The 1,153,433-nt window shown below is 41.3% G+C and overlaps 9 protein-coding genes across 21 annotated transcripts; 3 read left to right on the top strand and 6 right to left on the bottom strand.

Annotated features, from left to right (window-relative positions):
- Positions 1-15,653: 15,653 nt before the first annotated feature.
- On the bottom strand, positions 15,654-61,971 carry LOC138787096 (cryptic protein-like). Of its 2 annotated transcripts, none has more exons than XM_069964235.1 (6): positions 61,941-61,971; positions 20,410-20,462; positions 19,511-19,657; positions 19,042-19,156; positions 18,141-18,247; positions 15,654-17,150 (listed from the first exon to the last, which is right to left on the bottom strand). In XM_069964235.1, exons 2-6 carry the CDS (start codon positions 20,420-20,422, stop codon positions 17,044-17,046), a joined length of 489 nt encoding a protein of 162 aa, XP_069820336.1. In that variant the 5' UTR covers positions 20,423-20,462; positions 61,941-61,971; the 3' UTR covers positions 15,654-17,043. The 2 variants fall into 2 exon arrangements, with proteins under 2 accessions (XP_069820336.1, XP_069820335.1); XM_069964234.1 differs by lacking the exon at positions 61,941-61,971 and adding an exon at positions 55,000-55,243.
- Positions 61,972-79,057: 17,086 nt separating this feature from the next.
- LOC138787095 (uncharacterized) lies at positions 79,058-81,380 on the top strand. The gene is made up of 4 exons (XM_069964233.1): positions 79,058-79,457; positions 79,700-79,821; positions 80,052-80,198; positions 80,340-81,380. Exons 1-4 carry the CDS (start codon positions 79,311-79,313, stop codon positions 81,226-81,228), a joined length of 1,305 nt encoding a protein of 434 aa, XP_069820334.1. The 5' UTR covers positions 79,058-79,310; the 3' UTR covers positions 81,229-81,380.
- Positions 81,381-119,703: 38,323 nt separating this feature from the next.
- LOC138787094 (protein FAM240B-like) lies at positions 119,704-164,252 on the bottom strand. Of its 3 annotated transcripts, none has more exons than XM_069964229.1 (3): positions 164,183-164,252; positions 135,554-135,696; positions 119,704-121,532 (listed from the first exon to the last, which is right to left on the bottom strand). In XM_069964229.1, the coding sequence occupies exons 2-3, from the start codon at positions 135,691-135,693 to the stop codon at positions 121,448-121,450; spliced, it is 225 nt and encodes a 74-aa protein (XP_069820330.1). In that variant the 5' UTR covers positions 135,694-135,696; positions 164,183-164,252; the 3' UTR covers positions 119,704-121,447. The 3 variants fall into 3 exon arrangements, with proteins under 3 accessions (XP_069820330.1, XP_069820331.1, XP_069820332.1); XM_069964230.1 differs by lacking the exon at positions 164,183-164,252 and adding an exon at positions 158,568-158,636; XM_069964231.1 differs by lacking the exon at positions 164,183-164,252 and adding an exon at positions 142,446-142,480.
- A 30,433-nt stretch (positions 164,253-194,685) lies between these two features.
- On the bottom strand, positions 194,686-646,708 carry LOC138785607 (myosin-6-like). Of its 7 annotated transcripts, none has more exons than XM_069961719.1 (12): positions 646,699-646,708; positions 211,278-211,337; positions 207,410-207,562; positions 205,732-205,849; positions 205,131-205,181; positions 202,543-202,620; positions 200,405-200,461; positions 199,495-199,554; positions 199,335-199,399; positions 198,555-198,639; positions 195,047-195,105; positions 194,686-194,971 (listed from the first exon to the last, which is right to left on the bottom strand). In XM_069961719.1, exons 2-12 carry the CDS (start codon positions 211,325-211,327, stop codon positions 194,755-194,757), a joined length of 993 nt encoding a protein of 330 aa, XP_069817820.1. In that variant the 5' UTR covers positions 211,328-211,337; positions 646,699-646,708; the 3' UTR covers positions 194,686-194,754. The 7 variants fall into 7 exon arrangements, with proteins under 7 accessions (XP_069817820.1, XP_069817817.1, XP_069817818.1 ...); XM_069961716.1 differs by lacking the exon at positions 646,699-646,708 and adding an exon at positions 211,998-212,074; XM_069961717.1 differs by lacking the exon at positions 646,699-646,708 and adding an exon at positions 211,970-212,032.
- LOC138787093 (cryptic protein-like) lies at positions 249,719-271,907 on the bottom strand. Its single transcript, XM_069964228.1, has 7 exons — positions 271,703-271,907; positions 263,534-263,837; positions 260,242-260,288; positions 257,363-257,530; positions 255,378-255,492; positions 252,518-252,630; positions 249,719-250,385 (listed from the first exon to the last, which is right to left on the bottom strand). Exons 2-7 carry the CDS (start codon positions 263,554-263,556, stop codon positions 250,282-250,284), a joined length of 570 nt encoding a protein of 189 aa, XP_069820329.1. The 5' UTR covers positions 263,557-263,837; positions 271,703-271,907; the 3' UTR covers positions 249,719-250,281.
- Positions 319,411-332,506, bottom strand: CRIPTO (cripto, EGF-CFC family member; the record flags this gene model as incomplete). The annotated part of the gene is made up of 6 exons (XM_069963477.1): positions 319,411-319,526; positions 324,637-324,737; positions 324,837-324,951; positions 326,906-327,052; positions 330,149-330,201; positions 332,439-332,506. Coding segments are annotated over 6 exons (600 nt in total), but the record flags the coding sequence as incomplete, so codon positions are not given.
- Positions 423,598-606,698, top strand: LRRC2 (leucine rich repeat containing 2). 2 transcript variants are annotated; one of them, XM_069961713.1, is made up of 9 exons: positions 423,598-423,718; positions 468,825-468,979; positions 484,427-484,631; positions 517,806-517,962; positions 538,147-538,283; positions 595,298-595,443; positions 601,912-602,064; positions 603,621-603,757; positions 605,890-606,698. In XM_069961713.1, exons 2-9 carry the CDS (start codon positions 468,855-468,857, stop codon positions 605,937-605,939), a joined length of 1,110 nt encoding a protein of 369 aa, XP_069817814.1. In that variant the 5' UTR covers positions 423,598-423,718; positions 468,825-468,854; the 3' UTR covers positions 605,940-606,698. The 2 variants fall into 2 exon arrangements, with proteins under 2 accessions (XP_069817814.1, XP_069817815.1); XM_069961714.1 differs by lacking the exon at positions 423,598-423,718 and adding an exon at positions 426,212-426,247.
- Positions 625,152-690,550, top strand: LOC138785605 (spindle assembly abnormal protein 6 homolog). 3 transcript variants are annotated; one of them, XM_069961710.1, is made up of 16 exons: positions 625,158-625,380; positions 652,465-652,525; positions 656,696-656,775; positions 657,794-657,898; positions 661,350-661,521; positions 663,997-664,074; positions 666,383-666,502; positions 666,818-667,009; positions 668,354-668,548; positions 668,769-668,858; positions 668,939-669,118; positions 670,800-670,881; positions 674,262-674,398; positions 680,536-680,633; positions 689,129-689,217; positions 689,527-690,550. In XM_069961710.1, exons 1-16 carry the CDS (start codon positions 625,316-625,318, stop codon positions 689,616-689,618), a joined length of 1,836 nt encoding a protein of 611 aa, XP_069817811.1. In that variant the 5' UTR covers positions 625,158-625,315; the 3' UTR covers positions 689,619-690,550. The 3 variants fall into 3 exon arrangements, with proteins under 3 accessions (XP_069817813.1, XP_069817811.1, XP_069817812.1); XM_069961711.1 differs by lacking the exon at positions 625,158-625,380 and adding an exon at positions 629,262-629,306; XM_069961712.1 differs by lacking the exons at positions 680,536-680,633; positions 689,129-689,217; positions 689,527-690,550 and adding an exon at positions 677,979-678,695 and having other exon boundaries at positions 625,152-625,380.
- Positions 690,551-948,424: 257,874 nt separating this feature from the next.
- Positions 948,425-1,148,121, bottom strand: CNTNAP4 (contactin associated protein family member 4). The gene is made up of 24 exons (XM_069963476.1): positions 1,148,052-1,148,121; positions 1,141,962-1,142,072; positions 1,098,673-1,098,866; positions 1,078,536-1,078,683; positions 1,064,722-1,064,925; positions 1,062,675-1,062,859; positions 1,053,736-1,053,879; positions 1,050,693-1,050,954; positions 1,049,860-1,050,009; positions 1,047,938-1,048,109; positions 1,035,473-1,035,579; positions 1,032,160-1,032,279; positions 1,020,206-1,020,403; positions 1,011,188-1,011,344; positions 1,003,792-1,003,919; positions 993,382-993,552; positions 991,072-991,290; positions 978,681-978,920; positions 978,307-978,528; positions 975,204-975,337; positions 968,347-968,434; positions 962,915-963,136; positions 952,729-952,800; positions 948,425-948,624 (listed from the first exon to the last, which is right to left on the bottom strand). Exons 1-24 carry the CDS (start codon positions 1,148,119-1,148,121, stop codon positions 948,425-948,427), a joined length of 3,918 nt encoding a protein of 1,305 aa, XP_069819577.1.
- Between the last annotated feature and the right edge of the window lie 5,312 nt (positions 1,148,122-1,153,433).

Raw genomic sequence — 1,153,433 nt, 5'->3', positions numbered from 1 at the left:
AATCTGAAGAGGTTTTTTGCACAGGGGATAGAGAACCCAACTCCTGACTTAGAGGGAGAAATCCCTATAATGTCAGAAAAATTGGGCTTTATTCTGGCGGAAGCAAACATTAAAGAAGAGGCAGAGTGTTTAAAAGATCTCTTAGCTTTAGCAGGTCAAGATGTGGAAAATATTAATACTGATTGTTCTTCACCATTTTTTTCAGGTGGTGTAAAATCCAGCTTCACCCCCCCGGTCCAAGCAGGGAGTAATTTAGATCTGTTTCGCTTCAAGGTCCTAGAGGACATGAAGGCTTTAATATACCCTAACCCTCCAAAAAATCTTACCGCAAAAGATATGGCAGCCTTGAAATGGTTGAAAAATAATAATGAAATAATTATAAAAAAAGCGGACAAGGGGGGTAACGCTGTAATCATGAGTAAACATTATTACTTACAGGAAGCCACACGACAGCTAAACGACCGGAAAAACTACGAAATATTAAAAGAAAACCCGACACAAAAAGTAAAAAATAAACTCCAAACCTTCCTACGCACACATGTAGAAAAGGGTATCCTGTCCCGAAAAAAAGCAGAAAAACTTCTTCCTAACACGCCAAAAGATCCATGCTGGTATTTCGTTCCTAAAATCCATAAAACACTTATAGCCCCCCCCGGAAGACCCATAGTCTCCGGGATAGGATCAGTCACGGAACCCCTCTCTCAATATTTAGACTGGCTGTTACGCCCGCTATTGAACGAAATACCAGCATTAATCAAAGATACAAATGACTTCCTAATAGCAATAAAAGACATCGGATGGCGGGAAGGAGCGTACCTAGCCACCATCGATGTCGAAAGCTTGTATACAAAAATCCCCCAGAAATTAGGGGTAGATACTATCCGTAAGCTCCTCGAAGAAACTGAAGCAAGTACAGATTTGTGTGATTTTGTTTGCGACGGCTTACTATTTGTCCTGGAGAACAACAATTTTGTTTTCAATGATAAATGGTATAGGCAACGCAGCGGTACAGCGATGGGGACGCCGGTCGCATGTACCTTGGCGAACCTATTCCTGGCCGGTTTTGAGCGTGAAAACATCTTTAGTATAAAAAATCCTTACTCCAGATTTATGAAATGTTATCTGCGTTTTGTAGACGACATTTTCATAATCTGGATAGGTACTAAAGAACAGTTCACTGAATTTGTATGCTACCTCAACAGCAATGAGTATAACATGTCGTTTACCAGCAAACTAGACAATAAAGAAACTGAATTTCTAGACGTCCTGGTCCAAATAAAAGATGACACCCTAACAACAGTAAGCTATCGAAAGCCTACGGCCTCAAATACCCTGCTCCATTATGGAAGCTACCACCCTACACACGTGAAATCGGCCGTTCCTTACGGCCAATATCTACGGCTAAGACGTATAAATGGAACGGATGAGTCATATCAGGAAAAAGCGAATGAACTCACATCTCGCTTAGTTCAGAGAGGGTATTCAAGGGCGGTCTTGGAGATAGCAAAAAACAGAGCTTTTAAAAAACAAAGAAATTAACTACTAAAAAACAATAAAAAATATAAAAAAATATCTAAGGTACATTCGAGGTTTGCTTTTGCCTTCAAATTCTGCCCCCTAGCGGATAGAATACGTGAAACTATCCAAAAAAACTGGTATCTCATAGAAAAGGACGAGGTCCTTTCACAAATGTATTCAGAAAAACCCATAGTAACCTTTAAAAGATGCAAAAATTTAAAAGATATATTAGTGCACAGCAGGTTCAAGGAGGAAAAAAAGAACCAGTTATGGATAAAAAACATTGCCCCCAAAGGTATGCACAAATGCGGAAATTGTAAGTGGTGTGAATACTGCCTAACTACAAAAACTGTAACACTAGGAGGGTACACTTGCGATATCACGGATTTCATTTGTTGCAAGACCAAGGGAGTAGTTTACGCTATAATATGCGAATGCGGTGTCCACTATATAGGTAAAACCATAAGAAACCTAAATAGAAGATTCTATGAACACATATATTCCTGCAGGACAGAAAAAGGAGCCACAAAACTGATCAAACACGTAAATGAAATTCACGGAGGGAACACAAAATGTCTGAAGTTCGTTGGGCTAGAGCGTGTGTTCAATAAAGCCGGGCAGGATACAAATAAAATATTATTGCAAAAAGAAGCCCGACTTATACTTAGAACAAAAGCGCAAGCCGATATAGGCTTAAACGATAAGATTGAACTGAATATGTTCATTTAATCACTGGCTTGTATGAGATTTACATTTGTTTTTATCCAGAATGTAACGCCTACTGCTGTACGTCATCGGGGGCATGTTTTTAAACCCAGTACGGACAGAAGAGGCGAGGTCTGACGAAGCGCGCAAGCGCGAACCAGCTGTTACCCATTTACTAGGTGCTTGGCGTCCTGCAAGAAGCCCGCATGTGTCCTGTAAGTTCTTAACTACAACTTTACAATAAAGAAGATCACACAAAAGGGTGAGTGCCCTCTCTATTCTCTTTTTACGTGGATATATATTTATTTATTTATTTATTTTAAAAAGCTGACCTCTGATTGGTTGCTGCCATTTTTTGAAGTGAATGAGGCGTTTTGCACCCATCAGTATTTTTTTGTCTGCAAAAACACACTTTCCTTGTCTGCAATGCATTCATATTGTATTCAGTTTTTAAGATCTGCAGATAAAGATGGAATTTGCTTAAAAAAGGCTGAAAATTATGTTACTTATTCCAATTACTAGAAAGGTTCACATGGGCGCTCTGCTGTGAGAGTAGTGCTGAATTCCTTTTTTCCCATTTTCCCCTGCTAAAGCTAACCGATGAACCGTAACACTGAACCATACCTGTCTCTTTTTCTGCCATTTTATTGTAACCACAATTGTCCCATTTGCCACCATTTTCCATTTAGGGTGCGTTCACACCTACAGGATCCGCAGCAGATCTGCAGCAGATCCGCAGCAGATTTGATGGTGCAGATTTAATGCTGTGTTCAGTTATCTAAATGAAATCTGCTGCGGATCCGCAGCAGAAAATATGCTGCGGATTCGGTAAGCGTGAACGTACCCTTACAGTAGTTGTCCCCTTTACCAACATTTCTCCAATGCTTTTTTATTGCTTTTTATGGCCCAGGATGGCCACCAGAAGGAGCTCACCCTGGAAATGTCAAGCATACAGATGTGTGCACAGGGCCATACAAAACAATGGGTGCCAAACAGATTATATACTCAAAAGACAGTGAGTGGTCTTCAAATGGGTTATCCAGCATTAGAAAACCATGGCCACTTTCTTACAGAGACAGCACGGTCCATTTCTCCAGTTTGGGTGTAGGTTTTGTAACTCGGTTTCATTGAAGTGAATGGAGCTTAATTGCAAACCACGCCTGAACTGGAGACAAGAGTCGTGCTGTCTTTGGAAGAAAGTGGCCACACTGGATAACCCTTTTAAGGGGTTAAATGTGCAAATAAATATGAAGTTTCCCAAAAGTAGTATCATTTTTTAAAATTGTTTATGCTGATTGAAATGTATTAAATCATTTGATTAGCGGTGGCTGCTGAACTTGGATAAAGCCCTAAGGCTATCTGGAAAACATGGATATAGTCATTGGCTGTATCCATGTTTTCCAGGCAACCTTAGAGCTTTATCCAAGTTCAGCAGCCCCAGCTAATCAAATACCGAACATTCGGGTTCGGATCAACTTGAACCCGAACCCGGTTCGCTCATCTTTAATCATTAACTGTTCTACTAAGAAACATAAATATTAATGATCTATGATGTAAGGGGGTACAAAGTGGACTGGGGACTCATTCCTCGTCCATACTTGGTGACTCATGGCTGCTATTAGCAGCTGGGGACCACCACTAATATCAGGCACCAAGCTTGCCTGTGACAGCAATTTAACCATTTAGATTCAGCTGTTAAAACTGACAGCTGCACTTAAATGGCCTTACAGTGAATCATTAGTGGTAAAGTGTAACAGAACGGACAGCCGATCCATTGTTAGCGAAGCCCAAGGCGTCTGTGAGCAGGCTAAAGCAATCAAGACATAATGGATCAATACAGTATATAGGTACCGCATAGGTCTCTATGAGCAATCAATTTATTTCTCATAGAAGTCATCTGGGAAGGGATTACAAAGGTGTATTAAAAAAAATTAAGTTTTTTTTTTTTATTTTTTTTAGATAACAATAAATTTATCCCATGTTAAAAAAAAACCTTGAAAATCACCCCTGTCCTATTTTTTAAATAAAGAGTAACACTGTGTCGTGGATCCACGTACTAGTAGCAGTGGTGCTGGAAAAGGGTCAAACCCAGACAAGCATGGAAATAGCTACTCCGCACTAAGTTGTAATTAAAGTAATTTTTATTTGCATAAGGGGTAAAGCAGATATAAAATAATGTTTCGGTTTATAAGACCTTCATCAGACTCATCATGAATAGTATATAAATGGTGAGGAGTCCTGGTAGAACATCTTGTGGAACAGCTTTAGTGCTGGGAGTGGAAGTCTTGGTATAGGTACAGACTCATAGATCCTGGTATCAGTAGGAGAGCTCTGCTGGCTGTCAGCCTGATGGCGGCAGGAGCCTTGCCTGAACTGGGAGATGCTGTTCCATTAAATAAAGAGTAAAATAAATAAACATGTTTGGTATTTTTGCATGTGGAAATTTCTTATCTGTTAAAATGTAAATGTAACGGTGAACGGTGTAAAAGAAAAAAAATACTTAATGCCAGAAGTGCAGTTTTTTGGTCCCCTCATATCCCACAAAAACCCATGAGGGTCGTGTGCATTACCATCTCTTTGTGTCTTCATATTCATGGAGACCCGAACTTTGGGATGAACAGTGGATCTTATCGCTGATCCAGTCCAGAAGCGGCCAATAGTGACAGGTACACTTTAAGGGGTTAAGTGCAATTTAATAAATAGATATTTCTCTATATACTGACTATAGAGCTTTATCATTAGGACTCTTTGACATATAATTTTCAAAAAGTACTGCAGCATTAGTACTCCCCCCTTCCTCAATTTTCTTCAGCATATAGCCCCATGCATAATACCTAACTTTTACTGGCATCAGACAGCTCAGTAACGAGGGAACAAAGAAAACATTGCCAGTTTAAAGGTTTGACCTCCTTCTGTCTTCAACAATTGTACTCTGTAAAAGTAAAAAAAAATAATAATAATTGAAGGAAGGAGTGTGTTTGCTATCTGAAAACACTTGTTCTGTTCAAGTAGTCCTTCCTTCATTACAGGTAGAAGTTATCTTTTCCTTGGCCTAACTTTCAGCTGGTAATGTAGCTTGTATTACACGCATTTAAGCACAATTGTACAGCTTCATTAAGTGATTTGTGTCAAGTGTCAACTCTGCAAAGAGAAACTTTTTTTTTTCTTAAAAAAAGTAATCCGGAAAAAAAAAAATTCCCAAGAAGCTGTTATTTTATCATGGAACTTTGAGTTAATACAAAATCACTCGTAAAATTTGTGTAGGAGTAAAACAGAAAAGATGTAGGGGAAAAAGTGTCTACGGGAGAACATCTGATTGTTTCTCTTCTGGAATGTTCATGTACGAATAGGAATGAAATAGCAAAAAAAGCAGATCAAAGCTCTTTAGTAAATAGGACATATTAAACATCCCTTTCACTAGCTCTTCAGCTGCAGTTCCTTTCTTTTGCTTTTGTCTTCTAGACTCATTATTCGTCCCTCTCCACACTCCTGGCACATTGTCACCATTTAATGAGCACGCTTTATAAGCTTTATGCAAACCCATCTCGATCTGCTTTCTGCTCTTAAACATTCTACATTTCCCTCTTGATTCACCAAGACCAATAACCAGTATTCTTCTAGTTTTTTTGGAATCCATAAATTCTTTTGTAATAGCACTAGGGATGGTCCGAACCTGCCGAGGTTCCGGTTTGGACGAACCCGGACTCTCGCCAATGATTCCCGCTGTATTAAACCTCCGTGCAGAGGGTGGATACAGCGGGAAGACCGCCTGGAAAACTGGGATACAGCCTATGGATTTGGCTGTATCCCGGTTTTCCAGGCGGTCCTCCCGCTGTATCCACCCTCTGCACGGAGGTTTAAGAAAGCGGGAATCATTGCCGAGGGTCCGAGTTCATACGAACCCGAACCTCGGCAGGTTCGGACCATCCCTAAATAGCACTAAAAAACATGAGTTACACATTTTTACAAAGTGGATATATAGTCCTGCAAGAGAAATACCACAATACCCACCATCTCCTCTTGGGTGGGGAAGTGGTGCACCAGAGAGTACAGATGGCAAGATTCTCTAAAAGTTTCTGTAGTATAGGAGTAAGACAACACAAGTATTTTTAATTATACCTATTAGCTGCCTGTAATTCACACAATAGTGTGTAAGAAAAGGGATTAGATGAAACTCATAATTTTAAGTTGTTTTCTATCCTCGGCTGGTCTCTGATACATCAGCCTTTTTGGACTCTCTATCCATAATCCATCTCACATAGTCCCTATGTCTTAGTCTATCCTATTTTTCTCACACATATATAAGTCATTATCTGTACATGTTCTTTTTGCTCTAATAAATTCCCCACAGGGTACATTATTTATGATGTGTTTAGGATGGCAGCTGAGAGTGTGTAAAATAGAGTTTCATGTAATAGGTTTTCTTTATATGTCACAATCAGCTGTCACTAATATCGCATCTGTTAGCAGTCGAGGAAGCGACACATGACCAATATAATGGGTAAACTTTAAATTGTCATTATTGGAGTTGACATGATACATAAAATCATGCCAACCCTTCCCCGTAGAATGTCATCTATATATACCAGCCCATAGAATCAATCAATAAATTATAGTTGGAGAAAATTCCCCTCCTCCCACCCCACAACACATACAGTATGTTAGTCATTACGGGGGAAGCAGGCAGCCATCTGACAGCCATCTCTAAGATGAACTTATTCATGTAGTATGATGGTGTGCAGGGCCGTATTTACCACTAGGCAGGGCCGGCTCCAGCTTTTTGTGGGCCCTTGGGCGACAGAGCCTCGGCGGTCCCCTTTGAGGAGCAAATCATGGACATACAGGCGAGGAAAGATTTGCAGCAGAAGAAACATGCAGCTGCTGCATATCTTTCTCCTCCGGTATCTCCTGATCTCTGTGGGTGTCACATTGCAAAAGCTATATACAGGAGAGAACTAGAAGCACCAGCATGTCCATGTTGTATATATCACAGACAGGAGCGGTATACAGGAGAACTAGAGGTCTCAGCATGTCCATGTTGTGTGTGTGTGTGTGTATATATATATATATATATATATATATATATCACTACAGGAGCTGTATACAGGAGAACTAGAGCCTCTAGTTCTCCTGTACACAGCCCCTGCTATGTGTATTTAACATGGACATGCTGGGGCTTTTAGTTCTCTTGTATACATCTCCTGCAGTGATATACAGTTTATATACACAACATGGACATGCTGGGGCTTTTAGTTCTCTTGTATACAGCTCCTGCAGTGATATACAGTATATATACACAACATGGACATGCTGGGGCTTTTAGTTCTCTTGTATACAGCTCCTGGAGTGATATATATCACTGAAAGGTCCTTCATCCCCCATAGTTGCAGCAGCCACTCGGAAGTTTTGTGCAAAGAGACAAGTGCCTGGGACTCCAGTATGTACGGATGCCCCCCTTACTGTCCCATGCGACCTCTAGGGGCCCAGTCCCTTCTGTTACTACACTTTTTTTTTCCCTGACAGAGAAAAAAAAAGTAGCAACAGACGGGACTGGGCCCCTAGAGGCGCTGTGAGCCCCGGCACTTGCCCTAGTTGGCCGGGTGCTGACGCCGGCCCTGCCACTAGGCACCCGTGGAAGCATGAAAAAACTGATTCAAACAATGTTTCTACATGAAGAGAAAGGCATGTGGCTGAAACAACAGTAATGTGCTGTTACCAGGATTATTGGCCATATGCCTATTGGTTACGGCTTGAGGGCCTGGTTTCGGCTGCATGTGTGGGACAGCTCAGCGACTTGTCACCTGTTAAGTTGTTCCGGGTGACACCACTTCTGTGGTGGTTGGCCGGTGAAATATAGCTGCCAGGTTCTGATGGGTCCCTTGGGCGCTTATCACGGTGGTCCGGAGTGGAGATATGACCCATGCAGACTGTCGGTACTGCCACCCACAGAAAGGGGAAATGATCCAAGGATGGTGAAGCTTGTGTGTAGGTGCTGGTGCAATGATCACTGAGTGCCAGTAGAATAAATAAAACTTTCTTTACTAGCAAGCCTTCTGTGATACAGGTGAAGAATATAATACGTGACTGATACAGACTTGTGTTTACCAGATCTGTACTGAGAGATACTGAGGTAGAGAGTGAAATAGCAGTGCTGACTTGGTTGCGTGCTGAGGAGAGTAGAGAGTTCAGAATAGTGGAGAGGAGTTTGCCTTGAGAGTCCCAACCCAATGTGGTACTGTGCTCTGCCGGAACTTTAGTAGAAGAAGAATACTTGGAAGAAGAAGAATACTTGTGCCTATGTTTCAACCTTTGTTGCTATACCACCTTTTGCCCTGCAGTGTTGAGCTAAGTGTCCGAAATTTTCCCGTGTCACCTGCACTGCTAGATAGAGTACGTAGGCTCTTGGATGCTTTGCTCTATCCGGATCAGTTCCTCTGCTTTAGGATACTGTCTTACACTTTTAGAGATGTTCATGGCGTAGGTTGGGGTGTTCTCTGACTTGTCCTCTCTGTAGGTGTTTAGCACTGCATCGTGAGGATAAGTGTTGCTTTACAAAGAAGAAGAAAATGCAAAATCCAATATAGGTATCCCTGTGGTTTGACAAAGGGAGCCCAGTGCTCCAGAAATGCGTTACCATTGGATTGATAAATGCTGAATAGCCTATAGACATTTGGTCTGCGCAGAGTATTCGTATTCTTGTTTTTGTCCTATATTAGATTTTGCATTTGCCTGTCCGTACCCATAGTGGATCACGGTGGATCTCCTCCGGCAATGGCCAAGATATATATATATATATATATATATATATAACATCTATCAGACGCTTTTAAGTGGTTGTGACTGCTCACAACCCGATCAGGTGAGCCTAACCTGTATCTGTGGTATTTTCAGCTATTGCCCTTTCTTTTTCTCTTTTCTCCTCTTATTGCTTTAAGAAGAAGAGTCTCAGTGTTCTCCATACGGGTGTAAACTACAGCTGGTCTGTCCTGGACAGGGAACCTGGTAGAGCCAGGCTCCTGGGTAAGCTCAGCAGGGATGTCTGATCAGTGTGTCCTACTCCTCAGAGAAACAAAGAAGAACTGACTAGTGTGGACCTACACTTCCTCTCCCTATGTGACAACTTCCTACAGGGTGTATGTAACAGCTCTTGTGAGTTCTGTAGAAGAGAGTGCGAGAAGAAAGGAAGATTGAGATAGGTAGAAGGAAAAAGTCTCTCTCAGAATCACAAGATACTATACAGTAACCCTTACATGACTACAGCTGTGCAACATATATGCATAATATACATAGCGATATCTAGTGGCAAAACTTATACATGACTTAATTAACACTTCACTTTTGAAGTACCAGGCTTTTGCAAGGGGTATTCAATGTAGAAACACCCATGGTGGGACACCACACATGTGGTGATAAATGTGGCAACACGTCCTAAGATCAGATATCAATATGATTTTCAGAACTAGATAATCATTATGCTAATTGGTGAATGAAGATGGGGCGTCTTCAGGTTTAGTGTCTAGGGCAGCAGCAGTTGGTAAGACGGCCTTGATGGTGGTCAATGCTGTAATATCACACTTGGGTATATGTAGTGAACCTTGTACTCAGCTAAGTGTTCTGAGTGTCTTCATTACTGCTACAAACTAATGGCTGTATAGATAACTATGAAGCCAAAGGCAGAGTTGTTCTATTAGCAATCAAATTCTTGAAATAATAGGTCGGGAGGGGCTTCAATTTATGCATTTTCAGCACGTCATGGAAAACTGGACATTATGGAACGTTTACATTAATTTGTTTATTGGTCAGGATGCTCAGAGTAAATCCCGTAAGGCATCTGTTAAATTGCAGCTTAATTATCGTAAACCGGAATCAGAAAGTATTATATGAACCATTCAACTCTGCATCCAATATTACTATTGAGATGCCCTACTAAGAGGCTCTAATGCTCAGATAGAGATTATCCTGCCATTCTGACTAGGTATGTGCAGGAGCTAGCGGTGTTGTGGTTCCGCTGTGGTACCTGTCACAGGGCCTGAGTGGTAGCTAGCTCTGTCTAGCTACTGATACACACTACAAGAAGTGTCCCTGTTACTCCCTCCTACAGTGTGTTGGTGCAGGACACAATCACAGAAAGGTCAGGAGGAACTGCAGAACAATAAACTTTTGTAGCAGTACTTGGCAGTGGCCTTTACCCCCTACCTGCATGGTGATCATCTCCCTTTTCTCCCAGTATGCTTCTCCTGCGGCAGCCTTTTTTGCTTTGAGCAGATCTCCTGCTGGTTTGTGCTCCCTCTAGTGGCAGGCATTCACCTGTCCTCCTATATATAGCCCAGCCCACACGCTTTGGAGAATTTTGGCAAGTTCTCATGAGGGTATATAGTATCCACTTCCATCCTTTTTAGCTCAGAAGTTGATGTTGATTCTCAGCAACATTATTTGTGCTCCTTGGCTTCCAGCCACTTCCAAGGGATCTTCAGTTTTTTGGATCTCCATTCCTTTTCAGCTCCAACTCACTTCTGTCTGTCACTTCTCAGTCATATGGGGGATTCACTGCTTCGTGCTTGTCCCCTCATTACAACCTTACTTGAAAAGTTCTTGGAAGATGCAGTGCAGAATACATGCATAGTTTTAGAGTACAAATCCTTGCTCTCAAGGTGGGTTAGCTTGGGAGTAGGTCTGTCAATAGTTCGCATTTAAAGTGACTGTACCATCAGGCCTGGGCTGAAGCACTGGAGGCAGGCCGAACCACCCCCAGTGGTTCCATTAACGTCAATGGAGCCGCATCATAGAAGGGCGGGGGGTTCCTCCCACTAAGGGTGGGTCGTCCTGCCTCCAGTGCTTCAGCCTGATGATACAGTCACTTTAAGGGTGCGTTTACACAGAGAGAATTATCTGGCAGATTTTTGAAGCCAAAGCCAGGAACAGACTATAAACAGAGAACAGATCATAAAGGAGATTGAGAATTCTCCTTTTTTCAAATCCATTCCTGGCTTTGGCTTCCAAAATCCGTCAGATAAGTCTGTGTAAACACACTATAAGACATGAGCTTTGACTTTGATCACTTAGGGTACAAACCCACTTGACGTATTTGCTGCGTGAATCAGTCTTAAAAATAAGCAGGCAAAACACAGGTTGGCTTTATACAATTGTTCTGCGTTAAAATACGCAATTGCGTATTTTTGAAGCGTGAAGCTACATGCGTTTTTCGCACAGGTTGTTAACAACTGATGCTTTGCTAACAACAAGCTTCACGCTTCAAAAATACGCAATTGCGTATTTTAATGCAGAACAATTGTATAAAGCCAACCTGCGTTTTGCCTGCTTATTTTTAAGACTGATTCACGCAGCAAATACGTCAAGTGGGTTTGTACCCTTAGAGGAATCTTTAGGGAGTGGTGACAGGGCGGACTATCTAGAGGGGCACTGTCCATAATGTACACTACTTTACAACTTTGAGTTTTAAGACAACTTTAAGACTGAGAGGACAACCAGTCTATGCTGTAATGAATATCTGAAGTGGCGAATTCAGGAGAACTTGGCACCAGGAGGATCAATGGTAGGAGCTGAGCAGAGGGGCACTTTGGCGAGATGCAACTTCTCCAACCTCTGACTTTACTAGGAACACTGTGGGGCAGAGAATAGTCAGTGACTGCTCTCTGCTTGTGATCGCACTCTGGGGGGTGGCAGCAGACATACAATGAGAGACATACTGTATGGCCTAGGAACCCATTTACAGATTTTTAGACATGTACCTGTTGTCTACCTACTGTAACTTGTGCATCTTGTGTACAAGACTAGACACCAGCTGCAACTAGATTGAAATGTGTTTTGCAACTAGGCTGTATTCTTCATTTTGAGGTGTAACCAATATTCTTGTGAACCTTTTGAAGCCAGCTGCCTGAATAAATTTGAGTTCAGTTTGGAATCAAACGTATGTCTACTGTTTACTGACACCTGTGGGTGCCCCCCACTAGTCCGGCTCAGTTACCTTGCACACATACCTTAGAGGATAAGGAACATTAAAATCAACCTTTCATCTTATCCCTATTTTTTTAAATGAGGGGAATAATAGTTTATGTAATAGTGTATAAAACTTCTATTAAATAAAAATGCCAAAGTGCTTAAAATTCTAAAAAACTGCTTGTTCAGCTTTTATCAGTGATCACCAATCATGTTATCCACTGCAAGAATAGATTAATTTTTAATATTATTTTCAATACCAGAATGGCTGCCAAATAGTTCAGCTTCATTTCCAAATAGTTCAGCTTCATTAATATTAATTTTAATACCAGAATGGCGGTTAAATAGTTCAGTTTCATTGCTTTGCTGGTGGAGTTGACTACTTTACTCAAAAGCAAAAGAATATAAAGCATATATTTTAACTGTGTTGATGTTCACTTGGCCTAGTCTTAAAGGGGTACTCCAACATCAGGTAAAAAAAATGCTCTAGCTACATTTACCATTGCTTACGTGGCTGCTTAAGCTCTCTCTATATATAGTATAACTGTCCCTTTTCTGTTTTGCAACAGATCTGCAGTAAGTTCATACTTACTGTATACACTGAAAATTACAGTATATGCTATGTAAATCAACATAAACAAACAGCATTCAATTCTCAGCATAAAATCTGCAGCATATACAGTATGTATGAACATATGTGTGAGAAATACAAAAAAAAACCTCAAAAACAGTCTGTAAATCAACATGGTTTTTCCTGGTGTTTTTAAAGTAGAGGTTTTTTCCCCATTTTTTATTTTTCAGGCTTTTGATAAATTTCCACTCTCAGGGTCACTTTCCAAAACGTATAACATTTTTTATTGTGGTGTCAAAAATTTTGATCATTGGAGTAAGCATTGTGACCAATTTGTTTCTTCTCTGCACTACTTAGTAGCAGTGTGGTAATGTAGTGATTTGTATGGAGTCTATAAGAAATCCGTATAGCACCTGTGCTACTTAGCTAACAGTACCAAATGGAGACAAACTGGCACAGCGGAACTTCCACCTATTCATTTTAGTGACTGACAGGCTCTACCCAAACCCAACAGATCAAAGCCTCTCCTAGGACATTTATTTATTAAATGTTTGTGTCGCCATATTTCACAGACCGTAACGTTTTTATTCTATCATTGTTGTGGCTATCTTATGGCTTAAAGGGAACCTGTCACCCCCCGTGCCGGGGTAAAGGCCGCCCGACCCCCCCTCTAAAGACCCGGATACTTACCCCTTCTCGCCAAGTCCCACTCCTGGGACAGAGATATCGTTGTCGGAAGCCCGGCGCATGCTGCATAGGTGAGTCTGATGCACATGGAGAATTAATCGAGCTGTCATTCTCTATGGGCGTTGGACTCATCTCTGCAGAGCATGTGCCGGCTTCCGACAAGGATATCTCCGTCGCGGGATGGGGTTAGGGGTAAGTATCCAGGGCTCTAACGGCGGGGGTTAGGCTCATTCTTTGCAGGAGGGGATGAAGTTTTTAGTGGTACCATATTGGGTTACATGCAACATATTGATCACCCTCTGTGTCATTTTAGGGAAGGGAAAATATTTTTTATTTTATTTTAGAGCATTCGCCATGTAGGTTAAAGGATGTGATCCTGTTTTTGCTTGTATTCTTATGCATGTGGCATTACCAAATATGTACCTTTTTTATGACTAGATCTTGGCTATGTGATCTTCTGATCACAGGTATAATACACTGTCGTACTGATCTGTACTTAAGTGTATTATGCCTGTCAGTGTTACAGTTCAGGGAAGAGTTGGATCAGCCTCCGTAGACAGGACAGTGGAGGTCTCACAGAGGCCATCGCTTGCCCTGGATACCATTGGGACCCTGCAATAACCTTGCAGAGCTCTGATGGGGAACGGAGGGAGATTTCCCTTTGTAATCCTGCTAGATACAGAGACCCCACTGTCTACGGCATTTATACAATTAACTGTCAGGATAGGAGCATGGCTCTGGTCCTGACAGCTGGGCGCTGCCCTAGATAACATGGGCACTGCTTATGTGCTGTGTCAAACGCTCTGCATTTGGCTCCCAGTTACCGGAGAGGTTGGATGCAGCAAAAAGCAGTCCGGAAAAACATGGATACAGCCATATGTTGTATCCATGTTTTTTCTGGGAGCCCTAAGGCTGCATCTAACTTCTCCAGCCACCGGGAGTGAAATGCAAATTATTTGGGTAAACCTGAACGTTTGTAGTTTATGAAAACTTGTGCAATGGTAAAAAGGGAAATATGCTTGCAGAGGAAAGGTACTTCCCCAGATTGTCCCCAGTGGTACCTGACCAATAGTTGTGTAATTTCTGACATTGTAACACTTTTTTTTCCAGATTTTTGGACCAAAAATCTGAAAAGCAGTTGTTTTACCGTACCATCATTTTTATGGCCGAATAACTTTTTTATAGTTAGTATTTCCAGCGATTATAAGTTCATTTTTTATGCAGAAATCCTTAAAGAGAACTTAAAACCCAAAAGACAAACACTCTTAGCACACATCCTCTTTTATTGCATGCATTTTATGCTCGCAATGTTAACAATATGAACTATAAAACAGAAGATTAAAATAAGGTAAAAAGGAGCTTAAAAATGGTGTAAAACAAAAGTGAAGTTTTGCTCATATATTAAAATGGGTCTGAAGGAAATCTGAATGGTTAAACAAAAAGCAAAACAACTGGCTTCACCTGACATTGGCTTTTGCAGCTTTGTCCATTTAGACCCAGTATTCTGCAGAGGCCATTCAGGTAGATTCTGCTCCCGCTACACATCCTTCCATGGGAATTGCCCAGTTCAGCCAATTAGTGGTCACAGTTGTTTCCAACCTCGACCAGTGAATAGTTAAAAGGGGTAATCCGCTTGAAAAACTACATATAATTTTCATATCAACTGGGGCCAGAAAGTTGTACAGATTTGTAAATTACTTCTATTTAAAAATCTCAATTTTTCCAGTACTTATCAGCTGCTGTATGTCCTAACACCGGGATGTCAAACTCAGGCCCTCCAGTTGTTGCAAACTGTTTTAGCTGTCCAGGCATGATGGGAATTGTAGTTTTAAAATAGCTGGAGGGCCTGAGTTTGACATGTCTGTCCTACAGGAAGTGAAGTTTTCTTTTCTATCTGACAGTGTTCTCTGCTGCCACTTCTGTCCATGTCAAGAACTGTCTAGAGCAGAACCAAATCCTCACAGAAAAACTTTCCTGCTTTGGACAGTTCCAGACATGGACGGAATTGGCAGCAGAGAGCACTGTTTAAATTAGAAAGAAAACCCACCTCCTGCAGGACATTCAGCAGCTGATAGGTACTGGAACAATTATCAGCTGCTGAATGTCCTGCAGGAGGTGGGTTTTCTTTCTAATTTAAACAGTGCTCTCTGCTGCCAATTCCGTCCATGTCTGGAACTGTCCAAAGCAGGAAAGTTTTTCTGTGAGGATTTGGTTCTGCTCTAGACAGTTCTTGACATGGACAGAAGTGGCAGCAGAGAACACTGTTTAAATTAGAAAGAAAACCCACCTCCTGCAGGACATTCAGCAGCTGATAGGTACTGGAACAATTAAGTTTTTTTTTTTTTTTTTTTTTTTTAAGAGTGCTCCTTTAAATTGGGCAGTATATGTGGGATGGTATGTCAAAGAAACAAGGAAGAAGCAGTAGCAGGGATCCACCTAAACAGCAGCAATGTGTATGCGGTGGTGAATAGTAAAGAGTATAGCGTATATGAATATATCCCCCAGCCACACACACATATACATATATATTTTTTTCTGCATAAGTGGAAGTTACACATTCCAAATTCTAATAAGTGCTTATTTGTCTCGTCATGATGGTGGTTGTCAGACAAGTAAAATAAATTGTTACTACAAATCTACACTATTTAGAAGTATGCATGGTACAATATCATAAAAAAGGAAAATAAACAGTAAAATATCAAATCATTCATGTTTTCAACATGTTTACAATCTATCCATATGGAAGAATGTCCGTTTTCTATGACAGACAAAATACATGTACAATTTGGGGACATTTTAAAAGTGTTATCCAGAATTAGAAAAAGCACAAATATTTTCTTCCAAAACAGCACCACCCCTAACCTCAGGTTGTTTGTGGTATTGCAGTTCAGCTCTAATGGACTAAACTGCAAAACTTCACCCAAACTGGCGACACGAATGGTGCCGGTTCTGGAAGGAAGCGGACATGCTTTTCTAAGCCTGGATAACCCCTTATAAATATAGAGAACATTTACAAACATTTGCAAATGAAGGATGGTGCTATGCTTAAGTGGTACATTGTCAGAGCTATATATACGGTTCAGATGTAGCAGAGCTAAATTTGGCATTTGGCAAGTTCTGTCATGTGTCAAGGTGTGTTATTTTTGGCTTTCAATAGCCCTATATGTAAAAGAAAGCCATTATCACTATGTCAAAGTGATACAACCCCAAGAGTTATGACTCACTTAGCTCTGCTATTTCTCTACATGAGCCGAACATCACCGGCTGCGCTCAAAAGCAGGTTACAGCCTTGTATTACATTTAGAAATATTCACCTTGACACTTTGGGAATGTAATAGATCAACAAATTACTCATCCCTATTGATCTGGAGCCAGTTTACAGGTACCAAAAGAGCAGGCCTAGGCTAGTTATTTGTCGAGTTCTCCGGTACACATAGAAAAATTGATTAGTTTGCCGGCTGTCGAGGGAACTAATTATATTTCCATTGCCATTTTCAAAAATGTTCATTACAGTTTTATGTAAAGTCTATGCAACCAAATCTCATTTGCAAATAGGAAAATCTTTTAAAGTGCAGAATACAGAAAATGTATTTAACAGGCAGATTTTACAATACTGCCCACAGCAGGAGGATCAATAGCGCCAGTCCAAACACGGTTAAGGAGCAATGATGTAATTTTGATCCCAGAGATCTCAAGGCAAATTTTTCTTGTTCTAAGAGAAAAAAAAAAAAAAAAAAAAAAAAAAAAAAAAAAAAAAAAAGTTAAATAAAATTGCAAATCCTCTATATGCATACAAGTGGCACATGTTTTGTCTTGGTTTACATTATATAAGAGGTTCAGAAGATGAAAGAATGCAGCTTCCCATAACACTGTCACACCCGTGCATGCGTCTGCCTGTTTGAATAGTCATTTGTGTCTTTTTGTTATGATAACCGATTCTTTTGTATTATTGCAGGACTTCATTTAAACAAATGCAAATACACAGGAAACCTTCTAGAGGACAGACAAATACTTCTGTTTACTAAAACACTGTAGTCGCAAGATTGAATACAGCCTTAAAGGGGTTGTAGGGGGGCTGAAGGTATGACATGTTTTCTAATATCCAAAATGCCTAATATCCTAACAATAAAATATTACTTTATAATCAGTGGGTTCTGGCCATACTGTATCCGTAGAATGATAAATTGTATGAATGGTTGCTACACTGGGAGACTTAGGAGACAAAGCTAAATCAGTACTGCAGAATCTTTGCCATTTCGTTTTTCAGGCCACATTTGTCAATGTGTTTGCAGATTTTTTAAGCAGGGCCTGCTGACCCCCCTCATAGACTTCTGTATGGGGGGGGGGGATTTATTAAACATGGTGTAAAGTGAAACTGGCTCAGTTGCCCCCAGCAACCAATCAGATTCCACTTTTCATTCCTCACAAACTCTTTGGAAAATAAAAGGTGGAATCTGATTGGTTGCTAGGGGTAACTGAGCCAGTTTCACTTTGCACCATGTTTGATAAATCTCCCCTATTATGTCTATATACATTGGCCTTTTTATCCTGTTTGAAGAATCACACATACAAAAAAAAAAAAAAAAAAAAAAGTGTGAATATAGCGCTAAAAGAAAAAATGCTTTACAACAAAATGAGAAAATACACACAAATCATACAAAGAACTTGTATGTATTCTTACTAAAAAGACTTTTTAACTTACCACACTCTGCTACAGGTAGTAAACAGTGAAGTTCTCCGGAGAAACACCTACATAAAGAACAGCCTTGGACCACCCACTCTCCATTGAAGATGCCACCAGGGCAATGTCTAAAAATAAAAAAAGGTTTTTGATTTTAGCTTTTTTGGGTATTATTATTATTATTATTATTAGTCCAAGCGTGCGACATTTAACGGCTGCTGACGTTGGATACAGCATTTTCCAGGACTCCTCAGGGCTGCATCCGACTTCAGCAGCCACTAGTAATCTAATGCCGCACGCTCGGGTTCACTCAACTCTAATGCTTCTATTAGATGCACATTATACACTGCCATGCTGAAGACAAAAGCAAGGTAAACAGCATGGCAGTAGTTTAGTATTGGATTACCCCTATTAATTACGTACATAAACATTTGCTGATGAGGTCTTTAGTCATTTGGAGGTGATAAAAGGCTATTCCTTTAAAGTCTTTTACATTGTGGGTCACAGTTGTCATTGCAGGTAGAATTGTTCAGAAATACAGCAGTATATACTACAATGTTCTGTATTATCAAGTTTCTAATTTTTTTTAATGAACTACAACCTGCGATGGAGACTTGCAATCTGGAAATGGGTGAAGGTCTCACACCTATATATTATATCCTGAGGATACTGTCCTCAGGATATATTATATAGGTGTGAGACCTTCACCCATTTCCAGATTACAAGTCTCCATCGCAGGTTGTAGTTTTTTTTTTGGGGGGGGGGGGGGGAAGTTCATTAAAAAAAAATTAGAAACTTGATAATACAGTACACTGTAGTATATACTGCTGTATTTCTGAACAATTCTACCTGCAATGATAGCTGTGACTCCCAATTACACCCGACTTGCATTTTTTTTGTAATATGCAAATTTTAAACTTACAGAGGCCACTTTTCGTATTCACAGTGACGTCCGGTGTATTGCTTTGGACAGATGCAAAAAGTGCCCAGAAAACAAGTTCCTCCATTATAACAGCATTTCTTGTTTAGTTTGCGACCTATTGGAAAGAAAGGGAAAAGAATAAATTAGAAATCAAGTGAATACTCTTCAAAGCTCAGTTTCTGGTCTTCTGACGGTCACTTCAGATTTACAATATGGCTTGAATTGTTCTTTACATTAACAACACTTTTTCCCATCAATTTTGTAACTGCAGTAAATACCATAAGTCAAACATTCAACTGCCTAAATATCGACACTCTTACTCCTCCCACATATGTTGTATCAGAACTATTAAATTCATGGCAGTTTACAAATTCCTCATATTTTCAATTTTTTTTTGTTCCCTCACATGTAATCCCAAGCTACAAGGCACACTGTCTACCCCTAAACATCAATAGGCAGAAGCACTTACTTTCAATGATGCCTTGGAAGGGTACTTTGTTGGCAGGCTTGCCTGGACTCTCAGAGGTTGAGCTGCTCATAAGCTGGTTGATATAAGAGCTAAGGTTGGTCTGTGATACATTTTCTTGATGGCAAAATAAGCCTTCACATGATTTACCTATTAAAAAAAAAAAAAAGTGTGACTTATTCAAATATTGACTTTACATTTACATAGAATTAGGCTGTATTCACATTTGCCCTTTTTTGTGTGATTTATTTTGTGAATAAAGATTTAGGGCACAACCACACAACATCTTTTTTGGCTATTTGATGGACGTCTTTTTGGATTGCCGACACTTTGAGCTTAAATAATGGATGTTATTTTGAAATAATATCCATTATTTGAGCTCTAAATGAGGGCTGCCCAAAAAGACGGCCGTCAAATGGCCAAAAATAAATGCATGGTCACGGATTTAGGTGTATGTGTCAAGACGGTCCACTGCCGGATCAGTGGCGAGTTACTCTCTTCATTCATTAGTTCAGGTCTCCATGGATACGGACAAGCAATGAGACCATAATGTCCATGGCCCCTATTGGATCAGAATGCAGTTGTGCTCAATGTGTAACCGCTATGCTTCTGCAAATGTGGATAATCTGTTTATGTGACACCCAATACAGCATATGTGTACTTTGAATATTGTTCAGGTAAAAGGGCTAATGCACATGGAAGATTTTTATATGGCTATAATATTATATCACTGCTTGGTGGCAGGGCATCACTTCTCACATCACGCAAGCATAATCTCAGAAACAATGCAACTTTGTAATAGAACTTTATACAAAAGTAAAATTTTTGTGTCATTTACTTTTACACATTAGTTGGCAGTATTGCGAGCAAGAAATGCAATGTATGATAAATGCTTTACTTACCATAGCTAAACATGATAAAATACTCTGTAGATACAATGATACTGAAGAGAAACCTGCAATAATAAACACCTATAAGTATTGTGCAGTAAAAACAAATATATAGATTTAAGTAGTTAGTAAGTGTCTAAATACTAGGATCACCATAATAATGAGAACAGGGCTCTCACTGCAGCTTCATTCATGTCTATGGGGCTGACAAAGATAGCCATTTCCATTAGTTGTATAGAGGTGAATGAAACAGAACCCCTCTAATCAGATGGTTATTACATTTACTATTAGGTGTAAGTCACTGTTCACACTTGACATTTAGTCATTTTTATATATATTAGAATATAAAAAAAATTAATATATAGAAAATGTTGCCAAACATCAACGTTCAGCATTCAACTCCCGGCATCTGGTGAAATTGGATGCCGCCCTAGGGCTGTCAGATATGTTCCTGAAGTGTGAACACAGCTTATGGCGCTATCCATGTGTGTTAGCACTCCCTAGTGCTGCATTAAACTTCTCCAGATGCCAGGAGTTAAATGCCGAGTGTTCGCATTTGGCCACATGGCCGAACCCGGCTTCTTTTCTGAAGTTTGCTCAATATTACTAACTAGTCAAATAGCTGTTTGTTCACAAAGTCACACATTATTTTTATGGCTGCAGTTCTTATTTGGACTGGTTATGGCCTAAAATACATCCCAAGGCTATGTTCCCACACAGTATTTTTGCAACCAAAACCAGGAGTGGATTAAAAACACAGAAAGGCTATGTTCACACACTGTTGAAATTAAGTGGCAAATAACTGCTGTTATTTTCTTGGTCAATGTTTTTTATTAAGATTTTTTCAAATATAAAAATATATCAATACAATTCCAGTCAGCATCAAACTCTCCTGCACAAATCTTTAACAATTAGAGGTGGGTAACAGCTAAATTGCCATTATTTTAAAACCGTTTTTTTTTTTTATAATAACAGGCATTATTTGCCATAAAATGGCAGCCATCCACTCAATTTCAGTGCAAAATAATTCCAAAACAGGGCAAAGCTAAGTAGTCTACAAATATATATATATATATATATATATATATATATATATATATATATATATTTTTTTTTTTTTTTTTTACCATAAGTCGGGTTCAAAAAACAGTGTGTAAACATAGCTTTGTAGAAAAAAAAAAAAAAAATAAAAAAAAAAAAAAAAAAGGGGTTTCCCGCTTATTGTCCGAATAGCCTTTCTTTAACGTAAGCTACAAATCTGATCATAAAATATAAACGAGAATTACACATTCACTAATTACTGAATCCTAAAACAAGAAGGGAGCGGCCACCATTTCCTTCTGCTGATATCTTATTAGATAAAAGTGTAGACAAGATCCACCAGAGCTAAAACATTAAAGTAAAATATTCCTGACATCTTGCTTACAGATCCTGCCAGGTAGAAATGACTAAAAGCCTCAAAATACTAATCCTGATATAAAATCTTCCCATCTACAAATTACTTACGTTAGATATTGCATTTCTTCCAAACTTGGTTACTCAATATACAATCAACTTGGCAAATGGAGGAAGGAACCAGGAACTTGACCAAGACTGACATAGACTAAACTTCACCTTTGCTGAGTAGTTTAGTACTTGAGATGCAATCTGAAGCCACACCCCAAAGTAAATCTCTTTCAGGGGCATTAGCATGTCTTTACTACTTGCTTTCCTGGCTCCCCACCCCTCCCTGTCTTTTGTGCACAATGAAACTTTACTATCATGTATAAGGCCTCCTTTACACAATTTTTTGCTTGTTCAAACACCATGAATTTCTAGGATTTTATATTGCATTGTGTTGTGCCTGTTGTTTTATTATCTTTTTCTTAGATATATTTAAAAAGCTACACTTAAACCATGCTGTTTTTGAAAAAAAATAAATAAAATAAAATAAAATCCCAACAAAAAAATCCCCCAAAAATCCCTCCCCCCTTTTTTTTCTGTACGTCTCTGCAGACTTTATTAAAAATATCTGGCAGCACAAACAAGCGAATAAAATTCTCATACATAACTCAGTGTAAAAGTTTGAAAACAGCATCAGCTTTATTGTCTGCATTATGCAAGGATCAAGAAATCAATGTTCTACTCTGGATTAACAGTAAATCAACCAAAAATAGTCTGAGCCGCTTGTTTCCAGGATATCAACTAACTTTATTCATTTTATCTAATACCAGGTTCCCATGTAGAAGGTATTTTTCCATTACAGATTGTTTAGAGTCTGCTGCAAGATCATATGCAAATTTTGGCCATGGCCTCTTTGGGCTAAGTTCACATGATGGCTATGTAAAACTGACTTTCATAACAATGGGCGTAACGCATGTTATTTGGGCAATGATGGACGTTAAGAAAGACGCTCATTGTTTTTACAGATTGCCTTGCAAAGTAATGGGAGAAATTTCAAGGGAAATGTTAAAATGTAACATGCTGTGGACTCTTAAAACCACACAGAGTTTTTTGTGAATAGTATTTCTGTCTTTTTTCAACCAACACCAGGAATGGCACTAACAAGGCAAAATTATCATGGAAAGATTTGCAGTTTCTGTGTTTGCAACCCACTCCTGGTTTTGGTTAAAAAAAAAAAAGATTAACCAAAAGACTGATGGAAATAATATGTGTGAACATTTTTGCTAATTTTTCAATTAAAATCAGTTTCAGGCTGTGTTCACACAATGCTTTTTAAGGCGAAAATACAACCGTATTTTGATCATTCTGGCCGTGATCATGCTCTTTATGATAATGATTAAAATACAGCTGTGTTTTCAGCCTAAAAAACGTTATTTGAACACAGCCTAAGGTTATATTCCCATGCAGTATTTTGCTCAGTATTTTGGTAAGTTTTTTTTACAGCCAAAACCAGGAGTGGATTAAAAACACAGAAAGGCTATCTTTACACATTGCTGAAATTTAGTGGATGGTCGCCATTTAAGGGCAAATAATTGCCATTATTTTTAAAATATAGCCGATGTTTTGAACTAAGGGACGTTATTTGCCTTTAAATGGCGGCCATCCACTTAATTTCAACAGTGTGTGAGCATAGCTTTCCTGTGTTTTTAATGCACTCCTGGTTTTAATTGAAAAATACTGACCAAAATACTGAGCAAAAATACTGTGTGGGAACATAGCACTGTAATGTATCTTTATTTCTGTACTGCAAATACTGGCTGTTTTCTCAACCTCTGTCTTAAAGGGGTTATCCAGTGCTACAAAAACATTGCCACTTTCTTTCAGAGACAGCACGACTCCTTTCCCTTCAATGGAAGTGAGCAGCAAAACCCCGCCCAAGCTGGAGACAAGAGTGGGGCTGTCTCTGGAAGAAAGTTGCCATGTTTTTGTAGCACTGGATAATCCCTTTAAGGAGGTGGTGCAGCCTCCGAAACATGTTATTGCTTTTATTATATAAACCTACTGCAGGAAATGTATCTATACTAGATAAACAGATGCCAAACAGAAAAAATATGATGAAATACGAGAGCAATTTAAATTAAATATCTGTATTTCAATCTGTACTTTAATAGCACATGCTGCGCTTTAGAAATATGTGCAGACTTCTACACCAATGTGAATAGCCGCTTAGATTAACATGATGGCTTGCAAGAAACTAGGTTCCACTTGCAGTTTTTTGAGGCAGTCTTTTTGTTCTCCAACTTATCTAAAAGCTGAAGATCAATGGATAAGTTGTCTTTCACCACTTAACCTTTATAAAAAATAAATTGGATCATGACAGAAAAATGATCATGCAAGAACTGATGAAGACCAATGCAAACAAATGAACTTTGACATTAGTTTGAGTGACATAAAAATAATTGGATCTGTCAGTGGATCTGTCATGATAAAACACCCTGCAGAAAAGTATGAATGCTCACTGAGTTAACCCATCTGATCTTTTCTCTTACCCTATGAAGACCTATGCAGAACTCAGTCCCTTTGATGTTACTGTTGTTGTTAAGCTGATAACTGGTGTAAGTAGAATTCTTTTCATTTTTTAGGTTTTGAGGACATACAATGCCAGGTCACTTAAATGCTTACCACATATAGATGTACAGGACATATATATCCAATTATAGATGACTTACTGCATTTTGACAAACCTCCCCCTACTTCTGTAGGCACAACCCTTGTAAGGCTAGGTTCACACACCGTCTTGTTTTGGTCATTTTGAGGCCAAATAACATATTTTTGTTCACCAACAAGAAGTTCTGTGTCATTCAAGGGAAACCCCATTTAGATATTACTTAGAAATTATTACAGTACATGCCCCATTAGAGGGACTCTCTTTGCTACTTCGGCAAATCTTATTTAAAGGTCCTGCTAGTGTAAAATAGGGGGTTGAATGTAAAAGAAGCTAACACCATGAGAAAAAATATTTAAATGGGTTATCCAGCATTAGAAAGACATGGCAACGTTCTTTTACTGGTACTGAGTTGCAAAACCGCACCCAAACTAGAGACAAGGGTGGTGCTGTCTCTGGAAGAAAGTGACCATGCTTTTCTAATGCTAAATAACCCCTTTAACCCCTTAGCGACCCATGACGTACCTGGTACGTCATGGTGCCGCGGGGGATGTTCAGAGCGGGGTCCCACCGGGACCCCTCTCTGAATGGCACCGATCCCGGCTGCAATCTACAGCCGTGCAGTGCCTCTATTAGCCAGCGTGGGTCCTGTTGCCGCGCTGGCTAATTAAGCATTTCAATGCAGCTGTCAAACCTGACAGCTGCATTGAAGTGCTTTACACTTCACGTCCCTGGTGTCTAGTGGGTTGGAGATCCGTTCTTCTGGCCGGCCTGGGCCTCAGCGTCGCAATGACGCTGATCCCGGCTCGGCAATAGATTGCTGTGGCCTGCAGCAGGCCAAAGCAATCTATGACCGATGTAATCGATCTTTGCTGTGTATATACACAGCATTGATCTCTATGAGAGATCAGTGCTGTGTATATACAAGTCCCCCCCAAGGAGACATTATAGTCTTCAAGGGTCCTAAGAAAGCCTCTTTGACACTTAGAATAAAAGCAGTTTTTCTACATTTTGAACTGTCAGTGTCAGCAGTTTGGAATGTGAATTGAGCCACAAAGTCGTTAAAATTGCGTGTCAGCAGTATCTAGTAACCAAATGATATGGGCCCAGTCTATGCTTTATATATTTAGGCCATGTTCCCACATCGTAAGACACCGGCCATTCTGTGACCCGGCCGGGTCACAGAATTCCCATCGTCAGAGAAGATCATACCGGTCGGTACTGCAATACCGGCCGGATGATCTTCACTTCTGATGAATTGGCATTCGGTCGCATCTGTGCGTGCTCGCATCCCAATTCACCGCTGCACACAATGGAGCGTGCGGCTGGAGTTTTTTGTGTTGCCGCTAGAGATCCCGGCCGGAGTGTATACTACGTGTGATTCCATAGATGGCAGCACTATGTAAATTTCGTATTAATCAGGGCCATTGTCGCAAACAACAGCCGTGATTAATACGAAACTTACGTAGTGTGAACATAGGCTCATATTGTATATTTTCTAGCTCTGTTGATTAGGGGTGAGCGAATCGAACCATAACGAACCAGATTCGTTACGAACTTTGCAAAAAGTTTTGTTCGTCACCAAACCGAACTTTGAGAAAGTTCGTAAAGAATCTATTTAAAATAACAATAACAAATAAAATCACAGCATAGACCAGGATACAAGGAATTATTACTCCTATAATCCCTTGTATCCTGGTTTTCTGTGAATATCAAGATGTGTGACATCACCCCTGTTAGGGTGAGACCTTAGGTTAGTCTCCTCAGATATACCTGGGTGCTGCCTAATCAAAAATGTAATGTGACAGCTGTCTGTGAGTATCAACCAAGACACATGGACGCAACTTCAGTGTTCAAGCTGATCTACTTTATTAAGTCAAAATCTCAGTTTATATCTTTACAATAAAGCTCCAAAAAATAATAGGAGAACCCCGTTTAGCCGCAACAAAAAAAGTAAAAAAAAAAAAAGTCAATTATGGGCATGGGCAGTACATGTCTGTTACTGCCCATTGGGTCAACATCCTCTTGCCACTGTCACCTCCCCGGTGCTTTAGGGGGCCAGTTCTGCACAAGTTCTGCCTCCACCACCTTGCAACCATCCGCCGCTTTGACTGCAGTCCAATCTGCCCCGATGTCTTACCAACGATGTCAGGACCGGCGCTTTTAGGCTGTCCTCCATTTTGTGAGCCTGGGTGAACGGAGCCACAGTGGGCAGGAGCTCCTCCGAACCATCAGGGAGTAGATATATGAATGGCTGACCCCACGTCGACTAACAGTGGGAAGTGTTGTAGCCGACAATGGGAGGAACATTGTCTCTGCAGTGCAGCGGGGAGGGCTGAGTCATACACCTTGTATGGCACGTGATAAACCTCATAGTGCACAGGTTTCTTCGAACATTTCCTGCCAATTGTTGATCCCTTTTGAGGACGCGACTTTGTTTGCGAGCAGGCATGACATCATCCCACTCATCCATGTTCTGGAAAGTGCGCTGAACAACATCATCAGCAAGGATTCCCAGGCCACCACTCCAAGGCTGAACATCCTCCTCCTCCGTCAATTGTCTGTTCTCAACCATACTGGCCTGGGTACAATCAGGTACTGCCTCCTCCACCTCCACCTCAAATAGTCTGTTCTCAACCATACTGGCCTGGTCGCAATCAAGTGGTGCTGCCTCCTCCAATAGTCTCTTCTCAACCATACTGGCCTGGGTGCAATCAAGTGCTACTGCCTCCTCCTCCTCTGTGAATTGTCTGTTCTCAACCATACTGAGTCCAACACAGTACTATTACTGCTGCTGGTTCCACTGTCAAATGTCTGTTTTCCAGCCTACTGGGTCCAAAGAAGTTTGTGTCTTCTGTCCCGTGTAATCACTTACACCTGGCTAATTTTTTTTCACTATTTATGCACTTTTATTTTTTCCACTTTTTTCATTGTAATAGCAACTGCAAGTAAACGAAACAATACCCTATCAGACTCCCACTACTGTAGCTGCAATTATTCAGCCGTTATAGCATGGTTGGTTTTAGGTTTGATCGCCGGATCGAACTTTTCAAAAGTTCGCTCATCCCTACTATTAATATTTAAACTTTGTTGTGAAATATTGCAATGCCTCCTCTCTTGTGCAACAATCTCTGCAGAAACATTTGTAGAAAAGTGCAGTAAAGCAGGAAGCATTTGGCTGTGGTGTGGTAATGGACACATAATACCTTTTACCTGCTCACTTTCTCTGAAAAGACAGAAGTACCCATTAAAGCTGCCTATCCCTTGTATAAGACTTTTTGTCTAAGGGGGCTAAGCTAAAGCTTTGGCTGCCCAGGCATTATGGGAATTGTAGTTTTGCAACAGCTGGAGGGCCTGAGTTTGACACCCCTGTTATGCTATCTTATTGCCAATTTGGCTGATCATAATTTTACTATGATTAGACCTTCAAAAAAAATAATGATCCTCTTCAAATGGCTATAATTTATTATCTCAATGCATAAAAGTGAAAAAAAAAGAAAAAGAAATACCCATTAATACGAAACAACTTTTTTTTTGCTTTTTCAGAAAAATGACATTCAACAATGGGGTTTAGTCATTGAAAGTTAAACATATATGGTTAAAATGCTGGAGTCTAGAAGAAAGGGATTTAACAGCTCGTAAAAAGGACAATCAGATTAAGAAAATTGAAAATGGAAAAAAAATAACACATTGTAAAAGAAAACAAGATAAATCCTAAAATAATTTCCAGGTACAATGGCAAAATGATTGCAAAGTAGGATATGTTGTTCTTTCAGTATGAAATAGACAACTAAATTATTCATGATAAGAGGGCTGCAGGCATATTAGATAAATTATTGTTCATTTTTTACATTGGTACAAGTAAAAAAAGTGACACTTTCAACAACATTCTGACATGATAGTTGTCAAATAAGAACATGAGCTAATAGCTGTCTTATAAGAAAAAATATATGTGTGTAATCATCATGGTGTATATCTGTATCTACATTATCTGCTACCAGCCATCGATATCATCTAGGAGACTTTGCCAAAGTTTGCCGGTTAGTTACACAATGTAATGTGTATGCCTGATCATTTATTCATAAAACATGTTCTGCTCTAGACTTTGGACTCTAGAGACTTTGGGGGGCAATTAGCGTTTCTGAAATTTGTGTCTTCTAGATGATGGTTGCGCCTCTGGGATATCGGGAGGGGAGTGGAACTACCTAAAGTAATTTAAAATAATGTCAGGGCTGTGGAGTCAGTAAGCCGCATCTTCAACTCCAACGCCAACTCCTGAATTTGTCAGGCACCAATTCTGACTCCTGACTCCGCTTCCTTCATAAATGGCCAGTCATGGCCAGTATTATTCAAACTAGTGTGAAGTAGAACTGGCTCAACAACTTCTTTGTGATGTCCTACATGATCCTGGGGCAACTTGAATAAGGCAAAGATATAAAGCAAATTCTCCTCTGTGCGTGCAGTGGATGCAGCCAGTCTCCAGCCACCATGTCCTGAAGAACTTAAAAAAAGACTAGATGGAGCAGGTGGTCTTTTCCTGCTGACAATCTTCTATGTTTGTAAGTAAATATTCACCATACACAAAGAAAAACTGCTAACAATGCCAGATACCTGTGAAATACAGTTCAGCCATAGGCCAAGATTTATCGGGGCATCTGTCATCGTCTGTGCTCCTTAATCATTGCAGCTCAGCCAGTCAGCGACTGCAGCTGTGTCCTGAACTCGGTCACTGATTGGCTAAACGTGCATTTCTGAGTTGAGCCGTGACATCACAGGATCAGGAGCCTTTGTGTGTGTGTGTATGTGTGTGTGTGTGTGTGTGTGTGGAAATAGGATAAATAGGACTTTTTCAAAGTTGCCCAGAATACCCCTATAATTTCTACACCTATCTCTCTCACACACACACACACAGCCTTCTGCAGCCATAGCAAAACAAGGGGAGATTAAGGGGCCTATTACATGACATGCAGCGATTATCTGCCAAATCAGGCCAGTATCTCCCCATGTAATAGAAACAGTGATCAACTCACTTGATAGCTGATCATGGTCTTTCAACATGTCAGCTACTGAGCGCACATCTCAGCTAATTATTACGCTGTCCCACCGCAGCTAATGATTGGCTGAGCGGGCTGTCACTGAGCGAGGGACCCAAAGACACATCAGGGGGCACCGGGGAAGGAAAATCCACTGCAAGAATGAAGTGCCATACATTTTAAAGCTAGTCAGAATCACAGCGGATTTCGCTGCAAAACGGGCAGTGTTGTAATGAGAAAGAAAGCTGTAAGATTTCAGGATTATTAAAGGTTAGCTATCACTATGTGCTGTCATGTTCTCTAGACAGTTCAGATTGGAGAGATGCAGCTCATGCAGGGGGATTAGGTCATGTAGACAACACTCCCCACACTCCCCACGCCCTTTTAGAATAGAGCTCATGCACAGAACTCACTGAGCATAGGACATTACCTTGACAATTCAACCCCCTGGCATGATCTGTGTCTTTACACACCAAACTGAAGAGAGCTTTCAGGAGTGTTCAGGATATGGTCTTTTCTTGTTTGATGTATGGAGGTCTCTGTTTTGAGTGCTCCCCAGGCCCTACCGAGACTAATGCATGTTGTCCCATGGAAATGATTTGGAACTAGGGATGGTCCGAACCGAGTTCCCCGAACCCTCGGTAATGATTCCCGCTGTCTGCCCGCTCTGTGGAGCGGGCGGATCCAGCGGGAGGACCGCCTGGAAAACTGGGATACAGCCATAGCCATAGGCTGTATCCCAGTTTTCCAGGCGTTCCACCCGCTGTATCCACCCGCTGTATCCGCCCGCTCCACGGAGCGGGCAGACAGCGGGGATCTGCTGCCGAGCGTTCGGGTTCATACGAACCCGAACCTCAGCAGGTTCGGAACATCCCTATTTGGAACCATGGACTGAAATATCATTATTAGAGTGTTCTTGTCATTTGAAAAAAAAAAAATAATAATTTTGACATGTCATAGAGAGCCAAGAGTGGAGCATTGGGTGTTTCTCTTCTGCTGCCATCTCTTTCTTTAGAATATCTGTAAAGCTCATCTTCAGCACAGTGAGCTGGAGAAAAAAAACGCTAAGCCACGCATTTTATTGCAAGAGACAGACTTCACAGAAAGTCTATGGAATCTGTCTCCTGCAGCAGAATAGAGATCACAGTGATCCAGGGAGAGCAGCACTCAGCTGTTTTCATCATCATCATCATCATCAGTGGGAGTCTGAACACCCAAATCTTTTTGTGAAATGTTTTGACAGGTTTCTTTTTAACAAACAAAACTTCTAAAAATAAAGTGTGAAATTTCCCTAATATTACCACATACTTTTCTGAAAATTATATGACCTTAGAGGACTGATTTCATAGTTCAACGGCAATGGCTATATTACTTCTGGGTTCTCTTTCAAAGGAAATGTATTGCCTGTTTATTAATCGCTAAAAACAGATATTAAGAGCATATCTATGAGGCTTTTGTTACAGCTGTGGTGGGCCACCACCGCAATCACTTAATTGCACAGTATTCTCCCCTATAAATAGTTACATAGTTACATAGTTACATAGTTAATACGGTTGAAAAAAGACACATGTCCATCAAGTTCAACCAAGGAGGGGATGGATACAGGGAAGGGGGAGGGGTGATAGGTTCTATACATATGCATTTATATTACTTTGGTCTAAGAACTTGTCTAGCCCTGTTTTGAAGCCCTCTACTGTTTTTGCTGTGACCAGATCCTGTGGTAGACTGTTCCACAGATTCACAGTTCTCATGGTAAAGAAGGCTTGTCGCCTCCGGAGGTTGAACCTTTTTTTCTCCAGGCGGAGGCAATGCCCCCTTGTCCTTTGAGGGGGTTTTACCTGGAACATCTTTTCCCCATATCTCTTGTAGGGGCCATTTATATATTTAAATAAGTTAATCATATCTCCCCTTAAACGTCTCTTCTCCAGACTAAACAAATGTAATTCTTTTAATCTCTCCTCATAACTAAGATGCTCCATTCCCCTTATTAGTTTAGTTGCCCGTCTTTGTACCCTCTCCAGCTCTAGAACATCCTTTTTATGAATCGGGTTCCAAAACTGGACGGCGTACTCCAGATGAGGCCGCACCAAAGCTTTATAAATGCCTGTCCCTGCCCTGACCCTCATGTTTGAACCTCTGCATTGCAACCCTAAGCATTGAAGTCCCAGCTCTCCTACACAAGATTCCTGCCTGTGACTCTTGCCCGTGGTTCCTAGCCGTAAGTCCTGCTCATACTTCTTGTGTTCCTGTCTGCTGACCAGGCTATGTTGTCTCCACCTGCACCTCGCTCACCACAGCTAGCAAGCCAAACCAGGGATAACAACCTATGGGTCACCTGCCGCAGCAAATCCATTCCGCCTTGTGGTGGGCACTGGTGAGGACCAGCGGCCCCTTACACTTTGCTCCCTGGTGCATGCAAAAGGACGCTGGTTGACCTCAGGGAGATCAACCAAAACACCGCAGAAACACCATCACATGTATCAACGTCAGTGTATTCTAGAACATTGCCCCCTGGGAAATCAAATATGCAAAAGAACACTGCAGAGACATCGTCACGTGTCTCGACGTCAGTGAACTAGCCAGACCTTCCTCCGGGAAGGAACAACCAAGCCAAGGAATGTCTCCAATCAAGGAAACCACCTAAGCAAGGTATCCATCCACAGACAATTTTTTCGGGGTTTTTGCCCCTCATCAGTGTGGAGTAGGTTTCTGGCTAGTGGGAGCAATGACTAGTAAGTGCATGCAAAAGGACGCTGGTTGACCTCAGGGAGATCAACCAAAGCAACGCAGAGACACCATCACATGTCTTAACGTCAGTGCATTCTAGAACAGTGGTTTCCTTGATTGGAGACATTCCTTGGCTTAGTTGTTTCTTCCCGGAGGAAGGTCTGGCTAGTTCACTGACGTCGAGACACGTGATGGTGTCTCTGCAGTGTTCTTTTGCATATTTGATTTCCCAGGGGGGAATGTTCTAGAATACACTGACGTTGAGACCTTGTGATGGTGTCTCTGCAGTGTTTTGGTTGATCTCCCTGAGGTCAACCAGCATCCTTTTGCATGCACTTACTAGTCATACCTCCCATTATCCAGAAAGCTACTCCACACTGATGAGAGGCAAAACCCCCGAAACAGCTGTCTGTGGATGTATACCTTGCTTAGGTGGTTTCCTTGATTGGAGACATTCCTTGGCTTGGTTGTTCCTTCCCGGAGGAAGGTCTGGCTAGTTCACTGACGTCGAGACACGTGATGGTGTCTCTGCAGTGTTCTTTTGCATATTTGCTCCCTGGTGCGGCTTACATCATCGCTAGTGGTGGTACAGCGGATCCACAGCTCCAGTCGTTACAACTATATATGGGGGATTAGGAGTCAGACCAAAGCCAAGCATTTGCATCAGGCCTTGAACATTCAGCTAAGGATCTAAGGATGGGCTACAAAACCCTGGAATACAACCCAATGGGGCACTAGAATGGTTGGCCTAGGATTCTGGTTTACTGCCGGGTCAGCCGGTACGATGGTGTGGTAGGTGATTGGGTCTAGGGTCACTTGGGCACTTGTCACAATAGCCTGGAGTGGCATAGGACCCACCCAGACAGTTTGGATCACCGCTCGCAGAGAAAGGTTTAAACCAAGTGTCTATACAGGTAGGTGCGGGTGCACAACAGTAGGCCAGAGTCCGATACTTGAAAAATAGAACAGTTTATTTGGAGAAACTTAGTGCAATACTTAAAGCTTACTCAAGTGCTTGTGGTTGAGGTAGAGATAAGGTGCTTATAAGAAAAAGGTTTTGCAGAGAAGAGAGTAGAGGAGAGAGGGTGCCTGAAGGGTCTTGTCCAATTTACTACTGTACTCTGCCTCGAACAGTTTGAACTGAAGAGAATATAGAGACTGACTGAAAGAACAGGGGCCTTGTCTATACTCCATCAGCTGGGGATTTCTATAGACTTACGTCATGCTTCTTGCAGTGTTTCCTTTGAGACGTACCTCCTGCTTCTTGTTGTGTTTAAGAAGAAAAGACTAATCCCTCAACAAAGGCTCTGGTGTTCCTGGCGTGAACAACGTGATCCTTGTGTGGCAGCTCTCCCCCTTGGTACTTCCTAGCACGGCATAGTTGTTGTGGCTTGCATAACAAAAATCTGTAGCTTGCTTGCTTGTGTCCCTGACATAAGACCTGGCCTAAGCCAGTCCCCAGCTTAACTTCAGCAGAGACTTAGTTCTTGTTGCTTCCTCACACACTGATACTAGAGAAACTAACTCCTCCCACCAGGAACCAACTTCTTCCTACAGGGGTCTAACTAAACCTTCCTGTGATTGGTGGGTGCTGTGTGTGTAAAAAGAGAAGAGATAGTGGATAGGATAAAGACTTGAGGGAAAGCAGCTGCACCTGTGAGTGGACAACACATGTGACATAAAATTGTTAACCCATAAGTCTGCTTTAGCCATGCTTAGGAAAAAACAAGGGCTTTAGTGACACCTAGTGTTGAAAACACTAACAACAGTGGACACTTCATCCCCAACTGTGTGAACCCAAGGGAGTTACTTTACTCAGGTGCAATAGGACTTAGGAGTCCGTACCAGGTCACTACAAATCTATATAGTCTGGAGGAAAGAAGAAAGGGGAGGGGCAGTTAAGGTTCAGAAGCAAAGCGTTTTAAAAAAGAAATTGAACACAGGAACAAGGGGCCACAATCAGAAGCAACATGAGAAAATATTTCTTTACTAAGAGTAGTAGATGGTTGGAACAAAGATGCCTGAGATAAATATATCTATCTGAAGATGATAATACTAAACAACATAATATAAGGGAAGATTAGATATACCAGTCTTCTAAAACAATGTTGGATATAGGGCACCAGATGCTACAAAATATATATTTTTTTTTAGCTGACCACAGGTCCTCTTAGTATTGGCACCTTTCTCTTGCGTCATATTGCACTTATACCCCAACAAGTAATGGGTGAGGGGCCCTATTAATTAGACTGTCTGACACACGGGTGTCCTCTTGCACTTATGCACTTTATGGTAGGTATGCCACAGCGCACTCTGATCTATACATAAAAGTCTAACAATGAAGTAGCAAGTAGAAAGTTGTGAATGCTTTAATGGGGTAATGAAACAATATCATGTCCATATTAACGTTAATTGAAAGTATTATTTCATAATATGTCTCAGTTCTCGTCTGGACGGATAACTGTGAATTTCTACACTAGTGCTTGTTGTAGACTTGGTGACAGTAATTGATGTCTCTGTTAACACTATGTTACTATTTCCTAAACATTTCATGTTGTTATTCATTACTGTCATATGCCAGCGATATCCAGAAAATGATTAAATTAAGTTGTCCATTTTCATTTTTTTTTACAAAATGCTTGCAGCAAAACATTTTTTTAATCATTAGTGCTAATATTCATACAGGTTTAGTAATTTAATTTGACATCAACTAAAAATGTTAAAACATGTGCCGTTGTATTTTTCTGTCACAGCCTCTTATTGCTTGTCTACAGATGCCTTATTTCGGTTTTCTACATAGTTATAATGAAAGACCAGAAATTAACTTAAAGGGCTAAGATAGCAGGTCTCCATTAGAGATGAGAAAACCTAGAGGATGCTCGAGTCCATCCGAACCCCATCGTTTGGCATTTGATTAGCGGGGGCTGCTGAAGTTGGATAAAGCCCTTAGGCTATGTGGAAAACATGGATAGAGTCATTGGCTGTATCCATATTTCCAGACAACCTTAGAGCTTTATCCAACTTCAGCAGCCACTGCTAATCAAATGCCAATCGATCGGGTTCGGATGGACTCGAGCATGCTCGAGGTTCGCTCATCTCTAGTCTCCATTTATGTCACTCCGGAGGGAGCACGGAAGGAACAACTGAGGACACTCATTACTTGTCCCAATGGCAGAATGCAGGTCTCTAGAGTTTTTGTAGTTGTTTATTGTAGTTGGAGTTGTTTTTAAGGAGAAGCAAAGATCCATCCAATATCCAAGAGTCAAGTGGTTTTCCAATGAATGAAATGAAACCTTTTTTTAACTGTCTTATAAGTTTTATTGGTAAGGTTCTTTTACTTTCTTTCTGTGGTCTCTCATGTGTTCCTTTTGCTTTTGATGCTAATAGTCTGCTCTTTTGTCTTCGCTGCCACATTTCCCGTCTAGAGTACATCCTGTAACACTCTAGGTCAGAATTCAGCTCTATCTTCCTCCCACTACACCATTTTGATTTTAACTAGAGATGAGCGGATCGTCGGACTTTTGGTCCCACAGCATCGGCGCTCTCTTGTCATGCCTGTGATCCCGGCCGCATAGTTGCGATCCCGCGAATATGCGGTCAGGATATTCCAGGGATTTCAACCTCGATTCCCTGGAATATCCTGGCCGCATATTCCTGGGAGCGCAACTATGCGGCCGGGATCACAGGCGTGGCAAGAGAGCGAACTGCTTTCGGACCAAAATCCCGAACAGTTCGCTCATCTCTAATTATAACCTGGCCACTTCAGCCACACAAGCCTAGTGGGAGGGAGATAGACTTGGCTGAGTTCCAACCTAGAGTCTACAGCAGAAATAGTAAGTACATTACAGGATGTACACTAGTAGGTGGCAATGGAGAAAATACAGCAAAATGCATCAGAAGCAGGAGACAATCATGAGAGGCCACAAGAAGGGAGTAAAATAACTGTATTTACCAATATATAATAATTTATCAAACAGTAGAATCATTTATTAAAAAATTTATAAAAAAAATGGTGTAAAGTGAAACTGGCTCAGTTGCCCCTAGCAACCAATCAGATTCCACTTTTAATTCCTTACAGACTCTTTGGAAAATGAAAGGTGGAATCTGATTGGTTGCTAGGGGCAACTGAGCCAGTTCCACTTTGATCTAAGTTTGATAAATCTCCCCCACAGACTGTATTTTTTTATTTTTTTTTATTTTACTTTTTGTACATTGTTGTACATTTAGTGACATACTTTACAGCAAGCCTTAGGGCCCGTTCACACTACGTAATCGGCGCAGAAATTCAGTGCGAAACTTCCCTGTGCAGACTCGGTGTCGAATCCTGCCTGCTATTTGAATGGGAGGACTCTTGTGCCTCCATTCTCCACTCAAAGGATTGACAAGCCAATTCTTTGAGAAGAGGCGCGCAAATCCTCCCATTCAAACAGATAGCAGACAGGAATCGGCATCGAGTCCACGCGGGGGAGCATAATAATAAATGATAAATACTCATCCTGGTGCCCCACAGCCACTGTGCCACCAGCTCACTGTTACCCTTTGGTCTGCTAATTCTTCTGGACTACCCGCCCAGCCAGTCAGTGACGCAAGAGATAACCTACCTTAGTCACTAATTGGCTGAGCTGGTATTTCTGGGTGGAGCCATGATGTCACAGAATCTGGAGCTTCAGGAGACCAGTAAATGACTATGAGGCTCCCTGCCACTTTCTGGCCTCTCTGTTTTTTTTTTTTTTTTTTTTAACTTTGTCTGAAGCTCCTCTTTAAATAAACTGGAACTTCAGGGATTCTATATGAAGTTTTTGCTGGACAGGTCTAATATAAGTTTTTATTGAAAACATTAGCATGTCACTGCTGGGGTATGTAGCCCATAGTAAGGTCACAGGCTGCCACAGTCATGTGATATGACACCCAACAGCCCACCATGGCAAGATGTTTATCTGCAACAGAATACTTACAGCTTCCTAGACTAACGCTAACCATCTGTGCATATCATTAAGAAAATGTATTTATAATGTGGCAGAAAACTATTATGATGCTACATAAAAACTGTTATGGCCCATGATAAGTGTCTTTAATACCAAACACTTCTATAAAACAAGCTGTGTGCTAGTTCTGATGTGGTGTGCATGCCTACCAGTTATAGCACATTTGTAAAACACAGTCTTGTCTTTAGATCTTCATTAGTCAGTTATTCGGTTTAGACTGGAAATCAAAAGCAAAGACAAAGCCTTTAGTGAGAGCCAGACAAATCAAAGCTTTTCACATGTCAAAAGTTTTTTCTTTTTAACCCCTTCCCGCATCAGGACATAACTGTATGTTCTGATGCAGAAGGGGGCATTTAGGGGGGGGGGGGTCACCGCACGGCCCATCTCTGAACCGCTGCGATTCCGGATGCTATGTAAAGCCCTGGACCGCGGCTGGGCCGCGCCCGCTGATTATACTTTTAAATGCAGCTGTCAAAACTGACTGCTGCATTTAAAACTATTACTGGCCGCCTTTCCCTGGTGTCTAGTGGGGGATCTCGCCCCCCTGCAATGCAATTGCGGAGGGGGGGATCCCTTCTGCTTATCGAGCCAGGGCTCAGCTTCGCTCTGGCGCTGATCCCGACTCAGCATTCAATTCCTCTAGTCTGCTGCAGACCAGAGTAAGGCTATGTTCACACTGCGTACGAAATCGTACGCAGGTCTTACGCTGCCGTACATGTGTGGCTGAAACTATGGGCGTGCGAAAAATCGACCGGATTTGTACGCACCGGATGCGTACGCACCGCGAACATACGCAGTACAGTTATGCTTCCCTAGCTTGTTTCGAAGCGATCTGAGGCAGGTCATTTACTTGGAAATTTTCGCCCAGCCCCGTAAACCACACAGAACCTTTTGGATCGAAAAATCAAGTTCAATTTGGCTGAAATAAGTACTTTGTACGGGACCGCATGGAAATCCACGGCCGTGAGTTTCAACATTTCCGTCCTCAAACAATGGTCTTGTTTATTTTTCACGGCGCCGTATACAATCCGGCCGTAAGCTCATACGTAGTGTGCACTGTGCGGGCGTATATCGTATACTTTCAAGCGAACGCATCAACCTCAAAACTACGTGCATATATTCGCGGTTCACACTACGGACGGATTCATACGCAGTGTGAACATAGCCTAATACAGCAATGATCTGCTCGATTGTTGCTGTATAAAGTATACTGCAATGATCTCTATGGGAGATCACTGAAGTCATACTGAAAGTCCCCCAGGGGGACTAAAAGTTAAAATGTACAGTAAAAAAAAAGTATTTTTATTAATAAAAAATCCCCTCCCCTAATAAAAGTCTGAATCACCCCCCTTTTCCCATTTTATAAATCAAAATAAATAAATAAATAAACAAACATGTTTGGTATTGCATTTTTTGACACATCAAAAAATTGTAATAATAAGTGATCAAAAAGTCGCATATATGCAAGTAAGGTACTGATAGAAAGAACAGATTATGGTGCAAAAAATTAAATCTCACACAGCCCCATAGACCAAAGGATAAAAGCGTTATAAGGCTGGGAATAGAGCAATTTTAAACACATTTACTTTTTTTTTTTTTTTTTAAAGGTTTTAATTTTTTAAAAGCTGTTAGTTAAAATAAAAGTTATACAAGTTACATATCATAGTAATTGTACTGACTTGGGGAACATGCATTACATGTCAGTTTTACCATAGGACAAATGGCGTAAACAAAAAAAAAAAAAAATTCTTTTTTGTTTTTCAATTTCACTGCATGAATAATTTTTTTCTGTTTTCACAGAATATTGTATGGAAAAATTAAGTCTGCTATTGCAAAGTACAATTAGTGGTACAAAAAATAAGGGCTTATGTGGGTCTGTAGGTGGAAAAAAATGCACGCGCTATGGCTTTTTGAGGAAAAAACAAAAACGCTAAAACGAAAATTTGTCCGGTCCTGAAAGGGTTAAGGCTATGTTGACATGTTGTAAAAACAACGTCCGGGAATTGCCATTGTTTAACATGATCTATGGCTGTAATTGATGAACATGCTCATTATTTGCGGCTAATAGTAGCGTTAAACAGGAAGGTCGTTGTTTTTACAACCTGTGAACATATAGCCTGAAGGTACACACAGCATATGACCACAATAAAAAAAAACAGAATCCCCATTCCCCCCTTCCACACACCCAATGTACACATGTATAACATACAATGCACGCAATATACAGGAAGTAGGTCTATAGGTGATATAATGGGTAGGCAGGGGACAGGGAGCTGCTGTGTCTGCAGACATCCCCTGCCCTCCCTTACCGTCTGACATGCTGCAAGCTGAAGTCTCATCAAAGCAGAGGTGAAGGAGGGAATGGGGGATTTCTTAAAGGGTTTGTCCGGTGAAAAATCTCAAGTCTTTCCATACTTATTAGCTATTATATGTCATTCAGGAAATATTGTTTTATTGTCAGTCTGACATAGTGCTTTCTGTTGACATTTCTGGACAAGACAGAAAACCTCTCCTACTCTGGACAGTTCCTGTCTCGGCCAGAGGTGGCAGCAGAAAGCACTGTGTCAGAAAGTAAAACAAAATAAAACAACATTTCCTGCAGGACATATAGCAGCTGATAAGTACTAGAAGAGTTGAGATTTTTAAATAGAAGTGAATTACAAATATCTATATAACTTTCTGACACCAGTTGATTTGAAAGGAAAATATTTTATCTGGATAATGCCTTTAAGGAAGTTCATTTAAGGCGGAACATGCACAGTAAACCTCAGCCAGGACTTCAAACTACAGCATTTGTCACTGCCACTGGCATCATAGCAGCTGCCGGGGGTCCCCTTGGGAATGGGCAATTGCCCTGCACCCCCTCCCCCCATAGCATAGATCAGTGTTATCGGCGAGCAGACTGGTAGCAGACTCTATGCATGGATGGCCGATCCAACAGGACTGAGGTAAGTGGATTACCCACGCTGGTCGGTACAAGCTATCGGGACCCCTGCAGCATGGCTGCGGGGGTCCCGATCACTCAGTGACAGGAGCTTGTCCTGTCACTGAGTACCTTAACCCTTTAAGGACAGAGCCAGTTTCCATTTTTGTGCTTTAGTTTTTTCCTCCTCGTTTAAAAGGCCACTGTGCTTGCATATTTTCCCGTAAGGGGTTAAATGGCGCGAACGCTATAGATCATGGCGTTAAAGGGGTTAATGAGAGGCAGCTGCGGGGTCACAGCTCCCTCTCATTGTCCTAAGCCCCGGAAACACTGATGTGTGCGGGATCGCTCTCACTGCAGCGGTCCTGCACACATGAAACCGGGTATGTGCAGTAGGAACTATATATATACGGATTGCTGAAGTTAAGGGATTAAAAGGAAAGTCAACTCTGCCTTTTACTAGACCAGCAGAAGTAATTTACATCCAGCGCTTTGGCTAGTGATGTCATTATTAGTTACCTTTTGCCATTGCAGCCCAGCACTCTCGTTGTTGGTGCACAGAAGCATGGTGCTACCTGATACCCACTTATTTGCTTATTTGCCTACCACTTCATCACTTTTACACCTGCTATTTTATATTCATAGATGGAGTTTTAACCTATGCACTATATATCCTTGAGAAACTTCTACCTGCTGAGTAAAACATTAAATATACATGGACATCAATATTTCATGCCGTTTTACATGTAAAATGTCAGGACATTTGCTTTGTTTTGATCTTTCTATCCACCTAACATTATAGGGTAAATTTCACGTCTATTTTTCGATTAATAAGTGACCCAGGATTGTTTGGACATTTGATGTGAATGATCCTTGTTTCATAATACAGATTTCACAATTATTCACAGGACCAGAATCGAGAGTCGGTTTCGTAATTTAATGATTACACAGTTCACAGCATTCGTTTCCTTTGTGGTCATCTGTAGGCTTATTGTATACTTTTACTTTATTATTATTATTTGACTTATTTAATATCCTCTAAATGAAAGTAAATGCAAAACTAATCAGAATTAAAGGGGTGCTCCAATATTTATCAGCGGATATATGCCATGCAGGAAGTGGTGTATTTTTTCCAGTCTGATATGGTACTCTCCTCTTGACAGGAACTTTACAAAGCAGAACAGGTTTTCATTGGGGATTTATCTACTGCTCTGGACAGTTCCCTGTAACAGAAGAGGGTTATTTGTATGGAATGAACTACGGGACGCATGAACATATCCTTAGCCACGGAATGTGGTATTTTGTCCTAATTATTTTTGAATATAGGTCTATTTACTGTCTAAGTTCATGCATTATCATTATAAATGTATATAGTGTGAGATATGTAGATAATTGTAGAGGTAGAACTTGTTACCCTAAATTACATGATTGGAACGCACTATGGAACGCACCGTGTAGGTTCATTTCCATAATATGGAACGCAAGTGGAACGCACCATGTGACGTAGTATTGTCATTACTGGGTGAGATTCTGGGTTTCCGCATGCGCATGTGCCGACGGCGCCATATTTGATGGGACTCTTTGATTATAGCTGAAAAGCATGGTGGAACGCATAGATGCGGGATCAGGTGATTTACTAAGTTCCGCACATGCGCAGCTCAGCAGAGGGACGCCATTTTGCTCTGCTGATTCTCGGTACATGCTCCTGACGACTTGGCCACACAGGTATCTATAATTTGAAAGATTGTATTATTGATTTAATGTATTGTGATAAGTATAAAAGGGGCACCTTAGCATATCAAACTCCACCCCTGATGAAGTCACTGCGGTGACGACACGCGTTGGGTCTCAGTCAGGACACCGGATCTCATAGTCATAGGGTGATCAGACGTACTTTCTTGATACTTGTGCTTACCTTTCTGGCGTTTTATTACATTTGCATATTTATACCATGTCCCAGTTTATAGCACTTGAGCACTTTATAGTTTAGCACTTTGTTACACCAAGTCGTTCTGAGGTTTTTGTGATAATCACTGACACATTAGTAGAAGATTTTTGGATAATTAGTTGTGACGTTTGGGTTTCATTATATTTTTGTTATTAACATTTCCACGCCAGTCTGTGTATTTTATTATACTGCACAATAAGATAGAGTCCTTGCATATTATCATATATATTGTTTTGACCATGAGGAAGGACTTGTTTTTTTCTGGTGATGTCCTGATGTAGTGAGAGGGCTATCATATCCTCTCACTCTTTGTATTGCTTATATACCTATATAGTTTTTAATTGTTTTTAATCATGTTTGTTATGGTGCTTCTTTCTGTTTTGTTTTTTAAGGAATCATGTATAAATAAAATTTGATTATATCCCCTTAGTGACCGCCGATACGGTTTTCTACGGCGGTCACTAATGGTCCTTATTCTGCTGCCATCAGCTTTTTACGGCGATGGCAGAGAATAAGGCTGCGGGGCCGGGACGGCCCCCACCCCATCCCCCCGGCTACCGGAGGTAGCTGAGGGGTTGGGGCAGTGTGTGGGGTCCGTCCCGGCCCCCCCCCCCTTACCGACGATCGCCGCTATTAACGTTATAGCGGCGACCGTCGGTAAAGGAGATTACCGGTGCCGCCGCCGCCTTTCATCTCCCCCCGCCGTGAATCTACGGCGGGGGGAGATGAAATAAGTGTCCCCCAGACCTCAGATCAGCCCCCCCTAGTGCCCCAATAACTAACCCCCCTCCCCCGGCGGCCATCATTTCCAAGATGGCCGCCGCCATCGCTGTGAACCGACTAATGTCGGTTCACAGCGATGTAAAAGTTAAAATGAATGAAAGCCCCATGCTCTCCGCCACCGGAGGTAGCGGAGAGCATGGGGCAGTCATCGGGGACCCCCCTGTTTGGTCCCGGTACAAGCGATCAGCGGTATATACTATATACCGCTGATCGCTTGTGCCATGTGCATCCAGGCACTTATTATCCCCTGTCACCATGAATGATTGGTGACAGGGGATAAAAAGTGATGTCCCCCCACCCTCCTGTCACCCCCGTCCCCCAGTCACCCCCCCTTCCCCATATACTCACCGGATCCACGGAGCTCCTTCCTCCTCGACGTCCTGGCTGGTTATGAAGTGCGCATGCGCTTCACAACCAGCCAACTCTGAAAATTTAAAGTGACAGAGACCAATTTGGTCTCTGTCACTGAACTATGATTACTGAGATAGAAAATATCACAGTAATCATAGTAATACAGTGAAAATGAATATGTAAAGTACAAAAAGTGACAAACATACAAAAAAATAAAACACACACTTTTTATTATAGTAATAATTGCAGTTTACTCCCAAATTACCCCTAACCCCTCCCCAGATTACCCGTAACCACCGCACGTTGCCCGTAACCACCGCACGTTGCCCGTAACCACCGCACGTTGCCCGTAACCACCGCACGTTGCCCGTAACCACCGCAAATTGCCAGTGACCCCCTCCCGATTGCCCGTAACCACCCCAAATTACATGTACCCACCCCAGATTACCTATAAGCACTTCAGTTTATCAGTAACAATCCCAGATTGTCTGTAACCCTTCCAGGTTGCACATAACCCCCCAGGTTCCCCGTAATCATGCCAGATTACATGTAACCCCCCCCCAGATTGCACGTAACCACCGCGTGTTGCCTCTGACCACGCCACGATGCCTCTGACCACGCCACGATGCCTCTGACCACCGCACGTCGCCTCTGACCACCGCACGTCGCCTCTGACCACCGCACGTCGCCTCTGACCACCGCACGTCGCCTCTGACCACCACACGTCGCCTCTGACCACGCCACAGCGCCTCTGACCACCCCAAATTGCCAATGACCCCCTCCAGATTGCGGTGCCCATGCCAGATAACAGGTATCCACCCCAGATTGCCTATAAGAACTTCAGTTTATCCGTAACCACCCCACATTGCCCGTAACCACCCCACGTTGCCCGTAACCACCCCAGATTGTCAGTAAGCACTGCAGGTTGCCCGTAACCACCCCACGTTGCCCGAAACCACCCCAGATTGTCTGTAAGCACTGCAGGTTGCCCGTAACCACCCCACGTTGCCCGTAACCACCCCAGATTGTCTGTAAGCACTGCAGGTTGCCCGTAACCACCCCACGTTTCCTGTAACCATCCCAGATTGTCTGTAAGCACAGCAGATTGCCCGTAACCAGCCCACGTTGCCTGTAACCAGCCCACGTTGCCTGTAACCAGCCCACGTTGCCTGTAACCACCCCACGTTGCCGTAACCACAGCAGGTTGCCCGTGACCACCACACGTTGCCCATAACCACCCCTCATTGCCCGTAACCACCCCACGTTGCCTGTAACCACCCCAGGTTGCCGTAACCACAGCAGGTTGCCCGTGACCACCCCATGTTGTCCGTAACCACCCCAGATCACCTGTAACCACCTCAGGTTGCCCATAACCACCCCTGGTTGCCCGTAACCACCCCACATTACCTGTAATCTCATTTTTTTTATTCTATTTTAGTAACTGCGCTATTCTAATAACCATTACTAGCTGCAATTTTGCTCCTGTAAATTGGCGCTCCTTCCCTTCTGAGCCCTGCTGTGTGCCCATACAGTGGTTTATGCCCACATATGGGGTACCGTTGTACTCAGGAGAACCTGCGTTACAGATTTTGGGGTACGTTTTCTCTCCTGTTCCTCGTCAAATTGAGAAATTTCAAACTAAACCAACATATTATTGGAAAAATTAGAGTTTTTCATTTTTACTGGCCAATTTTGAATACTTTCCTCTAATACCTGTGGGGTAAAAATGGTCACCACACCCCAAGATGAATTCTTTGAGGGGTGCACTTTCCAAAATGGGGTGACTTTTGGGGGGAATCTATTCTGCTGACACTACAGGGGCTCTGCAAACGCACCTGGCGCTCAGAAACTTCTTCAGAAAAATCTGCACTGAAAATGCTAATTGGCGCTCCTTCCCTTCTGAGCCCGGCTGTGTGCCCATGCAGTGGTTTATGCCCACATATGGGGTACCGTTCTACTCAGGAGAACCTGCTTTACATATATTGGGGTGACATTTCTCTCCTGTTCCTCGAGAAATTGAGAAATTTCAAACTAAAGGAACATATTATTGGAAAAAATCGAGTTTTTCATTTTTACTGTCTACTTTTGAATACTTTCCTCTAATACCTGTGGGGTCAAAATGGTCACCACACACCAAGATGAATACTTTGAGGGGTGTACTTTCCAAAATGGGGTGACTTATGGGGGGTTTTTTCTCTGCTGACACTACAGGGGCACTGCAAACGCACCTGGCGCTCAGAAACTTCTTCAGCAAAATTTGCATTGGAAAAGCTAATTGGCGCTCCCTTCCTTCTGAGCCCTGCTGTGTGCCCATACAGTGGTTTACGCCCACATATGGGGTACCGTTGTACTCAAGAGAAACTGCATTACAAATTTTGGGGTGCTTTTTGTCTCATGTTCCTTTTGAAAATGAGAAACTTTAATCTAAACGTATATATTATTGGAAAATTAAAATTTTCAATTTTTTTACTGCCTAATTGTGAATACTTTCCTCCAGCCCCTGTAGGGTTAAAATGCTCATTATACCCCTAGATTAATTCTTTAAGGTGTGTAGTTTCCAAAATGGGGTCACTTATGGGGGTTTTCAGGATACCAGACTTTTAAATCCATTTAAAAAAAGAACTGGTCCCTAAAAAAATCAGTTTCACGAAAATGTGATAATTTGCTGATACATTTCTAAGCCCCATAACACCCTAAAAAAGTAAAATATGTTTACCAAATTATGCCAGAATAAAGAAGACATATTGGTAATGTGACTTAGTAACTAATTTATGTGCTACGACTTTCTTTTTTTAGAAGCAGAGAATTTCAAAGTTCATAAAATGCAAATTTTTTCAATTTTTCATGATATTTTGATGTTTTTCACAAAAAACACACAAAATAGTGACCAAATTTTGTCACTAACATAAAGTGCCATATGTCACGAAAAAACAATCTCAGAATCGCTAGCATACGTTAAAGCATCACTGAGCTATAAGAGCATAAAGTGAGACAGGTCAGATTTTGAAAAATTAGCCTGGTCATTAAGGCCCAAACTAGCTGCAGCACGAAGGGGATATACTTTATTTTGGAGGTGTGCGCTATTATGGTGTTTAGCTTGTTTCTGTTTTTTGGTTTGACTTATTTGAACACCAAGCTGCACCCCCATTGATATCAAATCAAGGTGAGCTCCCTTTTCTTTGTTGTATTTCACCCTGTAGCAGAAGAGAGCACTATTTCAAACTTTAAAGAAAACTCTACTTCCTGCATGACACAGCACAGACCAGACCTTTACAGGTGGCAGATCCACCAGGCAGAAATAAATTACAACATGTACAGCAGGTGCATTTTGCTTTAGAAAAAAATCTGTAGCAAATAAAAAAAACCCTGCAGCTTGCTCATATTCCTGCAGGGAAAAAGTCCATTACATAGGGATTAGGTTTGCTGCCTTGAATATCCTTTATGATCCACAAAAAATAGAAACAACACATTTCCAAAATTATTTTCACTATGTCAGTTTCTTGAAGGCAGAAGAAGAGGTTCTACATTATCTCCATGATATTTTGGTATGGATACAAGACTTTTATAAAAGAGTTCAGATTTATCCACACAAGATTTTTTTTTTTTTTTTTTTAAATGAGGTTTATGGAAGCGTTAAAGGGAATCTTTTTGGCAATTCACATTCCAAATTGCTGACACTGCTAGGGCGGGTTTACATATATTCAGTGATCCTTTGGTGTTTCCCACCAGCACAGCAGCAAATCACCGGAGGGAAACAGATTTTCTAAATGATCCTAGTTTATTTAACCCCTTCAGGACCAGGCTAATTTTCGTTTTTGCATTTTCATTTTTTCCTCCTTGTGCTTAAAAGGCCATGGCACTTGCATTTTTACACCTACAGACCCGCATGAGCCCTTATTTTTTGCATCACTAATTGTACTTTGCAATGACAGGCTGAACTTTTGCATAAAATGGGGCGGTGTCATTTTCTGAGCCATGATGTGTTCTTTCTATCGGTACCTTGATTGCGCATATGCGACTTTTTGATCGCTTTTTATTACAATTTTTCTGGATTTGATGCGACCAAAAATGCGCAATTTTGCACTTTGGGATTTTTTTGCGCTTACGCCGTTTACCGTGTGAGATCAGGAATGTGATTAATTAATAGTTTGGGCGATTACGTACACGCCAATACCAAACATGTTTGTTTATTTATTTATTTATTTTTATTTATAACATGGGAAAAGGGGGGTGATTCAAACTTTTATTAGGGGAGGGGGCTTTTTATTAATAACATCACTTTTTTTTTAACTTTTCCACTTATACTAGAAGCCCCCCTGGGGGCCTTCTAGTATAAGTGCACTGATCACTCATTGATCCATGCTGTATATAGTTATACAGCATAGATCGATGAGATAGGCACTCGTTTGCTTTCGGCTGCTGCAGCCGAAAACAAACGAGTGCCGTGTCGGGGACGGCGCCATCTTGGAGTGGTCCCCGGCCGGCAGCAGTAACAGAGATCGCTCCTCCGGGACAACGTCCCGGAGGAGCGATCTCCGCCACTAGACACCAGGGAAGTGCTGCATCCGGTAATCGGATGCAGCTGTCAGCTTTGACAGCTGCATCTGATTACCTTATTAGTGGGTACAGCGATCGGACCGTGCCCACTAATAGCCCCGCTCTGAACGCCCGCACCCTCGCAAGGACGTACAGTTACGTCCTTGTGCGGGAAAGGGTTAAATGGGACCGTTCAAAGCATGCAGTACTTTATTTAAGACCCCGGATCGCTGGCCAGGCCAGCTTAATGGTTAGTGGGTTATAGGATGCCTGATGACTAGTGATGAGCAAGTACTAAAATGCTCTGGTGCTCGTTACTTGAGACGAATATCTCCCGATACTCGAGTGCTTGTTTCAAGTAACCAACCCTATTGAAGTCAATAGGAAACTTGAGCATTTTTTCAGGGGACCCAAGTTTGGTAGAGGGAAGGTCGTCTGAAAACCTGTCAACCTCAGAAAATGATGGAAACACAAGGGAAATGCACAGGAAACAGTAGGGGCAGCATGTATGTATGCCTTTGAGGCTGCCTAATCGCACCATTATGCCAAATTCTGGGCAACAGCCTGGTTAAAACAGAGGTAGGCATATGAACCAGCCAAAAACTCAGCCTGACACAGCATGGCAATGAGAACACAGGGAACCATTAAAACAGAGGTATCATATAATGAACCACGCAAAAACTTTGCCTGACACAGCATGGCGGTGAGGACACAGAGAACCATTAAAAACAGAGGTAGCATATGACCCCCCCCCCCCCCCAAATTTAGCCTGACACAGCATGGGGGTGAGGACAGAGTGACAAAGGTAGAAGCGGAAGCCAGTGAGCCTCCAAAAAAATTAGGCCAGACACAGCATGGCAGTGAGCACACAGAAAACCATTAAAAGTGAGTGAGAAAGCAAGTGAGCCTCCCAAAAAATTGAGGCCAGGGGCTGGGATTTATAGTGGACACGAACCTAGGTGCTGACAGCTAACTGGCTAGGCCAGCTGTCAGTCACCATCAAGGGTACACCTGATGCCGATCAACCGGGGGTGGTGAGGCCCTGGCTGCGGCTACACAAAAAAAAGATAACACAGCTGGCTGGTTGCTGGGGACGCGATTGGCGAGCCCCCAGCAACCAGCAGACGTAGTGATGTCAGAGCATGGCAGTCAGGACACAGAGAACCATCAAAAGTGAGTGAGGTAGCAAGTGAACCTCCCAAAAATTAGGTCAGACACAGCATGGCAGTGAGGACACAGAGAACTATTAAAAACAGAGGTAGCATATGAACCACCCCAAAATTTTGCCTGACACAGCATGGGTGTGAGGACACAGAGAACCATTAAAAACAGAGGTAGCATATGAACCACCCAAAAACTTAGCCTGACACCACAGACCCAGACCAAGATGGATAATACAATCATCCAATAAAAATAGCCGGATTATGGTTAGGTTTAGCCTCACCCCCTCATGCAGTTGTGCGTGAGAGGCATATTTTTGGAGGTAGGGATGAAGAATAACAATACAGTCTTCTTAGGAGGCCCTGGAATTTGATTTGATCAAATGAATACACTTTTAATCCTTTAAAGAGTCTCTAAGAGAGGGCAAGTGCGGTAGCCTGTCTATTAAAAAGACCTACTACAGGCTACTACAACATCCAAGGAAGGATAGAAGCTACTAGTAAAAGACCTGGTCAATCCTGCCTTCAAAACGGCTAATACAACATCCAAGGAAGGATAGAAGCTACTGGTGAAAGGTCAGGTTAATCCTGCCTTCAAAAAGGCTACTACAACATCCAAGGAAGGATAGAAGCTACTGGTGAAAGGCCTGGTCAATCCTGCCTTCAAAACAGCTAAAACATCCAAGGAAGGATAGAAGTGACTGGTGAAAGGCCTGATCAATCCTGCCTTCAAAAAGGCTACAACAACATCCAAGGAAGGATAGAAACTACTGGTGAAAGGCTTGGTCAATCCTGCCTTCAAAAAGGCTAATACAACATCAAAGGAAGGATAGAAGCTACTGGTGAAAGGCCTTGGCAATCCTGCCTTTAAAATGGCTAAAACATCCAATAAAGGTCGAAGGTGCTGTTCAGCAGTTTGAGCACTGCCTGTTGGTGCTTACCACTGGCACTGCTGCTGCGCCTGGAGGGAGGGAGGAGGAGGAGGACGAGGAGAAGGAGGAGAGGAGATACCAAGAATCTTCATGTTGAGCTGCTTCCCCCAGGTGGACAGTTGAATTTAGGTGAAATCCAGGCTTTGTTAATTTTTATAAACGTCAGCCTGTCAGCGCTGTCAGTTGACAGCTGGGTGCACTTATCAGTGATGATGGCATCAGCTGCACTGAAGACCCGCTCTGACAACACGCTAGCGGCAGGGCAGCCCAGCACCTCCAAGGCGTAAAGCGCTAGTTCGGGCCACGTATCCAGTTTTGCAACCCAGTAGTTGTATGTAGCAGAGTGATCGGGAAGGACATTGGTATGGTCAGCAAGGTGCTCCCTCACCAAGGCCTCCCCCTTACTCTAGACTGGGGACGGTTGACATAGTCTTGCTGGGGTGCCATGAAACTGTCAAATGCCTTGGAGAGTGTTCCTCTGCCCCTTGACAAGCTACCTGCTCCACCGCTCCTCTCCCCCGCTTTTTGGACCGCAGAACTACATCCTCTGGCGCTAGTGGTGTCAGATGGGAAGTACATTTTCAGCTTCTGCACCAGGGCCTGTTGATATTGATTCACTCTCATACTGCTTTCCTCGGCAGGAATAAGGGTGGCAAAGTTCTGTTTGTACCGAGGGTCCAGGAGGGTGAACACCCAGTAATCGGTTTTGTAAAAAAAAATAATTTTACCCGAGGGTCACGGGAAAGACAGCCTAACATAAAATCAGCCATGTGCGCCAGGGTACCAACACGCAAGAACTCCCACTCCTCAATAGGCTCAATTTCCTCTTCCTCCTCCACCAATTTCCCCTCTTCAGGCCATACACGCTCAACAACTAAGGATTGAGCATGGGTACCCTCTTCAGTCGTGGCAGCAGTCTACTCCTCTTCCTCCTCTTCTTCCTCCTCCTCATCCTCTACTCTGCGGGGAGAAACTGACGTCAGGGTGGTCTGGCAATCTAGTGGCGGATGTTCTTCACCCGTCTCCTGAGACAAAGGCAAAGTGACAGACTTCAGGATGAGCAGGGAGGTTTGAAGCAGACACAGCAGCGGGATGGTGAGGCTGATGATGGTGGCATCGCTGCTGACCATCTGTGTTGACTCCTTAAAGGGGCCCAGTACCTGACAGATAGCAGAAATCCACGTCCACTCCTCATTGTAGATTTGAGGTAGCTGACTGACCTGACTACTGCTTCTTACCAAGGTTGACATCTGGCATTCCACAATGGCTCTGCGTTGCTGGTAAACCCTGGCTACCATCTGGAAGGTGGAATTCCACCGTCGCACAGCAGTCTGTGAGCCGGCAGTTGCAAGCGCCTTTGCACTGCCCTAAGGGAGGCAGCATCCGTGGTTGACTTGTGGAAATGCGCACAGATGAGCCTCACCTTGGTGAGCAAGTCAGCCAAATTGGGGTAGGTCTTAATGAACCACTGCACCACTATGTTGAACATGTGGGCCAGGCATGGTACATGTGTGAGGTTGCCGAGTTGCAGAGCCGCCACCAGGTTCCGCCCGTTGTCACACACAACCATTCCTGTCTGCGCCGTGATGCCCTGAAACAGCTCCTGGCCCGCGTGCCTCTTGTCGCCTAAACTCAGCAGTTTCAACACCGCCTATTGGCGCTTACCCACCACACTACTGATACAGCTAGCGATACAAAATGGAGGCGACGTGCTCGTGGAGGGTAATAGAGAGGAGGAGGAAGAAGAAGAGGAGAAAGAGGTATACAAATCATGAGAGACCGCGACCGAAGTAGGCCCCGCAATCCCCCCGCAGCACATGAGCGGAACCAGGGTCAGACTTTGTCCCAGCCTCCACCAATTTGCTCCATTGTGCCTTCAGGGAAATATAGTGTCCCTTCCCGCCAGCACTTGTCCACGTGTCCGTGGTTAGGTGAACCTTGTCACTGATTGCGTTGGTCAGCGCACGGATCATGTTATCCGACACGTGCTGGTGTAGGGCTGGCACGGCACACTGTGGCGGCTGGGGACAGAGTAGCGAGGGACAGCCACCGCCATTAGGTTCCTAAAAGCCTCTGTCTCTACTAGCTGATAGGGCAGCATCTCCAAGCTCAGCAGTTTACCTATGTGCACATTTAGGGCTTGTGAATGCGGGTCAGTGGCAGTGTATTTGCGCTTCCGTTCAAAGGTCTGCTGCAGGGACAGTTGAATGCTGCGCTTGGACACCTTGCTGGATGGTGTGAAGCATAGTGGAGGTGAAGGGGTGCATGTAGGGCAGAAGGCACTTGTGCCTAGGGCCTGGGAAGGGGGACTGACAGAGCCAGCACGTGACACAGGGGAAGGAGCAGGGGTGAGACTTGCACTCACTGAACGGCCTTGGTTCCACTGAGTGGGGTGTTTATCACTCATATGCCTGTGCATGCTGGTAGTGGTTAGGCTGGCAGTGGTGGCTCCCCTGCTGATTTGGGATTTGATTTGAATTGGGAACATCTAGGCCTGGCCACGAGAGTTTGACTCCTAGAACAGTTGCTGATCTACTTGCTCTGCCCTTGCTTCTCCCTCTGCTCACCCCTCTTCCTCTTCCAACCGGTCCTGCGGGTGAACTTGCCTCTCCCTCAGAAGCACTGTCTTCACTAGGCTTATCCACCCAGCTCGGGTTAGTAACCTCGTGCACATCCACCAGCTCTTCCTCCAATTCCTCACTCTGCTCCCCACTTTGAGTTACATTCATGACAACAACCTCACTGTCTGACAACCGGGTCTCATCATCATCATCAGACATCTCTTCCAACCCCGCTTGCAAGTCCCTACTCTCATCACCCACTGACTGCGTGAGCTGTATAGTTTGGGCATCGGGACAGATAGACTGCTCCGTTTGCTCAGACTCAGAGAAGGGTCCAGAAAAGAGTTCATGGGAGCATGATGGTGGTGGTGGATCTGAATCCCTTCTTTCCCTAGAGGGGCCAGGCTGTGGGGAAGGAGGCTGAGCTGCTGGAGCAAGGGTTCCACTCCCTTGGGTAGCGTGGGTGGACTGCGTGAAAGACTGGGTGGTGGATAAGTTACTGGACACATTATCCGCTATCCACGTCATCACCTGTTCACACTGCAGCGGTTTCAATATCGGTCTACCACGAGACCCCGAAAGTTGCGCGAAGAAGCTAAGGAGTGAATGTCTTCCGTGTGCCACTGCTCCCTCCTCAATGGGTGCTGCTGTGTCACCGTGCCCTGAACCACGGCTTCTGCCAACTGCATCGCTTGGAACCCTACGTCCTCATCCTCGACCCTTACCCCTGGGGTTCACCATTTTATGGACCCTGCACAGTATGGAGCTTAGATATGCCTTGAGTCAGAAATACAGAAATAAATAAATATACTAGTGGTCCCACTAGTTTTTAGGGGGCTGTGGGATACAATCTGTTGGTGGCTGCACCTACAGTATACTCACTCTGTGACACTCTCTTTACACTCTGCAAGCAGTAGTGAACTTAAATATGGCTTGAGTAAGAAATACAGAAATCTGGAAATATACTAGTAGTCCCAATAGTTTTGGGGGGCCTGTGAGATACAGTTTAGTGGTGGCTGCACCAATACACTCTGTGACACCCCCTTTACATTCTGTAAGCAGTAGTAAACTTAAATATGGCTTGAGTAAGAAATACAGAAATCTGGAAATACACTAGTGGTCCCAATAGTTTTTGGGGGGCTGGGAGATACAATCTGTTGGTGGCTGCACCTATATACACTCTGTGACACCCCCTTTACACTCTGCGAGCAGTAGTGAACTTAGATATGCCTTGTGTAAGAAATACAGAAATCAGAAAATATAGTAGAGGGCCCAATAAAATAGTACTGAGCACTTCTTAGGGGTCTGTATGCAACACCTAATGTCCCCTTCCTGCCAGCAGCCGATCACCACAGTGTGCTGCTAAAATCGTAGTAGCTGCACTGCAAGTCCCAGCCAGCAGTCTGTAGTAATACAATTAAAAAACGATTTGAAGCCCTTACAAGGGCTGTTTGGTTGTTTCGCTAGTATTCCCTGCCTACTGGAACGCTAATTCCCTCCCTAAAGCTCTCCCTGAACAGCGGCAGCTCTGTCCCTAATCTCTTCCAGCATACGTCTGAAGCGAGCACTACCGGCCGAGATTTTTATATGACAGGGTCATCTGATCTGGCCAACCAATTGCTGCTATCGACATGTATGGGTCCTACGTGATCGCAGGATGTACCAAAGAGTCTCCTGCATGTTTATTGGCTGAGAAATAGCGCCCAAACTTACAAGAAACGGATGATGAGATTTTCTTGAGTATCGCGAGATGCTCGTCCGAGTAACGAGTACCATGGAGTACCATAATACTCGAACGAGTACCAAGCTCGGACGAGCATGTTCGCTTATCACTACTGATGGAATTTTGTCATCAGTTGTGGCCTCGGTTACCATCAAAAGTAGGATGCCAGACCTCCAAATATATGTAATGCCACCATTAAATAGCTGTTTGGGCCAGGAGACATATGGTATCTTTTATAGATCAGTCTGGGCTTCAAAGAGTCTGAAGGTCAAAGAGGCTTTCCCAAGCTCCTGAAGTGCTGCAAGCTGTAACACCTTCTTACTATCCCCTCCCATACCTGAAACTGCCTGGGACTCAGCTTCCAGATGTCAATCAAGCAGCGAAGGAGTAGAGAGGAGGTATTCAGGCTTGCAGCTATTCAGGGGCTTGGAAAAGCCTCTTTGACTCCTTGTACCAGAGAGTAATATAATTTTTCTACATCTGAAAGCACAGCTGGATATATGAAAGGTAACATGTGTCTTCTTGTCCTAACAGCTATCTATAGTGTCAGCAGCCTGGAATGTGAATTACAGCTGACAGGTTCCCTTTAAGATTTCCTACATAAATATTGATCATAACAACAACAGCGCTGGCAGCCAGGATCATAGGCACACGAGGGGTTAACACTCTCTGGCATCAGAAATTACAACTCCTAGGAGGCGTCCAACTTTTGTCTGTACACATTCTGCAAGCGCAGCACATCTCTGGCCTTGCAACAGACACGCTTTGTTTCTGTGCTGATGAAATCCATTTGAAGGGAGGCATACATAATAGGTATTTCATGTGTAAAATATGCACATACATATGCAGTTCCCAAATAAAACTACAGAAACAGGGACGAATGCCGACTTACTTGAAAGAGACAGTTTGAGAGAAAATAGCCCTGCTTAGCATTGTAGATTACTGAAACATTCATGAGCCGTCTATTTAGTCATTCTTCAAGAGTATTTCAAACATCTCTCCATTGCGCTCTGGTTTTATGTGGATTTGGTATTTTAATTCCCCAGCTTCCAGTGGCACATACTTCATAAATAGCATCCTGTTAGTATGACCATAGGGATCAAATTCTATCCAGGGACAGGATCATCAGAGTATCAGATAGCCGACTACTTCTAATCAGCTAGAGATTGCTGGGAAGAGATAAATGGAACAGTAGCATTACACAACCAATCTCTAGCTTGCCAACATTAGGCAAATGCTTCTATTAGCAAATATTAGAAAATGTTTTTACCATGGCAACAGCTTGATAACTTTCATCCCAGTTTGAAGATTTTGGTCTCTCCTTGCCTTATCCATTCCCAAAAAGATGCAACAGGAGTTAAAGGGGTAGTTATTAAACAATGTTTTTCTTTCAAATCACCCAGTCCCAGCAAGTGCCAGAGATTTGTAATTTACTTCTACTAAAAAATCTCAAGTCTTTCAGTACTTATCAGCTACTGTATATCCTGCAGGAAGTGGTGTATTCTTTCCAGTCTGACTCAGTGCTTGCTGCTGCCACCTCTGTCCATGTCAGGAACTGTCCAGAGCAGTAGGAAATCCCTATGGAAAACCTCTCTGCTCTACAGAGTGGAAGGAATTATTTGAGGCACAGAAGGGGGCTGTATAACTACTTGGGGCCACAAAAGTGGGCATTATACTAATTGGGGGATCAGAAGGGATCTTATTGAAGTATAGGCAAAGGCAAAAGGGGAGATATTTGCAACTTGGAGGCACATAAGGGGCCAATTACTGTGTTGGGCTTAAGGCCGTTGTTGCAGATTGCAAAAACGAAAGCTGTTTATTGACAGTGTGGAATCGCAATAGTGTGCTTGGAACAATGGCCGTAGTGTATACACTACGGCCAGTGTTCTCTGCAGCCGCACAAAATAATTGATGGGTCTATTTTGGGCAGCCGCTGTACAAAATATCCTGTGCTCACAGTGTAAAGTACGGCTCCCGGCCATACTTTACATTGTGGTCTATAGCTAATTGGAGTGCTGGCACACTCAAATGTGCATCCACATTCCAAGTGAACTAAAATGATGTTCATCTGGTCGATAATGCAGTATTGGTCGGGTGAACATGTGAGACAGCAATCGTTGTTTGACGTGTCACAAAACGGACGCTGTTCTTGCCATGTGTGAACATGACCCTAAACTATTTTTATTAAATAATTCTTTAGCAGTATCTTTACATGTAAAACAAATCACACTTGGTTAGATAAATAGATACCGGCACTGCTTTTATATGGCTTGCTCGTGTGGGTAACACTAATGAGTATAGACTAATAATTTTAAATAGATCACTGGTTTGTTTTCACTACGATTTAAGTGCTGTGCAGAATCCACCATGTAGAAAATAGATCAGGGCTAGTGATGAGCGAGCGTACTCGTCCGAGCTTGGTACTTGATCGAGTATTAGGGTACTCGATGGTACTCGTTACTCGGACGAGCATCTCGCGATACTAGAGAAAATCTCATCATCCATTTCCTGTAAGTTTGGGCGCTATTTCTCAGCCAATAAACATGCAGGAGACTCTTTGGTACATCCTGCAATCACATGGGACCCATACATGTCGATAGCAGCGATTGGTTGGCCAGATCAGATGACCCTGCCATATAAAAATCGCAGCCGGCAGTGCTTGCTTCAGACGTATACTGGAAGAGATTAGGGACAGAGCTGCTGATCAGGGAGAGCGTTAGGGAGGGAAATAGCGTTCCTGTAGGCAGGGATACTAGCAAAACAACCAAACAGCCATTGTAAGGGCTTCAAATCGTTTTTAGGCTATGTTCACACTACGTATATGTCCGTGAAAAAAGAACAAGACCATTGTTTGAGGACGGAAATGTTCCAACTCACGGCTGTGGATTTCCATGCGGTCCTGTACAAAGTACTTTTTTCAGCCAAATTGAACTTGATTTTGGCTCACACGGCCGTAGTTTCAGCCGCACATGTCTGGCCACATACGAACTACGGCCGGACATATACGTAGTGTGAACATAGCCTCAAATTGTATTACTACAGACTGCTGGCTGGGACTTGCAGTGCAGCTACTACGATTTTAGCAGCACACTGTGGTGACCAGCTGCTGGCAGAAAGGGGACATTAGTTGTTGCATACAGACCCTAAGAAGTGCTCAGTGTACTGCTTTTTTATTTTGGGGCTGGTGGTCCAGCTCAGCCTCCTTCCCCACAGCCTGGCCCCTCCAGGGAAAGAAGGGATTCAGATCCACCACCATGCTCCCAGGAACTCTTTTCTGGACCCTTCCCTAAGTCACAGCAACCGGAGCAGTCGATCTGTCCTGATGTCCAAACTATGCAGCTCACGCAGTCAGTGGGTGATGAGAGTGGGGACTTGCAAGCGGGGTTGGAAGAGGTGTCTGATGATGATGATGAGACCCGGTTGTCAGACAGTGAGGTTGTTGTCATGGATGTAACTCAAAGTGAGGAGAGTGAGGAAATGCAGTTGACAAAAATGACGTTTAGGATACACACCACCACAGTTAATAGTTTGTTAACGCTGTTTGTTCCTTAAAGGGAAGGGTAACTATCACTTCATAGAACGATTGACGTGACTATAACTTTCATATTGACATGTCAGCTTCCTTACCCCCAACAGTTGCCAAAATAGGGCAGAGGTGGTCAGGTCGTCACCTTTTTGTTTCTGTTTGTCTATCTGGGAAGTGATGATCAGGAAGGAACAGATGTCACACTCTGCTGAGGGCCCTCTGCCCCTTCCTTTAAGCAAGTAGGGTTAGGGTCAGCACTTGGACCCTAACAAGTTTGGTGACATGTCAGAAATTTGGAAATGATGGTTACCCTTCAGTTTAAATTGTTGGGATATATACATATTGTAAGTTTGCACAGTATGAGAGAGAAATCTATCTAGCTGTGCTCATGCTGTTGTTAGCACTTAAACCAGTTTGCACTTAGAATTGTCACATTAGTCAACTAGGGAATGGGATGTCACTATTGTTGGGTGACTGTTTTCAGTTCATAGTTCACATTGTAAAAGTTTAAAGTTCTGCACTTATCTCACTTTTCATTGGTTGTTGTTGTTTGATTGCACAGTTTGAGTTCACTTTTACCACTTTGATAGTTTAGAAGGATGTGTGCTTTCCCCCCCAAACATTTGCACTATGATGTACCACACCACTCCTTACTAAGACACCATGTATAGATATATTGTACTTTTTTCTTAACTTAATATTTTCTTTTTTTTTTCTTAAAGGGGAACTCCGAATTGGGGCAAGAAAAAATAAAACTTCTGCAGAAGCATATAGCATTATTTATTACCAATCTATCCTAGTTTTGAAACTACCAAAAATCCATTTGTTTTGTGGTTTTTTGTTCTGTTTCTGTATTTCCTGGTTGAGCAGATATACTCAGTACTACAGGTTCCAGAATGCATTGCTGTCCCTCTGTTTTAACCAGGCTGTTGCACAGAATTAGGCATAATGTTGCCATTAGGCAGCCTCAGAGGCATGCATACATGCTGCCCCTGCTGTTTCCTGTGCATTTCCGTTGTGTTTCCATCAATTTCTTAGGTTGACAGGTTTTCACATGACCTTCCCTCTACCGAACTTGAGTCTCCTGCAAAAATACTCGAGTCTACCATTGACTTCAATGGGGTTTGTTACTCAAAACGAGCACTCGAGTATCGGGAAATACTCGTCTCTAATAACAAGCACCCAAGCATTTTAGTACTCGCTCATCACTAATCAGGGCACTCACCATTCAACGTGATCTTCTTTATTTCTTTATGTGCAGGCGTCCTCAAGTGCTTGGCATCTATATTGTTGCCCAGTGTGTCCGAAAGTTTTGAATATGCATGTCAGTAACTTACCTGACCGCACTCCAGCGTCGTCTGGCCCGGCTGGAGCGCAGCGCCGTCCTCCTCGGCAGGGCCGGGTGACGTCATGGAGACCAAACGGCGTCCCTAGTAACCAGGGGAGCCGCGGGTCTCGCGTCAGTGAGCGTCGCCCGGCCGAGCAGCTGAGTGCTGTTGTACTCAGGCTGAGTGACGGATCTCTCTGCCACTCAGCCTGCAGTGCACCAGCTGCTGTGTGTCTGGATTCAGGAGGCCGGACCAATCAGCCTTTGGTCCGGGCTCCTGATCCAGTATAAAGTGTTGTCAGTGCCAGCTTCAAGTCGCTGGCTATTAGTTTATCTGATCCCAGCTCCCCCTTGTCCTTTTCCTGCATTTCCCGTCCTAACTCCTTCCACCTGACTTATCGTGTTCTGACCTTCGCCTGACCTCCGACTTTCCCTTGTGTTGCCCGACTTTGTACTGCGTTGCCTGTTTGGTTTGACCCGGCTTGTTTCGCTATTCTTTATTGTGTTTTGTATGTCCGTACTGTTCTGTGTCCCACTTACGTAGCGTAGGGAACGCCTTCGTGGTTGTCCGCGACCGTTTAGGGTCGACCGAGGCAATTAGGCAGGGTCAGTGGGGGGTTCAGATTCAGGGCCCACTGTCTCTGTCCTGTCTGTTCTTGCCGCTCCCTAACAATGCACATAAAGAAATAAAGAAGATAACGTTGAATGGTGAGTGCCCTCATCTATTTTCTACATGTTGGATTTTCCATGTAAAACAAGTTTTAGAAATCCCTGATATTGAAAAAGTGAAAACATAAAGACTTAAGTAAATCTTTAAAAGAGAAGTCCAGTGAAAATTTTTATTAAAGTATTGTATTGCCCCCTTAAAGTTATACAGATCACCAATATACACTTATTACAGAAAATGCTTATACAGTGCTTTTTCCCTGCAATTACTACTGGATCAAGGCTTCACTTCCTGGATAAAATGGTGATGTCACCTCCTGGATAAAATGGTGATGTCACGACCCGACTCCCAGAGCTGTGCGGGCTGTGGCTGCTGGAGAGGATAATGGCAGGGGGACACTGAGGGACACAGGGCACTGGAGGGACACTGAGCATCCCCGTACCATCATCCTCTCCAGCAGCCACAGCCCGCACAACTCTGGGAGTCGGGTTGTGACATCACCATTTTATCCAGGAAGTGAAGCCTTGATGCAGTAGTAAGTCCAGGGAAAAAAGCACTTTATAAGCATTTCCCATAATAAGTGTATATTGGTGATTTGTATAACTTTTGGGGGGCAGTACAATACTTTAATAAAAATTTTTGCCAGACTTCTCCTTTAAGAAACAATTTTAACTATCAGTTTTAAACAGTTAATAAGTTAACAGATACTGATCAACAGAAACCTGTCTGAGTGCCATGATACAGACGTTTATCCTTCCTGTGTTTTAATGTGGAGTCAGTTGCAGGGCAGCCGTCTCTGTTGATGCCAGAGTGGTGGATCTATGCCTTGTATTCTTTGATTTTGGGTGGAGTTTCCTTTTTCTTCTGTCTATTTATCTTCCTTTCTGATTGACATTCAGTGTGGATTACTGTATAATGCTTTCTAGTCATGCTCTTTCTAATGGTTTTGATTGTCTGTCTGTTTCATGTTCCATGTGTATGTAATCTTGACTTGGTATTCGGGAATGATTTGCCTTTGCTTGGTGAATTTCAGAATTTTTGTTGTGGTTGAATTTCTCTGGGTCTTAGTGCCCTATTTTCCCCCTTGACATAGTTTGGGTTTCCTTTTATTGTCTTACTGCTCTCTTATGTTACATCCCTGTATGTTGTTGTTTAAAGGGGTTGGCCACTTTATAGTAAAATAGGTCAGTGTACAGTATTGGTAACTGTACTCACTGTATGTACTAACAGCAGCTCCCTGTGTACCCCATAGAGCTAATATCAGACTCCCCTCCTCTAGGCTGTGCTGCCCTGCTCTGTGGTGTTTTGATCCATAAGATGGCTGACATTAGAAGCATGTGACCATGCCCCGTCCCCCAGTGTCCACCACTGAGCCTGTATATGTCTATGGAGGACACTTGGGGGGGGGGGCATGGTCACATGCTCCTCCATTTCAGCCATTTTATGGACAAAAACAAAACAGAGCAGGGCAGCCCAGCCTGGTGAAGGGGAGTCTGATTTTAGCTCTATGAGGTACACAGGGAGCTGCTGTCAGCATATACATTGAGCACACTTACTAATATTTTGTACTGACCTATTTTAGTATAAAGTGACCAACCCCTTTAATTTCTATTTGAACTATCCTGCAAACACAACCATTGGTTCCTGTCATCTGATGGTGGAAGAAGTACTATCTTTTATTGAAAAGACTGTAAGGAATGCTTGAATCAATACTTTTCTCAGTTACTGTGCATTTGCATACATTCTAGTTTTAAAACAAATAAATAATTATATATATATATATATATATATATATATATATATGATTTTTTTTTTTATAAAGGTATTAAACTAATTAGTCTGAATAATAAATTATGTATACATACTGCATTGTCCATATGTAAGGCACATGATAACATTTATGATGCAAGTTGAGCAGTCAATTTCTTTTGAGGCTGTCAGCTGTCTTTATTGTTTTATTCACTGGTTGTATAATTTTTCCTATCTTGGTAATGCAGACGTGGTCATGTTTTAGGCTTATACTAGAGAGAACAATTTAAATGTTTGGCTTATGATATTTCAAATGAATCTGCTATAGCGGAATGCACTAAGTGAATGGCATTGGATGTCAGGTGTATAGAGAGCTAAGTACCATGTCTGCATTCTTAGGATTCTATATTTGCATATCATTCTTGACATATATGGCCTCCGCTCCGCAATTTATGAAAAGCTTATTATATTTTCTTACGTGTAGCGGGTTTCTTGCCCTAAATTATAACCCTGTGTTAAAGAAACATTGCATTATTTCCACTTTAATCCATTTTGACGACTAACCTTTTATTCAATTAGTGTTCTGCTTCATTGGCTTACGTTGAAAAAGATTTTGCTGAATGCCGAGGATCTATTCTGTTTCATGTCTCACTTTGTCTCCCATTCTCATCAATTATTAATCTCATACAACCCAAAAGGCCGAATTCGGAAACCTTGTGCCGTTTCGTCTCCTATTGAAATGTTTACATTTGTCTTATCGATACAAAACGTTAAAAATCCCCCCCCCCTTCTAATTTGTTTCATGAAATAGAACAGCATCCCTAGTAAAGCAAAGTTAATGGATGTGATCCCTGTTAGAAAATCAATGCGTCTTTTTTTTGGAATTGCTTCTAAATTGTATTTTGGAGATCAGCTGTAGAGATTACTGCGTGCAGCAGTGTAAGAGAACATTTGATGGCTAAATGTTGCTGGCTGAAGGTATTAATACAAGTTGCCAAGGGGCATGCAGGATGATATTTCTAACCTCATGTTCCACATTAAGCTTAATGGCATAGTACAGAAAATGAAATGGAGTTTAAATGGAGCAAGAAAAAAAGGGTTTAGTTGTACACATGGTCGTGTATTTGAATTAAAGTTCAGTAGTAATAACAGATGTAACAGGACAAACATATGGCCTGACAATTAACTAGATGGTGACTTGAAATTTAGTTGTTACATAGGAGCTTGTGGCTATTCATCGGTGCATGAAAAGTGCTGTAGCTTTCCATTCACAGGTCTTTAACAACTCCAAAGGTTAATTTTTAGATTTAACCCTGATGGGAAATACAATTCAGCATTCTACTAAAATAATCACAGTTCTACAGAATGAATACACATAACAGAGTAGTACCAAGAAACATAAAATACTCTATGACTACGTGAGTAAATTGCTTAAAAAAACCAATAAGAGGGCCCATCTGTAGATAGTTGTTTTAGAATTGTCCCTTTTTAGTACAAAGCGGGGCAAGTTTGGCTTGTTGAGTTATCCTACCATTTGTCAGAGATTAGAGATGAGCGAGCTCCAAATTACTTAAGTGCTCATCACGCGAGTTGAGTATATTTTAATGATGAGCCACATTGAAAAAAATTAGAGACTTGAGTATTTAACCAGGTGACCCTCACTCAGCTGAAAGTGGCAGTCTGATATACCTGGTGTACACAGGTAGTGCTGTATTCTTGTGTCACTAACAATCTCCATGTAGACCAGGCCTCCTGTCTTACATTACCTGGAGGAATAACAGAGCACAACACAAAGTTCCAACTAAAGATGTTTCAGAACTGTTCTGTCATGGACAACACAGATATTTACCATAATAGACATAGCAAAAGAGCGGACAGTGTCTCCATTATCTCAGTAAAATTCATATCCTAGACCCCAGAATAAATACAGACCCCAGACCCCTGAATAAATTCACACTGCAGATCCCTAAATAAATTCATATCCCTGATCCCTTATTTAATCTGCAGACCCCAAATAAATTTATTCCAAAGACCCCTGAATACATTCATTTCACAGACCCCTGATTAAATTAATCTGCAGAGCCCTAAATAAATTCATATTCCAGACCCCCTAATAAATTCATACCGCAGACCCCAAAATTTTTATATTAGACCCCAGACAACTAGGTTAACCCTTAGAGGACCCGGCCAATTTAAATTTTTGCATTTTTGTTTTTTCCTCCTTGTGTTTAAAAGGCCATAGCACTTGCATTTTTTCACCTAGAAACCCACATGAACCCTTATTTTTTGCGCCACTAATTGTTCTTTGCAATGACATGCAGAATTTTTGCATAAAGAACACTGTGAAACCAGAAAAAAATTCAAAGTGTGGTGAAATTGAAAAAAACAAAACGCATTTCTTTTATTTGGGGGGTTTGTGTTTTTACGCCATTCGCCCTGGGGTAAAACTGACTTGTTATTCATATTCCTCAAGTCGTTACAATTAAAATGATATATAACATGTATAACTTTTATTGTATCTGATGGCCTGTAAAAAATTCAAACCATTGTTAACAAATATATGTCACATAAAATCGCTCTATTCCCAGGCTTATAGCGCTTTTATCCTTTGGTCTATGGGGCTGTGTGAGGTGTCATTTTTTGCGCCATGATTTGTTCTTTCTATCAGTACCTTGATTGCGCATATAAGACTTTTTGATCGCTTTTTATTACAATTTTTCTGGATTTGATGCGACCACAAATGCGCAATTTTGCACTTTGGGATTTTTTTGTGCTTACGCCATTTACTGTGCGAGATCAGGAATGTGATTAATTAATAGTTCGGGCGATTACGGACGCAGCGATAGCAAACATGTTTATTTATTTATTTGTTTATTTTCATTTATAACATGGGAAAAGGGGGGTGATTATGACTTTTATTAGGGGAGGGGGCTTTTTACTTATAACATCACTTTTATTTTTACTTTTACACATATACTAGAAGCCCCCCTGGGGGACTTCTAGTATATGCACTCAGATCTCTCATTGAGATCTTTGCTGTATAGATATACAGCAAAGATCAATGAGATCGGCACTCGTTTGCTTTCGGCTGCTGCAGCCGAACAACAAACGAGTGCCGAGCCAGGGACGGCGCCATCTTGCAGCAGGTACAGAGATTGCTCCTCCGGGACAACGTCCCGGAGGAGCGATCTCCCCACTATACCACCACCGATCATCTGCAGCCGGTAATCGTCTGCAGCCAATCATCTTTGACAGCTGCCTCCGATTACTTGATCAGCGGGCACAGCGATCACACCGTGCCCGCTAATAGCCGCGATCCCGGGCTACATGCGCTCTGAACGTGGGGAGGCGGCCCTGGACGTACGGGTACGTCCAGGGTCGCCTAAGGGTTAAAGTGCAACTTCAGCAGAAAAAAAAAATCTTTTAAATCAACTGGTGCCAAAAAGTGCCAGAGATTTATTATTTACTTCTATTAAAAATCTCAAGTCTTCCAGTACTTATCAGCTGCTGCATGTCATAGACATAGATATGCAGGACACACACAGCAGCTAAAAATACAGAAAGACTTAAAATTCTTTCATAGAACTAAATTACAAATGTCTGGAGTTGGCCTTTAACTCATACCCCAAACTTTGAAAGTAATCCCTGACTGCCACTCCCCACACAATAACCACAAAACCTTCAACCCCATTGTTTATAGTACAAAAACTTCCTACTCCCTCATCCTTTATAGTCTACACCTCCTCACCATCCTTTATAGTGTACCATAGGGTGTGGTGAAGGTGCGAGTCAGTACCACACAGACAGAGGTCAGAGAGAGTACTGCAGTCAGACAAGTGGCACCTTGTGTAAAGAATGTGCCTGGTGCCTCATAACATAAAGGCCCTATTTCACTGAACCATTATCGGCCATATTCGGCCGTTATGGACGATAATCGTCCCGTGGAGTAGAAGGTAACGATCAGCCGACATTGTTCATGTTGGCTGATCGTTGCAGTCATTTGTCTTTCAACCATGTTGAAAAAAAAATGACTGTGATAGCAGCGATCTGCTGCCGTCGCTCTGTCGAATAGGAATGGCGGCAGCAGACTGCCACTATGGTCTATGGGCTGCCCGGAGGACCAGGCGGCCCCCCCCTTGCAGCTCCCTGCGGCCCCTCCCGCACTCATCCGCTTTCTGCCGCCACGTGTAATAGCGGTGGCAGCAAGCAGCGAAGGAGTCACAGTCGGCCCGTGGAATAGGGCCTTAACTATACCCCAGTCTCCTCCTCTACATAACTGATTACACTGCAGTTACATTCAGAGGGGTCTCTGAGTCTGTCCCAGGTGACGATGGAGTTGTTCACTTTCCTTTTTCTTCTTCATCTGACCAAGGCCATCATGAAGACTTCTTCCAGCCTTAACTTGGCAGAAAATAAAAAAAATATATAATTTGGCTATATGTTCTACGTTCTGGAAGCACAGATGGTTATGTCAACGGTATTATGTGTCTCCTTGATCTAACATCGATGTCACAGTGTCAAAAGTTTGGAACCTGAATTGCAGCTGGCAGATTTACTTTAACCTCTTAAGGACCCATGACGTACCGGCACGTCATGGATCACTGTCACTTAAGGACCCATGACGTACCGGTACGCCGGCCCTTTAAACGGGCGCCGCGCGAAATCGCGCGGCGCTCCGGTAAAGATGGCTGCTGATTCTATCAGCAGCCATCTTCATGTGTCACGTAGGGGTCAGTTTCCCTGCCCCCCGTGACGAAGATTGCTGTGATTGGCAGATGACTTGTCATCTGCCAATCACAGCGATTTGCTGCATTTCCGGGACCGGACCCCGGCACAGAGCTGTGATTGGTGCTGTACGAGACAGCACCAATCACAGCTGTCCCTGGGCATCATCTGCCCGTGGGTGCCGGCCCCCGATCGCCCGTGATTGGCCGGCTGCCGCCAGCCGGCCAATCACGTGCGATCCACGCTACTACCCCCATCATCACCTTCTCTGCTTGCCGAGAATCTGCAGCAGAGAAGGTGATGATGGGGGTGCTGAGTCCCGGCGCTCGGTGCGGTCCTGCAGTGTGCCGGGCGCCGGGTGCCTCCTCCCTCCGTGCTGCCTCCTCCTCCGGTAACAGGGAGATAGATGATCATCTCCCTGTTACCGGAGGAGGAGGCAGCACGGGGGGAGGAGGCACCCGACACACTGCAGGACCGCACCTTCCTCCTCCTTCCCCCGTCCTTCCTGCTCCCTCCTCCGGTGGCGATCTCCGGCATCCTCCTCCTGCCAGCCCCCTCCGCCCCCTCCGTCCCGGCAGCCCCCCTCCCCTCTGTCCTGGCTGCCCTAACCCTAACACCCCCCCCCCCGTCCTGGCAGCAACCCCCTGTCCTGGCAGCACCCCCCCCCTGTCCTGGCAGCACCCCCCCCTGTCCTGGCAGCACCCCCCCCCCTGTCCTGGCACCCCCCCTGTCCTGGCAGCACCCCCCCCCTGTCCTGGCAGCACCCCTCCTGTCCTGGCACCCCCCTGTCCTGGCAGCACCCCCCCCTGTCCTGGCAGCACCCCCCCTGTCCTGGAAGCACCCCCCCTGTCCTGGCAGCAACCCCCCTCTGTCCTGGCAGCACCCCCCCTGTCCTGGCAGCAACCCCCCTCTGTCCTGGCAGCCCCCCCCCCTCTGTCCTGGCAGCCCCCCCCCCTTCTGTCCTGGCAGCACCCCCCCCCCCCGTCCTGGCAGAAACCCCCCCTGTCCTGGCAGCAACCCCCCCCCCCCTGTCCTGGCAGCACCCCCCCCCTGTCCTGGCAGCAACCCCCTGTCCTGGCAGCAACCCCCCTGTCTTGGCAGGCCCCCCCCTGTCCTGCCAGTGCCCCCCCTCCGTCCTGCCACCCGCTCTCTCCTCCCACCCTCTCCCCTCCGACCTGCCACCCTCCCCTCTTGCCCTCTCTCCCCTGCCACGCTCTCTCCTCTCCCCTCCATCCTGCCGCCCCTCTCCCCTCCCCTGCCACCCTCTCCGCTGCCACCCTCCCCTCTTACCCTCTCCTCTTACCCTCTCTCCTCTCCGTCCTGCCTCTCCGCTGCCACCCTTCCCTCTTACCCTCTCTCCCCTGCTACCCTCTCCTCTTACCCTCTCTCCTCTTCGACCTGCCGCCCCTCCCCTCTTACCCTCTCCGCTGCCTCCCTCCCCTCTTACCCTCTCTTCTCTGCCACCCTCTCCTCTTACCCTCTCTCCTCTGTCCTGCCGCCCCTCTCCCCTCCCCTGCCACCCTCTCCGCTGCCACCCCCCCTCTTACCCTCTCCTCTTACCCTCTCTCCTCTCCGCTGCCACCCTCCCCTCTTACCCTCTCCTCTTACCCTCTCTCCTCTCCTCTCCGCTGCCACCCTCTCCTTCTAAAATACACACACGAATAAAATGTAAAAACAGTACATAAAACACTAACACTTACACGTGTAAAAGCATAACACTTACACACCCCTCTAAGGTTGCCTTCCCACACACAGGATCCGCAGGGGATTTCACGCTGCAGATTTGCAGCGAAATCCGCTGCGGATCCAGCGTCAGTGCATCCCTATGAGAATACATACACGCAGCAGGAATGACATCCCGCTGCGTGTATGTAAGTTAACCCCCTGCCGGCTGGAGCATACATCACCTCCTCCCCGCTCTCGTTTGCTTCGGGGGTTCTCAGCTGGACATCGCACTCAGCCAATCAGTAGCTGGGGCGGGGCAGCTCACTGGCTGCATGGGATGCGCCGGGAGCTCCAAAGCAAGCCGGAGCAGGGAGGAGGTAGTATGCTCCGGCTAGCGGGCTTTAACTTACATATATGCAGCGGGATGTCAATCATGGGGATGCACTGACGCTGAATCCACAGTGTGCCAGCTTTGCACTCTGTGTCCACATGTGGGGTACTCCTGTAATCGGGGGAAATTGCGCTACTTGATTAGGGGTTCATTTTTTCTTTTAACCCCTTGTGAATATGAAAAACTCAAAGTTACACCAACATTTTAGTGTAAAAAAAATTAAATTTTTCATTTTCACAGCACATTGTTCACATTTGTGCCTGTTACCACTGGGGTCCATATGCTCACTGCACCCCTTGTTAGATTCTGTGAGGGGTGTAGTTTCCATAATGGGGTCACTTGTGGGGGGTTTCCAATGTTTTGGCAGCACGGGCACTCTGCGAACCCGACATGGCCTTCGTCCTCCATTACAGCCTCTAAATGGCGCTCTGTCCCTTTGGTGGCTTGCCCTGTGCCCATGTGGCACATAATGCCCACATGTGGGGTATTTTCATACTCAGGGGAAACTACCCTACACGTTTTGTGTTTATTTTCTCTTTTAACCCCTTGTGGAAATGAAAAAATCAACATTTAGTGTAAAAAAAAATTAAATTTTTACACTAAATCATTGATCTAGTCTTTATTTTTTCATTTTCACAAGGGGTTAAAAGATTAAAAAAAAACACAAAATGTCTAGAACAATTTCCCCTGAGTCCGTAAATACCCCACATGTGGACATAAAGCGTCATGTGGGTGCAGGGTAAGCCTCAGAAGGGAAGGAGCCATTTGGCTCGAATGGATGGTGAATGCCATGTCACATTTACAAAGGCCCTGTGTTGCCAAGACATTGAAAACCCCCCAGAAGTGACCCCATTCTGGAAACTACACCCCTCAAGGGATCTAACAAGGGGTGCAGTGAGGATATGGACCCCTCAATGACGGGCACATTTGTGCTGTGAAAATGAAAAAATGAAATTTTTCACTTTCACGTCACATTGTTCCACATTTGTGCCCGTCACCAGTGGGGTCCATATGCTCACTGCCCCCCTTGTTAGATTCCTTGAGGGGTGTAGTTTCCAGAATGGGGTCACTTGTGGGGGGTTTCCAGTGTTTTGGCAGCACGAGGGCTCTGTAAATGCGACGTTGCCCTTGAAATCTATTCCAGCCAAATCCAGCCTCCAAAAGCCAAATGGCGCTCCTTCCCTTCGGAGGCCGTTTTGCGGCCGCATGGCGCCTTATGTGCACAGGTGGGGTGTTTCCGTACTCGGAACAAACTGCTCTACACGTTTTGTGTTTTTTTCTCTCTTTTAAACCCTTGTGAAAATGAAAAATTCACGGCTAGGCCAATGATTAAGTGTAAAAATTTTAATTTTTACACAACATCATTGATCTAGTTTTGATATTTCTCATTTGCACAAGGGGTTAAAAGAGAAGAAACAAAACAAAACATGTAGAGCAATTTCCCCCGAATACGGAAATACCCCACATGTGGACTTAAGGCGCTAAGCAGCCGCAAGACAAGCCTCCAATGGGAAGGAGCGCCATTTAGCTTTTTGGGGCTGTATTTGGATGGAATGGATTTCGAGGGGCCATGTTGCATTTAAAAACTCCCTGTGCTACCAAGGCAGTAAAACCCCCCACAAGTGGCCCCATTATGCAAACTACACCCCTCAGGGAATGTAACAAGGGGTGTAGTGAGCATATGGACCCCACTGGTGACGGGCACAAATGTGGAACAATGTGGTGTGAAAATGAAATTTGGCTGGATTTGGCCAGAATGGATGATGAACGCCATGTTGCATTTACAGAGCCCTCGTGCTGCCAAAACACTAGAAACCCCCCACAAGTGACCCCATTCTGGAAACTACACCCCTCAAGGAATCTAACAAGGGGTGCAGTGAGGATATGGACCCCTTAATGATGGGCACATTTGTGCCGAGAAAGTGAAAAAATGAAATTTTTCACTTTCACGTCACATTGTTCCACATTTGTGCCCGTCACCAGTGGGGTCCATATGCTCGCTGCACCCCTTGTTAGATTCCTTGAGGGGTGTAGTTTCCAGAATGGGGTCACTTGTGGGGGGTTTCCAGTGTTTTGGCAGCATGAGGGCTCTGTAAATGCGACATGGTCCTTGAAAACCATTCCAGTAAAATCCAGCTTGCAAAGGCCAATTGGCGCTCCTTCCCTTTGGAGGCTCGTCCTGCACCCCCTTGGCAATTTATGTCCACTTGTGGGGTATTTCCGTACTCGGGAGAAACTGCGCTACATGTTTTGTGCGTTTTTTTTCCTTGTATCCCTTTGTGGAAATGAAAAATTGAAGTCTAGAACAACATTTCAGTATAAAGAAATAATTTTTATTTTTTCACGCCATATTGTTCTGAAAATCTGTGAAGCACCTGTGGGGTCCAAATGCTCACCGTACCCCTTGTTACATTCCTTGAGGGGTGTAGTTTTCTAAATGGTGTCCCTTCAGGGGTGTTTTTTAGGTTTTGGCACCCCAGAGCCTCTGCCAACCTGAAGTGGTACAGTCAAAAATGACCAAATATAACGGAGGCGTTGAAATTCACTAGGCGCTCCCTTATATCTGAGGCTTGTGGTTGCGTCAAATAGCGCAATAGGGCCACAAATGGGGTATTTCTATAAACTGCAGAAACAATAATAAAATAATAAAAGAGGACAATAATTATTGGGGTGCATTTCTCTGGTAATAGGTTTATAATTATGAAAAATATTGTATTACAAGAAAATCTCTGCACAGAAAATTAAAATTTTCAAATTTCTTACACACTTAGCTTTTATTTCTGTGACTCCCCTAAAGGGTTAAAAAACTTTCTGGATATGCTTTTGCAGAATTTTGGGGGTGCAGTTTCTGAAATGGGGTGCTTTGTGGGGCTTTCTAACATACAGTCCCCATAAATACACTTTAAACCTGAATAGGTCCCTAAAAATATCTGATTTTGAAATTTTACTGAAAATTTGGAAATTTGCTGCTTATGTTTTAAGCTTCCTATTGTCTAAAAAAAATGAAATATAGTTTAATAAATGTCGCCAGCATAAAGTAGACATGTTGCTAATGCTATTTAATATATAATTTATGTGGCATAACCATTTTCTGTATAAGCAGAAAAGTTTTAAAGTTGGAAAAATGCATTTTTTCACGATTTTTCACGTTATTTGGGGTTTTTTCATAAAGATTTGTTTTAAGTATCGACTCCAATTTACAAGAAATGTGAAGTACAATATGTTACGAGAAAACAATCTCAGAATCAGCCGGATAGGTAAAAGCATCCCGAAGTTATTAATGAATAAAGTGACACAGGTCATATTCATAAAATTTGCTCCGGTCCTTAAGGCCATTTCAGGCCCGGTCCTTACGGGGTTACAGTGTCACTGTCGTGAAATTTTATTTTGCAGAAATCAATAGTCCAGGCGATTTTAAGAAACTTTGTAATTGGGTTTATAATCCGAAAAATGCATTTTTATCATGAAAAAGCAGTTTGAAGCTCTCCCCCCTGTCTTCATTGTTCTCCTAAGGAGAGAGCTAAAGAAAAGACCAAAACAGGACAACAAAGAGTTAATCTACAAATACCTCACCCGTTATCACTTCTGACCATCACCAGTGACCGGTCTGAGCTCAGATTACAGCTGTCACCCAGCTCCGTGCCTGTAATCCTCTGTTATCTGCTTTCTGCTGCCGGCTAACTCCCTCCTTCCTCCTCCCCCCTCCCCTCTCCCTAGAGCAGACAGGGGACGACTCATGCAACAAGTCACAATTTTCAGATTTTTTGGAGTGGATGAAAAAGAGGAAGGAGGGGGGGACCTGGGGAAAGGCTTTTTACATGCAGATAATGGCAGATTTGGCTAATAAACCCAATTACAAAGTTTCTTAAAATCGCCTGGACTATTGATTTCTGAAAAAAAAAAAAAAAAAAATACGACAGTGACTCTTTAAGCAATACCATTGAAGGTATGTACTTGATTGGCAACAATATTTAGGTAGGTGAAAAATGTCAAGGTACTATCAACATGGATATCAGGTCCCAATGTTTCCCAGTAGAACATTGCTTATAGCACTATACTGTGTCTGTAAGTTTTAGTGCATCCTTGCACCGCCTTGTCTAAAGGCACATGATGTAAAAGAAAATGTATATCATTTAACCAGGTTATCTTCTCCTATTGCTCCTTGGTCCAATTCTAATGCTCACATGCTTATTGTAGGTTTTCTTTTCCAGTGGACAGGAGTAAGCATGTCCTCTTTGCCGAGTCTGCATCTACATAGCCAAATACTCAGCAAGCATCAATATAAAGTGTATTCTGACACCTTGTTATCATAGCCAGCATAAATATAATGTTTTCATCATCTTGTGCTATAGAACCTTTGATGCGAGCTAGGACCTGAGAAAATAACAACTGCTCACACATGTGTCAGAGATCCTTGGGTGCACATAACCCTCTTACTGGTCACAAGGTGCCCTTTCTTGTGTCACTTTCCACAGGTATTTGTCGCTGTATATTGGCAACATCCCGCAGATCTAGATCAGTGTTCCCCAACTCTAGTCCTCAAGTTAACCAAAAAGTCATTGTTTTGAGAATTTCACAGGTGATATAATTATAGTCAATGCCTCTGGTTTTACTATAGGCATTCTTTGTATGGAATATCATGAAATCATGACCTGTTGGGGGCATTTGAGTGCTGAAATTAGGGAACACTGAATTTCAAAATTGTAACTTGGTTTAAGAGCATTGCTTTGGTTTAAGAGCTCCCTGTACTGGGTAGGAGGGGGAGTGGTGGAGGGACATGGTCTGCATAGCGGAGCACAGCACTGTACTCTGACTGTACTCTGCACTCACACTTAGCTATATACACACTGCTGCTATAATGTGCCTGCACTCACACTCAGTTATACACACTGCTGCTATACTGTGCCTGCACTAACACTCCATAACAGCCATTCACACCGCTGTATTGGAAAGTTTCTGTCACTTTCCTCCTGCACAGCTCTGTGATTCTCAATTCCTGATTGGTCTATGCTGAACACACACCCCTTCCCCATTGCTGTCATGTGACCACACAGACCTCTGACAGCAGCCCTGCTTTTCTATTTTAGCCTGTTGTACTACTTTACTGCATTATGGGGATCTGCAGTTCCATTCTGTATCTACAAACTGCTGCTGTATTATCAGGTTTATGCCCTTACTATACATTATACTCCACATGCTGATTGCTATCCTGTACAGTAACTTATAATATCACATATTCAGCTGTTTCTAAATGTTTGTTTCATTTGTTTTACATGTTATTTAGAAAGAAAAAAAAAATCATTATTTTTGGGGTGTGGAACCAATTGTCTGCATTTCACTGATTTCTTGTGGGAAAATTTGCTTTGGTTTAAGAGTGATTTGGATTACAAGCACGGTCCCGGAATGAATTATGCTCGTAATCCAAGGCACCATTGTAATAAAAAGAAAAAAAATGGCTGATAAAAAGTAAACTCTAAACAGTATCTATCTATCTACCTTTCTGTCTGTCTGTCTATCTACACACATTTATTGTACTTAATGTTTAAAGTGTCACTGTCAATTGTGAGAGTTCAGACCCGTACTGATTGGGATGGCGATCGGGAGAAGACGAGCTGCAGTGCATCCTCTCCCTGCTCTGTGTTAAAAAAAGAGAGTCAGGCTCATAATGTAAATCTGTGGAACATGACTCCTTTTTTCATACACAGAGCAGAGAGAGGATGTGCTCTGAGGGCACCATGGTGTGGTGAGATGGTACATTCTGTTTAATCAAATAGTTTGCTAAGAACCAAATTTTTCAAAATCTTTAAAACAAGTTTTTATCATGTGTACACTGCAGGGGGTATATGCGGTAAGTCCTGACACTTGCAGGTTGTTATGGTGCTTTCCTGTTTTTGTATGTCTCTAAGACATGTCAAAAGCTTTTACAAATGACAGGAACACTTTAATTTTAAGGACTTATGTAAAGTGAAGGGACCTGTCATCCTGTATTTTCCAGTGTAATGTTATATTACATCTACCATTTCGATTTTGTTTCTTATAAAATGCATAATGGCTTTGACAGGAATAGCTGTTAGACATTATATTTCATACCAGAAGAAGTGCGGCTGGGAAGAGATCTGTCAATGGAAGCGTTTGTCTAGGGACCCATCTTACTATCTAATTTTTTCTAAAACTAAAGGTAAACTATCATAGTGCAAATCTCATCTTCACGTGTAGTATCACACATTACAGAGAAACTAACAGCAGAATATGTTTATATCTTTAGATATTATTATTAGAGATGAGCGAATTTGCCGAAATTCGGGTTCGTATGAACTTGAACTATCGGCTTCTGATTCCCGCTGTCTGCAGCCTCCGTGAACAGGGTGGATACAGCCGGAGGACCGCCTGGAAAACTGGGAATCAGCCTCTGCCAATGTCTGTATCCCAGTTTTCCAGGCGGTCCGTAAGGCTGTATCCACCCTGTTCATGGAGGCTGCAGACAGCGGGAATCAGAAGCCGATAGTTCAGGTTCATACGAATCCGAACTTCAGCAAATTCGCTCATCTCTAATTATTATACACTTGCACTTTGATTTGTGGGTGAATGTCTATATTTTGTGAGGCTTGTTGTTTAATTCATCTACTGTACATTACATTTGTGGAGCATTTGACCCTGTATGCATTTGGCTGTATGGACCTCATATATTGCATTGGTCCCTCCTTAATGTATTCTTTTTATGTGTTTTAACTGGATTTGGGGTTTTCCTTCTTTTGGTAATTTTTTATTAAAGACTTTCTATACTTTTCTACTTATGGTTGTGTGCATAGTTATATATGACATACACTGTTTCTTTTCTTTGGAAATAGTTATTATGTATGACATTAAAAAATCTTGATTTTCTTAAAGGGGAACTTAAGGCAGAGGGGGGGGGGGTGTTCTGTATTGTTTTTTTGTGTTTCCTGGTTGAGCAGTTCCCAGAATGCAGTACTGGTTCCAAAATGCAATGCTTTCCCTCAGCTGTTCATCACAGTCCCCCACCCTGCCTATTCCCCACCCAAATATGTTGCAGAACATCTAGGCTGTGTTCAAACATTGCAGTTTCATTGTGTTACTGAATTATTTGCAGTACTTTATCATTTCATTGTGGTCCCACCCACACAGCTCACTGTGTTCTCTACCTGTAACACCACACAGCACGCTGTATTCTCTACCTGTAACCCCACACAGCACACAGTTACTACCTGTAACACCACACAGCACGCTGTATTCTCTACCTGTAAAACCACACAGCACGCTGTATTCTCTACCTGTAACACCACAAAGCACACTGTATTCTCAACCTGTAACACCACACAGCACGCTGTATTCTCTACCTGTAACACGACACAGCTACTATGTGTAACACCACACAGCACGCTGTATTCTCTACCTGTAACACCACACAGCACACTGTATTCTCTACCTGTAACACCACACAGCACGCTGTATTCTCTAGCTGTAACACCACACAGCACTGTATTCTCTACCTGTAACACCACACAGCACGCTGTATTCTCTACCTGTAACACCACACAGCATGCTGTATTCTCTACCTGTAACACCACACAGCTACTATGTGTAACAACACACAGCACGCTGTATTCTCTACCTGTAACACTACACAGCACACTGTATTCTCTACCTGTAACACCACACAGCATGCTGTATTCTCTACCTGTAACACCACACAGCAAGCTGTATTCTCTACCTGTAACACCACACAGCATGCTGTATTCTCTACCTGTAACACCACACAGCTACTATGTGTAACAATACACAGCACGCTGTATTCTCTACCTGTAACACCACACAGCACGCTGTATTCTCTACCTGTAACACCACACAGCACACAGTTACTACCTGTAACACCACACAGCACACTGTATTCTCTACCTGTAACACCACACAGCAAACTGTATTCTCTACCTGTAACACCACACAGCACACTGTATTCTCTACCTGTAACACCACACAGCGCGCTGTATTCTCTACCTATAACACAGGTAGAGAATACAGTGTGCTGTGTGGTGTTACAGGTAGAGAATACAGTGTGTTGTGTGGTAACACCACACAGCACTCTGTATTCTCTACCTGTAACACCACACAGCACTCTGTATTCTCTACCTGTAACACCACACAGCACACTGTATTCTCTACCTGTAACACCACACAGCACGCTGTATTCTCTACGTGTGACACCACACAGCACTCTGTATTCTCTACCTGTAACACCACACAGCACTCTGTATTCTCTACCTGTAACACCACACAGCACACTGTATTCTCTACCTGTAACACCACACAGCACGCTGTATTCTCTACCTGTAACGCTGATATTGGAATAAAGTAAAGAACTTTTTGAATTAAATTTTTTTTCTTTTCATTTCCACGCACATATTATGATCAAGCATCTTTTATCTTTGAGATTGAGCCCACAATACTATCTTACATGGGATATACTGTTTATGCCTCATTTTTTCTCCAGGTGGGATTGGCCCTGCTGGCTTTGATCCTCTGTGCTATTTAGCATAATTTACTTGTGTTACTGCATCATTTTTGTGAATATGCTGCAGTACTGCAATGACACTCCAACATGTGTGAACATAGCCCTGATTTCACTGCAGAGTTTTGCACAGTGAAATCAGTGCAACAGCTGATTCTGGTCGGTCAGAGATGGTGGATCACTCAAGGGATTGGGGGATCCAGCCAAGCCTCCTTGGACATCACACTCTGCCCCCTGTCTGCATCATCAGCCTGATCTCAGCAAACACACACAATGTGAGACAGAGGCATGGAAGATTTGTCTCCTAAGGTGGGAGAGCAGAAAGAGCAGGAGACAATGTGAATTCTTCACTTTCGGGATTTCAAATAGCTACCAGTGTGACAGAACCGTACAGATATGGTAATACATTATATAGATATAGACACATATATGAAACTTTTAATGTTCTTTTAATAGAAAACAAGTTTTCCTTATGTGGAGTTCCTCTTTAAGACTCTTCTCATCTACACTCCTAGAGACTTCAAAACTATCTACTGAACCGCAATAAGTTACAGAAAACTTGCACAAGGAACTCTGGCATATTTTCTTAGTAAATCTTCCCCAGTCTTTTCTCCTCTAAACCAACTTCCTTTCCTGCAGCCTGATAAGTAAGGATTTGTTTGACTGTACGATAGAAAGAATTTTTGCAGCCGTCTGCTATATTCTTAAGTAACTGTTATTGGGCACTATCTCTCAATACAAGATTAAAGTGAGTAAAAATAGACTACGAATTTAATCAGTGTCTGTCCCAGTACGGGGTGCCAGACTCAAACGGAGTTTGTCCTAGATTTACCAAAACTTTGCTGAAAATAAAAGCTTTATAAGTTTATATTTTTTTTTATTTATTTATTTTTCCTTTTCAATTAAGAGATGCCTTAGAAATCCATACATTCAGTCTGCACATTTCTACAACGCTAAACCTTAAAATTTTACCTACAAGGAATTTGATAATTTTTCGAATATTTCTGAAAAAGAGACAGCTAAGTCAGACTATACCAACAAAACTTTGTTTCATAGTAAACTTGAAACAGATGGCCCCTCCGTTACATAAGGAAAACTTCAAGAGATTGCTTGAACAAGGTTTGTGCAGGTTTGCTGAAACTGTTCCAAAATTAGCTTTTAAGCAACCAAGAAAAAAAATATCCCCTTGGGGAAAAACACAATTTACAGCACATATGTTAGGCAGTGGTCAGTGTTATTAGGACAGACGGTAAATGTGTTCAATAATGTATCAAACAGCCACATTAGGGAGTAAAACAAGTGCATTTTAACAATCTAAATGCTTACATCTTGTTTAGATGTTTAATTTCCTCCTGGGATCACTATGAGAAGCTTGGGATAGCTAAAGCTTGTAGATAGATATTAGCATTAGATAGATAGATAGATAGATAGATAGATAGATAGATAGATAGGAGATAGATAGATAGATAGAACAATATGATAGATAGAACAATATGATAAATATCATACAGTAGCGTGTACATAGAGTTGGACCTTAAAGGGGTTTTCCAACTTTAAACAAACTTGTGTGATGTACTGTAATATGCTGAGGGTGTGTTGCGGTGGGGTCCGAGGGTGCCGGGGCCCTTCTCCACTCAGCATATACAAAGGGGAAACATTTTTAATAAAAGTTTTCACAAGCGATAAAAGTAAATGGAAACTTTATTTGAAGAACAGCTTAGTACACTCCAATATAAGAGGCATCTCACAGTAAACATATGTTGGCCTGATCAGCATACTTGGTAAGGAGGATTTCAAGTAGACAACGTGGATAGACCTGTTCCAGGGACTTTGTAGCTTTCAGCCTCTATAAGGGTACATGTGAATAGATACTTGAGTTACTGAGAGAAAATGAAGCTGCCAACACTCACTGACTTGCAGGAGGAAGACGCACAAACATAGTGATTTGAGAGAAATTGACGCTGTCGACGCTCACTAGCATGTAAGAGGAAGACGCATGAACACACTGAGTTGGAAGCCAGGAAGATGTGGACGGTGAGCGGGAGACCCTCAAACATCTCACCAATCCGACAACAGGCACTAATAAATACAGAGTATATCCTGCTGAGACTTAGAAGACACATATTAGTCCTTATGGCTGACTGGAAACAGGTTAGGAGGCTGAAAATGAAGTCTGACAGGATTACTGAGGTGACGCATGGGAGCCAGATGCGGCTCTGGCAGAGCCAGACCCCAACTGCCAACTGACAAGACCCGCACAGCCCTCTGGGTAGAAGGTGGGCGGAGCTATCTTCCCCTGGCCAATCACTAGAGTGTGATAGGTCACACTTGTCTCATTAGAGATTTATACATAACATATTAAGGCCGGTTTCACACGTAGTAACAGTGCGGGCGTTAAAATTTCTGTCCCGTACATCTCCGGGTGGTCTGGCGGCTGTATTTGAAAAGCACTTACGGTCTTATCGTAAGAGTCCGGCCGTAGTGTCATGATGTGTCTTGGCTTGTTTGGCCCCGCTCAAAAGCATGTATTTGATTCATGAATCTGCCCCCGGGCCAAATAAGCACACCCACATCCCTATAAAATCTCCGCCCACTCGCGAAGTACGCCCATATGCTTGTAGTGTTTTGAATGCCAAAAAAAAAAAAACCAAAGATGTCTGATGGCGCTAATAATGCGCCCTATGGGCCAGCCCGGCGTATGAGGCTGCGCCGCAAGCACCAGCTCGTGGTGCTTTCGATCCTGTGGAAGATGCGTAATTATTACCTGCGTTTGTGTGTAAGTCTATATATTTTTTTTTTTTTTTTTTTTTTTTTCAAGCTTTATGTAACTTATTTAAAACTAGCCTTACAAACTGTTTAGGCTTATAATCCGTAAAACATTGATTTAAATGTATTGTTTATGCAAGCTCCCTTAAGTACTGTTGACCAAAGGTCCTTAAATGCAACTGTGTAATAATTTTGTGACTAATTGAGATGTCTTAAAAATAATAAATGTCATTTTTTAAAAATTCTTCTCAGAGGCAAAAAGACGCAGAGCAGCGCCGTCTGCAGGAGGTGGGACGGCGATATTGGGTCCACCCCATCAATGTGCGGAGGGAGACCCGGGGCCACATTGGTTGCCTGTATGATGATTTGCGACGGTATGTCGATTTGAATACATCAAAGTCGGCAAATCTTTTAATGTAATATTGCAAATGTAAAGGTTACTGTCCCCAAATGTTTACCCCAAAGTCCATAATTTTATTATGTTTTTTGTTTATCCTTACAACGTTTGATGTTAATTTCAACATTTGTAAACCGTATGACATCTTCCTATGATGTGTGTTTGTGTGTAATATTAGTGATCAATATTTTTCTTAATTTGTTGCAGACATCCTGACAAGTTCCAGGACTTCGTGCGCCTGCCTATGGAGGCCTTTGATAATTTACTTTCCATTTTGACCACACATCTCCAGAGACAGGACACCTACATGCGGAAATCCATCCCTCCTGTGGGACGTCTGCTCATAACGTTAAGGTGAAGATGCTTTATTTTAATGCGAACTATTTGTTCATGTAATTGTAGTTAAATCTAATATAGTGTTAAAATACGTAATAATTTAATATGTAGCTGAATGTGAAATAGAATCATAAAATACTATTTTTCTTTTTTTCACAGATTCTTGGCGACAGGGGAGAGTTATGTATCGTTGCACCTCCAATTCAGGGTTGGTACGTCCACCATCTCTGGAATTGTGAGGTGCACGTGCGCCGTGATCTGGGAGCATTTGCAGCCCATCGTGATGCCCAGTCCGACCAGGGAGATTTGGTTGCAGTCAGCAGCAGGCTTTCAGTCTGTGGCCAATTTCCCCAACTGTATAGGGGCGGTTGATGGTAAGCACATACGTGTGAAGCAACCACCGCGATCAGGATCACAGTATTTCAATTATAAGAAATTTTTTTCTGTGGTCCTGATCGCGGTTGTTGATTCCACGTATCGTTTCCTTGCCATCGACGTCGGCTCCTATGGCAGTACTGGGGACTCCCGGGCGCTACTGAGATCAGAGTTTGGGCGGCGCATACTCTTAGATCACGTGACTCTACCTCCTCCCACTCCTCTTCCGGGTACCACGCATCCCGCTCCATTCGTCATGGTAGGGGATCAAGCCTTCCCTTTACTGAACAACCTGCTGCGCCCTTACCCACGGAGAGGGCTGGATGAACGGGGGAGAGTATTTAACCGGAGGCTGAGCCGGGCACGTAACTTCGTGGAGTGCGCCTTCGGGATCATGACTAGTCAGTGGAGAGTGTTTACCACTGCCCTGCAGTTGAAATTGGCCACAGTTGACATGGTCATTAAAGCTGCCTGTGTTCTCCACAACTACCTTCGGGACTATGCTCCCACCCCGGAGGTGAACGTGGAGACACTGCCAGCTTTTAGTGCCCCTATCAACTATGGCCAAGGGAGACAACTCAACCGCGGGATAGTGGTCAGGAACCTCTTTGCTGACTACTTCATGACTCCTGAAGGCGCCGTGCCCGTGCCCCTTTCACAGCCTCCCTTATGAGCCACGGCCACAGGACTGATGTTTTCCCGCATGTATGTCACCTGTCTCTGGGATGTGTGTTTTTTTATTTTCTTTTGTTGTTTGAACCCCATGTATTGGTTGATATTTAATTTTCCTTCTCTTTTTACTAAAACAAAAAATATATTTTCTTATTCGACTAAACAATGTGTCTGCCTTTTCAATGTATGTAAAACATGTTGTGTGTTCCCACATAGTAGTGTTCGAAAATACACATAACCTCACTCGATATACTACTGGCCAGTAATTATCGAGCATGGTCACATCCTGCTAATGTTAATTGTATAGTCCTTTGAACCTAGTGTGCTGAAAGATTGATGTGATCAAAACATGTGCATTTCCTATGGAGTGACCAGCAGGGTGCGCACTATATGTCTAACTTTCTAGTGTGGGATATGTAACAGGATCTGATATCTTCTAGTGCCACAGTCCATCTCACTTCTTAACAATCACTATTAACACACCACATATATCCCTCCACACATCACCCAGGTGCGCCAGCTGGATGTGGTCTACTTAGGTTGCGGTTCAAAAATAATCTTTTATCATCCATTTTTTTTCAGTAAAACACAGAAGAGTGTATTAAAAGATGAGAAATCTCGCTCTTTACTTGATCACCTGTTCCTTGTCTACAGTCATCTCCTGGATTTCTTATCCAAAATCCATCACATCAATCTGCCTGTGTAAACGCTACATTATGTAGTTTATTGTGTGTACGTTTATATATCCTCCACTTTGTACATAATGACCACATGCTGGATGTCCTGCAGGAGGCGATTTCTACTACCATCGGACATAGAGCTCTATGTGGAAATGATAGTGTCATGATAAGAACATTAATGTCCCAAAATATGTTAGTGCTCATCACAAGCCTCTCCTGCTCTGCCCACTTCCTGCCTTGCCCACAGATGTCAGCATAGAGCAGGCTCAGACCTGAAAAAGAAGGAATCGCAGCATTCACTACATCTTCGCTAGTGGCTTCACAATACGTGTATTTCACTCAGTATAGCTAACAAAAACAGCAGTGGATTCTAAACACCCAAAGGATCTCGACACAATGTTGTAATGTTGTGGATGTGCGCCATTAAAACACTAAATAAGGACATTTCCAAATAACATCCATTCTTGGAAAAAAACTTAGCAATATTTCACTTTAAATGGCGCACAGCCACTCTATTTCTACATTGTGTGAACACAGCCTTTGTGTTTTTAAGCCACTACTGGTTTTGTTAACAATACTGACCAAAATATACTGACTCAAATACACGTATTGTGAACCTACTACGAACATGTAGTGAATGTTGCGATTCCTTGTTTGTCATGTATGACAGTGCTCTCTGCTGCCATCTGTGGCCAAGGCAGGAAGTGGCCACAGCAGGAGAGTGTTGGCCTGATAAATGAAATACTTAACTACATTATAATATTTCCTATCATGACACATTCATTTTAACACATACAGCAATGTCTCACATATGATTAGAAATATCCTCCTGAAGGACATCCAGCATGTGTTAATTTTCTACTAACGTAAAGCATACAACAAAATTTAATAAGACACAATAGCAACATTCAATACAGCTTTCTATGCAAACAAAGTCCACTAAGTATTTTTAAGCGTATTTCGTAGTTCCTTAGTGGCAGTCAATAATCATTTGTTTTTTTAACCCTTAAACACTAAAACATAAACAAGTAAAAAATAAGAATTCGGGAAACAACAAGATATGTCGCAATGGATTTATTACATGTCAAAAAATAAAACATTCACATGATAGTGTGTGTGGGTGGATGTGGCCGAGGGTGTGTGGAGACTACTTTGGACCATGTTGACAGAAGTTAGAATAGTGTGCAGAGGCAATAGTGTGGGCAATATGTGAAGGACACAGCCAGCCTGACTGTATTCTGGCACCACAAAACTAAAAGGGACATCCCAATCCCCCCAAGCTGTTATTGTCATCCCTAGCTAATGTGATGCCAGACCTTCTAAACAGTGTGTTATTGATGTGGTCCTGGTGCACACAAATGTTAGGAAATTATTAATGCTAGTAAGGCGCGGTTGGCACTAAGGCCCTACAGTGTAGCAGACAAGGGGTGGTGTTGGTGTAGCTGAGGAGAGGGAGTGCGGAACAAACACAAATGTTGTTGGACGGTCAAGGCACATGTCACTCTCTCTCGCCAGGCTCCACAGGACCCCCTTGACATCTTGGTGGTGGAGTCCTGGCCAACCCCTCTGCCAGATTAGGTTCTTCATTCTCTTCATCCGATGAGGCCTCTGCTGGTTGCTGAACTACTTGTGGTCTGAGGAGAAAACAACACTGGTCACTATCTAAGATGGCACTTTTGTTTAAGGACATATTTAGCCAGATAACTAAAATGGAGGCATCCAATGCAGGATTACACTCTGCCTGCTTTCACACTATTTTCTATGTACGAGGTGCCACACTAGAACTTTTTACAATATATTCACACACTGTTGACCCAAAATGTGGGTCTTCACAAGGCCACCCGAGTGGAACATTAGTTTACTCTATGGACACATTGCGTACATTGTTTAAACATTATGAAGACAGTCCACGCTATTGGCATAAATGGCATTTCATGTTCTGGATTAGATCCTGGAGGTAGCAAAAGCTGTTCGAAAAGCGGTTAGGCCAGGCTGCATTTGTTAGTTATCTTGTGTCCAGCAGGGGGCGGCTCATCTTACCGAAATCGAGATTACTCTAAAGTGTTCACTAAATATACTGCTCCCCCTGCTGGAGCCTCGATGTATACAATCTATATAAATCTAACACATGTCTATGTCTGCACACATAAGACACTGAGCTACTTCCGTCATCATCTGCTCCTACCATGGACACATGCAATTAACACACACACTTACCTGCGGCGTCTGGGGGAATTCAAAATGAAACGCAGCATTGGGGCAAAACGCAAAGCGCCCAGTTCTTCTTGGGAGGCCCCACGCCTCATCAGCTGCCGTCGCTGCCTGATGAATCGGTCCCTCACACTGGACCACCTGGTCTCCACATAGTTAGCTTAAAACAAAAGCATCCACACATTAGGAATATATCAGCGTCAGGTGACCATAACACTCGAGTTAATGGTTTGCCACAGTGGCTAAACAACTTACCAATTATCCATTGCTGTAATCTAGTATGCTGGTCCCAATCTGGGTATACAATCCGGGCAACCTCCCTCCATGCGGCACTCCGTGTTAGCCGGCTTCTGTACCCAGGCGCAGGGCCGTCCCATAGCACTGGCCGAGCATGGACCTGAAAATCCAAAATAATTACAGTAACGTCTTAGAAATTATTAGTCAATAAGGTCATAGCTACTACACCCATTTCACATGCTACACGCCATGTTTGATTGTAAATAGTACGTCACTTATGTGGGTGGGGTCTCCAGCTTCACCTGCAGCCAACTCCCTCCCTCCATGATGTTTGCTGGCGCCACATATCATATACACAGTACACTACTACTCACATCATGTCCTCATAGTATTTGCCCAAAATATATGTGCTTACTACTAGGGAATGGAAGGCCACAATCCGGCGCGGGGGTCTGGGATCGGATAGCGACACGGGGGGACACGCCTCCTCTCTGTAGTCTCGCCACCTCAGCACTGGGCGTAGCGGGGGTGGGGGGGGTTAACTATTGCGTGTCGTGTGCTCGGCGAATTGCTATGTGACACCATGTAACGATGCTCAGCTTACCCATTTCTGTCCGGCATTGTCACGTCGTAAGCCGCTGCACTACAAGTGCCATAATGGTCGGCCACGCCTCTTTGAACGTGGCTGCTGCGGATTGTGTGTGCTTCCGACGTTACAACGCCTGACAAAGTACAAAGCAGAGCAGCGCTAAAAGCCAAAATACTCATTAGCCGAGCAGTGAACATAATTAGCACAGCACACCAAACACTCCGGCTAAACAACAACCCCGCTACGCACACTGATGACGTGCATGTACTACAGAGAGGGGGCGTGTCCACGCTGTGTCGCTAGCCTATAGCATCATCAGCCTGCGCCGGATCTTGTGCGTGATTTGCGTACTATTTAAGCGACCTCCTTATGATGACACTATCAGCACATTATATGGGAGGATTTCTACTATGTATGTGCCGCCAACAACCATCATGGAGGGAGGAGGGAGGAGGGAGGAGGGAGGAGGGAGGAGGGAGGAGGGAGGAGGGAGGAGGGAGGAGGGAGGAGGGAGGACGGAGGAGGGAGGAGGGAGAAGGGAGAGAGTTCGCTGCACGGCCATCTCGCTAAGAGCAATCCTAAGTCACGCCCTGTTTGCCCAACAACATGTGCTATTACAAGGACAATTCCTCGACCAGCCATTACTTACAAATCTCGCCTAAAATACGATGTGCGTTACATGGTCCGAAAGAGCTAACACATTCACAGATTTGGAGGAGACACACACATCTGAAAAGACTCATGCAGTCATTGCTCGATTTCAAGCGCCCCCTGATGGCAAACACATAGGAATTACACACAATCGTACTTACATAAACTACTCGGAGCGATGTATCGTGCCACTAAATGACTATAGACAATCGTACACATAAAATAAATATTATCTAGCATCTATTGATCATTACATAATCGATTTGTTTTCACAAAATTATTTACCACTTAAACAGGATGCAATAACAGATGTGACTTTTGGACATCACAAAAACCGATATAAAAGACAAGACTTGTAAATTACATGTATGTAAATGTGACTCACACAACAAATGACAGTCATACATTAAGTCACGGCCACACAACTATCTTCTCCGAGTCCAAAGGACGATCGAAATCTTTCTATCGATGATCTTATCTATGTATAAAGCACTCCCAACAGCTCCAGAAAATACTTACTTCACTGATCAGCTGGCCGACGGCTATAACAGACCGATCAGGATACATCTCGGGCTCCATGAATCACTCCGGCTTTGTTGTCCAAATCACTTCTTCTTCCAGCGACGGTTTTCAAAGTGCCGATTCTTACAATGCAGACACATCCTAAATAACCTTGGCTTCTACCCATAGGAACTCAAAATGATACATTTGTTATCTCCATCCAGTCACGGACACGGCCTAGGTGAAGCCTGGGCACAAGCAGTTGTTACATTCATCCCTGTATTTTGAGTTATATTTAAAAATATACAAGGACAATTACAAAATAAGACCGTGAGAAATGTGTGGCAAACAATATTTCTCTCATGGCTAAGCTTCAAATAAATAATTCCTTTCTTCTATCATCCTATGTCAAGGCCAAATGGCAATCCTGCTCTCATCACACAGGTGCAACTAGCCACATTGCAGGGTGGCACTCAGATACATGCACTAACAATGCTATATAACATTTGGCCACTTCTCAAAGAAATGGACCACAAACACAGCATTCCTTTCCCTTCCGGGCCAAAAGGCACCTGCAAAGGTCCAGGACACATGTCCACTCTCTGACAAGGCCGAGAGCACACCTGTACCAACGATACCTCATACCCAGCCCTCAGGCCAGGCACTCACTGGTCGTCAGTTAACTGCAAACTAAGGTGTAATCTCCAGAAGGAGAAAACTGTTGCGCATCCATGAAATGACCACAGAACAACACGTTTGTTATTCCTAGATTCATTCCTTACACCCCTTTGTTTGCACCATGTCGTACCTGCTTGCCGCTTGTGCCCCACTATTTCTGTGATCCATTCTATATTGGAGCTACCGAACCGGTGGATCAGCCCAGCCACTATGTCCATATGTGAGCGAACACACTCATTTACATATGCAAATAACCAGCCCTTGGCGGCAAAGCCCACTGTTGACTAGAAATCAACGTTAGTTTTCACTTTGGTTACTGACAGGGTTAAGAAATTGTGAATTACCATATGAAATAGAGGCTTTGTATTCAGACTGATAAAGTGTTGCCATCTGTATACATGGCTAAAATAGGCATGTCGCATTAATGCAAATCATTACGCGAAACAAAGTGCACAACCAGCTAAGCTTTTTCAGGGAGAGGTGAAAAAATGAGAGATTATATAAATACACAAGGAATTGTATTCCAAAACATTGTCAGACTTGCCAAGCAATATGATGTCACAATAGTAAAGTCAAAGTTAGATTAGGACAGAGGGGGAAGGGCGCATGAAGCTGCAGCTTACTGCAGACAGATCATTGCATTCTGCTGCAGGCTCCCAAAGGCCGATCTCGTGGGCCAGTCTAGGAGCAGACTATCAGATATTCATCCAGCACACACTGAGTCAATGATTAGCGTAGTGACACAACATGTTAATAAAAGCCTGAGACTTGGGGGAAATGTTACATATATATCGTGAACACATCCATTAACTGCACTATGCGCAAAGGCCAAACCAATACAAACATAATAATCGTAAATTTTTTGCTTTTTAAAGTGAAAACATGTGAATAGATCCTTGATGTATCCTTGGCAAGGCTTTAGGCCTCTCCATGTGTGAAAATGGGGAGTTTATTATAGGATACAGTACATTGTGTAAGCGCGCGGTACTTTAGTAACCTTGAGCCAAATCACTACATTACACCTCCCAATCGAGAGAGAACAACGCAGATGTGTGTGGAAGAATGTCAACTATTCGACTTACACACACACACAATGTAGCATTGTTTTCTCCAGTCCAAATCTAGTTTGGATTTTATTGTTGATCATTAAAATACTTATAATGTTGAATTAAATATTATATCTAAAAGAATTTTACACCAAACTCAGCATGTTCTGTATGAAATATCACATTAAACACATTATTGTGTATAAAGGTTAACAAAAAGGATACATTTCACAAATCAACCTTCTGTGCAAGATGCTGAGTCAAACATAGGCAACAAAAGTCAGTAATGGATGTAAAAACCGGACACATCAGACACTTGCATTTAGGAACTCATCTATTTGTATGACAGTCCTTTTTTTGCCTTATTGACGTTTAAATGTAGTGACATATTGGTTCTGCTAACAAGGGCCCCTACACACAAGAACCATTCGCCCTGGAGATAGCTCAAGGAAAGACATTATGATTTTACTTTTTTTCTATAGATTCTTTTAAATGAGGATCTTAGCAAACTGTTTTTTCAAACAGAGTGTACCATGTCACCCCGGTAAGGTGTCCTCAGGGACATGGACCCTACTCTACCCTAACACAAAATGACCTCTCTGGGCCTGAAAAAGGAGACCACTTGCCATAAACCAAAGAAAAAAAAAAAAAAAAAAAAATAATAGAAAAATTAAAACAAAAAAAAAAAAATAATATTATGATGTATTGCCTCATACATCACATAGTATAAATCATAAACGTCGTGAGGAACGAGATGGCCGAGAGCGCCGTCCACGCCGTGGCTGGCGCCTAGGAACGGCCCTAGTACCCTCAGATGGAGGGGGCATGGCACCAGGTGGCTCTCGGGACAATGCTGGGGGGACAAGGGGGGAGAGAGGTGGGGGCACAGGTGGGGGCGCAGTGGTCTCGGGGAAAAGAAAGCCCTCCGGCGGGATATGTGGCCTCCGTGAGTGTAACCCATACACAGATTGTAGGAGGACGCCCACATAGCAAGGGTCGGGGAAAGTATCGGGGTCAATCTGCTCGTGACACGACAGCAGCACTTCTGTAACCATCCGCGCACTACGTGCCAGATTAGTAGGGAGATTCCGTAAACGGACTCCCAGATAGTAGCAGAAGAAATCATTCTGATCATCTCCTCCATCAAACCGCCTGACAAAGTTGACGACAGATTGATCCAACTCACTCAGTGCTGAATGAGGTTCTTCTTGCTCCCGACGCCTCCTGGTGGTGGTAGTAGTGGGCCTCGTGAGTGGCTGACGTGGCCGAGCTGCCAGGGGCACACCACTAGGACCTGCACCAGATGTTGATGGTGCTGCAGCCTCCTCCTCTTCGTGCATGGAAGTCGAGCCAGAAGGTCCTGGCATCGGCTCCGTGCCCTCAGAAAGAGTAGGACTGCCAGGCTCCTGTGATGGCGGTGGCGTGGCACTATCCCCCTCCTGCTGTGATGCTGCAACATCAGAACCAGCAGCATCCTGTCCTCCCGGTGGGTCTGAGAAATTGCCACTGGTTCTGTGGAGAGACAGAAAGGTTAGCTAATATGGACACATTCATAAAGGTACTTCATATATCGAATGTTTAAGTTTTGATAACATACAGTATGTCGAAATGTGTGTTTTGGTAACACGAAGACATTATGTAGTACTATGAGCATCCTATGTTAGGACATACAACTATATTAACTCATTCACATTAGTGTTTTCTAATAAACTTAAACCAAAAAACATTTGCCCAAAATGTTCCCCTTTCTGAGTGTGTAAACAATGCTCTCATCTTCAGGGCATGTTGTGGGCATGGAACCATTCTGGTGACAACACAACAACAAGTGTTTTTTAATGTGGCCCAGCAAGGAGAGGGGCCTGAGTTAGTCATGTGACCAGATACACAAGCGGCCAGTAAGAGGCCTGTGTACCTGTCATAGATCCCCGCAGGCCACACTGAGACAGTGACAGAGCAGCAGGCCGCCCAGCATTGAGTATAAAGGAAGTGAATAGTGTGGGCCGGAGAACAGCTCTCGGACTGCTTAGTACTGTAGGACACAAAAAACATTATCCGCTGCATAGAAACAGGCATTTCATTCACCATGCTTACTGGCTCTGCCACCTACAGCACACGCTAAACAACTGAGGGAGTGACCGTGATCTGCAAAAATCACGAGATGTTGTTCTAGCGCCATGACAGAAACTAACATATTTTAGAGAAATGACAGGATGTTGAAGCACGAGTCAGAGTGGTGTGTAAGCATTTGTTTGAGTGTGAGCAAAGGGGACTATTGTGATTGGTCAGGATACATTAACCCTCTCTGGACAGTCACATACACCAGCATGAAGGCTAACAAACATGACACAACTAGGGCCTTATAAAGAATGGCAATAGTGTATGTTGTCAAATTATCGGGATACATTAAAGATAATTGTCTGCACATTCCTATAAAACATATACATAAAGAGGAAGATTGGTGAAATCGGATGAGATTATCTGCTAGTGAGTATGGACCAGGTTCTGCTGAACAACCAAAGGCAGAATTAAAATTCATTACTCCCATATAACATTTTATGTATGTATTCATGTATTACATATTGTACACTATATGATACTATATACATTATGGAATAAGAAAAAGATACTTACTGCCGTTGACTGCGGCTCGGGATAAAATCCAACAAAGGCGCATAGCGCATGGAGATCGGCTCCCCACCCCTCTCCTCCGTGCGTATCGCCCGTTGGTACTGGTCCCTGACACTAGACCAGCGTGTCTCCACTGCTCGGACTGACAAAAGCAAAGATTTATTAGAAATAGATAGATTTTAATAATTGATATATATTTCGAGGTCTTGGTAGAAATATCGGACATTGTTCTCACAATTTTATGTCATACATTATTTGACAACACGACATACCCATCCGCAGCTGCTCGCTGTCCGTCACATCGCCCCACTGTGGGACTACCACAGCCGCTATCGTCTCCCACGTCTCGCGACGCAGGACGCGGTCGTGGTAGCCACGCACAGTCAAGTCCCACAAATGGGGACGGGACCGCACCTGAAAAATTATATAGAAAGACAGAAATCACTAGACATCTCCATCTGACTTCACCTCTCTGTGTGTCTACATCGATTAGAATAAGAACATGTTTTCCATTATGACATTACATAGAGTGGTGTTGGGATTCCAACAGACCACCTGTGTAATCTAAGGAACACAACCTAATAACCACTGAGCCAAGACTCACTAAACCAAGGAATGCCAGAACTCTTTGAACACACTTCTGAAAACATAACAAGATTGGTGTCTAATGATTGAATTTAGGAAAGGCTTTGTATCTTAACTAGCACTAATTAGTAGGCCACAAGACCAGATCAATGCCAGCTTTGCATTCACACCTGATGAAAGAGAAAATCCACATTGTTTAGAAAATACATGAACACATGTGCAAACGAGTGAAGCTAACTATTTCACTGCTGCGGTGTTTGTTCTGGTGTGTGTGTGGTGTTTTGTTATCTTAGTGTGTGGATAAAACATGTCACAACGACTATGGTTAGAGATCTCGACATTTTGTAATAACTATGGTCAACATTTATGTATTAAACAGTCGCTGATATAGAGTGAAAAATATATTTTAATAATTAAATACATGTAAGGTTAGGTATAGCATTAGGTCGAACATTCTAGGAGGAGCACACAATAACATGAAACTACGTGCAAAAACGAGCTACATGAAAAACGCATCAAAAACGCAACCTTGCTCGACTCGATTTGCAAAATATTCCACAAACATTACTTGACTATACTGTGTACTGTGTAGTGCGCACGCTTACTCAGATTCACATGCACTATATCACACAAAAAACGCATCAAAAACGCAACCTTGCTCGACTCGATTTGCAAAATATTCCACAAACATTACTTGACTATACTGTGTACTGTGTAGTGCGCACGCTTACTCAGATTCACATGCACTATATCACACAAAAAACGCATCAAAAACGCACTATACTGATTTGTGCAGAAAAATTGTCTACATTTGTACACATGTCACTGTTATTAAATACAATTGATACATGTAAGAAATACAACAACCCTACACTCAATAGGGATACTAAATTCGACATATGTAAGTAGTGGTTTTATATGGGAACTGCACTAGAAATTAATACTATAGCAGATAAGGAAACACATGACGATACTTTGTGGTTTTTTTCAGGCCACATTCCCACGCCCGTGTCGCATGACTAAAACGATTATATTTAAGACCACTAACAGTGTTGACATTCATATGTGTGTTACATGTGGCTTAGGTGCGTTTTGGTTGGCCGAGACGACCATGTGCATTTCTAAGTCCAAGTAAAACATTTTAACACATCACATAAATATATAAACAGAGATATGTATTTGGGTTCGCATACATTACATATTATTAGACATATATTTACATAGATATATAGATAGAGAGAGAGGGATAAATAGATACACAGAAAGAGACTACACATCCTATTTTCGAAGTAAAACCATTCTAGAAAGATGAGTGTAATTCTTCGATCAAACTTACCTCTGCGATCAGGCGTGGAACATCAATGTCCCGCTGCCAGGAACCACGTCGCCCACGACCAGCACCACCATGCTCCGCTCGCCGTGCCATCGCTCCAGATCGGGACACCTAAAAGGATGGTCACCTATTGAAGCCCATTCACTTGGGCCTTTTAAACTGAAGGGGCGTTACGCATTGATGAATTATTCTAATGAGAATCCAGATTGATCCGGCAGTAATCAGAGGTTCCGGCAGGCCCGAATGTTACTTCCTACGGTCGACTTGGACCATTTCGGCCCGGAAATAATGGTCTTGCTCATTTTTTACGGACCCGGATACAATCAGGCCAGAAACTCATACGGAGTGTGCACTGTGCAGCCGCATATCCTATACTTCCCAGCATACACACGAAACATCAAATATACGGCCGCACTATTACATCCGTACATACGGACGCACTATTACTACGTGTGAATCGAGCCCCAGGGTATAAACACACACGCCGTATACTCAGCGTATTTACTGCTGCGATACGCAGCAAATACGCAACAAATACGCAGCAGATTAGATCTAAATAACTGAACACAGCCTCAAATCTGCACCATCAAATCTGCTGCAGATCTGCTGCGTATACGGTGTGTGTGTTTGTACCCTAAATAAATATATGACAGAAAACAATATCACTACAAGAAAGCTAGGAAAAAGAAGCAAATACATAGGCCCCAATACAGACAGTCTAGGGTTGCTAATGGCAACAACACACCTCCAGACGCCTGACAATAAATACCATTCTGGGCCATTACACTTGTTCTCTATGCACAGGATAGGTGAAAAGTAAGGGATTGTGGGGGGTCTGACCTCCACACCCCTCAACAATCTCCATATTGGCCCCTGGCTTCTTTGTTTTGAATAGAGCCACATGTACAACTTGTGACCCGCGGCTCTATTCATTCTCTATAGAGTTGCTGGAAAGAGCCCAGTGCTGTACTCCGCTCTCTGTGGCGGTTCCTTTCATTCTTTATAGAGCCGCCGGAGAGAGTCAAGAACTGCACTCAACTCTTTCCAGCGGCTACATAGAGAGCTGTATTTAAAAAAAATTAGCTGGGGCCCGATATGGTGATCACCAGGGAATGGAGGTAAGACCCTTTAATGATACATTCACCTCCCCATGAATACCTAATATAGAACATTACATATGTTAGCTATAACAGACAGTGAGTGTGTACCCGCTGTGCTACTTCAACGCTTTGGCTTTGGGCCACACCAAGAAGCATAGTCTAAGTGTCCACCCTCTATCCCCCTCTAGGATGCGGAATCTGGACTTTTGCGGCTAATCCCCTAATAAGAATATTTTATACTCCACATAGTAATAATTCTGTAATAACATTCTGTTATACTCCACACAGTACTAAGACAGTAATAGTGTCAGTAACAGTGATCTTCTCAGTGCCCACAACCGGTACCATTGCCCCTTATATCTCGACTTAATGGTGCTCCGCTTTATGCCCCAAAAATAAATTCTAGACAGCCCAGCAAAGTTACAAAGCCTCTCCTAAGTCTGACCAAATGGGACTGTTTGGAATGGACTTTTAAATGTTCTAAGCTTAACCTCCTCTACCCTCTTGACCAGAAGATGGCTTATTACATGTATAGAGGGACTGCTCCGTGGCCTGATTCATATTTCTGCCATAGCTCCCCCTTAATCTCTCCTAAAAGGACAATTTGCTCTTTCAGTTTTTTTTCCTTTGAGCGAAAAACTTGGCCCCCGAGGCCAGAAAAGCATCTGCTTTTATTAAGTAAAGTTATGGGGGGAGATTTATCAAACGTGGTGTAAAGTGAAACTGGTTCAGTTGCCCCTATCAACCAATCAGATTCCACCTTTCATTTTCCAAAGAGTCTGTGAGGAATGAAAGGTAGAATCTGATTGGTTGCTAGGGGCAACTGAGCCAGTTTCACTTTACATCATGTTTGATAAATCTCCCCCATAGAGTAAGACTGACACTGGTAATGACCATGGCTTTGAGGTATATATTTTTTTTACCAGGGTGGAGACCATAGGAGCAGAGACCCAGCTCTTACTAGTCATGACTCTCTGCCTGTGACCATGTTGTTTGAGCGTGATTGACAGGGAGTCAAAACTAGCCGTAACTCTGCCCCAATGTCTACATAGGGCTCTATGGATTAACCCCTTAAGGACAGAGCCTGAAATGGCCTTAATGACAGAGACAAATTTTATGAATATGACCAGTGTCACTTTATTCATTAATAACTTCGGGATGCTTTTACCTATCCGGCTGATTCTGAGATTGTTTTCTCGTGACATATTGTACTTTACATTTCTGGTAAATTGGAGTCGATACTCATAACGAATCTTTATGATAAAAACCCAAATAATGTGAAAAAATTTGAAAAACTGCATTTTTTCAACTTTGAAACTTTTTTGCGTATACAGAAAGTGGTTATACCACATAAATTATATATTAAATAGCATTAGCAACATGTCTACTTTATGTTGGCGGCATTTATTAAACGATCTTTAATTTTTTTTAGACAATAGGAAGCTTAAAACATTAGCAGCACATTTCCAAATTTTCAGTAAAATTTCAAAATCAGATATTTTTAGGGACCTGTTCAGGTTTGAAGTGTATTTGAGGGGCCTGTATGTTAGAAAGCCCCACAAAGCACCCCATTTCAGAAACTTCACCCCCCCACACTCTGCAAAAGCATATCCAGAAAGTGTTTTAACCCTTTAGGGGAGTCACAGAAATAAAAGCTAAGTGTGTAAGAAATTTGAAAATTTTAATTTTCTGTGCAGAGATTTTATTGTAATCCAATATTTTTCATAATTATAAACCTATTACCAGAGAAACGCACCCCAATAATTATTGCCCCGTTTCTGCAGTTTCTAGAAATACCCCATATGTGGCCCTATTGCGCTATTTGACGCAACCACAAGCCTCAGATACAAAGGAGCGCCTAGTGAATTTCAACGCCTCCGTTATATTTGGTCATTTCTGACTGTACCACTTCAGGTTGGCAGAGGCTCTGGGGTGCCAAAACCTAAAAAACACCCCTAAAGGGACACCATTTAGAAAACTACACCCCTCAAGGAATGTAACAAGGGGTGCGGTGAGCATCTGGACCCCACAGGTGCTTCACAGATTTTCCGAACAATATGGCGTGAAAAAAGAAAAATTTATTTTTTACACTAAAACGTTGTTCTAGCCTTCAATTTTTCATTTTCTTAAAGGGATAAGAGGAAAAAAAAGACACAAAATGTGTAGCTAAGTTTCTCCCGAGTACGGAAATACCCCACATGTGGCGATAAAGTGCCAAGGGGGCGCAGGACGAGTCTCCAAAGGGAAGGAGCGCCAATTGGCTTTTGGAAGATGAATTTCACTGGAAAGGATTTCAAGGGCCATGTCGCATTTACAGAGCCCTCGTGCTGCCAAGACACTGGAAACCCCCCACAAGTGACCCCATTCTGGAAACTACACCCCTCAAGGAATCTAACAAGGGGCACAGTGAGCATATGGACCCCACTGGTGACGGGCACAAATGTGGAACAATGTGACGTAAAAGTAAAAAATTTCATTTTTTCACTTTCATGGCACAAATGTGCCCGTCAACAAGGGGTCCATATCCTCAATGCACCCCTTGTTAGATTCCTTGAGGGGTGAAGTTTCCAGAATGGGGTCACTTGTGGGGGGTTTTCAGTGTTTTGGCAGCACGAGGGCTCTGTAAATGCGACATGGCGTTCATCATCCATTCTAGCCAAATCCAACCTCCAAAATCCAAATGGCGCTCCTTCCCTTCGGAGGCTTGCCCTGCGCCCACATGGCGCTTTATGTCCACATGTGGGGTATTTACGGACTCGGGGGAAATTTCTCTACACATATTGTGTGTTTTTTTCTCTTTTAACCCCTTGTGAAAATGATAAATTCAAGGCTAAACCAACATTATAGTGTAAAAAATGTAATATTTCATTTTCACGCCACATTGTTCCACATTTGTGCAAGTCACCAGTGGAGTCCATATGCTCACTACACCCCGTTTTACATTCCTTGAGGGGTGTAGTTTCCATAATGGGGTCACTTGTGGGGGGTTTCAACTGTCTTGGCAACACAGAGGCCTTTTGAATGCAACATGGCCCCTCGAAATCCATTCCATCCAAATCCAGCCTTCAAAAACGAAATGGCGCTCCTTCCCTTCGGAGGCTTACCCTGCACCCGCATGGCGCTTTAAGTCCACATGTGGGGTATTTCCGTACTCAGGGGAAATTGCTCTACACATTTATTGTTTTTTTTTTATCTTTTAGCCCCTTGTGAAAATGAAAAAATCATGACAAGATTAATGATTTAGAGTAAAAATTTTTACAAAAATTACACTAAATGTTGGTCTAGCCTTGATTTTTTCCATTTCCACAAGGGGTTAAAAAAGAAAATGAACACAAAACGTGTAGGGTAGTTTCCACTGAGTACGAAAATACCCCACATGTGGGCATAATGTGCCATATGGGCACAGGGCAAGCCACCAAAGGGACAGAGCGCCATTTAGAGGCTGGAATGGAGGATGGAGGCCATGTCGCAATTACAAAGCTTCTGTGCTGCCAGTTCAGTAGAAACCCCCGACAATTGACCCCATTCTGGAAACTACACCCCATAAGGAATCTAACAAGGGGTCAGTGAGGATATGGACCCCACTGGTGACAGTCACTTACGTAGAACATGTGCCGAGAAAATAAAAAATACCATTTTTTTCATTTTCACGTCCCAAATGTGGCCGTCACCAGGGGGCCATATCCCCGCTGCCCCCCTTGTTAGATTCCTTATCGGGTGTAGTTTCCAGAATGGGGTCACTTGTGGGGGGTTTCTACTGTCCTGGCCGCACAGAGGCTTTGTAATTGCATCATGGCATCCTCTAATGGGAATAGCGGCCATACCTACTTAGCTGGGAAAAAGGGACAATTCTAATTTATTTTGGGGGTATTAGGGCAATTATTAGTTTATAAGGTTGGAAATGACAGGTGTCCATTAAATTCAATATGTGTTGATCCAGAGGAAGGCAAAAAACCCTCGTGAGGCAGACGACAGTAGCCTCATCACAGGGAAAAAATTCCTTCCCGACTCCATAATGGCGATCAGAATAATCCCCGGATCAACGTGACCCCTGAAATAGGAATAAGGGACAGAATTTAGATAATGTAGAACCCCAATGACGTGTGGTACGCCTTGGAGCGATCCAGTATGCAGAGGCCGGGGTGATCAGGACAGGTGTCACACTGGAAAATGGTGTCCTTCCTGATCCCCCTGTTATGCCACACTCTGCACTTCTTCTGGGGTCTCCCTTTCTCCAGTGTGGGGGACGTCACCTGGAAAATGTTGTCCTGGTGCGATACGGGGTCCTTCATATCCAGAAGCGCTAGGTCCACTCCATGGCTGCTAAATATTAGGGCTCTATTACTGCTTTTGATATTTACGGATCGTGCCGCAAGGTACAGTAGCTCGGGCAGCGAGGGACCGGAAGAGGGGGTGCTGGTATAAAAGTTATCCCCGTACAGGTGGTGGTGACCTTTATCCAGCAGTGGGAAGATCAGTTCCCGGACGATCTTTCCACTTGTTCCGAGGATGGGGGGGGGAGGGGGCACCTGGGGGCTGGATTCGGGTGTCCCTTCCTACATACACTCTAAGGGTACGTGCACACTGCGGAATCGCGACAGATAACCCTTTGTGCATTCCACAGTTGGCACCCGCCGGCGGAGTGATGCAGGCACACTTCTCCACACGTGTCATAGACTCCATTCTATGCATGGGCGGATTTCGCTCTCCGTCCAACGAATTCATTCTTTGGATGGACGACGGAATCCGCCCGTGCATAGAATGGAGTCTATGACACGGGTAGAGACATGCGCCCACATCAGTCCACCGGCGGGTGCCAGCTGCGGAATGCACGAAGGGTTATCCTTCGCCATTCCGCAGTGTGCACGTACCCAGAGGTACGCTCACAGAGTTTGGAGAATTTCACACCATACCGTGATCTCTTATTGGGACGGTACTGGCGGAAAAGACGTGTCTGGGGGGCAGCGTACGCTACGCTACCCCCAGACACGTCACTGGATGATGAGGATGATGAGGATGAATAGAGGAAAGAAGGATCCCCCCCATTCATCCTCACAGGCTGTTTCGGTGTCGGAGGCAATAATAACGTATCCCTCTGACGCCGAAAACACCCTGGGGGCCATCTTTATACGGGGACTAGTATATGGGGTATGTAGTGGTGTAGTGTCAAACTTTATTCAATGTAGTGTGGTGTAATGTAGTGTTTTTTACGTGTTTTTTTTACAGTAAGTATAAAAAAAAAACCTACGCCAACAAAGGAGTTGCTGATAAATGCCGCACTTATGTGCGGCACTTATCAGCAGACCGTGGCAGTAGAATATAGAAAAAAAACACCCTACGCCAAAAAGGAGGAGTTGCTGATTAGCAGCGCACTTTCGTGCGATGCTGATCAACACTCAGCGGCGATAGGGTGCGAAAAATAGAAAGAAAAAAAATTTGGAAAAAAAAAAAAACTTTTTCTACATTCTGAACATCCCTGTAGCTGCTGATAAGTGTATTACACATATCAGCCGCTAGAGGGTAGCAGAGCGCAAAATCCGGAAAATGACGAGGCTGGAGCCGAAAATAGCCGAAAGAAGACGACGGGGACCGCCGGAAAGATCCCAAGACGCGCCGGAAAGACGGAGGACGCCGCGAACCCGGAAGACTCCGATCAGGACCCCGGGACAGGTGAGTAATGTACAAATACCTGCTCTGGACCTTTCAGCTACCTAGCTGAGGGGTCCAGGGCAGGTATTTTTTATTTTGTGGGACTCTGATCGCCGTGCCACCGGCCCGATCGCCGTGAACGGCCAGCCGGCCGTTCACGGCGATCGGGCCGGTGGCACGGTGACCACCATTACTTTTTACAGTAATGGCGGTCGGTGCCGTCCTCAGACAGCACCGACCGCCATTTTTTGCCGGGTCATCGGGTCACCGATTACCCGGAAAGGTTCCGATCGCCGCTATTGGCTGATCTGAATTGATCAGCCTATAGCGGCGATCGTAAGCACGGGACGTGTTAACCACCCCTCGTGCCGAGAAGCTAAGATGGCCTGCTATGATTTATAGCAGGCCATCTTCCCCGATCGCTGTGTGCGAACACGCAGCGATCGGGGAAACATCGGGCGTAAATTTACGCCCTGATGCGCCAAGTACCAGGGCGCGAGGGCGTAAGTTTACGCCCGATGTCGTTAAGGGGTTAAATCAGTTTGCATGTACTCTTCTCATTACATAAGGTAAGAAACCTTGTTAAGAAATCCATATCACACTGACCTTGGTTTTATAATGTCGATCAAGTTGACTGGTTCCCTTTAAGCAATAGGTCATTCATTGACGACACATTCCCTATAACTAATATAGTAGCTTGCAGACTGAATTACATACAATGTTGTATTACACTCACAGCACAATTAAGGGTTAAAGCAAGATTGAATGTAGAAGCGTGTAGGTAGCACAGCAGTATGTTTTACTTATACACGTTTAAACCTACGTGCAAAGTAGCTTTACAATTACTTAGTACTCAAAAGGAAAGTTTTTACAGCAGTAATGACAAATAATGTGCTCAGTAAAATGTTACATATTGTTAGTGTATTGCAAATGTATATTATGTACTCCGGAGGGGAAAACATGTTTTTAAAACAACTGGTGCCAGAAATTTATACAGGTTTGTGAATTACTTTTATTTAAAAAAAACCTCAAGTCTTCCAGTACTTATCAGCTGCTGTATGTACTACAAGAAGTGATGTTTTCTTTCCAGTCTGACACAGTGGTCTCTGCTGCCAGATCTTCAAAACTATTTTACTTCGGAGCACCTCTTTAAGTGTCATGGGTTTATTAAACAAATTATTATTTGTTGCTATTTTATTTTACACAATATCACACCAGTCAATAGAAAATTTAGAGATTTGTAATTTCAAATATCTACTTAAAAATCTTAAGTCTTGATAAGTACTAGAAGATTGGAGATTTTTTTTTTTAACCCCTAGGCGACCCTGGACATACCTGTACGTCCAGGGCAGCCTACGGGTGTTCAAAGCGGGGCCGCGCGGCGGTCCCAGGTGCCACATGTAGCCCGGGACCGTGGCTATTAGCGGGCATGGTCCGATCGCCATGCCCGCTAATAAGGTAACCTGATGCAGCTGTCAAAAATGACAGCTGCATCCAATTACCTGATGCAGCCGTTCCCTGGTGTCTAGTGGGGTGGATCGCTCCTTCGGGACGTTGTCCCACAGGAGCTATCCACACATCCGACTCAGGCCGGGGTCTGCACCGTAATGGTGCTGATCCCGGCTCGGCACTCGATTGCTTCCGGCTGCAGCAGCCAGAAGCAATCGAGTGCCTATCTCATTGATTTAGGCAGTATATCTATACAGCATAGATCTCAACGAGAGATCAGTGTACTTATACTAGAAGTCCCCCAGGGGGGCTTCTAGTATAAGTGTAAAAGTAAAAAAGAAAAGTGTAATTATTAATAAAAAAAATCCCCTCCCCTAATAAAAGTGTGAATCACCCCCCTTTTCCCATGTTATGAATAAAAATAAATAAATAAACAAACAAACATGTTTGGTATCGCCGCGTGCGTAATCGCCCGAATTATTAATTAATCACATTCCTGATCTCGTACGGTAAATCCCAGAGTGCAAAATTGTGCCTTTTTGGTAGCATCATATCCAGAAAAATTGTAATAAAAAGAGATCAAAAAGTTGCATATGCGCAATCAAGGTACCGATAGAAAGAACACATCATGGCGCAATAAATGACACCTCACACAGCCCCATAGACCAAAGGATAAAAGCGCTATAAGCCTGGGAATAGAGCAATTTTAAGGAACATATATTTGTTAACAATGGTTTACATTTTTTACAAGCCATCAGATAATATAAAAGTTATACATGTTGCATATCGTTGTAATCATAACGACTTGAAGAACATATATAGCAAGTCAGTTTACCCCAGGGTGAACGGCGTAAAAAAAAAAAAAAACAACCCTCCAAATAAAAGATTTTTTTTTTTTTTATAATTTCACCACACATTGAATTTTTTCCTGCTTTTTCAGTGTACTTTATGAAAAATTTCAGCCTGTCATTGCGAAGTACAATCAGTGACGCAAAAAATAAGGGCTCATGTGGGTTTCTAGGTGACAAAATGCAAGTGCTATGGAAAGAGGAAAAAACGAAAACGCAAAAACTTAAATTGGCCCGGTCCTCAAAGGGTTAAAGTAATTTATAAATCTATATAACTTTCTGGAACCAGTTGATTTAAAAGAAAAACAAAACAAGAAAAAGATTGAGTGCCCTTTTAAGCAAAATTCTGTATAGATTGCCAATTTTATACATTTTGCACATTCAATATGAGCTAAAGTGCAATGTGCAAGTTGGAGAAGTGGTGCGCAAAAAGGTGCAATTGATAATTTTTCTCTACAATGTTTTAAAGCTAAAATATCATGTTTTTAATGTTTTTTCCCAATTACATTTTATTAGGCACTTATTTTTCTGTCATCAATTCTTTGCACCATGTTTTTTTTTTGCTTTTTAGAAACCTCTTTGCCTTTTTTCTATGTCCCGCCCCCAGTGTTCTTTATTGGCATATACAGGCTCCGTGGTGGACACCGGAGGCGGGGTATGGTCACTTGCGTCTCCATCTTATGAACAGACTCACCCCAGAGCAGGGAAGCACAACCTGGAGGAGGGGAGTGTGATATTAGCTCTATGAGGTACACTGGAACCTGCTGTCAGTATATACAGTGTGTACACTTACTAATACTGTACTCTAAACTATTTTACTATAAAGTGGCCAACCTCTTAAATTATTTTCTTTTCTTTCCACCTGTCTTTTCCCTGCTGGGTTCTTTCTGGCATTTTCACAGTTAACTTTGTTTTGCTTTAGTGATTGATAGCTGGTTTCTCCACCCTTTCTTCACCCTTGCTGCTTCTGTTCTGTGTGTGGTCCAATCGCCTTCTGGACCAGGAAGGTCTCAGTGTCTACCTATACCTTGTTGGCTATGAAGCCTAGGTTCCCTAGGAAGCTAAGTGTTCCCTGTTATTTCCCTGTGTCCATTCTCTGGCTTATCTGACCTCTGCTCCATTACTCTTACTATCCTGGTTTTCCGCTTGCCCTGACCATTTGGCTTGTGACTTTACTTTACGTTTTTGTACCTCTGTTGCCCACTCGTTGTGACCTCTGCCTGTTTGACCATCCCTACTGGTTTGTCTGTTCTTTCTGCATTCTGTGTTGGCACATAACTTAAGTCAGGGACTGTCGCCTAGTTGTCCGCTGCCACCTAGGGCTGATTGGGGCATGTAGGCAGGGACAGTGGGTGTCTTGGGTGTCGGTGTCTTTCCCATCCAGGATACCACTATTCATAACATTTTGTTATAGCATGTTTTCTTTAGCAAAATATGAAGTTTGTTGCCTTAAATATTTTGTTATAGTAACTAACAGTAGTTCTACAAAAGAAATTCCCTCTTGGAAAACAAATTAAACGATGCCGACAAATGTCCCTATTCCCCTTGATGTACAGTGATGTCATGCTGAATGCCTACTGAATAATGTTACAGTGAATGGTGTGGTTTCTTTCCACTTGTTACCACTGCAGTCATCCACGTCTAGATTAACTATCATCAATTCCTGACAGGTACATTTTTTCTAACATATTACCCAAGTGTGTTAGCTTAAATCTTTAGGAGTTAAGGAACAGAAAGTAGCAGATAATCTTTAAAATTTATGGGCAGGATGTGAAAAGGTCAAAAAGGTTGGCTCATAAATTAGTTTAACTGCAGGAAAAATAGTAATAGGGCATTTAGTCAATAAAATCATGGATATGTGCTAAACCTGTTCAAGACATTGTATTACAGTCTGATCTCCAGAGTTTTATCCATATAAATAATCGTAAATAAGGGGCACACGGTAACATACAGTATACTCCATCATTTGCCAGTACTTTCTTTACTGTATTGCATCAGAGCTCTTGCTAAAATAAGAGAGTAGTTGATATATTTTTCCTCCATGTGGTTATTAGAATTATAATTTTAAATTGTAGTCATCAAAGCAAACAATAGTATACAACATCAAGTGAAAAGGCCTGTCCATATATATTAATACGCTGGTCATACGAAACTCATATTTTGGTTCAAAGAAACTGACAATTGAGGTAGAAGACTGCAGAGAGAAAAACTGGTGGAAAATTAAATATACATGTTTTTTATAAGGCAGAAATATTATTCTTTATGTACACATAACATGAAAATTTACTTTAACCCTTTGAGGACCAGGCCCAAAATGACCCAGTGGACCGCGCAAATTTTGATCTTAGTGTTTTCGTTTTTCCCTCCTCCCCTTCTAAGAGCTCTAGCACTCTCAGTTTTCTATCTACAGGGCCATGTAAGTGCTTGTTTTTTACAGGAATAGTTGTACTGTGTAATGGCGTCTTTCATTTTACCATAACATGTATGATGGAATTCCAAATATATTATTTATGAAGATATAAATAGGTGAAATCGTAAAAAAGAATGCAATATGGTAACGTTTGGGGAGTTCCTGTGTCTACGTAATGCACTATATGGTAACAGCGACATGATACAATTATTCTATAGGTCAGTCCGAACACAACCATATGCAGGTTACACAGATTTTCTAATGTTATATATATATATTTTTTTATGAAATCCTTTTTTTTGCCAATTAAATATTAATAAAATGGGCCTATTGTGACGCTTATAACGGTTTTATTTTTTCACCTACGGGGCTGTATGGGGTGTCATTTTTTCCGCCATGATCTCTAGTTTTTATTAATACCATATTTGTGAAGATCGGACGTTTTGATCACTTTTTATTGATTTTTTTAAATATATAATGTAACATAAAATCGGTAATCTGCGCACTTTTTCCCCTCTTTTCGTGTACGCCGTTTACCGGTCACAATGACGCTTGTTATATTTTAATAGATCGGACAATTCCGCACGCTACGGTATATTATATGTTTATCTATTTATTCATTTTTATATGTTTTATTTATATAATGGGAAAGGGGGGTGATTTAGACTTTGATTGGGGGAGGGGCTTTGGGGTTGTGTGTTAGTGTTTTGAACTTTTTTTTTTTTTACACTTTTGAAGTCCCTTTGGGAGACTTGTACATACAATACTTAGATTTCTACACTGATGAATGCTATGCCACAGGCATAGCATTGATCAGTGTTATCGGCGATCTGCTCATTGAGCCTGCCTGTGCAGGCTCAGTGTAGCAGATCGCCGATCGGACCGCACGGAGGCAGGTGAGAGACCTCCGGCAGTCCGTTTCAACGATCGGGACCCCCGCAGTCACACTGCGGGGGTCCCGATCGGTAAGTGACAGGGGACTCCCCCCGTCACTTACACTTAAACGCCACGGTCGCGCCGTGATCGCGGCGTTTAAGGGGTTAATGACACGCGGCAGCGCGATCGCTGCAGCGTGTCATTACCGGTGAGGTCCCGGCTGCTGATTGCAGCCGGCCCCCACCTGCTATGAAGCGTGCTCCGCTCCGGAGCGCGCTTCATAGCGGGAAAAACACCCAGGACGTAAGGTTACGTCATGGGTCGTCTGGGGACAGACTTCCATGACGTAACCCTACGTCCAGGGTCGTCTAAGGGTTAAATGATAGTGGCGCTTTAACGTGTGTTCAGACCCTGACCGTTGAGGAGAATGAGTCGGGAGAAGAGTGCATGTAGGGCGATCACTCCCAGCTCTGTGGATACTGAGGGGTCTGATATGCATGGCTAGCAGATAGGGTGGTACGGCTTCAGCACTTCTCAAGGACCTGAGTAGTATGCTAGCTCTCTCACAGTCCCAACAAACACTTTGATGAACCCAAGGGGGGGGACATTTATAAATGTTCTGCCAAAGGCATATGCCCTGGCGTATGCCTGCTATATCCCTCACTCTGTGATTGGCGTGCAGGGGGGACTCGGGGGAGGGGGGGCAGCAAGGTGGGGAGGAAGCCAAGCCACATGGGCTCTTCTTTTGCATATTCATGTTTTCCAGGGGGCAATGCACCTAGGACTTCACTGCATTGAGCGCTTTCACTAGCAGCCGGCAGTGTTGTCGTTTGGCTGGTCTCCCTGAGTTCAGCAATTTGTTTCTCCTATGGCTCTACTAGGCATTGCTCCAACCTAGCCACAATCCTGCTCCACACTGATGAGGGGCAACACCCCGAAACCGCTGTATGTGGATGGTTACCTAGCCTTGGTTTATCCCTTGTCATTACATTGACTTATAGGGCCACTCAATATGGTGGTTTTGGTGGTTTCCTAACAGGAGATACCCCTTGGCTGGGTCCTTCCCGCAGGGATATCTGGCTAGTCCTGTGTTTTGAGACTCTGCAATGAGGCTCCATGGGCTCTTCTTTTGCATATTCATGTTTCCCAGGGGGCAATGCACCTAGGACTTCACTGCATTGAGTGCTTTCACTAGCAGCCGGCAGTGTTGTCGTTTGGCTGGTTTCCCTGAGTTCAGCGATCTGTTTCTCTTACAGGTCATTTTAGGACATCAGCTTATAGGATCACAATGATCCCATAAGCTGATGTCCCTATGTCTGCCCCCTGCCACTGTTACAATCTTGTGACAGCGGCAGGGGAGAGGGGGGAGGGGGCAGATAGCCGGGACCCGCCACAGATGACACAGGCGCAACTCCTGCGCCTGGACACAGGCGCAGCTCCTGCGGCGTAAATTAACGTTGCTGCAGCATCCGGCATAGGCTGCAGCGACATTAATTTACAGTGCAGCGGCTGGAGGGGCTTAATGTAGGTCCTCAATATTACCATTTTACCCAGCAGCCACCAACGATCTAGCCCTGCATACTATTTAATACCTGTGATATCTATTAAATTAAATATTCATATAAGTCAATTACATTTCTTTTATTTGATTGCTAATTAACGTTACCTTTTCCTTAACAATAACGGAAACTAAAGCACAAGGACAAGAGAAAGAACATAGGTTTTTATTAGGTTTTGGTAAGCTTCTAGATTTATAGATTACTATTACATAAAATCTATTTCTCAGAGCTCGTCTTGCCCAATCTGTCATTTCTTCCATAAATGTGCATTTTTCTGATGATATGGACAGCTAAAATGAGGGCACTTTGCTTTTATTGCTAAATAACTGTTTGGAGAGAGCAAACTGTAAGACAAAGAAATATAGCTAGCCGTCATAAGGCCACGAGTCTGTAAAATTTTTCTTTTTGGTTTAATAATGTCAGAATGGTCTTTTCTTTCAATAGTTCATTTACCACCTAATGATGCCAATTCATCCTTTGTCAGAAAAAAATGATCTATCATTGCAATTTTCCTTTCATACGCTCTAACAGTTCCCTGACAAAAGTTTTACTCAGGCTGAATGTACGGATGGCACTTCTTTTCTTCAGGGAAGCACCCAGACCAAATGTCTTAGACAGCTGGACAAAATCTCAGTGGCTTTTAACTGCTATTCTGTGACATTAAGAACTCCAAAACAGGATTATCATGAGGTGTAGATGCAGCTAGGTATTAAGAATATGAGAAATGTCAGTGGTGTAGCAAACCTGGAAAACCCCATGAGGCTCTGCTTGTTTTATACTTTCTTAAAGCACATTGATAAGTATCACATTGAGGGTATTCGTTTCTTCAGGCTAAAAGTCAAATATATATATATATATATATATACACATACATACAGTGTATATGCCTCCCTTGAGGCTAGAGGTTGTAACAATTACTTATATAGCATAGGAGTCTATGTACAAGTGTAACATATACAAGTAATATCCACATGTATGTTTTCCCTGTGTTTCAGTAACACTCTATGAGAATACACTGATGGGTTAATTGCAATGAGATGTAATTTAGATAGTGAAACACCTTGGTTGCAGGGACTAATGTGGGCGATGACAGCATTATAGAATATTTTAGCACTCTATAGGCAATATGAAATAAATGTAACTAGAATAACGATGTCTGTATACAATAAACCCACTTTCAGTGCATAGAAGTTATGTAATTTATGTGTATGCGCACCGAACAGGATAGTAGACTATAAGAACAAAGAGTTCCTGTACACTTAGAGGCACGTTTCTCCATGTGCCCTTTTTTTTAAGCACTGCTAATTTAAAAATGTGCCCGTTTCCTGCCACGGGATTAATAGGGTTTAAAGGGGTGCTTCGGAAAAAAAATATTATTATATATATATTTTTAATCAACTGGTTTCAGAAAGTTTTATATAGATTTCTTATTTACTTCTATTTAAAAAAAGTCTCCCAGAATTTATCAGCTGCTGTATGCCCTGCAGGAAGTGATGTATTCTTTCCAGTCTGACACAGTGCTCTCTGCTGCAACCTCTGTCCAAGACAGGAACTGCCCAGAGTAGTAGCAAATCTCCATAGAAAATGTATCCTGCTCTTAACAGTTCTGGTCATGGACAGAGGTGGCAGCAGAGACTGGAAAGGTGACTGAAAAGAGTACACCACTTCCTGCAGGACACACAGCAGCTGATAAATACTGGAAGATTAGAGATTTTACAAATCTGTATACATTCCTTGCTCTAGTTAATTTGGAAAAAAAGAATAATAAAAATAAATAATAATAATAATAATAATAATAATAATGTTTTACCCCTTTAAGCTCTTGCTTCCCATCTTGGGAATAAAATAAACTGTAAAGTACAAAAGCACACATCCCATTCTGAACAGTGTCCTCTAAGCTAGAATTGTTGTCTGTTTATGCAGAATAAGGGCACCATAGCTCTGTCTCCCACCTGTGTCCTGTGGTCATTATAGACCATTATAATAGGTCTGTGAGGTTTCTGATTTTAACAGAGAAAACAATCCTGGACCTGTTGTCATGTTATTATAATACCATTTCCTCCGAGTGATATTAGTGCTTATCTCTTGTAACCTTTCTGTTAGGGTAATTGCCACCTCTAGAAACTTCCCTCAAGCATATGTAGATTGCATTTGTCTGAGAGCAAGCTGTTCTTCTTGACAAGTACAAATCTAAGCAGGATTTATCTGGCCAGAGTGAAATGACAGGTGTTCTGTTTTCTTTAACAAGCTTAATGCTCATTGAGAGAGCGACATTCACAGACAGTTCACAGCATCAGTCAATATTTAAGAAATTCCATTGTATTGTGGGATTTTTAGCTTTGCCCTACATAAGTATTTATTGGGCGATACCAAACAGAACAATCCATAGAAATATAAGAGCTGGAGTGATTTTTTATTGGTTGAAGCCAGTGGTATTTAGTGCTATAAAATTATTATCATTAAAGGGAAACTAACGGCAGGTGATAGACTACCAGTCTATTATTATTATTATTATTATTATTATTATTATTATTATTATTGCATTGTTTTGGGGAAATCATACTTTTCATTGATATGCTAATTAGGATATTCAGAGCACTGAGTAGTAGCAGAGCCCTTCACTCTCAGGGGCCCATGTCTCCTTATTACAGTTCTGCCATGATTTGCAAAAAAATACAGTTTTATTTACAGCAATTTTGCACAAATCATGAAAAACTGCAGCCAGGAGACAATTAAGTAACATTAGAGAACATGCTGAAGGACCTTAACATGATGTCATCGCAGGTCCTGTAGAGTCTGCCCTATAGTGGAGGAAGACTAAAGCTACAGGGATGTGGAAAAGGGACAGGGAGGACAATCAGCGAAGAGAGGGATACAGGGTGCCCAGTCTGGGTGATAGTAGGGATACAGGGTGCCCAGTCTGGGTGATAGTAGGGATACAGGGTGACCAGTCTTGGGTAGGGTCAGGGGGATAAAGGGGGACCAGTCTGGGCTGGGGGATAAAGGGTGACCAGTTTGGGGTGAGGGCAGGGGGATACAGGGTGACCAGACTGGGATTGGGGTAAGGACACAAGTGAGAAGGGTTGTGGGAGGTGTGTGTGTGTGTGTGTGTGTGTGAGGAAAGAGGTATTTTGGTGTAATTTGATCTACAATTCATTTTTAGGTCCAATGACTGTATTTAGGGGTCTGGTTGAGGTCTGGAATAATGTTGGGAATTGAATTGGGGGGGGGGGGGGGGGGGTTAGTACATTATTTTATACTTGATCCCCTTGATGACACCCGTCTCCAGCCTTACACTACAGAATAACATTGCACTGGGACTGAAGCTGGAGATGGATCAGGAAGCTTCGCCTCCTAATTCACAGGTACAAACAGCAAGGAGCGGAGACATTGGCGCCTCTTTTAAGGTATTAGGGCACCAAATTAAAAATGGAAGTTATTTAGAAAATGAAAAGTGAGCACAGCGCTGCCCGATAATTATTTTTCATAATACTTTACAGGTTCAATGTTTATAGTAATTGTTTCTTCTTTGGTGAGCTGTACTCTTACTATGGCTTCCGTCCTTTACATGCCAAGTAATCTGACTTTGCAGTGTTACATCCCTACAGAGACAGGTGTAAAAAGGTACCACTGCCTATTGGCTCAGGGTCATTCGTTATTATCTTGAAGGTGTTGTCCATTTTAGAAAACCCATTTATATATACTCTAATAGAGAATTGAATATACTGTAAGGTGGTCTCCCATGGTTCTCATTTCTTAGCCAGAGTGTAAATTTGTTACAAAGAGCAATTTAGTGTAATACGGACTAAATTGAATGCACTGTGTAATGTCTCATTTCTTATGTGGCGGTGCTGCAGGCAACACTTGCTGATAACCTATTTTTGAAGGTGCTGGCAGGGAGACAGTCTGTGATCAGCTTGTTGTCAAATGATTTTTTTTAAAGTATGAAATGTCCAAAGCAGCGAACCCATTTACTTTAAAAGTATTGTCGGAGCAGACAGCCATCCATTTTAACCCTCTAGGCTGTCTAATTTTTTTTTGAATCAATTGATTTCAGAAAGTTATATAGATTTGTAATTTATTTCTATTTAAAAATCTCAAGTCTTCTTATACTTATCAGCTGCTGTATGCCCTGCATGAAATGTTATTTTCTTTTCAGTCTGGCATCTCTGGCGGGGACAGAAACTGCCCAGAGCAGGAGAGGTTTTCTATGGGAATTGGCTGCTGCTCTGGACAGTTCCTGTCTCGGACAGAGGTGGCAGCAGAGAGCACTGTGTCAGACTGAAAAGAATCCACCACTTCCTGCATGACACACAGCAGCTGATAAGTATGGAAAGACTTGAGATTTTTAAATAGAAGTAAATTACAAATCTATATAACTTTCTGAAACCTGTTGATTTGAAAGAAAAAGATTTTTCACTGGAGTACCCCTTTAACCCCTAGACGACCCTGGACGTAGGGTTACGTCATGGAAGTCTGTCCCCAGACGACCCATGACGTAACCTTACGTCATGGGTGTTATTCCCGCTATGAAGCGCGCTCCGGAGCGGAGCGCGCTTCATAGGAGGTGGGGGCCGGCTGCAGTGAGCAGCCGGGACCTCACCGGTAATGACACGCTGCAGCGATCGCGCTGCCGCGTGTCATTAACCCCTGCGCGACCGCAGCGTTTAAGTGTAAGTGACAGGGGGAGTCCCCTGTCACTTACCGATCGGGACCCCCGCAGTGTGACTGCGGGGGTCCCGATCGTTGAAACGGACTGCTGGAGGTCTCTTACCTGCCTCCATGCGGTCCGATCGGCGATCTGCTACACTAAGCCTGATCAGGCAGGCTCAATGTGCAGATCGCCGATAACACTGATGAATGCTATGTCTATGGCACTATAAAGGGACTTCAAAAGTGTAAAAAAAAAAAAGTTCAAAACACTAATACACTACCCCAAAACCCCTCCCCCAATAAAAGTTGAAATCACCCCCCCTTTCCCATTATATAAATAAAACATACCCACAAAAGAGAACAAATGCTGATTTTTCGTAGCAAACACCTTATATATCTTTATTGAATATACATTAAAACCATTAACATAAAAAAAAAGAGAGACAGACCGAACATTAAAAAGAACAGTGACTATCCTGGAGGTGTTTATAAAGTAACCAGATCACATATGCTGGGATCTCTGACCGACAACAAATGTCACATAACAGGGGGATGTATTCTCAAGAATCACATGATAGGACACTATAGTAAATATAATAAATAATAAAGTGCAAGTGCATTCAATTCATAGACTCAGCCCACAGATAATTCATAAATCTCTGATCCACCCTTCATTTAGTATTATTTCCCCATCAAATCAGGAGATCCAGACAGTTAGATACCTTTTGTGATAATATACAATGTGTATCCTCCAGGACGCCACCACCCCGACGCGCGTTTCGTTGCCTTCGTCCGGGGGTAATGACGTCCCATCCGATAAGGGTATAAATAGTATCATCCCACCAATCACTCTCCGTTGTTACTTACTCAACACCTGTGGCTAATTCGGCGCATGTTCCGTCCTCCATCCCATCACTGCGAGTGCGCCGCGGCCCAACCGGAAGCAGCGTCACGGCCCCGATCACGTGAGCCGGCATTGCCGGCATTACGTAATACACAGTTTATATATTTACACATATATTTAATGAAAATGCACTTCAGCACTTTTTGTCAAAGAGACACATTGACATATTGATCTGTATTTACACATTATATACACTTATATTCATTTTTCACACATGATTACATAATTCAGATTTAGGTCTAGACGTTTTGTTTACACAGCACACATTGCACTTTATGGGTTATCTTCTTATCTGTTTTTATAATTGTATTACAACAATATTGTTTGTATGTCTAATGAGGGGTATACAACATCCTGCTTGCACATTTACTCCACTAGATTATCCGTGGTAGTGCGCATGCCCGAATGACTTCTCTGTCTGTGGTGCGCGGCGGCCCAGGTGACCGGCGGCAGTGTCATGTTACCCAATGATCATGTGATCGGCAATGCCGGCTCACGTGATCGGGGCCGTGACGCTGCTTCCGGTTGGGCCGCGGCGCACTCGCAGTGATGGGATGGAGGACGGAACATGCGCCGAATTAGCCACAGGTGTTGAGTAAGTAACAACGGAGAGTGATTGGTGGGATGATACTATTTATACCCTTATCGGATGGGACGTCATTACCCCCGGACGAAGGCAACGAAACGCGCGTCGGGGTGGTGGCGTCCTGGAGGATACACATTGTATATTATCACAAAAGGTATCTAACTGTCTGGATCTCCTGATTTGATGGGGAAATAATACTAAATGAAGGGTGGATCAGAGATTTATGAATTATCTGTGGGCTGAGTCTATGAATTGAATGCACTTGCACTTTATTATTTATTATATTTACTATAGTGTCCTATCATGTGATTTTTGAGAATACATCCCCCTGTTATGTGACATTTGTTGTCGGTCAGAGATCCCAGCATATGTGATCTGGTTACTTTATAAACACCTCCAGGATAGTCACTGTTCTTTTTAATGTTCGGTCTGTCTCTCTTTTTTTTTTTGTTAATGGTTTTAATGTATATTCAATAAAGATATATAAGGTGTTTGCTACGAAAAATCAGCATTTGTTCTCTTTTTTGGGTATGATCAGTGTTAGCTGTAGTGGCAGTGTAACGGCCGTTTGTAATGGACCTAGAATGACTAGCATGAGCACCTTACAGGAATACAGCCATTGCATGTAGACGAAACCGTGAATTTATAAATAAAACATATAAAAATGAATAAATAGATAAACATATAATATACCGTAGCGTGCGTAATTGTCCGATCTATTAAAATATAACAAGCGTCATTGCGACCGGTAAACGGCGTACACGAAAAGAGGGGAAAAAGTGCACAGATTACCGATTTTATGTTACATTATATATTAAAAAAAATCAATAAAAAGTGATCAAAACGTCCGATCTTCACAAATATGGTATTAATAAAAACTAGAGATCATGGCGGAAAAAATGACACCCCATACAGCCCCATAGGTGAAAAAATAAAACCGTTATAAGCGTCACAATAGGCCCATTTTATTAATATTTAATTGCCAAAAAAAAGGATTTCATAAAAAAAAATATATATAACATTAGAGAATCTGTGTAACCTGCATGTGGTTGTGTTCGGACTGACCTACAGAATAATAGTATCATGTCGCTGTTACCATATAGTGCATTACGTAGACACAGGAACCCCCCAAACGTTACCATATTGCATTCTTTCTTACGATTTCACCTATTTATATCTTCATAAATAATATATTTGGGATTCCATCATACATGTTATGGTAAAATGAATGACGCCATTACAAAGTACAACTATTCCTGTAAAAAACAAGCACTTACATGGCTTGTAGATAGAAAACAGAGAGCGCTAGAGCTCTTAGAAGGGGAGGAGGGAAAAACGAAAGCGCAAAGATCAAAATTTGCGCGGTCCACTGGGTCATTTTGGGCCTGGTCCTCAAAGGGTTAAGGAGGTTGTAGCATTGTTTTATGTATTCGATGAGATTCTAATGTTGTGGAAATAAAGATAATTAATATAGTCTATGGATATAGTTCTTTTATTTCAAATTGGCAGAATTTGAAACTACTACTCTCTGAAGCACCTTTTTCTTCTCTAGACAGTCCATTTTGTAAATCATTCCTGTGATATAAGCAAAATTGCCTAACTGTTGCTGTCAGTTCTCTGGTATATCCAGAATGGGAACCTATTAATCTATTCCGAGTACTTTGCCAGCAACTGTAACAAAACAGTATTAATATATTCCATATACAGAGAGAGTGGGTTGCAGTGTGTTTGCTTTGTGACAGATTCATTTCTCAGATTTGACAGCTGCTTCTCATGAAATAGAAGGGTCATTAGTCCAAGTAAAATATTACTTTGGTTTGTTTGTAGCAAATAACTGCTACCACAAAGCGAGACTGAAGTTTATAAATGTCACCTTGTATAAGTTACACTGAAAAGATACAGCTTTACTATTAGCGCTCAGTGTATTATATGTATAACATAGGGCTGGATCAGAGAAATTTATACATAACAATTGTGCTATTCAGGAAATGTGAAGCATGTTGTTCTATACTAAAGTGGTACATGATATCAGGATTGGACTGGGATTTAAAAGTAAGCCTGTCACAGAACCCCTCCAGCCCACATAGGCTATTTACCTACCAACCCTGTTTGCTCTAATGCCATACCTCCACCCCCTCCTCCTGGCGCGGCTACCGCTGTCCACCTCCCCACATTTTATCGGACTGCGGTTCTGAGCACTGGAGCATGCAGGAGCCAGGATGGGGAACATAACCTGCAAGTGGGGTATGGCAGATTAACATGGGTTGTGTTCCCCAACCTACTGTATGCCTTTCCTGGTTGGAGAGCTAAAATCCCCCCCAAAGTCCTACTTGCAATTCATGATGGGAGTTGTAGTTTTGCATCAGCTGGAGATGCAAAGATTGGAAATAATAGAGGACATTGACACAGTACATTAAAAGACACAGTGGTAGAGTACATCAGAGGGGACAGAGGGAAACTACATGAGTGGAAACAGTCACACAGTACATTACAGGTAATATTGGCACATTACATTAGAGGGCACAGTAGGACAATTCATTACAGGGGGGCAGTTTCACAGTACATTAGAGGAGGCAGTGGTAAATTACATTAGAGGGAACAATGGAACAGTACATTAGAGGGGAGAGAAGCACTGTACATTAGAGGGGAGATAAACCCATAACATTAGAGGGGAGAGAAGCCCAGTACATTAAAGGGAAGAGAAGCACTGTAGATTAGAGGGGAGAGAAGCCCAGTACATTAGAGGGGATAGACGCACTGTAGATTAGAGGGGAGAAAAGCCCAGTACATTAGAGGGGATAGACGCACAGTGCATTAAAGAGGGTAGGGGTAGTGGCACAGTAAATTAGAGGGGGCAGGGGCCCAGTACATTAGAAGGGACAATGGCACAGCCTTTCTACATGACCCTAGAGTGATTAGAAGAAGGCCCCATGTTTACTTTCTTATAAACCTGTGCAGCCACCTATACAAGATGGTTCCCTATCTGGTCCCATATAAACTTGTTCAGCCCCCCCCCTATAGAGGATGCCCTCTGTGCTGCTGCCCCTTTAGTAGATGTTCCCTGTGCTGCTGCTCTCTTTAACAATTGGCCCACTGTACTGCCACCTCGTTTGGTAAATGGCCCCCGGTGCTACTCCCCCTTTAGTAGATGACCCCCTGTGCTTTTGCCCTTTATAATAGATGCCCCCTATGCTGCTGCCTCCTGTAAATAGCTGCTCTATAGTAAATGGCCCCCCATGATGACTAGATGAAAATAAAATAGTAACTCACCTCCGACACGCTCCCTTGTTGCTGCTCCTCCATGCTCTTCTGCACGCTCTCCTCTTCTGTGTTCCGGCACAGGCAGCGTGCATTACAGACACTGCCTGCACCCGAAGCCATGGCCGCATGCCAGCACTCCTTAAAGGGGCAGACGAGTTTCCCAGGACAGTGCTGCAGTGCAGCGCATCACCCAGGGGCCCGCTGTAAATAAGCTGAAATAAGCTATATGCAATTAAAGTGTAACATAAAGGGACCATATATATGGTTCCTTCAATGTGTGATGGCAATTCTTGTAATTAAAAATTAATCCAGTATTGATGCCAGCTGCTGCAGAACATATTTGGAGATGACCATTATGTGGAATTATAAACTTCAGTCTCGCTTTGTGGTAGCAGTTATTTGCTACAAACAAATCAAAGTAATATTTTACTTGGACTAATGACCCTTCTATTTCATGAGAAGCAGCTGTCAAATCTGAGAAATGAATCTGTCACAAAGCAAACACACTGCAACCCACTATCTCTGTATATGGAATATATTAATACTGTTTTGTTACAGTTGCTGGCAAAGTACTCGGAATAGATTAATAGGTTCCCATTCTGGATATACCAGAGAACTGACAGCAACAGTTAGGCAATTTTGCTTATATCACAGGAATGATTTACAAAATGGCTGGACTGTCTACAGAAGAAAAAGGTGCTTCAGAGAGTAGTAGTTTCAAATTCTGCCAATTTGAAATAAAAGAACTATATCCATAGACTATATTAATTATTTTAATTTCCACATCATCAGAATCTCATCCAATACATAAAACAATGCTACAACCTCCTTAAAGGGGTACTCCAGCGAAAAATGTTTTTCTTTCAAATCAACAGGTTTCAGAAAGTTATATAGATTTGTAATTTACTTCTATTTAAAAATCTCAAGTCTTTCCATACTTAAATATAACGTAGTAAAGGCAAATGCAAGCAGCGGCAACTTACCAAACAAGTGCGGTTTATTCAAACCAGACACCGGTCATCGGTACACAGGCATGGCAATCGCTTAGTGTGTCCCACTGAGGCTACGGCTGTTTCACGCTTCCATGCTTCAACTGGCCTCGTAATACCAATTACTTACTTTCCATACTTATCAGCTGCTGTGTGTCATGCAGGAAGTGGTGGATTATTTTCAGACTGACACAGTGCTCTCTGCTGCCACCTCTGTCCGAGACAGGAACTGTCCAGAGCAGCAGCCTATTCCCAAAAAAAAAACTTTTCCTGCTCTGGGCAGTTTCTGTCCTGGCCAGAGATGTCAGCAGAGAGCACTGTGTCAGACTGAAAAGAAAACATTTCCTGCAGGGCATACAGCAGCTGATAAGTATGGGAAGACTTGAGATTTTTAAATAGAAATAAATTACAAATCTATATAATTTTCTGAAACCAATTGATTCAGAAAAAAATCAGGCAGCTTAGAGGGTTGGAATGGATGACTTGTGTATACAGCAAAAGTACTGCAAGAGGGGGCAGGATAGAGGGAAGAAACTTCTATGGCACAAAGATCATGTGCTGGATGATCATAGCATTACAAATAAGATCTCAGCATGAATAGCAGCTACTGCAGAATATCTTCGAAAACAAACCTTTCAATGACTTGAGACACTGAGATACACACACACACACACACACACACACACTCACTCTGGCTGTCAAACACAGATACAGTAAATACATACATTCACTGACACATACACACAGCACTTACCACTTTCAGTCTCCCCCTTCTTCCTCTCTGCAGCCAGGCTGATGTTGCACCACACTGTAACTTTGAGGACCTGCAGGTCATGTGCTTTAGGTTCTTCATCACTCTTCCTCTCTGTGTGCAGGAGTATAGGCTGGAGGCTGAATTCCCACCTTTCTTCAGTTTCAGCAGAACCCCATCTGAGGCAGCAAACTCACTCTGCATCATGGATAGAAAGGCCCTGACAACGATGGTGTGGGCAGTTTGGACGTTATAGGCCCACCAAGATCCTTGGGCCCAAACGGCTGCCCAAACCGTCCCCATCATAATCTACCCTAGAACATCTCAAAGGAACAATGTGGGAAGAGAGGATTTGTTATGCCTACGGCATTGCCTAAGTGTAGTATAGTACATGAATAAGCTTTTTTTAATAGAGTTGCCAATAAATATTATGTTTTCCACATAATCCTAAGGCTTAAAGTGACTCTGTACCCACAATCTGACCCCAAAAACACTTGTACTTTCAGACAGCTCCTTTTAGTCCAAGATCTGTCCTTGGGTCAGTTCGGCAGGTGATGCAGTTATTGTCCAAAAAAACAACTTTTAAACTTGCAGCCCTGTGTCAAGTTGGCGTGGCCTAAAGTGTCTGTGCCCTAGGATTGTGACACCCCTCCGTCTCCCTCCCCACCCTCTTCATCATTAGGAATGCCCCTAGAACAATTTCTACTATTCATCACCTGTATGAACACTGCACATGTGGTGGATCGTTTAAGCACCTGTGCAGTATTCAGACAGGTGAAGAATAGGAAAAATTCTGCCCGGGGGCATTCCTAATGATGAAGAGGGCGGGGAGGAGGGACGGAGAGGCGGTGCAGCCTAGGTCACAGACACTCTAGGCCACATCAATTTGACACAGGGCTGCAAGCTTAAAAGTTGTGTTTTAGGACAATAACTGCATCATCTGCTGAACGGAGCCCAGGACAGATCTTGGATTAAAAGCAGCTATCTGATGGAACAAGCGGTTTGGGGTGGGCAGATTGTGGATACAAAGTCGCTTTAATCCTGCCAGCCTTATTGATTGGTTATTTCCATACGTTTATGTAGGCCTAGTGGCATGACATACATACAATATGATTGGTAAACAGGTATAAGACTATGGAGGACAACAGCTTTGTTTTGTCAGTTATAAGTAGGGGGTGATTGAACATAGGAAAATCTTAGGTTTTATAGAACTCGAACCTTGTCGAACCTTCCGCATTTGATTCCTGATGCCTTCCTGGTCCGTGGGGAAGGAGGAGACAGCCTGGGTACCGCCTGGAATTCCGGGATTTAGCCTAGGTAATAGGCTGAATCCCGGAATTCCAGGCGGTACCCGGACTGTCTTCTCCTTCCCCACGGACCAAGAAGGCATCGGGAATTGAATGCGGAACTTTTGAGGTCTATAGAACCCAAGATTTTCCGATGTTCAAACATCCCTAGTTATAAGATAGGACTGCAGTCTGAAAAAGAGAACTGGAATACAACTGAACATTAAATGAAATCTCTGGAATCATTTTACTTTATTACACAGAATTTAATAAGTTCATTGTTCTATAGAACAAACCAAAGGATCTATCACCTGCTTAACAACATGTTTTTCTCTTTTCATTAGGTGACAGTATTTATGTACCATTATTTTCTGCCCATTAAGCTCATTAAATTGTGTGCAATAAATATATTGCTTGCGCTATGTTTTATGTGTTATGGGGGCTGTTGGGTGACCTCGTTGCATGCAAGGCATGCCCTGACTCAGTCGACCTGCAAAATTCCCATTGCTATTCTAGCAGCAAATAATATTCTGTCCCGAGCCTTATTATACATGATTTATGAAGGCAAAAATCAAGGGGGAGATGTAAAAAGCAAAATGCCATGTTTTTTTTTCTGAAACATAACACAGCAACTGTGAGAACTTTGTGTACATGAGCTGAGAATTAAAGCTTTCCATCCGCTACATGGTGCAATAGTAATAAAAGGAGCAGGCTTTTAGGCATATAAATGTGTTATTATCTTCTAACTGCATAAGAGCTTCTTAATAGAACCCCACTTTGGACTCCCACTTCTTAATATTATCAGCTAGATATAGAAGTAACAATTCCTTTGGTAAATGCTTAGGTAAATTTCATTTCATTTTACCTTCTGCCCTTAAATGTATCAAATCTTATATAATAAATCATTTCTTAACCCATCTCCTGAAGTGAAATGAACTTACAAAACAAATAATATACATAAAAATATATAATTCTTACATTTGTTTTATTTAACATACAGAATATTAGTACAACCTTTTTATTTTACCATGGCTGGCATCAGCACCAGAACAATTTGTGCAAGTATCAGGGCCTAGTGGGTATGCGGGTCCTCTGTGGGGATCAGGGTCAATGCTGGCATATATAGGGAAGGATTCTGTCACCCAAGGGTACCAGCAGTCACCCTATTAGATTACATTAGACAGAAGTTGGTTATCAAATGCACAGAGATTTTTTTGTGAACCTAAAGTTTACTTTTTTTTGTTTTTATGGGTGACCACTGCTGTCCTATATTAGACAGAGGTAGCAATGGCAGATTTTTTTTTATACCTTTAAGTCACTGAACTGTACAAAGTTTTTCCTTTAAAAAGATAGACAATATAGAGAACTTAGAGAACATCAAGGTACTGTAACTGATGAAGGTATTCTGTATTAAAGGAATTGTCCAGGATAAATGTCTAATAAGCCATGTTTCTGAGGCTGTGGGGGCCATTACAGAAATGTATACTTACCTGTCCTGCTTCACCACAGCTGCAGATTCCCAGGCTGCCTGCTCTGGGCCGCTGTCAGAGATTCCACATGCACTGACGTGCCATTGAGCATAGCTGAAAGGCCATTTCTTATGGAAATGGGATGGATATTGTCACAAAGCTGACAGCAATGCAGAGCTGAAGTCCAAGGAACCAACAGCTGTGGAGGAAGGGGACAGGTAAGTATACATTACTGTTATGTCCCCCGCAGCCTCGGCAACATGGCTAATTAAGCCATCAAAGTCATAGTATGTGCATTCTAAAAATACATTCACAATAGTGCCCCCATTTCTTGACTGTACCCGGAGGCTTTATTATCACCTTTCACAGGATTTCAACGTTTCTATGTTATTGTGCCAACCCCTAGGTGCCATGGCGTTTTTTTTTTTCTTTTTGCAAAAATGCCAGCGGACAGATGTTAGCCTGAAGTCAATGGAAGTTTATAATATGCCTTACATTTTTTGGAGTAATGTTTTTCTTTCCTTTCTGGCATTTTTAAGGCTCTTTAACAGTTTTTTCCTACACGCAGCATGCTGACGTTTTTTCAGTTGGGTTGTTCTGGTTGTCTCAAAAACGCCATCACTGTGTGTATTATTTTTTTTTTTCTGGCGTCTTTGTCACCTTTTGTGGTCCTGCAGCTAGGTCATGTGATGGCAGAGGAAAAAAAGATCACATAAATATTGCACATAAAGTCAAAAATGCCAGAAAAAAATGGCAGGTTTTTTTTTTTTGGAGGCCTGAAAAATACCACGCAAAAAGGATGAGTGAGGGAACCTTTATGAGTCTTACTTATACGGACGTTCCCAGTCCTTGTTCTCACTCTGTATTTGGGTGAAGACAATCATGAAAGCCTGGCAAATGACGGCTGATGGAATGGATGTACATGTCAGCTGTAATGTTCTTATTGCATGTTTCAAAGTCCTATTTTTTAACATTGACTCTTTTGATACATAAACATGAATAAAAAGTAACATAAAGTACTTAAGTAAAGCATTCTTTCTTTTGAAGCATCTATTTCTAAAATATTTGAGATGTCAAAATCCAGACAATCCATTTAGACTATGATGTTAGAGTGCAAGCAATACATATAGTACATGGTAAATGCATATACAGAATAGTATACTGGCCATTAACTAATCATCCCATGTAATAAGCTACTAAACTGACAGAGTTATAAGGAATATATGATGCACAAACTATTCTGATTTCCACAGTATTTTGAAGAGAATGGAGAATGGGAAGGGTGGAGGTGTCACACATTTGCCCTCCTATTTTGATTCTGGCTTCTTATCATTTCAATCTTTTTCTCCAGTCTTTCAGCCCATTCATTTCGAAGCCTAGAAACAGGAAATAAGAATATATTAGTTTATTGGTAGAGGAACAATAGGTAAAGTTTACCCATTAACCTTTGAATATTATATGATCATGTTTTCCTAACTTGTCCCACCAACAATATTTATCTCCTGTCCATCAGATAGGGCAAAATGTATTATTGCTGTGGTCAGATTACTTGGACCCCTGGTTATCTCTAGAATTAGGGTCCTGAGTTTACCATTTCAATACAGCAGCATGGTAATGGAGCTACCACTGTATTGACTGTCCAATGGACTGCATTGTATTTGGCTACCTCCATCGGTCCCACAGATGGTGCTCCATTTAGACTTACTGTTTTTTGACATCCTGGAAGCACAGACAGTTATATGAAAAGTAACATGTGTCTCCTGACCTAACAGCTATCCAACAGTGTCAACAGTTTGGAAGGGGAATTGTGGTCTAAAGGCCCAATTAAACTAAACAATTATTGGCCTTAGGCTGGGTTCACACTGTGTTTTTACAATCCATTTTTTTCATCCATTCTTTTAAAAAAAATGGATAAAAAAAAAAACTCATTTGTGCATTTGTGTGCATCTGTTTTAATCCGTTTTTCCATTGATTTCCATTATAAAAATAAACGGATCAGAACAGATCTGTTTTTTGTTTTTTTAATGGACTCAAAAATTAGATCGACTACATTTTTGTGTACGTTAAAAAAAAACACAGATCCGTCTTGATATTCTTTTTATAATGGAAGTCAATGGAAAAACAGATCAAAACAGATACACACAAATGCATCAGGTTTTTATATCAATTTTTTGAAAAAAACGGATAAAAACAAAAAATGGATTGCAAAAATGCAGTGTGAACCCAGCCTAACTTGGCCGATTACCGCACGTCCAGGCCAACAATCGTTTCATGTATTAGAACATGTTAAGGCTATGTTCACACTACATAAAAGTATGGATGTTGTTGCCGATGCCGTACTTTGTATGCCTGTGAACATTGCCTACATTTCTATGGGATCCCGTCCGGAGCATATAGTATATACATATAGTATACGCTCCGGCCGGGATCCCATGCGGACCCGCAAATAACTGACATGTCAGTTTTCTGTGGCCGCAATTCAGTGAATAGAGGCCGCAGAAACCCATGTCAGTTCTCACAATGAAGCGAGCGGCTCCGTCTGCTTGCTTTATTGAGTGCTGTGGAAGGTTCTGATGCGGGCGCGCGCTGATGCCCCCGCATCAGAACACTGCAGCCGGAAAGATCATCGAGCCAGTACTGCAGTACCGGCCGGGATGATCTTGGCAGAGACCGGCCGTTCCGTGACACGGCCGTGTCACAGAGCGGCCGGTCTCTTCCGCCGTGTGAACATAGCCTAAAAGGCCACTATCAGCCGACATGCACGTTGAAAGATCCCGATCATGTTTGCCACGGTCTGCTGCTTGTCGTTTTGTGAAATAGCAGCAGACCGCCACTGACTTCAATGGGCAGCCTGAATGATCTAAGGATCACTATCTGTGCATGTAATAGCACAAGCAGCGAGCAGGAAACGAGGTGGAAGTGAGTGCTAAATTGACAGGTCGTGCTTGTTTCCTCCGCTTGTAATATGGCCTTAACCCTGTTCTGGCTGTGATGTAAACATTACTGGACTCCTCCATTCACAGACAGTCTCTGAGCCTTAATCCTAGGTATTAAAAAGAGATGTATAGTATATCTGGTTAATGGTTAAATGAAGCTACTGTATGCCTAAGGAAAGCAAAATACAGAACCTGCAGATCCTTTGACTTCATAGAGTGACTTAGATCCCAATTCTGACAGTGTGCAGGAGCCCTTAGTGCAAGCTGCATAAAGTTTAAGAACACAATACATCCAATATCTGCATAGATGTGTATTAGCATAAACAACAGAATAGGTACTGTACCAGGAATTGCATTAAGGGAACTTGTCAGCAACGTTTTCAAAGTAAAGCTGCTGGAGATGTCATGTAGGCATTTTAATAGCCATTCTATACATGTACATAATATGGTAGTTTGTTTTCATATAATACCCCCAAGATTTTTAGCAGTAAATGTAAATTCTCACATTGAAAGTCATCCCTTACATTTTTTTCATATATGCAAAACAGAAAAATATATGAATATTTCTTGGCTGAAATTGTGAAAAAAAAAAAAACACTGCACATATTAAGCGCTTTTACTTAAACATTGTTCACTATGCCAAAAAATTGATATGCTCTTTTTTTTCTGTAGGTTAATACGATTACGGCGATAGGCAGTTTATATACTTTTTGCGCTGTTTTACTAACGTTAAAAAACATGGTTTGCCATATTCTGATTTCTACAACCTTGAAATTTTTCAGTCTACGGAGATGTATGAAGGCTTTTTTTTTGTGATTTTTTTTTTTCATCTGTAGTTTCTATCAGTATCATACTTTGCTGGATACGACATTTAATTTGCTTTTAATACAATTTTATGTAACAGATGATATCACAAAAAATAAGCAATTTTGTCGTTTGTTATGTATTAGACCGGCCGCTACCAAGTCTCTCTGCCTGGCAAACATCCTCACAGAAAGCTGTGACTAGTCATAGCCCGGCACCTCCCAGAGGACTAGTTCCTGGCTTTCCACGTCCCTTGCATGCCGGAAAAAAAGATGTTTTTCCACCAAGAAAAAAAAAACAACTTTTTTGTTTGCACATTGGTGTTTTTTTCTGGCAGTCACCCCCTCCCACCTACAACAACACCCCCAAATTTTTAACAGAACATGATAAAAGAATCACATGACACGTAATGAATACTAGCTGTTATTTGGTCTCAAAATGATGGTCTTCCTAAAAGACTGCCGTCAAAAATCCACAAAAAAAGACAGTGTGGGAACGTAGCCTGTGTATGCATATGCAGTAGGATTTCACAAGACAAATGTCATTGTCAGGAATTATATTATTCTATTGTCTCGCCTTCCAATTTTTTAAAAAGCCTGTCATAAGAAATCTCCCAATTAGATCTAGGTAGCGCACACTTGAGAATGTGGTCAGGATGCAGTCTTAATTTTGACACTTTTTGCAGTCCGTGGTTAGGAATATTCCTGGATCCTGACACTAATTATACATAAAGCAATAGTTGGGGCATTTTTATTCTTTTTTATTTTATTTTAATGAAAAGTAGATATAACAAGTTTTATAGTAGTGCAAAGGACTTGGTATAGATATGATAGATATAGGTACAATAGCTCATTTGTGTTGTTTTCTTTTTCTACTAACTTTTCTAAAGTTTACGAAGTTGGAAAAGCCATACTGATTTTCCCCATTTAATCTGTTGTCTCAAGCACATTTAATATTAGTGAGGATTTAGATCAGAAAAACAAGGCCTGCTGTGTCTGACATCTACCCAGACAACTTCAAACAAGCTAGTTTGTCTGTCGGTAATTATTTCTGTTTGTTCTATCCTGGCCATAGCAACAACTGGGAATCTATATTTAGCAGAAACCTTTCCATTTGACCAGAATGAAAGAAGACACCTTTTATCTAGTCCTTAATGCGTTGACTAATCATGTAGTTAATTAGGATTATTGCATAGCACATTTGGAGAATGCTAACCCAAAAAATATATTTTCCTTTCAGCTATCACACATCCTTGTTCTATAGCCCTGCATCCCATACATTAACTTTAACAATTTGAGTAGTGTCACTGTTCAGACCTGAATATGAAAAAAAAGAGAGCCTCTGGAGCCTCATTTAAGAGTCTTGAAACACAGGACTAGCCAGATATCCATCCGGGAAGGGCCCAGCCATGGGGTGGCTACTGTAGAGAAACCACAGGGAGCAATGCACCTTGGATTTCACTGCAATGAGCGACTTAACCAGCAGCGTTATCTTTGGCCGGTCTCCTTGAGATCAGTGATCTGTTTCTCTTATGGCTTTACTAGGCATTGCTCCCACCTAGCCAGAATCCTGCTCCACACTGATGAGGGGCAACACCCCGAAACCGCTGTCTGTAGATTGATACCTGGCCTTGGTTTTTCCCTTGTCATTACATTGACTTATAGGGCCACTTAATATGGTGGTTTCCCTACAGGAGCCACCCCTTGGCTGGGTCTTTCCCGGAGGGATATCTGGCTAGTGCTGTGTTTCGACTCTTAAATGAGGCTCCACGGGCTCTCTTTTTTTGCATATTCATGTCTCCCAGTCAGGGGCGGTCTTGGCATTTCTGGGGCCCCAAGCAAAGTTATGTCTGGGCCCCCCCCCCCTCGACACGCATTCCAAAACAATAGACCGCTGTGTGTTGCCCCGAGTAGTATATACCCCTTGTGCGCTACCACCAGTAATATTTACTCCTTGTGTGCTGCCCCCAATAGTATATACCCCTTGTGTCCTGTCCCCAGTAGTATATACTCCTTGTTTGCTTCCCCCAGTAGTATATAGACCCCTGTGTGTTCCCCCAGTTATATATAGCCTCCCCGTGTGCTCCCCCAGAAGTATATAGACCTCCTGTGTGCTGCCCCCAGTTGTATATACCCCCTGTGTGCTCCCCCACTAGTATATAGGCCCCCTGTGTGCTCCCTCAGGGGTATTTAGCCCCCCTGTGTGCTCCCCCACTTGGATATAGACCTCCTGTGTGCTCCCCTACTTGGATATAGACCCCTGTGTGCTCCTCCAGTAGTATATAAACCCCCTGTGTGGTTTCACCAGTAGTATATAGACCCCCTGTGTGCCCCACCAGTACTATATAGACCCTTGTGTGCTGCTACAGTAGTATACAGACCCCTGTGTGCTCCCCCAATTATATATAGACCACCTGTGTGCCTTACAAGTAGTATATAGACCCCCTGTATGTTCCCCCAGTAGTATATAGACCCCCTCTGTGCCCCACCAGTAGTATATAGACCCCTGTGTGCTCCCCCAGTAGTATATAGCCCTCCTGTGTGCTCCCCCACTTGGATATAGACCTCCTGTGTGTTCTCCAAGTTGTATATAGACCCCATTCTGCTGCCCCATGTAGTATATAGACACCCTGTGTGCTGCCCCATGTAGTATATAGACCCCCTGTGTGCTGCCCCCAGTAGTATATAGACCCCTCTGTGAAGCCCCAGTAGTCTATAGCCCCCTGTGTGCTCCCCCTGTTATATAGCCCCCCTGTGTGCTCCCCCCATTTATATAGACCCTCGATGTGCGCTCCCCCAGTTAAACAGACTACTGTGTGCTCCCCCTCCCATATAGTATATAACACAATAAAACAAACACTTATACTCACCTGGGTCCGGGCGTCTCCTCTTCTCTTCACTCTTGTTGCCGCAGGAAGGGTTTTCCCTGCGATCACAAGAGGCCGCACTCCCCTTGTCCTGGCGCCGATGCTCCAGTGATGTCACTGGAGCGCCGGCACCACAAGGACAAAGCTGCCACTTGTGACTGCAGGGAAAACCCTTCCTGCGGCCACAAGAGTGACTGACAGGAAGGGAGCCAATGTCTTCCGCCCTGTCAGTGCTGCTGCATGTAACTATGAGCGCTCATTACAAGTGCTCATAGTTACAGTTCAGATGGCAGCAGCGAGCGGGGAAGCGGCCCTGTCCAGCGGTCTTGAGCACAAGAGCAGGGCGTGGGGGCCCCCCGGATGTTGGGGGCCCCAAGCGATCGCTTGGGGTGCTTGGTGCCAAAGACCGCCACTGCTCCCAGTTAGCAATGCACCTAGGAGTTTACTGCATTGAGCGCTTTAACCAACAGCCTGAAGTGTTATCTTTGGCTGGTCTCCCTGAGGTCAGCGATCTGTTTCTCTTACTGTTCAGACCTGACAGATCAGTATAACAAGCGATAAGATGACTGTGCTGCTGCATGATAGTGTCTGTGTCTGAGATTCAGACGGCCCTATAGGCTTACATTGGAAGGCTGTCTAGGTCACATGACAGAGCTGGGAGTAAATACGCTCGTTCTTCTGATCAGTCATGGTCTGAAAACTCACTCACACACCTCGACATATCAAAAGTTTTTTTTTTTAATGTAAGTGCCTATTTAAAGGGGCATTTCAGACAATTTAGATTGATGGTCTATCCTCAGGATACACAATGAATGCCTGATTGAAGGATTGCTGCCTGGAATCTGGTCTATCTTAGGAAAAGGCAATCAATGTGTAAAACACAGAAAACTCCGGTAAAATCTTAAACTTTGCATATTGCCTCCCCACGGCATAAACAAACAAACAAGACATACTTACCTGTTGCACCTGCTGTACAATCTTCTGCTGATGTCCCACGCTCTACTCAGCTCAGTGATTGGCTGAATGGGAAGTGTGATGCCAGCGGTATCCAGCTGAACAGGAAAACACCCGTGCTGATTGGTTTCCTTTAAGTATGGCTTGTTTTATGCCTGGGGAGGCAGTATGCAGAGTATGTTTGCCACAGCCTTATTCTGGCGGTGTCCTAATTTGGGTATTAACAATGTAGCAATTTTGGTGTTCTGCTCACTGCATTCTGAAAGCCATAGTATTTCTATTTTTCTGTCAACATAGTCATATATTGGCTTGATGGAAGGGAAATGTGTAGATTTTTATTGCACAATTTTTGGAGACATATGATGTTTAGCAACACATTAGATATATAGTACCAAAAGATATGTATGTTGCTATACAAATTGAAGGAGTTATGCAAGTTTACAAAAGCATGGCTGCTTTCTTCCAGAAACAGCACCACTCCTATCCTTTTTTGGTGGGGTGTGGTTCTGCAACTTAGTTCTATTGAAGTGAATGGAGCCTAATTGTAAAACCACACCCAAACTGGATACAAGAGTCATGTGTTTCTGGAAGAAATTGACCTTTTTTCTAAGCCAGGAGTTTTTTTTTTTTACTTAGGATTTTTTTTGTATGTTACTTAAAATTTTTAGATTTTTGTTTTTAATTGCCACTTGATGTGTCCAGCCTTAATTTTTCATTGGGTAATAAATTTTAATTTTTTTTATAAAACCAGTTTGACACAATAGCAAAATATGCTTTTAGCACATTAAAAATGCACATTTACATAACAATCGCTAAGTGAATTTAATGTATTCTAGAGATGAGCAAATCAAATTTCCCAAACCAAGATACGTTCTGAACTTTGTAAAAAAATAGATTTGGAAACTAAACAAATTTTCTTAAGCTTGTTCAAAAGTTCGTACAAATGCAGATTGTACATTACATTATAGCAAAAGGCTGGTTGCAAGGGGCCAACCATAATTCCTTGCAGTCGGGCATATACATTTACACTAGCTAACTAGTGTTTGGGCCAGTTCAGCGCTGATTCCTCACTGAAAATTCAGTGCAGAATCCAAGCAGAATTGGAAAAAATTAATAAATTTGATCAAATGAAAAATAAATTTGCGCGGAATTCCACCAGAGGTAATTCTGGGCGGAACACTTTCCTTGCAGATTCTGCGAGAACACTTTCCATCCAGACCACTTCCCTCGCTGATCCAGCGCTGATTCCTCAGTGTGAACTGGCCCTTAGGGTAATAGTGTAAGGTAGAGGTTAATTGGGGGCTGCATATAGGTGTTGGTGATGTTGATGGATCTTGTTGCTTTCCCCCAGGGACATCTCCCTAATACTGGTGATCACAGGGGCGCTCTTGGTGTTGGTGCAGTAGAAATCAGCCAGCCCGGGTGACCAGGTATTATGGTTATGGTTATTATGGTGACTTTACTTGAACATCAGCTATAATGGGTAAAAGTGTTTTATCTGTGTAGTACCTTCAAACTGGTTACTGGCCAGAGATGGGTAACAGAAATGTCAAGTGCAAATTACTCTATTAAATACAACACATATACCTCATATGCAATATAACCGCAGCATAGGTTAATATTCCCAAATATAGTGCAATAGACAAAAATATCAAAATAAACAAACATAACTTATAAAGTAGGATGGTTTTCTGCCCAATGGGAAACACTCTTAATGTCATTCATAAGGCACTTGTAATTAGTAGAGATGAGAGAATGCGATTCGATTGAGTAGGTATTCGATCGAATATTGCGTTATTCGAAAGTTTTAAATACAATCGAGTAGTGTGTCGAATACGCGGCAAACATTCGAAAGCCCTCCCCTCGCACTTGGCGCTTTTTTAATCCGATCACCATGCAGGGAGGCCGTGGGGGACCCTGGGAGTACACATGCAGCGAGAAAACGGCGTCTACCCTCATTGGATGGCTGAACCACATGACCTCGAATATTTAAGACTTGACTTCCGCCTCTCGACCGCAGATGTGCTTTCAACCTAGTCAGGGAGAGATCTTCGAGCAGGGAGAGATAGGTTTTAATAGAGTTTTGGTTAGGCAGGCTTACTACAGAAAAGTCTTTTTCAGGGCTAATATCCAGCAAAAAAGTAATCTCTGGAGTCTGCATCCAAAGCCCTTCTCAGTGCTAAGAAATAGATGGTATAACAGAAGCAACATCAGCTGTATTCAGTCCAGTACCCTGTGTGTACAAGTGACTTATAGTGTCCCTGGTTTAGCCCACTAAGGGCACATTAACCTTATACCTATTGTGCCAGTTGCCCAGTAAAAGGCAAGTGATACTTATTGTGCCAGTAGCCCAGTAAAAGGCAAGTGATACATATTGTTCCAGTAGCCCACAAAAAGGCACGTCATACATACTGTTCCAGTAAGGTTCGTACAGCATGATGCACGAATAACATGACGCTCAACAGACGCACATTGGAATCATGTATGTATGCTGCACAAGAAATACGAATAAAATGTGTGAACATTGCCGTAAAGCGTTCGCAAATATTTTTCCTTCGCAACTGAGGAGAGTGGCATTAAACTGCGATTTTGGGGTGTTGGGTGCACCTAGGCATGCTCCCCCTAATGTCCCAGTGTCATTCCGGAGGTGTTCGCATCATTTATGGAGGTTTCATGGGGGACTTGGTGACCTCCAAGTGGTCGAATTTTGATTTCCAAGTGCAGAGAATTTTTTTCCCTTAGACTATAATGGGATCGAATATTTGTTGGAATAGTCGACTCTCAGTGCCTCTCGAAAGTCGAACATTTCTCCACTCTCTGATCTTTAGTAGTTAGCGTCCATTAGAGTACCGGATACACCTTTAACTTTTAAGAGTCATTTGACATAGCGTCCATATTAAAGTTTTCCAATAAAAATCTGTAAACAAAAGAGTCTGATTACTGCCATAATGATGATAAAATAACATTAAGGTTCTGGCACTGTAAATCGGTATAAAGTCTTTTGAATTAGAAGGGACTCCATGGCTTGATGAGCTGTTGAGGTGGAACCAGCTGTTGCAGGCATGTTTTATGCTCTATGTCCTGGTGTCAGGCTCAGGCCCTCAGGTGTGTCAACCAGGGCATGACATTGGTGCAGGGGATATTTCTCATATAGATGTTTCACACTACTCTTACTTTGCCAGTGGGCAATGCACCTAGGACTTCACTGCATTGAGCGCTTTCACTAGCAGCCGGCAGTGTTGTCGTTTGGCTGGTCTCCCTGAGATCAGCGATCTGTTTCTCTTATGGCTCTACTAGGCATTGCTCCCCGAAACAGCTGTATGTGGATGGTTACCTGGCCTTGGTATTTACTTGTCATTACATTGACTTATAGGGCCACTTAATATGGTGGTTTTGGTGCTTTCCTTACAGAAGCCACCCCTTTGCTGGGTCGTACCCGGAGGGATATCTGGCTAGTCCTGTGTTTTGAGACTCTTTGATGAGGCTCCACGGGCTCTTCTTTTGCATATTTATTTTTCCCAGGGGGCAGTGCACCTAGGACATCACTTTATTAAGCGCTTTCACTAGCAGCCAGCAGTGTTGTCGTTTGACTGGTCTCCCTGAGTTCAGCAATCTGTTTCTCTTACTTTGTAGGCAAAGATGACTGCCACAGCCCACTATCCACATGGCCCCTGCATATGGATGTACTCCACCTCATCACTGTGTTCCAGGTTATGCAGATACTCCAATAGTCCCTTTTTACTGAGCTCCCGTTTACAACCATGTAGGATGTCCCTCAGAAAGCCATAACCTTTTACCTAGTCATACTCCTGTAAAGTTGCCTTCCTTTTCATAGGACATGTGACAACCAGGTGCAGATGTTCAACACGTCCCCTGAAGAATAACTTCTGTTGTTTCCTGTTCTGGAACCATCCCCCATGAGACAGAGGTGGACTGGGGGGAAATGATTCTGGAGCAGTTGCGGGTCGGCCTCTTAGAATTCTTTCAGGGGGCTCAAGACACCATATGGCCTCAGTGTGACTGCTGCACACCCTGGATAAGATAAATGGCTATAATGGGACTGCTGCATGCTGAGAAAAGCTGGACAGCCCTTAGTGGGACTGCTGCATGCTCAGGAAAACTGGGCCAGCCTCAGTGGGACTGCTGCATGCTCAGGAAAGCTGTAAGGCTTAGTGGGACCACTGCATGCTCAGGAAAGCTGTAAGGCCTTAGTGGGACCACTGCATGCTCAGGAATGCTGTAAGGCCTCAATGGGATGGCTGCACCCTGGTTCCATGGTGCATCACTTACATTAGTGTGTGTGCTCCATGTCAACTCCCATTATCATGATGGTGGGTTGTGTGGAACTGCCTCCACATCCCATATGGACTTAATAGCCTTCCACTAGCTAGTTGGTGGTAGAAAAGGCCATGGTGGGTTATCCTCCTCCTCCTCAGTAGAGATGATCGAACCTCGGGATTTTGCGAGTTTGATCGAACTCGAACATTCTCGAACATGCAGCATTTGATCCCCGGCGCCTTCCCGGTCCGTGTGGAAGGAGGAGACAGCCCGAGTACCACCTGGAATTCTGGGCGGAAACAAATGCTGCAGGTTCGGGAACGTTTGGATTTTGCAGGTTCGATTGAACTCAGAGTTTCAATGATCTCTACTCTACAGACCACCCCATAAGGATCACCTCTCTTACGAGCACCAGTACCACGCTGCCAACATGCTACCATTCTTTCCTCTACTCATCTCTAGTGTATATATTTAGTGACTCAGTAAAACAAAATCATGTTGTTGAGAAAAAAATGGTAACCTCACACCATACATCTCAGAATGAGTTTAGCAATGGGTCTTCCCCCCTCTGATTAGCTGACTAGCGACAGTCAAAACAGATAGAAGACTGGAGCAGTAAGTATACTTTGCCCACTTCTCCACCCCATTGCTGTTTAAAGTGTACCTGTGACAATTGGCCATTCCAGATTAGCGGCAAGATCCTCTACTAATCCAGAAGGTCATGTCTCCATGGATACGGAGATGCAGTCAAACGACAATTGTTTCATTTCGTTTCCATAACTATGGAGACCCGACCTTCCAGATTAGTAGAGGACCTCACCTCTGATCCAGAAACGCTGCTTATTCTTTTAACAGTAGTGCTAGGCACTCTTGAGTAGCCCTATACTCGAGTGAATACTATACTCGATAGAGTCTCATCTCTAGTCTACACCTCAGTTACATACTGTATTGATGGCTTTGTGTCATATCCATTGCATTGGTATACAGGGTATAAACTATGGAAATTGTGTCACTGTTCAAATATTTCTGGACCCACTGTAGAATATAAAAGTTACTGTAGCTTGAGAGGTTTCTTTTTCCTCTAGGGGAAGTACTGATCTCACTTCAGCTTAAGTGTCTTTGATCATTTGTTCTCAGAGTTCCATGGTTAGGATGATACACAAGGGTATAATAACTATCCAGTGATCTCACTGGGTCTTTTGTCTCATTAATGTTATCTGTGGAATATCATATCCCACTTCAAAATAAGGCTTAGCGGGATGAGATTCAATTTGCATCCTGATATTCATAGAATGTGTTAAGCAGGGTCTGTGGTTTATCCTAATTACCATGACTGTAATGTTTATTTTAAGCATCCAGTCCTCTCTTAAATATTTCACACATTACACTACACCAGTAGCTACTACTGCGAAAAGAGAGAGATGGGTTTACATTAATGGAACCTGCCCGCAGAATAGTAAAGGGGTATTCTTATCTTAGCTTTTTATCTTTTATGCATTGGGACCCCCCAAACAATCCCAAGAACAGGGACACAATCGCCCTTCAATAAAAGGAACAATCAGCGTGCCTTTGCGGCCATTGCAGCTTGTGCGCTATTCAATCCATTCTCTATGGGACTGCCGGACCCAACTGAAAAATTACAAATAATTTCACTCGCTAAGTTCCCCAATGGTGAGGCAAATCAATATAAGTATTTACAGGAAAATCAGCTTTGAGTCTATAAGATATAAAATCAACCCTTTTTACACTGATTGTGTACTTCTTAGGGCAAATCCACAAATTTCACCTCATCTCATCATAGCACTGGAGAATATATAGTACTATGAAACAGTTTGAGGCCTGTTGTTTGACTTTGGCAGGGAGGTTGTGCCAAACATCTTGAAGAACTAACCACACATCTTCTGTAGTAGTAGGCTGCTCGGGTCCATTATTCTCTTCGGGTAATCCCGGATAGACTCAATACTGTTGAGATCTGGGCTCTGGGTGGCCATATCATCACTTCTCTGACTCTTTGTTTGTCTTTACTCTGCAGATAATTCTTAATGGCATTGACTGTACATTTCGGGTCATTGTGCTGTAAATTTCCGGTCATTGTGCTGTATATTGTGGGGTGTTGTGCTGCTGCCGAATAAGCATTTAGAACCAATCAGACGCCTCCCTGATGAGAGGCATCTTACTTTGCAGCATTTTTCCACACCTGACTAAAACTTTTTCCTTAGTACTGTATATTTTTTAAAAGGTTAGATATCAGGTATTCTTGCAATTGAATGTATGTGCTACATCCTGTAGACATTTTACGGTTTTATGGTAATGTTAATAACATTATCATTTTACATCGGATCACCTAAATTGCATTTTAAGGCTTTGTTCCCACAACTGGATTATAATGGGAAAGAAGGTTGATAAGGCCACAAATAATATACATGATCACTATTTGCGGTTGTCATTATCAATAGACGGATGCCTTTCCCAACTTAATGATGGCGCATTGCTGCAATAGGAGCATTGCCTGAACGGGATTCAGAGAATATGGCTGTTTAAGATTTTGATAGCTTAAGGCTGCATTCACACGTCAATAGATTTTGTGGACCTACGGACGGTTAATACCTGTCATGGATTGTTTCCCCGATAGAGCTGCATGGCTCTTGGCAAATCAAAGAGTTTCCCCGCTGCCGGCATGATGTTGATTCATCATGTCAGATGGAGAAACAATCTATGACAGGTATTCACCATCTAAGAATTAGAAGATATTAGTAAACTCCCCATTCTGGGCTTCATCTTCTAACAACGCATCAATTTTAAGCCGTTATGCTGTCAGTTGTGTCTGTTCTTTTCCGTCAAATTTATTAATGTGGTTCATGCCCTTGGTAAATATGGAAGGTTTTTCACAGGACAAAACTAAGGTCCCTATTGGACAGCACGATTATTGTGCTAAAAAAATCGTTAAATCATTCAAATTTAAATGATAATCGTTCTGTGTAATTGCAGGCAACGATTGAAAAATCGTTCGTATGTCGTTGATCGTTGATTTAGATCTGAACCTAAAATTATCATTAATCGTTCACTAAACATGCGCTGTAATTCCACATTCGTTCACTCAAGTTCCGCATTTTTTCACTAATCGTTCAGTGTAATTGTACATTGTTCATAGTTTTTCTGGGATCAGATAGAATAAGCTACCATAGTAACAATTGCAATAACGATCGTAGTAACGTAATCTCATTTGAGATCGTTTTTCATTAGTTGTAAATGGTTAAAAATTGCTCCGTGTAATAGGACCCTAAAATCTGACCATCCCGCTACACAAAAAGTGGCTGGTTTTTTGAATAGAAAATGATGGTTTACTTCATAAATTTGTTGGTTGTTTCAGGTTTAATGGACACAACCATGACACACCCACTTGAAAGTTTTTTTGAAAAAAAAAATGACGTTTTTAGAAAAATTGTGTTGCACACTTTAAGTAAATACTGTATGTCGGAACACTAGATCAACAGGGAAAAACTCGACAATTTGCTGCCGGGAACACGTCAGTATGCAAGTCCCATTATGTCCAATTTACCTTTTTAGCGCACTCCTTTGTTGTCTAGCTGCTTCCATTTGTCGCTCTTCATTTTGTTTCTGAATTCGCTGTTCCCAAGCATTTTTAAGTTCACAAGTTTCCAAAGCAAAAATTTCTACACGTATATACTGGTTGTTCATATTCTGTGAAGACATAAGTGTACAACATTCTTGTTATGTTTTTTAATATATATATATATATATATATATATATATATATATATATATATCCACAATATCTATCTATATCTATGTACAGTCATATATTTTAAAGTCTTTGCCCTTCAGCTGTGAATAACAAGTTACATAATCTAGCCAAAAAACAAGAAATGTTTTATTTTTCTGGTTCCTCTGAGCAACCTGGAATTATTTTATCTCACGCAACAGAAGGCAGAAGACTGGCATTATCTCCGTACAATTTCAGCTTAGTTTGTTTGAGAAGTCTTGCATCATTACTTGCACAGGTGGTTTCTTACAAACTCCACCTGCTTTCTGAATTATACACTGAATTATACACTCTTAAGAAAATCTACTGTTTTGCATATAAATGTGTTTGCTCTCAGTACAGAAAGAGAAGATGGGTAAAAAGAAATTAACATGCTTTTTGTTTGCATTTTGTCTTTTTATATAGTGTTGTCCGAAAAAAGTCATAGGATTCTCAATGTCATAATTTTCTGTTAGGTTTCTTGCATCGATGATATAACTTATATTAGATAAGTATAGTATACAATATATAGGTATACATATTAAAGGACAACTCCCACAAAAAATTTTTTTGGCTTATTTAACAAACATTACAAAGTTATATAACTTTGTAATGTGGTTAAATACCCGGTCTGGCCCCCTTCCCCCACTTTCCGACCCCCGACCCCCCCCCCCCCCCCCGGAAGTTAAAGAATGTATACATTACCTATTACGGTCGTCACGGTCCTCTTCTCCCGGGCAGGATCTGGTGACGACGATGTCAGAGCCAGGGGGCGGTCCGGGTCTTCTTCCTCCTCGGCGTCTTCATTGAAAGTGAATGGGAGAGAAAAGGCTGCTGGTGCACATGCGCATCACATGGCTTCCAGCTTGCTCAGCCCTGATTGGCACTGGCAGCCTTTTCTCTCCCATGGACCTGGAAGTAAGAAACATCGCTGGACGGCGGACGCAGGTGACGGTGAGGCGGACGGCGGGCGAATGGAGTGGCGATCGTCACAGTGGGATGGTGAGTATAGTGTCTGTGTGTTTGTGTTTTTTTTTGGGGGGGGGGGTCCCGCCGGAGTTGTCCTTTAACTATTAAGCATCATAGAGCATACCTGGTAAAATTTTAAGTTAAAGAGAATCTGTCAGGTCATTTATGCTAACCCAGCTAAAGTGTCAAAATTCAAAAACCAGGGGATGGTGCCCCTACAGTGCAGTGCCAATCCTTACAATCTCCTATATATCAATCCTGTAATGACGCAGAAATTGATAGGTACAGGAAAGTGGCTGATCATGAGTGGCACTGCTGCAGGGACAGTGGGACAAGTAAGTATTACTTGATTTATATGTTCTCAACACCCCTCGCCCTTCCTGGTTTTTAAAGGTCTCCCTGAGATCAGTGATACGTATTAGTTGCTCCCACCTAGTCAAAAGCCTACTCCACACTGATGAGGGGCAACATCCAGAAACAGCTGTCTAAGGATGGATATATGGTTTTGGTATTTCCCTGGTCATATCATCAGACTCGTATTTGAATTGGATAGTGACTGAAGGAGCCACTTAATATGATTATTTTGGTGGTGTCTTTACAGGAGCCATCCCTTTGCTAGGTCCTTCCCTGGAGGGATGTCTGGCTAGTCCCATGTTTTGAGACTCATTACTGAGGCTTTGTGAACTTTTTGCATATTCATATTTTCCTGGGGGCAATGTTGAGCACTTTAATCAGCAGTCGACAGTGTCTTCTTTGGCTGCTCTCCCTGAGATCAGTGATCTGCTTACCATATTGGCTGTTCATTAAAGAGACGATCAGTGAGACAAAAAAGGTGGCGATGATGTGCAATACCAAACAGGAACAGTGGCATTTCTGTTAGAAAAGTGACCCTTATCTTCTGTATTGGCCATGTAGGTGGCAATACAGGTGGTTACGGAGCCAATGAGCAGGAGAAGTCATTGAAGGGGATGCAGTGCTACATCTGTGCTGTGGCTCCTCCATTCACATAAGTAATGGGGGTTTCATAGGTTGGACCCCTGTAATCATAATATGATGGAATAGCCTAGCAATATGTCACCAGTTTATGAGATCAGAATAACACTTTGCAGCAGAAAGCTAAGGCTTTTGTTAATGATGGAGATACCCCTTTAATACTATCTAATAGGGTTTAAAGAATAGTAAATAATACAACCTTTTAACATGTTTTCCAGACATAAAAAGCTCACACCAGGTTTTGGTCTACAGATTGTGAGTTAGTACTGGGTAAAGTTGGAGGGTGGCGGAGAATTTCAATGTCCAGCTGGCCACCTGATCACCTGTGCCCCATAGACTGTAATAGATTGCTTAAGTCAGATCAGGTGGCCTGCCGGGATGTGACACATACTTTACCAGCTATAATTCACATTTGCAGTGGGGAATAAGACGGAGACCAGATGTGATCTAGACGGAGACCAGATGAAAGCTTTTGACATAAATACATACTAAGGTTGAAAAAAAAAAGACTCATTTCCACCAAGTTCAACAAAGTAGGGAATGGATGAAGGGAAGGAGGTGGATGGGTAAATTCTACATACTATACATACACATTTATTTTATTTTGGTCCAAGAACTTTTCTAAGCCTGTTGTGAAGCCCTACACTGTGACCAGCTCCTAGGATAGACTGTTCCACAGATTGACCCGACTGGGTCACGGAACGGGTGGTCTCTGAGAAGATCATCCCGGCCAGTACTGCAGTACCGGCTGGATGATCTTTGCAGCCGCAGAGTTGAGAGTTGAGCTCATCCGTGCCCCCGCATCAGAACTCCCCACAGCACACTATGGAGTTAGCGGCCGGAGCCGCTCGCTCCATAGTGTGCACTGACAGCGTTTACATTGAATAGCGGCCGCAGAAAACTGACATGTCAGTTTCTTGTGGCACCGCAAGGGATCCCCACTGGAGTGAATACTATGGGCGACATGTATCACGAGGCGGTTTGTGTATTTTCGGCGGAAAGTGACGATTTGCGTATTATTTTATTCGCAAATGGGCGTTTTGTGAATAAAATATTCGCAAATCGCCACTTTCCGCTGCGTACGCAGGGGGGGGGGGACAGGGAGGAGGAGGAACGAGGTGCGCGGACTCATAGTCCGCGCGATTCATCATTTTTTAAACTGAAAGATACGCCAAAAACCTACTCCACCTTTCAGGTGGCGTAGGTTTCCGGCTGTGCGCACTGACGCGCACAGGATTTATGTAGAGGCAGTCCGCCTCTACATACTGTAAATCTCCGTAGCGCCAGAGATGCGGGGACATTTATAAGTCCGGCGTAAAAAACGTCGGACTTAATAAATGTCCCCCTATGTGTATACACTCCGGCTGGGATCCCATAGACGGCAATGTAAAGTATATAGCCTTAGGGGGATTTTACCTGGAACATCTTTTTACCATATTTTTTATACAGCCATTATTCATATTTCCCCTTAAACGTCTCAAGACTAAACAAATTTTATTCTTTTAATCCTTCCTCATAACTAAGATGCACCTTATTAGTTTAGTTGCCTGTCTTTGCCCTATTTCCAGTTTCAAGATATCCCTTCTATGAGCCACTGCCTAGAACTGAACAGCGTACTTCAGATGAGGCCGCACAAGTCTTTATAAAGCGATATCATGTCCTTGTCCTGAGAGTCCATGTCTGTTTTAATGCATAACAATATCCTGCTGGCCTTAGAAGCAGCTGATTGACATTGCGTGCCGTTCTGTTGTCTATTGTCTATGAGTACACCCAAGTCCTTCTCTTACAGTGTAACTCCCCCTAGGACGTATGTTGCATGTGGGTATACATTACTTTTCATTAATCCACACTGAGCTTCATTGCCAAGTGGATGCCAAAAACACTCAGTGTGACCAAATCTGCCACATATGCACATCTTTCATAGACTGTACTGTACTACAAAGTTTGGTGTAATCTAAAAAGATAAATAGATTGCTGTTATTTCAATTCTCTATATCATTAATAAAAAAAATTAAACAGAAGGGGGGCCCGGTCCTGAACCTTAGGGCACACTATTTTTGACCAGGGACCATTTAAAGTAGGAATAAGTACCCCTCTCTAAACAATATTTCTGAAATGCTGAAAATATTGATGCATTACTTACATCATTCTATTCAGCCATTTTTCTAATATGCAGGAGAATGGGATTCCTGTCAAACCACTCCCCCGCCCTCCAGCTACTGATTAACAGTTGACGGCCTATACACAGCATGGGTATATAACTGCCAATCAGAAGCTGGTGGGTGGAATTTGCTGGAGCTCATGAATGCCCAGGACCACTGAGCAAATTATGGAGAGGACTAGTTATTGTTCATGCTATTTAGGAGTATATCTCTGAATCAGTTGCACAGACAATGTACTGTAAGTGATACATCCTTCTGTTCAGCCTCTCTGTCACTAGTTTATGTTACATAAACCTTCTGACAGTCTCTTTAAGCCAGTTTTCAATCCATTTACAAACTACAAACTGGCAGCACGGTGGCTCAGTGGTTTGCACTGTAGCCTTGCAGCGCTTGAGTCCTGGTATCAAATTCCACCAAGGGCAACATCTGCAAAGAGTTTGTATGTTCTCTCCGTGATTGTGTGGGTTTCCTCTAGGTACACTGGTTTCTTCCCTTACCCCCCCCCCCAAAAAAAAACAAACAAACAAAAAAAACCAACAACATACAGAGGTGAAGTGCTGCGGAATCTGTGTCCGCTATACCAAAAAAAAAAAAAAAAAAAAGATTTCTAAACTTATAGGGGGAGATTTATCAAAGGGTGTAAAATTTAGACTGGTGCAAACTGCCCACAGCAACCAATCACAGCTCAGCTCTCAGCTCTGTTTAGGGTAAAGAGGAGCTGTGATTGGTTGCTGTGGGCAGTTTGCACCAGTCTAAATTTTACACCCTTTAATAAATCTCCCCCCTAGACCCTAATGTACCCATCAGATGTCTATGAGAGACTTGTCTGGAAAACATGTCAAAAGTCGATAAGACTGCCTCATGTATAAACAGTATGTATAAACAGTATTGCAGTTGTATTGCATTTCCACAATGATCCTACAACACAAGAAAAAAACGAAATGTGAATTACATCCGTGAAGCATAGAAATTCTTGCTCTGTCATTGTAGTTTATCAAAATGCGACACATTCTAACGCACTTCAAAACAGCGCTCGATTTGGCAGCATATCTTATTGATCAAAGTGCAGGAATATAAGAAGGCTTTTTAGCATGAACATATTTAGAAGAATAATTTTCCAAATTAAGCATTTTACATGTTGTTTAAACATATGTAGAATATGGAAATTTCAAAGTGAAGCTCTACTGTTTGCTTAAGCAAGATACCTTTCTAGTTGAGCTTTATACTTGATGGGAATATGTTTATCGCTGTCATTAGCTGTTCTAAGCATAGAAAAAGTTTCATTTTGAGAAAGTGGGACAACAAAGAGAAAAAAAGTTACAAAATGCAGATCACACCTTGGTAACACTTTACATTACTGTAACAGTACTCCGCAGGTGTATATGGACATTGCCATTGATTACTGTAACAGTACTCCGCAGGTGTATATAGACATCACTCTTCATTTAAATCAACACTGCACAGTATTTTAGATTATTTCTTTTAATTCTTAAACGACCATTATTAGACATGAGCAAGTAGTGAAATATTCAAATTTTCGAATATCGAGTTGAGTAGACACCAATACTCCACTACTCGATCGAATATCAAAACCCAATAAAGTCTATGGGAGAAAAATGCTTGACACTTGGAAATCAAAATTCAACCACTTGAATGGTCCCCAAGTCCACAATGACACCTCAAGAAATGATGCCAACACCTCTGGAGTGCAACTGGGACAGCAGGGGAAGCATGTCTGGGTGCATCTAACATGCCAAAGTCGCAGTATTACGCCACTATCACAGCCTCTCAACAATAAACTCTAAACCCAATATAACCTCTTTGTAAAGTGGAGAAAATACATGAAAACCTTCTGTCCTTCACAGTAGTATGGACAGAAAGTCTTATTTTAAGTCAAAGAAATATTTTCATGCACCCTTTTAAATCACGTTGCCTATGACAACCACAGATGGCATAAGCAAGGGGGAAATCAAACAGCACCCACCGCTAACTGTCATTGTGTGTGTGTGATGCGGTCAGACACGTCCTCTTTAAATTTTCAAAGTCATTGGCCACTGTGGATGTGGATCTCATGGCACACAGGAGTATACAGCCATATACCCTCTCTATGACATATTAGAATGCCCTACAGCACACAACAGGCGATCAACTTTATTATGTAGTACACAGCACGCAGAACAGTAGTACTACGCTCATATTTTTTGCCTTGGCACACAAGGAGTATACAGCCGTATACCCTCTCTAAGACATATTAGAATGCCCTACAGCAGGCAACAGGCATTAAACGTTATGTGGTGCACAACACACAGAACAGTAGTGCCACGCTTAGATTTTTTGCCTTGGCACACAAACAGTATACAGCTGTATACCCTATACAGACAGATACACTGCAGCCTCTTCCTCACAGTGAATACACTCCAGCTGCCTGTCTGAAGACACCTATGTGACCTATGTGCTGCTAGCCGGTATAATAGCTGTATATCTTTAGATAAATGTGTTCCTTCTATAGCTTTAGCCCTAACAAGGGCTTTTAGGGTTCTCTCCTGCCTAAAATCAACTAATACCTGACTGTGCCTGCTACACACTGTCTCCCTGTCTAGCTCCAAGTCCCATCTGAAAATGAATCTCAAATTCACTTTTCGATTACAGTGAAGGTCACATGGTTTAGCCAGCCAATGAATTTACATGCTTTTTTCACTTCCTGTGTGCTCCTAATGCTCCTAGTCCTGTCCCAACCCCTCCTGCATAGTTATTAATAAAAAAATAAAAAAAAACGCCAGGGAAGGTGGGAGGAGAATCACATTTTTAGTTGGGTTTTGATCGAATACTCGATCGAAATCAAGTATTTCGAATAGTTTACTATACCTACTTGATCGAGTAGTACTCGCTCATCTCTAGTCATTATGATTAAAAACATACATATGACAATTCATATAGATCCTAATCATGTGGTGACAAACCTATGGCATGCCATCAATTGCTCGCTAATGAGAATCTAGGACAGCTGTCCCTCATCCCCGGGTGAGAGAGTTCTTCTTTCAGATGTATGTGCATTAGTACATACACCAGAAACCAGAAAGCCGTCAGTGTAGGCCGCAGGTCCACTGGATTGCAGCTTACACTGACAGAAGGTTTAAGGGGTTATCCACCATAGAGCTAAACAATGAAATAATCCCAAACCTAGCTGGTCTTACTCCTCCTGAGTATTTTGACAGAAGCCAGCACCATCGGGGAAGGGGGTTGGTGTGGGCAGTGGTGGCAGCTCCTGACACAGAGATAACACGCTCTGGAGCCATGTCATCTCTGAATACCAGTGAGTGGGAGAGAGCCGTCTACTTTGTTGGTCCCAGGAGGGGGTTGGCAGTGTTTGGTGAGCAGGAGGGAGCTTCAGCGGGCATCTCCTCTCAGAGGGGGGGCAGGGGCGACCAGGGGAGAAGCTGGAGTGGGTATCTGCCCACAGAATGGGGGGAAGGGGGAGCATTGAGGTGAGCAGGGTATCTGCCCATGGAGGGAGGGGCTGGGGTAAGTGGGAGCCTGAGCGGGCGCTGTTTAGGGGGGGGGGGGGTGCACAGTGGTGCAGACCTGACAGGTGGTGCCAGCTCCTGACACAGAGATGAGGGGAAGGATGAATGGTGGGCGTGTAGCTGGAGCACAGAGATGATGCAGATGAGGTCTCCTGGGGGCTAATTTACCAAGTCAATAGGCAGCTAACTCAGCCCCTAGAGAGAAGATCATATGTTTAGCAACTACGAAGGGAGGGGGGTAAGAGGGAGCAGCATTGTCGGAGTGGACCCAGGGTAGAAGGTTTTAGACGCCCAGAGCTAGTAAGTATGAGATTAAAACAGGGAAAGGAAGCAAGATAGGTTATACATGTATATTAGTCATAGGGTGGTATTGGGAAAGGGGATTGTTTAGAATATTATTTTTGCTAGCTGGACAACCCCTTTAAGACCTCTGCCCCAACGCAGATGGGATGAAATCATTCATTAGCTCCTGAACTGCAGGGGAAGAAGGAGTTCCTTCGGCTGTTCTTTGTGGAGTGTAGCTATGTATGTTTTCCACCACGTACCTAAATGGTCATACTTTGCCGTGCCTGGAGCCATGTAGTACACAGCATGCACTATGCAGTACAAGCTTACTCCTCGTGATAAGTCCAGGTACTAGTTAGAAATCGCATACTCTAAAAACATTAGCCAGTGACTTATATTACTGAAAAATGTTAAAGGGGTGTTGCGGTGCTCAGCAATGAATCAGCATTTCAAAGCTATTCCGAAGTTATATAACTTTGAAGTTGCTTTGTTTCACTCATGTTGCCTCTAACACCTGCTCTATGCCTGTTTTAGTTGCCGCCGTTGCCATATATCTACCTTTGTATTGACAGTCGACCCCTCTGATCTCCGTCCCACCGCCATTTTGTTTCAAGGCATCATCTAATTTATGCAGGCTGGGTAGGCGTACTTTCCTCATTACCACCTACATCTTCTGGCCGCCTATCATTTGCTGATGTCGCTCACACCCTCAGAGAGGCTGGCTGCAACTTGGAGCACGCACTGATCTACACTGGTGCAAAAGCAAGAAGTGTAGATAAACCTGATATTGGTAATGGAGGTCTCGGGGGTACAGGAATGGTGGTATTCTGGGCTGACGGTTACATATATAGAATGCTGAGAACATGCAGTCATTTTTTTTTATTTTTTTATTTTTTCTTCTAGCACTGGAGTACTCCTTTAATAGCAAATTTTGTCTCTCCTCTCCTGCAAAATTTTCTTATTACACCAGGCATATATAACAACAAATGGACCTAAGACAAATGTGTATACCTTGCCCACCTAAACAAAACTCCAAGTCTGATGCTTATGCGGCATTGACAAACTTGGCTTTTTATCTCATGCATAACTTACATGAGTGCTGTGAATCCATTATAATACTCTCTCTCTCTCTCTCTCTCTCTCTCTCTCTCTCTCTCTCTCTCTCTCTCTACAGATATGTACAAATTATTGATAGGTTTCAGTATTGAGTACAATTCCAGAAATGTGGTACAGTTCATGCTAATAATAATAAAAATAATAATAATATGAAAAACAATAGTGGGCATAAGTAGTTAGAATGATTTTTTTATACCCTTGCTTCCCGAGCGCCCTACGTAGCGATCTGACAGCGGTCTTTTACTTGGAAATCTTCGCCTAGCCCCGGACACCCCACAGAACCTTTTGGATTGGCACAAAGATAGGAAAATGAAGAAATCACCACTATGCACGGGACCGCATGTAATACTACGGGCGTAAGTTACAGCATTTTCGTCCTCATACAATGGTCTGGTTCATTTTTTTTACGGCGCTGCGTACGATCCTCGTGTAAGTTCTTACATAGTGTGAACTGTGCCGCCATTGTAAGCAAACTACGTAAGTCTCCGGCCGCTTATTCACGGAACGCGCTACGTTGGAGACTTACGTAGTGTGAACATAGCCATTATTGCAGTATCCATGTTTTCCAGGCAGACTTCAGGCTGCATCCAACTTTTTCAGCCACTGGTATTAAAATACCAAAAGATAGGACTTGAGCATGCTCCAGTTGCGCTCATCTCTACTTTTATCCAGTGTGTAAGGACTGTTTAGCAGATAAGGTTGATTCTCTTTCCAGATGTTAAGAAAGATACTGCGACAGGCATTAGACCTCACAAAATAACAGGATCTTACCAACTCATGTCAAGTCATTTAAGTAGATCACTTTACACTTTTACATCTGGCTATTGAACCTTGGGGTGGTTATCATTTTTTGTTTCATAATGCTATTACTACTGACTAATAATATTACTAAAAGTGGGTATGTTCAATATAGCTGAGCATCAGCTCCTCAGATGGGCCCAAATGTCACTGCTGCCTTTAGCAATCACCGAGCCATGGCGCACTGACATAGCAGAAGGCCTGGTCTGCCTCCACAATGGATCGGCTTACTCATTGGTCGATTTTCCCATCAAACCACCAATGACAGGTATTTATACTGTTTAACTTCTGCTGTGAGAATCAACAGTGGCATTTAAACTGTTAAAATAACTGGCAATGACGATTACTCTGTGACGACTATTAGCCGTGGTCCCTGGCTGCTGATAGCAGTTGGGAGCTGCCCAGTATAGTGGGCGCTCGAGCCGTGAGTCCTCTCTATACCTCCTTATCAATGACATGACGGGTATACCATTATTATTAAGAGGTTAAAGGGAATCTGTCAGCTGCAATTAATTTTTCAAACTGCTAACACTATTAGATAGCTGTTAGGTCAAGGAGACACATGGTACCTTTCATATATCTGTCTGTGCTTCCAGAACATAGAAAAAATATATAGTATATAGTAGTACAAAAAGACAATGAGGCTTTCCTGAGCCCCTGAAGTGCAGCAAGCTGCAACACATCCCCCCCTCCCCATACCTGATTCTACTGGACTCAGCTTCCAGGTATCAATCAAATAGGAAGGGAGGAGAGAGGAGACATTCCAGCTTGTAGGTGTTCATGTACATGGAAATGTCTCTTTGGGCCCTGTTACACTAACAGATATCTAACAATGAACGGACTATAAACAGGGAACAGGTCATAAAGGAAAGACAGAGATTTCTCCACTTTTCAAATACATTCCTGGCTTTGGCTTAAAAAATCTGTCAGATAAATTATTTGTACTATAAAATAAAAACATTTTTCTTTATTTCGGAAGCAAAGCTGGGTATATGAAAGGTAATGTGTCTCCTTGACCTAACAGGTATCTAACAGCGTCAGTAGTTTGAGACATGAATTAGAGCCGACAGCTTGCCTTTAGATTGTATCTATAACTCTTCCATCATGCATTTTAGTCTTGTATTTGTGGGCAGTTTCCTATTGAATTTTAGAGCTATTTCCCTAAAAGATAAATGTAATAATATCATAGCTGTGGTAATGTTTTCACTTTAATTAATACAAAACTACAAAGTAATTGTATTTTTAAAGGGCAGGTTCATGTTTGGTAAAACCATGAGGAAATAGGGAATAGCCAATTAATATACTGTGGTTGGCTATGTTCATCTGTGTAAAAAAAATAAAAATAATGTCTGTTATTACTGAATTATAATTGAAGTCAATGGAATGAGGCTATCCAATACACAGTGTATTAAAGGAGAAGTCTGGCGATTTCTTAAAGCCAGCAGCCTGCAGGGGGAGGGGGGGAAATTTAGTACAAGTGACAACTTAGGCCTGTATTACACGTATTGGTTATCGTTTAAGATTCACTATGACGATCGATCGCAGTGAAAACTAATGATTTTGTAGTTAAGGATTACTAATTATAGTACACAAATCGCACACATAGTATACACTCCGACCGGGATCTCTCGCGGCGCCGCAATGAACTGACATGTCAGTTTTTGCACCTGCTATTCAGTGAATAGCGGCCGCAGAAAGCTCTGTCAGTTCACACAATGAAGTGAGCAGCTCTGGTCTCTTGCTCCATTGTGTGCAGTGGGGAATTCGGATGCGCCCACATCAGAACTCTGCGGGCCGAAAGATCATCCGGCCGGGATGATCTTTTCAGAGACCGGCTGCTCCGTGACCCGGCCGGGTCACGGGACGGCCGGTCCAATACGCCATGTGAACATGGCCTCACAGAATGAGGCTATTACATTTACAGATTACTGTTATGAATGATTGTTTTTATGTCGTTTAATGGTTGCTAATTAAGGACAACCCACACAACATGTTTTATGGAGGAACAACTTGTTATACAAACAGAGAAGCAAACAATCGGCGAACTACCAAATATATTTTTTCAACATGTTGCAAAAATAAAAATGAACAATTTTTCATTTGTCATTTGATCATTGGCGGTTATTACACGAACAGATAATCGCTCATTTTTGGTTGTTGTATCGAATTTTTAAACGATAATCGCTCAGTGTAATAGGGTCTTTACCTCTTCCCGTGCCTGCGATGAGCAGCGGGGCGGCCGCAGAACCCCCATCGGGCTCTGGGATCTTTGGGGTGTCCATGTGACAATCTTATGACCTCACGACATGTGACACCATCACAACTCGGGGGAGAATTACTTACTGCAAGCACTGAGAGAGGTAAGTGCACCCTTGTTATCAATTTCCCCCCTGTAGAGTGAACGTGAAATGTTCTCGAGTCTCTAATCATAAGTTGCAATATATGGGCATCATATAGAATTTCTATTAGTAAATAATAGAAATTGATTTGTTTGGGATCATACAAAGATATTGTGATATATTTCCACTATATTGATATTTCAATGCTTTCTATTGGGGCCGTTCAAGTCACACCAAAAATACTGCAGAGTAAGAGCTTTCCGCATTTAAATAATCAATGCTATATTCACAGAAAGGATGCGCTAATAAGTTTTGACAGTTAAGTTTTAGACACTTTCTCTGGGCTTGAAGGATGATTTCCATAGGCACATCAGCGTGAATAAAACTTAACATGATTATGTTGGTAGGTCATCAAGCATGATTACTGTGCAATGTGACATCTCTCTGTTCCACTGTATGTGACAGCAATCACACTCCTGCTGAGTAATGCTAAAAGAATCAGCAATGAAGAGCCATTATCACGCTTTAATTTCTTCTCAGGCAGTTTTTGCTCATTTCGTGAACCCGTTTTCTTTATTTCCTTATTGATTGGATTTTTAAAGGCAGATACACGGATGTGTTTTTTATGCCCAGGAATCTGTCACAGATATTTCTCTGTAAAGTAGAATTTGTTATAGATAACAATAGCTTGGGGAGCTATTGATTCCCTCCGAGGAATCCCACTGGTATTTGGAAGAAGAAAACCAATTACCTCTTTTCCACAAAATAATCTCGTACTAGCCCAACCATAGTCTCCTCCAAAAGAAAGACTCATAATCTGTAGACAGCTATTTAGGGGTGCTTGGTTTGACTAGTATGACATAACTATCTATAACATAAGTTAGATAGTAATGAAGAACTTGCTGAATGTTTGGGTTCATACGAACCCGAACGCTCCATATTTGACATTGGACCAGTGGCTGAAGAAGTTGGATGCAGGAAAACATGGATACAGCCTCAGGCTATGTTCCCACTTCAGGAGAATAGTGGGGAAAGGCAGCCATCTTGAAATTTAGATGGTCACTAATAATGGCTTATATAAAATACTGAAGTGGGAGCATAGCCATAGACTGTAATTGTGTTTTCCTACATGTTGTAATCGTGTTTTCCTTGCAGCCCTAGGGGCTGCATCCAACTTCTCTGGCTCCAGGGAGTCAAATGCCAAGTGTTTAGGTTCAGATGAACCCAAATGTTTGACAAGTTTGCTCATCGCTAGTTATAGATATTATATAATTGTGTTGCTATTTTGTTTAGTCTGATACTTTTTGGTTGCAATAACATTACAAATAGAATGCTTTTACTTTTTACCTCAATCAAAAAGTGCATAGAAAGCACATCATAAAGGCTTAATGCTGACTGCTGGTTTAATGCTGACTGCTGCGGTATGGTTTCTACATTGTAGCAACTTCTGTCCGAAATTTACACTTAACATTAATTGTTCTAATTTTATCCCAGCCATTGGATAACAGATTCACTGGATCCCTGTGATACTATAAAGAAAATGTGCTTTACTGAATACAAGAAGGCAAGTACAACTAAGAAAACATTTACAGAAATGACAGTATTATATTAAAAATACTGTAATATGGCAGATTTGGCAAAGATACACTAGAGTAGGGAAATCCTGAATAGATGACCTTCTTCAGAAAAGGATACAGAGCAGCATCAAGCATGTCGGTCCAATATTGTTTATCAATAGACAGTGGTTTGTTCAAAATTCACCCACCACTGCAAATGAGATAGATGAACTGCTCAGTAGTAGAGATAAGCGAACCATTGAGCATGCTTGAGTCCATCCGAGCCCGAACGTTCGGCATTTGATTAGCGGTGGCTGCTGAAGTTGGATAAAGCCCTAAGGCTATGTGGAAATCATGGATATAGTCATTGGCTGTATCCATGTTTTCCAGACAACGTTAGAGCTTTATCCAAGTTCAGCAGCCCCAGCTAATTAAATGCAGATCATTTGGGTTTGGATCGACTCAAACCCGAACCCGGTTCGCTCATCTCTACTCAGTAGCTTAAAAAACAACTCGGTCACCATAAAAAAAAAAAAAAAAAAAAACAGTTTCTATACTCGCCCTCACTCCTGGGTCCATCTTTGTTTGAATTTCCCGCCGTTCGCAGGTCCCCTCAGCTCCGGTCGCCCTAATCTATTTTTATTTTCTTTGGCTGGGAGCGTCAGATGATTGACAGCTTTCTCAGCCAATTGGAGCCAGGCAAGCTGTGTCATCTACTGACACTGCAGAGGGGCTGAAGAGTGTCAGATGACTGACAGCTTGCTCAGCCAATAGAAGCAGAGACGGCTAAGAGTATTCTGACAAAGTAGCAGAGAAGACTGGTCTAATTAGTTAGCCTCCCTCTGTAAGACTTCATCGACATGAGACAATAGGTAAGAAGGACAGAAGGCTTATTAAAACACATCACAAACTTATCTAACCTTGTAATGTGTTTTAATCGCCAAAAAAAAAAACAACAACACCGGAGTTGAACTATTCAGGCAAGGCAGGCAACAACACCAAATAAATTATACCTTGCATGATCACTTTCACCAAGAAAAGCAGTCTAGACCATGCCTGGACCCTGCGTTAGGTCATTGTAAGTAGAGGTCATTTATAATAGTCTAGACCAGTTAAGTAATTGCAGTGGTCACCCTTAAGGCTGGTTTCACACTGGCTAAATTTTTTGGCAATTCACACCTTAAGTCAAAACTGCTAGAAAAAAATTCCTAGATAATCTTCGGCAGTTTTTCTGGCTTTTTTTGGAAGTCGGAAAAACATCATAAAATGCTGTGTCTGGGGGCACTCTAAAGGTTCAGATGTATAGGGAGAGATTGGTTAAGTTGCAGTGTGTGTCCAACTCTAACCTGGATGGGTGGCTCACTTACAATACAATTAAAGAAAATTTAACCCCTTAATATCTAGTTTGCCTTGTGGATGCAGACAAATTAATCCTTGTTCCCCGCTCGCTGACGCCGCTATTACACATGACGGCAGCGAGCGGGTGAGCCCGGGGGGGGGGGGGGCCCGGGGAGCTGCGGGTGGGCTACCCAGGTGATCGTTAGATCCTTCGGGCAGCCTATAGCATATAGCAACGGTCTGCTGCCACGGCTCCTATTCCACAGAGCGATGGCAGCAGATCATTGCTATATGAGTTGTTTGTCTTTCAACATGTTGAAAGACAAACGACTGCAACACTCAGCCGACAACGTTCATGTCGGCTGATCGTTGCCTTCTATTACACGAGACGATTATCGGCCGAATACGGCCGATGATCGTTGTGTAATAGGGCCTTAAGAGCCATAAGTCTTTTAATTTTCTATAAGATAAGATAATCCTTTTATAGTCCCACCATGGGGAAATTCAGTGTGTTATAGCAGAATAGATATTACACACTAAACGCTCCAAGGTAAAGTAAAAGCATTCCAGTTACAGTAGACACAGAGGGGGAAAAAGATACAAGGTAGGAAGTATATCACAAGCTTAAAATATTTCATCTGTCTGTATGGAATGATCTCTGCTTAGGTCGGTGTTGCTTGTACAGCCTAACTGCAGGAGGGAGGAAAGACTTCTGATAGCGCTCCTTCTTGTACTTAGAGTGAAGCAGTCAGTCACTGACAGTATTGCCCAGTGCTATCATGGTCTTCTGCATGGGATGGGAGTCATTGTCCAACATGGAGCTGACCACTAACAAAATCACCCACCACCTGCACTAGGTCTAGGGGGCTTCCAAGGACAGAGCTGGCCCTTCTAATTAGTAAGGGAAAAGAAAAAAAAGGACTCAATTGTCTTATTCAGACCCCTATAACTTTTTGATTTTTCTATCATTTTTATTTTTTTACATATATATGATCTGGCCAAAAAAAATTCAGGCGTTTGTTCGTTCTTGATATTCGGCTTACACTGTTCACCGTGCAGGATATGTAACATTAAAATAGACCTGACTATTATGCATGCAGCGATACGTAATTACCTAATATGCTTCATTTTTTTATGCGAGCTGTGGAAAGGACAGAACAATAACCAAGGCCAGATTATTAAAGGCATACCTATTCAATAAAGCTTTGGGGAAAATCCAGAGATTTCAAGGACAGCCTAATTATACTACATTGAGCTGATTCAGAGGCTTTGGCTACATCTAGTGAGAACAAAGATTTTAGAGCTTACATTTTCATACATAAAGCATAAGGCATAAAGCAAGTCAATGGCATGGATTTACTAATACTGTCTAGTTTTAAGAAAGTTTTCATAGTAGCAATACAGGGAAGAAGTTGGTAGAATTTGTTTGGCGCAAACACCCCTCCTGGAATACCGTCCACGTTCCCCTGTGCTTTATCTGAATGGAAAGAACTCCTGGCACTGGTGTAGAATCAAGTTTACACTTTTATTCAATGTAACGCGTTTCAAGGGTGCAATCCCCTCTTCATCAGGCATGGTAACAAACAATAATCTTTAATATTAAAACAGTAATGGATGATATAAAAAATATAAAAGATTGTTGTTTGTTACCTATACCATGCCTGATGAAGAGGAGATTGCACCCTTGAAACGTGACCCATTAAATAAAAGCCTAAACTGGACTCTACACCAGTGCCAGGAGTTCTTTCCATTCAGATAAAGCACAGGGGAACATGGCCTGTGTTCCAGAAACAAATTGCAACAACTTCTTCCCTGCACTGCTACTGTGATTGACACTGAGGACACCGACATTTTCCCATAAGAAATCACTGAAATGCAGCCTATTGATTCCACACCCCAATAATAATATTTTTTTTAAATTCTGAATAACATGTAGAACATATGAAACAAACAATGAGAAACAGCTGAATACATTATATTATTTACTGTACAGTTTAGCAATCATCATGTAGAGTATAATGTACAGTAAGTGCATAAGAATGAAAAAACAGCCGCAGTTTGTAGATACAGGAGGGAACTGCAGATTCCCATAATGCAGTAGTTTAGTACAACAGAATAGAGAAGCAGGGCTGCTGTGAGAGGTCTTTGTGGTCACATGACAGCAATGGGGAAGGAGGGCGTGTTCAGCATGGACCAATCAGGAAGTGAGAATTACAGGGCTGTGCAGGAGGACAGTGGCAGAAACTTTTCTATATATCAGTGTGAATGGCTGAGTGTAAGTGCAGGCACATTATAGCAGCAGTGTGTATAGCTGAATGTAAGTGCAGGTACATTATAGCAGCAGTGTGTATAGTTGAATGTAAATGCAGGCACATTATAGCAGGAAGAGGAGAGGATGGGAAACACAAGGAGCATGAAATGGGAAGGAAGTGAATTATCCATGATTTGGAAGGTGAGGGAGACTTCCTGGGTCAGGGTATAGAGTGTAGACTATCTATGCAGACCATGCCCCTCCCCTGCTTCCCCTCCCTCCCAGTACAGGGGGCTCTTAAACCAAAGCAATGCTCTTAAACCAAGTTACAATTTTTAAAAACGGTGAGCTCTTCTTGCAAAATGCTCTTAATCCAAGTTACTCTTAAACCAAGTTACCACTGTACAAGAAAGTATTTATGTAAGATGTAGGATAACACTCTTCCAATATGTAGCATTGTCTCTGGTGCAGGACTCTTGTGATACACAACCAAAGGATAAGTGATATTGAGGAAAGTCAGCACTTTGTAGTCAGTTTTTTATGCTTGTACATTGCAAAATGTATTAATATCCAGACAAATAACTCCTGTGCATATAATCCAGTGTAAGGCAACATTAAATGTTTAGTGAGTGGAGCTCTTCATTGGGCTAGTAGAAGAGCTGCATGTTTGTCAATCTGCCTATGTCAACTTTGATACTCTCATATTTGAGTCACTTTGATAAGAACCAAATTGTAATAACTAAACTAGATCACAGCATCTCCACAACAGCCGGACTTATGGGGTGTTCCTGGAATGCCTCCACAAGGATGTCCAAGAAAAACAAATGGTGCCGAAGGCTCAGTAACGCACATGAGAAATATTACCGAGTCTACACTACAGTTGAGCTACTGTAGCCCAAACTACTGAAAAAGTTATTGCAAGACACCTTGATGGGTAAAAGCTGTCTTGGTTGCATGATGGGGAGCTAGACAATATTAGTCAGGTTGGTCTAATGTTATGGCTGATGGGTGTATATGTCTATGATAGGCAATTACATGTTCACCTACAGTGTCCTCGATATATATAAGATTTGTTTGCCTTGTCTAGACCAGCCAATGATTTCTTCCCACAATAGCAATAAAGGTTAACCCAGATAATCTATTTGTGCTTTAACTGCTCTCCCCTTGAAGGAACATGACAAGGTTGTCACTCACTTGCTGCCGAAAGTATATGAAAAACTTAGTAAACTTATCACAAGCTTCTTGCACAAGTTCTCCAATGCTTTTTCTCCATTAATCTTTGGAAATTGTTCCTGAAAGTTATACGTTTTTGCTCTGGTTATGACATTGTGATTTCTCACAGGAACAAGCGCGAGGCTGTGTACAGTCCATCATTAGTCATACTGATGTTATCCTTGGTGCATTCACTGGTAAAAATACATCACTGTACACGCAGGGACTGGATCATATGCTCCGATCAGCCAATAAATACTGCAACAGCAGGAGGGCCTTCCACTCATTACAGGAAACCTTGACATGATTAAAGTAAATTGACTGTAAAATTTTATACTGGAAAACATTGATGTACTGTAAATCGAAAGGTGTACTGTGAAAGTGGTCATGAATTCATTAGCAGCCACCTCATTACCTGCCATATGTTACACTAGAACCTATTGAAAAGCTTTGTCCTATACGTCCATGGACAGATTTTTGGGTTTATTACATCTCTATCTAAACAAGTAAATTCCTTTTAATGCAATTTATAGCAACTACCGTAATAGAAATTGAAAACTGCAGAAGCATAAAAGATTACGGCAGCCATAGCACTGCCTTGTTTCATATTTCCAAAAGTTGTGACCTTGCGGGATGGAGATCGACATTACTGTATCTTTCCATAGACAATTAAGTAATGAGTTAATGGGACGTCGCTGAAATAAGGGAATGTTTTCCCTCGATGAAAATACCAAAGCATTGGACTGTAAAGCACCATACCGAGATTCTCTGCAGTATATTAGCTCCAGTACCTGACCTCTGTTGTTTTATTATTTTTATTTTTTTATTTTTTTGCTAATGTATAGCATTGCTGGAGGCGAGTTAGGCAAGAGCTGCTACAGAGTGCTGAGTCATAAAGATATAGGTTATACATAGGGAAAAAAAAATGCAAAGCAATACACTAAATCACGTTTCTGGAACAAACATGAAGAACAAAATGTCTATTTCTTAAGTCATACACAAAATAAAAAAAATAAAAAAGAATATTTTTCTATTCACATCTGCATATTTCTTCTCCACATAAACTGGTCAGACATAACATTAAAATGACTGACAAGTGAATAGAATAACAGAGAATCTCAGAAGCAGGAAAAAATGAAGGATCTGAGTGATTTTAACAAATTTTAATGTTTGGAACCCTGGGTGAAAACATGTCCAAAAGGGCAGATTTTGTGAGTTGTTCCCATTATACAGGTGTTAGTGCTTACTAAAAGGAGCCCAAGGAAGAACAGCTTGTAAACCAATGACAGGATCATGGGCAACATTGATGGGGAGAAAAGGCTAGCCCATATGGTCTGATCCCATAGAATACCAGTGCTAGCACATATTGCTGCTGACTATGACAGATAGCTGTAAGAACACACATACTGCATTATAGCTTGCTGCATATCGGTCTACCATCGAAAACATCAGAAATAAAGAAAGTTTTTTGAATCATGGTTTCTTTTATATCATGACAGCTAAGTAAGTGTTAGTGTGTGCAGGGCCGGGACAAAGGGTAGGCCAGGGTAGGCGATGGCCTAGGGCGCCATCTAGTGGTAAATTACAGGGGCGCAATTGCAGTCTCTGAAAAAAATTTTTTTTTTTACTACAGGCTCCTGTATTCTGCCTCCTGGTGGCTGCCGAGCGCTGCCCCTGCGCGCTCACATACCATCAGCGCCCTCATATCCCCCTCACCTGCAGCAGCAGCAGCCCTGAAGCTGCTGCAGGCTCCAGCCCCGCGCTTCCGACAGTAACCCCCGTGGATCTAATATGCCGACGGGCGGGACGGGCTCCGGTCGCTAGCAACGCCCTCTGCAGCCACAACATCCAAGCCAGCCCCCTCCCCTCGGACCTCACATGTCGCTGGGCGGACCAGGCTCTAGTCCCGCGGTGGCAGTCATTTCCGCTCCTCCTCCTGACTCCTACTCCGGATCAATGAGCTTCTTATTACTGTCACATGATGTCTCCAGAGTCAAGCAGGTGAGGAGTGCAGCTGAGTAGTGAGGTAAGCTGCCTCATGATCAGGATGTGGGGGCTACTATGATAGGGGGGGTATGGCTGCCCCCACCCAGGGCCGGTGTTGGGGGGGGGGCAGTATGTGTCACAGGCAGGAGCACACAGACAGCGTCCTGCAGCGTCTGGGAGTGATCCCTGGCTGCTGCTATTAGGGGTCACACAGAGGCTGCAGGACGTGGGCTCCGGTGTGTGCTGGACCCCCTCCCCCCTGCACCATGTGATTTCCCTGCCTCTTCCTGGTGAGACTAGTGTGGCAGTCGGGACGATGGAGGAGACGGCTGCTGTGAGAGGACCAGAGCCTGCTGCTTCTGCTGCCATGGACCAGGACTACTACCCCCAGCATGCTGCTAGATGGAGTAAGTATACTGTACATGTAGTGTGTAATGTGTATGAATGTAGGTATATGATGCATGAATGTAGTGTGTGTTACATGTCCTGTGTATAGTGTATGGACTACTAGATGGTTTGGATTTGTATGTGTTTTCATGGATGTGTATATATATATATATATATATTAGTGTATGTGTGTATGTGTATATGTGTGTGTGTGTATATAGTGTATGTGTGTGTGTGTATATGTGTGTGTGTATATATAGTGTATGTGTTTTCATGGATGTGTGTATATATATATATATATATATATATATATATATATATTAGTGTATGTGTATATGTGTGTGTGTATATATAGTGTATGTGTGTGTGTGTATCAGCACTGCTGACTCCACTGTCCAGCAGAAGTGTAGCAGTGAATGTACTGTACATAGGAGCTGCAGCCACTCTCTGGCCTCATCAGTCCTATGTAATTGCTGCAGTTGATCAGTGATTGGCTGCAGCTCCTATGTCTAGTGTATGATGATGTCACTATTTATTGAGAAAAAAATAAGGTAGTATTGAGTTGGTCACTGTATAGCGGTAATATTGTTCTGTATATGGTATATATAGAGTCATTATGTTGCGGTTACTGTATGGCGGTAATATTGGTCTGTATATAGCGTGTATATAAAGTCATTATGCGGCAGTCACTGTATGGCGGTAATATTGGTCTGTATACAGTGTATACAGTCATTATGTGGCTGTCACTGTATGTCGGTAATATTGGTCTGTATATAGTGTATATAGGGTCATTATGTGGCTGTCACTGTATGGCAGTAATATTGGTCTGTATATAGTGTATATATACAGTAGAGTCATTATGTGGCGGTCACTGTATGGCGGTAATATTGGTCTGTATATAGTGTGTATATACAGTAGAGTCATTATCTGGTGGTCAGTCTATGGCAGTAATATTGGTCTGTATATAGTGTGTATAGTGTCCTTATGCAGTGGTCAGTCTATGGCAGTAATATTGGTCAGTATATAGTGTATAGAGTCATTACCACTATAGAGTGACGCCACATAATGACTCTCTATATACACTATATACAGACCAATATTACTGCCATACACTGACGACCACATAATGGCTCTATATATACACTATATACAGACTAATATTACCGCATAGAGTGACCACTGTATAATGACTCTATATATTCACTATATACAGACCAATATTACCGCCATAGACTGACCGCTGCATAATGACTCTATATACACTATATACAGACTAATATTACCGCATAGAGTGGCTGCCACATAATATATGTCTGTATAAAGTGTATATAAAGTCATTATGTGGCGGTCACTCTATGGCGGTAATATTAGTCTGTGTATAATATATATAGAGTCATTATGCAGTGGTCAGTCTATGGTGGTAATATTGGTCTGTATATGGTGTATATATAGAGTCATTATGTGGTGGTTACTCTATGGGGGTAATATTGTTCTGTATATGGTGTATAAATAGTCATTATGTGGCGGTCATGGTGTGATGCTAATATTGGCGTGTATAAAGTGTATATGGTGTCATTATGTGGTGGTCATGGTGTGGTGCTAATATTGGTGTGTATATAGTGTCATTATGCGGTGGTCTCTATGTGGTGGTAATATTGGCCTATATATAGTTTGTTTTCTTAACGGTATGGAGGTAATATTTGGTCCTGATATAGCGATTTTTTTTTTTCCCCTTAAACAATGCAATGATCCTTTTATATTAAATGTGTTTAAAAGTGTGTATACATGCAGATATATGTGTTTTTTTTCCTGGGGGGGGGGCGCCATTTGCCTTCTCTGCCTAGGGCACCAAAACTCCTTGTCCCGGCCCTGAGTGTGTGTGTATGTAACTTACCTAAGAAAGAGATGGCACCTGGATGCTCTGTGGGAAGAAGGGAAGCTTGCAGAGACAGTAGGATGCCTTGGCCAATTTACTGCTGGGAAACCTTTGATATATTCATGTCAGTGTCACTTGGTCACGTCCCACCTACCTAAACTTTGTTGCAGACCAAGTACACTGCCTCATGGCAACAATAGTCTCTAATGGCTGGGGACTTTTTTCTTTTTTAAATAAGATAATGTTACTTGTTACCCTGCAAAAATGGAGAAAACTTTTAGGTTAAAGGGTTTAAATTGTGGACCTTGTCTCCAAATACTCCAGATCTCAATCCTATTGGATGATTTGGGGAAACAAGTCTAAGTACTGTCGAGTATATAATTCATCAAGGTTGTTACATATTAGAATTAAAGGGGTGCTAAGGTGAAAAATAAATATAAATAAATCAATAAATCAAATCAACTGGTTTCAGAAAGTTATATAGATTTATAATTTACTTCTATTTAAAAAGAAAAAGAACTCAAGTTTTCCCACACTTATCAGCTGCTGCATGTCCTGGGCAGTTCCTGTCACTGTGTCGGACTAAAAAGAAAACAACATTTCAGGACATACAGCAGCTGATAAGCATGGAAAGACTTGAGATTTTTAAATAGAAGTAAATTACAAATCTATATAACTTTCTGAAACCAGTTGATTTGAAAGAAAAAGATTTTCGCCAAAGTACCCCTTTAACTTTATTGGAGCTTTCTGATAAAGGAAACCAGAATAAAACTTATGAGGCCTTAGATGCCATGTCTAGGTGTATACACACTGAATATATATTCTAAACAAGCAAATAGGATGATGCACTCATGATTTGTTTCAGTGACAAGGAGACAGATGCTCATTACAGGTAAATGAAGTAGTAGCTCTGCTGTGTTTAGCCATGCTTTACAGAATGCCTTCTTACAGCACTGATGAACACAAAGAAATATATATATATATATATATATATATATATATATATATATATATATATATATATATACAAAGTTATTACCAAACATGCCTAAATAATACAGCCACATCGTCACCATTATCATTACTACCACAGACCATATAGACACTATAAAGGATTATACTGCAGTCCATGTTCCCTATTCTTATCCATCCGGTCCAGCAGATTTCTTCCAGCCATAATTCATCTTTGCAGAACTTACTAGACATTTTAGGTATTAGAGTCTTCCACCTCCCTCCTCACAGTTCCCCACATGTAGCACCATAAATGGTAATAATACCCACTTTGATGTCTGGAGCACTAGTGGATAAGTGGGTTTGGGGGAGGGGTAGCCCCCAACTACCACTAAAAGGTTGCAAGGTAGGTTGCACCTGTAAACAGACAGGTGTCCCCAGTGGGTAATTACTCCAATTAGGTAAGTCCCCCAATAGCAATTCTGCCGCTTTAGGTAGGTGCTCCCTGTAGGTAATTTTCCCAATTAAGTGGGTTCCCTGTAGGTAATTTTCCCCATTAGTCAGCTTTCCCCATATGTAATTTCCACCCATAAAAAGGTCCCTTCTATAGGATATTTCTTACATTAGCCAGGTCCACACTGTAGGTAGTGTCCCCAGTAGCCCTGTAGGTAGTGTCCCTCCCACTATAAGTAAAATTCCCAGTAGATAGGATCCCCCTGTAAGTAGCTCTCTTGGTAATTACCCCCCCTGTAGTTGGCATCAGCAGTGGCTATGTCCACCCTGTGTAGCTAATCTCCTCAGTAGCCAAGTTCCCCTTGTGGGTAGTATTCCCAGTTACTATTTCCCTCCTTAAGGTAGTCACCCTAGTAGCCAGGTCCACCCTGTATGTATTCTGCTCATTAACCAGGCCCATCCTGTAAGTAGTACCCCCAATAGCCAGGCCCCCTAGTAGTCAGGTCTCCCACAATACTCTGGCAGATGGCTGAAAATGCCATATGCTCCTCTGCCAGAGTGGGAAAGGATTACAGAGATGCTACAAAGATGGTCTCCTTGCCCTCTCCAGTTTGATGTGGCCACCAGAGAGGGTAAGGAAGCCAAAAACAACAGAAGCCTGTGAGTTATGCAATTTGTATAACTCCCATCAACTGTAGAAGTTATGTCACTTACGTTTGCGCACCTCCCATTAAATACTATTGGAATTACGCAAATTGTGTAAGCTTCTGCTGGTTTAAGCTTCCTGATCCCCTCTGGTGGCCACAGATAGACCAGAGTGGGCAAGGAGGCCATCTTTAACTGCAAAGGTGACCTATGGACACTCTTACATTTCAATAAAGTCCTTCTAGCAGGGGCTAATAGTACTGGTAGTACTAACAAATTGTATAAGGGTTGTCACCAGCTTTTATTAAATTATGAAATTTGGGAAAATATACTGATTATTGTACTGATTTCTAAATTTCGACTTGTATACAACTTCCATTAGCTAAAGCTCTGTTACAGAGCTCTTGGAGTTGAGAGAGCATGTGAATTTTTCAATGCTTGACTTGAGTAAAGAGCCCCATTAAAATCAATGGGAGACTTGAGCATTTAACCAGGTGCCCCCTGTTCCCTTCATCCCTTGAAGGGATATTTAAACTAAATATACAAAAACTAGAATAAAAAAAAAAAAAGTAATGGTTTTCTGCAAGACACATTAGAACTTCCTTGGGATGTTCATGTAGTCTGAGACTTGAAAATTATTTTGTAAGTAAACAGAGCAACTCTCACATTCAAGGATACGTAGGACAGTCTTTTTTATCCTCTTCTACAACATGTCAGGAGATTCAGTCTTTCATACCTCCAGACAATCTATTTTTTTGATCCAAATCCTCTTTTCCATCTTTCTTGCAAAACTGACCTTCGTTTTGATCTTATGTTTTCTTCTTTACGGATAAACTGTTCAGCAGCTACAAAAAGTCTCTGCCTACTAAAGTCAATAAAATAGCATCTGGACAGAGGATTTGGTGAACTGAAGTGATAAAGCATATTGTACCTGGTGACAGTAAGGGAGATACTGCTACGGTGTGTTTGGAAAACTTCAAGAGTCACTGTCGTATTTTTTTTTTTTGCAGAAATCAATAGTCCAGGCGATTTTAAGAAACTTTGTAATTGGGTTTATTAGCCAAATCTGCCATTATCTGCATGTAAAAAGCCTTTTCCCAGGTCCCCCCCTCCTTCCTCTTTTTCATCCACTCTGAAAAATCTGAAAATTGTGACTTGTTGCAGGAGACGTACCCTGTCTGTTCTAGGGAGAGGGGAGGGGGGAGGAGGAAGGAGGGAGTTAGCCGGCAGCAGAAAGCAGATAACAGAGGATTACAGGCACGGAGCTGGGTGACAGCTGTAATCTGAGCTCAGACAGGTCACTGGTGATGATCAGTAGAGATATCCCCTGAGGGATTTGTAGATTAACTCTTTGTTGTCCTGTTTTGGTCTTTTCTTTAGCTCTCTCCATAGGAGAACAATGAAGACAGGGGGGAGAGCTTCAAACTGCTTTTTCATGATAAAAATGCATTTTTCGGATAATAAACCCAATTACAAAGTTTCTTAAAATCGCCTGGACTATTGATTTCTGCAAAAAAAAATTTCACGACAGTGACACTTTCAGTTTCTAAAACATTTATGACTCTTTTAGATTTCAGAATTGTGAGACCAAAAGGGAAAAAAGTCTGTCTGTCTATCTATCTATGGAAATAATTGTCAGTAAAATCAGGTGGCTACATTCTTAGATTTCTCCAGTAACATACTTAAAGGAGAAGTCCAGCCAAAAATCCAGGGGCAGGGGGGAATTTGATAACAAGTACGAACTTACCTCTCCTCATGCCCGCGGTGAGCGACGGGACCAGCCTCAGGACCCCTATCGGGCTTTGGAATCTCCAGTGCTGACACGTCATGACCCAGCTGATGGACTGGCCGCTCAGCTAGTCAGTGACTGGGGCAGGACGCCGCTCCAGTCACTGATTGGCTGAGCAGCCAGTCGATCAGCCACGATAGGCCTTTCCCCCCCCCCGAGTAATAAAGTCATCACAACTCGAAGTATCGGCAAAACAAGTAGCTTGTGGTGAGCATACACAGAATTTTCGGGTTCACCTGAACCTGAATGATCGACATTTGACTCCCGGTGGCTGGATAAGTTGGATGCAATCCTAGGGCTGCCAGGAAAACATGAATACAGCCTCTGAAAAATTCATGAAACAACGGCCATAGTTGCATGTTTGCAACCATGGACGTTATTTAATGAATTTACCTATCACATTCATTACTATGGATTCCCAGCTGGAATGTATACACTCTGTATATACTCCGGCCGGGATTTTTTGCGGCCGCACCAAAAACTGATATGTCGGTTTTGTGCGACCGCACAAGACTGACAGAGAAGACAATGTAAAGTGCGCCTCAAGACGCACTTTACATTGTCGGCTATGGTTAATTGGAGTGCGCGCACACCGGAATGTGCCCAGATCCCAATTAAAAAGAAACAAAGTTCATCTGGCTGGTACTGCAGTAACGGCTGGGAAGAACTTAACTGACAGAACGGCCGGTGTCATATACAGTGTTAACCTGGCCATAGGTTGCATTCATATTTTTCTGGCAGCCCTATAGTGGAATCCAACTTCTCCAGATTCAGGGAGTCAGATGTCAAGCATTCAGGTTCAAACGAATGTTGCAGAACCCAAACTTTTGGCAAGTTTTCTCAACACTACTCCCTAGGGCTGCATCCAACTTCTCCATCTGCCATAAGTTAAATGCTTAGTCTTTGGCAAGTTCACTCATCCCTACACGTACGTACATAGTTATATGGAGTAAAATTTACAGACATTTTACGAGATTAGCTGACCTAGTTTATGAAGTTCATTGATTTTGTTCATTGGTGTCTAGAACTCATTTCATGCATTTCCTGTAACTGCAAAATGATAGGATGCAGGTAAACAGTGAGAAACAAAAAGTGATATAACAATGCAGCCATTCTCAAGATGTATGGTGAAGTGGGAGAATTTAAAAAAAAAAAAAAGGAAAATCCACATTCAATATGTCGGTCACCCAAAGGAAAAATCTTTATATACAAGACATCAGCTTTGAGAATCTGTCAAATAATTAGCATGTCACCATGTCCTGTCCTGCAGAAAGTTTCCTTATCACTCAAAGTCGCAAAAGAGCAGAGTCACTAATCCAATAGTCTCTGCTCAATATTTTCTTGATGAATTCTCACTTTCCATATGCGTAAAATCAAAACCGAGCTCTCTCGCAATCGATTGCGTCCAAAGAAATATGCTGTAAGCCGCGAAGCTAATTACAATTTTTGATTAAAACATAAACACAACAGAGCGATCTTGGAAGTAAAGTCAGACGCACAAATTCTCAAGTTATTTACATCTACTAATGCAAGACTATGAAAGCGCCAGTTTAGGGAATTTAGTCTGCGACGTTATCAATAAAATTCTGACTACATAGTCTAACAAATACTAACTGCATATACACATACTTCTTGATTTGTACTATATTCCAAGCTCTATTCATCTTATACTAAATAAAAGTTTTTAAAAAAAAGTTAAAAAGTATAAAGTAAGATTAGTCTAGATATTACTTTCTGGATTTTTAAATAGCGCAAATAAGAATGGAACAATAAATAGAACAAGGGTGTTTCTTACCTTTAAAATAAAGGTTCACTTGAAAGTCACCTGAGCAACTGCAAAGTGTTACCTTTAGTTTCCTCTTCTGCCTTTGGAATAGGCTTAGTATGTTAGACCTATTGGAAGTTATATACGGAGATATCAATGGCAGCACTTGGAATCACATAGCAAATACCTGCATGATCTCTTTATTCCATGTCTGTTAGGGTTACTTGCCTCTCCTATTGCAAACACTTTTGTGTTTTCCATAAAGCATGCGCTGGGTAAACATAGATCTAGTATGCTTTAATGAGATAAATTTAACAGCGCTTAGGATTAAGTCCTCTTAAAAACACAGCAACTTTTTTTTTTTTTAAATTTTGTATAGGGCATGAAATCTTTTGCAATGTGATCCGGCAATCAGAAGAAAGCCGGGAGTGTTGTCCCGTCACAGTTGCCTATTGTATTACACGTGACATCAGGAAATATGTTGTTCTTTAGAACTGCTAATCTAGAGATGCATTCTTCATTATCACACAACAAACCATCTTGTCCACAGGAAACAGTAACGTTAATGACCTGTGTCAAAATATATTTGCTTGAATGAGATTGACAATGACTAAATTAACAGAAGTGGCGTAGTGCGGAATGCTTAATAAGCTTAAGAGGTTAGATGGCCGATGGTAGCGAGAACAAGAAAGCGAGTGGCAGGATTTTGTCTCTTAGTTTTCATCAATTACGTAGCATACAGAGTCTTTGGAGAGGGTCATTAGTTTTCTTCTTCCCATAGCAGGCTATTTTCAAGTCATCAAAAGAACATTGTTTTGTTGTTTTGATTGCAAATAATTATAAGTCTCCAATTAATCAGACAGATAAACATTGGAGTCTTCTGAATAGGATGAAATTTTCCCTGACAATAGATGATAAATATTAATTTTGCACAGGCTCTAGATAATTAAGACAATGCTGTTCATTCAGGTGTTATTTTCACCTGACTAGTTTAAACCTATTTCTAATTGTAACAGCTTTAGGGTATGTTCGCACAGTCAGGTTCTTAATTGCAATTATTGAAGCCAAAGTCGGTTTATAAATGTAGGACAGGTCAGAAAAGGAGCACTGAGATTTCTCAGATTTTCGAAACATTCCTGGTTTTGTTTTTATTAAAGGAGAAGTCCAGCAAAAATCAAAATTACAGTGTTTTCAGGGGGTCGTGGAAACATAATAAAGAAAGTGTGCCTACCGGACCTCGTGCCCGGGCTCTACCACATCACCGGGCTCCCATACCCTGCCTGATGTCATTTTCTCCTGGCTTCAGGTTACATCACAACTGAATGTCACAAAAGGGTGGGATTTAGCCTACTTAGCCAATCAGTGACTTCAGCGGTGTTCTGCCCCAGTCATTGACTGGCTGAGCAGGGCATCTGTCAGCCGGGTCGTGATGCAGCAGAAGGGGAGAATATGAAGAATCCAGGAGTGAGGTGCGGTGATGTGTGGGCACTGGGGCAGGTAAATATACATTCTTTATGAGGTCCCCCCCACCACCACCTGCCCAAAATGATGCCCCCCTACTTTAATTGCCCTGAATGTGAACATACTATTACACAAAACATTGTAATCTGTTTAAGGGCATTCATGGCACACAACATGCAAGAAAATCCCACCTACTTCACTGGTACCCCAATATCAGCATTCTTAGGTAGGGAGAAGCATAAGCCCCAATTATTTTCAAAAGGAGAAGGACTTTTAACTCCTGAAAATCCCATGACATTGCTATTTTGAGCATCAGCACCCTGTGTACTAGGGCAAATGTCGAGGCCCAACAGGGGCATAACTCGTCTGCTGGGTAATATACAGAATGACTGGAGGGAGGAAGGGACATTTTACAGGCCTGCAGGGAATAAAGGGGAGCCCTGTAGTTAGCTACACTTTCCTGTAATGTTAATACACCCTTTTCCCTGCATGGCCTGCCATAAAGCAAAAGCCGCAGCCTGTATGTGATCCTCCTTACCATCTGGAGACTCACACAGAAGCCAGCACAGGACCACTGCATCACAAGACTTGGGAGGGAAAGAGCAGAGGAGCTGGCATCCTTCCTGTTCACCAGCTGCTACAGGTCAGTATGTCCATGACACCCAGGCCTCCACCCCACAGGGGTACCCAGGACACCTCAACTAGGAAAAAAGCACTAGCAATATTTTTATACACTGAATTTTTACTGCAATTTTATATAAATTGCCCCAAAATGTGTTGTACGCTGTATGTAGTGTATATAGTATGTGCTGTACTGTGTGCTGTATGTAGTGTATACAGTATGTGCTGTACTGTATGCTGTAAGTAGTGTATACAGTATATGGTGTACTGTATGTGCTTATGTATGCAATATATACTGTATGTATAGTGTCTGTATATGTATTGTGAAGTGTATAGAGTATGTATTGTGGGATGTATACTATTTTTATAGTTGTGAATTGTAAGTTATATGAATAGTACATGTAGTGTGTGCTGTATGTATCGGCTGCACCGGGAGAGAGAGCTGATGATGGATGATTTCAGTACTTTCACCACATAATTTGCTCCACAAAGGGCCCACCGGGGCTCTGTCGCCCAAGGGCCAACAAACACCTGGAGTTGGCCTTGTCAGTAATGCATGTGTTCAGAATAGGAATGACGCTTGCAGGTTACCTACCTTTACAGCAAAAAGATTGAGCATATGAAAATCCAACTGCCAGATCCTTCAGTCTCTCTAAATCTGGCTTCAAGGTAGCGTCAAGAAGTCCCCATTAGATATTTAGCCTATCCCACTGAAATCTAATGGTTCAGATGTTGATTTATAGGGTCTTTATGCCCACAGCACAGCTGAAAATCCTTAATAAATTATACCCTTATATTTTCAAAGAATGTACCATTTTTATATGTTGTAGTGCATTTCTAACATAGTTGCCAACAGTCTCGGTTTTGCTGGGACTGTCCCGATTCTGAGGAGACAGCCCGACAAAACCATGTCCCGGGAAGCTCCGCCACTGCCGAGGTAAGCCCCGCCCCATTCCACCGCGAGTGATGTCACTCATGCAGAGAAGGGAGAGGAGTCCCTGAGGGACTAGAGGGACCATATTGGTGAGGTAAGGATAGCTTTTTTTTGTTTTAAATACAGGTGAAGGGACAAGAGGATGCTGAAGGGGGTACTGGTATGATGATGAAGGGACAGGAGGAGGATGAAAGGGGAAGTAGTATGACGATGGAGGGGCAGGAGGGTGAGAGGGGTAGTACTATGATGATGGAAGGGCAGGAGGATTAAGGGGGTAGTAGTATGATGATGAAGGGGCAGGAGGATTATGAAAGGGTAGTAATAAGTAATAAGGTGATGGAGGGACAAGTGGATGAAGGGGGTAGTAGTATGATTATATGGGGTGCAGCTGTATTATATGGGTACAAAATACCATTATATACAGTCAGTCAGTAGAATGCTATCTCTAAGTCTCAGCCTGCTCTGAGTGGGGTGTGTAATATGCCGGGGACCTGTAACTGGGGTGTGTAATATGCTGGGGACCTGAAACTGGGGTTTGTATTATACTGAGGACCTAATACTGGGGTGTATAATATACTGGGGACCTAATACTGGGGTGTGTAATACACTGGGGACCTGATACTGGGGTGTGTAATGCTCCTTTTGTGTTGTTCTGACTGTAAATTTTTACTGGAAAATTTTGAACCCACACCCATGATAGGCCACACCCCACCGGGACCACACCCACAACAAGCCACCCCCCCTTTTAAAGCTAAAGTGTCCCTGGAAAAAATTTTCACATTGCCAACTATGTCCTAGGTGAACTGTTAGGCTGGGTTCACACTGAGGAATTCTTGAGGAATTGTAGAGGAAAGTTTTCTGCTTGAAAATCCTTGCCTAGGGTGGGTTCATACTATGGAATTCTGGGAATTCTTTCGGCGGAATGCGGAATCAGCCTGCCCATAAAATGATGTCTATGGAGCCGGCAGAAAGGCGTGCGGCCGTGCGTGCAAACAGGCTACGGAATTCCACGGAATTTATTCGCGAGAATTCCGTAGTCTGAACCCACCCCTATTCAGCTCTGGCAGAATAGGAGCTGAATTTGAGCAGAATTCAAGCAGAATTTGAGCAGAATGCAAGACTCCTCTAGCAGAATTTGCCCAAAGAATTGACATGTCAATTCTTTGGCCCCGTTCACACTGAGCAAGAACGGTGGGATTCTGCGATGGAGAGCTCCGCTGCGGAATCCCGTCGTGCTCAGTGTCCTGCTGTCTTTGAATGAGAGGGCGCGCTTCTCCACTGTCGCCGCTCTCCGCTCAAAGAAGTGACATGTCACTTCTTTGAGCGAAGAGCGGCAACAGCGGAGGAGCACGTGCCCTCTCATTCACTCAAAGCAGGACGCTGAGCACGGCGGGATTCCGCAGCGCAATTCCGCCGTTCTTGCCCAGTGTGAACCGAGCTATAGGGCAGAAAATTCGAAAATTCTGCAGTGTGAACAACAGAGCAGAAATCCTATTGAACACAATGGGACATTGCTCTGTACATATTTTACGGGAGGAATTTCAAGCTGAAATAAGAGCTGATTCCTCTTCATTTCCTTGCCTAATTCCTCACCTATTCCTCAGAGTGAACCCAGCCTTTAGCAGCAGTAGCTAAATAGGAAATCTGCAGTTTTCTTTTCTCAGCAGTGTAGTACATGCTGTAGCCAAGCATTTATTTTAGTCATTTAATAACATTTATAACACCATATAGAAGTCCACCTAACAGTGATTTGGAATGCATGGGGAGCGCTGAGAATAAAATAGAATGCAACATTCATAAGCCACAAAAGAGTTATTTAGAGTAATTAGATCTTAGGACAGCTAAATCTCTTATGATATTTACTTTGATACACAGGCACAGAACTCATAGGACATTTGCAATCAATACAGGGGCTTAATGTGCACACATAAACCTATGTATTGATTTCAAAACCCTTCTGTGTGTTGTGACTACATGAAAATGTGTCTACTCATTTCTTTTTATAACAACCTCGCTCGCTCTGGTTAGTATATGGCGTTTTTTGCTTTTTACTGTATAGTCTTTTCACGACAGACCACATTTCAAGCACACTAATGCATATTCATAAAACTGCATTGTATTATGTGTTGGCTATGTGTATGTTTAAGGCCCCCATTTTAATCCTGTCTGTGATGATAAGGAGGAAACTGCTAAAAGGATTGTAGGAACTTGTAGCTGACATTTGTGGGAGAGTGTTGCGGTCATGCTCTGCGACCTGTGCAGAGGTCATTGTGCAGCAAGGGGGAGGAGGGGAGCTTTGAACAGCTCCTAATGTGAATGATCTTGTCGTATCTTCATACTGTCATTGTAATTCTGTCTGTCATGATAAGGAGGAGACTGCTGAAAAGCTTTCTCTAGAAAACAGTAAGTGTCAGCTCATTGGCCAGATGGATAACTTTAAAGGGAAGCAATCAGCACGGTCAGACCACTAGTCTCTTTGCCTGTCAATCATCCCTGCGCTGACAGGCAGAGAGCTTTGAATAATCACCTGCAGCACCTGCTGTGAGTGAGGGTCCAGATGATCAGATCGCTGATGGTGCAGATCCTGGACATTATATCATTGGTGGTGGTGATCCAACTCAGCTGCTAAACAATGCCAGTGATCAAGGTGAGCAGGTTGTTGTAAGCGAAAATGCAGCTGAGCAGACAGCTGGTGGAGGATACCCAGCTGAGCATATCACTAATAGAGCTGATCCAGCTGAGCAGGGCAAAGAAGGCAGTTGCCACGCTGTACAGATGGTGATGGAGATCAGGCTGGTGTTTGGACCTGGTAGGTTGCTGGTGCTGGAGTGGGGCCTCTGCAAATTGCTGGTGGTAGAGTTGGGACCCTTGGGCAGATCCCTGATAGTAGCATTTGGCCTCTGCAGGTCCCTGGTGATATTCCAGCTAAGCATGTCGCTGATGGAGTTGCCCCAGCTCAGTGGGTTACTGAAAGTTTCAATCAAAGTTAGCGGGAGTTTGGTGGAAAGACAGTCCACCACGATTGCAACTGCATAGGATAGAGTGTCTGGAGCTCTGCACCTTCTTTTCTAGGGCCCTGGGATGACGTCACCAATTTTGTCACTTACTTTATGTCACAGCTTCTTGTATTCTGATGTTATGGGCATGCCCTGACAGGAAATTGTTATTTCAGGTTGGGGGACATTGCACTGCAGCCATGTCACCCAATATACAATAATAAGATGTGAATTGGTGTATAGGGTAAGCTGTAGAACTACATCTCACAGCATGGTGTGTGGTAATATACAAGACTACATCAAATAATAGGAGCTGTAGTTCTGCAACAGATTAGAGGATAGCCCAATACAAAAGGGGGAGATGGTGGCACGGTACACAATGGGGAGACGGTGGCAACGTACACTAGGGGCCATGTGGGTATATGTAGGGTACATCTGATGTATATGGAATGTATGTTGGCATCCCAGACTATACTTAAAACATAAGTTTTTTTTTCCTGATCAGGCAATCCTGAAGGCATGTCTTGGTTTCCTGAAGGTAAGGGCCTGTTCCCACTGAGCAAAAGAGGCGCACGAGAAATCCCATTGAAGCAATAGGACAGGCAGAATGTCAAACAGAATTCGCAACGCAGACTCCGGTCGTAAATTCAGCTGCTTTTGCTCAGTGGGAACGGGCCCTAAAATTAATTACTGTCAGGAAATCCTGATGCTTTCCTGAAGACTATTGAGGCCTCCTGATTTGGATTTTCTGACAGTAATGGTTTGTTTACACAGAGAGATTTATCTGACAGATGTTTTAAGCCAATACCAGGAATGGACTTGAGAAGAGGAGAAACCTCAGTCTTTCCTTTATGACCCATTCTCTGTGCATATTCTGTTCCTGGCTTTAGCCCCTATTACACGTGGGCGACTAGAGAAGCAAACAAGCGCTGTCAGCGCTCTTTGCTCCTCGTTCCCTGCTCACTGCTGCCGCTATTTCACGCGGCGGCAGCTGGTGGGTAAGTGCAGGGGGGGGCAGCAGGGAGGTGCGGAGGGGCTGCTCAGGTGATCATAGAGGATCACCCCGTCAATCACAAGAGGGCGCAGCACCAGGTGAACCCGGACAAGAGCTGGGGCCACCGTCGGGTGCCGCGCCACCCCCTTTAGCTATAAGCATGCCTAATAGCAAGCTTATAGTGAGACAGGGCGCCCTGATTGACACCGCGAAGTGCCACTGGCTCCTCGCGCTCTCAATAACTATTGTAACCACAGGCAGCATGCGGTCACAAGAGGCCACTCTGTACCCCTGCTCCAGCGCTCTGATGTCACTGTGCGACGGAGCAGAGAGGTACAGAGCGGATAAGAGAAGAAGAGGGGATGCCAGAGGAGTCTGCGGAGACTAGGTGAGTAAAGTGTTTATTATTTTTGTACAGGGGGCACTGGAGACTATTAGGGCTGATGGGGACGGGACATACACCTGATGCTATAAGGTGACTGCAGGAGGAGGGGGCTGATGTTACAGCAAGGGGATTAATAGTAAAAAGGGGGGCTGATAACTGATACTATATGGTAACTGCAGGGGGAGGGAGGCTGATATTACTATATGGGGGGGGGGGGCTGATAACTGATACTATATGATACTATATGGTAACCGCAGGGGAGGGGGGCTGATATTACTGTATGGGGGGCTGATAACTGATACTATATGGTAACTGCAGGGGGAGGGGGCTGATATTACTATATGGGGGGCTGATAACTGATACTATATGGCAACTGCAGGGGTAGGGGGGGCTAATACTACTATGGGGGGTGGGGCTCATACCTGATACTATATGGTGATGGGGATTGATATTAAAAAGGGGGGCTGATACTACTATAATGGGGGGGGGGGGAATGATGCCTTGGGGCTTGGGTAGTAATACTATATGAAGCCTGCAAGAAGGGGGAATTAAGAGTTGATATCATATGTGCAGGCTGCACAGGGTAGTAGGGCAGATACCATGTGGAGGATGCACAGGAAGGAGTATGATACTATATGAGGGCTGCAGAGGTGGGAGTCTGATACTATATAGGGGCTGCACAGGGGGTCTATACTATTTGGGGGTTGCACAGTGGGCGTCTCATATTATGTTGGGGTGTACAGAGATGCCTGATGCCTGCTATATGGGGACTACACAGAAGGGCCTATACTGTAAAAAGAACTTACTACTATTATGTGGGGGGACACGGGGGTCCTTAAAATCTCATGGGGCACAGCGGACCTAACTACTACATGTGCTGGTTCAAGGAGCCTAAAATGTTTCTCTGGCAGATTCTGGTAAGAAGATTTATGGCCAGGAGAAGACTTTAAGATGGCCCGTGCTGGATGGAGAGAAAAAGGAAAAGTAGGGCTTGTAGTGATAGTGGTCATGGTGTGGCGGTATTATATAGACAGGCAGTGGTATTATTGGTAAGGTATTTCTTACTTTCAGGACATTATATTGTGTGCAGAGGAGACTTAGAGTATGTCCTTCAAGGGTTTCTGTGGACGATAGAAATGATTAACGGTGCGCTCCCTGTAGTATATATTTTGGTCCCATGTCCTGCTGTTTCTGAGGGGGGCGCCAAAAGCAAATTCTGCACGGGGCGCCATCTACCCTAAGGCCGGCCCTGACTGCTTCATGTTTGGCTTTTTTTGAAAAGATAGTATTGCCAGAGGGACAAATGTTTTCCTGAATAATTTGCCAGTAACAAGGCCTAATTTCTTTTACTATTCTTTGTGCAAAGTACACCAAAAATGTATTCAAATAAATAAAAATTCACCTTGCACAATGCAGCCGGCATGTCGGACAATTGGCCAACAATAGTAAATTTGGGCCACTGTGTTTGTGCATGGCCAGCTTAATGGAGTATTCCCATCAGGGACATTTATGACATTCAAAGAAGACTATGCCATAAGTGTACAATACATGTGGGTGATACTCCTGGGACCTGCACCCTGCTTGCCGCTGTCGGGCATGGTTGGAAAGTTGAAAACAGCTGAGTCTGATGTATTATCAGTTTGTGTAGTTATAAAAACAATATACCTATTACAGGTATGCTATTTTCCTCCTGTTTAAAAGGCCATAGCACTTACATTTTTTCCCCTAGAAACCCACATGAGCCCTTATTTTTTGCATTACTAATGGTACTTTGCAATGGCAGGCTTAATTTTTGCATAAAATATACTGCAAAACCAGAAAAAAATTATATGCGTAGTGAAATAAAAAAAAAAAAGAAATTCTGTTTCTTTGGGGGTCCTTCGTTTTTACACTGTTTCTCCTATAGAAAAACTGACATGTTATCCATGTTCCTCAAGTTGGTACGATTAAAATAACATGCAACTTGCATAACTTTTAAAGTATTTGATAGTTTAAAAAAAAAATTAAATCTTTTACAGAAAAAAAAAACGTTCCTTAAAATTGCTCTATGACCATGCGTTATGACCCTTTTATCCTTTGGTCTATGGGGCTGTGTGTAAACTCATTTTTCACGCCATGATTTGTTCTTTCTATTGGTACCTTGATTGCATATATGTGACTTTTTAATCGCTTTTTATTACAATTTTTCTAGATTTGATGCGACCAAAATGCGCAAGTTTTGCACATTGGCGGGTCTTTGCGCTTACGCTGTTTACCGTGCGAGATCAGGAATGTGATAAGTTAATAGTTTGCGCGATTACACACGCGGCTATACCAAACATGTTTGGTTATTTATTTATTTATTTATTTTATTTATAAAATGGGAAGGGGGGGGATTCAGACTTTTATTAGGGGAGGGGTTTTGTATTAACGTAAACACTTTTTTTTTAAACTTATACAGTAATTAGAAGGCCCACTGGGGAATTTGTAATACAACTGCACTGATCTACCATAGAGATCAGTGTAGCTGTATTACACAGCACTGATCCATGAGATCGATGCTCTATTGCTTTGGCCTGCTTCAGAATGAATGCAATAGAATACCGAGCCGGGCCTGGCCCGGTAAGATGAAGGGATCCCCCCCTCCGTGATCGCATCGCGCGGGGGGGATCCTGCTTTTAGACACCAGGGAATGCTGCATAGAAGATAGTTATGTTTGACAGCTGCATCTAACGGTCTTAATTAGCGGGAGCGGCTGTTGCCCGCTCCCGCTAATAGCTGGGGTCCCCCGCGCTGCAGATAGCAGTCAGGATTGCGGCAGTTCAGTGCGGGGTCACGGCGCGGCCCCCCTCTGAACTCCTTTTGCGGACGTATGACGTATTCTTACAGCATACATCCTCAGGCTATGTTCACACTACGTATATGTCCGGCCGCATATTTTTCGCAGCTGGACATATACGTGTAAAACTCCAGCCGGAATTTACGCCAGCAGGATTTATGGTGACATTTTAAGTGTTTTTAATGTTGAGCAGTATTTAGGGTTTTGTCTCCCTCATTGTACTACTCCTGTACATTTATATTTATATATTATCTTTTGTATCTATGTTAGTGTCATAATAAAGATTTTTGTGATGTGCTACCATTCTTTGTGCATATGCTTTGTTTCTTTGAGAGGATAAAGGAGAAGTCAGGCAAAATTTTTTATTAAAGTATTGTATTGCCCCCCAAAAGGTATACAAATCACCAATATACACTTATTACGGGAAATGCTTATAAAGTGTTTTTTTCCCTGCACTTACTACTGCATCAAGGCTTTACTTCCTGGATCACATGGTGATGTCACGACCCGCTGGAACACCCAGAGCTGGCTGTGTGGTGGCTGCTGGTGAGGGGTGCTGGTACACTGAGGGACACAGGACTCTGGAGGGACACTGAGCATCTGTGGTGGATCAGTCAGTTGTGAACTTAACCAGTAATTGTGTTTGTTGAGACCAGGGGCGTAGCTAGAGGTTCAGCCTAGGAGGGGCGATGGAGTCTTAGTGGGCGCACAACTGATTATGTTACCCATAGGGAACCTCAGTAGATGACAATGCTTTCTGAATAGTAAAGGGTATTTTCTACCACATTATTCATAGTGAACATAGACTGAAAACAGTGGAAAAGACTTTTTACATTTCATCTATATAACCATGTAAAAATTAAAGGGGTTATCCAGCTTTGCAAAAACATAGCTGCCTTTTTCTATAAACAGCACCACTCTCCCCCAAAGCTTGGATGTGGTACTGCAGCTCAGTTCCACTAAAAGAGAATGGAACCAAGTTGTAATACCACAAACAACATAGAGGAAGCTATGGCACTGTTTCTGTTTCCTAGTTAGCCATCCATCCATTCTTCTATCCCTTTATCTCATATATATCTGTCTAATATCTATTGGGCAGCATAAGGACTACATGACCAAATTAGCAACATCCGAAGGGTTTTCCCGCAGTACCAATAGAGTAAATGTATGGTACAAATGCTGGGTAATAACAATAAATAGTCCCATGGAAATCAAGGCAACTATTCTAAATAAACTATATACAAAAAAGCCAGACTGCTGCAACATAACTAAATGGAATAATTACTTTATTAATTCATAGAAACTACACATCCAAAATGTAGGAGAAATCAGCTCTGATAGTCATGGTGTACAGGGTATATAAGAGCAGCGAAATTATGCCTCCATGTAGTATTTAGGCCCAATTTTAGCCCTCATATAGTTTGCAGGGTCCCTCTATGCTCTCATATAGTAAAAAGGCCACCATCTATACCCTAAGATAGTAGATTATCCCCCCTTGTTCCTCCATATAGAAGATAGACCCTCCCTGTGCACCCCCATATAATAGTCAGGCCTCTCTGTATCTTTATATTGAAATTAATCTTCTGTGTGCATCCCTAGAGTAGTTAAGCCTTCTGTGCCCCAATATAGTTATCATTTCCCTCTCCTTCCATGTAGTAGTAGTAAGGGCCCTTTGTGCCCTCATATAGAAGTTAGACTGCCCTCTTTGCATCTATAAAGTATTTAGACCCCCCTGTACAGGCAACCCCCCCCCCCCCCCCCCAAAAAAAAAAAAAAAAAAAAAAAGAGGTAGTATCCCACATGTAGGCATCCCCTCCAGCACCATATCGTGTAGGAAATCCCCCTGGTATGTATTCCCCATGCAGCCACCCTCTTTCCCAGCAGTAATTTCCCTGGTAATCCTCCTGGTGGGCACCCCCACCACCACTATGATTAGACTGTACCTCCAAATTAGGTACCCCCTTTTCAGTTTACCAGTACATCCCATACACCAACCCCCATAGATAACATCCTTCCCAGGAGTTAGCGCCACCCACTCACATAAGTCTCCTCCACTATAACTAAGGGAAAAAAGCTATACTTACCTGCTGTGCGGTTGCAGTACTGTAGTCGTCTGATGTCAACTCTCTCCCTGCTCTGTGAGCGCACGAGTGACGCTCTAAGGGAGGGAACGGCCTTTTGTGGCCACAACAGTGATTGGCAGGGTGGAGAGCAAATGCTTTCCTCGCCTTATCAATCACCCTGCTGCATTCAACTGTATGTTCTTCTGGCATACAACAGCATACTGCTAAATGGTCAGACACAACATTCGGTAGCCACGTGGGCCCCCCAGGAGCACAGGTTACTGACCAGGGGTCATCTACAGCCAATTTGTTAAGTCTGTCTGCAAAAGCAATAGCTTTTGCAGACAACATTAACTGGCAAAATCTTCAGTGTGCCCCCTGCCTGTGTGGGCCCAGGAGCGGCCGCCCCCTCTGCCCCCACCAAATTACGCTACTGGTTGTGACGCCAGTGCTAGTCCAGCACACAGGTGTGATGTTGATACCTGCTTTGTTGTGTATGGCTGGCTGTATTACCCAAATGGTCAGTAACCTTCTGCGTTGTCATGAGTCCCTTGGGTTCTTGTCACGGCAACCTGGAGTGGCAGCTGACCCACCTGGATAGTCGGTACCGCCACCCACAGAAAGGGGGAAAATAACCCAAGGTGTGTGGTGGTGTGTGTATAGGTGCAGGTGCGAGTAGAGATAGACAGAATCCCGTGCGTTACTATAAAAATAGAACAGCTTTACTATGCAGGTTATAGTACATGTTTTACAGATGATAATCTTGATACAGACATAAGTGCCAAACTTGGTGCTTGTGGTAGGTGCTTGAGAGAAGTTGAAGAAGTAGTTGTAGTAGTGCTTGTAGACAGTAGAGAGTAGAGGAAAGGAACCTGGGTAGATGTCTTTAGTAGTAAAGTGATACTTGTACTCACGTTTAGACTGTGTCTGACCGCCTTCTGCCCTCTGGTATTATAGAATCTGTCCCAGTAGGGTAGTACGAGCCCCAGCCCTGGTTATCTGGGTGTAGCTAGGTGTCCGAGGTGTACCATTTACCTGCACTGCACAGTAGGATACGTAGACCTTCACTTAACGGTTGCTTTTCTACTGAGATCAGCTACTATCTCTTCAAGAGTCTGTTCTGCACTTTTTAAACGTGTTACTGGCGTGGGCTAGGGTGCTCCTTGGTGGCTACTCTCCCTTATTGGTGCTTAGCACTGCATAGTGTGCTTGGTAGCTGCTTTAGAAGAAGTTTTGATCTCTAGCTGCATCTGTTCACTCTGGTAGCTAGACTCAACTGACTGAACTTACATCCTCCCACACGGAGGCAACTCTTCCTACAGGGGGTGAGTGTGTAGCGTAAGGAAAGAGAAGATAGACAGAGAAAGAGAGAGCACCTTCTAGAGGTCAGCACATAACACATGCAATATAAAAATGAACAGCGCTCCATGAACAGCGCGTGTAGAAATCAGGAATCAGGAAAAGGAGAACATGGAGATGCTGAAACGCATTGTGTCATTTTTTAATACATTTTTAGTACTTTATTTTGCCTTGGACCTGGACCTGCACCAGTTGGACCCAGTTGTGGAGTGGAGGATTTTGTTTCTAGCACATAACACATGGTACAATTAACATTAACCCCTTTGCTTCCTTCAGCTGTGCAATACTAACAATAAAGAAATACTGACATGTAGTGGGGAAACTGTATACTTCATCCATCACTTTGTTTAACCTGAGAGAAAAAGCTTTACGACAGGTGCACAAGATACCACAAATCCCTCTGCTATCATCCTCTCCAGCAACCACAGCCCGCACAGCTCTGGGAGTCGGGTCGTGACATCACTATTTTATCCAAAAAGTGAAGCCTTGATGCAGTAGTAAGTTCAGGGAAAAAAGCACTTTATAAGCATTTCCCATAATAAATGTATTGGTATATGTTGGTAATTTGTATAACTTTGGGGGGGGGGGGGGGGGCAGTACAATCTTTTTTGCCGGACTTCTCCTTTAAGCAACTGGGAACCTAAAGTGTTGAAAATAAACATTATAAACTGTGCAAAAAGTATTGTTGTGGATTTTATTAATCTTCCAGTTATTGTAAGAAAATGAAATTAGTCAGACCAAGCTAATTACCTATCCACCTCTTAGAGACACTGGCCCTTATATTCATGAGCTAAAATTTCTACTTTTGCATGACTTTGGTACTGACAGCAATTACACAGTTCACGCATTGTTTCATTTTGTTTATCTTTCAATGCGGAGTGCACTCATTAGAACATAATTTCTTGACCTTAACGCTCACTTGAACAAATACATAAGATTACATTAACATAGCTACAGTAAAATATGCTGTGCAGCATAAAAAAGAAAATCTTTTGTTTAAAGGACCAGCACAGTAGGGCAAACCTCTATAGGCCTGTTGCATCCAAAGAAATAGACCCTCCCAAATTAACAAAACTCAATAAAGCAAATATTATTATTATAATAGCTATCATTTAGTTAAAACAAGAAAGGCAGACCCATATGGACATTTTATAAGATTACAGAGAATAAACACTGAGAGTGAAAGTTCTTTCAGACAGGGGAAAGATATAGAAAAACCAGTTTTTACTAAAGGGATAGCCTGATTCCATTTTAGATAAAGTATTAAAAAAGAAAAGCCTCTAGTAAGAATAAAACCAAACTTATATGAGCTAATAAAAATAAAGGAAAAAGAGTTAAAGGTGTATTTCCCTCTGGTATAATACATGTTAAATCAACCCCACCCCCCACCCCCGGAGACTAAAAATTTGTTCTATATTTGCTATAACCTTTTCATTCTCCTTCCCCCAGTCCTGAGCCTGTTGCTTACTGCTAAAGACACAAAAAACTGTGTTTGAGCTCTCCATCACCCCCCCCCCCCCCCTTCCTTTCAAGACAGCTCATGTTAACAAATGTAAACAGCTCCCTGGCTGGCTCTTTCTTCACCCTGTAATGCAAGGAGGATTACTCGCAGTAAGGTCATCAGTAAGTTCAAGTCAGAATAACCCTCCCAGCATTATATAGTGCAAAAACAGCAGGCCAAGGACACTGTTTGTGAGAGCCCTCTCAAAAGGGAGACGATGGAGAGAGCAGCTCACACACAGTTTTCTTTCTCTTTGACACAAAGCAGGAGACTGAAAAAGTGATAAAAAGTATAGAATAAATTTTTAGTCTCTATGGGGGTGATGTTTCAGCATAAATAAAGAGGCATACCCCTTGCAGATACTATTAGGTCTACAATATACAAGTATTGGTATTTAATTGAGCGAGAGCCTTTGCTGTCAGAATCAGCTAGTGTACAGCCTCTTATTATGTTTCAACAAAGTAAAAATGTAGAAGATGTCTTAGTATCAACTAGATACAAAGGAAAAGATAGTGAGACATGGTTGTCAAGAGGTGCACTGGTTGGCAACTTTAGATGTGGCATCAGCAGTGCTGATGCCAGCGCTAGTGCTGCTGGTGAAAAGGACCAATCACAGTGAAGAAATCCCCCCCCCCTCCACCAAGGAAACCAGTAAGTGGAACAATCTTCAAGTAAGGTGCATGGTAAAAAGGGGAGGTGGGAAAAACCCTTTAATACTTGGTACAGAAACCTTTGTCTGCAATTATAGAGGTCAGACATTTCCTGTAGACATCTCCAAGTTTGCACACACTGCAGCAGGGAGTTTTCTCCAGATATTTTAGGTTTTAGGGCTGTCCCTGGGCAACATTGAGTTTGAGCTCCCTCCAATGATTTTCTATTGGGTTTAGGTCTTGATAATTGGCCACTCCAGAACCTTGAAATGCTTCTTATGAAGCAACTCTTTAGTTGCTCTGGGTGTGTGTTTCAGGTCATTGTCATGCTGGAAGACCCAGCCACAATCCATCTTCAATGATTATACTGAGGGAATGAGGTTATTGGCCACAATCCTGCAATACATGGCCTCCATTCAATCCAGTTCAGTCATCCTGTTCCCTTTGCAGAAAAGCACTCCCAAAGTTTGATGTTTTCATCCCCATGCTTCATGATTGGGACTGTGTTTTTGGTATTGTACTCATCTTTGTTCTTCCTCCATACCCAGCAAGTGAAGTTAATGCCAAAAGGTTTTATTTTGGTCTTATCTGACCTTCTCCCATGACTCTTCTGGATCATCCAGAAGGTCATTGGCCATCTTCAAATGGGCCTGGACATGTGCTAGTGGAGCAGGGGGATCTTGTGTGCCTTTCAGAATTTTAATACATGATTGCATAGTATGTTACTAATAGTAATCTTTGAGACTGTGGTCCCAGCTGTCTTCTGGTCATTTACCAGGTCCTCTTATGTAGTTATGGGCTGATTTATGACCTTTTCCAGAATCATTTTTACCCCATGATAGGAGATCTGGCATGAGATCTTGCCCAGGCCAAGGAAGATTGACAGTCATCTTGGGTTATTTCCATGTTTCTAATAATTGCACTAACAGTTATTGCCCTCTCACCAAGCTGCTTGCCTATCGTCCTGTAGCCTATCCCAGCTATGTGCGGGTCTTCAATTTTGTCCCTGGTGTCTTTAGATGGCTTGCTGGTCTCGGCCATTATGGAGAAAAACCATATATGACCCTCTATCCCACATCCCTGTTCATTCTACAGGAGATTTTTCCTTTAAGGACTTATCCACTCATGTACTCTTCTCTCAATTGTCTTAGCACAATAGCACCATACAGATAATTCTCCCACAACATTGGAATGCTGATACTTCTACTGCAAACGGACACTCCTGCAACACATAACACACCCTCCTTACAGACAAGCTTGTTAGGCCTGCACTATACCTTTTATCAAGTCCCACAGAACAGCTTTATATTACAACCTTGACCTAGCCCCAGCTATAGACACTCTAGGTTAGAGCCTAGTACTGTGCAATTACACCTCTATGGCTCCCTCCTGGCTAACCCTTTCTCCACAGTGATAGTGGACTGGACTCCATCAGATCTATCTCTACTGGGCTGACAATACATTTGGCCTACACAATTTCAAGCCATTCTCCCTAGCCCTGTCTCATAGATAGCTCACCATCTGCTCCTGTAACAACTAGGTCCTGCACAATAAAGTAGTTAAACCTCTTTTTTCCAGAAACTAACCCCACACAAGTCAATTCAATGTGTTGGCCTCCAGCCCATAATTTCAATTGGTAAAAGTCTGCTAGCCTTATGTTTCCAATGTTTCTGATGTCCAAGCCTGCACTGGTTCCTAACACATAACTATCTTTCCTGGTGGAGGAGACCCCAGTCCTCACTTCTTCAAAGGGTACTCCGACACTTAAAAACTTATATAGTGCTGCCCCTTTATAAAATACCACGTTCCCCCAATGTCCTTTTGTGGTGTCTTCAGGTCCCCTGCTGACTGCTTCTGCTTCTACTTTCAAGACTAACTTGTCTTAGTAGTGACAGCCCGCACAACAATGACTGGGTGTACCCATTTCATTTGTTTGTCTCGGAAATAGTAGTGGCAGTGGTCAGCAGGTTATCCAGAGAAACTCCAGAATGACACCGGCATGGTAAGTAAAGCATAAGGGGGGACATTTATGAATGGTCTTAAATTGGTGAGGTTAGCATAAGGGGGACATAGGGAGGAGGGGGCAGTAGGGAAGGGGGACGGTGAGGTAAGCATAAGGGGGGGGACATTTATGAATAGTCTTTAATTAGGTCCTGTCCCAAATTCCCCTGTCTGCGTGCAGGTGTAAATCATGGTAAATATGGCCCGTGAGAAGGCTACGCTTCCTCCCCACCTTGTCACGTGACGTCCCCTCTGCCTGCTCATAAGGTGAGCGGGGATACGGCAGGCATACGCCAGGAAAAAGGGGTGAAGCTGGGTGAAGGTGTGCTGTGAATGTGAAAGGTGCACCTTGTACACTTGCAGCCGTGGATAGCCAGGTTTATCCAAAAGGTAGTAGAGTAGTGGCCAAAAGGCCCAATGATCGCAAAGGGTAACAATTATTGAGAGTGGCGGGTGAATTGGAGCCTCTAGGAAACCCACAACAACACAACATGACTAGGATTAAGTGTAGAACCTGTTTTTATCGGTTTGGTATCTGGTGCATCCTCTATCTGGGGACCATATATTGAGTTTAATACTGGCATTATTTATTAGCATTTTTAGTTTCTGATTATTATATAATATCACCTGAATGTATTTATAAAAACCTGTACTTCATACCTCAGCCTGAGATAAGTAATTGTGTTGTGTAAAGTGTTTTTTCCCTCTTGGCTCTTACATAATGTCAATGATTTGTAGCTTTGTTTGACTATCTGGTTGCTACGATACAATGATAAGGAAACACTGCTGATCAACCAATGTTCATTGAGGTTGTCAAGCTGCATTTACTACAATACTGTAAAGAAAAAATTAGGCGGTAAGCCATTTTTGTTTGTTTGTCATTGTTTTTTTTTTTCGTTTTTTTTTTTCGGTTTACACATATTGTTTATTTTGCTCATTACTCTTTTTGCAGCTGTCTTCATGTGACATTTAGTTGGTATTTTTCATGATTTAGTTTTATATGAGTTGAATTTGAAAACTAAAGATTACATTGAATAAGTTTATTTAAAATTGGGCCTTTTATCAAATCATTTGGGAGTACCACAATCTTAAAGAGTCAATACAGTCTGGCTCCCAAAAACCCTCCTTGGCTTGATTGATGTTCCACAGGTTTTAAAACATCATTAAAACTGAATAACTCTTCGGCATCTTGGCACTACTAACTCTTTACTGGTACTTTAACCATTCAGGATCAAAAATGGGCCGACTTGGTATCTGGACCGCGCAGGTACAATTGCATGGAATCATTCTTTAGGTTGCACTATTTCTGTAGTGCAATCTATAGTGACTACCAATTTACTCAATGTCTAAATCATCCATGTTTGTAACGTCCACCAAATACCAGCTGACTGCAAATGATTTACATTAAAAACAACTTTGCATACTCTTTGCAACAACTTTGCAACTTTGCTTTATGATTAACGCTGGTCGATTATTTCCAAATCATGGGACGTACTATGCATAGATGCACTGTTTGCTACTACAGACATTGATGTTTTTTATGCAGTGACCATGTGGGCCTTCCACATTTTTGATTTCTAAATGCAATTTGATTATTTATTAATAAAGTTACATTATTAAGGGAATGACTCTTTGCTCTGGTATAAAGGGCACTGGCAGGACCAAAATGGTAATTTGTTTAATCAGCAGTCACACGTTAGATACAGTATACCTAGCAAGTCCAAGTCATGCCTAAATGGGGATTTTCAGTATGATCATGCTGAAACTCTAGATAGTGGATAATGTTTTCAGAGAAGTGATCTTCTTTTATGACATTTACTACATTAAATTACAGAAGTTATTTAAAAGCTTGCTAAAAACTTTACCTTGTTATACTAACAAGGTAAAAACAAGTAGTGAGAAGGTAATGAAACCCTTTGTGATCTGTTTAAAATATATTTTAGTTCCTTATTATGCAGTTTCCATTATGTGTAATAGATGAATAACATATACATGCAACCTTTAAAGGTGAAAATGTTGGTCGAGATTTATCATACGGTGTAAATTAAAAACTGGTGTAAACCGCCCAAAGCAGCCAATCACAGCCCGGCTGTCAGATCTGGTGTCATAAAGGCTGAGCTGTGATTGGTTGCTGTTGGCAGTTTACACCAGTTTTTATTTCACACATTTTGACAAATCTGGACAGATAATGTTTTGTAATGTACATTGCATATTACAAATACCTGCCTTGTATGTATAGGTCTCCCTCATACTTTCAAAACTGCTCTAACATATCATGCATGGGCTCTATGAGAACTGTAAGGGCCAGTTCACACAGAGTAAAATCAGCGGAATTCCGCAGCGCAGCTCTCGGCGGCAGAATCCTGCCTGCCATCTGTTTCAATAGGACAGCTCGTGCACTTCCACTTCCGTGGCTCTCCACTCAAAGAATTGACATGGCAGAAGCAGAGGCGCACCAGCCGTCCCCTTGAAACAGATGGCAAGCCGGGTTCGGCCGCCTAGAGCTCTGCCACTGAATTCCGCCGATTTTTCTGTGTGAACTGACCCTGATGGTGTCTTGTGGTATCTGGCAATCTGGCATATAGACATTAGCAGTGGATCCTATAAATCATGTCAGTTGCAAAGATTTTAATTCCTGTAAAATTTGCAATATGTGTTAGGGATGAGCAAATTTACAGTAATAATGAAGCAAAAAGCTCCTCCCTGGGAAACTGGGAGAAGTTTTTCAGGAGACACATGGTACCTTTCATATATCCGTCTGTGCTTCCAGAACATAGAAAAATGCTTTTATTCTATTGTACAAAAAAAAGTTTAAAAGAGTTTCCTGAGCTCCTGAAGTGCAGCAATCTGTAACATCGCTCCCCCTCCCATATCTGATCATGCTCGGTACTCACTCTCCAGGTGTCAATCAAGTGGGGGGGGGGGGAGGAGGCATTACAGCTTGCCGCTATTCAGGTCCTTGGAAAAGCTTCTTTGACTTTGTTCCAGAGAAACTCTTCTACATAAAACACAAATATTAAAACTAGACAGCGCTGACATTTTCAAAATGATGCACAGCCAACTTCACTTGACTGCGCTCAATAGTCAGAAACTATATCTTTTCTGCACAATGTTTTCTTCTCACTCTTTCTGTATTAGCTCCTGTGGTGGTAAATCTATTGATTACCTCGTACTCACATCTGTTACATAACCACCAACTTATCCATCAGAATATCTGTTTTTTTTTTTTTTTGCATTTCTTTGTTATTAGGTTCAGTATCTTTATTTGAAAGTTTCCGTATCATTGTGCAGTAATAGCAATGTGTTTACATGCTTCCCTGCAAAAAATCCATTCTAGGTGTCAATAAATAGCATAGAGCGCAGTACAATACTGACAAAGATTTGTCAAGCTGCTAGCAATGTAATGTAATATAAAGTAATCTGTCAGTAATTTAACAGATAGCCAGCTGCTGACTGTAATTCACTTAGCTATGGGCAGTGGATTTATTATCAGTTTACAGGAGGTCCTCCAAGAGCAAAGTTAGATGAGGCCAAACAAGGTGAGATATTTTCTTTATTTCTTAAAGGAGAACTAAAGCTAAACTCTGCTAAACTCTTCTAGCTGTAAAGCATACTGAACAGCAGAAATATGAGATAATGTTACGATTATGGGGCAAATATTCATCTGGACATCTTGTCTGCAATCCCTTTAATCAAACTGGTGTAAAGTAGAATTGTCTTAGTTGCCCCTCGTAACCAATCAGATTCCACTTTTCATTCTTCAAAGAATCTGTGAGGAATGAAAAGTGGAATCTGATTGGTTGCTAGGGGCAACTAAGACAATTCTACTTTACACCAGTTTGATAAATCTCCCCCCCTTGTCTTTTGGGGACAACTATAGTCCCACTCCAGCATAAAACAGCAACTTACTACATATAGTACTTGCCTACTCTTCCATTTATTTCTTCATAATATTTGAAAAACTTTAACTGCTGTATCTGTAAAGGCCCTTTTACATGATTAAATTTTCGGAAAGGAGTGTTGCTAGAAATGCTCCATCGGCCAATAATCGGCCTGTGTAAAAGTACCAGTGATCAGCAGAGGGTCGGGAAAATGCCTGCTCAATGGTTGATCACAACTAGAGATGAGCGAACCTCGAGCATGTTTGAGTCAATTCAAACCCGAGCGTTCGGCATTTGATTAGCGGTGGCTGCTGAACTTGGATAAAGCCCTAAGGCTATGTGGAAATCATGGATATAGTAATTGGCTATATCCATGTTTTCCAGACAACCTTAGAGCTTTATCCAAGTTCAGCAGCCCCAGCTAATCAAATACCGAACGTTCGGGTTCGGATGGACTCGAAACCGAACCCGGTTCGCTCATCTCTAATCGCAACTTTTGTGCGGGTAGTAAAATATATGTTTATTGGACTGCACAGCTCCTTATTGTTTAGGCCTGACCATCCACCAGTTACTGGCAGTGTTTTGTCAATACTGTGTGTGGATAGAAGGCTGTCAATCACTGGCAGGTGGGTGCTTGGAGTGGCAGTAAATAAACTTTGCAGACTACAGTGTGCTCATTTAGTAGTCTGTGGTGATTAAAGATTTTATTTTAGTTATTATGTTTAGTCACCTATGCAACATTTCGGCTATACAGCCTTTGTCAAACATACCAACACATGTGCAAGTCCATAAATAAAAACAATCCCCATTGTACAGCCTCAGTGTAAACACAATCACACAATGACTGGATCAATGCCCCCCGTTTTCCGTGCACAGTGCTATCCTATTCCTGAGCACTGGCCCATCGTGAGGTATTGGGGGTGGGTCCACCGGCCCCCAGTGTGACGAAACCTCCTCTTTTCTGTGACCCGGCTCCATTGATTCTGATGGAGCCGCATCACAAAGGGGAGGGGAGATCGTCACACTGGGGGCTGGCGGGCAATAGGCTGGCACCATTTGCAGGAACCGGACGGCAGTTAAATAAAAAATGACTGCGCCACTAGCATCCCCGCTTCGGTGCTGATTTATTCATGTAAAAAAAAACAAAGGTGTTATTCACCTTTAAAAAACGAACAAATAAAAAAAGCAAACCATTAGTTACTCAACTCTGTCATCCTGTTTCAAGGGCTGTACTCCTGGCATCACTGCTTAATGATGGGAGCAATGATGCCAGGCGTAAGGCATTTGACCTCTGATGCTGCTAATTGGCTGCAGCAATCAGGTGACATCCACTCCAGAAAGAAGACGAGTCGACGGAGAATCAACTTGGGATGGGATAGGTGAGTTACTGAAGGTTTTTTTTACTTGTTTGGGACCCTTTAAAAATTTTTTCAAAGATAATCTCTTTAAAATATGTGGGCACCAACCAAGGCAAATTACATAATTGTACTATAATGGGTAATGATACCCTCACATTAACACATTTACTTATATTTAGCTCCTAGTTATTGTGATGTGTATATGTTGCACATTTATTGGAAAATGTTTTATCAAATATCATCCAGTCCTTAAGATGATTAAATAAGTAAGGTCTTTTCTAATCATGGTAGGCTGACCTCTGTGGAAGACAGGCTTCTAGTCTCCAATAGAGAGCGAACATTTGGAAGAATTAATTTACACATATAATGAGGAATGCTAAAGGTCATGCCTTCTGCTTATGGATATGTTCGTTTATAGCCCTGAAAAATAATGGAAAGGAGTCAAGGAGCAAATGTAAATTAGGTTAGCCTGTGAAAGGTCAACTCAATATATCAATGATATCATTTCCAGTTACAGAAAAAAAATCCATTATGACAACAACAAAAAAGGAGAAAAATGAAAAGGCAGCTTAAAGGGGAGAATTAAAGAGGTAGTCCGGTGATCAACTAGTGTCAGAGAGTTATACAGATTTGTAAATTACTTCTATTAAAAAATCTCAAGCCTTCAAGTACTTATTAACTGGTGTATGCCCTGCAGGAAGTGGTGTATTCTTTCTAGTCTGATAATGTGCTCTCTGCTGCCACCTCTGTCCAGAACTGTCCAAAGCAGTAGCAAATTCCTACAGGAAACCTCTCCTGCTCTGGACAGTTCTTGTCATGGACAGAAGTGGCAGTGGAGGTCACCTTATCAGACTGGAAAGAATACATCACTTCCTGCAGGACATACAGCAGCTGATAAGTACTAGAAAACGTGAGATTTTGTAATAGAAGTAATTTACAAATCTGTATAACTTTGTGGGACTAGTTAATTTGAAAATATTTTTTTTCACCGGAGTGCCTCTTTATTACTACTCCTTGTCTTACATGCAATGTCTATTGGTAATATAATAATATCATTTTAAAAGTTGGATCGAATTCTACGAATCTGCTTTTCAGTGGGCGGCCACCAGTGTTTTCATATGACCAGTAAGCGACTGTACTTCCCAGGAGTGCATTACAGTCAGAACATTAGTACATAACATAGCTTTGTCTCTCTGACTCCCTCCACTGACCAGTGCAGAAAGTCATCCCTGAGGCTGGAAACACACACAGCAGGAAAGTTGACATTGCCGTTTTTGTACCAATACCAGAAGTGGATTCAAATTGGATAGAAAATATAAAGGGAGGACTTCTCTTTTCTGTTGGATCCACTTCTGGTATTGGCACAAAAACTGCAAAGGCAATTTTCAAAAAAAAAAAACTGTTGTGTGTGTTCCCAGCCTATTTTCTATATTTTCTTTACATACAGGCCTATGCAAGTGCATAAAAGACATTTATGACACACACATGTACAAAGGTGCCTGGTGAGATGGCCAGCAACAGAACATGTAGGTCCACTAGAAGGAGAACTCAGTGTGGGGATCAGACCTCAATACCAACCACAGCATTTAAAAGGCCAAAAGACAGGTTCCGCACTGTCAGGGTCCCCAGTAACAGCTCCCACAACACGATCATGGGGTATTTCTTTTTGTTATGTAAAAAGCAAACAAAAAAAAACTAATTTACTAAGGGCAATCAGACACTTTAACCCCTTGATGTCACATGGCTATGTACGTTCCTACTGCCGATGCCCCTAACAGTAGGAATGGATATACACGGTCCTGACATGAAGGGGTTTTAATGTGTGGGGTTGCTTCAGTGTGAGTAGTTCTGCACACATTAGTGTCCCAGTAGCTGGGGATAACGACAGGCAGCCGCGATCATGCAGATGCTTGTCATTAACCCTTTAAATACTCCAAATGTTACAATTAAGGAATCAGTGACAGGAAAAGTAGCTGTCATTGACTAATTGGGACCCCAGCAGCATGACTGAAGGGGTCCTAATCACTTTCCCTGACAGATGGAGGAAGAATACTTACCCCCTTTCTGTCAGATCAGCGACTGCCGATAATACTGATCAACGTTAAGCAAACTTTATGATTGCATATGTAAGTCCCCTAGAGGAACTTCTAAAGTGTGAAAAGAAACAAACAAAACAAGTTAAAAATCCTCCCCAAATAAAAGTTGAAATCTCCCCTCCCTTTCCATTACAGAAATAAAAATATGTAAGAAAAAAATCTGACAATCTCTGCAGTCAAAAAGGCCTCACTGTATGTTATACGGATGAACTAGACAAATAATGTACACAATGTAATACAGCATATTTCATGGGCTTCCTAATTTAGCATTGCTTACTGAACTTGTGTTGAACTGTCAACTGCTACTTAGTGTTATAACGTTTCCTTTCAAGCCCTCCTGACAACAACTGTAGAATCTAATTGCTCTTTAATTTAATTATACATGCAATTCTATGACAAGGTTTTGCTTTGTTACCTTAAAAGTCAACTTGACTGGTGTTTTAATAAGCGGCATTTGGTGATGATAAACTTAAATTAACAAATTTGTAACTTCAATAGATGGCAGACACCAGAATGTTATATGGCTGCCTTTGAAAGGAATAAAATGTTCCTGATTTATCCGCGTCTCTAAGCAACGGAGATACACAGAATGCATTGGGCGCGCATTTGTTTACTCACTTGTTAGTAATGAAATCCCAAATGATCGTTGTATTTTTCTACATAAATATGTGGTGGGAGAAAGAAAAGAACATTAATATTGTGTTCTTTTGTAGCCTGCACAAAGTGGAAACTACTGCATAGGTGTTAGACGGGGCCAGCTACCGGATAAGCTCTTCATCAAGCACCTGAATGTCAAGAGTTATCACAAGAATTTTATTACAGACACATGGGATATTCTGACAATTGGGTTTGATATTTGTGGTCTGAGCTCATAGAGCTTCATTAGGATTTTAATCCACATTCAGATCTAATCCTTTATTATGAATGCTCGACAAAGACCTAATGGAAAAGAATAAACAATATACAACTGTCAGTGCCGGAAGCCAAGAACTTGTATCATTGTTTAAAAACTGGGCAGCAGCTGAGTTAGGTAGATGGGATTAAACAATTAGGAGCTTTCTGCAATACTTACTATAAAGGAATAATAGATGAGCAGTGACTGGGCTTCAGATAAATCACCATTAATTATCACTGAGTAGAAAATAATACAGTATAAATGCATTTGTATTATCTGTGATATGTCAACTTTTTATTTTTATATATATATATATATATATATATATATATATACATATATATATATATATATATATATATATATATATATATATGATGACAGGGTCACTTTACGGCACTAGGGCCTGAATGTGATTACTACCCCTTCAACTTTTGTAGCTATGTTCGGGTTTGGCAATGTTATCTGAAACCCAACGCTTCTGCAGCTGCACAAGTTGGATGCTGCCCATGGGAGTCCTGGAAAACATGGATACAGCCATAGGTTGAACCCAAACATTTTGACAGATCCACTAAACACTAGCTATGCCCCTTATATGACTGCTGTAATGAGCATACAGTATGGTGTACAGACTTCACCATGTGTTTAATAATCAGAGGCCACAATACTTACTTTAGACTGCAGGCAGGAAGGATGAGAGAAGGCAAGGCTGTATAACTATACACTATAGTATAACTATAAACCTGTTATACTTACCTGTCTATGCTATCTCAGTGTCCTGTTGTGGTGTCGCTGGTGTCCTTCACTGACTGCAGAGCCTTCACTTTAAAGACAAACTCATCTTGGAAGTGACAGCCTGTTCAGCCAATCAATGGCCACAGGGCTGTCCCATCTCAGTCAGTGATTGGCCGAGCAGGCTGCCACTCCTGAGATGAGGCTCTGCAGTCAACGGTGGACACTATAGATACCGGAACAGGACACCGGGGAACATGGACAGATAAGCATAATGGGTGAGATTTATCAAACATGGTGTACAGTGAAACTGGCTCAGTTGCCCCTAGCAACCAATCAGATTCCACCTTTCATTCCTCACAGACTCTTTGAAAAATCAAAGGTGGAATCTGATTGGTTGCTAGGGGCACCTGAGCCAGTTTCACGTTACACCATGTTTGATAAATCTCCCCCAACATGTTTATTGGTTTTAATGCACCAGCAGCAATATGTTAAAAAATGATTAATGCCAGACAACTCCTTTAGGTTATAGAGGACAATCTCATGGCTGTACACCTCCAACACCTTGCACAGAACAAAAAAAAAACAATCCTGACCAAGAAAAAGACCCTAATAAGGGCCCTATTACATGGGACGATTATCATGTGAAAAATCGTTATATCGTTAGAATTTAAACGATAATCGTTCTGTGTAATTGCAGCAACAATCAAAAAATCGTTCATATGTCGTTGATCGTTGATTTAGATCTGAACCTAAAATTATCGTTAATCGTTCGCTAATCATTTGCTAATCGTTTGCTGTAATTCCGCATTTCTTCGCCCAAGTTCCGTATTTTTTCACTAATCGTTCAGTGTAATTGCACATTGTTCATTGTTTTGCTGGGATCAGAAAGAATAAACGATCATAGTAACGATAGCAATAACGATCGTATCTAACGACCATCGTTCTGTGTAATATGGTGAATGATTTTAGTTTAATGTTAAACAATCTCGTTTGTGATCATTTATCGTTACTCGTTAATCGCAAACAATCGCTCCGTGTAATAGGACCCTAAGGCCAATGCCTGCCACCACAGCTAAAACAGGGAAACAAGACTTAGGCTGCATTCACATGTTCCGTGTTTCCCACAGAACAGGGACGTGGAAGGCCTGTAACGGAGTACCTCCTGCCTCCCCCGCACTGGCAGCATCTCTAATATGATGATGGGAGCGGGGGAACGCTGTAATGAAGCAGACACACGGCTCTGTCATTACTGTGCAGCGCATATTCATACAGTTCCCCTGCTCCCTTCATCATATGAGAGATGCTGCCCGTGTGTGTGTGTGGGGGGACTTTCACATCTGTGTTCCGTGTGAAACACAGAACATGTGAATGCAGCCGTGGGCTATGTTCACACTACGTATATTTCAGTCAGTATATGTATATTTCAGTCAGTATATTTCAGCCAGTATTGCAACCAAAACCAGGAGTGGATTAAAAACACAGAAAGGATCTGTTCACACAATGTTGAAATTGAGTGGATGGCCGCCATATAATGGCAAATATTTGCTGTTATTTTAGAACAACGGCTGTTATATTGAAATAATGGCAGTTATTTACTGTTAAATGGCGGCCATCCACTCAATTTCACCATTGTGTGAACAGATCCTTTCTGTGTTTTTAATCCACTCCTGGTTTTGGTTGCAATACTGACTGAAATATACGTAGTGTGAACATAGCCTTAGGCTGGGTTGACACACAACATCTGGATGAACATCTGGATTATTCTGTTACAATAGCCTATGTTGCACTATATACAGTACATATACACACACACATGGCTCTGCTAAATACATACACATAAATACACACATAGCTTTGCTACATATCCACATTTATACAGCTGTACTACACACACACACACACACAGTTCTGGTCTGACTGTGTCCTTATATAGAATGTGACACAGTATGTATTGTATGACTAAAATCCTGTCTGACACGCCTTGTGAGTCTGATCCATTGGAGTATACACTCTGTGAGTGTTGGTAATGTTATTTGTAATTTACACTTCCATGGAATAAATAATCTGAGCTTGAGTAAAGTCAAGAAAAATGTATGAGAATGAATGTTGTTATCCTAACAGAGGGAAAAAGAATTATGAAAAATAAATAAGATTTGACATGCTACTGGTGGAGAAATTCCAGTAAGGTGAAGTTAAAGGAAGATTGTCACTGTTGCATTATTATATATAGATTGCAAGGGAAATATGTCAAGCAGTGAAGCAATGCAGCATAAGGCTAAAGCAATCAAGAGAGCATGAGATGAGTGCACTTATGAGAAAGACCGAGTATCTTATCTTATAATATGGACAATCATGTGGCGCACAAAAGTATGATAAAATGTAATGGAAGAACGAGATGTGTCCAGCTTAGTTCTGCTCTGAACACAGACATTTTCAGAAGGTATATTCCAGTTTTATTATCATATTGATACATTTCAAATTACAAACCAGTAGTGAGCCTCTTACTTTATCTTTACATTAAGTTTACCCCATGCTTGTATTTTCTAATTTTATATAAAATGAATTTACATTGTATTACAGTGGTGCCAAAAGTTACTTTAAGGGTGCCTTCACACCTACCGACTCGCAGCGTTAATAACGCTGCAAGTCGGCTAGGTCCTGGCAAATCACTGTCAGTACATACACGCAGCGGTCTGAACGACCGCTGCGTGTATGTAAATCTGCCGGCCGCATAACCCCTTCTGATGCCGCCCGCCTCCCGCTCCGCTCTGTATACATTACCTCCTCGCTCCACGGGGTCACGGCGTCCTGCTCTCGTGCCCGGCCAATCAGTGTGTTGCCCTGCCGCAGCCACTGATTGGCCGGGCGGGAGAGCAGGACGCTGGGACCCCGTGGAGCAAGGAGGTAATGTATACAGAGCGGAGCGGGAGGCGGCCGGCATCAGAAGGGGTTAAGCGGCCGGCAGATTTACATACGCGCAGCGGTTGTTCAGACCGCTGCTTGTATGTAATGACAGTGATCTGCCAGGACCTAGCCGACTCACAGCGTTATTAACGCTGCAAGTCAGTAGGTGTGAAGGCATCCTAAAGGGATATTTTCAACATCAAAGGTTATCCCCCTATCCACATAGAGATTACTATCTGATCGTGGGTCCAACCACTGGGACCCCCATCAATCCAGAGAACAAAGGTCTGATGGCCCTCAAATTAGTGACAGCACGCATGTGCAGCCAACGCTTGGGTGAGTCGATTTTCAAAGATTTCTGTGGTGCACCAAATGTAAGTAAATGTAGGGAAATGAAACTGACAGCGTAAAACTAGTAAAAACCAGCAACTTAAAGCGACTTTTTAAACTAAGATCTGTCCTGAGGTCCATTTGGCAGGTGACGCAGTTATTGTCCTAAAAAATTGGCGTGGCCTAGAGTACTTGTGCCCTAGGCCTTCACCGCCTCTCCGTCCCTCCTTCCTGCCCTCTTCATCATTAGGAACTCCCCATGGCAGGATTTCTCCTAATCATCACCTGTCTGAACACTGCACATGTGGTGGATTGTTTAGACCCATGTGTAGTGTTCAGGCAAGGGATGAATAGGAAAAATCCTACCCAGGATCATTCCAAATGATGAAGAGGGTGGGAGGAGGGACAGAGGGGCTTGGCACAGACACTCTAGGGCTGAGGGCTACAGATTTAAAAGTTGTTTTTTAGGTCAATAACTGCATCACCTGCGGAACGGACCCTAGGACAGATTTGGTCAATAAGGGTATATTCACTCAGAACCAACAGCAAAATAAGTTTTGTTGGAATTATTTATTTAACACAAAGGCAAGGCTTTAAAGGTAATGGCTTCAAAAGAAGGATTATGTAGGCACCAACCCTAAACTTATCGGCTGGAGAAATAACTGCAAAACATGCTCCATCAATTCAATTGTTCCTGAAGAAAAGACACTCTGTGTAACCAATCCCTTGTCCTGAAAAAGCTGTAGCAGGTAGTGTAAGAAAAGTATGAAGAAGCCAGAGAAGAAAGCAACTTTGATGTTACACCATAGAATCTTCAACATCAGGGTATACAGCAACCTGCAACAAAATGCTGTTATAGAGCTATATTAAATTGTTAGAATAGGTGAATGACGTTAAGGCAGCAGAAATCACCTCAGTCCTAAAAAGCCCCACTTTTTCTCTTGTTCTGTCTGTTCCAATCGCTCCTCATCCTAAAAGGAAAGCACAAAATATACAGGTTGTTAGAAGTTGGAAACTGAATCAAAGCATTCATTCTCAGCTACAGTACTTTATGGTGATGGATAGACAAAATCCTGCCTAGGAGTGTTCCTAATGACAAGGATGTCAAGGAGGCATAAAGGAAAGGTGTCACAGGTCTAGGGCACATACACTCTAGGCCATTGTAACGCCTGGAGTAGTGGATCCACTGGACCGTCACTAGCGATAGCACTAACCTCACCAGGGAGCGGAGTCTAAGGGGCCGCTGGTTTTCACCAGAGCCCGCCGCAAGGCGGGATGGACTTGCTGCGGCAGGCGACCCCCAGGTCGCTACCCCTGGCTTGGTTGCTAGTGACGGCAGGCGAGGCGTGGCAGGAGCAGTAGGCAGGAGATGATACTGGCAATGGTCTGTAGGTGAGACCGCACGTGACAGGCTGAACACAGGAACCAAAGTGTAACGGGGAAGCAGGAACCAGGAACAAGGAGTGGGGACCAGGTAGCGGACAGGAATCAGGAACAAGATGTAGGGACCAGGTAGCGGACAGGAATCAGGAACAACAGGGAGCTGGGCCAAACGCTATGGGAAGCATGTAGAGGCTCCAACACAAGGGACAGGGCATGCTGGGATTTATAGGGGAGTGATTGGTGCAACTAACCAATTAAGGGCGGACTGGCCCTTTAAATCTGAGACAGCCGGCGCGCGCGCGCCCTAGGAGGCGGGGACGCGCGCGCACAGACCGAGACAGGAACGGAGGAGAGGTGAGGCGCCCCAGGGGCCGAACTAGCAGCAGCGCCGGGTCCCTACACAAGGACCCCGGCGGCTGCATGGGACAGGAGGCGGTCGCGGCGGCGACCCGGAACGCGGGAAGCCGCCGCGGCCGTGACAGCCATGCCACATTGACTCGACTGCTGCAGACTAATCTGTTTAATCCATTTTTTTTTTATAATGGAAGTCAATGGAAAAAACGGATGCACAAAGGTGCATTCATTTTTCCATCCGTTTTTTGAAAAAAGAAAAAGAAAAAGAAGAACGGATTGCAAAAACGAAGTGTGAACCCAGCCTTACACTGCAAAATATTAGAAGCAAGCGAGAGCCAACCTGTCAGGTCAGCACTTGCCAGCTCCTTGTCCCTGCTCAATGTCTGTGCCATTACATGCATAGACATTGAGCAAGGAGGAGCTGACCGAACGATCCGCATAGCCCATAGCCCATAGTCTACTGCCACCACTCCTCTTGCACAGGACAACGGCCAGCATACTGTTGCTATTGTTATTGTGGTTCATGTTGTAAAACAATGATCAGTTGACACAAAATGATTATCAGCTCAGTACGGCCGATAATCGCTACATGTAATAACACCCTTACTCTCATCAAACGGTTGGTAAATGTGGTTTGAGTGGGTGGGTTGATACAGTATCGCTTTAAGTTAGTACGTATAACAGGTCCAGCACAGCACTGAGCAAACTTGGGAAGATATTAGTACCTATTGAATTTAATTGCCAATTGGCACTTCGGGCCAACTTGCTTAACACTTGTCAAGCCAGGAGTGGAGGAGAAAAACTCAATGACCAAACTAGGATGCTGCTCCCAAGGTCAAATACATGTAGATTTAAGATCCATTGGAGTACGGTTAATTATGTAATAATGGAAAGTTAAAAGAAAATCTTCGCCAAAAAAAAAAAGTTCAGATAAAACCAAGACTCATCTTTTTTTTAAAAAAAGAAATGCTCTATTAATTTCACCAAGCCATCCTGATAGTAAATCACGATGGAGGCTGCTGAAATTGCAACTATAAAAAATGTGAAGTGAAAGAAATAAAATGACCTAAAAGTGTAAAACTGGCTCAAACTGCCTCTTTAATGACATGGTACCCCTATTGTCTGTGTGGCCGTTCCCAATGTGTAGGTTTATATCATATCAGTATGGTAGAAGCTTGTGAATATACAAGATGCAGAAGGAATTTCAGTTGTCTCCATGACTGTTTGCAGAGTACAAAGCAGTGGTCATTTGGAGAAAGAGGTGGTTGACTAAAGGCCCTATTACACCAAGTGATTATCGTCCGTATTCTGCTGAGTATCGGCCATTACAGCCGATAATCGCTTGGTGTAATAACTTAAAAGGCAACATGCACAATGTCTGCTGCTCCTTGTCTTTCAGCATGTTGAAAGATTTGTGAACGATAACAAAAGTCTGCAAACCGTTACTCTGTGTAATAGGAGCAGTGGTAGCAGGCCGCCACTATCTCCTATAGGCATCCGGGCAGCACCGCCCGGGGTATAAAAAGATGTGCAGAGGGGAGATAGATAAGCCAAAAAGGAAAAGAACAAAATGAAAAGATTGGTGCTGAGCAGGGGACATGGCAGACCCCAAATGGCTAGAGGAGACATGGGAAATGTAGTATGCCGCAGCCAACCCCTACCCGTTCCAGCCCTGGAGGTCACAAGACTTAGTGGGTATCCAATGCCAAGTCACAATTAGCTCTTTTTTCATGTGACTACCCATAGAGAACTTGCTGATTACGATGAATAAATGATCATGTTCCGTGAAGAATATAAAAACAGTTATTGACCTTGTGGATTATGAAAACTTGAATGTTTAGTTACCCCGTGGATTACAGACTTCTGAACATGTAATTGTTTTGTGCGTTACAACTGTTAACATTTTTTGCTTCAAGGATGATGAAGTGCTGAGCAGTTTTAACTGGATTTATAGAATTCCCAGAGAGTTTCTTGTAAGGACATTTCTCCTGTTGCTAAAAAGTCAATTCAATTCCCTCCAGTGTGCCCATTACAGTGCCTGCCATAGCTATAGGAAGAGTAGGCCTGGTACTTATGGGCAGATCCTGGGAATGTGGATCACTGTACTGAACAGTGTGTATTCATATGTGAGGTGTATATGTACAAGCTGGACACTCTCTCTGCTGTGTGATTGAGACACCTAGACAATGGATGGACAGTGTCTCCCTACTTGCTCATATCAATGTGATAACTGTTGGAAATGTCTTGAGGTAGCCAAGCTGATTCATTTCTTAAAGGGGTTTTCCAGTGCTACAAAAACATGGCCACTTTCTTTAAGAGACAACACGACTCTTGTCTCCAGTTCAGGTGTGGTTTGCAATTAAGCTCCATTCACTTCAATGGAACTGAGCAGCAAAACCCGCCCAAGCTGGAGACAAGAGTGGGGCTGTCTCTGAAAGAAAGTTGCCATGTTTTTGTAGCGCTGGATAACCCCTTTAAGCTCCATTCACTTTAATGGAACTGAGCAGCAAAACCCCACCCAAGCTGGAGACAAGAGTGGTGCTGTCTCTGGAAGAAAGTGGTCATGGTTTTGTAGCACTGGATAACCCCTTTAATATGTTGTATTAGAGTAAAATATCTGTAGTGTTAGGGTAATGTACTAGGACAAAACTTTTATGATCCTTAATATTTAAATTACTCTCACCAATCTGGCCCGGAGTATCTCATGCATGAGAGTACCATCATCTGGGGGGTGTACTGTCAACTTAGATGACTCTTCCATTGTCCTCCTAGAGAAAGTTATTCATCATTCAGAGTTCAAGATGTCTTTATAACCCTTACTTTCCCATAATGCATTATGCTGGCATTCCTTATCATGTGAAATCGTTGTATTACCTACTAAATAAACATATAGTTGTGCAACTTCTGATTTCAGGGATTTGGTCAAATCCCTGACTTTCTTCAGGGAAAAGACCCAACAGAGTGGTCATTTTATCACTTCCCGGGATTTGATCATTTCCCTGCAACATATATACTGACAGCAGCTCCCTGTGTACCTCATAGAGCTAAAATCACACTCCCCTCCTCCAGGCTGTACTGCTCTGCTCTGTGGTGAGTCTGTCTATAAGATGGCTGATATGCAGGAGCATGTGACCATACCCCGCCCCATTGTCCACCACTGTATAGGTCTATGGAGGACACTGGGGCAGGGGCATGGTCACATGCTCCTCCATGTCAGCCATCTTATGGACAGACTTAGTATATACAGAGAGTACACTTACTAATACTGTACATTGAACTATTTTACTGTAAAGTGTCCAACCCCTTTAAGTACTCTGTAAAAAAAAGCTATATTTTAAATAGGTTTTCACTTATCCACCAGTCATCCCTTAGTGGATTTACAAGATTTTTAAGTAATTTTAAAGTAATTGATCACATGTAACAATAATTACTCTTACTTTAAGAGTTAGCTATATATACTAACATAAAAAAATCCTGGGAAGATTTTGTCACTTTGGACTGTAGTGCGTTGATCTTATTAGTCAGAACCTGGATAAGGAAAAAAAAAATAGAATTGTTTTATCTAACAGTTGACACCAAAGTTTTGTCACATTCACTTCCAGCAGTCTAGCGCTAATACTTACCTCTATAGTTGATGCATATTCATTCAGTGTGAGAGTCATACATATCGTTATGGATTCCTTCTATAATAGAGCAATAGCAAAGTGAAAAAATAAAAAAAACTTTTGATATGTCGTAGAGACAAATCAAAAATTGGAAACGGTTTATTAGTAGAATGTTCAGGGTGATGAACATGCTGCCATGCACACCTCTCTCTGCTCTGTGTCTGAGACCTAAATGGCCCATTAGACTTGCACTGGAAGTCTGTCTAGGTCTCATGACGCAGAGCCAATAGTAAATATGCTGCACTTTTACTGGCTTATTCTCCTGATGGGTCGCAATCCAAGCTAGTCTGAGTTATTTTTCCACTGGCTCTGATTTTCTCTGTACTGGATCCTGATTAGTTGGAAGCTGTTTGAAGGAGATGATTGACTTTTCTGATGGTGCATTTACACAGGCAGATTTATCTGAAAGATTTTGCAAGCCAAAGCCAGGAAAGGATTTGAAAAGAGGAGAAATCTCAGTTATTCCTTTATAACCTGTTCCCTATTTATAGTCTGTTCCTGGCTTTGGCTTAAAAAATCTGTCAGATAAATGTGCCTGTGTAAACGCACCATGAGGTAAGCTGATCCTTCCCTTCTCTTGCAAGGCAATTCATTAGCTAAACTTCTTTCAAGGTATTCTAGACTCTCATAGTGTCGTGTCATCTTATGTGCCATGCAACAAATATGCTATAGTAGTTATTTATTACATGACGCCAACAACATTTTACCAGGTTAGGCCAAAACAAACTGGCTAAAGTTTGCATTCATGCTAAACTACACTTTTCCTAAAGTCTACACTGAAACTGGGTTTGTTAGGTTCAGTTCACTCATCTCTACCTAGTGGTGAGACCATCTAATGACAATTGTTTGGTCCTTTCCGTTCACTTACCTCCTCAGCAAGCTCTTGCTTTTGCTGTAGCTCCAGTCTCTTCTTCTGTAGATCTTCCTATTGCAAAAATAAAATCTATTAAGAACATATTCGGAATTCAAATAGTTTTCTTAAATGTTCTTACTCGTGAAGTTTTATGTATGAGTGAAGCACACAAGCACCTTTGTTATAATAAACAGTCTGCGCGGGCACCAGGACAGGTGACTATAAGCTGTTCCCCCCGCCCATAAAGATATTATACTTCCCCCACTGTTTTTTCCTTTAAGATCACTTTTATTGCAAATAACATTTAAAGCAGCAATAAAGGTGAGACAACTGAATTTTTGTCAAACAGAAAACATGGCAACACAACACACAAGCTATTTAAGATTCAAGGTGTGGATCTCTCTTCCTCTCACCCTTCTTCAAACATACTCTCATCACCTTGGGTACTGCAGCTAACAACAAAATATGTGTGTCTTATTATGTGTTTTTTTTTTGGGCTTGATAAAGTCCAATTGTGGATGAAACACTGCTGTTTAAAATGTAATTTCTGATGCCTTAGCCTTTGCTTTTATTCATAAATGTTAATGTCATGCTTGAAACAGAACTCGTTTCTTGTAGTCAAATTCAGATGTTGTATACAATGACTAATCGTCACCGTAGTTCATATAAGCAGCAGTGCATACTTTATATGAGTTACTGATATTGTGTAAAAGTCTGGGAAACTAAAAACTGTAATTGGCAATTTGTCAAAGCTACATTTTTTTCTATAGAACACTTGTTTTTGGATGAGAAGATTCAGCCTTTTTCATATACAGTTTAGGGAATTTAGAAGAGTACATATGAAAGTCCATGTAAAGGAAACTAACAGCAGTTTCTTATGCACAAATATGTACCTGTAATCCAGCCTCTCCCACACTACCTAACACATATTTGCTGAAGATTCCACTGTTCTGCAGTAACAGTGCATATGATCTCAAGAAGACTCAGTAGGTTTATGCTGCCCTAGGGCTAGCATTAACTAGTGGCAGAGAAGCTGAACAGAATGATGCATCACTTACATTGTTCTTTGCAACTGATTCAGAGATATCCTCCTGAATAACATGGAAAATAAGCAGTCCTCCCTATTATGTGCATTAGCCCCATAGTCCTAGATATTCATGAGCAGCAGAAAACCCTGCCCAGCAGCCACAGATTGGGAGTTATCTGTCCATGCTGTGTATAGGCAATCAACTGTCAATCAGCAGCTGAAGGGCAAGGGAAGTGGTAAGCCAAGACTCCTATTATCCTGCATATTATGAGAACAGCTTACCAAAATGATGCAAGTAATACACTGTTCTGTTCACCATTTCTGTCACTAGTATATGCTGTCCTCATTTAAGGCAGGTAAACCTAGTGACAGATTCAGTGGGAAAAGGAGACATCACTACTTTATGCATATAATTATAAGTAGACGATGTGAAAGAGGCTGACAGGCAGCCGGATGGACTGCTGCACTAAGGGGCTTAGGTACGTTTCCAGTGCACCAAACTACCTAAATTACATATTGGGACTTAAAGGAGACCTGTCACCCCCCCGTGCCGGGGTGACAGGCTCCCGACCCCCCGTTACAGCCCCCTATACTCACGTGATCCCGCCGGGTCCCGCTTCCTGAGCCTGTCGGGTCACGGAGATATCAGCGCCCGAAGCCCGGCGCGCGCGCTGACAGCAGAGTCAGACGCCCATAGAGAATGAATGGGGAGTCCGATGCTCCGTCATTCTATATGGGCATCAGACTCTCCTGTCAGAGTGCGCGCCGGGCTTCGAGCGTTGATATCTCCGTGACCTGACCGGCTCAGGGAGTGGGACCCGGCGGGACCACGTGAGTATAGGGGGCTCTAACGGGGGGTCGGGAGCCTGTCCTCTTTAACTAAATAGTCCTCTTTAACTAAACAGGTCCTCTTTAACTAAATAATAGAAAAATGGCAGAATGCTTTGGGCAGCAAAAATAATTGTTTGAATCAGAGTATTAAGAATAACAGGTATATATCAACATGTTTGTATGCATGAACCTGCTGTTAGTTTCCCTTTGAGATAACAAAATCCACTTTGTCACCACACAATGACTAGATAACAATTGTGGGGTCTCTCCATGTATTCTTCCTTTTATCACTCACCTCTAAGCTTGTGCCCTGATTTCTTAACCTATTTACTTCCTTTTTCAGAACCACAGTTTCACCTTGGGAGTGGTCAAACTATGACAAGGAAAATGACAAAGAGGTAGAAGCATGATCATACTAATACAGTACATTGTAGGTAGAACAATAGTCTCATACTGTCCGATAAATGTTCCCACCACTGCTGCTCTGAATGTTCCAAAATGTTTGAACTATTACACCTGTCTGACGCCAATAATAGTGGTCTCTTCCTTCTGTCTATGGTGCGTTTACACAGGCAGATTTATCTGACCAATTTTGGAAGCCAAAGTCAGGAATGGACTTGAAAAGACAGGGAATCTCAGTCTTTCCCTGTATGACCTGCACCCTGTTTATAGTCTGTTCCTGGCTTTGGCTTCAAAAATCTGTCAGATAAATCTTTTTGTGTAAATGCACCATAAGGCTTTAAATTTTACATCAAATAAATAAAGCGTGGGGAAACATCAACATACACACAAATTAAGCAACAATCAATGTGGTGGTGTGTATTGTTTATTGGATTATGTTGTGGGATAGCAAGCTCCCTTTCACACACACCTATGAGGACAGAATGCAATGTGGCTAATTAGCCTTTTGTCGTACATGTTACAGCAACTCTGTACCAACAATGTGACCCCCCCCCCCCCCCCCCCCCCCAACTGCTCGTACCGTCTGATAGATCTGTCCTGGAGTCTGTTCGGTTAGTGATGCAAATATTGTCCTGAAAAACAACTTTTAAACTTGCAGCCCTGTGTCAAACTAGCATGGCCTAGAGTGTCTGTGCCCCAGGCTTGCACTGCCTCTCCATCCATCCTCCCCGCCCTCTTCATCATTAGGAATGCCCCAGGCAGGATTTCTCCAATGTATCACTTGTCTGAACACTACACATGTGCTGGATAGTTAAGGCACCTGTGCAGTGTTCAGACAAGTGATGCATAGGAGAAAGCCTGCCCAGAGGCATTCCTAATGATGAAGAGGGCGGCGAGGAGGGACGGAATAGTGTTGCAGGCACAGACACTCTAGGCCACGTTAATTTGACACAGGGCTGCAAGTTTAAAAGTTGTTTTTAGGACAATAACTGCATCACCTGCCGAACGGACCCCGGATAGATCTTGTATTACAAGCATCTGATGGTACAAGTGGTTTGGGGGGGGGGCAGATTGTGGGTACAGAGTCCCTTTAAGGTTGTTTTTAAAAAGTGTGACCAAAGTAACAAACAAACAAAAAAATCTGTAAAATGTGAACAAGTTGTCAGGATTTATTTATAGTGTTACTACAGGGGCTATAGCATTCCTGTTATAGCATCAAAGTACAATGGTGCCTTGGGTTACGATCATAATTTGTTCCGAGTCCGTGCTTGTAATCCAAATCCACTTTTAAACCAAAGCAAATTCTCCCATAAGAAATCACTGAAATGCAGACAATTGGTTCCACACCCCAAAAATAATGATTTATTATTCTGAATAACATGTAAAACAAACATCTGAACAGCTGAATATGTCATATTATAAGTTACTATACAGTATAGCAATCAGCATGTGGAGTATAATGTACAGTAAGTGCGTAAACATTAAAAACAGCCGCAGTTTTTAGATACAGAATGGAGATGCAGATTCCCATAATGCAGTAGGGTAGTACAATAGGCTAGAATAGAGAAGCACGGCTGCTGCCAGAAGTCTGTATGGTCACATGACAGCAATGGGGAAGAGGCGTGTGTTCAGCATGGACCAATCAGGAAGTGAGAATCACAGAGCTGTGAAGGAGGGCAGGGGCGTAACTAGAAATGGCTGGGCCCCATAGCAAATTTTTGATATCCCCTTCCCAACTGATCATTAAGCCATCAAGTGTAGTCATAACTGCAAGCCCTCGTCAGGAGTGCCTATAGTTAAAGCGACATCTACAGATCCTGAATGGCCTGCTTGGCCACCTGGTGCTGCAAATGATGACAGCTCAGGGAGCCCAGTGTATTGCAGGAGCAGGTCACAGGGCCCCCTGATACGGCGGGCCCCATAGCAGCCACTATGGCTGCTACAGTGGTAATTACGCCCTTGGCAGGAGGACAGTGACAAAAACTTTTCTAAACAGCAGTGTGAATGGCTGAGTGTAAGTGCAGGTACATTATAGCAGCAGTGCGTATTGCTGAGTGTGAGTGCAGGCAGATTATAGCTAGAATGGAGAGGATGGGAAACACAAGGGCTGACAGAGACTACAGGGCCCATGAAGGAATGGGTAGGGCAGATGTGTGCACATACATGCAGCAGTCACAGTCTGGGGAGAGAGGGGTTACAGCTATAAAGAGATTACCTCCACAGTGCTGTCCCCTGATGCAAGCCCCAGCCTAAAGTGGATCTGTGATGATTTGAGGGAGACTTCCTGAGTCAGAATACAGTGCTGTAGACCACTCTGTGCAGGCCATGCCCCTCCCCCTCCCCCCTCCCACCCAGTACGGGATGCTCTTAAACCAAGTTACAGTTTTGAAATACTGTGAGCTTTTCTTGCAAAAAGCTCTTAATCCAAGTTACTCTTAAACCAAGGTACCAGTGTATCTAGATTTATTAATAAATATTCACCTTGGTTAATAGCTGGTCTACTCTTTCTATCATTTGTTGGCATCTTCTTTCCTGCAAACAAACAAATATATTTCATCTATCTGTTTGTCTTTTTTGGGGTTAAGGTGGCACCTACAGTATATGTGTCTCTAAAGAAATAATATTAAAGCCACTACTTGGATAACCATCCAAATACCAAAAGAAGAAGATCAAAATGTACATTCAAGGCTAAAAAAATGACTTCTGTAGTCACCCCTTTGATAGTGTTTATAGTTTGTGTATATTGTATGGGTTCTTGGTGAGGACTGTGGCTTCCTAACATGGGTGGTTCATTTATTTATCTGTCCAACAAATGATGCTTCATCCATACTAGCATTTATATGTGTGGCATACATTCCCTGCTGTAATTCACTGGACAAGTCATAACCACGTGTTATATGCAGAATACTATCGTATATCTGCATGTGGTAGGTAAAAATATCAAACACACCTGACTTCTTACAATCTATCATTGGTTGCTTGAACCATTAGTTCAATGTTATATTTTGCCCATTTACAATTATGATTAGAGCAGGGTGCCATTATAGATTTTGCGTTGGGGCTTAGGAGTTACTTGTTATACCTTATCCTTCTTTAGTTGATTCTCAATATCTGCTGCTTCCTCATTTTGGTTCACTTTAAACTTCAGGGTTTCTACCTGTTTTTTTAGATCCATAAACTGACCCATTTCCTTCTGTAAGCTAAAGAGAAAAGAGATAAAGAAGGTAATTTATTTCTACTTCCCTCGCCAGGAGAGTTTGATCAGGATTCCAAAGTGTGATTTCTACGGTACTTACATAGTGCTGCAGGCTGAGAGAATCCCGGCCGGAGTGTATACACATAGGGGGACATTTATTAAGTCCGACGTTTTTTACGCCGGACTTAAAAATGTCCCTGCATATCTGGCGCTACGGAGATTTATGTAGAGGCGTACTGCCTCTACATAAATCCCGTGCGCGTCTGTGCGCACGGCAGAAAACCTACGCCACCTAAAAGGTGGAGTAGGTTTTCGGCGTATCTTTTGCCGGAGCCCCCCGTCCCGCCCCCTCCACACCCCCACCCCGCCCCCTTGGCGTTCCCGGCGGAAAGTGCCGATATGCAAATATTTTATTCGCAAATTGGCCGTTTGCGAATAAAATAATACACAAATCGGCACTTTCCGTCGATACGCACCTTAAAGGGGTTATCCAACGCTACAAAAACATGGCCACTTTCCCCTTCTCTTCTCTCCAGTTTGGGTGGGGTTTTGAAACTCAGTTCCATTGAAGTAAATGGAGCTTAATTTTAATTGTAAACCGCACCTGAACTGGAGACAACAGTAGGGGGGAAAAGTGGCCATGTTTTTGTAGCGCTGGATAACCCCTTTAATACATGTCTCCCATAGTATACAGTCTGGCTGGGATCTAGCGGTGACACAAGAAACTGACATGTCAGTTTTCTGCGGCCGCTATTCACTGAATGTTGTCATGTGTGGCATGATCAACTCATTACTTTATTTCACACTATAATAAGTAAGCCACCGTACTAAGGTTAGGTTCACATTTGTGTCAGAGGTCAGGACCTCCATTGTAAATTCTGTTCAGTAGCAAAAAAACAAAAAACGGGCAGGACAGTCTGCTGCATGAGGGGCACCAACAACCAACGGAGCCTATTGATTTTAATTAATCATTTTACTGCATTATAACAGAACAAAATATACTGTGTGTGGGCTGTGGCTTATTTATTGGCCAGAAACTGTGTACTACTGTGTACCTATATCTGTGTATCTCAGGTCTGTTCTATCTGTTTATCTTATAACCGCCTAGTCATATCATAAATAAATGAATAGATTGTTACGGTATATACAAAATGTTGCCTGGAGCCGTTATATGGAGCTGTATGGTTTAGGTTCGGATCAGAGACTCTGTTCAGGGACCCTGTTCTAGGAGAGAATCCATTTACAGTATACCTATCACTTTGCAGACGCGGCAGGATATGCTGTGAAAATGCGACAGGCATGCTGACTCTTCTGCCACGAGCAGTCAACTCAATTCCTGAAAGCGCCATTGACTGCACTGTGTATTAAGTGTATTACAATGCAGGAGTTCAGTTCACTGCTTGTATCAGCATGCCTATGACAGGGGTGATGTGTGTTGGGGGGGATAGTGCTTCTCCTTGTGCCCAGGGCAGCTGTACCACCCCCATGCCCCTGACATAAGAACTGTAAGAATAGGTAGAGGAGATGTAAGTGATAGAATGTAACAAGTCTTATGTTACCTCACCTTTTGTTCATTTCCCGTAGGGATGCAATTTCGTGAGACAATTCGCGGACTTCTGTATCAGCTTTCCCCAAGGCATCTTGTAGATCAGCGTTTTGCTGCCTAAGCCTGCAGCACCTTCCTTCAATTTCCAGCAGATCGCTGTCTCCTGCTTCCCTTATGTGGAACAATAAACATATAGGGGGACATGTATTACATAGCGTGGCTGCCATATTGTGCCATAAAAGGGCCTGATACGCATATATTTTTCCCCAAAGGCCTGTTTCTCTTCTTTTGCATCGGGCCACTTTGCGCTACTTGCACTAGAGGGTCAGGGAAGGAGCAGAACGCAGGCAGAGGAGGTGCGTCGGTTTCAGTGCGTGTGAACGGACAGGCTGAGATACACACAGGATTTATGTAGAGGCATTGCACCTGTACATATATCCCCAGAACCTCTACACCTTTAAGCCTGGTGCCAAAAAAGCCAGACTTAATAATTGCAACAGAAGTGTACAAGTCATTTACTGAGGGACATCCTGGTAAAGACAAATAATGATGTTCATCTTAGAAGAGGGGAGGTCCAGTGATATACCAGAAAATATAGAGGGAGATTTATCAAACATGATGTAAAGTGAAACTGGCTCAGTTGCCCCTAGCAACCAATCAGATACCACCTTTCATTCCTCACAGGCTCTTTGGAAAATGAAAGGTGGAATCTGATTGGTTGCTAGGGGCAACTGAGCCGGTTTCACTTTACTCCATGTTTGAAGGTCTGTAAGGGGGATACAGAAGGTGTACTCCAGACAAGGAATTTTTTTTCTTTTTAGATATACCCAGGGTTGTGTGAAAAAAATAAAGCATACTTACCTCCTTGGCTCCAGGGCCATTGCTGCTATCTTACCGCTCTGTCCCGCTGTTGGGCCTCTTCCAGGCCCTGGTGTGGCGAGCTTCTGGGATCGGTGCTACCGGTTACACACAAAGGTGGTAGCGGTGACGCCACTTCTTTGGTGGTTGGTTGTGTGGTATAGCCTAGCCGGTGATGGTACCGTTGTGACACCAGTGCTGATTCAGCACACAGGTGTGATGGTATACCTGCTTTTAGTTGTGGCTGGCTATACTGTTCCCCAATGGTCTGTGACCTGCCGGGCTGTGATGAATACTTTGGGCTCTTGTCACAGTGGTCCAGAGTGGGGAGATGATCCACCCGCACTGTCGATACCACCACCCACAGAAAGGGGACATTTACCTCAAGGAATATGTAGCTGAAATGTGTAGGTGCTGGGGCAATGATCACTGAATCCCAGTAGAATAAATAGAATGATTTTACTGATATTCTCTTGCAATACAGAATACTCTGGTATGAGAACTTCTTAGATACAGACTTGTGTTCACTGAATCTGTGCTGGGAGATACTTTAAGTGCTGAGGTAGAGTAGCAGAGCTTGTGGAGCTAAGTGTTGAGCATCACTGCTCAACACTAAGAGAAGAGGAGAGGAGTTTTTCCTGAGAGCCCCAACCCAGGGTACTACTGTGCTCTGCCGGAACTTGAGAGAAGAATACTTGAGAGAAGAGGAGAATACTTGAGGGAAGAATACTTGTGCCCGTGTTTCACTAACCACCTTCTGCCCTGAATTGTCGTGAGACCCGTCCTATCAGGGTGACACAAGCCCCAGACTAGGTTACCTGGGCGAAGCTAAGTGTCCGAGGGTGTCCCGGTTTCACCTGTGCTGCGAGATAGAGTATGTAGACATTCCTACGGTATCTTTGCTCTTTCCGGGTCAGTTCCTCTATTCTAGTAAGCTGCCTTGTACTTTTCAGAGAGGTAACGGCATGGGCTGGGGTGATCTCTGACCTCCAGTAGGGGTCTAGCACTGCATAGTGTCTGTAGTTATAGCTTTAGAAAGGAAAGTCTCTGGGTTGTCTATACACGTGTGCCTCTAACTACTTCACAGCTGGGCTGTCCCGGACAGGGGAACCTGGCAGAGCCAGGCCCTGGCTAAGTTCAGCAGGGATGTCTGTTCTGTGTGTGCCCTACTCCTCAGAGAGTTAGAGGGAAACTGACACTACACTTCCTCTCCCCAAGTGACTACTTCCTACAGGGTATGTAAGAGTCCTTGTGAGTGGTGGAGAAGAGAGTGAGAAAGGAGCTTAGAGATAGGTAGAAAAGAAAGAAGTATCTCCACTGGTCCACAGAATCATACAATACAAAAGAAAGGTTAACCCTAAAGTGACTACAGCTGTGCAATACATATATACAAGGCTATACATAGAAAACTGACATCTGGTGGCAAAACTTATAAACATCTTCATCACCACCTTACTTTAGAGTATAGGGATTTTGCGACAGGTGTCAGACAAGGAACACCTGTGGTGGGACACCACACTGGGGCCATGAAAAAGAGCAGAATAGAGCCGTGGTGCGGGGGCCAGGGAGGTAAGTGTGCTTTATTATTTTCACAAAACCCATCACCAGGTATATCTTTAAAGGTCCCTTGACAAGAGTATCCCTTTAAAGCAATGCTGTAATTTTTTACAAACCTTTGTGGTTTGCCATCCTGCCATGTCAAAAACTTGTATCACCCCAGGTCCCAGTCCTATCACCTGCTGCGATCTTGAGTTATAGCCCGCAAAAGCCTGATCCAACTGATAGCAGGAGATTTGCTCCATAGTCTATAATGGAGCCCGACTCCTGTAATTAGTCAGATCGGGCAGCATGCCAGGGAGTGGAGTGTGCTGCCACTTCCACAGTTTGCACATGTTTTTATGCATTTTGGTGCATTATTTGCATGTGAAAATAGTTGACAATTGCAAAGATCTATTTTGCATAAAACACACAAGAAAAAAAACTTCCCTAAAACAAAAACATGAATAAAAATTCTCAAAAAATTCTCAAAAAAGTAATACAAAAACTTGGAAATGTGTGGCTCATTTGGTTTGGAAAGGGTTTTTTGAGAATTAAAATACACCTATGGCCACTTTCACATAACTGTCAGTTCTGGTCATCAGACACATGGCTAGGACGGGATTTGTGGACATGACATGGACACAAAAAAAGCATTGGTATTATTCTAGTGTGAAAACGGCTTTGGGCCAGAGTTAGGCCATGTTCACATGGCGTAGGACTCCGGCCGTTCTGTGAACCGGCTGGGTCACAGAACGGCCGGTGTCATAGAAGATAGTCCCGGCCGATACTGCAATACATCCCAATCATTTCTGATGAATTGGGATGCGGGCGCATCCCAATTCACCGCTGCCACATGCTCCATTGTGTGGACCGACAGGCGGCCACAGAAAACTAACATGTCAGATTTTCGTGCGGTCAGATGGGATACTATGTGTATACGCTCCGGCCGGGATTCCATTCATTTAAATGCATCATATGTTTTGCATAAATCACGGCCATTGTTGCAAATTGCAACAACAGCCTTGATTTATGTAAAACATACATTGTGTGAACATGGCCTTACATTGTGATTTTTTTTGTAGTGCTATAAGATTAATTTTACCTATAAAACTTCAGCTGCTGTCTTAAGCGATATGTTGAGTTGTATGCAATCAAGAGGACTACATCAATCTTGTAACATTGCAAAAGGTTGCAGTGTAGCTTTGGCCTAAGGCTGTGTTCACACATCGAGTTTTCGTTTTTTGCTATAGTGCACTGATTTGCGCAATTGCAGTAATATAGCAATGTTTGGCCTCAATTGCACAATTCGTGACAAAATATGAACATTGCAATAAAAATGCATAAAAATGCAATGTGTGAAGGAATGGAATTTAAAAATAAAGTCTATAAATGGAGAAAATAGGTTACTGGGTGTGGGTGCTGGACCGCTAAAGACAATCATGATGGAGAACAGATCCTACATAATGTATATGAAGTATAACTGACTTACATAGCACCATGGTATGGATTAACACGCAGCTCGGGAAAATCTGTTGTCATGTTGTTCTATCTAAGATGATATAATACTCAGTTATTAGTCATTAAATATTATTAATATCAGAAAAGTTTCCAGGTTCCAGGGTATTCCCCCCCGACCTTACAGCCCCTACACTCTCTGTGCACTATACAGAATGGCAGAGCTGTCATATAGGGACGGCTGGGAGAGTTGCTCCACTGCAGCTGGGCCCATAATGGGATTATAATACGCATGAAGGAGATTTAGAGTAAGACCCTATTTGTTGCCCATAGCAACCAATAACAGCTTTTACCAGAGCAATATGAGGAATGAAGCTGAACTGTGATTGGTTTCTATGAGCAACAATTTTACCATAAGAGCTTTATAAATCTTAGTGCCCTGTGTTACTTATCTCTACCACACCGCCCATTGTGACAGACCCAGGCCAGACAGGCCCAATGCCTGCCACTAACCCTGACACCAGTGGGAATGAAGCTGAGCCATGTTTGGTTTCTATGGGCAACAATCTTACTATAAGAACTTGATACATCTTCCCAATAGTATCCTGTGCTTCTTATCCCTACCACACAGCCCATTCTGACAGTGACACTGTGCCCAATGCCTGCCACTAACCCTGACACCGGTGCCCAACCCACACTCCTTTACTGGCAGCCAGCTCTACTCACTGACAGCACAGGACAGGCAGTTAGTTACCATAGCAGACTCTGCCTGCCCGTGTGACAGACTCTGCCTGCCGTGTGACAGACTCTGCCTGCCGTGTGACAGACTCTGCCTGCCGTGTGACTCAGTGTAACTGTCTGACAGCAGGGAATGAGTGTGGTGGGGTCTGACAGCAGGGAGTAAGCACAATATTATACGAGAGACCTGACTGAGCTGCAGCAATTTGTGATGGGGATTTGTGAGCCAGGCAGTAAGCAATCTACAATCTTTGCCTGTCACGAAAAATGGTCGCACAAAATGTACAAATTTTTACCACTCTGTACCAGGTGCATTTTTTCACAAATTCCCCTCCTATTTATTGTTGTATTGTTAATGGCACCGACATTATTGTCCATGCAAAGAGAATGAAGCCGCGCTTACTATATTGGTGTCTTTTCTGATGTGTTTTGGGGCAAAAAGCCTTTCTGAAGCTAAAAGGATGTACATTTTCAGTCTCAAATATAAATTTCCCTATAATAAATAAATAAAAAAAAACAGCCTCCAGCTGTTGCAAAACTACAATTCCCTTCATGCCTGGACAGCCAAAGTTTTCACCTGTGCCTATGCTTTCTATAAGGTCCCCAGGACTGTCCATCTCGGATGTCACTAAGAAATAGACCACACAATAAGCAATGAGGACCTGAAGAGAGATGCAGATATATAATACATACAGGGACATCTAAGGTCAATAAGATGTAGGGTCAAGGTAAGAAAGGCCTGGTTAAAGGAATGAGGATATCTCCAGTATGTGTGTGACATTTATGGCTGCCAGGTGTGGTCTATTATATCAGGAAGCCCTTTGGCATTTGGATTGCACTGAAAAATATCTCTGCAGTTGCAGAATACAAAGTGGATCACACAATGATTAGCTAGGATGAAACCCTTTAAATGTATTTTCAGTATGTGGAAATATTTGGGCCTCATTCATGTGCGATGAGTTAGCATTTCTCCTTCAGACATATGGTAAATTACAGGCGTAGATGTGCCGGATTACCACTAGATGTCAGTGTCATAGCTTCTATTATCTGGTGAAAACTGACCTTGAATGAGATTGAAGATTTTCAAGTAAATAGATCCAATTAGCCAGTGATAACTTTAGAGATGTTTCAGGCAACTCCATTTATTCTCAGAATTGCACATTTTTAATCTACTATCCCCAAGTAATTTTGCATGACCTTGTCCACCATTCTAAAAAAAAGGATAAAAGGGACCATTGTAGATAAAAAGTGAACCTTGGGATAAAAAAAATAAATAAATAAATATCTATTGTTAAATCCTTCTTCATCATTTGCACTTTCACAATATAACCTTTCTATTCATATAGATGCCCAATCATCATTCTTTAAAGTACCAGGAAATGACAAATTGCAACAGAAAATGCAAAAGATGAAATCTGCTAGAATATAACTAACGTTCAGGAAAGGTAATTTATTTGCAAGCGTCTTTTCCTGCTGAAGGATTTCTTACGTGCCCAACAAATTTTTCAGTATAATAACCCCATTCATAGCTGGCTGATGCCACTGTTTGTCTTTATAGCTGTAATTAGTTTAGGATATAGAAACCATTCACCACCTGTTAGGAGAACAGAGCAGTACAGGACAAAGGAGGAGATACTGTAAGGGTACTCGGCTGGCATTGCTGTATGCACACTTTTTCCTGCCACATTTGTAATGAAATTCCTTTCATACACATTTGTGCTTATTGTTGTAGCAATTCCTATTGTTCTAACTCTTCTTTGGCTACTTTTGTGATAGGCATCATGCTGTATGGTTGGCACAACATTCTGACCGACAATAGTATGTACAGTTCTGTATCAATGATATTACCTTGTTGTCACTACCATATGGCCTGGAAATTTTACTGGGCACACAATATAGAATATCTGCGTATAGTGACACCACTATGAGAGTACTATGTAGCCCTACAGGCCTTAAACTATACAGAGAATACCTCCCAAGTGTCCCTCTTTTGAAGGGACAGTCCTTACTTTTGACCCAAGTCCCCTCTGTCCCTTTTTGCCCCTTACATGTCCCTCTTTTCGACCTCAGAATCAGATCCGTGTACCCAGAACCCGTGTACATCCTAATCTACGGTTATGGTATATGGTCAATGGCGAGGGAGAATATTATTCTTTGTATAGTAGATGTTATGTAGTAATGGTAAGTGGTAAAGATGTGGTGATAATAATTGTTTCTTATATTATGGTAATAGGTGATGTGACTATGTCTGTCTGTAGGGGCGTAGCAAATGTCCCTCTTTCCTTCCATCAAAAGTTGGGAGGTATGACAGAGTATTTCAGGGACATCATTTGCTAGCTCTGGAACCTGAAGCTGAGGATATCTTAAGGTGTTAAGGGCAATTTGTCATAGTGATATTAGTGTAGTGTCCCAACATAGGTGTGCCACTAAGTTTCTATTCCACCTGTCAAGAGGTATCTATATCAGGTATTTCTATATATAGTTATATAGTCGTACCTCTGTTCTCAAACTTAATTGGTTCCGGAAGACAGTTTGAGAACCGAGCAGTTTGGGAACCGAGCAGTGTCTTCCCATAGGAAATAATGAAAAAGTGTTTAATTGGTTCCAGCACTCACCAATAATTACCTACAGTACCCATATATTACATTCAAAAGTGCCCAGTGTAATCTCTACAGTATATTACAGAACAGCACTATACTGTACAGTACATTATACACAAGAAACATTCACTCTACCCAGCAATTATAGTACAGTAGTCACCACTCATCCTTTAGTGTATAGTGTGCTCCCCACCCTGGCACTGTAATGGATAGGAGATAATGGTGCACTAACTGTACTACTAGCGTACTTTATAGGCTCTCCAGCAGTCTTATACAGTGCTGTACTGTATGTGAAGCCTTACCAGTGCTAAACACACCAGGTACAACCCACGACCCACGTTTGCAAAATGTTCAGATATCGATGACGTCAAGACTGGGTGCCTGAAAAGTGTTTGAGAACTGAGCAAGAATTTGGGAACCAAAGCAAACTTTCCTTGAAAATAAAGTTTGTGTTCCGAGCAGTTTGAGAACGGAGGTACCACTGTATTTCTAAGCTGGAGACTGAAAGCTGCACCACCCACTTTCCTACCATTAGGTGTCACTAGAGCCTATGTTATGTCTTGTATTCTCTATGTACAGTTTAAGGAAAAGGGTTAACCTTTGTGCTTTCTGTGTTATTGTCTGACCAATCACATATGCAGGTACCACACACATTAAACAGCCAACCACACTCTAGTACTTTCTCCACCAATAGGTGTTAGGCCCAGTCACCCCTATTTAGGCCTTTTTTAGTTCCTGTAGGCCTTGTAGTCAGTCTGCAGTGAGAACAACAAGGGAGAGAAAGTTTTGCTGCAGCAGTTTCAAGTGAGGCCTGGCTTAGGCCAGGGCCCTGGAGCCCCTTTGCTATATAGTCTGTAAAGGAGTTGGAGTGAGACTGGGACTATATCAACAGAGTTCTTTATGAGAGACTAAGACTACAGTATGCAGCGCTAAACCCACAGGAAGGGTTACTGTCCTCTAGGGTAGATGACTTCAGCCCTGTCTCTAGAAGTCTCTTTTGACCTGTCCTAACCATGCATTTTAACCTAGCTTGCTAAACTTTTTGTAGGTCACTTTATCCTCCCATGGTTGTTTAGTAAGATACAAATGAGAAGGTGGTCATTACGGTCAGAAGAGAATCATTTCTGCCCTCTGCCAGTCTAGCCTTGTTGTCCACAATGTTTACTGCTTGACTTTGTTCTTATGAATTGCCAACTTCAAACATTTAAGGATGAAAGCTACCTGATGCTCACTGTTTCCTATGCTAGCAAAGCTAGGTTTCAGCTCAGAACTTTTTTTCAACGATGTTGGCATGGGCTGTAGTTATTTTTTATTACACTTTCTTTTCCAAAATTTCTAGCACTGCTTTTGCCAATCTTCTATAAGAATAGTGACAATAGTGGTGACCACAGTAATGTTTGTATACTATTGCACATAAAATAATATTTGGTCTATGTGCACCAGTTTATTGTACATTCTAAGAATACATTACATTGGGGGTAAGGGGGCTGATCTTTATCAATAGTGCTTTGCAGAACTGCTGGATCAGAACAGGGGACTGGGAACTGCAGGGCTTAAGGGGGTATTCCGCTCAATTTAAACTTTTACTATGTTGCTGCCTTGGCTGAGAACCTAACAAACAAGCTATTGTTACCTTTCCACAGTCCCCAGGTGTCCTCCTACATCATCAATCCTGCCTCCAGTTCCGAGGCAGACCCGTCTCAGCAGTGACAGCCTGCTTAGCCAATCACTGGTTGGGGAGGCAATCAATGATTGGCTGAGCAGGCTGTCACTGCCAGACAAGTCTGTCTCAGAAGTGGAGCTGTGACCGTGCTCCGGGGGACCCGAAAATTATGTAGCAGGATGCCAGGGGAGAGTGGAAACTCAAGAGTAGTTTGTTTGTTAAGTTCTCAGCCAGGGCAGCAACATATTAAAAGTTTAAATTGAGTGGAATGCTCCTTTAGGTCCCTATACCCTTTCAGTGATTGATGGACAAACGATCGTCCAGCTGTCAGTTATCTTTCCCACCTGTTTTCCCTATGCATAGGAACATTTAGCACGCCAAGAGATCCTGTGTTCTTTATGGGAAGGGTAAGGCCACAGGGAGAGAGCTTTCACTGTGGCTTATCTCTCCCAAAATAAGGGGGGAAATCACTGCCTGACCCCTATTTCCACAGACAACATTTGTTGGTGGACGGTCAAGAGAGCCCCATACATCTTAGAATGACTGCCTACTCCACCGAGAGTGGAGGGTTCAGCTGACTAATGTCTAAGGTGCATGGGGACCTTTAGATAGCCCTGCAGATCCCCACACAATTGTTGGTGACAGCAGAGGGGCCCATGTCGTCCAGTCCTGCTGCCATCGAACATAAAATCATGTATACATAAAAATATACAGTTATTTTAATTAAGTTATACTACAAAGTAATATAAATTTATTAAAGCAATGTATAAGAAACATTGTCACTCTCTGGAGTACCCCTTTAAGCAGGATCAGATATACATCTTCCTAAGAAAACCATTATATATGTATTTACAGATATGAAAGTTTCTGAGTTGTCGTCTTATGTGAGTTGTAAACTTCTAGGAAGGAATACTGGACAAGAGGATCAAATGGAATCTACTTAAAGAGCTGCTAAATGCTGCTGTAATTTTCACAACCTAATAATACTAAAGAAGAGATAGCTAAACTACTGTAATTTCATGAAATGTTGTCATAGTAGAGACAAAATCATAACAAAAAATCAGTAGCCACAGCCAGGAGGTAACCTCAGGGACAAAGTCATAGCTGTACCGGTGTCAGAACCTGGAAAGCAACCCGAAAAGAAGAAGGAAAACCTGTGACCAGTGAGACAAGCCAGGGGTCAGAACACAGAAGATCCAAATCTTGCAGTCCAAAAATAGCTGTCTTGTTATAACCAATAACACATGCAACTGTGTCAATAGTTTATAGCTGGAAATAGGAAACCTAGGTCATGTGCTAAGTCTAATTATCCTGGTGTCCTGTTTCCGCTGTAAGCAGGACCGCCAGTCCAACAAAGTGACTCCATCAGCACTGAAAGGAGGAGACAGGGGCCGCTGTTGGACTGCGGTGAGTTAAGTACCTTACAAATATTTTTTCTCAAAAAGAGCTTTGTATACCATCGGTAAAGTAAAGAGGTTGGTAAGTGACATATTTTAACTTTTAAAGTGACCAGACCTGGTTAAATCCTTTGGGAAAAAAATCCCCAAAAAACTGTACTCCCCTGCTGTGATCCACCGCCATTGCGTTCCAGCATTGTCTGGTCACTTCTCACCAGTTCCTGAGGATTACTCAACACAAGAAAGTGACCTGTTGATTTCTGTCTGCGGAGGTAACCCATCTCAGCCAAAGATTAGACCCGCTTCTGTGAACAATTGTAGCAGGTGAGAACAGTTTTTTTTTTTTTAATGGAGCCTCACCTGGCCATTGTAAGAAGTAAAAATATAAGTATAAGGGCCGTGGAGAGCCGAGGCGTGCGAGGCATCTTATTGAAACAGATATCAAACGGGATTCTGAGCAGATTCCGCTGGCGGGAGTTCCGCTCGGAATTTCACCTGATTTCCGTAGTGTGAATGGGCCCTAACTGGGCAACCTCTTTAATACATAACAATGGTAATGGTTACCAATAACCATACTATTGGTTCACTGATTATCCTTTCTTGGACCATATTGGTAGGTACTAAGCACTGCATACTGGGAACATTTTAGCAATACTGTAATCCAATAAACTAGCAAACTGGCCCCTGTCAGAATAGCTTAGACATTTACATTTGTTAGTTTTTTTTCTGCTTCCAACACATCAACTTCAATTGGCTGCTCACTTGCTGATTAATATATCTCATGCCATGACAGGTGCCTTTGTCACCAGATAACCAATGTTATTCGCTTCATCTGTCAGTGGTTTAATGCTATAGCTGATTGATGGACATAATAATGTCATACATGTCATACAAAGAGAGAGCACTGAGAAAGAAAATCAAAATGATAATGAGAAAAATAAATGAGTATATGGTATATACAGTGTATGAGCGGAGAAAGGCTTCAATACACTGCAGCATAGTGGTTCAGCTTCAATGCGGAGGCTCCTTTCGAATGGAGTTTGTATGTTCCCCTCGAATTTGCATTGGTATCTTCCCATACTCCACAACCTACTGATAGATCATCTGTGAAATTGACAGTAATATAAGTCTGTGAAGTATTGCATTGTGAGCTCTTTGAAGACAATGACTAGTATGGGCAAATTTCTTTTCATTAAGTTTTTAGGAAAATTCTCACATAAATCAAAGCTACGATAGTTGAATAGAAAAGAAAGATTCATTTATACAAGATTAACATATGAAACATCCAAAGGATCACTTTAAATTTCCTTAGGAAAAAAAAAAAAGGGCACAAATGTAAAGGCATACTTAGAGGGAAGCAAGACAAGAAGCTAAAAGGAAAAATAGGTTTAAAAGAAGGATGATGTAAGAGATCTTTCTCTCTGTTCTTAGTGTTCTTAACCACAATTATGTGTTTCAATTACAGGTTAATCGCATACACAGGAGGGGAAAAATGCTTCTTAAATAAAGTGGTGTCAGAAAGTTATACTGATTTGTAAATTACTTTTATTCAGTAATCTCAATCCTTCCAGTACTTATCAGTTTTTAGGGGTCTCAGCAAGTGTCAGAGATTTGTAATTTACTTCTATTAAAAAATGTCAAGTTTTCCAGTACTTATCAGTTGCTGTATACCATACAGGAAGTAGATTTTTCTTTCCAGTCTGACACAGTGCTCTCTGCTGCCACCTCTGTTCATGTCAGGAACTGTCCAAAGCAGTAGCAAATCCCCATAGAAGACCTCTCCTGCATTGGACAGTTTCTGTCTCAGATAGAGGTGGCAGTAGAGAGCACTGGGTCAGACTGGAAAGAATACTTCACTTCCTGCAGGACATACAGCAGCTCATAAGTACTTGGAGGCTTGAGATTTTTGAATAGAAGTCATTTACAAATCTGTATAACTTTCTGACACCAGTTAATTTTAAAACATTATATTTTCTCTGGAGTACCCCTTTAAGGATTTATCCAATCCATAATATTAGGTCCGGGGTATCACAATAAATGTCCAATGGATACTAGTCCTTATTAAATGATCACAATTTTCTGTATCCAGTGGGGTTAGCCCTTCCATTCTGAAAACTGTATCCAAAACCTCTATAAAGTAAGACTTGGGAGAGTTATGACTTCCAACATGTAGGAAACAGTACCCTATCTACCCCCAGGATGTGGCATAGTAAACCCTTTGTGGATTTAGAAATGGACAAAAGTGCCTCTTCAGGAGAAATCAGAATATTGCTGAATTCTAGATTTGAATAACAGATGTCAAAAACAAAGTGAGAATTGGGCAATGCCCCCAGATTTGTAAGTATCTCAATGCCAGCAAACTGAGGAAATAGATGGAAGCATTGTGAGGAGATATTACAGACACCTGTTTGAACGCAATAACATTTTGAAGTATAGTTCTTGTATATGACTAAAAATTCAAGTTTTATGGGTAAGCTGATGTATTTTATGAAGGTCCTCAGAAGAAAAGGATAGATAATCCAAACCTGTGAACAGCGCTGTGAAATATGTTAGTGCTGTGGCCTGGGGTGCTGGATATTAGTGTTGAACCAGCTAGTGGGCTCTGGTGTTTTGGCGGCAATTTGTCAAGGTGGCCAAGAGTGGTAATACCCACTGGTGTGAGGTGCAGGTGTAGGTGCAAGGTGCGGCAACAGAGATGACAGAATCCCTCTTAGGTTAGCTTTACACGTACCGGATCCGCTGCGGATCCTGTAGTGTAAAGCTGAATGGGATCCGCTGCCTGTATGAGACCCGGCCCCCGCCGCCAGACGCCCGCAGCCCCGACCCCAAGCATGCCATGCACTGATTGGCTGATGAGGAGCGAGGGGAGCCGGGAGCTTCACACAGTCGCAGCGCCGAGCAGGTAATGTATGCTCAGGGCTGCGGCCGGCCGGCAGCGGGGGGTTAAAGGGGCCGGGTCCTATACTTAAAGGCTTCAGTGCGATACAAAAATATAACAGTGCTTTAGGTACTCAGTGCAACAATACAATTAGCATCTCAAAAAGCAACTTGAGGTAGAGAAGAGTAGGAGTTGAGTAAAGAAGAAGAAGCAGGTTGGGACCAGATAGAAGCCCTTGCCTATTTGGTGCAGTACTCTGCCCGGGATGTGTGTGAAGTGTATCTTGAAGAAATCCTTGTTCTAACGTTTAGATAAATCTGTGTTATCTGACTCCTTTCTGCCTACACAGTCTCGGAGACCGCTCTGTGAGTTAATACAAGTCTCAGGCCTCTGTCTCTGAATTGAGCTAACTAGTGACAGCTTTCCCACATAGTCGAGCATTCTCAGTAGAGAGCGGCTAACTTGCAATCTGTGCTCTACTGCAGATCAGTCCCTCTTCCTCTTTTCTTAAGGGGTGATTGTCCTGGAGTTAAGATCCTCGGCATAGGCAAGGGATTTTCCTATGAATCCAGTTATCTAGGTCTAGCAGCACATAGTTTTTGGTGTGAGTCCCTGAATAAAACAGGTGTTGTTCTCTAGCCAAACTACAACTGAACTACTTAACTACCCAGGATGTGTGTGGAAGAGACAGTGTGGTGTACAGAGTGTAAACACAGGCTAAACCTTTCCACATATACTGCAGCTGTGCACAGGGGGAATGAGACACCTAGTGGCTGGAGTAGGGCACAGCAACTAGATGCACTAGCTGTGGCATCTGAAAGAACTAGTTTTACCTGGGTGTATAAACACAAGTAGAACCACCTGTAGTGGGATACTACATTAGTGCTATATAAGCAACAGGAAATAAATAGTAAGTTTAAGTTTCAAGTCTTGTATCCACCTTGTGTTTATTTCTTCTTTCTCTAAGTTCAGGGGCTGATTTAACTACATTGGTTTAGCCCTCTGATGTATATGGCATATGTCTACAAGAAATAAATATGTGTTACACTAGCTCTTCATTACGCATGAGCCTTGGGCACCCGTTATGACCCTGTCAGCAGTTCACCAGTTGTCCTTCCTTCAACCATTTTGATGAGGACTAATCACTCCCTACCAGGAAGACCCAACAAGACCTGCTATTTACGAGATGATCTTACACAGTTGTCTAGTATCACAATTTGTCCCTTGTCAAAGCAGCTCAGATTTTTTCCCCGTTTTTTCCGCTTCCAACAATTCAAGAACTGCCTGCTCACTTGCTGTCTAATATATCCCTCTACTTGACAGGTGTCATTGTTATAAAACAATCCATGTCATTAACTTCACTTGTCAGTGGTTTTAATGTTATGGCTGATCGGTGTTAGCATTGCAGAATGTGATTAATATGGTAAATGCATAAAGATAGCTTTTGTTATATCGAGTCAATGCTTTTAAAACACACTGTTGTCTTTATGGAAAAAAATGATTTATTTTTTTGTTCCTAAATCCTCCACCATGCCTAGGCCTTGAAGGCAAACAAGTGTCAAATTGAAACTATTATCATCCGCGGTTACAGCAGTTATTCATGCGGATATACTGTGCTTTGTTGCTGAAAAGCATCGCTTTGGTTCACGGGAGTGTCACACTATAATAATACTTATGAATTTGAACACGTTCCCTTGGCACCTGCATCAACTTTAGAGCTGAGATGGATTTGTTGACCGGGGCTGTCATTTATAAAACATATGGTAATAACAGACAGACAGACAGTCATCTATAGGGCTTATAAAGGTGCACCAGCCTCATAGGCATCTAATCTACACTCCCATCTCCCAAATTTAGCTTTCATTCATTTATACCACACTATGGCATTGTTTATGTTAAATTAGATAGGATAAGAATTACATTACATGAACCTGATCATAATTATCTCTGTCCATCTGTAAAATTCAGCTGGTTTTCAGTCTCCCTCCCACACATATCACTAAAAGAAAGGGGTAGTTCACCATTTTTGGGGGTCTCAGCAAGTGCCAGAGATTTGTAATTTACTTCTTTTTAAAAAATCTGAAGTTTTCCAATACTTATCAGCTGCTATATGTCCTGCAGGAAGTGGTGTATTATTTCCAGTCTGCCACAGTGCTCTCTGCTGACACCTCTGTCCATGTCAGGAACTGTCCAGAGCAATAGTAAATCCCCATAGAAAACCTCTCCTGCTCTTCTGACAGGAAATAATACACCACTTCCTGCAGGACATACAGAAGCTGATATGTCCTGGAAGATTTGGGAATTTGTAATAGAAGTAAATTAAAAATCCCTGGCACTTTGGGGCACCAGTTGATTTAAAAGATTTTTTTTCCCATGAACTACCCCTTTAACCAATTTTTTTAAGGGATATAAATTGGGTTTCCTCTCTTCTTGTCTGGGAAACGCCCAGAAAGGGAAAAACCTACCAGTTACGCAGAAGAGTAGAGAAGTAGAGATGAGTGAACCTGCTGAAAGTCAGGTTTTTTACAAACTCGAATGATCAGCATTTGAATCCCCCTACCTGGAGAAGGTGGATGCAGCCTGAGGACTGCCTCAAAAACATGGATACATCTTTGGCTGTATCCATGTTTTTCAGGTAGCGGGGGTCACATACTGATCCTTCGGGTTCGCGCGAGTTTCGGCAAATTCTCCCATCTCTAGCAGGCACTACTCTACCACACTGCAGAGTGTCTGAATGACTGATCAGCAGCACTGCCGGGCTTCTCCATCAGGTGCAGGGCCGCTTTAACCAGAGGGCACATGGTGCACGTGCACCGGGCCCACTGGTTAAAGGGGCCCCCCCGAGCAGGCCGGCCGTTGCTATGTGCGACCAGTGCGGTCGCACAGGGCTCCGGCCACCAGCCTGTCAGGGGGGAGCGCCATGGATGGGTAATCTACTTACCCCTCCATGGCGCCCCCTGCAGGGCCCCCCCGTCCGCCGCTGCCCCCGTCCGCTGCTGCTGCGGCGCTTCAGCGCTGCAGCAGCAGCAGCGGCACTGACAGAGAGAGAGCCATTGGCTCCCTCCCTGTCAGTCCCTCTTGTGGCTGCACTTCCTGCGGTCACAAGAGGCCGCACTCTCCCTCTAGCGCCCGACGTCACTGGAGCGTCGGCGCGAGGGTGAGGGGAGTGCAGCCTCTTGTGACCGCAGGAAGTGCGGCCACAGGAGGGAAGAGAAGAGGAACGCATGGACCTAGGTGAGTAACAGTGTTTGTTTTTTTCAATGTTATATGGGAGGGGGAGCTATATACTATTGGGGAGCACAGGGGGCTATATACTATGGGGGAGAACCGGGGGCTATATACTATGGGGGAGCACAGGGGGGCTATATACTATGGGGGAGAACGGGGGCTATATACTATTGGGGAGCACAGGGGGGCTATATACTATGGGGGAGAACGGGGGCTATATACTATTGGGGAGCACAGGGGGCTATATACTATGGGGGAGAACGGGGGCTATATACTATTGGGGAGCACAGGGGGCTATATACTATGGGGGAGCACAGGGGGCTATATACTATGGGGGAGCACAGGGGGCTATATACTATGGGGGAGCACAGGGGAGCTATATACTATGGGGGAGCACAGGGGGCTATACACTATGGGGGAGCACAGGGGAGCTATATACTATTGGGGAGCACAGGGGAGCTATATACTATTGAGAAGGACAGGGGGCTATATACTATTGGGGAGCACAGGGGAGCTATATACTTTGGGGGAGCACAGGGGGCTATATACTATGGGGGAGCACAGGGGGCTATATACTATGGGGGAGCACAGGGGGCTATATACTATGGGGGAGCACAGGGGGCTATATACTATGGGGGAGCACAGGGGGCTATATACTATGGGGGAGCACAGGGGAGCTATATACTATGGGGGAGCACAGGGGGCTATACACTATGGGGGAGAACGGGGGCTATATACTATTGGGGAGCACAGGGGGCTATATACTATGGGGGAGCACAGGGGAGCTATATACTATGGGGGAGCACAGGGGGCTATACACTATGGGGGAGCACAGGGGAGCTATATACTATTGGGGAGCACAGGGGAGCTATATACTATTGGGAAGCACAGGGGGCTATATACTATTGGGGAGCACAGGGGAGCTATATACTATGGGGGAGCACAGGGGAGCTATATACTTTGGGGGAGCACAGGGGGCTATATACTATGGGGGAGCACAGGGGAGCTATATACTATGGGGGAGCACAGGGGAGCTATATACTATGGGGAGCACAGGGGGCTATATACTATGGGGAGCACAGGGGGCTATATACTACTGGGGAGCACAGGGGGCTATATACTATGGGGGAGCACAGGGGGCTATATACTATGGGGGAGCACAGGGGGTTATATACTATTGGGGAGCACAGGTTAGCTATATACTATTGGGGAGCACAGGGGAGCTATATACTATTGGGGAGCACAGGGGAGCTATATACTATTGGGGGAGAGCACAGGGGGCTATATACTATTGGGGGAGAGCACAGGGGGCTATATACTATTGTGGGAGAGCACAGGGGGGCTATATACTATTGTGGGAGAGCACAGGGGGGCTATATACTATTGTGGGAGAGCATAGGGGGGCTATATACTATTGGGGGAGAGCACAGGGGGGCTATATACTATTGTGGGTGAGCACAGGGGGCTATATACTACTGGGGAGAGTGCACAGGGGGGCTATATACTAATGGGGGAGCGCACAGGAGGGCTGTATATAACTGGAGGAACACATGAGGGTCTATATACTACAGGGACACCTTAAAACTATGGAGGCACAGAGGGGTGTAACTATGTAGGAGTACAGAGGGGTGTAACTACTGTATAGGGGTACAAGGGACCTAACTACTGTATGTGTTGGAGCCTAAAATATTTGTCTGGCAGATTCTGGAGAGAAGATTCACAGCCAGGAGAAGACTTCAAGGTGGCCCAGGCTGGATGGAGAGAAAAAGAAAAGGTGACAGACTCTGATCGGAGAAGACGCCTCCGGTGAGTCACTGGATGTAACTTCACTCTGTTATAGGCTTGTACTGATAGGGGTCATGGTGTGGCGGTATTATGTAATGGTATCAATGGTGATATCTTTCTGTTTTGTTTAGTGCAGTTTTTATGTAATATGTAATCACTGAATGGTGGAAATAGTGTTATAAGGTAACTACTGTATGTATTGGGGCTCTTGATACAGTGTGGGGGCAAATTCAGTACATTATACAATGTGCAGAAAGGGAAGGGGGGGCCCACTCTTGAGGGCTGTGCACTGGGCCCACCAATGTATTAAAACGGCCCTGATCAGGTGGAAAGGCAGGGTGTAATGTACAATATAAGCAGGGTATTGGGAAAATGTGGATGTATCTCCTACATTAGAGAGTAGCAACATCCATCACTCGCTAGTAAGTTGATTATCCTTATCCATCTGATATAGCAATACTTAGCTCATTGTGTGAGACAGAGAAATAGATCTGCATAAAATCGCTAGAGAAATAGATCTGCATAAAATAGCTGAGTATTGTTGCTTCAGATGAATGAATACAATAAACTTTCCAGTAAAGAAGAGCTTGATCCACAGCTTGTCCCAAACCGGTAACTATGTTTTACACTCCAAAATACTTTTGTTTGTTTCCTCTTCCTTTCTTTTTCCCTTTTCTTTATATTTTATAGATTTCACCCGATGTGGGGCACCAATTTTATGCTAATTGTCTTGGTTGCTTAAATGTTGCGGTTCATACACTCTGAGGCTATGTTCACACTGCGTATGAATCCGTCCGTAATGCGAACCGCGAAAATACGCACGTAGTTCTGAGGTTGATGCGTTCGCTTGAAAGTATACGATATACGCCCGCAGAGTGCACACTATGTATGAGCTTACGGCCGGATCGTATACTGCGCTGTTAAAAATGAACAAGACCATTGTTTGAGGACGGAAATGTTGAAACTCACGGCCGTGGATTTCCATGCGGTCCCGTACGGAGTACTTATTTCAGCCAAATTGAACGTAATTTTTTGATCCAAAAGGTTCTGTGTGGTTTATGGGGCTGGGCAAAGATTTCCAAGTAAATGACCTGTTTCAGATCGCTTTGAATCAAGCTAGGGAAGCATAGCTATACTAAGGGTGTATGTTCGCGGTGCGTACGCATCCGGCCACATGTCGATTTTTTTGCATGCCCGTAGTTTCAGCCGCACATGTACGGCAGCGTAACACCTGCGTACGGATTCGTACGCAGTGTGAACATAGCCTGAAGGTTGAGAACCCTATGTATGCTATGTGGTTCCTATAGGCGATTTCCAGTCTAATGTACTGCAGTCCCAGTAGACTCATTGTCCCACATTATAGTTACTGTTGTTTATTGCATTTTGTACTGTAACCAGACCTACTTGTACCCCTACACATGCACTGTTAAAATCTTTGAACAATAATAAAACAGAATTGTTAAAAAAATAAAATAAAATTATATATATATGTATAAAACGACAAAATAGGATAGGACATATGTGTGTGTATGTGTGTGTGTATGTGTGTGTGTAAAAAAAATAAATACTTTTGTTTGTCCAGTTTTTACTGGTTTGCTGTATCTATATCTTTACAGTAAAACTGAGCATATTAAAGTGAATGTACCATTGGTACATTTTGTTTTTTACAGGAATAGACCGGGGAGGATATACTGCTGCCGCAGTCCTTTTTTTGAACTACCATGGACCCCTCCCTTCTGTTATTAGTTTTATTGGAGCCGCGTCACAGAGGGAAGGAGAGATCGTCATACTGAGTGCCAGTCGGCTCCCACCTCCAGTGCTTCATGCTTGTGCTCTATAATAGACTAGCGTCGAGTGTTGGAACTGGATAGTAGTTAAGAAAAAGGACCACAGCACTGGTATCCCCTTAAAAAAACAAACAGTGGTACATTCACTTTAAGATAATTTATTATTGTTATGTGCCTCTCTTCCTCTTCTGCCTCTCCTCACCCAATTTTGTCTTCATCTTCCCTCTCCTAATATCTGCAACTCAGTGCTCAGTCCCCTACCTCTAACCCAAATCTATTTGTCTTTTTATGTCTGATATACAAATAGTCACATGGTGAACACCCCCACTAAGAGGTTTAGAACTTTCTAGCTCCTCAAGAGACACCATATAGAAATTATTATACTTTAGGAAACCCACAAAATACCTGTTCTACCAATCGATTATATTTCACAGGGGTGCCACTTTAGTCATCTTAACAAAAAATGAAGGGGAGTCCCAATAACTTTTAGAAAATCTTTTAGTGATCCGTTTCTCTTATGGCTTTACTAGGCATTGCTCCCACCTAGCCAGAATCCTGCTCCACAATGTCGAGGGGCAACACCCCGAAACAGCTGTCTGTGGATGGATACCTGGCCTTGGTTTTTCCCTTGTCATTATATTGACTTATAGGGCCACTTAATATGGTGGTTTTGGTGGTTTCCCTACAGGAGCCACCCCTTGACTATGTCCTACCCAGAGGAAAATATGGCTAGTCCTGTGTTTCAAGACTGGCCCTTTCTGTGCATATTCATGTTTCCCAGGGAGCAATGCACTTAGGATTTCACTGTATTGAGCACTTTAACCGGCAGCCAGCAGTGTTATCTTTGGCTGGTCTCAGTGAGATTAGTGATCTGTTTTCCTCAAAGCAGACATTGGCACTGCCCAAGAGGCTTGTCAAAAGTTGAATCAATTGTGGTCTGGATGTTTGGAACCCCACTGTTATTTAGATGCTGCGTGAAGTGCTCAGCTAAGCACCTCACTCTTTGTCTTGCTTCCTCTCCATTTCACTGTAGGAGATGTTCTGTAAATATATGAAAGCCATCTCCTACAGCAAAACATAGATGGCAGGCAGCCGAAGAGTGAAATGTTCATCCAAGAACATCTCCCGACTCTAAAGATCAATTAGGATCTGTTGGGTGTTCAGTGACAGCGACACTATAAACCCCTAATATACAAAAGTGATACCAGTTCATCCTTTCACAATATTAATATTTTTCCTGTTACATAAATTATGACTGTAAGTGATGAACATAATGAAATACTCTGCCTCTTCTTGGCTGATCACAACCCATATAAATGCTTTCCGTAGTTGAGTCCCATTCGATGAAGTCTTCTATCTCCAGCAGCAAGAAGCAAATAAACCATGACTCCTTCTGAACTCAGTTGGCTGCTGTTATACAACGCATCTGAGAGCAAGTTTATTGCATTTTATGTAGTTGCAAAATAAGTTAGACATTTTATTCCAAACTTTTTTATTGATGATGTTGGAAAGTGAGAACTTGTAAAGAGCTTTCTTTACCGTAATCTACGAGTGGGTAAGAGTTTTACTTTTAGGATGTTACAAAGTTACAAGAAACTAACACGATGAGCACTTTCGAGAAGTTGGCTATTTTTTCTCATCATTGGACTAAGAAATTTTCATTTTTTTCTGTGTCTCTGGTGTCAGATGATTTTGTAGTCTTGGGTTGTATGATTCATTGCATTCACTTCCATTCTTATTTGTGGGAAAGTACTGCAAACACTAAATCAAAGCAATAAGCCTTCTAGAAATACAATTTAGGTGAAAAATCTAACTCGTGGACAGCTACTGGCAGTTACTTATTCATAATCAAGATGCGTGCCAAAATTGGCAATTAATTTTATTATTATTTTCATCTTATAGTATTTCCTAGCAATATCCAGGAAACTATATGAATCATAATAACCAATGATGAGTAATGTTATTTCTTTCCACCTCGCTTTAAAGGGTCACCTAACTTAGGGTCTACGTTTTCTTAATTCCATATAATTTAATTTTCACCATTATCGGCCATTTAGGCTTGAGTTAGGTTATCTTATCTTAATCTTAATCTTAACTCCAGATAGGGATTTAATTTTTTTTTTTTTTTTAAAGTACATTAACCCCTTGCCTCTTCACTGAGGCTGGGTTCACACTACGTATATTTCAGTCAGTATTGTGGTCCTCATATTGCAACCAAAACCAGGAGTGGATTGAAAACACAGAAAGGATCTGTTCACACAATGTTGAAATTGAGTGGATGGCCGCTATTTAATGGCAAATATTTGCTGTTATTTTAAAACAACGGCTGTTGTTTTTAAATAATGGCAGTTATTTACCTTTATATGGCGGTCATTTACTCAATTTCAACATTGTGTGAACAGATCCTTTCTGTGTTTTTAATCCACTCCTGGTTTTGGTTGCAATATGATCTTATGATCAGGTCCCTGCCTCAGTGCAGGGGCCTGATCGCATTAATACATAGCAGCCCAGACGCAGTAAGCAGCTTCTCTGTTGCTATGGTAACCCCCTAGAGGGGGCTCCGGGGGGTTGAAGGGAGGGTCGGAGGGAGTGGATCTCCCTCCAGCTGCTCAATAGACACTGCGGTCGGCTGGACCGCGGTGTCTATGGGGTTAACTGCCCGGAGGGGCAGCAGGAGGAGGCTGTGTGACACAGCCTCCTCCCGCTGCCCGATCGTTGTTAGGTACAACAGGGGGAGGCAGGGGGAGAATGACGTTCCGGGAACGTCATTTTGCAGAAACTACCTGCATCACATGACATTCCCGGAACGTCATTTTGCAGCAAGGGGTTAAAAGTTATATAGATGTGTCTATATAATGTATTACCATATCTGTACACTTCTGCCACACTAGTAGCTGATTGACATCCAGGAAGTGAAGAAAAATGGCCTCTGTGCCAACCTGCATTGTCTCCTGCTCCCACTGCTCTCCCACCTTAGGAGACATAGTCCATGCCTCTGTCTCACATTGTGTGTGTTTGCTGAGCACAGGCTGATGATGTAGACAGGAGGCAGGGCGTGATGACACAGGAGGCTTGTCTGGATCTTATCTCCCAACCCCTAAGTGATTCCCAATCTCTGACCAGCCCTCCAGCCTACACCTGAGCAGATGTTGCAGCTTTATTGCAGTACTGCAACGTCTTCACAAAAATAATGAAGCAACACAATTAAATTATGCTTAACAGCACAGAGGATCAGAGCCTGCACTGCCAATCCCACCTGGACAAAAAACAAGGAATAAACAATATATTCCATATAAGATAATATTGAATAAAGTCCTTATTGTGGGGTTTAACTTTAAAGATAAAAGAATGTGCGTGGAGATGAGGAGAAAGTTTATAAATGAAATTCAAAAAGTTCTTTACTTTATTCCGATCGGCATTACAGGAAGTAGCAGTGTGCTGTGTGGTGTTATAGGTAGAGAATACAGCGTGCTGTGTGGTGTTACAGGTAGAGAATACAGTGCTGTGTGGTGTTACAGGTAGAGAATACAGCGTGCTGTGTGGTGTTACAGGTAGAGAATACAGTGCTGTGTGGTGTTACAGGTAGAGAATACAGCATGCTGTGTGGTGTTACAGGTAGAGAATACAGTGTGCTATGTGGTGTTACAGGTAGAGAATACAGCATGCTGTGTGGTGTTACAGGTAGAGAATACAGTGTGCTGTGTGGTGTTACAGGTAGAGAATACAGTGTGCTGTGTGGTGTTACAGGTAGAGAATACAGTGCGCTGTGTGGTGTTACAGGTAGAGAATATAGCGTGCTGTGTGGTGTTACAGGTAAAGAATACAGTTTGCTGTGTGGTGTTAAAGGTAGAAAATACAGCGTGCTGTGTGGTGTTACAGGTAGAGAATACAGTGTGCTGTGTGGTGTTACAGGTAGAGAATACAGCGTGCTGTGTGGTGTTACAGGTAGAGAATATAGCGTGCTGTGTGGTGTTACAGGTAAAGAATACAGTTTGCTGTGTGGTGTTAAAGGTAGAAAATACAGCGTGCTGTGTGGTGTTACAGGTAGAGAATTCAGCGTGCTGTGTGGTGTTACAGGTAGAGAATACAGCATGCTGTGTGGTGTTACTGGTAGAGAATACAGCATGCTGTGTGGTGTTACAGGTAGACAATACAGTGTGCTGTGCGGTGTTACAGGTAGAGAATACAGCGTGCTGTGTGGTGTTACAGGTAGAGAATACAGCGTGCTGTGTGGTGTTACAGGTAGAGAATACAGTGTGCTGTGTGGTGTTACAGGTAGAGAATACAGCGTGCTGTGTGGTGTAACAGGTGGAGAATACAGTGTGCTGTGTGGTGTTACAGGTAGAGAATACAGTGTGCTGTGTGGTGTTACAGGTAGAGAATACAGTGTACTATGTGGTGTTACAGGTAGAGAATACAGCATGCTGTGTGGTATTACAGCTAGAGAATACAGTGTACTGTGTGGTTTTACAGGTAGTAACAGCATGCTGTGTGGGTGGGACCACAATAAAATGATAAAGTACTGCAATTAAATAATTCAGTAACACAATGAAACTGCAATGTGTGAACACAGCCTACATGTTCTGCAACAGCTCTGGGCGGGGAATGGGCAGGGTGGAGGACTGTGATGAAAAGCTAAGGGAAAGCATTGCACTCTGGAACCTGTAGTGCTGAGTACAACTGCTTAACCAGGAAGTACAACCACATAATACAGAATGAAAACACCCCCAAAACAAATGGATTTTTGGTAGTTTCAAAACTGTGTTAGGGTATGTGCACACTGAGCAATTCTCGAGGAATTGAAGAGGAGAGTTTTCTGCTTGAAATTCCTCGTCTATTCAGTTCAGGCGGAATAGGAGCAGAATTAGAGCAGAATTCAAGCAGAGTTTGAGCCCCATTGACTTCTATAGGATTCCTCTAGCAGAATCCACCCAAAGAATGAACCCTTTCATTCTTCGGGCGGAACGTGGATTCCGCGGAATATGTGCGGAATTCTGGATGGAAATTTCCGCTGTGTGCACAGACAGAATTCCCATCTATAGAAAGGAGCAATGTTGCATTTAAATGGGCGGAATTCCACACGTATTTTGCGGCGGAATCCGCACAGAATTCCGGAAGAATTGCTCGGTGTGCACATACCCTTAGACAGGTAAGCAAAGCTATTTTCTTCTGCAGAAGGTTTTTTTTTTTTTTTTTTTACCTCTACCTGGAGATCGTTTCAATAAGATGAAGTCCAATAAAATGTCTGCTCCTATGATTTATCTTTATCTCTCATACATTCAGCTCTGAGAACACCTAGAAACATCCACACATATATCCGTGAATAATATTAGCAGCTATTTTCATTGGTTGTTCTTTTCTAAACTGCTGATCTTAGGTTTACCGGCCCCTTTACAAAACAGCAATCTCCACAATACACTGAAAGTAGATTGTATTCTCAATAATTAGAATGCAGCCTAGGAATTTACTACAAGCCAAGGACATTACTGATGCTCATCATAGCCCGGTTTTCATGAGGCATGACCAATATCCAAAGCAATCCACGTAGAGATGGACTTAGCTGTCTCATTAGTTGAATTGTGTCCAAATGACTTATTCTTTGTGTGTAATTAGTAGCATAACCAATACTTATGCATGACCAAGAGGGAAAATATTCTATTTACAGAAATTACCAATAGATTATTTACATCCTTATATCCTATGCTCTTAGTTATGTCCTTATATCCTTTGCTGTTATTCATGTCCTTATATCTTATGCTAAACTGTTTCAATAAAAATGTGTAGCTTAAGTAGACTTAGCTTTTTTCTTTTATGGCATGGGTACAGGATTCACTGGAGCTTTCTGAACCCTAGTTGACAAAACAAATAAGGGGGTCCTATAAGGTCCTCTGACATGGTAAATCTTACTTAAAGGGCTGGTGTCACAAAACAAAAAGGTATAATCAGATGTGTACTACATACATACTGTATATATAAAGTAGTACAAATGCGTTGTTTTTAGTAAAGAAGCTTACATCGCTGTACCATTTTTCTCCCCTATGCATCTCATCACTTCCTGGTTTCCTCTCTGAACTCTGAACTCTGAACTCTGAACCTACTGTTGCCATGCAACAGTGCAGACACTTTGCCACAATCCCCCCTGCTGCACGTGAAGTGAAAACCAACTGCCAGTACTAATCAGACAGATCATGTGACTGTGATTGAACTGAGCATGAGTGTCCCAAACTAGCAGATGCCTAGTGGGCCATTACGAAGGGCAACAGGTTATAAAACTTAGCAGCACATAGGAGGATTAGTAAGTCTATGGGGGAGATTTATCAAACATGGTGTAGAATGAAACTGGCTCAGTTGTCCCTAGCAACCAGTGGCATAGCGACCGTGGTCCCAGCGGTCACGGCTGCGACCCGGTCCGCCACGCAGGGAGGCCCGCGGCCCCCCTCCTTGCCTCAGCACTCGCCTCTCCTGCGCCCGCCCACCGCTGCATTGATCGATCACTCTTGTGACCGCAAGCAGTGTTTCGCTTGCGGTCACAATAGTCAGTGTTGGACCGGCCCCCAGGTGATGCCCGGGCAGCACAAGCATCAGGGAGCTGTGTGCGCTAGGGCTGTTACTTCCGCGTCAGGGAGCGCGGCGCTCCTCGTGTCGGAAGTACCAGCCCCAGCGCTCACTGGGAAGCAGGGGCTACAGGCAGCACACATGGAGGCGTCGGCCCTTCTGTCACCTGGTGCCCTCTCCTCTCATCCTTTCCTCACGATCCTGCGCTTCGGGCCAGTATGCAGCCTGCTTCTCGCCCGCTGCCATGATCCCCTGCCCGTAAATGCTATGTCTTCCCATACGAAAGGACCTCTGATGATGTCATGACCACGTGACCGGCATGTGTGGGAGGAGCTAGCCTGAAGTTTACATGGAGTGGGGTAGTTTTACAGAAGAGACAGAATGCAGGTGGGAGCAGTGGGGGCAACCTGAGGAAGAGGGTATGGGGAGCATAGGGGCAGTGTGGTGAAAGGTATGTGAGGAGGCACATAGGGACAGTGTGTGTGGTGAAGGGTATGTGAGGAGGCACATAGGGGCAGTGTGTGTGTGTGATGGGTAAGTGACGAGGCAGATAGGGGCAATGGTGGTGGGTATGTGAGGAGGCACATAGGGGGCAGTATGTGGTGCAGGGTACACATGGGGGTAGGATGTGTTCTTGTGAGAAAGTGGGGGCAGTATGTGAAAAAGGAAGCTTGGAATGGGAGGGGGGGGGTAACCGTTGCATAATAGATTCTCCAATGATTTAACTTTTTTATGTAGACTCATGTGGACAAAAAAAGTGGGACTCCATGATGAGAAGACCCTACTGTACCACTATACTGCAGCTACATGCTATGATGAGAAGACCCCGCTATACTGCAGCTACAAGGGGACAACAAGGGGGGACAACATAAGGGGGCATCTATATGGGGGACAACATAAGGGGGGTATCTATATGGGGGACAACATAAGGGGGAATCTAAAAGAGGGGGAGAGAGGGACAACACAGGGGGCGTCTGTAAGGGGGACTACACGGAGGGGGCCATCTATAAAGGGGTAATACACATAGGGGGACATGTATCATCCGGTGTACTGTTTAATTTCGGCGTAAAGTGCCGATATGCGAATTATTTTATGCGCAAATGGCCGATTTGAGAATATAATATTCGCATATTGGCACTTTATGCCGAGGGGGGAGGGGAGGGGGTGTGAAGGGGGTGGAACGGGCGGCAGGGACTTATCATTTTTTCAACTAAAAGATACGCCGAAAACCTACTCCACCTTTCAGGTGGCGTAGGTTTTCGGCTGTGCGCACCGACGCGCATGGGATTTATGTAGAGGCAGTCCGCCTCTACATAGATCTCCGTAGCGCCGGACATGCGGGGACATTTATAAGTCTGGCGTAAAAAAAACGCCGGACTTAATAAATGTCCCCCATAGTGTCAGGGCTACCCACTAACTGAGGGCGTAAAGGGGCCAATACAGATGTGCAGTTTGTAGAGAGATGAGGATGGTGCCAGAATGAGGAGTCTAATATGTCTGTCTGGCAGATTCTGTGGATTTGTGGCTCGGAGAAGTTCTCATAATGGCCCAGGACGGATGGAGAAGAAGATGAAAAGGGAAGAACTCTGATCAGAGAAGACGTCCCCTGTGAGTCACTGGATATAACTGCACTGTAATTTATATGGTGTACAGAACCTGTGTGGAGCTGCGTCTGCTTCTGTATGACTGGATGAGGTGATAGTGATCTGTGTACAGTGGATTTTGTTCAGTAGCAGTGGTGGTGTTTGTCAGTATGTAGTGTAATATTTGCTACTTGTAATCTGGTACTGTGTCTTATTGGCTTTAGCATACAGGATTTGGTCAGTAACAATATGGTGGTGATGGTAGTGGTTGTGGTGGTAATATTTGCCCCTTGTATACTGGTATTATTGTTAATATTGGTCAGTATACAGAATTTGGTCTGTAACAGTATGGTGGTAATAAGTATGGTGATAATATTTCCTTCCTATATACTGGTATTGTTGGTAATATCGGTCTTAATATCTATCTATCTATCTATCTATCTATCTATCTATCTATCTATCTATCTATCTTTCTATCGCATCGCTTGGTCGAGGAAGGGGGGCCCAAGCTAAACTCTTGCACCAGGGCATTAGTGCATTAGTAAAGACCTAGTTTTAAAGTCATGAATTGCAGTTTAGACAGACAATTTAGGTTTGGATAATGTAAACAAAGAAACGCAATAAAATTGCAAAAGACTTAACAAAAAAATACAAATTTGGAAACACAGCCTATGGCTGGGTTCACACTACGTATATTTCAGTCAGTATTGTGGTCCTCATATTGCAACCAAAACCAGGAGTGGATTAAAAACACAGAAAGGATCTGTTCACACAATGTTGAAATTGAGTGGATGGCCGCCATTTAATGGCAAATATTTGCTGCTATTTTAGAACAACGGTTGTTATATTGAAATAATGGCAGTTATTTACTGTTATATGGCGGCCATCCACTCAGTTTCACCATTGTGTGAACAGAGCCTTTCTGTGTTTTAATCCACTCCTGGTTTTGGTTGCAATATGAGGACTACAATACTGACTGAAATATACGTAGTATGAACCCAGCCTAACAGTGCGGATAGAGGTCCAAATTTATGGACATGTAATACACTCATACACAGTAGTTTTTGTAATAATGCCACTGCAGTTTTTGAGCAAAAACTAAAGGCTTATTACATGGCACAATATAAAGGGGAAGTGAACGCCGACCTGTCAGGTCAGCACTTGTTTGCTTCTTGTTTCCCACTCACTACCTGTGCTAATATACGCACAGACAGCGAGCAGAAAACAGCAGGAGGGGCCACAGGGAGAAGCGAGAAGGGATGGCTGGATGATTCTTATATCATCCGGGCTGCCCATTGAAGTCAATAGTAGTCTAATGCCGGCTCTCCTATTGCATAAAGTAATGTGCAGCAGACCATCGCTGACGTGATCATAATTTTTCAAAATGTTGAAAGAACATGATCAGCCAACATTGTGCATGTTGGCTGATCGCAGTCTTTTAATATGCTCTATTACACCAAATGATTATCAAGTACGGCCGATAATCGTTTGTTGTAACAGGGCCTTAAAGTGTCACTGTCGTTATAATTTTCAAAATCTAAATCAACAGTAGATGTAATATAAAGCAAGTTTGCAATTACATTCATTTTTGGTTTTTTTAGTTATCATTGAAAACACGGCACTTTCTGAAACAGGAAACAATCCGAAAACAGAAAGTCCTGTGTTTCCCAGGTCACCTGAGCGCTCACAGAGACAAGGCAGTCATGTGATACACGGACAGATTGAGCCGTGACTCTCTGTACTGGCTGGACCAGCACAATTCTAAAAATCTCCCTTTAGGAGCCTTGACCTGGATTTCTGGTAAGTTCAGCTTTGTTTTACAGCATGATAACAACAACAACAACAACAAAATAAAGAATGTATATTGCAAACTTGTTTTATATCACATCCACTGTTGACTTAGATTCTGAAAGTTGACTGTGACACTTTAAGAGTGGGAACTATAAAGGAATGACTTATTCTTCTTCTCGCTGGATCCACTTCTAGCTCTGCAGTGGCAGTTTTCCATAAAAATTGCCATGTGTGACAGCAGCCCTAACTCACAGTCATCACTGTAATGCGAACCCAAGTTGAATTACTTTAAAGTAAAAATGACATAATAATCATATTGATAATGCATCAGTTATAAAAGCTATCCTCAAACAGTTTGGTTGTTTGGCTGTCTTATTCTGTACAACCAGCAGTGAGCACTCTTTACACATACAACCAAGTATTTTCTCCATTTCTCTGCCCTTCATCTGCAGGTTTTGATTGAGTTTCTAGAGAACTCAACCATAATCTTTCTACAAATGAAAATTGTAATGTGCTTCCTCTGCGTTCCTTCCAGTAACAGACGGTAATTATAACAATTGCACATTACTGGTGGTGAATGTCTGCATAATTATGGCCTGTGTACTGGCCTGCACTGTAGGAGGATACATGGGGCCGTCCTATATAAAAAGCAACAGACTTGCAATACAGATGTAGTTTTACTTCATTACTACTATGTTACATTATTTTTCTTTAGACAAAGTCATTCAAAAATGTTGAAATCTTCACATCAAACATACTTGCATGTATATATATATGTATATATATATATATATAAATATATATATATATACACACACTAATTACTAGGCTTGATCGAACAGCGGAAAAAGCTAGGTTCGATCAAACTCGAACCTAGCCAGACCTTCCGCATTTGATTCCTGATGCCTTCCCGGTCCGTGGGGGAGAAGGAGACATCCCCAGGAATTCAGGGATTCAGCCTAGCTAATAGGCTGTATCCTGGAATTCCAGGCGGTCCCCGGGATATCTCCTTCTTCCACACGGACCGGGAAGGCATGAGTAATTAAATGCGGAAGGTCCGGCTAGGTTAGAGTTCGATCGAACCTAGCTTTTTCCGCTGTTCGATCAAGCCTACATATTACTTACATATGTAATATATATATATATATATATATATATATATATATATATATATATATATATATTGTGGCATAGTGGGGCTGTAAGAGGCAGTTCTATGCCTCTGGAGTGGGAATTGGAGTTCAGGTGAAGCTCCTGGTCCAGATACTCCACTCCAGCCTTAGAGCTAATGAGGCTCTGAAACCACCTGGGGGGGGCGTGCGATCGGTGCTGCGGGGGCGATCGGGCGGCCGGGGCTGCGGGGGGGCGATCGGGTGGCCGGGGCTGCGGGCGGCTGGCTGAAGCATATACTTCACCTGGTCCCCGCTCCGGCTTGCTGAAGACATCGGGAACCACCGGAGCCGGGATCAGGTGAAGTATCGGCGGCCGGGGGGTTAATGGGGTGGGCTGCAGACAAACTCGCAGCAGGGATGTACATCCCTGCTGCGTGTTTGTCTGCCATTAAAAGCATAGGGCCGGGATCTGCAGCGAGTCTCGCTGCAAAAACGCAGCATGGAGACTCGCTGCAGACCCGCCAAGTGGGTTTGTAACCTAAAGAATATAGTTGCCATGGGTCTAGCAGAGGACTATGTCAGACGTATATGGGACATACAGCGCCGTGAGGACATGGCCAAACAGATGGGTGATAACTCTGCGCAGTTTGAAGCAGAGCGGGAGGCTGTTGAGGCCCAACTGCAAAGGACATTGGATAAGCAAGCTTCTGTACAAAGTGCATGTACTGCTACACCCCGCACTGCACTGCAGGGGGCTGCTAACCAGAAAGCACAGGGGTCCAAGCCAAGTGGTTGCTATACCAAGGTCCCAGATGCATCCTTGTCTGATTCCCCAGATAAAAAGCATGAGGGTGCCGTCCCTAAAGCCAACCAGCCAGAGCCAGGCTTGAGATGTATGAGAATGGACTGTTGTGTAATTGGATGTGCTTTTGCCCAGTGCCCAAGTGTTAAAAAGTCACTTCTGCAGAGGAGCCATGATGATGTTGCTAGGAGCAACCAACCATAACAGCAAGCGGCAGTCACTGAGCAGAGAGCGCCATGTTGGAGGTGCATGGGAGCGGGTGTCTGTGCATCTTATTGTCCTCTGGTCAGGAGATCAGAGAAATTTAAACCAAAAACCTGTGAATTGCTGGTGGGTGGAATCCCACTGCTGGTTGACCTGGATTGTCGCCAGGAGGTGTCCAGGGTCCACCCGGATATTATACTGTTCGTTAAGAGTCGACCAGAGCCGTATGGTAAGACTATTCTAATTGACTTTTAGGCTGGGTTCACACTACGTATATTTCAGTCAGTATTGCAACCAAGACCAGGAGTGGATTAAAAACACAGAAAGGATCTGTTCACACAATGGTGAAATTGAGTGGATGGCCGCCATATAACAGTAAATAACTGCCATTATTTCAATATAACAGCCGTTGTTCTAAAATAACAGCAAATATTTGCCATTAAATGGCAGCTATTCACTCAATTTCAACAATGTGTGAGATGCGGAAACATAGTGAAAATGTGTTGTGTATTCTCACACCTAAACTATGTTCCTACAACAGCTGTGCTGTGCCCAAAAGATATCTCCGAAATAAAAGAAGGGGAAAAAGTGACCAGTGTGAATATAGTTGTAGACTGAAATGTTGCATGGAGATAGCCAGATGTGCTTGGCCTGGTAGGAAACCATATGCACGTGGCTTGTCTGAGAGCGCCCCCTGTGTCTATGACAGTAAGCCTGGTGTGGGTGACTGTGTTACAATGCAGAGCAAGATAGACCTGAGTGGTGCATCCAGTTGGGTTAGCGAGGGTCACACAGTAGTAGCATTCAGTAGGGTTAGCGAAGGTCACACAGTAGCAGCATCCAGTGATGTTAGTGGTGGTCACACGTTAGTAGCATCCAGTGAGGTTAGTGGTGGTCACACAGTAGTAGAACAGCCACCGCTTATTGTTATAGAATCTTTGTCAGGTCCCAGAAGCTGTTCCTGTGGCAAATGTGAACACGCCTCAAGTAGCAGATGATGAGATGGTGGCCAGAGAAGGTCCGGCTGAAGAGCTAGTGCCTCTTATAGGAAGTCTTGAAGCTGCTGAGGTTCATATAAATGGTGAAAAGGTAACTTTGGAGGAACTGAGTCTTCAGTACACAGATGTGCATGAAGGAGCTGAATTGAAGACTTTTCCTTTGGACACTGAAAGTGTCTGCAGTCTGTATGTTGCCCTGTCTGGAGTAAGAGGTAGTGAGGCCTATCAATCAATGTCTGAGCCGAGTGTCACTCATACAGTCCCATCCAATGTAGCTGGAAGTGAGAGGTTGCATGTTGCCAAGGGTAACAACCTGGATGTTACCAATAAGGGAACCCAAAATGCATGTCAGAGTAAAGACTGTGTGCATGCGGAGACTGGTTCTCAGTACAGCCGTCCTATGTATGTCTCCACTTATGGACGTGGTCATAAAAGAAATGAACGGCAAAGTGAGAAAGTGGGGTACGGTGTTCCTGTATTATGGAGAATGTGGGGAAAACAAAAATCTCATGAAAAGTGTGATGTGTGTCCCCAGAAAAAGAAAATAAGTCATGAATGGTGTCACATCTTACCCCAATGTAGGACCTTTGACCCAGGAGGGGGTGTTAATAAAGTGACAAGTCCTATGGCCTTTGTCAGGGGGGGAGGATATGTGGCATGGTGGGGCTGTAAGAGGCAGTTCTATGCCTCTGGAGTGGGAATTGGAGTTCAGGTGGAGCTCCTGGTCCAGATACTCCACTCCAGCCTAGAGCTAATGAGGCTCTGAAACCACCTGGTGGCGCTCCAGAGACTAGAGACTCCAGAGCTTTCCAGGTGATGGCTCCCAGGTGAAGACTCCCAGGGTGGGAGAACAGGCAGCATTAGGCCTGTGGGAGCTGCAGACAAGAAGTCTGGGTGAGACCAGTGTACCTGGTCAAGAGGAGCAGTAGGCTCAGAAGTGCAGCTAGGGAAGCTGTAATGTGTTAGTCAGTGGCTAGACAGCCCAGGTTTTATTTTATTGGCAGTGTTGCCTATGTCTTGTGTTTTTTTTTGAACGGATAAATAAAGCTGACTGTGGTCAGTATAAAGCATACAGCCCTGACTGGACTGCAATTTGTGATGTGCCAACCGTCTCAGGCCCAGGAGATGGTGATCCCAGCGGGTGAGTAACCCCCAGATTGTCACTATATATATATATATATATATATATATATATATATATATAGCTAAAGGCCCTATTACACGGAGTGATGATCTGGCTATTGCTCTGTGTAATAAAGACAATGATTGTTGTCTTTTAACATGTTGAAAAATCATTGGCCGCCGACCATGCATTAGTACGTGTAATAGCAATGAGCAGCTATTACGACTGATGATTGTGTAAAAAAATAATAAACTTTATACATACCTGTCCGCACACCCCATTGTTCTTCTAGCTTCTGCCTGCTCCACACAGCTGCCGCTGGAACTCCAGAGCCAGTCTCTGAAGTGACAGGCCGCTCAGCCAATCACTGCTGAAGTGATGTAGTGCATTCTTGCCACTCAGTTATTTCTCTCAGTCCCATCGACTTTGAATGAAGTGGTAACACGCATGCTAAACCTTTCCTCTATTCTGGACCCCCATGCACATCCCAGAGGTTGAACCCTGGCAAACAGACACTTATTACCTACACAGGAGAGGCGATTGATGTTTCTTGAAAAAACCTCTAACAAATATAATAGGATTGGTCCTGGCTTTTTAACAGTTGGTCCATCTGTGACCTAATACTCCGTAGATAATGACAGAGCATAAAAAATATTGGTGCGTCCTTTGTGTACTAACGTATGTACTTTACTGCAAACACTTAGCCGACTGCGCACTGTGTACCAGGCGCAGGAGCGGCCAGATTTAGTAAAAGGTGTGCAGCTCTAGAAAATTCGGGGGAAATTTGTGTCTGAAACATGTCTCTAAAGGGGCTTTCTTGGAACTTAAACACTAATGACCTTTTTTCGATATGCTATCACAGTTCGATCAGTAGTGGTCTGACCTGACCTGACCCCCTACAGATTGGAACATTAAAAGGCCGGTGATGCTTCTGCAAAACTGGATCTATTCTTTATTAATTTAAATGTGATTACAAATTACATGTTCACTTTTTTATGTTTGATAACTTGATGTTGATCACTTTAAGGGGTTGGCCACTTTATAGTAAAATTTTTCAATTGTACACTGAACAATTATACTATAAAGTGTCCAGCTGCTTAAAGTGACACTGTCCCCCCTTTGTGCATTCTGACATCTCTACACAGGTGTAAAGGGTAAATTTAGCATTTTCCATACCTTATTCCATATCATACGTCATGGTGTTTGTTCAAGTAAAAAGTGACCTTTTATCAACTGCAGATTGTATTAAGTGGGCGTGGACTCGCGGCATTGGCGCCACTTAGCACTGTTGACCCCGCCCCCTTGATGCCCATTGGTTGGCCGACGTAAAGGGGGTGGCGTCTAGACCTTTCGGTCTGCCTGTTTCAATGGCTGACGAGGGGGCGGGGCCAACTGTGCCGTTATGGGCGAGGCTAAGTGGCACTAATACCACGAGGCCCACTTAACCCAATCTGCAGTTGATAAAAGATGACTTTTTACTTGAACAAGCACCATGACGTATGATATAAAATAAGGTATGAAAACCGCCAAATTTACCCTTTACACCTGTGTAGAGATGTCAGAATGCAAAAAGGAGGTGACAGTGTCACTTTAAAGTGATCAACATCAACACTGTTATCAAATATAAAAATAGTTAACATGTAATTTTTAACCACATTTAAATTATCGGGTAGATCCAGTTTTGAAGAAGCAATACTGACAGCAGCTACCTGTGTGCCTCATAGAGCTAAAATTATACACCCCTTATCCAGGCTGTGCTGCCCTGCTCTTTGGTGATTCTGTCCATAAGATGGACGAGTATGGAGCAGCATGTGACCATGCCCCGCCTCCAGTGTCCAACACTGAGCCTGTATATGCCTATGGAAGACAGAGGGAGGGGCATGGTCACATGCTCCTCTATGGTTGGCCATCTTATAGACAGAATCACCACACAGCAGGACAGCTCAGCCTGGAGGAGGGGAGTCTGATTTTAGCTCTATGAGGTACACAGGGAGCTGCTGTCAGTATATAGAGTGAATACACTTACTAATACTGTACACTGAGCAATTTTGTTATAAAGTGGCCAACCCCTTTAATAAAGAATTGTTCTTATTTTGATACAGCGGCATAACTACAGAGGTTGCAACTAGTCCCCTAAGCCAGGCCGCCCTTTAGTGTTAAGGCCACCATTAGTTTTATATTGTAGTTGTATCAATGGATCACAGAGACCAATCACTAAGGGGAGGCCATGCCTTACTAACAAAGGAGAAAAGAGAACTGCAGAAGGGGAAAGCTGAAATTTCAGAGCAACACGTCTGACATGTCAAAAGTTTTTTGGTGACAGGTACACTTTAAGTGGGACAGTGGCATATTTACTTACTCCATGGGGCATAGTGGCAATATTAGAATGATGGGATACAGCATAAAGTAGTATTATATTCAAAGCGCATAGCATGTGGCAGTATTATATGTCGGAGGCACAGCATGTGGTAGTATCTAGAGCTAGTATAAAGGCTGAGAATTCAAAGACATCTAAGACATTCTGCTTAGTTGAAAAGTAGAAGTAAAGGCCCAATTACGGGAAGCAATTATCGGACGCATTTTTCCCATTATCAGCCACTACGGCCGATAATCGCTTTGTGTACTAAAAGGCAATGATCAGCCAACATGAACGATGATGTCAGCACTCGCCTGCTCGCTACTGGAGATCGCCCTGTGTAATAGAAGCTTAATACTGGAAATCCTAATGGAGGTCTGGACCATGTAGAGAAGAAAAGGAAAGTGAACGGCACTGATCAGAGAAGAGCTATGAGTTCTTAATGGAAATTCTTATTAAGCCTGCGATAATACTGCAGTGACGGATACTTCACACTTCAGTCGCAGATTTCAACCTGAATTGGCAGTTGGTTTCTTTGATTATAAGAATAATAATAATTTCCCTACAACATTAGAGATCAACAAACCTTGAGCGCTCTCGGGTTCGTCCAAACACAAATGCACTGCATTTTATTACCGGGGCTGAAAAAGTTGGATGCAGCCCTAAGGCTGCCTGGAAAATCTGGATCCAGCCATAGGTTTTTGTCCATGTTGCCCCTAGGGCTGCATCCAACTTCTTCAGCCATCAGAGTCAAATTCAGAGCCTTCAGGCTTGGACAAACCCAAGTATGCTCAAGGTTCGCTAATCTCTACGCAACATACTATACTGCAGACATCCAGAACTCTAGGTAGTAAACCTGGTCACTATTCCCCTTAATGATCAGGCAGGGCACTCCTAAATAACTCTGCTTGATCATAAAGAGAACACAGTCTTCCCTATCTCATCCCTACACACCATCTCTATGATTAGTGCACAGAACAGACAGGAAAAGCTGAGGCCTAACCACTGGACCCTAAGGGCCGTATTCTATGGGCCGCGCAGGGCCCGATCAACGATGAAAACGAGCGCCGATCTCCTATTCTATGACCTGACAATCGTTAGCGAGGGCTGCAGGGACATCGTTACCGATGTCCTTGCAGCCCTTGCAGCCCTTGCAGCATACATTACCTAGCAGGGCTTCTCCTTCGTTCCGTCTTCCTCCCCGGGTCCTGCGGCGCAGCATCAACTCCGGAGCGGCCTGACTGAGCTGTCAGACTGCTCAGCCAATCACTGGCCGCGGAGGTCCCGGCCTGTGATTGGCTGAGCGATCTGACAGCTCAGTTGGGCGGCACCGAAGCTGATGCTGCACCACGGGACCCAGGGAGGAAGACGGAGCGCAGGAGAAGCCCTGCTAGGTGATGTATGCTGCTTCTCAAAGCGTCGGTTGCCCGCCGCGCACCGCTTTTCCACGCATCGATGCGTGGTGGGTGACCGATGATTTTAGGTTTGGGCCTAAATAAACAATCAGCCGATGACATGATCATTGGCTGATCGTTTTCTCTACTCCACCGAGCGATAATCGGCCGAATCGGGCCGATTCGGCTCCTTATTGGTCCGTGGAATAGGCCCCTAAATATTCAGCATTCAGGTGAAGTCTAGAATAAAGTGGAGTTGAAGAGGGGGTCAATGAGGTTTCAAGATGAGTTTGCGCAGCTACGTTTTGATAGCAGCCTTTTTCCATAAATATGAATAAAATGCAGTAGTCGTTATATACATCTTCTTAAATGTCACTATGTCGGAAGATTTTCCCAGTCCCTTTGACAAAGGGTCTAAAACACGCCAGCAAGTGCTGTGCCCCTTTACTTTCAATTTGCTTCACTCAAAGATTTCCATTAGGGACGCTGATGAGGCATTACAGTCGCATTGATTTTAAGTGAACCCTCCAAAGGCAGAAGGGGCATCAGCCATAGTCTCAGCTCACAGATCCCCACTGATAATGTTTTCTGACATCTTTCAGTGATGTGCTTGGTGATATTTAAAGGTCTATACACTTTTTTTTTTTAACATACTGTACGCACTTTAAATGTACTGTATATTTGTTTCTGGGAAATTCAGACACTAATATGGTCACATTACAAGCTTGGAAATGGATTGTGACTCAGCTTTCCCAGTCCTCTGCTTAATGGAAAAGCTTTCTATTATTCAGTAATATAAGTAATACAATCAGTACAGAACTAGGCTAATATTTGCGAACCTGTGAGAACCCCCCTTTGGAGCTGTAATGACAGCCAAACGTGTTGTAATCTTTTCCTAATTTAAAGCAGACCATGTGTTTAAAAGGCTAAGTTCACACTGTGTAAAAAGGACAGATGTCTTTCACAATAAGGGCCATCATTGTGCAAATAATGTCCGTTAATTAACAAATAGTGGACGTTATTTGCACAATAAGGACTGTTATTAAGAAAGATGTCATTTTTACATAGTGGGAACTTAGCCTATGTATATAAATGTGACAAACATAGTCACTTTTAGATTATTCTTCACACGTAGAAAACAGAGCACTCATCTATTTGCTGTAAAGAGCCTTTATTTGTCACAGTGTATCAGTATAGGGAGGGGATGCATGGCAGGAATGCTCCTGGCAACAGCCATTTTATGCTAATCAGCACTTCATCCGGGCAGGAATTCCACCCATGGGCCCATTTGTCTACCTTGGGATAAAAGGCAGGTGTGGTGTCAGTTCCCTATAGACCGCATAGTCTATGGGGTTAACTGGGGGGGGGGGGGTGCGGCTCCCCTCTGGGCAGCGGCATATGTGGCCTCAGTGCATCACCTGACTCAGCCACAGGCTGCAGACATGACAGAGAACTGGTTAATTTTGGGGCCTTTTCAGGTTTTTTTTAGCCATTATACCATGTCACAGAGGCCTTGCGGTGCCAAAATATTTGTGTAAGACAAGTTGACGTTTCCATCGGTACCATTCTGGGGGACATATGGCACCCTGATCTTTTTTCATTAAATTTTTTATGAGGTGCTACGGAAAAAAACAACAACACAATTTAGCAGCTGTTTTTCACAATTTTTTTGTACACTGTTTACTAAACATTACATATGACGTGTTATCATTATTTGTCAGGTCAGTACAATTACAGTGATATCCATTTTATATAGCTTCAGTTTGTGTATCGCATATTGTAAGAGCAGTAATATTTTTATTTTTCCGCCAATGGAGTTATGTGAGGGATTTTTTTTTTTTTGCGGCATAAGCTGACGTTTTTAGTAGAACACCTTTTGGTTACATATGATGTTTTGATAGCTTTTTTCTATATTTTTTAGGAGGCGGGATTAACAAAAAATATGTCATTTTGGTTAGTTTTTCTTTTTTTTACGGCGTTACTTGGGTGGAATATTTAATGTAACAGGTGATTAGATGGGGTCATTATGGATGCGGCGATATCAAATGTATGTATCTTATTTATAGGGGATCATTTATAAAGGGGGGATGGGAAATGTGTGTATTTATTTATATTTATTTATTTAACTTATTTATTTATTGATGTATGTATTTGTGTGTTTTTTATCTTTAACTTTTTCAGGTATATATATAATACATTACAGCACATGATCTGTGCTGTTATGGATTATACAGTGTATGAGCTGTCAGTATTACACTGACAGCTTATACAACGATCAGTGTGAAACAGCCTCCTCCTGCTGCCCGACTGCCGCTAGTGACAGCAGGGGGAAGGAAGGAAAGCATGATATTCCAGGAACGTCATGTTGCAGGAACTACCTGCCTTACATGACTTTGTTGGAACATCACATTGTGGCAAGAGGATAAAAAAATATATAGATCATCTTGTAATGACACATTGAGGGGGATTTATCAAAATTGTCTAAATGTAATGTGATCTGTATTACATCTTTTGCCCTTAGAGTGCTTTTTCCCCCATGCCAAATTTATCCCAATGGCGCATGCTACAGTATAAATTTGGAGACCAAGCCACTTATAATGCCGCATCATTGCTATTTCGCCACTTTGACTCACATCTTCATTTTCACATCCCCATGAATTTTAAGTGAGTTGAATGGCTTTTTGTGTTTTTTTTTTTTTTTTTTTTTGCGCCATTGGAAAAAAAATCGTATTTGTTAGATTAGATGGGTACTGAAAATATATGTACAACCAGAACTATTCTGAGAACATATGTGAGTAATGTTAACCTTTAAAAAGTCACAAATTTTGCACAAAGATGCAATTGCGTAAAATTTTTTAATTTTTATACATCAAAAGACATGTTAATTGATGATAAATTCCCCCATTGCCTTTAACTATGATGTATTCCCATTATCTGAATTATGAGCTAATAGATTGGCTTTAAATAGAAACGTACTATGTTCAGCTGTGGATAATATTTGGATAACTAATAGTTAATGAAAAATTTGCCTAATAAAAAAAAATGCCTGTTTTGAGCCCTCGTGTTTCCTGTTCTTGTGCAGCTTATTTTTCATACAGTACCATGGCTTGTCATATCGCTACTGATACATTACAAGTAACAGTGTAACGTTTGCCTACAAAGTCTTGTAAAATGTAAACTTCTTTTGTCACTTTGGCCGCACACAGTAAAGGTTAAAAATCTCACACAAGTGACAAAGCAACTTGAAGACTTGGAGCTGAAACCATTCAGGTCACACAAAGGTCAGGGAACCTTGTTGTCTGTTTTTCCTCAGCTAACTTGTTTGGTTCAGTTGTGAAAAATACAGTTGTTTTCGGAGGAATAACATCACACCCCCTCATTCTGTCAAAGATAACAACCTAATTGAAAGCACAAAGCCCTGGTTTGTATAAAGAACAACCATGACGTATATAAAAAGGAAAAGCAATGAACACTTTAGGGGAGAGCAGATGTTCTATTTAGTATTAGGGTATATTCACACGGGCGTCTCGCATAAGAAATCCGCAGCTAAACCGCAGCTAATCCGCAACTAATCCGCAATACACATATTAATAATAATAAGAATAATATGTGTATTGCGGATTAGCTGCGGTTTAGCTGCGGTTTAGCTGCGGATTTCTTGTGCGAGACGCCCGTGTGAATTTACCCTTACAGAGAACACACAAAACATAAATACAGGTAATAGAATATAAATATGTATTAGTGCAATACACATTGTGCAGAAGTGTACGCATTATGTATCATTAATAAATAAATATTCAGTTAAAACATGGCTCTTCCATAGGAAGAATAAATAATATATTTCTGGGTATAAAAGCTACAATATAAAATTTGGATAACATGGTCTAAGCTACATATAAATAGATCCATTGTCCTCTTCCATTTACCTTTAGGCTATGTTCACACTACGTAAAAGTACGGCCGTTGTTGCCGATGGCAACAACGGACGTACTTTTGGCGCGGTGGAACAATGCCTGTTTCTTTATGGGATCCCGGCCGGAGCGTATACACATCGTACACGCTCTGTCCAGGATCCCATACGGGGACGCAAATAACTGACATGTCAGTTTTCTGCGGCCGGAATTCAGTGAATTCCGGCAGCAGAAAGACCTGTCAGTTCACACAGTGAAGCGAGCGGCTCTGCGGCCGGAAAGATCATCCGGCTGGTACTTAAGTACTGGCCGACATGATCCGTCCAGAGACTGGCCATTCCGTGACCCGGCCGGGGTCACGGAACGTCCGGTCTCTTACGTAGTGTGAACATAGCCTTAAAGGGGTTATCCAGCGCTACAAAAACATGGCCACTTTCCCCCTACTGTTGTCTCCAGTTTGGGTGGGGTTTTGAAACTCAGTTCCATTGAATTCAATGGAGCTTAATTGCAAACTGCACTTGAACTGGAGACAACAGTAGGGGGAAAAGTGGCCATGTTTTTGTAGCGCTGAATAACCCCTTTAACTTCTCATGTTTTATCCTCTATCTTATTCACTGTACCCTTCCTTTTTATTTGCTGAGGAATTGTATCATATCACAGTGCAGCAATACAGCCATATGATAGCTTTAGGCCAACTGCTCTATTATCTTCTCCATATACACAAATCAGCTAAGTGTTAATGTTTGGAGAAATGGGGATAAGCCGCTGCCAGACACTTCTGCTGGTGGCTTGTCTCCCAGAGAATAAAAGGATCAGGCACTTGATGCCTGACATTTCTTATCCTTCGACTGACATCATGAATATTGGAAGACCAATATATAAAAAAGATGGTCAGCCATCCTACTTAATGGCATATTTGGCTGAGTGTATGGGGGTCTTCAGACAAGAAGACCATTATATCAGAATTCTTATGCGTTGGATAGATCATTTACTAGAATAATGAACGTATTTGCATTTGTTCAGTTATCTGGGAAAAACCTAATGAAAACGGTGGAATGTCTTCAAAGCTCAATATGATGTATATACAACTATGTATATGTGTTCCTATGAGTCACATGGCTTTCATATCACTATCAAAGTCCAAAGTAACTTCTAATTAATATAAGGAACATAATGAACGTGAATGAATGTAACATTGTTCCACATGATTCTAGCCTGGCATCATCATTCGTAGGGTCTGTAAAGAGATAAAGAGAGATGAAGAATTAGGACTTATTAATTGGTCACTACCCCCATAACAATAAAAACTAAAAAAACACTGAAAAATATCTAGGGCTCTGTCGCAATGACATCTGTATTGACTAAAGTCATGTTGGTCAGTGTTTTTTAGCCAAAGCAAACTTTAGGAAAGTAGTACTAGAGTTATCTGGCTACCACTGCCCCCTAACCGGCAAGTTGGCCAAATGCTAATTTTAAATAGCAGGATCCAGGGTGAAGACTGGGCAATAATGTTAATAGCTTTAGTGACTGACACAGATGCCTAGCAAATCTCTTCTTTTGACACTAGGATAAGATAAAACAGAGATTAGTAACTAATAATGGAGATTACACTCACAATGGGTGTTTGCTTTCTTCCGGAGAAAACAGTTAACCTTCTTTTGCTTAAACATATATATAGTAATAGGTAAGGTAGTTGCACTGCTAGTCCGGGGGGAAAAAAAACGTGTTTTTGTGTTTTGCTCAGAATCTTTCTTCATCTCTTGATACATTTTTTCCCCCCAAAACCAGGAGTGAGTCCTAAAGGTAGGATATCAAAAACAGTGTAAAGTCTGCCTTGTTTTTAAACTGGGCCCAGATTCATCAAAGGGTATAAAATATAGACTGATTTAAACTGCCTACAGCAACCAATCACAGCTCCTCTTTTATTTTACCAGAGCTGAAAGCTGAGCTGTGATTGGCTGCTATGGGCAGTTTACACCAGTCTATATTTTACACACTTTGATAAATCTCCCCCCTGGTCTTTGCTTCTTGTGCTTTTGAATCTAATCTGCAATAGGTTGGTGCTATGGGGAAAAACACAGATTTATCTACATTCCTAACTCCATTCAGGAGTCCAGGACCTTAAAAGATGATGGGACTTAAATATACCGTCCCGTCTTCTCAGTGGTTCAGGACGATGTTTGTAGCACTGAGCAAGAAAATGGCAAGAAAACTATGATCACCAGTAATCCTCTTTCAGCAAAGCCAGACAGAACTGGTGCTGACTTATCTCTCTTCGGGTGGGTTCACACTTAGGAATCCACGCAAAGAAGTTCCTATGGACTCAGTCACTCGCTCCCACACACATTTCGGCCGTCCCACAGACTCCATCCTATGATCTGGCGGATTCTGCCGTCCACAAAAGAATTGACTGATGAAGGCGGAATTCGCAGCGACAGAAGCGACAGAATCCCCAGGAACTTCTTTCAGTGTGAACCCACCTTCAAAGAGCAAAGAGTTTGAACAATGGAAAACTTTACACCCAACCTCTATGTCCAATAACTACATTGATTGATTATCCTCTTTGGGTATTCTGTCTCGACCTTGTATGAGCTCCATCTTGAGCCTTATGTTTTATTATATTATTACATATTGTAATAGATGTATATGCATGTATCTGTTTATGTATACCCAGCACTATCCTTAACCTCTTGCTTTCTGTATGGGTTCTGTATGGGTAAATTATCCTTCTAATGTAGCTTTCTTGAAACTGAAATACAATTTGATATCATTACCAGTCTATATTGGCCTGACTGTGTAGTTCTCTCTTCCACCTTTTTTTGGTTGTAACATTTTACCTCCAGGAGACATACAAATAAATTGACAAATGGGTGTTACCATTTCCCCCTGTCAATGGAGCATGTCCCATTACAGTCTAACATTGTCAGCACTGATTTGTCACACTGTGTAAGGGGCAAATAATAATGCCCAGTTGTCAACTTATTTATACATATCCATGAAGACTAAGAAGCAAATGACACAATAAAGATTTTTTAGGAAAATATTTTCCAGATTTGCTATTTCATGTCAGGTGACAGGTTGTAATTGATTTTTTGTTAGTCAAAGTATGCAAAAAAATAGAATAAATAGAAAAAAAAAAATCCATTGGAGACCAAAGTACTCTCTTCAAGTGATAGACGGGCACTCATGTGAGCAGTTTGACCTATATTTCCAATTTCTCATTACTCGGTACCCTTGAGATATCAAGGTTAACTGCAGTCACACTAAAATTTCAGATTCAGGATATCCAGTATTGATCAAAAATACATGTACACTGCCATAACTATGTTGTTGTTTTTTTTTTTTTCTAATAAAGGAACATTAGCTCACCACAATTCTCTTGCAATGCTTCTCTTAAGCAGTTCAGTACGCCATACGTGCATCGGCACAGCCTGCAGCCGCGCAGCACCCAGTCTCCATGTTTGATTTGGTTGGCACAATTCCTAAAATAAAAAAAAATAAAAAAAAATCTTGTGACAATGATGTTAAAGCCTTTTTTAGACTTTTGTCTTCAGATTTAGGAAGTGTTTTCATCCTGCTGAGGAATATCACATCCTTGGAAGTAACTCACTATAGAGAGCTGGAAGTACCGATCTGTTACAGCGAGGTTGTGCAGAGTGAGCAGTGTCTCTGAGGAGTCTTAGTACTAATTTGCTATGTTTCAGAAAGGTGGTGCCATAGATCATGAGTGGATGATGTGGGAGATAAATCAACTATCATGCTTGTCAACGCTTTACTGCTATTACTATTCACACTGCGTTTGGAGTGTATGTGCTGGAAAAGCTCCTGGCACATACAGTACATCAAACATATCCATAGGCCCCTATTCACAGGCCACACAAGTTTCGTTCTTCCACTTTTTCCTTTGTATAGATTAGTGCTAGGCTTTTCTTTTATCCACGGCAAATATTCAGTTCACTGCCCTGCCTGATAATATAAATCATTGGGCAAAACCATACTCAAGGTAAAATCTAATCACTTTGATAACTGTCACATTTGACCATAAAAAATAACTATTCTGTTATATATATTGATTTTAATGGACACATATAGATAAAATGCACCCCCCTCCCACACCTTTTCCCCTCAGGCTCGAGCTGGCATACATTTTAGCTATGATTTTTGTCTGGGTACAGGTATAAATTCTAATAAATCTTGAGAATGGGGAGGACAGGTTACCCCTAACTCAGTGCTATGTAACCTTCCTATCCAATAGTGAGCGGGGTGTAGATCGGTGAAAAGTCACACAAGTCACAAATATTCCTGTTATCCTCCCCCCCCCCCCCCTGTTATTAGTGCAGAGCATGTATGGCATTCCTAGAATCCACAGCGATTGAAAACTTGTGTGTGGCAAAGGAAAACGGGCCACAGAACGTAAAATCCCAAACCTTTCTGATGTTTCGATTAAAAACAATCTTCCACATCACTGATGCATTTCAGACATCTAATCCTTAATAGACAAAATATGTATAAACTGCACTTATAAAGATAACAGTGCAACGTTTGGGGACATGAATAAATGAATTGGTGATTCCTGTGGATCATATAGAAACATGTGTTCTCTGATGCCAGCAAGGGGCAGCCGTACCTACAGGGGGGCAACTAAACCTATTGGGGGTAAACATATATCTGCTAGGGGCAGCTTTTTCTTCTGGGAAGTAACTATATTTACTGGGCACAAATCAATTTCCACTGGAGGCAACAATTTATATTGGGGGGGGGGGGGGGGCAAATCTATATGCACTAGGGGCAACTACATCTAAGTGGGGGTGTCAAATCTATACTTACTAGGGGCATCTCTGCCTACTGGGGACAACTATACCTACCGGCATTAAATCAATACCTACTAGAGACAACTGTACCCACTGGGGGAAATCTATACTTACTAGGGCATGCGCTCTACTTAACATAGGCTGCTCTACTTACATTGGGGGCAACTCTACCTACTGGAGGGACAATTCTTCACCTAGTAAGGCAAACATGTTAGGAACAACTCTCTACTTACTGAGGGACACCTGTTAGCAGCAACTACTGGAGGCATTGCCTACTATGGGACATTACTACCACTTAGGATGCTATGGATGGGGCAAATGTGAGGATGGTGTCAGAAAAGTGTGGAGCCTAACATGTTGGTCTGACAGATTCTGCACATACTGATGGCTAAAAGAAATCTTTATGACAGAGAAAAAACTGAAAAGATAATGACCAGGACCAGAGAAGACATCACATGTGAGTCACTGGATGTAACTGCACCACAACTACCTCCATAATGTGGTTAGAGTATGGGGATAATGTTTGTCTGGGTATAGTAGTTTTTATTCATTAGTAGTACTGGTGGTAATTTTTAGTCATTGGGCAGTGGTAAGATGTGGTCAGTATGCAGCAGTATTATTTTCCTTTGTACAGTGTTATAATTGTATATTTTTATCCTTGTATAGTGGTAAACCTGGCCTTGGTATACTGGGTTTTGTTCAGTAACAGTATGCTCTTTAGTAACTCTGGGGGAGATTTATCGAGCAGTCTTACAATGACAAAGCCCATAGCAACCTATCAAAGCTCAGCTTTCATTTTACCAGAGCTCATCACTGAGCTCTAATTGGTTGCTATGGGAAACAAAATATATTCTCATTGTTACAATGATAAATTACCTCCTATGTGGTGTTTGTGTGCTCATGGTTAGGCAGTACAATGGTAATATGTATGGTGATATTTGTTCAATGTATTGCCTTATGATACTGGGGTACAGGGTTTCAGTCTGATCAAGGGCAACATCTGCATTGAGTTTTGATGGGTTTCTTTTGTGGTTTCCTCCCACATTCCAAAAAACAAAACATACTGATATGTTAATTTGTTAATTGGAGTCCCAGTTGAGTAGTCTAAGAAAGTTGAGTTGAAACGCTAATGGCGGCCTATGTAGTTGCCACCCATTTTTTCCAGAGGTAGATATGATTGAAGATCACAATTCCGAACAACAGAGGTCAACTGAAGAACTGATTTTTATTGGTAACACAGTTACATAGTTAATGAGGTTGAAAGAAGACAAGAATATATCAAGTTCAATCTACAGAAACCCTACTGTGTTGATCCAGAGGAAGGCAAACCCCCTATGAGGCAGATGCCAATTGCCCCATCACTGCCAATTTGGTTATTTATGGCAGTTATGTCAAACCTCAAAATCCCGGAGACTTACTTTTTCCTTTCATCATATTCACAGTATCTTCCAGTGAAAGGCTTTTGACAGGCACAGAAAGTTCCTAGGACGCACGTCCCTCCATTCATGCAGCAGTTTTTGCTAAGTTTACGGTCTAAAAAAAAAGGAAAGTTGACAGACACACTTAGCATCTCTGCCCATAGATAAATCTTATGCTGTCTCTTGCCAACAAAGAATCCTTAAAGGGTTTACTTTTATTGTCTTGTAAAGCTATAAAATTAGCTGCCTGTTAGAAGTGTTTGTTCAGCTAAGACCGTTTTGTTTATCCAAGGATTAAAGGACAACTACTAGAGATTAGTACTTCTCCTGTGGACACTCAAGGATTCCAGCCTAGAGGTATTACATGGTCTTGTCTACTTATTTATGACACCGCTTTGTGAGTGGACATGTGGAGCTATACAAGCTATAAAGAGAAGACGATTTCATCGAGAACTGAATCACAGACAGATCAATGTGCCTCCTATCAGTGATTAGGATACTGAGTGACTTGCCATATCGTACTTGTTTTTAACTGGAACCCATTAAAGACTACAATATCTTATTTTCTCAAAGACTATATTGTATATTTATTTTATTGCGATAAAACGACTACTGAAATCTACAAAGAGTCTATGACTCAAAAAAGGAAACCATGTAAAACAAACCAGAGATATTAGATTTCTATAATGGGGACTGGCCAACCCTGCTGGTCATCAATTCTCAGATGAAAAAAACAACAACTTATCCCTCTATCAGTTCGTCCTCTTTTCTTCTTCATACAAAAGCTTAAAGCGAATGTACCATCAGGCACATTGCTCTAAGATTTATACATGAATAGATTGGCATCAGCGTGGAAAACATAGTTTAGCTTACAGGTTTGTCTATGAATAACTTTACAGGGTTATTCTGAGATATGAATGATGTCCCCCATGGTTAGAGGATCACTAGCTTATCTGAGGGGGATCTGTGACATGGAGAGCTGCAGTTCAGCTTGTGCCCTACTGCTCCATTTACTTCTTGTGATTACTGGGTCCTCCAGCATCCGGACCCCACCAATCTGCTACTTATCCACTATATTGTTGCTTTTTAATTTTGGAGTAAACTTTTTGAAACTGTCACAATAACATGCATATTTACATTTCAAAGAGTAAAATCTGATAATAATTCTGCAACAGAACAGACTTGGTCTGGAAGCAGGATTATTCAGCAATATCTCAATAGGGTTTAAAGGGTACTTGTCTTTATAACAAAACAAATTAACATGTTGCATAGACATCTTTAAAGCTTTGATCAGTCTGGGTCTGAGTAATCAGACCCCCCCCCCCCCACCCCAATGATTTTTAGATATAGTGGGGAGAAGTGCCCGGCTGTGCTCATCACTCACCGTCTCCTATGATCCCCATCTAGCTGGATGAGACAACTCTATTATAAGTACGGGGCTGTCGGGTAAAGTGAACAGTTCCATACTTCTTCTATATCTAGCTCTATATGCAGATATCCAGGGCGGCTGAACACTCAGACCACAAATTGTCAAAACTTTTGACATGTTTTATTTTTTATATAATGACAGGGGAATATTACATTAGCATTTTCTCCCCATATTTACCTAGGCCTGTTCTGAAACCATGCTAAGATCAATTGGCTTCCTACTATATGTTGCTTAAGTGATTTTTGCCTGGAGATTGTAAGCAGCCCATTATTAGTACAAAGCTGCAGACTATGTTAGTGCTGCTTAAATGATAAGCAATATGTATAAAATAAAACATAATCACCAAAATTACAACTATCAACAGATAAAAAGAAGAATATTACCTGTCTGTAATATTACTATTACATTAAATTACCGAGAAGAAATCACATCATTTTCTGGAAGGATTATAATTGTAATTGTGGGCACCTAAACTGTTAGAATGAAACCACAATCCCAATATTTGTTTGGGATCAATGAGACTTATTGAACAGGACGATATTAATGGGATACTCACTGTCGGTAAGGCCAGTGAACGGTAGAAGTGCTGCATTATTTTGTGGCTTTCTGACTCCAGTGCTCTCATTGATTTTTATTAATGTATCCATAGCAATGCTATCATTTATACGGTAAGGCTTTGATGTTGTATGTAAGCTGATTCTGTTAAGGATTCCACTTGTGCTTGCTAAAAAAAAAAAAAAAGCCATTATTTTTTTGTTGTCCAAAATTAAAAATCCAAGGAGAATAATATTGGTGGTGTATGCTTCTGATGGACTTGGCTTGACTTACCCAAGAATACTTTCAGTAATATTGTAGTAACAGAAGCAGCACTCACATAGACTTCACATAGATTAAACATAACTCATGGAGACAGATACAGGAGTAATGCACATGTTTAACTACCCAGCTATGATCAGTGAGAAAAGCAACCGGCACATTCTGTTGGATGTCATATCACATAGGTCTTACGTCTAGGAGAGAATTTCTAAGTAATACGATGCAGTACAGAAGAATCATGGGGTGGCATGTGGAGATGCGTAATACTATAAAGATTGTCTATGCCGCTTTGTAAGGGTATGTGCACACTGAGGAATAGGCGTGGAATTGAAGCAGAAAGTTTTCTGCTTGAAATTCCTCGCCTATTCTAATCTGGTAGAATATGAGCAGAATTGGCAGAATTTAAGGGGAATGCAAGCGGAATTTAAGCAGAATTTAAGCCCCATTGACTTTTATAGGATTCCTCTAGCGCCCACTAATGCCCAAACAATGGGAGCCTAGACTAGTCATTTTTAATGGGCTGAATTTCAAACACATTCCGTGTCAAAATGCATGCAGATTCCGCTTAAAATTCTGCAATAATTGCTAAGTGTGCACATACCCTTAAGCAGTTTTAAAGGTCCAACTCCAGACATTCCAACCAATTAGAAATGGAATGGGCTGCAACATTCAGGAGAGTGTTGCGTCCTCTTCACTGCATACTAGGCATGGTACTGAAGATTTAGCAGTTTACCCACAGTTCTGCCACATTCAAGTAAATACATTAAGTCTGCCTGTTACACTGTTAGATGTCAACCATGGAATATTATGGAGCGATCCTTAAAGTGATGTTATGCACTTTAAGTCAGAGACTGCAGCCATTCCTCATTGTATACTGTAAAGAGCAGGGACGGGAACCTGTGGTTTTCCAGCTGTTACAGAACTACAATTCTTTAGCTTTGGCTGTCCAGGCATGATGGAAATTGTCATTTTGCAACAGCTGGAGGGCTGAAGGTCCCATTCCTGGTTTATAGACTGTCAAAGACTAGATAGGATGATTCATCCTGATCTTTACTACTATCTCTATGGGTACTTTTAGATGAACAGAAAATTGACCAATATGAACAATGATCGACTATTCACAACTTGATCAGCACTCATTGAAAGGACTGTTACCAGGGACAATTGTAGAATTAAACAGCTGCACTAATTATTCAATTTTCACTATTATCAACAACACATCACCTGTACACATGGGTAAATGAGCTTCCATCGAGAGATATTTATGCGGCATAAAATATGACATCAACTGACGAACTAAGGTTTGCTCAGTTGTAGGACGATTGCTGGGCGTTTTATAATGGGCAGTCGTTAGTCGTCCAAAAAACACAAGTTTGGCTGATGATTACCTTGTGTAAAAGGTACATAAGGTACATTTAAATGGCGGTATACTACCAGGACAACTACTTATGAGGGACCCACCATGTGTGCATATGGAAAACCTATAAATTCTGGATTCTTATGATAAACGTCCTATACCCCAAAAGACAACAGGGATAAGGGGGGGAAAAAAGATAACCGAATGGCAATAGAAACAGAACTAAACACCTATAAGACCCATCCGATATACAAATGATAAAAAATATCAAATGAATTGGTACAAAAGAACTTTATTGAGAAATATCGCAACAACAAATAAGGACAAGAAAGAAAAATTAAATATAAAAACAAACAAAGACCTGGGAGGTGGGAGACCAAGCATGAGGGGAGGTATATGTTTACAAAATAAAGTGCAAGTGCATATATGCAGTACTCATAAGTTTTCAGTATGCAGCCTGGTTATAAGCATATTATAAAGTGCAAGTGCTCAAACATGACCAAAACCACAAGCTGCATAGCTAAATCTAGCAAGGTATAGGCAGGTGCACATAAACAACATTACCCAGGGATATGATTCCCAGCCCCTCAGGACTCCCACCTCACACTCCTCCAAGGGGCTGGGAATCATATCCCTGGGTAATGTTGTTTATGTGCACCTGCCTATACCTTGCTAGATTTAGCTATGCAGCTTGTGTTTTTGGGTCATGTTTGAGCACTTGCACTTTATAATATGCTTATAACCAGGCTGCATACTGAAAACTTATGAGTACTGCATATATGCACTTGCACTTTATTTTGTAAACATATACCTCCCCTCATGCTTGGTCTCCCACCTCCCAGGTCTTTGTTTGTTTTTATATTTAATTTTTCTTTCTTGTCCTTATTTGTTGTTGCGATATTTCTCAATAAAGTTCTTTTGTACCAATTCATTTGATATTTTTTATCATTTGTATATCGGATGGGTCTTATAGGTGTTTATTACATGTGTGCATATGGTTTAGTTAGGAAAGCTGGGCCCTGCTGCTGTATTCTGATTGACCCATACACATGCATTGGATAGACATTTGCTTAGGCACAGTTGGACCTGAAAAAACTCTGATTACAGCTAGGCCAGGCCTAGACGGGCCATGCAGCATATTCCCAATAAGAATACAACTTATTATTGCAAAATCATGTTGAAAAAGTTATATCTAATCTATGCTCATTGCCACCACAACCAATGAAAAGATTATAACAAAAAGAAGAAAGAATGAGTCTTACCTTTTTTTAAATGGAAAGCCAAGAGTGTAAATGTTATTACAATGAGCCTAAGAAGAAAGAGAAAACAGGATGTGTCAGTGAAGGTGCTTTAGCTTCGGCTCCCCAGGCATGATGGGAATTATAGTTTTGCAACAGCTGGAGGGCCGATGGTTCCCTACCCCTGCTCTATATTAACAAAGTTGAAGACCTTGCTGATCGGCACTTGCTTGCGTTCTTAGGCCCAGTTCACACTGAGCAAAAACGGTGGAATTCCCAAACAGGAAGCGATCTATTAATCCAGGCTGGTTAGAGTCGGGAGAAACCACCAGGGACCACCAGGATTACCTGGACTGCGCAACAATTATGAGGAACATATTTAGCACATTATTGTTGCAATCCATGCTATAGTTTGAAGTGAGCAATGTATAGTAGTGTAGTAAAAGTTACCATACAGTATATCTTTCTTTAACATGGGAGCCTATGGATAGCATATGTTACAGTATGCTTATACAGTAGCATACATTGAAGCCTTCTGTTAGATGGATGTATACTTGAAGCGTAAGGCTCAAACATGATGTGAACAGTAGTGATGAGCGAACATCCCGATGTTCGGTTCCGACCACGAGCACAAACATAAAAAAATGATCGTGCTTGGTTCGTGTTCACCGAACATATAACGAACATACAGTAGAAGCGTACGTTTTGGTCTAGGCACATGCGTATAGTAGAAGTGTACGTTTCGGTCTACGCACATGTGTAAGCATTTCATTTGCATTCATTTGCCTACACAGTTGCATACAGATTGAGTGCGTTTTGGTCTACAGCGTACAGATTATCAGGCGCTAAGTGTAAATTACAGAGTTGCGTACGTTCGCAAGTTCGAATATGCTAGAAAATTATCGTTACAACCATTCCGATCATCGAACAAATTTTTTATACGAACATTTACAAACATGTTCACTCATCACTAGTGAACAGATCCTAAATAGAGATGAGCGAACCTCGAACATGCTCGATTCGATCCGAACCCGAACGTTCGGCATTTGATTAGCGGTGGCTGCTGAACTTGGATAAAGCCCTAAGGCTAGGTGGAAACATGGATATAGTCATTGGCTGTATCCATGTTTTCCAGACAACCTTACAGCTTTATCCAAGTTCAGTAGCCCCAGCTAATCAAATGACGATCGTTCGGGTTCGGATGGACTCGAACCCGAACCGGTTCGCTCATCTCTAATCCTAAACCATGAAGCAATATGTAGTTTATTTGACTGCATGCTTTTCTTTTTCTATAAATCTAATGGTCCTCCAAATGAAGAGCTAAAATAACCCAGAATCATTTATGCAACTGAACTGACTGTAAGCTAAGATTCATTATATAAGATGTATGGAACCTGAACCTTAGTTCCATCCCCTTCTCCCTAAGGCAAATGCCTTAGTTATAAAATACAGTAGCCGCTCTGGGACTATGGTAATCATTGATAAGTAGATAGCCCAAATATCAGTCCCTATAATGCCAACCTGTTGGAGTACTGGCAGCCAAACATTTCATCAGATTGACAAAGGAATCTGAAATAGGAAATCTGCAAAAAGCAAGTCAGACACCTGAAGAGGAGAGGTATATAATGAAAAGGAAGGAAAGTGGCGCTGCAGCTTCTTGCTAGCGCAGTCATGTGTGAAAATGAAAATCTTAAAAGCCCTGGGCTATATTTACAGGTCATTGCAAAACTCCATCAGAAAGCGTGGCTCTTAACACAGTGTTCTCGGAAAACTCTGAAACAATTAGTATTAGCATGAGAGCACACCACAGTTGATTTGGCAGAAAAGTTAATTGTTTTTATCCACCCGCTTAACAGAGTAATTTTGTCTCAGCAAACATCAATACCAAATCATTCCCTGCTTCTTCCTGGCTGCTTTCTAGGCTCGGCTCCGGCCTCTATCTGTGTGCCGCACTGAGAGCTCTCCTAATTGGAAATTGACATTTTCAATGTAGCAATTGACATCCAAATCTGTAGATTCCCACAGTGTTTAAAAAAACATTTCGGAGCCGCTCAAAATGTTACATCGCCTCACAGTGTTCTAATAGATAAAATATACTTCACGAAATTAAGATAGTGCCCAGAGAGGCTGTGTCATCTGCTATGCAGGAATTATACGTGGAAGCGGCAAAGTAGACGGTGGAGACTTTTTATGTACTTAACAGCTACAATGCTGAGAACGAGCAGGGATCTGGGTCTGAGGCAACATCGGCATGGACTGTGTATGCTCTTCATGTGCTTGTGTGAGTATATTCTGGTTACTTCAAAATCCTACTGATAAATTAGATTAGATTGTGAGCCCCAGAGAGGACAGGGTGAAGATGACAAGCCCTGTATTGACACTGTATGCATGAACACAATAAAAATATAATTTCCATGTACAGTTAGATAATAATATTATTATTATTATTATTATTATTATTATTATTAATAATAATAATAATGTCATTTCACAATATAATACACAGATTACACAAATCCACGTCCGAAAGGGTTTACAAACTGTTCTTGCACACACATGAAGCAATTTCAAAGGAAGAAAATTAGCTTACGGCTATGTTCCCACGTCAGGAAAATATTGGTGAGGGTGTCCATCTTGTAACATATCATGGAAAAAACGGATGAAAAAACAGATGCATCTTTCCATTGACTTACATTATTTAAAAAAAAAATGATCAAAATGGATTCTTTTTTAATGTACACAAAAGTAAAGTCAGCTACGTTTTTGTGTATGTTAAAAAAAACCGATGCGCTTTGATCCCTTTTTTTTTATAATAGAAGTCAATGGAAAAACGGATCAAAACAGAAGCACACAAATGTATTTGTTTTTCTGCAAAAACGGATAAAAAAAAAACAACGGATTGCAAAAATGTAGTGTGAACCCAGCCTAATCTGTTTAGTTATATGGATGGATCAGTTCACGACCAGATCCAGATGCAAATGTGAATCCATCCTAAGACTATGTTCACACACAGTACAGGATTCACCTTGGGGATTATTGTTTAAAAATACACCTCTTTTTGAGACTAAGGCTATGTTCATACAGAGAAAAATAAAAGCAAAATAGGTATAAAATGCGGCTGTATTTTGAGTCTAATAATGCACTGTATTTTTACAATGAGTGCACAGGCGGGATTGATCTCCAAGGTGAAGCGTACCTTAAAAAACCTTTATATATCCTTTCAATGTTGTCAATGTATTTATTTACTAGTGTCATAAGGCTAACATAGACTGTAGACATTACCTTTACCTACCCAAAGTTCACAATAAATTCTTACCTCACATGGTCTCTCCAGAACATTTTTCCAGGACAGCAAATCTTGGTGTGAAATTCCTCCTGTCTCTCACAGTGCTGATCCCCAGTGACTACAGATAGCCAGAAATAAAAGTTTTTCTGTAATTTGTCTCCGCGTCCAGTATGTACAACAAGAGATCTAATCCATGTTCATATTAGGCCTTGAAATAAAGAAATCTTGAATCCGGATTAATAATAAGAGTAAGAAGAAGAATAAGAATGTGACTTTCTCCATAGCAAAGAGGCACCAGCACTGCAGAAGATCTTTCCATAAATCTCTCTGGTCCCTGGTCAAGATAAAGAAAACCAGCATGTAGTCTCCATTGAATGCTCCTCCCTACATATCATTAGCAAAAGGTGGAGCAGGCCACACAGGGGTTGACTTGTGTAAACTGTGTACATAGATTACCCCTGTCCTCACTGAAAAGTCTGTACTATAAGAGAATATTTAGTTTCATTTTCTCATTTTCTGTTACTTATATAATGCTGACTAGTGATGAACAAATCTTGAGTGCGTTTGGGTTCGCCCTAACCCGACCATACGGCAATTGATTATGAGTGGCTGCAGAAGTTGGATGCAGCCCTAAGCCTCCCTGGAAACATGGACATGGCCTATGGCTATGTTCACACTTCGTAATAATATTGGCATAAGGCAACCGTTTTGTTGAATAGACAGTCACTAATAATGATCATGACCTTTTTCAAGACAGCAGCCCTCCCTGATATTTTCCTGAAGTGGGCACATAGCCATAGGGCGTATCTATGTTTTTAAAAACTCCCTAGAGCTACATCCAACCATTCAACCAGTCAACCATTATCAAATGCCGCGCATTTTTTTTTTTGGGGGGGGGGGGCAGAGAGGAAGTTTTCCAGCTTGCAGTATTTTATGTGCTTGGGGAAACCTATTTGACATGTTATACTAGAGAATAAAATTATTTTATTATTTTATTTATTTTATTCTTATTATATTTTTTACTCCTTGACTTAACAGTGACAGGATTGCAGCTAAAAGATAAAGGGGTTTTGCCCCCATAGACTCCTATGTTTGAATATGCAAACTGCAAATTACCAAACTAATTTGGAGTCCCATTTTGGAATCCTTTTCTCAAGATTGCACATCAGCTCAAACAAGCCGCCTGGTATGTTCCATATAAGTTATAGAAGTCAATCTTTGGCACATTGTGACTTTATTGGGGAAGACCACACCATGGAAGCACTCTTGATGTATACCCCCAACTAGAAGTTTACAACAAATGCCACAGTGGTATACAGTACATTGCCTGCTCCAAGATGGGAAGATGCTTCAAAGATCTAACCGCCAATATATGCTGTAATGCTGTATACGGATTGTCCATGTATGAACCGCTACATCATCAGAGATGCCCTGGGGAGGCTACGTAGTTTGACTATTTAGTGAGCCTCCCCCTCTTCCTCCTGAACTCCCTTGGTCTCTTAAGGCCAGGGCCGTATTTACCACTAGGCACCCAAGGTCCAGTGCCTAGGGCCGCACCTTGCAGGGGGGCAGCACCAGGGAGAAGGGGGAAGGAAACAACCTTTTTTTTTATTTTTTATTTTATTTTCTTTAGTCTCCCCCAGTCAATCTGGTGTCTTTTTGAGGGGGTAGGGGGGGAGGTATGGTCAGGTCTGGTATGGCGGTATTGTTCAGGTCTGATATGGCTGTGATGCCTGGAGCTATTACCTACCAATCTACCAATGCTGTGGTGAGAATTCCTTCATTGATTCAATGTGGAAAATAATGTTTTGAGCAGTTAAAAACCATGAAAAATTTGATTCAGACAATGTTTCTACATGTGAAAAAAAGCATGTGGCCGAAACCCGGCTCCCCCTTGCTCCTCAAGATGGGGTGTTTTCAGGTTTAGTGCCTAGGGCAACAGCAGCTGTTAATACGGCCCTGCTTAAGGCCCTATTACATGGCACGATTATCGGCCGATATTAGCCGTTACGGCCCAAAATCGTCCAGTGTAATAGAAGGCAACGATCAGCCGTCATGAACGATGTTGGCTGATCGTTGCAGTCGCATATAGCAATGATCTGCTATGGAATATGAGCGGCAGCAGCAGACCGCTGTCATATGCTATGGGCAGCCCCCCCTCAGCTAACCCTGCCCCCCCCCCCCCGGGACTCACCCACGTGTAATAGAGGCAGCAGCAAGCGGGGTCCGAGGAGCATACAAATGCTGACAGCGCTCGTTTGCTCCTCCAGTTGCCCTGTGGAATACAGCCTTTAGTTGTGCCCTGTCCTGAGCATCCTGTACTCTTGATAGGACATGATTACCCCAGATGGGCATACCTCTGTAAGGAGGGCGTGTAGATACAGTGACATGAAAGGGCTCCCTTGTCACTTAAAGGGGTAGGTCAGCATTTTTTTTTCTTTCAAATCAACTGTTGCCAGAGATTTTCTATTTACTTTTATTAAAAAATCTTAAGTCTTCCAATACTTATTAGCTGCTGGATGTCCTGCAGGAAGTGGTGTATTCTTTCCATTCTGACACAATGCTCTCTGATGACACCTCTGTTTGTGACAGGAACTGTAGAGAGAAGTAGCAAATCCTCATAGAAAACATCTCCTGCTCTCCAGACTGGAAAGAATACACCACTTCAAGCAGGACATACAGCAGCTGATTAATACTGGAAGACAAGATTTTTTAATAAAGTATAATGAAGTAAATTACAAATCTCTAGCACTTTCTGACACCAGTTATATTTGAAAGAAAAGTATTTTTTTTTGCTGAACTACCACTTGAAGTAAGCATTTGTGGTATAAAGGAAGTAAGGTGCAGTAGGAAGAGGGGCCCAGAAGCCTCAATTTAAAGGAGAAGTCCAGCCATTTCTAGGGGGAATTGGGGAAAGTGATTACAAGTAACAACTTATCTCTCCCTGTCCCCATGGAGAGCGACCCCGTGCCAGGCTCTAGGATCTCCGGGGTGTCCACATCACGATCCTGCTGATGAACTGGCTGCATATCCAGTCAGGGAGGGGGACGGGACGCCGCTCCAGTTACTGGTTGGCTGAGCGGCATTTCACCCTGAGTCGTGACAGCATCACAATTTGGGGAAGAATTACTTCTGGTGGGGGTCCTGGGTAGAGATGATCGAACCTCGGGATTTTGCAGGGGAAGGAGGAGACTGCCTGAGTACTGACTGGAATTCCAGGGATACAGGCTATTACCTAGGCTCTATCCCGGAATTCCAAGCAGTACTCGGGCCGTCTCCTCCTTCCCCACAGAGCCGTAAGCCATCGGGAATCAAATGCTGCAGGTTCGAGAATGTTCGAGTTCGATCGAACCTGCAAAATCTCAAGGTTCGATCATCTCTACTCCCGGGCCTGCTCCCACAGCTCATCGCAAGCACGGGGAGAGGAAAGTTCCTTCTTATAATCAATTTCCCCCCTCCTCCTGCAGGCTGCCGGCTTTTAGAAATCGCCGGACTTCTCCTTTAAGTCTAAAAGACACCACACCTAGTGCATGTGGGGTATCAGGTTTTCTTGTGCTGCTCGGATATTTTATCTAAGGTAAAGAAAAAGTTATTAAACCCTCTTCAAGATATTTTTCCTTTCAAGATTATTTTGAACAACATTTTTCAGCCGTATTGAAGACAAAATATACTTATTTTTTTTTATTCATTCCCTTTAGAATACAAAAAGGGAATATTGAGAGCAGCCATTAGCTAGTACATTATATGGCGCAGTATTGATATTTCATTTTCAAGTGTTCATCTAAAATCCATAGCAGAATGGATTCCGACATGCAGACTTTATATCAATGGGTAATGCTTTCCGAAAAATCTAAACTACCATCTTTTACTTAAAGGTAGCAAGATCTGAGTGATAGCGTTTAGATGCCTTGTAAACAGGTATAAAGTGTGGTTTTTTGCAATTCAGATTTATCGCATGCTTTCAAAACGTGGCAGAGAACGGACGTGTACGGTGCATTTCACAATGCTGACAGAGTTTTCATTGTTTAGGAGCAAGTCAAAGATTTTTACATGGCCTGTGAAGGAGTCCTATAGAGCTGTGTATAAATAACATAGACAGCCAAGAGTAACCGACATAATTTCTGCTACCCACAATAATTGAAACTAGAAGGTTCCTAGTGGGGAACACAAGTGATTATTGTTATCAGAAGTCAGGTAACCGCCAGACCAAAAATCCTCCTTATCAAAATCAAAGCTGCCGGACCTTGTGACAGCCAGGCCGTATTCATACACCTTAAAGCAATTGTATAATGATGACAGCTAATCTTACATCCACTTTAAGTTACCCAAGCATTATATAATACAACTAGTAATGGGCCTTAGGGTACTATCAGACCAAATAATTTTTAACAATTAGCGATTAACAATAAAGATTGCAATGGTATCAGGCCGTAACGCCAAACAGTCATCAGCACAAACTATTGTATTATATAGCTTGTGCTGATGAGTGTTTGGCGTCCCGGCCCCAAAACTTTGTGCCTGCTGGAATTTTAAAGTTTTCTACATGAAATAAAGATTGCAAGAAAATATGGTGAGTGCCCTCAAGCTTTTATCTTTGTTTCCGATGTTTGTTACTATAACTGCATTTGATCCCAGCAAAAGAAGGAAGGATTTGGAATTACAGTGAATGATTAGTGAATGAATGCAGAATTACAGGAAACGAATGTGGAATTACAGCGAACGATTAGCGAAAGATTAACGGTGATTTTAGGGTCAGATCTAAATAAAGGATCAACGACACATAAACGATTTTTCAATCTTTGCCTGCAATTATATGGAACAATTATCGTTTAAATTCGAACATCCCATGTAATAGGACCCTTAGACACCAAAAAATGGATGGTAGGCCCTATTAAGTATAAACCTTTATAAATTCCATTTTAAGGCTATGTTCACACTACGTATATTTCAGTCAGTATTGTGGTCCTTATATTGCAACCAAAACCAGGAGTGGATTGAAAACACAGAAAGGCTCTGTTCACACAATGTTGAAATTGAGTGGATGGCCGCCATATAACAGTAAATAATGGCCGTTATTTCAATACAACAGCCGTTGTTTTAAGATAACAGCAAATATTTGCCATTAAATGGCGGCCATCCACTCAATTTCAACATTGTGTGAACAGATCCTTTCTGTGTTTTTAATCGACTCCTGGTTTTGGTTGCAATATGAGGACCACAATACTGATTTAAATGCAACTGCATCAACAACTGCTATAGCATTATTAGAACCTACTATTTGTGACACTACGCTAACAATCCTCTTATTATAATGTCAGGACGGTGAGAAGGGAATAATGATTGATGTTACTGTACATTACCTCTTTAGAATGGGCTGATTTACACACACACACACACACACACACACACACTTTGATTTTTGCTATATGTCTAAATAAATCAATGATGACATTTTTCTGATTTGTACATATACAAATAAAAATTTGTTGCTGGGATTAATCTCTATATATACAAAATGAGATCTATTGCTCCCACATTGATAAAAGTTATAGATTGTGTTTTAGAATTGGCTGTTAGCATATCATAACTATTGGCTGAACGCTCAAACAGTGGGCAGCTATCTCTCCCAATTCCCCCATACACTGGCATGCTCAGCTTGGCCCAGCATTCATGGGTTTCTAATAGGGGGGGAGACACTAAGGGTACTATTAGATGGGATGATGACGGCCCAATCAATAATGTAAACAAGGCTTTTTTTTACTGAGCCTATGACATGGCTTGATTGTGATTTAGCAAGCACTGCAGCAGCTCTTGCCCCAAACTGTTCATACATTACCTCTCCATGCTCCCAGTGATTGGCTGAGCGGCCTGTCAATTCAGAGAAGCTGCAACGTGCGGAGTGCAGGAGAAAACCAAGAGCGTGGACAAGTAATATATGAACAGTTTAGTCAATCATTAGCCATTGGGCGCGCATCGCTACATGTTATAGGCTCAATGATTTTAGGTCTAGGCCTAAAAAAAACGATCAGCCGATGATCATTGTCATGGAGCGATAATTGGCCTGATTTGGCTGATTATCGATCCATGTAACGGGGTCCTAACAAGCACCTCTGATGGCACCGTATCATCCCAAGATCAAGGTGAACTTAAAGGGGTTATCCCTATCCAGGGATTTTTTTGTGGCCGTAACAGCACAATCATCTAGATGTGTAAAAGGCTCCAAAAATGAGCCCCAATCTACACGGGTCTGTCCTTCCAGCAGGGCCATATTTAGAGCTCCTGTTGTACATATTGCCGTGCCTTCCAGAAGGATCTATTGTATTTTTTAATGGGTGTGGCCAAGAATTATGAAGACATGGTCAGAGTATTTAAAGTCACAGCTTTGCACAGAATTTATTACGTCCCTCAAAAGTCCTAAAAAAAATAGCATTTTAGCCTCAGGAGGCACATTTACAGACTAAAAAGGACGGAGCAGCTATTATTGAGTCACAGGTGGCAGCCAGTAAAGTAAAGCAGATCATTGTCAATAAAGGGACCAACATTCTTGTTCCATAGATCTTTCTGTCATTTTAAACACATTCCTATTTCACTCAATAATAATAATAAAAAAAAGCTTTTCATCTCCTGCTCTTTGTGCCAAAGGTGATTCAGTACATAGATACAAGCAAGTCAAAATAGGTGTCGTGAGCTACATGTGAGATCATTTGTTAGCATAGAAGACAGCCTTAAGGAGTCAAAGAACTGGGAAGTCGTAAAGCGTTTGATGGATGTTATTTACCAGGGGATTTCTGTCTGCTCACTTTGCCTTGTGTTTATATAAGTAAATACACTGGTATGAAGAAGATGGTACAGATGTGCTGTTGCTAGGAGGCCATGTTTAGTCAGTGGAAATCTTAAAGTCAAAGAGATGTAATAAATAAATGTCCCATCATTACCCCGCAAGGCAAATAAAGAGATAGTCTGGAATCTCATCTCCCATGGGAATTGCATTTGAAATACTTCAGGCTCTTGGTGGGAAATAAATAAATAAGGGAAAACTCGAAATTCAGTATTCAGTATTTGCCCATATCATGAACCGACTTGAAGCTGTGGACAATATAGGCCTGGAAGGCTTTGCTGGATGCAAGGAAACAATTAAAAGCATTAAACAAAATCCTGTGCCTGCACCCTCGAGAGGCTGACTGTTTTCAGTGACGACAAAAAAAAGGGTCCAACATGTCTGTGAATTACACACCCAACCCTAATGATTGTAATGTTGTGATGACACTATCAGATCTAGGGTACTCCCACAAATTACAGCTGATTTCTGGGGGTCCTAGCACGCTCCTGTGTCATCCTTCCTCTTTGTCCTCACGTCATCCCTTTGTCATGTAATGTATACACATTTATCAAATTACAGACATTCATGAATCTTAAAACATCTCATAGTACAGAACAAACTACACGATATCTTTGCGATATTATTATATTGTTATTGAAGTGAAATTACATTACTTATAACTACTTAAATCTGAATGTTCATTCTGGCCTACTGGTTTGAGCGTCTTTTTTTTGGGCAGTACATTGATGATGTGGTAATCATTTGGTCTAGGTCACAGGAAGAGTTTGGTAGGTTCATGACATATATATTAATAATAACTCCTTGAATATGTCTTTTACTGCTACTTTTAGAGGTGACAGTGTAAGCCGTGTACCAGGGTGGGCTCCCCAGGATACAGCGAACTTACGAATGAGGAAATCGACTCCAACACCAGGTTAAATAAAACCGTTCTTTACTGAAACATGCAAAGATACTAAAGGTAATATCTCAAATATCCCAAAATTATATACAACAAGCCTAAGCCGAGACCCCTGTGGTACACAGCATGCCCCCGGAAATATGCTGTATAAATACAAACATGCTAAATTTACCTACTAGTGGTTCGGATAGGCCGCCCGCCATATACCTATTAATCCCCTAAATAATCACAAACAACTATGTGGGGGTGCGTATAATGGGCATTTGCGGTGTAGCACAGCAACTTACAATCTTATAAACTATTTACACTGTTTGTAAGCCACAAATAAGAATATAAAAATACAAATGGCCGAGTATGCCGGGATGTCTCTTATACACAATATAATGAGGCCTGTCACAGACAATATCCCTGACTAAACTATCTACAGGCCCCTGGAAAGTTTGGCGTGCACGCTACTGACCCGGGTCTCTTTTAGATAGATGGCCAACCGCAGTTACTGAACGAGAGGGTCCCTCTTGCCAAAGTCCTGCAACAAAGATGGCGGTCATCTCTCTCCACAACTGGATGTTACAAAGCTCCTATGCTGTCTCAGCAAATCTCTCGACGGGTCCCAGTCACAGACCAGTATAGCTACTTTCCACAGCAGTTATGGGGTCCTGGAAGAAGGATACTTCATGTGTACGGCATCAGGTTTCTCAGTCTGCTATAGCCAGCTGTCTCATCAAAATGGCTGCTCAGACTTCCCTCATCTGCTGCTACTTCTTCCCTCAGGTCACATCTTCCAACTGCCAGGTGTGTCTCCCTTAGCAACAGCACAGCCTTAACAACACAGGCTGTGTGCTGCAAAACAGCGACATCATGTGGCCAAATACATAATGTCAGATAAACCATATGTCATACATATTATTATATACAGTTACATCTCTGGTTGTTTCACCATCTCACAACAGATTGGACTTTTTAGAGGTCCAGCTACTGGTTAGTAGCTATCGTAAGGTTACAGCTTCAAAAATGTTTCTGAATTATAGAAGTTGTCATCGCCAGCATATGGATACTTTGTATGGCGACGGCGCAGTAACAATTTTAATAGTGTTTTTTCTTTTTGAACGACAGGCAGATGCATTGAGTAAAAGATTACTTAATGGTGGCTACCCGAAAAAAGTGGTAGCTAAATCCAGGATTAGAGCTAGTCAACTAGATGGCACTTCACTGATATATAAGAGTAAAGCCCCTATTACACGGGGCAATCTTTAGGAGCAAGCGAGCAACTACCTGTCAGGTGAAGGCTCACTTGCTCCTCGTTCTCCGCTCGCTGCCAGAGCTATTACACAGCTAGCAGGTTAAGTGCGGGGGGGGGGAGGGAGCTGTGGGGGGTCTCTCCGCACGATCTTTAGATTCTGTTGCACAGAGCGTTTGCAGCAGATCGTTACTATACTCCTTGTTTGTCTTAAAACATGTTGAACAACATTAAAAGACCGTTATCCATCGCCATCGTGCATGTCGGCTCATCATTGCGTTCTATTACACAAAAAACGATTATCGGCCGTAATGTCCTATAATCAGCTAAATACAGCCGATAATCACTTTGTGTAATAGACCCTTTAAGACAAGTTGGTTTGGAAAGACCCCTCATTTCTTTTAGGAGATGTAAATTACTGTATAAGAGATGAAGCTTTAAGCTCTAGTCAGAGCAAAGTGTCATGGCTACCTAATAGAGAATTGCAAGGGAAGTATAACTGTGGCCATTGCTATGACTATTTATATGACGTGAGAACAGTACGGTCCAGTGGGGCACTAATTGGATAGTGAAAGATTTTATAATTTGTCATAACCTTTATGTCGTGTATGCTGTGATATGTAGTTGTGGGTATGTCTACATTGGGAGGACCATACGTCCGATGTTTATGTGCTTTGCAAAACACATGCCTTCTATATACACAGAAAAAGGATGCCTGATAGCACTCAAATGTTCTGAACATTGGGACGAACTGTCCAGTTTATGCTTCATGTTACTGTACATGCCAAACATCTACCTGTAGAAGGTGATAGACATAGTAGGTTACTAAAAAAGCAAACAGATTTGATTACAATTACAAAGGAACTCGGACCAGTGGGCCTGAATGAACATTCAGATTTACAAAGTTATAGGTAATGTACTTTCACCTTAATAACAACATAATAATACAAAAAATATATTGTAGTGTTTGTTCTGTACTTGTTGTACTTGATGTTTTTGAGCTTCATTAATGTCTGTAATTTGATACAGGTGTATAAGTTTTTAAAAGGACAGGACAACTGGGTGAGATCAGGAACAAGAGGAAGCACGCAATGAGGTTGTGCGAAACTGCTGTCTCCCATTTATCTGTGTATTTTGAATAAACGGTCTGCCAACTGAAGATCATAAGTGGTGAGTGCGTCATTTTTTAACTTTCTTTGTGCCTATCATTGGCATTATCAGTGGGACTGTTCATGATGGTTGTACTGAGGCATTCTTTGATTATGGATTTTTAATTGCAGTAATTAATCATTTAATTGTCCATCAAGCCATCCTCAGTTTGCATTACTGCAATGAAACACCAATGTGTGTAAACATACCCTTAGTGCCCTTTTTGCACACTTGCATATTCTGTCCGTGATTGCTGACTTCTTGTCCACGTCCTTGGATACTATTCACGACTTACCTCTATATTCTCCACCACTTCAGCAGGTAAACATATGTATAAGATAGCTGTAGGACGAATGTTCATATGTTCAAAATTGAGAGGGGGAAAGCCGCTGCCAGACAGCTGTTGAAGGAAAGTCTAGTGGAAACAATATATGCTAGATGGCTAGGCCATCAAATATATATCAAGTGCAGATATGTAATCTGCAATACTGTATGTACAGTAAGGTTTCCCTCCAGAACTGTCTCTCTACTGAAAACCATAGTCTATGGTGAACAACAAGTCCATATTTGCCACTGGAACAGTTCAGCATGTGACTATGCAGATAGCACATAGCAGAAGAAACACACACAGCTGAGATTCATACACACATAACAGCTGTCATTTGGCGGTAACATAATAGACAAATAATAGTGTACAGCAGAAGGATTGCTTTATTTAAGTGTGCAGAATTTCACACTGCACTTGTAATCCATCTCTTTGTAACGACCACAGTGCAGACATAATGCTGAATATGTTATGCTCTGTTAGAGAAGCTTGAAACAGAACCGATATTTCTCAGCCCGGAAATTTTCCCTAAAGCAGCAATTTCCTGGTAATTAATATCCTCGGATTTGAGCTTTTTTGACAATGTGTTGCCCCACTGAGAATCGACGCTTTGGTTGACAAAATCCCTATATTTACTTGTTTACTCTTTTATTGTATTATGTTTCCCCACATCCAACTGTGAAAGTTGTCATTTGTTTTCCACATTATCTCCGCACAAAGACGTTTTGCAGTTTAGAAGGGTTTGGAGTTAATCGTTTATGCTGATGCTAGTTGTCAGAGACAGAGAAGCAAGTTTTTTGCTGTAACAGGCTGCAAGCTTAAGGGTATGTTCACACACACAAACTCATTATTTACAGCAGTCCTTATCAAATAACGGACGATATTATTAAAAAAATGACAATTCTCCCCCCCCCCCCTTTAAATAGGGTGTGTAAACTTTGCAAGAGGCTAGGGGGAGGTTTATCAAACTGGTGTAAAGTAGAACTGGCTGAGTTGCCCCTAGCAACCAATCGGATTCCATTTTTTATTCCTCATAGATCCTTTGGAAAATGAAGGGTGGAATCTGATTGGTTGGTAGGGGCATCTAGGCCAATTTGAATGTACAGCATGTTTGATATATCTCCCCCTATGTTTCCACACCATCTATTTTAGGTCCTTTAACTGTGTTCATTTTAGACAGCAGTAATTTTGATCAAATGGCCAAAAATACAGGTGTCATTACCGGCCGGATGAACTTCATATCTTAAAAATTGGGATGCAGGTGCATTCATGTGTCCCCACATCCCAATTACCCATAGCACACAATGTAAAGTGTGGCCGGAGCCACACTCGACATTGTGTAAACTGTCAGTGTTGTGCAGCCATTATTCAATGAATAGCGGCCGCACAAAACTAACATGTCAGTTTTCGCTGCAGCCACTTGAAATATAAATTTTCAATTAATCACGTCAGGTGTTGCAATTTGCAACATTGGGCGTAATTAATTAAAAATTTACGTAGCCTAAGGCTATGTTCACACTATGTATGTGTGCGGCTGTATTTTTTATGCAGCTGGAAATGTGCGGCTGAAACTACGGCCGTGGGAAAAAATAGACATGCGGCTGAAAACATACGGTCATTTACTTGGAAATCTGGTTCAACTAAAAATAACAAATAAAATCTTTAGAAAGTGATGCAAACACCTCTGGATGCATCTGGGAAAGCAGGGAAACAGTTTACAGGAATCGCTATTACCGGGGTTTGCGATCCTCTGCAGTAATGCCGATGCCTCTCATGGTTAATATATTTAATTAATAAAACACATTTTCTTTGTAATAAAGTCCCTTTCGTTGTTCAATAATTAAATTTACGAAACCATCATTTGGCTAGCCAAACAGACTTAGACTTTCAGTGGTGTATTGTCCCTGGCTACAGTGCTGCCATGATTTTTTATAACCCGGCTGGTTATAAAAATAGGGGGGACCCTATGCGTTTTTTTTTTAAATAAATAATTTAAAAAAACGCATAGGTCCTCCCTATTTTTATAACCAGCAGGGTTAAAAACCAAGCGACAGCAGCCTGGTAACACCAGGGTGGGAAGAGCCATTGGTTTAGGCCCTCCCCAGCCTAAATCTTACCAGCCTGCTGCCGCCCGGTCCAGGAGCGCCAATTTTGACGCTCCGGGACCACTGGCACCCAGCTCTTCCCAGTACCCCTGGTGGCATTGGGTACTGGGGTAATAATGGGGGGTTAGTGTTAGCCATTTTACACCGGCTAACACTAGGCCCCGACTTAGTGATGGATTCCGTCTATTAGATGGCTTCCACTACTAAGTCTATAAAGTAAAGAAATAAAGACAACACACAAGTGAAAATATTTTTTTATTCAAATAAAAACACCCCCACACCCCTTATTGACCATTTTATTAAAAAAAACACCAAACAACCGCTGGTCATCGACGTAGTCCACCGAATCCGACGTAATCCACAGGATACCGATATCTGAAAAACAAAAAGGGAGAAACACACAAAAAACACACAAACAGGAGCACAACACCCATCACTGTGAGCGGTGTTGTGCTCCTTACAGTATGCAGCATCTTTACAGATCGTTGCTTAAAGTCTGGCCCCCAAGGGGTTAAGGGAGGATGTATTGCATCTTCCTTAACCCCTTGGGGGCCAGACTGATGTCAGACTGCACCCATACCAGCAAGGAAGGGGTTAAGTGACCCCCCTTCCTTACTGGGAGGGGTGCAGTGCTGGGGAGGGGGTGGGGAGAGCTCTATACTCACCCCGATGTTGCCTCTTCGCTGGTCCGCAGCACAATGAAGTCACTGTGCTGCGGACCCGCTAATTATATGTGCGCTCAGCCGATAAGCCAATCAGCTGAGCGCACATATAATTCTAAATGTTTCTTCTAATAATGCTATTGTGATAACATAATTAGAAGAAACATTTGATGTTTTCATTAAAGTAAAGTGATGATTAGTACAGAATGCTCTATTACCGGGTATATTAATTAACGGCTTAATGGAGCTTCCTGTACTAATTAATATTTCATTAATAAAACACATTTTTGTTGTAATAAAATCAGTTTCGTTGTTCAATAATTTAATTCTAACGAATCCATCATTGTGCAATTAAATATACTGTCAAAAAAAAAAAATATATATATATATACATTTATTTATATATATATATATATATATATATATATTTATTTTAACAGTATATTTAATTGCACAATGATGGATTTGTTAGAATTAAATTATTGAACAACGAAAGGGACTTTATTACAAAGAAAATGTGTTTTATTAATTTAATAAATTAACTATTAGAGACATCGGCATTCGGCAATATTGCCGGCTATTTTTGAAGTGCCTGTCAATCCATGGCCGTGAATTTGCACAGTTCCAGCCGCAAACAATCGTCTTGTTCATTTTTTACGGGTCCGTTTACGATCGGGCCGTAGGCTCATACATAGTGTGCACTGTGCAGCCGTATATCGTATACTTTCCAGCGTACGCATGAACCGGAAAAATCCGGCCGATGATTTACCGCCCGCAATACAGCTGCACAGATACATAGTGTGAACCTAGCCTTAAGGTGTTTTTAGCTATACACATTGATAGCCTATACTTATGATATGGTATCCTGACTACTGGGACACCAGTATTCTGCAAAAACACTGTGTTATTTGCTGGAACACCATCTATTTATGTGTGCCTATCTGGTCTTGTACTGTAACTTAAAGGGAATGTATTGCCTGGATTTTTCTTACTGATTAGATCCAGATACTGAAATATGTTTTTTTCTTATCTATTTTTTTCTCTGATTGTCTGATGCATTTTTAGCATCATTGCCTTGTTGCCTGAGCTGTTCAAAGTGTTTATGGATATGCCTTACAGCAAGCCCGATGGATATAGACAGAATAGATTGGCCCAGATTATATTCACTTGAATGGGAACATATTCTGAGCAAGCTTTTCAACATGTGAAGAGGTAATTTTTCAGGGAATGGGAGACTGAGCTGTGAGCTTCAGCTGTTGTGTGCACCTCTGTTGTCTATACACTGGTCATCTTTTATTGTATTGCTGCATGTGATGATAAAGAGGACAGTGTTTGACAGTGTGTGAACATATCTTAGGAGCGTACACCCGGATTTTAATATTGGCTATAATGATGCGTTGACTTTAAGTTGCAGCCAGGATTATAACACAACTGCATCTGAACAGCCTTAGCCCTATTGATAAATAAATACCTTTCATAACATCAGTAGTGAGAAGACAGATATAAACAGGCAGAGCGTCTAATCGAGTAGTACATCAGGATAACAACTGTATATGAATATCAGCTGTACAATTCAAGACTCACCTTGCTAGGTTGTGCTGAGCCACAACCACTATATAGCATATGGATATACTCAACAGGAGCGGCTCTACAGTGCTCAGTAGCGGATTATAATAGGTCCGTTTCGGGTGGTAGCCCAGGGCCATGAGTTCCTGGGGGGCCCATGGATAGCCAAACAGACTTAGACTTTCAGTGGTGTATTGTCCCTGGCTACAGTGCTGCCATGATTTGCAAACAATTGCTGCTTCTTTACTATGATTTTGCACAAATCAGGGCATCTTGACAGTATTTATCATGTGCTATGATCACCACGCTAGTGCTGCTATAGTAACAGTGGGGTGGGGAGGGGGGCCAGGCTTGATGAACAGCCCAGGGACTATAATAAAGTTGATCTGCCCCTGACAGTGCTATACCCACCAGCCGGGGGTATGTAGTCAAAATCTAAATCACCAAAAAGAATGCTAGCTGTCAGCACAGCCTCTATAATCCAAGGAGTTTATTACAAAGTCCAAGTATATTACGCGTTTCAAGGCCCTTGCCTCTTCGTCAGATAAAATGGACAGAGGATGAATAGAAATCTTCAGAAATAGTATATAAAAAATTGCAAATCCGTACTACTTGTACTTTCTAGACTTGCCATTTTTTATATACTATCTCTTAAGATATCTATTCATTCTCTGTCTATATTATTTGACGAAGAGGCAAGGGCCTTGAAACGCGTTATATGCTTGGACTTTTTAATAAACTCCTTGGATTATAGAGGCTGTGCTGACAGCTAGCATTCTTTTTGGTAAATTGGATTTCATTAATATCGAATCCATATGGCTACATTCAGTAGGCACCTATTCCTCAAAAAGAACTGGGGTTGTTGCTTTTAGTTGTCGTTACATTGCAACATTGAAGGGTTATGTTTCCACCTCGGGAACATATCGGGGGGGGGGGGGGGGGGGGTAATATGATCATTGTTAGTGATAAGCGAACATGTTCATACATGTTCGTATATTTGCACGAGCATGACGCTAATTGTTCGTGTTCGCCGATCACAAACAATTTATTTGATGATTGAAATGTTTATAACGATTATTTTTGAACATATTTAAACATGTAAATGTTAATCTGGCAAAATACGTAATTGCGCAATTTACTCTTTGCACCTAATAATCTGTACGCATGTGTGTAACTCTAGACCAGAACGTATGCAACTGCGTAATTTACGCTTTGCACTTGATAATCTGTCCGCATGTGCTTAGACAGAAATGTACGCTTCTACTGTATGTTTGTTATTTGTTCGTGAATGTCTGGCAGACATAAACACAAACTCATGATCTTTTTTTTTGTTTAGTTTTTTTATGTTCGGGTTCGGGATCCGAGCCGAACATTGGGATGTTCGATCATTACTAATAATCTGTTGTCTATTTAACAAGACGGCCATGTTTGCCCGTCATGTCGCCGAAGTGAGAACATAACCTTGCAGTGGCTTCTGTGCAGTAACACTATGGGGATATGCTTCCTACACTGTGCTGATAACTGTAATTAGACATCAGCAAAAAGTAATGTAATGGAGAGAACTGGCAGAACTGGTGACCCCAATTCACTGCATTATGAGGCTATGTTCACATGTTGTAAGAGACCGGCCGTTCCGTGACTCAGCCAGGTCACAGAATGGCCGGTCTAATTAAAGATCATCCCAGCCGCTACTGCAGTACTGGCCGGATGATCTTTAGCACCATAGAGTTCTGATGCGGGTGCATCCGTGCGTGGCCGCCTGCATCAGAACTCCTCACTGCACACTATGGAGTGTGCGGCCGAAGCCGCTCGCTCCACAGTGTGCACTGACAGGATTTTCTGCCATTCAATGAACTGACATGTCAGTTGTTTGCAGCGCCGCTAGAGTGTATATGCTCCGGCCGGGATTGTGTATACTATGGGGGACATTTATTAAGTCCGGCGTTTTCTTTAAGCCGGGCTTAAAAATGTCCCCCCAGCTCCGACAGTACAGAGATTTATGTAGAGGCGTACTGCCTCTACATAAACCCCATGCACACCAGTGGGTGCGCCAGGAAACCTACGCCAGCTCAGAGCTGGAGTAGGTTTCCTGACTATTTTTTAGCGAAAAAAAAAATGATGAATTGAGCGGACCCTGAGTCCATGCCTCTCGTTCCGCCCCCCTCCACACCCCCTCCAACGGCCATTTGTGAATAAACTTATACTGTGGGAACGGAAAAATGAATATGATTCCAGTATATAAATTCATATACAGTATACGGATGTAGCCAACTGTAAGTTAATGTGTTGCATACCATGATGCAGCAATCTTGACATTTTCAATGACATGTGTGATATGTGAAATGTCAATTTAAACCATATATTTATTAAGATTTCTTTTACGGTTAGTATTTTACCCATAGTTACAGGCAAATGACTTGGAGAGAAACCCTAATGAAAAAAAAAAGGCAAATGAAGGCTTAAACATAGGTTTTAGAGCCGGCTGTCAAAGGAGGTTGGTAAAGTGATTCAATTCTGTTATCAAATGTTAGGATTCTTCCACTCCCATGAAAGGCAGCATTGTGTTATTGTTAGCTGCAGATAAGATGGTGAGTCAGCTTCTAATATAGGCAGCGGCTCTCGGAGAAGCGTCTCCTGCTGTGCATGAGCAAGCATATACTAGATACCGCCATCATTCAGAAATAATGATAGCAATAGTACTTAGAATCAATGCTTTTACTGTTTAGAACTAATTACCACTTGAGAAATACTATTACAAGATTTCCTTTTTTTTTTTTTTTTGCTACCGCAACATATTATGTTGATATATTCATCTATCACAAAACCTTAATTATTTCGCTTTAACAGTCTCGTAAATGAGAACAGTAATAAAACTAATAAGAATGAATAGCAAGTGTATAGTTGGCAGTATATAGTGCATATTCCAAATCTGTAGAACAGAAATAACTACTTCTAGCAGGCAGCTTGATAACGTTAATAAGCGGATTTTATGTCAGATCCATGCCTGCACTTACCATGGATCAATTAGCCTCATTTTGAGTTGAAGGTTTTAATTATTAGACCAATGTTCGTAGTAGCTGCTTCACAGTCGGGTATATCAGAATGTGTTTTGTAGAGATACTAAAGCTGTGCAGGTGATACACTTCATTTCAATGGTAACTGTTATACTGACTGTACGGTAACAAGCAATACAATGAAATAATACAGACATTCATAGACACTACTCTTAAACTAATCAGAACAGTTGGGGTATGTTCACACACATTGGAGTTTCATTGACTAATGCAATGAATGATGGCTGGGTGACAATGAAATGGTTAATTGCTTCAATGAAAGGATCAATTACTGAAATTACATTTTTGGAGACCTCACCTAAAAAAGAATATTGGTAAAATAGAACGGAGCCAAAGACGGGCTACAAAAATGGTAGCAGGTGTGAGGTACAAAACTTATTGGGAACAACTTAAGTACAGTGGTACCTCGGTTTAAAAGTAACTTGGATTGAGAGCGTGTTGCAAGAAGAGCTCAAAGTTTTTCAAAATTGTGACTTGGATTAAGAGCATTGCTTTGGTTTAAGAGCTCCCTGTACTGTCTGGAAGGGGGAGTGGGGGAGGGGGATGGTCCACATAGCGGCGTCTACAGCAGTGATTTTCAACTAGTGTGCCGCGACACATGGTCGGGTGTGCCGCGGGGAAAGTTCCCCAAACTATGGAGCCCCTGTGTTTTGTTCCCCGGCAATGTGCAGCGATCAGTGGCAGATTATAATGTGGGCGGTTGCGTGGTGCGCTGCGGCGGGCCGTGATGCACGCATCCAATCAACGTGTGCGCTACGGCCCGCCGCAGCGCCGCCACACTCTCGGTCCCAGTTGATTGGAGGAGCACGTCCGGGCCCTACGGGCGGCCAGTAAGTGAGGCAGACAGCAGCGGCGATCATCTTGGAGGAGGTGAGGAGGGAGGCGGGGAGAGAAACCTGAGGATGGGGGAGAGAAACAGCGGAGTGAAGCAGGGGGGAGAGAAGTTTTGTGGAGAGAAGTATGGTGGAGAGAAGCACAGGAGAGAAGCATGGGGGAGAGAAGCACAGGAGAGAAGCATGGGGGAGAGAAGCACAGGAGAGAAGCAGGGGGGAGAAGTATGGTGGAGAGAAGCACAGGAGAGAAGCATGGGGGAGAGAAGCACAAGAGAGAAGCATGGGGGAGAGAAGCACAGGAGAGAAGCAGGGGGAGAAGTATGGTGGAGAGAAGCATGGGGGAGAGAAGCACAGGAGAGAAGCAGGGGGGAGAAGTATGGTGGAGGGAAGCACAGGAGAGAAGCATGGGGAGAGAAGCACAGGAGAGAAGCAGGGGGGAGAAGTATGGTGGAGAGAAGCACAGGAGAGAAGCATGGGGTAGAAAAGCAAAGGAGAGAAGCAGGGGGGAGAAGTATGGTGGAGAGAAGCACAAAAGATAAGCAAGGGGGAGAAATATGGTGAAGAGAAGCACAGGAGAGAAGTAGGGGGGAGAAGTATGGTGGAGAGAAGCACAGGAGAGAAGCACAGGGGGGAGAAGAAAACAGGCCCAGGTTTCACACTGAGTGAGTATAAATACATTTAGAATCTATATTATTAACTATATGTATAATATGTACTGTTTTCGTGTCATTTTGTGCCATTTTGGTTGGTGGTGTGCCCCGGGATTTTTTTAAGTATAAAAAGTGTGCTGCGGCTCAAAAAAGGTTGAAAATCACTGGTCTACAGCACTGTACTCTGACCCAGGAAGTCTCCCTCACCTTCCAAATCATAGCAGATCCACTTCAGGCTGGGGCTTGCATCAGGGGACAGGACTGTGGAGGTAATCTCTGCATAGCTGTAACCCCTCTCTCCCAAGACAGAGAGTCCTGCATGTATGTGCCAACATCAGCCCTGCTCATTCCTCCATCCTCTCTGCAGTCTCTTATCAGTCCTTGCATTTCCCATCCTTTCCATTACTGTACAGTAACTTATAATATAACTTATTCAGCTGATTCTAAATGTTTGTTTCATCTGTTTTACCTGTTATTCAGAATAAAAAAATCAGTATTTTTGGGATGTGGATAATGATAATGATAATTTCATGAAAACACCTATCAAACTAGGGTCAAAAATCCATATAAAGGACTATATGAAATGTCCCCACATGTCAACCTGAACCAAACTATACTGGAAACTCATATGGGGAACCCCAATTAATCAAAAATGAAATCAAACATATGTTAACAAAATAAATGTTTATTTAATAAATCACAGAAAAAACAACACATAAAAACAAGACCTGGGGAGGTGGGAGACCAAGTTGCTGGGACAAGTTGTTTAGAGTGCCAGTGCATCCATATACATAATATTGTAAAATATATATTATAATTCATCCAGCATAATGTGCATGATAGGAATCACATATAGATAGACAAGTGCATATGGATGACAGAGTAGTTACCAGTATGTAACACAGGTCCCAGTCCACTAGTCCAACACCTCACACTCCAACGCTGTTTCACTCTCCTAGCTTCGTCAGGGAGTCATCTTAATTTATTGAAGAAATGATGGCTGAAATATTGTTTCTATGAAATAACGACCATTATTTGTCCTCAAATAGACAAATAAGACATTGTGGGAAAATAACCTAAATTTACATTGCACACTAAACTGATACAGGTCACCAGAATTACATTAACATCACCTGACTCAGTTTAGTGTCAATCACTGAGCTGCATCCCTGCCTGTAGAACTGGCACATTGTATAATAAATTTGTGGTAAGGCTAGTTATAAACCTGATAAGAGGGTCAGAATCCTAGCACTGGAAGTTGATTCAGTGCACCACTTTGCATTTTTCGTTTTGCATTGGAATTTGAATATTTTAGCTCCATAATTAAAGCCTACCTGTCATGTGGGCTTATACACTTCCACTCGCTGATGCAGTCGCTAAATGTAAAATATTTCTAACAAGGGCCGTCATTGCAATGATGGCCACCAAAGTATGTTAAACGGACGTTATTTGGTACTCAACATAATGGCCGTTATTTTGAGTAGCAAATAACGGCCATTGAAAATCGTTGTGTGAACGGAATTCGCCAACGCATTTAGCAGTCCGTAATCCAGCAGCAATGCGTCTGGAGAAGTGTAAAAGCCCTCAGTTTGAAAGGTACACTTTAAAGCGAATGTACCAGCATCGATTTAAGATTTTTACACCTATAGACCGACGTTGGTGTGGGGATGCTGGTGCCAAGGTCCTGTTTTAAACTGCGGCCTTCTTCCCACCCATGGGGCCGGTCTATTCCCAGTTACCAGCCCGGCCTGAAGCACTGGAGGCGGGCCCACCCGCCCCCAGCGTGACGTTCTGCCCTCCCCTCTGTGACGCGGCTCCGTTAAAATCAAGGGGGAGGGTTTTGTCACACTGAAGACGGGCAGGCAGGCTGGTGAACAGGAATAGACCGGCGCCATGTGCGAGAATTGGGTCGCTGTTAAAAAAAAAAGACAGCGGTACTGACATCCCAGCACCAGCACCAGTCTATTGATCATACTGTACATACACTGCTGGTACATTTGTTTTAACTATATCTCCTTTTTTTTTTTTTTTTTTTGGTTCAACATTCAAAGACAAACCAAAGGAAAATTGCCACCATCATTACTGGGTCAAAACTTTGAAGAATTTTTATGGGATAAAAATCACAAGTGACCTTTCGTATATGGTCACTTCAACCATTCAACCATATGAACATGTAGGTTAACAATACTGCCTGCTATATTTGAAAGTGGTTTGCACTAGCAATATCGCAAGCTTTTAGCTAAACCAGTGCTTCTCAAACTGTGAGGCGCCCCCTAGTTGTTGGTGAGGCCCAGCTGGGGAGGCAGTTTGCACAACAGTTACTAGGATCTGTCGTTTTGCTGTTTGCAAAAATCTCCATTTTAGCAACATTATTACTTGCTTTATTAGTATATAGAGCTTGAGAGATAGGTGAAAAGTAGCCCTAGCATTATTTTCAGCTTTTAAATGGACTTTCACCACAGATAATGAGGCCCAGGTGCCCTCTGGGTCAGTCTGGTGAGGCCCAGGCATTGCCTTAGTCTGTTGGGTGAGGCTCCAGTAGAAAAAGTTTGAGAAGCACTGAGCTAAACAATAAGTGGCTGATAATAGTTAAGCCCGTATTACATGTAGTGATTATCATTCAAAGATTCGCTATAATGATCGTTCGCTAGCGATAACTAACGATTTTGTAGCGAACGATTCTGAGGTTATTACATTCACTGATTACTGTTATGAATGATCGTTTTCATGTCGTTATATGGTCGTTAATCGTTCCTAAGGACAGCCCACACAACATGTTTTATTGACGAACTACTTATTACACGAACAAATGTGTGAACGATCAGCGAACTACCAACTACAATTTTTCAACATGTTGGAAGACAAAAATAAAAGATTTTTCGTTTGTCGTTGGGACAGATAATCGCTCATTTTCGATCGTATCTGGTCTGTTCATTTTCTTCGTAGCCCGGACAATCACTTGGATTTCCAGCTGCTTACACAGCCCTGTTTATTTTACACGTAGTGTTAGGCTGATTAGCACTGCACATGAAAGCGTGAAAACAGATGAGAAACCACATTCATCCTGGATTTGTCCTGTTCTTCCTATAAAGAGAACAAAATGTGTACCGAGTGTAAAGTGATCGATGTGATCTCTGCCAGCGGTCAGTGAGAGGAAGCAGGACATCAGTAAGACAGGCACATCCTTACAAGTTAAGATGTCCCGTAATGCTCAAACCTTTGTGAGGAATGATCCTTTTTTTCTCTCTTTATTTACAGGAGTATCACATAAAGAGGCTTATAGGATGATACCAGCCTTGTTTTAATTATTTGCTTGTATGGATTAGTCAAACCCTGCTAGCTTCAAATTACATAGAGCTCAGATGGCTACAAGGAATGCATCTTATGGAAAAGCTTGTATAAAAGATGCTTTAAATCCCTCTTAGACGGCTCTCTGTACTCATTGATAGCGGGGCCTTCATTTGCATCCGGCACATGTTAATCTACGATATGCATGTTTGAACCACAACAACTAGGGCATCAAAGTCATTATTATGTGTGTGAATTTATTATCGAAATACGCTGAACAGCCAAGATTACAGAAAAAAGCACAAAGCACTCTGGGAACAGACCTTTTTACTTCTCCGAGCTAACCAATACGCTGCCAAAATGTATCACTGCTCGGCAAGTATCTCATAAATGGAAATTTATGAAAAGTGCCTGGTAATATTTTGAAGGCAGAAGACTGTCTAATAAAATTGAATAAAGAAATAATTTATTAGTATAATATTCAGTCCTTCTGTAAAATGGAGACATTAATGATATATTTCTTGTCATTGGGTTTATGTTATTGCAGTCCCCGTTATTACCGCTCTACAGTGCAGCGCAGACTGTTATTACACTTCACAGTAGTAAACGGGTGAAGGCATTCCTATATTGCCTGTAATAATCGGAACATTTGGGCTGTGTAAACTAAGACACGTAATTTGTATAATTATAGAATGAGTATACGAGAAGTAGATTACCATCAATAATCACATTTGTAGGATTTGGTAAAAGAGCAGTCCACTCTATATGTCCCCCAAGTGCAGCCAAAGAGGCCAGCAGAAGGAGAGATCGCAGGTCTTATGATTAAAAGAGATGTCCTCAGGGAGGAGGCTAAACCTAAATACATGCACTTACCTTCCTGGCTCAAACACAGGGGTCCGCTGTTGGCTACTCCGGTTCCTGGTCCCCCCTGCCACTACCTGGTCTAAGCAGAGACCCGGATTGTGATGTTTTAGCCTCTCTCAGTCAGTCAGAGGCCGTAGCAAGGCCCCGGCTCGGCCGCTGACTGGTTGAATAGGGCTTACAGTAGGGGCTGGCAGTGGACCCTAGTGCTGGACCTGGGGAGGTAGGTGTATGTAGTTAGGTTCAACCACCTCCTCCCTGGCTCTTTTCAAAAACATTTCTGGTGCCGGACATCTTCTTTAGGATTTTTTTCCCAGTACATACTAACAACGGCCATTCCTTAGTGAACGGCCGTTGTTTAACGCTAAACCACAGCTGTTGTTGTAAAACTACAGCCGGAATTAATGATCATGAACATTAAAGGAGAAGTCCGGCAAAGATTTTTATTAAAGTATTTTATTGCCCCCCAAAAGTTATACAAATCACCAATATACACTTATTAAGGGAAATGCTTACAAAGTGCTTTTTTCCCTGCACTTACTACTGCATCAAGGCTTCACTTCCTGGACAAAATGGTGATGTCACGACCCGACTCCCAGAGCTGTGCCGGCTGTGGCTGCTGGAGACGATGATGGCAGAGGGACACTGAGGGACACAGGGCACTTGAGGGACACTGAGCATCCCTCTGCCATCATCCTCTCCAGTAGCCACAGCCCGCACAGCTCTGGAAGTCGGGTCGTGACATCACCATTTTATCCAGGAAGTGAAGCCTTGATGCAGTAGTAAGTGCAGGGAAAAAAGCTCTTTATAAGCATTTCCCGTAATAAGTGTATATTGGTGATTTGTATAACTTCTGTGGGCAATACAATACTTTAATAAAAATTTTCGCTAGACTTCTCCTTTAATGACAGCCGTGGTTATACAACAACGTCCATTGTTTGCTCTCATCTGTATGTAGTAAGAACATAGGCTAAAACTAGAATGCAAGCCATAGACAAGGTTGATCAATACGCCATATAAATTATCCCTATATCGTCTTCAGCAAGTCCACTTTATGTGCTCAGAGATGGATACAGCTCTAATTAGATTATATTGCTTTTACAGAGGAGATAGTTGTTGTCTTTTCCAAGTTCTATTTTTCATTTGTCTTACAGATAGGATGTTATTGCCCAACATTTTGCTGAATTAAATTCTTTTAATAGGCAAGCGGTTAACATTAGACATAAGTGTTTGTATTCATTTTTAGGTAGGTCATCAGGGTCATAGACTTTGGTGTTAGTGATGTTGTGGTTTAATTAGTTTTTTCATTGTAGTGATGTCTATAGAAAGCATTGACTTCTAAAAATGATCTGTGTCTCCTTATTTCTAACAACTGTACAATGAGGGTAATTCTGCCCCAGTGTACTGGAAGGTCTAATGGAATCTTAGATAAAATTACTAAATAATTGATTAATGGCTATTGCTGAGAGGGTGGTACCTCTGAGGATCAGCAGAACACCCGTACCGGCATACCCATGGTGCCCGGAGCCTGGTGGGACTGATTCCATTCACGGTGTAGTGGCTATGGTGAGTTACTGCAGCTAAGCACATATTAAAGAGAATTTGAGCTGAGCTGGACTAACTTGGTAAGTCACTGCACAATGTACAGAACTGAGGCCTCCTGTCCAAACAACTGATTGGCATGGATACCAGGTGACAACACCCTGGTAATCAACTACTGATGCCCTATCCTGAGGATGACTAACAATTTCCCCTGAAAATCTCCTTTAATTAATAAATTGCCTACCTAATATCCCCTATATAATGCTATTCTACCCACCTATGCTGTTATTAGGACTAATGGTAGCTAAAACACAACATATAGCATATCTTATAAGAAAATCCCAATAAGGGATAGGTCTGGGGATATCCTTCTAGAAATCTTTTGGTCAGAAGGCCCTGAGATAATAGTTTACCTAACAAGGCAGACAGAGTCACAGTCTGGACTCTCAAGGTAGATATAATTAAACATTTTGTTATTAGACCACCTTGCAGCAATTAAAGTATAGAACGGAGAGGTGGATCTGAAGGCTTTATGTTCTTCTTGCTGCAACAGGGCATAAAGGTGAGCTTAACTTTGGCATTGGACTTACGTGGATTCTGGTGTAAGATAAAGTCCTCAAGATTGCCCTTGATAACTCTCTAGACTGGGCCAGACAGGCTCAGGCTGTCAGGTTGAATCTCTTCAGATCTGAGCAGAACTTAGTTACCTGAAAACCAAGTTCAGTGGAAGGGGAAGCTACCAATATTGCCCTTGCTTCATCCACACAAGTCAGGTAAAAAAAAAAGACCTCTTAGATCAGATTGGTATCATGGCAATCACCATGACCTGGCTTTGTCTTACTTTTATCAATACCCTGGGTATCATGGAAACAGAATGGGAATACATAGGCCAGCCTTAATCTCCATGGTATGAGCAAAGTGTCTAGTGCCAAGGGATTGTTCTTTTGATACAGGGAACAGATTCTCTTCACCTTGGCCTAGAACCTGGTTGTCTATCTATGGTATGGTATGATATTTGATAAAATATCGCAGAACTCTCAGTGTTGTCTGTGATCTTCTCATATTAGAAGATCACCGAGCTGACTGCATGGAGGTAAGTACTAGACCTTCGACAGACTGAGGAAACAATCGGTAACCCTCCAGTCACACGATTGTGGTGTTAAAGGGGTTAATAGCGGACAACAACTCAATCGCTGATGCCCATCATTAATGGAGAGGTACTCACTGATTTTTCTGTCATTTTGCATCCAGGGGTTAAGGGTCCTCTTACAAGGTGCGACAGGGGGCTGTGCCAGACTGCACAAACAATCTGTAAGGAACTTACCTTGTCCGGCTCCAGCGGCGTCTCCTTCCAGCTCGGCTCCGGCTGTCGGCTCGGGAGCGCGCCGCTGCTCCGCCCGCCGGAGCCGAGTGACGTCACGGAGACCCGGCGGCGTCCCTAGCAACCGGGGACGCCGTGGGGTCACGTGACCGTCAGCTGGCCGGCCGGCACGCAGCTGATGTGTTTTGCACTCAGGCTGAGTGACAGGTCGCCCGGCCGCTCAGCCTGCAGTGCAACAGCTGCAGTGAGGCTGGACTCAGGAGGCCGGACCAATTAGCCTTTGGTCCGGGCTCCTGGTCCAGTATAAAGTTTCAGTGTAGCCAGCAGGGTATCGCTGGCTATTAGTTGTCCTGATCCCAGCTCCCCAGTCCCTTGTATTCTGTCCTATCCTTCTCCATTTTGTCTTGCCTGGATTCTGACCTTTTGCCTGTCCGCTGACTCTCCGCTCGGTTCTGATTTTGTACTGCGTTGCTCGTTTGGTTCCTGACTCGGCTAGTTGACTCTCCGCATTTTGTTTGTCTGTCTGTCTGCGTTTTATGTTCTGCACGTATCCAGTATAGGGATTGTCTTCGTGGTTGTCCGCGACCGCCTAGGGTCGACTGAGGCAAGTAGGCAGGTGACAGTGGGTGGGGTCAGATTTAGGGCCCACTGTCTTGTGTCTTATCTTCCCCCAGCCACTCGTGACAGAATAGCCAGCCCTAAAATTTTGTGTGACGTGTGCCAACGATTTGTTATCATGGATCCTATGAAGGCACTAGTGGAACAGATGCAGAATCTGAACACATTGGTTCAGAATCTCGCTGAACGGGTTCAGGAGCAGGAGGCTGCTCCTCGACAGGTTACGATGACCACGCCCTCTCCCCCTGAACCGCCTGTACAACTCCCGGAAAAATTTAAGGGGGATAGAAAGAGTTTTCGAACCTTCAGAGAAGGGTGTCGGTTGTTTTTTCGACTGCGTCCCCGTTCGTCAGGAGATGAGGCCCAAAGAGTGGGAATAATCATGTCCCTCCTGCAGGGTCCCCCACAAGAGTGGGCATTCTCTCTCCCTCCTAACGCCATAGAACTAACTTCTGTGGACTTTTTCTTTTCGGCATTGGGACTATTGTACGATGACCCTGACAGGACTGCAGTGGCCGAGCGACAATTGACGTCCCTAAAACAGGGGAAAAGACCAGTGGAAGATTATTGCGCAGAGTTCCGCCAGTGGTGTATCCCATCTGGTTGGAACGACTCCGCTCTGCGCTACCAGTTCCGGGTGGGTCTCTCTGACCAGTTGAAGGACCTGTTAATAGCTTATCCTCCCCCTGGAACGTTAGAAGAGACAATGACGTTAGCCATTAGGGTAGACCGCCGGATGCGTGACAGACGAAGGGAGAAGTGCACCTCTGAACCCTGTAGTACCTCTTTCTCTCCTGTGTCTTTTCCTAAAAACCCCTCCTCCCTGCTGCCACCACCGGAGGAACCTATGCAAATTGGCGCCACCGATGCAAGAACTAGACGAGCCCATCGGATGCAGCATAATCTTTGCTTATACTGCGGCAAAGCTGGACACCGGGTTCGGGAATGTACCTCCAGGCCTGGAACATCGTCGGAAAACTCCAGCGCCTGAGTGACTATCGAGGGGGTCACTCAGGCGCACAGGTACCACTCGATAAGAATAAATTGATGGTTCCCATCTCGCTATGCTTGGGCGAGAGATGTATCTCGGGGTTTGCCCATGTTGACTCAGGGGCATCCGCTAATTTTGTTAATTCCGGGTTTTGGTCCGGTCTGGGGGTATGCCCGCTTCAGCTTAAATGCCCGCTGAGTATCACGGGGGCGGATTTTACCCCATTGGCCCAAGGAAGGGTAAAATATATTACTCCTCCTCTCGAAGTAAAAGTGGGGTCGATCCATTCTGAGTGTCTAGATTTTTTGGTTATGGACAATTTGTCCTCTGATGTTATTTTAGGTTTACCGTGGTTGACCCAGCATAACCCTGTGTTTGATTGGGTAAACAGAGAACTTGTCCAATGGGGACCAGGTTGTGCCGCCCATTGTATTTCTTTGAATTTAACCGAATGTTCTTCGTTAGAAGGAGAGCTCCCTGAATTTCTATCTGATTTTTTTGATGTCTTTGATGAAAAATCGGTGGACGAGCTACCTCCTCATCGTCCATACGATTGTGCGATTGATCTAGTTCCTGAATCCAAGTACCCGAAAGGACGCATTTTTAACTTGTCTAAACCAGAGAGAGAGGCTATGCGTGATTATGTTAAAGAGAGTCTACATAAGGGTCACATCCGTCCTTCCTGTTCTCCCCTTGGTGCTGGGTTTTTCTTTGTGGGCAAAAAGGATGGTGGCTTACGCCCTTGCATTGACTATCGGGAATTAAATAAAATCACGATTAAAAATCAACATCCTCTCCCTCTGATTCCTAATTTGTTTGATCAGATTGTAGGGGCCCGGTGGTTCTCCAAAATTGACCTCCGGGGGGCCTATAATTTGATTCGTATAAAGGAGGGCGATGAATGGAAAACTGCCTTCAATACCCCCGAAGGACACTTCGAATACCTTGTCATGCCCTTCGGGTTGTGTAATGCACCTGCAGTTTTTCAACGTTTTGTTAACGATGTGTTTCGCGACTACCTGGGACGTTTTTTAGTGGTATACCTGGATGATATCCTGATTTTCTCTCCAGATTGGTCTTCGCATGTTGGTCATGTTCGTAAGGTTATGGAACTCCTAAGACTTAACCATTTGTTTGCTAAATTGTCAAAGTGCCAGTTTGGTGTTCAGGAGGTCTCTTTTTTGGGATATAAAATCACCCCTAGTTCTTTTGGGATGGATCCCCTTAAGGTGACGGCCATTACCAAGTGGGAGCGCCCAAGGAATCTTAAAGCTTTACAGAGATTTTTGGGATTTGCTAACTATTACAGAAAATTTATTAAGGGGTTTTCAGTGATTGCTAAGCCCTTAACAGATCTTACCAGAAAGGGAGCTGATGTGGATAACTGGACTCCTGAAGCCATTCTGGCATTTGACAAACTTAAAAGATGTTTTTCTGTAGCTCCGGTGTTGATTCAACCTGACTTTGAGCAACCTTTTATTGTCGAGGTGGATGCCTCAGAGGTAGGGGTGGGGGCTGTTCTTTCACAGGGTCCTGAAACTCTCACCAATCTCCGACCCATTGCCTATTTCTCTAGAAAGTTCTCCAAAGCAGAATGCAACTATGATATAGGCAATAGGGAACTCCTTGCCATTAAGTGGGCGTTCGATGAATGGAGGCACTTTCTAGAGGGGGCTAAACACAAAGTTAAGGTTTTAACCGACCACAAAAACCTTGTTTATTTAGATAAAGCTAAGCGTCTTACTCCACGACAGGCCAGATGGGCACTCTTTTTCACACGGTTTAACTTTGAAATCACCTTCAGACCGGGTTCCAAAAATGTAAGGGCAGATGCTTTATCTCGTAGTTTCGACGTCAATGAAGTCCCCATAAAGGAGTCTGAAACCATCTTATCTCCGGGGGTGGTGGTGGCTATACTGCAGCCCGATCTGGCTGCCCAAGTCGTCCAGTCTCAATCTATGGCGCCTAGAAATACCCCGGAGAACAAACTGTTTGTTCCCCCAAATCTTCGTTTGAGAGTCCTGGAAGAAACACATTGTTCAGTTTTGGCAGGTCATCCAGGTATTGCTGGTACTAAGTATTTATTATCTCGTCATTATTGGTGGCCATCTTGGGTCAGAGATACTAAGCTGTTTGTGGAGGCTTGTGAGATTTGCGCCAGGTCCAAGGTTCCTCGCAGATTACCCGAGGGACTTCTCCAACCCCTACCGGTACCTGCTAGACCGTGGACCCACATCTCAATGGACTTCATAACTGATTTACCACCCTCTAAGGGTAAAACTGTGATTTGGGTGGTGGTTGATAGGTTCTCTAAGATGTGCCATTTAATTCCTCTCAGCAAGCTTCCTAATGCTCGTACCTTGGCTTCTCTTTTTATTAATCATATCTTACGTTTACATGGTGTACCAGAGAATATTGTTTCTGACAGGGGAGTACAATTTGTGTCTAAATTCTGGAGGGAGTTTTGTGGTCGCCTGGGCATATCCTTGTCCTTTTCTTCAGCTTTCCATCCGCAGTCCAATGGTCAGACGGAAAGGGTTAACCAGTCACTGGAACAGTTCTTGAGATGTTTTGTTGCAGGGTCACAGGAGAAATGGAGAGAATACCTGTCTTTGGCAGAGTTTGCCCTGAATAATCGTGAAAGTCAGTCTCTCAAAATGTCACCATTTTTTTGTAATTTTGGGTTTAATCCTCGTTGTTCTTCTGTACATGCGGCCGAGTCCATTAATCCATCCGCCGAAAAAATCTACAGAAAACTGTGCACAGTTTGGGCCCAGGCTCTTCAGAACCTGGTTAAAGCCCAAGAAAATTGTAAAAAACAATCAGACAAAAGACGTATATCTGGCCCTGAGTACAGGGTAGGTGACAAGGTATGGCTCTCTACTAAAAACTTGAGATTGAAAACACCATCTGGTAAACTGTCTCCTAAATATATTGGTCCTTATGCCATAGTAAAAGTTGTCAACTCAGTTTCGTTTAAGTTACTGTTGCCTAAGAGTCTAAAAATTCACGATGTCTTCCATAAGTCTCTGTTAAAAAAATATATTAATCCCGTGTTACCGTCTGCTCCTCCTGCTCCTTTGATTATTCAGGGTGAACTTGAATATGAGGTAGAGAGGATTCTGGATTCTCGCCGAGTTCAGAGTTCTTTACAGTATCTGGTTCATTGGAGAGGATTTGGCCCAGAGGAGCGCACTTGGGTAGCAAGTAGGGATATGCATGCACCTCGCCTCATTCGGCAATATCATTTGCACAACCCGTCTAAACCAGGTCCTGTTACTAAGGGTCCTGAGGCCCCTCATAGGGGAGGGGGTAATGTAAGGAACTTACCTTGTCCGGCTCCAGCGGCGTCTCCTTCCAGCTCGGCTCCGGCTGTCGGCTCGGGAGCGCGCCGCTGCTCCGCCCGCCGGAGCCGAGTGACGTCACGGAGACCCGGCGGCGTCCCTAGCAACCGGGGACGCCGTGGGGTCACGTGACCGTCAGCTGGCCGGCCGGCACGCAGCTGATGTGTTTTGCACTCAGGCTGAGTGACAGGTCGCCCGGCCGCTCAGCCTGCAGTGCAACAGCTGCAGTGAGGCTGGACTCAGGAGGCCGGACCAATTAGCCTTTGGTCCGGGCTCCTGGTCCAGTATAAAGTTTCAGTGTAGCCAGCAGGGTATCGCTGGCTATTAGTTGTCCTGATCCCAGCTCCCCAGTCCCTTGTATACTGTCCTATCCTTCTCCATTTTGTCTTGCCTGGATTCTGACCTTTTGCCTGTCCGCTGACTCTCCGCTCGGTTCTGATTTTGTACTGCGTTGCTCGTTTGGTTCCTGACTCGGCTAGTTGACTCTCCGCATTTTGTTTGTCTGTCTGTCTGCGTTTTATGTTCTGCACGTATCCAGTATAGGGATTGTCTTCGTGGTTGTCCGCGACCGCCTAGGGTCGACTGAGGCAAGTAGGCAGGTGACAGTGGGTGGGGTCAGATTTAGGGCCCACTGTCTTGTGTCTTATCTTCCCCCAGCCACTCGTGACACAATCATTAACAAAGCTGTACTTACCTGAGATCCATGTCAGGTCTCCCAAAGGCAGCATTTTGGTCTTGAGCTGGTTTAAAAGAAGAGACCAAACGCAGGAAGCCCTGGCCAGCACAGGGTGCTAAAGCTCAATCATCAGTCAGATGACTGCCTTCTCTGTGAGCGTGCAGATGATCATGGACTTCCAACATTTGGTCTCTTTTATTCAACCAGCACAAGGCCAAAAAGCTGTCTTCAGGGTACTTGAATTGAAAACAAGTAAGTATATCTTTATTTTAAAGCATGATACTTAAAATATATATGGGGGCTGCGTTCACACTACGTATATTTCAGTCAGTATATTTCAGTCAGTATTGCAACCAAAACCAGGAGTGGATTAAAAACACAGAAAGGCTCTGTCCACACAATGGTGTAATTGAGTGGATGGCCGCCATATAACAGTAAATAACTGCCATTATTTCAATATAACAGCCGTTGTTCTAAAATAACAGCAAATATTTGCCATTAAATGGCGGCCATCCACTCAATTTCAACATTGTGTGAACAGATCCTTTGTGTGTTTTTAATCCACTCCTGGTTTTGGTTGCAATACTGACTGAAATATACGTAGTGTGAACATAGCCTTAAATTGTAAACATGCTTTACATCACATCTGCTGATTTAGATTTTGAAAGTTATAATGACAGTGACTATTCAATGGTCATATTATTGGCATCATGGCTGCCATTGCTGAGTGGCGATGCCAGTAGACTGCATGTGACTGCTGAGTTTCTGAATTCTTGGGTTTCGGTATATAAGCCCTCTCTTTCTTGAGCTCATGTTAAGGAGTCTGGTAATAGTAAAGAAACCATTGAGACACTCATGGTGTTGGCTAAGGGCCCTATTCCACCGGACAATTATCGTTTGCATAATCGTTAACGATTAACGATCTGAAACGACCGCTATTGCGAAATACCTGAAAATGTTCACTCATTTCCATGGAACAATAATCGTTACTTATGATCGTAATTGCGATAGTTTTTTCTTTGCTATTTCTTCGCTATTGCGTTCGTATCTATTGCGGATGACTGAACAATGTCTTATTCAATGCGAACGATTTGCGAACGTTTTGTGAATGAGCAACGATAAAAATAGGTCCAGGTCTTATAAAGCGATCAACGATTTCTCATTCGGTTGTTAATCGTTAACTGCATTTCAACCGAACGATTATCGTTTAGATTCGAACAATTTAACGATAATGTGAACGATAATCGCCTGGTGGAATAGTGGAATAGGGCCCTAAGACTAACTAATTCATGGATGTCAGATATTGTTGTTGCGGTGTGAACAGTCCTCCAGATCTGGGGGGGGGGGGAATAGACAGCACAAGTTTCAAAATGTTCCAATAGAAAAAGCCATGTTCTGACATCCTAACTACAAATCTATTCATACAATTTCTCCTTTACTATGGATTTTATTATAGCAAAGTGACAGAGGGAAGCTGATTTTCGAACTGATCTCATCCATTTGAATGGCACAGTTCATAATAGGCGATGCTTCAACTGGGATGTCTGAGATACTGGACTCATGGCTACTGTTATTTTGCCTGGAGCAAAGGGATAGAAAGCCTGATGACAACTACAGCATTTCTGCTATCACTTGTGGCCAGGTAAAACAACTGAGATAGATGCAACTAATATATATGCACCCAGCCTTACAAATTAAGCCTGTTAATAAGCATTAGGTCCCATTTACCACTTCTAAACCACTATACACAACATGGAGATTTCTCAAACATGGTGTAAAGTCAAACTGGCTCAGTTGCCCCTACCAACCAATCAGATTCCACCTTTCATTTTCCAAAGAGTCTATGTGGAATAAAAATGGAATCTGATTGGTTGCTAGGGGCAACTGAGCCAGTTTGACTTTACACCATGGGTCTCAAACTCGCGGCCCGCGGGCCAACTGCGGCCCGCGGGACACAAGTTTGCGGCCCCCACCACTTTACTGCCCGGCGGCCCCCCTCCGCCGCCCGGCCCATTGATCGATCACTCTTGTGACCGCAAGCAGTGTTTTGCTTGCGGTCACAAGAGTCTGTGTTGGACGGCCCCCGGCTGATGCTGCCTCCCTGCGGGTGTCCCCGGGATTCCCGGGCAGCACGCGCACCAGGGAGCTGTGTGCGCAGCGGCTGTTGCTTCCGAGTCAGGGAGCGCTGACCCGGAAGTAACAGCCTGGCGCACACATCTCCATGGTGCGCGTGCTGCCCGGGAATCCCGGGGACACCCGCAGGGAGGCAGCATCAGCCGGGGGCCGTCCGTAAGAAGTGAGCTGCGACGTGGGATCGATGTGTTAGGTGAGTTGTTTTTTTGTTTTGCTCTTTATCTACTTTGCGGGGTACAAGATATGGGGACAACATCTACAAAGAGGGGGGGCATCTATTTGAGGGGAAAGATAAGGGAGGCATCTATATGGGGGAAAAGTTAAGAAGGGGGCAACATAAAAGAGGCATCTATCTGGGGGAGAGATAAGGGAGGCAACATAAAGGAGGCATCTATATGGGGGGGAGATAAGGGGGGCAACATAAAGGAGGCATCTATATGGGGGGGGAGATAAGGGGGGCAACATAAAGGAGGCATCTATATAGGGGGGAGATAAGGGAGGCAACATAAAGGAGGCATCTATATGGGGGGAAATATAAGGAGGGGACTACATGGGGGCATCTACTATAGGGGGACTACACAGAGAGGGGCTCCCAAGGAGATGCACATGGGGCCATCTATATGGAAGACTGAGCAAGGGGCCATCTGTACACAGAGGGGGGCATATGCTATAAGGTGGATCAGATAGAGTCAGCCTACCTACTAAATGAGGCTGTAAAGGGGCCAATACAGATGTGCAGTTAGTAGAGAGATGAGGATGGTGCCAGTGTGAGGAGCCTAATATGTTTCTCTGGTAGATTCTGTGGATTCGTGGCTCGAAGAAGTTCTCACAATGGCCCAGGAGAGAAGGAGAAGATGATGAAAAGGGAAGAACTCCGATCAATGAAGACGTCCCCTGTGAGTCACCTGATGTAACTTTCATGTTCAGAAAGTTAAATGTTAAGGAACTGTCAATACAGACATTTGAATCTGAATAATAATAATTACATTTGATGACATTGGAATGTTTTTGTAAGAACTTTTCTTGTGGAAACCCTGATGCGGCCCAGCCTCACCCAGACTCTACCTCCAGCGGCCCCCAGGTAAATTGAGTTTGAGACCCCTGCTTTACACCATGTTTGATAAATCTTCCCCCATCATGATTTTAATGACCTGCTTCTCTAAATCTAGAAATTCAGAGACTTCAGAAATTACTCTGTTTATTGGCTCTGACTTATTTATTACAGCAATATCCTATGTGTACCGTTGTGAACCATTCTTTTACTTCAACATGTCTCTTTGTTGGATTAGGTTTACCCTAAGCATCAAAGGCAGTTTACATTAGTTTATTAAACAGAAGTATATCAGTAAAGGCAAAAACAAGCTTTTCAAGGTGTGATTTCCGTTAATAGTTTTCATGTCGTCTTGGGGAGTTTATTAACTTGTATCTTTTGTTTTAGTTGCATTATTGATGTTTGTACTTACCTACTGTTGTTTTATTGAATGTCTAATTTGTTTTGGCCCTAGTATTCCCCTGTATTGAACTTTGTGCTAATATACTGTTTGCTTTTGAATATTTAATCTATTTGTCTTCATGTCTTGAAGTATGTGCCTGTTTGCTGCTGTTTTATATAACGTTGAATTCATTTGAGTCGAATTATTTACTAAGCCTTTTATTTGATATTGCTTTTTATTTGAGCAGCTCTCTGGTGTAAACAGAATTGGTGTTAGCTTGGGAAAGCCATGTTTTTCTGGGTATATGAAAGAGATAAGGAGCTTTACTTTGGACAAAGCATATAATTGAGCAAGTTAAAGTATATAACAAAGGTAAACTAAAAATATTGAGCATATACATTGTAACTGTATATAAAATATCTCCTGTATTATTCCGATAATTAGATCTACAACTTTTCATAAATGTAATTTCGAACAGACGCAAATTCTTATTGTTTCCTAGTTATCCAAAATCATTGCTCAGCCCAGGTGCACATTTTGCTCCTTTTCAAGGGAATAGTGAGAGTATAAACTATTTAGCTACAAAAAAACATCCAAATTGTGATTAGTAGTTCTTTGATCTGTACTGTAGTTACATAAAAATTGATTGCTTTTTCTATAAGGCTGGGTTCACACTGCGTTTTTCCTATCCATTCAATGTATCTGTTTTTCATTAGGCTGGGTTTACACTACTTTTTTGCCAACCGTTTTTTCCATCAGTTATTTGCAAAAAATGTGTGTGCATCCATTTTGATCCGTTTTTTCATTGAATTCCATTATTTAAAAAAAAAGGATCAGAACGGACACAAAAATCAGGTCGACTACGTTTTTATGTACGTAAAAAAAGAACGGATCCGTTTTGATTAGTTTTTTTTTATTTTATAATGAAATTCAATAATAGAAATTTTTATAATGGAATTCCGTTCAAAAAACGAATTGCAAAAATGTAGTGTGAACCTAGCCTTATTAGTTATTTTTAATGGACAGAAAAATGTAGTCAACACTACTTTTTTGTCGTTAACCCTTAGGGGACACAGCCAGTTTTCATTTTTGCGCTTTCGTTTTTTTCTTCTTGTGTATATAAGGCCATAGCGCCTGCATTTTTCCACCTAGTGACCCAAATGAGCCCTTATTTTTTGCGCAACTAATTGTACTTTGCTATGGCAGATGTAATTTTTGCCTAAAACCAGAAAAAAACTATATGTGTGGTGAAATTTAAAAAAAAAAAAAATTTTTTTTTATTTGGGGGGGTTGTTTTTACTCCGTTTGCCCTAGGGTAAAACTGACTTGTTATATATGTTCCTTAAGTTGTTACGATTACAACGATATGTAACATGTATAACTTTTATTTGATTGATGGCTTGTAAAAATTTAAAACCTTTTAAAGAAAATATATGTTTCTTAAAATCGCTCTATTCCCAGGCTTATAGCGCTTTTATCCTTTGGTCTATGGGTCTGTGTCAAGTGTCATTTTTTGCGCCATGATGTGATCTTTCTATCGGTACCTTGATTGCGCATATACAACTTTTTGATCGCTTTTTATTACAATTATTCTGGATTTGATGCGACCAAAAATGCGCAATTTTGCACGTTGGAATTTTTTTACGCTTATGACGTTTACCGTGTGAGATCAGTAATGTGATAAATTAATAGTTCGGGTGATTACGCACGGGCGATAGCAAACATGTTTTTTTATTTATTTATTTATTTTTATTTATAAAATGGGGAAAGGGGGGTGATTCACACTTTTATTAGGGGAGGGGATTTTGTGTTCTTAAAAATACATTTTTCTTTTACTTTACGCATATACTAGAAGCCCCCCTGGGGGACTACTAGTATATGCACTCTGATCTCTCATAGAGATCCATGCAGTATAGTTATACTGCATGAATCCATGAGATCAGTGTTCTATTGCTTTCGGCTGCTGCAGCCGAAAGCAATAGAATGCCGAGTCGGGATCAGCGCCATCACGACGCAGACCCCGGCCCGGAATGGATGCGGGGATCGCCCCCCCGCAATTGCGCCGCGGGGGGGCCATCCCCCCACTAGACCACCAGGGATGGAGATGAGCAAGTATTTAGAAGCAGCTGTCCACTTTGACAGCTGCTTCTAAGTACTTATTTAGCGGGCACGGCGATCGGACCATGCCTGCTAATAGCCGCCATCCCAGGCTACATGCGGCACCCGGGATCGCGGCAGTTCAGAGAGGGGTCGCCGTGCGACCCCCCTCTGAACTCCCATAGCGGCACCAGGACGTTCAGTAACGTCCTGGTGCAGCAATGGGTTAAAAAAACTGCATTCGTTTAAAACCATTTTATTTTTGTAATAGAAGTTAATGGAAAAACGGATCCAAATGGATGACACACAATTGCATCTGTTTTTTTCATAAAACGTTTACGTTAAACGGATTGCAAAAACCCAGTGTGAACCCAGCCTATCCCTAATTTATAACCCTTTCATTTATAGTGTGGAATGGTGTCAAAAATTCAGTTTTTTTTGTGTGTAAATAGGGAGCAGGTATTTTTTTTTAACAATGTTTTACCTCTTAAGACAGCACAGGCATAACCCATAGTTAAAACAGTACAGTTTGCTGTAATCCTGGGTTTGATAACATGGCACAGTACCAACACATGAGAGTGAGGCCTAACTAAAGCGAATAATGACATGCTCTCCCCTAGAATCTATGAAACCTGTGAGATTTAATATAAAATCAATGGGGAGAGTTATCAAACTGGTGTTATGTAGAATGGTCTTAGTTGCCTCTAGCAACCAATCAGATTCCACCTTTTTATTTTTCAAAGAATCTGTGAGGAATGAAAGGCGGAATCTAATTGGTTGCCAGGGGCAACTAAGACAATTTTACTTTACACCAGTTTGATGAATCTCCCACCAATGTGTTTCATGTTTCAATTCATCCAAAAGCTCAACAGGTGTTTTCAGCCTAAGGTAAGTGCACACTACGGATTCTCCACAGAGACTTCAAGTGGATTCCACTGGGTTACCTCCGCTTGAAGTTCTGCCTCTTCCATAGACTGAATGATATTTGCCAGCGAATTCCGCTGTCCGCCCAAAGAATTGACATGTCAATGTCTCTGCAGAAATTCCATAGTGTGCACATACCATCTGGTAGGAAAGAAGCCTAAAAATTTGACTCATTCTACTCAAAACCAAAATTAGCCCTAATGCTGGAATCATATCCAGCAGTTTTCTGGAAAACGTTTTTGTGCCAAAACCCGAAGTGGATCCAAAAGGAAAGAAAAATGCAAGTCCTCCCTTTATATCTTCCATGCCTTTTTAATCCACTTCTGGCTTTGGCACAAAAACTGCAGTGGCATTAAAAAAAAAAAAAAAAAAAACCTGCCATGTGTGAAACCAGCCTTGAAGAGTTACACATAAAACCAAAATAGCTTCTCAAATTCTAGGTATTTTGGTATTTTTCTGATGCACTGCATACTCTAGTGTACATACAGCTCCAGGAAGATTGCCAGGATGGCTGGTGCTCTGGAGAGATTTGGAGGTCTCTATATTTTTGCGTATTACATTGTGGAAAATAAGACCAAAACCAGGCTCCATGTGCATGTAGACAGAGACTAATGAGTCTTTCACAGCACACTGTATTTGAACCACAAACACTTCATCCCAACTTGGGGCGACAAGAATTTTTGTAATTTCTCTATGCATGTCCTAACTCTGTTTTTTCGCAGCCTAGTATGCCATATGGATTACCTGCACCTGTACAACCAACCTGCTAAACCTACATGCCTACATGGCCTTCTAGGGGATTACCCTCTATGGCACAGGATACAGCTTGAGTAGCTGCGGTTGCACCAGTTTTCCAGAGCTTGATCCTGGGTAAGCATTTAGTGATGTCGCTGTGGTAAGTAGCCACTACTTCACACTCCGATGACCAGTCCAGCCCAGTTTTACATGCACGCAGACCACCTACAGGTAAGTGGACCACAATGATGAGCAAAATACTTCTCGTATATTGTCCCTTACTTCAGGACACAAGTCCTAAACCACCCCCTACATGCAGATGTTGGATAAGTTATGATCACTCTTGGGCTATGTTCACACGTTGTATAAACAATGGCCGTTCTGCATGAACAATAATGATCAATAATGATCATGATCAATAATTATAGGCGTAGGTAGCAATAAACAACATTGTTTATACAGAGTGTGTAAAAAGTAGTTTAAGTATTCCTTTATCTTCTCTTCAGGCACACTATATGATGACTGTACAGTGTCTAGCAATTGTTGGGTGTCTATAGCACGTTCAGTGCCATTTATCCTAACGTTGACCCTACTTTCTGTATACAACTGTAGAGGAGCTATTATTTCGAGTATATACAAGTGGTTGAAATTTTTCTTAACCTAAAAAAGGTTTAAAGCATAAAATCTAAAGCTGCCTAACTGTTATTCATCTTAACATTTTCTTGTCAGAAGAATCTACTTCCTTTAGGTTATTTGTATGGAAATGCTGTAGAATACACCTGTTTCCAGTACATTTGCAAATTAACATCTTGCACCTTTGCAAATAGTACTAATGGTTTGCTAAGAACCTATAGAAGGTACATTTACATCTGAATATGGCAGTGAGTGTTGCTCTTGTTTTTAAATTAAAACCTTAGGAGAAGAAACTAAAATGATCAGCGTGATGACAATAGTGAGTAAATGGTAATCACATCTTGTATTATAATTTACCTGTACGCATCCTTCTAATTGTAGTGTCCTGGACTATACACAATGCTTTATTCTTTTCAGAACAGGTATCCACTATAGGCTTTCATTCAATGGAATTGAGCTGCAAAATCTCATCCAAACTTAGGACAGGAGAGGTGCTGTTTATGGAAGAAATCAGCCTTGTCTTTTATTTAAAGGGGTTATCCAGCGCTACAAAAACATGGCCACTTTCCCCCTATTGTTGTCTCCAGTTTGGGTGGGGTTTTCAAACTCAGTTCCATTGAAGTAAATGGAGCTTAATTGCAAACCGCACCTGAACAGGAGACAACAGTAGGGGGAAAAGTGGCCATGTTTTTGTAGTGCTGGATAACCCCTTTAAGCCTGGACAACCCCTTTAAGGCTGGCCAATTATCACTCAGTGTAATAGAGACAACCATGAGCCAATGAAACAATCATCGGCTGATTGTTTCTTTAGGCCCAGACCTAAAACCATCATCTGTCAACCGCACATCGCTACAAGTAATAGCTGATGATTACCCAAAAAGTTAATATTTTACCTGTTCACGCTCCCGTTCTTCTCCTGAGCAGTCAGCCAATCACTTACCAGGACCGCCTCAGATGGATACAGAGCGCAGGAGGAGATCGGGAACGTGGACAGGTAAAGTATTTACTGTTTGGGCAAGGGCTTCACAGACATTGCTAACGATGTCCGTGCAGTGCTTGACAGGCCATGGTATAGGTCCAGTAAACAAGTGCCGATGTGGCAGATCACCCCTCTCGTTTACAGTGTTGATCAGGCCTTCATCAGCCCATACTGTAGATTTTTTTGGATGATTAATATTAATTGTTAAAGTTTTATGCCAAGTTTTTTTTTATTATATACTAGTTACAGGTATCAAAAGGATGCAAATGTTTGGGCAAACCTCAGTCTGCAAACGTTTGCAACTTTCTTCAATCATATGGGTGGGGCTTACAGTAAAGTGGCTGAAAAAGAGGTGTGGCCTCCAGTAATGCCAAATTCACATTAGTGAGCTAGCATACATTGTGACTGCAATGTACATAGCTCAGAGCTGCACAGGCAGTGTAATAGCAAAATCATGCAGATTGTAACTCAGTAAAAAAAACAAACTAAAATTTATATAATCATAAACTTCACAAAAAACTCCAAACAGACACAACGACTAAAGGCAGTGAGTAGGGATAAAGAACTCAATTCAGATTGGCTTGCCATTTAAATTCTAAGAGAAATTAGATGTCAAAGCATATGGGTAAAATAATGGCTGCCATTAGTAGCTGTCATTTAGCATCTGTTACCAGCTAAGGAAAAGATGATAACTCATACATGGCTGTATAGAATATTAATGGAGTTTTCTGCTTTTGTGTAAATAAAGTTTTGCCATCGCAAAATGAAAACTTATAAAACTTTCTTATAGTGTATATTTTAATTAACCTCTATCTTTAAAAGCTCTGCTTTCAGGTAATGAAAATATTCTTGTTAAGAAGCTAAAAAAAAAATCTATCCTGATAATTTATTAATCACCCAAGTTAACAGATTGTATATTCACACATAGCAAATATTCCTAAAAGAGTTTGCGGAAATCCCTACACATGCTACAGAAGTCCCCATATTCTTATGTATAGATGTAGCGAGCACCAACATGTGTGCGGTGGCACTATATTATGTTGTTCAAATGTAATAATCTACCCGGCATATCTTCATGTGTGATGCAGACCCCGGTATCATACCTTTGACCCTTCCAAACAGTATCTTTGCTGAGACCAGAGGTTATTGACTTGTGTATGGGGATAGAGCACCCCATGCGATCCACAGAGGAAGCCGGGCGACCGGCAGAACTCAGGGGGTGGTCTATCCCCATACGTCCTATATTTCTGTGCTACATGTGGGAGGATCTGGTTATTTTGTGTGTTTGACTACATGTCTCATAGATAGCATCCTTAGTAGATTTTTTTTATTGTAGGCATGTATATTTTCAACTTGTTTGTATCGTTTGTTACAAGGATTGTTGAAATAAAGATACCTTTTTGATGTGCAACCTGCTTATAAGCATGATTCTTTCTTCTGGTCTGGTCTGGTGGACTCCTGACTTTGCCCCAACTAGTGATGCATGGAAGGGAAGAATCAACTGGCCGATCCTTTCGTTTTTTGGGGGTAAAAGTCTGGTCTTGACTTACAACCCCTCCAACCTTATGAAGGCTTGGCTAAACCTTCATGTGTATAGAAGTTTCAGGTAAGATAGCTGTTGACTAAATGAGGGAACTGTATAGAGTATTTGAGGAGGCACACAACCATGTACCATACAGTATATTGTTATTGCATGTTGGGGAACTCCCCACTACAGTGAATTCAGAGTGTTGTGTATTACAGGGGTTTTCCCATGAACTTAAATTTAAGTGGTCAGGGTAGTTAAAAGAAAAAAAAAATTGAGTACAGCTGTTTTAATGGTGCCCAGATCCTGCTGTCCACCTCTTTCCTGACACAGATACTGTTGGACCATCAGTGGTGTTTTTGCACTCTGACCCTTTGAAAAAAACATTATCTGGGGCAATTTTTAAGTACCAATATAAAGAAATAAAAAGTCTGTTGCAAAATGGCTGTAAACATGTAAAACTCATTATTGATCCCTAACAAGCCAGTCTGATCATATGTCAATAAATCAGGTCATCTTAAAGGAAACCTAGGACCTAGATTGGAAGACAGGGACAGACAGACAGTTTAAGCCCTAGCACTAGGTCAGCCAAGACTGTTCCTGCCAACTTGCCAGCCCAACCCTAAACAGTTAATGACAACTGGGCGACTTTCCCTTCACTAGGTAAGTTAAACAGAGAACGAGACAAGGCAGACAAATACAACAGGCAAACCGGAGATAGCAGAATGGTAAAAGAAGGTGGTAAAAGAAGGAGGTAAGAAGGTTAATAAAGAGGTCAGATATCCATATTCAAGCTACAAGAGACTATAACTAGTGCACAAGTGGACTTCTTAAGAGATGCTAGAGTTCTGATCCAGGGCGTGATTGGACTGGCCCTCTGACTTTCATACCACACAGAACACAGACTGGCAGGGTAGAGAGATGAGTGGTGAAGATGGCTGTGCATCACCACTCAGTCTAAACCATGTACAGCCCAGAACTAGGACTAGCAGAAGAACCAAGATGGGTGTGGTGGAGTACCTGTAAATCACAACACAGCAACTACTAGCATAAGACACAATTCAGGCTGGTGGAAAGGAAACATACAATTCACACCCTGAATCATGTCCAAAAGCCCAGTCTTGGCCATAATTTATGGACAGAGAACTGTGGTGAGGTCTGAACAGGCACTGACATAACATCATGTACTTGTGTTGCAAAGGGATTTAGTTATGTCTGTCACGGACATGTTTTATCCAATCCTATATTGTTATGAACACATAAGCACAGTTTAATAGTTAAAATTTTACCTTTTTAACTCCGGAGAAAACAATGAATCTACCTCAAGTTGTTCTCTCCCAACCTAAATAGACACCTAAGCCTTCCTTGTACACACAAATGTATTATTTTCTACCTATACCACAGGATTCTAAAGAAATCCCTATTTACAGAGCAAAGTATACTGTGTAGATGTCTCCTTTAAATGCATGCAGTTTAACAAATCCATCCTGTTATATTTCATTGCCGTGTTTGAAATACAACCAAATCCCAAGTGAATTCTGGTCTTCCCTCCAAAGCAGAGACTTATCCTGTTAATAAGTTCAGGAGAACAGATCAGGATTATGAGTCATCTTGAACAGTGAAGCTTCTCCTGAGTAACTTCTTGGCTTCACTGGTCCATGGACTTTCCTGCTGTGCACAGCAGGAGCTGGAGCCAATACTTAGACTTCTGTGGATGGGATACCAGAAGCCGGGCGCTAATTCCGAAGCATCACACTTATTTAAGCATTTGTCTTTGAAAATCAAATCCATAAACTGCATGTAAGCAGATTTATCATCATAGCAGATTCGCTAGCTCATCCTAAATGTAAAGCTGCTATTGTGTTTCTTCTGAATGGTTTTAGCAGAGGAACAAAATGTGCTGTTATACCAGATGTACTGTATGCGTATGTATAGTGCTGTGCAGAAAATTATGCCACTCGTCCAGATAATGACAATAAGGATCTAGGTTCCCTCATTACTATGACCTTCATCAGATGTTTGCTACTGTATAGTGCTGTTCCAGCTTCTTGTCTCCACTTTATAGATCCCCCCCTCCTCCCACCCCACTGACGTACTGTATAGCTGAGCCTAGCAGTTTCTGTCAGAAGTTATATTGAAATGTCACTCTGGCTGTATCTCTGTAGTACTGCTGCAAAAAATGGATTTACGAGTATAGTAGAAATATCCAGTGGTAGCAGATGATGCCCAGTCACATCAATAGTATGGACCACTTTTGATGAATAATGTAGAATGTATCCCCTATTTAAAATGTATCATGTCTTTAGATGTATTGTAAAAAGTAGGATTTAGTTGTGAGTCAGTCCCTGTACTGAATGCTGACAATGCAAGAAGTGCACATATGTATTTGATATGTGCAAGATCTATTAAATATTACTGTCAATGTATTAATATTTGACAAAATAAAAACGGATTTTATTCTATCGTATTAGCACATTCTATAACCCCTTTCCTTCTCTCACCTTCTAGAAGACATGTGGAGGTAGTTTGTTGCCTTTTTATCCCTTTGAGGTCCAAATCAGATTTAGCCATAAAGGGGTTATCCAGAAATAGAAAACATAGTTGCTTTCCTGCAAAAAAAAAAAACAAAAAAACAGCACCACGCCTGTCCTAAGGATAAAGGCTGTATTCTCTATTGTATGGGCCGATAATCCCCAATCAGGCATTGATGTGTAGTGACCCGGTAAGGAAAGTGATCACCTTGTACCCGTGAGGAACCTTTCTGCAAAGTGCAGGGCAGTTACCTTTGGAGTCATGGGAACTGACCCCAGAGGAACAAAGGTACGGAAAGTCTACGTATTCCACTGCGAGGTGCAGGACAACTGGGAAGTCTCAGGAGTCTGCTTAGCCCAGATAACAAGTCCTGGGGCTTGTATTACCCACCTTGGACGGGTTGCCCACAACTAGGGGGCAAAAGTCTGTCAGACTGTAGGTCATCCGTGAGTAGAAGTATTCTCTATTTTTCTTCTACACACCTCTACTGTTCCGGCAGAGTACACTTCTACATTGGACAATGCCCCTCTGGCAACCCCTCTCCTCTCATCTCTACTGCAAAGCACCCTATTCTCCAAAGCACCTTGCCTCTACCTCTACCAACTTACAAGATTGTACGTTTCTGTATTGCACTGGACTGTATTACTATCCCAGAATGGCCAGTATCCCAGTATGCTCTATTTTGTTGACAGCATTAGATTCTGGCCTATTCCTTGTCCACTCACACCTACACTCACCTATACACTTGGGTTAATCTTTTGTGTTGTGCTGGTGAGGCGCCAAAACTGTCCGGGGTTGGTAATACACAACTTTAAGCTACCGTGCCAAGTGCCCAAGTGACCCTAGACCCACTCAGCTACCACATCACCGTAACAGTTGACTCAGTTGGGAGACCACCACTAGTACTCGCCTCACAGCACACTGCACATGGGTGAATACATTTATCACTTTATTCCCATTTCCTGGAGTGCCACCTCTTTTCTTGCTGCCCAATGAGGCGGATATGGCCCTATGTCACTTTTAACACATCTAAAAGTAATCGCCCATGTAAGAGAAGACATGACGCCAATGGATGATTAACACTAGGGCTGCATGGACAATCTAGCAATTGTTATTGAGCTTTATAATAGGCTTTTTTTAATCGACAATTTAGGAGATAGGGGATGCAATCTTAATAGAGATGAGCGAACCTCGAGCATGCTCGAGTCCATCTGAACCTTAACTTTCGGCATTTGATTAGCGGTGGCTGCTGAAGTTGGATAAAGCCCTAAGGCTATGTGAAAAACATGGATATAGTCATTGGCTGTATCCATGTTTTCCAGACAACCTTAGAGCTTTATCCAAGTTCAGCAGCCACCACTAATCAAATGCCGATCATTCGGGTTCGGATGGACTCGAACCCGTTTGCTCATCTCTAAATCTTAAGCAATTCCTGCGTCTGTGTGTGTCAGTGACAGGAATGGCTCCTGTCACTGACTGGTCAAAGCCCCTGTTGTGTGACTGTGGGGGCTCTGATCATTTTTCCTGACAGCCAGAGGGCTCATACTTTCCTCTGTGCAGTTGGATCAGTGATTTACAGAGTTTGCCCAGAAGGCACTGCACAAGGGTGGGACGCCGCCTAAATTTCCGGAGGGGATGCACCCTGTTGAACTGCACAGGTCGCACACCCCAAAAGCTGTTCTAGACACTCTAGGCCATGCCAATGTGACACAGGGCTGCAAGTTTAAAAGTAATATTATAGGAAAATAACTGCATCACCGAGGACCCCTCGACAGATCTTGGATTAAAAGCAGTTTGGGTGGCAAATTGTGGGTACTTTAAATGAAAGAAATCAGTTTTGCATACCATTAACGATACCAACTGTATTATGTAGAAATACTCTTTCTTATAAATTACTACCAAATCAGGCATCATATTTTTCCCTTGAAAAGGTTTTTTTTTAATTACCGCACTATTGATAAAAGTACCCCATTATGGCACGTACATAAAGCAGCAATGGACTGTCAGACAGCCTATACCTGATCAGACTTTCTACAAGAAAAAATTATTTGTATTAAATTTCAGTCTTCATTGATCTGCCATGAAAAGTAGCACAAAGACTTCCTTTCTATTCTTGCACCCCTCTTGTCTCACTCCATAGATACACATTCAGCAATTACCACGACTGCTACATTCATGAGAACTAAAACAATATATCCATATTGGTGTAATTTCATTCCCAAAGCAAGCAGGTATATGTTAATCCTTTAATCTGACTGCTGAACAATATGTACCCTACTGAATACAGCAGCAGGTATTACGGCTCCTGCTGCTACTTAAAGTTCTGTCTGCAGCCTTCCATTTCCAGTTGCCGCTCTGTCTTTATTAGAGAGCCAATAAAGATAAGGGAGTAAGGAAATAACCGTCATTTAGCATTCAGTTATATCAGGCAAAACAAATACTTAAAACAGTATGCCTCTGAAATATTCCAAGACTGACTCACTACTGTCAAAGCACTAATCCGAGAAAATACAATATTATTAGCATTGCTCATTTTCTGCACTGCGTGTTCTCATTCAAGTCCTCAAATACAAAAGGAAGTATTGTACCTACCATGCACAGCTACTTGTTATTAACTGTTCCTGCCAACGCACCCATGACGCTCATCCTTTAGATTTTCAGTATCTTATTATGTTTTTACAAACAACTTCAATATGTCTTACTTGTTACCCTTAGCTAGAGGTAATGTATTCCATCCTACTATATACTGTGTTTCCCCGAAAATAAGACGGTGCCTTATATTTTTTTTTCTCCCCAATACAGGCACTTTGGGGGAGATTTATCAAACATGGTGTAAGGTAGAACTGGCTCAGTTGCCCCTAGCAACCAATCAGATTCCATCTTTCATTTTCCAAAAATCTGTGAGGAATGAAAAGTGGAATCTGATTGGTTGGTAGGGGCAACTGAGCCAGTTCTTCTTTACACCAGTTTGATTAATCTCCCCCTATGTCTCATTTTCGGGGGGGGGGGGGGGGGGGGGGAAATAAGACCTTCTGTCCGGACCTCCCCAGAATACTCACCGTCAGCATGGGGTCAGGCGGTCAGCGGCGGCGGGTCAAGCGTGTGGTGATGGTGTGGCGTTCAGCGCCGTTCATCGGGACGTTCGGCATCGGGAACTGCGGAAGACTTGGGGGCCATGGACCAGGCTGCCTGCGGTGCTGGTTTTGGAGGTCCACGAGGGGATTAGCTAAGTCCTGGTTGGCGGGGTGGGGGAATGGGGGGTGTCTTACTCTCGGAGGGTGCCCTAGTGTACAGTAGGGGGTTCCTTACTTTCGGGGGATATCTTACTTTAGGTTAGAGGGTATAATAGATGGGGTGTCTTATTTTTAAAGGGTGTCTTATTTTCAGGAAAACATAGTGTATATTTATTAATCAAGGTGACCACAACCACAAGGGGAAAGCTGTCCTGCCTAGGCCTCAAAATGGCATTTCCCTCTTTTGGGCAGGTAGGAATAGGCTCTGCCTCTGAGCTCTCACTAGTCATGTCTTAAGAGTTATACAAACAAGAATGCTTGATTTGTATTGGGGGTGGAGGGGGCACATTCTATTTTTATCTTTCATGTTCTATATGTGCGTTTCCTAACTTCTTCACCTATTGTGAGTAGAAACAAACAAGATTGTCAGCAGAAAAAGACCACCTGGCCCATCTAATTTGCCCTTTTAGTATTTTCTTTCTTATTATCTTAGGATTGCTATATTTTAGGCATGAACATATATCTATCCTAAGATAATAAGAAAAAAAATACTAAAAGGGCAAACTAGATCGACCAGGTGGTCTTTTTCTGCCGACAATCTTCAATGTTTCTACTCACAATAGGTGAAGAAGTAAGGAAATGCACAAATAGAACATGAAAGATGAAAATAGAATGACCCCCTTAATACCAAGCAAGCATTATTGTTTCCATAACTCTTAGAACATGAAAAGGTCCTTCAACCTTTGTCTACCAGCTGCTGCATCCAGACTGAGATTAAATGGAAATGTGGGACCCGCTACTAACAGACATATGTGACATATGCTGTGGATCCAATGGTAATGTCATAAATGTTTACATTAAAATACCCCTTTTATTTCATTTTTTGCATTAGGACACGTTATTACTCATATATATATTTTACATATAAGATCTTGCATTTGAGTAGAGTGGGTATAAGTGGTTGGCATAATAGTCCTGCCCCATTGAATCAAGGCAACATGCTGCAGATGTATATATACTGTATTTGCATTGGTCTCCTCTGCATTATGAGAAATTAGCACTTGCATTTTTGATAGGGTGAGTGAGCCCACTGTAAGAAAGGTACAATGTGAGTAATGTGTTGCAGTTATCGTTATATAAGTAATAGCCAACAATTTATAATTTGCTCTTAAGATCTGTTTCATGTAAATGCTATGAAAATACATCCATGTTCCCCCCCCCCCCCCCTTAAGCTACTCTAATAGAAACATCTAGTAATAAAAAAAGAAATAATGCAGCAATTCACAGACGAGTCCGGCAGAGACACCTATAAAGACCTCAAGGAACACTTGATTGAACATCACTGCAATACTATTAAATAGAATTCCCAATTAATCAATACCCAGTATAACAGGTCAAACGCACTATATTGCTTCTAGTCTTATGTTCTTCCTATGAGTAAATCACGCCGCTAAAGTATCTCAGAAAATCTGAAATCCATTTCAATTAACAAAACAATTTGGAGAAATATGGATTTTGGTCCCCCTTGCAAGGATTCAATGGATTGGTCTGGGATGGATTAACTTGTCGCGTCATACATCAACATTTATTGTCTTATTCCAAATGTATTTACAATGGAGTTTCAATTACTTTTCCTTGTGTGTCATTGTACATTTTTTCGTCTTTATACTTATACTGTTGTAAAGTTAGTCAAATGCAAAGTTATATAGACAAATAATATATTTATGCACAATAACAATGGAAACTATTGTAATAAGTATAAGTTAAAGGGGATGTCTGAACTTAAAAGAAATCAGTATATTGGGACAGCTGCCTTTAGCAATCTGTCCCTAACACTACAGGCAGTGTGGGCAGTGAAGAGTCACCAATACTGCTGCCCACCCACTGGTGACTGACAACAAAAAAATGCCTGCTTTCAAGTGTAAGTTCTCCTTACCAGCAGTGCTTCAAAGTGTAAAGCCCCTATTACACGGGGCGACTGAAGAATATATTTGAACAGCTTCTATGTTTTCAACCCACTCCCGGTTTTGGTTGAAAAAAGACTAACAGAAATACTGTGTGTGAACATAGCCTAAGGGGAAAGACCATAGAGAAAAGTCTGCTTGTCCTTATGTTATGATGGCATCGGCAGGGGCAGAATAATGTTTTTGACAGCTTTGCTTAAAAAAAAAAAAAAAAAAGAATGGGCCCCAGAACTTGTGGTCATCGTTTCTTCATTTGGACCATTATTTAGTTTTTACTGTAAATTAAAGGAAAAGTCCGGACACTGACTGTTAAAAAAAAGCTCCGGTTCCCAGTTCCTGGACGCTTCTAGGTCTTAGTGGGATCTGGGACGTGATGTCCCAAACCTGCTTCTAACTGGCTGAGCAGGCTTGACACGTCACAGATCCCACTCAGACGTAGAAGTGGCCGAGGACTGGAGACCGGAGCCTGCCGCAGAGTCTGCTCTCAGGCAGGCTCTATGCATAGATCGCCGATAACACTGATCTATGCATTGCTATGGTATAGCATAGATCAGTCCATGCAATCAAATGATTGCATGTTGTACGGGGCAAAAAAAGTGTTAAAACAAAAGTGTATTAAAAAAAAGTTTTTAAAAGTATTAAAAACCCCTTATAAATAACCCTCTCATAAAAGTTTAAAATACCCCCTTGCCCAATATAAAAATATAAAATAAATAAATAAAATAAACATTTTACATATCGTAGCGTGTGGAATTGTCCGATCTATTAAAATATAACATTATTGTTCCCGCACGGTAAACGGCATAAACGGAAAAAAAACACACCAGGATTTCTGATTTTATTAAATTATATACCAGAAAAAAAAAATTATAAAAAGCGATCAAAATTTTTCTGCTACATCAATATGATATAATTAAAAACTAGAGATCATAGCACAAAAAATGACACCCAAACCAGCCCTGTAGGTGGAAAAATAAAGGCGCTATGGCTCTTAGAAGGTGGGGAGAAACATTGTATTAATTTGGCCCGGGCATCAAAGGGCTGTGTCTTGAAGGGGTTAATATCACAATATGATACAGCTGAAGGAGACACAATATTGTATCATACACAGTAGTTACTAAATAATAATTTGTATTTGATGTTTATATAAATATTATGTCATTGCCATCTGTTGGTTATTTTCTTCAGCAGCCTTTCCAGGACCCCCATGCTGATTTTCCAGTTCTGCTGTTCTATTCCTGCATTATTCCTCAAAAACAATATGTAATAAATAGAGATGAGCGAACCTGGAGCATGCTCGAGTCAATCTGAACCCAAACTTTCGGCATTTGATTAGCGGTGGCTGCTGAAGTTGGATAAAGCCCTAAGGCTATGTGGAAAACATGGATATAGTCATTGGCTGTATCCATGTTTTCCAGACAACCTTAGAGATTTATCCAAGTTCAGCAGCCACCACTAATCAAATGCTGATCGTTCAGGTTCGGATAAACTTGAACACGAACCCGGTTCGCTCATCTTTATACATGATCCATAGTGTGATGTGGCTGTGTGATGTATGTAGCTATATACCTAAGCCTGCATTCACACGTTCCATGTTCGACGTGGAAAGTCTGTGATGGAACCACACTGTAATAAAGCAGCCACTGTGGCTCTGTCATTACAGCGCGGCACATATCCATAGTTCCCCCACTCACAGTATATCAGAGATGCTGTGTGTGTGTGTGTGGGGGGGGGGGGGGGGGGGGGTCACTTTCTTTCAGAGACAGCACCACTCGTCTCCAGTTCAGGTGTGGTTAGCAATTAAGCTCTATTCACTTTAAAAGAACTGAGTACAAAACCTAAACCCGAACTGGAAACAAGAGTGGTGCTGTCTCTGGAAGAAAGTGGCCATGTTTTTGTAGCGCTAACTCCTTTAACTTAAAGGGGTTATCCAGCACTAAAAAACAACCACACTTTGCCCCACTCTTGTCTCCAGGTCAGGTGCGGTTTGCAATTAACCTCCACTTACTTCAATGGCACTGAGTTTCAAAGCCCACCCAATCTGGAGACAAGAGTGGTGCAAAAGTGGCCATGTTTTTGTAGCACTTGATAACCCCTTTAAAATCATCCATACACATAGATATGGTGATTTTCACTAGACTGGCTATCTAATATGTATGAAGTTGTTACTTCTCGCTCAATGCTAGATGTCAGGGGAAAGAAACAATGGACATGTTAATGTGTTTGACCAACAGCCATGATACATGAAATTCTGCTAAAAAAAAAACAAATAACACACAACTATTTTCACTTTTTCCAATACCCCACAACTAATGAAGCCAATTGCGTTTGTTTTTTTTTTTTAATGCTTTCTGATTTTGGTATAAGAAGATAAGTACTCCCAGCCTGAGTAGAGGTACATATAACAATAGTGCACAAAATACCCCTTTAGGCTGGGTTCACACTACGTATATTTCAGTCAGTATTGTGGTCCTCATATTGCAACCAAAACCCGGAGTGGATTAAAAACACAGAAAGGATCTGTCCACACAATGGTGAAATTGAGTGGATGGCCGCCATATAACAGTAAATAACGGCCATTATTTCAATATAACAGCCGTTGTTTTAAAATAACAGCAAATATTTGCCATTAAATGGCGGCCATCCATTCAATTTCAACATTGTGTGAACAGAGCCTTTCTGTTTTTTTTAATAAACTCCTGGTTTTGGTTGCAATATGAGGACCACAATACTGACTGAAATATACGTAGTGTGAACCCAGCCTTAAAGTGATACTTTAAAGTCACCCCCCTTTACACTCATTTTATTTCATCGATGGACAGTGTCAACTTTCGGCTTTACCGAAAAAAATGAAGCGATTTTAGAACAGAGAGAATATACAGACAAGTTGTATTCAGGTATATATCAAACATGCCGCATCTAAGCTTGTGGATGGTGCTTAGAACTGCACATAGAGTAAGGGGAGGTGTGACAATATCACTTTAAGGACATCTCTGGTATCTTGAATCATTTAATAAAATCATGTAATAATCTATGGGTTGCAGGACTCATAATCACATTCAAAGTGTATAAGATAATTAAAAATTTGAAATACAAAGAACCCAGTTGGTAATTGTAATTGCAGCGTGAGGCGGCGGTGTGAGCGCCCACACAGAGGCAGAGATCTATTAGAATATTTTATTAGCCACTAATTGCACCCAGACTTTGATAAACAGGCTGGGAGAAGTGTACTTGTGTCATGTCACCGAAGGCTCCAGGCTTTTCCAAAGCAATTTGCACTGAATCTGAGTGACTGATCAATAAATGTCAAGATAAGAAAAGCAATGCAATTGGATCAGCCACGTTGATGATATAAGAAAGACAAGACAGAGCTGACCTCAGAGTAAGACACTCAATTGTTATCTTTGGTCTTGTGATAAATAAAACCCTGTAAGTGACAGAAAAGCCAAGCATGTCAGCATCCAGCCTATTCAGTAGATTTTCTCTTCGCTCCATTTTAATTTGATTATTTTCAAGATCAGTTTTCTCGTTCTGACAATTATTTCTTTAAAGGTAACGTAATGTATTTCCAATAGCCGAAGATAAATAGTAGACATACGTAGCATGGCTAATCTTTTTAATGTGGGGACAAGTTAAAAAGAATAATCTTTCTGTGTGATTAATCCTGCCTTCCAAAGGCGCTGCAAATAAGGGCTGATCCTGCTGATCGCCGCTCACTTGCGTCCTTGCACGGCTGCATAGTAGCCATGTAAAAGGACTCTTAAGCCCCTATTACACGGGGCGATCTCCAGGAGCAAGCCAGCGCCAACTTGGCAGGTCAGCACTTGCTTGCTCCTGGTTCCCCGCACTATTACGCACGTCGAACAGGTAAGAGATGGGGAGCCGTGGGGGAGATCGCTAGATTGCATGGGCAGCCCATAGAAGATAGCAGCTGTCTGCTGCCAGCGCTCCTATTACACAGAGCGACGGCAGCAGATTTCTGCTATCGTTATCATTGCTCTTACAACATGTGCCTGTTGGTTGATCATTGTCTTCTGTTACACTAAGTGATTATTGGCCGTAACAGCCGATATCAGACGAATAATCGCTTTGTGTTATAGGGTTTAAAGGCTACATTGTCAGTATTTTTCATCCGTTTTCACTGACCAGGAAACACAAAATACATTACAACTAGAGATGAGCAAACCGGGTTCGGGTTCGAGTCCATCCGAACCTGAACGTTCGGTATTTGATTAGCTGGGGCTGCTGAACTTGGATAAAGCTCTAAGGTTGTCTGTAAAACATGGATACAGCCAATGACTATATCCATGTTTTCCACATAGCCTTAGGGCTTTATCCAACTTCAGCAGCCACCGCTAATCAAATGCTGAAAGTTCAGGTTTGGATGGACTCAAGCATGCTCGAGGTTTGCTCATCTCTAATTACAACCCATTAATTTCAATGGTTCTATTCATACATCCAGGAAATTTGCGGATCAGCTTTTAATACGGTCCGTAATTGCAGAACAGACACCCCAATAGAAGTTTATGTAGAGTACATTACAATCCACAAAACCATCCGCATCACGGATTCGTTTTTTTATTATATCACCACGCTTCTCCTGGCAGCCATTTTATGAAAGAAGTAGCTGCACATGTGATGCACCATGGATGACGAGAAGCCGATACTGCTCATCCCGGAGCACAGATGTCTGTGGCACTTGATAGGAATGACTGTAAAATGCCCCCCGACAACCATGTGACCTTTTTTGCGGGGTTTGGGACAGCTAATGCTATTATTTTTACCATCCCCTATTTTTCCCCTTTACTACAGTTTTATTTGCAGATCCGCAAAAAACGGATTACAATACAGAACACACTAAGGAAGCAAACGCACTACAGATGATTTTTTGTGGATTGCGGATAAAAAAAAATTAAAAAAGACGATCCAGATTTTCCTCTTTGGAAATAAATGAACATGTGAATGTAGCCTTAGCCTTTTCATGTTTCACCACCCATAACGTTCTGGGAAGCTATGCCCTTTGTGTGAATGGCAGTGTATCTACTGCTTTATGTCCAATCCTGTAACCCAATGGAGGTTGCATGCATGGCAGTCTTTGTATACATTAATACATTAATTTCCGGCTGCAGAGAGGAGTTCATTGCCAATTTGGTCAGCGGACTTTGTGACAGGTACCATTTGAGGCTATGTTCCTACGACATACTAAAGATTGCAAAGAATGGTCGTTGTTAAACAATGGTTGGAAATATTGTTCATGAAAATTATGTCCGCCCGTTAATCTTTGCGGTCTTTATCGTCATGGTAACATAGCCTAAAGATTTGATAGTGACTGATCTGTGTGTGTGAAAATCACAGTGACACCTGATTGACAAGAGCGCTCAAACTTTCTTGGAAGAAAATGGGAATAATATATAGTATATGGTGGGCTGAAAATTTATCCCATGAAATCTGAGCTTGATAAGGGGTGGTCTTATGGAGACGATCTCCCCCCCCCCCCCCCCCCCCCCTAAAAAAAAAAAAAAAAAAAAATCTTGCAGACAGGGAAAATAAAAAGAACTGCTTTATTCTGAACATGTAAAGCATATCACATTACAAAAATACAGTAGTAACCAATAGAAACTCTCAGCTAAATTTTTTTTTTAGAAATCCATGAAAAATAAAACACAGTTTTATAGTAAAAGTGCTGCATTTGTGCCAATAACTTAATAAAGTGACTTCCATAGACACAATGTAATCTGTTACAGCGCCATCAGCATGCCAATGGTAGAAAGTATCAGCATCACAATAGGACAGGAAGCCATTGTCCTTCCTGTGGACTGCACCATTCGGATGTCTTCTTTATATTCATTTGCATCTGTGGAAAGGAAAAAAATAATGTTTATTCTCGGTCCAGTCTCAAACGATTCAATTACATGGAAATCTCTAGGGAAAGTCGGAATGGCAGAAATAAAGCAGTCATAAGGAGAATTTGCTGGGGCTATTTACACAGGATACAAATCCTAGTTTCAGAATAATGAGATGTGCGTCCTCATAGTACAACAATATAGGTAACATTGGGCAATGGTAAATTAAAGACAAAATTCTCCCTGTGATGAAAACAAAGAGGATGAACTGTAGTTCCAATTTTTCCCCCCTAAACATTTGCAGGAGACTCGGGCCCTTTATGGGAGGTAAAAGGTGTTAAATGTCTGCCGGTGATTTTTCCAGCTCCCTTTGTAGTCATAAAGGACTTTTGATAAGACAACAAGTACCTTGTCATTTTCCTGCTATGAAAAGGGCATAAAATGCATGACAGCCGTGATTGCCTCCATATGCTCCTATTTTCTCACATAATCTAGTTTATCTGTCCATCTTAACCTGATCTGCTAGGTGACAAATGGAATTCCGGACAACTCATTGCTGTCTGACATTTTATTGCTTGCAAAATTCAGCAGTAGGATGAGCCTGTCAGAGGTAGTCCAGGCTCGCTGTGTTATCACAGTATATTTAGCGTTCTCTCTCTGCCATCCTTATATACAGGTAAGGATAATTGTAATCCAGTTAAAGAATATTTCCACTAAGATAGTATATGGAAGTATAGAACTATTAAAAGCCCTTGACATGTCCTCTTCTGTCAATTCCATTTACTTTTTTTTTGTTATTCACAATATTCCACACTCACTACTATGCACAAATAGCAATCACTACGATTACAGCGATTACAGGTAAGTGAGAATATATAACTGTACAACATGGCCGAACCATCGCAGCTGTGCTAGTAACCATTCAGGTTCCATTCCACATACATCATTTCTTATGATACACACAGTAATAAAAACTCTGAACTGTAATTCTTACAAGCAAAAAACGAATAGTATATGGACCTTTTATGAATATAAAGGTGCATATATGTGTCTGAAAAGCGTATATCACAGATCCCATCACATTTAATGGAAACAATAATGAGACTTGTGTTTAGTTCAGTTACAGTATATGCCATCGATGTACATGGTGTGATACTGTAGACCTGGCACAAATAGAAACTGACATAAGAATAATAACATAAAATACAAGTATAATGCATACAAGGGTGTAGCTAAAAGGGGTTTATTAGCAGCAATCATAGAGGTTATAGTACAGGGCAGCATACAATTTAAGGCTGGGTTCACACTACGTATATTTCAGTCAGTATTGTGGTCCTCATATTGCAACCAAAACCAGGAGTGGATTAAAAACACAGAAAGGATCTGTCCACACAATGTTGAAATTGAGTGGATGGCCGCCATATAACAGTAAATAATGGCCATTATTTCAATATAACAGCCGTTGTTCTAAAATAACAGCAAATATTTGCCATTAAATGGCGGCCATCCACTCAATTTCAACATTGTGTGGACAGAGCCTTTCTGTGTTTTTAATCCACTCCTGGTTTTGGTTGCAATATGAGGACCACAATACTGACTGAAATATACGTAGTGTGAACCCAGCCTAAAGGGGTATTCTGTCACTTTTAAAAAATTCACTAGTGTAGGAAAAGAAAAACCCTATTTGGTTTTGGTCCCATGCAGCTTATGTTTAACAGTTTCCCATCCCCTGAACTGCTGTCTCCTAGCTGTTTCCAAGATGGGTACTCATGGCAGAACCCACTCACTTAGCCAACCACTAGTCGAGATGGGACATCACCGAGAGCCATAATTAGAGGAGTGGGCAAGTCCTGCTCCGAGTGCCCGTCTTGGAAGCAGGAAGTAGACAGAAGTTCTGTGGACTGAATGGAGCTGCAGGGGATCGGGGTTAGGTAAGAATATGTATATATAGATATATTTTTTTTGTATGGCCCTAGCAAATAAATTTACTAGCAGAATACCCCTTTAAGGCTGTCAGAGGATCCATTTTGAGCAAATCAGTTGCTACTAGGGTCCACATCTTTTAGTTGATAGCACAAATCTGCTATTTTTGATGATATCCTTTGTATGCAATGAAAACAACAAAAGTCATGATAAAATGAAAAGCAGACAGAAGCTTTTTTTGTATGGAAACAATGCTTTATGCTCAAGGTCGTCAGACATGTTAGATAGAAGAAGAAGTGGATGAAGAACCATTGAACAAACGAACCTCTAGTGAACAATTGTTTAGCAGATGCATATTTCTGCTCATATTGGCTTTTCCAGTTGTTCAAACTGGTCCTGGTCAATATCGATGTAGCATCTCAGCAGAATTGTGAATGCAGCTCTAGACTACAGATAACCAGTATAAGGGTACTATTACACGGAACGATTATCGCTCCATGTAATAAATACAACGATCAGCCGATGACAACGATCATCGGCTGATTGATGATATATGTTCTGACCTATTTTCGTTTGGCGCCGACCGCGCACTGCTATGTTTAATAGCGGTGCGCGGCCGGCGACTGACGATATACATTACCTATCTACGTTCCAAGGCTGCTCCTGCGGTCTTCTGCCCAGGTCCCGCTCGCTCTAGCTTCAGAGCCGCCTGTCAGCTGACAGGCCACTCTGAAGCTAGAGCGCATGGGACCTCTGGAGTAGCGGAACGCAGGAGCAGCCCTGGAGCATGGATAGGTAATGTATGTAGTTTAAACAAGGGCTGCAAGGACATCGGTAACGATGTCCTTGCAGCCCTTGTTAAACGATTATCCGGCCGTGTAATAGGCCAAGTAAACGAGCGACAATCTAGCAGATCGCTGCTCGTTTACAGGTATTATCGGGCCCCTATCGGCCCGTGTACTACCACCCTAAGGATACATGCACACTCAGGAAATCACATGGAGGACTTGCGGTGGATTCCGCCGCACGTCCCCCTTAGCTCCCATTTCACTTTTCGCCTGTGCCAGTGCATTCTTTGGGTTGACGGCAAAATCTGCCTGACCATAGAATGGAGTCTATGGCACAGGCGGAGAGTGAAGCAGGAGCGTGCGGTGATAATCGGCAGAACTACAAGTATATTAGGGTATAACTGCTCCTACAAAGTCCACCTGAGCATGCAGCATTTGCTTAGCGGTGGCTGCAAAAATTGGATAAAGCACTAAGGTTGGCTAGGAATCAATGATACAGCCAAGGGCCATGTTCACATGGCGTATAACACCGGCAGTTCTGTGAACCAGCAGGGTCACAGAACGGCCAGTGTTACCGAAGATCATCCCGGCCGGTACTGTAGTACCTGATTATCTTCATTTCTGGTGAATTCGAATGCGGGCGCATCCATGTGCACCGCATCCAAATTCACTGCTGCAAACATTGTGTGAACTGACATGTTGTGTGGCTGCTATTCAATGAATAGTGGCCACAGAAAATTGTGACAGAAAAACATGACAGTTTTTTTTTTCTGTGCAGCCGGGTGGAATCCTGGCCGGAGCGTATACTATGTGTACACGCTACGGACGAGATTCCATTCATTCACATGCAACTGTTTTGTATCAATCACGTCCGTTGTTGCAAATTGCAACAACGGACGGGATTTATACAAAACATACATTGTGTGATCATAGCCATAGGCTGTATCCATGTTTTCCAGGACTTCCTAGGGCTGCATACAACTTCTTCAGCCACGGCTAATCAAATGTTGCACAATCAGGTTTGGATGAGCCCGAGCATGCTAGTTATGCTCATCTCTAATCCCTATGAACTTCAGTTAAGAGTGTATAGAGGAGTTCCAACTCTCCCCTGACAAATGGGGTTGGAAAAGAGTGGAATTTAAAGGCGAATCTGTACCAGCCAGTACCCACCCCCAAACCACCAGTACCGTTTTGTACACTTCATTAAGCCATGTCTGGTTCCAGGGGTCAGTCTTTCTCCTGGGACTGGTATTTTGGCAAACAAGTTTTATTCCGGAATACAACTTGTTTTTTTGCCAAAATACCAGCTTCAGAAAAGTCCAACCCCTAGACTGGACATGGCATAACGAAGTATACAAAACTGTGCTGGTTTGGAGGTTTGTAGTGGGTACCAGCTGGTACAGATTCACTTTAAGGGCTCATTTCTTTTGTTCTTGAAGATATAGGCCACAGCTAGAGATATCTTCTCTCAATTAAGGGCCCTATTACACCAACAAATTATCTGACAGATTTTTGTAAGCCAAAGCCAGGAATGAATTTGAAAAGAGGAGAAATCTCAGTCTTTCCTTCGTTACCTGTTCTCTGCCTATAGTCTGTTCCTGGCTTTGGCTCAAAAAAAAAAAATCTCTTAGATAGTCTTTTGGTGTAATAGGGTCCTTAGAATACAAAACATCAGGAGGATAAGCTGTGGGATGAACAAACCCTTGCCCGCCAGCTATTGAAGGTGTATGACCATGTTAACTCAGTACCAGATAAGTATTGTAATATATAACAGTTTATGTAAATTGATTCTAAAATGTAAAACCACTGATTAATAGGTGAACATACACAGGAATAAAAGGATGATTAGCATTTAAAAGGACGTGTCAAGGGCATAATTGCTGCCATTTCTTCCTAGTGTTTTTTCATTAATGGGAAGACAGGTTACAAGTTAATCTCCCTATCTGGGCCCATCTGTGTATATAGGGTAATTAGGTAATTCACAGATTAATTGCGTTAATACTGAGCGATTTCCTAGAAACCCTGCAGCCGTGATATGAGATCCATTTACTTTTTGTTCCCCCGCTCTTGTAAACCATGCATGTATGTTACACGCGTTTGTGTTGCTTATCAAAGGCCGACATGCTCCCTCTGAACACACTTTGGATTGCTTGGATTTTCTGAAATGGCAAAACAGAAGGCAATCATTTTCTGTTAAGCAGAGGAGATTGCCGGAGGCACAATTTAATTCCAGCAGCTTATTGCTACAGCTTCCCAAGAAACGTGTACTGATTTGTACACTTTGTTATTTTTATGTGTATATAAATGGCCGCACTGTAAACTAGGCTTTTGTTACACAGAATCTATTGCAACCTGGAGAGCCAATCATTTTCCATTGATTAGAACAGTAAGCTTCTATATTTAGACTTACCACAGTCCCCTGACGGAAAGCAGTACATAACTCCATAAACACATCTGCATAAAGCGCACTTTCTGGGCAACCAGTGACCGTGAGCTACAGAACCACAATGCCTTCATGTGAGAAATAGAGCAGACAAAGATCAATTCAGTCTTCAGAAGATAAAAAAAAATAACAATGCATTGGATTTGCTCGGCTTGCATAACACGTACCTGTTTCGCGAATCAAACTCACAATGTCTTCCAGTGAAATGCTTAGGGCAGGCACAGAAGCTGCCTAGCATGCAGGTCCCGCCATTCTTACAGCAGTGCTTGTCCAGTGTGCTGGCTGGATAGAAATTATACATATATTACATGTATATAACAATCGGAAAACATTACAGTTCATCCTCTGGTACCCAAAGAGGTTATTTATATATGAATTCTATTCAATTCCTCTTGTCACTAATACATTTCTTAATTTATTTCAAAAAATTTTCTACCAGACAAGTTAAAGGGGTTGTCCGGTGAAAATCTTTTTCTTTCAAATCAACTGGTTTCAGAAAGTTCTATAGATTTGTAATTTACTTATATTTATAAATTGCAAGTCTTTCCATACTTATCATCTGCTTTATGTCCTGCAGAAAGTGGTGTATTAATTCCATTCTGACACAGAGCTGAAAAGTATAGGAAGACTTAAGATTTTTAAATAGAAGTAAATTTATATTATAGATTACAACGCTATATAATTTTCTGAAACCAGTTGATTTATACAAAAAAATAAAAAAAAAAATCACCAGAGTGCCCCTTTAAATGGACTATCCAAGATTAGAGAAACATAGCTTATATATCTTATATCTGACACAGTGGAGCAGCCTGTGGATTAGCTGCTCTTTTCCAGCACCCCTCTTGTCCTTTTGTGTGTGCCATTGCAGGCGTAGCCCTGTAATCCTGCATAACCCTGTTAAATGTGAACATCTATTACACTTCCTTATTATTAAACTAAAAGTGCATCTTCTGTACAATCCCCCCTTTAGGGGATATTGTTGTATAGAAAGTATTGTATGTATTCTGCTTGTAATTGTACACAGTTATCACATGTTTATACAGCAGAATCCATAAAGATCAATTTCCCCATGAATTCTTTACTGGAACCTCTGGTCTGTATTCTGCTTATGAAGTTGTAGTGGGATTTTGATTTCTTTGCTTTCTTTAGGGAATGGTCCAGATTATAAAGGGAAACCTACTATTACTAACTATATTTAGTATGGCTTTGTTAACGTTAGAAATGAAAAATATCTGACATAATAGGAACCCCATGGCTTATATGGTACATTATTAATATTTCATCAGTATTAAAGAGTTTATCCAGGCTTTAAAAATGCATGGTCCATCCTCAGGTCCTGCTCTGTGGCGAGTCTGTCCATAAGATGGCCGACATGGAGGAGCATGTGACCATGCCCACCCCCAGTGTCCACCACTGTGCCTGCATATGCCTATGGAGGACACTTGAGGAAGGGCATGGTCACATGCTCCTCCATATCAGCCATCCTATGGACAGACCCACTACAGGGCAGCCCAGCCAGGAGGAGGGAGCCTGATTTTAGCTCTACAAGACACACAGAGATCTGCTTTTAGTGTATACAGTGAGTACACTTACTAATAATGTACACTGCACAATTTTACTATGAAGGGGCCAACCCTTTTAACAAATTGCAATTCTAAATAATATGGTTTCATGGATAGTACAGACAAGCTGAAGATAAACTACCAGTAAACCTTCTTGACCTATTATTGTTTTAGGACTATGTTCCCACACAGTATTTTTCAACCAAAACCAGTAGTGGATTAAAAACACAGAAAGGATCTGTACACACAATGTTGAAACTGAGTGGATAGCCGCCATTTAATGGCAAATAATTGCTGTTATTTTAAAGCAATGGTCGTTGTTTCAAAATAATGGACGTTATTTGCCATTAAATGACGGCTATCCACTCTATTTCAACAGTTTGTGAACATAGCCTTTCTGTGTTTTTAATTCCTTCTCACTTTGGTTGAAAAAATACTGAACAAAATACTATGTGGGAGCATAGCCTTAGAATAGTTTTAATGGGTGAGATCTGATTTTGGAGAGCATCTAAGGTAAGAGGCTTGGCACAGCATGTAATGATAGAGTGCCCTCACCTGGAAGATGTCACCTGTGGGGTCTGTGCTATCTCAGTGTGGACACACATTTTACACAATTGCTTTTAGAAGAATGACAATAAAATATAAACGGCATACAGCGAGACAACGTGACTTACTTTTTGTAAGCCCAATAAAAGGAATCTTTTCTCCGATGCTTTTGTGCTTTCGAATCCCAGTGTGGTTAATGTTCCTCACAGGCTTTTCTAAATTGGTTTCTAATGATAATGCAGACCTAGCCGTTTCCATTGTTCCATTCTGAAGTGCTGGAATCAGGTGAGGAAAAAAATATATATTAAACACTATTTTTTTTTTTAAGGCTGTAAATAATATAAAAAGCGCTGGAATAAAACGCTTATGTCAGAGAGGTAACGACATGATTGATACAGATGCTTCTAAGCAATGAGTCAGATCAGATCTAGAAGACAATACATTATACAGAGCAGTGATATTTCCATCTTTTTGCTTATCATTTTGTATGTTTAAAGAAAAAAAACTGCAAAGGCAGATACCTATGATAGAGGTAGAGCATGAAATTGCTGTGTTACTGGTGGACCAAACACAGTGTGCAGTCATCTAATAGTGGTAGAAAACAAACATCCTATCCTAGCCTCCTGCCCATGGTGATAAAGGTCCTGTATCACAATGGGGGAATCCAGCTTTATTTTTATCAAACAGTTCCCTTTCTTTTGTGTGCACAACAAAGGGACAGGCAAATGAATACATGTATGAGAAGTATGCCTGCTGCCAATTTTATAAATTATTTCTAGAATTGCTGTAAAGCTATGAAAGTAGTACCATCAGAGAATAATACCCTAGAGCATGGGTCTCAAACTCGCGGCCCTCCAGCTGTTGCAAAACTACCATTCCCATCATGCCTGGGACAGCCAAAGCTTTAGCTCTTACACTCCAGGCATGATGGGAATTGTAGTTTTGCAACAGCTGGAGGGCCGCGAGTTTGAGACCCCTGCCCTAGAGAGCAGAATACCGGAGTGCCGTCATAAGGCTATGTTCACACACAGTATTTTTGGTCAGTATTTTGCAACCAAAACCTGGAGTGGATTGAAAACACAGAAAGGCTGTTGAAATTGAGTGGAATGGTCGTGATTTATCAGCACATAAAGTCGGTAATTTCCAAACAATGGCCTTTGTTTAAGGGTACCTTTACACGTACCGGATCTGCAGTGGATTTCATACTGTGATTTGCAGCAAAATCCGCTGCGGATTCTGGTAAAGTTAAGTTCTATGGCGTCCCATAGCCGCAGGGGAATTTTCATTGTTGGGGGGCATCCCCGGAGCAAACATCACCTGCTCCAGGCTCCTGCGCCTCCCGGAATTTCTTGGTGGTCAGCCAATCAGGGTACAGCGGCGAGGCAGCGCACTGATTGGCTGACCACCGGGAGATGCTGGGAGCCCCCAAAGCAAGCAGGATACTGGAGCAGGTGATGTGAGGTCCAGGCCGTAGTCTGCAGGCTGTGGGGGTTAAAGGGGCCGGCTATGTAACCCCATAGACCGTCACACTACCAGGATCCGCAGCAGATTTCGCTGCAAACTCGCATAGGGAAATCTGCTGCGGATCCGGTACGTGTGAAGCTACCCTTAAAATAATTTGCCAATAATTGACGGCCATCCACCCAATTTCAACAGTGTGTGGACACAGCCTTTCTGAATCTTCAATCCCCTCCTGGTTTTGGTTGAAAAATACTGACCAACATACTAAGCAAAAATGCTGAGTGTGAACATAGCCTTAAAGTGATGTTACAATGTATATAACATTCACAATTTATTAATTTTTTTTATTACTGCCACTGCAGTTTTTGTGCCAAAACCAGAAGTGGGTCAAATAGAAAAGAGAAATAGAAGTTCTCCCTTTGTATTTCCTATCCCATCTGAATCCATTTCTGCCCTTGGCATGAAAACTGCAGAGGAGGTTAAAAAAAAAAAACAACCAGTTCAGCTTTATTACTTGTGCTGTTCTATAAATATGTTTATTTGTTATAAGGGCATGAAATGTCAGACCTGACAGAGCTTCAAAGGAGTACGACTGTTGGTTCGTGTCTGGTAGGGGCGTCTGTGACCCAAGGTACTAAATTGCTGGGTGTGTCAAGGTCTACTGTTTCCTTAATCACATCTTCATATGCAAAGACATTTGTTGTATCCGAATCCACATAGACAAGTTTCTGTTCACCGTTTTCCTTTGGTATTGTTTCATTTAATTAAATTATGTCTTTTATTTCTCATGGGAATTAAGTAATATCTTACATCTCCTAGACATCCTCATTCTCCCATCCTGACCCTACTTGCTGCTCCTTTTTTAAGGGGGCCCTCATATACACACACACACACACACTTTTTGTGTGGTATTTTTCAGGCTTCCAATGCATTGGCATTTCTACAGAAATTTTTTCTAGTGTTTTTTAATTTATGTGTGAGTTTTTTGTGGTTTAGGCTTTTTTTTGTACTGAACTTTATTTTCCCTCTGCCATTACATGACCTAGTTGCTGGACCACAAAAGGTGACAAAAATGACAGGGAACAAAAAAAAAAAAAATCATACACAGAGCACGCCATGCGCTATGTTCACTCACAGTATTCTTGCTCAGTATTTTTCAACTTAAATCAGGAACAGATTAAAAACACAAAGGCTATGTTCACTCACAATTTAGTGGATGGTCGTCATTTACCGGTAAATAATGGCATTAAATGACAACCATTCACTAAATTTTAACAGTGTGTGCACATAGCCTTTCTGTGTTTTCAATGCAGTCCTGGGCTTGGTTGCAAACTACTGACCAAAATACTGATCAAAAATACTGTATGGGAACATAGCCTTAGGCTGGGTTCACATTGCGTTTTTGCAATCCATTTTTTTCATCCTTTTTTGCAAAAAAAAAAGAAAAGATGGATGGATGGATGGAAAAAGATATATTTTTTGTGCATCCATTGACTTCCATTATAAAAATAAAAATGGGTCAAAATGGATGCACAAAAAATACATCTGTTTTTCCATCCATCAAATGCATTCTTTTTTCCATCCGTTTTTTGCTAAAATGGATGAAAAAAAAAGAATTGCAAAAACGCAGTGTGAACCCAGCTCTACACTGAATCCTAACATTTACTTTTTTTTTTTATCAATGAATGATCAGTATAATTGAATAAAGGTCATATAAAAATAATGATAAAGCTCATTTGTATTGTAAACAAATGTAGACAGAATAAAAAAAGTTTCCTTTTGATTTATAATGCGAAATCTGTATTAGCTTCTATCAAGCATCATAATAGTATTCCTCATAGTGTGCAGTATTCATCAATGAGATTTCAAGTCAAATCACAAATTTAGTCTGGTACACAGTAGACACTCACCAATTCCCAAGTGAACGGTAATAAGGAGCTGAAAAGTCAGGTAATAAAAAAGTCTGGAGAATACAAAAAGAACATATTTAATTAACTCTCACGTTGAAGTGTTAAAGGTAAGCATTAGAATACATTAATTTGGCATTTCGAGTCCCAGAGGCCGTACTACTAAGTGGCCTGGCGGCAATGTAATTAATGTTACCTACTAAGTAAACCAACTCTCCTGAAGTGACCTGTTTAGGCCTCCTAATGAAGCCTTTTACTGCCAGCTATTCAGTTCACTGGACCGGGTCACTTTATTACAGTTACAACTGGCTGCTGATCAGTTTTCCTGGATAAGATTAATAAGCTTAGTCTATCATCTCATCTTTAAAATAACATTCGACATTGGTATAGCTTGGCCTTTGGGGATAAACAAATAAGTGAAAATGTTATATCCTCATTCATATGCATAATATGTTATCATCCAAGGTGAGGATAAAGAAAATTGACAACTAAAGTGCCTTATCACTTATGTAGTTGTGAAATTAAAATCTAGGAAAACATGATAGCTTTCTTCCAGGAACAGCGCCCTGGGTGTGGTTTTGCAGATAAGTTCCATTAAAGTGAATGGAGCTCAATAACATAAGGACAGATTCTGCTTTAGCAAGAAAGTAACTGTGTTGGTGGAGAAATAAATATGTTATGTGCCCTAGAAGGTGAGAAGGAAAAAAATCTAATTTTGGGGAGTTGGGAGGACACACAGTAAAAAAAAAAATCAAATCAAAATGCTGTCAAAATATGGAGTGAATATAATACGACAGGTGAAAAAAAGGCCATATTTCAAGGCAAGTTCATTATTTGGACGGATGCAATTAATTATGGCCGTTAGGCTGTGTTCACACATGCGTTTTCATTGTGTTACTGCATCACTTAATTGCAGTAGTTAATCATTTCATTGTCGCCCAGCAGCCGGTCTTCATTGCAAAAATACCCTAAGTACATTATAATTTTATCTTTGTTTTAGTGCCCGTAAACATGGCCTTAGGCTATGTTCACACACATAGCCTTTTTAATCCATTCCTGGTTTACTGAGCAAAAAAATACTTTGTTGGAACATAGTCTTAGGGTATGTTCACATGTACTGGATCCGCAGCGGATTTCATCTAAATAACTGCATAACACAGCAATCAAATCTGCTGCAGATCCTGTATGTGTGAACGCACCCTTAGGCTGGGTTCACACTACGTATATTTCAGTCAGTATTGTGGTCCTCATATTGCAACCAAAACCAGGAGTGGATTAAAAACACAGAAAGGATCTGTTCACACAATGGTGAAATTGAGTGGATGGCCGCCATTTAATGGCAAATATTTGCTGTTATTTTAGAACAACGGCTGTTATATTGAAATAATGGCCGTTATTTACTGTTATATGGCGGCCATCCACTCAATTTCACCATTGTGTAAACAGATCCTTTCTGTGTTTTTAATCCACTCCTGGTTTTGGTTGCAATATGAGGACCACAATACTGACTGAAATATACGTAGTATGAACCCAACCTTAAATTAAAAAAATCTGCCTTTTGTTAGACCTGTCCCAAACTGGCTTTGAAGGGTTAACTAGAAATGCCCCTCTTCTTCACCCCTGTCTTAGGTATGTTCAATATACTACAGAGTGAAACTCTCAGTTGCCCCTAGCAACCAATCAGATTCCACTTTACATTCCTCACAGACTCTTTGGAAAATGAAAGGTGGAATCTGATTGGTTGCTAGGGGCAACTGAGAGTTTCACTTTAAACTATAGAATGTATAAAGTATCTGATAAGGGTTTATAAAATGTCATCAGTGACTCATACTGGAGAAAAAAAAACCCAATCATTCAGTTACAGAAACTGCTACAGTATATAAACATACCCTTAAAATATTAAAAGGGTTTTATGTATCTAGATCAATAACAGAAGGTAAACAACTTGCAATAAGAAGTAGAATGAGTGAAATGGAATCTTACCTGTTAGAGCACATCCTTTCCATCAGTCCCCAAGTCCACTACTAATCTGAAGCTCAGCAGCACAAGTAGCTGAGAAATAAAGGGGTCTTTTGGCCTAAAGCTGCATATCAATTAATGAGACATTCAAATTCATTCCCACTGTGGTTGACTCCAGGTCACACCCAGGAAATAGACGCAATGTGCACATGAATGGATTTTAGTCACAGAAAACCTGGGTGTTTACTAAACAGACAGAGGCAAGTACCTGGAGCGGCTCATAAGCATAGCGAGATCTCTTAATATTTTTACTAAGATTCTTGAGAATAAGCACCTGAGATTGATTTCAGGACAAGGGTTCAGTGACCTTGAGACCTTGTTCACATGGTACCATTGTTTCCCCCCGTGAAGTCACGTACTGCATAAAAACAAAAGGAAAGGTTAGAATCGTTCTTTTACATTTTGTTCTGTTTTGAGTATGATTCACACATGTATTGATTTAAAATGGGAAAAAAATTTGAAATAAAAACAATGACAATACAATACAATATGTTGGAGAAAAACTATACTAACTGGCTTAAATATTTTAAAATTCCTAAAAGGGGTACTTCAGCAAAAAAAAAAAAAAAAAAAATGTCTTTTAAATCAACTGGTGTCCATTTAAACATCTCAAGCCTTCCAGTACTTATCAGCTGTTGTATGTCCTGCAGGAAGTTGTGCATTCTTTCCAGTCTGATGCAGTGCTCTTTGCTGCCACCTCTTTCCATGTAAGTAAATGTCCCAAGTAGTGGAGGTTTTCTTTGCTACAGTTCCTGTTTCGGACAGAGGTAGCAACAGTGAGCACACTGTCAGACTGGAACAAATACACCACTCCCTGCAGAGTATACAGCAGCTAATAAGTACTGGAAGATTGGAGACATTTAAATAGAAATAAATTAAAAATCTATATAACTTTCTGACAGCAGTTAATTTAAAAGAAATAAAATCACTGAAGTACCCCTTTAAGGTTCTTCCTGTGTACCCCCTTGCAGCACATCTTGCCCTTTACCTGGACAGACGATCTCAGGTGGAGAACGAGGCCCTTGTCCAGGTTGTAATGGCAGTGGCAAGTTTAACTATTTCATATATACAGGACTGTATCTCTGTGACACCATTTGGTTCCAGAATAATGCTTTAGTTTGTATAGCGCCAACTGATTCCGCAGCGCTTTACATAGTTTGTCGATTTTGATCCCTGTCCACTTTAGGGCTCACAATCTAAATTGACCTGTCTGTCAACCCAGGACCCCAGCGATACAAGGCTACAGTGCTGCCCCAAAAGTCTAGGATCAATATTTCAGATTTGGTCATGCCGTGCTGACAGTCTTCCGCTCCACTGGACTGTAAAATGCCCCCCCTCTTCTTTTCTCAGGATCAGGGTCATGTTAACCTCCTCTCAAACAGACGCTAGTATCTTTTCTGCCCTTCCTTTCTGCTCCTCATTTATTGTTGCCATCCAATTTTATTATCACCAATTTACAGGATAAGTGTGAAAAACTATTTTTTTTAAAAAAATGGGGGGGGGGGGATGAGTGGGGTGGAAGCTAGAAGGACACCGGCATGCGTGGAGAGGTAAGTATAAAGTTTATTATTTTATTTTACAGATTCCTCAACTGTCAGCCACACATCGCTTTTAGTCTAAGTGTTAGCAGACGCCGTGCTGCTCACCTCCGTCATCTCTAGTGTGAACATGGGTAGATTCTGTCCTGGCCCAATTGATACATTCTGGTTAACGCCTGTGCATTTTCTGGAGTGATTTCTACCAACACTTTAACAGTTAACTCCTTGCCTTACCAGTGATTGACAGCCTTGTCCTCTTGTCTGTCTGACCCAATCACCTCTGAGACCGGGACCTGGCCTTTTTTTAAAGGGGAACTCCCGCTAAATTCTTTTATTTTTTTCCCCCCTTTCTTTATACTAAGTGTTAAAAATAGGACATAAAAGGCGAGGGGCTTTATGGCAGATTTTGCATTTGAAGAGCTTTCTCCTCAGGGTAAGCCACTTCATAATAGCAAAAAAACAATAGAATATAATACAGTACCTTACACAGCAAATGGCATCAGCTGAACATTTAGAAAAAGACAGTTTAAGAGTGAAACATAGTCCCCATAAACACTAAGCTAGTGGGATTAATACGACAATATATTATTTTAATCCAGCAAATAATTGTCCCAATATTTCTCCTCTTAGTTATAATAATAATGTCTCTGGGATGAGTTTAGACACTTAAAAACCATCATTAATTTGAGAAATATCGCTCATATATTTTTGCTCTCAATTGACTTTTCATAAATATGAATATTAAAAAGTCAAGTGTGTGACTATCAGGCTGCATTCATTTCATAGCACTTTTCAAAGGCAACATTGAAGTGTTTTAGGTCTTGTTAGGATTCTCCAAAATAGCTGTGCTGCTAAAGAAATATTAAGCAAGTCACCAGTTTTCGGGATTAATAACAAAGATTTATATTTTTATGTATTCTGAAGTTTTTATCAAAGGAGCACTGGGTGCTGAGAATGAAGGAATAGAATTACCCAGTTCACCTCTTTGTGTCTATCATCTAAAGCAGGGATGGGGAACCTTTGGTATCAAATCAATTGGTGCCATAAAGTTATACAGATTTCTAAAGGACTTCAATTTAAAGTGTAACTGTCATTTAAATGTAATTTTTCAGAAATAAATAAATAGCAATAGTACAAGAGATTTTAAGGAACTCTGTAATGCATTTTATTAAGCTAAAGAGTTTCCTTCTGTACTCAAAAATTTCCTTCTCTCCCTCACTTCATAAGGATTCTTTTTCCATTATTCTCTATGGAGGGGGAGGAGTTGAGGGGGTGAGTGAGCACGGAGAAGAGAAAAGACCACCATGCACAACATTGCATCCTGCAATCTTCTCTCATCAAGCTCCCAGATAAGCACTGACCTTTCTGACCTCTGAATCCAGTGTTTTATGTGCCCAGACAGTCTCAAAACTGCTGGGATGCTTCTCTGCTCATCCTGCTCACTCATCCCCCTCGACCCCTCCAGAGGTTATAATGGACTCAGCAGACCCGTCTTCACTCCTCTGTAATTAAGATGGCTTTGCCTGATAATGCACACATAAGAAGTGAGGGGGAGGTGATAAAACAGCTTTTTTGAGTACAGGAAGAAGCTTTTTTGCCTAATAACACCTATTAGAGAGTTTCTTAAAATCACTTGTACTATTTCTGCAACAACAGCAAAAAAAATGTAAATGACAGTTATAGTTTAAGGCCCACGCAATATTTCTGCTTGATAACACAGGCTCTGTTCACACACTGTTAAAATTGAAAGGATCACAGCCATTGAATGACAAATATTTGCCATTCAATGGCTGTGATCTTTTCAATTTTAACATGGTGGCCACCCACTAAATTTCAACAGTGTGTGAATAGAGCCTTTCTGTGGTTTCAATCCACACCTGCTTTTGGTTGAAAAATATTGACCAAAATACTGAGAAACATTTTGTTATTTCACTTTATGTACATTGTTATATGGGGTGCAATCTTGCCTGAGCTGTTATTAACAGCATTTAGTGACATGCTTTACAGCAAGCCTCATGGACATAGACAACAATAGACCAACTCTTCCCCCTTAAGAAAAATGTAAAACAATACCGAGTGTGCTTAGTGACCTTTGACGGGGTCATTCCACAGGGAGCCTATATTGTCTTGTATTCATCCTGGTGTCGACTGGTGTTACTGTACATGTTTGCTGCAATGCTGTACAGATCACTTTACAGCTACAGAAAGAACAGGAAGTCTCAGCTTAGTTTAAGCCCTAGTGGGGAAAATGAAAACTGCAAGATTTTAGGACTGTTATATTGTAGATAATATGGAAATTTTTACCAAAAATTCTTTAAAAATATCTATATCTATAACATGAAAACATTATTTAAACAGTAGGTCATTTTCTAATGACAAATTCCCTTAAAGCCTCTCTTGGTGTGAATGGATATACAAACCCATTGTTCACTGAGTCAAACAGAATCTATAATTTATTCCTAATAATTCATTAAGGGTAGATTCACACATACAGAATCTGTAGGAGATTTGATGCTGCAGATATCAATGCAACTATACGATCAAACACAGCATTAAAGCAGCACTATCAGCATGTTCTGCCCAATGAACTTGCTAGTATGCCCCACAAAGCTCATTACCTTCTAACTTTATCGCTGGTAATAATTCTTTTCTTCTCCTCTACATTGTTTCTATATTGCCTAATTGCCTCTATGCTAATCAGGGGCTTAGGAGCATTTGGGGCATTGCCCATCAGCCCAGTCCGTCCCCTCCCGTCCTGACCACTATGCATATCCATATATGTATAGTGACCTTTCTTTACTGCGCCTGTGCAGGGAAAATGTCCCAATGGAGACAGGCCGCTTCCCCCGCATGCGCAATTTTGCCTGGAGCAAAGTTCTATGAGGTCATCCCTGAGGTCACTGAAAACGTAAGTATAAGTGTATGTTCATCTGTTCATGTGTGTGACTTGCAGTGATTATTCTATTGCAAATTGTATGAACTAGCATGAGTTGAATAGTGTATGCCTGTTGAGAGATTGTGCATGGTGTGGATGATGGGAGTGGGGAATAAAGACATCAATCCAGTTCAGCCTATTACCCTGTAGTATTGATCTAGAGGGGGGCGGGGGAAACCCTGTTAGCTAGAATCCTATTTTCCTAATTTTAGGTAGAAAAATTCTGGCAATCAGATTAAATCCTACTGTAACAATAACCTACAATGTTTTACACTCCATGGCTATGTTCACACTACGTAAGTTTCATATTAATCACGGCCGTTGTTGCTGAATTGCAACAACGGACGTGATTAATACAAAAACGGTCTGGCCGGGATCGCCAGAGGCCACGCAAAAAACTGACATGTCAGTTCACACAATGGCTCCATTGTGTGCAGCAGGGAATTTGGATGCAGGCGCACATGGGTGTGCCTGCCTGTAAATTCCGCAGAAGCGAAGATCATCTGGGCCGGTACTGCAGTACTGGCTGGGAAGATCTTCAGTAACACTGGCCGTTCTGTGATCTGGCCGGGTCACAGAACGGGCGGTGTTATACTTAGTGTGAACATGGCCTATCACTGTAAAAGTAGTCATCCAAATGACAGTACACAGTGACACAAAAAGTTACTATGTATATATATATAAAAAAACTTCAAGTATATTTAGGCCTCAGACAAAATGGAAGTACAGACAGTGAGCAAAATAAGAGAGCATAGAGACGAGGGACACCCTAAGCCACATTTCATTGGTTGTTTCTGCAACACTTGAAGAAACAACCAGAGGAATGTACATTGGGGTGTGGCATCTGTGGTCTGTATGCTCTGCTTCTACCTTGCCTTTTAATATGTTTAATACTTCAATATAGCCTGTGTTAGTGAGATCATTGTCCAAAAAAGTGCTGCGTAAAGGGCCATTTTCACAGAGTGATTATGTGCCAAATCAGGCTGATTTGGGCAGATATCGCGCTGTGTAATAAAGAGAACAATCAGTCAAGAAACTAATCATTGTATAATCATTGTCTATCATCAGGTTCAAAATCATCAGGCGTACATTGCTCAGTGTAATAGGTGATGGACCAACAGCTGATAAAAAGTATATAGAAAATACTAAAGATGATGCTTACCTCTCTGCACTTTCCCCTCTATTCCCTGCTGATCACAACCACTGCTGATGCCTGTGAAGCTGCAGTGACAGGCAGCTTAGCCAAGCACTGGCCGCAGTGCTGTCCTGTCTCACTCAGTGACTGGTTGAGCGGCCTCTCACTGCAGAGATGGGTTCAGAAGTAACTGTGGTCAGGAGCGAATACAGAGACATGTCAGGGGGAGCGTGGAGAAGTAAGTATAATCTTTATTATTTTCTATATATATTTTCTATATATATACACCATTGAGTACACCTAAAAGAAAGGGCTGCACAGACTTCACTAACGATGCCCATGCAGCCCTTGCAGCAAGATCATTGAGCAGATAGGTGCTCACTAGTACAGCCCTAAGACTCCCTTCACATGAACTTGTTGTTTTTTCTTAGCTTGTAGTAAATGTGATGAATACCCCAAAGCTTACCAAAAGTGAAGAACAATGGTACAAACCAAAAACATTGTTGATATTTTTATAGCATAAAAAAAAAGCATCAAACACAAAGAAAACAAGCAGATTTTTCTTAAAACACTGTGTATGAAACCACCCTATAATAGCTTGTACAAAGTAACAATAATGTCCTTGTATTGTTAGACCAAAAGGTCAATCAACCTCCCCAAAAATGGTGTTGTTTTATCTGGTATCTCGCATAGCCATTTAATCTGAGGGTAAAAAAATAAATCACAGTCCTTTTCTCAGAACTAAACATTAATTTCTATTCAGTTTCCATTTTCCGTGCTAATAATAACATGACCTCTAGCGCTTCGCTTGGCTCCCGTCATGACCCAACATTTCTCTTTCTGGTGCATCAGAATTCCTCTCCTATCTTAGCCAGAAACGGCAATTGCTGCACTATTTGCTACATCCTATCGTTCAGAGCTTTACATCAAAAGCTACAGATCCCAAACCTTCAAATACCATTCTGTTCTTTGAAAAAGCGTATGAACGGGTAAGCAACTAGAAAATATTTCCCTGGCTCAGTGTTTTGCCTTGGTTGAAATTTTAATTAAAACATTTTAATTACATTTAGTAAAAAGCAAAGTGTTTATATCTGCTAAGAAAATGTTCCTGCTTTGATGTAGAAAAAATGTAAAACAATAGATCCTCAGTCTGAAATAATATTAAAAGACTAAATATATGCAAACTTGCTTATAATGCACCCATACATTTATTGTATGCAGAGGCCTCGGTACCTCATTATAGCAACAACATTAGGGTTTTGTTAGCAATTGTTGTATGTTACTTATATACTGTTGTATACTTACAATTTGTGCTTTAGAGATCCACAACTCAAATCTCCAAACCATTATGTACATTAACAACTTTTATGTGCAATAATCTTATTCTGAAATTACATGGCATTAGATTAAATTAGTTTAACATTTGTTTTTATAATTTTGTAAATTACAAAAAGTATTATTAGTACATCCTACATCCCAAAATGCTATAATGTATGGTCCGCATAACAAGTTTTTATGCATAAGGGTATGTTCACATAAGGCAAAAGCGTTGAAATTCCGCAGCAGATCTCTCTGTCGCAGAATCCCGTCTAGTTCAGTGTCACACAATGTCTCCATGGGATGGCTCGTGTGCCTCCGCTTCCGCCGCTCTCCGCTCAAAGAATTGACATGTCAATTCTTTGAGCGGAGAGCGGCGGAAGTGGAGGCACGTGAGCCCTCCCATAGAGACACAGAGGCAGGCAGGATTCTTTGGCAGAGAGATTCGACACAGAATTACGACGCTTTTACTCCATGTGAACATACCCTAACAAGTGCTTATGCATATGGCGTAACTTTGTGCATAGTGTTTGCATCATGACACACAGTATAACCCTACATAAAAAAAATTATCTTTATTTATATAACACCAATATATTCAGTAACCCTTTACAAAAAAGAGAGGAAGTGTACAGATAAAATCTGACATTACATAGCAACAAATTAATTATAGGTTCTAAAATAATAATAATTTAAAGAGATATTTCAGGCTTACAAAATGTTTCATAAAAGAGGGGAGGGTGTTTGGGGGAAGAAAAAAAAAAAGCATACTCACCTGCCTCAATGCTCTGCAGTTACACTTTCAAAGGCTTTTGATCCCCACTGCTCACCGCTGTTCCCTAATTTCTCTGATGTTTTGTTCCTCCAAGTAATGCCTGTTCATCCAATCACTAACCAGTGATGACAAACCTCAGTTAGTGATTGGCTGGGAAGACATTTTCTTCATGAATGAAATGACAGTGGAAGCAGGGAGCAGCATGAATTGGAAGCCATCAGAGAGGCAGCTGTGGTGGATCAATTCAGGTGAGCGTGCCTTAGTTTTTTTTTATTTGAAAGCAACAAAGTCTAAAATAAAAATAATTTGACTAGAAGTAATCCCCTTTAGCTGAACAGAATGATGTATGACTTACATTGTTCTGTGCAGCTAATGTGAAGATATCCTCCGGAATAACATGGACAATATGTAGTCTTCTCCGTTATGTGCATGAGCCCAGTAGTCCTCATTATTCATGAGAAGCAGAAAACTTCCCCCACCCGCTGCTGATTAGCAGTTATCTAGCCAGGCTGTGTATAGGCAGTCAACTGTCAATCAGCATCTGGAGGGCGGAGGAAGGGGTGTGGCAAGAATCCTATTCTCCTGCATATTAGGAGAACGGCTAAACAAAATTATGTAAGTAATACACTGATCTGTTCAGCATTTCTGTCACTAGTTTATGCTGCCCTTTTTAAGGCAACATAAGCCTAGTGACAGATTTCCTTTAAATTGATGGGTCCACCATACCTGGTCATAGTAGCTGTCAGTAAGGATTATTATGTCAGCTGTCCATTAACAAAAGTTTCTGTCAATGTCAGCATAAATCTTGAAAGAAACTAAAGGAACTGAGACTGACATAAGAAAGCATTGTGATGCTGGAACACATACATCACAACACTAATTGTCGGGAAGGAATGCTAATAAAAAGGATGGGTTTAGCACAAGTGTAGCTGGTCAGTGAGTTGTGCCTCAGGCTGAAGGCCAGATTACCTTGTCCATCATGAGAGATAGTAAGCAGATTTGAAGCCAAAGCAAGTGACAAGGTGATATTTTTGTTAAATCACAGGTGAATGGTGCTATTGTGGTATGGTATTAGTATTATAAAATGTGATAGACATGACTAAAAGAATGTATTTATAGGGATGACTAGATATGTGTGCAAGAGGAGACAGGTCTGCTGGGTACTTTGAAGAAAGCCTGTCACGAGGGAAGCCAAAGAAACCTGAGATGTAAGAGGCTTTCCCCTTTGAGAAAAGCTGCATTAGATACCTTAGCCTGGTAAGGTGCATTGGTACATCATATACCGTGTTTCCCCAAATATAAGACGCCCTCCGAAAATAAGACACCCCCGAAAGTAAGGCAGCCCCGGCACCCACGACTCACCCAATCCCCTCCTGGAGCTTCACAGCCGGCACCACAGACAGCTTGGTCCATGGCCCCCAACGTCAGCCACACGTCCCAACGCACAATGCTGCACACACATGCCGATGCTCAACACTACCACCACCAGGACCCGTCACCGCATGGATGCGCCTCTGCACCCATCCAGCAATGATGTGAGTAGTATAAGGCACTGTATATTTTCGGGGAAACACAGTAGTAGAAGAATCATGTGGCCTGTAACCTTCCATGAATAGTTCACTCATATAGCAAAGTAGGTTACATGATAGTGTAGGAGGGATTGATTTAAGGAATAAGGCTGGGAAAGAGAGAAATATTTTTACTGTTAAATGAACATCAGTAGCTGTGCTGTGCAAGTTATTGTAATGCTGCCAGATGGGACTCACCAGTAGCAGCGCCATCCTATCAGCTCCTCTGCTGTACTCCATGTACGTTCTCTTTTGGTGTTTTCTTCCTAGTTTTACTGCAGTGACACCCCTGGCCACTAGAGTTGCAGTATTCAAGAAGAATTAGAGCAAGGAAAAGAGAGAGAGGGTATGATGTTATAGAAAGCTTATAGTTGGTGATGTACAATCACTAATGTTTAATAGTGTTGCTGCAGTGAAGTCATGGGTACTGCTGTGTATATAGCATATAGATCACAGTAAAAGTCAAATCTGCTGATAGTATGTCAATTGGATCTTTGTAAAGAGAAACGGGTAGACAACCTAGGACTGATCCCTATGGAACACGAACAGCAAGAGGAAGAGAATAAGTAGGGCAAATGATACACTAATAACAAAACACACACAGTAACCCACAATCCTTAGCTTAATCCCTAATACTTAGCAACTCAACAACACATCGTGCATAATTTGTTTGATGCTTTTATCTCTAGCTTTACGCTAATCCTTATATTAATCATTCGGAGTTTCAGTTCCACTTTATCTATGAGTTACATACTCTGTTTACATATTGTTCAAAAGTTTCTGAAATTATAACTATGAATTTTATGCTTTCAAAACACAAATATGTTAAATGAGTTGTCTCATCACATCAACCCTGAAGCATCTCCTTGTTCCTTGCTCTCTGCCTTTGCTATTACATGCACGGACAGTGATTGGGTGGAGCAGGGGGGCGCACCACGAGGAGCTGCGGGATGGGCTGCCAGGACGATCCGTACATCATGGAGGGTCATGCAGCAGCCTTTCTCTGTCATTATTGTGCTTTTTCAATCTTTTTCAAGACCACGCCCACTGTAAAAAAAAAAAAAAAAAGTTAACTCACATAGGACCCGTTCCCGGCATCAGCGCGTCTCTTATCTTGTTCCCAGCACAGGCAGTGTGACATACACTGCCTGCGCTGGAGATCCCCAAAGCTCTTCCGGGCAGCCAAGCCTCTCATCGGAGAAGCTCGAGATGCTTGGCTGCTGAGAGAGCTTTTGGAGAATGACAGAGGCACCAGAAGTTTCCGCAGCCTCTGTCATTCTCCCGAAACTCTACCAGCAGCCAAGCATCTCTGAGTTTCTCCAATGAGATATAGAGGATATACCTGTGCTCACATGTCAGTGCCTTATGTCTTTCCCATTCTGCAACAGCAGTGATGAGTGCAATACCATATTCATACTTGTGTTGTTTGGGGGCAGCCTTCCCCTCAGGTGATGCCGACTGGGTTTTGGTGGGGCATTTTGGGTTTGGTCCTGTGACATTGGGGTTGCAGGGCCATTCCATTGCCTCCCTTCCCTGCATGTGCACGCTTTGCGGGGTTGGCGGTCGCTGACCGACACAGTGTGTAGTTAATGTAGGGACCTGTGTGAACCAGGAGACCTGCACGTGGTACACGGGGCAGTATGGTTTGATCAAATTATATACCGACATCCTGGCATTGGTTCTTAAATAAAATAGGCCTGGCGGCATTAGTATTAGCCATAGGTGGGATGTGCAGCCGCTGCTTTCTCTCCATGTCGTATCTTTAATGAGACGCTCGGCTGCGCGGAAGAGCTTTGGGGATCTACAGTGCAGGCAGTGTATGTCACACTGCCTGCGCTGGGAACAGGACAGGAGACGCGCTGATGCCGGGAACGGGCCCAAGTGAGTTAACTGTTTTTTTTTTTTTTGTTTTTTTTTTATTTAGCTGCAGTTAACCCCTGACTGACCGCAGCAAGGCAGGGATTATCATTTTCCAGCGTATAAGGCAAACCCCTGGCAATCTTCTTAGAAATCAGGGGTCGTCTTATACGCCCAGTCACCTTATACGCAGGAAAATACGGTATATGAAGAAGAATTAAAGTAGAACTAGATGTGCTGTATAGGAGAACATTTTTCTTTGTTTTAGATCTGTGTGTTTTGTAATTATAGTGCTTGAAAAGCACTATATTGTAATCCGTATTCTTCTTCTTCTTCTTCCAGCTATTTTCTGCGCGTAATACAGCCCGAACCGCTTTGCGCACAGACTCCGTTCAAACTGCGTTTTGAAGCCCTCGGCGGTGTGTGGTGTGCTATCTATTTTTCGTTTCGAATGGATTTGTAGTTTTTAAGGAATTTACGTTTAAAGACCCGTAATTTCCCATAGAAAATAATGGCCCATTGGAAATAATGGCCACACTCTAACCGCTAACAGCCAATCACAGCACATATGCAAATAGCTGAAATATAGCAGCCAATAGGAACTCTAAGGTCTCGTCAGGCAATGTATTACACCATCCACAGTCACATGTCCACTATTGGCCAATAGAAGATGTAATATATGGAAGGTCCTTAACGATTTTGTCTCACTGACATGAGTAAGATTGTCATGGTAACCAAGCAATGATCTTTACCATTATAAGTAGCAGAGTGCAGTCAGTAAAATAGCAGAGCTGAAGCAGCCATGCAGCAGGGATGGTACACAAGCAGCTCTTAAAGGGACGGTACCCAAGCCGCTCTTAAAGGGACGGAAGCCAAGCCGCTCTTAAAGGGACGGTACCCAAGCCGCTCTTAAAGGGACTGTACCCAAGCAGCTCTTAAAGGGACGGTACCCAAGCCGCTCTTAAAGGGACGGTACCCAAGCAGCTCTTAAAGGAACGGTACCCAAGCAGCTCTTAAAGGAACGGTACCCAAGCAGCTCTTAAAGGGACAGTACCCAAGCGGCTCTTAATGGGACGGTACCCAAGCCGCTCTTAAAGTGGCAGTACCCTAACAGCTCTTAAAGGGACGGTACCCAAGCGACTCTTAAAGGGACGGTATCCAAGTCGCTATGTAAGGGGAATTACATAAGTCGCTCTTAAAGGGACCCAAGTCGCTCTAAATGGGTCCCTTTAAGAGCGACCTGGGTCCCTTTAAGAGCAAAATGGGTCCTTTTAAGAGCGAAATGGGTCCCTTTAAAAGCGAAATGGGTCCCTTTAAGAGCCACCTGGGTCCCTTTAAGAGCGACCTGGGTCACTTTAAGAGCAAAATGGGTCCCTTTAAGAGCGAAAAATGTCCCTTTAAGAGCAAAATTGGTCCCTTTAAGAGAGACCTGGGTGCCTTTAAGATCAAAATGGGTCCCTTTAAGAGCGAAATATGTCCCTTTAAGAGCGACCTGGGTTCCTTTAAGAGCGACCTGGGTCCATTTAAGAGCGACCTGGGTCTATTTAAGAGCGACCTGGGTCCCTTTAAGAGCGAAATGGGTCCCTTTAAGAGCGACCTGGGTCCTTTTAAAAGCGAATTGGGTTCCTTTAAGAGCGATCTGGGTCCCGTTAAGAGCAAAATGAGTCCTTTAAAGAGTGAAATTGGTCCCTTTAAGAGCAACCTGGGTCCCTTTAAGAGCGACCTGGGTCCCTTTTAGGAGCGAGATTGGGTCCCTTTAAGAGCAACCAGGGTCCCTTTAAGAGCTACCTGGGTCCCTTTTAAGAGCGACCAGGGTCCCTTTAAGAGTGATCTGGGTCCTTTAAGATGACCTGGGTTCCTTTAAGAGTGATCTGGGTCCCTTTAAACGCGAAATGGGTCCCTTTAAGAGTGACCTGGATCCCTTTAAGAGCGAAATATGTACCTTTAAGAGCGACCTGGGTCCCTTTATGAGCGAATTGGGACCCATTAAGAGCGACCTGGGACCCTTTAAGAGCGACCTGGGTCACTTTAAGAGCGATCTGAGTCCCTTTAAAAGCAAAATATGTCCCTTTCAGAGCAAACTGGGTCCCTTTAAGAGCGAAATGGGTCCCTTTAAGAGTGACCTGGGTCATTTTAGAGCAAAATGGGTCCCTTCAAGAGCGACCTGGGTCCCTTTAAGAGCGACCATGGGTCCCATTAAGAGCGAAGGGACCCATTTCGCTCTTAAAGGGACGGAAGCCAAGCTGCTCTTAAAGGGATGTGACCCAAGTCGCTCTTAAAAGGGACGGCACCCAGGATTAACATTTCTCTTAAAAGGAAGTCACTGGTAAAGGGGCGCTCTGGAAGTCACTGGTAAAGGGGCGCTCTGGAAGTCACTGGTAAAGGGGCGCTCTGGAAGTCACTGGTAAAGGGGCGCTCTGGAAGTCACTGGTAAAGGGGCACTCTGGAAGTCACTGGTAAAGGGGCGCTCTGGAAGTCACTGGTAAAGGGGCGCTCTGGAAGTCACTTGTAAAGGGGCACTCTTTTCAAGCACTATGTATTTTCCTGGAAATGAAAATCTAGTTTGGGTTTTGATTTATAGGGGGATGTAGTTTTTTTTCAGTAATCTATACATTGTACTTTGCTTTTAGGACTTTTAGGACTTTGGTTGTTCTTTATTTACCAATTTATTCACAACCTTAATACTAAGAACTTATCACTACTAGAGATTATTGAAGCAGTCACAAGGGTCACAAAAAAAAATTGTGAATATTGATGAATACTAAGAACTTATCACTACTAGAGATTATTGAAGCAGTCACAAGGGTCACAAAAAAAATTTGTGAATATTGATGAATATTCGTGAATATTCACGAATCACATGCAAACAAATCTTATTAAAACAGTCAAACTATAGTAGCTACAACAGCAGGACTATTACAGAGAAGCGATTTTTGCAACAGATGTTGTTCTTCCACTGTCAAAAATTGAAAAATTACAAATTAAAAAAGGTTTCTATCAAACTGTCAATCATTCAATTTCCACCATGGACCACAGTGGACTTTGGTGGATCAATTTTCTCCCAGGACAGTAGTGGACATATCAATTCTCTCCCAGCACCCAGTGACTTGGTATAATATCACACCAGCACCCAGTGGCTTGGTATAATGCACACACAGTGACTTGGTATAATGCCCACTCATAGAATTGGTATAATACCACGTCAGCACCCAGTGACTTGATATAATGGCCAGCCAGCACCCAGTGACTTGGTATAATACCACACCAGCACCCTGTGGCTTGGTATAATGCCCACTTATAGAATTGGTATAATACCACGTCAGCACCCAGTGACTTGATATAATGACCAGCCAGCACCCAGTGACTTGGTATAATGCCACGCCAGCACACAGTGAGTAGGTATAATGCCAGCACTTAGTGACTTGCTATAATGTACAGAACCAGCACCCAGTGACTTGGTATAATGCCCAGCACATAGTGACTTGTTATATACACCCAGCGACTTGGTATAATGCCCAGCCAGCACCCAATGATTTGGTATAATGCTCAGCCAGCACCCAGTGACTTGTTATACACACCCAGCGACTTGATATAATGCCCAGTCAGCACCCAGTGACTTGATATAATGAACAAAACCAGCATCCAGTGACTTGTTATACACACCCAGTACCCAGTGACTTGATATAATGCCACGCCAGCACACAGTGAGTAGGTATAATGCCAGCACTTAGTGACTTGCTATAATGTACAGAACCAGCACCCAGTGACTTGGTATAATGCCCAGCACATAGTGACTTGTTATATGCACCCAGCGACTTGGTATAATGCCCAGCCAGCACCCAATGATTTGGTATAATGCTCAGCCAGCACCCAGTGACTTGTTATACACACCCAGCGACTTGATATAATGCCCAGTCAGCACCCAGTGACTTGATATAAAGCACAAAACCAGCATCCAGTGACTTGTTATACACACCCAGTACCCAGTGACTTGATATAATGCCACGCCAGCACACAGTGAGTAGGTATAATGCCAGCACTTAGTGACTTGCTATAATGTACAGAACCAGCACCCAGTGACTTGGTATAATGCCCAGCACATAGTGACTTGTTATATGCACCCAGCGACTTGGTATAATGCCCAGCCAGCACCCAATGATTTGATATAATGCACAAACCAGCATCCAGTGACTTGTTATACATACCCAGCACCCAGTGACTTGGTATAATGCTCAGCCAGCACCCAGTGACTTGTTATACACACCCAGCGACTTGATATAATGCCCAGTCAGCACCCAGTGACTTGATATAATGCACAAAACCAGCGCCCAGTGACTTGTTATACACACCCAGTACCCAGTGACTTGATATAATGCCCAGCCAGCACCCAGTGACTTATTATGCACACCCACCACCCAGTGACTTGGTATAATGCACAAAACCAGCGCCCAATGACTTTTCATACTGGACTCTGGCTTCCCAGCTGCCACAGAAAACCACCAACAATCTACCCAGAATCTACTCAGTATCCACCCTCCTATCCTCTTCTCTTTGTCCCTATCTCTCTGTATTTTTCTCCCTGCTCTAACTGCCTACTGTGATCCTGCTTTCCACTACACATACAGCTGACTGGCCGCCTCCAGGAAGCCAATCACCTTATATAGAGGGGGAGGTGCTGACATCACAGTGGGGCTTTCAGGTAATTGGACAGGTTGCAAGGGATTATGGATAATCCCTTGCTCCCAACAAAAGACAGTACTGTAAGCTAACATGTGGCCGCTATCTTGGCCGCCATGTTTACCAAATTTTGTAACAAATCTCTGTTAAGACACTTTGCAAAACAAGTTGACATTGGGAATTGACAGCTCGATCTACAGCAAATCTGGCTCCTCAGGATTCACTTCACTCATCTCTAAACACCACCATTAAACATGTCCTTCAGCCATAGATAAACTATGTGCTCTCAGCAGTTCAAGGTGTGTATGCTTGTGTTTGCAGGAAACTGATTATTTCAGTTTCCATTATGATATACATACTTTTGTTGTGGGGTGAAAGCAGAAATCCGGAGGGAACCATATTTGATGAAAAGATGACAATAGAAGATGCTAAATATTAACAGTGCAAACATGATCGAGAAGATCAAGAATAAGACACAGAATATATAACAGCTTGGGAATTCAGTGTGGTAAAACATCATTGAAATCTATTAGTTTATATTCTGAATGAATATGTGAAAGAATATGAGTAGAATTTTGAAAAGTAAATTAATATGCGCAAACCACATAAAAAAAACTCCCAATCAGCACTCAAATTAACTAAATTACTAATATTAATTAATTAAAGGGGAATTCCAATTTCTAAAAGATATCCCCCACAGGGGAGGGAAAACAAGCGGATCGGTAGAGATAAAAATAACTGAGATAAATGCACCCCCATTTTTCCCAAATGGATAAATGGGGGGCATTGCACATGCATGACCAATTCTCTACTTATTCTCAGTAGGGTTTCCCATAATTCCCCTATCCTATAAAAAGGTTATATACATTAAGGAAAAAACCTTTATTAGGAAAAAAACACCAGTTTTATTACACGTACACAGAACACTATGCTGATTTAATGTGTAACTAATAGGATGCCTGTAACGTGGATAGTGTTTTTATTACCATTACTTATACATCTATTGGAGGCGAAAACTTGAAACATTTAAATGGAATTGGATTAGAAATCTAAATTCATCATCATAATGCTAGAGGCACTATTTCTGAAATTTAAGCAGGAAACCCCATAGGATACATTTTATATCAAAATAAGACAACAACTGGACCTTAGAAACAAAATTGAAAATGAAAACACATGCAATTGAATCACTTCATGTATTTCATAACCCCTCATCCCTTTTGACTGCAAGTTCACTTGAACAGAACACGGATATTTAAGCTTTGAAAACTGGAAAAGACATCTAACACAATATAAAAGCTCAGGTTCTCTGCCCTTTACGAGCTCAACGTGATTAGATGTGACCTTTTTATCTGGCCTTAAGGCCCTTTCACACGGGCTGATAATTATTAAGAAGTATTCCTAGGAATGCTCATTCACCCGATAACCGTCCCGTTTAGAAGGGCCAATGAGCGAGGATTTGCATCGCATCTTTTGTGCAATAGGTAAAATCAATGTTATTGATGGCACAGTTCTCTGCTTAAATGCTGCATGAACTATACGATGTTCATCTAACCATGTATGGCTACTCTTTGGGAGGATGCACACATGAGATAGAAAGAACAATAGACAATGTCACTGAAGATGTTCACAATAAGGTGTAAGTTCAGTTTTTGTAATGTGCAGTTCTATAGAGGTATTGTCATGTCCATGTCTGTTTGGACCTTGTGCGGTCCTCAGCTTGTGGTATACGGCTGAGACTGCGCTCTTAGGGTGAGATTCATCCAACTGTTGTAAAGAAAAATTGTCTTAGTTGCCTCTAGCAACCAATCAGATTTCACCTTTCATTTTTAAAAGAATCTGTGAGGAATGAAAGGTGGAATCTGATTGGTTGCTAGGGGCAACTAAGACAATTCTACTTTACACCAGTTTGATAAATCTCCCCCTTAGTCATGATTTTGTATTTGTATTTTATGTTTTATTTGCACTTTTCTGAACACTGTCTGAACACAGCTCTACTCCTTCTGCTCTGCTGATTGAATTCTTACCACACACATCTCTTCCCTGCTAGTTCCCTCTTAACCACTTCCCTCTTGGCCACCTAACAGTTAACTTTTCTTTTGCTTTGATGATTGGCACCTGGCCTTTCTACTCACCCTGTGTTGTGTCTGTTTCTGTGTGTGTGTGTGTGTGTGTGTGTGTGTGTGTGTGTGTGTGTGTGTGTGTGTGTGTGTGTGGTCCATTCACGTTATGGACTGGGTCCATGAACTTCTATAACGTCTCTCACAGCCCTGTAGTCCAGGCTATTAGACTTGGTAAGCATCTTCATATGTCTTCCTTGTATTGTTACCTGGATTATCCTGATCTCAGCTCTGTTACCTGACTATTCCTTTTTTCTGTTTTTGTACTCAGCTACACGTTTGGTTCTGACCTCAGCCTGTTGACTACACTTTGTATGTAACTTTGACTTGTCTAGTCTTGTTCAGTGTCAGTAGGTATAAACTTTATCGGAAGAAGGGACCTTCTTCGTGTTTGTCTGCAGTTGACTAGGACTATTGAGGCAAGTAGGCAGGGTAAGGCTAAGTTCACACTGCGTTTTTGCAATCCGTTTTGATCCGTTTTTCCATTGACTTCCATTGTAAAAAAAAAAAAAACAGATCAAAACGGATCCGTTTTTTTTTTTACAGACAAAAAAACGTAGCTGACACTACTTTTGTGTCTGTTAAAAAACAGACACGTTTTTTTTACAATGGAAGTCAATGGAAAAACTGATCAAAACGGATGCACACAAATGCATCCGTTTTTTTCATCTGTTTTTTTATCCGTTTTTTGCAAAAAACGGATGAAAAAAACGGATTGCAAAAAGCAGTATGAACCCAGCCTAAGCTAGTGGGAGCAGATTAGAGCTCACTGTCTGTGTTCTTCACAGCCTCCAGGTGACCATGGATGGATTATCTTATGAGATGAAAGAAAATTGAGATGTCTGCACAGGCACATCAACGGTTTTCTGCAATTGCCACAACAGCTTTTGGTTCTACTGCCCTTTTTAGTGAGTATCGTCATTGTCACTTTCTCACCAACACATCTGTTCACATTTGAGGCTGCTTCTTCCACAGAAGGTTCCTCTTTATTATCCTTGACCTGCAGTTCACAACACACATCGAACTGTAAAATAATTTATATGCAACCACATATAGTTCACCTCAGGTTGACATGTAACACCACAACAGTTAACAGCCTTAAGTATATCATTTGCACTTGTTCTGTAGCAACACTTGTCCCCTCTATTCTTCCAAGTATTTGTCACTAGTATAATTTATCATTATCATGGTTTCCATCTGCTATATAAGACTCTACAGTACTCATGAATACAACCCCATCTCATGAATACAAACAAAAGTATACCTGATGGTCAGCTGATCATGATAGGATCAGCTTTGTAAAGGATGTTGCCAAATGTAAATTTCATGTAAAATATTATGTTATAAACATAAATATTCATTCTGTTGAAAATCTTTTTGGCCACCATCTTATATCTATAGTAAGCTGTACAACCACTTCAAGATAAGCCATTTCTGCAGGACCTGCCGATTTAGCCAATCACTACAGTGAGTGATTAACTGAGCAGTAATCAGTATAGGATCAGATGTAGCTAGGGACTTGGTTAGGTGAGTATAAGGTTTTTTTTTTGTACTGCACCCGCACCATAATATAGATAGATTGGATACTGAAATCATCCAATTTTGTAAGAGTTTTAAATGTTTGGTAGTTTTGCATCTCTATTCTGTATTCCTATAATACATTACATTTAAATCTCAATATGCTTTGCACAAGGTGAACATTACATTTCGACATACAAAATCATCCTCTGTGACATGTATTAGAAAGCATAATTTATTGGGATTGCAATGATATCTATTTAAATTCCTCTTGGGGGACACTGACTGCCATTTTTAAAAAAATGATTCCGACTGACCAATGCTGGCCTCACTCTTGGAGAAGTTGTACTATGATAAATGATTTCCGATATAAGATAACTTTCTTTACTGTTTAGGAAACTATGGTCTTGAAAAGCTTTAAATGAAATGACTATGTATCATGCCTTTCTCTTTCAGCTGCCTACATTTTACTTACAGTACTTGCAGCATTTAAAGGACAAAGCTGGAAGGATTTTTCTTCTTAGAAATTAGAATAATGAGTTTCTTGACAGTGTTCAACTCATTCGCTTTGTCTGCAAGGTAATATCTATGCTAAGTTCCAAGTAGAAAATATAGACAGCTCAATCATTTTACTTGACATATATAGATACTACAGGTGTCGGCCAAGCCATCTTAACACCTCTGACTCGGAACTCATCTGCCAATAACCTCCCTGCTTCTTCTCTTTATTGCTGACATTTCATCTCCTCCAGCTCAGAGCAATTTTCTCATTCTTTAATTCCTGACTTGCTTGTTCATATTTTCCCTTATCATTTTCTAACTGCCTTGTTCCTGGTTGCAATTATGTTTTCACCACCTGTACTTTTTTGCTATTCATCTGCAATTTTTTTTCCCATTTCAAAATCCCTACCATTATGCTTCTAGCAGCTGATTTTCATTTTCTTGACCATTCCATTCTACTTATTATTTTAAAGAGCTGATAGCTCTTCAATTGTCTTTCTGTCAATCACAACATATTACTGGAGCCATTCGGCTCGATACTTGACAAAATGTGAAAATAATCAGCATTTGTCATCTATGTTATTTTCTATATTAACTGTTCTGCCGTAATGTATAAAGCTATTTAACATCATGGGATGAATTCAGTGCCCTTCTAGAGACTGTGATTCTTAGAAAGCCAGGAACAGAGATTGAGAAGTTGTGGCTAATCTAATATTTTTCATATATTTTACAAATGTTAAATATTATTATTTAAAAAGTAGTGATTTTGTGTTGTTGTTTTGAATGTCCTTGTTTTATGTTTGAACTTGGGTAAAAATAAATATTGTGAAAAAAACAACCACTTATTAGTTAAATTGCTATATCTCTCCTGTACATTCCAAACCCATTTTTTATTTTATTTGTTGGATGAATATAACTGACTATGTACTTAATGCTGTACATTATTTAAAAACAAAGCTTTATACCAAGTAAAGAAAAATTACCACAGACATGTTTAATAAGACACATGCATCAACAGCTTAAGAATTGTTCTTAACCCCTAGGCGACCTAGGACGTACCGGTACGTCCTGGAAGTCTGTCCCCAGACGACCCTGGACGTACTGGTACGTCCTGAGCTATGAAGCTTCATAGCAGGTGGGGGCCGGCTGCAATCAGCAGCCGGCACCTCACCGCTAATGACATGCTGCAGCGTGACATTAACTCCTTAAACGCCGCAGCGTTTAAGTGTAAGTGACAGGGGGAGTCCCCTGTAACTTACCGATCGGGACCCCCGCAGTGTGATTGTGGGGGTCCAGATCGGTAAAACGGCCTATGGCATAGCAATGATCAGTGTGTGTAATCACACAAGTGGATGGAAAAGTCCTCCAAAGGGACTTCAAATGTGTAAAAAAAAAAGTTAAAAATCACTAACACACTACCCCAAAGCCCCTCCCCCAATAAGTTTAAATCACCCCCATTTCCCATTATATAAATAAAACATATAAAAATAAATAAACATATAATATACAGTAGCGTGCGTAATTGTCCGATCTATTGAAATATAACAAGCGTCATTGCGAACGGTGAATGGCGTAGACGAAAAGAGGGAAAAAGTGCGCAGATTACCGTTTTTATGTTACATTATATATAAAAAAAAAATTATAAAAAGTGATCAAAACGTCCGATCTTCACAAATATGGTTTTAATAAAAACTAGAGATCATGGCGGAAAAAATGACACCCCATACAGCCCCGTAGGTGAAAAAATAAAACTGTTATAAGCGTCACAATAGGCCCATTTTATTAATATTTATTTGCCAAAAAAAAAGGATTTCATTAAAAAAAAATATAACATTAGAGAATCTGTGTAAACCTGCATATGGTTGTGTTCGAACTGACCTATAGAATAATTGTATCATGTCGCTTTTACTATATAGTGCATTACGTAGACACAGGAACCCCCCAAACGTTACCATATTGCATTCTTTTTTACAATTTCACCTATTTATATGTTCATAAATAATATATTTGGGATTCCATCATACATCTTATGGTAAAATGAAAGACGCCATTACAAAGTACAACTATTCCTGTAACAAATAAGCCATTACAAGGGGAGGAGGGAAAAACGAAAGCGCAAAGACACTGGGTCATTTTGGGCCTGGTCCTCAAAGGGTTAAAGGACAACTCCATTGATTTGTGTTTTTAGCTTATATAACACACATTACAAAGTTATATAACTTTGTGATGTGTGTTAATAAGCTATTTGGGCCCTGATTGGCTGACCAATCTAAAGGCCATGTGATGCGCTCCAGCTAATGAAAAGGCTGCCTATGCACATGCGCGCCAGCAGTCTTTTCTCTCCCATTCACTTAACTGAAACCCAGAAGTGAGGGAGAAGATGCTGTCCGGAGCTAACGGGGATGTGGCTGGCAGAGATTAAAGCAGCGATCATAATTGGAGGGATAGTGGGTATAAAGTGTGTACAACCCCTGGTAAAAAGTATGGAATCAATAGTCTTGGATGAGCACTCATTCAGACATTTCATGCTGTAAAACAAACTCAGATCAAAAACATGATACAATATTAAGGTCATTCCAAAGTGCAACTTGTTGGCTTTCAGGAACACTCAAAGAAATGAAGAGAAAACATTGTGGAAGTTAGTGAATGACACTTTTATTGACCAAGCACAGGGAAATAAATATGGAATCACTCAATTCTGATGCAAAAAAGTGTGGAATCATGAAAAAAACATAAACAAAAGACCATTCAACATACATCATTAGTATTTAGTTGCACCACCTTTGGCTTTTATAACAGCTTTCAGTCTTTGAGGCATGGACTTGATGAGTGACAAACAGTATTCTGCATCAATTTGGTGCCAACTCTCTTTGATAGCAGTTGCCAGATCAGCTTTGCAGGTTGGAGCCTTCTTGTGGACCATTTTTTTCAATCTCCACCACAGGTTTTCAATTGGGTTGAGATCTGGACTATTTGCAGGCCATGACATCGACTGAATGTGTCTTTCTTCAAGGAATGCCTTCACTGTTTTTGCCCTATGGCACGATGCATTGTCATCTTGGAAAATTATTTCATCATCTCCAAACATCTGTTCAATTGAAGGGATGAGAAAACTGTCCAAAATGTCAATGTAAACTTGTGCATTGATGGAAGAATTAACCACAGTCCTCTCCCCAGTGCCTTTGCCTGACATGCAGCCCCATATCATCAAGGACTGTGGAAATTTGGTTGTTTTCTTCAGGCAGGCCTCTTCATAAATCTCACTGGAACGGCACCAAACAAAAGTTCCAGCATCATCACCTTGTCCAATGCAGATTCTTGACTCATCACTGAAGACAACTTTCATCCAGTCATCCACAGTCCATGATTGCCTCTCCTTAGCCCATTGGAGTCTTGTTTTTTTATGTCTAGGTGTCAATGCTGGTTTTCGTTTAGCTTTCCTGTATAGAAATCCCATCTCCTTTAGGCGATTTCTTACGGTTCGGTCACATACATTGACTCCAGCTTCCTCCCATTTGTGCTTCATCTGTTTAGTTGTACTTTTTCGGTTTTCAAGACAAAGGGCCTTAAGTTGTTTGTCTTGACGCTTTGATGTCTTTCTTGGTCTACCAGTACGCTTGGATTTAACAACCATTGCATGCTGTTTGTATTTGGTCCATATCTTGGATACAGCTGACTGTGAACAGCCCACATCTTTAGCAACCATGCGTGAAGGGTTACCTTCTTCAAGAAGTTTCACAATCCTCTCTTTTGTTTCAAGGGACATTTCTTTTGTTGGAGCCATGGTTCTCGCCACTCCACTTCGTCCAGCAGCCCTCCAAGGTGTCATGACTGCAGGTGTTTTTAACTGCAGACTAACTGGCACATCTAATCTGGGGCAGGTGTCCATTTAGGGAAAGGAAATAGACTGGGTGTGTCCTTTTTTTCTACCTCCAATTTGACTGATTCCACACTTTTTTCCTCAGAATTGAGTGATTCCATATTTTTTTCCCTGTGCTTGGTCAATAAAAGTATCATTCACTAACTTCCACAATGTTTTCTCTTCATTTCTTTGAGTGTTTCTGAAAGCCAACAAGTTGCATTTTGGAATGACCTTAATATTGTATCATGTTTTTGATCTGAGTTTGTTTTACAGCATGAAATGTCTGAATGAGTGCTCATCCAAGACTGGTGATTCCATACTTTTTACCAGGGGTTGTATGTCTGTGCTTTTTTTTTACCGCCGGAGTTGTCCTTTAACTTTTTTTTTTGCTCATTTGTCAGTTATTGCAATAACACCCTGATTTAAAGTATATATATATATACATAGTGTACAAATAAAACACCCTGCTATGACCTCTATGGAAATAAATCTTTCATCTTCTATTTTTCTTCCACTCTCAGCTCTTTTTAGAAGAACTTTCTGTTGTACTTTTCAATGTTCATTTCTTTGTTCCATCTCCAAGCAAGAAACTTGGCTCATTATCAGAACCAATTCTCTTCCCTTCTGTAATTTTTCATTACGAGAACTTTAGAGTTCAGTAGTTGGCAGGTTGACCACCCAATCGTCTTTTATAAGATACTAATTGAAAAATGTCTAAGCAAGGTGGAGAACAACATATGGGGAAGTTGAGTATTTGACAATACCAAATTAAGGGAACTTTATTAATATTTTTGCATCTAGAACGTGTCATAAAATTTCTCAACATTTGCTGCATTAAATGACTCAAAATCATGTCTTGTATTTTATGTACATTAAGGCCACGTTCACACAATGTATTTTTTCACTAACTACCGGCCATTGTTGCGGGACTGCAAAAACGGTCGCTATTTAGTGAAAAAACAAATAACATCATTTTCTATGGAATCCCGACCGGAGTGTACACACACAGTATACATTCTGGCCGCGATTCCATGCGGCCACATTTAAAACTGACACGTCCATTTTCTGCGGATGCTATTCATTGAATAGCAGCTGCATGAAATAGACAGTGCAGGCAATGTAAAGTGCGGCTCCGATATATATGCACTGGCAAATAAAAGATACGCTAATGCTACCCACCTCATAATTGCTCCGCTATTACGTATTTCATGCTTTGTACAATAATCTGTACACACCACAACGTATGCTTCTATTCAACGTTCGTTATTCGTTACATGAATGCTTGGCGAACACGAACCGAACCGATCACAATAGTTTTTTTAATGTTTGTGTTCAGGATCCGAACAGAACATTGGTATGTTTTCTCATCACTAGTGGCCAATGTCTCCCTGATATTCTGCAAGCAGGAAGCAACAAGTACTTCTACCTTTGTTGTCTGTGGCAAATGGCCATCTTGAGAAAGACAATGCGATCTGGCTGCAATGTATTGCTGGCGAGTGCCACCTGCCGTCATCCTGTGACTATCTGTTCCTGGCCCCCGTCTTCTTTCTGTTACTGAAATTGCCAGGTCGGCCCTTAGAAGCACTTCAAGCACTTATTGCTCTGAAATCCTGGTATGCTACCTATCCAGAACTACATAATGTTCTATACCGTTTGGCATGGATATGCAACTGATTTCAAGGGATGAAGTTGCCAAGGTGGCGTCTCAAATGTGACAAATTAAGTGCGCGAGCCCTATTTTAATGAATAGTGCATGTGCACAGAGTTTGCCCAGCATGGACAGCTGCCTCAGCATCCCAATCTTCTGGCATTAGCTGTATTTCTACACCAAACTGTGGAGAGGTACATAATGATATGTACTCTTTAAAGGGAATCTTTCAGCTGTAATTCATGTTCCAAACTGCTGACACTTTTAGATAGTTGTTAGGTCAGAGAGAAACATGGTACTTTTGATATATACTGTAGGTCTATGCTTCGAGAACATAGAAAACAACTTTTATTCTCCAGTGCTAAATGTCAAAGAGGCTTTCTCAAGCTCTTGCAGGGGTGAGGGCTGTAATGCCTCCTCACTAGCCACCCGATTCGTATTTGTGCTTGATTGACAATAAAAGGTAAAGTTAGGGTCATTTATTCAGAATGAAGTACTTCGTGCAAACTTCTCACCTTGCGACGTTCCCCATCCAACCCCCTGCCCACCCATCAGGTAATCCAAGTTACACGGCAGAGAAGATAGGTATTTGTAGGTGGTGTACGCCAGGGACACAAGTGCGCTGGGGCTAACCCGCTGAAGGTAGTAGTAGGTGGTAGTACTGGGTAGGGCCCGGGCAGCCAGTTGCCAGATGTTATGTCACGGTATAGGCACGAGGGGGGCTGAATGACCCACGGGAACCTGACCATGCGGGGCCTGGGCAATTCTTCATTGTCCCTAGTCAAGGCACCAATAACTAGACCAATGCCAGGGTTCAGAAACAACAGTAGTTGTGCGTTTATTGCAATGGTGGTAACCAATAGCAACAGTCTCTCTGGATGCAACCAGGAATAAGGCAGACTTGGATATAACTGCACAAGCTTCATACAGTAAATGTCCTCGCATGTATCTCCTTGATCTAGCCGGTATCCTAAAGTGTCAGCAGTTTGTAATGGGAATTGCAGCTGATAGATTCTCTTTAAGTCCAGAGTGCAATTCATTTATACTGGTCCCACTCTCCAGATTTGAAACTAGATTAAAAATTAATTTGAAATTCACAGTAAATTGTCATTTATATCATGCAGCAAGTAGAAAAACAGCAGCACTCACCCGTGTATGCTTTTCATGCACTTATTTTCATGAAACTTTTTCACATAAAAAGTAATACAGACAGACGCCAGCTGGATTCACTATGACAGTGATTTCACACTGAAACAAAATGTCACCATCCACCCAGCTGGCATCTTTCTGTTGATGTCTGGACATTTTATGTAATACAGTTTTATGAAAATAAAGAAGTTCATGAAAAGCATATGTAAGTGAGTGCTGATTTTTTTTTTCTACTTGCTATATGATTGACTGTTCTAATGTGGCTTGGGCATCACCCGGCTTTCCTGCTGGGATCCAATTGATTGTAGCCATCATACACTGGGGTAGTGTTGGCATGCTACTTACATTGAAAGTGTCATTTATAGACTAATCACATTCTCTAATTACATGACATTTTATATGATAATTACCAATGATCAAGAGAATTTTCAGGCATGTCTGAAATAAATTTCCTTGAAAAGTTTAATAAATTTCTTCAGTCAAAAATACCAATTATGAGCATGATCACACATTATCAGCCCTATTACTTAAAGGAGTTGTCTCATAATTAACAATGACATCTCTCTGATAGATCATGGCAAAATAGTCAAATGGAATAACTTAAAAAAAAATAAAAAATCTGAAACATACATTTAATACTTGCTCCGTCCACCTAATATACGGTAGCAGAATTTATACTAACCCAGGAGAATAAAAGAACAACAGGGGCTTGATAACAGGTATGTAAAATTTGTATAATTTTATATGATCTAATAACGAAATGGAACTCCTGTTAAGCAGCAAGATCTATACGGAATATAGAGAGTAACTAAAAAAAAATGAAGCTTTTCTCTAGTTTTGAGTGGCAGCCAAGTAAAAACCATCTCTGTGAACTACATTTGCATCTTTAAAGGGATTATCATGAAGTATTATCTATTCTACACCTCCCATATTATGTTTGCATACAAATTACAGTATATTACATTGTGGGTAAAACGTTGTATACTGTATAAAATCATTGCCGTGGCTGCTGGTTGAAGAGCCAACAATGAAGAACATTAATAAAGCAAAATCTGTCAAAAGTCTCTGGGAAAAAAAAAATAGTAATTTCTGTTGAGCTATAGCATTCCAAAGATAAAACTGGTTAAAATACATCTATTTTTCCCTTAAAATATTCATGATAGCTGACTTGGTAGAAAATGCTGAAGGATTTGGTATTCATTTCTCAGTTCTCACTACTGCTATGTATTTTTGTATAACATCTGTTACCATTGTGTAAATCATCAGTGAAACCAGTGCACATTAGTGGATGATACCATTAATGCAAATGTATTTTGTCACCAATCTGCGGAATTTCCAGATTTACAAATGTACACACATCTTATGCAGAAGTCCAATAAAATTAAAGAATACGCAAGTATAGCAAATAAATAAATAAATAAATACAGCTCCGAACAGTAAGGGTAGCTTGACACGTAACGGATTTCACACTTTGAGTTTGCAGCGAAATTTTCATTCCACTGCAGATATGTAAGTCGGCCCCTTTAACCCCCGTAGCCCGCAGCCCCCAGCCCGGAGCATACATTACCTGCTTGGTGCCGCGGCTGTGTGTGAGGCTCCCGGCTCCTGTTGGTCCCCATCAGACAATAAGTGCTGCCGTGCACTGATTGGCTGATGGGGAGCGAGGGGAGCCTGGAGCTTCACACACAGCCGCGGCGCCGAGCAGGTAATGTATGCTCCGGGCTGGGGGCTGCGGGCTGCAGACAGCGGGGGGTTAAAGGGGTCGGGTCACATACTGGCAGCGTAATGAAAATTCCGCTGCGAGTATGTGACCCATTCAACTTCACACTTCCATTATCCACAGCGGATTTCGCTGCAAACTCTCAGCGTGAAATCTTCTGCGGATTCGGTACGTGTGAGTGCTCTCCTACACTCATCTCCGCAAACACATTATTGGATACAATTGATAGTGTATACTACCCAATATATACACTGTGACCATTCAAAAAGCAAACGGGTTTATACACTCAGGGAAAACCGCAACGTTTCAATCTTGTTGGGGTCTTTCTCAAGCAGTACAAAACGTGGTAACAAACGCGCTTTATATCTCGTGTGTACAGGTTCAGAAATATGTATAGCTATATGCAGGGACTCTGAATGTGTGTAAATAATCTGCAGATCTACATAAGTAAGCTTAAAGGGGTACTCCAGCGAAAAGCTTTTTCACAGTAATTAAAACACATTACAAAGTTTTATAACTTTGTAATATGATTGAATTACCTTTCTTCCCCCCTTCTTTATTCCCCCCCCCCCAACCCCCCACAAGGAAGTGAAGTAACCTCATTCTTACCGAATAACTGTTGACCCCAGGCTGTGCTGTGGAAGCCATTTTGTGACAATGACATTATCAAGAGGGAGGCGGGTCTAAGCCCTGTTAAGCCAACCTCCCTTTGTCAGATGACTCAGGTTGCTCAGCTCTGATTGGCTGAGCAAGATGTAAGCTGTCTAACAGTTCAGTTACAGAGTCAGGTAGACATCACAGGAGACAAAGTGCGTCATGGGAAAACCCACACCAGAAAGTGAAGAAAAAATGAAGACACCAACTGGAGGTATGTTTATGATTGATATTTTAAGCAGCGCTTTAATGTGAGCTGGCAGTATTTAGACTGTTTTTGCTCTGAGTGGTTGCACAGGCCACACATTCCTTATACCCTGCCTGGTTTTGGTTTATCTTTGCTCCCTTGGTTGGTTGTAGCAGATTCACTGTATAAGTACACTACATTCAGAAAGTCTTTGGACCTTTTCAATTTTTTCATATTTTATGTTCAAATAAGAAAAAATACATTTAAACCCCATCATTATGCATTCAATACCCCATAATGACATAGTGATAACAGTATGCTATAAATTATTGCTGATTTATTGGAAAGGAAAAGCTAATTTAATATTGCATTGACATAAGTATTCAGACCCTTTATAAGGCACTACTTTGTGGTCTTTACTATGTGCGTACAGGCTTTGTTATTTCGGAAAGTGAGCCCTTGGCCCAGTTAAGGTCCCCAGGTCCAGAGCACCCTGGATCAGGTTTTCATTACTTTCTTGAATGTGCTGTGTGAGTTTCAGTGTAGTATAAGCCTGGTAAATATGGTATTGTTTCCAGCCTTGATGTGATGTTGCTTTGGTCCCGTTATTTAGTTTTAACTCATTTTAACCTTGCCAACCCAGTAGATGTGTTATTGTTCCGTGGTGATAAATATGGCTTTAACCTCTTAATGACCGCCAATACACCTTTTTACGGTGGTCACTAAGGCTCCTTATTGTAGAATAATGTGGTGCGGGTACCTCTGACAGTCAAGCCCCCGCTTTATCTACAAGGAATGGAGAAACTGTAGTTCCTGGTAGATTAACACGATGTGGTCAGATCAGTTCTCTTTAAGAAATATGGTTATCCAACACTCATATCACTCATGTAAAAAGTAAGTGAAACTCCCCAAAATAAGCAATTTGCATGTGAAACTAACATTGTGTATGACTGGGGTTTCTCCGTATTATCTTCATTCTCAAGGTTTCTCTATCAATGTTGGCAATTACTTCTATGTTGTTACTTTGCTCTGGATATTAACCCCTTTCAGGTGCTTTTCCTATAGTAGTAGCAGTGGTATAGGGGCTATATTTTTATTCTTTTTAACCTCTGCTACTTTTGTAGAATTAGTCTCTGTATGTCCTTGCGCTGGCCTTTCTCCTTATGAAGGAGTTTTGATACACACTTCTGGCCACAGTAAGGCTGGGTTCAGACTATGTTTTTGCAATCCTTTTTTTTCATCCATTTTTGCAAAATGGAAAAAAATTGAAAAAATGGATTGCAAAAATGAAATGTGAACCCAGCCAAAGGCTCATATTTGTGCAATTGCATTATTCTTTTTCACATATGTGATATCAAGGCAGAGGGACTTCATCCTTTCTCGCAGTGATCAGACTCTAACCATACATTTTTTTTGTGATTGTCTTGTGTTTTATGGAATTTATTGCACATAATAAAAATAATATTTTATTACTATTTTCCTATACATCTTCATTCTTTTTGCTTGTATGGGAAGATTTGTAATTAAAGAGGACGTGTGACCTTTCCTGTCACACCTGTTTAAATAAAGAATTCTAGGACATCTTTTCTTGCAGCTGTGCTGTTAAATGTATTATTTTAACCAAAAGTGTATATATATATATATATATATATATATATATATATATATATATATATATATAAAATTAGGGATGAGCGAACCGAACCATAACAAAAAAGATTCGTTACGAACTTTGGAAATAGTTCGGTTCGTCACCGAACCGAACTTTGAGAAAGTTCGTAACGAATCTGGTTAAAATAACAATAATAAATAGAATCAAAGACATCTTTAAAAAGTGATGCAAACACCTCTGGAATGCATCTGGGAAAGCAGGGAAACAGTATTAGAGGAATCGGCATTACGGGTTTAGTGATCCTCTGCAGTAATGCCGATGCCGCTAATGGTTAATATATTTAATTAATAGAACATATTTTCGTTGTAATAAAGTCCCTTTCGTTGTTCAATAATTTAATTAAAACGATTCCATCATTGTGCAATTAAATATACTGTTAAAATAAATATATATATAAATAAAAGTATATTTATATATATATATATATATATATATATATATATATATTTATTTTTTAAAGTACATTTAATTGCACAAGTATGGATTCGTTTAAATTAAATTATTGAACAACGAAATTAATTTTTTTACAACGAAAATGTGTTTTATTAATTAAATATTAATTATTACAAGTAGCTCTTTTAAAGCCATTAATTCATATACCCGGTAAAAAGAGCAAAGTGTAATAATCAATACTTTACTTTAATTAAAACATCAAATGTTTCTTCTAATTATGCTATCACAATTGCATTATTAGAAGAAACATTTTGAATCATATGTGCGCTGAGCTGATCAGCTGATCGGCTCAGCGCACATATAATTAGCGGGTCCGCAGCACAGTGACTTCATTGTGCTGCGGACCAGCGAAGAGGACACATGGGGTGAGTACACAGCTCTCCCAACCCCCTCCCCTGCACTGCATCCCTCCCAGCAAGGAAGGGGGGTCACTTAACCCCTTCCTTGCTAGGATAAGTGCAGTCTGACATCAGTCTGGCCCCCAAGGGGTTAAGGGGGATGCAATGCATCCTCCCTTAACCCCTTGGGGGCCAGACTGTAAGCAGCGATCTGTAAAGATGCTGCATACTGTAAGGAGCACAACACCGCTCACAATGATGGGTGTTGTGCTCCTGTTTGTGTGTTTTTTGTGTGTTTCTCCCTTTTTGTTTTTCAAATATCGGTATCCTGTGGATTACGTCAGATTCGGTAGACTACGTCGATGACCAGCGGTTGTTTGGATTTTTTTTTAAAAATAAAATGGTCAATGAGGGGTGTTGGGGTGTTTTTACTTGTGTTCACTTGTGTGTTGTATAGACTTAGAAGTGGAAGCCGTCTAATAGACAGAATCCATTACTAAGTCGGGGCCTAGTGTTAGCCGGTATAAAATGGCTAACACTAACCCCCCCATTATTACCCCAGTACCCAATGCCACCAGGGGTACTGGGAAGAGCCGGGTGCCAGTGGTCCCGGAGCGTCAAAATTGGCGCTCCTGGACTGGGGCGGCAGCAGGTTGGTAAGATTTAGGCTGGGGAGGGCCTAAACCAATGGCTCTTCCCATCCTGGTGTTACGAGGCTGCTGTTGCTTGGTTTTTAACCCGGATGGTTATGAAAATTTAAAAAAAATTTATTCTAAAAAGAAAACGAGTAGGGTTCCCCCTATTTTCATAACCAGCCGGGTTAAAAACCAAGCGACAGCAGCCTGGTAACACCAGGGTGGGAAGAGCCATTGGTTTAGGCCCTCCCCAGCCTAAATCTTACCAGCCTGCTGCCGCCCTAGTCCAGGAGCGCCAATTTTGACGCTCCAAGACCACTGGCACCCGGCTCTTCCCAGTACCCCTGATGGCATTGGGTACTGGGGTAATAATGGGGGGTTAGTGTTAGCCATTTTATACCGGCTAACACTAGGCCCCGACTTAGTAATGGATTCCGTCTATTAGACGGCTTCCACTACTAAGTCTATAAAGTAAAGAAATAAAGACAATACACAAGTGAAATTTTTTAAATTAAAATAAAAACACCCCCACACCCCTCATTGACCATTTTATTAAAAAAAAAACACCAAACAACCGCTGGTCATCGATGTAGTCCACCGAATCCGACGACGTAATCCACAGGATACCGATATCTGAAAAACAAAAAGGGAGAAACACACAAAAAACACACAAACAGGAGCACAACACCCATCATTGTGAGCGGTGTTGTGCTTCTTACAGTATGCAGCATCTTTACAGATCGCTGCTTACAGTCTAGCCCCCAAGGGGTTAAGGGAGGATGCATTGCATCCCCTTTAACCCCTTGGGGGCCAGACTGATGTCAGACTGCACCCATCCCAGCAAGGAAGGGGTTAAGTGACCCCCCTTCCTTGCTGGGAGGGATGCAGTGCTGGGGAGGGGGTGGGGAGAGCTGTATACTCACCCCATGTGTCCTCTTCGCTGGTCCGCAGCACAATGAAGTCACTGTGCTGCGGACCCGCTAATTATATGTGCGTTGAGCCGATCAGCTGATCAGCTCAGCGCACATATGATTCAAAATGTTTCTTCTAATAATGCAATTGTGATAGCATAATTAGAAGAAACATTTGATGTTTTAATTAAAGTAAAGTATTAATTATTACAGTGAGCTCTTTTTACCGGGTATATGAATTAACGGCTTAATAGAGCTTCCTGTAATAATTAATATTTAATTGATAAAACACATTTTCGTTGTAATAAAATAAATTTCGTTGTTCAATAATTAAATTTAAACGAATCCATACTTGTGCAATTAAATATACTGTAAAAAAATTAATATATATATAAAATATACATTTATTTATATATATATATATATATATATATATATATATATATTTTAACAGTATATTTAATTGCACAATGATGGAATCGTTTAAATTAAATTATTGAACAACGAAAGTGACTTTATTACAACGAAAATATGTTCTATTAATTAAATATATTAACCATTAGGGGAGTCGGCTCGGCATTATTCCGATTTGCCGGCTATTTTCTTTTCACTATTTTTGCACTTAGATTTTTTCACTTTTTTCATTGTAATAGCAACTGCAACTACACGAAACTATGCCCTATCACACTCCCACTATTGTAGCTGCAATTATTCAGGCGTTATTGCAAGGTTCGTTTTCGGTTCGGTTCGTCAGAACCCGAACCTCAGGAAAGTCTGGGGGATCGAACCGAACCGAACTTTTCAAAAGTTCGCTCATCCTTATATATAATAGCCAGGTTGGTGTTACCAGTTGGAAGTGTGTTCCTGCCAAATCTAGCACTGCCAACTTTGATTAGATCTTAGTCTAAGAATGTGTAGTGATACGCCCGGATCAGTAACACCTAATTGCCTATTAATTGTACATTTGTAGGCTTAGTTCACAACATATAAATTCATTAAAAAACTGCCGTTATTAAATGATTAAATGAAGTGGGCAATCGCATTGAAGTCTACTGATTCCATGCGGCTGCCCAGAAAATTGACATGTCACTTTTGTGTGGCCACTAGTCATTGAATAGCAGCCGCACAAAACTAACAATGCAGACAATGTAAAGTCCAGCTCTATCGGTACTTTACATTGTCTGCTATGTTTAATTGGAACACGAGCACACCCGAATGCGCCTGCATTCCAATACAAAAGAAATTAAGCTCATCCAGCCGGTACTGCAGTACCGGCCTGGATGAACTTCACAGACTGCGGCCGTTGTGAAATATTCGAATCCAGTTATCAGTAAGCAAATCCCTTTAAGGTGGCTGCCTAAAAAGTTGTGTTATTTAAAGGAAAACTCCGACGGGACCCCAAAAAAAATAAAAACAAAGACACCATACTCACCATCCCCCTGGTGACGATCGCCACTCGATTTGCCCGCCATCTGCCTCACCGTCACCTGCATCCGCCATCCAGCGATGTCTCTCACTTCCGGGTCCATGGGAGAGAAAAGGCTGCCAGTGCGCTTGCGCACCGGCAGCCTTTTCATTGGCTGGAGCGCATCACATGGCTTCCAGCAAGCCCAGCCAATCAGGGCTAAGCAAGCTGGATGCAATGTGTAATGCGCTCCAGCCAATGAAAAGGCTGCTGGTGCGCATATGCACCAGCAGCCTTTTCTCTCCCATTCACTTTGCATGAAGACGCCGAGGAGGAAGAAGACCCGGACCGCTCCCCGGCTCTGACGTTGTCGTCACCAGATGGCGCCCGGGAGAAGAGGACCGTGACGACCGTAATCGGTAATGTATACATTCTTTAACTTCCGGGGGGGGAGGGGGGGTCGGGGGTCGGAAAGTGGGGAAAGGGGGCCAGACCGGGTATTTAACCACATTACAAACTTATGTAACTTTGTAATGTGTGTTAAATAAGCCCAAAAATTTTTTCGTGGGAGTTGTTCTTTAACTTTTTAGCTGTAAGAACTAGAAGGAAAACATACATTTGGAGCTGGGTGTCAAAATATGGGTGTCCTGGCATCATAAAGAGGCATTATGGAAATGGAAATGACAGCTATACTTTATACATTAGGTGCACCCTTCTACTAGCAACTATTGTAACACATTTCCATACTCTAACCTCAGTCTTTGATATCAAACTCTCTCTGTCAAAACTAGACTGAAGAGTAGTCAACACACAGTTTCACCAAGAATACATGCCACCAAAGGAGTAAAATAGTTGTTTTTTCTTATGTATTGAATTTGTTCAGCTCGGAACATATTAGAATATCATGATAGTGTTTTACAACCAGGTAAAAACCAGGTCATGGCTACAAGCTGTGTCAGCCTGAAATACATAGGCATCTTTCTTCCTTTTGTACTTATGTCAGTTAATAGAAACATGTATTAATAATTGCAATTCTGTCATGTTCAACATAGCTGAATTGTGCTCATGGCTTTTATTATATACTCCTGGTGACATTTCCATTTTCATAATATCAAAAAGATATTGATATGTTATCCATATTTTCAGTTCATGTGCCAATATGGTGTGGACCAACATATAAAAAATGCTGCACATTAGGAAATGGTATAAATAATTTATATCTTATATCTATGAGAATTTCCTAACAGTTTCTTGCTGACTTGATAAAGGCATAAAAGTATGCAAAACAGCTGGGTAAAGAAAACTGCCTAGTCCAACTATAGGTAGCAATAGATGAGCAAGAGACGAGCAAACCCAAGCGTGCGGCATTTGATTACCGGTATCTGAAGAAGTTGGATGCAGTCTTAAAGCTGCCTGGAAAACATGAATACAGCCATAGGCCTATGACTGTATCCATGTTTTCCAGGACTCGCTAGGGCTGCATCTGACTTCTTCAGCCACTGGTATTCCTTCAGTTAGAAAGCTACTTTGCTGCATAAACTGGAAACAAGATATAGCCGATCAGCGCACTCCAGACCAGACACCAAAAGCCACAGAGCAAGCCGGAGCGTGGATGAAGCAATGTGTACAACGGACCACGGGGGATTAAGGGGGCTGCCGCTTACATACTCACAGCGAGATAACAATTCACTGTGAGTAAGTAATCCTATTGAAACTGACAGGAGGGGAATCACAGTAGATTTTGCTGCAAACTCGCAGCGTGAAATCCAATGCGATTCCGTTACGTTTGAACCCACCCTAACGGTGGGCTCTCTCATAAGAGTCCAGCATTAATAGAAGGAGCTACAGAACAACTTTGGGAGCAAACCTGTCATTGCCTTGAGACATCAATGGCAAACACACTCAAATACACCACTGTCACAGACACAACTGACACACAGAGACACATATATACATACAAACATACACAGACACACTGGCAGACAAAGATACAGTAGATATACACACTGACATACGTATATATACAAACAGATACAGTCCTTCTCTCTGTAGTCAGGCTGATCGCTCCACACTGTAACCTTGAGGACCCGCGGGTCATGTGATTCAGGTCCTCTCTCCCCCATTGTGTGCAGGATGCTGGAGGTTGGTTTTCTTTTCTTTTTGATTTTCAGCCCATTCACCCTGCACTACAGTGAGAGGGCTGAAAATAACATTATTGATCACTCCAGATGGTAACCTTGAGGACCTGCGGGTCATGTGATTCAGGTCCTTCAGCCTCTTCCTCTCTGTGTGCAGGAAGCTAGAGGCTGATGCAAAGACTTTACTTTGCCTCATGGATGGAGCGGCCATGAAGAGGAGCAGGAGGCTGACAGGTTCTCCTACTTTATTTTGTTCTTTTTGATGTCCAACCCACTCACCCTGCACTACAGTTAGAGGGCTGAACCAGCTGCACACGCGGTATGTCTGCCACTGAATCCAGCTCCATTCACTTCAATGGAACTGAGCTGTAAAACCACACCCAAGCCTAGGACAAGAGTGTTACTGTTTCTGGAAAAAGCAGTCATGTTTTTATAAGCCTGGATAACCCCTTTAAGCTGCACCCTTCACTCTGCCAACAGATATGCAAAGCAATGACAAGAATTGAATTAATTATATATGTGGTAATGTTCTGGATGGAAGGCTTGAACACGCATTGCAGATTTCAGTCATTTGCATTATATTGAAATGAGTCTAAGTAAAATTTGATGAGTAAGCAGTTTTTCCTGAGTAAGTGTGTTACATATTAAACTTTTAATTAACTGAGCATTGAAAAATACATTTGTATCTATTAGATGATAATTATGTGTATAAATTGTAGGATTAGCTAATTAAACTGGTCTTACAATTATTAAGATAATAGCAGAAAAGACGGCCAGCTTTGTAATCTAGTTTCAGGAACTGTCTCTGTTATGATGTATATGCTGTTGCCACTTTAATACGTATTTGCAGTAATAATCAGGTATAATGATTTATCTAAACACTAAACATTCAGGTTGCTATGTTAACACACTGTAGCTCCAGGGGATTTGGGGTGGGAAGTGGTTCCATATTTTTGGGTTTGGTTAAAGGAAAATTATCAAGGAATTAGATACTGTAAGTAGTTAATAAATAAATACAAACAGGATTGGTAGAGAATTACAGAGTAGGAACCAGACTCTCAGTGTTTGTAGTTAAACGAAGTCAAGTGCTTGTTTGATCGACACACTGGTCATCAAGCCATCTGCCTTTCATCCCTTCTCCGATCCCTGCCGCTCCACCTCAGGTGCCAGTGAAAAGCTGGATCCAATCCTGGGAAACTGGGAGACGTTTCCCTGGATTGGATCCAGCTTTTCCCGGCATTCTGAGAGGAGTGATAGGAAAGGTAGACGGCTTGATAAGCAGAGCGCATATTGTCACCCCCCTTACTCAATGAGCAGTTCTCCGTATTATCCACAAGCTTAGATGCTGCACATTCAATATATACCTGTGTCTTATTTCTGTCCTAAAATGGCTTCATTTAATTGGTTGACAGTGTCTCCTAGGCAGACTTTGCAGCAGTTGGGCTCCCTCTCCCAAGAAAGAGAAGACCAAGCTGCCATGAAGCACCAACTAGGAGACAATGTTCACCAATGAAATGGCACTGTGTACCAATGAACTGGGTGACAACTCCCCACAATTCCATAAAGAGTGGTCTTCTAAAGTGATTATTTTCTAAAAGAAATTAGCCACTATGCATAATATGTTACCTGAAAATCTGACACATAAAATCTGGTCAAGATTGGGAGTAGTCTCCTCAAAGAGGTGGTCTTTTAGAGAGGTTTGACTTTATATATTGATTTATACATGTATATACAGATTTACTTAATACTACTGCAAACTAATAATATTAATTATTCTATTATAATGGAATTAATAGACACAATCACTTGTAAAGACATACTGTATATGGTGTATGAATAAAAAAAAATAAGATTTATTTTTTCTGAAACATAATAGTAATGTTCTGTTTTGGAATCAGTTTCAGAAATGGCAATGTCTTTGCATGTTAAACCCATAGAGAAAAAATTGGCTAAAACACTCTATGATTTCAAAACAAGAAACTCCTTGTGTTTGATTTAATTAAATCTTATCTGTTGGCTCACCAACTTCCAAGTCCAATTCCATGATCAAATGAGAATAGGATAAGTTAAAAAGAAAAAAAAAGGATATTCAAGGCACAGGGCCATGTCCATGGGTGGTTAATCTGCCTTTTTTTGCTATGGCTAGTTTATAACTCTTGATGGAAAAGAAAAAAGCTGTTAGACTATCAATCAATCAAAAGGTCTACAACCAATTAGATGCCAACAATACATGAATCCATTGTTTTTTTCCCCCTCCAAAAAACACTCTTGACTATGGAGTACATTTAGTGTTATCAACAAATAACTTTGAAGGGGAACCTCTCCAGTATTTCTCAGCTTGGTGAACAGACCTGGTGATGAGTTTCCTGTTGATTTGGCATTTTTAAAAATAAATGTTCTGTGTTTGACCATGCTTTGGTATGAAATAATGGCCTGACCTCCTGATCCTGTAATCTGCAATCGATGCTTTCTGTCTGTTAGTGGCCTGGAAATGTTTGACCATGTCTCTGACCCAGACTACTATTACATGCCTAGCTGTCTATTGGACATTATACTAAGGGAAGTGAACAGGATATTCAGCTGGTAAAGTCCACCAACTTGGTGAAGATTCGCGTGTAGAACAGAATGAAACCTTAGAGTTACACCGCAGGTTAGCTAGTGTCAATATCAGTTTTTGGGTAGTTTGGACTTGTTGTCAAGCTTTTTCTGTATATAGTGATGTTTCTTCGCTATGCAATTTTAGGCCCCTGTACCTCTCACTTGAATATTGACTGTTATCTAGCCAGGGACCAGCCATCCAGGTATGTCCACAGACAAGAGTATAATGTAAGATGCTACTAAAGATTTAGCTGGGGAAAAGGTTACATAAATGCTTATTTATACAAGGTAGAATTTATCCATCCCCCTTCCTTTCATCAATCCCCAACTTGGTTGAACTTGATGGACATATGTCTTTTTTTCAACTGTGCTATGTATTAGGGCTGGGCGATATGAACGATATGCAAAAATATCATCATCAATTCGGATGAAGATATACTGTAGATTTTTGGCATATCGTCATATCGCTATACATGCCCACGGAGCGGTAGTGAATAAGCTTCTCACTTACCGCTCCGTGGTACCGCACTACAGGGCCTTCCGTTCACCATCGTCAGTGCGCTAGCTGACGATGCGTGTGACGTCAGGTCTCTCCCAGTGCATGCTGGGAAGAAGATGCGGCCCGTCTCGCCTCGCGGACTCCATCAGCAAGCCCTGCAGGAAAGGTAAGTAGCAGAGGGGTCGGGGGGTGCAGATGGCTATGGCATGGGGCTGATGATGGCCCTGGCTGGGGGGACATGATGAGGCAATGGCATGTGGCTTGGCTGGCACATAGGGAAAGCTGATGATGGCATAGGGGAGGGGGAGATGACTGGCACCGGGGGGGGGGCTGATGACTGGCAACGGGGGGATGATAACTGGCAAGGGGGGGCTGATAACTGGCACAGGGGAGGACTGATAACTGGCACAGGGGAAGGCTGATGACTGGCAAGGGGGGCTGATGACTGGCAAGGGGGGGGTGATAACTGGCACAAGGGGGGGCTGATGGCACAGGGGAGGGCTGATGACTGGCACAGGGTGGGCTGATGGCACAGGGGAAGGATGATGACTGGCAAGGGGGGGTGATAACTGGCACAAGGGGGGCTGAAGGCATAGGGGAGGGCTGATGACTGGCAAGGGGGGGGGGTGATAACTGGCACAAGGGGGGGCTGATGACTGGCACCAGGGGGGGGATGATTGCACAGGGGGGGCTGATGGCACAGAGATGGCACAAAGGGGGCTGATTGCACAGGGCTGAGCAGCTGATGGCACGTGGGTGTGCTGTGGTGTGTGTCACATTATCTTGTTAATGCCCATGCTGTTTGGTTCTAGTCTTCTTTATTGTTAATTTAAGATGTGTTATTTTCGTCGTTGAAAATAACGCTTTATAAGTATAAAAAATAACTAGATTCTGATTGGCTCCTAGATTCTGATGAAATTTGTCAAGCCCTGACATAAGGGATGATGGTGCTGGCTGGGAGACAGGATGATGGCAAAAAATGGCATGGGGCTGATGGCACTGGCTGGGGGACATGATGATGGTCGCCTCATGGGGCTGATAAATAAAGCAATTTTAGCAATATGTTACTAAGTCTTAAGGTTTTTCTTATAAGAGTAGGTGCTTATAAGAGGAGGAGGAGGTGCTCATAAGGAAGACCGGTGCGACGTCGGTCATATGGACCTGGTTTGGGTTTAAGGAGTCAGATGTTGAGCAGAAAAATATAATCTGCAAACTATGCCGGGCAAGAATAATAGCGGAAATGGGTAATTTGTTTTATCACCTCAAAACGCAGCACGTTTTGGAATATGAAGATAGCCAAAAACTGCGCCCTCCACAAACGCCCAGTCAGTCAAGTGGAAACCAAAAAGGTGGCCCTGCGCCTACACAGCAGATTAATATTTTAAAAGCATTTTCTAAAGGCATTCCATATGACAAAAGAAATCGGCGGTGGATTGATATTACAAATGCCATTACCCTGTTCCTGTGTAAGGACATGGTGCCGTTTCTTACAGTGGAGAAAAGCGGCTTTCAGAACATGATTAAGACACTCGATCCCCGTTATGAGGTACCTGGCCGCAAACACTTTACCCAAACTGAAATGCCCAAACTGTATGACAAAGTCCGTGAGCAAGTAAAGAAAGAACTTCAGAGTATAAAACACTATGCAACCACTACGGACTTGTGGTCCAGTCGCACAATGGAGCCTTACATTAGTCTTACAGTCCACTTCATCAATAACTAGTGGAAGTTGTGCAGCAGATGCCTACAGACAGCTTATTTCCCCGAGGATCATACTGGTGAACTCATATCTCAAGGATTAAAGGAAGCACTCGAGTCATGGGGACTTAAAGAAGAGTTACAAGTCTGCATAACCACCGACAATGGCGCAAATATCGTGAAAGCTGTGGAAATGAATGGCTGGACAAGACTGCAATGCTTCGGCCACAGGCTCCACCTCGCCATCGGTAGGTAAACGTTTCTTTTAGTCCGAGTCGAGACTAGTTCAACATTATGCGGGGGTATTGTGCTAATAATATTTTCTAATTTTGTCCTTAGAGAGAAGTGTGAAAGATGCCCGTGTTGAACATGCAATTGGTAAATGCAAGAAAATAGTGAGTGCCTTTTCTTACACTTGGAAAAGGAAGAGAGAAATGGCTAATGCCCAGGCTGAGCTAAACCTGCCTCCTCACCGCGTCATCACTGAAACACCAACAAGATGGGGGTCTCGACAACAGATGATTCAGAGGCTGCTTGAACAAGAGAAGGCCATATTACAGGTCCTGAAAGCAGACAGGAAAACCAGGCACCAGGTACCAAATTGGCAGGACATTGATGTGTTGGAATCTATAAACAAGACCCTCAATCCCCTGTTGGAGTTCACAGATGCTCTGTCTGGAGAAGAGTATGTGAGTGTGTCTTATGTCTCTAGCTGATGATGACATTGACAGTGACACAGACCTGACGAAGGACATGAAGAGAGTCATCCTCAAGTATTTAAATGAGAAGTACTCAGACCCTGCAACTAATGACCTCCTGGATATGGCCTCCTTTGTCGACCCACGCTTCAGATCATCATATATAGCAGATGACCGAAGAGAGTTCATCTTCACAAAAGCAGCAGCAGAAATTCAGGCACTACAAGAGACGCAAGCTGTGTCTGCCACAGAGTCACCACCATCACAGGAGCTGATGGAGAAGCCCAGAGAGAACCCAAGAGGAGTAAACGAAGTCTGGGCAGCTTTTTTTAAAAATGCTTCTGCTTAGCCTGGCCCAGCTGCCTTTACTGACAGAGAAGCAATTGAAATTGAGCTTCAGAGTTACCTGCAGGCACTGGATGTAGAAGGCGAAGCTGACCCACTGATGTGGTGGAGGCTGCACCAGGCTAATTTTTCCAGGGTGGCAAACCTAGCCAAGAAATACTTTTGCATACCTGCCATGAGTGCCCCCTCAGAAAGGGCATTCAGCACCAGTGGCAACATAGTAACATGCCACCGATCTGCACTGAAGCCCGAGACTGTGGACAAACTTGTGTTCCTGGCGAAAAACCTTGTCTGATGTGCCAGAAGTTTAATCACGGCACACAACATTAATGTTGTTCTTGTTCAGTCATGTTAGTTTGCATTACATATTGCAAATTTGTTGTATATTTACAGGGAACCTGTCATCAGCTTTAGGCTGACATAGAGGGCACTGGGCAGCATAAAGTAGTGACAGAAATTGTGATTTCTGCGGTGTGTCAATGATGAGCTAAAAGTAAGTGGTTGCTGAGAACCAGCCTCTTAATCATTGCAGCTCAGGCCTAGAGTCAGATCTCCCTGAGAAGAGTCATGGTTATTCCTAATCTCCTGCTCTCCCTGCCCATCTGCTGATGATTGGCAGTTCTCTCCTAGAGAAAAAGGGAACTAGGCAAAAGATGGTCAATCAACAGCAGGTGGGCGGGGAGAGCAGGAATTTATTAATACCCATGGGCCATGACTCTTCTCAGGTGGTCCTGACTTTTCCAGGCGCAGGCTGCAATGATTGTGATATCGGTTCATCTTGGCAACCACTTACTTTTAACTTTTAAATGACAGACCTCTGAAATGAACTCACCTGTCTCTACTTTATGCTGCCATTAGTAGGGGCAGCACAACACAAAATTGATGACAGGTTCCATTTAATGGCAAAGAAACCTGTTGAACTTGAAGGGTTTTTAGTTCAAATATGTGCATACTTTGCAAGTGTGAAATTTGTTCTATATTTAAAGGGAAACTTTTACCAACTTTATGCTGACTAGTTCACTGAGGGCACCAGCATAAAGTAGTGACAGAAATTGTGATTTCTGCGGTGTGTCAATGATGAGCTAAAAGTAAGTGGTTGCTGAGAACCAGCCTCTTAATCATTGCAGCTCAAGCCTAGAAAGAGTCAAATCTCCCTGAGAAGAGTCATGGTTATTCCTAATCTCCTGCTCTCCCTGCCCATCTGCTGATGATTGGCAGTTCTCTCCTAGAGAAAAAGGGAACTAGGCAGAAGATGGTCAATCAACAGCAGGAGGGCAGGGAGAGCAGGAATTTATAAATACCCTTGACTCTTCTCAGGTGGTCATGACTCTTTTTCAGGCCTAGTCTGCAATGATTGTGATGTTGGTTCTTGGCAACCACTTACTTTTAACTTTTAAACGACAGACCTCTGAAAACAACTCACCTGTCTCTACTTTATTCTGCCGTTAGTAGGGGCAGCACAAAGTTGATGACAGGTTCCCTTCCCTATTATGGAAAAGAAACCTGTTGAACTTGAAGGGTTTTATGTTTAAATATATTGCACAACAATAAAGTTGCACATAATTATGTTATCAGGACAACAGGACGAAATTTTATGTTTATTTTTTACATTTAATTTGCACTTTATTTTAAACAATTTTGTGTTTTACTAACACTTAATCTTTACATTGTTTGGAAAAAGATCTGTTATACAATACACATCTTAAAAAAATTCTTAGTGTTGTAATTTGTATACACACACAAAAAAAGTGATGTATCGTGATATATCGTTATATCGTGCATGAATCAAATTATATCGTGATATAAATTTTAGGCCATATCGCCCAGCCCTACTATGTATATATGAAAATGGATAATACAGAATCCAGCGCTTAATAGCCATATATAACCCTAATTTCATATGGCCCCAGTGGAGTGGAGAGATGTCACCCATTATGCTTTACTACACAGCTTCTTGGATGTCAGAAGCATTATTTATTCTTAATGACCCCTGAGTAGTAGACACTATATAAGTGGCAATGATATTTTATATCCCTAGTTTAGAGGTAATGCAACCAATCTCTCCATATGCTACACACATTTATAAGGATTTTTTTTTTATTATTCTAGCACAACCCCAACTGGTGACTTTAACAACAAGTTGTGTATCTTTTTTCTCTTTCACCTATATCATCTCTAGAGATGAGCAAGTTCCAAAATACTCGAATGCTACATTACTCGATAATCACCTGAATGCATCTCTGTATCTATGGAGACCCAACCTTTGAGAATCTCTCTGCTGATCCAGAAGGTCTGATCATGACAGGTACATGTTATCAAGGTTGTTGAAATGCATGATGCATTTCCACAGCCTTAAAGGAGAACTCCGGGCTGGGGTGATTTTTGGCAGAGTGGGGGAGGGAGAGGATGAAAGAAGTAACATGCTCTCACCTCCCCTGCTCCAGCGCTGATCCCGGTATCGTGCAGCTGTAGTCCCTGTAGCAGGGTCCCACCATGGACATTGACTAGCTTAGCATGCCTGACATGTTACATCCCAGGTCCCCACTCAGAGCCAGAAGTGGCCAGGACTGGGGGACCGGAGGCGTGGGATACCGGCATCAGCACTGGAGCGTCTTCAGTTCACGAATTTATATTTAGTATGTGGCCAGTTCACAAATTTATATTTAGCTGCTTTGATTCCAACAGTCTTGCTCATGCCCCTTTCCATTTATTTTTTATGACCCATTCTGAAGAAAAAGTTAAAAAAAATTAACCTGTATGTTAACTGGTAAGTCATAGCTATTTTCTAGGTAGAGTTCTGTTTTTCCCACTTTGTCATATTTAGCTTGTACAGTATTAATTCCAATTTGTAATATGCTTATACTATACATTATATAGAAAACATGCAAGGATTAAACACCAGGGCCCTTTAGGCCATGTTCAGACCTTGTAAGAGACCGGCCGTTCCATGACCTGGTCTGGTCACAGAACGGCCGGTCTCGCAAAAGATCATCCCGGACGGTACTGCAGTATTGGCCGGATGATCTTTAGCGCCGCTTAGTTCTGATGCGGGCAGATCCGTGTGCGCCCACATCAGAACTCTCTACTTCAAACTATGGAGCGTCCGGCCAGAGCCACTCTCGGGCGGAATGTATACTATGGGCGACATGTATCATCCGGCGTACGGATGATTTTCGGCGGAAAGTGCCGATTTGCGTATTTTTTTATTCGCAAATGGCCGATTTGCGAATAAAATATTCGCATATCGGCACTTCATGCTGAGTATGCCGGGGGGGGGCGGGGAGGGGGTGTGGAGGGGGCGTTACGGGGGGGCGCGGACTTAGAGTCCGCACAATTTATCATTTTTTCAGCACAAAGATACGCCGAAAACCTACTCCACCTTTCAGGTGGCTTAGGTTCTCGGCTGTGCGCACCGACGCGCATGGGATTTATGTAGAGGCAGTCCGCCTCTACATAAATCGCCGTAGCGCCGGAGATGCGGGGACATTTATAAGTCCGGCGTAAAAAACGCCGGACTTCATAAATGTCCCCGTAAGTGTATAAACTCCGGCTTGGATTTCATAGGAGTCAACGTCACGTATATTTTCATATTAATCACTATGTATTTACGAAAAGTGTGAACATAGCCCTAATGTGTATTTATAGAAGAATATTGTCTTGAATCTTCTAAAAACATTTAGTGTGGTAAAGCTCTTAATGCATCATCACATTATATTCATCCAATGTCTAAGTCGTGATACACTGTGATTCATTTACTGTATGCTTCTGCCACATGACTCTCTCTCAATTGTTCTACTATTTATAAAGAAACTTGCTGTGCCATGTTGTTAGATTGATAAATTCAAAGTGAACACTAGATGACAGTGCAATGCTTTATTTTAGATGAATGACAATGGAAGTAAATTGAGCAGCGAGAGGGTGTGACAGCACTGAAAGCCTTGGTGCAGCTGTGCAGACCGAAATAAAGGTTTGTTGTTCGTAAAAAGATGAAAATAATTTTCTCTTTTGTTAAGAAAAAAAAAGACCCGTTTTCTTCGGAAAGTGCATGGGTTGTCCTGGAATGCCGAGGAATATTCATGGTATGCTAATTTCTTTTCATATCAAATATCTGACGGCTGGTGCAAGAATGATGGGAAAATGCTATAATTTAACTCCAGTTACTATTGCTGTATCACCAATGTCTGTTTAGTTTCTGTACTATTTTAAACTTCAGGGGAAATAGTGAAGGGTTCTCTTTTCCAATGAAAAAAAGACACCAACTTACAAAGATAATAAGATTAGATCAGGCACATGCGGTAATCCAGTATACCATCTGTATGCTTGCTAAAGTATACTATTACCTCTTTTGTTTTCAATATGTCAACTAACCATATGCTCAACCTGTTGTAAGATGCCAGACCAATAGAATACAGTATTTAGTCTATCAATTATTACCATGATCGGATATCACGTTATTATCTTTGGTTCCTGTCAGGACATATCACTTATCTTTGTCTGGCCTATTACACATGAGAGTTTCTTTTCCGCAGATTATATTCTCGGGTTGGCATTTCTGCAATGCATTTCCAAATGATCAGAACATTAAGGTACTGTTTTAATGTAGAGGATATAAAAAAATATGGAAGAACACGTAAAACACCTAAAGTGACAGGCTATCACATTTGAGGGTAAAAGAAGTAATGGGAATGATTTTTCTGTTAAGGGTAGAGATGAGCGAACAATGAGCATGCGCGAGTCCATCCGAACCCGAACGTTCGGCATTTGATTAGCTGGGGCTGCTGAAGTTGGATAAAGCTCTAAGGTTGTCTGGAAAACATGGATACAGCCAATTACTATATCCATGTTTTCCACATAGCCTTAGGGTTTTATCCAACTTCAGAAGCCACCGCTAATCAAATGACGAACGCTCGGGTTCAGATGAACTCGAACATGCTTGAGGTTCGCTCATCTCTACTTATGGCCAAAGATAAAACTCATAATAAAGGTTACTGGCTTGGATAGAAAGGTGTCAGAACACATAGGGGGAGATTTATCAAACAGGTGTAAAGTAGAATTGTCTTAGTTGTCCCTAGCAACCAATCAGATTCCAACTTTCATTTTTCTAAGAATCTGTGAGAAATGAAAGGTGGAATCTGATTGGTTGCTAGGGGCAACTGAGCCAGTTCTACTTTACACCAGTTTGATAAATCGCCCCCATAGTGCATTTTTCTACATATGGGTCTATATAATCGCAGGCTGACCAGAATGCCCATGCTGACTACTGTCCACTGTTGCATCAGTGAGCAATTAAAGAGCATAGGCTGGTGTAATAAATTACAATTTGTTTTATCTAATGTGGAAAACTGGGTGCTCATGCATCACCTTTAAAAAAAAAAAAGATTAAAAGTTCTTTAAATTGCTCTATTTTGATCCTTATTTTTTGTCTATAAGACTGTGTGACTTGTCATTTTTTGCGCCGTGACCTGTGCTTTCTATCGGTACCTTGTTTGTATATATGCAACTTTTTGATCACTTATTACAATGGATTCTGGATTTGATGTGACAAAAAATCAGCAATTTTGTACTTTAGTGGGTTTTTGCGCTTACACCGTTTACCCTGCGAGATCAGAAATGTGGTATTTTAATAGTTCGGGCGATTACGCACGCAGTGATATCAAATTTATTTATTTTTATAAAATTGGAAAAGGGGATTGATTTAACCTTTTATTAGGGGAGGGGATTTTTTTTATTAATGGAAAAAAAAAATGTTTACACCACACTTTAGCTTTTAGACCCCCTGTGGGACTTATATTATTACTGCAGTTATCTCTTATAGAAATATAAGTGCATAAATTATTTCAGGATTACAATGGGCTGCTGGAGCCCAGAGCAATCCATTACCGAGCCAGAAATAGGAATTATTGTGACACTGAGGCCCAGCCAGGTAAAATGAAGGGATCACCCCTCCATGATCGCATCGGGCAGAGGGGGGCTATCCACTAGAAACCAGGGATGGCTATTTATAGCCATTTTAATGCAGCTGTCAGCTTTGACAGCTGCATATAAATGGGTGATTAGCTGCACCAGCTATGAGCAGCTGGGAGCCATCTGCTGCAGAGAGGGCCCACGCAGTGAGCCCTCTCTGCTTCCCCTTAACGGCGGCAGGACGAGCATACTCGTCCTGCGTCATTAAGGGGTTAAAAGTAGGTTGGTTTTCAGGGCAAAAACAGCCAACTGCCTAGACAAATCTCCTAATGCACCTTTTTTTTAGATTTTTCTCTTCCCCAGGATGGGTGTGGAAATACAATTTAGCTCCATTCACTTTAATGCAAAACCATACCCAACCTGAGGACAAAAATGGCGCAGTTTCTGGAATAAAGTGGCCACGTTATTCTTAGTCTTAATAACCCTTTATATCTTTAAAAACATCCTTCTTCACTTTAAGTGGAAAAATAAAAAGATAAATGTTACAAAGTAATACAGAGGCCTCAACAACTCAAGCCTGTTTAGCACGGCTATCTTTTCTCAGTTCCCTACAGTATTCTATGGTGATGTGATGTGTAATATGTATGCAACAAAGACGGTTTTTCTTTTCGACAGTTTCATAAATCTCCTTTGTCCTTATTACAGCTTCTAGACTTGAGCTTGTGTTGTTGTTTTTCAGTGCAATGATTTTCTTTCCATTTAAGTGTTTTCCAGATAGTACTGCACAATGTATTAAAAATTAATTGTACTTACCAGCACTCACAATGCCTTCAGCCAAAAACAAGATATTGTTATACATCCCACACTTGCTCTGATTGTCCACCATGACTGATTGCTTTAAAGTACTGATCTTGGAGAGAAAGAAATTAAAGTACACTTTATAGTGGTCATTAGGGGTCATATTACACAGTCCAATGCACTTTGCAAGCAAGCACTGATTTACTAGATCAGTGCTCCCTTACCAAGCCTATTACACAGGCCACTCAGCCGATAACTGGCCAAGATGGATAAGCCCCATGGCCAGTGATTGCCTTTACAGACAGCTTTACAGACAACTTCAGAAGCTTCATCAGCGGCTGCAGTCGAGGAAAAAGCCAGGAGGAGTGTGGACAGGTATATTCTTTATTATTTTATTTACCCTGTCATCTGCCATTGGCCACTCATAGATATTACACGTAGAGATGTACGGCCAGCAGACAATGATTTTTAAACATGTTGAAAGACAATGATCAACTGATGATCGTCTCTTTTACTGATTGTTGTCTTTACAGCAATAGCGATAACTGCCCGAATCGGCCTTATTTGGCAGATAATTGCTCCCTGTAACAGGGTATCAAGGGTTTCTTTACCACTATGTAAATATGTAGTTTAAATTTCTGTATAATACTTAAAGGGGTTGTCCGGGACTTCACAATAAACTAGCAATTCATTGACTTCTGTGGGTGTTGTATGTCCTATATATACTTTCATTATTTATTTCTAACTCTTCTTGTGTTCTCAGGCTCAGTCACCTGACAACTCTGCTAGGGATTTATTTTGTCTTGTGATGTCACGTCTAAAATCTGTTCCCTGTTCCTTCCACTGAACATGATCACTGGTGGAGTCATCAGGTGGGTTGGCCTAGGTGTCCCTCCTATGGGCTGGCATGAATTCCACACTGATTTTAGCCCTGCCCCTGTCGGTGGAACTAATATTGGAGCTCAGCAGAAGCTGTAGCAGAAAAGGCAGCATGAAATGGAGGAGAGCAGGAGCTGATAGCTGCCTTGTTGGAGTCCAACACTACAAGACAACAAGGCTAACCACTGTACCGCCCACAAGGTAGCTATCAGTCCTGCTCTCCTCCATTTCATACTGCCCTTCTGTTTCTACAGTTTCTACTGAGCTCCAATATTAGCTCCGCTAACAGGGGCAGAGCTAAAATCAATGTGGAATTTTAGCCTGCTCATAGGAGGAATACCTGCCCATCCCACTTAACCCCCCAGTGACCATGTTAAGTGGAAGGAACAGGAAACAGATATTGAAATTGACATCCCATGAAGTAAAGAAATTACAAGCAGATTGGTTATGTGACAGAGTCTGAGAACTTAAGAGGAGCTAGAAATAAATAATGGAAGTGTATATACACAAGTCAATGCAATGCTAGTTTATTAAAAAGTCCAGGACAACCCCTTTACATTTTGGTTAAATTCTGACTTTTGCACAAAACTGTATATTAAAAAACTTATATTGTGAGAAACTCGGCTAACAACATGCACCATGCACTTTTGGCTCATCCAAGGCCTCTTCTTAGACTCTTGTTTTAGAGGCTAAATTCCCTAATACCCCCCATTTATTACACACTATCCTATCCTGTTGGAGACATTGTCGCTTTACACAAAACACATGGGAGTCAGGTTAGGCTGGTCCAATATCCTTAAGCAACTTGTCTTTTGTCTTTATCAGACTTGCTTATGTTAAACATTATTGAAACATCTACTCCTTGAGCTTTTCCTATTTAAGATTTATACCCTTTTGTTAGGAGGTTTGTTATTCTAGATGGTTGGAGAATATTCCCTGATCTTGGCTGTTCTCATGTTGATTTGTAATCTTACTCTGATGTAGTTTCATTTTGATACGCCGCTCAGCATTCTTTGCTACTTTGTCCCGTTTCCTTATGATATTTGTGCTCTGCTCTTTTCCTTTTGATTTTTTTGTAAAGTCTTACAAAGCGAATAAAAATACAGTTTAAAAAGAAACATATTGAAATGTTAGCTATGTATTAGCTCAGGTTTCCACAAGTGTCTCACAAGTTTTTAAACAGGTGGAACATGGGCATTCCAGTTCCACCAAATAAATCTTATTTTCTTGCGTAATGAAAGGTTATCATGATCTTTGCTTGAAATGTTTCATAGTAACCTCAATTGTTTAGTCAGAGGTATAGAATTTATTTTGGTAAAGGTTTTGGAAATCTTCTGGCACATGTGTCATCTGTAGGGGGCACAAACTAAAGAATGCTCTATTGCCTGTTTTGCCTGGTCCATTGCAGTACTCTGTGTATACCACAAATAATGGATACCATGTGATATTCTTTTATTCTAATTCAGTCATGTCAAACTCCGGCCTGCGGGCCAAATCTGGCCCGTGGTGCCATTATTTTTGGCCCGCCAGGCAATTCAGAGTTTGAATTACATCTGGCCCACCATGGCTACTATATAAGAGACTATGGGGGAGGGCTGGCTACTATATAAGAGACTATGGGGAGGGCTGGCTACTATATGAGATTGTTGGGGAGGGCTGGCTACTATATGAGACTACTGGGGAGGGCTGGCTACTATATAAGAGACTATGGGAGAGGGCTAAGGGAGGGCTGGCTACTATATGAGACTATGGGGGAGGGCTGGCTGCTATATAAGAGACTATGGGGAAGGACTGGCTATTATAAAAGAGACTTAAAGAGGGCTGGCTACTATATGAGACTATTGGGGAGGGCAAGCTACTATATGAGACTATGGGGAAGGACTGGTTACTATATGAGACTATTGGGGAGGGCTGGCTACTATTTGGGCACTATTGGAAGGGCTGGCTAATATGTGGGGCAATTTTTGGGGGATTGGCTATTATATGGGTTGGGGTTTAATAATGTTAATTTATCATGTCATGTCATTTATCATAGCAAACGGGGCTGGAAGACGCACACACACCAGTGCCAGGAACAATGCACGCTGCTTCAATAATTGGCCTACGACTTTGTCCAACTTTTTAATTTTGGCCCACTGTGAATTTAAGTTTGACACCCCTGTTCTAATCTATGGGTAGTTCTATGTCTACACAGTGGCACATGTCAGTATATTTTGATACAGTTAGCAGTCATGTTATTTCTGTATGATCAGTGCAGGAAAAGGCTACATTTTTCCCCTTTATAAAATATATATATATATATTTAGATATGGAAGTGTAACTACTAGAGCGCCAGGCACCAGGTAAAAGCTGGATAAAGAGTTTGTGGGTTGAGATGCAGATATTCATTGCTGCTCACTACTGTACATTCACTGGGCTGAGCTCTTAGATTACAGATCAACAAATATCTATTGTGGCTCTATAGAGCAATTCTCTAACAAGGTAGAACAGGTTAATGGCTATACATATATCTAATGTGTGGCTGCTGGTACCTTTTTGTCTTGTGGTGCTGCATTGGAATAGGTTGTGTAGATTAGTGTTTCTCAACCTGCAGTATGCATACCACATGGGGTGTGCAGTGCAGGTTAAGGGGGTACATAATAAATCTTGCCTTTAGTGCCGGAAAAATGCTTTGCATTGAGCAATGTCCCAGAGCATCAACCAATTGGTCCTCCGGTCAATGCTTTGAGACCACCCACCCTCCTCCTGCTGCTACACATGCCTGCTATCATATGTGGGGAGACGGGCAGTGTACTCCTGCCCTGTGCTGCAGGGGGCATAACTTACTGTATGAGGAATACCAGACTATAGAGGGAATATCCATCTGCCATGGGCATACCTGGCTGAACTGTGCATACAGTATCTGACTACAGGGGGAATTTCTGCCTACTTGGGTAATACCTGACTACAGGGGGCATACCTGGAAGCATGGGGTAAATCTAGCTACAAGGGGCACACTTGGGCATACCTGGTTGTATGGCTTATACCTTGCTATAGGGGGCACACCTAGCTACAAGGGACACATCTTACTGCAAGAGGGCATATCTGGCTGGCGGGAACATACCTGGCTTCAGGGGGCATATCTGCATACAATGGGCATATCAGGTTGCAAGGGGCATACACGGCTGCGGGGGACATCTCTGGCTACAAGGGGGATTTCTAGTTACAACTAGATTTGCATTTCCAGGAAAATACATAGTGCTTGAAAAGAGCACCCCTTTAACAGTGACTTCCCTTTAAGAGAAACTTGGATCCCATTCCTTTAAGAGCAACATGGGTCCATTTAAGAGTGACTTAGGTCCCGTCCCTTTAAGAGCTACATGGATCCCTTTAAGAGCTACATGGATCCCTTTAAGAGCGACTTGGATCCCTTTAAGAGCGACCTGGGTCCCTTAAAGGGACCCAGGTCGCTCTTAAAGGGACCCAGGTCACTCTTTAAAGGGAATCATTTTGCTCATAAAGGGACCCAAGTCGCTCTTAAAGGGACCCAAGTCGCTCTTAAAGGGACCCAGGTCGCTCTTAAAGGGACCCAGGTCGCTCTTAAAGGGACCCATTTAGCTCTTAAAGGGACCTATTTCGCTCTTAAAGGGACCCAGGTCGCTCTTAAAGGGACCCAGGTCGCTCTTAAAGGGACCCATTTCGCTCTTAAAGGGGCCCAGGTCGCTCTGAAAGGCACCCATTTTGCTCTTAAAGGGACATATTTCGCTCTTAAAGGGACCAAGGTCGCTCTTAAAGGGACCGATTTATCTCTCAAAGGGACATATTTCGCTCTTAAAGGGACCAAGGTCGCTCTTAAAGGGACCGATTTTGCACTTAAAGGGACATATTTCACTCTTAAAGGGACCCATTTAGCTCTTAAAGGGACCTATTTCGCTCTTAAAGGGACCCAGGTCGCTCTTAAAGGGACCCAGGTCGCTCTTAAAGGGACCCAGGTCGCTCTTAAAGGGACCCATTTCGCTCTTAAAGGCACCCATTTTGCTCTTAAAGGGACATATTTCGCTCTTAAAGGGACCAAGGTTGCTCTTAAAGGGACCGATTTATCTCTTAAAGGGACATATTTCGCTCTTAAAGGGACCCATTTTGCTCTTAAAGGGACACATTTCGCTCTTGAAGGGACATATTTCGCTCTTAAAGGGACCAAGGTCGCTCTTAAAGGGACCGATTTTGCTCTTAAAGGGACATATTTCGCTCTTAAAGGGACCCAGGTCGCTCTTAAAGGGACCCATTTTGCTCTTAAAGGGACCCAGGTTGCTCTTAAAGGGACATATTTCGCTCTTAAAGGGACCCAGGTTGCTCGTAAAGGGACCCATTTTGCCCTTAAAGGGACATATTTTGCTCTTAAAGGGACCAAGGTCGCTCTTAAAGGGACCGATTTTGCTCTTATAGGGACATATTTCGCTCTTAAAGGGACCCATTTTGCCCTTAAAGGGACATATTTGGCTTTTAAAGGGACCAAGATTGCTCTTAAAGGGACAGATTTTGCTCTTAAAGGGACATATTTCGCTCTTAAAGGGACCCATTTTGCTCTTAAAGGGACCCAGGTTGCTCTTAAAGGGACCCATTTTGCCCTTAAAGGGACATATTTCGCTTTTAAAAGGACCAAGGTCGCTCTTAAAGGGACCCATTTTGCTCTTAAAGGGACCAAGGTTGCTGTTAAAGGGACCCATTTTGCCCTTAAAGGGACATATTTCGCTCTTAAAGGGACCCATTTTGCTCTTAAAGGGACCCAGGTTGCTCTTAAAGGGACCCATTTTGCCCTTAAAGGGACATATTTTGCTTTTAAAGGGACCCAGGTTGCTCTTAAAGGGACCGATTTTGCTCCTAAAGGGACCGCTTTTGCTCTTAAAGGGACATATTTCGCTCTTAAAGGGACCCATTTTGCTCTTAAAGGGACCCAGGTTGCTCTTAAAGGGACCCATTTTGCCCTTAAAGGGACATATTTTGCTCTTAAAGGGACCAAGGTCGCTCTTAAAGGGACCGATTTTGCTCTTAAAGGGACATATTTCGCTCTTAAAGAGAGCCATTTTGCTCTTAAAGGGACCAAGGTCGCTCTTAAAGGGACCGATTTTGCTCTTAAAGGCACATATTTCGCTCTTAAAGGGACCCATTTTGCTCTTAAAGGGACCCAGGTTGCTCTTAAAGGGACCCATTTTGCCCTTAAAGGGACATATTTCGCTTTTAAAGGGACCAAGGTCGTTTTTAAAGGGACCCATTTTGTTCTTAAAGGGACCTAGTTTGCTCTTAAAGGGACCCATTTTGCCCTTAAAGGGACATATTTCGCTCTTAAAGGGACCCATTTTGCTCTTAAAGAGACCCAGGTTGCTCTTAAAGGGTCCCATTTTGCCCTTAAAGTGACATATTTCGCTTTTAAAGGGACCAAGGTCGTTTTTAAAGGGACCCATTTTGCTCTTAAAGGGACCTAGGTTGCTCTTAAAGGGACCGATTTAGCTCTTAAAGGGACATATTTTGTTTTTAAAGGGACCCATTTTGCTCTTAAAGGGACACATTTAGCTCTTAAAGGGACCAAGGTTGCTCTTAAAGGGACCGATTTTGCTCTTAAAGGGACATATTTCGCTCTTAAAGGGACCCAGGTCGCTCTTAAATGGACATTTTTTGCTCTTAAAGGGACCAAGGTCGCTCTTAAAGGGACCGATTTTGCTCTTAAAGGGACATATTTCGCTCTTAAAGGGACCCAGGTCGCTCTTAAAGGGACCCATTTTGCTCTTAAAGGGACATATTTCGCTCTTAAAGGGACCCATTTTGCTCTGAAAGGGACATATTTCGCTCTTAAAGGGACCCAGGTTGCTCTTAAAGGGACCAAGTTCACTCTTAAAGGGACCAATTTATCTCTTAAAGGGACATATTTTGCTCTTAAAGGGACATATTTCGCTCTTAATTGGACCCAGGTCGGTCTTAAAGGGACCCATTTTGCTCTTAAAGGGACATATTTCGCTCTTAAAGGGACCAAGGTCGCTCCTAAAGGGACATATTTCGCTTTTATAGGGACCCAGGTCGCTCTTAAAGGGACATATTTCACTCTTAAAGGGACCCAGTTCGAGCGAAACGGGTCTCTTTAAGAGCAAAATATTTCCTTTAAAGGGACCCAGATCACTCTTAAAGGGACCCATTTCGCTCTTAAAGGGACATATTTAGCTCTTAAAGGGACCCATTTACCCCCTCAAGGGACCCAGGTCGCTCTTAAAGGGACCTGGGTCGCTCTTACAGGTACTTAGTTCGCTCTTAAAGGGACCCATTTAGAGCGGCTTGGGTCCCTTTAAGAGCGACTTGGGTACCGTTCCTTTAAGAGCGGCTTGGGTACCGTCCCTTTAAGAGCAGCTTGGATCCTGTACCTGCTACATGGCTGCCTCAGCTCTGCTATTTTACTGACTGACCTCTGCTACTTATAATGGTAAAGATCATTGCTCGGTTACCATGACAATCTTACTCATGTCAGGGAGACAAAATCGTTTAGGACCTTCCATATATTATATCTTCTATTGGCCAATAGTGGACATGTGACTGTGGATGGTGTGATACAATGCATGACGAGACCTTAGAGTTCCTATTGGCTGCTATATTTCCGCTATTTGCATATGTGCTGTGATTGGCTGTCAGCGGTTAGAGTGTGGCCATTATTTGCAATGGGCCATTATTTTCTATGGGAAATTTGGGGTCTTTAAACGTAAATTTCTTAAAAACGACAAATCCGATCAAAACGAAAAATAGATAGCACACCACACACCGCCAAGGGCTTCGAAACGCAGTTTGAACGGAGTCTGTGCGCAAAGCGGTTCGGGCTGTATTACGCGCAGAAAAATGGCTGGAAGAAGAAACGGAAGAAGAAGAAGAAGAATACGGATTACAATATAGTGCTTTTCAAGCACTATAATTAGCATGCCTGACCACAGGGGGGCATATTTGACTGCAGGGGGCATACCTGCTTGTGTGGATCATACCTGACTAGAAGGGGCATATTTGGCCGCAATAGCCTGATACAAGGGTCACATTCATCTGCATGCGCAAACTCTGGGTGCAAGGTTCATACCTGACTACAACAAGCCTATCTGACTGCAATGAGCATGCCTGGCTACCGGTGACATACCTGGCTACAAGGGGCATATCTGGTTACAGCAAACATCATTGATGACTACAGGGAGCATTGTTAGTGGGGAACAGAGGAAGTATAATTGGATACAGGAAGCTTTATTAATTGCTACAGGGGGCATTTTTATTGAGGAAGGGGGCATTTTTAATGGCTATAGGGGGCTTTGTTTTTAGACAACAGGTAGTATTATCCCCTTAACTACACAGGGCGTATATTTACACCCTGTGGCCGCTTCGGGGTGTTTAGAGCAGTGTTTCTCAACTTGCGGTACGCGTACTCCAGGGGGTACGCACCGCAGGCTGAGGGGGTACGCCGGGAGGTGGGGGGAAAAAATATTTTGGGTGACGGGACACTGCTATCACCCAGCAGTGTCCCGGCACCTATCCCCGCCGCTTGTCTCACATCCTTCCCCCAGCAGCAACCTTACCAGCTTTCTGTGGGGTACAGGACATGGTGAGGCTGCTGGGGGAAGGATGAAGTCCGAGGTCACAAACCAGCAGCCTCTCAACTCACTGTCTCCAGGGCCGTCTTAACAGCATTATGGGCCCCTGGGCAGAGGTGCGAATTAACCCCCCCCCCCCCCCTAGCGGCCGCCGCCCCTCTTATCTGGTAAGGTACAGTGGTACCTTGGTTTAAGAGTAACTTGGTTTAAGAGCTCACAGTTTTTCAAAACTGTGACTTGGTTTAAGAGCATTGTTTTGGTTTAAGAGCTCCCTGTATTGGGTGGGAGGGCGGGTGGAGGAGGGACATGGTCTGAATAGCGGGGTCTACAGCTCTGTACTCTGACCCAGGAAGTCTCCCTCACCTGCCAAATCATAGCAGATCCACTTCAGGCTGGGGCTTACATCAGGGGACAGGACTGTGGGGGGTAATCTCTCCATAGCTGTAACCCCTCTCTCCCCGGACAGAGAGTGCTGCATGTATGTGCCCACATCTGCCCTGCTCATTCCTTCCTGCTCCCTGCAGTCTCTATCAGCCCTTGTGTTTCCCATCCGCTCCATTACTGTACAGTAACTTATAATATCACAATATGTTTGTTTCATCTGTTTTACATGTTATTCAGAATAATAAATCATTATTTTTTGGGTGTGGAACCAATTGTCTGCATTTCTATAATTTCTTATGGGAAAATTTGCTTTGGTTTAAGAGTGATTTGGATTACAAGCACGGTCCTGGAACGAATTATGCTCGTAATCCAAGGCACCACTGTAAATTGCCTATAATAGTGATTGTCATATATGTTGCACACATACAGTATATCACTATTACAGGCAATATACCTTACCACCTATTTATCTACCATATAGATACAGGTATAAGGGTGGAGCAGTAGGTAGGTGGTTATATAGCCTATAATAGTGATATATGTGTACAAATATATATATGGGGGGTACAGGTATATGTGGGGTATACAGGTGGTGGGTAAAAGCCTAATTAATATATATTGGTGCCCCTCTCTATATATGAGACATGTTGCTGTCCCTCTGCATATAGGCCATGTTGTCTCCCTGTATACTGTATAATACAGGGAGTCTGTGTATACTGTATTATACAGTATACAGGGAAACAACACGGCTTATATATAGAGAAGGGCAAAAAAAAAAGTCTTATATATACAGAGGGGCAACAACATGACTATTATATATGAGAACCATGTTGTTTCCCTGTATGTATACTGTATAATACAATATACAGGGAAACAACATGGCTTATACATAGAGAAGGGCAAAACAACATGTCTCATATATACAGAGGGGCAACAACATGACTATTATATATGAACCATGTTGTTTTGCCCTTCTCTATATATGAACCATGTTGTTTCCCTGTATATTGTATTATACAGTATACATACAGGGAGACAACAATGGAGTGATAGGTGAAGGATAAGTATATAATACATTGCTGTATACACTGAATGGAGATATATACACACTCAGGAGGAGGATAAGTATATAATACACTGCTGTATACACTGAATGGAGATATATATACACACTCAGGAGGAGGATAAGTATATAATACACTGCTGTATACACTGAATGGAGATATATATACACACTCAGGAGGAGGATAAGTATATAATACATTGCTGTATACACTGAATGGAGATATATATACACACTCAGGAGGAGAAGTATATAATACACTGCTGTATACACTGAATTGAGATATATATACACACTCAGGAGGAGGATAAGTATATAATACACTGCTGTATACACTGAATGGAGATATATATACACACTCAGGAGGAGGATAAGTATATAATACATTGCTGTATACACTGAATGGAGATATATACACACTCAGAGGAGTTACACCCCCGATCCCTCCCCCTCCCTGTTTACCAGTTCACCCAGGGCCCTGTCTGCATCCCTGCAGAGAGCACTCCCATGATTAACACCTTCCCTGCCAGCTAGCCTCCCCCCTCTGGTATCAGCACATACTCACTCAGGCTTTGTGCTTCAGGCCTCCAGCTTCTCCTTCCTCTCAGGGCTCTGCTGGTGACGTCACTCTCCTGCTCCGCACGGGAATGTAGGGGGTGAGAGAGACCTCTAGTGACCGGAAGCAGAATGCAGCTTCCGGCCACAAGAGCGAGCTGTGCACAGCCCCTATGTACCAGCGCTGATCAGGAGCACTCCCAGTTAAAGGGCCAGGGAATATGACACAGGGCAGGGGCCCCCTAGGACGCATGGGCCCCCGGGCAGCCGCCTACCATGCCCAATGGGTAAGACGGCCCTGACTGTCTCTGAGGCCCTGCTGGTCCGGCCGCCTGCGTGGACAACAGCCTGCCGCCGCATCTCCTCTCCGCCGGGTCACCTCAGGCAGCCTGTTCGGGATTCGTCCCCAGGCAGCCTGACGCTCTTCCCCCGCGGCTCCCGGATCGGGTTGCAGCGTCCAGCCGGGGGCTCCAGGAGGATATGCTGCAGCCTGGGGACGAATCCCGAACAGGCTGCCTGAGGTGACCCCATCATCATCCCCATCATCACCTCTCTCCCCCCTCCACCTCCTCTCTACCCCCATTATCACCTCTCTCCCCCCTCCACCTCCTCTTTACCCCCATCATCACCTCTCTCCCCCCTCCACCTCCTCTCTACCCCCATCATCACCTCTCTCCCCCCTCCACCTCCTCTCTACCCCCATCATCACCTCTCTACGCCCGTCATCACCTCTGTACCCCCATCATCAGCTCTCTCCCCCCTCCAACTCCTCTCTACCCCCATCATCACCTCTGTACCCCCATCATTAGCTCTCTCCCCCCTCCACCTCCTCTCTACCCCCATCATCACCTCTCTACGCCCATCATCACCTCTGTACCCCCATCATCAGCTCCCTCCCCCCTCCACCTCCTCTCTACCCCCATCATCACCTCTCTACGCCCATCATCACCTCTGTACCACCATCACCTCTCTCCCCCCTCCTCTGTACCCCCATCATCACCTCTCTCCCCCCTCCACCTCCTCTCTACCCCCATCATCACCTCTCTACGCCCATCATCACCTCTCTCCCCCCTCCACCTCCTCTCTCTCCCCCTCCACCTCCTCTCTACCCCCATCATCACCTCTGTACCCCCATCATCACCTCTCTCCCCCCTCCACCTCCTCTCTACCCCCATCATCACCTCTCCACGCCCATCATCACCTCTCTCCCCCCTCCACCTCCTCTCTACCCCCATCATCACCTCTCTACGCCCATCATCACCTCTCTCCCCCCTCCAAATCCTCTCTCTCCCCCTCCACCTCCTCTCTACCCCCATCATCACCTCTGTACCACCATCATCACCTCTCTCCCCCCTCCACCTCCTCTCTACCCCCATCATCACCTCTCTACGCCCATCATCACCTCTCTCTCCCCTCCACCTCCTCTCTCCCCCTCCACCTCCTCTCTCCCCCCTCCACCTCCTCTCTACCCCCATCATCACCTCTCTACCCCCATCATCACCTCTCTACGTAAAAAGTGGAAGTCCACAGCTCCAAGTAAAATGTAAAGTCTTTATTAGAAATCCTCTTAAAATCCAAACATAACAATAGAAAACACTCCGACGCGTTTCAGGACACTGGTCCCTTCATCATGGCAAATTTATACTGAATATTACAAGCTTTTTTAAGAGGATATGACCAGTATGTTACAAGGGATACGCCCCCCAAAAGGGAGGAGAAAAACATCACATGATGCTAACAGGTGTGTGCTAATAGTTGACTCCTCCTCTCTACCACCATCATCTCCTCCCGACTCCTCCTCTCTACCACCATCATCTCCTCCCTACCCCCATCATCTCCTCTGTACCCCCTCCACATCCTCCCTACCCCCACCACCTCCTCTCACCCCTCATCACTCATCACCTTCTCTCACCCCCATCACCACTCTCCTCCTCTGTCCTCCTCTCTCCCCTGTCTTCCTCTCCCCCCTTCACCTCCTCTCTCTTCCTCTCCCTTCTTCACCTACTCTCTTCCCTGTCTTCCTCTCCCCCATCACCTCCTCTCTCCCCTGTCTTCCTCTCCCCCCTTCACCTCCTCTCTCTTCCTCTCCCTTCTTCACCTCCTCTCTCTTCCTCTCCCCCTTCACCTTCTCTCTCTTCCTCTCCCTCTTCACCTCCTCTATCCTCCTCTTTCCTTCTTTTCCCCCTCAGACCTTACTCTCCCCTTAATCTCCTTGTGGCTCAGAGGCTGGAGAATAGAGGAAGATCCCCTCCATGGGCGCATAACGTGAGTATGAATTTTTTTTTTTTTTTGTTTGTTGGGGCAGGAGGGGGAGGGAGTAGAATGGTGGGCATTACTATGGGGACAGGGCAGGAGGCATTATTACTATATGGGGGGGTCATAGAAGGAAATATTATTTTTAAATTAGGGATCCTAAATACGGGGACAACCCACACACCTACTCACTTTACAGCGCATTACACCAAACAGCGAAATTATTACTGTATGGGAGCCTATAGGTAGGAAAAAGGGAGGGAAGTTAAAGGAAAACTGTGACGCCTAAGATGTTTGGCAGGTTCTCTGGCAAGAGGTAAATTGTAGCTGCAAGAAATCATCATGGTGGTCTGGGCCAGATGGAGAGGAAAATGAAAAGTGATATATGGCTACATGGGGAGGTATCTGGCTATAGAAGGAGGTATCTTAACTACATGGGGAGATGTCTGGCTGCAAGGGGGTAGGTATCTGGCTAGATGGGGGAGGTATCTGACTACATAGGGGGAGGTATCTGACTACATGGGGAGATATCTGACTACATGGGGGAGGTATCTGGCTACATGGGGGAGGTGTCTGACTACATGGGGAGATATCTGACTACATGGGGGAGATATCTGACTACATGGGGGAGGTGTCTGACTACATGGGGAGATATCTGACTACATGGGGGAGATATCTGACTACATGGGGGAGATATCTGGCTACATGGGGGAGAGGTATCTGGCTACATGGGGGAGAGGTATCTGGCTACATGGGGGAGAGGTATCTGGCTACATGGGAGAGAGGTATCTGACTACATGGGGGAGGTATCTGACTACATGGGGGAGGTATGTGACTACATGGGGAGAGGTATGTGACTACATGGGGGAGGTATCTGGCTACATGGGGAGGTATCTGACTACATGGGAGGAAGTATTTGGCTACATGGGGGAGGTATCTGACTACATGGTGGGAGGTATCTGGCTACGTATAAGGGGTATCTGGCTACATAGGGGAGATATCTGGCTACATGGGGAGGAGGTATCTGGCTACATGGGGAGATATCTTGCTGCATATAAGCAGGCCCGCTCCTGCCATGAGGCAGACTGAGGCTTCAGCCTCAGGCGGCAGCTCCTGTCATCCTGCAGGGGGCGGCACAATCTTCTCTGCCACTGTCATTTTAGTGAAGTTTAACTTCACTAAAATGACAGGAGCCCCGGCCCCCTGCTCGTGAGATTAACACAGCGGCACATGCAGTTTATGCCCACTCATACAAGACCCGACGCTTCAGTTCACTGCTCTCTTGCCCTGTACTGTAAGCCGCCACTCACAGGATTGAGACCCCTCCCCCAGCCAGGACCCCCCCCCCCCCCGGTCTGATCTTTACCTGTCTGCTGTATGGCGCTGTTGTCACTTGGCCTGGGAGAGGGGTCTTAACCCTGCGAGTGCCGGCTTACAGTTCAGGGGAAGAGAGCAGTGGACAGAGGAGTCGCGTTGTGTGAGTAGGGGGAGGGGGGGTGCTTTCTCCTCCTGTCACTGTCAGGCCCGTGTCCCAGTGTAGGTGAAGGAGAAGGAGATGAGGTTACCCTGCTGCTGCCACACGGCCTGATAAACTGTGCTGGGAAGTCTGTATGTGTGAGGCAGCTGTAGGGTTAATCTTCACAGGCCGTGCGTCCCTGTGGTGGAGGACCTGTGACCTCTGCATGGCCTGTGTGCCTCCTCCTCTTCACCCTCCCTGGGCAGCAGGATCCTCTGTCTCCCTCCATGTCTACCCCTGGCTTTTGAGTAAGAAAACTTGTGCTCACTGTCTGTCTGTATTAATATCTCTATCACCTCTTTTGTTCTCTCTATCTCATCTATCTATCTATCTATCTATCTATCTATCTATCTATCTATCTATCTATCTCCTATCTATCTCCTATCTATCTATCTATCTATCTATCTATCTATCTCCTATCTATCTATCTATCTATCTATCTCCTATCTATCTATCTATCTATCTATTATCTATTATCTATCTCCTATCTATCTATCTATAATCTATCTATCTATCATCTATCTATCTATCATCTATCTATCTATCTATCTATCTATCTATCTATCTCCTATCTATCTCCTATCTATCTATCTATCTATCTATCTATCTATCTATCTCCTATCTATCTATCTATCTATCTATCTATCTATCTATCTATCTCCTATCTATCTATCTATCTATCTATCTATCTATCTATCTATCTATCTCCCATCTATCTTCTATCTATCTATCTATCTATCTATCTCCTATCTATCTATCTATCTATCTATCTATCTATCTATCTATCTATCTCCTATCTATCTATATATCTATCTATCTATCTATCTCCTATCTATCTTCTATCTATCTATCTATCTATCTATCTATCTATCTATCTATCTATCTATCTATCTCCTATCTATCTCTCTCCTATCTATCTATCTATCTATCTCATATATATATATCTATCTATCTGTCTATCATCGCCCCCAGTGTACATATATATCCACATGTGCTACTATTTACCACCCCCTCCATTAATATACTACAGTGTACATATACATCTACATGTGCTGCGATATATACCCTATACAACACTATACTGCCATATATTACACTACACTGTTAAATAGTGTGGAGCTGCCATGCTGTGCAGACTAGTTAGTAGTGAAGCGCACAGCTTGTCTGGATCCAGCCCTCAGCCTCTCTGTGCTGGAACTTGTAGTACAACAATTTCAGCTTAAAAATTATGCCTGGTTCTTTTTTTTTTTTTTTATTTAAATTTTATTTTGCCAACTCTTACTTTACAGCAATGTTATTATAAATAAAAATATACATTCTGATCCCTCTAATCTCCCTCCCCCCCCCTCTTCCAGGCAAGGGTATCTCAATATTTGTAATAATATTCTTCATACTTATTGTATACTTTAACCATTTCCTCCCATGCCTTTACCTCGGGGGCTTCTACTGCCAACCAGTTTTTAACTATAAGCAATCTAGCTACAAATAATCTTTTATGTAGACATGTTTTTTCCCTTCTGCCTGTACCCTCCAGTTCCAACTCTGCTCCCAAAATAGTCACCCATGGTTTCCAGGGAGTCTCAATCTTTAATTCTGTGTTAACTTTTACCATTATCCCTTGTAATACAACAATTTCAGCTTAAAAATTATGCCTGCTTCTTTATAAAGTAAGAGTCTTATGAGGTTCTGCAGCAGCTGAGGTGTGTTTACTGATAGCTGCGGTATTCATATGGGAATAGTTGACAAACAATTGATTCTAGGATTTTTTTTGGGGGGGCGCCATTTTGATTTTCGCCTCAGGCAGCACAAAAGCTAGAAACGGCCCTGCATATAAGGGGTATCTGGCCACATGTAAGGGGTATCTGGCTACATAGGGGAGATATCTGGCTACATGGGGGGAGGTATCTGACTACATGAGGAGGTATCCGGCTACATGGGGAGATATCTTGCTACATATAAGGGGTATCTGGCTACATAGGGGAGATATCTGGCTACATAGAAGAAGGCCTCTTGACCACATGGCGGAGGTATCTGACTACATGGGGGAGATATCTGGCTACATAGAAGAAGGCCTCTTGACTACATGGGGGGAGGTATCTGGCTCCAGGGGGACATATCCATCTCTGTGGGATATATCCCACCTGCTTCTCTGGCACCCGGTTTACTGACAGCCTGCTCAGCCAATCAGTGCACAGTCCCACCGTAGCCACTGATTGGATGAGCGGGCTGTCAGTGAGCTGGGAGTCAGAGAAGCAGGTGGGAGTACAGGGAGGTAAGTATGATCTGTTAAGGGCCGGCAGCTAATTAGGTAAATAGGCAGCGGCTACATTCTCACAGCAGATAGAAAATCCTCTGTGAGAATGCAGAGCCATAGGCCATAACAGTACAGAGTATCGCAGTGGATTTTGCTGTGAAACATACATGTAAATCTACCCTGGGCAATGTTATTAATGGATGGCATCGTTGGGGGTACTCGGCTGGAGCATCTCGTCGCATGGGGGTACTTGGCCTGAAAAGGTTGAGAAACACTGGTTTAGAGGGCTATTAGCGGTCCCGGTCCGATCGCTGTGCCCTCTAATAAAGTAATCAGATGCAGCTGTCAAAGTTGACAGCTGCATCTGATTACTTATGCAGCCCGATTGGTGGTGGTATAGTGGCGGAGATCGCCCCCCCCAGGACATTGTTCCGAAGGAGCGATCTCCGTGTCTGCTGCCGGCTGGGGTCTGGCCGTAATGGCACTGATCTCGACTCGGCACTCAAATGCTTTTGGCTGCAGCAGCCGAAAGCAATCGAGTGCCTATCTCATTGATCTATGCTGTATTACTATATAAATAAACAAACATCGTTGGTATCGCCGTGTGCGTATTTGCCCAAATCATTAATTTATCACATTCCTGATCTCGCACGGTAAACAGAGTAAGCGCAAAGAAATCCCAAAGTGCAAATTTGCACATTTTTTTGGTTGCATCAAATCCAGAAAAATTGTAATAAAAAGTGATCAAAAAGCCGCATATGCGCAGTCAAGTTACCGATAGAAAGAACACATCATGGCACAAAAAATGACACCTCACTCAGCCCCATAAACCAAAGGATAAAAGCGTTATAAGCCTGGGAATGGAGCGATTTTAAGGAACGTATATTTGTTTTTGGTTTTTTTTTAACAATATTTTATTAGTGGCTTATGTAATATTTGAACATACATATTGAAAATTCATTACATATTCAAAAAGAAAGTCGCTCACAGGCAACAAAGGATTGTATGTTTACAATATCATACAGATACAATGAGCCTTTGTAATAACCTTAAAAGATATATTATCATATACAATATAATGTAGTCTTACCAAAAACATAAGTAGAAAAACAGTAATTTATAATATCACCTTAAAACATGGTATAGATGTCAGATATTCAAATATGCTACCAATAGAATGGAGAGAATTGTCTTTAACAGAGAAAGGGAAAAGCTTAAGATATTTGGAGTGCTCCCAGAGTTCCCTTTGGGCGGCCATGCAATACCAATCAGTGTCCTTAAATTGATTAATGACAGAGTCTCTCTCTTCTATAGTAAAATCATGAATTAGAAATTGTGTCCATTTGGACATAAATGTTTTTGTTGATTTTTCTTTGGTGCGCAATACATCCAAAAGTTCCCAATGACAGATCTCCTTCAGAGCGGAGATTACCTCAGAAATGTCTAGTAGAGTATCCAGTATCCAGTGTCTTAATAAACATTTCAGGGAAACTAATAGAGTTAAATGAATTCCTTTAGAAGTAAGTAATTTAGAAGAGCGAGTAGTAGAGTCTATATCAATAAAATGAAAAAGATAACTAATAGGGAGAAGTGGTATGGCATGGCCCCAAGTGGACAAAAGATAGAGCCGCACAGAGTCCCAAAATTCCTGCACTCGCGTGCAGGCCCAGGCACAATGAAACAAGTCTGCTTTAGGGAGTGAACATTTCAGGCAACTGTTTATGTGAAAAGTGTGGGAGTTGGAAAAAGGAATATTAAAGACATATATAGCCTTGTGTATAAAGCGGAAATGTATTTCACGTAGAACCACATTGGGAGTGGCAGAATGCACTAGTTGAGATCCTCTCAATATTTGTTGGGTCAGATCCTCTTAAAAAATTACGGAGGACCATTTTTTGAAAAAAATTTGTCTAGATAAATTCTTTTGAGAGCGTGATCTAAGTTCTCCATATGTATGTGATAAAGAAGTATGAACCGGTGGTGTTGGGAATAGATTATCAAATTCTATATCACTTTCTGCTTCTGCTATGTCCCGTACTCTGGAAGGAACGTATATCTGTTAACAACGGTTTGATTTTTTTTATAAGCCATCAGATACAATAAAAGTTATACATGTTACATATCGTTTTAATCGTAACAACTTGAGGAATATATATAACAAGTCAGGGTTTTTTTTTTGTTTTGCAGTGTACTTTATAAAAAAATTCAGTCTGTCATTGCAAAGTACAATTAGTGGCGCAAAAAATAAGAGCTCATGTGGGTTTCTAGGTGACAAAATGCAAGTGGCCTTTTAAACACAAGGAGGAAAAAACCAAAGTGCAAAAATGCAAGTTGGCTCTGTCCTTAAAGCGTAACTGTCACATTTTTTTTTATTGCAGAAATCAGTAGTATAAGCGATTTTAAGAAACTCTGTAATAGGTTTCATCCGCCAAAAAAGCCTCCTTCTGTACTCAAGAAGCAATCTCCCAGCCTCCCTCCCTGACTTCTTATCTCTGCATTATCAGGCAAACACGTCTTCATTACAGAGAAGCCAGTGAAGACGGGCTCTGCTCTCTTCATTGTAAGGGGGGAGGGGCTGAGGGAGAGGAGGGGGCAGGAAGAGGTGACATGAAGGTCAGCTAAAACGCTAAATTCCGGTGTCAGAAAGGTCAGTGCTTATCTATGAACTTACTGAGAGAAGATTGCAGGGTGTTGTGCTTTGCAGAAATCCTCCGTGCTCAGTCACTCCTAACAGCCCCTCCCCTCTCCATAGCCACATAATGGAGACAGAAATCCTGCTTCCCTTACGTCCCATTGGCATCACAACATAGGGGGGTAAATTCGCCCCTGCGGGCCCCTGGGACGAAGGAATATTTAATGAAAAAATAACAATTAAATGTTAATCCCCTCCTCCATGAGGTATAAATAGGCTCCACCTCCCCCTAGACCTCAGTCTTTTTTTACTTCGTTGCTGTTAGCCCTAGGGGACTTTGTCCCTCCTCCGTTTTTATGCTTTGTTAACCTGTTGCATTCAGGTAATGATTGCTGGGATGCCGCTGGAGCCGGTGTCCAGGTAGTATCCTGATATTTGCTTCTGCAGGTCTTAGCTTTTAAGTTTTTCTTACCTAGTGCATCTTGGAACGCACTCTGCGTGTCACCCGAGCCGCTGGCTTTTCTTCCAGTCGCGTTCGACTGTGGAACGCATCGGCGCTGCGTGCGTCTCAGCACTGCGGCGTCGGCGTCATGTCACTTCCGGGGGCCGGCAGCGGCGCGCGCTCTCTGCATGCCGGATTAGCTGTGTGTTCAAGGCAGAAGGTAAGCTGTTGCTACCTCTAGGTCTGGCTGTCTTCCTCTGGAAGGATTTTCTGTGGCTCATTTGGATCTAATAGAAAACATCTGAGTGCAAAGTGCTGTGATCTCTCTTTTATATACTTAAAAGTAAGTGTTGCTGCCACCTAGTGTCTCTTTCCGATATCACTCTAGCCAGGCTAGTGGTTTATATGTATTGTAATACATTGATTATTTGCAGATGTCTGAAATGGAGACCAGTCCTGCTGCTGGCAAAAGACCTTCTAAGGAAGCACTTCATGTGCCGAGTGTGAGACTCCACTACCTGACGGCTATGGATACCGTAGGAGGATAATTTTTTCCAGATAAGATTCATCCTTTCTTTCATAAAAATATTTATGAAAGCCTAAAAATATTTATAATGCCTAAGTACGCTGTCCTTCATGCGGACCTAAACATATGAGGAGCCTGATGTTCAGGATGTAGTTGTATGGGTCAAGGATTATGTGCAAAGACTTTAGCGGCTAATGAGAATCGCCGCCCGTGTCCTAAGTTAAAGACCAAATGGAGTATTTCTCTCTCTACTCCCAGCCTTTGAGTATATTACTTTATGGCTGTAGGATTATGGTCATTTTCAGTTTTACTGTGATTGATGAAGTTAAGTCATCATCTTCTTCTGAAACCTCTTCTACTTCTGAAGATGAGAAAGAATTATTCAGGGGGTATTTCACAGCTGATAGAACTCACAAGCTCTGCTAAGCTGTGCAAGCTGAAATACACCCTGAGGAAATAGAAAAGGATAGGATTGGTCCTCCTCAAAAAAAGCCTAGGGCTTTTTCTGTGGGTAAGACTTCATTGTCTATGTTACAGGCGGAATGGAAGGAACCGGAAAAGGCTCCGGGTTTGAGCAAGAGGTTTAAGACCTTATATGTTCTCAAGGAAGAACAATGTAAGGACTGGATTGAGCCTCCAAAGGTGGACCCGGCTATAGCCAAACTGTCGAAATGTACTGTGCTGCCTGCGGAGGACGGATCCAATCTTAAGGATCCGATGGATAGAAGGGTGGAGGTAGCCCTCAAGAGATCATATACGGCAGCGGCAGCCCAAGGGGCAGTCTCCATTTCTTCTTTGAGGTTTCTAGAAGCCTAAGAAGATGGCTGGCCAAGGTCCAGGAAAATTTGGAAGGTAGAGCTAGCAGGGACAAGGTCCTTCACTCCTTAAAAAAGGTCATTATGGCCATTGACTTCCTCTGCGATGATGCATCTCAGGGAACCAGGTTAGCGTAAAAAAAACTAGTACGCTCTCAACCGCTGCCGAAGGGCGCTATGGTTAAAACCCTGGGTTGGAGATGCTAACTCCAAAATTCAGCTCTGTAATATGGAGTTCCAGCCAGGTAGGCTGTTTGGCTCTGAGCTGGATAAATTAATGGAGGAATTGTCTGACAAGGAGGGGAAGTCCCTACCATTGTCCTATAAGAGCGGTGATTCCTTTCGCAGAGCAAAATCTCCTCAGCGAGGCAAAGGGAGATACCAGTACAGAGGTTGAGGAAGAAACTATTCCAGAAGAGGTTCCGGGAAGCAGCAGAATAAGGACACCAACAAGAAACCAGACTTCTGACGCAGAAGCTGTCCAGTGGGAACACGTCTGAGTTTGTTTCTCCCTGCCTGGGAAGAATTAAGAAAAGATCACTGGGTGTTAAATATTATTCAAAATGGTTATGTCCTTCATTTATCATCTCTTCCTCCTCCAAGATTTCTTCTGTCAAGAAATCTTAAGCCAGAAAGACACTTAGTCCTAGAGACAGAAATTCTTTACCTCCTTTCCATTGAGGCTCTAGAGGATGTTTCTCTATCTGAGATCGGTCAGGGAGTTTACTCCCCAGTGTTACTAGTGCTGAAGCCATCCGGAAATTGGAGGCTTATTATAGATTTGCGATATCTCAACAGGTGCATCAGAAAGAAGACGTTCCACAAGGAGAACATAAGATCGGTAAAATCTATCCTCCAGGAGGGAGATTTTATGGTCACCATAGATCTACCGGATGCATATCTTCATGTACCGATTCTGAAGGCTCACAAGAGAGCCTTCGCCATCCAAATCCAGGGGAAGGTAAGACACTTACAATTCAAAGTCCTTCCATACGGAATACCTCCGCACCCTTTGTTTTCACAAAGGTAGTGTCACCATGATGGTTCGCTTCCGTTTACAGGGGATAAAGTTATCCCTTACCTGGACGATTGGTTGATTATGACTCAGACTCAGGATCTTCTGAGAGTTCAGTTGATCTATGTCCAGGACATACTTCAACAATTAGGTTGGCTTATCAACATAGAGAAATCAGGCTTAATTCCTAATTCCTCCTCGTCAGGTATCCATAAGAACATAAACGCGCTTTCTAGGGCTCCTTGCCTCAGCTGCGGACGCGGTGCCATGGGCGTTATGGCACATGAGATTTCTTCAGAGAGAAGCACTAACAGTATGGAACCGAGGACTGAAGGACTTGGATGCGATGCATGTTCTATCGACTCAAACAAGACATTCTCTAATGTGGTGGAGACAAGTCAAACATGGAGTTTTATTTTCAGAACCACACTGGATAACCATCACAACAGATGCTTCAGGAACAGGTTGGGGAGCTCATCTGACAGTCATCACGACTGCAGGATCTTGGAGTCAACAGGAATCTGCTCTGCCCTCCAACGTGAGGGAGCTCAGAGCGATTTACCTAGCTCTTCTTTATTTTTCTCCTCCAATTTTACAGAGAGCAGTCAGAATCCGGATGAACGACATGACCTGTGTGGCGTACCTTATCAGGGAGGTACCAGATCCCCTTCTCTCCTCAGGGAAGTAGAGAAGATTTTTCTGTTGGGCAGAAACCAGAATAACCAGACTCTCTGCGATTGATATCAGGGGTGTCGACAATATATTGGCGGATTGACTGAGTCGAGGCCTGACATTACCGGGGGAATGGTCTCTCTCAAGGAGAGTGTTCATTCAGTTAACCCAGAGGTGGGGGCTTCCTCAGAGAGACCTCATGGCATCAGCAAGCAATGCCAAACTGAGGAATTTCTGTTCCCTTTACAGGGCAGACAATCCCACGGTAGTGGACTCAATGACAATACCATGGACATACCAGCTGGCGTTTATCTTTCCTCCCATAGCCATGATTCCCAGAGTTTGACGAAGATCAGTCTAGATCAGTCGTCAGTAATAATAATAACTCCCTTCTGGCCGAAGGGGTCATGGTTCACCCTGCCCATGAATATGAGCAGAGGGGAATTTTGGAGATTACCTCTGCATCCGGATCTAATATTCCAGGGTCAACATCTGTGCAGGAATCTTTCCAGCCTCAGCTTGACAGCTTGGAGACTGAGAGGACTGTATTAGGCTCTAGTTTTTCTCAGAAGGTATAGTATACCCTTTCTCACGCTCGTATTAGCACTACAAATAAATCTTATGCACGTATTTGGAAGATTTTCAAGATTGGTGTGCAAGCAGGATTATTGATGGACTTAAACCTTCTACTCCACAGTCATTGGAGTTTTTACAGGAAGGCTTCTATAAAGGATTAAAACCTAGTTCCATCAAGGTGCAGATAGCAGCCCTCTCTGCACACCTAAACTCACGTTTCTTCCAGATCTTGGAGGTAAAGAATTTTGTTAAGGCTAGACTAGGCCTAACCTGGTAAAGCAGGTAGACCCATGGGACTTATCCTTTGTGTTGAGACGCCTGTGTCTTCCTCCCTTTAAGCCTTGGGAGGAAGTAGACTTCAAGTTAACATTGAAAGTTTCTCTTTTACTAGCCATTACCTCTGCTAAGAGAGTTGGAGAACTTCAAGCCCTTGACTCCGCACCTCCATACGTGATTTTTTTCCCAAGACAAGGTCATCCTTGGGTTCCTTCCAGGATTCCTGCCTATGGTGGCTTCATTTGCCAACATCAACCAGCCAATAGTATTGCCTGTATTTTCTCCTACTGGATCATCTAAAGAAGACTTGGATCTTTCTTTATTGGACGTATCCAGAGCTATCAAGATCTATCTACATAGAGTAGGTGATTTTCGTAAAGACGAGAATTTCTTTATCCCTTTCGCAGGAAAGAACAAGGGGAGAAAGGCTTCAAAACCTTCAATATTCAGATGGATCTGTCACTCCATTGCCTTATGTTACTCCTCTGCTGATCTGGATCCAACAGAATTTACAAGGGCTCACTCTACTAGAGCTGTGGCCTCCACTTGGGCAGAGCGTGCCGCTGTGCCACTTGAGGACATATGCCAGGCAGCTACCTGGTCGTCTTTGACTACCTTTGTGAGATATTTCAGGCTGGATACTTCTTTCTTATCAAGAACAACCTTTGCAAGATCTGTTCTTAATGCGGACGTAATAAATAACCCGCCCATTGGGGATAATGCTTGCTAATTCCCCATATGTTGTGATGCCAATGGGACGTAAGGGAAGCTAAAATTATTATGTTAATTTGTTTTCCCTGAGACCCATTGGCATCACAAGACTCCCTCCCTGTGTTTTATGTTTCTTTATAATTAGACTGAGGTCTAGGGGGAGGTGGAGCCTATTTATACCTCATGGAGGAGGGGATTAAAATTTAATTGTTATTTTTTCATTAAATATTCCTTCGTCCCAGGGGCTCGCAGGGGCGAATTTACCCCCATATGTTGTGATGCCAATGGGTCTCAGGGAAAACAAATTAACATAATAATTTTAGCTTCATTTGATGTGAGGGAGGAGGCTGGGAGATTGCTTTTTCACTACAGAAGGAAATTCTTTTAGTACATAAAACCTATTACAGAGTTTCTTAAAATCGCTTGTACTGTTGATATTTAATGTTTTTTTTTAGAAAAATGACCCTGAAATGAGAGTTACGCTTTAAGGGGTTATTACGAAATACAAGTTGACATTATTATTGACTATGGTGGACATAATCATTTGACATTACCTGAGCATTATTACTTGGACCTACAAGTTTTGTCATAAGACCCACATGACCCAAATTGGCAGGATATACCTGTGCTCACATGTCAGTACCTTATGTCTTTCCCATTCTGTCAGCAGCAGCAATGGTGAGTGCAATACCATATTCATACTTGTGTTGTTTGGGGGCAGCCTTCCCCGCCGGTGGTGCCGGCTGGGTTTTGGTGGGGCATTTTGGGTTTGGTCCTATGACATTAGGGTTATAGGTCCATTCCATGGCCTTCCTTTCCTGCATGTGCACGCCTTGCAGGGTTGACGGTCGCTGACCGACAGTGTGGAGTTAGCGTAGGGACCCGTGTGAACCAGGGGACCTGCACATGGTACACGGGGCAATATGGTTTGATCAAATTATATACCAACATCCTGGCGTTGGTTTTTAAAATAGGTCTAGCGGCATTAGTATCAGCCATAGGTGTGATGTGCAGCCGCTCCTTTCTCTCCATGTCGTAACCTACAGGTTTTGTACTCACATTGTTATGGGGGAATTCGATCTGGGAATCAACTGCTGGGAGAGCCTTTATACAGAACAGTAGTAGTATAGTAGTAGTATGACCTCAGCCTTATTTATTCAATGTTTATAACTGATTGTATTTTTGGGGATACTTGGTTGGAGCATCTGATCACATGGGGGTACTTCTCTTGAAATGATTAAAACATGCCTGTATAGATAGTAAAATACAGGTATAATATTTCATACCTTAGCGCTGCTAAGAAAGTATAGAAAGGGCTGAAAACTCTTAACAGTGGGTCACTTCCCACTGCTAACTCTTTTCCTGCTATTATCGGTGCCGCTAATAGCTGGCACGTAGATATCTCAATTCTGACTGCCCCATTCAAATAGTATAAAAATTTGTCATTGTGGTCTGGTGGTTGGACTGCGAGAAAGAGGGAGCAGATCTGTTGTAGACGCAGCTCGGGCTCTCTGCTAGGCCATGGAAGCTGCCGTGGCTCATCAATTGCTAAAGGTAGCCTTAAGCGGAAAGGTAGCCTTCAGCGGAGGTCATCGATCAATAAAGTACATAGATTAGTCATATAAAGGTCAGAATAGACCGATTTTGAGCACATTTTTAAAAGTAGTAAGATAAAATAAAAGTTCTTGTAACTGTACCAACCTGTACTGAGGAATATAGATAACATGTCAGCTTTACCACACAGTGAACGCCATAAACACTAAACCCACCCGAAATTTGAAAAATTGCTTTTTTTTTTTCAGTTTCGCCTCATAAATTATTTGTTCCCAGTTTCGCAGCATGTTTTATTGAGAAATGAAGAATTTCATTACAACATATAATTGGTGTCACAAAAAAATGGGTCTGTAGGGGAAAAAAATGAAGCTGCTATTGTTTTTTAAACATGAAGAAGAAAAACCAAAGTGCAAAAATAAAAATTGGCTCAGTCATTAAAGGGTTAAGGAATTCAAGTGTGTATATTTTTTGCATGTTAGTTTTACTTTGTGCTATAATCACAATTTGTTTGCAAGAGCAAATGATTGTCTAAACTACAGATGGCAAAGCTCTGCCATTCTGTGCTCCACTGACTCATTTACAGTAGATGAATGACTGATATTAGTGAGTAAATGACTTCTTAACACTGTACATTATACATAAATGTATATTTATGTGAAGAACAAAATGGAAATTGTTAAATAATATAGGATAGTTTAGAGCAGAGTGAGCTGTCCGGGAATTGGTATGCACCGATGAATTGGGAGAGGGACCATATCAGTCTTCATCCCTGAGATAAACACAAGAAGGAAGATATCCTATTACTAATAGTGTAATGGAGCAAAATGCAGAACAAATAGTTTATATTTATGGAATTGTGTTAAAAGCAAAAAACTAATATATTATTCATATATTGCTTCATGCATCTTATATAGCAATAAATAAAATATGATATGTAGGATGTCTTTTATTTAAGATGTTCTGCAATAAATATATTTGTTTTTGCATTTTTTTTTTTACTTTACAGAGTACATTCTTTCATATATGTATATATATATATATATTTGCAGTGGTCAATGCTTTTTTCTTTCTGTGATTTCAATCACCTGCGTAAACATATAGTTAAATGGCCATGGATGTTTCAATAAATATTGCATAAATCAATAGTTTAAGCAACTATAGGGAACTTTGTAATATATCTTCTATGTAGACATACAGTTAAATGGTCACTGTTGTTTCAGTAAACATCACTTAAATCAATAGCATAAGCAACTACAATGAAGTTTGCAATATATCTTAAGACAAATGCTATAATGCATCCTAATATTTACTGCCAGCGCCGTCCTGGTCCCAGTCCTGCTTGCAATAATCTCTGCATCTGGCTCGGCCCTGCCCACTCTTTTGCCACAGTCCTTGCTGGTCTGGTGTCCCTAGTGTTCACTGACATCCTCATTCTTCTGAGTCTCTGCTGCTAGCTTCCAGCCACCACTGCAGATCTACCTCTGAGATTTAAAAGGTCACTGTGCCTCCACCTAGTTTTTTTCTGCTTTCATCAATCCTGCTCTGTATGTTCCTCCTTGCCTAAGTGTGATTGGGTCCTCGTATTCCTTAGCAAAGGTGTTCCTGTTTTTGTTATTGCACAGCTATCCCATGTGTCCTAACTGCTGCCTGTTTCCTGGATTACCCACCTAAGCCTTTCTGTACAGTTTGCCTCTCCTATCGCCAACTACCCTGAATCTTAAGCCACCTGCCCCAATCCTGTGCCTAATTAACCACACTGCTGCCTCATCCTTGGTTCCATACCATGCTGATTCTTCCATTAACGAGCTTACTTGCTGACTATGCTTATTTGGCCTGTTCTATGGTGCCTATAACCGTCACTGTCTGGTTCTTGGTACAACTCTCTATCCACATTGGAACCATACTTGTGGAATAACCTAGTGTCCTCTAGCTGCAGAAGCCCAGCTTCCACATCCTGGAGCTGGACAAATGGTGAAGACATAGAGGGCACCTGGACATTGCCTTTTACGAATGCCTATTTTTCTACTTATCAAGCTCCCCTTAACCCCCACTGGCTACACATAGTTAACACTAGAGATGAGCGAATACGATTCGATCAAGTAGGTATTCGAGTAGTGTCGAATATTGCGGTATTTGAAAGATTCGCATACAATCGAGTAGTGTGTCGAATATGCGGCTAACATTCGAAAGCCCCCACATCGCACTTGGCGCTTTTTTAATCCAATCACCATGCAGGGAGGCCGTGAGGGACCCTGGGAGTATGCACGCAGCGCCTACCCTCATTGGATGGCTGAACCACATGACCTCAAACATTTAAGACTTGACTTCCACCTCTCAACCGCAGATGCGCTTTCAACCTAGTCAGGGAGAGTTTTTCGAGCAGGGAGAGATAGGTTTTAATAGCGTTTTGGTTAGGCAGGATTACTACTGAACCCAAAAGTCCTTTTCAGGGCTAATATCCAGTAAAAAAGTCATCTCTGGAGTCTGTATCCAAAGCACTTCTCAGTGCTAACAAATAGATGATATAACAGCAGCATCAGCTGTATACATTCCAGCACTCTGTGTGTACAAGTGACTTATAGTGTCCCTGGTTTAGCCCACTAAGGGCACGTTAACTTTAAACCTATTGTGCCAGTATCCCAGTAAAAGGCATGTGATACCTATTGTGCCAGTTGCCCAGTAAAAGGCAAGTGATACCTATTGTGCCAGTTGCCCAGTAAAAGGCACATGATACATATTGTTCCAGTAGCCCACAAAAAGGCACGTCATACACACTGTTCCAGGAACGTTCGTACAGGATGATGCGTGCTTTGCGTGAATAACATGACGCTCTACAGACGCACATTGGAATCATGTATGTAACGCTGCGCAAGAAATACGAATGAAATGTGTGAACATTGGCGTAAAGCGTTCGCAAATGTTTTTCCTTCGCAACTGCGGAGAGTGGCATTATATCGCGATTTTGTCCCAGTGTCATACCAGAGGTGTTCGCATTGTTTAGGGAGGTTTGATGGGGGACTTGGTGACCTCCAAGTGGTCAAATTTTGATTTCCAAGTGCCGAAATTTTTTTCCCCATAGACTATAATGGGATCGAATATTCGTTCGAATAGTCGAATATTGGTGCCTATTCGATTCAAATTCTCGAAAGTCGAATATTTCACTACTCGCTCATCTCTAGTTAACACTAAAAAAATAATGCTGAAATCTTTGGATGGATCAGATCACTGAGGGATTATGTTACATGCTGCCTATAGAAGTCTATAAATAAAGTGCCTTGTTTTTAGCTTGTACTGCTCAGTACTGCTCCCCTATTTCTAATCAGGTTTTGTTTTTGTTTGATAATTATTGCTGAAAATGCAGTGACAATTTAAATAGATAGAATTCAGACAGCAGCTGCCACTAGTTGGTGCTTAGAAGCTTATTAGAGATGAGCAAATTTACCCTACAAATGAAGCAAATCACTGCTCAACAGCTGGCTTGTACGCCGACTGACTTTGATCTCTGTGCTGCTCCCTACTGCTCCACCCCGGGTGTCTGGAAGGGCTGGATCCAGTCCTGGGAAATTTCTTTTAGTTTTCCAGGACTGGATCCAGCTTTTCCAGGCACCCAGGGTGGAGCGTCAGGGAGTGAAACGGAGATCAAAGGCAGCCGGCGTATAAGCTGACTGCAGAGCAAACAAAGCAGTTCTAAATTCTCTAATCTCTAAAGCTTACAGCATAATATTTATACTTTGAATTTAAAGAGATTACTCAGAGAGCAGCAAAGGTACTATTTTGTCTGCTCTCAAGCCATCCACTTCCTCCCTCTGACAATCTCTGGTAATAACTTTCAAGACAAGAGGGGGCAGAAGTATGTTACGGGCATTACATGTGGGCGAAACCATGCCTACACGCAATGTCCAATAGCTGTCTGATTCTGCCTGATATTGGTAACATTAGGTAGCTATTGATCATTGCCTGCAACATGCTCCTGCCCCCCTCTCGTCTCAGAGGTGTTCAGAGGAAAACACTCCACCAGACTCCTGTTAGACTGACGATTGTGAGATCCATTAGCCTGAGGAAGGTCCGGGAAGGGCCGAAAGCTTGCTTTATATTTATGGTCTCCACTGCATAGTATTTCATAATGGTCGGAGTATACACCATATGTCTATCACTGTAAAATAAACTATCACTTCTGCATAATATCGAGTGCCGTGGATTTCTCTACGCTTTAGTATGCATGGTTGAAGAACCACAACCCACTGAGCACCAACCAGCGAGAGGTGTGCAGCACTGATCTAAACCTACAGAGGAAAAAAGTGGCATGCCGGGAATCAGAACAGGTGGGAACCTTTCTGCTCTCCATTTAATCCCTTTAACAATAATAATAATATGCAGTATTTAAGCTGCCATAGTCAGTGGTTAGCAAATTTATCAGCAACCTTTGCAGCTCTGTCTGAGGAAATAAAGAATTGTGGACACAGCTCTGAATCGAGAGATCCCCTCTTTGATATATTATCGTGTGTAATGGGGATTTGTCTATTTATCTGAATAATTGTGCACTAAAAATACCAAAATCTCACAAAGCAGTTCTACTAGTTTATGGTATTTATATGGATGCAGAAGTGAATGGATCCAAAGACAAACCGTTGGGTGCATTAAGTTTCCATGCTTAACACATATTCCTGACAGAATAGCCATTCTGTGGATGTATACATGATGTTGTCAAGAAGACAGAGCAGCAGCAAAGAATTAATAAAATTTATAATATGTTTACAGAAGTAATATTATCTAAAATGGGAAATATCCCTTAGGTAACAAGAAACACTTTGATCATTGTCATTTTGATTCCATACATGTTGCTGTATTATATTACGATTAACACAGAGATTTTATATCATTATAATAAACAAGATGTTATTCAATTATCACCGTTCTGTTTCAATTCACAACTTTCTCTTGTAATAACTGCAGTATTTACTTATCACTTCTCACCATAGAATCAGGGTGCACATTGTTTACATACACCATTTCTAAGCAGTTTTTGTTTTAGATGATTAGTTTTTCACTCCAGTGATATATTTTCACTATATTATGACATGATGTATTAACACCAGAGAGGGAATCTTAAATATTCATAATAAACAGTCGGAAGCCTCTCACTTTTTTTTTTTAATTTGACACCGTCCCATTATTCAGCTTTTTTAAGCAAGATATAACTTAAAGTAGAAAACATTTTTATAGCCTTTTTTTTACATATTTTCAGAGATGATTTTTATTTGGCCTTATAAATTGACTCATTATATGTTCGTACTATTGTAAGAGATGTCATTGTAACTGTACCTACAATTCTTTATTTTGGCCACAAGATGCCACTGTTGAGCATTAACATTAAGTATAAGTAACTGGTCACATGTCTGTGACATCACTAACGGTCTTTTGGTTGTCAAGGAGAGAGCGGCCATTTTTTCCCTGAGAGCTGTTGGTGAAAATCCTGATCCATCCAAGCTGGGAATCGGTTTGCTGGGACTTCTAGTTGCGGTGGAGATCAGCTGTTGTTGCTGGTGATTGGATCCTCTGTGAGTTGGATCGTGCTGCTCTGAACAGTGCTCGCCATCGTGGGACTGGATGTTGGCAGAGGAGCTTTTCATCTGGACACAGTGAGACAGTAGCGTGCACGCCAACGTATGAGAGACTGAGTCACTGCCTACAAGTAGTTAGTTAGTTAGTTAGGTTTCTTGTTCGTATTAGGCCACAAGCCACACAGAACACACGTGTGGGACTCATATACCACAGCATTGCCTGTCTGACAATATTTTCGGCCGATTGTTGTCTTATTGTCAAATTGTGGTTTTAGATTTATTGTTAAGATTGTAAACCGCTGTGCTACACCGCGAGTGCGCCTGAGTAACGCATCCATACACAATTGTTCCTGTCTTGTGAGGGTATTAAGAGGTAAATAGCGTCCAGTCTATCTGAGACTGCTAATAGGTAAAAGCTGTTGTGAACATCTGGATTAGATAAAGTGTGGCGACAAGCTATGTAGCACAGGGGTCTCCACTAGTTGTTGTATTATTGTTATTATTGTATTATTGTGATGGTTTGGGGGTTATTGGTACCTGTAGTACTAGTATTGGTGCATTTCAGTAAAATTACAATTTGGGTTAACTTGGTGTTGGAGTCGTCTCTCTCGCTCTTGACTTCGCTGTATTCTGGGGAGCCCACCTCGGTACACGGCTTACACTATAGGCAAACCATTTAATAAGGATTGTGTATCATTCGAAATTCATTCAACAGGGCTGCGAGATAAACTAGGTCATGTACTTAGCTGCTTGCAATACAAACTCTTACTTGTCTGCTGCAATTTGTTATAGAAGTGAAGTAGATTTATTACATTACTCTAATGTGTTGGTTAGATTTGTATCTCATTCTATAAAGGAGTAAGCGCTTTTATTAGAAAAACCACTAGCTATTTAGTACAATGCATAGAAATAGCTCCAAAATAGAACACTTAAGAGACACAATCACAAAAAATCTCTGCTTTGACAGGCTGGTAGTTACCCAGTATTTGCTGGGTGACCTTTATTCAGAAGGGTTGTACAAGACTAGAGGCCATGATCTGCTTCTTTCTAGAATCTTCACCGTTCTTGTTCATGTATTGTCTTGTATTTCTCACCTGTCTGCTATTGTCTATGGATAAGAATAGCACTTTAATGCTCATCTTTTTTTTTAAATCTTGGAAGAGTTAACGTCTCCCCTTTTACAAAGTTTGTATATGTGTGCAAATTTACCCAGTATGCATTTGTGGGGAGTCATTCATTTCATGCTGCTTGAATCACACTTCACCATGACTGATATCTTTCCTCAATAAGGTCTCTTTATCAATCAGGGTAGGCAGAAGGCAGCTGACTAAAGCCCCTATTACACTGGGCAATCTGGGCAATCTCCGGAAGCGAGCGCTTACCTGTCATATCATGTCCTCGTTTCCCGCTTGCTACCAGTGCTAGTACTTGCGCCAACAAGTGTGTGTGAGTGGGGGGAGTGTCTCTTTAGATGTTCCAGGGAGTCCATAGGAGATAGCATCGGTCTGCTGCCGCTGCTCCTGTTGCATGGAGCGATGGCAGCAGATTGTTCCTCTCCACATCATTTGTCTTTCAACATGTTAAAAGACAATGAAAGGCAATGATCAGCCGACATTGTTCATGACAGATGACCGTTGCCTTTTACTACACAAAGCAATTATCGGCTGTAATGGCCGATAATCAGCCAAATACGGTCGATAATTGCTTTGTGTAATAGGGCCTTTACAGTTCAGGCACTATTACAGTAGTAACAGGTCCCCTTTAATGTTTGCTTAGCATCTGAAGAAGATCTTGACATGTGTTTGCCTCATTACAAAAGCTGTACCTTTGCCAACTACCAAACACCTATTAAGCAGTGAAATTAAAGGGTTGTATGGAAAGAGAACCATAAGAACAGTACAGTTTGGTATGGTTCCCTCATTGCTGCATCATTTTGCATCTTAATAGCAAAGGATCACGTTTTCACAACACTGAAAAAAATAGGAGTAGCACATATTTCTGGGAAAACAATAGGTAAAGTAGGGAGAGGGGGCGATTTGGATTAATATAATGTGTTGTGGATTAAACCATGTTCAATATAGGTTAAATCAATATTTAGTGAAGCATGTAGCAGCATCAAACCAAGGAATACATAGCCATAGCATATTGACTGACACAGTATTATGCGTTCAACATTTGTATTTGATGTGCTGTGAAATTAAATGCAAGGTCCTATTACCAACCATTTAAAGCTGGCGAAAAAAATTATTATTATTTTTTTTTTAAACAATGGTTTCCCCATGTTTTTAAAGTGTTTTCATCTCCCTAAAATGGCTTGCAAATTGTGTACCATTTGCTTAAGAAAAATAAATAATCAGAAAAAAGTTGACAAAAAAATCTAAAAAAATACTAAATATTTCTCAAAAACAGACCAAATGGCATTAAAAAAACAGCCATTCTTTCAGGTTGAGAACATTTGGCCTTAAAGAGATTTTTAATATTTATTTTTCATTTTCCATTTTACTGTTAAAAAATAACCATAAAATCTTGACATTTTCAGTCTGGTCACTAGGACTAATGTTAAGTTGACACATCCTGTTCTGTACTTTCCAGCAGTGACCTCTTTATCATTGGGTCACTAGTAGATAAATAAGACAGGAGATCTATAGCTCAGAACTCAGCCTTACCCTTCCTGCTCAGGGAACAGAGCATGTCTCTAAACCTTTCCCACACTAGTGAATGGGGTCAACTTCAGAATGTGTCCATGGGGCTTGCTGTAAAAAACGTATCTTTAAATGCTGTTAAAAACAGCTCTGGCGAGATGGCTGCTCCAATAATAATCTACTGAAAATATATTTTAAAAAATTACAGTTAAAAAAAAATAAATTCTAAGTGGTCTACTCATAAGTAAAATTTGTAGGCTATTGGAGAAGAGAAGTTGCATGCAACTGTGTTCCCCTCAATAGTAGCTGTAACTTTAATTTAGAAAATCTAACTAACTATAAAAGGTCTCTCTGTAACCTTATGCTTGACAGGGAATGGCCCTTCACGTTATATTTTGTGAACTTGGATCATATTTGTGAAGCACTTGTGATTGCTGGATTTGACCTTCAGCTCTTGTAATTGAGCCTGAAAAGTCCACTCTATTCGAGACTCTTAGCATTTTTTTTATTTAATCAAGGCCCTAATTATTTTGCCTACAGCTCTGTCTGAGAAGCACCACAAGATGAGTCAGCTGTAATTACGGGATGTAATTACATCCCGAGACTGTGTCATTCATCACACCTCCTGATGAATTACATGTAGTAATGCTAGAAAACCATGCACAGAAGTAATGACTTGTGTCACAGCAACAAATGCATGAATTCCATTAGTATTTGTACCAATTAAATTACTAGGATACCATACCCATACATGCTATTCATGTCTTAATAATGAAACTGTGCTGACATTGGAGCTCCACAGTTATCTATTGTTCATACATTTTCCTCTGTGATTATTTATATTCTGTAAATCGCATTTCTACATATTGCGTTTCTCGTAGGTCTAATCAAATAAGTTAAAAAAATAAAAATAAATTAATTTTATATTAGGCATGATACAAAATGTGACAGAAAGACCAAAAATAAGATATTTACACTGAATTGTGGTCTTTGATAGGTGTAGTAGTCCAATGGCTCCTTGGATTCCACAAGTGAACACTGTAACAAAATACATGAGCCGTAAGCCTGAGAACGACTCGGAGCCATTAAAGGCACTGAGACACTTGAACATTTAACTTCACTTCCGTGGGTGAACATGATTTAATCGTGAAATGCTTCATTTACCTTAATTCTCAGGATCGGTGGGACGCCAAAGGTCGACCATGAATGGATCTTAAAGTGATGGCATAGCCTAGTAAAATGCCATCATTTTATTAGATGGGAATATCCTTTGAAAGAAAAATGTTTGCACTAATATCTTCCTGCAGGGATATCAGCAACTATATGCTTTACAACTATTACATTTGTGCCTCTTCTAGTAATGTCTTATTTAATTTATGTTTTTACTTAAATAAAAAAATACTTTTAGCAATGGTTAAAGGAAATCTGTCAGCACCCCAACCCACCCAGTGCTGACAGCTCACTAGTTAGCAAGTTACCTTTGCCTTAGGTGTCAGTGGAAAGAATGCAGAAGTGGTGAAGCCCACACGTTGCCACACAAAGATAGGTAAACATGATTCAACAAGAAAGCTAAATGTGATGTGAATGGGCCCTTAAAAAAATAAATACTTTCAAGTGCCATTTTCAAAATGTCCTTGCCCTCAGAGTTGTTACATGACTATAAAAACTAACACTATTGTGGGGATGAACCTGAAAACTTGTAGCATTATATACTATTTCTATGAAAAAAAATAATAAATGAATACCCTACAGCTTGTACTCTGAGGACCTGACAGATGTTCTTGAAGAGACTCTGTCAGCAGGTTTATGTTGCCCTATTTAAAGGGGTTGGCCACTTTATAGTAAAATAGGTCAGTACAAAGTATTAGTAAGTCTACTCACTTTATATACTGACAGCAGCTCTCTGTTTAGTTTCAGTCCATAAAATGGCCGACATGGAGGAGCATGTGACCATGCCCCGCCCCCCAGTGTCCTCCATAGATATATACAGGCTCAGTGGTGGACACTAGGGGGTGGGGCCTGGTCACATGCTCCTCCATGTAAGCAATCTTATGGACCAAAACACTACAGAGCAGGACAGCACAGCCTGGAGGAGGGGAGTCGGATATTAGCTCTATGAGGTACACAGGGAGCTGCTGTCAGTATATACAGTGAGTACACTTACTAATAATGTACACTGAGCAATTTTACTATAAAGTGGCTAACCCCTTTAAGGACAATATAAAACTAGTGACAGAGAAGCTGATGTATCACCTACATTGTTCTGTGCAGCTGATTCTGAGATATCCTCCTGAATAACATGGACAATAAGCAGTCCTCTCGATTATGTGCATGTGCTAGGTGGTCCTGGATTTTCATGAGCACCAGCTGCTGATTGGCAGTAATCTATCAATGATGTGTATAGGCAGTCAACTGTTAATCAAAAGCTGGAGGGAGGGGTGCAGCAAGAATCCTATTCTCCTGTATATTAGGAGAACGGCTGAACAGAATGATGATTTGTTCAGCATTTCTGTCACTAGTTTATGCTGCCTTCATATAAGGAAGCACAAACCCAGTGACAAATTCCCTTTAATGACAAGCCACTGGTGTGGCTTTTAATACATGGCAAGATTCCACAAGATGACTAAAATTCAAAAATAGATTGTAATTACCCACATTTCATTTACACAGTACTGAGGAAAATAGGAACTCTGTATCTATCTAATCCTGAAATGGACAGAGAACTAAGCTATCTAGCAGGGTGACTGCCTCGCCTCTTAACCAAGGAACCCTAGCAAGGCATAGTAGGAATCCATCAGAGAATTAAACTAGTATATATTTCAAGAGGCAAAAAAGAGTCACAACTTATATATTATTATTGGTAATATCCAAATGACCTTGCAACAATGGTGGATTCCTTGGCCCTCAAACCTCCAGGCACAGTCACTGTATTAATCATTATTCAATAAGGAGGCATAAATGGTTATTCATAAAACATAAGGAAAAAAAAAAACATATGACTTTGATCCAGGGTGGGAGTTAATAGTCAACAACAAGTAAAATGACTGTATACTTCAATTATATGTTAATAATTTAAAATAAAATCTCTATACTGCAGTGCTGACATATAAAGAAAATCCATAGAAATGACACAATATAATCTGCTAAATACAAATATTTAAAAACCTGTAAAAATAGGTACAGAAATGTTCTAGAGGTTTATACAGAATCATTTTATAATTATCTCGGTCTCTGTAGAAACAAGCAATTCAACTTCAGAAGATACTTCTAATCCTGCTCTGACTTCATTTTGTGGTAATATGAATTACTGGAAACCTAACATTTGCTACTATGGATACTGCTAATATAACTTTTATATTTACAGATTAGTCCAAAGCCTCTATTATCTCCGACAAACATTGGAAGGAAAAGAAATCAGTACAACGGAGGACTCGAAACATAAAGAATTGCTCTCACCTGTTTACCATTTTACTATGATTGCATTATAAGACGACAAGATGACTTTTGCTAGCTAATGGTTGTGGAAAGAACACAACTCTATATACAGTATATATATATATATATATATATATATATATATATATATATATATGTTCTTTAAATATTAAAATATCTTTTGAGCAGTCAAAACAATGCTTGTTCCTCAACAGCGTTCTATAAACATGAAGTCATCAGTCTGAATTTATACTGAGGGACCTATAAATAGAGCTGGTAGGTTTTAACTGTGAAGTTCATGAACTATCCTGTGATACTCCTTCTGTTATGTATACTGAAGGAAAACTATTGCAGCAGACTATAAAGTATAGATAAGAAATGCAAATAAAGTAAGTAATAATATTAATAATAATAATCATTGCCATAGTTATTGTTGGTATCATCATCATCATCATCATCTTCATCACTTTGTTACCAAATAAACTAGAAACTAATTCGATTTCATTTGTGGGTTTACAAAAAATGACAGAATCGCAATAAAATAACAATGACTCCATATATTGCTAAGACCAATGTAATCTATATTCCCCCATAGAGTAGCCTAAAATAATATGATATATGCTCAGCAGCAGAATATGGCGCTTCTATGCCATACAGTAAAATGTTCTCACCAATAGGGCATAATGCCCCAACTGTGTCCTCCCACTCATTAGTAATGCCCCTGTGCCCTCATGTAAGGCTGCCACTGTATCACATACAATAATAATACCCCATGTGCTCTCAGACAGTAAGAGTGCACTTTACATAAATAATGCTCTTGTGCATACAGTAATAATATCCCTCTGTGCCTCCATATAATAATAATGCCCCCCGTGCCCCCATTCAGCAGTAATAATGTCCCCTTTGCCTCCATACAGTAATAGATCCTCATGTATTCCAATATAGTAATTGCTGCCTCTGTGCTCCATATAGTGTTATAATACAGTAATAATGCACCTGTTCTCCCATATAGTAATAATGCCCCTTGTGTTCCCATATAGTAAAATTGCCACAGTAGCCTTTGTAAAGTAATAATGCCCCCATACTAATAATGCCCATCATAAAGTAAAAAAAATAAAAAAAATACTTACCTAGTTCAGGCTCCCGTGATGCTAGAGTGCTTGTTTTTTTTTAAGCCTCAAGAACCTGTTTTTACTAATTTTTGCATCCATTTCTGTGTTAAATCGACAGCAAAAATGCAGTGTAAACCTAGCTTAAAGCGGAAGTCCAGGCAAAATATTTTTAAGATATGTTATTGCCCAACAAAAGTTATGAAAATGACTAATAGACACTTACTATGAGAAACGCACCTATAGTGCATTTTCCCTGCACTTACTACAGCATGGCGTGTTCAGGTCTCTGTAAAGTTGGTGATGTCACGTCACATAAACTGCCGACTCCTGCTGCAGTGGTGGGATAGACTGGAGCAGCAGGAGTTGGCAGTTTATGTCACGTGACATCACCAACTTTACAGACAGCTGAACACATTGTGCTCTATAGATGCGTTTCCCATAACCGATTTTTCACAATCGCCAGGAAGAAGGTGCAGGGGCATAGCGAGGGGGGGCATAGCGAGGGGGGGCACAGGGTGCGAGTGCAGGGAGCCTCCAGAGGTGGCAGAGGAAGACAGTGAGCATTCATACATATATTATATGCATGACCGCTCACTGCAGTACAGGAGCAGAGAAATCAGCAGTAGACTGATGTATCTGCTTCTGTACGCATATTCTGTTGCGCACTATGCTAATAGCGTACCGCCCAACAGAATACGCTTAAAGAAGCAAAGACTGCTTCTGTACGGGTCGCTGCTGCTGTCATCTGTGTCTGTGTCCTGTAAGGGCAGATACAGCTGACAGGAGGCTCTGAGCAAGGAGCCATCAACTCTCTGCTTTCTGTCTCACTTTTAGATCGCAGGCTGTGTTAGGCCTGCAATCTTGAAGTGATCTGGAGCAGCTAGGTTTGTCTGCTCCATCAGATCGGCCAGCAGCCTGTACCAGGAGGCATCCGAGGGACACAGTAGTGTGGGAGCTACATGAGAAGTGAGTAGTGGGTTTGGTTTTTTTTATTTCATTATGTTAGAAGATTGGGGGAGACTTATCATTACTAGAGAGTACAGGAGGGGATGGGGGATCATCATTATTGGGGATCACAGGCTAATGGGGATCATCACTACTGGGGGAGGACAGGGGGAGGGGGATCATCATTACTGGGAGCACAGGAGAGGGGGCTTATCACTACTTGTAGAGCACAGGGGAAGGGGGTTCATCACCACTGGGGAGCACAGGGGAAGGGGGACAATCACTTCTGGGGGAGCACAGGGGAAGGGAGATCATCCCTCCTGGGTTCACAGGGGAAGAAGGGTCATCACTACTGGTATTACAGGAGAAGGGGGATCATCCCTACTGGGATCACAGAGGAAGGGGACTCATCATAACTGGGGAGCTAAGGGGAAGGGGGATAATCACTACTGGGGAGCTAAGGGGAAGGGGGGATCGTCACTACTGGGGAGCTAAGGGGAAGGGAGATCATCACTACTGGGATCAGAGGGGAAGGGGAATCATCACTACTGGTAGAGCACAGGGGAAGGGGGATCATCACTACTGGTAGAGCACAGGGGAAGGGGGATCATCAATACTGGGTGAGCACAGGGGAAGGGGGATCATCATAACGGGGAGCACAGGGGAAAGGGGATCATCACTGCTGAGTGAGCACAGAGGAAGGGGATCATCACTGCTGGGGGAGCACAGGTGAAGGGGGATCATCACTACAGGGATTTCAGGGGAAGGGGGTCATCACTACTGGGGGCACAGGGAAAGAGGGATTATCACTACTGGGGAGCACAGGAAGAGGGATCATCACTACTGGGGAGCACAGGAAGATGAATTATCACTATCACTGGGGAGTACAACAGAAGGGGGATCATCCCTACTGGGATCACAGGGGAAGGGGAATCATCATTACTGAGGAGCACAAGGAAAGGGGGATCAAAACTACTGGGGAGAACAGGGGAAGGGGGATCACCACTACTGGGATCAGAGGGGAAGGGGGATCATTACTACTGGTAGAGCACAGGGGAAGGATGATCATCACTATTGGGTGAGCAAAGGGAAGGGGGATCATCATAACTGGGGAGCATAGAGGAAGGGGGGTCATCACTGCTGGGATCCCAGAGGAAGGGGGTTATCATTACCAGGGAGCACAGGGGAGAAAATCACTACTGGGGAGCACAGGGGAAGGAGGATAATCACTACTGGGGAGCAAAGGGGAAGGAGAATAATCAGTACTGGGGAACAAAAAAAGAGGGATTATCACTACTGGGGAGCACAGGAAGAGGGATTATTACTACTGGGGAGCACAGGAAGAGGAATTATTACTACTAGGACCACGGGTAGGGGTGATTATCACATGGGGAGCATACTGGGGATTGAGGTTTATTGCTATTTCTGGGCACTAAAGGGGGGGTTATCACTACTTGAGGGCACAGGAGAGGGGATTATCACAAGTTGGGGGAGGGTGCTGGAAACATGTGGAGCCTAAAATGTTTGTCTGATAGATGCTTTGGGGACAAATAATTGCTAAAAGAAGTCTTCAAGCTGGCTTGGAGTTAATGAAGAAGAAAAGAGAAAGTGAACAACTCTGATGAGAGAAAATGTCTTTTGTGAGTAACTGGAGTTAACTGTACTGTAATTAATATGTTTTTCATTCCTTGTTGCTGTATACATTGGATGCCACCCTAGCGTGTCCTCGAGAACATGGATACAGACTGTATCCATGTTTTCCTGGTAGCCCTAGGGCAGCATAACGCAAAGAGTTAAGCATTTTTGGCACTCCCAGCATCATTATGATACATGATGCTGGGAAGTCTGTTATTCCACAGGGCAGCTTCACGCTCCGTAGCTTGTGGGGGGACGCCAAACTAAATCTTTGCTGTGTGCACAAAAGACTAGCTACGCCTCTGTGGAGGTGGGTGAAAAGAATTATACCTACTTATCTCTCCGACTCCAGCGCTGCCACCTGCATTCCACTGCTCTGGTCCCAGGTCTCTGGCCGCTTCCTGGTCTGAGGTAGGACTTGAGACATAGTGTGGACAGGCCTGCTCAGCCATTCAGTGTGAGTAGTGGTGTCCCGCATCTGCTGCTGAATGGCTGAGCAGGCCTGAGATGTCACGTCTCAAGCTTTGTCTCAGACCAGGAAGGGAGGTTTTCACCCTCCCCGACGATTGTGAAACAAGGAAGCCCGGATGGAATACCCCTTTAAGAGTTATCAACTCTGTGATTGTCTATGGTTGTGTAACTGTGCAGTTTATTTTACAGAAGATTAGAATATTATATTAATATATAATATAATAATATAATATATTATTATACAATATTACTAATATTATTTAATACTATATACAAGTATCACAGGCTGCATTATATATATATATATATATATATATATATATATATATATATTATACAAATTATATATATATATATATATATTATACAAATAAATATATACATATATATATATATATATATATATATATATATATATATAGATTATACAAATACAGTATATATTATTTTTTTTATTTTATTTACTTATTAACATTTGCAGCATCTCTCCATTAAGAGATGGATGCTTCTGTAGTAGTGCTGCATAAAATCATGGTGATTTATAAGCTCCAGATATTTTATCATACACAAGGCCCTGGCACTTAGACTTCCAGAGATCATGTTATCAGCTTACAAATATAGAATATTAGTCCATCTAAAAGGCTAGTCACGCTGTGAGGTTTGACCTGGCTGCCTGTGAGTTATGCTTCAGCTATTGCATCTGCTGCTGTAAACAAGAGAGTCGGCTATCTGCAGTGTGCAGTGTATGGAGACGGACCCATCCTCTCAGCTTGTGGCCTTTATTGTGTATTGTAAGTGTGCAGTGTGTGTGCAGGATGTTATTAAAAGCCACTTGTTTGGAAAGGTTAAATTAACTTTAAATGGAATGTTCATGCGTTGTGTAAAGCAAATGTGCCTGTCAGATGAGAGATTATACTGTACTGTTCTGGCATTTAGTCATCTGATATTGTTAGTGCATAGTGCATTTTTACATTGTAGTTTTGTTATTTAACTATTTGTCACTCATGCATCATGTTCTATCAGTCCATGTAGCTGTAAAATCACCGCTGTCTCAATGATTTGTGCTGTTGTGTTAACAAACTCGTCTCTGCTAAAGCTGCATTTTTTGAGTGTTTCCGAAAAAAAAAAAAAAAGGCTTTAAGTAGGCAAGTTCCTGTTCCAGCTCTCAAAACATCTCCTGGTTTACAAAAAGTAAAATGTTACGCTAATACTATTGCAGAACTGTATCCAAATAACAATCCCCTTTGTACAACAACTCCGTATAGCAGGTTTAGTCATGGCTAGAAAGACAGCTGTGTAGTCAGACACGCATGTTGGAACAAGGCAGACTTACGAAGCATGAGAAAAAATTCGGTTTCATTCTGTGATATAGTAAAGTGTCTAATCCATACCAATCATTGATGTCAGTATTACAAGTATGAACTAATACAGTGTTTCTCTAGATGTGGTTAGTGCGAACCCAGCAGGCACCTAGACTGTTTTCACCAATCCCACTATATATTTTTTTATTATTATTTTGTGAAAATTTTTGAAAACTTTCCTTTTTTGGAAATTATAGAAAAAACTGCAATTCTTTTCTGTTTTTTCTTAAAAATATAGATGTGAGTTTATGGAGACCGATATCTCCTACACTCTTAAATACCCCCCACCCTTCCCTCCCTGGTTGCAGTCAGTGAAATCTATGGCAGTTGTGCATAGGACCACAGTTTTTGTGCAGTAAGTTATACAAATATTTGCCATCCATGATGCCTATGCTCCATGATAAATAGTATTCTAAAAGTCTGAGTTACTATTCATTCACATATTTCTATTTCTTTGCCTTTTTTTCTGGCACATTTTTTAAACCCCGTACAAAACATAAAAAAGCAGTGTGCAAATAACCCCCAAATAAGGTGTTTTACTGCTACAATTATATAAATCTCTGATGGGGGGGGGGGTGTCTGCTTAAATTCACTAACCCCATTAACCCTTTCATGACCAAGCCCATTGATGCACGAATGTCCTCCCCGCCTTCCAAGAGCCATAAAGCTTTTATTTTTCCTTCTATAGGGCTGTTTGGGGTGTCATTTTTTTTTGCGCCACGACCTCTAGTTTTTATTACTATCATATTGGTGTAAAAGAAAAATTTTGATCACTTTTTATATTTTTTTTTCTGATATATAATTTTTTCTGATATATAATTTTAAAAAATCAACAATCCTGGACCAGGATTGTTGATTTTTTAAAATTATATATCAGAAAAAAAAATATAAAAAGTGATATATGCCGTTCAATGTGCGGGAACAATAATGTTATATTTTAATAGATCTAAAAATTCTGCACGCCACGATATATAATGAATAATGTTTATTTATTTTATATTTTATTTTTTATAATGGGCAAGGAGGTGTATTAAACTTTAAAACATGCAATAAATAGATTGCATGTACTGATCTATGCTGTGCCTTAGCATAGCATAGATCAGTGTTATTAGCGATCTATGCATAGAGCCTGCCTGAGAGCAGACTCTATGCATAGATGGCCGATCCGACAGGACGGAGGTAAGTGGCTTACCCCCGTCTGTCAGTACAAGCCATCGGGATCCCCACAGCATGGCTACGGAGCTCCTGATCAGTCAGTGACAGGACCTTGTCCTGTCACTGACTACCTTAAATGCCGCCATCGCTATAGAGCTCTGTGTTTAAGGGGTTAATGACGGACAGCTGCCTATCATTATCCTCAGCTCCCCGGACACTGATGTGTGTGGGGCCACTCTCGCTGCAGCGATCCCGTACACATCAACCCTCTTTGACAGTCAGGAACGTACATATGCGTTCCTGCTGGACAGGGTATGTGCAGCAGGAACGTATATGCATGTATTGCTGACATGAAGAGGTTAAGGGTGCCCTCACACACACTTTTTGTATGCAATTGTTGTGCTTTTTTATCCATGCATTTGCATTTTTTTTAGCCATCTTTTCTTGCATTTTTGACTTTTTGTGTGAATGATCTTTTTTTTTTTGTTTAGGCATTTCTGTATGCTGAACTGCACAGCAATGCCTTTCTTTGAGACAACCAGGACAATCCCATTGAAGTCTATGGTAGAAAAAAGCACCAATTTAAAAAGAAAGCCAAACCCTTAGCATGCTGCATTTTGGAAAAACAGCCACAGAGCCTCAAAAACGCCAGAAAGGGATATCATAAACTTCCATTGACCTCCAGCTAACATCTGAAACAAAAAGCACTATGGCATTTTTATTGGTGTTTTTTCAAGATTTTAAGGCAATGTGAAGCCAGTCTAAAGGAGGTGATAGATACAGCTGAATGGGCCTTCTTTGGAGGTATTTGGTTGAAATGTCTTTGACTAGGTGGCATTAAGCTCAGAAAGGTTGAGAAACATTGATCTAGTATACTTATGTTAGCTATTTAGTATTCTATATATGAAGGGACCACAGGCATTCTGGGAGTTTGCAATGCAATGCAATACTATGCTCAATGCAAAAAAAAAAAAAAATTGAGAACAGCTATAAACATAAAAACATCTGATTTGATAATTAAATATATTTTAAAGTAACTGTAGATTAACTTCTTATGTAGTTATACACTACTAGTGAATGGAAAGTCTAGTGTCAGAGCTTAACCACCTGACTGTTATACATTGATGCAGGGTGTTACATATGCATTGCTTATCTTAGAATGACATAGATTGCAGTTTTCGGATGTTCTTCTGTGCCCATCACTGATGGACTGTCACATTTCTTAAAGTTCTATTGATATATTTGGAGAGAAAAAAAAAAAAAAACTAATCAGCAGTCACACGGTGTAGTATACTTTGACCTAAATTGTGCAGTACCCCATTTAAAAAGAGGTGCTGCATCAAGATTAATATACCTCCTACACCCTGTTTTATAAATACCCCTAAGATACAGTCCATGCCCATACCATTGTGTTTTTGTATTTCATATGGTCACAGTATTTTTTGTGACTGTGAATATTTTTACATTATTTCAGGACATTATTTCACTTCTACAATATATTTTGCATCATGCATGTAAGCTATGCGGTACTTTTTGGTAAATGAGAGCATTGTAACATTATCCCCCTTACATATAAAAATAATGTAACAACTGATCACAGTAATTGAAATTCACTACAACGGTGCTGTTTGTCTATAAAGTTTACTTAGCTCCGTTCCCACAGGGTGTTATGTTCTGGCACTCAGGATGTCTGTCTGGCCCCTTGACATTTCCCATGAGCTTATGTAAAGTCAGAATCATTACACACTGGCACAATACTTTCCACTACCTAATGTATTTAAAAATGGACCAGAGATGAAGACGTCTTTGATTGTCAAGAACATTCAATAGTTCAGGGCAGTCTGACTGACACATATGCTTATTTACCGTAAAGGTTGTTATCATTATAATAAAACTGTTCTTTATTACTTTGCCCAATTTGCTGGGGATAGAACTGAGGACTGATACATTTACATGACTTAATTTTCTTTCATTTCTTTTAGTAACACTGTTAGCTGTAATGTATGTTTCAAACTGCTCACACATTGTACCTTTCATACATCTGTCTGCGCTTCCATAACATAGAAAAATGCTATTGTTCTCTGGTGCAAAGCGTCAAAGAGGCTTTGCAAAGCTCCTGTAAGTGCTAAGGACTGTAACACCTGCTTTTTTGATTCTTGTGTTGTGCATACAAATTCTTTGCAGGTGTGAGATTTGCAAGCAGGCCAGGAATAAGAGGAGAAGAGAGGAGGCATTACAGTCTACAGCACTTCAGGAGCTTAGGAACTCCTCTATGCCACTTAGAATAAAAACATGTTTTACATTCTAGAAGCACAGACAGATATATAAAAGGTACCATGTGTTTACTTGCCCTAGCAGCTAAATAAGAGTGTACACAATTTGCAGGGCTAATTCTAGTTTTTATGCTACCAAAGGAAAAAATTTAAATATTGAAAATTGCATAAAACTTTTTGTGCAGAAAATCTGTATCATATAGCAGTATGTGCAAAGTAGACTTTATGCCTCTCTGTTACAGCCACAGTTAACAAAAATGTCCCTATACAAGGAGGAATATTATTACCATATATTTTACCATAACAGTGTTACTGAACAAAGCCCATTAGCCCACATTATAAAAAGACCAAATATTACTGCCACACGATTACCACTGCTACATATTACCACCATGCTGTTATTGAATAAACCCAGCATCAAATATTGATCCAAATCAATATTATCAATTATATAACTATGCAAGGAACAAATAAAACTGCCACACCAGGACCCCATCTTACCACCACATAATAATAATAATAATAATAATAATAATAATAATAATAATAATAATAATAATCATCATCATCACTATACTGTTACTGAATACACCAAGTATACAAGTATATAAACCCATGACCTCATCTAACTGATGAATAACATCACCATTTGGTTACAAAAAAAAAGAAATGAATACACAGACCAAGATTACCCGCGTGTACTGACAATATAGTGATAACAGTGCAGTTACTGTTAGTTATTATTTCTTTGTTATTTGGAACAGAGTCTGTAAATTCCAAATGACAAAGAAATATTAACCCCTCTACCATAATACTAATATGTACAAATGCCTAAATATTTATTTCTTACATAAACTCAAGTCTAATTAGTCGTCTTTGGGGGCTAAAATGACATCTGTCATGTTCCTGTAGTGGGAACATGGCCTATATGTGACTTTTTGATCACTTTTTATTCAATTTCTTACTAGAATGTGATGTGACCAAATATCAGCCCTGGGGTGGTCTTTCACACTTTCGCACCGTTTACCTTGCGAGATCAATTATTTATTTTTTTATTATTTAAAAAATAGGAAAAGGGAGGTGATATAAACTTTTATTATGAGATGAATTTATTTATATAAAAAAACAACATTCTATTTTTATTTTTTTTGTACACATTTTTGTAGCGTCCCCGGATTTCTATGAGCAGTACATTGATTGCTCATAGAGATCAATGCTGTTAATATGTACTGTGTTGATTACATAGTAACATAGTAAATAAGGTTGAAAGAAGACAAGAGTCCATCAGGTTCAACCTAGGGAAACCCTACTGTGTTGATCCAGGGAAGGCAAAAACCCCCACGAGGCAGACAACAACCACCCTACCACAGGGAGAAAACTCGCTCCCAACTCCAATGGCAACCAGAACAATCCCCGGATCAACGTATCACCGGAAATCTAATGCCCATAACTTGTAATATTATATTGTTCAAGAAAAGCATCCAGGCCTCACTTGAACTTATTTACTGAATCGGCCATGACAACATTATGTGGCAGAGAGTTCCACAGTCTTACCGCTCGTACAGTAAAGAACCCGCGTCGATGCTGATGATGAAATCTTCTTTCCTCTAGACGTAGAGGATGCCCCCTCGTCATGGTTACAGACCTAGGAGTAAAAAGATCACTACAAAGACCTCTGTACTGTCCATTCATATATTTGTACATTGTGATCAGATCGCCCCTAAGGCGTCTTTTTTCTAGCGTAAATAACCCCAAGCTTGATAACCTATCCTGGTACTGTAACCCACCCATTCCCTTAATGACCTTTGTTGCCCTCCTCTGCACCCGCTCCAGTTCAGCTGTGTCCTTCTTATATACCGGTGCCCAAAACTGTACACAGTATTCCATGTGTGGTCTGACCAGTGATTTATAAAGAGGCAAAACTATGTTCTCATCTTTAGCATCTATACCTCTTTTGATGCATCCCATTATTTTATTAGCCTTGGCAGCTGCTGCCTGGCACTGATCAATAAAGTTGAGTTTACTGTCCACCAATACCCCCAGGTCCTTTTCGGAAGTAGTTTTACCAGTGTTTTATTATTTAGCACATAACTGTATTTATTATTTCTATGGCCCAAGTGCATAACCTTACATTTATCCACATTAAACTTCATTTGCCATTTCACCGCCCAAGCCTCTAGCTTCTCCAAATCCCTCTGTAATATGATATTATCCTCCTCTATACTGATTACTTTACCCAGTTTAGTATCATCTGCAAAAATGGAGATTCTGTTCTGTAGCCCCTCAACAAGATCATTAATAAAAATATTAAAAAGAAGTGTACCCAATACTGACCCCTGTGGTACCCCACTAGTAACTAAAACCCAATCTGAATATGTTCCATCAATGACCACCCTCTGTTTTCTTACCACACAACCAGTTACTTACCCATTTGCATACGTTTTCCCCGAGTCCCAGCCTCCTCATTTTGTAGACCAACCTTCCATGCGGCACAGTATCAAATGCCTTTGAAAAGTCCAGATACACAACATCCACAGTCTCCCCCCGGTCCAGTCTATAACTTACCTCTTCATAGAAGCCGATCAGATTAGTCTGACAGGACCGATCCCTCATAAATCCATGCTGGTGCTGCGTCATAAGATTATTTTCATTAAGATACTCCAGTATAGTATCTCTTACAAACCCCTCAAATACTTTCCCTCCTATAGATGTTAGACTTACGGGCCTGTAGTTTCCAGGATCACTCTTTGACCCCTTCTTGAATATTGGTACCACATTAGCTATGCGCCAGTCCTGTGGAACAATCCCTGTCGTAATAGAATCTTTAAATATTAGGAATAACAGTCTGTCTAACACAGTATTTAATTCTTGCAAAACTCTAGGATGGATACCTTCTGGATTTTAATGTTTTTAAGGCGTCTCCCCACTTCTTGTTGTGTTACGCATGTGAGATTTATGGGAGGATTTATATTATCCCTAGTCATGTCGTCTGTTATGGGATTCTCCTCTGTGAATACAGTAGAGAAGAATGTATTTAGTAGATTGGCCTTTTCCTCTTCCCCCTCCACCATTACACCCAGATTATTTTTGAGGGGACCAACATTTTCAGTTTTAAGTCTTTTGTTGTTTATATAAGTGAAGAACATTTTGGGATTTGTTTTACTTTCTGTGGCTATCCTTCTTTCTGTTGCTATTTTTTGCTTCTTTTATTTGCTTTTTACACATTCTATTCTTCTGTCTATAGTTGCTCAATGCTTCCCCACTACCTTCTTGTTTTAGTAGTCTGAATGCTTGTTTCTTATCATTTATTGCACCCCTTAAAGCTGAAGTTAACCACATTGGATTTCTCTTATTTCTACTACTTTTATTCCCATATGGTATGTGTCGTTCACATGATTTACCCAGGATGCTCTTAAATACGTCCCATTTCTCTTGTGTACTTTTATTTCTGAAGGCATTGTCCCAGTCTATGTTCCCAAGGTCCTCTCTTAGTTTTTGGAAATTAGCCTTCCTGAAATTTAATGTTTTTGTAGCCCCTCTGCTAATTATTTTATTGAAGGATAATTGAAAACTTACTATATTATGGTCACTATTACCTAGGTGACCCCCCACCTCTATTTTTGATATTCTGTCTGGCCTATTGGTTAAGATTAGGTCCAGGAGTGCCCCCCCCCCTCTTGTTGGTTCCTGTACTAGTTGGGAAAGGTAATTATCTTTTACTATTTCCAAAAACACGCTTCCCTTCCTGGAGCTGCAGGTTTCTGCTTTCCCGTTTATATTTGGGTAGTTAAAGTCCCCCATAATAATGACTTCCCCCTGCTTCGCTGCCGCATCTATTTGTCTTATGAGAAGATTTTCTGACTCTTCCACTATATTTGGAGGTTTATAACTCACTCCTATAAGAATTTTATTATTCTTCGTCCCTCCCCTTATTTCTACCCAAAGAGATTCCACATTATCATCACTTATTTCCCTTCGCAGAATGGGCTTAAGGCATGATTTAACATATAGACAGACCCCTCCCCCTTTCTTATTTTTACGGTCATTTCTGAATAGACTATAACCCTGGATATTAACAGCCCAGTCATAACTCTCATCCAGCCATGTCTCGCTTATCCCTACTATATCATATTTCTCTTCAACCATTATGAGTTCTAATTCCTCAGCTTTATTAGTGAGGCTTCGAGCATTAGTATACATACATTTAATATGTTTTTCCATATTCCCTTTCCTCTTGTCACTAGTGACTGTTCTAACCCCTCCCGCCGCTCCACCCCCAGTTCCATAATCTAGGCCCAGCTCTCCATCTACTCTGTCTTCACTTACTATATTGTAGTTGCCCTCCCCCCCGGTCCCTAGTTTAAACACTCCTCCAACCTCTTAGCCATCTTCTCCCCCAGCACGGCTGCACCCTCCCCATTGAGATGCAGCCTGCCCCTACCGTACAGCCTGTAACCGACCGAGAAGTCGGCCCAGTTCTCCATGAACCCAAACCCCTCTATCCTACACCAGCTCTTGAGCCACTTATTTACCTCCCTAATCTCCCGCTGTCTCTCAGGTGTGGCTCTGCACTGCTAAAGGCAGCTTGTAGAAATCAATGATTATGGTAACCCAGAGGGTGCCAGTTGTTTTTCGCACAGGCCAGTCCTAGGTACCAGTCAAGTCACATGTTAAACGGTTGTAGGTAGTCCTTGGTGTTCCTGTAGTGTGGAGGAACCGCAGAGTCCAGGATAAACCTAAACAGCATAAGAGTTTACTGAAGTTTCCTAAAGGTGCAGTACACAGTAATAACATTTCCTTCTTTAGCAAAGTATAAATGATCCCTTTTTATAATACTTGGGAATCACTTCAGTACCAACAGTAGATAATCAGAATTCTTCTTAGATCTTAGTAAAATGCAGCAGAGTATTTCGACTTTAGTTGCTTTAAGCTCCTGGTAGAAGAAGGATCTTTGTAAAGAGATCAGGATAGCTTCTCAGTCTTACTCCATGTCAAAAGTAGCCACACTACAGTTTATCTAGCCCGAAATGGCTAGGGGGTAGGAGTGCTTGGAACTAAACATAACATTAGGATTTGCCTGCACCTTTTGACTCATTGGCTGGTCCTGAATAGTCTCTAAGCAGGACACAATCTATCTGGTGTTGACTTTGACTCAAGACAATCAGAACTGGTCTGAAACTTCCTAGAATAATCTGCTTCACCACAATGTCTACTGCAGGGAGCTTTCCTATAGGTGGAGGAGACATGAGGAGACAAGGAGATTGACCTCTCATAGGGCAAGACCAAAGGTTAAGATCGAGCATGTCTTTAGATCTACATTGTCTTCAGCAGAGGTCTGAGCACATAGGATGTATTTTGTGTAAAATGCCTGGGATGTAATACCATATATTAGTCTAGTTTTTACTGCTGCATCTAAATGTTGAATGTAAAAGAGATAGTTATTAATCCATTTAAATAAGGTCCTCCATTCTGTCTCCGAAAACTGAAGATTGTGTTCTGTAGACCAGGCTTATAATGGATAGACAGTAGGGTCTTCTATTAAGATTATAAATTGGTCAGATGCCTTTAGTTAAGCATGGAAAAATACCAATTATATCACTTTTGCAAATGCATGAAAGATTTTTACAGGAATGTAAAAAAGTGTCTTATTTGCAAGTATTTGTAGAAATCCTGCTTAGGTATAGAGAAAAAGGTTTGAATATCTAGCAAAAATTGGAGCTATGTATCAGAAAATAGTTGGGACACCAGTTTGATTCAAAAAGTGGGAAGAAAAATGGTTAAAGATATGGCACTCACCCCGTACTGGTATCTTTTTTAATGCTTTATTTCCAAAGTGTTTAATTCACATAAAACAGGTTGTGGAGAGGACACTACTAGTGTTTTAGGGCTAGTAGCATCCTCTCCACAATCTGTTTTATGTATGGTGAATACATTGGAAAAAAAGCATTAAAAAAGATACCAGTATGGGGTGAGTGCCATATCTTTAACCATTTTTCCATTTTTGCACTTTATTTCTATCTACTATTTATTGAGCACCACCTGAGCATCAGATCTTTAAAGTGTCTAAAGAGTTCGCTGACCCACGACTAAGTCTGAAAGTGGTGCCGGGTTTATTTTTATCACATGTTGGTGACACAAGTTTGATTCCTCTTGTGACTCATGTATTGTACCCTGGAATATAAATGTTAAATATTGTAAGAAGAGCTTGCAAAATCAATAGGTGATGGGAGGTGTAATTTCTGGAGTGGGGATAGATATTCTGCATGATTGGGGACAAGTGCTTAGAGGGAACATTAAGCAAAGTGACAGATTAGTGATCATAACTCTAGGGTTTAATTTTGTATTTGAACTCATTGTTTGTGTCAACCAGCATCGATATCAAATATATATGTGAAAGTTCTGATGTGTTTCTACCGTTCCTATGTGATGGATTCATCAGGGAACCATATTGGCATTTTAGCACCCAGATGTGCCTAAAAACCATTAACTGCTGATACTTGTTTAAATCTCCTCTTAAATGTGGACCAATGATGATTGAAACCAATATTCATAAATAATGACAGTACCTCATGATGGCTAGGTTAGTGGTGGAGATAAACAATAGGGGAATGCAATATGCACAACATGACCCCCAGATGAAACAGATGGGACTTGTATTAGCCAAAGATATGGCTCAAATATCCAGCAACTACTGTAGCTATAATACCCTGGTGGTAGCAAGATACATACTGGGCTCACCCACTAGGGCTTAATAGCCCCTAGTAGGCAAACATATACTAGAGATTCCAAGCCCAGCCCCCCCCCCCCCCCCCCCTTGAGCCACAGATATAGAAAGCAATAGTGGGTCACTTAGCTCAAAAAGTCTCCTGGGGTCACCGTTTCCTGTAGCTTTTCCACGTGGTCCCCTTAATGATGTGAGAGGGATAGCGGGTACTAAGTGAGTGGGCTCTTTATATGCCCGATGTGAGTGGAGCAAAGACATAAACCTCTTGAGGATATAGGAGGGTTCGTCCACCCCATAGCTTAAAGAACTCCCATTATTTGTGATGCCTGGGGTATAATGTCAATGTATATCCATGGATCACACTGCAGATCTGGCAATGAGCGTTCCACTTCTCGGAAGTATACCTGTTGGACCGCAGTATGGCACACTGTATGTTCTGCATACCCGAAAATGAATCCAAATGTATAGTAATGAAGCTCATATAAGATAAAAAGATAACTGGATTGGTAGAGAATATTTCACCAGTTCACTAATGAGCATCCCATTCGGACTCAATGCAGTTCATGTATTGCTTATTTTTTGTTTTGTTAGTGATTAGATCCACATACTGGAACATGTTGCATTTTCTAGTTTGTTTCTATTTTCTGATTGTATTTTTTAAAATTTAATATTTAATCTAACCTGGGCTGTTTTTAACAGCATTTAGAAAGATGCTTTACAGCAAGCCCTATGGACATAGATAACAATGGACAGAACCTGGCCCATTGACATGCATAGTCAGTGACCTTTAAAGAGATCATTCCACAGGGATAAGGGGGGCTAAGCTGTGAGTTTCAGCTATTGTTCTCTTTATCAGCATGTGTCACCTTTCACTGTATAAATCATTTTCCAGCAGCCAACTCCTGCCAGAACAGGAAGGGTCAGATTAGGTTTAGGGCTAGTGATGAGAATAGAATCTGCAAGATTTCTGAATTATTATACGTGATGTCACAGATCTGCTCTCACAATGCTTTGGTGTAAATAAGACTAGTGTGTTTGTTCTCAATCACACTGGCAATGACAGGCAATAAGCTTAATAAGGCTCAGTAGACAGGGCTAGATGAGGCTCAGTAGCGGTGTATACAGACTACTTATACACAGCCTTGATAGAGAGTATCACTGCAGCAATAGGAGGGAAATAGAGACGGCTAGGGAGGGTGTAGAAGTGTTGCATTTCACTGAGCTATAGCAAAAGGAATACTGGGAATAGGAATAGAGCAAAAGAAATACTGGGACTTGAAGTTTTTGGGCAATACAGTGAGATGTCTAATGCAGGAAGTTTTAGGAAAATGAAAGGAGACTTAGTAAAAAGAAAATGGGCTAAAAAAGTGTTGTTTTTTTGTCCCATAACATGCGCAGCCAAGTGAGCCCTAACTACATCTGCCAGGATAATTTCATTTTATTTTTGTCTTGCACATGATAAACCCTTTAATAGGTGGCACCAGAGAATAAGCTGTGTTCCCTCTGGGATGCACATGTCCTCTGTCTGACAATGTCCTCTGTTTGACAAGTATGTCAGCTAAACAGCTATCTGTTTTATACACATCGGCCAAGATTAACCATGAATCCACTTCCAGATATTTTTGGCAGCAACTTACTTTCCCAAGAACAAAAGAATTAGGCAGCTGAAATCTAATATGCCTAATTCTTCTCTTTTCTATTATATTAATAATATAATCATACTGGTATGAGAGAATTTTTTTGATTTTTTTTTATTAATTTTTTTCTAAATAGAATTAGAAAAATAATCTGCAATTTTTATTTATATTTTACATAGGTTTTAAACTTCTTTTTTTTTTTTACACACATTGTGAATTGCAGATATAAATCCCTTAGGGGACTTATATATGCAATGCTCTGATTGCATATACTGATGAATGCTATGCCATATAGCATAGCATTCATCAGTATTATCTGTGATCTGTACATAGAGACTGCTTGAGAGAGGACTCTATCTACAGATCGCCTATCCAACAGGACAGAGGTAAGTGGCTTACCCCCGCCTGTCGGAACATGCGATCAGGACCCCCCAGCCATGGGGTGGGGGGTCCTGATCAGTCAATGACAGGTCTTTAAGGACAACCTTAAACGCTGCAATTGCTGTGCACTGTGACGATTGAGGGGGGTTAATGACAGGCAGCTGCAAGACCCTGGCTGCCTGTCATTCTGGAGTCTGAGGGCTGTAATGTGTGAAGGGCCGATCGCATTAAAACCTCTTCAAAGCCAGGAACATCTATATACGTTCCTGCTGCACAGGTATGTGCAACTGGAACGTATATGGCCGTATAGCTGACATGAAGGGGTTAGGTAAAGCTTCTTATAACTTTATTTTACATGTTTTTACATATTTCAGACCTGATAACAAGAGTAGAGCTAGACATGAGCAATAACAACATTAATTACCTTCTCTGGCATTATGCTGAAGTACCAGGGACGCTACTTATATTAGCATTGTCATGCTTTCCTTTCAAGATTGCTAATAGAAAGTCAATTAAAGTAAATTCATTTATTTGCACTTCATGGAGGCCTCATTAATAGCGATCATCATTATAATAATGAACTAAAAATTCATTGTTGTCACGGATCTTCAGTCATAACTGGGGAAGACGTAACCAAAGATCTACAGAATAAAAGAAGAATGTTTATGTTAAAAATATACATTCTGAAAAGGGCCTTGGCTAATAGAAGCATTTAGAATAATTTGAATGCGTTTAAACAATAGCGTAATACAACAGAAATGCCGCAAGATGCTCTCTCTGAAGAAAAAAAAAAAAAAAAGCATTCATCCTTATTTATGCAAGGCGCATTATATTCAAGAACAGCCCTGAGATTAGTTGTTTCAGAGCATATCTTGTTAATATACGATTCCTTGGTTAATTGCAAAAGTGAATTGAATGATAATAAAATGCCTAGATTAAAGGTCATTGATGTCAGAATGTCCAATGGGTGTTTGTATTTATTGGCACAGTGGTAGTCCATGATTTGTTTTCAAGAAGTATAATCCATATTAATGTTTAAAGAGATAGTCTATTAGCTATAAATTAGAATCCTTGGAGGTTGGATTTGATGCTGCGAGTTTACTGTATAAAAAGCAAAAAGAACTAATTTTCTACACACTTAATTTTTTATGGTGATTAAAAATATGAAAGTGCACAACAATTAACAATTAACGTTACTTCTGTAAAATACTATATAATATTAATTCTTCGGATATCAGCTGAGCTCTTTCTATAAATGGCTGATATTTCAGTGATTGGCCCCCAAAGTGCCATGGTTAGTAGCAACTGCAGCAATTAGGAGGTTGTCGGAAAGTTGCCCACACTTTCAGGGATCCAATTGATACTCCTGCAATGCAATCACAGGGTGCCAGGGTGCTGATCATTTACTAGTGCAGCCAGAGGCTTTCTGAAGACTTCTGTGTCTGCCATATAAACTTTACTAGTACAGCCTGACTCAGACATGCTGTACTAATAGCTAATGTAAACTTTTAAAACAATACAGTAGTATTGCATTGACCTGTATAACCAGTTTTAAGATATAAGATAAAAGATGGCTTATAAAAGTCCCCTAGGAAGACTAAAATAAGGAAAAAAGGCTATATATATATATATATATATATATATATATATATATATTATTTTTTTTAAATATATCCCCAATAAAATTTTAACCATGCCCTCTTTAAAAAAAAATAAAAGCTTTGACAAGGGTAGGAGGAAAAAGAAAAACATAGCAACAAATGGGGGACAGTTATTCATGCATTTACTCCTTTTTTTCACACACAAGTTGGAGATTCAAAGCAAATCAAATCTGCTGCGGATCTTTTGTGGATCTGCTGCAGATTCAAATCTGCACCATCAGTCTGTTGCAGATCTGCTGCAGATCCTGTACGTGTGAATGCACCCTTAGGCTATGTTCACACAACGTATATTTTCGTAAAATCACGGCCGTTGTTCAGTGAATAACGTCCATAGAAAACCATGTCAGTGCACACTGTGGAGGGAGGGTCTCCGGCCGCTCGCACCATAGCGTGCAGTGCAGAGCTCTGATGCGGGCGCGCACGGAGGCGCCCGCATTAGAACTCTGCGGGGCTAAAGATCATCTGTCCGGTACTGCAGTACCGGCGGGGATGATCTTTTCAGAGACCAGCCACTCCGTGGACCGGACGGGTCATGGAACGGCCAGTCTCTTACATAGTCTGCACTTAGTCTAAGTCTACATTTGTATCAAATGTTTGCATTAATCCCTACCCTTAAAGAGGTTATCCAGGATTAGAATAAAAACACACAAAAAAAACACTACTTTCAGCACAACCCCTCGTGTGGTAATACAATGCAGAGGAGAGGTGTTGTGCGGCTTCTGTAAGAAAGCAGCCATGTCTATGTAACGCTGGATAACTCCTTTAAGTTTTTTCCCAAATTCATAGAATGAAGTCAAATTTGCTTTGACTTTTTCAGTGGTACCTGCATGAATGCTCTCTTTAGCTTACATCGTAAGGATATGTTCACACAACGTAAGTAAATTATTTCTCACGGCCGTGATTAATCCTTTACCTACATTGTGCTGCAGGCTACGGGAATCCCGGCTGGAGTGTATACACATACAGTAGTATTCACTGCGGCTGGGATCCCTAGCGGCACAGCAGAAAACTGACATGTTTTCAGGGCTGTATCTTTGCGGAGCTCTATGCACCCCTCGGCTCGTGATGTGCAGCTAAAAAGGTGCTGATTTTCTTGAATTTGTTCTGTTTCTGTGTTTTGTTTTGCATTAGTCTGAACACTGGTTTATTTTTGTCTGTTCACTTGGTTTCATGGACACACTGGACTTCACCTGCTGAGTTCTGTGTGGCCACTTCATGGTTATTACTGTTTGGGTTCTTTCTGTGACTAGCAGGTCTTCCTGCTAGTGGATGTGTTTTGTGGTCAGGTGCCTGTGGTTGGAGATCAGGGGGATGGTCCAATTGTATTCTGGACGAGAACCCTGGCCTCCTATATAACAACCCCAGTCTGTATACTCCTTGCTGGTTATTGTGCTTGTCTCTGCCTGCTTATGACTCTGCCATTCTGTGTTTATTCTGACCCTTCTGCTTTGTATTTCTGACCACCTCTGCTTGCTGCCTGCCCTTGACCTTATTGCCTGTTTTTTGACAATGTCTATTGGATCCTGACTTTGTACTTTTGCTGCCCGACCGTTGTGACCTGGATTGCTGACTATTCTTATTGTGTTTGTTTGTCTTTGTTTTTGTCTTTTTGTTTCACGTATCCAGGCCAGGGACTGCCACCCAGTTGCCCGCTGCCATTTTAGGGCAGATAGTGGCAAGTAGGCAGGGACAGTGGGCGGGGCTGAGCTTAGGTTTTACTGTCTGTTTCTCTCCTGCATCTCTCTGTTATCACACGTCAGTTTTCTACTGCCACTATTCAATGAACACAATGGAGCATGTGGCACCGGCTGCATGCTCCATTGTGTGCAGCGGCGAATTAAACATCAGTGAAGATAATCCGGCTGGCAGTACTGGCTGGGATGATCTTCTCTGACACTGGCCGTTCAGTGACCCGGCTGGGTCACGGAACGACTAGTGTCTTACGCCATGTAAACATGGCCTAAATTCTAATTTTGAACATAAAGAAAATCCCCTTCTTCTTTCATTCTGTAGATCTCTTGTTATGTCTGCCCCAGTTATCACTGAAGATCCGTGACAACAATGAATTTTTAGTTCATTATTATAATGATGATCGTTATTAATGAGGCCTCCATCAAGTGCAAACACATGAATTTACTTTAATTGACTTTCTATTAGCAATCTTGAAAGGAAAGCATGCCGATGCTCATATAAGTAGCGTCCCTGGTACTTCAGCATAATGCCAGAGAAGGTAATTAATGTTGGTATTGCTCATGTCTAGCTCTATTCTTGTTACCAGATCTATTAGTAGAATATGTTACAGGGAGTTTTACTTAAAGAACAAGAAATGTGATCCCACATGTTAAATGTGTACAAACCCCAAAATTTTATCAAGAACTGGTCAGTCATCTAATCTATATGGTAGCCTCCCAACAATCCTTTAATGGCAGATGTCAGAAAAGTGGAGAATTGGGCATGTTGGATTTCAGCTGCCCAATCTTTTTGTTTTTGGGGAGATAAGCTGCTACCAGTAAAGCTTGGCTGATATGTATAAACAAATGAATCCTTCTATTGCCATAGGGAAAACAGGATGGACTAAAGAGTGGAGAGTCTGTGACAAGGCAGCATTTACCTCATGTAACAAATACAACATGCTGCGTACCGTGATTTCCGTCACTTAGTTAATCTCCTCTTTTGGTCTGAATAATATGTGCACCTGTTAGAGTTATACGCCACCTCCAGCCTGCACCACATAGTGTAGGCTGCCTGTCACAGACAATTCTAATGGGGATGTGGAAACACTTACAAAAAAAGGTGTAAGCAGTTATAGAAGGTGTCCAGAGATAAAGTCAAAGGACATGTTTTACCCAGGAGATGGAATAGAGGTAAGTAAAAAAAAGTTGCTACACATTGATTTGGGTGTTTTGTAAGCTTCTTAACCCCTTCGGGACCAGGCTAATTTTCATTTTTGCGTTTTCGTTTTGTCCTTCTTGTGCTTAAAAGGCCATAGCACTTGCATTTTTACACCTACAGACCCACATGAGCCATTATTTTTTGCATCGGTAATTGTACTTTGCAATGACAGGCTGAATTTTTGCATAAAGTACACTGCGAAACCAGAAAAAAATTCAAAGTGTGGTGAAATTGAAAAAAAAAACAAACGCATTTCTTTTATTTGGGGGGAATGTGTTTTTACGCCATTCGCCCTGGGGTAAAACTGACTTGTTATGCATGTTCCTCAAGTTGTTATGATTAAAACGATATGTAACATATATAACTTTTCTTTTATCTGATGGCCTGTAAAAAATTCAAACCATTGTTAACAAATATACGTTCCTTAAAATCGCTCTATTCCCAGGCTTATAGCGCTTTTATCCTTTGGTCTGAGGTCCTTTGATTGAGGTGTCATTTTTTGCGCCATGATGTTTACTTTCTATCGGTACCTTGATTTTGCATATACGTCTTTTTAATCGCTTTTTTTACATTTTTTCTGGATTTGATGCGACCAAAAATGCGCAATTTTGCACTTTGGGATTTTTTTGCGCTGACGCCGTTTACCGTGCGAGATCAGGAATGTGATTAATTAATAGTTCGGGCGATTACGCACGCGACGATAGCAAACATGTTTATTTATTTACTTTTATTTAAAACCTGGGAAAAGGGGCCTTTTATTAGGGGAGGGAACTTTTTACTTATAACAATACTTTTTTTTTTTTAATTACACATATACTAGAAGCCCCCCTGGGGCACTTCTAGTATATACACTTTGATCTCTCATTGAGATCTTTGCTGTATAGCTATACAGCAAAGATCAATGAGATCTGCTGCAGCCGAAAACAAACGAGTGTCGAGGCGGGGACGGCGCCATCTTGGAGCGGTCTCCGGCCGGCTTCAGTAACGGAGATCGCTCCTCTAGGACAACGTCCTGGAGGAGCGATCTCTTCCACTAGACACCAGGGAAATGCTGCGTCCGGTAATCGGATGCAGCTGTCATGTTTGACAGCTGCTTCTGATTACTGTATTAGTGGGCACGGCGATCGGACCGTGCCCGCTAATACCCGCGGTCCCGGGCTACAAGAGGCACCCGGGACCGCGGCGGTTCAGAGCGGGGTCGCCGCGCGGCCCCGCCTCTGAACGCCTGCACCCGCGCGGGTCCTCGTGCGGGAAAGGGTTAAAGGAATTACCCCCCCCACACACACACACACACACACACACAAAAAACAGTCATACACAGAAAATTTACTTACCATCCCACCAGTGACTCTTGCCGTTCAAATTTCCCGCCGGCCACTTCCGGGCCATCTTTGGCCGCCATCCTCACTTCCAGGTCCGGGTGCGGTAAAAGGGAGAGAAAAATCTGCTGGTGCGCATGGGCACCGGCAGCCTTTTCATTGGCTGGAGCACATTACATGGCTTCCAGCAAGCTCAGCCAATCAGGGCTGAGCAGGCTGGAAGCCATGCGATGCGCTCAGCCAATGAAAAGGCTGCTGGTGCGCTTGTGCACCAGCAGCCTTTTCCTCTCGGATTCACTGCTGTGGAAGACAGTGAAGAGGAAGAAGACCAGGGCCGCCCCCTCCTCTAATGGCATCGATGGTGCCTGGGAGAAGAGGACGGGGTCGACGGTGATTTGGTATGTATACCTTATTTAACTTCCGGGGGGAGGGGGAGGGGGGGGACAGCTTATTAACACACATTACAAAGTTATATAACTTTGAGATGAGAGGCAGAGCAGGAGGTAAAGTAATACCAGTAGGATAAAAGGGCGAGCCAGACGGGTGAAAGGGGCGTGTTTTTCTGGGCACAACGCCACTCTAACATATCTTTTTTTTTCTTAACCTGGACACCTGCACCTTGCTCTGCCCTTCATATGGTTGTCATATGCTGCAACCACAGATTCTCCAGCCTGGTTCAGAAGTTTTTTAGCACCCGCCCTATTAGACAACACCTGGCATATAGGATAACCCTTATTTTTTAGAACATTTTCCTGGGTTTAAAAGTAGTCTTGTACGCAGAAAAATACAGTACATATTTTGTAAAAAAATGAATATAGATAACACATGTCACATATTACGCTTGAACATGATAATGGTAAGAAATGTTTCCCACTAGCTTTTTCTATCATTGTACAGGCAAAGTGTCCCTACCATGATAGATCTCGACATTGGAAAAGCACAATTATCCGATACCATGATCGATCTCAAGACAGGAACCCTTTTATACTGCTTGCAGTTACAAGGAGAGAACAAATATTATTTTATGATTTCTTAATTTATGAGTACCTTTTAACCACAAGATACAATAAGAATGCTGTAAGTCACTGCTGATATGTGAGCGAAAACAGGAAACATATGGATAAGAACATTTTCAAACTCTGTTTCATTTAACCTTAAATAAAAACATGTTAAAGTTATAATACGCCTACTGAAAGTATAACCTTGCTTGCTGAGATGTAATTAGGGGGTCATTTTACAAGTGGTTTGCATTTCTAAAGATAACATAGTAGTGTTCCACCGGTTTTGCTTATGATTAGTTAAAGAAATACAAAAGTCTACATATTTTTATGTTTTAAGTTTCTGTATCAAAGCAATGTTTCATTACAAAGTACTAAAAGAATATAGAGTACATTAAAGGGGCTAGTTAAGTTTTCAAAAAATGATGGTCAATCCCTAGCACTGGTCATCAGTAGTTAATCAGTGCAGGTCTGACTCTCTATATAAAAACCCGTTTGCTCTACCCCCTTTTCCCCATGATCAACTGTTTAAAGGGGCTGATCACTGCTACAACATAGAGCAAGCTCAGGACAAAAGCCTGTCCTATACATGGCCCCTCCTGTCTGATATCAGCATCAGGAAACTCAGTTCTAAATCGGCAGAATCGGCCATGCCGGCTAATAGAAGCCACTGTCGAAATTTCACTGCGCAATTCTTCTTTTTTTTTACCCTAAAGGCCCTGTCAAATCGTAACAGTAAGCTAAACGACTATTTTGCTTATGAATTGATTCAATAGGGAGAAAAAAATCTGACATGGCCGCACATCTATAAACTTATCACTAATAAATTTCTCAGCACAGTACACAGTACAATTCACGGCTCCTAATTCCTGTGGGTCCCTAACTAAAAATGCTGCAGCGCCACGCAGTGACCACCACCACAGTTGCCTAGCAATCCCAATGCTGCCAGACAGAGCCCCCCAAGTTCTGGGTCCTACCACCCTACAGACACTGCGCTGGTGCAATTATGGCCACCGACATATGAATTGAAGACTGAATGTGGCAAGTGCCACTACAATGTACTTACTGCTTTCAGGCCTAGTGTGTGTCTTTTTTTGTTTTTGTGCCAGTATTATTATTATAGTAGTATTATTGTCCCTTGTATAGTATTCTTAGTAATATTGGTCTGTATGCTGTGATTTTTATTTAGCAACAGTATGGTGATGTGGAGGAAATACTGTGCTTCTCCGAAAATAAGACAGGGTCCTATAATATTTTTCTCTTTGAAAAATGGGCTTAGGCTTGTTTTCAAGGTAGGTCTTACTTTAAAAAAAAACACAGTATGCCCCTACACTGTAGCCCCACTCTATGTGCTAGTTATCTGCCATACTGTACGTCCCAATGTTGTTAGGCTCCTATACTGTAAGTTCCCCTGTTGTTAGGCCTCCATGCTGTATACCTTCCTCTCTAGTTGTTTCCCCACAGTGTATACAATCCCCTCTGCAGTTGTTCCATACACACATGTACCTTAGGGCCCTATTCCACGGACCGATCAATAATGTAAACGAGCGCCGATCTTCTAGATCGGCACTCGTTTACTAGGCCTATTCCACGACCCAATAATCGTTTAGCGAGGGCTGCAGAGACACCGTTACCAATGTCCTTGCAGCCCTTGCAGCATACATTACCCAGCAGGGCTTCTCCTACGCTCTGTCTTCATCCCGGTCCCGCTCGCAGCATCAACAACTCTGGAGCGGCCTGACTGAGCTGTCAGACCGCTCAGCCAATCACTGGCCGCGGCGGTCCTGGCCTGTGATTGGCTGAGCGGTCTGACAGCTCAGTCAGGCAGCACCGAAGCTGCTGCTGCGTGTGGGACCAGGATGAAGACTGTGCGGAGGAGAAGCCCTGCTAGGTGATGTATGCTGCTTGAATCGTCGGTCGCCCGCCCGCTATTCCATGCAGCGATGCGCAGTGGGTGACCAATGATTTTAAGTTTGGGCCTAAATAAACGATCAGCCGATGACATGATCATCGGCTGATCGTTTTCTCTATTCCACTGAGCGATAATAGGCCGAATTGGGACGATTCGGCCGATTATCGCTCCGTGGAATAGGCCCCTTACTGTGCATCTTCTAATCACTCCTGCCTCTCCTGCGGCTTGTGTTAAGCAGGTAGGGGCGGAGCAAGACAAGTCTGGCACTGATTGGCTGATCCTCTGCCACCCAAGTCAGGAATCTGGTCAGATGACTGTAACTAGGGCTTATATTTGAAGTAGGGCTTATATTTAAAGCCTTCTCCAGAAAGCCTGCAAAATAAAGCTAGGTCTTATTTTGGGGGTAGGTCTTATTGTCGGAGAAAATGTGGTACAGTATGTAGTTATGGTGTGGCTGCATTATTCTCCAGTGTAGTGGTAATATCTGTATTGTTTTACTGGTTAGTCAGTAACCGTATTATGCTAATATGAATGGTAATATATTCTCGTTGTATACTGGTGTTACTTGGTAGATATATTACTCACTATTATTTACATGTATATGGTATTACCATATGTAGAAAATGTTCTTAAAGCTATGTTGTCTAGGAGATATAATATATTTATGTATAGTTTTTTGTTTTATTTTTGATAAATTAATCTTAACCTGAGGCCCTCACCCCTATAAATATAGCATAGTATTTTTCAGTATAATTTATTTTTACATAAGACTGGTCTATAAATCATGAACCATGATTATGCAGCCAACACCAGTACCAATGAGATTTTTTTGTAAATTGAGTCATACTGTCCACACATTTCGTTCACAAAATAGTGCTTACATTCTAAAAGCAGGTTAAGACTTATACCCTAGTTATGTCTATACAGTAAGGAATTGGATGGAAGGTGGGAGGGAGGAGAAGAAGGAAAATTTGTAGAGAATCCAAGTTGAAAGTAAGAATAGCCAGCAGGAGGTGTCTAGATCCAAGGCCATGCAAGTGTATTAAAGACAGCTAAAGCCAAATTCTTTTAGGGTATATTCACATGGACGGGCTCGCAGCGAGATTCTCGCTGCGAGCCCGGCAGGTCCTGGCAGCTCCCATACACTACATACTTGCTGCGGTCTAAACGACCGCAGCGAGTATGTAATTCTGCCGCCCTTAACCCCTTCTGCTCCCGGCCGGCTCCCCCGCTGTAAGCATACATTACCTGTCCTTGCTGCACGGGTCCGGCGTCCTGCTCTCCCGCCCGGCCAATCAGTGGCTGCGGTTGGGCAACACACTAATTGGCCCGACAGGAGAGCAGGACGCCGGACCCGTGCAGCAAGGACAGGTAATGTATGCTTACAGCGGGGGAGCCGGCTGGGAGCAGAAGGAGTTAAGGGCGGTATAATTACATACTCGCTGCGGTCGTTTAGACCGCAGCAAGTATGTAGTGTATGGGAACTGCCAGGACCTGCCGGGCTCACAGCGAGAATCTCGCTGCGAGCCCGTTCGTGTGAATATACCCTTAAACTAGTGGATGATAACCACCTCAATAGAGATACCGGGAAACACTTTACATTACAAATCACTAAAATAATTATATTATGTATCCTAGAGTATATTTTATGTTTTTTGTATATTCTAGAACACACTGATAACTAAACAGTAAAAGTGATATAACCTAAAAATCGATAGAACCTCTTAGAGGGTTTTCTTAACAACTTTAATATGAAAATAAAAAATCTGCAAAGCTTTGCACAGAAAATCCACAAACAAGCCCAATACAGTGCATGTGGATGAGCTATATGGCATCGATTTGAATCAGACATTTTGTTATAAAAGTCTGACGTAAAATCTGTTTGTAATGTATTCAGATTTTGCCATGAATTTGCCATGGTTTTCGGGCCATTTTCATGGTGGAAGATTTGAGAACATACCCTAAGAATTTAAAATGAATCTGCTACCTGGATATTTAGTAACAAAAGGCTGTCCGGGTTACATAGGTCTTGGAGAATGGATGCAGGTATTACCTTTTATAACGCTTTACGTGGTTGCAATCTGCTAAACAAATTCACTTCAATGCAACATAGAACATCTTTTAGCAGTTTGCATCCACAGACAGCTGAATAAAAAGTATTATGTGTATATTAGTAACACTATCGGCACCATGGTACTGACTTTCCAGGTGAGTGTCACTTTAGGTTCATTGAGTTATAGTAGTGAGAAAGGAAACTAAGGTTGGGCAACAAGCCTTGGCTCAAGCTGACGTCCTAACAAATCCTAAAGATGGTTATGCCCGGTCTTTTGTCCAGAACAAATTTTATGCATGGGAGAATTATCATGCTAAAATAGATAAATGTCTGACTGAAACCTCTGCCAAAAAAAAAAAAAAAAAGAAGCATTATAGCAGGCAAACACATACTCTCCTGAGTAAATGAGGTAGAAAAACCCGTAACAAAGTCTCATTTTAGCAAGACATTGAATATGGCAGTATCCAGCTTGTATATGGTTATATGGGCATTTTATTCAAGAATTCAGCACTAATTAGCTAGGTTACTATAATTCTAATTGCAACTTGTCCTTTACTTCACCAAATTTCATGTATGGTATTGATATGACTTCTAGAAGAAATTGATTTTCTTCTACTATAAAGTAGATGGATTGCAATATGAATAATATAGATATCTGTTTGTATTTTAAATGAATGTATTATGGTGTTAGAGGTACATTGGGCAAAAATCTAAAAATTTGATTAGGATATTGTTTAATCCATAGCTGCACCAGGACGTTACTGAACGTCCTGGTGCTGCTAGGGAAGTTTAGAGGGGGGTCAACTGCTGAGATCCCGGGTGCTATATGCAGCCCGGGACAGCGGCTATTAGCGGGCACAGTCGACACTGTCAAAGTTGACAGTGCATCTAAATACATAATGTCCCCCTTCCCTGGTAGTCTAGTGGGGGGACTTTTAGTATGTGTGTAAAAAAGTAAATAAATGTTTTTTTATTAATAATTAAAAGTTTGAATCACCCCCTTTCCCCCATTTTATAAAATAAATAAATAAACATATTTATTATCGCTGCATGTGTAATCGCTTAAAATATTAAATTATCACATTCCCGATCTCGCACGGTAAACGATGTAAGCGCAAATAAATTCCAAAGTACAAATTTGCACATTTTTGGTCGCATCAAATCTAGAAAAATTAAGGTACCGATAGAAACTACAGATCATGGCGCAAAAAGTAACACCTCACACAGCCCCATAGACCAAAGGATAAAAGCGTTAGGGGGCTATGTTCACACTACGTATATTTCAGTCAGTATTGTGGTCCTCATATTGCAACCAAAACCAGGAGTGGATTAAAAACACAGAAAGGATCTGTTCACACAATGTTGAAATTGAGTGGATGGCCGCCATATAACAGCAAATATTTGCCATTAAATGGCGGCCATCCACTCAATTACAACATTGTGTGAACAGATCCTTTCTGTGTTTTTAATCCACTCCTGGTTTTGGTTGCAATATGAGGACTACAATACTGACTGAAATATACGTAGTGTGAACCCAGCCTAAGCCTGGTTGATTTTAAGAAACTTTTTTTTAAAAGGTTTTATTTTTTTAAAAGCCATCAAATAAAATAAAAGTTATACAAGTTACATATCATTGTAATTGTACTAACATGTATAACAAGTCAGTTTTACCCAACGGCAAACGGCATAAAAATAAAATCCCCCCCAAATAAAAATATTTGCTTTTTTTTTTTCAGTTTCACCACACGTATAATTTTTTTCTGGTTTCACTGCATATTTTAGGCATGCCGTTGCAAAGTTCAATTAGTGGTGCAAAAAATAAGGGCTCATCTAAGTCTCTAGGTAGAAAAATGCAACTGCTATGGCCTAGTATACACACAGAAGAAAAAACAAAAGCACAGAAATTAAAATGGGCTGTGTCCCCTAATGGTTAACCTCTAGACGACCCATGACATACAGTTACGTCATGGATGTCTGTTACCAGATGACCCCTGACGAAACTGTATGTCATGGGTCACTAAGGTGCTATAAGGTGCGTGCTTCATAGCAGGTGGGGGGCGGCTGCAGTGAGCAGCCGGGCCCTCACCATTAATGACATGCTGCAGTAATCGCACTGCAGCCTGTCATTAACTCCTTAAACACAGCAGCGTTTAAGTGTAAGTGACAGAAGCAGCTCCTGTCACTTACCGATCGGGAGCCCTGCAGTGAGACTGCGGGGGTCCCGATAACTTTCATGGACTGCTGGAGGTCTCTTACCTTCCTCCGTGTGGTCCAATCGGCGCTCTGCTTATTGAGTCTGCCACAGGCCCCTTTTCCCATTATATAAATAAAACATATAAAAGTAATTAAATAAATAAACCTAATATATATGTATGTGCGTAATTGTCCAATCTATTAAAATATAACAATCATCATCCTGTACGGCGAATGGCGTGAACGAAAAGAGGGGAAAACTTGCCAGGATTACCGATTTTTTTTGTTACTTTATATTTTTTTTAAAAAGTGATCAAAACTAGAGATCATGGTGCAAAAAATGATGCCCTATACAGCCCCATTGGTAAAAAACTAAAACCGTTATAAGTGTCACAATAGGGCCATTCTATTAATATTTAATTTTTAATAAAAAGGATTTAATAAAAAAAAAAATATATATATATAACATTAGAGAATCTGTGCAAACCTGCATATGGTTGTGTTCGGACTGACCTATAGAATAATGGTATCATGTTGCTTTTTTCGTATAGTGCATTACCTAGACACAGGAACTCCCCAAAAGTTACCATATTGCAATCTTTTTTACAATTACACCAATTTATGATAATATTTTGGGGGTTCCATCATACATGTTATGGTAGAATGAAAGACGCCATTACAAAGTACTCCTACTCCTGTAAAAAAACAAGCCCTTACATGGCTTATAGATAGAAAAATGAAAGTGCTAGAGCTCTTAGAAGAGGAGGAGGAAAAAACGAAAGTGCAAAAATAAAAATTGGCCCGGTCCTCTGGGTCATTTTGGGCTTGGTCCTTAAAGGGTTGTACTTATTCTGCAATGTTGTATAATCTATCCCAAATTAAAATACCTTATTGCCTACCATTAGGGTAGGGGAGGTGTCAGATCATGGGCGAGTCCACCTGCTAAGAGCCTCACAATCTCCATGGGGCCCTGATTTATCATTATGAACAGAGTGGCCACTGGTGCATGTGCTACACCGCTCCAATTATTGCCTATGGAGCTGCTGAAAGTAGCTGAACACATTACTCTGCTATCTACAGCAGCTTCATATTGATAACAAACATGTGTTCAGTAGTTTTTATCAGTATTACATTTTTGAAGGTATGACAATTGTTCAATGTTTTTTTGATGTGATCAAGAATTATCTATTTTGGGCTGTGCTAGTTTTTTTTTTTGCATTTACGATTTTGATTATTTAGGATTAGGAATGTGATATTTTAGTACCTCAAACTATTATGCATATCACAATTCAGAATTATAGAAAATGGAAAAACGTTTTACTTTTTTGTTTTATACTTTTTAAGTCTCCCAAGGGGGCAATAATTTGATTACTTATACAGATTAGTGTAACACATACTGTATGCATTACACTGATCTCTTAGATCTGTTGCCATGGTCTGCCAGCAGATTATACCAGCAGATCAGTGACAGCGGACACTGAGGCCTATCAGAGGACTAGGGCTGCCATGACAACCAGTTGGGCTGCTGGACCACCAATGATGCATGTAATGTAAAAATAATGTTCACCTACACTGATCCCCCGCATTAGCTGCTATTCCCAACTAATACTGGTCACCACTTCTTCCTGGTTCCACTAGCTGGGGCAGTGGTCTGCTTGTCAGTGGACAATGTCTATAACTTAAGAAAAACAAATAAGCAATTTCATGTAACACAAGAAAGGGCTTTATATATATTTTTTATTTAAAATAATTTTTTTTATTGAATATATACAGTATACAGTACAATACATAATTTATTTCCCCAGCTAAACAAAAGAAACATAAAATTAAATAGCGTAATGCCTACATTACATCACATATATACTGCACATGCTCCAGCCTATACAGGCCCAGCATCTACCTATTCTATACATCAGTCAACTGTACTAATTCCCCATCCAGGTAAGGACATAAATTCCACCAATTCTCGGGAAATTCTATCCAAAAACAAAGCACGGAGCAGCATATATCAATTGACAAATGTTCATGTTCATGCAAATGAGGCATTCTAAAAAAAACACACTAGAGAACATCTCTAGCTCCACCCCCCACCCCCCCCCACCCCCAACTTGACACCAACCCTCAACCCTCCTCGAGAGTAGCAGGGAAAAAAAGAAAAAAAAGAAGAACTGGGTAGTATGCTATTCTTTTATAACCCTCTAATCGAGCCATGGTCCCCAAATCGCCTGGAATTTCTCTTCACCTTTCTTCTTCCGAGCAAACCATATCCGTTCATATTGACAAATTTTTCCAACTCTATTACGCCATTCTATCTAGTGATGGAGCTCCCGATGCAAACCAATGAGATGCGTACAATAGGCATCTGCTTAGCATTTTAACACTGCTCTGTAATCCTGTAGTGTCTCCCAGAATTGCCACTACTGGCAAATATGGAATATCACTTTTCGTTTTCACTTCAAGATCCCTCCATGCATCTCTCCAAAACGACTGAATGACACTACAGCACCAAAACATAGACATAGATCATGTCTGATCCGGACTGAGTACAACTAGGACAATAAGATGATTTCCACCTCCCCATCTTCTGAAGGATATAAGAGGAAGAGTAGGTCATCCGAATAATCCTATACTGGATTAACCTGTGGGCTTCACACAAAGAGGCCAGCACAACATTACCAACTATAGATTCCCAACTGTCCTCTGATAGGGGGCCAATCTTACTAACCCATCTCCCATATATTTTACCAGGTCCTTTACCAAGAACATTGCTAGCAGTAATAATTCTATACTTCAAAGAAAGACCCTTTTTTGCTCTCCCCATTCTAAAAACTACCTGAAAAACCCTATGATTTCTTTTAGTGAACAAATCTTTACTTAGCGTGTGCTCATATGAGTGTTTTACCTGTAAATAATAATAGACGTGTTTACTATCAAACCTGAATTTCACACAGAGATCTTAAAAATTAATAATAACCCCTGATTCAAAGATCTGACGTATCCCTTGTAATCCCTTTTTTTTATCCAAATTTGCTTATTGCTAATTTTTTGAAACTCCTCTAATTCAATGTTTTCCCACAAGGGTGTGCATTCAAAATGACCCTTTATTTCAAATAGTGAGTTAGTGAACCGTCACACCTGATAATCTGTCTAAGCTCCTGGAGTTTATTAGGCACAAAGCATACAAACATGTGTACCTTTTTGGTGATTTTAAGTGTGTCATGGACTCAGTGTTGAATAGGAGGAAAGATGGCAGTTGTGGGGTTGGGCGGTCACCCCTTTGTGAGTTCTGCAGGAAGGTGGGATGGCTTGATGCCTTGCGGTTGCTCCATCCCGACAGGGAAGAATTTTCATGTTTCAGTATGTCTTATGACGCTGCGTCTGGGATTGACCTGTTGCTATGCAATGAGTCTGCCGTGCATACAATTTAAAAAAAGGGAAATACGAGCCTAAGACTGTGTCCGACCATGCCCCCCTTCTGGTAGAGCTTTTTTGGGGGTGTCCTCCCAATCCCCCCCTGAGTATGAGAATTAACCCCTACTGGTTGGCTTTAATTAAGAATAAAGAAGTAATCAAGCAAGAAATAGTAGTAGTTTTTGGCAGATTAATAGAGCAACTGCTTGTCCGTTAATAGTCTGGGATGCCTTCAAGGCTTTCTTCAGATGGGTTATTCTAACACAAATTAAGATCTGTAGAAGGGCATTTAGAGAGGAGGAAGAGAGTATAAGAGGGGATGTTGCTAGGACCACCCAGGAGTATAGTAATTTAGGGACGGCAACGGCTTGGGAGAATCTGAAAGTAGCGCAAGTGCGTTGTGAAAACTTTATGAACACAAAATCTCAACACCGTGCATTCTTCCAGGAATATAACAGATTCCTTGCAGGGGGTAAACCAAATAAGTTTTTGAGTAAAATCTTGAAAAATTAACAGGACAGCCAGGAGATTTGTGGCATTAAAGATCAGGGTGGACGGGTAGTTAGAAGTGGAGAAGGGATGGAGCAATTGATTGTAGATTTTTTTTCTGATTTGTACTTTTCAGAGAGGAGAGTGGGAGGAAAGAAGTTAGAGGAATCTGTTGGTAGAAATCCTTTCCCGTTGTTATCCGAATCTGAGAAGATGGACTTGAATCGAGACATTACCCTAAACGAGTTACAGGAAGCGTTAGATTCCTTCTTTGGAAACACATCTCCGGGGGCAGACAAACTGTCATTCAAAATTTACATGGATTATAATGGATGGATGTTACTGGCATCTATGGGGCTGGCCCATATCGTACTAAAAAGAAGGGCAAAGACCCTGCGGAGGTCGGGTCGTACAGACCCATATCGCTGTTGAAAACCGATGTAAAACTGTATGCGAAAGTACTGGCTCGTAGATTGAAAAAGGTGATCTCTTTGGTAGGGGAGGAACAAGGGGGGGGTTCATGCCCGGGCGAACCGTGTTTGATAATATTCTTAAAGTTTTTGCAAATATCCAGACAAGTGAGGGGTGGTCCCGCTCTATCCTGTCCTTAGACGCCAATAAGGCATTCAACAGGGTGGAGTGGGACTACCTTTGGGTGGTTCTCACCCGAATGGGTTTGGGGACTAATTTTTTCATAATGTTAAGCCTCTTTATATGGGCCCGGAAGCAAGAGTAATTGTAAATGGAGTACCTTCCAAAGCATTTGTTCTTTTTAGGGGTACTCGCCAGGGGTGCCCTTTATCGCCTTTGCTATATGCCTTATATGTTGAACCTCTTGTAGTGTGGGTGAGGCAGTGTTTGGAATTTGAGGGCTTTGGAGTTCGGGGAGGTCTGGACAGGAATCTCCTCTATGCAGATGACATCCTAATTTTTTTGAAAGAAGTAGGGAAAGGTTTACCAATAGTTATGAGAGCACTGGATGAATTTGGAATGGTGTCTGGTCTGGAGATTAATTGGGGTAAATCCTGCTTGCTACCTGTAGGAGAGGAGGAGGTGGAAGGACAAGTAGGGGACCTGAAGGTGTTAAGCCGGTATGATGCACTTGATTATCTGGGGGTGAGAGTAATCTAATCCTGTATCTGAAAGCATTGGAGAAAAGGGTGGAGGTGTGGAAAAAACTGCCGATCAGTATTGCCGACAGGCTAGCAATTATAAAATTAGTGGTCCTGCCTCAGTTATTGTTCTATTTTAACGCCTCTCCGATCTGGATAAGTAACGTGTGGATAAGAAAGGTAGAGAATATGTTGGGGAGCCTGATTTGGGGCAGAAAGAGAATAAGGCTGAAATATAATGTATTAGCTTCACGTAAAGAGGATGGGGGACATAATATGCCTAACCTAAAATTGTATTTTATAGCAAGTAAACTTAATTTCATAGCTGGTTGGCGCAGTTGTAATTATTGTAACTACACTAGCACTTGTCACAAAACTGGCGATTTCTTTGAATTACTAGAGTCTGGATGGTTAGCCTCAACAAAGCCGAACACTATTTTATATATGCTGAATAAGAAAGGGCTTTCTATTAATATTACTGATTAATAGAAAAAAAAATTATGAAAGGTTTGCGTATACAATTAACTCTAGAATGGCTTGTGAACAGGCATAACTATTTCTAACTATGACTTTCATAGTGTAGTTAGTTGTCATTTTATTTCTGGGTTCCGACAGAGAGCCAAAATGGAGCTAATGTTAGACAATAAATATTTTTTTCCAGTATTCACAGATTTCTATTGAATCCCCACCAGCTGTTGTGACTCCCTGATGCTATACCTGCCTGTGCCCTGTTGCACCTTAGAAATGTTCCACAATATATTTCAATAAAGAAAAAAATCTAAAGAAAGGAAATCAGAAAAGAAAATTATATGTTCCATAGAAGTATCTATTTTAACTCAAAATATAATTTATATTGTGTAGTACTTCATACAAGTGTGACTGTTTTCTATAAAAATAGAACTTGTGAGAAATTATGAACATGTAAATGGAGATTATGTATTTTTCTCTTGATGCAATATTGTTAGACTATTTCACAGTGTAATGCTATTTTTTTTTTCCAGTAGCCCATGATTGTGGGTAATAAATCAGAATCATTTTACATATTTAGTGTTGTGACATTGAAGGTACAAATTATCCCTACTCTGTGCTGATTGCAGGTTTGAAAAGTCTCCTATGTATAGAAACCATCCACAATAGTGCACTTATGAATCAAGTAATAGCACTAATAAAATATGCTCCTCATATAATATAGGAAGATTAGCTGCAGCTTTCTCATTTTAACATCTAATTAAGATACTAAGAGGTAAAATGTTTCATTTTGCTAAGAAATTAGCTGGTTCCCACAAGAACTAGATGATGTATAATTCAGTCGGTTGCACAATAATTATGATACCAATAATTATGATACCAGCACTTTCTATCAGCTGGTAAATAATCATATTGGGGGCAAATTTGACAATATTTTATAGAAACTATTTTCCATATTTATTCATCCACTGTATCTATTTACAAGAATATTAAATGGTTTAAGCTTTCAAGGACAAAATGTGTCTGTAAAGACTTAATTTGTATTACATGGCAGGAAAGGGTGAAGGGGATGGGCATTATCAAAATCTATAAATACATTTAATGATCTCTGATAATTATGTTAAACATATTTTAATTGTTCATTTTACTATATTAAAACAATTGTGAAATCTAACAGTTTTCATTCTCACCATGGAGAGTTCATGTCCTGGGCAAATGTAGGGAAAATGTCCGCTCACCAAACTGCTGTAGTGGTTAACTCAGTTGGCAGTGGTATCCCGAAGCACGTGGAAAAACAATATTGCGGGCCACATCCCGTAAGATATCCGAAAAAGGTAAATATCCACAGCTTCTTAAAATGTAAGATTCTTTATTCCAGCATCAAAACATAAAAAACAAAACAAAAAATGTGAACAGTGAGCTAAAAAAACGCTGACGCGTTGCTAGGCTCTACCTCTTAATCATGGCAATGTGGAAGCATAAATGACAAGTTTTTATGTTGCCGTATGTGATGCAAATGGACAAGGGAACTCCCCTCACAGGGAGGGGAAAACTCTCGTCAGATAGATCACATGATCAGCTTACAAAATATACAAAGTACCTGAACGAGAAATAAATAACAAAATTATTTTACATAAATACATAAATGACGCTGATTATTATCAGGCCAAAAAGTTAGTAAATATATAGCAAATCTGATTTATAGTTCAAACCTTTCGGGAATCTTGTATCTAGCAAGAGAATCCACAGGGCTTCTCGTTTGCGCAATAGTGAGGTCCAATTACCACCTCTCCTGGGTTGTTTAACCCTTTCAATTGCGCTTATGCGGAGACTATTAGTGTTACCAGCATGGCAGTCTACAAAGTGTTTAGATAAACCTGATAGCGGTCTGCTCGATCTGCCGAGAAACGTGACCTTATATCTGTTAGGTGTTCCCCCACTCGGATCTTGAGTTTTCGTGTGCTAGAGCCCACATATTGGACATTACAAATGTTACAATGTGCTACATATATAACATGGGTAGTATTGCAATTAATAAAAGACTTTATTGTGTAATTACGGCCTGTGCTACATGATTTAATGGCATAGCTTTTTTCAGTGAACTGACAAAGGCCGCACCGCGGTACCGCACATCTAAAAAATCCCTGTACTGAAAGCCAGTTACGTGCTCCTTTGTCAGATTCACCGGATGATATATCACTGGGTGCTAGCAAGTTACCCAACATTAATCCACGTTGTGCTACACACCTAATGCCAGCCTTAAGGACTAATTCACATCTTTTGTCATGATAGATTAGAGGAAGATATCTATTCACAATTTTACATATGTCCTGAAATTGGGGACTGTATCTGGTGGAAAAAACTATTGGATTTTGTGGAGACTGATTGGTTTGGATTGGTTCACATTCCAGTTTAGTGTTTCATATCTGTCTTGTAAATGAAAAGAATGGTCCTTTCTTTCCGCTATACCCCTCGCTCTATTGATTACATGGTGTCTATACCTGCTGAGTAAGAGGCGATGGGTAAGTTGTTCTGCCTGATGTGAATAGACCTCTTTATCTGAACAGTTACGTGTAAGGCGAATAAACTCTCCTATGGGCAAGTTTCTTGTAACGTGTGGTGGGTGGCTACTTGTGGCATGGAGCACCCCGTTCCCTACACTTGGTTTTCTGTAAATTTCAGAGTGAATTCTCCCTTCCACAAACTTCAGGGTAACATCCAAAAAAGAAATAGACACAGGTTCAAACTGAAAAGTAAAACTAAGGTTAAGTGTGTTGTTGTTGATAAAACACACAAACTCGACAGCCTCCTCATGTGAACCACGCCATATCAGGAGGAGGTCATCTATGTAGCGTCCATACCAGGCCACCAGGCCAACAAAAGGGTTATGGACACTACATAGATAGACCTCCTCCCAATAGGCCATAAACAAATTAGCCAAAGAAGGGGAAAAAGACGCGCCCATAGGGCAACCAAGTATTTGTAGAAAAAAATCCTCTCCAAACTGAAAAAAATTATTAGTCAGCAAGAAATCAGTAACTTTAAGTATAAATTCACACAGAACATTGCTGTAGTTACTATATTTTCTGAGGTGATGTGCCAAAGCAGTAATAGCGGCATCATGGGGTATGTCCGAATAAAGAGGGACTACGTCACAAGACAGCCTGGATACATTGTCAAGCACTTGAAGATTTTCTATATTGGCTAGAAAACTTTTGCTGTCTCGAACATACCCCATGGTCCGAACTGCCAACGGTTGCAATAAATTGTCCAACCATACGCAAAGTCTTTGCAACAAAGAATTAATACCAGAAACAATAGGGCGTAACGGTGGGGTAAAAACATTTTTGTGGGTTTTAGGTAACGCATGAAAAATAGGAATAACAGGGAAGGGGGGGGGGGGGGGGGGGGGGAGATAAACACGCTGTTTGTCATTCAGAATATTGAGCTCCACTCCTGTGTCCAACAAATCTTGCAATTTATTGCTGATAATCCCAGTTGGATCACACGGTAACTTTTTATAAGTTGCCGTCAGGGGCGTAGCTAATGTCTCCTGGGCCCTGGTGCGAGAGGCCAACTTGCCCCCCCCCCTCCTTTCACGACCAAGTGATGCTATTGGTGTGTATATGTATATATATGTATATATATATATATATATATATATATATATATATATACATACACACACACACACACACACCAAGTCAGATATTACCAATAACACCAGCATATAGGAAGAGAAAGTATTATCACCGTACATATTACCGCCATACTGTTACCGACCAAATCCTGTATACTGAGACCAATATTACCAGGAATACCAGTATATAGGAAGGAAACATTACTGCCACACCACAACCACTACCATCACCACCATATTGTTACTGACCAAGTCCAGTATACTAAATCACCTCATCCAGTCATATAGAGGTGGCCCCAGCTCTATACAGGTTCTATACACCATATACATTACAGTGCAGTTATATCAGGTGACTCACAGGAGACGTCTTCTCTGATCGGAGATCTTTCCTTTCCATCTTCTCCATCTGTCCTGGGCCGTTATGAGAACTTCTCTGAGCCACGAATCCACAGAATCTGCCAGACAGACATATTAGGCTTCTCACTCTGGTACCATCCTCATCTCTATACACACTGCACATCTGTACTGTCCCCTTTACACCCTCATTTAGTGGGTAGCCCTGACTCTATGTGACCCCCTAATAATATATGCCCCCTCTGTGTATTCCCTCTCCCCATGTTGCCCCCCCAAATAGATGGCCCCTCTCCCCCCATAATGCCCTCATTATAGATGGCCCCCTCTCCCCCCACCCTCCCTTATAGGTGGCCTCCTCTCCCCCCACCCTCCCTTATAGATGGCCTCCTCTCCCCCCTCCATATAGATGGCCCCCTCTACCCCCTCCCTAATAGATGCCCCCCTCTCTCCTCACCCTCCCTTATGGATGGCCCCCTCTCCCCCCACCCTCATAGATGCCCCCTCTTTCCCCCCACCCTCATAGATGCCCCCTATTTCCCCCCACCCTCATAGATGCCCCCCTCTTTCCCCCCACCCTCATAGATGCCCCCCCTCTTTCCCCCCACCCTCATAGATGGCTCCTCTTTCCCCCACCCTCATAGATGCCCCCTCTTTCCCCCACCCTCATAGATGCCCCCTCTTTCCCCCCACCCTCATAGATGCCCCCCTCTTTCCCCCCACCCTCCTAGATGCCCCCCGTCTTTTCCCCCACCCTCCTAGATGCCCCCCTCTTTCCCCCCACCCTCATAGATGCCCCCCGTCTTTCCCCCCACCCTCATAGATGCCCCCCGTCTTTCCCCCCACCCTCATAGATGCCCCCCGTCTTTCCCCCCACCCTCATAGATGCCCCCCTCTTTCCCCCCACGCAGCAGGCTGATAAAAAAACAAAAAACAAAATTAACTCACCTGACAACGCGCTCCCATGTTGATCCTCACTCCTCCTGGTCTGTCCGCTGCTGCCGGGGGTGTCGCGTCTTATCCCCGGCAGCGTGCGCATCCCAGAGCTCCCTGCGTGACGGAACCGGAAGTCAGGGCCCAAGGCGCGCAGGGAGCTCTGAGATGCGCGTGCTGCCGGGGGTAAGACGCGACACCCCCGGCAGCCGCGCAGCAGCCGGGGGAAGACGGAGCCGGACTCTTTTGACCGCAAGCAAAACAATGCTTGCGGTCACAAGAGTGATTGATCGGGGGGGCCCCCGCGGGCCCCACTTCGTGGTGGACCCGGTCGCGGCGGCGACCGCCGCGACCGCGGTAGCTACGACACTGGTTGTATCCAGGATGCTACGGACCTCTCGTACATATAAGTCCTTATCAAGGATGACTACGGAACCCCCTTTATCTGATTTTCTAAATACTAGATAGGGATTATTCCTAAGCTCTGTCAATGCCAAACGTTTTTTTCTAGTTAAGTTATCTCTGTGAATATTATCCCCAGAGTGAGTATATAAATCAGTAAGGGCTTCTTCGATCCTGTGTTGGAATAAATCCATCCCAGAAGTTCTGGATTGCACAGGGTGGAAGATAGGATTAGGTATAGTCAAGCGATCACTAGTGTTGGTGATGTCATGTTCATTGTTAAAACCTGATGCCTGCAAATCAGAAAGCCCTTGAATACATAGCTGTTCAGAAAATTACAGATTAATAGGAATGGTACCCCTACCCACTGCATTTAAATCTGGCCCGTCAGCATTAATTGTTTGCAACGCATTGTTGATAGGTAAATCAAAATCACATTCCTCTGGCACATTAGACTTAAAATGTCTTTTAACAGTTATTTGACGTACAAACTTATTCACATCCTGAATGGTATCATATAGGCAGAATTTTTTGGAAGGGACAAAAGTCAGGCCAAGAGACAGTACCTTCAATTGATCACATGTGAACGTACAGGCCGACAGATTATAGATGTCTAAGGCAGGAGGGGTTACCATCTCCTGCGAGCTCCCCCGTAACCTCCGTGATCGGTGCTTCCACCCGGCCCGGCGGGTTGATGGACTTTTTTGTCTGTGTGCTCTCAGTTGTTTCTCTAGAGCGCGTAACAGGGGGGTCACGATAAAAGTTTCTTTTCTTGTTTCTGTGGCGAGCCCCACCAGTTGGATTACGGTTTCTGTAAGTAGAAGGCTTAACTGCCTCATCCTGTTCAGAATAGTCCGTTCTGACACAGATTTTTGGCCAGTAGATGCTTGGTTAGAATTCTTTAAGATTGGTGGTAGAGATCGCTGGATACGTCGTTGTTCCCACCAAGTGGTGTAAACTGTGTCAGTGGAATAATCCTTTAAAACCCGATTAAATTTGATCTTCTTGCTTTCAATTATATCATTTTCCACCTCTACTAGTGATTTGTTTGTCTGTTCCAACATTGCGGAAAAACCAGGGATGTGATTAAATTGCTGATAATAATCAGCGTCATTTATGTATTTATGTAAAATAATTTTTTTATTTATTTCTCATTCAGGTACAGTACTTTGTATATTTTGTAAGCTGATCATGTGATCTATCTGACGAGAGTTTTCCCCTCCCTGTGAGGGGTGTTCCCTTGTCCATTTGCATCACATACGGCAACATAAAAACTTGTCATTTATGCTTCCACATTGCCATGATTAAGAGGTAGAGCCTCGCAACGAGTCGGCGTTTTTTAGCTCACTGTTCACACTTTTTGTTTTGTTTTTTATGTTTTGATGCTGGAATAAAGAATCTTACATTTTAAGAAGCTGTGGATATTTACCTTTTTCAGAGTTCATGTCCTGTCTGTGATAAGGAGGAGAATGTAAAAGTCCTTCCTCTAGGACCCACACTTATGTTTAGATAGCAAAGGTGGTCAGGAAGCAACAAACAACCGAAATGGGCAATTTGCATAACTTCCATTGACTTAAATAAGAGTTGCGCGAATGGTGTAGCGTGTGGACTATGCAATTTCTGCAAATTCCATTAGCAATAGCAAGTCAACCAGAGTTAAACACATTGGGGGACATTTATCATTTGCACCTTTTTTTGCGAATATTTTTATCACTGTGCACTGGCTTATATGTTTGCAGCCTAGTCAAGTATTTATTAACATATGAATGTTGGTTCATAAATCACCTATCATAGCTTCCCTGGCACTGTGCATTTTACTGCAGATATTCATAAATTGACCTTAGTTTGGAAAATTCCGCTACCCTGGGACTGGAGTACAGATGCGAATAAATATGCAACATTTCCAAAATTCACACATGATAAATCACAGCTAAGAGAATTCTTAAAGGGAACCTGTCACCCCCCGTACCGGGGTGACAGGCTCCCGACCCCCCGTTAGAGACCCCTATACTTACCTCATCCCGCAGGGTCCCGCTTCTGGATTCGGTCGGGTGATGAAGATCTCAGCCGCTGCAGCCCGACGCGCGCGCTGAGAGATGAGTCCAACACCCATAGAGAATGACAGGAGAGTCCAGCGCTCCGTCATTCTCTATGAGCGTTGGACTCATCTGTCAGCGCGCGCGCCGATTTGATTTGTCATGTGTGCCCACATAAATCAAGAAGAAAAAAAAACAGGCGTTAGCTGTCATATTCACACATACACCGGGCTATACTGTTTAGTAAACCTGACGAAGGTCTGTGCACATCACACAAAAGCCAAAAATTGCTAAGGAGCACCTGAAAAGATTAAGAGTTTAAACATTTTAATTTATGTTTAAAATATGTTTATTTTTTTTAATTTATTTTTTTATAAAATGGAAAAGGGGGGTTATTCAAACTTTTATTAGGGGAGGGGGTTATATTTTAATAAAAAAACTTTATTTTATTTTCACATACAGTAATTAGAAGGCCCCCCGGGGGACTTCTATATACACAGCACTGATCTCTCATTGCTGTGTATTTAATAGAGCACTGATCCATCAGATCTGTGCTCTATTACAATGGGCTGCTGCAGACCATCTACATGGACTGCCGAGCTGGGATCAGCGTCATTCTAATGCTAAGCCCCGGCCAGCTCATTACAACGGATACCCCACTAGACACCAGGGACAGGGGACACATACACTATTCTAATGCAGCTGTCAGCTTTGACAACTGCATTTGAATAGTTAATTAGCCAGCCGCGGCAGAATCTTAAGGGAGTTCTCAGTGAGAATTCCGTAGAGTGGACATAACCTAATTCACTGTCTAGTAAAGATTTTACCTCAGTCTCTGGCTAGTTAGGTGCATGTTACCATGCAGGGCACCTTAACCTCCATCAGCCAGGAGACGTATACACTCAGGGAGTGCCCCAGGGACTATTACCGCCATGAACCTAAATGTAATCCCCCTCTTTATTACACCAGTCCAAGGAGAATGGGAGGTATGGGGGAAAATATCCCAGTGAACCAGACCATGACAACTGAGAACTACAACCCACTCTAAGATTTATCCATGCACCTACATTACAACCGCCCCTTATGTTACTTGAGAGGGTGACTTGAAGGGAGAAATAAACCGGACCCACCTATTTACAGTATGTGTACTACGTCTATGAGGGTGTAATATTATTTCTATTTTCAGCACATGTATACAAATGAGGGATGTACACTTGAGGAGCTATTGCATTGTACATACATCTACCGGCAGGGAATATTGCCATGAATTGCTCTCCTTACATGAAGCAGCACTGCTGTTTATGCTAGGGTGGGCAAAGCCAAGGCCATATTTGGAAAGCCTGAAATCCCTGTGTATAAAGTACCCAGGCTCCCATACACTGCTTGATACTTGTCCCCCATTTACACAGAAAGATTATGTGACAGATTATCTGCCAAAGATTTGAAGCCAAAGCCAGAAACAGACTATAAACAGAGATCAGGTCATAAAGGAAAGCCTGAGATTTCTCCTCTTTTCAAATCCATTCCTGGCCTTGGCTTCAAATCTTTGACAAATGATCTGTCTGATAATCTTTCTGTGTAAATGGACCATAATGCTACGTTTACACGAAACGATAATTGGCCTGATCGTACGATTAAGGATGTCGGAGTAACAATTTATTTTTTTTCATAACGATCAGCATTTAGACGGTACAATATATCTTACGGAAAAATCGTTTTGCGATCGCGTGCCCGCAGCCCTGCCCCCCGCTCATCCACAGCCCGGCCCCACAGTAAACCGCAGCCCCCTGCGCCGCCCCCGCCGCTCCGATCGCCCCCACCACCGCTGCCGCCGCTCCGACCCGTTTGTAATTCCCGCCTCATGGGCATGGCAGCACTGATTGGCTGAAGAGGGGAGCCGGGAATTTCAAACGGCTATAAATACAGGTGAACAGGGCCTGCCACTAGAGAGAGCAGAGAAGCCACTAGACAGGAGAAGATGCTGTAAGACCAGCATACTAAGAAAAAGCAGATGACCACAGGACAGAGAGATCTGGCAGGTAGGGGATAATAGACATGACCGCATGCCATTACTGTGTAGGTCCCAGAGGTGGGACCTGCATCTAAGGGACATTTATGACATATCCTGTGGTTATGACATAAGTGTCCCAGTTGGGTATACTCCTTTAAGGAGCTTGCAGATTCTGCTGGCCATTTCTGGATCCAGGCAATAAAGAATGGTGTTGTAACACTGCTGGACAAAACCCAGTGGCAGAGCTGTCCTGACCGCTCCTCTGCTGTGCTCCATGCTCATCTTGGGGCTGCTTATGTCTTCCAGTGTCTTCTTCCTCTTTCTGCTGCACTGACACCTGTGGCCACTAGGGTGAGCGGGCAGCCATATGCTCTGGCTTTATAGAGGCAGCTTGCTTCCACCTGGTACTGCCATCTGCAAATACAGAGCCATCTGCACCTATTTAAACTAGCTCCACCTGCCTCCACCTTCCTGAACTTGAAGCCTTGAAGCCGCCTGCCTTAACATTTTGCATGCCTGACTACAATTTATGTCTTATCCCAAGTACTGCACCGACTTTCACACTGACAATTCGGACTGCTGACCACATAAACTCTACCAGTTCCCTGGTGCCTTATGCCAGAACCAAGTTTGTGGAACAACCTGGTGTCCTCTAGTTGCAGAAGTCCAGCTTCCACATCCTAGAGCAGAATAAAGAGTGAAGACATAGAGGGAACTTGGACTCTTCTCCCTGGTGTGTACCAAAGCCAAACCGATTGAGCAGTACAGTGGGTCCACACTCGCTGTCTGTTGGGAATTGGGAATACCCTTCTCACCCTTCTAGAAACTAGTGAAGTTAAACATACTCAAGTAAACATGCACAGTATGGCAATACACCGACTTTGTGCCCTATTTATGCTTCATTGCATAAATATCAGAGTATATTTATAATAGTCACTCTGTAACACTTAGGCTATGTTCACACTAAGCAAAAAAAGAGAAAAGCCATATGCTTTATCTTTTTAAAAAGACAGCCATTATTACCACATTTAAATTGACCGTTATGCAATGCATTGAAGTCAATGGAATGATGGCTACCCAATGCACACAGTATATTAACCCCTAGATGACCCTAGACATACAGTTACGCCATGGAAGTCTGTCACCAGACGACCCAGGGCGTAACTGTACGTCCTGGGTGTTCCTCCTGCTATGACGCGCGCTCCGGAGCGGAGCGTGCATCATAGGAGGTGGCGGCCGGCTGCAGTGAGCAGCCACCACCTCACCGTTAATGACAGGCTGCAGTGATTGCGCTGCAGTGTGTCATTAACTCCTTAAATGCCGCGGCCGCAGCGTTTAAGTGTAAGTGACAGGGGGAGTCCCCTGTCACTTACCAATCGGGACTTCCGCAGTGTGTCCCGATCGTTAAAGCGGACTGCCGGAGGTCTCTCATCTGCCTCCGTACGGTCCGATCGGCGATCTGTTCACTGAGCCTGCACAGCCAGGCTCAATAAGCAGATCACCTATCACACAGATCAATGCTATGCCTATGGGTCCGTTTACACACACAGATTATCTGACAGATATCTGACAGATTTTTGCAGCCAAAGCCAGGAATGGACTATAAACAGGGAACACGTTATAAAGGAAAGACTGAGATTTCTCTTTTTTTTTTCAAATCCATTTCTGGTTTTGGCTGCAAAAAACTGGCAGATATCTGTCAGATAATCTGTGTGTGTAAATGGACCCTATGGCATAGCAATGATCAGTGTGTGTAATCAAACTAATGAATGTAAAAGTCCCTCAAAGGGACTTCAAATGTGTAAAAATCACTATTACACTACCCCAAAGCCCCTCCCCCAATAAAAGTTTAAATCACCCCCCTTTCCCATTATATAAATAAAACATATAAAAATGAATAAATAAACATATGATATACCGTAGCGTGCGTAATTGTCCGATCTATTAAAATATAGCAAGCGTCATTGCAAACGGCGAACACGAAAAGAGGGAAAAAAGTGTGCGGATTATCGATTTCATGTTACATTATATATTTTAAAAAATGTATAAAAAATGATCAAAACGTCCAATCTTTACAAATATGGTATTAATAATGGCTAAAAAAAAAAAGACGCCCCATACAGCCCCGTGGGTGAAAAAATAAAACTGTTATAAGCGTCACAATAGGCCCATTTTATTAATAATTAATTGGCAAAAAAAGGATTTCATTAAAAAATATATATATACTATTAGAGAATCTGTGTAAAACTACATATGGTTGTGTTTGGACTGACCTATCGAATAATGGTATCATGTCGCTTTAACCATATAAAGCATTACTTAGACACAGGAACCCCCCAAAAGTTACCATATTGCATTCTTTTTTTACGATTTAACCAATTTATATCTTCATAAATAATAATTTTAGAATCCCGTCATACATGTTATGGTAAAATGAAAGACGCCATTACACAGTACACCTATTCCTGTAAAAAACAAATCCTTACATGGCCCTGTAGATAGAAAACTGAAAGTGCTAGAGCTCTTAGAAGAGGAGGAGGGAAAAGAGAAAATAAGATCCTGGTCCTCAAAGGGTTAAATAACGATAATCAAATTAATGATCATGACAATTATTTCCGGACATCGTTTCAAACAACTGACATTTTTTTTAGTTGTTCACACACAGTTTTCTCTTTTTACCGTCCTTTCACCATCTTTACTATTAAACCCAATGGACTTTTCAATTAAAGACTCACCCAAAGGGCAATCAGTCCAACACAAGTAGAATAATGTACCAACAGCCATCATGGCACTGACCGTTGGCCAAACCACAAAATGCCTGACGTAATTTTGAACTCAATATGACGGAAATCATTGTAAATAATAACTGGAAAAAAACGTCATGTGGACATAGCTATACAACATGAAAATTATGCTCTTACCCCACTTGTATAGCAATGATATACATCCAAGTTCAAAATTAAAACAAAGGTATATGAAATCCTTCTAAAGAATGAAAATATGAGCGATATACTGAGGATTAGGTTATATACAGTATTTTTCTACTTCTCAACTACTTACAATTACTTTACATTTGCTAAGAGTATGCCAAAAGTTATAAAGAGAATTAACAGATGGATTGCAAAGTGTTATGTAATATTTATTAGATATATTAGAAGAAATATGTTACAGTGATAAAAACCCCTTCAACTTAGGACATATGTTATATAAACTAATTAAAAGAAGGAAATTTTTCTCACAATGGAACCAGCAAGAAAATATAAGACACAATATTTGTGCATACAATATCACTTGTTTTTGTACATAAATATACTTTATATATCCTCAGACACACTAGAAATGTTAGTGTATAGTAAAATGCGATGGTTCTGCGATTGTGCCCACTGTTTTGAAGAGAATTGAGGGTGTAGGGACATGGACGAGTGTGAACAAAGCCTAAAGGACGCAGGCCATGCTATTTCTAGCAAGGGATCCAACTTACCAATCGGTGAGCTGGGCTGATACAGATTACTACTGACTAGGGATGGTCCGAACCTGCCGAGGTTCGGGTTCGTATGAACCCAAACGCTCGGCAGCAGATTCCTGCTGTCTGCCTGCTCCATGGAGCGGGCGGATCCGGCGGGAGTAACGCCTGGAAAACTGGGATACAGCCTATGGCTATGGCTGTATCCCAGTTTTCCAGGCAGTCCTCCCGCTGGACCCGCCCGCTCCACGGAGCGGGCAGACAGCGGGAATCATTGCCGAGGGTTCGGGTTTGTACGAACCCGAACAAAACTTGGTTCGGACCATCCCTACTACTGACAGGCTCCCGAACAGGAAGAGTTTCTGCACAATGAGCAGGAATAATATAGAGATGAAAAAGAGGTAAAACTAAAATTGTTGAAGTGTCTCCATTTATGCATGTATCCACATTTTGTCGCACTTTGTATAGCTTCATATGTCCTGGATAACCTCTATAAGCTCAAAAAATTATACACATATACAGTACTAATGCACCATTCCACAGATTGCTGTAGTACGGTGATGTAAAAAAGTATTGGCTGCCTTCCCAATCTCTTTTTTTTATGTTTTTCACCATTGAAACAGTTGTTTCAGATCAACAAATTAAGAAAAACACAAAATGCTGATTTAATTTAAGTTATTCTAACTAAAATAGTTTTCAAGCCTAGCGGGTCTTACACAGTAAAGTAGTTGTCCTTTTAACTACAAAATCAACCACCTAATTAAATTTGTTTTCTATAAATGCATTTCCAATACGTTTCCCATAAACTTCACCGACAAGCCAAATATCCCTATCTTTTTGTGAGTAGAGGGGTGGTGATTGAAGGAAATTCCAACTTTGACAGTTGTTCTCTAAATATTATTGATGTAGCTTTAAATAAAGGATAGTTCTAGTGGTACAAAATACAAGAATGCTGTTTCAATGTAAAAGAACAAAAAATTTTGTTGTAACAATTATGTTATTTATTTTACCTGTCCCCATAGCTCATATTCAACCAAATTGGATGTAAGGCCATGACGTTTGAAGTTATTGTTGTTGACTTTTCCAAAATAAGAGGACTTTGGGAAAGACGTGTTAAGAAGTATAAAGAGAGATGCAAAAAGGAGAAGGAAAGGCTAGAAACGAGTGCCTTGCAAAAGTAAGTATAGTCATATAGTTCACACATAACATCAAAATTAGAGATGAGTGAATTTACAGTAAATTCGGGTTTGTGAAACCCGGAATGCTTGGCATTTGACTCCTGGTTGCTGGAAAAGATGGTTTCAAGAATCTAAACTCACTGTAAATTCACTCATCTCTAATCACTATGATCACTGTTTCAAAAAGTAGAAACTCGAGAGAAACTTTGTTAGTTAATTAGTGAAAACAGAACTGGTGTTTAATTGCATCAGGTGTCAAAAAAAGTACAATGTTTCAACTGCCTCTTGCAGTCTTTTTTGAATTGACACTTTTGACACTAGCAAACTCCCACTAGATCCAACTCTTATCTTGTTATGGATCCCCTCTCCATCGTTTACTCAAACCAAAAATAATTTACCTACTATCCTGTTGTCGGCGGCAAAACTGCTCATCCCAATTCATTGGAGGGATGAATCTCCACCCACATTGTGTGAATGGGTTGAAAAAGTCCAGCAAATTGCTCGCTTTGAGGAGTTGTGCAGCTGGGAAACAGGAACTTATGACAAGTACCTAAATTTGTGGGAGCCATGGCATAAATTTTACAGAAATTACTTATCTGACTCACCAACTCCTTGAGACGTTGTATTTGTATTTGTTCATTGTGGATTTGACATTCTTCTATTGAGGCTTTCCAAACTCTAAGGTTTCTGGCACTCACTTATATTCCCTTATTCTCTATCTAATTCATTAATGCTCCACTTGCTGATCAACTCTGACAACACAAGGTTCCTCAGTTCTTATTCTATTCTAGTTTTTGATTAAGTTTTTGACTGCCAATCATCTGTTGCCTACTACAAAATGTATGTCCCCCCTTTGTTTGTTTGTTTTTTTTGTTTGTAGGAGAATGTGATATTTACGATCTCTGTTATTTTTTTTTTGTTTTTGTTTTTGATGTTTGCCCTATTCTATTTGCTGAGCTTACATCGGCACAAAACTGTATAAAACAAGTGATCTTGATCAATGCAAGGGACATCGTATCAACTATGTACTTGGTGCTAGGACCTGCGCGTCCTAATTGTAATTATTATTTTTCTGGAAGATGTTCCTTATTTTTTCCTGATCACAATAAAAAATTTGTTTGGAAAAAAAAAAAAAATTGACACTTGAGAAAGACTGCAAGAGGCAGTAGTAACACTGCCATTTTTTTGGCACTCAATGCAATAAAACACCAGTTCTGTTTTCACTAATTAACAGAGTGCTGCAGTTTCTTTGGATTTTATACACTGTGACCTTTGGATCCTGGCCTGTACTGTGTGCACCCTATCAAGTCGCTGAAAGTTGTAATGTTGTCTCTGCATACTGTTTCAAAAAGTAGATTTGCAGCTAAGTTTATCTGTCCAAACCATGCAGGATATTCTCATGCTTCATATTCACAAGGTTCTTACCTATTAAGGCTATGTTCACACAACGTGAGAGACCGGGAGGATCTTTCTGGCTGCAGGGTTCTGATGCGGGCACATCAACGTGCGCCCGCATCGGAACTCCCCACAGCACATAATGAAGCAAGCAGACGGATCTGCTAGCTTCATTGTGTGAACTGACAGGGTTTTCTACGGCCACAATGCACTGAATTGTGGCCGCAGACAACTGACATGTCAGTTATTTGCGGGTCCGCATGGGATCCCGGCTGGAGTGTATATGATGTGTATATGCTCCAGCCGGAATCCCATAGCAGATAAAGCTATGTTCACAGGCGCATAAAGTACAGCCGTTATGAACATAGACTAAATCTAACAACATACAGGTATTGTGGTATGGGTAGCAAAATGTTTATAGGTTTAAATCTAGCCACGGTCAACATTTGTGTGTTGTTCATCTCATGTTTGTATGGGGTTTTTTTGGGTTCTCCAGTTTTCTCCTGCACTTCAAAAACATATCCTTAACAAAAATCCAGATGAGTCAAAACATTGCACTCACAGCGGGCATCTACCATCTGACTCCTGAAGGACTTATTGGGACCAGGTGCTACTGGACCCCTATTGTATGACATGTCGTAGAGACATGTCCAAAGATGTTTACACTCAGACCCCCTAAGTTGCAGTGACAGAACTGGGAAAAAACAAGATAAGCTAGCAATGTCTAGTGATTGGTAAGGGCTCTGAGACTCCAACTGTTTAAAACTTTTGACATGTCCTTACATGACAAATGTTTTTGAAATGACACAGCCCATTTAAATAAACACTGGATTTTGACTTCTTGATTCTCTCAGTTCAGGTTACATCTTGCATTGACAATCCAGGTCTTTTCTTTGAAATTCCCTTCTAGAGTATACAAGATGAAGATGATTTTCTCATCCACTACTCAGTATATAAAGGATACCTTAGAATTAGTGGTCTTTTTAAATGGAAACTATCAGCAGGTTAGACAAATCTAACCTGCTGTTAGCTCCCTATTGTGCACGGGGCACTGAGGACGAAGGATGTCCTTTACCGTCATCCTTGGCACCGTTAATGTGCAGTTTTTATGTAGTGTTCTGTCCGGTAGGGCCGTTGGGAGCACTTCCCTGCCCCCAGAGCACCGATCCAGCCCTACCTTACCGGACAGAGCACTACATTAAAACTGCACAGGAACGGAGCAGAGGATGAAGGTAACACACATACCTTCATCCTCGGTACCCCGTACACAACAGGGAGCTATCAGCAGGTTATATTTGTCTAAGCTGCTTATAGTTACCCTTTAAATGTATCCTTTAAACTGTAACCATTTCTTAATTTTTGTGCTGCTTCAGAGCTTTTAGAAGAAAAAAGGCCAGATCGATGCATTTTATCATGTTACACACAGACTTGCAGATAAGGAACAATATGGAACATCAGCAAAGATTTATGAGAATAACCTTATTTTTACATATTATGATACATACTGTATAAGACATTAAAGGAACTGGAAAGATCAATGATTTGCCAGCAGCAAACAACTGGTTGGATTTCAATTGAAAGTTTCTTTTTTGGGCAGCACATCAGAGAACTTGTGCTCAGGGGAGGGATTTGGCTTCAGGCAATAAATGTTTTTAAGGAAAGCTAAAATTAAAATAAAATTATCCTCACTTCTAAATAGTTGAGGTGCCCTAGTTGTCAGCCTATTGTGTTACTTTTAACTTTTTCTTATTCATTAAATCTTTATGCAACTTCTGCCGTGACACTAAAAATTGCATTAAAGCTATATAAATTATACACACTTGCCACTGTATTTGCCATGCAATATTTCTCAGACAGATTAATATCTGCTCTCGAGAATGACAAGTCCCTCAGGGTCAACATGAAAGATTGCCCTAAAATACCATAAAATATTCGATCTAGAAGTTTTCTCACTGACATATTGGTTAAAGAAGATTAGATGTAAAAATCAAATATTTTGTAAGCATATTCGTTTTTTTTTTAATAGGAGCTTTCCTGTTCCCCTACCGCACATGAGGACAATATACATAGAAATAAATAATATTCGGAATGATAAATGGAATTTCTATATATATAAAACAACATTGATCTGAAGTGTAATCTTAATTTTCCTTCTTGCATACAGGAATGACAGCTAAATGCACGGCCAGGATTTAGGTGCCTCTTCTAATACACTGACCAAAATGATTGCAGCAATTTATTTTCTAAGACAGAAATAGTCAGTTAGAAAATGATGCTTGTACAATCCACTGCATTACCTAACAAATTCCCATCGTGACAGCTACACCAAGCTAAAGCACCCAAACTGCAGAAAAAGCAAGACGGATAGAAATCAGCATTCAGAATGTATAGCCAAAGATGAAAGCTCCATCTCTCACATTAAAGGGAATTTATTATGAAAAGCCGGATTCTACTATTTAAGGAGTCGAAGTAGAAATCCACCTAGTTTCTACAATTAAACACAATTCAGTGAATCACAAGGCAAAAATAATCTGGCTGTGTCTACATGAGAATATCCACAGTTGTGATCTGCAAGCTATAGAGCTGTCTTAAAATGACAAATCCAAGCACCCTTTACAGCTGCAGGCTGCAGTTTTGCCCCAGTGAACAGCTGAAGGTTACCACAGGCCATGATGCTATCGACCAGAGGTTTCTAAGGTTTTGTAGGTCACAATTCAATTTCCTATAAGCCAGGTGGCATTGAACCAAAGAGAACATTAAGGCTATGTTGCCACACAGTATTTTTGCAACCAAAACCAGGAGTGGACTGAAAACACAGAATGGCTATGTTCACACACTGTTGAAATTGAGTGGATGGCCGTCATTTATCAGCAAATAACAGCTGTTATTTTAAAACAGCGGATGTAGTTTTAAAATAAAGGCAATTATTTGCCAATAAATGACGGCCATCCACTCAATGTCAACAGTGTGTGAACATAGCCATTCTGTGTTTTCAGTCCACTCCTGGTTTTGTTTGCAAAAAACTGACCAAAATACTGAGGAAAAATACTGTGTGTGAACATAGCCTAAAATGGAAAAAACATATTAAAGCATTACTATCACAAAAAAAAAAAAAAAATATTAGAGTCTTAGGGGGAGATTTATCAAACATGGTGTAAAGTGAAACTGGCTCAGTTGCCCCTAGCAACCAATCAGATTCCACCTTTCATTTTCAAAATAGCCTGTGAGGAATGAAAGGTGGAATCTGATTGGTTGCTAGGGGCAACTGAGCCAGTTTCACTTTACACCATGTTTGATAAATCTTCCCCTTAGTGTTCAAACTCCACTCATCATTACTTACTCCCCGGCTTGCTGCGTTATCTAACACATTGCAGAAGGCAGACTCCATCGCATCAGACAGAGCAGTGAGACGCTCAACGGATAGAGTTAGTAAAGTGCTCAACTGCATGCTTCTCACAGCACTTTCTAACAGTTGGTAGAGGTCCTCATGTATTGCCATATGTGGCTTCAAAATAACCAGATGGGAAACCATGACATGCACAATAAGAATTTATGATATCCTAAGGTCTGAACAGACCCTGACCAATAAAAACTTTTGACATGTATGTGTGATCTGTTAAAGGGCAACTATAATTTAAACAAACTTCTGACATGTCATAGTAACATGTCAGGGGCTTGTATCGGTGGGGTTCTTGGTGCTGAATGCCTCGCCAATTAGTAGAACAAAGGGGAAGAGTTCTGACCCATTATTTCTGATAAAGTAGTGGTGGATGGAATAATAATGGAGCCTATGGAACATTTGGAAATTGTGCCTACCGGAAGTTCCATAAGCTCCATTATATTTCCAGATAAAGGGGCGAGTGCTGCTGAGTGTGTCCGCCCCTTCATTTTATTAATCGTGGGGGTCTCAGTGCCTTACCCCCACTGATACAAACTTATGACATACCACTGACATGTCAGAAGTTTGTTAAAATGATAGGTATCATTTAGAGATGAGCGAACCTCGAGCATGCTCGAGTCCATCCGAACCCGAACTTTAGGCATTTGATTAGCGGTGGCTGCTGAAGTTGTATAAAGCCCTAAGGCTATGTGGCAAACATGGATATAGTCATTGGCTGTATCCATGTTTTCCAGACAACCTTAGAGCTTTATCCAATTTCAGCAGCAAACACTAATCAAATGCCGACCGTTCGGGTTCGGATGGATTTGAACCCGAACCCGGTTCGCTCATCTCTAGTACCCTTTAAAAAGTATTTAACCCCTTAACGATGCATGATGGGTATGCCCGTCATGCGGCCTTTAAGGGGGATCAGAGAGGGCTTCCGGCATGAGCCGTCTCTGCAGCCCGCGGTCCCCGGTTGCAATGTGCAGCCAGGGACCGCAGGTATTAGCCGCCGCGGCCGGCTAATTAACTATTCAAGGGGGCGTGGCTAGCAGCCAAGGAGTTCGGACGCACAAGACTTAAGCTCCTGCTACAGTGTCTAGATAAGCGACCTAAAGACTCAAGCTTTTTCACCCATCTGCCTTCCACTGCTTCCTGAACCCTTTCGGCAAAATATGAAGCCTGCAAAACCCCTAAAGATTGCTTCTTTGGAGATTAAATCAGTCTCCTCTTCAGCAACTGCCGGGCAAGATGGCCGCCACCACAGGGCAGTGAATAGAGCAGCCTCTGCACACAGCATAGTTCCGCACAGGACGGGACGGGCTCCCTTCCTGCCTAAAGCAGCTATGAGGATCCCACATGTGAGTTTCTCTCCCCTACGGATCACAAAACACACTGTTTCGTCTTCCTCTCTCCCTGCAAAGACTGAAGTGAAGGAAGGGTTGAACAGCATGCCGCGGCACCAGCCGATCCTGGACACTGAAAACGCATCTCCTGCACAGCATGGTATGTCTCCCTCCCCGGTTAGCACCTCACATCACACCCGGTGAGGATGTTGAGTACTCAGCTCTCTAGCTCATTTAACACATCGGGGCACCCTTCCCCTGACAGCAGCCCATCTCCCCTACAAGAGCACAACTGCCTCTTGCCCTGCAGATTCCTTATTATCCCCCTCCAACCACAGCTATGAAGACATTGGCACGTCTCAACACCTCTATGGCTGACGATGCACCGCTTACCAATGCCTCCCTTAAGGCGATCATTATGACCTATCAAGAAGCTATCCAAGCAGATTTTCACCACACCATCTCTAATGTTAGATCTTCTATAAAAGCAGTGGACTTGAGACTCCAAGAGTCAGAAACTAAAATCACTGGGCTTGCTGCAGCATACTCCTCTCTATATGATTCTCATCCTGCCCTGACTGAAGAAACAAAGCAACTCCAAAGCACACTGACAGCGATGGAAGACAAAATAATCTCAAGCTGAGGGGTGTTTCAGAGAATATTGAATCAACAAATTTACTTGGTTATGCTTATCGTTTCTTAGGAGACATGTTACATGGTTATTTTTATATATTTTGACGTCCAGGAAGGCTAATGCGTCCTCGCTGATTTCGTAAGTGAACCGTAATCCTAGATCATTGACGTTTAACCATGCCACGAAGGAAACAAACTCCTCCCTTGTCGCCCCGCCCACAGAACAAAAACGTCGTCAATGTAACGATTCAACATGATAATTTTAGAAGTCTATTCAGTATCGGATAAACATCTAGGGATCTATTACCCTGTGGTTGTCCCACGTAGTGTCTACAACAGTATTACATTTATCAGCTTGTGTTTTTTTTTTTTCTTTTTACTTTTGTTTTCTGTCCTGTTATACCCTACTTGGTCCTCTCCCCTGTTAAGTGTTTGCTCAACTCACTAGTACATATCAGCCTAGACAGCTAATACTTAGTGAGACAGCATAGCTCATGGTGCTATCACAGGGTGGTGTAGGAGCTAGGGTTAGGTTCCAGAGCGGATCCGCCCTTTTTAGGGCCTTAACTCTGCCTAGGGCAGGGTAGACAGGGAGAAGGGAGTACAGGGTGCAACAGGTCCTGCCCCCTAATATTCACCTGAGGCCCTCCCTGTTACCCGGACCAACATACTATCGGGGTAAACACATCAGGGCCCTACGTTCGTATTCTATTTTTGTGGCATAACCTATTTTTGCAACCATTCTGATCACAGTCTGGTTGAATGATATTATGAATGAAATTGAAAATCTAATCAAACTTTAACATAAAAATATTTCTAAAAAAATTATTTGTAAAATTTAATTGTGATTTTGCAAAATACAAAAAAAAATCACTCTCTCCCACTGAATCAATAAAGACTGTGGGGGAGATTTATCAAACATGGTGTAAACTAAAACTGGCTCAGTTGCCCCTAGCAACCAGATTCCACTTTTCATTTTCCAAAAAGTCTGTGAGGAATGAACAGGCGAATCTGATTGGTTGCTAGGGGCAACTGAGCCAGTTTTACTATACACCATGTTTGATAAATCTCCCCTGTGTTCTTAAATGGTTAATTGTTAGTGGTAAAAAAAAATGTCCCTCAAGTTCTAATACTAATTGGTTACAGGACGACCATTGTATGTTGAAAATATTGTACAATGAGACCATAACTCTATGGAAAATTAGTAATTGGTACTGGTATTAATACTAGAAAAATAAGCAGTTAACTAAGATGGGTAAAGCAAGTCCTTATACACAAAAAGAGCTACTGGAAGCTGTAAATCACTTTCATTTTCAGAGTCCCATACAGTTTACTGTTTGGGTCCAAGAAACCTAGTGCCCAAAGCAGCAGCTTGTCCTGTCATAGGTAAAGAGCAGTACAGGACATGTAGTATCACACTGTACTGTAGAGAGGAGATACTAGACACACACAGCAGCACAGGATATGTAGTATTAGGCTATGTTCAAACTACGTAAAAGTACAGCCGTTGTTGCCATTGGCAACAACGGCCGTACTTTGTGCAGAGGGGAACATAGCCTATTGTTCTATGGGATCCTGGCCGAAGCGTATACACATTGTATACGCTCCAGCTGGGATCTCGTGCGGCGCCGCAAAGAACTGACATGTTAGTTTTCTGCGGCCGCAATTCAGTAAATAGCAGCCGTAGGAAACCCTGTCAGTTCATGCAATGAAGCGAGCGGCTCCGGCCAATTGCTTTATTGTGTCCTATGGGGTGTTCTGATGTGGGCGTGTGCTGATGTGACCGCATCAGAACACTACGACCATGAAGATCATCCGGCTGGTACTGCAGTACCGGCCAGGATGATCTGTGCAGAGACCAGCCGTCCGAGGCCACTGTAAGCTGAGGGATTACTCTATAGAGTAAACTAAGCTTTGTGGTATATATTTTTTACTTCTACAAATATATATATATATATATATATATATATATATATATATATATATATATATTTGTAGAAGTAAAAAATGTGGGTTAACAAGCTCTTAAGGTTTAACAGTCTAAATCCTTTAAAGTATAGAGTATAATTCATGAATAGAAATTATTCTGATAAGCATACCACACTGTCAACCATTTCAAGCAAAAAAGTAAAAATCACTATTTTATTTTACTAGCTACTATTTTCATTACATTTCAACTTATAATTTTCTCTGACAAGTGAGACAGCTCTGCAAACGTATCTTTATAGTGATGTGTCATAACGTTTTCCTGGGAAATGAATAAGAAACACAAACAAATAATAAATGTAACAGTAATATATGTGTGTGAGAGCATGCCAAGGGATAGCATGCCGATATATTTTATGGTCTCCTTTTAATTGTGTTTAATACTCAGAGCAGTAATACAGTCACTGGGCTCCTGGGTCTGACTCTGATTCTTGGCTACTTAGTGCCACCCAGAAGCTCATCTGCCATCTATGCCGGTAACATGTGCCCAGATGTGATGTTCAAGCCATAACCCAGGGATTCTCTCTCTGCTGGAAAATACTCTGGATATGACCTAAAACACTCTTTAGGAGGTAGGGTTTTGGGTGCAAAGGTCCCATTCTCTTTCTAGCAATTTAAAAACGAAGATTGGCACAAAACCACTGTAGCTATTACAAACTGAAGAAATGAATACTGTATTGTTATTGTATAACATATTTATGTGTTTTTTTTATATATAAGTATTCAACAACTGCTTTAAACAGGGAGGGTAAATAGGTATATTTAGGCTCCATAAATACAGTGGTACCTCGGTTCCCAAACTGCTCGCCTCTCAAACTACTCGGAACTCAAACAGTATTTTCAAGGAAAGTTTGCTTTGGTTCTCAAACTCTTGCTCGGTTCTCAAACACTTTTCGGGCACCCAGTCTCGAAGTACAGTAATACCGCAGTATTCAAACAAAAATTTACCGGAAGTAACGTTTAGAAATCAAACTTTGCTCGGTATCTGATTGTTTTTGAGAGCGTGGATGGTGGGTTGTCCCTGGTGAGTTTAGCACTGGTGAGGCTTCACGTACAGTGCAGTGCTGTATACGACTGCTGGAGTGCATATACAGTGCAGTAGTAGTACAGTCAGTGCATCACCATTTCCCATCTGTTACAGTGCTGGGATTCTATACAGTAAAGGATGGAGGAGTTAGTGACTACTGTACTATAATTGCTGGTTTTGTTGAATGTTTCTTGTTTACAATGTCCTGTACAGTATAGTGCTGCTCTGTAATGTACTGTACAGTATAGTGCTGTTCTGTAATGTCCTGTATAGTATAGTGCTGTTCTGTAATGTACTGTACAGTATATAGTGCTGTTCTGGAATGTCTTGTACAGTATATAGTGCTGCTCTGTAATGTAGTATACAGTATATAGTGCTATTATGTAATGTACTATACAGTATACAGTGCTGTTCTGGAATGTCCTGTACAGTATAGTGCTGTTCTGTAATGTCCTGGACAGTATATAGTGCTGTTCTGTAATGTCCTGTACAGTATATAGTGCTGCTCTGTAATGTAGTGTACAGTATATAGTGCTGTTATGTAATGTACTGTACAGTATACTGCTGCTCTGTAATATAGTTTACATTATAGTACTGTTCTGGAATGTCCTGTACAGTATATAGTGCTGTTCTGTAATGTCCTGTACAGTATATAGTGCTGCTCTGTAATGTAGTGTACAATATAGTGCTGTTCTGTAATGTCCTGTACAGTATAGTGCTGTTCTGTAATGTCCTGTACAGTATATAGTGCTGTGCTGTAATGTACTGTACAGTATATAGTGCTGCGCTGTAATGTACTGTACAGTATATAGTGCTGCTCTGTAATGTCCTGTACAGTATAGTGCTGTTCTGTAATGTCCTGTACAGTATAGTGCTGTTCTGTAATGTAGTGTACAGTATATAGTGCTGTCCTGTAATGTCCTGTACAGTATAGTGCTGTTCTGTAATGTCCTGTACAGTATAGTGCTGTTCTGTAATGTCCTGTACAGTATATAGTGCTGCTCTGTAATGTAGTGTACAGTATATAGTGCTGTTATGTAATGTACTGTACAGTATACTGCTGCTCTGTAATATAGTTTACATTATAGTACTGTTCTGGAATGTCCTGTACAGTATATAGTGCTGTTCTGTAATGTCCTGTACAGTATATAGTGCTGCTCTGTAATGTAGTGTACAATATAGTGCTGTTCTGTAATGTCCTGTACAGTATAGTGCTGCTCTGTAATGTCCTGTACAGTATATAGTGCTGTGCTGTAATGTACTGTACAGTATATAGTGCTGCTCTGTAATGTCCTGTACAGTATAGTGCTGTTCTGTAATGTCCTGTACAGTATAGTGTTGTTCTGTAACGTCCTATACAGTAGATAGTGCTGTTCTGTAATGTCCTGTACAGTATATAGTGCTGCTCTGTAATGTCCTGTGCAGTATAGTGCTGCTCTGTAATGTACTGTACAGTATAGTGCTGCCAGTAGCGGATTATAATATGGGCGGTTTGGGCGGGCGCCTGGGGCCCGAGACTCCGGGGGGGCCCAGGCCACGCCGCCCACATTATAATCCGCCACGGCTGATGCGCGGCTGCCGGGGGTGTCCCGTCCTATCCTGAGCAGCGCGCGCATCAGAGAGCTCCCCATGCGCCTGTGGCTGTGACTTCCGGTGCACGGAGAGCTCTCTGATGCGCGCGTTGCCGGGGATAGGACAGGATAGGATACGACAGCCGGAGGCTGCAGAAGGAGAGAGTCACGACGGGGGAACGGACGGCAGGTGAGTTGTGTTGTTTTTTTTGTTTTTTTTGTGTTATCTGCTGGGGGGGACCATCTATAAGGGGGGGAGGGGGACCATCTATAAGGGGGGAAGAGGGGAGACCAGCTATAAGGGGGGGGGGGCGACCATCTATAAGGGGGGGGAGGGGGACCAGCTATAAGGGGGGGGGGAAAGGGGGACCAGCTATAAGGGGGGGACAGGGGGACCATCTATAAGGGGGGGAAGAGGGGGACCAGCTATAAGGGGAGGGGAAGAGGGGGACCAGCTATAAGGGGGGGGGGGAGGGGAACCAGCTATAAGGGGGGAAGAGGGGGGACCAGCTATAAGGTGGGGAAAGGGGGACCATTTATAAGGGGGGGGAGAGGGACCATCTATAGGGGGCGGAAAGGGGGACCAGCTATAAGGGGGGGAATAGGGGGGACCAGCTATAAGGGGGGAAGGGGGATCATCTATAAGGGGGGGAAGGGGGACCATCTATATGGCAGAAAGAGGGGGGACCAGCTATAAGGGGGGAGAGGGGGGACCATCTATAAGGGGGGAAAGGGGGACCAGCTATAAGGGGGGAAAGGGGGACCAGCTATAAGGGGGGAAGAGGGGGGACCAGCTATAGGGGGGGTAGGGGGGGACCAGCTATAGGGGGGAGGGGGACCAGCTATAAGGGGGGGAAGGGGACAAGCTATAAGGGGGGGAAAGAGGGACCAGCTATAGGGGGGAAAGGGGGACCAGCTATAAGGGGGTGAAAGGGGACCAGCTATAAGGGGGGAGGAAGGGGGACCAGTTTTAAGGGGGCAAAGGGGGACCAGCTATAAGGGGGGGAAGGGGGACAAGCTATAAGGGGGGGGAGAGGGGGACCATCTATAAGGGGGGGAAGGGGGACCATCTATAAGGGGGGGAGAAGGGGACCAGCTATAAGGGGGGGCCATCTATAAGGGGGGAGAAGGGGACCAGCTATAGGGGGGAAGAGGGGGGACCAGCTATAAGGGGGGAGAGGGGGACCAGCTATAAGGGGGGGAAAGGGGGACCATCTATAAGGGGGGGAGGGGGACCAGCTATAAGGGGGGGGAAAGGGGGACCAGCTATAAGGGGGGGAAGAGGGGGACCAGCTATAAGGGGGGGGAAGAGGAGGACCATCTATAAGGGAGGGGGACCATCTATAAGGGGGGAAGAGGGGGACCATCTCCTATAGGATTAGCACCCTCCTCTCCTGACATCCTCTGTGCTGCTGTGATCTCCCCTATAAGATCAGACCCCTCCTCTCCTGACATCCTCTGTGCTGCTGGGATGCTGTGACCTCCCCTATAAGATCAGCACCCTCCTTTCCTGACATCCTCTGTGCTGCTGGGACCCTGCGACCTCTCCTATAATCCTATAAGATCATCACTCTCCTCTCCTGACATCCTCTGTGCTGCTGTGACCTCCCCTATAGATCAGCCCCCTCCTCTCCTGACATCCTGTGCTGCTGTGACCTCCCCTATAAGATCAGCACCCTCCTCTCCTGACATCCTCTGTGCTGCTGTGACCTCCCCTATAAGATCAGCACCCTCCTCTCCTGACATCCTCTGTGCTGCTGTGACCTTTCCTATAAGATCAGCCCCCTCCTCTCCTCACATCCTCTGTGCAGCAAGGGACCAAACATTATGTTTATTGGGGCCAGCAGGGAGGGGAGGCAGGCAGTGTTTATTGGGGACAGCATTGGGGGGGGGGGGCAGTAGTGGATTATAATGTGGGCGGATTGACCGGCGGGGGGGGGCTGGTTTGGTGGACAGCCCGGGGCCCAGGGTACGTTTAATCCGCCACTGAGTGCTGCTCTGTAATGTGCTGTACAGTGCTGCTCTGTAATGTACTGTTGTGATTTAATTGGGCACTTTCTAATGTAATAAATGGGTATAATAGGTAATTATTGGTTGGGGCTTAAACACATTTACATTATTTCCTATGGGAAAACACTGCTCGGTTCTCAAACTGCTTTCCTGAACCAATTAAGTTTAAGAACCGAGGTACCACTGTAACTGGATAGCAATCCTTCTGGGCACAAGTAGTGGTTGTCTACAAACTGTTTAGAAAGGTCTAAGAAGAATATTATATTCACACAAGAGGACAACTCATGGACTAACATTTCCAGGTTGCTTTTTAAAGTATTTTTTTTTTCATAGAGAAATGGTCTTTAAAATTGCTAATAATTCTTTTATATTCTTTTAGATTACAATCAAATTTTACGAGCCCTTCCCGGTGTTGTAGTTAATGTTTACTTTATTAGAAAATGACAACATTTTGAAAGGTTTAATGATTCCTAAAATAAATTTAACCAAGTTAATGTCTTTACCTCTATGCATTTAACTGCGCGACACATAATTAATCATTACTACAGGTCCTTACTTTGCATCGAACAAATCAAGCAAACATATTAAGAAGTCATTTGCTAAACAGAAATGTTGATGTCAATCATTTTGATGGTAGCACATGCCAAAGCAAATGGTTCTAATGAAAAATGGGATGGTAAGTACTGTATATGACAAACTCTTAAAAACTCAAGCAGAAGAAAAGGGTGGTCATAATCATTTCATTAACTCATTGGAAACATCTACTTTACATGTATGGTGTACTGGGGAAACATGGCAATGGCTCAAATGCTGACCCAGATCCATATGTTGCGGGCTCCAGCTGTGTTAAACAGCTGATATTTGAACGCAAAAGTTGGAATCAAAGAGAACTTTGATTCTAACTGCTTAGTTCTCTAGATGCCTGTTTAGGTGCTAAACAGAGAAAGGAGGCTTCTTCCATAACCCTGCTTTTATTGCATAGAGAAATATAAGCATTACAAAAATATAAATGTGGCCAGCCTCATCACAGCAGCATTCCACCAATTCCAACTTTATGGCAGAGTGGCCACATGAAAGCCCACCTTGGGTTAGCAAAACTCTCCTCAAACTGGGCTCTCAAACTGTGTGGAACAAAATTCTCTGGTCTAGTGATCTGGACCTCAGACTAGGCAAAAGGTTCACTTTCTAACAAGACAATGATTCTGAGCACTCAGACAGGAAAACACAGGATGGGCTTATGGCCCTATTAAACTGAGTGATTATCTGCCAAATCAGGCCAATTCAGATGGATATCATTATGTCTAATAAAGACAACAATCACCCGAGGAGCGATCATCTTTCAACATTTTGAAAAATCACTGTCCGCTGACTTCGCATTGCTACGTGTAATAGTGTAATGTAGTCTAATGATGGCTGATGACAGTATAAAGAAAATAATAAAGATTATGCTTCCCTGTCCATGCTTCCCAGTGTCCTTCTGTGTTTTTCCCGCCTTCCTCGCTCACCACAGCCACCACTGAAGTTAGCAAATCACTAAGCAAATCACTGGCAGCGGAACTGTCCTGCTTTGGCCAGCGATTGGCTGAGTGGCCGGCCATAATAGAGACGGCATCAGAAGCTTTAGTGGCAGCGGTGGTTAGCCAGGAAAAGGCAGAAGGACACTGGGGGAGCCTAGACAGGTAAGTATAACCTTATTATTTTCTATATATATAGCAAGGGCTGCAAAAACATCACTAATGATGCCCTTGCACTTTTCTTGAACAGTTTAATAAGCTGTGTAAGCATGCATCAATCTACCAGATCAGAGCTCGCTTGCTACAATCATTGGGTCATGTAATACTACCCTTAGGGACAACTCTCTGAATGTCATTGGGTGATCCAAATTAAGATAACTTATGGACAAATCACAATAACATTCTGTAATAAGTAAATGAGTTATTGACAAACCTTTTGATTTATTAAACAATTCACATATGTATCATGTGATAAGATTTCACCTAGGGCATAAACGGCACCATCATAACATATTATAATGGACACCTAGGGCATAAACGGCACCATCATAACATATTATAATGGACCTTCTGTCTTTGCAGAATTAGACAAGAATGGAGTTTCATGTTGGAATGCAGAAACAAAGGAATACCCCAGTCTGAATATTTAAAGAATGGTTTTGCAGACACTACGCTTAAGATACTGAATACACATCAAAAGAATTTAATTTCCAAACGTGGTCCTTACACAGATGGAGAACCGGAGACAAACAAATTTGTTTTTAGCCTTTATGGTTCAGAGTGGCAGGTAGGTCCCATTAGAATTTATATTACTGTCATATGGTTAAGAAAATCACAGTGACCTTTTGTGTCGTTATCAGAACCTGTTAAACAATTTCCGAATTGTACAATTTGGACTTTGCAAATAGAATATAAAATAAATAAAATCTGTTATTTATACTTTATTAAAATATACAATTATATTACCTCTAGTGGAATACAAGTAGACATCAAATATACAAAATAGTGAGAGAATGTATAGTATAATTTATAAATAAGATGCCAAATGGTAAATAAAGAAGTCACCAACCTGATAAATCCTCCGTTGGCCAACATAAATGGTGAGGAAAATTTATATAAAGTGATGCGTGTAAAAAAAAATATATAGATTCATTTAGGCATCCCAAACGGATAGGGAAACAGTAATTGCTGTAGCATTGATACAATATGCCATACAAAAAATGTGATATATGATGCAGTAAGTAATGTAGTGTATGCCCCAGCTAATAGGTAAAATATACTTGGGGATTGGAAGGGCTAATGAACCTGGTGTAGGCAAAAGATATGTTAGCATGACAAAAATTGATGAAATTGCTGAATAAAACAGAAAGGTGCAGTACTGTAACACCGCTATTAAGAAAGCTCCTGTCACTCTCATGGACTCGTGTCCTCAGACTCGTGAATGAGGATTCTTCTTTTTTTTTTTTTTTGCATATTCTAATTTTCTGCCTGGGCTGGCAAAAAAAAAGGCTGTATATAAAAAAAAAATTGTCCTCATCAATTAGATAGCAGCCATTGCGCATATGAGGGTAAGGACCATATATTATAGGCTCATACCTAGTCATAAATATATGCTGTAAAGATTGGAGAAATTAGAAGCACCGTCCAAAAAAAGATGTTACATACAGGATAACTGCAACTACTTCTTACAGCTGATATACATGTGGATTACATGTAGCTAGCATAATTGAATTGTTCATTTAGGCCAGATGGATACAGAGGGAGATTTATCAAAGGGTGTAAAGTTTAGACTGGTGCAAACTGCCACAGCAACCAATCACAGCTCCTCTTTCCTTTTACCAGAGCTGAGAGCTAAGCTGTGATTGGTTGCTGTGGGCAGTTTGCACCAGTCTAAATTTTACACCCTTTGATAAATCTCCCCCATAATGTACTAAGCTGAAAAATTCATTTGATGTCCTTCCTTAACATGACCAGATCTAAATAAACCTTTTCTATGAAGGGGTGTACAACTTTTAGAGCTAGCAATTTGATAATCAGTGGGTCCCCACCTTGGTAAAATGAGGGACCACAGGTTTATCTCATGTTCCATAATCTCTACTTGTGACCTACTGTTTTTTAAGCAACAGTTTGTTTAAGACAGGGCATAATTTTGATCTGTATTTGTAAGACAAAACTAGGAAAGATGCAAATGCTGAGATCAATAATAATAATAATAATAATAAAAAATAATATTTATTTATATTTCACAGTGCTTTTTTAAAATTTATATGTACAATACAGTTAATATTTATATTACATTATACAATAAATAAATTAAAATAAAAATAATACAGAGTTAGAGACCTGCTAGTGAGAGCTTACAGACTAGGATGACTGGGGGGCGAAACGAGAGGTGCTTTATTTGCCGATGTTTCGGTCATTGTACATAGTCGCAAAGTGCCTATAGGTGACTGGGGGAGCCATTCAAATGCCACTACAAACGCCACTACAATGAATGATTTGCACTAATGCTGCATTTTGGACCTTCTAATTTTGGCTTTAAAAAAAAAAAAAAAAAAACTGATGAAAAATAATGACTAACATATTGCCATGTGGAATTGGAATTGGTATGGACATAAGACCCTTTGCTATGACACTTATAATTTAGTCCATAAAGTGCAAAAATGCCAAAAGGAAGGCCGTGCAGACCGTATAGCTAATAAAATTTATTTATAAATTCTTAGGTAACGCGTTTCAGGACATAAAAATACACGTGTCCCTTCCTCAGACCTCAATAATAGTATCCATAAACCTCATTGCAATACCGTCATATATATACGTACAAATACTGGAAGTTAAACATAAACAATCGTGCATAATTTCATAACAGTTACACATGTCGTGTGTGCATTATCATCGTATTCTAACTCCTTATACTTTGATAGATCAAAGGAATACTGTAAGAGAGCATAAAGTACTTACAGCATGATGATCTGATAGCGGCTTATCCCGGCATCCGGAAGTTCACCTAACCGGCAAGGACCTTCGGCGCATGCGCAATATGCCTGTTGTTACTGCAACCAAAGACGCCAAAAGGTCCTGTAAGTGTAAGGTACACGATCTCAACAGGATCATTAACCCATTGTACAAGTACTCCAAATGAGCATACGGATAGGTTTACTTCAATAGCAACCTATTGATCTGTGTAGCCTCTAATAGGCAAATATATTTATGGCTATAGAACGTAAAGTACACATAATTAGTTATCAGCCTGCGGTAGCGCACTTAGTATGAATACCATTTACAGGCGTCATATTTAGAATGGCATGTACAATTAAAAACCATGTTGCCCCAAGTAAGTTAAGAAGAATTGCGCCTAAAAATACCATTATTGGGCCAAAATTACAAGGGAGTTTTAGATGTAATAATGGGAGATGTAAGTGTTGTAACAACATAGGGCACAATATTAAAACTTTTAGTTAAGTAACAGGTGAGACATTTGAGATCTCTTCTTTTTTAAATTGTTCGAGCGACTTTGTGATTTATTTATTGGAGTGCCCATGTGGCCTCCAATATATTAGCTGCACACGTGTGCCTACGAATAAGAATGAACAAAGGTCTAATGTGGTCAATAGATATGTGAAGCATAGCGTATCTCGACATGCCATTGACTGTCAAAACAGCTCTTTTAATGATTTTCGTATTATTCCTATTGAACGCATCTCTCATGATCACACCAATCGGTTTGCTACCTTAAGGAGAAGAAAGATGTTCTGGATATTCAAAATGAGCACCTTATCCCCCTGGGGTCTCAATGAGGCCATTGAAAGCACCTTATAAATCTATAAATTATGGAGTAGGTTTCTATAGATATGCACTTTATATATACATTGGGTCCTATACTGTGGGTCAGTCCACTTTGGGCGTAGTTATGTGTTTTATGTGTACAGGATCAGCTTTGATCTGATGAATTCAGTGTTCTATGTTTATAGAAAATTGTTTTATATTTGTAAATGGTATTCACACTACGTGCGCTACCGCAGGCTGATGACATAAATATATTTTCCTATTAGAGGCTACACAGATCAATATGTCACTATTGAAGTAAAACTATCCGTATGCTCATTTGGAGTACTTGTACAATGGGTTAATGATCCTGTTGAGATCGTGTACCTTAAACTTACAGGACCTTTTGGCGTCATTGGTTGCTGTAACAACCGTTGCCGGTTAGGTGAATTTCCGGACGCCGGCATAAGTCGCTATCAGATCATCATGCTGTAAGTACTTTATGCTCTCTTACAGTATTCCTTTGAGTTAGAATATGATGATAATGCACACACGACATGTATAACTGTTATGAAATCATGCACGATTGTTTGTTTAACTTCCGGTATTTGTATGTATATATATGACGATATTGCAATGAGGTTTATGGATACTATTCTTGAGGTCTGAGGAAGGGACACGTGTATTTTTATATCCTGAAAGACGTTACCTTTGAATTTAATCTTTGAAATAAATTTTATTAGCTATACGGTCTGCGCAGATGCACTTTTTTGCTTTTGGCATTTTTTGCACTTTATGGACTATTGGAACCGTATCTATTGGGGACAACGGTGAAGGATTCCTGCAGCGACCAATAGCCCTGTTGTACATGTCTACTAAGTTGGTGGTGATTATACACAACCAAAATAGGTGAGCAGCTACAGTATCCGAGTGTGAACATTGTCACCCTATGAGGCGCTCAGCCTGTCTTTTTGTGTTTTCTGTTTCTTACTTATAATTTAGGTCTCCCATTTACCTCCCATAATTGAGATTGTTCTACACCTTGACTCACCTGTGGTAAATTCAGTTGATTGAACATGATAAACCCTCCTGTGCATATAACATCTTACAGCAGTAAAATGTATATCAGTGCACAATGCAAGCCATGAGATAAAAAGAACTGCCATTAGAGCTCAGAGACAATGGGGGCACAAAAATCTAGAGAATGGTAGCTGAGCAAGAACCCAATAGTTACTCTGGATGAGAGCCAAACCTCCTGGGGGAGATTTATAAAAGAGTGTAAAATATACACCCTTTGATAAATCTGCCCCCCTGCGTGCACATGGGAAAAACTTTCAGAACGCCAGCTAAGACTACAGAGTGGCCATGTCTGGAGAAAACCAGGCACTGTTCATCACTTGCTCAATACAATCTCTAGAGTTTTTTTTCAGCAGCTAGCACAGGGAGGCAGGTCAGGGTTGAGGGTAAGGTAAATTAAAGCGAATGTACCATTTTCAAGTGGATTTTTTTTCACTACCTTGTCAGCAACGGCACAGAGATTTCAGTGGCATGGTTCATTTTATTAAACACCACCACTGTTTTATTTTCATGTGCATCGGCCCGCTCTAAATGCCGTAAGTGGGCCTGGTGCCCCGAATGTAATGATATCCTCTCCCCTGAGTGACACACCTCCATTAGAGTTAAGCCTTGTTGCATCACTGAGGGGAGGGGATATCATTACCCTGGGAGCGCTGGGCCCACTTCCAGTGCATAGAGCGGACCAGTGCACATGAAGAAACCAATGCCAAGGGCAGTAGCCAGGTGGCATTTTGAAAAATGGACTGCACCACTGAGATAAGGCAGGGATAAGGTAGTGGGGAAAAAATTACTTATTAAATAGTACAATTTTCTTTAAAGGAAAGTTTAACCATTAGGGGACACAGCCAGTTTTCATTTTTGCGCTTTCGTTCTTTCCTCCTTATGTATATAAGGCCATAGCGTGTGCATTTTTCCACCTAGAGACCCACATGTGTCCTTATTTTTTGTGCCACTAATTGTATTTTGCAATGACAGACGTAATTTTTGCCTAACATATGCTGTGAAACAAAAAAGAATTATATGTGTTGTGGAATTGAAAAGAAAATGCTATATATATATATTTTTTTTTTTTTGGGGGGGGGGGGGATTGTTTTTATGCTGTTCGCCCTAGGGTAAAACTGACTTGTTATACATGTTTCTCAAGTTGTTAAGATTACAACGATATGTAACTTGTATAACTTTTATTTTATTTGATGGCTTTTAAAAAATTAAAACCTTTTAAAAAATATATGTTCCTTAAAATCGCTTTATTACCATGTTTATAACGCTTTTATCCTTTGGTCTATGGGGCTTTGTGAGGTGTCATTTTTTGCGCCATGATGTGTTCTTTCTATTGTTACCTTGATTGCGCATATGTGACTTTTTGATCACTTTTTATTGCAGATTTTCGAGATTTGATGCGACCAAAAATGTGCAATTTTGCACTTTGGCATTTTTTTACGCTTACGCCATTTAGTGTGCGAGATTGGGAATGTGATAATTTATTAGTTCAGGCGATTACGCACGCCATTATAAAATGGAGAAAGGGGGGTGATTCTGACTTTTATTAGGGGAGGGGATTTTGTATTAATAAAAAGACATTTTTTTATTTTTACACACATACTAAAAGTCCCCCTGGTGGACTTCTAGTATTACTAGACTGATTTCTCATAGAGATTTATGCAGTATAGATATACTGCATAGATCCATGAGATCTGTGCTCTATTGCTTTTGGCAGCCGAAAGCAATAGAGTGCCGAGCCGGAATAAGCGCCATTACGGCACAGACCCTGTCCTGAAGCTGATGTGGGGATCACCCACCCCACGATCGCATCCCCCCCACTAGACCACCAGGGTAAGGGGACAGCAAGTATTTAGATGCAGCTGTCAACTTTGACAGCTGCATCTGAATACTTAATTAGCAGGCACTGCAATCGGACCATGCCCGCTAATGGCCGCGGTCCCGGGCTGTATGTAGCACCCAGGATCGCAGCATTTCAGAGTGGGGTCGCCAAGCAACCCGCCTCTGAACTCCCCTAGTAGCACCAGGACGTTCAGTAACATCCTGGTGCAGCTATTGGTTAAAAGGAACCAATCAGCCCAATCGGATTATCATGGACTTAAGGGAACCAATCAGCCTGATATGGTTCCCTGAACCACTGCATACTGCTTCTTAGCAGCCTGCGGCATGTACTGGCTGCCGCTGCAGCAGGAGCTTTATACCCCCCCAAAAAAGCAGTTTAATCACCTGGGCGCGTGACAGGCAGAGGAGGCTTAGGTAGTCATCTGGGTGGCTCCCCGCCCGTCACTATTTACCGCTCTGTGCCTGTCATCACGCTCAGAGGGATAATTGACAGGCAGAGGGGCCAGTAACAGACCTCTCTGCCTTTCAATAATCCCCTCCAAGCGTGCTGACAGGCAGAGATTCAGTATGCTCTGAACCCCAGATTGGGCCAAAGGTTCACCTTTCAAAAAGACAATGTGGGACATTTACTAAGGAGTCTAATAAGTCCAACTATTGTAATGGGAATTGGTGTGTATTTTGTTCTAATATCTTGTGACTGATTCATTAACATGTAGCACTGCCATAGTAAATGCATCTTTTAAAAAAAGGCGCAAAAAAAGGCGCAACTGTGAAAAAATTGTGCAGTTTTAGTCTTGCGCCTGTTTATGCAACTTTTTACAAAGTTGTAAATTATAAATTGGGCGCTAATCCTGGATTATGCAAACTTTTGGGGGAATACTTAAAACAGGCAGATTAAAAAAAAGTTGCATCTAAAAATATTCACTTGTCGAATACTGGTTCATAAAAAGAACACCAAAAATTAGGAACAAAACCCCTTGAGAAATGTCCCCCAATGGTCTTAAGCACACAGCCATGACAACACAGGTGTGGATTAGAGACAACTTTGTGATCGTCCTTGAGTGCCCCAGCCCAATCAAACCTTTTTAGAGAGAACTTCAAAGGTCCCCAACCAAACTGATAGAGCTTGAAAGTGTCTGCATAAAAGAATGGAAGAACCTTGTGGCATCATAGCCAGGAAGACTAGAGGCTGTAATCACTGCCAAAAGTGCTTTGAGTACCCAGTTTATGCAATATTTTAATTTTACTTTTCAATAAATTAGCAAAGATTTGTAACATTTGCTTTTTACATTCTCATTATGGGGTATTAAATGCAGAATGAGGGGGGGGGGGACAACATAACAGAATGTTTAAAAGTAAACGGATCAAAATTCTTTCCAAATGCATTGTATCATTTTTCACATATATTTTCAGCATGGAAAACCAATCATGTTATAGTGCTGCACAGAAGCAGGGCAAACATATCTTTTGCAGTAAACTTCAGGATGTGTAAGGCAAATTTCACATAATCTATTTGGAAAAATATGCCTTACTAGATCCATGTAAAACTGGCATGAGGATAAGTCACATGCATTACAAATTATTTTCCCATAGAATCCACAGGGAAATCTGGAAGACAAATCCGCTCAGAGTCAAGCTGATTTTCATATATGCGTCATCAGATCTTTCTGCAGAAGTTGAAAAAAGTCACATCCTGGATTCTGCAGCAGATCTGGAAATTTCATTGAGGATTCTTTGGTTTCCTGTTTAAATATATTTCCTTGAAATATCTATAACTAAATTGGATTTTATAATGCAGCATAATGTAGGTTGTGTGTGGACAATTTCTGCAGGAGGTAGGAGGAGAAGATATAGTAATGGATTTGACCTATGTTAATCCACAGGTAAGAAAGGATATGAAAGTCAAGAGGTCTATCAACATGGGTCAAAGGGCTTAAGGAGAGTCACTAACCCTTTGACCCACGTCGATAGACCTCTCCCTAGTCAGCCAACACCCTGCTCTGCACTGATGAGGGGCAAAACCCCTAAAACAGCTGTATGCAGATGGGAAATCTTTCCTTTTGGAGAGATTGTTTGGCTTGGCATAAAATCCCCAGTCAATGTTCTAAGGCTCCTTGACTGAGCGAAAGTTGATTTGAAGGGAAATCTCTTTGCTCAAGAGGTGTGAGACCTATTTTGCATATCCTTCCTTCCCAGAATTCTCAGTGGAGCAGCAATGGTCTGTAAGTTTCCACACGTCTTTTCGACGGGCTCTCCTTAAGGAGAGTCACTACACCTTTGACTTAAGTCCACAGGTAAAATTCTCAGCAATTCTATCAACAAATTTCTGCAACAAAATCTGTGATGCTGCATGTGAATGTGCTATATTAATAGAAGGAGCATCTTCTCATGGTTTTCATTCTAAGGACAGAAACATGTTTTAATTGACTGACAATAAGGGATGGATGTGGAAAATGCTACATATATATATATATATATATATATATATATATATATATACACACACACACATACACACGCACACACATTGGTACCTCCATTCTCTAACACCTCAATTCAAATCTCGAACCACAATTTCCCCCGAAGTTTTATTTGGTACTCAAAATTTTCTTTTTGTCTAAGCAAAACTGGGAGAGATAACTGTTGGCTGAACTATTGTTCAGTCAGCAGTTATCAGAGCTGTTTGGTTACCACTGTTTAGAGCAGTGAATCCATTCATTATGAAGAGATTACCATCTCCTCTAAATGGGGGTTTCTAGCCAGAAGCAGAAAACTTCTGCTTCGGAAGGAGGCCTGTCTGTACAGCTGGTACTGAGCAGGCTCAGTTTGCCAGCCAGGAAGAGGTTAAGTTATGATGCTGTGCACATATACACCTCTTAACTAGAGATGAGCGAACTGGTCGAGGTTCAGGTTCGTATGAACCTGAACTCTCGGCTTCTGATTTCCACTGTCTGCCAGCTCCATGGAGAGGGTGGATACAGCCTGAGGACCGCCTGGAAAACTGGGATACAGCCATAGCCATAGTATCTAGGAGGACCAGAACACAAACATGATGGGTGTTGTGCTCCTCTTTGGAAAGGATTCACTTACTTTTTCTTGGTCCTGTCTGTATATTCATGTGCTCAGCAGCTTGTAGTGACAGTCACATGTTTATATATATATATATATATATATATATATATATATATATATATATATATATATAAAATCAGATAACTACCTAACTTTTCTGTACAGTGATTACATTGCATTCACATATCATCAGAGATACTTGCACTGTTAAAAGTATGTGCATCAGTAAGTTCTACATTTAATCTCTTTTCTTACAGTTTTTAGAGTCCTTTAACAAGTGCACTATTCTTTTTATCATACTGCATAGTTAAAAGGCATCTCTACCTAATACTAAGATCTATATGACTATAGGGTCCAAGTGAATAGACACATTAGTAAAAATGTGCAGTTTTGTCTTTTTAAACTTTCTATAATATTTTCACTTAATGACCGCATATAAAGCAGAGACTTCAAAGCTTACATCTGTTGGATACTTTGATTTATGTTTTTCAGTAGAGTCCGTCATTGCTGGCACACACAATGGGTTGTTACTCTGAGGCCTGGGTTTACTGAGGTTCTAAGGGAAACTCTAATTAAGAAGGCAGAGAAACATTCTGGTTCAGGTTGTTTTCATTCCACTATGACACTGTAAGAATGTGCATATCACTTCAAAGTCTGCTACGAGGGTTTAAAGGAAGGTTTGGGCTGCACTGGGATTCATTTTAAACAACATATTTTCAGACACATGGCTGAAAGCTCAGGGAATTTGAAAGTACAAAAGCCATTTCTACCAGCTAACTCCAGGTCAAGAGTGTCATAGTGATCAAGGAGAGTTTCCTTCAGATCTGACTTCATTACGTACTAACCGAAGAGCAGCAGAGAATGGAGACCGGACTGCATCATTATTGCTCCATTCAGAATGTTAGGAGTTATGCAGTGCAGTAAGTTTTATGATACAGAGAAATATAAAAGATTATTGTACATGAAAATAGGGTATTGAAGTGTGTCAAAAAGATAAAGGAGCACTCTACTGCTGAGAGTCCAGTGCTCTGATGAAGCCTCAGGTGGTAGTGAAATGAAAGGCTAGGCAAAGTAGTTAGGGTAAATTCAGATGTGGCAGATTTTATCATCAGACTTGTACAGGTATAGGCTCGGTTCACACGTTGTAAGAGTGCGGCTGTATTTGCGGCTGTAATTGTGCGGCGGTATTTTTGGTGGTTCGTGTGTATGCTTGGAAGTATAGGATATGCGGCTGCACAGTGCACACTATGTATGAATCTACGGCCCTATCGTAAACGGACCCGTAAAAAATGAACAAGACCATTGTTTGCGGCTGAATATGCGGCCGTGGATTGACAGGCGGTCCGTACGGAGTACTTCAAAAATAGCCGGCAATGATGCCGAATGCCGATGCCTCTAATAGTTAATATATTAAATTAATCAAACACATTTTCTTTGTAATCAAGACACTTTCGTTGATCAATAATTTATTTCTAACGAATCCATCATTTTGCAATTAAATATACTGTTAAAAAAAATAGATATATAAATAAATGTATATTTATCTATATATTTATTTTTTGACAGTATATTGAATTGCACAATGATGGATTCGTTAGAAATAAATTATTGACCAACGAAACTGAATTTATTTCAACGAAAATGTGTTTTTTTAATTAAATATTAATTAGTACAGGAAGCTCTATAAGCCGTTAATTCATATGCCGGCAATAGAGCATTCTGTACTAATCATCACTTTACTTTAATGAAAACATCAAATGTTTCTTCTAATTATGTTATCACAATAGCATTATTAGAAGAAACATTTAGAATTATATGTGCGCTCAGCTGATTGGCTGTTCGGCTGAGCGCACATATAATGAGCCGGTCCGCAGCACAGTGACTTCATTGTGCTGCGGACCAGCGAAGAGGACACATCGGGGTGAGTATAGAGCTCTCCCCACCCCCTCCCCGGCACTGCACCCCTCCCAGCAAGGAAGGGGGGTCACTTAACCCCTTCCTTGCTGGGATGGGTGCAGTCTGACATCAGTCTGGCCCCCAGGGGGTTAAGGGGGATGCAATACATCCTCCCTTAACCCCTTGGGGGCCAGACTGTAAGCAGCGATCTGTAAAGATGCTGCATACTGTAAGGAGCACAACACCGCTCACAATGATGGGTGTTGTGCTCCTGTTTGTGTGTTTTTGTGTGTTTCTCCCTTTTTGTTTTTCAGATATCGGTATCCTGGGGATTACGTTGGATTCCATGGACTACATTGATGACCAGCGTTTTTTTAATGTTTTTTTTAATAAAATGGTCAATGAGGGGTGTGGGGGTGTTTTTATTTGAATAAAAAAATTTGTAAACTTGTGTCTTGTCTTTATTTCTTTACTTTATAGACTTAGTAGTGGAAGCCTTCTAATAGACGGAATCCATTACTAAGTTGGGGCCTAGTGTTAGCCGGTATAAAATGGCTAACACTAACCCCCTATTATTACCCCAGTACCCAATGCCACCAGGGGTACTGGGAAGAGCCGGGTGCCAGTGGTCCCGGAGCGTCAAAATTGGCGCTCCTGGACCGGGCGGCAGCAGGCTGGTAAGATTTAGGCTGGGGAGGGCCTAAACCAATGGCTCTTCCCACCCTGGTGTTACCAGGCTGCTGTCGCTTGGTTTTTAACCCGGCTGGTTATAAAAATAGGGGGGACCCTATGCGTTTGTTTTTTTTAAATAAATAAATAATTAAAAAAAAATGCATAGGGTCCCCCCTATTTTTATAACCAGCCGGGTTAAAAACCAAACGACAGCAGCCTGGTAACACCAGGGTGGGAAGAGCCATTGGTTTAGGCCCTCCCCAGCCTAAATCTTACCAGCCTGCTGCCGCCCGGTCCAGGAGCGCCAATTTTGACGCTCCGGGACCACTGGCACCCGGCTCTTCCCAGTACCCCTGGTGGCATTGGGTACTGGGGTAATAATGGGGGGTTAGTGTTAGCCATTTTATACCGGCTAACACTAGGCCCCAACTTAGTAATGGATTCCGTCTATTAGACGGCTTCCACTACTAAGTCTATAAAGTAAAGAAATAAAGACAAGACACAAGTTTACAAATTTTTTTATTCAAATAAAAACACCCCCACACCCCTCATTGACCATTTTATTAAAAAAAACATTAAAAAAACGCTGGTCATCGACGTAGTCCATGGAATCCGACGTAATCCCCAGGATACCGACATCTGAAAAACAAAAAGGGAGAAACACACAAAAAACACACAAACAGGAGCACAACACCCATCATTGTGAGCGGTGTTGTGCACCTTACAGTATGCAGCATCTTTACAGATCGCTGCTTACAGTCTGACCCCCAAGGGGTTAAGGGAGGATGTATTGCATCCCCCTTAACCCCCTGGGGGCCAGACTGATGTCAGACTGCACCCATCCCATCAAGGAAGGGGTTAAGTGACCCCCCTTCCTTGCTGGGAGGGGTGCAGTGCCGGGGAGGGGGTGGGGAGAGCTCTATACTCACCCCGATGTGTCCTCTTCGCTGGTCCGCAGCACAATGAAGTCACTGTACTGCGGACCGGCTCATTATATGTGCGCTCAGCCGATCAGCCAATCAGCTGAGCGCACATATAATTCTAAATGTTTCTTCTAATAATGCTATTGTCATAACATAATTAGAAGAAACATTTGATGTTTTCATTAAAGTTAAGTGATGATTAGTACAGAATGCTCTATTGCCGGCATATGAATTACCGGCTTATGGAGTTTCCTGTACTAATTAATATTTAATTAAGAAAACACATTTTCGATTAAATAAATTCAGTTTCGTTGGTCAATAATTTAATTCTAACGAATCCATCATTGTGCAATTAAATATACTGTCAAAAAATAAATATATATATAAATATACATTTATTTATATATATATTTATTTTAACAGTATATTTAATGGCAAAATGATGGAATCGTTTACATTTAATTATTGAACAATAAAAGGGACTTTATTAGACAGAAAATGTGTTTTATTAATTCAATATATTAACCATGAGACACATCGGCTATAGTGCAGAGGATCGCAAACCCCGGTAATAGCGATTCATGTAAACTGTGTTCCCTGCTTTCCCAGATGCATCCAGAGGTGTTTGCATCACTTTCTTAACATTTTATTTGTTATTTTTAGTTGAACCAGATTTCCAAGTAAATGACCGTATGTTTTGAGCCGCATGTCTATTTTTTCCCACGGCCGGAGTTTCACCCGCACATTTACAGCCGCATAAAAAATACAGCCGCACAGTTACAGCGTGTGAACCCAGCCATAATCTGTAGTGTATTATAGTTCCTGGTAAAGGCATGAGATTTTTGAAAACCTAATCCACATGTTCACCATAGATATTACCACTTTCAATTGCACATTTAACTTTAAGATTTTGGTGCAAATTTGCGGTGGAAATGCAGTAAAATACACAGCGGATTCTTTTTTGGAGCACATAACTTTATTTGGGACTCCATTTTATGGATCAAAACAAATGCTTTTTGAACCATAAAATACAAATACTTTTTTGGGAATATTTTAAGACCTTTTGTGCCCTAGCAAATACTAGAGACCAAAAAAAAAAAAAGATTTTCTTTTTTTATTTTACAGTCCAAAATACATATCAAATGATATCCTAGAATACGACCATGTTTAGTCTGGACACAGTTTTACAGGCTTAACAATTAAAGGTTTACAAATTAATATGTGCGGGTACAAATAACTGTTTTGTCATGTCATGTCAATTCTTTGAGCGGAGGCGAGCGAGTCCGTCCATACAGATGCCCTATGACTCTGAGACAGGTGGAATTCCGCCACATTTGCTCAGTGTGAACATACCCTTAACAATTAAAGTCATTAAAAATAATATGTGTGAGAACAAACAGCTGTTTTACAAATATCTGTTTTTAATAGAACTCAACATTAAGAAAAAAAAACTGCTGTTAACTTTAGATATAAAACATGTTTTCCCCCTCAAAAATGGCTCAAAAAACTTATTGTGGACATAGCCCAGCTGAACTACTAATCGAGTTTTTACACTTGACTGTTAATGTATGATATATATATGATATTTTTATGTTGGTACTCCTATTGTGTAATCTGGAATACAGGTACCATCAGGTTAGGATCATGTCACTATCAAGGACTCTCTCAATCAGTGGCTGAGGCAGAACACCGCTATCGCTCTACAGGAAATCAGGAAGTTTCTAGTGCAACACAGACACAAGGAAGTGCAACAATGCATGGGTACTGACACAAACATGGTGGTGAGGGAGTAAGGGGGGGGGGGTGTAATTTTTTTTTTTAACTGCTCTCTAAACCCTTATGTTGCTGGAATACCCCATTAGGCAGTCTCTGATGAAAGATGCATTGTATTCTATTACATTTAAAATATGCTTTTATCAAATTATCTGGACCTGTCATGTAAAATGGTTCTCTCCCTGTTTAGTTCAGGCCTGACATGATAACAGCCATAAATACATGTAAGAAGGAATTATCTGACTTCTTGGCTTTACACAGCAGCCAAGTCAATAAATGCTACTCTAAATGCACACGAGGTCAGTGACATGCATAAGTAGGTGCAATGATATCAAGTATGAGTAATGCCAGCACATACGTACTGCAAATAGGCATACAAGTTTTTCTGCTTGACAAGTGACCCTCAGATTTGTCTGCCAAGATTTGGAACTTGATCTGCTCAACCACATAAGCGAAGATCAAGAAGAGCACTTTAGAAAGCAGATGCAATAACTTGTCAATGAGAGGATAAACAAAACAAGACTTGGAAATCAGTTCTGTATCTTTGAGTATATGATGAATGTTTCAATGTCTGGCTTATTCATATTCATGCACAGCAATAATAAGGACTTCTATATTCTTCAAACATCCACTGGGTTCTTGATTGACACCTATGTCTGTATTTGTCTCCCTTCAATTCTATCGCTTTCTCCCTGTTCCAGATTTTACAGAAACACTGTGGATAAAATCAGGCTGGTGACAGGGCTGACATCCTTCAAAGTATTTCTACATATCACTCCAGTTAAACATAATACATTTTAATAAGTATTTTTTGTGATGTCTTGGGAGCCAGCTAAAGGCTGTATTATTAGTCTGTTCACAAAAGGTTGTCTTCCCAGGATTCTCGAGGAATAGGAGTTATATGGATAAGTCTTGATAAATTAATATACTCCAGAGCAGTGCTATTTACAGGAGACTGACATTTACACAATCCAATTTAAAGGGGTAATACTAACTCAGGCATATATGGTATACCCACGGGACATGCCATTAATTTTCAAGAGATGTTGGTTTAACCTCTGGGACCTGCACCTTCAGTAGATCTAGCTTGGGGACTGCCCCAGGCATATCTTGCTTGGATGCAGTAGGCAGAGGTGGCCTGGAGTACAGAAACTGCCATGTGGGCCTTTCTACACTATTTCAGGTTTCAGGAACTGAATAGGAGTTAAATAAATACTGCAGCAAAGACTTATGTAACATTCTAATGCTAAATTAAAGGGGCATTGATCAGGACAACTAATTTTTTTAATATAGAATTCTCAACTTATAGTGTTTTCACTGCCGGAGCATGCAGCTAGCCTCCTCTTGACTCTGATGATGTACCGGGTCCGGGAAGCATGCCAACGGTGTCTCTGACATGGCCTGTTTGGTTGCTAGGAGAGCATTCAGTCTTCTCTGATGTTGCCGTGGCTGTGGCTTCCCAGCCCCCGGCCGATCAGCTCAGGTGTTTGCCAAATGTTTGAACTGACTGGTGGCTGCACCGCCAGTCAGCTGAGTAATGTTGCTTGGAGCTGGAGTCTTGGCTCCAATCACAGCCTGGGGCTGGGACTCCGCTCTCCATAAATAAACTCCCTTGTCTGTCCTTCCTTGCCTGCGATAGAGCCTCAGTACCTGAGTGTAACTAGCTAGTGTTTTGATATCCTGATAGTATTGCCTGGTTTTTCCTGATCTCTGTCTCGGCTTCTGACTATTCTCCTGACTTCTGATTTTGTACCGCACCAACTGTTTGATACACCGTGACAGGCTTGTGCAGCAGTGCTATATGTCATCCTGGAGCTGCTAAACAGAAAGGCCTACCTCCTGCTCATTGCCCCACCAAGTGGTAGGGCCCACCAGGAGATTCCCCTGCTGCCCTGTGGGCCGTGCCTGGTTTTAACCCTTACATTCTCCATACACTTCTCCAGTGTTTGACTGTGTTACAAGCAAAATGGCAGGGCATACAAGAAACACCACACCAAGTCAAAGATTAAAAAACTAAGCAAGTTGAAGTTGGATCTCCTTGTGTGTGTGTGTGTATGTGTGTGTGTGTGTGTGTGTGTGTGTGTGACATTACAGAGGCTAGGCTAAAGCCACTAGCTCAGGGACAACTAAAAATAGAGAAGGAAAACAGTTAAAAATGATTTACATGTAATAAATAAATATAATGGTATTCCTCACACCACAGCTTATCTTTAAAAAAGATTGTTGAAAGGCTAGTGAGCATTAAAGTCACCTTTCATTGAGCAGGGATATATCACTCATTTTTCTGCACCATATTATCTATGGAAACTCTAAAGGATATGCATGTACATCCTGAGAAGATGAAATGAAAAATGATGGCTTATTTCTTAGTGCTGGCTTTCATTCTCTAAGGAATGTAAAACTGCATTGGTTCTCTATATAGTGTTTAACCAACATTGACATTGTCAGTTATCTAAAATACATGCGTCAATAGTGACAGCGTGTAAGCCCAGCATACTATATGTGCACTCAGGGGATCCATGTATGCCAATGGCTTTAAATACAAACAAATACTTTACCTTGCAGTAGCATTAAAACATAGACAATTGTAAGCCAACATAACAAAGGCAAAACCTTACCTGGCACATTGTTCTGATCCTCCCATTGCTTCTGATAAAGTCGCAAATGCATATGCCTAATATAGAAATAAAAAACGGGGAAAAAAAATATTAAGAAAAATTTAAAACAGGGAGGCATTGGGTACATTTTATTTGCTTCAGAATAATATGTAGGAAATAAAAAAGAAAGTTAGGCGAGATTCTCATTAAAACCAGCCCTCGGGCACTTCATACTTTTATATTTTTTAAGCTGCCATCAACTGCCAAATATAGAAGATGGATTGTAACATAGCATGCACCGTGTGGGAAATGAAGCAAACATGAAATGATCCATATCAGAGTGGTGGGGAGAAAAATGTAGCAAAATGTCTACAGATTTAAAGATACAAAGTATATGGATTTATTCATAAATTGCTTCCTATCAAATTGGACTGCCTGGTCACTGAAAGAAAAATATTTATTCCCGTAGACAGCATAGAGGACAAAAATGATCATTTAAGCTATAATGATGAGCATCAGTTGGGTGTGTGTCCTGTCTAGAAGATTCCGAAAACTAAGGAGCAAGTTATTTGAAGGTGAACAGAGTGATAATCAAATCCACCTTGGAGATGAAAGGAATGTAAATCAGACTTCAAAGGAAATCTTTAGGAGGAAAGCTTGCAATGTGGAGCCCTACTAGCAGCATTACTAGCTGACACACAGAGAGTGTGTTTAGTTTTAAAAGGCTAGGATTTTCTATTGAACAACATTAGGCTATTCATAGATTCTGAGCGGGAGTCCTCAACACCAGGCAGATCAATATAAAGGCATGAAACAAACTCATGCATTAATACATTTCAGGTAGGTCAAGGCAAGTTTGCCACACAAATAATACTCTGATCCCTAAACTATGATGTGAATAAAATGAATTAAATAGCATGCGCTACACTGGGCAAATGGACTGGAATTTTAGATATTACTACTGGTCAACACTCTCTACAGAATACAGAAGTAAATTTTATGTGATGACAGGCACCTGCTAGATTATTTCTCTATTGAAAATAGTTTTCATTCCTCAGAGGGTAACCTATTTATTTTATTTTAATATTGCTTTCTTGTTAAAACCGTTACCTTCCATCAACTTATTGCAAGGAAAACAACAGTTATCATAAAGTGAAGTTGTGGGTGATCATGTGCTTGTCTATTCAATGACATGGGGAAGGTAGTTCCAAGAAGGGGTACATAGAGAGGTGTTGTCTTTTAATTTGTCTTTTAATTATGGTGTTTTTCTTTTAATTATGACATAAATGCTGATGTTATTTATATATATATATATATATATATATATATATATATATATATATATTTATATATATATAAAAAAAATGCCCACGAGTAAAGAAAGTTTTAGGTTGGCTGATTCTTTACAACATTTGGTGTCAATGAAACATCTTTAGAGTCCCCAAAAATCTAATGAAATTATCCCAAGGTGGCCAGCCATTTTGATTTATAAAACTGAAGTATCATATTAGGCTATGTTCACACTGCGTATGAATCCGTCCGTAGTGCGAACTATACGCACTTAGTTTTGAGGTTGATGCGTTGCTTGAAAGTATACGATATACGCCCTCACAGTGCACACTGCGTATGAGCTTACGGCTGGATCGTATACAGCGCCGTGAAAAATGAACAAGACCATTGTTTGAGGACGGAAATGTTGAAACTCACGGCCGTGGATTTCCATGCGGTCCTGTACGAAGTACTTATTTCAGCCAAATTGAACTTGATTTTTCGATCCAAAAGGTTCTGTGTGGTTTACGGGGCTGGGCGAAGATTTCCAAGTAAATGACCTGACACAGATCGCTTCGAAACAAGCTAGGGAAGCATAACTGTACTACGGGCGTATGTTCGCGGTTCGTACGCATCTGGCTGCATGTCTATTTTTCCCACGCCCGTAGTTTCAGCCGCACATGTACGGCGGCGTACGATCTACGGACGGATTCATACGCAGTGTGAACATAGCCTTAAGGTGTTTTCTGAGCAAAACATTATTAATTGGCCTATCTTCAGGATAGAAAAAGAAATGTTTCTGTTGTACCCCAGGGGTTGCTAGGTGGATCTTGCAAGAGCAGGTGTTGGTGTACCGCAGCAGCACTTGTCACAGGGCCTGAGTGGTATATGCCATGCCTGGGTCCCAGAAACACTCGTCAAAAGGTTGTTCGTGTAGTAGTGCAGATGAACCACAGGGTCCAGGATGATTTAACCACTTGAATGCTTTACCAAACACTTCTTTAAGTTCACGATAACTTTTGCACAGGTTTAGACACAGCAGTTTGTGCTGGAGTATGATTGCCAAATGTCTTGAAGTACTTGAGAATAGTTTTAGATAGGTGACACTTGGGTTGCAAAGTCTCTTAAGAAGGTTTAGGTAGAAGACTTGTAGAGCAGATAGGGAGGCTACCAAGGGGACCTGTCTAGGCAGTTCCGACCTCTGTCAGGGTGACCTTAATATTTGAATCTTGACAGAAGAATACTCATACTCATATGGTTTGAAGAATACTAACTAATGCAGAGAAGAAGTTCCAGAGTGCCAGATGCAGGAACATGGAGGGAGCTAATCCCTTCAGGTTACCAAAGGTGATTGAGCAGTATTCACTGGGGTACTTTTGCATTAGTTGCAACTAGAGATGAGCGAAAATGCTCGTCCGAGCTTGGTACTCGTTCGAGTATTAGGGTAATCGATGGTACTCGTTACACAGACAAGCATCTTATAAAAATCAAGACAATGGCATCTTCCTCTTCCTGCATGTTTGGCGGCTTTTTTCAGCCAATCATCATGCAGGAGAGGCTTTGGGAGCACGTAGTATCAAGGGGGAACCCTACATGTCGATAGCAGTGATTGGCTGGCCAGATCAGATGACCTGGATATATAAGAATCAGATCCTGCGATGCTCGCTTCAGACGCAGGCTGGATGAGTATAGGGAGAGAGCTGCTGTCTGTCAGGGAGAGTGTTAGGCAGGGAATTAGTGTGCGGTTAGGCAGGAATCCGAAATAAAGAACCAAACAGTCCTTCTAAGAGCTTAAAATTCCCTGTCCTGTTGCTGACATTACCTTTGCTTGCTGGGATCTGTAGTTCAGCTATACCTATCCTCACTGTGCAGTGTCCTGTGCAACGAGTGCCTTAAAAAAAGAACCAGAACCAGTTACGCATATACTCTATACGTCTATCCCCAAAACTACTCTTGGCTGGCTGGGATCTGTAGTTCAGCTATACCTTTCCTCACTGTGCTGTGTCCTGTGCACATAGTGAGAGAGACATGGATCAGCAAAGTACAGCTACTGTATCAGTGTGTCCAAGGCTGTACTTTGACCCCTGATAGACATCAATCAACTCAGGAGATTTATGTCCCGACAGTGAACAGAAGTTGCAGCGATGGAGGAGGTACAGGATCGTAAAGGAGAGATGGGAGCTCATAATTTGGAGTAATGTTGCGATTAGCCAGCCCCAGAGGCATTCATGCATGCTGCCCCTGCTGTTTCCTGTCCATTTACATGTTGTTTCCAAGTTTTCACGCAACCTTCCTTGTGCAGAGCTTTAGTCCCCTGCAAAAATGCTCAAGTTTTCCGTTGACTTCAATGGGGTTTGTTACTCAAAATGAGCACCCGAGCATCTGGAAATATTCATCTCGAGTATCAAGCACCCAAGCATTTTAGTACTCGCTTATCTCTAGCTGCAACTTAACCAACACGTTGGGGACAGTTCTGCTCAGCTGAAGAACCTCCTGAGAAAACACTTGTAGAAACTGGTCACCTGAGATGTAGACAGACGGTGGAAATCCCTTATGGATATAGTTGTCCCTTTTTAGGGTTTTATGAGGGCATAATCTTGTGAAGATACTAAAGAAGAAAATATTCTTTGCAGGAGCAGGCACTTGGCCACAGGGACCAGACCCTGAGATAAACTCTCTCTTGTGCAGCAGACTTGTCAGGAAAACTATCATTAAAAAATCTCCCTAGAAATAATCACTACCCTCTATATAAGGGCCACAGCTGAACTAATCCACCATTGGTGGGGGAATTCTTGAGGTAGCTCTACATTGGTGGTAACTTTCTAGAATAAATGATACATAGGTTCCTTAATATGGTACCACTGAAAATCTCATTTCATGTCGAAGAAAAAAAATCCTTTAAATGGTTCTGTTAAAGAAGAAAGGCAAAAGTTATACTGTAGCTCTTAGAATAGGGTGAAACAAAAACATGATTTTGTCATGTTAGTAGGTGAACAGTGAGCCCTGCACTGAACTCTGCCCACTGTCCCTGCCTACTTAGACGATCCTTCCTAAACAGTAGCTCCCAAGTTGGTGACAATCCCTACAATAATTAAGTATAGTCAAAAGGCCAGGTGAGAAACAAATAGATTTGTCAAAGTCCAAATCACAATCCAAATACATAAACCAGAGTTTGGCTTGTTGTCAGAATCAGAGTACTGTAAGCTCATCTCAGACGTAGCGGAAAATTTTCTTTTTACATATAAGCAAAAATAAATAAATATTTCTCAAAACCAAGAGCTTTCAGCAAGATGAAAATCAACACGACCAAATATAACAAAGAGCAATCACTTGTTCTGATACAGTATACAAAATTCAATTATTCTCTAGAAGTCAATGTAAAAAAATACTTGTATTAAGAATAAAAGGTAACAGCCATTAAAGGACAACTCCCGCGGACAACCCCCCCCCCCCCCCAAAAAAAAAAAAAAAAAAAACAACACAGACACACACAGACACCATACTCACCATCCCTCCGGTGACGATCGCCACTCCATTTGCCCGCCGTCCGCCTCACCGTCACCTGCGTTCGCCGTCCTGCGATGTCTCTGACTTCCGGGTCCTGGGGATGGAAAAGGCTGCCAGTGCTCTTGCACCAGCAGCCTTTTCCGTCCCATTCACTCTCTATGAAGACGCAGAGGAGGAAGAAGACCCAGACCGCCCCCCGGCTCTGACGTCGTCGTCACCAGATGCCGCCCGGGAGAAGAGGACAGTGACGACCGTAATAGGTAATGTATACATTCTTTAACTTCCGGGGGGGGGGGGTCGGGGGTCCAAAAGTGGGGGAAGGGGCCCAGACCGGGTATTTAACCACATTACAAAGTTATATAACTTTGTAATGTGTGTTAAATAAGCTAAAAAAAAATTTGTGGGAGTTGTCCTTTAATGTAGCATAGGTAAGGGGAGGGTGAGGTTTGCGGCATGTGAGTAGATATTATATGCAATGGGAAATGTATATGCAGAGTGGCAGCCCTGTATAGTACAGCAATTCGGTGTCTATCAACCCCCCCTTTCCACATATTAACACCTGATCTTTCTAAAAACTGCTGGTCAACTATAGGGCTACCAGAACAAGCCCCTTTTTATCTGTGTAACAAGAGGAGATGTAATTCTCTGTTGCCGTTTTGTGTCAGGGCAACAAACTACCACCTTACAGTGAATAGGGTAATACATTACATGTAGTAACACTCTGGAGAAAATAACTTAAAGGCACTGATAAGACAGTAACAATATGTGATGGCCACAATTTTAAACATGGTGTCCAATTTTCCTGAAAAGATGCATCCATTTACAAATATATTATCTCCATGGCATTACTTTGCTTTATTACTATAGTATCTGCCAACAAAGGCTATGTTCACACTACGTTTATAGGCGCCCGTTGCATAGCAATGGACACTGTGAAAATGCCGGCCGCCGAGCTGCATTCAGGACGTTCCTACAACCGATACCTCTGTATCACCTGTAGCTACTTTTACTATTGATTTGAGGGCACTGTCGGGTGTGCCTGCAAATCAATTAGCCGTTTACTTCAATGTAATGTTCAGCCACTGCCGCACATTACATTGTGTGAGCAGCTATTATTCTGAACACCGTTCATTGAACAGCGTCCGGAAATAATAAGCAGGTACATTATTTTAACTGTTTGAGGACCAGGCCCAAAATGACCCAGTGGACCGCGCAAATTTTGATTTCTCGTTTTTCCTCCTCCCCTTATAAGAGCTCTAGCACTTTCAGGTGTCTATCTACAGGGCCATGTAAGGGCTTGTGTTTTACAGGAGTAGTTGTACTTTGTAATGGCGTCTTTCATTCTACCATAACATGTATGCGGGAACCCCAAAAATATTATTTATAAAGATATAAATTGGTGAAATCATAAAAAAGAATGCAATATGGTAAGGTTTGGGGGGTTCCTGTGTCTACGTAATGCACTATATGGTAAAAGCGACATGATACCATTATTCTATAGGTCAGTCTGAACACAACCATATGTAGGTTTACACAGATTCTCTAATGTTATATTATATATATATATATATATATATATATATATATATTTTTTTTTATATGAAATCCTTTTTTTTGGGGGGGGCAATTAATTATTAATAAAATGGGCCTATTGTGACGCTTATAACGGTTTTATTTTTTCAACTACAGGGCTGTATTGGGTGGCATAAAATCGGTAATCCTGGCACTTTTTTCCCTCTTTTTTCATGTACGCCGTTCGCCAAGATGCTTGTTATATTTTAATAGATGAGACAATTACGCACGCTACAGTATATTATATGTTTATTTATTTATTTTTTATGTTTTATTTATAAAATGGGAAAGGGGGGTGATTTAAACTTTTATTGGGGGAGGGGCTTTGGGGTAGTGTAAGAATGATTTTAATTTTTTTTTTTAACACATTTTAAGTTCCTCTGGGGGACTTTTAAATACAGTACTTTGATTTCATTCACTGTTCATTGCTATGCCATAGGCATAGCATTGATCAGTGTGATAGACGATCTGCTCATTGAGCCTGCCTGTGCAGGCTCAGTGAGCAGAGCACCGATTGGACCGCACAGAGGAACTGTCATTAACAGTAAGCGCCCGGCTGCTCACTGCAGCCGCCCCCCACCCCCTATGAAGCACACTCTGCTCCAGAGCACGCTTCATCGGTAAGGACATACCGGTACGCCCAGGGTCGCCTGGGCACAGACTTTCAGGGCATACCGGTACATCCTTGGTCATCTAAGGATTAAAAAAAAGTTTTTTATTGTATGTATTGTATGTATTGTGTGTATGTGTACGGTAGGAAATCTAGATTTTAAGGCTGAGTTCACACCGCGATTTTGCAATCCGTTTTTTTCATCCGCTTTTGAAAAAAAACTGATGCATTTGTGTGCATCCGTTTTGATCCGTTTTTCCATTGACTTCCATTGTAAAAAAAAACAAACGATCATAACGGATCCGTTTTTTTTGACGGATGCAAAAACATAGCTGACACTACTTTTCTGTCCGTTAAAAAAAAACGGATCCGTTTTGATCAGTTTTTTTACAATGGAAGTCAATAGAAAAACGGATCAAAATGGATGCACTCAAATGAATCCGTTTATTTTCATCCGTTTTTCACAAAAAACGGATTAAAAAAACGGAATGCAAAAACGCAGTGTGAACCCAGCCTAAGCTTTTAGCACCATATAAGAAACAAGAATGACTAAAAGTAGTTAACATATATACTAAATTACAGTAATTTGTTTTTTTTGTGTACTTGCACTTTGTGCACGGTAAGTTTCATTCAATTACTAAAACTGCTGGATACCAATATAAAACAAGTATAAATACAAAAGCAAAGATAATCTTACCCATGTCTAATTTCTGTGGCGGATCTTAACGCGCTTCAGCTTTATATCATTCCAAAACCATTTTTTCCCAATAAAAACAACATTGCACAAAATAGGATTTTAGGTACTCATAAAAATAAAACCTTGACTCATATTCACAAACCTGTGGTGATTTAAGAAAGTAAGTGAATTTGATACTTATAACACATAAAAATATCATAAAATGTGAAATGAAACTGTAAAGCCTCAGTGGCATAAGTTAAAAGGAGAAGCATTATAACAGAAAGAGATTAGAGTGACTATTTCATGAACATGATGTTTAGCTCTAGAGCAAAAATCAAATTTTGTTTTCATCTATGAAGTTGCAGATATGTAAAAAAAAAAAAAGAATAATGTAGCCGGCATACGCTATCCAGGGACATGGTAATCAGCAAATAGAGTAACATGCTGATTCAGAAGCAGTGGGGATGGTATACCCCCTGTGGCATAGTTCTACTTGCCATAGAAAAAGTTTGTATCGTTTCACATAATTGAAGATATCAGCATGTAATATGATGCAGCGCAGGCTCTGTGATATTACGTGACTTCATTTAAACTCTTCCTACTTTATTGCTGTTCAGAATCTACATCAACAAATATTAACTGCTACAGATTGAATATGCGTGAAACTAAGACAAAATATGATGTTCCGCTCTGTCGTAAAAACATTTGTAAATGGAAACACTATACATATGATATTGTATATTAACATATTGATTGAAAAAGGATGGCCTGGGACTATATGTATTCGGTCTAAGAAATATTTAGAATTGCCATGTTTTTGTTTTTTTATAGAAGACTCCAACACAAGAATAAGAGATCATCAAATAAATTTTTGAGAGAGTTGCTTTGTCTCGTGCAGTAGGCAGGACACTGTAGAAAAAAATCCATGACTTTCTCTGCACTGGAGAAAAGACGATAATAGCTATAGAAGCTTCCAGAAAGCCTGTAAGCTTCTGCGTCTGATTACAGTGGGTCAGTAGGGTAGGGTTTATGGTGCAGAACGTTATGCTTAACATAAGTATTTTCCAAGCCATATAACCCCTTTTCAAACTTTTTGGGAGCTGCCTATAGGGATCTGATAGGTGATATTATCCTGTTGTGTACAGGAAGTAAACAGACCACTTACACATTAAACTGTAATTTAGGGTAAGCCTGGTGATCACACGACCCCATTACAGTATGGTTTCATCCAATAATAAAAATCACCACCATTCGAGAAAAAGTTTGTGCTTGATTTATTTCAACCATCCATGTTGACAAGCATGTTAGCAGGTAAGACGCTAGCAATTCATGAAAGTAATTAAGAGACAGCTGTTTCGCGCTACACCACGCTTCTCCAGGGGTCTGCCCACATTATTATGTCCAGCATTTCCACTTGATAGTGGTACGTTAAACAGTTTCCTAGAGGTCCTTCAAAACTGTGCCGTATGTATCTTGTATCTTGTTTGGCGTATACAGTATGGTTTCAGCTGTGCTAGAATAGAACACAGGGTGCTGTAGGACTAGCGAGGGTGAGTGGTGAGTGTGCATGATATAGGTTAAAAAAAACTGGTGTGCTTCAGTAAATAAACCTTATTTAAAATATTTTCAAATTGTAGAATAATTCAGTCCATGAGAACAACTTTCTAGATTCTATTAAAAATGTCTCACATACAAAGGAAATTAATAGATGAGGCTAATGAAATGTGTGGATGGCATATGGTATAGCAAATCTTGGAACTGGTATTATAGATTTAGTTAAATGTTAATATAGTAAATATGTTTTACTGTCCAGAAAAAAAATGTATTCAGCCAGAAGAAATAAAAAATGCAGATGATAAAAGTAAGTTTTAACTATATGATTCACAACTTCAAAGAAATTTGTTTTATTTTTGCAAGTTCTTAAAGTAAACTAGCTGCTGGAATAAAATGTATGAGTCAATGTTTTCAAAGCAGCTATTTTCAGTTCATTAAAGTCCCTTGTGGTTTTTATAATAGGAACAACCCTGAGGTATAAAGAGAAATGGAAAGTAAAGGGAAAATTGTAAAGGTTATACCCTCAATATTAAATGACCCACTAATAGATGTAGGTTAGTAGAAATGCAAGGTCTACATTGTAGGAAAGGTAACAAGGACTGGACAAAATAATCCCTCGAATAAGTAATGCATTAAAATTCTATTATCAATGAAGGTGATGATGGCTATTAACATTTTGAACGTTTTTTCCTGATTGATCTATTGTATTCTGTTCTGAATTATTAGAAAAATTAAAAATAAAATAACCTAAGAATGAGTATACGAATTAACCAGACTGTTATGCATTTATACTACAAACATTGTAACAAAAAGAGTTCCTAAGCCATTTGTAATAATTTCATAAAAATATAACTTCTATGTAACGCTTAATAAGATGGCATAAATGAAATTCTAAAAATAGTGGCATTAAGCTGTCATCAGTATAAGTCATCAGACAATAACCTATAAAACAAAAAAACTGAGAAAAACGGAGATCTCATTTCTTGTTATCAGATTATATCTGTCATTCGGAAAATGGATATTTTTACCAAGGTAGGGTACTCGCTCACTTCTGGTGGGGAGAAGTAGCACACAACTCCCGGGCCAGGAACACTTGCTCCATATGCTCCTTCGGGTCTGTACACCAACAGTCCACCAGAACAATAATGGCCTATTTTCCTTAGCTATGATTCTTGTTAAATTGGAATGACATAAATAATCTGATAAGAAGCCCGCTCTCCTTTTTTCTGTTTTTCATTTTATATGTAATTCCATACCTGTGAGGACCTCTGAGATCCACGAGGATTGCAGCAGACCAGAATCAAACCATTTTTGGGTGTTGTTAAGAGATCACCACTGTACAAGTGCAAGTGCTCCGGGTGCATGGTCAGATTAAAAGAATGTTAGCGCTCCCACAAAAAACTTTTTTCTCTGATGTCATCAGACAATAACTGACAATAATAATCTTAATTAAGTTTTTTATAGTTAAGGCAACCTGTAATCTCTGTATAAAACTACGGCTGCTGTATTACATTGTATGAACATAGCCTTAGGCTGCAATTACACAGATTTATCTGACAGATTATTTCAGCCAAAACCAGGAACAGACTATAAACAGAGATCAGTTCATTAAGGAAAGATTGAGAGTTCTCCTCTTTTCAAATCCATTCCTTGTTTTGGCTTAAAAAATCTGTGAGATAAATCTGTGTGTGTAATCGCAGCCGTAGGCTGAGCCTTAACAGCTTCTGTAGCTGTGACACAGGAGGCCTTGGAGAAGCCTCTTGACGTCACAGCAGGAATTAGGGCCATGCGATCCCTTGCATAACCCCAATAGGAAAAGGCGGGAGGGTTCTCCCTTCTTTTAACACTGTTTGTGCTGTGATCGCACTGATCGCAGCACCTATAGAATTAACTGCCAAGTTCCAGGCTCAGCCCAGGGCTCGGCAGTTGTGGTGGGTGCCTGGCTATCACTGACAGTCGGGCCCCCCCACCCACCTGCAGCTCCTGCAAACCTCTACGAGGATTACTTTGTTCCTCCTAAACCAGAGCATCCTTAATCATTATATGGGCTTCAAACTCTATCCATTGTGACAATAATTTGATCTAAAATGGACCAGAGTAAGTAGGCATGGCTATTATGCAGTGAAAGGAGTCAACTGCTGGCAACCCTGCCGAAACAGGTGTTGGTGTGAGTGTCAACACCCTGCTTATCAGCAATTGATGCCCGGTCCGGAAAACAGGCAATTATTAAAATTTGCCTAGAAAATCCCTTTAAGACATATTGGATTATTTATTTAGAAGTCGTATACAAGCAGGCTTTATTTTTCTCTTATTTTTATTGGGTACTTGCATTTCACTGATGAATTATTTTAGTATGAAATAATTTTTCTATGAATGCTTCCACTTTTTAATGACCAAAAAGTTTTATAATTCAAAAAGACAATTTTTGACTACACTGCCTACAGTAAATTTTTAATATAGCCTTAGTAGCTCCACACAAGACTCTAGACGGGAAACTAGAGTGCGGATGGAAAATAGATTGTAAACTTATGACCAAGTTTTTAGTCCATGGGAATCATTATAGAAGATATAACAGCTACCTTCAAAACATTCCCAGACATCACAGTGAAGATCAGTTCTGAATATTCCATAAACCAGGCCTAGTAATTTTTATGACTGAATTAATTTAGTTTGTCTTAAGTAGTCTGTTTAATCAAAATCAACATCAAGCTTAGACCGGAAACCACCCATGGCTCTCTGCAGAACATAAGGTTCACAACATACAAACGCAGTAGGATACAGCAAATTAAAAAGAAAATTGAAACATATTTGAACTAAATCTGTCAAACAACTAGATCAAACAGAAACCAGAGATTTCCAAGAAAATTGCTTAGTCCCCATTTCTTTTAACCTCATCGGCCAATGTTAATCAGAGCTTAGAAGGTTAACTGAGGAATTACCTGGATATTTTCAAAACTACTGTGCAAAAGTCCAAGAATTCATGTTCTCACTGTAGCTCAAAATGATAAGCAATAATAGAAAAATGAAAAAGATTTTTATCTATGGACTGCTCAATATATAGAACAGGACAACCTTCTTCAGTGTTTTATAAATTGCTCACTTGTTCTTCCTTATAGAAAAAAGGCGCAACGACATCTAAGATGGTGTAAAAATAATGCACATGCTCTTTGTACAATGTAGTGTTTCCCAAGCATGACGCTCATACAACATTTACAGTATGTTACATTGTACCAGTCAGGTACAGTTGTTGTAATTACATCAGTATACACCAGATGTATGCTAGCCATTATGTCCAAATGATTCAATTTACGTCACGCAGCAATAAGCCTTAACATATTTAACACGACTGTTATTCCACATAGAATAGTAGGACTAAGAATCCAGGAAATGATTTCTCCTGCATCGTCACTCTCTACAGAACATAAAGTCTGATATATACCAGGGGAGGTTAGTCACTCCATAAAGTAAAATGAAATAAAATATGGCAGCGTTCCGAAGCCTTAAAGAGACGAATATAGGATTTTTAATGAAACATAGAATAGGAGACAATCTATATCGACATCTCATTTACATAAAAGATCGTCTGCAGAAAAAGACCACTTGGTCCATCTAGTCTGCCCTTTTATTATTTCTTTTCTTATTAGCTTAGGATAGTTATATGTTTATCCCAGGCATGGGATAATTTTAGTTATTGTAGTGGATTTACCATCCACACCTACCGTCGTGTTGTTTCTGATCTTTCCTACTAACCTCAGATTGTGGCACCTTGTTCTTTTATTGAATGTTCTTTAATGAAGAACACTTCCCTTCAAAAACAACATTTAGGCTATGGCCCAGTAAAAGGGGGATCACTGCCATTGAAATTCCAAATCAAATCAAATGGCCTTTTTCTTGCATCATGAGATTCAAATGCTGCAAGCACTTGTATCACTTTCTCACCATCAAATTAATCAAATTAATGGTGATTGGGGGTCAAAATATTATGCTTATTGCTGTGTAATATTTTTCAGGGTATAAGTCACACCCCTGGTTAGGGCAACTAAAAACTAGAAAAAATAAGTCTAAGGCAGCAGAAGGGTCAATGTCACTAACTTTGATGATCTATCATTGAAGAGAGGGTTAATAGTTAGATCATGATAGCTATTTTATGATTTGGTAGTTTTTATGTAATTTGGCCAAGAAGACCAATCTCAAAAGAAATCCCCTTCGCCATTCAAATATGTTTACAATATGAAGTAAATTTGTGTTTCCTGAAATTCATTAGCATACTGTGTCCTCTGCAATTTATTATAATGTACACCAGACCCTCTGAAATTCATTACAATACAATATGATTTAAGTCTCAGGACACCCTTTTATTTCAGAAACAAAAGTGGAAATGACAGTGGAGCTGTCCATGGTGCTGAACACAGAGCTAAAGGTGCTAGATCCAATCATTATGAATAGGGATGAGCGCAACTTGAGCATGCTTGAGTCAGATCGCTCAACATTTAAATAATTGCAACAACTGGCAAATGTTTTTGAAATGGAAATAGAAACTTGGAGAAATATCTAAAGATATCGATCTGAAATACTTTCATAGATTAAAAATATATAACCTATCCTAAGTATTCATCTTCTGTATAACTTCTAGAATTATCTATTAAAAGTACACTGATCTAACTGGAATTTTTCAGATTCTTAAATAAACAATGTATGCAAAACAACAATTTCTAGTCTATGATAAAGTTAACCCTTTAAGGACGGGGCCAATTTTCATTTTTGCGTTTTCGTTTTTTCCTCCTTGTGTTTAAAAGGCCATAGCACTTGGATTTTTCCACCTAGAAACCCACATGAGCCCTTATTTTTTGCGTCACTAATTGTACTTTGCAATGACAGGCTGAATTTTTGCATAAAGTATACTGCAAAAGCAGGAAAAAATTCCAAGTGTGGTGAAATTGGAAAAAAAACCCGCATTTCTTTTATTTGATGGAATGTGTTTTTATGCCATTCACCCTGGGGTAAAACTGACTTGTTATGCATGTTCCTCAAGTTGTTGCGATTAAAATGATATATAACATGTATAACTTTTCTTTTATCTGATGGCCGGTAAAAAATTCAAATCATTGTTAACAAATATACGTTCCTTAACAAATATACGTTCCTTATCGCTCTATTCCCAGGCTTATAGCACTTTTATCCTTTGGTCTATGGGGCTGTGGGAGGTGTCATTTTTTGCGCCATGATGTTAACTTTCTATTGGTATTGATTCTATTGATTGCTCATATACAACTTTTTGATCGCTTTTTATTACATTTTTTCTGGATTTGATGCGATAAAAATGCACAATTTTGCACTTTGGGATTTTTTTGCGCTTACGTCATTTACCGTGCGAGATCAGTTATGTGATTAATTAATAGTTCGGGCGATTACGCACGCGGCGATAGCAAACATGTTTGTTTATTTATTTTCATTTAAAACCTGGGAAAAGGAGGGTGATTCAGACTTTTATTAGGGGAGGGGGCTTTTTACTTATAACCATACTTTTTTTTTTTTTTACACATATACTAGAAGCCCCCCTGGGGGACTTCTACTATATACACTTTGATCTCTCATTCAGATGTTTGCTGTATAGTTATACAGCAAAGATCAATGAGATTGGCACTCGTTTGCTTTCGGCTGCTGCAGCCAAAAACAAACGAGTGCCGAGCCAGGGACGGCGCCAGTCCCCGGCTGGCAGCAATAACGGAGATCGCTCCTCCGGGAAAACGGAGCGATCTCCTCCACTAGACACCAGGGATGTGCTGCGTCCGGTAATCGGATGCAGCTCTCACGTTTGACAGCTGCATCTGATTGCTGTATTAGCGGGCACGGCGATCGGACCGTGCCCGATAATACCCGCGGTCCCGGGCTACAACGGGCACCCGGAACCGCGGTGGTTCAGAGCGGGGTCGCCGCGCGGCCCCGCTCCTAACACCTCTTACGGGCGCATGACGTACGGGTACGTCATGCGTCCTTAAGAGGTTGAAAGGGTACTCCAGACAAAACGTATTTTTAAATATGTTATTGCATAAAGAATAACATAGTGCTATTTCCCTAAACTTAGTAGATCAGGCAGGCTCACTTCCTGAAAAAAAAACGTGACGTCACATCTCAAATGTAGGGTCCAGCAGGGGGCGCATGTAAAAGTATAGAAATAGATTAGACGTCTATTCTCCCACCCTCCCTCTGTCCCACCCCCTGCCCCATTCTATTACAGCTTCTGCAGTGGGGTGAGCGCTCCATATCTGATGCTCACCCCAACTAGCCACCCCCACTAAGCCAGTCTCCCCCCTGTGCCTCAGCGCTCACCCTGACGCCCGATCCCGGCGGGGTGAGTGCTCATGCACCTCCACTCAAGCAAGCTGCACCATCTCCAAAGCAGCTTGCTTCATGTCAGCCTGTCTCCCCCCTGTGCCTCAGTGCTCACCCCGTCTCCTCCCTGTGCCTCAGTGCTCACCACGCTGCCCGGTCCCGGTGGGGGAGCGCTCCTGCTCCTTCTACCAAGTTCTCTCCCGTGCTGCCCACTCTCCCGTGTTGTCCGTTCTCCCGTGCACAAGCACTCACCCGCCGCTGGGTCCTGGCGGGGTGAGCGCTCCTGCACCTTCTTCCAAGTTCTCTCCTGTGCTCCTTTTCCTGCTCTCCCGTGCTGCCCGCTCTCCTGTGCACCTTCTCCCATGCACGAGCGCTCACCCGCTGCTGGGTCCCGGCAGGGTAAGCGCTCCTGCACCTTCTCCCAAGCTTGGAAGAAGGTGCAGGAGCGCTTACCCCGGCGGCGGGTGAGCGCTAGTGGAAGGGAGAGCGGGCAGCACGGGAAAGAACTTGGAAGAAGGAGCAGGAGCGCTCACCCCGCAGGAGGCGCAGGGGGGAGACGGGATGACATGAAGCAAGCTGCTTTGGAGAAGGTGCAGCTTGCTTGTAAGGAGGTGCATGAGCGCTCACCCCGCCGGGACCGGGCTACATACTAGGGTTGCCATGGACCCCTGGCATCTAGATTGTTAAATACAAGTTTAAATCACATAAGTATCAAGACTGAATAAAGAGATAAATTCAAAGTCTATTCTAAGAATAAAAATATCATTTTTGTCAATGTTGATAAAACTGCAAATCTATTGTTTGATTTTTCTCCTCTCAGGAGCTTCCTGATCACCTGATAGAACAGACATACCTAAAAGAATGGCATATTCACAAAACCCTCATACATACCATTCCAGACTATATTCAGACATTTGAAGACATGAAAGTTTTGGATATGTCACAGAACAAACTAACACATTTTCCTCCAGAAATAGGTGAGTACAAAGAATGTTTCATTTCAGGTTGCCAAGAAAGAAACTGAGATAATTGCGTAGAATGTATTGTATATTGCATCTTTAAATCCATGGAACAGAATAGTAAAGTCATACATTTTGTTGGTTCTATGTGTTTTATGGCATTTTGGTGGCCTTTATTCCATAATTTAGTGGTTTCACATTGCATTTTTGGAAAATATTTACATTGTGCTTTTCTTCTTTAGGGTGAACTTTTTTTTTTTGGTCGATTGTATTTTTTTCCCCAAAAAAGGCAGCAAGTGAGAGAATTTGTGGCATTTTATTTCTGTAAACTTTACATAATTTTTTTTTTCTTTCTTGGCTAAAAAGTATCAAGAAAGTGGTTGGGTTTTTGTGACTTATTTCACATTATTTCTCACAAACATGATTCACATATTTAAAGGAAATATGTCAGCTGCAAGTCATGTTCTAAACTGCTGACACTGTTAGAAAGCTGTTAGGTCAAGGAGACAGATCGCACCTTTCATATATCTGTCTGTGCTTCCAGAATATAAAACAATGCATTTATTCTATAATAAACAGAGTTAAAGAGGCTTTAGTGAGCTTCTGAAGTGTAGCAAGCTGTAACACCTCCTTAGGGTCCATTTACACAGAAAGATTATCTGACAGATTATCTGCCAAAGATTGGAAGCCAAAGCCCAAAGCAGACTATGAACAGAGATAAGGTCATAAAGGAAAGACTGAGATTTCTCCTCTTTTCAAATCCATTCCTGGTTTGGGCTTCAAATCACTGGCAGGTAATCTGTCAGATAATCTTTCTGTGTAAATGAACCCTTAGGGTACTATTACACCAACAGATCTGACGACAGATTATCTGCCAAAGATTTGAAGCCAAACCCAGGAGTGGATTTGAAAAGAGGAGAAATCCAGTCTTTCCTTTATGACCTGTTCTCTGATTTATAGTCTGTTCCTGGGTTTGGCTTCAAATCTTTGGCAGATAATCTGTCGTCAGATCTGTTGGTGTAATAGTACCCTTACTCTGCTCTCCCAAGTAATGGCTGTTATTTTACAATGACTGATGTCATTTGTATAATAACAACCATCTTAAAAGACAGCTGTCCAACTCCAAAAAAAGATGGTATGTAAACTTAGCCCAAAGGAGGCTTAGGCCTCCTTCATAGGCTATGTTCCCACTATGTTTATTTTTAAAAAAGAATGGCCGCTGATTGCAATGAAATCAGCATCCGTTCTTTTCAGCAGCGGCAGCATTGCATTAAATTCAATGCTGCCCACTGTGTTCCTACTTCGTTATTTTAACTTTCGTTCTTTAGAAAGGCCGTTAAAATAATGAACATGCCTATTATTTCAGAACAATAGCTGTTGACACAGTGTAAAGTGCAGCCAACAGTGGCCGCAATTCAATAGTAAACGGATAATGTTCCTACAGCTTTAACGGCTGCAGGAACATGCCAAACGCCCCAGACGTCCGGCAGTATAACACCGTTCGTTGTTATACTAAGTGTGGACATAGCCACACAGTGTTTTTCATTAGTTTACATAAGTTTTTGGTTCGTTTCATCTTGAACATGTGTTTCCTGCAATTTTTTAAGCCCTACAGAGAAGCCTATCTGAAAAACAAGAGAAAGCAAGTCCATATCCAGAGAATGCTGTTTTAAAAAAAATTTGACATTAAAATAAATAATACTACAAAACCTAAAAACATTGGCTGGTTGCTGGGACTTACTTACTACATAAACGTAACGTGCAGCAACCCCATACATACATGTACTGTACATGATTTTGCATTAAGGGGTTAAAGTTTCTCTAAATCTTTCAACAGCATGAAGGTTTATAAAAATATTTGAAGCAACGGGTACACTGTGTACCTATAATATTTGTACTACATCATTTGATTGCACAACTTAGTGTATAATAACAAAAAAAGGGTGATAATACTGTATAATTGCAATAATTTCTAACAAATTCAGGTACTAATTAAAAATACATAATTTATATTTAATAGCCTGACTGAGTAATAAAATCTGTCACTCAAAATCATATTTAGTGCCATTTATGTTCATTGCATTTCATAAATTAAGGGGACATCGTTTAAGGGTATAAACCCACACACCGTATATGCAGCGTATTTACTGCTGCGATACGCAGCAAATACGCAGCAAAAACGCAGCAGATTAGATCTAAATAACTGAACACAGCATCAAATCTGTACCAACAAATCTGCTGCGTATTTGTTGCGTATCTGCTGTGTATACGGTGTGTGGGTTTGTACCCTAAGGGTACAAACCTACACACCGTATACGCAGCAGATACGCAACAAATACGCAGCAGATTTGATGGTTTAGATTTAATGCTGTGTTCAGTTATTTAGATCTAATCTGCTGCGTATTTGTTGCGTATTTGCTGAGTTTTTGCTGCGTATCGCAGCAGTAAATACGCTGCGTATACGGTGTGTGGGTTTATACCCTAAATGAAATTATTGTGTGAATAAGGTCATCAGGGACACGTTGATGAAGTAGAAGGATAATGCCCTGCTAGAGATAATATTTCCTTGATTATAGCCTGAAAGTGCAACTATTTTAAGTAATAATGGATTATCTTACCAAAAAAGTGTAGCTGCTTGTCTAGAAATAATCTTTAGTTATATAACACCAACATATTCCACAGCAGTATACAATACAAACAGTAAGTGTACAGACAAAATAAGACGATACACAGTAAAAAAAATAATAATAATAATAATTAATAGAAGTGAAGTAAAGGCCTTGCTCACAAAAACTTACAATCTACACCCTAGCTTACAATAGGATTGATACAAATGTTAATTGTTTGATTTGTACAAAGGTCCATCCTGGGGGATATACTAAGAATTGGTTTCAATACTAAAAATACTAATTAATTTCACAATACAGACACCTCTAGTCCATGCTCTCTCCTCCTGGCGCCTTAGCTCCCCTCCTTTTGGGATGATGTTTTGTTGGTGGGTCGGCACTCTGGAAGGCATTAAAGGCAAATGCCAAACAGTAATGAAGCTTGTGGTCAGAGGGAAGATGGAACCCTGGATGAATGTATTCATGCCCCCACATCCCTGTAGGAGATTGGTTGCTAAAAGTCTTAATGTGGTCCTGTTCTGTAAATAAGTGGCTCTGCAGAGGGTTGGCGTGGAACTAGCGGATTAAGGCTGGATGATGCAGAACTTGATTGTTCTTCCCTGCAGTGGCCTGGTAAACAAATAGCATTGGCTGCAGATATTCTGTCAAGCTCAGTGGCATATCAGAAGACCATGATGGCAGGAGCTATATCCATTCATAAGCCCCTTCTATACTATTGCTGCTGGTAAGCCCCTGAAGGGGTTAAAACATGACTTATATACTGACACTGGTTATATGTGAGGGGGAGGGGGGTTGTGTAAACACAATTATGTAAGGGAAGACCACTGTTTGATTTGGCTTATGTAGGCTTGACAATTTATGGTGATCTCTCCTTGACTCACAATTTACTGTGATCTCTTACTGTGATCTCTGCTTATTCTGGAGAAAAGAAAATGTTATAAAATAAAATTTCCTAAACTTTTCCCCCCTCTGTAGTACCCATTTAAATGATTTAGGAGGGGTAGCATCATTATATAACAGAACCAAGCTTTTTGGGCAGTTGGGCTGTTGGTGAACTGGTAAAAATGATCTTTTTGTGACTTTAGCTGTGGTACATTGCGGTACCTTATGTATGAAGTAATGCACAATGCAAAGTTAACTGCATGGCTGTCAATACGCATGGGTGGTTTTCTCTCTGCTCAGTTAATAAAAGGAAGATAACCTTGGAGGAAGGGGGGCATTGAAAGGATAAATGGAATATTATGGAGCAGATGACAGATTCATATGGAAGAGTAATGGAATATATAAGGCACAATGAGTGCTTAACCACGCTATTTGAGAAATGACATGAAGTGCCTTGTATGATTAATTTTCAAAAGACATACTTCCCTATCTAACTCAGTTGGACAAGTACCTTGGTATATATTTAAAGGGGTTGTATCATTAAGAAAACTACTGTAGGTCTAAACTAAACATATTTTAAATGTGCAAGCATTTTGAACTGGTACTGTTTAAGAGAGATAAACTTACTAATACCCCATGGGTCTTCTTTGTTTTGATAACCTGTTGCCCTTGGTTAAGGTGGGAGAGACAGACTCAACTGCAATCTCCTGGAAGTATTGGAAGTTGGTCTCCACCGAGCCTGCAACAGCGGGGTAGCAGTAATTAAATCCAAGGGGTGGGAAAATAGTACAGTGATATAACTTTTCCAAAAGCAACACATTTGTACTCATGCATCTGATTTAATTGACTAGTTATGGTTTCCAGTAAGGGATACTGAGGGACATTAAATGGGGAAGGGGATGGGCTTAGAAGACAGGAGAAAGAGTTTTTTTCACTTCATCTTCTGTCTCAGCTGGTGAACTTTATAAAGGATAAAATATATCCAACAACAATTGTAGGAGGGAATTTCAGTTGTGACATGGAAAACAGGCTAGATTAGGAAACAATGTACTCGTTGCTGCCTGCGAGTAGGAAAATGTGCAGGATGCGGCCCGGAAGTCATGAGAGCATGACACAGGAGAAAGATGTGCGGTTTAGCCCCTCCTGCACTACTCATACTGCAGCCCAAGAAAAATAAAAGAGCACGACGCTACACGAATTTCTCCTCGTCCCCCACACAGGATCCCACACATTCATAAATCGTCAGCCCCCCTCTGGGTGAATTAATCAAATTTATTTGATTAATAACCCAGCTTGATTCGGCAGTTCACTGAACTTTGATATAAAGTTTTGGTTCATCTGAAACTTAAATGAAGCACACTAAAGCAGCTAAATGATTGCGAGCCACAAAGTTGTGAGTCCTAAAGTTTGCTCATCTAGACTTACCTTTCCAAACTTTCTCAGTGTCCTCCTCCTCTAGTCTCCAGATACCTCACAGTGACCAAAATATCTCAGACAGAGGTGGGACAGCACCATGGCCAGTGATTGGCTGAGTGAGCTGTCACTCTAGTCTTGAGAGTGACACCCCACTCAGTCAACCACTGGCTGTGGCACTGTCCCAACTCAGTCAGTCAGTGATTGGCTAAATGGCCTGTCACTTCCATCTCAGTTAATAAAGCTATTTGAAGCCCACTGGTGTGTACAAGTCTATATATGCTCAAGCTTTTTGCTTTATTTTGGATAGTTACCTTGGGTCTAACACTACTAGGCAACAAGGCTAACCACGGAGCCACCCTGTAATCTAGATGCACTAGTTATGAGTATATCCTTCTTTTTTTAATCGAATCAGCGGTAGAACATAGGGAACATATATATCCTTCTTGTATGTTTTCTCCTTTTGTATCCAATCATGCTATTGGACAAAAGTTGTATCACATTGCCTCTGCGAACCTGGCCTTACTCTTGTTTCGACTTATCTGTCTAAGGGCAGCTTCACACGTAGTAAATCACCACGGATTTTATGCTGCAAGTTTCGCTGGGAAATCCGATACGAATCCCACTACTGTGAGTTTGAATGAGGTTACATACTCGTAGTGAAATTTTCATTCCACTGTATGTAAATGCCGGCCCCCTTAATCAGTCGCTGCACGTGCTCCGGCTGCATCTGAGGCTCCCGGTTCCCATGGGTGGTGCAGCCAATCAGTGCATGGGCCCACCAAAGTCACTGATTGGCTGGGCGGGACTTACGGAAGACAGGAGCCTCAGATGCAGCTGGAGTGGGAGTATGTAACCACATTCAAACCCCTTGCTCTGGGCGGCGGCAGGTTAAGGGGGGCTAGCATTTACATACTTTTTCATTTTACATCATTTTCATTCTGCTGCGAGTATGTAACCCCATTCAAACTCACAGTAGTGGAATTCACTACGTGTACTGCTACCCGAAGGGTAGCTTCACACACACCGTAGAGCAGCGAATTTTCTGCTGCGGATCCGCAGAAGATCCGCAGCAGATATGATCTAAATAACTGAACACAAAATCAAATCTGCACCATCAAATCTGCTGCAAATATGCTGCGGATCCTGTATGTGTGAATTCACCCTAATAGTACATTCTATATAACAACAGTTGTCAACGCATGGCTCCCCAGCTATTCGGTAACTTGCCCTGACAGTTGAAGACATACTGGAAGCTGTAGTTTCCAACAGTTATAAAGCCAGAGGTTGGGGATCATGACTATACAATGTAAGTGCACCATTCAGTCTTTCAAACTATTTGTATTAGTTTCTTACTTTCTTCACATTTCTTATTAAGGCTACAACCCAATTTGCGGCCCAAAAATATTTCAGGGATGATGATCAACTAGAATAAAAGAACAATAAAGACAATGCGGAAAAAAAGCTTATGTATTGTTAGGAGGCTTCTGGTTAGTTCTCAAGGGGACAAAAAGCTTTCTAAAGCTAAAATTTACCAGCTTTGCTGTATAATCGCTTTAAACCCATGTAAAATTGGCTGTTCCAGCGATCACATTATTCACTTTCTCTAGGACTGTAAGGCTCTGATAATGGTTCTCAGTTACTTAGCTGGGCATAGCAATAATTCCATTGAGTACAATGTCAATTAATATTTGTATTGAGTGATTTAGGCTTGTATTCACTCACTTGGAACTGAAATCTAGAATGTAAGATCACCTTGCCAAGCCTTTCTACTTCTGAACAAATAATGCAGATTTTCTCCAAGCTATTCTCTAATCTGCATGACAACTACAAAAGATTGAGCTCACCGACTCATTATAATATTTTCTCCCCAGATTAGTGATTTAAGCTTAATCATAAGCATTGATTTCCTTTCACTTTTATTTTGTTTTGAAAACCGCTAATTAAATAGGGAGCAACTAAGTACAGACTTCTATTGCCTTTTTTTTTTCTCCGAAGTTTCCTCTACTTTCAATCACAACTTATTTTAACAAATTGCAGATCATTGGGCTACAGAGATTACTTTCCTTTCATGGCTGAAAATGATCAGAGCTTCAATTTTCTTTCAGGAATATTTAATGAGCGTTTCTTCAGATAATAGCTGTGCAGCGGAAGCGTTGACCAAAGAACATATTTTTTGGTTGCTCTGCAAAATACAAAGCTTGGAAGGGATTAATCCTTCACTCTGCTCTTGCAAGCCTATTAATTTCATTTTAATGTAATGTATACTCTGTCTTTTGCAAGACTAGCGCGTCTACCATTAGTGATAAGCCAATTTTGTTATGGGATAAGAGGGAAATAAAATTAAGTTCTAATTAATAATGTAGTTTATTAAGTTAGGAAATGTTAGACTTCACTGAGCATGAAGCAACAAAGTTTGGTATGGATTTAGAGACACTAAGCCGCCAGTTAATCATTTGTTATTACCCTCGCTTTACTGGGTACAATGACACCAAGGTTATACGCTTGTGTCGTGTGCTATATATATATATACTGTATACATTAATCAGCTATAATGTTTCAAACCACTGTCAGATCAAGTGAATACATCAGTCAAGGATTGGAATATATTAGACATCAAGTAAACAACCAGTTTTTATACGTGATGCAGGAAAAAGGAATCTTGTGGCTTGAACAAAGGTGACAGTAAGATGACTATATCGGACCATCTCCAAAATAGCAGATCTTATGGGGTGCACCCAAAATTAAGTAAGTACCTACAAGAAGTGGTCAATGAAAGACAACTGGTGAACTAGTGACAAGGTCATGGAGACCCAAGGTTCAATGATTCACATGGGGAAAAAAGCTTACTCCAGGTGGTCTAATCCTACAGAAGAGTTACTATAGCTGGCTTTGATAGAAATTTGTCAAAATGTACACTGTAGAGATAATCGAACATCGAAAAATATTAGGTTCTATAGACCTCGAACCTTGTCGAACCTTCAGCATTTGATTCCCGATGCCTTCCCGATCTGTGGGGAAGGAGGAGACAGCCCGGGTACCGTCTGTAATTCCGGGATTCAGCCTATTACCTAGGCTGAATCCCGGAATTCCAGGCGGTACCCGTGCTGTCTATTTTTTTCTCACGGACCGGTAGGCCATCGGGAATCAAATGCAGTAGGTTAGACAAGGTTCGAGTTCTATAGAACCTAAGATTTTCCGAAGTTCGATCATCTCTAGTATACTGTATCACAAATTGCTGCATATAGAGCTACATAGCCTCAGGTCAATTAAAGTGCCCATGCTGACTCCTGTCTAGCATTAAAGGTGCCTGCAATGTGCACATCAGTATCAGAATTAGACCATAAAGCAATGGAAAAAAATTTAATCTGGAGAAGAGATGAGACAAGGATGTTTATGTTGTGCTTGGGCTGTCACAGTTTTTGAGGACAGCTGGCTTTAGATCTAGCTACACCTGTGTCATATTCTCTTTTTAATGACTGACTTTTTAAATGTATCCTAGACTAGCACTTTCACAGACATGTCATTGTTTTACCAATATCAACTGGATGGAAATTCCAGAGAAAAGTCTACTTACACTACAGCTGCTGAAAACCTTGCCTGGATACCAATTAGTTGACTTGTAAAACTTGTATATATGTGATGGATCAGATATGTCATTGTTGTGGTGTGAATAAATTCCATCATCTGTTATTTTTATTTTAATGCCAACATAGTTTAAAGTCTTTTTGCTGTTATTTTTAGGAGCTGTTCCCGCTGTGTAACTAGAAACTAGAAGTAGAATGATTAGGAACATGATGAGACCTCTGGTAGTGCAGGATGTATAAAAACATAGGTGGTGGTGGTGAAAGGGTTAATTAAAGGCTGATCCAACGTAAAAGGCAGCATGTTTCTAAACTAAGCCGCTTATTGTATCTGTGTCTTGTCTGTTTTATACCTTTTGGTCTTTAACAATAGACAGTGAGGCATGCCACAGTTTGAGCCTGTTACTGACAGTGTAGCGACAAATCTACCGCTAACATTTTCTTTCCTGTTTCTTTGGGAAAATGGACTTTACACACATTTTTTTCTATGCAGTAGAAACCTTTTTTGGCATTCAGAAGAAGTCATTATCCTCCCCAAGGGAAACACTAATCATCCTGATCCTAGCCCAATTATCACATCAGCTTTTTCTATATGAGAGATATCGAGTCATACACTGTATGGTTAGTTTAAAAATGCTGTCTGGGCATCATCACAAATTCTGCAGTATAATGATACCTACACAATGATAACACAATGATGGCTCATTATTTTGAAAAAATGAGACAAAATCTATTATAAAAAAAAATTGAAACATGTAGATTACTACTCTATTCATACTGCAGTTTACTTGCAGCTGAGCTGGCTACCATCATGTTTTACCAAATTCCTTAAAAGTGTTACGTGGAAGCACTGCTTTCTAAACAAAAATTATACTACAATATAGTAGAGAATTTGCAGTTTTTAACCATTGGGCTACAGCTGCTACAGGAGTGCAATGAAATAGGAATCTATGATGTCTGTCATTCAGGTCACAAGACTTGAGGTCATAATAGGCAAGTGTGCCTGGCTTAAAGGGTTATCTAGGATTGGAAAAAAAAACCCAGCTGTGTTTTTTTTTTGCTCAGAAACAGTGCCACTCCTGCTCTCAGTTTGTGTGTGGTATTGCAGCTCACTTCAATCCAAGTGAAAAGAGCAGAGCTGTAATACCACACAGAACCTGAGGAAAGGGGTGGTGATGTTTTTCTATATTTTTCTAATCAAGGACAACTTTTTTATCTATGGAAAAAACAAACATTTGAGCCTTTTCAAAACTATATATTCATTGGTCATACATCTCCCTTTGTAAACAGGGATTTGTGCGGCCAAGAAAGATAAATAGAAATTGACAGCACAGATACTGTATGTGTATATCTGGGCTGTCAGTTTTCAGTTCACAAGTAGCAGTCTATACTTACCAGCCCCACTGCTTGTGATCCAGCATCTGGTTCTCCCATCTTCTGGGCGCTGCTGGAACCTATGGCTGCCGCCTCTCCTCCAGCATGATTGACAGCCGAAAGAGGCAGAGCCTGAAAAACAGCCGACCGCAAGGACAAAAGAGCCACAAGCAGCATGGCTGGTATGTACAAACTGCTGCTTGTGATCTGGAAACTGACAGCACAGATATCCACCTATCTATGCTGTCAGTTTCCAGGGCTGCATGAGTGATGCAAGGATCATTCATGCAGCACATCTACGCAAATTTTCATGCTGTGTAAAGGCACAGCAAACGAGCGCTGTTCGGCGATCATTAATGGCCCCCATAGACGAGACATCTGCACATCTAAAAGGACCCCAAGCCTCTTGTATCAAACAACTCACAGGGATGCTACCTCCAATGGTGCAAGTTTTTCCTTTCTGGGAAAGATCTACGTTGCATATCCCTTCTTTCCAAAACTCCCAGTGGAGCACGAATGGCCTATAAGTCTCCACTTTTGTCCCTTGCTTGTATATACTGTATGTTGCTTTATCTTATGCTCCTCATAAGTCCTTCTCAGGTCTGTAGCTGAAAGGTTTAAAGCCATTTGAGTAAATGCTATTGTTCTCAGCCCGCTTAACATTTTTTGTTTCCCTTTATGGCAGTTATGAAATGTATTTTATCCTTTATGTAATCAGTACAATGTTTGTATAATGGCCTAATTAAATAAACTATAAAAATCAATCCAGTAAAACTAGACTTCGGGAAAGTGACAAAGAACTGATGTAAGCAGTGACAAGAAAAGCATAGTTAAGCCAATGATTATTCCGAGATCCGATCATTGATTAGTTGTCTCTGGTCAGACTTCTTTGGTTGTCAATCAAATGCAGTAAAATGAAGAAAACAGGCCCATTATACATTAAAATGACCCCATTTACACTTCAAAATACTACATAATAAAATTGCCTTGCAGTATTAACATATAAGTAGATCAGGCACACATAGAAATATAGAACAGTGGCAGTCACTATATAGCCTGGCAATGTAACTTTCTCTTTACAATTTAAATTGGTTTGTGAGGCTATCACCTTGGGAGAGATGAGCATTTGATCCAGGCAGGTGTGAAATTAATTGGTTTCCTCCACTATGTTTCATGGGAATTTATATACTCTCTGGAGAAAAATAACATTTTCCTTCACTACTTTTGCTTTTCCTTAACCAGTTTCAGGCAATGCCTTCTTGTACATCGTATTTGTGAGGGATGTTGTCCCCCTGAATGTTGTTGAAATACTTTATATATCAAAAAATTAAACATTTATATGTCAATAAAAAGACTTATTGTAGGTTTTGTATTACCCTTTAATATAAATGTAAGTTGGCAAAACTACTGAACTGAAAAGAGGACGATTTGCTGTATCTGAGGAGCCCCAATTACCTGGACGGCAAAAACCACACTATTATGACAGCTCTTTTTGACCTTTATGACCCATCGTTTAGACAAGTAGCAAAAGTAGTACCCTTGGATCCCACTATTACCAAGAACGAGAAGTCCTCATATCTGTCTCTACCCAGCTACTTCATATAAATAAATTGGGCAACTGGAGAAATTATTTATTGCTGGGACTGGCATGGGACCAAGGTAGCTGACACACAAAGCCACCTACTTAGCGGGATATGACTGCTGCAGTATTTCTTCATCCCCTACAGCTACATTCCTGACACCCTGTGGCTCTTAACTATATGTAATTCACCTTTGAACGTATATATGAAGATTCTAAGCCCCCTATAACAACCCAATAGGCAACCTGAAAAATTATTACATGTATATATTTTAAACTCTTTGTCATTCAGTCTTTTATCTCATGTTATTACTGTCTTCTCTGGGATTCTTGTAGCATACAATGGCATTTTGTTGCTTAAATTGCTTTAGTTGTTCTCCATCTTATTACTTCTTTTTATACTTTTAGTCATGGTTGTCAATAATTAAGTAAAGAAATGCAATACCATTTGGTAACATTTCTTCTAACAACTTAAGGAATTATTATTTAAATATTACTTGGCCTCATTTTTTTGTAAAAATTTTAAGATTTACTAATTGTAAATTGCCCAGAAACCTTCTAAAACTGCATTTCTGTATATGTCTAATAAAGCATTAAAATGGACATTATCTTGTAAATGGTTCAAACCTGACCACCTCCTGCAGTCTTCATCTCAAAAACATTTCCCGAATCTGCTCTTTTCTCAACCCTTACACCACAAAACTGCTGGTACATGCTCTCATTATCTTTCCCTTGGACTACTGTAACATCCTCCTTTCTGGTCTTCCATTTTACACCCTTGCTCACCTCCAGTCTATCCTTAACTCTGCTGCCCGAGTAATCCACCTTTGCCCTCACTTTGCCTCTGCCTCTCCCCTCTGCTGATCCCTTCAATGGCTCCCCATTGTCCAACATATTCATTTTAAATTGTTTACCGTGACATACAAGGTCATCCACAACCTGTCCCCTCCGTATATCTTTGACCTAACACACAACCTTTGATCTTCCAATGACCTCCATTTATGCTCCCCACTTGTTTGTACCTCACACTATGCCTCCAAGACTTTTGGCCAAGCCTCCCCCATGGCAATTCAAGCCTTTCCATTCAAACAGATAGCAGGCAGGATTAACCACTCATTCCGTAGTGTAAAGGGACCTTTAAAATCACTGTTTGCTTTTTAAAGAGCCTTGTAACATGGCTGGGGATTATCTGCAAAGCCAAAATCTCCCGCAGAAGGGAATGTTATCTATCTGTAAGCAGCTGTTTTACCATTTTTGCCCTTTATCAACAAAGAGAAGGGTACTGGCTGGATAGGTAAGAGTTTTTGTTGTTGTGGGGTAATGTTAATCCTTAAAAACCATGGTAAACCATAGGCGTATAAACTTTTTTATGCCATGCAATTCTCAGTAGACAAAAAAGTATGTAATGTGAAGACGGCTCATTTCCTTCTGAAAGATAAATACTTTGCATTCAATATTTATTCAAATGTAGATACTTCTAAAGAATTTTTAAGCCTATAACTGATTATCTGTTTGTTATTTTTATTAGCAGTCTTTTACTGGGAGCTAGCTTATTGCCTAACATCAGCACTTCTTTAATTTGCCAAGAAAATATCTAAGTATAATACTATGTAACCCGTCATACCGTTGGATACATTAAGATATTTATGTTTAATAAAACGTGAAATAACATATACATATAGCTGCTCTTTACAAAGGATGTAATAGCCTTCATTTATGTACACTGAATATCAATTGAGTTAGACATATTTATTTTGGCTCAGTCAGAAGAAGCACGTTACCATGCTGTGTCACTAGTACATGTATTAAATAGTAGATATGATTGAACAGGTTCCTGTGATCTTGGTTCGTCTCCACTCACGCTGCATTGATGGAACTTGCCTGCTGTTCTAACTTTCTTTGACACTGTGGGAAACTAGAGCACACTAACTACAACACAAAGAATATAGTATATTTTAGCTCATTTTAATCCAGAGGAAATATTTTTACAAAGAAAAATAACTGGCTATTTAGTGAGAGAATTAAGGGTAGGTATAATGAGCAAATCCAAGAGACTATTCTCGCACTGAGAAGAAAATTATGCTGGCATGAAAGAAAAATGAGCTGTGTATTATTAATCATTAGAACTATACACATTTTTGTTCCTATTTGAGCTTTATACAGAAGTTTTGTCTCAATTTTTTTTTCTTAGAATAAATTGTGAAATCTGAAATAAATGCATGCTTTAGCAGTCTAGACAATGCTTGAAATACTACATGAAAATAAAGACTGCAGTGCAAAATCCTTTAATGCAACTTGCCTAGCCAAAGCAAACGCTAGCAAAGACTGGATTGGGCCAGTTTCAGACAAGGGTAATAGAGACATATTTCCGCATTCCAATTACGGCCACAAGCCCTGGCTAAACCATGTGACTGATGACCAGAAATAAAAGCATCATAGATTCCTATCATTAGCACTGCAGTTGGGCTGGGAATTGCACCATAAAACGAGCATAAAAATGTATTTGTATTATGATTGTCTGAAATGAAAGGAAACAGAACAGTTATAGTAACTGAAAGAGGTTGTCCGGGGAGCAGAAAAGGTCTTGCCTGATCTGCTTCCCAGTGCTCATTTCCTCTTTCTGCTCATTTCAGAATTATACCTTCTAAAGTGAGAGGTGGGTGGGTGCATGTCAAAAGCACTGTGCACAAGCAAAACCATGGTCACACGGGGTGTCCAATAGCTACCTGATGTTGATGATGTTGCAGTGACAACGGGCAGCTATCAGACATCACATGTGCTCATCAGGCCGCCAGCCTATCAGCGCTGCTCTGCTTCCTGCAACTCCTCCAAGGATGCCAGGAAAAGCTGGATGCAATCCTGGGAAATTTCTTCCAGTTTCCCAGGATTGGATCAAGCTTTTCCCTGGCACCTGGGGTGGAGCGGCAGGGAGCGGAGCAGTGCTGAAAGGCCAGGAGCTTGATGAGCAAAGCGCTAATCAACCGAATCTTATTGTTTCATTTAGTTTAGTTAAATCCCTAGGCTGGTAAGGTGTTTCAGTACACTGGGGGTGGGGCTACTGCCCACCAGTGCACCGATCAGCCCCCAGCCAGCCCACCCCTTCTAATGAACATCAGTGAAGTGGGCCAGATTAGTGCACTGTGGGTAGTAGTCCTGCCCCCAGTGCATCAAACCGCCTTACTAGCCTAGGGATTAAAGTACAAACTGCACAGAAACAGCACCAAGGATGAAGGTATGAAAGGTAAGAAACCTTGTATTCTTACACATACTAATAATGCTATACAAGGGCCAAAAAATCCCTCCACACCATGATCCCATATAAAGACATATATAACCAATGTTACCTTCATACAGTGCCCACATAATGGTAGTCACCAGTATTATATAGGTCCTGCAGCCTTAGATATGATTACAGTGCAATTATATACAATGACATACCTAAAGTGGCATCTTCTCTTTTCATAGTGCTTAATTTTCTCTTTCCATCTCCTTTTGACTTAGACAGTAATGACAAATTTTTTCAATGACACTCCCATTAGTGTACCATACCAAAATAATATCCTTAATAAGGAAATAATGTCCTTAATAGGGGGCGAATTATGCCCCTACTATCATTCCAACTGACAGCTCCAGGCTCTGCTGTCCTTCTTGACTATATCTGCTTCCTGCAGATGCAAATGCAGTAAAGAGTGTAAGTTACCTTATGATCCAGGGCTTGCTCTCCATATGCCCAGTGCCAGCAGCATCACTGCCACACACAAACTGTTGGCAAGAGTGGCACTGTTCCTGGAAGAAAGCATCTATGTTCATGAATAACTCCATTAACAGGTCTGTTATGGGGCCCCTTGGATACAATTCTCATCATTGCATCCAAAGACTTTCTAGTCCAGCTCAGTAATTCTGTGAAAAAACTTTACAGTGTATGGAGTGTAGTACATAAAAAAATCAGTATATCATGAAAGTATGGGCTCTATAAATTTATATCCCCTGTGCTTCTCCTAGCAGTGGTTGCCACCAGCCATTCCTTTTTTATGTACTTTATACTGTATAGTATATTTTACAGCTGTCTCGAATAAATACATTGAAAAATATGATGTTAGCCAGGAATTATAATTATACATTTTCTGCAATCGAGTCAGGAAAAATTGGTGAACCTTTAGGGTATGTTCACACCTACCGGATCCGCAGCGTATTTTCTGCTGCGGATCCGCAGCAGATTTCATTTAAATGACTGAACACAGCATCAAATCTGCACCATCAAATCTGCTGCGGATCTGTTGCAGATCTGCTGCGGATCCTTTAGGTGTGAACGCACCCTTACAGTAGTGCCAAAGAAGAATTAACTATTTAAAGGGAAACAGTCGTCAAGTGCAGAAGGAGCTGGGCAAATTGATGCATATCTTCATGGGAAAAGATTCAGTATAACCTTTACTTTATTGATATCTCTTATGTTTCCATGCTAAAGAGTCCAGTTCATTGAGTGACAATGCACACAGGACTCCTTATTACAGAATGAGCAGGGATTTCAATCAAGGGGTTACAAGTAGAGATGAGCGAGCATGCTCATCTGAGCTTGTTACTCGTTTGAGTATTACGGTACTCGATGGCGCTCTTTACTTTGACGAGCATCTCGCGATACTTGAGACAATGGCTTCTTCTTCTTCCTGCATGTTTGGCGGCTTTTTTCAGCCAATCATTATGCAGGAGAGGCTTTGGGAGCTCGTAGCATCACGTGGGAATCCTACATGTCGACAGCAGTAATTGGCTGGCCAGATCAGATGACCTGGGCATATAAGAATCAGGTCCCACGATGCTCGAGTCAGACGCAGGCTGGAACAGATTAAGAAGGGAGCTGCTGTCTGTCAGAGAGAGTGTTAGGCAGGGAATTAGTGTACGGTTAGGCAGGAATCCGACATGAAGAACACAACAGTCCTTCTAAGTGCATAACATTTTTAAAACATATTTATTTTTTGCTACTCTTGGCTGCTGGCTTGGACTGTCAGTAGTCAATTTGTCCTGTTTCTGACATTCTCTTGGCTAGCTGGGATCCGTAGTTCAGCTATACCTATCCTCACTGCGATTAGCCAGCCTCAGAGGCATCCATGCATGCTGCCCCTACTGTTTCCTGTCCATTTCCACGTTGTTTCCATCATTTTCTGAGGTTTCCAGGTTTTCACGCAACCTTCCCTGTGCAGAGCTTTGGTCCCCTGCAAATATGCTTGAGTTTCCCATTGACTTCAATGGGGTTCATTACTCAAAACGAGCACCCGAGCATCAGGAAATATTCGTCTCGAGTATCGAGCACCCGAGCATTTTAGTACTTGCTCATCTCAAGTTACAAGTTATACGGAATTTTTTTCGCACTCAGAAATATTTAAATCTGCTCAGTTCTTCCTGCTCTATAACATGATGCTGATAGATAACATTGTTTTCCCTTTAAAACATTCTTCCAACTCTCTACTGCTGAACTAAGCTATGTTCATCAGGCCCATAGAGATCAATTGAGAGGCAGTGCACATGTCTGAACACCACTTTTCATCAACAAGGGGGACCCACTTTCTTATGATTAGAGGGGATCCAAGCAATCAGACCACCATGATTAAACATACAGGACAGGTAAAGACTGTTGATGGTGTAAAAAACCTATTAACCCATAGACGCACTAGGACGTTATAGTACGTCCTGGCAGGAGGTTACTTTCCGCACCAGGACGTACTATAACTTCCCGGCTCCCGGTGCTCACTGTTTACACAAACAGTGACCGGGAGCCGAAACTAAACTGTCAGCTGATAGCTGACAGTTTAGTGTAGCTGCCCCTGGACCCTTTGAAGGTGTCCAGCACAGCCAATCACCGGCATCAGTGGATCGGTAACGATCCACTGATACCGGTAAAGCGAGCAGTAAACCCCCGGGTCCCAGTCTCTGACGAGTTCCGGGATCCGGGGGAAGCTGCAGCCGATCCGTCCCGCCCCCCTGCCGTGTCTGCTGATGTCCGCCGATGTCCCGCCCGCCCCCCCCGCTGATGTGTCGCCCGCCCCCCCGCTGATGTGTCGCCCAGGCCATCCCGCCGCCGCCGATGTGCTGGAGGGTCACAGCAGATGCGATCTCTGCTATGACCCCCTCCTGCTGCAGCATGATCCCCCCCCGGATCGCCGCTACAGCCGCCGCCGCTGCTGCGGGGGTCACAGGAGATGTCTCCTTCCCCCTCCTCCTGGCAGCCCTGGCTCCCCGGATCCCGGAGCTTAGAGTGAGTTCCAGGAACGGGGAGCCAGTGCTGCAGCAGCATGTACCAGCATCTGTGTGATGACGCTGGTACATGCTGCTATATACTGTGATTGGCAGCCCTGTGATCAGAGCTGCCAATCACAGTATTTGATCGTGGCAGAGCATGGATGCAGGCTCTGATCACTCACTTTGTGAGGAGATCAGAGCCTGCATCCATATACTGTAGAAAACACACACACACACACACACACACACATATAATAAAAAGTACCCCCTCCCCTGTGATCTCCCAGTAATAAGGGAGATCTTAGTTAGCGTCCGTCAGTCAGTGTCCATTAGTAAGCGTCAGTCAGCGTCCGTTAGTAAGCGTCAGTCAGCATCCGTTAGTAAGCGTCAGTCAGCGTCCGTTAGTAAGCGTCAGTCAGCGTCCGTTAGTAAGAGTCAGTCATCGTCCGTTAGTAAGCGTCAGTCAGCGTCCTTTAGTGTCAGTCATCGTCCGTTAGTAAGCGTCAGTCAGCGTCCGTTAGTAAGCGTCCGTCAGTGTCCGTTAGTAAGCGTCAGTGTCATTCTATATCCGTTAGTAATCGTCAGCGTCAGTCAGCGCCCATTAGTAAGCGTCAGTGTCAGTCAGTGTCCGTTAGTAAACATCAGTGTCAGTCAGCGTCCGTTAGTAAGTATCAGTAACCGTCAGTCAGTGTCAGTAACCGTCAGTCAGTGTCCATTAGTGTCAGTAACCGTCAGTCAGTGTCAGTAACCGTCAGTCAGTGTCCATTAGTAAGTGTCAGTAACCGTAATTCAGTGTCCATTAGTAAGTGTCAGTAACCGTCAGTCAGTGTCAGTAACCGTCAGTCAGTGTCCATTAGTAAGTGTCAGTAAACGTCTGTGCACACACAGACATAGGTGCTCCTTCTCTTCTGAGCCCTGTTGTACGCCCACACAATACTCTATGTTCACAAATGGGGTATTTCTGTGCTCAGTAGAGATTACTTTACAAATATTGGGGGGCTTTTTCTCCTCCAAGCTTTTTGAAATTTGAAAAATTTGAGGTTTCATCAATGTATAAGTGTGAAAAATGTGATTTTTCATTTTCACTGCCCACTTTTGCAAAAAACTGTGAAAAACCTGTAGGGTCCACATGCCCACTGTACCCCTTGTTACATTCTTTAAGGGGTGTAGTTTTCAAAATGGGGTCACTTATGGAGGGTTCCCACTGTCTCGGCACTAGGGGGGCTCTGTAACTTTAACATGGTCTCCTATATTTATTGCAGCCAAATCCCCACTCCAAAATTTAAAGGGTGCTCCTTCTCTTCTGAGCCGTGTTGTGCGCCTGCACAACAGTTTACACCCACAAATGGGGTATTTGTAAAAACTGCAGATTCAGAGGAATAAATGTTTTATTGTATTTTACTTTTTATAGCTGTGCGGTATGAAAGAAATAGGATTGAATTGGAATGTCTGCCAAGAAAATGGAAATTTTTACTTTTCACACTTACTTTGCAGTTATTCCTCTGAAATGCCTAAAGGGTTAAAAACTGTTTTAAATGTCAATTTGAATACTTCCAGGGTGAAGAGTTCAAAATGGGGTGAATTATGGGGGTTTGTAGTATACAGGCCTCTAGAATATGCTTCAAAACTAAACTGGTCCCTAAAGAAATCCCAGTTTAAATTTTCACAAAAATTTAGAAAATTGCTACTAAACAATCACGGCCTCTAAAATCCTAAAAAAGTTAAAGCATGCTCACCAAATGCTGCCAACATAAAGTAGACATGTTCTAGATATGAATTAGTCAATAATTTATATGGTATAACTATCTTTCTTATTAGCAGAGACTTTCAAATCTAGAGAAATGCTATTTTTTTCAATTTTTCACAACATTTTGGAGTTTTTCACAAAAAAACTTAAAGGTAGTGGCCCAAATATACCACTAACATAAAGTGGAACATGTCACAAAAAAACAATCTTGGAACCACAAGGATCGGTAAAAGCATTCCAGAGTTATCAATATATAAAGTGACACATGTCATATTTGAAAAATATGGTCGTGTCATAAACACCAAATGTAGCTGTGTCCCCTAAGGGTTAAGTGATGTAAATACAACATAAACCTCACGGTAAAAATTTATTTATCTGTAGCTAAAATAAAAAATTCTAGTCCATCAAGTACTTTTAGATTAGTCCATCCTACTTTTTACGTATCCAGACCAGTTATTAGCAGCATTCTCTGTTTGCCAGTTAAAATGCATTCACTGTGATTACACATGTACAAAAATAGACGCTGAAGATTTTGCATGAAATTACAATTTTGAACACTAATTTTGAACCAATTTTGAACACTATTTATATTAGTTATTTCCTTCTTCTACCCAGCTAGCTTTCTTCTCCTCTTTTCCTCCTTCTGTCTATGACGTTGGGGTGGCAGCAATCAATCAAACCTTTGATTGTCATTTTTAAAGCATGGGTTCACTGTCCTTATCCAGCTGGTGGCAGCAAGTGATTTGTATTTGTTCTGTTTGACAGGATGCCTGAGAAATTTGAGAGAACTCAATGTTAGTTTCAATAATCTAAAAAACATACCATCTGAGCTGGGAGATTGTGAAAATCTCGAGAAATTGGATGTTTCTGGAAATTTAGAACTCACAGAATTGCCTTTTGAGGTATGACATCTGTTTCTTTAAGTAAAAATGAACATTGAAAATAAGTTTCTATAATAGAACATATTCATGTTAGAGAGATATTAACACTGTATTTTCTTTTATTGACCTCTTTAACTTTTTATTGGCATTATGTAAATCTTACGTAATAACTGGATGTACTGTAATCCACACTAATGCATGTTGCTTAGACTGAATGAGCATTATACATTCTAGAATTTACTTCAACTGCAATACATTTTCAATACACTAAAATAAAACCAAAATACGACTGTAATTTTTTGTGAAAATGTGTGAACAGGTAAAAAAGAGGGTGTGGCTTAAACCTTAAAAAAAACCTTATTATTTAGACTTGTTTTTACTAATCAGAGCTATGGCCTGGGCCAGATTAGCATTCCAGCTCCTATACAACCAGGCCCACTCTTCTGCTACCCTGGGGTGGAATGGATTTAGTCTTTTAATATAGAGATTATTAATGGCTTTAGCAGGGGTACACGTGGGTAAGTCTGTAGGGTCCCACACTTAGCTCCCCACTGAATCAGCCTGAGCTGGGGTGAACAGCTAGATATTGCCTAATTCTATTGCCATGTCCCTGTATTTGGGGAACTACTACATTTGGGGAGATTGGATACAGGTGGGTGTTTTTCTAGCAGATTCTGCAGAAAAGTATCATCATGGCTGGAAGTAGTCATAGTGGTTTGGAGAAGATGAACGAAAAAGAATGACAGCAAGAAGACAACAACTGTGAGTAACTGGATATAACTGCACTAATCACTTATATGGTCTACTGCTATATGGTCACTATATTGTGGAATATTGGTCTGTATATATGTTTTTTTTTATTAAAGTGTCACTATCATTATAACTTCTAAAATCTAAATCAACAGATGTAATATAAAGCAAGTTTGCAATTAACATTTTTTTTTTTTTAGATATCGTGGAAAACACAGCACTTAATGTTTTCTGGCTCTTTTTTTCTCATAAAACAGGAAACTTAGTGCTCACAGAGAAGGCAGTCATGTGACTGATGGACACATTGAGCCGTAACTCTCTGTGCTGGCCAGAATTACTGTGTTTAGTCGTTTTTTTTTTTTTCCCAACCAGCACAACTCAGAAAATCTGTTTTCAGGAGACTGGACCTGGATTTCTGGTAAGTTTCTTTGTTTTACAGAATGATAACAAAAATAATAATGAATGTATATTGCAAACTTGCTTTATTTCACTTATACTGTTGATTTAGATTTTGAACGTTTTAATGACAGTGACACTTTAAGTAATGGTGTGTTTACACTGACAGATTATCCGACAGATTTTTGAAGAGGAGAAATCTCAGTATTTCCTTTATGTTCCCTGTTTATAGTCTTTTCCTGGCTTTGGCTTCAAAAATCTTTCAGATAATTTGTCTATGTAAACAGTATATAGGTATTTTTCAGTCACCATGCAATGGTAATGTTTTTTTTTCTGGTTTGTCAGTATTAGGGCCCTAATATAGGAGACAATTATGGTGTGAAAAATCATTATATTTTTGAAGCCAAAGCCAGGAATGGATTTGAATAGAGGATAGATCCCAGTCTTTATGACATTTTCTCTGTTTATAGTCTGTTCCTGGCTTTGGCTTCAAAGATCTGTCAGATAAATCTCTGTGTAAACGCACATAATTTTACACCCTTAGTTCATTTGCTGGGATCAGATCAAGTAAACGATCATACTAACGATCATAACTAACGACTGTGTAATATGGTGAACGATTTCAGGTAGCTCTTTTGCAATCAGCTATTGTTAAATATAGCTTTGTCTAATAGGACCCTTATATAGTGGTATTATTGGTAATCTTAGTCTGTATGCAGTGATTTTTATGTAGTAACAAGATAATGGTATTATTCAGTCATTCACACAAAAAAGGTGAAGTCTACAGCTCCAGAGTAGGTGTTTCATTTTGGCTTTCATTTGGGTTATATCTTTCAGGGTTTGGTGGATGGAATAGTGCAGATCCCCATATGGTTCCATTGAGGTGAATTCAGAAAAAGCTACCAGGCGGAACACTTTCATTTTAACACAACATCCTATGAATAATGGATGCCACTAGCCAACATCCATCATATATGTATGGCTCATGTATGATTACATTAGATAAAATTAATATCCTTCAGATTTACTAAAAGGCATGTGCCTAGTAAATCCGGTGATTTGCATGGGGGTGGGGCTTTAAATTAGACTGATTTGATACATTGTTCTTTTCTGAATACATAGGGATTTCTTCCATTATATACATTCAATGGACACTGCTTTAATGCATTTTGAAACCAGCCTAAATGAGGCCTTTGATTGCTCTAAAAGCATGTCATGTCACATGTGTTAGATGGTTTTATGAGATTTAATTAGAATTCTTAGCTAAAGGAAAGGTAAGGCTGGGCTTGTCTATATTGTTAAAGTAAGTCAAGTACAAAATATAGATTTAATACATATATAGTAGAATTAATTGAGCGAGTAAGGTAATAGAGACTTGACTGCACCAAATAGCATAAAAGTATATTATGCTGCTATAAAGTATAATCTACAGAACTTCAGTAACATTCAATGAGAGCAACCAGGGGGATATAACTATAATATTGGCTCCTATTTAAAGAAGCACATATGGTAATCATTTCTCAATCATTGGACAATTTTCAGGTATATTATCTCATTGAGCTGGTAATAGGATACGTCTACCAGTGGAAAACAGCAAACAGGCTAGGCATCATACTGTATCGTAAAACAAGCCTCTCTTTTCTCTACTTACCAATTTCATGTTGTAAAACCCCTTTTCTTTCTTACAATTCCTCAATAAAATTTTTACAAGCTTAAAATCCTAGACCTGCTCTGCATCTTCCATAAAAAACGCTATTGAGGGAAGGAGAGATTGATAGCTGGAAGTACAGTTCAGTCTCACAGTTCTGATGGTCTCGTAAACCTTTATGATGCCGTCAGAGATCGTTGACTGAATTACAGCCACATTTTCAGTTTCTCCTTGAATTTCTCATACTGTTGGTTATCAGGTGATAGGTCTCCCTCATTCATATACAATCTAATACCGAGAATAGAATCTGTGTTGTAGGTATTATGTATTTTTCTCGATCAGTAACACACAAGTTAGATGAAACTGATGCACTTTTGCCTTTTTACTTTTTTCAATAAATTTGTAAAATATGTTTTTATTTGGAAGCCCTATGGGGAAATATTTTATATGGCCAATGTAAAAAAGTAGTTTACTTGGGTTCTATAATGGGTCCTGTTTGTTTTTTACTATACTGGCCAATATTTTCCGGGCTTCAGAAATATCCTGTACTGTGAGGGTCAATAGAGTATTAATTGGTCAACTGATGCAGAAGTTACACAAAAAGGACAATCTTTGTATCTATTTTAGAGGATATAAATCCTGGCCTCTCTGTAGGTCTGACAACCCACACTGACAGCTGTCAGATCTCATATTTAGACCCAAGAACTTTAAGCCATAATATGTACTCAAAAAAAGGTCTGGATTATGCATGTGTGAAGCTGGTCAAACATTTCCATAAGATGTGAGTGAGTGTATCCTTAGGCTATGTTCACACAATGTTTGTTTTACGCTGAAAGACGTCTGTCTTTTGATAATAAAGGCAGCAAATAAAAATCATAATCATTATTTGCGACCATAATTATGAGAAGACAGATGTCTTACGACATTAAAATGGCGGTTGCCTGAAAAGGTGGCGGGGGGGAGGTTGTTCTGTAATGTGTTTCTGTCCTTCCTGATTGAGCAGTTCACAGAATGCAATGCTTTCCCTCAGCTGATCATCACAGCCCCTACCCATTACAATCAGTAAAATTAGTGCTGCACCTGCTTCCGGCCATTCAGAGATGGTGGATCACTCAGGGGATTGGGGGATCCTGCCAAGCCTCCTGTGACATCACACCCTTCTCCCTGTTTGCATCATTAGCAAACACACACAATGTGAGACAGAGGCATGGAAGATTTGTCTCCTTAGGGGGGGATAGCAGAAGAAGCAGGAGACAATGTGAATTGGCACAGGGGCCATTTCTTTTTTTACTTCCTGGATTTCTATAAGCTACCAGTGTGGCAGAACTGTACAGATACAGTAATACATTTTATAGACACATCTATATAACTTTTAATGTACTTTTAATAGAAAACAAGTTTTTCTTATCCTGAGTTCCCCTTTGAAGGGTATATTATACATGCAGTTCTCTCTGTTGATATATAGTAACATAGTTAATAAGGTTGAAAGAAGACAAGAGCCCATCATGTTCAACCTAGAACCTATATAGTTGTATGCAGCCTAACTTGTACAAGATTTCTTATGTGCATTTCATGTTTATATGTGATAGATCTACAAGTGTCGTAGCCCTAGTCAATAGAGCTAATATATTAGTGGCTACCTCCTTTTTTTTTTTTTTTTTTGCAATTCAAATTTTGAATTCATGGAGGAAAAAAACTGGTTTTTATCTACAAAACAGATGAAAATTTAAATGTATGTGTGTGTGGGGGGGGGGGGGGGGGGGCGGGGGCAAACTTTACATGGACTTTAGTGCACTCTGAACATACCCATACATTTTCTATTCTATAGATATTTAAATCATTGAGTTACAGTGGTATCCCCCAACAAAGCATTTTAACAAAGGTGACACTGATATTAGGCCTCATTTAAAAAAAACAAAAAACGCTAACATTAACATAACCACCTAAGCGTTTCTTGGGTGCACAGAAAATATCTTTGCCATGTACTAACTACAATACAATATAAGGCAATACTAAACTAACTGGTTAAAGGAGTAATGTCTAAAGAATATATATATAAGATAATGAATGATGGGAAAAATAGGTTAAAAATAACACAGAAGTCTCCAAAACTGGAGGTCAAAATGTAATAAACAGCATAAGGAAAATTAGATTTCTAACAGCCTTACAAGACCTAGAAGACCTCCAAAGCTTACACCATCAGGTAAACAGCATTTTAAGTTTTTATCTATGAAAAAGAAAAAAAAATCATGTTCCTCTTGCTTTAGGTCTGAAAAATTCTCCAGGTATTTCTTTCTCTCCTCCCGATATAAGTTTTAAACGCAAAACTTGAGATCTGATAGAATATATAGCAATTACTGGGAAAGGAAATAAACAAAAATAAGGAGAAACTGTTCTAGACCACTGAATGTCAAAAAGTACGTCTTAGTGTAAGGTTTTATAGTCTCATAGGTCTAGATTTAGCAAGCAAGTAACACAAGACAGTATGTTTGCCTCTAGGTTAGTGACAGACTCTTCAAACCATAGCTTCAACTATCACTGAAGAATGCTAGAGGTGAAGGTGCAAGTTTGGGGATGTATGACAACATCTGGGGAGCGTAGATTGTTGAGATTCGGCAGGTAGATATTCTGACCACTTATTTCATTCCCATTGACTTTGCTGATGATTTACTGCAGGCATCAGCAATATCTCAGACTATTGTCTCTCCTATATCGCCACAAAAAAGAAGTGTTAGTCAGAAAGTCAAGAAGACACCTACCAGGGGATTGTGCTAGTGGTGATCCTACAGCATATTATGGCTAATCATAGCATGTAAACATAAAAGTTTGTCACCTGGCCCATCTAGTATGTAGTAAGATAATTTCCTTAAAAAAAAAATATTTATAGATATCTGTTTATCCCATGCACACTTTTATTCGACTCATTTTTGGACACAGTTGGTAAAATAGAGAAATTAAAGGGGTTGGCCACTTTATAGTAAAATAGGTCAGTACAAAGTATTAGTAATTGTACTCACTGTATATACTGACAGCAGCTCCCTGTGTACCTCATAGAGCTAAAATCCCCTCCTCCAGGCTGTACTGTTCTGCTCTGTTTTGTTTCAGTCCATATGGACATGGAGGAGCATGTGACCATGCCCTGTCCCCTGTGTCCTCCATAGACATATACAGGCTCAGTGGTGGACACTAGGGGGTGGGGCCTGGTCACATGCTCCTCCATGTCAGCCATCTTATGGACCAAAACACCACAGAGCAGGGCAGCACAGCCTGGAGGAGGGGAGTCTGATTTTAGCTCTATGAGGTACACAGGGAGCTCCTGTCAGTATATACAGTGAGTACACTTACTTATACTGTACACTGAGCTATTTTACTACAAAGTGGCCAACCCCTTTAAAGATATAGAAATGTACAATGCAATGTGGAAAAAATGCTTTGAAAGAGTGGAGGCATGCTTTCTCCTGGATAAAGAAAATACCTCATGATAAAAAACAATGTGATTCGACAAAAAAATATATATATATATTTCTCCATTGGTTTCTCACACCTCCAAAAGTAGCAAAAATGAATCAATCTCTTTCAGAGGTTTGCTAAGGTGATGTAACTCAAAGGGACCACATGTAGTGGTATTGCCCCATCTTTTTAAATCTTTTTTTATTTATTTTTTTTTGTCTTTGATCAAGACCTGGCACTCTCATGCTTTCATCAAAATTTGGGCTATTACATTTATCACAAAGTATGCCGAAAACCATGTCAGAAAAATGAGTATACTATTAAATTTATCAATACATATATCTGATTCTAAGGGCCCTTTTACATGAAGCGATAATCTGCTGAATCAGTCTGATATCCTTTGGTGTAATAAAGATAACAATCAGCCCAAGAGCACATCATCGGCTGATTGTTGTCTTTTAGCAAGTTTAACATCATCAGCTGCACATCACTGTAATAGTTATGCATGGCTGATGGCTCATGACAGTGTAAAGAGAAAATAATAAACAATATACTTACCTCTCCAGGCGTCCTCTTGCCTTTTCCCCGCTAATCTCAGCTACAGCTGAAGCTTCACAGACTGCTCATCTAATCACCGGCTGTGGCGCTGTCTTGTCTCGGCCTGTGGTTGGCTGAGTGGGCTTGTCACTGCACAGACGGGTTCAGAAGCTTCAATGGCGGCTGCGGTCAGCAGGGAAAAGGCAGGAGGACAGCAGGAGGACACCAGGGAGTATAGAGAGGTAAGTATATACAGTACTTTCTATATAACCAAGGGCTACATGGACATTGCTAATCATCGAGCCATGAAATAGAGGCTCGCTTACAGCAATTGTCAGGTCGTGTAATACAGCCTTAGTCAACCCCTTCCTGAAGTTGCTGAAGGGGAAAAATGTAGCAACTTTTTGAAAAGCTACAGATCAAGCCTGGTAATAGCAGACAAACAGACATACCATAACACCACATCCATTTCAGACAAAAATAATAATTTGGGGATATATATATTGGAAACAAATATAATGTACATATACATTTCCTGAGTCAATGATGAAGACATTTTAATGGTTACCTTGGACATTTTTTAACCCCTTAACGACATCGGGCGTAAACTTACGCCCTCGCGCCCTGGTACTTGGCGCATCAGGGCGTAAATTTACGCCCGATGTTTCCCCGATCGCTGCGTGTTCACACACAGCGGTCGGGGAAGATGGCCTGCTATAAATCATAGCAGGCCATCTTAGCTTCACGGCACGGGGGGTGGTTAACACCCCCCGTGCTTACGATCGCCGCTATTGGCTGATCAATTCAGATCAGCCAATAGCGGCGATCGGAACCTTTCCGGGTCATCGGCGACCCGATGACCCGGAAAAAAAATGGCGGTCGGTGCTGTCCGAGGACGGCACCGACCGCCATTACTGTAAAAAGTAATGGTGATCGCCGTGCCACCGGCCCGATCGCCGTGAACGGCCGGCCGGCCGTTCACGGCGATCGGGCCGGTGGCACGGCGATCAGAGTCCCACAAAATAGTAAATACCTGCCCTGGACCCCTCAGCTAGGTAGCCGAGGGGTCCAGAGCAGGTATTTGTACATTACTCACCTGTCCCGGGCTCCTGATCGGCGTCTTCCGGGTTCGCGGCGTTCTCGTCTTCGTTCGGGTCTTCGGCTTCTTCCGTGACGTCACGTTCGGCTTCTCTCGGCTATTTTCGGCTCTCGGCTCTTTCCGTATTTTGCGCTCTGCTGCCCCCTAGCGGCTGATATGTGTAATACACTTATCAGCAGCTACAGGGATATTCAGAATGTAGAATTTTTTTATTTTTTTTTTTTTCAAATTTTTTTTTTTCTATTTTCCGCACCCTATCGCCGCTGAGTGTTGATCAGCATCGCACGAAAGTGCGCTGCTAATCAGCAACTCCTCCTTTTTGGCGTAGGGTGTTTTTTTTCTATATCCTACTGCCATGGTCTGCTTATAAGTGCCGCACATAAGTGCGGCATTTAGCAGCAACTCCTTTGTTGGCGTAGGTTTTTTTTTTATACTTACTGTAAAAAAACACGTAAAAAACACTACATTACACCACACTACATTGAATAAAGTTTGACACTACACCACTACATACCCCATATACCAATCCCCGTATAAAGATGACCCCCAGGGTGTTTTCGGCGTCAGAGGGATACGCTATTATTGCCTCCGACACCGAAACAGCCAGTGAGGATGAATGGGGGGATCCTTCTTTCCTCCATTCATCCTCATCATCCTCATCATCCAGTGACATGTCTGGGGGGTAGCATAGCGTACGCTGCCCCCCAGACACGTCTTTTCCGCCAGAACCGTCCCAATAAGAGATGACGGCATGGTGTGAAATTCTACAAACTGTGTGAGCGTACCTCTGGGTACACTTACAGATTTAGGGTACGTGCACACTGCAGAATGGAGAAGGATAACCCTTTGTGCATTCCGCAGCTGGCACCCGCCGGCGGACTGATGCGGGCGCATGTCTCCACCCGTGTCATAGACTCCATTCTATGCACGGGCGGAATCCGTCGTCCATCCAAAGAATGAACACATTGGACATAGAATGGAGTCTATGACACGTGTGGAGACGTGCGCCTGCATCAGTCCGCCGGTGGGTGCCAGCTGCGGAATGCACGAAGGGTTATCTGTTGCGATTCCGCAGTGTGCACGTACCCTTAGAGTGTATGAAGGAAGGGACACTCGAATCCAGCCCCCAGATGCCCCCTCCCCCCCCATCCTCCGAGTTAGTGGGGAGATCGTCCGGGAACTGATCTTCCCACTGCTGGATAAAGGTCACCACCTGTACGGGGATAACTTTTATACCAGCACCCCCTCTTCCGGTCCCTCGCTGCCCGAGCTACTGTAGCTTGCGGCACGATCCGTAAATATCAGAAGCAGTAATAGAGCCCTAATATTTAGCAGCCATGGAGCGGACCCAGCGCTTCTGGATATGAAGGACCCCGTATCGCACCAGGACAACATTTTCCAGGTGACGTCCCCCACACTGGAGAAAGGGAGACCCCAGAAGAAGTGGAGAGTGTGGCGTAACAGGGGGATCAGGAAGGACACCATTTCCAGTGTGACGCCTGTCCTGATCACCCCGGCCTCTGCATACTGGATCGCTTCAAGGCGCACCACACGTCACTGGGGTTCTACATTATCTAAATTCTGTCCCTTATTCCTATTTCAGGGGTCACGTTGGTCCAGGGATTATTCTGATCGCCATTATGGAGTCAGGAAGGAATTTTTCCCCTGTGATGAGGCTACTGTCGTCTGCATTACGAGGGTTTTTTGCCTTCCTCTGGATCAACACAGGTTGAATTTGATAGACACCTGTCATTTTCAACCTTATAAACTAATAATTGGCCTAATACCCCCAAATAAATTAGAATTGTCCCTTTTCCCCAGCTAAATAGGTATGGCCGCCATTCCCATTAGAGGATGCCATGATGCAATTACAAAGCCTCTGTGCGGCCAGGACAGTAGAAACCCCCCACAAGTGACCCCATTCTGGAAACTACACCCCATAAGGAATCTAACAAGGGGGGCAGCGGGGATATGGCCCCCTGGTGACGGCCACATTTGGGACGTGAAAATGAAAAAAATTGTATTTTTTATTTTCTCGGCACATGTTCTACGTAAGTGCCCGTCACCAGTGGGGTCCATATGCTCACTGCACCCCTTGTTAGATTCCTTATGGGGTGTAGTTTCCAGAATGGGGTCACTTGTCGGGGGTTTCTACTGTCCTGGCAGCACAGGAGCTTTGTAATTGCGACATGGCCTCCATCCTCCATTCCAGCCTCTAAATGGCGCTCTGTCCCTTTGGTGACTTGCCCTGTGCCCATATGGCACATTATGCCCACATGTGGGGTATTTTCGTACTCAGGGGACACTACCCTACACGTTTTGTGTTCATTTTCTTTTTTAACCCCTTGTGGAAATGGAAAAAAATCAAGGCTAGACCAACATTTAGTGTAATTTTTGTAAAATTTTTACTCTAAATCATTAATCTTGTCATGTTTTTTCATTTTCACAAGGGGTTAAAAGATAAAAAAAAACATTTAATGTGTAGAGCAATTTCCCCTGAGTACGGAAATACCCCACATGTGGACATAAAGCGCCATGCGGGTGCAGGGTAAGCCTCCAAAGGGAAGAAGCGCCATTTGGTTTTTGAAGGCTGGATTTGGATGGAATGGATTTCGAGGGGCCATGTTGCATTCAAAAGGCCCCTGTGTTGCCAAGACAGTTGAAACCCCCCACAAGTGACCCCATTATGGAAACTACACCCCTCAAGGAATGTAACAAGGGGTGTAGTGAGCATATGGACCCCACTGGTGACGGGCACAAATGTGGAACAATGTGGCGTGAAAATGAAATATTACATTTTTTACACTATAATGTTGGTTTAGCCTTGAATTTATCATTTTCACAAGGGGTTAAAAGAGAAAAAAACACACAATATGTGTAGAGCAATTTCCCCCGAGTCCGTAAATACCCCACATGTGGACATAAAGCGCCATGTGGGCGCAGGGCAAGCCTCCGAAGGGAAGGAGCGCCATTTGGATTTTGGAGGTTGGATTTGGCTAGAATGGATGATGAACGCCATGTCTCATTTACAGAGCCCTTGTGCTGCCAAAACACTGGAAACCCCCCACAAGTGACCCCATTCTGGAAACTACACCCCTCAAGGAATCTAACAAGGGGTGCAGTGAGGATATGGACCCCTTGATGACGGGCACATTTGTGCCATGAAAGTGAAAAAATGAAATTTTTCCCTTTCACGTCACATTGTTCCACATTTGTGCCCGTCACCAGTGGGGTCCATATGCTCACTGCACCCCTTGTTAGATTCCTTGAGGGGTGTAGTTTCCAGAATGGAATCACTTGTGGGGGGTTTCCAGTGTCTTGGCAGCACGAGGGCTCTGTAAATGCGACATGGCCCTTGAAATCCTTTTCAGTGAAATTCAGCTTCCAAAAGCCAATTGGCGCTCCTTCCCTTTGGAGGCTCGTCCTGCGCCCCCCTGGCACTCTATCGCCACATGTGGGGTATTTCTGTACTCGGGAGAAACTGCGCTACACGTTTTGTGTCTTTTTTTGCCTCTTATCCCTTTAAGAAAATGAAAAATTGAAGGCTAGAACAACGTTTTAGTGTAAAAAATAAATTTTTCTTTTTTCACGCCATATTGTTCGGAAAATCTGTGAAGCACCTGTGGGGTCCAGATGCTCACCGCACCCCTTGTTACATTCCTTGAGGGGTGTAGTTTTCTAAATGGTGTCACTTTAGGGGTGTTTTTTAGGTTTTGGCACCCCAAAGCCTCTGCCAACCTGAAGTGGTACAGTCAAAAATGACCAAATATAACGGAGGCGTTGAAATTCACTAGGCGCTCCCTTATATCTGAGGCTTGTGGTTGCGTCAAATAGCGCAATAGGGCCACATATGGGGTATTTCTATAAACTGCAGAAACGGGGCAATAATTATTGGGGTGCATTTCTCTGGTAATAGGTTTATAATTATGAAAAATATTGGATTACAATAAAATCTCTGCACAGAAAATTAAAATTTTCAAATTCCTTACACACTTAGCTTTTATTTCTGTGACTCCCCTAAAGGGTTAAAACACTTTCTGGATATGCTTTTGCAGAGTTTGGGGGGTGCAGTTTCTGAAATGGGGTGCTTTGTGGGGCTTTCTAACATACAGGCCCCTCAAATACACTTTAAACCTGAACAGGTCCCTAAAAATATCTGATTTTGAAATTTTACTGAAAATTTGGAAATTTGCTGCTAATGTTTTAAGCTTCCTATCGTCTAAAAAAAATGAAAGATAGTTTAATAAATGCCGCCAACATAAAGTAGACATGTTGCTAATGCTATTTAATATATAATTTATGTGGTATAACCACTTTCTGTATACGCAAAAAAGTTTCAAAGTTGGAAAAATGCATTTTTTCACATTTTTTCACATTATTTGGGTTTTTTTCATAAAGATTTGTTATGAGTATCGACTCCAATTTATCAGAAATGTAAAGTACAATATGTCACGAGAAAACAATCTCAGAATCAGCCGGATAGGTAAAAGCATCCCGAAGTTATTAATGACTAAAGTGACACTGGTCATATTCATAAAATTTGTCTCTGTCATTAAGGCCATTTCAGGCTCTGTCCTTAAGGGGTTAAGGCAATGTCTACCTAATAGAGATGAGCGAATCGGGTTCGGGTTCGAGTCGATCCGAACCCGAAAGTTTGGTATTTGATTAGCGGGGGCTGCAGAACTTGGATAAAGCTCTAAGGTTGTCTGGAAAACATGGATACAGCCAATGACTATATCCATGTTTTCCAGATAGCCTTAGGGCTTTATCCAACTTCAGCAGCCACCACTAATCAAAAGCCAGGTTTGGATCGACTCGAGCATGCTCGAGGTTCGCTCATCTCTACTACCTAATGCAAATTATTAATGAGAGAGATGATCTGGATAGCACATCATCTTTTGTTGAAAACTTTCTTATGCATGCTGTGGTCCAATCCACTACAGTGGCTGTAGGCTACACTTTATTGCTCTTACATTAGTTTGAATTAGCTATGGCTGATTCTTTTTTTATCCATAATTTCTAACATTGGATACTAAATCAAAATCTGCTCATTTTGCAATGTGATTTATGTTATTTTTACTTTATCTCCTGCATCTTTCCCTTTCTCTCCATAACCAAACCAATTATGCAACTACTGTATGTCTTCCAATTACTTTATTTAAAAGAAATCTACATTTTAAATTATTAAAAGTATATTAAAATAGCTTAGAAACTAAACTAAATCTGATCTTACAATTGTATAATGTAACAAGTAGCAATAATTACTATAGTAAATAAAAGAAAAGAAACCTTTGTAAGACAGTCACTTCAGTGAAGCACTTAAAGCCATTGAACCATTGTGGTATTTATTTAAATGAAAAGAAGCATTTACTGTATAAAGTGAAGTGAAGTGTTTAAAGTAAAGCTTTTATTCTGGGTTCACCGAGAATCGGTTATTGTTTAAATTTATTAAACTAATTTAAAAAAATCTATTTGAAAAGAACTGAATAAAATATGAAAGATTAAAGAGCTGTTGTCATAAAGGTGTGTGTACGGTGTGGGTATAAATTGAAGACATACAAAGCTACATATGGACCCCATACACTTTAAATATAGTATTTAAAGTGCATCTGTTATCCGGGAAACAACCACCAAATGCCCAACGCAGTTATGCCTTTTAATTATGCACACCATGGGGGACATTTATTAAGACAGGCATTTTCTCCACCAGTCTTAAAAACACCCCGGCGGCACAGAGGCTCGCATGATATATGTAGAGGCACAATGTCTCTACATAAATCCCATACGTACCAGAGTCTCTCTGTGCGCCCTCATTGAGCTCTGAGCTGGTGAAGATTTTACTGAAATTTTTCAGCTCAAATAATTTTAAATTGCAGTGCACACAGATGCCATGCCTGCTGTTGGGGGGCTCCTTCCCGCCACAAGTGGCAAAAAGGGGTAAGGTTCAAATAAAATATTCACAAAGCAAGCTTTAGCAAAAATAATTTAGTCGCATTTGGGTCTCTGCATCACAAAATGGCATCTATGCCACATCATAAATGTCCCCCATATCTTTAAAGGGGTTGTCCAGCGAAAATCTTTTTTTTTTTTTTTTTTTCAAACCAACTGGTGTCAGAAAGTTATATAGATTTGCAATTTACTTCTAAAAATCTCATTTCTTCCCATGCTTATTAGCCACTATATGTCATGGAGGAAATGTTTTATTTTCAGACAAACACAGTGCTCTCTGCTGACATCTCTGGCCCAGACAGGAACTGTCCAGAGCAGGAGAGGTTTTTATGGGGATTCATAAAAAAATGAGACAAAGTTTCTGTCTCAGCCAGAGATGTCAGCAGAGAGCACTGTAAAAGACTGAAAATAAAACAACATTTCCCGCATGACATATAGGTGCTAATAAGTATGGGAAGACTTGAGATTTTTTTTTTATAGAAGTAAATTACAAATCTATAAAACTTTCTGATATCAGTTGATTTGAAAGAAAAAGATTTTCGCTAACCCCTTTAATCTTCAGTACCTTTTCTGGAAAGGATAGTTGTTCAAAAACTTACAAAATCTTTTTGTGTCTCAGTTTAACATCTAGGAAGTCAGTGCTGAGCTATTCAAATGCTGTAGCCTAGCTGGCATACCACCCCTCTTGCCCTCACTTTTGGAGCCCTCTTTGACCTTCAGAGCCCTGAACATCAGCTAAGGAAGGGCTCGGAGATTAAGAAGGGTGTCAGGACTTCCGGTTCCGGCACAGGCATGTGAAAACGGAGGCGCAGGAGCTCCCGCCGACCCTGCTACTGACCTGCTAACAACCGCCTGGCCGGGCGACCCATCCGCTCCTAGGGACCCCCCTTCTCTCCCTGACAGGCACCGGACGCTGCACGCCCGCCGGGACAACGAGCCGCCGCCTGGAACCGCTGTGGCGAGCCGCCGCCGGAACGGAGCAGTGGAGCGGCCGCCATTACTTAGCCGCCAGCACAGAGGGTGAGGAGAGCATTAGCTGCAGGGTTAGCGCTCACTAACTCACCCGAACGGACCCGCGAGCCCTCGGACAGTGGGCACGGCACTGGTGATAACAGTGCTCTCACATACCCTGTTCCTGGTGCTGGGGGAGGGGACGCCATCTTTCCCACGTGGGCGGCCACCTACATCAGCAGTCTTAAAGTGACAGTGCTTCAGACAGGGACTTTATGCATGTAGCTCCCATCCTCTGGAGCATAATACTCAGCACTCTGAACTCTCCTATCACCCCTCTGCAACCATCCCTCTCCACACGGACCATCCCTTGTCAGCCAGTGCTTCTCCTCCATTATTTTTATTGACCCGGATTAATATATGGTCACTATCCTCTTGTTCTGTGATCCATAATGTATGATGCACGGTATGGGCCTTCCAATGACTGTGCACACATCCTATAATCCTGTGTATGGACAATATTGACCTGCTTGCCACTCATATAGGCTGCACATTTCCTCTATTTTCTGAAATTTCATTATTGTCCTGGACAGATTCCCCCTGCTATTGCTACTTGCATGGTATGACCTCTGGAGCCACCTAGTGGATGCGTGCAACAGTTTGCTCTGCTAACACACGTGTCTGGGAGCCTACTCTCACCCTTGACTCTCTGGCGCCATCTGTTGACCTGTCACAATATTGCTGGACCTGTTGTTTAATCGTTCTCTGTTCATAAAACGTACCTGCTGACGATTCTGCACCAGATACTGTTTTCTTTTTCTAAGTTTATATAGTGGCATCACGGATCGTTTTGTGCAGCGGAACGCGGGCAACCCGCCAGCCACGCAAACAACGGCAGTTTCTCATGCCGCAGACCAGAATGTGTCTCCTAGCCAGACAGATATGTTCCCAGCCTCATTGGGGGACACAGCCCCCATTTTGCCGCAAGCTACCACACTGCGAGATGCGGACATTGCTGCTGTCTCCTCGGGCATCAATCACCTGCAACTAGCTACTGAGGTAGCAAAACTATTGGCTCCTGAGATACAAAAGACTGTCGAGGAAACCATTCACTCTACTTTGTATCAACTTAAAGCCGAGGTTACCGCACAGGCGACTCGCCTTGACACGCTAGAGCAAAGGCTCACTTATTTGGAGGAGGAGAACGAAGACTTATACACGAGGATTAGCAAATCGGAGGAGAGGAACGTTAAAATGGCTGACAAACTGGAGGACTTGGAAAATCGCTCTCGCCGGAATAACCTCCGAATAGTGGGAGTGAGTGAAATTATACTGTCATCTGAGCTACGGCGTTTCTGCGAACATTATCTGCCAAAAGCCTTAGGTCTCCAACATACATGCCGTGTGGAAAGGGCTGACCGCATTGGCCCTCCCCCTCCATCTTCTCCACGCGGTAAGGACTCTGATAACATCCGACCAAGGCAAGTTATCTTCAAGTTACTCGACTACAACGATAAAATGGACATCCTGCGTGCGTTCCGCAAGCGCACGAAACCCCTGGAGTTACACCGCACCAAACTTTTGATTTTTGAAGACTTCTCGGCTGAAGTCGCGAAGAAACGGAGAGCTTTTAGCCACATTTGTTCCGGTCTTTACAAAGCAGATCGTAGATTCCAATTGCAATACCCTGCCACCCTGAGAGTATACAAAGCGGATGGTACATCTCGATCCTTCACCTCTCCTGAGGAAGCTGAAAAGGCCCTGGCTGATATTATTACACCTTCCAGGGGGCCTCGGGGTTCTGGCAAGCAACGCTCACCGTCGCCGATGGAAGCCAGACCGTCCAGAGCACCTGCGATGCACCGGGACGCTCTGCAAACACCAGCTGAGCGCAAAAGGAGGCGCAGATATTCTGGCAGACGCCCCGAAGGCGACCGATCTAGATCGCCAAATTGAGACAGTTTGTATTAACTAACACCTATTTCTTGCTTTGTTCTTTTATAGGGGTCGCATCTATGGTACATTTGATGGCGATTCTTTTCTATGTGCCTTTGTGCAGGTTTATCCTTTGGACTCTATCACTTTAATTCTTGTGGGCGAGTCCTGGCGGGTAAATGTCCACAAATGTCTTGCTGCTCTCACGGGAGCCAGTTTATATCACGGGGGGCGGGAGTCTCCAGCGTTCATGCCTGAAAAAAGGTAGTCCACTACTCCCATAATAGAGAACTATGAAAAACCAAGCTCTCTATTGGGTTGTTTTCTTAGGTTTTGTGTTTTATGTTAATTATTTTTGGGTTAATGTTGCACTCACAGTTTGGACCAGATGGGACAGACTTCGTTTTCTACTTGGACAGACTTCGTTTTCTACTTGCTCATCCAGTTCCTGTATGGCCTCTATACTCCGTATGTGCCCTGCCTGATGCTTTATCATACTTAACGATATTTTTCCTCTGCTTTGTGTGTGCCCTGCCTGCTGCTTTCCCATCCTTAACGATACTCCTCCTTTACATTTACCGGTTAATTGCCCCATTGAGATGGACTCCCTATGGCTGAGACAATTAGTGTAATAATGTGGAACGTCAAAGGCCTCAATTCACCCCACAAGCGCATTAAACTGTTGCGACATTTAAAACGCTTTCATCCCGACATAGTGCTCCTTCAGGAAACGCATTTGGATGCGGAGGATTTTGTGAGGATGCGAAAGCTGTGGGTGGGGCATGTCTTTGGGTCTCCAGCAGTAGGTGGGAAAGCGGGAGTACTGACCTTGATCCATAAAAATTTCCCGTTCCAACTTTTGTCCCATGAGTCTGATACTGAGGGTCGCTTTTCTCATATAATGCTGGACCATAGGGGTCAGACCCTTAGTATCTACAACTTGTATGGGCCTAATGCTGACAACAAACAATTCTTTAATACTGTTCAGGGTAAGCTGCAAGGTGACACTGAACCTTGGAAATTGGTGGGGGGGGACCTCAATTCAGTGGTTGATCCAGCGTTAGATAGGAAGCACCCGTCTAGACGACGTATGCCCATACGACCCAGTGACAAACTACTCCCTATGCTCCTCACTGCCGCAGACCTGTGCGATATTTGGCAACAGCGCCATCCTGATACTTGTGACTTCACCCATTTTTCACATGTCCACCAATCGTGGTCACGTTTGGACTATTTTTTGGTGAGTCCTTTGTTATCGTCTAGGACTGCGGCTGTGGCGATTGGGGACATGGTTATCTCTGATCATGCTCCAGTGACATTGGAGCTTTATACTTCTTGCCCCAAAGCTACCGACTATATCTGGCGCTTCCCCTCATACCTAGCCAAAGATGAAGCTTTTCACGAGTTGCTGAGAGGTTGGTGGCTGGAGTTCGAATCCTATAATGCTGAACATAGACAAGCCGAAGCTATTTACTGGGGGACCGCGAAAACGGTCATACGAGGTAGAATTATAGCTTACCACTCTACTATGAAACGTAAAACTACGTCACATTATCAGAAAGCCAGTACGCAATTACAATTAGCCTACTCTCGCTTCTTGCTCTCCCCTACTGACCTGACTAAAAAAGGATGGCAAGAAGCGAGACAGTCATATGAACTCTGGTTAGATAGACGAGAGAGGATGTACAGATCTAACATGGAGACGGACTTCTTCCGGCAAGGCAACAAGGCAGGACGCCTTTTGGCTAGATTAGCCAAGGGTAGTCACTGTCGATCCCATATCCTGGCCCTTAAAGACACCAGCGGTCATGTTCATAGGCAACCTCGTAAGATTAACGACGTTTTAGTAGATTTTTAGACGACGCTTTATAAATCTCCCACGACGAGTTCGCCTGTGGATTTTCTAAAAAGTCTGCACTTGCCGTCACTGTCCGATGACGACTGTGCTTCCCTTAGCGCTGTGATCACTAAGGAGGAGGTTGTTGCCGCCATAAAATCTCTAAGTAATGGTAAGGCTCCCGGGCCCGATGGTTACCCGGGAGAGTTCTATAAGATTCTGTCAGCGCAAGTCACCCCACTGCTTACTGATTACTTTAATTTTGTTCTGAGTACAGGCACCCTTTCCCCTTTGGCAAAACAAGCTCACATTAAAGTGCTCCCCAAACCAGGTAAAGACTTAACAGACCCAGGTTCATACCGACCCATCTCCCTGATAAATCAGGATATAAAGTTGATTACTAAGATCCTTGCAGACAGGTTGGCTGCTTTTCTCCCTGGTTTGGTGGGGACCCATCAGGCAGGTTTTGTGAGAAACAGGTAATCTGTAGTGAATATTCGCGCAGGTCTCAGGCAGTTTCCCAACCGGTGTTACTGACACTGGACGCAGAAAAAGCGTTTGATAACGTGAGATGGGACTGGCTGGGATCTGTGCTTGATGAATTCGGGATCCGAGGCAATTTTAGGACTTTTTTATCGGGGTTATATCAGGACCTCACAGCGCGTATTTACACGCCGGGCATACTCTCCCCACCCTTTCCAATGGAAAGAGGTACCCGACAGGGGTGTCCCCTATCTCCCCTTTTATTTGACCTAGCCATAGAACCCTTAGCAAAACACTTATTATTACCTGACGCCTTTGAAGGCATACATCTCCGTAACCACACCGTAAAGTTAGCAATGTTTGCCGACGATGTGCTCCTTTTTTTAAGTAATCCCGTGTCTGATTTGCCTCGCTTATTCCAGTTTTTCTCCTGGTATGGCTCATTCACGGGCTACAAGATTAATATAACAAAGAGCGAGCTCTTGCCATTGGGGAAAGCCGGTGCTCAGTTACATCCAGTAGCGACTTTACTAGGTCTGGTGATAGCCTCCTCCTTTATAACGTATTTGGGTATTAAAATAGGGAAGTCGGTCGGCCAGTTATACTCCTTGAATTATACCCCGGTTATACGGAAGGTAGTCACCGAGTTGCAGTCTTGGCGCTCCCTTCCGCTTTCTTTCATGGGGCGCTGCCATTTGATTAAAATGATAAGTTTTGCTCGCTTGTTATATCCCTTACAAACCTTGCCACTCCTGATAAAGCATGCGGATGTTAACGCGCTCCAGGCGGCCTTTTCCAAGTTCATATGGAATGGCAAGCGGCCGCGGATATCTCTAGCAAAACTTATGTTATGCAAGGCGGAAGGAGGTGTTAACTTTCCAAACGTACTTGGATACAATTTGGTGAGTCTTTTCCGCCATATTAGGGATTGGCTACACAACTCCTCCCGCTTCTCTAATCTTCTATTGGAAAAGGACCTTGCTTTTCCGTGGAACCTTGTAAGCCTCTTGCATACTAACTTTACCAAATTACCCGCGGAAATAAAGCAATCCTGCATACTCCGTGACGATAGTGTCATGGAAAGTACTCAGAAAGATGCTCGGACTTCCTTTTCTGCTCTCCAAGCACATGCCGTTAGATAGACATCCAGAATTTTTGAGGGGCCAAAATGTAGACTGGCTGCGAGTTTGGCATGAAAAAGGTTTTAGCTGCGCTGGTGATCTTATGGATCCTAGTCAGCGACGTTGGCTTACGCCCCAGGAAATTCGGGCGAAATTCCAGTTGCCACTCACACATAATTTATATATTAACCAGGTTCATGCATTTTGTACCGCTAGGCTTAAAAACGTCAGGAGGGAATCTCAACCGCATGGGCTTGACGGGATTATTGGTGACAGTACTAATAAGGCATCCATATCTATCTTATATAATGCCCTAAGGAACGACTTCCTTAAGGTTGATCCCACAAAGCTTTTTCACAAGTGGGCACTACTGACCGGGGACGAGAATATTACCGAAGTAATTTTGTCAGGATGGGCGGTTGTCAGGAAATGTGTTATAAATGAGAGATGGCGGGAGACATACTTTAAACTTTCACATTCAGCATTATATGGATTCAACATTCTTCCATCGCCTTCCTTCCCTGATAGAATCACTGAATGTCCTAAATGTCACTCCCCCCTGACCAACCTATGGCATGGAGTGTGGACTTGCCCCTCCACAGTCTCTTATTGGACCATGATAATCACTTACATTCACACTTCTTACAAGATTAAACTTGATTTAGCTCCGAAGGTACTCTTATTTCACCAATTGAGACCCCCCGAATCGACATCGGATAGCAGAGCAATACCACAATTGGTTCACATCACTTTACTGATTGCTTTACGGTGCCTGTTTACCAATTGGTTATTGCCTCATGTACCTGACCTTGATATGGTAGTGGCACAGAAAAAACTCTTTTTTGGAATCGATAAGATTGATACGGAGAGGCATAAAGACTCTGGTTCAAAAAAGTTTTTCCAGAAATGGAGACCCTTTATTTTACAGCATTATGATACGCAGGCCATTCATGACATAGTGAAGCCCTTCCAGTTCACAAAATGGTATTGTAAGGAGTCGCTGAAAGGTACATTGGGGGCCTTACAGCTACCACATTGACTCTCTTTCTCTGTTACTCTATTTGCATCTTACTAAGCCCCTTTGCCATAGGGTACTGTGAGAACCTTTCTCTGTATGGTATGTTGGCCACTTTATACTTCTAGGGGTCTCCTCTTGTGTTCCTATGTCCGGATCTTTTTTGTTCTGATCCCATTGCCGGGCTATGTTTTCTCTATTTTTGCTTTATATGTGTTATAATCTTGGTGTCTTGCGCGACACCTTATTGTTGTTTTTGCTCATTATTTCTGATAATCCAATAAAAATATTTGAAAAAAAAAAAAAAAAAGAAGGGTGTCAGGCTGTGAGCAGCTACATTCTGCTCCCTTGACACTTGGGGTATGTGCACAATGCTTAAAACAGACAGAAACTCCGTTGCGTAATCCGTCGCTCGCAGGCAGAATGAAATTGATCATTCTTTGGACGGAGGAAGGAATCCGCCGGTGCATAGAATGGAGTCTATGACGCGAGCGGAGATGCGCGCGCTCGCCGCCGTCCGCAAGTGACGGGTTACGCGACGGAATTTTCATCTGTTTTAAGCAGTGTGCACATACCCTTGGCTGGCAAACAAAAAGGAGAGTATGTAAGTTTGGTACGCACTACGCATCAGTTAGAGGAAAAGTTCAGCATGCTTTTAGATCCTAACAGCCTTTCAAAGTTATCTGCAGCTATTATAAGCAAATTGAGCTCGCAGATTCACTTTAAGAACAGAGTCAGAGAGGCTGAACTGTAAGCTGTCTATTTATCAGTAACTGTGGTTTTTGTCCTCTCCTGTGAAGAGCCTGTGTGGAAGAATCCATACAGTAATCATACAGATCATTCATGTGTCTTGCTAAGTGACAAATAGATCTCCAAAGACTCAAGGATACGTGCCTCACTGTAATATTTAGTGATAAAAGTATTAATATAAAGGTAAGGGAGTGAAATATGACATATGTTAACGGAACAGATTAGATTTGGTCGGAGTTTCTCTTTAAATTCAATGAACTCACATTTTATATTTTTTAATATGGCAAAAAATGAATGGTATTCATTTAATATTGAGAAGGAATTAATATTTTATATTTAATAAAGATGAGTTTTATAGCATTAATGTGCAAATTTGTGCTCTGGTCAGGGAGGGTAGCGGCGTCCTTTGGTAGACAAGAGAATGTAAGAATTTTAAACCTTCATCTGGATTTTTGCATGGTAATGATAAACGTTTCTGAAAAGAGGAGCAAGGCTCATTGAGATTAAAGGGACTCTGTACTATATACAAATAGTATTCATTTAACTGAAAAGTAAATCTATTGGCCATACTAAACAATTAAAAAAAATCATAAGTGGAAAAATAGATACATTTCCATTTTTCATCACAAATATTATAAATATAAAATCCTATAGATCACAAGATGCAAACATTTCATATCCAAATGAGAAGAAAGTTTTAAAATCTGCATGTCAAAAAACAAAACTACATCTGGCCATGAAGAGGGGTAAGAAGCCCAGTTTAGATAAGGGTAATTCAAGAGTAAACATAAGTGGATTCCTTTTGAAAAATGTTTTCCTCACACAAAAACACACTCAGAGTTTAGATGATGTCATGGCAAAATAGTTCTTGCATGTAATCATGAAGCTGAAATACTGTAGATTTGGTCACTTTCCTTTGATTACTACACTCTATAAGGGTATGTGCACACTACAGAATCCTGGCAGACAACCTGCCGTGGATTCTGCCGCTTGCGCCCACGTTCATCTCTACCGGTGGGATTGACTACCTTCTATGCACAGGCTGATTCCGCGGTCAAACCTAAGAATAAATAGGTTCATTCTTTGAGCGGACAGCGGAATCCGCCTGTGCATAGAATGGAGTCTATGGAACGGGCAGAGATGTGCACGGATGCGAGCAGCAGAATCCGCAGCGGGTCATCCTCCCGGATTCTGTAGTGTGCACATACCCTTACACTGGTGTCAAACTGGCGGCCCTCTAGCTGTTGCAAAACTACAATTCCCATCATGCCTGTCCAGGTATGATGTGAATTGTACTTGAGAAACAGCCATTGGACCACCAGTTTGACACTCACACTCTTTGGCTGGGTTCACACGCTGTAACTGTGCGGCTGTATTTTTTATGCGGCTGTAAATGTGCGGGTGAAACTCCGGCCGTGGGAAAAAATAGACATGCGGCTCAAAACATACGGTCATTTACTTGGAAATCTGGTTCAACTAAAAATAACAAATAAAATGTTAAGAAAGTGATGGAAACACCTCTGGATGCATCTGGGAAAGCAGGGAAACAGTTTACATGAATTGCTATTACCGGGGTTTGCGATCCTCTGCACTATAGCCGATGTGTCTCATGGTTAATATATTGAATTAATAAAACACATTTTCTGTCTAATAAAGTCCCTTTTATTGTTCAATAATTAAATGTAAACGATTCCATCATTTTGCAATTAAATATACTGTTAAAATAAATATATATATAAATAAATGTATATTTATATATATATTTATTTTTTGACAGTATATTTAATTGCACAATGATGGATTCGTTAGAATTAAATTATTGACCAACGAAACTGAATTTATTTAAACGAAAATGTGTTTTCTTAATTAAATATTAATTAGTACAGGAAACTCCATAAGCCGGTAATTCATATGCCGGCAATAGAGCATTCTGTACTAATCATCACTTAACTTTAATGAAAACATCAAATGTTTCTTCTAATTATGTTATGACAATAGCATTATTAGAAGAAACATTTAGAATTATATGTGCGCTCAGCTGATTGGCTGATCGGCTGAGCGCACATATAATAAGCCGGTCCGCAGCACAGTGACTTCATTGTGCTGCGGACCAGCGAAGAGACAACATCGGGGTGAGTATAGAGCTCTCCCCACCCCCTCCCCAGCACTGCACCCCTCCCAGCAAGGAAGGGGGGTCACTTAACCCCTTCCTTGCTGGGATGGGTGCAGTCTGACATCAGTCTGGCCCCCAGGGGGTTAAGGGGGATGCAATACATCCTCCCTTAACCCCTTGGGGGTCAGACTGTAAGCAGCGATCTGTAAAGATGCTGCATACTGTAAGGTGCACAACACCGCTCACAATGATGGGTGTTGTGCTCCTGTTTGTGTGTTTTTTGTGTGTTTCTCCCTTTTTGTTTTTCAGATATCGGTATCCTGGGGATTACGTCGGATTCCGTGGACTACGTCGATGACCAGCGTTTTTTTAATGTTTTTTTTAATAAAATGGTCAATGAGGGGTGTGGGGGTGTTTTTATTTGAATAAAAAAATTTGTAAACTTGTGTCTTGTCTTTATTTCTTTACTTTATAGACTTAGTAGTGGAAGCCGTCTAATAGACGGAATCCATTACTAAGTCGGGGCCTAGTGTTAGCCGGTATAAAATGGCTAACACTAACCCCCTATTATTACCCCAGTACCCAATGCCACCAGGGGTACTGGGAAGAGCCGGGTGCCAGTGGTCCCGGAGCATCAAAATTGGCGCTCCTGGACCGGGCGGCAGCAGGCTGGTAAGATTTAGGCTGGGGAGGGCCTAAACCAATGGCTCTTCCCACCCTGGTGTTACCAGGCTGCTGTCGTTTGGTTTTTAACCCGGCTGGTTATAAAAATAGGGGGGACCCTATGCGTGTTTTTTTTAATTATTTATTTATTTAAAAAAAAAAAAACGCATAGGGTCCCCCCTATTTTTAGAACCAGCCGGGTTAAAAACCAAGCGACAGCAGCCTGGTAACACCAGGGTGGGAAGAGCCATTGGTTTAGGCCCTCCCCAGCCTAAATCTTACCAGCCTGCTGCCGCCCGGTCCAGGAGCGCCAATTTTGACGCTCCGGGACCACTGGCACCCGGCTCTTCCCAGTACCCCTGGTGGCATTGGGTACTGGGGTAATAATGGGGGGTTAGTGTTAGCCATTTTATACCGGCTAACACTAGGCCCCGACTTAGTAATGGATTCCGTCTATTAGACGGCTTCCACTACTAAGTCTATAAAGTAAAGAAATAAAGACAAGACACAAGTTTACAAATTTTTTTATTCAAATAAAAACACCCCCACACCCCTCATTGACCATTTTATTAAAAAAAACATTAAAAAAACGCTGGTCATCGACGTAGTCCATGGAATCCGACGTAATCCCCAGGATACCGATATCTGAAAAACAAAAAGGGAGAAACACACAAAAACACACAAACAGGAGCACAACACCCATCATTGTGAGCGGTGTTGTGCTCCTTACAGTATGCAGCATCTTTACAGATCGCTGCTTACAGTCTGGCCCCCAAGGGGTTAAGGGAGGATGTATTGCATCCCCCTTAACCCCCTGGGGGCCAGACTGATGTCAGACTGCACCCATCCCAGCAAGGAAGGGGTTAAGTGACCCCCCTTCCTTGCTGGGAGGGGTGCAGTGCCGGGGAGGGGGTGGGGAGAGCTCTATACTCACCCCGATGCGTCCTCTTCGCTGGTCCGCAGCACAATGAAGTGACTGTACTGCGGACCGGCTTATTATATGTGCGCTCAGCCGAACAGCCAATCAGCTGAGCGCACATATAATTCTAAATGTTTCTTCTAATAATGCTATTGTCATAACATAATTAGAAGAAACATTTGATGTTTTCATTAAAGTAAAGTGATGATTAGTACAGAATGCTCTATTGCCGGCATATGAATTAACGGCTTATAGAGCTTCCTGTACTAATTAATATTTAATTAAAAAAACACATTTTCGTTGAAATAAATACAGTTTCGTTGGTCAATAATTTATTTCTAACGAATCCATCATTGTGCAATTCAATATACTGTCAAAAAATAAATATAAAGATAAATATACATTTATTTATATATCTATTTTTTTTAACAGTATATTTAATTGCAAAATGATGGATTCGTTAGAAATAAATTATTGATCAACGAAAGTGTCTTGATTACAAAGAAAATGTGTTTGATTAATTTAATATATTAACTATTAGAGGCATCGGCATTCGGCATCATTGCCGGCTATTTTTGAAGTACTCCGTACGGACCGCCTGTCAATCCACGGCCGCATATTCAGCCGCAAACAATGGTCTTGTTCATTTTTTACGGGTCCGTTTACGATAGGGCCGTAGATTCATACATAGTGTGCACTGTGCAGCCGCATATCCTATACTTCCAAGCATACACACGAACCACCAAAAATACCGCCGCACAATTACAGCCGCAAATACAGCCGCACTCTTACAACGTGTGAACCGAGCCTTTAACTGTAGAAAGGACTGTATTTGCAATGTGACAGTTTCCCTATTATGGGGCGCTAGGGACATGATACACCCTGCTCATCAGTATTTTCTCCAATTTGGGCAAAAATGTATGTGAGATTAGTCTTTTTTCTTTAGTCTCAGTCAAGCCCTTAGTCCAGATAGTTTGTCTATGACAGTGAATACGCCTTCATTGATATGTAAAATGCATCAAATTCTCATTGAACACAGGACAGAATCATTTATTTTATACACTCTGGCACATTAATGAAACCCAATGTGAAATGTCATTTGTATTTTTATAGAAAGTAGAAAATGTAAAATGAAAAAAAAAAAAAAAAAAAAAAATGAAAGAAAAGAAACATTTTTCTTTTCTCCAGTCATTGTGACCCCTTAACAGTATATTACACATAGATGAGTGTTCTTAGACAGCTCCACAGCACACCATGTAATTATGACACCTGAAACAAAACTTTTTCTTAGGATAACAGATGTACTTTGTCTACGATATTGGTCAAATTTGATTAGGTATTCATGTCAGTAATCTGTATTTATACGTTCATACTGCACATACCCCGTGCAGTAGGAATGTATTTATGAGGGGCTGTAGATGTGTGTGGGACTGCTGCAGTTAGAGTGGTCCCGCACACATCAGTGTCACTGTCACTGACTGATCGGGACCCCTGCAGCATGGTCCAGATTGCTTGTACCGACAGGCGGGGGTAAGCCACTTACCTCCGTCATGTCGGTTTGGCGTTCTATGCATACAGTTTGCTCTAAAGCAGCCTCTAATGTAATGATTGCATGTTTTACTTTAAAATAAAGTGTAAAAAAAAGTGTAATAAAAAAATAAGTTTTCAAAAGTATTTTTTTTAAAAACCTTATATAACCCCCCACAATAAAAGTTTAAAATACCCCCTTGCCCATTATAAAAATCTAAATATGTAATATAAGTAAATAAATAAACCCTATGACATATCGTAGCGTGCAGAATTATCCGATATATTAAAAAATAACATTATTGTTCCCACACGGTGAACGGCGACTTTAATGAAACCCAATTTGTATTTTTATAGAGTAGAAAATGTAATATGAAAAAAAGAAATTTTTTCATTTCTCCAGACATTGTGACCCTTAGCAGTATATTACACATAAATGAGTGTTCTTAGACTGCTCTACAGCACACCATGTGAGTAATTGACACCCTAAACAAAACTTTTTCTTAGGATAACAGATGTACTTTGTCTACGATATTGTTAACAATTGCTACATCTTCAGGTTCCCTGCCTAATGATCCCGTCCCCAATTCTTAGACAGACTCATCTTGGCAGTGACAGCCCACTCAGACGGCGATTGACTTAGCGGGCTTTCATTGTTGAGACAAGTCTGTCTCGGAAGTGGCAGTGGGATCGTTTGGTGGGGGGTCCAAAGAAACTGCAGGGGGACCCCAGGACAGCTTTGTGAGGTAAGAATAGGCTCTTTATTATTTTCTATATAAGTTCAGCAATATATAAAAACCTAAACAGCCGGAGTATCTCTTTAAAGTGAAAAAAAAAAAATATATTTATAGTTTACTTAAATCTTGTTATAAAATCACAAGAAACAACTCAAAAAGAAGAAAGGCAAGCTAAGGTCCTCAAGACAAGTTAGAAAGGAGATAAATTGTTGGATTGAGTGAGTATCAGGTTCGATAGTTCGGATTTGGATGCTCGAGGTTCGCTCATCTCTAGTATGGTTAATACATATTAATAAAAGAATATGCTCTGGTACCAGAAACTAAATACAAAATTTATAAAAATAAAATATGATATTAAAAATAAAAATGCAAAAAATGAGAATAAAAAAATGGAAAATGAAAAAATAAAAACGAAGAAAATTTTAAAATAAAAAAATGAAATGAAAATATGGTAATTCAATGTGTAAAAATATTTCAACAATTAAAGTGTAAAATAAGTTCATAGGATTTATCTAATTCATCCAAATAGGTGATCGCTAATTGCGTGATTCTAAACAGCGTTGTGCAGATAATACTGTCTCTTTATTAGGACTGCAGTGCATATGAATTAAAAAAATCATTGTAACATTCTGTAGGTTTGGTTACATAATAGTTGAAAGTTCATAGAGTAGATGGAGTTGTAAATTCATAGAATAGATAGAGTTATAAGCGTTAATTAGCGCCGGCTGTATTAAAACTTCTTTATGCAAGCCGTAATGAGTCACTCTGTAAGGTTCTGTAACAATGCTTTTTTAGTAATCAACGATATATGTATCACTTTGAGATATGTGGAGACTGGTGTAATGTACACCTCTCACTCGTCTGGCGCTGCAGTCTGATCTCAGGCAGTATCAGGCCCGGTAAGGGATTCCCACGCATGCACTGTTTCTCCTTCTGGCTGTCAAGCGCCTGCAGTGCTAACTGATGTTTCATATATAGAGTGGATGGTCTGCGCATGTACAGAGTAAATTGTTGCCCGTGGGAACTTGGCGCCAATTTCAAAATAAGCTGTTTGATAGTAAATGGTAGATGAATGAATGGATTATTAAATATTCCTGTTATAGGATAGCAATGTGGATTATAGGAAATTAGAATGGCTGGACGCATTTCGATGCCCTCTTGGCATCTTTATCAACAGCAAGATAATAATAATTCTGTGGAAAAATCATGTATATTTATGCAGAAAGGGTCTGTCCTGATTGGGCCTTCCTTAAATAAGATCGGACGTAATGGACAATCTGGAATGGATTATTTCTAACCTGGTAGAAAACAAAGAGAACCATGTGTGGCAGATACTGGCTTGCTCCAGTCTTCCTTCTCCCAGGGCCAAACAGTTAGTCCTGGGTGAGAGGGGTACATTACACCGGACTCCATATATCTCAAAGTGGTACATATAGCGTTGATTACTAAGTAATCATTGTTACAGAACGTTACATAGTGACTAATTAAGGCTTGCATAAAATGAATTTAGCTGGCACTAAATAACACAATTAATGCTTATAATTCCATCTACTCTGTGAACTTTCAACTATCATGTAACCAAACCTACAGAATGTTACTGTCAGGACTGTATCTTTGCGGAGCATTATGCGCCCCTCGGCTCATGCTGTGCGGCCGAGAAGGTGCTGATTTTCTTGCATTCTATTTCCGTGTTTTGTTTTGTAGTGTGTAAACACTGGTTATTTGCTCACCTTGAGAGACACACCCGACTTCACCTGCTCAGTTCTGTCTGGCCATGTCTGGGTTAATCTGTGTTTTGGTTCTGCTGTGACTGACAGGTCTTCCTGCCAGTGGATCTGTTTTGTTCTCAGGTGTCTGTGCTTGGAGATCAGGGGGATGGTCCAATGATGTTCTGGATCAGAACCCTGGCCTCCTATATAACTTCCTCAGTCTGGGATATCATTGCTGGTTATTTACTTAGTCTCTGCCTGCTTGAGTTCTGCTATTATCTGTCGTTTCTCAGACCCTTCTGCCTTGTGTTCTGACCATCCTTGCTAGCCGCCTGCCCCTGACCATATTGCTTGTTTTTTGACTCTGCTTATTGGATTGTTATTTTGTATTTTTGCTGCCCGATTGTTGTGACCCGGACTGTCGACTATTCTTCATTGTGTTTTGTCTGTCTGTCTTGTCTTTGTGTCCCACCTAGCCAGTGCAGGGACTGCCGCCCAGTTGCTCGCCGCCATCTTAGGGCGGATTGTGGCAAGTAGGTAGAGGACAGTGGGCAGGGCTGAGCTTAGGGCTCACTGTCTAGTCTTGTCCTGCTGTCCGGTTCCTAACAGAATAACGAGCCCTACTTTTTTTTTTTTTTCTCCACCTTGCTATGGACCCCATGAAAGCTCTGGTTGAGCAAATGCAAAGTCTCAACCAGCTTGTTCTGGACCTTACGCAACGGGTGCAGCAGGTAGAGTCTTTCCTGGGCCAAAATGCCATGCTATCTGCTGCTGTTCCCCCAGAACCTCCAGTGCAGCTTCCTGATAGGTTCAAAGGCGAGAGAAAGGCCTTTCGAATCTTCAGAGAGGGATGCAAGTTGTTTTTCAGACTTTGTCCCCGGGCCTCTGGGGATGAGAGCCAGAGAGTGGGCATTATTATGTCACTCTTACAAGGACCTCCGCAGGAGTGGGCCTTTTCTTTGCCTCCAGATGCCACGGAATTGTCTTCTGTGGATCAGTTTTTCTCTGCATTGGAATTACTGTATGATGACCCTGAAAGGGCAGCAGCAGCTGAGAGGCAGTTGACAGTTTTGAGACAGGGCAAGCGACCAGTGGAGGAGTATTGTGCAGAGTTCCGCCAGTGGTGCGTTCCATCCGGATGGAATGATCCTGCGCTTAGGTGCAAGTTTAAGCAGGGGTTATCTGATGGCATAAAGGATGCCTGGACAGGAAGCCCAGATCCTTCCACCCTTAAGCAGGCCATGAATTTAGCTATTCGCATAGACCGTAGGCTCCGTGACAGACATAGGGAGAGAGTAGGCTCTGACCCTTCTAAGACCTCTGTTCCCTGCTCTGTCAAAAACTCTGTTGCTATCCCTGATATTCATGAGGACGAGCCCATGCAGCTGGGACAATTGGACGCCAGGACCAGGCGAGAACACCGGAGACACAACGGTCTATGTTACTACAGTGGTGACAGCGGCCATTACATCAGTTTCTGCCACAAGCGGCCCAAGCGGCAAGAAAACCAGCACTCAGATCATCAGCGTTCAGGTGACTCCCAGGAAAGTCACTTGGGCGCACAGGTACCCTCCGGCGAAATAAATGTTTCTAGTTCTGCTGTACCTTATTTGCCTGTATCTGATGTGAATTTATCATGTTTTTCTGCTCGTCCTGTCAGTAAGCCTGTTCTCCATGCCATGGACTCGTCTTCTGATGAATGGGAGTCAGATGGCAATTTTCTAAGTGAGGTTGAGTCCTGTGAGGCTCCTGAGGCCCCTCATAAAAGGGGGGGTACTGTCAGGACTGTATCTTTGCGGAGCATTATGCGCCCCTCGGCTCATGCTGTGCGGCCGAGAAGGTGCTGATTTTCTTGCATTCTGTTTCTGTGTTTTGTTTTGTAGTGTGTGAACACTGGTTATTTGCTCACCTTGAGAGACACACCCGACTTCACCTGCTGAGTTCTGTCTGGCCATGTCTGGGTTAATCTGTGTTTTGGTTCTGCTGTGACTGACAGGTCTTCCTGCCAGTGGATCTGTTTTGTTCTCAGGTGTCTGTGCTTGGAGATCAGGGGGATGGTCCAATGATGTTCTGGATCAGAACCCTGGCCTCCTATATAACTTCCTCAGTCTGGGATATCATTGCTGGTTATTGACTTAGTCTCTGCCTGCTTGAGTTCTGCTATTATCTGTCGTTTCTCAGACCCTTCTGCCTTGTGTTCTGACCATCCTTGCTAGCCGCCTGCCCCTGATCATATTGCTTGTGTTTTGACTCTGCTTATTGGATTGTGATTTTGTACTTTTCTGCCCGATTGTTGTGACCCAGACTGTCGACTATTCTTCATTGTGTTTTGTCTGTCTGTCTTGTCTTTTTGTCCCACCTAGCCAGTGCAGGGACTGCCGCCCAGTTGCTCGCCGCCATCTTAGGGCGGATTGTGGCAAGTAGGTAGAGGACAGTGGGTGGGGCTGAGCTTAGGGCTCACTGTCTTGTCTTGCCCTGCGGTCCGGTTCCTAACAGTTACAATGATTTTTTAATTCATATGCACTGCAGTCTTAATAGAAAGTTTTATTTGCACATCGCTGCTTAGAATCACGCTATTAGCGATCACCTATTAGGATGAACTAGATAAATCCTTTGAACTTACAGTATTTTACACTTATTTTAAATTTTAATTGTTGAAATATTTTTACACATTAAATTACCATATTTTCATTTCATTTTTTCACATTTTTTTTTACATTTTTTTCACTCTCATTTTTTGCATTTTATTTTTAATATCATCTTTTATTTTTTCAATGATCTCAGTTGCATAACCATACCATATGTATCTTCAAAAAAAAAGACCTTGTATTTTATATCTAATTTCTGCACATCGATTATACTGACTCCATCCAACAATTTATCTCCCTTATAACTTGTCTTGAGGACCTTAGCTTGCCTTTCTTTTTGAGTTGTTTTAATCCTTGAGGTACAGGATATTAAGGTTAACCTCACCAAGCTAGTGGCAGTTGAACTCACACTATCCTCTATTCTCATAATAAAATCACATACGTTTATAACAGATTCTTTATGATTCTCCAATTCTACAAAATATCTTAACAAATAAGATTAGTAATATTTATTCCATTGTAAAAAATGATATACTTCTTGTTTAAAAAAAAGAACTGGTACGAGACAGAATGAGTAACACATGAAAGTGATGAGATAAGAAGGAAAGGTGGGTGGAAGAACAAAGAACAGAAAAAGGAAAAAAGACATTCTGCCAGCTCCCTTGAGATATTTTGTCCATGCACTTAAATGCAAGTGAAGAATCTTTCAAAGGCCAAAGATACCCAGGTAACCAGATGTTTTTTTTTTTTTTTTTAGTCTTAACAAAACAGTATTTGTAATAAAAGAGCATACAATGACAATACTCATTAAAACTCAAATAAGCTTAGCAGTCACAAAGAGATTCATATATGTATACACCAACTGATCCGTGCGAGTTCAGTTCACTTTATTGAAAGTGTTTGCAACTCCATCAGAGAATACAGAGTCTATTCTCATATTGCGTGAACTTTATGAAAGTGTCCGGGTTCAGCAACTACTCCAAACCTAAACGCTCCCACGTCTAGGGAGTCCTTGTAAACCTCCATGTTTTCCAGGCAGTCCTTAGGCTGCCTCCACCTTTTCCAGATGCAGGAAGTTAAATGACTAGCGTGCGTGTTAAAAGAAGTTGCCGAACCCGGACACTTTCATGAAGTTTACTCAAAACTACTTGTAGGCACATGTAAGTTGTAGTAAATGTGGCACACAAAAAGGGCAAGCCCTCTTCATCTTATGTCACTGAACCCTTCGCACCTACCTGGTGAGTGACATGCAGACCTGGGAAAATGATGCAAAAAGTTTTTGCGCAGTTTCATGTCCCTATTTCCCAGGCCTATGCTAAGCGCATGCTTGATAAATTCCCCCAAAGAGTGCCTATAGCTATAGGGTTTCTATATGCCTTTGCACTTTTTCCCTGTATTTATTTCTGTATCTTACTAATTCTTATAGTAATCAGTTAATGTGTTTAATTGCTTAATAGAGATAAGCGAATTTACAGTAATAAAGCGAAGCACTCCTTTATCGCTGCAATCCACTCATCAGCCTGCTGTCTTTTAACTCACTGAGACTCCGTGATGGAAAAAGCTGGATCCAGTCCTCGGAAACTTCTCCCACTTTCCCAGGACTGGATCCAGATTTTCTCAGCTTCAAGGGGAAAGCAGCACAGAGCGGCAGTGAGTTAAAAGGGAGCAGGCTGATAAATGCATTGCAGCGATAACGGAGCACTTCGCTTTATTACTGTAAATTTGCTCATCTCTATTGCTTAAAGTGTCACTGTCGTTTTAACTTTCAAAATCTTAATCAACTGTAAATGTTAAATAAAGCAAGTTTGCAATAGACATTCATTATTTTTTTTGTTGTTAACATGCTGTAAAACAAAGCTGAACTTACCAGAAATCCAGGTCCAGTCTCCTGAAGGCAGATTTTCTGACATTGGCTGGTGAAAAAAAAACGACTAAACACAGAAGATCCGGCCAGTGTCGGACTGGGATACCTGGGGCCCACCAGAGGAAATGATCCTTGGGGCCCACCAAAGAAGAATCTGTAAAAAGCCACATATTGACCCGGCCCTATCCTGGATTCACCTGGCTCTGCGACAACTCCCTTGTGAATGACATGTTTTCAGTTGAACTATAACTCTCAGAATACCCTACACTTATGAAGCTTTAATGAAGTTGGGAGTTGTAGTTTTTTAGACAGAACAAACCTTTAATAATTAATTGTTGTGCAGAAGCTTCTGGTGGCCGTAATCTGTTATAACCATCAGCCCTCAAGGTCCAGCACTATACAGTGGCAGCTCATATGTACTACAACTCCCAGCATATCAGTAAATGCTGGGAGTTGTAGTGCTTGCAGCTGTTGTACCTGGAGGATTCTTGGTGTATTGTACACTGAATGCTTTGTGGGAGATCAGAATATATAATTACGTGGGGGCTCAGTGTGTGGAAGTGACCCCAGAAAAGCACTAATATGCATATATATATATTCACCATACTGTACCTCTCAACATACCATCACACTGTTACTGACCATATCATCCATCATCATACTACTACTCCTTCATCCTCCTGCACCTCCATCATCATACTACTACCCCTCTCATCCTCCTGCTCTTCCATCATCATACTACTACCCCTCTCATCCTCCTGCTCATCCATCATCATACTACTACCTCCTTCATCAAATTCCTGCACCTCCAAGATCATACTACTACCCTTTCATCATCATCATACTACTACCCATTCATCTTTCTGCCCCTCCATAATCATACTACTACCCCCTTCATCCTCCTGCCCCTCCATTATATTACTACCCCTCCGTCATCCTCCTTCCCCCTTCACCCTCCTGCCTGTCCATCATCATAGTAGTACCCCTCCCATCCTTTTGCCCCTTATCAGCATACCAGTACCTCCCTTATCATTCTCCTGCCCCTCCATCTGTATTTAAAACAAAAATCAGCTATACTTACCTCACCTGTATGGTTCCTCTAGTGCCCCAGTGACTCCTCTCCCTGCTCTGCTTGAGTGAGATTGCGAACGCCGGAAGGGGCGGGGCTTCCTGCGGCGGAGCTTCCCGTGACTACCCAGGACATGGTTTTTCCGGGGCTGTCTCCTCAGAGTCGGGCAGACCCAGCAAAACCATGTATTTATCCTGCTGCAGCTGGGGGCCCACTGAGGACAGGCAGCATCATCCTATGGCTGGCTCAGGGCCCCAGCTGCTGGATAGGCAGTGGGAGTGGGGGAGGGGCCCATCAGAGGATCCTCCGGTCCTCCGTTGGCCCAGTCCAACACTGGATCTAGCCATCTAGTCAATGTGTCGATCAATCACATGACTGCCTTCTCTCTGTGAGCGCTCGGATGGCCTCAGATACACAGGACTTCCTGTTTTTTAACTGTTTCCTGTTTTTTTAGAACAAAACACAGTAATCACTGAACTCAAGGAGAACAGCGAAAAAAATTCCAATGAAGTACTCAATCAAGAGTCTCCACTGATGCCCCCCAAAATTTAAATATGCAAAACAAGAGTCCGTGGAGCCTCAGTTACGAGTCTCAAAACACGGGATAGCCAGATATCTCTAGCCTGTTGCCAACGGGGTGCCTCCATGATGGGGAGAGCACCACACCACCCTGATAAATAACCCCTTAAGTCCCACTCGGTTGCGAGTATTGGAACATAGACAGGGAAACAACAGGGTGGCCCCTTTTGTCAATGTCTAACTCAAGGTGCGAGTATTGCGATCATGACAAGGGCTTGCAAAGGCAGGCTTCCACCCACAGACAGCCGTTTCGGGGCAAAAACCCCGAAACGGCTGTCTGTGGGTGGAAGCCTGCCTTTGCAAGCCCTTGTCATGATCGCAATACTCGCACCTTGAGTTAGACATTGACAAAAGGGGCCACCCTGTTGTTTCCCTGTCTATGTTCCAATACTTGAAACCGAGTGGGACTTAAGGGGTTATTTATCAGGGTGGTGTGGTGCTCTCCCCATCATGGAGGCACCCCGTTGGCAACAGGCTAGAGATATCTGGCTATCCCGTGTTTTGAGACTCGTAACTGAGGCTCCACGGACTCTTGTTTTGCATATTTAAATTTTTGGGGGCATCAGTGGAGACTCTTGATTGAGTACTTCATTGGAATTTTTTTCGCTGTTCTCCTTGAGTTCAGTGATTACTGTGTTTTGTTGGTTGATTTTTCATTGCCCCAACTAGCCAGAATCCTACCCCACACTGACGAGGGGCAAAAACCCCGAAACGGCTGTCTGTGGGTGTAAGCCTGCCTTTGCAAGCCCTTGTCATGATCGCAATACTCGCACCTTGAGTTAGACATTGACAAAAGGGGCCACCCTGTTGTTTCCCTGTCTATGTTCCAATACTTGCAACCGAGTGGGACTTAAGGGGTTATTTATCAGGGTGGTGTGGTGCTCTCCCCATCATGGAGGCACCCCGTTGGCAACAGGCTAGAGATATCTGGCTATCCCGTGTTTTGAGACTCGTAACTGAGGCTCCACGGACTCTTGTTTTGCATATTTCTGTTTTTTTAGAAAAAAAAGTCAGAAAACAGGAAGTACCGTGTTCTCCATGACAACTAAATAATAAATGTAAATTGCAAACTTGCTTTATATCAGATCTGCTGATGATTTATTTAGATTTTGAAAGTTATAACAGTGACATTTAAAACCCTTTGAGGACCAGGCCCAAAATGACCCAGTGGACAATTTTCTTTTTTGCGTTTTCGTTATTTCCTCCTCCCCTTCTAAGAGCTCTAGCACTTTCATTTTTTCTATCTAAAGGGCCATGTAAGAGCTTGCTTTTTTTCAGGAATAGGTGAACTTTGTAATGGCATCTTTCATTCTACCATAACATGTATGATGGAACCCCCAAAATATTATTTATGAAAATATAAATTGGTGAAACTGTAAAAAAGAATGCAATATGGTAACCTTTGTGGGGTTCCTGTGTCTACGTAATGTACTATATGGTAAAAGTGACATGATAGCATTATTCTATAGGTCAGTCCGAACACAACCATATGCAGATTTACTCAGATTCTCTAAAGTTATATATTTTTTATGAAATTCTTTTTTTGCAATTAATTGTGCCCTATTGTGACTCTTATAACGGTTCTAGTTTTTCACCTTCGGGGCTATATGGGGTGTCATTTGTTTGCGCCATGATCTACAGTTTTTATTAATACCATATATGTGTAGATCGGATGTTTTTATATCGGCTTTTTTATAATTTTTTTATATAAAATGTAACAAAAAAATCGGCAATCCTGGCACCTTTTTTCCTCTTTTTGTTTACGTCGTTTGCGATGACGATTGTTATATTTTAATAGATCGGACAATTAAGCATGTTACAGTAAATAAGATGTTTATTTAATTATTTTTATATGTTTTATTTAAAAAATGTGATAGGGGGTCATTTTTCTTTTTATTGGGGGTGGGGCTTTGCTGTATTTTTTAAAACATTTTAATTTTTTTTTCTACACATTTTAAGTTCCTCTGGGGGACTTTTACATGCAATCATATGGCATAGCATTGATCAGTGTTATAGGTGCTCTGCTAATTGAAGCTGCCTGCGGCAGACTCAATCAGCAGAGTGTTGATCGGACAGTACGGAGGAAGGTAAGAGACCTCTGGCGGTAGGACTGCGGGGGTCCCGATCAGTAAGTGACAGGAGCTACTCCTGTCACTTACACTTAAACATGGTGTTTAAGGGGTTAATGACAGGCTGCAGGCTGATTTAGATTTTGAAACTTATAACGACAGGTACAGTTTAAGAAAGATTACACTTTAATTAACAACTTAGAATATCACTTTTCTTATCTTCTCTCTTCTCTGTTAAGCTCGAATGAGCATAAATTAGTATGTGACCTGTCAACTATATCTGGAGGAAGATCTTTTTTTGTTAAGCGCATTTACCATTTATTTTGATGCATTTAATTAGATAAGGGATACATTAAATGCCTTCTTTTTTTTTGCCGCTTACTTATTTATATCCGCAAGTACAATTGGCATTCACTGCAATCCATTTATATTCTTATGGAAATGTGGTCTGAGCTAACAGACTCTTCCAACAAACCTGCCAGAGACCAATTTTCTGCTTCTCAATGTATCACTGAATTAATATTCTTTTGAAAAGGAAGAAAATGTAAGTCAAAATATTTTGCTCATAATTGGATGGTTTCAGGGGTAAATGGGCGGTGGTACTTGCCAAGATATTGTCAATACACAGCAGCTGCTTGGTAAAATGGAATCAGGTTTAATTCCAGCTATTAGCAAGAGAATGATGTAAATAGCAAGGACAGGTTAAAGGGTTTCTGATGTCAGAGAGAGAACATAACAGTGAAGGATTAGCAGTGACAGAAATCTCATAAATATTAACACTATAAAAAAAGGAAGACAAGGACAAAATAGTGTCTAAAAGAACAAGATAAGGGAAAGAACAAAGCATCACCTGTCTTTACCAGTTTTTTTTTATCCCTGAATAATGTGCAATAAAGAAACAGTATCTATGTTTTATTAGTCATAACGGAAATTTGTTAGTATATTGATTATATATATAATTTCTTTATGCAAGCTCCAGCTACTGTTTTGAAACCATTGAGACTACTAATTTTGTTCAGGCAAGACTAAAAATGTTATACTGTTTGGTAAAAAAGTTCCTTTCGGAATATCATATTGCTGGCTTAACCCTAGGACCCTCAAAAATCAGAAGAATATATAGACCATGCTGTTTGGTGAAGTAGCATAAAGGGCCCATTCAGACTACGGAAGCCCTGCAGAGTTCTGCCACAGAGTTCCCCACAAGTTCTGCCGCTCACCTCCGCGTTCTCCAGCTTGCATCTCCACCCGTCCCATAGACTCCATTCTATGGTCAGTTTATATCTATTGTGCTGTGACTGATACTGCAGGTCAGCCCCATTCAAGATGTTAGCCATGGATCTAATAATCCTTCTACATTGTGTGGCGGGGCTTTTATGGATTTGACTTGGGTTTTCCTTAGCACATCCAAAAGATGATCAATCATATAGAGATCTCATAAATTCACCTTGAACTATGTGCCATGTACCTTAAAACTGTTTGAGCCCATCATAATTCTAAAAGTGGCCAATGCTTTAGAGAATACAGTTACCTGGAAGTGATGTACAACAAGATGGCCTACAAGAATGTCTTTACATGGGTAGTATACCTCAAAATACCACCAAACAATGATACTCACATGCTCATTTGCAACAGTGGCATGCAGTTCCTGTTGTTCTGTTTGAGTTGTCACATGTCCCTAGGCCTTGCTGGAAGGCTACAGAAAATCCTAAGATAAGTGCTACAGAGAACGTGTTATCCATTCGTCTTTCTTCAGACTAAACAACACTTATCTCCTTTCTCTGGAGCTGCAATAAGACTATGTTATCATCACATATTAGTTTTTCATCTCAAGACAGGACTTAATAAGATCATCCTCAGGGGTTCAATAACTTTATGCAGGAACCATTATGGGTTCCTGGCTTAGGTCTAGGTAGGTGTAAAATGTATGGCCATAATGGTAGGTGTAAATGGACGAACCTCCTAACCACTGTTTATAATTAAGTATGATTGTAACAAAAATGATAAAGTCATAAATATCACAAAATACAGCACAATAACATGCATACATAAATGAATAGTGGAATAACATTATATTTCACAGGATCCGTCCAAAAAACAGCCTTAGGGTAGCTTCACACGTACCGGATCCGCAGCGGTTTCACTTTGCGAATTTGCAGCAAAATTTTCAATCCGCTGCAGATATGTGACCCGGCCCTTTTAACCCCCCGTATCCTGCCGGCCCGAAACATACATTACCTGCTCAGCGCCGCGGCTGTGTGAGGCTCTCGGCAAGAAATCCGCTGCAGATCTGGTACGTGTGAAGGCACCCTTACAAAGTCCTCTCTTTTAGATACTGCAGTAGGTCCTCTGCTATAGACAGTGGTCAACATGGTCAACACTCTGACCGGTCTTTGGCCTTGCAGCCCTTGAAACAGCCAGGTATAATGCTCTATGTGTTTTGATAAACCTAAGTACCATAACCAACCAACTTTAAACATTTTTAGCAGTTTGTGCTACATTAGCTATTCTGGGACTGGATTAGATAGGCTAGCCTTCACATCTTATGTGCATGTTCCTGTTCAATAATTTTATACTGCACAGATCTGTCTTCGATCCCCTACCAGTGCCATACTGGCATTGCTGCTCTCTGGTGTCAGCATTTCCTGTTCTCTGTCTTGCCACAAAAGAAATACCAGCTGTACCCTTTATACAACTCCTGTGCCTGTGTTTCTGGACAAAGAGTAAGGAGGGCTGACTGTGGAGACTGACATCATTGTAATGGCTCTGGCAGCAAATCAGAGGCGAGTGAGTATTTTTTTTATGCCACCCATGGGTCATCTTAGTATAGCACAAATGATCCAGAATGCATCTTTATTGCACATGATCCTATCTCTGGTTAACCAGTTGTCCTTCATTGAACCACTGCTACTAGGTACTAACCACTGCATACCATGAACACCCCCACAAGACATATAATTTTAAAGGTGGTTTTAGTCACCCACCACTTATCCATCACAATGTGGCACTTCTCAAAGTCATTTAGATTCTCATCCTTGGCCATTTTTCCTGGTTCCAGCACATCAATTTTTAAGTAGCCATAGGCTATATCCATGTTTTTCAGGCAGTCTGCATCCACCTTCTCCAGGTAGCGGAAGTCAAAAGCTGATTGTTCAGGTTTATGCAAATCCGAATTTTCGGCAATTTCGCTCATCACTTCCTTCCTAATAAATCATACTCCTTAACAGATGTTGCCAAGGCATAATCATTTATTATTCACTTCTTCCGTTAGTGGTTTTAATGCTATGGCTGATCAGTATCCATACTCCCCAATAATTCTTAATTTTATTTCAAACGAATCTATTTTGAACTATTCATGAGAAATTTCCCAGAGGGGAGATTTTTGTAGTATTTCATAAAACCATCTGTGTTGTGAGTAAGAATAATGTAGTGTGTATCAGCACATAAACCAATATGTTATTGTTTGGTCTTTGCAAACATAAAAGAGCTAAAACTGACAGGGGAAATCTTTATATGCCACTGGCAGAGCTTAGGATCCCAAAAGAATAGTTGAAAACCACTCAGCAACTTTATGCTACATTAAAACATTTTTAAAATGCACAATCAGGTTTAAAAACAACTTTGTTGCTGTGAAATGTATCCGTTCATCAAATTATAACAAGCAAGAGGAAATGTTCAGGGACGAGTTATCCACATATTTACGAAATAAGGAATGTAAGGTCATGTACTTGACAACAATAGCTTTTTATATATGCCAAATGTAACTCTAGCTACGTGCACTCCGAGTTCCGGTATGTGGGTTACTACAACCTCAATTTAAAATAATCCTTTGGTTAACTATTTGAAGTGGTAAAAAAGCTTAAATTAAACAGGCATGTAATTGTAAAGTTTATTTTATTAGAGTTGCTGGTGCTTTATGGATAAACTTCAATTCCATTGAATTAAGATGTGGGCGCATCCGTGTGTGCCCACATCCCAATTCACCATTGAACACAATGGACAGTGCGGCTGGAGCCGCACTCTCCACTGTGTGACCTGTCAGGGATGTGTGGCCACAAAAAAATGACATGCCAGTTATCGCTGCAGCCACTAGAGATCCCTGACGGAGTGTATACTATGTGCAAATCGGCAACAACGGCCGTGATTCATACAAAACTTTCATTTTTTGAACATAGCCTTTAGCTGTATTCATGCTTTCCAGGGGGTTGCACCCAACTTCTTTAGTCCCCGGTAATTGAATGCTTCATGCTGTTGTTCGGACAAACCTAAGTGTGGTGTGTTTTCCTCATCTCTATTAAAGGGGTTGTCATCACAGAAAAACTATTTGTTAGAAGAGCCTCACAGTGATCACACGATTGTATGATTACAACAATATGCAACTTATAGAAATTATTTTATTTGACTTTAAAAAAAATTAAAACCTTTAAAAAAAAAAAACGTAAATTTGTTTAAAATTGCTCTATTACCATCCTTATAACGCTTTCATTTTTGGCTTATAGGGCTATATATATAATTTATTGGTAGTTTGCTTGTGTGTATGCGACAAATACAATTTTTCCAGATTTGGCGTAACCAAAAATCAACAATTTTTGGGGCCCTTACGCTGTTTACCATGCAGGATCAGAATTTCCATAATAGTTCAGGTGATACCACATGCTGCAATATCAAATATGTTTATTTTTGGGGAAAAAAAAATTAAAGTTGTAAAATGGGAAAAAGGATGAGGGGTGATTTAAAGTTTTATGATAGGATGGGATTCTACATAAGTAGTGTATTGATCTATGAGATCAGTGCTTGATTATTATGGGCTGCTGGAGTGGCGATTCCGGATCTGCGTCATTGCGGACACAAGCACGGATTGTCCCTCCGCATCGCGGAGGGACAGGGGCAAGTTGTCCACTAGACCACCACTGATGGGGTTTTTAAGCTATTTAAATGCCACTGTCAGTTTTGACAGCAGCACGTCATTAAAGGGGTTATCCAGCGTGGGGCTATTTTTGGATCTGGCCGGGGAGGAGGTGGCTGAAAGAAAAGACGTCCACTCACCTCCCCGGTTCCAGGAATCGGGGAGGTGAGTGGACGTCTTTTCTTTCAGCCACCTCCTCCCCAGCCAGATCTAAAAATAGCCCCCACGCTGGATAACCCCTTTAATTAGGGGGGTGCAGCAATCGGCCATGTCTGCTAATAGCCAGAGTCCCGGCTCTGACCCCTCTCTAAACTGTCCTAGCGGCAACAGGGTGTAAAGATAACTTTTCATTTGTTGCTGCCCATAATGAGACTAACAATTCATTTATCCATACTTGTTATAATCTATTCAGTCTCCTTCACCTAGGTTTGAGCATGCTGCTTTCTGCAGAAGACAGAAAAATCTGCATCTGAGATGTTTAGTCCATCTCTGCTGTCAACCCCCTTCTCCCCCCTCCAGTCTGTATCGATTGACATAAATAAATCTCTATCTGCAACTCTGTAGCAACTTTTTAACTCGGGAAAAATAATCACAATACGTTCATCAGCAACTTGACTTCAGATTAACCCTCCCAGCATTACAAAGAAGCCACAAAGTTTCAGATAAAGCCTGAAAGGAACTTGTTTACATCCATTGTCTCAGACGGGAGGGGGAAGAGTGGGAGACAGAGAGAAAAGCTCATACAATTTTTTGAGTCTTTGGTATGTGCACACTGAGTAATTTTGAAGGAACTTGGTCATTCTATGGACGAATGAAAGAATCCGCCCATGCATAGAATGGAGTCTATGACACGGGTGAAGATGAACAATCCGCGAGCGGGCACTAGCTGAGCATTCGGCAATGGAGTTTCCGTGAAAAATTACTCAGTGTGCACATACCCTTAAGTAGAAAGCAGCAGCTCAAAACTGGGGAAAGGAGGCTGAATAGATAACAAGTATGGAATTAATTGTTAGTCTCACCATTGGCAGAAACATATGAAAGGTTATGTTTGAGTGAAATAACCCTTTAAGCTACTAATTAATAGAGGTGAAATGTCTTTACTAGGAATTGTAACAAAAAAAAACCAAATGCTTGCACCAATCACAGATCTTTAGATTCCAGGGGTATGGTAGGGGATAGAGTTGTATATACATAATTCTCTGACTGCTCCAAAGACATAAAAACTAGTTGCTCAAAATATCATTAGTCTAGCAAAGTGATGACAGCACAGATACTGTGCCTGTTACAAACTATAGTGAAAGTGATCTCCACACTAACTGGATGTTTAACCAGTTTTAGTATAATAGTATAACACAAATCATTGTTAGTTTAATAGCTGACCTTTCTAGCTCCATTAAACAATATCCACAGGATATCATCATGCATTAAATGGCCATGCACTCTTGGGACAGGGACATTATAATACTACCACTTAATAAAGCTTGGGTATGGCCTCATTTGGAGTATGCTGTTCACTTTTAATTAATAGAAATATATCCCGGGAACATGTTACAAAGACGCAACTCAACTGATAAGGTCATGGAGCATCTTATAGTTATGAGAAAAGATTAAAATAATTAAATTTGTTCAGTCTTGAGAAGAGATGTTTAGAGGGAGATATGATCAACTGACTTAAAGTGATACTGTCGACCCTTTCTGTACGAAGACTTCTCTACAGAGCTGTAAAGCCTAATTTCTGCAGTTTTCATACCTTACTCTATTATAAATTTCTTGGTGCTTGGTCCAGGGAAAAATGCTTTTTATTACTGGTAATTTGTGCCATCTGGGCGGGGCTTCAGGTCCGTAGTGCCACTTAGCCCTGCCCACATCTGTGCCATAGGCCATGCCCCTCAGCAGTCTTTGGAAAGAACTGGCCTAGAGGTCTAGGAAAGATGTTCTAGGAAAACCCCTCTTAAAAGTAAAGGGGGCACTACCCCAGCCTGGAGAAAAAAAGGTTCAACCTCTACAGGAGGCAAGCTTTCATTACTATGAGAACTGTAAATGTATGGAACAACCAAATAAGAAGCGGATGTTAGCCATTTGTTTGGCAGGATGCACATATGATTTCTAGGATGTACATGTACAACAAAATATGACTATTTGCTCCAATATTACTGTAAATTTATATTTACACTTTTGATTTTTGAAGTAGTTTCATTTTTCTTCTAACTATACATTTTTTAAATTCTACATGCTATCTATTAATTTGTCTTTTTTCTAAACCCGTTTGAACACTAACCCCCATTGTACATATTACATATTTATGTGTTTGCACAGATTTTATTATATCATGTTCCTATGAGAAGGTTACATCCTGCATTGATATTTGCTATTTATAAATATTTAAAAAGTATATAACATTATTTAAAGTGCATAGAACATCACCTACTGTGTTTACAGCAGCTGTGGGTTGGCATTATTTCACATACCGTGTACTAATAAGGTGTGCATAATGGATGTGCATATAGTTATAGCTGGGGTGTACTTTTTGTTTTTTTTGATATATTGACATTCAGACTTTTGGTTTTGTTTGATGCTGTGCAGCCAAGCTTTTCATGCTGAAACCATAAGCAACAAATCTTATCAGCAAATCCCTTTCAATGGCACAAAATAGAGCTGAGCAGAAATGAAAATACACCCATTAATCAAACACCTAGTTCAAGTCAGGGGCGTAGTGTCCTTTGCTTTCAACGGAAACTAACTGTCAAAGAGAAAAGGAAATCAGTGGTGCTTTTTAATGGCAAAGTTATAGTTCTAAAATTATTAAGATAAGAAGCAATATGAGAGCCTAGCAACTAAAGATGACAATAATGATTAAATATAACAGTGGGAGCCGCGGTGGAAGGCGTAAATGCACTGTAAAACACAGTATTCTAAATGGAACTTAAATAAAGGCCATGCACTTCCCTGTACAAAGTCAGATAAAGGGAAGCCAGAAACAAATGTATGAATTCCAAAAGATAAAAATAGGTTGACAGACAACAGTATAACCAGAGGCTGCAATGATACCTTACAATGGGTAATATTCACAGCCCACCAACAATGAGAGTATATACGTAGGACAATAATAAGAAGGGCATAATGGGCTTTAAAACACATTAGGTCTACTTATCTAAAGCATGGGTTATAATTCTCTAGCACTTTTCCACTTTAGCTGCTCATTTAACAGTCTAATAGCATATTTTTGATACAATGTATGATAATACTGTTCCGACAGAAAAAAAAATTGTACCCATTGTGAATGTTCTTGTTGCAAAATATTGAAACATTTCAGTAAAATAAAAAGTTAACTATATCAGAGGTATATTCCTTATTCTATTGAAACTGGCTTTAATAATAATCAAATTACATAGCTGACATCCAAGCATTGATGGGCAGTGAAAAAACTTCAAACATGTCTACTGCAATAAAATTGCAAGAACAAAATTAACAATCTATGTAAAGTGCTGCGGAATCAGTTGGCGCTATACAAATAAAATAAAATTAAAAAAAATATATGTTAAATTGCATCCAACACCAGTCCCTACATCCACCCAAACTACAGTTTCAAATGTACACGTTTCTGCACTCTGCGCTGTACTTATAATGCTATTTTCACAATAAAATTTGATTGGAAAAAAATAAATTATAGCACTAACCAGGTAACATGCAGGGGCCACAACTGAAAACTGTACAGATAGACTTAAAGTGTTACTGTCGTTATAACTTTCAAAATCTAAATCAACAGTAGATGTGATATAAAGCAGGTTTGCAATATACAATCATTATTATCATGGAAAACACGGCACTTCCTGTTTTCTGTTTTTCCCTTAGGAAACAGGAAGTCCCGTGTATCCCAGGTCATCTGAGGGCGCACAGAGAGAAGGCAGTCATGTGATTGATGGACACATTGAGCTGTGACTCTGTACTGACCAGAATTCCTGTGTTTAGTCTGTTTTTTTACAACCAGCACAAGTGGACCTGGATTGCTGGTAAGTTCAGCTTTGTTTTAATCCATGATAACAACAAAAATAATGAATGTATATTGCAAACTTTCTTTATATCACATCTACTGTTGATTTAGATTTCAAAAGTTATAATGACAGTGAAACTTTCAAGTTCATTAGGGCAAGAAAGGCAAAATATTTTGGCCTCAATATACCCTCCATGGTTAAACTTATACTCTTCTTGATGGAACTTCATGGACATGTGTCTTTTTTTCTACTGTATGGGCCAGTTCACACTGAGTAAAACTGGCGGAATTCTGCAGTGGAGAGTTCATGCTACCAGCCTCCATGTCATACTGGCAGTCTATGGGAGTGCTCACGCCTCCTCTCTCTATGCAGAAGGAATGACATGTTAATTCTTCCGAGCGGAGGAAGGATGCGCACAAGGCCTCCCATAGACTGCCAGTATAACACAGAGGCAGGCAGAATTCCGCCAGTTTTACTCCTTGTGAACTGGCCCGACTATCTATGTGAAGGTACAATACTTAGTTACAAAAAGAAAGTAGGGGACATCCATAAAACAGAATCAAATAATTGAGAGAAAAAAAGTAAAGTCCTATACTGAGGGCCCTATTACATGGAGCGATAATGTCAGGACAAGGGAGGCAGGGACAAGACATGACAATGAGCGCTAATGCTGAACCCACAAACTGTCCCTACCTACTTGCCTCAACCGACCCTAGGCGGCCGTGGACAACCACGAAGACGTTCCCTGTGCTAGATACGTGCACACAGAACAAGACAGACAAACACAATATGGGATAGTCAAACAGGCAAGGTCAGAACCAAACGGGCAGCGTAGTACAGAATCAAGTAACAATCGGATAGTCAAAAGTCAAGCCAGAGGTCAGGTAAAGAAGTCGAGCAAAGAAAGGGACTTAGGAAGGGGATCACAGGAATAGACAGGGGGAGCTGGGACCAGGGTATCAAACCTAATAGCCAGTGCTAAGAGACTGCCTCAGCTTTCTTTTATGCTGACCAAGAGCCTAGTCTGGATCCCCATTGGACCGGCGCTCTGATCTTCCAGGTTGCAAACAGGCAAAGACAACAGGCAAAGTCTCACACAAACTACTCCGCTGCATAATTAAGTCCAGCAGAACTCAGCTTAACTCCTGAATTGCCGGAGGCTGAGAAGCAATCGGGTGTGGCACACAAAAGCAAACACCAGGCCCAGTTCACAGGCTGAATCAGCAGATTATTGCTCTGTCTAATAAAGACAACAAACAGCCAATGACATTGGTCATCAGCTAATCATGTCTTTCAGTCCGGACCTAAAATCAATGGTCGACGACCATGCATCGCTATGTGTAATAGTGATGCGTAGCTGATGGCTGATGAATCTGTAAAGAAAATAGAGCCACTGCTGTCAGTGATTGGCTGAAGTTGTACCGGCCGCAGCGGGGAGCACAGAGAAGCCAGGAAGGCTTATTAATAAGTCATATGTGCTCCTGAATTGTTGGTCAATCTCTACTGCGTCTATCATGGACTGCGTTAACCGCTCACCTGTGCTTGGGATTTCTGAGGATTAAGTGGCACGATAGGTCTAGATTGAGCCGTTCTGTCTTACTGCAGGAAGTTGTGTATTCTTTCTAGTCTGAAACTATGGAAATTTTCTACTGCCCTAGACAGTTCTTGAAACAGACATAGGTGGCAGTAGAGAGCACTGTGTATTACTGGAAAGAATACATAACTTCTTGCAGTGTATACAGCAAGTACTGGAAAGCTTGATTTTTTTTTTCTTTTAGTGGTAATTTACATATTGGTTTAACTTCAACACTAGCTGATTTGAAAGAAATATATTTTATCTGGAGTACCCCTTAAATTAAAAAAAAAAGTATACAGTATGTCAGTTGATGTGAACTTTAATTTAAAGTCCATAATTAACACAGATGTAAAGTTATGTGTACAGGGCTTCTTTTAAGCCGCTTTTGTTTTTTCTTGGAATATTGTTGACATATTTTGGGCAATTTATGACCCAATAAAACAGCTAGTTTTCATATAACAATTTTCTGTATAAATACTACCAAAAATGGTTAAAAATATGCAAGAAAAAAAAACGAAAAAATGTTCTGAATGCCAGAGAAACTCCTAACATTTGAGAATAATTTTGCTTTTAAAAATGTTTTTTGAGGCTCATCACCTGTACCCTGTATGAAAATACTGTGTGTGCATATAGCCTAGCACTAAACTATACTCTTTAAAGCGACTCTGTGCCCACAATCTGACCCCCCCCCCCCCAAAACCACTTGTACCTTCGGATAGCTGCTAATCCAAGATCTGTCCTGTGGTCCGTTCGGCAGGTGATGCAGTTATTGTCCTAAAAAATACTTTTAAACTTGAAGCCCGTGCCAAACAGGAGTATCTGTGCCCTAACTTTGCCCTAACTTTGCACAACCTTTCTGTCCCTCCTCCCCACCCTCTTCATCATTAGCAATGCTCCAGGCAGATTAACTCCTATTCCCCACCTGTGGCAGCCCGGCACATGGGTTGGATCGTTTAGGACCTGTGCAATGTTCAGCATGGAGAAAATGTTTCAGTGGCATTCCTAATGATGAAGAGAGTGGGGAGGAGGAATGGAGGGGTGGTGTAAAGTTAGGGCAGAGATACCCCGTTTGGCATGGGCTTGAAGTTTAAAAGTAGTTTTTTAGGACAATAACTGCATCACCTGCCGAACGGACCACAGGACAGATCTTGGATTAAAAGCAGCTATCTGAAGGTACAAGTGGTTTGGGGTGGGGGGGGGGGGGGGTCAGATTTTGGGTACAGAGTCGCTTTAATGATCTTTGTAGTGAACTTTAAGTTACATATACAGTATGGTGATGCTTAACCCCTTAGTGCTGCAGCTAGTTTGGGCCTTAATGACCAGGCTCATTTATTAAAATCTGACCTGTCTCACTTTATGCCCTTATAGCTCAGTGATGCTTTAACATATGCTAGCGATTCTGAGACTGTTTTTTCGTAACATATGGCACTTTATGTTAGTGGCAAAATATCATAAAAAATTTGAAAAATTAGCATTTTATGAAATTTGAAATTCTCTGCTTCTAAAAAAGGAAGTCATAGCACATTAGTGACTAAGTCACATTACCAATATGTCTTCTTTATTCTGGCATAATTTGGTAAAGATAATTTACTTTTTTAGGGTGTTACAAGGCTTAGAAATCTATCAGCAAATTATCACATTTTCGTGAAAGTTTCCAAAACTTTTAGGGACCAGTTCTTTTTTTAAATGGATTTAGGAGGCTTGTATACTGGAAACCCCCAGGAAATCACCATTAGACCGTAAAAAAAATAGAAAATTTAAATTCTCCAATAATATATACGTTTAGATTAAAGTTTCTCATTTTCAAAAGGAACATGAGAAAAAAAGCACCCCAAATTTTGTAATGCAGGTTCTCCTGAGTACAATGGAGCTCATATGTGGGCGTAAACCACTGTATGGGCACACAGCAGGCTCAGAAGGGAAGGAGCACCAATCAGCATTTTCAATGCAGATTTTGCTGAAGAAGTTTCTGAGTGCCAGGTGTGTTTACAGAGCCCTTGTGGTGCCAGTGGAGTGAAACCCCCAAATAAATCACCCAATTTTTGAAAGTACACCCCTCAAATAATTCATCTTGGGGTATGATGAGCATTTTGAGGAACAGGAGAAAAAAAGTACCTCAAAATTTGTGACACAGGTTCTTCTGAATACATTGGTACCCCAAAAGTGGGCATAAACCACTGTATAGGCACAGAGCGGGGCTCAGAAGAAAGGGAGCGCCAATTAGCATTTTCAGTGCAGATTTCGCTGAAGAAGTTTCTGAGCGCCAGGTGCGTTTGCAGTGCCCCTGTAGTGTCAGCAGAATAGAACCCCCCCATAAGTCACCCCATTTTAGAAAGTAAACCCCTCAAAGAATTCATCTTGGGGTGTGGTGAGCATTTTGACCCCACAGGTATTAGAGGAAACTATTCAAAATTAGATAGTAAAAATTACAAACTCGAACTTTTACAATATGTTCGTTTCGTTTGAAATTTCTCAATTTCACGAGGAACAGGAGAGAAAACGCACCCAAAATCTGTAATGCAGGTTTTTCTGGGTAAAACGGTACCCCATATGTGGGCATAAACCACTGTATGGGCACACAGCAGGGCTCAGAAGGGAAGGAGTGCCAATTTGCTGGAGCAAAACTGCAGCTAGTAACAGTTAATAGAATAGCGCAGTTACTAAAATACTAATAAAAAATGAGATTACAGGTAATCTGAGATGATTACAGGCAACTTGCTGTGGTTATGGGAAACCTGCGGTGCTTACAGACAATCTGGGGTGGTTAAGGGCAAGATGGGGTGGTAACAGACAATCTGTGGTGGTTACAGATAAACTGAAGTGCTTATAGGTAATCTGGGATTGGTACATGTAATTTGGGGTGGTTACGGAAATCTGGCGTGGTTACGGGCAATCTGGAGAGGGTCACTGGCAATTTGGGGTGGTTACGGGCAACGTGCGGCTGTTAGAGGCAACGTGCAATGGTTAGAGGCAACGTGCAATGGTTAGAGGCAACGTGCGGTGGTTAGAGGCAACGTGCGGTGGTTAGAGGTAATGTGCGGTGGTTACGGGCAATCTGGAGGGGGTCACTGGCAATTTGGGGGGGTTAGAGGCAACGTGTGGTGGTTAGAGGCAACGTGTGGCGGTTAGAGGCAACGTGCGGCGGTTAGAGGCAACGTGCGGCGGTTAGAGGCAACGTGCGGCGGTTAGAGGCAACGTGCGTGGTTAGGTGCCATCTGGGGGTTACGTACAATCTGGGGTTATTATGGACAATCTGGAGGGGGTCACTGGCAATTTGGGGTGGTTACACTCAACGTGCAGTGGTTACGTGCAATCTGGCATGATTACGGGCAACCTGCAGTGGTTACGGGCAATCTGGGGTAATTACGGAAAATCTGGAGGGGGTCACTGGAAATTTGGGGTGGTTACAGTCAACGTGCGGTGGTTAAACGTGTTACGGGTAATCTGGGAGTAAACCACAATTATTGCTATAATAAAAAGTGGGGGGTTTATTTTTTTGTATGTTTTTCACTTTTTGTACTTTTTACTATATTACTATGATTACTGTAATATTTCTATCACAGTAATCATAGTTCAGTAACAGGGACCAAATTGGTCACTGTCACTTTAAATTTTCAGAGTTTACTGCATCTGAAGCGCATGCGCACTTCAGAAGCAGTCTGGACGCCAAGAAGGAAGGACCTCCCTGGATCAGGTGAGTATAAGGGGTAGAGGGGTGACTGGGGGACGGGGGGTGACTGGGGGGTGGGCACACTATCACTTTTTATCCCCTGTCACCAATGATTTATGGTGACAGGGAATAAAAAGGGCATCCCTGCACTGGGAACAGGCGATCAGCAGTATATAGTATATGGAGAGAATGGGGGCTTTGATTATTTATTTCATTTCCATCACTGTGAACAGACATAGTCTGTTCACAGTGATGGGCAGGCAATCTTGGATGTGATGGCCGCCCGGGGACGGGAGGGTTGGTTATTTGGCTACTAGGGGGTAAATCCGGGGGGGTTGGGGGACACTTTTTTTCCTCTCCCCACGCCGTGGATTCACGGTGAGGGGAGATAAAACACTGCAGCGGCGCCAGTAATGCCCGGTATCAGCGGCCGCTATAACAATAATAGCGGCAATCGCCAATACGAGGGTGGCTGGGACAGACCCCACACACTGCCCCGACCCCTCAGCTACCTCCGGTAGCTGGGGAGACGGGGTGGGGGCCTTACCGGCGCCGCAGCCTTAGTCTCTGCCATCGCCATAAAAAGCTGATGGCAGCAGAATAAGGCCCCTTAGTGACCGCTGTAAAAAGCCGTATAGGCGGTCACTAAGAGGTTAATGACTAGCAAACAACTTACAAAGATAGATCTGTGTCTACAGTACAGTGGAAAGAGGCTGGCACTCACCCTTGAAAAGAAGATGCCACTATCAGCTGCCAAGTGTAGCCATCCTGTACAGTGTTTGTAAACATTGTTACCATACATGTCCGAGAGGGTGCGCGTGTCAGTCTCAGACGCAGCTGTTAGTAAATGACATACTGCGTGCATGCACATGAGAACTCTGGGGTTAGCTGTACCTACTCTCAATACCTACTCTCAGGCGCAGAAGCTTAATTACAGTACATACAAAATAGTGTTGAGCAAGAATGCTCTATCAAGCATAGTGCTCGATGGAGCATCGGGTTGCTTGGCACTGCTTGATACTTGACCAAGCACCCTGTAGTGCATGGGTTAAAGTGGAAGTCTCCTCCCTGCATGCTTGGCGGCTTTAATTAGCCAATAAACATACAGGCAATCTGCCAGCCACATCAGGTGACCTCACATCAGGTAACATCAGTTGCTGTCATTTAGCAAGCAGTAAGAGGTGCTGAAGGAGACACCATGTTAGTGTAGGGAATAGGTTAAGTAGGTAGGCATGCTAGTAGCCTATAAAAACCCAGTGGTCAGGGAGTGGGACAGGGAAGTATACATGACATATATAAGTATAATAACATGTCCCCCACAACTCTGGCTGCATAGCTAAATATGAATTTTTCCCAGGCAACCCCTTTAATGCTTCAGGTTCTTTTCTACTGAAATTAGTGTTGCTTCTACCTTCCATCTCAAGTTTACTAAATAAAGGTAACTCACACGTGTCTTTAGAAAACATTAATAAACATGTCACACATCTATGAATAACAAGTTGATCTCATGTCACATTTTTTGAAAGGCAAAAGTTTTTAAGATGTCTTCAAGAAGCCTCAAACATGTCTTTAATGTTTAATGGATTAGAAAAAAAAGTGTACCTGTAAACGTTTTAAGGAGACTAATACAATTTTACCACTTTGACAGAAAGAAGGCATAAAAGCATTGCTTCTAGGAAAGAGAATGACCCTTATATGGTGCCATAAGATTGCACTATTCTGCAGTACACAGAGGGCTTAAAGCTGCACTGAGAGTAAAAAGCCTTAAAGTGGGTCCATTAACTCTATATTGCAAACACTGGTCTAATACTTGTTAGGACTGAATATGCCATTGACATTTAAAAACAACCTTGTACCATGACATTAAATGACGACACACTTGTGCCCTTATTGAGTTATACAAGCGGATACAGGTACTTTCACCTAAATTATACCAGAATACAAGGCACAAATATTATCACCATACCATTATACTGGTACTGACCAAATCCAGTACAGTAAAACCTCGGATTCCGAACACCTCGGAGTTCGAACAATTCGGTTTTCGAACTAAATTTCCCCCTGAAGTTTTGCTCGGTATCCGAACATTGCTCGGTATCCGAACAAAACCAGGGGGATAACTGTCAGCTGAACTGATGTTCAGCTGACAGTTAGAGGTGTTCGGAACACTGAGAGGCGGGAGCGGGCGGCTATTTAAACTTGCCGCCGTGCTCCTGCTCCAATCAGCTGCGGGGGACACCCTGTAAAGAAGTGGGGAATCCCATCATAATGATGGGATTCCCCACTTCTTTACACGGTGTCCCCGGCAGCTGAGAGGAGCAGGAGCACGGCGGCAAGTTTAAATAGCCGCCCGCTCCTGCCTCTCACTGCGGGGACAGGCTGTAAAGAAGCCGTCTCCCAGCGCTGTGCTCCTGTCTCTCCCCACCAGCCCCCCCGCCCCCCCCGCCGGCCCGGAGCGCTGTACACCCCTATAGACTGCGGCGCGCCTGCAGCCCCGCTCACCAGCTTCTTGCTCCCGCTGTTCCCCGCCGCCTCTGCAGACTCTCTCTTACCCTGCAGAGGCGGCGGGGAGCAGCGAAGCAAGAAGCTGGTGAGCGGGGCTGCGGGCGCGCCGCAGTCTATAGGGGTGTACAGCGCTCCGGGCCGGCGGAGGGGCTGGTGTGGAGAGACAGGAGGACAGCGCTGGGAGACGGCTTCTTTACAGCCTGTCCCCGCAGTGAGAGGCGGGAGCGGGCGGCTATTTAAACTTGCCGCCGTGCTCCTGCTCCTCTCAGCTGCCGGGGACACCGTGTAAAGAAGTGGGGAATCCCATCATTATGATGGGATTCCCCACTTCTTTACAGGGTGTCCCCCGCAGCTGATTAGAGCAGGAGCACGGCGGCAAGTTTAAATAGCCGCCCGCTCCCGCCTCTCACTGTTGCGGGGGATGTGGAGTGTTTTTGCACTCTGTGGGCCGGGTGCTCTGCACCTGACCCACGGAGTCTAAAAACCAATTAATCACATTTACATTGTTCCCTATGGGAACTTACAGCTCGGTTTTCGAACTGCTCGGTTATGGAACAGCCTTCCAGAACCAATTATGTTCGAAAACCGAGGTACCACTGTATACCAAAACCATTATCAATAATACCTGTACACAAGCTGTCCATAATCCAGCCTCATCATGACTGCCCCACAGTGACTGAATAAAACCACCATACTGTTGCAAAAATCAATATTTAAAGACAGTCATTACCAATAATACCATTATACAAGGCACAAATAATACTGCAACATCATGACTACAGAGCATAACAACAAAGTATCTAAATATTACCTCCACAGTGTTACTAAACAAAACACCCTATACAATGTATAGACTAATATTACCCCATATAATGAACATATAGTGGTAGATACACAAACTCTGCAGACTGTATAACTGATACTGATTACATACCATTAAATTCAGTGAGTTGGTGGTGTCTTCTTTAAAGCAAATGTACTATAGGGTACATCACTTTAAGATTTTTACATCAATAGACTAACACCGACGCAGGGATGTCAGTGCTGCCTTTTTTTTTTTTTTTTTTTTTAAACACAGCCCGATTCCTGCACATGGTATATTTCCAATATCCACCCACCCCCTGTTTGACAAAATCACTTTCTGATGCAGCTCCATTGATTCTAATGGAGCCATGTCACAGAGGGGAGGGCAGACAGGCCCGCTTTCAGTGCTTCAGGCTAGGCCGGTGCCAGGGAATAGACCGGCACCATGCGCGGGAACCGGGATGCTATTGAAAAAAAAAAGACCACGGCATCGGCATCCCTGCACCAGTCTATTGATATAAAAATTTTAAAGCAATGTACATAATGGCACGTTCCCTTTAAACTTTATCTTTTCTTATTTTTTTCCATCTGGCCCAGACCACCATGACTACTACTCCCATCCACCACATCCATAGAATCTGTCAAACAAACATCATAGGCTCTGCTCATTTTCAATGTCAGCTAAACCTTTAATTCACTTAAAGTGCCCCAAATGGTAATAATGTATTTGGCAGATAGGTTAACCTACAGTAGAGACGTGTGATGAGTAGGTAGTTAACTGCCCCCATTAGGTAGATGTTCCCCAGTAGGAATATATGTGGGCCACGATTTTTTCCACATTAGTTGTACCCCATAGGTAGTTATGCACTTCCATGTAGATATATGCCACCCCTCCCAGTAGGTAGCCACATGCCCCATACAGGTAGATAGGCAACCCCAAGTAGGTAGTTGGTGCCTTCCCAGTAGGTAGCTGCACCCTGTAGGTATCCATGTGCCCCTCCCATAGGTAGATATGTGCCCCCAGTAGGCAAATATCCCCCAGTAGGTAGGGAGCCACCAACCGTATGTAGTTGCTTTCCTATACAGTAGGTAGTAAGGTGCGTCCAGTATGGCCGCCCACAGTATGTAGCTGCTTCCCTAAACAGTAGTCAGGTGCCTCCGGTAGGTTAAAATTGACTGCCAGATCATCTGAGAAAGAGGTGCACAAAGAAATTCCCTGGAATCTGTAAACTGCATTCAATATGAAATTGTTTATATAGCTAGATGTATTCATAGTTTGATATTATAGTATAATGTTAGTTTTATAGTATAATACCAGTATTATAGTATAGTAGTATAAACCACAAGATATGAAGTTTAACTTTGATAATCCCTATAATTAGGGATGAGCTAACCGGCTGAGTTTCGGGTTCATATGAACCTGAACTATCGGCTTCTGATTCCCGCTGTCTGGCCGCTCCGTGGAGAGGGTGGATACAGCCTCAGGACCGCCTAGAAAACTGGGATACAGCCTATGGCTATGGCTGTATCCCAGTTTTCCAGGCGGTCCTCAAGGTTGTATCCACCCTCTCCACGGAGCGGGCAGACAGCGAGAATCAGAAGCCGATAGTTCAGGTTCATATGAACCCGAACCTCGGCCGGTTCGCTTATCCCTACCTATAATTTGTGTAACTATGGAATATTTGAAAAAATCCAACCCCTAAAATTTACAAACCTGAAAGAATACTAAAATAACAAAGAACTGCTTTGAATATATAAATTGTGCACTTCTTTAACTGAGTGGACTGTCTCTGCCATTGTCATTATTGCTTGTTGTTTCTTTTCCAGTTGAGTAGTTTGAAAAAGGTCACTTATGTTGATCTGTCAGCAAACAAATTCTCTTCTATCCCAATTTGTGTCTTGCGGATGTCAAGTTTGCAATGGTTGGACATCAGCAGTAACAACTTAAAGGATCTTCCACAGGATATAGACAGGTAAATGCTATTCGTGCTGTCTTGAGGTTAAGTTTCATATTTTAGATTGATTTGCACACACAATTTATTGACAGAGAAAAGATTAAATATTGTACTATATTGTACAAAAATAGAGGGATAATTTCAGGGACTATTTCTTCTTCTTACAAGTTAAAGCGACTCTGTACCCACAATCTGACCCCCCAAACCACATGTACCATCAGATAGCTGCTTTTAATCCAAGATCTGTCCTGGGGTCCGTTCGGCAGGTGATGAAGTTATTGTCCTAAAAAACAACTTTTAAACTGGCAGCCCTGTGTCAAACTGCCGTAGCCTAGATTGTGTATGCATTAGGCTGGCAGACCCTCTCTGTCCCTCCCCCCACCTTCTTCATCACTAGGAATGCTCCAGGCAGATTTTCTACTATTCATCACCTGTGTCAGCACAGCACATGGGCTGGATCGTTAAGGCACCTGTGCAGTGTTCAATCAGGAGAAAAAGTTCTAGGGGCATTCCTAATGATGAAAAGGGTGGGAAAGAGGGATAGAGGGGTGGTGCAAAGTTAAGGCACAGATATTCAGGATTGCCAGTTTAAGGCTGGGTTCACACTACGTATATTTCAGTCAGTATTGTGGTCCTCATATTGCAACCAAAACTAGGAGTGGATTAAAAACACAGAAAGGCTCTGTCCACACAATGTTGAAATTGAGTGGATGGCCGCCATATAACAGTAAATAACTGCCATTATTTCAATACAACAGCCGTTGTTTTAAAATAACAGCAAATATTTGCCATTAAATGGCGGCCATCCACTCAATTTCAACATTGTGTGAACAGAGCCTTTCTGTGTTTTCAATCCACTCCTGGTTTTGGTTGCAATATGAGGACCACAATACTGACTGAAATATACGTAGTGTGAACCCGGCCTAAAAGTTGTTTCTTAGGACAATAACTGCACCACCAAACGAACTAACCGCATGACAGATCTTGGATTAAAAGCAGCTATCTGAAGGTACAAGTGTTTTTTTTTTTTTTGGGGGGGGGGCAGATTGTTGGTACAGAGTCGCTTTAAGGCCGGGTTTAAGGCCACACTACACACTACGGCTGGGTCACAGAACAGCCAGTGTTACTGAAGATCATCCCAGCCGGTATTGCAATACCGTCCGGATGATCTTTATTTCAGGTGAATCCGAATGCGGGCGAACCCGTGTGCGCCCACATCCTAATTTACCGCTGCACACAATGGAGTGTCCGGCCGGAGTCACCTGCTCTATTGAGTGAACTGACATTTCTTGTGCGGCCGATATTCAATGAATAGCGGCCACAGAAAACTGACATGTCAGTTTTCCATGCGGCTGGATGGAATCCCAGTCGGAGCGTATAATATGTGTATACGCTCCGGCCGGGATTTCATTCATTCCAATACAACGTATGTTTTGTATAAGTCACAGCTGTTGTTGCAAATGCAAAACATACGTTGTGTGAACGTAACCTAACAAACAACCCATGGCAAAAATATACAATGGCTTTTTTACTTTGTAGAAAATGGGCAAATAACATATGTAACACAAATAAATGTTTAATAGCTGAACACTCACATTTGTAAGACATTCCTTAAACAATATCTTTTTCCAGGTCAAGTACAGAAAAACAGACAAAAGTCCTAACATCATCTCTTTGGCCAATCCAGATTGCTAATTTAGCACTAAATATCACTTTTATCCAATCTTCCACACTTAATGATTGCTTCTCTTTAGCTCATTGTGACCTTGGTTGCGTTCATTTGAAATGTCTTTTTGCAAACCCCAACTGATTCATTTGGTTTCCTACATCCCTATGTAGAGACATTGGGGGAAAGTTATCAAACTGGTGTACAGTAGAATTGTCTTAATTGCCCCTAGCAACCAATCCGATTCTACTTTTCATTTCTCAAAAATTCATTGAAAAATTAATGGTGGAATCTGATTGGTTGCTAGGGGCAACTAAGACAATTATACTTCACCCCAGTTTGATAAATCTCCCCCATTGACTCCTGTTTTTGCCCATATGTTTTATTATATATTGTTTTGAGTTTCCAATCCTATTACAATGACATCTACTTTAGTTTATCCATATGTCTTATCTTTTTATACCCACATTTTGTTTCAACCAACCAACATCTTTCGTCACACTCCCTTTCAGATTAAAATTTTTAAAGAATGTATAATCCATTCCATTGTTTTATCTGTCAACTTTCTTTTTTAGAACATGGTCTAGTCCAGTGCTTCTCAATTCCAGTCCTCAGGCCTCACCAACAGGTCATGTTTTGAGGATATCTCATACAAAGGACACCTGTGAGAATACCTGATGCACTGAGTATAATTATATCACCTGTGACATACTAAGGAAATACTCAAAACATGACCTGTTGGTGAGGCCTGAGGACTGGAATTGAGAAGCACTGGTCTAGTCTATAGCTTCAAAAGACCTGTAAGCACTTTCCCTTTTAACTGTAGGCAATTCTCCAATTTTTAGTTCACACAACGATTGTTTACAGTTGTATTTTTGGACAGCCATCATTAGGGCCGCAATTATCAAAATACGGCTGTATTTTCACATAAAAAAAATGACGGCCATCCAAATATATGGCTGAAAACAAACATGTAAACAGAGCCTTAAACTGATATTTGTTTTCGACATGCAAATTACTTTGTGGTTCTGTTATTTTTTTTCCCAACACAGACTGACTACATATTTTTTTCTTCTACTTGATCTGAAAAACATGTCTTTAAAGCATACCCATCATCAAGTGTCTTAAAAAAAATACTTGCAGACTTACTTGGGTAGTCTGTGGGATCCTCCTTTTATTTTTAAAAGATTTTTTTGCAGCAATTAGCCCCAATCCTCTGCTTATGTTATCTGCAGTTCTCCTAAACTCTGAGGGCATGTACAGGAAGTGATGTCAGCTTCCCCCACAGCCTGCCAAGTAAGGGCATTAGGAATGCACCAAGAGAGAAATAGTAACTGCACTACACATGGTACAGTTTTCCTTCATCCTTCAAGTTATCCCAAGATTAAAAAGATTCTCTTAACATTTAGACGTGACCCAAGTTGCTGACAATGTGATATAGCTGCTTGTTCATGAATATAAATATTACCTTTGTATTAGGTGTTCATATTATCAAAACGGAAAACTTGCATTTTGAAAACTCAAAGACATCTAAGAAGAGTCTGGCACATTTTATTACTTTTACTCTCCCTCCTTGATTAATATGCATGGCTTGATTTCCTGCGCCAATCCCTGTATGCAAATCTCACACCTGTACTGTTCAATCCCTGTATGCAAATCTCACACCTGTACTGTTCAAAGTGTAGGCTGCCAGACCACAGCACTGCTGAGTCTGGTGCACGCCCCTTTGACTCTTCATAGAAGTCTTTAAATCTCCGAAGTGCAGTGTTCCCTTTAATATAGTTAGGTATTGGTCTGGGTGCATTCAAGATGTTGATTATTCAATCTACAGTAAAACATAATTTCTATTATATCTAAAACATGATGAACGTTACAAGATTAGAATTGAATTTCTGATTGCATTTTGCTAATTTACATTTTGATGACATTCATTATTAACTAATACTTTACACTATAGCAATGGATTATGTTTCACTTTCATTGTTTTCATTGTGTGCTAGTAGATAGATTAAGCTCATGAAATAATTTAACTTTTATCGCTCAAAGTAAATCTCATTGCATTGTCATACTCGATTCAACTCAGTTTTACACATTGTCAATATTATTCGGGAAACTTGACATTATCGCACAGATATCTTAGCTATTTTACTGGGGCCACATGTTACACGCTGTGTAACAGTAACTTATATGTCCTATGTACAGTAGGGAGGAATGTTGGGATTTATGAAGTTGCTTGAAATTGTAAATTTTATAAAGTTGCCATTAGTTTATGCAAACTGTAACGCTACACATACAGATATTCTTAAAGCGGACCTCTCAGCAGCTTTTTGTGAGACACATTGGGCTTAAAATTACTAAAAATTGGAGCAGATATCAATTTTGTAGGTCTTTTTAGGAAACAATGGTGAAAAATCTGCTATGTTTTAAGGTTATCGGAGTGCCCTAAATAAATTCATACCCTAGGATACTAAGTTTTATCACCACTAGCATCATCTGTCATTGGTTGTTCAGAACTGCCCCATACACCTAAAAGCAGTGGGATCGCCCATCTAAAGTGTAAGGTGTATTGGGACCTTATTAGTCAAGCAGCACGACTTGCTTCTCCTTACCTTGCCCTTAAACAGTAGTGGCACAGCAGAACTCCCCCATCAGACTTTCTCTTTCCTCAATACAGCATTAGGCTGTGTTCACACTACGTATATTTCAGTCAGTATATGTATATTTCAGTCAGTATTGCAACCAAAACCAGGAGTGGATTAAAAACACAGAAAGGATCTGTTCACACAATGTTGAAATTGAGTGGATGGCCGCCATATAACAGTAAATAACAGCCATTATTTCAATATAACAGCCGTTGTTCTAAAATAACAGCAAATATTTGCCATTAAATGACGGCCATCCACTCAATTTCAACATTGTGTGAACAGATCCTTTCTGTGTTTTTAATCCACTCCTGGTTTTGGTTGCAATACTGACTGAAATATACTGACTGAAATATACGTAGTGTGAACGCAGCCTTAGAGTGATTGAAGGAAGGAGTATGTCTACAGGAGGTGGAGCCAGGCCAGCACAGAATGAATGCAGATGTAAGTGTACTGCACAGCATGTAGCTCTGTGCTGTAGCCAACAACCACTTTCTTATCCTGTTAGTGTCAGGAAGTGTAGGATATAGAGTAAACTGTATTTATTTATATATATATATATATATATATATATATATATATATATATATATATTTATATATTTAATAAAAACTAATTGTGACATTAATATTACAGAATGTCAAAATGCATTTTTAATTTCTTTGTTAATTATATATCTAAAGTAATTACTAGCACATATAATTATATATTTGTTACAATTACATTTCATTCTATTTTTTAGGTCATATATATTATCAGATAATGAAGTTTTTTGTGAAATTTGGTGGGGTTTTTTTGTTCTTTTTTAAATTTTTCCAATGTCACTACCTACTGTATTTAAAGCCTTACGGTCATGTGTAATAACTATTGTCATGACATCAGATCTCAGATCTGCCAGGACCTGCTGCGATCCTGAGATACAGCTGGTTGTCAATCAGGTGCGACTGTTTTGCTTAATTACACTTTTTGAAACAAAGGAATTGGCTCTTTGGATGGCCAGCGAGTAGAGCACCCCACAGTGCTCTCTCCCAAGCTGAATCTCAGGATTGTTGCAGGTCTCAGCAGCGAGTCCTGCAATGATCAATAACTTTTGAGATGCCTAATGACATAACCAAACGAAAAAGGTGTTCGACAGCACAAGTATATATCAAAAAGCAGGTAGTTGTAGGCTTGCATACATAACATCCAAAGAAAGTCAAACAGCATCCAAAATAGAATGATAAATCTTCAAAGTGTATTGTTCAACCATAATATGCATACTATAAAATCCAGCATAAATCTTACAACATGGGTAAATTACTAATGTGTGCATATGTCACATTCTGTGTGTCTCAAAAATGGGTAACCAAACAGGAAAAAAAGGGGGCGGGAGGTGTTGAGACAAGAGTAAAGAAATGAAGTGGACATGCACCACCCCAGTCAGTCTAAAAACGTGTCCCAGCCTTCCGATAAAGTCTCACGTGTCTACCATTAGGTTTAGAAAAAAGTTGATTCTTTTCACTTTTCAGCAATCTTCTATTTATCAACATGGGCAGGATTACAACAAAAAGTAACAAGTAATTGGCCTGTGGTTCTGTAATTGGTAGGGACAGTGCAGCCCTAGCTTTCCCTACCTAATAGGAGTGTTGGAACTAACGGGTGGCCAACAACTGGGTAATGGTCCCTACACTGACTAAGTAAAGGAGCTTATACTATACAGGGGTGAACAGCAGGGGAGCAGCTATTCATAGGGCCCCATGAGTCCAGTACAGGCCCCCACATACTCACCTAGCCCGGTGCAGTCCCCTAGCATTTGTTCGTTCTCCCAGCTGTGCACTGCCGCAAGGACCCCACAGCAGTTGCATGGTCTGTCTCCATGGTAGATAAGCCACTGGAAAACAGACAAAAAAAAATATGACACCCCAACCAGGCCTGCAGGTGGAAAAAATAAAAGCGCTTTGGCTCTTAGAAGATGAGGAGGATCGTTGCTTCAATTTGTCCTAGACATCCGTGCATTAATGACCTTCGGTCATGAGGGGGTTAAATAATGATAGGTATTTGTAATTAAGTTGCTTATCAGTAAAGGAGAGAAGTAAGGTCACTACCTAATATGTCATTACGTACAGATTTGTGCCATAAAAACTCACACACTGACTACGTCCTTGATTTTTAGAATGAAGTATGTATTTTACTTTACAGATTAGAAGAACTTGAGACCTTGCTGATACAAAAGAATACAATTACCTATTTGCCGTTTGAGCTCACAAATCTCTCTAATTTGAAATTACTGGTCGTCAGTGGTGACAACTTGGTTGAAATACCTTCTGCGCTTACAGAAAATCCCTCTTTGAAGTAAGTTGTTCAGATTAATAGACAATAGATAAAAAAAATATAATTTTTTACATTCTTACCTGAAATAGACAATTGAAGGTATCAAAGAAGCTGCAAAGCACAGTCAGCTCTTCAAATGCCCCCCTGGAGACACCCTGTGCACAGATTGCTGGAAGCTGCAGTAGCAGTAGAATCATTATGTGTAAACCATAGTGAATCCAGCACAACGGTTCTATAGTAAAACATTGTATTCTTCATTTTGTCACCTTTTTTCTAACACAGAGCATGAACATAGATGAACATAAATGTCAGCATTAGACATCTATGATCATATTCTATATGATATTTTAAAGAAAAATATAAAGAAAATATATTTTTTTTCAACTGAAGTTAGGTTTGGGATGACTCCCCAAATAATATTTTACTGGAACTTTTAGCAGAGAGAAAATCAACAGGAAACATTGCACTTGTGTTTTTAAGTGTAACTGCCCTTTGCTATAGAACAATATTTTATACAGTGTACTGGCAAATGTAGGCATAGGCCCATAAATGACTAAGGAACAAAATATATTTTTCATGTTACTGTGTGCAAACAAGAACGCAAATATTAATATTTCCCGTTTACATGTGACCATTGCACAAATCATGCATGCTATATGAGAAGATTATATGCGACATAGGTTATGTATTGCATAAATTAGTAGTTAGAGATGATAGAATGAAATATAGTATGGTAAAGCACTCAAACTTATAACTTGTGAATGCACACAATGAATATGTAAGCAAGGGTTTACTTTACTTATGCATACATTTATTAAAATCATAAATATGAAAACTGTAATAGTCTTGTGTAAGTTACTTAACACATTTTCTCATCTTTACTTTAAATTACATGGACTGCAAAAGACTAGAAAATGTACATATTGTAGTTCCCGAACTATGGTAAAACTATACATACACTATTAATACATTTTCATATAAATGTAGAATAGGGGTTTACCTAAATTAGTAAAATGGAAAAGGGTGTGCTTTCCGAACAACAAACAGCAAAATGTACAATATTTTTTTCATTTCCAAGTCTTAGATAAAAGTCTAGAGGTTTTTCAGGACTTAAGGCCTTATTTCACACACATTTGTCTGACAGAATATTGAAGCCAAATCCAGGAATAGATTTAGACAGAGGAGAAATCTCAATCTTTCCTATATGATCTGTTTCCTGTTTATAGTCTGTTCCTGGCTTTGGCTTCATGTCAGATAAATTTGTGTGTAATAGGGCCTTTAATGAACTAAATGTTCATTGATTATGCATATATAATCTCTTTTTAAAGCCTGAATCCCACAGGAATATTATGTACCATAATTATCAGATTATTATAAAAAATTGTCTGATCGTAAAACATCACATGTGCACGTTTAACCTGTGTCTGTAATGACGGCACACTATATCAAGAAAATACACCTAGTAGCCACATTTTAAAAAATAGATTATACAACAAAAGTTACTTTATTAGATGTTGATGTTGTTTAGATAAAGATACAAGTCAGAAAATCCAAATGATCATATTCTTTTTTTCCAGATATGTCAAGCTACTTGATAATCCCATTGAAGGAAATGAAAGGATAGATATTGAAAATGAAGAGGAAAATAATCAAGACCAGGAACAGTTTGAGAAAGAATTTATAAAAGCCTACATTACAGATCTTGTTGAAAGGGGTAAAGTACACCATATGAGCACACATTTAATAGTTCCTTTATATCTATTTTTAACATGAATTAGTAAAAAAAATTGCAGTGACATTCATAAGAAAAAGCCTACTAAAATATTCAAAGCGTCAGGTTCTGGCCAATGAACCTGCTGATATCACCCAGCCACTCTTTACCTTAGGACTGCACTGTTGTTATTCTTATTTGTCAGTTCTGGTATTGTGCCACTTTTTGATCATTTTGGATATGCTAATCCATGCATTAGGATCATTCTGAGCATTGCCCATCTGCCCAGAGCAGCTGCTCGACTCGCCTAGCCTACCCCCCCCCCACTATGCATAGTTAGGCCGCTTGTTACAGGCTGCTTCAGTAACAGGTGGCGTAACTATGCATATGTGAATATGTGTAGTAGGGGGGTTTGGGGGGGGGGGGTCAGGGTTGTCGGGCGGGTGTTTCGTGCAGATGGTCAATGCCCAGAATGCTCCTAACCCATGGATTAGCGTATCCAAAATAGCAATACCGGAGCCAACAGAAATAGGAATAACAGCAGTGAGGTAAACAGTCCTAAGATTAAGAGTGGCTGGGTGATATCAGCAGGTTCATTGGCCTGAACTTGACGATAGTGCCGCTTTAAAAGACAAAAAAGATGAAGATTGGCACTACATTTGCCTTATGCCAGACCCTTGGCAGAATACCAGTCACCAAATAATACAGAGGTACAAAAATTACAAAACTGAGTTCTCTAAGTGTAATCCATCAGGTTGTGGAACTTTGTTTACATTCAGTGTATTGATTATATCTTGGATCGTCTCTCTATTGAGCCAGTTTATTACATGACATGTTAGCTCCTCCCTTTTAGTTTGTGTATACAGAGCTAAATAACCTATTCAATAGCTTTACTTTCTCTTAATCCCAGTCATCAACTCCCCAAAACTTTGGCGAGCTGCCTTTCATTGTGAATTTTTGCTGCAGTTATTACCTTTTTAAATATTTTATTAGTTTGTAATTTTTAAAGGCTGCAGCTGTTCCCCCACCCCCTGTAAATAGTAAGATTTGTCAATGTGTCCAACAAGAAAAGAACAATTGGCTGGGAATATTTTGGAAAATTCCAAAAGGTGAAATTTTCCTATTGGATTTGGATTCTGAAATACAGGTACTATTGTGAACACAGAAGTTTTAAGAACACAAATTTATTGACCACACAACCTTTATGGACCATTCACACACTAACTGTACATATTGTCAATATAGGTGAACCAGTGAGTATTTTAAAGTATGTTTTTTTTTCTTTTTTAAATGCTTACAACTCAATCATGCTCTTGTATATTCAAATGGCTTACTCCCTTTCAGTGGTGCTTTGGGAGAGTGCAAATGAAAACTTAGAAAATAATCTGGCATAAATAGTGTAGCTACTCCAAATTAGAAAAAAAAAATCAGAAAAGGTCATCTATTTATTTAGAAAAACTTAAAGCGTAACTGTCATTTCAGGGCCATTTTTTTGAAAACATTAAATATCAACAGTTCAAGCGATTTTAACAAACTCTGTAATAGGTTTTATAAACCAAAAGAGTTTCCTTCTGGACTGAAAAAGCAATCTCCCAGCCTACCCCCTCACATCAGAAGAAGCAGGATTTCTGTCTCCATTTATGTGGCTATGGAGAGGGGAGGGGCTGTTAGGAGTGACTGAGCACGGAGCAGTCTTGCAAAGCACAACACCCTGCAATCTTCTCTCAGTAAGTTCATAGATAAGCACTGACCTTTCTGACCCCAGAATCCTGCGTTTTAGGTGCCCAGAGAGTCTACAAACAGCTGACCTTCATGTCACCTCTTCCTGCTCCCTCATCTCCCTCAGCCCCTCCCCCCTCCATAAGGATAGAATGGAGAGAGCAGAGTCCGTCTTCACTGGCTTCTCAGTAATGAAGACGTGTTTGCCTGATAATGCACAGATAAGAAGTCGGGGGGGGGGGGGGGAGGCTGGGAAATTGCTTCTTGAGTACAGAAGGAGGCTTTTTTGGCTGATAAAACCTATTACAGAGTTTCTTAAAATGGCTTATACTACTGATTTCTGCAATAAAAAGTAACACATTTTAACACTTGTGGTCTTGGTCACAACATGATCAATGTTTTTTTTTTCCCCCCAGATTCTGCACCCTGTTATACTACAAAAGTGTCACTTAATGTACAGATTTAAGAGATATGAAATTGAAGTTCAATCAACAACGCTTCCCTGGCATTTTCCTTCCTAAAATTGTCCCTTTGAGGTTGTCTTTGAAGATTATTTTCTTTTGTAATTAGACTATTGTTACTATTTCTAACATATTGGGGCACATGTATAATTGAGTTTGCACTACTATGTTGGCTAATAATGAGCTTTTGTGCAAGGCATAAAAATTTGCTCAAGATTTATAAAAGCATTTGCAGTACTTCTAAGCAGTTTAATTGTGTGTGGATGGGCCGCGGTTTCATATTTTAATATTTCATATTTTCATATTTCAAACTGTTTTAGCCAAATACTTTAGCACAAAAATTGCGAAATTTGCGCCTAATGACATATTTTGTGCAAGTTGTGGGTGTTTTTGAGCAGCATGTAAAACAAAAAATGCAGGCCCAAAAAATTGCACAGGTGATACATCTGCCCCATTATATTTAAGTGTATGACATGTACATGTCAATGTAAGTAGACTTGTAGTACAGAACATCAAATGTGTAATTAAGATTTTCTAAAAAAAAAATAATAATAATAATAATAATAATAATGTGTGTGTGTGTCTGTGCGTGTGTGTCTGTGTGTGTGTATTCACACACAGTAAAATAATACCAAAATACGGCTGTAATCCTTAGTGAAAATAAAACATTGTGTGAACCGGCGGAAAAAAATATTTAAGGTTGGAGATATTGTTGAAGTAATGTAATAAAATAAATAATAATGAAAATAATCTGCAACTGAATATAAACACAGTATATAATATAAAGTGAATACTTTCCATGTTTCATTTCAATACTTGTCTAAATGTTATTCAGTTCTTATGATTATAGGCACACTGGGGAGTAATTTAGTAGATTCTATACCAAAGGAACTGGTAAGCACTAGTGAATTTATTTCATACTGGGTCTAAATGGTATGGAGTAAAGGAATGATTTTGTTTTAATTTCTAATAGATTTACTTGTAAGCAAACCAACTGCAGACATATTCTCTTCTGGGGAGTAGTTATGTAAATCTTTAATTTGTTCATTAAAATATTCCCTCGTTCGACGGGCTCACAGGGTTGAAAACACCCCATCAATTGTGCTGCTAAGGGGACGACAGGGAATATAGTAAACCCCCCTTCCCGTGTACTTTATATAATAAAGGGGGGGGGGGAATAAAAAGACACTTAACCCATAGCTGCACCAGGACGTTATTTAACGTCCTCGTGCCGCTATGGGAGTTCAGAGGGGGGTCGCGCGGCGACCACCCTCTGAACTGCCGCGATCCCGGGTGCCGCGAGTAGCCCGGGCTCGCGGCTATTAGCGGGCACGGTCCGATCGCCGTGCCCGCTAATTAAGTACTTAGAAGCAGCTGTCAAAGTTGACAGCTGCTTCTAAATACTTGCGGTTATACATCCCTGGTGGTCTAGTGGGGGGATCGCCCCCCTGCGGCGCGATTGCGGGGGGGCGATCCCTGCATCCATACCGGGCCGGGGTCTGCTCCGTAATGGCGCTGATCCCGGCTCGGCATTCTATTGCTTTTGGCTGCAGCAGCCAAAAGTAATAGAACACCGATCTCATGGATTCATGCAGTATAACTATACTGCATGGATCTCTATGAGAGATCAGAGTGCATATACTAGAAGCCCCCCAGGGGGGCTTCTAGTATATGTCTAAAGTAAAAGAAAAAAGTATTTTTAATAACACAAAACCCCCTCCCCTAATAAAAGTCTGAATCACCCCCCTTTCCCCATTTTATAAATAAAAATAAATAAATTAATTAATAAACAAACATGTTTGCTATCGCCGCGTGCGTAATCGCCCGAACTATTAATTAATCACATTCCTGATCTCACACGGTAAACGGCGTCAGCACAAAAAAATCCCAAAGTGCAAAATTGCGCATTTTTGGTCGCATCAAATCCAGAATAATTGTAATAAAAAGCGATCAAAAAGTCATATATGCGCAATCAAGGTACCGATAGAAAGATCACATCATGGCGCAAAAAATGACACCTCGCACAGCCCCATAGACCAAAGGATAAAAGCGCTATAAGCCCGGGAATGGAGCGATTTTAAGGAACGTATATTGGTTAACAACGGTTTGAATTTTATACAGGCCATCAGATACAATATAAGTTATACATGTTACATATCGTTTTAATCGTAACGACTTGAGGAACATGCATAACAAGTCAGTTTTACCCCAGGGCGAATGGCGTAAAAACACATTTCCCCCAAATAAAAGAAATGCGTTTTTTTTTTCAATTTCACCACACATATAATTTTTTTCTGGTTTCCCGGCACATTTTAGGCAAAAATTACATCTGCCTTAGCAAAGTACAATTAGTTGCGCAAAAAATAAGGGCTCATTTGGGTCTCTAGGTGGAAAAATGCAGGCGCTATGGCCTTATATACACGAGGAGGGAAAAACGAAAACGCAAAAATGAAAACTGGCTGTGTCCCCTAAGGGTTAATTATAACTATGAAAAGGCTTTTAATCCATTTACATCCTTAACAGAGTTGAGCACTCTGGTTAAGACTTTTTACCACCTGTCTTTAAAGTTAAGTGACCTGTCTAAAGAGAACTTTATTCAATAAGGTCATTTTGATCAAAATTTAAATCAAATACATGAAGTGCATCATAAGCAGAAATTGAAATGACTGACTCAACATTCTCTATAAGTCAAGCATAACAAACATGATGGCACTACAGCTGTCCATCACGTCTAGTGCTATGTTTATAGGCAGAATGCCCTACAAATAGTGTATCTTATTTTGGGACAAGATTACAGCTATAGATTTTAAAAGATTGTCACTTAAAAAAAATTAATAGAATATGCAAGTATTTTAAAATGAGTTTACAGCATATGCAAAGGATCCCCTTAGATGCCCCAGATAATAGAGCATATTACATTTATTTAAAGAATTTATCTGAAGAATTGCAGAACATGCTTTAATCTTTTTGCAAAATTATTTTATTCATTAGGCAGCTTCCAGAGAATTTAATTCTGCCTACTTGATTTTGGATGCACCCATTCTTATGGACTGAATCACCACTTAGGGCCTGTTCACACTGAGTAAAACATGCAGAATCTTGTGGCGGAATCCTGCCTGCCTCAGTGTTACACAGTGTCTCTATAGGATGGCTTGTGCGCTTCCACTTCCACCACTCTCCACTCAAAGAATCGACATGTTAATTCTTTGAGCTGAGGCGCTCGAGCCATCCCATAGAGACACTAAGGCAGGCGGGATCCACAGCGATGAATTCCCTCTCTTTTGCTCAGTGTGAACATACCCTTAAGCTGCATTAAAATTATGGGGGAGCATGGGGACAAGCCTTCATAATTAAGAAAAACTGATGCATCAGCAATCAAATAGGCAGAATAAAATCACAGTAGCTCTTAGTTAAAGGGATAGTCCGGTGGCAGAAAATTATACAGCAAAGAATTCCTTTAGCAAGTTATTTTGCTTTCTAATATACATTTATTGCAGGTTGTGAATGATTGTGCTACCTTTCATACCCCTAATAACCCCCCTCCCCACGTCGGAAGTGTTGTAGTTCAATATCTTTTTTTTATTGGCATCTCCTGTATTTTCTGCTCCAGACCCATTTTGTGACACTACATCCCCAAATTTCCATCATCCCAAGGTGCTCTGCTAGTTCTAATCTTCGTAATTAGGCCAATCCCCTTGAGTGACATGCTCTAATCACATGTGCGCTGATTCTGTGAGCACACTGGAAGTCACATGTTCTATACTGGCCAATGAGAGTGTTCTCTGCCCAGATGCTGTGTTAGGGTGCCTTCACATGTACTGGATCCTGACTGGAAACTGACATCCTGCTGCAAGTATGTATGTAAACCCCTGCCGGCCAGAGCATACAATACCTGCTCCGTGCTCCAGCTTACTTCGGGGGCTCCCGGCGTTTGCACATCCTGCTCAGCTAACCAGTGGCTTTGGCAGGACTACGCACTGATTAGCCGAGCAGGACGTCCAGCCTGGAACCCCCAAAGCATGCCAGGTAATGTATGCCGATGCGAGTATGTATTCTCATAGCAAAGAACTGGCAATGGATCCGCAGCGGATTCGGTATGCGCGAAGATACCCTTATTACATTATTTTCACACTAGCATTAGGCTGCCTTTAAACTGTGCCTGCAAAACAAACTGTCTGTTCTGAACAGGTTGAACTTAAAAAAAAAAAAAAAGTGTACTCACCTGCTGCTCCCATTGTGACAATGGCTGGTACTCACTCGTGACCAGCTAGGAAAACTTGCTATGATATTCTTGCAAACAATCCAGGACTACAGGCTTTTTTCTTTTAGAGGGTTATTTTCACAGTTAGGCCATGTTCACATGGCATAAGAGACCGGCCATTCCATGATCCGGAGCAGCCGGTCTCATCCCGGCCGCATCAGAACTCCCCGTAGCACACTATCAAGCGAGTGGCCAGAGCCGCTCGCTTCATAGTGTGCACTGACATGGTTTCCTACGGCTGCTATTCACTGAATAGCAGTCGCAGAAAACTGACATGTCAGTTCTTTGCGGCGCCGCAAGTGGTCCCGGCCGAGGCATATACGATGTGTATAGGCTCCGGACGGGATCCCATAAAAAGCAAGGTAACGTATGTTTTCGTACAAAGTACGGCCATTGTTGCCGATAGCAATAACGGACGTACTTTTATGAAAACAAATGTTGTGTGAACATAGCCTTAAAATGTAAATGTTCTTTCAGCAAAATCTCAGATATTCACATGTGCTCCAAATACCACACAAGGTAAATTAGTGTTGTCAGGAGAGATTCTTCCAAGGAAAAAATAGATTGTAAAGCTCATTATTATTTTAATAATAGTACTTCACATAGGCTGGATTCTGCGTTTTTGCATTTGTTTCACTGTATTTATTTTAGAACGTTTGATTTCAACCTACAGAAAAAAAGTGGTCAACCATGTCTTTGTGCACATCAATTTTTTTTTTTTAAATGGATCCATTTGCATCAGTTTTTTTTTATACAATGTGAGTCAATGCTGCAGGATGGCATACAACTGCATCTGTTTTTCCATCAGTCCCCCCCCCCCCTTTAAATGGATACATTAAACGGACAACAAAAACAGTGTTTTACATAAAATCACTGTTGCCAACCAAATACGCACATTGTGCTGCTAAACTAGCTAAAAGGATGTACATATTTGTTAAGAACACATGCTTTCAAACTAAAGATCACTGCAATGTAGTACTTATACAGGATATTGTGTTTGCGGTATTGCAGAAAATATTTTTGTTTTACTTAAAATTAAAATTGTGATTGATACAAGATCATCTGCCTCCATTTCATAATTGTGTAATACAGAAAAAAGGACCAGATTCCTTCAGCTCTCTTTAACCCTTAAAGGACCAGGCCAATTTCGCCTTTTCCTTCTTTTGCTTAAAAGGCCATAGCACTTGCCTTTTTTTCACCTAGAAACCCACATGAGCCCTTATTGTTTGCGCCACTAATTGTATTTTGTAATGGCAGGCTGAATTTTTGCATAAAGTACACTGCAAAACCAAATGCAAAACTGCAAATGCAAATCCAAATGCAAAACCAAAACTGAAGTGTGAAAAAAAAAACGAACTTTTTTTTTTAATTGGGGGGGGGGGGGGGGTTTACGCTGTTCGCCCTGGGGTACAATTGTCTTGTTATATATGTTCCTCAAGTCAGTACGATTACAACGATATGTACTTGTATAACTTTTATTTTACTTGATGGCTTTTAAAAAATTCAAACCATTTAAAAAAAATATATGTTCTTTAAAATTGCTCTATTCCCAGGCTTATAGTGCTTTTATCCTTTGGTCTATGGGGCTGTGTGAGGTGTAATTTTTTTGCGCCATGATGTTTTCTTTCTATCGGATGCTTGATTGCGCATATGTGACTTTTTGATCGATTTTTATTACAATTTTTCTGGATATGATGTGACCAAAAATTAGCAATTTTGCACTTTGGAATTGTTTTGCGCATACGCCATTTACCGTGCGAGATCAGGAATGTGATTAATTAATAGTTAGGGCAATTATGCACACAGCAATACAAAACATGTCTATTTATTTGTTTTTATTTATAAAATGGGAAAAAGTGGGTGATTCAAACTTTTATTAGGGGAGTTTTTTTTTAAATTAATAATAAAACATTTTTTTTTTACACATATACTAGTCCCTGGGGGACTTCTTGTATAGCCACACTGATCTCTCATAGAGACCTATGCAGTATACAATGCAACCGAAAACAATAGAATGCCGACTTTGACAGCTGCATTTAAAAAGCTTAAAAAGCTGCATTTATTAGCAGGCACGGCGATCGGACCTTGCCCACCAATAGCCGCTGTCCCGGGCTGCATAAAGCACCCGAGAATGCAGCGGTTCAAAGCAGGGTCGCCGCGCGGCCCCCCTTCTGAACTCCCCTAGTGACGCTAGAACGTACGGGTATGCCCTGGGTCTTCTAGGGGTTAAAATTCATATATTTATTGTTGCAAATCTTCTGTATGAATACCTTTACCTTCAAGCTCAACACACATGTGATTATACAAGGAAGCATGAACATATAGACTGGGCACTGACCACGTATGTTTTCTTATAATTGTGTAATATACGCGTATAGAGGTCCCTCAAGTTACAATTTTATTTGGGTCCAAGAAGGACCATTGTATGTGGAAAATATTGTATCTTGAGCAAAAAACTCAAGCTAAAGCTTTGGCTGTCCAGGCATGATGGGAGTTGTAGTTTTGCAACAGCTGGAAAGTCAAGGTTCCCTACCCCTGATCTATTAACTATGTATAAATATATTAAAGGTCTATACTACAGTCTTTACTGTAGGATCAGTGAGACTATGGAACTCCCTAACAGAGCAAATGGCCATTGTGAACAAGGGAGGCTTGGGTGCACTTCTATAGTATAAAAATATTACAAGTTAAGGTTAATATAGTCTGGAAAAGGATTGTTGATTCATTGATTTATTCTTATTAGGATTCAGAATGGAATTCTTTTTCTATAGAAAAGTAAAATTGGCTTCTTGCCTTCCAGTGGCTCAACACTGTAGTCTGAGCTAGATAGATGCTTTTTTTTCTTTTACAAACAATAGGGGGAATTTATCATCAGGGTTTTTTCCTGTTTGTGGTTTATTTCTGCTAGGCAGTAATAGACTGGTGTATTGAAAAAGCAATTTACTATTAGGGGCACGCATAGTCTATTTTCTGTGGTGGCGAGTTGTTTGTCTTAGAATTGTCCTGAAATATTCTCATTGGCCCAGATTTATCAAGCTGGCTATGGTCATTTTACACACAGAGATTTATCTGACAGATTATTGAAGCCAAAACCAGGAACAGGCTATAAACAGAGAACAGGTGTAAAGGGAAAAATAAATAAATAAATTGAGATTTTTCACCTTTTCAAATCCATTCCTGGCTTTGGCTTCATTAATCTGTCAGATAAATCTGTCTGTGTAAAAGGACCCTAAAGCTCACACCAATCAATTAAAGCTCAGGTTTTAATATCTTAATGAGTGGTGGTAAAATATAACATGAGCTGTGATTGGTTGCTGTGGGAAGTACCACACAGTTTCAGGCAACTTCCTGAATTCAGACCTGCTTTTTGCACCTACTCACTCGCTCAAAAGCTCGGTGTCCTCTTTGTCTCAGAGGAGCTCCCTCATTCCATCACCTCACAGATAGAGGTCATGTGATTTCTGTCTCTGTGGGCTGGGTTAGCTATCCAATTTCTTGCTAACCCAGTCCCCAGGAGGCATCAACGGCATCATGTGACCTCCATCCGCTGCTGCTGTCTAGCACTTTTTTTTTAGAAAGACCCAATCGAGGAAGGACAGAACATAGGGCTCTCTGATGCTGATGTTGGGGAGTATATTCTTCCCACTCCCCAGTGAGGTTTAGACACCCAAAGCAGTACCTAGCCCTCTAGGCAATGTGCATTAGACACCCAAAGCAGTACCTAGCCCCTAGGCAATGTGCATTAGACATCCAGAGCAGTACTTAGCCCCTAGGCAATGTGCATTAGACGCCCAGAGAAGTACTTAGCCCCTAGGCAATGTGCATTAGACGCCCAGAGCAGTACTTAGCCCCCTAGGCAATGTGCATTAGACGCCTAGAGAATTACTTAGCCCCTAGGCAATGTGCATTAGACGCCCAGAGCAGTACTTAGCCCCTAGGCAATGTGCATTAGATGCACAGAGCCCTAACCAGTCTCCTAAAGCAAAGCGCATTAGGTGCCCCCCCCCCCCCCCACCTCCTTTTTTTCCTTTTTCAGATACCTGTATTCTGAAGACCACATCAGATTTAGTGGACTATGTCGAGGACTGGATTTTTTTTTTTTTTTTAAGTTAAATGGTCAATGAGTGGGTCTGGGGGTGGTAATTTAAAAAAAAAGATTCTGGTGTTTTTTATTTTATTTTTATTTTTCAGGCTTAGAAGTGAAAGCAGTCAGATAGACAGCATCCATTACTAAGTCAGGGCTTAGTGTTGGCTCATAAAAGGGCTAACACTAACCCTCACAGTATTACCTCAGTACTAACTGTCAAAGGGGTACCAGGAAGAGCTGAGTATCAGCAGTCCTGGAGAATCAAAAAATGGTTCTCCTGGTCTAGGCGATGGCAGACTGGTATTAATAGGCTGGGAAGGGCCAAAATAAAAAGCCCTTCCCACTCTGGTATTACTAGGCTGCTACTGTTTGGTTTTTTACTCAGCTGGTTATGGAAAAGAAGGCCTTTTTTAAACTTTAAAAAGCATGTTGGACCCTGTGTTTTTTAAATGACATAAAACATAAATTATGTATGGGTAAAGTGGGCATGCCTTGTGCCCGCTGTTTCCATAAATGTAAATGTATAGACTTGGGTACATGCCCCACCACCCTCCCATTCAGACTTTCTATGGCGACGGACTTAACACTATGCAGCGATGTCTACACATGGCTGCATATAGGCTGCAGTGTCTGCATAATGGCTGCAGAATTGCCACTTTAGTCTTTCTTGGCAGGTTGGGTAGAAGGCATCAAATATTTGCCTCCTGCTTAGTCTGCACCCACGCATTTCAAAAAGCCAGCTAAAGAGCAGAAGCTTTCTGCTCTTGAATGGGAAGTCTGTACAGAGCAGGGGATCGCAGCTATGCACAGCTCCTTACTGTACAGCCCCAGGAGGTAAGTGGTGATGTAATTGCATCACTACTTAACCTTTTACATTCCGTGAGCTGGGCGCTCTGCACCTGACCCACAGAGTGAACCGGCTTTACATCAGGTGATGAAAAACACCACCTCTAGTGTGGCGTCGTTGTGTAATTCATGTGCGACTATTTTAGATAGTTGTTAATTCATGACTACTTTAATATTAAGCTGAATTCTGGGAAAATGACGCAAAATTGTGCAAAATTAAGAGACTTTTCCACGCGTAGGGCTGGGCGATATTGGCCTAATGTAGCCACGGTAGCGATAACTGACGATAATTATGACACGCTACTTAGGTAAGCCACACCCTTTTCAAGCCACACCCACTTGACTGTGCCAACCCGGGGACATTATGTTTTAATAGATTTTTTTTTTTTATAAAGTAACTCAGGGAGCATCAAAACAAGGCTGGGCTATTTAGTCTATTGTCATTATTATTATTTGTTATTATTAGGGGTCTTGGCAGAGACCTGGATGTGTATATTACAGGTATACAGCCACTACAGGATGTGTATACACAGGTATACAACTATGTACACACTGCAGGATGTGTATATACAGGTATACAGCCACCACAGCACGTGTATATACAGGTATACAGCTATGTACTACATAGCTGTATATCTATGTAAACATGTCCTGTAGTGTGTAGATAGCTGTATACCAGTATATACACATCCTGTAGTGTGTACATAGCTTTATACCTGTGTATACACGTCCTGCAGTGTGTACATAGTTGTATACCTGTATATACACGTCCTCTAGTGTGTACATAGCTGTATACTTGTATATACTCATCCTCTAGTGTGTACATAGCTGTATACACATATATACATGTCCTGTAGTGGCAGTATTATGTATGTATGTATGTACACACTACAAAACATGTATACACAGGTATACAGCTATGCAGATTCTCCATTAAAAACATATGCACACTCAGCTAAGCTGAGAAGGGGGGCTGATCTGGACAGAAGGGGGGGAGGGGCTGATCTGGGCAGAAGGGGGGGAGGGGCTGATCTGGGCAGAAGGGGGGGGGGAAGAGGGGCTGATCTGGGCAGAAGGAGGGGGAGAGGGGCTGATCTGGACAGAAGGGGGGGGGGGGGGGAGGGGCTGATCTGGGCAGAAGGGGGGGAGAGGGGCTGATCTTGGCAGAAGGGGGGGGGAGAGGGGCTGATCTGGGCAGAAGGGGAGCGGGTTAGGGGCTGTGTGGGGGGGGGGGGGAGTTGGAGGGTGAGGCACTGCTGCGAGCTGTCAGACTTCTGCAGGGCAGGGGATGGGAGAACCCCTGCCTTAATAGTATATGTGCACCCTGGAACCCAAGCAGGTTAGGAGCGGGGACACAAGGGTGCTGAGCATAAATTGGCTTTCGCTGCAATCGCACTGACTCACAGAATAACAGAATACAGATAACCGGTCACTTTTACTGTAACTTGCATTATTTAAGAAGAAAATTGCCCAAAGTTTGTTAATTGCGGTTCTTTTTTTTTCAATTTCACCCCACATATGCCATTTTTTTCTGTTTCGCTGTACCTTTTATTGCAAAATGAAAGATGTCATGAGAAAGTAAAATTAGTCCCACAAAAAATAAGCCATCATATGGCTCTGTATATAGAAAAATCAAGGAGTTTTGGGTGTTAGAAGGTGAGGAGGAAAAAATTAAAATGCATAAGTGAAAATAAACCTGGACCTGAAAGGGTTAAGCATAGCCCATCCTCTGATTGTATTTTTCTAGCATGTTGTCTTCCTCTACCATTTGGTATATAGGTAATTAATGTTCTGTCTTGAATGCATCACAGGGTGGATGGCAACAGTTGATTTTTGAGAACAGGTACTAGTTAATCCTGTAGAACCACTTCAGCATTAGTGAGCAACAAAGCCAACTATTCTTCCTTGTGCTGCAACTTCAGCATCCGTAGACCATTTGCAAAAGGAGGCAACAGCTCTTCCTCTTTTTGATGGTAGGCAAAAAAAATAAATAAATACTTTTTCTCCATACATATATGAACAGCTGCTTCACTCATGTCCCTTGCCTGACCTTATAAGCTGGTAGGCAGGGTGGTCTGTCTATCTGTATCAGTCTTTTAGGGCCAGTTCACACGGAGTAAAATCGGCAGAATTCCGTGGTGGAACGCAATCCTGCCTGCCTCAGTGTGACACTGTTTCTCTATGGGAGCACTCACACACCTCCGTTTCCGTTGCTCTCCGCTTGACATGTCAATTCTTTGAATGGAGAGCAAAGGCAGATAAAGAAGTTATACTTACCTCTCCACAGTCCCATAGTGTCATCCTTAGGGTCTCCAGTTTTGGAGACAAGCCCGAGGCGGGATCTTCTCAGGTGGGATAGGTAGAGGTAAGTATAGCTTCTTTACTTGCCAAAAAGTTCTTTGGCTTAACTGGATAACCCCTTTACATGTCATTATAAGGCTTGGTGTAACCAAATAAAAACTTGAACAAACGTAAACATTCCTCTTAAGTACAATCCCAGTAAGAGCTACTCCTACAGCTCAGGTACGTAAAGCCGATCTAATATTTTGGCAATGTGCTGATGTTCACACAATGCAATTGTGTCAGTGAGTGTGTTATTAATGTTCTCAAAGCAAACAGTAAGTTTAAAAGCTATTGATATTCTATCTCGGGCTTGTGAAGCAATGTTTGCCATCCCCACCTTTATTTAGACCATACAATCCTCATGTATTTTAAAGTCAACGTCTACATTCCATGGTTAAAGTAAACAAGCGGAACAAAGAAGCTCATGTCTCAGCACAACTTATAATTTCAGAAAAGCTTATAAAACCTTCACAAAAGCCCTGTTTAATAGTTGCACTTTTCATTCCTTCTAGAAATACACAGAATGTGAACTTCCAATGTGCAGGCTTTAAGAGCATATTCTGGCCCTGATTTTAAAATTAACAGTTTCCTGTCTTGAGGCAAGTTCACACTATGGAAATTTCACGGATAAACTCAGCGGAATTCCGCAGTATCTCCAAGCGCAGGACCGTGTGCCTTTCCACCGGCTCCATAGACACCATTCTATGGGCCGGCGTATTCTGCTATAGCGGAATACCGTGCCCATAGAATGGTGTCTATGGAGTCGGCGGAAAGGCGCACGGTCGTGCGCACGGACACACTGCGGAATTCCGCAGAGTTTATCCGCGAGAATTCCTCAGTATGAACTCACCCTTGGTCAGTGACTAGCTGAACTGTCAGGCCTTGCTCCCAAGGAAGAGAGGAGACCGGGGGATCGAACAGAAGCAAGTGTGAGCTGAGGAGGGTTTCCCCTACAAAAATAATAACTGTCATCCATGCAAGAGATATGCTACATTTATCAAAGCAGCTCACAGTATCTTCCCTTGACAACTACTTTGCATGTCATAAAGTAGTTGCATACTTACCTCAGGTATCCAATGGGAGAGTCTTAAAGGGGTTATCCAGCGCTACAAAAACATGGCCACTTTTCCCCCTACTGTTGTCTCCAGTTCAGGTGTAGTTTGCATTTACTTCAATGGAACTGAGTTTAAAAACCCCACATAAACTGGAGACAACAGTAGGGGGAAAGTGGCCATGTTTTTGTAGCGCTGGATAACCCCTTTAAACCAGTTATATCATCAACATATAATGGTTCCCTAGCTCAGGACCTCCTTCCTATGTGCCAGAATAGAGATCAGCACTGTTAGATTGCCTCACAAGCAGCTATTAACGTTTTTCAAGAGAAAACACTAGGGTTGTAAAGTACAAATATAGAGCATACTCACCTTACATTACTGTGTGAGATGCTTTTCTGATGACATCAGTGTCATGGTTGCATCATTAATACAGCAGGGACAGAACAACACACGGAGGAGTAAAACAGGTTTGGGGTGGACAGATGTTGGGAGCTATATGATGCTAGAAGTTTGCCCTGACTACTCTTGTTCACTGTGCCACTTACTACTTGGATATGCTGCCCCTCCTTTATTAGATGGGAGCCATTCCACTGTGGCTAATAACATAAAGAGGGTAATTTCTATAAGCACTACACCTGTGTAAAAAAAAAAACGTACACAAGCCCGCATGTTTTGCCCTTTTCAAGTAGTGGTCAGTAGAAAGGAGCGCAACTCCAGCCTGTTCTGGTCCATCTGAACCCAAGCCTGCAGACTATGATTAGCAGTGGGAGCCCTATGGACGCCTGGAAAACATGAATACAGCCCCGGTCAATAAGTGGCTGAGCGGGCAGTCGATCAGCTGGGTATGTGACATTGCAGCCGGAAGAGCTGCAGAAGGATTGTGGCTGTCAAAGGGACACGGGAGGATGGGTAAGTACACTTTGTTTATTATGTTCGCGCACCCCCCTGCCTTTCTGCTCTTTTCTTTTTTTATAGAACTTCTCCTTTAAGCTATTGCTTGCTGAATTCAGCTTAACAACCTTATTTTTATTGTGCAAACATACTGTCCTATGTACTGTAGCACTTTAGTTTTCCCTGCATTTGATTTTAATAATAGGTCATTTTCTGATTAAACATTTCTATTAAAGGGGAACTCCACATAAGGAAAACTTGTTTTCTATTAAAAGTACATTAAAAATTATATAGATGTGTCTATATAATGTATTACCATATCTGTACGGTTCTGCCACACTGGTAGCTGATAGAAATCCAGGAAGTGAAGAAAAACGGCCTCTGTGCCAATTCACATTGTCTCCTGCTCCTTCTGCTATCCCCCCTTAGGAGACAAATATTCTATGCCTCTGTCTCACATTGTGTGTGTTTGCTGAGTGCAGGCTGATGATGCAGACAGGGGGCAGGGCGTGATGTCACAGGAGGCTTGGCTGGATCCCCAATCACCTGAGTGATTCACCATCTCTGTGCGCCCAGAAGCAGGTGTTGCACTGATTTCTCTGATTGTGCAAAAGTCTGCAGTGAAATTAGGGCTGTGTTCACACATGTTGGAGTGTCATTGCAGTACGGCAGCGTATTCACAAAAATGATGCAGTAACACAAGTAAATGATGCTAAACTGCACGAGAGGATCTGAGCCAGCACTTGGAGAAAAAACAAGGCATAAACAGTATATCCCATGTAAGATAGTATTGGATAAGCTCCTTATTGTGGCGCTCAACTTCAAAGATAAAAGATGCTTGATCATAATATGTGCGTGGAAATGAAAAGAAAAAATGAAACTGCCATGTGCCAACACAGCCTAGATGTTCTGCAACAGATTTGGACGGGGAATGGGCAGGGTGGAGGACTATGATGAACAGTTGAGGGAAAGCACTGCATTCTGGAATCTGTACTACATTCCGGGAACTGCTCAACCAGGAAATAAAGAAACACAATACAGAACAAAACCCCCCAAATCAAATGGATTTTTGGTAGTTTCAAAACTGGAATAGATAGGTAAGTAATGCTATATGCTTCTGCAGAAGTTCCATTTTTTTTTTTTAACCTCTACCTGAATTTCCCCTTTAAAGGAAAAGTCCCATGGAGTTCAAAAAGGGAGAAACGCAGAGGGAGCAGGAAAATAATAAACAAAGTAAACTCTGTGCCTCTATAGTGCTGCCTCTGGGTCCGACTGACGGCCGCCCAATGTCATCTTAGGCTGGAATCTGGGTAAGTCATGTACCCGGCTCTTACAGCTACAATGTCACGACCCGGCTGAGCGATTCCCCTTTAGCCACTCAGTGAATAGAACGGTGTCCTGACCCACACTGCAACTTGCAGTGTGAATAGAGTCATAGATGTGCTGCCAAAGTTTCCCTTTTTTTCTGTTAACTGTGGGGGTGTCTGGCTACCTCCTGTTGGCTTGCACTCCACCCATGTCCCAAGGCTGCTATAAAAGAGATAATTTGGCTACTATCTGCCCAGTTGTAGGCTTATTCAGCCCAGGAGAGGCCATTGCTAGTGTGAAAATGCTAGAGTAGGGACCATGTCTCGAGGACGCCTTAACGTGGCAACATGGTACACTCTGTTTGATCAAATAGTTTGCTAAGATCCTCACTTTTCTAAAAAAAAAAAAATAATAATAATAATTATATTTTAATTTTTAATATCTACAGAGCAGGTGTTTACCGTGTGTATGCTGGGAGGAGTATATACGGTGAACCCTTGCACCTGTGGGTTGCTGTTGCACCTTCTGTTTTTGTCTGTACTTGGGCCACAGGCAGCGTGCAAGCTGCAGTGTGAACGGAGTCATAGATGTGCTGCCAAAAGTTTCCCTTTTTCTCGGTGTCCTGACCCAGTCACGGTTGGCTGAGCAGGCAACCACTCAGCTGGGTACAGAGAGCTGCAGGACACCAATGGCTGTCTGTAATTTCTTACATTTGCTGCTACTTTTATGCAAAACATAGTTTTACCAGTAAAATACTAGTACTTGAATTGTCCCTATTATTCACAAGAGGCTGCCCTCAGGCCTGCGTGAAAACATGAAAGGGAATCTGTCAGGTCCGTACCAGTTACAGAGTTGCAGACACAGCCAGTTAGGCGATAGGGAGATAAAAGAAATGACACCTTTGTCTTTGCTGGTGGCCATTTGCAAAGTTATAAAATCAAATTTTTCCTTGGAAACTGAAGTATCACAGCTACCTGCCTGTAGCACCTTTCTTGGAAACTGAAGTACCACACTTACCTGCAGCTCTGTACCTGGTGGGGAACTGACTGATTACCTTTAAGAGACCACTGCCAGCTGCAACCATATTCATTTGGCACATTAAAACTTTTTTGTGAACTTTCTTCCTTTGCTACTTTTGCAACTACCTTGAAGGAGAGCTCATTTCCACAGTACAAGAGTGAGAAGGAGGCGTGACTAATCATGTCTACAATGCATGTAATTATAGGTTCAGGCGGAAACACTCATTTGTAGTTACCATGGCACACTTGCCTTAAACACAACCCTTGCTCATACATTAAACTCATTGCTTCCTAAAGTACTTTAAGATAACGTGGCTGCAAATGAGCTTCATTTCAATGAATAGCTGTCAAACTAGTTTATGCAGGATACATTTCCATTTGATACAATATACTACAAAAAGAATAAAACAGCTTAGATGGACAAAGGTTAAAAAAAAGGGCACACATGCTACAGTATGGTACAGTGAGAGGTTTGATTAAACTACAAGACTATAGAAATTAATTATACTTTTCCGGTATCGGCCTCTTGCTTTGTGTGTTTTACCTCCACATGTATACTTTGAAATCTCAATAAGGCTATGTTCACACTGCGTATGATTCCGTCCGTAGTTCGTACGCCGCCGTACATGTGCGGCTGAAACTACGGGCGTGGGAAAAATCGTCATGCGGCCGGATGCGTACAAACCGCGAACATACGCCCGTAGTAGAGTTATGCTTCCCTAGCTTGTTTCGAAGCGATCTGAGGCAGGTCATTTACTTGGAAATCTTCGCCCAGCCCAATAAAACTCACAGAACCTTTTGGATTGAAAAATCAAGTTCAATTTGGCTGAAATAAGTACTCCGTACGGGACCGCACTGAAATCCACGGCCGTGAGTTTCAACATTTCTGTCCTCAAACAATGGTCTTGTTCATTTTTCACGGCGCCGTATACGATCCGGTCGTAAGCTCATACGTAGTGAGCACTGTGCGGGCGTATATCGTATACTTTCAAGCGAACGCATCAACCTCACAACTATACCGTATATTGGCGGTTCGCACTACGGACGGAAACATACGCAGTGTGAACATAACCTCATCATGTTTAAGTATTTTAATTAATATCTATTAAAGATTGATATTATTTTCGAATGAAAATGGTGTGGCTCATACGTTTTTTTTGGAGTAGTAATCGGTACATGAGCAGTACACAGAGAAAATTCTCTAAGATTTGTTTAGCTAGATACAAAAATGAGTAGTGACAGTATCGTTAAAACCAGCTCTATAGCAAAACTGACGGTGCATTCACACCACGATTCTGCTGTCTGGTGCACAGATACATTGGCATGCTGTCAGAATATATCTGTGCACGGACTGCACTTACTTTTGTGGCCCAAACGTAGTCATCTAGTGACTACATTCGGTCATTTCATGCACATTAACCAGTTTTCACTCTGACGCAAAAGTGCAACAAAACTTACTTTTGAGACCTAGCTGACTACTTTTGCGCCATAGGAGTTAATGGGGTTCGACAGATATGTCAGCACCAATTATGAAAAGGTGTGAATATACAGTATCTTCTAGACAGGGAGATATACGGCCGATAACGATAATTGATATGGCTGCACAAAGACAATCTGCCAACCAACAAGCAAATGCTCGTACAGTATGTCAGCTCGACGTTGGCACTTTTACATGGTCCAATTCTCAGGTAAATAGGTGTTATTAGGAATACTCATTACCGATAAACGGCACGTGTAAGGTGCCCCCCAAAAAATCTACTACCGATTAATCATTTGTGGAGAAAAATCCAGATTGGAAAAATCTGGATTTTTGGAAAATTAAAATTCTCTGTTTGTAAGACAGTCATGCCACATAAATGAATTAATAATTCACATATACAACACGTCTACTTTATGTTGGCATCTAGGGATGAGAAATTTACAGTACTCTGCTAGGCTTGGCAGTCGTCTTATCAGCCTGCTCCCTTTGAACTCTGTGCCTCTCCTCTCTAGGAGAAGTCTCCCAGGCCTGGATCTCACTTTTCCAGGCACCACGGAGTTCAAAGCAGCCTGACAAGCTGACCGCAGAGCCTACCAAAGCACTTTGCTAGTACCGTAAATTCGCTTATCCCTCGTGGATTCATTTGGTAACTGTCCTTTTACTTTTTTTTAGAAATTCGCCTAAATCTAATTTAAAGGGAACCTGTCTTCCCCTGTGCCGGTCAGAGCCCAGCCGACCCCCCGGCGCAGACACATATACTTACTGCTTCCACAAAGTCCCGTTACGGCCGCAGAGATATCCCCGTCCAAAGCCACGTGCTCATCAGAGATGACTCCGACACCCATAGAGAATGACAGCTCCAGTCATTCTCTATAGACGTTGGACTCATCTCTGGGGAGCGCGTGCGTGGCTTCGGACGGGGATATCTCTGCGGCGGGACGGGCTCTGGGACCGGGACTTCGTAAATGTGCCACCAGTACATCGCTTTTTTGTTGTTCACACGAACACACAGGAGCAGGCACGAGGATGCTGATGGTGTGGTCCTTTTTTTGAACCACCACCCAATTCCTGTACACGACACTGGTCTAACACGGAGCACTGACAGGGCATGAAGCACTTGAGGCGGGCTGTCCAGCCCCAAGAGTGATAAAACCCTCTCCCCTCCGTAATGCGGCTCCCTTAGAATCAATGGAGTCACGTCTAAGAGGGGAGGGCAGATTGTCACACTGGGGGCAGACCGGACCACCTCCAGTGCTTCATGCCCGGTCAGTGCTCCGTGATAGACCAGTGCCGTGCACAGAAACCGGGCACCACCGCTGCTGGTCTGTTCATGTATAAAACAAAAAAGGAATGTACCGGTGGTAGAGTCACTTTAACCTTTTAGTTGGTTCACAGAAATTAAAGCAAGGAGGGGAAGATAAAGATGGGGGGGGGGGGGATAATTTTTTGTTATACATTTTCAATTGTAATCTGTATTTTTCTGTAACACAGCAGATATTTACAGAAAAATTATAATCCAAAGGTATTACCCTCAATCTACGGTTAGAAATATCCCATGTGTGCAGGGAAGTGAGGAAACAGTAACCAAAAAAAAAGATGATAATGTCCCTTTAATAAAACTGCAGAAATAATCGCTGAGAGAGATAAACCAGTGAGGTAATAATTTCCCCCAAAAGTTCCTTGAATCCTGTGGCTCCACCATGACATCCGTCCTCACAGCGTCTCCCTGTATGGCTTGTAGCTATAGGGGCAGTAATAACTGAGACCCTGTCACTCATGGGCTTCCAGGATTTACACACCTGCCTGAGGTGATGTTGCTCCATTGTGGCCCTCACACCCCGAGCTGTGGAAGAAGGCGAGAGGGCTGCGGGCGGCGGCCGGCGGGAAGGTGGCGCGAATCCTCACGGGAGCCGCGGCTGTGAGGGAAGGGGGAGGTGAAAGGGGAGGTGGAGCAGAGCGGCAAAGGTGAGGCGGCTCATTAGCACAGGGAGCATGGTGCGCGGCTCGCCGTACGGCCGGACCGCTGCTGCTAACCTGTACCGCTCCACGTGAGCTCAGCCGGGACATGTCCGTGTAGGGAAAGGCGGCACCATGGTTGAAGAGCTATTCTGTAAAGTGGTCTCCATTTACATCAAGTGTCGGGACTGTGAGGAGAGGTAAGCGGCGCCCTGTGTACCTGCACACTGCCCCGTACACCTGCACGCACACACACTGCCCCGTTCACCTGCACACACACACACACACACACACTGCCCCGTACACCTGCACACACACACACACTGCCCCGTACACCTGCACACACACACACACACTGCCCCATACACCTGCACACACACACTGCCCCGTACACCTGCACACACACACTGCCCCGTACACCTGCACACACACACTGCCCAGTACACCTGCACACACACACACTGCCCCGTTCACCTGCACACACACATACTGCCCCGTACACCTGCACACACACACACACACACTGCCCCATACACCTGCACACACACTGCCCCGTTCACCTGCACACACACACATACTGCCCCGTTCACCTGCACACACACACATACTGCCCCGTACACCTGCACACACACACATACTGCCCCGTACACCTGCACACACACACATACTGCCCCGTACACCTGCACACACACACACTGCCCCGTACACCTGCACACACACACACTGCCCCGTACACCTGCACACACACACACTGCCCCGTACACCTGCACACACACACACTGCCCCGTACACCTGCACACACACACACACACACACACACACTGCCCCGTACACCTGCACACACACACACTGCCCCGTTCACCTGCACACACACACACACTGCCCCGTTCACCTGCACACACACACACACTGCCCCGTTCACCTGCACACACACATACTGCCCCGTACACCTGCACACACACACACACACACACACTGCCCCATACACCTGCACACACACACATACTGCCCCGTACACCTGCACACACACACACACTGCCCCGTACACCTGCACACACACACACACTGCCCCGTACACCTGCACACACACACACACACTGCCCCGTACACCTGCACACACACACACACTGCCCCGTACACCTGCACACACACACTGCCCCGTACACCTGCACACACACATACTGCCCCGTACACCTGCACACACACATACTGCCCCGTTCACCTGCACACACACACACACACTGCCCCATACACCTGCACACACACTGCCCCGTTCACCTGCACACACACACATACTGCCCCGTTCACCTGCACACACACACATACTGCCCCGTACACCTGCACACACACACACTGCCCCGTACACCTGCACACACACACACTGCCCCGTACACCTGCACACACACACACACACTGCCCCGTACACCTGCACACACACACACACACACTGCCCCGTACACCTGCACACACACACACTGCCCCGTTCACCTGCACACACACACACACACTGCCCCGTTCACCTGCACACACACATACTGCCCCGTACACCTGCACACACACACACACACACACACACACACTGCCCCATACACCTGCACACACACATACTGCCCCGTACACCTGCACACACACACACACTGCCCCGTACACCTGCACACACACACACACTGCCCCGTACACCTGCACACACACACACACTGCCCCGTACACCTGCACACACACACACACTGCCCCGTACACCTGCACACACACACACACACTGCCCCGTACACCTGCACACACACACACACTGCCCCGTTCACCTGCACACACACACGGCCCCGTACACCTGCACACACACATACTGCCCCGTACACCTGCACACACACACACACACTGCCCCGTACACCTGCACACACACACACACACACTGCCCCGTACACCTGCACACACACACACACTGCCCCGTTCACCTGCACACACACATACTGCCCCGTACACCTGCACACACACACACACACACACACACTGCCCCATACACCTGCACACACACACACACACTGCCCCGTTCACCTGCACACACACACTGCCCCGTACACCTGCACACACACATACTGCCCCGTACACCTGCACACACACATACTGCCCCGTACACCTGCACACACACATACTGCCCCGTACACCTGCACACACACATACTGCCCCGTACACCTGCACACACACACATACTGCCCCGTACACCTGCACACACACACATACTGCCCCGTACACCTGCACACACACACATACTGCCCCGTACACCTGCACACACACACACACTGCCCCGTACACCTGCACACACACACATACTGCCCCGTACACCTGCACACACACACACACTGCCCCGTACACCTGCACACACACACATACTGCCCCGTACACCTGCACACACACACATACTGCCCCGTACACCTGCACACACACACATACTGCCCCGTACACCTGCACACACACACATACTGCCCCGTACACCTGCACACACACACATACTGCCCCGTACACCTGCACACACACACATACTGCCCCGTACACCTGCACACACACACATACTGCCCCGTACACCTGCACACATACAGTACACTGCCCTATACTCCCTGATGCCCGGGGATAAATGTATCAGTTTGTTTATGTAGCCAGGAGTCAGTCCTCCCTGTTATACACAGGAATTACAGGATGTGGTGAATCCTTTGCTCTATATAATTCTCTGTGTGAGTTGTTTCTAGTGTGTGAGTACACTGTGGCGGCTGCCCACCTCCCTGTGCTGTGCCTGTATGGAGCAGGGCAGCTGGTGGGGCATTACCTGGGGAGTATTGCCCATGGTAGTGACCTGTGCATCTCACCTGCTAATTTTCTGCTTATATGACAGAAAACTATAATTACGGCATGACTTCCAAGGAACGCGGAGGTTGGACCCCACTGACCTAGAATTTAATTTGTCTGTCAGCCCGGCTTGTTTTTTGCGGAGGAGATACGTTTTCAATGATACCATGTTTGGAATATTTACAACTTTATATGTTGTATACATTACACATTTTTGCTACAAATGTGATATTATATATGTATTTTTATGTCAATATTTGTTTTCTATGGGGATTCTTAAAGTGACTGTACCACTAGGCCCAGGCCTTCAGCCTGGGCCTGGTGGTACAGTCACTTTAATAGGGCAGTGGTGTCAGCTTGTTACCTGGGTGTGATTTCACCATAATACACAGAACGATAGATGTTAGCTACGTTCAGTTATGATCGTGATTATGAATGTTTGTATACGCTAGTATAGGAATTATCGCTATAACAAACAAACGATGTGTACATACACCCAAAAATTTGTGAACGATTAATAATGATTTTATGGTCAGCTCAAATGATGAGATCAGCGACGTATGAACCAATTTTTGTTAGTCATTGATTGTTGCCGCATTTACACCAGAAGAGTATCACTTAAAGGAGAAGTACGTTGAAAATTTTTATTAAAGTATTGTATTGCCCCCCCAAACTCAAATGTACACTTATTATGGGAAATGCTTATAAAGTGCTTTTTTCCCTGCACTTACTACTGCATCAAGGCTTCACTTCCTGGATAACATGGTGATGTCACGACCCGACTCCCAGAGCTGTGCGGGCTGTGGCTGCTGGAGAGGATGATGGCAGAGGGATGCTGTGTCCCTCCAGTGCCCTGTGTCCCTCAGTGTCCCCCTGCCATCATCCTCTCCAGCAGCCACAGCCCGCACAGCTCTGGGAGTCGGGTCGTGACATCACCATGTTATCCAGGAAGTGAAGCCTTGATGCAGTAGTAAGTGCAGGGAAAAAACAACTTTATAAGCATTTCCCGTAATAAGTGTGTATTGGTGATTTACATAACTTTTGGGGGATAATACAATACTTAAATAAAAAATTTTGCTGAGCTTCTCCTTTAAATTCGAATGCTATAATGATTTTTCGCACATTTATCTTTCTGTAATAGGGCTCTAATTTTAATGCGTAAGTTTCTGACGCTGATCCGAATACCACCAGAAGCAGCCAATTGGACTTTCTGCTCCAGTCTCTGCCAGTTAGATATCAGTTCTGCTTTATTCCAGCATGGGGCAGGAAGAGGGTTTCTAAACAAAATGTAAGGACAGAAGTTTTCCTTGTCATTTTCTTGTGTGCGCCTAAGGCCCAAAGCTACCTGCACACAGCATGTCAATTTATGTTGTAGATTTAATGCAAAATTTCCCTCTGACTTGAACCACTTAAAGTGACTGTACCACCAGGCCCAGGCTGAAGCACTGGAGGCGGGCCGACCCACCCTTAGTGGGAAACCCCCCCAGCCCTTTCACGATGTGACTACATTAGAATCAATGGAACCCTATCATAGAGGGGCTGGGGTTTCCTCCCACTAAGGGTGGGTTGGCCCGCCTCCAGTGCTTCAGCCTGGGCCTGGTGGTACAGTCACTTTAAGGACAGACACATTTTTTTTTTTTTTTTGCTCTTTTCTTTTATCCTCCTTGTGTTTAAAAAGCTATATTGCTTAAATTTTTTTCACCTACAGACCCACATGAGTCCTTATTTTTTGCTGGCTTGTTATCTATGTTCCTCAAGTCAGTATGATTACAATGTTAGGCAACTTGTATAACTTTTATTTGATTTCTTTTAAAATATTAAAACTTAAAAAAAAACAACTAAAAGTTCTTCAAATTGCTCTTTTATCCATGGGGCTGTGTGAGATGTCCTCCCACTAGGCATCCCCCCACTAGACACCAGGGATGGGGGACACTGGCTATTTAAATACAGCTGTCAGCTTTGCCCGCTGCATTTAAAAAGCTAATTAGCCAGGAGCGCCAATCGGCCGTGCCGGTTACAACATGTGGCTAATACTCACTGTCCCCAGCTGCTGATAGCCCACACTGTGAGCCCTCTGCTTCTCCCTTACGGCGGCAGGACGAGCAAACTCGTCTTGCATTGTTAAGAGGTTAAGGTAAAGAAAAAAGAAACAAAAGGGTCCCATGAGGGAGTCTCGTGCCGGAGACAGAACGCAGGGGACCCCGACATGGATTCCCTCACTTTGGTGATATTTATCTTTGTCATCTGATGTGCTTTTGTGACTTTTTGGTTTGGTGCCTGTAGCAGCATGTACGGATATTTTTTCAGCTATCGCTTGTGATACAACTACCACAATGTCTGCACTACTTTGTTGGCTACAACTAGTATCTCAGAGGGATTATTACATTATATGCATGTCAGGGTGCTTTGCGTACTGAGATTATCACACTCTGTCCCCTATATGTGTGTTTTTATATTTTAAATGGTTTTTATCTTGTATGTCTTCTCACTTGTAGTCTTTTGTACCATAAAAAAAAATATATTGTTTATATTTTGTTACTACACCAATGAGTTGGTTTATTTGAGTGTGAAGTGCCGTCCGTTTTTTATGGTATGCTTTTTGCTTTGCTATATTGTGCTGATTTTCTGCTGCAGGTTTTCTCGCTATAAACGGTCTGCAGAAATTTAGGGCCTGTGTAAATGTACCTTTTTTAGGGTTATTCATGGGGAACATTTTAATTGGTAATAATGCTCAGGCTGCTGTCAAATAGAAGCCTTTAATGTGAGGATCAGTACGTGGAATTGCCCACTCAGCTAATAGACTGAGGTGTGATGCCTCTTCAGCCACTGATGCAGTATGCTGTACTGATATGAGGTGTCAGCACACTAAGGGCCCTATTACACCAACAGACTATCTGACAGATTTTTTTTAAACCAAAGCCAGGAATGGATTTGAAAAGAGGAGAAATCTCAGTCTTTCCTTTATTACCTGTTCCCTGTTTATAATCAAATCTGTTAGATTATCTGTTGGTGTAATAGGGCCCCACAGTCTTTATGATAAGCATGAGAATATAATATATATATTCTTTTTTTGTGCTATGTATAAAATAAATAAATTGCTGTTGCTGTGCACTACAATTGGTGGGGGTGGAGGGTGTCCTTACCTGACTTGCTTGATGGCAGATGTTGCCAAATCAGGACAGTGGTATCTCCAAGTGCACAATCCTTCCCCCCCCTCCCCCCCTCAGAGCTAGCACCGTCAGATACAGGGCCGTGGAGTCGGTAAGCCGCAGCTCCGACTCCTGAATTTTATTAGGACCGACTCAGACTCCTTCATAAATGGCCAGTCATATACCAGGGGAGTTATTTATCACACTGGCTCAGCAGCTTCTCCCTAATGTCCTACATGATCCTGGGGAGACTTCTGAGGGAATAAGGAAAGATATAAAGCAGCTTCTCCTGTGTGTGCAGTGGATGCAGATAGTCTCCAGCCTCCATGTCCTGAACAACCTTAAGAACTAGACTAGATGGAGCAGGTGGTCTTTTCCTGCGGACAGTCTTCTGAGTTTCTAACTAAATATTCACCATACAAGAAACACTGCTAACAATGCCAGATCCCTGTAATATAGAGGTCAGCCATAGTGATATCCATGGGGCTGTGTGAGATGTCCTCCCACTAGGCATCCCCCCACTAGACACCAGGGATGGGGGACACTGGCTATTTAAATACAGCTGTCAGCTTTGCCCGCTGCATTTAAAAAGCTAATTAGCCAGGAGCGCCAATCGGCCGTGCCGGTTACAACATGTGGCTAATACTCACTGTCCCCAGCTGCTGATAGCCCACACTGTGAGCCCTCTGCTTCTCCCTTACGGCGGCAGGACGAGCAAACTCGTCTTGCATTGTTAAGAGGTTAAGGTAAAGAAAAAAGAAACAAAAGGGTCCCATGAGGGAGTCTCGTGCCGGAGACAGAACGCAGGGGACCCCGACATGGATTCCCTCACTTTGGTGATATTTATCTTTGTCATCTGATGTGCTTTTGTGACTTTTTGGTTTGGTGCCTGTAGCAGCATGTACGGATATTTTTTCAGCTATCGCTTGTGATACAACTACCACAATGTCTGCACTACTTTGTTGGCTACAACTAGTATCTCAGAGGGATTATTACATTATATGCATGTCAGGGTGCTTTGCGTACTGAGATTATCACACTCTGTCCCCTATATGTGTGTTTTTATATTTTAAATGGTTTTTATCTTGTATGTCTTCTCACTTGTAGTCTTTTGTACCATAAAAAAAAATATATTGTTTATATTTTGTTACTACACCAATGAGTTGGTTTATTTGAGTGTGAAGTGCCGTCCGTTTTTTATGGTATGCTTTTTGCTTTGCTATATTGTGCTGATTTTCTGCTGCAGGTTTTCTCGCTATAAACGGTCTGCAGAAATTTAGGGCCTGTGTAAATGTACCTTTTTTAGGGTTATTCATGGGGAACATTTTAATTGGTAATAATGCTCAGGCTGCTGTCAAATAGAAGCCTTTAATGTGAGGATCAGTACGTGGAATTGCCCACTCAGCTAATAGACTGAGGTGTGATGCCTCTTCAGCCACTGATGCAGTATGCTGTACTGATATGAGGTGTCAGCACACTAAGGGCCCTATTACACCAACAGACTATCTGACAGATTTTTTTTAAACCAAAGCCAGGAATGGATTTGAAAAGAGGAGAAATCTCAGTCTTTCCTTTATTACCTGTTCCCTGTTTATAATCAAATCTGTTAGATTATCTGTTGGTGTAATAGGGCCCCACAGTCTTTATGATAAGCATGAGAATATAATATATATATTCTTTTTTTGTGCTATGTATAAAATAAATAAATTGCTGTTGCTGTGCACTACAATTGGTGGGGGTGGAGGGTGTCCTTACCTGACTTGCTTGATGGCAGATGTTGCCAAATCAGGACAGTGGTATCTCCAAGTGCACAATCCTTCCCCCCCCTCCCCCCCTCAGAGCTAGCACCGTCAGATACAGGGCCGTGGAGTCGGTAAGCCGCAGCTCCGACTCCTGAATTTTATTAGGACCGACTCAGACTCCTTCATAAATGGCCAGTCATATACCAGGGGAGTTATTTATCACACTGGCTCAGCAGCTTCTCCCTAATGTCCTACATGATCCTGGGGAGACTTCTGAGGGAATAAGGAAAGATATAAAGCAGCTTCTCCTGTGTGTGCAGTGGATGCAGATAGTCTCCAGCCTCCATGTCCTGAACAACCTTAAGAACTAGACTAGATGGAGCAGGTGGTCTTTTCCTGCGGACAGTCTTCTGAGTTTCTAACTAAATATTCACCATACAAGAAACACTGCTAACAATGCCAGATCCCTGTAATATAGAGGTCAGCCATAGTGATATAGAGAGGGGTCACACAGTGATATGGAAGGTCACTGTGGGGGCACGCAATAACACACACACACACACACACACACACACACACCCTGCTGCAGCCATAGCATACACACAACCACACAGCCTGCTGCAACCATAGCATGCACACAACCACACAGCCTGCTGCAGCCATAGCACACACACAGCTTGCTGCAGCCATAGCGCACACCACAAACACACACAGCCTGCTGCGGCCATAGCACGCATACACACAGCCTGCTGTAGTCATAGCACACACACAGCCTACTGCAGCCATAGCGTGCGCGCGCACACACACACACACACATTTTTTTTCCCAACTCCGACTCCAGCCAAAACTAACTCCGACTCGGACTCCACGACTCCTACTCCGACTCCACAGCCCTGGTCAGATAGCTGCTTTTAATCCAAGATCAGTCCTGGGGTCTGTTCGGCAGGTGATGCAGTTATTGTCCTAAAAAGCAACTTTTAAACTTGCAGTCCTGTGTCAAACTGCCGTGGCCTAGAGTATATGTGCTCTAACCTTGCACCACCCTTCTGTCCCTCCAACCCACCCTCTTCATCATTAGAAATGCCACTGGCAGCATTTCTTCTATTCCTCTGCAGTGGGGAGGAGGGACAGAGAGGTTGTGCCAGCCTAATGCATACACAATCCAGGCCACGCCAGTCTGACACAGGGCTAAAGGCTTAAGTTATTTTTTAGGACAATAACTGCATCACCTGCCGAACGGACCCCAGGACAGTTCTTGGATCTAAAAGCAGCTATCCGAAGGTACAAGCGCTTTGGGTTGATCAGATTGTGGGTACAGAGTCACTTTAAGAACATCGGGGGAGATTTATCAAACATGGTGTAAAGTGAAACTGGCTCAGTTGCCCCTAGCAACCAATTAGATTCCACCTTTCATTCCTCACAGACTCTTTGGAAAATGAAAGGTGGAATCTGATTGGTTGCTATGAGCAACAGAGCCAGTTTCACTTTACACCATGTTTAATAAATCTCCCCCATTGAGCGTGCTGTGCTTTTTCAAACAGCTTATCAGCAGGGATATCTGGAGTTAGACCACTGCTAATCTAATAAGGTAATTACATTTTTCAGGTTGAACACTTCTTAAAAGTAGTCCTGTATCCTGATATTTTGTACCTACTGTATAGTTGATGTCTGCCTGTTTATTTCTTTTGCTGCTAGTTTCTTGACTTTTTTTTTTTTTTTAAAGCTCTGTTCCTTGAGGTACAGAGCTGTGATACGTCACTAAGGCCTATCTACAGTGCATACATAAGGGATGTCACAGTACTCGAATTTTGACTTTGATACTGACACCTAGTACCATGATTCTTGATACCAAAATGATAATACAATAATACAAAGCCTGTCCATTTAGTCTTAAAGAAGTCCGGCAGATTGCAATTTCCCCCGCTGCTGGATTTTATAATCTGTATTATTTTGCAGTGTATTATTTTGCAGATCTGTTTAATCTGTACTGTACTAGTTTAATAAAGGTAATCGTGTTAAACCACTTTTCCAATTGCAGGTCCGCATTTTTTTGCAGACAATGTGATTGCCAAAAAGGTTACAATCTGTAAAAAATAGTGGATCCCATTGACTTCTACTGGAGAATCTGCAAAAAAATACAGGTCTGCACTAGGACAAGTTGCAGTTTACTGATTTGTGTGAATAGCTCAAACAAAATCAATGGGCAATAACTTAAATACGTAATTGCGGATCCGCAATCGTGGATATTTAACAGGCACTAAACACCATCTTAGGGTACTATTACACCAAATAATTATCGTCTGTACTTGGCCGATTACCTACCATTCTGGCTGATAATCATTCAGTGCAGGGATTGGGAACCTTCGGCTCTCCAGCTGTTGCAAAACTACAAATCCCATCATGCCTGGACAGCCAAAGCTTTAACTTCCACTGTCCAGGGTATAATGGGTACTGTAGTTTTGCAACAGCTGGAGGGCCGAAGGTTCCCCATCCCTGATTTAGTGTAATAGATCATGCTGAAAGTCAACGATCAGTCGACATGCACAATGCCGGCTGAGTGTTGTCTTTCATCATGTTTTACAAAAACTCAAACCGTGTAATAGGAATGGTGGCAGCAGACTGCTGCTATCCTCTATGGGCCATGCCGGCGATCTAAATATCACCGTTGCCCTGCTCCTCCCCGCTCGATGTCTATGCGTGTAGTAGCACAGGGAACAAGGAGCAAGCAAGAGCTGACCTGACAGTTCAGCGTTTACATGCTCCTAAATATCGGATCATATGTAATACGACCCTTAGTAATGGATGCTGTCTATCAGAGATCTTCCACTACTAAGCTTGTAAAGTGAGAAGAAAAATAAATAAATGAAGAAATATGGTTTCTTCCATTAAACAATATCCAAAAGCCATACAGGACAGGAACCTGGAGACGCCTCTGCTCACAGCCTCAGCGCTTTCCAATACACCAGTAATTTTTAAAGTTGTAGGGGTCAAAATTGGATGTAAAATGGTTTTAAGTATTTATTGTGCAGAAAAGGGTTTTGAACCCCTTAAGGACCCTTGGTATACAATTACTTCATGGGAGCCTGTGATTTAAGAACCCATAGCATAAATGTACGCCAATAATTCCAGCGGCAGCTTTGGGCTGCCAGGAAAATGTGGATATACCTCCAGCTGTATTCCCACCTTAAAGGACAAGTGCCATGAATTTTTTATTTTTTTTCCCAGTAATTGAAACACATTACAAAGTTATATAACTCCTGTAATATGCTTCAATCACCTATCTGCCTCCCTTCCCTGTCTTTTTCCCCCCTCCACCCCCCACCAGGAAGTGTCCTAACTCACACAGACCTAATGTCTGCCGTCACCAGGCAGCTCCTTCTTGTGAGGATGAGTCATCAGCAGGAGGGCTGCTCTAGGTCCTGTTACACCAGCCTCCCCCTCCCCAGTCCAAGTGATGGCTTACAGTTGTTCAGCCAATGGGAGCTGAGCAAGCTGAGTCACCTGACAAGGCAGGGGAGGGGGGAGGCTAGTGTAACAGGAGAAGGAGCTGAGAGAAGAGCTTGGTGACTGTGACGACAGTAATTAGGTCTGTGTGAGTTAGGACACTTCCTGGTGGGGGGTGGAGGGGGGAAAAGACAGGGAAGGGAGGCAGGTGATTGAAGCATTGAGTTATATAACTTTGTAATGTGCTTCAATTACTGTGAAAAAGTTTTTCATGGCACTTGTCCTTTAAGGACTGATGCTGAGAATTAAAGGATGCAGCTTTAATTCAGTTCTCTATCCCCTTTGGTTTTTCCATGTACAACAGCATAAAGTAACGGCCTGCATTCACTGAATAAGATTGAAGAATCATTTTTAGGATCATAGACATGTTTTTAAATGCTTGTTTAACCCCTTAACGATATCGGGCGTAAGTATACGCCCCCGCAGGGTGGGCTTTAACGCAAACGGGTGTATACTTATGCCCGATGTTTCCCCGATCACTGTGTGTTCACACACAGCGGTCGGGGAAGATGGCCTGCTATAATGTATAGCAGGCCATCTCTGCTCGTCGGCACGGGGTGTGATTAACCCCTCCCGTGCCGACGGTCGCTGCTATATGCTGATCAATACAGATCAGCATATAGCAGCTAAATTCAGCTTTCCTGGTCATCGGTGACCCGGAAAGCAATGGCAATTGGTGCTGTCCGAGATAGCACCAATCGCCATTAGTGTCCCCACTAAAGATGGCCGCGGTGCCACCCGCACGATCGCCGTGATAGGCCGGCCAATCACGGCGATCATACTGTAAAAAAACAGTTTTGCCGGGTTCTGCACCCCTGAGGGGTGCAGAACAGGTGTGTGTGGTGCAGGTGTACCATACTCACCTGATCTGGGCGTCCGGAGCGAAGATCTGTGGTCCTCGCGTCTTCTTCGGGTCACTTCCGGGTTCGGTTGTCCAGCGTCGGAAATCTTCGGAAACTCTCCGGTCCTCGGGTTCGGCGAGCCTCGGCAATCTCCGGCAGCTTTGCTCTACTGCCCCCTACCGGCTGATCAGTGAATATCATTCACTGATCAGTTGCTTTGTGTTTAAAAAGATTAATTTTTTTTTTTTGCACCCTAACGCCGCTGAGTGCTGATCAGCATTGCACGTAAGTGCGACGCTGATCAGCAACTCCTCCTTTTTGGCGTAGGGGCGTTTTTCCCCCTATATCCTACCGCCACTGTCTGCTGATAAATGCCGCACATAAGTGCAGCATTTATCAGCAGCTCCTTTCTTGGCGTAGGGATATTTTTTTCTTACTGTCAAAAAAACACTACACTACACCACACTACATGGAATAAAGTTTACACTACACTACATTACACATTTACATACCCCATATACCAATCCCCGTATAAAGATGGCCCCCAGGGTGTTTTTGGCGTCAGAGACATACGTTATTATTGCCTTCGACACCGAAGCAGCCAGTGAGGATGAATGGGGGGATCCTTCGTTCCTCCATTCATCCTCATCGTCCTCATCATCCAGTGACGTGTCTGGGGGTAGCGTAGCGTACGCTGCCCCCCAGACGTCTTTCCCGCCAGTACCGTCCCAATAAGAGATGACGGTATGGCTTGAAATTCTCCAAACTCTGTGAGAGTACCTCAGGGTACACTTACAGATTTAGGGTACGTGCACACTGCGGAATGGCGAAGGATAACCCTTTGTGCATTCCGCAGCTGGCATCCACCGGCGGACTGATGCAGGCGTGAGTCTCCGCCCGTGTCATAGATTCCATTCTATGCACGGGCGGATTCCGTAGTCCGTCCAAAGAATGAACACGTTCATTCTTTGGACAGAGGGCGGAATTCGCCCGTGCATAGGATGGAGTCTATGACATGTGCGGAGACGCATGCCTGCATCAGTCCGCCGGTGGGTGCCAGCTGCGGAATGCACAAAGGGTAATCCTTCGCCATTCTGCAGTGTGCACGTACACTTAGAGTGTATGAAGGAAGGGACACCCGAATCCAGCCCCCAGATGCCCCCCCATCCTCGGAGTTAGTGGGAAGATCGTTTGGGAACTGATCTTACTACTGCTGGATAAAGGTTACCACCTGTACGGGGATACTTTTATACCAGCTCCCCCTCTTCTGGTCCCTCGCTGCCTGAGCTACTGTAGCTTGCGGCACGATCCGAAAATATCAGAAGCAGAAATAGAGCCCTAATATTTAGCAGCCATGGAGCGGCCCCAGCGCTTCTGGATATGAAGGACCCCGGATCGCACCAGGAAAACATTTTCCAGGTGACGTCCCCCACATTGAAGAACGGGAGACCCCAGTAGAAGTGCAGAGTGTGGCGAAACAGGGGGATCAGGAAGGACACCATTTTCCAGTGTGACACCTGTCCTGATCACCCTCTGCATACTGGATCGCTTCAAGGCAAACCACACAGAGTTCTACATTTTCTAAATTCTGTCCCTTATTCCTATTTCAGGGGTCACGTTGATCCAGGGATTATTCTGATAGCCAATATGGAGTCGGGAAGGAATTTTTCCCCTGTGATGAGGCTACTGTCTGCCTCACGAGGTTTTTTTTTTTTTTTTGCCTTCCTCTGGATCAACACAGGTTGAATTTGATGGACACCTGTCATTTTCAACCTTATAAACTAATAAGTGGCCTAATACCCCCAAATAAATTAGAATTGTCCCTTTTCCCCAGCTAAATAGGTATGGCCACCATTCCCATTAGAGGATGCCATGATGCAATTATAAAGCCTTTGTGCTGCCAGGGCAGTAGAAACTCCCCACAAGTGACCCCATTCTGGAAACTAAACCCCTTAAGGAATCTAACAAGGGGGGCAGCGGGGATATGGCCCCTGGTGACGGGCACATTTGTGGCGTGAAAATGAAAAAATTGTATTTTTCACGGCACATGTTCCACATATGTGCCCGTCACCAGTGGGGTCCATATGCTCACTGTACCCCTTGTTGGATTCCTTATGGGGTGTAGTTTCCAGAATGGGGTCACTTGTGGGGGGTTTCTACTGTCCTGGCAGCACAGGAGCTTTTTAATTGCGACATGGCCTCCATCCTCCATTCCAGCCTCTAAATAGCGCTCTGTGCCTTTGGTGGCTTGCCCTCTGCCCATATGGCACATTATGCCCACATGTGGGGTATTTTCGTACTCAGGGGAAATTACTCTACACGTTTTGTGTTCACTTTCTTTTTTAACCCCTTGTGGAAAAGGAAAAAATAAAGGCTAGACTAACATATAGTGTAAAAAATGTTTAATTTTTACACTAAATCATTGATCTTGTCTTGATTTTTTTCATTTTCACAAGGGGTTAAAAGATTAAAAAAAACACTAAATGTGTAGAGCAATTTCCCCTGAGTACGGAAATACCCCACATGTGGACATAAAGCGTCATGCGGGTGCAGGGTAAGCCTCCAAAGGGAAGGAGCGCCATTTGGCTTTTGGAGGCTGGATTTGGCTGGAATGGATTTTGAGGGGCCATGTTGCATTTAAAAGGCCCCTGTGTTGCCAAGACAGTTGAACCCCCCCCCCCCCCCCACAAGTGACCCCATTATGGAAACTACACCCCTCAGGGAATGTAGCAAGGGGTGTAGTGAGCATATGGACCCCACTGGTGACGGGCACAAATGTGGAACAATATGGCGTGAAAATGAAATATTACATTTTTTTACACTATAATGTTGGTTTAGCCTTACATTTTTCATTTTCACAAGAGGTTAAAAGAGAAAAAAAAAACACAAAATGTGTAGAGCAATTTCCCCCGAGTCCGTAAATACCCCACATGTGGACATAAAGCGCCATGTGGGTGCAGGGCAAGCCTCCGAAGGGAAGGAGCGCCATTTGGATTTTGGAGGTTGGATTTGACCAGAATGGATGATGAACGCATTTACAGAGCCCTCGTGCTGCCAAAACACTATAAACCCCCCCATAAGTGACCCCATTCTGGAAACTACACCCCTCAAGGAATCTAACAAGGGGTGCAGTGAGGATATGGACCCCTTGATGATGGGCACATTTGTGCCGTGAAAGTAAAAAAATACAAATTTTCACTTTCACGTCACATTGTTCCACATCTGTGCCCGTCACCAGTGGGGTCCATATCCTCATTGCACCCCTTGTTAGATTCCTTGAGGGGTGTAGTTTCAAGAATGGGGTCACTTGTGGGGGGTTTCCAGTGTTTTGGCAGCACGAGGGCTCTGTAAATGCGACATGACCCTTGAAATCCATTCCAGTAAATTCCAGCTTGCAAAGGCCAATTGGCGCTCCTTCCCTTTGGACGCTCGTCCTGCGCTCGCTTGGCACTTTATGTCCACATGTGGGGCATTTCTGTACTTGGGAGAAACTGCGCTACATGTTTGATGTTTTTTTTTTTTCTTTTATCCCCTTGTAAAAATTAAAAATGAAGGCTAGAACAACGTTTTAGTGTAAAAAATAGAATTTTTCCTTTTTTACACCACATTGTTCTGAAAATCTGTGAAGCACTTGTGGGGTCCAGATGCTCACCGCACCCCTTGTTACATTCCTTGAGGGGTGTAGTTTTCTAAATGGTGTCCCTTTTAGGGGTGTTTTTTAGGTTTTGGCACCCCAGAGCCTCTGCCAACCTGAAGTGGTACAGTCAGAAATGACCAAATATAACGGAGGCGTTGAAATTCACTAGGCGCTCCCTTATATCTGAGGCTTGTGGTTGCGTCAAATAGCGCAATAGGGCCACATATGGGGTATTTCTATAAACTGCAGAAACGGGGCAATCAATATTGGGGTGAATTTTTCTGCTAATAGGTTTATCATTATGAAAGATATTGGATTACAATAAAATCTCTGCACAGAAAATAAAAATTTTCAAATTTCTTACACACTTCACACTTAGCTTTTATTTCTGTGACTCCCCTAAAGGGTTAAAAAAACTTTCTGGATGTGCTTTTGCAGAGTTTGGGGGGGGGGGGTGCAGTTTCTGAAATGGGGTGCTTTGTGGGGCTTTCTAACATACAGTCCCCTCAAATACACTTTAAACCTGAACCGGTCCCTAAAAATATCTGATTTTGAAATTTTACTGAAAATTTGGAAAATTGCTGCTAATGTTTTAAGCTTTCTATTGTCTAAAAAAAATGAAATATAGTTTAATAAAAGCTATTAACATAAAGTAGACATGTTGCTAATGCTATTTAATATATAATTTATGTGGCATAACCATTTTCTGTATAAGCAGAAAGGTTTCAAAGTTGGAAAAATGCATTTTTTCACAATTTTTCACGTTATTTTGGTGTTTTTCATAAAGATTCGTTATGAGTATTAGTTACATAGTTAATACGGTTGAAAAAAGACACATGTCCATCAAGTTCAACCAAGGAGGGGGTGGATACAGGGAAGGGGTGATAGGTTCTATACATATGCATTTATATTATTTTGCTCTAAGAACTTGTCTAGGCTGGTTTTGAAGCCCTCTACTGTTTTTGCTGTGACCAGATCCTGTGGTAGACTGTTCCACAGATTCACAGTTCTCATGGTAAAGAAGGCTTGTCGCCTCCGGAGATTGAACCTTTTTTTCTCCAGGCGGAGGCAGTGCCCCCTTGTCCTTTGAGGGGGTTTTACCTGGAACATCTTTTCCCCATATCTCTTGTAGGGGCCATTTATATATTTAAATAAGTTAATCATATCTCCCCTTAAACGTCTCTTCTCCAGACTCAACAAATGTAATTCTTTTAATCTCTCCTCATAACTAAGATGCTCCATTCCCCTTATTAGTTTAGTTGCCCGTCTTTGTACCCTCTCCAGCTCTAGAACATCCTTTTTATGAATCGGGTTCCAAAACTGGACGGCATACTCCAGATGAGGCCGCACCAAAGCTTTATAAAGCGGTAATATTATATCCCTGTCCCGAGAGTCCATGCCTGTTTTAATGCCTGACAATATCCTGCTGGCCTTAGAAGCAGCTGACTGACATTGTGTACTGTTCTGTAGTCTATTATCTACAAGGACACCCAGATCCTTCTCCTTCAGTGACTCTCCCAGAATAACTCCCCCCAGGACATATGATGCATGTGGGTTATTAGTACCCAGGTGCATAACTTTACATTTATCCACATTGAACCTCATTTGCCAAGTGGACGCCCAAATACTCAGTGTGTCTAAGTCATCCTGTAACATCTGCACATCCTCCATAGACTGTACTGTACTACAAAGCTTGGTGTCATCTGCAAAGATAGAAACATTGCTTTTAATTCCATTCTCAATATCATTAATAAACAAGTTAAACAGAAGAGGGCCCAGTACTGACCCTTGGGGTACACCACTTATTACCGGGGACCATTCGGAGTAGGAATCATTGACCACCACTCTCTGGGTACGATTATTAAGCCAGTTTTCAATCCAGTTACACATTAAATTTTCCAAACCAATAGACTTTAACTTACCCATCAGACGTCCATGAGGAACTGTGTCAAACGCTTTTGCAAAATCCAGGTACACTATATCCACAGCCGCGCCGCCATCCAGGCTTCTACTTACCTCTTCATAGAAACATATTAGGTTGGTTTGACAGCTTCTGTCCTTAGTAAAACCATGCTGGTTATCACTTATAATACTATTAGCCACTACATATTCCTGGATGTAGTCCCTTATAAGCCCCTCAAATAGTTTCCCCACAATGGACGTTAAGCTTACGGGTCTATAGTTACCTGGGGAAGTTCGAGAGCCCTTTTTGAAGATCGGCACTACGTTTGCCTTACGCCAGTCCCTCGGCACAATACCAGTAAGCAAAGAATCACGGAATATTTCATACAAGGGTAGTGAAATTACAGAACTGAGTTCCCTAAGAACTCTGGGGTGCAATCCATCAGGCCCTGGAGCTTTGGTTACATTGAGTTTGTTTAATTTATCTTGGACCATATCTATAGTAAACCAGTTCAGTACATTACATGTGTTAGCAGCACTGGCCCCACCCACCTCAGTACTGGCCCCACCCACCACAGCTCCATCCTCTTTTGTATATACAGAACTGAAGAACCCATTAAGTAACTCAGCTTTCTCCTGATCCCCAGTTATTAATTCCCCGTCGCCATTATTTAGGGGTCCTACATGCTCTGACCTTGGTTTTTTTGCATTAATATATTTGAAGAATTTTTGGGGGTTTCTTTTGCTTTCTATAGCTACCTGCCTTTCATTGTGAATTTTTGCAGCTTTTATTACATTTTTACAGGTTTTGTTGACTTCTTTGTAATGTTTAAATGCTACAGCTGACCCCTCTGATTTATATTTTTGAATGCCCCTTTTTTCTCATTTATAGCCCTTCTAACCTCGGTTGTAAGCCATGTGGGATTGGATTTTAACCGTTTATATTTGTTACCCATAGGAATATATTTGGCAGTACAGTTATTTAATGTGGATTTGAAGATTTCCCATTTATTAGCTGTATCCGTATGTGACAGCAGCCGCTCCCAGTCTATGCCCTGAAGTTCTGCCCTTAACCCAGGAAAATTGGCCCTTTTAAAATTAAGAGTTTTTGCCCTCCCAACATGCTTTTCTTTTCTACACTTTAAGCTAAAAGTCACTATATTGTGGTCACTATTACCCAGGTGTTCATGGACAGTGACATCCCCAACCAGCTCAGCGTTGTTAGAAATAACCAGATCCAACAAGGCATCACTTCTAGTTGGCTCCTCCACAAACTGGCCCAGAAAATTATCCTGCAGGAGGTTAAGAAATTCCCTCCCCTTTGTGGTTTTAGCTGAACCGTGACCCCAATCTATATCTGGGTAGTTGAGGTCCCCCATTATCACTACTGTTCCCTCCTGGGCAGCCCGCTCTATTTGTCTATTCAACTGGCCATCTACCTCCTCAGTAATGTTGGGGGGTCTATAGATTACACCAAGAATAATTTTTTCACTCTTTACCTCCTTCTGTAGTTCTACCCATAATGCTTCCACATCATCACAGTCATCTCCCACTATTGCATCTTTTACACTCACTTTAATATCATTTCTGACATACAGACATACTCCTCCTCCCCTTCTGACTCCATTTTACCAGAAATGTAAAGTACAATATGTCACGAGAAATCAGAATCTCAGTATCGGCTGGATAGGTAAAAGCATCCCGAAGTTATTAATGAATAAAGTGACACTGGTCATATTCATAAAATTTGTCTCTGTCCTTAAAGGACAACTCCAGCGGAAAAAATTTTTGGCTTATTTAACACACATTACAAAGTTATATAACTTTGTAATGTGGTTAAATACCCGGTCTGGCCCCCTTCCCCCACTTTCCGACCCCCCACCCCGGAAGTTAAAGAATGTATACATTACCTATTACGGTCATCACGGTCCTCTTCTCTGGTGTCGGGTGACGTCAGAGCTGGGGGGCGGTCCGGGTCTTCTTCCTCTTCGGCGTCTTCATTAAGAGTGAATGGGAGAGAAAAGGCTGCTGGTGCACATGCGCACCAGCAGCCTTTTCATTGGCTGGAGCGCATCACATGGCTTCCAGCTTGCTCAGCCCTGATTGGCTGAGCTTGCTGGAAGCCATGTGATGCGCTCCAGCCAATGAAAAGGCTGCTGGTGCGCAAGCGCACTGGCAGCCTTTTCTCTCTCATGGACCCGGAAGCAAGAGACATCGCTGGACGGCGGACGCAGGTGACGGTGAGGCTGACGGCGGGCGAATGGAGTGGCGATCGTCACCGGAGGGATGGTGAGTATGGTGTCTGTGTGTGTCTGTGTTTTTGTTTTTTTTTTTGTTTTTTTTTTTTGGGGGGGGGTCCCGCCGGAGTTGTCCTTTAAGGCCATTTCAGGCTATGTCCTTAAGGGGTTAAAAAAAATAAAATAAAATAAAGCAGCCATGAACTTCAAGCATATTTCATAGTAATTTTTCCTAGTGTGTTTGGAGGTTTTTTTTAATATAATTTTTCATGATTTTTTTTTTCCTAGTGTGTTTTGAAGTTCTATTAACCCCTTGAGGACAGAGCCAATTTCGATTTTTTTTTTTTTTTGCATTTTCGCTTTTTCCTCCTTGTGCTTAAAAGGCCATAGCACTTGCATTTTTCTACCTAGAAACCCACACAAGCACTTATTTTTTGCGCCGCTAATTGTACTTCCCAATGGCAGTCTGAATTTTTTCATAAAGTTCATTGTAAAACCAGAACAAAAATAAACGGATGGTGAAATAAAAAAAAAAGCATTTTTGTTTGTTTACATTTTGGGCATATTTGTTTTTACGCTATTTGCCCTGGGGTAAAACTGACTTGTTATATATGTTCCTCAAGTCGTTACGATTTAAAACGATATGTAACATGTATAACTTTTATATTATCTGATGGCCTGTAAAAAATTCGAACCATTGTTAACAAATATATGTTCCTTAAAATCGCTCTATTCCCAGGCTTATAGCGCTTTTATCCTTTGGTCTATGGGGCTGTTTGAGGTGTCATTTTTTGCGCCATGATGTGTTCTTTCTATCGGTAGCTTTTTGATCGCTTTTTCTTACAATTTTTCTGGATTTGATGGACCTAAAATGCGCAATTTTGCACTTTGGGATTTTTTTGCGCTTACGCCGCTTACCGTGCGAGATCAGGAATGTGATAAATTAATAGTATGGGCGATTACGTACGTGGTGATGGCAAACATGTTTGTTTATTTATTTGTTTACGTTTATTTATTACAAGGGAAAAGGGGGGTGATTCAGACTTTTATTAGGGGAGGGGCCTTTTGATTGAAAACATCACTTTTTTTTTTTTCTTTCTTTACGTTTACACTTATACTAGAAGCCCCCCTGGGGGACTTTTAGTATAAGTGCACTGATCTCTCATTGAGATCTATGCTGCATAGATAAATGAGATCGGCACTCGTTTGCTTTCGGCTGCTGCAGCCAAAAACAAACGAGTGCCAAGCCGGGATCAGCGCCATTTTGGCGGAGACCCCGGCCGGCACCAGACATGGAGATCACCGCCACTTGACACCAGGGAGCGGCTGCATACGATAATCTGATACAGCTGTCAACTTTGACAGCTGCATCTGATTAGCGGGCACGGCGATCGGACCGTGCCCGCTAATAGCCGCGATCCCAGGCTACATGCGGCACCTGGGATTGCTGTGGTTCCATTCCGGGATCGCTGCTGTTCTGAACGCCCTATTGACAACAGGAAGTAAATATACGCCCCTTTGTCGTTAAGGGGTTAAAAAATAAATTGGATACAATGGCAATAAATACTGCATGCAAAGCACTGTAAAAGCTGCCCCCATGTTAGCTTTGTTTGCTAAAGTGTGTACTTTTTTTAACTGGTAGTAAAATGGCTTCTCTAAAGGGAAACTGACAGCACGGGTATGTATACTGTATATCCATGCTGCCAGTTACCTACTAAGCGAGCATCATGTAGGTACCTTTTTGATGGAAAATAGGGCCAGAATAGGATTCTCTTTTGCAAAAGAATACATTTACGTCATGGAAGCCCATGGCTTATGACCCATGACATAAATGTATGCCAATTAGCGCGGTGGTTCTATGAAGTGAGCTCTACGGCTGCCAGGAAAACATGGATACAGCCTGTGGCTTTTATCCATGCTTTCCAGGGATCCCTACGGTAGCATCCAACTTCTGCAGCGTCGGGGAGTCATACTCCAAGGGTTCCGAGAACATCGTTGAACTTGAACAGTTTGTCAGATCAGCTTGACGCTACTCTGGTCTCGTACTGTAATGTAGTGTCATAGAGGAGTGGTTTAGCGTTTGTGCCAACGTTTTGTGTTTACAGGGGGCCTGCCAACTACACTACACTGGTATAGGAGTAGGACAGCACTCTGTAATGGGGTGATGCTCATAGAAATAGAAATCAGTTCAAGCAAGTAGTAAAGAGATATCCCAACACTCACCAACTCACCACTGGTGAATGCTGGGTTATAATACTAAATACTCTTTACTTAATCCATGGATTGAATTAATAATAATTAATCCATAGAAACAATACATGACAATACATTACAAATGTAGGAGAAATCAGCCCTGATAATCATGGTGTACAGGGTGTATGAGAGCAGCCAATTTATGCCTCCATGTAGTATTTAGACCCTATTTTGTAGCCCTCATATAGTTTGCAGGGTCCATCTATGCTCTCATATAGTAAAAAGGCCACTATCTATATCCTAACATAGTACATTATCACCCTTGTCCCCTTGTGCCGCATCCCCTCCCCAAAGAGCTAAGATAAGGTACCCTTCTAACTAGTAAACTGTCACTTCATGCACACTGTCAACACCACGGGTCAGCTTCAGGTGCTGACAGATTCGCTTTAAGACGTAAAATATTACAAAAGCTATGTAAAATACACAAACACAAAAGTGAAAATTGGGTGTGTCCACAAGGCCAAAATAGGCTGTATCATTTAAAGGGTTAATATGTATAATGTAATAAATGTTTCTGTTCCGTTAGCTTTTTTACCATTGGGGATGAGTGAATTTACAGTACTAGCGAAGCGCTTTGCTAGTCTTGGCCGTCAGCTTGTCAGCCTGCTGTCTTTGAACGTTTTGGTCCAACTCCAACTCCTGTCTCCAGATCCTTCATAAATGGCTAGTCAGACACCAGGGGAGTAGTTATTACACTGGTGTAAAGTAGAACTGGCTCAGCAGCTTCTTCCTAATGTCCTACATGATCCTGGGGCGACTTCTGCGGGAATAAGGCAAAGATATAAAGCCGATTCTCCAGTGTGTGTGTGTGCGTAGTAGATGCAGCTAGTCTCCAGCCACCATGAATTTAAGAACTCAAAACTAGACTATATGGCCAAGGGGGCTTTTCTGCTGCATCTAAATATTTACCATACACAAAGAAAAACTGCTAACAAGGCCAGATACCTGTGATATAGAGGGGGTCAGCCATAGGCCCAGATTTATCAGTTCTCTGTCAGCGTCCCCACTTCTCGATCATCTTGGCCTCACAGAAACTACCCACTTAGCCAGTCAGTGACTGCAGCTGTGACCCACCTTACTCACTGATTGCCTGGGTGGGGCCATGACATCACCCTGGATTTTTCACTGTTGCCCAGAGTTGCTGCAGCCATAGCACACACGCACACCCACACACACAGCCTGCTGTATCCATAGTACACACAGACAGCCTGCTGGGGCCGAAACAGCCCATCCCTATCTAGAAAGTGTTTTTCTGGTTTTAATAAATATATTGATGGAACATAAAATATATTGATCAGGAACATTTATAAAATTCATTTTCTCTTTTGTCCAATATATTCAGTATTAGGCCAGCTTCATGCATACAGGATTGCAGGAGATTTCACACTGCAAGTTCTGCAGTAAAATCCACTGCAATCCTGTGCCCTGTCATTTTCTATAGGCTTGCATACTCGCAGCATATTTTTTATTCCGCTGCAAGTATGTAAAGCCCTGCCCCACTTAAGGAGAAGTCAGGCGAAAATTTTTATGGTGGTGTCACGACCCGACTCCCAGAGCTGTGCGGGCTGTGGCTGCTGGAGAGGATGATGGCAGAAGGATGCTCAGTGTCCCTCCAGTGCCCTGTGTCCCTCAGTGTCCCCCTGTCATCATCCTCTCCAGCAGCCACAGCCCGCACAGCTCTGGGAGTCGGGTCGTGACATCACCATTTTATCCAGGAAGGGAAGCTTTGATGCAGTAGTAAGTGCAGGGAAAAAAGCACTTTATAAGCATTTCCCATAATAAGTGTATATTGGTGATTTGTATAACTTTTGGGGACTAATACAATACTTAAATAAAAATTTTCATCAGACTTCTTGTTTAAAGGGGTAGTGCGGCGTTTAACTTTTATTCACTAAATAACTGACATTACAAAGTTATACAACTTTGTAATGTCTGTTATTTAAGTAAATGGCCCCCTTCCCCAGTGTTCCCCCCCAACCCGGAAGTATTGGTGCATTATACTTACGTGTTCGCTGTTGACGACGTCAGCTTCGGGAGGCCGGCCGAACCGCTCCAACACAGTTATGCTCAGCCAATCGCGGCTGAGCAGCTGATGACGCAGCAGAGGGGGGCTAGCATGAGGGACGGCTGGAGCGGTTCGGCCGGCCTCCCGAAACTGACGTCGTCGACACAAAAAGGCGACCGGGAATACAGGAGAGGGGGCCATTCGCTTATATAACACACATTACAAAGTTTTATTATAACTTTGTAATGTTTGTTATTTAGTGAATAAAAGTTAAATGCCGCACTACCCCTTTAACCTGGCCCTGCCCAGATAATACATTACCTGCTACTCTCCTGTTTGCTGCTTTGGCTCCCTGATGCCCCATTCAGCCAATCAGTGTGATGGACTCGAAATGATGGACGTCATTTTATAAAGATTATAAACAGACTAGAAAAGAAACGTTTTGGGAAAATAGCCTATGTCTAGATTTAAATTATAATAAATTACTAAAATGCTGTCGCTGCTCAGTACAAGATAATTAAAGGGGGTTAAAATAATTGAAATCTTCCGGATAGGTGATCAATAGCCGGATAGGTTATCAACTGCGTGACGACACCTGGCTCCCCTGCTGATCATCTATTCGGTGCCTGCACTACAGTAACAATGAAGTCGGAAGCAGTTGTCTCAGTTCCCTGTGTAGTAGCTGCACAGGTGTACTACAGCTTCCACTTCTACCAAAGTGTATAGGAAGCAAAGCTGTACTATGGCTCCTACAGCAGATACAGGGATCGAGCCAACTACTTCCTACTCCATTCTTACTGTAGTGTGGGCACTGAACAGCAGGGCTGTGGAGTCGGAGTCTGAGTTGGAGCTCGTTTTGGCTGGAGTCACAGTTGGAGTCTGAGCTAGCTTTGGCTGGTGTCGGAGTTGGAAAAAGATGTACCGACTCCAGCTTTAAAAAAATCTTTAAAAAATGTAGAATTGAATTTTAATATGAATTTTACAAGTTTTGCTCATGAATATATAGGACACTGGCCCTATTACATAAAGGTGGTCATGGAAAAGTTGTTGATCACTATTTGGCAGTTTGTTTCTGAGCTGGAAGAGTCTATTGGGGGATGGGGGGTGGAGATCTGTGCTGTTCTCTTTCTGGATGCTGGATGGCTGTATATGAGCAGCAGTGTAGTATGAAGATATCCTGTGTAATATAAAGGGGAAGGAGAAGAAGACATAAGTAGTGTAGCTATAACCTCTGTCCTCAGTGTGGTGTTTTCTCTCTGGGAGAATATTGTGTGTTTTTCTTCAGTGTTCAATGGCTGCAGCTGTTTGTATGTGTGTGCGCGCTATGGCTGCAGCAGGCTGAGTGTATGTGTGCTTTGGCTGCAGCAAGCTGTGTGTGTGTATGTGTGCACACTATGGCTGCAGCAGGCTGTGCGTGTGTGTGCTATGGCCGCAGCAGGCTGTGTGTGTGTATGTGTTTGGTGTGCGCTATGGCTGCAGCAAGCTGTGTGTGTGCTATGGCTGCAGCAGGCTGTGTGTGGTGTGTGCTATGGCTGCAGCAAGCTGTGTGTGTGTTTGTGCGCTATGGCTGCAGCAGGCTGTGTGTGCGTGCTATTGCGTGCCCCCACAGTGACCTTCTATATCACTGTGTGACCCCTCTCTATCACTGTGTGACCCCTCTCTATATCACTATGGCTGACATCTATATTACAGGTATCTGGCATTGTTAGCAGTGTTTGTGTGTATGGTGAATATTTAGTTAGAAGCATAGAAGATTGTCAGCAGGAAAAGACCACCTGCTTCATCTAGTCTAGTTGTGAGTAGTTCAGGACATGGAGGCTGAAGACTGGCTGCATCCACTGCACACACAGGAGAAGCTGCTTTATATGTTTCCTTATTCCCTCAGAAGTTGCTCCAGGATCATGTAGGACATTAAGGAGAAGGGAGAAGCTGCTGAACCAGTGTGAGACTTCGGAGTCGGAGTTGGTCCTGATAAAATTCAGGAGTCTGAGTCGGAGGTGTGGCTTACCGACTCCACAGCCCTGCTAAACAGACGATTAACTGATGTATTGTGTGTGTGTATAAATATAATATAGCAGACAGAGAACATTCTTGGTGAGCACTTGTCTCTTCTAGTTCCAGCAGGTCGATGCAGGTGCAAACATTTTGACGTTAGGACGTTTTTTTTTTGTTTGTTTGTTTGTTTGTTTTATAGTGCCCATTTTAGAAGTTAGTAAATATGTGCTTATAGTTGATCTCCATATTTCCTTTTTAATTTTTAAGTAGAGATCTATATTTTTAATGGGAATTGAACTAGTTGGAATGCCATTTCCTGTTGTCGAGTTGCAACGGGGAAATATGCATCAGTGAGAACCCAGTGAGCCTTGTTTCGTTATTGGGGACTCGGTGCCATTTCTTATGGTTCTCGGGCGTCGTTAGACATGAGGACACTTTGAAAACTCTGTTAATGTGTTTTGATGTTCCTACACTAGCATATTTAATGTAAGCTTTATACAGTATAGTTTTACTGTAGTAGATCTTCTGTGTGTTTCAGTAAATCAGGTTGAAAATGGTTATCCAAAGAGAAGGTAAGGCCCCACCTTTTCTGTTCTCCAGCGCTCCACTTTCTCTGTGTGTGTGCTCATAAATTCTGCTGACAAGGAGGGGGCGAGGGCTAGCTGCACGTAATGGCCAATAGCCTCTAAATGTCACTGATGTCAGCAATTGGACATTGTGTGCGTCCAAAGCATGCTCCCACCCTCCCTCTCATCTACGGAAGTTGAATGGATGGGCAGATGGAGGGAATGGAGCACTGGAGAGCAGAGGTTGGACTTTTTCCGCTTTCTGGATAACCAGAATGTTAGATGAGAATGGATTACTTACATTTTTGGCATTTTGTTTTATTCAAAACATCTTCAGTTGTGGTCGAGGTCAGAGCTCTGTTGAGATTATTGTTCCTTCACACAAAACTGTTCAAACTATGCCCTGTGGTCCTTGCTTTGCCCACAGGGACTGGAACAGAAAAGGGCCTTTTCTCAAATTATTGCTGATGTGATGGATGCAAAGAAAAAATGTTATCTCTATCTATGTACATAAACTCACTGGCTTTGGTCCAGGACCTTTATTTCCAGTGAAATGTATTGTTAATGCTACAGCATACATAGTTATCTATTTTCCAAATTTTGTTTTCCATTAGGCGATCCACTGTCAGACTGACTGTCGAAACACATTCATTTTCAAAACCTGTGTATAAAAAGGTAGGTCAACATTTAGTTGCAAGTATTATTTTGTATACTTGTCATGCGTCGTTGAGCGGTTATTTCAAAATAACCACCTTAACTTAAATAATCAGCGGCCATCATTGTAATAACTAGGAGTGGGCGAATTTACAGTAGTAGTGAAGCGCTTTGCTTCTACTGCAAATTTGTTTAACCCTAGTGATGACGGCCATTGTAGGTAAACAACGTTGTTTGCAAAGCAGGGCTGTAGAGTCGGAGTCGGAGCTAGTTTTGGCTGGAGTCGGAAAAAAAATGTTCCGACTCCAGCTTTAAAAAAATCTTTAAAAAATGTAGAATTGAATTTTGATATGAATTTTACAAGTTTTGCTCATGAATATACATTATGAGCAACATTCTAATAGGACACTGGCCCTATTACATAAGGGGGTAATGGAAAAGTGTTCGGTCACTATTTGGTAGTCTGTTTCTGAGCTGAAAGAGTCCATTGTGTGGGGGGGAGATCTGTGCTGTTCTCTTCCTAGATGCTGGATGACTGTATATGAGCAGCAGTGTAATATGAAGCTATCCTGTGTAATATAGAGGAGGAGGAGAAGACATAAGTAGTGTAGTAGTAACCTCTGTCGTCAGTGTGGTGTTTTCTCTCTGGGAGAAGATTGTGTGTGTTTCTTCAGTGTTCTATGGCTGCAGCTGTGTGCAGGGCTGGCGTTGGGGGGGGGGGGGGCGCAAACAGGGCAATTGCCCAGGGCCCCCATCCCCCAGGGGCCCCCCACCCTGTTACAGTGAGTATTAGAGGCAGGAGCGCACAGACAGCGTCCTGCAGCCTCTGGCAGTGATCCCTGGCTACAGCTAATTGCTGCTATCAGGGGTCATACAGAGGCTGCAAGACGCTGAGCTCTGGTGTGTGCTCCCTCCCCCTTCCTCCCGTACCACGTGACCTCCATAATCGTCCTGGTGAGACTGGTGTCGGGGCGATGGGGGAGAAGTCTGCAGGCTGATGTGTGAGAATCCTAGCCTGCTACAAGGAACATGTGCACCACTACTCCCTGCATGCTGTTGATGTTGGTAAGTATACTGTATATGTAGTTAGTGTGTGTGTATGAATGTAGGTGTATCATGCATGAATGTAGTGTGTGTATAGTGTATGGACTGGATGTTGTATATATAATGTGTGTGTCAGTCTATAATAGATATAGGGGTCTGCACTATACAATTCATGAATTAGCCCCATATGTCACAAAAATGCTCTGTGAATAACAGTCGCTATAGGTGGTGCATTACTCCAGTAAGAACAAAGTAGCTATTGTCCATAAACATGAAAGAAAGAATATATATATAATATATATTATAATATACATATACATATGTATATATGTGTGTGTGTATATATATATATATATTTTGCCACTGCTGGTTCAGCAGTGGCAGAAGTTTTAGGATGCAGTTGCTATACACTGTGCACAGGAGCTGCAGCCATTCTCTGGCCTCATCAGACATATATACTGTATGCTGCACGTGACTACTGAGACCAGTGATTAGCTGCAGCTCCCATGTATAGCATATGATATCACTAAGGCAATACGTTGTTTTGTTCCAGAAAAATAAGGTGGTATTCAGTCCTTATGCGGTGGTCACACTATGGCGGTAATATTGGTCTGTATATAATGTGTACATAGAGTAATTATATGGCAGTGTGTATATAGAGGCCTTATGTGGGGGTCACTCTATGGCGGTAACATTGGTCTGTATATAATGTGTATATACGGTCATTATGCTGTGGTCACTTTATAGCAGTAATATTAGTCTGTATAGAGTCCGTTTTCCGGTCATTATGCGGTGGTCATGCAGTGGTGACTATTATTGGTCTTTACATGTGTGCGTTTTCTTCAGTAACAGTATGGAGGTTATATTTGGTCCTGATGACTATATATATATATATATATATATATATATATATATATATATATATATATATATATATATATATATATAATGCATATAAATAGTTTTTGTGTGTGAGTCTTTTACGACACTAGCAGCAGTCCTGGCATGTAACCTTCTGAACTTACTGACTGCGACTAAGGGCCCTACTACATGGACCAATACTTGTCTGAATCAGGCTGATATTGTAATAAGGAGAATGATCAGCTGAAGAGCCGATCGGATGATCGTTGTCTTTTGACAAGTTTAAAAATCATCGTACAGGTAGAGCGGCCAATGGCTGATGATCGTGTCTATAAAATAATAAAGCTATTACTTACCCTACCTTATATTCCCAGTGTCCCCAGGCCTTGTCTCTGGGATTCCCTGGTCAGCGCAGCTCTAACTTCTGGTCCCATCACTGAAGTATACAGGCCCTCAGCCCATCACTGGCCCAGTGGTGTCCTGCCTCGGCCAGTGATTGGCCTGTTACTTCAGACCAGAAGTGAGAACTGCAGCTGCGGTGACCAGAGTGTCGCAAAGACAAGGCCTAAGGACACTGAGGAACGTGATGAGGTAAGTAATAGCTTTATTATTTACTATATGAATGCACAGACATAATCGAGCTGTTTAATAGGTTCTGTAAGCAACATTGGCTAGATTGGCGCTAACTTATCCAGAGTATCTGGTCGTGTAATACCCAAACCCGCCACGAGCAGCGGGTACTGCTGCCAAAAGTGTATGGGGACCTTTAATTGTTTCTAAAATATTTTAAGCATTTGGGGCCCCACCTTCAACTTTGCTCAGGGCAAAATTTAGTTTAAAACCGGCCCTGGCTGTGTGTGTCTGTGTGTGTGTGTGTATGTGCGTGCTATGGCTGCAGTAGGCTGTGTGCGTGCTATGGCTGCAGTAGGCTGTGTGTGTGCTATGACTACAGCAGGCTGTGTGTGTGTGTGTGTGTGTGTGTGTGTGTGTGTGTGTGTGTGTGTGTGTGCGCGCGCGTGCGTGCTATTGCGTGCCCCCACAGTTACCTTCTATATCACTATGTGTGGCCCCCTGTATATTACTATGGCTGACCTCTATTTCACAGGGATCTGGCATTGTTAGCAGTGTTTCTTTAAGTATGGAAGTATGGTGAATATTTAGTTAGAAACATAGAAGACTGTCAGCCGGAAAAGATCACCTGCTCAATCTAGTCTAGTTCTGAGTTGTTCAGGACATGGAGGCTGGAGACTGGCTGCATCCACTGCACACACAGGAGAAGGTGCTTTATATGTTTCCTTATTCCCTCAAAAGTCGCCCCAGAAGACATTAGGGAGAAGCTGCTGAGCCAGTGTGAAAAATAAGCCTGCGATATTGTCTGCAGCGAGGAATTCGGCTGTGGGTAGACACTGATGCGTCCGCATCGGAATTTAGTGTCAGTAAAGATCATCCAGCTGGTACTGCAGTCACTTGATCACGGAATGGCCAGTGTCTCACGTTGTGTGAACATAGCCTTATACTGGTCAATGCTGTGCCATCAGTGATATTGGCACTCTGCTGCTAGTGTCTACCTAAGGTAGACTCTAGATGAAGATTGCTGATTGACCCACACTCAAGTTAGTATTTGATCACAGACCGGGAAACAGATTAGGAGATGCAGGGGCATGCGTACAGTTAGAGCACAAAAAATGGGAAGATGGCTTGTCCCTCTGGAACAATACCATAGGTTGAACTTGATATATTCTTGTATTTTTTTCAGCTAGGCAGCTATGTGAGTTTGTGTGACAGATATGCAAAAACAGAAGAAAAAAGTGATGGGGGCAACATCCCTGTATGTGTGCAACTGACAGCTTTGTTCTAAATATTGCAATAGTCAACTGATTCATAATTAAAACTTGCCCAATAGCAACCTTACAATTATGTCTAGTCTATTGTGCCTAAGGTACTGGACAGTCTTTTTGGTGATGTTTGTGTCAATCTTATAGCAAATAAACATCAATTAGCCTATGATTTCCTAGGTGGGTAACTTAGGGGCCTTTGTTGTAGGAGCTCATAAATGAGATTATAGCAAATAGTCTGTACAATTGCTTCGTTTGTCGAATATATGAAAAATATTAGATAACTGTCTTTGAACAAACAAACAAGAAAAACCTTTGTCTTTGATCAGTAGGTCGAAAGTTAATCTCTGTGTGAAATATAATTTGTTTCCCCATCTGTCTTTATTATTATTTAGATTCATGGATGAGATTTGTAACTTTTCCTTTTCCCTCCATTATTATTTCCTGCTAGGACCTAATTGTTCGTCTTTCGGATGATACAGATCCATTTTTTCTATACAATCTCACTCTAGGGGAAGAAGATTTTCTAAGGTAACCTTGAAGATACGTTTAAATGAGTATTTAGTTTGTGCGTGTACTTGATCAATTATGTATGCGGTGCAGTTCATTGATGTCCAGCTGGTTGAAAGAGGTTTTAACATTCTGAATAATGGTTCTAAGCGATATACAAAATGTGCCTTCAGTTACAAGCCGGGGACGAAATAAGCAGGTAGCCCTACTATGTTCAACGGGCAGATCGTTTTGGTGATTGTTATGAGACTACCCTTTAACACTCCAGCAATATTATTGTGTTTTAGTCATTATGTAGCTAGTTGATAGAGATTATTTATTTATTTATTTATTTATTTATATATATATATATATATATATATATATATATATATATATATATATATATATATATATATATATAGTATTACCTCATTTAGTTGTTCCTTTCTATCTGAAAATTCCTTCTGTTGGGTCATGTTGAGTTCATGGTGACCCCCTCCCCCACAGAAAATACACATTTTTCTGTATTCTCAATTCCCAGAACATACTATATAATCAGGGTGCATGGACTGTTCCATGCAAGCTGCAAACTCCCCTCACAGTTATACAGCTCCTGTCACACAATTATAATAGAATTGATGATCGTTCAGCCTTCCTGCCTCTATACTTAGTCCCTTACCTTTATTTAAAGGTAATCTGTCACTAGGTTTATACTGCTTTAAATGATGACAGCATAAACTAGTAAGGGAAATAATACACCAATCTGTTCAGCATTTCAATCATTCTGTTCAGTTGTTCTCCTAATATGCAGGAGAATAGAATTCTTGCCACACCCCTACCCCTGCCCCTCCAGCTGCTGATTGACAGTTGACTGCCTCTATACAGCATGGATAGATAACTGCCAATCAGCAGCTGGTGGGTGGAGTTTTCTGCTTCTCATGAATGAGGACTACTGGGCTTATGCACATAATGGAGAGAATTACCTATTGCCTGGCTGAGTGCTTCTTTAAGTGTCTTGTATGTCGGTGTATTAATTTTTCTTTCTCTTGCAATATAGTCTCAAAAGCCAGCAAGGTTTACTAGTGGAATATTCTGCATTCCCTCAGAGATTCATAGAACTTCTGGAGCAGTGTATATTTCAACAAGACAAGACTGTCCCTAGGTATGTGACACATTTATTCTTTAATATCCACATGTGTCAACGGCTCAATGGCCCAGAGTTATCAAACTGGTGTAAGTGGCCTATAGAAACCAATCACAGCCCAACTTTCATTTTACCAGTGCTGAAAGCTGAGCTGTCATTGGTTGCTGTGGGCAGTTTACCCGACATGGTGCTCGCGCTGTACTGGGTCCTGCTCATGGACTTCCCAGTCTCCCTAGCTCCCCTGTAGCTATGTCAAAACCTGGCTGATGGATGCCCTGTGCAGCCAGTCAGTGACCCGGGGGGGGGGGGGGGGCTGCAGTAATTGATTGGCTGAGACTACTAAATCCCAATCATTTGTGATGTGTCAGCTGAGTTGTGATGTACCCTGAAGCTGGGAGAATACGACATCCGTCCGGGGTATGGGAGCCCAGTGATGCATCACTACATATTTACATTAAAGGGAAACTGTGGCCTCTCCTGACATGCCTTGTATTCCCCATAAAATAACAATTCTGGGTCACCTTTTTGTATAGCTCTGTATTGTGCTTTTCTTTTGTTGTTTTCACTATAAATGTATTGCTAAACTGGGTGTTATGAGTTTCTAGTGCTGATGCTGTCTGACACTATCCACTCAAACATCTCAGTAGCAGACAATGTATAGACACCCCTCCCAGCTTTTAACACCTTGTTGGCTATTTAGTTATAACAGAAGAACAGCACAACAGAGCACTATAAGAACAGTTCACATTTTAATGTTTTTGTATTTCGTAAGCATACAAGTATTTACCAAAACAGGCATGTCATGCCACAGGTCCTATTGAATCTATAAACAGTGTAAACCTAAAGGGAACCTGCCTCATAAAATATGCTGTCCAATCTGCCGGCAGCATTTAATTGTAAAGGAGGCGGACTAATATTTTGGTTAGTTGGAAATGACCAGGATGACTTGTCATTTATTCATGTAAATCTTTGCTTGTTCTGGGTTAAGTAGTCATGAGGGTAATCCTGAGTGGTTGTGCTCATTTGGAGAGAGTTGTCAATCAATGATTAGCTAAACCCACTTGACTGCTTAGCCCAGAATGAACAGAGGTTTATGAATGAATTAAAGTCATTAAAGTCATTCTTTAACTCTTCCCACCAAATGATATACAGTACCTGTCTCTACAGCTTCTCCTGTTCTGTAACCTGCTGCCTGCAGATTGTACTGCATTTTTAGTGTCTCACGTTGCCTTTTGAAGTACAGGAGTGCTGAACTATAGAATATTTTCAGAGGAAGAAAAAGGTTTCTCAATATACATTAGTAAGAACGGTTATGATGTTTGTACAAGGCTTAAAATTGCCTTATTGTGAACCCCTTTTATTATTTTTCTTTCTACTTGGCTGTGTGAGGGCTCATTTTTGGGAGATGAGCGCACAGGGAGGGAGATGCACGGGTTCTCCTTTAATAAAATGCTATTAGGGTGTGTTTACACAGACAGATTTTCCATTGCAATTATTGAAGACAAAGTCAGGAACACACTATTGATAAAGATCATGTCATAAAGAAAAGACTGAGATTTCTCCGCTGGTAAAATCTATTCCTGGCTTTGTTTTCACCAATTGCAACCAAAAATCTGTGTGAACACTATTAGGCTATGTTCCCACACAGTATTTTTGCTCAGTATTTTGGTCAGTATTTTGCAACCAAAACCAGGAGTGGATTGAAAACACAGGCTCTGTTCACACACTGATAAAATTGAGTCGCTGGCTGTCATTTAATGACAAATAATGTTATTTTAAAACACTGGTTGTTTCGAAACAATGGCCATTATTTGCCATTAAATGAAGTCCATCCACTCAATTTCAACAGTGTGTGAACAGAGCCTTATAGTACAGTCTGGCGGAGGCAGACTCTATTAATAGAGTTAACGTTAGCAAGCTTAGGAATCGTATGCAGTGGTCTGATGTATGGTAAGCCAGGTGTTCAATGTGTGTACGTTAAGGAGGTCCTAGTTTGAATACCTTTTATGTAGGCCAATATTTGACCCCAGTCAGTATAGGAATACAAAAATATTAAACTTTGAAAAGCTTCTTAGGCTACGTTCACATTAGCGTTTGACCATCCGGCACCATTCTGTCTACCTTTTCCGTTTTAGAGTAAGCAAAACGGAAACTGTCGGATCCGTTAAAATCCCCATAGATTCCCATGATATTTTAGTGTGCTCCATTCGCCCTAATTGTGCTCCGTTTGCATGCAATCCATTCAAGATCCGTTTTTTTGAACGGAAGAAAAAATAGTGTTTGCAGTATTTTTCTTTCTGCTTAAAAAAACTGATCACGAACGGAAAGTGCACTTCCGTTTTTTTTCGTAACATTGTAGTCAATGAGGACGGATCTAAAACGGAAGGTATTTCCGTTCACATCCATTTTTTTCATCCGTTTTTGCACTGAGCATGCGCAGAAGCAGCAAGAAACCAAAGAAGAAAAATAAACGGATAGAAAAACGGATGCTGACTGATGCAAACTGATGTACGAAAGTCAGTTTTTTTTTAAGCCAAAATACAAACGGACCATTAAAAAAAGATGAACATTTTGCAGTGTGCATCAGTCTGCTCATCAGTTTATGCTCATCCGTTTAATTAATATAGACGGATCCGTTAGAAACAAAGAAAAACGCTAGTGTGGCCGAGCCCAGCAGGAAGATAGTGTTCAGTCCACTACAATGGCCATTTTTTAAGGGAATTATGAAGTTTAGATTACAGATGAAGTATTGCTGTCAAAATTTGTTATTTGAAAAATAAGATGCTTAGAAACTGCTCTAGAGTACAAGATTTTATTGTGTTGTTTAGCTCATTGTATCGATCTGCTGGAAGATTGCGAGCGTACTTGTTTTTACCCTGGGTCATCACTCCTTGAAAGATAACACTTCCAATGTTTAACACCTTAGGAAAAAGTCGTCTGCATGTGGTTGGACGGGAATTATGATGTTTGATGAGAAACAAGAAATGACACTCTCCATGTGCACCTCTCTGATAATATACAGATCGTATGTCTTCTTCAGGAAGGGGAACTATATAATCTTTGTAGGGTTTATTTGTTTGTTTGTACCCTTTTTTCACTGCCTTTCTTGTTTAATGGATTTTTCTTTAGCAGTTGCAGCAGAGTGCTTGTGAGTGATATAAGTTTAGACATGGTGTTTATTTGAAGGCATATACAAATTGATTGCTTGCCATGAAACATTCATGCTGGGCTGGGAAAAAGGATTATGGCCTCTACATGCCGCTTTTGTCACAAAAAAGATTCTTACAGGCTTCGAGAGGTTTTTGATACAAGGAAAATTATTTCTGACCAGACACACACTCTGTTGAATGAATATGATTTGTATCTCTATTTTGTGTGTGTGTGTATATATATATATATATATATATATATATATATATATATATATATATATATATTATTTATAGAATTTTTTTTTTTTCTTCTTAAGGTTTTTACTTCAGCTCCTAACATCTTCAAATGGACTTGACTGTATGTCTGCAAGCCTAAATATAATTGAAACAAATCCATTTAAGCACCTTGTTCACCTCTCATTGAAACTTTTAGAGGGAAATGACAGTGATGTAAAGAAATATCTTGCTGACTGCATGAAGAGCTTAAAGGTGAGTGATACCAGTAACTTTGTGTTTAAAAGTGAATGGTTTGTCTTCATAGGTCCTGTACCAAAAATAAAAAGGGTTCACCATGTTTACATATATTGATCTGCTCTTACAAAGGCATTTGAGAGATTTACCAACTATAAAGACATGGGAGTTAATCCTTTAAGGAATCCGATAGTTTGGGCCTTATGGCTAATTTTTATTTATTTATACATTTTAACGCTCTGTGCCGTGTCTGTACAGTGTTGGAGCGTCACTCCTAGCAAATGACTGCCATAAACGTTGTGATCATGGCATTTAAATAGCTTACTGTCTAGATGTCCAGGGCCCATATGGCATCTCTGCAATGCAGTTGCAACATGCTGATCAGTTACTATGGTTGCCGGAGGCCTAGTACAGGCAGCAGCCATAGCTCTGTTGCTGATTAACTTAGAGGTTATCCAGAGCTACAAAAACATGGCCACTTTTCCCCCTCTCATGTCTCCAGATTGAGTGGGTGGGGTTTTAAACTCAGTTCCATTGAAGTAAATGGAGCTTAACCTCTTAAGGACGGAGACAATTTTCGTTTTTGCATTTGCGTTTTTTCGTCCTTGTGTTTTAAAGGCCATAGCATTTGAATTTTTTCACCTACAAACCCACATGAGCCCTTATTTTCTGCGTCACTAATTGTACTTTACAATGGCAGACCTAATTTTTGCAAATAATATGCTGCGGAACCAGAAAAAAAATTATATGCGTTGGGTAATTGTAAAAAAAAAAATTATTTTTCTTTGGTAGAGTTTTGTTTTTACGCCATTCGTCCTATGGAAAAACTGACATGTTATATATGTTCCTTAAGTCAGATAAAAACGATATGACACTTGCATAACTTTTATATTATTTGATGGCTTTTAAGAAAATAAAACCTTATACAGAAAAAACCCGTTCCTTAAAATTGCTCTATTACCATGCCTTTAACGCTTTTATCCTTTGGTCTATGGGGCTGATTGAGGTGTCAATTTTTGCGCCATGATGTGTTCTTTCTATCAATACCTTGATCACGTATATGCGACTATTTGATCGTTTTTTTATTACAATTTTTCTGGATTTGATGCAACCATTTTTGTACTTTGGCGGGTCTCTGCGCTTACGCCGTTTACCGTGTGAGATCAGGAATGTGATAAATTAATAGTTCACACGATTGCGCACGCGACGATACCAAACATGTTAGTTTATTTATTTATTTTTAATTTAAAATGGAAAAGGGGGGGTGATTCAGACTTTTATTATTAGAGTTTTTTTTTTTTTATAGAGATCAGTGTTCTTGTATTACACAGCACTAGAGATGAGCGAACCTCGAGCATACTCGAGTCGATCCGAACCTGAACTTTCCGCATTTGATTAGCGGTGGCTGCTGAACCTGGATAAAGCCCTAAGGCTTTGTGGAAAACATGGATATAGTCATTGGCTGTATCCATGTTTTCCAGACAACCTTAGAGCTTTATCCAAGTTCAGCAGCCCCAGCTAATCAAATGCCGATGGTTCGGATCGACTCAAATCCGAACCCGGTTCGCTCATCTCTACACAGCACTGATCCACCAGATCGGTGCTCTCTTGCTTTGGTCTGCTGCAGACCATTGCAATAGAATACCAAGCTGGGATCAGCGCCATTCCGACTCTGAGCCCAGCTCGGTGAGATGAAGACACTCCCCCCTCTGCGATCGGGTGGGGGGGGGGGGAATCCCGCCACTAGACACCAGGGATGGGCTGCATTTAAGACAGATGCAGCTGTTATGTTTGACAGCTGCATCTAACGGTCCTAATTAGCAGGATCGGCAATCTGCCCACTCCCGCTAATAGCCGCGGTCCCGTGCTGCAGATAGCAGTCGGGATCGCGGCAGTTTAGAGCGGGGTCGCGGCGCGGCCCCTCTCTGAACTCTTCTTGCGGACATATGCCGTACTGGTACGGCATATGTCCTTAAGAGGTTAATTGCAAAACACACCTAAACTGGAGACAAGAGAGGGGAACATTGGCCATGTTTTTGCAGCGCTGGATAACCCCTTTAAAGTGTGTAAAAAGATTTTTTTTTTTTTAAAAACACATACATGTATGTATGTGTGTGTAATGTATATTTGTGTGTGTGTGTGTCTTTGTTTCATACATATTGCTTATTTTTGGTTACCTTAATTTTAAAAATTGATCAAAGAGTCACATCCTCGCACATGTGGTCTGTCAAAAACTACAGATCATGATGTAAAAAATTAGCCCTCATGTATCTTTTTTTTTTTTTTTGCATTTCATTATTGATTTACTGATTTGATTTAAAACTCCTTAAGTTCCATGTAGCAAGGGGCATATATTATATTTACATGTCAATGAAATCAAACCCTGTTAGTTAATTTACCTAACAAAAACTTGAATATTGTGTATTGAGCTAAGTGTTTTTATTGTTTGCATAGAGATTACTGTGTAATATATTGTCCCTCTCCCATGTTTAGTTGGAAAATTGTGCTCTAAGAGGAAAATTACAGAAATCTGAAGAGGATTTTTCTCAAAAGCTGTGCTTAACACAACAGGTTGGTACTGTTACATAAAGGATGTAATTATAATGTGTAAGCTTTCCAAATATTATCTCAATTAAAAGACCTTCTTTTTTTTTTTTTTTTTTTATTCCCATGCAAGTTTATTTTATCGGCTGAAAATTGTATACCTATGCAACATATCTCACAAGTTTTCTACCTACAATAGAATCACGGGGACTGTGTGTACTGTTTATGCACGCATGTGTATATGTATTAAGTTGTGAACGATTTTAATCTGGTCAAACGCTGGAGAAAGGCAGTTTTAAAAGAAAACTGCATAAGGAAGTCTAGATGTGTGCAAGTGTGTTTTGACTCATAATGTTTGTAACTTGACTTGGATTGTCTTACCATGAACACTTATAAGTGTATGATCATGAGAAGGCCGACTGCTAGAATAGGCTGCTTTGTCCCCCCTCTAAACTATGTGCAGGTCACGCATGTGCACCACCTGTCCATACTCTGACGACCTCCTCTAGATTTGTTCTCCTATGTGTACTTACACTCAATTCTGTTTTATGAACAAAGGGCTGTAGAGTACAACACTTACAACTATATTACAACATTATTTTCTGTAGTGTCCTTGTTGCACTACTGCAACTTAATTTCGGTGCATTTTGCAGGCCATTACACATTTTACCTGTCTGTTGAGCTATATCTATATACCTTCACATGAAGTGTAAGGGGAAAAACTAAAGTTTAAATCAGCTTACCACCTGTAGAATGATACAGGCTTGCTATTTTCACAATGCTGCATGGAGACCAGCTGTGGTCGTCTCTCAGAAAAAGCTAGCTGCATAGATGTATGAATTGCTCTAAGTGAAATTAAAACTGAGCTTTTATTTCTCTATGATGCTCTATTTTTTTTTAAAGGGTGCACAAAAGCGTGTTAAACACATTAAAACCAGTTGATGTGTTCCGAATCTTTCCGAATTCTAAATTGTAAGAAAGTGGGCACTATACATGCATTTTTAACTAATTTTTAAACTTACGGCACAATAAAATATTTTTCTTTAAAAAAAGTTTAAATTTGCTTTAATTCTTTCTCCATGGGACCACTGAACCCGTATTGAAGCATTCGCTAACCCCTTAAAGGAGAAGTCCCACCAAATTCGAAAAAGTTAGAAAGCTGGGAGGGTGGGGGAAAGTAATAAAGTAAACGTGCCTGTCCTTGTGCAATGTTATATACTTGTCTGAGCGATTACCCTTTCAGCCAATCAGTGACTGGGGCGAGACACCGCCTCAGTCACTTACTGGTTGAGCAGGCAATCACTCAGCCGGGCTGTGGCGTAGCAGCTGGAAGAGCCGGGTATGTGAAGTACTGGTTTACAGCTAAACATTACCCACTCCCAGTCCCCACTGACAGCCACAAGAGAGGCACGAGGGCCAGTTAGTTTAGGTTATTTATTATTTTCCTGCACCCCCCTGCCTTTGTTGGGCCTTCGTTGGGACTTTGTTGGGACTTCTCCTTTGAAGAATTGCAGGGCATTTTGTCTATTATGCTATGGATAGGGGAAAACATGGTGAGATAGCAATACCCTTTTAATTGTTTGACACATTTAGTTCAGTTTAAGAACAGATAGAGCTCATGTGCAGTGATGACAACTTTTTGAGGATATATATTTTAGTAAAAATTGTGTCTTTCAAAGAAATGCTAAATGATAAACCTTATATTAAAGGGGTAGTGCGGCGCTCAGAAATTATTCACAGAATAACACACATTACAAAGTTATACAACTTTGTAATGTATGTTATGTCTGTGAATCGCCCCGTTCCCAGTGTCCCCCCACCCCCATCCGTGTACACGGAAGTGTGGTGCATTATACATTACCTGATCCGTGTTGAGGGCCGTCCGCCATCTTGTGCCAAACGTCATCTTCGGACGGACGGGCGAGTCGCTGCCGCCCGTCCCCCCTCCGCCGCGTCATAACTGTGCTCAGCCGCGATTGGCTGAACACAGTTATGCTTAGCCAATCGCGGCTGAGCATCGGATGACGCTGCAGAGGGCGGACCGCATTCGGAACAGTCGGAGCTGTTCGCCGTCCGCCAGAAGAAGACGTCGCTGAATGAAGATAGAAGACTGGTGTCGGCACGTGACAGGTATGTATAGCGCACCACACTTCCGGGTACCCGGGTGGGGGGGGGGGGGGACACTGGGAAGGGGGCCATTCACAGACATAACATACATTACAAAGTTGTATAACTTTGTAATGTGTGTTATTCTGTGAATAATTTCTGAGCGCCGCACTACCCCTTTAACCTAAGTTCCTTGGCTAATTGTTCTCTACCTTTTTTTTTATTGTAGGCACTTGCAGAAAAATGTAAGGAACTTGATAAGTTAAGGAGTGATTGGACATCGCAGACATCATTACTAACCAGTAGGCATACACAAGAAATCACAGCTGAAAGGGAGAAAGTCTTACAGGTTTGACATTTTATGATGTCTCTTTGTTTTATTTCATTTAAAATGAAATCGAAAGTGTGAAATGCAAACATTTTTATTCATTGTAGCATTCGCTGTCTTCTGCACTATGCTGTCTATAAAAGCTCTTTGTAGTGTAGAAATCAAAGCTTGTGTCAAAGGAGTTTCACTAATGGGCAGTCACACTTTTTGCAATAGAAGTACTATGTGAAATGCAATGAAGTTGTAACCTAGCCTCGCATGTAGTTTATCCACTCTTGAAATTTTATTCAGTTTAATTTTTTTACTAAAACTGTTAACAAGTTCCTTTCTTTATAGATTCAGGCTCAGTATCAGCAGCAATATGACCAACAAAAGAAAGAGCTGGAATCGTCGAGTAACCGCACAATACAGCACTTGGAAAGCAGAGTGTCTGAGTTGGAATCAATTAATAAAGACCTCACAGAAAGGAAATACAAGTCAGAGTCATGCATTCGAGAACTCAAAGGCAAACTTACAGCAGTGGAAGAGGTGTGTAGTCTTCTGCAGGACAAACCAATTCATAAATTGTGATGTAGTTGACTAAACTTAAAATATAAACATTTCTATATAAAGCTTATTAATAATTCCTACAGCAGTATTCCTATCTGAAGCCCTTTCTCATTCTTTATGGAGCCGTCCATGAGCCTGAAATGCAGCTTTTGACTCTTCAGCTCAATAGAAACTAAATGGAGCAGTGGCACTCATGCACGACCCACAACTAATTTTAGACAGGATTTCAGGGTCCCTATACCCAAAATTGAGGAAGGCCTCAGTGGTCGGATCCCTGTGATCTTAGTGATACCCTATATTGTGGATAGGCAACCACTACTCCATATGGGAATACTCCTTAAATAGCACCCTAATAGTTGATAAAGTATATTTATGTATTAAATAATATATGTCTATTGTGTAGTCCTTTTATTCATGTGATTATACATTAAAATTCCCCGTGGCTGTGGAGTCTTGTTAGAAAGTGTGAGGTGTTTGGAAGAAGCAGGTTTAGATTCTGTTAATTAAAAGATTCCTTGCAGTGGTTAAATACATTTTAAGCCATTGTCTGGTTTAGAAAACCTGTTAAGTACTGTGTTAAGAAAGTTATTAACGGAATGCCACCCAGGATCCTCATCTGTTAGCTTGTACAAAGGACAACTATAAAAAGCATGTCTCGCTACAGAGTACCTGGCATGTCTGTACATTACATGAACAACCCATTAATTCCAAAGCGAAATATGTAATGCTTCATTTACCTTGTTGTGGTGCTGCAGAAGAATTACTTGGTGCTGGGATTTCCTGCCATTGCTGACTGCTTGAACACACTTGAAAATGTCACTTATTTTTATTTTGAGACACGTGGTACTTTTTTTTTTTTTTTTTTTTTTTTGGGACACTGGTATATAAGAGAATCTAAGGCCACATTCACACATCCATAGTCCCACCCTTAGCCACAGACCCGCAGCTACAGACATGCAGCCACTCACAACCTGTCTTCAACAACACAGACCAAATAAACTTTGTGAACTTGGTGAACATCCTATCAGTGGTTGTTGAGTAAAAGATGCTGCTCCACTGATTGTCTTGCACACTAGCAAACTGCAACATGGAAGACATTATATGGCAGTAATGAGCAGTGTGAATTTAGTTCAGGATAAAGTTATGAAACTCTCAAAGCCGAAGAAGTTTTTCATATGTTCCACATTTTCCAAAGTTTTTTTTTTTTTAACCACTTTTAGTATGGCTTTACGAAACAGTAAAATGGTTACACTTTCACTTTTCAGTCTTTCCATTTCTGTTTCTCAATATATGTTATAATAACTTTTGTGATTCACATTTAAGGAAATTCATAGACTAAAGCAAGAGGTATCTTCTCTCCGGAGAGAAAATGCTACACTGGACTCTGAGTGCCATGAGAAAGAGAAACTCCTAAATCAGTATAAAATGCGGACAGCTGTTCTAGAGCAAGAAGTAAAAGATAAAGAGGAAGTTGTGATAAGAACCACAGAGGCTTGTGAGCGTGCCCAGGAACATAAGGTTTGTTTGAAGTTCTGAACTCCCCCCTCCCCCTTTAAAAAAAATATTTCCTGATGCTGGAGTTGTAAATATGTAATACAAATATGTAATTTACAAATTGCTAATTTTATGTCTTGCTATTTTGTTGAATTTATAACCAACAAAGCAAGTAACTAATACCATATTCCATTCAGCATCTGCTTCAATTCATCAATTTTTATGTTTTTTTTTTTTCATTTAGAAAAAGCTAGAAGAATCACTTGATCAGAAACAACTACAAACTGGAAAGCTTGAAACCACTGTCAAATCACTTTCTGAAGAGCTGATAAAAGTAAGCTCATTTTTATAGGATGTCATTCTTTCTTGTTTATTGAGGTACAGACTGTTAATAATTTCTTGTCTTCTTTACAGGCAAATGAGATTATCAAAAAGTTGCAAACAGACTTAAAGAAATTGGTAGACAAAATGAAGCTAAAAAATGCTGTCACAATGCAACAAGAAAAGCTTTTGGGCGAGAAGGATCAGATGCTTCAGAAGGAGAAGGCAGAGCTTGCTAATGTAAAGCATAGCCTAAGGACTAGAGAAGATGAGGTAAATTTTGGGCTAATTATACAAACTGCAATTTGATTTCCACTTCCTCACTCACTGCCTTTAAACTGTTTATCCAGCATTAGAAAAACATGGCAGCTTTCTTCCTCTTTCCTGGTTTTCTTGATATCCCTCTGACGACTCCTTTAGTATATAATTTGCATTATCACTGTTGGGGTTCCTCAGGCATTAGTCCTGGATCCCCTCCCTTTGTCACTTTACACTTAACCCAATTGACAATCTGTAATCAGGTTTTGTTTTCAGTACCATCTCTGTGCTGATACCCAACTTCATACCTCCTCCCATGATATCCTCCCTTCACTCCTTTAAAACACTAGTGACTGTTTGTCTGCTGTCTCTAACATTATGTCCTTCTAATTTCTAAAACTGAATCTTACTGAAAGTGAATAACTTGTACTTCCTTCCTCCGCTAACCACCCTCCCTGACATTTCCACACCTGTGGTGCAACCATAACCCCTACACAACAAGCCGGCTGCCTCTGGGTTATGTTAGACTCTGATATGTCCTCCCCCTCCCCATTCAATCACTTTGACGTTCTTGTCACCTGCATCTAAAAAAAAAAAAAAAAAAATCTATAAAGACTTTCCCTCCCTTACTGTAGATTCAGCTAAAACTCTTATTGTTGCTCTGACTCATTCCCGCATAGAATATTGCAATTCCCTACTAATCGGCCTTCCTTTGTCTAATTCTTCCCCCCCTCCAGTCCATTCTTTATACAGCAGCCAGGCTGATCTCCCTTTCCAGCCGTGCCAGTAATTACATTAGCTCCCTGCTCTGCCCACAACACAATACAAACTCCTACTGTTTAATCACAGATCTTTCCACGGTGCTGCACCTCCCTATATCTCCTCCCTCATCTCCATCTTCCATCCTACCTGTGCTTTACGCTCTGCTAATGACTTAAAACTAACATCCTTCACAAGTTGCAACTCTAACTGCTGTCTTCTGGACTTTACCAGAGCTGCATCAGTTCTATGAAATACATTACCTAGAAATGTCAGACGCCTCTCCAATACCCAAAGCTTCAAAACTAGAGATAAGCAAGCCGTCTGAGATTCGGGTTTGTACAAACCTGAACTGTCTGCTTCTTATTCCTGCGGTCTGCTAGCTTTTGGAGAGGGTGGATACAGCCTGAAGACCGCCTGGAAAACTGGTATACAGCCATTGGTTTTTCAGGTGGTCTTTAGGTTGTATCCACCCTCTCCACAGAGTAGGCAGAAAATCAAGCAGGTGGAAATCAGAAGCCGACCGTTCAGGTTTGTACGAACTCTAACCTTGGCGGCACGCTCATCTTTACTCAAAACTCATCTCATCTGATTTTTGTCTGTGCATGTACCGCCGGGAGAGGGGCAGTACCTAGTCATCTGGGTGGGGAGCTGCCTGTGACTAGTCACCACTCTCTGCCTATGAGTTAGTATTGCGAGGATTATTAACAGGCAGGGAGGCTACTAATGACTAGTTGCCTCCCCTCCCCCTGCCTAGTGCATAATAAAACTTTTTTTTACCTTTTTATAAAGCTGCGGCTTAATAAAAAGTTTACGTGCAAATTTCCACATAAATCCTCCCCAAAATTGATTTACTACCTAAAGTTTATAATGTATTCTACAATTGATGTTTTTTATGAGTTGTGATAAGTTTCTGTGTTTAAAATTAATCTCTTAGGTATTAAAGTTACAAGAGCAGCTAAGCTGCACAACTGAGAAATTAGAAGAGAGCAAGCAACTGTTAAAGACCAATGAGAATGGCAAGTTTTGCTAAAGATGCTGTTACAATGTTATTTTATAGTATATAAGGCACAGTGTCACTTGATACTCCTGGCTTCTGTGACTTTATCTCCCTCACTTTAGTACTTACAGTACTTTCTACGTTTCTGTTAGTCCTTTGCATGGGCTATAATTTATTTTTAATCCTTCCTGAATGGATGATATACAACAAAACACATATTACTTGCTGGTAGTAAGCTGACATCTCATTCTGCTATTTGCAGTCCATGGAGTTGCTTAATTGGTTTTATCAACAAGTGACTCATTACAGCCAAAATATCTGAGTCTACTACATATTGCGGTGTAATATGCATTTCTTGATCTTGTCACATTTGACTTATGCTTTCACATGTCTTTTCTGTCTTTAAAGGGGTTATCTGGTGCTCACACATTTTACATGTTGCTGCCATATAAGAAAACACAAACATTTATACTTACCTCTCCTCGCTACCTCATTGTCCTGATGCTGTCGCTGGTGTCTCCCGCTTTCTGTAGCTGCTGTTACTTCCGAGACTTGCATGTCTCTGGAGTGACAGTCTGCTCAGCCAATTACTGGCAGCGGCTCTATCCCATCTCAGTCAGTGATTGGCTGAGTGGACTGTAAGGGCCCTATTCCACTGGACGATTATCGTTCAGATTATCGTTAAATCGTTCGAATCTAAACGATAATCGTTCGGTTGAAATGCAGTTAACGATTAACGACCGAACGAGAAATCGTTGATCGCTTTAAAAGACCTGGACCTATTTTTATCGTTGCTCGTTCGCAAATCGTTTGCGTTGAATAAGACATCGTTCGGTCGTTCGCAATAGATACGAATGCAATAGCGAATAAATAGCGAAGAAAAAACGATCGCAATTACGATCATAAGTAACGATTATCGTTCAATGGAAATGAGTGAACGTTTTCAGGTCTTTCGCAATAGTGGTCGTTTGCGATCGTTAATCGTTAATGATATGCAAACGATAATCGTTTGGTGGAATAGGGCCCTAACTCTCGAGACTAGCATGTCTCAGAAGTAAGGCTTTATTCACACGTCCCATGAAATTGTGCATGGTCGTGGATCTGCAACCACGGACAATTTAAGGGACCATTGAAGGAAATGTGGCCATTCACATGTTCCGTGCCGCGATCAGCACCACAAGAAAATAGGACATGTCCTAGTGTGGATCGCGGCACGGATCATTCCCCGGTCCGCAGAGATGACAGGAGAGCATGATGTGCTCTCCTGTCATCTCATCTACTACTCACATATTCCCCATGCAGACTGGCTTAATGTTCACCAGAAGAAACCTGGACTACGCTGCCTTCTCCTGGTGGTGGGGGGATCCGTGCCGGGCAGCAGTGAGGGCTCCGGATAGAGGAATCAGTGCCGCTATCCTCATCCGAATAACTGCATGGACTGTGTGAATGAGGCTTAACTGTTTCTATAGACAGTGGGGGACACCAGCAACTGTATCATTGGAGAGGTAAGCATATACTCTGTGCAGAATTATTAGGCAAAGGAGTATTTTGATCAAATCCTTTTTTATACATGTTGTCCTACTACAAGTTGTATAGGCTTGAAAGCAAACTACCAATTAAGTAAATCAGGTGATGTGCATCTCTGTAATGAGTAGGGGTGTGGTCTAATGACATCAACACCCTATATTAGGTGTGCTTAATTATTAGGCAACTTCTCTCTTCTGACCCATTTTGTCAAAGGAAAGATTTGACTGACTATGAAAAGACAAAAATTGTGTCTTATAGAGAGATGCAGCAGTCTTGAAATTGCCAAAATTTTGAAGCGTGATCACCAAACAATCAAGCGTTTAATGGCAAATAGCCAACAGGGTCACAAGAAGCGTGTTGAGAAAAAAAAAATACAAACTGCTCATGAATTGAGAATAATCAAGCGTGAAGCTGCCAAGACGCCATTAGCTACCAGTTTTGCCATAATTCAGAGCTGCAACAAATATTGGAGTATCAAAAAGCACAAGGTGTGCAATACTCTGGGATATGGCAAGGTAAGGAAGGCTGAAAAATGACCACCTTTGAACAAGAAACATAAGATATTTCTTGGCACAGTCTTGAGGGAATATTTTAGAACTGATTTTCTAGGGTTTTATGGACTGATGAAATGAGAGTGACTCTTAATGGGCCAGATAGATGGGCCCGAGGCTGGATCAGTAAAGGGCAGAGAGCTCCGCTCCAACTCTGACGGGTTCATTGAGAACATAGTTGTTGTTCAATAATAAAAAGAATCCTCTCAAATACAACTTGCCTAATAATTCTACACACACTGTATAGTAATGTTTTATTATATGGCAGCAAAAAAATGTGTGAGTGCTGGATAACCTCTTTAATAGCATAAAGCTGCAAGGAATTAATTTAGAAGTATAAATAAGCTTTTTTAAAGCTGCAGTTTCAGCAGGTTTGGGCCAGTGAACCTGCTGATATGAGCCAGACGCTTTTCACCTCTGGATTCCCTGGCTGTCCTCCCTATTCCGGTGCGGTCTGGTATACTGGTGTTTTCGGCTAATTGCTGATATGCTAATTAGCATGTTCGGAGCATTTGGGACGTTCCCCTATGCTTGCGGAGCACCCCCCTGGCCTGCTCACCATGGATATTCATATATGCATAGCTAGGGCGCTTGTTATGGTCTATGTGCAGGAAGCAGCCCATAACAAGCGGCCTAGCTATGCATATATGAATATTCATCGTGGGAGGGGGCAGGCTAGGCGGCCCGAGCGGGTGCTCCAGGAGCATGGGAAATGCCCCAAATGCTCCGAACACGCTAATTAGCATATCAGCAATTAGCCAAAAACACCAGTATACCGGACCCCACAGGAATAAGGAGGACTGCCTGGGATTCCAGAGGTAAATGGCGGCTGGCTCATATCAGCAGGTTCACTGGGCTGAACCTGCTGATAGTGCCACTTTAAGTATGAGGACAATGCAAGGATTGTTTATATAGTTTTCAGACTATATTTGTAAGGTTACTTTTTGCGTGTTCTAGTAAAAATGTACATGATAGACTTTTTTCTTTATACAGGATTTTGAAGGTTCATGAGTATAGTTATTTCTACGTGCATGCAATCAGAAATGTAGAAGTAAAAAGAAAAATGTAATTGTTGAACTTTGGAGCTTTACATGGAAAGTTCAGTCGTTGGCTACTACTGCTTAGTAATTCATGGCACTAACTGATAATATTTGAAGAACCCAGATGTTGTAAGATAAGAAATTGGATAAATCACACTGATTGGATAAATCACAAAATTTCTTAATCATAAAAATTTTATCTGTAATAAAATCAAGCAACTTTTTTATTTGTTTAGAATATTTATTAACAAAAATTTATAAAGTTAATTTTTAACTTCTAGTGATTTCCTGGCTTAACAAACAGCTGAATGAAAATAAAATTGCCTCTTTGCAAGGACCGCAAGCCTTATGTGAAAAGCCTGGTTTGGTTAAAACAACAAGTCCTGCTTCAAACATGGGTGCTGTTCAGAGCAACCAGGTAAGATGAATTTTTTTTTTTTCTCTCAGATGCATTGCAGATCAGGAACTGCAGTACTTAAAAGGACCATTTTTACAAACATGGGTTCAGATATCAGCACAAAAGTGGTATTTTGTAGAGAAAATTACACCTGTAAATGCTTGCTAAAGTCTCCTATTATAAATAACAATAGTAAAGCAATAAAAATATGTATCATTTGAAGAGGAAAAAAAACTACAAAACTTTTTAAAATGTAGCATTCTATTTATTATATATATTATATTAAAAAGTTTATCAATTCCCCACAGTAAACAAAATCTAACGCCAGAACTGCTGTTTTTTGTTCACCTTGCCTTCCAGAAAAAGTAATCAAAGTCACATCCACCCCATAGTGGTACCAATATAAAGTACAGCTCCCCCTGGAAGAAGTGAGCCCTCACATAGTACCATAGAAAAATTAAAATAACATTTTAGAATTTAGTTGTCAGAATAGAGCAATGCAATGCATTTTCATGTAAAGGTTTGTTTATTTTTTCCAAAGTTATATAAATTTTGTTTTGTGGTACATTATTAATGACATCCTTTGTTTTACCGTATAAAGTACTGATGCCTTGCAAAAATACACCCTAATATTCAATTTCTTTTCCATGGAGAAATAAACTACTGGCTTTGAGAGCCTGAGGGAAAAGGCAAGGTCTTTAACGCAATTCCTGGTCGTACTACCTGGTCTCGTGACTACTTATTCAAGTAAATATTATATTGCGACCCACAAGTGGCCACAACTTGACCCCATTTACTTATAAATGAGGAGCGATCTGCTAGATCGTCGCTCGTTTACTAGGCATATTATTCTGCGTTCACCCGAAACGATTTTCGTGCGAATTTGCACGGTAACGATAGAATTCGAACGATAATCATACATGTAAACGCAGCGAACGATCGAACGACGAGCGAGAAATCGTTCATTTTGATCTTTTAACTTTTGATCTTTTAAAATTCGCTGATTGTTCCGTGTAAACAGTCGTCGTGCGAAAGTCCGGCCGCCCGCAGCCCGGCCCCCCGCTCATCCGCTTGATCGCCACCCCCGCCGCCCCGATCGCCGCTCTGCTCGCCGCTCTGCTCGCCACCCCCGCCGCTCTGATCGCCACCCCCGATTGTCGCCGCTCCGATCGCCCCCTAGCATACCTTACGTGCTCCGCGTAGCAGGTGTACGAAATCCCCGGCTTACCTCTTCAGTGCATTGATTGGCTGAAGAGGGGAGCCGGGAATTTCAAACTGCTCCTCTTCAGCACTGATTGGCTGAAGAGGAGCCGTATGAAATTCCCGGCTCCCCTTCAGCCAATCAGTGCTGCCGTGCATTGATTGGCTGAAGAGGGGAGCCAGGAATTTCAAACGGATCCTCTTCAGCCAATCGGTGCTGAAGAGGAGCCGTTTGAAATTCCCGGTTCCCCCACCTCAGGCAATCAATGCAATAAAGAGGTGAGCCGGGGATTTCGAACACCTATGCGGAGCAGGTAAGGTATGCTCGTGGCGATCGAGTCGGCGCAGGGGGCTGCGGATGAGCGGGGGGCCGGGCTGCGGGCGCGCGATCTTAAAACTATCGCAAAGCGATATTTCCTTACGATATATTGTACCGTCTAAATGCTGATCGTTATGAAAAAAATCGTTACTCCGACATCGTTAACCGTACGATCGGGCCAATTATCATTTCGTGTAAACGTAGCATTACATGGCCAGATAATCATTTAACAAGGGCTGCAGGGACATTACCTATCCACGCTCCAGGGATGCTCCTGCGGTCCGCTTCTCCACAGGTCCTGCCCGCTCTAGCTTTAGAGTGGCCTGTCAGCTGACAGACCGCTTTGAAGCTAGAGCGAGCGGGACCAAGAAGCACAGAGGAAGAGGACCCCTGCAGCCTGGATAGGTAATGTATATCGTCAGTCGCCGGCTGCGTACCGCTATTACACGTAGCGGTGCGTGGTCGGCGCCTGTAGAAAATAGGTCAGAACCTATATCAACGATCAGCCAATGATCGTTGTCATCGGCTGATCGTTGTATTTATTACATGGAGCGATAATCGTCCGAATCGGGCCAATTCGGACGATTATCGTTCCGTGTAATAGTACCCTTATACTTGAAAGCTGTTTGTTTCTTGCCTAGTCTTTCTGCCCCCACTCTATCTACTGTATTTATTATTACTACAACAACAACTTCTTTTTTGGCTCTGATAGTAACATCCACACTAGGATAAGAACCTTGTCACACGGCTTAATTATGCATCTGTACACAAGCTCCTAGCAAATTAACATCTATTTGCTTTGGCTTAGGTAATTGCTCTTTAAAGATCAGACACAAATTTAGACTGACCGAGCATCTTCTAATTATTGTGGTTTTTAATTACAAGGTCAATCACTTGGTAAATCACAGAAACTGTATTTTTGACTGTTAGGTTTCTTGATCTACACAGATCTATATAACTGGTCTATAAACTAATCTGTCTGTCTATCATTCTGTCTGTGTTTTTGCTTATCTCTTTATGTTGTTTAACTGGGCTGAGGTGTCAACATGTTACTATTTTAAATTATACTTTATAATAATGTACTTTTAGTGACAAGATATCCTTGTATTTCTCGTTACACTTTGCAGCACTCTATTTAACCATCTTCTGGCAAGTACTTTACACTGCAAAAGAACACTGCAGAGACACCATCACGTTTTTCGACGTCAGTGAACTAACCAGACCTTCCTCTGGGAAGGAACAACCAGGCCAAGGAATGTCTCCAATCAAGGAAACCACCCGAGCAAGGTATCCATCCACAGACAGCTGTTTTGAAGTATTTGCCCCTCATCAGTGTGGAGTAGGTGTCTGGCTAGTGGGAGAAATGCCTAGTTAGTGCATTGCCCAGCGTCCTTTTGCATGCACTTACTAGGCATTGCTCCCACTAGTCAGAAACCTCCTCCATACTGATGAGGGGCAAATACCCAAAACAGCTGTCTGTGGATGGATACCTTGCTCGGGTGGTTTCCTTGATTGGAGACATTCTTTGACCTGGTTGTTCCTTCCTAGAGGAAGGTCTGGCTAGTTCACCGACGTCGAGACACATGATGGTGTCTCTGCAGTGTTCTTTTGCATATTTGATTTTCCAGGGGGCAATGCTCTAGAATACACTGACGTCAAGACACTTGATGGTGTCTCTGCGGTGTTTTGGTTGGTCTACCAGCGTTCTTTTGCAAGTACTTTACACTGACTCTGAAGCCACAGACTTATGCGATCTTATTCCACTGGTGTAGTGTGAGTTGGCAGCACCTGGGGAAAGAGAAAGTATTCTTAGGGGACAAAGCATGCACATGTAGAAGGTAGCGGCACTACAGGTGTACACTATGGGTATAGCTATGTACTGGTTTCAGTCAGAGTTTAACTGTTGACCCAGAAAAAAATAAGACTCAAGTACAACATATTGCTCAAATAGTGTGTAAATTCTTTTCCTCCTTTGCAATAAAGGCCATTCTCAATACGACATGTGCCTTTTATTTTGCAAAGATACACCTTATTTTGGTGGACAAAAGTATATTTGTCATCTTCTACCATATCTTGTTTCAGACTCTACAGGAATCTAGAATGCTCCCTTTTACCATGCAATATCAAAATTAGCTGATTTGCCTTTTAACTGCTTTGTCCTGCTCCGAGTAAAAACTGTAAGACAACCTGGTTGGCTCTGGCCATAAATCGGCAAAGATCATTCAGTAGAGGACAGTGAGGTCAAGCCATCAGACAGCCCTTTTGACCAATTTTATGCTGAGACTGACAGGGCAGCGTGGAGCCTGGAAAACAGAAACTGAGCTAAATGTTTGAGAAACAAAATGATGAAGAAATGAGTGTTTTTTTTTTTTTTTTTTTATTTCCTTCCATCAAATGAAGTACAAGGCAATAAAAATGCATTCAAATGTGTCCATAACCTTTTAATATATGATTTTAAAAAAATCTATTCATATCTTTTTGATACACAGTTTAATTATATAATTCTTTAAAAGCAATACAAGTAGAGGAGATCTTGTTTTCTGATGGCTCCCAAGTGTGCAGTACACTCCATTTCTCAGGTGTACAACAGATGGCTGTAAACTAAATCTGATGGTAATCTGAAGGAGAAAACAATTCTTAAGAATATATGGACAGGTGTTTTAAAACAGAAAATGTATCCCTCAGGTTCTATGAAAAAAGATAAGGAACACTTTGCTCTGGACTGTAGGAAGTGTGATGAGTAGAGAAACAGTATACATGTTTTGTCTTTCCCGTAAGACCATCTGTTGCACTTCTGATGGAAAATGCACAGGTTTATACTTTTTTTTGTTAATCTTTGAATGTTTAATTCTTCTCATACTTTCAAGATAAATCAGTTTTCAATTCTTGATGATCAATAAGATGTTTGTTTTTTTTACATTAATGCATTTTTAATTAAAGGGGTTTTCCAGTGAAAATATTTTTCTTTCAAATCAAATGATATCACAAAGTTATATAGATTTGTAATTAACTTCTATTAAAAAATCTCAAGTCTTCCTATACTTATTAGCTACTAAATGTGATGCAGGAAGTGTTTTATTTTAAGTCTAACAGAGTGCTCTCTGCTGACATGAGACTTGAGATTTTTTAATAGAAGTAAATTACAAATCTCTATAACTTTCTGACACCAGTTGATTTGAAAGAAAGAAAGAAATTTTTCGCTGGACAACCCCTTTAAAGTGTAGCTGTCATTTCAACCAACTTTGCAGAAATCAATAGTTCAATAGGAAACTCTGTAATAGGTTTTATAAGGCAAAATTGTTTCCTTCTGTACTTACAAGGCTGTTTTCCAGCCTTCCCCCTCAATTCTTATCTGTTCATTATGCAAAGTCGTCTTCATCACAGAGAAGCAAAGTGAAGATGTGGGGGTCTGAACATTATGACTCCACCGATCAAAGCTTTTGATGTGTCTAACATGTTGAATTTTTTTTCTTTTAAATGAGAGGGACACTTTAAATATTTTGTGTTATTTTATGAAAGATTTGACATAATGGGGTTTTGATTGGTCAGAGGGCCTGGGTGTTCAGACTCGCACCAATCTATAAGATTGAGATGGGAGAAGCGTGTGGCTAAGGGCCCTATTCCACTGGACGATTATCGTTCAGATTATCGTTAAATCGTTCTAATCTAAACGATAATCGTTCGGTTGAAATGCAGTTAACGATTAACGACCGAAAGAGAAATCGTTGATCGCTTTATAAGACCTGGACCTATTTTTATCGTTGCTCGTTCGCAAATCGTTCGCATCGTAAGACATCGTTCGATCGTTCGCAATAGATACGCAATAGCGAATAAATAGCGAAGAAAAACGATCGCTATTACGATCATAAGTAACGATTATCGTTCCATGGAAATATGCTTTCAGGTCTTTCGCAATAGCAGTAGTTTGAGATTGTTAATCGTTAACGATTATGCAAACGATAATCGTCCGGTGGAATAGGGCCCTAAGCACTTCACTCCCTGGCTTTCTGCTCTACCAGTCTCATTGCAGGCTTCATACTATAAAACCAGACTCCTGTGCTGAGTCGGGGAGTGAAGCTTCTCCTATCTATATTTAGGAGATTAGTGGGGGTCTGCCATGGCAAATCATTTGGCATGGCAAAGTTTTTATTGGTCAAAGTTTTATAATAAAGCTTTAACGAGCTATATTTTCAAACATTGCATTCATTTCTACAAAACCATATTATTTATTTATATAAAACAAAATAATTTTGTCAGAATTTCTGAGCTATTGTTTTCTTTTTCCAGCCATTTACTGCTGGTAATGACCCATACCTTGCTTCGGCAGTGTCTCATCCATCTGTCCGTTCTGTAACATCTAAGTACCATCCCAACAGTCTTACCCCAGCTTTACGAACAAGTGTACCAGGCCCTAGTGGACCAAGGTTTGGTCCTCAGGCAGGTTTTTTTCTTTGTCGTCATTTCCACCCCACCATTTTAACACTTGTTTTTTTTTACGTCAAGCACATTCATTATGGTGATTATGGGAGCACTTCACTCAACGATAATAATAACTAATGCAAAAATACTACTGATATTTTGTTTTAGTGTTTTTCACCAGAAAAAATGTGTTTTGATTTTGTTTTCCTCCCTACTACAGGTGAGATTCACTTTAAATTTCCCTGCTGACTGCAGTCCAATTCCTGATCCCAGAAGTATCCCTTCTACATCCACTCCTATTTTGCCACCTACCTCATGGTATGTTTGTAAGTGAAATTTGATGAGTAAACAATGATCCCTTGTTAACCCCTTAAGGACAGAGCCTGAAATGGCCTTAATGACAGAGACAAATTTTATGAATATGACCAGTGTCACTTTAGTCATTAATAACTTCGGGATGCTTTTACCTATCCGGCTGATTCTGAGATTGTTTTCTCGTGACATATTGTACTTTACATTTCTGGTAAATTGGAGTCGATACTCATAACAAATCTTTATGAAAAAAAACCAAATAATGTGAAAAAATGCATTTTTCCAACTTTGAAACTTCTTTGCGTATACAGAAAGTGGTTATACCACATAAATTATATATTAAATAGCATTAGCAACATGTCTACTTTATGTTGGCGGCATTTATTAAACTATCTTTCATTTTTTTTAGACGATAGGAAGCTTAAAACATTAGCAGCAAATTTCCAAATTTTCAGTAAAATTTCAAAATCAGATATTTTTAGGGACCTGTTCAGATTTAAAGTGTATTTGAGGGGCCTGTGTGTTAGAAAGCCCCACAAAGCACCCCATTTCAGAAACTGCACCCCCCAAACTCTGCAAAAGCACATCCAGAAAGTGTTTTAACCCTTTAGGGGAGTCACAGAAATAAAAGCTAAGTGTGTAAGGAATTTGAAAATTTTAATTTTCTGTGCAGAGATTTTATTGTAATCCAATATTTTTCATAATTATAAACCTATTACCAGAGAAATGCACCCCAATAATTATTGCCCCGTTTCTGCAGTTTATAGAAATACCCCATATGTGGCCCTATTGCGCTATTTGACGCAACCACAAGCCTCAGATATAAAGGAGCGCCTAGTGAATTTCAACGCCTCCGTTATATTTGGTCATTTTTGACTGTACCACTTCAGGTTGGCAGAGGCTCTGGGGTGTCAAAACCTAAAAAACACCCCTAAAGGGACACCATTTAGAAAACTACACCCCTCAAGGAATGTAACAAGGGGTGCGGTGAGCATCTGGACCCCACAGGTGCTTCACAGATTTTCCGAACAATATGGCGTGAAAAAAGAAAAATTTATTTTTTACACTAAAACGTTGTTCTAGCCTTTTTTTCATTTTCTTAAAGGGATAAGAGGCAAAAAAAGACAAAAAATGTGTAGCGCAGTTTCTCCCGAGTACAGAAATACCCCACATGTGGCGATAGAGTGCCAAGGGGGCGCAGGACGAGCCTCCAAAGGGAAGGAGCGCCAATTGGCTTTTGGAAGCTGAATTTCACTGAAAAGGATTTCAAGGGCCATGTCGCATTTACAGAGCCCTCGTGCTGCCAAGACACTGGAAACCCCCCACAAGTGATTCCATTCTGGAAACTACACCCCTCAAGGAATCTAACAAGGGGTGCAGTGAGCATATGGACCCCACTGGTGACGGGCACAAATGTGGAACAATGTGACGTGAAAGGGAAAAATTTCATTTTTTCACTTTCATGGCACAAATGTGCCCGTCATCAAGGGGTCCATATCCTCACTGCACCCCTTGTTAGATTCCTTGAGGGGTGCAGTTTCCAGAATGGGGTCACTTGTGGGGGGTTTCCAGTGTTTTGGCAGCACGAGGGCTCTGTAAATGCGACATGGCGTTTATCATCCATTCTAGCCAAATCCAACCTCCAAAATCCAAATGGCGCTCCTTCCCTTCGGAGGCTTGCCCTGCGCCCACATGGCGCTTTATGTCCACATGTGGGGTATTTACGGACTCGGGGGAAATTGCTCTACACATATTGTGTGTTTTTTTTCTCTTTTAACCCCTTGTGAAAATGATAAATTCAAGGCTAAACCAACATTATAGTGTAAAAAATGTAATATTTCATTTTCACGCCACATTGTTCCACATTTGTGCCCGTCACCAGTGGGGTCCATATGCTCACTACACCCCTTGTTACATTCCCTGAGGGGTGTAGTTTCCATAATGGGGTCTCTTGTGGGGGGTTTCAACTGTCTTGGCAACACAGAGGCCTTTTGAATGCAACATGGCCCCTCAAAATCCATTCCATCCAAATCCAGCCTTCAAAAACGAAATGGCGCTCCTTCCCTTCGGAGGCTTGCCCTGCGCCCACATGGCGCTTTATGTCCACATGTGGGGTATTTACGGACTCGGGGGAAATTGCGCTACACATTTTGTTTTTTTTCTCCTCTTTTAACCCCTTGTGAAAATGATATATTCAAGGCTAAACCAACATTATAGTGTAAAAAATGTAATATTTCATTTTCACGCCACATTGTTCCACATTTGTGTCCGTCACCAGTGGGGTCCATATGCTCACTACACCCCTTGTTACATTCCTTGAGGGGTGCAGTTTTCATAATGGGGTCACTTGTGGGGGGTTTCAACTGTCTTGGCAACACAGGGGCCTTTTGAATGCAACATGGCCCCTCGAAATCCATTCCATCCAAATCCAGCCTTCAAAAACCAAATGGCACTTCTTCCCTTCGGAGGCTTTCCCTGCACCCGCACGGCGCTTTATGTCCACATGTGGGGTATTTCCGTACTCAGGGGAAATTGCTCTACACATTAAATGTTTTTTTTTATCTTTTAACCCCTTGTGAAAATGAAAAAACATGACAAGATTAATGATTTAGAGTAAAAATTTTACAAAAATTACACTAAATGTTGGTCTAGCCTTGATTTTTTTCCATTTCCACAAGGGGTTAAAAAAGAAAATGAACACAAAACGTGTAGGGTAGTGTCCCCTGAGTACGAAAATACCCCACATGTGGGCATAATGTTCCATATGGGCACAGGGCAAGTCACCAAAGGGACAGAGCGCCATTTAGAGGCTGGAATGGAGGATGGAGGCCATGTCGCAATTACAAAGCTCCTGTGCTGCCAGGACAGTAGAAACCCCCGACAAGTGACCCCATTCTGGAAACTACACCCCATAAGGAATCTAACAAGGGGTGCAGTGAGCATATGGACCCCACTGGTGACGGGCACTTACGTAGAACATGTGCCGAGAAAATAAAAAATACAATTTTTTCCATTTTCACGTCCCAAATGTGGCCGTCACCAGGGGGCCATATCCCCGCTGCCCCCCTTCTTAGATTCCTTATGGGGTGTAGTTTCCAGAATGGGGTCACTTGTGGGGGGTTTCTACTGTCCTGGCCGCACAGAGGCTTTGTAATTGCATCATGGCATCCTCTAATGGGAATGGCGGCCATACCTATTTAGCTGGGGAAAAGGGACAATTCTAATTTATTTGGGGGTATTAGGCCAATTATTAGTTTATAAGGTTGGAAATGACAGGTGTCCATCAAATTCAACCTGTGTTGATCCAGAGGAAGGCAAAAACCCCTCGTGAGGCAGACGACAGTAGCCTTATCACAGGGGAAAATTCCTTCCCGACTCCATAATGGCGATCAGAATAATCCCTGGATCAACGTGACCCCTGAAATAGGAATAAGGGACAGAATTTAGATAATGTAGAACCCCAGTGACGTGTGGTGCGCCTTGAAGCGATCCAGTATGCAGAGGCCGGGGTGATCAGGACAGGTGGCACACTGGAAAATGGTGTCCTTCCTGATCCCCCTGTTACGCCACACTCTGCACTTCTTCTGGGGTCTCCCTTTCTCCAATGTGGGGGACGTCACCTGGAAAATGTTGCCCTGGTGCGATACGGGGTCCTTCATATACAGAAGCGCTGGGTCCGCTCCATGGCTGCTAAATATTAGGGCTCTATTACTGCTTCTGATATTTTCGGATCGTGCCGCAAGCTACAGTAGCTCGGGCAGCGAGGGACCGGAAGAGGGGGTGCTGGTATAAATGTTATCCCCGTACAGGTGGTGACCTTTATCCAGCAGTGGGAAGATCAGTTCCCAAACGATCTCCCCACTAACTCCGAGGATGGGGGGGGAGGGGGCATCTGGGGGCTGCATTCGGGTGTCCCTTCCTACATACACTCTAAGGGTACATGCACACTGCGGAATCGCGACAGATAACCCTTCGTGCATTCCACAGCTGGCACCTACCGGCGGAGTGATGCAGGCGCACGTCTCCGTCCGTGTCATAGACTCCATTCTATGCACGGGCGGATTCCGCTCTCTGTCCAACGTATTCATTCTTTGAATGGACGACTGAATCCGCCCATGCATAACATGGAGTCTATGACACGGGTGGAGACACGCGCCCGCATCAGTCCGCCGGCGGGTGCCAGCTGCGGAATGCACAAAGGGTTATCCTTCGCCATTCCGCAGTGTGCACGTACCCGAAATCTGTAAGTGTACCCTGAGGTACTGTCACAGAGTGTGTAGAATTTCACTCCATACCGTCATCTCTTATTGGGACGGTACTGGCGGAAAAGACGTGTCTGGGGGGCAGCGTACGCTACGCTACCCCCAGACACGTCACAGGATGATGAGGACGATGAGGATGAATGGAGTAAAGAAGGATCATCCTCATCCTCACTGGCTGTTTCGGTGAAGGAGGTAATAATAACGTATCCCTCTGACGCCGAAAACACCCTGGGGGCCATTTGTATACGGGGATTGGTATATGGGGTATGTAGTGGTGTAGTGTCAAACTTTGTTCAATGTAGTGTTTTTTACGTGTTTTTTTACAGTAAGTATAAAAAAAAAACCTACGCCAACAAAGGAGTTGCTGATAAATGCCGCACTTATGTGCGGCACTTATCAGCAGACCGTGGCAGTAGAATATAGAAAAAAAACACCCTACGCCAAAAAGGAGGAGTTGCTGATTAGCAGCGCACTTTCGTGCGATGCTGATCAACACTCAGCGGCGATAGGGTGCGGAAAATAGAAAAAAAAAATTTGAAAAAATTTTTTTTCTACATTCTGAACATCCCTGTAGCTGCTGATAAGTGTATTACACATATCAGCCGCTAGAGGGCAGCAGAGCGCAAAATACGGAAAGAGCCGACGCTGGAGCCGAAAATAGCCGAGAGAAGCCGAACGTGACGTCACGGAAGAAGCCGAAGACCCGAACGAAGACGAGGATGCCGCGAACCCGGAAGACGCCGATCAGGAGCCCGGGACAGGTGAGTAATGTACAAATACCTGCTCTGGACCCCTCGGCTACCTAGCTGAGGGGTCCAGGGCAGGTATTTACTATATTGTGGGACTCTGATCGCCGTGCCACCGGCCCGATCGCCGTTAACGGCCGGCCGGCCGTTCACGGCGATCGGGCCAGTGGCACGGCGATCACCATTACTTTTTACAGTAATGGCGGTCGGTGCCGTCCTCGGACAGCACCGACCGACATTTTTTTCCGGGTCATCGGGTTGCCGATGACCCGGAAAGGTTCCGATCGCCGCTATTGGCTGATCTGAATTGATCAGCCTATAGCGGCGATCGTAAGCACGGGGGGTGTTAACCACCCCCCGTGCCGTGAAGCTAAGATGGCCTGCTATGATTTATAGCAGGCCATCTTCCCCGACCGCTGTGTGTGAACACGCAGCGATCGGGGAAACATCGGGCGTAAATTTACGCCCTGATGTGCCAAGTACCAGGGCGCGAGGGCGTAAGTTTACACCCGATGTCGTTAAGGGGTTAAGTTAACATTTAGGGTGGGTTATCCGTTAAAGCAACTCTGTACCCACAATCTGTCCCCCCCCAAACCACTTGTACCTTCGGATAGCTGCTTTTAATCCAAGATCTGTCCTGGGGTCCGTTCGGCAGGGGATGCAGTTATTGACATAAAAACAAGTTTTAATCCGGCAGAAATGTGTCTAACGGCCGTGGCTTACATTTGTATATCTCCGTCCTTCCTCCACCTCTCCGTCCTTCCTCCCCACCCTCCTCATCATTAGGAATGCTCCAGGAACATTTACTGCTGTTTGAGCTTTGCACAGATGTATTAACGATCCAGCCCATGTGCCGGGCTGCCACAGGTGGGGAATAGGAAGCAATCTGCCTGGAGTATTCCTAATGAGGAGGAGGGTGGGGAGGAAGGACAGAGAGGATGTGCCAGCCTAATGCATATACAAATTCAAGCCGGCCGTTAGACACAGCGCTGTAGGATTAAAAGTTATTTTTATGACAATAACTGCATCACCTGTCGAACGGACCGCAGAGCAGATCTTGGATTAAAAGCAGCTATCCGAAGGTACAAGTGGTTTGGGGAGGTCAGATTGTGAGTACAGAGTCGCTTTAAAGCCCTACAGTCCTATGCCTTTACCCATGTTTTCCAGGCAGCTTTAGGACTGCCTCCAACTTTCTTAGCCACCTGTAACGAAATGTCGAGACTTTTGCGCACAGATTGGCATCTCACTGAGCCATTGTTTGGCAGGGAAGATTGCTCCTTAACTGGGCTTATGAAAACAGTGGTTGTATAAGCTGGCTCTGTTGTGAGTCTGGTGTGTTGTGATTTGTTTGCACAATTTCTTTAAACAGCTATATATATTTCTGTAGCATGTGGTGTTTCAAATGAAGACTATAATATAAAGATCATTTAAATATTAAAACTTTTGTTTTTAAGTCCAGATTGATTACCTTTTTTTTTTTTTTTTATTTGAAATCTTCTGAAAGTGGTTTGTAAATCTTAAAAATGCTTTTTTGCCGTTTAAAACAGCTGCACGGATATATAGAGATTTTTTTTTTTCAGTTTCAGCAAAAACATCCAATTGTATAATTAAAATATACATGTTTTAACTTGGTTTACATGTCATTCCTTGCAGTTTTTCTGTTTGTTATGGCTTATTAGGTATTGAATGAGAACTTTTCATTTGATGAGAAACATCAGTGAGGGTCCTAGCGATGAGACCCCTCTGGTTTAGACAGTTATCGCCTATCCTGTTGGATAGATAAAATGTCACTGAAAGCCTTTTTTAGAGTGCATTTAAATAGTGAGGGTGAGTGTCTGTCTTGGGCTGGTGATCACACACTATAGTTTCATGTAGCAAGGCCAGAAGCCTAGATTACGATCTACAAGTAAGGGGTGCTCCAAGTTGTATTTTTATTCTAAAAATGTGCTCGTTTTGGTGCAAAGTATTAAAAAATACATAATTTTCTTACTTATTCTCTTAGACGTAGTCGACTTACACAACACTTCTTCTGTTTTTGAAGTAGGCAGTGTCAAGTTACCTAATCAGTTATAGGTAAATGTTGAGTTTTTATGTTTTGTACCAGTCTTTTTTTAGAATTTAAATACAACTCTAAAATTTTTGTTCAATTAGTAAAGGTCTTGCAAAAGTCTTGAAAGTCATGAAGGGTTATTACACCCTGTCTATTATAAATAAACTTTGAGGAAATTAAAGGGGTATTCCAGGCAGGGCTGTGGAGTCAGTAAGCCGCAGCTCCAACTCCGACTCCTGAATTTTATCAGGACAGACTCCTGCTCTTTCATAAATGGCCAGTCATATACCAGGGGAGTTATTTATCACACTGGCTCAGAAGCTTCTCCCTAATGTCCTACATGATCCTGGGGCGAGGGAATGAGGAAAGATATAAAGCAGATTCTCCTGTGTGTGTGCAGTGGATGCAGCTAGTCTCCAGCCTCCATGTCCTGAACTACTCACAACTAGGCTAGATGGAGCAGGTGGTCTTTTCCTTCTAACAATCTTCTATGTTCCTAACTAAATATTCACCATACACACAGAAACACTGCTAACAATGTCAAATACCTGTATTATAGATGTCAGCCATAATGATATAGAGGGGTTCACACATAGTGATACAGAGTGGACACTGTGGGTGTTGGGGCACGCCATAGTGCGCATGCACACACACAGAGCCTGCTGCAGCCATAACACACACACAGCCTGCTGCAGCCATAGCATATACACACACACACACACACACACACACACAGCCTGCTGCAGCCATAGAGCACTAAAGAAAAACACCACATTGAGAACAGAGGTTACTGCTTATGTCTCCTCCTCCTCCTCCTCCTCCTCCTCCTCCTCTATATTACACAGAATATCTTCATATTATACTGCTGCTCATATAGAGTCATCCAGCATCCGGGAAGAGAACAGCACAGATCTCCCACCACACAATGGACTCTTCCAGCTCAGAAACAAACTGCCAAATAGTGACCGACAACTTTTCCCTGACTACCCTTATCTAATAGGGCCAGTGTCCTATTAGAATCTTGCTCATAATATATATTGATGAGCAAAACTTAGAACAATTTAAAATTGAGTTTTGACATGAATTTTATAAGATTTTTTTTTTTTTTTTTTTTTTTTTTTAAAGTCTGAGTCAGTCCAGCCAAAACTAGTTCTGACTCCACGACTCTGACTCCACATCTACTATCCTGGATAAATGAACTTCTCCCCTATCCACAGGATAGAGGAAAAGTAGGAGATTGCGGGGGTCCAACCCTTTGTACACCCCCCCCCCCTTAAAAATTTGAACCTTAAAGATATCTATCTGTGTGTGTGTGTGGGGGGGGGGGGGGGGGGGTTGATAGACACTTGTTCTTATAGCTAATATTTGGAGTATGTGCATTGTGAATGGGCCATAATAATCCCATAGATTGTACTTATTTTAATTCATTTGTTAATGTTACAGTGATCCGACTGGATTAGATTTGAAATACCTTAAAAGAAATGCAAGTGTCCCTGTCAAAGTACCAAAGAATGTGAATGGCTCAAGTTCAGGTAAGTTTAAATGTAACATGTCGTCTCTTCACAACAGGGAAGAAGGGTATTTTTTAATAACTGTTCATACCCTAATGGCATGAGCATAGTCCATGTGACCTGAAGGAATTTGGGAGCATTGGTAAATTTTGTTTTCTTTTCTAGTTTACTCATTGATCTCCTGGAGGTCGCCATTTTGTTAAGGGTTGATATTTGAGCCTGCAAAGCCAATATTTTGGAAGGGGGTGCTACTGGATATTTTAATTGTAACTGGTTAGCCTTAGTTTTATCTGTCTACACCTGCACATCACTTTATTCTTTCTCTTTCAGGAGCACCAAAGCCAGCTTTAACCAAATCTGGATCTTCTCCAATATTGTCAGCTTATTTCCCAGGACAACAACCCAGACTTCCTGCCTCTTAAAATGCTATGGAATAAAGCGACCATTAGCTGCAACTAACTAAACCCCGGTTTGGGTAGATATGCAGTTACTTAAAACTGCCGTAGAAACCAAAATGATGTATCCAAACTAAATATTGCTGACTGTATTAATAAATCCTATATTAAAATAAATGAAGCCAAAAGCTGAAGTGAAATAGAACAAGCTGTATTTGGTGCTAAAGTATTGGTGCACATGTGTAAATGTTTGTTTTAGCTGGTTACTATGTCACATTGTGTATTTGAGAGGCGTATGCAAATTATTTGCCTTTCATACAAATTGTACTTAATAGCATAGCTACGCCGCAGGCAGATTTTAAATGGACTATGGACATATTTAACATATGTAAGAGAGATTGTAAATTATTGCTATTATAATGCATTTACTGCACATTTACCTGGAGATCTAACAAAAAAAATTTCAGTGATGGTGGAACTACTCGGTCATAACATTTGTCAAGTGGTACACAGAGTACAAATGAGAGAATGGATCAGTATCAATTAGGTATCCATCTTGACCGCGTTTTTTAGAGAGAAAATGCTTTATCTGGACCCCTTTCACTTATTATGCCAGACCACGTTGTGAGTTTTACATTATAAATTTAAGTAGGGCTTCTTATAAACACCATATATTTTCTTATAAATGCTAATATTCTTTTATTGTCAGTATTAAAATGTTATGTTCACAGTAAACTGATAGGCACACACAGTTTAAATGGATATTGCGTATAAATAATCTTGAAAACATAACCGATTCAATGGGTGGCTGAATTTTTTATTTTTTTGTATCTGTAATTATGAACTGTTCATTTTGTCTTCATCTGTCTTTTCTTGTATAATTTTTGGATATGGTTTTATAATACATATTTTGATGTTTATATCATGACTTGTGTGTTAAACATTTCACTATATAAATACACTATTATCATGGTTAAATATGTATGTAACGTCTGTAAAATAATAAAGTATTTATATTTTGATTATGAATTTCAAATGGTATCTGTGCATAGTTTTTTTAACAGTATATTGGATTGTGCCTACTCGTACCTTGGCACTCATGTTGACTGAATGCACTGCATTAGGATGATTCCACAAGCATTACATTTATTTACATTTAATCACAAATATGCTGCAAAGAAATCAGTAGTTAGATGCAGACTTTGGTTGCATATTGACTATGGATCTCATCCCTAGGGACAGACACTATTTAAATCAATCTCAAATCCACAATATAGTGAGAAAGCTGCAGCTCCAAATCTGTAGTTTAAAAAAGGGCATGTTTCTTTGTTTGTTTTTTGTTTTTTTTTAAGGCTCAGGCTTTTATTCTTTTTTTCTCCAGCTCCCCTTACCACTGCTGCCGTAGGCACAGGGCCGTGAATGCCTAATGGAAAATGCATTCCCGTACTTACGCACTGTTTTATTGGTGGTTAGTTTTTGTTTTTTTTTAAATGTGTGTTTGGGATTTAATATACAAAATAATAGAACATACCAGCCTGCAATCTGGTGGAAGAACAAACAGGAGGATTTATTTACTCACCGTAAAATCTCTGTCTCGTAGTCTTCATTGGGGGGACAAAGACACCATGGTTTAGTTCAGTTTAGTTTAACTGTGTCCCCCAATAAAGACGCACGAGAAAGGAGGATTTTTTACTCACCGTAAAATCTTTCTCGTAGTCTTCATTGGGGGACAGCTAAACTAAACCATGTTGTCTGTGTCCCCCAATAAGACGCACGAGAAATAAGGGCCTGTGCAAGAGTCTATATGCATAAACATAGATGTATTCTGCACGGTCCACATATTATAGTGATGCACAAAATTGGTGGAATACACTATAAGCTAGAAAGATATACGATAAGACAAGGTATGGGAAGGGTAAATACTGAATTTGTGATGCTGTAGCACAATGTGTGATCCAATGTGTGATCCTGAGGGGTACCTGAGTAAGGTGGCAACGGTACCTTTAAGCTGCCGGCCACAGCTCTCTGATGCCGTGCCTGGCAGCCTTTAGAGCGGTGGCAAATTCAAAATCTTCATTTTCGTCCATCCCAGCACATGGTAAGCAGGCATGAGGGCAGATCTGCAGCTGCATGTAGTGACACTGCCCCATCCTCTTCCCAGCCAGTCATTTGTTCTGGGACATTGCACATATTTAAATATAAAAATAAACTACGTTAAGGTAATATAACTTTTTAATAAAGATATATATTATATAATTCCCCCCCCCCATCTCTGGAGTACCCCTTTAAAGGAGTCTACCCAATTTATTAAAGGGAACCAATCAGCCCAATTGGGTGAGAAGTTTGACTGGAGTTTTAGACGACTAAATGGGCAACCAGGGCAGTGACTGTCAGGAGGAGATGTCAGTGTAACGGCTGAAGAGGAAGATGAGTCTTGCTGCTGCATTCAGGATAGACTGCAAATGGCAGAGTTTAGAGAAGGGAAGATGGATTAGTGGGGAGTTACAGTAGTGAAGACGAGAATGGATCAGGGTGACAGAGTATGAGCTGTGTCAATGGTAAGGAATGGGCAGGTTCTGGAGGTGTTTTTGAGATGTGGGTGACAAGAGTGTGCAAGAGCTTAAATGTAGGGAGTGAAGCTAGCATAACCCCCACACACTGAGCTTGATGCACAGGAGTTATCCTAGTACCACAGACTGAGTGAGATTGTTCAAGCTTGTTAGAGTGAGGAAATACAAGAAGTTCAGTTTTAGAAACATTAAGCTTCAAAAATAGAGAGGTTATAATATTAGAGAGAGTGGATAGACAGTCTTTGGTGTTTTGTAGGAATGCAGAGATGATGTCACGGGAAGAGATGTATAGATATGTGTCATCAGTGTAGAGATGGTTTTTAAGGCCAAACCTCCTGATGGTCTGTCCGATTGGGGCTGTATAGAGGCAGAAGAGCAGAGTACCCAGGATTGATCCCTGTGGAACCCCAACAGTAAGATGTAAGGAGAAGTAGAGCCAGAGAAGGATACACTGATGGAGCGTTCAGAGAGGTAGGAAAAAACCCAGAGAAAGCAGAGTCCTTTAGGCCAAGAGAGTGGAGCATTGAGAGGAGGAGCTGGTGGTCTACGGTGTCAAACACTGCTAAAGATCCAGGAGAATCAACAAGGAGTAGGTTCCTTGTGACCTGGCCTTCAGGTGATTATTTGACACCTCGGTCAGAGCAGTTTCAGTGGAACAAAGGGACCCGTAGTTAGACTGTAGTGGGTCAATTAGAGAGTTATCAGAGAGATAGTGGGTTAGGCGAGAATAGACCAAACGTTCCAGGAATTTAGAGATGAAGGGAAGATTAAAGACCAGTCGCTAGTTAGATGCACAGGTAGGGTTAAGAGATGGTTTGGAGTGTATGGGTCCTAGCAGTCCTTTGGATGGATTCTCCATCACTACTGTGTTTATTTAGAGCTATTTTAGTGTTATTGCTGGTATCTGCCCTCATTGCCCGCTCTGTGACTTCCCCACTATGTGGGATGATTCCAATTTTTTATATTTTTAGAGCCCCCATCCTGATCTATACTTGTCCACAACTTTGTCACTGACCTGTATAGATGGCTCCTTGATCATAATGTTGCTTGACTAGTAGTGTTCCAGACTTTAGGGGCCCTTCAGAACAGATTTATACTGTCTTTTTGCACACAGCAACAAAAAAGGGCATGACTACTTCACAGTGCTTTATAAAAGACAATGTACTGTTGTTCCCTTCTGATGGGCTTTTGCCCCTTGAATATTCACATTTCTTTCTGTTAAACCAGTACTATGGGAAAGTAGCTTAAATAGAACTATATAACTTCAATACAATTCTCTGCAGAATTCTCACTTACATTAAAATGTTTATTTCCGTTTGTCAGTAAGGAACAGTGCAGATTCATTAGTGTCAAATACTGTATGCCCTCAGGCTAATCATAACCTTGAAGTTCTGGCAGCCTTGTTTCTTTCAGTCTTCAATGGTGTTGGATGCAACACTTGTTTACTCACTACATGTTCACCTTTTATAAAAGTATGTCTTCTTTAATCTGTCAAAGTAGAGCCAATCTTTTTTTTTTTTTTTATAGTAGGATAAGTTACTATGGTGATTTTAGTTTTTATCTACTATGTACATAAGAATTGACTTTTTTTTAACACAGGGTACATAAAAAATAGATGATGCATATAAGTTGTTTTAACCCCTTAGGGACCAAGCCTATTTGGACCTTAATGACCAGGCTCCTTTTTCAAAATCTGACCTGTCTCACTTTATGCGCTTATAGCTCAGTGATGCTTTAACGTATGCTAGCGATTCTGAAATTGTTTTTTCCTAACATATGGTACTTTATGTTAGTGGCAAAATTTGGTCACTGTCTTGTATGTTTTTTGTGAAAAACATCCAAATATGAAAAATTAGAAAAATTTGCATTTTGCGAACTTTGAAATTCTTTGCTTCTAAAAAAGAAAGTCATATATCATAAATTAATTAGTAAGTCACATTATCAATATGTCCCCTTTATTCTGGCTTCATTTCATAAACATATTTCACTTTTTTAGGGTGTTACGGGTGTTAAGTGTATCAGCAAATTATGAAATTTTCATAAAATTTCCAAAACTGATTTTTTATTTTTAGGGTCTAGTTCTTTTTTTTTAAGTTGATTTAGGAGGCTTGTATACTGGAAACCCCCATAAATGACCCCATTTTGGAAACTAGACACCTTAAAGAATTAATCTAGGGGTATAATGAGCATTTTAACCCTACAAGGGCTGGAGGAAAGTATTCACAATTAGGCCTGAAAAAAATGGAAAATAGACATTTTCCAATAATATATTTGTTAAGATTAAAGTATCTCATTTTCATAATAAACATGAGAGAAAATGCACCCCAAATTTTGTAATGCAGGTTCTCCTGAGTACAATGGTACCCGATATGTGGGCGTAAACCACTGTATGGGCACACAGCAGGCCTCAGAAGGAAGGGAGCGCCTATTAGCATTTCCAGTTTAGATGTTGCTGAAGAAGTTCCTAAGCGCCAGGTGCGTTTGCAGAGCCCCTATAGTGTCAGCAGAATAACCCCCCCCCCCAAAAGTCACCCCATTTTGGAAAAGTACACCCCTCAAAGAATACATCTTGGGGTGTGGTGACGATTTTGACCCCACAGGTATTAGAGGAAAGTATTCAAAAGAAGACAGTAAAAATGAAAAAATAGAATTTTTCCAATAATATGTTTGTTTAGCTTGAAATTTCTCAATTTCACAAGGCACAGGGGAGAAAACTCACCCCAATATATGTAATGCAGGTTCTCCTGAGTAGAACGGTACCCCATATGTGGGCATAAACCACTGTATGGGCACACAGCAGGGCTCAGAAGGAAGGGAGCGCCAATTAGCATTTTCAGTGCAGATTTTTCTGAAGAAGTTTCTGAGCGCCAGGTGCGTTTGCAGTGCCCCTGTAGTGCCAGCAGAATAACCCCCCCCCCCCCAAAAGTCACCCCATTTAGGAAAGTACACCCCTCAAAGAATTCATCTTGGGGTGTGGTGACCATTTAGACCCCACAGGTATTAGAGGAAAGTATTCAAAAGAAGACAGTAAAAATGAAAAAATTTAATTTTTCCAATAATATGTATGTTTAGTTTAAACTTTTTCAATTTCACAAGGAACAGGGGGAAAAAAGCACCCCAATATATGTAACACAGGTTTCCCTGAGTAGAACGGTACCCCATACGTGGGCATAAACCACTGTATGGGCACACAGCAGGGCTCAAAAGGAAGGGAGCGCCAATTAGCATTTTCTGTGCATGATTTTTCTGAAGACGTTTCTGAGCGCCAGGTTCGTTTGCAGCGCCCCTGTAGTGTCAGCAGAATAGAAACCCCCCAAATTCACCCCATTTAGGAAAGTACACCCCTCAAAGAATTCATCTTGGGGTGTGGTGAGCATTTTGACCCCACAGGTATTAGAGGAAAGTATTCAAAACTAGACCGTAAAAATGAAAAAATAAAATTTTTCCAATAATATGTTCATTTAGTTTGAAATTTCTCAATTTCACAAGGAATAGGGGAGAAAACTCACCCCAATATATGTAACGCAGGTTCTCCTGAGTAGAACGGTACCCCAAATGTGGGCGTAAACCACTGTATGGGCACACAGCAGGCCTCAGAAGGAAGGGAGCGCCAATTAGCATTTTCAGTGCTAAGAAGTTTCTGAGCGCCAGGTGCGTTTGCAGTGCCCCTGTAATGTCTGCAGAATAGATCCCCCCAAAAGTCACCCCATTTAGGAAAGTACACCCCTCAAAGAATTCATCTTGGGGTGTGGTGAGCATTTTGACCCCACAGGTAGTGGAGGAAAGTATTCAAAACTAGACAGTAAAAAAGAAAATTGAGAAAAAATTGAATTTTTCCAATAACATGTTTGTTTAGTTTGAAATTTTTCAATTTCACTAGGAACAGTGGAGAAAAAGCACCTCAACATTTGTAACGGAGCTTCTCCTGAGTACAATGGTACCCCATATGTGGGCATAAACCACTGTATGGGCACACAACAGGCAATATGTGAGTGTTTACTGGCTATCTGGGGTGGTAATGGACAATCTCGGGGTGTTTACTGGCTATCTGAGGTTGCGACAGGCAATCTGGGGTGGCGACGGGGAAACTGGGGTGGCGACAGGCAATCTCGGGAGGTGACGGGCAATCTGGGGAGGTTGCGAGCAATCTGGGGTGGTGACAGGCAATTTGGGGTAGCTACAGGCAGTCTGTGGCAATCTGTGGTGGTTACAGGCTCTCTGCGATGGTTACGGGCTGTCTGCGATAGTTACGAGCTGTCTGCGATGGTTACGGGCTGTCTGAGATGGTTACGGGCAATCTGGGGGGTTACGGGCAATCTGGGGAGGTGACGGGCAATCTGGGGTGGTGACGGGCAATCTGAGGTGGTTACGGGTAATCTGGGGTGGTTACAGGTAATCCAGGGTGGTTACGGGTAATCCAGGGCACTTGACTTTGGTGACGGGTAAAAAAGTGCCGGCACCATTTGGAACAAGCGATTAGTGGTATATAGTATATACCGCTGATCGCTTGTACTGGGACCACACCGGTTGGTCCCCGATCATTGCCCCATTCTCTGCCACCTCCGGTGGTGGAGAGAATGGAGCTTTGATCATTTTTAGAAATTCCATCACTGTGAACAGAGTCTGTTCACAGTGATGGCCGCGGCCATCTTGGATCAGATGGCCGCCCAGGGAGGGGAGGGTCAGTGACCAGGTCACTAGGGTTAATTCTGGGGACAGGGGGGACATGTTCTCATCTCCTCTCACCGTGGATTCACTGTGAGAAGAGATGAAAGCGTTCAGCTGCGCTGGTAATGTCTGTTACCGATGGCCGCCGTTATACTGTTAATAACGGCGATCGCCGGTGAGGGGACTGGCCGGGACTGAGCCCACACTCTGCCCCAACCCCTCAGCTACCTCCGGTAGCTGAGAGGAGGGGGCTTCGGGCATTACCAGCGCTGCTGCACTATTCTGCCATAAAGAGCTGATGGCAGTAGAATAGAGCCCATTAGTGATCGCCGTAAAAATCTGTATCGGTGGTCACTAATAACATAATACATGTATTCTCTGGGTCACTACGGTTACGGCGATACCACATTTGTATAGGTTTTTTTTTAACTATTATCACTTTGGCGCAGTAGAAACTATCTTCCTAGCAAAAACCCACGAAAACTGTCGCCGCATTGCAAGATACATAGAGTTCTTATCTTTTGCGCGACAGAGCTGGTTTGGGGCTTATTTTTTGCAGGAAGATCTGTAGTTTCTATTGATACCAAGTTTTATATGTATATGACTTTTTGATCTCTTTTATGACGTATTTTCTAAAGTGGATTGATAAAATACAGCTATTCTGGTACTGTGTTTTTTTGTTTGTTTTTTTTACAGTGTGTGTCGTGCGATATAATTATTGATATAGTTTTATAGATTGGGTCGTTACGGATGTAACAATACCAAATATGTATAGGATTTGTGTTTTTGATCACTTATATGTAATGTTTTATTGTGTATGGGGAATGTAATGCATCTTTATTATTGGGGGGGCTGGGGGGGCTGTGTTGTGTTTGGTGCACTTTTTTTTCACTTTTTTTACTTTAACACTAGTGTACATTACTGTACACTAGTGTTAAATACTTAGATCACTGATACAATACATTGCAGTACCTGATGTACTGCAATGTATTGTATCATGCCTCATGCTGACAGGCAATAGCCACGGCAACCCCTGTCAGCATGAGGCATCTCCATAGTGACCCCGGGGACCTTCATTAGGACCCCGGGATCACCATGGAGACATCGGAGGACCGGACCCACGGCACCGTCCGGGATCCACCGGGACCCGTTAGATGCCGCTGTCATGGTTTGACAGCGGCATTTAACGGGTTAAACTGCCCGGAGCGGAGAATCCTCCGCTCCGGGCAGTTACAGGAGGGTGTCAGCGGTCACACTGACCGCTGATCCCCCGTGCTGCAGCCGCCGCCGGGCGGTAATTTATTCCGATGCGCCCGCCGTTAAAAGGCGTACGCATCAGAATAAAGCTCATTAGTGGCCGCCGTGAAAAGGCAGCATGGCGGTCACTAAGGGGTTAAAGGGAATATGTAGTTACAAAATTATAGTTTGTATCAAGTTTTATCTTTTGAAAGAATTTTTTTTTTTTTTTATTAACCCCTAGACGACCCTGGACGTAGGGTTACGTCATGGAAGTCTGTCCCCAGACGACCCATGACGTAACCTTACGTCATGGGTGGTATTCCCGCTATGAAGCGCGCTCCGGAGCGGAGCGCGCTTCATAGGAGGTGGGGGCCGGCTGCAGTGAGCAGCCGGGACCTCACCGGTAATGACACGCTGCAGCGATCGCGCTGCCGCGTGTCATTAACCCCTTAAACGCCGCGATCGCGGCGCGACCGCAGCGTTTAAGTGTAAGTGACAGGGGGAGTCCCCTGTCACTTACCGATCGGGACCCCCGCAGTGTGACTGCGGGGGTCCCGATCGTTGAAACGGACTGCTGGAGGTCTCTTACCTGCCTCCATGCGGTCCGATCGGCGATCTGCTACACTGAGCCTGCACAGGCAGGCTCAATGAGCAGAGCGCCGATAACACTGATCAATGCTATGCCTATGGCATAGCATTCATCAGTGTAGAAATCTAAGTATTGTATGTACAAGTCCCCCAAAGGGACTTCAAAAGTGTAAAAAAAAAAAGTTCAAACCACTAACACACAACCCCAAAACCCCTCCCCCAATAAAAGTCTAAATCACCCCCCTTTCCCATTATATAAATAAAACATATAAAAATAAATAAATAGATAAACATATAATATACCGTAGCGTGCGTAATTGTCCGATCTATTAAAATATAACAAGCGTCATTGCGAACGGTGAACGGCATACACGAAAAGAGGGGAAAAAGTGCGCAGATTACCGATTTTATGTTACATTATATATTAAAAAAAATCAATAAAAAGTGATCAAAACGTCCGATCTTCACAAATATGGTATTAATAAAAACTAGAGATCATGGCGGAAAAAATGACACCCCATACAGCCCCATAGGTGAAAAAATAAAACCGTTATAAGCGTCACAATAGGCCCATTTTATTAATATTTAATTGCCAAAAAAAAGGATTTCATAAAAAAAAATATATATAACATTAGAGAATCTGTGTAACCTGCATATGGTTGTGTTCGGACTGACCTATAGAGTAATAGTGTCATGTCGCTGTTACCATATAGTGCATTACGTAGACACAGGAACCCCCCAAACGTTACCATATTGCATTCTTTCTTACGATTTCACCTATTTATATCTTCATAAATAATATATTTGGAATTCCATCATATATGTTATGGTAAAATGAATGACGCCATTACAAAGTACAACTATTCCTGTAAAAAACAAGCACTTACATGGCTTGTAGATAGAAAACTGAGAGTGCTGGAGCTCTTAGAAGGGGAGGAGGGAAAAACGAAAGCACTAAGATCAAAATTTGCGCGGTCCACTGGGTCATTTTGGGCCTGGTCCTCAAAGGGTTAAATTTTAAGAGTTTACAACTACGGCCACAAAATAGGCCAAAAACAGCAAGAAAAGGAAACTGCAAACATAATCTATTGTATACATGCCTAACATACAAAACAAAGAATATATCAAGAGTGTTTGGATAATGCCGATGTAGTCCAAGATTGCCAACGCTGAACCACCTTCCTGGCAGACGACAAAGTGGGGGACAGTAGGGTTTCATGACAGCATTGGGAATTAACGTGCCTAATAACTTCAGTCATCAGAAAGGGAGTGTGCTGCTTCAAGGTTTGCGCTAAGTATGGTCTAGCAGCAATCAAAATATGGTGTATAACGGTTCTAACCGACTTAGGAAAGGCAAGTCCTAGAATGGATAAGGAAAGGTCCTTGGTACATGGAGTTGAACTTATTTTTTATATCAGTTCAAAGACCTCATTCCAATATTTAGCAATGTTGGGGCAGGACCACCACATATGGGTTTGAGAAGCAACATGTCCACAGCTTCTCTAACAGAGATTAGAGTAGTTAGGAATGATATGGGAAAGTTGAGACTGAGTAAGGGCCCTATTCCACCGGACGATTATCGTTCAGATTATCGTTAAATCGTTCGAATCTAAACGATAATCGTTCGGTTGAAATACAGTTAAGGATTAACGACCGAACGAGAAATCGTTGATCGCTTTATAAGACCTGGACCTATTTTTATCGTTGCTCGTTCGCAAAATGTTCGCAAATCGTTCGAATTGAATAAGATGTCGTTCAGTCGTTCGCAGTAGATACGAACGAAATAGCGAAGAAAAAACAATAGCAATTACGATCATAAGTAACAATTATCGTTCCATGGAAATGAGTGAGCGTTTTCAGGTCTTTCGCAATAGCGGTCGTTTGAGATCGTTAATCGTTAACGATTATGCGAACGATAATCCTCCGGTGGAATAGGGCCCTAAGATACCATCTCATGTAAATCTTACGCATCGATTCAACATTTGTTGCCAGTGAAAATAGAGCGAAGGTATGTTTCCTTTTGGAACATATTGTAGCTAATGATCTCCAGTCATGTTGCAATGGGTCGAGCATTAATTTACAGAGAATCTTCCTCTTTTTGGTGGTGCCAAAGGTCGAACTTTTTTTTTTTTTTTGCTCAAGAAGTTAAGTTAAGTTGCTGTAGGCTACAGATTTCTATCTAGCTGATGTAAAGCTGGTCTCTGAATTCTGTTAGAAGAACAGTAGCTAAGACAACATCACTGATACCATAATGTAAAAAAAATGTAATCTAATTCTGGCCAATAAAAACAGATTAGAAAACAGAATGGACCAGATTTAACAAACTGTGTAAAACAGAAACTGATGTAAACTCTCCACAGCAACCAATCACAGCTCAGCTTCAATTTTACCAGAGCTTTGCTGTGATTGGCTGCTGTGGGCAGTTTACATCAGTTTCTGTTTTACACAGTTTGAACATCTGGCTCAATATGTTTAGTACCAGGTTTTAATGATAAGGAAAAGTAAATGTGTGTATATCAAGCAGACAAATACTCTATAAGGCTATGACAACACACTGCCCCCCCCCCCCCCCCCACACACACACACACACGCACACACATTTTTATTGGATGGCCATCATTTAAAGGGGTGGGTTGTCCAGCACTACAAAAACATGGCCACTTTCCTCCGGAGACAGCACCACTCCTGTCTCCAGTTTCGGTGGGGTTTTGTAACTCAGTTCCATTGAAGTGAATGGAACTTAATTGCAAACCAAACCAGAAGAGTGAGGTGCTGTCTCTCAAAGAAAGTGACCATGTTTTTGTAGAGCTGTATAACCTCTTTAATAACAAATAAAGGCCATTATTTTATAACAGGGACAATTGTTATAAAATAACAGCCATTATTTGACGTTAAATGATGGCCATCCCATAAAAAGGCCCTCATTTCAAGTAAATGTGAACATAGCCTAAAGAGATCTTCCACAAATTCTTGAGTTTTTTCCCTAGCCATTTACTTCAAGCAGTCATATTAACTCCACTAGATGGAGCAAGTGATATTTAAAAAGATGAAAAAAAATATACAGGAATAGAAAGTAAAGCTTTTTGGTGTCAGCTAAAGAATACTACTATTACTGGGTTATTAACAGACATGTTTTAAATTGCACCTCAAAAGAATAAAGTACTTGAACGCCATCTAATCAAGATATTGTATTCAGTTTTTTCACACCATCCTAATCCTGATACCTGCATTTAAATAAAGCAAAGTTGAAGAAAAGTAGTTTGAAAAACAGTTATGCAAATAGCTCAACTCTCAGAAAGAGTAATTGTCTTTTATCTTTCTTTGTTAGATAAAAGAGATGCCAGTTATAATTGGGTAATAATAATATGAGAATTAATTGTGCCTGTAAATCACTTTACAGAACAAAGCATGAAAGGTGTTAGTACGCAGTGCTGCTTTTTATTAGGTGAATTACTTAAAGGTGGGATGTCATAGCTTGAAAAGTATTTTAAATTATTCAAACTGATGAAAGCTAGGAAAACAATAGTAAATAGCTGATCTTATGACTGTTTCTTTCTTTAAGTAAGGCAGCAATTTTTAAGGTCATAAATCCCAGCCTACTTTAATTAGCAATGGTCTATAATTTAACATGTTTCTATATGTTTGCATACCTTTCTGCATGTGTGCCGAAGTATACCGAAGATATTTGGCCCATTTCTAATATGCACATAGCCTTATTTGTTTTTAAAGGGACTGCATTTTTGTAATATACAAAATACTTCCAAACCCTCAAGGATACACAAAAGACGTTTGTTATTTTTGCAAACTTGAGTTTGTTATGTGTGTGGTACTGCAATTCATCTTTATTTACTTTAAAGCAACTCTGTACCCACAATCTGCCCCCCACAAACTGCTTGTACCTTCAGATAGCTGCTTTTAATCCAAGATCTGTCCTGTGGTCCGTTCGGCAGGTGATGCTGTTATTGTCCTAAAAAACTACTTTTAAACTTGCAGCCCCGTGCCAAACGGCCGGGGTTTAGAGTATCTGTGCCCTAACTTTGCACCACCCCTCCCTCCCTCCTCCCCACCCTCTTTATCATTAGGAATGCCACTGGAACATTTTCTCCTGTCTGAACATTGCACAGGTGCCTTAACAATCCAGCCCATGTGCAGGGCTGACACAGCTAAGGAATAGGAGACAATCTGCCTCGAGCATTCTTAATGATGAGGAGGGCGGGGAGGAGGGACAGAATGGTTGTGCCAGCCTAATGCATACACAACCTAAGCCCCGGCCGTTGGGCGTGGGGCTGCCATTTTAAAAGTAGTTTTTTAGGACAATAACTGCATCACCTGCCGAACGGACCCCAGGACAGATCTTGGATTAAAAGCAGCTATCCAAAGGTACAAGCGGTTTGGGGGGGTCAGATTATGGGTACAGAGTCGCTTTAATTTATTTTAGAATTTATTTAATTATTTGTTTTTATTTATGTTTTCAAGTCAACACAGTAGGGTTTCTGTCGGTTGAACTTGATGGACTCTTGTCTTTTTTCAACTTTTTTTTATATTTGTTTTATTGAACATTGTGCAGTGAACAATGAAACAATATATCACAATAAGAAGTTGCATATTCATGACTGTCAATGAACTGAACCTTTCAATATGCAGGATAAGGTAATGGAGTGTTCGCAATATGCAGACTACACAAAAAACAAGGTATAAACATACATTGTGCATATAGATATGGTCGCTAGCATAGAGTCAACACTCAATCTATAGTTGTGTACCAGTACAATGTCTATTGTGGCAGGACGGGGGTCCATCAATCTTAGGGCAATACCAGATAGAGAACCTCTTTAAGGAAGACTCTCTCATGACGGGACCAAGTCTCCTCTTCTAGAATCCCAAACAAACAAATCAGTGGTTCTACTGGTAATGGTTTATCTAGTACCTCTTTTAGTAGGAGGACTACATGTCTTTTTTTCAACCTTATTAACTAAGTTACTATGTAACCCCTTTGGGGCTGAGCAATTTTTCGCTTTTGCACTTTTGTTTTTTCCTCCTTGTGTTTAAAAGGCCAAAGTGCTTGTATTTTTCACTTATAGCCAATATGAGCTCTTAATTTTTTGCAAAACCAATTGTAATTTGGAATGACACACTTAGGGGGAGATTTATCAAATATGGTGTAAAGTGAAACTGGCTCAGTTGCCGCTGGCGACCAATCAGATTCCACCTTTCATTTTCCAAAGAGTCTGTGAGGAATGAAAGGTGGAATCTGATTGGTTCCTAGGGGCAACTGAGCCATTTTCACTTTACATCATGTTTGATAAATCTCCCCCTTAATTTTTCCATAAAATATACTAAGAAGCCAAAAATAAATTATTTGCATGGTGAAATTGAAATAAAAAAGCTATTTTTTTCATTTCGAGAGGGTTTCGTCCTTACGTTTCTCATCCTGTGGTAAAACTGACGTGATATTTTATTCAAGTAAGTATGATTACAATAGGCAATTTTTATCACTTTTGTTTTGATTTACTACTAATGTTTTAATCTGTCGTTTTTATTAGTACCTCACTTGCATATATGCCATTTTTACACTGTTTACCGAGATCAGGAATGTGAGAATTTAGTTTTTTGTTTATATTTTTTTATTTAAAATGTAGGAAAAAGGTAAAAGAAGGTTAAAGCAACATGGTCTTACTATGTTTACCCCCTCCCACCACTGCACTGTAAAATAACGTCACTGCAGCCTCTCACATTCCCTGGATGACACAGGCACAGAATTTGATAAAATAATCATAATAAAATGATCATTGCTAGAGATGAGTGAACTGACAGTAAGTTCGGGTTTTGCACAAACCCGAATGCTTAGCATTTGAATCCCGCTGCCTGCAGAAGATGAATGCAGCCCTAGGAGACCTATGACCATATCTATGTTTTCCAGGCAGCCCTGCAGCTAAATTCATCTTTTCCGGGATTCAAATGCCGAGCGTTTGGGTTGATGGGAACCCAAACTTACTGTAAGTTTGTTCATCTCTTATCGTTGCCTGATGTCATAACCTCCTTTTTCAATAAAGCTGCTTCCCGAACTGGTATACTGTATGTTGCAGTGTTCTTTTTTGTGAATGTTTGCTAACTTTAGTATAATGTTGTGAAATACTTCACATATATCTGGTAATGTGACAGTTCTATTCTCTGCAAAAAGTCTTATTGATTAGAAACTGTTATACAAATCAATTCTGTCCCTGTAAAGAGTCTTGTTTGTACATTTCCTCTATTGCAGAAAAGTTGAGAATGACATGGTTAAATTATTTTCTCATCTTAGTAAAACAAATAAGTGCATGTAGCGGCTCTTGCCGAGAGCATTTATTACAACAATATTATAAAGGGAGCTAAACAATTATTGAAATACAGTGTCCTCCACTTAGCGTGTACAGCGCTCAGGGTAAATAGGTGCCATTCCAGGTATTGTTTTCCACTCTTAGTTGGCTGAAAAAATATTAATAATGGTCAGTAAAATAAAACTGACAATATACAGTATATCTACAACAATACACAAGACAGGCCTTCTCAATAGTATGCCGATCCTAGGTCTGCACAAAAGCCAAAGAATCCCTCGAAGAATCTTGTAGTGATCAAACAAAAACAAATAGAAACCACCATGTGACCTTTCGGTAATAACGTTTTTCAAGCTTTATATGTCTCATAAAGCTCTGTCGCTATTGCAACTAAAGCATATTAATTCTTTGTCAAAGATTTGTGCTCTGTGCCCTAAAACCACAACGTTGCTTTCCTTTTTCTACCTGCACCCCCTCCCGCACATAGTGAGTCAGCTACAGGGCTTTACATTGCAGAGTCCTGCCCAAATCTTGCTTCAGAGCTGTAATGAACCCTTCTGGTCCAGGTGCAGTGACGTCTATAGTCTCGATTCCCTCTCTCACTGTGCCTGTGCCAACTGAACCTGAGCACAGAGTTAGTATGGCACCGGCCATTCTGCAGCTGTGGTGAGATGGGGAACTGAGGCTGTGGCACTGCAATGAAAGCAAAGATCTGCAGCTACCTCTGTTATGCAGGGGGGATGGATGGAGGAGGGAAAGAGACGCTGCAGTCCTAGGTTACAAGGCACCCTAGAACCCACCTCTCTATCACAGAAAGAAAAAAGTCTTATTTTGCTGTAATAAAGCCAATCAGAGTTATGAAATCAAAGCCATAACATATTTTATTAACTACTATGGTGTGTGTGTGTGGGTGGGTGGGGGGGGGGGAGGGGTGACAGATCAACGCTAATGCAGCATGTGGCAAGCTAATTCATCTCTAGGGAGGGAGGTTGTCAAGGGAGCCCTCCCTACAACCTACTGATCAAGCAGCCCAGTGGGCCTGTGATCTGCACTGTATGACTACTATCGGCTACTGTTTGGCACAACAGAAGTTTTATTGTTTTATTTATAGCAGAAGTTTTATTTATAGCATTATTGTGACCACTAAATGGTATCACCATAGTACTGTATTGTACCATTTAGCTACTGTATAGAACTTCTATAAGCATTTTATATTACTGTTAAAAAAAAACAGTGATGGCACTATTGGCCCAGGCACTGCACTCTGCATAGTACCTTGTGTGTGGCATTGTTTAGTGCATTCTGTAGTGCAATCATGAAAGCATTCTATAATCAAGTATTGGTCATACAGGAATTATTTTGCCCCAATTATGTTCTCTCTCTCTCATTTCAAAGTTGTTGTTTTTTTTCGGATTGTTATGCTTTTAGAGGACAAGTCTGTAAGCAGTAATGTCAAAAGTAACCTTGGAAATAACTCAGAAATCACCAGAAAATATGTTACTGATTTATGAGGCAAAAGGTACACAAGAATGTTAGGTCTATTATGGTCTTGGGATAAATGATGATAAAATAAATTCAAATCCAACACCACTCAAGTTAGCAAACTCTTAGGCACCTAAGTGTTCATCTACCTATAGCTGTATCCATGTTTTCCAGGACTCCCTAGGGCTGTGTGAGACTTCTCCAGCCTCCAGGAGTCGAATGCTGACCATTCAGGTTTGGCCAAACCTGAATATTCGGCAAGTTCACACATCACTATTGTGCAAGATAAATGTCTGGAAACAAACTCAGATGAAGAATGTAGACAACTAGCTGGGTCAGGAGCACATTGATAAACCAATACAACAAGCAAGGGGTAAAATAGATTACAGTCTAGAGCCAGAAAGCCAAGAGAGCACAAAAACACCAAAATGAGGAGACAATGGGTTAAAAAGTGTACAGTCCAGAGTGTCAGTAACTAAATTAATAAATTAAATCTTCTGCCTAGGACACCAAGCCAGGCCCCTGATTGACTTTGTGTCCAGAGCATGGATGAGCGGACTAGAGATTAGCTGTTGGCTGTGGTAAACTCCATACGCCTACTCGCGACACCACGTCACAGAGCAGACCACTGACGTAAGAAATGCTGTGGGAGTGTAGAAGGGGAAGTTCATGACATAAGACTGCTCCAGAATACATGGTTTACACGCCCGCGATGATGTTACAACCTAATACCTCTGTCATACCTTGTAAAAAGAAAATAAATCATGTACTTACAACTGATGATTGCTGATATGTCTATTACACATATAGATAACGATACAGAAAGTAATTGATCACATGCGGAACAGTCAGATTAAACTTGTACTTCTTTATTTTAAGGGAGCGTGTCACCTACATTCTCTTTTACTGATTAGTGTGATATTCTAAAATATTCTTTTATTTTAATCTTTTCTATTTTCTGACTTTCATTTTTTTTTTCACTTTTTTGCTAATTGATATAGGGGCTGCCATATTGCCTGACCTGTTCTTAACAGCATTTAGTGACATGCTTTACAGCAAGATTAATGGACATAGGCAACTATAGACAGACTTTGTCCCCTTGAGACGAATGTGAAACATCATTGAGCTGCTATTGTCTTCTCTACTGTTGTCACATGTGGCTGCAATGCTGTACATATTAATTTACAGCAGCCTTCTCTCATCACCACAGACACAACAGGAAGTCTCAGCTTAGTTTTAGCCCCAGTGGTGAGAATGAAAACTGCAAGATCTCAGGATTATTTTATAATATACAGTGGTTTGCAATAAATTAGAATAACAACAATTTTTTTTAGTAATTTAATTCAAAAAGTCACCTCATATATTCTATAGAGTCATTACATACAGAGTAAACTTTTTCAAGCGTTTATTTCTGTTAAAGTTTATGATTATGGATTACAGCCAAGAAAGACCCAAAAGTCAGTATTTCAGAAAATTAGAATATTATATGAAACCAACTGAAAAAAAATGTTTTTAATGTTGACCCAATGAAAAGGCTGTACAGTAAATGCCCTCAATACTTGGTCGGGGCACCTTTTGCATGAATGACGGCATCAATGCAGCGTGGCATGGAGGCGATCAGCTGATGGCACTGCAGAGGTGTTATTGAAGCCCAGGTTGCTTTGATAGCGGCCTTCAGCTCATCTGCACTGTTGGGTCTGGTGACTTTCATCTTCCTCTTGACAATACCCCATAAATTCTCTATGTGGTTAAGGTCTGGCGAGTTTGCTGGCCAATCAAGCACAGTAATGCTGTGGTTAGTAAACCAGGTATTGGTACTTTTGGCAGTGTGGACAGGTGCCAAATCCTGCTGGAAGATGAAAATTTCATCTCAAAATCTTGTCAGCACAGGGAAGCATGAAGTGCTATAAAATTTCCTGGTAGACGGCAGCATTGACTTTGGTGTTGATGAAACACAGTGAGCAGATGACTTGGCTCCCCAAACCATCACTGATTTTGGAAACTTCATGCTAGACCTCAAGCAGCTTGGATTGTGTGCCTCTCCACTCTTCCTCCAGACTCTGGGACCTTGATTTCAAAATTAAATGCTTTCATTTACTTTGATTTGAAACCAGCACCTTGGACCACTGATCAGCAGTCCAGTTCTTCTTTTCCTTGGCCCAAATAAGACGCTTCTGGCATTGTTTGTTGGTCAGGAGTGGCTTGACACATGGAATGCAACACTTGTAGCCCATATCCTGCTGACGTTCGTATGTGGTGGCTTTTGAAGCACTGACTCCAGCAGCAGTCCACTCTTTGTGAGTCTCTTCCAAATTTTTGAATGGCATTTTCGTTACAATCCTGTTAAGACTACGTTCTCCCGGTTGCTTGTGCACCCTTTTCTACCACACTTTTTCCTTCCACTCAACTGTCCATTAATATTGTTTGATACAGCACTCTGAGAACAGCCAGCTTCTTTAGCAATGAAATTTTGTGACTTACCCTACTTGTGGAGTGTGTGGATGACTGCCTTCTGGACATCGGTCAAGTCAGCAGTCTTCCCCATGATTGTGTTGCACACTGAACCAGATTAAGGGACCTTTTATAACACTTAGGAAGCCACTGCAGGTGTTTTGGGTTAATTATTCTAATTTTATGAAATACTGACTTTTGGGTTTTTCTTGGCTGTAATCCATAATCATCAACAGAAATAAACACTAGAAATAGTTCACTCTGTATGTAATGGCTCTATAGAATATATTAGGTGACTTTTTGAATTGAATTACTGAAAAAAATAATTTTGTTGAAATTCTAATTTATTGCAAACCACTGTAGATAGAAAAATGGAAAATAAGAAAAAATGTCAAATAAATTCTTAAAAAAATATGTGTAACATAAAAACATTATTTAAACAATAAGTAATTTTCTGATTACACATTGCCTTTAAATCCAAAATAAAATTGTGCAATGTTCTATTATATTTACTATATTTTGAAGATATTCTGCTCTGTACAACATACGAAAGTGTGAAAATCGTAATTATAGCTCAGGTTTTGTGGATGACTATAATCTTGAAAAAAAAAAAAAAATCTAAATTTTGATTTTAAGACTTTGCAACTCTTTAATTCGATTTCTCTGGATTTCCTCTATTTCCTTATATCTTTTTAGGAGATTAGTTATGGAGCTTATGTAGTGTTAGTAAACAGAAATTGATGAATTCTCTGTCACATTTTGCATTAGTCAAATGTGCAGTTTTTAGCTGGATACTCATAGCTCAGGTGTTTTTATGGCGTTTCTCCCCATTAATTTCAGCAGGGAAAATGTGCACTAGCAGTTCTAGGAAAGTTTCCAAGAAATGTTTCTTTTCAAAATGCACACACTAACCACAGCCAAAAAATCCTATTAAAACTATAGATCTAAACTGTATACAATAATAGTTATACTTATCATATGACAATGAATTTATACATGGAAATAAATGATAGCATACAGAGTACAATAATTGTTATCTATTTTTCTAGCCATTTATCAAGGTATCCTATTATAATTTAAAGTCCAGGGAACGTTTATAGTAATTAAGTATTTTCCTGGCCAGAGGAAGGGCAGCCAACCTAAAACAGCCATCACAGGATTGTGTCTAACTGTACATACCCCTCCCTGCTGAACCTCCGTAATGGAATAAATTATGATTGATCACAGAGGTGATACATTTTTTTATATAATACTTTATAATACATTAATAGTCAAACAGAGCAAACTTGCCAAAAGTTCGGGTGTGCGGAAACCCAAATGAAATTTAAATCCCACTGCTTAGAGAAGGTGGATGCAGCTCTGTGTGCACATTACACAATGCAAGAGCTATAGAGCTATATATACACTGTGTAACTGATAACACAGTTTTGGGGTGTTTCACCATTATGTGTGTTTATTTACATATATTTCCCCCTTATCTCTTACCCCTATTTCTTTAGGCTTCATGTACACGACCAGTAAATGTTTCCAGATTACTTATCAGGAAATCAGAACCTATAGCCTTCTTGAAGAGTGTCAATATATATTTGTCCTGAAGGGTTTCCATTTTGGAAAATAGGTCAGGAAATTATACACCCTGTCCTATTTTCATCTAGAATTTCGGCACGGATAACCCCATAGAAGTCTATGTAAGCATCCAGAATACACATCTGGAATTCCGGATGTGCTGCTAGCCAGCCAAGGCATACCGCTGGGTGCTGCACCTGACCCTTTACCTGTATGCGTTCATAACCAGGGAGAGAGCACCACTGCAGTCATAGCTTATTTATTATTTCTCTTTTAACTTTTTACAGTCAGGAAATATTAATGGTTTTCTGAAGCCTTCAGAAAGACTTCCTGATCAGTATTTCCTGACCATGGAAACTGAGCACCTTCTGAACTTCCTACATTGTGGATTACAATAGACAATTTGTTCTGTGACCGCATGCAATCCATAATAAGGCCATGTTCACATTTAGTAAAACATCGGCCGTTCTGTGACAGAACATCCGGTCTTACTGATGATCATCTTGGCTGGTACTGCAGTACCGGCCGAATGATCTTCACTACTAATGAATTTGGATGCAATGCTCCATTGTGTAAACTGACAGGTTCTGTACGACCGCTATTCAATGTCAGTTTTTTGTGGTGCCACTAGCGCTCCCGCCCGGAGTGTAAACTATGTGTATACACTCTGGCTGTGATTCCATAGACGGCAGCACTATGTAAATTTCATATTACTCACGACCGTTGTTGCAAATCGTGTGAACAGTTTGAACATAGCCTAAGGCTGTAATCACACATTGCAGTTTTATAGCGGTACTTCACTTAACTGCATTACCATTTCATTGGAGTACTGCATCATTTTATTGCATCACTGCAACATTTCTGTGAGGACGCTGCAATACCGCGACAGTGCTGCAATGAAACTCCAATGTGTGTTAACACAGCCTAGGAAGGGGTATAAAAGGGGTAAAGCAGTGCTAATGTGCTATACCTTGTACTGAATTATTTATATTATGCTTCCTAACTGCATTAAACATATTAACCTGCATTGTATATGCTTTCTTTTGGGGTATTAGAACACCAGCATATTGTCTGTGCAATTTTGGGTAGCCGTCTAGTTTTATGGTATAATACAGTACCATTGTCCAAAAATACATAAAAATACAATACCTTGCATAAACAATGAGATAGAAAAGTGAGAGCTAGTTCCGCCAGTTCTTTAGAGCTTTCAGTGTAAGGGTCCTATTACATGTCTCGACTCAAAAAATAAACTACAAAGATTGGCGTTCATTTACAAAGCCTTTAGATGGCAGGGAGAAGTGCATGAACGATCATTGTATCGTTCAGGCGACCTATTGCTGCAAAACATTATTGACTACACACCGCTTATTACAGGGAAGCGTGTGATCAGCGGCAATAATTTTTTTGACAGTTTTTGTCAAAAAGGGCCCTAAGTGAAACAATTTTCATGATCATCACAGCTCGCCATTGCTCTGTAAACAAAGGGACTAAAAAGCTTCCATTCCATCAGCAAGTAAAAGTGTGGTAAATTCAAGAAAAAGTTATATATGCAGCACAGAGCTGTAGAGCAAGCTAAGCAGATGGAACAGATGCAAATAGCAATAGATATTTAACCTGTGTGTTATGGTGTACCTTAAAAATGTGTATATGTCAAATCAAATAGTTGCACTCATTTTCTAACATATTTGACAGAAGAAACTTGCTTATTACTATATATAGGTACCTATAAAGGAAACTCTTGCCAATACCAAATGTGAGATTTAAAACTGCTCTAAAAATGTATCACAATTTTTTATGAAAATGTTCAACTCTATAAAGCAGAAATACTCAAATTCACCTAAGGCCCTGTTTACACTTAAAAATCAGCACGTGCCATTTTTATGACAATTTTCCATTGCATGGTTGCTCATCCAAGCAGGTGTTTTCGATATGGATAGCTAATGTCACATATTTTATTCCATACATTTTATCACCTCCATTTATTTCCCCTGCTGAAAGTTTATTCTTTGTGATGAGAAAATTAAAAACATGATCTATCTAGTTGGATGCCAACGTTCTAGTCATTAAATGCAATGTGTATTATTCATATGTTGTTTATGAAATTAACCTCTTCCCTCTGCAACAGTTTTCAGATTCTGCCTTTTAACTACTATTTATTGTCTTCCATGGGGACTTTAATAGAGATGAGCAAATCGCTCATCTAAATGAAGCAAAGCGCTCCACTCATGAAATCTGCGCTCCACTCATCAAATTGGCGGCCTTCCAGAGGTGTTCCACTCCCTGCCACTCCTTACAGGATGCCGGGAAAAGCTGGATCCAATCCTGGGAAACTTCTCCCAGTTTCCCAGGATTGGATCCAGCTGTTCCCTAGCACCCAGGGTAGAGCCTCAGGGAGCGGAGCAGCGCTGAAAGGCAGGTGACTTGATGAGCGGAGCAAAGATCTAACGACGTGCTTAGTTTAGATGAGTGATTCGCTCATCTATAGACATTAATATGCAGTCGTTTGCACAATAGATTGTAATGCTAACGAATTGCCCTATACTGTCAAATTGCTGATCCACCACTGCACTGCAACAGGGTACAATAGGAGCACAAACAGGGCTGGCCTGGAGGCCTTTCATGACAAATGATCTACTGCCTAATTGCCACAGTCAAGGTTAGCTGGGGCATCTAGGGGGTTAAATGACTAGGATCAAAGTGATCTTTGATCCCTATTATTGATGGGGGCCAGAAGCCAACGTAAATACAGTTTCTGAGCCTGTACCATTTACCTCAACCTGACATTTGTACATTTCTATCCAAAGAAGTGCTTTGGTTTTCACACAAACACTTAAATGTATAATATATCCCCCCCCCCCCCCCCCAGATTTCTAGACTGGTCCCTTGTGCCTTCCTTAGGCATGACCACAGTGGAGAAAAGTTTAGAGGAGGCAGTGCTTAAGTATGTTTATATAGGTGGCAGAAACAACTCAATTAGCTTTCAATGGTGTGGCAGCACACATACTTCATTTCTTTTCCATTCCAACTCGACCACATTAATTGTGAGGGAGAATGGGGAACTCTGGACCTCTGTTCTGGTGGTCAGTGGGAGTTCAGAGTTAAAACCGCCAGCAATCATATATTTATCACCTTTCCTGTTACTAGGTAATAAATATCATGCAAGGCAAAACCCCTAATGTTCCTTTTCTGACATTTGCCATACAGTAGTGTAGACACTCACCATCATACATGTACTGCTCTGTAATTGAACAGGATCAAATGTTCTCAGCATAGCACAAATAAAAACCTCAACTCCTAAGCCTCCTCCTACATAAAAAAAAAAAAAAAAAATCTGGGAAAAATAGTGCAGTTTCCCACCATCTCTGTCACCAGGAGGCTGAATGGGTAAGCCTATCTAAGGTGCACATGTGTGAAGTGAGAGGGTTCCAGACTATGTGTTAGAGGGGTGTAGAAGTGTCATATGCTGTTTTCTAGAGTTCAGATCTGAACATTGTTTAAGCCTTTGTCTCCCTCTGGAAGGAGTAATAGACAAAGTTGGAAGTTCTCACAATAAAGAGTTTTTCTTAACCCCTTCGGGACTGGTCCAGATAGTGCCTTGAGAACCAGAGCCCGTTTTTTAAATCTGACCAGTGTCACTTTATGTGGTTATATCTCTGTGATATTATAACTTATCCTAGCAATTCTGAGAATGTTTTCTGGTGACATATTGTATTTAGGTTAGTGGTAAAATTTGGCCCATATCCATACAATTGTGGTGTGAAAAATGCCCCCATTTTATTATAAAAATGACAAAATTAGTCATTTTCTGATTTTTTTTTTCCTGCGGTCACCGAGTGGGATTAGTTATGTGATCATTTTATAGCCAGCGTCATTATGCATGTTGCAATACTGAATATGTGTACTATTTTATTTATTTATTTTTACATTTATTCTTGCATTGGGGGCTATGGGGATTTTATGTGTTTTGGACTTTTTATTTGTTTTTTTTATTTGTGAATATGTTTTATTTACTGTTACTTTTTTTTAACTTCCCCACCATCATTATTTGAATGCCTGATTACAAACACATTACATTGCAATGCACCTGTAAAACAGGCAAAGCTGAACAGGCTCAGTGAACAAGGCAAAGCTGAACAAGCTACGGTGCTATGACACAGGAGGCTTCAGGGAAGCCTCCTGGTACCATAGCAACCATCAAGGCTGTGCGATCGCTTCTGCACAGCCCCGATGGGAATAGAGGGAAGATTCTCCCTCTATTCCACACTATAGGTGATGCAATCAGCCTGATCACAGCATCTATAGGGTTAACTGCCAAGATCCGCTCCCGGCGTGGGTCTCGGCAGATGCGGCAGGTGCCCAGCTATCACTGACAGCCAGGACCCGTTGCAGGATGGCACTGGTGCAGCTGCTGCACCCGTTTCATCCCAGGATGTAACTGTACGTCTTTGAGCGGTAACGCACTGCAAAAAAGGACATACAGTTACGTCTGCGGTCCTGAGCGGGCTATATATAAGATATATTTGACCGAGACTTTCCTTTGTTCTGCTGAAAGGTATTCTTATGTAGGATTGTGCAGCATCTAGACCGGGTACTGCCCAGGGGGCTGCCTACATCATAGCATCATTACTATAGTAAAAAGCGAGCAACTCTATAAAAGAAAAAAGGGGCTCTAGACCTCTGTATTACAATTACATGGTACTGATACCAATATATTATGCAGTTTATCTGTAGATTCTCATCATGTTCAGGGACCTCAGCCAGCAAGTCATTTTGCTAGACCTCCTTATTCTAGTGCATACCGGGGCAGACATCAATTCAAATAGAATGCTTGCTTGTTTCACAGTTGTGTTTTGTTTTGATTACGATGTGTAGGAATAGACAGCCGTGGCAGGTAGTAGCAAGATTTCCATTCTTTAAAGAATTGTAAACTCTCAATGGAAACCTTTCAATAAAAAGTATAAAGAAACATTTCAGGTTTGATATTATGTCTTTTATAAATTATGTTTAGATCTGAGAAATTATTTGAGTCCTTTAGTCCTTCAGCTCTAGAAAATTAAGATATTTTTCTTCATAGTTTAAAAAATCAAAGCTGCACATATAAACTGCGCATTTGCTTTATGGCCTGCCTGGAATGTCATGGGAATATGATGATGATTTTTGGTTCTACAAAATCATCTTTACATGTTTCACATGACAGCAGCATAATTTTATTTAATCTCTGGTCAGTATAACACACAATGAATAACCCAAGAGCTTTTAATCTTTCCATAACTCCTAGGCAAGTGGCATAAGAAATATAGTGCCTTATTGGCAAGTTATGATGGTGCTCGTAAATCTTTAAATCCATTTATCAATCTCATGGTGTTCAATTTGAAAAAAGAATTTGTAGCCAAGTAGGTAATTTTATACCTACACTTATATCCTTCTCTGCAATGTGAAAAATGAAACTAGGAACTTTTTAGGTTTCTACTTTTAGGACTGCATTTATACTCTCCTTTTTCTTCTGACCCTTATAAACCATTTTAGACCTGTATGCGGCGCCTGTATGAAGGGCAGAGCAAGCTGCAGGTGTCCAGGGTATGGAAAGAAGAGTGGTGCAGTAGAGTGGTGCTGTGCCTAGAAAAACACACTAGGGATGGTCCGAACCTGGTTCGGGTCGGGTTCGTACAAACCCGAACCCTCGGAAATGATTCCTGCTGTCTGCCCTCTCTGTGGAGAGGGTGGATACAGCGGGAGGACCGCCTGGAAAACTGGGATACAGCCATAACCATAGGCTGTATCCCAGTTTTCCAGGCGTTCTTCCCGCTGTATCCACCCGCTGCACGGAGCGGGCAGACAGTGGGAATCTGATGCCGAGCAGATTCGGACTTTCCCTAAAACACATCTCTTTCACCCGTCTGGCCCATCCTTGTATCCTAGCGGTATTACTGTACCTCCTTCTCTGCCTCTGAGATCTCGCTGCTGTCTGATGTTTTTTTATAAATTTTTATTTGGTGTCTTGGAAAAGGGTTAGTCTTACACAGTGAGTATATCCCAAAATCTATATTTTTTTTTTAGTATTTAAGTTTTTTATTTTTTCATAAAACAAACATTCACCAACAAGGCAAGACACGGACCTTGAGAGGTCCCAAATACAACAACACAGAGAACTGGGCAAATAAGTAGTACAGTGCGACAGTGCGGACCAAGGGGGAGTAATTGGTCCAAGCAGTAACGAAGGTGCCCAACCTTGGCGATGGTGAGCAAAACCAGAGAAATATGAAAAAGCATCTAACAAAAGTAGGGTGAGACCTGTGGGTCATGAAGGTGCCCCGGAAACTACACAACAAAGAAAGAGAATCTACTTAGCGCCACGAACACTACAGACATAGACAAGGGGAGACATACAACACACTCAAGGGGGGAGAGAAGTGGAGGAATTCAAGAACATGTCTGGTAAATTGAAGGGTCACTGAGACCAAGGACTAAAATTGATTTAGAAAAAGAGGAAGAAAAGTAAGAAATGAGAATCGAGAATTGCGGCGGCGGCCAGACACCTGATGTAAGTGAAAGGAACCGGAAGAAAAAGGAATGGAGAGGGAGCTCACCCAGGAAACCTGGTACACAAAACGAGCCTGAGATCCTCAGGAGGTGACACTTCTGTAAGCGTCCGTGCTCTGAAAGGACAACCAAGAGCCCCAGGTAGCAGTGTACTTCTTGACCTCTATCGGGGTACGCGCAATCAGATTTTCCATCTGGTGGATCTGGTTAATCTCGGTGAACCACTCATCCAGGGAGGGGGGGTTCGAGGACTTCCACCTCCTAGGGAATACCGTCTTAGCAGCCTGGAGGAGGTGGCGAGCCAGGAATTTCTTAAAGCGGGTTTGGGCGGGTGGAAACATAAAGAGGAGTACTGCCTCTGGATTGCCTGGGATAGAAACGCCTGTGACGTCGCGGATAAGCTGCAGTACAGTGTTCCAGAAGCTCTGCAGTTTTGGGCAACCCCACCAGATATGTGTCATTTTGCCACCTGCATTCCCACACCGCCAACACTCATCGGGGACCGTCGGGTACCACTTATGTAGCGCCTCCGGGACCCTATACCATCGAGAGATTATTTTGTAACTGGTTTCTTGGGCTTTACACGCTATTACAGCCTTGTGGGAGAGGAAAAAGGCCTTCTGCCACTGTTTCGGGGAGAATTGTTTTCCTAGCTCCACCTCCCATGCAGAGCAATAAGAGGGCAGCTGTTGGGAGCGGGGAGATAGCGTGAGAGGGACATGCAGGTGCCAAACAGAGTCGTTCAAAATCGGATAAAGATATGTGCAACTTATGGGTTTGGGAGAAGGAAGAGTAGAAGTGCTGTAGCTGCATGTACTCAAAGGAATGTCTGGCCTTGTGTAAGGTGGGGTCAAGAATGGAAGACAAGGGTAACAGGGCTCCTTGTTTTACCACCTGATGGAAGCATAGGGGAGAATGAGTAGGTACGCCTAAAAAGGATGAAGAGAGGCCCGCCGGGAAAGACGGATTATCTTTAATCGGGGTCAGGGGACCCGTTCTATTCAGGAGAGCGAGAGAGGAGGTCGACGCTGGTAAGGATGCAAGTGTATGGCGGACAGTATAGGACAATGGAGTAAGATCATGAATCGAAGGAGACCATGTCCACGGGAGAGTTGATAGCAATCTCGGGCAGACATCCTGGGCCAACTGTACCCAGAGCTTAGAGGACGAGTGGTGGAATAAATCCAAAACTCGGGTGTGCACACACGCTAGATAATACAACCGACTGTCAGGTAGGCCGACGCCGCCTGCATCCTTACAGCGTGTGAGGGTCTCCCACTTGATCCTTGGGTGACCGGAGGACCAAACAAAGGAGGTGAAAAGGCGTTGCACCCGCTTCCAAAAGGGGGCAGGGATATGAACAGGATGGTCTGGAGCAGGTAGAGCAATCTTGGGAGAAGGGTCATCTTTATGATGTTAATCCTCCCAAACCACGAGAACTCTTTTTGAGTCCAGGTAGTTAAATCTTTGGTAAATCTTGCCAATAAAGGGAGGAAGTTGACATCAAAAAGATGAGAGAGGTCAGGAGGGATACGAATGCCCAGGTATGTAATCCCCATAGAGGGCCATACAAAAGGAAAGTTAGCTTTAAGAGTAGATACAGAGTGAGGATCGAGGGAGAAATTGTAGGCTTCAGATTTAGAAAAGTTTATCTTGAAATTGGACCACGCGCCAAACTGTTCCAACCGGGACATCAAGGAGGGGAGGGACACATGTGGTTGAGTGAGGTAAACTAAAAGATCGTCCGCAAAGGCAGAACACTTATATTTGCACCCCCCAATGTGGATCCCCTTGATGTCCGGTCGGAGCGGATGACAGACATGAGGTTTTCCATAACGAGGACATACAGGAGGGGGGACAGGGGACAGCCCTGTCTCGTGCCGTTGAGGATGGAGAAAGGTGCAGATAGGGTACCATTGATCTTTAACTGAGCAGAGGGGTTCTGGTAGAGGGTGAGGATTTTAGCTTGGAAGAGGGGGCCAATACCTATTGTTTGGAGGGTTTGTGCCAGGGAGGACCAGGAGATACGATCAAAGGCCTTCTCGGCGTCAAGTGATAGTACCATGAGAGGCTGTTTATGAGATTGTGCGTAATGTATAATATCCAGGGTCTTTAGGGTGTTATCCCGGGCTTCCCTCCCCGGCACAAACCCTACTTAGTCTGGGTGGACAAGGGCGGGAAGGTGGGGATTTAATCTGTTGGCAAGCAACTTAGCATAAATCTTCAAATCCACGTTTAAGAGGGAAATGGGTCTGTAGCTCCCACAAAGTTGGGGGTCCTTACTAGGTTTAGGAATAAGGGCGACATGTGCACTAGTGGCATGGGGCGGGAAGGGGGTGGACTCAGATATGGAATTGAAAGCCGATAACATCAGGGGAGAAAGGAAGGATTGGAGGGATTTATAAAATTGAGCGGTCAGGCCATCAGAACCTGGACTCTTCCCCCCAGGAAGGTGTGCAATTACATGCGCTAGTTCATGTGCAGCAATAGGCTCCTCTAGGTCAGCTATGGCCTCCCCAGGAAGGCGGGTCGAGATTGGTGGGGGTGAAAAGGGTCCAGGCACCGAGGCCTTGGAACAAGGGAGATGGTAAAGGGACGAGTAGTAAGAGTGAAATGTGGAGGCTATGTGAGGAGTAATATGGGTAACCGTATTGGAGGGAGTTTTAATACATGGAATATGAGATTGTGTGATGGTGTTTCTCAAGGCTCTGGCCAACATACGCCCGCATTTATTGCCATACTCGTAGAATTTACTGCGGCATGTTTGCAAGAGGCGGCCCCAAGAGACCTCCAAGACATGTCTCACTTCAGAGCGAGCCGCCTGCAGATCCCTCAGAACAGGAAGAGACAGGGCACGTTTGTGGGCCAGTTCCAGAGCAGAGACCTTGGCGAGTGCCTTGGTCAAAGATGAGGCCTTCGCCTTCTTGAGTCTGGCGCCATGCTTACAAAGGACACCCCTCAAGACACATTTAAGTGCCTCCCATTTCATAGTGGGAGGGGTATGGTCCTCCGCGTGATCAGTCTGAAAATAAGTGATTGTTTGTTGCAAGTCCGCTAAGCAGACAGTATCGGACAGTAAAGAATCATTGGGGCGCCAGGTCCAAGAAGGTTTGGACAGGAAAGGGAGGACAAGAGAGCAAAATACCGGGGCAGAATCGGACCAGACCACAGTGCCAATGGAGGCCAAAGACAGCCAGGGTAGGGCGCAATGTTGCATGAGAATATGATCAATGCGGCTGTATGTGCCATGAGGGTGGGAATAAAAACTGTAGTCTCGGTCTGCTGAGTGCAGCAGCCGCCAGGAGTTATACAGTTGCAACTGCAAGAAGGCACGTTTAACTCGTTTGATAGCAGTATAGGAGATGCAGGAACGTCCAGAAGAATTATCAAGGGACGGGTCTAGGGTTAGGTTAAGGTCCCCACATAGAACCACAGTCCCCTTAATCAGGGGAAGGGCTTTGTCAACGAGATCGACCAGAAAAGAGACCTGGTCCTGGTTAGGAGCATACACATTAATAATTGTGAACGTGTGGCCACTAATGGATAGGGAGAGGATGAGGTAGCGGGCCTCAGTGTCCAGTGTGCAATTTAGAATCTGACATGGCAAGTTTTTATGGATCGCTATTGCTACTCCTTTAGTCCTACTAGCAGGGTTGTTGGCAAAGTGCCATTGGGTGTAATACCTATCATGGAGGGCAGGAGCGTGACCCGATTTAAAATGTGTCTCTTGCAGACATAAAATGTGTACCTTCTTACGATGGAAGTGGTGGAGTACCTGAGATCGTTTACTGGGTGAGTTCAGTCCCTGGGCATTAAAAGAGGCTATACGAAGGTCAGCCATCAGAGGTAGGGGGTGGACGCCGCCGCAAGATCATCAGAGGAGCTGGAAAAGAAAAAACTGAACAGTGTATGTTAGAACAAGTTGTCAAATCAGAAGAATCACACAAATAAAGAAAGGGGGGGGAGGAGGGGGGGGGAAGGGAAGTGACACTGACAAACAAGGAAACAAGACAACCAAAAAAAAAAGGGGGGGGGTAGAACAAGCAGTAATGGTAAAACTGCAGCGTATACTAATAAAACAGAGAACAGAGCACTACCAGTCCGAAAGCTTCCGGGCTGGAAATCCCACCTATTGGGGGGCAGAGTCAGCAGGGCATATAAGAACGGCTGCTCCTCACAGACCTTAACAAAAAACATATACAGAAACACATGAGCACGGCATCAACACGAAATCCAACACTATCAGAGAACTGGGGACAAGGACAGAATGAAACAGGTTATGAACAAATCGAACAGGGGCAAAGTAAGGCCTAAGACATAGAGACCTGCGTAGAAGGCAAATTAAAGGGGCACTCAAGAAATTAACAGATAACATGTAACAGGTCATGGTGAACGAGCCCGGCTCCTAGTTGGAGTAGCTTGCACTGGGAGCGGCTGGGAGGATCGGCGAGGGCTCCCACGACGTGGGGTCCTCTGAGGTAGTCCACAATAGGCAGACTGGGGAGCTTCTGGAGAAAAGGGACGTTTAGTGTTCCTTGCAGAAGATAGGAGTGATGGCCACTCCGGTAAGGCCACATCAGCAATGTCCAATGCCTTCAGAAATTCCGGGACATCGTCAGGTCCTCTCAAAGTCAGGGTCCGCCCGTTGAGGCGCACATGTAGGGCAAAGGGGAACCCCCATCTGAAGGGGATGTTGCGATCCCTGAGAACATCCAGCACAGGTCGAAGAACAGAACGTTGGGCCAGGGTATGGCGGGAAAGGTCAGGAAGGATGAGCAGGTGGGCTCCCCGGTAGGTGAGATTGCGACGTCTGCGGGCCTGAGACAGGATCTCTTCTTTTGTAGAATAGAAATGAATTCGGCAAATGACGTCCCTAGGTTTCTGATCATCCTGACCGGGCGGCCTCAGGGCCCTGTGTGCTCTATCGATCTCAATATGTGTATTCGGGGGTTGCTCCAGTAGCTCATTGAAGATGTTGGATAGAGTGATAAAAAGATCAGAGGAGGCCACGGACTCCGGGAGCCCACGAATTCTGAGATTATTCCTCCGATTGCGATTCTCAATGTAATCCATATGTTGTTGGAGGACAAAGAGCTGATCAGAGTGCAGTTGTACAGTGGTTTGGAGGGCAGATAAATTGGAAGCCGTGGAGTCCTGAGCCTGTTCCAGAGAGTCCACTTTGGATGAGACCGCAGCTAGTTCCGTGCGAAACTGAGCAAATTCTTGCTTGCACTCCTCTACCAGTTGCTTCGCCAGGGTGGAGATATCAGATTTAGTAGGCAGGGATTGTATGAGAACTCTAAGGTCAGCTAAGGAAGCCGGTCTATTGTTATCCATAGTCGCAGGGTAGGAAGAGGACAGTAGGAGAGTCAGTCCCTGGGAGGGAAGTGCAACAGATTGCAGATGTTGTTTAAAAATAGCTGGAGTATTGTCCAATGAGGAAGAAATGGCTGCCATGCCTGCAGGGGTGAAGGTAAATCCCTTGGGAGGGGATGTAGCAGGGGGTGCATGAATAAGCGCCACAGTATGGCCTCCCGTGGCTTGACCATGAGGGGTAGAGGCGCCCCAGGATGATCCAGAGAACCAGGAGGGAGAAGGTGAGTCTTGGTGGCCCAGCTGTGCTGCAGGCAATAGAGTCCCCCTGTGATGTAGCTGGGGAAGCAGGAGGATTAAACCAGGTGTGGGTAGGAGATGTCTGGACCCACGGAGTTGCCTGTGGGTTCAGTGGAGGAGGCCTAGCGTCCACAGTCACCCTCTCCTGTTGCTGGGTGAAAACCGGTAGCTGCCGGTGGGGTGATAGGGATACCGGGGGGATGAGGTAAGTGCCGGGCGGTGACCCGCCGGGGAGTGTACCTGGGAGGCATTGGTGGCAAAGGCTTTCCCGGAAGTCCCCCAAAGCAAGATGGCCGCCGCGACCTGTGGAAGGCGGCCCGGTAAGCAGCGGCGTCACGGGCGGTGAGGCTTCAGGCGGGAGGTGAGCGGCAGGTCGGAGGGAGATGGTAACCTCCCGGGCAGCTGTAGGGCTGATGGGCGCTGTGGGGGCCCCGGACTGCGTCTGGGCAATGGGAGGCTCCGGATCCGCATGGCGGCGGCCATTTTCTTCCTCCTGCGGCCTGGCAGACTGGGAGGCTGATGGTGTCTCTGGGCGCACAAAATACTTCACCCTGAGGGGATGTAGGGCATACAGAGGGGCGCCCCTTGGTCTTTTTGGCTTTGATCCCCATGGCAGGAAGGAAGGATGCAGTGGATTCAGGCGCCTGGTCTGGAGGAGCAGTAGATCACACGTCCTCACACATCCATGGCAGGACATGCCCCCCAAAATCTATATTTTAACTGGAAGAGTTGGGGGTCGTCTTATACACCCAGTCGTCTTATACGCCGGAAAATATGGTATATATATTTTTATTCATTTAAGATAATATACATTTAAAGTAAAAAGGTATTATATGAAAAAGCTTTTAAAAGACTTCCCGGACACAAATAAAGAGAAATTACTGATATGTACAAGAAAGGATATAGAGAAATAGCCATCACAATAAATCCATATATCTTATTAGATCGACCAGACCTAATTTGAGGAAAACTGTACGTTGAATTAAAAGGGTTACCCAGGGAAATGAAGACCACTGAAGCCTTCTGCTCTCCTATTTCCTGATATTCCATGTCTCAGAAGTATCCCTTCTGAGACATGGAGGGGTGGGTCTAAGTTGCGATCACTGTATGTGGGCAAAACTACACCCTCACACAAGGTCAAATGGATTCACAGTGTCTCTGACCTTATGGCAATAGACATATGTGGTCAGAACATGTCTGTCAGATGTTAAAGGGGTATTTCACCAAAGAGCTAAAAAATGAAATGCTCCCAAGCCATCTCCTGTCTTTCTGGCTGCCGCTATTTCCAAGATAGTGTTGTATGGGATACTACATTTCCCAGCATGCATTTGGGATTGAGCCCATCACTGGCTTATTCTGTTTCTGCTTTACACTGTAAACAAAATATCTATCTATCATCTATATATAATCTATCTATGTGTGTATCTATCTATCTTTCTATCTACCTATCTAGAAAAAAAAACATAAGCAGCTCTGCGTCTATCGATCAATCTATCTACATAGATAGATTAGAAAGAGGCAGAGCGAGGAAACAACTGTCTTTCCTTTCCCCTATACTGCTCAGTAGACTGTCATTGTTCTGTTGTTTTCCCACCCCTTGGCCCCTTGGCCAGGTGCTCAATGTTTTGTGTGATATCAGTAATGGGCAGATTTACAGATAAGGTGTTACTGCTTGCCTGGCAACAGAAGAGAAATAGATCATGTGACTTTGATCTCATAAGGGAGGAAGAGGACAGAGGAGTTAAGACAAAGTGGACCAAAGTGGGAAAACTGTGTGCCTTTGTGTATTTGTGCTTTAACAAGAGTAAGGCATCCCTTAGCCCATAACTATTGGTGGCGGCAGCCAGAAGTTTTGTGCGGATGAGTAGATTGGTTTTTAAATGTACATATTTTGTTTTAGCCTTTTATGAAATATCTTGTTTTAGCCTTATATGAAAGGGTTTTGAAAAAGCTTATTAACCCTTTCAATAACTTTTAAGGCCGTATTGATTGTGACAGCCCTCATAAGTACTGTTTAGCTTACGGTCTAGTAAATTTCTCCTCTTTGAGGGTTCAGTGACCTTTAACAATATGTTTGACAATTGAATTAGTTTCCCAATATAGCTTAAAATCTAATCTTGGTGTCTGACAGAGAAATATTCTTCAGTTTTTCTTTAAATCACACAAAACCTATGTTTATTCTGCCAAGTACAGTGACTGAATTTCTTCAAGCTTCATTACAGCTTGTAGGTGCTGTGAAAATAACACCATGCAAGTTGATGATGGACAGTTCCTGACTTAGCATAATATTCAATAATAAGAGATTCTCATGTAATTATTAAAATATAAATATAAGTGACGATAACAGCCACTGAACATTTTTGGCCATTAGCCTATAATTGACATTGAAACGTATATATGCAGTGTCTAAACTATATTCACTCAATTGGACTAATTCATAATTTACCATGGAACAACAGTAAATCACAGAGAACTTAGTAAGAGGGTGTTTTTTAATGCAGATTGACAGAAAAGCAAGGAAAAAAAATCCACAGTAATATAAATTTATTACAGCTGTTACACGTACAGTTGTGCTCAAGCTTAAATATTAAATGGGCATATTTTGTAATTTTTCTGTCATTTTTTTTAAAGAAACATGAGTAAACAAACAAAACATGTTTTTTTAATGTGTTTTAAATACTCAACATTGACAGAATTTGTCAATTTCCAGCTCTGGAGCACAGTTTCAAAACTAATTAGCATCTTTGAATCTTTTGATATCTTTTTATATCTCTTTCCTCCTTCATAAAGTTGAGCTATCTTTGCTTGCACAATCTTTGACAGTTCTTTAAACTTTTTTCATGCTTGAGAAACCAAGTTATTGCAGCCTAGCTGACCCAACTCATGAACTTTTTATACAAATACACTAAATTCAATAAAACGACGCAGAAGTATGGATACATATCATTGGGTAGGGTTAGATGATGATTTCACTGTTAGTACTTGTAATTTAGCAGCATAATACTTACAAAGAACAAATGAAAGAAAAGAGAAATTTAAAGCGACTCTGTACCCACAATCTGACGCACACACCCCAAACCGCTTGTACCGTCAGATAGCTGCTTTTAATCCACGGTCTGTCCTGAGGTCCGTTCTGTAGGTGATGCAGTTATTGTCCTAAAAAGCATCTTTTAAATTTGCAGCCCTGTGTCAAATTGGTGTGGCCTAGTGTGCCCATGTCCTAGGATTGTGACACCCCTTTGTCCTTCCTCCACGCCCTCTTCATTATTAGGAAAGCTCTTAGAACAATTTCTCCTATTCGTCACCTGTCTAAACACTGCACATGTGCTGAATTGTTAAGGCACCTGTGCAGTGTTCAGACAAGTGATGAATAGGATAAATGCTGCCTAGGGGTTTTTCTAATAGTGAGGAGGGTGGAGAGGAGGCAGGGTTTATTGTCACACCAGTGCAACATGTCTCATATATACAGAATACAGGGAAACAACATGGTTCATATATAATATAATAGTCATGTTGTTGCCCCTCTGTCTATATGAGACATGTTGCAATCCTAGGGCACAGACACTCTAGCCTACGCCAATTTGACACAGAGCTGCAAGTTTAAAAGTTGTTGTTTTTAGTACAATAACTGCATCACGTGTTGAACGGACCCCAGGACAGATCTCGGATTAAAAACAGTTATCTGACGCTTCAAGTGGTTTCGGAGGGACTGATTGTGGGTACAGAGTCATTTTAAGTAAATTGGTACCTACTAAGGCATTACTTGAAGGTCCTTGGCCCAAATTTTAAAGCAGTAGCAACCCTCCATGAACCATGAGTTTTTTTAAAAAAAAAGTAATGTCTCCTCTTTTGGCACCGAGGCTTTTTATCCTCCTCCACCAGTTTCTGGGTGCAACTTTTAGTTCACAAAACTTTTTGGCTAGACTCCTGGGTACTGTACATAAGGGCAAACTGTAAGTTTTATGATTTAAAATTTTCAAGAATTTGGGATTGTGGCTCTCCTTTAAAAAAAATAATGCATTTAGACATGAAGTCTAGACTGCTGGTGTAGATTATGATTTCTCTTATATAATGTATATCATTTTCTATTCTGTTTTATAAAAGTATTTCCTATTCTTTTGGAATACTGCAGCAACAACAAAGCATGTCTTGTTATCTTGTTTTCATTCTGTAGATTATAACTTGTGCTTTCGAGAATGCCAGCTTAGTGTTGCTAGATTCTTCTGATTGCCGAATCCAAAGCTATACAATTGCCCAGCCTTCATCTATTCTTTATGCTCCAGAGCTGAGGCTTTCTAGCTATATTTTGTCTGATAACTGAGTTTTGTTATTCTGGTGGTTATCTTTGTAACACTAAAAATGTGTCATTCAGATAAACTTGTCCTCTTACTTTTCCTATTTCGATATCGGAATGTGTGAGTGTTTAGAGCCTATGTGAAGGTTTGTAACTATGTCCTCAAGTCAAGTCTTTATATCAATAACTGAAAGCTGAAGTTTAGGCTATGTTCACACAGCTTAATAATGATAGTCATTCTTAATGGATGGCCTTCATGTAACGCCAAACAATGGCCATTGTTGCAAAACAGTGCCTGTAATTAATGATAATGAGCATTATTAAGGATTGTGGTTTTTCAGCAATGGCAGTTTTTTGCATGTTGCCTTAACATAGCACTTAAGATGACCTGTCATCAGACTTCGTTCTTCTATGCACGTTCAGCATAGTGTTTCCCCAAAAATAAGACATGCTTCTAAAAAAAGACACCCCAGCTAGCCTATCAACTAGCCTAAAATAAAACATGCCCCCAAAAAGAAGGCACCCCACCCTAAACTAAGGCACCCCCTGAAAGTAAGGCACCTCCCCAAAGTAAGTCCCTTAACCACCCATTCAACCCCCCACTCACCTAATCCTCTCGTTGACCTTGACAGCCGACACCGCAGGCACACTGGTCCATGGCCATTTCCGGCCGCACGACCCGACGTCCTGCCGCATATCCTGACATCCTGCTGTGTTTCCCGAAGTCCCGCCGCATGCTCCTGGTTTCCTGATCCTGCTGCACTTTTATGGGACATTGCTGTGGGGAAGAGAGATGCGGGTGGAGAGGTACGTGGGAGAGAGCCAAGGGGGAAGGCCGTGGGAAAGAGCCGTGGGGGGGAAAGAGCCGAGGGGGCAGAAATAAGACATCCCCCGAAAATAAGACATTGTGCCTCTTTGGGAGGGAAAACATTTATATAAGGCACTTATTTTCTTATTTTTAGTGAAACACGGTAGTAATGAGACAGGTCCACACTTTATTAGCCGCACAACACAGAAGCTCTTTTCTCAATAGGCTTTACCTGCTAATGCAAACTTTATATACCTATTGTAGAGACATGAGAACATTTTCTTTTGCAATATGGGGGAAACAGTAGTCTGTTATGCTGTCTCATTGTGATGACTCCAGAAGAGATCATCATTTACCAGCATCTTCCTGTGCCCTAGCTAAAAAGAGAAAAGCTAAATATTATTATTTTTCTGGCCTCACCATTGCTGGTTATACCCCATGAGGGAGCCAAGAAATTAATCCAGTCCTCAAAGTATATACAGATTTGTAAAAATGGCTTATGATTGCATGAGGTTAATCTATAAAAACATTTTACAATCACGAACTAGATTTGTATTTCCAGGGAAATACATAGTGCTTGAAAAGAGCGCCCCTTTACCAGTGACTTCCTTTCAACTTTAATCCTGGGTGCCGTCCCTTTAAGAGAGACTTGGGTCCCATCACTTTAAGAGCAACTTGGCTCCCGTCCCTTTAAGAGCGACGTGGATCACTTTAAGAGCGACATGGGTCACTTTAAGAGCGACGTGGGTCCCTTCGCTCTTAAAGGGACTCAGGTCGCTCTTAAAGGGACCCATTTCGCTCTTAAAGAGACCCATTTCGCTCTTATAGGGACCCAGGTCGCTCTTAAAGGGACCCAGGTCGTTCTTAAAGGGACCCAGGTCGCTCTTAAAGGGACCCAGGTCGCTCTTAATGGGACCCATTTCGCTCTTAACCCCTTGCCGCAAAATGACATTTGAGAAACGTCATGTAAAGCAGGTAGTTCCTGCAACATGACGTAACCCAAACGTCATGGCTTCCCTGCCTCCCCCCGCCTTCTCTAACGGTGATCGGGCAGCGGGAGGAGGCTATGTCACACAGCATCCTCCTGCTGCCACTGCCCGGAGGGGAGCCGCGCTCCCCCCGGGCAGTTAACCCCATAAACGCCGCGGTCAATGTGACCGTAGCGTCTATGGGGAGATTCAATTCCCTTCCGCTGATCGGGCGGCGGGGGGAGGCTGCAGAACATTGCCTCCCCCCACGCCACTACCAGTATGTCCCCCGGCCCCCTCCCCTCATCCTCCGATATCGGCGGATCACCGCTATCACTGTTATAGCGGCGATCCGCCGGTACCGGGCATTACCGGCGCCGTCGACAGCTTTCATCTCCCCCCACCGTGAATCCACGGTGGGGGGAGATGAAAATGTTTCAATCAGACCCCAGATCAGCCCCCCTAGTGGGCGATCACTAACCCGCTCCCCTCCCTGGGCGGCCATCACATCCAAGATGGCCGCCCCATCCCTGCGAACAAACGATGTTTGTTTGCAGGGATGGAAATGAATAAATGATCAAAGCCCCAAAGCCCCAAGCATGGGGCAGTGATCGGGGACCCCCCTGTGGGGTCCCGGAGCAGGCGATCGGCGGTATATACTATATACCACTGATCGCCTGTTCCCCGTGCAAAGATGCACTTTTTATCCCCTGTCACCATAAATCATTGGATAAAAAAGTGTCAGTGTGTCGCCCCCCAAGTCGCCCCCCACCCCCCCCAGTCACCCCTGTCCCCCAGTCGCCCCCCTTCCCCATATACATTACTTGATCCAGGGAAGTCCGTCCTCCTCGGCGTCCAGGCTGATTCTGAAGAATCAGTTATCTCGGAAAATTTAAAGTGACAGAGACCAATTTGGTCTCTGTCACTGAACTATGATTACTGTGATAGAAAATATCATAACCACCGCACGTTGCCCATAACCACCGCACGTTGCCTCTAACCACCACACGTTGCCTCTAAACATCGCACATTGCCCATAACCACCGCAAGTTGCCTATAACCACCACACGTTTCCCATAACCACCGCACGTTGCCCATAACCACCGCACGTTGCCTATAACCACCGCACATTGCCCATAACCACTGCACATTGCCCATAACCACTGCACCTTGCCCATAACCACCGCACCTTGCCCATAACCACCGCACGTTGCCTATAACCACCACACAATACCCATAACCACCGCACGTTGCCTGTAACCACCACATGTTGACCGTAACCACCCCGAATTGCCAGTGACCCCCTCCAGATGGTCCGTAATCAGCCCCGATTGCCCCTAACCCCCCAGATTGCACGTAACCACCGCACGTTGCCTCTGACCACCGCGCGTTGCCTATAACCACTGCACGTTGCCTCTAACCACCGCACGTTGCCTCTAACTCACACACGTTGCCAGTGACCCCCTCCAGATTGCCTGTAACCACACCAGATTGCTTTAACCACCCAAAATTACATGTACCCACCCCTGATTACCTACACTCACCGGCCACTTTATTAGGTACACCTGTCCAACTGCACGTTACCACTTAATTTCTAATCAGCCAATCACATGGCGGCAACTCAGTGCATTTAGGCATGTAGACATGGTCAAGACAATCTCCTGCAGTTCAAATCGAGCATCAGTATGGGGAAGAAAGGTGATTTGAGTGCCTTTGAACGTGGCATGGTTGTTGGTGCCAGAAGGGCTGGTCTGAGTATTACAGAAACTGCTGATCTACTAGGATTTTCACGCACAACCATCTCTAGGGTTTACAGAAAATGGTCCGAAAAAGAAAAAACATCCAGTGAGCGGCAGTTCTGTGGGCGGAAATGTCTTGTTGATGCCAGAGGTCAGAGGAGAATGGGCAGACTGGTTCGAGCTGATAGAAAGGCAACAGTGACTCAAATAGCCAACCGTTACAACCAAGGTAGGCAGAAGAGCATCTCTGAACGCACAGTACGTCAAACTTTGAGGCAGATGGGCTACAGCAGCAGAAGACCACACCGGGTGCCACTCCTTTCAGCTAAGAACAGGAAACTGAGGCTACAATTTGCACAAGCTCATCGAAATTGGACAGTAGAAGATTGGAAAAACGTTGCCTGGTCTGATGAGTCTCGATTTCTGCTGCAACATTCGGATGGTAGGGTCAGAATTTGGCGTCAACAACATGAAAGCATGGATCCATCCTGCCTTGTATCAACGGTTCAGGCTGGTGTTGGTGGTGTCATGGTGTGGGGAATATTTTCTTGGCACTCTTTGGGCCCCTTGGTACCAATTGAGCATCGTTGCAACGCCACAGCCTACCTGAGTATTGTTGCTGACCATGTCCATCCCTTTATGACCACAATGTACCCAAGATCTGATTGCTACTTTCAGCAGGATAATGCGCCATGTCATAAAGCTAGAATCATCTCAGACTGGTTTCTTGAACATGACAAGGAGTTCACTGTACTCAAATGGCCTCCACAGTCACCAGATCTCAATCCAATAGAGCATCTTTGGGATGTGGTGGAACGGGAGATTCCCATCATGGATGTGCAGCCGAGAAATCTGCGGCAACTGTGTGATGCCATCATGTCAATATGGACCAAAATCTCTGAGGAATGCTTCCAGCACCTTGTTGAATCTATGCCACGAAGAATTGAGGCAGTTCTGAAGGCAAAAGGGGGTCCAACCCGTTACTAGCATGGTGTACCTAATAAAGTGGCCGGTGAGTGTATAAGCACTTCATTTTATCTGTAACCAACCCAGATTGTCTGTAACCACCCCATGTTGCCCGTAACCACCGCAGATTGTCAGTAACCACCCCATGTTGCCCGTAACCACCGCAGATTGTCTGTAACCCCCCAGGTTGCCCCTAATCACACGTAATTCCCCCCAGATTGCCTCTGACCACCGCACGTTGCCTCCGACCACCGCACGTTTCCTCCGACCACCGCACGTTGCCTCCGGCCACCGCAGGTGGCCTCCGACCACCGCACATTGCCTCCGACCACCCCAAATTGCCAGTGACCCTCTCCAGATTGCCCGTAACCACGCCAGATTGCCTGTAACGACCCCAAATTACAGGTACCCATCCCAGATTACCTATAAGCACTTCAGTTTATCCGTAACCACCCCACGTTGCCCGTTACCACCCCACGTTGCCCGTTACTACCCCATGTTGCCCGTAACCACCCCAGATTGCCCATAACCACCCCAGGTTGCCCATAACAACCCCAGGTTGCCCGTGACCACCCCACATTACCTGTAATCTCATTTTTTATTGTATTTTAGTAACTGCGCTATTCTAATAACTATTACTAGCTGCGGTTTTGCTCCAGCAAATTGGCGCTTCCTTCCTTCTGAGCCCTGCTGTGTGCCCATACAGTGGTTTATGCCCATATATGGGGTACCGTTTTACTCAGAAGAAGCTGCGTTACAGATTTTAGGGTACGTTTTTTCCCCCATTCCTTGTGAAATTAAGAAATTTTAAACTAAACGAACATAATATTAGAAAAATTCGAGTTTTTCATTTTTATTGTCTTATTTTGAATACTTTCCTCTAAATACCTGTGGGGTCAAACCGCTCACTGGATCCCAAGATGAGTTCTTTGAGGGGTGTACTTTCCTAAATGGGGTGACTTTTGGGGGGGGGTTCTATTCAGCTGACACTACAGGGGCGCTGCAAACGCACCTGGCGCTCAGAAACTTCTTCGGAAAAATCTGCACTGAAAATGCTTATTGGCGCTCCTTCCCTTCTGAGCCCGGCTGGGTGCCCATACAGAGGTTTATGCCCACATATGGGGTACTGTTCTACTCAGGAGAACCTGCCTTACAGATTTTGGCATGCAGCTTCTCCCCTGTTCCTAGTGAAATTGAGAAATTTCAAACTAAACAAACATATTATTGGAAAAATTCTAGTTTTTCAATTTTACTGTCTTATTTTGAATACTTTCCTCTAATACCTGTGGGGTCAAAATGGTCAACACACCCTAAGTTGAATTCTTTGAGGGGTATACTTTCCAAAATGAGGTGACTTTTGGGGGGGTTCTCTTCTGCGGACACTACAGGTGCACTACAAACGCACTTGGCGCTCAGAAACTTCTTCAGCAAAATCTGCATTAAAAAAGCTAATTGGCGCTCCTTTCCTTCTGAGCCCGGCTGTGTGCCCATACAGTGGTTTATGCCCACATATGGGGTACCGTTGTATTCAGGAGAACCTGCGTTACAAATTTTGGGTACTTTTTTTTCTCTTGTTCCTCGTGAAATTGAGAAATTTCAAACTAAACAAATATATTATTAGAAAAATTCATGTTTTTCATTTTTACTGTCTAATTTTGAATACTTTCCTCTAATGCATGTGGGGTCAAAATGCTCATCCTTCCCAAAGATGAATTCTTTGAGGGGTGTACTTTCGAAAATGGGGTGACTTTTGGGGGGATTCTATTCTGCGGACACTACAGGGGCACTGCAAACGCACCTGGCGCTCAGGAACTTCTTCAGCAAAATCTGCATTAAAAAAGCTAATTGGCGCTCCTTCCCTTCTGAGCCCCGCTGTGTGCCCATACAGTGGTTTACGCCCACATATGGGGTACCGCTGTATTCAGGAGAACCTGCGTTACAAATTTTGGCACGCTTTTTATTTCATGTTCCTTTTGAAAATGAGGAACTTTAATCTAAACGTATATATTATTTGAAAATTAAAATTTTCGTTTTTTTTACGGCCTAAATGTGAATACTTTCCTTCAGCCCCTGTAGGGTTAAAATGCTCATTATACCCCTAGATTAATTCTTTAAGGTGTCTAGTTTCCAAAATGGGGTCACCTATGGGGTTTTCCAGTATACAAGCCTTCTAAATTCATTTAAAAAAAGAACTGGTCCTTAAAAAAAAATCAGTTTTGGAAACTTTCACAAAATGTGATAATTTGCTAATAAATTTCTAAGCCCCATAACACCCTAATAAAGTAAAATAGGTTTCCCAAATTATGCCAGAATAAAGAGGACATATTGGTAATGTGATTTAGTAACTAATTTATGTGCTATGACTTCCTTTTTTATAAGCAGAGAATTTCAGAAGTTCATAAAATGCTAAATTTTCACATTTTTCATGATATTTTGATGTTTTTCACAAAAAACACACAAAGTAGTGACCAAATTTTGCCACTAATATAAAGTGTCATATGTGACGAAAAAACAATCTCAGAATCGCTAGCATACATTAAAGCATCACTGAGCTATAAGCGCATAAAGTGAGAGAGGTCAGATTTTGAAAAATGAGCCTGGTCATTAAGGCCAAAACAGGCTTTAGAGGCAAGGGGTTAAAGGTACCCAGATCACTCTTAAAGGGACCAATTTCACTCTTAAAGGGACCCAGGTTGCACTTAAAGGGACCCAGGTGACTCTTAAAGGGACCCAGGTCGCTCTTAAAGGGACCCAGTTTGCTCTTAAAGGGACCCAGGTCGCACTTAAAGGGACCCATTTTGCTCTTAAAGGTACATATTTCGCTCTTAAAGATCCCCAGGTCGCTATTAAAGGGACCCAGGTCGCACATAAAGGGACCCATTTTGCTCTTACAGGGACCCAGGTTGCTCTTATAGGGACCCAGGTCAATCTTAAAGGGACCCAGATCGCTCTTAAAGGGACCCAGATAGCTCTTAAAGGGACCAACGTCGCTCTTAAAGGGACCCATTTTGCTCTTAAAGGGACATATTTCGCTCTTAAAGGGACCCAGGTTGCTCTTAAAAGGGACCGATTTCGCTCTTAAAGGGACCAATTTCACTCTTAAATGGACCCAGGTCGCTCTTAAAGGGACCAATTTCACTCTTAAAGGGACCAATTTCACGCTTAAAGGGACTTATTTCTCTCTTAAAGGGACCCAGGTCGCTCTTAAAAGGACCCATTTTGCTCCTAAAGGGACATATTTCACTCTTAAAGGGACATATTTTGCTCTTAAAGGGACCCATTTAGCTCTTAAAGGGACCCATTTCGCTCTTAAAGGGACCCAGGTTGCTCTTAAAGGGACCCATTTCACTCTTAAAGGGACCCAGATCGCTCTAAAAGGGACCTAGGTTGCTATTAAAGGGACCCAGATCGCTCTTAATGGGACCCAGATCGCTCTTAAAGGGACCCAGGTCGCTCTTAAAGGGAGCAATTTTTCTCTTAAAGGGACACATTTCGCTCTTAAAGGGACCCAGGTCGCTCTTAAAAGGACCCATTTTGCTCTTAAAGGGACCCAGGTCGCTCTTAAAGGGACCCAGGTCGCTCTTGAAGGGACATATTTCGCTCTTAAAAGGACCCAGGTCGCTCTTAAAGGGACCTAGGTCGCTCATAAAGGGACCCAGGTCGCTCTTAAAGGGACCCGGGTCGTTCTTAAAGGGACCCAGGTCGCTTTAAGAGCAACATGCGTCCCGTCCGTTTAAGAGCAACTTGGGTCCCGTCCCTTTAAGAACGACTTGGATCCCTTTAAGAGTTACATGGGACCCTTTAAGAGTGACTTGGGTCCCGTCCCTTTAAGAGCAACTTGGGTCCCGTCCCTTTAAGAGCGACTTGGGTCCCGTCCCTTTAAGAGCAACTTGGGTCCCGTCCCTTTAAGAGTGACTTGGGTCCCGCCCCTTTAAGAGCGACTTGGGTACCTTTAAGAACGACTTGGGTACCTTTAAGAGCGACATGGCTTCCGTCCCTTTAAGAGCGACTTGGGTCCCTTTAAGAGCGACCTGGGTTCCTTTTAGAGCGATCTAGGTACTTATAATGGTAAAGATCATTGCTCGGTTGTCATGACAATCTTACTCATGTCAGTGAGACAAAATCGTTAAGGACCTGCCATATATTACATCTTCTATTGGTCAATAGTGGACATGTGACTGTGGATGGTGCAGGGGCGTAGCTAATGTCTCCTGGGCCCTGGTGCGAGAGGCCAACTTGGGCCCCCCCCTCCTTTCACAACCAAGTGATGCTATTGGTGTGTGTGTATATATATATATATATATATATATATATATATATATATATATATATATGTATATACACACACACACACACCCCAAGACAGATATTACCTATTACCATACCATGCCATACTGTTACCGACCAAATCCTGTATACTGAGACCAATATTACCAGTAATACCAGTATATAGGAAGGAAACATTACCGCCACACCACAACCACTACCATCACCACCATATTGTTACTGACCAAATCCAGTATACTGAATCACCTCATCCAGTCATATAGAAGTGGCCCCAGCTCTACACAGGTTCTGTACACCATATACATTACAGTGCAGGTATATCAGGTGACTCACAGGAGACGTCTTTTCTGATCGGAGTTCTTTCCTTTTCATCTTCTCCATCTGTCCTGGGCCGTTATGAGAACTTCTCCGAGCCACAAATCCACAGAATCTGCCAGACAGACATATTAGGCTCCTCACACTGGCACCATCCTCATCTCTATACACACTGCACATCTGTATTGGCCCCTTTACACCCTCATTTAGTGGATAGCCCTGACTCTATGTGACCCCCTAATAATATATGCCCCCCTATGTTGCCCCCCTCAAATTAGATGGCCCCCTCTACCCCCTCCCTTATAGATGGCCCCCTCTCTCCTCACCCTCCTTATGGATGGTCCCCTCTCCCCCCATCCTCCCTTATAGATGGTCCCCTCTCCCCCCACCCTCCCTTATAGATGGCCCTCTCTCCCCCCACCCTCCCTTATAGATGGCCCCCTCTCCCCCCACCCTCCCTTATAGATGGCCCCCTCTCCCCCCACCCTCCCTTATAGATGGTCCCCTTCCACCCCTCCCTTATAGATGGTCCCCTTTCCCCCCTTTATAGATGGTCTCCTTCCCCCCTCCCTTATAGATGGTCCCCTTTCCCCCCACCACACCCTCATAGATGGTCCCCTTCCCCCCCACCCCCACCCTCATAGATGGCCCCTCTTTCCCCCCACCCTCATAGATGGCTCCTCTTTCCCCCCACCCTCATAGATGCCCCCCTCCTTCCCCCCACCCTAATAGATGCCCCCCCTCCTTCCCCCCACCATCATAGATGCCCCCCTCCTTCCCCCACCCTCATAGATGCCCTCCTCTTCCCCCCCACCCTCAGATGGTCCCCTTTCCCCCACCCTCATAGATGCCCCCCCTCTTTCCCCCCCACCCTCATAGATGCCCCCCTCTTCCCCCCACCCTCAGATGGTCCCCTTTTTCCCCACCCTCATAGATGCCCCCCCTTTCCCCCCACCCTCATAGATGCCTCCCTCTTTCCCCCCACCCTCATAGATACCCCCCTCTTTCCCCCCACCCTCATAGATGCCCCCCTCTTTCCCCCCACCCTCATAGATACCCCCCTCTTTCCCCCCACCCTCATAGATACCCCCCTCTTTCCCCCCACCCTCATAAATGCCCCCCTCTTTCCCCCCACCCTCATAGATGGCCCCCTCTTTCCCCCCACCCTCATAGATACCCCCCTCTTTCCCCCCACCCTCATAGAGGCCCCCCTCTTTCCCCCCACCCTCATAAATGCCCCCCTCTTTCCCCCCACCCTCATAGATGCCCCCCTCTTTCCCCCCACCCTCATAAATGCCCCCCTCTTTCCCCCCACCCTCATAGATGGCCCCCTCTTTCCCCCCACCCTCATAGATGGCCCCCCTCTTTCCCCCCACCCTCATAGATGGCCCCCTCTTTCCCCCCACCCTCATAGATGGCCCTCTCTTTCTCCCCACCTTCATAAATGCCCCCCTCTTTCCCCTCACCCGTGCAGGCTGATAAAAAAACAAAACAAAACTTAACTCACCTGACAACACGCTCCCTCGTTGATCCTCACTCCTCCTGGTCTGTCCCCGGCTGCTGCGCAGCTGCCGGGAACTCGCGTCTTATCCCCGGCAGCGCGCGCATCCCAGAGCTCCCTGCACGCCGGAACCGGAAGTCAGGGCCCAAGGCGCGCAGGGAGCTCTGGGATGCGCGCGCTGCCGAGTGTAAGGCGCTACACCCCCAGCAGCCCCGCAGCAGCCGGGGGAAGACGGAGCCGGACTCTTGTGACCGCAAGCAAAACAATGCTTGCGGTCACAAGAGTGATTGATCGGGAGGGCCTCGCGGGCCGAGACCGCGGTAGCTACGCCACTGGGATGGTGTGATACATTGCCTGACGAGACCTTAGAGTTCCTATTGGCTGCTATATCTCAGCTATTTGCATATGTGCTGTGATTGGCCGTTAGCGGTTAGAGTGTGGCCACTATTTGCAATGGGCCATTATTTTCTATGGGAAATTTGGGGTCTTTAAACAGAAATTTCTTAAAAACGACAAATCTGATCGAAACATAGATAGCACACCACACACCGTTGAGGGCTTCGAAACGCAGTTTGAACGGAGTCTGTGCGTAAAGCGGTTCGGGCTGTATTACGCGCAGAAAAATAGCTGAAAGAAGAAGAAGAAACGGAAGAAGAAGAATACGGATTACAATATAGTGCTTTTCAAGCACTTTAATTAGAAAAATGTGCAACATGCGGCCCAGTGAAAACAATATTTTATTTTGAATGTGTTAAGAACGGCTTTAAGGTTTTTTTTACTCTGGAGGCCTCAAGATGACTGTAGCTGTAGAAATTCTGGTGTTGGTTTAGAATCTTTAGACATCCCCACGGTGTGTTAATGACTTCTGTGATAGCATCCATTCATCTTGTTGCTGGTTTCAATTCTCCCAAACATAACTGTCTTTTCCAGTTAGCTGGATCTTCACATAACACGTCCGAACTAAGATTTATTCTGGTCATTTGTTCTTTGATTGAAAGAAAAATGCTTAATTTAGTAAAATATTTACTTGTTTCTTTGTCATAGACATACACTGATCTTAAAAACCATCAGTACTTTTTTTATGTCTAACTTCTATATATCAGCTTTCATATCCACAATAAAACCACATTAAATAAAATACCATGGACATAAACCCCTCATTACTCTAGGAGATCCTAAATGGAATTTGCTATAAAAAAAAATAGAGTCAAAAGTCAATAGAGTCTTCTCCAGTCCACCACTTCCTACGTGGTTTTCCATATGTTTGCTGTAAAGCATCTCTCTATATGCTGTTAATAGAGCAGGTGATAAACTTTCTCTTGGAGAAATATTTGCCTATCCAATTCTTAATGATAATAGGATGATACTGTTTGACTACTCAGAACAAAGCGATAAACTGATTTTTTTTGATAGTTTGGCAGTTCAGCATATTCTTCAACATTTAGGCCGATAGAACCTGCCCTCAGCGCTGCTGGTTGTTAATAAATGCTCCTGGCATCTTCCCAATTGATGTCCAAGTAAGTAGTGATGAGTGAACATGTTCATAAATGTTTATATGTTTGTATGAACCTGATGCAAATTGTTTGTGTTTTCCGAACATACGCAACTGTGTTACAATTTCCACCTGACAATCTGTACGCATGTGCGTAGACCAAAACGCATGCTTTTACTGTACGTTCGTTATTTGTTCATGAATGTTTAGCAAACACGAACAGGAAACGCTCATGATAATATTTTTTAATGTTCGTGTTCGGGATCCGAACTGAACTTGGGATGTTCGCTCATCACTACAAGACTATGGGGGAGATTTATCAAACTGGTGTAAAGTAGAATTGTCTTAGTTGCCCCTAGCAACCAACCAGATTCCACTTTTCATTCCTCACAGATTCTTTGAAAAATGAAAGGTGGAATCTGATTGGTTGCTAGGGGCAACTAAGACAATTCTACTTTACACCAGTTTGATAAATCTCCCCCTTTGTTCTTACTTTGGGAACATAGTGGGGAAAGGTGGCCCTCTTTTTAATATCACAGCCATGAATCATGATCATGAACATTATTTGTGGCTGAGATTATAACAAGACGACCACCTTTCCTCATTATGTCCCCAGGTGGGAAAAAGCCTAAAACTGATGTTTTTCTATTAATCATTTTAGCCACAGCTTTACCTATAGTCTAAATATATGTAAACTGCCAGGCTTATCTATACACTGTACAAACTATATATTATACTGTGTATACATATAAAGAGGGAGTATCATTCCCTACACCAACCTCAGGTGGGAAAATTGTGCAAACAGAATTGCCCAATTATGTCACTTTGCATTGGCACGAGTTATGATAAATCCCCCCATAGTGTACATAAGTACAAAAAATCATGGAAGTAGACAGATACATACACACAATACATTGCAAACATTGCAAAAAATAGGATATAAAAACTATAAAGCCCTAGATTTTACTACAACATCCTTGGGAACTACATAACTTAAAAGCAGGTGACACTAATAAATTACTGTATTTGCTTCACAGCTGCAAAAAGGTCTGGATCCCAAACCACTTCTTTTAATCCACATTTACAGACTGACAACTTATTACTGTGCCATTTTCTTGGCCAATTTAATCCATGACCTCTCTTCTGAAACTGCGAAATATGTCCATTATAAAAGGCATACATTCCTCCAGGGTACACACCTGCGATTCCTGCAGGCATTATTTCTCAGTAACGCTAAAGATATCTCTGGTTATTTAGTGCTGTGATTACAATAAGAGACTACTTTCACCATTGCTTTCTACAGACAGTGCCAGAACATTATCATAACAAAACACAACTACAACACATTATACATACCTCGACCTAGGGCTGGGCGATATGGCCAAAAATAACATCTTGATTTTTAAAAATTGTGGACGTTTCTCGATTTAAATCTTGATTATTTTTTTTGCTAAATAAACCAATTTTTTTTCCTTGCAGCATCAGATACTATTTTAATGATGTTTGAGACAACTGTATTTTTTCCCAGTGTAACAGTGCTCCCCCTGTGCCCCCGTGTTCTTCTCGACATGCTGCCACATGCTTCTCTGTTTGCAGCCATGTCAGGTTCGCCATCACAGATATAATGTTATGTGTTTCAATAAAACTTTATTTTAACAGATATATTGACTGTTTTTGGTTTGTATACATTTTTGGATGTCTGCTTTGTGGCAATATACAAGGAACCAGTTATTATTTTTTTCCACTAGGGGATTTCTAGGAAGTATCCAAAAATGATGCCAACATCAAGCATACATGGCATGTGTAGCATTTGAAAACTGCACATTTTCTTTGATAAATCTGGTCCAGAATGTGTTGTTCAAAATTTACCAGTATCATACTGTACACTGTGTAACAAAACCCCCCAGAATGACTTGGATAAATAAAAGCATTAAACTGTTATTCTCACATAAAGTGACTTGTCAGGTATGAAAAATAGAGTTGTGTCATTAATAGCAAAACTGCGGTGACAAGGGGTTAATTTCCCTAAGGAGCTATCCTGATAAGGCACAAGTGAGAATAACTTGGAAAAAAAAAAACATGATGGATGTTTTAAAGGTCTAGGTTATCTATAACCTATACAAAAATACATTTTTAACTGTAAAATTTGACTGTTAAAACCTTTTAAGGAGTACTTTGTAGGGCAATGCTTTTCTTACATTTGTTTTATACAATGACTTAGTAAAGTTATATTATTTTGTAATATAACTTCAGTTAAACAAATGTATATATTTTTTAATTTGTACATCATTTCATGTTGACTGCACATGGGCCCCTCTGCTGCTAAAGGCCCTATTCCACGGAACGATTATCATTCATAAACTCGCTCCAACGACCGCTCGTTAACGATCACTAAACGATTTTTTTTTAGCGAACGATAACACATAACACACGTGGGAACGTTAACGGTATATGTAGTGTAACAATTATTTTGCGGTCGTTACATGGTCGTTTAAAATGTTCGCTGGGGTGATCATGACCATATGACACACCTACTTTTTTAAAACCTTTTTATGAACGACTGAAAGATTTCTACTTTTACGAACCGATTAGCAAATAATCTTTCAAAGACCAATAATTTTTTTTCGAAATGCTGAAAAACAATTTTGAACGACAATATAACGATTTCACCTTCGTCGTTCACTTGTTTACACCAGTTACACGAAGTGATTATCATTAACAAGCCGTCGTTGGAGCGAGTTTATGAATGACAATCGTTCCGTGGAATACGGCCTTAAGAATGTTTGTTACAGGAACTGCAGGGCTGTCCAAACAAACTTTGCAGTTCCCACTCGCTCTATCAACCATACTGACAGGCAGCTTCTCCTCCTCTATTTTAGAGGAGGTGACAGCCCTGCAGTGTTGCCCTCTCCTGCTGCCACTCATGCTTTTAAAAAAAGTTTAGTACCCCTTTAATTAAATATTGTCTTATTTGCAGAAAGCCTATATGGAAGACCAATTACTTCCTTAACTAGCTACAATTTAGACTAATAATTTTTAGAATCATTTATAATTTTATGAACTAATGTCTTACAGAATCTTATATGTATTGATATGTTTAGTTATACCATATAACCTCACTGTTAAAACAATGTACTGTGTCAGTCCTCAGTGAGATTGATGTCCATTCTGTAAATGTATTCATTATTAGAAGTCAAGTTTACTTTCATTGATCTTGCTGAATTTTCACTTCATCATTAGTGGCATCCAATATTAAACTCCTTAGGGGCTATTAATTAAACTGACAGAAAAACATTTGCATTTTAGTTTCTTTGTTTCCCTTCAATTGTCCTCATTTGCTAAACTTTTATTTTATGAGTAACATTGTTGTTAGTAACGGTGCCCTTATTTTAAAGGACAAGCTGTTAATGGTTCTCTGAAAGACAAAGCATAGCCTCCGAGCTACGTAGCAAAGTAATTGTATGGAGTGTTTAGTGTATGCCTACTTCACTGTTCTTTATTTAATATAATACAGTCTAAGGGGGGGGGGGGGACTCAGGCAAAGCAATGAAACTGAGGATAAAGCAGAGGAAGGTTAGAACAGCTAAAACTGATAAAAAGAGGGCAAGTATTGAATACACACAAATATAGCTTGGATAGGTGAAATATGAGTGGATAGGAGCTATGAATGGATCGAAGCTATGAGTGGGCGGTTATTTGCAGGATTACAGACTGACAGAAACATAAGAGAACTTGTTTTATTCAGTATTTGTGCTTAGCTTCATGTTAAATAGATAAATAGCTATGCTTACCGTCCTTGATGCCATGTTGATACTGTTAGTGTTAGTTAGTTAGTTCTGCTGCACAAAAAGGATGGCATCAGGAGTTGCCTACTGAACCAGTCAATGACTGAAGTGGGACACAGCTGGCTAAGTTGGAAAACGCACGTGTTGACCCGTCAACCAGGCCGTGATGTTGGCTGTGGCAGAGATCTCGGCAGGGGTCCCGAAGTGGCGATCCAGCACTGCAAAGGTACAGAGAGAGAGATGAGTAATGATTGTTTATTGTGTTCCCTCCTGCCCCGTTTATTATTATTTTTTTCTTTAATTAATAGTCCAGAAAGGATATCAAAAGTAGGAGTAGATGGTCATCTAGGTAATAGTGAACACAACACAATTTGTTTCAATCTATTCTTTAATATAATGTTTAACAAAGAGCTACAAACAGTAAACCTCAGGCCAATCCATTAAATGTCTTTCTACTGTATGTACACTGGAAATTCCAAAGGTAGATAATTTGAGCAAGTTCCTTATTAACTTCTCCCTGTCATTCTTTATGGTGTTTGTGAACTTTGATTGCCATGCTAACTAACAGGTCATTATAATATCAATATCAAATTTGGATAGTTTTTCTTATTATTTTTCTACATAGTATTTCACTACAAATGCATAATAAAGACATACATATACTAAGAGCCATGTCAATTCTTTGAGCGGAAAGTGGCGGAAGTGGAGGCGCATAAGCTCTCCCATAGACAGCCTATGGGGCACTGAAGCAAATTTACTCAGTGTGAACATAACCTTAATCTGGAAGTTAGGATATCCATGGTTACAAACCATGCCTGATGGAAATGTGTTCAACCTCCATTCAATCAGAATGTGCTGGCAGGTTCGCTTTAATTGTTTGGGAACAGTATTGTGTTTCAGAGGAGGGTGATAAGGTGAAGGAAGGGTGAATGTCACAGTCACTATTTATTTCCTGTGGCATCTAAGAAGTTAAATGTCCAGAATATTTTTTTTTTCAAACCTGAGGCTTCATCATTCCTGGGCTGTAATGTATAGAGGAGTGCACTAACTCCTAACCTAATCATATAAAGTATTGTTTACACTGAAAAACTAAAATATCTAAATGACTAGGCAAAGGAATAAATAGACCAATCAGAAACAGATGGTTATTTAGATTAGTTTTAACAAAAAACTGCAGCACTCCAATTGTAGAAACATTTTACAAAACATTAAAGGGGTTATCCAGTGCTACAAAAACATGGCCACTTTCTCCCAGAGAAAGCCCCACTCTTGTCTCCAGATTAGGTGGGGTTTTGCTGCTCAATTCCATTGAAGTGAATGGAGCTTAATTGCAAACTGCACCTGACCTGGAGACAAGAGTCGTGTTGTCTCTGAAAGGAAGTTGCCATGTTTTTGTAGCTCTGGATAACCCCTTTAATCCATCATGAGTTTAGTACGGCATTTCTTCAGCTTTAGTGTGACCAAAACATTGCTCACTTTTTTCCGTTTTCTGATGATGGATAACATTTTTGCAAGACTTTTTAATTTTCAAGAGTTTAAATGCTACAGTGTTTTGTGACAACTATTATTCATGGACCCTGATTATGGCCCTTGATGTACTGGCAAGTATCTTTTTGCAGTGCTGTTCCCTTGTGTTAAGCTAGACACAGACAGATGGTGTGGTCTCTTCCAATAATTTGTAGGTATTTGTGAAATTATAAATACATTTTAGCCCATACCAGGTAACCTAACACCAGTTTGTATTTAGCTCTTTCCAACACTTTTTGAGGTGATTATAAGGTAGGTGCTTGCTGCCAAATCAATAAATCAATAAGAGAACCTAGGACCATGGCCACTTTGAGCAAACAGCATTCATTTAGGTTATATTTGGAAGTTTGTTGGTTTGGCAGCATAAAAACAAACAGTTTCGCTAGTAAATCACCTTTGCGTTGATCTGGTTTATGACACCGCTGATGTCCAGTATACGTCTGCATTTACCACATTGTCATCCAACAGTAATCATTTTGTGCCTGCAGTGCATAGACTCACACACTGTGTAATGTAATATCATATTTCCTTCTCTGCTTACTGTATTGATCTGCTGCACTGAGCTGAATGTAATTTACACTTCCCCTCTTTTGTTAGATTTTTTTTTTTTTTTTTGCTGCATGATTGCTGGTTTATTCATCTTTCCTATAACCTAAGAGCGAACAAAAGATAAATATATATAAAAATATTTACTATAGAATGATGATTCCTTGTAATTCATAAAAATTGTAAATTATCATTGTCATAATAATAATGCTATGCTTCAGCTGCACATGATGCATTTACAGTACTGCAGAACGCATGTTAAATAAATAAATTCCACAGTATTTTGCAAGGTATTCTTCTCTAAAGACTAACTGCGGTATGCAAGCTGTTACCTTGATATCACTTATGCATATCCAAGGGCGATAAAATGAGGTTAGGTAACACAGAGACATTATATGTATGACTTAGAACATGGTAGTTCTACTTTCACCAGCTTAAGTAAAATAAATTTGGATAAACACTTGAAATGGTTGTGTCAGGCTAGGCTGTAATGGAATACTTGAGTACAGGGAGGACACTAGCAGTAAGCCCTGCTTTAGCCCAACACAGCTGTCCCTGCCTACAGTACTTGCCGAAGACAATCCTAGGCAAATGCGGGCAACCTTGTGATGGTTCCTAACCTGTGCCAAAAGTGGTTGACACAAAAGGCAGACAAGACAGATAAACATCAAGGGATAGTCATATGGGCCAGGTAAAAAACAAGAAAACTAAAACAGGAACAAAGTAAGATGCAGAGACAAACCAATAGATAGGCCAAGATCATACACATACAGTAATGCGGTACAAAGTCAGAATCCAAAAAGAGTAGTCAGAGGTATAAGAACCAAGGTCAGATAAGTCAGAAACAAGAATACAGGAAAACAGGAATATAGGAAACGCAAGCACTTTCAACTGAAACTAATAGCTGGCCAAGACTACTGGGCTTCTAAAGACTTTATAGGATACCAGAAACCTGGTTCAGCATGTGGTTAGAGCAGACACTCAGAATACTAACTGACAAAGCAAAGAGTAAGTGGAAAAACCAGATGTCAATCAACTAAGCAAAATAGAGGTTAACTGTTAAGTGGCTAAGAGAACTTAGCAGGAAAAAGACGAGAAAAGAGGTGTGGTAAGAAATCAATCACCAGAGCAGAAGAAGTAGAGCCATGTTCAGACAGTGTTCAGACTAGTGCAAATGAAACAGAATTCAAATACAAAACAAAGCTAAGGGTGCAGTTTCAGCCGTAAACCACAACCCAAGGACCACATTGCACATGACAGGCTGATTGTGCTTTAAAGGGGCTTCACATGTATTTGGTCTTTATTTTGTTATACATTCTGGCCAGTATTTTCAGCCAAAGCCATGAGTGAAATTGAAGCTAACATGGAGAAAAAATTAATAATAGAAAGATTTACACCTTCTAATCGGCTTTCCAGCTAACTTTTATCCTTTGGGTATTTCCATCTAAGGTCAATTTCACTTGGCAATATTTGGATCAGTACTTTGGATCACTGTAAGCCAAAACCAAAAGTAGTACAAACACAGACCAAAAAAAAAAAACTTATTGAAAAGTTTTGTACCTCTTCATGTATGGAGTTTGTTTTAGGTATATGCTTATAAACATTAATGCAAAATACTGACTAAAATACTGCTGTGTTGCCTTAAAGCAAAAACTTATTATTACTAATAGATAGCGAGGCAGCTTGGTAGGTCAGCACAATCACAATTAAAGGGTTTGACTGCTCACATATAGTCATAGTCATCTAATTGGGATCTCTTGATAAGCTAAAAAGAAGAAGTGGCTCCTATGCTGGCAGACTTTTAACCAATGGCATCATCACACAATAATTTACATTGTTGAAATTGCTGAAAAAGATAAGATTATGGAAAAACTCCAGAATTATTTGAATTTGTCTTATAAACACAAAGGACACTGTTCCAAATGTTTATAAGGTGTACCTATGAAATGTAAACTGTAATGCCTTGTAAGTACAAAATAATTTCTACAAACATGAAGTACATAATTTTTATGAATACCAAAAGGGAATAAAAATCATAGTAAAATATATATGAAATGTTCTACTTTTTAAGTATGAAGGCAAACATATGACTTGTATACCAGTTAAACTTTCATTATTTCAACTATTCCACAAACAATAAATTTAAATGGCATAAAATCCATAAAACAACTCGAGACCAATCGCATGTCAACCATCAATCAGGGTGTCTGAAAAATGTGAAATGTGAATGTGTACGCTGGATGGATTGTAAATCAGAAGTAAAACACAGTACAGTAAACAGCACAATGGGCAATCACTTAACGCTTACACTAGGTACCAGTTACACTGCCTTGGGTAGTTTTAGAAAGCAACGTAAACAAAATATTTTTGCAGTTTTTCTATTTTTTTAATTTGTGACATTCTGTATTATTATGTAGTTTGTGTTTGAAGCCCCCTAATAAAGTTTTAGAACCTCTGGTTATTCGATATAAGATTAGAAGAATTTTACTGTACTTGAATTCTAATAAATGTACTCTATTATTATACTTTGCAATACTACTACCACCATGTTTCCTTAAAAATAAACCAATGCCTTATATAAATCTTTTTCTCCCAAAGAGGCACTATGGGGGAGATTTATCAAACTGGTGCAAAGTAGAATTGTCTTAGTTGCCCCTAGCAACCAATCAGATTCCACTTTTCATTTTCTAAAGAATCTGTCAGCAATGAAAAGTGGGGGTACCCTTTCAGGGGTTGCCCTATTTTTTTTTTTTTTTTTGGGGGGGGGTTTGCTTTATTTAAGGCTAGTTAGTAGGATAGTGGGGGTGTCTTATTTTAGGAGGATGTCTTATTTTTGGGGAAACACAGTACTTATATCATGTTTTTTTGTGTGTGGAGGGGATAGCGTTTAAGATGGCTCAGATCATAAGACAATTTATTTAAAAAAAACAAATGGTATGCTAAAATGCTAATACAGTTAACAATATTACATTTAAACAATCTTTAGAGTATATTTGTTCACATAGAGAAAGCCTACATGGTTTTGTAAGGAAACAGCACCAAAAATGCAAATCTGCACGAATAATCACTCTTTGAAATGGGACAAAGGGAACTGTGCAAAAAAAGAAAGGCATCCCTTTTTTAATTTAATTGTGCGTTGTTGCTCCCATTGAAATAAGTGAGAGTTTCAGTGCAGCAAATCAACCCCTTCCCCTTTACACTGACCACCAATCAGAGAAAGCTGAATCACCGAGCTGTACATGGGTCCTTGTTTGGCCTGTGTAAACATACCCTATGGGGGACATTTATCAAACTAATTGTGCCTGTTTTTATTTTTAGTCTAATATATCTAGTTTGCGCTCAAAATAACTCTAATATGAATTCATGAAGCTTTTTTAGACAAGACTATCCAAATTAGATGCGACTTTTTGAATGAGATTTTTTGTTGTTAATTAGATCGAAAGTGCGCCAGAATTCTTTTTTAGCTAAATTTATTAACTGCGCAATTTTTTAAAAAGTCACATATATTGGCGCATCGCTACGTCTGCTCTGAACCAGGTGAATTTATTAGACTAATTAAAAGACCATTATTTTAAAGACACATTTACTATGCTATTAGACAATTTACATAAATTTGACTAAACACATTAGATTGGAAATTATGCCAAAACATCTTTGACAAAATCGTGTTTTTAGATTTGTTAGTAAATATCCCCCTATGTCTATTTGGGAGAAAACTATAAAGACTTATCATTACTGCTCTCACACTCTCACAGTTCTGAGAACCTCTGCTGTTAGCCACTACAAATAAGGAGAAACTTTAGTTTTCAAATACTCTCCTAGTTGCACTTTCTTAACCGACCTCATATAAGGCATAATTGTCATATCCATCTAAGTTATTAAACATCTGAGGCATTCACAAACTTGTGTGGGCTTCTTCATAGGTCCACTGGGTCTTAGATCATGAATACCAGCAGCCATCAATTTGTTCCACTCTTGTTAATGGAGATAATTCCTTATGGGATCTGTTCTTCTGGAATATTTTTCCTTTTGAATATAACAGAGATGGAAGTTTGGCGCCATCTGCACAGCAGGCCAAAAGCGTAGTGGGTTTTCTCTATCCTCCTGGGGTTTCCACTGTTAATGCTTTGGCATCATTTGAATCAACAATCCTGTCTGATGGAACATGAAAAGCTAAAGGGAATTCATCCATATTTAAAGTCTGGTTTAGTTGACTTTTTCACCTCGCATCAATTACAAATTCGTTTAAAGACAGAAATCTTTTGACACATATTCTGCTGCCATTTTTGTGCAGTTCTCGTTTTGGTGCACGTACAAAAAGGTTTCATCTTTTCATGAATCTTTAGCACTATGATATTAAAACAGTAAAAAAAATGTTGTTTTTTTTTGCAGTAAAATGTTTTTTGGCTGCTCTGTTTTCTAGCACATCTTACTACTTCCATTTTTTATGACAACCTTTTTCTGGTTTGACATCTTTCAAAAAATAATGCGGCAGGGGATAATTTTTTTGTGGTGGTGGTATGTATGTTGGTGGTGGGGTGACACATAGTTATTGAGTCTAATCCACCATTGAACAGAAATTTGTGGGTGACTTACTGTCATGGTATCATCTGCAGCTGACGAACTATTACGGGGAAATCTGTTGATGACACATTGTTATGAAGGTGACACTTTGTTGTTGGGGAATCTGTGTATTATCTGTGTTATAACAGGATCTGAGAATAACGTACTGTTATGTTATGCAATTGTTGCCAGCGTTCGAATCTGTCTTGTAAAAACCTATTGAATTTTTCTGTTCTAATTTTTGTATATTTTGCTTAAACATCCCTCCAAGGGATGAAATATACAATAATTTGAATGAAAAAAAAAATGCTGTGGGTTACTATGTGAGATATAACTGACTTCCTTTAGATATTGAAGATGTATAGCCACCTTTACCCAAGCACCACAAGGTGCTTGGTCAAGCATCAAGCTCGATCGAGCACCCTAATGCTCAACCGAGCATGCTTGTTCAAAACGAGTTGCTTACTTAGATACAGTAGGTTACCAAAAGAAGGTCATGGTAGAGAAAAGAAAAAATGTTGGTTTGGTTGTATTTACAAAAAGCATAGCCCATGTCAACCTCTCTATGTAGCTCATTCTTGTAAATGTCTAATCCCAATGACACTAGCAGGAAAGTTACTTACTGAAGATGAATTAGGAGGCCTGAAGATTTCTCTGGCTGTCCAACTATCTGACTGACCACCACCACCATCCAAATTTTCAACTCTGTAAAAAGATTCCCAGACACTGAACACCACTGAGCGATCATTATTGACCCCCCCCCCCTCATGCAGTCCATACACTGCAGACAGATTGAAGAGGAATGGCAGTAAACTAGGACACAAACAGATCCCAATCACAGCACCGCAGCAAAATGCTCCTGTCCTCTCTTGCTACCTACAGACAGTACCTCAACCCTAGAAAATGAACTAAAATTGTAGCACCTTTTTGGGGATTAAAGGACACATTTTATAGTCAGAAAATATGTTAATTTGTTTTCAAGTATTCCTGTCTTGACTTTTATGACTATTAAATGAGATCTTCTAAATGGGAATGATTCCTTTTTTCATCAATCCCATTAACACATTATCTTTCTGGCAGAGAAAACATACACACTGTCTCTTCGCTTCATTTTTAAAAACGAGAAAATTCATCCGGCTCTAAGGAAATATTAATTAAATGATATTTTGCCTTTAGTCATGAATGACTATTGGGAATGAAGTGCTCATTTTTGGCAAGCCTTAGTTCATATTGACGGCAGAGGGACAATTCCAGATAAAATAGATATTTGTGGATAAAGAGGGGGAACAGATGCTCATTCTGGCAGAGACTGCATTATGCCTCTTTGTTTGAGGAAATAAAAGCATATTCAAGCTTTTGTTTTTGTTCCAATCTCCTCAGAATGGTTTACATTCATTTCCAGGTTTTGTTTCATACAAACTGGACGAAGATTACCTAATTGTAAGTAAGCCACCAATTGTCATTTAACCTGTTTAATACAGAATAGAAGGTGGCTCAAAGGACATTTTCCCATGGAGATATAATACAGAGGCAGAGTAACATTTTATCCATTTTGATTCAAACTCGTTGTTTTAACCGATTAAAAGTCGTACCTGAATGTAAGACAAGGAACTTAGGATAAACATTTCTCATCCAAAGTCGAGTTCACACACTGTAAAAACAGTGGCTGTTCTGTGACACAGCCGTGTCACAGAATGGCCGCTGTCTGTGATGTTTACCTGGCCAGTACTGCAGTATCGGGCAGATAAACATCACTTCATGTTGATTCGAATGCGGGCACATTGGGGAGGGCCCACACTCCAATTAACCATGCCAAACAATAGCAAAACAATGTAGTACTGCCGTGAGCCATACTTACATTGTGTGCAATACTTATTTTGTGCAGCTGCTATTTAATGAATAGCAGCTGCACAAAATGAACATGTAAGTTTTATGTGCAGCCGCAGTGTATACAGAGTGTATACACTGCAGCTGTTTTTCCATAGAAAACAATGTTATTTCAGACGCAATCTGCAATCTGCAACAACAGCTGTTATTTATTTAAAAATTCATTGATTGGACAGGGCCTTACCCCTAGACGACCCTGAGCATACAGGTACGTCCAGGATCGTCTACGGGTGTTCAGAGCGGGGCCGCCACGCGTCCCGGGTGCCGCATGTAGCAGCTATTAGCAGGCATGGTCCGATCGCCATGCACGCTTATTAAGTAATCAGATGCAGCTGTCAGAGTTGACAGCTGTATCTGATTGCTTGCTGTCAGCCATCCCTGGTGTCTAGTGTGGTGGATCGCCCACCCGGGACTTTGTCCTGGAGGAGCGATCAACGCGTCCGGCACCGGCCGGGGTCTGCGCCGTAATGGCGCTGATCCCGGTTTGGCACTCAATTGCTTTCGGCTACAGCAGCCAAAAGTAATTCAGTGCCTATCTTATTCATCTATGTTGTATAACTATACAGCATAAATCTCAATGAGAGATCAGTGTGCTTATACTAGAAGTCCCCCAGGGGGTCTTCTAGTATAGGTGTAAAAAAAAGTGTTTTTATTAACAAAAAAGCCCCCTCCCCTAATAAAAGTTTGAATCACCCCCCTTTTCCTATGTTATTAATTACTATTAATTACTATTAATTTATCACATTCCTGATCTTGCATGGTAAACGGCGCAAGTGCAAAATTGCGCATTTTTGGTTGCATCAAATCCAGAAAAATTGTAATAAAAAGCAATCAAAAAGTCGCATATGCACAATCAAGGTACTGATAGAAAGAACACATTATGGCACAAAAAATTACACCTCACACAGCCCCATAGACCAAAGGATAAAAGTGCTATAAGCATAGGAATAGAGTGATTTTAAGGAACATATATTTGTTAACAATGGTTTGAATTTTTTACAAGCCATCAAATAAAATAAAAGTTATACATGTTACATATCGTTGTAATCATAACGACTTGAGAACATATATAACAAGTCAGTTTTACCCGAGGGCAAACGGCGTAAAAGCAAATACCCCCCAAATAAAAGAAATGCATTTTTTTTTCAATTTCACTAAAGATTAATTTTTTTTCTGGTTTTGCAGTGTACTTTATGAAAAAATACATCTTGTCATTGCAAATTACAATTAGTGGTGCAAAAAATAAGGGCTCATGTGGGTTTCTAGCTGAAAAAATGCAAGTGCTATGGCCTTTTAAGCACAAGGAGGAAAAAACGAAAACGCAAAAAATTAAATTGGCCCGGTCCTCTAAGGGTTAAAGCATACCTGTCTTCATAACTTTCAAAGTCTAAATCAGCAAGGCATGTGAAAAAAAGCAAGTTTGCAATTTACATTTTTTTTTTTTTTTTATAATGGAAAACATGGCACTTCCTCTGTTCTCACTCTTTATTTTTCCCAAAGACGGGAAATCCTGAGTTTTCCAGGTCTTCTGCACTCACTGAGCAGGCAGTCATGTGATTGACGGACATATTGAGCTGTGACTCTCTGTACAGGCCGGGACTTCATGTGTTTAGTCTCTTTTATTCAACCAGCAGAAGACTAAAAATCTGCCTTCAGACGAGTAGAGCTGGATTTCAGCCTTGTTTTTAAGTATGACAGCTAAAAAAAATAAAAATAATGAATTTAAATTGCAAACATGCTTTATATCACATCCCCTGTTGATTTGGACTTTGAAAGTTATAATGACAGTGACACTTTAAGAGTTTTTTATGGCATTCTTCTTGTATTATTAGGGTAGGTTCACATTGCGATTTTGATCGTTTAACAGATCCTTTTTTTAATGGTTACTTTGAATGTACAGAAAAAGGGGTCAACAACATTTTTGTGTACACTAAAAAAAAAAGGATCCACATTTTTTTTTATAATGCGTCCGTTTTTACATCCTTTTCCCCCATAAAACTGATACATTAAGGGGGTACTCCGGGCCGGGGGGGGGGGGTATTTATGAGGATCGTCGGGGAAGGGGTGGAAATTAAAGCCGGAGGCCACTTACCTCCCCCGTTCCTGTGCCGTTGCCCGTATTGCGATTCCCGGTACTCCTGTCCCGCACCCGCTTCCTGGTCAGAGCTGCCACATGAGAAGTGATGTCTCAAGGTGGCTCTGCCAATCAGCAGTCGTAGCGGAGTCCTCAGGCTTCAATTTCCACCCCACCCCCCTCCCGGCGATCCCTGGCCCCTTTAAATAGACTGCAAAAATGCATTGTGAACATTAATAATGCTTATGAACCTATATTTCAGTTGCACTGATTCACAATTTAATGGCTCCGGCACATGACCACAGGGGCAGACCCAGAAATTTTGCTTTAGCTGTATGTCACCTGCTGTTATCCTACCATTCCCTCTCTATCCAACTTGACAACTAATGTCATCTGTTTTTCTGGTTAATAGGAAGAATTGGAGAAACATGTACAATGTTGAAGTCGACAGTTTTACTCAGTCAGTGTCCTTTTCTGTATGTTGGTACAATTATAGTAAGAGTGGAGCCACAAGAGGTGTGCATCTGTATTCTTAGTCTACTATACTAAAGAGGGTTGTTACTTGGGGAACCAATTATTGCAGTGTGGCCTTTCTAATGGATACGGTGATATCTCCACCAGTCCACATAATGGTATTTTTAAAAAACCACCAGTCCACATAATGGTAAACTTAAAAAAAAAAAAAAAAAAAGTTTTTTTGCATAGCTTTCAGTCTTTGGAACAGAGGATTATATGTGCATATTCAAGCTCATTCTTTATTATTATATTTGTGACAGATTTCACATTTATGGGGGAATTAATATTTCCCTTGTTTACACACATGTTTGCACACATCATTTCAATTAAATGCTCAGTCTCTAGAACAGGGAATTATTCTTACATCTAACCTTCACATCTTATACAAATTTCTCTTGGTTATACACACGTTTACACATATTACTTTGATCTGTCATTGATGTTACATACCCCAGTATTAAGAACTGGGGTATGTAAACTTCTGACCAGGGTTATTTTCATGTTTTTGGTTGTCATTATGATTTAAAGTGAATTTATCATCAGTACATTCATTTTAGGATTGTCATATATATAGAACCAGAGCCGCGGTGTAAAAAAACAAAACAGCAGCACTGGCTTCCCTGCCCCTGCGCCGTTCTATTGATATACAAAACTTAAAGCAAATGTAACTGATGGTACATTCGCTTTAAAAAGAGAAAGCTCAATAATTTGACAAAAAGTGGAGTGGAAAAAAAGATTTTGTGGTATCATTTATATTCTCTGAGAGGACAAGAAAGCAAAAATTCTGCCGGGGTATATACATTTTTGAGCACAACTGTATGTAAGGGTACCCTAATATCTATCTCAGTACTCCCTAAGAAAGCAAGGGCAGGAAAACAGTGTTGGAATCTTACGCCCTATTCACACATCCTGTTCCTGTCCGCAATTGCGGATCCGCAGAAAAATAGGACCAATGTATTTCAATGGACCCATACACACATCCGTGTTGTGTACTGGGCTGCAATCCGTTCCGCAAAAAAAAAAGGACAGGCCCTAGTACGGACAGTAACTGACACACCCCATACAACTCTATGGGGTCCGTATTTTTTTACGGATGCAATACGGACTGAATTTGCGGATTGTTACTGACTGAAATTTGCGGATTGGAAAAATATACTGACGTGTGAATAAGGCATTAGAGTTTAGGGTTAGGAGGTTGGAACTTACAGCACTTGGGAGTATATACCGGTACAGTGGCATCATTATTTTGTATATGTATTTTATAGCCTCAAGTTTGGCAATGATTAAAGGGAATCTGTTAGCACCCAAGTTGCTGACAGTGTTATATTGGTCACAGCACCCTATTCAACATGGTACTTTTAGCTGCTTTACCAGGTCGTGGGCGAGTGCTGACATATTCCCTTTAAGGCACTGTGCAAGTTACCTTTAATGCCAGTTAATGGCTACCTCCTTCCTCCGCGGTCATGTTTTTTTTATCATGTTATGTTGTGTGAATATACCCTCACTGAGAAATGTATTTTGAAATGATAACATTCATTCTAGCTCTATAATAATAATAATAATAATAATAATAATAATAATAATGATGATGATGATGAACTGATGCCTATTTATACATATCCAGATTGAAATGTATAAAAGCTGTAGCAGACCCATAAACTGAATAAACTGAAATAAATGTTTAAAACAGATAGATAGATAGATAGATAGATAGATAGATAGATAGATAGATATTTAAACACACTATTTATTACTCTTTATCCTTCTGGCAAACAATACATTCATTTTACCACCTTTTTAGAGCTATATAATGCTTTTAAGCTTTCCCTTGATACCCTTATGGAGGTAAAATGTACAAACTGCCAAATCTAAAGTACTAACAATACTTCACACTATGCATTAGTGGTTTAAATATTACATTTACAATGTTTGGATGTTACGAAGTCATAAAATCACCCTTTCAAGCGGAGATTAGTGTGTCGTACAATTGGTTTTAAACAATATAATCTGGCAAATGTAAGTATTTTACCATTCAGTATTGTCTCAGTCAGTTAATGGCTATATTCTGACAAGCTTAAAATTGCTGCAGTGTTTAAATTTATAAAGTGAAAATATTTTATGGCACTTTTGTAGAAGTTTGTTACGGCATCTTAATTCAGAAGCAATAGCAGTATTCCAGTGCCTATGGTGATAAAAATTAACATACTTTGGGACATTGCCTTGAAATATTACGCTCAATAATAATACAACTATAAAACTCATAATGACAACCTAATACTATATAAAAAAAAACTAAATATTTGGCACATACCAACTTGCTTTAAAATTTTTACAACCATTTCTTTCTCACACATACTTAAAGGGGAAAAGGAAAATATTGGCCTAGGAAAATTCTTTAATATGTGAGATATAATATTTTAAAATGCACATAAGGTAAAAGTGTGACATTCATAAAACACAAACTGTGCCCATATTACCATCTTGTACAATGGTATTAATAACATTTATGTATTCTACACCTACCAAACAATACTTAGGATTTTTTTTTTAAGAATAAGAATAATCTCTAGAGAGATCTAGATGTATCTTGTCTCTCTTATTCTAATAAGAAGTGAAGAATGATAATTGTCTCTACAACCACACTAAGTCCATGCTCAAAAAAAAGAAAAGAAAAACAAATATGATACTAGAACTGGGGGACTATATGATATCTTAAGACTATGGGGGGATGTAACATTGTGCGACCCTGGTGTACACCACAAAAAAGGGGTAGATTTACTCCTTTTCTTTGGCATACGCCTGCCAAATGCCCTGCTTGCCACAACAAGACAGGGAGAAGGCATGGCCTCCACCCATGCCCGATTTATGAAGGTTAATGCCTGGAAACAGGCATAAACCAGGCAAAAATCCATACCTTCTTGACAGCAAATGTTAGTTTTTGCACATTGTCTGCGCCCAGCACAGCGCCAGCCTGCTGTACCTAGGGGTCTGTGCCTCTTGATAAATGTGGTCGGGGAAAAGAGGATGGGGCTTAATTTAAGACTTGCATACTGGTACACTAGTCTTGATAAATATCCCCCTATTTTACACATCATCTTTTTGGGCTGTCTGGTGGCCATCATTTGGAGGACAAAAAAGTTCTAAAAGATGGCCATTAAACAGCCAAAAAGAGTCACCTTGGCATCTTCTGATTTCAAAGGGAAGTATGAATTGTCTTTGATCTGCTGCACTATCCTTGGCCAACCACTGTGTCTACAATCCTTAACATTGCCCATTTCTTTGTATTGTTTTAAAAAGAGCTTGAACAGCACATCTTTAAAACTCCAATCTGCTTTGAAATCTTTGCCTTGGAGATAAGTTACTGGTGCAGTATAATTATCCTCTGTCTTGTTGCTATGTTCAGTTTTGCCATATGTACAACAAACTGACAGCCAATCCCACCACGAGATTTATGTAAATATTCAAAGGATGAAAAGTTATTGTTAACCCAAAGATCACCGAAGAGGGAAATACCTTTTTGTTTTCATTTTGAATTTTTTCCCCCTAAAATATAGGACTCATGAACAAAGATATTAGTTTTATTTATATCGAATAATATATTAGTCCTACTAATGAAGTTGTTCCATAATGCATAAGGAATTGGTACAAGGTTTGGTGTGGTGAGTTTAGACGTCATTTGAAAATTGAAGAAACTTATATAGTCTGTTTAATAAATTATACTGGCAAATCTCCTGGTACCATCAATGGTTTGTCTACCTCTTACAAAGCCCACCCAATCTTTGTTTAATATAAATTCTGTATTTAGTCTAGCCACTATTATTTTTGTAAGGGTTGTTAAATTGTTGGTGAAGAGAGAAATAGGTCCCTATAACCCCTATTACACAAGGCGATGAAGAGGGGCAAACAATTGCTGGGAGAACTCGCTTGCTCCTCATTCCCGGCTTGCTGCCAGCGTTATTACACGCATCGGCAGCGAGTGGGTAAGTTCAGGGGGACCGCTGGGAGCTGCGGGGGGCTTCCCAGGTGATTGCTCGATTGTCCCGGCAGCCCATACAGGATAGCGGTGGTCTGCTGCTGCCGCTCATATTCCATGGAGCGACGGCAGCAGATAGCTGTTATCTAGGTTGTTTGTCTTTCAACATGTGGAAAGACAACTACAGACAACGATCAGCTGACATCGTTCATGTCGGCAGATCGTTGTCTTTTATTACACAAGACAATTATCAGCCATAATGGCCAATATCGGCCGAATACGGCCGATAATCATTACGTGTAATAGAACCTTAGGGGTATTGGTCCTGTTGTCATAAAATGAGTAAATAATGAGACAAGATACCATATTTATTAATAAAGCCATTTGGACCAGGAGAATCATTTAACTTCCATTTAAAGATGACAGTAGAAACTTCCTCTAATGTAATCAAGGCATTCAGTTTATCCAAGGTCAAAAAATCAATAGGGAGAATTTTGCCCAAAACACTTGGGGCACCTCTAGATTTGTTGAGAGTATATGTGAATGTATGTAGAGATTGTATGAAGTCTTCAGTATTTTCAACTAATGTATCAAAGATTTTTTTGAGGGTTATTGATTTCAGTGCCTTGTTTGTTTTATAGGAAGGGTATTCTAGAATTTACATTTACTGGCCATCAATTTGCGTGATTTGCTGTCAAATCTATAATAAATTGATTTTGCTTTCCTTTGAAGATCAAAATTGTGATATAAAAGTTGTGTAATTTTGTGCATAAAGCCTTTCGTTCTTTAGTTAAATGAATGTTATTGGTGGTTTTGTTGACACTTTCCAATTATTTTTTTTTTTTAAAGATTCCTTCTATAGCAGCTGAATGCTTTCTTTTGTCTGTAGAGGTCATTTGAAGGTAAATGGCTCTAATAACAACTTTATGAGAGCATCAGTGTGTAGTTATGTTAGTATCGTCTGGCTTATTAAAATGAAAGTATTCTGAGATAGAATTTTCCAATTGGGGGCATAAATAGGTATAATTTACAATAAAGATATTCATTCTCCAAGTCAGAGGTTTGTTAGATTGATTGGAAATTGGTGAGAAACTGGCGCATGGTCTGGTCATGTATTTGAAGAAACCATTTATCTACTATTATTAGAGCGATACCTGAGTATACACAGTGGGGTGGGAGTACAAACTAAACACTCTCTTTCACATGAAGAGCTCTTGAAGAGTCGTATATATCCACTTACATCTAAGATTTATCATCTACATCTAAAACTGTATAGGAAGGCAGTTAAAATTATTCTGTAGAATCTTAGAAGGCTATGTAATAACTTTATTTTATTTATTGTAATGCAAACAATTTTATTATAATTCACTGGATACTTTGGATCATTCCCGGCAGTCCCATTTCTGTAGGTCTTTTTGTTTGCTTTCTTTGTGTACTCAGGTGGGGGAATGGAAATGAAGGTGATAGTTCTGTGGGGAAGCAAACTTTTAGGAAGTCAGGAGCTTCTTTAGGAGTTTGATGAACATGGGTTGAACAAATACATATTTACAAGTGGTTGCAAAAAGATTTACAAACGTAGAAATATTTTTGACTCATTTAGGAAAGTTCTTAATTTTCTCCAAATTTCTCAGAATTTCTTCTTTGATGTGATAGAAATGAATGCTTGCAAGGGCATCTCATGGTGTTTTAGGTGGTATGTGTTTTGGTTTAGGAACTTTGTGGATCTTATCAGTTATAAGGTCTTTTTGGGTGCATAGCGGCACCTTTACGATGGAACACATATCCCCTCACATTTGTGAGGGTCCAGATTTTTCAGGGTGGTCGCTGAAGCTGTTCCCAAGCAGGATGGGAGAAATAATTATTTCATAAAATGCCTTTTTGGCCAATTTGGTGCTGACCGGGGCAGAGAGCTATTCATAAATGTCCGCTCTCCTGGACATCCAGCTAATAGCATAGAGCAGTGCTTCTCAAACTATTTCTACTGGAGCCTCACCCAACAGACCAAGGCAATGTCTGGGCCTCACCAGACTGACCAAGAGGATGCTGGGCCTTGCCTCCCTTTAAAAGCTGAAAATAATGCTAGTACTAGATTTCACCTGTCTCCCAAGCTCTAGATAATAATAAAGCAAGTATAAAATAAATTAATAATGTTGCTAAAATAGAGATTTTGGAGGACTCTGCAGATCATAGTTTTGTGAAAACTGGCTCCCCAGCTGGGCCTCACCAACAACTAGGGGGCGCCTCACTGGTGAGGACCACCTCACAGTTTGAGAAGCACTGGCATACAGCATACTGTATACATTAAACTCACTAGTACAAGAGTGTGCAGTAATCTACGCTGCCTCCAGTTCTGGTGGGAATTTTTTCTATCCTTTAACTTTATGAAATTAATCATCCCAGGAAGTTGTTAAGATGGACATTCTGTAAGTGAGCACATTATTATAGAAATATATCTACTCTTATAACTAATTTCTTGAATTCTAAGAACATTTTTCTTCTATATTTTGTTTTCAACTTTTGAAAACCTATGATTTACTGAATGACTTCATTCTGCTAGTATAAACAACATGTAAAAAAAAAACACATAAATTGGTGTCACAAATCTTAGAAAGCTGTCCGTTTCCAAAATATCAATTTTTTGTCATTGTACGGTCCCTGTCCACAAACAATTGCCTGTAAAATAATGGCATTGTGATTTTCTAGGTAGTCAAGTGTCAGTGTCCCCAACTTAAAGTTTTTCACCGAAAATTAGCAAGTGACAGCAACATATTATTAGAGAGATGTGTCAGCGAGACAAAATGTTTCCTAAATACACAAAGGATAATGGACCATTTATAAAAACAGAGCTTTCAGCCTGTGTGCATGGATAGTACAAACTTTAACTTTTTTGTGTTCTTCAATTGACATTGCCCTACATTTACTAGTCAGCTAGTAACTCTCAAAGATTCAAGTAATTTGTACTTTCCATTAACAATGTATAAATCAGTGTACTGTATATTACTTTGATTCCAATTACCGTGTCTACTTTTTACTTGGACATTCCCATATTTATTATGATATGAAATAAATTTCGCAGATATTGATTTTTTCATTTGACCCCTCAAGGATTTGATTCGTCATTGCGTATACAATGTATTTTTCCATTTCTGCCTCACTACATTTTTCACTTTCGAGTGTATTTTTTGTTAGTAACCAATATCAGTTAAATTTTTTCATTTTGTCTTTATTTCTTTTTATTTAACCACTTAAATAAACCACAGCCTGTAACCACTTAAAGCGACTCTGTACCCACAATCTGACCCCCCCACAAACCACTTGTACCTTCGGATAGCTTTTTTTAATCCAAGATCTGTCCTGGGGTTCGTTCGGCAGGTGATGCAGTTATTCTCCTAAAAAAAACAACTTTTAAACTTGCAGCCAGTTGCAAACGGGAGTATCTGTGCCCTAACTTTGCACCACCCCTCCGTCCCTCCTCCCCACCCTCTTCCTCATTAGAAATGCCACTGAAACATTTTCTCCATGCTGAACATGTGCTTAACGATCCAGCCCATGTGCCGGGCTGACACAGCTGAGGAATAGGATACAATCTGCCTGGAGCATTCCTAATGATGAGGAGGGTGGGGAGGAGGGACAGAGAGGTTGTGCCAGTCTAATGCATACGCAATGTAATCCCCCACCGTTGGGCATGGGGCTGCCAGTTTAAAAGTTGTTTTTTAGGACAATAACTGCATCACCTGCCGAATGGACCCCAGGACAGATCTTGGATTAAAAGCAGCTATCTGAAGGTACAAGTGGTTTGGGGGGGGGGGGAGGTCGGATTGTGGGTACAGAGTCACTTTAAATAAACCACAGCCTATTTTAGCTCTATGGATACAACCACATATATATTTTATTTACCATAAAATATACAACAAAAATAGTATTCTTTGTGGGTGAAGTTGAAATAAAAAATAAAAAAAAGAAACACAATAAAGCCATATTTGAAAAGCGAAGGTGGTTATTTTGGCCCAGTGCACTTTATGGTAAAACTGACAATATCCAATATCTGTGGAGTGTTTGTGCAAATTACAGCTTTCTCCCCTTTTCACTCCATGTTCTTTTTGCCCAAATGATCCTGTGTTGTGAATGGAGAGATAGGCAGTAAGCCACTTGAAATAGCTCAGGCCTGAGCTTATCTCCTGGAAAAAAGAATGATTGGGCAGTTTAAAGCCAACATGCCTAAATCTTCTCTCTTGGGTTCAATATCATAAGCATTAGGATATAACTGAAAAAGGTAAGCTGACATACAACATACCTCCAATACGCCTATATACCTTAATGAACAGAGTATATAACATTAATGAATAGGTATGTCATGGTACACCTCAGGTTGCCATTTTGTTGTTATCCAACATATACCTCAAATATACTGCCTGAATGGGATGGTAAATCATTCTCAGAGTAAAACGTGCCCCAAATGAATAAGTACATTGAACACAGAGGCCATATACTCAATAAGATAACTGGCCATAAAAGTTCTTTAACATACACACACAGCTATCAAACACATATACAGTATATAAACATACACTGTACAATCACATACATATAGTGTAAATGCACATGTACAATATACAGATAGGGGCCTGTTGTGCTCGAGAATCCCTCAAGAAGGGATTGTTGCATATTTAAACTAGCAATGATAATGTTTTTGACTATTTTTAGTTTTCTGATTATTGCTTATCAACGACTAACAGGCTTTTAATTAATGACCTCGGTTTCTCCACTGGTTGGCCCTGCACCTTGTGAGAGTAGCGAACAGCACCCAGTTGAGGACTGCAATTTAGCGCAGTGCTTCTCAATTCCAGTCCTCATGGCCGACCAACAGGTCATGTTTTGGGGATTTCCTTAGTATTTCACAGGTGACATAAATATACTCTGTGCATCAGGTAGTATCACAGGCGTTCTTTGTATGGCATATCCTCAAAACATGAACTGTTGGTGAGGCCTGAGGACTAGAATTGAGAAGCACCGCTTTAGACCAACCCAGTAGGCAGAAACAGTGGGTTGGGTTCAGAGCTCACTGTTCCCCTACAGATGTGACACATAGTAACCTAAAGTTAAAAAATTTAAAGAATTGCATAGATGGTTTAATTTCTTCTCACAATTGTACTGTGAATCTTCAATATTTTATGCTTTTTCAGAAGGAAAAAGTGAACAGGAAAAGAGCATTTGGAAGGTCTACAGCCGTGCATTTCTTCTGGCTCGTTTATCATTAGGTCTAAACATCCATATCCAGTCCAATCAAAACTTCTGACATGTTTCTGTGATAGTACCTTATGCATAGTAACAATACACAACCTTATAAAATAGCATAATAGGATGCTTTAACCCCTTGCCACAATATGACGTCCTGGGACGTCATGAAAAGCCAGTACTTAACGCATTATGACGTCCCAGGACGCGAAATCGCGCGGTGACGTGTACTGCTCCCGGCCGCCTGCAGGACCTAGGGTCTCCTGGCAACAGCCAGGAGACAAACCCAAGCCCCGCCAGTCTGTTTAACCCTATAGATGCTGTGGTCAGTACTGACCACAGAATCTATAAGGTTGACAGGAGGAGAGGGATCCCCTGTCACACATCGGGACCCTCGAAGTGCGATTGCGGGGTCCCGATGTGTTCCTGAGCTTGGTATGTACTAAATCATGCTGCCCTTTGCCCCCCATCCGGTCTCCTTATTCCAAACATTTACCCCCATACAGTATGTGGCCCCGTTGTGTGTGCAATCAGGTTAAGAAAAGAAGGGGCTCCCCCTGTCACTCCTCGGGACCCCTGCAGTGCGATCGCGGGGTCCCGATGTGTTTCTGAGCCTCCTGATTCATGGCAAAAGCAACTGCTGCAACAGAAGCCTGTGAGATCGCGCCGCAGGCTCTGGCAGGCTGTCGGTTTTACACTGACACTTAGCCTGTGAGACAAAGCCTGCGGCGCGATCTCACAGGCTTCTTTTGCAGCAGTTGCTTGTGCCATGAATCAGGAGGCTCAGGGACACATCGGGACCCCGCGATCGCACTGCAGGGGTCCCGATGAGTGACAGGGGGAGCCCCTTCTTTTCTTAACCTGATTGCACACACAACGGGGGCCACATACTGCATGAGGGTAAATGTTTGGCATAAGGAGAATGGGGGCCATGATTGAACAGGAGCACATCGGGACCCCGCAATCGCACTGCGGGGGTCCCGATGGGTGACATGGGAAGCTCCCTCCTCCTGTCAACTCTAATGCACACATCAGGACCCTCCAATCCCTAGTATGACACATAGCAGTACATCAGCACTGCTATGTGCTATACCTGTCAGTGCAGGTATAGTACATAGCAGTACTGATGTACTGCTATGTGTCATACTAGGAATTGCAGGGTCCTCATGTGTGCCTGAGCTGTGCACTTGGCCCCCAGCACCTCCAGTATGGAACCCTCCTCAGAGAGGGAGCTGCAGGCTCCCTCTCACAGGCTGTCAGTGTAAAACTGACAGGTATAGCACATAGCAGTACTGATGTACTGCTATGTGCTATACTAGCGATCTAACAATGGCAGTGTTAAGTCCTCTAGAAGAACAAAAAAATAAAGGAAAAAAAATAAAATAAGATAAAGTGTAAAAATAAAAAAAAAATAATAAAGTGTAAGAACTTAAAAAGTGATCCTTTGATCTTTCCCCAATAAAGGCATATATTATTATTATAAAAAAAAGGGGAAAAAATACATATTTGGTATTGCCGCATTCGTAGCGACCTGTCCTATAAAACCATATTAAGTTTTTTGATGGCTTATTTCCCTGTCTTTCTTGTAAAAATTAAATTGCAAGCCAAAAATGAATGTTACTGGAAAAAAATTAAATGTTCATTTTCATTGTCCACTGCTAGATACTTTCCTCAAACAGTGGAGTCCTTATACTTACTACACCCCTTGATGATTACGTTGAGGGGTGTAATTTACAAAATGGGGTCACATGTGGGGGTGAACTCTGCAAGCGCATGTTGCACCCAGAAATGGCTCCATGAAAATCTGCACTGAAAATGCAAAAGGACACTGCTTCCCTTCCGAGCCCTGCCATGTGACCAAACAGCGGTTTACGCCCACATATGGGGTGTTGTTGTACTCAGGAGAACTTGTGTTACAAATTTCGGGGTTCATTTTTGCCTTTGTTCTTTGTGGAAAATATGAAATTTTAAACTAAACGAAAATACTAATGGAAAAAGATATTTTTTTTTAATTTTTATGTCCTAATAAGAAACGCTTTTCTCAAACACCTGTGAGGTCAAAATGCTCACTATACCTCTCGATAAAATCTTTAAGGGGTGCAGTTTTTAATATGGGGTGACTTTTTAGGGTTCATACCAAACAGGCTGCTCCAATTCATTTCACAAATGAACTGGTCCCTAAAAAAAATAGATTTTGGAAATTTTCACGAAAATTTTAAAATTGCTCATAAACTTGTAAGCTTTGTAACATCCTAAGAAAGTAAAAAATGTTTACCAAATCATGCCAGCACATACTAGACAAATTACTAATGTGACATGGTAACTAATATTTGTGGTATGACTAACTTTTTTAGAAGTAGAAATTTTCAAAGTCATACTAATGCAAATTTTTTTTTAAATTGGCCAATCGAATACACTAACATTAATTACAATGTGTCACGAGAAAACAATCCAAGAATCGCAAGCATATGTTAAAGTATTGCAGAGTTATAATGATATAAAGAGAGACTGGTCAGATTATAAAAAATGAGCTTGGTCATTAAGGCCAAAACAGGCTGCGGAGGCAAGGGGTTAAACATGATTCAAAAATTACACAATATTTATTAATTCATGTTAAATTCTTACAACATAAAAATGGATTTAACAAGAATAAAATGAAAATAAAGAAAATTGGGTTTCTGGGTGCTATAATAATTTAAAAAGTTACAAAAGATCATGGCGGAAAAATTGACACCCCATACAGCCCCATAGGTGAAAAAATAAAGCATCTATAAGCGTCACAATAGGCCCATTTTATTAATAATTAATTGCCAAAAAAAAAGGATTTCATTAAAAAAATATATATAACATTAGAGAATCTGTGTAAACCTGCATATTGTTGTGTTTGGGCTGACCTATAGAGTAATAGTATCATGTTGCTTTTACCATATAGTGCATTACGTAGACACAGGAACCCCCCAAACGTTACCATATTGCATTCTTTTTTACGATTTCACCTATTTATATCTTCATAAATAATAATTTTGGGGTTCCGTCATACATGTTATGGTAAAATGAAAGACGCCATTACAAACTACAACTATTGCTGTAACAAACAAGCCATTACATGGCTTGTAGATAGAAAACTGAAAGTGCTAGAGCTCTTAGAAGGGGAGGAGGGAAAAACGAAAGCGCAAAGATCAAAATTTGTGCGGTCCACTGGGTCATTTGGGCCTGGTCCTCAAAGGGTTAAAATACAAATATTGCTGCAGGACGACAACAGTACATGTAACCGAGGTATAAAATACAAAAATTGGTGCAGCCCAACAACAGTACATGTAACAGAGGTATAAAATATAAAAATTGCTGCAGGACGACAACAGTATATGTAACAGAGGTATAAAATATAAAAATCGCTGCAAGGCGACAACAGTACATGTAACAGAGGTATAAAATATAAAAATCGCTGCAGGACGACAACAGTACTGTACATGTAACAGAGGTAAAAAATATAAAAATCGCTGCAAGGCGACAACAGTACATGTAACAGAGGTATAAAATACAAAAATTGCTGCAGAACGACATTAGTACATGTAACAGAGGTATAAAATACAAAAATAGCTTCAAACCGACAACAGTACATGTAACAGAGGTATAAAATACAAAAATTGCTTCAAACTGACAAGAGTACATGTAACAGAGGTATAAAAAGTTAAATAAATCTCTACCAGAAAATCATGTAAATGGCAAATGAGTCAAAGCATCAGTTGCAAATACTTAGAAGAATATCAAATAGCACTCATTAGCCACCTACGCTCAATCATCCCCATCATTTTCAAATATCAGAGTTTTTTTTATTTAATTAGCACTTTTTTCACCTATTCTGCATTTTCTGCAACTAAGTGAAGTACAAATTAAGTACATTGTGGTAGGTTTACTTGTTAAATCTCATTAGTGTCATTTAATATACAACTTATTTGGAAAAAACCTGACTTGGATAATTTGTAAGGTGACAATAGAGCACGGATCTTCAAATGTAAGCAACTGAATTGATATATAAGGCTTTTGATGTATGCCAAAGTACAGCGAGACATCTATCTAAAAAAATAAAAAATAAAACGCAAGAAGCTGTGAGAATGTTAGTAACACCTAATTCCTTTTGAGGAGTTCACAGAATTCAAGTGAGAAAACTATTATGTGAGTGTATGTTATTCTTTATTGATGGTGGGGGGCACTTATTAGAATGTCTGTCTCCTTTGAAAGAACTGTCCTTGACAATCAATTAACTGTGTTATTCAGAAACATGAGGAACGGAAAAAGCACTCTATTGTGTGATACAGATTGAATTTGCTGTTGCATTCAGTCATTCCCTGAGGTTTCGAGCATCAATGTCTAATGACATTTCTGGATGTGGAACTTGGTATTTTGCTACTGTATTTATGCTAGAGTTGAACAAAAATATGGTATCAAGAGACACATAGAAATACTGTCCTTGGAAACAAAATTTTCCTGCAGCATATTTCAGTATTGGCCACGCTCAATCAAAATAAATCAATAGAACCCAACAGACAATAGACGATAGAGGTATGCAATATTTTAATCTAAGATTTTTATTTTAATCTAAGTTAAATGTTAACTGCTAAATTTTTTTATTTGTAATAACTAATAACTGTTCTGTGCATTATCAGGCAAAGCCAGGGAAGCAAAGTGAAGACAGGTTTTCTGAGTCCGTTATAACCTACTTAGGGGGAAGGGCCGAGGGGGATGAGGAGACAAGTGGACCTGCGGTTTGGAGACTGGGCACACAAAAAGTTGGATTTACAGGTCAGAAAGGTCACTGCTAGTCTGTGAACTTGATGAGAGAAAATTGTAGGATGTAGTGTTTTGCAGGGCTGCCTTTTCTTATTTCCGTGCTTACCCATCCCCCTCCTTAGAACATAATGGACACAGAAATCCTGCTTCTTCTGAAGAGAGGGGGAGGTAGAAAAAACAGCTTTTTGAGAAAAAGGCTGTTTTGCTTAATAAAACCTATTACAGAGTTTCTTAACTTTTTCACGACCATGGGCATTTATACCTCAATGCCCAGGTCGTTTTTGGGCTTAAGCTTATGGGATCATAATGATCCTATAAGGTGAAGTCTATAGGTCTGTCTGTAACAGTGGCAGGGGAAAGAGGGGAGGGGGCAGAGCTCACTGTCTTGCACTGACAGTGGCCATGTGGCAGCCTTCCCTCCCTGCCCTGCCGGCCTCCATAGCCAGGACGCCAGAAGCTTGAGGCTTCCGGTGTCCATGGCTACCATCAGAGCTCTGCGATCATATCATACATTCTCTCTCTGTAAAGGGAGAATTTTCTGTCTGAAGCCCTATAGATGCTGCGGTCATACGGACTGCAGTATCTATAGGGTTAGCTATCAGCACCAGTGTGCGGCTCCTGTGCTGACAGTTGTGGAGGGTCCCCGGCTATCACTAACAGCCAGGACCTGCCGTAGATCATACAGACTCAGTTTATGTGCCTCTGTCATCCTGCATCTTAAATTAATGTTGCTGCAGCATCTGGCATAGGCTGCAGCAATGTTAATTTACTGTGCAGCGGCAGGAGAGGGTTAAAATTGCTTGTACTATTGATACTTATTGATTTCTGAAAAGCGACATTTAAATGACAGTTACGCTTTCAAAATCTAAATTAACAGGGGATGTGATATAAAGCATGTTTGCAATTTACTAAATTATTTTCTTTTTTGGTTTTCATGCTTTAATACAAAGCTATAATTACTAGAAATCTAGGTCCAGTCTCCTTAAGGCATCTTGGCAGCTGTTTGGTCTTGTGTTGGTTGAAAAAAAGAGAGAAAATGTAGGAAGTCCTGATCATCTTAGCGCTCACAGAGAAGGCAGTCTCTGTACTGGCCAGGCCGTTCATATGTTTGGTCTCTTTTTTTTTGGAGACTGGACCTGGATTTTAAGCAAGTATTGCTTTGTTTTAAAGGGGTACTCCAGGCTGGGGCGCTTTTTTGTGTTTTGCTGGGAAGGAGGCCGAACCTCCTTGGTTCCAGCGACCGGGTCCCGGATCATGCTGCTACGGTCTGCAGTGCCTGGCCATTTCCTGGGGCTTGAAACGTGACATTCCCAGCCTCCTCAGCCATTCAGTGGCAGAGGCGGGACCTCTTTAAAGTATCATAACTAAAAGGCAAAAAAAGGGAACTTGCAAACATACTTTATTTCACATCCCCTGTTGATTTAGATTTTAAAAGTTAAAACAACAGGTACCCTTTAAGGCCATGTTAACCAAATGTAGAACAGGTCAATCTGTGACCCGGCTGGGTTACAGAACAGCCAGTGTTACTAAAGATCATCCCATCTGTTACTGCAGTACTGGCTAGATGGTCTTCATTACTGATGAATTGGGATGCAGGCACACCTATGTGCACCCACATCCCGATTCCCCGCTGCACACAATAGAGCGTGCGTCAGGAGCTGTAAGCTCCATTGTGTAAACTGACAAGTTCTCTGCGGCCGCTATTTATGGAACAGCTGCCACAGAAAACTGACATGTCAGTTTTTTGCAGGGCCGCTAGCGATCCCTTCCAGAGTGTATACTATGTGTATGCACTCCAGCCGAGATTCCCTCTAGCTTCAGCACAATGTAAGAAAATCGGCAACAACGGTCGTGATTAATACTTAACTTACGTTGTGTGAACATGGCCTAAGAGTTAAAATTCTATGTTATTTTTGAGTGTGAAAAGTATATTAGAATCAGGAGTAGAAATACAAGAAACTGGAATTATTGAACTTTTTTTTTTTTTCCTTTTTTTATGTACCTAATGGTTTGTTTCTAAGCCCAAACACTGATGGATTATTTAGCAAACAACCGCTTTGTTAGCTCACAATAGACTTTCACCACTGTGCCCTATAGGGTATATGTACCATAGGTTAGAAACAAGTGTCCTAGACCACCTAAACCTAGAACAAAAGAAAGGTAGTGAAGTGAAAAGGCACATGTGCTAAGTGTATTAACCTCAATCAACCCTCAATAATAAATCTAACCCTAAGCCCTATCGGGCAGAGTCTTCTCTCTCTCTCTCAGGAGTGGTGGAGTGCAGGCGGCAGTGCAAGAGCCACCGAGGTAAGTGCATGTAATTTTTTTTCCACTTACCCCCCCCTCCTCTGCAATAGCGCAGAAAGGGTCCTGGCCGGACAACCCCTTTAACCTTTTATCATATGTACGGTGCTCTGGAATCAATATATAAATATATAAAAGTATGTTACAATTTAAACAGTTCATAGAGTTGAGAATTGAGAAAAAGGAATAAATGCCAAAAAGTAATTATATACAATGTCACAAGCTTTTGATATAGTGTCATCTTTAAATTTTAGCCAAGGAAAATTTATAATCTTTTTTACTATCTGAAAAAAGCGAATGTTGACAATTCTATCATGCTTTGATTAATACTGTCCAATGATATATTATTTTTCAGGGAGTATGAAGCTAGATTTATGTTAAGAAGACTTTGGCTCATTCACATTTCTCATGATGTCAATATTCATTTTATGTTGTTACTTCTGACGATTCCATTTTAGGTGCATGCTCTGTTGACAGTATAAAGAAAGGATTCAGTTTTTGCATTTGCTATTTCTTTCAAACCACAGATATTAATCTTAGATGTCTGGAGCCATCACTGAAACTGTATTTCCATTTGTAATTCTGTAATTGTTTTTCTATAGATGTTGTGTATTTTCCAGTGAGGAATGAATACACATGAACTGTGACTATGAACATGATTCATGTATGTTATAGAATGAATACCACCAATGCCAAGGCTTAAAGGGTTCTACCTGAACCATGGTCACCATGAGACAGGAAAAGGGTTCCTTATTACTTCGATGTGATTCACTCTGAAAGGCTTCAACATTTCAGAGAAATCTTAATTATATTACTGGCTGGAAACGGAGCACTGATTGATAGATCTTTCTAAACAGTGAGAGAACTGTCAATCAAGGGCAGTGGGGCAAGTAGAAGCTGATGATGATCACCTCAGTATAATGACTCTAAAATGCCGCAGCATGAAACTGATTACATGTCATTTTAAAAGGGACAGATTTTTTATATTTTTTTTAATATATATATATATATATACATGTACCATAAAGACAAAATATGCATAAGTTTCAATCTAACGAAATGTTAAGGCTGGGTTCACACTACGTATATTTCAGTCAGTATTGTGGTCCTCATATTGCAACCAAAACCAGGAGCGGATTAAAAATACAGAAAGGATCTGTTCACACAATGTTGAAATTGAGTGGATGGCCGCCATATAACGGTAAATAACTGCCATTATTTCAACAACAGCCGCTGTTTTAAAATAACAGCAAATATTTGCCATTAAATGGCGGCCATCCACTCACATTTCTGTGTTTTCAATCCACTCCTGGGTTTGGTTGCAATATGAGGACCACAATACTGACTGAAATATATGTAGTGTGAACCCAGCCTTAAAGTGAATTTACTATTAGGTACATGGTCCGCCCCCCATTATGTCCATATCCCCTCCCCTCTGTCACCCAATTTCATTCATTCTATCAGAAGCCAGGCTATAACCGGCACCGGTTGCATTGAGGCCTAGCATTAACCCCTTAAATGCTTTGATTGCGGCCTGATCGCAGTGTTTAAGTGTAATTGACAGGAGCAGCTTCTGTCACTTACCGATTGGGACCCCCCTTAGTGTAAGGGCCCTTTTACACCAACAGTTTATCTGACAGAATTTTGTAAGCCAAAGCCAGGATTGGATTTGAAAAGACAAGGATTCTCAGTCTTTCTTTGTTTATAGTCCATTCCTGGCTTTGTCTCAAAAAGATCATTTAGTTTGACCGCCAAAGGAGTTCTGCTCACCTCCATGCGGTCTAATGGGCGATCGCAGATAACACTGGTCAATGCTATGCTATGACCAGTATTACCAGTGTAATAAATAAATGTAACTGTTCCCCTGGGGGACTTAAAATAGGTAAAAATTAAAAAAAGTAAAAATATTTGTAAAAATATCCCAAAGCCCCTTCCCCAATAAATGTTAAAATTCCCCCTTTCCCTTTACACCCTAAAAATAAACAAATATATATATAAACTTATCGAAATAAACATATATGAATATCATAGCATGCATAACTGTCAGATCTAATAAAATATAACAATATTGTCCCTGTATAATAATATTTTGGGGGTTCCGTCATACAGTTTATAGTACCTTGAAATATGCCATTATAAAGTACACCTGTTCCTGAAAAAAACAAGCCCTTAAACGCCCCTGTAGATGGAGAAATAACAGCGCTATAGCTCTTATAAGGCAAGGAGAAAAAAACAAAAATGAAAATTGACCTGGTCATTTTGGGCTTGGTCATGAAGAGGTTAAGAATCCACTAATATTCATTTTAAAGAAAATTAAATAAACCCCCTACTGGGATGAAAATCCTTCAGTCATTTCATTGTAAATATATAAATGTCTGAAATTGGTGGAAACGAGAAAAAGAATGTCAAAACTATTTTAATGAGTTCTATCTGTTTTGCAGATTTACACCAGTCTGCATTTTGTAATCCTATACATAAATTAAGTAAGCAAAAGTGATATAAACAGCTTTAGGTTCATGAACAGCACTAACTGCCAGATGGCATTATGGCTTGCATACAAATCTTGCTATATTCATTAAACACTTCATGCGGTTTGTTTGTTTTCTCTTTTTTGATCTTTAACTTTCTAAAATGTGATATGTAAATTTTGATTGTGAGTATGAAACAGTGTAAAAGTTTACACTGGCATCTGCTGGTCCATGAATTTTGATAAGCTGTAAAATGTGAATTGTTAGTAAAAAGAGGCGACATTTCCTCATTAGTTTCTTATATACAGTACTCTGCAAAGTAAACACAGATTTTTTTTTTATGCCTAGGATTTTATTGTCTAATAAAAAGTCTGATTTATTTTTATATTTTAGATGATTATTTATTTTTTTAACTTATTAAACATATTTGAAAATATTGAGGACAGAATTTAGGCAGAATGAAATAAGCTTTGTGGTTATATACCCTTAATTGTATATGATGACACTTGAAACAAAAATGTGAAAGGACAATTAAAGTGTTTCAAACTTTCTACAACTCCTGACTGTGAGCGAGTTAATTTATTACCACCAGAAGGCTAGCTAGCTTGGAAAGCAACATTTCAGAGTAAAGAACAAAATAGCTGGGTGTCACCTGTATGGCACCACCATTTGTATAAAAAGATAAACAAGGCAAAATTCCTAAATTGAAAACATCTGGGCTGATCTACTAACGTGTTCCCAACAGCAAATTGTAGGGTTCTTGTCCATTTTCCTTGTCGGTTTTGTGTTCCAACATGTTTACTAAAGATGGACGACACAATTTACTAACAGGTTCCCGGCAGCAGATTGTAAGGTTTTTGTAAATTTTCCCTTTTGGCTAAAGCCCCTATTACCCGGGCCGACGGAGAGGAGCAAACGAGTGCTCATTTGATCCTTGCTCCCTGCTCGCTGCCGCAGCTATTCCACGTGTCGGCTACAAGCGGGTGAGTACTGGAGGGGCCACAGGGGGGGGGCGGGCAGATCGCTAAATCGTCCGGGTAGCCCATAGAGGATAGTGGCAGTCTGCTGCCAACGCTCCTATTCCACGCAGTGACCGCAGCAGATCACTGCTATCACAGTCGCTTGTTTTTCAGCTTGTTTAAAAGACAAATGACTGCAACGATCAGCCCACATGAACGACGTTGGTTGATCGTTGTCTTCTATTCCACGGGACAATTATCGTCCGAAACTGCAAATACGAATACGGCTGATAACACTGGTCAACAGCCAAAAAGGTTCCGACATGAAAATAGCCTAAGGCTGCGTTCACACTACGTATATTTCAGTCAGTATTGCAACCAAAACCAGGAGTGGATTAAAAACACAGAAAGGATCTGTTCACACAATGTTGAAATTGAGTGGATGGCCGCCATATAATAGTAAATAACTGCTATTATTTCAATATAACAGCCGTTGTTTTAAAATAACAGCAAATATTTGCCATTAAATGGCAGCCATCCACTCAATTTCAACATTGTGTGAACAGATCCTTTCTGTGTTTTTAATCCCCTCCTGGTTTTAGTTGCAATACTGACTGAAATATACTGACTGAAATATACATATACTGACTGAAATATACGTAGTGTGAACGTAGCCTAAAGGTGTGCAACACAGTTTTTTCAAAAGCCAAAAAAACTCGTAGTTTATGGCGTGGGTGTGTCATGGGTGTGACCTTGAAACCCACCACAACCATCATTTTTTGACAGGTTTTCAATAAAAAATAAACAGCCACTTCTACTGTGGTGGGTTGGTCTAGTTTTAGTTTTGTTCTGTGAAAAACCTTCCATATTTAATGCGCCTGTCAGCCAGTGGTTCTGGTATGACAACAGACGAGTGTGGCCCTAGAACTGACACCTGCCCAAGCTGGCCCTGCCTACTTGCCTCGTCAGCCCTTAATAGCTGCAGACAACTGGGCGGCGTTCCCTAACCTGATCCAATTGTAGACACAAAACGGAGACAAGACTTAAACAGAAAAAGGGAATAGTCAGAGGTCCTGGTCGGTAACAGCTGGTCAATATAGGTACAAAATTGAGATAGTTGTAACTTCAAGTCAGAGAAAACGCTAGGTCAACAAATGCTAGGATAACTAGGCTCTATCTCAGGTGAGTAACTAAGGACAGGAGAAGGAGTCCCAGCTCCAGATATTGATTGGAGCTGAGACTCCAGCTCCAGCGGAATGTACTGTTTTGAGTGGGGCAGTAAGCCATCAGTCACATAGATTTTAATAAGACACACTTGTGCCACTCAGCTAGGGGCAGTGAAGCCCCAGCCGCAGCTATAACAAAGCGCTGCAGCGCAATCACAGCAGGCCGGCTGCTAGGCACGCCGTCGGCATGCCCCTAGCAACCGGCCCTGCAAATCACCAAGTCCAGCCGCACGCTCTGGAAGATCCAGGAGTCGGGCACGCAGCTCGGGCTCTGACAGCGCCACATTAATGAATTTGACGCGAAGAAACCAGACAAAACTGACAGCATTACGGCCTAACATTGACAGATTGTTAGCAAATGAGGCCTGTTATCTGTGCTTGCATCTGTATAGTATGTCACTGTATGACACATGCTATTCGGTCCCACAAGGCATAACAAAGTGAAGATGGCAGGCAACCTTATCTTCTATGTTGGAACCATCACAGCTGTGAACTGTGCATACTCTTCCACCAAGTAAATGGTTTGCCCGGAGGAGACCATTGACTTCTGTTTAGTTTACTGCCAAGAATTAGAGTATTAAATATCATCCCTGTTTGGACACTGATCTATTCAATAAACCTCTAATATATATTTGTTTATAATCAGTTCAATAAATGAAGACTTGGATTCAGTCTGGCTTTAGCAGTTCTCTCCACTCCACTGATGGACTGGGCCCGGTAATGCATAGGTCGTATGGTAATTGTATAGATCATTACACATGTTTGTATCTTTTGCACTGTGCCTTGTTTTATGCATTATTGCTGCTATATACTTTATTCTGTCATGCATTGTTTTGACCTGGCCCTTGCCTTATGGATTTATTGCATCCTTGCTCAGTGGAGTGCACAATCTGTTTAGGAGAGTCTTGTTTTTATCATTTTTAAATATTTTGTAAATAAATAAATACATTTTGTATTTTTTTGTGAATTTTGGTGTGCACAGTCATTCATACATGCCCCGTCTTTCTTGTCTTGGTAGGACGTAACTATATGTCATGGGTCGTTATTGGGTTAAAACCGCTTAACAGGGTATATCTAATACTACTGTGTGCTCTGGCCAAAATGGCATACCTGGCAATAGCTCCAAAAATAAAATATACTGACACAACTGTTGCAGTTCTTTTGTCTTTTATATTCTGTATTTCATACTTTTACAATAGAAAATTCATGAGAATAATTCACACCTAAGTGCAAAAAGATACTTAAATGGTTGCTGTCGTTGCTTCCAGCATGGTAGCTGTTAGAGTCCTCGTATCATTCGATCAGCAGAAACCTCCATGATGTTCGGGAGGCAAAAGGTGGCGTGTAGACGCACACGACGTTTCGGGGAAACCTTCCCCTTTCTCAAGCGTATACCCATAAGTGAAACCCATCACCATTTATAACAGATCTGACGTATTCCAATTTCCGATTATGACATCACAATTTGGAGGGTTTCCCCGAAACGTGGCGTGCGTCTACACGCCACCTTCTGGCCTCCCGAACATCATGGAGGTTTCTGCTGATCGAATGATACGAGGACTCTAACAGCTACCATGCTGGAAGCAACGACGGGGTTCATTTAAGTATCTTTTTGCACTTGGGTGTGAATTATTCTCATAAATTTTCTATTGTAAAAGTATGAAATACAGAATATAAAAGACAAAAGAACTGCAACAGTTGTGTCAGTATATTTTATTTTTGGAGCTTCATGTGAAAGGGGATTTGAGGCGTTCTCCTAACATTGACACACCACACCCAAAGCAAGTTGGTGCATTTTGTGTGTTTGGTCTGATAGTATACCTGGCAATAGAAAATATTAACTGGTCATTCTTTTATATACATTGTTGAGAGCAAATAGATATCTCAATTCCCCTGTAGAAATATAATTTGGTTTTAATTCTAATAAATAGATAAATTGTCGAATGACTTTCCATAGTTACCCTTCTGTTATATGTTTGTATCAACTACATGCAAACTGTGTTAACAGCAATAGAGGAACATGAGATATGTAGACATTTACATATGGCTTGCTTCCACCAATTTTATAAATTGAAAGCTTTCTCTTTGCTTGACATGGGAATTTTAAGATCACAGCAAGACTGCACTTTATCTAAGCGCTCATCGGTGTCATAATTGGATTCCGCAACATCAGATACAAATTATAGGCTTGATTTTTCTCCTTTATCACAGATCTGCAATTTTCACGTCCTTGTTCCTGGCTAGCCTATTGATTCTCACAGTCCAGAAATGTCCAATTTTGAGGACATACATTTTAATCCCCCATTTATCACAACGTTTAAAACTTTGCAACAGAGATTTCAGAAAATCTTGAGATTTTAAAAGAAAATGAGAAGCATACAGATTTCTTTTGGAAAGCTTACAGTAGATAGCATTTTATCATAAACTGAAAAACACTCATATAGCAAGTGGAATAACTTCTACTTTTTAAACCATATAAAGATCACAGGACACCTGTCCAGTAATCATGCAGCTAGTGGTTACATAATACTTGCTAAATGTTAATGGATTTAATTTATATGCGATGTCCTGTGAAATATGGACATCTCGAGGCTCCAGCAGTATTCCTGCCATCTGTGGCAGGAAGAGGTCCACTGATCAGATTCCATTACTTCCTACCCTGCATTAATCACAGACAGTGTTGGACTGGCCCACCAGAGGACAGGAGGATCCTTCGGTGGGCCCCCAGCTTTACAACCTGCACTAACACTGACTGACATGTCGTTTCTCACTGGTTCTTCATTGGTGGGCCCCCAGAATAATTTCTTCTAGTGGGCCCCAGATACCCCAGTCCGACATTGATCACAGAGAGTAGTGCCAAGCATTAATTTTTCACTGCTGCAAAGTCTTCTTTTTGGTCAGGCACAGCCCTTACTGAGTAATTCACTAAATCGCTAAGGAACTAATTCAACGGGTTTTATCTCGGATGGGCTCACTAGTCACTCAAGCTTGGAATCCACTCCATCCTTAATTTGAGTAGCATTCTTGAAAGTCTAGTCTTTATATAGCAGCCACTGAACAATATTATAATACATAGTAAACTGCACCTTCAGATTAAAGCAAAGTGGAGTAGCCCAGTCAAGCTGTTAGAGTGGTTTAACACTGCCTTAAATTTTAGCAAAAACGCACAAAAAATGCCATGGCATTTAATCGAGCAAAACCATCCGCAGCCAGATGTTAGCTGTAAGTCGATGTAATTTTATGAAAGTGCATTGTCAAGAATCTGCAGTAGCCTGTGTGAACTGGACCTGGTGTTTTGCTTTTGTGTGCCACACCCGATTGCTTCTCAGTTTCTGGCTATGCAGGAGTTAAGCTGAGAAGCTCCTGGACTTGATTTTACACTTGTGTTGTTGCTGTGATTGACAAGCTTCTCTGCCTGTTTGTACCTGGAAGATCAGAGCGCTGGTCCAATGAGGATCCAGACCGAGCTCTTGGTCAGCATAAAGCAAAGCTGAGACTGAGTCCCAGCGCTGGCTAATAAGGATATCTCCTGGCCCCAGCTCCCCCGTCTATTCCTGCGAATCCCTCTCCTAATCCCTCTGTGTTACTCAACTTGTTATCTGACCTTCTGCCTGACTATTTGACGATCCCTTTGCCTGCTGATTTTGTACTGCGCTGCCTGTGTGGATTTGACCCGGCTTGTTCACCATTCTTTTATGTTTGTTCGTCCGTCTCGTTCTGTGTGCACTTTATCAGTGTAGGAAACGTCTTTGTGGTTGTCCACGGCCGCCTAGGGCCGATTGAGGCAAGTAGGCAGGTGACAGTGGGTGGGTTCATACCTAGGGCCCACTGTCTTGTCCTGTTTGTATCGCCCGATCCTGACATCCATACATATTTTTTTTTATTCTGTGATGTTTTTTCTTCTCTCTGGCATTTTTTGGCTCTGTGGCATTTTTTCCAAAATGCAGCATGGTGAGGGTTTGGCATTTTTTCCCCCTGCAAACTGTGGTGTTTCTCATCCATAAAGTTCAATACAATACTTCTGTTCATCTCAAAAATGTCAAAAGAAGACAGTCAAACCTAAATTCAAAAACTTCAGAAAAAAAAAACAAGAACTTAGGGATTAGGAACTATCATTTGCCCACTCAGATCAATGCAAAACTACTGTATTGCATTAATCCATTCAATAAGGCTAAACCAATAGTTCTGTCATGGCAGTCACAGAGGCATACTAAAGGCTTTGGGTTCCCATGACAACCAATCAGCTCTTTACAATCACATTGTTGAGGCGGAGGGCTGATTTGACCCCTAAACCATCAATGACACCAAAAATTATCTGTCTGCTAGAATCAGCATTGACTGCTAAAGAGCTGGCATCAAAGCTTGCTCCAAGTTGGTTCTTTGCAGCGGCTTTCTGCTCCTAGAACTTTGGGAGTTATGCAATTTGTTTAATAGTCTCCCTATTGACTTTAATGGGAGTTGCGAAAGCTGTGTAGCCCTGTGAGTTACACTGTTTATGTAGATTCTTGAGTTAAGTGAACAGCATAGCTCTTGAGCTGTTTTTGGCTTCCTGACGACCTCCAACAAACAGGCCGAAGGGGATGGGAAACAGCACATTGTGTTCCTTCCCCACTTTTGGAGAAGCGCACATAGTGACATCACTCCTGCACCCTCCACTAGAACAGGAAGGAAGGAAAGCAGAAAAGGAAGGGAAGAAGAGAAGACAGCAGAGTGCTGCTCTGATACTGGGGAGTGAGGTAAATATGATTGGGTGGAACATGACTACTGGGGGATCAATCTACTAGGAATGCTACCTGCAGGGGAGAAACTGACTACTTTTGATAATAACTACAGGGAAGATCTGACTACTGGTGATATCAAAAGGGTGGACATAGCTACTGAGGATGTTACCTATAAGGGGGACCTGGCTACCAGGGATATTACCTACAGGGGGAACTTGGCTGCTGGGGATACTAACCACAAAGGTGAGGGGGCTGTCTACTTGCTTACAGTGGGACTGGTACAGTGTATTATGAATTTTAGGGGATATTCTGTATATTATGAATTTCAGGGGGTATGGATCAGTAGTTTTACATGGCAAACATTTCTAGGCTGGGTTCACACACAGTATATTTCAGGAAGTATTTGTTCCTCATGTCAGGTCCTCATAGCAACCAAAACCAGGAGTGGATTGAAAGCACAGAAAGGCTATGATCACATAATGTTGTAATTGAGTGGATGGCCGCCATTTAATGGCAAATATTTGCTGTTATCTTAAAACAACAGCTGTAATATTGAAATAATGGCAGTTACTTACCATTATATGGCGGCCATCCACTCAATTTAAACATTGTGTGAACAGAGCCTTTTTGTGTTTTTAATCCACTCCTGGTTTTGGTTGCTGTAAGGACCTGACATGAGGACCAAATACTGCCTGAAATATACATAGTGTGAACCCAGCCCTTTAGTGTGCAAATTTTTTTTGGCAATTGCTGGATTTGATTTCTGACTCAAAATAGGTCAATAGTGCAACCAGGTGGTAGGAAAAGGCAGCCAAATACTGGGTTGCATAGCTAGAGGTCAACCAGTTGGAGGAGGGGAATTGTTATCCCACTGTACAGAAAGAGATCACACCTTGAGTACTGTGTTCTGATATCGAGACATCACCTACAAAAATATATTGATAAAATAGAAAAGGTTCAAAGATTGACTACAAAAATGGTGGCAGGCCGACCATGATCTGCTTTACCCATGCGGTATAATTATGCTAATCATTATGGTTGATACTGCATTCATCTATGAATGCCTCTCACTGCATCATTATTGGTGTTTATTGTTATCTACTGTGGATAGGATCAGTTTATGGGGTGTATTTGCTCTTACTTAAGCAAGGCAATGCATTATTGCATTTCTAATTGTTTTAATTGTCTGAATTTTTATGCACTAGACTTGTTTTCTACATATGCCTTTAATATTGAATTTACAACAAAAACATGGCCACTTTTTTCCAGAGACAGCTGCACTGTTGTCTCCAGCCTGGGCTTGGTTTTGCTACTCAGTTCCATTGAAGTGAATGGAGCTTAAGTGCAAACTGCAACTGAACTGGAGACAAGAGTCATGTTGTCTCTGAAAGAAATTGGTCATGTTTTTGTAGCACTGGATAACCCCTTTAAACCTGTGAATGGGGATTTGGACAGCAGACTTTATCTAAGCATTGTTACCGACCAAGTTGATCTCCTTATGGTGGCTGTTTACCAGGAGAAAATTTTAAGGAACAATGCTCTAGGCAACAAGGCCTTTACAGTTCCTAGATCAATTTTTCTGCGGTAACATTTTAACAGCTAGTGGAATTTATTCAATGACAAATTGCTAATTCTGGGCAAAACATGGTCTAACGTGTTATTAGATGGGTGTCTCTGATAAAGTGGCCATTCAGTGTGTATACAATATATAATGCTAGCTAAAAAATCCTATACTGTAAAAAAACCCAAAAAAACACAGAGATAAAAAGCATAAGTAGTAATGGGTATTTTACTAATAATGCTTTGTACACACATAAATTAATTGTAACCAAGTGATAACACTAAATGAGAGTAAGGTTCCATGTCAATATTAATCGGCACTGGATTTACAGCTCACGATTCTGTACACACAAAGAATCTGGTAAGAATCTATTCAGCCTTTGTAATTGGGATGAAGCGGCTTTATATGGATACCCAAAACCTTCCCTAGACATGACCTAGAAATCACAGGGCTTATCACAGACACAGGTCTTTCATAGTAATTAGAAAATTAACATGTGTATTAATATGTATAAGCGCAACAAAAGCTAACATCACCAAATTTCAAATAAAATTATATATGGGAATTTAAATACTATATATATATATTTTATTTTTTTTTATTTTTTTTTCTTCCCAAGACCAAAAAAGGGAAGACTAGTTTTTTATACTTATCGGCAAATAGCATTTGTTTTTTATTTTTTCCCTATATTTGAATATTACATTCATGTGCATATCAATAATTAAAGTATTACGTAATGTTAATGGCATAACATGCATGGCAAATTAACTTACTTGGATAAAGATAAGTAGGTTTATCCAGAGGTATTATCTTAGCCTAAGGTATTATGCATGTGGTATGGTCGGATCATTATGGTTAGCTGACTAAAACGAGTAATGAAGCTGCAAGATGTTCAATAAAAGGTCTGCGTGTAGCTTCCGGCAGCATATATATATATAGCAAGCACACAGAGCTTTAAAGAGTATAATAAAGAAAAATAATGTTTCCTCTTAGAGGGTATGATTCTAAAGGAGGGCTTCCTTATGTGATACTAATGAAGATGCACTATGATTTCCTCTCTGGGAACATTCTGTTTATGGGTAACCTTTAGTACACTGTTAGCTTTGGCCATAGGAGTGTGCACAAAGATGGAAAGGAGGCAATAAAACAGTTTTTGAAAATACTTTTCATTTTAAGCCATTTCTTTTTTACATTGTTTTTCTTTATTGACTCTAAATGATCTTAGTTTGCAACTATTGCACATCCCCTGCCCCGAATGTCTGCTCACTATTGTGGAAATACCTATGGTCCATACAAGTGGTAGTAACTCCGGGAATATTTATGTTTCTCTGACTTTTTGTGATTAGGCTGGGGGTCAGCAGGAACATTGAGCTTCCACCATAAGCGAAATTTGGGGGGTGCAGGGGGGGCAGTGGCTCCTGGGCCCACACTGGCAGGGTCCCACTGAGGTCTCAGAGGCTTAATGCTGTCTGCAAAAGCTAATTCTTTTGCAGACAGCCTGCAGAGCGATGAGGAAGGACCTGTGGTGACATCATAAGAGGGCGGGGCTGAGAACTGGAGAGGATTCTTGTGGATGAAGGACCTGTGGTGATGTTATGAGGGGGCGGGGCTGAGAAGATGCTGGTGCATGAAGGACATGTGATCATTGTCCTCTTATATCTCCTCCTGTAATGAGATAGATATATATCGATAGATAGGAGATAGATAGATAGATAGATAGATAGGAGATAGATAGATAGATAGGAGTTAGATAGATAGATAGATAGATAGGAGATAGATAGATGGATAGATAGGAGTTAGATAGATAGATAGATAGATAGATAGATAGATAGGAGATAGATAGATGGATAGATAGGAGATAGATAGATAGATAGATAGATAGGAGATAGATAGATAGATAGATAGATAGATAGATAGATAGATAGATAGGAAATGGATATCTAGCATCACATATCTTGGATTGTACATGTAGGATCACAACCAGCTCACCCCTTTGAGGCTATGTTCACACTGCGTATGTTTCTGCACGTAGTTTTGAGGTTGATGCGTTCGCTTGAAAGTATACGATATACGCCCGCACAGTGCACACTACGTATGAGCTTACGGCCGGATCGTATACGGCGCCGTGAAAAATTAACAAGACCATTGTTTTAGGATGGAAATGTTGAAACTCATGGCCGTGGATTTCCATGCGGTCCCGTACGAAGTACTTATTTCAGCCAAATTGAACTTGATTTTTCGATCCAAAAGGTTCTGTGTGGTTAACTGGGCTGGGCGAAGATTTCCAAGTAAATGACCTGACACAGATCGCTTCGAATCAAGCTAGGGAAACATAACTGTACTACGGGCGTATGTTCGCGGTTCGTACGCATCCGGCCGCATGTCTATTTTTCCCTAGTTTCAGCTGCACATGTACACCTGCGTACGAAATGCGGCCGGACTCATACGCAGTGTGAACATAGCCTTAATGTCTAAAAACATATTACCTATACCACTATTATTTTTAGGCAAAGATAATCTGGTTAAAAGGGTTCTCCAGAATTAAGAAAAAAAACATAGTTGCTTTCTTCCAAAACAGCCCACCCCTGCTCTTAGGTTGTGTGTTGTATCACAGCTTGGCACTATTCACTTCAGTCGAATACCACACACAAACTGAGGACAAGAGTGGTGCTGTCTGTGGAAGAAGGCAGCTACATTTTTCTAATCTTAAGCACTTAAAATTTTTTTGTGGTTCTATATGTGAAATGTACAGAAGCCTCTTACACTGCTCTTTAACCTTATCCTTTATTATTCAGAAAGCCTTGTCACCTGCTGAGGTTCCCTATGGGTAAGGTTGGTTGGGGGCCCACTCAGACTCACTCGCCCCCCCTAGGCTGAACCCCTAGCTATGCCCCTGGCTTCCACACATTTCTGCTCATGGTCATTTATACTTTTTCCTTGTCTCAGAATCTTAGAAATAGTTTTAAAGTCATTTATAACCTTATTTTTTTTTAATAGCACCCTTTTTCATCCTTCAAGAATTTTTTTTTATTTTACTGCATATTGTGTTATTTGTAGAGATGAGCAAACCGAGTTCGGGTTCGAGATGATCCGAACCCGAACGTTCGGCATTTGATTAGCAATGGCTGCTGAACTGCTGATAAAGCTCTAAGGTTGTCTGGAAAACATGGATACAGCCAATGACTATATCCATGTTTTCCACATAGCCTTAGGGCTTTATCCAACTTCACCAGACACCGCTAATCAAATGCCGAAAGTTCGGGTTCGGATCGACTCGAGCATGCTCAAGGTTCGCTCATCTCTAGTTATTTGTTAAGACTTTTTCCCTTTCTTTATATGTGGCACCCCAGATAGAACACATATGGTACAATAAAGAGAAGGACTGTGGGATCGTAAAGGCTTGTAATTCTTGTAATCCTTACACCTGTCACGGTCAGCGTAACACTGGTCACTATGGCTTTAGGGCCTCCATAGAACCTTTTCTATGAATGCTTCATAGACTGGCATAGTTAAAGGGGTTATCCAGCGCTACAAAAACATGGCCACTTTTCCCCCTACTGTTGTCTCCAGTTCAGGTGCAGTTTGCAATTAAGCTCCATTTACTTCAATGGAACTGCGTTTCAAAACCCCACCCAAACCGGAGACAACAGTAGGGAGAAAGACGCCATGTTTTTGTAGCGCTGGATAACCCCTTTAAAGGTGGTCTGCACTAGTGATGATGTTACTCCCATCCTGTTTGTAAGTACTGGGTGATGTTTTTTTTTTTTTTTTTTTTTGGGGGGGGGCAAGGCTTTTTTGATGGTTGTGTGCATTGATGGAGCAAATTGGGGTTACTTATGATTACTCATGGATCTTTACTCACAAATCATGCATACAGAAGGTATAATATTTACAGTAAAACAGGGTGGAGCATGGTGACCCTGGTGGTAGTGTTTTCATGGTACCTGGTGCTGGTTTTCTTTATTCCAGCATTTCTTGTCTCTAAATCCTTGAAAAAGGCAATAACTGCTTCAAGTTGGGTGGGGCACTATATCCAATGTCTCCCTAGTACCCAATTACCAATAATGGAGTATACAACTGAATAATCTTCACTTTTTTCCAAGCCTTTTGTAGATTCACTAGTTAAGAAAAAGCCTTTGATGGAAGTTTTTCACAGAAATAGGCATCAACCCAAAGTGGCTGAGGATTATCCAGAGCTGTCCTTTGTGTTCCTCTTAGCAAATCCCTCACATGGGGAAAAGTAGACTATTTTAAGGTACTCCCTGAATGTCTCCCCCTGTCTGTGAAAAGGGTGGTGTCTGCCAGAAAAATTGTCTCGAACTGCCCGCTGCATGTTTTCCCTTGCACTAAACACCTGGGTTAACATTGCAATTGTGTTTGCATTTAAAAGAGAAGTGTGGTGAAAAGTATTGTATTGCCCCCCAAAAGTTATACAAATCACCAATATACACTTATTATGGGAAATGCTTATAAAATGCTTTTTTCCCTGCACTTACTACTGCATCAAGGCTACAACAAAACATAGTCTAAACACAGACTCAAATTTCCAAAAGAGAGTAAGCTATTGAAGCGCCACCCATTCGAACAAGCAGTGTTGTGTTTGTTAGCTCTTACAGTATTCGCAGCCTTTGGTGTCATACAATTTAAAATGAGTAGAAAAGAGGATTGGTATGAAGAGATAGGTCAGTTGGGGAGGGGTAGGTAGGTGCCCTCCATTAGGTTGCTCCAGTAAGTAGTTTTTTTTCACCATTAGATAGGTGCGCTTTGTAGGTCAGTGCAACCAGCATGCAGTTTCCCTTAGCAAGCTGGGATCCCAAGTAGGATGTTTCCACCAGTGTGCTGAAGTCCCCTGTAGGTAGTTTTCTCTGTATTTAGTTTCCTCCAGTAGATAGTTTGCCCCCCTGTAAGTAGGTCCCCTCTGAAGGTAGTTTGCCTCTTGTAGATACAATCCCCCTTAAGACATTTTTTATAGGTAGGGACCCCTGAGAATAGTTTTATGCCCTAGTTAGAATCCCCCAGGATTGTTTGCCCTTTATAGGATAGTTTGCCCCATGTGGGTAGAACCTCTCTTTTGGTTGTTTGCCCAATATATGTAGAATTCTCTAAATTTAGTTTGTCCCCTATAGACAAGACTCTCTTGGAGTTAATCTGCCCCCTGTGGGTAGGACCCCCTGAAGGTAGTATGCTCCCATAGGCAGTAACCCCATGTAGGTAGTTTGCCCCTTGTAGGTTTGACCTCCCCTAAGTTAGTATTCCCTATGTAGGTAAGACCTCCCTGTATGTACTTTGCCCCCTGTAGGTAGGACTTCTCTGTATATAGTTTGTCCCCTGTATGTAGAAACCGTGTAGGTATTTAGCTCTCTGTTTGTAGAACATTCTGGAAGTAGTTTGTCCCCTGTAGGTTGTAACCACCTAAGGTAGGATTTAGGTAAGACCTTCCTTTATGTCATTTTCCCAATGTAGGAAGATCTCTGGTAGGACCCCTTAAGAAAGTCTGACTCCCCATATAGATAGTATACCCTTGAAGGTAGCTTGCCCCTGTATAAAGTACCCCTCTGAAGATAGTTTCCTCCCTGTAGGTAGGACCACCTGAGGATAGTTTTCTCCTTGTGGATAGGACCCCCTAAGGATAGTTTTGCCCCTTTAGGTAGGAACCCCTAAAAATAGTTTGCCGCATATAGGTAAGATCCCTATAGATTACACCGCTCCGCAGGGTAGGACTACCTTGTAGGTAGTACCCCCTGCAGACCCCCTTAAAATAGTTTTCCCTATATGTAGGACCCCCTGTAAGCAGAATATCATAAAAAAAGAGAACAAAAGAAAAAACATACTCACCTTCTCTCAGCTGCCCACTACTATCAACATCTTTTACTTCAATTTCTAGGCCACACCAGCCTCTTTCTGTAGCCACTAGAAGACAGAAATGTCTCTACCTCTGTGATATGCACAAAGATGTCACTTATGTGAGTGAGTTACCCCAACTTCTTGTACATCCTCTGCTTTGATTTTTTTCTAGGCCACAGACAGCATCATGCCGGCAGCCTAAAAAATATGAAAGCAGAAGATGCACAAGGACATCTTAGACAGTTCTAAACTACAGACATCCTTGAGAGTCTGGGTGCCATCATGCCCATCTAAGTGGCAGGTTCTCATCGTTCTCCAGTGTTCCACTGCACCCCGTGTGGGAACCACTGGCTTAGAGAGAAAGATATATGAACCAGCAGAAAGGTGGTGTGCCTATAAACACATTAATATAAGCAAAGATTTATACTCCAAACTGAATTTTTACAGGTGAACCCACCAAGATCATATCAATTTGGTTTCAAGCGCTTTCACTTAAAATATTCAATTAGAAATAGGTGTTTTTTTTTTATTCTTACAATGAACCGTCACTTGCTTGTTGTGTTGTACCTTTTTGCTTTATTATTACTGATGTTTTTACATTTTACACATTTTGAATTACTAGGTGCTTTTAAATGTGTGACTATTGCCACTTTATAGAACTCTATGATATGAAAGCCAGCAGTTTAGAGGAGCCCGATAAAAGCAACTACTTGTCAAAGAATACAAAAAAACAATCTTCATGTTCTGTGTTGCTACATTATCTTGGAATGGGTATTTCATGCATTAGCAATAACCATCAATAGCCTTGGCACACTATGAATCTTAGCGTAAGCTATACGTTTGAATTTTTCATGCATGCTATATTGTTAGCCTTGACAAAGAAGCCCTCTTAAATGAAATGAACTGTCAGAGAACATATATTGATATTGTTTGCCGTGTTGTATGCTCTTTCATTATTTCTAAAGGTACATTTTAAAATCCACTATACACTTTGCTTACAGAATACAACCAGACTGAGAAAGGAGAATGCAAATATTAACGCACCTATTTGAATGCAAATTTGTCGAGAAAGTTAGTTTGGCCAGAGGGTCATTCTATTTTCTCATCAGCGGTGTTTATAATACCTTATTTGTTTCACCAAATAACTTGAATGAAGATACAATGCTCCAAGGGAATTTAGCTTTATTCCTTCAATCTAGGGGAATGTAAAAGCGTTCTATCTACTCAAGTTAACACATCAAATTTAAAGCATCACTGTGATTTGATATTGACCCTGAATAACAAAGCGATATTTTCATTTAAATTGTTTTGATAATGAATTTTGTCATTTATAGCTACTTAAACACTGAGTGCTTTGTAGGCTGTAATGATCCACAACAGAAAGTCTAGTAAAAACATGTGGACAAAATATTTCCCTAGCACTGACTGCTGCGTGCCTGATTATGTTTTCTATAAATTTTATTCAAGGCAAGAACAACAGGGAAATAGGGGTAAAAACTCATTGGAATGAAGGATTAACGCAGAAAGAAATGAAATAGCAGCACTTATGCATGATAAATCCTTTACACTGATGGGCAGGCGGGATTTTGTTTTCTAATTCCATCTGGACTTTTACTGTTGAGATAATAGCATTCTGCATTATGGGGTCATATTTTTGTCACCTCTTTTATGAATCAAATATCCTTGTCCAGGTGTGAAGCACTCCCATCCCCCCTTTGATGTGGCTCCATTGATTCTTATAGAGTTTTGTCACAGAGGGGAGGAGGTTACATCACATTCGGGGCCAGCAGGCCTGCCCCCGATGCTTCATGCCCAGACGGTGCTCAGGAATAGACTGGGGCCGTGCACAGGAACTGAGCAGTGGTTCAAAAAAAGGACCGCGCCACTGCCATCCCCGTGCTGGCGTCTGTCTGTTAATGTAGAAAGCCCATAGCAATGTACCTAGTGGTACATTCCCTTTAACTGCTTACATTCTGGTTTAAAGGGTATTTTCATCTGGGCTTGTTATCCCCCACCTAACAAGCTGATCTCTGTGGACTCCCACTGATCCTGAGGATGGGACACAATCGCCTTGCAGTGAATGTAATGCTCAGAGTGCCTGAATGGCCACTGCACCTGATGCTCCATTTATACTATATGACACTGCCATAGGAGACTGCTATGGGATTCAAAGGGTTAAACCTGGAAGCATTTGGTGTCTCCTTAGAGAGCATTTTGGTGCTCCATTCACTCCATAGAAACAGTCTCTGTATCTATGGAGACCCGAACTTTCACATTCACAGTAGATCTCATGGCTGATCCTGAAGCAGCCCATCGTGACAGGTACACTTTAAGGACCATGGCCTATGGCAGTTGCGCGCATTACAGTGTTATTGCATCTTTGTATGCATGGAGAGCCAAACATCCAGATTAGCAGTGGATTGCCATTGATCCAGAAGCAGACTATCATAACTGGCATACCAAGGACCAAGGCTTATTTTTCAAATTTGACCTGTGTCATTTTATGTGCAAATTAGAGATGCTCCAGTATTTGGCTACTTGAAAGTACTCAATACCCGAGTAAATTCGGCATGCTGCTTGGATGCTCATTTACAAGAAGCTTGTTCATCAGCCTTTCAACAAGCTTTCAGACTGTGGAAATGCATAATGCATTTTCATAGCCTTACCTGTCATTAGCAGACCTTCCAGATCAGTGGAGGGATCCTTTGCTAATCGGAAAGGTCGGGTCTCCATGTATACAGAGACGCAATCAGACAATAAAGCATTATCGTCTAACTTCAACTCTGTATCCATGGAGACCTGACCTTCCAGATTAGCAGAGGATCTCTCCGCCGATGCGGAAGGTCCGATTGTGAAAGGTGGGGAAAGTATACTTACCAGAGAGGTCTTTCTGCTGTCTTTACTATTACTGCTCAGCCAATGAACGGCTTCAGCAGTGTCCATCCTCAACCGCTGTTAGGCAGAGTGGCAATAGTGAATACCGATGGAAGACCGGAGTGGTAAGTATCATTTCTCCATTCCCCTTCACACCAAAAGAGCACAGTCTGTCCCCAGAGGGTTCATTTAACCCTCTGGTGGCCAGACTGTCACTTTCAGATTAACCAGGTACCATCATCTTTGCTGAGCAGGAGGCACCTGGTTAAAGTTAAGTCTCCCATTAGTTAATGTGGCTAGTTACTTGAATCAAGCATACGAGTAATGAAAAATACTCGACTAGAGTAACGAGCATTCAAGTATTTTGGTGGTTGGTGGTATAAGGGTGGTTTCCATCCCCCAGAATATCATGTGGCAGGCAGGGGAAATGCCAGCTCCGATAGCCCAATCAGTACCTATTATGTTTTATAAAGCTGATCAATAAAGCATAAGGACAACATAACTGTGAGTCAAACTCTGGTTTGTGTAATGATATAAGTTATGATTATGTGATCTAGAAAATCATTCCAGTGAAAGGGAAGCCCCTTCAATCTCCCAATCTGCATTTTTAATGCTTAAAGGGGTTGGCCACTTTATAGTAAAATAGTTCAGTGTATAGTTTTAGTAAGTGTACTCACTGTATATACTGACAGCAGCTCCCTGTGTACCTCATAGAGCTAACACCAGACTCCCCTCCTCCAGGCTGGGCTGGGGTGCCCTGCTCTGTTTTGTTTCTGTCCATAAGATGGCTGACATGGAGGAGTATATGACCATGCCCCGCCCCCCAGTGTCCTCCATAGACATATACACGCTCAGTGGTGGACACTGGGGGGCTGGTCCTGGTCACATGCTCCTACATCTGGGCCATTTTATAGACAGAAACACCACAGATTAGGGCACCACAGCCTGGAGGAAAGGAGTCTTATTTTAGCTCTATGAGGTACACAGGGAGCTGCTGTCAGTATATACAGTGAGTACACTTACTAATACTGTACACTGAACTATTTTACTATAAAGTGGCCAACCCCTTTAATCCATCATAATCCTCCTTAAAAAGTTTTTCACCTTATCAATAATTGTAATTACATATAAACCATAATGGAGAATAAAGTTTTACTAGCTAAAACCTGATAATCATCCTTAATAACGTATCAGAATATGTTATCCCCATCATTTCTACTTGACATTACACCAAAAAAATAAAAATATATACTTATATAAATGTATATTCAGCAAATTGACATTAAAGCTCTGCCTTCCACCTCAGTCTTACAAAGAAAGCAATTACATGCATCTAAGGAACCGCAGAATATTGTATGTTCCTTGACCTAGAATATAAATGATAGAGACCTGTACACATTAACTGAATCAGTCAGACAGAAGCAATGCAAGTAAAGAAAGAAAAAAAAAGATCAATACTGACAATACCTTATGGAGGTTTTCTACAAACTTAAAACCTGCAAAATCTGATATGTACATAACTTAAGAACAAAAGCTGAAGTGTAGCATTACAAACTGATTATTGAACCACTTATCCTTCATGTATTTCTTACACTTTCATAGTGTATATATATTTTACAATATTTATGCTTTGCAGGTTTTATCAAAGTTAAGTGAAAAAATATTGATCCCAAAATAGTAAAAGTGCTTGTGGTTACAATGTTTCCATTACTGCAATAGGGGTTAAAAAAAAAAATAAAATCGCAGATGCGTGTTGACATAAAATATGGTCCTGAAAAACTACGGAACGTGTGAATGTAGCCTTAGCCTACGTTCATGCAATGTTTTTTGAGGTGAAAATATGTCTGTGTTTTCATAATTATGGCCATAAATAATGATCACATGTCAGTTATACCATACAATAAACATTTTTTTTAATTGGATTGTGCAGCTCAGAGCCAGTTAAGCTCTGTATGCTCTGTGCAGGAGTAGTCTGCATAGTAGAAAGCTGGATACGATTTGCCCATTGCACCCAGCTTCATCTGCTGTCTGCACTTATCGATCGGCATGGGGCTAAATAAGCACTCAACCCAATCACTACAGAATCAGCGATTGCGTTTTGACCCTATTGGGTCATCTTGACTGTTGACTATAAGACATAGGTAAGCAAGATCTTTTAAGCAAGATGTTTACTAGCTAACAAGTGCACAAAAATACGATATATTTTGATCATTTATAGATCGTGAATTAGCAGAATATGGCAATTTTAAGCACTTTTCTTTTAAGTTATTTTTTTTTTAAGTAGTAAAATAAAAGTTATGTAAATTGGATACCATTGTTATCATACTGACTTGAGGAATATAGATATCATGTCAATTTTACAACATACATTGCATATATTGCTTGTGATGCTCAGCAAAATGTGCAGGAGAAATGTATACAATCACAAGTCCATAAAGAGAATAATAGAAGATGCGACATTTACCATGTGTAAAATGTCAGTTTATTACCTCATAATCGGCACAGCAGATTCAGTGACAAGTGGATAATGTGATGCAACAACACAGGCTACATTCGTTTAGTGGGTTTACCCACTTCCTCTGGCCCTTCGAAGGGCAAAAATAAAAAACAAGACCTCATATGGGTCTGTAGATAAAAAATTTAAATGGTATAGACTTTAAAACACGAGGAGGAAAAAAGAAAATCGTAAATTTGCTTGGCCCTTAGGAGGTTAAATAAGTTGGCCACCTTTACTATTTGTTTCAAAAACACTGGCATGTGGGTAACATAACTTACTGTGACTGAATGACTTCCCCGTGACCCCATTTACTCTAAAACTAAGCTCTACCTGGATGGTCCCTTATCCCCCTATGCAACTGAACTTCTTCTCATCGCTAGATTGAACAGGGCCATAGGAAAGGCACCCTTTGCAGCAAGTTATGAGTAGTGATGACTGAACATCCCAATGTTCGTTTTGGATCCCAAACATAAAAAAAAAAAAAATGATTGGTTCGTGTTCGCCGAACATTCACAAACAAATAACGAACATACAGTAGAAGCTTATGTTTTATGTTTCGGTCTACGCACATGCGTACGGATTATCAGGTGCAAAGTGTAAATTATGCAGTGGCGTGCGTTCGTTTGTTCGAATATGTTTGAAAATGATCGTTATAACCATTCCGGTCATCAAACAAATTGTTCGTGGTCAGCAAACACGAACAATTAGCGTTATGTTCGTACGAACATGCGAACATTTACAAACATGTTCACTCATCACTAGTTATGAGTTATACTCGCTCCAATGTTTTTGAAAAAGGAGAAGTTAAGGTGGCCAGTCCCTTTAATAGGAGTCCTAGTGGTGACCTTATTCTTACCTCCTATAGGTACAAGATGATGGTCTTTACAGGCTTCTTATTGGTAGTGCTGCAAAAGGCCTGAAGGGGACTTTCCTTCTGTGAGGATGGCTTAGAAATTATATTTACAGACATGGCCCATGATTGTAAACTTGATACCTTTAACTTAGCTGCTGCACTTTGAGCTTGGAGGTACTCAGCACCTGGCAGTTTTCCATTAGAAGCATACATGTTAATTGCAGTTGTGGTGACAATCATATTGTTTTACTATGAGGGTGCTATTCGGGTCCCTGTTTTTACTGCATGTCTGTGTCCTGTCTGTATTTCTTTTATGTTGTGTTTCTATGGACCCAATATGTTTAGGATCCTTTTAAATTATGTGTATCAATAAAATTCCTATTTTTCCCTAAAACACATTTCCTTCTTTTGCTTTGTGGAACTTTCCACACGCAGACCTCAAGATTCATTCTCCGCCATTTGGTGAGTCATGTCTTATCATTTTCTGTTTGTTGTCTGGGCATAGGTTCCTGTTATTACAGTAAGTGCATGCTATCTCTGGCTCCAGTTTTTTGCATATACTCTTACCTTTTTTTATTATTATATCTCTTTTTATTGATTTTATACTGCCCTTTTCTAACCACACTCCTGCATCATTTACTAGTTTGTGTGCCCAGTACATGTAGGACAGTTACTTTCTCTGACCATGGTTTTGTTTCTGACCATGCCCCTGCCATTGCTGTGGTGTCTAGATACAAAATTTTGGGTGTTGGGACCTAAGGATTACCCTGTAGGAAATTCTTCACCCCCTCTTCATCATCTGGCCATCATTTTATTAACCCTGTCTAAAGCCACTCTTACACATCAATGTTCGGCAAGGCTGTGTGATCCTATTTTCTCTATTAGGAGGGTTAAGCCACAGCCAGAGTGCACTGACTGTGGCTTATCTCTCCCAGAACAAAGGGGCTGGGTGGTGATTTTCCTATCATGCCTGACCCCTATCTCCACTTACACCATCTGTTGCTGGTCAATTGGGAGAGCTCCATACACTGTATATTGACGGCTGACGGTCCCGAGTGGTGAGTAGGGCAGACAAAAGTACAGTATAAGGTGTATGGGGTTTTGAACAATAAATTACATGCACATCCACTTTTGTTCTCTTATACGTTTGAACTGTAATAGAGGAATCTCCAATAAGTACATACATTAAATAGTACATCAAATCTATACCCAGTGAATCTAAGTGCATCTAAGCTGAGCGTGCAATGGTTTGGGGGCTACTCACCCCCCCCCCCATCCCCCAGGGCTATGTGCCCTTTGTCAAGTCTAAGGTATATGGGACCTTTACTACCTATTTAAGTAAATAAAACCTATTCAGTAAAAACCTTACATTTTATGTTTGCGTATGGTGAATTTGTCGACTATGGCATATTAACAAATAATAACAAAGTGTTGATCTACAGTACTTTCTCCTCTTTAAACACATAATTAGGCAGTATAGATAAACTGACTAATCAAAATGGGGTCTGTGTAAACACAGCAGTATACATTACTATTAAATGACTTTTCATAAAATAAACAGGAGTCTTCTATAAATACATATAACTGTAATGCAGGGACTTATACAGAGTCAGCATGCCGCTGTCATATGTCGCTTTGTTTTTGTGATAATGAGACCGAGCAGATCAAACAGAATGCTGCAAGATAAAAATAACAAAGCATAAACAACTTTAATATTTATTTACAAAGCTATACACAGGCAATGTATACAATTTACCTATATTTGTTTAGTTTTATTACTTTCTAATGTGATTTATATTCCTTTATCTTGCTATGTTCAACTCTACATCGTTGTGAGTCTCTGTCATGGATTCCATTAAAAGGATGCATCATGTAGTAGATTTTTTTTTTCCTGTTAAAATGATAGACATCATAATGGAAAGCAGAAGGACATGTAACAGTCAATACATAGGCAAAGAAGAGAAAACCAACAGCCTCCATGCATAGAGGTAGCTTTAAGCTTTTATTTCCCATCAAGTACAAAAACATGCAACGTTTCAACCACAGGAGCCAGAAGCAACAAACTCTGCAAGCTAAGTACTTTTATATTGTATTGTGAGCGAGTTTTGGAGCGTGCGAGTTTTTGATCTAAAGTGTGTTTTTGTCTCAAGTGTGGGACTTTAATATTCTGGGACTTTAGATTCGGGGAGTTTTAGAGGAAAACTAATTTTTGAATGCTTTTGAACACATTGTTTGCTTTTGTTGCTTGTTTGTTTTTTTCTTTCTTTATACATAATATCCCCATATAAATGAGCGCCATGTTTGACAATGCGGCCCAACGTACATCTTGTGCGATGTATGCAATCCTTGATCAACCGATCGAGGGTGCATACCATTGTGGGAGATGTGTGCATGTTGCTGGTTTGGAAGCCCAGATCCTGGATCTAAATGAGCAGCTGCAACGATTGAGATGTATTAGCAAACTGGAAAGGTGTCTGGTGCTCACTGAGCAAGCGCTCCAAAGGGTAGATGGGGGAGAGAGTGATAGCATGGAGGTACAGGAGGAAGAGGCAACTAGTTGGGTCACAGTTAGAAAACGGGGTAGAGGGAAGAGTGTGAGGGAGGCCAGTCCTGATCTGGCACACCCCAACAAGTTTTCCAAATTGGCGGATGAGGGGGATGTTGATTCAGGGGTGGCATTGCTGCAGCAGGACACTGCCTCTGAAAGCCAGGGGGGTGTCTGCTCCAGTAAGGTGGGAAACAGGAGTTCAGGGAAGGCCAGGCAGGTACTGGTAGTGGGGGACTCAATTATTAGGGGGACAGACAGGGCAATCTGTCACAAAGACCGGTATCGTCGAATGGTGTGTTGCCTTCCTGGCACTCGAGTTCGTCACATCGCGGATCGGGCTGACAGATTACTGGGAGGGGCTGGCGATGACCCAGCAGTCATGGTGCACATTGGCACCAATGATAAAGTTAGAGGTAGGTGGCGGGTCCTTAAAAACGATTTCAGGGACTTAGGCAGGAAGCTTAAAACTAGGACCTCCAAGGTGATATTTTCCGAAATATTACCTGTACCACGAGCCACACCTGAGAGACAGCGGGAGATTAGGGAGGTAAATAAGTGGCTCAAGAGCTGGTGTAGGATAGAGGGGTTTGGGTTTATGGAGAACTGGGCCGACTTCTCGGTCGGTTACAGGCTCTACGGTAGGGACGGGCTGCATCTCAATGGGGAGGGTGCAGCCGTGCTGGGGGAGAAGATGGCTAAGAGGTTGGAGGAGTGTTTAAACTAGGGACCGGGAGGGCAACTACAATATAGTAAGTAAAGACAGAGAAGATGGAGAGCTGGGCCTAGATTATGGAACTGGGGGTGGAGCGGCGGGAGGGGTTAGAATAGTCACTAGTGATAAAAGGAAAGGGAATATAGACAAATATATTAAATGTATGTATACTAATGCTCGAAGCCTCACTAATAAAGCTGAGGAATTAGAACTCATAATGGTTGAAGAGAAATATGATATAGTGGGGATAAGCGAGACATGGCTGGACGAGACCTATGACTGGGCCGTTAATATCCAGGGTTATAGTCTATTCAGAAATGACCGTAAAAATAAGAAAGGGGGAGGGGTCTGTCTATATGTTAAATCCTGCCTTAAGCCTATTCTGCGGGAGGATATATGTGATGATAATGTGGAGTCTCTTTGGGTAGAAATAAGGGGAGGGACGAAGAATAATAAAATTCTTATAGGAGTGAGTTATAAACCTCCAAGTATAGTGGAAGAATCAGAAAATCTTCTTATAAGACAAATAGATGTAGCAGCGAAGCAGGGGGAAGTCATTATTATGGGGGACTTTAACTACCCAAATATCAACTGGAAAGCTGCAGCTCCAGGAAGGGAAGCGTGTTTTTGGAAATAGTAAAAGATAATTACCTTTCCCAACTAGTAGAGGAACCAACAAGAGGGGGGGCCCTTCTGGACCTGATCTTAACCAATAGAGGTGGGGGGGTCACCTAGGTAATAGTGACCATAACATAGTAAGTTTTCAATTATCCTTCAATAAAATTATTAGTAGAGGGGCTACAAAAACATTAAATTTCAGGAAGGCTAATTTCCAAAAACTAAGAGAGGACCTTGGGAACATAGACTGGGACAATGCCTTCAGAAATAAAAGTACACAAGAGAAATGGGACATATTTAAGAGCATCCTGGGTAAGTCGTGTGAACGACACATACCATATGGGAATAAACGTAGTAGAAATAAGAGAAATCCAATGTGGTTAACTACAGCTGTAAGGGGTGCAATAAATGATAAGAAAGAAGCATTCAGACAACTAAAACAAGAAGGTAGTGGGGAAGCATTGAGCAACTATAGACAGAAGAATAGAATGTGTCAAATAAAAGAAGCAAAAATAGCAACAGAAAGAAGGATAGCCACAGAAAGTAAAACAAATCCCACAATGTTCTTCACCTATATAAATAACAAAAGACTTAAAACCGAAAATGTTGGTCCCCTCAAAAATAATCTGGGTGTAATGGTGGAGGGGGAAGAGGAAAAGGCCAATCTACTAAATACATTCTTCTCTACTGTATTCACAGAGAAGAATCCCATAACAGACTACATGACTAGGGATAATGTTAATCCTCCCATAAATCTCACCTGCCTAACACAACAAGAAGTGGGGAAACGCCTTAAAAACATTAAAATCCATAAGTCACCGGGCCCAGAAGGTATCCATCCTAGAGTTTTGCAAGAATTAAATACTGTGTTGGACAGACCGTTATTCCTATTATTTAAAGATTCTATTACGACAGGGATTGTTCCACAGGACTGGCGCATAGCTAATGTGGTACCAATATTCAAGAAGGGGTCAAGGAGTGATCCTGGAAACTACAGGCCCGTAAGTCTAACATCTATAGTAGGTAAAGTATTTGAAGGGTTTGTAAGAGATACTATACTGGTGTATCTTAATGAAAATAATCTTATGACGCAGCACCAGCATGGATTTATGAGGGATCGGTCCTGTCAGACTAATCTGATCGGCTTCTATGAAGAGGTAAGTTATAGACTGGACCTGGGGGAGGCTGTGGATGTTGTGTATCTGGACTTTTCAAAGGCATTTGATACTGTGCCGCATGAAAGGTTGGTCTACAAAATGAGGATGCTGGGACTTGGGTAAAACGTATGCAAATGGGTAAGTAACTGGTTGTGTGATAGAAAACAGAGGGTGGTCATTGATGGAAAATATTCAGATTGGGTTTTAGTTACTAGTGGGGTACCACAGGGGTCAGTGTTGGGTCCACTTCTTTTTAATATTTTTATTAATGATCTTGTAGAGGGGCTACAGAGTAGAATCTCCATTTTTGCAGATGATACTAAACTGGGTAAAGTAATCAGTACAGAGGAGGATAATATCATATTACAGAGGGATTTGGAGAAGCTAGAGGCTTGGGCGGAGAAATAGCAAATGAAGTTTAATGTGGATAAATGTAAGGTTATGCATTTGGGCCATAGAAATAATAAGTACAGTTATGTGCTAAATAATAAAACACTGGGTAAAACTACTTCCGAAAAGGACCTGGGGGTATTGGTGGACAGTAAACTCAACTTTAGTGATCAGTGCCAGGCAGCAGCTGCCAAGGCTAATAAAATAATGGGGTGCATCAAAAGAGGTATAGATGCTAAAGATGAGAACATAGTCTTGCCTCTTTATAAATCACTAGTCAGACCACATATGGAATACTGTGTACAGTTTTGGGCACCGGTATATAAGAAGGACACAGCTGAACTAGAGCGGGTGCAGAGGAGGGCAACAAAGCTCATTAAGGGAATGGGTGGGTTACAGTACCAGGACAGGTTATCAAGCTTGGGGTTATTTACGCTAGAAAAAAGACGTCTTAGGGGCGATCTGATCACAACGTACAAATATATGAATGGACAGTACAGAGATCTTTGTAGTGGTCTTTTTACTCCTAGGTCTGTAACAATGACAAGGGGGCATCCTCTACGTCTAGAGGAAAGAAGATTTCATCATCAGCATCGACGCGGGTTCTTTACTGTACGAACGGTAAGACTGTGGAACTCTCTGCCACATGAGGTTGTCATGGCCGATTCATTAAATAAGTTCAAGGGAGGCCTTGATACTTTTCTTGAACAATATAATATTACAAGTTATGGGCATTAGATTTCTGGTGATACGTTGATCCGGGGATTGTTCTGGCTGCCATTGCAGTCGGGGGAGGGGGGGGTTCTCCCTGTGGTGGGGCGGTTGTCTTCTGCCCCATAGGGGTTTTTCGCCTTCCTGGATCAACACAGTAGGATTCTCCTAGGTTGAACCTGATGGACTCTTGTCTTCTTTCAACCTTATTTACTATGTTACTATGTTACAAGGGTCTTTGTCAAGCACATTAAGGTGCAAGAGTGAGAGTTTATATGTACAGTGCAACATACCAACATCAATGAGGAGAGAAAGGGTGGAAGGGAGGTCGATACACACAGCATCACTTGTACACATGAAAACAAAGATAAATGCTTATGTGGTTATCATTTAGGGAGTAGATAATCCAGTGGCATATAATAACATAATACATGTCCATAAAGCAGCTAATCAGAATAGTGCTGTGTACCGGCTCTGGTAAAGAAAGAAGACTTTAGACGGTGAGTATAAACTCTACCTCCCCCCAAAACACACACACTGCAATGCATCCTCACTTAACCCTCTGGGTGCCAGACTGAAAGGATGATGCTTACTGTAAGGAGGTCCTGTCAAAATGATGGTTGTTCTGTGCTTCTGCCTTTTTTTGTGTGTGTGTCTTTCTCTTTTCTTTTTTAGATATTGATATCCTGAGGATTACAATTGATTCTGTGGACTATGTTGATGAACAGAGGATTTTCTTGTTTAATTAAATGGTCACAAAGGGATGTTTTTATTTGGAAAAAAAAAATCACTTGTGTCTTTTTTACTTTACAGGCTTAGTAGTAGAAGCCGTCTGATAGACAGCATTCCTTACTAAGCTGAGGCTTAGTGTTAGCCGGTATAAATGGGCAAACAGTATTCTCCCCCCCCCCTTTATTACCCCAGTACTCACTGCACCAGGGGTACTGGGAGGAGCTGTGTGCCAGTAGTCCCTGAGTGTCAAAATTGGTGCTCTTGGACTGGAAAGTGGCAGGCTGCTATTAATAGGCTGGTGAGGGACAATTATTTATAAAAAAAAAAAAAAAAGAAAAGACCAACAGAACTGAAAGACCAATAGAACAGCACAGCTTGGTTATATGGGTCTTCCTTAGCATACCCTAGGAACATGGGAGACACATACAGTAGATACTATCAATGATCTTGACATGTAATACCACAGTCTTTTTCTGAAAGCGGCATAGGGCAAGATTTCTCTATAAGACCCAGGAAGTCTTCCTCACCTTCCAAATCATAGCAGATCCACTTCAGGCTGGGACTTACATCAGGGGACAGGACTGTGGAGGTAACTCTAGCCTGTTGTATTACTCTACTGCATTATGGGGATCTGCAGTTCCATCCTGTATTTACAAACTGCTGCTGTTTTTTCAGGTTTATGCACTTACTATACATTATACTCCACATGCTGATTGCTATACTGTACAGTAACTTATAATATCACATATTCTGCTGTTTCTGGATGTTTGTTTCATTTGTTTTACATGTTATTCAGAATAAAACATCATTATTTTTGGGGTGTGAAACCAATTGTCTGCATTTTAGTGATTTCCTATGGAAAAATTTGCTTTGGTTTAAGAGTGATTTGGATTTCAAATGTGATCCCGGAATGAATCATGCTCGTAATCCAAGGCACCACTGTATATATATATATATATATATATATATATATATATATATTTATTTCAGTGTAGAATTATCAGAGTTAAATCTCAAAACAAGGATGATATATTGTGACTGTTTATTGAGAAGTAATGCCTGCTTGTGAAAGGACAGTGCTCCTTTGAGAGTTTCACATACAAACAAAGAAAAACATTTCCACCGGGTTTTAGTATTATGACAGAAAGAATAGGACCTGTGGGAGCCATCTCCAATACGAATGATCACATTTACATATATTTCTACAGCCTATCTTTGGTTTCTGTTGTCTGAAATTTATTTTGCATATCATCATTTAAACATCATTTCCCAAGAACAGACTATATGGTTTCCCCATTCTTGTCCTCTATTTTCTATAACTTTTATCCCTTCATACTTGTATCTAAAACTTATTGAATAATGTATCAAATATGTTATCTCACAAGCTCTACTTTAGGTAGCAAGGCTTTTACCTTAGGTCTTATTCTATAAAACTGAACGCACTTTATTGATGTTTATTACACTTCAGGAACAATTTAAATATGCTGTTTACTTTAGGAGAATATATATTTAAAGAATCAACCTAATATTTAAAGGGGTAGTTCACCCCCAAAAAATTTCTTTCAAATCAACTAGTATAAGAAAGTGCCAGAGTTTTGTAATTTACTTCTACTAACCCTATGCAGAACCAGGGACTTGCCATTTTCTGCAAGATTACTTTAGTTAGATTTTTAAAACTCCAGGTTTTCCTCAAGTATGTAGTTGTTGGTAATTTCCAGTTGTTTACATAAATTTATGCGATAGACATTTTGGTAAAATAATGCTATTTTGGAAGCACCCCACATTTACATAACCCGGGCCTTTTAGGTCTGTATTTTCTTTATCATATACTCATGAATTTCTGTCACAAGTTACTGTGTTATTGTAGTCAGGGTCACTGGGGAGGTGGGTGGGTCATGCCTGTGTGTCCAAAGATGGAGGGAGACTGACTCCTCCTTACCAACGTCACATAACCATGACATAATTGAAGCTATTTCTAAACACAGTAATGAGCATCAGGAGGGCAGCATCGACTGACTGTGCTGTTACCTGAAGGACCTATGATGATGCCATGTGATTTTGGGAGGGAGGAGTCAACCTCTTTCTCAGCTATCCACTGTTTTAATATTTTATGGCCTTCTCATATATGCCCTTTTATATACTGTGGGGAAAATAAGTATTTAATACACTGCCCATTTTTACCACCCACAAAGAATGCAGAGGTCTGTAATTTTTATCTTAGGTACACTTCAACTGTGAGACTTAAAATCTATTTAAAAAAATTTAAGATTTTTAAAGGTTTCCCTTAAGAAGCCATCCTACTAAGGGTTGTTTAAGGTCTTGTATACCTGTACAAGGCTGTGATGGGCTACCGAACAATAGGCAAGCAGCTTGGTGAGAAGGCAACAATTGTTGCACAATTATTAGAAAATGGAAGAAACACAAAATTACTTTCAGTCTTTCTGTCTGGGGCTCCATACAAGATCCCACCTCATGGGGTAAGGATGTTTCTGAAAAGGGTCAGGAATCAGCCCTTAACTACAGGGGAGCACCTAGTTAATATCTTGAAGAGAACTGGGACCACAGTCTCAAAGATTACCATTAGTAATGGCCATTATGGATTAAAATCTGGAAGGCATGCAAGATCTCCCTGCTCGGGACAGTCAATGTCCAGGCCTACTTGAAGTTCACCAATGACTATATGGATGATCCAGGGAAGGCATGGGAAAAGGTCATATGGAAAGATGTTAACAAAATATAACTTTTTTGGTGTCAACTTTACATGCCGTATTTAGAGGAAGAGTTCTGAGTGCAACCCCAAGAACACAGTCCCAACAGTGAAACATGGGGATAGGAACATCATACTTTTGTGGTGCCTTTCTGCAAAGAGGACAGGACAACTGCACTGCATTGGAGGGAGGATGGATGGGGCCTTGTATCGTGAGATTTTGTCCAACAACTTCCTTCCCTCAGTAAGATCCTTGAAGATGGATTGTGCCTGGGTCTTTCAGCATGACAATGACCTGAAGCACAAAGCCAGAGCAACTAAGGAGTGTTTCCAGCCTCCAGACCTTAACTGAATAGAAAATCTTTGGAGGTGGCTGAAACTCAAGGATGCCCAGCGACAACCCAGAGACCTGAAAGATCTGCAAAAGATCTTTATGAAGGAGTGGGACAAAATCCCTGCTGCCGTGTGGGCAAACTTGGTCAAAATCCAAAATATTTATTTAACCTCTTAAGGACGGAGCCCAAAATTCTCAAGAATTTTAAAATCAGATTTTGCAAGGGACCAGTTCACGTTTGAAGTGGATTTGAGGGGACTGTATGTTGTGAAGCCCCACAAAGCCCCCCATTTCAGAAACTGCACCCCCTTAAACTGTTCAAAATCAATTCAAGAAAGTGTTTTAACCCTTAGGAAATAAAAGCTGTTCAAGAAATTTGAAAATTTCAATTTTCTTTGCAGAAATTATATTGTGATCCAATATCTTTCATAACAGAAAACCTATTTCCAGAGAAACACGCAACATTATGATTTGATCAAATTATATACAGACACCCTGGTGTTGAATTTTAGAATGGGCCTAGCGGCATTAGTGTCAGCCATAAATGGAATGTGCAGCCGTTCCTTTCTCTCCATGTCGTGTTTTACGGTTTTCCCTTTTCTGAACAGCTCACACTCCTTTATAAGACCCACATGACCAAAGTTAGCAGGATATGTCTTTGCTCAGATGTCAGTACCTTATGTCTTCCCCATTCTGTGTGAGCAGTGGTGGTGGGTGTAGTACCTTGTTCATACTTGTGTTGTTTGGGGGCAGTCTTCCCTGCCGGTGGTGCTGGCCGGCTTCTGGTGGGGCATTTTGGGTTTGGTCCTGTGACATTGGGGTCGCAGGGCCATTCCATGGCCTCCCTTCCCTGCATGTGCACGCTTTACAGGGTTGGCGGTCACTGGCCGACACTGTGTGGAGTTAGCGTAGGGACCCGTGTGAAGCAGGGGACCTGCGCATGGTAAACGGGGCTATTATGGTTTGATCAAATTATATACAGACACCCTGGTGTTGAATTTTAGAATGGGCCTAGCGGCATTAGAGTCAGCCATAGATGGGATGTGCAGTCGTTCCTTTCTCTCCATGTTGTGCACAACAATTTTTATTGCCCCATTTCTGCATTTTATAGAAATATATGATATGTGGCCCTATTATGCTATTTGACTCAACCACAAGCCTCAGATACAAAGGCGCGCCTAGTGAATTTTGAAGCCTCCATTACAATTTGCCAATTTTCAAAGTACCACTTCAGGTTGGCAGAGGCTCTGGGGTACCAAAACCTAACAAACACCCCTAAAGGGACACCATTTAGAAAACTACACCCCTCAAGGAAACTAACAAGAGGTATAGTGAGCACATGGACCCCACTGGTGACAGACACAAATGTAGAAAAATGTGACGTGAAAATGAAAAATTTAATTTTTTACACTAAAACGTTGGTGTAACTTTGAATTTTTCATGTTCAAAGATTCAAAGAAGGGTTGAAAGAAAAAATAAACCACTAATCATGTAGAGCAATTTCCCCCGATTACAGGAGTACCCCACATGTGGACACAAAGTGCAAAGTCGGTGCACGGAAAGCCTCCAAAGGGAAGGAGCGCAATTTGCATTTTGGAAGCTGAATTTGGCCAGAATAGAGGACAAAGGCCCTGTTGGGTTCGCAGAGCCCACTTGCTTCCAAAACAGTGGATACCCCCCCAAGTGACACCATTATGGAAACTACACCCCTCAAGGAATGTAACAAGAAGTATAGTGAGCATATAGACCCCACTAGTGACAGACACAAATGTGGAACAATGTGCCGTGAAAATTAAATAATAAATTTTTAACACTAAAACGTTGGTGTTACTTTGAATTTTTCATGTTCACAAGGGGTTAAAAGAAAAAAACAAATGACTAATCATGTAGAGCAATTTCCCCCGATTACAGGAGTACCCCACATGTGGACACAAAGTGCAAAGTCGGCCCACAGAAAGCCTCCAAAGGGAAGGAACACAATTTGGATTTTGGTAGCTGGATTTGGCCAGAATGGAGCACGAAGGGTTCGCAGAGCCCATGTGCTGCCAAAACAGTGGAAACCCCCCACAAGTGACCCCAACAAACTCAGGAATCTGTGGCTCATACGGGGTTGGGGTCACTTGAGGGGGCTTTTGGGGTTTGTCCTGGGGCGGCGCATTGGGGGCTTGTCATCACTAAATGATGATGACGATGAGGAAGGAAGAAGTAACGAGGGATCTTCCTCTTCTCCCTCACTGGTTGTCTCAGTATCGGAGGCAATCCAGGCATATGCCTCCTCAGCCGAGAACAACCTGTGGGGCAATTTTATTTTTTTTTTTTTAGGATGCCTTCACACACATCGGATCCGCAGCGGATTTCACGCTGTGAATTCGCAGCGAAATCCGCTGCGGATCAAGTGTCAGTGCATAGCTATGGGAATACATACTCGCAGTGGGAATGACATCTCGCTGCATGTATGGAAGTTACTTCCCTGCTGAGAACCCCTGAAGCAAACCGTAGTGGGGGGGAGGTGATGTATGCCTCAACCGGGGGGGGTTAACTTACATACTCGCAGCGGGATGTCATTACTGCTGCGTGTATGTATTCTTATAGGGATGCACTGACACTGGATCCTCAGCGGTTTTCGCTGCGAATCCACAGAGTGAAATCTGCTGCAGATCCGGTGTGTGTGAAGGCATCCTTAGAGGGGGTGTGTAAGTGTTATGCTTTTACACGTGTAAGTGTTAGTGTGTGTAATTTATGTACTGTTTTTACATTTTATTTGTGTGTGTTTTTGACTTTTTTTTTTACTTGGGAGGCACACTTCCAAATTCCAGAAAGAAAAAAAAAGGAGGACAGAGGGTGGCAGGACGGAGGGTAGAGGGTGGCAGGAGAGGGGCGGCAGGACAGAGGGGAGAGGGTTAGAGGAGAGGGGCGGCAGAATGGAGGGGAGAGGGTAAGAGGAGAGAGGAGAGGGTGGCAGGAGAGGGGTGGCAGGACGGAGGGGAGAGGGTAAGAGGAGAGGATGGCAGGACAGAGGGTGGAAGGAAAGGGGAGAGGGTGGAAAGGGAAGGGAGAGTGGCAGGAAAGGAGAGAGGGTAAGAGGAGAGGGTGGCAGTGAAGAGGGTGGCAGTGAAGAGGGTGGCAAAGGGAGTAGATAGGAGGGGGGCAGGACGCAGGGGTGGGTGGCAGGAGGCAGGGGAGGGTGGCAGCAGGATGCAGGGGAGGGTGGCAGCAGGACGCAAGGGTGGGTAGCAGCAGGTTGCAGGGGTGGGTGGCAGCAGGACGCAGGGGAGGGTGGCAGCAGGACGCAGGGGAGGGTGGCAGCAGGACGCAGGGATGGGGGCAGCAGGACGCAGGGGGTGGCTGCAGGATGGAGGGGGTCTGTAGGACAGAGGGGGGGCTGACAGGGTGGAGGGGGGCTGACAGGATGGAGTGGGGGCTGACTGGATGGAGGGGACACTGACAAGAGGGATGGGGGGCTGGCAGGATGGAGGGGGGACTGACAAGAGGGATGGGGGGCTGGCAGAATGGAGGGGGGGCTGACAAGAGGGATGGGGGTCTGGCAGGATGGAGGAGGCGGCTAGTATGACGCATGATGGCACGGGGAGGAGGAGGAAGCACGGGGAGGAGGAGGAAGCATGGGGGGGGTCGAGGAGTAGGAGGACCAAGGAGGAGGGAGACGATGGGGCATGGAGGAGGAAGCACAGGGAGATCAAGCTGCAAGCTGATCTCCCTGTTACCGGAGATGGCAGCTCGGGGGGAGGAGGCACCCAGCGCCTGGCACACTCCAGGTATGCACTGGGCGCCGGGTGCACCCTGCTCCCATCATCTCCTTCTCCTGCTGATTTTCAGCAAGCAGAGAAGGAGATGATGGGAGTAGTAGCATACATCGCCACTGATTGGCCAGCTGGTGGCTACCGCCCAATCACGGGCGATTGGGGGGTCGGATCAATGGGCAGGTGATGCCCGGGCACAGCTGTGATTGGTGCTGTCTCGGACAGCACCAATCACAGATTTGTGCCGGGGTCCGGTCCCAGAAATCCAGCAAATTGCTGTGATTGGCCGATGAGAAGTCATCGGCTAATCACAGCGATCGTCGTCATGGGGGGCACATGACACAGGAAGATGGCTGCTGTAAGAATCAGCAGCCATCTTTACCGGAGCGCCGCGCCCGTTTAAAGGACCCGCGTATCGGTATGTTATGAGTCCTTAAGTGAAAGTGATCCCTGACGTACTGGTACGTCATGGGTCCCCAAGAGGTTAAGTGGCAGGATTCCATGATGTAGGCATGGGTCGCTAAGAGGTTAAAAATCATACAATATGATTTTCTGGAATTTTTTTTCATATAGATTTTGTTTCTCACAGTTAAGGTGTACCTACGATAAAAATTACAGACCTCTCCATTCTTTGTAGGTGGGAAAATTTGCAAAATTTGCAGTGTATCAAATACTTATTTTCCCCACTGTAGCTCCTCTGCCTCATGATAAAGAACTTTAGGCTGTCATCAGCTACAATTTTCTCTTTCAGCTTTTGCTTTAATGGATAGAAAAGGTTCACCTTGGATAACGTCTCTAAATCACATATTAGTTTGTAGGAGATGAATAGGTTTTCTTGAAAGTTTCTCCTTTCTACCAATGTCATCCAAATCTGTACGGTGGATCTTCTCCATCAGGTATGTTATATCATTTATTTTTTCTTCTGTATCAAAAGCAGAAACATCATCAATTGAAAAACTTCTGGATATTTTCATTTCTCACTTTCATCACAAGTTTTCTAGACAAACTTATAATATATATTTTTTTAATTATTATAATTTTTTTGGGCAATCTGTATTCATTAGAAATGTTATGACATGCTAATTTTATTCTATCCTTCCCCTGACACTGGGATGTCCATGTAGGAGAGACAGGTCCTTCAGAGGAAAACCTGACCCTTTTTGCATATTTTTGTTTTAGCTAATAGAGGAGAGTTTTGAGCAGTGAAATAGTGATTTTTGTCTTTTTATATCAATATGCCCTAACAGTGCATATGAAGTAGAGTTGTCTAAGACAGACAACTATTATTCCTTAATGGTGCGTTCACACCTACAGGATCTGCAGCAGATTTTCTGCAGCAGATTTCATTTAAATAACTGAACACAGCATAAAATCTGCTGCAGATCTGCTGCAGATCCTGTAGGTGTGAACGCACCCTAACCCAGGTGTTATCCAGCTAACATCTTTTTCTTTCAAAACAACTGGTTTCAGAAAGTTTTAGAAATTCATAATTTACTTCTGTTTAAAAATATTGTCTTCCCATACTTATCAGCTGCTGTATGTCCTGCAGGAAGTGGTGTATTCTTTTCAGTATGACACAGTGCTCTCCAATGGCATCTCTTTCCGAGACAGAAACTGTCCAGAGCAGCAGCCAATTCCCATAGAAAATCTCTAATGCTCTGGACAGTCTTGGACAGAGATGTCAGCAAAGAGCACTGTGCCAGACTGAAAAAAAAAATACATTTCCTGCAGGGCATACTGCAGCTGATAAGTATGGCAAGACTTGAGATTTTTAAATAGAAGTAAATTACAAATCTATATAATCTGAAAGAAAAAGACACACTAAATGTACATCTAATGTACTAAAACACTTTGGAATGTTAATACACACTTAAATGTACATCTAATTTACTAAAACACTTTGGAGTTTATGCCGAGCAGCGGCGCAACACAAAATCCACTTTTCTTTTTTTCCTATTTCATTGCAATCACTGTGACGGCCAACATTAGGAGCATCCAGGACCAAGGATCTTAACATGTTGCTACCATATTAGTAAACATAACAAACTTGTTATACTTACCTCTCCCCACTCCCATGGTGTCCTAATGTGGTTGCCATTGTCTCCCCCCCCGTTGCCATTACTTCCAAGACTTCCAAGCCAATCACTGGCCATGGTGCTGTCCTGTCTCAGTCACTGATGGGCCAAGTGGGCTGTCACTCCTAAAACAGGCTCGTCTTGGAAGTGACGGCAGCTACAGACAGCGGGAGACACCAGCCACATTGGGACATCGGGGGAGCGCAGAGAGGTAAGCATAACATGTTTGTAATGTTTACTAACATGGCAGCACCATGTTAAAAATTTTGGAGTGCTGCATAACCCCTATAAAGGTGACAGTCTATTGCGCTTTTCTTCTTAAAGCCCCCTCTACACCACAGGATTACACAAGGCGCTGCCCTTTACCTCTTCTTCTTCCCCTCTCTTGTCTTTAGACTTTGATTTGGCATCTTTGCCTTGTCTGTAGACCTTTTTTTGTCTGAATACCTTTTTTTCATGAATGAAGGAAATAAAATAAAATATTTAGTTACTTTCTTGGCCAGGACATCATTTCTGTAAGAATTAATTTTGATATTTCTTAAATCACATGCTCTCATTAGGTTTGTTCTTTAGTTTCCTTCTCTTATGAATAAAAAGCCTTTTCTCCTCCTTGTCCTTTTATGTTGAACTACAAAAGCATGCTGTTCAAAACTTTTGTGCAAATGATTCAAAAAAGTTGTAGTTTCTTTGGTGAGAGGCTTTGAATGTCTCAACTAATTTACTTCAGCTTTTGCACATTGAAAGTCAAGGACACTTTGTGTTCTACTATTCCTAAAAGAATCGCACAATGGATCTTAGTCTAGACCTAGCCATGTTGTTATATTTTACATAACAATGATTGATTTTATATTGCTACTGTGTTTAGTCAGTTTAATAACATGGATTTTCTAACATTTTTTGTTTAAAGGGAATCTGTCAACTCTAGATCATGCTCAGAGCTCAAGTGTGAAAGAGGCTGTGCCGCAGGATGCATGCCTTCTCCACCACGCATCTCTGCCCTGCTGATGTACAGGGCTTGTCATGCATGTCATTCAGTCAAAGCAGTGAGAAAGTATGCATCCTGCAGCTCAGAACTTTTTTTTTTTTTTTTTACATTTGAGCTCTGAACATGATCTAGAGCTAACAGATTCCCTTTAATATAATGGATTGCCAGTGTTCTTGCTTTTTTTTTTTTTTTGGAACATTCGTTAGTAGACACTTTCACAACAATGTACTGCTGTTCTTTAGGTCACTATCCTAAAAGATGCTGTGAATTTACCTTATATAGATCTGGCCAGCAACAATTTTATAGTTGGCTTTACATATGTCCCTAAATTTACTACACTATTAGGATAGCATGCATTGCAAGGAGCTGGAATAGCCGTTATTGACCGGTTTGCTTGTCCTTGTGTACTTTCCATGGGGTTCTAAACTAAGAGGAGTCTTTAGGAGTAAGTTGGCGATGCATCACTGACCTACTTCTTGCAGACTGTGTCTTCTACAGTGTCTTCAAATTATAAGCCTGTGATGTATAAAGCATTGCTGGCCTACTGTATCTTCATGTGTGAGGCTTGGGAGTATGCAAGGGGTTACAGTGATGACCAGTTGCACAGATTACCCGGAACTGACGCAAAGCACCTGGTCAATAGTGACAGTGGAGCAGGGGAGTCCTATGAGATTTTGACAGACGTTCTTGATCCACTTGCAAAATTTCTATGGTTCCCTATGCTGTTTGCATAAATAGCCACAGAAATTACTGTATTAGTGATCAGTGAGCGTATACATCTCGATTCAAGATGTGCAGAGCAGTGTGAGGGCTGCAGTTCCTTAGAGCGCTCTTGCACCAGCCATAACCTGTATCCATGTTTTCTAGAATTTAGTAAGGCGGCATCCAACTTATTCAGCCACCTGTAATCAAATGCTGCATGCTCAGGTTCGGATGAACCCAACCATGCTGAAGGTTCGCTCATCTTTCTATGGCTCCAAATTCTGAAACTGCAGTTTGACCGTACATACTGTACAGTGGGTAAAATAAGTATTTTGCAATAAAATGCTAATTATTTTTAAATCATACAATGTGAGTTTCTGGATTTTTTTATAGACTCTGTCTCTTGCAGTTAAAGGCCATGTTCATACACAGTATGTGACCGACCGTTCCGTGACCCGGCCGGATCACAGAACGGCCGGTCTCTGAAAAGATTATCCCGGCCGGTACTGCTGCAGAGTTCTGATGCGGGCGCATCTGCACGCGCCCGCATCAGAACTCTTCACTGCACACTATGGAGTGTGCAGCCAGAGCCGCTCGCTCTACAGTGTGCACTGACAGAGTTTTCTGCGGCCACTATTCACTAAATAGTGGCTGCAGAAAACTGACATGTCAGTTGTTTGTGGCACCGCTAGGAATTCTGGCTGGAGCGTGTACTATGTGTATATACTCCGTCCGGGATCCCATAGACGGCAAGGTAACATATACTGTATTTGCAATGTGCAACAACTGCCATGGTTTTACAAGAATATACGTTGTGTGAACATAGTCAAAGTGAACATACAATAAAAATGACAGACCTCCCCATTCATTGTAGGTGGAAAAACCTGCAAAATCCACAGTGTATTAAATACTTCCCCACTGTACATTGCAGAAGAAGAAGTAAAAGATGATATGCTGGGTACTTACATGCAGCCCACTCTTTTCATATTAGCTAGAATTCTTTAATTACGTTTTTTTTTTTTTTGTTCCAAAGATTTTTGAAACTTTTTCTGGCACTTGGATTAGATATCTCTAAAATACAGCATGTTCAGAAAAGTTTGCACAATAAGTATCATGTTAAATGGCTTGTTTTGCTGTAGATTAATTGTTATTCAGTGCAGCAACACCAATTATGCCACATATATTTGGTGTTCTGGTAAAAGTAGCAGATACAGTACTTAATTTAGCATATTCTCATTAACATGTAAATTAAAGCTTTCTAATTTGGAGCAAAAGAATTAAGACAGCAAACATACTCAAGATTTTAATAGATTTGATATTTTCTGCATTCAGTTGTTATGGATATGACATTTTCTAACATTTTTATGCTTCTCAATATGTAAAATCCATACAACAGAATTATGAAGAATACAATTACAAATATGTCATTATGTATGGGATTGAAAAGAACATAAACTAACATTTTGTTGATAATTCTTGGAAAGCAATTAACATAGTATTAGGTTACATAGAAATAAGTTACGCTTGAATAATCAGTTCATGCATCAAATCTTGTCTTAATGTTATTAACAGAAAGTTGAGCTCTATGGAATAGGGTGAGGTGTACCTAGTGACACTTTAAGATTTTTCTTTCTAAAATCTAATACTTTGGTTGTAGTATATGATGGTACACAGTCAGTTTGGCCTCTAAGGGCCAGTTCAGAGTAAAATTGGCAAAATTCCACGGCGGAGTGACACTGTTTCTCTATGTGAGGGGTTGCACTCCTCTGCTATCCGCTGCTGTCCGCTTAACAAATTGACATGTCTTTGAGTGGAGAGTGACGGAAGCGGTGGTGTGCGAGCCTTCCCATAGAGAAACAGTGTCACACGAAGGCAGGCAGGATTACAGTGTCACACTAAGGCAGAGGGGGCCATGTATAAGGGGAAAACATAGGGGGAGAGGGGGCCTATAATGGGACAACATAGGGGGAAAGGGGGGTTATAAGGGGACAACATAGGGGAGAGGGAGGTTATAAGGGGACAACATTGGGGGAGAGGGGGACATCTATAAGGGGACAACATAGGAGAGGCCATCTGTAAGGGGGGCATCTATAAGGGGACAACATGGGGGGACAGCATGGGGAGCCTTCTATAAAAGAGGCAACATAAGGGGGCTATCTATAAGGAGGGGCTACAGAGAGGAGGGCCATATACTAAAATGGGATCACATAGAGTCAGACTACCCACTAAATGAGGGTGTAAAGGGGCCAATACAGATGTGCAGTTTGTTGAGAGATGAGGATGGTGCCAGAGTGTGAAGCCCAATATGTCTGTCTGGCAGATTCTGTGGATTTGTGGCTCGGAGAAGTTCTAACTGCCCAGGTCAGATGGAGAAGAAGAAAATGAAAAGGGAAGAACTCGGTCAGAGAAGACGTCCCCTGTGAGTCACCTAATATAACTACAGTGTAATGTATATAATGTACAGAACCTGTGTAGAGCTGTGTCCACCTCTATTTGACTGTATGGGGTGATAGTGATCTGTGTACAGTGGATGTTATTCAGTAGCAGCGGTGTGGTTAGTCAGTATGCGGTGGTATTAGTCAGTATACGGTGGTCATAGTCAGTATCTGGTGGTATTAGTCAGTATGTGGTGACATTAATATCATCACTTACTGACTAATGTCACTACACACTGACTAACACCACCACACACTGACTAATACCACCACACACTGACTAATACCACCACATACTGACTAATGTCACCACACACTAATACCACCACACACTGACTAATACCACCACATACTGACTAATACCACCACACACTGACTAACACCACCACATACTGACCACCTTCACCAAACACTGACCAAAGTCACCACACACTGACTAACACCACCACACACTGACTAACACCACCACAGAATGATTAATACAACCTCATACTGGCTAATGTTACCACATACTGACTAGTCAGTATGTGGTGACATTAGTCAGTATGCGGTGGTATTAGTCAGTATGCGGTGGTGTTAGTCAGTATCTGGTGGTATTAGTCAGTATGTGGTGACATTAATACCACCACATACTGACTAATGTCACTACACACTGACTAACACCACCACACACTGACTAACACCACCACACACTGACTAACACCACCACACACTGACTAATACCACCACACACTGACTAATACCACCACATACTGACTAATGTCACCACATACTGACTAATGTCACCACACACTGAATAATACCACCACACACTGACTAACACCACCACACACTGACTAATACCACCACATACTTACTAATGTCACCACACACTGACCAACATCCCCACACACTGACTAATACCACCACATACTGACTAATACCACCACACACTGACTAATACCCCCACATACTGACCAATGTCACCACACACTGACTAACACCACCACACACTGACTAACACCACCACAGAATGATTAATACGACCACATACTGACTAATGTCACCACATACTGACTAGTCAGTATGTGGTGACATTAGTCAGTATCTGGTGGTATTAGTCAGTATGTGGTGACATTAGTCAGTATGCGGTGGTATTAGTCAGTATGCAGTGGTATTAGTCAGTATGTGGCTACAATAGTCAGTATGTGGTGGTATTAGTCAGTATGTGGTGACATTAGTCAGTATGTGGTGATATTAGTCAGTGTGCGGTGGTATTATTCAGTATGTGGTGACATTGGTCAGTATGTGGTGGTATTAGTCAGTGTGCGGTGGTATTAGTCAGTATGCGGTGGTATTAGTCAGTATGTGATCCCCTCTCCTCTCATCGTCCACTTACCTCCCCTTCCCCCCCCCCCCCCTTCCCATCCCTCCTCCCCTCTTTTTCCCTACCCATCCTTATCCCCCCTTTTCGCTGGAGCCACGATATTGGGCTCTTGACTTTCTCCAACATTGTTATCTTCCTTCCCTCCCCTCCTCCCCCCCCTCCTCTCCCGCCCCCCCCCCCCCCCCTCCGATCTCCACTTCCCACTCTGTTCCCCTGGCCCCTTCTTTTTCTTTTCTAATCTTCTCATTAACTGGTGACTTACATATATTTTGACGGTTGTATTTTTCATGTTATACACTTTGACGGTTGTATGTTTTTCTGTTATCTGTGACTTACTTTCTGTCGTTGTTACTGTTAAATATACTGAAAAAAAGTCTTTCAGTAAAAATCTTTGAAACGTTAGTTAGTATGTGGTGGACGGTGACCGGGGCCAGAAGTAGTCTGTCTCTGTACACTGTGTAGTGGTGAGGACCTGTAACTGCAGCACCGCGCCATAGTATAGACACAGAAGCTTCTGACCCCATTTACTGTGTTCTTATCTGTAATTTCAGTCATGGCTGTGATGATACAACATGTAGCCGTGCTGCGCTCACAACATTGTCTCATAACTTATCCCCGTGCAGCGAGTGGGCCTGTGTGCTCTGAAATGCCAGGGCTGATTTTCAGTCCCAGTCCGGCCCTGCTTTGAAACAATTCTCTGTTGTAGCAACTAGGTCCAAATAATCACTATATATATGTCAGGACTGTGCCTTGGGGCTACTTGGTTCGGGCTGTGCGGCCAAGAAGGCGCTGAGTTTGGTGTTTCTGTGCAGTGTCCTGAACCTTGTCTGAACATAGGTGTATCTTAGGTTTGTTTAGCCCCACCCGCCTTGCTTCTATGTTTTTGACATCTCCAGGGTTAACCCTGCTGCTGTTGAGGTGATCCGTGTTGAGGATCAGGGGCTGGTTCAATTAGCCGCTGGACTGAGTCCCTGATTCTCCCCAAATAGTATTTAGCTCCAGTAATCTTTGCTGGCTAATAGAGTTCCTTCCTAGGCTAAGCGGGTCTCTGCTGTAGCGTGTATTTCTCTGACCCTTTGATTGTTCACTGATTTCCCTGTTTGCCGCCTGCCTTGATTGTATTGCTTGACCCTTGCCTACCCGAGTACCTCCAATTTTGTACTTTTGCTGCCTGCTGTTGCTGACCTTGATTGTATTATTGTGTTTTTCTGGTCTGTCTTAGTTTCTTGTACCACCTATATCAGTGCAGGGACTGTCCTTATGGCTGTCTGAAGCTGCCTAGGGCTGTCAGTGGCAAGTAGGCAGGGACAGTGGGCGAGAACAGAGCAGGGCTCACTGTACATGTCCTCGTCTTTCCCACTGGTTGTCACTGACTAAGCTAACAATATGCTGTTAGCTTACAGATCTTGTTTTCTAAGCTGTGAGAATTTGTATACATTACACAAAAACCAATACTCTGCTTTATGTTACTCTTATTGCCAACTGCATCTACTGCACCCACAACTGCATTTACTTCACCAACAGCTGCATCTACCCTACCAACACCAACCACTGCATCTACTGAAATAAGCCTACCCTACCAACCAACCAACTAACCCCTACATCTACTGCACCAGCAATTGAATGTACTGCACCAACAACTGAATTCCATACCAAGTACCTGTGTACCTATATGTCATGCATACAAACAATCCCTCTTGTACATCTCCTTTTTAGACTACCTGCTAGAATTATGACTAACTCAAATAACCAAAACCTTCAGCTTTACGACATTGCCTTAACCATAAATTAAACTCTGGGATGCGACATACCTTATAATTCTGACTACAGACCAGCAAAAACTCAATGTAACTGAGCCCATTATTTTTCCTAGATCCAGGCTGAGACATTGAAATTTTCATTTTATCAAATTTACATCTTTCTGCGACAAGATGAGCCAACAGATCAACCTCACTATCCATACTAGCATAAATGCAGTACCAGAATAAAACTTGTTAAATATACTTAATTAAAACCAGTCTCAATTAATAAATAAATGCAGTACTAAAACTAGGTTAAGAGCCTAGTACAACAATAGTGTACCAGAACCAAGTACAACAATAGATAAATATGGAACTAGAAGCTCAGTAAATAAATGCTGTATCAAATTTGTCAAGTAAATATGGCAACAGAACTAATCTTGCTATAGAGATTAAAGGGGGATTATCAGCAGGTTATACAAATCTAATGAATCTAGCCCTCTATATTGCTGGGATGCAGAGGAGGAAGGTATGTGTGTTACCTTCCTCCTTGGCCCTGGTCCCACACTGCTAGTTGCGGTAAACTCCGCTCCAGAGCATTGTTAGGAGTACTGCTGCATCATCTGGCCCACCCCCTTCATTGATCATCATTAGAAGGGACGGACTGGATAACACAACAGTGCTCCTACTGGTGCTCCGGACTGGATTTTACCCTAACTAACACTGCAGAATTGCTGATAGTTTCCCTTTAATTAGGAAATTTGACCTTGTTGTAAAACACTCGTAGTTTATAGTATGGGAAGCTACAGCAAGGATTTGCTGGATTTTTTTTTGTTCGCACAAACACAATTATAAACAGAATGAAGATCTGGTGACCCACAGGTCTAATTTTCACTGACTGGAGTCAATCTCTTTGGTTTTGCTCTCCACCTGGCTTAAACTGCATGAAGACTTCTTCTAGCTATTAGAGATGAGTGAATACAATTTGATCGAGATGGTATTTGATCGAATATTGCGGTATTCGAAAGATTTGAATTCAATCGAGTAGTGTGGCGAATATGCGGGAAACAATCGAGAGCCCTCCCATCGCAGTTGGCGCTTTTTTTGATCAGCTCCTGATGAAGTGAGCGAAACGTACGTCGGGCTGTCTGTGCTGTAGAGTGGTAAGATGTCAGTGTGGTAGTTGGTGCTCACCCCCTTCCTTTCTGTGTTTGGCTATTTTATTTCTCACTCCTTCTGTCTATAATTTGGGCTTGTACTTATCGTTTGCTGGGCAGATTAGTGGGTTTACTTTGTTCCACTATACACACTTGTGTTTGCCCTGTGTCTTGGCCCTGCACATACTGGAGGTCATCTAATCTATATATATATAGCTGTGCCTTACACGGGGTGTTCCCCTTTAGGCTGGGTTCACACTACGTATATTTCAGTCAGTATTGTGGTCCTCATATTGCAACCAAAACCAGGGTGGATTAAAAATACAGAAAGGATCTGTTCACACAATGTTGAAATTGAGTGGATGGCCGCCATTTAATGGTAAATATTTGCTGTTATTTTAAAACAACGGCTGTTGTATTGAAATAATGGCAGTTATTTACTGTCATATGGCGGCCATCCACTCAATTACACCATTGTGTGAACAGATTCTTTCTGTGTTTTTAATCCACTCCTGGTTTTGGTTGCAATATGAGGACCACAATATTGACTGAAATATACGTAGTGTGAACATAGCCTTATACTGTATATTTATCATTTGTCCTTAGTCACATATACCCCACTGACATCTATTCCCCTCTCCAGTTTTGTACTTCTGTGTATCTCATGGTGATAATTATGTAATTTATTATTGATTTAAATAAAGAAATATGTTTTATTCAAGTATCAGTTCTGCAATTTTTTCTTTGGTTTATATTTAATATTTGAATCGCAAACATATTATTTTGTGGCAGACTTTTTTTGGGTTTCTAACCCGGTTTCAGGTTAACCAGGTACCCTCTGCTGAACAAAGGGCACCCATTGTTTTCAATGAGGCTTGTTACTCATTTTAATGCTCAATCAACTATAGATGCTAAGAAATAATCTCTGTCCTTCTAAAAGTTTTATATAGACATATCAATAACATTTTATTTTACCTACTTTATTTATTGCAGAATATGATCAGGTCACTTGCTGTCTAGCTACACGAAGGTGTCAAATAGTCTGGCAAAATAATACAGTCTAAAGAAAATTACTGTCTGAAAAAATATTGTTTGTCTGTAAAAGTTATACATGCTGAAGGCAGCATAAATTTTTTTTCAAATGTTTCAACATTCAAGTGTATTCTCAATATTATTTATCAAAAAATGCAACTTTATATTATGTGTTGTTATAACTTGATAAGTTCTATTCAGCATTAGAAGTTTAGGATTATATCCTTACTTTATCTAATACCTAGCGAGTTTAAGCAGTGATTTTTTTTCATCCCCATCATTCAAAAGCAATGATGTGTTTTATTTTGCAATACATATAGTCATATGATGACAAATTTTCTGAAATAAAATGTTAAAATAATAGCACCATATAATGTGTTAGAAATTAGCATGTATACCTAATGCACACCCCTGACTGTATATTTACCCCTATCACCTGATATTTACTCCCAATAGTAAAATTAAAGGATACTCCCAGTGGTGGAAGTATACTATAGACTCTGGTCAGGGTAACACAACAGGTCCACGACCTAATTTAAACATTAGGGAAGCTATCAGCGGGTTAGACAAAAACCTGCTTATAGCTCCCTGTTGCTCATCATTGACGATGAAGGTATGTCTCATCTTTGGCGCTATCCCTGTGCAGTTTGTAGTGTAATTCTGCCTTTGCTAAGACTGTTTGGAACACTTGGGGCTCGGCTACTGCCCCCAGAGCACCTATCTGGTCTGCGGCCAGCTGGCCCGCTCCACTGATAATTATTAGAAGGGACAGGCCGGGGATGGATTGACACTCTGGGGGCGGTAGCCCCACCCCCAGTGCTCCAAACGTCTTTACTAGATGCAGGATTACACTACAAACTGCACAAGAACTGCACCGAGGGTGAAGGTAAGAGAAGAACCTTCATCCTCAGCACCCCGTGCGCAATCAGGTTAGACAAATTCAACAAATAATGATCAGCAAAAGACACAGGACCATTCTGTTGATGTTTACATCCTGCCTACTCTTCATTATTTAAAAGACAAGTCTGCAACAGTTTAATGAAGAATGGCAAAGGTAAAATGGCAGTTAGGTCCTCAAAGTATGTAAAAATACTGATGCTTGTTTAACAATTTTTTGAATGTAATGTGACAATGAAACCAAGTAAGATATAGTAATTTACCATTTTGAGTATAAATTGTATGCCTAAATGAATAAAAGAAAGAAAGGAATTGGTGCACAACTGAAAGACTACATTAATAGAGAGTGATAAAGTAAAGAGAGTTAAGTTAAAAGGATTTTCAAAGATGGAATCTGAAAATGAATATATACATACATTTAGTATTTTCTTCTTAAGGTTAACTTGATGAAATATATATGCTACTGCACGCTTTTTGTGCTGCATACGTTACATGATTTTATTCCTCTGGGATGTCTCTGACTATTCTCTGATTTCTGAATTTTGCCTGATTGACTGATTTTGAACTCTGACTGAAAATGTCCCATCTATGGTGAATGTCCCACTCATGGTGAATTTCACCCAATTGGAGGCTGCCATTTAGGACAGATAGTACAAGAAGGCAAGGATTAATTATATTAAATATGATTTTTTTTTTATTGATTCCTTACATGGGTGGAAAGAGCCATTTCTATTGGGCAGTCTTCATCTGTCAGTACCTGGCTCTTCCAGTACCCCTAGTGGTGGTGGTTATGGGGTTAAGAAGGGGTTAGCATTAGCTGTTTTATGGATTATAATAATGGTTGCTGTATATCAGATAGCTTCCACTACAAAGACAAATGTAAGTCAGAAATAACAAAGGTTTAATTTTTTTTAATCCAAATAAGCCCTTTTTTTTATTAAAACAAACAAACAAACAAACAAACAAACAAACAAAAAAAAAATGCTTTGAGGCTCTGCAGCTGTTGCAAAAGCAACTACCATTGTGAATGAACATTCCTTTTTTCCTCTACATTCCTTCATTCCTTTCCTCTACAAAATGTGAATAAACTTAAAGCGTAACTATAATTTCAGTAGCCAAAAAATGAAATTTCTCAAATAAAAAGCCTATGTGTTACCCTTTAAAAAGAGCCCTAAACTGCGTTGATAGCGTGTGCGCTTGCTGAGATATCCCCAGTTGTTTGGCTCAGAGGAATAAATGAATTTTTCTTCTGGCTGAGAGAAAGTGGGCGTGGCCTATCCCTCATCTCCCTGGCTGCATCCCTCTATCCACTGAGCAGCACCTTAGCAGATGTATCACACACAGTGGCATCAGATAGAGCCCAAGCACACAGTATCACAATGTAAGATTAGATACAAAGCCCCAGACGATGGTATCACACACAGTGGGATTAGATACAGTCATCTGCTCTCATTACACTGTAGGATAATGTCAGCCATGGAGGTGGGGGCACCTGCTGAAGACCTCTGATAGTGAATGTTATATGTACTATGGAAGGACTACAGCTGTGTTGTGCTGGGACTTGTAGTCCCCACTCTCCCTTATGCAGCACATTGGAGTCATGGCTGGGATGTCCCTCCTTGTTGAAGCACTGAGTACTTGTCCCTCCATCCATCTCCTCCCCTGCGCTGCTCCTCACACACAACACCCTCAGCTCTGCTATGTGATCTCTGGGAGGGGAGAGTGTGCTGCTAGGAGGGGGGGAGGTTTTGTTTTAGTTTCTCTCTGTGTCAGGGCTGTTATCTGATGCTGCTGTCAGAGTCTGTTCTCTAAGTACGGATCTGCAGGGAGGAGGCGTGTCCAGCAGGAATGCAGAAATAAGTCAGAGACAGACAGAGCTGTAAGGGCATAATCAGCCTTATGTATTTAAAAAACTGTTCATTTTAGGTTATTAATGTATATTGCAAAAATTGTTATCATGCCCTAAGCTAACTAAAACTGAAAGATCAAAATATTTTATAGTTACGCTTTAATAGAAATGGTTGCATATAGCTTAAAATTTGTGCAAATAAAAATGACAGTTTATTGCATTAAAAAAAGCCCTCAACTCTGTCAACTGAAAACTAAAAAAATGTATGGCTGTTATTTGGCAATACTAAAACAAAAGAGCGCATTAATGACAAACCACTGTGAGACTATGTTCAAAAACAGTATTTTGCTCAGTATTTTGTTTTAACCAAAACCAGGTGTGGAATGACAAAAATTGTACAAATCTTTCCAATATGGTGCCCCCAGACACAGCTCTTTGTGGCGTTTTTCTGGCCTCCTAAAAAATGCTGCAAAACCCGCCAAGAACATGGCTTTTTCTCATGTGTTTGTGTTTTTTAGTGCTTTTTAGTGTTGTTGTTTTATTTGTGAATAGTGTTTTTGTGGTCGGTTTTCAATTGACCAATGGATTTCGCTAATATCTCAGAATAGGCTGGTTACTTTGCATTAATGACGCATTTTTCGGCTATGTTCACACATTGCATAAACAGCCGTTTCACATGAAAGGTCATTATTTAACGCTAACTATGGCTGGAATTAATGATCATGATGACGTTAATGTAGCCCTATAGTGTTTGTGCAATTTGCAGCAAAAAAACTGTCAAAATTGTGGCAAAAACACATAATGAATATGAAATAAATGCCATGTGTTAACACCTGAAAAGGATGTTTGACAATAGCTTTTTTTCCCCTATCAACCAGAAAACTGATTTGTTAAAATTTCAGACCACCATCACGTCAATGCAAACATCAATCTCTTTCCAAATCGGTCACTTAGTCTCCAAAGTTTCATACAATAAAGTACACTTTTAATTCATGTAGTTTATTCAGCATCCCAATAATGAATTACATAGTCTGCATCTAATCCATATCCACAGTGAAAACAATGGCGTGAGATTATCTGCAAAAATATTGTGATAAAATATTTCATTATATAAAAAGTCGAGAAACAGAAGTAAATTAAAAAATCTCTAATTACGAACGTTATCTTAGACAGTAAAGCAATATCATCTCTACTGATGTGCATTTGGAAGATTAAAGTTCTGATACTCTTCAGTGGATAAACTACTCCACATAAATGAATTTAATTATGCCAGAAAAAATGTTGTCACTCTTTCTGATTATAAGAGATATCTGTGTGCAGCCTGCTTGTGTTGGTCTTTAAATAGCTATAAGCAGATGCATTGAAAATCATTTAAAAATTATCCCTGAAGAACAGATGGCCTTGATGCAAATGTGAAGTATCTTGCAATTTGTGCACTATAAATTGAAATTGATTTTAGGATTTCCTTTTTCTACATAGAACCTTGCGTTTTCCAGCCCAGGAAAAGTAATTGCTGTTTCAGATAGTGGACATAGATAGCATTTCTCCAATCAGGTCTGAAAGTTAATTTGTTCCCAGCTTGAACTATAGCTACACTGCAGTGGCTAGTCTACCTTTCCAATTAACAACTAATTGTTTTAGCATTACCTGCTGTAAGTGTGGAACAGTCAAAATCAAGATTAACCCCTTAAGGACAAATTCAAATTTTTTACATTGTCTTAAAGCCATAACAGTTATTTTTCCATTTGCAGAGCCATAAGAGGGCATATATTGCTTTGGTGAGAACAATTGTACTTTGTAATGACACTGTTCAGGTTTTTTTTTTTTAACATTGGTTACTTTGAAGTCAAATTGACATGTTATTGGTATTCCTCAGGTCAGTTTGATTACAATACCCAATTAGTTTTGAGAGCTGTAAATGATCTTATTCTGACAACTGTAACTTTTTATATGAAGGCTTTTTTTTGTGCTATTATTTTTACCAATTTAATGAACAACAGACTTGTACCCGGACCACTCCGGTGATGGAGAGAATGGGGCTTTGATCATTTTCATAGATCCTTATGTGTTCACAGTGATGGCGGAGGCCATCTTGGATCCGGCAATCGCTAGTTCTAAGTGCCGGCCAGGACCTACAGTAACATTTTATTCCCTGTCACTGTAAATCATTGGTGACAGGGGATATAAAGTTCAATGTGCCCCACCAGTGACATCCCCCCACCTTCCTCGGGGAACATCCGCTCACCAGATTTTCTCCCCATCAGATCCAGGCTGCCTCTGAGGCAAAAAGCCTCTCTGAAAATTTAAAGTGACAGGGACCAATTTGGACCAATCTGGTTTACACCCAGATTACCTGTAACCACCCCAGATTACTAGTAAACACCTCCCAGATTGCCCCTAACCACCCCAGATTACTCGTAACCACCTTTGTTTTACCTGTAACACACCAGATTACTCATAATCACATCTTTTTTACCCGTAACCCCCCCAGATTACTCAAAACCAACCCAGATTACCTGTAATCTAATTTTTTGGGGGGTGCCTTTTCTCTCCTGTTCTTCATGAAATTGAGAAATTTTAAACAAAAAAAATAATATTTTTTTTTTCTCATTTTTACTGCCTAGTTTTTAATTCTTTCCTCTTTTACCTGTAGAGTCAAAATGCTCAACACTCTTCGGGATGAATTCTTTCAGGGGTGTACTTTCCAAAATGGGATGACTTCTGGGGAGTTCCACTCTGTTGGCACTACAGGGGCACTGCAAACACACCTGGCACTCGGAAACTTCATCAGCAAAATCTGCACTGAAAATGCTAATTGGCGCTCCTTCCCTTCTGAGCCCGCGCTGTGGGCCCATACCAGGGTTTATGCCCACATATGGGGTACTGTTGTACTCAGGAGAACCTGCATTACAAATTTTAGGGTGCTTTTTCACTCATGTAACTTGTGAAAATGAGAAACTTTAATTTAAATGAATATATTCCTGGAAATTTTCTATTTTTTATTTTTACGGCCTAAGCCACGTTCACACTATGTAAGACATTTTTTGACATGGCCATAGAATGGCTGCTTTCTGTGAAGTTCAGCCTGGATGAACTTCATTTCTTTTGAATTGGAATGTGGGCAGATTTGGGTGTGCCTGCGTTCTAATTAAACATTGCAGACAATTTAAAGTGTGGCCGAAGCTACTTTACATTTTCTGCACTGTCAATTTTGTGCGGCCGCTATTCAATGATTAACAGCAATCCTGCAACAGCCGCTGTTTAGTTAAAACATACATTGTGTTAACGTGGCCTAATGGTAAATACTTTCCTCAAGCACCTGTAGGGTCAAAATTATACCTCTAGATTAATTTTTTAAGGTAGTTGTAGTTTGTAGTTTCCAAAATTAAGCCACTTATAGGGGTTTCCAATATGCAAGTCTTCTTAAAAAGGAACTGGTCCCTAAAAAAAAACAAAAAAAAAAACAGTTTTCCAGTGTTTCCAAATTATGCCAGAATAAAGTAGACATATTGTTTATGTGACTAAGTAACTAGTTTATGTGATATGACTTTCTTTTTTTAGAAGCAGAGTATTTCAAAGTTAAAAAAATGCAAATTTTTCATGATATTTTGATCATTTTTACAAAAAAAACAGATAGTAACTAAATTTTGCTACTAACAGAAAGTACTATATGTTACAAAAAATTATCTCAGAATTGCTTGCATACGTTAAAGCAATACTGCACTATAACCACATACAATGAGACAGGTCAGAATATAAAAAATTTGGTCATTAAAGCCCAAACTATCTGCAGCACTAAAGGATTAATTTTGGGGCTCAAAGTGTCATTTACATAATAATTTACATAAGGGAATAAGCCATCCCAAAAATATCTTAATTTCTCCTAAGTTCAGTAGGATGACATATGGGGTCTCATAAACTGATTTTGTTATGACTCAGAAGGGAAAGAGGCCCATTGTGCATATTTAGCACAGAGTTTGCTACAATTGTTTTTAGGTACCCTGTGCATTTGCAGTGCCACCTGTGGTACCAGTACAGTAGAAACCCCCAGAAGTTACACCAATTTGGATAGTACAGGTGTTAATAGAAATTAATATTTTCCTCATAGGGAACAACTGCTTGATTGCTCACAGGGATCAATGTAATACTATAGTGTTACATTGATTCATCAGATTGCCATTCTATTGCTGTGATGAAAGTAAATTGGCAACAAGGTCACTCCATATGGGCTATTGAAAGCCAGGTAGACGCTGTGTATAGAGCAGACAGAAGACCTACTGATGGTGTGATCGAATAATCATAAATCCTTAAGTCTGGTATTACAACTAAGTTAATGGATTTGAAACAACATGCACATTGTGGCCAAAACAGCACTATTTGGGGGAAAATAAAATGTTTTCTTAATTCTGTACAGCCTTTAAACATCTGACTCTTTTCTCTTTAAGACAACAAAAAGGATCATATCTAGTGATGAGCGAAAAGTGAAATATTCGATTATTCGATATTCGTACGAATAGCTCCTGAATATTCGATCGAATATTCGATCCCAGTAAAGTCAATGGGAACAAGTATTCGATTATTGAAAACCATCTATTCGACCACTTGGAGGTAAAAACCGGAAGCAGGGGGATTTGAACGCTTATCGAATATTTATCGAATATTCGGCAAACTATAAGATAATATTCGATAGATCGAATACCTTACTATTCGATCGAATAGATATTCGATCGAACAGTATTCGCTCATCACTAATCATATCATTCTATTTTCCTTAAAAAGGAGCAATTAGGCCCACTCATGTAGAAAAAATATACTTAGAATGTCTTTGTTACAATATTCATAAAATTACAAGCATTGTAAAAAACTGAAATTCACAAGAAATATACCAAAGGAGCCATCAAAAAGTCACTTAATTATGCTATTACTCATATCAGGCTAAAATGGCACCCTGTCTTTTTAAAAATATCACAACATTCAATCATGTGCGAGAACTATATTTGAGCACTAAAGAGACATGGACTGCTAAAAGAGTCAAAAATAGAACTGCAGAATATATAACACATATGCATTGATGTCTTTGTTAACTGACTAAATGCACATACATCTGAGAAAAATGAAAGACAAGGCCAGTTTCATACATACTGGATAAGGCTATGTTCACACAAAGTTTTTTCAGTTTAAAATAACGACGTCATTTAGCAGCCTGGCCGTGCAATGACGGCTGCTGGCACATTATTCTAGTTTGGATTTACTAATTGGCCTTTGGGTGTATCTTAATTGAAAGTCCATTGAATTTAATAGTAAAACAGAGGAAGAAGAGTGACAAAAGAAAAAATGTGTGTGAACTACTAATAAAAAATGTCTGCTGTTTGCAAAAAGACGTCCGAAAATAATGATCATGTTCATTATTTTGACGTCCGTTATTCAATACACTGTGTGCATTGGACGTCAGTCTTCCCATTGACTTCAATGTATTACCATTGCAGTCAGTTAAATCGCGACAAAAAAGGAAGTTTTTTTAAATATGAAAATTGGCCACCTTTTCAATATTTTTGACGTTGTGTGAACATAGCCTAACAGTGGATTTCATGCTGAGAGTTCCGCAGCGAAATCCATTGTGGTCCTACATCCTGTCATTTTCTATAGCTCCAAGTATGTAAAGCCCCTTCCCCCTTAACCTGCCGTGGCCCTGCCTGGCTAATACATTACCTGTCTGCGCTATGGCCTGCCCACAGTAACCAATAACAGTTCCTCTTTCACTTTACCAAAGCTGAAAGCTGAGCTGTGATTGGTTGCTGTGGGCAGTTTACACCAGTGTATATTTTACACCCTTGGATAAATCTCCCTCTTAGTGTATTAAATAACAGACGCTGTTTGCGTGGACGTGAAATTAATGGTCATGACAATTTTTCCTAGACGTTATTTTGGAAACAGTTTTAGTTGTTCATAAAAAAAAATTTCACTGACTGGTTGCTGACACTGGTTGATAGTACTGGTAAATTTATTGCCAACTAAATCCTTTTCCATGTTAGTTTTACCCAGGGTAATTAGTAGCTTTGACATGTATTTTCTTTTCTCATATGGATAACCTTACATTCATCAGTGTTAAACCTCATTTATCATGTAGTCAAAGGGAATCTGTCAGCACCTGGACTCGACCCGAGGTGCTGACACACTATAGTGAACTGTAGGTCTCTGGTTCTTTGTGTGCATAATACTTGTATTAAATGTACATTAAATTTGGCAGTAGATCTTGTACAGTCTTGCCAAACCCACTGTAATCAAGTGTTAAAGAGGACTAGTGGCTAGGCGCCTCACCACTACTTCCTCCTCCTCCCTTTTTTTTCCTGCATATTAACACTAGCCGGCCTCCTGATCCATGCTGGCCTAATCTTGGTGCACCATTGCTGGCAACAGCTGCACATGCTGGCTAGCCAGTTCATGCATGTGGCTCTCATCTCTTCAGGTGCAGACACAAAGAGATAAGCGGCACAGACACAAAATAGCAAGTTGCTGCGCGCAGCCCTCGCCAGCAATGTCGTATGAAGATTATGCCACCATGGAGCAGGAGGCTGGACAGCGGTAAATACGCAGTAAAAAGAGGGAGGAGGAAGTAGTGGTAAAGCATGCTGAAGTGCGGCACAAACGCCAAGCCACTACTCCTCTTTGACACTTGATTAGAGTGGATTTTCAAGATTGTACAAAATCTGATGCATGGACACAATGCACACAACAGGCCAGACACCTACACAACACTGTCAGCACCTTGGGTCAAGTCTAACAAGTGCTAACAGATTCCCTTTAGGGCTTATGTTCTGTTCACATTATGTTTTGGGCTTGAATTACACATGCACATTTGCACACATAGAATTTTATTGAAAGCATAGTCAGTTCTTTTTTTAATACAGGTAAAAAAAGGTATATCAGTCAAATGTGTGATTTATCAGTTTGGAAAATATATTGTACAAATACAATAATGGACAGGTCAGAAAGCTGTTTACATTTTATTCTGATGTTTAGAGCAATAATAAGGGAGCATCCATTATGTTAACAGGAATAAAAGTTTTTACCATAAACATACATGCAGATTCCTTACTGTAAGAGCAGCGAGGCTGCAGAAATCTGTGATACGATGTTGTGCGATTTTATTATTCTTTAAACATATTCAAAACAAGTCTGGATGGTTTCCTAGAAAGAATATGTACTGTATTTCTGCACCTAAGTTATTAATAGATTTATTTGGATTGCCATATTTGGATTAGGAAAAGAATTTTCCAAATATGAGGCAATAGGCAAGTACCTCATAGGAGTTTCTCTGAAATATTAGTTGAGCTTGATGGACCTCTTTTATAACCTCAGTAGGAATGTCTTCTTTTAGGAGCAAAGAAAAGCGATCCCTACTCCCTAGTGCAGTGTTAAAAACAAATTATATGGTGCCAACAGAACAGATAGCCAGCTCATCTCAGAACTTTTTATTAGAGGTGTCTGAATGTATCTCAGTAGCATTGGAATGCTGACAAAATCTCCTTTGGGGTCATGAAGGCATGTATCCCTTGTAGGTTCCATATCTATGTATACAGTAAATTATAATATTGTTATTCTAATCTCATCAGGAGTACAAGTAACAATGGGGTTTCTAAAAACCGTAGCCAAAGCCTACATTTTGTCTTTTTCAGTTAGCTATTAAAGGGGTACTCCGGGGGAAAAAAGAAAATAAGATGTTTTCAAATCAACTGGTTTTAGAAAGTTATTTATTACTTTATTTAGAAAGTAATTTGTTAATGACATCCATTAGAAATCTTGATCCTTCAAATACTTATCAGCTGCTCTATGCCCTGCAGGGAGTGGTGTATTCTTTCCAGTTGGACACAGTGCTCTCTGCTGCCACCTCTGTCCCTGACAGGTACTGTCCAAAGCAGGGCAGGTTTTCTAAGGGGATTTGCTACTGTTCTGGACCGTTCTATTCACGGACAAAGGTGAAAGTAGAGAGCATGGTATCAGACAGGAAAGACAACTCCACTTTCTGCAGGACATAAAACAGCTGATAAGTACTGGTAACTGATAAGTAGATTTTTTAATACAAGTAATTTACAAACCTGTATAACTTTCTGACTCAAGTTTATTTGTATTCTTTTTCTCACTGGATTAACCCTTTAAAAAGTAAAGAATAGTAAGAAATGTTTGAGCCAGCAATGGGTAAATCAATCAATAGATTGTCAGTCTAAATCAGATGTGTCTATATCATTTGAGCCATAAAACTCTTTCATCCACTCAATTGTACAGTATCTCATCTGTGTACACACATTGAATTTTTGGATGTTTTATTTATTCTCTTCATTATTATTATTTTTTAGTGTATCAATTCTTACTACTACTTATAATGCTGCTGCTACTACTACTACTACTACTACTACTACTACTACTACTACTGTATAGGAAATACTATACAGACATCTCAACACTACCAATTCTGAGACTTATTTTAACTATACACTATGTCTGAACACAATTGCAATTAAACTCTATTAACTAAAAGATAATCTAGAAGATACCCATATCGTAATGTTCTTTCTCCCCAAAAGTAATTGATACAGACAATTTCTTTATTTTGTCACTGTATGACCTTAAGTCATTAAAATCAATGCATGAATCTATTTGCTGCATTGATTTACATCTCAGCACTCTATTGGGTCAGCCTGCTGCAGATCTGCTTAATCAATCTCTGACTCAGGCAGCCAATGCACTGAGAATGGATCACTGTACCACCAACAAGGTATGTAAATACCATTTACATACCCTATTGGTGACAGCACAAGTTTCGACAGCAGCATCTAAATGGTTAACTAGCTGGCATGGCAATCACTCTATGTCAGTTATTAACAGTGACCTCCAGCTCCTAAAACTAGCTGGGAGTCATGGTGTATAAGTCAGTCAAGTGCCAAACTCTCTCCATGCCCTCTTAATGGCCTCCTGACAAAAATGAACCTCATAGGGTCACCTCTAAATCCCCACACTTGGTGGTGCAACTTAAATCTATACTAAAGAGGTGTTCCTTTGCTGGACATGGTACACAAATGTCTAAAGCACAGAAAAGTTATTTTAAAGAAAGAATACAGACATGCAAGTCCTAATAAATTTCCCTCAATGTCTAGTCTTGGGGTGGGAGTCCATTGGATGAAATTTCTGAAATTCCCCCCAGCCTTGTTTTTTGTGACTTAATTTCCACAAATCTTAAAGGGGAACGATCAGCGAGTTAGACAAATCTAACCTGCTGATAGCTCCATAGTGCGTATGGGCCATGAGGATGAAGGTATGTCTCTTACTTTCATCCTCGGCACCATTTCCATGCTGTTTGTTGTAAAACCCTCTGCCAGGTAAGGCTGTTAGAAGCACTGGAGGCTGGACTACTGTTTCCCAAGATGTAGGCCAGCTGGGGGGCGATCCAGCGTGCGGGGGCAGTAGCCCCGTCCCTAGTTCTCCAAATGGCGTTACTAGGCAGAGGATTTCACAACAAAAAGCACTGGAATGATGCCAAGGATAAAGGTAAAAGACATACCTTAATCATCAGCACCCTGTGCACATTAGGAGCTATCAGCTGGTTAGATTTATCCAACCTGCTGATAGTTCCTCTTTAAGCCCAGTTCCTTTCTGTTTCCCACAAAATACAATGTAAACCATGTTTCAATCACTAGTTACAGCAGACTTTAATGACATAAAAAATAACACCCACTCCCAGGAGCAATCTAACATACAAAGAAAGACAGATGCTACCAGCACTTAAAGATAATGCTAACATTATTATGGCAGCTGATAAAGAAAGAGAGAATAGATGAACATATCACATCTAGGATGCAATAGCAACCCCCTCTCAGCAGGTTGATTATTGTCACCTATGGACAATGACTTAATGCTTCTGTCAGTAAAGCCTTCACAGATAATTTCTTCATAAAAAGAAATATCATATTTAGTCATCACTCAAGCTAAGATTTTTTTGTTTTACCTTCTATAAGTTACATAAGAATCTCATGAACCCACTCAGTAGACTAGTTGTATTAAGTATAGATTCACTAACAAGCAATTTATCACATTATGTAGACATGCATCTCCAAAAATCAGTTTAAAGGGAACCAATCACTCAAAACGTGCTGTAACACTAAGGAAATGTGCTGCTACATGACCCGGTACAAACATTTTCCCGTCCCTTTGGACGTGATTCAGAGTGTTGTAATCTCCATAACGTCACAGAGTGGGAAGCGATCTGATGTCTTCCCTATGCTGCACATGTGCATGGTAATGTGAAGGCCCCTCTTTCTGTAACATTATTGAGATTTGAATCACGCCCAGAGGGGAGTGATTACAGCTCTGGCACATCCTGTGACTGTGTCTAGTTGCCAGAGAATAGACACCCAGATGACTAGTTGGGATCATTTACATAGAGTGCAGGACTTTATGAATGTACGTTTTCTTTCCTTAGCGTTAAAGCGTAACTGTCATTTCAATGTCATTTTTCTGAAAACAATAAATATCAACAGTACAAGCGATTTTTAAGAACCTCTGTAATAGGTTTTATTTAGCAAAATAATTTCCTTCTGTACTGAAAAAGCTGTTCTAGTTACCCCCTCACTTCAGAAGAAGCAGGATTTCTGTGTCCATTATGCTCTATGGAGAGGGGAGGGGTCCAGAGGAGAGAGTGAGCACGGAGGAGAGAAATATCAGTCCTGCACAGCACAACACCCTGCAATCTTCTCTCAGCAAGTTCCTAGATATGCACTGACCTTTCTGACCTCTGAATGCAGCGTTTTAGATGCCCAGAGAGTCTACAAACAGCTGACCTTTTTGTCTCTTCTTCCTGCTAACTCATCTCCCTCGGCCCCTTCCCCCTCCATAGGATATAATGGACACAACAGAACCCGTCTTCACTTTGTTTCTCTGTAATGAAGACGAATTTGCCTGACAATGCACAGATAAGAAGTGATAGTAATAAAACCTATTACAGAGCCTAAAATCGCTTATACTACTGTTTTCTGGAAAAAAAATATGACAGTTACACTTTAAAGCAATTTTTTCAGTGATTGGTTCACTTTAACTTAGTCTTACTTTTACATTAGGGGCTCTACTGTCTTAATTAACACCCTAAAACCTACAGGATGGATTGCAGAATATAGTACCTATTGCTAAAGACTAATATATCCACAATTTTTCCAAATACCCTGTCTGATCTCTGTATGACCTCAGTCCTCATCTATCTCAAAATCCTCTGATTTTCAAAGGAGAGAAAACCTCAACCAAATTTTCATTCAGTTTTGTTAATATTGCGGACTAAGCATTTTTGATATTTAATGCTTATTTCTGGATTGACTCAATTTACCAAAATGAATTTCCAATGCATCCTATTTTTGCTTGCTGAACTTTCTTGGTGCTGTCCTAAATTCAACAACTATGTTTCCTGATTTAACTCCTTAGAGTTCACTGTGTTTACATTCAAATCCAATTGCAATAAACCTACAGCTGAGAGAAATGTAAAAGAGGTATTTTTTCATTGCAGCCTTTATTTTGGTGTATGTGTAAGGTGTGCTATAGTGGTAGAGCTGTCCTACTTACTCGAAAAGTCCCTGTCTGGTTTAAAAAACACATTTTTGATTGGTTGAGATTGATGTTCAGACCCCCACTCATTGTTAGATAAAGCTGGAAGAACATGTTAGCCCCCTTACACATGCCCCCCATATTAGCCCCCTTATAGATGGCCCCCCACGTTAGCCCCCTTATATATGCCCCCCCAATGTTAGCCCCTTGTCTGTGTAAAACACACACACACACACTCACCCACACAACTCACCTGACAACTCGCTTACCCGCCCTGTCTCTATTCACCTGCAGTCCCCCCCTTGGTAGCGGCCCAGTCGCGGCGGCGACCGCTGAGACCGTGGTTGCTACACCACTGCTTCCATATAAGAGCAGTTTAACACACTAGGAAGCATTATTAAAGGTACATTGCTTTAAGATTTATACATCAATAGACCGCCGACAGCAAGGGGATAGACCCGCCCCCAGCGTGGCGATCAGCCCTCCCCTCTGTGATGCGGCTTTATTGATTCTAATGGAGCCGCATCAATGTGGGGAGGGCAAAATGTCACACAGGGGGCGAGCGGGCCCGCCCCAGGTGCTTCAGGCAGGGGTGGTGGCTTGGAATAGACCAGCGTTGTCTGCAGGAATTAGGCCACGGTTACAAAAAAGGACGGTGGCACCTGCATCCCAATGCATAAATGTTGAAGCGATGTACATTTGCTTTAACTACCTAATTAGTGAAAAAATAAAGTAAGCTCTTTTTTTATTTAAAAATGCTGGATTGTTTGTTCTATGTTTAAAAGGGAACTCCAGGTAAAGATTAAAAAAACGTCTGCAGAAGCATATAGCATTACTTACGTATCTATCCCAGTTTTGAAACTACGAAAAATCCATTTGTTTGGTGGGGTTTTGTTCTGTATTGTGTTTCTGTACTTCCTGGTTGAGCAGTTCCCAGAATGCAGTACTGGTTCTAGAATGCAATACTTTCCCTAAGCTGTTTATCATAGTCCCAGAGAAGTTGCTGCACCTGCTTCTGGCTAGTGAGAGATGGTGAATAACTCAGGGGATTGGGGGATCCAGCCAAGCCTTCTGTGACATCACGCCCTGACCCCTGTCAGCATCATCAGCCTGTCCTCAGCAAACACACACAATGTGAGACAGAGGCATGGAATCTTTGTCTCCTAAGGTGGGAGAGCAGTGGGAGCAGGAGACAATGTAAATTGGCACCAAGGCCATTTTTCTTCACTTCCTGAATTTTTATCAGCTACCAGTGTGGCAGAACCGTACAGATATGGTAATACTTTATATAGACACATCTATATAAATTTTAATGTGCTGTACTTTTAATAGAAAAACAAATTTTCCTTATGTGGAGTTCCCCTTTGAATGTTAATTCCTTGGATGGCTAAAACCATGCTCCTATTTCTTCCTAAATAGCCGCGCAATGTGGGGTATAATACTTGGAACATCGCACAGCTTCTAGGGGAAAAAAAGGCGGACATGGTTTCTGACCTGTGTGGAAACAACCTAAAAGTTGGCACAACAGGTTGGTACATTTAAAATCAAATATTTAAGTTTTTTTTTTTTTAATGGACATGCAAGGTTTACAGCGTTGTAGCTATAAGCTATATGAGATAACTAAATTGTTGATTGCATATTAATTTTTGATAGATAAACAAGTGTTACTTATCTAAGTATTATCTAGGACTTTAGTGATAAATGAAGAATTGACAGAATATACAGGTTTATGATAAGGTGTGAAAGCTAAAGCTGCTTCACTTCTCAAATTTGTATAGATGTTCTTACTTTTAAAAATAAACAATGCTAATTGAAATCAGACAGATTACGTTACAGCCATTATAGAGCAATTTAACATAATTTTGATCTTACCAATAATTACAGGTTGTGTGGATTACCTACTGTAATTGCTTACAGGTTGCAGTGAAAGTTAAAGAGGAACTATTTTGGATACGTTTAAAATTTCCCTTGTTGCTGAAAGGATGTATTTTAGTTTGTATTACCTTTTCAGTTCCATCATGCTCATTTTAAGTGAAACTAAGAAGCATCTAACCTGCGGATATGTCTCAATAGTGCACAGGGCCCTGAGAATGAAGATAAGTTTCTTACCTTTATCCTTGGTGCCATTTCTGTGTACTTTGTAATGGAATCCGTATGCTAATGAGGCAGTTTGGTTCACTGGGAGCAGGGCTTCCGCCCTCAATGCACAGATCTGCCCCACCCTCCCACTCCTTATAGCACTTTGCAGTGATGAGCGCTGGAGTGATATCAATGCAGAAAGCCGTCCCAATGTTCATTAGAAGAAGCGGGCCGGTTGAGGGGAATTGGTGCACTATGGATTAAACTAAAAAGTACACTGAAATAACGTTGAGGATGAAAGTAAGAAACCTACCTTCAGTCCAGCGGCCCTTGTACTATAAAAACATATCAGCAGGTTAAATACTTCTAACCCACTGACCCACTGAGAAAAACAGCCTTGAAATTTTGGACACTAGGGGGGACATTTACTGTTGTTGCGCCGCTGGCATATGCCAGGGACAAGGTGTAGATTTGCCCCCTTTCCCAGACATACACTTGCTTGCAGGCATAAATCGTGCTTCCAACAGGTGTAAATTTCTGTCGCAGAGCCTGAGCAAGCGGCAGGGCCAGCTGGCTTTACTAAGAGGTGTACGCGTGTGCTCAAAAGGAACACTGGTGCTCAGAATGAACAGGTCTATGCTATGGGGAATATCTTAACTGGAGGGCGTAGTTGCCAGATGACAAGGGTCCCCAAACTGTATCGTCATGTGATCTCCGGCAACTCCTTTCTGGAGTTGGGATTGTTCATGGCACAGACATCCAGCTTCCTGAGCACACAGAGTAATAAACAGAGCAGGCAGCATGGAGATGTAATCTGGACTTCTTGCATTGAATTTTTTTTTATGTCATACCTTTTTTTTTTTTTTTACAATCACAATACCAGTCCATCTCCAGTTCCTAAGTCAATTGTTCTACTTGATACTCACCCTCTCATCTTGTTGCTGCAGCAGCTACTCATGTCAGCTAGAGAAGTTGGGTTGAGTATATGTGCAACAAGGGTACTTACCTACCCCTGTCTTTTTTATAATCGTTGGGCACAGTCATTGACACTACAAGTTAAACCATAGGGATTGAGTGCCCCAAGGCCCGTAAGATCATTTTCCCCAGTTAAAAACAGAAATGACCATAAAACAGTAGAGATCAACTGAGTTTTTAACTAATTTATATAACAATTACTTCTTACAAAAAAGCTCACTTTTTAGCAGCTACAAAAAACGTCAAAAAACAGTGTGCGAACTGATTTATGCACATATAGTGAGAGAGTACTATGTACTCACCGTATTAGCTGAAAAATTATCTATTTATTGTAGACAGAAAATCACATGTACATGGGGAGGGAGGTGTGTGCAGGTGCGTCCAAGCAAACGACCGTTTGTGCGTCCATTGACTGTTCTTCTGGTCCAGGCATTGGACGCAGAAATGGTTGTTTGCCTGGACGCACTTGCACACACCTCCCTCCCCATATTCAAGTAATTTTCTGTCTATAATAAATGGATTTTTTTTCACCTTATGCAGTGAGTGCATAGTACTCTTTCTCAGTATATGTGCATGAACTGTTCTTTTGTACTGTGATCCACCAGCTGAACTGTTTGACTATTGTACACGTCCTAGCTCATAGTGCTCCTATCTGGACTGCTATTGTGGTACCTGCCCAATATACTCTTCAGTTTTTTCCTTTGTTGTCAATTAGAACTGTATTATGGTAGTACATGTTATTCAATACAAGTTTCTATCTAAAATCAACAGAAAAGCCCTTCATAGTGCATAGTAATAAATATAACATTCTAATCGTCCTGCGTGGTCTGCATTTTCTGAGAATGATTTAGAAAGTGAATGAAATATTGATGAGGTCACATCCAACATGAATGTTCTGTGTCTTACATTCATGCAAGAACATATATCTGTATGTTCCATGGTCATGATAAATACTGTGTAAATGTACTATAGACCATAAAATGATAATACACGTTCAGATACATATTCACTCTCTCAGTCTTTGTTCAAGTATTAAACCTACAAGCATAAGAGTACATTAACATTTCAGTATGAAGTTTATAGCGTCAGACATTTACAAGTAATTCACTAGTCACATTCTTTTAACAGGGACATCCTATTTTGAGAATTAAACAGTTCTATATAGTAATGTGCAAAGAACACTTTTCTACATTTTTCTCGCTGAAAAACAATTTCACTTTATTGTCTCTAAAACTATATAAAAAAAAACAGCGCACTTGTAATGTGCTAGCTGGCAGAATTTACAAATGGAAAATTTTGGGTTATTACTGCTAATGTAACTCTGTTGCAAAGGTATTATCACAGTAGTGCAGGTTTTTCCCCCCTGTTCCATTAATGTGGTGGGCAAAGACTATTTTGTTGTTTGCACAGAAAGCAGAGCACTAAGATAAACAGCTTGAAATGTTCCTACCTACATTTTTTTGTTCTTTCTCATCATTCTAATACAAAATATGCTTGCTGGAATCATACTGATAAAAAAATTCTTATGAACTGCTTAACTCTAATTCTTTTGTGCTTTGTGCCTTTGTAACGGAACAATAGCACACAGAAATACCATTTTTATCTTTTCATATTTGTATTGGTGCACATAGGTGCTCAGAAAGTCTATTTACCTTAAATTGGAAATCTAATTTAGTGGACCCTCCTGCTGCGGTAATATGATAGAATACTTCTTATTAAGCTAGAATGTTCTGTATTTATGTTGATTTATATTGCTTCCTGTTATTGTCTCAAAAGTTCTGATTTTACACGGCCAGCCATTTTTTTTCCAGACTTAAAATTCTTGTATATACTTTTAATAAACTGTACGTTAGCAGTTTTTTTTTTATTATTATCATCATAAAGGAGATAATTTAAGACTGTATGACATTGTATACATTATTGCTGCTGTGCCCACTTTCGGGTTAGAATCCATTTATTTAAATCTACCAGTGCATTGGAATTCTCAACTATGTGCAAAGCTGAGAGACAAGTAAACAATTTGTTTAGACTGGATATTCTTTTTTCTATTCATTTAAGGAAACCAAACCGCTCAAGATGACTTAGCAGGGCAGGAAAACAATGTCATTTAAAGTTAATCTGTGAGTTGCAATTTATGTTCCAAGCTGCTGACACTGTTAGATATCTGTTAGGACAAAACGGTGAATTATACTCACCGATAATTCTCTTTCTACAAAGTCTCCACGACAGCACACCTGAGATTGCCTTCTCCTGATCAGGGACAGGAAAAATACCAGAGAGGTTAAAAACCCCACCCCTTCCTCCAAACACCAGTGTATTTTAAAGAAGAACACCGAGAAGGAAGACGTGAATTATAATATTAAATGAAAACCGTAACCAAGTAATAGGGTGGGATGTTAGGGTGCTGTCGTGGAGACTTCGTAGAAAGAGAATTATCGGTGAGTATAATTCACCGTTTCCCCGCTCGTCTCCACGACAGCACACCTGAGAACTAACAGAGAAGCACCTAGGGTGGGACAACAGCACTAAGGACTTTACGTCCAAAAGCTGTGTCATCAGCAGAAGAGACATCTAGACGATAATGCTTAGAGAAAGTGTGCAAATTCGTCCAGGTAGCTGCCCTACAAATTTGTTCAACTGAGGCTGAAGCCTTTTCTGCCCAAGAAGTGGACATTGCACGGGTAGAGTGGGCCCTGACTGAAATAGGGGGAGTCTGTTTCATGACACTATAGGCTTCAGATATAGCGAGGCAAATCCATCGGGAGATGGAGCTCTTAGTTGCTTTTTTCCCTTTGTTCACCCCCGCAAACTGGACAAAGAGATTTTTATCTACCCTCCAAGACTTGGTAGCATCTATGTACTGTAGTACTGCTCTTCTAACATCCAAGTTATGAAAGGACCTTTCTTTTTCATTTTTTGGGTTAGGGCAGAAGGAGGGGACCACAATATCTTGGGACCTGTGAAATGATGTCACTACTTTAGGTAAAAAGTTAGGATCTAATTTAAAGACTAGTTTGTCATCCAGAATATTTAGGAAGGGTTCTTGAATACTGAGGGCCTGGAGTTCACATACTCTACGTGCCGACGTAATAACTACCAGAAATATAGTTTTTAAGGTAAGTTGTCTGAGTGAAATGGAAACTATTGGTTCGAAAGGGGGACTAGATAGGCCAGACAGAACCGTATTAAGATTCCATGGGGGATGAAGATTCCTGATTCTGGGTCTGATGCGTTCTGCTGCCCTCAGAAATCTAGTTACCCAGGAGATGTCACACAGCTTAGAATCGTATAGGGCGCTTAGAGCAGATACTTGCACCTTCAGAGTACTTGGGGCAAGACCGAGATCCAAGCCTGATTGGAGAAAGTCCAGAATGAGTGGGATATCTGGAGAGTCAAGGGAGAATTTTGGACCACACCAGGAAGAATATTTTTTCCAGATTTTTAAATAAATTTTCTTGGTAGAGTCCTTGCGGCTGAGGAGAAGGGTATCAATAACCTTCGGAGAGAATCCCTTCCTTTTTAGTATGGATTTTTCAGTATCCATGCAGATAGGTGCATCCTCTGGACTGATGGATGATGTACTGGGCCTTGCATAAGAAGGTCTTTTTTTGCTGGAAATAATATGGGATCCTCTATTGCCAGGCTTTTTAGAAGAGGATACCACACTCTTTTTGGCCAAGCCGGTACTACTAGTATTATCGTGGTCTTTTGAGTCCTGAACTTTGCTAGTACTCGGGATATTAGTGGAATCGGAGGGAATGCATATAGAAGTCCCTGCGGCCACTGTTGATTTAACGCATCTATCCCTGCTGGAGAGTCCCTTGGATTGAGGGAGTAGAACCATTTTACCTTTGCATTTTTCTTTGTTGCAAACAGGTCGAGTATCGGAAATCCCCATTTTACCCTTATCATGTCGAAGACCCAAGTGGCTAGGGACCACTCTCCTGGGTCTATGGTCTGACGACTTAAGAAGTCCGCCTCTAGGTGCCAAGACCCTTTTAGGTGAACCGCTTTGAGGGATATTATGTTTTGTTCTGCCCACTCGAATATTTTGTGTGCTAGATCCTGGAGTGGACTGTGACGAGCCCCTCCTTGATGTTGAATGAATGCCACTGTCGTCATATTGTCGGAATGTATCAGAACATGATGATTTTTTGTGAGATGTTCTGATGCTTTTAGTGCCTTCCATACTGCCATTAGCTCCCTGAAGTTTGAGGATCTTTCTTGAATCGACTGGCTCCATGTTCCTTGCAGCGACAGACCTGGTAGATGAGCTCCCCATCCTGTCGCACTTGCGTCGGTCGTGATCTCGACTAGGTCGGGTTGATGCCAGTGTACTCCCTTCTCTAGATTTTTCTTTAGAAGCCACCAACGCAGAGACAACCTTGTGTCTTTTGGAAGACAAATTGTCTTGTCGAGGGACGTTTGTTTCTTGTCCCACTTGGACAGGATTAACTTCTGGAGTGGCCTTGAGTGGAACTGGGCCCATGCCACCGACTGGATACAGGATGTCAGGTGACCCAGAACTGACATGGCTAGACGTATCGGGCAAGTTTTTTGGGATACAAACTTTCTTGAGACTTTGAAGGTTTGATTGCTTCTCTGCTGGCAGGAAGGACATCTGGAGACGGGAGTTTAGCAGGGTCCCCAGGAAGACTTTTTCGTGACTGGGAGTTAGATTTGACTTCTCCATATTCAAGATCCACCCCAGAGATTGAAGAAGTTGTAGGGTTCTCTGGAGGTGGGTCTCTAGGATAGACTCCGAGTCGGCAATCACCAGTATGTCATCTAGGTATGGGATGATTACAATAGCTTCCTCTCTGAGAATCGCCATCACTTCTATCATGACTTTTGAGAAGATTCTGGGAGCAGAGGAGAGACCAAATGGTAGACATACAAACTGGTAATGAACAATCTGTTTGTTGACCTTTATTGCGAACCTGGGATACTGCTGGGATGTCGGATGTATGGGTAGATGGTAGTAGGCATCCTTTAGATCTATCGTTGCCATGACAGCACCATTTTTTTATTAATTGTGATGCTGTTTTCACCGTTTCCATTTTGAATTTTCTGTAGGTCACAAATCTGTTCAGTGGCTTTAGATTGATGATCGTGCGTGATTTTCCATTTGGTTTTTGGATTGAGAACAGACGGGAGTAATGACCCTGACCTATCTGATTTTTTGGAACGGGACAAATTGCGCCTAGTTGAATAAGCTCTTGAACACCTTTCAGTATCTGACTCTGAGTCTGATGGCCCTGAGTTGTTACCACAAAACGAGAGGGGGGGGGAGAGTTGAACTCTATTATATAACCTTGGTTGATTATTTGGGTTATCCATGTGTTTGGGATTAGAGCACTCCATGTAGGGCCAAAATGACGAAGTCTCCCCCCCACCTGTATGGCGTCATTGTTTGGTAGCGGACTTATCTTGGTTGGGGTTAAAGATAAAGTTTTTTCCTTTACCCCCCTTATTGTAAGACCAGCGACCTGTTTTACCCTTATTACTTCTCTGGGACTGGTCTGATCGTGATTGGCCACGAAAGGAAGATTTAGTAGATTTAGGCTTATCTGTAGAAAGAACTTTCTTTCTGTCCCCTGCCTTTTCCAGAATCTTGTCCAAGTCTGGACCAAAGACAAACTGACCGTGGAAAGGGAGGGAACACAACTTATTTTTTGAAGCCATGTCCCCAGTCCAGGATTTTAGCCATACAACCCTTCTAGCAGAATTAGCAAGGGCCGAAGCTCTGGCCGACATCTTAACTACTTCTGCTGAAGCATCAGCCAGAAAGCTAGTAGCCATTTTAAGGACTGGTAGAGACTCTAATATTTTAGCTCTAGGAGTTTTGCCTTGGTGATGTGTTTCTAGCTGATCCAGCCATACAATCAGGGTTCTGGCTACGCAAGTAGATGCAACATTCGGCCTTAACATAGTTGTTACTACTTCCCAAGTCTTTTTTAGGAGACTCTCAGCTTTACGATCCATGGGATCCCGCAGCTGGGTAGCATCCTCAAATGGAATAGAGGTGTTTTTAGCAACCTTAGCCACTGGAATATCAATCATTGGAACTGTATCCCAGTCTGTACTGTCCTTTTCTTCAAAGGGGTTACGTCTTTTTAACCCTTTGGGAAGGACGGAGCTTTTTTCTGGCTTAGCCCACTCGGATTTAATCATAGCATGAATATTTTCGTGTACTGGGAAGGCAATAGGTTTACTGGAAGCAAGACCCCCAAATATTTGATCTTGAATAGTTTTAGGCTTTTCCTCTTCTGTAATATTGAGGGTAGCTCTAATTGCTTTGATTAATTCCTGAGTGTCCTCTGGACTAAATAGATATTTCCTGGGGACACCAGGTTCCTCCTCAACACACTCCCCTTCTTCCACATCGGAGGTAGGATTGTCACGGTCAGAATTATACACATCTATAGCGAGATTATTTTCTTCATCATCAGAATAAGAAATAACAGGTTTTACACGTTTCCTTTTAGGAGGAGTGGAATGTTTTGTGGTAGATGGACCCGGTTTAGAAGCCAGTGCTAAACAAATCTCATTGCGAATCAAGCTCTTTATATCTTGCATTAAACTTGGAGATTAATTTTTTATAACTGAGGCAGAGCATCTGCTACACAGAGGATTATTGCCCACAGGATCCAAGTCTGTACCACATACTGCACATCTCCTTGAGGAAACAATAGGCTTTTGTGCCTTTGAATCCTTGTCATCCTATAAAATAGGAGGAGAAGGATGAGCATATATAACACCATATATCAGCAGTAAGGCTTGCTGAGGCCATACTCACGATCCGGACTGGTGATTCCCTGTCAGAGGCTGAAGTGGCAGGAGAACTCATCTTGCTGCCTTGCTGCTGCAGGAAGGAGACCCGACACTCACAGTGTATAGGAGCTCCCTTAGTGCTGTAAAATGGACTGCTTCTGGTCCTTTGCTTGGACAGGAGCAGTGTCCGTTCACTCAGCACACTCGCTGTTTGAATCTTGGCGCCAAATAAGCGCCTACGTGACCTGGTGCCGATCCGGAAGTGAAATCGGCGTCTCCTCTGCGCTCCGGTCCTCCTGCCGAAGCCACCGTAGTTAGAAGGCCGAACTTCCGGTTTTTGGCCGCGCACCGGAAGTGACGCTCCGCGCAGCGTGGACGTCACCAGACCTCGGATGGTAGGCCTCAGCCCGGCGGGAGTCGGACCGGGTGAAGCTGGCCTATGCAGGCGTCCCCTGGATTCAGCCTGAGACCGTCTGCAGGAGACGCTGAAAAATGAGGCTGGGAAGCTGCAATTCAGCTCCCGAGCGAGCGGTGGGCCAGCCAGAGGAAGGGGAATGATTTGAATCTCGCCCCAATCCTCTCCACCGTGAGTAAAAATACCTGCCAGGACCACACAGAGCCCTAGCACCTCTCGGCTCCTGCTCCTGAAAGGGACAGGAAAAACACTGGTGTTTGGAGGAAGGGGTGGGGTTTTTAACCTCTCTGGTGTTTTTCCTGTCCCTGATCAGGAGGAGGCAATCTCAGGTGTGCTGTCGTGGAGACGAGGGGGGAAAAGACACGTGTTACCTATCATTTATCTGTCTGTGCTTCTAGGATGTAGAAAAATGTTTTTATTCTATAGCACAAAGAGATACTTTTCTGAGCTACTGATTTGCCATAAGCTGTAACCCCTCCTTCCTCCCCCTCCCATACCTGACCCTGCTTGGGGATTCCAGGTGTCAATGAAGCAGGGAGGGTGAGAGATGAGACATTTCATACAGTAGGTAGAAAAAGTCTTTTACTTTTTGTGCCAGAGAAAAAAAATAATTGTTCTGCACCCTGGAAGTACAGCTAGATATATAAAAGGTACCATGTGTTTCCCTTACCCAACAGCTATCTAACAGTGTCAGTCATTTGGAACAAGAACTGCAGCTGTCAGATTCCCTTTAACTAAGTTTGTAGTTTATTATGTAAAACTATTTTACAAAGAATGAGTGTAATACTGCAAATATGTTACCTTAGTACAGTGGTACCTTGGTTTAAGAGTAACTTGGTTTAAGAGCATTTTGGTTTAAGAGCTCACAGTTTTTCAAAATTGTGACTTGGTTTAAGAGCATTGCTTTGGTTTAAGAGCTCCCTGTACTGGGTGGGAGGGTGAATGGAGGAGGGGCATGGTCTGCATAACTGGGTCTACAGCCCTGTACTCTGACCAGGAAGTCTCCCTCACCTTCCAAATCATGGCAGATCCACTTTAGGCAGGGGCTTGCATCAGGGGACAGGACTTTGAGGGTAAACTCTTCGTAGCTATAACCCCTCTCTCCCCAGACAGAGAGTGCTGCGTGTATGTGCCCACATCTGCCCTGCTCATTCATTCATGCTCCCCGCAGTCTCTGTCCACCCTTGTGTTTTCCCTCCTCTCCATTACTTTACAGTAACTTATAATATCACATATTCTGCTGTTTCTTAATGTTTGGTTCATTTGTTTTACCTGTTATTCAGAATAACAAATCATTATTTTTGGGGTGTGGAACCAATTGTCTGTATTTCTATGATTTCTTATAGGAAAATTTGCTTTGGTTTGAGAGTGGATTGGGATTACAAGCACGGTCCCGGAACGAATTATGCTCGTAATCCAAGGCACCACTGTATTTTGTGCTGATCCGGCAGCATATAATACAGTGCAAAGCTGCATCAACAATTTTGTAAACTTTAGAGCTGAAATCCTTTAGTGTTCCCTGGCAGATTGGTGTCTTTACAGAGTGTCCTGTATTTATTTACACTGTGTAGGCATGTTTAACCTCTTAACATTCACCAATTACTGCCCTGCATCCCCCAGTAGTGCTATAATATACACATGGACAGGCATGGGTCCCTGCAGTAAAGAAAAAGTTATAACTCACCACACCTGCACCATATCATCTGGCTTCAGGTCACCTTTCCTGACCTCACTATCAGCAAGGTAAGAGACCATTCATTCTGAAAGTTGGATAGCATATCCATGTCATTTCTTACTTTGATAGAAAAACAATGCTAGGGGAGTATAACAGTGTCCCACAGAGAAACACCCTAAATGTAAGGTCCCTCCCATATTTGCAAGTGGTCTTACAAAAAAAAAATAAAATACAACACAGAGGGCCCAGACTAGTGATGTCCCTGCTGCTATTACAGCCTGCGTTTGGCAAGCTGTAGTAGCAGATCTACCATGGCAGTCATGGAAATTTTTAGAAAATCACTGCAATTGCATTGCCAAATAACCAACTGGATGCTTCGGTTGACTGCAACTTTAACTACCTTAGCTGCTGGCAAGTGTGAACTCTAATATACAGCTGGTACCCCCCACATATGGTGCAGTTTTTGAGCCCTCTTCAAATGTCACCACCAAATTAATCATGTACATATATATGATAATGTAAGAAGGGGTTAATATTATATCTATCTATCTATCTATCTATCTATCTATCTATCCATTTTCTTGCTCCACTCCTTAGATTTTTTTAGGATAATACATGTGCTATTAGTGGTTGTGTAATATGTAAACCACACAAACAATCATTTTTTATTTACTTTCCAAGGTCTTACTTATGGAGGACATATACTTGACTTTAACCTAATATAATTTAATGAAAGAGAGCAAGCTGCTACTTACATTAACCTGCTTTTAGTATGTACACTGTCATATCAATGAGTCCTGTAGGAATGTAGACTCAAAGTACTTTTAACAATATTCACACTTAGCTTGGTCAAGGTTAAAAGAAGAATCAAGTAAAGCTAGAAAGATCAAATAAGAAATACGAAAGTTATGCCATTATTGAAAGAGGGACAGCATCAACACTGGAAATGGTTTAGTATAATTATTCTCAAACTTCCTTAGTCAAGTACCCCTTGTTTAATGAAATTACTATAAAGTTTACCCATGGCTATGATGATGAGCTCAGTGTGAGTTCCCTCTATAGATACGTACATATACCACAGGTTATATGTCTGCAAATAGAAATGAAGGTGAATAGAAACAGAGCGACAAAAACAAAGTGTGTGTGTGTGTGTGTGTGTGGGGGGGGGGGGGGGGGGGGCATTTACTATTGAGTCTAAGACATTGGTTTTTGGCTACTGAGTATTCATCAGTTTTTTTACCCAGCCGAATAGGACTAATTTAACAAACTTTTCATAAATATGTGAATAGAATATTCTCAGAATATTCACAAAATATTTGCAAAAAAATGAGCAAACAAATTCACCTGGTACTGACCAGATGTAGGCATTTACCAGTTTGTGCAACTTTTTAAAAAGTGGCAAGTGATAAATTAGGTGCAAATCCTAGATTATTTGAACTTTTGGGTGAATACTTAAAACAGTCAGACTCAAAGAAAAGTTGCATCTAAAAATATATATATAAATAGAACTTAGACCAAAAATGAGTGAAAAATCCAATTATTCACCTAAAAGTGTGCACAAAGCCTTTGATAATTGTCTCTCAAAGATCTTGCTTTTTGGCTGGAATTTTAGAGTGATTCCTTTTAGTTCCTGTGTGTGGACAGCACCTTAAAGGGGAACTATCAGCAGGTTGGATGAATAGAACCTGCTGTAACACCCCTGACACTGAGGAGAAAGATATGTGTCTTACTTCCTCCTCGGCACTGGTCCTGCATAATCTTTGGCTGGGAGCACTGTTAGGAGCACTGCTCCGCACCTACAATGTCATCTGGTCCGCCTGCTTCATTGATTATCAGTGTTCATGGCTGAAGATTATGCTGACTAACAGCTCAGGACTGGGACTGAGGAGGAAGGTAAGACACATACCTTCCTCCTCAACATCCTGGGCACTATAGGGGGCTATCAGCAAGTTAGATTCCTCTAACCTTCTGATAGTTCCCCTTTAAAGTAAATGTAACAGCAGATGTAGTAGAAAATGTAATCATTACGACCTAATTTATTGAGTGATTCATCGAGGTTTCTTGAGTTTCAGTATGGTCAACTACACCATTCGTCAATGCCTTCCAAGTGGTATATAAACAGCATTAGGTGTTATTTCCTTAAAAAAGCAGTTCACAAAAAAATATTATTTTCCCCCCGGTAGGCCCTGGCATGTATACTCACCGCAGCTGATCGGTGTCCCGCAGTGCGGCTTCGTTCCGGTCCCGTGGCGCCGTTCAAATCTTTTCTCTGTCTTGTAATTGTAAGAGAATGCATGGAAGTGCGTGAGATCCGGCGTATAATCACAGGACAGAGAAGAGTGACAGCAGAGGCGGATGTGAGCGCGCTCCGGATTTGAACAGCGTTGCAGGACCGTAACGAAGCCGCAACGCGGGACGCCGATCTGCTGCGCTGAGTATACGTGCCAGGGTCTACCGGGGGGGGGGGGCCAATAATATTTTTTTGTGAACGGCTTCTTTTAACCATTACTTTTTATAATCATGGCTCTGTCAAATTTTTTTTTTCTGTGTTCCAGTTGGGGGAGTGGCTGCCTCCATTTGGTCGTGCACTCCACCTGTCTCACCCAGGTGATGCAATCATGTTTGCAGGTATTAGACGGATCTTGCATGCCCAGAGCATAGTCGTATTACATGCCATGGAGAGGCCATTACAGTGTAGGGTCTGCCTCGATATGAGTCCACCTTATCGTGGTGAGGCAGTTTACACTGTTTGCAAATAGTAACCAAGAGACTCATTATTTTTGTGGAAGTTTTTTTGGCAGTTGGGGGGGCTGGTTTTAATTATTTTCATGTCTGTGGTGGGTCTGTATCTTGCTGTTGCATTTTTCTGTGTTTTTGTGTGTTTGCAATTTCAGCCATGGCAACGTGCTCCTGCCTTGTGTGAACGGTGTTCCAGGAGAGCTGACCAATTTTTTCTTTTTTTTTTCTGTGTTCCAGTTGGGGGAGTGGCTGCCTCCATTTGGTCGTGCACTCCACCTGTCTCACCCAGGTGGTGCAATCATGTTTGCAGGTATTAGACGGATCTTGCATGCCCAGAGCATAGTCGTATTACATGCCATGGAGAGGCCATTACAGTGTAGGGTCTGCCTTGATATGAGTCCACCTTATTGTGGTGAGGCAGTTTACACTGTTTGCAAATAGTAACCAAGAGACTCATTATTTTTGTGGAAGTTATTTTGGCAGTTGGGGGGGCTGCTTTTAATTATTTTCATGTCTGTGGTGGGTCTGTATCTTGCTGTTGCGGTAAGCTGAGTATACGTGCCAGGGTCTACCGGGGGGGGGGGCAATAATATTTTTTTGTGAACGGCTTCTTTTAACCATTACTTTTTATAATCATGGCTCTTGTCAAATTTTTTTTTTCTGTGTTCCAGTTGGGGGAGTGGCTGCCTCCATTTGGTCGTGCACTCCACCTGTCTCACCCAGGTGATGCAATCATGTTTGCAGGTATTAGACGGATCTTGCATGCCCAGAGCATAGTCGTATTACATGCCATGGAGAGGCCATTACAGTGTAGGGTCTGCCTCGATATGAGTCCACCTTATCGTGGTGAGGCAGTTTACACTGTTTGCAAATAGTAACCAAGAGACTCATTATTTTTGTGGAAGTTTTTTTGACAGTTGGGGGGGCTGGTTTTAATTATTTTCATGTCTGTGGTGGGTCTGTATCTTGCTGTTGCATTTTTCTGTGTTTTTGTGTGTTTGCAATTTCAGCCATGCCACGTGCTCCTGCCTTGTGTGAACGGTGTTCCAGGAGAGCTGACCAATTTTTTCTTTTTTTTTTTCTGTGTTCCAGTTGGGGGAGTGGCTGCCTCCATTTGGTTGTGCACTCCACCTGTCTCACCCAGGTGGTGCAATCATGTTTGCAGGTATTAGACGGATCTTGCATGCCCAGAGCATAGTCGTATTACGTGCCATGGAGAGGCCATTACAGTGTAGGGTCTGCCTTGATATGAGTCCACCTTATTGTGGTGAGGCAGTTTACACTGTTTGCAAATAGTAACCAAGAGACTCATTATTTTTGTGGAAGTTTTTTTGGCAGTTGGGGGGGCTGCTTTTAATTATTTTCATGTCTGTGGTGGGTCTGTATCTTGCTGTTGCGGTAAGCTGTTGCATTTTTCTGTGTTTTTGTGTGTTTACAATTTCAGCCATGGCAACGTGCTCCTGCCTAGTGTGAACGGTGTTCCAGGAGAGCTGACCAATTTTTTCATTTTTTCTTTTTTTTTTTCTGTGTTCTGTCAAATTAGACTGACTATCTCTTCCAAATCTGGTGTTTTTATTTGTTTCTAATATCTGGTACAAGAACAAGATTGATCTCATTGATGACATATTATAGGATAATACAGACCAATTAGTCATAAACTCAGTTAACCCTTCTAGTGACCTCCTTTAGCTGTGCTATGTGCTACAAAGAAAACAGTGACACCTAGTGGTGGGAGTTCAAACTCCATCCTAGAGCATATGCATGCATCAGTACTGAACTACACCTGCTAGAAAGAGCAGTGGCATTCTCGCACTGGGACATTGCAAATGTCCAAACAGTTTTACTCTGATAACAGAGTTTCACGCTGATTCACACTCCCTCTCAGCACTAAATGAACAGTGAGGTATAATGTGAAAGGAGAATACAGGAAGACAATATTAGTTAGAGAACATTAATTTAAAGGGGTATTCAACTCATAACTTTTGATATGTTGCTGAACATGGTGAGACTAACAATTCATTCAATACTTGTTATTATCTATTCAGTCTTCCCTTTAAAAATCACTGCCTCCTTCTATCACCATTGACGACAGACAGACAGAGGTCAGGAGGGGATCTTTATCCCAATTTTAACTCCTATGGTCGGGGGCTGGGTTCACACTATGTATATTTGAGGCTGTATTTGGTCCTCATGTCAGGTCCTCATAGCAACCAAAACCAGGAGTGGATTGAAAACACAGAAAGGATCTGTTCACACAATGTTGAAATTGAGTGGATGGCCGCCATATAACAGTAAATAACGGCCATTATTTCAATACCACAGCCGTTGTTTTAAAATAACAGCAAATATTTGCCATTAAATGATGGCCATCCACTCAATTACAACATTATGTGAACAGAGCCTTTCTGTGTTTTCAATCCACTCCTGGTTTTGGTTGCTATACAGCCTCACAAATACAGCCTCAAATATACATAGTGTGAACCCAGCCTCATATTGTATACAGTGCCTGCAAAGTGCAAATGAATTCACACCAATTTACTGATTCTACTCCCAATATTCTTTATCAGGTTGTAATTTATTTTCCCAGTCCGGCATAGAATATTTTTCTGCCACTACTGTCATCACTATCCCCAAGCCACAACTAATAGCGTAAACTTATGTACAGGGGGGACCAATATCAGGTATGTATGAGCAGAATAAACATAGGCCTATTTGTATAATCAGTGAATGTCGTCTGCATATTTTGCTTAGTACCTATACTGTATAAATGTATTATCCTTCAGGGTTTACTCTCCATTTTCTGCGCCTCTATACAGTATTATACAAGTGAAAAAAATGTCAGTATGATTTACGTTACCGGGCAAAGCAGACAATAAATTTTAGCACATGCATCTCCTGTGTTCCTTTGTGACATCCCAAATGTGTTGGGCACACAGCCATCACAGAACACAACTCTCCCTGCTAGCACATCCTTTCAGTCTGGCTGCTTTCGGTTAATGAAATGTGAGTCAAGAGCTGCCTCTGGAGCTTTCCCTATGCTCCTGAATGACAGCACAACTCTACACTAATTACATCACAATAACATTGCTAAGCATTTAGCGAATATTAAATTTATCTTAAGTCCAGCAATGGAAGTTGATCTAAGGAGCCAAAGGGAGATACGTCTCTGCAGTTATATACTACCACATCTGTAAGAGTGCACTCTGTATGCAGTATATTAATATTAAATCTGCCAATCTGTATGTAGATAACAACTATACAAAGTAATAGCCGGGGTAAAATGGTTAATTGCTTCTCCTTCAGATCTATATTTAATCAAGGATGTTGTTACCTTATGGTGGCTTTCAAGTTTCTTGGATAAAGAAGGGAACAAGAATTCTTTATAAAGTGTAAATAGCGCTATATATCGCATTGTTGCTCTTTATTGATTGACTTTGTAATGTAACTTCTTTGTTCTGGAAAAAAAATAATGGCCCCCTAAGTTAAAAGAATAACTAAAGGGCTACTTCAAAGGTGAACATAGGAATAAATTCTTACCTGAATAATTCAGAGGAATGAGTTAAGACTAGCAGTGTCACTGGCTATAGTGCGGAAGGACTGTTGGTGGTCATTGATCTGTGCCACTAGCGCTTATGCTTGCAGAGAGAGAGAGAAGATGGCTGCTGATTCTCATGCAAGTGAATTTTTTTTTTGCAAGCAGTAATACATTTTCTTTCAACATATAGTATTGATGGAGGCAGGTGGAAAAAACGGCAGGGTTTTTATTTTAATGCTTATTTTATGAAGTGGGCATGTGGAGATTACAGGGGTATTCTAGAAAAAAAAAGAATATTGTTAAATTTGCTTTTTTTTAAAAAGGTATAACATTTTACGACTAACTAAAATTGTGCAAGTTTGTGGTAGTTTCGTTCCTCCATATTTTTTTTCTGAATCTTTGTAGTGCACAGAGCTCCAACACAGCCTCTCTGTTGCCCCCTCGGTCCATATCAAGACTGTTGCCACATCGCCCAAAGCTGGGTTCACAATCAGTTCTTTTCATCCGTTTTGGCAAAAAACAGATGAAAAACGGTTTGAAAAACAGATGCCTTTGTGTGCATCCGTTTTGATATGTTTTTTCATAGATTTCCATCATAAAAAAAAAAGGATCAAAGCGCATCTGTTTTTTTATTTTTATGTACACAAAAATAAGGTCAGTTATGTTTTTGTGTACATTAAGAATTGTAATCTTAACTGATGCATTTTGATCCGCTTTTTTTTTAATAGTGGAAGTTAATGGAAAAAAAGATCATAATAGATGTACACAAATGCATCCGTTTTCCCATCCATGTTTCCATCTATTTTTTGCAAAAATGGATGAAAAAAAAACAGATTGCAAAAACGTAGTGTGAATCCAACCTAAGCAAACTTCCTGACATACTGTAGATTACACAGTGATGCAGTTTGCAGGGGATGGGTGCGTATAACATATATATCGCTGTGTGGAAGAGCATCGGCATGTAGCAGTTTTGAAGCAAGGGATTTTCAATTTACTGCTTAAACTCTGCTACATGCCATACACATGAATCCCCTACTACTTTATGCACACCAATTCCCTGCTGGAAAAAGTGGTCCCTAGTGACACACAGCAATCCCATCTGCAGGGGATTCTTATCTTTATCAGTATATAGGCATGTTGCATTGTTGAAACAGGGACAGTGTTAAAGACAATAGAAGGGTTCCAAGTCCTCTTGGGTCTTTTGAGGAGCCTTAAAGTGTTACTGTCGTTATAACTTTCAAGATCCAATTCAACAGTAGATGTGATATAAAGCAAGTTTGCAATTATATTAATTTTTTTTATCATGCTGTAAAGCAGAGCTAAACTTACCAGAAATCCAGGTCCAGTCTCCTAAAGGCAGATTTAAACACAGGAATTTCTGGCCAGTTTTCTGACTCCTTGAGAAAAAAAAGAGTCAGAAAACAGGAAGTGACGTGTTCTCCATGATAACTAAAAAAAAAAAATAATGAATATAAATTGAAAACTTGCTTTATATCACATCTACTTTTGGTTTAGATTTGGAAAGTTATAACGACAGGTACACTTTAGGGGTGGGTTAATGTTATATACAGCCCCTATCATGTTTATACTTCCACTTTCCAGTCCTGCATCCTTTTGGAGTTTATACTAGCAAACAGTTACTGGCAGATGGGCGACCTTAGACGTTGTTTCTAATTCACAGTGTAGCTGCTTCTGATAAGGTCAACAGAGTCTGTGATTTAAACCCAGAATGGCCTCTCATTCACTGCCTGGGTTGTAATTCTGTTACATCTTAATTCTGTACCAATTTCCTGTGTTCTTCCCTAAAAAGCCTGGCATTTGTGCTGCTTCTTGTTGGCCTTCTTGTTCCTAGTCTGCCCTTAGTTTCACTGTTGCCCAGCCCATGCTCCATGCTGTATGTGCATGTCCCAGTCCTAAGGCCATGTTTCTGTCCTCCCATTGCTATTGAGCTTTGGCTATCATGATTAGTAAGGCAACAACAGCTGTTGGTGGCGTAGGGGACCTGGGTAGCATCTGTACTAAAAATGGTGTATGGCAGGCTGTGCTAATAAATAGCCGCTCTGTAATGAATAGAGACACAGTAGGGCAATAACCAACAACCCCTCAGGTACAGACCATTTTGGTGGAACTTTAGGAGTATATTCAGGTCCACAATGCTAGGACTGATCATAATTGGTTGATTCCCAAAGAAAATTGCCCCTTTCTAGAAGCGATGTCTGATTACAAATATTTCTAAAAGTTAAGAATTCGCTGGCACAAATCTCCTTAGACATAACACTGAAAATGACAAATAGTGGGCGAGATTTATCAAACATGGTGTAAAGTGAAACTGGTATTTTTATCCTCTTGACTTATTACTGTCATCTAAGTATTTTCTTTCTTGTCTTCTGTCAATGTTTTGGAGGTATTGCCTTTTTTCCCTTACAAAATTTAATCTACATACATTTTCTTTGCAAACCCTATACTTTCTACAAAGAAATATGTTTTATCAATAAATCTTATTGATATCATTTGATGTGGTTCAGAAATCATTCCTTTCCAACATATTAGGCTCAGCAGGGCGTTCCTGGTGCTATTTACAGCCTGCAGAGCCCATATTACGCTATTATGTCTCAGCCAGTAAAGTGGGAAAATCTGGGGCTCTCTTTGGGATCATAATAACATTTTGTTGTCTGCACTTTATTTGTATATGCACACGAGCATCCACATAAATGCAGTCAGTATTATTTAGGTTTCCTCTGGGAAGTTCTACTAATGGTGAAAGAGTAGTTCTCTTTCTGTCTATTTCAAGGGCAGGACCAGAGATTGGCTGTTGAAAGCAGTACTCACGTACATGAAAGAAAACTGCTTTTCATCAATAAGTCCTTCGGCCTTAAGGTCCTTTTACATAAAGCGATTATTGGGGGTATTCGGCTGATATCAGCCGTTATGGCCAATAATCGCTAGGTGTAATAAAAGACAGCGATCAGCCAACATGCACGATGGTGGCTGATCATTGTCTTTCAATGTTGAAAGAGCAACAATGTAGATAGCAACGATCTGCTGCCGTTGCCCCGCGTAACAGGAGCAGCGGCAGTAGATTGTTACTATCCCGGATGATGTAAAGACAGGTCGGCACTTGCTTGCTCCCTCTTATCACCATGTGTAATTACAACAGTAATTATATCAGTTATAAAGACAAATCCTTAGCCAATCCTATTGTAGTGGCCAGTAAGAGGGCTCCAGCAACATGTGCTGAATAGTGATGAGAGAAAATCCCGATGTTTGGTTTGGATCCCGAACATAAAAAAAAAAAAAAAAAGATTGTGATTGGTTCGAACATTCAAAACAAATAATGAATGTACAGTAAAAGTGTTTTTGGTCTACTTACATGCATACAGATTATCAGGTGCAAAGCGTAAATTACCCAGTTGCATACATTTGCAAGTTCGAATATGTTTGCAAATTATTTTTACAACTATTCCGATCATTAACCAAATTGTGATCGACGAACATAAACAATTAGCGTCATGTTCGTACGAACATACGAACATTTAGAAACATGTTCGCTCATCACTAATGCTGAACTCTTTGATAAGGCCCCATTTCTAATATACATCCATTTGCATTGTCATACTTTTTATCAACTTATAATGAAAAGAGAAGTCAATTATTCTTTTCAGTGCAGAGAGTTTCCTCAAAGAATTGTACACCACAGGATCAATGTTGAAGAGAAGAAAACTAGTCAAGGTCTGTCAAACGGAACCTCTGAAGTAACTGTCTTCTTGCTGGAATTACAATGGAAGTCTATGGAATTCCCATCAATTACGTATACTGGAAATCCCATAGACTTCCATTATAGCAACAACTGTGTAGAAAGGAATAAAATTTACCAGTACTACTGATTGCATCACAACCGGCATTTAACACAGAGGTACCAACATGCACCCAGACCAAGAGTGCTCAGTCATAGAATCCACAGAAGACCACTCCAATATAAATACATAGACACAAAGCTGACGGCTCCCACCAGGATGCAAATTAATTGATGTCTATTGTAAACCACCTTTTCACATTAAGTGGAGTGCCGTATGGGATGACAGTCATTTCGCACCAAATATTGCTTCCTGTTGATGTGACTGGGTGGTTTACAACAAATGTCAATTGATTTGTATTCTAGTGAGTGCTGTCAGCTTTGCGTCACCTATACACTTCCAATATAACCAGTAGCTATTTAAAGATGAAGCCTTTATTTTAGCAATTGGCAGGGGTCCCAGCACCCAGAACTCCACCAATACAAACATGTCACAGAGGTAGCATTGCACCTTCATCTACAAGAGCCCCCCTATACACATACTTACCTGGCCTGGTGCAGTCCCCCATTGTTCGTTCTCCTGCAGGACTACATTGGGCCAGGTGAGTATGTGGGGGAGGAGGTGGCGTACAGGATTCATGATGCCCTGTACAGTTTTCTGCTATGTGGCCCAATGAATCCTAGCTATGACTCTGGTTACACTCTAATAAAACCATTTTTTATTGAATAATAAAACTAAATAAATCATAACATTTTTTAATAAAACCATTTCTAACCCCTTCAAGACCGAACGCATTGAAGCCTGTATGTTAAATTTGCTTCTGATGGTGGTAAAAAGCCTTTAGGAAGATGACATTTTCTCTAGAAAATGTTTGAAAATATTGAAAACTGGATGTTATCTTCACCTTGGCAAAAGGGCATAATCTTAGACAATCTCACATTGCTCAATCGATACAGACAGTTTCATTCTCTCTGTAAACAACAAGAATAGTAACAGCCAGATGTCAATTTATGCATATAATTCCAGGAAGAATAACAGAGGAACGGCACAACACAAAGCTATAAGAAAAGATGCTTCCGAAGTGACAGTATTTTATTTCCTGTAAAAATAAAAGTCTCTACATACAGATAATTTAAAGGGGTATTCCATAAATGTTTTTTCTTCAAGGTATGCATTTAAAAAATTATATATATATATATATATATATATATATATATATATATATATATATATACTGTGTATATATATATATATATATATTATATATATATATTTTTTTTTTTTTTTTTTTTAAATCTTTATCATAAAAATGAAAGACTGTCTGTCTGTCTGTCCTCTGTAGACTTCCAAAAGCCTGAACCGTTTGACCCCAAAATTGGCACGCAGATACATTTGGTGCTCGGGAAGGTTAGAGCGAAGGTCCCGTCCTCGCCAGATGTACAGGAGAGGGATGGAAAGAGCGACCCATAGAAATGAATGGGAAAATCTCCACACTGCACACACAGGTAACATAATTAGCGCTGCAGCTCCCCAGCAGTAATGGCAGTTGGAAGCCTTAGCAACCAATAGGATTACTACTTTCATTTTCATAGCGAGCTGGAATCTGATTGGTTGCTAGGGCAAGCTGCCACACAACAGATCCACAGAAATATATGGTAGACCCCCTACTCCAACTATACAGGTATACAGGACCTCAAAACGATACACTACAGGTATACAGGACCTCCATTAACTCTATACTACATGGATACAGGACCCCCAAACTATACACTACAGGTATACAGGACCTCCACCAACTATATACTACAGGTATACAGGACACCCGAACTATACACTACAGGTATACAAGACCTCCACCAACTATACACTACAGGTATGCAGGACATCAACCAACAATATACTACAGGTATACAGGACCCCAAACTATATACTACAGGTATACAGGACCCCAAAACTATATAATACAGGTATACATGACCTCTTCCAACTCTATACTACAGGTATACAGGACCTCCAACAACTATATATTACAGGTATGGAGGATCCTCAAACTATACACTACAGGTATACAAGACCTCCACCAACTATACACTACAGGTATATAGTACAGTACCTCTACCATCTATATACTACAGGTATACAGGACCCCAAAACTATACAGTACAAGTATTAAGGACCCCCCAAATCTACACTACAGGTATACAGGACCCCCAAACAATACACTACAGGTATACAGCACCTCCATCAACCATAGAGTACAGGTATACAGGACCCCCCAACTCTACACTACATGTATACAGGACCCCCCAATGATACACTACAGATATACAGCATCTCCAACAACTATACATTACAGGTATACAGGACCCGCAAACTATACAGTGCAGGTATAATACAGGGCCCTACACTACAGGTATACAGCACTTTCACTAACTATATACTACAGGTATATAATATCCCCATACTATACACTACAGGTATACAGGACTCCCCAACTATACACTACAGGTATACAGGACTCCCCAACTATACACTACAGGTATACAGGACCCCCAAACTATACACCTATATACTACAGGTATACAGGACTCCCCAGCTATACACAACAGGTATACAGAACCCCAAAACTCTACACAGGTATATAGGACCCCCAACCCTAAACTACAGGTATCCAGGGACCTCAAACTATAAACTACATGCATATTGGAATGCCACCAACTATACACTGCAGGTATACAGCTCCCTCACTACCCACTAAAGGTATACAGGACCCCCTCAACTATACACTACAGGTATACAGCCCCCCAACCATACACTACAGGTATACAGGACCCCCTAAGAACTATAGGACCCCCCCACCCCCAAACCATTTGTACCTTCGGATAGCTGCTTTTAATCCAAGATTTGTCCTGGGGTCCGTTCGGCAGGTGATGCAGTTATTTTAAACTTGCAGCCCTGTGTCAAACTGCCATGGCCTAGAGTATCTGTTGCCTAACCTTGCAGCTCCCCTTCGTCCCACCTCCCCACCCTCTTCATCGTTAGTAATGCCACTGACAGAATTTCTCTTATTCCTCTGCAGGGAACACTGCACAGGTGCCTTAACGATCCAGCCCATGTGCAGTGCTCACACAGCTGATGAATAGTAGAAAATCTGTCTGGAGCATATGATGAAGAGGGAAGAGGGACAGAGAGGTTGTGCCAGCCTAATGCACAGACACTCTAGGCCACGGCAGTTTGACACAGGGCTGCAAGTTTAAAAGTTTTTTTTTAGGACAATAACTGCATCACCTGCAGTATGGACCCCAGGACAGATCTTGGATTAAAAACAGCTATCTGAAGGTACAAGCGGTTTGGGGTGGGTAGATTGTGGGTACAGAGTCACTTTAAGCATCATTTGCAATGACAATAAACAAGGCTCAAGGCCGATCACTGCAGTTGGCGGCATAAATCTGGATTCTGCATGTTTTCCGCATGGACCATTGTATATGGCTGCTGCAGAGTTGTATCAGGTAAAAATCTTTACGTCTATGTACTGTACCTGCAATAACACTGTCAATGTTGTATATAACCAGGCTCTATATAACACTGCCAATGTTGTTTATAACCAGGCTCTGTATAACACTGCCAATATTGTATATAGCCGGGCTCTTTATATAACACTGCCAATGTTGTATATAAACAGGCTCTGTATATAACACTGCCAATGGTGTATATCACCAGGCTCTGTATACAACACTGCCAATGTTGTATATAACCAGGCTGTATACAACACTGCCAATGTTGTATATAACCAGGCTCTGTATATAACACTGCCAATGTTGTATATAACCAAGCTCTGTATACAGTCTGATCACATGCCATCTCAGTTTAGCTATTAGGTATTTAGGATCTTTAAATTTTTTTGGTTATTTCTAGTGTACATAAGCAACAATTTATATAAACAGTGCAGAACTGTCAGGTATTGCCCCTGGCAATTTTACCTTAAACAAAAAACAAGGGTATAGACTCCTGGGCACTCTAGCAACAAATCTAATTGACACACTGATTCTTTATACCTAGGCAGCGACGGGTACATTTTCTAGTATTATATATTATACTTTTGCAGCTTCTCACCACCCAGAAGTTAAGAAAATCGTCAAGGCAACGGTTGACTTTGTCTCCTGCTGCCTCCTTTGGCCCCCCTGGAGGAGACGAATATCATGTGATTGCCACTCTGAAACTAAGCCTGACTGTGTATCACAATCCTAAACAATTGCTGTAAGCCAGGCCCCAAGAATGACATTATTCGTTACATGGCCAGTAGGAGAAGCTATTCTGTTCTTGCTCTCTCCTGTCAACACTGTAGTAACCACTAGATGGCAACGATGAGCCAATTGGTAGCTGTCCAGGGGAGCAATACAGAAGATTTTCTGAGTGCTGAGTGATATCCTGATGCAGCAGCCAGCTGCACAAGCTTAAGTAATATTTACAAAGATATACATTTTCTAGTGTATATCTTAAAGGCATTATCCAGCATTAGAAAAACATGGCCACTTTCTTCCAGAGACAACACGACTCTTGTCTCCAGTTCACATGTGGTTTGTGATTACGCTCCATTCACTTTAATGGAATTAAGTTGCAAAACCAACACCCAAACTAGAGACGAGAGATATGCTGTCTATCGAAGAAAGCGGGCATATTTTTCTAAGGCTGGATAAGAATAAACATTTTATTAAGTGGAATACCCCTTGAAGGATGTTTTATAAACAATTAAGCCAACAGTAATTTCCAGAGATTTCCCTAATGGAGGATATAACCTCCATTATGAGACAAACGTATAACATTTTAACTATTCTAATACAAACACTAAAAAAGCAGCTGTCTGTGTAGCTTAAATAATACTGAATTCATATTCAGATGTTTGAAATGCTCATCGAAAATACACTGGTGTAAAATTTGAGGTGAAAATATCAGCTAACACCATCTTTCTAGCTATGATCAGTCTTTATAAACACCTACACAATATTGTTCTGTGATCACTAAATACGATTCACAAGAACAGACACAGCTGTTGCCCTAATGTTTTCCCTTTTGTCTGCATGAAATATTATGTGCTGTTAATACTGTGTGATCTCAGCATGCCCCAGGTAAAATACTACTCAGCTTTCACTTTGAAAATACTGAATAGCTAACACTTCTTCATAATGGATGCATGGATAGCAGGTTGTCCAGACATCTGTAACAAGCACCTAGAGTGCAAGACTTGAAGAAGTTCTAATGAGTGCAAAGTCTCACTTCATTTCATAAAATAATGCATTTAAATGCGTCAAATAGACATGCACATTGCCATATCCCTGATATATATATATATATATATATATATATATATACATGAGGCGGTGATAAAGCTACAGAAACAGGAGTAGACAGGGATGCAATAGTCTGCAATGAAATGAAATATTCTGCAGTAACTTTCGGAAAGGAACTGGCAGGAGTGCTGAGGATGAGAGTTGGCAGGGTCAAAGGGCTGTTAAGTTGAGCGAAAGCATTTTGGGAATTGTAGTACTAAGTAGCTGCTTAACCTGGAAGCACAGTGATTATCTGAAATCTGCTTATCAGCCTTCTGTCTATTAACTGACTGACGCTCCTCCCCAGGTGCTCGGAAAAGCTGGATCCAGTCCTGGGAAATTGGCAGAAGTTTCCTAGGTCGGATCCAGTTTTTCCCAGCACCTGGAGAGGAGCGGCACTGAGCCACAGTGAGTTAAAAGGCAGTCGGCTGACGGGCGGATTTCAGAGATAACAAAGTGCTTCGCTTCCTTATTACTGTAAATTAGCTTAACTCTAGTCAGGAGCTATGGGATCGGCTGTCGATGACCCTGCAAGGAAGTTATAGCTATAAATGAAAGAAGGGAAAAGAACACATGGCAAATTCTAGTACACTTTTCTGTTATTTTGCATCTGCGGGCACTTGGTCATGATTGCACATGCATTAAATACACAGTGGCCCAGATTTAGCAATCTGCCTGCAACCAAGACTGTCTGGGTTTGTCAAGAGACATGCATCACAGCTCAGCTTTCCTATCTTAAGTCGTTGTTGTGGGCTAGCCGGGCAGTTTTTGTTTCAGGAAGATTGATAATTCTAGGCCAGTGTCTTCAGTTACAAAATTTACAAAAAAAGATGTGACTACCATTTGGTTGCCACCTTCCTCACTACAAGCTTTGGCTTGGCAGTTGCATTTCATCTGCAGACACTCTGGTACATGTCTCTTTCTCTATGCCCACTCAAATAAAGAGTACCCTCTTTCACACAGGTCTGTACTGCAGCCAGCTTTGTTACTGCCCATAGGACCTATATCCTCCACTGGAGCTGTGGCTACAGCTTCCAGTTTTTTTAACAGGGGTGGCTTCACAACCAAGATCAAGTTTTACTACTTGGTCTCTCAGCAACTGTCTCACTTTTTTTTAGCCCCGATTCCTCCTGCAACATGGTGCAGTGACACAAAATTGCTCCCAGAACCATGGGGCCCACACGTGCCACTCCTGCACATAGAACAGGAACAGTAAAAAAATAACAGAAAACAACCTTAATTTTTTTTCTTTTTATTTTGACTACATATAAGAGAAGTATAACTGAATAATATATATATATATATAAATAAATATATATATATATATATATATATATATATATATATATATATATATATATATATATATATATATATATTCCTTTCTCCCAGTTTCCCAGGACTGGATCCTGCTTTTCCCAGCAATCTGGCAGGAGCGGCAGTCAGTTAAATAGAAGCAGGCAGATAAGCAGATTTCCGAGATAATAAAACAATTTGCTTCAATGTTACTGTAAATCCACTCATCTCTAGTTGTTATTCAAACAGTCAACTGGGTCAATATTTGCTCAATCATTAAAATTCTAACTACATTTTTGTGCTTTACATACACTAATTCTGAAGTGCACGCCATTTTTAGATTTGTAATTTATAAAGACCCAAATTGGAGAATCAGTACATGTAAATTTTTTATGTATGTAGATGCCAACAGCCTTCCAGAATATGACAGTTGTCGTTAGTCCAAATGGCTGCTTAATGTATCTTTGGGGCAGAAACAAAAAGTCTGTACAAATGATAACTTTTTACTCAGTTTAGAGTGCCCACGAACGCAGGTTTTTGTGGCAATTTTCTGGCCTCAAAAAATGGCAGAAAAAAAGGCAATGCGGCACATGACTTTTTTTATGTGTTTGCTTTTTTGACTTCATGTGTGAATAATCTTTTTTTTTTTTTTTTTTTTAGGAGTTTTTCTGTGCACCAAGATGGCTGAACTTATTTTTCCCTTGCCATCACATAACATAGTTGCTGGATTAAAAGGGTACAAAAATGGCAGAAAAAAGGCCATATACTGTACACAGCAATGGCATTTTTGAGACGACCAGAACATTCCAATTGAAGTCTATGTGAGAAAAAGGCCAAGTTTTCAACAACAAAAAAAGCCTTAACCTCAGCATAGTGCATTTTGAAAAAACTTCCAAAGAGCCTCAAAACCCCAGAGAGGACAGGCCGCTCAGCCAATCACTAGCCATGGAGCTGTCCCATCCCATCCAGTAATTGGCTGAGTGGCTTCTCACTGAAGAAATGGGGCCAGAAGCGTCAGTGGTGAGCACAGGGAACGCAGGGGAAAGGCTGCAGGAATACTGGTGAGAATAGGTTAGTAAAATCTTTATTATTTTTCATGTAAAAAGCAAGGGCTAAACAGACACCACTAACAATGTCTGTGCAGCCCTTGGCGATCGGTTACTGTGAGGGGTTGGGCTGTGTAATATGGCACTAAGCAAGTAAAACTGAAACTTGGGTACACTGCCCCCACCAACCAATAAAATGAAGGCTAAGCTGTGATTGGTCGCTATGGACAATCAACACCAGTTTTAGTTTTACACAGTTTGAAAAATCTGTGTAAAACGTTTTGATTATTGGTATATTGTAGACCTGACCTGTTAGATTGGCTGTGAAACACATGTAATTTATGTGGAATTAATCATCTTTTTGTTAAGCAGAGTACTTCTCTAATTTGGTCAGCACTAGTGTTGAGCAAACTTCATGAAAGTGTGGAGTGGTATTATTTAGATCTGTGGAGACTGGAAGCCTGTTCTACAGAAACCTGGGTATGGCAGCTATCCAAGTTAAGGTGCATTTTAATCTTTTTGAGCATTGTGCTTCGTATTCAACAATGTTATATAGTAAGCATTTATTATTAACACTATTCTTTTTAAAGTTTTCAGAATAGTTTACACCACAGAGGGGAACATTTACCAAGGTGTCTAATGTGTGAGACTCTTCTAATGAGAATTGGTGTACATTTTGTTCCTATATCTTGTGACTGATTTATTAAAATGTAAAGTAAAAAGTTGTACTGACCAGACGTAGGCTTGCACCTGTTTGTGCGACTTTTTAAAGAGTCGCATATGATAAATTGGGCATTAATTCTGTATTATTGGAACTTTTGTGTGAATGCTCAAAACAGGCAGATTAAAAAAAAGTTGCATCTAGAAAATGTTTGCCTGTCAAATACTGGTTCATAAATAGAACAAAATATAGACAAAAAAATGGGTGAAAAATCCAATTATTCACCTAAAAATAGACGCAAAGCCCTTGATAAATGTCCCCCAGAGTGCTTTATTTTCTTCTACTTATACAAAGTATACTTTAAATATTGCTTGCACGGCACAGTAGGTCACATAGGACTCCATGTAACTGCTAGCTGTGTCTGAAATATGTAATTACAATACACAGTTAGTGGTTGGCAACATGAACAATTTCTCTACATTAATACTAATGACAAAAACAATCTCTTTAGTAGTCATAGAATTGGCAAAATCATAAATGGATAATTGATTTTGTTATAAAAATGCCAACTAGCTGCATAAACACATGCTGCATATAATTCGTAGTGTAGGCTATGTAAAATCAGACCTAACAAAAATGTCAGCCATAGCTTCATGAATAACACAGGCCAAAGATAATATAGATGCAGAAGCAACACACTTCTATATCCTTCTCATCTGATAAAATAAAAAAGTTAAAGTAGATCTGTCACCTGAATAATGTCTTTAAAAAAAAAAAAAAAATCACCAGTTTTAAAGGAGAAGTCCGGCAAAAAATATTTTAAAATATTGTATTGCCCCCCAAAAGTTATACAAATCCCCAATATAAACTTATCATGGGAAAGTGCGTTTTTCCCTACACTTATTATTGCATCAAGGCTTCACTTCCTGGATAAAATGGTGATGTCACGACCCGACTCCCAGAGCTGTGGCGGCTGTGGCTGCTGGAGAGGATGATGGCAGGGGGACACTGAGGGACACAGGGCACTGGAGGCACACAGAGCATCTCTCTGCCACCATTCTCTCCAGCAGTCACAGCCCGCACAGATCTGGGAGTCGGGGCGTGACATCACCATTTTATCCAGGAAGTGAAGCCTTGATGCAGTAGTAAGTGCAGGGAAAAAAGCACTTTATATGCATTTCCCGTAATAAGTGTATATTGGGAATTTGTATAACTTTTGGGGGGCAATACAATTTTTTAATTAATATTTTTGCCAGACTTCTTTAAGGGGGGTATGAGTGTTAAAACCATGACAGATCAAGAGAATGAGCAGGCAGAGAAATGCGGTGCTCCTCTCTCTCCACTCTGTATCTATGTGGGTGAGACAGCCCCATAGGCTTCATACGTCTGTCTTGGGCACATGACACCGAGCCGGTATAGATCTTACACCAGGAGAGAGCTCTCTATAAGAGTATTGACTTCTCCTGGCTTGTTCTTCAAAAAACTAAGGGGGGCATTTATGAACATAAAAGTCTTAAATAAAGACCGGACTCCTTTTTCTCCGAAAAATTTACTAAGAGGTGTGCATCTCTTTGTAAACCCGGCCAGATTTGTATCATGAATTAAGTCTGTGAGTGGGCTGGAATTAGGAAAGGAGGCAGATCCAAATAGCAAGAAGATCAATAGGAAGTTGCGGAAAGCCAGGGAGCACAGATGGGGTTGCTGACTGAGAAACAACAACTGAGCAAAGAAGAGAGGAGGAAAAGACTATATATATCCTCAGGAGAACATGCCAGAAGACTCCAGAGCCTGTGGATTGAGATTATAAATACAGGTGGATAGGCCACTAAAGGGTAACTGACAAAGCCATGCGCCATTACGTTTCCGTATATGGAACTTTTAAATCACTTTTTATTCAATTGTTTCTTGATGTGATGTGACATTTTGCACTTTGGTGGATTTTTGCACTTATGGCAATTACCGTATCAGATCAAATATGTGACAGTTTAATAGTTTGAGTGATTGTGCATGTGTCAGTTTTGACAGCAGCTTTTAATGGTTAAATAGCCTAGAAAGATAGCGGCTGGGAGGCATCCGGTATGGAGAGGGGTCACATCGTGCTGGCACCACAACACAACTATACCTTGTTGTGCGGGAATGGGTTAAGGTTGTCTTCACACGGTCATAACGTTCTAAATAACATTATGAATAACATTCTGAATGCATGAAGCTAATACCTGGTATGTTTTTGTATTTGTAATACACAAGGAAACACTGCTGGATGTATGAAGGGTACTGTATGTCTCCTGAATCTAACAGCTATATAACAGTTTCAGTTTTCAATTCTCCCTGAGGTCAACCAGCGTCCTTTTGCATGCACTTACTAGTCATTGCTCCCACTAGCCAGAAACCTACTCCATACTGATGAGGAGCAAAACCCCCGAAATAGCTGTCTGTGGATGGATACCTTGCTTAGGTGGTTTCCTTAATTGGAGACATTCCTTGGCTTGGTTGTTCCTTCCCGGAGGAAGGTCTGGCTAGTTCACTGACGTCGATACACGTGATGGTGTGTCTGCAGTGTTCTTTTGCATATCACAGTTTCAGACGTTTAGAATGTAAATTGCAGCTGAAGGATTCACTTTAATCTTTAGATGCGCAGAACTCCACAAAACCCCTTCTTAGTTAGAAGTGGATACCCTATACAAATGTTTGATAAATCTCCTTGGCAGGACATGTACATGTAGCATACTTTTTCTTAAATCCCAGAACATGTAGCCGACAGCAAAAGATTTTAGCATCTTCCAATAAGAGAATGTTTTCTCTTACTAAAGCATTTTATATGTTTGAGGCCTTGTCTTCCCTTCCTGCTTTCTCACTTATGTTTTGTGGTTTGTACTTTCAGTACATCTTTATTCCCTTAGGTTAAAATTAATACTGCAATGTTTGCCACACAGTCACAGAGGATATTTGCTGTTTTGGATATATCACGTTTCAGTTTTGTTTACTTGTCTTTTATTCTTTTGTATTCATTTTGGCATATTTTGTTATATTGTGTTTTTTGATGAGTTGCCCTTCAATGTAAAAAAATTATAAAGAATTTCCCGTACAGGTAAAAGTTCTATGTTTAAACTCACAATAGGAGGTAAAGTTCAGAGTCACATGACTGATCACTTGACCCATTATGGTCCTGCAGGACTTTTACCTCCTACATTGATGGTGAATTTTGAGCTATATAGGCAACAGATAGTTTCCTCAGCCACACCCACTGTGAAAAGGTAATCTGCCCGCACTCATGCAGCAGCCACCACTCTCCATCTGCGGCAATGGAAACGTAGGGCAGTTACTATAGCTACCTATCCTCAGGGCTGTATTAACAATTGCTGCTGCCCTAGGCACTAAACCTAAAGATGCCTCATCTTCACTCACCAATTGACATCATTATTTTTTAATTTCTAAACATCATATTGATATTTGATCGGTCTAACTACCATGTACCCCCTTCAAAAAGACACCATATTTACTTGCAAGTTTGAAAGGGAAGTGGGTGCCTAGTGGTAAATAAGGCCCTGCCTATCATGCTCACAATGCAGCTTTGCAGCCAATCCAAAGATCAGAGCATTTCTTCTGCCAGTCCCACATCAATTGTGGGAAAGCTATTTAAGGGGTTCATAAGGGACTAAAAAAAAATTATTCATTGTTGTGGATCCATTAATATTTTGAGTTTCTTGATAGTTTTACTATATTGTTTATTAATAATATGTAATGCTGTTAATATTTCACAAATAAAACTTGTCTAGGTAAAAATCATCTTTCTTGCTGCACTGGAATTCAGGCAAAAGTTTCAAAGGAACAGCTTTATCAAGAATAAAATATCAATGCTATGTCTGGTCAAGGCAGACATTTTAATTTAATTTTCATTTTTGTGAATCAATAAAAAAGCTTCATATATAGTTAAAGTATTAAAAATCAATACAAAGAGAATGAAAAAGAGCGAAACTATTCATAAACAGTAAAAGGTATTAAGGTTTTATGATTTCTTATTGAACAATGGAAGTGAATTATGTAAGTTTTAACATATTATTCAAATGGTGTTCAGTTTTTCTGGATAAGATATCAATTCAGTAAAACAATGTTGGACCTCCACACTTTTTAACCTGATGAAATGAATGCTGGTATGTAATATGGACTGTATTCACATCCCTAGAAGCTAATGCCAAAAAACATCATTTTTTTCCTATTAATGCATGTAAAGAATGACAAATGATTAATAACTAAACACTAGATGTCTTTGTCAAACATTTATACAGTCTTGTTGCTATCCCAGCACCATGGGAATAAAACAATCATATACAACCTTGGAAATATTCCATCTGATTAGATTCCCTAAGACACACTTTCTATGCATTATTTAGAGTTTTAATAGTTGTATCCCTCACTTGTTATTGTAAGACAACTTAGCAAATAAAACAAAAGGTGTTTCAGAGAAGCTTGTTTACTGGGAAATTGAACTTAAAGGAAACCAATCAGCATGATTTTGCTGATATGGTTCCCAGTTGCACAGGCCGCGGTTCAAAAAAAGGGCCGGGGCACCAGCTTTCCCACGCTGGCACCATTCTATCCATGTGCAAAACTTAAAGTGAATGTACTGATGGCACATTCACTTTAAGGCTATGTTCACACTACGTAAAACTATGGCCGTAGTTCTCGTCGCAGAACTACGTCCGTAGTTTTGAGGGGTGGAACATAGCCTTATTTTCAATGGGATCCCGGCTGGAGCGTACACACATCGTTTACGCTCCGGCCGGGATCCCATGCGGCGCCGGAAAAAACTGACATGTCAGTTTTCTTCGGCTGGAATTCAGTGAATTTCGGCCACAGAAAGACCAGTCAGTTCACACAGTGAAGCTAGCGGCTCCGGCCGCTTGCTTCACTGTGGGCTATTGGAAGCTCCGTGGGCTATGGGAACTCCGCAGCCGGAAAGATCACCCGGACGGTACTTAAGGAGCTGAGACCGGCCGTTCCGTGACGCGGCTGGGGTCACAGAACGGCCGGGTGTTCACGTAATGTGAACATAGCCTAAAGAAGTTTTTCAGGTATGGGAAGGGGAGTGAGAAAGTGTTACACCTTGCTGTACTTTATGAGCTCAGGAAAGCCTCTTCGATCCTTTCTACAGTAGGATAAAAGCATTTTTCCACATTCTGGACGCACAGACAGATATTTGAATGGCAGCATTTAACTCCTTGACCTAACAGGTATCACAAGTATACATATAACAGCTGTATTTCATATTGCCGAGGTTGATTCATGAAGTGCAAGAGTGCAGATGAAGCATAAACCAGGACAGAAATAGTTAATCCTGGCAATATTGGCCACAGAACATATTGCGTTTATATCACAATAACCTCAATCAGGAAAAAGTATATCTGAACCCATACTACATCCACAATACCTATAGCCCTATTGCACAACCATCCCACATGGAATCTACAAAACATGCACCATAGTTCAATCAGGGGACACAGCAGGGAAAATTAAAGTTGTAACAGTCACCTGATGCTACAACTGAGTGCAGAAACACTCTGGTGATGTGACTTTTAAGGTAAATTCACACAGGCGTCTCGCATAAAAAAACCTCAGCTAATCCGCAGCTAATCTGCAATACACGTATTAATAATAATAAGAATAATAAATGTATTGCGGATTAGCTGCGGATTAGCTGAGGTTTTTTTATGCGAGAGGCCAGTGTGAATTTAATTCACACGGGCGTCTCGCATAAAAAAAAACGCAGCTAATCCGCAGCTAATCTGCAATACACGTATTAATAATAATAAGAATAATAAATGTATTGCGGATTAGCTGCGTTTTTTTTTATGCGAGACGCCCGTGTGAATTTACCCTTAAGATTGAACTCTGGATTGTGTTGGAATAGTGCTGTTAGGGCCTTGGGCAGGCCTTTGGTTTATTGTAGGACTATGTAAAAAATATTTTCCCCTTGAGATATTCAGGGAGGAGGCGAAGGGCACACAGGTTGGACCCCCAATGATCTCCAGATCGGCCCCCTCAATCTCTTACTTGTCCCCTATAGATGTAAGTAAAAACATTTTGACTAGAAATTGAGGGAATTGTAAGTGGAAAAGAATTATTAACAATGAAAATAATCTCCTATTTGTTACAAGGCACCATGGTTCTTTTTATCCTACTGTAGACACGTGTAGCAATAATATAGAATATTGTACCAACACCAGTCATTGCACGAAGGGGAGGCCAGGCTGCTAAATGACGTACGTTATTTTAGACTCAAAATTACAGACATCACTTTAAACAGAGCTGAAAAAAGGTTGTGTGAACATAGCCTAACACAAATTCCTCTCTATTCTAACTACTCAATTGTTGTTTTATCTGTCTTGCAACAATGTTATTAGTTATTGGGTAAATTATTTCACAAGGTTCTGTATCTAAAGAATAATGAATCTGATATTACTTGATGGACCCTGGCTATATACCAAATGAGTTCATTAACTGCTCATCATTCACTGGCACAATGTGTTGCTTAATTTTCAGAAGCTGTCTATACTGGTAAACATTTTTAACAGCTTGGAAACTTTCAGTCTTTTCAAAAGGAAATGGTGTAGAAATGTGAATTATTATTATTATTATTCATTACAATTTTTTTTTAATCACACTTATAAATCCCAGCCTGCACTGATCCTAGTGTTGGAGCCTCTACATGCTCCCATAAGTGCGTGGTCCCAGCTCTCCCGTGATTCCTGCCTGTGGTTCCAGCCTTTTCTGGTTTCTGCTGTACCTGATTCCAGCTATCTGTGCTTCGTATCTGTGACTGCTATCCTGATTCCAGCCACCCTAGCTACCTGTCTCAAACTGCACCTTGCCCACCGCCACAAGCAAGCCAAGCCGGGGGTAGCAACCAGGGGGTCGCCTGCTGCAGCAAGTCCATTTCGACTCACCGTGGGCACTGGTGAAGGCCAGTGGTCCTTTAGACTCCGCTCCCTGGTGCGGCTTACGTCATTGCTAGTGGTGGTACAGCGGATCTATGACTCCAGTCATTACAATGATCATCAAGCCGTCCTGGAAAAATGCCCCATTATCAATATTCATGAATACCCTTAGCAGTGACATTGCTGTAATGGACCCCATGCATGGGATCCTTGAGTTTCTCAGCAAAATCAGTGTTCTCAACAAGCTCGTGACAGAGAATGAAAAAAAAGTAGCAAGTTGGAAAATGTTTAGCAAAGTAAGACCTATAGAATGTAATTATTGTATCAGAATTTAGAAAATGGCATTCAAAGTCTCATGTTCATATTGAACCCCTAAAGTTATCAATTAGGCCGTGTTCAGACATTATTATTATTATTATTATTATTATTATATATATATATATATATATATATATATATATATAATTTTTTTTTTTTTTTTTTTTTTTTTAGGTAACTATAAAATTTGCTTTTGACATGCATTTAAGCTCTACTCAACATATTTGAAGCGTCATGAAAAGGCAATATGGCCAAGTGAAGTTATAAATTTTCCAGATTTATTGATAACATGCATGCATAATAATCAAGCCAAGAGGTGAAGTAAGAGACAGAAATATGTCTAACATGTTTACGCCATATTTATTACATATTGTAAAAAAAACGGTGGTGAATTTGATGCATTTTTTGCTAGTTTTATGCTGAGTAAATTGAAAGTTATCATTGAGCTTTCCATATGCTTCTATAACTCACTATATAGTCTTAAGTAAGTAGTGGTGTGTGAAGGTTCACATCCAGTACATTACATTCAGCGTTCCTCTAGTTAAAAAGACACGTTGGGCATATCAAGATAAATTGGGAATCCTAAGGGCTTCCACATCATTTCATTTCAATTTCACTTGGAAGGAAAGCAACTGCAATGTAAATGAGTTCTTTCAAAAATCTGCTTGATTTTTCGATCTTTCCCAAAAAAATCATTAACTTTATATTAAGTTTCATATTTTCAGGCTTGTATAGAGATAATTAATGTCTGGATGTATTAACTATCTACAGAGAAATTAATGTAGATGGGATGAATGTGAATGAAATATTTGGCAATTCTGTCCTTCGGTGTTGAGTAACGAGCACTCAAGCATTTTAGGTCTGGCGCAAGTCAATCATTTTTTAATGCTCGACTGTAGTAACAAAGCCCAGTGGAAAAAAATGGGAGACTCAAGCATTTACCAGGTGACTCTGTTTAGCAGAGCGGAGGTTATCTGATTAATATGAAATGTTACAAATATCACCTGAAACTGGTAGAGGCAGTCGTGCAATCGACTAGCAGAGAAAACGCAACATTTCAAATTTATTACCCAATCTAACTTACCCACACCTCCTGTAAACAGACCAGCATTATAAGGGTGGTGTTGTAAAGCAAAGAAGATATAATCAGATGTGTACCATATACATATATGTAAAGAAGAACACATGTGCTGTTATTAGTAAAAGAGCTTATATCACTGCACCATTTTTATTCCCTATGCATCCGATTTCTTTCTGGTTACCTCACTGAACTGTGACCTTGCTGTTGCCATGCAACCGTGCACACACTTTGCCGCAATCCTCCTTGCTGCATGTGAAGTGAAAACCGACTGCCACTACTAATCAAACAGATCATGTGACTGGTATTGAACTGAGCATGAGTCTCCCAAAAAAGTTGATGCCTGGTGGGCTATAACCATGGCAACAGGTTATAAAACTAAGCAGCACATGAGGGGATGAGACTATATCCCTCAATTGATTTTAAATTTGAAATATTTTTCTTTTAAAGCAAATGTACCATCAGGTACTTTCAGTGTCTCTGTAGCTTCAACCCAGGCTGGTGCTCTGTAACAGACTGCCTCCGTGTGCGGGAACCGGGCCGCGCTTCAAAAAAAGGTCCACAGCACCAGTGCCGTTCTATTCATGTGCAACACTGAAAGTGAATGTATCTGATGGTACATTCGATTTAACATAATGCATCACTATACACCATTCCTTTGTCACACCATGCCTTTAAGTTTTAGACAGAAGACATTAGGGGTGCTCTGTACATGCACATTTTCCTATCCTTCATGCTGCTGTTACAATTTTTCATTTAATGTGTGCATGTGGCTTAAAAATCCCTAATAATCGTTGGCGCTATTTTTAGTTTGCACTTAAAGCTGCTGTCAAAGTTTGTGTCAGCCCATGTCATGAATTCATATGAATTGATTACATTCACCCGCAATACTTTTTGAGTTGAAATACCCTAAGCCATTCCTTAAAGGCTTCTTTAGCTGAATGTATTTTAAATCTAAAACAGCTGTAAAGGCATTTTTAAAAATGCGAATGTTCAGACTATAAGTGGAGCATCATGTGACCTGTACTAAGCAGGATGAAGGATTAAAAAATGAAAGACAATTAGAGTAAGTAACTGGACACAATTAGGACCATGAATAAAATATTAAATGGTCCTGGAAAATCCCTTTAAGAAATTTGTTAAAGGTGGGTTTCCCAATGCCAACGTGAGAAGAACCTATGTCTGTATTTAAAATAATAAAAAATGTTTATTTATTAAGAATGCTAATAAAAATCTGGTTCAGTTATTATAGAAGTACTGGTAAAAGCTTCCAGATCAGTTTGAGAATACTGCAGGGGGTACGTTGTAAGAAACAGCAGGAGAGAAGTTAAACGAGACGTGCTCTTACTTTTAAGTAGAGCTTGTTGCAGAAACGAACCCTTAATTTGGTAAAAATGAACATTTTGTCTTGAATAGCAGCCTACTAACCTATTATACTGCATAAGTTAATTGTATTAAGTACTGTACATCCTATTGCCTGGCGCTAATTATGGCCATAGGGAATAAAGAACATCACCTAATCTGATTATAGCCCTAACTGGGATGATAAAAGTTTAATGTTTTCTTGCTTTTTCAGTCAGGGTTGGTTTAAAAACTGGTCTATGTAATTAAATAAAATGTTAAAACAAAATCATTCCTGTTGCAGGTCTTCTCGCTAGATACAAAGTGACAACTGGCCAAATTTATGCTAGCTAATTGTCTATTAATCCAAGTATGCATTGTAGGTGTCCTTCTATGTGTCATCTGGAATCTGCAGTATTGGCTATATAATATAATTAGCTATATAATAGAATTCACTGTACTCAATGATATGACACATTGACAAGAAAACAGTCTATTTAAAATAAGCCCTGTCGCCTCAACAAATTTTGCATAGATCAATAGTACAAGCGAATGTAAGAAACTTTGCAGTATATCTAACCAGGCAAAAATGCTTCTTTTTTCTGTTAACCAGCATCTTCCTCCTCTCCCCCTCTAAGCTGTCTTCCAGTCTGATATATCAGCTCATTCAAGTCCTGTAGCTAATTTCTAGTTACCAATGTTTACTGGCTTTCTATAAGTCAACTGTCAGGATTCAATCTTACAAATTTTACTATTCAAGGTAGTGGCATTACTTGCCGAGATACGATGAAGCATAGCATGATTAGGTAGTCTACATTGAATTAATATAATATTTTGATTTTTGGCATTTGCCAAAATATTTTTTTATGGATCTAAATCTGGCAAAGTTAAAAAAAAAAAAAAAGTGCGGTAAAGCGCACTGATTAGCTGAGCGGGATGTCTGGAGGCCGGGAGCAACAGAGAAAGCCAGAGTGTGGACTTGTAATGTATGCACCAGGCCACGGGCGGTTAAGGTGGCTGTCGCTTACATACTCACAGCGGGATGACAATTTTGAGTATGCAATCCTATTGAAACTGACAAGAGGGGAATCGCAGCGAATTTTGCTGCGAAATTGCAGTAGGAAATCCACTGTGATTTCATTACGTGTGAACCCACCCTAAGATTGAATTTTGGCAGTTCGTTTAACCTCTTAAGGACGGAGCTAATTTTCATTTTTGCGTTTTCGTTTTTTCCTCCTTGTGCTTAAAAGGCCATAGCACTTGCATTTTTCCACCTAGAAACCCACATGAGCCCTTACTTTTTGCGTCACTAATTGTACTTTGCAATGACAGGCTGAATTTTTGCATAAAGTATACTACGAAACCAGAAAAAAATTAAATGGGTGGTGAAATTGAACAAAGAAAATGCATTTTGTTTATTTGGGGGGTATTTGTTTTTACGCCATTCTCACTGGGGTAAAACTGACTTGTTATGTATGTTACTAAAGTCATTACGATTCAAACGATGTATAACATGTACAACTTTTATATTATCTGATGGCTTGTAAAAAATTCAAACCATTGTTAACAAATATATGTTCCTTAAAATCACTCTATTCCCAGGCTTATAATGCTTTTATCCTTTGGTCTATAGGGCTGTGTGAGGTGTAATTTTTTGCGCCATGATGTTTACTTTCTATAGGTACCTTGATTGCGCATATACAACTTTTTGATCGCTTTTTATTACTTTTTTTTAGGATTTGATGCAATTTTGCACTTTGGGATTTTTTGGTGCTTACGCCATTTACCGTGCGAGATCAGGAATGTGATAAATTAATAGTTTGGGCGATTACGCACACGGTGATAGCAAACATGTTTGTTTATTTATTTATTTTTATTTATAACATGGGGAAAGGGGTGTGATTCAAACTTTTATTAGGGGAGGGGGCTTTTTATTAACAGCAACACTTTTTTTTTTTTACACATATACTAGAAGCCCCCCTGGGGGACTTCTAGTATATGCATTATGATCTCTCATTGATCTATGCTGTATATAGTTATACAATAGAAAAAAAGGAAAGTACAGCAGCACTGTTAGAAAAATAGCAGATGGGTGCACTTCTCACCAACCGGGCCCCGGACGGTCACAAATCCAAAAAAGAGCAGAAGACGGCACATCCAAAAAAGGTGTCCAAGTTTATTTCAATACATTAGAGTGCTCTGATGTATTGAAATAAACTTGGACACCTTTTTTGGATTTGCCGTCTTCTGCTCTTTTTTGTATATTGTTATACAGCATAGATCGATGAGATAGGCACTTGAATGCTTTCGGCTGCTGCAGCTGAAAAAAACCAAGTGGCGAGTCGGGATCAGCGCCATTTTGGCAAATACTCCGGCAGGTAACTGACACGGAGATCGCTCCTCCAGGACAACGTCCCGGGGGGGCGATCTCCGCCACTAGACACCAGGGATGGCTGCATACAAGTGATCGGATGCAGCTGTCAACTTTGACAGCTGCCTCCGATTACTTGATTAGGACCGTGCCCGCTAATAGCCGTGGTCCCGGGCTACATGTGGCACCTGGGATCGCGGCGGTTCAGAGCGCGGCAGCCCCGCTCTGAACACCTCTTGCAGACGCATGATCTATCGGCATATCATGTGTCCTTAAGAGGTTAAAAGAAGCCAATAAACATGTTACTGGAGGTAATGAGACATTACCTATTAGGTTCACAGCTAGATTTTAATAGAAATTTAGAGAAATATATGTATCTTGACAAACTTTTATAGAACAGTTTTGTTATGTTCCCAGATGCAGCTGTTACATGAGACAAAAGCATGCCTACATAGGACAGCCAATGCCTGCAAAATTATGGCAAAAAAGTGTCATACTAATAGAAACATTTTTAAGTGTGAACCAAAAATATCTGGGTATGGTTTTGTCCACATGTGGCAACCTTGACCTGAGAGCTTGGCCTTGAATTAATAGTTTACTAACATATAGCAACTGGGCTTAAAGGGTATTCTGATATCCTATTTTTTTTTTTTTATATTTTCTTGGAGCACTGTTAAGTGACAATAATACCTTTCAAGGCCCATAAAACTCTCTTTCCAGTTCCTTCTGGTCCTCTGCTCGCCACCTCTTGTTGGCACTTCCAAGGGAAGTCTTCTAAGCAAGGCCTGTCTGCTCATCCTCTGGTCACATCAGTGCCGCACCTCATTCACTTTCAAGCCCACTTTTGGCTTTTAACAACCTTATACCCTCAACTTTGTGAACTGTTCACATATTTAAATTCAAACAGACAAACTTTATTCAAATCAGTAGATAGATTCAAGATATAGAGAAAGTTTGGGTATAGAGCAGGAACACAACAAAGTAGGCGAAATTTATTCATGCAGCGAAAAGCAATGTGGTACAGAGCTTGTACTATCTTACATATTTAGGCTAGGTTCCCACTATGTAACAATGACGCCTGTTTTTCATAACAGTGGGCATCATTGTGCAAAAAAAATAACAGATACTATTTGCACAAGGACACCCACTGTTATGAAAGACTGCCATCATTTGTACATAGTGTGAACCTAGCCTCAGGGTTCTATTTCACAAAAGCGATTATCGGCCATACTTGGCTATGAAATAGCTTTGTGTTATAGCTCATGTTGTAAAAATAGTCACTGGTTTACAACAGGAACCAAAATCCTGATGCCGATAGCAAAAGTGGACAGTAGACAGCCACTATCTTCTATAGGGTCCCCGGATGATCTTTAGGTCTAGCCTCCCTCCTGCAGTTCCCCGATGCCTCCTGCTCTTACCCACTCGCTGTCGGCGCATGTAATATCAGTCAGCCAGCCGGGCATGAGGAGTAAGCAATTGCTGACCTGACAGGTTGGCACATGCTTGCTTCTCCAGATCGGCCAGGTAATAGGGCCCTTACATTATAATGTCAAGTTGAATAATAATAATAATAATAATAATAATAATAATAATAATAATATATACTATATATATATATTGGTTCTACATAAAATTTGTCTGAATTGAAACACTAGTTTTTAGTGTGTATCCTGATATACAGATGTAGTCTGTGTTAACTTGACTCAACATTCTAATTGACATACTGTAGCTCCCTGACAGAATTGTTGCATCAGGGATCATGTTAACCTTGGCTACATCTGTATATCTAGATTGTACAGCAGTTCCAAACCATGATCAGGACGGTTTCTAAAATAATATACTAAGACACAAACACAATCTGCACAAACAATAAATCTATTATATTAATCATTCAAACATGCTGTACTTTCACTGACAAATTCTTTAAAATCTGTCAATAATATAGATTTAAAATCTTAGACTGAACTATCTTTTGAGATTTCACTAGTGATTTATTGTTTCCATTCACAATGTAAGAATATGTAATTATGCAGGCAGGCAATACTGTTTGTGAGATGTATAATGTTTATTAAATAATGTTTACAGTTTTTATTCTACTTTGTAATTTTATGAATTGATTCAAGTACTTTTAAATATGTTTTTATATCCACTCTTTGTGACGGATAAATATTTGTTTTCAGGGGATTGATGTTGTGTGTTAAAATACAAAAATAGAAGCATGAATACTTTAACTGAATGATATTTGGCTATGCCTTTCATACCACTGCTGATTGCCACATCCATTTTCTTCTTTGCATGATTTGTAGCCCTCAGGGTCCTCTTCCAATTACTTCCAAACTGCATGACTATACTATTTTAATAATAATGACATATTCACAGATTTTTGCAGCTTAAAATAATGGAGCTTTAAAATTTGAACTTATGCGTCTGCTGATAATATTGAAGCACCTACATTAGCTAAAAACACATTACCATCACTATCCATCACTTGTCTCAAATGCATTCAGCTTTTTTTTTTTTTTTTTTTTTTAATGGTGAGCTGGGCACCGATAACTGAATATAGAATATATTATACCGGTAAATGAAAGTTTTCAAAATTCATAAAAAGGCATTGCTAAATTTTTATTGTATGCTTATAATTTGTATTAAATAGTTCTGTGTGTCTTTGCAAGAAGTGCTTTATGTTGTCTCTGAAGGAGATTTTAATTTAGTCATAATAATTTAAGTTTCATTAAACATTTTTTGAAGAAAAATGATAGCCTACTTAGCTGACCAATTGAACTACCTTGGTCATCTCTTGCCATACCCTCTCATTGCCACCTGATGGACTACATTGGACCCTCTATGTGGTAGTCAGTCTTGGAGCACACCCCTTTGCATACAAAGAAAAAAAAACATTGTTTGAGGGGGGAAATAGGGTTTGGTTCAACAGATTTATGTACAATACTAACTTACCTAATCTAAAAACAACACCAAAAAAATCACAATATTGTGCACAAAGGCATAGTTATGCCAAAACTTGTGACTTTTTTAAAATTATACAACAGTCATAACATTTTGTTTTGGCCATTTCCCCTCAATGTCTTTTTTTAGCAGTTTTAATAATATAGTAACATAGTTAATTAGGTTGAAAAAAGACAAGTATGCATCAAGTTATTGTACAAATGGCGGCCAGCATTATGAAATAACGGCCCTTATTTGGACTCAAATGGCCAAAAAAAAACTTTATTGAAACATAGACTTGGGCATCTTGTTTAGTTTGAAAGAAAAACTGTAGCTGTCATAAATATTGTTATTTTAACCCCTTCAAGACCAAGCCTATTTGCACCTAAAAGACCAGGCTCATTTTTCAAAATCTGACCTGTCTCACTTTATGCTCTCATAGCTCAGTGATGCTTTAACGTATGTTAGCAATTGTTTTTGAGATTGTTTTTTCATCACATATGGCACTTTATATTAGTGGCAAAATTTGGTCACTACTTTGTGTGTTTTTTTGTGAAAAACATCAAAATATCATGAAAAATTAAAAAAATTAGCATTTTATGAACTTTGAAATTTTCTGCTTCTAAAAAAAGAAAGTCGTATCACATAAGTTAGTTACTAAGTCACATTACCGATATGTCCTCTTTATTCTGGCTTCATTTCATAAACATATTTTACATTTCTAGGGTGTTACGAGGCTTAGAAATTTATCAGCAAATTACCACATTTTTGTGAAAGTTTCCAAAACTGATTTTTTTAGGGACCAGTTCTTTTTTTAAGTTGATTTAGGAGGTTTGTATACTGGAAACCCCCGTAATTGACTCCATTCTGGAAACTAGACACCTTAAAGAATAAATCTAGGGGTATAATGAGCATTTTAACCCTACAGGGGCTGGAGGAAAGTATTCACTATGAGGCCGTAAAAAAATGAAAAATAAAAAATTTCCAATAAATATATACATTTAGATTAAAGTTTCTTATTTTCAAAAGGAACATGAGAGAAAAAGCACCCCAAAATTTGTAACACAGGTTCTCTTGAGTACTACGGTACCCAATATGTGGGCGTAAACCACTGTATGGGCACACAGCAGGGCTCAGAAGGAAAGGAGCGCCAATTAGCTTTTCCATTGCAGATTTTGCTGAAGAAGTTTCCGAGCGCCAGGTGCATTTGCAGAGCCCCTGTAGTGTCAGCAGAGAGAAAAAACCCCATATGTCACCCCATTTTGGAAAGTACACCCCTCAAAGAATTCATCTTGGGGTAGGATGAGCATTTTGACCCCACAGGTGTTAGAGGAAAGTAAAAATGAAAAACTCAAATTTTTCCAATAATATGTTCGTTTAGTTTGAAATTTCTCCATTTCACGAGGAACAAGAGAAAAAAAGTACTCCAAAATTTGTAACACAGGTTCTCCTGAGTAAAAACGTACCTCATATGTTGGTATAAACCACTGTATGGGCACACAGCAGGGCTCAGAAGGAAAGGAGCGCCAATTAGCTTTTTCAATGCAGATTTTGCTGAAGAAGTTTCTGAGCGCCAGGTGCGTTTGTAGTGCCCCTGTAGTGCCAGAGGAGTAAAATCTCGCCATAAGTCACCCCATTTTGGAAAGTGCACCCCTCAAAGAATTCATCTTGGTGTGTGGTGAGCATTTTGACCCCACAGGTATTAGAGGAAAGTATTCAAAAGTAGACAGTAAAAATGAAAAACTTGAATTTTTCCAATAATATGTTGGTTTAGTTTGAAATTTCTAAATTTCACAAGGAACAGGAGAAAAAATGTACCCCAAAATCTGTAACGCAGGTTCTCCTGAGTACAACGGTACCCCATATGTGGGCATAAACCACTGTATGGGCACACAGCATGGCTCAGAAGGGAAGGAGCGCCAATTTGCTGGAGCAAAACCGCAGCTAGCAATAGTTATTAGAATAGCGCAGTTACTAAAATAAAATAAAAAAATTAGATTACAGGTAATGTGGGGTGGTTCCGGGTAATCTGGAGGTGGTTACGGGCAGTCTGAGGTGGTTACGGGCAGTCTCGGGTGATTACGGGTAATCTGGGGTGGCTAGAGGCAACCTGGGGTGGTTAGAGGCAACCTGGGGTGGTTATGGGCAATGTGGGGTGGATACGGACAACCTGCTGTGGTTACAGACAATCTGGGGTGGTCACAGGCAACCTGCTGTGGTTAAGGCAACCTGGGGTGGTTAGAGGCAACCTGGGGTGGTTAGAGGCAAACGGGGGTGGTTATGGGCAATGTGGGGTGGATACGGACAACCTGCTGTGGTTACAGACAATCTGGGGTGGTTACAGGCAACCTGCTGTGGTTAGAGGCAACGTGGGGTGGTTACAGACAATCTGGGGTAGTTACGGACAATCTGGGGTGGTTACAGACAATCTGGGGTGGTTACAGGCAACCTGCTGTGGTTACTGCAACCTGGGGTGGTTACAGGCAACCTGGGGTGGATAGAGGCAACCTGGGGTGGTTACGGGCAACGTGGAGTGAATACGGACAATCTGGGGTTGTTACAGACAATCTGGGGTGGTTACAGAAAATCTGGGCTGGTTACAGGCAACCTGGGGTGGTTAGAGGCAACCTGGGGTGGTTAGAGGCAACCTGGGGTGGTAAGAGGCAACCTGGGGTGGTTACGGGCAACTTTGGGTGAATACGGACAACCTGTTGTGGTTACAGACAATCTAGGGTGGTTACAGGCAACCTGCTGTGGTTACAGGCAACGTGGGGTGGTTACAGGCAATCTTCGGTGGTTACAGACAATCTGGGGTGGTTACAAGCAACCTAGGGTGGTTACAGATAAACTGAAGTGCTAATAGGTAATCTGAGGTGGGTACCTGTAATCTGGCGTGGTTACGGGCAATCTGGAGGGGGTCACTGGCAATTTGGGGTGGTTAGAGGCAAGGTGCAGTGGTCAGAGGCAAGGAGCGGTGGTCAGAGGCAAGGTGCGGTGGTCAGAGGCAAGGTGCGGTGGTCAGAGGCAAGGTGCGGAGGTCAGTGGCAACGTGCGGTGGTCAGAGGCGACGTGCGGTGGTCAGAGGCGATGTGCGGTGGTCAGAGGCGACGTGCGGTGGTCAAAGACAAGGTGCGGTGGTCAGAGGCGACGTGCAGTGGTCAGAGGCGACGTGCGGTGGTCAGACGCAACCTGCGGTGGTTGCGTGCAATCTGGGGGGTTACATGTAATCTGGCATGATTACGGGCAACCTGGGGTGGTTATGCGCAACCTGCGGTGGTTACGGGCAACCTGGAGGGGTTACAGACAATCTAGAATTGTTACGGATAGACTGAAGTGCTTATAGGTAATCTGGGGTGGGTACATGTAATTTGGGGTGGTTACAGGCAATCTGGGGTGATTACGGACAATCTGGAGGGGGTCACTGGCAACGTGCGGTGGTTACGGGCAACGTGCAGTGGTTACGGGCAACGTGTGGTGGTTACGGGCAACGTGCGGTGGTTACGGGTAATCTTTGGGGTTACGTGCAATCTGACGTGATTACGGACAACCTGGAGTCATTAAGGGCAACGTGCGGTGGTTACGGGTAATCTTTGGGGTTACATGCAATCTGTAGTGATTACGGACAACCTGGGGTCGTTAAGAGCAACCTGCGGTAGTTACGGGTAATCTGGGGGGGTTAGGGGTAATTTGGGAGTAAACTGCAATTATTACTATAATAAAAAGTGTGTGTTTTATTTTTTTGTATGTTTGTCACTTTTTGTACTTCATACATTCATTTTCACTATATTACTATGATTACTGTGATATTTTCTATCACAGTAATCATAGTTTAGTGACAGAGACCAAATTGGTCTCTGTCACTTTAAATTTTCAGAGCTGGCTGGTTGTGGAGCGCATGCGCACTTCATAACCAGCCAGGACGCCGAAGAGGAAGGAGCTCCAGGATCAGGTAATGTATAAGCGGTAGGGAGGGTGACTGGAAGACGGGGGTGACAGGGAGGGTGGGGGGCGACTTGGGGGGTGGGGGCACATCACTTTTTATCCCCTGTCACCAATCATTTATGGTGACAGGGGATAAAAAGTGCCTGGAGCACATGGTACAAGCGATCAGCGGTATATAGTATATACCGCTGATCGCTTGTACCGGGACCCCACAGGGGAGTCCCCGATGACTGCCCCATGCTCTCCGCTACCTCCGGTGGCGGATAGCATGGGGCTTTCATTCATTTTTACAACAAGAACACTGTGAACAGATATACTCTGTTCACAGTGATGGCGGCGGCCATCTTGGATCGGATGGCCGCCGTGGGAAGGGGGAATAGTGATCGGGGCACTAGGGGGGCTGATCTGGGGTCTGATTTTACTTATTTCAGTGGCGGCACCAGCCCATTAGTGACCGCCTCCGGTGCCTCACTCAGATGAGAGCGGGATCGCTATCTTTGCAGCGATCTTGTTCTCAACACAAACCCCCGTCAAAGCAAGAACGTATATATACATTCCTACTGCACGGGGCATGTGTAATAGGAACGTATATATACAGATTGCTGACGCAAAGGGGTTAAAGACAATGGGGGAGATTTATCAAACATGGTGTAAAGGTGGAAACATGGTGGAAACTGGCTCTGTTGCCCCTAGCAACCCATCAGATTCCACTTTTCATTCCTTACAGATTCTTTGGAAAATGAAAGCTAAAATCTGATTGGTTGTTAGGGGCAACTGAGCCAGTTTCACTTTACACCATGTTTGATAAATTTTCCCAATGTCTGTTATTTTTTAAAACGACATTGTTGGAACATAGCCTTAGACCGCGTTCATATTATGTAAGACCCCGGCCGTTCTGTGACCCAGCCATGTCACAGAACAGCCGGTGTCAGTAAAGATAATCCTGGCCGGTATTGCAGTACCGACTGGATGATCTTCATGTCTGTTTAATTGGGATGCGGGCTCATACGTGTGTGCCCGCATCCCAATTCACTATTGAACACAATGGAGAGTGCGGCCGTAGCCGCACAGTACATTGTGTGACTTGTCAGGCTTGTGCGCCCGCTATTCGATAAATAGCAGCCGCACAAAACTGACATGTCTTAACACTCCAGCCAGGATCCCATTAAGTGCAGTACAACGTACAAAAAGTTTTGTATTAATCACGGCAGTTGTTGCAAATCAGCAATAACGGCCATGATTAATTACATTGTGTGAACATAGCCTTATCGTGTGTGTGTGTTTTTTTTTTTTTAAATGACATGTTCAAGTCATGTTATAGACGCTATATTAGTCTTAAATTATCTTAGTTTTTTTTTTCTTTTACAATACATAGAAGATTGTATGCTATGCCTGAGCTCTCTTTGCCATTGAAATCATAAGGGAAACATTAACAATATGTATTGCTCAGTGAGAGTAATTTAGTATTTTTCTGAAATAGGAAATATATAGGTCTTATTTTTCAAGCTGTTCTCCTGCCAAAAGCTTATTAGTTAGGCCTTAATTATGAATAGCAATGATCCAATCAGTCTGAAAAATTATGACTATTACTGTGAAATTAGAACTTTATGTAAAGTGTGAATCCAATGTGCAATGTTAAGTTTTCAATTATTATTAAATTCCTAAAACATGACAGAAATGGCAATTTTATGCTAATTGACAGAAGTGAATTATTTGTTTCAATCACTCCTATGTTGTATAAAGAACTTGCTGAGTGAAAGGCTTGTCACATCAGACCCACCTACTCTGAGATTAAGTTTAGATTTGAACTTTAGGGTATACATTTTTTCTCCATCTAAAAAGTATTTGGACTATCACGTTTCTTATCAATGACTAAGATGAGATCTGGTTAATTCTCTCAATCCCTTGCAGCCCATTTGGTTATATTTATTAATTGGGTATCCCGGCCATTATTTTTTCTAAATTAATCAGAGGCTATACTCACTTTCCTTGCCCCCCCCACCACAGTTTTCAGCGCCAATTTCCACTGAGCGGCACTTTTTGGGGTCAGTGTCAGCACAAGCAATTATCCACTCAGCCAAGCACTGGCTGGAGATGGAACCCCTGTGGCCACTGATCGACTGAGTAGGTCGTTCATCGTTACAACACAGATCCCAGGAAGTGCTGCTAAGCAGGATCAAGCTCCATGAGAATGGCAAAGATTGGGGATCAAGGGGGGTGAGTATAGGATATTTTTCTATTTTCCAGCAGCCTAAGATTAATTATTGGGAGGGGGGGGGGGCAGACATAATACCACTTAAAGATAAGGTACTATAAATATACTCAACAAATCACAGCACATCACTATCACAGCAGTCCAGCATGGTTGTCTAGATAGAACAGTATCAGGAGAGCTTGTAGGGACAAAAATCGACATGCAGCAGAATAAACAGTTGCAATCTAGAGGTCAAAAAGCCAGGAGATCTATGCAGGATATATGCAGAATATTCCAGAGCATGGCATCCACACTTAACCCTTTGTGTGCCAGACTGAACAATGTGGTCTCCAGGGGGCTAAGTGAGGATGCATTTAATCCTCAATTAGCCCCATGGGGGCCACATTAATGGCACAATATACCCATCCCAGCAAGGAAGGGGGTTAATTTAAGAGGGTGCAGTGCTGGGGGGGAGAAGGGGGGTCCTATTGATACTCACCCCAACATCTTTCATCTTCAGCAGAGCCTGGTACACCGAGCTTCAAGTATGCCTAGCTCTGCCTCTTCAAAGATAGAGCCTGGGAATCAGTGGCTGCAGCCGGGACAGTACTGCAACCGGTGATTGTCTGAGCTGACTATGCTCCAGCGTCAACTCAGCCAATCAGCGGCTGAAGCAGCGCCCCGCTAATTAAATTCAATAGCCTTTTTAATTAAAGACATGCCCAAGCTAGAAAAATTTACCAACAGCCCTCACTGCACTGTCGGGCAGCCAAACAGACCTCATGTTTTCTTTTAAAAAAGAGAGGGGAAAAAAACGTAGTGGAAACATAGCCACAAGCTGTTCATATTGGCCAACATGTATTTATTTATATTATTCAGATTATTATTTGGGGATGAGGAGGGTAGATAGATAGATAGATAGATAGATAGATAGATAGATAGATAGATAGATAGATAGATAGATAGATAGATAGATAGATTAGTATTTGTAGATGTAGATTATGTCATACAACTTGGAGATGTGTTTTTTAATTCATTTAGTGTGTGCAGTTAGCTTTTGAAACCTGTCCAACTGATGCTAAATGAAAGGACATAAAAAAAGTCTCAGAAATGGTGAAGCTATCATTTATGATGCATCTAATTAAAACTTTTGTGCCGCATTTATTATAATTGAATTCCATATAATTGAACACAGTTAGGAGCATTTTTGGGGGGCTTTGATAAACAACAATATAAGAAGTCTGTGAAGTGTATAAATACCATAGTGTGATTGAAGAAGAATATAAAACAAAAATAATCAACATTTTTAGGATAATGATCATTACTTGTAGTTATCAATATGCTGGCCCCCTATTGTTTTATTTGCATTTTACTACCAACAGAAAAGAGTCAATTAATTTTTGCAGTCTGCTTTACTTCAGTTCCTAGTATAAAATAAAAAGCAACATATATAAGTTCAAGGGAAGCTTTTAATTAATCTGTTTTTTTTTTCCTGCCTCAATCTGTAACGCATAGAGGCAATTCAACAGTTCTCGCTTAAATCAGTCAAGTGATAATCTGTTTTAGCTAATACATTTGCAAAAAGTTTATTTTACCTAATGTGAATAACATAGAGAGTCATGCTACATTCACATATCGTCAAAAATAGAGAAAAGGCGGCAGCTTTTGCTATTTAACAAAAAATGTTCCATTATTGCCGCAATTGAACTGACTGCAATAACAATGCATTGAAGTCAATGGAAAGACGGACGTATAATGGACACATTGTACTGAATAACGACCGTTATTGCTGCGGATGTCAAAATAATGATCATGACAATTATTTTCGGACGTCTTTTGCAAACAGCGGACGGTTTTTATTAGTTGTTCACACACAGTCTTTCTTTTGTCACAGCTCTTTCTCAGTTTTTACTATTAACCCCTTAAGGACAGAGCCAATTTCGATTTTTGTGTTTTCGGTTTTTCCTCCTTGTGTTTAAAAGGCCATAGCACTTGCATTTTTCTACCTAGAGACCCACATGAGCCCTTATTTTTTGCGTCACTAATTGTACTTTGCAATGACAGGCTGAATTTTTGCATAAAGTACACTGTGAAACCAGAAAAAAATTCAAAGTGTGGTGAAATTGAAAAAAAAAAACGCATTTTGTTTATTTGGGGGAAATGTGTTTTTACGCCATTCACCCTGGGGTAAAACTGACTTGTTATATATGTTCCTCAAGTCGTTACAATTAAAACGATATGTAACATGTATAACTTATATTGTATGTGATGGCCTGTAAAAAATTTAAACCATTGTCAACAAATATACGTCTGTCATGGCCGCGGCGGCGTCCCGGAGCACGGGACGCCGCCGCAACCGCCATCCAGGTCAGGCAGCCGCCGGGGTCCTGGTGCAGGGACCCGGCGCTGCTGTGTGTTCGGCCCCTGGGGGCGCCTCACCTCGTCCCGCTCCTCCTTCCGTCTGTGCCGGCCGGCGCGCGCGTCCCCGCCTCCTAGGGCGCGCGCGCGCCGGCTGTCTCAGATTTAAAGGGCCAGTCCGCCCCTAATTGGTAGTTGCACACATCACTCCCTATAAATCCCAGCATGCCCTGTCCCCTGTGTTGGAGCCTCTACATGCTTCCCATAGCGTTTGGCCCAGCTCCCTGTTGTTCCTGTTACCTGTCCGCTACCCAGTCCCTACTCCTAGTCCCTGGTTCCTGCTTCCCGTCTCTCTGCTGTTCCTGTGTCCAGCCTGTCACCTGCGGTACGCTTACACGCCACTGTCAGTACCTGCTCCTGTCACGCCTCGCCTGCCGTCACCAGCAACCAAGCCAGGGGTAGCGACCTGGGGGTCGCCTGCCGCAGCAAGTCCATCCCGCCTTGCGGCGGGCTCTGGTGAAAACCAGCGGCCCCTTAGACTCCGCTCCCTGGTGAGGTTTGTGCCATCGCTGGTGCCGGTCCAGTGGATCCACTACTCCGGGCGTTACAGTAGGCTCCAACCATGGATCCCGGCGAGGTGCCTGATCTCCGTGACGTCGCCAGAGTGGTCGCTCAACAGGCTCAACAGATCCAGCAGCAGTCGCAGCAAATCCAGCAATTGACTGCCGCCCTACAGCAGCATACTACAGGCCAGCGCCCACCACCACCTGCAACCACCTCGGGACTTCGATTGGCCCTCCCGAATAAATATGGAGGTGATCCCAAGTTGTGCAGGGGATTCCTGACTCAATGCACAATGCATATTGAATTGTTAAGTAGTCAGTTTCCCACCGAGCGCTCTAAAGTGGCCTTTATCATCAGCCTATTGGAGGGTAGAGCTCTGGCCTGGGCCACGCCACTGTGGGACCGTGATGATCCTGTTGCTGCCAATCTCCGGGCCTTCCTGGCCGAGTTTCGCTCCGTCTTTGAGGAACCTGCCCGTGCCACCTCAGCCGAGACTGCTCTTCTCAACCTATCACAAGGGAGCTCCTCTGTCGGTGACTACGCCATCCAGTTCCGCACCCTGGCAGCTGAATTGGACTGGAATGAGGCCGCCCTAATAGCCACCTTCAAGAAGGGTCTCTCCAGCCGAGTGAAAGACGTACTCTCCGCCCGCGATCTTCCTCCTTCTCTAAACGATCTTATCCTACTGGCTACCAGAGTCGACAACCGGTTTTCCGAGAGAGAGGAGGAGGTTCGGCAGGAACGACGACTGAGCCTGCCCCGTCGCCTTCCTCGGCTGGCACCGGTGTTCCAGAGTCCCGTTGCTCCCATACTGCAGTCGCCTCCAGAAGTCCCTATGCAGGTGGAACGAGCTCGCCTGACTGCTGATGAGAGAGCCCGCCGCATGGAGCTGAATCTCTGTCTCTATTGCGGTGGTGCAGATCATTACCGGCAGAGATGTCCCCAACGTCCTCAGCGTCCGGGAAACGCTCGCACCTAGGTCCGGTGGGAGAGGCCTCCCTAGGTGTGAATGCCACCTCTCCAAGGTTGACTATACCCGTCTCCATCCAGACACCTACAGGGCAAGTTTTCCAGACTTCTGCCCTCATCGACTCTGGCTCTGCTGGCAGTTTCATCTCTGCTTCTTTGGTCCAAAGATGGCGGCTACCCGTGATCCAGCTAGCCCAACCCCGGTCTATCTCTTCGGTTACGGGGGAGATTCTTACCGAAACTGTGCACTGCCAGACGGCACCCCTAGCCCTCCGGGTGGGCGCCTTACATCAGGAGAGGATCTCCTTCTATGTCTTGAGCCATTCCTCCTCTAACATCCTGCTGGGCCTTCCTTGGCTGCAATTTCATGCCCCTAAGCTGGACTGGAGAACTGGGGAGGTTCTCAGCTGGGGCCAGGACTGTCATAACCGGTGTCTGAGATCTCCTCAACCCAAGTGCTCTACGAGGTCTCCTGCTAATGACAAGCCTCTAGCCGGTCTACCAGAGGACTACCAAGATTTCGGTGATGTTTTCTCGGCCAAGGAGGCGGACTCTCTACCACCTCATCGGGTCTATGATTGCCCTATAGACCTTCTTCCCGGGGCATCTCCTCCACGTGGTCGGGTATACCCTCTCTCTGTGCCCGAGACTGAAGCCATGTCCTCCTACATCCGGGAGCACTTACAAAAGGGCTTCATTCGTAAATCCACGTCTCCCGCTGGCGCAGGATTCTTCTTTGTCCAGAAGAAGGACGGTTCCCTTCGCCCATGCATAGACTACCGGGGCTTGAATAAGGTGACTGTTAAAAACCGCTATCCTCTTCCACTTATTCCTGAACTATTCGACCGTCTTCGTGGAGCTAAGATCTTCTCCAAGCTGGATCTCAGGGGAGCGTATAACTTGATCCGTATTCGTAAAGGAGACGAATGGAAGACCGCTTTCAACACCAGAGATGGGCACTACGAATACCTGGTCATGCCATTCGGCCTATGTAATGCTCCAGCGGTCTTCCAGGAATTCGTGAACGACATCTTCCGAGACCTCCTCTATGTCTGCGTCATTGTCTATTTGGACGACATTTTGGTCTTCTCCCCGGATCAGCAGACTCATGTGGCACAAGTGCGTCAGGTCCTCCGAAGACTACGGGCCAACCATCTATACGCCAAGCTTGAGAAGTGTGTTTTCCATCAGCGCAGTCTTCCATTTCTTGGCTATATCGTCTCCGACCAGGGTCTACAAATGGACCCGGCCAAGCTCTCAGCTGTCCTCCAATGGCCACGCCCTGTGGGACTTAGAGCAATCCAGCGTTTCCTTGGATTCGCCAACTATTATCGGCAATTCATCCCTCACTTTTCTACCCTGGTCGCACCCATCGTGGCTCTCACTAAAAAGAAGGCGGACCCCAGACGTTGGCCTCCTGAGGCCGAACAAGCCTTCAATAGCCTCAAGTCTGCCTTTGCCTCTGCTCCTGCCCTAGTCCGCCCGGATGTCTCCAGGCCGTTTTCTCTCGAGGTCGATGCTTCTTCTGTGGGCGCAGGAGCCGTTCTCTCGCAAAGGGACACAGCAGGCAAGACCAGAACCTGCGGGTTCTTTTCTAGGACTTTCTCCCCTGCCGAGAGGAACTATACTATTGGGGACCGTGAACTCCTGGCCATTAAGTTGGCACTGGAGGAGTGGCGTCATCTACTAGAGGGGGCTAAACACCCCGTTAACATCTACACGGACCACAAGAACCTCCTCTACCTCCAGTCGGCTCAACGCCTCAATCCCCGGCAGGCCAGGTGGTCTCTCTTCTTCTCTCGGTTTAACTTTACCATCCATTTTCGTCCAGCCGAGAGGAACCTAAAGGCCTATGCATTATCCCGAGCATCCGATGTCATGGGGCATGAGGAATCTCCTCGTCACATAATACCTCCCGACCGCCTAGTACCAGTTGCTACTTCTGCTCTGCAGAGACTGCCCCCCGGGAAGACTTATGTGCGCCCCGCGCTCCGTAGACGCATCTTGAAGTGGGGGCATTCCTCTTTGGTGGCCGGGCATCCAGGAACTCAAAAGACTGGGCAATTGATCACCCGTCACTACTGGTGGCCCAATCTCCTCCAGGATGTCAAGGATTTTGTGGCTTCCTGTGCAGTCTGTGCCAGGAATAAGTCTCCCCGTCAAAGACCTGCCGGCCTACTTTTGCCCTTGCCAGTCCCGGACCATCCCTGGCACCACATTGGGATGGATTTCATCACCGACCTACCACCATCTGCGGGCAATACTGTTATTTGGGTGGTGACGGACCGCTTCTCTAAAATGGCTCACTTCGTGGCTCTTCCTGGCCTACCCTCTGCTCCTCGTCTGGCTCAGTTGTTCTTCCGACACATCTTCCGCCTGCATGGACTTCCTCTTCACATTGTGTCCGACCGAGGCTCTCAATTTGTCTCTAAGTTTTGGCGTGCCCTCTGCTCGCAGCTCCAAGTAAAGCTGGACTTCTCATCAGCCTACCATCCCCAGTCTAACGGGCAAGTGGAGAGAGTCAATCAGATCCTGGGTAACTACCTACGGCATTTTGTGTCCAGCCGCCAAGACAACTGGTCCGACCTCCTTCCATGGGCGGAATTCTCCTATAACCATCTGGATTCGAGTTCCACAGGCAAGTCTCCTTTCTATGTGGTCTACGGGCATCATCCTCGTCCTCCTCTGCCTCTCTCTCCATCCTCTGGGGTCCCAGCCGTGGAGGAGCTGTTATCTGACCTGCAGTCGATCTGGGAACAAACTCGACAGTCCTTACTCAAAGCCTCAGAACGCATGAAGGACCAGGCTGATAAGAAGAGGAGACCTGCCACAAATTTTCGTCCAGGTGACAAAGTCTGGCTCTCGGCCAAATATGTTCGACTCAAGATTCCCAGCTACAAGTTGGGTCCCCGATTCCTTGGTCCTTTTTCGGTGCTGAAACGCATAAACCCTGTCACCTACAAACTCCGCCTGCCCCCTACTATGCGGATTCCGAACACCTTCCATGTCTCCCTCTTGAAGCCTGTGGTCCTCAACCGGTTCTCCGATCAGTCTCCGTTCTCTGTTCCACAAGCCGTCTCAGACGACGTCTACGTTGTTAAAGATATTCTGGCCATGAAAACTGTCAGAGGGAGACGTTTCTTCCTGGTGGACTGGAGAGGATTTGGTCCGGAGGAGAGGTCCTGGGAACCCGAGGCTAACATCCTGGATAAAGATCTCATCAAGGGGTTCCTGCAGGCAAGAAAGAGGGGGAGGCCAAAGGGGGGGGGGGGTACTGTCATGGCCGCGGCGGCGTCCCGTGCTCCGGGACGCCGCCGCAACCGCCATCCAGGTCAGGCAGCCGCCGGGGTCCTGGTGCAGGGACCCGGCGCTGCTGTGTGTTCGGCCCCTGGGGGCGCCTCACCTCGTCCCGCTCCTCCTTCCGTCTGTGCCGGCCGGCGCGCGCGTCCCCGCCTCCTAGGGCGCGCGCGCGCCGGCTGTCTCAGATTTAAAGGGCCAGTCCGCCCCTAATTGGTAGTTGCACACATCACTCCCTATAAATCCCAGCATGCCCTGTCCCCTGTGTTGGAGCCTCTACATGCTTCCCATAGCGTTTGGCCCAGCTCCCTGTTGTTCCTGTTACCTGTCCGCTACCCAGTCCCTACTCCTAGTCCCTGGTTCCTGCTTCCCGTCTCTCTGCTGTTCCTGTGTCCAGCCTGTCACCTGCGGTACGCTTACACGCCACTGTCAGTACCTGCTCCTGTCACGCCTCGCCTGCCGTCACCAGCAACCAAGCCAGGGGTAGCGACCTGGGGGTCGCCTGCCGCAGCAAGTCCATCCCGCCTTGCGGCGGGCTCTGGTGAAAACCAGCGGCCCCTTAGACTCCGCTCCCTGGTGAGGTTTGTGCCATCGCTGGTGCCGGTCCAGTGGATCCACTACTCCGGGCGTTACAACGTCACTTAAAACAGCTCCATTCCCAGGCTTATAACGCTTTTATCCTTTGGTCTATGGGGCTGTGTGAGGTGTCATTTTTTGCGCCATGATGTGATCTTTCTATTGGTACCTTGATTGCGCATATACGACTTTTTGATCGCTTTTTATTACAACTTTTCTGGATTTGATGCGACCAAAAATGCGCAATTTTGCACTTTGGGATTTTTTTTGCGCTGACGCCGTTTACCATGCGAGATCAGGAATGTGATTAATTAATAGTTCAGGCGATTACGCACGCGGCGATAGCAAACATGTTTATTTATTTATTTATTTATTTACTTTTATTTATAACCTGGGAAAAGGGGGGTGATTCAGACTTTTATTAGGGGAGGGGGCTTTTTACTAATAATGACACTTTTTTTTTTACTTTTACACATATACTAGAAGCCCCCCTGGGGGACTTCTAGTATAAGTGCTTTGATCTTTCATTGAGATCTCTGCAGCATAGATATGCTGCAGAGATCCATGAGTTCGGCACTTGTTTGCTTTCGGCTGCTGCAGCCGGAAACAAACGAGTGCCGAGCCGGGGACGGCGCCATCTTGGAGCAGTCCCCGGCCGGCTTTAGAAACGGAGATCGCTCTTCCGGGATAACATCCCGGAGGAGCGATCTCCGCCACTAGACACCAGGGAAGTGCTGCGTCCGGTAATCGGATGCAGCTGTCATGTTTGACAGCTGCATCTGATTACTGTATTAGCAGGCACGGCGATCGGACCGTGCCCGCTAATACCAGCGGTCCCGGGCTACAAGTGGCACCCGGGACCGCCGCGGTTCAGAGCGGGGTCGCCGTGCGGCCCCGCTCTGAACTCCCTTACCGGCATCAGGGCGTAAATTTACGCCCGATGTCGTTAAGGGGTTAAACTCAATGGACTTTTCAATTAAGCCACACCCAAAAAGCATCATCTCGAATCAGTGATTAGGGGCAGCATAGTGGCTCAGTGGTTAGCACTGTAGCCTTGCAGCGCTGGGGTCCTTAGTTCAAATCCCACCAAGGGCAACATCTGCAAAGGGTTTGTATGTTCTCTCCGTGTTTGCGTGGGTTTTCTCTGGGTACTACAGTTTCCTCCCACACCCAAAACACACAGATAGGTGAATTTAGATTGTGAGCCCTATTAGGGACAGGAATCTGTGTGCGCTATACAAATAACTTTACTATGTAAAGTGCTGCGGAATCTGTGTGAGCTATACAAAAAAAAGCATCATCATCATTTGGCAGCTCTGAAAGTTGCCAGAAACACAATGTCCTCCGTCATTCCTAAATGGAAAATGTTTGGAATAACCAGGACTATTTCTTAAAGGGGTTATTCAGTGAAAATGTTTTCTTTCAAATCGACTGGTTTCAGAAAGTTGTATAGATTTGCAACTTACTTCTATTTAAAAATCTCAAATCTTCCCATACTTTTCAGCTGTTCTTTGTCCTGCAGGAAATGTTGTTTTCTTTTCAATCTTACACAGTGATCTCTGCTGCCTTATCTGTCCAAGATGGAAACTGCCCAGAGCAGCAGCAAATCCCTATAAAAAATTTCTCCTGCTCTGGACAGTTCCTGTCTCGGACAGAAATGTCAGCAGAGAGCACTATCTTGTGGGGGTCCACTGGGATAAGTCACTATAAAACGTTGCATTTGTAGTGACTTGCTGACTAACCAACTATAATCTTTTTCCTAGCTACTGTACATCAATACCAGGATGAGCATGCATGTTTTTAAGTATCAGATGAAGGGCTCCTGTTTTCAGACAAATCTAAATGGACTATTGAGTATAGCTATGTTCACACAACGTCAAAAAATTGAGAAAAGGTGGACTATTTTCATATTTAAAAGAACGTCTGTTTTTGCCGCAATTTAACTGACTGCAATGGCAATACATTGAAGTCAATGAGAAGACGGACGTCCAATGCGCACAGTGCATTAAATAATGGATGTTTTTACCGCAGACGTCAAAATAATGAACATGATCATTATTTTTGGATGTCTTTTGCAAACAACAGATGTTTTTATTAGTTGTTCACACACAGTTTTTCTTTTGTCACCGTTCTTTCTCCGTTTTTACTATTAAACTCAATGGACTTTTGAACTAAGCCACACCCAAAGTCCAATTAGTAACTCCAAACTAGAATAATGTACCAGGGGAGGGGAGGCTGCTAAATGACGTCTGTTATTTTAGACTCAAAATAAGACGTTATTTTAACAGACGTTAAAACGTTGTGTGAACATAGCCTATAACAGTTCATAAAATGTACATTTTCAGAGTACGTAGATGATATAATAGAGAACACTTAAAGTTACATTTAGCTATAAGATCAATAGTAGTCTATTCAATGCTTGGCAGTTAAAAACAAGCTTCCTTCAGGATAACATTCAGGAAAAAAGATTACAGAAGGTTTTTTTTTTTTGTCAATAGGAAGTCAATCAGTAAAACTAACATTATAAATAATGTTAATAATAATAATAATAATTTCGGGATAGTAAATGCACCCACTGCAACAGAATTTAAAGGAATACTTGAACGTTGCCTATATTTAACCATATGTCTTTTGTAAATTATTACTAACAACTTCTATTTTTTCAGGCTATGGTCACACGTAGCATTTAATTAGTGTTAATTAGCGCTATTTTGTTGCGAAATGCAAGAATCATGGCTAAAATAGCTCCAATTTACAGCTAATTAAATGCTAATTAGGTACTATGTGCGAACACAACCCTATTTGGAAATATGCATGTGCGATTGGTTTAAATAAACTGTTATTTAACATAAATAGAAACAATAGGGGGAAAGGTTATATTTTTTTTGATCATTCTGCTATCTGCTTATACAATTTAAGTAAAATGTTTCTTACTGACAACGTAGTTTTTGTGCTTTAGCAACTTTTACTTCTTTTACCCTCGAAGCTAAATTTCCTGTCTTTGTACTACATTTTTATAGGCACTTAAGTCACTAAGAAAAGTAATATATATAAAAAAAAGGAAAATTACAAAAAGATAATCAAATGCAGTAATTGGAATACTACTAAAGTGACATGAAATAGCAAGCATAGAAAGTTACAAATTGGCAATTCACTAGTTTCTGTCTCATGAATTAATAGAGAAGGAAAATGCAAACAATATATAAAATTGGACTTATATTTTTTTGTCAAAAGTGAGACAGAAACGGCAAAACCAATTACAACTAAATTTAGAAGTGTTATAATTTGTAATAAAACCTGTTACTTTACTTGTAGGTGCGCATATCACCATTCTACCTTAAACAATATGTATATGTGTGTGTATGTGTGTGTATGTACGTGTATTAATTATATTTAATTGACAAAATGGTTAATTTTACCTTAATATTCTGAGTTATTTGTAAGCTGTAGACATTAGTCACAAAACAGAGCAGATTTTTCTCTTCTGTATTTTTCATAACTTTTTTTGACCTGACATTACAAGACATGGTAATATGCCTTATTTTATTACATGCATTATCATTATCCTCTTTGTCATGTTCTTTCCACCATTATCATATCATGGAAATTGCAGTACAGCAGGAACACCCTCTAACGAATCTGAAATCTCTAATTCAGATGTCAGAGATAGTAGTACTCTATCTAGCATTTCCTTTAAACTCAGTTCTGGTTTGGGATTAAATGATTGCCCATTTGATAATCAAAGATGACAGTATATGTAATGTAACTCATTTAATAAGTTTGCAAAAAAGTAGAAAAATATATCAATCTAGTTAAGTCTACCATCCTATTAAATCCAAAGAAAGAAAAAATAAAGCCTATAAAATGTATTAATATAACAATCTTGGTTTTAGTGTCATATTTATTGACTGTGCTTCTTCATTTATGAACTCTCCATGACTCTAATGATCACAGTGTGTACTGTGGCTAAGATTCACTGTTTAAAATGCACACCAATTCTTACACAATTTGCATTAAAAAATTATCTTACTGTGCATGACTTTTGCTACTTTTAGTATTAGTTTAAGACACATCATTACTAGTTCGTTCCGACCGGACTTCCAGATTTTTTTAAAAAAGTTCGGTTCGACCAAATTTTGGATTTCTTCTGATTTCATAGTTCAAAGCATCTATATGATACGGGGGTAGTGTATTTGGCTGAATTTAGGGCTCTAGATGTCAGTAACATTATTATCTTTTCAATTTCTCAAAGTCAATTTTTTTTTTTTTAGACTTCAATATTCACCATTACAGGGTCTATGCAGGAAATCCACCATTACAAGGTTTATGCAGGAAAAAGGTCACAAATGCAATGAAGGAGCAGTCTCTCCACTACACTCTCGCAAGGGTCCAACTATAGTACTTGTATATCTGTTTAGCACTTTTTTTTAGAGTTTTATTCTATACACATTCACAAGGTATATATTTGTGCCTCAGGAAAACACCTATGTCATATACACTCTTCCAAGGGTCCAACCATAGTACTTTGTATCTGTATAGCACATTTTTGTTCTGTGCACCCTTTGCTCTCCTATGCCTAATCTATCTACCTATCTATCTTTCGCCCTCTCTATTTTTCTCTCTCAATCACTGTATGTTTCTCCTCTCCGCTATCCTAATAATCTTTTTGTCTTTGTTTTTGTACAATATCTTCTCAGTACAGCAGCAGCAGCGTTTTCTCACTGAAGAGCTCTGTGCACTGCTAACAGTCTCCTTCCTCTCTCTGTGCAGACTGCGTTGTGCGGTCATGTGACCGCTCCTCTTAAAGCAATACCGACGTCACACAGGGGGTGGGCTAGTGCAACATCCCTTCTGATTGGATGTGTTCCGGGCATAATGGGAAAGCGCTTTTCCCACCCAGAACACTTCCTGCTTTCTAAAATGGCGGCTGCAAAAAAAAAAAAGTCGGAGCGGACTTCCAAAAATCCGAATCCGACCGGACTCGGACTTTTTGGAAAAATCCGAACCAGATCCCATACCGGCCAAACTGGTTCGCTCATCTCTAATCATTTCTAGTGATGAGCAAGTACTAAAATGCTCGGGTGCTCGTTACTCGAGACGAATATCTCTCGATACTCGAGTGCTCATTTCGAGTAACGAACCCCATTGAAGTCAATGGGAAACTCAAGCATTTTTGCAGGGGACCCAAGTTTGGTAGAGGGAAGGTCGTGTGAAAACCTGTCAACCTCAGAAAATTATGGAAACACAACGGAAATGCACAGGAAACAGCAGGGGCAGCATGTATGGGTGCCTCTGAGGCTGTCTAATCGCACCATTATGCCAGATTCTGGGAAACAGAGGTAACATATGATGAACCACCCAAAAATTTTGCCTGACACTGCATGGGGATGAGGACAGAGTGACCAAGGTAGAAGCATTAGCCAGTGAGCCTCCCAAAAATTAGGCCAGTCACAGCATGGCAGTGAGCACACAGAGAACCATTAAAAGTGAGGGAGGAAGCAAGTGAGCCTCCCAAAAATTAGACCAGACACAGCATGGCAGTGAACAGACAGGGAACTATTAAAAGTGAGTGAGGAAGCAAGTGAGCCTCCCAAAAAATTGGAGTGAGGCCAAGGACTGGGATTTATAGTGGACACCAACCTAGGTGCTGACAGCTAATTGGCTAGGCCAGCTGTCAGTCAACATCAAGGGTACACCTGATGCCGATCGACCGGGGGTGGTGAGGCCCTGGCCACGGCTACACAAAAAAAAGATAACACAGCTGGCTGGTTGCCGGGGATGCGATCAGTGGGCCCCTGGCAATCAGTCCTGCTCCTCAGCAGAATTTGACTTTGACTGTAGCAGTTGGAGTAACATTCCCTGCACCTCTCCCCCACGACTGTTTTGATTTAGAATTTGACCGTAGCCGTTGGATTAACATTCCCTGCACCTCTCCCCCCACCGCTGTTTTGATTTTGAATTTGACTATAGCAGTTGGAGTAACATTCCCTGCACCTCTCCCCCCACCGCTGTTTTGATTTTGAATTTGGCTTTGACTGTAGCAGTTGGAGTAACATTCCCTGCATCATGTACTGTTCAGGGGGTATGGCTGTCTCAGCACAATGCTCAACATAACTGCAGAACTGATGTGGCTCAGGCATCCTGGTTTTAATTCCTTGAGGATCTGGTAATTGTCTCATGCAAAAGGGATCATCACTTGAGGTCCTGCCTTACTAATTATGTGCTGCCCAACAACTAGAATTGTTATTTGTTTCTTTAGTTTAAGCAGGGTCTGATTTTTTTTCTTTTTCCTCTTTTGTTTTGTTATCATTTTCTGCCAGCAGACAGACACGGGTCTTTATACAGACACACACAGGTCTGTATACAGACACACACTTAAGAACAGAATACTGACAAAGTTTACCACTAGGTTTAAAAATTGTAAGAAAAAAAGAATGAGAGAGACAAACACAGAATTTACAGCAAAGTTTGCATTGTTCATTGTAGCACTATTTGGTAATAAAAGAAACACATGTTTGTGCATTTTTGAAGATCCTTCTAATATTTCAATTGGAAAGATTGGCAAAGTCTGCTTCCTTCATTTTATTTCCCCTGTTTTTGAAAGGCAAATTTCTGCCATAATCTGCCCATTCACAGCCAGAGGAGTATGTATCTCCTTACAGTGCAAGGATCTGCAGGCCCCTGTGGCAGGTAATGGGCAGACAAAACCAATAATCCACTCTTAAGGAGAAAAATATTGCGGCAACTGTTGGGCAATTTTCAGAGTTGTGTATCACTGAGCATCATCTTTCCAGAATGAGAAAAACAATGTGCAGTCTTTGTTACGATTTTGTAATAAATTTGTAATGAATGTGCTTGGACTCAGGGAAGGGTCCAGAAAACAGTTCCTGGGAGCATGGTGGTGGATCTGTATCCCTTCTTTCCCAGGAGGGGCCAGGCTGTGGGGAAGGAGGCTGAGCTGCTGGAGCAAGGGTTCTACTCCCTTGGGTAGCGTGGGTGGACTGCGTGGAAGACTGGGTGGTGGATAAGTTACTGGACACGTTATTTACTATACACGTCAGCATCTGTTCACACTGCAGCGGTTTCAACAGTGGTGTACCCTGAGACCCCGTAAGTTGCGAGAAGAAGCTAGGGATTGAATGTCTGCGGTGTGCCACTGCTCCCTCCTCAACTGGTGCTGCTGTGTCACCCTGCCCAGAATCACGGCCTCTGCCCACTGCATCGCTTGGAACCCCACACCCTCGTCCTCAACCCTTACCCCTGGGCTTCACCATTTTATGGACACTGGCCAGTCAAGACTGAGTTAGCTGCACTACAGATCACAGCAAGCCAAGAAAATATATAACTCAGACTACTTTTGGAGGTAGTCGTATAGAGTCTGTGTGTAAGTGCTGCTACATGTTGCACAGCAGCACTTACACAAGGCAATTAGCAGTGAGTGATATGCCCACAGTAAGAAATACAGAAATAAGAAAATTTACTGGTGGGTCCCACTAGTTTTTGGGAGGCTGAGGTATACAATCTGTTGGTGGCTGCACCTATACACTCTATGACATCCCCTTTACACTCTGCAAGCAGTAGTGAACTTAAATATGGCTTGAGTAAGAAAGACAGAAATCTGGAAATATACTAGTGATCCCAATAGTTTTTGGGTGGCTGTGGGATACAATCTGTTGGTGGCTGCACCTATATACACTCCCTTTACACTCTGCGAGCAGTAGTGAACTTAAATATGCCTTACGTAAGAAATACAGAAATCAGAAAATATACTAGTGGTCCCAATAGTTTTTGGGAGGCTGTGAGATACAATCTATTGTATCTAATCTACAGTATATACACTCTGTGACACCCCCTTTACACTCTGCGAGCAGTAGTGAACTTAAATATGGCTTGAGTAAGAAATACAGAAATCTGTAAATATACTAGTGATCCCAACAATCTGTTGGTGGCTGCACCTATATACACTCTGTGACACCCCCTTTACACTGTGGAAGCAGTAGTGCCTTGTGTAAGAAATACAGAAATCATAAAATATAGTAGAGGGCCCAATAAAATAGTACTGAGCACTTCTTAGGGGTCTGTGTGCAACACCTAATGTCCTCTTTCTGCCAGCAGCCGATCACCACAGTGTGCTGCTAAAATCGAGGTTGCTGCACTGCAAGTCTTAGCCAGCAGTCTGTAGTAATACAATTTAAAAACAATTTGAAGCCCTTACAAGGGCTGTTTGGTTGTATTGCTAGTATTCCCTGCCTACTGGAACGCTAATTCCCTCCCTAACGCTCTCCCTGACTAGCAGCAGCTCTGTCCCTAATCTCTTCCAGCATACGTCTGAAGCGAGCACTACCGGACGTGATTTTTATATGGCAGGGTCATCTGATCTGGCCAACCAATCGCTGCTATCGACATGTATGGGTCCTACGTGATCGCAGGATGTACCAAAGAGTCTCCTGCATGTTTATTGGCTGAGAAATTGCGCCCAAACTTACAGGAAACGGATGATGAGCTCTTCCCGAATATCGCGAGATGCTCATCCGAGTAACGAGTACCATCGATTACCGTAATACTGTTCGCTCATCACTAATCACTAATCATTTTTTATTATATTAGGATAGATATATGTTCAAATTAAGGCAAAACCAACGCTGATCTCAGGGAGACCAGCTAAAAAGATTGTGCTTATTTTTTAAGTGGTTTTAATACTTGTTGTGGTGTTTTTTGTACTAAATAAAGATTGATATACTCATTGATATTCTATTGGGTGTGTGCATCTGTTTATAACACATACGCTTTCCTACTATTATTGTTTGACATTGTATGTGTTTTGATGCACCACATTGTGTTATTTGGCCGCGCCCACTGTGAGTCTTTTTTGACGCTCCAGTCACCTAACGTGTGCGGCCACCATGTTTTTTGTGAATTTCAGCATGTGTTCCCTTGAATCAGCATGAATTCGCTTTGCAGAACAAAGCAAATTGACACTGCAATTTGCAGCTAATCTGGCTTTGCCGGATTCGTTTTGTTCATCTCTACTTAAAACCAATCTATACTCACTTGAAATCCACGACTGGCCTGCCGAAGGCAGCATTTTAGTCTTCTGCCTTAGTACAAAATGTCACGGCTTAATGCATCCATCAATAGAGTGACTGCCTTCTCTGTGAACCAGAACTTCCTATGTTTAGTCTTTTTTTTTTCAACCGGCACAAAACTAAAAAGCTGCCTTCAGGAGACTGGACCTGGATACAAGTAAGTATGTCATGATCGCACCTGAAAAGGCATCAGTGCCACACTCTGTTGCGAAGATTCGACGTGTGCGCCAAAGACTGCGCTTTTGGCACTAAGTACGTGCCTGGTTTTCTTATGTTCATTGCTTATGTCTTTTGTGATCCAGTCATTGTTTTCTTAGTTCTCCCTGCACTTTCCTTGTTGTGGTCTGTTCACTGATTGTGTCTGTTGTATTGTGATTGACAGGTCTCCTCACCTCTGGCTTTCTGTGATTTCTGGTGTGTTTCTCCTGCTCAGCCTATCTGCTTGGAGTCCGGGACTTCTGCTCCCTTATAAGCTTCTCCCTCCCTTCAGTCTGTGCTCTTGATAGCGTTGTTCAGCTTGTCTGTCAGCTAGATCCTGCCTTTCCTAAGATTGTCTGTATTCCTAGTTCCTGATCCCTTTGCTTGTTTATTACCTTCCTTGTCTTTTGGTTCAGTGTTCTCCTTTAGTCCTCAGTGTGCCTTGCTTGTCCTCAGTGTTACTTTTGCAGTCCCCAGTTCATCTTGCTACGTTCTCTGGCTTTGGCTTCACCGTTACCTTGTTGTATTTCTGGCTTTGGCTCCACCGTTACCTTGTTGTATCTCTTGCTTTGGTTCCATTGTTACCTTGTTTCATCCCTGGCTTTCGTCCTCCGTTCGTTTGATCCTCTGTTCCTTGCTGCTTTCTTGGTCCTGTCCTTCTGTGTGTTTTTGTGGCTTTGCCTTGTCTGCTGTCATTGTACCTTGTTCGTCTGTACTGTGTCTTGTCTGTATTCACACTTACTGCAGCGTAGGGAACTCAGCCCAGTTTTGGACGGTCGTTTAGGGCCTGCTCTGCAAGTAGGTAGGGACAGCGTGGGGGGTCTTAGCCATAGGGCCCACTTGTCCTGTGTCTCTGTGTTCCCAGGGGCCCTGACAAAGTACTACTTAGTTTTAAAGCATGATAATTAAAAAAATAAAAATAAAAATGAATGTGAATTGCAAACATGCTTTATTTCCCATATAGATTTTGAAAATGCTAACAGTGACACTTTAAGAGTACACAGTCTTAAGATATGCCACATTTATCAAGCACCCTCATACAATATGATACATCTTTTAAAAATTGTCCATTTATACTAAGATATAACGTTTTAGTAAAGTAATATAAGTAATACCAAATCGGAGTACAAAGCAGAAAGAGTCGGTCACTCACCATGAATCAGCCGGTGAAGTCTTTTATTGAATCCACACTGTGCAAACTTGAGCAAGGAAGGGGGAAGGTGGAAGAGCGGGTGAGATCAGACAAATGTTTCTAAAACTTCACCATATTTATTTGTATCAAAAGAATGTATAGATGTTAACATTCTTTTGATACAAATAAGTATTGCAATACATTTTCAGAGATGGTTAATATATATATATATATATATATATATATATATATATATATATATATATATTCATTGGATACATGAATTATTTCTATGCACTTGACTTGTTTTATAATCCACGGTTTAAATAAATGAGCAGTCTCATATATTTCTCCTGTAGCGTAGAGTATATGGTGCAACATTTTTCATTCTAGTATACAATGTAATGAAGTGGGCTTAAAGTAAAGTGTGTGTCCTCCTGAAGGACAAGTAGTTTTTTTTTCCTTTCTTTTCTAGGTGTCTTGCACAATGTTCATGTCGCCTAACATGGATTAGGTCATGGTGTTTGTGAATTAATTTACAACAATTCACGCTGTAGGGCATGTATGGCAAAATAGGGAGTTGCAGGATGAAATGGAAGAGCAAAGTCTTTAATCGATGTTTTATTGTTTTGAAAATATTTAAATCTTAACATAACATTTAACACCCTATTAATATATTAACCCCCTAACATCAAAGCCAATTTTCTTTTATGCACTTTAATTTTACGTTTAAGGGTTCAAACCCACTTGCCGGATCTGCAGCGAGTCCCCTTGCTGCATATTTGCAGCGAGACTCGCTGCGGATCCAGCCCCTATTCTTTCAATGGAAGACAAAATCGCCCGCAGTCCCCGGCCGCACGATCGCCCGCAGCCCCCCGCCGCCCCCCCGCCAGGCGATCGTGCGGCCGGGGGCTGCGGGCAATTGTGCGGCCGAGGGCTGGGGGCAATGGTGCGACCGGGGGCTGCGGATGATTGTGAGGCCGGGGGCTGGGGGCATTGGTGCGGCCGGGAACTGGTGGCAATGGTGCGGCCGGGGGCTGGGGGCGATCGGGGCTGCAGGGGGGCGGGCAGGATATACATTACCTGATCCCGGCTCCTGCTTGCTTCAGCGGCTCCCGGCACGTTCCGCCCGGCAAATCAGTGCGCTGCCCCACCACAGCGCACTGATTGTCCGGGAAGACACTGGGAGCCCCAAAGCAAGCAGGAACGGGGACCCGGTGATGTATAATGTCTGGCGACCGGGGGGTTAATGGGGCGGGCTGCAGACAAAATCGCAGCAGGGATGTACATCCCTGCTCTGAGTTTCTCTGCTATTGAAAGTATAGGGCCGGGATCTGCAGCGAGTCTCGCGAGGAGACTCGCTGCAGATCCGGCAAGTGGGTTTGAACCCTAAAAAGCCACAGGGGGAGATTTATCAAACTTGGTGCAAAGTGAAACTGGCTCAGTTGCCCTTAGCAACCAATCAGATTCCACCTTTCATTTTGAATGAATGATGAATGAAAGGTGGAATCTGATTGGTTGCTAGGCGCAACTGACCTAGTTTCACTTTACACCATGTTTGATAAATCTCCCCCATAGTGCTTATATTTTTTTCAACCATAGACCCATAACAGTTTTTTTTTTTTTTGCAAAACCAATTGTACTTTGCGCATATGTACTGCATTGATCCATGGAATCTGTACTTGCACCTTAATCTGCACCTGAAGCAATCACTGAACAAGAGGTGGTGGGAGGATGATACAAGAGAGACACGGGCACCCTCAAGTTGGCTCTTAGGTGCAATGTATGCTGGGAGATCAATGAGTTCACCTATATGCCTTTTGTGCATCTTCATTTTATATGAGTTTACTGAAGTTCCTCTTTTAAGTTTCCAAATCTTGGGAAAAAGTAAGTGAAAAAATAAAAATGTTCCAATCTGGGAATAAGCTGTCAGTGCTGCTGCTACTACTACTACTACTACTACTACTACTACTACTACTACTACTACTACTACTACTAAATAATAATAATAATAATAATAATTACAGTGCAGTTATGAGAAAATATATATAGGTGCACTTAATAAAATAGAAGATACAATACACAATATTGTTGATATCCTGGTTGACATCTTTATCCTTGAATTTCTGTTCTTTGAAGCCTTCAAAGAAAAGACTGAATACTTGTATCATTTTTAAAGCCATAATTAGGTCAAAAAGAAAAATGTCAACTTAAAAATGTCTAAAATCAGTTTAAATCAAAACTATGATTAAGGGAAATACTTCATCTCTTTCAAAAAGCACACTCATATACACAAAGATAAAACAGAATTAAAGGATCAAAGAAAATAAGCAAATGATTGAGCACAGAATGGCTGTATTACTGCGAAAACACCCTTTTCTATGAGAGTTAGTTTGATTTGCATATTTATGTCACACAATGCTAAATTTATACATACATACATACATACATACATACATACATACATACATACATCACTGCAACTAGAAAGATGTTTACTGTGACTTTACAATCAATATATAATACAATATTTTCATGCAAATATTCCTATTCTTTTACTGTTTAAACTGACAAATTGTATTGCGGGAACTTGCAGAATTCTTCTCCGAATCTGAACGCTTGGGCATTTGACTCCCAGTGGTTAAAGAAGTTAAATGGAACCATGAAAACATGGATACATCCATAGGGTATGTTCCCACCCGTGGCGTAGCTGCCAGGGTCGCAGCGGTTGCCGCTGCGACCCGGCCCGCCACCAGGGGGGCCCGCGAGGGCCCCCCCTTGCCACTGCACTGCCCCCCCATGGATCACTCTTGTGACCGCAAGCATTGTTTTGCTTGCAGTCACAAGAGCGGGCTGATGCGCGGCGCTGCCGGTGATAGGACGGGACACCCCCTCAGTGAGCTCCCTGTGCCGTCTGGGGCCATGACTTCCGGCACAGGAAGCGCACGTCAGAGACGCTTCCTGTGCCGGAAGTCCCAGCCCTGGCGTACAAAGAGTTCACTGATGTGCGGCGCTGCCGGGGATAGGATGGGACACCCCTGGCAGCCGCGCATCAGCCGGGGACCACACAGCGCCTGGAGAAGAAGAGGATCGCCGGGGGAGCGGGTTGTTAGGTGAGTTTGTGTGTGTGAGGTTTTTTTTTCTATAAAGGGTGGGGAAGGGGGGGGCTTCTATAAGGGGGAGAGAGAGGGGCATTTATAAGGGATGGGGGAAGGGGGGCTTCTATAAGAGGGGAGAGAGAGGCATCTATAAGGGATGGGGAAAGGGGGGCTTCTATTAGGGGGGAGAGAGAGGGGCATCTATAAGGGATGGGGGAAGGGGGGGATTCTATAAGGGGGGAGAGAGGGGCATCTATAAGGGATGGGGGAAGGGGGGCTTCTATAAGGGGGAGAGAGAGGGGCATCTATAAGGGATGGGGGAAGGGGGGGCTTCTATAAGGGGGAGAGAGAGGGGCATCTATAAGGGATGGGGAAGAGGGGGGCATCTATAAGGGGTGGGGAAAGAGGGGGGCATTTATAAGGGATGGGGAGAGGGGGGCATCTATTAGGGATGGGGGAAGAGGGGGCATCTATAAGGGATGGGGGAAGAGGGGGGCATCTATAGGGGATGGGGAAGAGGGGGGCATCTATAAGGGATGGTGGAGGAGGGGGGCATCTATAAGGGATGGGGGAAGGGGGAGCATCTATAAGGGATGTGGGAGAGGGAGCATCTATAAGGGATGGGGGAAGGGGGGCCCTTCTATAAGGGGGGAGAGAGAGGGGGGCTTCTATAAGGGATGGGGGAAGGGGGGCTTCTATAAGAGATGGGGAATGGGGGGCTTCTATAAGGGATGGAGGAAGGGGGGGCTTCTATATGGGGGAGAGAGGGGCATCTATAAGGGATGGGGGAAGGGGGGGCTTCTATTAGGGGGGAGAGAGAGGGGGATCTATAAGGGATGGGGGAAAGGGGGGCTTCTATAAGGGGGGAGAGAGAGGGGCATTTCTAAGGGATGGGGGAAGGGGGGCTTCTATAAGGGGGGAGAGAGAGGGGCATCTATTAGGGATGGGGGAAGGGGGGCTTTTATAAGGGGGGAGAGAGAGGGGCATCTATAAGGGATGGGGGAAGAGGGGGGCATCTATACGGGATGGGGGAAGAGGGGGGCATCTATAAGAGATGGGGGAGAGGGGGGCATCTATTAGGGATGGGGGAAGAGAGGGGCATCTATAAGGGATGGGGAAGAGGGGGGCATCTATAGGGTATCGGGAAGAGGGGGGCATCTATAAGGGATGGGGGAAGGGGGAGCATCTATAAGGGATGTGGGAGAGGGGGCATCTATAAGGGATGGGGAAGAGGGGGGCATCTTTAAGGGATGGGGAAGAGGGGCATCTATAAGGGATGGGGGAAGAGGGGGACATCTATAAGGAATGGGGGAAGAGGGGGGCATCTATAATGGGGGGAGGGGGCCACCTATAAGGAGGGGAGAATAGGGGGCCATCTATAAGGGGTGGGGGAGAAGGGGCCATCTATAAGGGATGGGGGGAGAAGGGGCCATCTATATGGGGGGGGCAACATGCATTTGGGGTCACATACAGTCAGCCTACCCACTAAATGAGGGTGTAAAGGGGCCAATACAGATGTGCAGTTTGTAGAGAGATGAGGATGGTGCCAGAGTTAGGAGCCTAATATGTTTGTCTGGCAGATTCTGTTGATTTGTGGCTCGTAGAAGTTCTCATAACGGCCCAGGGCAGATGGAGAAGAAGAAAATGAAAAGGGAAGAACTCCGATCAGAGAAGACGTCCCCTGTGAGTCACCTGATATAACTGCACTGTAATTTATATGGTGTATACAACCTGTGTGGAGCTGCGTCCACCTCTATATGACTGGATGAGGTTATAGTGATCTGTGTACAGTGGATCTTATTCAGTAGCAGCGGTGGGGTTAGTCAGTATGTGCTGGTATTAGTCGGCATGTGGTGGTGTTAGTCGTTATGTGGTGGTAATAATTGTTATTATCTGGTACTGTTTTATTGGTCTTAGTATACTGGATTTGGTCAGTAACAATGTGGTGGTGATGGTAGTGGTTGTGGTGTGGCGGTAATATTTCCCCCTTGTATACTGGTATTATTGGCAATATTGGTTTCAGCGTACAGCATTTGGTCAGTAACAGTATGGCGGTAATATATATGGTGATAATACTTTTTCTTTCTATATGCTGGTGTTATTGTTAATATCTGTCTTGTGGTACATAACTATCTATCTATCTATCTATCTACACACATACACATACCAGTAGCATTACTTGGTCGTGAAAGATGGGGGGGGCAAGTTGACCTCTCGCACCAGGGCCCAGGAGACATTAGCTACGCCCCTGGTTCCCACTACACGATTTTATTGAGAAAAAGCCGCTGTCTATTGATAATGAGGAAAAGAGGGATGTCCAGCTCCAGATCCAGTCGCTCATATAACGAAGTTTATTGAAGACACAATTAAAACTCCATAGTCCTTGTAACACCTACATGTTTTGGGCTATTCGCCCTTATGCATGGCATACAATCACTTGTTACTTGTCACTCCAATAAATAGAGTTTTACAGATACCACATGACCCCATGATCACATGACCAATAACCAAGACACATGTAAAACACGGAATGACTGCATCATTGAAACAAATTTATCCATTTAAACGTAGTTACAAAATACATTGGGGACAAAGTGATGTGGTTTATGTCAATATGCATCCACCATGGGTGCGTACTAGCATATGTACCATTACAATGATCAATGAGTAAGTATAAAGGGGCCCTTTTGGATGTGGACTGGGAAGAGTTGGGGTACTCATCAGGATTGCCCGTCGATAGTTCGAGGTGGGTCCAGGTGGGAGGCCTGAGACTTTGACCTGGGTCAAGAAGGTGAAATATGAATGGGAGGCTAAAAGTCATATAGAAAAAATAAAATAAATAAATAAATATATATATATATATATATATATATATATATATATATATAATTGGATGTGGAGGAATGAATTTGAAGAATGGATGGTGATGACCCTGTCTTGGTAATTTCGTTTCTTCCCTTCTTGTATTCTGATAGATAAAAAGGGGCACCCATTGAGAGTTAAAGTAGAATATGGCAAGGAGCAGGGTGGCAGAATAAAGTTGGTATAAAGTCCAGTAATATAATAAAGGGTGTGTAGGACCGGTGAAACCAGACCTGCCTTCTGGGAACTGTTGAATGGAAATTGTTGGATAGCCTTGCCTAGGATATCAAACAAATGAATATACTGAAAGGAGGTAACACCAACTAGAGAGGGTGTGGATGATAGTATATTTTATTTCCTCTAACTCCTTTTTTTTAATGTGTTAATGTATTTGTTAGTGGTTTTGTTTTTGGAAAAATAAAAGTAAGTAATAAAAAGTAAGTATAAAGTCCTGCCTCAAATTCAGTCCATTAGGCATTCGGGTAGCAAGGATAAACATCCAATAAGATTCCCGATTCAGGAGTTTTCTTCTGTGGTTTCCACCCCACGCCGGTCTTGTAACCCTTTTTATCTCCATAACATGTAAAGTGTCTGTAGAACCTGCATGAACATCACAAAAATGCCATGTTAGGCTATGTTCACACAACGTATCAGACCGGCCATTCTGTGACCCCGGCCGGGTCACGGAATGGCCGGCCTGTGCCCGGATCATCGCGGACGGTACTTAGATGATCCGTCCGGCCGCAGAGCTCTGAGAGAGCGCATCAGCGCGCACCCGCATCAGAGCTTCCCATAGCGCACAGTGAAGCGAGCGGCCGGAGCCTATGTCATTTCGCTGTTTGGCCTCCAGTCAGTGCAATGACGGGTATTGGTACATTATTTTAGTTCAGGTGGACTGATTAGCTGATTGGGTGTGGTCTTAATTGAAAAGTCCATTGAATTTAATAATTAAAATGGTGAAAGGATGGTGAAAAAAGAAAAAACGTGTGTGAACAACTAAAAAATAACATCCACTGTCTGCAAAAGACATCTGAAAATAATTGGCATGACCATTAGTTTGACGTCCACGCAGACTATGTCTATCATTTCATTCATTTCAATGAGGTCTTTTTAAATAGCAGAAGCAGACGCCTTTTGTCTTTATCTTACATAGTGTGAACATAGCCTAATACAAAAAAAAAATCAAAAATCAAAATTTGCCTGGTTGGGAAAGGGTTAAAAGATCTGCTGCTAATGGGGATCTGATAGAGTCTACGCCTTCATGTAACGGATGTTTTGTGGAAGTGTGTATTTCCAGTAACAGGTACACAAGCAGTTAAACATTTTTGTATGTATTATGAGTATCTGTTTTCTATTGGTTCAATGTACAGTGCATTTTAATTTTGGACTTTTGCATAAGGAACCTATCAGCAATTTAAAAGTTTAAATTTATATTGATAGCTGCAGTCAAATAGAAAGATACTACTGTTAACAAATTACTATCATTGTCCTATAAAAAAATAAATAATCTAACAGACGGCTGAACAGAGTCATCAAAATAACAGATGGTAACATTTCCCAAATGCATAATTGTCAAGGTTTTATGGAAAAATAGAATATGATATGTTGTATAAATAATATAAATACGTCGTAACTGCTATACATTTCCTATGAAAGATAAATTCTATTTCAGATTACATATGGCATGACATTTTAATTATTGGTAAGTAGTAGGAATCTATGTTGCATAGCAATGCAAATACAAGGTTAACTGAGACTGACCATGGAAAATTCATAACATAAGCCTGATCAAAGCTTTTTACATTTCTCCTGTGCACAAAATAACATTAAATAAACTGTTTATTTCTGTATACTACAGAGAGATGTAAAAAAATGAAATATTGTCCTCCTACACAGCACACATCTGTTTTTGCAGGTCCAAAATTATTATCTATATAAAATACTGGGCAAAATATTAGGCATGTGTGAAAAAAAAATGCTGCAAAGTAAGAATGCCGTTAAAAATAGAATTGTTAAAGGGGTTATCCAGCGCTACAAAAAAATGGCCACCTTCACCCCACTCTTGTCTCTAGTTCAGGGGTGATTTGCAATTAAGCTCCATTTACTTCAATGAAACTGAGTTTCAACCCCCCCTCCCCCCCAATCTGGAGACAAGACCATGTTTTTGTAGCACTGGATAACCTCTTTAATAGATTATTTTGATAATTTAGCAAAATGCAGAGTTAGGCTGGTTTCACACGCTGTAACTGTGCGGCTGTATTTTTTATGCGGCTGTAAATGTGCGGGTGAAACTACGGCCGTGGGAAAAAATAGACATGCGGCTCAAAACATACGGTCATTTACTTGGAAATCTGGTTCAACTAAAAATAACAAATAAAATGTTAAGAAAGTGATGGAAACACCTCTGGATGCATCTGGGAAAGCAGGGAACACAGTTTACATGACTCGCTATTACCGGGGTTTGCGATCCTCTGCACTATAGCCGATGTCTCTCATGGTTAATATATTGAATTAATAAAACACATTTTCTGTCTAATAAAGTCCCTTTTATTGTTCAATAATTAAATGTAAACGATTCCATCATTTTGCAATTAAATATACTGTTAAAATAAATATATATATAAATAAATGTATATTTATATATATATTTATTTTTTGACAGTATATTTAATTGCACAATGATGGATTCGTTAGAATTAAATTATTGAACAAAGAAACTGTATTTATTTAAACGAAAATGTGTTTTATTCATTAAATATTAATTAGTACAGGAAGCACTATAAGCCGGTAATTCATATGCCGGCAATAGAGCATTCTGTACTAATCATCACTTTACTTTAATGAAAACATCAAATGTTTCTTCTAATTATGTTATGACAATAACATTATTAGAAGAAACATTTAGAATTATATGTGCGCTCAGCTGATTGGCTGATCGGCTGAGCGCACATATAAAGAGCCGGTCCGCAGTACAGTGACTTCATTGTGCTGCGGACCAGCGAAGAGGACACATCGGGGTGAGTATAGAGCTCTCCCCACCCCCTCCCCGGCACTGCACCCCTCCCAGCAAGGAAGGGGGGGTCACTTAACCCCTTCCTTGCTGGGATGGGTGCAGTCTGACATCAGTCTGGCCCCCCGGGGGTTAAGGGGGATGCAGTACATCCTCCCTTAACCCCTTGGGGGTCAGACTGTAAGCAGCGATCTGTAAAGATGCTGCATACTGTAAGGAGCACAACACCGCTCACAATGATGGGTGTTGTGCTCCTGTTTGTGTGTTTTGTGTGTTTCTCCCTTTTTGTTTTTCAGATATCGGTATCCTGTGGATTACGTCGGATTCCATGGACTACGTCGATGACCAGCGGTTGTTCTTTGAATTTGTTTTAATAAAATGGTCAATGAGGGGTGTGGGGGTGTTTTTATTTGAATAAAAAAATTTGTAAACTTGTGTCTTGTCTTTATTTCTTTACTTTATAGACTTAGTAGTGGAAGCCGTCTAATAGACGGAATCCATTACTAAGTTGGGGCCTAGTGTTAGCCGGTATAAAATGGCTAACACTAACCCCCCATTATTACCCCAGTACCCAATGCCACCAGGGGTACTGGGAAGAGCCGGGTGCCAGTGGTCCCGGAGCGTCAATATTGGCGCTCCTGGACCGGGCGGCAGCAGGCTGGTAAGATTTAGGCTGGGGAGGGCCTAAACCAATGGCTCTTCCCACCCTGGTGTTACCAGGCTGCTGTCGTTTGGTTTTTAACCCGGCTGGTTATAAAAATAGGGGGGACCCTATGCGTTTTTTTTTTAAATAAATAAATAATTAAAAAAAAACGCATAGGGTCCCCCCTATTTTTATAACCAGCCGGGTTAAAAACCAAACGACAGCAGCCTGGTAACACCAGGGTGGGAAGAGCCATTGGTTTAGGCCCTCCCCAGCCTAAATCTTACCAGCCTGCTGCCGCCCGGTCCAGGAGCGCCAATATTGACGCTCCGGGACCACTGGCACCCGGCTCTTCCCAGTACCCCTGGTGGCATTGGGTACTGGGGTAATAATGGGGGGTTAGTGTTAGCCATTTTATACCGGCTAACACTAGGCCCCAACTTAGTAATGGATTCCGTCTATTAGACGGCTTCCACTACTAAGTCTATAAAGTAAAGAAATAAAGACAAGACACAAGTTTACAAATTTTTTTATTCAAATAAAAACACCCCCACAACCCTCATTGACCATTTTATTAAAAAAAAATTCAAAGAACAACCGCTGGTCATCGACGTAGTCCATGGAATCCGACGTAATCCCCAGGATACCGATATCTGAAAAACAAAAAGGGAGAAACACACAAAACACACAAACAGGAGCACAACACCCATCATTGTGAGCGGTGTTGTGCTCCTTACAGTATGCAGCATCTTTACAGATCGCTGCTTACAGTCTGACCCCCAAGGGGTTAAGGGAGGATGTATTGCATCCCCCTTAACCCCTTGGGGGCCAGACTGATGTCAGACTGCACCCATCCCAGCAAGGAAGGGGTTAACTGACCCCCCCTTCCTTGCTGGGAGGGGTGCAGTGCCGGGGAGGGGGTGGGGAGAGCTCTATACTCACCCCGATGTGTCCTCTTCGCTGGTCCGCAGCACAATGAAGTGACTGTACTGCGGACCGGCTCATTATATGTGCGCTCAGCCGAACAGCCAATCAGCTGAGCGCACATATAATTCTAAATGTTTCTTCTAATAATGTTATTGTCATAACATAATTAGAAGAAACATTTGATGTTTTCATTAAAGTAAAGTGATGATTAGTACAGAAAGCTCTATTACCGGGAATATGAATTACCGGCTTATAGTGCTTCCTGTACTAATTAATATTTAATGAATAAAACACATTTTCTTGGAAATAAATTCAGTTTCGTTTGTCAATAATTTAATTCTAACGAATCCATCATTGTGCAATTAAATATAATGTCAAAAAATAAATATATAGATAAATATACATTTATTTATATATCTATTTTTTTTAACAGTATATTTAATTGCAAAATGATGGATTCGTTAGAAATAAATTATTGATCAACGAAAGTGTCTTGATTACAAATAAAATGTCTTTGATTAATTTAATATAGTAACTATTAGAGGCATCGGCATTCGGCATCATTCCCGGCTATTTTTGAAGTACTTTGTACGGACCGCCTGTCAATCCTCGGCCGCATATTCAGCCGCAAATAATGGTCTTGTTCATTTTTTACGGGTCCGTTTACGATAGGGCCGTAGATTCATACATAGTGTGCACTGTGCAGCCGCATATCCTATACTTCACAGCATACACACGAACCCTCAAATATACGGGCGCACTATTACATCCGTACATACGGCCGCACTATTACTACGTGTGAAACAAGGGTAAATGAACAAAAGAGACATATAAATCAGAACAATATTTGAGGTGCCTTAACCTCTTCATGACCAAGGTCATTGGTGCCTGGATGTCCTGGTCAAATTAATGCAGTATTCCTACTTGCATTCTAAGAGCCATTGCGCTTTTATTCATTGTCATTTTTTGTGCCATGTTCTCTAGTTTTTATTGGTATCTTATTGGTGTAAGAGAAAAAAATTGATATATGTATAATAGGGTAACAAATCTTTATTGGGACATTTTTATTTGTTTTTTAATGTTTTAAAACTTATTTTTTTATACATTTTATACTGCTTATATAAGTCCCTTAGGGACTTATACTGTATATGCAATGTTCTATGTTTTCAGCGATCTGTACATAGAATCCACCTGAGAGCAGACTTTATCTACAGATCGCCAATTCGACAGGACCCATGCTATGGGGGTACCGATCAGTCAGTGAAAGGTTGTTGTCCTGTCACTAAATACCTTAAACACCGCTATAGCTGTGCATCACAGCGTTTAAAGGGGTTAATGACAGGCAGCTGTGGGATCACAGCTGCCTGTCATTCCCGGGTCTGTGGACTTTAATGTGTGCAGGGCTAATCACATTGAAACAGCCCTGCACACATAAAAACCTCTTCATAGTCAGGAACGTCTATATACATTCCTGCTGCATGGGTATGTGCAACAGGAACGTATACAGCCATATGCCTGATGTGAAGGGGTTAAATACAACATCAATTCTTCTAGGTACAAGTGCATAAAGTTGCAGATTTTAAAGCATATTGTCAGGATGTATGATTAACTTACAGTAACACATAATGATCATCATTTTTGTGTAGTTTAAGTCATTACTAGTGCTGAGCGAGCATGCTTCTTGAAGGAATGTGTAAATGAAATATACAAAAATTAGAAAGAGAAAATGCTAAACTTTGCAAAACACATTAGAACTCTGGCTGTGTAGAGTCAATTGACTGCATACTGACGGAGTTCTAATGTGTTCTGCACTAGCATTTTTGGTTCTAATTTTTATATATTTGTTTATAAATGCCTTCAAAGCATGAAATATACAAAAATTAGAGCAAACAAAAAAAGCAATATGTTAGTGCATAACACATTAGAACTCCTGCGCAGTATTGCCCTTTTTTGTTTTAATTTTTTAATATATTTTTTCCCCAGAAGTGATGTGTAAACAAAATATACAAAAATCAGAATGAAAAATAATGTAAAAAATTAGTGCAAGACACATTGGGAGTGAACCAGGCACCCTCCACTCTGCCAAGCAGGGGGCACCTGGGAAATACAGTCTCCTATTGATTTCAATGGGCTTCATTATTCGAGTGGAACACTCAAGCATTAAAAAATGCTCGACTCGTGTAATGAGTAATAAAACTGGGTAAGAAAATACCAAAATCTGCTACAAAGATATGGTTTTGGAACATAGTTTAATTTCACGTCATACACCATGGCAAGATTGAGCATAGCAGTAAGACATAAGATATAGTAGTTACACTTCAATACTCAATAGGTGCACAAGTCTTTTACCAAATGTACCAATGCCAGGTCATGTAAACAAAGAACGATGGGACAATGTTTCCCACATTGAATTGCGTTTTGGCTCTGTATTAAGACAGGGCCTATATCAGGCATGTATATGATATGATACATATTCTTCATGGTAGAACTGTGGCCAAAAAAAAACCTTCAATGTGGAAACATGTCTCAGTTATACATGAAAACACAGAAACTGTGGAGCAGAAAATTCATAGCATGTGCTCTGAAATGACGAGCCAAAATCGGAAATATTTGGATGTAACAGTAGACAGATTGTTCGTGTGCTGGAGAGTGTTATAATAATAAGTGTCAGCAGGTAACAGAGAAGTGTAGTGAAAGTTTTTTACATGTTTGTAGCAGCATTTTAGCAATTGGGGTTTTGGATTGGGTCACAATGGTGTCCTCTAAGAGGAGAAATACAGGTAGATATTTATCCAATCTAAGGTCTGCCAATTTCTTACGGGGCATTAAATTGCCTCCAAGTTTTTTCTGCAGCAGGAAAATGACCTCAAACATATAGCCAATATAATTAAAAACTATCCTTTATGTAAAGAAGAACAAGGAGTCCTGAAAGTGATTACACTTTCTCCTTAATGGACTTTTTGAGATTTCATGAAGCAACCGAAGGATTAGATCAAGACTACATCAACCTAAGATCTGTGCTCAGTTCTCCAAGATGTCTTGAACAACCTCCCTGCTTAAGTCCTTCAAAAACTGTGTGCAATTGTACTTAAAAGAACAGATGGGGGTTTAAATGCAAAGGATGGTCACCAAATATCGATATTAGAGAGGAGCGAAGGGAATCACGTTGTCCATTTGTTTTGTTCTGCAAAGCAAATTCCTGCTGATTCGTAAAGAAAATTCACAAAAGAAAAGAAAAAAATGGCAACCACATATGCTGTCTGGAGCGTTACTGGGTGGGAGAAAGAGATTACCCACAATCCCTAGCATCCGTTCAATCAGCTGCAGGCCTCTCTGTGATGTCAGCACCTCCCCCTTTTTATTTGGCGGTTCATTAACGGAGGTGGCCAGTCGGCTATGTGTGGAGGAGAGATCAGAATGGCAGCAAGCAGTTAAAGCAGAGCAGGGAGAGACTAACAGAGAGTTTTGGGGACAGAGAGAAGAGGATAGGAGAGGAGGGCTGATTGTAGGTGATGTCAGCACCTCCTCCTCACCCTCTATATAAGGTGGTTTGTTAATGGAGGTGGCCAGTTGGCTGTGTGTGGAGGAGTGAACAGGATTGCAGCAGTCAGTTAGAGCAGAGCAGGGAGAGACTAACAGAGCGAAATAGGGACAGAGAGGAGAGGAATGGTGGAAATTTTATTGATTGACTGGCTGATTTTCCGATTTTTGACACTTTTACAACAACATGCTTTAAACGAATTTGCCCCTCTAAAATTTGCGAATCTTAAGAAGTTTGACTGAAAATTCGCCAAGCTCAAACGGGTATCATTAGCATACAGTAAATGCTGGAAAACAATCCTACGGAATCAAAATGTTTTGGACAGAGCCATTAAAAAAATACATTGGTAAATGTATACAGTAGGTCATGTTTTAGCAGCATAATTAAATTCTCGGAAGGCATATAACATTTATACTCACAAGTGAAGTGTTTGATAGTGGAAAATGTAATTATCATATAATGCCAGCGTGACATCAATTTCTGACACTAACAGAAATTCACCAGTAAATATAAGTCCTTGCACGGTCATTATCTTTGAAGTTGTTAAATAGTATAGTATTCAGTTATATGGCATGTCTTTTAAAGAGAATTGGATCATTACAGTTCCAAGACTGCTGAATGGCAAGTCTTTAATTTATCAAGGAATACATCAACCAGCTGCTATTTGAGGACAACTACTTGGGAATTTCTATAGCAGTGGAATCCTTACTTGAAAATTTAAGTAGAAAATAATAATTATGGGCAAAGGCTGCATGATCACAAATTTTGAATTTTGTGGTAAGTTTTAGAAGGCAACATTTTTTTCTGCTCCGTTTAAAATGATATCTGTCATTTTGAGCCTAAAATAACAGACGTCATTTAGCTGTCTGGCCTCCCCTTAGTGCAATGACGGCTGTTTGTACATTATTCTAGTTTAGTAGGAGTAATTGCAAAAGACGCCCAAAAATAATTATCATGTTCATTATTTTCACGCCCGTGGTAAAAACGTTAGTTATTCAATACATTGTGTGCATAGTAGCATAGGACGTCCGTCTTTTTATTGACTTCAATGCATTGCCATTGCAGTTGCGGCAATAACAGACTTTTTTTTTTAAATATGAAAATCGGCTGCCTTTTCTCTATTTTTTGACATTGAACAAAGCCTTTAAATGTTAATATGCGCTCTATTATAGTAAATGGGAAATTGGATGGCAGTGCTCACACCTTGTAGAATAACAATTATAATTGATTATGGCCGTCTGAATAATAAACATGCTCATTATTTACAACCTGCTTCGAGAAATAAAGATGATTCTTTTTTTTTTTATATATTCAAACATTGTTCTATTTCCACTCAAAATTACTGTTGTATTAAGCTTTTTTTTAACGTGTGAACCTAACCTAAATATTTCAAGGGAAGAAGGTCATGATTTGAAGGCAAAAATACAAAATATACACTTGGTTTCTTTAGCAGATTTTAGTTTGCTCTACTGCAGATTTAAATGTGTATATATTGGGCTATGTTCACACAACGTCAAAAGTAGAAAAAAGGCGGCCGATTTTCATATTTAAAAAAAACATCCATTTTTGCCCCAGACTGACTGACTGCAATAGCAATGCAATGAAGTCAATGGGAAGACTGACGTCCAATGCACACAGTGTATTGAATAATGGACGTTTTTGCTGCAGACGTCAAAATAATGTAATGTAAACAGAGGACGTTTTTTATTAGTAGTTCACAAACAGTTTTCCTTTTTCCACTGTTCTTTCTCTGTTTTTACTATTAAATTCAATGGACTTTTCAATTAAGCCACAGCCAAAGTTCAATTAGTAATCCCAAACTAAAATAATGTGCAAACACCAGTCATTACACTAAGGGGAGGCCAGGCTGCTTAATAACGTCTGTTATTTTAGACTCAAAATAACGGACGTATTATTATTATTATTATTATTATTATTATTAAATTATTATTATCATTATTATTATTATTATTATTATTATATTGTGATTCCAATCTCACATGGAATTCATTACAGAATTTACAAGGGAAGGAATTCTTTGTGAGGTGACCATACTGTAACAGGAGTAAAGCTCAGGATCCAAACAGGAGTCATTTAAATTGATTAGACTGATTTAAAAAAAAATTGTAAATTTATATAATTTCAACAAATAAAATAAGAGCACATTAATACATACCGGGAAAATTATATTATATACAATGGTGCAATGCACTACAATCAAAGGTGACAAATAAAATATTTTTAATGTATTTAATACTAGTGGAACATTTTAAGAGATTAAAAGTAAGGAAAAAAAGTTAAAAAAAAGTCCTTAAAATTTATTTAAATGTAAATTTGTTAGATATTGGAAAATAAATATACAAAAGCTAGTAGTTGCGTAGTTTTTACATAAAAAGATATAGTAATTTTTAAAGAAAATGGTGCCTTGGATATTAAAATAATGTTTGAAAGTTTAGTCTCATAATAATCTACAGTCTTCTTTTTTTCTTTTTCTTTCACCTATGGTCTTTTGATTGTCATGGGAAATTCATGGGGGGGGGGCATGGGTAGGTAAGAGTGGTTTATATTAAATGCCTATAGAATTGACATAACCGTATCAAAAGTGACAGGATAAAATAAATCTCTGTTCAAGAAATGGTTGTATAGGAAATGAAGTAGAGAAAAGTTATAATAACTTGCCTTTGTCTGGTAGGTTTGGCTGTAGTTTGATATGAGCATGTCCGTATAAATAATCAACATCAATGTTTACAGAGTGTAGCAGCATATTGGTAAATGGATCACACTGATCTGCTGAAATGAGATAATGATTTTGTAATTCCGTACTAAAGTCAGGGCTGGAAAGATCAAAGTGTGTTCCCATAGGCTTTACCAAAGGCTTTCTAACATCAAACACTACTTTAAGAAAAATCCTTTAATAGTATCTATCTAACATATCAAAGGAAGGGATCATTAAATACAGTCTTGATTTTCTGTTATAAAAATGGCATATTTCTATTTGTTTAATTTTCTGAAAATTAGAATATGTTTAAGCTTCAATTTTCTTAACAAAATTCAGATAATTTGAAGGGAACAGTCCACAGACTACTTTTACCAATATTTTTGAGGCTTTCCACTTGATTATCAGGTAATTGATATGTGTATAGGACAATTACAGTACATTTATACATAACATATACAATGCATTGAGAAAGACTTCAGACATTTTAACTTGTAAAATAAGAATGCTAGAAATCTTTATAAAGTTGAGGGACATGCCTTGTCATTGAACAGAGCAACAACATATTGCCAGTGTTCCTGCTCGGGACACTCTTAAAGGGGTATTCCAGTGGGAAAAAAAATAAACTGGTGTCAGAAAGTTTTATACAGATTTTTAAATTACTTCTATTTAAAAATCTCAAGTCATCCAGGGCTGATCAGATGCTGTATGCCCTGCAGGAAGTGGTGTCTTCTTTTCAGTCTGACTCAGTGCTCTCTGCCACTTCTGCACGTGGCAGGAACTGTCCAGAGCTGTTATTCACCTGTACAGTGACTAACATACCTACTCTCATTCACTCTTTTGATATTTACTTGCAGATTTGAGCAGTGCTGGGTGGCTATGTCTAGGTGGCATGGCAGACAAACTACCTCTGGCTTGGCTTGCTAGTGGCGTTGGTGAGGTGCAGCTAGATTTATGTAAGCAGGTAAGCTGGAACACAGCAGTACTCAGGGCTTGAACCATAGGCAGCAGGAACAAAGCAGGACTCACGTCTGGAACCACAGGTAGCAGGAACCACAGGCGGAAGGAACCACGGGCAGGAATTATGGGCATGAATCATGGGCAGGAATTGTGGGCAGGAATCACGGGATAGTTGGGATACAATAGAAAGCATGCAGAGGCTCCAACAGAGGGGTCAGGGAGGTGCACAGATTTATAGGAAAGTATTTGGGTGCAACATCCAATTAGAAACATACTGTCCGTTAAAACCACCATGATTTAGGAGGTGGGCATGCACACAATGACAAAGAGTAGACCGAGCAGGAGAGTGAACCAGTAAGGTGCCTTGCGGGGCCGAAGTAATGTCTGCACCGGGACCCTGCGTGTGGGCTCCGACGTTTGCTGGCCTTAAGTAAAAATAAATAAATATATTTGGTATTGCCGTGTCAATAATCGCCCCAAACTATTATGGCCTTCCTGATCTTGCGCGGTAAATAGTATAAGCACCAAAAAGGGCAAAATTGCATATTTTTGGTTATATCAAATCCAGAGAAATTGTAATAAAAAGCGATCAGAAAGTTGCATATACTCAAGCAAGGTATCAATAAAAAGTACAGAACATGGCCCTAAAAAATTACACCTCACACAGCCCCAAGGCAGTGCCATCCGCTGTATGCACATATTGTTCTTTTAATGCTCGTTCTTTAGAACGGGTGTTAAAATAATGTACATGCCTATTATTTCCGGACTCTGTCCACCAAAGAGTGTCTGAAAATAATAGCTGTTCACTCAATGTAAAGTCACCGCCCACCACACTACTTTAAAGTGAATGGCTAATAAATTTGCGGGCACACCCAACGGTGCCCACAAGTCAATTGTAAAAAGAAGTCCTGAATGCAGCCCGGCAGTCAGTGGTTTAACAGTGTCCGTTGCTATGCATACATACAAATATATATTAATTATTTCCTCCATGTTTCACAAATATATATTATATATTATTGTTACTATGTACTTCACAAATTGGAATTTTATACACTAACTCATATTTTGAAGGACAAATAGTTAGTTAGTTTCATTCTGCAGAAAGTGTCAGAAAAACACAATTACACAAAATTTAAAATAAACTCCCAAATACAGAATGCAGTAATATAAACTTAAAAAAAAGTATGTGACAAAAGTCATAAATAAGAGCAGATTATAGCCCAGAAATGCCAATAAAAAGTTAAATAACTGGACATTTTCCATCAAAAATCAATTTATATAGTGGCATCAATGTTCTCATCTCTCCCCATTGTCCAATAAATTTGTCTTTTCTCCCTTTTCCTATGGCATTGGTTGTATTTGAAATGACAAGGAAATATAGAAGATATTTATAGGCATACACACCAGTCATAGGATTTATGTTCCTCTACACATGGATGTTGAACAAAATGTTACATTTTTTTCTTTCTTTGGTCTCAAACTACAGTATCATAATTGTTATTTAGTACTTTTTTTTTAGTAATTAAAATATACAAATGATTTCTTTTTATTGCAAAGCTAGAAATTCCCTCCCTATTTCCTATTTGCTATAACCAGAGTTTAATGCTATGATTCTAGGTAACTTGACCTACCACTAGGGGGAGCTTACTGAAAACACAGTTATAGTTTGCTATATAGTTTAGTATAGTTCCTGCGCCCGACACTGACATATTGGCTTCAGAAACATTATCTACTTCTATTTGGATTGTGGGCACCGTTGGGTGTGCCCCCAGTAAATTAAGCATTGAACACAATTTAAAGTATGGTCTAGAAAATAGGCATGCTCATTATTTTCTGTGTCCGTGGGTCAACCGCGGCCGCCATAGTGTATGCTGTGTGTAGACAGTATGGCCGTTGTTGCATTGGAATTAATGTAAACATATTAATTTAATATATCAATAGACGTTCTTTGCAATGAAAAGAACATTCCTTGTTAATGAAATTAATACGTTGTGTGAACATAGCCTAAAACATACCTAGTGCATTCCTATAAAACAAATGCTTTCCTTATTCAGTAAAATAGTTAAACAGAGAAGTTCATTATGACTTGCAAATTGTGATTTTAATTTTCCCCTCTACAACATTTGTGTAAATTTCTATTTTTCCTATATTCCATAGCTGTGCGAAATAGATTGGCCCTATGTTCCATTGTGTCTTAGCTGTACTGTATTCTCTTAACTAGTCACATAACTCTCCCACATTTAGTGACACATACAACCTGAGGCAGAGAACCTATGGGCTATGTTCACACAAAGTTTTCTCAGCTCTGTTTAAAATAACGGACATCATTTAGCTGTCTGGCTTCTCTCTAGTGCAATGACTGGTGTTTGCACATTATTCTAGTTTGGGATTACTAATTGTCCTTTGGATGCGGCTTAATTGAAAAGTTCATTGAATTTAATGGTAAAAATGGAGAAAGAATGGTGACAAAACAAAAACTGTGTGTGAACAACTAATTAAAAACATCCACTGTTTGCAAAAGACGTCCAAAAATAATGATCATGTTCATTATTTTGACGTCCGCTGTAAAAACCTTTTCTTGTCATAAATCTTAAAGAAACATTGAGAAGGAAGATCAGTTATTGTTTTCTCTTCTTTCTTCCTACTTTTGTTACAAAAGGAAAAGTGACAGCGCTCAGGAATAGAGATTAGAGATGAGTGAACCGGGTTCGGGTTCGAGTCAATCCGAACCCGAACGATCGGTATTTGATTAGCTAGGGCTGCTGAACTTGGATAAAGCTCTAAGGTTGTCTGGAAAACATGGATACAGCCAATGACTATATCCATGTTTTCCACATAGCCTTAGGGCTTTATCCAACTTCAGCAGCCACCGCTAATCAAATGCCAAAAGATCGGGTTCGGATCAACTCGAGCATGCTCGAGTTTTGCTCATCTATAATAGAGAATTAAAGGTTAAATGTATGCAGGCAAACCAGAAAGATGTCAGAATAACTAAATTCACCGTGGGGGAGAGGATGTATGCACCATTTTTGTGGACTATTTTTGTGAGATCGTTTGGCTTGAGAAAAGTGGGGGTTAAGCCACTGAAACGTGTCACCATCTTGTTTGTTGTACATTAAATTTGAATCTGAGGAATGATAAGTATTGGCAAGATTACTACTTCTACATATGTTGTTGGAACGCCCAGGAGGGGGACAGGTTTGTGCATACATCCTCTCCCCCAGGGGGAAGTAAGTTATTCTGACATCTTCTGGTTTGCCTGCAGACATTTAACCTTTACATGTCCATCCCTGAGCGCTGTCACTTTTCCTTTTGTAATACTTGTTTATGGCCTGTGTGAAGTGCACATTCAGGATCAACTGAGCGCCCTTCATAAGGATGTTTGTACTGAACAGGGATGAGATATTCATTTGCATAATACTCCCATGGAAAAGAGGTGGAGGTGTGTGTGTGTGTGTGGGGGGGGGGGTTGCTATACCCTATACCCACTTACACCGGGTGAGTCTGATATAAACTACTTCTTATAGTGGATGAGCACTATCTCGTATATATTTGTTCTTCCTACTTAGCATTTTTACTGTTTCATTCAAGATTTATTTTTATAATTTAAGATACTTCTGATAGCAAAGAAAATGCAGATAAAGAAATGGCCATTAATGATATTACCTTCTCTGAATAACAAGTTGCACTATTGAAGTGTTTAACAATGTATAACAATAGGAACACTTTGAATACAACAGAGGAAAATCATGTACTTAACTCCTTTGAAATAAAATACTTGTGTTTTTTTATGACCTATAGAAAACCCATTTCCGTACAAGTATTTACCAAAGATAATGTAAAAAGAAAATAAAAAATAACTCTACAAAGGTAGAACATATATTAACTGACTGTTCTATTAATTCTATTTTGTAGCATTGAAACCAACAATCACTACAAACAGTGATGATCACCTTTAAAATGTAAAAAAAAAATAACCTTTCTCGAACCAGCATCAAAATTACTGCAATTTAATTGCCATTAACATATATTCTATTAAACTTAGTTTACAATTTCAAAGGCCAGTGTAATTTTGTTACTGTTAATGTATTTCTAAATGTACAACACAAAATTGTTTACGACCCCTGCACGTGTGTGTGTGTGTGTGTGTGTGTTTAATTTCAAGGATCATTAGGAAAGAGTATACAGGCTTGGTAGAATCTCTGGGCTTTAGGCTAAAAGAGGCATTTAATAAGTAACAAATCTATAGAAATTATATAAAAGATTTTAAATGAAACATTTGAAAGGTCATTGAGCCTAAAATAATATATGCAGTTTGTATTATCAAACACGGCTGAGGATTAGCATTTCAATCAAGTATGTGAGTGCGGTGAGAAACTTTTCTGTGATAACTATCAGGTTTTAAAATGAAGTAACACTCTTTTGAACATTCTTTTTTTTTTGGTTACTTGATATTTAATATTTGTGTTCATTTACACAAAGCAACATATATCATGTTAGGCTATGTTCACAAAACACTTTTTGAGACAAAACTATGCCCATATTTTCATAATTGCGGCCACATATAATGATCATGATCATTATTTGCGGTTGTCGATATTACGAGACACTTTTCACCACTATGATCTTGTATTGGGAAAGTATCAATAGAGCAATATCAGAGCAATTAGTAATCACAAACTAGAATAATGTACAAACACCAGTCATTGCACGGACGTCATTTTAAACGGAGCTGAAAAAACGTTGTGTGAACATAGCCTAAGGGTGTGTTCACACGTTACATTAATATCTGCACAATCAAATCTGCTGTGGATCATGTATGTGTGAATGCACCCTTAGGCCATGATCCCACTATGGAAGTTTCGTAGTAATCACTACGGAACTTACGTAGTGCTGCCTCTGAGGGAATCCCGACCGGAGTGTATACACATAGTACACACTCCGACCGGATCCCTAGCGGCGCTGCAAGAGACTGACATGACATGTTTTCTGCAGCCGCTATTCAATGAATAAGGGCCAGAGAAAACCCTGTCAGTCCACGAAGTGGAGCGTTGCGGGCGCGCCCACATCCGAATTCAGCAGCACTGAAGATCATGCGGCCGGTAATGCAGTAGTGGCCGGGATGGTCTTCTTAGACACTGGCCGTTCAGTGACCTGGCTGGGAAGAAGAAGAAGACCGACCATGATTGGTGACCCTATAAGTGAATATCCAACTTAGATACGAGTCTAAGGAAATGATAAGGGAAAAACAAAAGCCAGGTATGCATCCACAGAGAGATGTTTTGGGGTGTTGCCCCTACTTCACACTGATGAGGGGAACACCCCAAAACAGATGTCTGGCTTTGATATTTCCCATCTCATATCCTTAGACTTGGATATTGACTTTAAAGGCCACCGATCTTGGTGGATTTTGTTGGTCTCCTCACAGGAGCCACCTGCTTGCTTAGTTTTCCTTTCCTAGAGAAATATGTAGCCATTCCTGTGTTTTGACTTGTCAATAAGGCTTTGCAGACTCTTTTGCATAATGGAATTTCCTAGGGGGCCTTATACCGAGGTTTTTACTGGGATGTGCGCTATAATGAATTCATTAGGCATATTTTAACCCCTTCATGCTGCAGCTAGTTTGGGCCTTAATGACCAGGCTAATTTTTCAAAATCTGACCTGTCTCACTTTATGCTCTTATAGCTCGGTGATGCTTTAACGTATGCTAGCGATTCTGAGATTGTTTTTTCGTCACATATGGCATTTTATGTTAGTGGCAAAATTTGGTCACTACTTTGTGTGTTTTTTGTGAAAAACATCAAAATATCATGAAAATGTAAAAAAATTAGCATTTTATGAACTTTGAAATTCTCTGCTTCTAAAAAAAGAAAGTCGTAGCACATAAATTAGTTACTAAGTCACATTACCAATATGTCTTCTTTATTCTGGCATAATTTGGTAAACATGTTTTACTTTTTAGGGTGTTACGGGGCTTAGAAATTCATCAGCAAATTATCACATTTTCGTGAAAGTTTCCAAAACTGATTTTTTTAGGGACCAGTTCTTTTTTTAAATGGATTTAGAAGTCTGATATCCTGAAAACCCCCATAAGTGACCCCATTTTGGAAACTACACACCTTAAAGAATTAATCTAGGGGTATAATGAGCATTTTAACCCTACAGGGGCTGGAGGAAAGTATTCAAAATTAGGCAGTAAAAAAATGGAAAATTAAAATTTTCCAATAATATATACGATTAGATTAAAGTTTCTCATTTTCAAAAGGAAAATTAGAGAAAAAGCACCCCAAAATTTGTAACGCAGGTTCTCCTGAGTACAACGGTACCCCATATGTGGGCGTAAACCACTGTATGGGCACACAGCAGGGCTCAGAAGGAAGGGAGCGCCAATTAGCTTTTCCAATGCAGATTTTGCTGAAGAAGTTTCTGAGCGCCAGGTGCGTTTGCAGTGCCCCTGTAGTGTCAGCAGAGAGAAACCCCCCCATAAGTCACCCCATTTTGGAAAGTGCACCCCTCAAAGAATTCATCTTGGTGTGAGGTGAGCATTTTGACCCCACAGGCATTACAGGAAAGTATTCAAAAGAAGACAGTAAAAATGAAAAACTCGAATTCTTCCAATAATATGTTTGTTTAGTTTGAAATTTCTCAATTTCACGAGGAACAAGAGAAAAAAAGTACCCCAAAATTTGTAACGCAGGTTCTCTTGAGTACAACGGTACCCTATATGTGGGTGTAAACCACAGTATGGGCACACAGCGGGGCTCAGAAGGAAGGGAACACCAATTAGCTTTTCCAATGCAGATTTTGCTGAAGAAGTTTCTGAGCGCCAGGTGCGTTTGCAGTGCCCCTGTAGTGTCAGCAGAGAGAAAACCCCCCATAAGTCACCCCATTTTGGAAAGTGCACCCCTCAAAGAATTCATCTTGGTGTGAGGTGAGCATTTTGACCCTACAGGCATTACAGGAAAGTATTCAAAAGAAGACAGTAAAAATGAAAAACTCGAATTCTTCCAATAATATGTTCGTTTAGTTTGAAATTTCTCAATTTCACGAGGAACAAGAGAAAAAAAGTACCCCAAAATTTGTAACGCAGGTTCTCTTGAGTACAATGGTACCCTATATGTGGGTGTAAACCACTGTATGGGCACACAGCGGGGCTCAGAAGGAAGGGAACACCAATTAGCTTTTCCAATGCAGATTTTGCTGAAGAAGTTTCTGAGCGCCAGGTGCGTTTGCAGTGCCCCTGTAGTGTCAGCAGAGAGAAAAACCCCCATAAGTCACCCCATTTTGGAAAGTGCACCCCTCAAAGAATTCATCTTGGTGTGAGGTGAGCATTTTGACCCCACAGGTATTACAGGAAAGTATTTAAAAGAAGACAGTAAAAATGAAAAACTCGAATTCTTCCAATAATATGTTTGTTTAGTTTGAAATTTCTCAATTTCACGAGGAACAAGAGAAAAAAAGTAAAATTTGTAACGCAGGTTCTCCTGAGTACAATGGTACCCCAAATGTGGGCATAAACCACTGCATGGGCACACAGGAGGGCTCAGAAGGGAAGGAGCGCCAATTAGCTTTTTCAATGCAGATTTTGCTGAAGAAGTTTCTGAGCGCCAGGTCCGTTTGCAGCGCCCCTGTAGTGCCAGCGGAGTAAAATCTCCCAATAAGTCACTCCATTTTGGAAAGTGCACCCCTCAGAGAATTCATTTTGGGGTGTGTTGACCATTTTTACCCCACAGGTATTAGAGGAAAGTATTCAAAAGTAGACAGTAAAAATGAAAAACTTTTTCCAATAATATGTTGGTTTAGTTTGAAATTTCTCAATTTGACGAGGAACAGGAGAGAAACACACAGCAGGTCTCAGAAGGGAAGGAGCGCCAATTTGCTGGAGCAAAACCGCAGCTAGTAATGGTTATTAGAATAGCGCAGGTGCTAAAATAAAATAAAAAAAATGAGATTACAGGTAATGTGGGGTGGTTACGGGCAACCTGGGGTGGTTATGGGCAACCTGAGGTAGTTACAGGTAATCTGCGGTGGTTACGGACAACATGGGGTGGTCACGGGCAACCTGCTGTGGTTACGGGCAACCTGCAGTGCTTACAGACAATCTGGGGTGGTTACGGGCAACGTGGGGTGGTTACGGGCAATGTGCTTACGGATAAACTGAAGTGCTTATAGGTAATCTCGGGTGGGTACCTGTAATCTGGCATGGTTACCGCAATCTGGAGAGGGTCATTGGCAATTTGGGGTGGTCAGAGGCAACATGCAGTGGTCAGAGGCAACCTGCGGTGGTCGGAGGAAACCTGCAGTGGTCAGAGGCAACCTGCGGTGGTCGGAGGCAACTTGCGGTGGTCAGAGGTGACGTGGCATGGTCAGAGGCAACGTGGGGTGGTTACGGGCAACCTGCTGTGCTTACAGACAATATGGGGTGGTTACGGGCAATGTGGGGTGGTTACGGGCAACCTGCAGTGTTTACAGACAATCTGGGGTGGATACGGGCAACGTGGGGTGGTTACGGATAAACTGAAGTTCTTATAGGCAATCTGGGGTGGATACCTGTAATCTGGCATGCGCACCGCAATCTGGAGGGGGTCATTGGCAATTTGGGGTGGTCAGAGGCAACGTGGCGTGGTCAGAGGCAACGTGGCGTGGTCAGAGGCAACGTGGCGTGGTCAGAGGCAACGTGGCGTGGTCAGAGGCAACGTGCGGTGGTCAGAGGCAATGTGCGGTGGTCAGAGGCAACGTGCGGTGGTTACGTGCAATCTGGGGGGTTACATGTAATCTGGCGTGATTACGAGAAACCTGGGGGGGTTATGTGCAACCTGGAAGGGTTACAGACAATCTGGGATTGTTACTGCTAAACTGAAGTGCTTATAGGTAATCTGGGGTGGGTACATGTAATTTGGGGTGGTTACGGGCAATCTGGAGGGGGTCACTGGCAATTTGGGGTGGTTACGGGCAATGTGCAGTGGTTACGGGCAACGTGCGGTGGTTACGGGCAACGTGCGGTGGTTACGGGCAATGTGCGGTGGTTACGGGCATCATGCGGTGGTTACGGGCATCGTGCGGTGGTTACGGGCAACGTGCGGTGGTTATGGGCAAAGTGCGGTGGTTACGGGTAATCTGGGGTAGGGTTAGGGGTAATTTGGGAGTAAACTGCAATTATTACTATAATAAAAAAGTGTGTGTGATATTTTTTTGTATGTTTGTCACTTTTTGTACTTTACACATTCATTTTCAGTGTATTACTATGATTACCGGGGGGAGATGAAAAGCAGCGGCGGCACTGGTAATCCCCTTTACCGACGGCCGCCGCTATAACGTTAATAGCGGCGATCGTCGGTAAGGGGGGGGGGGGCCGGGACGGACCCCACACACTGCCCCAACCCCTCAGCTACCTCCGGTAGCTGGGGGGATGGGGCCGTCCCGGCCCCGCAGCTTTATTCTCTGCCATCGCCGTAAAAAGCTGATGGCAGCAGAATAAGGCCCATTAGTGACCGCCGTAAAAAGCCGTATCGGCGGTCACTAAGGGGTTAAGCATATATATGATTCTTGTAATGACAATTTCTTGTCCAGTCTGGATTTTGAAGCGTTTATCTCCCATTTCATTGGATTCAATGTTATGAATATCGAATGTAGCTCTAAGTCCAGAGATTCCCAAAGTGAATTTGTTGATGTGTTGACTAAGATGAGTAATTACAATATTGCTACACTACCTCAGGTTATAGAAAGCCTACAGCTTTATGTGTATCTGCATTACAGTAGCTTTGATCCATATCACAGAAAAAGGACAATTCCTTATGGTCATTTTATCCATTCAAGGAGAATAAATAGTGATGATAATCGTTTCCTCTAACAAGCCTGGGAATTAAATACATGGCTATTAAACAAGGATTGTTCTTGTGCTACAGTATGTTAGATGCAGCAAAAAAAATAACAGGTCTACTTGACCATACTAAGTTATTGAAGAAAAAAATTTATGAGTAATTTACTTCTATTTAAAAATCTCCAGTCTTCTCATACTTATCAGCTGCTGTATGTCCTGCAGGAAATATTGTTTTCTTTTTAGCCTGACACAGTGCTCTCTGCTGACATCTCTGGCCAAGACAGGAACTATCCACAGCAGCAGAAAATTCCCATAGAAAACCTTTCCTGCTCTGGACAGTGTGTCAGTCTGAAAAGAAAATAATATTACATTACATGTCTAATGTTTTATGAATTTACATTTATACACTTAGAAATTCCCATTGAAGCCTAATACTTAGAGTACCCCATCCATCATAGTAAAATAACCGAAATTGGAAAACAGTTGAATATATTGTACCAGCACAACAGGAGACGTGGAGGGGATCTTGGGAGCGCAATAACCCAGCAGCAGAACTGCAACCTCCTCCCAATATGAGACCATATGCTGGTGCGGTTGGCCCTGGGTTCCTCCTAATGCAGGACAATGCCAGACCTCATGTGGCTGGAGTGTGTCAGCAGTTTCTGCAAGAAGCTATAGACTGGCCCGTTCCCCAGACCTGAATCCCATTGAGCACATCAGGGACATCATGTCTCCCTCCATCCACCAATGTCAGGTTGCACCACAGACTGTCCAGGAGTTGGTGGATGGTTTAATCCATGTCTGGGAGGAGATTCCTCATCTGCCGCCTCATCAGGAGCATGCCCAGGCATTGTAGGGAGGTCATACAAGTACGTAGAGGCCACACACAATACTCAGCCTCATTTCAATGTCCTGAGGCGTTTCTACTGAAAATTGATCAGCCTGTAATTTATTTTGCACTTAGAGTATCATTCCAGCTATATTGCAGCAAGTAACGCATATACAGAGTAGCAGCGGAAAAAACTTTTGCTATCATTCCAAATCCGGACCTCCATGGAATATTATTTTGATTTACATGAATATTTTTATATTTTATTGGTATAAATGCACTGCAGTATGTATTCTATAAAAATTTGCATTTATTGCAATCTTGGACGTGATTTTTTAGTGCTCCCTTTCTTTGAACAGTGTATATTGTAGACATCTTAAGGCCATGTTCACACAGTCTTTTATTGCAATAATGGCTGTTATTTTATATTTAAAATAATGACCGTTGTTTTTAGTCTTGAATGATCTCTATTGAAGTCTATGGAAACAGCAGCCATTAGTCCACATAATGCACAGAATAACGTCTGCTGTCTGTAATTTAGCAAACAACGAACATTATTTTAACCCCTTAATGACCACAATACATCTTTTGCCGACGTGGGCAAAAGTAGCCTGGCACTGATCTTCTATGCAGAATATCATAGGAACTTGGATGCAGCATAAGATCCTTGTGGTTTAACCCCTTAGATCCTGTGTCAAATTGTGATTGTGGCATTTAAGTGGCTTCTGAAATTTTGTTACCCCATCAGCACCAGGGTGACACAATTGCTGGGATGCAGATTATTTTTTATAGCAACATGGGGTCTAATGAAGGTCCCCAGGTATGCCATATATTTATGTATATTCGGTTTTACCTCCTGCAAGGCTTTTTTGGGTGGCCTGTCAACTTCATGTTGACAGGATAATACACTGCACTATACTAGTATTACATTGTATTACATTAGCAATCTGAAAATTGCATTTCAAAGTGGGACTAATAAAAAGTAAAAATGTAAGTTTCGAAAAATAAACTAAAAAAATTTAAAGATACACATATTTGAAATCACTTCATCCGTAAGTACCTGAACTATAATATTATCTAATTATTTATCCCACATGGCGAATGTTATGAAACTTGGTGTATTACATTGACTTCAATGCATTGCATGACAGTCAGTTAAATGGCGGCAATAATGGACGTCTTTTTAAATAGAAAAAGTGGATGCCTTTTCTCTTTTTTGACATTGTGTGAACATAACCATAATCAGAAGTGGAACTTACAGAAAAAAAATTATAATCAAAAGATTTGCACAGTTTGGCTATGTTCACTTTGCATTTTTAATTTTTTTAATGACGCCCAACATTTTGAGTTCCACATTTTGCGTTTTGAGTGCCTGTCAATACAATGACGGCTGTTGGTACGTTATTCTGTGTTATCACCCCAGTGGTTTTGGTTAGAAAATATTGACCGAAATACTATGAATGAACATAGCCTAAAGTGTGCCTTCAAATTCGTAAAAATTTGATTTGTAAAAAATATTTTATACATGTATTACACTTTTTCTCCTAAGGTCTTTACATTTGTACATTACTTTACTAGGTACCTATGTACTGTAGCTAGAAGCGAAGTATAAAAGGCTTATGTATGAGTTGTAAAAGTCCAGATGTATCTATAGACCATCGTCCAAAGGGTTCTTAGTGTTTGATAAGACTTTTTTTCTTTTTAACAAAGTGTTTCTTTTAACTGATCCAAACTATAACTTTCGAGCACCTAGATCTCTATCCCAGTAATAAAATAGAGTAACTCCTAAGGAGTAAGACAGTGTAATGTTTGACCTTCTTGCACTGTTCAAGAACTACTCAGTTGATTATGAACGCCTCGTCATACATAAATCTTTTTGCTTTATTCAAAGATGTCTTATCCTCTCTGACATTGCTGCTCAATCCGTTTGCAGAATTTTGCTGGTATTTCTTCACAGAGTGAATTAAAATGGCCATTTTTATTTCCTGATTTGACTTTTAAATGAATATAACTTCTAATTTCTCAACCTAACTTGAAGGTAGCCAGCGCTGACCTTTTGTTGTTACCATTCATCAAATTGTGAAAATAAGAATTTATCCTTTTATTTTAAAAAGTCAACATATTTGCATAAGTAGTACAGTCATAAAGATTGATACAAACTCCGAACACAATAATACAGTATTTTTCATTGTACTTTTATAAACATATTCAACCATAGCCAAAGCCATGATAAAAATAGAATAAAATTAATTGCTATTGCTAAAAAGCATTATCCATTCAAGACAATTTTTTTTTTTTTTTTTTTTACTGTAATGCATTTGTTCATGTTTTGGCTCTCTAAAACATTTAATATCAAGAATTTGTAGTGACTCATTTTTAAGTTTCATTTTATATTTTGCATTGTGATTCTCTCTGCTTTATGAATGTGTGTGAAACAAATTAGGGATGCAATTACCTTGAGTGTACAGATCAATAACATACATTGTTGTGCTTGGCCGCATCTGCATGTAATAGACGTATACAATTATTATGGCATATAGTTATTATAATCCTGTAGTTACACAGGTTTCTAAATATAGGTAATAAAAAGTATTACTCGCAATGATGTCACAGCTTTAGGCACTAGACCATGAGTACAACTTTTACCACTGAAACCCCTACAGCTATGCCCTTGTCTATTCTGCTGTGACATAGCTTCCTGTTGTCATTGGTCTAAAATTATTACCACTTGCTTGGTCGTGCATTCATAGTATATGTTTCTGTGTGCACCATCTGCTCTGACATAACTCTGATTCTTGCATCACTGGGGTTGGGAATTACTTTATATAAATCTCTAGAACACTGATCTAAATAGAACTTTCTCCTACATAAAGTATTGCCAAGCTTTCTCGCTAATATAGTAGTGCTAAGCCTTCTCCCACAAATGGGTTCACACTGAGGAATCCGAGCGAATAACTCACCACGGATTCTGTCAGTCGCCCCCCCACTTATCTCGGCCCGTGCCATAGACTCCATTCTATGGTCCGGCAGATTCTGTCATCTGCCGAAAGAATTGAAATGTCAATTCTTTCGTCAGACAGGGAAATTCACCTGACCATAGAATGGAGTCTAGGGCATGGGTGGAGATGCAAGCAGGGGGATGAGCGACACCATCTCAAGGGCCATAGTCTTCAGGATAATTAATGCAATATGATTATGCTATTTCACTCGTTAGGAGCACTGTTCAGCCCTCCCACCTCCTCCACAGGTCACGCCTCCTGATGCATATTCCAGCTCGCCAACTTATGCATAGCAAGAAACTCGGCACTGTGAGAAGACCCCTGCTGGTAATAAGACTTCAGCAGCTATCAAGAACTATCAGCAGGTTCCCACGCAAAAACCTGCTGATAGTTCCCCTTAATGAAGCTCAGCTTTTAGTGGAGAGAAGTGGTGGAGAGAAGCATGACTTTTGAGCCATGTCCTGTGTCTACAAAGGAAGAAGTGGGGCGGCGTGTTGTCAGAGTGGACACAGAGAACATGATTTTAGACATCCAGAGCTGGTAAATATAAGGGGACAAAAAAAAACAGGAAAAAGTTAAAAGGTAGGTTATACATGTATATAAGGCTGGGTTCACACTGCATTTTTGCAATCCGTTTTTTTTTTTTTTTTTTTTTGCAAAAAACGGATGCATCAGTGTGCATTATTATTATTACTTTTATGTCCGTTAAAAAAAAACTGATCCGTTTTTTTTATAATGGAAGTCAATGGGACAACGGATCAAAATGGATGCACACTAATGCATCCGTTTTTTGCAAAAAGCAGATGAAAAAAACGAATTGCAAAGAGTGTGAACCCAGCCTTATATGTACATATATATATATATATATATATATATATATATATATATATATATATGTTATTTTTGTTACCCGCATAACCCCTTAATAACTTTTTGGGATCTTAAGATGTTCAGGTTCAACTACAGAGGCCTTCGTAGTGAGTTAATAAAGCTATACATAGCCTGAAATGGTGCCAAAATACAACATTGCAAATAGAGTACAAGAATACAAAAAAATGGATAATGACTTTTTGGAATGTGGCAATGACATAAATAAGAATTGCTTGGTTATTACATACCTCCAAAGTCCCTAGGAGGATATTTATTGCAATCATATAATAAATACATACACGTTTGAAACCAAGAAGTCACATGACCATTTTTTTTACCTTGTAATACTATAGCAAAATTCTGCTGTATCTTGTATATTATATGTTCAACAAAATATATAAAAAAAACTATATATATATATATATATATATATATATATATATATATATATATATATATATATAGCATCTGCACAGAACTGTAAAATCACAATTTCCTTGTCAGCATAAGGGAGTATCTGGAAATTGCACAGTAAATTGTAAATACACACGCATGCATAAAATGAATCGCCTTGGGCTTTTGGCGTAATTTTATTTTTTTTAACAAATATGCTGCAAGATTTTCAAGCTAATTCTTTAATGGAAATGTCACTTCTTTGACATTTCATATAATAGCATTTTAACTTTAAATTAGTTTTTTTTTTAAAATAGTTTCAAGTTTACATTTTTTTGGAGGGGGGGGGGTTATTGCATAAACTGGAATTTGTGCTGAAATTGTGAATGTGCATTTCCTGACAATATTGTTGGCATATTGCTACAATACTGTACTATATTACACACGGCTTAGTTTGGAAACTAACATATTTAAAGTTATCTACTTTAGAAAAACTCACTTTTATGATAGGCAGCAAAGTGGCCCAGTCAGCATGGCTTAGGGGCTTACATGCAACAGTGACAGCTGCAACCCTTCTAGCTAAAGGCTGCTACACATTGCTGACATGGTTAAAAATAGCAAGGCCTCTGCAGGATAATAAAATGCAGATAATTATTAAAAGATGCGCCAAGGCAAACCATAGATCGGTCAAAAAGTCCCCATGTTGACCCTTCTACTCAAAGCAACGTAGCATGGACATGTGAGCATCATAACTGGACTATAAGCAATGAAACAAGTGGGCTTGATCCAATGAAGCACAATTTCTTTTGCTCATAGATGGCTTTTATCATATACATGGCTGGGTCTATGTGCATTGCTTACTTGTGCACAACAGTAAGAAAATACTTTGGAAGTACTGCAGTACTGTAATACTGTTGTACAAAAAGAGAAGTACTGTAGATGTGACCCACACTTGTATGAAATAAAAACACAGTGGTCAGCATGTAGACTGCAAGCAGGTTGTCACTTGCAAATGAGAGTGTCCATTTGCCAAATGCCTGGACACCAGGTTTTGTGGGAGACCTGTTCTGTTCTTGCAAACAGTCCCACGGGCACCTGTGGTAGCTGCATGGAAGGCATTACAAAGGGGTACACTGGTGTAGCAATTGTCTGTATAGACATAGTACCCCATTTGTAAGAATGGCTCAAAGAGCTGCCACACAATCTTCCCACTAAGATTGGTGTAGCCCATAGGTATTAGCCCATAGAGCTCCAGCAAATTTTGTAGAACTTAACACCATACTAGGCTCTTTTTTTACTGGTGAAAATACAGACAGCCCTTAAAACTCATTATGCCCCCGCACTCAGCATGGCCGACGGCAACAGCCATTGAAGGCCCACATAAAGATGCTTTAGTGACAACGCTTATATCACCGCTTATATTGATATCTGACCCCAGTGAACAGGACACAGGACACCTCCAGGATGTTATTAGTTATGAAGGTTTAGTGATTGTTTATTTTTATTTTATTATTGCTGTAATTCTGTCCAATGTAATTGCACGTGCTTGGGAGTGGATGGGCTACTACATTATACCTGCTGCTCCCTATCCTGCATAGCAGGAATGGATAGCCTAATTATCTACCAAATGAGCGCCTACCTCTTTCTCTATGGACAAATGGGCGTTACTGTTCGCGACTATTGGGCTCGTGACGCCCCTTCTTCTCTTCATGGACTAAGCTGAACTCACTGTACGGCGTGATAGAGTATATGTGCATGTAGCCTTTATGCCCATCCTCCCCCTTTTCATTCTGTTTGAATTGCCAATTCGTCTTACTGCATGACTTCCCTTTGCATTGTATGACTATAAAATTGAATAAACCGTTAAAACTAAAAAACTCATTATGATCTTGTCAACAGATAAATTTAGAGTGGGGTATACAAACTCAGAAATGAGTCCTGTAGAAGGGAGTGAAGGGGTCTCAATTTACATAGCCTATCATATGCTGGATGACTTCTGGATGGAATTTGGGAATTATCAGTGAAGTGTATGAAGCGCATTATATCCTCATATAGTGTGCTGGCAATAACCAATGCAAACATGGGGGTGCTGTTGGTCACATTAGTTGCGCAATAGGACCATATGGACAGTTTCTATACCAATCCCACGTTTAAGGTAATTTTGATTTTGTGAAATAATTTGACAAGCATAAAGGTTTGTCTGTTGGACAATTAAGTCCAGGACCTGATTCCCTATAAAAATAAGATAGAAAAAAATTATAGGGGTGAAATTTGGGAAATCAACATTGATGCCAGAGTGCCTACAAATGGCAGAATTGGTGGGGAGATGATACCACTGGATTCCACAGTGAATGAGGGCCTGCATGACTAGTCTCTGCTCCTGATGGATCATTTGTGGCAGCTGCATCCAACTGCATGGGACCGGGGAACTGACGGTAAACCGCAGCTGGTAATTGCAAAAAGTATAGTGCAGTTACTAGATCATGGGTGATCTGATGGTGATCTGGATACAGTTTTCATCTACTCTTGCTATGGATTCACAGAGATTTTTTTTTTTACTGCACAGGAATGCCTGTGACCAGCGATTGTCAGCTAACAGAGGTTGCTGCGACCCTTGATGATGTGGCTATATTATTCTAAACCATCACAGTAAAAAGCTGATGGCATCAGAATAAAACCCATTAGTGACCACTGTAAAAAGCTGTATTGGCGGTCACTAAGGGCCTAATATATCTGGGACATCTTAAAGGAGTTTTCTATTGTTTAATAAATGATTGTATATTAGTAATTTTTTTCCTGTGGTCTTTCATGCATTCCTTGTACTTTTATTGCAGACTGTCAACTTCTTGTCTGGTGTACATCCTGTAATAGACTTCTACTCCTCTGTGCACTCTTTTTGGGAATTCAGTCAACTCAATCTCACTTGCACTATGTGGGGGAGGTTATAGTCAAGAAAGCGTAGAGTGTCGACTGAAACAGGAAGTCCATTACAGGATGTACACCGGACAGGAGGTAGGGCTAAATAAAACAACACACAGTTTTTATTAAAAACAGAAGGGAAAAAAACACCACTGAAAGGTAGTAATAAATAAATAAATAAATAAAATAATAACAAAAAAATTACATGTTGTGCTCAAGTGGTATCATCAGCCAGCTGTGTTTTGAGAGCCAGTAGAATTGCATTTTACTTGGTTACAGAGGAACAGAGAACTGTAATGTATAGGTATGTATCTTGTATGGTAGAAAAAATGTCATTTATTCGGTTGATTTAGTAGAAAAATGAAAAACAAACTTTCAAATGTTATGTTATTTAAAACATGAAAAACATTGAATATATGTGTGAATTCCTCTTATAGACACTGTTGCTAATACTAACATTCCAAAATACCTTAGAATGGTATGAGGATGAGGATGTATGAATACAATTTGTGACCCTGAGGTTTTCCTGTTATTATTCTCCTATGGGTTCAGTAATTGATGCACCTTTCTTATTAGAAAAATCTTATTCAGAAAGAAAAATAATCTGCATTGTGCTCCCATATCATTTATTTTTTGTAATAGTATTTTCAGCGAAAATAGCATTTAGTGTATATAAGGAAGACTATTAGATATTTTACATGACATGTTTACTAATAAATGCTGAATAAGTTTGTCTTAAATGCATGAGCTGATTTTAAGTGCATTTAGAGATATGCCAGGCACGATAGACAGAAGGTGATCCTATTCACTTCTGTGAGAGCTTTTTAAGGCATGTTCTGTGACCTGTACAGAGGTCAATATGCAGACAGGTGGAGGCACACCTCTATCGTGAATGTCCTAATCTCATCAAATATATGTATACCGGTGTCACCTTTCATTGGAACCCTTCCAGTGATGATAAGGAACAACACTGCTTTTAGTGCATTATGATAGTCGGTACCAGAGACAACAAGCTGTCAACAATGGTAAGGTAAGTACAGGAAATATCAGGAGAAGGGTGTAAGTCTGCTAAATTAATGTATTTGCATAAGTATGTAACTTGACAAGTTTACCTGTGTTAGCTGAGATGGAACTACCCCTTAAACCTGGCATTTGATTTCTGCTACACAATCAGCATTTTCACAAAAACAAAAACCCTGCATAGTGATTTGACCTATGCTAGTTAATTGATTAATAGAAGTATCCATTCAAGGCAAGAATCCATGCCCTGGGCCGTAAGTGCCTCCTTCCTCACCTTTCTTATTTAGTGGCACACCTCTGGGCTGGATCTTTATCTTTAGCAGGCTCAGGACCGTATTAACAGTTGCTTCTGCCCTAGGCACTGAACCTGGAGACGCCCCATCTTCACTCACCAATTAGCACCATGATTTTCTAGTTTCTGAACACCATATTGATATCTGATCAGTCTTAGTCAGCCAAAACCAAACCCTTATGTGGTAACCAATAGGCGTATGGCCACTAATCTACAGCACATGACTAATGGGGGAAAAATGGGAGCGGGATTTCGGCCACATGCATTTCTCTACATGTAGAAATATTGTCTGAATCATGTTTTCCGTGGTTTTTAACTGCTTAACACATAAACAAATTTTCACATTGAATCAATGATTAGAGCGATCTGCATATTGTCTGAAGGAATTCTCACCACAGGATTGTTTGGTAATAACTCCAGGCATCACATCATTTAACCTGAACAACACCGCCATACTAGACCTCACACCCTCCCTCTCAAAAAGACACCAGGACACCAAAGACATCTACTGGCAAGTCTGAACAGTAGGTGGGAAACAAAAAAAAAAAATAAAGTTGTTTCCTTCCCCCTGCTCACTGGTGCTGCCCCCCTGCAAGGTGCTGCCCTGTGCACCTGACCATGAGTGCCTAGTGGTAAATACAGCCCTGGGCAGACCTAGATGACAGATTCAGTTTTTTCCTTGAATATAGGCACGGATTTTAAAGAATTACCGTGTGGGGATTAAAAAAAACAAACAAAAAAATTAATAAACAAATGCTGCATCCATGAAGCAAAAATAGGTGGTGAAATCCTGATGCCAGTTTGCCCATGCCTACATCCTCAAGAATTGCATTTCCAAAACAACTGATACATTTTCAAGTGAAGGCTAAATTTATGGGGCATGCATCTCCGGTGGTGCTGAGTGCTGAGTGCATTGAAATGGCAAATTTGTTGTTTTCACTTTGCACCATCTGGAAAACACCTGTGAGTATGTAGTCAAACTGCTGGCATTCGCTGTTGGTCCCCTCTTTACTGGTACATCTCCAGCAAAATGTTAAAGGGGAACTCGACATAAAGAAAACTTGTTTTCTTTTAAAAGTACATTAAAAGTGATATAGATGTGTCAAAATAATGTATTACCATATGTGTGCGGTTCTGCCACACTGGTAGCTGATTGAAATCCAGGAAGTAAAGAAAAATGGCCTCTGTGCCAATCCACATTGTCTCCTGCTCCCACTGCACTCCCACCTAAGGAGACAAAGATTCCATGCCTCTGTCTCACATTGTGTATGTTTGCTGAGGACATGCTGATGATGCAGACAGGGGGCAGGGCATAAGATCATAGGAGGTTTGGCTGGATCAACCAATTCCCTGAATGATTCACCATTTATGACCAGCCAGAATCAGGTGCTGCAACTTCACTGATTGTGCAGAAGTCTGCAGTGAAATTAGGGCTATGTTCACACATGTTTGAGTTTCATTGCAGTACTGCAGCATATTCACAAAACTGATGCAGTAACACAACTAAATCATGGTAAACAGCAGAGAGGATCAGAGCTGGCACTGCCAATCCCACCTGGATAAGAAACGAGGCATAAACAGTATATCCCATGTAAGATAATATGGGATAAAGTCCTTATTGTGGGCTTAACATCACAGATAAAAGATGTTTTATCATAATATGTGCGTGGAGATGAAAGGAAAAAAAAAATCAAAAAGTATTAACTTTTTTTCAATATCAGCATTACAGTGTGCTGTGTGTTGTTACAGGTAGAGAATACAGTGTGTTGTGTGGGTGGGACTACAATGAAATGATAAAGTACTGCAAATATTTCAGTAACACAATGAAACTGCAATGTGTGAACGCAGCCTAAATGTTCTGAAACAGCTTTGGGCTGGGAATGGGCAGAGTGGAGGACTGTGATGAACAGCTGAGGGAAAGCAATGCATTCTGGAACCTGTAGTACTGTGTAAAACTGCTCAACCAGGAAGTACAGCCACACAATACAGAACGAAGACCTCTAAAGGAAATGAATTTTTAGAAGTTTCAAAACTGGGTTAGACAGGTAAGCAATGCTATATGCTTCTGCAGAAGTTCCATTTTTTTTTAAACCTCTACCTGGAGTTTCCCTTTAACTAAAAATGGCACTCCTTGCCTTTAAGCCCCTCTATGTGCTCAGTCAGCAATTTATGGTCCCATATGACATACTCTCATACTTGGGAGAAATTGTGTAACACATTTATTCTTGAAACTTCATGTGATACATTGTCCAAGGCCAATGAAAATATTCAAATCTGATTGTAGATATAAAAATATATAATAAAAAAATGGGAGGCAAGAAAATCAAACACTCTTATTTAAAAATAATAATTTATTGTTTATTAAAGAAAACAATTCAATACAATGACTTCTCTTGCCCACAGCTGATCTGATTTGTCCTAGCGCTAGGACCTGAAACATTCTTAAATATTATTTAGATATGTATTGTTAATTTAAATAATGGTGAATAACTTGTTTTCCTGATACACTGTTATACTATGTCAAATAGCAAGAGATCAATTCAGAGAAAACGGTTTACTGCTCTACTGTCTTTGCAGATGATTTATAGTAATTTATTGGTTTGCACAACGCCTTGAATATTTGTGAATACACTGCAACATGTTTATATTCCCTTTTCTGTACATTCAAGGCACACATTGAAATCATGAGGGGTATTTGTTTATTTTGTTGTCCCTGTATACAGTAGAGATGTCTGCAATTGGTTTAAGGCAACACAAATAAACATTTTAGTGCTTTAATAAAAAGACCCTGAAGGAACAAATACAAGGAAGTCTAAAGGATTGTAAATTAAATCAGTTTTGTAGAAAATTTGCAGATGTTAGGAAATAATAGTTTGGGTTGTTTTTACCATACAATAGTTAATGGAATAGTTTATACATAAAATTCACCAGTGTTGATAATAAATTGAAGTAAACTTATAATTAGAAACCCTGATAGAACCAACAATATACTGTTTTAGGATACCATACTTTCTGTCCAACAAACACTTTTCAGTGACAATATATTGAAGGTGTGTTTGAGTTTAAGACTTCATAGCTAAGTCAAAATAATATTGGTAGTGGGAACTCCTTTTTTTTCTTGGCTGTTTGAGGCCAAATAAGGACCAGTTTTTCCTAATGAGGGCAGTTATTTGGCCTCAAATGGCCCAAAAAATTGTTGTTATGGGATCATAGCCACTCTTTAGGCCATGACAACACCACTTTTTTTTGGTCTTTTGACTTTTTTGGACAGCTGTCATTTCGCACCCAAGCAACTGTCAACTTACAATAAAAACTTTTTTTATTTTTCAAATAATGGTCTTTGTTTTTAAATAATGCCCATTATTTGAGCATTATGTGATGGATTCTTTTTCTTGGATGGCCAAAAAAAGACATCGTGTGGTTGTGGCCTCAGCATTTTTTGAAAATGTGAAAATCTTTTCAGTACATTAATTCTGAGTTAAGCTGGGTTCACACTACGTTTTTGCAATCCGTTTTTTTGTAGTCTGTTTTTTGCAAAAAACAAATAAAAAACAGATGAAAAAAACAGATGCATGTGTGTGCATCCGTTTTGATCCGTTTTTCCATTGAATTCCATTATAAAAAAAAAAAAATCAAAACGGATGCGTTTTTTTAACATACTCAAAAATGTAGTCGACCTAATTTTTGTGTCCGTTAAAAAGAAAACTGATCCGTTTTTTTATAATGGAAATTTAATGGAAAACAAATGCACACACATGCATCAATTTTTTTCCATCTGTGTTTTTTTGTTGTTGCAAAAAACGGATTATAAAAACAGATTGAGTAGTGTGAACCTAGCCTTATTAATAAGCCAGGAAGGGATTTATGCCATAGAAATGGATGAATGTTCACACAGAGTAAATTTTTTGTGGAAATGTCCAAAGTGGATTAAAATTCTGAAGAATTGACATGTCCACTACTAAATCTGCAAAAATTCCACTTTGGGGCTATGTTCCCACTATGTAAAAATGACATGTGTTTTTCTTTAGCACTTAAAGACAGATGTCTATTTATAATGATCATGAACATTATTTGCTGCTGTCATTAACAAAAAACAGCCCTCTTTCAGCGCTAACAACTTTTAAAGAATGAACTATTATGTGGGAAACTGTACATATAAGAACAGAATACTCTCGGCACTATCAGGACTCACCCTCTTGATAATGAGACGGACACCTGTGGATATGTCCCACTGTTGGACTCCTCCAATGAAGCATAAGATGTTGCTCAATATTAGTAAGTACAGTCATTCAATAGATTCAGCGACACTCACCAATCTGCTCACCTGCGTATGAAACTGATGTAGCCTACTTTCACACAATGTATTTTTTCAATTAATCACGGCTGTTGTTGCAATTTGCCATGATTAATTCAAAAGATACCTGGCATTAAAAAAGAATGGAATGCCGGGCGAGTGTATATACATAGTGTATGCTCCGGCAAGGATTGCAAGCGAAAGATGAATGTATGACTTCAGCTTTTCATATTCTTTAAAATACACTAATGTGACCTGTATATGGAACAAGATAAACGTCCTTTTTAAAGCGGACCTGTAGCCAACACAAATATTATCATAAAATATCTTGGGCCAGGAATGGAGGGGGGGGTAGGTGGGTGGACATTGGGATGGTTTATCTGTGCAAAGCAGGAGGAGAATATGAGAGAGATACTTAAAGGGGACCTGTCACCCCCCGTGCCGGGGTGAAAGGCTCCCAACCCCCCCGGTTACAGCCCCCTATACTCACCTGATCCCGCCGGGTCCCGCTTCCTGATCCGGTCGGGTCACAGAGATATGAGCGCCCGAAGCCCGTCGCGCGCGCTCACAGGAGAGTCCGACGCTCATAGAGAATGATTGGGGAGTCCGATGCTCCGTCATTCTCTATGGGCATCGGACTCTCCTGTGAGCACGCGACGGGCTTCGGGCGCTCATATCTCCCTGACCCGACCGGATCAGGAAGCGGGACCTGGCGGGATCAGGTGAGTATAGTGGGCTGTAACGGGGGGTCGGGAGCCTGTCACCCCTGCACGGGGGGTGACAGGTCCTCTTTAATAATTACGGCTAGAGATAAGCAAATTTACAGTAATAACGAAGCAAAGTGCTTCATTATCTCTGTAACTCGTTATCAACCGGCTGCTTTTTAACTGACTGCCACTTTTGCTTCTTCTTCCTGTGCGCTGAGAAAAGCTGCATTTAGTCCTGGGAAACTTCTCCCAGTTTCCCATGCTGATGAGTGGATTGCAGAGATAATGAAGTTGCTCTCTTTTTTTTATTACTGTAAATTCACTCATCTCTAATTACGGCCACGAATAAAGATAATAAACATTTTGTGGTTATAATTATCCAGAGACGGACGTCTTTTGGCATTAAATGGAAGTAGTCCAAAAAATAATTTTGTCATTGTGTGAACATAGCCTATATCTGCTCTGTACTATGGCTAAGAGATGTGCATTTTGAACAGGGAACCCTGTCTAATGTTCCAAAATAAATGTAAAAATGGGATTTTAAAATTATGCAATTTCTTTAGGTAGAAGTTCTAGATGAATATTTTCATTCTAATTTCTCTTAACTGTTTATTTATCCTCAACCATGTACATTTCCTGTAGTATTTTCTATTATAGAGATTAATCTTACCCATGACTATACCAATGTTATTTACAAGGTCTGCGCTACAAATGACAATAAATGACATAGAGAATACGATCTACAGTGGTGCCTGAAAGTTTTTGAATCCTTCAGAATGTTTGATACAGTATCTCTGCATAAATTTGACCTAAATTCAAAAGTCCTAAACGTAGACACAGAGAACCAAACAATTCAGTTAAAAATATTGGAATTGGCAATTTATTTATTGAGGAAAATGATCCGATATCAAATTGAATTGTAAAATTATGTGAACCTTTATGGCTTTTAACGGCAATTAATGAAAGAAAAGTTATCTCTCCCGTCCTCACCATAAATAGTTATGTTCCGCACGACAGATCTGTGTTCTCTATGGGGAAGAGAGGGTTAAGCTAGACAGCTGTTACTGCAACTTAACTCTGAAAACAAGGGGGTTGGGAAGTGATTTTTCCATCTTGCATGACCCCTATCTGTCAGGATAACCCCACACACCTTATACTGACGGCCAACCTGCTGAAAACAGTTATAAAGTATATAGAGATCTTGAGAGTAAGGTGTTTTTAATCAATTGGGTAATTTTCAAAGAACAGGAATCTAGATCACAGTTTGATCTTCACAACACATGTTACTGGAAGTGTGTCACAAACAAATGAGATTCCTAAGGACCTTTGAAGCGTTGTTAATACTGTACTTATTAGGGTGAAAAAAGCAAACAAACAATCGTGTTTATGGCAGGATGCTTCTTTGCTGTTTGCTAAAGATCACCTGGACAAGCCAAAAGGCTATTGGAACATTTTATTGTGGATGGATTAGATTGAAATAAAGCTTTTTGTTTTAAATGAAAAGCTTTATATATGAAAGAAAAACATTGCATACCACCTTAAAATTCTCATACGATTTGTGAAATACAGTGGTGGTAATGACATGGTTTGTGCCTGTTTTGCTGAATCTGGTCCAGGAAGACATGCTAACATTTATGAAACAATAAAAAAGCAGATTCTAAAAAAAAATAAAAAAAAATGTTGGGACGTCTGACAATGTTTACAGAAAAAACGTATATAAAGTTTTGGAATGGCCAAGGTTTTCTCTAACCTTTTTTCGCCTCTGTGTCCCTGGGCATCCTCTAATGCTGCTTTTTGTGTTTGTTTACATAAAGAACTTCCAGGTCACAGGGGTCAGCAGTGACATCACAGCTCTGCAAGCCTGTAGATCCACCCCCTCCTCTCTGAATCTAGCTCCGCCCACTCTACCTATAGGCATGAAATATCTGTTTTACTACAGGTGTCTTTTGAGCAGCATGGTGGCTCAGTGTCTGCCAATTACTTATGTTATCAAATCAACTAGTTTTTTTCACACTTTTATATGTTGTAGGACTACAAACCCCATCACAAATGTACATGTTAGGAGTTGTAGTCCTGGATTACATATACACTACAGTAGCCATCCTACAGGTGGGCGGGGTCTCAATGAGCAAGGATTCTGTTACAAGTTTACCTCAGCAAGAAATAGAATGGTGACTGCCATGAGGTGAAGTCTCCTCTCTTCACTCCATATTACAGACAGCAGCAGCACTGCCCTCAAACTGTACATCTTTACACTACAAAAGTAACAATTTAGGGGGAGATGTATCACAGCCTGTGCAGTGGAGCAGTTACCCATAGCAACCAATCAGATTGCTTCTTTCATTTTTAAGAAGAAGGCCTTGGAAAATGAAACCTAGAATCTGACTGGTTGCTATGGGCAACTGCTTCCCTGTTCCTCTGCACATTTTTTGATAAATCACCCCCTCATACTTCCTTTATTTACTGTTTATAGCTCAAACCTATGCTGCAGTGCTGTACAGAGATTGTAGTCTATCATGCTGTCATCACTGCTGCAGTTTCTTCTGGGTTCAGATGTTAGTTACATGTTAGGGGTGCGGCTAAATAAATATTTGCATAACCCCACCCACCTGATGACTCACTGTTCACTCACTGGCAGGAACAGGAAACAGAAAGGGAAGAGAATATCACAGTAAGTAAAGAAAACACAGGCAGAGTGGTCATGTGACTAAGGCTGAGAACACAGTAAGCGCTCTAAATAAAAAATAGAAGTGTATATAGAATATGCAACACCCACAGAGGTCAATGCAATGCTAGTTTATTGAAAAATCCCAGACAACCCCTTTAAGGACGCATTAAAATGTAGTTTTGGGTCAAAATAATGTAGAAAATATAAAAATTCTTTCAAGCAAACTCTCAAGAACCACTGTACTTAACAAATTCTCAAACTCCAAGATGGGCCTTACCAGTGAGAAACCTGCTCACTGTTGGTAATGCACAGCTTAAGAAACAGTTTTGACAGAAAGAATCATATGCTATACAGGTGTTTCTCTTTTTTTTAACCTATGGACCAACCCTAATCTAAGTCAATATAAAGTAGAAACCTAGGGATATAAGGTAGAAACCAAGTTTTTCCTGGCAATTATCCTCTTTTCTGCTTTAGAGAAAAAGAAAAAGGACGAATTGTGCCCCATCTGGTGATAACATGAAATAAGGCCGTGACCGTTTTTGTAGAATGTAGAAAATATTTTTTAAAGAGTCAATGTCATTGAAAATAACGTTTGACATGTCATCAGGCATGTCAAAAGTTGTTGATCACAGTGGGTATCACTGCTTAAACCCTTCTGATCACAAGATATAACCGGGGACTGAGCACGGTCACCGTGCCATCCTTATCCACTGACAATGTATCCTTTTAGACTTACATTGTCGGATTAAATTAAACAGCCGGGGAGTGGAAGGCATGGCCACCACGTTCTCAACCTGGCTACCGGGATCCATGCAACTATTTTTTAATGACGGGTACTCTTTAAAACTTGTCAAAAAAGTAGAAATCAGATTATAAATTTAAATTATTTTAGAACACTATGTATTTTGTGGGAAAACAATACAATTTCATTGGTGACCCAAACATTTGCTGAACATTTCTATTACCTTGTTATACCCCTTGCATGTTTATTTACAGATATAGTTATTTATTTTATTATTATTTTTTATTTTACAGAATTCTTGCAAGATATTGCTAAGTATCGCCAATTCTTTTGGACATGATTTCAAAGTACTGTCGTTTGTGGTACTATACCTGAAGAAGATCACAATAGAAAACACTACATATCTCTCTTTTTGAAGCAAGAAATTACGGATCAGATTTAACCAAACACAAAATGTTTCAATCACACAGACATAATTAAAAACTTCAATTTTGAAAATAGTCTGGAATGAGTAATTCAATATGGAATTCTGTCATTGAGAAAAGTCACGTCAGAACAATCTGAAACTACCAACATTAAGAATGTACAGTACGGTGACTGCTGTCACTGAAATGCATTCAGCAAGAGATTTGTGTCGTTTATAGAGGCCTTTTTCAGTAATCACTGTAATTGATCATTTCTAGTTTAACACAGGTCTATGCCATTGGTTGCCTGCAGTGAATGTTTAATGCTTTGTTTTGTTGTTCATCTAGTGCCCCCTGCTTAGCAAGAAAGTCTATCTGTCCAATTGTTTGGGTGCACAATGAAACACATTAGAAAAAGTATTCTTTTTGACTTTCGTTGATTGTATTTTGCATACTGATCTCAGCTTTCAGTGCGGCTGCTGCTTCAACATTGTCTTCGTGTTCTGATTCTTTGGCTTCATTTTTTTTATATGCGTTCTTCTGAAGATAAATTCTTATTGCTATGCCAGCAATGCATAATAAGATGAATACGGCAACAGATATTACACCTGTGAAAATGTTAATAGAGAAAAATAGAAGAAATGTACAATTTAGAATATGGTACTGTACTTTGTAAGTCATAATAAATACCCAGCAGGTTTCTCAATTTACATACTTCAGTTTCTTACCTCTGCTTTACACAAAGTGGCTTTTAATTCAATGAGCACAGATTTGTAGTAATTGTTGGCAGATAGTAATGGCAAGGCATCCAGAACCTGCTGTTTCTTTTAATTATAGTGACTAAACAATAAATTTATTATGACGGATTATGTAGAGTGTTTCTAATATATTTTATTACAAGCAAAAATGCCTAATAATAGCTCACTAAAACCTCCTGAGGAAGACAATGCTGTGTGCAAGAAGCCTGTAGAGTCTCTTTGGTTCCCTAATATGGAGCTCTAGGCACTCTGTGTACAGAACCATGTTGCCACAAGAAAGAATGAGGAAGATTTACAGTTACTAATACATTAGAAAAATTGCTTGAATTTTAGATACATTTTAGACTTTTTCATTGTGTTTAACAAAGAGGACATGGGCTTGGCAAAAGGGCAAGACTGTGGTGAAAAATGGAACTGGAAATGCATCAAGGGAACTGACCTGCAAACCCCACACCCAAACTAAGGACAAGAATGGTGCTGTTACTGAAGGAAAGCGCTCATATTTTTCTAAGCCTGGATAACCCCTTTAAGCCAACTAATTGTTGGCCTTAAATTGGACTTGGCAATCTGAAAATTCATCAAATAGCCTGAGGTAATGACCTCTATGCTTTCACCTTGGATTAGTTTTGTGCAATAGTTTGGAGTAATGAGAATTGTACATTACATATAAATGATATGGATTGCGTCTTAGTTTTCACATGGGTATTGTGGAATAAATGTAATCTATATACATTTGAATAATATAATTCATTGACTTGATAATATTCTGTACTCTGATTAATGAAATACTGAAATTGGATAAGTATGTAAGATCTGAAAAAGGACTGAAATGTGGGATCCCGGAATGAGCTATATGTTTTAATTGGGAGGAGGAAAGTGTACTTGTAATTTTTGTTTTTTTCTTTGTTCTTTCATGAAACAATTAATCCGTCAATCGTGATCCAAATTGTTTATAATTTGGGGTAGTGGATTGTAGGATTGTGCTATAGTATGGATCCAAACAAATCTCTGGGTGCTGCATTATGAATCTGAAAAATTGCTTGGGAGATCTTTCCTGTGTTCTCTATCAGGCTATGTTTACACAACGTTTTTTTTCAGCTCCGTTTAAAATTACGTCCGTTATTTTGAGTCTAAAATAACGGACGTTTTTCGAAGCCCGGCACTGATGAGTATTTGCACATTATCTTAGTTTGTGGTTACTAATTGCCCTTTGGTTGTGGCTTAATTGAAAAATCCATTGAATATAATAGTAAAAACGGAGAAAGAACGGTGACAATAGAAGAACTGTGTGAGAACAACTAATACAAAACGTCTGTTATTTGCAAAAAACGTCCGAAAATATTGTTCATGTTCATTATTTTGCCGTCCGTGGCAAAAACGTCCGTTTTTCAATGCATTGTGTGCATAGGACGTCCGTCCTCCCATTGACTTCAATGCAATTTCATTGAAGTCAGTTAAATTGCTGCAAAAACTGACTTTTTTTAAATAGCGAAACCGGATGTTTTTTCTCCATTTTTGACGTTGTGTGAACATAGCCAAAGGAAGGGACGGTTAAGCTAGACAACTGTTGGTTGAACTTAACTGTCTGAAAACAAAATGGGTTGGGAGGTGATTTTCCTTCTTGCATGACCCCTATCTGCACTGATATCATCTGTCGGTGGACTGTCAGGAGAGCCACGCACACCATATAGTGACAGCCAACCCCACTGAGAGCAAAGGTACCAAGTACATCAAGAGTCAGGTGTTTTTACTCAATGGCATAATTTTGAGTGGGTGACCTGATTCCTTTAAAGACCAGGAATCTAGATCACAGTTTGATCTTCACAATGTTATTGGAAGTGTGTCACAAACAAGTGAGATTTCTAAGGACCCCAGAAGCGTTGTTGATGCTCATTAGGGTGAAAACCATCTCTAAACAGATGTGCATGGCAGGATAGCAAAGAAAGAATAGCTGCTTCTATGCTGTTTGCTAAAGATCACCTGGACAAGGCAAAAGGCTGATTGGTATACTTTTTTGTGGATGGATTAGACTGAAGTAGAGTTTTAAAGTTTAAATGAAAATCTTTATATTTGAAAGAAAAACATTGGATTCCACCATAAAAATCTTATACGATTGGTAAAATACAGTGGTGGTAATGTCATGGCTTGTGACTGTTTTGCTGCATCTGGTCCAGGAAGACATGCCACCATTTATGTAACAATAAATTATGAATTATAGCAACAGATTCTAAAAAATAACAAGAAAAATAGTGTTGGGACATTTGTTCATGCGTAATCTCAAAATAAGTCCTGACCCTAATCCAACAGAAATGTGATAGAAGGACCTGAAGTGAGCAATTCAAGGGAGGAAACCTACCAACATAATGAAGTTGAAACTGTTTTGTATGGAGGAATGGTGTAAAATTCCACCAACCCAATGTGTAGGACTTATCAACAATTACTGGAAACATTAAAGTTATTCTTTATATTTAAAAGAAGAGCATTGCAACAATTGGTCAAATTAATTGTTGTGATTCTTGTTGTGTATTATTTTGTCTTGTGGATTGTAGGATATTGGAACAGTATGGATCCATACAACTCTACCGGTGCTGCATTTTAGATCTGAAAAATTGCTGTATCGTGCATAAGGTCTTACTATTTATTTTAAGTGCATAACAGAAAAAGCATGTTACTTATCTGCTACTCTCAGTTACATTCACATTGATAGAACGGTGCCGACACAGGGAAGCCAGTGCCTTTTCTTTAACTGTGGCCCTGTTTCCGCATACGGCGTCATTTTAAGACCGGACATCGGCCCAGGCTGAAGCACTGGAGGTGGACCGGCCCGCCCCAATGGGAGGAAACCCCACCAATGAAGCGGCTCCATTATATAAAAAAAAAAACTACCAAAGACTTTAAAAACTATTAAAATGCCCAATACAAATCCCACTTGTGTCCAAGCTGGGATACTCCAAAAACCCTGACCCTAAAAGAACACAAAACATGAGTTAGCATGTATCCCAAATAGGCAAATGGGCATTTTGACCATTTGGAATATATGCTAACACTAGTGATGAGCGAATAGTGAAATATTCGAATATTCATTATTCGTACGAATATCTCCCAAATATTCGAATATTTGATCCCATTAAAGTCAATACAACAAGTATTTGATTATTGAAAAACATCTATTCGACCACTTGGAGGTAAAAAACGGAAGCTGGGGGATTTGAATGCTTATCAAATATTTATCGAACATTCGGCGAACTATTCGATAATATTCAATAGATCAAATACCTTACTATTCGATCGAATATCTATTCGATTGAACAGTATTTGCTCATCACTAGCTGACACATGTTGTGTGTACTTTTAGGGCCAGGCTTTTTGGAATATAGACACAAGTGGGATTTGTATTGGACATTTTAATTGTTTTAAAGTCTATGGTAGTATTTTAAGGTGCTTTTCTCCTCTTTAGTTATCTTTTGTATTAAAATTGTTTCTAATAAAATATTTTGGATGTGCTACCTTTTTGTGCATATGCTTTTTCTTTTGGGGTTGTGTGTTCTTGTATGCATTGGTTTAGCAGGCCATAATGCATAGCAAGTTGTCAAAAAGAAACACCCTTAAAACACAACACAAAACACCTGTTTAAAAAAAAAAAAAGCTGTGTGACAACAGCATAAAAAAAGCAATAACGTTCCTAAAGATTTTCTTATTAGTCATGTTCACTTTTACATCAGTCTATAACCTTCTCAGGAAGTCAACAATAAAGCAAGTAAATAAAAAGGACAGAAAGTGATTATTATCTGCTGCAAAATGATTAAAAAGATGAAGATGAAAATACTGGTCATACTGGAGATTTCCATCTCTGTTGGTATCCCTATGTATTACTACTTTATTGCCTCTTTGTACCAACCTTTTATATAAACTGATAATTCTAAGCATTAAATATTTCAAACATTTTAATGTTACCTCCAATAAGTGCAACACCACTTTTCAATGCATTAGTCAACTGTTCCCCATTATCCAACGTTCCAGAATGATCTGCAGTGATGATTAGAAACAAAATGCATTAGTCTTACATTCCTGATAAACACACACCACAAAAAGTTCAGCTGTGAACACGATGGAATGTAGAAAAAATGTAAAGAAATAGACACCAGTACAATAACAGTCATAAATAAGGATGGTTACATCGACAGTGTATAGAGTTTTTGAGCTGCGGAAGGCTCCTGATAATAATCTGCGCAGTGCGATCACCATTGCAGTTATTTTAACAGTTTTGATGCCATTGCCAAAACTGACAGCCGCATTTAAAGTGTACCTGTCACCAGGGCCATTGCCAGATCAGCAGTGAATTCCATTCTGCCAACTGAAGTTCGGGTCTCCATTCTGATCCAATGGGGGCCCCACGCATTATGGTCTTATATGTGGTCATAACCATGAAGACCCAAACTTCTAGAGTGGAATTTATCACTGATTAAACAGCAGCCCTGACACATGACCATACTGTTTAACCCCTAGACGACCCTGAACGTAGGGTTACGTCATGGAAGTCTGTCCCCAGACGACCCATGACGTAACCTTACGTCCTGGGTGTTTTTCCCGCTATTAAGCGCGCTCTGGAGCGGAGCGCGCTTCATAGCAGGTGGGGGCCGGCTGCAATCAGCAGCCGGGACCTCACCGGTAATGACACGCTGCAGCGATCGCGCTGCCGCGTGTCATTAACCCCTTAAACGCCGCAATCGCGGCGCGACCGCAGCGTTTAAGTGTAAGTGACCGGGGGAGTCCCCTGTCACTTACCGATCGGGACCCCCGCAGTGTGACTGCGGGGGTCCCGATCGTTGAAACGGACTGCCGGAGGTCTCTTACCTGCCTCCGTGCGGTCCGATCGGCGATCTGCTACACTGAGCCTGCACAGGCAGGCTCAATGAGCAGATCGCCGATAACACTGATCAATGCTATGCCTATGGCATAGCATTCATCAGTGTAAAAATCAAAGTACTGGATGTAAAAGTACCCCAAAGGGACTTCAAAAGTGTAAAAAAAAAAAAAAGTTCAAAACACCAACACACTACCCCAAAACCCCTCCCCCAATAAAAGTCTAAATCACCCCCCTTTCCCATTATATAAATAAAACATATAAAAATAAATAAATAGATAAACATATAATATACCGTAGCGTGCATAATTGTCCGATCTATTAAAATATAATAAGCGTTATTGCGAACGGTAAACGGCGTACACGAAAAGAGGGGAAAAAGTGCGCGGATTACCGATTTTATGTTACATTATATATTAAAAAAAATCAATAAAAAGTGATCAAAACGTCCGATCTTCACAAATATGGTATTAATAAAAACTAGAGATCATGGCGGAAAAAATGACACCCCATACAGCCCCGTAGGTGAAAAAATAAAACCGTTATAAGCGTCACAATAGGCCCATTTTATTAATATTTAATTGCCAAAAAAAAGGATTTCATAAAAAAAATACATATATAACATTAGAGAATCTGTGTAACCTGCATATGGTTGTGTTCGGACTGACCTATAGAATAATAGTGTCATGTCGCTGTTACCATATAGTGCATTACGTAGACACAGGAACCCCCCAAACGTTACCATATTGCATTCTTTTTTACGATTTCACCTATTTATATCTTCATAAATAATATATTTGGAATTCCATCATACATGTTATGGTAAAGTGAATGACGCCATTATAAAGTACAACTATTCCTGTAACAAACAAGCACTTACATGGCTTGTAGATAGAAAACTGACAGTGCTAGAGCTCTTAGAAGGGGAGGAGGGAAAAACGAAAGCGCAATGATCAAAATTTGCGCGGTCCACTGGGTCATTTTGGGCCTGGTCCTCAAAGGGTTAAAGTGTACCTTTCATGTGTCATTGGTCAATCGTATGGATCCAGTCCATTGCAATGGCTGCCTGAGACCTTGTGAAGCTGCCATAACTGATCTGCTTATTTAATCTGCCATTGCAAAGGCAACACATGAATAAAATAAGCAATCAAATAATTGCTTATAGGAATCTGCTATGAGACTACCAATATTCCAAGAGTGCCAGTCCTCACAACCGCCACTCTAAATACAGAGAAATGACAGCACATGGGTGGGGAAAATGTGGACTGGATCTCACAAAAATATTTTGAAAAAGTTACCAAACCATATTTATTAACATAAATGCAAAGGAAAAATCCCTTAAAAACAACAATATATATCCTATCACCTAAAACAACAATATATACATTCTTTGATATTCATATTATATGAATTTGGAATATTTATTGCTTTATTTGAAGATATTTGTAATTATTTACTGGCTTGCCACTGAACTTATTGGCTGGGATCGTTCAGGTCTCACTGTGTGAGTGATAGGATACATATTGTTGTTTTTAGGTGATTTTAGCTGTGTCCTTTGCATTTATGTATGTTAATAAATATGGTTTGATATTTGTTGAGGTGCAGTCCATATTGAGTTGATTGTGTTTATAGAGACTTATTGAGACTCTGGCCACATGAAGATTCTGAACTGAAAAATATCCACTTTTAGGCCATGTTCACATTTTGTAAGAGACCGGCCGTTCCGTCACCCCGCCCGGTCACGATGCTGAAGGTCTCTGAAAAGATTATCCAGGCCTGTACTGCAGTACCAGCCGGATGATCTTTTGGCCTGCAGAATTCTGATGCGGGCACATCAGCATGAGCCCGCATCAGAACTCCCCATAGCACACTATAAAGCAAGCGGCCGGAGCCGCTCGCTTCATAGTGTGCACTGACATGGTTTTCTACGGTCGCTATTCACTGAATAGTGACCACAGAAAACTGACATGTCAGTTCTTTGCGGCTCCGCGAGAGATCCCGGCCGGAGCATATTTGATGTGTATACGCTCCGGCCGGGATCCCTTAGAAGGCAAGGCAACGTATGTTTTCGTACAAAATACGGGCGTTGTAGCCGATAGTGTGAACATAGCCTTAGATGTTATTGTTGGTTAACATCTGCATTTTTCTTATTCATGAACAGATCCCTCCCTCCCCTGAAGGGATCAGCACAAACTGATGAGCAAAGTGATTGCAAAATTATCAGAATTTTTTAAATTGTCAGTTTTCAATTTAGCTTAAAACAAAACTGACTTTTGTACATCCGTTTCTGCGCATGCTCCTTAAAATAAAAACTAATGATGAGGGGCGTGGCGAACCGCCGATGAGAGCAGCAGCTTAGGAGAAGAGCTCCCGGCCATCCAGCTACATCTGCAGCCAGAACATAGGCCGTTACCGGCGATTTACCCCCATGTATGGAGAGGGGGATCAGGGAGACCCCCGGACCATCCTGTAAGCCCCCGGAGACGGACCCCGACTTTCTAGCGGCCCCCCCGGACACCGCGCGCTCGGCAGTGGTGCTGCGCCCCAGGCCTTGTGACGCGTGGCGGCGAGATCTCCTTACCCCTGGCGGTCCGAGAGGTGCATCGGGCCGGACCCGCAGCTTGTCCCGTGTCCGTAGCCTCCGGGGAACAGAGCGGTGCAGCAGTCACCACCCCAGCTTGCACAGGGCCGCAAGTGAGACCGGGAGAAGAAGTGAGGCGCCGCCATCTTGCGGCCTACACCGCATGCCTCTACTACGCCACGGCTCCACCGGTGTCCCTCCTGGGTCTCCCCCTACTACCGCAGGTACTCACTCCGGCACATTGGAGATCTATAAGGCCCTCAGCCCTCATATACCCCTCCATCCCCCCACCATATCTGGGTCACTGCCTAGAGATCCTTCCGTTTTAAAGGGCCAGCGGCGTATATCACAGTACATGATGGCTGCCACCACTAAATCTCAGAAAGGGGACAAGGGGAAGAGGGGAGGACAGACATTGGCATCTAAGTCATCTGAGCTTAATACTCGCTCTGCCTCACAAAGAGAAGCTGACTGGCCTCACACTGACTCTGACTCCGAGACTTCTGGGGTGGGATCTAGGTCCCAAGGAGAGATGCGTGATATCCTTTCTCAGCTACCTACTAAACAGGACTTTCAGTCCCTGATTTCTGAGGTGAAGGAGGCCTGTAGAGTGGAAATTGCAGAGGTCCGGAAAGATTTACAGCATATATCCCTGAGAGTGGATACTCTTGAAAATGACCATGACTCCACCAGGGACTACATCGGTGCCCTATGCTCCACTGTTTCCACCCAGGCTCTTGCTCTTGATGATATGCAGCGCCATATTGAGGATCTGGATAATAGGGGCAGGCGCAACAACATCCGCATACGGGGTCTCCCTGAGGCGACTCAGGATACAGACCTGATGGACACTTTGGAAGGCCTATTCAACACCATATTAGGTGAACCACCCAGTCACAAAATTAAATTTGATAGGGCTCACAGGGCTCTTCGGCCTAAGCCTACCAATGGGTCACCGAGAGATGTCATCTGTTGCCTACACGACTATACCGTCAAAGATGCAATTATGGCGAAGGCACGTTCTCTCCGCGAATTAGACTTTGATGGTGCGTCACTACAACTTTACCCCGATCTGTCATGGATAACCTTGCAGAAGCGCCGCCTTCTCCGCCCTCTCCTGACCACCCTACGGGATTATGACGCTTCATACCGGTGGAACTTTCCCTTTGCCCTATCTGCTCGTAGGGATGGCAGATCCGCTGTCCTACGTAACCTAGCAGACCTCCAGAAGTTTTGTGATCTACTTGACATTCCGGTTCCTAAGATCTCGGACTGGACTGTTGCACCTCCACCCCCACCTCCTCCACCAGTATGGCAGTCTACACGTCAGAAGAGGAGACGTCCCCGCTCTGGAAATTCTGGACCTGACCCAGGGGCAGAATTGTCTAATGCTCCCTGAGTCCCCTGCAAGGACCTGGCGTGCTATCTGTGGTCCCCTGCTGGTCCTGTCACACTGTTGCCGAGAAGCTTTGTTACTTTCACCTGGCTTATTTTAGAGTTATAGAGTCCCTCCATAGCTGGATGGCCTGAGTTCCATACCTGATGTTGTTTATCACCACGTATCTTTTGTTGGTGATTCCTTCCCCCCCCTTAAGGGGATCATGTTGTTCATCCTGTTGGTTGTGTTTTCTCTTATGTTCTACACTGAGTTTCCGCTACCTTTTCTGTTCTTCCCCACTTCCTGGTGCCATATACCCAGGACCTGAGCCGAGTGCTTTGAACCCTATGGGGTTCATGTTTTGTTTGTCTTGTGTTTATGTTGTCCTTGTCGACCATCCCCCCCCCTTTTGTCTCCTTCCCTCCCTCTCTAGGGTTCCTGCCGAAGAAATTGCACTACAGGTCATGACACAGACAGGACTTGCTAGCCGTAGGACACCCTCTGGATGGGTAAGCTACCACATTTGCTTGGCCGTGACAGCATACTATCCCTATGGCTAAGTGTGTGACACTGAATGTGAAAGGCCTTAACTCTAACATAAAGCGTAGATTAGCTCTGAGGGAAATACAACAAGCAAAGGCTGACGTAGCGTTCCTCCAGGAAACCCACTTTGATAGGGATGCTACATTTGCTTTTGCTAAGCATACCTTCCCCACAGTCATAGCTGCATCTAGTGGCTCTAAGCGAGCAGGTGTAGCGATTCTCTTCTCCCGCTCATTTCCCATCCAAATCTCCTCCTCCTTCTCAGACCCGGGAGGTCGCTTTGTTATAGTGGAAGGTCAATTGCATGGGAAACCCCTTATATTTTGTAATGTTTACGCCCCCAATAAATACCAAATCCCCTTCCTCCGTAGGGTGCTCAATAAACTCGCAAGATACCCGCCAGCCCCCAGAGTGCTGGGAGGCGATTTCAACTTGTCCTTTTCTGAGAAGTTAGATAGACATTCAATTTTGAGTCGTCCAGTACCTGCTGATCAGGCAAGACTGTCAGCTGAATTCCGTAAGCTTATCCGCAGACACCATCTATTTGATCTCTGGCGTATTGACCACCCTACGGAGAGGGAGTACACGTTTTATTCACACCCCCACCGCGTACACTCTAGAATTGACTACTTCTTTGGCAATGTCCCTACTGTGCGCCTCCTCGAAAGTGCTTCTATCGACCCGATTTCTTGGTCGGATCACGGTCCGGTGTTGATATGCCTTAAAAGTTTGAAATCTCCCACCCGCCAGTGTCATTGGCGCTTGAATGAGAGCTTACTAAAATATCCGCTTTCCCGTGATTCGATCAAGTCATGCCTTACCACATATTTTCTAGAAAATAGTGGAACAGTCACCTCTGAATCGACTCTATGGGAAGCCCATAAGGCTGTCATTAGGGGACATTGCATAGCCCTTAGTTCACGACAGAAGAAAGACTCCCAGTTGGCAATGTGCAATGCTAAACGTGACATTCAGACCCTAGAACGCTCCCTTGCCCAGTCCCCCTCCCTTCGGACACTGAGGAAACTTGTAGCGGCGAGAGCCCGCCTGAAGGAACTGTCACTCTCCAAAGTTGAAAAGCTACTTGTTTACTCTAAACAGCGATTCTATGAGAAGGGCAATAAAGCCCACACGCTACTGGCGAAAATGCTAAATGATAGGGCGTTAGCTCAGTCTCCTCAGGTCCTTAGGGATTCCGGTGGGCGACTCCACTATAACCCTGCTGATATTTCCTCTCTCTTTCTACAATACTACACTGATCTTTATTCTTTACCCTCTACCCTACCCTCTGACCCAGTTGCTCGATCTCAACGCATTGTAGAGTTCCTGTCTGACTGCAACCTGCCGACCTTATCTGCAGATGCCTTGGGGACTTTAAATGCACCTATTACAGAAGAGGAGCTCTCGGAAATACTGAAATCTCTTCCGTCGGGGCGAGCACCTGGGCCAGACGGATTTACTTACCTTTACTACAAAACCTTTTCCTCTGAGCTATCCCCCCGGCTTCTCTCACTCTTTAACTCCTTTATGCAAGGTTCTGCTATTCCCACAACACTGTCCCACTCGTACATTACACTTATCCCCAAGCCTGGAAAGGACCCTTTAGAATGTGCCAACTACAGGCCTATTTCCCTTTTGAATTCAGATTTTAAAATCTTTACCAAATTACTTGCCACCCGCCTATGTTATTGGTTACCCTCGCTTATCAATGCTGACCAGGTAGGTTTTGTGCCTGGACGGCAGGGGGGGGACAACACCCGACGTGCCATTGACATCATTGATGCAGTCAATCAGCAGTCAGAGAGAGCCCTGATACTTAGTTTAGATGCTGAGAAAGCATTTGACCGCCTGGGGTGGCCATTCATGTTCGAGACCCTCCGTTGCTGTGGTTTTCGGGGGCCCTTTCTGGCTGCGATTGAGGCCTTGTACACACGACCTACGGCTGCCATCAAATTCCCACATATGATGTCTGGGACCTTTCCAATTCGGAATGGCACCCGCCAGGGCTGCCCGCTTTCCCCTCTTTTGTTCGTCCTTTGTATCGAACCCCTGGCGGCGGCCATCCGGAACTGCCCAGACATCCGTGGTGTATCGGTCCGAGGCAGAGAGTCCAAAATCATGCTCTTCGCGGATGATGTCCTTCTCACCCTGTCGTCCCCACATACGACCCTGCCGGCGCTTAGAGCCTTACTCTCCCGGTTTGGGGTACTCTCTGGTTATAAAGTAAATACCTCTAAGTCCGAAATCATGCCACTTAACCTCCCCAAATCCACAATAACACATCTTCGATCGGTTTTCCGGTTTAAATGGTCTGAGTCCTCTATTAAATATCTAGGAATTCATCTTACACCTACGTACTCTTCTCTATACGCAGCCAACTACCCTACTCTTTTTAAAGACCTCAGGGCCCTTTTGTCCAAATGGAACTCTCATTTCATCTCCCTCATGGGTAGAGTAGCCTCGGTCAAGATGACGATTCTCCCGAAGTTGCTTTATTTCTTTGAAACCCTTCCAGTTCGCATACCCCTCTCCGAGATAAAAGCATTACAACGGGACATTTTTAAATTCATTTGGGCGACAAAGCGACATCGTATCCCAGCTTCGGTTATGATGAGTAGTAAAACTCAAGGAGGTCTTGCGGTTCCAAATGTCCTGCATTACTATTACGCTACTCACTTACGACAAATTACTGCATGGTCTAAGTACCTGGCCTATAAGAAGTGGGCCGAGATTGAAAAAATATGGCTAGCGCCCTTTCATCCTAACTCCTTTCTTTGGCACCCCTCTCCGCCCTCCTCTTCTCATTTAAACCTACTTGGCCCCATTAACTTCACTTTGCACATTTGGTCCACCTGTTCCTCTAGATTCAAACTCTACTCCAAGACGTCCCCCCTAAATTCTTTCCTTCTTTATCCCGATTTCCAGCCTGGTTTACAGTCCCACACAGTCAGGCTATGGGGTTCGAAAAAGCTGTTCCAGTTCGCTGACATTGTAGACCCGCTTACACGCACCCTTCTCCCCTTTCCTAGGATTGCGGACAGATTTGAACTGCCGTCCTCAGAGCACTATACCTATTTACAGATCCGCCATTTTATGCTGTCTCGCCTGGGATCCCTCATAGTCTCGAAACCATCTGCTTTCGAACAATTAGTGAGAGGAGGCACTTCTACGTCTGGTTTGATATCAGATATTTATCGAATTCTTAATTCACCCTCTGATGGCTCCCAGGCTAGACATCGCTACATGGATAAGTGGGAAGCAGCATTGGGCAGACAGCTCCCGCCAGAATGTTGGGCTGTGATATGGGAGAGGGCGGCAAAATCCTCTATCTGCACTACATATAAGGAATCCCACTATAAGCTGTTAATGCTATGGTACCATACACCGGAACTCCTCCATAAGCTAAATAATACCATCCCTCCACTCTGTTGGAGGTGTTCAGGTGGTGTGGGGTCGCTCCTCCATATATTTTGGGACTGCCCTCTTATACGTCCATTTTGGGTGGAGGTTTGTGGGGTGGCCTCGACAGTCTTGGGCACCACCATTGATAGGGACCCAGGACTTTGTCTGTTGAATTTGTTCCCGAAGACCATCCGGAAACGGCAGGCAAAGTTATTACTCACTGTCCTAACGGCGGCCAAGTCCTTGATTGCTCGTGCATGGAAACAGACGTCCCCTCCTTCCCGACCATGTTTGCTTACCAGAATTCGGGAGTTGCGCTCCCTAGAAAAGCTTACTGCTTCCCTTAATAATGCCATTGATAAATTTGAATCCACATGGTCTCCGTGGGATGCCTTTGACATGACCTCCTCTTCTGACAGCAGACCCTAGCTTCTCCGTCTCCCCCACCCCCCCCTCCCTTCCCTTTCCCCACCTCCCCTCCCTTTCTCCACCTCCTTTGTATTGAGTCTTGTGTCAGTCTCTCTGTGTTGTATGTGTGTCAAAGGGTTTCTTTATTGGGCTACAGTAAGGATACAACCCCCTACCTGAGCCGTGAGTAACAGTAATTTCTCTTCTGCTGACAGCTGTTGCATTGCTCTTATATGCTACCTTCCTCTGTAGCAATACGTGGTGCCATTATGATCATGTTAGAGCTAATTGTTACCACTGTTACCTTGTACCCGTGCCTGATATGTTTTTTACTACTGATACCCTATTGTCCTATTGTTTTGTATATTATTCCATATATGTTTTGTATTCCTTTGTTGTGTCTCTTCTAAAAATTTGCAAAAATTTTATTCAATAAAAATACAGTTATATAAAAAAAAAAAAAAAACTAATGATGACAGATAACTTGCAAATGGACGTGAATGGAAAAACCTTACATTTAGATCAGTCATCGTTGACTATAATGTAATTTAAAAAAACAAAACAAATATGCACTTTCCATCCGTGTTCTTTTTTTTTTTTTTGACAGATAAAAATTTGTTCATTATTGGATTTGATTGAAACGAAGCACAACTCTGACAAACGGATCACTCTAAAAATTAATTGGGAGTATGAAGTTCCGTTTCTTAAAACAGAAAAGAGAGATTTGTATATTACCTGTATTTGAAAACTTCACCAGAGAGCTTTGTGCCATATTGGAGAAAAATACACCAATTCCCCCAGAGCATTAAAAAACTGATAAGTATTTAAAGGCTTGATTTTTTCCCCCCCAAATCTTTACAACATCTTTTTAACATCATATGAATTGCTTATATTTTCCCAGAATACCCTTCTAAATTTTATGTTTACCTACCAAATGACCCTGTCAGTGATTAAGTAACATTACCTGCAAAGGAGTGGGTTGTTTCACCAGATCCTGCAACTTCTCCATTTATGGATCCGCAACTAGACTCTGATACATGCCCCTTTATTATTATTTGAGAAGTGATGTTGTTTTTGAATGCCGTCTTTAGTGGCACAATGTGATTAAAACGCACAGCAGACAGGCATCCAATAAATCCATTAGCACTGGCCTTCATAGTCTCTGGGTCAACATCAATGTCATCAACTACTGTACAAAAAAAAACAAAAACAAAATTTGCAACACTGTTACAATTTATTGGCAGATTCATTTATTTTTTTCTTACATGAATAAAGTCCATTTTTCATAGATGGCAATGAAAGTGACTGGATGAGGAGTTAATGACTATTCTTTGAAAAGGCTTGATAAAGAGAAAACTGCAAAAGCCATAAAGTATTATATATAAAGCTAGAAAAAATTATGTTTAAAAAAGAACTTAACTGACTTTGATAATAAGTATATATGTATATGTAAATATATGTGAAGGAGTAGGAAATGGCCCAAACCTAATCACCAACTGACAACGTTCAGGCCATTGTAAGGCTATGTTCACACAACATTTTTTCAGCTCCGTTTAAAATGACGTCCGTTATTTTAAGTCTAAAATAACAGACTTTTTTTTAGCTGTCTGGCCTCCCCTTAGTGCAGGGATGGCTGTTGGTTCATTTTTTTTAGTTTGGGATTACTAATTGGCTCTGGGTGTGGCTTAAAACTCAGAAATAACGGTGACAAAAGAAAAACTGTGTGTAAACAACTAATAAAAAACGTCTGCTGTTTGCAAAAGACGTGCGAAAATAATGATCATGATCATTATTTTGACATCCGCAAAAATGTCCATTATTTAATACATTGTGTGCATTGGACGTCCGTCTTTTCATTGACCTCAGTATACCAAGGCATTTTTTTGACAGGATGCCAATGTATACATGGGATGTGAAGCAAAAAACCCACAAGAGGAAATTCAGGTCATTTCACCACTGGAACAATGTGCATTTGGGCCAATATTGAGACACGGCAGGAAAATGAACAGGCCGACTCCCGTGAATACAAGCAATGCAAATAAATACAGAATATCCTCCGGCTCAAAAAATCGTAAAATCCAAAAGTCTAAAACATGTTAAAAAAAATATTTTAAAGAAACATTGATGTCTACAAGAAAAAAACAGTAATGCATTTTGGACAATGTGTCTTTACTCATGGCTAAGGATGCATTATCCGAAACGCATTTGAAATGTTTTCTTGTAGACATCAATGTTTCCTTAAAATGTTTTTTTTTAATTTATTTATTTTAAACATGTTCTAAATAAAGACTTTTTGTTTTTTACAATTTTTGTAGCCGGAGGATATTCTTTATTTATTTTCATTTCTTATACATGGGACGTACATGTGTGAACCCGGCCTTCTATATATATATATATATATATATATATATATATATATATATATATATATAGGTATGCTACTGTATTTATTTAAAAAATCGAATGTTATATGGATAGTGAGTGGATATCTGAAATAAATGAAGTATTTTCTCTATTAGTTTTCATGTTGCATTAATATAGATTTGTTGTGACTAAGTGTAATTAAAGCTCTGCCACCAGAACAAAGATATTCTTGTTTAACATGTTTCTTCATGTTTTTCACATTTTAAATGTAATTAAACTGGCATTTATGCAACAAATTGTCAAGGGAATGTTTTTTCCATTAACCTTTGCTCTAATGCGACTATAATCTAGCCCTTCTACTCCTTTTACAACAATAAGAATACTAAAAGGATTAATACAAGTCATAGCATGGGTTCATTGGTTAACATCCCTGTTAACCCTCTCGGCTATTGTGGTTATTATGAAAATATCACCCCAAACCCAATATGGTTAATAATAATCATTTTGATGGACTTAGTACATGGTTTATATGTGATATGAAAAAATAACTTGCTTCATTTCACACATGCTCCATTATTTCATAATTGTTTTCTTGTAGTTGTAGTCTATGGTCACACACCATCAAAATGAGCACCGGTTTTATTGGATGGCCGACAGTTAGCGACAAATAACAGCCGTTATTTTGTACCAATGGCTGGTATTACACTAATAATGGCCGTTGTTTTAAAATAACAACTGCTATTTGCCATTAAATGACGGCCGTCCAATAAAATGGCTGTCATTTTGTTTGTTTAATTCATTTACATAGGGAACAAAGCTCTTTAACTACCTAAGTAATGTTCCTCTAATAGGATCAGGTATCATCCTGGGAAAGGATGGGAAGTAACTGGCAAGTGCCATTGTCATCATCCATGTAGTTGAGCTTTATGACACACATTTATGCTTCCTCTTTCACTTGGTATTGAAAAAGGTTGAAAATTAATTCTGGACGGTGCCGTTCACTGATGATATCAGTAAGGCTTTTTTATGAGAAGTACACTAAATAGTTTTTGTATTACATAGTTTTAGGGGTTTACACAATTCTAGAAAAATTATTGAATATACCATATTTTACGCTTTATAAGACACACTTTTTAACAAGAAAATACCTTGTTAAATATGCCTGCGTCTTATACTCAAGAGACAAGGCAGCCCAACACTGTCAGACTGGCCAGAATGCTCCCCCCATGTTCAAGCACCGCTGAGTGAGCTATGCATTGTGAACTGATAGCTGCACAGTCCTCTCCGTTCTTCTGCCAGGCACTGATCAATGAGATTATTGCTGGGGTGCAACACATTCATCTTCCCATATGTAGAAGACCAATCTGAGACCTTACTCAGTACGGGAACTGAAAGACCTACAGGATCTTCAGATATTGTAGTTAGGGACAATATATACTAAAATGTGGATATCTGTCTGTGTCTGTATGTACAGTATGTAGCAGGACTGTTTGTTTATTGTGATGTAGCCGAGGTGTGTTTGGGTATGTTAATGTAGCAGAACTGTATGTGTCTCTATGTAGCAGAACTGTTTGTATATAATGTTACAGATGTGCGTGTATGTGTTTTGTGGGTATGTTTATGTAGCATAGCTGTTAGTGTATGGTGATGTAGCAGAGCTCTGTGTCTATATTGATATAGTAGCACTATATGTGTCTGTGGGTATCTTTACATAGCAGAGCTGTGTGTATTTTGAAGTAGTAGAGCTAAGTGTGTATGATGCAGGAAATCTGGCAGTGTATTGTGCATGCTACAGAGCTGTGTATACAGTATGTGAATATCATTTACTGTCCTTGGAGAGTGTTAAAGTGGACCTGTCATTTCAATTAGCATGACATTTGTTTTCTTATTTCCAGTTGTCTAAACATGAGATGTGTCTTATAACTATTTACATTTAATAAACCGAAACATATAATACATTAATGTTTTAAAATCTATGCTACTGTATGTGTTTTTGTCAAACCATTGCAAGCCTTAGGCTATGTTCCCACTACCCAAGAGACCAGCCATTCTGTGACCCGGCCGGGTCACGGAACGGCCGGTCTCTGCAAAGATCATCCCGGCCGGTACTTAAGTAGCGGCCAGATAATCTTTCCGGCCGCAGCGTTCTGATTCGGTCGCATTAGCGCCCGCCCGCATCGTAACTTCACACAGCACACAATTGTGTGAACTGACAGGTCTTTTTGCAGCCGCAATTCACTGAATTGCAACCACAGAAAACTGACATGTCAGTTCTTTGCGGCGCTGCATGGGATCCTGGCCGGAGCGTATACTGTGTGTATATGCTCCAGCCGGGATCCCATAGAAGAACAGGCTGTGTTCCACAACGTACAAAGTACGGCCATTGTTGCCGATGGCAACAACGGCCATAATTTTACGTAGTGTGAACATAGCCTTAGGCTATGTTCACATTATGTGAACATCCGGCCTTTCCGTGAGCCGGGTCACGGAACGGCCGATCCCAGCCCGGATCATCACGGCCGGTACAAGTACTGGCCGGATGATCTATCCGCCCGGGAAGCTCTGATGCGGGCGCATCAGCGAGTGCCCGCATCAGAGCTTCTCATAGCACACAGTGAAGCAAGCGGCCAGAGCTCGCTTCACTGTGTGAACTGACAGGCCCCTCTGAAGATGGAACTCACTGAGTTCCGGCCGCAAATAATGGACCTGTCAGTTTTTTGCGGCGCCTCATGGGATCCGGCCGGAACGTATACGATGTGTGCACGCTCCGCCCGGATCCCATTGAAACTGGTGTCCACACCGCAAATCTACGGCTGTGGTTCTGCGGCGAGAACTACGGGTAGATTTAAGTAGTGTGAACATAGCCTTACAATGTATTGCTAACTGCACTTAGTGAATTTGCATTAACCCATACAAAATTATTAGGCTGGGTTCACATCACATAGAAACACTCAATAGCCTCTGCTTCCCTTCCTGTGGTCCCTGAGCCGAACTTTGTACTTCAACTCTGAGGAAACACTAACTCTAGAGTCACCACTAATGTGAATGAGGCTAGTCAGTAATTATTTAACAATATTATGAATGGTGCATGAGAGTTGGGCCATGCCAAAGAAAACTTAAGAGCTCAACACTCTTATGAGTTTAAACCAGAGGCACATTCTGTTTATACTCTACCAACATTACTAATACATACCATCTTCTATATTTTACTAAATGTAAGAATAATATTTTAGCTTCTTTTTAAAGTCGGATGCATCCTTTATTGCCTTTTAGTTGCATAAATAGAGAGGCAATTCAAGATTCTATTTCAATTACATGCTCTACCAATCCAGATTTACCTAGAGGCTTCTCTTCTATCCAAACACAGAAGTTCTGTTAAAATCAACTGGATGAGTTTGAATGTGATAGAATAATTAGCAAGGATTTAAAAATATATCACAGTATGGAAAGTAAATCTCCAGACTTCTCAAAGCTGTCATTATGATTAATGCATACTCCATATTATGTAACTGCCTCTTGTAAAAACACTTTAATTGCGATGCATTGTGAACTTGATAACAGTCAATCTTACAGTTACATAAGTTATCCACCAAATCCTAATATTTGAAATGGAAAACTAATTGAGCTTCTTTTTGCACTTCATATTCTTATACTTTTTTGTCACTTTTGCCTTCGGCAGTATTTATTTATGGCTGTTTACTTTAATATCTACGGATGTAGATTTTGATTTTTAATTCAGTCTTTTTTCCTGCCGCGTGATGTTCTATAAATCAACACATTTTAGAGGGAAATATGATGTTCCAGGATGCCTGATTGTAAAATGAAGAGATAAGTGTGAAATTAGGTTGAAGAGAACCCACTTGCTCATCCACAAGGAAGCACTTATGTGAGATGATGCTTCAACTTGACAAAAGTACATTTCTTTCTTGATTGTCACATTTTAATTAAATTCCCAGACCAGACATACTTTTCCATCAATGAGATAAAGTATATAACATCTGTGATGCTTTAGAGAAAAAAAAGTATGCTTACCTGATATTTTACCAAGTACAAGAGAATGGATTGTATTGAACTTTGTGCCAGAACTGAGAATGAATTGCTCAGATGCATATTGGTTAACCTAAAAGAATGTTCGGCAAGAGAATAATGAAATCATTTTTAGAAGATAAACCATATATCCAATCAGTTATAACATTGAAATCACTAACAAGTGTAGTCACTAACACTGATTATTTCGGCAAAATTAGATCTGTCTAAAAGTAAGGCATATTACTGAAGGTAGGAAGTGAACAGTCACTTCTCGAAAGGGAAGCAGAGAAAATGGGCAAGCATATACTGTATGAGGGACTTTATCAAGAGCCAAATTATGATGGCTAGGGCACAGGGTCACTAAATAAGTGTTTGCAAAATAGCAGTTCTTATAGGTTGTTCCTTATATCCAATGGTTAGGGCAGTGTCCCAGAGCGGGTGTCCACTGATCTTTTCTGGTATGTATAGGTCAGTACTGTTCTTTTTCACTATAGAGTAAGATTTAGAGTCACTCTCCAGTAAGATAAAATGATGCTTTATTAGGACAGTCTATACAGGCATTAAACAGTGCATTCCACCAAACAAGAGCAATGGCCGTTTCACACAATGGCTTCAGTTAGTGTCCTAATTGCAGTGTCAGCAGTTTGGAAACTCAATTAGAGCTGACAGATTCACATTCACACAACGTTTTTTCTTGTCCGTTTATAATTTTAAGAATGACGTCTGTTATGTTGAGGGTTGGCTGCCCGTGGCTGCCAGTCAGTGCAATAACAGCTGCAGGTACATTTTTCTAGTTTAGGTGGACTAATTTGCCTTTATATGTGTCTTCAATTGAAAAGTCCATTAAATTTAATAGTAAAAATTGAGAAAGGACGGTGAAAAAAGAAAAACTGTGTGAACAACAAAAAATTACGTCCGCTGTTTGCAAAAGCCGTCCGAAAATAATTGACAAGATCATTATTTTGACGTCCATGCAGACATCCATCATTTTATACATTGTGTTCATTGGACGTCCGTCATTCCATTGACTTTAATGCATTGCACTGCAGTCAGTTAAATTGCAGCAAAACGGACGTCGTTTTAATTATAAAATTGGATGCCCTATCTCTCTCTCTTTTTTTTTTTTACCTTGTGTGGACATGGCCTTACAGTGTGCACTCTTGAGTTATCTCAAAACTCAGTGTATTCAGTGATATATGGTATGAGTTTTTTTTTTTTTTTACTGCACCATGATCTCCTGAAATGCTATGACCAAGTATAGACATTGCATTTGTCTATGTGTGGACATTTAGTGATTGTTATGAAAATGAGGTGTTTTGTGTGTTCTGCTAGTATGTTGTGAATTGCATTGAAAAGCTTCAATAACAAATTGGAATCTCTAGCTAAGCTAAAATAAGGGTAAGGGTGGACAAGGTTCGATACATCTGTCCATATGTAAGGCTTAGTGTTTCCACTCTATGGTAAATAGGCAAGTCAGTGTGGGCAATGTTATGCTCTGGGCAATGTTACAATAGGGAACTTTAAAGGGGTACTCTGGCACTGATGGAGAAAAAAAATAAATCAATCATGAACATAGTTTTTACATTTACTATCCCTCCTGAGTCTGTCTCCGTTTGAATTTCCCGCTGTTTGCTGGTCCCTGAAGCTCCAGTTGGTGGCTTCATTTTTTCTTTACTTCCTGGTTTGGGCTTTCACATGACGCACTTTGTCTCCTGTGACGTCTGACTGACTCTGTAAAACTGTGAGATGGCTTACATCTTGGTAAGCCAATCAGAGCTGAGCAACCTGAGTCATGTGACATAGGTAGGCTGGCTTAACAGGGCTTAGACCTGCCTCCCTCTTGATTATGTCATTGTCACAAAATGGCTGCTACAGAACAGCAAGGAGTCAACAGTCATTAGTTGACAAGAGTTTACTTCACTTCCTGGTGGGGGGTTGAGGGGGGAAAAGATAGGGAAGGGGGGGCAGAAAGGTGATTGAATCGTATTACAAAGTTATATAACTTTGTAATGTGTTTCAATTACAGGGAAAAAGCTTTTCGCTGAAGTCCCTCTTTAAGTCCTGACATTCATTATATTATTGTGACACAAATCCCTGCCGAAACATTGTGCCAAACCTAGTAAATCCCTTTTGGTTTATTCCCTAACAGCACTGGCGTAAATCCGTTGGGGTAATTGAAGGAGGGGCTTTACAATGTACAAGTCATCCTCAATCATATCATTTGCCCTTAGATTTTCCTGTGTAAATACAGTAGGGAAAAAAAAGACATTGCATGGTTGCTCAGTGGTTAGCACTGTAACCTTGCAGTGCTGGGGTCCTCGGTTCAAATCCCACCAAGGGCAACATCTGCTAAGAGTTTGTATGTTCTCTCTGTGTTTGTGTTGGTTTCCTCCCACACCCAAAAACATACAGATAGGTGAATTAAGATTGAGAGCCCTATTAGGGACAGGAAGCAATAATTGGCAAAAAAAAAACTATGTAAAGTGCTGCGGAATCTGTGTGCGCTATACAAATAAAAGCATTATAATTATCAGTATTTTATTTTTCTGTTCATTCCCATATTTATTCTTTTGAAATGTTTTATATTGAGAAAACAATGTAGTATAACATTATGAAAAAGATACATACCTTCCTCCTTGTCACTCCGTGCGCAATAGGGGGCTATCAGCAGGTTAGATTTTTCTAACTTGCTGATAGTTTTCCTTTAAAGTGGTTACCATCTCATGTGCCCCAGTGTACTTTTATGTTTAGATGCAGAGATAGCTTTTGTAAGAATACACTTGCGTATATTAAACTAACATTTCCAAACTGTGGCTCTACAAATTGGTCGCACAGCTAAGGATCCGCTGAGTGCAGGCCATATGTCACACACATTTCAAACAAAATGCATAAGGGTTGACCCCTGCTGCTGATGATATTCAATATGTTAATCAAACCTTTAGGATAAGCAATCAGAAAATCTAAAAGTATTCAGGGTATTATAGTTGGGAACAAACAAGAAGCTATAACCTTATACGCAGATGACATACTTGCACAGAACCTATGACATTGCTCAAGGCTTTAAAAGAATGTGATGATTTCTTTTTGAGGTTATCTTACATAAATTAAATGTTTTGAAATGCCAGCTTTGACTCATTAACATGTCAAAAGCAAGTGAGAGGTTGATGAAAGATACGTTTAAGTGCATAGGGTTTATGAAAGACTTTTCATATCTAGGGATCTTTATTACTTCATCTTTAGATTCATTTATTTGGGTACATTTTTTCTGTATTAAAAGCAAATATCAACTTTAGGAAATATAATTTCTGTTTTATATACAGTACCAGTGAAGAACACACTAGGCATCATTCACTAGGTACACTCAAAGAGGCAAATAACAGTCAAATAAAAGCCAAAAGCATGATAGTAGTAGTAGTAGTAGTGATGATGATGATGATGATGATGATGATGATGATGATGATGATGATGATGATGATAATAATAAATCTTTCCTTGGAATTGTAAATAGAGCCAACCTCATAAAAATCGCTGTAGATTGTATACTGAGAGCTATTGATATTTTGTCAATACTAAAAATGAAGCATGGCAGGGGTCGAAAGCAAAAAAGTAGATTTTATGGTGGTCAGTGGTAGGGACTGTGTTCTCCAAGAGTACCCTATTGGGAAATACAGGGTGCACTGTGCTTTGCCAGGAACTGGAATATGCACCTCAACTAGATGAGCTATATATACTTTAACTAGATAAAGATATATATACTTTAACTAGATAACCATCACTCATACTATTTAGAGGTTACATTGTGTCCTTTTGTTCAGCTTTAGCACTCGGTTACACTTCTTGCAATCCATAATACCAGCTGTCCATATGGAACCTTAGGTCACATACCCTTTCCTGTCACCCAGTTGCCACTAAATAAAAACTTCCACCCTACCCCCACCATAATCCTAGCTTCCTTTACGTCACCCATATTCTGAGGTCCCTACCTCTTATACTAACCTAGTCCCCCACCGCTTTTCTTAAATTTCTAAAATTTTGGCCTTTTTGTTGCTCAAGGCTTATCCTGGTCTAGGTCTATATCTTCCCTTAACAAAGCTGTTCTGCTGGCCTCCAGTGGGTGTCTTAATGTAGCATGTTTAGCCCTCACAGGGTTTCTTACATAGTTCTCCTGTTGTCTTGACCTTGCGCGGTAACCCTGCAGATATTTATATAGACATGCTGTGCAGTTCTTTGGATGGTCTGAGAAGCTGCAGGTTAGCAGCAGTGGATACATGCCTTCAAGATCATCAAATTAGTGTGACATCCCTATCAGGCAACAGGTAGGGAAGCATGATTGCAAAAATAGAATAAAACATTCCCCTTGATATGTGCCGCCCCCTGCAATGTGGCAGCCTAGGCACTAGCCCTTCAATGCCTGGTGGCAAACACTGCTATTCTAAAATTACACTAAGCATAAGAAATCAAGGGGTTGCTTTGGGTCAATGTACAAAGTTGGATGATCATACAAAATGGAAACTTTAAAAACATGTTGAGATGGGGGCAATGAGGGGGAGTTTGTTTTTATTTCTTCTCTTTTTCTTTTGATGGGAGATTTGGCTAATGTACTTCCAAGAATCTTGATTCTTAAATGGTTTTAATCTCTGCACTTACCTGTATTTACATATGCCCTCACATGGAGTATGACCTGCTGGGATGAGGTGGTGGGCTAGTGATAGCAGCACCTCTTAATATACTTGTGCCTTGTGTGTGCTTTCATTTTTTTTTATGTATTCTATGCAGCAATAAAGTATATTTTTTGGGTGGGGGGGAGGGATTGTTTTATTGTGAAATTGAAAAAAAAATAAAAATAAAATAAATATATATATATATATATATATATATATATATACATGTATGTTTTCTACTGTTATAATGGAGTGCTGCACTTCTAGTGCTTTTCTTTTCCTTGCCGCTATTTTCATGGTTCCAGAATGAGCACTGCAGCAACTTAAATTTTGTATATATGAATATCTGATGGTTCCTCATTGTGGTTTGTTCATCAACATATAAGCTATGAACTGATAGTATAAAATAAATAAAAAAACAAACATTTTTTCACTGTTTTCCTATTAGTAACTGTACTTCACTAATGATAAAATGATAAACTGTGACCAGTGATGGTCCTAAATTAATGCAATGCTTTTTGCTTTCATTTTGATTCGCAGGAAGATCTCATTCAGTGGTCACCTGCCTTAGGAACTTCCTACATGTTTAAATGAAAGCAGGAAGCTAGAATCAGGCATTATGGGACAGATGCAGCAAGGGATAAGGGCTGGTGAGTATAAAGTTCATTTATTCATGCCTTCAAAGCCTTATTGTCTTGGTATGTCAAAAGTTATTGATCGCAGTGGGTCTCAGCTTAGGTTCACTGTGATCTAGAGGTACAGCCAAAGGGAGAGCACGTCTCCTCTCAATTCTTAGTCAAATCGGACTATTTTGCTTCATTATAGTCAATCTATTACAGTGGAATGATCAGTCATCCAGGGAATGCAGTGCACTGCTGTTCTCTCTCCCTGGCTGTATCTCTGGACTGGTAAAAATACGGCCATATGTTCATTTTAATTATGTGCTCCATTGAAGTGAAAGGGATTGCCCGGAAGTACACAAACAGTTTAGGATAACGTCCGAAATTTATTACGACCATCACAATAATGAAAATGCTTATTATTTACCTCCTGCTCATCACATTGTATTTTTTTTTATTCAAAATTATGACTGTATTTTGGTATTATTTTACTGTGTGTGAACAGGTGTTTTCTGACCTCCAACACTTATCCTTTATATGTACACAGTATTGGTCAGAAGGCTTAGGGTACAACTACTGAGGCACCTACAGAAGACTACAGATGATCAAACATCGGAAAATCTTAGGTCCTTCCGAACTCGAACCTTCAGAATTTGATTCCCGATGCCTTCCCTGTCCATGGGGAAGGAGGAGACAGCCCGGGTACCGCCTGGAATTCCAGGATTCAGCCTAGGTAATAGACTGAATCCCAGAATTCCAGGCAGTACCCAGGCTGTTTCCTCCTTCCCCACGGACCAGGAAGGCATCGGGAATCAAATGCGGAAGGTTTGTGTTCGATAGAACCCCAAGATTTTCCGAGGTTCGATCATCTCTACGGAAGACTTCTCTGTGATCCCTTGTCACCAGAAGAGACGTAATTGTATGAGGCAGTGGCCAAGCACGTATGGCACTGTTCTATACAATAATGAGAGGTAAGGAGAGAATTGAATTAGCTACTAGGTTAGCTTCTAATGGTTGGACTCTCATTGTTTTAGCAATCATTATTCATCTTATAGACAAGTGATAAGTGATAGGCGACATAAAAATGTTCCAACATACAGCATGAGCTACTGTAATATATTTGCTGCAATTTAAGCTGTCATAGCGTTCCATAATATGTATGTTATGCAGTGCACGTCTGCTGATGAACTGTTGATCTGTTGATGGTGAGACTTGCCGTGTAACAAATTCATGAGATGATCATGTCATGTTTCTTGGCTCTTAGTCCAGAGAAATGGTTTTTACATACATCCCACAGATCCTCTTAAAAAAATCAGTATAGGTTTATCGTGCAGAATGATGGATACTTTAATTCTCATTGTCACCTTCGCTGATACCTACGATACTTCCTGTCTCCTTCATGATTGATGAATGCTACGCAGGTTCTCTAGTCTGCTATGTGCCTTGATGAGTAGCTTGTATTTGGAAACCAATCTTTATGATACACACCACTTAAAAGAAACTATGTAGGCAATGGTACAGATGCAAAAAAAAATATATATTTACATAACAACAGTAATAAAAATTCTAGCAATAATACCTCCACAAATAAAATATCTTGTTTTCTTAAAATTGACACTCTGTGGAGTTGACCATCAGCCAGGTTTTTAGAGTTGATTGTAAAAACATCAGGATCATGATAATAATTCAATTTGTATCTTATTTGCAAACTTCCTAAAGGAAAACAAGGGAAAACAAATAAACACGAGATTAGACATAACCTGAAGCAATATGCTATATGGTCGGTCCTTTGAAAGAGGACAACAGAAGCCACAATCTGACAACAGGATTGGGTGCTACTATTAAACAGTAGGTCAAATGTTTTCATTTTTTGTTAAAAGCAATGTTGCCTTTATCATCTTACTTACTCTAGCTAAAATTTTTACTTATTTGCAACACGGCCGTTATTAATACTTAACTTACATTGTGCTGCAGCTAAAGGGAATCCCACATAATATACACTCCGGCCACAGAGAACCTTTCAATTCACACAATAAATAGCTCGGCTTTATTGTGTGCAGCGGTGAATTCGGATGTGGGCACACACTGGTACGCCCACATGTGATTTCAGCAGGAGTGAAGATCATCCTGCAGTATCGGCCGGGATGGCCTTCAGCAACATCGGCTGTTCTGTGATCCGGCCGGTGTTATACTAAATATGAGCATGGCCTAAGGAGGTATTCCAAGAAAAATTAAAAAAGTAAGAGATCGCGCGGGTCCAACCCCTGTATCTTCTGCTGATCTCCATATTGGGCCCTGGCTTTTGTATTATGAATAGACCTATAGCTCTATTCATTCCTATGGAGCCGATGGAAAGAGCCAAATTCAGCACTCTTCCAGCTCTTTCTGTCGCTTCATAGGAATAAATAAAGCTGTTGGTAACGTGCCATACCTGCAGCACTATTCATAATACAGAAGCCGGGGCCTGATATGGAGATTGGCGGGGGTAAAGAGGCTGGATAGGATAGATTAATTTTTCTGGAATACCCCTTTAATTTGTGTCTATTTTTAAATAAAATACTCATACTTTATGTATACCTAAACTTAGATTGTCACTAGACAAAGGGTATCAGCACTCTGCTGAGCAATGCAGTTTGTTTTTCTCACCCCTACTATATGCATCCAAACTTTTCTTGTACAGTTCTGAAGGTCAAAGATAAGACTGATAATTTATGATCATAAATCATGAAATTTTATGTACTCACCAGGTGGTAGATTAATCAACGTCCATAGGAATATTACAACAAACCAAAATTGCACTTCACAATTAATGTACTACAACCCAACAATTTATATCTTGTAGATCTTATAATATATAATGATTCTATGAATGTTTTATGGCTTTTGGTGAAAGACACAGATTAGATATCTTTTAAAAATTATAATAGATTATGTTAAATAGTAAGCTGTTAAGGCAACCTAGGTCTCTTCATTGGGTATAATATTACAAAGTATCTGAAGAAACACACATATAAACACTCAGGCTATGTTCACATTTTTTTCTGTATGTCATTTCGCATTTTTGGCGCCATCATTACAGGATACATAATTGAGGATACTTTGAAAATTATAACATGTCTGAAGTGGTTAGAAAAAAATATAGTATGGCACCGTGTTAGCAAGAAAAATCCATATAGTGGTAAATTCTTGTGATCAAAGTATTTTAGGAGTGATACCTTTATTGGCCAACATAAAATTGTTAGAATTGTGAGCTTTCAGTATTCAAAAGATCCCTTTGTAAGACAAGATCACAAATGAATGAGATTGATCACAAGTATTTACCACGATATGAACATGTCTGAAGGAAATGAAGGAAATAATATTAGGGCTGACAATCTTGTTTGTTTCTAAACCAATAACCACAATTTTTCACCATGTTTCAATTACTTTCAACCAGTTGCACTAAAATAGATATACTATGCTGTTTGGTTTTTCTTTTATTTATTTATTTTTTTCTGGTTAGATTTTATCATTTGTTTTTCGCTTGATTTTTCCCAATACTGTAGTCAATATTTTTAATTTCAGAAAACTAATTTTTGCTCCCATTTACTCCAAGACTCTGCAAATATATTTCTTTTTTTTATCGCTTCAATGAGAGATTTAGCTCAACTGGGGCCAATTTAAGGCGCAAGCTGAGCTCACTGCTCATATCTGTAAGAACTCCAGGCTGATATATATTGGTGTACATCTAACACATATTGTTGCAACAGTCTTTTGAGCTTAAAAACTTTCTTTGCATTCAACTTCCCTCATGTTTCCCCACAAGTGTCTTTAGGGAAGAGGCTACTATTACAAATGTCAGTATCTCCTTGCCATACAGATGCCATTCATAATAATATTTAGAAATGACAAGACAAATGGCAAGTAAGGGAATAATGCTCAGCTAGTGGGGGCATATTATTGGGATGTACAGTATATAACAAAATACAGGTATGAGTGCAATGGAAATGTAGCATTATTTCAGTCCCTCTGATTAGAGATGAGTGAAGCAAATCTGATGAATTCCATTTTGAAGTAAATCGGGCATTTAATTCACTTTGTAGTGATTCACGAATTCACCAGATTGGCTTAGCAAATTCTCCAGATGTGCGTCACAAATTCATTTAACATGGCGACCGCACATGTTAGCTTACAGTACTGTCTTTTGACGGGATCAAGGGATTATCCATCAACCAATCAGCTGTAAACCCCTCTGTGATGTCAGCAACCCCCCCCCCCCTATATAAGGTGATTGGTTTCCTGGAGGCGGCCAGTCAGCTGTGTATAGTGGAGAAAAGGTTGCAGCGGCCAGTTAGAGCAGGGAGAGAAATACAGAGAGGAGAGGAGGGTGGATTGTGGGTGTTTTTTTTATGGGAGCAGTGAAGCCATTATCCAGTATACCAAGTAACTAGGGGACTGTTATTCAATATACCAAGACACTGGGTGCTGGGTATGCATTATAGAAAGTCACAGTGAACACAGTGGGTGCTGATCCATCAATGTCCACTACTGTCCATGGCAGAAATTAAATGATTGACTGGCTTATTTGTGAATCTAAGTTCTGAGTGATTCGCTCATCTCCACTCCTAAGGGATAAGAGACTAAACTGTGACCACTACATTGGATGCATTAATATTAGAGTATACATTTTGTCTTGTACGTACCATTTTTGGAGATGATAACTGAAATGTATGCTTTGTTCAGAGATTGGGCAAATAGCAATAAACTTGGTGCTTGAGTCGTTCTGAAATTAAAAGCTATGTTTTCTTTTGTACTTGAATCAGCGTAAATAGAAGATATCTGCAAGCTTGAATTTTTAACCATAGTATAATTTTCTTCAATATTAAAAGCTAATGATGATTCAGCTTCAAACTGTGCTGAAATTTCTGTAAAAAATACAGTAAAATTAATAACACAATAGAACTCAAGCATGCATAACATTACAGGGTAACAACCACATGTAGACTTGGGTATTATTACTATACTAAACACCTGCTATTCTATAGGTATTCCTATAACTTGGTTCAAGTACACTGACCTTTTTTGCAAAATGCTCCAGTGTATGCTGATAAACTGCAGTCACATGAAAATCCATTATGTTTTTCAATACATTTTCCTCCATTATTACATAAGTTCCCATAGCTACTGCAGTGTCCAGGACAACCAGGTTTAATACCGGGGGTCACCTTTGCTCTTTCTTCCAAGTCTATAGGAATGCCATTCAATTTTAGGGAGCGGATACAACCTAAAAATCCTTTCTGTCTTGATGGTGTGCCGCCTGTTTTGGGAAAAATAAAAACAAAAAGCAAGGCATTGATTTATATTGTGCCTAGTTGTTTGCCAGTATCCTAAACATGACACTATAAGGCAATGTTCACAACTTCATGGACTTTTCAATTGAAGACACACCCAAAGGGCAAGTAGTCCTCCTAAACTAGATTAAAGTACCAACAGTTGTTATTGCACTGACGGCTGACCAAAACACAAAATACCAGACATTATTTTGGATTCAAAATGGCCGAAGTCATTTAAAAAGAATTATAAACGCAAAAAAAAAAAGTTGTGTGAACATGGCCTCCCAGAAGTCTGAGGAGTACTGATATTTTGCCATTCAGGATTATGCAGATAACATTCAGAACAAAAGCAGGCAAGGGACTTGGGTATTACCTATTTTTTATTCTTACCAAGCCATACATATCATCTGTTCATGTGAGTGCTGTTACATATATCATAGGAAGGGTAGACAGCAGGAACTGCTATATTTTAATGTTACAATAGTACACCTCCTCTCCAAGTATGGGTCATCTGGGCGCAGGTCCAATGGAAATGTAAAAATGTTTACCATAGAACTACCCTCTTGGATGCAGAAGTTACCTCTATACTACACGATTCACATGGTTACTCCAGATGTGTTCTCCTACAAGAGAACATTACAAATTACTGTCCCAATGGTATAAAACTCCAGAGTGGCTATATGCTTATAAACTCTCCCCCACTGATAAGTGTTGGCGCTGTTTATCGCATACCGGTTCATTATCACACATCTGTTGGTCGTGCCCCCTAATAGCCCCCTTTTGGAGGCAGGTGGAGAAGACCATAACAAAAGTCATGTCCAATATGTTTAAGTTATCCCTGGACCAGATTGTACTGAGTAGACCCTCACAACAATATAAACCCTCCAAACACAATCTAATAACGCATCTCTTAGCAGCTGCTAAATCTTTGATCCCCCTAAAATGGAAACAGACTACACCTCCCTCTATCTCCGAATGGTGTACTAAGGTGAATCAGATTTGCCGATTTGAGGAACTGTCGAGTTGGGCGAATAGGACCCACGACTCTTTCTTGAAAACATGGAACCCTTGGATCATCTCGCAGTACTACCAGTCGTGGCTTCCTACCCTTCCTACCTCTTCAACCCCTCCTACCACCCCCTCCCCCCATACAACACAGGACATGCAAGGTACTAGTTGGGAATAAACCGAACCTCCTATGCTCCCCCTCCCTCATGACCTCCCCCTTCCACTTCCTTTCAATGTTTGGTGACAATGAGTCTATCTCCCTCCCCCCTCTTCTTCCTTCTCTTTTCTTTCCTGCCTCTTTATACCCCCCCCCCTTTTTTTATTATGTTTTCTATGTTACAATTAGTTCATGTTATAATCTCTGTTGATTTATAATACAAGGTCCTTGATTTCTGAGGTTGGACCTTCATCTCAAACCTGCTGTTGCTGGTTCCCTAAGTACCCTATGACCAGTTCGACTCACTTGATAACAACTTTAGTATTGTCATAGCCTATTCTCTTCTGTCACCCATATTGTTGGTCTATGTTGACAAGACCTTTATGTTGTTCAATGTAAAAAAAAAAAAAAAATGTTAAAACCAAAAATGTTAACCATAAGGTAAAAAATAAATAACCACATTTATTAATCAGACACAACGCATTTTGAGACCGGTCTGGTCTCCTTATCAAGTGTCATATACAGCAATGAATTCTACTAAAAAATATGTATAGATTTCCCATGTATCCCAGCACCACCCATCAGCTGGGTGGGGCTGCAAATATCAACTCTAAGTTAACTAACACAGTAAAATAAATAAACAAATAAACAAATGCTAAAAGAATTAAAGCTATTTTACTGTGTTGGTTAACCTGGAGTTAATATTTGCAGCCCCAACCAGCTGATGGGATATCCATATATATATTTTTGAGTAGAATTCATTGCTGTATATGACACTTGATAAAGAGATCAGACCGGTCTCAAAACACGTTGTGTCTGATTAATAAATGTTGTTATTTATTTTGGTAAACATTTTTTCATTTCCATTGGACCTGCGCCCAGCTGACTCATACTTGGAGAGGAGATGTATTGTCGTATGTTTGTTCCTGTGAGGATCATATGGGAGTGGCAGTGGTCCTGATTGCATGCTTACTCAAGAGTTGTGCCTTGCAGTTAGCACAACTCGACTAGGTGAGAACCTCCATTATTGACTCACCTTTGTTACCTGTCAGAATTATGCTATGGGGCACTGTCTTTTAGTCTGTTTGTAATATTTTAATGTTAGGTCACTATTAATGACTTCTTAACGAATATAGCTTTTATTCAGGTTTGGGTGTCAGTGTGATGGTCACAATTATTTAACTCTTTGGCAAACAACACAGAGCACTGTAAAACTCAAACAGGGCTTCAGAAGGTATTCGCTAAGAAGAAACATAAAAAGCGCTGATGTGCACACTGATGACATGGAAACTGAGCAACAAGTGCATAGCTATGGCTAAATTTTTAATATAGTATCTGAATGCTGAAAAAGCGCTACAGGAATATTTTCTCCATTACTCCCCTGATGAAGCTGTGGTAAATCACAGTAGTAGCAGTTGCAGAATTCAATTGCTTAAAAATATGTTATTTATTTATTTATGTATGAATAAGTATCTTTGAATATTTTTTGTTGCTTTATTTACTTGCAGAATTGTTATACTCCTGGGCATAGTATATATTGTACATTCTGTGATTTTTTTTTTTATTATATTGATTATGTCTTTACATCTATGGGTCCATACATAATATCTATCATATCCAAGCATAATTTTTCTACTAGATGCACTCTGTTTTCTTGCATACTTTGCTTTCCATTTTTGGTTGCTAACACTGAAATTAAGTCTTACTGTGACAGTATATACAGGTAATATTTTATTGATTTGTTTGGGCTTAATATGATAGGTTAAGCTTTTCTGTGTAGGTAATTCTTTTTTTTTAACCAGCAAAACTCTGTCCCGTTTTTTATTTTTCCTAATACACGAGTGTACATTTACACTAGTATCTAAATTAAAGATATTTTAAATACATATTTATCCTTGTATGGAGTTAGCAATTTTTTTTTCTTAATGGGAAGACGGACATCCAATGCACACAATGCATTGAATAACTGACGTTTTTACCGTCTTTTGTAAACAGCAGATGTTTTTTTATTAATTGTACAAACAGCAGTCATTGCAGGGGAAGCAAGGCAGCTAAGTAACCTCCGTTATTTTAGACTCAAGATAACGGATGTCATTTTAAAATGGAGCTAGAAAAATTTTGTGTGAACATAGCCAATGTCTGAAAATATTTGTTCATTCATGTATTGATTATTTGGAAGATTATGCAGCAATAAATTTCACAGAAGGTGGATTCTATATCCCATGTAGCCATGTCTTTGTACTTTGTATCAATGCTTTGTGTATCTAGTCATTATGTGTTTGTTCATGAAGGTCAAGTAGAAGCAGTATGTGATATGGCATGAGTGTCTAGATATGGTTTTCTTGTGATAATACTCCACTTGGAGCATGTGATAAAGGCTACATATTATAAAGACTCCCCTTTGCTTTGTTAATTCCTTTAATAATGCAGTACATATGTCATCCTTGCTCTTTTAGGTCGTACAGTAAACAAATGCATTAGCTTCTTAATATTTATTACAATCTTACAACCATATGTGACTACTCCAGACTATGCCGGTTGTAAAGCATTCATTTTCCGTCAGTTAATTAAATGTCACAGATTTGGCACTTCTAAACCACAAATTATTTGATTTGCTTTCTCAAGGATTTCCAGTTTAAAACTAGCACTCATCCCAGCAAATTGAATTAATTTGAAAGAATGTCAATTAATTCCATATTCCCCTGCTCAAACATTAGGCAACATCTGTTGCATATAAAATAAGGACGTACTTTATTAAACCAAATGAGCCTTGGGTGTTTTTATTAGTAATAAAATAGCTTGGGAAACAAATATTAATATTAACATCAATATCCAAAAGCTAAAAAGAAAACTTCTTCGAAGTTTCACCAAATAAGTATGAAAAGTCTAAGTCTAAACTTCTGAGATTGGAAATGATATGTCGCTGCTGCCACAGTTTCCACATCCTAATGCTGCGCTTACACAGAGCGATAATTCACCCGATCGCACGATGAACGATTTTGAAGTAACAATTTTTTTTTATAACAATCAGAGTTTAGACGGTATGATATATCGTGCGGAAAAATCGTTTTGCGATCGCTTAAGCCTATATTGCACATAGGTTAAATAGGTGAATTACTGTTTACACAGAACGATCTGCAAATTTTTTGCGAACGACGATTTAAGCACATGTTGTAAAATCAAAATGAACGATTTCTCGCTCGTCATTTGATCGTTCGCTGCCTTTACACAAACTATCGTTCGAATTCGATCGTTATTGTGCAAATTCGAACGATAATTGTTCTGTGTAAACACAGCATTACTCTACAAAGTCAATTGAGTCTTGAGCTTTTACAGCTGAGTCATACCTAAAAGTCTAGTTGCTTAGGATACACTGTATATAGGAGCAGAGCCCAGCGCATGGCACCTGTACAGCAATGCTCAGAGTTTGTATGGCTTCCTCAACAGGGAGCAATACAGCACTGCTATATACTATAGGTTTTATTAAACTCATTGGGGGAGATTTATCAAACTGGTGTAAAGTAGATTTGTCTTAGATGCCCCTAGCAACCAATCAGATTCCACCTTTTTTTTTTCAAAGACTCTGTCAGGAATGAAAAGTGGAATCTGATTTGTTGCTAGGGGCATCTAAGACAATTCTACTTTACACCAGTTTGATAAATCTCCCCCAATGTGTACAGAAATTGGGGGCATTCAGACGCTTTATGCATGGTCTGTAATTATGGACAATGTGCAACGGAACAGACTTTGGAGTTCCTGACATCATCATTCATTACGATGCCAGGAGCTCTGAAATCTTTGTGTTACTGTAGTGACATGGTATTTCAATTTTGGAGCTCCCGGCATCATAATAAATGATGATACCAAGTCCATTCCATTGTACATTGTCTGTAATTACAGATCATGGTAGGAATGTGTGAATGCCCCCATGATCTCTGCTAGAAGCAATATTAATATGGAGTCAGAAAGAGCATGCAAAATGTATTTTTACATGTAACCCAACATAGAAAAGCACAATATAATGGGACACAGATGAAGCTATACTTGAAGCCTCATATTAGTCCCGTATTATATAAAATAGCTATGTGCAAGAACCTTAACAGTCTTTTCAATCGGTCACCAAATCTCAAACAACCAGTCTGTCTCCGATTGAAGCAGAATCATTGCTGAACTGACTATGACTGAATATGACTTTCTTTCTCTTGTACTTATTATCTTAGGCTGTGTTCAGATGCTGTATGAGACCGGCCTTTCTGTGACCCATTTGGGTCACGGAACGGGCAGTCTCAAAAAAGATCATACCGGCCGGTACTGAAGTCCGTGTGCGCACACATCAGGACTCTCCACTGCACGCAATGTAGCGTGCGGCTGGGGCTAGATATATGAAGAGTACCAGTGTCCACTTAATCTAACAGTATCTAACAGCTGATAAATATGGTACCCATAGAAGTCCTTGGGTGTTTCTTGTACCTTCCATATGCAACAAAGTTCATGTAGTACAGTCGTGTATTGCTGAGTATTACGGATTTGTATCAATCTCTGTGTTCTGCTGTTTTACTCTAGTACCATGCACATGGGGCCTTCCTTGATGGTTATATAGTACTTCTAATAGACAAATCACTCCATCCTCACTTGTTTATATTGTTAACTTAATTCCATTCTAAAAGCAATACAGACATGTTAAAATCCCTAACCATTTTAAACTGATTTAATATATCTGAATTCACTCTGACAACTCATCCTAAAACTATGTGACAGATGGAGGCAATAAACATCTTTGATATTTTTCCATGAGCGATGAAAAATGAAATCTGTATTACGGATAACTTCTATAACACAGAAAATTTCTCTTTTTATCTTCTGTAAGAATTGGGCCATATCATTGTTACATGTGTTTATTCTTTTATTTTGAATACTCTTTTTGTTGGACTAATGATATACCATAAGTCCGCAGTAAATGGGATCATTTCAATGGAGCCGTGTGTAGAGAATGGTTCTAACATTTTCAATAGCACTGTTATATAATTTGTTTCATAGCTATTATTTCTTTTTTTATAGATTTTAACAGTATTTTAAAGCCATTATCTTTAGGCTACTACAGTCTGTCTCAGGTTTCATTTTCTAAAACAAAATGCACTTGACAAAAGAGAAGAATTATAACTTTTAGGTTTTAGAAATGAAATTAAAGGGGTACTCCGACGAAAATATTTTTCTTTCAAATGAACTGGTTTCATAAAGTTATATAGGTGTGTAATTTACTTCTATTTAAAATTCTCAAGTCTTCAAGTACTTATCAGCTGCTGTATGTACTGCAGGAAGTGGTGTTTTTTTTTCCAGTCTGACTCCAGTGCTCTCTGCTGCCACCTCTGTCCGTGTCAGGAACTGTCCAGAGCAGGAGAGATTTTCTATGGGGATTTGCAACTGCTCTGAACAGTTCCTGACATGGACAGGGGAGGCAGCAGAGAGCACTATGTCAGACAGGAAAGAATACACCACTTCCTACAGGACATACAGCAGCTGATAAGTACTGGAAGACTTGAGATTTTTAAATAGAAGTAAACTACAAATCTAACTTTCTCAAACCAGTTCATTTAAAAGAAAAAGATTTTTCGCTGGACAACCCCTTTAAACCTTATAAAACAGGATTAATAAGAAGTACCTATTGGTGAGAGATATAACTAAAATAAAAGTTGAATTAACAGGTTAATTTTTTATTCTCAAAGCCTAGAAAGGACATTTCACGAACATCTTTGCAGAATTTGTTTTTAAGAGCCGTCAGTGGTGAATGATATATTTGATATATCTAATATATAATGATATATCTGTGTTAAATTTTATTAACCTTTAATTCAAATCCTGGTGTCTTCCTATCATTAAAATAATATTAAGCTGAATTCCTAATCTAACTCAATTAAAAATAAAATTAAATTCAAAAATAAAATAAAATACGCTGTACCTATCTACTAAAAGGCTCTTGCTGTTTTCTGTGGTGCTGCTTTGTAACTTACTGTTTCCAATAGATATGGCCATTAAGGGTAATCATAGCTGGTGGCCTTCTCCCAATCAATATTATCTACAAATCTATAGAAGCAAACTTCATAGCGAGTTTTACAGCAGTTCATATAGTTCCGTTTTATAATGCTGGTATTTGGTTCTGTGGCCATGTGGCCTACCCCCACATCAGAAGTGTTAGTGACAACATGAGATTTAGTGACGAGCCCAGGGCTCAGGGTCCAGGGCATAAACACTGTAGAATCATATTATTATGACCACCAGCCAATATCTTGAGTAATAACCATGTGCAGCTCCGACAGTGGTTAGAAGGGCTGGTAGTTACTTAGTATGGTCCTGGTTGGTTGTCACAGGTATTGGGAGCCATGCTAAATGCAATGCATCCCACAATTGCTGGAGGGTGTGTGGGGAAGGATCACAGGGTGAACACAATGATCAAGGGGGTCCCAGAGATGCTCGATTGGGTTAAATCTAGGTGATTAGGCTATGGTTATGCTCTTGGTTATGCTCTTCCAACCAATATTAGACATTTCTAGATATGTGACATTGTCTTTCTGGAAGATTCAATCAGTCCCAGAGATGTTGAAGTCTTATACATGGAATCGCAATGGTGCCATTTGTCTACTCCAAATACACTTTCACCCCAGCACCATGTAAATAATTCACAAAATATGCAGTTTCAGAAATACTGCCACCCTAGGGCCGAAAGCCAATAACTATCCCTTTTGCAATAGTCTCTTTTACCCATGACACAAAGAATATGTATGCAGACAGCCTACTGCACACCTTTTCCCGCCAAGCGAGGTCGTGACATGTGACTTCCTTTATGAGTTACGCACTGTTGACCTCGAGAGTGGGATGTGGTTGTAATAATGTGCCTTGAATGTGTATTATACTAAATATTGCTCATTTTTCATCGCATATAAGTTAAAGGCTTTACTAAACACTGGTGGAAATGTTTATACAGCCACTTTCCCCATAACCTTGTTCCCCCTGACCAAATCCTTTGCAACGGCATAGAAGATTTTTGAACGTAACAGGGGCAATTGTTGGGTCAGAAGGTTTGTTTCCTCATTTGTGTGAACTGAGAGTAAAGTCAGGACTGTAGTAAAACACACCTCAGGAAGGCAACTTAGCTCAACCTTGTTCCTGATTTAGTCCTTTCCAGTCTCTATGGCAAAAAAAAAAAAATCTGGACCCCAGACCAAACCCCTAAACTATTAGGGTGTTTTAAAAAAAAAAACTTATTTTTTATTTTTTTTTTATTTCCCATTTTACTATGTTAAAAATAATCCTGAAATTTTGCAGTTTTCAATTTTATCACTAAGCCTTAAGCTAAGCTAAGTACTGTAGCTTAAGCTAAGCTACATAACTGCACTGGTTACCCATTAAATCCAGAATGCCCTTCAAGCTCCTCACCCTCACCCATAAAGCTCTTCACAACTCTGCCCCTCCATCATCCTTCCCGTGCTCTGCGGTCTGCAAGTGATCTAACCTTAACATCTTCTATAATCAGAACCTCTCATTCCCGCCTCCAAGACTTCTCTCGTGCTGCACCAGTTCTCTGGAACTCCCTACCCAAAGACCTCAGCCTCATACACAATACCCACAGTTTCAAGCGTGCCCAGAAGACTCATCTCTTCAGGCTCGCTTATAACGTTCCCTAAACTTGTTTCCCCCTTCTGTTGTTTCCCTTGCTCTATCTCTGACGGTTCCTGCACTCTATATGTTTACTTGCAGTCAGATATTGGCGTTGTTACAGGCTCATCCTGTATTTCTAACTATGTACAATGGCTGGACCATGGACAAATAAAGCACTTATGCCTAGTGTCAACCCAAGTTGTAGTTTGTAAGCTCCAACGAGCAGGTCTCGTTTATACTTTGTATTTTTATGTTATTTTTATTGATTCTAATTATTTAACTGTGTATTATGTACCTCTGTACTGTATGCATAAAAAAGCGCTGCAGAATCTGTTGGCGCTATACAAATAAACATATTATTATTATTATTATTATTATTATTATTATTATTATTATTATTGTTTACCCTTTATACAGGTCACAGAGATCACAGAGCATTTTTACAAATTCACCCCATACAAAGAATAGGGTGTGGAGATGCTCATTGGAGAACATTTATTAGGACTGGCATATGTGTAAGCCAGTCTTAGATAAAGCCCGGCTCCCATTCAACACACAGGATTTACAAAGAGGTGCAATGGTATACCATTCCATTTAAAATTAATCTCTTGCAGATTGAATCCCATTGGAACAGTTTCTAACTCAGTCACACATGCACAGAGCTGCTTCATACTTTATAGGAGCTGCAAGAAATATCAGGGTGCAGTGCTCTCACAGAATATGAATAGAGCAGCAATTGCGTGTGAGCAAAGCTCTTCTATTTAGTGGGTAGAATTGGGTCTCCATATTCGAGAGTGGTTGGACTCGCTAGTGATCAGTAACTTATCTCCTATCTTAAGGCTGCGTTCACACTATGTATATTTCAGTCAGTATATTCTGTGTTTTTAATCCACTCCTGGTTTTGGTTGCAATACTGACTGAAATATACTGTACTGACTGAAATATACGTAGTGTGAACGCAGCCTGAAGGTTAGAGGAAAACTTCTATTCCTGGGAACACCCCCTTTACCATAACAAATGAAATGCCATTTAATATAATTATAACATATAGTTAAAAAAATGCATGAAATGAGGGTAAGATAGAAGACTACAATGATAAAAGTGAGTAATAAAGGTTAAAATGTTGAATGCACTACACTGAGCGTGTATAAGAATGGTTTCATAAAATATAGCTTGGAGCTAGATAAGAGTTGATAAAGAGTTTCTCTAGAGATCACTGAAGACACTGCAGATAATAGTGGAGGAAGGCATGCCTTTAGAACATATGAAATATTAATTTGTTACAAACATCAGTTGCTTCATGGAATGTAATTTTAGTAAATTGAAAAATGCAATACTATGTAAATTAAGGAAAGAAATGTAAAGTCAAATAGTCTCTTAAAGGGATAAACAGGATTAACCAATATTTCATCCTTTAAATGTTATATTTTTATCTTACCTTTTTAGGCTATGTTCACACAACGTATGTTTTGTATAAATCACGGCGGTTGTTGCAATTTGCAATGACGACCGTGATTTACACAAAACAAAGGTTGCATTGTAAATGAATGAAATCCCGGCCGGAGTGTATACAGAGTATACGCTCAGGCCGTGATTCTATCCAGCCGAACGAAAAACTGACATGTCAGTTTTCTGCAGCCGCTATTCATTGAATAGCGGCCGCACACATAGGTCCGCTCACACATTTGAGCGTGCAGCTCCAGCCGCATGCTCCATTGTGTGCAGCGCTGAATTGGGATGTGGGCGCATCCCAATTCATCAGAAAGGAAGATCATCCGGCCAGTACTGCAGTACCGGCCGGAATGATCTTCTCTGACACCAGCTGTTCTGTGACCCGGCCGGGTCACAGAACGGCCGGTGTCTTATGCTATGTGAACATGGCCTAATACTACATAGACAGCCCTATCCATATCATTATTATTAATGTTTTTTTCTTAATAATTGTACTACTGTTATATGAATAGTATATCCTGCTTTAAATACATTCTCAGCTTACCCTCTATATGGATAAAACACTTCACTTAACTAGAAGGTACAATTAATTTTCAAGATAATTCATGGAAATAGCTGTCTTCTAATGACTATTATTCCAATAAATCAATTTCCTCTTCTTGACAAATAGGTGATCTTAAAACCCAAAAAAGAGGCATTCAAGGTCAGTTAAACTCCCATGATAAATTGATTCTATTATGTCTGGGTTAATAATCACTTCTAAGTTCCAATTTAAATAAATATTGCATTCTACACTTCTAGCAGGCAAAGGTTATTTTCACTTGAAACTCTTTGGTCTTATTGATTAATTGTAATAAGTATGAACCATCACACAAATCAATGAGTAAATATCATACATATCTATACTGTATATGTATATTTTTTTTTCTCTTAGTAAATACTGGAAAGTTTATCACGGGTCTGTGAACCTGCTGCATATTACACAAAATTGGAATTGTTGCAACAATTTGGATATCAGTAAATTTGAAAAATTAAGAAAAAAACAACAACATAGCATATAGCAATGAGGTTACACCCAGTGTGGCTGCCAACTTTTACCCAACCTTCAGCACCAATGTGAGTCCATAAAAATGATTTCTAACCTCAGCATCCCCTGCCTGGTACTCGCATGGTTAATCATAGTTATGATGCGGCAGAGGGGGGACGGCATGAGGGACAGCAGGAGTTGGTCGGCCGGCCTCCCGAAGATTACATCACTGTCAGAAGAAATGTAGACAGGGGTCGACACAAATCAGGTATGTATAATGCACTACATTTCCTGGTCCACGGGTGGGGGTCGGGAACACGGGGAAGGGGGCCACTCACATACATAACATACATTACAAAGTTGTATAACTTTGTAATGTGTGTTATTTTGTGAATAATTTCTTAGCGCCGCACTACCCCTTTAATATTCTTATGCCTAGTACTTACAGAGGTCTTTTGGTCACTATTTTAAACCACCTTTTGTCAGAATGTGGCGGAACTCTCTGCCACGGAATCCCGCCTGCCTCAGTGTCATGCAGTCTGTCTATGGGAGGGCTCGTGCACCTCCTCTCTCCGCGCCTTTCCGTTTAAAGAATTGACATGTCAAGCAGAGGTGCGCAGGTAGTCCCATAGACATGTTCTATTTTACTCCAAATTTACTCTGTGTGAACTGGCCCTTACTCTGGATACCCAAGAGTGGTGAACTCATGGCTACTTACTTTACTTACTTTATTATATTTTTTTTTTTTTTTTTTTTTTGCTGCTTTACTGAACAGTACATAAATAATGCATTATCAACACTATGTATAGCATTAGACATAATTTAATTTTAAACTTACCTATGAAGAGCTGGCTGTAAAGCTGTAAACGTATATGACCATCAGAGGGAGTGGTGTATGTTTTTTGGGGTAAGTTGTCCACTTGCAGAGAGGCTTCTTTGATGTTTCTTTCAGCTTTCACAAAATGCCACTGGCTGTTATTTAAATGAGTTGGTGAGCTTACTCGAACCTCTACGGGGCCATTCCCAACATCAAACGAAAAAACAACATCTGTTGGAGCTAAAATTAGAGATATTTTTCAGCTAACCACACTGTTCATTTAATATATACTTTATAAATATTTCAATGTATTAGTTTTGGTTAGAATTTATTTTTTTGTGCCTTTCATTTACCAACTCCTGAATGTTTAGTAAAGAGTTCTGTTTTATTTTTAAAGCACCATAAACTTTCATGGTTCTGTATGTATAAAATACACTAAAAACAAGTACAATCAACATGTACTTAATGAGAGACAGGCGGCAACCTGGTACAGAAGACAAAAGGAGAGAGACCTTCTAATGAGGTCTACATTTTTTAAGACAAGAGGAAGGAAGCAGAAGGTGAGTATACATAAAGTTAAGTATTAGAGACAGGTTTGTTGCTGATTGTGCATTTTTTAGGGGTAGATTTTCAGGTTTGGATGGTGGAAGAGTGAGGGTTTAGCAGATGGGAACACATTCTGAACAGAGAGGTAAAAGTGAACGAAATGAAAAATTATGGGATTTTTTTAGCTATATTAGGTCAAAGGTAGATGAAAATAAACAGATGTCTCAGAAGAGAGGTTAAGAAGAGGAAGTGATGTGCAAGTGGTTGACACTAAATTTACCATTGGTAATGTATGAGTTGATTAAGAAGGGGGCTGAGTCTGTGATGCCAATGCAGCATGATTTTTAATAGGAGGGAGTGGCCAACTGTCGAAAGATAAGGACATGTCTAGGAGGAATATATTAAAGTAGTTAAAGAGGCTTTTGCAGCTAACAGATCATTAGTGACTTTCGCTAGGGTTGTGTCAGCAGAATAGAACGGTCTGAAGCTTGATTTTACAGTAATGGTAGGTGGTCAAAAGAAAACTGGATGTGATGTGGGATGACAGTTTAGGTAGACATGTTTCAGTAACAAGATAAAACAATGGCTGAACAGAGAGAATAGGTCAAGCAATATTTTATTAAAAATAGATGAGATGTCTTTATGTTTAAATGAAGAACTGAAAATGCCAGCATGACTACTGGTGAATCATAAACTGAGTCTGTGCAACAAAGAGCAGAACATGATGAGCTTTATGCAGACAAGGAGTTTGCAATATGGGCAACGCTTTGACATTGTTTAATGCCATGTTCACGACTTGACACAGTTAATGACGTAGTGATTCAATAAAGACCAAAGAGAGAATTCATGAACCATGCAGCCCCCACAAACTGCAATATGCATAGAAAAAAATTGTATTATTTATGTCTAGAATGGTACTTTAAGATAAATGAAAGGTTTTGTTCCATTTTAATATAAGTGTAAACTATAGCATCTTTCTAAAGTCTTATTTAAATTTTTGTTTGCATAAGAAATAAAAAAAAAAAAGCATAATCAATAAAGAACACACCAAAAACATGGAAACCAAAAGGAGGAAAGGGAGGAAGAGAAGGGAGAACGAGAAAGAAGGGAAGGAAATCATATAGTGAAATGCAATAGGAAAAGCTTAAATTATTGTTTCATTGCTATCAAAGCTCAATTTCAATTCTCACAGTATATGTCTTTCTACTGTAATTACAAATTATAGCAACCCAATAAAATTGGTAACAGGGCAATGGCTGATGATGTTTGTGCTGTGTTAAGGCCTTCTGTCAGTTGACATGTAATCTCTTTAAATCTCTGAAGGATGGCTGGAAGGTATCCCTTTGTATAGGTATACAGTAGAATACAATGAAAGAAAAGAGCCCTGGGGAAGCTCAGATGTAACTGTCTATACTGTATATGAACAGTTACCATGTAAGGCTGCACATATATAGTAGCTGTCCATATACTGTATGGACTGTTACATAATTTAAGATATAGCACTCAGATAGAGAACCCTACTCTCCTTCTATGCTCCCTCAGAGTGGATGTATTGCTGGCAGCCAATATTTTTATGTGACCGGTGGCTGTCTGCAGTAACACCCCTCTGCGGGCAGCTCAGAAGTAGCCATCACGCTGGTCACATGGAGGTTGAAATCTGTCATATAATGGAGACCTGTATGGTATGTTGGAAGGTTTCTCAGTGTACAAGCTAAACACGGCACAAAAAATTCTGCCTTATACTCAATGCTTAAATAAAATAAAATAATAAGAAAACAAACTCACATTCCAGTTCTATCCTGATAAAATCTTTAATTCCAAGATTTTCCAAAAATAGTCCAGAGGGCGATGCAGTTTTGAAGAAAAAGGAAACATCTGCACTAAATTCACCATCAAAGGTAGGAAAATGCAGGTAAGATGATACTGTGTTAAATGAAGCTGAATTCCAAAAACTTCCTAGGCAAAAAAAGAGAACATTGACTGAAGCATTGTGCAAGATATCAGGTAAGAGAAAAAGCAGAGCATTCCGATGACTGTATTGCCCTTCTTCTCAAATTGAGCCTCAGTATGCATTATAATAGAGAATGCTAGCAGAGCTAAGAGGAATTTCAAAAGCAGTACAGCAACCCTGCAGACACTGCTGTTAGAAAACAGGCACAATCTAAACTTTATTCTGTCAGTGTAGAAACTAAAGGCCCTATTATACAAAGTGATTATTTACTGTATTTGGCCAATTACCGGCCATTATGGCCAATAATCACTTTATGTAATAGAAGGCAACGACCAGCATGTTTCAACATGTAGAAAGACAAACGACTAAGATAGCAAAATTCTGCTGCCGTTGCTCCATGTAATAGGAGTGTCGATAGCAGACCATCACTATCACCCCCACGGCTCACCGCCAACTCCCCCCCCCCATTCGCACTTACCTGCTTTTTTTTTGCACATGTAATAGCACTTGCAGTGAGTGGGGAATGAGGAGCAAGCGAGTGCTGATCTGACAGGTCAGCACTTACTTAAGGCCGTATTCAACGGCCCGAGCCTGAGGAGCAAACGAGTGCTATTAGCACTCGCTTGCTCCTCGTTTCCTGCTCTCTAGTGCCGCTATTCCACGCGGAGGCAGCGAGCGGTTAAGTCCGGCGGGGGGGGGGGCTGTCCAGGTGACCGCTAATCATCTGGGCAGCCCATAGCATATGGCAGTGTCTGCTGCCGACGCTCCTATTCCATGGAACGACGGCAGCAGATCGTAGCTATATAAGTGGTTTGTCTTTCAACATGTTGAAAGACAAACGACTTCAACGATCAGCTGACATGAACGATGTCGGCTGATTGTTGCCTCCTATTCCATGGGACGATTATCGGCCGTAATGGCCAATATCAGCTGAATACGGCCGATAATCGTTCCGTGGAATAGGGCCTTTACTCCCGGAAACACCCCGTGTTAAAAGGGCTTTATGCTGCTGTTTCCCTGGCTCATGGTGTCTTAACAGCGAGTGGGGTAAATTTTGTTTGTTCTGTTTATGTGAGTTTGAAACACATAGAAAAAAAAAATTATACCAACTATCGAGCAGCACAATCAGTTGCAGTGAGTTGCATGTTGCTTTTTGCTTAATTCTTTGTAACAACAGTTTCACTCTTTAGGTTTCTTCCCATTCTCCAAAAAACTTACTGTTGCGTTAGGTGTCATTAAACCGGATCTAGAGGGTGTATGTATTTAAAGAAAATAAAATATCAATGGTTTGAAAAACTTTTACTGTATAGTCCCCCGTAAATGTTAAGAAATAAATGCCCTTAAAGTGAACTAATTATTCAGGGCATCAGTAAGGTTATCCAGTCCCTACTTTATAAGATATCCCTATTCTCTGTCCAATCTTCAGAACCAATAAATGCTAACACACCTTGTTATAATAAAAAAAAAACCTCCTGCCTTGTGTTCTCCTAAAGTCTGACCAACTGTTAAATCACTAACATTACATCTCTCCCACAAGTTTGGATTTTATTGATTCCCTCAACTGTGACTTTATCTATCTCATTAATCAGCTCCTATTATTACCTCCTTCAATGAAGGCAGCAGGTTACTTCTTATCCATGGCTGAGAGCTCCATCTGTTATTTATGTCTAAAAGACGCATAGAAAGTATTGTATGTGGTGCCTGCACTAAATGCTCGTTCGCTTTTCTTCCTTCATTTACCTTAATTCACCCTTCCATTTTACAACACGACATCACCATATTTATCAGCCGGCAATGAATTTGCTTCATTACCATAACATTTTTTGCCTTTATTAAAAATAAATAAATATAAAAATTGTAAAGTCTATAAATTGGCAAAGAAGCAGTTTTTTAACCAGATATATACTACCTCCAGTGATAGATACTGTATTTAAAGCTTTAGTGCTTATTTTTATTATATTTGATAAACAGGGATCCTTGGACTAAATTTAGTGTAAGGCTATGTTCACACAATGTCAAAAATAAAGAAAAGGCGGACGATTTTGCTATTTAAAAAACGTCCGTTTTTGCCGCAATTTAACTGACTGCAATGGCAATGCATTGAAGTCAATGGGAAGACAGACGTCCAATGCACACAGTTTATTGAATAACGGACATTTTGCCGCGGACGTCAAAATAATGAACATGATCATTATTTTCGGACGTCTTTTGCAAACAGCGGATGTTTTTTATTAGTTGTTCACACACAGTTTTTCTTTTTCCACCATTCTTTCTCCTTTTTAACTATTAAATTCAATAGACTTTTCCATTAAGACACACCCAAAGGCCAATTAGTAACCCAAACTAGAATAATGTACCAACAGCCGTCATTGTACTAAGAGAAGGTTAGACAGTTGGGCACCATTTAAAATTACGTCCGTTATTTTGAGGCTTAAATAACGGACGTCATTTTAAACAGTGCTCAAAAGACGTTGTGTGAACATAGCCTAATGCATTTGTTTGCATCCGTTTTTGATCCGTTTTTCCATTGACTTCCATTATAAAAAAAAAAAAACAGATCAAAACGGATGCGTTTTTTTTACACACGATAAAGTACTGTTGACACTACTTTTTTGACTGTTAAAAATAACAGATTCGTTAAACGGATTGCAAAAACGCAGTGTGAACCCACCCTTACAAAAGAAAAACCGTGAGAACAAGTAAAAAAAAAAAAAGTCAGCTGTTTGCAAAAGACGTCCAAAAATAATGATCATGTTCATTCCTTTGACGTCCGAGGTAAAAACGTCCGTTATTCAATACATTGGACACATTGGACGTTCGTCTTTCTATTGACTTTAATGCATTGCCATTACAGTCAGTTAAATTGCGGCAATACTGGACTTTTATATATATATGCCGCCTTTTCTCTATTTTTGATATTATATATCAGAAAAAAAATTAATAAAAAGCGATCCAAATTTTTCTTTAACACCAATATGATACCAATAAAAACTAGAGATCATGGCGCAAACAAATGACACCCTAACCAGCCCTGTAGGTGGAAAAATAAAAGCGCTATGGCTCTTACAAGGCAGGGTGGTACATTGCTTCAACTTGACCTGGACAACATCCGTGCTTCAATGACCGTTGGCATAAAGGGGTCAAACCAATACATATTTTTGGTGCTTGCGTCTGATGTTTGTTTGTTTGATTGGTTGGTTTTTTAGCTGCGTTCACATACCCTATACTTATCTTTCTATGGTGAGAACATTAAAAGTTGATGTACATAGTTACAGGTATTTACTACTTAATTCATGCGTCATAATGACACATCAGCAGATCTCTGAAATGAAGAGGCATTGTGCACTATTGGATGTGAATGGCGGTGTCCTCCTTGAAGAGATGGATTTAATAAATACACGCGTCTAACTAACTTGACTCTCCAAAGAGAGGCAATTACAGCTGAAGGGGCATAGTTCTCAGCGCAATACTTCTGTCTCTTTGTTCAGCAAACAGTAGGGGACCTAATAACATCAACCATTACTAATGAAAAGTTTTCTAAAATGACAGTTATACTTTAAAGCCCCTTTAAGACGAAACCAGTTTTTACTTTAAAGAGTTCAATCCAGGTAGGAACTGAAAAATTTAGCTTTTGATATTAAAGCTTTACAAGCCATCAATGTTTCTTGAACCTAAATAATGATGTGAAGATATAGAGATCCTCTGCTGTCTCCTAATAAGTCTTAGTTCTGTTCCGCTATAACAACAAAGCAGTTCCGCAGATTTTACACAATTTTACACATGAATATTCTGCATGCAGGATACTAAGTAGAGATGAGCAAACCTGTCGTCCGAACCTGAGTGTGGGGCATTTGATTACGGGGGGCGGAAGAAGTTGAATGCAGCCCTAGGGAGTCCTGAAAAACATTGATACAGTCTATGGCTATGTTCACACAACGACCCATAAAAAGAAAAGGCGTTCGCTTTTTCTATTTAACCCTTTAAGGACATGGCCCATTTTCGTTTTTACGTTTTCGGTTTTTCCTCCTTGTGTTTAAAAGGTCATAGCACTTGCATTTTTCCACCTAGAAACCCCTATGACCCCTTATTTTTTGCGTCACTAATTGTACTTTGCAATTACAGGCTGAATTTTTGCATAAAGTACACTGCGAAACCAGAAAAAAATTCGAAGTGTGGTGAAATTGAAAAAAAAAACGCATTTCTTTTATTTGGGGGAAATGTGTTTTTACGCCATTCACCCTGGGGTAAAACTGACTTGTTATGCATGTTCCTCAAGTTGTTACGATTAAAACGATATATAACATGTATAACTTATATTGTATCTGATGGCCTGTAAAAAATTCAAACCGTTGTTAACCAATATACGTTCCTTAAAATCGCTCCATTCCCAGGCTTATAGCGCTTTTATCCTTTGGTCTATGGGGCTGTGCGAGGTGTCATTTTTTGCGCCATGATTTGATCTTTCTATCGGTACCTTGATTGCCCATATACGTCTTTTTGATCGCTTTTTATTACATTTTTTCTGGATTTGATGCGACCAAAAATGCGCAATTTTGCACTTTGGGATTTTTTTGCGCTGACGCCGTTTACCGTACGAGATCAGGAATGTGATTAATTAATAGTTCGGGCGATTACGCACGCGGCGATAGCAAACATGTTTATTTATTTATTTATTTGTTTACTTTTATTTAAAACCTGGGAAAAGGGGGGTGATTCAGACTTTTATTAGGGGAGGGGGCTTTTTACTATTAACAACACTTTTTTTTTTTTTTTTACACATATACTAGAAGCCCCCATGGGGGACTTCTAGTATTTACACTGTGATCTCTCATTGAGATCTCTGCAGCATAGATATGCTGCAGAGATCCATGAGATCGGCACTCGTTTGCTTTCGGCTGCTGCAGCCGGAAGTAAACGAGTGCCGAGCCGAGGACGGCGCCATCTTGGACGCGTCCCCGGCCGGCATCAGTAACGGAGATCGCTCCTCCGGGACAAGGTCCCGGAGGAGCGATCTCCCCCACTAGACACCAGGGAAACGTTGCCTCCGGTAATCGGAGGCAGCTGTCAACTTTGACAGCTGCCTCCGATTAGCTAATTAGCGGGCACGGCGATCAGACCGTGCCCGCTAATAGCGGCGGTCCCGGGCTACACGCGGCACCCGGGATCGCGGCACTTCAAAGCGGGGCCGCCGCGCGGCCCCGCTTTGAAGTGCAAGTGAGGACATAGGACGTACCAGTACGTCCTATGTCCTTAAGAGGTTAAAAAGACGTCTGTCATTGCTGCAGTTTTACTGACTGCAATGCAATGAGGTCAATGGAATGACGGACATCCAATGCACACAGTGTATAAAATGACGGACGTTATCTATAGAGATGATCAAACAGCAGAAAATCTTAGTTTCCAGGCGGTACCTGGGCTGTCCCCTCCTTCCTCACGGACCAGGAAGGCATCAGGAATCAAATGCGGAAGGTCCGGCAAGGTTTGAGTTCAACTAGAACCCTAGTGGAAGGTGTTGGCGTCCCTCTCCCCTCTACCCCGCACTGTACCTACATGAACGTATGAATTGAATAAAGCAAGCATTTTTACCGGACCGGCTGAGTGCACTTGGATTTTTCCTCTCTACAAGTACTGCATTTAATATCATTCAGCTCTGTCCAACTGTTGCACCACCGTAAGGTAGTGGCTCAATTAGGAGCACAGCCATATGCATACAGCTGGTGAGGCTACTACCATACAAGAAGCCTAAGTGGTGCCGACTCTCTCTGCCTATACTATGACTGAGAACCTAAAATTTTCCACTGTTCGATCATGCCTAGTTATCTACACGGACGTCAAAATAATGATTATGTTGATTTTGACGTTTATTGCAAAAAGCCAATGTTATTTTTTTGTTGTTCACACAGTTTTTTTTTTACTATTAAATTCAATGGACTTTTCATTTAAAGACACACTCAAAGGCCAATTAAGCGACCTAAACAAGAATAGTTTACCAACAGCCGTTATTGACGGGTGGCCAATCCTCAATTGAGCTAGAAAAAATATTGTGTGCTCATAGCCTATGGCTGTTTCCACCTTTTCTAAGCAGGTATAGGGTGCACCCAACTTCTTTAGCAACCTGTAATCAAATGTTTGAGGCTCGCTCATCTCGAATACTAATGTGATATAGCTGTAAGTGCTGTTGGACTTGGAATGGGTTTAAATGTCTACATTTTTATGTTCTTCCCTATGACACACTCAATGGGGGAGATTTATCAAACTGGTGTAAAGTGAAACTGGCTCAGTTGCCCCTAGCATTCTAGATTCTACCTTTTATTCCTCACAGACTCTTTGGAAAATGAAAGGTGGAACCTGATTGGTTGCTAGGGGCAACTGAACCAGTTCTACTTTACACAATGTTTGATAAATCTCCCCCAATGTGTTCATATGTAGTAGAGGTTTTTATTATTATTATTATTATTATTATTATTATTATTATTATTAGACTTTAAACATTACAACAGGTGCAAGTTTATATTTGTATTTATCAAGGGTGTTGCCCCTATTTTCTGGTAAACATATGGTACAAGTTTCATATAAATAAGTTGTTGTTCCTTCCTTCTTGCACCTTAATTATAGCACCTTAATTATAAGTTTTGTCTTTTTTAGTTTACTTTCTTAAACTTCATGTCATTTCAAGGATTTTTCATGTAACTTGAGACTGTCTGACTTTTTGATCTTGTTTCTTAAGTGCATGAATCATCATCCACTAATTGCTTCTTTACCCTGCATTTGACTGTGAATTGCTACCGCTCTATACCTTCACTTAATAGAAAATGTTATTCATGTATTTTTTTCTTTCTCTAAACCCACATAAAGAGTGCTCTTCTAGTTAGACAATGTTAGGAATGCAATTATTTTAAACATTGTCACATAAATCCAGACAAGTAATCTAGCATCCACTGGTCCAACAATTGTTTCTCATGGCAGAACTACCTGGATCATCTTGTAAGAAAAATGATCTTTGTAAAAAAACAATGACACCCATGTCAATTTAAAAAAAAGGCACTACTGGCTTTATGCTCAGACAGTTACAGACAATAGATATTACCATATCTATTGTCTATAGCAATTGTCTATATCCATTTCCAAATGAAGTCAGTCACTTTTAGGCTATGTTCACAGAATGCTGTTTTGTGGCAGTTTTTTTTTTTTTTGGACAGCTGTTATTATGATTATTATTTGCGGCTGTAATGATCAAAAGATGTTCACTTTTGCATAAAAAAAGCAGAAAAACGACGTGTGAACAAAAAGTGATGTGTGAATATTCCGCTGCAGAATCCAGGCGGCCTCCGTGTCATACAGACAGTCTATGGGAGGCGTGTGAGCCTCCCATAGACTGCCAGTACGACACAGAGGTGAATTCTGCCAGTTTTACTCCGTGTGAACTTAGCTTTAGACTTTATTGGGATCAAAGATAAACATACTGAATTTTGGTGGTCACTAATTGCCTTAGTCACTAGTTGCATTAGTTGCCTTCTAGAAGTCTAAATTAAGGCGCTGTATAAGTATAGGGCCTTTTAGGCATCTGCAAAATACTGTCCAGACCTCGGAGCTCCTAGCATCAGCATTTATTATTATGCCTGGAGCTCAAAAATTGTTTAAATATTCACGCTACTGTACTGACAGAGTGTGCATGCAAACAAGTCACAGCAAATACAGTGATTCATCCATTATCATTCTGCTGGCAAATACATGTCCAAACCCTTGTGATTACTATGATCTCAGTTTAAATGTACAGTTAGTGGTAGAAATTTGTGGGGGACATTTATGAAGGGTCTGGCAGGGGCATAAACCAGGGAAAAGGGCGGACAGGGGGACTTGGGGGGTTGTGGCAAGGTGGGGAGGATTCGAGGCCATTTATCAAGATTAATGCCTGTAGATTTGTTGCACTGGGCACAAGACCGGACGGGTTTAAGAGGCAATGTAGATTAGGTCAGTGTTGCACACCTCTCGCTAGTTGGTGCTCAGTGGGTTGTGGTTCTTCAACCATGCATACCAAAGCGTAGTAAAATCCACGGCACTCAATATTATGCAGAAGTGATAGTTTATTTTACAGTGATAGACAAATAATGTATACTCCGACCAATATGAAATACTATGCAGTGGAGACCATAAATATAAAGCAAGCTTTCGGCCCTTCCCGGACCTTCCTCAGGCTAATGGATCTCACAGTAGTCAGTCTGTCTGGAGTCTGCATGCTCGAGTCGATCCGAACCCGAACTTTCAGCATTTGATTAGCGGTGGCTGCTGAAGTTGGATAAAGCCCTAAGACTATGTGTAAAACATGGATATAGTCATTGGCTGTATCCATGTTTTCCAGACAACCTTAGAGCTTTATCCAAGTTCAGCAGCCACCGCTAATTAAATACTGAACGTTCGGGTTCTGATCGACTCAAACCTGAACCCGGTTTGCTCATCTCTAGTATGAACCTAATAGCACAAGTGTATAACAGTGTTAAATAGCCCATAATGTCCTATATAACACTGTTAGGAGTCACCAAGGAGTGTATTTCTCAGCTGTTTTTAAGGAAAAGCTGTCAACACTGTGGCAAAATGTATGGCTATGGGTGGTATCCAATGGTAACTAACAGCTTGTTTAAAACACACTGCAATTACAAAAACAAAAAAACAAAAAGAATCCCTTTATGATGGAAGATACCTGCCATTGTTTATACATAGATGTTTAAATTCATAGAATGGAATAAGCTCACTCTCCACATCAGACAATGCATCAGCAAACTGGATCCTTGAATATGAAGCACGGACAAAGAGTTGGGCCAACTCCCCGTGTGTATCCAGTAGATGAAATAAACAATAGTTCCAGCAACCATTTACATAAAACTTCAAGATTTTTTTGGAGCATTAAAAAATGCAAAACCAGCATGTTTCAGTGTTAACAACTTCATTTACCAAGTTTTAAACTTTCAAACACACTGGTGTTGCATTCTTTACATGCTACAATAAAAGCCTGAAGTATGTACCTGCTTTGGCTTTAGTAGGCAGAAAAATGAAAGTTTTATTCTCCTGTTTGAGACAGGGAGAGGGGCCGCAACTAGTCATGTGGGCAGGAAGCAGCCCAGTACTAGTCACCGCTCTCTGCCACTAACGGGTCTTTTTCACAGCAATTAGTGTACCAAAATGGCAGCTGAAGCTATGAGCATAGGCTTATCTAGTGGCTCTGACTCTATACTGCTTTATCATTAGCTGGGGGTGCAGTTTGCAAAACATTACATGTTACCCTGAGGTCATTTCTCAGGGTACAGGTTTGGCTCACTCATCTCTACATTGCAGTTAAGACAGAAAAAAAATAATGTTTGCACATTTACTAACTGTGGGACCGATATTAGATAAACATATCATGTGGTTGCATTTCTAAAAGTCCTGGATTAATCGCTGGTCAAATGACCCAACCTGGCTGCATCAAAGATCCCAATGATCGGCCTGGAACTTTAAAGCGTAACTGTCATTTCAGGGTCATTTTTTTTAAAACATTAAATATCAATAGTTCAAGCGATTTTAAGAAACTCTGTAATAGGTTTTATAAACCAAAAGAGTTTCCTTCTGTACTGAAAAAGCAATCTCCCAGCCTTCCCCCTCACTACAGAAGAAGCAGGATTTCTTTGTCCATTATGTGGCTATGGAGAGGGGAGGGGCTGTTAGGAGTGACTGAGCACGGAGCAGTCCTGCACAGCACAACACCCTGCAATCTTCTCTCAGTAAGTTCATAGATAAGCACTAACCTTTCTGACCCCAGAATCCTGCGTTTTAGGTGCCCAGACAGTCTACAAACAGCTGACGTTCATGTCACCTCTTCCTGCTCCCTCATCTCCCTCAACCGCTCCCCCCTTCATAGGCTTACAATGGAGAGAGCAGAGCCCGTCTTCACTGGCTTTTCTGTAATGAAGACGTGTTTGCCTGATAATGCACAGATAAGAAGTCAGGGGGGAGGCTGGGAAATTGCTTCTTGAGTACAGAAGGAGGCTTTTTTGGCTGATAAAACCTATTACAGAGTTTCTTAAAATCGCTTATACTACTGATTTCTGCAATAAAAAAAAAAATATGACAGTTACGCTTTAATAATATAATATGCATGTGTAAAACTGTCCTACAACACAGCAGAGACACTGATAGCCACATAGTATGGTTAGTGTCTCGAAGTAAAAATCCACAAGAGACTCAACATATAAGCACTGAAATATACTTACTATCCCCCCAGCATTGCAATGGACCAAGTTTATAAGCGGCCTCTGAATGTGGTCTGTCCGTATCAGTAATCACAATCTGGGTGACAGGGAGGTGATCTTTATTGGACAAGAAACCTTTGTCACTGGACCTGAAATATGAAGCATTATATTCATTAATATTAATTCTCATCTAACAACCTTTATCTCAAGTAACACTACATATTTTATATGTTATCTCATTACAAGCAACCCCTTCTAGATTACAACGGCCTGATCACTCCCAACTGGAGAAAACCCCAGTTTAGGATCCTTTAAATGTACAGATAAATCACTTAAGCGCTCAATTAGCGAACAATTGATGTTTTTTTTATTTTAAATGCCTAACATTTACAATTTTTAAAAAATGGATTCTTGTTCGCTAAAGATAAGAAGATAAATCACTATAAAAAGTAATTAATGTTATCGTAATTCCATTTGTTCATATGATTGTAATTGTATATATATGTATATAAAGTGAAAAATGAGCATTCACATTGAAAGACTTGACAACAACTAGCAGTGATTTTGAGGTCATGCGATCAACAACATACGAACAAATTTTCTTTAATAGTTTGATCATTGCCAATTTTACACCGGAAGATTATTGCCTAAATTATTCAAACAATTTAATGATTTTTTGCACTATAATCAACCTGTATAAAAGGCCTTATACAAACATTTTCTCTTACAAAGCATTTTCCCAGTCTGGATCATTAAGGTACTAATGTCCATATGCTCCAAGGGACATGAGATGTCTTTATAAGAGGACCCCTAGAAAGTGTAATGCTGGAAAGGGGAGGGGCTTGCATGGCGGGCTGAGAAGACGTGCGGCGCTGAGCTCCTGCGGCCCTGACTAACATCCTGACTGCCATCCTGATTACCGGCACCCAGAAAGACACCCAGAAGTTGCCCCAGGCCCCCTGAACGTACCGGAAAGGATCTGGGGTGCCTGCTGACAGTCTGAGCGGCTCCATTCGGTCCTGTGCCCCTGCGGCCTTCCTGCTCCTTGGTTGCGGCCGCCATCTTCCCTGCTGGAGCGCACTGGGCGGACTTGACGGCAGCTGTTCGGGTCCCTGTTGGGCCGTTTTCCTGCTGTTGGAGGGGACCGGAGGTAGGCTCGGTGGTGCCCGGATCCTGGCTCTGCTCCGTGGTGGTCCTCCCGGTCTGACGGAGCCGCCGACATCTGCCGCGAGCCTCCGCAATTATCCTGCGCCTGACAGTCTGTGACGTCACTCTGGGGCTGCGGTAGTCACAGACGGAGGGAGCTGCGGCACTGTTGAGCCGGCTGGAGCCTGATTTCTTCCCCGGTACGGGGTGACGGCCGCCATCTTGAGACCACGTGCAGAGGAAGCAGAGGGGGTCAGAGCGGTGGTGAGTGGGACTGCTGTCCTCAGTGTGCAGCTGACGTGCGCACGCAGAGTGCTTCTGTCCTGTGTGTTCTTGGCCCAGCCTAGCAGCCACTTGGCCCCCCCGTACCCCTGCCTCATCATTATAGTGGGAGAGACTTGGTGCCTGCGCTGCTATATATGTGCCTAGGGAAATCTTGCAAGCCATTACTGTCTGCCAATCTACCCTGACGTCCAAAGTTGACGATCTAAAGCAGGACTTTACCATTATTAAACATGATCTACAGAAGCTTCGGGAGCGCACTTCGGAGGTCGAAAGGCGCACCTCTGACCTGGAGGACACGCTGCGCCCAATACCGGCGCAAATAGCAGACTTACAACGTTTGGCCTCACTTGCAGCTGACCGCTCGGATGACCTCGAAAATCGGCTGCGTCGCAATAATATCAGGCTGGTAGGTCTTCCGGAGCGCTCTGAGGGAGCAGACGCAGTTGCCTTCCTGGAGAATTGGCTGAAAGATATACTGGATCCATCGACCTTTTCTCCCCATTTTGCCATTGAAAGGGCTCATCGGGTCCCCTCAAGACCGGCTCCGCCTGGGGCTCCTCCGAGACCACTGTTGGCCAAGCTCCTCAACTTCAGAGATAGAGATGCTATATTAAGGGCGGTCAGGCTCAAGGGAGAGGTTATCTACAACAACACGAAGGTCTCCTTCTATCCTGATTTTTCAGTAGCGGTTCGGAAACAAAGGGCAAACTACACTGAAGTCCGCAAGATCCTTCGAGAAAAAGGTTTCTCGTATGCAATGATTTTCCCGGCCAGACTGAGGGTGGTTGATGGACAGACCACCAGATTCTTCAACAACCCTGATGATGCTGTTGCTTGGGCTCGGGCCGCGAGAGGGGGAAGAGTCGGGAGTCCAAGGCCTCCGAACCCGTGACCTTTACATGGGGCATAACTAATGCTACGACGATATGTGCCTTTCTGTGTAGCTAGGGGTAAAGCTAGACTTCATAGTTAGGAGCTGTAGGAGCTAGGTATAAGTACATGTTTAGTTCAATATCTCCATTTCATGTTAGCTGGTTGTGTTAGCTGACTCACTCTACTTTAGAGTTGTTGGGTATAGGTCTGCACGAGTTGGGGATAGTGTTAGACAGGGTTTAGGATATCTCGCAGTATTCTATAGTTAGGATTGCTGTTATTGTTTTGTGTTTCTCTATTAATTGTTATGTTTTCCCTTTCCTTTTTCTCCATGCATAGGTGGAAGTCCTTGTCTGTGTGTGACTGGTGTGTGTTTGGTCTGCGGCCTCCCGCTCCCCCTCCCGGCTCCAGGTATTTTAGAGTGGCGCTGGTGGGGCTGTCTCCCCTCTTCGGACATGTATCCTAATGGCGGTCATTAAGGTATTGGCCTGGAATGTCCGTGGCCTCAATTCCAAATTCAAAAGAGCCACTGTGATGGATTTTGTGAAGAAGTACACCCCCCATGTGGTTTGTCTTCAGGAGACCCATCTCACTGGGCAGAAAGTGTTGGCCCTGAGGAGGGCATGGATAGCGCATGGCTACCATGCCTCCTATTCTAATTACTCCCGTGGGGTTTCGATCCTGGTGGCCAAGTCCCTCCCATTTACCGCATATAGGGTGGAATGTGACCATTATGGCCGCTATGTGATACTTCATGGGACAGCGGCTGGGTTTACGTTTACATTGGTGGCTGTGTATATCCCTCCCCCATTCCAGATCTCACTCCTTGAATCTATCACCTCTATAATCTCCACATTCCCTCCAGCCCCCACACTAGTGATCGGGGATTTTAATGTAGTGCCCAATCCCTCCCTGGATCGTATGTCTGGATGTGATCCTGCTAGTGGGTCGTTGACTTCCTGGTGTGATTCATTCGGCCTACACGATATATGGAGGTTGAAAAATCCTTCTGCTAAGGTCTACTCCTGTTACTCGGCTTCACACAAATCCCTGTCTAGAATTGATTTGGCTATGGGGTCTCCAGATCTTCTTCCGCTGGTCTCTGATATTATGTACACTCCGAGGGGTATCTCTGACCATTCAGCTATGGTTGTGGTCCTCCGGACTCGGCCTGCGCCTCAGTCTATACTGTGGCGTCTCCATCCGGCCTGGCTGCAGACTCCGGAGGTGACGGACGCAGTTCAGAGGGCCCATACTAATTATTGGGAGATTAATTCCTCTCACCCTAACCCCCATGTTAGATGGGATGCGTATAAAGCAGTGATCCGGGGGGCGTTCACATTGGGAATTGCTACCTTCCGGAAAAGCCTACGTGCCCGGGAGGTAAAACTTGAGGGGAAACTGGAGGAGGCCGAGACTCGGTTCACCTCCGATCCGACGGAGTCTCACAGACGCGCGTGGCTCCAACTACAGAGGGAGCATGTTCTTTTGCAAACTGACAAAACCAAGCGTCGTTTATTGTCCACTCAGGCCTCTGTGTTTGCCTTTGGGGACAAGAACGGTAAGCTCCTGGCTTACTTAGCCCGCGCTGAGAGTCCATGCGCGTCTGTACCCTGTATCTCCACGGGAGCTGGTTCCATAGTCTCTCATCCAGCTGCGGTTAATACTATTTTTAGAGATTACTATACTGACTTATATGAGACTCGTCTCCATTCTGATGGGGAGCATGTTAAGACCTTCTTAGACTCTCTCCCCCTGTGGAGGCTATCGATGGAGCAGGCGGCCGCTTTGGAGGCCCCCATCTCTCTGGAGGAGGTGGCCTCAGCTATCGCCTCCCTCCCCCCGGGTAAGACGCCAGGGTTGGATGGACTGGTGAATGATTGGTACAAGAGCCAAATAGAAATTCTAAGCCCGCATCTCCTCTCACTATTCACTGAGGCGTTGGAGCTGGGTTCTCTCCCTGCCAGTATGAGAGAAGCTCTAATTGTAGTACTCCCCAAACCGGGAAAAGATCCCTTACTCCCTGACTCGTACCGCCCCATATCTCTTCTCAACACTGACATTAAGGTCCTAGCCAAGATACTCTCCAATAGGATGCGAGGAGTCATCTCCTCCTTAATACACCCCGACCAATCCGGTTTTATGCCCGGTAAGGCTACGGACATTAATGTCAGACGATTATTTCTTAACATAGATGCATGTAGACTGGGGCGTCAGTCGGGGTTCGTCCTCTCACTAGACACAAGAAAGGCATTCGATTCGGTTGAATGGCCTTATCTCTGGGAGGTGTTGAGAAGGTGCAATGTAGGCCCGGTTTTCCTGTCCTTTATCCAGTTATTATATTCCGATCCTATAGCCCGCGTTAGGACGAATTTAGAGGTCTCTGCCCCCTTCCCCCTACGTAGGGGCACAAGGCAGGGCTGCCCGTTGTCCCCATTCCTGTTCGCACTGGCCATAGAGCCCCTGGCTGTGGCAGTTAGACAACTAGTCTCTATCAGGGGTATCCCTCGTGGCTCCTTGGTGGAGAAAATCTCCTTGTATGCGGACGATGTCCTCCTTTATCTGGCGGATGATGGTCCGTCCCTCACTGCATTGTTGTCTCTACTGCAGCAGTTCGGGGTGTGCTCTGGGTTGTGTGTGAACTGGGATAAATCACTCCTCTTCCCCCTTCCAGGTTCAGTGTCGTCACCTCGGGCTCACCCTGTCCCCATTACTGTAGTCCAACAATTTAAGTATTTGGGAGTGGTGGTCTCCCAGGACGTCTCTGATTATAAAAAGTTGAACTTGGATCCCCTGCTAGCCCGTACCGAGACTAAACTTAAGCTGTGGGCACCTCTCCCCCTCTCGCTTCTCGGGCGGATCAATATTGTTAAAATGATCTACCTCCCTAAATTCATTTATCTGTTTCATAACTGCCCCACCCCTCTGTTGCTCTCTTATTTCAAACAGCTGGATAGTGTCTTGCGGGCCTTCTACTGGCAGGGACAGTCCCCCCGCTTCAGCCTCCTTACCCTGCAGGCGCCCAAGGAGTGCGGTGGATTGGCTGCTCCTAATTTTTACGCGTACTATCTCGCCTCCCAGTTGGTTTATGCCCATTGGTGGCTGGACTTGGACTACAGCAACGCAGCCACGTCATTGTATGGGGCTCTAGCGGGTTCATATGAAGGGCTAGCGAATTCGCTGTACAGATATAAAAAGCCGGGTGATGCCCCCCTGCTTCCGGTGAGGGCGGTGGTGGTGGCGTGGGCTCAGTCCCAGAGGAAATTGACTGATGTTACTGTTTGGCTGTCACACAAAACTCCTCTGTGGCTGAATCCCCATCTGCCTCGCTTTGCCGGACATCCAGCGATGAGATATTGGACGGATAGGGGATTAAAATATTTGGGACAACTATTCTCTGGGTCATCTGGGCTCCTGTCGGCTCGGGATCTGCAGACCTCGCTGGACTGCCCTCCAATCCATCCATTTAGGTACCTGCAGTTGGGACAGTTGGTGCGGGCTGAGTTTGGGACAGGTGCTGTCACCCTTGCGGAGTCTACTCTGGAGACCCTGTTGCGAACGGAAGATCTGGACAAACCCCTGACTAATATTTACACCCTTCTTCAGTCTGTGAGCCAGAAACCATATGATAAAGCGTATACTAAATGGCTAGTGGATATCCCTGAACTCACGGCTGATGACTGGGAAGATGTTACGGATTACTTCCTGTCCTCTGTTGTGAGTGCCCGTGACATTCTGATACAGTTTAGATTTTTGCATCGGGTCTATTTCACCCCGGCCCGCTTGAAACTGTTGGGAATGGCATCTGATGACAATTGTTTTCGTTGCCGGAGCGACACGGGAACTTTCTTACATTCAGTATTTTCGTGCCCTAGGGTGCTACCTTTCTGGTCTTCGGTACTATTGTTTTTGAATCAGCATTTTGAGTTTCCTAGGATTCTGTCTCCCCAGGTATGTTTACTGGGTGTTATAGATACCGTGGTTTTTGGAACGTACCGGCGTCTCTTTTTCCGGATTTTGTTATTTTGTGCCAGGAAGGTGGTGGTTATGGCATGGAAGTCTCCTGAAACCCCGTCGCTCTCGCAATGGAAAACACTAGTGAATTCCTATGTTCCCTTATATAGGGTGCTGTATCAAAAGAGGAACTGCCCTAAAAAATTCGATAAGATCTGGATGCAGTGGTTGGCGGTACCTGATACTGCTTCACCGGTGCAGGTTTAATTGGAGGAGACCGGTGCCCCCGTGGGGTTGGGATGGGGGGACGGGAAGGTTGCAGTGTATGGATGACGAATGAATGTGTTTATGGGTGTGATTGCTCTATTTGTAGTGAGGCTTAGGATTGGGTCGCACCAGTTCTGCTAAACTCAGTTGATTGGGCTACTACGAAGAACAGAGTTTAGTCCTGGACTTGACTATCCTGTTATATATGCAGACTGTCGGCTAACAGGTTATGTTTTCTCTTTCAATCTGGTGCATACCCTCTGTGCAAAGCTGCAATGCCCACGTGTAATATGTGTGACCCCAGGTCTATGGGCAGCCTCTAGATGGATGTCTGAAGTGTACTTTGTTATGTGCTTGGTATTCATTAAAATTGCAAAAATAAAACCTTTTAAAAAAAAAGAAAGTGTAATGCTGGCGGTACAGACATTTTCCAATTGACTACAGGTGCTAAAAAAATTAAAAAGAAGCAAGCTTAGTTCCATTTTCTTCCTGCTTCCTCTGATGTACTGTCCCGCATGGATATGCCTACTCAACAATCCTTGTCTGAGGCTTTGAATAGTGATTGGCTGAGTGGGCAGAGTTGACTCAGGAAGTAGCAAAGAACCAGGACTGGACACCATCAGATCAACAGTGGTGGGAAGCTGGGCAGGCCAGTTTGCTTGTTTTTTATTAGTATATCAACCAGAGTAAACAAGAAAAATCAGTGTCCTGCAAGAAAAACACTGTAGGAATTTTAACAATATTAAACCTATACTATACTAGTAAGCTATATTACACCTTACTAGTTTATTCAAAGTGCGAAAAGTAAACATTGGTTATTATGTATTATATTATTATGTCTATTGATAAAAAATAATTGTATTGTACAGTTGACATAAGATGAGTATATTACCATTCACTTTTGTCAGCATCACAATTGCAATATTGTTGGGAATCTACACAAGTTCCTTCAAGACCACATGCACATTTGTTGACATCTGGCAATGAACCAGTCCAATAAGTATGACTCTGGTTATTACGTCCAACCCACCAAGTGAAGGGGATGTTGCCTAAAGTAAAAATAAATTTTACATTTATTTCTGAACATCTTTATGTAAATAGAGTGCAATAATTATCATATTATTTAACCTATTACCCCCCCCCCCCCCAGAATATCTTTCTCCTGTTTGTGATGTAATTCTCATTAATCTAGCAGTAAACATGCAATGAGAGACAGGTTGTTCTAGGGTAACTTTAGCTTTTCTAGGGCCCTTAGCTTTTATCTCATATGTCTCAAATATCTCATACCTTTATTACAATCATAGCTGTTGTACAATATATGTTAATTTGAAAGGGTTACGGAGAGAAACAATTCTTATTAGTTTTAGTTTTTTATACATTACTTTAACATTAATAAAGTTATATCACTTTATATTAAAATGTTAAAAAAAAAAAAAAAAAAAATATATATATATATATATATATATATAAATTGTCCTTTATTGTTTAAAACATGAACTTTCCATATTCGAAGACCAACATCTTTCGGGCCGCAGGCCCTTAGACATGCAGCCTGAAACATGTTGGTCACGGACTATGGAGAGTTCATGTTTTAAACAATAAAGGAAAATTTGCACTGGAATTTCTACTTTGGTGCTGGACATTCATTTTCTTCATGTTGCTCCTTACTGCTGCCACTCAACATAAAATTATGTATAAATTAAAAAAATATATATTAATTTATTCACATTAGGTCAGATTACAAAGAAATATAACTTTATAATAGCAACTAGAGATGAGCGAACCGGGTTCAGGTTTGAGTCGATCCGAACCTGAACGTTCTGTATTTGATTAGCTGGGGCTGTTGAACTTGGATAAAGCTCTAAGGTTGTCTGGAAAACATGGATACAGCCAATGACTATATCCATGATTTCCACATAGCCTTAGGGCTTTATCCAACTTCAGCAGCCACCGCTAATCAAATGCTGAAAGTTCGGGTTCGGATCGACTCGAGCATGCTCGAGGTTCGCTCATCTCTAATAGCAACGTATAAAAAAAACTAAATAAAATAATGAAAATTGTTACTCTTTGAAGTAGTCTTTTAACATACATTGATAAATGTAGAGAATCTATTGCAGATCATAGATTTATATATATATATATATATATATATATATATATATATATATATATATATTTATCTGGCCAGAAGAACGGATATAGCTGAGAAATAGCAAAATTGACAATTTCATCATCAGTATTATAAGTGTTCTTTACAGTAAAAGCAGTGAGACTGTGAAATTCTCATCATCAATTTATTAGAATATACTTGTTGGAAACAAATTTGGTTATTTGTGTTTCATTGATTACCTTGTGGTGATTGTCAAATCAGATAAATTTAAAGTTTCCTGGCTTGCATGAGAACAAATCTAATCTCATATAGATTTGCATTAAAATAATATGTTCAAACAATTTTTCCATGTGTTTATATAACCTACATTTTTATAAATCTCATATAAATTAACTATACTTTCTTTACCTCTTCACAAGTTGAGTTTACATTCATTTACATAATGTATATGCTAAACAACACTATCTACCACCATTTGAAAGTATGTATATTAGAATGCATATTGTATGTTGGAATATATGGTTAAATTTACTACCTCCCCCAATACATTGCTGATTTATTTTAAGTTAAAAGCTGTTCTGCAAATAACCTAATTTTTCATTATTGTCAAATATTTTACTTTTATTAGTGGGAAAGAGCACCAGGAGTCTGCATACTCACTGAGGCATGATATTAGAATCATTTATCTTGAGAAGCTCAAGTCTACATTTTGAAATTAAAGGTGAAAAAAAGCATCATGCTAAGTGCAAGCATCTATTTTCTGCAATATTTGTACAAATGAGCTACAATAAAACTGGTTTTGTAAAAGACATAATATAGGATAAAATGGCAATTAAATTTAGACATGATTTATGAAAGCATATTATATATTTTAAGTGATATACTTACCAACTTTTACAGGATTTGAAAATACAAGCATGTGGTACTGTATTGCTATTTTATCCCAAAACATTCCTTAAAATTTAAATTCCTTACTTCTCCACCGGATTCAATTCTATAATTGTTACTACCAGCAGTCACCACTAGGAGGTTCTTACTGAAGACAGACGTATACTTCTCTTGATCTTAATCCATCTTCCAGTATGCTTCTAAACGTCATCCGCAGATGGAATAAAGCTATTGCATCACTGCATGGTTAAATGTTGGGAAACCATAGACTTAAATTATAATTGAAGACCTGATCCTGATGATTCTATATTAGCAAATTAACACAGAACTTTTGATCTACTAAAATCTCTCTAGGGTTGAAAATTAGATGATATGGTGTATGTAGGGGAGACCACATGGGACAAGACAAGGATAACCAATTGTCAGTACACACACAAAAAAAGAAACTTCTATCAAAACACTTTCAGGCCATGGTGAGAGGGACCTGCTATTTATGATCTTGGACCATGTTTCCCGCATAAAAGAGGTGTAGGATAGACCCAGTATAATAAATAAGAAAGAACTACAAAGGATTCACAGGTTGGGGTTTTGTCCCTTGGGAGCCTTAGACTTCTCTTATATCTTTTTTATCCAGGTGAAAGCCATCTTTTAGGGTTAAATAACTGCGTTAATAGCCATAATGTGCAGTTTAAAATTTCTAACAAAATATTTAGTCAAGGCTTGCCATTACGGTAACCCTGGATACTGTTCATGTAATACAATATATACATGTATTATGACAGGTAACTATTAAAGATTGGAAAACCTTAAGCACACTGTTTAGCAGAATTTAAACCTGCCTGGGATAAACGTATAGCTATCCTAAGATAATAGGAAGGGAAATACCAAAAGGGTAGACTAGATGTACCCAGTGGTCTTTTTCTGCTGACAATCTTCTAAGTTTCTATCCAAACCCGAGCATGGGTCATTTAGTTACCAGTGGCTAAAGAAGTTGTATGCAGCCCTAAGGCTGTCTGTAAAACATGGATAGAGCCAGCCTCTGAAACCACAGGCCACTCAGCTATTCAATGACCAAGACAGCGCTGCGTCCTGCCAGTTCAGAAACCGCCTTTGAAGTTCCATTGTCGGCTGTATACAGCGGGCAGAAGCTGGGAGAACACTAGGACTATGGACAGGTATGTATACAGTTTTTTATTTTAAGGCAAGGGCTGCACAGACATTGCTAATGATGGAAGTGAAGCCCTTGCTGCACGATAGTTGCAGCAATAGGCTCAGTAGGCAAGTGACAATCTATCAGATCAGTGTTCACTTATCCGGAATATCGGGTAGGCATTGAGCTGTGTAATAGCAATTGGTCAGCTGGCCTTAGGTGACTTACACTTATTAGTGCTGGGGCCTGGAGGTAATTTGGGACATTATATAGAAATGCTCGCTCTGGCTCTGATACCTATTAATGTAGCTGAGGTGAGATCCACAGATCATGAAGCTACAGCTAAACTAACAGAAAAATCACTTTTGATAGAAGAGATTGTTGATGAAAAATTTGCTGTGGTCTTTTTGTGACATCTATCTAGCTGCAACAACAATACAAAAAAACATTGCATTCCTATGCTGCTGGTACTGTAGTTATCTGCCAGGTCTTGTTTACATGTGTTGCAGAATGACATAGCAGAATGACATGTCATACTGGACATAGGGCTGGGAAGCCTCTTAATGTCTGCAATGGTCAAATCACTAAGGCTGGTCACATGTATAGTGTTAATGTCAGGAATGTGCAGTAGCCTGGTGTGAACTGGGCCTGTTTTTACTCTTGTGTGACACACCCGCTTGCTTCTCAGCTTCCGGCAATGCAAGAGTTACTCAGAGCTCTGCTCGACTTGATGTCTGCAGCTGAGCAAGTCTTTTGATTGACTTATTCCTCTGCCTGTCTGGAACCTTGAGGATCAGAGCGCTAGTCCAATGGGGATCCGGACCAGGCTCTTGATCCTCATAAAAGAAAGCTGAGCCAGTCCTTCTCTGCTGGCTATTAAGGTTCATACCCTGATCCCAGCTGCCCCTGTCTATTCCTGCGATCCCGATACCTAATTCCTCTGCTCGATTTACCTGTTGCCTGACCTTTGACTATCCGTTTGCTCTCCGATTTTCTTCTGCGCTGCCCGTTTGATTCTGACTTGGCTCCCTGACTCCCCTTGATTGTGTTTGTCTGTCTGTTTTGTTCTGTGTTGCACATATTCAATACAGGAAACATCTTCGGAATTGTCCGTGGCTGCCTAGGGCCGATTGCAGCAAGTAGGTAGGGACAGAGGGTGGGTGGTTCAGTATCAGGGCCCACTGTCTCGTCTTGTCCTTTCCTCCCTGTCCTGACAGTTAAACATCTTTATGCAGGAAAATAAATGAGTTCACCTTAAAATAGGAAATCCCATATGTTCTAGCACAACACTCCATGGTAGTTTGGGTAATCATTGAAAGCTAATGCATTAATATAGCCACTTGAAGGGCTAACAGCACTCCATAGTTCAATATTACATTATCATGGTGCCACATTGATAAAGGTCTATTTAATTAAATTAATTATAACTTAACAATATTATAATTATTCTGGAGTGTAACATGATTTAATCAACTGTTTTGGAAAGGATTCTAAAAAAAATAAATAAATAAACAAATACAAGCATTGAAATATAGAGTTCTGCTAATCATAGAAAAAAAGTCTAGTCGTACAAATAGGAAAAGGTAGAGGCAACAAAAGACTTTAAGAACTTAAAGTATTAAATTATATGTATTGGGGTATATATTAGGAGAAAACCCAATAAACAACTAACATTTCTGGGCCAGCTTTTATATTTGGTTTGCGTGGACTGAATTCAAGTAGTAGTAAAGCTGCTTCTTCTAGTTAAATTGATTGTGGTTTGGTATATGACTATATGAGTCTCAAGAGAAGGTTCATTAAAATTAATGTCTCTATAATTAAGTTAATTCATATGCCATTTGTACTATAATAAATTATTTATCGTCGAAATGCCCATTATTGAATTGCATGTGAAGCATAACCTCATAAGATAAAACTGTTATATTCAATTTAAAATGAATACTTAATAGATAGATTTTTCCCTATACCTCTAATGAGAGGGAAGCAGTAGCACAATAAATTTTATCTGTCCTACTATTATAGTTTTGGCATCCTTATCCATTGTAATGGATAATAGTACTAATATTTTTTCTAGGGTACCATGAAACATCTAGGATCAGCACTTTCTAAAGTTGTTACAAAACATTTATACACATCCCTATTTTCTCTACTTCATCTGCGAAATGGTTATAAAGGATTCACCGAACCTTCAAAATCTTTTAAAACTGAATCCTTTTAAGTTAAGCATTCGATATTAATACATTCTGAGAAAGCTGCCAAGCTACTAGGCTTAAAGTTTGATTCAGCTTCAAAACTAAAAGTTCAAATGTGACGGCAGCTTTGCCCAAAATAAGACTGCTATACACAAAGAGGTCGAGGAAGGTTGGATCTGGGGAAATCTTGGTGGAATCCTCACATTGTTGAGCTGTTAATTCTCTCTCTGCTTGTTACATCAAAAATAAATTTACTTCAAGGATTTACTTCAATTTTTAGCTGTTTTAAGACAAGAAAACCAAAATTGTCTCTTTCCATTTCTGTTCCACAAGTACAGAAATATCAAAAAATTCTCTGAAGGCTTCCACTAGCTTCTCATTTCTCAGCTTCCTTGAGTCAATGTTAGAATGACTTACAGGGAAACTGTCAATACGGATATGCATGGATATACCCATGCTTCCAATTTCCAGACGCTGATCACAGGGGCATTGCATAGTTACCTCTGATGTTGCTCTGTGATCTGCCTTCTTGAATAAAAAAAAAATTCTCAGGTGTGTATGTGACACTGTCGGCATCTGCACCGCACAGCCTGAGCCCACACCCCACTCTACAGCCGCAGTTGTATCTTCAGGTCTCCCCCCGATGTTAATAATTCTGGAGAAGGTGGGACGGCTGCCTGAAGATACAGTGGTGGCTAGAGAGCAGGATGGGCTAAGACTGCGGGGCAAGTGCTAACAGTGTCATAGACCCACCTCAATGACACTGTTAGCCTAGAATAAATATTGTTTTTACTGAAGATGCCTAAAATAACTGAATGTAAAACTGCCTGGGATAAACATATATCTATCCTAAGATAATTAGAAAGGGAAATACTAATAGGGCAGGCTAGATGGACCTAGTGGTCTTTTTCTGCTGGAAATCTTCTTCTTTTATTTTTATATGGCTAGGGAGGGACCCCCCATCGGATTTACCTAAGAGGTGTGCACTTCTTAGTAAAAAGGGGACGTGGATTTATTTAAGAATGGTGTACGAGTATGCCAGTCTTGATAAATGTCCTTCATTCTTACTTTCACCAAAGTTTGCACCAAACTAGCCATTTCTTGGCTCTACCAATATTTACCATATTTAGTAATATTTGCCTGTGTTTAGTAACACATTGTGATGTCATTGAAAGCCATGCTTGTCAAAATTCTCATAGTATATTAAATTATATGGGATTTAGATTTCAAAACACAATGCACAACAACTGGGGAAAATCTACCACACAATGCTCAAGTATTTATAGATCAGCACTAATGCAGACCAATGAATGTCAAAATATAATGGCCTTAATAGTATGTATGGCAGTGTCTCAACCAACTACATGAAATAGAGGGGTAAAAGAGGAACAGTAATGGGGGACACTTGGTGCACATCACCTGGAGTGTCCATCTTGCCTCCATTCAGAGATAGCTAGTAGAAGAAACAGGGGTTGACAATAGCACTCACGAGTTGTAAATGTCTAGGCATTTATTCCCAATAGAGATGTTGCAGCAGACACACTTATCAAGCATATTACATCTAATCTAAGGGTACTATTAACCGGAAGGATAATCGGCCGAATCGGCCCAATTCGGCCGATTATCGCTCTGTGTAATATAGACAACAATCAGCCAATGATCACCAGGTCCCTGGCGCTCTAGCTTCAGAGCTATCTGTCTTAGCTGACAGGCCACTCAGCCAATCACAGGTTGGGACCGCTGCAGCCTGTGATTGGCTGAGTTGCCTGTCAGCTGACAGGCCACTCTGAAGCTTCAGCTCGCGGGACCCGGGAAGAAGCAGACCGCAGCAGCAAAGTAAAGTATACCGTTTAAGCAAGGGCTGCAAGGGCATCGGTAACGATATTCTTGCAGCCCTTGTTAAAAAATTATCAGGCCGTGTAATAGGCCCAGTAAACGAGTGCCGATCTATCAGACCGGTGCTCGTTTACAGTTGTTATCGGGCCCCTATAGGCCCGTCTAATAGTACCCTAAGTTCTATTACTGACCCTGGATTCTCCTATTGTCCCTAGTGCAAATGAATATCATATACAATAGGGACACCTGACTTGTGTCCAGTGAAAATACTGTCAAAGGCTATTCTAATACTATGTATTTTTTTAATGACAAGAACAACTATTGTTGCCAATTAAAACAACCGCCGTTCTTGTCATAAAAAAAAAGCATTGCATTGAAATCAATGCAAAACAACAGCCATTGTTTGCAAACTGTATTAAACAAAATGGGCGAAATAATGAAAATAATGACCTGTCAACTATTTCTGGCCATTGTTTTCAAACAGCAGCCAGAAATAATTGACAGTTCACACAGTGTCTAGCTGCCTTGAGGCCATAGTGTAACTAAGAATCAGTGCTTAATTGATTCTCAGTCACATTCATATGGTCTGCACAATTTGATGTATTTAAATAATGTTTCTGCGGCTGATATGGCAGTTTTGGGAGCAAGAACATATAAAATGGCAGTTGTTGTTGAACACAGCCAACAACAGCAGTGACAAACAACGGTCGTTGTTATAAATAGTGTGAATATAGGGACTTTTACTGCCCCTGGTATAGGCTTGCAGGGTAAAATCTACCCCTACTTTATTAGTTTACCATATTTGCATTGTAGTTGACTTCGTAACTTGTTTTTAAGGCTGGGTTTACACTATGTAAGTGTGCTGAATTGGGATGCAGCGCTACCGCATCCATATTCACCATTGAACACAATGTGATCCCATTGACTGCTGTACAACGTAAGTTTTATATTAATCAGGGTCGTTGTTGCAAATTGGCAACAACGGACATGATTAATATAAAACTTATGCTGTGTGAACATAGCCTAAGGCTATGTTCACACAACGTATATTTTCGTAAAATCACAGCCGTTGTACAACAGCCTTGATTATTACGAGAATATACGTTGCATTGCTGTTCAAGGGATCCTGGCCGGAGCGTATACACATAGTATATGCTCTGGTTGGGATCCCTAGCGGCGCCACGAACAACTTTCAATTGTCAGTTTTCTGTGGCCGCTCTTCAGTGAATACGTCCGTAGAAAACCATGTCAGTGCACACTGTGGAGCAAACAGCTCTGGCCAGCTCGCTCCATAGTGTGCTATGGGGAGTTCTGATGCACCGATGCGCCCGCATCAGAACTCTGTGGCCCGAAAGATCATCTGGCCGGCACTGCAGTACCGCCTGGGATGATCTTTATACTATGTTATAATCTTCAATTGCATTTTTCATGTAAAAAACACTGTCCTAGTAAAGATGGTTCCAAAATGAAAACAAAATACTATAAGAAGGTTTAGAGCAAGAACTATCTCATATTTTAACTCTTATACTTTCTCTTCACGTAAAAGAAAAGTTTATGTTATTTCCACCAGTAAAACAAAACTTCTTGCATCTTGGAAAATCCTGCCAAGAAAGCTAAATTCCGTTCAGCATATGTGAATTCTTTATGGCTCCTTAAAACAGCAATATTTATGGATTAAACATATTTTAAAGTACATTAAGCTGTGGCAAACAAAATAGTCCTGCTGCAACTTACTTTGCTTTTGTAAAATCCGAGACTTTTTACAGTGGTAAGCAATTTCCTGTTTGCAGTGCTCAGAATTGTTTATTGTAGCCTGGAGCTGCTCCATATCAGCTGAGTATTTGAAATTCATCACATGAACATTTTCCCGATTGGAACTCTTTACCTTATTCAGGTCTGTGTTGTTGTGATGTAATATACTTATAGCTGTATCTAAAAAAAAAAAAGGAAAAAGTTAAGATATGCACAGATAAATGTAGTATGATATAACAAATAGTTTTAAGAAGCTTAGAAAAATAATGGAAAAAAAATCATTGTTACCTTGATAAAAGTAGTTTAACCCTTTGAGGACCAGGCCCAAAATGACCCAGTGGACCGCGCAAATTTTGATCTTTGCGCTTTTGCTTTTCCCTCCTACCCTTCTAAGAGCTCTAGCACTTTCAGTTTTCTATCTACAAGGCCATGTAATGGCTTGTTTGTTACAGAAATAGTTGTACTTTGTAATGGCGTCTTTGATTTTACCAAAACATGTATGATGGAATCCCAAATATATTATTTATGAAGATATAAATTGGTGAAATCGTAAAAAGAATGCAATATGGTAACGTTTGGGCGGTTCCTGTGTCTAGGTAGTACACTATATGGTAAAAGCGATGTGATACTATTACTCTATAGGTCAGCCCGAACACAACCATATGCAGGTTACACAGATTCTCTAATGATGTATATATATTTTTTTAATGAAATCCATTTTTTTTGGCAATTAATTATAAATAAAATGGGACTATTGTGACGCTTATAACGGTTTTATTTTTTCACCTACGGGGCTGTATGGGGTGTAATTTTTTCCGCCATGATCTCTAGTTTTTATTAATACCATATTTGTGAAGATTGGACGTTTTGATCACTTTTTATAATTTTTTTTTATATATAATGTAACATAAAATCGATAATCCGCTCACTTTTTCCCCTTTTTTCGTCTACGCCGTTCAACATTAGCAATGCTGCTTGTTATATTTTAATAGATCGGACAATTACGCATGCTACGGTATATTATATGTTTATTTATTTATTTTTATATGTTTTATTTATATAATGAGATGGGGGTGATTTAGTTTTTTATTGGGGGAGGGGTTTTGGGGTAGTGTGTTAGTTATTTTTAACTTTTTTTTTACACATTTTAAGTCCCTTTGGGGGACTTGTACATACACTACTTATAGGCATAGCATTGATCAGTGTTATCGGCGCTCTGCTCATTGAGTCTGCCTGTGCAGGCTAAGTGACCAGAGCGCCGATCAGACTGCATGGAGGCAGGTGAGAGACCTCCGGCGGTCCGTTTTAACGATCGGGACCCCCGCAGTCACACTGCGGGGGTCCCGATCGGTAAGTGACAGGGGACTCCCCCTGTGACACTTAAACGCCGCGGCGTTTAAGGAGTTAATGTCACACTGCAGTGCGATCGCTGCAGCGTGTCATTAACGGTGAGGTGTCGGCTGCTGATTGCAGCTGGCCCCCATCTGCTATGAAGCGCGCTCCGCTCAGGACATACCGGTACGTCCGGGGTCGTCTGGGGACAGACTTCAAGGACGTACCGGTACGTCCTAGGTAGCCTAGGGGTTAAAGGGTTTCTGGGACAAAAAATTATGGTAGTTCTTTGCTTTCATCTAGTCACTCAGTTCCCCCACCCCACCCAGAGAGATTGCACAGGCAGCCACTTTTATGTTCCCTCATCACTGACTACAGAGAAATGGAGTTCATTAGTCGCATTGCTGTGTGAAGTTCGGATTGGTCCGAACCGAACCTTGCTCTAACGGCTTAATAATTGCAGCTACAATAGTGGGAGTGTGATAGGGTATAGTTTTGTTTAGTTGCAGTTGATATTACAATGAAAAAAGCAGGATAAAAAAAAATAAAGAAAAAAAAATAAAATAATAATAATAATAATAATAATAGGAATAGGAATAATAATAATAAAATATAGTGAATAAAAGTGCCAAAATAGTGACAAAAAATATTGAAAAAAAAAGTTTACAAGGAGGATGTGGCAGCACTTGATTGCACCCAGACCAGTATTGTTGAGAAGAGACAAGTTGAGCAGCAGGAGGAGGCAGCAGTTGATTGCTCACCTCTCAGGCCAGTATTGTTGAGAAGAGACAAGTGGAGCAGCAGGAGGAGGCAGCAGTTGATTGCTCGCCTCTTAGGCCAGTATTGCTGAGAAGAGACAAGTCGAGAAACAGGAGGAGGCAGCAGTAGATTGGTCGCCTCTCAGGCCAGTATTGTTGAGAAGAGACAAGTTGAGCAGCAGGAGAAGGCAGCAGTTGATTGATTCCAGTCCAGTATTATTGAGGAGAAGCTACTTGAGGAGAAGGCAGCATTTTATTGATTCCAGGCCAGTATTATCGAAGAGAGGCTACTTGAGGAGGAGGAGGAGGAGGCAGCAGTTGATTGATTCCAGGCCAGTATAATTAAAAACAGACTACTTGAGGAGGAGAAGGAAGCAGCAGTTGATCGATTCCAGGCCAGTATTATTGAGGAGAGGTTACTTGAGGAGAAGGAGGAGGTAGCAGTTGATCGATTCCAGGCCAGTATTATTGAGGAGAGGCTACTTGAGGAGAAGGAGGAGGTAGCAGTTGATCGATTCCAGGCCAGTATTATAGAGGAGAGGCTATTTGAGGAGGAGGAGGCAGCAGCTGATCGATTCCAGGCCAGTATTATTAAAAAAAGACTACTTCAGGAGCAAGAGGAGGCAGCAGTTGATCGATTCCAGGCCAGTATTATTGAGGAGAGGCTACTTGAGGAGGAGGAGGAGGCAGCAGTTGATTGAATCCAGGCCAGTATAATTAAAAACAGACTACTTGAGCAGCAGGAGGAGGCAGCAGTTGATCGATTCCAGGCCAGTATTATCAAGGAGAGGCTACTTAAGGAGGAGGCAGCAGTTGATCGATTCCAGGCCAGTATTATAGAGGAGAGGCTACTTGAGGAGGAGGAGGCAGCAGTTGATCGATTCCAGGCCAGTATTATTAAAAACAGACTACTTGAGGAGCAGGAGGAGGCAGGAGTTGATCTATTCCAGGCCAGTATTATTGAGGAGAGGCTACTTGAGGAGGAGGAGGAGGCAGCAGTTGATCGATTCCAGGCCAGTATTATTAAAAACAGACTACTTGAGGAGCAGGAGGAGGCAGGAGTTGATCTATTCCAGGCCAGTATTATTGAGGAGAGGTTACTTGAGGAGGAGGAGGCAGCAGTTGATTGAATCCAGGCCAGTATAATTAAAAACAGACTACTTGAGCAGCAGGAGGAGGCAGCAGTTGATTGATTTCAGGCCAGTATAATTAAAAACAGACTACTTGAAGAGCAGGAGGAGGAAGCAGTTGATCGATTCCAGGCCAGTATTATCGAGGAGAGGCTACTTGAGGAGGAGGAGGCAGCAGTTGATCGATTCCAGGCCAGTATAATTACAAACAGACTACTTGAGGAGCAGGAGGAGGCAGCAGTTGATCGATTCCAGGCCAGTATTTTTGAGGAGAGGCTACTTGAGGAGAAGGAGGAGGCAGTTGATTGATTCCATGTCAGTATTATTAAAAACAGAACAGTTGAGGAGCAGGAGAAGGCAGCAGTTGATGGCTCTCAGGCCAGTATTGTTAAAAACAGACAAGTTGAGAAGGCAGCTTCCGCAGCTCTTAATTTCACCCAGTATGTTTCCAAATAGACAATTGACGGTTGGGGCATTAGTAGGAGTAGTATTCTTTTGGACCCAGAAAGACCTAGTACAGACAACTAAGGAAGGATATGCACGTTTGTAAAAATCATTCTTTAAACATGACATGTTGAAGTAGAGTTCAGCACAGGACAGTCAACGTTTAAAAAAAAAACCCTCTAACATTACAGCTAGTCTAGCAGGATACGGATACGGTAAAAGAGACAGAGAACCTCACCCACAGAATCCATGAGGTGAAGAAAGGACATTTAAAAAGGCACAGATTCAAGAAGGCTTTACCCCAGTTCCATTATCCAAAAATACGTGTCCAATTTTCATGAAATTGACACCTCACTGACACTTGCTTTACAAATTGACGCAACTACTCTGGTGTCAAACCTGTTGAATCTGGGCCTATGGCTGTCGGCGATACACACTCATATATATATATATATATATATATATATATATATATATATATTTTTTTTTTTTTTTTTTTTTTTTTTTCTTAACACCAGTTTGATGTCCTAACCGAGTGTAGCGTCCAATCCAATGGATGTATGCTTTTGTGTTTTTTAAGTGCTGTCACCAGCTGGCTTAAAGGATAAGTTTCTGGGGCAAGTAAGGGTACAGAAAGTTATTGATTGCCTGGACTTATCTTTTAAAGTGGGTAGGGGAAAAACCCCTGATGGGATATGGGAGTGACCTCCCACCCTCGCTTTTGTCACTCCCAAAAAACCTCACCCTATGGGTACCTTCCCATGTGGCTGCGGGCCTGCTGAGTAAAATCCACAGGGCATTTTTAAACCGTTCACCAAATGGCATTCAGTACTAGGGTGCCGGACGGACATACGCAGTTCTGCACTGAACTGGGTATTTGCGCCCAGCCCCATAGTACTGAAGGTGGCATAAAATCAGCCAACGATGCGCTGTGGGATTAAGCCAGCAGGGAACCACAAAAAAGCCTCCCATTGTAAAGGCACCGGTAAATAAGGCAAATTAACCTGCCTTTCAGCAACTGTTTGTTGCTGTAACTAACTGTGGTGTTTTTTTATATCACAGTTGAAGGACAGTAGCCTCAGTGATATATATTCCATAGACAGCCTTATTCCACGCGTGACTGCATGAGAGGCGTGAAATAATTTGCACACAGAAGAACCCCATCGGGATTTGCGGTGCAAGATTTCACTACTCTCATGATATCCACAAAATACCTCAAGAACAGTTAGTACTCACAAAACGGTGAGTAGTGTTCCTTGGCACGGGTGCCAGGGATAGAACCCCACGGCTATAGTTCACAAAAGGTGAAATCCACACTTTTTGAAGCATAGTCGTGGGGATTATTTTAGGGTTGCTACTGTTCTTGGGGTATGGGTTGGACGGTGCACTGGTGTGAGGCATTAATCTGGTGTGGAGATGTTAAATGGCCAACACACCATGGGCATCAAATTTGGAAATGGGGATCTGTTTTTTCAAATGTATCCAAAATAAGTAGGGAATTTTTAAGGTGATTTTTTTTTAAAAAAATTGGGGGCCTAAGGGGGAACATTACTTAATAAGTTAAATTACGAATTTTTACGTTGGGCACATATTTAGGATATTAAGGTCAATTTCTTGGACACACGGATTGCCATGCAAGACAGGTGACTGATGACTTTCATTTACATCAGGCAGGGGTTGGTATAATCTGATGTAATCCAGGCATGATTCATCTTTAAAAAAGTGAGCATCTCCACACTGTGGCAAGAGAGCCTCATTCTTTGCGGTGTTACGATGTTACCCGCCGCACTAAATACCCTTTCTGACGCCACACTACTGGCTGGGCAGGACAGCAGAGCCAAGGCAAACTCTGCCAGTTGAGGCCAAATCTCCAGTTTTTCTGCCCAGTACTGCACAGGGTCGGTGACACTTTGGGGCAGGGTACAATCAAGGTAGGCAGTGACCTGGTGGCTGAGCTCATGCTGGTCCACACCATGAGTCCGGTGCTGTGTCCTTTCTTCACCAGCTGGCTGCATGAAATCGCTCATGAGGGCTTGCAGGCTTTAGCAACTTCTGATGCCTCCACTAGTGGTGGTAGGAGTGGCTGGCCGTAGACATCTTCCTCCTCCTCAACTTCCATCTGCACTTCATCCAGCTCTGGGCTCAAGGCGATTTTCAGCCTTGGAGTTGTGGCCTTGGAATCCTCGCTGATGATGTTGGTCAGCGCACTTTCCAGAACATGGAGGAGTGGGATGATGTCGTTGATCCCATAGTCCTGCCTGCTCACAAAAAAAGTCGCGTACTCAAAAGGGATCAACAATTGGCAGACTTCCCACATTAACTGCCAGTGTGTTACTTGGAAGGGTGGCATGAAGCTGCCTGATTGCCCCATGAGGTAGTCTGTTACGGCTGACCTTTGCTCGTACAGGCGGTCGAGCATATGGAGGGCAGAATTCCAGTGGGTTGGCACGTCGCACATTAGCCGATGTTGGGGCATACTGCTCTGTCTCTGGATTCTGAGCTGGGTGTTCCTTGCAGTGTAGGAGTGGCTGAAATGTTTGCACACTCTACATGACATCCTCATAAGGTCATGTAGTGCATGAAATGATCGGAGAAACCTGTGCACTATGAGGTTGATCACATGTGCCATACAAGGTGTATGAGTCAGCACTTCCCGCTGAACTGCAGAGACAATGTTCCTCCCATTGTCCGCTACGACACTTCGCATCGTTAGTCGACGTGGGGTCAGCCATTCAGCTATCTCCTCCCTGATGGTCCGGAGGAGCTCCTGCCCACTGTGGCTTCATTGACCCAAGCTCACCAAATGGAGGACAGCCTGAGAGCGGCGGGTCTGACATCAGTGGTAAGACACTGGGTCAGGTTGGACTGCAGTGGTGGTGGAGGCAGAACTTGTTCTACCTGCTGCTGGCCCCCTAAAGCACCGTGGAGGTGACAGTGGCAAGAATAGGCCAACTTCCTGATGGTCTCCTGGGAGGATGTTGACCCAATGGGCAGTAACGGACATGTACGGCCCTTGCCCATAACCAGACCAGACCAGACATCAGCACTCAGGTGCACTGTCTTGGACACCGAGAGTCCCAATGAGTTGCCAACCTTTCTCTTCACATAACTGTTCAGTGATGGGACAGCTTTGCTAGAGAAGTAGTGGGGGCTGGGGACTCGCCATCTGGGGTGCGCACACGCTACACAAAATCCCTGAAAGGCTGGGATTCCACAAGATTAAATGGCAGGGACTGAAGCACCAGCAGCTTAACCACGTGTCCGGTCAGTTTCTGTGCCATGGGATGGCTGCTGCAGTACACCTGACGTTTGGCCATGGACTCGGTCAGGGATTGCTGCCTCATTAGGGGTTTACATGGCAGTGAGACTGTGCTGCTGCTGGCAACTGAGGATGACGAGCCCTGAGTTCCAGTTAGAGGATGCTGCATGATGGGATCTGTAGTGTATAGTGCATCCTGACAGGAGGTGGTATTTGGGTTACGGTTTTTCCAGGCCTGTTGGTGTTGCCTTTCCATGTGCTTTCTCATGGATGTTGTCCCAAGATTATCACCCCTGCCAAGACTGACCCTCTCATTGCACAGCAGGCACAGAGCGATGTGCTTATCTGTCCCCAGGCGAAAGAACTGCCAGACGACAGAGGACCGTGGTTTGCTGCCAGCCACGGGGGTCTTGCTGGTTGTTCACTGCCACTGCTGCTGGAGGATGCCCTCTCAGGACCAAGGCTTAAAGGTATTGATGAAGTCTGCCTGGTAGGTTGTCTTCTACCCCTCCCTCTTGTGCCTCGCTTCCTTGCACCAGTGGGATGTTGCTGCTTCGGTAGCACCTCACTTTCCTCCACTGATAACGCTATAATGCTGCTTGAGGGCACCACGTCCGATCAGCGACATCATCATCACCACCATTGCTACTTTCCTCCAGGGGCTGGGACAGGATCTCAGGTGTGGCACTGGATGCCCTTCCCTGACTCTGTTGACTGCTTACAGGCAACAGCTTCTCTGCAGTCTCTGCACGTTCCACCTGCTGCCTTTGGGGGACTACTACCTCCTCCTCATCAACACTAAAAAGTGGTAGAGACTCCAAGGGCAAATCAAGGTTTGCCAAGAGTTCCCTGGCAGAAGGTGCCCCAAAGTTGAGTGGCATATTAATAAGGGTGGTGTCGGATGATCCAGCCGACCTCGTTTGGGAGCTTTGGGCAGTGGAACTGGAGGATTGGGTAAGCCAATCTAGAACCGCTGGCTGTGTGGTTCTTACATGACCCGTGGGCGTCTGGGGTAGCTGCACCCTGCTGCCACGCTTGTTGCCCCGGCTGCCACTGGGCCTGGTGCTGCCACTTCTCCTACCCTCACCGCCTGCCGTTGCAGTCCTTGCCTGGGAAGTGCTGGAATTAGGACGCTTGGACATAGTTCTTTGGTTGGTGTAAATTTTGAAAAAGAAATAATCTATTGGCCAGAAGGCACAAAGTTTCAGTGACTATTGCTTTGTGGGTTGGAGGGAACCAGCAAAGCAGAAATGTACAGGTTATCACAAAAAACTTTTTTTTTTTTTAACTTTTTTGATTGCGGGTGGCGGCAACCAGCAAAGCAAAAACGGACAGCTTTTGTGGGGCGCTGACTTAGCGTCAACTAGAACAGCTTATCACAAACAAACAAACTTTTAAAAAAAAATTTTAAGTTTTTTTTTTTACTTTCTTTTGGTTGCGGGCAGCTAGACGGGGTTGACGGCAACCAGCAGAGCACAAACGGACAGCTTTTGTGGGGCGCTGACTTAGCGTCACCTAGAACAGCTGATCACAAACAAACAAACAAACTTTTTAATTTTTTTTAAAGTGTTTTTTAACTTTTTTGGTTGCGGGCAGCTAGACGGGGTTGACGGAAACCAGCAGAACACAAATGGACAGCTTTTGTGGGGCGCTGACTTAGCGTCACCTAGAACAGCTGATCACAAACAAACAAACTTTTTTTTTAAGTTTTTTTTAAACTTTTTTGCTTGCACTTTATTCCCTGGCACAGAGTCAAAGAGGTTTTTAATCTCCATATTTGCTGCAAGCTGAAATACTTCCTTTCTCTCCCCCCTGCTTAATGGAAACCTCGAAACTCAGTCTCAGGCAGGTTCAGGTATGGGAGGGGAAGGGAGGAGGTGTTACAGCTTGCTGCACTTCAGAGGTTTAGGAAAGCCTTTTAAGAATACAAGCCTTTTTTTCTGTGTTATGGAAGCACAGATGAATATATCAAAGATACTATGGGGAAGATTGATCAAACTGGTGTAAAGTAGCACTGGCTCAGTTGACCTTAGCAACCAATCAGATTCCACCTTTTATTTTCCAATAAATCTGTGAGGAATGAAGGGTGGAATCTGATTGGTTGCTAGGGGCAACTGAGCCAGTTAAACTTTACACCAGTTTGAAATCTCCCCCCATGTGTCTTCCAGGGAAAAATTGGGGGTAGATTTACGAAAGATTTTCCACACTGGTTTTTCATTAATATGCAGAGCAGAACTAAGCATCTTATTTAATAAGAGACAAAGGTTGACATTTAACAAGACCAGTGTACTCTTAAATGATGCCTAGGTAGGGCAAAGAAATCTACACCTGCTTCGCTTCATGAATCTGCCCCATAGGCTTTCTAATAAGTTAATCACATCAGTGGCTGCATGTGAGCCACAGAGTGAAATCTGTGCCAGCTCTGCCCAAAAAAAGCCCACCATCTTTTTCTCGGTGGAAAAGCTTTTCTGGCCTCCAGCCCACTGATACTCTCATCAATAAACCAAGGCCTTCTCTCCATTGTAAGCCACAGTATATTCTCTTGCCACCTCATGCTGTTTTATTGTACCAAAAACTGTACCAAATAGTCTCCCTATAGCCTGCTGAACAGTGACTTCTGCTACAGCATAATTACGACAATATATGGGGCAAGCACAAAACGTGAACAGAGAGTATATAGATCTCATTACACCATATACACATTTACATGGCATACTCACAATAAAAGGTTCTTAAACAGTTCTCCTTAAAAAGCATATATCAACAGTGTAATATGTGAGGGGGAGGAATAACAATTACCTCCCACTTTCCATTTCAAGCGAACAAAGTCCTGTTATTATTGCAGTATCATCACTGATTCAAGCAAACTCTTTCTCTTCGAGAGATGTTTGTAACCACAGCAATATAACATTACATTTATTTAGCATTGAAAGTGTTTGAATACTATTATTTTAGGTGACTGTGACATATGTTCATGTAAATGTTAATTCCAAAATGTCCATTTTATAAAAACAGCAAGTGATAATAACTGACAAAACAACGCAGAAAGGTTACTTATTTCTGACCTTACTAACCTGCAATTATTTTTACATAGAAACCACATGGTGATTAAGCAAGAAAAATGTCAGACTGATATCATCTGTCATGAGAGGGAATAAGGGGATGAAGTCAGTAAATCTCTTCCACTATGTGCTTTAAGTAAACATATGTTTCAGTCTCTCAGGTTAAATATTTAGTGGAACAATCAGCAAAATTTTCTTACAATACTGGCGTTGAGTAAGTGATGAAAATACCAGCAGCTGTTCTTTAATTCTCATGGGTGAAGTACAATCTACCTTGTGCCTTATAATGTCGGAAGGTGGATTAAGAGCCTAGTGAAATATTGACTTGAAATATTGACTTCCCAATAATATATGCAGTTCTTTCTAATGCGAACATTAGCCATTAACTAGCATTTTATCTCTCATTTTGTTCTAAGAAAAGTTCAAAGTCAAATACAAAATAAGTCAAGAAAAGAAGTTAAACGTATAGGTAATGAATGCTGCTGATGTTAAAAAAAAAAAGGATTGTGTAACAACTGTCACAAAAGGACATCCTAGGTCTCATGTTTAAATAATAGAGCACACAAAAAAATTAACAGGTGTTTAAAATCATGTGTATTATAAAACAGGCCTAGTGTAGAGACCATACCTTTAAAAAAAAATACATGGATATAGACCAATACATTTTTGTACTAACACAACACATCAATCATTGAGCTCAGGGAGATTAGAATATGCAAAAAAAAAAGGTCCATGGAGCCTCAGATTTTTTTCACTGATCTTCCCGAGTTCAGTGATTGTTGTGTTTTGCCCCCGTTAGCCACAATCCTGCTCCATACTGATGAGGGGCAATACCCTGAAACGGCTGTCTGTGGATGGATGCCTAACTTTGGTAAACCCTTTCCATGTCTCAATACTTGCAATTGAATTAAATTTTGACCCAAAAGTGGCAACCCTGGTATTTTCCTATTTGTGTCCCAATATTTGCAACGGAGTGGGACATAAGGGGCTACATATCAGGGTGGTTTGGTGATCTCCCCACTGGGAAGCACCCCTTGGCAACATGTTTCCTTCCCTGAAGGGATATCTGGGTATTCCCATGTTTTGAGACTCACAACCAAACCTCCATGGATCCTTTTTTTGCATATTGTTTTACTAAACATGTAGTTTCAAGCTTGGACATATTCACAAGAATAGCAGTATTTATATTTCAACATAAACTTAAACTGTAACTATAATTTCAACAAACATCCAACATGTCAGAGGTTTGTATCATTGAGGGTCCAATTGCTAAGACCGCCACCAATTCCTAGAATGAAAGGGCAGAGGCACTCAACAGCGTAAGTGCCCCTTCATCTCCGCTCTAAACATCTAATGCGAGACATCTATAGTTATAATGGAAACCTATGAGACTTCCAGTACAAAGAAATTTTGTAGACTTCTTGTTATAGCAGAGGGTGTGCTGCTGAATGCATCTATGCCTTTGTTTACAGCAAATGAAACTACTAACTCCGACAATTGTAAGATGCTTGATGCCTATCTCTCAGTTATAGGCCATGTTCCAATACTTCCCCAAACTGTCCCCCTCTTACAAGGTTTTTCATTGCACCTTAATTTAAAAAAAAAAAATCCTCATTACAACCTCTTTACAATTATGCAATATGTTTTCAGCATCTCACATAATTAATATTATTTTTAAAAGCTGTTACATTTTTGTTCTTGTTTATATGTAATCTATTGGTCAAATACAATAAGTAGGAGCAGTTTAGAGGCTACAGATAATAGAATAATCTCCATAGTGATTTCTACAAAGGATTTTGACAATGCCTCCTGTATGCTGTTTCTATACGACCCCCTTTAACTTTGCATTATACCAAAGACTGCATTTTTACTTTACTCCCAGAGTATATCTGTCTCTCTAATTATTTGTATTTTCTTATATACACCACACATAAATCACAACATAGATTACCTGTCATATTACAGTAAACCAAGAATGGTTCAAGAGACCCACTCCCATCAGAATCAATGTAGAAAAATCCAGACGAGTTTCCCTTGTATTTATATGCTTCACACGATTGTTCATATTTAGCTAAAACAACAAAATAATGAATTTTCACAACATTGAACAATATTTTATTGTCAAAAATGTATCTGCCAAAAATCTGCTGTTAATGATAAGGCATCACAGAATTCAGGTCAAAGCATTTTCCTATTCTTTCTGTTAAAGGGGAAGTCCAGGCAAAATAATTTTAATATATGTTATTGCCCAAAAGTCATAAAAATTACTAATAGACACTTAATATAGCAAACACACCTGCACTTACTACAGCATGGCGTTTTCAGGTCTCTGTAAAGTTGGTGATGTCACGTCACACAAACTGCCAACTCCTGCTGCTCCAGTCTGTCCCACCGCTGCAGCAGGAGTTAGCAGTTTATGTGATGTGACATCACCAACTTTACAGAAACCTGAACACGCCATGTAGTAGTAAATGCAGAGAAAATGCACTGTAGGTGCATTTCCCATAAGAAGTGTCTATTAGTATTTTTTATAACTTTTGTGGGGCAATAACATAACTGTTTTGTGGGGCAATAACATAATAAGCAAACCTGTCACTAAAAACATCTTTTGACATGTCATCAGAGCACAATCAAGTCTCCGTCCGGACGCACATTCCATCAATAATCTCAAGTCTATGAGAAAATATTAACAGAATGAGCAGAATGAGATCTACAGTAGATAGGTGGAGGCCATGGATCTTCATCAAGGCTGATTGGTCTTTGGAGGGCTGTCTTGAGACTTAGCAATAGGTGAGCTAGAGATGAAAGTTAAAGTTAAATTTTTAATAGGTCCTGATTCAAAGTTGAAGAAGTCCATAGGTCTCCTGGAATCATCTGTTGCTAAAGAAAAGATGGCTTTTGAGCCATATTAGTAATAGTAGCTCAGCAGACATGGCCATTTAGGTCCACCACTTGGCACAGTCCTTACATAGCTGTATTTTTGTATTATCACATAGTATTTTTGTCAGTCTTTTGGTCAGATTTTTTTCAACCAAAACTAAGAGTTGGTTGAAAAAAATGAAACTGTGCAAATTTTCCAATATAATTTTGCCCTGTCAGTTCCATTCCTGAGTTTGGTTGAAAAAAGACTGACCATAAGACTGCTAGGAATCCTATGTGTGAACATAGCCTAATACTGTTTCATGTCATCTCTGATTATTTGCCCTTTATCAGCATTAATTTCATCAGATATATCTGCTCTAGTGGCTGACAGCGTGAGTGAGCAGGAGGCTGGGCAGCAAAGATTATTCATTGAGAAGAGGTAGGAGGAAGGAGTGGAGAGGCGTGCCAGAGTGCAGCACAAACACTGAGTAACAACTCCTCTTTGACTCTTCATAACAGTAGGAGACCCGAAATTGGGAATAATCCACTGCACAGACAAACAACTAAAGGGTAACATGCTCCCTAGGGGGCTGCAAACTAAATCACAACAGTCATCTATAGGTTTTAATGTAAATAAATATATATGAGCAGATGGATTTATAGCTTTGTGGGAAATGTTCCAGGACCACTTGTCATTTGTTGATGTTGGTGTAGTGCCCAGAAATCAACAGCTATCTGTGTGCATAATTGTGCATGTAGAGCGCATTTAATCACTGTGAATAGGCCAAAACTCTTGACTACTTTTGCTCATTATGGACTAGATAGTCAATGGGCAGTACTACAAAGTTATTCAGAGCTCTCTAACTGATTGATTCTAATTTTCTATGTGATGCTGTGCTGCTATATTATAGGACTGATTAAAAAAGCACAGGAGGAGAGAAAACAGTAAGAAATCTGAAAGTCAAGATAGTAGCAGAAAGCAGGGTGGACTACAAGGAATTGAGAGCAATATACTTAGAAGAAGTCTTGAATGTGATAAGACAGCTAGGTGGATGAGGGTAAAGTGATGAGAAATGTCTTCCCACAGATCTGCTTATTTAATGCATTGCCTAAGACTACAGATAAAACATAAAGGCTATGCTCACACAACGTTGTTTTTATGTAAAGAGCGGACGCTGATTGCAATGGAATCAGCGTCCGTTCTTTGCAGGAGCGGCATTGCATTGAAGTTAATGCAACGCCGTCTGCTGTATTCACACATCGTTATTTTAACACCTGTTCTTTATAATGTACCTGCCTATTATTTTAGGACGCTTAAAAATGAACAGCTTCCGGAAATAATAGCTGTTCACACAATGTAAAGTGCAGTGGTGGACGCACTTTTCATTGAAGTGAATGGTTAATTGATTTGCAGGCAACACCCGACGATATCCACAAGTCAATGTTAAAAAAAAAGGACGTTCCTGCAGCCAATACAGAGGTATCGGCTGCAAGAACATCCTGACTGCAGCCTTGTGACTGGCAGTTTGACAGCGTCCGTTGCTATGCAATGGAAGCTGTTAAAAGCTGTGTGAACACAGCCTTAGGCTATGTTCACACAACGTATATTTTTCTAAAACCACAGACGATTACTACAAAAACATACATTACCTTGCCGTCTAAGGGATCCCATCCGGAGCGAATACACATAGTATACGCTCCGGCCGGGATCCCTAGCGGCGACATGTCAGTTTTCTGTGGCCTCTATTCATTGAATAGCGGCCGCAGAAATATCTGTTAGTGCACACTATGGAGCGAGTGGCTCCGGCCCCACATTCCATAGTGTGCTGTGGGGAGTTCTGATGCGGGCGCCAGTACCGGCCAGGATGATCTTTTCAGAGACAGGTCGGGTCAAGGAACGGCCGGTCCCTTACATAGTCTGCACATGGCCTTATACTGTATGTCTGGTATTGTAAATCAGCATCATCAATTTAAAAATAAACTTACATTTCACACACATCTCATAATGGAGATGTTACAAAGTAACAAAATAATTAGCAATTTCAGCAAGAGAACTATTGTGCTCAAAAGAGTTCACAAATATAAGAATGAAGGAGAGCCTCTTCTAAAATAACTTTAGGATACATTCGTACATCATTTTTTTAGCCTAATTTAGCTGGACTGAAAGTGAACGACAACAGAAAAAAAAAAAAAAACAATGTGCACATAAAACGGCTAAAAATAAGGACAAAACTGGAAATTGGCAGAATTTTGACAATTTAAACTCAGGAGTAAAGTAAATAAACTCCAAAAAGGTAACTTTTGCTTTCAAAAACACAAACCTAGAGCAATGTATATAAAAAATAACTACCTCTGAATTATAGGACTATGGCGGCATATATTTTCATAACGGTAATACTTACGATAATGACAAGTTGCTCCCATGTATCCCGTGTCTGAACAATTACAGTAAAAATCACTCCATGTTTGTGAACACATTCCTCCATGCTCACAGTAATTAGGAAAACATCTGAAAAGCAAGATTGCCGCATTAGCATTTTAGAGAAGAGAAATCCATACACCAAAGTCCGCTCTAGGTGAAAAACTGCAAACACATTTTATTAGTATTATTTCGAGTAATATTGAAATGTAAAATATAAAGAGCACTGACAGCAGCTCATTAAGAAGAACAAAAGTAATAGCATATTTCATTGTGTGAGCTGTAAATGTCATTCTGGGCTATATTATGGATCATGATTTAATACTCCAGTCTAGTACACAATAATGACCACATGGAAAGAATTTGTCCACTTTACCGATATGACTAAGAACTGATCAATCATGGATGGTAATTTTCTACCTAAACCAGTATATTTTGTAGCTGCTCCTTGACACCTAATCTACTATTAGACTTTCTATAAGTCTAATTAAAAGTTTTGTTCTTCCCTAATTAGGCTAAATTTAAGCGAGGGCATTTAAATGTTTTATTGAACTTGTGTAAAATTTACCAGTGACAGTAAATGGAATTCATTTGTATTACAATATATACCAGGTCAACCTAGGCTGAGAAAAAAAAAAAGCTAAAATTGCCATAAAAGTATTAATAATACCAACCATTCCCAGCCTTAAATTAAATTGTATATTGTGAAGACACATATAAACCTAACCTATAACTAGCTGCAACTTCTTTACAGCACAGTCATTAAAGCCATCTCCTAGTTTCTGCAAACACTGCTCAGCTTGACGCCACTTAAATCTATACATTTAGAGGAATACTTAATAATTAGAGCAATTCTAGTAATTATAACAATGCAGTGGAACCATTGTAAATTGGAAGATGTGAAAGTCAAGTTTCAGAAGTATAGGGATGTAATACTAATGTGTGAAATGCATGATTGTACACAACTGTAAGGGCCCATAAAAAGGAAAAAAAAATTTAAATTGGGGTGTACAACATTGCCGTAACATGTTGCCTATAACAGATTATGGTAATAATAATAATAATAATAATAATAATAATAATATTTATTTGCATGGCGTCAACAGATTCCGCAGCACTTAAGTAGAGATGTGCGTATTTACATTAAAAATGAAGCAATGCGCTTAGTTTTTTGGCAGTCAGCTCTTACTCGGGCTGCATTTGATCTACATGCTGCTCCCTGTCGCTCTCCCAGTTTCCCAGGACTGGATCCGGCCTTTCCAGGTACCCAGGGTGGAGTGGCAGGGAGAGGCACAGAGATCAAAGGTGGCCAGCATAAAAGCCGATTGCCAAGCAAACTAAGCTTTTCACTTCATTTTTAATGTAAATAGGCTAATTTCTATTCATAAGCATTGCAATAATAGGCATATATTATCTGATAAACTTATTATCCTATATGATGTTTTGTGTTATACTGATTTGCATGTGATTGAGGTTGTTTAAAGGGCAGATTATGTTAATAGCAGCCTATACTACATTCATTTATTGACATATTTTAATTTAAGGTAAAAGAAAGCACCAGTATTTTAAAGTTAGCCATAAACTTTAGGTAGCTGTTGTCTGAATGCTTGTTTGGATGACAACTATTTCTCCCAACCCCCCTAAATATCTGTATATTTTGCCAGGGTTCATAACGGCAACCAGGCAGTGAGCCACATATACACTTGGCTTATTTCCTATTAAAGGAGAAGTTCGGTGTTTACTAAAAGCCGGCAACCTGCAGGGGGAGGGGGAAATAGATTTCAAGTGACAATTTATCTCTCTCTGTGCCCACAGTGAATGGTTGGAGCATTTGTGAGACCCCCGCCGGAACTCATTTCCCCCAGAGTTGTGACGTTCTGAAGGACTGCACCCTTAGCCAATCAGTGATTGGAGCGGCGTTCTGCCCCAGTCACTAATTGGCTGAGCGGCCAGTCCATCAGCTGGGTCACTAAGTGGACACCCCGTAGATCCCGGATTCTGGTGGGGGCCCCACAGCCGCTCCCGCCAATCACTGTGGGTATGGGAAAAGTAGGTTGTTACTTGAAATCAATATACCCCCTCCACCTGCAGGCTTAGTTTAGTTTACCAAAAACAACAACAAAGTGGATGTGTCACTATACAAAAATCTATTAAAATGATCATGCTAAATAAAATATAATTTTTTTAAAATATTTTACACTATTTTGGCTTCTAATACAATTCACACCTGTGTGAAAACATAACTTATAGTAAATTTGGTGCATGGGGACAGCATGTCCCCTTCACACCATGCACCACTGTCAAATTATGTATTTTGTATCAGTATCACATACCTGATTGTTACAAGTTTCTTTTACAAAGTTAAACAAAAATGAAGACTTGGCAAAAAGCTGTACATTCTTGTGCAAGTGATGCAATTCTAAAAAATTTTGACTTCTTGCTTGGGCTGCACCAAAATAGCCATGATAACTTTCCCATTTTTTTTAACGTTTTTTTATTTATGTTTATGGTACCTTTTTATAATAACCCATAATAATTGTTACACATTTTTTTTAAGTTGCATTTCCAAAGTTGTACAATATGTATACAGGTGAATGGTTCTTAGATCAATATACATTTTTTTAAGCACAACATTTGTTCTTTTAATTTGACTGGATCAATATTTTTTTATATATGGCTGCATTTCAAGGGAAAGTTCACACAACAAGTTCTCAGGTTTGCAACAACGGCCGTTATTTAATGACAGCGGCCAATCGCATTGAACTCTATGGAATCCCGGTCAAAGTGTATACACACTGTATACACTCCGGCCAGGATTCCATGCTGCCTCACAAAAAACTGACATGCAAATTTTGTGCGCCCACTATTCAATGAATAAGGGCCGCACAAAATTGACAGTGGAGAAAGAGTAAAGTGCAGCTCCAGCTGCACTTTACATTGTCTGCAATGGTTAATTGGAACGCTTGTACACCCGAATGTGCCCACATTCCAATTCAAAAGAAATGAAGCTCTTCTGGCCAGTACTTCAGTACTAGCAGGGTTGAACTTCACAGAATGGCCGATGTTATACAGCGTGTAAATTGATCAAAGAATACTTTCAGATGTTGTATCCTTTACGCACACATTCATTAAGACAGTATGATCACTATGTTACAAACATCTGTAAAGGTATAATAAATGTAAAGCTGTCAAAAAAGCATAACCTGCATTACTTTGATACCCTATAATTTCAGTAAATGTACTTTTCCTGTATAACTATGCTGTTTGGACAACGACTATAGCATGATTTCTCCTCCTTTCTCTCTTTTTTTTTAACAAACAGATGTCATTTCTGCCTGATGATAGAAAAAGGGGAGCCAAAGGCTACTGTAAATTTAAACGGTGTTAATTTATCCACATGTACTACTGGCTATCCTTTCATTATATTATAGGGCAGAATATCATTTAGGCTATTTTTACACAATGCAACTTTTCATCCAACAATGCCCAATGTTTTCTAACCAGGATCTTTTCAATTACAGAGAATGGAAATAATGGCCTTTCGTTCACACAATGTAGCAAACAGTGGCCGTTATTGTTACTCGATACTCCAAATAACAGCCGTTGTTTTGAGAGTCAAACAACGGCCATTGTTAGTACTTTGTGTGAACATATCCTTACAATGTATTCAATATAAGAGCAATATTGAGACCTCTTTAACTATATTATTTCAATGTGTGTGTCTTTCAAATGAAATCAGAACACATGAATTTATTTGACCATATACATTTAGTCATTCATATTTTCATTCTACCATTCAACAACTGGTTAAAAATAGAGTACTCTCATGTAGAGCATCTTGTGTGTTTTATATTTTATTGAAATGGAGAACTATAAATTATATATTATTTCATGTTAAGAGGATAAATCTCTTTTATTGGTCCTTTGCAATACAATTAAGAAGAGATTTCAAGGACAAACTCTTTTTCTTAAGAGCTGAACTAAGTTAAAAAAGATTTCTCTAAGTTGAAAAGTTGTTTTAGGGATCTAATAAAAGTCAAGAGAGATTTAGTGTAAACATAGGATGAAGAGAAAAAGCAATTTTCAACTCACTTTAAGGTCATAAGGATATTATTGATGTGTTAAGCTGGAAAACTGTACTGAGAGGAGTAAAATAAAATGTAGCTTGTAGTAGAGTGTAGAGCATCAAGTGTTGACTTGGGTTCACCACTTTAACTCATAGGAAGATATTGGGTGTTTATGGTGTTTTTTGTGGATTATTTTGCAATAAAATCTATAACGTGTATCTATCACATGCCCTTATTTGTGTCATCTATATGATATAGTGTTCGAGCAACTGTCTGGTCCTACATTGCCATGTTAACACGACGTAAAACACCATCTGTTCTGTGACATGGCCGGGTCACAGAAAGGCCGGTGTTTGTGAAGATCATCCTGGGCCGGATTTAACTTCCTTTGTGCTGAGAATACATCTACAAATTAAAAAAAAAAAAACTTAATTATTTATTATTTTCTGCGGGTGAAAACCTCAAAGTTTCAACATATAACACCTATATTTTCAACCCCTAAAAGGTTAATAAAGACAACATGACAAAATTAATTATATGTTTCCATTTTTATTAACACATGATCCAATAGTTAAAACACTGATTAAAACACAGTTGGGGGGACAGGGTACCGGTACATTCTAGGCAGGTAAGCTAAATCACATAAACACTTGAGCTGAATAAATAACTATATCAATAAATACATAAATATCAATACCAAAATTCAAATAGTTGGCGCTGTCATGCAGCTCTTAAGCCAGATATATATATATAGATGGGGTCTGTGGGGAAAGGAAAATTAGAATTGCAGTATTTCACAAATCCTAATAACTGCTGTTTGTGCCTCAAAACCTATACCAGGATATGGACCCACCTCAAATACTGCTAAATATATCACAAATCAAATTAAGTACATATAAAGTGCCAATGCAATGAGAAAGATATACTGTAGATATAGATAAATAGCAGTGCATTAAGTTATATAGAGCGGGTCCAGGCACATGAATATTATGTCCCACTACAGTCCCCCATCAGCCCACATCATAAACCCTGCACCGGACCAGTCTCTCAGACCCCCATACCGTGTGCGCCTCAACGCACGTTTCGCTGCTTGCTTTGTCAAGAGGCTGACAGTGCCAACTATTTGAATTTTGGTATTGATATTTATGTATTTATTATAGTGCTTGAAAAATCACTATATTGTAATCCATATTCTTTTTCCGTTTCTTCCAGCCATTTTTCTGTGATTAATACAGCCCAAACCGCTTTGTGCACAGACTCTGTTCACACTGCGTTTCGAAGCCCTCTGCGGTGAAAGGTGTGCTATCTATTTATGGTTTTGATCGGATTTGTCGTTTTTAAGAAATTTACGTTTAAAGACCCCTAATTTCCCATAGAAAATAATGGCCCTTTGGAAATAATGGTCACTCTTTAAACGCTAACAGCTAATCACAGCACATATGCAAATAGCTGAAATATAGCAGCCAATAGAAATTCTAAGGTCTTGTCAGTCAATATATCACAACATCCACACAGTCACATGTCCACTATTGGCCAATAGAAGATGTAGAAGATGGAAGGTCCTTAATGATTTTGTCTCACTGACATGAGTAAGACTGTCATGGTAACCGAGCAATGATCTTTACCATTATAAGTACCCGTGTTGCTCTTAAAGGGACCCATGTCGCTCTTAAAGGGACCCAGGTCGCTCTTAAAGAGAAGGGATGCATGTTGTTCTTAAAGGGACCCAAGTCGCTCCAAAAGGTACGGGACCTATGTCGCTCTTAAAGGGACCCAGGTCACTCTTAAAGGGACCTGGGTCTCTCTTTAAGAGCCACCTGGGTCCCTTTAAGAGCGACCAGGGTCCCTTTAAGAGTGACCAGGCTCCCTTTAAGAGCCACCTGGATCCCGTTAAGAGCCACCTGGGTCCCTTTAAGAGCGACCAGGGTCCCTTTAAGAGTGATCAGGCTCCCTTTAAGAGCCACCTGGGTCCCGTTAAGAGCCACCTGGGTCCCTTTAAGAGCGACCCGGGTCCCTTTAGGAGCCACCCGGGTCCCTTTAGGAGCCACCCGGGTCCCTTTAAGAGTGACCCGGCTGCCTTTAAAAGCCACCTGGGTCCCTTTAAGACCCAAGTCGCTCTTAAAGGGACCCAAGTCGCTCTTAATGGAACCCAAGTCGCTCTTAAAGGGACTCGAGTTGTACTTAAAAGGAACCCAGGTCGCTCTTAAAGGGACGCATGTCACTCTTAAAGGGACTCATGTCACTCTTAAAGGGACGCGACCCAAGTTGCTCTTAAAGGGACGCGACCCAGGGTTAAAGTTTTTCTTAAAGGGAAGTCACTGTTAAAGGGGTGCTCTTTTCAAGCACTATGTATTTCCCTGGAAATGCAAATCTAGTTGATATAGTTTTTTATTCAGCTCTAGTATTTATGTGATTTATCTTAGCTGCCAAGAATGTACCAGTACCCAGTCCCTCCAACTGTATTTTAATGGGTGTTTTTAACTATTGGATCATGTGTTAATAAAAATGGAAATATATTATTAATTTTGGCATGTTGTCTTTATTAACCTTTTGGGGGTGAAAAATATAGGTGTTATATTCCTTTGTGCTTAATTGGGATGCGGGCGCATCCGTGTGCGCCTGCATCCCTATTCACCATAGCCAACAATGGAGCATGCGGCCGGAGAGGCACACTCCTTTGTGTGACTTATCAGGCTGTTGTGGCTGTTATTCAGTAAGTAGCGGTCGCACAAAACTGACATGACAGTTTTTTTGTGCAGCCACTAGGGATCCTGGCTGGAGTGTATACGGTGTGTATACACTCCATACGGGATGTCCTCAGCCTGCAGTGCATGTAAGTTTTGAATTAATCTCGTCCGTTGTTGTGAATCGGCAACAACGGCAGTTATTAATTCAAAACTGACGTTGTGTGAGATGTAGTCTATTACATCATAGCCATACATATATCTTTGCCCTTCACATTACCAAGTTATTTAGATGGTGTTGGGATATTTTTGCCTTTCTTCTTTTGCTGTCCAGCTATGGCATCCATACCTGATATAAAATGCAACAAGCAATAGTATTTACCAATGCTATTTCTCCATCTGACATATTTGATTTATGTGAGAAAGGTCTACTTTCCAAGTTAACATTTGATGACGCCACCGGTAGGGTGTGAAGACTTATATGCCAGTGCACTAGCTATTAATCAAACTGTTCAGCCCCTCCTAAATGTGACACCACAAACCCTTCTCTCTGTAATGAGCTTTTTTCCATTTCACTGACATTTAGGCTTATGTTATTTCATCAGCATTTTTATAAAAACATCAAGATTCACCATTACAATGAATGTAATGTGAAGATTTAGACAGAAGAATTAATGTTTAAATTCTCATCGGTATTTTATTTGACTTACTACTATTTTCTTAATAAACTGTATGTGCATTGTCCCAGAACCCTGTAATTCACCGCTTTTGTATGTATATATGTGTAGGGAATCACCAGTCTAAAAGTTTATACAGAGAAAGGCTATGTTCCCACACCGTTATTTTTTTTTTAAAGAACAGACGCTGATTGCAATGAAATCAGCGTCAGTACTTTTCTGCAGTGGTGGCATTGCATTAAATTCAATGCAATGCCGCCAGCTGTGTTTCATCTATGTTATTTTAATGTCCGTTCTTTAGAATGGACGTTAAAATAATGAACATGCCGATTATTTCTGGATGCTGTTCGACGAACAGTGTCCGGAAACAATAGCTGTTCACACAATGTAAAGTACAGCTAGCGGCCATACTTTACATTGTAGTTATTGGTTAATTGAATTGTGGGCACCCACAACAGTGCCTGCAATTAAGTTGTAAAAAGATAATGTTCCTGCAGCCGATACAGCAGTATCGGCTGGAGGACCGCACCGAACATCGCCCACCGTCCAGCAGTATAACACCGCGTAGGTGTTATATGTAGTCTAACATAGGGTATTCTGTGGATGAAAGGTGTGTGAACCTGTGTAGCTGGATGCTACAAAAGGGTTAACTGTGTATGTGATCATATGCATGCTTCTTTCTCTGCCACCTGTTTGTAGAGTTTGTCTGTCAGCATCCTCGCCTACCTCTAGGCCTATTACAGCCCTCCTAAAAGTCTCCTTTAACAATCCCCTGTCAAGTCACCTCCGGCTCCTGTTCTTCAATAGGGAACAGTCCTGACATCTATAAGTAAGGGTGGAGAGGGCCATGTGCTCAGAACAGTTCAATTGAGTTTAGTCTGGTGTGGTGGAGTATATACTATTCTTTGTTTCCTGTGTTCGTCAACCTGTTAAGTATGATCTGCTAACTACACCAGATATGTGACTTCTGCCTGAGGGAACCAGCCTGTTCTTGCTGAGGAAATCACTCTTTACAACACAAAAGAAAAAGCCTGAACTAGATAAATGAATCATGGACATCCAAATAATAAGAAAAATGTGTTTATTGCCCAAACAAGCTAAAAACAATCTGTATACAGAAAGGCACCCCCCCCCCCTTAGTTGTACTTTCCATAACTGTTAACTATATTGCACCTTTAAAAAAAATTCTCAGTAAAGGTATCATTTTGCAACTAGACCTAAACTCTCTGTGACTCAATCTCTCACTATCACACCGTAGGAAGGAGTTCTAGGAACACTTTACATTGTTTGTGTTGCAATTTTATCTAAAAACATTGTCCTAATTATTGCTTTTATAGTCTTGTAATGATTATAAATTGTTTGAATGTTTCCACATACAAAATGTCACCAGATACATTACTGTATCATTCATATACTAGTTACTCTTAAGTAGTAGTTAGGTGCAAAGCCTCAAAAATGTCAACTTAAAGCTAAAAATTTGTGTTGAGCAAACTTTATGAAAGTTTCCAGGTTTGGCAACTTCTCTGAAGCTGAGCTCTTGGCATTTAACTAACCGCATCTGAAGAAGGTGAGTATACCACTTCCTAGGTAAGAGAGTAAGCTTTTTGGGGTAATATACAGTACACAAACTTTTGAGGAGATTTATCAAACTGGTGTAAAGTGAAACTGTCCCAGTTGCCCCTAGCAACCAACCAGATTCCACTTTTCTTTCCTCACAGATTCTTTTGGAAATGATTGGTGGAATCTGATTGGTTGCTAGGGGCAACTGAGCAAATTCTACTCTACATCAGTTTAATAAATCGCCCCCATAATGCACAAAGTAGCTGATCATCCTGATACACATTTTGAGAAGTACAGTAAATGTATCACTTCTAGATGACAGCAAAGTTTGTTTAGTACTATTGAGCACATGGAGCACATGTAGAGAGCAGTATATTGCATGCACCACTGGTATAGACCAGTATAGTACATCTCATACAGTATACACCCTATTGGTACATACCATCACATGAACATAGAAGTAGTGCATGTACCAGTTGTATTAAGCAATACAATGCTTATAGTATAAGTAGATAGCAGTGGTAGAGATCAGTAAATGATATAGAGCATAGGCAAATAGCAGTACAGTAAGTTAGATAGCAGTACACTACATGTAGTACAAATGGTGAGTAGTAAATTACATGTAGTAGAAGTAGATGCTTTTCTTGAAAAATATAATATTACAAGTTATGGGCATTAGATCTCTGATGATACGTTGATCCAGGGATTATTCTGATCGCCATTGGAGTCAGGGAGGAATTTTCTCCTTGTGATGTCGTCTGCCTCATAGAGGTTTTTGCCTTCCTCTAGATCAACACAGTAGGGTTTCTTTAGGTTGAACCTGATGGACTCTTGTCCACTTCCTTCCACCTTACCAACCATGTTACTATAATGATACAGTACATATTGCACTGTACTTTACTGCAGAGAGGTGCGAATAGACAACAAATTAGCAAGTCAATAATACAGCACCCACTGTTGACCTCTAATTGACTCCAAGATGCTGCACTGCTCACAGTTAAAACTATGCGTAATGAACATACTATATCTGATCATACTATATCTTGCAGCTCATTATATACTCCATGTTTGCATTGTAAATTTAGTGCGGTTTCACCTTCTGATAGCCCAGGAAAGCTCACCGTTCTGTAAGTTGAAAATATATTACTGTCACATAGCAATTTGTTGTTATGTGGTATTTACAGTACAATATTTAATTTCTGCTTTCGTGTTACCCATTCTATTGTGTTTCATCTTGAACTACCGGGTAGTTGCCTTTCCCCGCAGAGTCGTTACATTCGGTAATGAAAACATAGAAAGATTTAAAATAATCAGCCCATGTTCCAATTGTTAGACTATTGCACTGTCCATGTAGAGTTGTATGTCTGATCACCAGGGCAAGTGGTCCGAAGAAACCATAAAAAGCCTGTATGTTTAAAATTAAAATGAGAATTTAACAAGGACATAGCAGAGTTTTAGAAAATTTCCAGCCATTATCAAACTGACTGCATCATAAACTCCTCAGGATAAGAGAAGTTTTCCTGCAAATGTCCAATTAAAGTTCTAGCTCCATATCTAATTTTGCTTCATTCTTAGAGCTACTAAAACAACTCAGTAAGAAAAATGCCATCTGGTCTTGAGAATATAAACACCAGGCCTCCATTCAAATGATGGAGACTCTGCAGAGAAGCAGCAGAAAATCTCCTACCCTAGATACGGTGAGCATCTAATTAAAGATATCTAAAGATATTTATTGACAGTTGCTTGCAGCCTTTATCGTGCTGTACACTATGATAAATTATTTTATATATTGCTGTGACATGACAAGTAAAAGATAGGAAGGTAGAGGGCAGGGTGAAGAAAAATTTAGGGAGGGAAGTATCCACATGACTGCTGCATGTGCCGCCATGGGATGGCTGAACTGCAGCCTAGTATGTTGGTTCTTGTGTGGCAGGAAGCATTCATCATCATGGGCAATACGTACAGCAGTGACATAGACTCCAGTGGAGCACACTTTTATAACACCTCCTACTAACCTATATACAAGCTCCTTTTCCATAAAGGTAATAATTCCCCCTCCTGTAGACCATGCAATATTAGTTTCCTTAAGAGAACCCCATAATACTGATCCCCAACAGTACCAGAATACTGCCTCACAAGTAGTTAAAGAGAACCTATCAACTGAATTTAACTGTCCCTATTATAAAAGTTTCTCTCTCCCTAAATCCATTCATGAAGATACAGACTGCCTTTGCAGTCTGTATCTTATACTTTACCGAATCCTATGTAGCGGTGTAGTATGGTCGGGCGCCGCCATCTTGATGACGTCACTTGCGTTTTAGCGGTGCGTTCCACCGCCAAAATGCAACTGGTGTCATCAAGATGGCGGCGCCGGGCCTTACTGCAACAGTACAGAGGAGTAGGTAAAGTATGTATCTTTTGTATCAGTTTGTATCTTCATGAAGTCTATTTATGAAGATACAGACTGCCTGTGCAGTCTATATCTTATACTTTACCTACTCCTCTGTAGCGGTGTAGTAAGGCCGGGCGCCATCCTGAAGAGGTCACTTGCGTTCTAACGGTGGAACGCACCGCTGGAACGCAAGTGACGTCATCAAGATGACGCCTGGCCTTACTGCGCCGCTACAGAGGAGTAGGTAAAGTATAAGATACAGGCTGCAAAATTTGCGCGGTCCACTGGGTCATTTTGGGCCTGGGCCTCAAAGGGTTAACTCCTACAATAGTGCCACAATACTGCCCCGCAAGTTAATTCCCCAATAGTGCGACAAAACTGCCCCACAAGTAGCTGACTCCCCCAATAGTACCACAATACTGCCCCACAAGTAGCTGACCCCCCAAAAGTGCCACAATATTGCCCCACAAGTAATTAATTACCCCAATAGAGCCACAATACTGGTCCACAAGAAGCTGACTCCCCCAATGCTGCAACACTGCCCATATTATAATCCGCTGCTATGGCCCATGGGCCAGTTTAAGGCAATCTATTGATTTCCTTGGTGGGCCAAAAATCCTGGCTCTGTGGGCCAAGCCTTAGTTTTAGTGAGATATCATGGCATGCAGAAAGATTTACACTTTGGGGGAAATTTATCAAGGGCTTTGCGGCCTATTTTTTGGTGAATAATTGCATTTTTCAACCATTTTTGCTGTAAGTTCTATTTATGAACCAGTATTCGACAGGGGAATATTTTTTTTTAGATGCAACTTTATTTTTTAATCTGCCTCTTTTGAGCATTCAACTAAAAGTTTGCATAATCCTGGATTAACACACAACTTTTCATTTGAGACGTTTTAACATTTTTGCAATTTTGCCACTTTTTGTGCAACTTTTTACTTAGATACATTCACTATGGCAGTGCTACATTTTAGCAAATTAGTCACAAGCGATTGGAACAAAACATATTAGACTCCTTAATAAATGTCCCCCTTTATGTTAAGAGTCAAAGAAATATGAATCCCTTACCTGTCAATAATACCGCATAAATCAATCTGAAGATCACTGAAATTACCAAGCATACTTTGCTGTACTTGTGTAAGGTCAATCACCCTTGCCCCAATGGAAATCAATTTCATGCATCCAAGGAAAGTACTAACAGGTTTCATACATTCATGATGCCCACTGCTGTTGGAACAACCTAAAGAAAAAAAAAGAAGTCCTTTACCTTTAAGGAAGGGGGGGGATATATATATATATAAATATATATATATATATATATATATATATATATATATATATATATATATATATATATATATATATTACGTAATTTACTTTAAAAAAAAAATCTCTACAAATGTGCCAGTCTGTCAGTGATAAATATCAAAAATGATATGAAAAACAGGTGAACACAGGAGTAACTGCTAAGACCTGAGAAAGATTTTAGGCTATACAGATATCTACTTTTTTTATTTTTATTTTTTTTAATAAAGGTTTAAATAGTTTCTCATTCTAAAAACAAACAACTGTATTTTAGACTAGGATACAGGAAACATCATTTGAATTTCCTCAGTGGGAGATCAAATAAAAATAGCACATCTGCTGCTAGCTTTCTGGCCATGTCAAATCACTCAAAAAAAAAAAAGTTATATAGGCTATGGTCACACTACGTAATAATTCAGTAAAGAACGGATGCTGATTGCAATGCAATCAGCGCTCGTTCTTTACTCCAGGGGCGGCATTGCATTGAAGTCAAAGCAATGCCATCAGCTGTGTTCACACAGCGTTATGTTAACTCACATTCTTTATAAAGGGTGTTAGAATAATGTACCTGCCTATTATTTCCAGAAATAGCTGTTCACGCAATGTAACATGTGGCGGCGCCCGCACATTACATTGAAGTGTATTCACCCGATGGTGCCCACAAATCAATAGTAAAAAAAAAGAACATTCCTGCACCTGATACAAAGGTATCGGCTGCAGGAACGTCCTTAATGCAGCCCGGTGGCCAGCAGTTTAACAGCGTCCGTTGCTGGGCAACGGTTGCTGTTAAACGCTGTGTGGACATAGCCATGCACACAAATTTAACAATGCACAAATGCATTTACCGCTTTTATGAAATGTTATATATAACCTAACTGGGGTTATTCCTAATAATTTGTGTCCATTGGGAAATTTATTTTTAGGTCTATAGTCCATGTTGAATTTTATTTTTTTGTAGTCTGAGGCTATGTTCCCTGTAAGGGATCATAGTGAATATAAGAATGTTTGAAACACACTGAAAAACCAAAGACTCTAAAGTCAGATGGCGAGAGTGACTTTTAGGCTATGTTCACACAACGTGTTTTCATCTCCGTTTAAAATGACATCCGTCATTTTGAGTCCAAAATAACAGACGTTATTTAGCAGCCTGACCTCCGCTTAGTGCACTGACAGGTGTTTGTACATTATACTAGTTTGGAATTACTAATTAAACTTTGGCTGTAGCTTAACTGAAAAGTCCATTGAATTTAATAGTAAAAACGGAAACAGAACGGTGACAAAAGGAAAACTGAGTGTGAACTACAAATAAAAACGTACACTGTTTGCAAAAGACGTCCGAAAATAATGATCATGTTCATTATTTTGACGTCCGCAGCAAAAGCATCTGTTATTCAATACGCTGTGTGCATTGGACGTCCGTCTTCCCATTGACTTAACTGCATTGCAGTCAGTTAAATGTCGGCAAAAACTGACGTTATTTTAAATATGAAAATCGGACGCCTTTTTAATATTTTTGACGTTGTGTGAACATAGCCTCTTTGTGACTTTTAATTTATTTAAAAAAAAGAAAAAAAAAAAGAAAAAAAAATGTACCAGACATTTAAAAAGGAAAAAAAAAAAAAAAGACACAAGTAATAAGACATGCAAATTGCAGGGGGTGGATTAATGGACAATCAGCACTTTACCTCCAAAATAGTAGTTCTCTGTTGATGAAACTTGAAATGGTAAGGTCATATATAAGCTTGTAGATCCATCATTATCTATGATAAGATTTACACGATTCTTTTTGGCAATGAGGGAAACATAATGCCACTGTCCATTGTTGAGCTCAAAACCTTTGAAATTATGCACAACGTGCAAGTTAGGAAAGAAAAATGTGAATAAAACATTAATTATATGGTGGGGTTGTCCAAGCACCCATTTTTTTTCAGAAACAACACTCTTGTCTTCTGTTTGGATGTAGTTTTGCACTTCTATTCTATTGAAGTAAATGAAGGGAATTGCAATACCACTGCCAATTTGGGACAGGTGTGGTGCTGTTTTTGCAAGAACAGCTCTACTAAATAACCCCTTTAATAATAATAGAGAATAATTAATTTATTAATAGAAGGGGATACATTTTAGGGGAATAAGATTGTAACTATAAAAACTCCTCTCCTGCCAGCCGTTATCTCAAAGCACCCCCCCCCCCCCATTTTACATTTTGAAAGTAAAGTGACAAAAAAAAGTTGTGCTATGTAAAAGAAATAACTTGCCACGTGGCATAATTACTGGAAATGGGCTATTGTTCCCAATCTTTATCATGATTGCCATGTTTTTCCAGTTGAGTTTTTTTTTGTCCTTTTACTACTTTAAATTACAAGCTGATAATGTTACATATCTGGTCAAATTACTGATTTATCAACAATCTCAATGACCATAAAATGTTTCTAATTTTACTTTCTAATTTACACTTATGGCCCTATTTATTCTCTATCACAGGAACAATTTTCAGCAGAGTAACAAGTATTGTTCATACCTGTAACTGTATCCAGATACAATTTTCCATTTTTAAAAAGACTCATTTTAAGTTTCCCATCAGAGATATATACTACAAACTGGAAAGGAGCAGAGCTGAGCTTAGTTGCACACAAGAAGCCTTCCTTGTTCCATGTGCGAAAATAAAAAGAGATTGCAACTTCTTCTTGCAAAGATAATCCCGGCAAAACCAAATAGCTTTGTAAATTTAGAAATGTCACTGGAACCACTGGAGGCTCTTGACAGGAAAATGAAACATTTCCCTAGAACACAGAAAATAGCCTTAAATACATTGTTGTCTGTGTATTTCATCAAGTCACAAATAATATAAAATGTATCTAAATGAAAGAGTCTCTGAAATAACAGGTTTTAGGTTATCAAAAAAAAAGATTTCAAGGTGTCAATTTTTTTTAACGTATTCCCATTAAAGAATTTACACATATATTAACACAATTTAGGTGCAGAACAATCTTGCTGAGTGCACGTGGGTAAGGATTTATTTTGCTGTCCTGTATCTAAATACTATTGCCAAGGCTGAGTGGCTTTATGGACCCAAACCTCTTACTTAATCCCTTAAAGTGACTCTGTACCCACAATCTGACCCCCCAAAACCGCTTGTACCTTTCGATAGCTGCTTTTACTCTGAGCTGTCCTGGGGTCCGTTCGGGAGGTGATGCAGTTATTGTCCTAAAAACTAATTTTAAACTGGAAGCCCTGTGCCCAAAGGTCAGGGCTTAGATTGTATATGCATTAGGCTGGCACAACCTCTCTGTCCCTCCTCCCCACCCTCCTCATCATTAGGAATGCTCAGGGCAGATTGTCTCCTATCCCTTAGCTGTGTGAACACTGAACAAGGGCTGGATCTTTAAGGCACCTGTGCAATGATCAGACTGGAGAAAATGTTCCAGTGACATTCCTAATGATGAAGAGGGTAGGGAGGAGGGACAGAGGGGTGGTGCAAAGTAAGGGCACAGATACTCTAAGCCCCAGCCATCGGGCATGGGGCTGCAAGTTTAAGAGTTGTTTTTTAGGACAATAACTGCATCACCTGCCAAACGGACCCCAGGACAAATCTTGGATTAAAAGCAGCTATCCGAAGGTACAAGTGGTTGGGGGGGGGGAGGTCAGATAGTGGGTACAGATACTGGTACTTATTATATTAAGGGGGTATTCGCATTTCAGACATGGTATCAATGGCACATACAAGAGATATGACATAAATGTCAAATTTATGCCACCTCTACATTTAATCCTAGAATGTGGCCTGCTAAAATGAAATGAGCAAACTTTTTAAAAGTTTGGTCGGTTCACAAGAATTTTGAAAAAAAAAGTCCGGGTTTGTCCGAAATAAACCTTAATTAACCCGCACTAAAACAGCGAGACAATTATAGGCATTAAGCTGTTAAAGTGTGATTCAGAAAGTTTGCTCATCAATACTTATCTGTCCATGCTCCCCCCAATGTCCCTAGCTGATCACAGCCGCCTTCACTTTCTGATTGAGAAAAGTCACAGCCTGCTCAGCCAATCACTGGCTCTCTTGTCTTGGGAGAGACAGCCTGCTGAGCCAATTACTGACTGATACCAGTGGCAGCGGTGCTGTGCGGGCTGGAGGAGGCTGCGATCAGTGAAGAACACAGAAGACCCATAGGAGGACACTGGAGGAGTGTGGACAGGTGAAATTATCCTTTTTATTATGTTCCATGTGTAAGAAATTGTGTGGCTGCCATTTTTATGAAATTTGTGAAATGTTCAGTTCTGTAACAAAGCAAATATTTTGCAAAGTTCACAACGAATATTGGTTTGTGAAGTTCGGTTTGCTCATCTCCTCTCCAAAGCTTATCCCACCTAGCTGTGCACTGGTTTACAAAAACAGCTGAGCAGGCTGTTCGGTGCTATTTTATAACTTTCATAGATGTAACTGTAAATTACAGATATAAAATAGCACCAAAAGCTCTGCTGTTTTTGGAATGCACTTTGCTATACTGTTTCCATAATTCTTATTCACTTCTATGGAAATGATATAAACAGCTGTTTCTCTATTCCCAGTTCTCCGCATTGGAACAGGGTCAAGGGTTGGGGGTCCCATGGTTGCAAAGGCTCTGCATTTGTCATATATTTTTGACATATTTTGGAGGTAAAGAATTATTGACAGAATAACACACATTACAAAGTTATACAACTTTGTAATGTATGTTATGTCTGTGAATGGCCCCCTTCCACCCCCACCCGTGTACCCGGAAGTGTGGTGCCCTATACATACCTGTCACGTGCCGACTCGTCTCCGATCTTCAGTCTGCGATGTCGTCTTCGGACGGCCAGGCCGAATCCCTCTGCGGCCGCGTCTTCAGATGCTCAGCCAATCGCGGCTGAGCAGCCGATGACGCTGAAGAGGGCGGCCGGCACTCAGGACGCTCGGAGGGATTCGGCCCGGCCGTCCGAAGACGACATCGCAGGCTGAAGATCAGAGACGAGTCGGTACGTGACAGGTATGTATAGCGCACCACACTTTCGGGTATACGGGTGGGGGTGGTGGGACACGGGGAAGGGGGCCATTCACAGACATAACATACATTACAAGGCTGGGTTCACACACAGTATATTTCAGTTAGTATTGTGGTCCTCATATTGCAACCAAAACCAGGAGTGGATTGAAAACACAGAAAGGATCTGTCCACACAATGTTGAAATTGAGTGGATGGCCGACATATAACAGTAAATAACTGCCATTATTTCAATATAACAGCCGTTGTTTTAAAATAACAGCAAATATTTGCCATTAAATGGCGGCCACCCACTCAATTTCAACATTGTGTGAACAGAGCCTTTCTGTGTTTTCAATCCACTCCTGGTTTTGGTTGCAATATGAGGATCACAATACTGACTGAAATATACGTAGTGTGAACCCAGCCCAAAGTTGTATAACTTTGTAATGTGTGTTATTCTGTCAATAATTCTTTACCGCCGCACTACCCCTTTAATGTCAGAGATAAGACTACCCCTATTATATTTTAGTTCTAATCATCACAAAAATATTTCTTTATTACCTCAATGTGGATCTGAGGTTTATATCTCTTGGCCAAGTCCGAGATGTTTAAACCATTATAATAAAGATTCTCAATGCATCCATGGAATGTCTTCCGCAGCAATGATGCTGATTTTCCTTGTGATGCGATCCCTCCAAAGCTAAGCTTAGTAGAAAATAAAATCAATATAGCCATTAAGCCAGTTTCTATAGTGTGATACAAAATGGTGCAGTTACATTCTTAATTGAGCATTTAATTACAGCAATTTCTTCCAGGTTTCTTAAAGCTTTTTGTTTCATCTCCACAATTCCATTTGAAATTTGTTTTTACAATTGGTTTAAAATACTGAACCATTTCTAACAATTATTAACTGTATTCTGGTCATTATTTTTTTTATTTTTACCATTGTCATATTGGTTGTGGCCCATTTCCAAGATTATTACAGTTATTACAAATATTACAACCAGAGGACAACCTAATTATGTATTTAAGGTTTACATAGTTAGGCTATGTTCACACAACGTTTTTTCAGCTCTGTTTAAAATGATAGACGTCATTTTGAGTCTAAAATAACAGACGTTATTTAGCAGCCTGACCTCCCCTTAGTGCAATAACTGGTGTTTGTACATTATTATAGTTTGGGATTACTAATTGGCCCCTGGGTGCGGCTTAATTAAAAAGCCCATTGAATTTAATAGTAAAAAAGGAGAAAGAATGGTGGAAAAAGAAAAACTGTGTGTGAACTACTAATAAAAATGTCCGCAAAAGACGTCCGAAAATAATGACTATGTTAATTATTTTGACGCCCACTGAAAAAACGTCCGTTATTCAATACACTATGTGCATTGGACGTCAGTCTTCCCATTGACTTCAATTCATTGCCATGGCAGTCAGTTAAATTGCGACAAAGACGGACGTTTTTTCAATATAGAAATCGGCCGCCTTTTCAATATTTTTGACGTTGTGTGAACATAGCCTTACATTGAAGTTTTACATAGTTACATAGTTGTAATGTTTTCACAAATTCATTATATGGTATTAGTTTCAGAATCATGGGGGAATTTTTATTTTTTTTTCTAACAAGCCACAAAATAACAAAATTTTAAGAAAAATAATAGGGTCTAAATATTGTCTAAATACTATATCATATGGAGTGACAATGGCATTATACTACTGAAACTCTATATGTCCTTCTATAGGTTCTAATCAAATGACTACTACAGTATGTGCATGAGCTCTTGGTAAAATTCAAGATCATAAATTAATTTCCCGAAATCTTTTCAAAAACCTTTAATAAAAAAAAAATTTAAATGGATAATATCAAATATAAATTCTTGACCCTATTGACAAATGATTAAATGTAAAAATATTTAAAAGACTATATATAGGTGTGCAAAGTAGAAGTACAAATCTGTTGGGCATATAATATCTTATGCCCTGTGGACATATTTTATTCCAGAAGCCCTTTCACATTACATTGCTCTTACATTTCTCTCAAGCCATTCATGATCATGCCTAATGCATTATTCAAACCTTTTGTTTAAGTTGGGTTAAGATACTGTAGCAATAGTCTCATGTGAGGATGCATAATCAATTTTGCGTCTGTATAAGAAGCTGTCAGCACACATTGAGCTTCTCGGAAGTTGAGTATGTATGCACCTACCACTCTATAATATGGACATCTATTTATTAATAGAAATAAGTAGACAAAGGACCCCAGAGGGAACACCAAAGTAGTTAAAATCTAACTACAATATGTGCAGAGTGAAGATGAGCGAATACGATTCGATCGAGTTGGTATTCGATCGAATATTGCGGTATTCGAATGATTCGAATCCAGTTGAGTAGTGAGGCGAATACGCGGGAAACATTCGAAAGCCCTCCCATCGCAGTTGGCGCTTTTTTAAATCCATGCAGGGAGGCCGTGAGGGACCCTGGGAGTACGCATGCAGCGCGAAAACGGCGTCTCCCCTCATTGGATAGCTGAACCACATGACTTTGAATCTTAAATACTTTGCTCCCGCCTCTCGACCGCAGATGAGCTTTCAACCTAGTCAGGGAAAGATCTTGCTGCAGGGAGACATAGGTTTTAGTAGCGTTTTGGTTAGGCAGGCTTACTACAGAACCCAAAAGTCCTTTTCAGGGCTAAGATCAAGCAAAAAAGTCATCTTTGAATCAAAAGCACTTCTCAGTGCTAAGAAATAGATGATATAACAGCAGCATCAGCAGGTGTATTCATTCCAGTACCCTGTGTGAACAAGTGACTTATAGTGTCCCTGTTTAACACCACTAAGGGCACGTTATACATATTGTTCCAGTAGCCCACTAAGGGCACCTAATATATACTGTTTCAGTAGCCCAGTAAAAGGCACGTGATACATATTGTTCCAGTAACCCAGAAAAAGGCTCGGCATACATACTGTTCCAGTAATGTTCGTACAGCATTACGCGTGATACGCACGAACAACATGACACTCTGCGGGTGCACATTGGAATCAGGTATGTAACACTGTGCAAGAAATACGAATGAAATGTGTGAACATTGCCATAAATGTTCGTAAAGCGGTCGCAAATATTTTTCCTTTGCAACTGCAGAGGGTGGCATTATACTGCATAGTTTAGGGAGGTTTTATGAGGGACTTGGTGACCTTTAAGCGGTCGAATTTTGATTTCCAAGTGCCGCAAATTTTTTCCCATAGACTATAATGGGATCGAATGCTCTTTCGAATAGTCGAATATCGCTGCCTATTCAAGTCGAATATTTCACTACTCGCTCATCTCTAGTGCAGAGTAATTACGTAAAAGGGTCTCTGATTGGGATTACTCCAATAAAATGTGTTTCGAGTCGAAACTTTCGACCGCGTAACAACTTTATTGCTCTTTTATTTAAGATCAAATATACAGCATACGGCTATGTTCACACAACGTCAAAGAAAAAAAGAGAGAAAAGGCTTCCGCTTTTTCTATTTTAGAAAGACGTCCGTTATTGCCGCGATCTAACTGACTGCAATGCAATGCATTGCAGTCAATGGAATGATGGACGTCCAATGCACACAATGTATAAAATGTCGGACGTTATCGCAGATGTCAAAATAATGCTCATGTCAATCATTTTCGGATGTCTTTTGCAAACAGCGGACATTATTTTTTAGTTGTTCACAGTTTTTCTTTTTTCAACCACCATCCTTTCTCCGTTTTAACTATTAAATTTAATAGACTTTTCAATATAAGACACACACAAAGGCCACTTAGTCTATCTGAACTAGAATAATGTACCAGCATCTGTTATTGCACTTATGGGTGGACAATCCTCAAACTATTAGATGTCATTTTTGGAAAAATTACAAGCGGACAAAAAAAAACGTTGTGGGAACATAGCCTACAGGTGTTTAAAAACTGAGATAATTTGACCAACTTACATAATCTTTAAGGTTCAAAATATTTTTATTAGCAAAGATTTTCGCATAAACATAAACAGTGATTACATAACACTGACAACGTACAAAAGCCATATAGCAATGCGTTGGTCTATTAAAATCTAAAGAGAACATGGTCCGTCCGGATCTGCAAACTCTAACAATAGGAATACAAAGTGAACAGATTGTAGAATATTCAGGCACTGCTCCTTTCCGTAGACACCAACATGTATAGAAAAATCAACATTAAAACATCAAATGTAAAACATGGAGGTAGAAAACCACGTGCTAGATCTAGAACACAGTTCCTGTCTCAACTGCAACGCATAGAAATACCTAATCCAGACAATACAACATTCAAACCAAACCAAATACATCCAGAAAAACACCTATACAAACAGTGGGGGGGGGGGAGGGGTCAGACACACATAAGGGAAAAGAGGGGAAAGGAGAGAAAGGGAAGGGAAAAAATTCTCGCCACGCCAGAACCACCGAGTCCACTCATCCCATTGAAGTCACAGTCTGCCCATTCACAGTGGACCCCCTGACAGCCACGTGATAAGCTCTGGTGAGGATTTAAAATCCATCCACGATCTCCACCTGATGTTAAATTTGGTCCCTGTAGTATGCTCATCTGACTTTAACTCCTCCATATGCATGATCAGGTTAAAGGCTCCCGGGGGGCCCATGCCACGCCGCCCACATTATAATGCCGCTGCGGCCGGGCCCGACCCCCCCTCGCCACTGCAGGCTCTTGTGACCGCAAGCATTGTTTTGCTTGCGGTCACAAGAGTCCTGCTCTTACTGTCCCCGGCTGTTGTGCAGCTGCCGGAGGTATCCCGTCCTATCCCCCGGCAGCGCGCGCATCAGACAGCTCCCCGTGCGCCTGTGGCTGTGACTTCCGGCGCACGGGGAGCTCTGTGATGCGCGCGCTGCTGGGGGATAGGACGGGACACCTCCGGCAGCTGCACAACAGCCGGGGGACAGACGGAGCCTGCAGGACAGGAGAGAATCGACGGGGGAACGGGTTGAAAGGTGAGTTTTCTTTGTTTGTTTGTTTTTTTGTTTTGTTTTTTTTAAATCTGCCTGCACGGGGGAAAGGGGGGGGGCATCTATGAGAGGAGGACCATCTATAAGGGGGGAAAAGAGGGGGACCATCTATAAGAGGGGGGGAGGAGGGGGACCATCTATAAGAGGGGGGGGAGGGGGACCATCTATGAGAGGGGGACCATCTATAAGGGGGGAAAAGAGGGGGACCATCTATAAGGGTATAAGGGGGGGGGGAGAGGGGGACCATCTATAAGAGGGGGGGAGGGGGACCATCTATGAGAGGGAACATCTATAAGGGGGGAAAAGAGGGGGACCATCTATAAGGGTATAAGGGGGGGGAGAGGGGGACCATCTATAAGAGGGGGGGGAGAGGGGGACCATCTATAAGAGGGGGGGAGGGGGACCATCTATGAGAGGGGGACCATCTATAAGGGGGGAAAAGAGGGGGACCATCTATAAGGGTATAAGGGGGTGGAGAGGGGGACCATCTATAAGAGGGGGGAGAGGGGGACCATCTATAAGAGGGGGGGGAGGGGGACCATCTACAAGGGTATAAGGGGGGGGGGAAGAGGGGGACCATCTATAAGGGGGGGGAAGAGGGGGACCAGCTATAAGGGGGGAAGAGGGGTACCATCTATAAGGGGGGAAGAGGGGGACCATCTATAAGTGGGGACCAGCTATAAGAGGGGGATCATCTATAAGGGGGGAAGAGGGGGACCATCTATAAGGGGGGAAGAGGGGAACCATCTAGAAGGGGAGGGGCATCTATAAGGGGGGAAGAGGGGGACCATCTATAGAGGGGGGAAAGAGGAGGACCATCTATAAGGGGGAAGAGGGGGACCATCTATAGAGGGGGGAAAGAGGGGGACTATCTATAAGGGTGGAAGAGGGGGACCATCTATAAGGGGGGAAGAGGGGGACCATCTATAAGGGGGGAAGAGTGGGACCATCTATAAGGGGGGGGAGAGTGGGACCATCTATAAGGGGGGGAGAGGGGGACCATCTATAAGGGGGAAGGAAGGGGGACTATCTAGAAGGGGGGGACCATCTAGAAGGGGGGAAGAGGGGGACCATCTATAAGGGGGAAGAGGGGGACCATCTATAAGGGGGGAAGAAAGGGACCATCTATAAGGGGGGGGAAGGGGTACCATCTATAAGGGGGGGAAGAGGGGTACCATCTATAAGGAGGGAAGAGGATGACCATCTATAAGGGGGGAAGAGGGGGACCATCTCCTGTAGGATTAGCACCCTCCTTTCCTGACATCCTCTGTGCTGCTGTGACCTCCCCTATAAGATCAGTACCCTCCTCTCCTGACATCCTCTGTGCTGCTGGGACGCTGCGACCTCCCCTATTAGATCAGCCCCCTCCTCTCCTGACATCCTCTGTGCTGCTCGGACCTCTTCTATAGATTAGCACCCTCCTCTCCTGACATCCTCTGTGCTGCTCGGACCTCTCCTATAGATCAGCACCCTCCTCTCCTGACATCCTCTGTGCTGCTGGGACCTCTCCTGTAGGATTAGCACCCTCCTCTCCTGACATCCTCTGTGCTGCTAGGACTCTCCTATATGATTAGCACCCTCATCTCCTAACATCCTCTGTGCTGCTGTGACGTCCCCTATAAGATCATCACCCTCCTCTCCTGATATCCTCTGTGCTGCTGTGACCTCCCCTATAAGATCAGTACCCTCCACTCCTGACATCCTCTGTGCTGCTGTGACCCTGCGACCTCCCCTATAAGATCAGCTCCCTCCTCTCCTGAAACCAGGTGGCAATATGTTTATTGGGGGCAGTGGAGGTGGGGTGGACAATGCTTACTGGGAGCAGCAAGGGACGAAACATTATGTTTATTGGGGCCAGCAGGGAGGGGAGGCAGGCAGTGTTTATTGGGGACAGTGGGGGGGGGGCAGTAGCGGAGTATAATGTGGGCGGATTGACGGGGGGGGGCAGGTTGGGTGGACAGCCCAGGGCCCAGGGTACATTTAATTCGGTATAATCTGCCTAGTTGCCAACAAGAAATATCCCAAGAGGCCCTTCTTGATTTTGGAGAGGGAGCCCGGTAACACAGACAGAAGAGCCATTTTTGGAGTAAAAGTTACAGACGCCCCTGTGACCTTATTGTACAGATCCTGAACTCCCCTCCATAAGTCGGCAACAGGTGTACAGGACCACTAAATATGCATCATGGAACCCACTGCCGAGGAGCATCTCCAACACTGGTTGGATACTGAAGGATACATTTTATGTAGCTTTTCCGGAGTCCTATACCAGTGTGTCAATATTTTATAGTTGAGTTCCTAACTTACATAATCTTTATAATGGTTATCTTGGTTACCTTTTACAGAGTATGGCTATGTTCACACAACGTCTTTTCATCTCCGTTTAAAATGACGTTTGTCAATTTGAGTCTAAAATAACGGACATTATTTAGCATCCTGACCTCCCCTTAGTGCACTGACGGCTGTTGGCACATTATTCTAGTTTTAGTTACTAATTGGACTTTGCATGTGGCTTAATTGAAAAGTCCATTGAATTTAATAGTAAAAATGGAGACAGAACGGTGACAAAAAGAAAACTGTGTGTGAACTACAAATAAAAAACGTCCGCTGTTTGCAAAAGACGTTCGAAAAAAAAATTATCATGTTCATTATTTTAATGCCCGCGGCAAAAACGTCCGTTATTCAATATGCTGTGTGCATTGGACGTCTGTCTTCCCATTGACTTCAATGCATTGCATTGCAGTCAGTTAAATCTCTGCAAAAACGGACATTAGTTTAAATATGAAAATTGGCCGACTTTTTAATATTTTTGACGTTGTGTGAGCATAGCCTATTTATGTGTAAACACCCCACCCCCTCTGGCTTAACTCCACCCCAGATTAAATTATATGGTAAAGAAGAAACAAAAAAACATCCCAATAACAAATGCATATAGGTTACTTTAGTATATCTCAAGGCAAAGGCAACAACGCAATAGAGTATAAAGAGAGAAAACGGTACAAAATAATTGCTCTAATAATTTTCTGCACAATATCTACTCAGCACTACTTATTCTCACATTCATATAGTGAACAAGAAAGCAGTCCCATAGATAATGGAAATGAAAATGGAAATGAAGGTGACTTAAGCGGAACAGTAAATCATGCCATCTATTCAGGCCGTGCAGCATTCTGGCTTTAAGATGTTAAATCTAGAATGTAACATAGTCTAAGAGCAATCTCCTCATATTGTCCCCTCATTGTGGAGGTACCACTATTTCTATGGCAAGAAAAAAATAAAATAATAAAAGTTATCATCATACCCGCAGGCATTTAAATAAAGTGTTGGGAAAATTCCCATTCACTTTATTTATGTATGTCATCTGAGTTGTATTCCTCACATACATTTTTTTTTTACACTAATCGGATACTAAAATGTATGCAACATGTTTGCAATTACAGTAAATAATGTTTAATATGATGTGTAATTGTACCCCTTGCATCCTTGAAATCTTTACATGGAGTAACATATTGGCATGTTCTATAGGGGTGAGTACCACACATGTAGAAAAAAGCACAGTGTAACTAGGTGTTCTGCATTTTTTTTTCAATTTGTACATGCCTAATGTTTGTGCTCTGCATTGTTAATAGATAAAAAAATTACCATTGTCTCATCTTCAGGCTATGTTCACACAACGTCAAAAAAAAGAAAAGGTGTCCAATTTTTCTATTTAGGGTAAATTCACACGGGCGTCTCGCATAGAAAAAACGCAGCTAATCCGCAGCTAATCCGCAGCTAATCCACAATACATTTATTATTATTCTTATTATTAATATGTGTATTGCGGATTAGCTGCGGATTAGCTGCGGTTTAGCTGCGGATTTCTTATGCGAGACGCCCGTGTGAATTTACCCTTAAAAAGATGTCCGTTGCCACGATGTAACTGACTACATTGCATTAAAGTCAATGGAATGGCGGACGACCATAGCACACATCTGTGAGGACGTCAAAATATTGTCAATTATTTTCGGATGTCTTTTGTAAACAGCGGACCCTATTTTTTAGTTGTTCACACACAGTTTTTCTTTTTTCATCGTCCATTCTCCGCTTTTACTATTAAATTCAATAGACTTTTCAATACAAGACTAAGGGGTGGATTTATGAAGACCGGCATACATGTACCCCGGTCTTGTGTTAGGCCCCGCCCCACGGCTCCTCCCCATCTCGTCACGCCCCCCTAGGCTCCCCCAGCCCGCCCATCAAAAAAAACATTGTGGGAACTGAGAATCAGTAAACGATTATTGACAATTTTTTTGTGAAATTTGTCTGCTATATTGCAAAACTAGTGTTTTCCAACGTGTTTTATTTTGTTCACTTCTGAATGTGACGATAAATATATTGTACAGATAAAATAGCTGTCACTTGATTTTGTCGTACATGCAAACTTTGACATTGTTTTAATCATCTAATACTTTGTTTTAGTTTATCATTCATATTTAATATACACAAAATACAAACCTCATAATCAATGTCCAAATAAGAGATGTCTCCTTTCATGAAGAAATGATGTATGTGTCTGTCAACAGTGAAATTGACTTGTCTCCCAACACGTTCTATGACAACTGAATGCCACTGTTGGTCATCTAGCAAGCTTCCGAGGAATACATTTACATGAGGATTAGACGCATGAAATTGTAAATTTCCTTAAAGAAAATAAATACAATAATTTAGCATATGTCATCTGTTTCTTATATTTTCGCCGTTAGCACAATAAGTAGAGGCAGTAATGTACATTATTTTATCTATAAAGAATTTACACTTGGATTGACCGAACTACAAGAAACCGAACAATTCTATGTTTAAAGTGACACTGTCACCCCCTTCCTGCAGTCTGACTTCTCTACACAAGTGTAGAGGGTAAATTTAGCAGTTTTTATACCTTATTTGATATCATATGTCATGGTGCTTGTTCCATTAAAAAGTGATCTTTTATCAGCTGTGGATTGCCCTACCTGGGCTGGGATTTACGGGTGCATAACCACTTAGCCCTGCCCACATCACCACCATAAGCCCGCCCCTTCCGTGATTTCATGACAACATAGGTCCCGCCCCCTCAATGGCCATTGAAATGTGCCAGCCTGAAGATCTAGGCCCCACCCCCTCTAGGTCGGCCGGCATCAATGACCACTGAGGGGGAGGGGCCTATGCACGATGATGTCACGGAGGGATGGGCTCTATGGTGGCAATGTGGGCAGGGCTAAGTGTGCTGGGACCGTGAATCACCACCCAGGTAGCACAATCCACAGATGATAAAAGATTGCTTTTTACTGGAACAAGCACCAAGACGTATTCTATAAAATAAGGTATGAAAGCTGCAAAATGTACCATTTACACCTGTGTAGAGAAGTCAGAATGCAAAAAGGGGGTGACAGTGTTACTTAAAGGTTTTTTTTACATCTATATTTTTTTCCAGGGACAAGAAATGGTAGTAAACTTGTCCCTAATAGCCTAGTAACCTAATAGCTTTGCATAAATATGCAAAACGTCATTATAGAGATGATTTATGTAGAGGTTTGAACTAGAGATGAGCGAACCTCGAGCATGCTCAAGTTCATCCAAACCCGAGTGTTCAGCATTTGATTAGTGGGGGCTGCTGAAGTTGGATAAAGCTCTAAGGTTGTCTGGAAAACATGAATGCAGCCAATGACTATATCCATGTTTTCCACATAGCCTTAGGGCTTTACCTAACTTCAGCAGCCACCACTAATCAAATGCCAAACGCTCGGGTTCGGGTGAACTCGAGCATGCTCGAGGTTCGCTCATCTCTAGTTAGAACATTTCCACACTATAATTGAAGGAGATTCTTTACTGTTAGAGCAGTGAGACTATGGAAAACTTAGAGGAAATGGCCATGGTAAATTTATTTACTTTGAATTTAAAAGGTAGAATTCTTTCTTTAGAATTATATTACAGTGAATAGTAAAATGCTCGATTCGAGTAACGAGCCCCATCAAAATCAATGGGAGACGCAAGCATTTTACCATGTGCCTGTGTCTTGAGAGCAGAGAATGCCAGTTAACATGAGGAACTTTAACTCAGGAGGAACGATCATTTAGAGTTAAATTTCCTTTTTTTTTTTTCAAATTTTTGCATATTTCAGATCTTGAGATTTTTAATGTGTTTAACATAAAGCTATTTGTTTTGTTCTAATTTTTGTATAATTTGTTTAAACATCCTCTGAAGGAACAAAATTGAGAATTAAAAAAAAAAGAAATAATTTGGTCGGGAGCTAAATCTGATTCCCAAATGATCGATCAGCCATCAGTTTTTCGAGCAGCATCCAAGCCTGCTGGCTCAACACTAATTACAATGTATTTGTATTAGGTATTTTTATATTTCTTCTGATATTTAGAGCCAATTAGATGAATCTAACATTAGTTGTCTACCATAAAAGACTACTTTCTGACAAATGTTATTCTTGTATGACTGCTACCTTCTCCAAGCTGCTCACACAAATGTACTATTTGAAGAGGTAATGAAAATTGCATGAGACATAACATCCTACCTAGATGAATACTTAAGCAAAGTCTCCCTTTAATAAGTTCCAGTGAAATACGATCTCCATTCTGTCCTTCTCCATGAAGCAAAACACCATCACTGTGCATTGTTTTAAACTTAAGAGAGATCAAATCTTTTGTTGTGCTCATTGACTTTTCAAAAAATCGATACATTATGGAGCTTTTGCCATCAAGATAAATAATATCCGAGCCTAAGAAAAAAAAGAAAAGAAAAGAAAAAATATTTATTTTTACTTAATGAGACCAAATTATGACAGCAAATTCAATTGAAAATGCCTTTAAAAGGAATGTATCACTTGGACTTTCTTTTACTGATTAGAGCTGGATACCAAAACATTCTTTTTCCTAATATGTTTCCATTTTGTGATTGTATTTTTTTTCTTCTTTTCATTTTTTGTACTTTGTTATGGGAGCGGCCATCTTGCCTGAGCTGTTTTTACTAGCATTTAGTGATTTATTTTACAGCATAGACATAGATGACAACAAGCCGTGACATTCTGTGACTGGCCAGGACTTACCGTGTTTAGTCTCTTTTTTTAACCAGCACAAGACTCGACCTGGTTTTCTGGTAAGTATAGCACTGTTTTACAGCATGTTTAAAATATGAAATGTTTATTGCAAACTTGCATTATATCACATATCGGCTATGTTCACACAACGTTTCTTCAGCTTCGTTTAAAATAACGTCTGTCATTTTAGTCTAAAATAACAGACACCATTTAGCAGCCTGGCCTCCCCTTAGTGCCATGACGGTTGTTGGTACATTATTCTACTTTGGGGTTACTAATTGCCCTTTAAGTGTGGCTTAATTGAAAAGTCCATTAATTTTAATAGTAAAAGCGAAGAAAGAACGGTGACAAAAGAAAAACTGTGTGTGAACAACTAATAAAAAACACCTGCCGTTTGCAAAAGACGTCCGAAAATAATGATCATGTTTATTATTTTGACGTTTGCTGTAAAAACGTCCGTAATTTAATACACTGTGTGCATTGAATGTCTGTCTTCCCATTGACTTCAATGCATTGACATTGCAGTCAGTTAAATCGCTGCAAAAACTGACGTTTTTTTTAAATATCAAAATAGTTTTCTCAATTTTTAAGTCCTACCTTGTTCCGATGGCAGCAACACCTGCCTGGGAGTTATCCCCCTGTGAGTATTTTAACTCTTTTTTCACAGTTTTTTGATGAATTAATAAAGAAATTGTATATCATTTGTATAGCACGGGAGCGTAAAGGGTTAATGAATGTTAATTATTGTACTTTTCCTATTGGCTTGTGATCCTTTATATATCATGCTGTGATCCCGATATTATATGCTTGAAAAAGATCGTTGAGGTTGAAACGTTGCTATTGGTGCTGGGCTGGAATAAAGTGTTTCTATATTGCTAAATCCTCGTATGTGAGATGCTGTTACCATTATTTTGGACTTGGAATTTTTAGTCCCATTAGGACACTGGGACGGGTAACTATTGCATCTAGCTTTTTTCTTTCTACTAATGGACTGGATGACCGGAGGGTCTCAGAGGGGAAGTGCTACAGTAATTCTCTATTTGGACTTTTCTCAACTTTTGACGTTGTGCGAACTTAGCCATACTGTTGATTTAGACTTTGAAAGTTATAACCACAGGTACTGTACATTTTAAACAATCCCCCTTCCCAATATAACCCTCCATCTAACATATTCCTATAAACCATCTTGTGCCTTAATCAAATTTTTTTTCTCATACTTTCCCATTCTGGACATCTGAAATCTCCTTCTCTGTGTCCCCTCCGACACCGCGCTGCTCCCTCTTCCCCCTATTTTTAGATGCACTACATGTCAAATGGAGTGGCATTTATCAGTGATTTTGGGTGGTTTCAGGTACCAGAGGTAAGTATGGATTTAAGGATTCATTTATAATATATATAGTAAAATAGGACATTTTGAAAAAGAAAATTACTAAAAATTCTTTAAAAAAAAATGTTTAACATAAAAACTTGATTTAAACAATAGGTTATTTCCTAATGACACATTGCCTTTAATGTTGCAATTTTTACAGGAACTATATATTATTACAGCTTTGGGATGCTTTGGTGTAAGGCATTTTTACTAAAAGGTACATGGTTTACAAAAATGAAGAATAAAATGAGAAAAGAGAAGATACATCATTTGCCAAATCTGCAATCTTGTAAACTAGTAATTAACCAGGCTTTGTGTATTATCATTATTATTCACTCAGAGGCAAACCCTGACAACAGAGTACTCTGTGCAAGACAATGTCACTCTTAACAAGGGCAACAAAGAATATATATATATATATATATATATATATATATATATATATATATATTAGCAAGGAATTGCAGCACTTCCAAAGTAGTGAAAACAACTGGTGGTTTATTTAGTGAAGCAAATAACAAAAATCAGCAACGTTTCTGTCTCATCACGAGACCTTTCTCAAAGGTCTCGTGATGAAAGGTCTCGTGATGAGACAGAAACGTTGCTGATTTTTGTTATTTGCTTCACTAAATAAACCACCAGTTGTTTTCACTACTTTGGAAGTGCTGCAATTCCTTGCTACTATTTGAAGAGGAGACGTGGATCCAGTCTCCATTGCTGGCACTCCGAGCACTTGTTCCTGTGAGTGCACTCCGTTCTGCTGTATATATATATATATATATATATATATATATATATATATATATATATATATATCTTCATTGCTGCCAGGTAAACAAAGACCAGCCAAGGGTTACAGGAACATTTGCTAGTGAATCATTTTCATCTTTGCAGGAAATGGGTCTTGAGTCCGCTTTCAACACTATGCCATACCTGAACATACACCTTTTTTGGGGGCAGAATTTGCCATTTGAAATCAAAACAGCACTGCAGAGCTAAAAACTAGAGACGAGCAAAGCACATCTGATGATTTTGCCACTGCTGTCCTGGGAGAAAATTGATATTATGCTGCTGATTCACCAATGTCCACTACCGGCTATAGCTGTGGAAAGAAATGTAATACTCTGTAATAGTCCCACTATTGTAGCTATTATAGTTTGTCTGTTTTAATAAAAAAATATATTCGTGAACTTCACGAAACAAATTTCCAAGTGATTCACTCATCTCTACTAAAGACACACAAAACCTCCCTTTGGTGAAACCATGTCTTAAAGCACACAACATTGAGAAGCCCTCAAAAGATGTGTTACCGGGTACATAAAGCTAAAATTTACGAGAAAAGCATTGGTAAAGGCATTCGTTTAATTCAATTAATGGTCAGACAGATTTTTTTAGTTTAGTTAGATTGGGTTTGAAGTTAAGTGTGACTTAGCTTACAGTTATATTAGAAATCAAATAAAAAAATCCAGGTAGTTCTAAAGGGTTTTTTTATTCTTACACCCTTGGCTATTTTCTAAATTTTAAACCACACTACAATTTCTTCAAAAGGTAACAGTAAAGTCAGTTATTAAAATATTAAGTAAACTGCACTTGTTAATATAGAAAGAAAAGGTTAGGTATGGTTAAAAGTTTTCACAATTTTCCCAAACTCTTATTACTTCTGCTACATTAAACATTGGCTTCTCGTGGAGACTGAAGAATACAGAATAAAGGGCATTTAATAGTTTATTTTCTGAGCAAGAAATCTATACTTGTCTTTTACATTCCATTACTGAAAGGTTTCAGATTTACTGTAAGCCTAGAATTTTACAGTAAGTGGGAGGATCAGAACTTGATTGATCTGTGAGCTGAATTTTTTGTGAATGGTATGACAGCGTTTAATGCAAACCTGATTTGATGTATTGATTAAACAGACAGGCAATGACATAGATACAGTCAACATTTAACAAGCCATACTTTTTTTTATTTTTTTATTATTTTTTTTTCACATTAAAAGCACTAACAGTAAAAGCTTTTATGAAAGCCATGAAACCACTTTGGGTGGAAAATACATAGGTTTTAAGGCTGTTCACCAATGTAAAAGTGAAGAGAGTTGACACATTTCTCCATTTCTGTAAGTGGTGAAAATTTGGTTTTGGTTGATGGGTAAGAAATATCCCATTTAGTCTTCTGCAGGCAAAGTATTGTCAGTCGCAAATTGTGCATAACCCTGTAGTTTTATATCAGAATATTCTCAAAGTTATGATGATAGCTTTATATTATAGATTTGCTAAGCATGCAGTGCAGTGATCTGCAACTAATGGGCAGCTTTACTTCAGAGTCTTCCTCCTCCATTCATTACCTTCATGTATTCTGCACCTAATAAGACACGTTTCTCTCACATTTTAAATAATTTTGTCTATGTTCTGGTCCAAACGTAAGAGAAAACAGATCAAATGGAGAAGGGATCTTTTAGAATTACCAATGTTATATGAGTAGAGTAAATGAGATGGTGGGTAGAGCAGGTAGCGTGTGAGTTGCAACAGAGTAGGGAGTAGCTACAGAACAGAAAATTATTTTAGAAATTGGGTGTCTCCCATACAGCCCTATAACTACCAGCCTCTTTTATTACAGTTTATTGCATGCACGGCATTTGCAAACTTGTTTTCAAGAACCATAATGAAAAAAACAGTGCCAAAAATCTACTTTACATACTTCCTATTTTCTTCACAAAATCTGCAATGCACAAGTCGATCTTCATAGTCCAAGATTTGTTACAAACTTTGCAAATAATTTGGTTCATTACACAACTGTACTTTTTGCAAAGTTTGTAACAAGTTCGTAAAGATGTCAGTCACACATTTTAATACATCTAAAAAACATATAGAGCCTATGCTTACCTGTCCGTGTTCCCCTAAGTGTCCTTCTATGGATCTCCTATGTTCACACATAGTATTTCTGTCAGTCTTTTGGGTAGTCTTTTATCAACCAAAACTAGGAGTTAAACTGAGAGAGCATAATTACAAAGAAATGATTTGCACAGTTTCTGTGTTTTCAACCCTCTGCTAGTTTTGGTTGAAATAAGACTGACGGAAATACTTTGTGTGAACATAGCTTGACTGAGACAGGAAAGTGCCACTGCCAGTGATTTAAAGAGGATAGACAACGCTCCATAGCGTGGATCAGCAGGTAATGGGTGAGGGAACAAATGCAGGTAACTCTCACCTGGTAGAGTTGTGTATACCTCATGATAGCATGTAACAGACTGCCGTCTCTCCCAATATCCTCAAGATATAATAAACATAGAAAAAACTCCTTCACCTTTGTTACGGGTATAGCATGCGCAGGTCCAGGGGCAGTATGTTGCAACATACAAAGTCCTGTTAAAATTCCTCCTGCTCTACAAAGTGCAGACTAAACATACAATGTGAGAGGTTATTATAAAACATATTTTTTTTTAACGGTAAATGTTTATGACATTTTTAAAGATTTTATAACATACAATGTAAGGCTGGGTTGACACTACGTATATTTCAGTCAGTATTGTGGTCCTCATATTGCAACCAAAACTGGGAGTGGATTAAAAACACAGAAAGGCTCTGTCCACAAAATGTTGAAATTGAGTGGATGGCCGCCATTTAACGGTAAATAACTGCCTTTATTCAATACAAAAGCCGTTGTTTTAAAATAACAGCAAATATTTGCCATTAAATGGCGGCCATCCACTCAATTTCAACATTGTGTGAACAGATCCTTTCTGTGTTTTTAATCCACTCCTGGTTTTGGTTGCAATATGAGGACCACAATACTGACTGAAATATCCGTAGTGGGAACCCAGCCTAAACATGCAAATGTCAACATGGCAAATTTTACGAGTAAGAAAAGTTATTAAAAAAAATGTCATTCACTCCATGGACCGGTAAGACTGTTTGGAGCATTTGGGCGCTGTTCTGAGCACTGCCCTGCTCCCATAGCGCCAATCTGCCTTCGACCGGCCCACCTCAAATGATAGTCAATGGAGCGTCCGGGCTGGGGACAGGCCGAATCGTCACTGGGGAAGCAGGGCAGTGCTCCTAACATTTTACTAGACTAAGGAAAGAATGACTAATTGCATGAGAATGGTGCCAAGGAGGAAGGTACGAGACTTGCCCACCTCTTTGATGCCTCCTGCCCAATAGAAACATATCAGCAGATTAGATTAGTCTAAACTGCTTATAATTCCCCTTTAAATCCAACAGAGACACCACATAGTTCTTTTACCTCAATATTGGCTTACATTCTCACATTGAGGATGAAATGCAACAAATTGTTATGACTGTTATGTGTCTGTGAACTTCACTGAGAAGTCAAAGCCTTTTCTATGTAACTACTGCTATAAGCTCTTAATTATCAATGGCTGTGTGCTTTGCCGTGAAATGGCAGCTTACTTCATGGCCAGAGGTTTTGGCCCAAAACATAAAATAGGATTGTGGCAAATCTAACTATTTTGTCATACACTTCAGACTAGTTACAAAATAGGATTTTATTTTGGGCTTCCACATAATGCCTTTCAGCCAGCCCTTCCTATGAGACACTATAGTGATTGACAGGCTTACAGTGATCATTCACATTTAAGCAGGAATAGGATAACCTCAGTCTCAGTGCATGACTTGGGCAGGCAGGCAGGCAGGCTAAGGTAAGCAGCCATGGCAGCCATTCATTTGCTGTAACTGTTATTATAAATATTGGCTACTCATAGTATACCACTGTCATGATCGTGCCCGAAAAGGCATTAGTGCCCCCCTCTGTGGTGAAGATCCGACCTCTGCGCCAAAGACTGCGCTTTTGGCATTAAGTCCGTGCCTGTTTTTCTTATGTTCTTTGCTTATGTCTTCTGTGATACGGTCCATGTTTTCTTAGTTCTCCCTGCACTTTCCTTGCTGTGGTCTATTCACTAATTGTGTCTGCTGTGTTCTGATTAACAGGTCTCTTCACCTCTGGCTTTCTGTGATTCTCTTGTGTGTTTCTCCTGCTCTACCTATCAGCTTGGAGTCCAGGACTTCTGTTCCCTTATAGCTTGGTCTCTCCCTTCACTCTGTGTTCTTTATAGTTTTGTGCAGCTTGTCTGTCAGCTAGATCCAGCCTTTGTCATATTGTCTGTATTCCTGGTTTCCTGATCCTTTGCTTGTTTCTTGCCTTTCTTTGTCTTTTGGTTCAATGCTCCTTGCTTAGTCCTCAGTGTGCCCCGCTTAGTCCTCAGTTTTACTTGCTTAGTCCTTAGTTAATCCTGCTACTATCTCTGGCTTTTGGTTCTCCGTTTACCTTGTTGCATCTCTGGTTTTTATCCTCCATTGGTTTGGTCCCCTGTTCCTTGATGCCTTCTTGGTCCTGTCCTTCTGTGTGACTTTGCCTTGTCTACTGTCATTGTACCTTGTTTGCCTGTACTGTGTCTTGTCTGTGTTTTGCTTATATTTGAGCGCAGGGACTGACTCCCAGTTGCGGACGGTCATTTAGGACCTGCACTACAAGTAGGTAGGGACAGTGTGGGGCGTGTTAGCCATAGGGCCCACTTGTCCTTTGTCTCCTTGTTCCCCTGGGCCCTGACAGCCACTATATCAAGAAAGCATTTCTCCTGCACTGTTATACATCAGATGTGTTTAAGGAATAGTTTAACCCTTTCTGTTAATATCAGTATTCATCTATTTGTTAGTGACACCAAACATTTAGAGTCAAGCAAGCTTTTAGACATTGTTATTAGAAACATAGAAATATAGACGATTGTCATAAAAAAAAGAAAAGACCACCTGGTCCATCTAGTCTGCCCTTTTAGTAATTCATATCTTATCTTAGGATAGATATATGTTTATCCCAGGTAAGTTTACATTCAGTAACTGTAGTTTTACCTACGACATCTGCTGGAAGTTTGTTGTTGCTACTACTACTACTACTACTACTACTACTACTACTACGACGACTACTACTACTACTGGTAATAATATTAATCTATACAGTATCTATAGTACAATCTCACATTATTTTTTCTGTTATACTTGAAATATAATTGAAATAATATTAAAAATCTGGAAATGCATTAGAACTTCTTTAAAATTCACAAGTGTGTCTAATTTTTGGCTCTAAAACTGATGTTCTCTACAGAATGTGAAAGATGATGTTCAGATAAACAAAGTTATTTGCAGATTGCAATTTGAAAACTTTATAGGGTGAGGACAACTTTGATATAATCCTAAATTGATCAGTTAAGCATTCCATCATAAAGGTGGTGTTCAAGATAGGGGAATTAGTGTAATACCAGTTATGTTCTGTTATCTGAAATTACCTGTTTCAGCATATGATTTATTTTTTTATATTTATTTAAAGATTGTAATAGAGTGAAAAGATGCTGCTAAAACATTATCACCAAATCTTGACATTGCAAAGGTAAATTTGGCATGTACTGTATTGCTAGATTCTTGCATGTAAAAAAATAATGTCCTGCCCCTTAAATTATACCCTGAGTACAACTTACTTGTCATAGTACATGCACATTGCATCCATACATCCATTGTACTAACACACAAACACATTAAATATATACATCCATAGTACTAATAAAAATAGGCACATTACATCTGAACACCAATAGTACTAACACACACATACACACAGGCATATTAAATAGATGCATAAATATATATACACACTTAATATTTATGCAAACGTTCCAGAGGGGTCCACACCATTTGTCCATTTGTCTGCAGTCACTTTTCCTGCTCCTGCTGTCCAACCTTCAGCCCCCTCCCACTCAGTCCTGACTAGAGATGAGAGAGCATGCTCGCCTGAGCTTGGTACTCGTTCGAGTATTAGGGTACTCGATGGTACTCGTTACTCGGACGAGCATTTCGCAATTCTCGAGACAATGGCATCTTCCTCTTCTTGCATGTTTGGCAGCTTTTTCTCAGCCAATCATCATGCAGGAGAGCTTTTGGGAGCTTTCAGCATCACGTGGGAATCCTACATGTCGATAGCAGTGATTGGCTGGCCAGATCAGATGACCTGGGCATATAGTAATCAGGTCCTGCGATGCTCACTTCAGACGCAGGCTGGATGAGCTTAGGGAGAGAGCTGCTGTCTATCAGGGAGAGTGTTAGGGTGGGAATAATAGTGTCTGTTAGGCAGGAATCATCCACAAAGAACCCAACAGTCCTTCTAAGGGCTACAACTACTTTTTTTTGCTACGCTTGGCTGCTGGCTGGGACTTGTAGTGTAGCTACCGCCATCTTGGCTGCACACTGTGCGGAGATCGACTGGTGCCAGAAAGGGCATAGCACGTGGTCCACAAAGACCCCCCCAAAATTGCCCAAAGTCCTCTTAGTATTCATTTTTGCTGCTGTACCTTGGCTTGCTGGGATATGTAGTGCAGCTACACCTATCCTGTGCAGTGTAATGGGTGCTCTTAAACAAAAAGCACCTGGTACCTGGTACACACAGACTTCACAGACTACACCAAAAGTCCTCCCAGTTGCACCTAGTTTGGTGCTTTCCTAACATGTGCCAGCACATGTGCCTTGCCCATCTTGGTCTGGGTCAGCAAAATTGTATTGAGGGCCACCACCCGTCAGTTGCCCATAATTTGGAGTAATGTTGCGATTAGCCAGCCCCAGAGGCATCCATGCATGCTTCCCCTTCTGTTTTCTGTCCATTTCCGTGTTGTTTCCATCATTTTCTGAGGTTTCCATATTTTTAGGCAACCTTCCCTGTGCAGAGCTTTGGTCCCCTGCAAAAATGCTTGAGTTTCCCATTGATTTCAATGGGGTTAGTTACTCAAAACGAGCACCCGAGCATCGGTTATCGAGCACCCAAGCATTTTAGCACTTGCTCATCTCTAGTCCTGTCTGTATATATATAAACAGTAGCAGAAGGAAGGGGATGTCATCACTGGGAAGAGAGGAGTCCCCAGGTAAGGTGTGGTTTGCAATTAAGCTCCATTCTCTTTAATGGAACGGAGTTGCAAAACCTGCACCTAAACGGGAGACAAGAGTGGTGCTGTCTCTTGAAGAAAGTGGCCATGTTTTTCTAAAGCTGGGTAACCCCTTTACAAAGGTAGCTATCCCACTTTTATGACAGCAAGAGCTTTTTAGCCTGACACAGCGCTGTCTGCTGCCACCTCTATCCAAGACAGGAACTGTCCAGCTGAGAGCACTGTGTCAGACTGAAAAGAAAACAACATTTCCTGCAGGACATAGAGCAGCTGATAAGTATGGGAAGATTTTTTAAATAGACGTAAATTACAAATCTATATAACTTTCTGAAACCAATTGATTTAAAAGAAAAATAATTTTGCTTGATAACCCCTTTAACTACAATTTTTAACATGAAATAAGGGCTTTTTCTCTGTAGCTAATCTGCAAGGTTTTGGAATTTAATATCCAGAATCTTTCTCTGTAAACATTAATAAAACTAATATATCACATACTGTATTTATATTTCTCACAGCATGTTTTACTATTGAACGTTAATAGAGGCATACATTTTGCCTGTATGTTACACATACATTTTAACAATATTCCATCAATTTATTTTTTTCATGGAAAGTTTAGAATTCCTGTAAATACATTTCTGTTATTATACCTGTCACAGAAGCACTGACAATTTTGCTGGTCATAGATCAAAACAAGTAATTACGGTCATATATACTGAGGCAGGAATAGACAAGAAATTGTGCTACATGGTAAGTGAACCAAATAATCTGTAAATGAAGCAAATCACTGACTGTTATATACTGCTATAAGTATAAGTAAAGTGGCCTTTTTGGAACTTAATCTGCCCACATAACAGACATGTATGGCTATGTTCACATGAAGTTTTTTCCTTTTAGTTTTTAAAATGACATAATTCATTTTGCATTTTGGATCCCTGTCATTACAATGTCGGCTGTTGGCACATTATTCTAGTTCGGGTGGACTAATTGCCCCTTTGGGAGCATCTTTAATTGAGGTCTGTTAAATTTAATTGTAAAGACTGTAAAAGGATGGTGAAAAAATATAAAGTACAAAAGTACAAACACAACTGGTATTTCACCACGCAGAAATGTCTGTTCCTTAGGCATCAAACCAATTTGGGCCTTATTGCCCAAACAATTATCATATTCTAAGAGCTATATCTTTTTTATTTTTCCTTTGACATGAGAATTTTTTTTTCCTTTTCTTTTTTCAAAGCGTCACTGTGGTTATAACTTTCAAAACCTAAATCAACAGTAGATGTGATATAAAGAAAGTTTGCAAATTACATTCATTATATTTTTGTTATGTTATGAAAATATGGCACTTCCTGTGTTTAGGCTCTTTTTGTTTTCTCCAAAGAGTCTAGACACCGGGGGAGGATTTATCATACTGGTGTAAAGAGGAATTGTCTTAATTGCCCTTAGCAACCAATCAGAGTCCACCGTTCATCTGCGCTTTCACAGAGAGGGCAGTCATGTGATTGACAGACATATTGATCTATGACTCTCTGTACTAGCCGGAATTCCTGTGTCTGTTTTTTTCAACCAACACAAGACAAAAAAGCTGCCGCCAGGAGACTGGTAAGTATAGCTTTGCTTTACAGTATGATGAATGATGGATGAATGATGAATTAATAATGATGAATGATGATGAATGATGATGAATGATGATGATCAAAGTATATTGCAAACTTGCTTTATTTCACATATACTGTTGATTTAGATTTGGAAAGTAATAACACGTACAAGTTTTAATATGCTTTATAATTTATTTATTTTTACTAAAGTTTTACTAATTTGACACACAAGAAACATTAGTGTTGCGGAATTACTGTAACATTTTTATTTCATTAATTTTTGACGTTCAGGGACATTTACTAAGAAGTCTAATTTGTGTGACTATTCTAACAGAGATTGGTGTTTAATTAGTGCCAGTATGTTGTGTGTTATTTATTATGAAGTCGCTTTGGCTTTGTAAATGTAAGTAAAAAGTCGCAAAAAAATTCCCAAACAAATTCACCTGGTACTGACTAGACATAGGCCTGTACCAGTTTGTGCGACTTTTTGCGATTCTGCTAACCAACATGACTGGAAATAACACTGCCCATTGAAGCACAATTGCTGCAATATAAGTTACCCAGTCATTGAATACATTGTATAAAAATGTTCCTGTAGAGACTTTTACAGATGCAACAGAAGACAAAGCACATTAATTGTTGAGCCTATTCTATCGTTTCCAGTGAGGCTCAACTTAATTAGATATTATCAGATAGATTATTCTGAAATTTATAACAATAAAAGATACTTATCTCGTGCTAGAGTGTATAGCATTGTATAGCAATGTTTCTGTATCTCAAAAGCCGCTCAACTTGTGAACAGAAAAATGTTTAGGTGCTTTTTTACCCAGTCTGGCCTACGTAAAAAAAAAAAAAAAAAAAACATTGCGGCATACCTTTATAACTATATGGGCCCCTTGGACTTCTTACTGGGAACCTACACTCACCCAACCCACCCAGACATAATATAATCGCAATTAGCCTTAAGTACTTCTTTCACATAACACATATTATTTTTCTGAGTACTAATTATAAATGAAAGCAGCAAATTACACAATAAGTTCTTTATTATAGCTGTTAGGTTATGTTCACACAACGTTTTTTCAGCTTTGTTTAAAAGGACGTCCGTCAGTTTAAATCTAAAATAACGGATGTCATTTAGCAGCCTGGCCTTCTCTTAGTGCAATGACTGGTGTTTGCACATTATTTTAGTTTGGGTTTACTGATTGGCCTTTGGGTGTGGCTTAATTGAAAAGTCCATTGAATTTAATAGTAAAAACGGAGAAAGAACAGTGACAAAAGAAAAACTGTGTGTGAACAACTAATAAAAAATGGTTGCTGTTTGCAAAAGACGTCCGGAAATAATGATTATGCTCATTATCTTGACGTCCGCGGTAAAAACGTCTGTTATTCAATACATTGTGTGCATGGTCCGTCCATCTTTCCATTGACTTCAATGCATTGCCATTGCAGTCAGTTAAATCGCGGCAAAAATTGATGTTTTTTAAATATCAAAATTGTCTGCCTTTTCTCTATTTTTGACGTTGTGTGAACATAGTCTTACACTGTTACTAACACTCCCCCTGCCCACATTACAAGTTGGCTGCTGTGGGAAGTTTACACCAGGTGTATATTTTCACCCTTTCATAAATCTCCTCCTGTGTGTATACACTCCGGCCGTGATTCCATAGGTGGCAGCACTATGTAAGTTTTGTATTAATCACAACCATTGTTGTAAATCGGCAACAACGTCTGTGATTAATATGAAACTTACCTTTTGTGAACATTGCCTATTATGTACATACATACATTTTTGGTTTCTATTGATGCAAGAAATAGGTAATGCACTCGGGGCCTTTAAAAAGAAAAAAAAAAAAACAACAACTCAACCATCAGGTACATTCGCTTTAAGAATTACCCATGTATAGAATTGTGCTGGTGTGGGGAAACTGGTGCCACAGCCCTTTCTTTTGAACCGTGGCCCGATTCCCGTGTACGGCCCCATTCTATTCACGGGTACCAGGCTGGGGGTGAAGCACTGGAGGTGGGCTATTCACACATGACCAAGACTTTGACGCTTATTTGCAGAGAAATACAAAATTGTGGTAATTTACCACCATTTTGCAGCAATGTCATCAACATCACAGTAAAATGGTGCTATTTTACAATGATTGCCCAAAATAACTTTTAAATTGTTGCAAAAAAATGCATAATTAATGCAAAATAATGCATTTAAAATAGCATTTACCAATATAATTTCCATTTTTATAAATTCCTATGCTTTTGTAACTTTTTTGACTAGAATAAAAAACAAATATAATTACTAAAAACACCAATACTTATGGCCACAAATTTCCTTTTACTATTAGTTTGGTGCATATATTTAAAAGAACGAACTGGTAATACTTACTGTACGTGCAGCCATAGACCTCTACTCTCATTCCAATTCTTCCATTCATATTCCAATCCAATGGGTTAAAACGCAAATATCTTGCTCGTATGTGGTTCTGAAGCTTGTATTGAACAACACTGTCAGCATTTGTGTTTCCTACAAATTCCTACAATGACAAGGAATAATATTAAAATAACAATTATTAATAAAAATTATTTTAATAAGAAAGCATGTCTACAGTAGCAAAATGGCATCAGAAAATTTAAATTTAAGAAAATATACACAGCTTCTTAACCCCTTAACATCCACAATCAGTATAAACATGTTAATACTGCACATATCCTGTACAGTAGGAACGTATATATATACATTCCTAGACTGAAGTAACTTTAAAGTGTCGCTGTCGTTATAACTTTCAAAATCTAAATCAGCAGTAGATGTGATATAAAGCAAGTTTGCAATTTACATTCATAATTTATTTTTTTAGTTATCATTGAAAACACAGCACTTCCTGTTTTCTGACTCTTTTTCTCTCTCTCAAAAAACTGGAAGTTCAGTGTTTCCCAGGCCATCTGAGGGATCACAGAGAAGGCAGTCATGTCATCGATGGACATATTAAGCCGTGACTCTCTGTACTGGCCGGAATTCCTCCTTTCCTCCTCTTTTTTTTTTTTTTTTTTTTTTTACCAGCAGAGTCAGAAAATCTGCCTTCAGGAGACTGGACCTGGATTTCTAGTAAGTTCAGCTTTGTTTTACAGCATGAAAACAACAAAAATAATAATGAATGTATATTGCAAACTTGCTTTATTTCACATCTACTGTTGATTTAGATTTTGAAAGTTATAACGACAGTAACACTTTAAATGTGTGCAGGACCGCTCCAATGTGAGCGATCCTGCACACATCAGTGTGGCCGGCACCGGAGCTAATGACAGGCAGCCGCGTTCCTGCAACTGCCTGTCATTACCCTTCCTTAATGATAACCAGGTATTCAATGACAGGACAAGCACCTGTCACTGACTGATTGGGACCCCCACTCACAATCACTTTTACTGACAGGTGGGGGTAAGCCACTTACCTCCGTCCTGTCGGATCTTCAATCTGTCCATAGAGTCCTCTCTCGGACAGACTCTATGCACAGATTGCCAATAATACTGATGAATGCTATGCTATGTTATGCTAGCAAAGCATTGCATAAATAAGTTCCCTAAGAGACTTATACATATATGCAATGTAAAATGTTAAAAAAACTAATAAAAATGCGCCAAAAATTTTCTTCAACATTAATATCTTACCAATAAAAACTAGAGATCATATTACATCTGTTTTTTGTAGAGTTTAATATGGAGTTTATGTTCATTTATAGGGCTATTCACATAGGCATATAAAATATGAGCAAGTTTTTAAAAAATTCAACTACATTAAGAGATAAAAAAATAAGGACTCATCCATATGTGTTCTTTATTTGATCCATAAAACAACTGATCAGTGCTTACTGTACAGAAATATAAGGGTAATACTGTTAACATACAGATGTAACTATCATTAACACCATCCCTGGCATGCTATAATGCTAATTTATCATGTCAGGGAGGTCTTAATGAGGCATATTACTAGAGATGAGCGAACCTCGAGCATTTTCTCTTTATTCTATAGGTCAGTCTGAATACAGTGATATTTGTACTCTTTTGTTTTTATTTAATACTTATTTCTTTTTTATATTTTTACAAAAGTAATGGACCACTACACAGAAAGAAGATTTTGTTCAAACCTAAATGGGCACTGTAATTGAAAAAACTTTTGATATGTCAGAGAGACATGTTAAAAGATTTGATTGGAAAGAGGCAGTATAATCAGTTACCTGCTTGTCATACTGATAGGTCAGAATTAGAGATGAGCGAACCTTGAGCATGCTCGAGTCGATCCGAACCCGAACGTTCGGCATTTGATTAGCGGTGGCTGCTGAAGTTGGATAAAGCCCTAAGGCTATGTGGAAAACATGGATATAGTCATTGGCTCTATCCATGTTTTCCAGACAACCTTAGAGCTTTATCCAAGTTCTGCAGCCCCAGCTAATCAAATACCGAACGATTGGGTTTGGATCATCTCTAGTCAGAATCTAAACACTTAGGGGGACAGTTATCATTTGCACCTTTGTTTGCAAATATTTTTATCTCTGTGCACTGGCTTATATGCTTGCAGTCTAGTCAAGTATTTATTAATATTCACATGTTGGTTCATAAATCACCTGCCATAGCTTCCCTGGTGCTGCGCATTTTACTGTAGGTAATAATGAATTGACCTTGGTTAGGAAGGTTCCGCTACCCTGGGACTGGAGTACAGATGCGAATAAATATGAGAATATTCCAAAATGTGCACATGATAAATCACAACTAAGAAAATTCTTAGGAATAACCACACCCACATAAGTCAAGAAGAAAAAAAAACAGACGTAAGCTGTCAAATTCACACATACACCGAGCTACACTGTTTAGTTAATCTGACAAAGGTCTGTGCACATCATACATAAGCCAAAAATTGCACAAGGTACACTGCTTGATACATGTCCCCCTTAGACCCTGACTAGTGATAAACGAACATGTTCGTAAATGTTCGTATGTTCGTACAAACATGACGCTAATTGTTTGTGTTCGCAGATCGCAAACAATTTATTAGATTAGAATGGTTATAACGATAATTTTTGAACATGTTCGAACTTGCAAACGTACGCCACTGCGTAATTTACGCTTTGCATCTGATAATCCGTACTTATATGCGTAGACCAAAATGTACACAACTACTGTATGTTCGTTATTTGTTTGTGAATGTTGGGCGAATACAAACAGATCACAATCATTTTTTTTTTAATGTTCAGGTTCGAGACCCAAACCGAACATCGGGATGTTAGCTCATCACTAACCATGACCAATAAAAACTTTTGATATATCCTGCTGACATATCAAAATATATATATTTTAATGATAGGTACTCTTTAATAAAAGGGTTGATGAGTGGCTTATACGTATATGGCTCAGCAGTGAAAGTTGTCTGACAAGTGTCATCCATTACTATTTGGGGGTTGACATTAGCCCATAAAACAACTACTGCCCCCCGCTCCTTATTACCCCAGAACCCACTGCCACAAGGTTACTGAGAAGAGTTGAGTACCAGAAAGCCCAGTGCATCAATAAATAATGTTCCAGGTCATTGCTGGCATTCTTAAGCTGGGTAGGGCAAATATAAATGACTCTTCCCACCTTGGTAACCAAAGGGTACTCATTCTCCTTAAAGAGAGTCCGGTATAAAGACGTGTGGAGACTTACAAGTCATTTCTGCTACACTGGGAATTCTGGGAAGAAAGGATATGCAAAAAATCTCCAAAAAGAAAGACTTCCCATCATGGTTTGGCTTGGCATACTAATAGCAGTTTTTATTTATTTATATTTTGTTTACTTTTTGCTCCACATCTTTTTTTACACTTGTACTATTAGGTCAAAAATGACCGATAGCCTTTTATACTAATCCCCAGCCATTTAAAAAAAAAAATAAAGCAGTTATAATCTCATTTGGTCTATATAGTTCATCTACTACTATTTATCAGTTTATCTAGGTCCTTTTGGTCCATGCAGAGTTACACATACATGAATTTTATATAATGCTGGTGAAAATGTGACTGTAGATGAACAACTGGTTTAATCCAGAGGTAGGTGCCCATTCAGGCAGTATATTCCAAGTAAGCCTGCAAACTATGGCATCAAAATATGGACTGTGTGCGACAGCATAAGTTCATACACTGTAAATACTCAGGTATAGACAAGGAAAAGCCCTGGAGAAAGAACTGAAATAAATCAAGGTATGCAAGTAGTTTTGGATTTGACACATGGCCTCAAAGGACAAAATGTTACATGTGACAATTCTTTCACATCACACCAACTGGGGCAGATGTTGCAGAAAAGAAGAATGACCATGCGGGGTACTGTTAGAAAAAATAAGCCAGAACTGCTGCAAGGTATCCTCAGTAAGAGAAACGTTTATAGTTCTACATTTTATCTTTCAACAGTAGTTTCGTACATTCCCAAAAACACAAACGTGTCATTCTGATGAGCACAATGCACCATGATAATGCAATCAGTAACCGAGAGGACAGAAAGCCAGATAGGATTTTACATTACAATGCTACAAAAGGGGCAGTTGATACTCTAGATCAACTCATAGGCACTAACACCTGTAAACGTAAAACTAATTGGTGGCCAATGGTTGTTTTTTTATAACATTCTTGATGTGTCGGTGTACAATGCTTTTGTGTTATGGCGTTAAATAGACCCAATTTTTTGGGGGAAATGTGCAGTATGCATGAATAATGCAATAAGGCCATGTAACATTTTTTGACACAAAAAATTAAAATTAAGTTTTTTTTTTTCATTTTTAATTTGTTTATGAACAACCATGTTCAAACACAGTATAATAATGCAAAAGAAATTCAAATGAAACACTTAAATTAGTTAAAAATCCTGATTTTAATAGGCCCAGTCAAAAATGACCAGTACATTATATGTGTATAGTAGAAACGAACAGAACAGCAAGGTTAAAGAAATGCATGGCGTCCCCCCTATTTTCAATGACCAGTAAGGTAGATTGAAAGCTGTAGCGGCCTGGTGTTACCAAGATGGGCTGGGTCATTTTTATTGTCCCCCCCCTCACCGCCAGCCTAATAATGCTAGCCTGTTACCACCCCATACCTGGAACACCAGGCTGTGTGGACTGGCATAGTGAAAGGGGAGCTGCACTTTGGTGATGAAGGATATATATATATATATATATATATATATAATTTTTATTTTTTTATTTTTGTTGTATTTTTGCAAAAATGTACATACAGTATACAGTAGTAGTTAATGGTGATATAACATTACACATAATGGATTATGGCATATTTTGTATCACAGAATGTACTTTTTTTCCCTTTACATTTTTGTGGTATCCTTGTGCTGTGAGATAGTTGAAAACATAATCTAAATCATCTTAAAAATGTTAAACTAGAATTTGCATATAGATTAAAAGCAATTTAGCCTTTATAGAAAAAAAATAAGAAAGCTAAATTTATTTACAGTAAAATGCTTCTATTTACCAGAAAATTTAGTAGCACTGCTATATTAAATCAAGCAAGTGACCGAAGAATTATTGTTGAACTTTCTTTGTTTAAAAGGTACTCATTAAAAACATTTAAACTAGATTTCACTACTTTGTTAGCTAAATAAGAAACAGCTTTTAGAGAAGCAACAAAGAAGCTCCAGAATTCATGTGCAAAATAAATCCTGGTGTTATTAGGCTTTGTTCCCACAATTTTTTTGAGGTTGGTATTTTCAACCTTAGGCCACGTTTACACGATAACAGCGGCCGTTGTTTGACATGGATGAACATTTTCTTTTTTTAATCATTTTTATCCGGCCGCGGTATGGGTGTGCCTGGAAATCAATTAACCATTGATTTCCAGGCACACTACGGCCAACATGACAGCAACACAGTGTGTGAAATGTCAATTATTTGCGGCCACAAATAATTGACAAGTCACTTATTTGTGCGGCCACAGCGAACAGCGGCTATTCTTGAATACATTGTTTGCATTGATTTTTACTACCACCCATTATTTTGTGTCAAGAATGGTCGTTGTTCTGTTTGCTAACAATGGGTGTTATTGTCGTAAAAAATACGTAGCTCAAACATAGCCTTAGGCCATGTTCAAACTTTCTTTTTTTTTTTTTTTTTTTATGACAAGAATGTCCATCGTTGCTGAATAAAACAACGGCCGTTCTTGTCATAAAATAATGGTCAGCACTGAAATCAATGCAAACAGCAGCTGTTGTTGACACGCTATATGGAACAACGGCTATTGAATACAGCTATGGAAATAATTAACCTGTGAACAATTTCTGGCCGTTGTTACCAAACAGCAGTCGGAAAAAACTAACAGTTCACACAGTGTTTGGCTGTCTTGTCTTGCAGCCGTAGTGTGACTGAGATTCAATGCTTCATTGATTCTCAGTCACACCCATACTGCCTGCATAATTCAACGTATTTAAATAATGCTCCTGAGGCCGATATGACAGTGTCAGCCACAGAAAACATGTAAAACAGGAAAACAGTGTTGTATACCTACATATCCTTCCCTCTGTCTGTAGCTGTCCATACCAGTGGATGTTGAATATTCATTAGAAAGGGAAGGCTGGCGAATTAGTGTACTGTAGGTGGTAGTAACACCCCCAGTGCACCAAGCCACTTAATTTGCATATCAGATAAAGTACAAAATACCTTGTGCCCCAGTGGCAAGTACTGCGCCGAAATAACAGCAGGTTAGATGTTGTTTCATTTCCTTTAACACCCACTACTAATACTGCTAACTACAAATATTCTACAGTATCTAGTCAGATCATTATGTGACAGCAACTCCATCCATAAAACCATGCAGATATGAAGGAGAGGTCCAGATGTTGCTTAGAGTACAATAAAAGAAATTAAAGTTATGGTAGAATAATGTTGGTGCCAGACAGGGCTAAATTGTTCCATGAAACATCATTATTAGAGATGAGCGAACCGGGTTCGGATTCGAGTCAATCCGAACCCGAACTTTCGGTATTTGATTAGCTGTGGGTGCTGAACTTGGATAAAGCTCTAAGGTTGTCTGGAAAACATGGATACAGCCAATGACTATATCCATGTTTTCCACATAGACTTAGGGCTTTATCCAAGTTCACCGCTAATCAAATGCCGAAAGTTCGGGTTTGGATCGACTCGAGCATGCTCGAGGTTCGCTCATCTCTAATCATTATCCCCTTCAAGACAGAGCCCATTGATGCACAGATGTCCGGGTCAAATTAATGCAATGTTCCTCCTCACCTTCTAAGAGCCACAACGCTTTTCTTTTTCCACCTACAGGGCTGGTTGGGGTGTCATTTTTTGCGCCATGAAAAATTGCAATCAATTTTTTTTTCTGATATATAATTTAAAACAAATCTGCAATCCTGGTGTTTTTGTTTTTATTTTCTGGTTTCACTATGTGAAACAATGTTATATTTTAATAGATCAGAAAATTCTGCATGCTACAATTTATAATATGTTTATTTTTTATTTTTCAAATATTTTTATTTTTATAATGGGCAAGGAGGTATTTTAAACTTTTATTTTGGGGGTTGTATTTTTTTTAATACTTTAAATAACTTTTTTTATTACACTACTTTTTAAACACTTTTGAACACTTTAAAACATACAATCAATAGATTGCATATACTGATCTATGGTATGCATAGGGGTAGTGAGCCACACAGGGACGGGGATGGAGTTTAGCTTTTACTGAAGGCAGGCACACTAAAAGTGATGTCAGTGGGTCAGGTGTCCTAATTCTCTTTAGGGGGAATAGTTATAATTGCTAACCTGGCCCATTGAAGAGAGGACACGCAATCCTGATGCCAAAGGTTGGGGCCAGGAGGAAGGACTCTATTTAGCTAATGTTTTGAATCCAGAGGGGGTGAGACTGAAGAAAAAGCATAAAAACTGCTTAGAATATATAATTTGCTTTGACCAATATTTGAAGCTATGGGTGGGCTATTACATTGTGTAAAGAAGGGTTTGGGTGGAATACCCCTTTAAATTAGCCAATAAACATGTTAGGAAGGGGCTGGCACATCCTGCTATGCCACAGGCCTCGCAGTGATTGGCCAGCCACATCAGATTTGTGTATAGATATTGCAAAACCACTGCTTTTGGAGCAGAGTGGTGATCAGCAACCTAGACAGCTGTGAACAAGGGATGGAAAAGAGCAGCATATCAGGAGAAGAAGGCAAGTTTGTTAAATGAATGTATTTGCAAAAGCATTTAACATTACATGTCCTACAAGTTTACCTACATTATTCAACTGGGAATACCCCTTTAGGCCATGTTCCCACTTTGTAATAATATGGGCGGAAGGCATCCCTCTCGTTAAATAGATGTCTGATAATAGTGATCATTATTAGCGGCCATCAATGTTACGAGACCTCCGCCTTCCCCAATATTTTCCCAAAGTGGTAACATATCCTTAAATTATAATGTTCAATATTTTTACACACACTGGATATTTTCTCTTCCAGCACACAGCTTTTTTTTCAGTACACATTTCAGTGAGTAAAGTTTCAGGGGTAAAGTACCAACTATGCTGCACCTAACAACATCATCAATATATTAATAAAAAGCCTGTTTCGTAAAAGATGATGCACCAAAATGGTATTTTAAGGGCATTATGTGTCTCTGAGTAATTTCTCCTAATAGGCTCTATTAGCAGGTTAGAATGCCCCGACCTAGTGATAGATTTTCTTTAATATAGCTGGTGCTGGGTTTTTTTTATAGATGGAGGATAATTTTTGCACAGAAGAAATATGTGGAGGGCGAATGAGTAACAGAAAATCTTCAGCAATCTTTTTCTGTTGACTCCATCCGTTAATGAATTCAAGCCAAGCAGAACATCATTTCTGAACAACACTTGTATGTAGTTTCTGCTTTGATGGCTATTCTGTGATAATATGCGACTAAAAGGTATGTGGGTGGTTTTGTTTACAGCTGCTTTATAAAATCAGAATTGATAATTACTTTAATTTGAATGATCACTCAGACATCTAAGTTTGTAAATTTTCTGTTTAATGCGTGGCTATTTGGCCACAAGGAAAAATATTAAGTCTGCATAAAAAGAGATGAATATATAAAACCTACATAACCATCATAATCTTATTTAAGGCTATGTTCACACTGCGTATGTTTCTGGCCGTAGTGCGAACCGCAAATATGCGCACGTAGTTTTGAGGTTGATGCGTTTGCTTGAAAGTATACGATATACGCCCGCACAGTGCACACTACGTATGAGCTTACGGCCGGATCGTATACGGCGCCGTGAAAAATGAACAAGACCATTGTTTGAGGATGGAAATGTTGAAACTCACGGCCGTGGATTTCCATGCGGTCCTGTACGAAGTACTTATTTTAGCCAAATTGAACTTGATTTTTCAATCCAAAAGGTTCTGTGTGGTTTACGGGGCTGGGCGAAGATTTCCAAATAAATGACCTGCCTCAGATCGCTTCGAAACAAGCTAGGGAAGCATAACTGTACTACAGGCGTATATTTGCGGTTTGTACGCATCCGGCCGCATGTCTATTTTTCCCACGCCCGTAGTTTCAGCCGCACATGTACGGCGGCGTATGAAATGCGGCCGGACTCATACGCAGTGTGAACATAGCCTAACTGTTAACACTCAACAGTGTTTTTTTTGTCAACTAAAACAATGAAATTTGAGAACTTTTTCACAGTTTAAGTGTATTGGCAATATATAAGGTGCATGGATTGGTCAAATTTTATTTAATACGTCCTCTACTTTCATTATCACAATTGTACTCAAAACCACATTACAGTGAAACCAGACTAAATAGATTGTGTAATCTTAGGATGAAGTGTCTAGTCTAGCAAGATGAGGCACATTTACTTTGAGCATTAGTCACTGTCTGGCTATGTTCACAATGTGTAAAACAGCGGCCGTTGTTTGACACAACCACTGATGTACTTGTTCCAGTGACCTATACAGCCATATCAGCTGCGGGAACATTAAAGCCCATTCAAATCAACCGGCCATATGGGTGTGTCTGGACATTATCTAACCATTCATTAGGAAATGGCCATTCTATGGGCATGCGCAGCGCGCTTCTTCCAGAGCCTGGAAGAAGTGCACTGCGCATGCGTGTGAAATAGCCATGGTCTAGTCGCTGGTCAGCATCCACGACTAAGCTGGACTGGTAAGTGCCACAATTCCTTCTTTGTGCTTCATTATTCCTCATGCTATTTCAGCATCATTTGTCTAGCTAGAACTAGAGATGAAGATATTTTCTGTTGGGTAAACTATATTCATGTGAGAAGCTTTTAGCATTTTACATACCAGTTTAAATTATAAGCAGTTTTTGGTATTTTCAACTGGGAATATTATTCTCAAATGAGTTTACAATAAAAGTTTTTTTAATATATGGGATTTATCCCCTCTAATAGGCTATGTTCACACCATGTTAAAAACAAACAGAAACAGAAAAGGCGTCTGCTTTTGCAATTTAAACAGACATCCAATTTTACCTTTAATTTAATTGATTTCAATGCAACGCACACAGTCTATTAGGTAACGATCGTTGTCAAAATAATGATCATGACAATTAACTTCGATTTTTAGGATTTATTTTTTTACCAATACTTTACCATCAAGTGACGTATATGTTTGAATACAGTAATAAAATAGTACTAATTGACCCACTTCAAGATAATATTTGATAGAAGGTATACATTATGCATGGATGAATTAAAAAAAACTTGGACGTTCTAGGCAATGTCAATGTGTATTCTTGCTTTACTATTACCATGGATGGTAGCCAAAACTGAAATGGTTCATCAGATGTGCAGCGCACAATGCTTAATTTCAGCAGTAATCCATATGTCCTTGTGATTAGTTCTTTTTGTTTGAAATTTTATATTGTTTCTCAGCCATTGTTTCTATTCATTTACCCAATTGTGAATAGAAAACTGTTATTTGAATGCATAATGAAACGTAATTTTATTACAGAGGGAATAATTGGCTTGACATTTAAATTCACTAAACAATTTAGAATTTCAAGACAAACAAAATTTAAAGTGCATTCTTTATATCATATAAAAGTACTTGATCTTGACAAAGGCACTTTGTATTATGGCAGAGCACTCTGCTATTTTTATCATACATTTTGTGACAATACTGTCCACAAGGGTTGAATTTACTAAGGATAATTTCTGCAGTAAATCCACACTCTGCACAGTAATATCATGTACTTTCCTATACAGTTAAGTAAAAAGGTATTCACAGCCATGGATATTTATCTAAAAGAAAGAAGATGAATAACATTAACATTAAGTGACATAGGAGAAGGTTTGGTAAGTAAAGTTTGTCTGTTTGTCGATGATCCAACAGTGGATTGATAGATGTCTGTAATATGGTATGGAAAATGAGGTAAACGGTCAAAACTAAAGAAACTGCAGTGAAATGTTTCCAAATGTAAAATAATGCACTTGGGGGAAAAGAAGACATCTACCGACGTATTGCACTGGCAATTTCATGTTAGTGAAAACTTTAGAAGAGATTAGAAGGAATTAGGGATAGTAATTTCTGACCACAAAACAGTGCACAGTGGTTTTATGCAGTTGGGAAAGCTTATGGAATGCTTGGCTACATAGCTAGAGGTATAACCAGTAGGAAAGTGAGGTTGTGTTCCCAGCTGAGTTACTTAATGGGTTCTTCAGTTCTGTATATACAAAAGAAGAGGATGAAGCTGTGGTGGGTGGAGCCAGTACTGAGGTGAGTGGGGCCAGTACTGCTAACACGTGTAATGTACTGAACTGGTTTACTATAGATATGGTCCAAGATAAATTAAATAAACTCAATGTAACCAAAGCTCCAGGGCCTGATGGATTACACCCCAGAGTTGTTAGGGAACTCAGTTCTGTAATTTCTCTACCCTTGTATGAAATAGTCAGTGATTCTTTGCTGACTGGTATTGTGCCGAGGGACTGGTGTAAGGCAAATGTAGTGCCGATCTTCAAAAAGGGCTCTCGAACTTCCCCAGGTAACTATAGACCCGTAAGCTTAACGTCCATTGTGGGGAAACTATTTGAGGGGCTTATAAGGGACTACATCAGGAATATGTAGTGGCTAATAGTATTATAAGTGATATCCAGCATGGTTTTACTAAGGACAGAAGCTGTCAAACCAACCTGTAAGTAGAAGCCTCGATGGCGGCGTGGCTGTGGATATCGTGTACCTGGATTTTGCAAAAGCGATTGACACAGTTCCTCATGGGCGTCTGATAGGTAAGTAAAGTCTATCAGTCTGGAAAGTTTAATGTGTAACTGAATTGAAAACTGGCTTAATAATCGTACCCAAAGAGTGGTGGTCAATGATTCCACTCCGAATGGTCCCCGGTAATAAGTGGTGTACCCCAAGGGTCAGTACTGGGCTCCCTCCTTAACTTGTTTATTAATGATATTGAGAATGGAATTAACAGCAATGTTTCTATCTTTGCAGATGACACCAAGCTTTGTAGTACAGTACAGTCTATGGAGGATGTGCAGATGTTACAGGATGACGTAGGCACAATGAGTGTTTGGCAAATGAGTTTCAATGTGGATAAATGTAAAGTTATGCACCTGGGTACTAATAACCCACATGCATCATATGTCCTAGGGGGTTTTACACTGGGAGAGTCGCTGATGGAGAAGGATCTGGGTGTACTTGTAGATAGTAAACTACAGAACAGTACACAATGTCAGTCAGCTTCTTCTAAAGCCAGCAGGATATTGTCATGCATTAAAACAGGCATGGACTCTCAGGACAGGGATATAATATTACTGCTTTATAAAGCTTGAGTGCGGCCTCATCTGGAGTATGCTGTCCAGTTTTGGAACCTGATTTATAAAAAGGACGTCCTAGAGCTGGGGAGGGTACAAAGACGGGCAACTAAACTAATAAAGGGAATGGGGCATCTTCGTTATGAGGAGAGATTAAAAGAATTACATTTGTTTAGTCTGGAGAAGAGACGTTTAAGGGGAGATATGATTAATTTATTTAAATATATAAATGGCCCCTACAAGAAATATGGGGAAAAGATGTTCCAGGTAAAACCCCCTCAAAGGACATGTTAGGAACCGGACAGCAGGACAAGACAAACAGTGAGCCCTAAGCTCAGCCCCGCCCACTGTCCTCTACCTATTTGCCACAATCCGCCCTAAAATGGCGGCGAGCAACTGGGCGGCAGTCCCTGCGCTGGCTAGGTGGGACACAAGGACAAGACAGACAAAACACAATAACGAATGGTCAACAGTCCGGGTCACAACAAACGGGCAGCAAAAGTACAAAATCACAATCCGAAGGCAAAGTCAATATACAGGCAGTATGGTCAGGGGCAGGCAGCAAACAAGAATGGTCAGAAAGGCAAAGCAGGGTCAGAATCAACAGAGCAAGAATAGAAACACAGAACCAGGCAGAGACAAGCTCAATATCCGGCAATGAGAGCACAGACTGGGTTAGTTATATAGGAGGCCAGGATTCTGGTCCAGAATGTAATTGGACCATCCCCCTGATCTCCAAGCACAGACACCTGAGAACAAGACAGATCCACTGGCAGGATGACCTGTCAGTCACAGCAGAACCCAAACACAGATTAACCATGACATGGCCAGACAGAATTCAGCAGGTGAAGTCGGGTGTGTCTCCCAACAAAGATGAGCAAATAAACCAGTGTTCACACACTGCAAACAAAACACAGAAACAGGATACAAGAAAATCAGTGCCTTCTCGGCCGAACAGCACGAGCCGAGGGGCGCATAATGCTCTGCAGAGATACCATCCTGACAGTACCCCCCCTTTTACGAGGGGCCTCAGGACCCTCACAGGACTCAACTTCACTTAGAAGATTGCCATCTGACTCCCATTCATCAGAAGAAGAGTCCATGGCATGGAGAACAGGCTTACTGACAGGACAAGCAGAAGAACATGATAAATTGGCATCAGATACAGGCAAATCAGTTACAGTAGAACTAGCAATGTTTATTTCGCCGGAGGGTACCTGTGCGCCCAAGTGACCTTCCTGGGAGTCACCTGGACGCCGATGATCTGGGTGCAGGTTTTCTTGCCGCTTGGGCCGCTTGTGGCAGAAACTGATGAAGTGTCCACTTTCACCGCAATAAAAACATAGTCCGTTCAGTCTTCTGTGTTCTTTACGGGCCAGGGATCTTTTAATTTTGCCCAGTGCTGAAGGTTCCTCTATGGTGACCAGAGGACGAGACATAGAAGGCAAAGGTTTAGAGGGGACAGAAGGAACATCATTGACACAGGGGTGGTCATGGCTTAGTCTTAGCGTGCGATCAATTGTAATTGCCAGGGAAATGGCCTCTTCAAGGGAGCTAGGGGTGGGGTGACTAACCCAAGCTTCTTTGAATGTCAAAGATGTGTTCAGGTCCCCTGAACACTTGTCAGGCTCCTTGAGCGTGACCACTGGGGTGGCAGGAGTGGTAGCTGGTAGCTGCTGGGCCAATAGCTGGACCTGCTTGGTCAGCTCAGAAACGAGGGCCGCAAGACCCTCAAAGTGGGCAGACAACTCCTGTGCTGAGTCCATACTAGCCTCAGGTAAGGAGTAAAAAAAATTTTTGGGCCGGATATTCTGTTAGGAACCGGACAGCAGGACAAGACAAACAGTGAGCCCTAAGCTCAGCCCCGCCCACTGTCCTCTACCTATTTGCCACAATCCGCCCTAAAATGGCGGCGAGCAACTGGGCGGCAGTCCCTGCGCTGGCTAGGTGGGACACAAGGACAAGACAGACAAAACACAATAACGAATGGTCAACAGTCCGGGTCACAACAAACGGGCAGCAAAAGTACAAAATCACAATCCGAAGGCAAAGTCAATATACAGGCAGTATGGTCAGGGGCAGGCAGCAAACAAGAATGGTCAGAAAGGCAAAGCAGGGTCAGAATCAACAGAGCAAGAATAGAAACACAGAACCAGGCAGAGACAAGCTCAATATCCGGCAATGAGAGCACAGACTGGGTTAGTTATATAGGAGGCCAGGATTCTGGTCCAGAATGTAATTGGACCATCCCCCTGATCTCCAAGCACAGACACCTGAGAACAAGACAGATCCACTGGCAGGATGACCTGTCAGTCACAGCAGAACCCAAACACAGATTAACCATGACATGGCCAGACAGAATTCAGCAGGTGAAGTCGGGTGTGTCTCCCAACAAAGGTGAGCAAATAAACCAGTGTTCACACACTGCAAACAAAACACAGAAACAGGATACAAGAAAATCAGTGCCTTCTCGGCCGAACAGCACGAGCCGAGGGGCGCATAATGCTCTGCAGAGATACCATCCTGACAGGACAAGAGAAAAAAAAGATTCAATCTCCGGAGGCGACAAGCAAAATAATATAAATGCATATGTATAGAAACTATCACCCCTTCCCTGTATCCATCCCCTCCTTGGATGAACTTGATGGACATGTGTCTTTTTTCAACCGTATTAACTATGTAACTATGTATAGAGCTCCAGTGAGACCACATCTGCAATACTGCATCCAGTTTTGGAGACCTTACCTACAAAAAGATATTGCTATAAAAAATGGTCTAAAATGGGCTACAAAAATCTACTGATAATCTACTGATAATTTAAGTTTAACTGGTCTTTTAGAGGTGACAGAGTCCCTTTACATATGTTAAAGCGTTGAAAAAGGTTCAGGATTAAACAAAAGAACAAGGGGACAGAACCTGGGGTTAAAGTTGGGGGATGTGGTTGATAAATCCACAATGAATAGGTGAATTTAAAGGGTACCTGTAAGCACAGACACTCCTAAACTAATGGTAGCATTAACTGCTAATCCAGAAGCTCAGATATCCTTGGTAATGCTCCACGCCTGACAAATGCGTGCAACCTCCATTGGATTACAATGGAGGTTGTATGAATTTCCATCATTTGTTGTGTGTTATCAAGGATACCTGACCTTCCGATTTGTGTAGTCGATGCTACCACTAGTACTGACAGGTACCCTTTAACCCCTTAAGGTCAAAGCCAATTTTCGTTTTTGCACTTTTGCTTTTTCCACTTTATGTTTAACCCCTTAAGGTCAAAGCCTATTTTCGTTTTTGCGCTTTTGCTTATTCCATTTTAAGTTTAAAAGTCCATAGCGCTTGCATTTTTTCACCTAGAGACGTATATGAGCGCTTATTTTTGCGAAACCAATTGTACTTTGCAATGACAGGCATTATTTTTCCATAACATATGCTGCGAAACCGGAAAAAAATAATTTGCGCTGTCAAATTGAAAAAAAAAAACGAATTTGTTTTGATTTCGGGGAGTTTTGCATTTACGCCGTCCGTCCTATGGTAAAACTGACTTGTTATGCATGTTCCTCAAGTCGCTACGATTACTATGATATACAACATGTATATTGTATCGGATGGCCTGTAAAAAATTCAAACCATTGTTAACAAATATATGTTCCTTAAAATCGCCCCATTCCCAGGCTTATAACACTTTTATCCTTTGGTCTATGGGGCTGTGTGAGGTGTAATTTTTTGCGCCATGACATTTACTTTTTATCGGTACCTTGTTTGCGCATATACGACTTTTTATCACTTTTTATTACATTTTTCTGGATTTGATGCGACCAAAAATGCGCAATTTTGCACTTTGGAATTTTTTTACGCTGACGTCGTTTACCGTGTGAGATCAGGAATGTGATTAATTAATAGCTTGGGCAATTATGCATGCGGCTATACCAAACATTTTTATTTATTTGTTTATTTATGTATTTATATTTATAAAATAGGAAAAGGGGGGTGATTTGAACTTTTAATAGGGGAGGGGATTTTTTATTTAAAAAAAAACATTTTTACTTTTTTTTTACTGTAACTTGAGATCCGACCCACTAGACACCAGGGATGTAAAGTGTAAAGCACTTCAATGCAGCTGTCATGTTTGAGAGCTGCATTGAAGTGCTTAATTAGCTGGCGCGGCAACGGGACCCGCGCCGGCTAATAGAGGCACTGCCCGGCTGCAGATTACAGCCAGGAGCGGTGCCGTTCAGAGCGGGGTCCCGTTGGGACACCTCTCTGAACTCCCCCAGCGTCACCATGACGTACCAGGTACGTCATGGGACACTAAGGGGTTAAACATGCCTGGGATAAACATATATCTATTCCAAGATAATAAGAAAGGAATTTCTAAAAGGGCAGATTACATAGACCAGGTGGTCTTTTACTGCTGACAATCTTCTATGTTTCTATGCTATAAAACCCCACCTGGTTCACATGCAGCTATAGTGTGCCATGAGACTAATCACTGCGCTGTAAAAACATGTAGTTTGCTGTAAATTGCATAGGTGAAATATGTTAAAAAAATAAAAATAAATTACATTTAAAAATCACAGAGCCAGGAACTGTACTGTGAAACCATGGTAAAATTGCCGAGGATTTTCCATGCAGTAAGTGGCTGTACACTAAGTACGTAAGAGCACAGCTTTAATGCTGTGTTTGAATTTAGCCTTAATTGGGTTTTCCGTAAAACCTCCAGTAGTCCAGGAGAAGTGGCAATGCAGCTAAGCAGACAAAGAGAACAACCATCTATACACACCACCTTTAATATTTGTCTACAAGAGTGTTCATAAACAAGGCCCACTGAGTTTCAAAATTAAATGCATTTCCATTAGTAACATCTTGTGATGTTTTATATTAAAGGATCACACCATGATGTTAATGAGATTGCTATGTCTATACGTTGTTCCAGCTCTCCAGAGTGTAGCAATCTTAAGTAACTTGGATAAATTTTAATTTAAGTAGCAATATAGCAGTATCGGGTAGCCCAACGGGGCTGATTTTGCATATTTTGATAGCTTTATAGATAGTAAGCGCAACAATCAACAGTTCTGCTGGATACCCCTTCAAGCATTTCTGTGACTTCTATTATACTCGCCATAAAGCAGGTACTTAAAGAACACCTGTCATTTTTCTGTGCATGCTGTGATTTACAGTGTTATTAAAAAAGCCCAGGGTGAATCTTTGTATTTCTACACAGAAGACTGAACCTATTACATTGGAGGAGCCCTAACTATCACCCTCTTTCTTCACCTCGCTAAACGTTTTTGCAATGTAAAAAAAATTCTGGATTACTGTATTGCATTTTTTCCCTGATAGTGCAGGTCAGACAGGGAAAACTGCGCCTGACAGTAAAGCATTAGCAAAGAAATATAAAGTGACAGGTTCTCTCTAATCAGAGTTTGCAGCTTTGTCTCTAGTTCTGAAGTTTCTGTCTGGCATATTGTATAGTGGATCCATACTACTATTTCTTATTTGTTCTCCGGCAGAACAAATAGGGATGTGTTTTTTTTTTGGTTTTTTTTTTTTTTGTCCTTCCAGACTCTGGGACCACCCACCTAGCATGAATAATTAAGAAATTAGCATAATTAATTGCTAGCTTTAGGCTACTTCCCTAAATGTATGCAAATGCATATGTCTGATACCATGTGTTCTCTATTGGCTGCATCGTGTTGTAGAAAATTCTGAAAACATTGCACAGCCATTGATTGGAGAAAATAAGGGGTGTGGTTTCAGATGCATGTATTTAAATGGATGGAGAATGACGTCTTGGAATCCACTCACACATATTTATTTCATTTTGTGCTCATTGTTTTTTTCACCTCACTTGCACAGTTGACCCTTTTGGTAAATAAATGTTTTGACATCTGAAGCTGTTTTTTTTTTCTTTTTTTGCCTTGGGTCATATTCATGCACCAGTGTATCCTTTTAGGTCTATATACCAAAGTAAATGCTATCTATGGCTGACTATCCATACTTAAAGTATGAGGGCATAAGGTGGATAAGGTTTGCTGTGTTATATTCTGGGACATGTTGGATATTAGTTTAAAATTGCTAGACCAGTTGCCTCAAGGGTCCTGATTCAGCATAGGTAACATCTGGGAGCTGGGATCCATCTAGCAGGCGCTCTAGCACTAAAGTCAGTTCTGATCTAAATAAATGATGCAGCATCAACACTTACTGCTTGTATATTATGGTTCCCCAAAGAATATTGCAAGATATCAAAGCAATATATTTAGAAGATCTGTCAATATAGAATCAGATCTTCTTAACCAGAAGAGATTAAAAAATCAGAGTTGGAGATAAATCCCAAGTTTCTCCAGCTAATTGGAAAGATAAGGAGCTTCTGAAATGGTCTTGTGACCCCCAAGATCAACTGGAAACTGGAGAAACTGGAGAAACTGTGCAGGATGTAGATCATCCAGTGGTGGCAGATGTATATCTCAAACTACTGTAAGAATAGGACTTTTAGCATCTTCTCAGGAGGCTTCAATGGGTAGCTTGGAAAATTACTCAAAAATAGACATTAGAGTTCATGGTTCATACCTTGCTTCAGACAACTAACTAAAAATAGAGTCTATTAAAATCTCTGGAAGAAGTCTTTTTATTAATTCCTCTCATTCTGAAGCTGATGCAATGGTCATCCTTCAGTTGCTGCGGGAATGGTTCTAGAAAGGATTACCATTCAACCTCTGAAGTACACATCTCTACAGTACTAAAATGGGAATACGCCTTTAAGGGCCTAGCATGTTAGATTGCTTTGCAGCCATCAAATCCACAAGAAAGCTGGAAGAAGTGCAAGACTTGCTTTTAACACTCTTATCTAAAGCAGTTGCCAGACAGTGGTGCTCTACAATGTTGCCCTCTGTTGTACCCAAGCTTTTTTTCCACGTGGAACATTTTTTAACCTGATGAAACTCTAGTGAGACCACATCTAGAATACTGCACCCAGTTCTGGAGACCTTGACCTTGGGTGGTAGAAAAGCACAGTATGAGATACTATACTGACAATCAAAATGCAACTAAACCTGATACAAAGGAGCTACTTTCAGATTTAGCAATGCCTATGGCCTCCTTCACATGTTTTTTTTTGTTTTTGTTTTTTGGGGGGGGGGCTTAAATAAATAACTCTAATAATGTATACTTTTTTTTCAGATTGTACATGTATTTTTGTAACATAGTTATTATTCATTTCATTTGCAACTTGCATAGGGAAACCTGCAGGAAAAACACTACAAATGCCAAGACCATTCTACATAAAACAAAAACAAAAAACACACATCCTAAAACACATTTAAAAGGCCAGAAATGCCTCACAAAGAAAAGGTATTGTTTACACAGCATATATCATTTATTAAAAACGGTCAGCTATCATCTAAACAAAGGAGTTAGGCCAAAAATTACAAAAAAGAAAAATATATGCAAACTACAATACAATACTCTGTTAGGAGATGTTTATGTTATATGTTGTTTTGATGTGAGTTTTGGCCTGAAGTAAGACTTCTCCTAGTGTAAATGTTAAAATAAAAAAATAAATAAAATAGCTAAATGTCAAATCTATTAGTTTTGTCAGTTATTTCACGAGGAGGCAAAAAAAATATAAAATCATGAAATTGTATTGTAATTTAGGAAAATATTAATTTTTAGAATATTGACATATTTACTGAGATTTATGTGCGATTTATTGTTAGGCAAACTTACCCAAATGCCTTCTTCTTGATGATACTGCTTCCAGTTCCTCCCAGTGTCACTATATAGCAGCAGATAGCTTGTTACCCAGTCAGAACTTCCATATTTGCCTTGCGTGGCAATAGCTGTAATTTCAGTCCTTTGTCCTAGGTCAATCTGAAGCCATTGGTACTTATTAGACACACGAGGAGACCATCCCCCAGCTCCTGCAGAGAAGGAACAGGTGATATTCAAGAAATGTGCAGGGATCAAGGCCTTGACACCGTCCAACAAAGTTCAGTTATTCTTAATAATGATTTAACAATACAATATATAAAACCAAGCAATTCATAAATTAATAAGTGTGTCAGCTGTGACCACCCATGTTTTTCCATGTTACATCCTGACTATCATTTTAGAGTTAAGCACTAAGTGAGAGGGAATAAATTTTAAAGGTCTTTTCCAACTGTAACTACTTGGAAATACCATTATTAAAAGGGTATTCCAATTCATTAAAAGTAAATAAATAAATAAATAAAGAAAAAGTACAGACTGCTTTAAAATAAAACATCCGTGGACTGGAGTGTCTGGACCATAGAAGGGGGTATGCTGTATTTTGTTATTTTACATGCATAGAGGCTTCTCTTTTGGTAATAAACTGGAATACTCTTTTAATGAAATACAATAAAAATGAGTCAAGTTTTAATCACTTCATTATCTGTAAGTAGGCACACAAAGGACTCAAAGGCTTATTTAGATCCTTTAGATCAAAAACTTAAAACTAAACAACTGAAAACTTCTAGCAGTGTTATGCTCAACCCTTTTACCCCAAATTTGGCATGTAAGTACATTGGGTGTCTAGGTAGATTTTGTAAGGTTGTAACCTTGTCAGAGGAACACAGCACTAACTGTGGTTCTCTGTTATCAGTCTTTATCACAGCCTGTTGTCTATAGTCATCCAAATGTCTGGAGTGTATTTTAAGGCTATGTTCACACTAATTCCGTCCGTAGTTCGCACGCCGCCGTACATGTGCGGCTGAAACTACGGGCGTGGGAAAAATCGACATGCGTACGAACCGCGAACATACGCCCGTAGTACAGTTATGCTTCCCTAGCTTGATTCGAAGCGATCTGAAACAGGTCATTTACTTGGAAATCTTCGCCCAGACCAATAAAACACACAGAACCTTTTGGATCGAAAAATCAAGTTCAATTTGGCTGAAATAAGTACTCCGTACGGGACCGCAAGTAAATCCACGGCCGTGAGTTGGAACATTTCCGTCCTCAAACAATGGTCTTGTTCATTTTTCATGGCGCCGTATACGATCCGGCCGTAATCTCATACGTAGTGTGCATTGTATATAGTATACTTCCAAGCGAACGCATCAACCTCAAAACTACGTGCGCATATTCGCGGTTCGCACTACGGACGGAATCATACACAGTGTGAACATAGCCTAAAGGAGATTTATCAGGCTGTCTTATAGTAAGATTCTCCTGGACACCCAGTATATTTACTTGCCAAAGTTGGGCCAAAGAGGGAAATGTATCAATCTTTTTTACATGAATATTTTTTTGTTGCCCATAGCAAACAATCACAAACACAGGGCATAATGACATTTTGACCAAACAATAGACTAAACAGCATAACAAGACCTGACTGCAGGTTGAATGACCTGAACTATTGTACTCATAGGGGGACATTTGTTAGGACCAGCGTACTCGTATACCAAAGAAAAGTGCAACTGGAAACTATAGGCCTGTAAGTCTAATATTTATCATGGGTAACTTATTTGAGGGATTTCTAAGAGATGCCTATAATGAAATATTAATTCAGTATACAGTATACAGAGGTGCCTATACTGAAATATTAATTCAGTATTCAGTATACAGTTAATGAAAATGACCTATGAAAACAGCACCAGCAGGAGTTTATGAGAGAATGGTCCTGTCAGACTAATCTGATCAGCTTGTCTTTTATAGACTGGACCTAGGGGAGGCTGTGGACATTATGTATCTGAACTTTTCAATGGCATTTGATACTGCGCCACATAAAATATTGGTCTATAAATTGAGGATTCTGGACTTAGAAAAAAAAATTAGCAAATTGCTAAGCAACTGGCTGGTTGGAAGGAAACAGGGGGTATTGATGGAATATACTCTGATTGGGTCACAGCTACAAATGGGGTACCATAGGGCTCAGTATTGGGACCACTTTTTAAAATATGTTTATTATTGACCTTGTCGAGGGGCTACAGAGTAGAATTTCCCTTTTTGCAGATAAACACTTAACTGGATAAAGTAATCACCATAGAGAATGATAATATAATATTACAAAAGGATCTGATCACAATGTACAAATATATGAATGGACAGATCTTTCTTGTGATCTTTGTATACCTAGGCCTGTAACCATGACTAAGGGGCATCTTCTACGTCAAGAGGAAAGAAGGTTTCACCACCAGTATAGTCGGGGATTCTTTACTGTAAGAGCAGTGAAACTATGGAACTCTCTGCCACATGATGTTGTCATGGCTGATTCATTAAATAAGTTAAAGGGAGGCCTGGATGCTTTTCTTGAAAAATATAATATTACAAGTTATTGGTACTAGATTACAAGTTAATCCAAGGATTTATTAAGAGTGACATTTTGAAGTGGAGAAGGGATTTTTCTCCGTGTGATGAGGTATACATATTAACTTTGTAATTGTGCAACTATGTAAAACAAAAAGGGATGAATTGGCCTCCTGGGCACTATTGGAACAAATCCAATGAACACACAAACATTTTTCGCTCACGCAGCATTGAATATATTTTCTAGAATATCTAGTTATCTAATCATACAAAATAATGTAAAATAAAATTTATATGAACATATTCACCTGAAGACAATATAAAAAAACACAAAGGCCTATGGGAATTTATGATGATTATGTGCAGTAACTTGAGCAACAGGCATCCATATTATCTGCCTCTATGTAATGAATATCGTATACAGGAATTATTTTTACATGAGTCAAGTGCTGGACCAATTATGCATTTTTTCTATTACAAAGGCCTGTAGGGCACAGATTGCTAACTTTGATGCTTTTAAATAAAAGCTATGGGCATGTTTGAAAGCATATTACTATTGCTATTACATTGTACTTAAAAGGGCAATTTCATGCACCGTTTTTAATTGGAAAAAGGCAAAAACTGAATGACAAAGTGCTACAAAATGCTGTTAATGAAATCCTCCTTAGGCTATGTTCCCTCAGTGTAAAAATAAAAGCAAATAACATCCGATGTTGCAAAACAACGGCTGTTATTAATATTCATGAATATTAATGTTAAAGTTCATGAACATTAATAACTGCTGTTTTTTTGTTTTGTTTTTTTGCAACAATGGCTGTTCGTTGGCCTTATTTTTACAGGAGGAGCATCGTTTCATGATGCAAAGAACATTTTCCCTGTAGGTTTTTACAAAATTTTGTGTTGAGTTTTTCTCCCTGCTTTTATACATAATGCAGGCTATTCTACCTGGTTCAGAGTTAAATCCATCAAAATCACCCTAAAAGGTCTTGAGCTGTAGAATAAATATGAAAATACCAAACAAATTTCCTCTTACGGTCCTTTATACAATTACATACAATGACATACCATATAGCAAGGCAATTATCCTTGTCACTCATTTGTAACACACTGTCCTAAATTTGAACATAGTGTACTGTACACTAAAGAGGTAGACCTTTGAAGATCAACACAGAGTACTGTCTATCCTCCTGCCAATGTCTCCTGATTGTAAATTCATACAGAGGCTCACCAAGCATTTCCCTTACTAGTCTTTATAGTACTCCTTCTCTTTTGCCATCTTCTGGACTCCACCTCTGGTGGCATATCAAACCTATTGAAGACCGCGTCACTGTGAGACCCTGCAAAGTACTGGATACAAGAATTATGTCTCCTCCAAAATGGGGAAAAAGGGGAGACAAGGGGTGCCTCTTGGTGTAATATTGTCTGGTAGCAGGGGTTTGTGTCAGGGTGCTGATAAAATAGCACTCACCTGATGGAGTTGTGCAAGATGATAGGCACAACCAATGCTGACACCGCAACTATTCCTAGGGGGACACCACACAGGTGGAGAAATGCATGCAGAAATGTGAACCATATAGGATTACTGGACCATACGAACCCCCACAAGTAGGATCAGCGCTGGTGTGTTGATCAATAGTTCCAGAGAGAGCAGAGGTCATAATAAAGTAAAAACTTCCAACAGTTTAATTGCAACGCTTTTTGGTCCGTAAAATGACAGACAGGCCTTTCTCAAGCAACTTTGCAGACAGGCATTGCTTAAGAAAGGCCTGTCTGCCATTATACGGGCTGAAACGCATTGCAATTAATCTAATAGAAGTTTTTACTTTATTGTGACCTCTGCTCACTCTGGAACTACCTCAATTATTGATCCACACACCAGCGCTGATCCTACCTGTGGGGGTTCGTATGGTCCAGTGATCCTATATGGTTCACATTTCTGCATGCACTCCTCCAAAATAGAAAAGATATAAATAGGACTTTCACACTGTTGTCCATATGTGCCCCTCCCTCCTCCAGTCCCCTGTTCAGCTGAACAGCCTGTATATGTGGATATGTCTGCCCCTAATTACCGACTATATGAAAATACGGTACGTTTAATAAAAATGAAGAGGGAAATCAGCTACAAATGAATAAAATATATGTCAATTGCACCATTTGACCATTAGCGCCATTAGTATTTAAGGCCTTATGTACAGTGTAATAACCAATCCAGCTTTCTAAAGCTGAAAATTATCTGGCATTAATAATATGGAAATAGAAGGATAGTCAATGCTTACAATGCTTAGATTGTATGTAGTCAGTGGGATATATGCCTCTACAATCAGCTGTTAATGAAAAAGTAGGCCAATTGGGGGGGGGGGATGAAAATTAATTTTTTTTTACCAAGATTTATTTTAAAACTGAAAAATCCAATCATCGAAGATACTGCCAGGAGATAGATTGAGTTTATTGTACTATTAGGCTTAGTTCATAATGTTCTGAGCTCTTCTAGGCAATAAACTTTTTTTTCCTAGATATAAAACCTGTGTGCAGTAAATGTGACTGTATAATAGTAGGGTAAAACCTGATCTCATATTCCTGATTTTCAATAGCTACTACATTAGTAATAGTAAATACTAGTAGATAAAAATACTACAATATATACACACTGATCCGCTATGAGAATAACATCATAGATATTAGAGATGAGCTAATCTTTTGAAAATTCAGTTCACACTGTTTGCAAATTTGTACCCTAAAATTTGCAAACTTCTTAAACCAAACTTAAAGTGACTTTGTACCCACAATCTGCCCACCCCAAACCACTTGTACCTTCGGATAGCTGCTTTTAATCCAAGATCTGTTCTGGGGTCCATTTCGCAGGTGATGCATGTATTGTCCTAAAAAAAACAACTTCTAAACTTGCAGCTCTGTGTCAAACGGCAGTGGCTTACAGTATATGTGCCCTACTTTGCACCACCCGTCCGTCCATCCTCCCAATCCTCTTCATCATTAGGAATGCCCCCAGAACATTTTCTCCTGTCTGAACACTGCACAGGTGCCTCAATGATCTAGCCCATGTGCCGTGTTTACACAGGTGATGAATAGTAGAAAATCTGCCCGGAGCATTCCTAATGATGAAGAGGGTGGGGAGGAGGGACAGAGAGGATGTGCCAGCCTAATGGACAAACAATCTAGGCCACAGTCGTTTGACACAGGGTTGCCAGTTTAAAAGTTGTTTTCAATTGTCAGATTGTGGGTACAGAGTCACATTAACAAATTTATACTGGTACTGAATCTATACTGTTACTTTTAATGAATCTATTTCTATCCATGCTCCCCCGATGTCCTATTCCATGTTTTAATCCGCTTCTAGCCTGCTCAGGCAATTGCTGACTGATGGACAGCGATGTGGACAGTAATTGACTGAGGCTGGGTTCACACTATGTTTTTGCAATCTGTTTTTTAATCTGTTTTTTTGCAACAAACGGATAAAAAAACGGATGGAAAAAACGGATGCGTTTTTCCATTGACTTTCTTTATTAAAAAAAAAAAAAAAAAACGGATCAAAACGGATACGTTTTTTTTTTTTAACAGACACAAAAGGTCAGCTATGTTTTTGTGTACGTAAAAAAAAACGGATCAGTTTTGATCTTTTTTTTAATAATGGAAGTCAATGGAAAAACGGATTAAAATTGATGCACACAAATGCATCCTTTCTTTAATTAGTTTTTTGCAAAAAAAAAAGGATGAAAAAAAAAACGGATTGCAAAAGCGTAGTGTCAACCCAGCCTTAGCGGACTGTCACGAGAGTGACAGTCTGCTCAGCCAAACACTTTGGTGCTGTCCCTTCTCAGTCAGCTCAGAGTGATTGGTTGAGTGGGCTGACACTCTCTGCTGAAAAATGTAGCAAAAATTTGCTTTGTCAAGAAAGCAAGCCAGCAGGGATAGTAAAACCTCACATTTGTGTAAATGTTACTGAGAGACTTGAACCACCTGCCTAAACATTGATAAAGACCAAGCAAACCCCTTACATCCCTTACAAACTAATTCCATCATACAAGGAACAAATATTATCAACATACATATTACTGTTATTCTGTTACTAAACAAAACTCAATATACTGCAAGACCAATATTATAAAGAGGGTCTTTATAGAAAGGACAAATAATGTCGCCACACCATGACCGCATATTACCACCATATAGTGACTGAATAGCATAACCATAATGTAAAAAAATGATACTGCCACACCATGATGTCATGGCCGCGGCGGCGTCCCGTGCTCCGGGACGCCGCCGCAACCGCCATCCAGGTCAGGCAGCCGCCGGGGTCCTGGTGCAGGGACCCGGCGCTGCTGTGTGTTCGGCCCCTGGGGGCGCCTCACCTCGTCCCGCTCCTCCTTCCGTCTGTGCCGGCCGGCGCGCGCGTCCCCGCCTCCTGGGGCGCGCGCGCGCCGGCTGTCTCAGATTTAAAGGGCCAGTCCGCCCCTAATTGGTAGTTGCACACATCACTCCCTATAAATCCCAGCATGCCCTGTCCCCTGTGTTGGAGCCTCTACATGCTTCCCATAGCGTTTGGCCCAGCTCCCTGTTGTTCCTGTTACCTGTCCGCTACCCAGTCCCTACTCCTAGTCCCTGGTTCCTGCTTCCCGTCTCTCTGCTGTTCCTGTGTCCAGCCTGTCACCTGCGGTACGCTTACACGCCACTGTCAGTACCTGCTCCTGTCACGCCTCGCCTGCCGTCACCAGCAACCAAGCCAGGGGTAGCGACCTGGGGGTCGCCTGCCGCAGCAAGTCCATCCCGCCTTGCGGCGGGCTCTGGTGAAAACCAGCGGCCCCTTAGACTCCGCTCCCTGGTGAGGTTTGTGCCATCGCTGGTGCCGGTCCAGTGGATCCACTACTCCGGGCGTTACAGTAGGCTCCAACCATGGATCCCGGCGAGGTGCCTGATCTCCGTGACGTCGCCAGAGTGGTCGCTCAACAGGCTCAACAGATCCAGCAGCAGTCGCAGAAAATCCAGCAATTGACTGCCGCCCTACAGCAGCATACTACAGGCCAGCGCCCACCACCACCTGCAACCACCTCGGGACTTCGATTGGCCCTCCCGAATAAATATGGAGGTGATCCCAAGTTGTGCAGGGGATTCCTGACTCAATGCACAATGCATATTGAATTGTTAAGTAGTCAGTTTCCCACCGAGCGCTCTAAAGTGGCCTTTATCATCAGCCTATTGGAGGGTAGAGCTCTGGCCTGGGCCACGCCACTGTGGGACCGTGATGATCCTGTTGCTGCCAATCTCCGGGCCTTCCTGGCCGAGTTTCGCTCCGTCTTTGAGGAACCTGCCCGTGCCACCTCAGCCGAGACTGCTCTTCTCAACCTATCACAAGGGAGCTCCTCTGTCGGTGACTACGCCATCCAGTTCCGCACCCTGGCAGCTGAATTGGACTGGAATGAGGCCGCCCTAATAGCCACCTTCAAGAAGGGTCTCTCCAGCCGAGTGAAAGACGTACTCTCCGCCCGCGATCTTCCTCCTTCTCTAAACGATCTTATCCTACTGGCTACCAGAGTCGACAACCGGTTTTCCGAGAGAGAGGAGGAGGTTCGGCAGGAACGACGACTGAGCCTGCCCCGTCGCCTTCCTCGGCTGGCACCGGTGTTCCAGAGTCCCGTTGCTCCCATACTGCAGTCGCCTCCAGAAGTCCCTATGCAGGTGGAACGAGCTCGCCTGACTGCTGATGAGAGAGCCCGCCGCATGGAGCTGAATCTCTGTCTCTATTGCGGTGGTGCAGATCACTACCGGCAGAGATGTCCCCAACGTCCTCAGCGTCCGGGAAACGCTCGCACCTAGGTCCGGTGGGAGAGGCCTCCCTAGGTGTGAATGCCACCTCTCCAAGGTTGACTATACCCGTCTCCATCCAGACACCTACAGGGCAAGTTTTCCAGACTTCTGCCCTCATCGACTCTGGCTCTGCTGGCAGTTTCATCTCTGCTTCTTTGGTCCAAAGATGGCGGCTACCCGTGATCCAGCTAGCCCAACCCCGGTCTATCTCTTCGGTTACGGGGGAGATTCTTACCGAAACTGTGCACTGCCAGACGGCACCCCTAGCCCTCCGGGTGGGCGCCTTACATCAGGAGAGGATCTCCTTCTATGTCTTGAGCCATTCCTCCTCTAACGTCCTGCTGGGCCTTCCTTGGCTGCAATTTCATGCCCCTAAGCTGGACTGGAGAACTGGGGAGGTTCTCAGCTGGGGCCAGGACTGTCATAACCGGTGTCTGAGATCTCCTCAACCCAAGTGCTCTACGAGGTCTCCTGCTAATGACAAGCCTCTAGCCGGTCTACCAGAGGACTACCAAGATTTCGGTGATGTTTTCTCGGCCAAGGAGGCGGACTCTCTACCACCTCATCGGGTCTATGATTGCCCTATAGACCTTCTTCCCGGGGCATCTCCTCCACGTGGTCGGGTATACCCTCTCTCTGTGCCCGAGACTGAAGCCATGTCCTCCTACATCCGGGAGCACTTACAAAAGGGCTTCATTCGTAAATCCACGTCTCCCGCTGGCGCAGGATTCTTCTTTGTCCAGAAGAAGGACGGTTCCCTTCGCCCATGCATAGACTACCGGGGCTTGAATAAGGTGACTGTTAAAAACCGCTATCCTCTTCCACTTATTCCTGAACTATTCGACCGTCTTCGTGGAGCTAAGATCTTCTCCAAGCTGGATCTCAGGGGAGCGTATAACTTGATCCGTATTCGTAAAGGAGACGAATGGAAGACCGCTTTCAACACCAGAGATGGGCACTACGAATACCTGGTCATGCCATTCGGCCTATGTAATGCTCCAGCGGTCTTCCAGGAATTCGTGAACGACATCTTCCGAGACCTCCTCTATGTCTGCGTCATTGTCTATTTGGACGACATTTTGGTCTTCTCCCCGGATCAGCAGACTCATGTGGCACAAGTGCGTCAGGTCCTCCGAAGACTACGGGCCAACCATCTATACGCCAAGCTTGAGAAGTGTGTTTTCCATCAGCGCAGTCTTCCATTTCTTGGCTATATCGTCTCCGACCAGGGTCTACAAATGGACCCGGCCAAGCTCTCAGCTGTCCTCCAATGGCCACGCCCTGTGGGACTTAGAGCAATCCAGCGTTTCCTTGGATTCGCCAACTATTATCGGCAATTCATCCCTCACTTTTCTACCCTGGTCGCACCCATCGTGGCTCTCACTAAAAAGAAGGCGGACCCCAGACGTTGGCCTCCTGAGGCCGAACAAGCCTTCAATAGCCTCAAGTCTGCCTTTGCCTCTGCTCCTGCCCTAGTCCGCCCGGATGTCTCCAGGCCGTTTTCTCTCGAGGTCGATGCTTCTTCTGTGGGCGCAGGAGCCGTTCTCTCGCAAAGGGACACAGCAGGCAAGACCAGAACCTGCGGGTTCTTTTCTAGGACTTTCTCCCCTGCCGAGAGGAACTATACTATTGGGGACCGTGAACTCCTGGCCATTAAGTTGGCACTGGAGGAGTGGCGTCATCTACTAGAGGGGGCTAAACACCCCGTTAACATCTACACGGACCACAAGAACCTCCTCTACCTCCAGTCGGCTCAACGCCTCAATCCCCGGCAGGCCAGGTGGTCTCTCTTCTTCTCTCGGTTTAACTTTACCATCCATTTTCGTCCAGCCGAGAGGAACCTAAAGGCCGATGCATTATCCCGAGCATCCGATGTCATGGGGCATGAGGAATCTCCTCGTCACATAATACCTCCCGACCGCCTAGTACCAGTTGCTACTTCTGCTCTGCAGAGACTGCCCCCCGGGAAGACTTATGTGCGCCCCGCGCTCCGTAGACGCATCTTGAAGTGGGGGCATTCCTCTTTGGTGGCCGGGCATCCAGGAACTCAAAAGACTGGGCAATTGATCACCCGTCACTACTGGTGGCCCAATCTCCTCCAGGATGTCAAGGATTTTGTGGCTTCCTGTGCAGTCTGTGCCAGGAATAAGTCTCCCCGTCAAAGACCTGCCGGCCTACTTTTGCCCTTGCCAGTCCCGGACCATCCCTGGCACCACATTGGGATGGATTTCATCACCGACCTACCACCATCTGCGGGCAATACTGTTATTTGGGTGGTGACGGACCGCTTCTCTAAAATGGCTCACTTCGTGGCTCTTCCTGGCCTACCCTCTGCTCCTCGTCTGGCTCAGTTGTTCTTCCGACACATCTTCCGCCTGCATGGACTTCCTCTTCACATTGTGTCCGACAGAGGCTCTCAATTTGTCTCTAAGTTTTGGCGTGCCCTCTGCTCGCAGCTCCAAGTAAAGCTGGACTTCTCATCAGCCTACCATCCCCAGTCTAACGGGCAAGTGGAGAGAGTCAATCAGATCCTGGGTAACTACCTACGGCATTTTGTGTCCAGCCGCCAAGACAACTGGTCCGACCTCCTTCCATGGGCGGAATTCTCCTATAACCATCTGGACTCGAGTTCCACAGGCAAGTCTCCTTTCTATGTGGTCTACGGGCATCATCCTCGTCCTCCTCTGCCTCTCTCTCCATCCTCTGGGGTCCCAGCCGTGGAGGAGCTGTTATCTGACCTGCAGTCGATCTGGGAACAAACTCGACAGTCCTTACTCAAAGCCTCAGAACGCATGAAGGACCAGGCTGATAAGAAGAGGAGACCTGCCACGAATTTTCGTCCAGGTGACAAAGTCTGGCTCTCGGCCAAATATGTTCGACTCAAGATTCCCAGCTACAAGTTGGGTCCCCGATTCCTTGGTCCTTTTTCGGTGCTGAAACGCATAAACCCTGTCACCTACAAACTCCGCCTGCCCCCTACTATGCGGATTCCGAACACCTTCCATGTCTCCCTCTTGAAGCCTGTGGTCCTCAACCGGTTCTCCGATCAGTCTCCGTTCTCTGTTCCACAAGCCGTCTCAGACGACGTCTACGTTGTTAAAGATATTCTGGCCATGAAAACTGTCAGAGGGAGACGTTTCTTCCTGGTGGACTGGAGAGGATTTGGTCCGGAGGAGAGGTCCTGGGAACCCGAGGCTAACATCCTGGATAAAGATCTCATCAAGGGGTTCCTGCAGGCAAGAAAGAGGGGGAGGCCAAAGGGGGGGGGTACTGTCATGGCCGCGGCGGCGTCCCGTGCTCCGGGACGCCGCCGCAACCGCCATCCAGGTCAGGCAGCCGCCGGGGTCCTGGTGCAGGGACCCGGCGCTGCTGTGTGTTCGGCCCCTGGGGGCGCCTCACCTCGTCCCGCTCCTCCTTCCGTCTGTGCCGGCCGGCGCGCGCGTCCCCGCCTCCTAGGGCGCGCGCGCGCCGGCTGTCTCAGATTTAAAGGGCCAGTCCGCCCCTAATTGGTAGTTGCACACATCACTCCCTATAAATCCCAGCATGCCCTGTCCCCTGTGTTGGAGCCTCTACATGCTTCCCATAGCGTTTGGCCCAGCTCCCTGTTGTTCCTGTTACCTGTCCGCTACCCAGTCCCTACTCCTAGTCCCTGGTTCCTGCTTCCCGTCTCTCTGCTGTTCCTGTGTCCAGCCTGTCACCTGCGGTACGCTTACACGCCACTGTCAGTACCTGCTCCTGTCACGCCTCGCCTGCCGTCACCAGCAACCAAGCCAGGGGTAGCGACCTGGGGGTCGCCTGCCGCAGCAAGTCCATCCCGCCTTGCGGCGGGCTCTGGTGAAAACCAGCGGCCCCTTAGACTCCGCTCCCTGGTGAGGTTTGTGCCATCGCTGGTGCCGGTCCAGTGGATCCACTACTCCGGGCGTTACACATGACCACATATTACCACCATATAGTGAATGAATAGCATAACTATAATGTAAAAAAAAAATGATACTGCCACATCATGACCACATATTACCACCGTATAGTGACTGAATAGTATAACCATACTGTAAAAAAATGATACTGCCTCACCATGACCACATATTACCACCATATAGTGACTGAATAGTATAACCATACTGTAAAAAAATGATACTGCCTCACCATGACCACATATTACCACCATATAGTGACTGAATAGTATAACCATACTGTAAAAAAATGATACTGCCTCACTATGACCACATATTACCACCATATAGTGACTGAATAGTATAACCATACTGTAAAAAAATGATACTGCCACACTATGATCACATATTACCACCATATAGTAACTGAATAATATTCTCTGATTGGAGTCATCTACTGGTCAACTTAGCCCTGATTTCGATCTGATTCACACAGGTCCCTCTTTGTTTTTGGAGTGGAGTGCAAAAAGGAATAGTGAGCCCAAATTCCTCAGTACCAATGTAACAAACACATTGCCACTTATTGTAAACGTTTTACAATCGTCACTGCCAAGAGCATAACAACCCTTCATTAGATTTCGGGGGGCAATTACCTTTTCACATGGGTGATTTAGAATCGAAGTTTATAATAAATTTTTTTCTTCAATAAATGTTTTCTCGATCTTATATTAAAATTAGTTAAATAATGTCAAAATGTGACAAGTTGAAATGAGCTAAGATGTAGATATTTTTCACAGCACTGTGTAAAGGTTTTAGACAAGTGTGAAAAAAATGCAAAGTAAGAATTCTTTTAATAAGAGAAGTGTTAACAGCTTAATTTTGTCAATTAAAAAGCAAATCAAATGCACAGGAGAGAAATCGTATCTGTTTGCAGTTAAGACAGCATCAGTTCTTCTAGGGACACTTGCATACAGTTATTGAAGGAACTCGGCAGGGAGGTTGTTCTAAACATCTTGGAGATCTTCTGTGGATGTAGGCTTAATCAGATTATTCTGTCTCTTCACGTAATCCAAGACAGATTTGATGATAAAGAGTTTAATGGTCTGTGGGGCCATTTTATAATTTCCAGGTCTCCTTGTTCTTTATACTGAAAGTAAATGTACAATCAGGTATATTGCTTTAATTTTTTTACATAAATAGACTGGCGCGGGGATGCCAGTTCTGCTGTCCTTCTTTTGAATTGCGGCTTGGTTCTCATGCATTGCAACGGTCTATTCCCAGGCACCTGCCTGGTCTAAAGTACCCTTCCCCTCTGTGACACTTCCCTTGCGTGGGAACCGGGCTGAGGCTCAAAGAAAGGACCATGTGCATTCATGTAAAAAGCATAAAGCAATGTACCTAATGGTACATTTTCTTAAAGATAGTTGTTAATACGGTTGGCTGTATGATTGAAGTCATTGTCCTTCTGAAGAATAAATTTAGAGCTAATCAGGAACCTACATCGTGGTATTGCATGATGGATAGGTATCTCAGTGTATTTCTCAGTAGTAAGGACACCATTAGTTTTCACCAAATCCCCAACTCCCTTTGCTGAAATGCACCCCCAAATGTGCAAGAAACCACCTTCATTATGCTTCACTGTTGCCTGTAGACCCTAGTCGCTGTACTTCTCTTCAGTCCTTCGTTCCCAGCTTGCTGCCGGCACTATTACACGCATTGGCACCGAGTGGGTGAGAGCTGTGGGGGGGGGGGGGGGGGCTGCCCGGGTGAGAGCTAGATTGTCCGGGCAGCCCATAGAAGATAGCGGCGGTCTGCTGCCGCCGCTCCCATTGCCTGGAGCAGCATATTGCTATCGTAACAGCTGATTCTTCAACATTGTGCATGTCGGCTGATCGTTGTCTTCTAACACACAAGACTATTATTGGCCATAACTGATATCGGCCGAGTATAATAGGGCCTTAAGGGAAGCATAAGCCTAGTAACAGTGACTTTGAGTAATTTCCTATGTAGTTGTTGTAGACCTGATAATACCCATTAAACGTCAGAAACGGCTAAACACATGTGCATCTGCTTAACATGTGCTTAGCAGCTTATGATATTTAAGAAGAGCCGGTCTAGCCTGCATTCCTGTCAGTTATTGGCAGCATTCAGTCAATATTGTGCATAGACAAAACACTGCCAACCACTGATGGGTGGGGGTGGGGGTGGTGGTGGGGTTGGAGCAACAGTACACAGTGACTAACATTGATATAATTAGATCTACAGCAACTGCAAATGTTGACACTTCTATTTTTGAAAGCATTCTTAGTATGCAGTGTTTATTCCACATTTGCCTAAACATGTTGTACAGTACTATATGTGTGTAAACACATATATATATATATATATATATACACATAGTATATACTGTATATCCCCCTCTCTCACTAAAGTCTTAGTTTAATTATAGCTTCTATACTTAGCTTGTATATAGTAGCTTGCATTCAGAAAATGGTGCTCAGATTAAGCTTTCTCAAAGATCAGTGTTAGCAACTTGAGAATATAATGTGCAATGTTACAGTAATTAAATACTTAACAACTCAGAAAATGAATATATGTGGTTTAATTAGCTGGAAAGGAGGGTATCACAACCTTTCTCTCTTACTAGAATAGTTTATTAATACCATCACACTTTTTTTTATTTATTTTTTACTCTATGCTGTGGTCATCATTTGGACCAGTACCATATGACTTCAACTTGTCAGGGCAGGAGGTAGAGACAAGATGAGACAGTGAACCCACCCACTATACCTACTTGCGTCAGTCGGCCCTAGGCGGCCGCTGACAACCACGACGTGCCCTACACTTAATTAGTGTAACACTGAACAAGACAGACAGACAAACACAATGAAGGAGAGTCAACAAGCCAGGTCAGAACCAAACAGACAACGCAGTACAGAATCAGGGATCAAACGAATAGTAAAAAGGTCCAGTGGGAGGTCAGGTAATGAGTCAAGCAAACAGAGGGGTTAGGAACAGGGATTGCAGGAGTAGACAGGGGGAGCTGGGATCAGGGTAGGAAGCCTAATTGCCAGCGATCAGGAAATGACCGCTGGCACTTAAAATACAGAACCAGGAGCCCGGACCAGAATGCGATTGGTTAAGACTCCTGAGTCCTGACCACAAACACCTGTAGGGCTACAGACTGAGTAGCAGAGGGTAGGTAAAGTTGAGAAAGTGCATGGCTTCTGGCCAATCAACGTCCATCTTTGCTGAGCTAGTAAGTGTAGAGCAAAGGGACAACAGATATCACTTTCTGCGTTTTTTTATTTACTGTTAATAAACATCAAATGGCATTAGATTTGGAGGATTGACTGCTGTTTTTTAGTAAATGAGACACCTTGTGGCTAAATTTACAACCTTGTATTTCATATAGAAAGATTTTACCTTTTTGTGTCTCTGGTGCTCCACTTGCTCTCTCTGAGTGTCTGTGCCTAGTGTTTCCACAGACAGGAGAGGGACACAAGCAGATAGTGACCTACAGCTGCTCGATGTTTGTGGGAACAAAGCCTAGGGCTTTGTTCACACACCATCAAAATTATAGCCATTTTCATTGAACGACCATCATTTAACGGCAAATAATGGCTCTTGGTCATTTTGACTTTTACTATTGGCTGTTACTTTTCTAGTTATACCTGTAGGCCTCCACCACATCTCTTTCAATTAATGACTGTGTTTCAGCCTACATATAAAAATCATGGTGATTATTACTTGTTTGGTATCAATCGTTAAAGACAAACATTTCTTTATTTCAAAAAAAAAAAAAAAAAAGAAAGAAAAGAATGAAGTGTGTTTTGAAGTGTGTTCACACCAAATTTTAATTTGATAAAGATTTCTCTTCAGTTCATTAACCTTGCATTTAATTGACATAAATAATATATTAACATTTCTACTTCTACTACTAAAATCATTCTCACTTTACCTCATTATTTTATACCTGCCAAAATCAATGTGTTTTTTTAATGTATTCTTTAAAATAGCATAGCTAGAATGTTAGTATGAAGAAGGCAACACATTTTCTTCACTCCTCCAACCCAAATTAAAAGGGCTGTGCAAACACATGCACAAACCTACGTGTATTCAATAGACAATTATTTACTAACTGTACATCACTGTCTCCTATGTTTTTTCTTACCTGTCCTATTCTGACTGCCAAGCATAACCACAACATCCTCAAAACCACTGTGGGCAAACTAACACTACCCACACCTCAAACAACCCGACATAAAAGAGACAGCAGCAACCCTGGTACACATCAAGAACTTGTTTTCTTTGACAGCGCTTTAGGTGTGCTGAAAATCTATGCAGGAAATGCAAAACAACAGCATATTTTTTTACAGAATAAGTTTTTGCCTCTTCGATACCTTCAACTCTCTTCTCAAACCCAAAGTGCACCACTCGGGCTACGTATCAGGGTGGTTTGTTGATCTCCCCACTGGGAGGCACCCCTTGGCAACAGGTTTTCCTTCCCTGGAAGGATATCTGGCTATTCCCATGTTTTAAGATTCGTAACTGAGGCTCCGCGGACCCCTTTCTTGCATATTTAAATTTATAGGGGGAAATGTATCAATGGAGACTCCTAAGTACTTCATAGGATTTTTTTCACTGATCTCTCTCAGCTTAGAGATTGCAGTGTTTTGTTGGTCTACTTTTCATTGCCCCATTAGCCAGAATCCTACTCTGATGAGGGGCAAATACCCCGAAACAACTGTCTGTGGATGGATGCCTGGCTTTGGTAAACCCTTATCATGTCGCAATACTCGCAACAGAGTAAAAGGGGCCACCTTGGTATGTTCCAATACTTACAATCGAGTGGGACTTAAGGGGCTACCTATTAGGGTGGTTTGGTGATCTCCCCACTGGGAGGCACCCCTTGGCAACAGGTTTTTCTTCCCTGGAGGGATATCTGGTAGGGATGGTCCGAACCTGCCGAGGTTCGGGTTCGTACGAACCCGGACTCTCTGCAATGATTCCCGCTGTCTTCCACCTCCGTGGAGAGGGTGGATAAAGTGGGAGGACCGCCTGGAAAACTGGGATACAGCCTATGGCTGTGGGTGTATCCCGGTTTTCCAGGCGGCCCTCCCACTGTATCCACCCTATCCACAGAGGTTTTAATCATTGCCGAGAGTCCGGGCTCATACGAACCCGAACCTCGGCAGGTTCGGACCATCCCTAATATCTGGCTATTCCTGTGTTTTAAGGCTCCATGGACCCCTTTTTTGCACCCAGCTATATACCTCCTCCTATATCATCCTTCCTGCATTACTACAAAACATCAGTGACTGTCTGTCTGCCATCTCTAGCATCATGTATGGCTCTACTAGGCATTGCTCCCACCTAGCCAGACTCCTACTCCACACTATTGAGAGCATTTAGTATGGTAGTTTTGGTAGTTTCCCTACAGAAGCCACCCCATGGTTGGGCCCTTACCGGAGGGATATCTGGCTGGTTCTGTGTTTCGAGACTCTTAAATGAGGCTCCATAGGCTCTCTTTTGCATATTTATGTTTCCCAGGGAAGCAATGGACCTAGGATTTCACTGTATTGAGCGTTTTAACCATCAGCTAGGGATGGTCCGAACCTGCTTCGATTCGAGTTCGTACGAACCCAAACTCTCAGAAATGATTCCCGCTGTCTGCCCGCTCCATGGAGAGGGTGAATACAGCGGGATGACCGCCTGGAAAACTGGGATACAGCCGTAACCGTAGGCTGTATCCCAGTTTTCCGGGTGGTCCTCCTGCTGTATTCACCCGCTGCATGGAGCGGGCAGGCAGCGGGAATCTGATGCCGAGCGTTCGGGTTCATACGAACCCGAACCTCGGCAGGTTCGTACCATCCCTACTTCCAGCCAACAGTGTTTTCTTTAGCTGGTTTCCCTGAGATCAGTGATGTGTTTCCTGTATGACCTACACCTGACATTTCCGTCTTTGTTTGTAGTACAACCATAACCCCTATAAAACATGCCCGCTGTCTTTGGGTTATATTTGATTCTGACCTCGACAAAGGCAGAGTTACTTCTAATACAAAACGTTTCCTCAAAGCAAACGTTTCAAACAGGCATATGAGATTCCCCAAATGTGGTCACTCCATTAACAATAATTCCCCTACAAGCACTTTATTCTGTACATAAAGAGATTGCTCAGTGACTGGCTCACCCATCTTCACTTGCACTAACCTATTGATAGAAGTTGACCAGACTATTGTAGTAATAAATCACTTTAGCCCTTGCTCCTATCGTTTGAGATGATGGTTAAATCTTTGTAATGTCTGATTTTGTCCATGATATATGTTTAAATACATGTCTTGGATTTTATTTTCTCAATTTGCTGTATAGAATTTTATGTGCATGATATCAGAACCGGTGGATAATGGCAAAGTGCTTTATTTATCTATCATGAGATGAATGAGAATAATTGATGAAGGAGCCCCTTACAGTTTTAATGTACATACTTAACCAATATCTTACTAACATTGAGAAGATCTTTTGATCTATCTAAAGTAGGACTTCAGAATAAATTAAAGGCACTGTATAATACTAAGTTACCTTGGTTAACCTTGAATTCCTTCTTGAGAAATTCATTCCAAAGCTTCCTTTTAACAAATATGCAAACTGTAAAGGCAACTCAGTCAGCCAATTTATGAAAAGTAATTGATGTTAAATGTGTGGCATTGCACAGTTCAAGTACATTGTGTCTTCTGGTAAACCCTAATTAACATATACAATCACTATATCTAACAAACTGAAGTAACTTTGTAAATATACTGTATTACTTTTATTGTAATTGTGAGTCACTTCATTATGTATTATAGCCTCAAACTGTGATTATGTTTCTTCAAATCTGCAATCTTAGGAGATTAAATCTCCCAGCATGATTTTCAATTGGGTACTACTATACATTACTGCCCCCCCCCCTTCCCCCTTAGAACTGAGAAGTTAGAGGACATAGGACACGATCACTGCCATTCTATTCAACTCTATCTGGCTTGGTGATCCATCCAAAAGGGAAAACACAGGACCCATTGTTTTAATCGGTTGGATCCAGTTGGTAGTCGGTGAGTGTTTGTGTTCGGTGTGCTATATCACCTTAACTTATTAATCTTAAATAATGTCATTTCCTTCTAAGCTTTTTACTTTAAAGCAAGTGTACTATCAGGTAATTCGCTTTAAGTTTTGCCCATGTGTGGTATTCTATGGTGTGGTGTCCCACTGTTAGTGTTCTATGCACCTGTCAAAAAGCTTTCTCTCAGGTTAAGTTGTGGATGAGGTATTTACAGTTTCCCCACTAGGTGTCAGAGTTTCTTATATGTATTGCACGGCTGAAGGAAGGTCATGGTTTAGTATTTGTTATACCATGTGTTCTATGCTGACCAATAGGAGGTGCTTTCTCAACCTATCCTGGCTCACTACACACACTCTCTATTAACCCCTATAGGAAGAGTTAGTTAGCTCCATGTGGGAGGAAGTACGCAGTTCAGTGCAGTTGAGTCTAGTCACTAGTGTGAACAGATGCAGTTAGAGACCAACGCTTCCTTTACGATGACCACTATATCTACTATGCAGTGCTAAGCACACAACAGTAAGAGTAGTCACCGAAGAATACCCTGACACATGCCAGGAACACATCTAAAAAGAGCAAGGCAGTATCCTGAACAAGATAGGGACTAGCCTCAGTAGGACAAAGTAACCGATATATAAAGGTCTACATATCCTACTGCGCAGGGCATGTAACTGGGAAGGCTTGGACACCTAGCTACACCCAGATAACCATGGCTGGGGCTCGTACTACCTAACTGGGACAGGTTCTTCGCTACCAGAGAACAGAAGGCGGTCAGACAGTGTCTATACGTGAGTATGAGTATCACTTCACTCAAGATATATCTACAAAATGTTCCGGCAAAGTACAAAGCTATCCTGGGTTATAGCTCCTTTGCCAAACTCCTTTCCTCTATTCTACTCTTCACTCTACAAGCATCGCTACAACTACCTCTTTACTTCTCTCAAGCACCTCCTTCAAGCACTAAGGTCCAGCACTCAAGTGTGTCAAGATTTATTTACTTGTGAAACCGTGTGCTGTTATACTAAAAAGCCTTACAGTAAAGCTGTTATATTTTAAACAATGCACAGGACTCTCATTTTTTGAACAGAGAAAAGGCCAAATATCAATACGAAGAGAGCATCGATCACAGATTAGCTATATGTATAAACTTGATTTAAACATAGAAAAAAAAGCAAGTACATTGCAAAACTGCTTGTGATCACAGACCTTTCTTAAAAAAAAAAAAAACACAACAGGAATACCTTAAGAAATGATCAAAGGTTTACCAACAGAAAACACAGTGTCAAAAAATATTAAAGATTAGTGGCTAATTATTCATATTTAAAATTACATTTGGCGTTTATTTACAAAACTACTTTCAAATATAATGATTTACAAACTTAATGAATCTCTCATGTATGGCCCAGTAAAGATGAATTCTGATTGGTCAATGGCCGTACACACCCTTGGGCATACCCCTGTGCATTGCTGCAACTGAGTAAACTAACGCATCTTCTGATGTAAGACTAATGTCAAATGTCAATAAATGCACTGATGGAGCGGTGATATTAAAGGAAAACTATCAGCAGGTTTGGTTGTCCCCTACCTCCTTGCCTACCTTAAGTCCTTGCCTGTCCGCAATGCTTATGCCAACTTATGCATATTCAAAAATGCATTGCAGCCTGGTCTTCTGGCATACTGGAACATGCATAAGTAGGCTTGACTATTGGAGGCAGTGGGCTGGTTGAATGTGGGGAGGGGGGCAAGAAACGGGCCCAATGCTCCAAATTTACACGTAAGTTAATTTACATACTGTATGTTTACAGAATTTATTCATATATATTTTTTTTAATCAAATTTTTCAAAAACTAAGTGACAGGAGCGCCACTGGATAGAGAAGGTGGGGGTTACCTTCTCTATAATATGCTGATAGTTATCCTTTAGGGTAGCTTCACACGTACCGGATTTCACGCTGCAAGTTTTTAGCGAAAGCCGCTGCAGATCCTGGTAGTGTAAAGTTCTAAGGGGTTACATATCCGCAGCGGAATTTTCATTCTGCTGCAGATATGTAACCCGGCCTCTTTAACCCCCCGCAGCCCCCGACTCAAAGCATACACTACTTGTTCGGCGTCGCCGTGCACTGATTTGCTGATGGGGACTGCCGGGAGCCTCACATGCAGCCACTGCATGCAGGTAATGTATGCGCGGGGCCAGGGGCTGCGGGCTGCGGGTGGTGGTGGATTAAAGGGGTCAGGTTACATATCAGCAGTGGAATAAAATTTACGCTGGGGATATGTAACCCCCATAGACCTTCACACTACATGGATCCGCAGCGGATTTCGCTGCAAACTCGCAGTGTGAAATCCGCTGCGAATCCGGTACGTGTGAAGGTACCCTTAAAATCTAAACCAAGAGCTTACATGAAGCAAGCATTACCTATGATATATATATACGCTGAGGTTTTTAATTTTTTTTATATGTCATGACAGGTACACTTTAACCCTTTAAGGACCGGGCTAACTTTCGTTTTTGCGTTTTCGTTTTTTCCTCCTTGAGCTTAAAAGGCCATAGCACTTGCATTTTTACACCTACAGACCCACATGAGCCCTTTTTTTTGCGTCACTAATTGTACTTCGCAATGAAAGGCTGAATTTTTCCATAAAATATGCTGCGAAACCAGAAAAAAATTATATACGCAGTGAAATTGAAAAAAAAAAACGCAATTATTTTTTTTGGGGGGGGCTTCATTTTTACGCCGTGTGTCCTATGGAAAAACTTACTTGTTATATATGTTCCTAAAGTCGTTACGATTAAAACGATATGTAACATGTATAACTTATATTGTATCTGATGGCCTGTAAAAAATTAAAACCATTGTTAACAAATATATGTTCCTTAAAATCGCTCCATTCCCAGGCTTATAGCGCTTTTATCCTTTGGCCTATGGGGCTGAGTGATGGGTCATTTTTTGCGCCATGATTTGTTCTTTCTATCGGTACCTTGATTGCGCATATGCAACTTTTTGATCACTTTTTATTACAATTTTTCTGTATTTGATGCGACCGAAAATGAGCAATTTTGCACTTTGGGTTTTTTTTGCGCTTACGCCATTTACCGTGCGAGATCAGTAATGTGATTAATTAATAGTTCGGGCAATTACGCACGCGGTGATACCAAACATGTTTGTTTATTTATTTATTTTTATTTGTAAAATGGGAAAAGGGGGGTGATTCAGACTTTTATTAGGGGAGGGGATTTTTATTAATAAAAACACTTTTTTTTACTTTCACTTACAGTAATATGAATCCCCCTGAGGGACTTCTATATACACAGAACTGATCTCCCATTGAGATCAATCCTGTGTATATAATAGAGCAATGATCCATCAGATCATGGCTCTATTATAATGGTCTGCTGCAGACCATCTAAATAGATTGCCGAGCCGGGAACAGCGTCGGAGCGACGCTGAGCCCCGGCCGGCTCAGTACAACGGATCTCCCCGCCGCGATCGCATTGCGGGGGGGAGATCCCCCACTAGACACCAGGGAGAGGGGCCACATTCACTGTTCAAATGCAGCTGTCAGCTTTGACAGCGGCATTTGAATGGTTAATTAGCCAGCCGCGGCGATCGGCCGTGCCGGCTAATACACGTGGTCCCTGGCTGCACATAGCAACCGGGGACCACGCGCTGCAGAGAGGGCTCATGCCGGGAGCCCTCTCTGTTTACCCTTAACGGCAGCATGAGGGGTATAGCCATCATGCGTCGTTAAGAGGTTAAATTGATTAGAGGTCAAACTAATTACAAGATATGGTAATACAAGACAAGACAACAGCAACTTATGATAAAATGTTATGGTATAGTGTTAAATTCTTTTTAATATGCTTTTATACATTTTATTCAGAAGTTTCTTTAAAAAAAATACTATAGTTAATATCTGGCATAATTAAACCTTGTAAAGTTAAAGTAGACATTTTTTTTATCATATAACATTGATGTCAACAGCATTAGATCATACATTTAGTCTGTTGCATCTACATCCTGTTACTAAATATAGGGAAAAAATGACACATCTAGAATTACTGTTAACCACAGCTCTAAGCCCTTCACAGTATATTTTTCAGCTAATGGAAATCTCATAAAATGGAACTGGTTAATTTACCTAAGTACTGTGATTTCTGATGAAACCTCATTTTGAAATGTGCTTTAATCCAGATAATTTGTTAACACTCTATGTGTCATCTACTTTCATTGTTCTATAAAAAACGGAGTTTATTTGCGTGTTTTATAATGAAATAACCCTTTCCCCTGACCCACATTAATTCTAGCATGCTGTACTTGTGATTACCATTCTAGATTTTAGAATGGCTATTTATTCTGCCAGCAACTCATATAGCCGAGCCCCGGGCCTTCTTGACAGTTCAGGCCCCAGAGGACACTTTTTCTGAACCATAATCATTATTTCAATACATTACAGCATTAGGTTTCATTACATCTGATGAACCTAGATCAGAAAGTGGCAAAGAGCTGGCAAAAATTGAACAGTTTTTACGCCTAATTTCCAGCTCAGAAAGATGTTGTTGTTCATGCAAGTAAAATTACTTCTAAAACAGAATTACTTGGCATGCAACCATAATCACAGTTAAAATTACTTTCTCAATTTAAAAAAATAGTCAGCAATACATAGTAAGTCTTCAGTAATATGGGCACATCTCTTCAGTAACTGTAACACATAAAGGTAGTAAAAGACCACTGAATACCAAGTATACAAAGTAATACCAAGACTACTATATATACATTCTATCTGAACTTTTTATTATTTATTTTTGTGGGTGAAAGTGTGTATTTTTTATGTTAATTATTTGATTGGTGTACGGTGGTATTTTAGCTATGTAGGGCAGTGTTATTTGGGCATCATATATATGTATACTCTGAGTTCTGTATGTTGAGACATAAAGAATGGGAGAGTAATCTGTGCACTTGCTTTGGGTACATTTAGGTGGTGATGTCAAAATGGCGCAGTAGGTGGAGCCTGTCCTCTCCCTCTTCTATCTGTACTGCAGTCAGTTCTGACAGCTGGAGCTTCTTGGTGGCGGTTGATACAGGCAGCAGACATGCCAGGATGGATAGAATATAGGGGTGGGGGGCTTTCCAGTGTTGGTATGACATCTCTGCAGGAGAGTTATGTATATGTTAATGTGAATTTTTGATACAGATTGATACAGTCAGTAGACTTGCAAAGTAGAAGACAAGCAGAAGTAAAAGAGTAGTGAAAATTGCTCCCCTAAATTGTTCAGTGAATTTGTAGTTGTCTGAAGTATAGGTATCAGACGGTTGTTGTTAATGTGAGTGTATTCTGAGCAGAAACTGGTTACAAGTAGAATGTAACAATATCTGTTCTAGGTCCTGTTCTTTTTAATATGTTTAGAGAATGTTTGGTAGGTAAGGTTTGTCTGTTTGGTAATGACTAGACATGAGCGTGACTCGAGCATGCTCAAGTCAGCATTTCAATACTGGTGTTTGACAAAGATGCATGCAGCCCTAGGGAGTCCTAGAAAACATAAACACAGCCATAGGCTTTTTGTTTTGACACAAAAGTGTGCAATACTGGTAATACTCCTGAAAGGTGTCAGTAATGTGGAAAAGGATTTAGTTTTAACAGATAAGTGGTAAAAGCTATGGAAATTGCAGTTTGTTTCTAAATGTAAAATATTGCACCTGTGAAGAAGGAATCCTCTAGCTGAGTATCATATAGACAGTTCTGTGTTGGCAAAGACTTCAGAAGAGAAGGGTTTAGGGGTAGTGATTTCTGACAGCCTTAAAATGAGTCACCAGGGCAACCAGGCGGTAAGGAAAGCTAATCATATGCTGGCTGTATAGCTAGAGGTATAACCAGTAGGAAGAGGGAGATTGTGATCCGGCTGTATAGTACTGTAGTGAGACCACATCTGGAATACTGTGTCCAGTTCAGTCCAGTTATTTATCAAATAGAATTGGCCTAAAGATGGGCTACAAATAAGGTGGTTTGAGGCATAAAGCATAAATCAGGAAAGACCTAATGAAATACTAAATGGGTGGATTAGATGAGCCACGTGGTCTTTTTCTGCTTACAATCTTTTATGTTTCTTTGTAAAACAGGTTACAAAAATGGTGGAACTTTCTTGTCTTATTTTAGTTCATTATTATAGGAAGGGATGAGCGAACCGAATAGTTATGAACCAGATTTGTTAAGAACTTTGCAAAAAGTTCGGTTTGGCACCGAACCAAACTTTGAGAAAGTTTGTTACGAATCTGGTAAAAATAACAACGGTGACGCAAAAGTGTACTTTTTCACAGAATAAACCAGGATACAGGGGATTATTACTCCTATAATGCCTTGTATCCTGGTTTTCTGTGAATATCAAGATGTGTGCCGTCACCCCTGTTAGGGTGAGATCTTAAATTAGTCTCCTCAGATATACCTGGGAGCTGCCTAATCAAAAATGTAATGTGACAGCTGTCTAATTTATTAAGGAAAAATCGCAGTACATATCATTACAATAAAAGTGAAAAAAAAAATAGGAGAACCCTGTTTAGCTGCAACAAAAAAAGTAAAAAAAAAAAGGTTCCATCACTGTCCCAGAAAAAAAATCCCATCAGCTGTCCCATCACTGCACAGTTTTGAAGAAAAATGTTGGCGACACATTCAGATTCTTGGGGTCCAAGACCGTGCACCCCAGTGCTGATGTCTGGTCCTTTAATTATGGGTAAGGGCAGTACATGTTTGTTACTTCCCATTGGTTTAACATCCTCCCAGAAGACCACCAGAAAGTTAGCCCATTCTTGCCACTGTCAGCTCCCCGGTGCTTTAGTGGGCCAGTTCTGCAAAAGTTCTGCCTCCACCAGCTTGCAACCATCCACCGCTTTGACTGCAGTCCAACCTGCCCCGGTGTCTTACCAACGATGTCAGGCCTGGCGCTCTCAGGCTGTCTTCCATTTTGTGAGCCTGGGTGAACGGAGCCACAGTGGGCAGGAGCTCCTCCGGACCATCAGGGAGGAGATATATGAATGGCCTGATCTGATCAATTCACCCTTGATTTGCGCAATCAAGTGTTTTGATCTGAAATTCGGCGCAAAGTACAGGAAAAGTGATACCCCCAAGGTATCCTGAGATGAAATAAGGAAATAATATAAGTGCAGACTAGATTGACCAGGTAGTATTTTTTCTGCTGACAATCTTCTATGTTTAATGTAAAAAAAAGCTGAAAAAGTAGCTGCATTATCATATTATAAAATGTGAAACTCATCTTCCAGAAGCGTTACGGTGAAAGACGCTCATAAGAGTTATTTACAATGTATTTGCTTTTCACGCCATGAGAATAGAGTTTCGCTTTTATACCAGTAACCAAGGAAAGGTTGATTACCGCTTTTCTGAATTATATCCTCTGATCTTGAAGCAAAGCCTTAAAATCTGTCACTCTCTCAGTAAGGTAATATTTCTTTATCAGCATGTCATCATCATTGTACCATCAGAGAATAGCCTCTCACTTTTCTTTATCCTTGAAATATGCATCATTCCTGCTCTTTGTAGTGCAAACTATTGATTGCAACATGAGTCTGAATGAAAGCAAATTGAATGTATCTGGTAACACTGTACCTTATAATAACCAACATAAAAGTTCTTTATTGGTAAGGTAGAAAGCTTTGTAATTTGTTTGCCAAGCCGAGAGCCAACTTATCAGTGCACTATATAATTATTTATTTCCTTCTATACTATAAAGCCTTTGCCGTAAACCTGAAAAGCTTTGCACAGTTTTTTACTGCTCTTCCTTCCTACATATTGGTGTGTCTATTCGTAACAAAAAATACTATTTTTAAAAGAAGAAACAACTAAAATGCCAGTTGCCTGCAAAAAGAAGTGCCAGAGGAGCCCCACATATGGCCCTGCTAAGTTAGTGACGGCCTAGGTCCAAAGGCTTCTGGACAGCCCACGGCAATCCCCCCCCCCCCCCCAAAAAAAAAAAAAAAAAATGTAATCAATCACCCAGAGATCAGTCAGGTCTAGGTCACAGGGAACTTCAGACAGCTGCTTATACCAGCAGGGGAATGATTACTTTGGTGAGGTGAGTGCGGGTGATTGTCTAATTACTGAGGGAGTTATCTATAATGGCTTTATTAGCCTATTTGAGGGACTATATGCCAATGAGGACATACATGCTAACTAAAAGGACTAGAAGCCTGATAAGGGAACTTCCTACTTATTGGGGGACTACTACATTCTGAGGGAACATACTGCCTTTTTGGGAAACTACCTACTGGTATGGGGCATATCTGCCTAACAGGGGGACTACCTACTTGGTGGACATACCTGCATAGCTGGAAAGCTACCTACCTAATGGGAATATACCTGCCTAATGGGGAAACTACCTTCCTATTGGGCAATATACATGCCCCACCTCTGTCCATTTCAGGAACTGTCCGGACAGAGATGAGCAAAGTGAGCCTCACATTCCAAATATTTGGTTCGCTAACGTACTGAACTTTTTTCAAAGTTCGGACTGGTTTTGGGAAGAGAGGTCGCACGTCTCAAAAAAAAAAAAAAAGGTAGTTTTCACCTGTCTACGCTCCCCTCGTGTCTTCTTGTGGCTCTCTGGTCTGATCTCATCATCTTCTTTGGTAAAGGCCCACTCAGTCAATCACAGGCTGACTGGAACAAGACAGCTTTGCGGCCTGTGATTGGTTGAGCGGGCTGTCACTCTCTAGAGTGACAGCCCGCTCAGCCAATCACAGGCCGCAAAACTGTCATGTCCCAGTGAGCCTGTGATTGGCTGAATGGGCTGTAACTCCTGAAACAAGAGTGACAGCCCGCTCATCCAATCACAGGCTGACAGCACCATGACCTGTGATTGGCTGAGCAATCTGTTACAGGTTGCAATGCTGTCTCATCTCAGTAAGCCTGTGATTTGGTAAGCAGACCTTCACCAAAGAGAATGACAGGACCGGGCAGTAGAAGAAGGACCCTGGGGGGCACAGACATGTAATTATAATGAACGTCTTGTTAAAATTTGGTTCACCACAAACCCAAACTCTACATTAAAGGGGTTATCCAGCGCTACAAAAACATAGCCACTTTCTTCCAGAGACAGCCCCACTCTTGTATTTAGCTTTGTCAGAGTTTTGCTGCTCAGTTCCATTGAAGTGGATGGAGCTTAGTTGCAAACCGCACCTGAACTGGAGACAAAAGTCGTGTTGTCTCTGTAAGAAAGTGGCCATGTTTTTGTAGCACTGGATAACCCCTTTAAAGTTTGGCAAACCTGCTGAACCATACACTCATCTCAGAGTAGTAGCAAATCCCTATAGAGAACTTTTCCTGTTTTGGACAGTTCCTGTCAAAAACAAACATGGCAGCAGAAAGCACTGTGTCAGCCTGGAAAGAAAATAAAAAAAAAACAGCTCTTAGACTGAACAGAGGTTGCTGTGCTATTTTTACTCATTAGTTTCCCCCCCCCACACACACACAAACACTGTGTCCCAATATGTGCCAATTATTTCAGCCCTGCTCTCATCCATGCCACTGCCCCTACCTTCTTACAATATGCCTTAAATGGCTGCCCCTAACTGGGTGATGGTCCCTACAATGGGATGATTGTGCAGGAAAGAGAGGGAGAGAGTGAGAGAAAGCAGAAACAGACCAGGTCACCACCAACTAGGGACATATGAGCATAAACCACTAGACAGGGAAAAAAATTGGAAAATTGCCAAAGGGTCAAAACCAGAAAGACAGAACACATGTCAGGCAGGCTAGGTCAATATCAGAAGGTCAACACAGGGTTCAAATCGTCAGGAAAAGGCAAGGTCAAACTCCTGGAAATCAGGATATCCAAAAAGCTTTATACAAAACAAGCTTAACCCCTTAAGGTCAAAGCCAATTTTTGTTTTTGCACTTTTGCTTTTTCCACTTTATGTTTTTAAAAGCCATAGCGCTTGCATTTTTTCACCTAGAGACCCACATGAGCCCTTATTTTTTGTGAAACCAATTGTACTTTGCAATGACAGGCATTATTTTTCCATAACATATGCTGCGAAACCGGAAAAAAATCATTTGCGCTGTCAAATTGAAAAAAAAAGGAATTTGTTTTGATTTGGGGGAGTTTTGCATTTACGCCGTTCGCCCTGGGGTAAAACTGACTTGTTATCCATGTTCCTCAAGTCGTTATGAGTACAACGATATGTAACATGTATAACTTTTATATTATCTGATGGCCTGTAAAAAATATATGTTCCTTAAAATCGCTCTATTCCCATGCTTACAGCACTTTTATCCTTTGGTCTAGGGGGCTGTGTGAGGTGTAATTTTTTGCGCCATGACATGTACTTTCTATCGGTACCTTGATTGCGCATATGCAACTTTTTGATCACTTTTTATTAAATTTTTTTCTGGATTTGATGTGACCAAAAATGCGCAATTTTGCACTTTGGAATTTTTAATTAATTAATAGTTCGGGCGATTACGCACGCGGCGATAGCAAACATTTTTATTTATTTATATTTATAAAATGGGGAAAGGGGGGTGATTTGGACTTTTATTAGGGGAGGGGATTTTTTTATTAATAAAAAAAAAATTACTTGTATTTTTACTTTAACTAGAAGTCCTCCTGGGGAACTTGTATATACACAGAACTGATCTCTCATAGAGATCAATGCTGTGTATATACCCAGCAAAGATCGATCAGATCGGTGATTGATTGCTATGGCCTGCTGCAGACCATAGCAATCTATTGCCGAGGCCCGGCATGGCCAGAAGAACGGATCGTGATCGCGGGGGGTAGATCCGTCCCACTAGACACCAGGGAATGTCTGGATCTAAGTGCAGCTGTCAGGTTTGACAGCTGCACTTAGAGGCTTAATTAGCCAGCACGGCAACGGGACCCGCGCCGGCTAATAGAGGCACTGCCCAGCTGCACGTGTCAGGCGGAATCAGCGCCGTTCAGAGAGGGGTCCCGATGGGAACCCGCTCTGAACACCCCCTGCGGCACCATGACGTATCAGATACGTCATGGGTCGCTAAGAGGTTAAAGTTAATGAGGCTCAGAGGGACCAATCTTGTGCGCCCGGTTTAATACACATGGCTAAGGAGACATGGAACACCAGCACCAGACCTCATTGAATACCCCCTGTGCAGTCTGCACATATATGGGCTGATGTTGAAGTGTCCCCAAACCCAGAGGAATGGCCAAATGTTGCACAGAGATGCTGAGAGAACAGTATAGACATGGTTCAGGTGTTTGTAAGTATACAGTCCTGATGGGACTAATCACACACAGGCCACCTTTCATACCACAAGCATTTAACGGACTTTATCTCTTTATCCAACCAGTATAAAAACACCAAGAAATAATTACATGATCAAAAGTATAACCATTAATCAAAGTGCTCACTTATTGGTATGTTCTGAAGCATCACAGCAGCAGCATTCCAAGATGCCAAGTTCCTCCAGAGTGAATCTGCTGCAATATACCGAAGCTCCTTTATACCCTAACCAAATCTAGCTTCCCTCTCCTCCCTTCTTAACACTTTGCTAGATACCTTAATATCTATCTTAATTCCTATAGGCGGTCCAGTCCCCTTCCCGCCCCCAGGAGGCTGGGCCACAGACCGAAACCGGCCCCCCAGCCGACCCGACACCGTCAACCATAAACCACAAAGAAAAAAAAAAAAACACACGCCTCACAATTAATTTATAATAATAACTACATACCCATCCTCTTCATCAAAACCCTTTCAGACACACTTTCGCTGCCTTCGCACCAATCACACCCCTCCCGGGGTCGCAATTAATGCCCGCAACTTATTTACTGCCATATCATCACCGAATCTCCAGAGGTCCGGTATCCCGAACCCCTGGACTCCCTCATGTCCCTCCCAGGTTGCCTCCCAGCCCATATATCATGGACAAGGAGTCCCCCCCGGAAGAAACATAACCACACTCAATCCATTATATTATACCACAAAGGCGTGCTGATGAGAGAGATGGAGCAAAAAGGAAAAAAAAGAATAAGTAGATTAGTAAATAAAAATAAAAAAAATAACTAAATAATCAAAATAATAAATAAAACTCCATACTTGTTACAAAACACACTTACCTTAGCTTATTTACCAATATGACACATGTCGTAGTCTGTCGCAGCGCCGACTCCCCCTGCCCCCAGCCCCCAGGCCACGAGGAAACAGCCGGACCGCCTCCTCCCCACCTAAGAGTTACTTCTTACTCCAAAAAAAGTTATTATTCCAGGCGCCCCGAGAGTACTCCACAGGTTACATAACCCAACATAACCACAATCCGCTTGGATTTCTATCAACCCCCCCCCCCTCCCGGCGCTTCGCTGCAAAAGGGGAAAAAAAAATTTAACATAAAAACTTTCATACAATCTAACACAAGATTCCCATTCTTCTAGACTCGGAACTTGGGGCATGATCCACTTCCGGGCTATTAACAATTTGGCATAAAATAGAAGCCTCAAAATCTTTTTTATTTTATACCTGGGGACCTGTAATCTTGGTACCAAACCCAGTAAAGCCACCTTAGGAGACCATTCCATGTCAACCCCCACTATACTATTAATTTTTGCATGAACTTGTACCCAATATTCTTGAAGCTTAGGACATTCCCATAGCATGTGTATAAACCCTGCTGCCCCTACCCCACATCTAGGACAATTATCATGAGACCACTTGCCAATTCTTTTTAGCAAGACAGGTGTGTAATAAATTCTATGTGTTATATTATATTGTATCATTCTATGATTTGCAGATTGGGACACGGTTCTTATATTCCTATAGATTTTCCGCCACTCATCTGGGTGAATTGTCCCTAATTCCTCCTGCCATTTAATCTGACTATTAAATACTACATCCTTACACCCAATCAGGTATTTATAAATTTTGGACAGGGTATTTTTATGAAAGAAGTTCCCCTTAAGTTTTTCAATCATTGGTTCCTTGTTGATAAAAATCGCTTGTTTTTCCCTTATTGTAACCCTAATGGCATTACTTAAACACATATAGTCCAACCATTTCCCATCTCCAATATTAAATTCCCCTTTCACGATATCCCACTCTTTTATGCATCCACCCCTTAATACATCTGCTACCGTATGAACCCCTCTCTCACAGAGGCTCTCCAGTACCCCCAATTTTTTAATTTCCAATAATTTTTTGTTTCCCCATAGAGGGGCAAAATCACAAAAACCTACCATCCCAATAGTTTTTTTCATTTTTTTCCATGCTTTAACCATTGTTTTTACCATATCCCACTCCTTCCATTCTCCCTCCTCCAACCATCCTGCTTCCAGCTTTTGATATATATCTGCAAACGGCATCTCACAAACTTTCCCTATCAGTGAAAAAAAAACTATTATCTCTCCAAGGGACCAACCAAGATAACTGAGCAGCCAAAAAATATTTTTCCATCTCTGGAATATCTAGTCCCCCTTCTCTCTCTGTGAACAAAGCAGTTCTAGTTTCATTCGAACCTTCTTCCTCCCCCAAATCAGTGAGTTGAAAATTGTTCTAATTCTCCCCGCGAGGTAAACTGCAACAGGAAGTTGTAAAATAATGTAACGGTTACGGGTTGTGATTTCTGTCTAATTGGTTGGGAGGGGGGATATAAGGATAAATATTATTGATAATGAGATTATCGATTTTATATCATCTATTTGGAATTAATAAAAATATTTAATAAAAAAAAAAAAAATATATATATATATATATATATATATATATACCGAAGCTAAAATCAATAGAGCAGCAGGGTGGAAGTGTTGCTATACCTGATCAATAATCATTGTGCTGATTATTATTATTATTATTATTATTATTATTATTATTATTATTATTATTATATCATCATATTATTATATATATCATATATCATCATCTGTTGGATAAAGTGAACAAAATGATTGCAACAAAAGGCAGCATGTGCATGACTTTTCCCTTCTGAGACTATTATTAGGCCTCATTCACATGTTCAGTGATTTTTATGGGCCGCCAAACCTCACGCTATTTTTTTCTCCGAGATCCATGGAAAATCATCCATATTTGCATCCGTAATTGCATCCGTTTCCAAAAAATGTGAAAAGTACTAGTTTGCATAGATTTGATCCATGTTTTTTTGCGGACGACATGGATGTGACATCCATGACGTCCATAAAAAATACAGATTCCACAGACTTTTATTGGTAATCCGTCTATTGGTAATCACAATCCGCACTAGAACATGTCCTTTTTTTCGAAAATGGAGTACAGATCAAAATTAACACACTGTGTGAATAGCCCAATATAAATCAATGTGCTCTAAATTGAACCTTAATTACGGATCCCCAATTATGGACAAACTTTATGGGACATGTGAATTAGACAGGAGAAAAATATGAGCATCTGGTCTCCAATCACACTCTGTTAAAAGGGTTGTCTGGGCATCATCTTGAGATTGGTGGGGATCTCATGACCCAGACCCCAACTGGTGAAAACTTTTGATATGTCTCTATGACAAGTTTCGTTAACCTTTCACTCCATAGCCAATATTCATTTTTGCATTTTTTTCCCACCATGCCTTCTAAATACTTTCTAACACTATGTACTTTCTAATGACATGTCTCACTTGTACATCAAAATTTTAAAAACAATTAGTTGTGGGATAAAAAAAACAATCTGCAAATTATGGGAGTTTATGCCATGCAAGTTAAGAGAATGTGTGTGAATCTTTTCAACACAGTACTCCACTTAATAAATACTTTATTTACGTAACAGTCAATGGGTTGTTATGTTCATGGTGTAAACACTTAGAGTGTCAGGATATCATGTTGCCAGGAAATATTTCCTTTTCTCATATTATGCATTGCTGAACACATTGAGCGTAGAGAGGAGTAAGAGAACATCTGTATATGAAGCCACTTAAAGTAATAATGTGATTTATTTCTTATTACAGTGGTGCCTTGGATTACGAGCATAATTTGTTCCGGGACCATGCTTGTAATCCGAATCCACACTTAAACCAAAGCAAATTTTCCCATAAGAAATCATAGAAATGCAGACAATTGGTTCCACACCCCAAAAATCTGCCAGAGACTGCAGGGAGTATGAAGGAATGAGCAGGACAGATGTGGACACATACATGCAGCACTTTCTGTCTGGGGAGAGAGGGGTTACAGCCATGAAGAGATTACCTCCACAGTCCTGTCCCCTGATGTAAGCCCCAGCCTGAAGTGGATCTGCTATGATTTGGAAGGTGAGGGAGAGTTCCTGGGTCAGAGTACAGGGCTGTAGACCCCTCTATGCAGACCATGCCCATCCCCCACTCCCTCTCCCACCCAGTACAGGGAGCTCTTAAACCAAAGCAATGCTCTTAAACCAAGTCACAATTTTGAAAAACTGTGAGCTCTTAAACCAAAACACTCTTAAACCAAGGTACCATTGTATATCACAGGATATAATTAGAACTAGAAATAAGCAAACCTTCTGAAATTTGTTTAGGAAAGATTTGCTATAAATATCCATATGATTTGAAGGCCCATTCAGATTCCTACAGGAACAAGGACTGTTGCTAAAAGGCAGAAGTGGTGAAGCATGCGCTATCTTCCCCAGCCAATCAGTTAGAGAGAATCTATCAGCTCGTATTCACCATATGGGATAAAGACTCCCTTGTAGAGATAAAAGACAATGTAAAATGCATATAACAATGCAGCAGTACTTGCTACGACCTGCAGAATTGTCCATTTTTATTGTTTGTTAGCTGATACGTGTATGAGATAATAGAGTGCAGATTTCATCTACCAATATGAAATAGGTATGTATCAATATATTAGTTATCTCTAATGAATGTGCCTTTCCGATGGCAGTTTGCTGGTCGGAATACATAGTATTACTTCCTGTATAAATATCAACATATATCTTAATTAATAGTCACTTCTAATAAAGCCACCTTCTGATAACCAACTGGCGACTGGAACCCTTGCAGGCTTGGCACCTGTCAACAAATTCAGCAGATGCAAAATGCATTGCTATTGGTTGCATGATCTAGAAAGTTAAATGACAAGCATTGATCTTGTTTCCAATGCCCATTATTGATGGTTAGTTTTGGTTGCTAATATCAGTTTGCTTTCTAGTTGCTAATAGCAGTCAGAAGCCACAACGCCCCATGTGACCCATGACATTCATGTATGTTTTGAGTAGAGACAAGCGAATCAAAATTTGCTGCAAAATGGACCATTGATTCCCATGTCCGAGAAGCGAATTCCCGCCAATTCATTAAGAAAATAAGCTAAAACAAAAAAAATTATAGCGGCTGCACAGGCTCCTGATGAAGTGAGCGAAACGTACGTCAGGCTGTCTGTGCTGTAGAGTGGTAAGATGTCAGTGTGGTAGTTGGTGCTCACCCCCTTCCTTTCTGTGTTTGGCTATTTTATTTCTAACTCCTTCTGTCTATAATTTGGGCTTGTACTTATTGCTTGCTGGGCAGATTAGTGGATTTACTTTGTTCCGCTATACACACTTGTGTTTGCCCTGTGTGTTGGCCCTGCACATACAGGAGGTCATCTAATATATATATATATATATATATATATATATTTATATATATATATATAGCTGTGCCTTACACGGGGTGTTCCACTTTATACTGTTTATTTATCATTTGTCCTTAGTCACATATACCCCACTGGCATCTATTCCCCTCTCCAGTTTTGTACTTCTGTGTATCTCATGGTGATAATTATGTAATTTATTATTGATTTAAATAAAGAAATATGTTTTATTCATGTATTAGTTCTGCAATTTTTTATTTGGTTAATAGCAGCTGCACATGCTGTCTGAAGCATCAGTGGACAGGAGAAAGGGATTAGCCATAATCCCTACTACCCGTCCAATCAACTGCAGGCCCCTCTGTGATGCCAGCACCTCCCCCTCTATATAAGGCGGGTCGTTTATGAAGATGGGTGTATGTAGAGGAGAGAGCAGGATCGCAGCAGGCAGTTGGAGCAGGGAGAGGCCGACAGAGCTATTTAGAGACAGAGAGGAGACCATAGGAGGGCTGATTGTGAGGGATTGTTGTAGCTTCCAACCAAGTGTCCAGTTTACCAACTTACTGGGGGCCTCTATGAATTAACTGGGACCAGTGAAGACACAGTGCATATTATTGAGTCACTAGGCACTGTACATCTCTACAATGTTATACAAATTGGGTTTCATTAGTAAACTGAAAGTGCACATTACATAATCAATGCTCGCACTCCACTCCTACTGTGTTATACAAGTTGCGTTTCATTAGATTGGATGATTAACTGGCTAATTGACATGTTTTTTAAATTGTGATTTTCCAATTTTTAAAACTTTTTCAAGAACATGTGACTGTAACAGTCCCGGTACTGTAGATACTATAGTTTTGCCTGTTTTATTGAAATTTGTTAAAGGGGTTGGCCACTTTATAGTAAAATAGGTACAGTAATAGGTACCAGTAAAACTGGTACAGTATTATACAGTAATGTATATACTGACAACAGCTTCCTGTGTACCTCATAGAGCTTAAATCAGGCTCCCCTCCTCAAGGCTGTGCTGCCCACCTCTGTTTTGTTTCCGTCCATAAGGTGGCCGACATGGAGGAGCATGTGACCACGCTCCGCCCTCCTGTGTCCACCATAGGCATTTACAAGCCCAGTAGTGGACAATGGGGGGCGGGGCATGGTCACATGCTCCTCCATGATAGCTATTGTATGGACAGGAACACCACAGAGCAGAACAGCCCAGCCTGGAGGAGGGGAGTCTGATTTTAGCTCTATGAGGTACACAGGGAGCTGCTGTCAGTATATACAGTGAATACACCTACTAATACTGTACACTGAACTATTTTACTATAAAGTGAACACAACACCTACATAGAAAAAACTGAACCTCCATGATTTTTGAACATATCAAAGAAATACTTTATTAGATAAAAAAACACACATAAAATCGTACAACACAGTGAACTGCGACTGAGAAAATACATTAAAAACCAACAAGGAAAACATACAAATGAGGGGTGCTAATGTCAGGCAATGTTAAGAGAGTTGGTCAGGGGTACAATACAATTCATTGGTAAATTACCATAAAATCACCCTGAATCACAACAAACTATACAACATATTATACAACAGTCATTTGTCTTACCCAAATGGAAACGATATGCCAGCCAGACAATTGCCCCCACCCCAACGCACGTTTCGGTGAGCAACCTTTATCAAGGGGTACTGAGTGGTTGGAAGGCCCTGATATAAATACCCATACACCAGATCAAGCGTCCAATCCCCTACACCCCCCGCAGGTGGAACAAATGATAGAGCGTACCGTGTCCATGACGCTCGCCCGTCTGCAAACATGGTCATGTGATTATCGACGTGACGTAAATACGTCATAGACAGGCGCAGGCGTACTTGCGTATAGCCACTATGGAAATCCAGATCTCGCGGCAAGATCACGTGACAATAACACGTCACGCGACCCGCCCATATGAGTCATGTGATCATTACATCAGCGCAACGTCAGTGTATCATAGACGTGCGCAAATGCCATTACAGACATGTACCGAGAAAGTCCAGGTCACGCGGCAGGATCTCGTGATTGACAAGATCACGTGTTCTGTTCACAGTACCATACAAAGAATATATGCGCAGGCGCAGATTATCATGGACTGATAGGTATTAAATCAGTGAAAAAACTCCCGGGATATAAGAAGAAGTTTATGGAAAAAATTATTATAATCTGGTCGGTGTAGTGAAATATAGCAATAATCCAGTGCACCATATGTAAAAATGAAATAAATATCCGTAGAACAGCACAGCACTACACAAATACTGCAATACTGCCACCAAGTGGTTTTGACCACTTGGTGGCAGTATTGCAGTATTTGTGTAGTGCTGTGCTGTTCTACGGATATTTATTTCATTTTTACATATGGTGCACTGGATTATTGCTATATTTCACTACACCGACCAGATTATAATAATTTTTTCCATAAACTTCTTCTTATATCCCGGGAGTTTTTTCACTGATTTAATACCTATCAGTCCATGATAATCTGCGCCTGCGCATATATTCTTTGTATGGTACTGTGAACAGAACACGTGATCTTGTCAATCACGTGATCCTGCCGCGTGACCTGGACTTTCTCGGTACATGTCTGTAATGGCATTTGCGCACGTCTATGATACACTGACGTTGCGCTGATGTAATGATCACATGACTCATATGGGCGGGTCGCGTGACGTGTTATTGTCACGTGATCTTGCCGCGAGATCTGGATTTCCATAGTGGCTATACGCAAGTACGCCTGCGCCCGTCTATGACGTATTTACGTCACGTCGATAATCACATGACCATGTTTGCAGACGGGCGAGCGTCATGGACACGGTACGCTCTATCATTTGTTCCACCTGCGGGGGGTGTAGGGGATTGGACGCTTGATCTGGTGTATGGGTATTTATATCAGGGCCTTCCAACCACTCAGTACCCCTTGATAAAGGTTGCTCACCGAAACGTGCGTTGGGGTGGGGGCAATTGTCTGGCTGGCATATCGTTTCCATTTGGGTAAGACAAATGACTGTTGTATAATATGTTGTATAGTTTGTTGTGATTCAGGGTGATTTTATGGTAATTTACCAATGAATTGTATTGTACCCCTGACCAACTCTCTTAACATTGCCTGACATTAGCACCCCTCATTTGTATGTTTTCCTTGTTGGTTTTTAATGTATTTTCTCAGTCGCAGTTCACTGTGTTGTACGATTTTATGTGTGTTTTTTTATCTAATAAAGTATTTCTTTGATATGTTCAAAAATCATGGAGGTTCAGTTTTTTCTATGTAGGTGTTGTGTTCATAACTAGAACCCAGTATTATTATATTAACACTATATCCCTTCCTCAGATCTTACAATATAGTCTGTAGTGTAGGGGAGATCTGCTATATCTGTATATATGTGTATATTTACTATAAAGTGGCCAACCCCTTTAAGATTCTATTCAAGAATATTAACAGATTTTAGCTAAATTCGCTTCTCTCTAGTTATGAGTCTGGAATGAGGTTATTATCTTGCTTAAATAGTTATTTTAAAAAACGTATGCGACTGTTTCTCCTCACAGTGCTGGTCCGGGAATGTTATAATTTGAGTTCTTATATATGTTGAGTTCTTATATATGTCTTTCAATTTTTTATTCTGTTGTCTCATTGCTTTAGAACGGTTCATAATTTGTTTGTATTTAATATGTTAATCTGACGTCCTATGCTTATTTATTTTCTAAACTCATTAAATGCCAATTACCTTGAAATCAGAGTTTAACATCTGAGTTGATCATGAGTTTAAAATAAAAAAAATAAAAAAGCAATCCATTTCATTGTAGTGTCAGTTATAAATAATACATTACTTGTTCTCAAACTACACCAGCTGGCAACCCACAATGAGACCACATGATATACAAACAACTTTCTCAATCAAGATTTGATTTTCAATGCCCCTGGATGATTGTCAGACAAATAACATCATTTGATCTAAATAGGGCTATTTGTACAGTTGATCTGTCCAAAGTGGGAAAAAAACATAGCTTAATTAGATACCTCTCTCATTATAAATCCTTAGGCCTGTCTTCAAACCATCCTTTTACAATTCCTAGAACAATTATGTGGTTAGTGAAATTAAAGGAATTACCCCATGAATCTGTGTCTGTTGAAAACCTCCCACATGCACCTAAATGTTAGGCTATGTTCACACTTAGCAAATACGGCGGAATTCCCGCCGTGCTTAGTGTTCTGTAGTGAGTGAATTGGAGGGCGCGCTCGTCTGCTTCTTTCCCCTCTCCGGTCAAAGAAGTGGCATGTCACTTCTTTGAACCGAGAACGGTGGCAGCGGAGGAGCGCGTGCTCTCCCTTAGAAGCGCTATGACACACTGAGGCAGGCGGATTTCTGCCACGGAATTCCACCTATTTTACTCAGTGTGAACATACCCTTTGTAAGTAAACATCATAAACATGTCTTTGTCTGAAAAATCTTATTTAATACTAGGTAGCCTATCCCAGAAGAGTGTTCTCCACAGTGTAACCAATTAGGTGTCCATTGCTGCTCTATTGAACCACATATCTAAAAGTGTGTCATGTGGTCATCCAATCACATGGTGGCAGTATTTTGGTTACAGGATATGTTATCACGTTTTTTGTTTTTTTTTTGGATGTATTTTTTCACTTGTTATTTTAAGGCAATAATATTATTTCGAAAATCAAAGGAGAAGTCCAATGGAAGTACAAAAACGGCAGGCAGGCTTGTAGGGGCAAGAAAATGATAAACAATGGCACTCATCGTCCTTGTTCCTCCGATGCACCACTCCTGGGTCCTGTTAACATCAGCTGTCATCTTCCATAATTAACAAAAAATAGCCATATTTATGTCCTAAAAATGACAGCTTTCCAAAAATTTGGTTGAAAACAAACGTTGTGTGAACATGGACACAAGCTGAGACAGGACACACTAGGGCATATACTGTATATATCCTGTCAGATCACAAGCAGCGATTCACCAATGACAATTGAACATGGTGTTCTTTCATAAAATGAACATCTTAAATATAATTTGTGATATGACTTCTTGAACTTCTTTCTGAACTGGCAGTTGTTTTGTTTTATTTTTTTTCCCCACTTCACCTTCTAAGATTTGTAACATTTAAACTTTTTTTTTTTTTATTGACAGAGGTTTAGTAAGACTTATTTTTGTGGGGCAAGTTGTACTTTTTATTGGCATTCTTCATTCTCCATATTATGTATTGTAGAAGTATACAAACATTATTTTTTATATTGAAATTTAAGAAGTTGTCCAGGCTTATTTTTAAAAGATTTTTTTTGTACAATTGTTGTTGGCTGTATAGCAATGTACAGACAAGCATTTATAAGGCCTCTATGTTCTTTTGATGACTAGTATAAGATGTTGAGATATGAGTTGATCCTTAACAATTTAAAAAATCTAGAATAGAATTGGCTGTGGGGTTTAAGAAATCCTTTGCATACGGCCTTTGTTCTGCTAAAAGAAACAGAAGCTCATGCATAGATCTTGGCTCTAGCTAATAGACTATCACATAAAACATAACTGCTTTTGAGAACTTCTGATTTTTCTTGAAAACAAAGGGGTTCCTACTGATTGCAAAATGCATTCACAATGCTTCATTGCTGTACCACTACAGAGAAAATTAGCAGTTACAAAGCAATTCCCCAATGAAATACCTTGTGTTATACCTGTCCTGAGAGACCAAGCAATATAAAACACTGAAAGCAATACTATGATATACGTCAGCATACTTCTTGTGTTTCTGTGGTACTAGCATAACTCCTGTGCATCAAGCTTGATATGTAGGGGTTATGCTAGACTGGAATATATCTTTCAATCCCTACATTCAAGCTCTTGCATGCTCCTGTCCCCTACATCTTAAAAACATCTCCAGAATTCTCCCATTTCTCACCATTGACACAGCTCAGACTCTTACTGTCGCCCTGATTTATTCTAATCTTAAAGCGACTTTGTACCCACTTTCTGTACAAAAAGAGAAGGTGGGAGCTACTAAAAATCTCTAAATGAGATGCTGCCCATGTCCTTTAAACAGAACATATACCAAACAAGACAGAAAGACAAAGAATGGCGCACCCGCAATATAATAATAAATAAATTTGATATCTTTATTTTCAAAACACATAAACAAAACAGCAAATGAACATACACTTAAAAACACCTAAAAAACCCAATCCGGGTAAACCATCACAGGGAGTACTCGTAATAATATACGTGTCCCTCTAACCGCAGCCCCAATAACAAATAAATATCAGGCCCTATATCCTATCTGAACAAATAAGTCAGAACCCTGACTGTTCAAATTACTTATATCCTAAAGTGCACGTGCTCACAAAAATAGCACGAACTAATAAATAAATAAATAAACCTAATAATCCCCCCAAAAAAGTGACCAAGTGCAAAACTTATCCTATCATTTCAGAGAGTCAGGGTCGAAACCATAACAGTATAATCACATATCACCCAGGGCTCTGAGATGGGGCTCCGGTCTGTAACCCTACGCATATCGTCACCTCACGTGACTTCGTCAGGGGGCTGCGGTTAGAGGGACACGTATATTATTACTAGTACTCCCTGTGATGGTTTGCCCGGATTGGGTTTTTTAGGTGTTTTTAAGTGTATGTTCATTTGCTGTTTTGTTTATGTGTTTTGAAAATAAAGATATCAAATTTATTTATTATTATATTGCGGGTGCGCCATTCTTTGTACCCACTTTGTGACCCCCCCAACTACTTTTACCTTCTTTTAGCTGATGAGAAGTTCTTTTTGCTGGTAGGTTTATCCATGCTGGTGTCGCTTTCCAGAGGCCGAAATTAATACTTTATTCAGGCTGTAGCCATGCCAAAGAGGTGTGGCCTAGAGCGATCATGCCCAGGCCAGTGCCGCCTGTGTGGTGTGGTTGTCCATCTCCCCCTGCCTCCCGATCTGCCCTCTGTTCGGCCACACAGTATTAGCAGTCATTGCGCATGCGCTGCCTCCTGGACCCCCCAGCAAAAAAAACTTCTTATCAGCTAAAAGAAGGTATAAGTAGTTGGGGGAGTCACAAAGTGGGTACAGAGTCGCTTTAAGAACTGTAACTCTTTACAAATCAGTCTTCCTTTCTCCAAGCTCTCCCCTCTCCTTACCGCAGCAACTAGGCTCATCTTCCTCTACAGCCGCTACACTGACATCTCCCCCCTGTGCCAGTCACTGCATTGGTTGCCTATTAAATCCAGAATTCAGTTTAAACTCCTTACCCATAAGGCTCTCCAAAGTTGTGCCCTGCCATACATCTCCACACATTTACACACAAATAAATATTATTATTATTGTGTTATATATATAAAAGCAAAAAAACATAAACTTACCATCTCTTCTGTTTAACCTAGCAAACCCGGCACTGTGAGTGCTAGAAAGTGCTGACGAACTTGTAAAGGAAGAAGGAGGGAGCGATGAGGCAAGCTGACCATCACAATCATCTGTGTAAAGAAATCAGTAGTATTACAGCTATTCAGTGATAATAATATAACACCATTTATGCCTCTTTATCCTAACGGTTTGAAACTTAAAGCAGTTATCCGGTACTAGCTCATGTTGCGACCATTTAAGAAAACAGAATAAACATGTTATGCTTACCTTTTTGCGCTCCCACAGTGTCTTGCTACGGTTTCACGGGTGTCCCCCACTAACTATAGCGGCCATTACTTCCAAGTCAACATAGTCTTTGAAGTGACAGTCAACACAAACAATCTCTACAGCACTGTCCCATCTCAGTCAGTGATTGGCTGAGCGGGCTGTAACTCCTAAGAAACAGTGGCTGCAGTCAGTTGGGGACACCAATGACACTGCCACAGGTAAGTATAACATGTTTATATTCTTTTATATGAAAGAATAGTGGGTGTTACCCACTAACCCTAGCTTCCACTACTTCCAAGTTGAGATAGTGTTGGAAGTGACAGCCCGCACAGCCAATCACTGGCTTCAGCACTGTCCTGTCTTAGTCAGTGATTTACTGAGCAGGCTGCCACTCCTGAATAGCAGTGACAGCAGTCAGTTGGGGACACCGTCAACAGTGCCACAGGAAAACAGGGGAGTGTGGAGAGGTAAGCATAACATGATTGTTATGATCTTTTATATGGAAGCAACATGTTAAAATTTACTAGCGCCAGATAACTCTTTTAATTCCAATTGTCTAGCAACAACATTTAAACGTAAAATTTGTTTGTCCCAACCAAATATCCTGCTCAAAACACAATCAAACACTTCAATAATAAAACTACACTACATTTTTCTTATCAGTAACAAAGATGATTTGATCACTGTCTCAATGTGTCCAGATAGCAAACATCAAAGATCTAATTATTGAAGCAATAGATAATCCTATTTTAAGCCCCTATTACACGGGGCAACAGAGAGGAGCAAACAAGTGCTGTCAGCTCTTAAATGTGTCGGCAGTGAGGGGATGAGTACAGTGGGGGCTGCAAGGTTGGCTGCCCGGGTGGTCGCTTGATCGTCTGGGCAGCCCAGAGAGGATGGCAGCAGTCTGCTGACGCTCCTATTCCATGGAGTGACGGCAGCATATCGCTGCTATCATAATCGTTTGTCTTTCAACATGTTGAAAGACAAACGACAGCAACGATCAACTGACATTGTTCATGTCGGCTGATTGTTGCCTTCTATTACACAAAACGATTATCGCCCATAACGGCCGATATGGACTGAATACGGCCTATAATCATTTTGTGTAATAGGGCCTTTAGTCCCATAAGTTTGGCTAATAGGTGGCAAGACCCACTGCAGAACTCCCGGCAAACACCAGGACATTATTTCATAGGTGGCAAAACTTATTGAGACTATTTGAGACTATTGGACCACCTTCTTGCAACTGCTTTAAAATTTGAGTATTTAGCCATAACTGACCATCTGTTTGTAAACTTTTGTAAACTTGTAATCAATGCTGTTTGGTTATGTTATTCTTAAATTTTGTAAAAAAAAAAAAAATCTACAAAAAATAAGTTACATTTTTTAAAAAATATTTCAGCTATCATAGTGGATCTTTAAATTATATTTAACTAAATTTGAAAAGAAAAAAAAAGGAAACACTTTTTTTTTTTAAATATAGCAACTCTTTTTACCATTCCGAAAGTGAAAAGTTTTTATAATAGGGGTGCAAAAACAACAACCTAGCTATTTAAAATACATCTAGATTGAATCTATCTTTTTTTTCCCAGTCTGCCTTCTCCAATAAGTTCTTACCATCTACCTGGTTTAGTTTCTCCACAGAGACTTTAATGAACAACATTAAATATAACAGGGCTATCATGTTGTAGAATGTATATAGTGACATCTGTCATTCCTGATACAAATCACTTGCAAGATGTGCAGACCAAGTGAACTTAACAGATGTTGAATATCTCTCTGGGTGTTGTAAGTCAATCTGGCTATACTTTATCATGAGCTTCAAACATGATCATATTTTAATCATAAAAAATGATAGCTGGTGATTCATTAAACAATGCTGAGGGTGGTGCATCCAAATTAATGTGAGAGAAAATGATCCTCTATGGAATTCCAACTACTAAGGTGACATTTGAATAACACTGAAGTAGCAATGCATAAAATAAAATGCATAAACGTTTATAAAGTTAAATCACATATCTTGTAAATTAGGTACTATTAGATACTATTGCACTTGACTGCATAACGAAAACTGCATCTTTAATGGAAATTAATCATTCCCCCGTGTGTGTAGTTGCTGGTTTAGCTATGTAAATATTTTATAATTTAAACAGCAGATTCATATTCTGATACTGCAATACCTTTTAATAAAATATGTAATATATATATATATATATATATATATATATATATATATATATATATGAGAAATGGTCAGGTCCATGTTTCTCACAAGCCGTCCTCAGGACCTAATAGGTCAGGAGAACAATGCTCCTAAGCTGTTCTCCTCAATGCTCCATACAATGGAGAAAATTATTTATTCAGAATGGCCATGACTCTTTTTCCAGACGGGGTGAGCCAGCTCCCAGCTGTATGCCTCATGCTCATAGGGAATGTGCGTGCCTACTCCTCTAGATTTAAAGGGATTGGATATTGTACTCAATCACCTCCTCTATAAATAAGCACCTGTCCTAATATTCCCTGTTGGAACCTGTATGCTCCCATAGTGTGAGGTCTCAGCTCTCTGCGATTCCTGCTATCTGTGGTTCCTGCCTGTGACTGCTGGCCAGGTTCCAGCTGCGAGTCCTGCTGTGTTCCAGCTTGCTTGCCTAACTCTCTCCAGCTGCACCTCACCCACCGCCACTAGCAAGCCAAGCCAGGGATAGCGACCTGGGGATCGCCTGCTGCAGCAAGTCAATCCCACCTTGCGGATGGCACTGATGAAAACCAGGGGGCCCTTAGACTCCGCTCCCTGGTGTGGCTTACATCATCGCTAGTGGTGGTACAGCAGATCCACAACGTCAGTCATTACAGGGAATAGTAACATTTTTGTTGATCATGTCTGATAAAAGATTCGCTTTAACATAGTTAAAAGTCTTCCCTAATAGGTTTCATGCTTCAGACGGTCAATTTTTGTAGCTTGTCTTTTGACATATTCTCTTGTAACCTTTTTTATTTTTTTTTCCCCGTAGGGGAGGTCTCCAAAATTGGACAAAGTATTATCAATGTAATAATAATATCATTCCCTTATATTTTGATACAAGTTTTTATTAATATTTTTGATTGATACCTTTATTTAACACGAAAAGGTTTATCATGCCCACATATGTGCTTGATTAATTATTGATGATTTAAAACACTTGTTTGAACGTATGTATCCACAGGCTTAAAAAGCTCCTATTGAAGGAGCGAAATGTCGCTGTTTTTCCTGTGTGCAACTTTATGGAATAAATTACTTACTGAGTTCTTAACTACAAGTCTGGAGTGCTGCGGTAATTTTCTATAGTATTCGACTACACCTGTGGACCAAGGTGGGGCGGCAGGGACCTAGCATATAACATTGGACTTGAGTGCTGCGTACTGTGTTTTTTTCCTGGACAAAGTATTAGAGATGTGGTGTCTTTAGAGCTCTATTAAAGTTAAGCAAAGCCAATTTGGTGAATCAAAATTTTCTGTGAATCATGCTCTCAATGTGCTTTATTCTGGGAATCGAATCCATCTGATTTGTTTTGAAAATTTGCAAAAAAAAACAAAACAAAATTATTTTAAAAGGATGATTTTCTACCTTGGGACACAAAGTGATTTGATATCTGAGAAAAAGACTGATATACTCAGTAATGTAGGCACAATGGATTCTGGTAAAGAAAGCTTACTATTTTCCTATGGCTAGAATCATAGGAAAGATAAATGACATGTTTATAATCTGAAGGCACATATGCTACAGAGATGAATAGTCATTCCCACAAAATTTGTCAATGACAAAAACAGGCAGCATGACTCCAAGAAATAATTTGCAGGATGAACCAAATAAAATGAAGTTAATACTGACCCCATATTCCTTAAAAAGTAAGGCCATGTGAACATGGCCTAATAATTAACTAATACAACTGGACCTTCTTTCTAAGTATTTTATACTGTTTTTTAAACTGGGAGAGAAAATAGATCCTTTGGGAAAATTGACATATAGTATGACCATGTTTGAGATCCCTCAAAAAGCTGTATCCTTCAACTTTATTAAACTCCTGGATGATGTCTTATCTCTGTTTAGGACACTCCTAAGGCTGTTCCACACATCTTTGAACTTCCCACCGTTGCTCTTTCTTTTCCTGAAACCACTGCAGATACTGTAGCTCAGAGGTTAAATGGGGAGAGTAGGTACTGCTATGGGGGTTGGGGGGGGGGGGGTGCAACATGCTGCACACTGCTTGCCATACTTTCCTTGAGTCTATTTTCATTTTCATACAGGAATGGAAAAACAGGGGCAAAGGCACAGGTCCCTAGGAGAGGAAACACAGGGTCGGAGATTCAGCTCCCTATAGGTGTCCACCATGCTGTTCTTGTGAAGGTTTTGATGCATGCAAGCATAAACGCTCCAAAGAACAAATTCTCCTGCTGAAATCAATGGGACATTAGAAAGCATGTTTTTGATGGGAAAAATGCATTTTTTTATGTGGTTTTCACCGCAAGCCCCTATACCCCCACTCTTGTATCTGCAATTAATTGTTTTAGTGCAGTTCATTTAAGGGTCAGTTTGTTTTAGAGGGACCCAAATTTTTCAGCAAAGTTCTGCAAAGCTGCCAAACCAAACTTTTGAAAAGTTTGCTCTTCTCTAGATATAACCTAATTACAAATAATAATAATGATTATATACATATATACTTTCCACAGTAGAGCGCACTCCCAGTTCCAGTGCTGGAGTGCCAGGCAACAGAGATTGGATAAAAATCTTCAACTAAATAAGTCCAAGAATTTTGTGGCACATCGGTGTAGTGAAAAAAGTAGTGGTATTTTTTGGTACATCAAAAATCAAGTGCACTTGATTTTTGATGTACCAATAAATACCAATGCTTTTTTCACTACACCGATGTGCCACAAAATTCTTGGACTTATATATATATATATATTTATATGTATATATAGATAGATAGAAGGATTTTGCGCACTATGGCTATGCCTATGGATTTCCAAAATGCTGTTTTTATGAGTGTGTCTTTCCTGGAAGTGTTGGTTATAAAAAGGGAGATTAGTAGGGGTGGTTCGGATGATCCTAAAGGTGCTCCTAAAGGTCCTCCAGAATGGAGTTTACCCTGACTAACAGCACGGGACCGACGCTGAGGAGGAAGAAAAGACACATACCTTCCTCCTCAGTGGCCTCAGCCTCTAACCTTCTGTTAGTCCCCCTTTAAATATAGAGAAAGACTAACTAAGAGAGGGGGAAGGGTTTGGCAAAGTATTTCTAAGATATGTAAAAGCAAATGTTTCAATAAAAATCTATGAAGGAAAGGTGTGCAAAAAAGTACACGAAGCTACGTTCACACAACGTAGAAATAAACGGTCATCGTTATCAAAAGACGGACTTTATTTATGCTGTGTGAACATAGCCTTAGGCTATTATTATATCGCAATGATCATTATTATACAAATACCAGCCATTGTTATAAAATGATGACCATTATTTGATGGCAGTAAAAAAAAAGTCCGTCATTTTGACGATGTGTGAACATAGTCTAATAAGAACAAAACAAGAATGAAAAAAAAAAAACATGTTCATTATTAGCAGCCATCTTTATTAGCAGATGGTCACCTTTTCTTGTAGTACAGCACATTCCTGTAGTGGGAACATAGCCTGGGGCTAAAATCTGTGTTTGAATCCTCAGTGTAAGGCAATTTTCCACAACATTTTTGTTGTTGTTTGACGAATGTCAAAATGACCTCAAAACGAGGACCATCCTAACAGACATCGACAAAAGGCCAAAAAAGATGTGGGAACATAACCTCACCCTGAGGATTCAATGTTTCCTCAACATCTTTTTTTGGCTGTTTAAAACTGTCTTTTAGGAAGGTCTTCATTTTGAGGTTGTCAAATAGACGTAAAAAGACGTGTGAACATAGCCTAAGACTTGAAACTGCAAGACAGGGTCTGCCTCGGATTTCTGCTGAAGAAATCAGTAACACAGTTTTCATATGGCAAAGACTGTTGTGTGAACACACCCTTTGGCTATTTTTTTTTTTTTTTAGCGTAAATATTTGCAGGCATAATTTCAAGATCTGTTTATTCAGCACTGTCATCAATCCAACACACTATAGCATACTCTGCACATGTTCTCATACATAGATGCATTAGCATATACTAACATATTGCTGATTATAATAGATCTGTCATGACAACCTTTACAATTTAATAGTCATAACACCATGATTTATTGCTTAACTCTTCTTGTGTTTTGCCTGCAAACATTTAAAATAGTCAAAATATATATTTCATATTGTCTTAATAACCAGATGTCTGCATATTTGTGCTCTCCTATATCTTTTGTTGCATGACAGTAACAGCTCTGTCAATGCCGTTTATAAACTAATGACTATTGCTACTGCCTAAGTGACAGCTTATAGTGTGCCGCTAACAAGCTATAGTGACTTTTCACATCTTTATTAGGCTATGTTTACACACAGTCTTTATCTGCCCATTTTGATGCCAAATAACGCCTGTTGTTTCAAAATAACGGCCATTATTTGTACAATCCCATCTGTCGTAAAAATAACAGCCATTTCTTCGCCGCAAAGTAATGGATGTCCTAAAAGATGACCATCAAACGGCCAAAAGAAGACTGGCCTAGATCTACTTATGTGTGTCCACCAGAATTTTGGCTGGAAAACTGGCACACAGGATTTTTCTCCTTTATTATGCATTTTAAATCTTTAGACACATGTTTCATTTGCCAATACTCCATGTAATTGCAACATATATAAATGTTCCTGGCATAGAGGGGTTTAAATATTTGTAGTGTTATTTCAGTGTGAGCAGCACCACACACATTAAAGTACCAGAAGCAGACATAGTGATTGACAGCAGCGATCATTTGAACTAAAATTAATAAAAAGTGGTAAAAATTCCCATTTACTCCAGTATGGTAACAATAAAAACGCTAGATAGTAGTGCAAACAGTTCAAGTCCTGGGCAAATCCAGCAGAAAACTCCTCATACATCCCAGACAGCTCGTCTCACAATTTAGACTTACTTCATACTGTATGTCGTATGGTGAGTTAGCAGTTACTTCTATGGGCAAGAATTTTCTATACTGAACTGTATAGCAGGGGTACTAATGCTAGCTATAGGAGCGCTGATAGACCACCTACCAGTAGTGGATTATAATAGGGGCGTTTTGGGCGGCAGCCCGGGGCCCTGAGCTCCTGGGGGGCCCATGACCACCCAAAAAGACTTATACTTTCAGTGGTGTGCTGTCTCCTGGCTACACTTCTGCCATGATTTGCAAAAAAATCACAGTTTTTTTTATGGCAATTTTGCACAAATCAGGACATCATGACATTATCTATACTGTACTATGAACACCGCGCTAGTGCTGCCATAGTCACAATGGATTGGGGGGCCCAGGCTTGGTGAACAGCCCAGGGCCTATGGTAAAGTTAATCCGCCCCTGCCACCTACTACTAAACAAATAATATTATTTTAGGGGATTAAGCAGTTGCATATAATTTGCTTTCTGTATGCTAGTTTTGCATAGACGCAATCCCAGTGTTTGCCTGTTGTTTTCTCAGCCTTCAGCTTCTATTGTTCCAATGTTAATGGGGGTTTTTTTTTACATTTCCAACAGCAACATTGGAACAAAAACATACTGTGATAAGTAAATATACACAAAAGAAGCTGGCAGGGAACACTGGAAACCCGGCACCAGGGGAGCATAGACAGGTAAGCATTACACTTACATGACAGGTAAAGGACCAATGAAGTTGACCATCCTTCCCTTAACTGGTGTACATAGAAATAGATAATGTCCTTTGCAAGTGAGCAAAGAATGTTAAAGCTTTTCATTAGAAAGGGTATATAAACTCAACCACATGATCTATTTTACTTTTATTTGCTTAAGAATTTAGACGATTCCTCACTTCCCTTATATCTAATTTGTCTATATAAGAATTTTATAAAGGCAACAATTTAACACAATATCACAACATGCAATCAAAATAGCCAAAAGGCTCCAGTTACATAACAATAATCGTGTGCCTATGTGTACACAAGCACAGTGTGCATATCAAATAAAGAGAAGCTATTAATTTCACAGCATACATCACACAAAGCTGCCTTTTATTAACCCCTTAAAAACTGTCATCTGTAACAATTGCCATGTTTAAGGAAGTCAGTGACAGAATATATACCTGTCACTGACTGATCAGGATCCCTGCAGCATAGCGATCATTTTCCCTGAGAGACGGGGGTATAATACTTACCTTCATCCCGTCAGATTGCTGATCTTCTCATAGAGTCTGCAAGCTTTGTATGCATAGCGCCGATAATTTGTATGCAATGGCATAGCATTGATCAGTATATGCAATCTCATGATTGTAAAAAAAAAAATTAACCTTGCTTTAATTTGATCTGGACATCAATTACCTTTGGTCATGAAGGTGTTTAAAAAAAATTACAAGCTAAAAAGCAAAGTAACCAGGAGATTACATTGAAATAAAATAATATTTATCTGAAAAACTTGGAGACAAGATTGTTCTGTAGTATGTACAGTATAATTAGTATGAGAATGTCCATTGTTCCATCGACTTTATAAATCCAACCAGCACTATTATTCTGCATGTAATTGTTTAGTATTCTAGTGTTTAGAATTAAAAATAAAAAATAAAAAAATTACACATCCTGACTGTGCAGGACTCCACCACAAATTATGGATGTCAGGTAATAACATAAGAACTCAATCAAGACCTGAAAATGTTAGTAATAATACAAGGAAATAATACACCTGCTTATTGAATAGGCCACAGCAGTAGTACTCTAAACTATGATTTAGAGTGTGCAGTATTACAGTGCTTTTGGAATAACCTTTAACTTCTTATCATGGCAGGTGAACACAATATACACTTTACTTATTATTTTTGTATTATAACAATTATTGATATTATTATGCTAATATAGTCATACATTTTCAAAAAGTAAATGTATGGAAGCCATTAAAGGAACTTTACAGAGGAACCCGTAGTGTTACATTAAAGAGCGGAACCATAGCAAGTAACACGTATAAGATGTCATACAAAGATGCATGAATACAGTGACAACATAGAAAATTTGCATAACAAACAAGAACTAATGTTTTTAGACATAACATTAATTTTGGGGGAAAAAAACCCCATTAAGGTGAGTCACTATAGTGAGATATAATAAATAAGATAATGAGCATAGGAGGATATCCAGTATGACCAAAAGGTATTCAAACAGACTATCATGTCCACAAGACTTGCTCCAATTTTTTACTATGTAAAAATGGTATTCATTTTAATTATCACCACCTGAATAGATAAGATCAATGATTTCCACTTAGAAGCAACATGTATGTGTTCTGTCACTAAAATGAATTAAAATTAATGTTTTCGAACTTGTTCATAACAAATCTCAGTTTAGGAAGTTCAGTTCACTTATATCTAATAACAACACTCATTTACTAATGTGAGAGTGTAGCCAATATTTTCCTCCCAATGTGACATTTAAGAGAGCTTCTGATCACAAAAGTTAATTCAGCTGAGAATATATCAAGAACAATGAAACCATCCTTAATGGTAAAAATATGGCTTCTCAAAAGAAATCTACTTTGGACTGAGAAGGGATGACACATACTAATAAACCTGAGAAATCTGAAGGGTTTCCCTGGTAGATGGGTATATTCAACAAAAATATCATGTAGTGTGGTCTAGGTTCCTGGAGGGAAGTTTGGATTTTCAAAAAAATACTAATAGCTGGGGAGCGAGCATACTAAAGCCACACCTTACCTTGGACTTGTCATAGAGCCAGGGATAGGGATGTGTAGTAGAAAAAGATAAAGTGATTAGTATATATTGTAGTATAAAGGCACATGTGGATTTAGGTTTGTTAGTTCAAGCAAAGATTCAGCTACTATGGGTAGGTGGACCTTAAAACAAAGCAAGTATCTCTATTATTTTTAGTTAGTTGCCAATGTTACCTGCTATGGCTTCCTTGAAAAAAAAAGAAAGGTTCAGAGCCATAAAAAATGATTTCCACAGGAGATGGCACATAAAACTGAATAGAAAATGAATAAATGTAATATTGTATGCATATTCCTTAGTTGTCACGTACAGTCCATTCTTCTTTCTCCATAAAGCTTGCATGTATTTTATGTTGACACCAATGCATGCATCTCATTTAAAGTTCCCATTTAATTAAATTTTGATATTTACAAGCTCTGCAAGACGAAGTTAACATGGATCTAACAGCCTGAGACATTATTTATTCATCCTTAGCTCCTGGAGCATATTCATATTACAGTGACTTTTTCATGAGGGATTTCTTTCAATTTGGATGGTGCAAAAATCAGAGTACCATAGACAAATACCCATAATGACACTGTAATGCATGTACTAATATGTTTATATGCAGAAAAGTCAGACTATTATTATAGTTCCATTTTTCAATTACTCTCACTGGCTAATTTCTTTAAAAGTGTGCTCACAAGAGGAACATTTGTTGCAGAAATTCTGCAAATTCTACATTCCAAGCAGTTATTTATTTTTCCTTTAGCATGTTTGTGGGATTTTTGCAAACCCCTCAGAATGTATGGAACAGTTACAAGCATTTCTGCAATAATTCTAGCTTTACCCTTTAATTTTTCTGAAGTGTAGACATAGTATATATCTTATGGTTATAAGTACAGATCAATAAAAAAAAACAAAAACAAAAAAACCATAGGTTATGTATGTATAACATAACGTTGTAAGGTCCTTATCTTTGGTCAGTAACGACAATCTTTTTCTAGCCAAATATTATTATTATATTATTAATACATTCAAATGCTATTTCAATAACATTACTTTGTAAATAAAGTTGAGTTTGTCATGACCTATTGGCCTGAATGTCTCCTAATAGTCTGGCACTTAAAGTGTACCTGTTTTGCCAATCGGGAGATAGAGTGGGGAGAGGACTGCAGCTGCAGCACATCCACTCTTGACTCTGACCTTAGAAAAAGAGTCAAACTTATCATGGGCTCCTATGGAGGCCGGCTCTTTTTTAAGACTCAGAGCGGGAAGAGGACGCGTTGCAGCTGTGTTACTCTCCCCGCTCTATCTCCCGATCGGTATAGGTCTGAACACTCAGAACCGGACCAATCAAAACTTTTGACATGTCTCTA

Source organism: Dendropsophus ebraccatus, chromosome 3, assembly GCF_027789765.1.
Source record: "Dendropsophus ebraccatus isolate aDenEbr1 chromosome 3, aDenEbr1.pat, whole genome shotgun sequence".
NCBI lineage: Eukaryota > Metazoa > Chordata > Amphibia > Anura > Hylidae > Dendropsophus > Dendropsophus ebraccatus.
This window is presented reverse-complemented; position numbering and strand designations above follow the sequence as displayed.

What these genes read in the sequence shown, in the direction of transcription:
- LOC138787096 (XM_069964234.1), bottom strand. Translation starts at nt 55,040, where the DNA reads ATGCTAAGCAGGGCTATTTTCTCTCAAACTGTCTCTTTCAA. An exon ending in TCTCAAACTGTCTCTTTCAA is followed by an intron (nt 20,463 to 54,999) that starts GTAAGTCGGCAT and finishes TTATTATTGCAG; the next exon opens with GTTTCTCTTCAGTATCATTG. An exon ending in GAATACGAAAAGTGGCCTCT is followed by an intron (nt 18,248 to 19,041) that starts GTAAGTTTAAAA and finishes TTTTATTTTTAG; the next exon opens with ACATTGCCCTGGTGGCATCT.
- LOC138787093 (XM_069964228.1), bottom strand. Translation starts at nt 263,556, where the DNA reads ATGTTCTGGAGAGACCATGTGAG. An exon ending in TTCTGGAGAGACCATGTGAG is followed by an intron (nt 260,289 to 263,533) that starts GTAAGAATTTAT and finishes CTTTCTTCTTAG; the next exon opens with GCTCATTGTAATAACATTTA. An exon ending in AGCATTGCAAGAGAATTGTG is followed by an intron (nt 250,386 to 252,517) that starts GTGAGCTAATGT and finishes ATCTCTTTACAG; the next exon opens with ACCCTACGAATGATGATGCC.
- LOC138785607 (XM_069961719.1), bottom strand. Translation starts at nt 211,327, where the DNA reads ATGACAACAGATTTTCCCGAGCTGCGTGTTAATCCATACCATGGTGCT. An exon ending in ATCAACTAAAGAAGGATAAG is followed by an intron (nt 205,182 to 205,731) that starts GTATAACAAGTA and finishes GTTTGTTTGCAG; the next exon opens with GAAAGAAGATGCCAACAAAT. An exon ending in TGGGGCTTTTTAGGACTGAG is followed by an intron (nt 194,972 to 195,046) that starts GTGATTTCTGCT and finishes ATTTTGTTGCAG; the next exon opens with GTTGCTGTATACCCTGATGT.
- CNTNAP4 (XM_069963476.1), bottom strand. Translation starts at nt 1,148,121, where the DNA reads ATGAAGACCTTCCTAAAAGACAGTTTTAAACAGCCAAAAAAAGATGTT. An exon ending in ATTTGGACATTGATTATGAG is followed by an intron (nt 1,053,880 to 1,062,674) that starts GTTTGTATTTTG and finishes TTTTCTACTAAG; the next exon opens with CTTAGCTTTGGAGGGATCGC. An exon ending in TGGAGCATTTTGCAAAAAAG is followed by an intron (nt 978,529 to 978,680) that starts GTCAGTGTACTT and finishes TATTTTTTACAG; the next exon opens with AAATTTCAGCACAGTTTGAA.
- LRRC2 (XM_069961713.1), top strand. Translation starts at nt 468,855, where the DNA reads ATGACGTTTGAAGTTATTGTTGTTGACTTTTCCAAAATAAGAGGACTT. An exon ending in ACATTTTCCTCCAGAAATAG is followed by an intron (nt 517,963 to 538,146) that starts GTGAGTACAAAG and finishes TCTGTTTGACAG; the next exon opens with GATGCCTGAGAAATTTGAGA. An exon ending in ACAGAAAATCCCTCTTTGAA is followed by an intron (nt 602,065 to 603,620) that starts GTAAGTTGTTCA and finishes CTTTTTTTCCAG; the next exon opens with ATATGTCAAGCTACTTGATA.
- LOC138787094 (XM_069964229.1), bottom strand. Translation starts at nt 135,693, where the DNA reads ATGAACAACCAGTATATACGTGTAGAAATTTTTGCTTTGGAAACTTGT. An exon ending in CAAAGGAGTGCGCTAAAAAG is followed by an intron (nt 121,533 to 135,553) that starts GTAAATTGGACA and finishes TCCTGTTTCTAG; the next exon opens with GCTTCGAAATGAATGGGCTG.
- LOC138785605 (XM_069961710.1), top strand. Translation starts at nt 625,316, where the DNA reads ATGGTTGAAGAGCTATTCTGTAAAGTGGTCTCCATTTACATCAAGTGT. An exon ending in TAAGGACTAGAGAAGATGAG is followed by an intron (nt 669,119 to 670,799) that starts GTAAATTTTGGG and finishes TTAATCTCTTAG; the next exon opens with GTATTAAAGTTACAAGAGCA. An exon ending in TGTGAATGGCTCAAGTTCAG is followed by an intron (nt 689,218 to 689,526) that starts GTAAGTTTAAAT and finishes TTTCTCTTTCAG; the next exon opens with GAGCACCAAAGCCAGCTTTA.
- LOC138787095 (XM_069964233.1), top strand. Translation starts at nt 79,311, where the DNA reads ATGCCAAAAAAAAAAAAACCAAAGATGTCTGATGGCGCTAATAATGCG. An exon ending in ATTATTACCTGCGTTTGTGT is followed by an intron (nt 79,458 to 79,699) that starts GTAAGTCTATAT and finishes AATTCTTCTCAG; the next exon opens with AGGCAAAAAGACGCAGAGCA. An exon ending in CTGTATGATGATTTGCGACG is followed by an intron (nt 79,822 to 80,051) that starts GTATGTCGATTT and finishes AATTTGTTGCAG; the next exon opens with ACATCCTGACAAGTTCCAGG.